The sequence below is a fragment of the Homo sapiens genome, chromosome 3, assembly GCF_000001405.40.
Source record: "Homo sapiens chromosome 3, GRCh38.p14 Primary Assembly".
NCBI lineage: Eukaryota > Metazoa > Chordata > Mammalia > Primates > Hominidae > Homo > Homo sapiens.
Genome location: NC_000003.12, coordinates 64,049,737 through 65,090,869, shown reverse-complemented (window position 1 = coordinate 65,090,869; position 1,041,133 = coordinate 64,049,737). Strand labels below are relative to the sequence as shown.

Genomic DNA, 1,041,133 nt, shown 5'->3' with positions numbered 1-1,041,133 from the left:
AAAGGAGGAAAAAAATGTAGAGGGTAGATACATACTGGCAGTTGTTTAATGGAAGAGTAAAATAATAAATAGGTAAATTGCACAAGTGTATGAATTTCCATATGATTGTGGAATAATTATACTAAAGATTATTAGAAACTTTTACACATTGATTTTATCCTTAGAAGAGGAAAGATCACTGAATACAAGAGTTTTGAATGTTCTTCATTCATTTAAAAAACTAACTAAATTTCAATCTTAATGTGAAATGTTAACTTATGTCCACTTTGTATTCACACATTTGACAGTTATTTTCTGAGTCTCTCTTATGAATTATGTTTGGGCTCTGCTTTACAAATACAGTGATATTAAAAAAGTTGTTTATTGCTGAGTCAAGAATTAGGCAAGTAATCATGTACATATATTTTTAAAAATTAAGTTCAATGTTATGAAGAAAAAGTAAAGAAGCTGTGAGAGCATCACAGTAGAACTAATTTGGTCTGCGGTGTTATGATACTGAGCAGCATTTAAGCTTGATTCAGACAGGCCTGAGGGCAGATCTGACTGCACTACTTACTGGTTTTATGACAAGACCTCATCTGTGAAATGGGCACCCAAATAAATATTTCCTATTTCGACGGCTTATTGCAAAGATGAAACAAGCACTTATCCATAGAATAAGTGCCTTTAAAAAGCATTCTTTACTGATAATTCTAATAAGGCAAGCAGACTAGGAATCACAGAACAAGAGGTAGAAAAATAGACATATCTGGAAGCATCTATGCATTCAAAATCCCAGTGCAGGCAATGATGACCTGAATATCAGGCACTGTCAAGCCGTCCTTTATTCTGAAAGCCAGTGTCTCTGTTTTTGAATGTTATGGCTCCATTTCATCTTGATCCTGAAGTGGGGTGGAGGGGGGGGCGGGCAGTGTGGGCATCTGTGTGGGCCTGATCTTTGTGTTTTACATCCGTTTCCACTGTTAGCTGCACATCATCCATCTTGGTCCTTGACGTGCCTTGAAATATGAGCTTGCCTCCACCAAGCCTCTCTTCACATTCTCCTTTCCAAAGCTATAAGGAAAACGATTGCTTTTCAAATGTATTTAGGGCTTCAGGAAGGTAATAGCATGGACAGCCTGAGACCCAAATGCCCTACTGATTTCTTAAGCATGCAACTCAGAGACAGGCAGGCCAGCTGCTGCACACGGTCCTTTGTGAGGTCAGGTCTAGGAGGCCCTTTCCGTTCCCCAAGCCCAAGAAATGGTTTTGCAAAACTCAGCAAGAGTGAGGCAGCTTCTTCACCCATCAGTTTCTTCCTTATCCTGTGTCAGAGCTCTTAGAAAAGATGAGTGATGAAATATGTAGGTGCAGAATTCTGTTATATTCATGGGAGTATTATTCTGCATTCGTTAATGGTTTTGAAATAAAGACAAAAGCAGTAATAATAGCCAACATTTTTGAAGCACCTACAACATGCCGAGAAACATGCGAAACAGTGTCCTGGCATGCTCCTTTTTTGTTGTTACAACCTCATGGAGAAGGAACTATCATTATCTGCTTTTCAGGCATGAGGAAAACTGATGCTCAGAGCGACTGTCCCTCATCTAAGGCCTTCCAGTTCATAAGTGGCAGAGCTAGGTTCCAGCCAGGTCTTCCTGTTGGGTCCATTAGAACACAAGATAATGAGATGGTATCCATAGTTGTTTATACTCAGTCATTCACTCACTCACTCCACAGTGATTTATTTGTCGAGTACTTATTATCTTCCAGACAGAATTCTTGGCAGTGGAGACTGAGCAATAAGAAACAGGCAAAATCCTTACCCACATGAAGCTTATATTTTGGTGGAAGGAGACAGAAAATAGACAAAATAAGTATTTTATAGTGGAAAATGATAAATGCTAAGTAGAGAAATTAAGTAGGAGGGGGCATGGACTACTTTTAAATAGCGACACCATTTAATATATTTCAAACCTAAAGCTTATTCAGGGACTGACACTGGGAATGCACTTGATATAAGTTCTTTTCCTTCCTCCTGAGGGAATCTCAGGGAGTTTCATCTAGCAAATATACAATCCATTTGTACCTTGGCCCCCAAATGCATAGATGTTCACAAATATCCTGGAATTAGTGTGTTCTTTCATAGGCTCCTGTCTCATGAAAGTCACTAAGTATGGAAATAAGTGCTTTAGCCTTGGAAATTCTATAAAGACCTCTTTTGGTTAAGAGCGGATGTTGAAATGGGTTTGGACATAAATGTTGTTTTTCTATCCAGAATAAGTTTGAAGATATATATGTGATGGTAAAACAGAGCTGCCAGATGAATTTTCTATTTGCTTAAAATCCGCCAGCAAAATTTACTAGTGAAGAAAAGCCCTGGTCATGATTCCTATATCTTCCCAATACCCTGAAAAAGAAAAACCAGAAAATCAATTGTTTAAGGCTCAAGTTTGCATACTTGCCTCCTAGAATTCAATTAAAAAAAAAAAAACAACTTAGAGCGACATAGAAGATGGCAAATATGGGCCTTATACACATATGCATACACACCCACATGTGCATACATACATACATATGTTCCAATTTTCAGCCTTTCCCCAACTGTAACAGTAAGAATTTCTAAGATCATTGGGACCATTTCAATATGACATATACTATCAACGTGAATTTGTCACTCAGGAAAGCGCTTGGACTAAAGTAAACTTTTCTACCATTTTTGGAAAAAATGGTCAAATGAACAGCATAGATAAGATAGCAGGAGGTATGCATAGCTTTTTAAAATCAAACTGTTTTAAAGTGATTGGTACAACCCAAGCACCAGCCCCTGGCCTATAAAGAATGTGCTAAGTGCAAATGATTTTTATCTCTTAGCAGCTCCAGTGGGACCTTGCAGTCCTTTTAAAGTCATTTGTTGTTAGTCTCTGTCTTGAAAGCAGCACGACTACGTGTCCTTAAAAAGTGTCCACACTTCAGGTTTTCCAGTGATTTCAAGTGGCCATCACCCCGTTATTCCTAATTAGTGAGATTTGCTACTTGTGGGCTTTACCGTAGCTGTATGTGAATGTCCTGCAAATGACTGGTCACAGATTTTTAACATCCACATTCCACCCCTCTTCAGGTGCTGGCTTTCAGCCTGCCTTGCCCTTTTGCCAGTTTTAAGAGTTAGGTAAGTAGGTTTAATTTCTGTTTCAATATCTCCAGCTGTTTTTGAATCATTAATTCTGCTTTTACTGCAGTAGATTTCCTATTCATTACAGAATAAAAATGAACATGCCTCGGGTATTTCACATTCTCCCAGCCTTCTTTTGTCAAAAAAAAAAAAAGCCCCTTCTGTACCTCCTAAAATTTAATGTATTCTCTAAGCTAATTTGTGTCCGGTGGTAATATGCTTCTGTTGCTAAAAATCAAGTTACTTCACAGATTTGACCCGTTTTATTTATTGAGCTCAAAATTTTCAAGCCCTTCCCAAAGAGGTCAATAATATGGACTGTACTGTGAACCATGCCAGAAAGTAATTCTGTGCTTTCATCGAGAACCATTTCCTCCCTAAGTTTCACATACTATTATATCATCCACCCAGGAACAATTAAATTCTTATGGAAAAACCTGGCCTTTCACTAGCGAGATGAGGAAAAAATAAGAGGCAGTTAGATTAATAGGAAAATAATGCTGTTGTTGAAGAGAAACTTGGTAAACTATATAGCAAGGGTCAAAAACTCAAGTCTTTCCAAGGGATTGGTCAGTGACTTAAAGGTTTCACCCAGTCCAGGCAAAAGATATCAGAGGCCAGTGGGCAAGGTTGCACACAGGAGACTGAGTGCTCCATTTGACTCATTCGAGTTCAACATTTAAAGGCACAATAACTAGCAGCAAGAGATGCAGGTTGAACAAATCACACCTGTGGGCCATTAGCTTAGAAAACCAGCTAACTTTTAATGACTTGGGCGAGGTTAAGGAATAGGCCATTTAGATAGCTGATATTATAGATAACCAACTCCTAAATGACTTTCCAAATCACTTGCATTTGTCTTTAAGGCTGGATATTATGCAACTTGTTATGCTGTTACTTGGTGTTAGTGTAAGGCTATTTCCAGAGCAGAGCAAAATGGCCTCTTGATGTCAGAAATTCATTCTACTTGATCTTGGAGGAAAGCTATCCAAATGCCAACCTGTGTACTACTCCTTTCTGCGTCTCACGGTTTTATAACCTAGCTCCACAAGCCCTCTTGTTCTGTAGCATTTAGCCTGACAACTCAAACCTTTGGAAAAAAAAAATCACATGTATGTGTACCTATGTACATATATCATTGTTCTCACAGATAATGCTGCACTTTCTATCCACATATGGATTTCAAAGAAATTGTCTCTTTCACAATACTTCCTTTCACTCTTGCCATGTATGTCTCTAGTAGACAAAAAGGTCATGAATCTGGAAAAATGCCCTTTCATAGACAAGAAATATATTCAGGCTTTTTTTTTTTTTTTTTTAACATGTATTGAAACCAGACCCAGGAAACTGGAGGCAACTTTAATCATCATGTCAATTAAATGGTAGGGTGTTATTGTCTGTATGAATGAGATGTGCTTCTTGAATTGATGAGTAAAAAATTCCTCTGTAGTGGTTCTCATCTTACCATTAGCACCTCCATCCCTTAGAGTGTCAATATTTTGTATATTACCTCTGATTCCTCAATAATATACTCAAGATAGCACACCCTGGCTTCACGTTTTGCTTTTCCTTTCAAGTCTATGTTGTCAAAACTTACCTGTCTGGTAGCATTATTAAGCTTTGATATGTGCCACGTACTATGCTTTGCATATATTAGCTCATTTAAAAATGTCTCAATTCAGTTACATGGAAATCAGTTCAAGAGATCTATTGTACAACATGGTGACTACAGTTAATAAAAATATATTATATTCTTGAAGATTGCTAAGAGGGTGAATGCTGTGTTCTCACCACAAAAATAACTATGAGAGCCAATAAAATGTGTTAATTAGCTAGAACTGGTCATTTCACAATGTATGTATACTTCAAAACATCATGGTGTACATGATAATTATATATCATTTTACCAACTTAAAAAACCAAAAAAGTTTAGTTAATAAAACAAAAAAATTAAAATATAAAGATGTTTCATTGTGAAATACACAAAAATACAAGTTATAGGAATGTTTTTGCCAAATGGTTAAAAAGTACATATCTAAATCCACTCAAAAACCTGCTCATAAATGTTTATGGCAGCTTTATTCATGATTGCCAAAACTTGGAAACAACTAAGATGTCCTTCAGTAAGTCAATTGATAAATAAACAATGGTACATCCAGGGAACAGAATATTATTCAGCAACAAAGAGAAATGAGCGATCGAGCCACAAAAAACCATGAAGGAATCTTAAATGCAAACTGCTAAATGAAAGAAGCCAATCTGGAAACGATACACACTATAGAATTCCAACTATATGACATTCTGGAAAAGGCAAAACCATGGGTTGGGGGAAGGGAGGGATGAATCGACAGAACACAGAGGATTTTAGGGGAGTGAAACTATTCTGTATGATACTATCATGGTGGATACATGTTGTTATACATTTGTCCAAACCCATAGAATGTACAACATGAGTGAACACTAACATATACTATGGACTTTGGGTGATAATGATGTATCAATGGAGGTTCATCAATTGCAACAAATGTACCAGTCCGGTGGAGGATGTTGACAGTGAGAACTGTTGGAATGAGGTGGGATAGGAGGTATACAGGAGCTCTGTATTTGTGCTCAATATTTCTGTGGACCTAAATCTGCTCTAAAAAGTAAAGGCTATTAAAACAACAACAACAACTTACCTGTCCTCTGTCCCATTCCATCAGATCCCACATGTGAATGGCTGTGGGTGGCTGAATGTTACCCATCCTAGAGAGTATGTTGATATTTTAAGGCAGGATGAGAGACACTTTCTGGCAGGCCTCATATTGTATCTATATAAGTTAGTAATTATTTTTCTTAAGCAGAGGATTATCTCCAAGAGATGTAAAATACAACATGATGAAGTCTTTCTCCCTCAACCAAATACCCCTTAGAGCAACAGTGCTCAAAGTATAGTCTCCATCCCAGCAGTATCAGCATCATCTGGGAACTGGTTAGAAATGCAAATTCTTAAGTCCAAACACAGACCTACTAAGTCAGAAACTACAGGTAGCAGTGGTGGGGGTGGGGGGTGGGGTGGAGTGGGAGGGCACAATCTATGTTTTCATCAACCCTCTAGGCAATTCTGAGGCATATTAACCTTCCAGAACTACTTGAGAGTATTTCCCTCCGTAGCTCTGCAGGTAACCTGTTTTTTTCCACCAATCTCCCCAGCCAGATCATACATTCAAAAGAAGAGGGCTCACCTACTTGTTTATCATTAAACCCCAGGCTCTAGCATTAATGCCTGGCACATAGTAGGTGCTCCATGTATACTTGTTGAGTGTATAAACAAATAAATACATGAGTGATTGGCTAAATGCCTAATCCTCAGTGAGACATGGCAAATACACACTGTAACTTTCCTAGCCCATTATGCAGGCACAATACTGTGGGGTTAAGTAGGGATTCATATGAGCTCTACTGCTTGGGTTTATATCTTTGCTCCATCTATCAACTCTATAACCTTTGGTAAACCCCACCTCTCTTTGGATGTTGATTTTCTCATCTGCAACATGGGGATTATAATACTGTCTTAACCTCATAGGGTTGGCTTTTTTTTTCTGTTTATAAGATTAAATAAGTTGTGGTAGCGATGTTTGTTATGATTTTAGCACCATGGTTCTCTCTTTCCCAAGTGGTAGCCAGGACACTCTCCACCCAAACCTGCAGCAACTCTGACAAAGGTCTTAGTAGAGTTTGCCCTGCCCTTTTGTTAGCATAATATCGAGAGAACTAGAGTCCTGCAGACCTCAATCCAACTCCTATTTTGTAATTACCCACATCACAATTTATTCTGTCATTTATTGCTGCTCTCACTATTTACATTGCAAATAATGCATTGTGGAAATGTTTAAGTGGAATCTTTTAATCTGGTTGCATAAACAATATCAATGATCTGATATTACTTCCATGGTAAAGCCTTTCCAATCTTTTCTCACTTCTTGATAGAAATGAGAAACCTATATTCTTATTACCTTTACTAAGACCTCAAACTGTTGTCATGGTTAAACCATTAAAATACAAACAAGTTTTTTTTTTTTTTTTTTTAGCTTTTGCCACATGTAGTAATGTGCTATTTATTATCTCTTTCTGACTAATCCTCATTTTGTTTTTGATGCTCAGCATTTTCCTTTCTGTGGAGAGCCATAGATTTGGCAGAAGCTCAAGGAAAGGCTGAAAATACTTCTTAGAAACTATTTTAATCCCAAACAGTTAACGTTTGGAGAACAGGTTGAAACATATGTAATATAGGCACCAAAGCGTAGGCAATTATCTCCAAAGGACAATAAGGGACAGATAATAAAGGCTGTAGTGCCCTGAGGTCGAGGGTAAAGAACCAGAGAAATGCCTTCTTTGACTTCCCAAGGGTGACAGTGTCAACTGAAGAATGAAATGATAAGACAAATGAAAAAGCTCGATAACACCCAAATGGGTGTATTTATTCACATAGCTCAAACCTGACTACTGGAGCTCTTTTCTTGTCTGCTGACAGCCATTCTGAGCATTATAACAAGATCCAGAACTGGCTGTCTAGAAACCCTAAGGATGCTCTGGACAAAGTGGATGAAAGGTGACAAGGCAGAGGGGAATGTGTGCAGAAGTTTTGGCTCAAAAATCATGTGACTTTCAGAGGTTCTTTGTGTTGGCTTGAACCTTTGCACAACACAAAGACAATATAGTTCCTGTTTAATGTTTCTGAAGATGGAAGTGGATGTCCCAGAGTTAGGATTGCCTTCTAATTAAATAATGCCATTTGTGATGTCCTTGCAGCATTTCATGGGACAGGATGAGCTGCCTCTGCTCTTCCTTCCTGTAGTTTCATCCTGCCATTTAACCACATGCATTTACACACACACACACACACACACACACACACACACACACACACTCCTCAGTAAAGCACTACCCATTACAGTATTGCTGTAAGGCAGTATTAGTTATTCAATGTCTGCAATGCAGCTATTATACAATGTGAATTTCAGGAAGGACATACACTATCACAAACATAACACCACCTTGCAGGATCAGTTAAGAAAAATATGAGCTAAGGAGGCAGAAATCCTTGCTTAATATTACAGAGAAATTATGACAAGCTGTGAAAAGTTCCATAGGTTTTTGGTGCACTCAAATCTTTCCTTTAGGACCAACTTCTATGAAAATATACTACGCCTGGAATTTGCCCTGTCAAAGCCAGACATATTTTTTTAATTGAGTCTTGCTTTGAGAGTAGTGAATTTTTTTCATCTGTAATTTGCTTTTTATGTGAAGGGAGAGATGTTCTGTTTCTCTTCTTTGGGGGGGTTGTCATATTCCTGTAAAAACAATCAATGTTGGATCATTTATCTCCTGCTCCATCAAGCTGTGATGTGGGATGTAAGTATGTGTATGTTCACAATAGAGATTTTTCATTGCTATATTTTATAGTCATATTATTGGCAAGTGGCCCTCATTCATTTTCCAGACCATTTTGAACCCGATGACAACTCTTTAGTCTTTGTTTGTTAACTGTGTCCTGCCTGTCCACCTTTTCATGTAGTAATTGCTTTCAAGGAATAAAACAGAAATGGAGTATTGCTTTGTTTAATATTTTTCAAATCAAATACATCATAGCACAACCATCTGTAAAAATACATTTCAGCTTTCATCAAATTCTGCTACAGTTTTTTGAGGATTAATAATTCCTTCACATGGGTGTGTCTCTATGGCTAATGTAATATTTTTGAGCAAAGACTAGGTTATATTTATGTTCTGGCTTAAGTAAAAAAGAAAATGGCTTGTTGAAGAAAAAAATAATAGAATATTTTCACCCTAAAATTTTGTTACTTGCAGAACAAGTGCTTTTGGAATGAAAAATATAGTTGGGAAGCTTTTCTTGGTGAAAAATGTGGAAGTAAAATCGTATTCACTTTTTCTGCATGTAGAGCAATTCTCTAGCAACAGGAATATGGCTCCTAGTCACATACTAACACAGTGTGAACTGCCTGGTTTCCTTCCAAGGTCCCTTTCCTTGATTAGTTCTGGGGAAGGAGGTTTGTGTCTCAATTATTTTTTGTTGGCAACGGTGGTCCCTGTCTTTTCTGCCTGTCTTTGTCTCTCATATGCCATTCTCCTCCCCTTTCCTTACCCAAATCTTCACAAAGCCACAGCTGTTGCAGGTACCCAGGCTGGGAGGTGGGGCAGGCTGTGGTGGAGATTGCAAGATCATGTAGAACATGAAACAACTAGAATTTTATAAAGAGACATCACCATCTTTCAAAGTTCCTTGGCAATTGCTTTGTCTTAGTCTGGGCTGCTATAACAGAGACCACTGACTTACGGTGGCTTATAAACAACAAAAATTTATTTCTTACTGTTTGAGAGGCTGGAAATCCTAGAGCAGGTTGCCAGCATGGTTGGGTTCTGATGAGGGTCCTGTTCCAGGTTGCAGACTGACGACTTCTGGTTGTATCCTCACTGGCAGAATATGAAAGGGAGTTCTCAGGGGCCTCTCTGATAAGGGCACTACTCCCATTCTTGGAGACTCTACCCTCATGATCTAATCAATTTCCAAAGCCTTACCTGCAAATGCCATCATTTTGTGGGTTAGGATTTCAACATATGTTTTTTTGTGTGGGACATAAACATTCATTCCATTGCATTCCATCCTTAACCCCCCACCCCAAATTCATGCTCTTCTACATGCAAAATACATTCATTCCATCCCAACAGCCCCAAAAGTTGTAACTCATTCGAGCATGAACTCTAAAATTCAAAGTCTCACCTAAATATCTAAATCAGACATAAGTGAGACTTGAGGTATAATTCATCCTGAGGCAAAATCATTCTCCACCTGTGAACCTGTGAAATCAAACAAGTTATGTGCTTCCAAAATCCACTGGTGGGACAAGGATAGGATAGACATTCTCATTCCAAAGGGATAAATAGGAAAGGAGGAAGGGGTGTTAGTACCAAGCAAATCTAAAACCTAGCCAGCCAAGCCCTATGATATTTTAAAGACTTGAGAATAATCTTCTTTACCTTCATGCTCTGCCTTCCAGACCCACAGGGTGGCAACATCACTCGCATGGCTTGGTGGGACATTGCCCATGTCATAGTTCTCTTGGCTCATGCTCCCAACAGGAATTTCTCAGAGGCTGTTAGAGTCTTAGGTTCTGAATTCCCATTACGTTGCTACAGCTCCCAGTGGAGCTCCTGAGTTTCCCCTGGCTCCCCTAATTCTCTCTCTAGGTGTTTTGAGAGGAAACAGAATACACTCGAATTTGAAAACTGAGGAGAATTTAGAAAGGTCATAGGCCGAGTATAGGGGAACAAATTATGTACAACCATTTCTTTCTTAACACTTGTTTTGAAAATACAGATTTGTTCCAAAGTCATTGATGTATTCAGGGAAAATTTGAGCATAATTTTGTATTTGCTTATGTGTGATTTCATCCATAAGAAATATTAAGTGAACACAGAAAACTATAACCAGGTGAGCCAAGCAGTGTAGGGATACACAAAATGCAAGCACTTCAAGCATCCACCACCATCCACCCTCAGTTCATCACATTCTTGTGAGCCACACCCACACACATCCTATGTGACAACTTTCCCTGGGACTCCAGATAACCCATTCTCACTACTTCACAATAGCTCACAGGGTGCACCTCTCCCCATGCCCACTCCATAAGCAAATGCAAGGTCTTTCTTAAGGCTGAGTGCCATATTTCTAGTATTTATGTCTTTCTTATTCAACAAGTATAACACTGTACCATTTTTATTAGGTTCCTATCTTCTTAAAACATGTCACAGATGTTGTTTTTGTGTATTTGCCTCTGGCCCCATTTTGCCCTAAGTCCTGTGGTTTTTATTGCACAGTTTTATATAGTATGATGATTTTCAACAATGCCCGTATCGCTTTATAGCAGAACTGACTTTATGTTGAAGCACCCTGTGGCTGGCAACAGCAGGGAGCTATTACCACTCTTAGGTCTGAAGGAGGAGAGCAGAGAAGATGTCATGGGAATCCTGAGGGGGAGAGGGGCCCTGCAGGAGAAGGATGCCTTGCTTCCACAAATGCCAAGTGCTGCTAGCCCGTGAAGCAGCAGATGGAGAGCCTGGGTAATAAATACCCCGACCTCACTTTCCAGTCGTTGGCAGTTATCGCATGTTGGCAGAACCCTGCTGGAAGCCAGTGGGCTCAGGAGTCTGTTGAATGCAGTCTCCTGTGGTCAGATGAAACACAGGGCAGAGCAGGGTGGGGAAATGGATATGGAGGCTTCCCTTGCCCAGTGCCACTGGGGAAATTTTAATTATTTATTATGTAGATGAGCTTTATTTTTCTTTTTCTAGATCTCTCTTATCTGGTCGGAGGGGTTGAGGGGTGTTTTCAATTCTTTTATGTGATGTTCAGTAAGGTGCAACCACAAGAGGAGACAAGGAGTGGCTCAGGAAAGCAAAGTGTGTTATACTAACAGGTCCTAAAGATGGGGCATACCACGCAGGGACACAGAGGCAAGATAGCATGGTGGTCAGGAGGCAGGAAACAGAAACACAAAACAGGGGATGGACTGGAGCCATGGTCCATGGGGATTTCCATGGGAAAGGCAAGGCAGGGCAAAGTGAACAATTTAGGACTAGCTGGTTTGAGTAATTTGTGGTGGGTTCTAAATTATAGAGGTGGTCCCTAGTTGCCTGGAATCTGGCTTTGGGATGTTTAGGGCAGAGGAATATAGTCTCCTGGGGTGTCTGGGCCAAATAGAGAAGCCCAGGTCTGGGCTGCAGATTGGTTAGTTTGCATATCAAAGGCATGCCTGGCTGAGCTCTCCCTAACTCTAAGAGCTGGCTATTCCTGGGAGGGGCAGTCCCTCCCCAGCTAGAAAGGTTTTTTTTAACATGTCAAAACATCAGATTATATAGAAAATAAAAAATATATACAATACAAGGAAACTCATTGATGTGTTTTTCTAAACAAGGGAGAATTTTCTGCCAAAGAAGAGAAACTGCACTCTTCTCAAGTCAACCAATTCAAAGTAGCCAACTTAAAAAACATATATTTTTCCCACTTCTCGTTAAATATTGACACTTATCTTTATTTATGGTCATTTCCATAGGAACCGCTTTCTAAAGGCAAATATGTTTTCATCTTTAATGCTGGAATAGTGATGAAACATAGCAGAATTTTGCTGAGATTGATTGGTTAATGTTAAATAATTTGTTACCTTTTGTGCTTGGTCAATATAGTGAGAAGATATTTCTGAAATTTCAACTGCGTTTACAGCTATGAAAATAATGTTTCGGGGGGAGTGTTTTTGGCATCTTGTTGTTTTGGTAATGTATTTCTCTTCTTCAGTCATGCTGAGGTGTAAGAGAAAAATACTGAAGAATTGGGATAATTCACTTGCCTGCATACCTCCCCTTGAATAAGGAGATTAATTTTTTAATAGTCATATTACAAGACAACTGCCACTTTAATCTTCAACTACTGGGGTGGGAGGAAAGTAGCTTAAAATGAGCCCCTGTAGGGGCTGCCAATTTATCCGTTGCCCCAGCTTGATCTGAAATTCAGAAGAGACCATGAGCTCAATCTCAAAGGTGATTATACAAAAGGATGTGAAAACTTAAACCAATTTGTCGTTGATTAGGATTTGTCTTCCCTGTCCTGCAACAAGCCTGTCAACAAAAGGAGAGAGATTTCATACGGTCACATAGAGCTGAGATGTTTATGGAAAAAAAAAATACAAAAACTTTAATCTTCAAAAGATGAGTAAAATATATATTTTAAAAATTTCCCCGTTTCCTTTTTTTTAAAAAAAGAGGCTCATGTCTTATTTTTTCATAAGTAAAATTTATTTCAACATTAGCCTTAATTCACTATGTTATATGCTAAGGTGAAGCAGGAAGCTCATATTGGTTAACTGATGACTGGGGAAAATGATTTAAGGATATTGGCAGTGTTAATAGGGATAACGGAGATGAAGTTTTGCATGCTATTGGAGGTTCATAGAATTTTACAAGTTGAGATACAGCTCACATATCATAAAATCCACCTTTTTAGTGTACAATTCAATGTTTTTTAGCATTTTCACAAAGTTGTACAACCATCACCACTATCTAATTTCACAACATAGTCTTCACCCCCAAAAGAAACCCAATACCTTTAGGCGGTCACTCTTCATTCTCCCTACCCCCATCCCCTGGCAACCGTCAGTCTACTTTCTCTCTCCGTGAATTTGCCTATTCTGGACATTTCATATAAATTGAATCTTGTCATATATGTCCTTTTATGTCTGACTTCTTTCACACAGCATACTATTCTAAGAGTTCATCAACTTTGTGTTATGTTTCAGTATTTCATTCTGTTTTAATTGCCAAATAATATTCCATTGGATGGATATACCACATTTTATCTATTATTCAATTGATGAAAACTTGGTTCTAGTTATAAGCTATTATGAATAATGCTGCTATGAACATTTATGTACAAGTTTTTGTGCAGACACATATTTTTATTTCTCCTGGATGAATATATCTAGTAGTGAAATTTGGGGGCCATATGATAATTTTATATTTACCCTTTTGATGAAGTACCAGCCTATTTTCCAAAGTGGATACAAAATCTTATGTTCCCAATAGTATATGAGGATTCCAGTTTCACCATATCCTTGCCAACATTTGTCAGTGTCTCTTTTTTTTATAAGCATTTTAGTGAATATGAAGTCATATTTCACTGTGGTTTTTATTTGCATTTCCATAATGGCTAACCATGTTCAGAATCTTTTCAAGTGCTTTTTGGTCATTTGTATATCCTCATTTGTATATTTCTCTTTGGAGAAATGTCTGTTCAGATCCTTTACACATTTTTAAATTTGAGTTGTCATTTTATTGTGTATTATAATAGTTTTTAATGTAATACAGATACAAGTTCTTTATCAGCTATATGATTTGTAAATATTTGCTATCATTTTGTGGATTGTCCTTTTACTTCTTCAGTGGTGCTCTTTGAAGCACAAAAGTTTTTAATTTTGAAATCCCACTTATCTATTTTCTTTTGTCACTTGTATTTTCATGTTTTATATATAAGACAATATTGCCCAACCTAAGATCTTGAAGGTTCTCCTAATAGTTTTATAGTGTCATCTCTTATATTTAATCTGTGATCAATTTTAATTTATGTGTATGGTGTGAGAAAAAGATCCAACTTTATCCTATTGCATGTGGATATCAAGTTGTCCATTTGATATCCAAGTTGTCCATTTAAAGTACTATTTGTTGAAAATACTGTTTTTTTCTCCATTGAGTTTTCGGGCCCTCTTGTTGAAAATCAACTAATTATACATATAAGTTTCTAGACTCTCAATTGTTTTTCATGTCATGGAATGTAGGAATCACACGCTCAAATGATTGTCAAGGACATTGAGGCAGATGACATAAATGACTTAAACGTAAGACCTAACGCCATAAAAACCCTGGAAGAAAACCTGGGCAATACCATTCAGGACATAGGCATGGGCAAAGACTTCATGACTAAAACACCAAAAACGATGGCAACAAAAGACAAAATTGACAAATGGGATCTAATTAAACTAAAGAGCTTCTGCACAGCCAAAGAAACTATCATCAGAGTGAACAGGCAACCTACAGAATGAGAGAAAATTTTTGCAATCTGTCCATCTGACAAAAGGCTAATATCCAGAATCTACAAAGAATTTAAACAAATTTACAAGAAAAAAAAACAAACAACTCCATCAAAAATTGGGCAAACGATATGAACAGACACTTCTCAAAAGTGTCTGTGGCCTTGTGTTCTCATTGTTCAACTCCCACTTATGAGTGAGAACGTGCGGTATTTGGTTTGTTCTTGTGTTAATTTGCTGAGAATGATGGTTTCCAGCTTCATCCATGGCCCTGCAAAGGACATGAACTCATCCTTTTTATGGCTGCATAGCATTCCATGGTGTATATGTGCCACATTTTCTTTATCCTGTCTAACATTGATGGGCATTTGGGTTGGTTCCAAGCCTTTGCTACTGTGAATAGTGCTGCAATAAACATATGTGTGCATGTGTCTTTATAGTAGAATGAATGATTTATGCAGCCAACAAACATATGAGAAAAAAAAGCCCAACATCACTGGTCATTAGAGAAATGCAAATCAAAACCACAATGAGATACCATCTCACGCCAGTTAGAATGGCGATCATTAAAAAGTCAGGAAACTACAGATGCTGGAGAGAGGATGTGGAGAAATAGGAATGCTTTTACAATGTTGTTAGCTCAACCATTGTGGAAGACAGTGTGGCAATTCCTCAAGGATCTAGAACCAGAAACACCATTTGACCTAGCAATCCCATTACTGGGTATATATCCAAATGATTATAAATCATTCATTCTACTATAAAGACACATGCACACATAAGTTTATTGCAGCACTATTCACAATAGCAAAGACTTGGAACCAACCCAAATGCCCATCAATGTTAGACAGGATAAAGAAAATGTGGCACATATACACCATGGAATGCTATGCAGCCATAAAAAGGATGAGTTCATGTCCTTTGCAGGGCCATGGATGAAGCTGGAAACCATCATTCTCAGCAAATTAACACAAGAACAAACCAAACACCACATGTTCTCATTCATAAGTGGGAGTTGAACAATGAGAACACAAGGCCACAGGAGGGGAACATCACACACCAGGGCCTGTCAGGAGGTGGGGAGCTAGGGGAGGCATAGCATTAGGAGAAATACCTAATGTAGATGACAGGTTGATGGGAGCCGCAAACCGCCATGGCACGTGTATACCTGTGTAATAAACCTGCATGTTCTGCACATGTATCCCAGAACTTAAAGAATATATATATATATATATATATATATATATATATATATATATATATAAAAGAAATAAGTTATGACTAATGATGCAAATAGTAGACTATAGTGGAACAGAGCAGTAACTTCTAATCAGGAGAGTCAAGCAAGTCTTCACATTGTGTGGACATCTGCACATCCAGGGTGACAGATTAGCACTCACCAAGATGAAAACATGCAAACACGTGGAGATGCAGAGCTAATGGATTCCATCTACACTATGTTAAATCAGGTCAAAGATTAATGAAAAAAATTTGATCATTCTGAATGTTTACCTGTTTATCATCAATCGACTACATGTTTGATATTTAAATAAGCAATTGGGTAATTGATGGGATTTTACTTTTAATTCAGTTGTTCAGAATAGCCAATAACATACAATTTGCTAAATGTTGAGAGAAAACTTTATTGCACTCCTAATTTATTTTCAAGTTGCAGAGGGGAATTTGGAAGTAACCAAGAGGTTGTTTGGGGAAAGTGAAGTTCTATAAGATGGTCAAGCCTTCTTTCTTCGTTTCACAGAGAGGTACTTTGGGTATTTACAAATTATGTTTACAGCAGGTTGTTTTTACTGCTCAATAAAATTATTGTGTTTTCTTACTTTTGCAGAAGACCTATTTTTCTTGAATTTCTCAGAAAAGGTGGTATGCTAATCTGAGAAGCAGATGCCAAGGTGAAATTAAATGAGCAAGGATTTAATTAGCAGAATCATCTGTGAGGGAAAATGGGGCAGGAGCTGGTAAGGTTGGGAGAGCCATCAGAGAGTAAAATAAATCTGCCCTGAGTGACTGCAGAAGGAAGAAAGGTTGGGTCTAAGTTTCTTAGACTGTCATGCTGTCTAATGAAGTTTTGGCAAGGACATTGGGGAAATCTTTGAGCCAAAGATGCCTGTTATAGGAGTACCACGTCTCCCAGGAATAGGACTGCTTTAGTATCTCTACCATGCCCAGTCACTATCCAGGAGCAGCTTGTGAAAGCATGGGCTGGGTGCAGACATGGTGGGGGATTTCAGATTGTGGCCACTGACTATTGGTGAATTATACTCCTTGTAGTTGAAGTCTGCAAGGAGTATCTCATGGCAGTCAAAAATGGTGATTTCATTAGGATATAGATTAGCCGTCATAAGAGACCCCAAAATACTGTGGCTTAAGCAAGAGAGGATTTTATTTATTTCTCAAACTGGAAGCTCAAGCTGAATACTGGGGATCTGGTTTCCTTCTATCTTGCTGCTCTGCCATTATTCACATAATGGGTGGTGGTCCAAGATAGCTCACCACCATGTCTGCCTTCTAGCCCACTGAATAAAAGGGAGAGAGAGGAAGGGAGGCTATTGCCTTTCCCTTGAAGGGCATGAGCTTGTAGTTGGGTACCTCCTTTCTTCTAATATTTTATTTGCCAAAACTCATGCTAATTTGTATTAGTTTCCTATGGCTGCTGTAACAAACTACCATAAATTTAGTGGCTTAAAGCAACAGAAGTTTATTCATTCACAGTTCACTTTTTTAGGGATTGAACTCAAGGTGTCAGCAAGGCTGTGCTCCTTCTGGAGACTGTGGAAGGGAACCCCCTCTTTGCCTCTTCCAGCTTCTGGTAGCTATTGCATTCTGCATCGCTCCAGTCTCCACATTGGTGGTCACATTGCCTTCTCCTCTGCTGTATGTACTGTTCCTCTGCTTCCTTCTTATAAGGGCATTTGTGGTTACAGTTAATGCCTCCCTGGATAAGCCAGAATAATTTTCCCATCTCAAGATCCTTAACGCAATTGCACCTGCAAAGCCCCTGTTACCTTATAAGGTAACATTCTTAGCTTCCAAGGATTAAGACCTGGCTATCTTTGGAGGCTGATACAGTTTGGCTGTGTCCCTACCCAAATTTCATCTTGAATTATAGTTCCCATAATCCCCACATGTCATGGGAGGGACCCAGTGGGAGGTAATTTAATCAATCATAAGGGTAGTTACTCTTATGCTGTTCTCATGATAGTGAGTGAGTTCTCATGAGATCTGACAGTTTAGTTTTATAAGGCGCTTTTCCTCCTTTTGCTCAGCACTTCTCCTTCCTGCCACCCTGTGAAGGACATGTTTGCCTCCCCTTCTGCCATGATCGTAAGTTTCCTGAGGCCTCCCCAGCCATGCAGAACTGTGAGTCAGTTAAACCTTTTTCCTTTATAAATTACCCAGTCTCGGGTACGTCTTTATTAGCAGCATGAGAGCAGACTAATACAGACGTCATAATTCAGCCTACCACATCAGTCATTTGGCCACACTTAGCTACATGGGAGCTTGGGAATAATAGTCTTTTGCTGGGCAGCTATGCATCTATCATAGGTTAGGGGATTCTTTCAGTAAAGATAGAGGAGGAGAATAAATATTGGGTTTCAATTTTCTTTCTCAGAAGTTTCTTAAAGGTATTGTAGTTTGAATCTTAGAGTAAAAAGCTTCACATCATCAACTCCAAGTTCTGCATTTCATTGAGTACTTTGAGATCCAAGAGATGTTGGAGTGAAAGTAAATTTCTTTTGCCTGTCCATCATTTATTATTCATTCCCCACTTTTTCTTGTAACATTACTCTGATTTTCCTTCAGGCAAACACCCCCTCCCAAATTGTAGTTCATATAATATGTGGTGCATGTACCCGAAACCTGGCCAATTTGAATTTTGCATTGATTTGAATTTGAGTCTGAGATCTAAAGGGATTTTCCAAAGACCATGGGTCTTTTATGGAAACTATTGGGAATGGGTTGCTCTCTTTCCACTGGGATAGCTAAACCAATAGACATAAACTGGAAGTGCTAGTAACTATCTTCCCATAGGATCTGAAAAGCCTGCCTGAAAGTGAAGCCAACCTACAGAAAAAGAGGAGCTGAGGAATAGGGGTAAGGGGGAACATGTTCTTCCTTTAGGTGCCTAGATCTAGCCACAGCTGAACCAAATATACCCCCATGCTTGTATGTGAGCCAGTAAATGGCTCTGCCCTACCATTTCTTTCACTTGTTCTTTTGCTGGTTGGATTGGATTGTGAAACTTGTAACCAAGAGGCCCATCTGCTGAAAAATGAAATGATGTGCTAATGGAAATATGTCAAGTGTTAACCAAAGTCAAGGCTACAATTCATGTCTTCTTTTAAACTACTCTCTTTTGACTTTCCTTCATTTCACATAATAGCTGTTGACCAGTTTCTTTTTATTGCACTTTTGATTTTTAAAGATGGCTTGAGTTTTTATGTGATTTCCTCTCATCTAGCCTGCAAGTTTCAACAGTTCACGAAAAAAAAATTATTGACAAATAAAAGTTGTGACAACATTGAATACCCTAGTTTAGTTTGGGAAATAAGAAAGGCAAAGAGAGTAATTTTTGAAAACCAACAAGAAGTAAGGAAGAGATTGATGACCTTTTTTTGTTGTTGTTTCCAGCAGATTTATAATGCAATAAAAAATTTGTTCTGCAATCATTTAGCCCATGTGGTCGATATTAAACGTTTTAGTCAAAACGGTTCATGTCTTCAAGAGGCTCTGAAGCTTTTTTATTTAAGTTAAGGATGCCGCTAAAATGTTGAACTCAACATTCCCACTGAAGTTCTTTCAAGACTGTTATTGTGAATAGTCCAGTTTTAAGAAATTCCAGATGAACTGTACAAACCAAGATGAAAGATGAAGCATAGCAGCAGCTGCGCACAAGAATTATGCAGAAGTATGCAAATTGTAACCCCAGTGATGATGGAAATGTTAACCTTATGTTTCAGTAATAATAACTACTCTGATCTAATAGTGAGCCAAAAGGCACAAAGGGCATTTGGAGCTAAGAATTAGTAAGTAAAGAAAGCTTTTACCTCCTGCATGACATCAGGTTATTTGTCTGAAATACCTTATTGTTTAGTGCAATTTGCCACAGAAATATTAACACTGACATGTTCATGGCATAGGTACTTGTCATTAAATGTAAACCTGTTTTATAGAATTTTGAGCCCTGAGCTCCCATAAAACAGGGTACTGATTTATTTTTATAGACGCTGAATCCTTGAACTTAATAAACCTTCTGACAGTGATAGAATTCTGTGGCACTTATAGGTCAATCCTTTCTGTGTCAAGAGGGGAAAAAAGAAAAGCTAAGGAGTTTGAGAAAATGGCAAAGAGAGGGTTCTAGAGTTGGGAAAGTGCTAAAACATACTGGAAATAATAATTGCCATCACTAATTGAGTATGCACTGCGTGCCAGGCACAATAAAGTACTTTATAGTTATGATATCATTAAGACCTCAGAATAGCCTTATGGGTTGGAGAAAAATAGAGGCCTCCCTAAGGTTTCAAAGCTGGAAAGAGATGGGACAAGATCTGTTCAGGTATATCGTAGCTCTTAAATGTTTTGATAGAGTGTCAGCACCCTCAAACGTCATCTTGCAACATTATGCCAGAAGCTAGGATGCTGTGTTTTCCTCTTGTGTAACCAAAGTTTGTCAGGTGGACTTTGGAGTACCTTCCTGTTTTCAAGTCTTTCTGTTTTGATTTATTTTAGGTATTGAAAATCAATGTTTATTTTGTAAGCAATTAAATACATTATTTTATGAAAATAAAATAGAACACTGCAAGTATGTCTTGAGTTTGCTTTGTCTACCATCTCTACCTTGTTCCCTCACTTCCTTTTTGATGGAACTCCATCCTCACCAGCCCCTAAGATTAATCTTGGTCATGCTTGACACCTATTTCTCAGGCTGGGAAAGTCTAGAGAAGCTCTCCAGGAGGACTCTAACTAGATCCTGTCTTTCTCAGAGCCTCTTAGCTGTTTGTTCTACAATCTTCACTATGCTCCTTTCATGTCATGATCTGATGATTTCCAGCTCCTGCCATCATGCTGACTTCCAGCCAGTAGGGAATGAGAACAAAGGAAGAAGAGGGCGGGTTCATTTTCTTTAAAGATGCAAACTAAAGGATACCTGTATGACTTCTGGTCACATCTCTACTACCCAAAGCAAAATTACTTGATTGTATCCCTTGTGTGTTGGTGTAGTTATGGTGGATAGTGCTAATAGTTTCCCAGTATCCATTCTTCCTTTACCTTTTCAATAATGGATTCTCCAAATTTTAGCTAGACAGGTAAATGACTTCCAGGTGACAGTCTCCATTCTCCAGCCTTCCTTGCTGCAGTTGTAGAATCTAGCCAGTACCTTTTTCTGGCCTGACAAGTATGTTTCAAAGCTGACTAGGCAGACTGTGGGGCTGACCACCTTGGAGTTTCTGTAACACATTACTGATTGCAAATTAGACCTCATCCTCAGAAATTTCTGGAACAAACACCTGGGTGGCTCTGGCCTCCGTGTATGCTCAGCATATGGCCACCCTAGCTGCAAGAGAGGCTGAGAAATATTATCCTTAGTTGGAAAGCGTATGCTCATCTAACATTTTGGGTGGGTTTTTTTTTTTTAATAGAAAAAAAGATCAGGATGGAAATTGGTTAATCAAAACATATGCAATGCAGCTAGATCAATACTCCAGGGTGAACTTTGTAGCCATAAATATATCTATTCAAAAAGAAAACAGAAAAGTAGTGAGCCCAGAACTCAACTCAATCTAGAAAAAGAAGTTTATTCCCTAAGAAAGTTAAAAGAAGAAACTAATAAAGGGCAAACATTAGTTAAACAGAAAACAAACAAAAAAGATGGTAAACAAAAACAAAGTCCAGTTGTTTGAAAAGGTGAAAACAATAAAGTGGAGAAGGAGAACAAACATCTGGCAAGACTTAGAAACAAAGACAGAAGGCACAGAGAAAACGGGGTATAATTAAATATGAAATAGTGACTTAAAATATTGGAAGGGTAATTATACTTTGATGCTAACAAATCTGAAAACTTATGTAAAGTTGACTCTTTTTCTAGAAAAAAATTTAGGTTACCAATATGACATGAGTAAAGAAAAACGATTTATGAAGCTGTCAAAGAACTTGATTTAGGAGTCAAACATCTATCCATCCTCACTTCTGACTACTCCCAGCCCCCTGCAACTCATGGCCCAGACCATTTTTAAGTTGAGTTTTATCACACAGTCAAAAGAATAGGTAACTTCTAGCTTCTGCAAATTGTTTGACTCTACCAAAGAAAAACTTCCTCAATTCTGGTTTTGAGAAAACAGTATTCTTGGTTACTGTAGTTGATGCTGTGGCAAATTGCCTAGATCTACCTTTTACGAACAGGGCATACATTCCGCCAGCTGCTGGGAATGGTGGCTGCTGGCCATGCACAGCTGAGTCTCTTTCCAGGAATTGCCTTTTGCTGGAAGGACCTGCCTTGTCCAAAATTACATTCTTTTCCCGGGAAGAGCCAACTTCCAATTACTGGTAGATGTAATGGCACAAGGGCCTGGTCCCCTTGAATCAGTTTGAGACAACTTTGAAAGACCATCCTAGTTCTATCACTGAGGCTTCCACTGCACCTACATCACAGTTTAACTCTACCCTCTGCCCTTGCTCTGATAGGGATTGTTACTGAACTTAGCTTCCGGAATAAACTTCCTGCACTTACATGTCTGCCCCAGAGTTTGCTTCCTGGGAAACATGACTGAAGACAATAACAAAACTGGACAAGGATAATAGGAGAAAGGAAACTTATGGGCTGGTTTAACAAATACATTGTGATGAAGTTGGTTTTTTTCTCAGGAATCTAGACAATGTAACATTTGAAATCTGGTAATGGACTTCAACAGCAAAAGCAAAGAGAAAGACTGGATGTTTGTGTCACTAGCAGAAAAAGAATTATTATAATTCAGCTTCAATTAATCAGAATTTAAAAAAATTCTTTCCCCCATCTTATGAGAAAAGCCTGGCAAATTCTAATCTAGGGGCATCCTTCACTAAACCTCACCAACACTCCTCTAAACTGTCAAGGTTATGAACAGCAAGGAAAGTCTGAAAAACCCATAGCTGAGAAGAGCCTAAGGAGACATGATGAGAAATCTAATGTGGGATCCTGAAGAGGATCCTGGAACAGAAAAAGGACATTGGCAAAAACTAAGGAAGTCTAAATGAACTGTGGATCATAGTTAATCATAATGTATCAGCGTTGATTCATTAATGGTAACAAATATTTCATGCTAGTGTAACATGGTAATAAGAGGGGAGCTTGGAAGTAGGGTATGAGAGAACTCTCTGTACAAGCTTTTCAATTTTTTATTTTTGTAAATTTGAAATGTCCTAACAAAATCTATTTAAAAAAAAAGACTGAAGGGAATTATACCAATATTAGTGGCTGTTTTTATCTGGCTTGTTTTGAAGATAAGATAATGCTTATAGGGCCGGGCACAGTGGCTCACGCCTGTAATCCCAGCACTTTGGGAGGTTGAGGTGGGTGCATCACCTGAAGTCAGGAGTTCGATACCAGCCTGGCCAACATGGTGAAACCCCATCTGTACTCAAAATACAAAAATTAGCTGGGCATGGTGGCAGGCGCCTATAATCCCAGCTAACTTGGAAGGCTGAGGCAGGAGAATCGCTTGAACCCGGGAGGTGGAGGTTGCAGTGAGCTGAGATCCTGCCACTGAACTCCAGGCTGGGTAACTTGAGAGTGAGACTCGGCCTCAAAAAAAAAAAAAAAAAAAAAAAAAAAGATAATGCTTATAAGGTGCTTAGCACAGAACCTGACATATAGTGAGCATTCAATAAACCTATTAATATGACCTGCTATTGATTATATCTTCTTTATACTTTTCTATGTTAAAATTTTTATCATAAACAAATATTGCATCAGTAATTTCTTTTTCAAAGAAGAGCGACTCCTAGGATACTACCTGATATGCTCTGAAGAGAGAGTGAGGCAACTCAATGGCACCTGGAACTGCTCATTGAAATCTCACTTTGCCCCTCAATTCTAGAAGCCAGTGTCTTTGCAAATGATAATGGGAGGATTTCCTGTTATGTTAAGTGCTCCCAGAAGGTCTAGCCTTTCTTGAAATAATTCTCTATTTGAAGGATTTTGGAGGAATTCATTCTTCCTAGGAGTCAGTGTGGAGGTTGATTTTACCCCTAAGGCAAGCATCAAGAAGGGCCACTCCTCCTACAAGTGTTGAATTGTGGACAAGGCTGATTGCCACCATCTTCATGACCTCATGCACTAAGTCCTCTGAGGCTGGAGGGTACAGGGGTGCTGGGGGCTCCAGAAGACAAGAATGCCTGGAATGGCAATGATGAAAGCATGCTAGGAAATGATAAAGTGATAAATAAAGGAACTTCTAGGAAGCCCTATGGATCCATTTGAGGCTGAATGTGAGAAGGGAACTAAAGTTGCAACGTATAGGTCAGGCTGCAGCACTCTGGGGCTTGCTAGACAGGAGTGGCGAAAGCAGGTGTGAGCATGGCCCACACTTAAGAAACAATATGGCGGTTAGGGCCAAATGGGAAGGAAAGAATCATGGGAGATCACTTATTAAATATATTTTTTTGTATCTTTTGATAAGCAGACTTATTTACCAACCTCTAGTGGATAATCCCATGCTGCAAGTGGAAACAAAGCCAAGAAAACAGCCAATCCAAGCCAGAAATCCATTGTATACTGCCACATGTTAGGACCACTACGGTCTCACAGCACCGAAAATAGCAAAATGGTACCACAGGCCCAGCTCCCAATCCCTGGAGAACTTCTACTCATCACCCTGGAATGACTCAGTGAGGAACATTGGTCCAAGCTAACCTTTAGAAAAGCAACATAAACAAAATATTCTTTTGGCAATTAAGGTAGCCATCTCTATCTCTTCTACTTTCTCTTCTATCATTTTATCTTTTGTTCTACTATTAAACTGAAACTGTCATTTAAAAGTTTGTGTACAAGTACTCAGATATCTGTACTTTAGTAATATTTTTAACATTTTTAATAAGGAACTGAATGATGTGATGGAAGTCGCACTAGAAAAAATAAACTTTCATTTTTTAAAATTATACTTTAAGTTCTAGGGTACAAGTGCACAATGTGCAGGTTTGTTACATATGAATACATGTGCCATGTTGGTGTGCTGCACCCATTAACTCGTCATTTACATTAGGTATATCTTCCAATGCTATCCCTCCCCTCCTCCCCCACCCCATGACAGGCCCCAGTGTGTGATGTTCCCCAACCTGTCTCCAAGTGTTCTCATTGTTCAATTCCTTTGAGTGAGAACATGCGGTGTTTGGTTTTTTTCCTTGTGATAGTTTGCTGAGAATGATGCTTTCCAGCTTCATCCATGTCCCTACAAAGGACATGAACTAATCATTTTTATGCCTGCATAGTATTCCATGGTGTATATATGCCACATTTTCTTAATCCAGTCTATCACTGATGGACATTTGGATTGGTTCCAAGTCTTTGCTATTGTGAATAGTGCCGCAGTAAACATGCGTGTACATGTGTCTTTATAGCAGCATGATTTATAATCCTTTGGGTATATACCCAGGAATGGGATGGCTGGGTCAAATGTTATTTCTAGTTCTAGATCCTTGAGGAATCACTACACTGTCTTCCACAATGGTTGAACTAGTTTACAGTTCCACCAACAGTGTACAAATGTTCCTATTTCTCCATATCCTCTCCAGCACCTGTTGTTTCCTGACTTTTTAATGATCACCATTCTAACTGGTGTGAAATGGTATCTCATTGTGGTTTTGATTTGCATTTCTCTGATGGCCAGTGATGATGAGCATTTTTTCATGTGTCTGTTGGCTGCATAAATGTCTTCTTTTGAGAAGTGTCTGTTCATATCCATCACCTAATTTTTGATGGGGTTGTTTGTTTTTTTCTTGTAAATTTGTTTAAGTTCTTTGTAGATTCTGGATATTAGCCCTTTTTCAGATGAGTAGATTGCAAAAATTTTCTCCCATTCTGTAGGTTGCCTGTTCACTCTGATGGTAGTTTCTTTGCTATGTAGAAGCTCTTTAGTTATTTAGATCCCATTTGTCTGTTTTGGCTTTTGTTGCCATTGCTTTTGGTGTTTTAGACATGAAGTCCTTGCCCATGCCTATGTCCTGAATGGTATTGCCTAGGTTTTCTTCTAGGGTTTTTATGGTTTTAGGTCTAACATTTAAGTCTTTAATCCGTCTTGAATTAAGAAAAAATAAACTTTCTTAGTCAATAAAAAAATGTATAGCTAACATTATATTAATGGTTAAACATTAGAAGCATTCCTTTTAAGGAAAATATAAGCAAACAATGCCCTTGGACATTATCCACATTTAATATTAACTGGACATTCTAGTTAACTAAATAAGGCAAGAGAAATAAAATATAACAAAAGTAAAATGGAAGATACAAAATTATTTATTTGCATATGATTTTTAACTTTGCAAATCCAGGAAAATCTGCAAACTAGCAGTAGTTAGAGAATTCAGTACATTTTTTGGATAGAGGATCAATATACAAAAACAATAGCATTCTTGCTTTAACCAATTCGAACAATTAATAATACCCCATTCAAAAATCTGTACAGCCGTTTAAAGCAAACCTGAGAAATGATATGCAAGAACTTTTAAAAAAGAATTCTAAAATTATTGAAAGATATAAGACAATCCTAAGTGAGAAACCACATTATTAAATAACAAGACTCCATATCATACCCATATCAATCCTCCTCAAATTGATCTATAAATTCAGTGTAATACAAATTCAAGTTCTGTTTAATAAAAGGGATTGTTAAGTTCTTGTACTTAATAAAGCTGTACCACTTTTACCTCACCTCTTCTTAAAAATCAGCATGTACTTGTCATGGGCTGCTTTTTTCTTTTTTTTTTTTTTTTTAAGTGTACAGATAGATTGATACTAAAAGGTAGCCTCTTGTTCTCTTTTGCCACTGTAATTGTTTCCAAATAACATACAAATATTTAGAAAAGATTGTTTCTCAGATCCCCAAATTCATTGCAATTCTCAAGCTGTGTTGAGAGGATTGACTTCAAAGAGAAGAAAAGTAATAATTAAAAAAATGCGACTATGATTTTTTAAAAATAAAAAAGTCTTTTTGGATCTATGACAGAATTATGCCATAAAAATAATAGCTAGCATTTAGAAAACACTTTCTATGTGTCAGGCAGTGTGCTAAAAGCCTTGTGTAGATTTTCTCATTTAGACCTCAAATTAATGTGTCATTATTAATTAGTCTCGATTTATTGGTGAGAAAATGGAAACTTGGAAAAATTAGGGAACTAGCAAGGTCACCTAACACATAACCAACTTAAGGAACAAGGAGTCTAAAAAACAGAGTTGGGTTTTTAAATACAAAGTGGCACAGCCTCTTAAGCATAATTCCCCATATATTGCTTGTGTTAGAAAACAAGATAAGTTGGGGATTAAGAGACTTATATCCTCATCCAAGCTGGATGGCAATATACTCAGAGGCTTTGTTCTGAGTCTGTCTGTTCATGCACAAAAATTGTATTAAATGCCTAATATGCACAGAACACTAGTAGAGGTACTGGAAGAACATATAGTCCCTACCCTTTAGGAATGGACAGCCTTTTAAGGGAGGAAAGGGAGTGTAGTAGTGACTATTGTTTCTCTGGAGAAACATCTATTTAAGTCCTACAGCCTCAGTTGTGACTTTCTTAATGCACAAAATCTAATGTGAGTATCTTATTCTGAATGGTTAATACTTCCTCCTCTTGGCAGTGACAGAACTGAAAATTCCCGAGACATTTCCCATTAAATATATTAAGCATTCAAGACAAATGCATTGGTAATTCTGCTCAAGATACATAATTATCACATGGGAATTATTTATGAAGCACGGATGTCAGCAGATAAAGTTTTGAGTTAGAATTGAGTATGCAAATCTTCAGGTTAGAACACAGTGTTGTGTCTCCATTTTTAGAGGAGAGTGAAAAATGTAGTTAGACTTTTGAAAATGTGGACGTTTTTTAATATGACTGTGACTATGAATTTTATTCTAGAATTATCCTTTGATACTTAAAAAAGAAACACACATTTGGATTACTTACATATCTGTAGACACAGCAAATTATATGATTTCTTCACCCTAGTTAAGTCAATCCTAATCATGGTACACAGCATGCATTAGCGGGGTGGCTTCTCTCAAGTACCTATTATGAGGTTAGCTCATCCTCCCGGCCAAAACTGTTTTATGAGCTTCCTCTGAACAAAGTGTTATTTTGCCAAGTCAGTCACGGGCCACTGCTTGGTTGTGTTTCAGGTGAGGAGGTGGCACATTCTTTTACGACCAGGCCCAAGGTCATTTTCTCATATCACAGATGCCATGTATCATATTCTAGATCAGTGGCCCTCACCCTGGAGTGATTTTTCCCTCCAGCGTACACTGGGTAACGTCTGGCAACATTTTTAGTTGTTACAATGGGGGTGGAGGTGGAGAGTGCTCCCAGCATCTAGAGGGTGGAGGCCAGGGGTGCTGCCAAACATCCTGCAGTGCGTGGGACAAGCCCCCACAGCAAAGACTTATCTGGCCCAAAATGTCAGTAGTGCTGAAATTAAGAAACACTGCTCTGGAAGGAGAGCGTGGCACAGTCACTTAACATTTTTTTCTTTGTTAGTATACAGACGGAATACTAAGAATATTTAACACATTTGAATTTAGGATTCAAGCTACATTGTCCAGTGTACTACGTAAATTGAACCCATGGCAGGGCAGGTTAGATATGTGAGAAGTGCTTTCCTAATCGATTTAACCTGTCCATGATCTTTGGTCATGGCATGGAGGCCAACCATAGAACGAGCCCTTCATTTTTTAGAGGGCAGGATTTTCCTAGAGCCTCACTCTTCTCCTTTCCCACTGCAGCTCTGTCCATTCAGCAAGATCCTAAGGATTGTGTTCAACTTAGGATTGAACACAGTCCTAAGTGTGTTGTTATTCAACACAGATTTGTTCAACAGAATTTTATGTGATGATGAAACATTTTCTGTGTGTGCTTTCCGGTATAGTAGCCATTAGTTACATGCAGCTACGACATACTTGAAATGTGGCTGGTATGCCCGTGAAATGGATTTTTAAATTTTATTTAATTGTAGTCCATTTAAAAGTCAATGTAAAGAGTCACATGTGCTACTGGCTACCATATTGGACAGTGTAGGTTTGACATCTTCACACCTCTCTAGGTCAAACCTTCCTTGGGGCTGAAGTCAGGCATAGATTGTCATCATTGTCAACTTCCTCCCATTTTGCTTCTGAATCTTTGGAGAGGGATATTTGGGCCCTGAGAGGGAAGGTGGACAAAGAGGTTCCCATGTGACTTGGCCTCCAAAGAAATACCTGCAAAAAAAAAAAATCAGATATTTTGAACTCCCAAAGTTAGACTCTTGGAATTTACAAATCTGTATGATATATATAGCCTGTCTTCTATAAGTAATTTTGCTAAAAGTTTCTCTGTCTGTCTTAGACTTGTGATTATATGAGTACCCTTCCATTAGAGTGATGGAACCTGGTTCTTAAAGAGAAGACTGGGTCTTCCAAGAATAAGAGATTGTTATTCCAACAGAATTAGTGAGCACATTATATTTTTCCTTCCCCCTCTTCCAGCAACATTCTTTGAAGTTTGCCTCCCCAACCACAGCCTCCCTCTCATTTCCCCCCTTTCACCTTCACCTATTTCTTCTTTTCTCTCTCTTTCTCTCTTGCTATTTCTTTGATTACAAATCCTCTACCACTCAGCCCATGATTATTTCTTCTACTTTAAGAAAAAACTTCATTAAATACTCTTTGGGATTCCATGTCTATGCCTAACTAACAGAAAAAAAATATCTGTAACTGTGCCATCTCCCCCTACAGGATAAGATACGTGGTTGTCTGGAATTGTTAGTTTGGGTCCTCTGAGAAGCAGATGCTGTGACAGGATTAGATGTGTGAGCATTTTACTGGGGGAAATGCCTGTGAAGAAAAATGGGGAGGAGCTGGAGGAGGCAGAAGGAATCATGGAACTGCCCGCAGGTCTCACCCTGTGAGAAGAGGGGAAAGGAAGGAAGGCTGTGTAGGAAGAGTCTAGACTACTGTGCTCTTCTGCAAGGCCGAAGAGGGATCTTTCAGCTAAAGCTGCTCATTAGAAGAGCTCTCATATCCCAGGAATGAGTCTGTCTGAGTGTCTGTGCTGTGCCCAGTCACTGGCTAAGAGCCACTGGGAAGAATGGCTTCAGTGCAAATATGCAGTAGGTGGCTTCGAAGTTATGGCCGGTGATCAATAACATCTGTCCTCCATGAAGTAGGGGGTCTGAGATGTATGTGGCCAGCACAGCTGGGTTAGACCTAAGCTGTCCTGGACTTGGAGAGAACAGACAGGGCTGCTTATGCCATGAGCTGCATCCAAGAAGTGTTTCATGACTGATAGGGTAAAATACTTGTTAGTTTAGAGGAAACTTATAGAATATTTTTGGCCATTCTCTTTCCTGCATTGTACATTATGAGATCCTTTCAGTTTTTCCCAGTCTCCAGGCTCTTGCTCATGTGTTCCTAAGCACACACATTCTTTCTGCCTGAAGTGAGTCTTCTGCAACCATTTCCCCAGACCAATTGCTTCAAATTTCCACTAACCTTCTCTCCACAGGAGAGTACGGCTGACTCCCAGACTAAAGTAGATGCCCTCACATCTCTCTGGAATTCTTGTAGCCTAAGTTATTTTTCTTATTTAATATTGTCCTGTTGTCTACTAAATATATCACCCATGAAGCCATAAGCTGTAGCTGTCTCATATTTACCACTGTATTCCCAGGGCCAGGCATAGAGCTGATTAATATTTCTTGAATGAATGAATACTTTGTGCAAGATGTGCTAAAGTAAAAAAAAAAAAAGATGTATAAGGCAGTCTTCACTCTCAAACTTCTTACAATCTAGGATAGGTTTCTCAGCAGATGATGGTGCAAAACTATCAAAATTAATGAAATAACTGAATTAAAGGGCTTTTCAGAAGACTTAAGGCTTTAATTTCCTAAGTCAAGAATTGTATAGCCGGTAGTTAAAATTCTACCAAGTCAAAATCTTATCAAGCCCACTTTCTTTTTTTTTATTTTATTTTTATTATACTTTAAATTTTAGGGTACGTGTGCACAATGTGCAGGTTTGTTACATAGGTATACATGTGCCATGTTGGTTTGCTGCACTCATTAACTAGTCATTTACATTAGGTATTTATCCAAATGCTATCACTCCCCCCAACCCCACCCGACAGGCCCTGTTGTGTGATGTTCCCCAACCTGTCTCCAAGTGTTCTTATTTTCCAATACCCACCTATGAGTGAGAATATGCGGTGTTTGGTTTTCTGTCCTTGTGATAGTCTGCTCAGAATGATGGTTTCCAGCTTCATAGAGGTCCCTACAAAGGACACGAACTCATCCTTTTATATGGCTGCATAGTATTCCATGGTGTATATGTGCCACATTTTCTTAAACCAGTCTATGATTGATGGACATTTGGGTTGCTTCCAAGTCTTTGCTATAGTGAATAGTGCTGCAATAAACATACTTGAGCATGTGTCTTTATAGTAGCATGATTTATAATCCATTGGGAATATACCCAGTAATGGGATGGCTGGGTCAAACAGTATTTCTAGTTCTAGATCCTTGAGGAATCACTACACTGTCTTCCACAATGGTTGAACTAGTTTACAGTCCCACCAACAGTGTACAAGTGTTCCTATTTCTCCACATCCTCTCCAGCACCTGTTGTTTCCTGACTTTTTAATGATCGCCATTCTAACTGGTGTGAGATGGTATCTCATTGTGGTTTTGATTTGCATTTCTCTGATGGCCAGTGATGATGAGCATTTTTTCATGTGTCTGTTGGCTGCATAAATGTCTTCTTTTGAGAAGTGTCTGTTTATATCCATCGCCCACTTTTTGACGGGGTTGTTTGATTTTTTTCTTGTAAATTTGTTTAAGTTCTTTGTAGATTCTAGATATTAGCCCTTTGTCAGATGGGTAGATTGCAAAAATTTTCTCCCATTCTGTAGGTTGCCTGTTCACTCTGATGGAAGTTTCTTTTGCTGTGCAGAAGCTCTTTAGTTTAATTAGATCCTATTTTTCTATTTTGGCTTTCGTTGCCATTGCTTTTGGTGTTTTACTCATGAAGTCCTTGCCCATGCCTATGTCCTGAATGGTATTGCCTAGGTTTTCTTCCAGGGTTTTTATGGTTTTAGGTCTAACATTTAAGTCTTTAATCCATCTTGAATTAATTTTTGTATAAGGTGTAAGGAAGGGATCCAGTTTCAGCTTTCTATATATGGCTAGCCAGTTTTCCCAGCACCATTTATTGAATAGGGAATCTTTTCCCCATTTCTTGTTTTTGTTAGGTTTGTCAAAGATCAGATGGTTGTAGATATGTGATATTATTTCTGAGGGCTCTGTTCTGTTCCATTGGTCTATGTCTCTATTTTGGTACCAGTACCATGCTGTTTTGGTTACTGTAGCCTTGTAGTATAATTTGAAGTCAGGTAGTGTGATGTCTTGAGCTTTGTTCTTTTTGCTTAGGATTATCTTGGCAATGTGGGCTCTTTTTTGGTTCCATATGAACTTTAAAGTAGTTTTCTCCAATTCCGTGAAGAAAGTCATTGGTAGCTTGATGGGGATGGCATTGAATCTATAAATTACCTTGGGCAGTATGGCCATTTTCACGATATCGATTCTTCCTATCCATGAGCATGGAATGTTCTTCCATTTGTTTGTATCCTCTTTTATTTCGTTGAGCAGTGGTTTGTAGTTCTCCTTGAAGAGGTCCTTCACATCCCTTGTAAATTGTATTCCTAGGTATTTTATTCTCTTTGAAGCAATTGTGATTGGGAGTTCACTCATGACTTGGCTCTCTGTTTATGTGTTATTGGTGTATAACAATGCTTGTGATTTTTGCACATTGATTTTGTATCCTGAGACTTTGCTGAAGTTGCTTATCAGCCTAAGGAGATTTTGGGCTGAGACGATGGGGTTTTCTAGATATACAATCATGTCATCTGCAAACAGGGACAATTTGACTTCCTCTTTTCCTAATTGAATACCCTTTATTTCTTTCTCCTGCCTGATTGCCCTGGCCAGAACTTCCAACACTATGTTGTCGAATAGGAGTGGTGAGAGAGGGCATCCCTGTCTCGTGCCAGTTTTCAAAGGGAATGCTTCCAGTTTTTGCCCATTCAGTATGATATTGGCTGTGGGTTTGTCATAAATAGCTCTAATTATTTTGAGATACATCTCATCAATACCTAGTTTATTGAGAGTTTTTAGCATGAAGGGCTCTTGAATTTTGTCAAAGGCCTTTTCTGCATCTGTTGAGATAATCATGTGGTTTTTGTCTTTGGTTCTGTTTATGTGATGGATTATGTTTATTGATTTGCATATATTGAACCAGCCTTGCATCCCAGGGATGAAGGCATCTTGATCATGGTGGATAAGCTTTCTAATGTGCTGCTGGATTCGGTTTGCCAGTATTTTATGGAGGATTTTTGCATTGATGTTTATCAGGGATATTGGTCTAAAATTCTCTTTTTTTGTTGTGTCTCTGCCAGGCTTTGGTATCAGGATGATGCTGGCCTCATAAAATGAGTTAGGGAGGATTCCCTCTTTTTCTATTGATTGGAATAGTTTCAGAAGGAATGGTACCAGCTCTTCCTTGTATCTCTGGTAGAATTCGGCTGTGAATCCGTCTGGTTCTGGACTTTTTTTGGTTGGTAGCCTATTAATTTCTGCCTCAATTTCAGAGCCTGTTATGGGTCTATTCAGAGATTCAACTTCTTTCTGGTTTAATCTTGGGAGGGCCTATGTGTCCAGGAATTTATCCATTCCTTCTAGATTTTCTAGTTTATTTGCATAGAGGTGTTTATAGTATTCTCTGATGGTAGTTTGTATTTCTGTGGGATCGGTGGTGATATTCCCTTTATCATTTTTTATTGTGTCTATTTGATTCTTCTCTCTTTTCTTCTTTATTAGTCTTGCTAGTGGTCTATCAATTTTGTTGATCTTTTCAAAAAACCAGCTCCTGGATTCATTGATTTTTTTGAAGGGTTTTTTGTGTCTATCTCCTTTAGTTCTGCTCTGATCTTAGTTATTTCTTGCCTTCTGCTAGCTTTTGAATGTGTTTGCTCTTGCTTCTCTAGTTCTTTTAATTGTGTTGTTAGGGTGTCAGTTTTAGATCTTTCCTGCTTTCTCTTGTGGGCATTTAGTGCTATAAACTTCCCTCTACACAGTGCTTTAAATGTGTCTCAGAGATTCTGGTATGTTGTGTGTTTGTTCTCATTGGTTTCAAAGAACATCTTTATTTCTGCCTTCATTTCGTTATGTACCCAGTAGTCATTCAGGAGCAGGTTGTTCAGTTTCCATGTAGTTGTACAGTTGTGAGTGAGTTTCTTAATCCTGAGTTCTAATTTGATTGCATGTCATCTGAGAGACAGTTTGTTATGATTTCTGTTCTTTTACATTTGCTGAGGAGTGCTTTACTTCCAACTATGTGGTCAGTTTTGGAATAGGTGTGATGTGGTGCTGAGAAGAATGTATATTCTGTTGATTTGGTGTGGAAAGTTCTGTAGATGTCTATTATGTCTGCTTGGTGCAGAGCTGAGTTCAAGTCCTGGATATCCTTGTTAACTTTCTGTCTTGTTGGTGTGTCTAATGTTGACAGTGGGGTGTTAAAGTCTCCCATTATTATTGTGTGGGAGTGTAAGTCTCTTTGTAGGTCTCTAAGGACTTGCTTTATGAATCTGGGTACTCCTGTATTGGGTGCATATATATTTAGGATAGTTAGCTCTTCTTGTTGAATTGATCCCTTTACCATTATGTAATGGCCTTCTTTGTTGCTTTTGCTCTTCGTTGGTTTAAAGTCTGTTTTATCAGAGACTAGGATTGCAAACCTTGCTTTGTTTTCGTTTTGCATTTGCTTGGTAGCTGTTCCTCCATCCCTTTATTTTGAGCCTATGTGTGTCTCTGCACATGAGATGGGTCTCCTGAATACAGCACACTGATGGGTCTTGACTCTTTATCCAGTTTGCCATTCTGTGTCTTTTAATTGGGTCATTTAGCCCATTTACTTTTAAGGTTAATATTGTTATGTGTGAATTAGATCCTGTCATGATGATGTTAGCTGGTTATTTTGCTTGTTAGTTGATGCAGTTTCTTGCTAGCATCGATGGTCCTTACAATTTGGCATCTTTTTGCAGTGGCTGGTACCGATTGTTCGTTTCAATGTTTAGTGCTTCCTTTGGGAGCTCTTGTAAGGCAGGCCTGGTGGTGACAGAATCTATCAGCATTTGCTTGTCTGTAAAGGATTTTATTTCTCCTTCACTTATGAAGCTTAGTTTGGCTGGATATGAAATTCTGGGTTGAAAATTCTTTTCTTTAACAATGTTGAATATGGACCCCGACTGTCTTCTTGCTTGTAGAGTTTTTGCCGAGAGATCTGCTGTTAGTCTGATGGGCTTCCTTTTGTGGGTATCCTGACCCTTCTCTCTGGCTGCCCTTAACATTTTTTCCTTCATTTTAACCTTGGTGAATCTGATAATTATGTGTCTTGGGGTTGCTTTTCTTGAGGAGTATCTTTGTGGTGTTCTCTGTATTTCCTGAATTTGAAAGTCGGCCTGCCTTGCTAGGTTGGGGACGTTCTCCTGTATAATATCGTGAAGAGTGTTTTCCAACTTGGTTCCATTCTCCCCATCATTTTCAGGTACACCAATCAAACGTAGATTTGGTCTCTTCACATAGTCCCATATTTCTTGGAGGCTTTGTTTGCTTATTTTTACTTTCTCCAAACTTCTCTTCTCGCTTCATTTCATTAATTTGATGTTCAATCACTGATACCCTTTCTTCCACTTGACGAATCAGCTACTGGAGCTTGTGCATGTGTCACGTAGTTCCTGTGCCATGGTTTTCAGCTCCATCAGGTTATTTAAGGTCTTCTCTATGCTGTTTATTCTAGTTAGCCATTCGTCTAATCTTTTTTCAAGGTTTTAAGCTTCCTCGTGATGGGTTCGAACATCCTCCTTTAGCTTGGATAATTTTGTTATTACCAGTCTTCTGAAGCCTCCTCTGTCAACTCGTCAAAGTCATTCTCCATCCAGCTTTGTTCCATTGCTGGCGAGGAGCTGAGATCCTTTGGCGGAGAAGAGGCGCTCTGGTTTTCAGAATTTTCAGCTTTTCTGCTCTGGTTTCTCCTCATCTTTGTGGTTTTATCTACCTTTGGTCTTTGATGATGGTGACCTACAGATGGGGTTTTGGTGTGGATGTCCTTTTTGTTGTTGTTGATGCTATTCCTTTCTGTTTGTTAGTTTTCCTTCTAACAGTCAGGTCCCTCAGCTGCAGGTCTGTTGGAGTTTGTTGGAGGTCCACTCCAGACCCTATTTGCCTGGGTATCACCAGCAGAGGCTGCAGAACAGCAAATATTGCAGAACAGCAAATGTTGCTGCCTGATCCTTTCTCTGGAAGCTTCATCTCAGAGGGGCACCTGGCTGTATGAGGTGTCAGTCGGCCCCTAATGTGTCTCCCACTTAGGCTACTCAGGGGTCAGGGACCCATGTGAGGAGGCAGTCTGTCTGTTCTCAGAGCTCAAACACCATTCAAGCCCACTTTCATATTAGATAAAACTGATAATAAATGCTTTATCTGCATGTAAATGAATATTCCTAGGAGGAGAGTTTTATTTATTTTAAATTTTTGGTTTTTTTTTAGTAATTTCAGCTTATTTTAGATTTGCGGGTACATGTGCAGGTTTGTCACATGGGTCTATTTCATGATGCTGAGGTTTGAGATATGAATGATCACATCACCCAGGTAATGAGCATTGTAGTATACTCATAGTACTATGCCCAGTTGTTAGTTTTTCAACCCTTTCCCACCTCTAGTAGTCTGCAGTGTCTACTGTTGACATCTTTATGTCCATGAGTACCCAGTGATTAGGTCTCACTTATAAATAAGAACATGTACTATTTGTTTTCTTTTCCTGCATTAATTCACTTAAGATAATTATCTCTAGCTACATCCATGTTGCTGCAAAGGACATGATTTCCTTCTTTTTATGGCTGTGTACTACTCCAGGGTGTATATGTAGCACATTTTCTTTATCCAGTCAACTGTTAATGGGTACCTGGGTTGATTCCCTGTCTTTGCTATTGTGAATAGTGCTGCGATGAACATAGGTGTATGTGTCTTTTTGGTAGACTGATTTATTTTCTTTTGAATATATACCTAGTATTGGGATTGCTGGGTCAAATGGTAGTTCTATTTTAAGTTCTTTGAGAAATCTAGAAAGATAATTTTAGATGGCATTAAGGAAAGTGACAGTAATAATTGCATTATGTCAATGATACCTTCTTGCCCACTGAATCTGGCCCTGTCACAAGCCAACCAATTATCTTTTTCTTTTTAAGACGATTTAAGATAAAGTTTCTGTTACTCATAACCAAGTAGTGTGCTGAATAAAACACAATAGGAAGAGTTTGAATTATTTAGGAGTATACATTTTTTTCAGTATAACATTGAAAGCAGATATTAAATGTAAGTAATGAATGTACTAAGAATCATTGCATAAATAAATAACCCTTTATAGCTTCATAACTCTCCATAGTTTATAGAATGCATTCACATACAGTCTGTTCACAGTTGCTGTGTAAGATGGGCAGTGATTGTCAGTCTTCATCCAGCTTCATCCAGACACTTCTTCAAAGTCAATGAAAGTCATGTGAATAATCATCATCAAAACTGAGCTCATCTTCCTCCTAACACTTCCATTAGTTCCTAATGACCTTTTGCTAGAAACTCCATGAATCAATGGTTCTAGGTTGCTATGACCATCTAACAAAAGATACAAGTAAATAATGTATATTAAGAATAATTCAAGTGTGTATGTGTGTGTTTCAGTGTAAGGTGAACAATACAAAAAAACTTATCTGGTAATCTACACAACATTCATGTACAGCTGCCATTTTTTAAAAACCTGGCAAAAACTTCCAAAAGAAAATATTATTAGTCCTTTTAAAGAGGTGCTTAACTAGCAGTATTTAGCTTTGATCTCATGATCCAAAGTAAACTCAACAACTTTTCTCAAAGAACCAAGACTTTTAAATTAGATCATTGACTTCCAAAATCTTGGCCAAGAAATCTGACATGTAAACTATCTTCTGCTCCATTTATCTAATGTGAAGAGATGAAGGTCCAAGATGAAACCTGGCAGGATTTGAACCCAAGGTTCCGGGAAGTCTAAATGAGCCTAATATTATGTTTGGCTGAGAATTGTTCCCCCTGGCAGGGAAAACACACAGCTTCAAGCCTGTTGATGCTGACAAAGCTTTTTAAGATAAGGGATTAAAATGCTCCCTAAAAGCAGAAACTCTTGGTGTCTGCCTCAATGCAACAGGTAGGTAGTTCCAAAACACTTGTGAAAAAGGTCTTTGTTTGGGATATACTCTCTCTGGAAAGGAACAAGGAGCTTATTTATCTGTGACCGAAAAAGAAAAGAAAAGGGCAAGCAAGCAACTTCTTTCCTTCTTTAATAAGAGTAAGGTGCAGGGAGAGAGACAATCTCACACTACTCTGAGAAACACTTAAAAGCAGGCAATTTTCTCCTCCCTCAGGCTCTGTGGTTAGGTGGTTAAAGTCTGAACCAAAGAGAAAGACTAGCAGCTTCTCTTCACAGCTTAGATAATCATTTCCTGTTTGTCCTTAGGCAGATTGCCTCATCATTTTCAGGAGCCTTGATTAAGAGTGTCTCAATTTACCCATCTAAAATAATAGCTGTTTCATCAGGGGTATTGTGGTGTTTAATTAAAGCCTGTGAAGGGTACTGAGATCCTCAGATAAGACTCTGTGTAAACACTAAGTAATGTATGTCTGCATATATACAGATATAAGCTAGGCCTGCAAAATTGAATTTATCTGACAAATTTTTTTTCATCCCATCAACCTGCCTCAAACTAGTTTTGTTGCCCCAGACTTAGAATAAAAATTCCTTCAGGGCAGTATACTCCAAGAATTGCCAAATGCTTAGATAAGGTGCCTTGGTAAAGCTTTAAGTGTCCCAGCCAACTTTAGGTCAGCTACCTTCTTACAATGCTTCCCAGACCTCAGGTATTCATTTCACAATTTCATAGATTTTACTATTTCTGCTTACCACCTGTACCATTGTTTAATATTTTCTAAATGGGATACTTATTTGCCTTAAAAAGTTTATTTAGGGCAAAAATTTCATGTGACTATTGTGCATAGAAAACAAGTGTTTTTCAGTAGCAAAGGCATAGAATCAACCTAAATGCCCATCAATGGTAGACTGGATAAAGAAAATGTGGTACATGTACACCATGGATTGCTATGCAGCCATAAAAAAAGAACAAGATCATGTCCTTCGCAGGAACATAAATGGAGCTGGAGGTCATTATTATTAGCAAACTAATGCAGGAACACAAAACTAAATACCAAATGTTCTCACTTATAAGTGGAAGCTAAATTATTAGAATACATGGACACAAAGAGAGGAGCAACAGGCACTGGGGCCAACTTGAGGGTAGAGGGTGGGAGGAAGGAGAGGATCAGAAAAAAATAACTATTAAGTACTAGGCTTAGTACCCAGGTGAAAAAATAATCTGTAAAACAAACCCCTGTGACAGAAGTTTACCTGTTTAACAAACCTACACATGTACCCCTGAACCTAAAATGAAAGTTAGCAAAAAGAAACGAAAACAAGTGTTTTCTAATATACATTAATTTAAGTACATATCTATTCAAAATTTTAAAAGTTTACTCATGTTATTTAAAAATTATCTTGTATATCAATAGTTTATGCATATCATGTTTAGATGAAGTAAAAAGTAAAAGATCATTCAAAATTGCATATAATCTCCAGATGATTTATATTTTATATATATAACACATTTTGATGCTATTCTTTTTGGCAGCTTTATCAATGAGCTATTGTAGTATAACAAACTACAGAGGTGTAGAATAATAATAATTTATTATTCTTTAAGGGTCTGTGGGTTGGCTGGGCAATTCTGCTGCTCTGAGCCAGGTTTGGCTGATCTTGGCTGGCCTTGGTCACACGTCTGTGATTAGCTGGCAGATTGGCTGGGGCTGGCTGGTATAGGATGGCCTCAGTCACATACCTGGTGGTTGTCCAGCTCTTGTCTTAGGGCAATGCAGTGACTGGATCACATGTCATTCATCTTTCAATAGACTATTCTAGACGTTCCCAGATAGGGTTTAGGGTTCTAAGAGAAAGCAGAAGTTGCAAGGCCTCTGGAGGACTAGGTTTGGAAAGAGAACCACCTAGACTCTCCCACATTTTACTGGCTAAACAAAATTACAGTGCCAATTTAGAGTGGTTTTGGTGGGGTCCAAAACTCTTTAGGGTTCCATATTCCTCCTAGTTTTACACGAAGCCATCCCTAGGCTGTGGCCGTCATCCTCATGCTCCAAGTAGCTGCTGGAGTTCCAGCCATTACATGCTGAGTTTGACCAGCAGGAGCCTGCAGGAGGCTGGTTAATGGTCCCTCAAGACATCCATGTCCTAAGTTTTACAACCTGTGAATATTACCTTATATGGCAAAAGGGACTTTGCAGATGTGATTAAATTAAGGATCTTCAAATTGAGAGTTTATCCTCAGTTACACAGGTAAGAATAATGCAACTACAGGTGTCATTGTAAGAGGGAGGGAGAGGGAGACTTGATTGTAGCAGAGACAGTAGGCAACATGATGACCAAAGTAAGATACGACACTGTTGGCTTTGAAAATAGAGAAAGGAGACAAGTAATGCAGCTCTGGAAACTGGAAAATGCAAGGAGATGAATTCCTCTCTAGAGTCTCCAAAGGGAGCATGGCCTGATGACACTTTGATTTCAGCCCAGCGAAACTAATTTTGGACTTCTGAACTCTAGAACTGTAAAATAATAAATCTCTTTTGTTTTAAACCACCAAGTTCATGGTGATTTCTTATAGCAGCCACAGGAAACTAAAGCAGAGGCTCACTAGATGTTCCACATAATACTTCCATTTTAACTCATTGGTCAAAATTTGGTTACATGGCTACATATAGCTGCAAGGGTGCCTGGGAAAGGTTTTTTTTTTTTTTTTTTTTTTTTTCTGGATGTCATTAGTGCCTCCTAAAGAAGAAGTGAATGCTGTTGGAAAACAACTCATCGTGTCAGCCACAGATGGAGAGATAGTAATCAAAGTACATTCAATATATACTGAACATTTAACAAATGTCAGGTATGTTCTGGGTTCTGGTTATACACTGGTGAACGATAGAGGCAAAATTTCTGCTCTCATGTAGCTCATATACTAGAGAGGGAATACAGAAAATGAACAAAGCTATAAATATATAAGGTAAAAAGGGATGTATGCTATTAAAGAAATAAAGCAGGGGCTGAGTATAGAGTTGGGAGATTCATGGCTATTTTGGAAAGGATTTTACAAAAGAATATGAGAAGCATCCTGTCATAAGATAATAGGGTGTAGTAGGCCAGGTGGTCAACTGGATAGTAACTGCTGTGACTAAAGGTATTTGAAATCAAACTTAGAATCTGCTTCCAAAATGACAATGTGAGGAGCTCTGTGGCTCTCTGCCCAGTGGAACAACCATAATTGATAAAAAATATTTTTTTAAGAAGCTAAAGTCTCTGAAATTGTTATAATGGCATATAGCAGATGATGAAATATTTTTTTAAATCGACTAAATCTTATTAAGAACAATGAGCATCTGTAGCATTTGAGTCATGACCTACTCTCTCCCTATCCTCCCTCCCCTGCCCCACAGTTCAAAGAAACTCCATTCCAAAAAGATGTGGCCAAGAAGATAGGGTACCCTCCTCTCTAAGCTCCAAGTCAAGTGGTGTAGAATCTTCCCTGGAGGGGCAGGTTTTTAGCATTTCTGATTCTCCTGTGCTCTGTGATACAGAGGCTAAATTCCAGGTAAGTGTGAATGAGAGGTTGGGGGATTCCCTTTCTCTACTCAGCCGCCAATCACAGGACAGAGGATCTACTCAGTTATAGCAAGCTGAGAATACTATAGCTCAGATGACACTCAACCCAGATCTCTCATAGGTAGAGGTTTTAGGCCAGCTGTCAGCAAAGGCTAGTCCAGAAGACCAGAGGCTGCTTCCCTCACTCAGTGTCCTGCTCATAAAGCAGGAGTGTCTCTTCAAGAGAAATGGGCCGCTCTTCCCAATCCTAGCTCCACAGAATAGGTACAGATGTTTTGCCAAGGGAGACAGGTATAAGAACAGAGTTCTGAAGTTTTCCTCTTAGGAACTGACTTTATTTGGAAGAAAGTGTGGTAAAGAAAGTTCAAGCCTAAGGGTGATCTCAAAAACTTGGAGATTTTTCGTGGTAAGGAGGCTGGTTGCAACATGAGAACAACAAACTAAACTATAGACCAACTAGTTTATTGAAGAGAACCAGGGAAAAAGCTAAGAAGAGCCTTACTTGGATCAGAACAAACCTCGAAAACTGGATTTAAAGCCTACCCTTGCAAAGGGGGCCTGAATTTATTTGCATCAGACTATGGGGCACTTTATGCTCCAGGAAATTGCCAAAAAATGATAGAGCAGTGAATCAGCAATTAGTGGAGCCTAACAGCTGGGTGTGATACCAACAGAAGCAGACAGCTTAACAGAAAGTTCAGAAAAAGAGACAGTGAAAGAGAGCCCTACTAAAAACACTCTCATCCCAGTTTAACTGTGGGCATGCCCAAGCTTCTTACTAAAGAGCAACAAAGTTGACAAGATCCCTTTGGCAAGTCTGATCATGAAAAAAAGAGAGACAGAGAGAAGACACTGATTGCTAAATTAAAGATTGGAGGAGGGGTTATTACCACTAACTTCACAGAATAAAAATGATTACAAACATATATTATAAACAATGGTATATCAGCAACTTAGATAACCCAGATGAAATGGACAAATTCCTAGAAATATACAAAGTACCAAAACTACTCAAGAAGAAATAGGAGAGCTGAGTAGATCCATAAAACACAAAGAGATTGAATTCAGGAGTAACAAAGTTCCCACAAAAAAAAAAAAAAAAAAAAAAAAAAAAAAAAGCCAGAACCAGATGAATACACTGGTGAATTTTACCAAAACTTAAAAAATTAATATCAATTATTCACCAAATTCTCCCAAAATATAGAAGAGAAAAGAACATTTCCCAGATCAGTCTATGAGGGCAGCGTTACTCTGATACTAAAATCTGACAAAGACATCACAAGAAAACTACAGACCAATACTTCTTACGAATATAGACACAAAATATTCAACCAAATACTAACAAACTGAGTTCCATAATATATAAAAGGGGTTATATTCCATAACAATGTGAGATTTATCCCAGGAATGCAAGTTTGGATGGACATTTAAAAATCAATTAATATAATATATCAGTAGAATCAAGAACAAAAAACATATAAGCATTTTGATAGATATAGAAAAAGTATTTGACAAAATTCCAGATCCCTTCATAACAAAAGCAATAAGACTAGAAGGAAATTTCCTTTACCTGACTAAGGGCACGTACAAAAACTCCACAGCTAACAGTTTATTTATGTATTTATTTAATTTTTTTTGAGACAGAGAGTCCTACACTGTTGCCCAGGCTGGAGTGCAATGGCATGATCTCAGCTCACTGCAACCTCTGTCCCCCGGGTTCAAGCGATTCTCCTGTGTCCGCCACCCAGGTAGCTGGGATTACAGGCACGCACCACCATGCCTGGCTATTTTTTCTATTTTTAGTAGAGATGAGGTTTCATCGTGTTGGCCAGGCTGGTCTTGAACTCCTGACTTCAAGTGATCTGCCCACCTCAGCCTCCCAAAGTGCTGGGATTACAGGCGTAAGCCACCGCGTCCAGCTGCTGACAATATATCTAAAGGTAAAAGATGGAAAGCTTTCCCTCCAAGATCAAAAACAAGACAAGAATATCCACTTATGCTATCTCAACCTTATACTTGAGGTTCTAGTCAAGGATATTAGGCAAGAAAAAGAAATAAAAGACATCCAAATTAAAAAGGAAAAGTAAAACTACTTGTATTAGCAGATGACATGATCTTGTATATAGAAAACTCTAAAGAAACTATTAAAACTAATAAATGAGTTCAGCAAGTTTGCAAGACACAGATCAATATTCAAAAATCAACTGTATTTGCACACTGTAGCAGTGAACAAACTGAAACTGACATGAACAGATTAAATCCATTTACAATAGCATCAAAAGAGTAAAATACTGAGAAATAACTTTATGAAAGAAGGACAAAATTTATACTCTGAAAGCTATAAAACACTGTTGAAAGAAATTACAGATAACCTAAATAAATAGAAAGTCATCCCATGTTCATGGATTGAATTACTTAATATTGTTAAGATGTCATTACTCCCCAAAATGATTCATAGATTCAATGCAATCCTTTTCAAGATCCAAAGTAGCTTATTTTTTTGTTTGCAAATATTGACAAGGTGATCCTAATGTTTATATGAAAATTCATGGAACCCGGAACAGCTAAAACAATCTAGAAAAAATGAGAAAAATGTTAGTGGATTCATATTTTGTTGCTACAAAAATGTAGCAAGTGGATTCACTTGCTACAATGCCAGTAATCAAGACAGTCTGGTACTGGCATAAGGATAAACATATACATGAGTGGAGTTGAAACGAGAGTCTGGCAATAACCCACCACATTTATAGTCAGCTGATTTTCTACAAAGGCATCAGAAGAATTAAATGGTGGTAAGAATAATCTTTTCAACAAATGATGCTGGGAAACTTGATGTCCGCCTGCAAAAGAATTAAGTTGGCCGTTTCCCTCACATCTGACACAAAAATGAACTCAAAATAGGTCACAGATCTAAAGGTAAGAATTAAAACTACAAAACTCTTAGAATAAAATAATCTTTGTAACTTTGCTAAGCAATGGATTCTTAGGTGTGACACCAAAAGCACAAGCAACAACAACAAAATAAATAACTTGGACTTAATCATTATTAAAAGCTGTCTCACTTAAAGGACACCATCAAGAAGGTAAAAAGACAACCCACGAAATGGGAGAAAATATTTGCAAATCATATATCTGATAAGTGACTTTTACCTAGATCATATAGAGAGCTCTTACAACTCAACAATAAAATGACAACCCAATTAAACAATGGGTAAAGATGCAAATAGTCATTTCTCCAAAAAACATATACAAAATGTCAATAAGCACATGCAAGGATGCTCAACATTATTAGTTATCAGAAAAATGCAAATTAAAATTATAATGAGCTACCACTTAACACCCATTAAGATGGGTATAATAAAAATTACAAATAATAACGTGTTGATGATGATGTGGAGAAATCAGGATTCTAATACACTACCAAAGGGACTTTAACATTTTGAAGCTGCTTTGAACAGTAGTCTGACAGTTCCTCAAAAGTTTAAACTTAGAGTTACTATATGATCTAACAATTCCACTCCTAGATGTATACCCAAGAGTAATGAAAACATATTCACACAAAAAGTTGTATACATATAAATGTTTATAGCAGCATCGTTCATAATGGCCAAAAAGTGGGGGAGAAACCCCCAAATGTCCATCAGTTGAAGAAAGGGCAAATAAAATGTGGTATATCCATATGATGGAATATTATTAGGCCATTAAAAGTTATAACATGTTACAGCATAGATAAACCTTGAAAACATGCTGTTAAGTGAAAGAAACCAGTCAAAAATGCCCACACATTGTAAGATTTCATTTATGTAAAATATCCAGAATAGGCAAATATATAGAGACAGAAATTAGATTAGTCATTTCCTAGGCCTGTGGGATTTAGCTAAGGTAGATGGGGAGTGACTATTCACTGGCATAGAGTTTCTTTTGGGAGTGATAAAAATGTTCTAAAATGGACTGTAGTGATGGTTACACAACCTTGTACATATACTAAAAACCACTGAATTTTACACTTTGTAAAGGGGTGAATTGTATCACATGTGAATTACATGTAAGTTTATATATATATAAGAGAATATGCTAGCTAAAAGAAAACTAAATAAACTACAATAACAAAAAACACATCTGGGGTTTTATTCAGCCCATGCATAACCAAATTGTGGTGCCTAAGGTAGAGTCTTTATAAGATCCCCTTCAACTTCAGGATGTTCATTTTATGGTAGAGAATCCTAACCTAGGAAAAAAGGAATTAATATCTGGTATACAAGACCAAGAAGGGATTATATTTATTCAGCTGACTAGCCTTAAAGAAAAACAAGGAGGAAAAGCTATGCATAATTGACCAAGCGGAGGAAAAAAAAGTTGGCTTCTAATCTCCAACTTAAAACAACATGGTCTGAAGACTAAAATTTTCTCCATGGCTGAGAACATCTGATCTTATGAACCCAGAGGCAGGAAGGGGTTTCTTGGGAAGAGCGAGCAGTTCTGTGTTGATCAGGCGCTCTCAACCGTGGAGAAAATTTTAGTCTTCAGACCATGTCCTGTTAAGTTTGGGATTAGAAGCCAACTCAGTTTAGAAATAGGAGTCCTGGCTAGGCGCGCTGGCTCACGCCTGTAATCCCAGCACTTTGGGAGGCCAAGGTGGGTGGATCATGAGGTCAGGGGTTCAAGACCAGCCTGGCCAACATGGTGAAACCCCGTTTCTACTAAAAATATAAAAATACAAAAAAATTTGCCGGGCGTGGTGGCGGGCACTTGTAGTCCCAGCTACTCGGGAGGCTGAGGCAGGAGAATGGCGTGAACCTGGGAGGCGGAGCTTGCAGTGAGCCGAGATCGCGCCACTGCACTCCAGCCTGGGCGACAGAGCGAGACTCCGTCTCAAAAAAAAAAAAAAAAAAAAAAAAGAGAGAAAGAAAGAAAGAAAAAAGAAATAGGAGCCATTGGTTCAAATTCAGGTACTGCCAACCATTATTATAAACTTGGACTTACCATCCCCAGGCCTCAGTTTCCTTATCTATGAAACAAGACAATCAGTGCTATTCTGAAAACTTGTTGGGAGGATTAAATAAATATGGTTACTAAGTGCCTGACATATTAATTTCCATCCATCCTTTTGTGTGTTAGAAAACCAAGCCGTAGAGTATAAAATGCTACAGAAAAAATATTTCTTCCAGTTCACTAGCATGGATCCAAATCTACCACCCTGTTCCATATTGTCATTTCTCCCTTTTAAAAAATTCACTATGTACGGTCTTTCTGTATTCTAGGGGAAGCCTAATTGGTTATCAGCATAAGAGTATGTGATTTAGAAAATAGTGTTATTTCATCTAAGTGAGAAAGAATTCTCTATCACCACCACTACTACTACCAAATAGCACCAACCTGCTGCCTCTGGATTTCTCTCTCTCTCTCTCTCTTTTTTTTTTTGAGATGGAGTTTTACTCTGTCACCCAGGCTGGAATGCAGAGATGCAATCTTGGCTCACTGCAACCTCTGCATCCCAGGTTCAAGCGATTCTCCTACGTCAGCCTCCCGAGTAGCTGGGATTACAGGTGCCCGCCATCACGCCTGGCTAATTTTTGTAGTTTTAGTAGAGACGGGGTTTCAACATGTTGGCAAGACTGGTCTCAAACTCCTGACCTCAGGTGATCCACCTGCCTCAGCCTCCCAAAGTGCTGGGATTACAGGTGTGAGCCACTGCACCTGGCCTGGATTTCAAAGTAAATTGGGATAAAGGACAGAAAATGATTTCCCCAGACAAAATAGAATTCAGCTTTGAACATGTAAGGTTTCTAAAGAATAATCTGGTATTAAATCCTGTGCATGCAGCCAAGTGCTGCAAAGAAGAAGTACAAGGTGTTGCTGGAGAATATAGAGCAGGAGGACCTAACTTTGCTCAGCTGGGTCTTAAAGGAGCTGCATCACCATTTCCGCTTCCCCACCACTCCCCACCGAACAGTTTGAAAGTGGCCTTTTTGAAGTTGGTCTTTTAAGCAATCATTTGCTGTCTTTAAAAAGTTTTAAATGGCTGTCTCAGTAAAAGTGAAATCAATATTCCTTCAGCCTGGGCTTTTAGCAGATAATGTCTCCCCATAAATCATGAGCATAATGACATTGGAATAATTCATCATCTCATTACATTTACAGATGATGCGCCACATTGTTCTGAGGTGAAGGTTATCTTCCCTGCCTGGGACTCCATCCAGAAACAAATAAAAGACCAAGGAACCTGATTATTTCATGGTCCGTTTATAGAAGTTGTTGTGGATCAGTTTTCTGTCTGTCAGCTACTTTTTCTTTACAGTCCTTCCTTGAACTCACTGCAGGGATATATCCTTCTAGCTCAAGAATTTCAATAACCTTTAAAACTTTATTTGTTGAAGAGGCACTTGTCTAGGTTGAAGATGTTCTGTGGGCTTCTTTTTCTATCAGTGCCAGATCTAAGGTCATTGGTAAAACAGTCAAGGATTTATTGAGCAGCTACTATTTGTCAGGTTATGGCACTGGATGCTGACGTGTTCTGTTCTCGTTGAATGTACCATCACAGTGGGGAAGATCATCAAGAACTCTTTACAAATAATCATACCATCATTGCTAGTGGTAAGTACTGGGGAAGGGAGACAAAGGGTGCTATTAATAAAAGAACCTTCTACTTGATCGGGTGGGGCATGAATTATAGAAGGCAACTCTAAAGCAATACTTAAGATCTAAACGTTAGGTATATGATATCTGTGGACTCAATACTTGATGAAGGACAGGATGAATGAACAAAAGCAACAGCAAAGAAGCAAGGGAATGGATAAATAGTTCAGATAATGGCTCTAGATGTCGAGGACTCATTCTTTACCCAGTCAAGAAGAGCTGAATTGGTAACTGTCAATGAAGATATGCGTAGACCTGTGGCATTATCCCTTTAGCACAAACCCTTACTATTTATACAGACTGCTGAAGTCCTGGTTTGGGTAAGTGCTTCAGAAGTAAACAGACTTGACTGTAAATTTCAGTTACCATGTTTGGTTAATTCCATTGAAGCTTTTAGTAGTAATTTCTGAATCCCAATTTCTTCAACTGTGTAATAGGAATAATAAGACCTCTTAAGGATGCTGTGAAGATTAAAAGAGAACATGTGTACCAATGCAGGAAGATACAGAGATTAAGAAGCTAGGCTGGGTTCCCTAGCAAGTTTTGTTTGAATCCCTGCTGGGCCACTACCTAGCCACGTAACCTTGGCAAATAGCTATTCTTTAACACAACATGTATGTTCCATAAAATCACTGCATTATGCTAAATTGGGCAATACAAACCACAGAGCTTATGAGGAAAATGGGGCTCAGGGCACAACACAAAACCACTTTTTCAATGACATGTTAAAAAAAAAAAGATAGAAACCTAATGTTAAAAGAAAAAGTTTAGATAAATTAAATTTAGTAGAGTTTATTTCAGCAAAGAATGATTCATGAATTGGGAAGCCCCCAAAATTTGACTTAAGTAATTTTACTAGACAATGAGTGTTACTTCTTGGTGAGCAAGGGATTTGACTTGTTACACAGGAGAGCTTGAGAAGGCTTCATGCAGCCATGTGGGGGGCAGTCAGTATTTATAGACAGAGTAAGGAAGTGAGGTGTAACAATAGCCTGATTTGTTATAGTTTGGTAGTTTGCCTTATTTGACATGGTGTGATCATTTGGCAGCCTGTAATTGGCTGAAGCTCAGCCGCTATGATGGGCTGAGACTCAGCTATTTGTCACAAGAATATACTTGTAAGTTAGGTTGCGTTTTGATACATATGGACTCAAGATATGGAGACAGCTTTAGGCCAAATTTAATTTGACACTAAAAAAAAACCAGTAGACAACTTTACACTTGATAAATTGCTAAAAAATAACATAAATACAACAATAAATATGGCACTCCGCCTGGAAAAAGACCTAGGGTTTGCCTATGGAAGTGAGGTGGAAAGGGTTGCAACTTGCCAGCTACTGTGAAGTGGCAGGAGCTGGTTATCTGGAATCCTAGGGAAAGTTGTAGCACCAGTTGAGGATGGCGTGGCTCATAACACACATCAACCATGTTGGAACAAACGTGCATTGTAGCAGAATCAGATGTGCTTATCCTTGCTCTGCCTCAGTTCTCTCATCTGTAAATAAGAATGATCGTGGCACCTGCCTTGTAGGGTTGTTATAATCATGATTATACTAGATGGTTCCAGGTAAAGTGTTTAGCACTGGGTCTGGCATATAGGTTTGGTGTCTTTCCCCTGGGCATTTATCATTCCATCTTATGTTAAATTTCACTTAAAGAATTTTACTAGAGGGCTGGGTGTGACGGTTCACACCTGTAATCCCAGCACTTTGGGAGGCTGAGGCAGGTGGATTACTTGAGGTCAGGAGTTCGAGACCAGCCTGGCCAACATGGTGAAACCTGTCTCTGCTAAAAATACAAAATTTAGCTGGGTGTAGTGGCAGGTGCCTGTAGTCCCAGCTACTCAGGAGGCTGAGGCAATAGAGAATCTCTTGAACCCAGGAGGCGGAGGTTGCAGTGAGCTGAGATCGCGCCACTGCACTCCAGCCTGAGTGACAGAGCGAGACTCTGTCTCAATTTTTTTTTTTTTACTAGAGGATAAGTGTTACTTCTTGGTGAGCAAGGAATTCAACTTGTTGCGCAGAGCCTGACAAGGGCTCACAAACCTACACAGTCATGATACCTATGCAGGGTCTCCTACTCCTGTTTCTCAAACAGGCCTGAGAGGGGAGGCTGAAGACCATTTCTTCCTGGGGAGGAGGCAGGAAGGAGAAATGGCAGCCATGGCTCCCTAGACTCAAGGAAGAGACGAGGACCACGGGTAAGTGTTCCCAGCCCACCAAGAGAGTAGTTCTATATTAGCCATCGCCTCCGTTCCCACTGTTCCTGCGCATGGTGCTGGAGTTGAGTCATATAACCTCTCATTAGCTGTAATCCACTTCCTGGTGACTCTCCAAACTGAACCTGAATTCCAGAGATTTCCCTATCAGTTATCACAGTTGGCCCAGCCTGCCCTGAAACCCAGATAGGTAATTTCATCTTTCATCTGTCCTCCTTCCTGAGTGTCTGCAGACAACTGGCTAAGAACAGATATGAGGGGGCCAGGGCATGACTCACAGGGTTTTGTTGGCTGAGCTAGAGAACAAAGGAGACCGGCTTGTGTGAGGAACATGAGAGTTGTTTGCAGGACACTCCTGAGGCATCATTGCAGGGGGCTGTGTGGGCTTCCCTGGTGTGGTTTGCTTCCAGCTAAATCTCCTGCAAGCTCCTGAGTCATATACTCCTGAGTCTGTATGTTTCTTCTCCATGGGTTTCTACTCCAACCTGTGTGCTTGGAGGGTACAGTGCTGCCTCCTCCTTAGCCTCCATCCCTGGAATGCCTCATTTTACAGGAGATACCCCACTCTCCTTCCAAGAGTGACCTCAACCCCTATACCTCCATTGCCACCTTCTATTGTCACTCCTGGCTCTGAATTCATCCCTTGTACCCTTACCAATAGCCCCTTGACACTTCATCATGTATGTCTCTGGGACCCGAAGTTCTTTGATCATTGTCTTTTATTGTAACCCCACCTCCAATCATCCAACTAAGAATAGAAGGGTGGTGTGGTTAAGAGCACAGTCTTTGGAGGCAGACAAATCTAGGCTGGAATTCTGCCTTTTCTGCTTATAAGGGGAAAGACACTTCACTTCTCTAAGAATTAACTTTCTTATCTGCAAAATGGGAATAGTGGTGCCTGCCTCCTTGGGGTTTCTGAGGATTAAATGAGTAATGTCTGTGAAATACACAGAATAGCACCTGACAGATTAAATACTCTATTAATGTAGCTGTTGTTATAGTTAAGATGCTTAACTTCTTATGAACAGTGGCAGTGGCATTGCAGAGCTAAATCTACACAGTAGGAAATTTACAAATATTTATCCAATGAATGAATTATCACTCATCATTAATGTTGAGTGTTCAGTCCGTATATTTTATATGAATGATGCATTCATTCCATACATTTTTTAACAAACCATACTTACATTTGCCTTTTATTTTTTATTTTTTAATTTCAATAAATTTATGGGGTATAAGTACACTTTTGTTACTTGCATAGATTGCATAGTGGTGAAATCAACACTTTTATAAAGAGTATCCATCACTCGAATAACTTACATTGTATTCGTTAAATAATTTTTCATCATCCACTCCCTCACCCTTCTGAGTCTCCATTGCCTATCATTCCACATTCTACATCTACATGTATACATTATTTAGCTTCCACTTATAAGTAAGAACAGGTGATATTTGTCTATCTGTGTTCGACTTGTTTCACTTAGATAATTACCTCCAGGTCCATCCATGATTCTGCAAAGACATGATTTCATTCTTTTCTACAGCTGAAGAGTATTCCATAGCGTGTGTGTATATAGATAGATAGATAGATAGATAGATAGATAGATAGATAGATACATAGATAGTCATTGCCCCCTGGAGTTTCAAATCCAACAGAAGAAATATAATTCAGGGAATTTCACATTCTTGACTTTTTCCCCTGTGCAATTGTCTCCTCATGGAATTTTGGCACACATTTACTTAAAAATACACACATACACACACACACAGTATTTGAGCACATCGGGGAATAAAATATAGAACTTGTCTAGCAAAATGATTATATATATATATATATACACACACACACACACACATGCCCATCCCCACCCCCTATTTATGTATATATATACACACACACCACATTTTCTTTATCCAATTATCCATTGATAGACAATAAGGTTGGTTCCATATTGCAGCACTTAGTGCTGTAACAAATATATGTAAGTATCTTTTGAATATAATAATTTTTTCCTTTGGATAGATGCCCAGCAGTGGGATTGCTGGATCAAATAATAGTTCTACATTCTTAGAGATCATTTAATATGTGCCAGACTCGAGAAGGGAAAGAGGATATAGGAGTAAAGAGGATAGATAGTCATTGCCCCCTGGAGTTTCAAATCCAGCAGAAGAAATATAATTCAGGGAATTTCACATTCTTGACTTTTTTCCCCTGCGCAATTGTCTCCTCATGGAATTTTGGCACAAATTTACTTAAACACACACACACACACACACACACACACACATAGTATTTGAGCATATCAGGGAATAAAATATATAACTTGTCTAGCAAAATGATAAGTGACATAGTCAAAATATTGATGAACTAACAGGCGAATGGCAAATGCCAAAGCCCTGAAATCAATTAGGCAGCATCACTAAATGTCAGCTACCAGAATAATTCCACCCCTTGTGGCCTGCCTGGTTTTCATGAGGTTTGTGGTCTGCAGGATTATAAGGTTGGATTTAGAGGCTGCCTTATCATTTTGACTGGATTCCCCATTTAATGAAAAAGGCCTAGTCACATTCAGGAAATATTAGCGAATGGTTTTTAAGATGAAGGAATTAGCTTAATTGGTTGAATACACATTAGACGGAGCAGTGTTTCTGAAAGTATGGATTCCAGGGGACAGCATCCAGTATTGTTTTGGTTTTGTTTTGTTTTTAACAGGTATCTCCAGTCGATTCTGCACAGGTAGTATACACAGAGTATAGTTTGAGAAATACTGCTTTAGAAAAGGTAGATGGATTTAATTCCTGAAAGTCATAAAAATATGGTCAAAATGGGTGTGAGCAACACCATTAGACAATCTGAATGAGAGTGGGTGTAAATTTGTACAGTGAGAATTACATCTAGGTGGAGAAATGACTTGGAAGCTTGAGTTGCAGTCTGGATTGCTCCACATTTACATTTTCATACATCCCAGAAGTATGGAATCCATTTCCTCAAACTTTAAGCTTTATTAACTCAACCTTGGTCTCACAGTGCCTGCATAGCACTTTGGAGATAGAAAATACTAAAAAGACTTCTTTGAAGGGCTTTTCTGTTGATTTGGGAGAATAAGGTATGTTCATAAGGCTTTTAAATATCAGCATGGGTTAGCAGATAATTAGTTGTTGATATGAACCCTAGAAATAATCAATGTAATGGGAATTCAGAAGTAGGAGAGTTCTGGTCCAGCCAGCAGGCTAAAGGCAGGCCACGTTGAAGGTGAGGGACTGTATGAGCTCTATAAGGGATAAAGGGTGTATCCGGGAAGAAAGTGACACTAGGGCATCCCTTGTGGGGACCACAGCACAAATTCTGTGGGAAAGCGTTGAAGAGTGTTGGCTTGATATTTCTATCAGACATTGGTTCTCAGAAGGAATATGACTATCAGAAGGCTTTTCAGAAATCTTTGGGAGTGATTTAGGTTGTCACAACTGGGGAGATACTACTGTCATTTAATGAGTCAAGTCTGGAAGTTGCAGGCATCCTACAATATGTGAAGTAGACACAGAAAATAGTAAATTTTCCTGAGTCCTGGATGCCTTTCAGATGTCCTGCTGGACATTCATGTGGTTGAAAACCTGCATATATTTATTTTATGTATAGCCTAGACTACATGATTGATAGATATAGATATAGATATATAGACAATGCTTTAGTATTATTATATTTTCCAGGACTGCAACTACAGAGGATAGGTTGTAGTTGACTACCTTCAGAGTTTTACCAAGCATTGTTCACCATTTCAGAATATCATATCACCAATCAACAATGACAGCACCACTCATGGAAATTTCACTTTGAGAACTGGTTTAAGTTTGTAGCTGTCAGACTCACGGTAATTCTGTGCATATATATATGATTGTCCTTAGTTCTTATTTCAAACCGTCAAATGGAAAGTGAAGGAATGAACAATATTCTGTGTGTATTCTAACTTTTCAAAAATCAACAATGATTTTATATAAATGGATGCACAGATCAGTATGTTTCTAGTGTAATCATGCCTGAGCACTTATATTTTAAAATGTTATTTTAAGTTAATTTTCTCTATTTCTCCTCTATCTTGTAGTGAAGTCATCATGTTAATGTTTTTCAAACTGTTGGCTATGTTGTGAAATATTCATAATAGAAAGGAGATGTAGGGCTTGATAAGCATTAAAAACTCCTGGATTAAGAAATCAAATCTGAGAATTACAAGGTCATATTTGCTTAAATTCACTGTAGTGGGGGCTGGGATGGGCATGGAGTGGGGTGAACTTCTGTTCAGCTTTACATCTTTCTCCCTAGTGCTGCGATAACTGGTTTGCTCAAATACATCAAGTTTTAGTAATTTATTTTAGCAAGAGGTAGGTAGATAGGCTTTTTATATTTTTTCAATATTTAAATTATTTATATCTGGTGTGGATGTTTATAGAATAACGGATTTGGCCAAGGAAATGGCTGTTGTATGGCTTCTTTATCAGCGTCTTCAGTGCATCAAAATGCTTTCCTTCTGTTTAAATACCATAGGGGTCTCTGCTGAGAAGTATTATCTGAATAAGCCATTTTTGTGATAAGAACACACCCCAACAGCCTTTCCCCCAGTTCAGCTTATGTTCTTAAGCTCTGCAGAGAAGTTTCTCTTTTTTCTTTTTACAAACTAAGCAACGCTTTTCCCCTGAGAGATGGCTGAGGCTTCCCAGAACTCCATGCTTCTCCAGAAACTATCCCTCAGGCAAGTCTGAGGTCCACTTAAACCAAACTTTGGCAAGAGGGAGAAATCTCATGTTTCCGCAAAGATAAAATGAAGTGGCAAGGCATGGGGGTAAAGTCTCCAATAGTTGGAGCTAGAAATTGTTCATAATTATGATGAGAGATTTGGTGTCAGGATAAATCTTAAGCCTGCTTTCCCAATATTCAAGGATGGCAGGATGTATCACAGGGTCTTGTAAGATTTTACCAGGAGAAAATAAATGTGTTGCTTTCACTTAGAAAACAAGTATATTTTATGTGTCGCGTTAATAAACAAGAGAATAAAGCCATAAAAGCAATAGTGATCAGTTACAGAAACACGAGCTGCATATTGCTGGTTAGGTGTTTAATAAAAAGATCATGTAGACCAAGGCTCAAAGATCCCCCAGTCATTGTTTAAGATGGATTTCCATGCTGAGGGCTAAATAACCAGGAAACAGTAAATGTGATGCTCATTTTATGTTGAGATTGCATCCAGATGCCATCTTTGCTGTTCTTGGGCCTGACATACCCATTAAAGGGAGGTTGTTTAGACCACAAATGGTATGCTAAATAAATAAAGCTTATTGGTGGTAAGGATGCAGCTTTGATTACTCTGAAAATTAGGTATTTTCACCAAGAAAATGCTTTTTGTAATTCGATATACTCAAGAATTTTGATCTAAGAATCATTTCAGGATGGTTGCCTGCTGCTGAGTACATCAAATAGACTGACTTTGGTTTGGGTTTTGGTTTTCTAGGAAGCTGTTTTGGCATCAGGTAGACGTTGGCTAAAACTGTCAACTGGGCAATATTCAACAGTATGGTCATGTTTAAGAGCTTGGGCTTTGCAGGCTAATAGATTTGGGTTTAAAACCCCAGACTCTACTCATGAACTAGGGGTCTTCTGGAAAGTTACTATAAAAGCAACAACAATGACAACATCGTATTATCAACAATTTTAAACATAAACAAAATTAGAGAAAATAACTCAGTGATCTTCTGTGTACCCATCACTAGCTTCAAAAATTGTCAATATTTGGAGCAAGTTACTTAACCATGCTCTCATCAGTAAAATGGAATTCACAATAATTCTCACATTCAAGAGTTCGTGTAGGGATTATAAAAGCAATAGTTTATATATATTACCTTTAAGCACAGAGGCTGAATATAATAAGTGCTCTCAAAAGTTTATTCCATTTCGAACTAGGAATACCTTTGGTTTAAAGACACAGCAACCTATGCTGAATGAAAAGTAGGATCTTTGTGGTTTTACTGGCCTTTAGAATTTCACAAAGAATATAGCCCCTTAGCATAAAATGATTAGATCTTATATTTAAAAAATAACCCCCCAGATGGTACAGGGATCTGATGCTGAGCTAGCCAAGGCTGTGTCTCAGCAAAAATTCGAAATGACCCATGAAAGGCAAAAACTTCCTTAAAGAAGATGATACTGTCCTTGAAAAAAAAATTGTCACAAAAAAACAAAAAGTCTGTGGCTAGAAAATCTTACCCCAATGAAGGAATATCCTTTCTGCTCAGGTCTACAGGCCACCAGTGCTATAGATGACCTCAGAGTAAATAGCAGTCCTGCCATTTCCTTTTGGCTATTCTCAGAGGCCTTTATGGCAGTGAGGGAGAGCATTCTTTTGGTGCGAGAAATAGTTACTGCTCTTGGGTTAGACTAAGAAAGTTTTGCTGAGCTTCAGGATCCAGAGTGATTAATTTACAGAAAGCGCTCAAGGGTCTATCAGATGGGGCTTCCCTGCCAGGAGAGGTGTTGGGGAAGGCTAGTTTTCTAGGATGAAAACTGAGCTGCTTTGCTGAGTAGATCAGAAAAGGGGGTACGCTGGGGGGAGAAATGTAGTTTTAACCCTGATTTGTAGCGATTATTATGACCATCAAAGAGTCCTTTGGTAGAGCAAATAAGGATATAGAATTTTAAAAATCTACAAATTGGGATATTTATTTTGGAGCCAAAAGCAATTTAATTTTAAAATGGGAGCAACACCATAGAAAAAATACTTTTAGGTCTTATCCTTCCACTTATACTGGTGTGACCTTGAACAAATTCCTTAACCTATCCTATCTTCAGTTTCCTTGTCTACAAAATGGAGATTATAATAGTCTTCCTACCCTGAGGTTTTTGCCAGGGAGAAAGAGATAACACAGGTAAATACATGTGCATTGCTTTTAAATACTAGGTAAAGACTCATAACATCACCATCACAATCATCATCGTGGTCATCATTAGTATTATTACTATTTTGGTGAGTTGATCAATGATGCTACTGGATGGAGAACTTTTTCTGAATGGCATTTCTCTTGCCGTTGGCTTGGACATAGGCAGGTAAACTCAATGTGGAAATTTTGATGCAGTAATTATTTGTTTTTCTTGTAGCAAATTGCAGAGAATCCATACATGTAAGGACCGTGCACTAACTGATTGTGCCAGTGGAGCTCCATGGAACCCATACATAAAGCACACCTCTTCTCTTCTCCTTGGCATCCAACCTGCTGGCTCTACAACTACTTTCAACAATGAGTCAAGGCTGTACCTGGCAAGATGGAAATTCAAAATCAACAACGAAAGCTATTTATTTTGGTTTTGATCCTAGCCCTGGGCCTTTTACTAAGTATTCAGAACTGATTTAATGAATGAAAAAATGAATGAATGGTATACATTTCCATTGTCTATTCTGCTTCTTTTCCCTAGGGAACTGTGTTAGGCCATGATTTCCTTGCTGTTTTTTTCATATGGTTGTTTTATTTGCACAACGCTAAATTAAATCAACTAGTTCCATTCATGTATTTCTCTCTTGTTTTATAACCACCTGATTTCTTATTTTTATTTAAACAGAAATTAAATAGTAAAAACTTTGGAGTATTTAATTTTACTTAATTAAAAATTGTTTTAAAAAATAAACGTTTACCTGAAATGAGTATTGAATTTTGAAAAGCACCTTCAACAAACCCCTTTTTGGATGAGTTCAATAATGGTTGAAGAGGGCACAATTCATGGTGAATGAATTTGAAAGTGTAATAGATTTAAAAGTGTTTTAAAGGGGCTAATATAGAAAAGCCCAAACAAATTATTCAGGATTTAAGGATATTATTTAGAAAACATGCTTTCTTGTATGACTGTTTCTTATTCTCCTTTGTGGTTGCTTGAGCACCACTAGAGTGACTCTGTTATAATGGAATTGTTTAACACAAAGTATGCTGAGCAGTTAATACTTTACAACTATATTTTAAGGTATGTATTGTTATGCTTTTTAAATCATAAATTAAAAAATAAGCCTCAGAGATATTGAGTATCTTGTCCAAGTTTGCACCAGTGGAAATTTACAAATCCAAGGTTTGTGTCCTGATTTAACCGGCTCTGAATTCCAGATTCTAAATTTGCTGTCGAGCAGAGAGTGATTTGCACTAGAAAAGTAAATTGTTTTCCCACTTAGGCAGACTTCTCACATAAGTAAAGGACTTGTGAGATCTTTAACTTTACATTGCCTTTACATTACTCTGGTCTAGTCAGTAAATAGTCCCATGATTGCCCATTCTGCAAAGTTAATTGGCCAGTGAGAGAAATAAGATCAGGACCTACAGCCTCATATTCTTGAGATCTCCTTTAGTGACAAATCAGAGATGATATGTTTCTTGTTAAGAGCAGGTAAATTTTTGCAACTCTTCTGTGTGTTGAAACAAATAAAAAATAGATAAATTGTAATATTTAGTAAAAATATTCGTAGGCCATAATTCAAATTAGAGTTGCAGGAAGAGTAAGTGGGAGGTAAAAAAAAAAAAGGAGAGTGAACTTCTGATTCATTTGGCAGTGAATAGGGAGGGAAAATAACGTGTTTGGGCTATAACTGGGAGGGAAGGATATTGAAAATAATACTAAGTGAAGGTTGGAGATTAAACACTCTCTTCCCCCAATGTCAGTGGTGGCCTAGTCCCAACTTCTCCTCTGCTTCTTCACCAAATTACCTCTCACCATGGTTACCTCCACATTGCTAAACTCCCAACTTCTCCTCTCCTTCTTCACCAAATTACCTCTCACCATGGTTACCTCCACATTCCTAAACAGACATTCTTTAGTCTTCATCTTAGTTGTCATCTGAGCATCACTGGTACTATTGCCTACTGTTTCTTCCCTTTCCCTGATTTCTGGGCACAATTCTCTCTGTTTATTTTCCTAGTGTTCCTTGTCCTCCTTTGTAGGTTCTTTTTCTTTTACCCAGCCATTAGCTGTTGGAGGTCCTAGGCCCTCTCTTCTTACTCTAATTTCTCTACCCAGTGATCTCATCCACCCCTGTGGTTTCAAGTTGCATATATACTCAGATGACTCATGGTTTTATCTCCAGTCTTGATCTTGCCCTTAACTCCAGACCCATATATCAACTGTCTACTTACCATCTTTTGAATGCCTTGAAGGTACCTTGCGTTCAGCATGTCCAGGACTGAGCTCATGATCTTCTCTCCCAGGCCTGGTCCTCTTCCAGGGTCTCTCTCGCTGAACAACACCACTGTTCTGTCTACTTGCTCACGCAGAAGCCAAACAGCTAATCTCTCCCTTAACCCCCTTATTCATCACCAAGTTCTACTGATTTCACCGACTAAATCTCTCTTGAATCCACCTACCTCTGTCTACCTCCTTGGCCATCACCTTAGGCCATGCCACAGTGGTGTCTTTTCTGAGCACTGCAGCTTACCCTTGGGCTGATCTACCTGCATCCACCCTGGCCTCTCTACCATCTTGTCTCTACCCTGCATTTTTCAAAATGTAAATTGCATCATGTCACTCCCGAGCTTAGAATCCTCCCATTATTTTTCATTCTTCTTAGGACACAGTCAGAAATCGGCCCCATAGCTCACCAGGTGCTACCTAGTCTAGGGCAGTGGTTCTCAAAGTGTAGTCTTGGAATCCATCAGCATCACCCAGTAGTGTGTTTTGAAATTCAACATCTTACGTCTCACTTTAGATCTGCTGAGTCAGAAACTCTGGGGAAGGGGTCCAACAGATTGTGTTTTCACAAGCCTTCCAAGTGATTCTGATGTATATACTCAAGTCTGAAAACCACTGCTCTAGGGCCCACCTACCTTTCTGGCTATATACAGTCTCTTGCTCTCACGTTCCAGACTCTCATAGCTTGCTTTTATTCCCTCATCAAGCATACATTTCCTCCTACCACAGGGCCTTTGCACAGCTCTTCCTTTTTCCTTGAACACTTCTCCTTCTTCTCCTTCTCTGGTTAACATCTACTCCTCCCTCAGGTCTCAGCTCAATAAAGCTGCCTAGGACCAATTTCTCCTAATGATATATATTGCTCCTTTATAACACTTAAAACAGCTGTGTATTTGTCATTTTTGTGTGGTTATTGATTAACATCTATCTCCCCTACTATACTATAAACACCAAAAGAATTGAGATGGTATGTGTTTTTGTTTATTATCTGCACTATTTTGTTCTAGGATAGTAATAGTACATACTCAGATATTTGTTGAATGAATGAATGAATGAACCTTCCTGTATAGTCTCTGCATACTGTTTGAGAGCACAGGCATATTGGAATCCTCATGGGCAGCTCCCAGTCCCCTCATTTTGTAAAGTGGAGATACCTACCTCATAGACTGGTTGAGGCAATTATATGAGGTAATACATAAGCAAAACCTAGCACAGGGCCAGACACACAAGTCCTTCATAAATCTTAGCTCTGAGCATTATTATTATTATACTCTATTGTTATTATTTCAGTTTCCATACTCTCCCTCAATCATAATGGTTGAGTGTGGTTGAAACCAAACAGTATAATTCTTGGTAAATATGTACATTTTAAAATTATAAGATGAAAATAAATGGTTGTACATTTTCTCCATTTTTTAAAAAAATTATGTATCACCCAATGTATTTGCCCCAGAGAGCTCTTGTTAGCCCAGTCACTGGTTTCTAATGCCATTCGTTTATTAATTCAGTTATGACTATTAATAATTCAGTTATGATTTATTCAGTTATTAATGCAGTTATGACCAAGATGGGCAGGGATCCACATGAAGTTCACAGTCAAGTGCAGAATAAGATATTAATAGTCCAATGGGGAAATACTTCACCACAGTGCCAGTGAAAACGATACAGACAAATACAAGGTCCTATGTGTTTGTGAAACTGGAGGACCAATAGGCAAAGAGGGGATTTTCCACCTTGAGACCACCTTTGGCTTTCAGATAGAAGTCACCTGACATAAACCAAACTAACCAATTGGTGTTCATGGCAGCATGTGATGCAAACAATTAGGTGAAGTCGATGCGTTTCTCCCAATCTGAATCAAACTGGTCTCTGTATGTGTTAATTTGGTGTGTTCCTATGAACGAGGTTTCCATGAAAACTAGCTAAAAGGGGAACAGTGCTGAGAGCAGTGGCTCACACCTTTTATTAGACCATTTTCATGCTGCTGATAAAGACATATCCGAGACTGGGTAATTTATAAAGAAAAAGAGGTTTAATGGACTCACAGTTACACGTGGCTGGGGAAGCCTCACAATCATGGGAGAAGGTGAAAGGCATATCTTACATGGTGGCAGGCAAGAGAGAAGTGAGGCAAAAGGGGATTCCCCTTATAAAATCGTTGGATCTCATGAGACTTATTCACTACCACATGAATTCACTACCACACTTATTCACTACCACATGAACACTATGGGGGAAACTGCCCCCATGAATCAAGTATCTCCCACCAGGTCCCTCCTACAACACATGGGAATTATGGGAGCTACAATTCAAGATGAGATTTGGGTGGGGACACAGCCAAACCATATGACGCCTGTAATCCCAGCACTTTAAGAAGCCAAAGCAAGTGGATTACTTGAGCTCAGGAGTTTAGGCTTGGGAAAGGAGAAACCTCGTCTCCACAAAAAAAAATTACAAAAATTAGCTGGGCATGGTGGCACACACCTGTAGTCCCAGCTATTTGGGAGGCTGAGGTGGGAGGATTGTTTGAGCCCAAGAGGTTGAAACTGCAGTGAGCTATGGTTGTGCCACCGCACTCCAGCCTGGGTGACCAAACGAGACCCTGTCTCAAAAAAAAAAAAAAAAAAAAAAGGAAGTGGGGAGGAATACAAGGGAAAAACCAGGTGGGAAGCCTGCATTGTCAAGATGCCTCCCAGTTGCTCTCTATGCACACTTAGCATTTGAAAACTATTCCTTTCTAGGCCCTCTGCCTGATTTCCCTTTGGCTGGCTCTGATTTCTTTACCACTCTGAACACCTGGGGCCAAGGCTCTTTTTCATAGTAGTTTGAAAGCAATCCTTTCTCTTTCTTTTTACTCAGTTTGATCCAGGCCTTAATCTTTGAACAGCATCAAATATTCTTTGCCATTTGATAAAGCTGGGGTTGGAGGAATCCAGAGTTTTCAAAAGCAGGTTTTGGGTTACCATTGGAGATCCAGTGAGTCTTTCAGCAAGACTAACTCTAAATCATCCAGGCTCAATTAGTTCATTTCAAAGAAATACCCAGGTGTTGTTTGACCTTCAAACATATGGACTGCTGAAGTAAATGAAAGTCTTGCTTGTTCCCATAATGCCGAGGGAACTAGAAGGGGCAATTCTTTTTCATATTCTCTGAGTTTTGAGGAGGGATTATTAGGTTTGGGCTAAATGAATTATTTGCTTTAGTAATATTCTCAGCAGTGAGCTGCAGTTGCCTTTGCTGAGGGAAAAACCAGATGCGAGCTGTCACTAAGCACCACTAAAATAGGGAAAGGTATGGGCCACTATAGGTGGAGCCGGGGTTTTGAGATGCGGGGCCAGCAGACTAGTCTACGGTGAGAAGCAGTAAGGTAGGTGTAGGGCTGAGTGTAGTGTGAAGGTCTCAGTTACCTGACATCAGGAAAACGTTGGTCGTATGGAAACACAGTGGCTTTTTTTTTTTTTTTTTTTGGCTGTTTTCCTGTATTGGGAGTGGGTGCTGTCTTTTAAGACTGAGACTCCTGACTTGGTATGCGGAGGTGTTTTTTTGGTTTTTGTTCGGACTGTTCTATCCAGAATTGTTAGGGTTGTAGTGTAACAACCTATAGCTTTGTACGTTACATATCTTCTAAGAATTGGAGTTCTGTTAAAATAATTGTCCAGTGGCCAAGTGTATGTTTTTGGAGCGAGAAAGACCTGGTTTCAAATCATAATCCCTCCCGCTTATTAGCTGTTTGACAATAGGAAAGTTGCTTAACTTCTCTGAGGCCCAGTTTTCTCAGGTATAAAATAGTGCTGATAATATTTTAGCATTTTACAAAGTACATCTCAATGAAATTTTAATTTACATCCAATCAAAATGAGATTTAATTGTCAAATACATCTGGAAAACCCTTTAGACTGTTTTCCTCTATCTTAGATTTGATAATGCATATTTTCAGATTAAAGTCCCTGGGAACTTGTGCAGGAAATGAAACTGTTTAACTCCAAATGTGAAAATGTAGTTAAGATCAAGAGGCTTTTTCTTTTGTAGAAATACAAATGATCTCATAGCATGGTTGTAAGGGTTAAATAAAAGTTTAATATAAATGCTTTCCACGGTATCTGGGTCATAGTAATCAAAAGTAGCGAGAATTGTCAGTGTATAATTATTGAAGATTTTTGTCTTCAAAAACCGAAAACTAAATTTGATACACCTGGGTTTTTACTGCAGCCATTAACCATATCAGCATTTGCCAGTTGGAAGTTTACAGAATTCAGCTCTCACTGGTGGCTAATGGGATGGTTGTGATTTATTGAGTGCCTACTGTGTGTCAAGGAATCCATTAGGTACCTCGGTAGAGAGTCATCAATATATTTAATGGTCCCAACTACTCGACAAGCTAGATATTATTCTTTCATTCATAGATGTGGAAATTGAGACTCAAAAATAAGCGCACTGCCCAAGGCGGTGTAGACACTCAACGGTGGAGTTGGGAAATTAGCTTGATTTGTTTGGACCAAAGCCCTTGACTATTCTCAGCTGGGATTCTACAAATCCTGGAGGATCTGTGAGGGAGGCAGTGATCTGGAAGATACTCGCGAAAAGCGTAATTGAAATCAACCACTTGACCAACGTGAGGCAGCGCAGGACTAAATGTGTTGGGAAGGTCACACTTCAGCCATACCAAAAATGTTTCCTTTATGGAATTCAGCTTGTTCACTCATCCCAAAGACTTGCACACATCGTTCCCTTTGCCCAAAGCTTTCTCCCTGTGTTGTCTTTCTTGGCTCTCTCTCACTTATCCTTCAAGTCCTGGGACTGAGGTACTTCCTCCAGAAAGTCATTCCTAACTCTCCAAGTCACAGGCAATGCCTCTTCCATAGACTCCCTTAACACTCTGCACTTGCCTTGTCACGGCTCTTTCTCACTGTCATGGCTTTCACTTGTCCATCTTCCCAACAAACTGCGAGCAGGAATCAGGTCTCTGTCAGCATTGTGTCCCCAGCATATCACACATAGTACTGCATAGACATTTACTGATGAATGAATGGTGTTCATTCAAAACCTCTATGGGAAAATTTTTTATACCTTAGATTAATAAGAAGTGAAACAATAATTTGTTGAATAAATATCACCTATTTTGTATGCAAGAGCTTCAAAAACATGATTTAATGGAATTTTTGGCAATAGAATGTTGAAAATCCCTGCATTAAACAATGCCTGCTACTAAACTGTAAGGAAACCTTTGTACTACTGTGGAGATTGTTGAGACACGTGGCCTGTTTTGGCTGAGTCTGTAGAACAGTGCACAGTTTTCCAGGTTCAGAAGCTCATTTTCTAACAGGCCTCTGAGTTGGAGGTTGTAGAGGCATGCAGTGGCGTGATCTCGTCTCACTGCAACATCTACCTCCCAGGTTCAAGTGATTCTCATGTCTCAACCTCCCAAGTAGCTGGGATTACAGGTGCATGCCACCACACCTGGCTAATTTTTGTATTTTTAATAAAGACGGGGTTTCACCATGTTGGCCAGGCTGGTCTTAACTCCTGGCCTCAAGTGATCCATCCGCCTCGGCTTCCCAAAGCGCTGGGATTACAGGCATGAAGCACTGTGCCCGGCCTCTCATTCTTATAATACATTTTTAAATTCCTGGTTGTTATTCCCATTACAGCTGAGGAAGCATAGGCTTTGGGAAGTTTTGCAACTTGACAAAGACACACAGCTAGAGAGTGGTGGAGCGAGCATTCAAATCCAGGTCTGCCTGCCTCCGAAGTCCATTTTGCCCCACTTATGCTGCCCTGTCCTCTAAGATATGAGCTTTCTTCTCCATGGGAGTTACACTGACAAAGTAATTAGTACTGGATCTTGGTGAATAAGTTCCCTCTGGAAAATTGATCTTTGCAGCAGAAGGGTCCAGTGAATTTAAAGTAAAAATCAAGGCAAATGCTGCTTAAAAGCTCAGTATTCTCATCCTGTTTAGGCTCTTGTGTCATCTCCTCAATGTCAAAAATATTCTGACGGTGACAACAAGAAATATTTCTTAATGTCAGAACACCTATTTCCTTGGTTAATTCTGAATCTGCACTTCGCCTTTGAAATCTTATTCTCCTTAGGTTCCATTTTTTTTTTCTTGTTGATCGAGAGTACCGGATGTTAGGCTTATTCTAATTTGCCATTAGTTATGGTTTTGTATGCAGGGAATCACCCTGGTTTTAAAGGCCTGCCTATCTCAAAGGTTGATGGATTATTTCCTGCAAAGATTTCCATAGATGAATTCTTAGAAGCATTCGATTTTGATATTACCTACTTCATGGCATAGCTGGAAGGCAAAGGGAATGTGGGAGATTCCCTTGAGCACGTTCTCAAAAAGTGGCATATTTTCAATCATATATTATGGTAATATCTTGACATGTTAGTTGTTTCGGTTAAAATGAAAAGATGTTAGGGAAGCAACATGAAAGCAAAGGGCAAACCTGTTCTATATGTGGCGGAAACATCAATGAACAAATGATGGGATGTTAGAAAAGCTAACCAAAGCCTGTCATCATTTGTGATGCATGCGCCTCACCACAAAGGCCAAAGGCGTCCTTGCTCCCTGGTTGTGCCCCCTAGCTTCAGAACCTGACCATGCAGCCCATCTGCCCATGCAGCAGGCTGTGACTAACAGGCAGTAATGAGGATCAAGTGCTTGGCACGGGGCAGGGCACAGCACTACAGCACTAAGGGGAGATTTTTATTCTGTCCATTTCAATTCCTTGAGATGATCTATTCTTATTTGGCTTCTACGTTCTAAGGGTTTAATTGCGGGATTGAGTCTCCTTTTGATGATTCACAGGCCAATGCCTGAAGGAGTGGGCCCTTCCCAGGCTTCATTCCTGTTTCAATGAAGAGACTCATTTTTCTCATAGTTTCTCAAAGCTTTGTCTGAGGAATCCCTCCCTGCCTGAGATTCACCTGGAGTACCTTTTTTTTTTTTTTTTTTTTTTTTTAATGTCAGCATTTACAATACCTGCGTTTTGGAGAGTGAGTTTAACAAGCTCCTCAAGGGTGACTCTTAGCAAATCTTCAGCCTTATGACCACTGGCCAGGATTCAGAGAAGGGAGGAGCTGGGAGAGGCCTGGGAGGTCATATAGTCAGTTAATCCCTGTTATTTGACAGATGAGGAAGCCGAGGCACAGAGCAGAACCAAAGTTGTTGACAGAGCTCAGGCAAGACCTGAGTGTGGGCTCTTCAGATCTCTCCCAGGCTCCAAGGCCAAAATCACCTTTCTACACTGTAGTTGACATTTCCTTTACAGCTCTGGAACCAGAGTGTGAATTTGTTTTATAAGCCTATATTTTATAAGGAAGAAATGGTAACTTATTTAAGTGTCCATTGCAGTACCATCCCCTTTTAATCTCAAGCAATAACATCTCAACCTATTCAAAATTGCTTTGTGATCTCTCATTGTCTTCAGAGTAGAGTTCAAGTAGGTAACAGCCCCTCTCTGTGACTGGCACTCACTCCTTCAAAGCATCTGTCATTCCTCTCCTCTCCTCCACCTACTTCACACTCTACTCTCCAGATAATAACTTTTTTCAGTTTGAGAGAGCCATACTCATTCCTCTCAAGGGTTAACACATGTATTCTCTCTGTGCTATTTTTCTAGCAAAGCTCTTTTGGATGTCAGGTGATATCTTTTCTCCTCTGGGAAGCTTTCTCTGATCTCCCAAGTGTGGGTTACAGACATTCCCAGGAACCTACCTTGCACCCTGTACAGCTCCTTTCAAATGGATTGATACCGTGTTGCAATTGTTTTTATGCTTTTCTCCCCAAATATATTTTATGCTCTATAGGACAGGAAGCATGTTTGATTGAAGTGTACCTAGGACACAGTACCTTGTACTGAGAGGCAGCTAATAAACTATACACCAAATAAATGGCGGGATTGGTAAATGGTAGAAGGTGAGGTGGGTTAGGGAAAGCTGGGGTCCATCATGAAAGGTTTTGGTTCTGAGTGGAAGATGCTTGTCTGGACCTAGTCCATGACAATGATCCATGCGAGGCTTCTTGATGAGGGTGTGGGAGGAATATTACCCTGGCAGCAGTGAGGAGCTTGGCTGGGAGTGAGAAGAAGCTAGAACCACATAAGAATTACGATGTGGCTGCCACAGTCCAGACTTAAGGCCGTGACAGTCAGGAGCAGGCCTATGGCTGTAGGAATGATAAAGAAATGAATGCATCCCAGAAATGCTGCTTGTGAAAGAATCAAGAGCACTTGATAGAAGAGAGTCAAAGATCATTTCTAGAGGGCTCATCCTTTCTTTCACAGATTCATTAATTTATTAATTCAGCAAACATTGATTGAGGTATAAGGCACTGGTATATAGCAGAGAATAAAACAGACATGCTCCTTGCCCTCCTGTAAGTAAGTAAGACAGATAGTAGATAAGTAAACAAACCAAAAGAAAGAGTGCTTAATATAATCAGCAAGGAATCAACTTCATGAATGAAATCCAATAATTCATGTAAAGCACTTGGTACAGTGCTTGCTTGGCATGTAGTAAAAGCTCAGTAAACATTATCAGGTTCCTCTCCTCCACCAATCATCTCATGAAAATAGAGGGATCTCCTGTTGTGTCTCATAGCCATTAAATGAATCACAATAATGGCTGCCATATATCAAGTGCCTATTACATACCAAGTTCTATATCATGGGCTTTGCATGTACTAGCTTCTTACAACAACCTTGTAAGATAGCTACAATTATTCTTTTTCAGATAAAGGAATGAGAAGCTAAAATAAGTTAATTTTCAAAAATTTCCAGGGCTAGTAAACAGAAAACCTTAGGCATGTTTATCTCACAAATTCTCTTCCCTTTCCATTGTCACAATATGTTTACTGTCAACTAGTGTTTACACCATCTGCTTTATGATGGATCTGATGGGCTCTTTAGACTTAGCTATCCACTCAGGTAACTGAAAGAATGTACAAGTAATAAGCAGCAAATTGAAGCAATTACATATGGCTCAGCTACCCACATCCAGGCATGGACAACTGTGTGGTCCTTCCTGACTTCCAATGTACATCTTTGAACTGAGAAGACATTTGAATAGAGTCATTCTGTGATTCTTTGAAGAAAGTGTTTATTTCTGTATGTTTGGAACTCTTAGACCATAGAGCATCTACAGTATTGTTTAAGTCAAATTGTGTGTGCCTACAGTGTTAGGACAAAGAGTGTAGGCTCTGTTGAAGTCCTGTCTTTAGTAGACTGTGAAATCAAACAGGTCACTTAATGCATTCTAAGCCACATTTAGTTATTTATAAAGTTGGAACAAATAGGATCATAACAGAAACAGTATTTCATAGGATGCATTTGGGATTTAATGAGTAAAAATGAAGTATATTCTTAGCTCCTGGCAATTTTGCATTTAGCAATATCTGGAGACATTTTTGGTTGTCACAACTTGGGGAGTGCTACTGGTGTCTCATGAGTAGAAACTAAAAATGCTGCTAAATATCCCACCTTGCAGGAGACAACTCCCTCAACAAAGAATTATCCAGTCCAAAGCATTACTAGTGCTACTAGTGCCAGGGTTGAGACACCCTGATGTATATCCTAGGAACACTTGGAAAATCCCCTTGGAAACACTCAGATGCATGATACCCAGATGAAAATACATCTAGGGTATTGACTAAATATTTCACTTTTCATCTAAATATTTTGAAGTCATGAAAAGAATATTTCCATTAGTCCATTTGGGATGTGGTGTGGGGTGGTAAATTTCTTTGTCAGTTGTTTAAGAGTTTCACAAAGCTGAATTTGCATCAGACTTTAAGCTCTGTTTCTTTCATTTCACGAGTGGCTCACATATAACATCACTTTGGGAATGGAGGTTTATTTGTTTTTTTGTAGTTTTGTGTAACTTAAAAGCATCTTGAATTATTAAACCAGTTATTTTCCAGGCCTGCAAATGTTTTCAGCATGTCGCCTTGTTTCCCTGAGTCAGCACATACTATTGTGTCTTGGAAGATCTCATTCAAAACCATTTCCTTAAGATGTTGCTATTTTTCTTTTGGATTATTATATTTGGGGTGCTCATTCTGACCAAAGAAGGCATGTTTCTCCCAGATCTCCTCATTCAAGGGCCTGTTGGGAATTCTGCTCAGGGTGAAAAGGGTACGGACCATAATTTCAGGCTAAAGAGAATCTTAAGGGGTCATTTAATATTTTCCCCTGATGCACTGGACTCTTGCTTACTTCTTACTTCCAGCCAGCAGCCAAACCATAAGGTAAATCTTCCAGCTCACATTTTATGAGACAATAAGAGTACTTTGAATTACAACTAAAAAACTCTTTTTCTGCTTCAGAGCCAAATGCTTTTACAAGAGGCAGAAAAAAAAAGAAAAAGAAAAAAAAACCCACTCAAGTCAAACTGATGAAAACCAGTCAAAATATATCCTTGTTGTGGCTGATACAGCGCTCCTGGCTGATCCCAAAACACAGAAGGCGTCTTCAGGCACCACTCTCCACACTGACTGAACTAGATTTCTGTGTCAACTGCTTGAAAGCTGCAGTCCTACACCACACATTTCCTGAGATTATTATTGAAAATTATCAGACCTGTTTTGTTCATTACCAGGAAGCTGAAAAATGACTTGCAAAAAGAGGCTGAAAGCTTTCTACAAGCCAGTACAGGCTGACTTTTAAGTAAAGCTCTTGAATCCATCATGCAGGGGCTAAAGCCTCAGGGAAGTTATCCTTCATAATAACTCCATGGAAATTTCTATTGAAATCTGTGGGCCCCCTAGGGATGGTTAGTCCCCCCTCCCATCTAAGTTTGTTCACTTAATATGCACTCATCTCATATGATTTGCTTTTAAGGAGCAAATGTGTTCATTCTTAATTTTTATTTTAAACAATATTTACTCATGCAGAAGCAAGAGAAAGAGATTTTCCCTCTTGATGTCAAGAAATCTGAATTCTGCTTAAGGAAATCATGCAATTATACCCTGTGAGAACCGAGAAGGACCTAGCTCATCATCCAACTGAGTTTCGTAGACCCAGAGAGGCTCCTAAGAGACCCAAACTAATTATGCCTGAATGGGGAATAACGGAGCCCAGCCAAAGATCTTTGTGCTGTAATACACATGGCACCCGAGGTCTTACTGATGTTAATTGTTCTCTTTGTTGTTTTCATCTGAGACTAGACTGTCCTGCTCTTATTTCTCCCGATATTCCTAACAGTTCATTAATAATCCCTGTCCCCTTCTCACCCATCTGACTTTGAAGAACCTGAATTCATCTAGGCTTTGATTAGTGGTAATTATTTACCTGTCAGACTCCAGCTGGAGTACATCACCAAAGCTGAGTCACATAGCTTTGCTTCCAGTGACTGCTTTCAAACAATTAAATCAGAGAACCACCTGTGTAAATATGTAATATTTGGCGATAAGAAAATGATTAGGCGATGGAGCCTGAGCTGAACTCGTGAAAAATACTGAATATTTCTCCCTCGGGCTTTTAACACATGCTTTTAAGCATTTCTGATCTCAAGAACAAGGTTAGGTTATTTTCCCACCCTTCCTACCCCTTGTTTGTTTGGAAAATGTAGCTAATATCTCTAGATTTCGTTCGTTTGAAAGCATTAAAATTTTAAGGGAATCATCTCATGTGGAAGCTGAAAGAGAGGTTGAAATAGGGTGAAACACTAACCAGTAATTTTCTTTTTCAAAGCCAAAATGTCGATCTCAACAGATAAACCGACAATGGAAACTCATTTTGGACAATGATATCTGTCCTTATTTGTATTTAGGATTTCTATGGTGGGATTGCAATGGTAGGATCATGGAAGGAGCAAGAGCTGTTGTAGTCAGATAAACCAGGGATTTGAATCATCACTTTAGCACCTAGCAGCTATGTGACCTTTAGCACATTTTGAGCCTAGGTTCCAAATCTTAAAAAACAAACAAAAAAAGGACATAATTCCTAACCTTATCTACCATGCCATGCCACATGTAAAGTACTGAGCTCTCTGCCTGCTAAGCAAACATCCACTCTGCCCCCACTCCAGAATAATAGACCAGAAAAATCTGTCCTCTTTAGCAAGCCACAGTCTTCAATCATTGCTGATTTTTAAAAGTTGCTTTTTGGTGGAGAACAATAAGCAATAAGTGATACCACCAGAAAGCAATTCTAAAATTTCCTTCTTTACTGTCAAACAGTACCCTGCCCTACGTTTGGCATTTGTTCCTTCTTTAACAGAAATTCGTGTAGACTAACCATAGAAAAGATCTTTTCAGTTCTATAGTTGGACATCGAAAAATACCATACCTGACTATCAGTTGCTTAGGTGTTTTTGCTGTTTCAATCCGAAATTTTTTGGCAGAAGGGCATTCTCTGGGTGGGACTTTAGGGACCCACTCCTGTTGTATTCCATTTGCATTTATGGGTCATCACTTGATGCAAAGCTCAAAGCCCTGCTTCCTTACTTCCTAAACTCTGTGATCTTGGACAAGTTATTCTTTGTGCTTCGGTTTCTTCAACTGCAAAATAGAAATGGAAATAACTAATGAGTAGGATTATTCAGAGAAGTCAGTGGGTTATACGGAAAGGACTTAGAATAGTGATTTGAACAGAGACAACAGTCAATTTTATTCTTTTGTTTGTTTTTTTTTTTTACATTTTGGATGCAGGCGGTACATGTGCTTGTTTGTTACATGAGTATATTGCATATTGGTGGGGATTGGGCTTCTAGTGTATCCATTACCCAAATAGCGAATATTGTACCAGGTAGGTATTTTTTCAACCCTCACCCCTAACCTTCCTCACTTTTTGAGTCCCCAGTGTTTATTATTTCCATCTTTATGTCCATAGGTACTCATTGTTTAGCTCCTATTTATAAGTGAGAACATGCGGTATTTGGTTTTCTGTTTCTGAGTTAGTTCAGTTAGGATAATGGCCTCCAGCACCATCTATGTTGCTACAAAGAGCAGGATTTCATTCTTTTTTATGGTTGCATAGTATTCTATTTTATATATATTTATATCATATAAAATAGGGTATGTGTGTATGTATGTACATATATATATATACACGCACACATACATACACACATACCCTATTTTCTTTATCTAGTCAACCATTGATGAACACATAGGTTGTTTGCTATTATAAGTAATGCTGTGATGAACATACAAGTTCAGGTGTCTTTTTGATATAATAATTTCTTTACCTTTGGGTAGATACCCAGTAGTGGGATTGCTGCATCAAATAGTAGTTCTATTTTTAGTTCTTTGAGAAATCTCCATACTGTTTTCCATAGAGGTTGAACTAATTTACATTCCCACCAGCAATGTATATGTGTAACCTTTTCTCCATATCCATGCCAACATTGACAACAACAAATAAACGTTAGTTGTAGTTGTGGTTGCTATTATTACTGGGACAAATGTAGGCAGCTAACAAGAGTTGGTGTCATGGAAAGAGCTAGTGTACACAGCACAGTATTCAAACTCCCAGTCTTCCCAAGTCAAAAAAGTCACTGCTAAAAATGTTATCCTCTTTCATAAAAGTCATTTGCAGTTTCACTTAGTTTTAATGCAATGTTCTATTTGGGGTTTCTAAATATGACAGTGAAAAGTGAGAAAGACTTCTATGAAATATTACTGTTATTTCTACAGGCAGGTGCAATTGCATTTGGACCTTGACTCCAAAATTAATCACTGACTTCAAGTTGACACACTCGTGAGGGAGTAAACAGCAAAAAGTTATAAAAAGTTGGATTTATTTACCATCACTTTTTAAATGAATATTTTGAACAGCAGTATACGAGGTTTGAGGATATAAACCTGTCTCCTGCTGACTTGAGCATCTAAGTTGCCCACAATTACCTGATTGTTTTGTCACTTTGATGGTACCTTCTATTTTTGGTGAGCACTTTGCTTGTTTTTAGATAGGTTTTACTAGTGTAAAACAAACATCCTAAACACCCCCAAATTTTCTGAGGCCAAAAGATATACATTAAGTTGTGACAGGAGAGCTAATACAGATTCGTAGGAGGCTGTGAAAGGAGTTTTAAATGCAAAATATTAAGAAGGATCACTCTTTTTGGAGTGCATCATTTCACCTTCTAATCTTTTAAGGAAACTGATCAGTACTAAATGAAAAGATGTGGTGGGATGAGTTGCTTCGGAATAGAAAAAGCACTTTAAATGATTAGGCTTCCTACATACCTTAAAATAAATTTACTCTGAAATTCCCATTAGATCCCTTTGAATTCACAGGGCAATATGGTCTCCTTGTTTTGTTTAACAGCTATACATTCCCAAGGGTGTTAACGACTCATCGTGCTGGAGTTGAGCTCTAATATTCTTCTTCTCTGAGGCCTTATCACTTATACAGAGTCTGTTGATTAACTGTGTATAACAATATTCCAATTGTCCAATTGAATAGGCTGTATTATATGAATCTCAATAATAACACCATAAAATCTAAGCAGAGAAAGAGAGGGTGCACTGATAAATGTAAGTGCATGCACTGAATTTCTGAAATGTATTTTCTCATTTGGCACTTTCAATGCCACAGTTTAAACACCGAAATGTTCTTTCTGTACATTTATCAATGTATAATTCTTTACATTTGGGATGCTTTCATAAACATTGGTCCATTTTGTAGGAAATTGAAGAAATCATTCTAATTCCACATTTTGGACACTTTATAATTAACCTAAAATTTTTTCATCTGGTTTAAATATTCTGCCAACTCCTCTTGCACCTTACTTCCTGGTCAATTCCCACATAAATTTCTGCAGCTGCAAACTGCCAGGCTGCTATTGATTCTATGTCTCCTTGCTAAAGGTTACTAACTTCATCAACAGTAATGCTATAAATTACATCTGTTAAGATTCTCTTATTCCTTGCTGCTAGGTCACAAGGTACCTTTGGTTTCTGGCTGCTTAATGTTGTTGACATTCATTTTGTCCATCATTCTACAAAGACTATAGAACTGAATTATTGTTGGATACTATTACCAAGTTGACACACTTTCAGCTTCTGGACCATGAGCTGGAACCAAAAATCTGACGTTTTTGGCAACAAATCCCACAGTGTATTATCTTTGGTCCAAAAAGCTTTCAAATAATGAAAGCATGACTACAGCTGTTCAATCTTATTCCAAGTTTCTTTCTGCCTTCCTTCACCCATGCACCCATGACATTCGGATGCACAGACTTGGGATAACATTCTTAGTTTTTATTCAGAAGAAAAAAATAGAGTTGTTAGAGATCTGTGTAAGCAAAAATTAAATGAAGCATCATGGCATTAATGTGAGAAGATTATAGATAGATTCGTAGATCTCAATTCGTATGCTACAAACTTTTCACAGGTTTGCCACCTAGTTGGGAACAGTCTGTGCAGTTTTCTTTTTGTACCTCTGAGGTTATTCACTGTCATGACAACTGTCACTAATTTTGTTTGTCTGAGATGGTCATGAAGCATGGTGGTGGTAGTGGGGCTGAAACTAGGAGTAGGAAAGGAGAGACAGCATAACACAAATCTGAAAAGAAAAATTGAAAACATGCGTGACATGAAAGATGTGCGGGTGGAAGTCTGTAGTATCTTTTCCCTAGAAGGGTATAAATATGCACACCTTATTAACTTTATTGAAGTATAATTTACATGAGACAAAATCAATGTATCTATTTTAAGTGTCCAGTTTAAGTTTTGATATATGCATACATATGTATAATGATCACCAAAATCAAGACACATAAAATTCCCAATTCACTAAAATATTACCTTCTGTTTCTGCCCAGGCAACCTCCCACCCTAACCCCAGCTGCCATTATATTTTCTATCAATAAAGACTAGATTTACCTGTTTTAGATCTTCAAACAAATTGAGTCATATGATGTGTAGTTTTTGGGGATTGGGCACTTTTACTCAGCAAAATATTTTTGAGATTCATTCACATTATGTTCAACAAGTGTTGATACATAGGTAGACAAGCAGTCTGTGTAGCAGACATATGTTTTTTATTTTTCTTGGGCTGATACCTAGAAAAGGGGTTGGTGAGTTATATGATAAGCATGTCTTTAACTTTATAAGAAACTACCAAATTGTGTTCTAAGATGTTTATACTATTTTACACTCTCACTACCCATGTATGACATTTCCAGTACTCCTAAAACCTCTCCAAATCTTGGTAATATCTGCCTTTTTACATTTTAGCTATTTTAGTAGGTGTGTAGTGGTATCTCATTGTGGTTTAAAATTGCGTTTCTATGGTGACTATGATGTTGAGTATCTTTTAGTGTTTACTGACCCTTATATTCTTCTGTGAAGTGTATGTTCAAATCTTTTGCTCCTCTTAAAAATGTAGTTGTCTTTATATTATTGAGTCATAAAAGTTCTTCTTATAGTCCAGATACAACTCTATGATGTTCACTGTGAATATTTTCTTTCAATCTTTGACTTGACTTATTTTTTATTGGTGCTTTGTCAGTAGCAAAAGTTTTTGCTTTTGAGGAAATCTAACAATTTGGTCTTTTTTGGTTAGTACTTTTTATGGTCTAAGAAATCCATTATGGCCAGGCCATAAAATTTTATTGTTTTAGGTTTTACATTTAGTTCCGTGATCTGTGTCTAGTTTACTTTTTGCGTGTGGTAAGGGGTAGGAACCAAAGTTAGTCTTTTTCAATACAGTCTGATTGTTACAGCACTAATGGTTGAAAAGACTATACTTTCCTCTCTGTTCTATTCAAGCTCACTGACCTTTTTCTTCTGCAATATCAAACTGTTATTGCAACTATCTAGTGAATTTTTTCACTTCGGATATTATATTTTTCTGCTTCAGAAGTTTCACTAAGTTCTTTTTTACAGTTCCCATTTCTCTCATTGCATTTATGTTTTTATACACATACTTAAACTACTGATAGCTGTTTGAAAGTCCTTGTCCACTAATTTTTATCATCTCTCTCACTTCTGGGTCTCTTTCTGTTGATGCATTTTTCTCCTGGTCATGGAAAGGACGTTTTTTCTTAATTTCTTGTGTGTCTAGTAATTTTTTTATTGCATGTTGCTAAACATTGTGTTACAGTATTGATTGTCTGGATTTAGTTTTGCTCCCTTAAAGAGCATTGTGCTTTGTTCTAGCAAGCATTTAAATTTCATGTAGATTAGCTTAATCTTTTTGAGATTTCTAAAAAGTTTTATTAGAACAAGTATGGAGTACAGTAGCCCTCCCCGCCCCCCTCCATGGGGAATACTTTCCAAGACCCCCTGTGGATGCCTGAAACTGAGGAAGGTACCCCCTGAACCTGATTGCTATTGATTGGAATGCCTCTCTGTTCATGTCTTGCACCCACAAATGTAACTCCTTTTCCATCTTAACTAAGCACTTTGCATGAACCGTGGTGGTAACTTTTGCAGTTTGAGGTGCAACAGCAAAACTAGCAAATATCTTTTTCCTTCTTCACAATTCCAAGGATAGAAGATGTGTTCTTACTGTAGATCTCAGCTGCCTCAGCATGACTTTTTTTTCCTTGTTAAGTCAAGAACTTTCACATTTTTACTTGAAGTACTTTGTGGCTTCTCTTTGGCTTATCCAAATTGCCAGCATTGCTATTCTTGCATGTGGGGGCTGTTATTAAACGAAACAACGGTTACTTGTGTATAAGCACTGCGATACTGCCACAGTCATTCTGATAACCTAAGTGACCAATGGGAGGGTAGCATATACTGGACAAAGGGATGATTCATGTTCTGGGTGGGACAGAGTGGGCTGGCTTGAAATTTCGTTATGCTACTCAGAACAGTGTACAATTTAAAATTTATGAATTGCTTATTTCTGAGATTTTCCATTGAATATTTTTGGACTGAAGTTGACTGTGGGTAACTGAAGCTCCAGGAAGTAAGACTATGGATAAGGGGGAGCTACTGTAGTTTTTATTGTAGGGACAATTTTGCATTACTACTGAGGCATGAATATTTTGGGGTCTCTACTAAATGATGCATAAATTCAATTGTGTGTCTCGACTTTGGCTGGAACTTGAATATATTTCAGTTCAGGAGGAGATCTGGTAGTTGTTCAGTTTATAGTTCTTCAGTAATTGTCTTTCCAAGTACTGTTCTTTCACTTGTGGAGTCTTACCCTATATAGTTTCATAATCAGCCAAAAACTCAAGAACATCCTTTGCATATTCTTTTATTTTTATTTTTATTTTTGAGACAGTCTCTCACTTTGTCACTCAGGCTGGAAATGCAGTGGTGCGATCTTCACTCACTGTGACTTCTGCCACCTGGGTTCAAGTGATTCTTGTGCCTCAGCCTATGAGTAGCTGGGATTACAGGTGCCTGCCACCATGCCTGACTAATTTTTTTTTTTTTTTTTTTTTTTTGAGATGGAGTTTTGCTCTGTCTCTCAGGCTGGAGTGTAGTGGCACGGTCTTGGCTCACTGCAACCTCCGCCTTCTGGGTTCAAGCGATTCTCCTGCCTCAGCCTCCTGAGTAGCTAGAATTACAGGCATGCACCACCACACCCAGCTAATATTTGTATTTTTAGTAGAGAAAGGGTTTCACCATGTTGGTCAGGCTGGTCTCGAATTCCTGATCTTGTGATCCACCCGCTTCGGCCTCCCAAAGTGCTGGGATTACAGGCAGGAGCCACCGCATCCGGCCATGCCCGGTTAATTTTTGTATTTTTAGTAGAGACAGAGTTTCACCAGGTTGGTCAGGCTGGTCTTGAACTCCTAGCCTCAAGTAACCTGCCCACCTCGGCCTCCCAAAGTGCTGGGATTACAGGCGTGAGCCACCGCACCCGACCCCTTTGTGCGTATTTCTTGAGCTCTTTCCCTACATAGCTCCTTCCTTCCCCATATTCTGCCCTGCAAATTCCAGTCATTTCAGCTTTCCCAATATTGACCCTGTCTCCTCTACTTAGTGAGGCCCCATGTTTCACCTGAGTTTTCCTTTCCAGAGTAGCAGTTCAGACAGTATCTCCAGGCAAAAAATCAGGGCAATTATAGGCATCACCTCATTTCCTTCCTTTTTCTCAGGGATCATCGTTTTGTGCTGCCTATTGTCCAAAAACAGTGGCTTCATATATTCTATCCAGTTCTCTAATCGTTTATGATAGATGGTCTCTTTAATGGCAGTTAGCCCATTACGGTCAGAAGAAGAAAAAGTATATTTTTTAAAAGTACAACTAAGGCAATTATTTTACCATAAACAGGAATAAAGGGCCCTCAGCTAAATGGTATGGTCACTTGAATTGTGACTAAGTTCCTTTGAGAGCACTAGTGAAAGTCGGGTTTTAAGATACGTGCCATAAGTACTGACAAAGAGGCCTATTTCTCAAATAGCAATTGCTTGTGTCCTACCATTGTGGTTTGCGCTACATCTGTGTAGAACTTGCATTATAATTTACTTAAAATATTTTCTTTAAGTTGACTTCCTTGTACCTTAAATTTATGTGAAAAGTAAACTATAGTATGAGTATAAATGAAATTGAGAAACAAATTCTGTTTTTATAATGTACATTAAATTAAGCAAATAACTCTTTACAGAGTGGGGGAAGAAAGAGTCCCTGGACTACTGAAGTCATCTCATATCACTTAGTACTTTTGTACACCTGGTTATACTCAAACAGATCACATAGGCACTGAAGGAAGATGTGAGATGGGTGATGGAGATGAAAAAGGAATGGACATTTTTCATTTATCATTTCTTATAGAAATATACAATTTTAAAACTAGAATAAGCTTAGAAAACATCTAATCTAACTGACTCATCTCACAGATGAGAAAACAATCTTACAGATGGACTAGCTGCTTTCCAAAGTCTCATCACTGGTTAATTAATTCAACAGGTACTTACCAACAGATACTAAGTGCTGGACACTCTTTTAGGAGCTGGGAATACAGTAATAAATGAAGCAGACAAAATCCTTATCTTCTTAGAGTTTACATTCTAGCGATGAGTAGAACCCCTTTCCTTGGGTCTGTGTTCAGTTGTGTATTATTTTAATAGGCTACAGACTACAAAGGACAGCACCTGAACACTTCAATAACTGTCCCCATCTTGTCCTTCAACACCTTTAGGAATCAAGTTCTTCTCTATGTAAAATCAGCCCAGTTTTATAATTATCTCAGTCTAACCTACCTGTAATATACCAACTCACTTCATATTTCCTAATGGAGATACATCCCATGCTTTTAAGCTTTATCCCTATAAGAAAAAAATATCGATCATTTTTACAAGAAAGTGTCCACAACCTATTACATCATTTAGAATTTTCTTGAGTGTAGGTGGCCTCTGGTTGCAATACATATCAGCCTGTAGACAGGGTCTCTTGGCTTCGTATCTCACATAGCTTTAGGATCGTGTTCCTACCCTATTTTGATCTCTCTTGGTGTATCACTTACCCAAGGTGTTTGTGTTGTTTATCCGTACAAGCTCCTATATCCCAGTCCTGTCTCCATTTAGATCTGGAAACTCTTACCCAACCAAGCCCCTTCTGGTCTGAGGAAAAGAAGACTCTACTTTGACATTCCAATCTTGAAAGCCGACTCTGTTCCTGACAGCTTCAATGTTTTTCACAGGCATAACCACCCCCAGAGAGGCAGAAAAGTTAGGATGGAAGAAATCATCAGAAATGAGTTTGGGCACGCAGTTGACTCTCCTTTTTGTCTTTAGATCAGTGGAATTAGTGAACACTGCTATGAACTCATGGAATTTTCAGGCTTCAGAATTCCCAGATGTCTTCAAGTTGTCTTTGAAGAATTCTTATTTTACAATGTGTGTTTTTCCTTAGAAAAGGAGAAAAACACAGTGTTATCTTGTTAGTGGGATAGCTAAAATTTGAGGATAACTCCCTTTTATTATGGGATTGCTATGTCTCAGGCATGATGTTATGCACTTTATCATTTTCACCTTCACGACAATCCAGTGATATATAAATTAATTATATGTGACCTCATGCTACAAATAAGGAAGTAGAATCTTGGAGAGGCCCCTTAGTTTCACTAACATCAAATAACCAGTATATGATTGGGTCAAGATCCAGTTCCATTTGCTACCAGTGAAAGCCTTCTACGATACAGCCCATTAATATCAGTGTTGGGGTAAAAATTATAAATATAAAAATATGTGTAAAACATTAAACGTAGGGTTTTTCTTCATACAATAATCTGTAGCCGAACAAACTGAGTCAGAATCTGAAATTTGTCTCAAAATCACTAAGTAAAGTGGTGATCTGAATTAGAATCCTAGTCTTTCAAATTTTATTCCAAGCTTCTTTTCAACACAGCATTTTAATTCCAGGAAAAAAAAATGATTCATATTGAATTGGCTGGAATTATTTGGTTAAAACTCGGTGTTTTTACAGTTAAAACCTAGAAGATTTTTTTATGATGCCAGTATTATAACTCTGCTCTTAAATCCTCTAAATTCAACAAATATTTACTCAAATATTGAGTGACATTCAAATATTTGAATGTCTCTTATTGATTATATTATGTTTTTTATTGCTACCTGGATATCCCAAATAAACTCTTCTATTGACAGACCAAAATAAAAGATAAAATATATTTTTTCAAACTCAAAGAAGTTGTCTTTGGTCTATCTAGACTATCCATTATCCTGAAAGATGTGTAGATATTTAATAGCTGAGAATAAAGTAGAAAATGCCTTTTTCCTCAAAGTATTCTGTTGGGATGTGCCAAATGAAAGAAAAAAATCAGTTTAAGGAGCCACATAATCATTAAACAATCTTGTTTCAGTCACTATCACTGCAAATGCAATTAGGGCCAATTCTCCTGAGTCTATGCTAATGGGAGGAGGGTGTAACATGCATGGTTGACAGGCTCAGATAATCTGAATAACTGATTTTCAACAGTTCCCCCTACTAAACCTATTTACCAGAGTTGCTAGCAGGTAATGGAAACTGCCGATTCTCGTTTCCTTCCTCTCCTTCCCACACCCGGTGCCCCAACCCAGTTACCCTTTGATGGAGATGTTAGTGAGCAGTGAATTGGCCAAAAATCTGTGGGAGGAAAAAGAAAGAAGGAAAGTCGATCAATCTTCAAATTAATAAAAGCTATTTTTATGTGATGCTTCTGCAATGGAAGGTCCTGCCACACGTAGAATATTGTCTGGGTTAATGTTCTTATCATACATACTTGTACAATAAACCCACCTCAATAGTTTTATTAAATTCATATAGGTAAGCAAAATAGCAATTCACTTTGTTCAAAAATATTAAAAGTTGCAGATATGGTTGAAGTTTCTTTTGAATTTACCTTCAATCTCTCAGATCTGCCTCCTTACTCAAAAGGAGCTGCATCACTCTGATATCTACTTATTATTATACAAAATGTCCAGCTTTTTATCCAGGTTTTTTCTATGAATTTACATAGAAATTTAGTCAGAGAAAATAAGCACATTCTTTTGTTTTTACAGTAATAATAGCCTACCTACATAGTTTAGCTGTGTGGGGTGACACTGTTACGCGTTGCCCAAATCTCCCTTCAGTGAAGGACTCATTGCCTCATCAGGGAGCACTTCCAGCAGACTGTCTGCGTCTCTCAGCCCCTTCTTGGACCACCTCTGCCACAATAGCCCCCTCACCCTCAGGCTCACCCCTGCAGAGACAGGCAATGGTCAGTGGCTGATCCAGTTCCATTTGGTACCAATGTACTAGTTCTCATGCAAGCTCATTGTAAGACTATAAATGTCTTGCCATGTTGGCCAAAACTGGGTTAACTCAGAAAGATCTTCCTAGCCTCAGAGCTGCCTGTGGGGTGGCTGAGGTTGCTGTGGAGCCCACATCATAACTCAGCTTCTCCCTTTGCCCAATCCTGCTTCCTTAGATGCTGATGCCAAGAATTTTCCTAACGTACCTCCAGAACCGTAACTTCCATCTCATAGTCTGCTTCCCAGGAAACCATCCTATGACATGTCACCTGCTTAGTTTTTCACAGAATATGTCCTGGAAGGCCCATTTGCTAGTAAACATAGACCTATCTCATTATTTTAATCTTGTATTTGTGTCAGAACTGAGATGTTGTTCATCAAAGCCCTGGTTCCCTATGTCCCTGAACTTGCGTTTAGACTACATCATGATTAACTATGACTAAATTAGTGTGTTCTAGCCAATGGGCTGTGGACAGAAGTGATATATGGCACTCCCAGGCCCAATCTGTTGAAACTTCATGAAATTTTCCACATCCTTTCTCATCCTCCATGTGCTAACTAGATGAAAGGATCTAGCAGAAGTTTCCAAGTTCCTAGGAAGAGCAGAGCCACAGAAAGCTGGGTCACTGAATCACCACATTGAAGGCTACCCGTGAATCTCCACTTCAAATTGTTAACCTGTTGAAATACGTAAGGGCATTTCTTACAGGAATTAGCCTCTCCTACTTAAAAGCGAAAGAACTCTTTGGGTGTTTCCAGTCTCTCACTATTACAAAACACATTGTTCTGAGTATTTTGTATACGTCTTCTTGGGTGCAAATGTTTCTCTGGTGTAAATAGTAAAAACAGAAGTGGACTTGCTAGGTCTTGAAATACACAAGCTTTAAAATTCCATCAATATTTTTGTACCATTTCCCAAAGTGGTTATACCAATTTGTATTCCTACTAGGAGTGCATGGAAATATCTTTCTCATAGCTTTCAAATGTGGGACTATGCCAGGGACTCTACTAAGTATTTTACCTGCCTTTAAAATATTTGAGCCTCAAAGTAACTCTGAAGTGTACATTTCTATTACTTAGCTCTGCTTTTCAGATGAGAAAACTGAGGTCAATAATTTATAGCTGAAAGAGCTGAGATCTAAACCTAAGGTTGTCTGACTCCAGATTTAGAGCTAGATTTCTTTTCTCTTACGTTATATTGCTTATATACAATTCTCCTTCAAAGTTAGAAGCTGTCAGGCAAATTATTTAATTAAATGTTATACTTCATTGAGGAGAATTAAGGACTGTAGTAGTCTTTGTGTATGGGGATTAATTGGTCATGAGGAGGTATCATTCATAAATGTCAAGGGTTTATTTTCATGGGTCAGACAGTATGCAGGAGGGTTAAGCCTTCCATCTCAGCTTTGAAAAAAAAAAGTATAAATGTATATAGATGTATAAGTCATTTAAAAGGCTTTTCTAAAAAATAAGTAAAATAAAAGCTAATAAAATCTGCATTCCGGGTGGCTGCTTGCAAAGTAGCTATAATTATTTGGCCAAATCACATCTTGCTCAGTGTTCCTCCCTGAACTTCCTTTGTCTTCGAATTGAACATAATGCAGAGGAGGTCTGTGTGGGTCTGGGACAAGATGGAATTTGGACCAGCTGTTTTCAAAGGTTACATTAGAAACTCAAAGGCTAAAGGGGGTTACTGTGAAAACTGCCTTCTAAAGTGGGAATCTCCCCATCATATCACATGCCTGTACCAAGAACTATGGCAGGGGTGAAACTGGAAACACACAAATCTTCACAAGATGAACAAAATGTTAGACCCTATAGACAAGGCACAGGGACACATTTGACTTCCCAAATTCCTTCCATTTTTGTGGTTTTTGAGGTTACAATAGAATTCAAGTCTCTCTGGGTTCATGTTCATCTAGTTTTGACAAAATATGACTTCCTGTGTCAGTGAAAGAAGGTTTTGATTTACAAAAAAAAAAATGAGGCAATTAGATGAAATAGTTTAACTAACTGTAAATGAATCAAAGTTAGATTTTTCTTAAAATATGCAGGGGTCAAAAATCTGGGCATGAAACAAGCAGTGGACCAATTTGGGGTTTCCTTGGGTCTTACCATGTTGAAAATCCCTGAGTTCCTATAAATACCAAATTTGTTAAGGGGCAAGAAGGCAGAGCAGACAAAGATAAAGAGGGCTAATTGAGTATATATAATTGCTGGGCAGAAAGCTTAAATTTGGTCTCTTAGGCAAATTTGTCCCTTTAATGCTGTTATCCTCTTTCTTTAATGATATACATTCACTTATTTAGCCAACATCTATTGTGCTTACTACACGTCAGGCACAGTTAGACATTTGTTCTACATTGGGGGGTGAAATAAACATAGACTTATAGTCTTTGAGTGGACAGAAGATGAAATATATAAGTCAGCACAATTATTCCTAATTAAGTATTTGCAAACTGAGACAGTTGCTATGAAAAAAGTAATTGGAGTACATCAATGAAGAATGAAAGGAGAGACCTATGTAGATAAAGTCCTCAAGGGAGACGTGTCTGCAGAGGCACAATTTGAATGGAGACAGATGCAGAATGAGTCAGGGGTGACATTTCTCAGGCTGGGAGGCTGCTCACATGAAGACTCTAGGACAGGGAAGAGCTTGGGATAACTGGAGGCTAGAACATACTGGGACAGTGGTGGAGAGGAAAGCAGGGGCCAAGGAGTTCCAGAGAGTGGAATGATCCTGGAGAGTCTTAATCACAGAGATGACACAGTCAAATTCACATTTTAAAAATATCACTCCAGCCGTAGTGCTCGCACTGTATTCGAAGGAAAAGATGGTTGAAAAAATACGATGCAGGTAGGGAACTGACATAATGGGTGACTGCAACAGCTGAAGTACTGCAAGGCAGAGGAGCAAAAGTGAGATGTATTTATGTATCTGTTCCTTTGTCATTGGATGTACTCATTTGGACCTCTGTCAAAGCTGTCATGAAAGTGAAATACTGTATGAATCTGACTGTATAGCATGAATCCCATTAAGCTTTCTCAGGAAAGTATACTCAGGTAAGCTGGAAGGCCGTTACTTTGGCTTCAATCTCTGACGATTGTCAGAGACAGAGTATCCAAAGTGCCTAGATCTGCAATTATAGCAACGTGCAGAACTTCTGAGATTTTGCAAGTGTTCCCATGTGACATGTGGTGCATGAGGTTGCCATGGCAGTGAGCTCCTCCAGCAAGGATATTAGGAGGTATACCTGCCTGAGTCTCTTTTCTGTTTCCATGACATGAGATTGAATGGAGAAGGCAGAGAGTAACAAGTGTAATGAGATTCTGATTTTTCTGTTTATGCTCATGGAATATCTGAAAAGAAAGGAAAGCATGACATCTATTTTTTCAAATGGCAGCATGTGGGGGCTTAGGAGCTGTTCATTTTAAAGCTCCGGTGGAGATTTTTGACTGGCTTTTACATATTCCACTGTTTGTGGATATGCTCCATCACAAGCAGACATTTTAAAAGCTGTAGTGGGCCAAACTTTGTTTTATTTTAGTATTTGTCCACCAAAGATGTCCATGAAATTTCTAATGTTTATTTGTGAACTGTTTTGGAGAAAGTAGGGAATTGGAAGCCCTGAACAGTAGAATTGCCAGGCACTGGTTGAACATGTATTTGAGATCTGTAGCCATGAATTTAAAGTGATGCCAATCAGCACTTTTGCTTTTAAATAGCTACAATGTCTTCTAAGGCAAATACTATCTTCAACAGGAAATTGATTTATTGCCCATGGTATCTGTGGTTTGAGGTTTTCTTTTATTGAGTGATAAATATTTTTTGAGCATCTATTTTGAGCCAAACACTGTATGGACAAAATAAGCTAAGGGGAGCAGAATGAGGAAATAAAAAGGACAGAAGACAGAACTTAGGGATAAAAAATAACTCAGGAAAAGGAACTTTAAAATCCCCTTGCGTTCACTTCTCAGTCTTTCATTTTCCATCTGCATCACCTTAGATGAGTCACTTAATCTGTACTTTTGTTGATCACTTTAAATTTGAAGCCTTAACTAAACTACAGAATCTTTAGTGGCCTTTAAGGGAAAGATGTAATCAAAATGCTAGGCATGACACATATATTTCACATATCTCTGAAACAGATAATCTTCAAAGATCTTGGTATCATTTAATAGGTAGCCACAGCAAATAACTTTGATAAAGTTCTCCCTAGAGGTTGAGAAATTGGTGGGGTTTTTTGTTTCCAAAAGAAAAAAAAAGAAATTGCTGTTTGGTGGGCTTATTTGCTCTGAATTTTTGCTGTCTCACCTAGAAAATGAGCATAGAAACTTGGGAACTTGACAGAGAGAGAAAGGGAGAGAAAGAGAGAGAGAGACAGTGTATCTCTGTGTGTGTGTGCTCGTGTGTGTGTGTGATATTGAGTTAAATGTGGGCAATGTTAGCCATTTGTCTTTTTTTTACACCAAAATTAAAAAGCACTTAGAACACAGGAATCAAAGCCCCACCTCACTGGCTTTTACTTTCTGAGTTCCCATGCTGACATAATCCCAAATGCTAATTTAGTCAAGTATGGCTAATCCTCTAGAAGCCTCAGCAGTCAGCCATGTAATTCAGTGCCACTTTACAGAACTCTCAATTTAATTTTTCAGATTTGTCAAGGAGAAGGATAAAAGTGTGTTCACCCTATAAAGTAGAAACCACACTGAAGGACCTGCAATAATGTAGAACTTCCTATCAACCCTGATGATGCACCAACCTTTCCAACTCCATTATCTAGAGCTGTGGTTCTCGATCAGAGGCAACTTTGTCTCTCAGGGGACATACACAATGTCTAGACACATTTTGATTTCCACGATTGGGAGGTAGAGGTAGGTAGAAGCCAGGGATGCTGCTAAACCTCCAGAAATGCACAGGATAGTCTCTCACAACAAAATTCTCTGAACCGAAATGTCAATGGTGATAGTGCTGAAGTTGAGAAACTCATGTCTGAATTGCCTCTTAACCCCATGATCAAATATGTCTGTTTCTTGGGATTGTAAGCATGCTAAAAGAAAAAGCTGGCTGGGTGCAGTGGCTCATGCCTGTAATCCCAGCACTTTGGGAGGCTGAAGCAGGTGGATCGCTTAATCCCAGGAGTTCAAGACCAGCCTGGGCTTGTCTCTATTAAAAATACAAAAAATTAGGCCTGGTGGCGTGCGCCTGTGGTCCTAGCTACTTGGGAGGCTGAGGCAGGAGGATTTCTTGAGTCTGGGAGGCAGAGGTTGTGGTGAGCCAAGATCACGCCACTACACTCCAGCCTGGGCAATAGAGAGAGACTCTGTCCCCCACCACCCCCCTGACAAAAAAAACTAAAAAATTAATTTAGATTTTAACAGGTATACCAATAGCTTTCTAAAGCAAAGTGCTTTCTAGTTTGTAAAATCAAATGTAAAACATGGTCCATTTACAATGCAAATGATATCTTTTATACATATAAGATATTTTATAGTATGCAAAAACAGAGTCACATATCAGTCAGTTCAAACTGTAAATTTGTTGTGACTCCATCACATTGAAATTTCTACTGCTTTTTTTTTTTATCTTTTATTTTGAGATGGGGTCTTGCTTTGTCGCCCAGGCTGGAGTGCAATCGTGTGATCTTGGCTCACTGCAACCTCTACCTCTTGAGTTTAAGCAATTCTCCTGTCTCAGCCTCCTGAGTAGCTGGGATTACAGGCATGCATCACCATGCCTGGTGAATTTTGTGTTTTTAGTAGAGATAGGGTTTCACCATGTTGGCCAGGCTGGTCTCAAATTCCTGACCTCAAGCAATTCATCCACCTCAGCCTCCCAAAGTGCTGGGATTACAAGTGTGAGCCACCACTCCTGCTTCTACTGCATTTTTGATTTACGTTATCAGTAATAATTGGAAAGGTTTTAGGATATTTTAAGGTAGCCATATATTATTTTGTATACCTTGAGAAATTACATCTATTTTCTCCACAAAAATCTTTCCTTGGGAAGTGACTTCTTTTGCTACTAGCAATTTTTAAACATTGCTGTAGTCATGGTAATGTCTAATTATTATTACAAGTAAATTCTCCAGATCTAAATTTGGGAACATGCAAGACATTCTCCAAGAAAGAAAAATCAGTGGTAAAATGTCTTAGCCCTTCTTCCTTTTGTTGCATGTTTGCATTCAGGTCATTTAATTCTGCCCATGACATAAAGAATGCCTATTTTTATGAAAAGTTGGTTTTACAGCAGGAAAATTGGCCCACCTCTCAGTTATGATGCCTGATGATTCATGGTTGTTAGATAACTCTTTCAGAACACAACAGATTTGATTCACTGATGGAGTTTGCATTCCACAGCATCTCTTAGGATCTTTATGGGGGTCATGGATTTAGAGCTTTTGTTGTGTTTGAACTCCAAGATGTTCAGTCCTACTTTCTGCAGTCGCTGAGGGCAACTGTAGAACTGGCAAATAAGCAACAGTGTGAATTGAGGCAAGGTGGTGCTACCCATGAAAAGAACCAGGGGCCACAGAGGGTCTCAGCTCTTAGTAATAGAGGCAGAGATTGCCCCTGAGAAGGGAAAGAAGCACATGCCATAGAAAAAGGAGGCTATAATAGGGGTCACCAAAATGTAAATAGAACGGCTTAAACTTTTTTTTTTTAATTTTGCTTTAAGTTCTAGGGTACATGCGCATAATGTGCAGGTTTGTTACATATGTATACATGCGTCATGTTGGTGTGCTGCACCCGTTAACTCATCATTTACATTAGGTGTATCTCCTAATGCTATCTCTCTCCCCTCCCCCCACCCCATGACAGGCCCCATTGTGTGATGTTCCCCACCCTGTCTCCAAGTGTTCTCATTGTTCAATTCCCACCTATGAGTGAGAACATGCAGTGTTTCGTTTGCTGTCCTTGTGATAGTTTGCTCAGAGTGATGGTTTCCAGCTTCATCCACGTCCCTACAAAGAACATGAACTCATCCTTTTTTATGGCTGCATAGTACTCCATGGTGTATATGTGCCACATTTTCTTAATCCAGTCTATCACTGATGGACATTTGGGTTGGTTCCAAGTCTTTGCTATTGTGAATAGTGCCGCAGTAAACATATGTGTGCATGTGTCTTTATAGCAGCATGATTTATAATCCCTTGCGTATATACCCAGTAATGGGATGGCTGGGTCAAATGGTATTTCTAGTTCTAGATCCTTGAGGAATCGCCACACTGTCTTCCACAATGGTTGAACTAGTTTACAGTCCCACCAACAGTGTAAAAGTGTTCCTATTTCTCCACATCCTGTCCAGCATCTGTTGTTTCCTGACTTTTTAATGATTGCCAGAATGGCTTAAACTTTCTAAAATCACATAGGCATATTCTCCAAGTCTGTTCTTGGATAGCCAAGGTTTCCAGACCTCAGGGGTGTCTCAGTGAGGGCTGCTAGAAAATTCTTTCCTGCACACAACTCACCCGAGTTCCTGATTCTTTTATTTAGATCTGTACCTAAGGGCTAGTTTTTGGTCATCGTAAGGCAGATCACATTCTAACAAACTGATCCTGTTCATCTGCTGCATTCTTTACTTCCTGAGTTCTGCAGATACCATTCATCAAACTAAAGTGCAGAGAAAACACTGAACTAGGAATACATTGTTAGATGGATCCCCAGTTCAGAAACTTAAAAATGTGGGGGGAAAAATTTGTCTTATGATAAGGTACTTATGTGCTACTGGAGACAGTTACATTAAGGATATAGCTTTAAATTCGACTGCCTTGGGTTTAAATCCTGGCTCTGCCATGGATGGATGAACTTGAATAAGTTATTTAACCTCCCTGTGCTTCATAGTTCTCGTCTTTAAATCAGGATCATAGGAACTCCTTCCCAATTTTTTAAGAGACTCAAAATAATGTTCATCAAGCATCAATATTCTCATCATTGTTCTAAGATCTGGGCTAGAGATTCAAAATATGACAATTGTCAATACACAGAAACTAGGTACAGGAGTAAACATGGTGATTAAGAATTTGGAACTTGATACCTGGGTTTCAATTTCAGCTCTGCTACTTCCTGGCTGTGTGACCTTGGGCTTATTTAACCTCTAAAGGCCTCAGTTTCCTTACTGGTAATGACAATATCACTGACTTCCAAGAGTTTTAAAAATCTTTAAATTAATTAATGTAAGCATTAACTTATATAAATGAGTTTAATATTTGGTATATGATATTCAATAAAATTATGTTTAAGCATAATTTTAAACAATTTTTTTTTAGAAAATGAAAAATAGTTACTGTGGAACAATATACATAAAATTTACTATTTAACCATTTTTAAGTGTACAGTTCAGTGGCATAGTACATTTGCATAGTTATACAACCATCACCACTATCTATCTCCAGAATTCTTACATTATCCCAAACTGAAACTCTGTACCCGTTAGTAATAACTCTCCCTTTCCCCTTCCTCCCATCCCAGCTCCTGGTAACCACTTTCCGTCTCTATGAATTTGCCTATTCTAAGTACCACCTTTAAGTGGAATCCTGCAATATTAGTTTTTTTGTGGCTGGCTTGTTTCCCTTGGCATAATATTTCCAAGGTTCTTCCATTCTGTAGCATGTGTACAATTTCATTTAAGGCTGAACAATATGCCATTGGATGAATATACCACATTTTGTATATCCATTCACTTGTTGATGGACATTTGGGTTGTCTCCACCTTTTGGCTGTTGTGAATGGACTGCTATGAACACTGATGTATACTATCTTTGCTGAAGTACAGCAACAGGGAGTGTGAGAGAGAGGGAGCCCCAACATTGAATGGGGCAGGCAAAGGAAGATGCTTTTTTAGAAAAGTGAGAGTCTTTGAAGGCTTGTAAGTACAGGTAGGGTTTGATCACATTCACAGGAGGTTTGTAAAACTTGTCAAGGGTCCGATTGAGGACAGTGGCATTGGTCTCAGGGAAGAGTGAATATATATGTTCACTGAAGAAGTATCACAAAAAGAGATCATACCAGCAAGAAAGACCATAAATCAGAACTTCACAACCCCTTTGAGAAGGATTTCAAATTCCATGCTAAGCCTATTACATCACAACTTTAGTCTTCATTGCTGCCCCAAGAAGTATCATCTCTACTTAGCAGATGGGGGAGCAGCATCATTCTGTAACTTCAACAATTTCCGATAACTAGCAAGAGGTCAAACTGACATTTTATCCCAAGCCTGCCTCCTCCTAAAGCCAGGGTTCAAAAAGTAATGTGTTCAATGCCAGTCCTGAATGAGACAAGAACTCATTTCACATTCAGCAAAGACTCTTCTGAAGGCTTGTCTCTGGCCTGATTCTCTCTCAGTGATTTCTGCCCTTAAGGCATTACCAGAATCAAAGGGAGCCCTTTGAGTGTCTAATGAACTTGACACATTTATATTCATATATTTTTAGTTTGCCAAGGGGACCTGAACAACAGCTCAGCATCTGATTTCCCTGATCTTTTCTTTACTAAATTTTCAAGTTATGCTCTATGGATCACAGCACAGTAAAAGCCATACAAAGAATAGATCAGAGGCTGGGAATTTTCATGACCATCACCCCCTCAGTATGAGTTTCTATAAAACAAGGTAATTCAGGAAAGAAAATCACTTCTAATTAATTATTTGCTCTTCAAAAATATGGATGTTTATAAATCAGGCATGTGGCACAATTGTGACACATACCATATAATTTACTACTTGCAAGTCAGTCCCTAAAATTCCATTTCCTCCTGGGAAATTTCACTCATTCACTCATGACCAGTGAGAGACACATGAGTAGCCTACACCCTGCCTTTATTTCCTTCTAGAATACTTGACACATGACAGATTTGTGGGTGACTCCTCAATAATTAAGGTGTTACAAGTTGAAAAGCCATTTCAAGGGATGCAATAGGTAAAAATAATTTTCTTTCTATAAAATGGTTATGATGCCAGGTATAATTCTTTAATGTGATATGTGACTGTTTTTGCATGCTATAAAATACCTTATATGTATAAAAGATATCATTTGTATTGTAAATGGACCATGTTTTACATTTGATTTTACAAAGTAGATAGCACTTTGCTTTAGAAAGCTATTGGTGTACCCTGTTAAAATCTAAATTAATTTTTTAGCTCCTTTTTTTTTTTTTTTTTTTTTTTGAGACAGAGTCTCTATTGCCCAGGCTGGAGTGTAGTGGCGTGATCTCAGCTCACCACAACCTCTGCCTCCCAGACTCAAGAAATCCTCCTGCCTCAGCCTCCCAAGTAGCTGGGACCACAGGTGCATGCCACCAGGCCTAATTTTTTGTATTTTTAATAGAGACGTGATTTTGCCATGTTTCCAAGGCTGGTCTTGAACTCCTGGGATCAAGCGATCCACCTATTTTGGCCTCCCAAAGTGCTGGGATTACAGGCGTGAGCCAACACACCCAGCCAGCTTTTTCTTTTAGCATGCTTACAATCCCAAGAAACAGACATATTTGATCATGGGGTTAAGAGGCAATTCAGACATGAGTTTCTCAACTTCAGCACTATCACCATTGACATTTCGGTTCAGCGAATTTTGTTGTGAGAGACTATCCTGTGCATTTTTGGAGGTTTAGCAGCATCCCTGGCTTCTACCTACCTCTACCTCCCAATCGTGGAAATCAAACATTGTGTATGTCCCCTGAGAGACAAAGTTGCCTCTGATCGAGAACCACAGCTCTAGATAATGGAGTCGGAAAGGCTGGTGCATCATCAGGGATGATAGGAAGTTCTACATTATTGCAAGTCCTTCAGTATGGTTTCTACTTGGAAAGAAGAGGTATGAGCTTCTGTTTACAGAGGGCCTTGAATTACTCTAATCATCAAATATTCATGTTACAAAAACCTTGCAAAATGCAAGTTTCTAAATAAATGTCAAGAGTTCAGATGGCATTCAGTGAATGATTCCAAGAGGAGCACAGTGTTTCTTTAATTAAAAGCAAGCAAAAATGATAACTAATTAAATGTCATGATGCAACAGGGAAATGTGGGAAAGAAAGAGCTCTGTAGGAAACTGTACCAGAGAATTCGAATCTGAATTTGAGGACAGAGGCCTATATGGAAAGTTAAGGGCAACTTGCACTACTGCAGAGCCAGGTTCAAACAATACCAAATAGTAGAACACTAGCAAAAATGCATCCATAGAAGGGGACCTTTAACGTCCTTTTAAAGGGAAGGAAACCACAGTAAATTTAATTGCCAACATATGTTGCTATTATTAAAAATAATAATAACTAGCAATGCATGAGTGCCTCCTCTGTGCCAGGGAGTTTGCTAAGCACTTTACTGAACACTATCTCACTGAATTAATCTTGTGTGGAGGGCACTAGCCAAGCACACAAAATCCTTTTTTTTTTCTTCAAGAAATTGATAGTTTGCATTTCTAAAAAAGCATTGAATGAGTCTCAGAGGAAAACTTGGAATGTTGCTGAATTGGTATTGTTTTTATCTTATATTATGTAACGGGAAAGAGTAGGCAGCACCACAATTTTTTCGTTATTCAAAAGCTATGAAGCTTTGGCCCTAGCCAGTAGGTCTCCACTGCCATTTCTTTTTCAAATAGCGGCCATGAGATAATTCCACGAGGAGGCACAAATGAAGGCATATAAGTTTAAGTGAGATTGGACACAGCTCTCCCTCCTACCCTGAACTTGCTCTGAACCACTTGACTGGAACATCTCCTGTCCATCCTGGATGCACTGCCCGTTGCAAATCTCCATTGTTGTTTTGATGTGAACTTTGTGTCCGATTCCATATCATCACTCCCCGGGATATTTCTACCCAGGTTGAAAACACACATCCCACTTCCAGGCAGCTGCTTCATGTTTCCTGGATGGCCCAGTAATGTGTTTGTTTAGCTCACTTCTAGTTAGGCTATAGATTTTGCCAGTGGCCTTTTAAACACCGGCCTCAGAATGTTTGTTTTTTTAAGTTTTTGTCTTATCTCACTTCCTCTCAAAAGGCCTCACTTTTCACAGCTTGGCTGAAGCCTGAATAAGCAGCTCTTCTGTGAGCTCTGCCTAGATATCTTGCCAAAATGTGGGGCTAAACTATTTGCAGTTTGAAAATCATAACCATTCTGCATTGTAGTATTTCATCAAATGGCCAAGAGAACAATCCAAGATCGTGGACAAGAGTACAGTAAACTGCCTTAGCAGTGGTCTGTCTCTCCACACCCCGGTCTTACAAGTGCATAGCTGTGTGCAGTGTGCTGATTCTCAAATGCATGGGAAGCCCCTGGGGAACTTGTTGAACTGCAAATTCTCCGTCCACATCCTCAGAGATTCAGACTCAAAACAGCTGCAGGGGGTGGGGGGTGGGGTGTTGCACGGAGCGGGGCTGGAACTCTGTCTTTTTAACAAACACTCCCCTCATCGTTTTGATGAAGTGGTTTGTAGATGTGAACATTGAAGAAAACCCCAGTAAACTGGTAAAAATTGGACACTTCAATGTCTCAGATCTGGCTTTGATTCCTAGCTAGGCCACTGCCTAGTTGAGTAAAACTTCTGAACTCCAGTTTCTTTCAAAAGTTGATGAAATGAAAACATTTGTGAGAATTCAATGGGCTTGACACAATGTGAACATTTAATAAATGGTAGCTTTTATTTTTAAATCATTGTTTTCTAAAGAAACACAAAAGAAAGGACCATAGCTACAAACTTATTAATAGTCTTCTATGAGGAGAAATTGGTCTTTAGTTTGTAAATATAAAGGGAAAACTTGAACAAAAGCATGAAGGATAGAAAGCAAATGTCTAGCTCTGTTATTCTGATGATATACAGCACATATCTGGAGAGGGTGGTACCCTCTCCAGCCTCATCTCCAGTCGGTATCCTTCTGGAGGTGTCTTGATTTCCTTTCCTCAGGGAAGTGGCCTTCCTGACCCCTACGTTAAATACACAGCGCCAGTTCCTTCTTCCTGATGCCTTCATTATGTGTTATTGTTAATTACTAGTTGATGTCTGTCTTCCTGCTAGTCTGAGCTCCACCAAAGGATGGGGTCTTGTTGCCTATACATAGCCTTATTTCCAAGGTACATAGTATGAGACTGATACGTATATTTTGTGAGAACAAATAATCGTAAGAATTTTTTTTTTTAATTCAATTATGGAATGGAAAGTCTTGGGGGATACTGCCTTACTTGTCACAGCTGATCCATTCAAAAGGACCACTTGGATATCTTGCCAAGGAAATCAGTGAACGCAGTGACTCTTAAGTTTTTTTTCCCAACTGGCCAAATCGTTTTCTGGAGCACCTAAAGGAAATCTTGGGCAGTTTCTTGAAGAAGGACAAAGTCCTAATCAAGAGCTCTGTTTTGCAATTTGCATGGAGCTAGACAAATTGCACAAGGAAACACCAGATGACAACATCAATTTTAATTAGGTCTCAGTGAAACACCTGAAGGTACTATTTAAATGATGTACTGCTTCAGCCCACAGGACCTCCAAACGGTGAAAGGGAGAATTAATGGGGTAGGGACAGAATGATTTTATTTATCAATCTAGTCACAGCTCTGCTGTATTCAAATGTTTTTTTCCTTATTCGTATGGAGAAATTTTAACTGGGCATTAATATCCCCATAGAGGAAAGGTGATTCGCCAGCTGAAAGAATTAAGCATTCTACCAGACCTAGTCTCAAAAGTTGGAGAAACTGCAAAAATCACACATTATTTCAAGTCCGGAAAAGCTGAGCTAATATTTTTTTTCTCCATTGTCTTTCCTTTTCTGGTTCTGGCCCCAAACAGAAAGCCCCTTTTATACCCTTTTAAATGTGTTTCTAGGGGGAAAAAGATACTTTCCAAGTGGAAGTAGAAAACAGAAAATAAATGCAAAATTCTATTTCTTTGGCATGTAGACTTCATATGAATTCTGCTCAGATGGCTGGAGTTTCCATTACTGCAAAATAAAGGGCTACCTGGAAGCTTAGAAAAAGTGAGATTAAGAGGCTACATGATTCTTAGCCCTATGTTCTTAATCAATTTAGTTGTTATTACAACTTAACTAGACTTCATCAACAGAACAATCCCTGTTACTGAATATTTATATTCCATTTTCAAAGAAAATCAGCAAAGTAACAAGAAATCACAGTTAGATGTAAAGCGAGTATACATGTCTAAAATATATCTTCATTTATTTGGCAAAGTCATGAAGCTGCCATTTTAAAGAGAATTCTGCATGTTCCTCTATTCATTTACTTGAGACTATTTGTTTTCTTTCTTCTGAGAAAAGAAAAATACACTGAAAACGAAGACAAACTATTTTCTGGCGAAGTGCTAACTGCTCCAGCTGCAGACTGCCTCTGAGTTCCGGGAAGTCATTTTGCAAAGGCTTTGGACTCAGGTGGATGAAAGCCCCTGAATAGCCCATTAGTAGTTTCAGCTTTATCAGGCCGATCGCTTGCCATAAGTAAAAGAAAAAAGCCAGTGTGGGGACAACCATATCATCAGGTGGGAGAGGATCAGAACCCATTCTACACCACACATTCAGTGAAGCGTGGGTGCAGCAGTGAGAGAGAGATTACTGTAGCAATTTGCAAAGCGTATTCCTCAGGTGATATTCTATGGTCGAAAAGCTTTGGCGCAATAATTCTATGCTATTTCTGCTTGTGGAAAGTCGCAATATATTTTTATCAGTTACAGGCCCTAGGAATTCCTGAAATGACATATACCTTTTAAAAAACTTGGTTTTCCCCAAATTCATCTGACTCCTCTTTATTTTATAGCACACGTATTAACAGTAACGGGCCTTCCACAGAAAAATAGTACCTTGAGCTATAAGCCCCTCTCCAACTCCCACCCCCTGGCCCTTGTTTTTTTTTTTTGTTGTTTTTTTTTTTTTTTTTTTGGACTTTATTTAATGAGAGGATGACCTATGGTAGTTCTAATGCTTCCTAGTTCTTTATATGTCTTTTTACATGGAAAAGGATAATAAAAATCATAGTAGTTGCATGCTAATGGCTATTAACTTCTTTTTCCCACTTAATGTTTTCTTACTTTCTTTACCTGCTATAAAAATATTCTGTCAATTCCTCTATTTTACTAATTTATGAAGTGCCTGCTGTCAGAAGTGCTGGCCCAGAGTGCTGTCAGAAGTGCTGGCCCATTACCTCTAGGGCTGAGGGGATCAATAGCATAGGGAAAACCAGCATACCATGGCTCAGCAGTTGGGAAATTCCACCCTGAGGAGCTAACAGGTATGCAGCGGTTGAACCCACCTGGCTATTGGGAATGTGTGTGTGCTGACTCTGGAGTCCTCTCCACTCACCATCGTTTGTTGTCTTCACGTACCTACTTTTTCCGAGTGTGAGATCAGATGTGAGCACTATGATTGGTGCCTTTTGTTTCACTGCCCACCCCACCCAAAACACTTTACAGGGTTCTGGTACTGTATCATTCAAATGACTACCCTCATTTCCTGTTTTAGGTACATTTCATTTTTCCTGTCTTGGTTTCTATAAGAGGCAGCAGAACAGATGCAGGAGAACTGGGGGATGATCTACCAGCAATCCCTGCAACATGTGGAGGATTTTCACTTCCTTTCAGTTTGGAGCAGGCTGTTCTCAGAGGATCCCTTCACCTTCCCCCACCCCACTGCCCTACTTACTTCCAAAGCAGACAGCCAGAATTTGATTTCACTATCGGAGCTACGCCTGCTGGGAAAGGGGAACCAAGTGGGTGGCCACTGTTAGGGAAAAGTTATATTCAAATGGGCTCATCGGAGCTGGTAGGATTCCAGGTGTTTTCCAGATAGACATATTAACGAATACCACATTTCTTATTTCCATTTTGAGATCTCTAGGCTCTTTTTTCCTTATTGTTTCCCAGTAGAATATATTGTCTCCTTTTATTTCCTTCAAAAGTAATCCATATTCATTGCTCAGAATTAAAACTATACAAACGAGCAAAACAAAACAAAAATTGCTCATAAAGTCACCACCCAAATAGAATCATAGTTAACATTATAATGTGTTTCTCCCAATCTTTTTTCATGCATTAGCATTCAAAGTTTGTTTTAAAACATTGAAATATTTGTGCATAATGTATGATAAACATCATCTCCCACCTAAATATATATCTCAATTATCTTTAGAAGCCATGAAATATTCTTCTATAATTTCTAGAGGCTGTATAACCTCTCTTCTGTGTGCCACGTGATGTATTTGATCCCTTCTTTTACATAATCCAAAGTAGTGATTCAAAGTATGGGGTTTCCCCCTATAATAAACATAGTTATAGTTAATACTTTATAACAAAATATTTGTGTACACATCTTTGATTTTGTACTATTTTTGCTTCATTTATTATGAAATATAACACACACACAGGAAAGTACATATACATACATTTGTATAGTTAGTTGAAATAATTATAAAAATAAATACCAATATAATTACCAATCCCAGCTCGTAAAAGATCATGGCCAGCAGTCCATGAGCCTGTCTCCTTCAAAACTCCCTCCTGTTCTTCTGGAGGGACTACCATTGTGATTTCCTTTTTCATTTTACCTCTTATAAATGAATCCCCCAAAATGTTCATTTTTGAACTTCTATGGATATGGATTCATATTTTTGTGTCTGGCTTCTTTGGTTCCGTATATGTTGGTTAAACTTATCTATGTAACTTGTTCATTTTCATTATTGCATAGCATACCATTGTATGAATATGCCATAATTTTTCCATTCTATGTGGGATGGGTTCCCAGATTTGCACAATTACAGGCTACAATAATCCTAGGGCATGTGTGTACCCATTTTTCTAAAGTACACACCCAAGATTGAAACAATTGAGGATAAGTTGTCTTCAGCTTGAGTAGACAACAAAAAAAGTACCATTTACACCAGCTGTGTATGAGGGTTCCCAATGTTTTACATTCTCTCAACATTTGGTATTTTCAATTTAAAGTGATTTGTCAATATTAGATAAGCAAAAGTATTTCATTTTTGTTTTTATATACATATTCCAGGTTCATAATAAGGTTGAGCACCTTTTCATGCACAGAATTTATTGGTCATTTGAGTTTCCTCTTTTATAAAGGAAGAGACTGGAGTCTTTTGCAGATATTTTTCTATTGTATCGTCCCTCCTGTGATTTAGAAGAGTTCTTCATATCTTCTCAAAAGGAGCCCTTTGTTGGTTATACAGGTTTCAGATATCTTCTCCCAATCGATGGCTCATCTTTACAATCTTTTAATAGTTATCTTTCTGATGAACAGTTTTTTAAAAATGTAGTAAACTCTATAATCTTTTCCTTAGAGTCAACATTTTTGTGTTTTAAGACATTCTTTACTACTTTTCACTCATGAAAATGTTCCTCTATATTATTTTCTAAGTTCTATAGTTTATCCTCTCCTATTATCCTCTTCTATTCTAAACTAGTTGGATTATTTTGTGTATTGTGTGAAACAGGTGTAACTTTTTTCTCATCTTTTGAAAAATAAAAATGTGTGAAAATCATTTTTTATATTGTGTAAAATAGATGTGTGATTTTTTTCTCTTTTAAAAAATACATGAATACTCAATTTTCCTGGCAATATTTATTAAAGTCTGTACTTTCCCTACCAAACTGCCATGTAACCGCTGCCATTCAGCAAATGGCTGTAACACAGGCTGTAACACTGAACTTGCAGTGTCCCACTGGTATTTTGGCCTATCTCTGACTGCAGTTACTTCTAACTTAATAGTCACTCTTGATACGTGGTAGGGGATGTCCCCTCATAGTGTTCTTGTCTCTTATTTATCCTTTGAAACTCCATATACATTTTAGAATCAGCTTGTTGTGGGCAAAAAAATTGGGGAATTTCATTGTGATTTCATCAGAGGACAATTTTATATTTACAGTATCGAGGCTCCCAATCTAAGATCATTTATCTAGGTATTCTTTAATACCTATTAATAACATTTTATAATTTTACTCAAGTCCTGCAACTCTTTTGTTAGACTTATTCTCACATATTTTTGATGCCATTATGAATGCTGTCTTTTTAATTGTTTATCTTCTGGTTTCTAGTATATAGTACTATAATTGATTCTTGTGTATTGATTTTCTATCCAGATTTTATCTCTTAATCAAAATAATATATCTGAAGTTTCTTTGGGATTTCATACATATAAAATAGTATCATTTTAATAAGACAATTCTGGTTTTTCCTTTCTAATCTTTATGCTTTTTCTTTTCTTTGCCTCACTGCAGCGACTGGAACCTGCAGTATAATTCTGATAAAAAGTGGTAATAGTGGGCATTTTTGTCTTTATCTTGATCTCAAAATGGGGATTTGCTATCACTTATAATGGGGTGTTGTGGATTTTATCAGATGAAGGAAATTAACTCTCTGATCCCAAGTTTTGCTTCAGAATTTTTTAAAATCATGAATAAATGTAGATTTTTTTTTCCAAATGGGTTCTCTATAAGCTTAAAGATAACCTTATACATTTTTTTCTTTTAATATGTTATCGTTGTCCATTGTTTTACAACAAACTACGCAAGTAGTAAGTGGATTGAAATAACTACCATTTTTATTATGTTTCACAAATCTGTGGGTGAAAGGGGTCAGCAAGATGGTTCTTTTGCTTTTGTTTGGGTGCTCTCTTGCCATTGTAGTGAGACAATGTCTGGGGCTGCAAACATCTGGAAGTTTAATTTGGATGTGGGACTGTCCAAGATGGCCCATTACATGTCTGGTGCCTTGGTTGGGATGGCTAGAAGTCTCAATATAGCTGGTATAATGAAATGACTGAGGCTGTCCTTTCCATGTAGTCTCAGACCTCATTCTCTCTACGTGGTCTCTACAAGGTCTTCCCAGCTGGATAGGTGAACTTCTTACATGGTGGCTAAGGGATCCCAAAGTGCACAAGTAACACTGCCAAGCCTTCTTGAGGCATGCTTCTGGAATAGGCACAGCTTCTCTTCTGCCATGTTGAATGGGTTATAGAAGTCACAGGCCAGCCCATATTCAGTGAGTGAGGAATTTCATGGGGATGTGATGCCAAAGGTCACCTTTAGAGACTATTACAATATATTAATGTGGTGAATTATAGCAATTAGCTTTTCTAATGTCTATTAACCTTACATACTTGGGACAAACCCGACTTGGTCATCACAAAGAATTATCTTTAAGCCTAATATATTACTTGCTTAGCTTGGCTCATTTTGATTTTTTTATCATAATGCATTTCAAGAAAAATAGTAAATCATCTTTGCCCTAAAAAGAATCTGGTATGATACTTGATATGGTCTGGCTCTGTGTCCCCACCCAAATCCCATCTTGAATTGTGATCTGAATTGCAATCCCCACGTGTTGGGGGAAGGACTTTGTGGGAGTTGATTAGATCTTGGGGTGGTTCCCATCTGCTGTTCTTATGATAGTGAATTCTCAGGAGATCTGATAATTTTATAAAGGATTTTCCCCCACTTCACTCTGCACTTCTATCTTCTGCTGCCATGTGAAGGACATGTTTGCTTCCCCTTCTGCCGTTATTGCAAATTCCCTGAGACCTCCCCAGCCATGCAGAACTGTTAGTCAATTAAGCCTCATTCCATTATAAATTGCCCAGTTTCAGGCAGTTCTTCACAGCAGCATGAAAAGGGACTAATACAATACTCTTATATGATGAAAGTAGTTGAAACAGCAAGTTCTCTCCTTTCCGAATATATGTCCTGAGACTAAACTTCTTTGATTTCTCCATGGAGGGGATAGGACATTGGGCCGATCTCATTGCTCCCAGCCTAGCAGGCATCAGAACCTTAGAAGCCATGATTTCACTCAGTGAGTCACTGTCACATTGGCACATCCTATTCCCTGTTGATGGTGCCACCTTTTACACAAAGGCACTCAGCACATCCTGCACTGGCAATGAGATGAGTCTCCCTGGCTGCCCCTTCCTCTATGCGACCTCACAATGATTGCATTGGAAGGATTATGACAGCAACTTCCTGCAGTCCCATGGTGCCCAACAAATTGAGGGTGACTCAGTGCCTCAGACAAGGAGGTAAATGTTTCTTTTCAATGATTATAATCGTCACTCTTTCCTGTCCCCTCCTCCCCACAGTTGCTGATACTATATTCCATTATGTTTATAAAAATATTAAGGGACATTAGTATAAGGTGATTAGGATAATATTTAGTTACTATTATAATATATTCTGTTTGAAATACTATAACTTAAGATGTTCCAGACATTGCACCACAGACTTTATACATTGTGGTGGACAAAACATGGCCAGAAATTTATCAACATTTCTGCAATTCAGAGGTAAGTCTCTGACCTTTCCCTTTGGAGCCAGTTGAGCACTGTAACAGCAGTGAGCAGGAGGATATGGAGGAAGCGATGCTGTGGCTGTTTCCAGGGCTTAATAGACTAGCAGCTTCTACTTCCTCTCTCTTGGAACATTCACTCAGAGAAAAGCCAGCTGCCATATGAGAAGTCAGCAACCTTGAGCCCACCATGCTGTGAGGAAGCCCAGGGTAGCCACAAGAGAATAGAGAAACCTAGCTAGACACCATCAGCTATTCTAGCCATCCCAGCCCAGACACCAGACATATGAGTGAAGAAGTCATCAGATGATCCAGGCTTAAATGCCCACTGCCTGCAACCATGTAAAGGACTCTAAGGGAGAAGTACCTAGCCGAGCCTATCAACTCCCTGAACCATACAAGATCAATTGTTTTGAGCCACTAAATATTGGGGTAATTTTTTTTTTTGAGACATTGTCTCACTCTCTCGCCCATACAAGATCAATTGTTTTAAGCCAGTAAATATTGGGGTAATTTTTTTTTTTTTGAGACGTTGTCTCACTCTGTCGCCCAGGTTGGACTGCAGTGGCGTGATCTTGGCTTACTGCAAGCTCCGCCTCCCGGGTTCAAGCCATTTTCCCACCTCAGCCTCCCGAGTACCTGGGACTACAGGTACATGCCACCACGCCTGGCTAATTTTTTGAATTTTTAGTAGAGATGGGGTTTCACCGTGTTAGCCACGATGGTGTCGATCTCCTGACCTCGTGATCCACCCGCCTCCGCCTCCCAAAGTGCTGGGATTACAGGCGTGAGCCACCGTGCCCTGCCCAGAGTTTTATTATTACTCAAATCAGTTTCCCTGAGCATTTGAGCAGCAGAGGTTTTGTGTGTTCTGTTTTTTGTTTTTGTTTTTTTTTTTTTTGAGATGGAGTCTCGCTCTGTCGCCCAGGCTGGAGTGCAGTGGCGCAATCTCAGCTCACTGCAAGCTCTACCTCCGAGGTTCACACAATTCTCCTGCCTCAGCCTCCCCAGTAGCTGGGACTACAGGCGCCCGCCACCACACCCGGCTAATTTTTTTGTATTTTTAGTAGAGACGGGGTTTCATGGTGTTAGCCAAGATGGTCTCGATCTCCTGACCTCGTGATCCTCCCGCCTTGGCCTCCCAAAGTGCTGGGATTACAGGCGTGAACCACCCCACCTGGCTGGTAATTTTTATGCCTCAATAGAAAACAAGAATATTTGTTATTTCATTTTCACTAAATCTCTGTAAGATAGGGCTATCATTATGCTTATTTTACAGATGAGGAAACAGAGATTAAGTGATTTCCTCCAGTCCGATTAAATTATAATAGAGCTGATATTTGAACTCCAGCCTATGTGATTCCAAAGCCTGCAGGTGTTTAGCAGGCATGGTGCAGTAATTTTGATCCTTCTTTTAACAGATATAAAAGCAGTATTGGTTTGTGCTCATAGGATATTTGCAGCCTGCTAAGATAAAAATGACAATAATGACAGCAAAGGAGGGAATATTTGGTGAATTTGTTTGATTTTACAAAAATAAACTATGTTCCTATTCTAAGACTGAATGTAGTGAGGGAGGCTTCTGTGAAAATTTGGAAAGTGTGAGGGAGGCGGTAAGGGAGAGTTCATATACCATGCTAGTTTGTCTCCTAAGCCCCATGTGCCTTTTCTTATAAATCAAAGTGCTCCCATCAGTCAATGGGGATTTTGATACTTAAGGTAATATCAACAATCCGGATCTTTCTTTAGTCCAAGCATTTTAGGGCTGTCTTTAGTGACTAGCAATGTTTGGTAGCTCTAGATTTAGAGTGTCACTGAATTCAATTAAGAAAGAAGATGCAAGAGGCCCAGGAAAAGATCACTTCAGGTTTAGTAACAGCTAATAAGTGGGTCTCAATTGGGATGCACATGATAATCACCTGGAGAGCTCTGAAAACTCATGATGCCTTGGCCACACCCCAACAAATTACACGGGAATTTCTGGGAGTGGGATCCAGGCATCAATATTTATTGCAAGGTCCCTAGATGATTCGAATGTGCTGCTGAGGTTGAGGGCCAATGCCCAGTAGACTAGATTTGGGAGCACTGAAAATGCAGTCCTGTAAGACATATGCTCACCAGCCCTCCTCCTTCCTATCTTAGTCTCTTCTCTCTTGGGTCCAGAAGTTGATTCATTTGTTCATGTGACAGTTATTTAGTGAACATCCACTACGTGCTAATTTGGAGTCATAGTGATACCGACATAAAAGATTATAGGAGGAGAAATCAGCCATTTTATGGATAAAGATAAGTTGAATTTTGGTCTTGTTGTGTTTGAGGTGCTGTGGGACCTCCTGGTAGAGAGATTCAGAGAGTACAGATGTCTAAAGCTTAGAGTGAATGAACTGGACTGCAGTTCAGGGTGAATGAAAATCCTAAGCATGAATATGGTTGGTTTTGGATGCCACTGGATATATCCCACTCCTGTGAGGAGTAGTTGCTCAGTATGGGTAGGGGTCCCACCACTAGGGCAGTGTGAAAAAAAAATCACATCTATGGGGAAGATGGGTGATGCATGCCATAGAACTTGAAAGAACTCTTCCAGGCAGTTCTCGTGTGTGTCCCCAAGAACAGTACCAACTCTGCTCCTCCCCCTCCAAAAACTCAAGTAAAATGTAACTGAAAACCATTGCATTAGAATATAGGCCATGATTCATGTGACTGGTACGGTCTTTGAGTAGATATTTTCCCACTGTTAAAGTTATTTAAGATATTATCTCTTCCACTACCTTTTTTATGGTCTGCAAAGACCTATGCAAACTGGTTCTCAGCTACCACAGGATGTCATTTCCTTCTGTGCTTTACTCCTCACTCATTCCCTTTGCTACAGCCACCCTGACCTTTCTATGTGTCTTTTGAATTTACAAGGCTCATTCCTATTTGGGGACATTGGCACTTATTACTCTTACTGTTTAAGATTTTGCTCCCCCAGATCTTCCTGTAGCTCCTCCTGTCTTAGAATTAGGGTGTCACCCCCAAACCCAGATATCACCTTCTTAGAGAGGCTATGTCTACATACTATACTGACACCCTATTTTGCCTTCTTTATAGCTTCATATTTATACCTAAAACCTTTTTAAAAATTATCATTTTGTTTGTAGTATTGTTAGTTCTACAAGGACAAGACTTGTGAATTTCTAATTTCTAGTCCCAAATTAGTACATAGCAGATGACTATTGAGTAACTGTTGAGTGAGTGAATGTATGAGTGAGTGAATGAGTGAGTGAGTGAGTGAATGAATGTATGAGTGAGTGAATGAATAAATGGTCCCCTGACACAGGAGAGGGGACCAAGAAAGGAAGAAGGAGGACTGGTGAGCATGTGTCTTACAGGACTAAATTTCTAGTGCTTCCAAATCTAGTCTACTGGGCAATGGCTCTCAACCTCATTTACACATTAGAATCATCTAGGGACCTTGAAATAAAGTGCTGATACCTGGATCCTACTCCCAAGATTCCAGTGGGTCTCTTGCACTTTCTCACTTAAGTGAATTCTGAGGCTCTAAATCTAGACCACCAAGCAATACTAATCACTGAAGACATCCCCAAAACACTTGGTCTAAAAAGAAAGATCCAGACTACTGCTTTTTATGTTAAATATCAAAGTTCCAATGACCGGTGGGAACTTTTTGGTTTATAAGAAAAGATATACGGAACTTTTGTTAGAGGACAAACATAGGAATGGTAAATGAGACAAATTGAGAATTTTCCACATTAGCATCTGCCTTGGTCATTGAACATTAAAATAGAATAGGGAGAGTAACTTAACAGTCCTCCTGGGAACAGGAGTGGGTTTTGACATTTTGAAGGTCACATCTCTGTCCCCAAGGGAAGCACAGAGGAAAAGGGAATCAGGTTCATTCCCTAAGCCCATCTCTTGGCTTGTATGGGAAAGGTACCAATGGCATTGATGGAGCCTGTGGAGCACCATGCTGATTGAGAAAAATATTAAAGCAGCGAAACTCTCTTTTCAAAGGGAATCAAACTGTAATCCCAATTTCTAAAACTGATCAAAGAGGAGCAGTTCTGTTTGAAATAGAGTTTGTAGCCTGGAGGCCAGCTCAGTCCAGGCTGCGTCACACAATCCCTATCCCCAGGTGGCCCTGTAAGACTGAAGCCTAAGGCTCTGCCAAATGTAATTTGAAAAACACTGTTCCAGACCATGCTTTCAAGAGGAGCAGTTGTACATTTCTCCTGGTTCGGAAAGCCTCCCATCAGAAAAGCTAAACTAATGACTAATAGATAAGGGGTAGTGTGGTTTCTTTGGTATCAGTGTTGATCATGGTATTGAGATTAACCAGGTTGGACCCTTTCTAAGGACATTTCAGTGTACATAAGCATCGTTCCCATAGAGTGTCCCCAGCATCCCTGGGCACATACATTATCAACTTAGCATCCATACAGAAAGAAAGTAAAATGTAGATTCTGATTCAGTGGATCTGGGACAGGGCCCCAGCTCTCCATTTCTGATAAGGTCCCTTGTGCTGCCATTGCTTTGAATACTAGGGTTTCAAACCAGAATTGGTGCATCGGAATCTCTTGCGAGACTTATTAAAAATGCAGATTTTTGGCCCCATCCCAGAGCTTCTGGATCCAGCTCTCTGGTTATGGGTCTGGAGGTTTTTGTTTTTAACAGGCTCCCAGGTTTTTCTGATATTCACTATATTTGACAGCTATACTCTAGCATGTGTTTACTTACATAGCTTACTCTTGAAGAACCCAGGAAGAGAGTCTGAGACTCAACAACTGGCAGTGCTGGAGGGGGGTTTGGAGATCATCTAGCTTACCCTCGTTGATTAGAAAATGGAGGTCCCAAAGGGCAAACAATTCTGCCAAGTGTCTGTCACCAACTGGCTTTACAGCAAGCAGATACCAGAATGAAAGCATCTGACTTTCTAATCCTCAGTTTCCCCTAGAACACAATTGGCCTGCGTTTGTGATTGCTTCTCTATCTGTGCTGCTTATGAGGCCAGAGACCTTGTTTTCTGCTGTATTCCCAAAGTCCAGCACAGTCCCAGGCACAGGGAAGGCACTAAGTAAATATTACTGTTGTGTCCTCCTCCTATGCTTGGGCCTAATCAGTTACTTCCAAAATTTATTATTAAAAGTTCTCAAGTGATAAAAATAAAAATTCTACAGCTCAGGAAAAGCAGGGAAAATTTTTATTTATTTATTTTTTATCTTTTTATTTTTTAAATATCAAAATTTTTTTTATTTTTTAATTTTTTTAAATTTTATTATTATACTTTAAATTTTAGGGTACATGTGCACAATGTGCAGGTTAGTTACATATGTATACATGTGCCGTGCTGGTGTGCTGCACCCATTAACTTGTCATTTAGCATTAGGTATATCTCCTAATGCGATCCCTCCCCCCTCCCCCCACCCCACAACAGTCCCCATAGTGTGATGTTCCCCTTCCTGTGTCCATGTGATCTCATTGTTCAATTCCCACCTATGAGTGAGAACATGCGGTGTTTGGTTTTTTGTCCTTGCGATAGTTTACTGAGAATGATGATTTCCAATTTCATCCATGTCCCTACAAAGGACATGAACTCATCATTTTTTATGGCTGCATAGTATTCCATGGTGTATATGTGCCACATTTTCTTAATCCAGTCTATCATTGTTGGACATTTGGGTTGGTTCCAAGTCTTTGCTATTGTGAATAGTGCCACAGTAAACATACGTGTGCATGTGTCTTTATAGCAGCCTGATTTATAATCCTTTGGGTATATACCCAGTAATGGGATGGCTGGGTCAAATGGTATTTCCAGTTCTAGATCCCTGAGGAATCGCCACACTGACTTCCACAATGTTTGAACTAGTTTACAGTCCCACCAACAGTGTAAAAGTGTTCCTATTTCTCCACATCCTCTCCAGCACCTGTTGTTTCCTGACTTTTTAATGATCGCCATTCTAACTGGTGTGAGATGGTATCTCATTGTGGTTTTGATTTGCATTTCTCTGATGGCCAGTGATGGTGAGCATTTTTTCATGTGTTTTTTGGCTGCACAAATGTCTTCTTTTGAGAAGTGTCTGTTCATGTCCTTTGCCCACTTTTTGATGGGGTTGTTTGTTTTTTTCTTGTAAATTTGTTAGAGTTCATTGTAGATTCTGGATATTAGCGCTTTGTCAGATGAGTAGGTTGCAAAAATTTTCTCCCATTCTGTAGGTTGCCTGTTCACTCTGATGGTAGTTTCTTTTGCTGTGCAGAAGCTCTTTAGTTATTTAGATCCCATTTGTCTGTTTTGGCTTTTGTTGCCATTGCTTTTGGTGTTTTAGACATGAAGTCCTTGCCCATGCCTATGTCCTGAATGGTGTTGCCTAGGTTTTCTTCTAGGGTTTTGATGGTTTTAAGTCTAACATTTAAGTCTTTAATCCATCTTGAATTAATTTTTGTGTAAGATGTGAGGAAGGGATCCAGTTTCAGCTTTCTACATATGGCTAGCCAGTTTTCCCAGCACCATTTATTAAATAGGGAATCCTTTCCCCATTTCTTGTTTTTGTCAGGTTTGTCAAAGATCAGATAGTAGTAGATATGCAGCGTTATTTCTGAGGGCTCTGTTCTGTTCCATTGATCTATATCTCTGTTTTGGTACCAATACCATGCTGTTTTGGTTACTGTAGCCTTGTAGTATAGTTTGAAGTCAGGTAGTGTGATGCCTCCAGCTGTGTTCTTTTGGTTTAGGATTGACTTGGCATTGCTGGCTCTTTTTTGGTTCCATATGAACTTTAAAGTAGTTTTTTCCAATTCTGTGAAGAAAGTCATTGGTAGCTTGATGGGGATGGCATTGAATCTATAAATTACCTTGGGCAGTATGGCCATTTTCATGATATTGATTCTTCCTACCCATGAACATGGAACATTCTTCCATTTGTTTGTATCCTCTTTTATTTCGTTGAGCAGTGGTTTGTAGTTCTCCTTGAAGAGGTCCTTCACATCCCTTGTAAGTTGGATTCCTAGGTATTTTATTCTCTTTGAAGCAATTGTGAATGGGAGTTCACTCATGATTTGGCTCTCTGTTTGTCTGTTATTGGTGTATAAAAATGCTTGTGATTTTTGCACATTGATTTTGTATCCTGAGACTTTGCTGAAGTTGCTTATCAGCTTAAGGAGATTTTGGCCTGAGACGATGGGGTTTTCTAGATATACAATCATGTCATCTGCAAACAGGGACAATTTGACTTCCTCTTTTCCTAATTGAATACCCTTTATTTCCTTTTCCTGCCTAATTGCCCTGGCCAGAACTTCCAACACTATGTTGAATAGGAGTGGTGAGAGAGGGCATCCCTGTCTTGTACCAGTTTACAAAGGGAATGCTTCCAGTTTTTGCCCATTCAGTATGATATTGGCTGTGGGTTTGTCATATATAGCTCTTATTATTTTGAGATACGTCCCATCAATACCTAATTTATTGAGAGTTTTTAGCATGAAGGGCTGTTGAATTTTGTCAAAGGCCTTTTCTGCATCTATTGAGATAATCATGTGGTTTTTGTCTTTGGTTCTGTTTATATGCTGGATTACATTTATTGATTTGCATATATTGAACCAGCCTTGCATCCCAGGGATGAAGCCCACTTGATCATGGTGGATAAGCTTTTTGATGTGCTGCTGGATTCCGTTTGCCAGTATTTTATTGAGGATTTTTGCATCAATGTTCATCAAGGATATTGGTCTAAAATTCTCTTTTTTGGTTGTGTCTCTGCCAGGCTTTGGTATCAGGATGATGCTGGCCTCATAAAATGAGTTAGGGAGGATTCCCTCTTTTTCTATTAATTGGAATAGTTTCAGAAGGAATGGTACCAGTTCCTCCTTGTACCTCTGGTAGAATTCGGCTGTGAATCCATCTGGTCCTGGACTCTTTTTGGTTGGTAAGCTATTGATTATTGCCACAATTTCAGAGCCTGTTATTGGTCTATTCAGAGACTCAACTTCTTCCTGGTTTAGTCTTGGGAGAGTGTATGTGTCGAGGAATTTATCCATTTCTTCTAGATTTTCTAGTTTATTTGCGTAGAGGTGTTTGTAGTATTCTCTGATGGTACTTTGTATTTCTGTGGGATCTGTGGTGATATCCCCTTTATCATTTTTTTTGTGTCTATTTGATTCTTCTCTCTTTTCTTCTTTATTAGTCTTGCTAGCAGTCTATCAGTTTTGTTGATCCTTTCAAAAAACCAGCTCCTGGATTCGTTAATGTTTTGAAGGGTTTTTTGTGTCTCTATTTCCTTCAGCTCTGCTCTGATTTTAGTGATTTCTTGCCTTCTGCTAGCTTTTGAATGTGTTTGCTCTTGCTTTTCTAGTTCTTTTAATTGTGATGTCAGGGTGTCAATTTTGGATCTTTCCTGCTTTCTCTTGTGGGCTTTTAGTGCTATAAATTTCCCTCTACACACTGCTTTGAATGCGTCCCAGAGATTCTGGTATGTTGTGTCTTTGTTCTTGTTGGTTTCAAAGAACATCTTTATTTCTGCCTTCATTTCGTTATGTACCCGTAGTTATTCAGGAGCAGGTTGTTCAGTTTCCATGTAGTTGAGCGGTTTTGAGTGAGTTTCTTAATCCTGAGTTCTAGTTTGATTGCACTGTGGTCTGAGAGACAGTTTGTTATAATTTCTGTTCTTTTACATTTGCTGAGGAGTGCTTTACTTCCAACTGTGTTGTCAGTTTTGGAATAGGTGTGGTGTGGTGCTGAAAAAAATGTATATTCTGTTGATTTGGGGTGGAGAGTTCTGTAGATGTCTATTAGGTCCGCTTGGTGCAGAGCTGAGTTCAATTCCTGAGTATCCTTGTTAACTTTCTGTCTCGCTGATCTGTCTAATGTTGACAGTGGGGTGTTAAAGTCTCCCATTATTATTGTGTGGGAGTCTAAGTCTCTTTGTAGGTCCCTCAGGACTTGCTTTATGAATCTGGGTGCTCCTGTATTGGGTGCATATATATTTAGGATAGTTAGCTCTTCTTGTTGAGTTGATCCCTTTACCATTATGTAATGACCTTTTTTGTCTCTTTTGATCTTTGTTGGTTTAAAGTCTGTTTTATCAGAGACTAGGGTTGCAACCCCAAAGCAGGGAAAATTTTTAAAAATCGTATGGTCCAAAGTAAGAATAGCAAAGTTCTTTTAAGAGTCTGAATATATAATAGTAAGCATTAAGAACATGGTCTATGGGAGGAAGAGGGGATGACTCTAGAATATAACTCTGGCTCCAATATTTGCTAATGTGTAAATTTTGCTCAGCTACTCTGAGTCTTGGTTTTCTCATGTGTAAATTGGAGACATTAGTAGATCCTATGTCATGGGGTTTTATGAATATTTAACTGGTAAATGTAAAATGTTTAACATGGTGCCTCGTACACAGTAAGTGCTTAATCCAGCAATCGTCCTGTTGATCACAAAAGCAAGATAATGGCCAGGTATGGTGGCTTACGCCTGTAATCCCAGCACTTTGAGGGGCTGAGGCAGGCCGATCACCTGAGGTTAGGAGTTCAAGACCAGCCTGGCCAAATGGTGAAACCCTGTCTCTACTGAAAATACAAAAATTAGCCAGGTGTGGTAGTGGGCACCTGTAATCCCAGCTACTTGGTAGGCTGAGGCTGTAGAATCACTTGAACCTAGGAGGCAGAGGTTGCAGTGAGCCGAGATTGTGCCTCTACACTCCAGCCTGGGCAACTGAGCGAGACTCCATCTCCAAAATAATAATAATAATAATAATAATAATAATAATAATAGTAATAATAATAATGATTCCATCAGTTATACCAGAAGCTAAAGTATTATGCTCCCCTTGCCAATTGCCTACTCTTAAGAACTGAAGATAGATCATCTCTGAAGACAAATGTGGCTTGGCACTGCTTCCTACGAGTACCTTTCTAAGGCATAGCATGTCACCTCTACAGGGTCAAGTAGCTACTGAGATGCTGAGGAACCAAGTTACTGAGCTGAGTCACTCCTAAGTGGCCAAGATGGCAGGAGGGCTGAATTCTCCACCTGGGACTCTTTGCAGGGTCCAAACATTGACTAGCTCGCTTAGAGGTGGGGCAAGGGCTCCTTGAGCAATGTGTTTCATTCTTTAGCCAGACAGTATGAGCAAGATATTTTTAGCCCAATTACCAAATGCAGAAATGTGAGTTTGAAATGCATGCCTCAGGAGTTCACTCAGGTAACGAGACTGTGTGATTATGACTCTCAGGACGTGTGTTTCCTTCACATGTCCCGGATTTTCAGAATAGTTCTGATTTTCGAACATTCTGTTCTACCCTTCTATTAGTAAAATTCTGTTTGGGCAGATATCCTAATTCTATAGGGAAGTGGTTGGGAAAATATGGTCACTGTAGACCAAGATAGAGATCCTATTAAAGACTTGGTGGTTGAGGAAAAAGTGCCACATACTATAAATAGGTATGTCTTCCCCTTTACCTCACTGATGAGTCAGAAGTGACAGAAACTAACTCCAACTGGGTTTGGCAAAAAGGGAATTTACCAGCCTTGTGACGGAAAAGTCCAGGGGATGCATGGCTGGCTGGATACAGATTCCCGAACAATGATCCAACCGACCTGCCTCTCTTCACCTCTTCACTCCTTCCTCTGCATTGGTTTCATTCTCAAGCAGATTCCTTTTGGGATGTCCCCAGCAGCCCTGGGGGCATATCCTGCCAGCTTAAGCTTCCACAGAGAATGAAAGTGACTTTCTAAATTACTTCAGCAAAAGCTGAAAAAATTCCCTCTGGCTGGACCTGGGTCATTTGTCCCTCCCACCCCCACCAGTCCAGGGAACAGTTTCTGCAACACCTTAAACACATAACCTAGAAGATTCCTCAAAGGGCAGCAAGGTTTCTCTACCAAAACAGGGACAGCATGAACACTGGGTAGGGAAATGTAATAAATGTTCTTTCATCCTCTCCCTCTGAGTTGGGATTCTGCTTCCCACTATTTCTTTATGCTTAGTTGTCCTAGAATACAGTTCCTTCACATACCATTGTCATCTACCTGCAAGAGATCTGCCTCTTGCCCACAAATGGTATTCATTTGACCTCCCTTTAATTTCTCTGTCTTTGCCACAGGAACCTCAGTGAGGGTTGGTTCTGCCTGTTGACTCTTTCACCCCTTGTGTAAGATGTTCTTTTGCACCTGCTCCTTTTCGCCTTACCAGTATACATAAAAGTTTGTTACTAAACCCCCACAATCCTCTTCTAACAGTGGAAGGAAGGAAGATGTCTGTAGCTGCAGCCAGCTGGGAAGAGCTGCTTTTAGGATTTCACAGGGGAAGAAATAGACACAATTTTGCTACCATATGCAGTATCTGCGGCAAACTACAGAATGGGCCTACAGTTCCTCTTAGCTCACCAGAGCAAGTGCTCCCCAGTGATCTGCCTGGATGCAACTTGCAAATTGTATTGAGAGAGCTAATTAGATCTGAGCTTGCAAACGAGAGCTCTGCTACCCTTGTGTGGAACAATTTGCTTTATTAAATGAGAGGTGATGTGTGTATGTTGTATACTTAGCACGTTAAGATTCACAGTTACACAGATGGCGGAAGAACTCCAAGGTTGCCCAGGGCTTAACATGTAGCTGAATGTCAAAAGGTTTCAACAGGGTTTCAGAGAGCAAAACAGGGATATTTTTGTAAGATATACTTTTCTACCCAGCATAGCACATCAGAGCTTCCTGTGGGATGGATTAAAAAGAGCTAACCTTTATGGACTACTTGTTGTGTCAGATACTAGGCAGAACCCACTCACTTCTCTAAAGCCCTTATAGGGAAGGTACTATTATTATTCCTGTTTTTCAATTAAGGATACTGAGGCACTGTGAGGTTCACTGAAAGCTGGACTGTGAGGAAGATTCGGGCCGTCGGACTCCAGACCCCAAGCTCTAACATACTATGTAGGTCTGATACGATGATCATCTCTAGAGATGATCCATGGTTACCTACCAGTTTTTTTAATTTAATTTTTATTAAATATTTATTGTATGCCTTCTTTAAGATAGATATTAGATGTGTTCAATGGTCTGAAAATTTTTGAGAGGTAAGTCCCAGGTAGCACTTGAGATAAAAAGCAATAACTAAAGTCTATTGAATACTTACCAAGTATCATGCTTGTGGTAAGCACTTTACAGGTTTTCATTCTCTCATGCATTTAATCCTCCTACAATCTTTCTTAGATACGCTCCCCGTTTTAGAATAAGGAAACCAAGGCTCAGAGAGGAGAGAAAACTTGCTAAAGGCGCCCAGTAAGTAAGTGACAGAGCGGGGAGTTGAACCCAAGTATTTTGGCACCATAGCCTTTGCTTTTGACTTCTCTTTCACTCCACACCACACCACACCAACCACATCCTACTGGCCACTGGCAAGGACCAATGATGCCTTGTAGAAACCAATCAGTTTTCCACTCAGTATTCCTCAGTCATCATACAAGAGTATTTTTCCTTTTTTTTTTTTTTTTTTTTTAGTAAGCCGTCACCTAGCAAAGCTTGAAGTGGTAGGTGGTAGGTATTTCATTTTTAAATTCAGTTGCAAAAGGAAAATTTTTTGAAGAATGAGAATTTTATCGCTGAGGAAAGTGACAGAATGCTACACTATCAGTTCATTTAACAAATTTCCTAAGAGGTTGCCAGTGCCAGGCTCTGTGCCAGATGTTGGGATGCATGTTAAGACACAGGCAGTACCACAAGAATGAATACAGTTTGGTGTTGAGTTTTAAAGCAGAGGGAGGGCCAAGGTGCCTTAGGGTCCTGTTCTGAGCTACCCACAACAGCCAGCAAACTGGGTCACCTGCAGCAGGTAATGGAAGGCTTGTTATCTTGTCAAAGGGATCACATTTTTCAAAGTTGCATGCTTAGACTAAGAATAACCCTGGTTGCAAAATTTTAAAAATATAGCCTATCAGAGATTTAAACAAGTAATAGGTTAACTAGGCAGTCGACAGCATTCGTTCATTGCTCCACAATATCACCAGGTCCCTTCCATCCTGTCTACTCTAAATTCAGCTGTTGGTTTTTCCTAGTGATGTGTTTTACCTTATTATCTCAAGATGGGTGCCGTAGCTCCAAACAACATCAAGGTAGGAAATGGGCAACAGAGTGGTATTGAAAAAGATCTTTTCCTATAGAGGCATTCTCCTTTTTATTAACAAAGAAAAAAGCTTTTTGCATCCCAGAAGACTGCCTTCCCATCTCATTGGCCAGAACTAAGTCACACAGCGATGCTTACCTGCAAAGGAGGATGGGAAAGAAGCAAGTGTCCAGCTTTTTTCCAGTCTCTTTTGTGCAGATTGGACAAGGAAGATAGACATGGCTGAGTTATTTAACCAATAGTTTCTGCCACAGTGTGAAAGAATGTGATATATCTGAAACATCTTTAACCACATAATTACAAGTTCTGTGACCACAAAAACATTTAATTGGTCAGTTTATTGGAGTCAATAATGTAGAAGTGGGTCACACGTTGAAGGCTGGGAAATTCTTGCATTGTTGCTCGTGAGTTTTGAAGACTCTCACCAGGGACATTAATGGACGGAATATTGGGAGCTTAGCTCTTCCTGCTGGAGTTGTAAAAGGGCAGAACCGTTTTTCATAACCTAAGACCGAACAGCATCTTCCAAAATTAGCTTCGGACTGGGCAGCAATTTCAGCTAAACTCCATGCAGCTTTTAAAGCTTTGTATTAATTATAGCTTGGGTACTGTGGATAGCGCTGACTTTGTAATTTGTGAAGCTCAGTGCAAAATAAAAATATGGAATCTCTTGTTTAAAAATTATTAAGTATTTAAAGATAGCAAAAGCAAAGTACTAAACTAAACACGGGACCCTGTGCAACTGTAGAGATTGCACATCCACGAAGTTGGGCTGGCAGAGGGCAGCTGGTTCACAGGTGAAGTCTTGACTTGCAGGAATGATAAATTGAAGGGCCTGGTTACAAGTGTGGGGTCTGCTCCTCAAAAGTATGGCATGGTGATTAATAGTTGACGCTTTCCAACAAGCCCACTCTGTATTCTAATTTTGCTACTTAATTGTGCCATGATTTTAGAAACTTGTTTAGTCTTTCGAAAATTGTATTTCCTGGCTGGGTGCAATGGCTCATACCTATAGTTCCAGCACTGTGGAGGCCAAGGCAGGGGGGATCACTTGAGGCCAGGAGTTTCAGAGCAGCCGAGGCAACATAGTGAGATCACAGGTCTACAAAAAAATTTAAAAATTAGCCAGGTGTGGTGGCATACACCTGTAGTTCTTAGCTACTCAGGGGGCTTAGGTGGGAGGATCACTTGAACCCAGGAGTCTGAGCCTGCAGTGAGCTATGATTATGCCACTGCACTCCAGCCCGGGTGACAGACCAAGACCCTGTCTCTTAAAAAAGATTCCATTTCCTCTCTTAAAAAATGGAGTCTTAAAAGATTCCATTGCCTCTTAAAAAAGATTCCAATTCCTCATGGAATTCACCACGGAATGCTTTCTTTGTGTTACAACCCATGGTGCTAGTGTTCTTAGGAACACACTTTGGGAAAGTGTGGTGTTAACACACAAGCAGGGAGTTTATGTCTTAGGAGCTATTTTCTTCAGTCTAGAGTAGACTGGAAGAGTTGATCTAGTTCTTTGCTGTTTGGGTTTTCTTTTTCCTTCTAATCTGTGGTGTAATTTATAAGAAAAGTCTTAGAGAGGCATCAAAATGAAATCTCATTTGATTTTGCACATAAGGAGCTACTTTTTTTGAAAAGAGTAAACTTGAGGAAGTTTGGGGAAATCAAAGACGCAGTCACTCCACCAGTGCACTGATAATATATCTGTATGAAAAATGAAGTTCCTAGACATCAGCTGGGTGTTGCTATGCGTTTAAATGCTTCTTATAGAGTGACATTTAGATAACTGCCTAAAAATTTCACTTTCAAAGTATGATGCTATAAGACTCATCCTAAGATTGAAAGTCCTTTGTGGTTAAAAAAAAAAAAAAAATCACTGCTTTTCTGTGGCTAGCACACACTGAGTAATCAAATGGAGAACTTCATGGAATAAATACAGTGGTTGACTTCTGCTAAAAACATTTTGAAAAGAGGAAATGGAGCCTTTCTACTCTTTGACATACAAAGCACATTGCTGTCTAATGGATTCCACAGCAAAAGCAAAATCCAAACAAAGCAGCATCTTTTTTCTCTAACCTACATGCAATGTAAGTGAGATTCCAAGTATGCAAATGGTGGGAGGAAAGAAATGCATTTTCACTACCCCAGTTATTACATATGGTTGAGAATATGAATAGTAATTGCCCCTGAATTGGAGGATTAACGTGCACTACTTTTTTTCTTCTTTTTAAATATTCGAGTCAGTCTGATTTTTATTTACTATTTCTTTGATTCTTTTTCTGTAAAAAGTAGTATTGCCATTAGAGTAAAAAATATAAGCTCCCTCTATCCAGGCCAGTTGTCTCTTTCTAGATGTCAGTAAGACTGTCTCGTGTCTGTCATAAGCTCAGTTTTTAAAGTAAGCCATGACTTCATTTATTCTTTTAGTCCAAGTGTGAGTAAAATTGGTGACATTTTACAGCAATTTCTGCAAAGCGGGCACTCCAGAACCCCAGTTTTGAATTCTGAGTCTACAGACCTGGACACCCACCCTCCCCCAACACCATCCTTTTGACCGAGCCCTTACTATGAGTTAGTGTATAAGTCTAACTCCCCCACTTCACCGTTAGACAGGTACCTTGTCTTACTTGTCTTTGTGTCCCCCTCCACTCCTCCCCAGGACCTGAGCCAGTGCTCCATCCCAAGTAGACATGAGATGTTTGTTGACTACTTCACTGCTTCTGTAGGGACTGTTCAGGGCACTGTTGAAAGAGTAGGGAAAATGGCTTTAGTGCCACATGTGAGAAAGGAGGCTTGGTTCAATCAGCTGGAACGAAGTAAAGTGGGAGGATAAAGGATGTTTGAAGAACTAGGGGGGAGAGGACACTAGGGAAAAAAATGCAGAGGAGAATTCTGTGATCAGTCTTTGGAGTTCGATTTATCAAGACTGTCAACCTCAAGGCATTTACAGTGATACCATCTCAAAAATCTTAGATTGCACTATCTACTATAGTTGTCAGTAGCCACAATATGGCAATTTAAATAATTAAAACTAAACAAAACAAAAAATTCATTTTCTGAGTCATACTAGCTGCATCCCAAGTGCTCAGTAGCCATGTGTGTCTAGTGACTGCTGTATAGGACAGCACAGATGTAGAACATTTCCATCATCTCAGAAAGCTCTGCTGAACAGCACTGTTCTTAGGGATGATAACATCTCCATTTTGTTTTACCCTTTGTTTATTTATTCTACAAATATTAACTGAGTACCCACTTTGTTCCTGTCACTGCACTGAGAAGCAGCTGAAATGCTTACAAGCATAGACCCTGGAGCAACCTGGGTTAGCAGCTCGCTCACTGAGTGATGCTGGGCCGGGTCACCCATCCTCCCAGTGCTCTAGTTTAATCAGCTGTAAAATGAAGATAATAAAAGTATCTACCTCATAGGATTGTTGTGAAGATTAAATGAGTGTGTGCTTTTGCATGAATGTGCACATGAGTGTATATGTATATAAATGTATACACATGTGTATATGTGTATGCATATTTTTGTGTAAATATGTGTATGCATATACATATATATTCATATATATTTTAGAACATTTCTTGAAAATACTTACTGCTTGGTAAGTGGGAGCTCTTACTATTTGTAAGTGTTTATTTCAGGGTTCTTAACAAAACAACTATGAGGTTCTTGCTGTCCTGGAGTTTACCATCTAGTAGGAACAGCAGAGAATAAATCATTAAACAAATAATAATTACAAACCATGTCAAGAATTGTAAAGGAAATGAATGGGCTGAAACAACAGAGAACAACAAAGGAGAAGCCACCTAGAAAGCATCTTAGAGGGGGTGACATTTAAGCTAAAACAAGAAGAGAAGAGGAGGAATGCCAGCATGCAAAGGGAGAAGGAGGAGACTGTTCCACGCAAAGGAAAGCACGCTAGCAAAGAGGACCATGTGACTATAATACACAGGTCAAGGGAGGGCCTTCAGATGAGATTGGAAGGAGAGGTAAAGAGCAGCCAGTTCCTACAGGGCTGAAGCCAGGGTTAAAGCATATGTCTAGGGGAAATATACATACAGTGATCACTCGGAGGGTAGTGTGAGGCACAGATTGGAGGGGCAGTGAGAGTGAAAGCAGACAGCCCATTAAAAGGCTATTTTAATAGATCAAGTGAAGGGGAATGATTCAGAGTCAGTAGTCATGGAACTGGAGAGAAATGAGCAGTTTCTAGGCATATTTGAGAGACAGACCCAATGAAACTTTCTAATGGATTACATGTGGTTGACAAGAGGGAGGTATTAAGGCTGATGCTCAGGCTCTGAGTTGATGAACTGGGTAGATGGCGGTTTCATTTACTGAGATAAAGAAGGCCTGAAGAGAACATTTATGAGGAAAAAAAACCAAAACTACTTGATGACAAGTTGTCTGCTGGATATGGAAGTCTGGTGTCCAGGTGAAAGGCTAGGTTAGAGGCAGGCACATGCGCATCATGAGCTCATAGATGACATTTAAAAGATAGGACAGAAAACCAACTTCTGGCATGATGGAAGGGGGAGACCAGCAGACTTTCTCCCCCATAAAGCAACCATTTACTTAAAGAAAATTACGGTTTAAAAAATCATTTAAAGCTTCTGGAAATTGTCCTACAATAATTGGAGAAATATACACTCAAGTATATTTACTAAATCTCAATAAGAACAGTGATAGTCTGTGACATTTGAGACATGACACTTCTCTGCCAGGTCCATCTTATGGAATCATCTGGGAAGGAGTGGACTGCTAACGTTTTCTATCCTCCCCTACAAGCCCCATGTTGCAGAAGCTCTATTCAGAGAGGACTAGTGCTCCTTCCACCTAGCCCCCACTTTAAGGACAGCAGTTATAGTTCAGACGTGGCAGGCCAAGAATTTTGCACTCCAATCATTCTTGATCAGCTTGCTGGTAGGACAAGAGTCCCATATTAGAAGGGTCAATCTAGAAAAACCACGGGCCACTATCATTTCCTAATGTCTGCTCATAGAGTAGTTTCGTCACTCTAGCAGTAGGCTTCTCTTCCCACCCTGAGCTCTTCGGCAGTGGCATAGAGCTTTAGCCGAGGGGGAAAAGCAGGTTGCTGTAGCTCTGCCTGAGGAGACTGACTTCATTTGGAGCACAGCATGGAGAATTTCATTTCTAGAGTGTTGTCAAAAACAAGGGAAATCTTGGTAGAGAGAAATTAAGAGGGTGCTCATAGCTCCATAATACAAGCACAACAACAGAGCAATTAGAGGTTTACTAGACTGGATCATGGGAAGAAACAACCAAGAAGAGTCCTCCTGGGAGCACAGTCAGCCTTGGGGGTTGGAAAGGCTGTACATGAGTGATTGGTTGTACCTACTTGGGAGCATCAGAACAGGAAATGAAGCAAATCTGAAAACTTTCCCATGCTGCACACAGATCCATCACAAAAAAAATGCAAGCTGGCACTGGCACTATGGATTAAAGATAACCTCCAACTAAACACTGGCTGAACAGTAACCTACTCTAAACCTGAAGCAACTCCTAAGAGCTATGCTTAAAAATAAAACCACATGTATCCCTAACAATCTGGAAGATTGTGTGTATGCTCAAAGCTGCACCATCCTAGGAGTGAATTGGGGGGGTGGGCGGCGGGGGGGATAAAAAGCGACTAGTTCCTGGGTAGACAGGGAGCAAAAGTGTAAACTTCTTCACCTGTCAGAGCAGCCTCCAAGTTACTTATACGTCTAGTGGTAAAGGGAAAAAATTTAATTGCCAAGGGGGTAACTTTTGATCAATAAGTGGCTTACATGCCAATTCATGAATGATCCTAAATCACTCAGCAAAAAGTTTTAAAAAAAGTAAATAACATGAGGAAGGACATCAAAGGCTGCACACTAGAGGGAAAAATACTTCATAGGGTTAGTTAACTAAATCATTAAACAAATAAATCAATGACATGGAAAACAGCAGCAATATCAACCCCTTAGGTGCAGAGGGGTAGGGGATGGACAGGAACTAGAATCAATATCCAGAGTTGCTACAATATATTATCTAATATGTCCAATTGTCAACAAAAAATGTATAAGACATTTAATGAAGGAGAAAAATGTGACTCATGTTAAAAGAAAAAAAGCAGTCAAAAGTAATTGTTTAAATAAACTTAGATATTTAAAACTTCAAAGCAGCCACTATAAATATGTTCAAAGAACTATAGGAGAACATGTTTAAAGGATTAAAGGAAGGAATGAGGACAATGTCTTACCCAATAAAGAATATCAATAAAGAGACAGAACTTATATATATTTTTTAAAGAGCAAAATAAAAATTCTGGAGTTAAGTATAACAAAATTTAAAAAACACTAGATGGGCTCAGAAGTAGATTTTAGCTGGCAGAAGAAAGAATCTGCAAATTGAATATAATAAAGATTACCCAACATAAAAAAAAAACGGAAAAAAATAATAAAGAAAATGAACATGGCATCAGAGAAATGTGGGACACAATTAAATACATCAACATACAAGTAATAGAAGTACCAGAAGAAAAGCACAGAGAGAAGGTAGAAAAACTCAAAAAAATAATAACTGAAAACTTCCCACATTTGATGAAAAAAAATTGCTTATCCAAGAAACTCAACAAATTCCAAGTTGAATAAATACAAATAGACCACACTCAGACACATAATAGTAAAATATGTGAAAGTCAAAGAGAAAGAGAATGTCTTGAAAGTAGTGAAAGGTGAATCACTCATCACAAACAAACTCCAATGGGATAGATGGCTGACTTTTGATCACAAACAATAGAGGCCAGAAGGCAGTAAAATGATATGTTTAAAATGCTGAAGGGAAAAAAACTGTCTACCAAGAATTGGCCAAATTATCTTTTAAAATGAAAGGCAAAATACATACTTTGCTAGATAAATAAAATCTGAGGGAATTTGTTGCTAGAAGACCTGCCTCAAGAGAAATGCTACAAGAATTTTTGTAGTCTGAAAACCAAGTGACATCGGACAATAATTTGAATCCACACAAAAAACCAAGGAATAGCAGTAAAGGTGTAAAAGACATTGTAGAGGGATGTCACTGTGTAGGTGACAAAGTAGGAAGCTCCAAAAATCAGTCCCTCCGCTGGAAAAAAAAAAAAAAAACTATTGAGAAAGAGTTAATTGTCAGAATTAACTATTTTTAAAATCTAGAGCCTGGTCAAACACTTGCACTGTGCAGGGGAGTGCTTGAAGTAATATATTTTGGTGAAGTTTAGCATTTCATGGAGCAGCTACCATCTCTTGTTCCCTGGGGCAACTGGTATCTGTGTGGATGACAGTTCATGTTCCTGGTGTGGCTTGCTATTTCCAAGTTGGAGATAAGAACCGTGTGCTTCAAAGATCAGGGTTGCATTTTTTTTTAAGGGTCATGTGTTTTGATTTGCCTCGTGGATCACTGAGGCACTAGGGCAGGATTTAGCCATTGTTTCAACCCACTTGGACTGAAATGGCCTTCCAGGCAGCATCGGTCAGGGGGAATTTAAAAGAGCAAAACACCTTATTTACTCTTTCTTTATTGGGTTAAAATATCCAACAGAGTCTCTGCCAGGCCATTGGCTGACTGCTGAGATAACAGAATAGAGACATCGGTGCCACACCTGACAAGGGATATAGTCTTTGCAACACAGTTTAGGAAAGTCACTAAACAAACGGATGACTGCACTTCTCAATGAACAGCATCAGCAATTTCTGGAAAAGGAAGATAATTTGACTTCAAGAGTTACCCCATTACAATGTTCAAAATGTCCAGTTTTCAACCAAAAAGAACAAAGCATACAAGGAATCAGAAATGTGTGGCTCACAGGGAATAAAAAATGAGAGGAAACATCCATGAAGAAACCCAAACATTGAACATACCAGAAAAAGACTGTAAATTAGCTGCATTAATATTTTCAAAGAGCTGAAAGAATCCAGGGATAAAGAACTAACAGATATCAGGAGAACAAAATCTGAACAAGTCGTGGGGTACATACTTAACACAGAACAATCAGTTGTGTTTCTATATGCTGGAAATGAAGAATTTAAAAAGGAAAAAAAATCCTTTTGATGATAGTATGCAAAAGTATAAAATACTTAAGAATACATTTATCCAAGGAGGTGAAAGACTTATATACATAAAACTACAAAACATTGCTGAAAAAAAAATTAAAGAAGACCTGATTAAATGGAAAGATGTTCCATGTTAATAGTTTGGAAGATTCAATGTTGTTAAGATACCAGTATTCTCCAAAGTGACCTACAGATTCAGTGCATCCCTCTCAGAATTCCAATGGTCTTCTTGCAGGAATGGAAATGCCAATCCTCAATTTCATATGGAAACGTGACGAGCCCCAAGTAGACAAAACAGTATTTTAAAAGTTGAAGAACTCACATTTTCTGATTTCAAAACTTACTACAGAGCAACAGTAATCAAAACACTATGGTATCAGCAGGACAACAGACATATGGGCCAATGGAAAAAAAATAAGTGTTCAGAAATAAACCCAAACGTCTATGGTCAATTGATTTTCAACAAAGTTACCAAGACCATCCAATGGGGTAAGAATAGTCTCTTCAACAGATGGTGCTAGGACAACTGAATAAGTACATGTAAAAGAATGAAATTGGGCCCCATCTCACTATATATGAAAACTAACAATGGGTCAACAAACTAACTATAAGAACTAAGAATATAAAGCTACTAGAATTGTAAAGCTTAGGGACACATCTTCATGAACTCATTTGGCAGCAGGAGATTCTTAGATTTGACATCAAAAGCATGAGGGACAAAAGAAAATATAGAAAAATTTGACTTCAGAAAAATTAGACACTTTGGGGCATCAAAGAACATTACCAAGAGAGTGAAAAGACAATCTACGAAGTGGAAGAAAATATTTGCAAATCATACACCTGATAAGGGTCTATTTAGTAATTAGAATACATAAAGAACTCTTACAACTCAAAAAGACAAACAATCCAATTCAAAAATGAGCAAAGGGCTGGGTGCAGTGACTCACGCTGTAGTCTTAGCAATTTGGGAGGCTGAGGCAGGAGAATCACTTGAGCCTGAGAGTTAGAGACCAGTCTGGGCAACATAATGAGACCCCATCTCTACAAAATAAGAATAGAAAAATTAGCCAAGCATGGTGGTAGTTTGTGCTTGTAGTCCCAGCATCTCCAGAGGCTGAGGTGGGAGGCTTGCTTAAGCCCAAAAGGTTGAGGCTGCTGTAAGCCATGGTCATGCCAGAAACTCCAGCCTGGGTGACAGGGTGAGACTCAATGTCAAAAGAAAAAATAATGGGCAAAGGCTTGAATAAATATTTATCTAAAGAAGATATACCAATAACCAAACACACATAAGAAGATATTAAACCTCATTGGTCATTAAACAAATGTAAATAAAAACCACAGTGAGATACCACTTTACATCCCCTAGGTTGGCTATGGAAAAAAAAAATAATAATAATGTTGGCAGGATATGGAGAAATAGGAACCCTCGTATATTGCTGGTCAAAATGTAAAATGGTCCAGATGCTAGGGAAAAGAGTTTGGTGGTTTCTTAAAAAGCCAAACATAGAACTACCATATGACCCACAAATCCATTGCTAGGTATACATCCAAGAAAAGTGAAAATATTGATCTGCACAGAAACTTGTACGCAAACGTTTAAAACAGCAGTATTCATTATGCCCAAAAGGTATTATAGAAATGTAAACAATGCAAATCTCCTATAGGTAAATGGATAAACAAATTATGGTATATACATACAATGAGTATACATTAAACCATAAACAGGAAAGAAGTACTGACAGGTGCTAAAACACAAATGAACCATGCCAACATTATGCTAATGAAATAAACCAGACAAGGGTCGCATATTGTATATTCCTTTGACATGAAATATCCAGAATAGATAAACCTATAGAGACAGCAGATTAGTGATCACTAGGGGATGGGAGAAGATGAGTATGGGAAGTGATTGAGTACAAACCATGATGATGAAAAAAAATTTTTAAATGTATTATAATTTATTTGCACGGATGGGGTCTCACTGTTTCTCAGGCTACTCTCAAACTACTGAGCTCAGGCAATCCTCCCACCTCGGCTACCCAAAGTGCTAGAATTACAGGGGTATGCCACTGCACCCGCCAAAATAGTTTTGTTGTTTTTGTTGGTTGGTTTGTTTTTGAGACACAGTCTCGCTTTGTCGCCCAGGCTGGAGTGCAGTGGCACTATCTCGGCTCACTGCAACCTCCATCTCCCGGGTTCAAGAGATTTTCCTGCCTCAGCCTCCTGAGTAGCTGGGATTACAGACGCTCACCACCATGTCCGGCTAATATTTCTATTTTGTGATTTTTGTAGACACCGGGTTTCCACATGTTGACCCGAAAAAGTTTTCAAACTAAAGAAGATGGCGGATGCAATATTATGTGAATGCACTAAATGATATAGAATTCTGTACTTCGATATGTTTAATTTTATGTTATATGAACTTCACCTCACTAAAAAAAAAAAAAAAAAAAAGATTAAAAAGTCAACATAGGCTGGGCATGGTGTCTCGCACATGTAGTCCTAGCGCTTTGGGAGACCTAGGCAGGCAGATCACTTGAGGTCAGGAGTTGAAGAGCAGCCCGGCCAACACGGTGAAACCCCATCTCTACTAAAAGTACAAAAAAATTAGCCGGGTATGGTGACTGACGACTGTAATCCCAGCTACTCGGGAGGCTGAGGAAGGAGAATCACTTGAACCCGGGAGGTGGAGGTTGCAGTGAGCTGAGATCATGCCACTGCACTCCAGCCTGGGTGACAGAGACCCTGTCAAAAAAAAAAAAAAAAAAAAGAATGTGCATATAACTGTATTGTTGGACTTATAGTGTATGGAAATGTAGTACATCTGAAAACAACACCACAAAGGAGATGGGTGTGAGCAAAGCAGCTTTGGGAAATGATACCAGATGATGTCTCAAGTCCATAGGAAGAAATGAAGTGAATTACAAATAGTTAAGATCTACATAATAAACTATAAATATGTACTTGATCTCCTCCTTCTTCCAGGTTCTGTAAAATACATAAGATTATATAAAGCAATAATTATTTTAATGCACCATTGGGTTTATAGCATATAAATTGAATATATTGAACAATAATATTATAAACTGGGGAGAAAATAGAGTTGTATAATAGCAGTAAAGTCTCTATGTTTCACTGGAATTAAGTTAGTATAAATATGAAGTAGATTTTGATAAGTTAAGATGTATATTATAGGCCCAAGAGGAAACACTAAGAAAATAATTCCTTATGAAAAAATATTAAATAATTAAAATGTTATACTAGAAAATATCGATTAATCATAAAGGAAAACATTAAAGGAGGAACAGAGAAACAAAAAAGAATTGAGGCATAGAAAGCCAAAAGCAAAGTGGCAGAGGTAAATCTAGCCTTATCAATAACGCCATGAAACATAAATAATTACAAAATCCATTTGAAAGTTAGAGATAATTGGATTGAATTAAAAACCATAACAAGGTCCAACTATATGCTGTCTACAGAAAACACACTTGAGATTCAAAGATACAAATAGGATGCAAGCAAAAGGATGGAAAAAGATATCATGCAAACAGCAACCATAAGCAAGATGGAGTGGCTATATTAATATCATACAAGAGATGTTAAAACAAGAACAAAGAAAGGGTGAGATCACCCACAGAGAAGGTAGTGCTAGAGAAGAGCAGGTTTGGGGTGAAACTCTGGATTCTCAAATTTAAAGGTAGGATGGAGAAGTAGGATCTTGAAAAGGAGACCCCCAAACTACATTTTCCCAGGCTATGATGTAAGCACACAAGTTAGGATCCTTCAGTGTCAGCCCTAAGAACATAGCAGTTGAACCACTCTGCTCACACATTTACCCATTTGTTTTTTTTTTTTTGGAGATGGAGTCTTGCTCTGTCGCCAGGCTCAAGTGCAGTGGCATGATCTTGGCTCACTGCAAGCTCCACCTCCCAGGTTCACGCCATTCTCCTGACTCAGCCTCCCTGAGTAGCTGGGACTACAGGCCCCCACCACCACGCCTGGCTAATTTTTTGTATTTTTAGTAAAGACAGGGTTTCACCTTGTTAGCTAGGATGGTCTCAATCTCCTGACCTCCTGATCCAACCGCCTTAGCCTCCCAAAGTGCTGGGATTACAGGCGTGAGCCACCATACATTGCCTACCCACTCTTGCCTAAAGAGTCAATGAAAGACATGAACAGTGACTTCCCAAAAGCAGAGAAATATAGTAACAGCTGGAACTAGAAACTACGATCTCTTCTCCTACATCACACACGCTCATACATGGCAATGATACAGATGTACTGTTTAACGTTTCCTTCTTCTCTCATATTAGCTCAGCAAATCTGCATCACTGTTTTGGGAGCCCCCCAAAGGTCAGACATGTAGAGGTGCAGCCTGCCTGGGACTCTGATAGAAAGGTTCAAATCAATTGAATTAGCTTGGGTTGACCACACATTAGGTATGTCATTGTGGATAACTGGTTAACTTTCCTGAATCTTAGTTTCCTTATCTGTGACATGGAAAAGACCCACACGGTGAGGGAGGTATGATTATGAAGAATGAATGAAGAGCACAGGATCCCTTAGAGTTCAGCCTACATTCCAGGAGCCAAAAAGATTTGAAAACCAGTCACTCTGTCCAGCCGTTTAAGGGTAGCATGAAACTTTCAAGAGGTAATGCCTCGGCAGTGAGAACTTATTTCAATAAATAGAAAAATAATTTGGAAGATTCCAGTGAAAATACTGTGCTGTGTGTCAGATGCCAAAGAAGAGCCGCCACAAAATTCCCACTCTTTCTGACAGCTAACCATAATGCAGGATTTACTAATATCTACTGTAGAATGAATGCACAACAAATCTTGCCATGAAAATGCCAGAAAATTAAAGTGATTTTTGGCACGTAAGTGTGTTATAACCTAAATGGCTAAAGACATCGGGTAAATGCCCTTGTGTGTTTTTGTTTGGGTCTACCATCTATACAGTCAGGGTGTCTCACTGTGATAAGAATTCTACCCCAGTGCAATTGCAGATTCTACTGCAGCAGAATCAGATTGGTTTCTTAACAACAACAAAAACCAAAACAATAATTGCTTTTAGAATAACAAATCAATATCATCTTAAACACAAATTAAGCCAGCTCTCCTGAGAACATGAGCAATGATATGGGAAGAGATTAGACAGTTTGGGAAATCACAGGACCCCCCCATAGACTATACCATAGAGTCTGATGCAACTTGCACATGCAGAATAACTGCAACTTGGGCCAATTTTCAGCTTAAGGAATTTTTATTGGTAACATCCTATTGCCAGATACCATGGAAGACTGAGCTAAACATTGTGTTACTTGCAACCTACCATATGTTGTGCCATTAGCCTGGGCTCCAGAGTTAACCCATATATTTTAGTCTGTTCCAATTCTAGGAAATTGGGAGCAATCACAATCAGAAGGATTCTGATTTTCACTGGAAGACAGATTTGGGTGATGCCAAGTACTTTTTAAATATTATCACTGCCAGTGGAAGGAAGAAAATTGCAGATAGAGTAGAAGTTTCTGCTTTCATGCTGAAAAAACAGAACATTAAGATATGAACAAGACTAGAATAGTTAGGTGCTAAATAGTGATCTTGACTCATTATTTGACAGTGCTGTCTATAGGACTTTATAAGTGAAGTAAATTGGAGCTCTTAATGCACTTTCTTGGAAGAAATTGTGTCCTCTTGGTTTTAGATGGCTGATGGGGAGTAAGAAGCATCATTTATTTAGAAGAAACTGGGAGGGGGGAGAAAGAAAGCAAAGGTAATCATAATACATTTCATTGCTATTATTCATAAAATTGCTATTTTAGGGTGTTTTGTTTTTTGTTTTTTGTTTTTCCTTTTTTGAGGCAGAGTCTCACTCTCGCCCAGGCTGGAGTGTAGTCATGCAATCTCGGCTCACTGCAACCTCTGCCTCCCGGGTTCCAGCAATTCTTTGCCTCAGCCTCCCACGTAGCTGGGATCACAGGCACCTGCCACCATGCCCGACTAATTTTTGTATTTTTAGTAGAGACGGGGTTTCACCATCTTGGCCAGGCTGGTCTTGAACTCCTGACCTCGTGATCCACCAGCCTTGGCCTTCCAAAGTGCTGGGATTACAAGCATGAGCCACCACGCCTGGCCTTTAGGCGGGATTTTTAATGGTGCTAATCAACGCTTCAATTAAACAACGAGTACTATTTAAAAAGGGAAAAGGAATTTACTGACATTTATAGGAATTCTTTTTTCTCTTCCTAGCAAGAATAGATGCTCTATTCTTGCCTGTATATGGGTTTTTCTTTCTTGTAAGTTGACATTTGCAATTTATGGATATTATATTAAAATATATTAAAAATATAATGTCCTTTTTTTTCTGAATGATAGGAATCAGCTTAGCATGATGCATTTCTTTTTGGTATAAATAAAGGGTAATGGTTGAATTTATGAAAATCAATCTAAAAACACAATTTATTTTGATTAGAGCTGAATCTTTTCTTGAGTTTTCCTTATTACATTATAAGTCCTTTATCCTTTACATCTCTGTTCATTAATGCATGAAGCCAAAAATCATTAAGAGTGCTGCCTCACTATAAATTACTGGGACTAGCTTTCTGTGCTAGAGTTTTATACTGACAATAGCTTCTAGGGCTATAACATTTTCATTATAACTGCTCATGTTAACTGGCAAGCATTACATCATTGACAAGTCTCCAAATCAGAGTGACTGCTGAGTGTATCCATTCAACAAAAATATCATTGCATATTGTTTTGAAGAATAGCCTTAAGAGCAGAAGTGTATCTCATCTTACCAAATGCTTTCCCCATCTTTAACTAGTTATTCTTTCTGATAACCTTATGACAGAGTCCACTATGAACATGCCCACTTGAAAAAAGGAAGAAGAGAGAGGAAACATTCTACAGAAAGGGCTGTGTCAGAGGCTACCATGTTGCCAGTGTCATGTTCTGTTGGGAACAGCTGCCTTTCAATGATTTGCCTCTTTCAATGGTCAATTATGTTCCAGAATGGCTGATCAGATCAATAATAGTTCTTAAATTGCTGAGGAATCTGAGGCTGGGTTGACAGTTAAGAACATCCTCTCCTCCTCATTTCAGTCAAATCAATCAGCCACAGGCCTCCTACAAGGTAACAAAATTGGCAGGGCTGTGAGGTCTGATATTCCAATTGTCCTTCCAGGGAGGAAAATCATCCCTGGAGTCTCAGAGTCACAGACTCTTATAGTTTAAAAGAAATATCCAGTGGTTCTTAACCATATCTTGGATCATGGACTCCTGTGAATCCAACACAAGCCATGTATGGCATCTCTTTCCCCAAAAATACACATAAAATCTTCCTGTAATTAAAGCTCATTCATGAAACTCACCTTTGCTTTTTCAGATGATGAAATACAGACTCAAAAAGGTGAAGTTACATGCCCAGGTTCACATAACTTCCAACCAGGGCCCCCATCAAATTCTCTATTGATACCTCTTGAGAGGTCTGAGGTAATAAGGTCTTCTTTATCTGTTCTAGGAAACAGTACTCTGGTTCTATATAGTTCAGCTTCATTCATGCATTTAACAATATGTGTTGAGTCCTAGAGCCAGGCACTGTGCTAATTCATTCTTATCTTCCACAGCACTGGTCCCACAAACCAAAGAAGAATCAAAATGGCAGTCTTACATGTTGATTTTACTTGTTGGAAAAGTTACAGAGAATGCTGTTTTGCTGATTCTTTTTGTCAGATGAGGAAAATAGACCTCTAAAACAAGTCTAACTTGCCTTAGAATCCTTAATGTACCTCTGGTCCTTTTAGAATCAAACCCAATTCTCTGCCTGGTGTTAAAGACCCATTCATACATGTAAAATTTTATGTTCTGTCTCATCTTTCCAGATTCCTGTACTGAAAAACGCTTTGCTTAAGACACACATTCTACTCTGTACCAAATCATTTAAAAAAAAATCAGTACTATTCTTCATTCAAGTGATTCCCACCCAGAAATCACTATAGCTCTATCCCTCCTTCAAGGCCTGAGTCCTATTACCCTTTCTCTCTGAATCCTATCCTGATCACCTGACTCAAAATCTCCACCTCCCCTTTTCCTCATAATTCCTGTAGCTCATGTGACTATGTCCACTTGGAGGATAATGGTTGACAGTCCTGTTTTATTTCTTCATGCATATATGACTTAGCACCACTAAGAATGTCTATTGTTCATTATATACCCAACTTCCCTTGACAGATTGGTTCAAATGAAGTCTCATAAAAAATGGTCTCCCTTCAAAGGAGTCCCAGATTATTTCTATTTTTAGTAATTGATGATTAACAGAAAGCCCAGTCTATCCACATGTTGAAATCCTGGAGTCTGCCTTCAATGTGGATCCCTCGGCCAAGAATACGCTTCTCATTTTTATTTTCTTCCAGAGTCCAGAAAACCTTGGAAAGCTGCCTTAAGGGGTGATGGAATGAAAAACCAGACCAAACCAGGCAGACATGGGTTCTTCCCTAAATGAACATTCCATAAGCCCAACACAGAGCATCTTCCATTTCAGTGCTCAGCCCCCAAATGCCTCCTGGTTATAATTAAGTACTTCAAAGTTTTCCAAACACCCTTTTAGAAATCCGGTCCCAAATAAAAAATAATGTTCAATCAGATGTAAATCATCGCACAGCAGGGCAGGAGAGGCATGGGAAGTGGTCATCTGCACTTGGACTAATCAGCAAGTCTAGTCCCTTGATGAGGATTTTCATTTTCTCATTTGTCATTCTAGCCACTGAATTCTCAAGTGGCCAATTTGTTCCCTATTGGTAATCAGCTAGTTATTTTTCTTCTCATTTCTCTCTCTGGGATTGTTGGACTGTTTAGAGCAATTCATCACCCATTTGGGACTAATCCTTCTGTGGAGGGAAGTGGGGGAGGGAAGCTGTTATCCTAGAGAAGATAAAGTAGAAGACTATTTCCCCATTTATATTTGGTTGTTAAACAATGATTTCCCCAATGAGGTAAGTGAAATAATGACATAACTGCCTAAGAGTGAAACAATGAAAGCTTTAGGGGTAGGTGCCTTATGCAATGGAAAGTATCCCCAGCTGTGAAGTTTGTTACTCCGAAATGACTTGTTCTTAGATTGTCTTTACAACCCCCAAGGGAGCATCATCTTACATTCATTACCTAAGTTTGGAGGAAGCTGCATCTATGAAGATTATAAATGCAGAAAGAGAGTTTTAAATATGTATAATGCATTGGTGGAAGCAATTTTACCCCATCAAATAGGAAAAAGGTAGCCTTTGAAGGTTGTTTTGTCTGCAACAAGCAAGTTCAAACGTTCTTCCATTTGTTCTCGCCAAGTCTTCTCGATTACAGCATCTCACTTTGGTTTGCCTTTTGTCCTCTCTTTCTCCCTCCAGCAGTTGCTGTCTCTCTCTGTCTCCGATAAAATCATTTCCAAACGTTTTCAGGGATTCCATTTTTCTAAGTTCACGTCAGGTGCCATGGAAAGGTTGACCCCACCACTCATTGCAAACAAGTCTCTGGTGTCGGTGCATTTTCTAATTAGTGGGTGTCTAAGTTGATCTCTCAGATTTCCTTCCGTCCTTCTGAAGAACCTAATTTCAAACCCTCAAGGCTGACTGTGTTCACCAGAGCCAAAGGTTCACATTTCCGAAGTCCACGTTCAGCCTTAAGAAAGATGTTAGTGTGACACAAATTGGCATTTTCTTGGCAAGTTTTTTTGCTCACAGCAAATTCTTTATTCCTTGGAAGGAAGCTGAGAGTTGAAAACCCCTTCTAGCTATTTCCTTAGAGACACTCTGAATTCGGGCAGCAACGTGATCTGAATCTTGAAATGTTTATCTTCCTCCACCGTTTTTCATTTCTTGAATCCTTTCTTGTGTCCTTTATTCTTCATATAAACATCCACATATGTAACTTCACTTTTAGGTGGGTCTAGCTATAAGGAAAATCAAAGGAGACAGAGAAAGCACGTTTACACACCCCATATCGAGTGTTCTTGCTTTTCTTCTGCCAATTCCCTCCACGCATGGCTGTTTTCACAATGGGTGATATCACCCAACAGCTGTCTTGGACTGGAAACTAAAATGCTTGTAGAATTTCAGTTTTTTGTCTTACCTACTTAAATTTGTCCCTTTTCCAAAAACACTAAAAAAATAAAAAAAAAGAATAGTTGCCTTCAGTGGGAAATTATTCCTATAACTGAAAATAAGTTGTTTTATAACTTACTCTGCTAAGGTTTTGTTGTAATTGCCCCTAATTCTAAATTTGCTTTCGAGAATCATTAACTGTGATTATATGGACATGAGCTTTTATATTTGGTATTTGATAAAACAAGAAAATTGATTTTGTAAAAATCTGTTTTCCATCTGCAATTTGTGAGCAGGAAATGGGTGGAAAGAAGTAATGCGTTACCTGCCTGGTGTTCTCAGGCTGACCTAAACCAGAACTTCAATATCTCATGTACTGCCTATTGGTTGTTTAGCCTATGGATTTGCTGAACCCAGTGAGCAGAGATCTCTGTGCTTCATTCTAGGTAATTAATCTGGTTATTTACTGATGTCCCTCGACCTCCCTCCTCTGAAAACAGCAGGTTCCTTCATTATCATCAAAAATTGCTTCCTCACTAAAGTCTTGATTTCTGAGATTCTTATTAGGTTGGTGCAAAAGTAATCGTGGTTTTTGCCATTACTTTTAATACTTTTCTACCTGTTTTTCCATTGTCTTATCTTGGGTCCCATCCTCATTACAATATCTGTCCACTGACCCTTTCCCCTACTTTGAACATTATGTTATTCCCAAAAAAGTGTACTCATGACAGAGTGTGAAGATCTCCAATGAGTACCACTCCTGAAATCCACAGACTACCACTGTTTCACAGTGGGTACCTGCAGACATTGCTTACTGCTCCACAGATTTTCACAAGTTAAACAAATCTATTTAACCAGCACCTAGATCAAGGACAATTTCTGAATTTTTATAGCCGCTGGACAGAATAATGTCTGTTGAAACTAATAAAAAATGGGGCTTATATTTTGTCTCTTTATTCCATTTGTAATCATTCAATTTTCTTGAATTTAAAAAAATGTATTGGCCTGTGAATCGTTACAAATAAATAACCAAATAAAATGAAACAAAACTGGTCCTTCGCCTCTGATCATTTGAAAAGAACTGATCTAGATGACCTGAGAACCCCTATCAGATTTTGTGTCTGGTTATTTTCAGCTGCTAATTTGAGCTTTCCTCTGAGAACCAGCCCTTCACGTGAGGCCCAGCTTTCTGAACAGTCAGGATAACACCCCTGCTCATCAGAGGCTGCTTCACTCTCCCAAGAGTCCATGTCTGTGGGCTTAAATAGAGTTAACACAATGGGTCTGTTCAGGGCCTTGAGTTGATTTCCTTGGGGTCCCTGCCTTGCAAATATCAGTGGGGCTTGGATACAACAAGGAAAAGAGTCCCTGGCTGAAGGCCAACCTCGAGTGTAATGATTACATCATAGTATACACTATAGAAATTATCTTCCTGGTTCTTATACAGAAGCTGACAGTCAGTACTGGACTTTTCCTCCTCATGTGCCAAGATTATCTGCCAATGTCAACTTTTCCTGTTGTGAATGGGTACAAGTTGTGATATTGCCATTCAAGGACTTCCAGTAGCAGTAAGAGGAAAATTATGAACCAGCTCCCCTCAGAGAGGAAGTGCCTTTGCAAACAGGTCGTCAGTCATGAGCATAGTGGCTGCCTCCTTCCTCCCAGGAACAGCCCTGCCTCCTAAATTGCTGACTCTCCCCTCACAGGCTGTTTGGATTGGCATGACTGTAGGACGTGTGATAGAGGCAGCGTTTGGCATATTCCTACTTATCCTACAAGCACTTTGGGAAAGAATTAACTATGTGTATTTTCCTGGAAAGACATAATTTCCGTTGCTCATTGATTGTGTCTTTAATTTATAACAAATGCCTTGAAAATGGGACACATGTGATGTTATAAGCCTTCTACAAGCCTCATTCTCTAGGTTTTTTAATTCCTTCAGGAATGAATTATTAGAATGGAAGAGGTGAGACACAGAGGCATAAATTTGGAAGAGCCCTTTCTGATCAGCTAACAAATTTCTCTCCCATTTTTTGGATGGTAAAACTGAAGCCCAGAGAAGGCATGTGACTTGACAAAGATGAGTTTCCAAAATACAAATTGGATTTCAGGGCTTTATGTTTTTATTTTTATTTTCCTAAGCTTGTGATGCAAGTAGGATATACCTACAAAAAAGTTACATGTAGCAACTGTAAAACTCAACACAATTCATAAACACATCCAGGCAACCAGCATCCAGATCAAGAAGCAGAACAATCCTGAGCCTGACAAAGCCTTTATAATGCACCTAAGCTACTGCTTCCTCCTAAGGGTAACAACTATTCCACCTTCTAGTATCATGTGTTATTTTTGCCTTTTAATGAACTTTCAATAAATGGAATTAGAGTGTGTTACTCTTGAGTCAGGCTTCCTTCATTCACCACTGTCAATGAGATTCATCCATTATTACATTTCATTTTAATGCATTGCTTTTCATTGCTGTATGTCATTCTTTTGTGTGAATATAGCAGACTATTCATCTTTTCAACCACTGATGGACATTTAGGTAGTTTTCAGTTTAGGCCACTTAATGGCGCCACTAAGATTATTCCTGTACATATCTGTTGTGAAAATATGTATAATTGGATTGGGTTTTACTCCTACTTTGTGTCTAATGATGCTCCCCAAAAATGTTAATAGAAGCAACTGTCAAAATTGTGTGCAGGTGTTTGAGGTGTATGAGACTGTTCCTGCATGCATTTCTGTCTGTGCCAACCATCCAAAGGGGACCATTTGAGGAATTACAGTAGCCTCATGACAGCCACCAATATAACATTTGTGGTTGGGAATATTTGCAAGTACTCTTAAAATCCAAAATAATCAGTTGACATTTTGTTTATCTCAAATTGTGAGTGATTTCATTATTAGCTTTTATTTTTATTTATTTTTAATTACAACTAATATATAAATTCATTCTTGTTCCATACACATGCTTAACAATAATACTAACACTATAATATTGGCGTCATGATCCCAAGGATTTTGGTCTGTTCATCACAGGGGTAGCATCAGTGCCTGACAGAGAAGGTGCTAAATAATATTTTTTGAATGATGGGTGGTTCTCTTGGCTATTGCTCCCCATCCCTAGAACTTCCCCAGAAGTAGTCTCATCTTTGAGTCTTTTGTGTACCTCCACACTGTTTTTTCTATACAATCGTGTGTGTGTGTGTGTGTGTGTGTGTGTGTAATTGGATGATGCCATGCTGTATGGGTTTTCTAAATTAACAGTATGTCTTATGCATTTTATTTGTTGTCAGTCATAGAAATTTACCTTTTCGTGAGCTGTGTAATATTCCATGGTATGGACATATTACATTTCTGCGATTTCCAATTTTGGGCACCATAAATTATGCTGCAGTGAACACTCTTGTGAATATAAGTGTTTCCTGGTGGTAGACAGCAAGAACTAGAATTGCTGGCTCACAGGTGGTATACATTTTTAATTCTTTCAAATCACCTTCCAGAATAGGCATTCCAATTCATCCTTTCATTGGCAATCTATGGAAGTACCTGTTTCTCCTCACCTTCACTATGATCGATATTATCAAAACTCAGAAGTTTTTGCCGAAATGATATGTAAAAAACATCATTTAATTTTAATTCCCTTCCATACTACTGATGTTGGGCATCTTTTTGTATATTAGTGAATGAAGTGTAAGTTTGACTTAAGCTTGCTGCAAAGATCAAATGCATAGGAGTAAGTAAAGCCTGCCATTCCCCCATCAGGGTATCTCTTTATGGCCATGTTCTTTATCCTGATTGTCACGGCTGTTAAGAATCTTAGATAATCCCTAGATTTTTCTCCACCCAAATGGTATGAGTATACAAAAGTGATTTAAACATTTCTTCAAAATCCCAGGGGACAGACAGGAGGGCATCTTGACCTATCCAATTTATTGGTACAAAGCAAAACATTTGGAGAATGAATTTTCCAGTTAATTATTCTAGTGCTTTCTCTTTGTACCAGGAACTAGAAGAAGAAAAAATGTTGTACTATGAGGTTTAACTATCTGCCACCATAAGGAGTCTCAAACTGCAACAAAACCTGCAATGAGCATTTTGATTATATTCCTGAATGTTGGATTCATTACCTAACCAACATTAAGGGCAGATGTTCCAGAGGCTAACTGCCCAGCCTTTAATCCCGGTCTTTGCTGGTTTGCAAGCTTGGGCATATTGAATGAAGTTTGGGAACTTCTGTTTCTCTCTTTCATTTTCTATCAAATAGAGCAAATAATAAAACCCACTTGATGAAATCATTGAGAAGACTAATTGGTCAATATAAACGAAAGGTGCTTAGCACAAAGCCTGGTATATATTCAATATTCAATACACGTTGTTATTGGTAAGGTTCATTTTGATTGGATCTTTGATCAAGGTTTGAATTGGAACTCAGAAAATGTTCAGTTCTTTTCTGCTCTTATACTAGGGAAGAAGATCACTCTAGTGTGCCCTCCACAGTTCATCTATCAGTTTATCCTTACTTGGGATAGAAGAGGCCACTTTGGCCTTTCTTGTTAATCTTATACACAGCTCCTTGCAGGTTTTTAGTTTAGGACATGCAAATGAGTATATAATAAATGAACCTGCTAGGCTGCTAAATCTCATATGAATTTTTACCCAGAGCATAAATTGATACAAGTTTCTCAGGCCTTGACTTCATAAGCCCTTGGCTGACATTTTTGATGGCAATCTAACACCTTGCCAGAAAGTGTCTTCAGTTTAAATAAAATGAGAAAAGATGGGCTTAATTCCAATAACAGACCCAGCAAGGCCAGAAGTTGATTCCAATTTTTATTGTCTCATAAGAACCTCACATTCTGGGCCCTGACTCAGAACCTCTCCATATCTGCCTTGCATTCAGGATAGAATAACCAGAGGCTCACAGGAAGGGAATCCTGAGAGAATGAAGTCAGGCCCCAGCTGCCCTTCTTCTCAGCTTCCCCAAAGTTCCTGTTCCTTGAGTTTCCAACCACTATTGGTTTTGGTGATGGGGCTGAGTTGATACCCAAGGGTCTGCACGGTACCATTTGAGAAACACTGAGAAAATGCTCTCATCCCATCTCATCACCACTCATTCCAGAACAGGCTGTTCATGTGGAACTCCTTCCCTGTGAAAATCCTAAAGAGGTTAAGATGCATCTTCAATGAGAATATTGGACAATGTGAGTGTTTCTGAGAAGAGAGACATGAGAAATTATTGTTATTCCATCAATACTTCATGTATTCATTCATGCAGTTATTCCCCCTCTCTTTGTGAGGGCTTAGGCAATGACTGACACAATGCTATAGACCAAGGGGACCAGCAGTTAACAGGGCACACATAGTTCTTTCCCTATATTGCTCCATCTAATGGAGAGACAGACACTGGACAAGCAAATACATCAAAGTGTGATGAATGTAAAGGAGGGACCAGGAAGGGCCCCAAAGGTCTGGGGGTTTGGCCTTGACTCTAAGCAACCTGGATCATCTCTCCCGGTGTGTGAGTCTACACCGTCATGGATGCTATCATACATGCTGCCCCTAGTGAGGATTTTATCTGCTGTAGGGCACTGGAGCATGCAGCCAACTCTGGACTCCAGAGCAATTTATTAAGGTCTCATTACAAGGTCACTCTTGGGGTCCCTGTCACAGGATCACATTGTAGGTAAAATAATCACATAATAAGGCTTTTCTGCACATTCACCTTGGAGTAAACTTAAATCCAAGGTGAGACAGAGAAAAAAGAAGTTGAGAGAGAGGAAAGAGAACAATAGAGACATAGGAACAGGAGAGAGACAGAGGTAGGGTAGGGTGTGATCATCCTATACCTATAAATGAATCTGGTATCAAGCATCCTTTCCTTGTCAGGGAAAAAACATGGGAGTTTGACTCTGGACACTTGGACATGAATCATGCTCTCATCCTTCTCTGGCTTTGACCTTGGACAAGTTACTGAGCTTCTGTGGTCTCTGTCTCCTCATTTGCAAAATAGAGGTTTAAATCACCACATCCCATTAACTAGGTTGTTTTGATGCTTGAATGAGATTAAATAAATTAATGGCCGTGAACAGTGCTTTCAAAACATGAAAATGTTTTAACAAATACAAGCTGTCCTCATGCTATATAAGTATTTAATATATGTATGTACAGTGGGTGCAAGGAACAGAATCTATGCATTTGGGCTTGGCTTGGGGTCATAGGGTGGACCGAGACTGTGAAACTCTGGGCTGCCCAGAGAGGATTCTACCATCCTTCTTCCCAGCTGCTGCGGCTTCATTATTTCCAAAGTATATTTCTGTGGTGCTCCTAACTTTCAAAGTACTCATGTCATTTCACATTCATGCCTAAATGTCTTGGTATGATTTTTATTGAATGACCAAATTCACTCAAGCAACCCACCTCTTTTCCTTGTAGACTTCTAAGTGGATGTCATTTACTTACAATATTTATATTGTATTATATTTTCATGAGTTTACCACTCATGAAGCTGGAGGGAGACATAACACAAGTGTAGGCTGAGTAGAACTGCATTCAGCAAGTCCCCTTAGATGATGAGCTCCTAATGTCCACAAGAAGGAGGAATTGCAGAATGAGGAAAGGAGGTCAGACTTGGGGAAGAACACTGATGAGAGCCACATTTGCCAAGTCAAGAATGAGACTCCAACAAGTTTATGAACAGTTCCTTCAAAAGTGTGCTAGAAAGATGCTTAGCCTCTAGCACCTGGGGTTCCACCATTCCTTGGTGAAAGAGCAACGCTCTTAGGGAGCTGAGGGCAATGAACTTCCAGAAACCTTGCATTTTTCTGACATTTGGAATGGTATAGCTCTTAGGAACTGCATCTTCACATCTGTCTGCTATCACCACTAAAGAAAGAAATGTCAAAGCCATGTAAAAGAAAATTTAGGATGTGTAAGACAGAATGCATCACAGGGAAAACTGAGCAGGTCAACCAGGCCGCCTACAGGTGTGAGCACCGAGACTCAGCATCCTTGTCTCAGGGAGTGATGCAGGGTGACTTCTTCAAGTCAGGGCTGGCTGGCTTTGTGCAAGGGTGAAAGGAACATAATCTATACCTTTGGGGTTGGCTTGGGGGCTGTGCATCTCCACTCAGCAGCCCTCAGCCTCCCCATACTCTTTGTCAGTCCAAGAAAGAATGGAAGCTTTGTGGTCATCAAAAGGGCAGGGGCTAAGGAGCTGGAGGAATGGAGTTTAAATCCTGGTCCCATCACTTACTAACTGATATTGAACAATCTCAGTTTTTTAAAAAATTATTTTTATAGACACACAGTCTCCCTCTGTCACCCAGTCTTGGGTGCAGTGGCACAGTCATAGCTCACCACAACCTCAAACTGCTAGGCTCAAGCAATTGCCCTGCCTTGGCCTCCAGGATAGCTGGGACTATAGGTGCGTGCCAGCATGTTTGGCCAATATTTTAATTTTTTGTAGAGATGGGGTCTTGCTATGTTACCCAGGCTGGTCTCAAACTCCTGGCTTCAAATTATACCCCTGCCTTAGCCTCCCAAAGTGCCTGGATTACAGGCATGAGCCACTGTGCCCAACTTGGACAATCTTTTTTATTCTTGCTGAGTCTCAATTTCCTTATCTGAAAAATGAAGATTACTTTATTCTTATAGGGTTCAATTAGAAATTATGGATAAAGTGCTTAGCACAGCCCCTGAGACATAGTAGGTGCTTAATCAATAGTAGTTTTATTCACTCACTCATCCATCCAATCATTTTAAGGAGGCAGCCCGAACGTGGCATGGCATAGCATAGCATAAAGACCTCTTACAAGTCTTCCCTTCTTTCTGCAAATGTGACTTTATCATCAAGGCCTGTTCAGACCACTTTGTTTGAATTGGAAACTTGCATCACAGATGCCATGTCCACAGTCTCCCACCCACTCCCCATCCTTTTTGCACTGCCCTTTTTTTTTCCCTATAGCACTATCTCTCTCTCTTTTTTTTTTTTCTTTTTTTTTTTGAGACAGAGTTTTGCTCTTGTTGCCCAGGCTGGAGTGCAATGGTGCCATCTCGGCTCACTGCAACCTCCACCTCTTGGGTTCAAGCAATTATCCTGCCTCAGCCTCCCAAGTAGCTGGGATTACAAGCATGTGCCACTACGCCTGGCTAATTTTGTATTTTTAGTAGAGACGGGGTTTCTCCATGTTGGTCAGGCTGGTCTCGAACTCCCAACCTCAGGTGATCCGCCCGCCTCGGCCTCCCAAAGTGCTGGGATTACAGGCGTGAGCCACTGTGCCTGACCTAGCACTATCACTTTCTAACAGATCACAGAACTTAGATTTGGCCTGTCTCCTGACAGAATCTAAGTCCCACAAGAACATGCGTCTTTGTAATATATTCCTTGCAATAAGGAAAAAAAACCAAAAAACAAAACATGGTACATACAAGGTGCCCAATAAATACCACTTGAATGTGCTAAGGAAGGCTCTGAAATCTTTGATTAAACCTGGTTCCAATGCGGTCTTGCCTCATACAGATGTTTGTAACATTTGGCATATTACTCTTCACCTCACTTTTCTCCCCTGATGATACTGATCACCATGATTTCAATCCCTTGGAGCCCAGAGAACTAAATGAGATAATGTCTGTAAAGCACTAGAAATAGCATCTGGGGCCTAATAACTGCTAACTAAATGAAAGCTATTAAAATGAAAACTTTCATATTTCTTGATTTTCATGCTAGTGTAGACACACAAGCACTCATCCAGTCATTCCCAGAAACATTCACCCCTAGTCTTATTCTGAACTCCCTTCCCCAATGTGTGTTAAGCAGCCAATAATGTGAATTCCACCTCCCTTCTGCGCCCCTCCAGTCACCCATTTCCTGAGAATCACAGACAGCATGATGGCCAATGAGGAAATCCAGAGATTATCACAGATATTTGGCCCCATCATGATTGACTAGTGCTGGGATCCAGACAGTGTTACTGCTCAGAAGTTTATCATCAGCAAATCATAGGACTCCTATGGCTCTATCTTGCAGTGGAAGCCAACACCATGGTGACTGCCTTCAAGGAGTTTATCAACCAAAATTTTCTCAAGAGTAGAACAAGGCCAACAACCATCTTAGTCTGCAAATGTATGTGTGTGTGTGTGTGTGCATGGACTACATCAGTGGAGACTGAGGGTGTGCAAGAGCCAGACAGGTCTCAAGTTCATTCTAGCTGACAGAGACAGAGAGAGCCTGCAATTTCTTCCTAGATCCTGCCCCCTAATATAAAAACTTTAAGGCAGAAAAACACAATGAATTACAAACAAGTGCTGTAGACTAAGTTCAAATTTCAGCTCTGTTGTGTGTCTTTGGGTAAAACACCCGGCCTCTCTGAAGATTAATTAATAAATTAGAGACAGGGTCTCACTGTGTTACCCAGGCTAGAGTGCACTGGCATGATCATAGTTCACTGCATCCTCAAACTCCTGGGCTTAAGCGATCCTCCCACCTCAGCCTCCTGAGTAGTTGGGGCTACAGGCATGCACCACCAAAGCCTGGCTAGTTTTATTATTTTTTATTTTCTAGAGATGGAGTCTTTCTCTGTTGGCAAGGCTGGTATTGAACTTCTGGCCTCAAGTGATCCTCCCACCTTAGCCTCCAGAGTGGCTGGGATTACAGGCATCAGCCACAGCACCTGGCCTGAAAATAATTATAACAGGCAACATGTGTTGCATACTTACTACATGCCAGGTGCTTTACATATATTGGTCATTTGTTCAGCCATTTGTTCAACCAATATTTATGGAGTGCCGGCTTCACACCAGGTGCTGTGGATACTGCAATGAACAGGACAGCCCAACTTCCTATCTTATTGAGCTTTAGTAGTGGAGACAGAAAGCAAGTAATCCGTTGCACAACTCTTTAATCATAATTAGATATGTATTCATTAAAGAACCTGTATTAAGCCTCATACTACTTAATCAATGAATTGTGATCACTGTCACAAAGCAGGAGTATATGAGGTGTTCTCTGAAAATGTATCCTGGGAGGGTGGGTGGCTCGACTGGTCTGAAAGCTCAGTCAAGCCTTTTTAGAAGAAATAACATTTTAATTATAAAATTGAAGGGTGAAGAGGGTTAGCTGTGTAGTCCCATTTTGCAGATAAAGAAACTGAAGGTTAGAGAAGTCATATTACTTGTTCATAAAACCACAGTTAGCATTTGATGGATTTCAAATTTGGAGGCTGGTTTTTCTAATTCAAATCTGTGGTTCTTTCTATCAGGTTAGTATGTGTCAAATTTAACACCAACGATTTCTGCAAAATCTGCATGCTAGGGTTCCTTCAAGAGATTCTGATTCAGGTCGAGGGTAGTGGCTCTTGCCTATAATCCCAGTACTTTGAGAGGCTGAAGGGGGAGGATCACTTGAGGCTAGGGGTTTGAGACCAGCCTGGGCAACATAGCAAGACCCTATCTCTACAATTTTTTTTTTTTTTTAAATAGCAGGCCTTGGTGGCACACACCTGTAATCCCAGCTACTCAGGAAGAGGGGACAGGAAGATTACTTGAGCTCAGGAGTTGGAGGCTGCAGTGAGCTATGGGCATGCCACTGCACTCCAGCCTGGGCAACACAGTGAGATCTTGTCTGTATTTAAAAAGAGAGATTCTGACTCAGTAGGTCCAGGGAAATAAGGAAAGTGAAGGCATATTTAAAAGAGCTTCCCAAGTGATTGGGATGCAAAACTCTAATAATACCACTGTCTAGGTCTTTCTGCGTCTCTACCCCAGGACTTAGTGGCAGCATAATATTTTGCAAGAAAACACCACTGGGAATGAAGGCTCCACCCTATCACTAACGGTCTGTGTGATCTAAAGGAAGTTTCACATTCTCTGGTCCTCAGTCTCTCCACAAGAATATGAGTCCGTCAGTACTTCCCAGTCCTTACTGTACGTTAGAATCAACTGGAAAGCTTAAAAAAAAAAATTCCTGTGCCCCACTTCCAAATAACTGCAAATAACTGCTCCAGAATCTCTGGGGAAAGGACCCAGGCAGAGATATTTACTAGAAGTTTCCATTTGATTTAGCACTAGATGATCTCAGAGGTCCCCTCTGACTTGGAAATCCTCTGCGTCTACAAAATCCTTCATCCCCTCCTGCCTGGAGAATCGAGAATGAGGGAGACATGACGGAAGCTCAGCTTAGGGGGTGGGGAATGGGGGAGCAATGCATTGCCAAGACCTGCTGCTCCACGCTGGCAGTGTCTTTGTGAAAGTAGTAACCTTTTTTTTCTGACTGATTTATGTGACAGTTGGAAAGCAGTCCCCAGAACAGCCTGTTCCTCCCCTCAGTGCTATTAACATAAATATGTGCATGGGGCCTTCAGCTCCTGCTTCTCTCTGTGTACAGGAGGCTTAAGGGGCCTTGAAAGCCGGAGGCCAAAGAGAAATCAGAGGAGAGGAAGTGTTGTTAGAGGCACAAGAATGAAAAGGGGAAAAGGACAGGACGTTGCTAAGAGACAATGTCAAGCTGGGCCATGGGATTAACAGCCAGTATCAAAGCAAGTACTTAATGGTATGTTCTTCTAGTAGGGCCTTTTCCAAGCACGAGCGAAGGGTGAGATTATCAAAGTAATTCCATTCCAAATTGGGCGTAAAAGGCCCCTTTCCTTCTTGGGTAGGACCAAAATGTTAAGCGAAAATAAAGAGATTTGTTTAAAAAATTATATCTTCCAGCTTGGGGTAAACTGGATTCTTCACTGTGGAATTTCTCTGGGTCTTTAATATGCTAATAAGCATTGAGAGTCACTGAGAGTAAGTCGGAATTTGCACACATGCTGAAATAATTTGCAACCTTTTTATTTAGAGGGCTCAAGTGTTTTCCAAGACATATTTGGGAAGCCCAGGTATAAAAAACAACTAATATAATATTTAATATTACTGTGCTAATTGTCTGACATGAATTATTTCATTTAATCTAAATGACGATCCTATGAGTGAGGTTCTTTTGTTTCCTTCTTTGCACAGATGGAGAAATTAAGGCATTGAAAAGTCACTTGCCCCAGATGACACAGCTAGTGGACAGTCGAGGAAATGTGGGCTCTGGAGTTGAATCACGATCTAGATTCAAATCTTGGTCCTGCCATTTGCTGGAGGGACATGTTTAGGCAAGTTAACTAACCGCTCTGAGCCTCGGTTTCCTAACTGCAAAGTGGAGAGAATAAAATGTACCTTGGAGAGTTGCTGCAATTAGCAATAATGTATATAAAGCATATAGTAAATATCCCATAAATAGTTATAGATATCATCATTGTCATCTTTTCTTTAATGTTCAAAAAGGGAGTTTATAGTGGTATCCAGAAAAGAACATACGTTTTGATTAAATAATGAAAAAAAATCAGCAGTAGAATTAGACATGTATCACTCTTGCTGTTTTGGGTGCCAAACCTGCTTCTTCTCAATCACCAGCTGGCATTGAAGCATTCTCCTTTGGGTCATATAAATGGGGATGTGGCAGGCTTGGGGGCCTCATGGGGTGGAGTTGTGATTGGGACCAGGGGTTTGCGGAGGAATTGTTGGCTTCTATCTGGCTGACCATCAGAGTCCTTGAGGAGCTTGTTAAAACATATTCCTAAGCCCTGGCCATTGTGCTTCTGAGTCCACGGGTCTGTGACGGCTCCTGGGAATATGTAGCTTGTGAGAACTTCCAGCTGATTCTGAATATTGGCCTGCTTTTAAAACCACTGGACCTGATGAAGACTTGGAAAACCTTCCTGCTCAGTTACCCTGTGAGGACTCAGAGGAGCCTGCTATGGTTATTTTCAGAGTCCAGAGAGTCTGCGGCCTTTCTTTGAGCAAGAATCCAATATCATGGCAATTGAGAAACACATTTTGTCTATGCTTTGTGGTTAGTACAGTGGCCTGGGTAGGTGAAATAAAGGACCGTGTGAGAAGTGGTTCGTTAATGATAATAGCATAGTCTTGGGCACCAAACAGGCCTGGGTTCAAATCCCAGCTCTGGGTAAGGGAGGGAGATATGCTACTGTTCAGTTAGGACAGTGGCAATAGCATAAGGAGCATAGCGGGTGCGTGCCCACCCTGGAAAGCCATGATGTTATGAATTGTTACTGTCTGTGCTGTCACCTTCATGATACAAATGAGAAGCCCAGCAGTATCTTGAATTACATTTTAGTAACTGTTTTCAAGACAACAGGAAATAAAAACATTTCTGTATTCTTATAGATGGACATATTTTCTTTTCTTGAATAAAATGCAAGTGAGTAGTATATTAGTCGTTGGCTTTAAATTAATCTTGATTTCACTATCGACTAGACCAAAAATTCACTAAGATATTTCATTTTTTTTCTTTAAGTCATGATTTCAAGCCTCCTAAATATTTATACCAGCCTTTTCTTCTTGGGGAGAAAGAGAGAGGGCTAACCTTGGCCACTGTTGTCAGCTTATAGTTTTAACATACTCCTTGAAATATTTCATACTTGGAAATTAAATTCTTCTTTAAAATATCACTATAATAAAGTATGTTCTGAGAAAAAAATCAATCTCAGCACTTCCTTTTGCTAGCTGTGCCATCAGAGGCAATATTCTTAAACTCTCTAAACCTTAGTTTCTTCATTTCTAATTCAAGAATAACTCTGTTCCCAATTTTAATAGGTTTCTAGAAGGATTAAGTAAGATAACCCAAATCAAGTACTGGTAAAAGGCCTGGCACATAATAAAGGCTTAATAAACCATTGCAGTCATTATCATTTTGTCCAAATTCAGTTTACTTACAATATGTATGTCTGTGGACAAATCACTGTGCCCTCCTGTGTGTCATTTTCCTCATTTGGGAAATAGGAATAAGGATACCTAACCATAGTGTTGTTGTAAACATTAGATGAGAAATTACTACATGTAAAACACCTAGCACCACGCTTGACGTACCAAAAGTATTTAACAAATGCTAGCTGATGTTGTTTTTAAGACTGACAGGTGTTCTTTGTACTTGGGTCTCGTAAGTCATTCATTCATTTGAAAACACATGTCAGGAACCTCCAATATGAAAGAAAGCACTTGATATAAATTCTTCATGCATTTGGCCACCCTAAAAACACAGTGCCTTAAACGTATGATGTTACCTCTCTGCTTTTAGGAGGGCATCCCAGGAGAAGGCAGAGTCCAGGAGGCGGATGTTGGGAAGCAAATCCTGAACTCATCAAGTCCCATAGCCCCTTTGTCTATGGACCTTCTGCCAGCATCTTCTGTAAGGTACGTTCTTTTACCCATGGTTGAGTACCACTGTGCACCATGCTAGGTACTAAGAACAGATTGATAAACTAATAGGCATGATCTCTGCCCTCATGGAGGTTCTAGGTAAGAGAAAGGACTCCCCTTTTCTTGGAGTGCAGAGGCTGGAAGTTAAGAGGTATATTCGGCAGAGGCCAGACAGGTGAGTGAAAATGACATGTTTAAAGAACTGAAAGAAAGTAACTATGGCTGAAACATGACAGGAGAGAGGGGATGCGGAGAGAAGAGATTGGAGAGGTAAATGTAGGTCCCATATGCAGGGTCTTCAAAGCAAAGGACACTGAGAACCCATTGCAAGGTTTTGAGCAGAAGGTGGCATAATCAGATTTGGGTTTTAGAAAGACTACTCTGGCTGCCTTGTGGGGAAGAAAAAAATGTATGTATGGAATGGGATAGAGGAGGGGTACTTAAGTTTTATTATGTCTGATGGCACAATAATTGATCCATCATCTTGGGTTTAACCCAAGGGTAGTTGGGGAGGTAGGAGAGCAGGAGAATGTAATGTCAAATATGGCCATCACTTACTGGCATTGAGAAATATGAGGCATAGTGCTCAATAGATATTACATGTGTTTCTTGTGGTGGGCCAACAGTCCCCACCTCCTGCTATTCACACTCTTATATACTCCACTCTTTTTGAGGGTGGACTGGATCTAGTGACTTCTTTCTAGTGAACAGAATACATCAAAAATAATGAGATGTCGCTTCCACACTTGCGTTTAAAAAGACGGTGGCTTCCACCTTCTGGCATTCTCTCTGTTGCTGTCACTTACTTGGTCTGATGAAGCTCTCTATGGAGAGGCCCACATAGCAAGGAATTGAGGGCAGCCTCCAGTGATCAGCCAGAGACTACTGAAGGTTTCAGTCCAACAACCTATGAGGAACTGAATCCTGCCAGCAATCAATGACTGAGCCAGGAAATGGATCCAGCCCCAGTTGAGAGGACTATGGCTCTAGCTGGCACCTTCCCTGTAGCCTGGGCAAGACCCTGAAACAGGATTCAGGTAAGCTGTACCTGGCTTCCTGACCCACAGAAACTGAGAGATCGGAAATACGTGTTGTTTTAGGATGCTAAGTTTTAGGGTAATTTGTTACACAGCAACATAGAACTAAGGCACTACTATATGATGTCACAGAAGGCAAGAGAGGTACAGTATTGAGAAGAGAAAGTGACTAGCATTGTCACATGTGACAGGGAGATCAAAGATAACCCAGGATGGTAAGGAACGAGAAAGCATTGAGTCTGGCAAGTAGGCAGGTAGCATGATTTGCAAGGAAGCAGTGAGAGTACGCTAGGTGGGCTGGAGTAGAAAAGGTAGGAGGCAAGTCATCCATGGATTCATGTTTAGATCCTATGTGATGCAACCCAATGTAAAAAACCATTACTGCTGCAGGTGGAAGTATGGTCTTGTCAGGTTGAATAATGTGATCTGTTTTTGCTTTCTATTTCTTGTTCAAATTCTTGCTTCAATCTTATGATCCTGAGCTTCTAAAAACTCTCCTAAAGGCATCTATTAATGAATTTAGCATCCGGCTTTGCAGTGCCGATCCAACTTCTTCATTCTCTTTCTCTGGATTCTGTTCCCCGGGATACACTTCCTGTGCCCCCGAAGTGCGTCTTTTCTACGCATGATCTGGTGTCTTTGGAGCCAACTTGGAAACAATGTGGAAAATCTATCCACGGTGACCTGGGAGTGTGAAGTCTTGACAGAGAATCAAGTTCAAGTTGCTTGAATTTGTTACCTCGGAAAAACTTCATGGACTGTCATATGACACCCCAGGTATCTCCCCTCTCTCTAGCCTTAACTGTTTCCATTCAGCTCAGAGCAGGGGATTTGGAGATACCACTTAATTGATGTGTGGCTTTGAGGAAATGACTACCTTTCTGAGCATCAGTTTCCTCTACTGCAAGATGTTGGTAGGAATATATCTTTCTCTTGGGGTTGTTTTGAGGAGAATGAAAGGAGCTGACATGTATAAGTAGCTGAGCAAGAGCTTAGCACAAACCCTTTTCTGAACCCCTTGCTGCCGTGATACGGCAGCTAACTTCGAGTTTGCTTACCTGCATGGCAAACTCAAAAGCGTTCTAGAGACTGCCAGGCCAGCTGCCTGAAACATGTCATAAACAGCCAGGGGAGGCAATTTGCTTTCAAAGAGAAACAGACAGAAGGAGTCAAAACAAGACCGTGAGCAGTGGGTCCAGCCCCGAGCCAGGGCAAATTTGGCTCTTGGCAGTAGCAACAGCAAAATGTGCACCGCCCAGAGAGTATGCCTCTGCAGGACCTCACAAGTTCAGGACTGTCCTGAAACCTGTATTCTTCACATGCTTGTGGAAAAGATCTGTCAGTGTTACCCATGGTACCTGGACTGACCTATTTTTAAAACTAGAGTTGCTTGGAATTACCTTGCTCTAATTTGCTTTTTTTTGAATGCCATAAAGGCCTACACCTCCTTCTGTCAACAGAGTTTGTTTTCTCTCTTTAATTCTCTCTTAAGGGGTGTGGAACAGATGCAAGGGCTGCCTGAGAAAAGTATGCAGGACACTAAACAGCTGTCGCCAGCACTTCACGGCACAAAAACTTAGAAAATGACTTGATGCTGGCTGCTGGCATATGAGTTGCCATTCAGGAGTCTTCCCTGGGATACTTATTTTTGTGTTTTCTTTCTTAGAGATAGTTATTGAGTTCCTGGAACATAGATCCTGGCCTCGTACCCTGGATTGTGATGTGGCTGGCTCCATTTCATTGTTGAATTTGCGGGTATCTAACTGATTGCCTCTTCAGAGAGGCCCTCCCTGTTAGCCCTATCTAAGCTCTTACCCCAGTCCCCTTCATAGTTACTTGCTATCTCAATAACCTGTTATATTGTTGTCTTAGCACTATCTGACATTTGTTTATACTTACTGCAGTAAGTTATCCATTGCTCCCCGTAGAATATAGCTCAGTGTGGGCAGCAACTTCATCCAGCCCACTCATCTCTATATCCTCACCTACCCTATGGTGAAGGAATGATTATTATTATCTCCACTTTACAGATGAGGAAACTCAGGCTCAAATAAATCAGATAGGTTTCCCAAGTTCATAGAACTAGTGAGTGGTAGAACCAGGATTAAGATCAGGAAATATGGCTGCACTTTCCAATATGGTAGCCACTAGCCACATATGACTATTGAGAACTTGAACTGTAGCTAGTCCAAATTGAGATGTGATATATACTGGATTCAGTACGGAATATATACTGGATTCAGTATGGAATACATACTGGGTTTTGAAGACTCAGGACAAGAAATTTTTTAAAATATCTCATTATTAATTTTTATATTAAATGATGAAATGATTTTTTTTTATATACTGGGTTAAACAGAATGTTAAAATTAATCTCAATTATTTCTTTTTACTTTCTAAAATGTGGTTACTAGAGGTCTTAAAATTACATATGTGGCTCAAGTTGTATTTCCACTGGACAGCATTGGTCTATACCTTTAATCACTTCACAGAGTATGACCTGAAATGTTGGTAGACCTGTAATAGTGTCTCCATTAGTGCTAATGGTGACAGTAAAATTCAGACAGCCATCCAATTTACAATTCCCTCTTCTGCTTTCTAAAGTTCACCTGTTAAGAAATAAAAGCAGTTGTTCTTTAACCCACATACATTAGGTATCTACTCTAGGCAGACTACTGTGCAAGGTGCTTCTTAATGCAGTTAGAACCTGAATTAATCAGGAAGAGACAGAAACCCAACCTGAACTACCTTAAGCAAAAGAATAAAATGGGATGATTAGTTGAAAGAGTCTTGGGGTAGCTCATGTATTTCAAGGATGAGCTTAATGAACAATGCCAGAGATGGGACTCAAAATCCATTCTCTCCGTCTCTCAGTTCTACCTCTTTCTGAGTGTTGGCTCCATTTCCTGATATCACCTTTTCCCCATGGCCAGAGGCAGGATTGATGGCAGCTTCCAGGCTCACTTCTTCCCATATTCATCATCAGAGTCAAAGGGGTACCTCTGGTGTCAACTTCAGACAGGACTCGCATTGGCCTATGTTGATCCCGTCTGGGTCTCTTGGGCCAATCCTACGTGGGGCATGATGACTGGCCTAGTTGGGCCACATCCTCACCCATGTAAACAGGTGGGTGTGTTAAACTGATAGGCAACTCCCATTAAAACCAAAGGATTGAAGTCAAGGAAACAATATTTCCCAACTCAAAGGGGATTCTTTCTTGATGAAAGGAGATAGGCTGAACATACAGAATGATGGATTCTCAAAGTCTTTCTTGACGTCATTGTCTTCTTTGTGGGAATGAATTTGAGAAATTATACAAATCTTGGTTAAAAGTAAAAATAAAGACATTAGTGCTGAGACTCCTAAGGTATTAGAGAAATTCATTAGAAAAATACAAAGAGCATAGAAGTCCTTTTGTGGATGGCATACAAAAATAAATAAGCATCTCAAGCATGAAGATCCCTGTAAAGGTGCCTGCCTTGGTTGAGAGCGGTAGGTCAAGCCTGTAATCCCAGCACTTTGGAAGGCCAAGGTGGAAGGATTGCTTGAGGCCAGGAGTTAAAGACCAGCCTGGGTAACATAGTGAGACTTCCTCTCTACAAAAAAATAAAAACATTAGCCGGGCATGGTGGCAGGCACCTGTAGTTCCTGCTAATCAGGCTGAGGTGGAAAGGTGGCTTGAACTCAGAAGGTTGAGGCTGAAGTCAGCCATGATCACCCCATTTCACTATGGGAAGAGAAGGGAAGAAAACACACACCAGCCTAAGTGACAGAGCGAGGCCCTGTCTCTAAAAAACGAAGTGCCTGGTTGCCTTTGTCCATTATGACTATGTTCAAGGCGGCAACTACTGAATGCAGGGACCGGAACAATGAATGTACTTGACTTCTTATCATTGTTGGAATATTGCTTCTAAAAATTTATTGAGCATTAACAGTGCAGAACATAGTATTAAAAACAGTTCTGGTCTAGTAGATGAACAATCTCATCTAGGTAATATTTTCTGTTGAACAACGTGCCCCTGAAATGTCCCTTTAGAGGAACTAAAAACTCCCACTCACAGTCAAAATGTCTCCCTTTTTCTCAGAAAAGAGACTTGTTGGTTCTTACAGAAGAAAAAGTTGTTCTTCCTCATTCAGGATTCAAATCTCCAATTTTCAGCCTCATGATATAAAGCTGTCAGCCTTATTGTCAACTAATCACCAACTCCAACGTCCAGGAGCTTATCTTTCCTTTTTCACTTAGTCCTGGGAATGACTTTTGGACACATTTCATTAAAGCTGAGAAAAAGAGAGATTCAGGACTTGAAACATAATTCAGGTTGAATATGCAGACACTAAAGAGATCTTGGAATAATTTATAAGCCAATCCATCCATGCCTGGGGAACCCAATGGGTATCTTGAAATACATTTATATCTACATCTATGTTAGCTTCATAGAGATATTTTTAAAAGCGTGTGCTCATATTCATTATTTACTTTTTTCTTTATTTCTGGAAAGATATAGTATGAGTTTACCCTCTTATTTTTTTTCTGGTTGGCTCCTCAGTTGCACAAAAAGACAAAGATGTGAAACTCAAACTTTTCAACCCAGATGATGAGGTCTTGCCTAAACTGGAGTGGTAGAAAGAGCTGCTCTTTTGCTATGCATGCCTGAAGCATTATGAAAATAACAGTCAGCTTTCTTGGCTGGAAAGCTCTCATTTGGGGGGAAAAGGGCAGGGAGGGGAGTTGTCTTAGGAGGTAACTTGGGGCTGCTGTTCATTGTACCTAATCATCATCTTTGTAGGAGTCTCTGAGCCCATATTTCCACTATCTCACCTTCTCTGTGCTTCCTGGAAGCCAAGGACGGGTGGGCACAAGAGACAGCCTCTATAGAAATAGGGTGAAATGGGTTTCCTTTAGAAGTGTGCTGTGGTCAGAGAAAACTTGGGAGTTTTGTTTGTATCAGTCCTCATTACAGTTTTTCTGATTTGTGGCAAATGGATGCTTTATACAAATCACTAAAAATTAGTTATCTAATGTATGTAACATCTTTGGAATGAAGATCAATAGATATATTTTAAAAAGTGGGGGATGGTGGTTAGGAGATGTGTTTTCCTCCCTGGAAACTTTCATGTTTAATTAAGTCTGTAAATTAAACTTTTTTACCCTCTCCTTTTAAATCCTGGCTAACTGGTACCTAGGCTTTCTGGCACAAGATGCAAATCTACATGTCTAGCTTTGCAGGTAGTGGTGACTCATTGTTATAACCGAATGGGAGGGAAGAAAAAACACACGCAAAAGTTCTCCATCTTACTGCAGAACACAGAATGTCATTTTTGGAACAGTCAGTAATTTCTAGTTAAACACTGCCAGGTTTATCTTAAAGGGACCATTGTATGATCTTGCTTGTGTTCATTTATGATTTTTGTGTCTGAGGTTATTTCAAATCATAATAAAGGAAAGGAATTGACTGTTCATACAAATAGCTGACTATCCCTTGTAATTATTTATTTGCCTGCATAAGATGACATCTGTGATGCTAATGGTCATAAGAGAGGAATACCCACTTCACAATATTCCTTGAACTGTTCACTTTAATTTTGGACGTTGAAAGAAACCAGAGCTGTTAGCAATAAAATTATCTGTTAAACTTTTTCTGTTCTATTTCAGATATTTTTCCTATTCTAGCAGATTTAAGAGAAGATTTCTTCTAAGATGTGCCCTGTAACTATGCCTTAATGTTCTGGGAATCTGGAAAACAAATAATGTACTTGTCTTTATCCAGAACTGAAAGAAGAAATAATTTGGTATCAAATGACTAAGACTTTTCTTCTAATAATAAGCACTGAGCCATGTGGATCTCAGTTGTCAGTAACTCCCAAAGTATAGGGCAGGCAGTTCAGGATTCGGAGTTTCCCATCATATTCCCACCTCATGGTCTTTGCACATGCTGTTCCCTCTTACCTACAACTCCCTCCCCACTCTCATTTCTTCAAATATCTCCTACTCATCACTTCTCAATTTAATATCACTTCCCTTACATTGACTAGTCCTCACGGCATACTATAATTTTTCTTAGGAAAATTTATAATTCATTAATAAGGTAAGTATTTATAGAAGAGAAAGCGCTTCCTTTTCATTCTGGATTCATATCCCCCATTTTCAGCCTCATGATATAAAGCTGTCAACCTTATTGTCATCTTATCACCACCTCCAATGTCCAAGAGCTTATCTTTCCTTTGTCACTTCATTGGGAGTTACTATTGGGACAGTAACTACTCACTGGGACAGTTGAATATTGGGATGGTTACTATTAAGCAGGGATAGCTACAGTGCCAAGTACTGTGCCTCACACATAGTAGGTCCTCTATAAAAATTTTATTGATCGAATTAATCAATTCACTGCTGTTCCATTTAGTTCTGAGGCAAAGGATCCCAAGCTTAGAAATAACCTGTAAGTAGATCCAAGCTAGATCCCAGACACCCCTTAGAGGTCAAATTGTCCATCCTTTGCCTCCAGACAAGGCTGTATCTGGTCTTGTGATTATTCAAAACTTCCAGCCCACAATCCAGGCTTTGATAGGTTCTACCAAGAGTACCATCTCTGCCCAACACTGCTTCCAATGCAAGCTCTGAAAACTGTCAGTATATATTGGTGCCTAAGAGAGCCACCCTTCAAGATGGCCTCCAATAATCTTCACCTCCTCTTAGTTACTCCTTTGTACATTTCCCTCCCGGTGAATTAAGTCTGGTCTATGCTGACTTCTGAAGCTATTACGTGACTTCAGGGCTAGGTAATAAAAGAAGGAATTGCAGCTCCTGCCTCAGTCTCTTAGATAACCAGCTTTGCCAAAATCCAGCCACTATGCTGAAAGACAGACGAGCAACCCTGTGGAAAGTCCCATGTAGAAAGGAACTGAGGCTTCCACCAGCACCATCTTGTAGCCATGTGAGCAAGCCACCTAGGAAGTGGATCCTCCAGCCCCAGAGTTTCCTAAGAACACTAAGCTCATAGTTTCATTGACCCAGGTAGAAATAGAAATACAATGGAGGTGGTTTCAGATGCTTCGTATCTTGTCAATATCCTCTTCAGAAGATAGAAAGGCAAGAAAGTTATTTTTGCTCATCATATGTTGGTTGAGAAATCATATGATGAATATTCATTATAACCAGAATAATGCAATAAATTCCCTATTCTCTCTCTATTCAATTAAAACCAGCTTCTTGGGTTAATTATAGGTTCAAAAGCTTTAATCCATTCAGCAAGCTTGTCTTTATATATTTCACCATTATTTTCTAATGCTCAGAACACTTCAGTCAAAGGTGGCCCTATAAATTCTTCTTCACTTGGCAAGTAGACTCTAAATTTTCTTTCAAGAGAAATTTCTGTTTTCCCAACCTTTAGTCACCTAAAGTATAGGCCAGACACAGCCATGGTCAGAGGAATAAACGTGATCTTTGTGAAAGCCAACACAAAGTACCTTATTCCATTAAAAATGGTGGAAGGGGCTGGGCACAGTGGCTCACGCCTATATTCCCAGCACTTTGGGAGGCCAAGGCAGGCGGATCACGAGGTCAAGAGATCGAGACCATCCTGGTGAACACAGTGAAACCCCGTGTCTACTAAAAATACAAAAAAATTAGCCAGGCATGGTGGCGGGCGCCTGTAATCCCAGCTACTTGGGAGACTGAGGCAGAAGAATGGCATGAACCCAGGAGGCAGAGCTTGCAGTGAGCGGAGATTGCGCCACTGCACTCCAGCCTGGGCGATAGAGCGAGACTCCATCTCAAAAAAAAAAAAAAAAAAATGGTGGAAGGTGGGTCTCATCTACTCCTGGCATGAAAAATATTGGGTGTTGTGTGGATGCCTCATACCCTGTACATTTTGTCCCATTTTGTATCACAAAACACTTCTGCCTCCTTTTTATTTTCATTTTTCATTCTTTCTAGCAAGAAGTCTTATTTTCCTTTCTGTCCTTTAGGCTTGCCTTGGCAGGGAGCACCTGTTTATTTGTCAAGGATGTCCTGGCCAGCCTGTCCTCCTAGAGACCCCACATTATGCCCCATGCTTCAGGGTCAGTAGTCATTTGATTTGTTCCTTTTACAGTTGTATCTTTATTTTCTTATTATAATAATACCTGCTTATTATAAAGATAAATACCACACAGTACAGAAAGATAAAAGGCAGAAAAAAATCACTTCTGTTCCCTATGGTTAATAGTTTGAGTTTAGGCTTCTATGGTGTTAGAAATAAATTTTCGGTGCCGCAAAAGAAATAGCACTCGAACGTAAATTTAATTTCTCAGCAAGGCAATTTTACTTCTATAGAAGGGTGGGTCTCGTGGATTGAGCAATGGTGAGAGCACAACTGAACAAGGGAGGGGAAGGGGTTCTTATCCTAACGCAGCTAATCTCTACTGCTGTGTCTTTCACCTATTGGCTAGGGTTGGACCACACAGTCTAAGCTAATTCTGATTGGCTATTTTAAACAGAGCAGGGGTATGAGCTGGAGTGGCAGGGTGAGTAGTTTCGTGGGAAGGAGTTACAGAACAGGTAACTAAAGGTGACTCAGGTCAGAGCAGGTGATTAGGAGTGACTCAGAATGGAGCAGGTGACCTGGGGTGACTCAGGATGGAGCTAGGTGATAGAGGCTAGGAGGGGGTTGTTTACTGAAACTAGGGGCAAGGAGACATAAAGAATGAGGAAGTTAAACTTTAAAATGAAGAACAAAGACCAGGGGAGCTGAACATACTGATACATTGGTTCTTTGGAGAGGATCCCAGAACTCGTTGTACTTAACAATTTATAGGCTAAAACCTTTGAAGAGGAATTTATTATATCCTACAACATTGTTTTTTCTTTTGTGAGTATGTATTTATGTATAAAGAAAATGTTTCCATAAATGGAATCATTTAATCATATTCTGTAACTTACAAAATTTTTAGCAATGTATTGGAGACATATAATAGCAACGTCATACTTTGTTGCCTTATTTAGGTGCTAGACAAGTTCTCAAAAGAGCACCATGAGAGAGTTACTATTAATTGTCCCATTTTATAAATAAAGCAATTGAGTGTTAGAGAATTTAAGTGACTTGCCTGATGCCACAAAACTCACAGGAGGGAGCTGGAATTCAGCCTCCAGATGTTAAGGGTCTAAATTCTTAGCTGCTACACATGTCAGTGTTTAGAAATGCAACTCTTGCTCTTCAGAGTAGTACATACCACTAATGCCCTTCACATGTGCCATGTACCTTCACTGGCCTTCTGCTCTAGACCCTTGACTTGTTTTCCTTTCCTCTCCTGTGTACCCCTCCAATTTACTGTTCCCTTTGTCTACTTTCCCAAGCTTGTTACATTTTTGCTTTATTTGTTCACTCTGAATAGCATTTCCCTTTTCTCGGGGTGTGTTTTGACCTTAATAAACTGGTGCTAGGCTGGTTTTGACAATGACAGGGAGAAGCTGAGGACTTTATACAATTTGGGGGTCCTATTCAAGAGGCCTACAAACCCTATTATCTTAGGAATCAGTAGATTTAATGAATAATGTTTCCTTTTTTCCCTCCTACTCTAATTTTGATTCTGCTCATTCCTAACCCAGGTCACTGTCTCCTCTTGAACTTTCACTAACAATGCCTTGGGTGTGTCCATGAAGCTCTTAAATTCTCTTCCCAAGAAAGGGAAAGAAGAAAAGCATCATTATGTGTGGACTAGAGTGTGTCGGGGGGATGGTTGGGGAACTGGGGGCACAAAGAGGTGAACCCACTGGGCTTGGTTTATGGCCTAGGAAGCCAGGGTAACGGCCCTCCTAAATCTGTACTGTGTCATGATCCAAGGGCACTCCCAGCCTTAACCCAGTCGTTTGGCCTATGAGAACACTGTCTGAGAATGAAACCTAAACCCTCAAAGAAAAGGCAGGACTTGAGGCCTCACTGCTGGCACAGAGTAGTGTGCAGTTTTCCTCCTGGGGGAAGCAACAGACCATCACAGCAACCACAAGATGTTGGAAATGGTGGCTTTGCAACTGGCTTGGTGGCAGAGAGCTCCAGGCTCCTCACAGTGCATCCTCTTTTTTTATAAGTGGCAGTTAGGTTGCAGCAGGCTGCAGCCTCTGAACCATCACATCTCAGATGGATTCCATTTCTGGGAGTTACCAAATGGTCCTTATAGAGTAGCATTAATCACACAGCATTCAGAGTTGACTATTTTTTCAATGTAGCTATAAAGATAAAGGTATTGAGCAGGAGGAGATTATCATAAGTGGCTACTAGGTATGACATTCAATGTTAGCTGCAGTCGACCGATAGTGGCTGCCCAAAGTAATGTGTGTATATAAGGATTCTGCAGTCACTTCCAGACTCAAAGGGAAACAGCTCCATAATCAACTAGTAATGTCTGCAACAGCCATGGGTGAAGAGCATGGTTGCATGTGTGTGTCATGTATTTGTCATAAGAATATGTTATGGAATGGTAAAGATCTTCCCAAGGTGTCTAGAACATTAAAACTTTTCAGTAAATGGAAGTTATACAGACATATCACTGAGGATTATAGCACCATAAAATATTACCAGGGCCAAGGAATAAACAAGTATGTTGACAATCCTATTGCTAAATGTAATAGTGATTTTGAAGATGCCTTTTCCGTCTTTTGATACTGACTGGTTTTACTGTTCTAGGTGACTGTGCTTTAAGTTTTAGGATGTGTTCTGCCACTAATAGAAGTTGAGGCTAGGCTCCAAACTCCTATCTTGACAAATATGTTCTTCGTTATAAAACCTGGTATGCAATAACATGGCTCACATACTCACTACAGGTGAAGATGTGAAGATCCACTTTATTTTAGTTGTACGCCCTTTGGGCAAATTGTGTAAGGACGCTGAGGCTCAGTTTTCTCATTAATTAAATGAGTATATTTAATTTACAGGATTGTCATGAGATTACATTTAGATAATCTGATCTTCGTGAAAAAGCTACAGAGATACTATTATTCTACGGTATTAACATTTTCATAATTGTTAATCTATTTATGCGTATAACTTCTGAATTTACTTGGGCTAGAGGAACAACTGAAAACAAATGTCTAGACCTGAAAATAATAATAGTGGTAGGAGTTACCACTTACTCATTCACTAAGGCCCACTCAGGACTGGGAACTAGATTAGTTCCCACCTTATCATTTAAGGGCAGGGTTGCCAGGAAAAATACAGGATGTCCAGTTAGTTTTAATTTTAATTTCAGATAAATAATCAATGGGACATATCTATATTTTTAGAACTATTTGTCATTTATTTGAAAATCAAACTCAACTAGGCATCCTTTAAAAAAAAACAAAACAACAACTAAGCAGTAGCTATAATCTAGGGCTAGTGAGAGTATTTTTTTTTTTTTTTTTTTGAGATGGAGCCTTGCTCTGTTGCCCAGGCTGGAGTGCAGTGGTGCAATCTCGGCTCACCGTAAGCTCCGGTTCCCAGGTTCAGGCTATTCTCCTGCCTCAGCCTCCCAAGTAGCTGGGACTACAGGTGCCCGCCACCACACCCAGCTAGTTTTTTGTAGTTTTTTTTTTTTTTTTTTTAGTAGAGACGGGGTTTCACCATGTTAGCCAGGATGGTCTCGATCTCCTGACCTTGTGATCCACCCGCCTGGGCCTCCCAAAGTGCTGGGATTACAGGCGTGAGCCACAGCACCCGGCCGGCTTGTGAGAGTATTAAGAGTTTGTAAACATAAACTACTTAGAAGAGTGACACTCATGTAGTAAGCATGTGATAAATGTTAGTTAGCAATTAGAGAGACAGCCCCATATCAAGGTTACAAGGAGAGGCTCTGGAGCCAGACAGCCTGCACCAAATCCCAGCTGGGCCACTTATTAGCCGGGTAACCTAGCGCAAGGTACTTTACCCCTCCATGCTTGAGTTTCCTCACCTAGAAGGTGGGGAGACTGACAGTCCCTTCGTCATAGGGCTATTGTGAGAGTCACTGAGTTAATATGTGTGAAGGTTTTAGAAAAGCACCCAAGACAGTGAAAGGCTCCAAAAATGATAGCTCTTACCATATTACTGTCATTGCTGTTCTTATCTGTTTAACTGGCCCTAAGATTTGAGTATTTGTGCTTATTGTAATAAAGGAATCCATACCTGCTGTCTAACAGAAAGTTTTGGGACAACAAGGAAAGTGTTACCTCATCCCCAATTCACAAAGGATGTAAACAAGACCGTAGAGGCTACTAACTTGCCTAAGGTCACACAGCCAAAGCTGGGATTCAAATCCCTGACTGTCTGACTCTAAAACTGAATCTCTTTCCACTCCTCTGAGGAGCTGAGATCTATGATCTATGGGGTGGCAATAACACCGTCTATTAGATGTGTGAGCATTTTGTAAATTCTGGAGAATGGTATCTAAATATTAGAATAATATTATAGTTCATTATGTTTATTTATAAAAAATCAAAATATTCTAAAGCATTTTATCACCTTTGTTCTTCTTCATGCCTGAGATGAACAGAGCAGGGATTATTGTCACCCCTAGGCGGCAGGTGGGGAGTCAGAATCCAGGAAGGTGAAGTGACTTGTTCCGAGTAACCCAGCAGAATAAGGAGGGGCAGGAATGACCAGCATCCTTGGTTTCAAAGCCCATGTTTGTTTTCTGACCTGTGTCATTTCCTTCATTATAAACACATTCCTCTGTTAGAGCTTCCAGCATGGTCTGCTTTGGTTGTTATTAAATTAAGTGTGGCATCCACATCCAAAGACAACTGGAGTGTTCTGTATTAGAAAAACTCCCCCACGTTGGATTTTTTTTTCCTGGTTTGTCTTCAAATAATAAAAAACAAATAATTCACAAATCCAGGGGAGGGATTAGCAAAACAAACTTTGCTGTTATTTTTGAGCTATAAGGAGAGCAAGTAAGCACCATAATTATTAGCAAATGTTCTATAGCCTGCATTATCTCATCATGCTAATTATAAAGCAAAAGCTACTTCGCCTCCGATTTTCTTTAGAAATCACAGGTATAGGCCAGGGGCTGTGGCTCACGCCTGTAATCCCAGTACTTTGGGAGGTCGAGGGGGGCAGATTACCTGAGGTCAGGAGTTTGAGACCAGCCTGACCAACGTGGACAAACCCCATCTCTACTAAAAATATAAAACTAGCCAGTCATGGTGGTGCATGCCTGTAATCCCAGCTACTCGGGAAGCTGAAGCAGGAGAATCGCTTGAACCCGGGAGGTGGAGGTTGCTGTGAGCCAAGATGGTGCCCAACAAGAGGGAAACTCCTTCTCAAAAAAAAAAAAAAAAGAAAAGAAAACACAGGTATAATTCCTACCATGTTCTTACAGGATCATAACTCCAAATGGTCATTTGGCAGCTGAACATATTCTGTGAATCTGTTTTTGGATTCCTGAAACTATTGCCCATGCAGTGTGTCTCTAGATCACTATTAATATATAATAGGCCCATCCTTAAATTTCTTTACACTTAAGAAAAAGGTAGTAAGATATTTATGGAAAAAGCTGATTTTGGAGACTTTACGAGGAAAGGGCTGTGAAAGACCAGGCAGGAGTCCAAGCTGACTTAAGACCAAAGTCTGCCAAAGCTGAGGGTCTCCAATCTGGCAGCATAGCGCTGAGCAGGAAAGGAGCTGACAATCAGTAAATGCCACGGGATAGTTTCTTGCCCTGTGAAATTTTTCCTGCAGGGCAGAGGATGGTGCAGGTGGGGGTGGGAGGCAGCAGAAGTTCTGTATCCTCTCTCAGAAACACTTGGATGCTAATCATAGGTGGTAAATTTTATAACAGAATCAGGAAGGAAAAAAGTGTTAAAATTTGTAGATCAAGGCCCCTTTTTGTTAAAAAAAAAAAAACTATGTATGCAAGAAAATAAGAGGAAAGAAAGACTGAAAGGATGTATATACAAATGGAAGGGGCATTCCTTCTGGAAGGCTGGCCAAAATTGCTTTACTTGCAAGTAATAGAATGTCAACTGGAACTAGTTTAAGCAGAAATAAAATAAGAGAAAGTATATTCCCTTATATAATTTCTTGGCTCATATACAGAGGCTACTAATTTCCCATATGACTAGATTCAGGTCTTCTGTCTTTGGGGATTTCTCACTCCTCACCCTTCTTTGTCTCCATCCAGAAAGCTGTTCTCTATTGTTCACCATCAGAAGCTTCAAACTTAATCATATGTCTTCCTGGTTCCAAAAGAAAAGATCATGTTTCAGTAGCTCCAACAAAAGTCCCAGAGGAGAGTCTGGTCCATTGGTCCATGCCTGCATCTGGGTCATGTCCACGAAAACCATATGGATCAAGCAGGATTGCTATGTAATCAGGAGAATTGGTTCCCAAAAGGGAGGGATGCAGGCACATAAAGATCATATAGCCTCTACTCTGTGATTTTCATCTGCTTTTTGCTAGACTATTTTAATATAATTTTAATGAACCTATATTATTTTATAATAAGGTTTAAACATTTTAAAATTTATTTTGAAGGATACTGTGATGTAGAATAAAGGATCTAGGAGATTCTAAGCTCAGGAGATACTATACTTCTAATGCCTACAAACGCCTTTCAAGAAAATGGACACCAGTTTACCTACAGCATAAACCATCAGAGTTTGCCCAAGAGAGCCTGCTACCCTGGCTATAGTTAGTGGGAAGGGAGATAATCACCCTAATCTAATGAAAATAGCACTGTCCTGTCTACTTGTGTTAACTCATTTAAATTTCTCATAAAATCCATCTCTGGTAGGTACCACTGATATACACCTTTTACAGATGAGGAAACTGAGGCCCACAGAGATGAAGCAAACTGCCCAAGGTTAAGTATAAGTAAGAGGTGATGCTCACACTCAAATAGAGCTTCTGTCTAGGGGGTTGTTGAAAACAAGATACCAAGGAAAGGACCTAGAAGTAAAGGGGACAGCCAAAGCCAAAGGCAAAGGTAGTGAAGACAGGAGAACGAAGCTTCTTTGAAGGGGATGTCAAACTACCCAGCTCTCAGAACTGTTATTGTAGCCTGAGGGACAAGGGCCCATTGTTCTAGCACCTCGTAAGCTGTTTTCCTGTCCTGTTCACTTCCCTGTTCCTCTTCATAATACTCCATCATCTGACATAGTGTGGTCTCTTCCTCACAGCCTGAAAAAACCCAACTCAAGAGTGTGACAAGGGACACATGTAGTCCTACATGCCTCTGGTTGGACTAACTAACTGCCATCAAGTAAGAGAAAGCCAATGAGCCTTTTCATTTCTCTTCCCTTGCTCTCCTGAAGTTTCTTGTTTGAACATCTCTTCTGACACAGATTTCATTCCGCCTGGTACTACCAGGTGGTCAGATGTTTCCTTCTGCAAGACATCATCTTTAGGATAGAACCTGTGCTGTACTCATTTTTGTATGAGTTCAGTTCTCAATACATACCAGGGACCCAATAACCTCTTGTGATGTAAAAATGAGGTTTGTCTAGGTCCCCAATGGTGATCCCATGGATGAGAGATCTCTGCAAGGATGTCTGTCTCTCCAGAGACCAAGAGTTGCCCTCTCCTTCCGTCTGTTCTCCTGGCCTTGACCTTGCCAGAGAGTGAAGAATCAGCCTTCTTTTCCATACAGAACTAATTGCACTCCCAACACAGATCCTTTAATATTGTCCTCAGGGGCCAGGCCCAGGTGAAGCTTTGTGGCTGCACCACTGGGAATCCTGCCTCCAGAGCCACTGACTAGTGCTCCACAAGAGAACTGCCTGGAGGATGCCTTGAGGGCTGGATAGAGGCCACCCACTGGCAAGGTCAGATTTTGTACACTCCTTCCAACGAGAAGTAGGCCCCAGCAAGACTGTTCCCTGTTTCTTTAAACTACTGCCTTTTGGCACTGGGACACAGGGCCTTTGAAGGGCAGGTTGACATTCAGCTTTTAGAGACTGGTTGTAATTTGTGAGGCCACTGGAGATCTTGATGGGAGATGCTGAAGAACAGGATGAGACAATTGGCATGGCCACATGGTGAAAGACCTCGATGATTTCCTTCTGAGGGTTCCTCAGACATCTAGGAATGTGGGAGCATCACTGGGTGTTCACCAAATGTTCTCAGATGCTTTTTAAAGCTGTTTTTTAAGATCAAGGAAATGGAAGACAAAACGTGTCAAATTTCCACCCAATAATTTCTGGCTGCAGCCTTTGCTAATCTTTTCTAATCTCACCCTGCCCTTCACTTATAATACTGCAGGTTCTTCTTTTCATTCCTCAAATATTCTAGTCTTGTTCCCATCGCAGGGCCTTTGCACTTGCTGTTTCCTCCTCCTGAGATGCCTTTCATTCTGACACATTGCATCAAGGCAGTGCCAGCTCATATTTCAGCTCCTCAAAGATGCCATTCTGTATCACTCAACCTAAAGTAATTCTCTGCCAGCTACATTCTCCCTCATTATCCTCTTCATAATCCTTCATAATCCCACCAGCTACAATGATTTTCTCTGTTGGTTTGTTGACATTATCTGACTTCACTAACATGTAAGTTCCTTAAGAGCAAGATCCTTATAGCTCGATGTCAATGTCACCATCCATAAGGCTCAGTTACTATGCCATTCTCCCTGCCTCTGGCTGTGGGAAAGATGACTTTCCTCTTTCACAGACAGATCAAGTTAGAGCCTGGCTCTTAGTTTGGAGCCTTAGAAGCCTTTCTGATGTAGCATCCCACAAGCTATGATTTTCCAGGGCTATTTCTGCTGAGCCTTGAGATTTATTTGTTTGTCATTTGTTGGCATTTACAGGAATTCCTTTTGGAGTTTGACCAGCTATAGCCTAATGTTGGCTCTTTATGTCTAACTAAATGATAGCTTCTTGAAATTCATGGAACTGCTCAGATGTCTTGGGCATTCTGTTTTCCAAATTATGTTCCTCAGGCACTACTTCCTCAGGTATTACTTGGTGTCCCCCATGAAAAACAAAAAGGCAGAGGGGGACATCTGTGCAACAGACATTGTCCCATTAGTCTCTCGTCAGCACTCACAGTTTCTGTGCATGATGACTCAAGTGCTCTGTTGGAAGCAACTGCTAGTCTCAGCTTAAAGTTGTTCTTGGGGTGCCAGGCAGGGCAGTCTGAAAATGCCAGTGAGTTAGCACCCCTGGAAGCAACCCTCGGTTTATGATTAATGAGGGCTGTTAGCTACTCGGCATCCTCACTCCTCCTGTAAACACCTCTGAGGTGTGTTCTTCCCAGTCATCCCTAGCAAGATTGAGTACCAGCTGTCCACAGAGGTAAATCTGCTTATTAATATACCCTAGGTCAGTGTCCTGCCCTTTCCAATTTCACTTTCTGTCTCCCCTTATAGTGCTTCCTACAAATTCACCTCCCAAATGAAACTCCTTCCACTTAAATCTTTATTTCAGGATCTGATTCTGGCACATTCTAGTGTAAGACAGCATTCTACAGCCAAACATGGCCAAATAAACTTAGAAAGAATCAAGCAAAGTCACATTATTTTCTTTTTTTTTTTTTCTTTTTTCCCCTGCAGGACCTCTCGGCCTCTCTAATGTGCTAATATGCATTGTGAAATTCCATTTCCTTTATTTATTTGGCCATGGAGATCGAGGCCATGGTGTCCTTTTTCACAAGGTAATGTGTGGAATCAGTGAGCCTTAGAGAAAGACTTTTTAGGAAGCACTTATTCCGCTCCTCCACCAAAATGTATATTTGGGGACAGTTCTGTGGACTTGAAGCTTCATGTTGTCAAAGAAGTAGTTTGAATGCAATAGCACTACCTCCAGAGCCCTCCACAGATCGTCTTGGCAAAAATGGCAAGTGCAGATGCAAGCTTCTGTTCTGAAAGGAACACAGAATGAATGAGGCTTTCAAAGCCCCTTCCTTCCCAAAGTTACCCACAGTTTAATTGAGAAATTTCACTCCTCTCTTCTTCTTCCCTCTTGGTCGTGCTGAAGGCCACAGAATTAGAAATGAGCTGATGGGAACGGACCATATTAATGGTTAAAGAATTGAGAAGGATATTCACTAATAAGTCAGTCATCCACAGTGTGGAGGGGGAATATGGATGTGAGGGAATCGTGGTGTCTCCCTCCAGCAAGAAGAGGGGGGTGTCAAACTCACAGTTACAAAATGAACTAATCCCCATCTAAGAAGTGCTCTAAATGAAAGTGCAGGTTGCCAAGAGAGTATATGTCAAGAGCACTAAGAAGGCTTCCTGAAGCAAGTGGCATTTAGAAGGAGTGAGTGTTGTGAGGCAGCACTAAGGCTGTGGATGGGAAGGACTCAGACTCTCAGGGAGGTGATCAGTGGGATCTGACATCCAAAGGCTAGTTGAAAAGTGTGGAACCTCAGTCTGGTGATGTGGGCATGGCCAGATCAAGTGCATGTACATACTTTGTGAGCTGAAGTATTAAACATTCCTTAGTCTCTGTACATACCCTCATCTGCAAAGTAGGAATAACAATGGTACCAGCCTCATAGGGTTATAAGGATTAAGTGAAATTAATACATGTAAGGCCATTAGCAAATTGCCTGCTACATAGCAGATGCTCAATGAATGTTACTGTGTTATTAATTTATACATTGTTTATGCTTTCTCAGTAGGAGAACCAGGATTTAAACTCAGGTCTTTCTAACTTGAGTCCCCCCTATTAATTCCTATGATGTATATGCTGGCTTGATTTTATGTAATTTCGCAAAGAAGATTTTGTGGATTATTATGTAGCCCTCAAACAGCCTAAGTTTTTAAAAATATTTAGGAATTAAGTATCTACAAAAATGGTCACAAGATTTTTAGTAACAAAATGCATTCTGCAAAAGTTTATACACTATGAATCACAATTTTATTTTAAAAAATATTTAGAGTAAGACCAGATTTTTAAAAATAAAAATGGTAAAAACATTATTGTTAGATCATGGAATTGTGGGTGATTTTCAAAAAATAATCTTTAATAAAGCTTTTATGATTGTTCACTCAAAAGGTGAAAAGCCTGCTGAAGTTCCGGGTTTCCTTCTTGGCCCATTACTTAGGAATTACTCATTTCCCCATTTTTGGAAAAAAAAAAAAATACTTGTGTGTAGGACCCATTTCCTACCAGGAATTGATTTAAAAAAAAACTATGAATCAAGCTTGAAAAAGAGTTAAGGCTAGTTGACTGTGCTTCCGGGTCTATTTTAAAAGGAAAGGGGTGCTTTTCCACTTTTAAGGGAATTCAGTGAAAAAGTACAGGAGTGGTCCATTTCCAGTCCTGGCAAGCAGATCAATGTTCAGAGCATCTGTGGATCAACTGGCTGGCACAAAAACAGAGTGGCTAGATTAGCTTCATCACCTTACTCAGTGGCTTAGCTCAAACGCTTAAGGCATTTTTCAGAGTGCATTGGACCCAGGACTGAGTTTGGATAACACCTTAGAATTATTAGAGAAATCATATACGCACCTTGGTTTTTGTCCCAGAGAGAAAACATGGGCCCCCAAGGCCCTGTTTCCCCTTTGCAAGGTGTTAGCTGCAAACATGCCACCAGCAGACTGTGGGTTAGACTAAGCATAAAGCATTCCTCAGGCTTTTCAAGGAACACAATAGCACATGATCCCTTTGAGATTTGAAGTCCATCTTCAAGCATCCATCCATTCTTCTTCTACCTACATACATCATCAGATCAAAATGTGCCCCATACTGAGAGCTGAAAAATGTTTTGTAAGGAAACTGCAGCGGTATTGAGTCAGAATGTCGAGGCAGCACATGCAGCTTTAATTTGGATTAGGATGACCCAGATAAAAAAAAAAAAAAATTGTGTAGTCTTTCCAGATCCGCCGTCCTCCCCATCCACAAAAAGGAGTAGCTGCAATTTCCCAATTTTTGTTCCCCAACAGGTAACTTTTTTAGCATCCTAAAGAGCATCCCAATGGGCAGTCTTTTATTAAATGCCTACTATGCTCATTTATTGCAAAGGTATGCCTCAAACGGGGAGAAACTGGTAATTTTTCTAGCAAGCAGACTCTTGGCAAATGTTTCTGAGGTAAATCAGGATTTATTTGAAGCTTAAGACAGAGGATGTGGGCTCCAGATGGTACTTGTATGAGTGCAAACTTTTAAGTAAAACAGGGCTGACCTCAGAGTGTAAGGAGCACGTTTTTGCAGATTATTAGACCATCCGTCACTTGAGGACATTTGAATAATGTCTTTCATAGGAAATTGGGGAAATTATGTGCCTCTTTTTGAAGGTTTCAATTCTGAAAGAATATGCTCATGAGGCATTCATTGATTTCAGAAGGTGGACCCTCAGGGTATGTAAAAGGTGTGCTGAAATCCTAAAAAATGCATGATCCCCCTCAACAACCATGATCAATCGCTGCATTAAAATAATAAATAAATGAAAGACTATTTCCATGTGTTGGTGTAGAAAGCATATGTACAATGGCAGGCTCCAGAGATTCAGGGCAGATCTACTGAAGTTCTACTTGGAAGATCCCAAAGCATTTTGAGAGACAGATAAAACGTATACTTTGAGGACTTTGAAATCAACAGTCACATCCCTGGAATGCCTGGATTTAGACTCAGAAGCACAATGTTTTTTGTGCTTTAAACATCCTTCTTTCCCTTTCCTCCTGGCCAAATCTTTTTCACTCTTCAAGATTTTCTTGGACAAAGCCTTGTTCACCCAAGGTGTCACCTGCTTTTCTCCATGACAACCCCACTGTCATTATATGGCTGCCTCCCCACATGCCTGTGAGTACCCTGATGTCCGGGAACAAGTCTTACTCCTCTCTGTACCACATAGCACCTCTCACAGAGGCCACACAGAATACAGCCTAAGGTGGTTCTGGCTGAAATAAACTAAAAAGGGAGAAAGACTTCTCCAGGACATTAATCATTAATTCATTTCTCATTTCTTTTCTTTTGTGGACCCAAAGAGACACAATGAGAGACACTTGATGATTACCTAGGAAAGTTCTGGAATAAAGCTCAGGAGTCATCTGGAAAAGTTCTTGAAAGCTAGTATTAGGCAGTAGTGCAGTCATATGGATGTATGGCATTTGGTAGTCAAACAGGTTTAAACTACAAGTACTTACATTTGATCCAACAAAACTTACTAGGTGCCCATTGTGTTACATAGTAGACTGTGTACAGGGTGCTGGATTGAGGAAGATGAATGGGCCTGCCACTGGAGTCTCATAGTCTCCCAGCAAAAACTAAAAGGGAGGTAAATAACTAAAATATAATGTCATATGTGCTATTAATAGAGTCATAAACAAGGTACTATAGCAGAGATTCAAATAGATGTCAGCTGTTAACTATAGTCAATTTGTTGAGACTGACTGCTTTGGAATACTGTATTGAAGATTCTCCGGTCCTTGAGTTTCACTGAAAAAGGGAGCTGTGATCAATTAGTAATGTCTGCCAGAAGTGGAAGTGAGGGGATTTGTGGCTCAACTGCCATGTGTTTATCATCAGAACCTTACCTGTAGAAGAAAGGGTAACAGAGAAGACATCCAGGAGGAGTAGGCATTTGCATTCTATAGCATACCATATTCTTAAATTGAGCTAAAGAGTATTAAGAGGGTAAACTCAGGCACAATATAATTTTTAAAGAGTTTATATGAATAAATAGTGATTCATGAATCCGGGAACTCCAAACCAAAAGTGGTTCAGAAACTCCACCAAGGGAAGACAAGGGGGAAGAAGCTTTTATAGGATGAACATGGAAGTAGCGCAGAGAAAATATTTCACTGGTTACAGTTATACAGTTGCCTTATTTGATCAATCCCCGGAAAGTTTGTAGTTATATAATCCTAAGTTTGTTTGCTGCTTCTTACTGGTTGAGCTTAAGTTCTATTTTTCTCTAATACAGGCATTTTTAAAAAATAGTTCAAATTAAGTTTCACTTATGCTTGCAAATCACGCAAGGTTGAGGCCTAACTGGCTTTGTCCACTCAGGTATTCTTCAGGCCTGGTTCCCATTTTAAATTTGCTTTAACAAGGGTCATGTCAAAAAAGCAGACAGTCAAGTTTAAATCCAGACTTTGCTTTCTGCAAGTTACTATGCATTTCTAAGCCTCATTGGCCACCAAAGTGAAGTGGAGGCAATAATACATCCTTATTGTGTGGATTAATGGGAAAACACCTAGCAAAAAGCCCAGCCCTCAGAAGATGCTTAAAAAATGATAGTAATTATTGCTACAATGATTATGGACTTCCTAAACTTCCTTGGTATGATGACATCTCAGCTTTGCTTTCTGCTCACTCCAATGAGAGACTCATTTGCATTTGAAAGTGCAAGAAAATGGTTAAATTTTTATCTCATTAAAACCACAAACTCAATGGACAGGACAGGAAGAGATAAGATAATGAACTGCTTTCTTTCTGGCACAGTTTAGCAACACAAAAATAATCCTCATTCCCAAAGACTCCCTTTTAAAGTACATCTTGTCTTTTTAGCAGGTAAACTCTGTGAAAGCAGGGATTATGTCTTACATGGGTTTTGTAGATCCTCAGCCACACATTGTGGGTGCTTAGTAAGTGATAAAGATCAAAATAGCCCAAGAAAATAGGATGAGTATTAAAATTATTTCATTTAGGGAATACAAGTTGTGAAAATACCAAAGTTCAAATATTTAATGTTGGCATATTACCTAACAATTTTTTTCTCTATATAATTATTCTTCTTAAATAGCATAGATAATAGGACAAACTCATATATTTGGCACTAATATCAACCACTGAGAAATAATTCATTTTATATGCCACGCAAATAAACCCTATATTACATAGTGGTTAGATACGGGGAGATATAGATATCGAAGGTTTACTATGTGTTTGATTTCACCGAAAACTAGAACTGCATTAGATCATGCAATACTTGGTGATGATCCTTTGACATAGGTACTGTTATCTTCTAAAGGTTACAGATAACAAAACTGAGGTTTAAAGTAATTTCAAGGATTTGATGCTAGGTGCTTCTGATTCCAAAGCCCATGCTCCTTGCCCCTTATACCTGGGGTCCACAGTCCTCCAAATATGTGTGAATAATTTTAATGTTTGCAGAACATTAAATGGAAAATATCTTAAGGTTTATTATTTTAATAATTCAACAGTGTATCTTTGTATGTCTCACTATATCCATTCTGTTAATTCAGACTTTTACCTATAAGGTTTGGCTAAAGTACACCTAGGATGACTAGCAAATTATGACTATGAGGGCATCTAGTTAAATGATGACACATTATGCACACTTAATAAATGACTTTTGGAATGAATAGTCAATTGAATAAAAACATTTTGTTCAGTACATATTACTATGCAAATATCTACATTATCATTTCCAATAAGTCTGTTGTTTTCTGATGTTCTTAACCACCAAATTATTTCTCAACTGTTTCTGGAATTTAACTTATCTTTATCAGCACATTGTCAGCTCTGTGAATTTGAGCACACACTGTGTCTAAAGTCATCACTGGCCCTCTAATGATATTTTTAGAGGTGTGGATCACTTCCTTTTTGGTTAAATGGACACTACTTTGGGAAATTAGTTGATTCATATAAATGGACATACTTTTCGGCAATATAACAATAATTACTTAATTTCAAAATCTATTGTCTACCATAAAAAGTAAACTTGAGGCTGTTCTTGTGAATATCAGTGATTCCACGTAAATACAACCCACAGCTGCTTTATCAAGTTAGATACTTAAAAAATTACAGTCTGAAAACATGGAGGCAATATATATTGCCTAATTCAACACTTATTTGAGTCTATAACATGAGTTAATAGATGTTTACACTTTTCATGAAGAAAAAATTCAGTCATTATTCCCAATTCATTCCTGATTCAAGGACAGGCATTGAAATCCCTTTGTGTATGTTCTCAGTGGGAAAAGTAGTTCTGTTCCATTGTATTTAAGTAAGTGAATGTGAATATAATGGGTATTTGGCATGCTCAGGAAATATGGTATTCTAGTTAATCCAATCTAAAGTTTCTGTACATACTATTTGTGGATGATCACGTGCCACAGGGGTTGAATGCAATACAACACCCTGAAAAACTGTTTCCTGAGGACTCTGATTTTAGTTAAGATGGAATAAACACATATCATGCAGTTTCTCCCATTGATTGCAACCAAAAACTCTGGACAAAATGCATAGAACTTTGGAGAACTCTGAAAAGTAAGCAGTAGCAAATGGATTGCGGAAGGAAACCAGAATTCTATGTACAATTGAGAGCATAAATCTCCTGGGTATTTTCCTTCCATGTCTCCCAGCCTGTGCTCAAAGGCAACATGAATGCTGAAATAGAGTTCTCAGAAGTGCTAATAGGTGATCCCTGGCTAAGTAATGTCTGCTCATTAGCATAACACGGAGCCTCCTGAGATAACATCTCCTACTGTCCCAGGAGCTGTCAGGGCCTAACTTTCTCACGTTTTCTCACTAGGAAACTATGTCCTTTTGGCTTTATGGAGGAAACGCTGTTTTAGGGAGATTGCCCTCCCCACCCCCTCAATTATGCTGTGTTGAGTGTTAGAAACAATAACTCTGATTCATGTTCAATTTATTAAGGGCTTATGATGTTCTAGGGACTGTAGTGGGGGCTTTATCTAATTTAATGGCCCTGGCAACCCTCTTCTATAGGTGTTATTAGCCAGAAAAAGAGATGCTCAGGGAAGTAAAGAAACATACTCGCAATCAACAGCTAGTAAACAGTAGAAGAAAATTGAAATCTGGCGCTGTCTGCCTCCTAACAAGTCCATGGTTGTAGTTCTCTCCATTATCATGGCTGGAAGGAACTCACCCATGGGCTAGTTTCTCAGCTGCTTCAGTCCTGAATGTACATTCTAAGCTTAAACAGCCAAACAGAAACAAGATCAATTCCCTGTCCAGCCGGCTGGAATGAAGCACCGGCATAGAGTCGCTACCTGATTCTCTGTGCACTTCACACTGGAGAGTGAACTTTGAGTGCAAACACATTATTTATTTTATAAAGTGGAGCAAGGACAGCTGTGCTATTCCTCTCCTTAGGCAGATGGAGTCTTGTTCTATTACTAAAGATGCTTCTTCGTCACAGGGCAGAGGTCTGACGGTGCCATGCCCCTGTCCAGGAGCCCTTAGAGGCTTCATGCCGAAGGCCGTGTGCTCCACTCCCACATTCTGAGATTCTGCACAGCCTCCAAGGCTTTGGGAGTCTGGAAAGGTCCCATTCTCCTCCTAAGCCTTGCTCAGTGCAAGGCACAGAGCAGCCACTCAGCCAATGCAGGTTAATTTGAAGAGATGTTAGTTTTCCTCCCTGCCTGCCCCTACCTCCCCCAGCACAAATATAAAACTATCCCAGCTTCTCAAAGCAAGTCTCTTTCATGTAAAGTAATGAAGTAGTAGAGGAAGGATACACCAATAGTGAATGCATTTGGGGAGGCAAGAGAAGAGTTATGAATACATGGTGAGGCACAGCCTGAATTCGTAAGAGCCAGGGAAATGGAAGTGTGGTAACAACCTCCACCCGGTAAGGGTGTTCCAGGAAGGCTTCCTGGAAGGACTTGCATGTGAACTCCCTAACCTGGTGTTCTTCAGACTGTAGGTTGTGACCCTAGGGTGAGGAAATCATTTTGGTGAGTCATAAGCAGAGTTTTCTTCTGAATGAAACTGAATAAATAGAATGGAGGCTGAGTATATTACTAGCTCACAACATAAAATATGTTTCTTTCTGAGGGTTGTGGTCCACAAAAGTAGGAAACATATTGCCCTATCTTTTGTCTTCTGAGAAGTTGCTCTACTCCTATGATGTAAATTCACCAGCCCCTGCTGACCATGATCTTTCATTCTGCTCAAAAATGGAGATATGGTATCACTTTCTTGTCTTCAAAAAATCACCACTCTTCGTGTTTATGTTGTGTCCAATCCTACTAGAGGGTGTTTTATTAATGAAGATAAGGGATAACACATATGTAGACCAGTACTAGGCAATTTATACACATGACCCACATGTAATCCTCACGTCATCTTTTTCTAACCCTGTAATAACCTCACAAAGCATGGTTCATCCTTTCCATTGCACTGATGAGAACACTGAGGGACAGGATGAAGGTTATTGCTAATCATTTGCTAGGAAGTAAGTGAGCTGAGATTTGAACTCCATTCTCTCTGACTCTGATGCTAGTGTACAGCCCCAATAATTATTAAGCTGAGTTTATGATGCAGCAGTACGGATTTGTAAAATCCATTAGTATTGCCCAGTAAGACTGAATAACCTTCTGTTTTCTATCTTTGGAGGCCTGTAAATTCCAAGTTATTTCTGAGAAGAATGAAGATATGCATTTTCTAAAATGTTGGTATCTCAGTTCCATATCTCGGATCCAATATCCACTTCTCTTTACCTTCAGTGCCCGTCACCCTGGTCCATGCCACCACCAATCTCCTGATAGCCTAACAGCCTCCCAACTGGTCTCTTCAGTCTAGTCTCTTCTGAACTTTTTGAGGTACAAACTCTGCAGTGGGTTTTCTTTGCTCTTGCCATAAAGACCGTATTTGCCAGATGGCTGTGTGTCTCCATGGTCTGACCTCCTTTTCCTTACCAGCCTCATTTTGTATCAGGCTCTTTGCTTTTATAATCAAGCAGGACTTCTTTCAGTTGCTCTATCATGCTTGTTCCCTTCTGCCACAGGGCCTTCACATATGCTTTTCCTTCTGTTGACATCATTCTCCAAACCAGTCCCTTGCTCCCTTCATCTGCATAACTCCTGCCCATTCATCAGATCCCATTGATTTTAGCAGGTCCTGATAGAAGAGTTCCTTGTCTTCCCTGTAGACAAATAACCTATGACATGATCTCAAGGCACTCCTGAGTCTTTGCTTCATTGCGCTGTTCACTGTAATTTTACATTCATTCATGTGATTCTTTGGTTGATGTCTATCTCCCCTCCTGAACAATGAGCTCCATAAGGGCAAAAATTGTGCATGTCTACCTTTTATTCCCAGGGTCTAGAACAGTGTTTGGCTCATAGAGCAAAGGGTAAAGCATTCAACATTGAACTTATCTGACCTCTATAGAAGCTCCAGGTGCTCAGATTTGGCCATAAGCAAATCAGAGAAAGGAGATCAAGGGCAAATCTCCAAGGGATTAAACAGCCAGATTTAGTAGTAGGAAGAGCCTTCTGAGTATAAATGTTGATGTCTTGGAGCCCTCATATTTATGGTTTCTCCTCTATTTGGTTTGGACACAAGATATTCCTCTGTCTCCTTCGAGTACTCTCATTTTCTTATTTAGGAGTTTAATGAAGTCTTCACCTAAAATGCTACAAACAGCTGGGGGTAGAAGGGTATCTGGTTTATGGCACTGAGAGAAATGTTCACTGTGTACAGATTGATGTGGCCACAAAACTTTCTGTGTGTATAACTCCAAGGTGAATTTGCATGGGGCTCCATTAGCCTAGTCTCAAATTTCAAGCTGCTCCCTTGGTTATGTATCTCCTAAGGGAATCTAAGGAGAGGAAGTAGAAAAAAACAGAGATAAGACTTCTCCCCTCCATGAGCAAAGAAAGACATCTTTTCCAAGCAAGCCTCTTATCCCAGCCACCAGTAGACCCTGTTGAGAAAATACTATTAATAATAAATAGTAGTCTTCATAATCATTATTATAACAATAGCGTTCATTGGACTTTTTTTTTAATGTGCTAAATGTTTTGCCTGAATTTTCTTATTTAATATTCACAACCATCCTAGGAGGGGCTGCATTTACTCAGGAGTAGACTACTTAGAGAAGCCAAGCTCACAGGACCTCAAGACCACACAGGAAGCAACAGGTGATAAGGGGATTTGAAATTAGGCGAACCATCTTTCTGTCCCCTTGCTCTTGACCACTGTTTTACTGCCCTCTTTCAGTCTTTAACGATTTCTTTAATAACTCTTTCATTTGTTGGCATTTATTGTGTGACAGGCACCGGGGATTCAAAGGAAAGTAACTTATAGATGGCCCCTTCCCTGGGGAAGTTTACCACCCTTTGGGGACAGATCACCAAAATCCTCTTCCTTGCTGGCACCCATTGAGCACTTCCTGTGAACCAGGCTCCGTGCTAAGCCCTGTACCTGGGATATCTTATTTAAGCCTCAGAACTCTTATCTCCAGGTAGGTGCTAATATCACACCCTTTTTCAAGATAAGTAAATGGAGGCCTCAGGTAAAATAACTTACCCAAGGGCCCAGAACAAGGAAGCAGCTGGCTAAGATGGAGCCCCAAGTTTATCTGGCTTTGTCAGATGCCTGTACTTTCTACCACCACACTAACTTGCAGAAAGGTGGAGAATGTACAAACAGAGGAACCTCCAATGCACTTTGAAAGTACAAGGCAGGACAAGCTCAACTCTGTCTGAAAGAGCCAGAAAAGGCTTCCTGTGTAGATGTTTGGGGTAAGTTTGGCCTCTACCTTCCTGTTTAAATACACTTCACAGCTGGCAAGAGGTGGAAGTGGAAGAAAATAAAAGCCAATGTGCAGACATTCCTAGAGGACATATTTGAATTCAACATTAGAACTTTCTGATAATTATTGTAGAGTAAAAATAGAAGGGGCTATTTGGGAAGTAGTAAGTTCTCCACCATTAGAGGTATGAAGAGGGAAACTGAACTATCATGCTGAGGATACTTGAGAGATTGAGGCACAGGGTTGGTAGTTGGATTAGATCAGGGGTAACCAGTTTAGCTGTGCATATGAATGGGTGGGTGATTTGGTTAAATACCACTTCCTAGGCTTTCCCACTAGACATTCTGGGTCAGTAGGTCAGGAAAAGATCCCAGGAATCTGCATTTGTAACAAGCTCCCCAGGTGATTCTCAAGGGCACTGTATTAGTCCTTTTTCATACTGCTGATAAAGACATACCCGAGACTGGGTAATTTATAAAGAAAAAGAGATTTATGGACTCACAGTTTCATGTGGCTGGGGAAGGCCTCACAACCATGGCAGAAGGCAAAAGGCACATTTTACATGGTGGCAGACAAGAGAGAATGAGAACCAAGTGAAAGGGTTTTGTATAAAACCATCAGATCTTGTGAGATTTATTTACTACCATGAGAACAGTATGGGGGATGCCATATGCCCCATGATTCAGTTATCTCCCGTTGGGTTCTTCTCCACAACACGTGGGAATTATAGGAGCTACAATTCAAGATGAGATTTGGGTGGGGACACAGCCAAACCATATCATACATGGTCCTTGTGGAGTCACACAGCCACAGAGGGCTAGATGACCTTTAAAATCTTTTTCAATATTGAGGTTCTCTAAACACATGTTTCCTAGGATGTATTCCATGGAATACTCTACCTCTAACAAGAGAGACAAATTTCTATTTTTTTTTTTTTTTTCCTGAGGCGGAGTCTTGCTCTGTCACCCAGGCTGGAGTGCAATGGTGTGATCCCGGCTCAATGCAACCTCTGCCTCCTGGGTTCAAGTGATTCTCATGCCTCAGCCTCCCGAGTAGCTGGGACTACAGGCACCTGCCACCACGCCTGGCTAATTTTTGTATTTTTAGTAAAGATGGTGTTTCACCATGTTGGCCAGGCTCCTGACCTCAGGTGATCCACCTGCCTATGCCTCCCAAAGTGCTGGGATTACAGGCGTAAGCCACCGCGCCCGACCAGATTTTGTCCTTTAAAAGCCAAATAGTGAAGACTTCAGGCTTTGTGGGGTTTTTGTAACAATCACTCAACTTACCATTGTATTAATAGCATGAAAACAACCATAGACAATAGATAAACGAGTGGACGTGGTTGTGTTCCAGTAAAATTTTGTTTATAAAAATAAACGGTAGACCAGATTTGGCCTAGGGACCGTAGTTTGCTGACCCTTGGCCTGTGAAAATAAGTTTGTAAAAAGCTATAAATCATATCCCTTCATGAATATTCATGGTATATGTTAGCATCTTAAAGGTTCTGAAAAGACCGGAGAAATAGACTTGTTTAATTAACCCAGAATTTCTCAAATGTATTTAACCACAAAACTCTCTTAGTACATAACACTCACATCCTAACACACTTTGTGAACGACTCATTTATGTCTTATAAGTGGGCAGCATACAAAAACCATTTGCATAGACTGTTTTCTGAGAGGTTAGGAAGGAAATGTCTCTAAAATACATGCCTTACCCAGCTCACTGGTGCCTAAACTTGACTCATAAGAGATGGTGTCTGTGGCTTAGGGTGATGTGCCCATATTAAAATGAAAACACTCACAACGTAAATGCAATTGGCAGGTTTCTTCTGCAGAGGTGGTTTTGAATGCAACTGATGAAACAGAGGACATAAGAGTCATTTGGAAAGGGATGACACCATGTGGGAAAGGAAGAGCAAAAAGGAAAGTGAAAAATAAAAAGACTTATTCAGCATTTGCTGCATGCCTACCACTGGACTGAGGCCTTTATCTAGATCCATCGTTTTCAACGGGGGGGCAATTTTGCTTCCCAGGAGACACTTGGCAATGTCTGGAGACATTTCTAATTGCCATAATTGAGAGTGTAGTGTACACACAGTGTTAGGATGTGGCAAGTAGAATCCAGGGATGGCATTCAACATACTACCATGCACAAGATGCCAACCTCCCCCAGTAAATTACCCAGTCCCCAACATCAATAGTGCCACTGTTGGAAACCTTGATCTAGATTTTCTGATTATCTAGAAATGTTGAGAATAGGGCAAAGAGAAATTTAATCTTTTCTCCAGCCTTCTCATAGTTAGTGATGGTTTGAGCCACACTCTTAAACACTCACATTCAATTAAGCTTGGCAAAGACAAATTTCACTTCCTTAGTCATTGATAGCCCATGGCTCTAAGCGGTCCTATCCACAGCTCCTTCACATCACCATCTCCTCTTACCACGCTGTCCCTTATCTTTTGAGGCTCCTGATATGTTAGGTACCTACCATCCAATCTTATCCATGTCTTCAAAATTTATCTCCAATGACCACTAAAATACTCCTTAAGACTTGAACTCCATCTGCTGCCAGCCTGACCAGTTATGTTCAATTACGTTTGTGACACCAGGCAAATGACTTTAACTTAAGGGTCTTGATTTCACCATCTGTAAATGGAAATGATGACAATATGTGCCCTTTCTACCTTAATTCAATTCCACCCAAGCATAAGCCACAGGCTCAGTACTAAGCTTGGGGAGTTGGGGGATGCAAAGAATGTGAAACCTCCCAGGGAGAGTATGTTGAGGGGAGGGGAGGGGATCTTTAAGGAGGCGGCAAATTCCTTGTTTTTATAAGCCAGCCCAGCTCCAGTTTTCCAGCAGCCTGCAAGAATGCTGCAGAGTGTGAGAGTGGGCTGAAGAGGGTCTGGACAACATCACCGAAGGGCAATCATTAGCCCTGGTATTTGGCCTGGGGATAGAGGGAGCTAAGAAGTCCATGTGTGGCAGCACATTATGAAGTTGAAAGTTTCTACTAGAACTGGCTCTCCAAGGGGCAATCAGTAATAAACGTGATTTGGACTTGTTAGGAGACATCATCAGAACTGACTTGGTCCCCAGAACTCCAAGCTATTCTCTCTGGTAATTATGGAACATGAAGCACTTGTACTTTATTTTTATCATGGCTAAATTGAGCAATCAATTTCAGACAGTCCATGAATAAGGAGGTTGCTTCTGGGAAGATGATCCCCATAGATTATCATTAAGCACTGAAACTGATGCTTAGAAAATAAAGCAACAAGATGGCAGGAATGTTTAAAATGATCCCTCATGGAAGACTCGTCTTTCCCCTCCCTTGCTAATCTCCTGCCTGCTTTTGAGCCTGTCAGCTGCATTTCCCTCTTTCCATCCATACTGACTCTGGCTGTTCAACTATTTCATAGTGAGAGGAGAAACTCCTGGAATTGGAAATGACAAAAGAGAACCCACGATGATGGTGGGACTTTCTTTTCAGAATCTCAGATCCTCATGGAAATGAGTGATTGCTGAGCATTACACTCTTTGTGCTCAGAAATACTAGGAATTAAATCGTTGAAAAAGCATGGCCCACAAATGGCTGCTTCCCCTCTTCCCAACCATTAACAAGATAATAAATATAAATATGGTGCTAGTGTGGGTGGAGGGCGTCTGACTGGGGAACGTATAGGGGTCACTGAGGCGCATGCCCAAGGAGACTCGTGGAGACTGACTGGCACATGTGAATTCGGGCATGAGTTTGGTCAGTTATCTCATAGCAAAAGATGTGTCATATGTTACGGATCTGTGTGATAAGTCGTGTTTCCCTTGACTGCTGTGCGGAGTCCCACTCCTTCTTGCTTTTCCTAAGTCTTTTCTATAGTTTCTAGAAACACAATAAGGGGAATGGAAAGACATGTAGTTTGAAACAGATAAAACTTGAGGTTCATATCTTGGCTGGGCCACTTATTAACTAGGTCTCAGTTTTCTTAACTGTTCAGCAAGGAAGTGTTACTTAGTTCATCGGATTCTTGTGAGAAATAAAGGAAATGACGTATGTTAAGGACCTAGATTATACTAGGTACTCAAAAACGGTCATTGTTATTTTTTAGTCAAATAAAAGTGAAATGATACTGATGCTCTAGTGAAATCTCTCTATTAAAGATACCTAACCATATACCCCATAAAGGAGAGCTGGTCCTTATTATACCCGGTAACAAGTAACAAACAGAAGTGATTATAATTTCAACTTGTCACTTTTTCTAGGTGGAGCCTCTGACCATTCAAACTTTTTTGCAGTGCAAAAAAGAAGGCAGGAATACCTTAGTACATGGACTTACAGGGATTCAGATTTGATTGTAGATAAACGATTTTTAAAATAATTCTTGTGAACACGGGGTTAACAGCCCTCAGGAGTGCAGTTGATCTGTTTCACGTTATCATTTCTTGATTTCTTAAAACCAGTGACTCAAACTGGGCTGCCCTTTTAGCCTGGGAAATCCCTAAAGCGGAAACGGAGGGGGAAAAAGCCCTTTGTGATTTTTCAAAATGAATCACCAGTGATTAGGGCTAATTTCAATGCTGGATTCATTCAAGTATGTTACCTTGAGAAGTGGAAGCACCCTTGCCTTTCCCTTTTCCTTTCTTTGTTTGCCTCCCAGGCAGGACTCACTCACTTCCACCCACCCCTCACCTCTCACACAAAGACCTTCAGAGTTGGGAAGCTTTAGCAGCCTCCCTAGGGAAGAGTCTAGCGGAACCTGCTTACTCCAGCCCCACCCTCTAGTCTCTTCTGGCAGGTGTTAGTTGGCTAAGTTTTCCCTCTGTGCAATTTTGATGTTTTGCTTTTCCTCTCTTTCCGTAACCCCCGCCCCTCCACCATTAGCTAGGTAATCATCATTGTTCTGTGATGTTAGCAAATGCTTGGGTGGGTGAAACCTGCCCTTGTGATGAAGAGGCTCTGAGAATCCTTGGCTAATTGTGTTAAAGTCAAAGAAAGCTCTTTACACATCCATAAGTAGGCTTTAGAGCTGGATAGAAAAAAGAAGAAGAAGATAAACAAGGGCAAACAGTGCGATTCAATTAGGCTAGGCTTCTGCAGTGGTCTGTTTGGACCACTTGGAGATGTGTTGAGGAGAAGCAGAGCTGTGATTTTCCTTCCCATCTTCCTGCTTTCCCTCTGTTCCAGGGAATAGACACAATAGTGCTTTGAGGAGGGAAAGCTAATGTTGAGACAGAATTTTTAAATTCAATACAGCATGACTCAATTCAGCCAACCATCCCTGAGCACCAGTTCTCGGAGTTACATGGCTGGTTCAGACCCTGTCCCTGCCATCCTAGGGCTGCCTCCTAGGAAGGGAGAAGGACATGAAGACATTTATGTTAAGAACACATCTGCCTGTTAATGGCCCACCTGGTGCTCAGAAAATATGAACATTCACCCCACCTGCACAAATTCTGATATAAAACCGTAGAAAGCAAACTATTATTTACTTACTATTTTTCTTTATTCTCTCATTTTAAAATTTAGATTCATCCTAATCAATATTCTCTGGGAAATTATGGGCAGGATATATGGTTACAATGTTACAAATGCACATTAAAATAAATGAATAAGCAAGTAAACCTGTTCATCTGAGCACCCCGTACTCAAGGCACCTTATGTATTCTTAGCAATGTCACAGGGAATCATTGCCATGTGATGTGCTGCGCATAGGTACCTGACAGAGGTCTTCCAGAGGCTGATGGAAATGGAACCAGGGAGCAGGGCAGAGGCAGAGAGAGGAAGAAACTGGAAGATGGAGGACTTCCCTGAGAGCTCTGAGCTTTCATCCTCAGGACCCCCATGGGAGTTTCTTATGGATTTCTGGTAGAGAAAAGTGCTCCAGACAAAAGTGACAGAGAGCACTAAGCTTAAAGTACTAGGGGAAGGAGTAAGGAAAGGAGTAGAAGATTCATTAATTCATTCCATAATGAGGAATGAATTCATTAATTCATTCTATATTGGAATGAATTTATATATATATATGAGATATATATATCCCCTATAAAGTAGGGGAACCTACTTTGTAACCACATGTCTGCCCGTCTGTTAGTTCTCTACATGATACTGGAGGCTATACCAGGAAGTATGATAAATGGTCTTGCTCTCAAGTTGCTTGCAGTCAAGTTAGACAGGTGACACACACACAAACACACACACACACACACTCTCTCTCTCTCTCTCTCAGGCATCCAGAGATAAGCATTCAAAGAGAATGTATGCTTAAGGACCAAAATAGCAACACTGAGAGTTACTGTGAGTTCAGAGGAAAAACTTCTGTAGATAGCACAGGCTGAGAAAGGCCTCCCAAAAGCAGGGGGTCTTTAAAGAATGGAGCAGAACGTGGAGAGTAGAAGTAGTTCAGGCTGGAGAAACACATCAGAAGCAACAGCTGCACATGTAACCTGTATCCCCCTCACTGCAACCTTGGATTGGACCAATCACAGCTTCTAATTCCAGTTCTCAACCCAGTGTCCCGAATGGATACTAAAGGGTCTGTGAATTCATAGACAGGCAAGCGTTTTGTGAATTCACATGTGTATTTTTTCTGGGGAGAGTATTTCTAGTTTTCATCAGATCCTCCATAGAGCGACTCAAAATCACTTAGGAGTTTTTGCGAGTTTATTCCAATTTATGTCTTTATTATCACAAGCATCCATTTTGTTGTTTCTTTACATCTCACTTTTTTTTCATTACAAGGAGAATCCAGTTTTCACAAACCTGAAGGGAAATAAAATTTCTCACAGTGATTAGATTAGTGCCCAAGGCCACTTAGTGAAACCAGGCCTCCCTGGCAAGGTCAAGCTCTAACGCTCATCCATGCTCATAACCAGGGATTCTCTGCTTAGTCAAGTTTCCCACGGAGAGAATCAACATACGTCCTGACTCAGTCTCACCTCCCCTGTTAGGGCTTCTTATATTCTCAGCTCGGTGAAACTCCACTCCAAGTATTTTGTCTTGTCACTGACCGTGACTTGAATGTTAATTTTTTGCCTTTGACAACTGCCTTTGTTAAACATCATGCTCTACTCAGCATAGCCCATCTTTTGGAACCTGAAGAAAGTAAGCATGCTTTAAATACTTTCAGCCCAGCCCATGTCTTTAGCATGATATTTCATTACAGTGGCAACACACAAACCGTACGTTCAAAAATGGCATCTCTATTTTAAAATCAGTATTTATACGAACCTGCTTGCAAATCCACTGCTTATACATGATTTTTAAATGGATTACTCTTCTTTTTCTATTTATTATTCAAAAGTAGGGAGAAGATGATAACCAAGCCTTATGTTTTCATTTCCTAATTTCATTCAACTCATGGCCAATCTTGTTTCCTATTAGCACCTCCCACGTACTGTCCAAACCCAGATTATTTTGAAGCAAATGTTACGTATCATATAATTTGCCCTTAACTGTTTCAGCATTATACAAGATTTTAAGTAGACTTTGTTATTAATAGTATGAGCCACTTGCCAGGTCATGGAAAAGTCTTGTGACAGTGGCATGTGAAAGAGTTTGTGTAAAGGGGGCCCTACTTATTTCCCTAAAACATTTCTGTTTGGTAATTTCTATGGGTTAAAAATCTCTTTGCTAATAACGTCTGCTATACTTTTAAGAATCACTGGTGCTGTAGATTACAGTTTTCGTCCAGTCCATTCAGTGCAATTAAGTACGTAAAGTCAGTTCTGCTATAAGACTTGTTTTGAAATCATGAATTTGTTCCAACGGTATTGATATATTAGGGAACAATTTGAACATAACTGGATTTCACGTTTGCTTATACACAATTTCATCCCCTAGAAACACTAGATGAATGCAGAAAACTGTACCCAGCTGAACTGCACCTGATAGGAATACACAAAATGCATACACCTCCACCATCTGTCATCTATCTCAGTCCACCACGTTGTCATGAGCCACACCATGCACATCCGGTGCTGCAACTTTCTTTCTGATTCTACATAACCCCCTCCCACCACTTCACAATAGCTCAAAAGCAGCAACCCTTTCCACTTTGACTTCCACAGGCAGATTCCAAGTCTTTGACAAGGAAAAGTGCAATATTTATTGTATCTATGCATGTCTTAACCATTTAACATGGGTTAAACTGTGCTACCATTTTTTGTTGTTGTTGTTAATTCCTATTTGTTTTGTTATTTATTTATTTATTTATTTATTTATCCGTCTCACTCTGTCGTCCAGGCTGGAGTGCAGTGGCGCGATCTTGGCTCACTGCAAGCTCCGCCTCCCGGGTTCACGCCATTCTCCTGCCTCATCCTCCCGAGTAGCTGGGACTATAGGCTCCTGCAACCACGCCCGACTAATTTTTTGTATTTTTTTTCAGTAGAGACAGGTTTTCACCGTGTTAGCCAGGACGGTCTCGATCTCCTGACTTCGTGATCTGCCCACCTCGGCCTCCCGAAGCGCTGGGATTACAGGCGTGAGCCACCGCACCCGGCCTGTTTTGTTTTTTGATGTGTCATTGACAAGTTTTTGAGTTTTGTGCCCTCAAACCTAGGGTCTCTCAACCTCAGCAATGCTGATATTTTCGGCTGGATAATTCTTTGCTGGAGGAGCGGGGTGGGGCTGTCCTGTGCATTGTAGGATGTTTAGCAACCACCCTGGCCGGCATCTATCCACTAGATGCTAGTAGCCCTGATTCCTCTACTCCCCAGTGTAGCACCCCAAAGTGATTATAGACATTGCCAAATATAGCCTGAGGAGAGAGAGAAAGTCATGGAGGATTGTGAGTGGTTGAGAACCACTGCCATACCCCATCTCTCATGATACCTGTGGTGCTTTGCCTAGCATGATGATTTTTACAAATGCATATATCTTGTTATAGCAGAGTTAATTATACATATTATGTGAGTGCCTCTGCATGAGTCTTCATATTAATATTATCTACAGTGTGCTATCAGATTCCACGCACTTTGCATTGAGCTCAAAATGTAAATCCCTGAATTAAGGGACTCATTGACCTCCAACAACATCTTTACTTTCAAAGTACATAGACCTTGGACCATATAAAAACTTATAACAAAAATAATATTAGTAAGAATAGCTATCATTTATTGGGTCCTTCCTAAGAGCCAAGCACTATGCTGCAAGCATCTATATTCATTGTTGCACTTAACCTTTACAAGAGTCCATTCTGGAAGCCACTATCTGTCACCCCCACTCCTTACCAGGAGAGAATTCTCAAAAGGAAAACTGTGTCCCTGAAGAGTGGAGTGACTTGCCTGAGGTCAGCCATCTAGCATGAGAACAAGAGGCATCAAGGTAGAGTGTCTCTACTTGTGAAGTCAACATTGTCATGCCTCTGGAGCCTCCTTACTTAAGGATATCAACAACTATTTACTGAACGCCTACTTCTTTTATCAAAGTAGTGACTGTAACACTAATAATACAGCTCATAGCCAAAAAGCCAAAATGCTCAACCAAAGGGGCTGAGCTCAGTAAAAATTATCTCACATTATTACACTGAAATCGTATGCTAACACTAAAAATATGGTTGTAGAAAAAAAGAACTAATTATATGGAAATATGTTCATGCTTTATTTATCCAACAGCCTGTGTATCTATTTTTACAAAGAAAAATACTAGAAGGTTTTATCGCAAATCAGGAAGCACTATTATCTCAGCATGCTAGGATTACTAATGACTTTCTACCTCTTCATTTTGCTTAACCATATTTTTGAAATGTTTAGCCATGCATATGTATTACTTTTATATATACAAAGACACGTGTTTTTAAAGAGAGAATGAAAGCTCAAGATAGCACAAGAGATAATAAAAGAAGAACTAGACATTTAATGAGTTCAAGTTGGATTACATTCTAGAATACAGAAAGAACTTGCAGATGTGATTACAAAACCACTGTCAGCAATCTTAGAGAAATCAGAGACTGGGAGCAAGGCCAGGGAATTGGAGACAGGAATATGTTATTCCAGTTTTCAAACATGAGAAAAATGTGGATTCTAGAAACTATAAGGCAGTGTATCTAGCATTCATAATCTTGTTATTATATACATTTTATGAACATTTAGGAAAATGAGTTCAGCCAGAGATGGATGGGAGCGTGCAGAGGTTCAAGTCATCCTGGGATAACTTTATTTCCTCTTTTAGTAGTTTATTTTTGATAGATCAATAAAATATTCCAGACAGCATGCACTTGAATTCCAGCAAGAGCATTTGATAAACAGATATGTGCTTTTCCTTTTGGAAAGCATGGGCTAGATCATAATTTGATGAGTTGGATTCACAGCTAACTGAATTATTAATAATTACTACCAATGACTGCAAACTGCCTGAGCCAGGTACTGCACTAAGCCTTTTGCATACACCACCTTGCCAGATGGGTGCCATTGTTATTCCTACCTTTGTAGATGGATAAATGGAGGCTTGAAGAGACTGAGTCATATTCTTGAAGACCCAAAGCATGTAAATAAAAGAGTTAGGATTCATGCATTTAACTACACTACCCTTTTTGCCTTTCTAATAAATAAATAGGGATTGAACTGAGGGCTCTAATTGAAGACCACAGATCTTCATCCCATGGAATATGTTGATTAATGCCTTGGAAGAGAATGTAGAACTGATATTTGTCAGATTGGCACATGACATACAGCTAGGAGATGATCTGTCCATCTCTTGAATTCCACTCCATTTCCTTTGATTAAAGGAATGGACTTCCCAACTGGAGGGGCTGGGTCAGAGTGCTGGAAGTCGGCCTGGTCAGGGCAGGGGTAGAAAACAAACTCCAATCTTTTTCTTCCAAAAATATAATCTCTAAGGTCACCGTGAGGTTTGGCCTTTTCAGTACTTTCCATGGACATTTTGCCTGAATAAGAAAGAGGCCTTTGGCCCATTTATTTCACTAGTTCTTTCAGCTGCAAACAAATCTTTGGCCAAAGGAAAAAAATCTTTCTGGCTCTAAAAATAAAGGATTTCTCTCTTTTTAAAACGTTCTCCCAAAATTATTTGTTATGGAAGGTGGAAGGAATAAAAGAGGAAAAGAGAGAGAAAAGAAGAGGAGGGGGTTAAAAAAAAAAAAAAAACAAGTCAGGGAGAGAATGAGGAAAAGGAAAAAAAGTCAAAGGAAGAAAGAAAGGAGAGAGAAGGAATGAGAAAAAGAAACTTCTTCCTTGTGTAGTATAATCAAATTCCTCTTTAAGGCAGCAGGGCAAAATTAAAGGGGTTGCAGTTTCCCCAGCTGTTTGGTCTGGGATGCAGTATAAACAAGTCTGCCCCTCATCTGGCCCCCAGGAGGCTGGAACCTCAGCAGAGCCTGAACCCCAGGCTGCCAAACCACCATGAATTCTCTGGAGGAGTCCCCTGCTTGCTGAATCAGCAGGAGCAACCAGGACAACTTGACTGTTTCCCATTTTAATTCTTCTGAGTGCCAATAGCATAGTATGCAGGTGAAGGGTGATGTCCTAGAACAATCAAGGTCAGCTCCGATTTGGAAATTGGAACACTGCTCTCAGATCCTTCCTGACTCTGCAGAGCTTGAGTTTGCAGCAAGATTATTCTTAGCTGGTGTTAGAAATGTGCACAATGAGGATTTGGCCAGGCTTATAATTCAGGACGTGTGCTCTATTGGACTTAACTTTATTTTCTTCTTTGTCAATAATACATCCTGGCATATTTGCATCAATGGAATGCTCTACAGTTATTTTTAAACAATGATAGAGACTATAGAGCACTTACTTGGGATGAAAAGATGCCTGCAATATATTGGTTTCCGGAGCACACGTGTAATATGACACAGTTAACATCAGTCATCTCTGGTTGGGAAAATTGTAGGTGGTTTTTAAATTTTATGTTTTTCTGTATTGTTTGCACTTTCTTTTTCTTTTTTTTACTAATCATAGCTAATGTGTATAGAGGGCTTTCTGTGTGTTGGGTGTCATGCCAAGTATTTCATGTGAATCATGTCATTGGATCCTTGCAAGAGACATATGAGTTAGGTATTATTATCGTACTCTTTTACTGCTGAGGCAACATACTTAAGTCCCTTGCTCAAAGTTATGCAGACTGAAAATGCCAGAAGGTAAGACTCAAACCCAAAACCCACACCAAAGCCACCATATGAGGATTTTTTTCCCAAAAAACAATAAATGACTTAAAGGTAAGTGTATCCTCATAATTGTTTAAACCAGTTTTCAAACAAAATGCAGCTATTTAAAATGAGCTGGTTGACTCATAGTTAATGATATGCAAAATGTTCCTGATCCTTGATTATGTGGAAAAGTAGGCCACAGGGATCATTCTGTTGTATGTGTCTGTGTGCCTGTGTATGCCTCTAAACATAAAAGTATGAATTCTAATATGTTAAGAACTACCCTTTCAATGTTGGAATAAAGATAATTTTAGACTCTTATGTTTTATAGTGTTTGTGAAATTTCTACAATAGCGAGTGCTACATTTAGAGTAAGGAAACATAAAGGACAGAAGGTAGTCCACCTGCCTTTCTGACACCCCAGCGTAGCTACTAAGACCCCACCTTTCAAGAGAGCTTCTTGAATAATAGCTTGCCTTTTCCTTTTCTGTCTCCTGGGACCTGCCACTCCATGGGCTCTAGCCTTCTTTGGCAAGAACTTGGGCAGGTGCCTTAGAGACAAGGAACAGAATCTATGACATGCACGGAGTTGGCAGAGCCCTGATAGATAAGCCTGCCTCCAAAGTTTCACATCTCCCTTTTGTTTGTCTGCACTTCGTGGTGGTTCACAGAGGCCAAGGCCTGGCTTGTCGAATAGGGCTTGTTAGAGATAAAGACTCTTGAATCCCAGGGCTTAGGATGGAGGGTGTGGCCATTGGACAACTGGAAATTTAAAAATCATGTCATAATTTCTGCATAGGCTTCCATGAATAGCAACTGAATAATTTCTCTAACATCTGAAGGAGAGGCCATGTATCAGGGAAGGGGATTTAATGTGAACCAAGTGACCTGCACTTACATAGGCTGTGCCCTTTGGTGAAAATGCATTCATTCATTTGAGAAATATTTATTGAATGCCTACTATATGTAGAATACTGTTCCAGGTGCTTGGGAGGCAGGAGGCAACAAAACTAAGTCACTGGGATACCTATGTTATATAGCCCTTCTACCATCTGTCTCCTTAAAGGACACCTACTCACGCTTTGAGACCCAGAATTTTAGATCTAACCTGGAGACTTCCATGATTGCCTGAAGGAAAAGGGTTAGGCACACTTTTCTTAGATTCCATGGTTTTGTTTGGCACTATATATATATATATATATATATATATGTGTGTGTGTGTGTGTATATATATATATATATGTATATATATATGTATATGTATATATATGTATATATATATGTATATATATATATATGTGTATATATATATATCACCTTTGTTCTTAGTAATATAACCATTTGTTTATGTGTCTTTTTCTCCAAGACCATGGGCTTGACACATGGCTTGAAATCCAGTTTTCAACACTCAACTAGCTCTGTAACACTGGGTCAGTTATTTAACTTCCATGAGACCCAATTTTTTCATCTGTATTATAGAGATATTAATATCTACCTCACAAGTATGTTGCGAGATTTACAAGACAAATGAAAACCTGTTCATACAGAAACAGTAATATTTTAAACAGTGAATATTTAAAGCACCTTATTCCTAAGAATACCAAATGAAAGCCAAATGTCTTTCATCTAATGAAGGGACCATTGAACTGTGCTATATCCATTCTACAGATACTACTAAACAATAAAAAAATTGACACATTCAACAACATGGATGAACATCAATATATTATGTTAAGTCTACATACAGTGGGATTCCATTTATGTGACATTCCTACAAAGGTAAAACATAGGAACAGAAGAGAGACGAATGGTTGTTTATGTGGCTGACTAATAATGAGCAAAAAGGAATTTTTTGAGATGATGGAACTTTTCCTTATCTTAATTATGATGGTAGTTACACAACTGTATGCATTTTTCCTTACTCATAGAACTGTACATTAAAGAACTGTGTTGGATATGTTGGGTGGATGAATAGAAGGAAGAAAGCAAGGAAGAAAAGATGTGCAACTTGAAACTTCAGGGGATTTAATGTCTCTGAACCTTTTACCAATAGGAAATGAAAACCAATGAATAGATTCTCCAACCATATACATGACCTCTCAGAAGACATGGTCCCACAAGAACAATTGATCTCACTTGATACCAAGAGTCAGCTAACTCAGTGATGCACCCTCCTGTTTGATCTTGTTCCTTCCTTGCACATTCAATTTTTTACTCACTTCTGCTTCTTGGCATGGTATTCCCTAATAAAATAGCACAGAAGTATTTGCCCCATGCTTTGCTTTGCAAAGAACTTAGAAAAAGGCCCTCTGCATGGCTATGTAACTGGGTTCTTGCCAGTAGAAATGGGGGCAGAAACTATATGTGTGGTTTTGGATTCTGGGCCTTCAACCTGTAGACATACTCTCCTTCATACTTCCTCTCCCCCTTCCTGTGAGCTGTAACCAACTTCCTCTCCCTCTTCCTGTGAGCTGGGTCATAGGACCCAGACTTAAACATGCAGACAAACCCAGCCACTTAGGAGATGGCGGAATAACAGTATGGAGGGAACTCTGGCTCCTGGAGGATCTTGTGGAAAAGAGACCCTCCCAACTTGGATGACACTTCATCTCAGGACTCTACATAAGAAATAAATATCCATATTATTTAAGCCAGTGTTTTTAGGGGTCTCTTTATTCTAGCAGCATAATTTTACCTAAACTGAAACATGTGATCTTATACTTTATCATTGAAATTGCAACAATTTTAGGGATGAAAGGGGTTATATTCATAATGCTGGTAAAGAAAAGATAAATACGGTAGACATCCTAATTACCCTAATGCAATCTTTACACATTACATGAATGTACAAAATATCACATGTATCCCCCAAATATGTACACCTATTAGGTACAAAAAAAATGTAAATGTTAAAAAGAAATAATGCTGAGACAATAGAAGTAAATTAGTCTCCCTATCTAAAAGCAACCTCAAACTTCTAAGAAGATATTTTACCTGGTTTTGTACTTATTACCAGAATTGGGAGGAAGGATGGAGAGTAACACTAACATTAATAGCAGCTAACCAAGTGGGGTTGTTGGCCAGAAAGTTACTAGTGTTTGTATACAGAGGGTTTATAGGAATTTCCATTCCCAGGAGATACGCATGTGGCCATTGGTAGCCCTGAAGATCCATGTACGTTGGAATCCTAGATAAGCCTAAAAGGATTTCTAACCTGTCTGGCAAAATGCTAAGAGTAAGAGGAACCAAGGATACCTTCATTTAGATTTGGGTGGAGAGGAACCTGTAAAGTAGATCTTGAGACAACATTCACAGGTAGACAGATATGAGGCAGTCCATGGCCCAGTATCACACCTTGGAGTTGAAGTCCTACAGCCCATTTCAGACCATCTTTGAGACGTGGTGGCCCCAGAGTGTTGCATTAGGGGCCAATTGACAAAGTGCTGCATTGAGCTTGAAAGACAGGTGTGTTCCTACAGCTAGAAATTGACTAAATGAAAATGGCAGAAAATCTAGAAAACCCTAGTGCCCCATTGGTAACTGCAGAGATGGCAGTTTGGTGAACCTCAGAGCTCAGTTCTACACCAGTTTCTCCTCTTTCCTTCCTTTCTCCCTAGATGGTCGCACACATGTCCATCAGAAACATACATTACTAACTTAATGAAACAAGTTTTCTCTTTAAAGATGCTAAGCATGCCACCAGAAAAATCAAGCCATTAGATAAACATAGAAAAATAGTAATAGTTAAGAATACATTTTTTAAAATTTTCACAGCTCTGTGCTTGTGAAATTATTTCCATTACTTAAAAATAGTGGAATGGCTTTTGAATCTTCTTTATGAGGACTAAACACTTATCCACACAAGTTTCCTTCCATTGCAAACCCTGCTGATGAGAAAGTTAGGATTATCGTTAAACCCACATGCTCAATTTGACCTTAAATCTATTAATAGTATTTTTGTTCTGTTTTCCACTCTCTTTCCTACTTCTACCCCATCTCATCACTACATGATGCAATGTAGTCTGAGATAGGCCCATATCAAGCAAGTTAAATTTTAGATAGACTAGTAGCTACAGAAAAGGCTATCTATAGGGCCACATTATTAAAGTTACTAAGCAGTTAGTTGGAGAGAGGAAATGTTAGCATTCAGATGCAAGAAATTTTAAAATCATACTTTGCCAAATAAAACTGTTTCCTTGGAGCTAAATAAATATTCTCCCAAGGACAGACCTGAGGACTCAGACAGCTGCATCTATTTATGGTTTCCCCTGTGTTTCCCTCTCTCCTCCAAATCCAATCAGCTGTACAGAAAGCAATGAGGGTTCCTTTATTAAGCCTCCCTATTCCCAGCAAGGGACAGAAGTAGTGAAACAGAGAGCCAGCTGCCATTGAAATGTTCCAGCCATCTGCTTCTTCCTTATTTTTCCCCTTTTCTGTACACATTTAAATGTTCTTCCTTGTTTATCTATTTGTAGGGAGCAGATGGAATCATCATCATCACCACCATATTACATTTACTGAACACCTACCATGTCCTAAGTACCATGTTAGTAACTTCCTATAAATTATCTCATGTAATCCTCACAAAATTAATAATGTATTATTGCCCCATTTTACTGATGGTGAAACTGAGGCTTAGGAACTTTAAGAGACTTGACAAAGGCTACACAATTATAAGTGGGATCTTCTAACCTTAAGCCTCTCTCTTTTGAAAGAAATTAGGGCTACAGTGATAAATCTTCACAAAAATTATAAAGTAGGTAAAAGTATTTTTAGCACTCTTTCCATACCCTCTTTTCAAGCCATGTCAACACTCTACTGCCCTCTACCACCTTTCCCCAAACTGCCAAGGATCCAGCAGTTCCAAAAGTGTGCTTTCTTAGTGGTGGTTGCATTAGAGTATGAGTTTCTTAAAAAACAAAGTTGAAAGATCCAAATAAATAACCTCTAAAGGCTGAGATTCAGTCCATGCCAACAGGTGACAGGGAGGGTCTTTGTAGGTTGCTGGACCTCCCCAAGGCTTCTTTGGTGACTCCCGGTAGGTAGCTGCTATTCTCAAAATTTTAACAACCCTGCACCCTTAGCAATGTCAAGTTTACACATAAGATTTCTGAAAATAGGCTCCACATCAAACTTTCCAGTTCATCAAAACCAGAACAACAATGAACATCCCTTAAGGCCACTGCTATGATTCCACAGTATTTTGAAGGGAGTGGCAAAGGCAGTTTTTTTTCAGTAGGGTAGAAAAATTCAGATCCCTGACTTTGTTATGATTCAGTGAACAAGGTGGTTGTTTTCTAGCAAATAAAAATGTATTCTTTGCAAACTCTTCTTCCTCGGGTCCCTAGGACATGCCCTCAATCTGCTGTTGAAAATCTAAAGCATTCCAGTTGGCAATAGACTTTTCTCTTGGTGGACTACTGTGAGTTGAGTTTGGACAACGATTGTTCTGTTTCCAGAAAGTCACTGGGGAGTGGGGAAGAGGGGACTTGGAAACTCAGCCAGGTGTTAGACACCTCCTCAGGGGGTCCTTTTCTGCCAGGACCCGAAATCCCAGCCCTGAAACAGACCCTGCTGACTTTCCCTAAAGTTTTGACTTTATTAAAGAGCCAGAGGCAAGGGATTTTTTTTTTTTTTTTCCATGCACAGTCCTTCAGCTCTGGAATTCTGGATCTGACCTCCGGGTTTGAGAGAACTTGAATACATCAACCTCTAAGACACGATGTAGCAATAAAGTGCTCAGTTGTTTTTCTTTCCACAGCCTTTTCTCATTTCCAGGGAGAGGTTGAATTAGAGGGGCATTTGGGATGTTACTGGGCTTGCAAGCAGGTTGTGGAAAACAATATCACCCTAGGGGTTTTTCTATGATAGGTAAATTTTTCTCCTTCACTAAATGAATAATTAATGTTGTTTTAATATGGAACTGGCCCTTAATGCAGACAATTTATATGCATGAGTGCCCCCTTTTTCTCTCAAACTAGCTGGGTTTTAAATTATTTTTTTGAAACCCACTAGAAGGACGGTATAAAATATGTAAACATTTGGGTGGTCTGTTGATATTCACAGACCACATTTGAAATTAACTAATTTGCCTTCTATGAGAAACAGACTTTAGTGCTGTTCAAAAAGCTGGAGTTTTGAAATTAAGTAGCTCAAGTTGCCTTTGCCTATTCTCCAACTTGCTTAGGTTGTTGTTTTAATGGCAGCATTTACTAATGAAGGGAAGGAGGTTGCCAGAACTCAGAACCATGACAGGCCTCCTATTTAAAGAGAATTTCAACCACCAGGAGTGAATGGGTAATTAACCATATATTTGACTCCAGGTTTTTAAAACATAGTTATTCTCTCTCTCTCTCTCTAGAGTAATGGTTCACCTATCTCTTGCCCTGGGAGGCTGACACCTGTAGACTGCATCTCACGCTCTCCTTGGCCAGCTAGCTTCAAGTTGAGTTCAGCTAGAAAACAACCCTGACAAGGAAATGAGAAGGTGGGAGAGACAAGTTGGAGGATTTCTGCCTTCCTTCCTCAAATTCTGAAACAATACTTCCTCCCCTATCTTCAGCCCAAGGGATGCTCATGACTGCTTAGGTTTGTCAGTCTCTGGGTGCCTCGCTACCTCCTGTGTGTTTCCTAAGCCACACCCTTACCTCCATTCATTAAAAAATGACTGCTTCAACGAACTTACGGGGTAGTGATGCATCCTGTTGACTGCCGGGATCCAAAAAAACACTCAACTGGCTTTTTTCCAAGAAGCCTAAGCAATACTAGGAATTGGCCTCTTTATGATGACCCCAGAGTTGGATCAGTAATAATAGCACTGGGAGTTAACAGTTACTGAGTGCCTGCCATGTTCCCACGCAGTATGCTAAGCAATGTATGGGAAGAATCTCAGGAAGTAGAGGCTGAACAAGTTTCTTAAAATAATGGGCTACAGGGAGCAGAAACCATTTAAAGGGCACTGACAGCCAAAGACTGTTTATGTCCAAGGGAAGGACTCTTCAGTAATATGGTAATACTCTTTTGAGTAATATAGTATGGAGACTAATAAAATAAAAGTAATACTAAAGGATCCTTTAAGGGGACTGGGTAAATGTGAACGAGAGGACTATTTTAGCAAAAATTCTTTCACTTAATACTTGCTACGAATTTACCATTAGCTCTCATTCCATCTAGTGGTAATGCCAGCACTATTCAGCCCCACCACTTCACCTGGTGAAGACATTAGTGTTGGAGCAATGGTATTTTTGCTTTATTGAGATAAGATATAATTCACATGCCCTAAAATTTACCCTTTTAAATACAGGTTCAGTGGTTTTTAGAATATTCACCGAATTGTGCAACTGTCACCACTATTGAATTCTAGAACGTTTTCATCATCCCAAAAAGCAGCTCCATACCCATTAACCATTACTCTTCATTCCCTCTCCTCCAAGCCCCTCGCAATCACTATTTCCTGTTTCTATGCATTAGCCTAGTCTAACATTTCATATAAGTGGACAAAGAATACGTAGCCTCTTGTGACTGGCTACTTTCATATAGCATAATGTTTTCAAGGTTCAAGCATGTTATAGATTCAGTACTTCATTCCTTTTAATGGTTGAACAATATTCCATTGTATAAATATGCCATAATTCATCAATTGATGGACATTTGCATTGTTTTACCTTTTGGCTATTGTGACTAATGCTGTTATGTACATTCATACATAATAGTTTTTTCCATTCTCTTCGGAACCAAGACTGCCCGGCATCTTTTAGGGGCACAATTCCTCCTTCATACTGTGGAAATCATGGTCAGTTCCTTTGGTTCAGATGTGCTTGATTTCAACTATTGGCCCCAGGGGTGGTCATGTGACCCAGACTAGCCAATGAAAGTATTTGATTCCCATGACTGTGGTGATTGGCTCATTGTTAGGGGTGCGTTTCAAGATGAGCCAATCAGTGTCCTGTGCTGGATGGATATGGCTGCATAGACACAGGTAGAGGGTGAGCTCTTTCTGTGTGGTAGCTAACTATGTCCAATGCAAGCATTCCCTGCCAGGAGGAGGGTCTGCTGAAAAGATGGAGAGCACTTATGACATCATTTGAATGCCAGAGTCCAGAGAGAACAAGGTAGAGCACTTATGACATTTGAATGCCAGAATCCAGGTGGGACTCGTCAGACCTGTTGAGCTTGGACTTCCTTCTGAGTAATGGGAGTCAGTGACAAGTATATGGGACTAAAAGATTTACTATTTGCTGGTTTCTCCTCCTATCCTAACTTCTTGAGAAATCTACAGGCACACATAATGGTATCTCCACACTACCATCGGCAAAGCAGCAGAACCTTGGTTATATGCCCCTTGGGGGCTGGGCCTGGGAGAGGGATTCTCCTAGAGAATCTCTCAGGGCTGCTTTGGGTTCTTTGGAGAGGCATTTGCTTATGAACTTCCCTTCTCTGGGATCTTCTATATACTAACAGTCAAATTGCTTTAAATTATGTATTCTAGAAGGCAGAGAAAACAACTCCTCTGCCCCCATCCTAGCCTCTTTCACTTTCTCTTGAAATTCTTTTTCTTTCCTCTTTCCCTTTACCAGCAATAATTTTTCAAAATGGCAAATTCTGCTAAGTTTTAGGTAGTGTCTGGTCATTGTTTCGGTAGTGGTGGTGGTGGTGGTGTTACTGGTACTGGTATGTATATGTTTCTCTGTATCTTATTTGATGTTCTTGATTCTTCAAAGTCAACTAAAATAAGTTTCATTTCAGAAAAATTGAACCTATAACCTAACATCTATCACGGATGCCATACTTTCCTGTCTAGGGTATGTGTACTTCTGATGATACCCTGGGCTTAAGAATAGGTAAAGTCAATATAAATATGGCACATCTTTACTGGATGCATTTGGGAGGAAATTATGTACAAATTAAAATGAAAGCGTGGAGGAGAATGCAAAATTCTTATGAATTTTCAAAATCAGATGGGAGATGTTAGATGTTGCCTTTTCAATGAATTACTTTATGGAATTCTAGGTTTCCTGAAGTGATAACAAGAATAACTGGTATTGATCCAGTCCTTACTATGTGCCAGACATTATCTAATTTCGTCATCACAACTGCCCTATAATCTAGTTGTTATGATTTTTATTTTATAGATGAGGAAACTGAGGTTCAAAGAAATCAGATAACTTAAGATCCCACAGCTAGTAAGTGGTAGAGTGTTGACTTTAATCGTGTTATGTGTGTTGTCAAAATCTTCTTAGTCACAATACTAAGTTGCCTCTCTGTATATGCAACTTTTATTTTTACTTTATGTATTTCTGTGGGCTCATTACTTTAAAAAATGAAGCTATATAGTATTATACAAAATAGATGCAGGGCGTGGTGGCTCACGCCTGTAATCCCAGCACTTTGGGAGGCCGAGGCGGGCAGATCACCTGAGGTCGGGAGTTCCAGACCAGCCTGACCAACATGGAGAAACCCGGTCTCTACTAAAAATACAAAATTAGCCAGCCATGAAGGCGCATGCCTGTAATCCCAGCTAGTTGGGAGGCTGAGGCTGGAGAATCACTTGAACCCGGGAGGCAGAGGTTGCAGTGAGCTGAGATCACACCATTGCGCTCCAGCCTGGGCAACAAGAGTGAAACTCCATCTCGGAAAAAAAAAAAAAAAAAAAAAAAAAAAAAAAAGAGAAAGAAAAGTTTCCACCCCCCTCCACTCTTTCTCTTTTAGTTTGTTTCTACTACTTTCTTGTGTATCATCCTGACAGTAGCCTCTGTGGACCTTGACCCAGCTTTTCAAAGTCTGGACTCAATCTCTGTGCCATACTGCTGAGTTGTTGGAAAAGCCAAGAAGCACTTATATAAATTTTGCCAAGAGAACAATCTGCCCAATATTGAATTTAGAACCTATTTAAATCAAATTCCTACCAGGTGCATCTGTTCAATCCCTTTGTCAGAGTATAATTTTTAAAAAGTTAGAAACATGATCCTCTCACATATATGGTGAGCACATGTCAAGGATTTCTTTAACTCAGTAGCAAGGAAGAGAGGACACAGCATGATGACAAAGCTGGTTTAAAGGAAGATATAAAAAACTGATATATATTTAGTCAGTTAAAAATCCTGGAACAAGGTTGCAAATTTAGATGCAAAATTGGTTAATTTCCTTTAAGGCAAAAAAAGAAAAAGAAAAAGAGTAACCTGTAGGGCTATCTTTCCTTCTGGATAAAAGTGATTTACATCTCTAGAGAACAAAAGTCATTTGCAATTAACAGCCTTCAACCAGTTAAAGTCTAACTTTACAGAGTCTGAGCTGTAATTAATAGTCAATTTTAAGGGAACCTTCCCTTCCTTTAGAGCAGCTGTCCAACAGAACTTTCTGCAATGACGGAAATGTTCTCTAGCTGTGCTTCCTAATGTGATAGCCACCAGCTTCATGTAGGCATTGAGCCCTTGATGTGTGGCTAGAATGACTGAGGAACTAAATTAATTTTATTTAATTTTGATTAATTCAGGTTTAAAGAGCCACAAATGACTAGTGGCTACCATAAAGAACAGCGCAGCCTGAGAGAGTCATATGACCCTTATGTGGCTTGTTAGAATAGTTAGTATGACTTTGAAAGGCTCACAGTAATCTTTCTGCCTGATTTCCAAGTTTAGGGGCCTTTTCCTGACACCTTTTGTTCTCCTACAGTTTCTTCAATCAACCCTTATTTTTCTTTGCTGTGAGGACCAGGAAGGAACCAATCTGTTTAAAAACTGTTGCCCGCTGGTGGCTCGTTGCCAGGTCTGAGATAACACTGGTGGTCCCTCTGAGGGCTGAGGACGCATTCCCCGGGTACTGCAATCAGAGCAGACGCATGTGCAGCTGTGGATGGAGGGAGCTGACGTGTTCTCTCCGGGAGCAGAGGAGCAAATGTCACGAGAAAAGCCCTTGAAAATGGTTCTCATCCCTTTCTCCATCGCAGACAACCCAGAATAAACTGTTCTGAAATGTTGACGTTTAATAATATTAATATTAGTAATGGCTGGAAAGGGCTTCTGGTAATGAGATTCCAGGATAAATAGGTCACTGGGTTTTCATTGCTTATCAATGAAGTTCCCAAAAAGATCTTTTTTAAGGAAATAGGCTCATGTAAACTTTTTTTTTTTTAAAAAAAGGAAGGAAATACATTGTCTTTATAATAAGGCAATGCAAGAGGGATTTTTGTTGATTTGTTTTGAGGAACTATTTATAAAATGATGAAGATTTTAAAAAATAAAAAAGGCTGAGCATGGTGGCTTATGAATGTAATCCCAGCACTTTGAGAGGCCAAGGCAGGAGAATCGCTTGAGCCCAGAAGTTCAAGATCAGGCTAGGCAACATAGTGAGACCTTGTCTCTAAGAAAAATGAAAAAAAAAAAAAAAATTAGCCAGGCATGGTGGCACACACCTGTGGTCCCAGCTACTCGGGAGACTGAGGTGGGAGAATGGCTTGAGCCCAGGAAGTTGGGGCTGCAGTGAGCCTGTGATTGCACCACTACACTCCAGCCTGGGTGACAGAGCAAGACCCTGTCTCAAAAAAAATAAAAATAATTTAAAAAGAAAACAAAATTGAGAATCCTCTGCTGGTCCCTGTTATGTCTTACTCAGAAAGTGACATAGGTGAATTTTATCTTAGGAAAATGTACTGCTACTGTGTTTCCAGCTGTATCAGTGCATTCTTACCTTCCCTAAATTAAAAGCCCATCACTGCTAGCTCCTAAGGACTCCTTTCAGTACCGCCTTTTCAATGCCACTTGAGCATCATGGTTCTAACAGTTAAGTTTGGCCTGCTTTGCGCTGTAAAACTTGCCTGCAAATAGCTTGGTGGTCTGCCCTGGATTTGCCAGGAGCCTGTTTTTTGAAAGGGGCTTAAGGCACAAGGCTGCTGAGTTTGGAATCATTTTGCCAACCCTGGCAGCCTCTGTGACTCTATGATTTCTTTAATGTTCCCGTCTTTCTCATTTCCCTAAATAAACTGAAGCCTTTACTGGAAGGTCAAGTAAATGTTACTGTGAATCACTACTAGTAGAGGCTCCAGAAAAGGGAATCCTGGTTGCTCTCAAATAATCTTGAAATTTCACTCTTTTAATTATTTTTAAGCCCCTGTTCTTAAAAAAAACTGTAGAAACATATGTAACATATATAAACCAAAATGTCTACTGATTTTCAGGCTAACTGAAGACTAACTAGAAATAAGTTTATTGCCCCAATGCTGTTGTTCAGAAGCTTTCTGATATGTTCATTCACCTTCCTGCCTTATTAATCAGAGTAAACATGATGAACTGTATATTTCTATGTAACATCATATACCATACTAATTTTCACTTGCGTTCTTAATATAATTTATCTTTTTGGGAATTGGGCATTGAACTACATTAAGTAGTTTCAGTATCTCCCCTTGAATATGTTGAGGGAATCTTTTGAAATCAACTTTGTACTGTCATTTCATTTTCTTTTCGTATACAGCTAAGATTTATTGAGTGCTTACTGTGAGCCAGACAATGTGATAAGTGTTTTAAGTGAATGATCTATTTTAATGCTTTTTAAAAATCAACACTGACTTAGTAATAGTGTTTTCCCTTTATTAAAGATGAAGAAACTGAGTTCAGAAAAGTGAACTGACTTACCAAGGTTACTCAACCAGTAAGTGTTGAAATCATAACTAAACTGTAGCTGTGTTTGACCACACAGCCTTGCTTACAACTCACAAAAGACTTGAGTTCCATTCCCAGCTTTGAACTTTATAGACCAAGTAATTCTTGACCTCCCCAGGCATCTTCATCCTTATTTATAAAATGAAGGTAATAGTGCCTCCCTTCCAAAGTTGGGGTACTAAGACTTGTGAGAAATTACTTCCAAACTCTAAAATGCTAAATACACGTAATGTTATTGCTTTTACATGTTTATTAGCTAGCGATGTCTTTAGTTAATTGCATTAGCTAAATTAACATATTATGCTTAGATTATAGGTGGGAAGCCTCACTATTAGCTAGCGATGTCTTTAGTTAATTGTATTCTAACTAACTGATATACTATGCTTAGATTATAGGTGGGAAGCCTCACTATCTACCATAGGGCAGAAATTGGTACAAGACCTCCTGGCTTTGGACTTGATCCAATGTGGCCTAGTTATTGAATTACCACAAGGAACTCAATTAAAGGTGGTCTGGCTAATGAAATAGGCAACTCACAGCTTCTAGTACTGGTCCTGGTTTTGACTCTCTTACTCTCTTAATATTTACAAAGTGTGTGAATATTCAGTAATCCAAATAATTTTTTCATTAGCCTTTGAGATTTTTCTGTCTTACTTGTGTTACAAAGTATGAAAATATTCAGTAATCCAAATATTTTTTTCACTAGCCTTTCAGATTGTCTATTATGGTGTTTGTTTTGTATCTGTTTAGGTGGGCTAATTAGCATAGTTAGTAATATCACTTTGAAGGGGCTCACAGTAATCTTTTTGCTTTATTTCCAAGTTTGGGATAATTTTTCTTAGTATCTTTGCCCCTACTACATTGTTATTTTTATCCCAATTATTGGAATGGTCTTCCTAATTTTGAATGGGATTTTTTATGACCTATGATTCTCTTTTCTGACAAAGCGCCAAGAACAGCAAAATGGACGTTTTTTTTGTTTTGAGACGGAGTCTCGCTCTGTCGCCCAGGCTGGAGTGCAGTGGCACAATCTCAGCTCACTGCACGCTCCGCCTCCCAAGTTCATGCCATTCTCCTGCCTCAGCCTCCCGAGTAGCTGGGACTACAGGTGCCTGCCACCACGCCCGGCTAATTTTTTTTGTATTTTTAGTAGAGACAGGGTTTCACCGTGTTAGCCAGGGTGGTCTTGATCTCCTGACCTCGTGAGCCGCCCGTCTTGGCCTCCCAAAGTGCTGGGATTACAGGCTTGAGCCACCGCGCCCGGCCAGCAAAATGGACTTAATGCAAATCAACCTGCATGGGCCATGCATTCTTTGGAAACTCTAATGCAATGTTCCTGAAAGCAGAGAGATGCCACTAAGAAATAATCTTGTTTTCTAAAGGTGGCCTTGGTAGGGTGAATTTTTTTTAAGAACATTACAATTCAACATGTCAAGGGATTGTTTCACACAGTATTGATATTTAGCTTTTAATTTTTTCTATTTAGAAAAACAAATGCCTTCCTAGTTCAAACAATGGCTTCTTTAAGGAAAACTGCAGACAAAGTGATTAAGTCACTTGGAGCTGAACTTCCAGGCAGCACTGCTTAATATTCATGATGTTTAATTTTTAAATCTCTCTCAAATGGAATTTCCATGGAGACATCAGACTTCATCATCTAAGAGGCAAATCAGTCAAATATATCCACAGACATTATCAGAGAATACGATTCATACTGTGTGCATTCCCTAGTCAGCCACTTTTGAAGATACGGTGATAGAGTCTGCACCATCAAATAACTTACTATGAGCAAGAGGATACTGATAGTTGCTACCTATATAAACATTTGTAGAAACAAAAATGAGAGATGCCTGTGACTGTTTGGGCTGAGGGGAACCATTAGAAGCCAAGTCATATTTTCTACTTTCTCAACAGATTTGGCTCCTCTTGCTTTTTTTGTATAAAGTACTTTCAACTAAGTGAAACAAGAGGTTTAACAAAGTCTCAACACTGGCTATCATCTAAGGGCAAGAATAAAAACTCTATTTGGTTCTTGTATTCAATCACCTGACCTCCATGTCTGAGACATACTAACAGTAAACTAACAGAAAACAATGGTTAAACAAAAAACAAAACCCAGCAACATTTAGCTTGGACTGTACATCAGGGAGAGGTTAAACAAAATTTATGGTCAAAGAAGTATTTATCCAGTAAATCCTACTAGTCACCATTACAAACTTGATATTAAAAATCCCACCCACGACTGTAAACTAGTTCAACCATTGTGGAAGACAGTGTGGTGATTCCTCAAAGATCTAGAACTAGAAATCCCATTTGACCCAGCAATCCCATTGCTGGGTATATACCCAAAGGATTATAAATCAAGCTGCTATGAAGACCCATGCACAGGTATGTTTCTTGCGGCACTATTCACAATAGCAAAGACTTGGAACCAACCCAAATGTCCATCAATGATAGACTGGATTAAGAAAATGTGGCATATATACACCATGGAATACTATGCAGCCATAAAAAAGGATAAGTTCATGTCCTTTTTAGGGACATGGATGAAGCTGGAAACCATCATTCTGAGCAAACTATCGCAAGGACAGAAAACAAAACGCTGCATATTCTCACTCATAGGTGGGAACTGAACAATGAGAACACTTGGACACGGGGTGGGGAACATCACACACCAGGGCCTGTCTTGGGGTTGGGGGAGCAGGGAAGGATAGCATTAGGAGAAATACCTAATGTAAATGACAAGTTAATGGGTGCAGCATACCAACATGGCCCATGTATACATATGTAAAAAACCTGCACGTTGTGCACATTATTAAAGTATAATAAAAAATAATAATAGAATAAGAGAAATGGTGGTGTGTGTGTATGTGTGTGCATTTTTTAAATAAATATTTTTAATTCTTTTAATTATTGAAAACTAAAAAAAAAAAAAAAAAAAAAAAAAATCCCACCCTCATGTTTAGGAAACAGTGATAGAGCCAAGTGAAGATAAACAAAACTGCCCATCTGCTTTTATTTAAAAAGATATTCAACTTTCCTTATTAAATATTGTAGGTCTGTTTAGAATGTCACCAACACATGCCTTTTTGGGAAAAGAAATCCAGAAGAGAAAATGTAAGCCCTTTAAAATGACAACATACCGTGTAAAGAAGATAAACCATTAGAAATTTGATTACGCTGACTTTTTTTTTTTTCATTTCTGAAAGGGGAAGAAGGTCTTGATTGTTTTTGCTGACTATAGAAGCAAGACCTACTTCTAATCGTGTTTCTTACTGATGAAGTCTCAGAGGACAGTGGAGGAGATCGATCTTATCATGATAGAACTTCCTTTTTGATTTGATTGATACAGAAAAGCTGCAGCCTGTTGGAGGCTTAAAACAGCCTTCAGAATATACATCAAACATCTCCTTGGCCCATATGGTGCCTCTGAGTTGCAGGCTTTGAGGATTTCTTTAAACACCTCTCCTCCTTTTCCAGGCTCTGTGTCCACATCAGAATGCTCTGCATCCCCATCAGAACGTTGTGTACCATGGAGAAACAATATAAATAAATCATGTAATAAAATGACCTTTCCCAAATCACGTTTTGGCGAGAAGATGCTTTTTACAGCTGTCTCTTTGCTCTCCCTGCAGATGCCAACAACAGTGGAACTTTTACAAGTCCTACTAGAAGTTTGACATCCAGTTGAATTCAATTCTGGGGGAAGCTAAATTCAGCATGCTTCCTTTTCACATTTTTTGGCAGATTGAAAATATATACTGCCAATGAACCAGAGTGTGTACAAATAATATCTTCAGCCTTAGAGTTTGCTTGTGAAGAGAAGACAGTTCTGGGAGAAAGACCTTGAGGAGGGAATATAGAGAGGGATTATTTATTTATTTACTGGACTTGTTTATTGGCTTGGTTAAGATAGCTGATTATGTTGTCCTGGGAATTTTTGACCACGGTGATATGTAAATAAGGAAACGACTTGAAAAGTGATATGTAAGGCCTCTGATACATATGAGAAGTGATGGAAAGTGATATGAGACAGTCCCACGTATGCCAGGAGCTGAGACACAGCCACTGAGGGGTTTATTTTCTACAGGTGGCAGTGTTTTGTGGAATATCTGACAGACCACACTATTTGTCAACACAGCCTAATCCACATGTCACACAACATTTCCAGTATGTTTTCAGAATATGGCCTATTCATGTTGATTGCCAGAAAGGTCAAAATTCACAGAAATCCAGCAATACCCAAAGGGTAGGCTGTAAAGGATGAAAAAGCAATTCCAGAGAATGCCTGTCGCTTTTTTGTTTGTTTGTCTGTTTTACTCTCAATTTGCTAATTCAGGTTGTCTGGGCCACTGTATGGCACTGGAAGAAGAACAAGAAAAAGAAGTTAAAGTTATAAACTCTCTCTCAAAGCAGTTCTAGAATGTTCCTGCTCCTTTGCTGTCCTAGTCACTATAAGTTCTTTTGGAAGGAGGTGGGGAATAAAGTCATGATTAAAGAAACAATGTTTACTTTCTTCTTCTTCTCTTATAGTGGCCAAGCCAGTGATCATGTATTAGAAACCATGAGTGCTCTCTTCCTTCTCATTCTCCTCCTCCTCTTCCACTTGTTTTCCCTCTACAATTCTCTTCACTTCTTTCCCTCTTTCTCCCCCAGTTCTTCTTCTGTTTCCAATTCCTCTTCTTCTCAAAGTTCTTTGAATGTTCTCACTTCTTCTAATTCTCCTCCATTTCCTTCCAATTCTCCTAATTCTTCTCCTTCTCCTCCTTCTTCTTCTTCCTTCTCTCCCTTTAAGCCTCAGCTTCCATGTATAGTTTACTCATTTGCTAGTTTAGAAATGGAATCTGCTATAGATTTCCACAGAATCTCAGAGTAGACCTAGTAAAACTAGGCTGAAACAGAAGAGTCCATACACCATCACTCCTTCTACTCCTGCCTCCATGGCTTTCTGCATGATCAGTAAGCTAGAGTTTCTTATTTTTTGGGCCATTTCCACTAGAAATTGTTACAAACTGTACAAGGAAAAAGTGGAAAGAGCAGAGTCTTAAAACTGCAAGTGGACTGACTGTATTTATTAATGAACAACCTTTCTTTCAAACGGAAAAATAATAACTTTCTGTTTTTCACACTAATTCATTATAAATAGACACCTATTCTTGTGTTGTCACTTTCGAATTCAGTTACACCTTGCATTTAGAAGATGATAAAATATAATCAGTGGCAATTATTTAATAAATGTCCTAAAATAGATAAAAATGTTATTTAATAAAAAAATGCTTCTCATTAAAGGACATTGATCTACTGGCTAAACTCTAGTTTTGACTACGTAACATTGCCAAATTCAACAAGTTCTCATCTACAAAAATGAGAATTTCATGAGATTCAATGTAATAGGCTGACTTTAGGTAAAATGATGATTTGGGCTAAATGTCTTCAGGGTCTTCCAAGTCCTAGACTAGGGCCCACAAGGACTTGATTCTTGACTCTTATACTGAATCCATTAAGAGTCCTGAGACTTGGAGTCTTTTCTCTGTATGTTGTGAATATACGCAGTTCACATAAAGGTGACAATTATAGGTTAACAGCTAAACTTTTACTAGTCTGCTGAGTATTTGAATTGCAAGAGGAGAATCAAAGCCCTAACCCAAAGACATACAATTCTAACAGCTATATTTGAAGATAGATATGGTATTTTATGGGATTATATATTGTTGAAGCTAGAGTCAAACTTAAGTACCATTTTATACAAACCCTCCATTTAAAAAATGAGAAAACGCAAATGTAGATACACCATGAGTGTTAGGACCAGACTCTCATAGAGTGGCTGATGGTGCAAGTTTCGTTGCTACTTCACTTTCCTTAACTCTATTCCACACACCCCGTGCCTATTTTCTAGTCCTTTTTTCTTCCTGACCGCAAATTGCAGATTCTACCTCTATTCAGAAGGAGTGGGAGGAAGGAGGAATAGGAGAAAATAGAGCCATTTTCCCTGGCTCTGTAATAAACATTTTTCATTCCAAGGTAGCAAACTAAACACAAGCTACAACCTCTTCCACCAACCTCAAATCTTCCAGAAATGCCAGCAAACATGTTTGAAATGAGTTTGTACACAGGTGCACTACAAAACTAGAAAGGAACTCTCCATGGGCCATAAACTGTGAGGAATCCCTAAAAGGTAGAAATTAGGTAACATCAGATTGAGAAGTAAAACTCCAGCCCAACACATGTCTGGGACAGTCCATTTATACTCTTCCAAATTCCGTCTCTCCGTGTTCAACCAGAGCTGAATCTGACTCCCAGTCCCTCCCTCCTCAAAGCCTTCCTTGCCTTAGAACTCTCTTTACTGGCTTGTTCTACACCAGTTTTTATCCATCTTCTTTTCATCATCACGCCGTAAGAGTAAGGACTTTTTGCCCCCATGAGCCAATTTTTGCCCCTTAGGGATGGTGTTTCTTCTCTTGAGAATGTCTTATACCCCAAAGATCATCACAGAGCTTCTTTTAGAAGATGCTCTGAAAGGAGAGGTTCTCTGACTCTTCTCAAGCTATACCATGGAAGTGAACAATATTTCTGCTCCTGTGGATGGCCAGCTCTGGGTGAATGGTTGTCATATATGTGAATAAAGTCTTTTTTCCTTAAATGGCTTAGGGGGAAAATTCACAGGGAAAAAATCCAAGCACCAAAACATGGTTTAGAAACATTTACTCTTTGTTTTACTTTTCCTCTAGTGTCCCCAGGACATGCTTTGCAGAGATGACTACTTCTGGATAATCTATAGCATGTAGCTATCAGCGTTATTAAAAAAAAAACTCATTGGTGGTAGGCAGCCTCTAAGATATCCTCAGTGATTTTTTTCCTTTCGGCATTCATGACCTTGTTTAATCCTTTCCTTCTCCTTGCGCATGGGCCAGACTTACTGACTGGCTTCTAACACACAATTTTGCGGAACTGATGGTGGTATGTTTGGGCTCTGTGTCCCCACCAAAATCTCATATCCAGTGCTGGAGTTGGGGCCTGGTGGGAGGCGAGTGGATCATGGGGGTGGTTTCTCATGGTTAGCACCATCCCCCTTGGTACTGCCATGGTGACAGTGAGTTCTTACTAGATCTGGTTTTTATGAGTGTGTAAGTATCTCTGACCTCTGTTTCTTCCTTCTGCTCTGGCTATGTGAAGATGCCTGCTCCCACTTTGCCTTCTGCCATGAGTAAAATCTCCTTGAGCCATGCTTCCTGTACAACTGTGCTTCCTGCAGAACCATGAGCCAATTAAGCCTCTAAATCTCCTTGAGCCATGCTTCCTGTATAACTGTGCTTCCTGCATAACCACAAGCCAATTAAACAGTTTTTCTTTAAAAATTACCCAGTCTCAGGCATTTCTTTATAGCAATGTTAGAACAGACTCATACAGATGGGATGTCACTTCCAAAATTAGGTTATAAAAAGACTGTGGCATCCATATTGAATTATCCTTGTCCCTCTCCCTCTCCCTCTGTTTCTTAAATCACACACTCTTGGGGAAGCCAGCTTCTGTGTTATGAATAGTGCCCTGGATGCCCACATGGTGTCTAACTGAAGCTTCAGACCAACAGGCCTATGAATGAGATTTGAAGCAGCTTCTTCTGCCTGTGTCATGCCTTATATGACTGTTATCTGGCTGATACCTTGATTGCAGCCTCATGAGAAGACCCTGAGCCAGAATCACCAAACTAAGTCCTTTCAGATCCCTGACCCACATAAAGTGTGAAATAGTTTATGTGTGTTCTTTTAAGCCCCTAAGATTTGAAAAAGTTTGTTATCAGCAATAGATATCTAACACATTCAAATTAATTTCCGTGTTTTTTTTCTTTCCTCCAAGATTATTTATTATTCATTAGCTAGTGATATGGTTTGGCTGTGTCCTCACCGAGATCTCATCTTGAATTGCAGTTCCCATAATCCCCATGTATTGTGGGAGGGACCAGGTGGAGATAATTGAATCATGGGGGCCGTTTCCCCCATCCTGTTCTCATGATAGTGAGTTCTCTTGAGATCTGATGGTTTTATGAGGGGCTTCTCCCTTCGCTGGGCACTCATTCTTCCCCTTCCTGCCACCATGTGAAAAACGACGTGTTTGCTTCCCTTTCTGCCATGATTGTAAGTTTCCTGAGGCCTCCCCAGCCATGCTGAGCTGTGAGTCAATTAAACCTCTTTCCTTTATAAATTCCTTTATAAATTTCCTTTATAAATTATAAATAAATTAGTCTCAGGCATGTCTTTATTAGCAGTGTGAGAACAGACTAATAAAGCTAGTCTGCCTGTTTTGTATTAGTTAGATGTCTATTTCTTTTAGACAGACATTGGAGATAGGACTAAATGTTTTACCAAGGCAAAAATAAATACCAGCACATCAAATTAGAATTTAGTTTCCCATGTTATTAGTATGAGAAAAGTGATAAATCTGGTGGAACAAAATGTGACTAGTTCAAATAGAAGTAACCATACTTGGTTGTCCTTTATAAAGTTATATTTTATTATTATTATTTCAATAGTTTTTGGCGAACAGGTGGTGTTTGGTTACGTGGCTAAGTTCTTTAGTGATGATTTCTGAGATTTTGGTGTACCTATCACCCAAACAGTGTACACTGCACCCAATGTATAGTCTTTTATCCCCGACCCCCCTCCCACCCTTCCCCCTAAGTCCATTATGTCATTCTTATGTGTGTGCATCCTCACAGGTTAGCTCTCTTTTATGAAAGTGAACATACGATGTTTGGGTTTCCATTCCTGAGTTACTTCACTTAGAATAATGGTCTCCAAATTGCTTGAACCCACAAGGTGAAGATTGCAGTGAGCTGAGATTGTGCCACTGCACTGCAGCTTGTGTGACAAAGCGAGACTCCATCTCAAAAAAAAAAAACAAAAGGAATAATGGTCTCTGGTTCCAACCAGGTTGCTGCAAATGCCATTATTTCATTCCTCTTTGTGACTGAGCAATATTCCATAGTATATACGTACATATGACATGTGTGTCTATATATGTCCACATATGTCCACATTTTCTTTATCCACTCATTGGTTGATGGGCAGTTAGGCTGGTTCCATATTTTTTCAATTGTGAATTGTGCTGCTGTAAACATTTGACTATATAAGAAGACTTCATGAATTCCAGTCCCAACAATTCATCATTTCTTATTATTTGGTAGAGTCTGAGGAGTTCATTACCTCTGCGTCTTAAAGAGTTAGTTAAGAAAAGTACAGCATAAAAAGATTGCAAGGGTAATGTCCACCAGCTTATAGGAATAGTTTTTTCCCCTGAAACTATAGTAGCCCCTTGACCTGTAAGTAAATGAAAAACTGTATTCAAAAATCCCTCATCTGTTCATCAAACTAGGCCCAGTGAGTTCTCCACAAGATTCTATTTTTGCCCAGTTGATATCATTTTATATTTTCTGCACTCCAGTTTGATTGATTCATTCATTCATCAAGTATCACAAAGATAATGACTTTCTTTTTTTAACTCATATTTTAATTAAAATATTTTATTAATTCAGAATTATCTCTCCCTTCAATAACTCTAAATTAGTGAGTTCTTTCTTTGAGACCATTTTGAATATTTTTCTTTTTTGGGGTGGGGGCTGGTGGTGTTGGACTGGTTTGATTGATTTCCGTAGAACCTGTTTCCTTTTTTTAAATGGCTACTCAGAATTTTTCTCTGATGAACAAGTAACCTAGAAAATATCCAGAGATACTGGCTGACTCGTCATATTAAAAATATATATTTTGTTTAGCAAGGCTGTGAAGAATGACTCATTCATAATCCAGCTTAATGAATCAACAAGGCCAAAGGACACAGATAACACTATGTCCCTTGTTCAAATGCAGCAAGCAGAGATACTGGTGTGGAGGAGAGCTAGGTGTGGATTTACATGTCAGAAGAAATATCTTCTTCACCACTGATCTGCAGCTCACCTGCATCTGGGCAAGTGACCAAAAGCTTTGACATTTTGCAGACCTGAGTCTGAAACTTGGCTATACCCCTTATTATCAGGTTATCCAAACTCTCAGCCTTTTTCGCATCTTCAAAATGAAAGGAAATAATTCCCCCTTCATACTGTTAGGAAGTTTAGATGAGATGAATGATGTAATACTTAATTCTTTACCTGGGGCCTGATACATTGTAAACGCATGGTGAATGACCAGGTTATTATGTAAATGGTGAACTTGAACTCTGTTTCTAATAGACAGGTGACTTCTCAGGTATCAATCATTGAAACAGAAATTGAAGAAATGAACTATTTTACTCCTCTGCTCAATGCATTAGTTTTAAATCTTACGGAATTTCCTTTATAATAGGTTTAAAAAAATTTCAAAGATTAGTTCACATAGTCCAATCTACTGATGATTTTATACTCAGAAAGTTACATTCAACTCCATCCTACAAACCAAGGAAAATATCAAGGACAAGAATAAGTTGATTATGGTTTCCCTTGAAAGCCCAACAAACCACTATATTTGTTTGTTTTTTTTAAAGCAATGGTAGGTACCAATTTTAAAACTACTAATTTACTTATCCTTCTAACTTTCTAACTAGTAGTCTGAGTGTAATAGGGCCAAATGCTTATTTAGACAGTTGAGATAGAAACGTCCAATAGTTTACTGACAGTTGTCCAAATTAATGTGTTTTAATTATTTTCATTATAATTGATCTAAGTTTTTGATCCTATTTTTATAGAGACATTTAAAATCCTCCCTTATTAATTGCTTGCCTCATCATTGCGTACACTCTCAAGGTCACTCCGACAAAACCTGGGCAATGAAGCAGAATGATGACTTTCTGTTTTAAGTTAGAGTCTTGTTTGTTTCTAAACAGTTTCTAAGTCCCCAGGGTTTGTTGTCTTAAAAAGTCAAATTTGTCATTGTCTCCAGACCTTGAGCTATCTAAACATGGAAACCCAAGTTCATGGATAGGGTAATAGAAGAGCAAGCAGAAATCTTGATTTCCAGGCTTCCAGTTGCCACATCAGCTCATCTAGACATCGGTTTAAGGGCAGAGTAAGGACATTTGAGTCCAAAAATTCCTTTAATCCACTTTTATTATCTACTAAATTCTTAACCTACAGTATTTAACCCTCAGAAAATTTCATGAAAATATATTCTATTTTTTTAAGTTTCTTTTACCAATGGGAAAAGTTAAACTCAAAGTATTTAAAGCACCTTCCTGGAGTTCCCAGTCAGCTCATAACCCTTAGGCTGAATCTAGAACATTGGTTCTCAGCCAGGGATGATTTTGCTCTCTCTTTCTAGGGGACACTTTGCACTGTCTGGAGACATTTTTGGTTGCCACAAGTGGAGGAAGGTGCTACCGGTGACTATGAGTAGTGGCTGCTAAACACCGTACAAGGAATGCACAGGATAAGTCCCTGTAGCAAACAATCAGCCAGCCCAAAATGTCTAGTGCCAGAGCTGAGAAACTAGAGTTCTGGTAGACAGAGCACTGTCTACCAGAACTTTCTGTGATGATGGAAATGCTCTACTAGACACTTGAAATGTGGCTAGTGTGACTGAAGAACTATAAATTTATTTAATTTTAAATAACTTAAATTGAAATAGCCCCATATATCCAGTGGGTATTCTGCTGGACAATAAAAGTGTTATTTGATATATTATTACTTCCTCACCTATACAATGTTATAATCATAACCATTTTATTAGGTTGTTCTAAGAACTGAGATTAGTAGGTATGCAATAAGTTATTAGCTGCTATTTTAAAATTTAAATAAGTCCATGTATGCATACTAATTATGCTGTTACATATTTATATTCTATGTACATATACACATGAATGAAACAATTTCCAAAGAATGGTCTCAAATAATAACTGCATGTTTTGATATTCCACAGACTATTAAAATGCACCAACCCAAGGTCTCCAGTGCTGCTGAGTCCCCCGTGTCACCTCCTGCAACTGCCACAGTTGTCAACAGCTCAAATCCTAGAGACCTTCTTCATTAGGTCAATGAGTATCTAAACTTTAAAAAATAAATAAAGGGGTAATTATTAGCTTGCCCCCCATCCCAACAAGGCCAGATTTCCTTAAATGTCAGTACCTTGGTAAATATAAATATGCTTTGATTTTAAAAAGCAACATTTGTGTGAGCTTTTTGGAAGCTCACCTTTTTTTTTTTTTTTTTTTTTGAGATAGAGTCTTTCTCTGTCACCAGGCTGGAGTGCAGTGGTGCAATCTCAGCTCACTGTAACCTCTGCCTCCTGGGTTCAAGCAATTCCCCTGCCTCAGCCTCCCGAGTAACTGTGACTATAGGTGTGCGCCACCACGCCGGCTAATTTTTTGTATTTTAGTAGAGACGGGGTTTCACTATGTTGGCCAGGACGGTCTCAATCTCCTGACCTTGTGATCTGCCTGCCTCAGTCTCCCAAAGTGCTGGGATTACAGGCGTGAGCCACTGCGCCAGGCCTGGAAGCCCATCTTTCAATGGCTTCTAGCCTGAAGGCCTAGCCCACTTCTGCAGTTTGAAGGTGTCTCTGGAAGACAGGCAGAATGGCCCATCAACACTGTTTGCACGAGGATGAAAGGATCTTGGTGGGCATACCAACGACTGAGCATTTCGAGGCTGGCAGTTGGGGCTGGACTCAGGTCTCTGCTGCTGGGGAATAAGGTCAATCCTTACATCTCAAGACTTACCTTTGTCAGGCAAAGGGCTCAGTCTATAACGAGTCTGGGCACACAAACTTGATACGAGAATAAGGACCAGTTAGATTCTTCTGGCCTCAATGTTCTAATGCTCTTTGAGCATAATTTCCTATGGAATACAGGGTTTGAACTCAAAAAAAGTTGGGACCAAAGAAGAAATCAGAATAAAAATAAATAGGGTCATGGCCTTTCTTTTCTTCTCTTCCTTTGAGTTTCAGCTTAACTATCACCCCTCTAGAGACTTCCAACCTCACCCTCTGCCCTTTTGTTATTTTATCTCCTTATTAGTTTCCTTGGTAGCACTTTCGAGAATTAGCAATTATGTATTTGTGGAGTTATCTACTTAGTTTCTCTCTGTCTCTCTCACTGGAGTATAAGCTCTGTGAGGGAGGAGACAATGTCTGTTTTATTCACCATGGTGTCTTCATGATTCAGCACAGTGCCTGAAACACACTAAGATGAGTGAAAAAATAAATGTTGGATGAGTGGATAAATGGAAACAAAATTAATTTGGGTTTAAATGCTACTGATGACTCTTCTGATTGGAATAAGCCACAAAAAGCAGTGAAAATATTAATACATTTTTCTATAATCCTGGAAAATAATGCTCCCAACTTGTGTTCATTTTTCCTGAATCTCAGAGAACTTTGATTCAGAAGTATTTACCAAATTGTAGTTGTCCCTAATTCCAGGATCCTGGCACAAGGTCTCTGGGGATGAGGCCACCATAGAAAGAATTATTTGAGCAATTATATGAGACATGTAAAGATCAAGCCCAAAGTCCGCACAGCCCAAGTTGGTTCCTAAGGATTTCATGTCTGCCAAGAGCAAAAGAGAATATGGGAGTTGCCAAGCATTATATTGCCTCCCACCAAAGTCCCTATTTGGGTCCCCTTAGATATATAGTTGCTGAGACTTTCTTTCTTTTCACAAACACTCACAATGAGCCTACTATACACATTGGGTCAGGAGTCGGGGCTGAGTTACAAAGAATACCCAGTAATACAGGTTACGGTTAAGCTTTTAAGCCTACAGATCTGGGTTGAATTCCAAAGTTGGGCACTTACTGGGGACCTTGGATAAGTTACATATACCCCCATCCCTGTGATCCCTTATCTATAAACTGCGGTGATCATAGCACATATTTCCTACTGTTGCGATGAGCTTTCAGTGAGTATCTCTGGTTAAGCATAGATGCAGAGTGCCCAGCACATAGGAAGCACTCCATACATCCTAATCATATGTGATAATTTTAAAACTTGACTCCAGACTCTTTGGTGTTCTTCCCATTGCAAATTGAAGCTATGTCTCCTCCCCTTGAATCTGGAAGTCCTTATGAGTGCTGTAACAACAGCCTGTGGTGGAGATGACAGTTTGTCTTCCAAAGCTAGGTCGCAACGACATCAGCCTCCACCTTGCCTGCTAGAAGCACTGTTCTACCTTGAAAGAAGTTCCACTTCCCCAGTGCCACCATGCTGAGGAAGGCACATGGAGGACCTCTGGTCAAGAGTCCCATCTTAGTCCAGTCTTCCAATCATTGCCACCAGGATGATAGACCATGCTGCTTGGAAGTAAGCACTCCAACGGCAATTGTTCGTTGCCCCAGCTAGTCGAGTTAATGCCAGCTGAGGCCCCAGACACTGAGAAGCAGACTCAATCCACCCAACCTTTGTAGTCAGAATTTCTTATCCATAAATTCCAAGAGTATAATAAAAAATAGTTTTATGCCACTAGGTGTTGGAATAATTTATTACCCAGCAATAGGCTGTGGAACACTACAATCACTATTCACTCAATATTACAAACAATTGTGATAATTATTAAGAGTAGTCCCAATTATACCATAATCACTAATAATTACTGTCAATAATTGAGTAGATTATTATGCTTACCACCTTGTATCCATTCACCCTTCTCCTGAGAGAAGCCTAGAGATGCCTGGAACTATTTTATCTTTGCTCCTCCTACAATGCCTTTCCCACCTGCCAATCTTTTTCTGACTCACTCTTACTCATCCTTTAAGATCTCAGATCTGGCATCACCACCTCCAGAGAGCCCACTCCCCATCCTGGGTCAGGCCTCCTCTGTAATGCTGCAGTGACCTGTGAGTTTTTCTTTGCACATTGCACACTGCACTGGCTCCATTATACTAAGAATTTATGTGAGCTCCCTGAGGCAAGGCACTGACTTGTTAATAATATTATTTTCCCAAGGGCCTTCCGTTTGCACAGGAAAGACAGGATGAGGTAAAGGCAGAGGTTGAGAGCACAGGCTGTGGATCTAGACTGCCTGGGTTCGAAGCTTGGTTCTGCTACCTACCAGCTGTGTGATCTTCCATCTGCTTTAAACTGTGTGTGTGTCCCATGTGAAGGAAGCTTCATTCATAAAGTTTCTTATGCTTCAAAGATTAAAAGCTTGAAGGAATAGAGAGCATTTGGATCAGTATTGGACATGTAAGAAGTCTTCAATTAATTACCCTTTATTGATTACAAAATTGTACCTGTTGGTTTGGCTCTAGACAGAGGGGCAGGCCTTCCATCTCATTTTTCTTGTTCTGTCTGCAGTTTTCTCCTCTAGGTATTTGATCTGCTGTATTTTTGTTTGTTTAGCCTGGGACCTACCAGTAATTCCCAAATCTAGCTGTATACTCTAACCTTATCTGGGGAATTGATTGGAAAAGCTCAGGCACTGCTTCCAGTGTTTCTACACAAAGTGATACCAGGGAACCCATAGCGTTAACAAGTTCACTCAGCAGTACTGGGGATGTGGCCGAGGGTTAGGGCCAGCATTTGGGAACATTGACCTAGAATTTCTATCCCGTTTAATGTTACTGCTTTATCTTTCTCAAATTTTCAAGCGGGCATCCCATACACGCAATTTCCTCTTCATATGGCAAACTGAAGTCTGTTTAAAACAAACATCCAAATGCCATTTCAATCTATTTTCACAAGATATCCCTTTTCTCATCTAATTTTTGTCCCCTTCACTGGTAGTTAGTAGCTGACCCTGTTCTTGTTCACTAAAAGAGCTGACCATTTGTGGTCAAACAGCTGGTGGCCTCTTTTTTTCTGGAGGGAGTGGGATGGGAGGGGAGTAAAATTGCAAATAAGGGTGTTAAGGCTGTTTTCTAAAAGAGCCACTCTCTTGGCACATTTTGTGCTTCTCTCTACCAGAGAAGGGGGAAACTGGGGATTATTCATAAGGGAATGAATAAATGGTCAGACTCACTTCAGAGTCAGATGCTTATCCTCTTTTCAAGTGGGAAATGCTTTTTTTCTATTTCCTATTTGTTTATGAATTTCACAGCATATATTCCTAAAACACCATTCCTGGAGGGAGGTGACCTGTAATTTTGTCAGAATTATATTACCCAATCACCTTAAGTCAGTATATATTTTAGATAGAAGAGAGATAGCAGAAAAACAATCCTTAGAGCACACCTGTGAGACCCTTTGAATAGCGCTTTGTGAATGAATTGCCCTTTATCTCTTTCCCAAATGATGCTATCACAGCTTAACTGGCACTAACACAGCTGTTCACAGCTGCACACAAGATGTTAGCAAGAGCACAATGTCAACCATTTGTCCTTGTGTGGAGCAGCTTAATTTATTTCCTTTGAGGATGAAGTCTGATATTGTGTTCTAGCAAGAATCCAATCAGCAAATCTAAAAGACATTCAGAGGTCAGATTTAAGGGATGAGATGAGATTCTGTGTCTGATTCTTCTTGTGGCTATCTCCCCCTGCCCCTCAAAACCTACCGAGTTGAGAACTGATCTTGATGATGAATTTGTTTTTAATAGACCCTGAGCAGGAAGTGAACTGAGGTGGAAAAAATGTTCTTATTATTTGAGGGAGAACCATAGCCACTCTTCACCTCTCAGCTGGGTCAGCTGATGCCAGAATGTTCTTCACGTACCAATTAAATGCAATGTGAGATATATATATATAGCTAGATATATAGATAGATATATAGATATAGAGCACCTACTGCATGCCAAGCAAATGTGCAGGACCAAAAAAGGCAATAAAAAGTTTTGATTTTCATTGGAATTTAAGTTTCATGTCTTGCTGCTGAATGCCTTTAACATGCCTGGCACAGTTTAGATGTTCAATAAATGTTGAATAAATGAATAAATAATGCACTCTGTAAATCAATCTCATAAGCCAACCCAGATAGATTGGTAGCAGCTGCCCAGAGGGCTGTACCAAGAAAAATCCTGAGGCTATATTTAAGCTCAGTGGGAAATGTGACCTGGTTGATTAGCAGTGTCTGTCAAGGGCAGAAGAGGGGTGAAATCAAGTGTGTGATATATTCGCCTTTTGGGGGCTAAACATAAGTAATATAGCTATTCTTACCCTCCCTCTCACTGTATCTTTAAAACAAAAAAAAAATTTCTTTTCCTTCAATTTCTAAAACAAGCTAGGTGGCTGTCAGGGTCTAATCAGAAATAAAAATCTTCTGCAGTCATGGCCCCTATCTATTCTGAATCCATCATTCTTTCTCCACTCAGGAGGGAAGAGCAAATATATCGGGGTTTGAGTCATTCAAAGAGACTGCTGAAGGAAATTCTATTTCACTACTGTCACAGTGTTCACTGCATCTTGTTAAACCGAAAAACATTAAAATATAAAACTTTAAATCTCACCCTCAATTGACTCAGCTTCCCTGTTGCAATTCACTTTATCAAAGCCAGAGGAGCAAGTTCTGACACTACTTACTGGGAGAAGATGTTGCAAAACAACATATATTTTAGATGTTGTCTTGAAATTCGTAAAATGGTCTATCCAACTGACCCAGAGCTCTAGTGGAGTGACACTGTGCAAGTAATTTGGCAAAAAAGTTTCACTAACAGCTAACCTCTAGTTACAGAAGCCATGCCAATTTGCCTGATCTTTAGGCAATTAGATCCAAAAATGTGGCAACAAAACACAGCCAACTTTTTTCTTTATACACTTTGGTTTGAATTTGTGATAACAAGTATGTGTTACTTTATAAATGGGAAAAAAAATTCATATGGATATAAATAAAATACATATGGATGTATTTTAAAAGGCAGTGTTTCTAAAAAGATATCTTTCTCTGAGATTAGAACAAAATGAACCAAAATATTCAAAAGTGGATGTTTTTAAATGGAATTGCAAGTACTTTTATTCTTATTTAAAATTAAGCAAGAAAAGTGATAGAAAAGCTATATTAGAACATGAAAGCAAGAGGAAGTAAAGAATGAGGTTGATATCCATGCTGTATAACAAGTTATTACTATAAAATTAATGTGACATAATACTTGATTTGATAAGATTCTACCTTTTCCTGTTTTTGTTTCTAAAAGTATTTGCTAAAAAAGTAAATAAGGGTGAAGAAAGATCAGCTTCAAGTATATCTAAATTCAGAAGTTTATGTATTCTGGGGATTTGGTGGAGATTCATATCATGGGACAGATACAACACTGGGGACTATAAACAGGAGTAAATCTAATTTGGTATTCTGAATATTTCCTTTTTAAGATTTGACAACCAAATGAATATACAACAAATATATAATTGGCTCTCAAGCACATTAAGAAAAATGCTACATAATTCATTAGATACAGTAGTAGATATTGGAAATGTGTCAAAATTTATTCTAAAGTGCCAACATTTTCACTTACATAAAAGTAATCACTGCATAAAAATTGTTGCCCATAGCCCAGACCAATAGAAATATAAAATTCCTTAGCTACAAACTAGAGATGATGAAAAAAGGAAACTACATAATGTGGCAGACTAGAAAAAGTCTAAACTTTGCACAAAGCATCAATCTCGAGACCTAATTAGTGCCCCTTGGAAACTAGTTTTTCAATTAGAGATTTGAATCAATGCCAGAGACATGAGAATGAATTTGCAAAATGTGCTTCCATCCACCTTTTTTAGCTTGAGGATTTCAGTTACAAGAAAATGTACCAAGAAAATAAAAATCTATTACAGAAGAGAGAATCCTTCACAGACCAATGAAGATAAGAAGGAAATCTTTTGTGTTCCAAAACCCATGAAGGAAGTCTTAAAGACTTCAGTAGACAATAGTTAAAGGAGAGAAGGAGAAAATAAACCTATCTAATGTGTAAACTCCAAGCTATTCAGAGCAGGCCTCTTCAAACCTTCTAGGTATTGATTTGGCCTCAGGATTATCATAGGGGATGATGAAATATCATTGTTGATGGAGCAGGATGGTACTTTGGAAACTTGCTTTGGGTCCTCCTTGAGTTTTCCTACTATTAAAGAAGGTAGGCAGGGCTCTGTGTTCTCTTCCCTCATGGGGTTTGAGTTATATGGCAGAAAACAGAATTTGCCTCAAGAGAACCCTTGCTGCCTGTTTTTTTTTTTTTTCTTTTTTTTTCTTTTTTTCAAAAGTCTGCTTATTGATTAGGCCACTATTATTTTGGTTCTTCATCACTTGTAATTGAACCTAATTCTATTAATAAATGAGATTGAAATTACTACCAACCTGAATAGATGGTAGTTCAAAGTAAATTTAATTTGGTTTTAGAGAAATGGTGTTAAATTATTTTTGCACAACAGAGCTTGGGATATAATACCTGTTCTTGTTCTAATAAATTTAGAAGAAGGTACACTTATCCTGGAGATGGTCCCAGTACAACTAAAACTTCAGTATGCATAAGAATCACCTGAAAAGTGTTAAAATACAGATTGCTGGGACCTAGCTCAGAATTTCTAATGCAGAAGATCTTGGTAGGGATGAGAACTGCATTTCTAACCAGTTCCCAGGTGATGCCGATACTGCCGGCCCAGGACATAGTTTTGAGAATCGTTTTTCTAGATCAATTCTCAAACTCTCTGAAATAAAGGACAAGTTTTATTTTGTTTTTCAATCTGACCTGAACTGATGCTTTTGTAAAATACAAGAAAAATAAATTACTAGAAAAGTGAAATAATGTAAAGGTAATACAAATACAAGCCCCATTTTTAAAATTATCATTTGGATCCAACAGACATAAAATTACGCTGCAAATTATTATAAAGGTTTCCAAAAGCTGACTCTCAATGTCTATGCTGACCTGATCTTGGACTGGTTTCAGAAAGTAGACAGATTGGCCCCAGATCCCTGGCCCACTATAGCACTCCCAGCCTGACTGAGAAGTATTGGTTTAGAGGCTCTTCTGATTCTTCCTGTCTTGGAAATTTCTGGAGTAGAATCCAAAGACCTCAAGCCTGGGCCCAAATCTTCTACCCTGACCAGTAATCATTAGCAGTCTTTTTTTCTTGATGACAGTGATATAAAAGAGGTGATTTGTTTGAGGGCTGGTTCAATAATACAGAGAGCTTCCTTTTCTCTTAGAGCATTCTAGAGCAGCCTCCACTGACAAAACTTCAAAGGAAGTTCTCAGCAAACAAGCAATTGTCATCTGATCTCTGTCCCTACCATGGGATCTTCACTTTCAAAGCACTACTGACCAATAATTGGCAACATATTTTGAGCACTCACTATGTGCCAGGAACAATAATAAATTGCTTATAATTAATGTATGTGCTTTACAGGTATTTTCTCTTATAAGTTGTCAACAACTTCACACGGCAAGTGTAATCATCATATTCATTCACAAAGGGGAAAAAAGGAGACCCCAGATAGTGAAATAACTTGCATGAGATCATACAGTGGGAAGTGGGCACTTACACCCAAGTCCCATGTGTCTTCAGGGGCCATGTTTTTAACCTGCAGGCTTTACTTCTCATTTCACCCAAGATCCTCTCTTGCAGAAATCCAGCACAGAGCAAGCTGTGTACTTTGTGCAAAGCATCCTGGATAGGAAGCACAAGACCCAAGCTTAAGTCAGGGCTCTGCCCACAACTAGCTAAGAGCCTAGAAGTCATTCTCCTCTTTGGGCATCACTGAGTCCTCATCCATAATTTTCTTCAAGAACTGATGTTCCTTGAAGGGTTATAAGACATTGTAGAACAAATGAGCTCTGTGGTCAAATAAATTTAGGAAAGACTGAATGGAATATCACCCTCTGTGAGATTCATATTGCCTGCATATTAAAGGATCTTGACAGGGCTCAGAGCATAATACCCCAAAAGATGGTACCTTAGCACACAGGAAGTTTAAGCTGAAGGAAACTGGAAAAAAGCCGCAGAAGCAGGAAGGTCTCTCTGACCTTCTCTCCAAGCTCTTCCCCTCCCTTCCAAGCAGGCCATAAACTTGAATTCCTGATGCTTTTATTCCCTGAAGCAGGCCATAAATCCAAGGGAGTTTACTCTCTGGCCCTCTTCTTTCCTTCTCCACTAAAGGCTCTGTGACAGTGTCCTGCCCTATACCCAGGGGAAAGGGAAGTCACATGGATGCCAAAAAGAAATCCAAACAAACAGGCCTTGCCGAGAACACCCCACCCCATTTATTACCATCAGACCATACCTTTTTGTCTTCCAATCATACTTTGGCATGACTGTCCATAAACATATATGGTTTCCCCTGTTGTCTTTGCATCTTCATTTCTGAAGTCTCCTGTGTCACAAAAAATTTATATTGAATAAATCTGTATTTATAGTAATACAAATATAAATGTGTTTATGTTAAATATATGACATTAAATACATTTGCTTTTCTTTTGTTAATCTGTCTTTTGTCATAGGGGTCTTGGCCAAGAGCCTAGTGATGTACGAGGAAAAAATAATTCTTTTCCTGAACCCTTGCCCTCTAAAAGACCCTATGGTAAAAACGGTTTTGATTTTATTAAACCTAGCATTTCCCAAAAGTAATTGATCAGAGAAATCCTTTTTCATACAACAAATATCTTAAATAACAGTGGATGTTCATGGAACGTATTTCTGGAAGCAATACTCAAAAGTTCTGAAATTCTGTGAGTCTACTCCTGGTGTTCCTGCTCACATAGAATGCGGTGTGGCAGGAGGAGGGGAGTCAAAAATAATAACAAAAACAATAATAACAGCTAGACCTTATGGTACGTGCTATCATTAACTATGTGCTGGACTAGAAACCCAGACACTATTCTAAATGCTTTACATCTACTAACTTAATCCATATAACCACCCTATTATAATAATTATAGACATTATTATCCCCATTTTGCAACTAAGGAAATTAAAGAGAGGCCCCAAAAAGAGCAATTATATGTTTCTCAAACTGAATCCTTTCACTGAGACTTAGGTTTTCCCACATGCCCTAAGAGTGTCAAGAACAGAAATAGAAGCAAGCCGTTTATATTTTATTTTGTTGCCCAGTGTGCTTTATTTGCATACCAAAAGCATGCTGATGTGACTGTAATCTGCACTGTTGAATGTTTCTGACTTCCTTTTAGTCTCCCTCTGTTTAGCATGGTTCACACTCATTACTCTCTTGATCAAGTTACAGACAAAAGCAGGCTCCAAATTAGGCCTATTAAGATTTGTTTTTAATGAGGAGATAATTTTTCTAACAACACAGGCCAGATTCATGTGGGTATGATTACAAAATCAGGCCATATTGCAGAAAAGCAAAGCAAAGCAGATTTTTGCCTGGTCTTCAAATAATTTCAGCCAGCCTTGATTAACTTGATGACACTTAAAAGCACAAAGCAAATATAGGATCTGGGACTTTGGAGTGATGAAGCAATCACATGGCCTCTGTTCTGCTATGACAGTGCGAAAGTTTCTGTATCAGGGATTAGAACTTCTTAGAAGGCAAATGCTCAGATTTAAAATATTAGAAATCACAGAGGAAAAGATAAATGCATTCTTTCCACCAGTGTGAGCTTTAGAAAGCAAGCTGTCTCGCTTTCCTTAAATTCATTTGCCAGTCCTTTTTGTCGTTCAGGAAGAAATGCCCTGCTCTGTGTGACTGAGGAAAAGGATTTGATAATTAACCCCAAGCTTTTGGGGTCTCTTTGCATGTGTTTTATTTTCATTTTAGTTATAATAATATAATAATGTAAAAATAATCTGCATACTCACTTTCTAAAATATTCTTTGCCAACATCATTTCTACATATATTTGTAGCCCCTGCATACTTATTTTGTAAGTATTGGCTTAAGAAGTCTTTATCTGGTTGGGTGCAATGGCTCATATGCCTGTAATCCCAGCATTTTGGGACGCCAAGGAGGGAGGATCGCATGAGCTCAGCAGTTTGAGACCAGCCTAGGCAACACAGTAAAACTCTATCTCTACAAAAAATACAAAAAAATTAGATGGGTGTGGTGGCATGCACCTGTAGTCTCAGCTACGCGGGAGGCTAAGGTGAAAGTATCACCTAACTCTGGGGAGGTTGAAGCTGCAATGAGCTGTGATTGTGCCACTGCACTGCAGCCTCAGTGACAGAGTGAGACCCTGTCTCAAAAAATAAAAAATAAAAAATCTTTACCTGTACCATAATAAATACTTAAATTATCTCTTTATATTTAAAATCTACCTAAAGTATCCATTTATCTGACACTCTTTTACAATAATATATATAAGGAGAATTGATTTGGGCCATCATGCCCCAATTTTGGTCCAAAGCCTCTTTCATCTCTCATTGTAGCACCACAATGAAGACAGTGACAAGCCTCATTAAATATTTAAAGTTGTTGAGCAATTTCACCTTGTTAAAGTTGTTTGTGGAAAACTGAATTTAGCCTGAATGTCAAGGAATAGCTCTTAACCACAGGCAGGAGATCGAAAAGAAACCTTTAGCAAGACCAATGGTTAGAACACAATACATGACTCTACATGTAGAACTGACACAGCCAAATGGCTTATTCGTTCTGTATTAACATGGTGGAAACCATCATGTAGCATCTGGGGGCTGAGTGAATGAATCAGAGGAAAAAAAAAAAAGGCCCAGAACAGAAGGCCAAGGCTAACTAGTCCTTGAACAGCATCACACCCCCTACACTCCATCCTGACACACACACAACCACACACTCTCACACTCACAAATGACTCGGCATGATCACTTGTACAAGGCAAATGTTCAATAAATGTAGTCTCATTTCAGTTCTGTAAATATCCTCGTTTCTTTCCGGATGTAGTCCTTTCACACAGTATTTTGGATTTCTAGAACTCTCTTTACCCAAACATTACATGGCTCACTTTTTCTCTGTCTTTATTTTTCAGCTCAAATAAATCAGAGCAGCTTTTCCTGAGCACACTTCCTAAAAAGCATCTACCCAAACCCTGTTATTCTCCATCTCCTCTCCTTATTTATCTTCAAATATAACACTTACTTGATTTATTCTTTTATTAGTTTTGAACCTGTACCCCTTATTCCAGGGTATGATCTTTGAGGGTATAGAAAATATCCATCTTCTCCACTGCTGTATCTCCTACCCATAATGTGATAAAAGAGACACTTCATGTTTTCTTTACTTGGAAGAATGTATTTTCTTGCTTTTCTCTCATTGGCCATTTTGATTTTCACTTCCTATTATAAATTGGCCTCTGTGGAGACAAAAGTTGAGTTTTATGTGGATCCCAACAATCCTTTAATAAATGCCTGTAACCTCCTTCCCCATATATTTTGAGTGTGATTTTACCCACTGTCTCTCAATGAGTGTTGTAGGTAAAGATGTTGGAGAACTCTATCCTTAGAGACTTCACTTAATATTTCTCCCAGATGAACTGACTGCCTCACAAAAGGACTCTTTGTCTTTTGAATTTAACCGGCTCTTTGTCTAGGCTGGCATCCAGCACCACAGGAGTAAAATGTCAATGCTCTCTATTTAATCAATGTTTTATTCTTGGCTTGTATTTCAATAGGGGGGATGAAACAGCAATTCAAATGTCATTGCAGATATATTTTTTGTCCCTTTTTCATTCCGGGTCTATGTTATGTGAATCTCAATAATTTAGAATTTATTTTCAGTCTGTACAAATCCCTTGGAGAAATGTACTATTCATTTGCTAAAAGACGCAACAGCTGTGTTGACCTGACACCAAAACCAAGACTCTCTCTCCCCCAACCCAAAGGGTCATTTTATTACATTCAGCATTTTTTTTTAAGTCAAAATTGCCAGATTCTATTGTTTGCAGACCAATGGTCCCCTAGGTTCATTTTGTGGAAGACTAATCTATAGTGATATTTTGGCAAAAATTGTTTCAATGGGCCAAAGATTTGAGAAACAGTATTTGCATATTTAAGTTCTGAGAAGACCTGATAGAAAATCACCTAGCTTAATTTTGTTTAACTTTTAGGAGTTTCCTCATTTATTTGACTGTAGCAATGGTTCACAAACTGTGGTCCCCGTGCCACCTGGGAACTTGTTAGAAATGCAAACGACTGGGCACCACTCCAGACACAGAATCCAAAACCCTACGAGGGAGACTCGGCGATCTGTTTTCAGAAGTCTTTCAAGTGATTTTGATATATGTTTAAGTTTGAGAATTATTGGAATGTGGAATCCTTGTATTCGGACCAGCTTTTCAGATATTGGAACCATTATATTCAAATCATCTCGGGAACTATTCAATCGGTCTGGGGTATGGCCTGAGATTCTGCACTTCTCCCAAGTTCTCAGGTGATGTTGATGCTGCAGGATGGTGGAGCACACTGTGAGTAACATGGCCTGAAGATACTTCCAAGCTAGCACAGGCATGGCTGACATGCATGGGGATGAATACTTAGAAAGGTTCTTACCGTAGAAACTATGGGCCAACTGTCTTCTATGGCCCATCAGACCAGCCCTTCTTCACCTCTCTGTGTATGTTTGATGAAGGATGAGTGGAAATGACAACTTGATGCTCCTCACGTGGCCACACCAGGTGTTCAAAGACAGACACATGGGAAAGGAGGTGGTAAGGCCAGACATTCCTGAGTATGGGAATTTTTCTTGCACTTACAAGTAAAAATTAGTAGCTATGTGGTCTTGGGCAGCTTACATAACTGTTGAGAGACTCAAGCTCCTCATCTGTCAATTGCAACTATTAATGGCACCTGTCTTGGTAGTTGTATTGAAAGTTACCTATGACATTCTTGTAAAATGCTTATACTGTGGTACATAGTAAATACTTAAATGATGATGATGATTCTATTAAACTGAAATATCCTAAAGTCAGCCTTATAATTCAATAGAAAAAAATGTTGTTGGCCAGGCGCAGTGGCTCATGCCTGTAATTACAGCACTTTGTGAGGCCAAAGCAGGAGGATCACTTGAGCCCAAGAGTTTGAGACCAGCCTGGCCAACATGGCAAGACCTTGTCTCTACAAAAGTTAAAAAATTAGCCAGGTGTGATGGTGTGTGCCTGTAGTCTCAGCTACTCTGGAGGCCGAGTGGAGAGGCTTGCTTGAGCTCAAGAGGTCGAGGCTGCAGAGAGCCATGTATATGTACTCTCCAGCATGGGCAACACAGCAAGACTCTGTCTCAAAAAAAAAAAAAAAGGATTTTGAAGCAAAGGTCAAATTATCTTATTTTTCCTTCATTCCTGGGGAAGGCAAACGACCTACTTTCACCTTGATTCCCTTCTTACAGCTCTATGTGCTAAAACCACCTACCTAGGTATCTACTAAATTGTTAATTGTGTGGTTTGTTAGTAGAATTGCCGCTGATTCTTATTTTCTTCTTTATAATATGACTGTGATAAAAAATAGTCTTATATAAAGGTTGACAACTTGCCTCATTTCAGGACATTCCAAGGGAGATTCCAGGTCTTTTCTTGTGTGGATCTAGGTAATGGGTAAGTCAGCCAAACAGAAGAGTTTACAGGGATCTAGCTGGGAAGGCCAGAGAACCACGTGAAGAAGAAATGAGTTGATAGGTGCTAAAGCATAGGCAGGGAGAGGAGACAGGACAGCTAGCAGGGGTCGGAATGTGGGGTCAAGTTGGAGGGAGAAGAGAGATTGTGAAAGAGTAACTGTTGTCTGCTGTGATGAAAGCAATTAATAGATGGTGCAGAGGGAATTGAGGGCATTTCGGTGGTCATGAACAACAATTTCCTGTCTCCATATCTCTTAGGGAGATGTTGGTGGAAAGTTAAATTTATTTTCATTGATTTTTGGATGTCAGATTTGTGCTTTTGTTGAGTGTGACAACATGTGGAGACTGACCTTTCAGTCATTTTCAATAATACCAAATTGCAAAGTAATACCTTGGCATTTTGGTATTATTTCAGTAATGTGTTTCCGTATTTTAAAAATATAAGTATTTATTACATTTGTAATCAGAAAAAATAAGAACCCTCACTTTTAATAAAAGAGTTATCCCCTTACATTTTAAACACCCAAATTGTCTAAATTAGTGAATCTCAACTCACACTATTTCACCTTCCCAAGGGACATCTGGCAAGGTCTACAGACAGTTTTGGTTGTTTCAACTAGGGGTGTGTTAGTGGCTTCTGGCAGATAGACGCTAGGAATGCTGTTAAACATCCTATGATAACAAGACAGCCCCCATAACAAAGAATTGTCTGGTCCCAAATGTCAATAATGCTGAGTTTAAGAACCCTGGTCTAAATTATTAAAAACTTCCCTCCTTGATTCCAACTCCAGTGCATGATCTGAATATTTCCTCCAGATATAATTTATGCACTTTCAGTAATCATAATTCAAAGGGGAAAATATTCTGCATATCAGATAAGAAACATTAACTATCCTTAGGCAACTTTTTCTTCCACCTTATCTGAAATAGTAAGTACCGTGAATAAACTACCAATTTTGTCCGGAGACTCCTACTATGATAATAAAAATAACCAATGAATAAAATGTCCAATTCTACAATATCAATTAGTTTAGAAATTTTCTTGCCAGTAACAAAATTCAGTTCAGAAATTTTCTTGCCAGTAACCAAATTCATGCTGACCTTTATCTGATTTGCATGGCCGGTGTTTTCCATGAAACTGCCATCTGAAGGAGATGCGGCCAAGCATTTGAAGAGGCAGTGAGGCCAACTGAGTAGAGCCTTGTCTAGTCCTGAGTTTGTGTCTAGGCCCAGCTCTACCACCAGTGAGCTCGTATCCTTGGGCAAGTCACATTGCTTCTCTGAAGCTCAACTGCCTCATCTGCAAAATTAACAGGAATTGGATTATATTCACCCTAAGGTTCCTTCTGGTTCACTCTAAACTCTAGTTGAGTGCCTTCTCCATGAGGAATAATGCCTCTCAGTTGGCCTTTGAAAGGGCATCAAATAAAGTTCAGGTCAGCCTCAAGTTCAAGGAAGTGTTTGTGCTATTTCTGAAAAAAATAAGAAATGGACAAGAGTATGGCAACTTGCCACTGGCAAAGCGAATATATCTAAATGGAAATTTAGCATTTTCCTCTGCTAAGACAAATCTGCATCCAAGTAGAATTTGAAAAATGGCAAAATGTAGATTCCTGCTGAAAACAATGAATCAACATTAACATCTGTTAGACTTCTTTTTTTTTTTTTAAGGTCAGGCCACACCATATTATAAACCATGGTCAATCCTTGTTCACTCCCCTTATTATCCCCCTTCCAAAAACAAGTAAAATAACAAATTTTTAAAAAAACAACATAAAAACAATTTGCATTGACTTCATTGTAACAGAATGTAAACCAAAACACATCTTTGAAGTTTCCTGTACAGATGGCTTGTCCCTGCGCTCCCATGGTAAATGCTAAGCAAAAAAGTGACTGAACCACAGGAAGTTGAGGAGACCACAAATATCTAACACCACAGAGATGGCCCAGAAATGCCACTGACAAGCATGAAATACATTAAACCAATGCATCTTTTCATAGCAGTCCCTTTCTGGGTCGTTTGAGGCAAATCTTTTTAATTTGAACTTGTTGGTAGGTTCTTAAGTATCAGCAATAGGACCTGCTCTCTTGAGCCCATTTTTCTAGTGAGAGAGATGGATTTGTGCTGCTTTGTTGATGGCTGACACCTGGTTCCCCTGGTGACTTGTAGCAGGCATTAGTAAGGCTTCCTGAGGTCTGGAGTCATGCTGGGCAAACTTCTTTGACCTCAACATATAGAAATATATTTGAAGTCATTACCCAGTAAAAATGCACACACAACCACGCGAGCTCACACAATAATCTACATACTCACAGTAATCTACATAAGACTTTCGTGAACCAGTCCCCTTACATGTGCCAGATGCTGTAATGTTTATACTCTTTTATTTTTTTCTTCTTCCTTTTTTTAAGTACTGGCCACACTCCATTACATTAATTTCATGACCCACCTTGAAAAAAAAGATGCCAATCTTTTAATACAATTTTTAGTAATACTAATGATGATTGGTACAAGGTCTTATCTCACCTCTCTGTCCCCAAACCAAACCATTCTCTGTCCAATCTTCAGAGTGATGTTTTCAATGTGTAAAATGTATCATGTACTTCTTCTACTTATAACTCTTCACTGGTTCTTCCTTGTTCTTAGGATACATGCTTTAAGGCTCATTGGTACATAGTTACCACTCAGCCTTTCCAGCTTTAACTCTTCTACCCCATCTCTGCCCTTGCCTTTCCCATAACACATAGCCACATACAGAGTTCCCTTCAAAGCATCACAGCCTCTTGGATCTATCTTGGATTTATCCTGTATGCCAGTGCCTTCTGCCCGGATAATTGTCCCTACCCTACTCTCCCTTTGCCCTCTCATCCCTCAGGCTGAAATGCCTGCCCTTCTTAATTGGGTCCCATGTCTTTGATCCTTTCATAACAATGACACAGGCTGCATAAACACATACAGAAAAGGTGAATAAACCATGCAAGAACTGAATCTTGAACTGTCTGGCTTAGAGCATCATAGAATTTTTAATCAAAAAGGGACCATAAAAATTATTAAGAGAAGTGGTTGCCAACTTATGCTCTTTATATTCAGGGGTCAGTGATGGCCACAATGAGTGTCTGAGTACTGTGGTTCAATATTTTAGAAAGTCCAGGGGAAAAGTACCCACTAAGATGTGATAAGAGTGAACAGGGAACCCAACCTAAGATGGTGAAGAATATTCCTTCCCATGAAGGAATGATTCTAACGTGAGTCATACACGTTTCCCTCATTGTACTTGGTACTCCCCAAACTTATTGTTATTTGTCTGCTATATATTATCCACCTCCCTTAACTGCAATGTGTGTTAAATGGGACTTGGACTATTTCGTTGGCCTCTATAGCCCCCTGGCCTTGTGGCAGAGTTTGCAAACTATGGCCAACCAGCCAAATCTGACCCACTACCTGTTTTTTGTAAATAACATTTTATTGGAACACTTCCAGACCCACTGGTTTACATATTGTTCGTGGCTGCCTATGTGATAAAACAGTGAAGCTAAGTAGTTGTGTCAGACACTGTGTGGCCCTCACAGCCTACACCTTTTACTATCCGGCCCATTATGGAAAATATTTGTCCATTCCTGGCCTAAACCACTGACTGAGAAATATAAAGTGCTTAATAAACACTGATAGAATGAAGGAGTGGAAGAAGAAATGAATACACGTGGATACAGAGTGTAAGAAAATGCAGATAAATCAAACCTGTGAAGGGGATAGGACTGTGCTTAGATTTTTTTTTCTTTTTAATCCTGTTATATTTTGTTTAACAATATAGGTGGAGCATCCCTAATCTGAAAATCCAAAATCTGAAATGCTGTAAAATCTGAAACATTGTGAGCACCAGCATGGTGCTCAAAGGGAATGCTCACTGGAGCATTTTGGATTTCAGATTTTCAGATTAGGGATACTCAACCCATAAGTATAATTCAAATGTTCCAAAATCCAAAAATATTTGAAATCCAAAATATTCCTGGCTCTGAGGTGGAGATTTGCAGGGGGAGGGCATAGGGTTGAGGGGAAGAATTCTCTTGAGATGAAGCTCAGTGGGAGGTTGCACGAAGGAGAACTGGGCAGAAGGAGATGCTGAATTATAATGCAGTCACAACACGGACTTCAGTTGCTCCCAAGGGAAGCTCTGAAACTAGGATGGTCCCTCAGGTCATCTGGCATCAGGGGACTGGGTCTTTAAACACCTCTCCTTGCCCTTCCACCCCATGCACATTTTGACCAGTTACTGGATTGTGAGCTCTAGAGAGTTCACATGGCCTGAGACAAGCCACCATTTAGCTGAGGACAACTCCCAGAGAGAGAGACTACAGTATCCAAGACTCTGAGCTTCCAGCAGTTGGAGGTCAGAGGAACCCCAGTCCTTTAGGAGGAATCCGAGCAGCATACAGTGGCATCTATCACTCTTACCATCTCTTCATCCTTAAACATTTATGAGGATGATATTTTTCTCCCATGTCACATGCAGCTGATAATTGTGTTTGTGTGTAGTTTTGTTGGTTATTAGAAAAGGGTGGCATATTTGCATTAAAAAAGGGCATGTGTTGACAAGAAATAGACCTATTGCTTTAAATTCATCTTGCAAGTGGTTTTCATTGAAATAGCAGGAAACTAATGTCCTTTTAAAACTTTATTAAAATCATCTGGATATACTCAACCTAATAAAAGCACAGTGCACGGCTGCTGGACTTCCTGCAGCTTTAGATATGGAGCAAAAAGAGGCTTAAGTGATATTGTACATGTGAAATTGTATAGAAAGATGTTATTAGCTTAAAAAAAATGTCCTTTATGAAGCAGATTCACAAATAGCATTTCTGCTCCATTTCCGGTGGCATGACTTTTGTGTCTGTTGGCATTTTGTTGCAGTTGGCCTCTTTTCTCTATGTGTTCATATACATCAGTGCCATTTTATCAGGCCTGCTGCCTCATCTTGTTCAGTCCAAGACATTTCACCTCTCGCTCAAGAAAGATCAATTATGAAGCAAACCTTACAAAGAGCTGTATCATCCTGAGCTTCAGAATAATTTTATTTCCTCTCCCAAATAAAAGAGCAAGTTGCACCTTCATCATAATTTGTTGCTACTTAACCTAGCCATGTTAATGGCTAACTGCAAAAAATGGGAGTTCTGGGAGGGACAGGGTAGCCATATTTAATGAGGTCACTCAAGTGACCATGTCTCTTTCCAGGGTGTTTCATCTATTTTACCAAGTTCTGGTTAAAACAAAGAAAAGTCAGATTTTCCACCCTGTTTTGAGTTGCTTTAGAAAAATACCCCCACTTTAATATTCATTAAAGACATAAATGCATGTAAATTCATACGTGCCCCCAAAATCCAGCATGCAACCTCAATTGCATTTGATTCCAGGGCTTTGAAATGCAAAGAAAAACACCAAACACAGTGGGGTAAAAGTCTTTTGCAACAGGGAACTAGGAGGAGGTCTTGAATAGCACTACTGTGGCCAACATACACAAGCTTAACATTACTTTTTGAACCTATGGCTATATGCATTAAGATGAATATTTTGCCTGTGAAAAATTAATGTCCCAGAGCTCTTACAACCATTGTTTCTTTGTGAAATGGAGTAGGCAAAATGACTTTTTTAAATGCACCCTTTTGGAAAATAGATTGCTTCTCCTCTTCTGGCTTATGCTACTAGTTGGAGAGGCCCCAAAGGACCATTAAGCAAATGAACAAATAGGTACAAAAGAGCCAACCAGATTCACAAGAGCATGAAGCTGGATGAAGTCAGTGAGCGAGACCAATTTTTGTCCTTGTGTGAAACAAATAAAATGTCTCTCCTATTTTCTTTCTTTGTTTTTTTTTTTTTTTGATCTTTTAAAAATGTAAAGGCTCATTAATCTTTTCTTGGCTAATAGAGGTTTAAATAAAGAAGGCTTATTATGAAGGCTAAAGTAAGAAGAGCTAAGCTAAGGAGGAGGTTGGAGCTGGTCTGGAAGCTCTGTGAGTTATCAGATAAATGTTATGTCTAGAGGAGAGACTAAGACAACCAAGCCTCATGGGGCCGCATATCAATTTAATTTTGATGAATGACCAGGTCGGTCAATATTATTTATGTTACTATACAAGTTGGGTCTGTTCCATTCATGTGTGGACAACCCACGTAGTCTGCTGTAAAATAGCTTTGCAAGTAATCCCCACGGGCTTGCTTTCCCCACTGTTAACTTACAATTAGAAGGGCAATTAGTGATGAGGGCACTTTGCTTTTGAACTAAAAACAAAAACATGAGCAAACCACTCAGTAATCTAGAGTTGCAGCAATTCTTGAACCACAAGACCTCCAAATTATATTCTCAATAATTTACATAGGTGGTAGCATTACTTTTCAAATTTTGTTTCTGCTTTTTAAAATATATATATAGTTTGAGTATCCCTTATCCAAAATGCTTGGGACCAGAAATGTTTTGGATTTTGAATATTTTTGGATATTGGCATTATACTTATGGGTTAAGCATCCGTAATCTGAAAATCTGAAATCCAAAATACTCCAACAAGTGGTGCTCACAACGTTTCAGATTTTGCAGCATTTCAGACTTTGAATTTTTAGATCAGAGATACTCAACCTATATTGTTAAACAAAATACAACAGGATTTAAAAAGAAAAAAATTTTAAGCACAGACCTATTCCTTTCACAGTTTTGATTTATCTGCATTTTCTTACACTCTGTATCCATGTGTATTCATTTCTTCTTCCACTCCTTCATTCTATCAGTGTTTGTTAAGCACTTAATATTTGTCAGTCAGTGGTTTAGGCCAGGGATGAGCAAATATTTTCCATAGTGGACCAGATAGTAAAAGGTGTAGGCTGTGAGGGCCACACAGTGTCCGACACAACTGCTTAGCTTCACTGTTTTGTCACATAGGCAGCCACGAACAATATGTAAACCAGTGGGTCTGGAAGTGTTCCAATAAAACTTTGTTTACAAAAAACAGGCAGTGGGTCAGATTTGGCTGGTTGGCCATAGTTTGCCAAACTCTGCCACAAGGCCAGGGGGCTATAGAGACCAACAAAAGAGACCAAGTCCCATTTAACACACGTTGCAATTAGGGGAGGTGGATAATATACAGCAGACAGATAACAATTATTTTGGGAAGTAACAATTATAATGACGGAAACGTGTATGACTCATGTTAGGATTGTAGTATTACTATTACTACAGTTCAGTGCTAGGCTTTACTCAGTATCATTTTGTGAATGCTTTCTGTGTAGCTACTCAGTCTTCCGATTTACTAATGTCCGTGACCTCCTAATATCCTGCCCAGTTGCTATCCCATATTTCACTTAATCCTTCCACTATATTGTACATTTAATTAAACCTAACTTATGAGAATACACATGCAGGAACAAATCAATGCATAATGTGTTCATCTGATAATAAGCTTTTTCTCAATTATTTATTTCTGCTTCTGCCAGAGAAGCCCAACATTCTAGATCAGGAAAAAGGCACAAGTGAGGAAAGCCAATGTAGAAAGTGTTTGCCCTGCGCTAAGAAAGTTTTAGTTAGCTTCCGGTTTCCTAAAATTTCAGGGTGTAAATCAGGATGCAGATGGCCAGAGGGCCCAGAGAAAGGGGGTAGACCAAGGGGACCTCATTCGCACTTCCCACTCAGGGCCAGTATATTGCTACCAGGCAGCAGCCCCTCACTATTTAATCCAATAAGAACACAATATCTCAGAGAAAGATGCTCATCTTCAAACCCATCAAGCACTGCTTGAGTGCCAACTGGATGCAAAGCCCAGTGTGTGGCCCTATAGAATGGAAGCATATACTGATGAATATGACAAAGCTCTTTCTCTCCAGGTAGATACAGGGACCTGCAGAGGTCAGGTTGTTGGAGGCCAACTATGTCAAATAATAGAATATGGGGAAAGTAAACCTTTCCTTCCTTCTGCTCAATGTTCAGCAGAGAGGGAGGGCTTCACACCCCACCCCTCAGGAAGGAGAAGTATGGGAGCAATGCTTCTCTTCCAGTCATCTCATTGGCTCTTCCCCTGGGGAGAGGAATAACCTCTCTGTTAGGGGGTTTGAAGAGGCATGTATGGAGCAGTGCTTTCTAAATTCTCCTCATAAATATTGATAATGATAAACATATATCGGAGTTTCTATGTTCCAGAGATCAATATTTGCACTCATTCAATCCTCACACTTGTCCTAGCAGGTAGTACGACTATCATTCCCATTTTACAGATGAGGAGACTGAGTCACAGAAACACTGAGAGACTTGCATTGCTGCTTGGCTGATGAATGCCACAGCCAAGATGACTCACAAAGTCTAGCTCCAGGATTCAGGCTCTCAACTTCTCTGCTCTGTGATTCACCTGAGGAAGGAGCATGTTCTCCTCAGTTTTTCCCTGATATAAGTATACCTGGGTGAGGACCAGGGTTCATGTCTTGCTCTTACCCTTTGTGAGGGAGGCAAAGGAGAAATTATGATGTACAGATATACAGGTTTCATATTGTTATCTGTACCAATCACTAGATTTGGCAGAAAAGCCAATCCACATTCTTGAAGTTAGCAATATCAGCAATAAAACTAATAATTTCATCTCTCTTGGTTTGACACCTGTATCTGTTTACTCAAATTTTGGTACCCAACTTAGAGGAAAAGGGATGTAATTAAATCTCATCCTAAACCCCAACGTAATATAGGCATGAGTAATAACAGTAGTAAAAAGTAGTTAATAATAAGTATGATCTTGCAGGCATTGTGCAAAATACTTTAGATATATTCTCTCTTTGAATCTCTGCCACAATCCCATAGACGTAGGTACCACATGATATGGAAGAGGACAGAGGGCTTAAATTTGAGGTTGACAAATGGGCTTTTGATACATAAAAGGGCAATGACTGTTTTATTAGCTATGTAATATATTAATAGCCAAATGCAATACTTGATTTCAGTGATCTTTGATGTTTACTCACATAATTCTGCCTTTCACAGAGTCACTCACACTAGTTGATAATTAATATTGCCTGAGAGCACTCAAAGGTCAAAATAACTCAGAGCTACTGGCCAATAAATAACAAAGAGTGAGATTAGGGCACGACATTCCATGTGAAAATCTCTCTGATCTGTCTACTTATCATATTCTTTGGCATTGCCCCAGAGCAAGCCACCACTACCTCTCACTTGTGTTACTGCAACGGCCCCCATCTTGTCAACCATATATGTTCTTGTCCATGTCAAATGCCTTCTCCATAATGCAGATAGTGCGACGTAGCTAAAGGTCACTCTCTTGCATAGGACATCCAATGTCTTGCAATTTTTCTTAGGATGAAGACCAAAATTGTCAACACATTCTCCAAAACCCTGAAAGGTCTGGTGCCTGACTGTCTTTCTAGCCCCGTCTCCTCCATCTCCCATTTCTGCACCCGGCCAGAATTCCTTGGCTATCCTGTGCTCCTGCCTGACCTGCTTACTGTTCCCTCTTTCTGAAACATTCTCCCCAGTCCCAGTATTCACATAATATAAATATACTTAGTCTTCAGGCTTCAACTTAAATACTGCTTCCTCAGAATTTCTTTCCTGCCAGTCCAGAATAGTAGGTCTCACTGTCAGAGGTCCATAGACTATCCTGTTCCTATACTTCATAGCACTTATTTAAATTCATATTTATGTGATTTTTGTAATTATTCATTTTTTGTAGGCCCTTATCTAAAATAAATCTCCATGACGGCAAGATCAAGTCTGTCTTGCTCACTGCTCTATTCTCAATGCCTAGCCTGGAACAGCACCTGGAACACACTCATCCAGTAAATATTGTTTAGTTAAGGCCACTGAATGTGGTTGCGCAGGCTGTGTACTGCTAAGCTCCAGGGGCTTCATCCACATAGACAATGATATGAACGGTGCTGCCTGGAGATGCACAACACAGCAGTCCTGTATTGAGTGAAGGAATGAATACATGAATAAATAAATGGATAAGTGAATGAAACCATTGGTCATTGGTGCAGAATTGTCTCATTGGGGACAACCAAAATTTGATGTCCAGTATTTCCTAAAATCTACAAAATCCTGTGCAGTGGTATATGCCATCATGTATGTCTCACAGAAGCAATTATTTTGGTATTTTATGTGTTCTGAATGAGATCTCTTTTACCCTCATTTGAATTCCTCATATACTTTTTCATAAACTAGAACTTGGTTCACAATCCTCCAGGCACCAGTAAAAAGTCCCACATTCACTTTTTAATTGTACAGGGACCTCATTTTTGACTTGCAGGTGAAAAAGCTGAAGCTGCATTCCATTTGTGAGCCAAAGTACATTTTTAATGTGGTAGTTTTATTCAATGGGACCCACGAGTAATATCTGCAATGTATTATAATATCCTGCTAAATTATATACAATCACGGGGGTGGGGGGGAAGTGACATCCAGAAGAATGTAATGGATCCTGGTGCAAGAGCTGGGTTAACTAAGGCAGGGGATTTCAGATGACTCTGTGTCTATTGGTAACAACAAATTTTGGCCATGACACCAGTCTCCAAGTTTTGCCACAGAGCTACATTCTGTTTCTGACTCTAGGCTTTCTTGCAGCAGAAATTGAGCCATGATTGTTACTAATACCAGTTATTAATAAACTTATAAAGGGCAATGGCTTAAAAAATAAAATGAGAATTCTGTATGCATTTGAGTTCGCTGAACCATGGTTTCTTAGGACCAGGAATCGCTGTATCATCCCAGTACTGTCACCTTTCATTTTACCTTATACCTCATATTCCTGAATTCTCCCAAAATGCTATAAGCTCTCTGAGGACAAGACTCATGCCTTGAATTTGTTTTTGTATCTCACTCACACAGACAACAGTATCTTACATATAGAGGGTTTGCAGGTCTTGATATTCATAAGATGGTTGAATGAAGCTATTAAACCAAATGACTTAATTAAACCAAACTTAAACTTTCACACTGCTTCAGAACGTTACTACAATGATATTTTGAAATGAAGAACAGAGCATTGACTTGAGCAAGTTTCTCCTCTAGACTTTACCCATGAGATGGTAGACATGCCATACCATCCAGAAACCCCTGCAGGAATGAAGGGATTACTCTCCCAGTTACTGGGAGTGTTGTCAGAAGCCAACACTTGGTTGTTGACCCTCTTTGCAAAAAGACTCTGCTGAAGAGAGCACCCTGCCCTTCTTGGGGTAGCCTCAGCCAAAAACTAGTAAACGCCAGTGTATAAAGGCCATCCTCCCTCTCTGCAACTCTGGACAATTCTGAAGGGCCACCCCAGCTCTAGAGCTTCCAATGGGATCAGCTGAGGCCTTTGTTGAGACTGTAACACAGCCCAACTTCTCCCTCTGCCCACCCCACCTCTGTCCCATTCCAATCCACAAGTGTTGATCCCTGGAGCACTCCCTAATAAGCTTCCTGAATGCTAATATTTGTCCTAAAGTTCGTTTCCCAAAAAACACAGCCTACAACCCAATGCCTCTGTGCTTTAAGAGAATCAAACAAAAAGGAATCAATTAAAGGAATATTTTTTCCCCGTTAGAAAAATCTAGGAAAGACCAACATTATAATTGGAGAAAGCAAGAGATCTTGGTAGCAGCTGCGGCAGAGGGTTGAAGTCACAGTCTTCGTGTAACACAATGCAACGGCCCTTTCAGAGCCAGGAGTACCAGGCAGCGTTTTCCTACCATGCACGAGAACGCTGCTCTCAAGACAGCATTAGGAATTTAGGAAATTATGGTGGTGGACAAAAGCACACCCTTAATTATGGGCAGTGTCAGAGTTCTTGTGTTTCTTAACCTCCAGAAAACCATTCTCCTTTAATGCTTGGTTGTTGTCTTTTTATATCCAATTCCGCAAAATAGGCACGAACAAGACAACTCTTCAAGGAGTCTCCAAGACACAAAGGATTAAAAAGTAATTAACTATTATGATGAAATATAAGTACTGATAACACTAGTATAATTACTTTTAATAAACTATTAATATTACAACAACTGATGACGCTTTTGTATAGGAGTCAACAAACTACAGGCCAAGGGAGAAATTCAGGCCACCGTGGGCAGAATCCAGCCACATCCAATCATTTACAGATTGTCTATGGCTGCTTTCATGCTAAAATGGCAGAATCCGGTAGTTGTGACAGAGACTATATGGCCCAGAAAGCCTAAAATCCTTACAATTTGGCCCTTCACAGAAAAAATGTGCTGACCTTTACTCTAATACAATAACATTTAGTGATCCTGATAAGAGTATTAAATGAAATAAGAAAATTTTGTTGAAGGAAAAGTAACACATTATGTATACATGCAAAAAAAAAAAAAAAAAGCAAAACAGAAGAATTATCATCTCTGGGCATTGAGATTAGAGGCAAATCTTTGCATTTTTTTCTTTTTGCATTTTTGTATTTTCAATGAGAAATATACATTGCTTTTATAATAAGAAAATCAATAAATACTACTTGTATTTAAAAAAAAAAAAAGAGGCTGAGCATGGTGGCTCGTGCCTATAATCCCAGCCCTTTGGGAGGTGGATCGCCTGAGCCTAGGATTGCTTGAGCCTAGGAGATCAAGACCAGCCTGGGCAATATGGCAAGACCCTGTCTATAAAAAAAAAAAAATACAAAATTTAGCTGGGCATGTTGGCATGCGCCTGTGATCCCAGGTACTCAGGAGGCTGAGATGGGGGGATGGCTTGAACCCGGGAGGTGGAGGTTGTGGAAGGCCAAGATCTCACCATTGCACTCCAGCTTGGGTGACAGAGGGAGTCTTTGTCCTGCCCCCAGCCCCCCCAAAAAGTATTGCATATATATCATGTTGAGTGTTTTTTCTTCCACACCATTTAGGATTTTGCTGTTGGCTAGCTGGGTGTACAGAAGCTCTGAATTTGAGAATGCTAAAGGATTTGTTTCTCAACACTACCTCGTGTCTAAGGAAAATATGTAAACAATGCAATGTAGAGAAGTCGGCCAGCTACTGGATTAAGCAGCCAGTTGGTCATCAGAAGTTTAGAAAAAACAATAGCAACGCTGGGTTGTTTTTGCGACAGCTGGCTCCATTTGGTAAGCTTATACACACTATGCTAGGAAATAAGAGTTATTCAGCCTCTGGTTTGTAATGCTTTTTAAATTTCCCAGTAGAAAAACAGCCTCCATTTTCCAAAGCCAGGATATTTCTCGACTATAAAAATAACACAATGGTCATGCTAGTACAGCTAACTATTTTTGAGGAATTTTCTTTTTTATTACTTTTTAAAATTTTTATTTTTAAAATGTTATTTTCATTATTATTATTATTTGTTGAGACGGGGTCTTGTCACATTGCCCAGGCTACTCTTGAACTCCTGGCCTCAAGCAGTCCTCCCACTTCAGCCACCTGAGGTGCTAGGATTACAAACATGAACAACTGCGCCCACCCTTGAGCAATGTTTTTAATAAACAGCAAGCTCCAAGCTAGGGACTTTGTACCAGCATCCTCTCAACAAAATGATGAGAAAGAGTCTATCAGCCTGTTTTTTACAGATTAGGATACCAAGCTTCAGGCAAGTTGAGAAGGTGTCCAAAGGGCCACCAGCTAAGATGTGGCTCAGCCAGAAGTCAAGCCATCTCTCTGAGTCCTCACTCATTAGCTGTCCTGCCTCCTGACTATTTGCATGTTCCACAGCATAGTTATAACCCTAACACACACCTTGGTGGAAAGGGATACCCTAACATACATCTTGGTGGAAAGGTATAGTCAGCACTCAAAAAATATTTGCATAATAACCAAAAGACTGTGCTCTTTAACCTGTTAAATAATGACTAGCACAAGGAAGTGGGAGCTGCAGCAGTAAGAAGTGTTGGGAGATAATGATTTTCACGTATCAAATTACTTTGGGACAGTATTTTTTAGAGTTATATAAAGACAATAGCAGACTCATTCTATATGATACCAAAACACTTATTTTAAATAACAGTTTCAGGAAACTTCTTAATATAAACATGATTTCTTTACTCAAATATTAAATTTTATATAGCGTTATATAGAAGTCATATTTGCTGATTCCCATGCTTAATCTATTACATATTATTGTCATATAGAAAAATATCAGAATATGACTTATATTTCCATTTTCTTCCATTCTCTCAGGCATTTTAGAGTGATGAGTTTTTGCCCACTGGGAACTGGGTTTTTGTTTTTGTTTTACTATTTGAATTAAAGTAAATATCATCGTATTTCCAATTTAAAAACCATGGATCTGTGTAGATGCTGGTAAATGTACATGTTAAATATTGATCTTTTCTTAGTAACAGAATGGGTTTTTGACATTTTGAAATTAATATTACTTAGCCATACTAAATGAAAAGTTTTCAAATCCTTCGATCTTATAGATAGAATTACTTATTTTATATCCTATTATGCATTAATTTAAAGAGAAAATAAAATATTGGTTTGGAATGCAAATGGAAATGTTTATAGTTTCCCCTCAAAACACGACAGTAGGCATTTCCACTTAAAGTACACTAATATTAATAGATTAATAAAAATAGAAAATAAGTTTAAAACTTCACAACTACCAGGCTTGACAAAATGCCAACAAAGAAGATGCTTTATCACTATTTTCATCTTCTAGAAGAGATGCCTGAGGCTCAGAGAGATCAAGAAACTTGCCCAAGATCACACAGCCACTAAGGAGCAAACCTAGATGTAAATTCAAGTGTATCAGACTCTAGGGCAGGGTTTTTCTCAGACTCAGCACTATTGACATTTGGAATGGATAATCTTGTGGTTTTTTGAGGGGGTGCTGTGCATTCGTTGCAGGATATTTAGCAACATCCCTCACCCCTACTCATTTGATGCCAATAACACCTTCTCCTCTTACCCCAAGCTGTAACAACCAAAAATGTCTCTAGACATTACCAAATTCCCCTGGGGGACAAAATCACCCCTGGTTTAGAACCACTGCCTTAGAGCTCCTGTCTTAAGCACTGTGTTTTTCTGCCTGCCTTTCAATACAGGTCAAGGTCACCCTTGCAGAATGGACCCCTGGCAAGCTTGTCATAGTCTATGCACATCTGAGCCTCAGCCAATTTAGTTTCTACCTCATTTTACCTAGAAAGGAAATGCCAGGTGCCCACACTCTGGGGTGGTTTGGGATATGAACTCAAAGCTAGGGTTAATTAAAAAAAAAATGAATTGCCTTCCTCTTATTACCAGAAATCTGAACTAGAACTGAATCCATGTGCTTGGGGATGAGATTGTTAAGAAGTGAGGGGAGTGGGAAGACTCATGTGAGTTCAGAGTACTCACTATTTCACATAGAATTAATCTGATGAAGAAATAGAATAAGAATTGCAAAGTCATCAAAGATGATGGCTTTTCTTTATGACCCTTGGCACCAGAACAAAGAGCCTATTTTTTGTGGGTTTTTTGGATTTCCAGAATAAAGAGAATAAAAATGTTTAGGTAATGTTTGGATGGTTTAGAGACTGTGCGTACATTAGTGATAGGTCAATTAATATCGAACAGTTCAAAGAAGCAATTATTTTAATTTATAAATCACTTCAGAGGTAGGGAGCTGCCATCCATTAATGTGGTTTTTACAAATAAGAGAGCTCATGGTTGTGTGTGTTTGTGTGTGCACTTCTCCCCATGTCATTCTATCTGGCCTGAATTTTCCAACCAGATTGCATACCTCCATGATTAATGTATTTGTCTCTAGAGCGCTGCCAAACACATAAAGCATCGAATCTGCAATTTGACCCTTGGCTGAGACCACCCTATTTTTTGACTTTTTGCTGGGCTGAAAGGTACCACCACGGACAATGTTGCTTCCAGAACTGACCTTCTTATGTTACACTCTAAATGGCAAGGTCTGTGAGCTAAGACTCCCCAGGGGGTTACAATGCCTCCTGGTGATCGTGCAACAAGGAAAGAGGGCCAAAGTGACTTCTGGCATGGTGGGCCTAGCAGACACTCGGCAGCTGGTGAAAAGTCTCCAAGCTGAAACTTAGAGATTTCCTAAATAAAGCATCCCTTTATTTTATTTTATTTTTAAATCACTGAGGCTGGATGCAGTAGCTCACACCTGTAATTCCAGCATTTTGGGAGGCCACGGAGGGAGGATCACTTGAGCCCAGAAGTTTGAGACCAGCCTGGTCAACATAGCAAGACTCTGTCTCTACAAAAAATTAAAATAAAAAAGTTAGCCACATGTGGTGTTGCGTTACTGTAGTCCTAGCTACTCAGGATGCTGAGGTGGGAGAATTGCTTGAGGCCAGGAGTTTGAAGTTGCAACGAGCCGTGATCGTGCCACTGCACTCCAGCCTGGGTGACACAGGGAGACCCACTCTCTTAAAAAAACAAACACTGAGTGATAACCAAGTGCCAAAATCCATGCTCAACACTAGAGGTATGCAAGACAAATGCAACCTAATGAGAGAGGCAACCTAGGAAGCTGGAAACAACTGTGTAGTCTGAGTGCTGTAGTGGGTAAAGGTGCAGGAGGAGCCCAGATTGGAAACAGGATGATGGCTGGGGAAGCTTCCAGAAGGAAGTGACCTCGGCTTCAAAGCTGAAACATGAATTGGTGTCTGTGTGTTGAATTGGGGGTGTGGGTGGGAATGGGGGTGTTCCAGGCAGAGGGAAGAGCATGTGCAAAGGCCCAGAAGCGAGAGAGAACATGGTGACTTCAGGAAGTGGAAGGAAAAGTGGCAGGAGCCTGCAGAGGAAGAGAATAGTGAAGCTAGAGGTGTGAGCACAGGCAGGATTGCAAAAGATTCTCCAAGGCATAGTAAAGTTTGACTTTATCTTAAAGGCACTGGCATGTGATGAAACTGGGGAATGACGTGGTCAGGTTGGTGAAAACCAATAGGAAGAAGGCAAAGCAGCTGTGGGGGAAGAGGTGAGGGGATTGGAGCAGGAGGGTGGTACATGGCTTCCATCAGTGAGTTCAAGAACTGGAAAGAAGGAGCTTGTAGATGATGTGTAATGGAAATAAGAGAATTTAGTTGAGACTAAAAGAGATTGAGCTAATAATAAATTCGCTAATAATATTTCCCGTTATAAATGTTCCTTTCCCTTTTAACTTGGGTACTTCTATTGTAAAAACACCCCTGTACCCCCCACCCTCAAAAAACAGTGATATAATCTTCATTTCTGTTCTTGGTTTCATTGCTTTAAACTTCCAAGTATTTATTGAGCATCTACTACATGTCTGGTGCTGTTCTAGGTGCTGACCAGAGACCATTCTTGCTTTCCAGGAGGTTTCCTTTTAGTCATGGAGACAGTGCTATATGTCACAGGGAAACAAAGCACAGGTATCCAGACAGCAATCAGTGCTGTAAAGATGAGAAATCATAAGGTCAGCTGGGAGCGGTGGCTCACACCTGTAATCCTAGCATTTTGGGAGGCCAAGGCAAGTGGATCACTTGAGCCCAGGAGCTTAAAACCAGCCTGGACAACATGATGAAACCTTATCTCTGCAAAACACACACACAAAAAAAAATTTAGCTGGTATGGTGGCACATGCCTATAGTCCCAGCTACTCGGGAGTCTGAGGTGGGAGGATCGCTTGAACCTGGGAGGTCGAGGCTGCAGTGAGCTGTGAGCATGCCACTGCACTCCAGCCTGGGTAAGAGGTCACGTGAAAGGTCATGCCCAGCACAGAGAAAAGACTCTGAAAAGTTGACATTTTAGCTGAGATAGGATCAAAGATGAGCCAACCCTGAGGAGATCGTGGGGAGAGTATTCCAGTGGAGGGGACAGCAAAGGCCTTAAGATGGGAATGATCATGACCTTTTGGGGGACTAGAGAACTGATGGGCACACCATGGAAGGCCTTGTGGACCATGGTAAGCCATTCAGATACTATTCTGAGGGTAGTTTTAAATCTCGGAGTCAGTGCCTTTTTATGATTAGACATTATCAAACTCATTCCAATAGCTGGAAAAAATAAAGTTCTTTGAGCTGTGACACATCCTGGTATTCAATAACAAAACTTTTTTATTATGGGATTTCTACTTTCTACCTCCAGATGATAAAACTCTTGGTGCAATGCATTTCATGGGGAAAGAAGGCTAGATGGTCTGATTTACAGCTCTTAATTGGAGTAATGATCATTTGTAACCAAAGCCCAGGCTGCTGGGCACTGGCCATTTGTCCCAGCCATTTCTCTTAGGAAGAGCAAAACCATGCTCCACAGTCCATCCAACTCTCCACTTAGAGGGAACATACCCAATCCGAGTGGGACTTTTCTATGTGCTGGCCAGCTGCCTCATCAGTAATTAATTCAGTTCTGTAATCACACCCAAAATGTTTAGGCAACTGAAGTAATGAGGAAGAGATCACCCACAGGAATGTGTATGTTCCAAGGACCCCCTCGTGTGTTGCCAACTCTCCTGCCCCAGCGTGGAATGACGGCAAGAACGTGCATTTGCAGGGAGAACGATGTGGGTGTCATCTGGGTTCCACTCCGCACTGGTTTTGTGGCCTCAGGAACAAATCAACATCTCTCAGCTCAGCTTCCCCAGTCTATACAATGGAGATAATAACACTAATACAACTATGATGAGAGAAAACCCAGGAAACTATGATCACGCTCTCCATAGAGTATATTTTCTCATACTTATATAGCAGCTTTGCTTCATTGGGTTCCACTTTTTCAGCAGAATATTCGGCTCCACAGTCTCCAAATAAAACACTGATATTTCTTGTGCAGCCAGTGTCCTCAAGGGGAAATGAGAGTGGAATGCTATTAACTTCGCTTCATTTGATCATCACCAAAGGGTGGTGGTTCATCAAGGCACTGTTTATAAAGGGAATCTTGAGATTCTCTTTCTGATGAAAGACTTACCTAAAAGCTATTGTTTGTTGCTGAAATCCTATCAGTGTCTAGTAAAATTTAAAAATATAAAGCAAGGAGGAGGTTGAGAGGAAGAATTCTCAGAGAAGTTCTATTATATCTGGCTCATCTCTAACAAGTTGCACCGTACTGTTATGAAAACATCACGGTATTACAAAATGTTTGTGAATGTACTATTAAAATTGTTTTTTGTATTCCAATGGCATTATTTCATCACATGAAAATTAAGAACTTTGGCTACAGTGGCAAATAGGTTAATAGCTTTCTGCTTGGAAATTCAAATAGTTGGTTTTTCAGGGGTAGGGTAAACTTCAGTATTAATACCTTCCACCTTTTCCTTCTAAAGTTACATTTTGGCCAGATGCAGTGGCTCACGCCTGTTAATCCCAGCACTTTGGGAGGCCAAGGTGGGTGGATGACGAGGTCAAGAGTTCGAGACCAGCCTGGCTGGCATGGTGAAACTCTGTCTCTACTAAAAATACAAAAATTAGCCAGGTGTGGTGGCAGGTGCCTGTAATCCCAGCTGCTCAGGAAGCTGAGGCAGCAGAATCGCTTGAACTCGGGAGGCAGAGGTTGCAGTGAGCTGAGATTGTGCCATTGAACTCCAGCCTGGGCAACAGAGCGAGACTCCCTCTCAAAAAAATAAATAAATAAAAATTAAAAAAAAGTTATGCTTCGTGGTAGCTGATCTCAGTAAACCGGGCAGTGGGATGGTGTATGACATTGGAAGAAATACAGATGGGAAACTGCTTTGCAATTATCTGCTAATGCTTTACACGATTTGGATGTAGAGCTGCATAGTTGACATCTTGGGCTCTGAATTAGAAAGACTGGAGTCCAAACCCCAAATCCACCCCTTTCCCGCCCTTTCACCTTAGGACAAATTACTTATTATTGCTAAGCCTCAGTTTTCTTATCCGTACAATGAGTATAATAACAACAATAGGGTAATCATATTTACCTTAAACATTATGATTAAATTTTAAAATTATAAGGCTCCACACTACTTAGAATAGAACCTGAGGCCTTGGCACAGTGGCTCATGCCTGTAACTCTAGCACTTTGGGAGGCAGAAGCAGGCGGATCACTTGGGGTCAGAAGTTCGAGACCAGTGTGACCAACATGGTGAAACCCCGTCACTACTAAAAATACAAAAAATTACCCAGGCATGGTGACACATGCCTGTAATCCCAGCTGCTCCAGAGGCTGAGGCAGGAGAATCACTTGAACCTGGGAGGTGGAGGTTACAGTGAACCAAGATTGTGCCACGGCACTCCAGCCTGGGAGACAGAGCGAGACTCTGTCTCAAAAATAAACAAACAAAAACCGAAGAAAAGTTAGAATAGAACCTGGTACATAATAAGTGTTCAAAAAAGCATTAAACATGGTTCACACCAATTAACTGTATTACTTTTAGCAGGTTACTTTACCCACCTGGACTTTAAATTCCTCATTTGTAAAGTAGAAGATTTGGACTAGAATTGGTTTCCCAAATGTAATCTTTCTTATACAGCCTTCAAAATTTTTGCCATTTTGGGGGGAAAATAGTCCCTCAATATAGCATTGAAAGGAATAAAGTCATACACACAGATATTCAGTATGCCTGTGTAAATCTGTAAATTTAAAATCAATCTGTAATTTAACATAGGTGTATTGGCTTTACTTTAGTAGGATAAAACATTATACTTCCCATTCTGAAGATCTTGTTACTGGAGGATTGACCCATTCGTGAGCATACCTGGGCGCCATGCCTGTATCAAGTAGATTATCAGTACTCTGCATACCTTAGGCTTATCTGAAGCAATCATAGCTAGTTATCTTTTTGATTCAAATATCCATCAATATAAACACATGTGAAACCAACAGTAGACGTAGGAGCTGAGAGCACAGATTCTGGAGCCAATCAGCCTGCCTCAAAATCCCAGTTCTGCCACTTGCTAGCTTTGTGATGATGGGCGTGGCATTTAACACCTCTGTGCCTCAGTTTTCTCGTCTGTAACATCCAGACAATGTGAATATCTACTCAGAGTGTTATTGTGAGATTTTACATGAGTTAATAGATGTAAAGTGCTTAGAACAGTGCCTGGTCCCAGCACCTAGTAAGCAAGATATGCCTACCCACATAGGAAATATATCACACTTTCACACCATCTTGGATCATATCCATATTCCATTTTGGATCTGAAGTCTTTAAGGAGTTGAGACAGATCTAGGTCCTAATTCTGTGTACATGGAGTAGACATTTGATATGTCTGGCTTAGATTTTTCCTTCTATAAAATTACTATAATACTGTCTCCCGCTAGGTACTTCCTAAGTGTGGTAAGGTCCCTTATGGGTCTGTATTTGAACAGCTTTCACCCCTACAACACGTGACAGTAGATGATCTTATTGTTAACTTATGGCCTCGTGACTCTTCATCCGGAGCAGAGGATCAACGTGAGAACCAAATGCTGGTCTGTGACTCTCCACTGCTTAAGCAAAACCACAGGGGAAAGAAAGCCATTTCTCTTGCTATGGCTTTTCCGCCAAGAAAACTGAAGAAAATTAGACATAATGTGAATTCCATATGTCCAAATATATAACTACCCCATTCAGTCATAAAAAATCAAGTCTCTCTGACCTACCATATTTGAAACCAAATCACATATATCTGAGACTCGGATCCTTTCTCTAAATCTTCACACACCTGCATCATGTTGACATCCAAAATAAGCATGATTCATTGGAACAGGAGAGATTTCTGACCAAAAGTAAGCTCCACAGGGATAAGGGAACCGATGTGCCTGGAGATTGGAAGTAAAACATGCAGACAAGGTGGTGTGGCAAATAGATTCCAGCTTAGTATGTATTGGGAGAAATTCAAGGGACAAATCAAGTGTTTAAATTATTCAAGGACAATTACTATGTGCTTAATTATTATGTCTCACATGAGAAAGTTTTGTAAATCACAATGAACTGGTAATTACACTCTCAGACACACTGCAGCAAGTTTTAATAGACCACCGAGGCCCTATACCTCTCAGCCTGAATGTGGTCAGGTTTCCTTCTGGGGAACACACGAGTTACCGGGTCAGAACTGTAAGCAGATGGACAAATCCAATCTGAGGTGGCAAAAAGGGATGATGCAGAATGGAGCCAAGTGCTGGGCACACGGTCTTATCCAACGTTGTTTTTTTCAGCTTGAAAAGAGATGCTCTAAAGTCAAGAGAATGTGTGTCATTGGGTTTCACTTCATCTGTTACCCAGCTGATTATGTTTGGGATGATGATTCCCTCATCAGAGATTACCTGATTCTTCAGAATCCACTTACATGTTTTCCACAACCACAGTTGAGGTTGTAGATAATACACATTATATACTAAATTAAAACCCATCCAATTAAATTTGACATCATCTTTGGTCATGGCTGGTGGAATTTGGAGTGTATAACACCCTCTTCCAATACCTTCATTTTGAAACTAAATCTACCTAACTCACAGTATTCCATAACTAGTGAATAATATTCATTATTAACCTGAAGATAATAGTGAATTAACTAGAATGAGTTCATCTCTCAGTTCCACTGCAGCATCTTTCCAGCATTTCCCTCTCTGAGATGATCTTCTTTGCTCTTTGCACCTGCCTTGGCCCAGGCAGGTGAGACCATGAGGTGTTCTTGGCAGGCATAAGGTTCTTGAATGTTCCTCAGAGAACTTAGTTCTATTGTTCTAGACCAGAGCTGGCTGCCCCACCCTTCTAATGAAATCACATTTTGCTTAAATCAGTCAAAATCAATATCTGTCTCTGCACTCAACCCCATCTCATATTAAAAAAAACTAAGCAAAATGTCATATATACATTGTGTATATAATATATAACTACGTATTATGTGTATATATAATATTTATTGAGAATATATCATGCTAAGCACTATTCTAAGCTCTTAGCATGTAGTTATTCTTTTATGCTTACAAGTTTATGGTGATACTCTTCTCTGCACACATTTCAGCACTTCCATTTCGATTCCCTGTTTTTCAATGCATTGATCTCTTTCCAACATACTTTATCATTTTCTTACTAGGTTTATTACTTGTCTGTTTCCCTCCACTGGAATGGAAGCTCACTGATATATCTTAAATGCCTAGGACAGTCTCTGACACATGGCAGGGGCTCAATAAATATGTCTAATTAATTAATTGGCTAATTAATGAGCTACATGCTATTGTTTAATTCATTACAAATATTTCTTTAAATCTACAAGTTTCTCTGACTCACCTTGCAGGACCTGCTTACATAAAATGTTTGTTCCCCTCTTTAAAGCTTTTAAAGTATGGGCTAGATTTTCACATCTGTGCTCTTGCCCAACAACAGGGGACTAGATCAAATGACCTCCTGAGAGCTGTCTGGCCCCTGACATTCTAATTCAATTCCACTTAAATGTCCTAAAAGTAATTTGTGGAGAAATTCTTTTCTTCCTCCTCTCCCTGATTGGAGTATACATTTATCTAATTTTTGCCTTCGTAGATTGACCTAGCTTTTAAGAAGCACTGTGTTGGCTCTTATGCATTTTCTCTAAGCACTCACTTTATAAAACCAAGAGACTAAAGATTCAGCTCTCTAGGGAATTAAATTGCATTCAAATAAGATTAAGGATTTTTTACTCACAAAAGCAAGGACAGAGGCTGAGAATTGTTCAGTTGTTCAATTGTTCAGCAAACTAATCCAGACATATTATTCACAAAAGGGACTCAGAATTGGTCAGAGAAGAAAAATGGCTGTGGAGGGAGGGGTGGGCTGGATTGAGTTAGGGGAGGCTTCTTCTTTCCAGGGCTGAAACCCTCTCCCTTACTTCTAGATGGTGGATGTGTTTCGTTTCTAAATAGAGTTGGTTGGGCCCAATATATTTTCACTGAACTCAGTGCAAGCGTTAGATTAGATTTTGCAAGCCCGGCAGGTGGTTAGTTCCTCTAAAGAAGCATTAGATTGGTGAAGTGGCATCGGGTGGGGAAACAGTGTTAATGTGTATCTAAGGAAGTTAGTCTGTCACCGCTTGGTTTGGAGCAAGATTTCTTAACCTCTTATGGGCCATGGATTCCTCAGAATAATGCTTTAAATTGCATAAAATAGGTAGCATAAGATTGCCAAGAAACTAATTAGAAATATATTTGTAAAAATATATTTTAATAAACAGGTCAGTATATACATATTTATCAATACATTAAATATCAAGAGCTAGTAGTAGGACTGATAAAAACTATAGGTTTAAAGTATGGATGAGTTTAAATGATAGTTTGAAGTATCTCAACAATTGGAATGTGATATGAAAGTATCTACAAATTATAGAAGTGCTAAAGTCACAGGTACAGCTAATACTACTGTCGTTTGTTGCCTGCATTCATCATTGAAAGAAATGCTAAATCTCAGACGTGAATAAAAATAATGATATAATTTTTCTTCCCATTCAAGTTCATGGACATCCTCCAACTTCTTCCCCAGATTAAGAACTCCTGCCGTAGAGGTTGGAGTGACAGAGTCCATGAAGCCTCTGCTCTAAGCAGCACACCCAGCTTCACTGTGAGATGCCTCTGCTTGCCAACATTTGTTCTAACTATTCCTAGTCCAGTAAGAAAATGTTCTTGCTGGCTTAGGTCAACAATGAGAAAGCTTGAAAAGTTGGAAAACTATCAGTACCTGCCATGTCTGCTTTACACTTAATGAAAAGCCCTCTTTAGACTGGCAGGCAAAGGCCCCAAAGTTGTCGTAATTGAATAAGGAAGAGTTTTGGCACTGGAGTGACCAACTTGTCCTGATTTGCCCAGGACCATCCCTGTTTTAAACAGGAAGCCACATGCTTCAGGAACCCCTCAGTTGCCAGTAAACCTGGATGACTGGTGGGTGCTTTGGAGTCAGAAATAACAGTGTGATCTTGGTCAACTTACCTACCTCTCTGAACCTCAGCATCTTAATCTCAAAATGGGAACAAGAAGACCTAACCCACAAGGTTCTAATAAGGGTTAAAGGAGGTTAAATTTACACAATGCTCAGCACAGAGTCTGTCACATTATAAGCATTCAAGAAACAGTGGCTATTGGTATCAATGCTGCTGCTGTTACTCTGTTAACTTCCTTCACTCTGCTGGAGTCCATCCCCTAGGAACAGCCTCACCTTCCTTTATGCCCATGTAAATCGCATGCAGCCTTGAAGATCCCCTGAAAGTCCACTTTTCCTTAAGAACTTGCTAATATCGTGTGCATTGATAAAACAATGTTTTAGGTTGAATCATAAACTGACAGTTTTGTAGGACAAAAAGAGTCAAATACTGATAACATCACACAGTTCAACCAATTCTTTCCAATTAAGATAATTTGTTAAATGCATAAGTAGAATTATTTTTAATGTGTCATAAACTGCATTTAAAAATTCACAAATCAGAGAAACTATAATTTTGCAACTGTATTTGCTCGAGAGACAGTAGCCATCGTGTATCCCTTGCTTTGTGGCAATGAATACCATACCACTTCGTATTATTCTTATATGCATATATCTTGGGCATAATCTCAGCCATGTAATATTCTCCTATATCTTTTACAATATCTGGTGTTACAAAGAAACATATTAATTGTGGACTATTGAAAAGGGGACTTTAAATGTCACAGAGACTAAATGGAAAATGTATATAGCTGATGTTTGGGGCTCAAAGGAACATTATTAAGAAGCCCCACTCACCCCACCCCCCAGACAGGTGTGGTAGCTCACACCTCTAATCCTAGCACTTTGGGAGGCTGAGGCAGGAGGGTTGCCTAAGACCAGGAGTTAGAGACCAGCCTGGGCAATGTAGTAGGAGAAGTCTTACTACAGAAAATCAGAAAACTAGCTGGGCATGTGGAGGCATGCCTGTAGTCCCAGCTACTCAGGAGGATGAGGTGGGAGGATTGCTTGAGCTCAGGAGGTCGAGGTTGCAGTGAACCATGAGCCATGATCATGCCACTGCACTCCAGCCTGCGCAACAAAGCAAGACCCTGTCTCAAAAAAACAAACAACAAACAAAGAAGGCCCCCAACTAAATCTCTGGAGTGGCACTGCCCAGAATAAGGGTCCTAGCTTCGGGTGGTTATTGAGCACCTGAAAAGCAGTTACTCTGAATGAAGATGTGCTATAAGTGTAAAATACACACTTAGTAGTAAATAAAGGATGTAAAATACATCATTAATAATTTTTATAGTGATAACGTCTTGAAATAATTTTGACACACTGCACTAAATATATCCAATATCATTATAAATCTAGAATATATCCAAAAATACAGAAAAATATTAAACTTCACCTTTTTGTTTTGGCTTCGTTTAATGTAGCTACTACAATATTTAAAAATTCATTTGTGAGACAACCCAAATATCCATCAACAGATGAACGAATAAACAATGTAGAACATACATGCAAGGGAATGTTAGCCTAAAAAGGAATGAAAATCTGATACACTTTACAACATGGATCATCTCTCAAAAAGATTAAGCTAAATAAGTCAGAGGCAAAAGCACAACTATTGTATGATTCCATGATGTGCGGTGCCTAGAATAGGCAAATCCGTAGAAAGAGAAAGAACAGATGTACCCAGTGTGCTGGGGGAGAAGGGAATGGAGAATTATTGTTTAATGGGTACAGAGTTTCTGTTTGCGGCAATGAAAAAGTTCTGGAAATGAATAGTGGAGATGGTAGTACTACATTGTAAAGTGTACTTAATGCCATTGAATTATATGCTTACAAATAGTTAAAATGGTAAATTTCATATCATGTATATTTTATCGCAATTTTTACAAATTCATATGTGGCTCACATGTGTGGCTCACATTTTATTTCTATTGGATAAAGCTGCTCCAGAGCTTAACAAAGGGCCAGGCAAATGTGCCCTTCCATCTGAGATACTGGTGGTGTTTAGGAGCTCGGCCTTGGAGTCAGAAGACCTTAGGGTTTGAGTTCTGATGGCTAAAAAACCTTAGGCAATCCCAGAGCCTCTGACAACCTCAGTTTCCTCATCTGCAAAATGGGGATTATAAAAACATATCTCATCATTTTAAGTTTAGGATTATTGTAAGGGTTGTTGTTTTCAGTTTAAGTTTAGAGTTGTGATAAGAGAATGTATATAGTGAGGAGTAGAAACACAGGAGGTGCTACTGAACGGATGCACTCAAGGCCCAGGTGAAAGCCGGGCCTTCCATTTTGATCGAGACCTAGCTCTTTTGCAAATGCCTGGGAAACAACCCAAAAGCCTCAGTAGCATTCCACTTACCTGAAATCTTCATCAGTAAATGTGTCCCCCTTTCTGGAGGCTGTGGAGAATGAGTTCAGGTCTACCCCATATCAATAGCGCTCATTTCAGAACCTCCCTTTCCTATTGTCCACAGGCACATCACCTCATAATGTGATATATGCTTTCCTAAAAATCCTCTGTTGGGCAAAAGTAAGCCCTAACAATAACCAAGATCATGTTTTATAAGGTTAGGGACAGACCACTAAAAACTCACCCACCTTTGTAACCAGAACACTAACAAAAACATTTGGTCTATGGGGACTAACCCAGGCAGGAAACTTAGCATGGCTGTAGGCTGCTGTGACGTATCTTAAAAATGTACTCATATACATGCACACACTCACACATAAAGTGGGAATTCTGGCAGTGCCTTGGCTATAGCAGCGCTGGCAGGTGCAAATGGAAGTGGAGCTCTGAGTAGTGGGGCTGCCATTGAGATGGGCATGGGAGGAAGTACAATCTGCCATGAGCTGAGAGCTGAGCAAGGCTGGGGGTGCCCATCTCTGAGCCCCAGGTGTGGGGATGTGTGTTAAAATATTCTTCAAAAACAACTGAAATGTCTCCTGCTGTCAGTACAGAAGGCCAAGCTGAGGACATTTTCCTTTTTTGCTGAAGCTTTCAGTTGGACTCCTGCTAGTCCAATTCCCCTTGCCCCTTGCCTAGGAGAAAAACATCACATATGAACCAATGTCTTCTGCATTACATGAAGGACATTCCCCTATTACAGTAACAGATGGCCTAATTCATATTACAGAACCATACATGTCTGTATTTTCTTCATGCCAAGGGCAACGCTATATATATATTATTCTACTTAATATTCACAATATCTCTAATAACTTGTACTACTATATGCCCATTTTAAAGTTGATTACTCTGTTCAAGGATCTCACATTAGCTTTGGGATTCATATTCATTCAACTTATCTTAAAAACCATCCTCTTAACTACCGCACTGTATTTTCTGTCATTTTAGACATTTGGGTTATGACAAATGTGACCAGATTCCTTAGCAGATTTTAGAGTCAACCTTGCCTAAGCTCACCCTTCAACAGACTTCCCTTCCCCTTTCTGAATTCACTGTTGATCATATATTATTAGTGGAGGTAGACTAAATGATCCAAGCATATATATATATTTTTTTCTCTAAAGTACTTGGGGGAGGTGGAAGCTGTGTATCGCTACCTAAGATCTTTCACTCTGAGGCTATGATTGAGTTTATCTCTTGTCATGTATGAACATGAAAATCATTAGGTTATAAGTTTTCTGTGTGCTACTAAGATTTCAAATGGTGAGCTAAATAGAAATGCATCCAAGTAGAACTGGGTGTATGCCCCGACTACCCAATCAGTTACTTTTATTATTCATAATATGCAAGAACGGTGAATACAGCCATACTTAACCAGTATGGCCATACATATGGTTAAGTATTGCTGTATTCTTAAATTTAAATATTTCTTTAGTAGTGGGTAAACAGCCACTGCCCAAGCCCTCCAAACCGTCCCCTCTACCACCTTAGCTTCCCTGGCCTCTTCTCTGTGTCCCCTAAACCTTCACATATTTCAGGAACAAAATGCCTCACTTCCTAAGGGAGGTCCATTTCTTCAGCTAGCATCCATTCTCAGTGGCCTATTCCTCTACCATACTGCCTGTTAAAGATTTTCAATATTTCCCCTGCCTAATTCTCATTCTATAGCTATAGAATGTGCCTGAGATCTCAGTGGCCCATTTTTATATTGACAGATTAAGGAAAATACAGGGAAGTGAAGAATTGGAAAATAACCTGACCCTGCCCAACAATTAATGTGTTATTGGAGTATAGGGGTATACGTTTAAAATAGTTTAAATTCATTTATGTAAAGTCTCTTAATCCAGGTTTAAAAAGTCACGTGAACTAGCCAAATTTAGCCTGCAGATGAGTCTCTTGAGTGGCCAAGAGAGTGCACAAATATCGAATTCACTGATTAAGCCAAAAGAAATGCATTTATCACTACTTCTCTCTACTCTTTTATCTAGTCCTACTCCTCACCTGGACATTTGGAATCCCAGCTTGTTCCCGGTTTGAAACCCTTGTTATAAATACATATAATGCTATATCCGTTCTGGTAGTGTTTACTCATCCATGCAGGCTGACACTCAGCATACTGTCCATGACTTGCACTATAATGCTTCTATTTGGTGTTAAGAAATGGATGTGCAAGGCTACATGCAGAACAGGTCTAATTAGATGTGATTCGTCTCTAATTTTATTATCAATGAGCACATTTTGATGATTACTTTAAGTCTTCTTAACTTCAGGGCAGAAATATTCTCATCTCTTCCTTTGGACTGGTTTTCCTTCCCTCATTTCAGTAATGAGATGATAACTCATCTCAAAGAGTCTATGTACCCCCTAAGTCTTCATGCCATTAAATGAAGCCCATTTGAGACTGGGGGATGGGATCTAGGTCACTAGGGTAGCTTCTGGCTTCGGGCCACCTCCCTGGATTATTCAAGTGGAGCCAGAGTTGGTGAATGTCCAGCCACAGACATCCAGAACCAAGGCCAAGGGGGAGACGCTGGTTTGAAATAATTGCAGAAACCACCACTGGCGCCACTGACTTGGAAGCCCCGAGTGGAACCACATGACTTCAGTTCAGGCCCAGGTGCCCCTTGACCCACTAGACAGCACTCTTGTGTTAAATATGAAAGGAGCTCCGAGGAGCTAAGACCTAGTGTAAACCTGGTCCTTTGAGTTACTCCTCTCAGTTACCCTGCAAGAGGTTTTAGAAAGCTTTGGGATTTTCAGAATAAACAGCAATCCCCAACCTCTAATTTTCCCCTTGCTGCACTCTTGTAATTATCCTATTGGTGTTAAGCTGATTGTATGTTTTTGGTATATTTACTGAGTACCTATTATGCACAAAGCACTGTGAGAGTCCTGGTAGGGGGCTACAAAGGTGAACAGGACACAGATCCTGATCTTCCAGCATGGTAAGTTTCATCTGGAGCCGACCTGATAGTGGAGGCTGGAAGGAAGTCTTCAGAAGAGTTCTAAGGCACCAATGAGAATCGGTGGGAGAGAATGCTGAGATCATGTCATGATGTGTACTCTGGCACAGCAAGGGCGGGTGGCAGAGTATCCTCCCTGACCAACAGCCTAATAAGAGAGACAGCACTCTTAAAATCACCCACACATTTATAATCACATACAAGACAGAGAAAATAATCACTACAATTTACTTTGTACCAAATACATGCAAGATGTTAGGTTGGTGCTTAATAAGTGTTTACTCTCATCTCTTAAGAATACTCGGCATTGTCTCATCTTGGTCACTAATAACTATTTTTATATCCTGAATTTGACGTGCATGATCTTCATGGTTATCCCAGCTCTGGATGCAAAGATACAGACTCTTACCTTTTTCAGTGTGACATAGGAAAAGTGCACTAGCAGTTAGAAGATTCAGATGCTCATAAACCATTTGACATTTACAGCCCCTGGCTTCCAAAATGTAAAGTGTTAGGGGCAACCTGATGATTTCTCAAGTCCCTTTCAGCTCTGCAAGTCCTGTCTCATTTCATTAACGTGTGGATGGACTTAACAAAAGTAGCTGACATAAAATGACCAGAAGCATATGCACTCTTCTCTCCATAAATATCCAAGAACCCTAATTGTTTGCTGTCATCCTGAGAAAGAAAAGGGGTATTGCTCAAGTGACCCCACACAATTCGTCTGGGTAGGTTTTGGAGTCTCTTAGGTCTGGAGAAGATACAGTCAGGAAAGCTGCCTAGGGTACAATGACCTTAGCACACAGAGTAAAATGAGAGAGTTATTTGTCTCTAGTAGTTGTGACCAGGTCACTGAAGGCATGTGGGGAGAATATGTTCTGATAAAGGCTACAAAATTCTTAACACTTTTAATTATGTTTGAGGCACACAGCATTATAGAACCAGCTGAGTCGGCATTATTGAAAACCTTGTCAGCTGCCAGTCAGTGACCCAGCCAGCCAAGGAAACTCTTGGGAAAGTTTGCTCATTTCTTTATTCAGGCTGTTTGTCCATCCATGTAATTTTAGGAGTGTTCTTTCGAGCAATCCAATAGCCGTTAATCCTAACAAACAATAGCTTTTTAATTCCAGACTTTCCTTCATCACATAAGAGTTAGGCTAGAAGATAGCGAGGGACTTTTCTGCTTCCGTTTTTCTATCCTTTCCGGAATACCGTTTTAAACAAATACAAGGGCATTTGGTATGTGGCAGCAGGAGGGTATATTTCATTTTCTTAGATGAACATCGTAGATATTATTCCTTAGTTAAACTGTGTTGGAAAACACATTAAAACTTAAAGATCTAGAGGGTGTCATTTTATTGTATTGATTTTACATCATTTTGATGCATATTTACATTTGAGCTGAAACAGCAGTTCTTAGGTTACAGAAAACAGGTTTTGAAAGCTATAACTTTCTCAGCTTAATATTAAATTGTGTAGGTTAGGGGGAAGGAATTTGCATTACTTCGTGGGTAACTGCTTACGTTCTAGTTGAAGTGGGAAAGAAAAACCCCAAAACGTGCTTTGGTAAAGCCACACATTGATACTTGTGCCAAGGACAGCAGTTCATGTTTCAGAATGTCAAGTGTAAGGAACAGGCCGGCCTACAATGATATTAATGTCTTGTCTCAGAACACAGTAGCATTCCATTAAAAGATAGTCCCTTGGTGTTTAAGTGTGTCAGTCAGACATAAGGTTTCGTTCCTTCAAGAAACCTTTTGGGCTAGGTGCAGTGGCTCATATCTGTAATGGGAGACTGAGGTGGAAGGATCATTTAAGGCCAGGAGTTCAAGACCAGCCTAGTCAACACAGCAAGACCCTGTCGCTATTAAAAAAAAAAAAATAGCAAGGCATGGTGGCACATGCCTGTAGTCCCAGCTACTTGGAAGGCTGAAGTGGGAGGATCCCTGGAGCCCATGATTTTGAGTCTACAGGGAGCTATAATTGTGCCACTGCACTCCAGCCTGGGCAACAAAGCAAGACTCTGTGTCTAAAAGCAAACAAAAAAAGAAAGACAGAAAGAGAAGAAGGAAGGGAGGAAGGGAGGGAGGGAGGGAGGAAGGGCTTTTGAAAAATAACGTCTGAGACAGAGAAGCAAGTTTTATTTCCTTAATATTAACATTCTGTTCTGCTACTCAGTCAAGGAGAGCCCGGCATAGCCATCCAAAAAAAAAAAAAAAAAAAAATGCTGAACAGAGAATAGAATGATCTGAGAAAGGGAAAGCCATCTCTTTCTTTCGTGCTATCTTATCTTTTTCTTCCTTCATCCATTTGCCCTGTCTTTTCATCTCTTAGCCCCTCACGATGTATAGGGAGAAGTCAGCTGCATGAATATATTAGGTGAACAGCCAGCAATCATGGGATGTGTCAATCTCTACCAAGTCAAGATAGGTGTCTCTGTTATCTATTGCTGCATCCAAAGCTTCTGAGCTTAAAACAACCATTTTATTTGCTCATGATTTTGGGTCAGCACTTTGGGCTGGGGTCAGCTTGGTGGTTCTTCCAGCCTCACACACAAAACTGCAGTTATCTAGCTTAGGCTAGATGGCCCATGGTGACCTCACTCATGTGTGGTGTTTGATGCTGGCTGTAGCTTGGCTCACATATCTCCAGAAAGATACCCTGGCTTCTTCATATGGTGACAGCATTTTGAGAGACAAGCTCCAATGCATAAGCCTCTTCTTGCATTACATGTTTTGATGCCCCAGTGGCCAAAGCTCAGTGTGAGAGGTGACTGTACAAGGGCACGGAGACAGAAAGCCATGTTTCATCGGGGGCCATAACTGAATAACCTACCACAGTAGGCAAGAGTAGATGGCAGAAACAAACTTTTTATAACTGACCTATGTAGCATGGGTAATGGAACAGAGGAAACAGACTCCAAGACTTGGGATACTGCCTCTGGTTTTGGCTTCTGAAAATACAAAGGAGAATGATGCTATCATTTTTTCTGAGTCCAGGCTCTATTTTCCTTAAATATTCATTTCTGATGGGTCTGAAATAGTTTCCAGATATTTCCAAAAGCACCTGTTATGCATAGTGAAAGAAAACAAAACTTCCTTTTTTCTTGAGTGAGGTCATGGAGTGCTATTGCTGTGAGCAGAAAGATATAAGTCTAATGTTTTAGGAGTCAATTATTTAAAAAGCTAACAGTGGCATCAGTGACCCACTCCTGGGAGATCAAAATGGGGAAATTTCCTTGGTATGCCCACTAACCTGAGCTTTCCAGCTATGTAATGGACATTCTAAAACATACTTGCTTTAGAAAGATTTGTCAAAGGCACCATGTGTAAGATCAGAGAATTGCAAAGTTGAGAAGAATTTCAGCAGTTTCCTCTTTGGTAGTCAACTTGTGGTCTAAGTTATTCAAGACAGATGGACCCTCATTCCATTTTAAAGTCTTAAACTGATGTTTGCTTAGTGCCAAATTCCTCTCCCCCACTACACATCCTTTTGTTATGATATAAAAGAAATAGTAATCTCTAGCTGTTTGATCTGTTTATGAACCTATACAAGATAAATGGAACCTGGAAATGTTTTAGAATTTGGCCAAATCCATACAGGTCTTGTCATAAAAGACAGAGAGACAGAGAGAAAAAGAGAGAGAGAGAGGGATCGATTCATATGCAACATATCTTCCATAATCAAACTAGTATTTAATTTAAGAAGCATGTGCCTCTTCTAAAAATTTCCTCATGTATATAATAACAGGAGCAACAAGTAACATTTATTGTGTGCTTATTGTGTATCGGGAAGTGGAAAGTGTGCCTTGGGATTTGGGATTTCAGCATAGAAGTTGTGTGTCAGGCTAGGTTCATACTGAACAGTAAGCTCACCAACAGATAAGGGAGATATTAACAGAGAAATACAAGCCAATATAGCAGCCATTAGGGACTGGGCAAATATCAGTCCCATCATTTTATAGCAAAATGGAAAGCCATGGGCCAGGAAGGAGATTTGTAGTGATTCTTATATTGTGAAAGTTTTTCTCCCAAAAAATATCTGAACATACTCACAAAATTTTGCACACAATTTCTGGGGTTCTCGCAGAGAATGAAACCTAATCATGGGCACCTTGGACTCCTGGATTAAGAAAAAGAAGGAAAGAGAGGGAGCCTCATTCTTACAAGGAGCCTTCTGTATGGCAGGCACATGACATACATATCAACACTCCTTCACAGTGGCTTTAAAAGACAGAGCTGTGGTTCCCATTTGGCAGATAAGGAAAGTGAAATTCCCCGAGAAGTTAAACATCTACAGAGATCACACAGCTGACAGGTAGTAGGTAGGGATTCAAAATTGCCTCTTCCTGTTTTCACAGTCTTAGCATTTGAATCTACCATGAAAGATCAAAGAGATTGAAAGACTAAAACACAACAGGGACAGGCATTTTTACAAGAGACAACTTATATTAGAAACTACCTAATTATCCCACAATAGTTACCATTAAATATATCATGACTCATCCATACAAAGGAATATTGTACAGCATTAAAAGTCATATGTTCACACAGCATTTAATGATATGGAGAAATGTTCACAATAGTTAGATCACAGAGTAATATTTACATATGAATATTCAGCATAGTCTACACAGTCATGCATCACTTAACAATGGGGATACATTCTGAGAAATGTGAGAAATGCAACATTGTGTGAACATCATAGAATGTCCTTCCATAAACCCAGATGGAATAGCCTACTACACACTTAGGCTGTATGGAATAGCCTATTGCTCCCAGGCTACAAACTTGTACAGCATGTTTGTACTGTAGGGAGTACTGTAGGCAACTGTAATACATTGATTGGTAAGTATCTATGTGTCTAAACATATCTAAACATGGAAAAGGTAATGTGTTGCGCTACAATGTTATGATGGCTACTGTGTCACTAGGTAATAGGAATTTTTCAGCTCCACTATAATCTTATGAAATCATCATCATATATGCAGTCCCTCTTTGACCAAAATGTCATTATGTGGTGCATAACTATATATGTAATGTGTGTCTATACACACGCACACACACACACGCGCACATGCACACACACACACAAACACACACGGAGAAAACTTTGACAATGGAAAATAAGCTGTTTTTGTTTTCTTATTCATTCATCCTTGTATTACAATGATCACTTATTATTTTTATAATCAGAGAATAGTCCATCTTTTTTAAGTTGAAGTATAATACTTAGAGGTCCTAACTATTTTCTGAAGGAAGCTGGAAAGGACTGTAGCACTATCCCTTTTCAGTGATGGGAAAACTAAGGCCCGAGCAAGTGACCTAAATTTCAACAGGAGCTTGCATAAAATTGGTTGCAATGTTGTAATGTATAGCATAGTGTTCTATTTTTCCTTTTTATGGGTCTTATGGAGGAATACAACCTCATCTGGAAAACAAAATATTCTTGAACTGAAGCGTTGTTCTGAATCTTCGTGGTTACCATGTGTATATGAAAACTAATGTAGGGATGTAATTAGAAAGACAGTTTGCCCAGGCCCCTGCGAACTCTGTGTATTGTCCTTCCCTTCGGTAGTCCTTCAGTGCATCTCATCAAGGGGTTGAGGGCAAGGGGCATCCAGTTTCACCCCATCCAAGATTTGAAACCATGAGAGCAAGGAATCCAGCTTCCATTTTGGAAGGCAATTTATTGAAAGGGGCTCCTTCGTAAGAATCTCCTTCCTGTACACCCCTTCTAGAGCCTGAGGCAGCTTAACAGCAAAACACCGAAGTGGCACAACTTCCTGAGGAGAACCCACCAAACAGACTCTTTCTGACAAATGTTACAATGGATAGATTTCATCTTCTGGAGAATATTCAAATATGTGTACATTTGTTTCCCTAATTGTTGTAAATATTTACATTGTCCTTATCAGTAGATTATATTACATATTTATTTAGAGCTATCATTTGCAGTGCTCTCCTCTAATTGGGAAATGAACCAGCTGTTTGGCACTTAAAAGAACATGTCATGTCCTCTTTGAGTGATCACTTAAAGAGGACAGGGATTATAAGTATTTACTTTAGGATTTCTAAAATAGGGCTGACTGGTTCTAGGCAGAAAGAAAATGATTTCTTAGGAATCTTCTGCTACAATAGATTATAGAGATATATGGGAACCGTGATGAATGAAAGAGCAGTTACTTGGGATTAAATGGCATTTGTCACCAATTTAAATGGGACTGAGCAATTGTATAGCTGGTGTTTGAGTTTGAATTGTGCTATTTACTTGGTCACAATCCTTCCTGTTGGGTGTGTAATAGTGTTTATGCAAGTCCATGGGGTCACTTCTTGATTTGCTAACTAGTTTGCCTCTTAGCAGCTCAAGGGAACTCTCTTCAAAATTGATTGTTTATTCCAAAGGGGGAAAAAAAGCTCTTTTAAGTTATTTTTGCCATTAATTCAAATTATAAAAACATAAAAAATAAAATGTCTAAAGTTGTTTTAAATGGCTAATTTCCATTATATAATGATATTGTATATAAGTAGGGGAAAATACTTAAAACCAAGTGTTTTTTTTTAATTAAACTGGATGGAAAGCCAACACTTCTGCTAATATTTATCTACAGGAACTGTAAAATGCATGGTGAATATTGGCTTTTTCTGGCCCTGCCCACATAAAAATGTATTGTTCATATATGAAAAACTGACTCTAGTTTGGGGAAAAAGAACTAAAAGTGAGTTCACACTCAATGCAGCTACGTTAATGTAAGAGGAAATAGTTGTGTTTACTAATGTATCTAGTTAACAGTGTGAAATTTAATTGAAAAATCTTACATGAATAGTTTATTGTATACAAAATGTGTTTACTTAAGAAAATTTAAGCATAGAAAATTTAAATAATTTGTATCAACACTGCCTTCCAATCCACCATCATTATCAGATTATTTCAGATTATCTTTAAGGGGAAACGGTTTTGCACCCAGTGGTTAACATAGTTTAGTACTCCACTTTCAAGGATTGTGGGGGTTGTGTGTGAAGTGCGGAAATAACTCACCACTTTAGTTCATGGTATTAGACATTTTTGAGTAATAGCCAAAGAGTTCTTGTCAGTTTCAGGAATTTACTGAGTACATACTTTCACTTTTCAGAAGTGGGCTTGGAATCAAACTCTTAATAGAATGAGATCTAAAGTCTGTGTCATAGACTCCAGAAATGGCTTGAGGGCTCTTTTAAAAATTTCCATACACTGGGAATGTTCAAAACAGTCAATAAAACTAAACTTTGGAGCCAAGCAGTCATGGTGGGAAAATGACCACTTGAAGATTGCCAACAGAAAAGGCGGGCATATTAAACTTCAAACGGTGATGGAGAAAACAGACAAGAGGTATGGCATAGTAGTTACCAATGGGGCTTCCAAGTCAGCAGTCCTGGATCAAAAGTCAGACTCGTCTTATTTAGGTTGTGACCTGGGACAAATTACAAAATTCTCTCAAAATGATTTATCTTTCCTCTGCAACCAGTTTAATAGCACCATGTACCTCCCACTGGTAGGCAGTATTTAATGCAGTTGTAAATGTTACATTTGCTTCTGTGGCTCTTTGCTTAATATTTGTCTCCTCTTTTAGACATTATGTTACTTTGAGTCAAGGCCCCTGTTCATCTTTATATTCCGCAGCACCATTACATGCCCTGCACTCAGTACGTATTTGATGATGATTTCTTGAATAACACCTGGTTTCTCTGGAAAATTGTGGACAGCAAATGAAACAATTAATGTAGAGTGTTTATCTTTGTGGCTACACAGAGTAAGTCTTCAATGCATGTGAAATACCATTATTATTATTATTATTATTATTGGTATAAGTGTCTGTGAAATTAATAAATGTCAGGATCTTTCAGAATAAGGCTCACTATGCAATTCAAATTTGGAGGACTAAGGAACTATACTTTATTAATTCATTTTGTAGTTGTCAGGTCTAATGAAATCACTGAAGTCTGGTTTCTGAGCTGGAAGGGAATTCATCAATTTATAATAAAAGATATATTTTTTCTAGGAGTCAGGACTTCCTGAAATCAAGGTACTTGAAGCACAGAATTAACAGTCAGAAGGTTGCTTGTGATCTCTGAATGTTATTGCAGGATGTATGATACAGGCCAGAGACTTACCCTGATTCCACTATCATTTGTACTTTTCTGGTGGTTGAAAAGTTTGTAGCCACCAAATCCCAGAACTTTCTCTCTCTCCTTAGAGAATGAAAGACAAATACTGGCATATCTGTCTTATTTATGCCTAATATAATTTTGAAACAAAAAACGTAGGGATATCATCTGTCTCCTTATACCCAATACCCATTTTATAGATAATGAAAGTGAGTCTCAAATAATTGACTTTTCCAAGGAAACCTAGACAAATTCCAGGACTTGAGCCTGGTTTCCTAACTTCTAGTCCTTCCAGTTCACTATGCTGCTTTATCTCACATTCCCTATTGTAGTAGTCTTAAAAATGCACCTCCCCCCAACATTAATCATGTACTAATCCCTGGAATTTACAAATGGGGCCCTATATGGGAAAAGTATCTTTGCAGATGTGATTAAAATATATATCCGAGATGAGATTATCCTGCATTATCAAAGTGGACCTTAAATGCAGTCACATGTGTCTTTATAAAAAGTAGGCAAAGGGAGATCAGAAACATGTAGAGGAAAGGGTGACATGAAGATGAAGTAAGAGAGATTTGACGATGCTGGCATTGAAGACCGGCATGACATGGCTACCTTCAAAGAATGCAACGCAGGAGCCACCAGAAGCTAAAAGAGGCAAGGAATAGATTCTTCCCAAGAGTGTCTAGGGGAGGGAGGGCCTGCCAACACAGTGATTTCAGCTCTGGATTCAGACTTTTGTCCTCGAGAACTATGAGAGGATACATTTCTTGCTGTTTTAAGCCACCAAATTTGTGGCAATCTGTTACAACAGCCACAGGAAACTAATGCACTTATAAAAACAGAAGTTATATTTTCCTATTTAAAAAATCACAGATGCCAGGTGCAATGGCTCACACCTGTAATCCCAGTGCTTTGGGAGGCTAAGGTGGGAGGGTCACTTGAGGCCAGCAGTTCAAGACAAGCCTAGGCAACATAGTGAGACTCCATTTCTACAATTTTTTTTTTTAATTAGTCGAGCATGGTGGCATGCACCTGTAGTCCCAATTACTCAGGAAGCTGAGACAAGAGGATGGCTTGAGCCCAGGAGTTCAGAGCTGCAGGAGCTGTGAAAGTGCCACTGCACTCCAGAATGAGTAACAGAATGAAACTGTCTCTAAGTAAATCAATAGAAATCGATAGAAATAAAATAAAATGAAAATGAAAAATCCTAGGCACATGATATAACTACAGGACAAAAAAGATTTCATATACAGACAGTCATGGAAATTTCACACAATTCTCTGTCTAAAAATCACCTTTTGTAGCATAATGTTCCAGTTAAGTGGGCTATATTGTGTATTGTACAAATATTTACAAGGGATTCTTGCTGATGAGTTTTTTTTTTTAGATGCCTTTAGGGGACACACTTGTCTTAAAAGCAATGCATATGTAGATTATTATTTATTATGTTCCTTTTGCAAAGAACTAATCTCATGATATTATGTTGACATTAGTAGCTTTAGTTTCAGAGAATAATTTTTTGAAAACTTTCTCTAAAACCTGGGTTTACTCCCTTTGGAGGAACCACACCCCAAATAATCCCCATAGCAAGAGTCTCTCACCATTCTTCCCATGCACAGATTCAAATGCATTGCATAATCTTGGCTTGTATTTAATTGGATCATTTTTTTTTTACCTTAAGAAAAATACTGCTTTTTAACCTTAAATCTTAAACATATGCAACCCAGAATTGTGAAGAATGTGGTAGTATTGGTTGAATATTAGTAGGCTGCGTCTTGTTTTATAAGAAAGCACAGTTATTTAAAGTAAATGTCAGAACAAAAGGGTATTTATGGCTAAAACTAGATGTGTTTTAAAATAACTTTAAACTGAGAATAGTATTTTTAAATAGCCAACAGGGTATTGGAGCAAAGGCTTTGTGATTATTAATAGTTCACATACTTCTAGGCATTAGCTTTCAGTGGCAATCAGATTTTATCTTCTGGAGTTATATTGTTTTGTTTATGTTTATTGAAAGTACCATATGGAAAATATAGGGAACAAAGTTAATACAACTTATACAATTAACTCACAAATAAAAAACTAAATATTGTGACAAAGTTTGTCTACTCATCTGTTAGATATTTCATCAGAGGAACCATCAGAGAAAAATCTGACATCCACCCACTAAAATAAGGAGAAAATACTCACAGGAAAACGGGGAGGAAATGAAGGTTATGTTCTCTTAAAGAACAGCAAGAATCATCTGTTATTTCAACCCTAGGAAATTGTCATTTTGTAGGTCAGAAAAATGGTAGAATGTTAACAATTCCCTGTGGTTAAATTTAGCAGTCTGCTTGAAATCCAATGGCTTTGGATGGTATAAAAGTGATCTTATTCAAAGTTATGCCATGGACACTTGACTCGTTATGATGTTTCTCCACTTTGACCCTTTGAACCAATGTACCTTTTATTTACAAATAACAGAGTTTTTTTTATAGGATTTGGTGTCAATATTTAAAGATAAGAGTGGAGGGTTATTTACTGGATATTGTTTATCCAAAAAGATGGGTTTTTTGGCTTTTGAAATGGCTAACCTACATGGAACAATTTTGAGACTCAAAAATGATCAAAAGCCCATTCCCTCTGCCCCCAACCCAACCCAGGGAGAAAAAAAATCTTCAACTGTTTCTCATACTGGGTTCATTATCAGGTCATTTATAATCTGTGAAATCCAAGTGAAGGACACACCACCATGCTCCAGAAGAAAGTATAGGTCTTCTTAAGAAGGTAATTATTTTAAACATTAGCTACATTTAAACAAAATGTCTCCACTCAATCTGGGGAATTTCCCCCGTTATCTACAGAATTACAAGTTCATTTATCTCAGCTGATTTTTTTTTCTTTTTTTAAATCTTTTTATTTTATTTTATTATTATTATTATACTTTAAGTTTTAGGGTACACGTGCACAATGTGCAGGTTAGTTACATATGTATACATGTGCCATGCTGGTGTGCTGAACCCATTAACTCGTCATTTAGCATTAGGTATATCTCCTAAAGCTATCCCTCCCCCCTCCCCCCACCCCACAACAGTCCCCAGAGTGTGATGTTCCCCTTCCTGTGTCCATGTATTCTCATTGTTCAATTCCCACCTATGGGTGAGAATATGCGGTGTTTGGCTTTTTGTTCTTGTGATAGTTTACTGAGGATGATGATTTCCAATTTCATCCATGTCCCTACAAAGGACATGAACTCATCGTTTTTTATGGCTGCATAGTATTCCATGGTGTATATGTGCCATATTTTCTTAATCCAGTCTATCATTGTTGGACATTTGGGTTGGTTCCAAGTCTTTGCTATTGTGAGTAGTGCCGCAATAAACATACGTGTGCATGTATCTTTATAGCAGCATGATTTATAGTCCTTTGGGTATATACCCAGTAATGGGATGGCTGGGTCAAATGGTATTTCTAGTTCTAGATCCCTGAGGAATCACCACACTGACTTCCACAATGGTTGAACTAGTTTACAGTCCCACCAACAGTGTAAAAGTGTTCCTATTTCTCCACATCCTCTCCAGCACCTGTTGTTTCCTGATTTTTTAATGATTGCCATTCTAACGGGTGTGAGATGGTATCTCATTGTGGTTTTGATTTGCATTTCTCTGATGGCCAGTGATGGTGAGCATTTTTTCATGTGTCTTTTGGCTGCATACATGTCTTCTTTTGAGAAGTGTCTGTTCATATCCTTTGCCCACTTTTTGATGGGGTTGTTTGTTTTTTTCTTGTAAATTTGTTAGAGTTCATTGTAGATTCTGGATATTAGCCCTTTGTCAGATGAGTAGGTTGCGAAAATTTTCTTCCATTTTGTAGGTTGCCTGTTCACTCTGATGGTAGTTTCTTTTGCTGTGCAGAAGCTCTTTAGTTTAATTAGATCCCATTTGTCAATTTTGGCTTCTGTTGCCATTGCTTTTGGTGTTTTAGACATGAAGTCCTTGCCCATGCCTATGTCCTGAATGGTAATGCCTAGGTTTTCTTCTAGGGTTTTTATGGTTTTAGGTCTAACATTTAAGTCTTTAATCCATCTTGAATTAATTTTTGTATAAGGTGTAAGGAAGGGATCCAGTTTCAGCTTTCTACATATGGCTAGCCAGTTTTCCCAGCACCATTTATTGAATAGGGAATCCTTTCCCCATTGCTTGTTTTTCTCAGGTTTGTCAAAGAACAGATAGTTGCAGATACGCAGCGTTATTTCTGAGGGTTCTGTTCTGTTCCATTGATCTATATCTCTGTTTTGGTACCAGTACCATGCTGTTTTGGTTACTGTAGCCTTGTAGTATAGTTTGAAGTCAGGTAGCATGATGCCTCCAGCTTTGTTCTTTTGGCTTAGGATTGACTTGGTGATGCGGGCTCTTTTTTGGTTCCATATGAACTTTAAAGTAGTTTTTTCCAATTCTGTGAAGAAAGTCATTGGTAGCTTGATGGAGATGGCATTGAATCTATAAACTACCTTGGGCAGTATGGCCATTTTCATGATATTGATTCTTCCTACCCATGAGCATGGAATGTTCTTCCATTTGTTTGTATCCTCTTTGATTTCATTGAGCAGTGGTTTGTAGTTCTCCTTGAAGAGGTCCTTCACGTCCCTTGTAAGTTGGATTCCTAGAGCTATCTATGACAAACCCACAGTCAATATCATACTGAATGGGCAAAAACTGGAAGCATTCCCTTTGAAAACTGGCACAAGACAGGGATGCCCTCTCTCACCACTCCTATTCAACATAGTGTTGGAAGTTCTGGCCAGGGCAATTAGGCAGGAGAAGGAAATAAAGGGTATTCAATTAGGAAGTGAGGAAGTCAAATTTTCCCTGTTTGCAGATGACATGATTGTATATCTAGAAAACCCCACTGTCTCAGCCCAAAATCTCCTTAAGCTGTTAAGCAACTTCAGCAAAGTCTCAGGATACAAAATCAATGTACAAAAATCACAAGCATTCTTATACACCAATAACAGACAAACAGAGAGCCAAATCATGAGTGAACTCCTATTCACAATTGCCTCAGTTGATTTTTTGAGGGGCCCTCATCAAGTTAATGATGGCATCATGTTTATCCTTAATGTCAGGGCCAGTCAGGGCCCCAACAGGAAAACAATGGTAAAGTCAAATTGGGTAATTTGAGGAGAAATTAATAAAGGAGTAATTAGCAAAGTTGAGGGCAGGGGGTAGGGACAGCACAAGGGATAGTGCCATGCTGTGAGGCTAGTAATGGTCAGGGTGCTGTGTATGCTTCTAAGCCTTAAGGAACAATGAAAGGAAGTGGTTATCAGGAGAGAGAAGGGGAGTGAAGAAAAGAATGGGAGGTGGGTGGAGAAGGCTGTCTGACAAGAACTCCGATAAGTTTACAGGAAGAGAATTTTTGGAAGATGAACTCCAAATTGAATCTATTTCCTCCCTGCATCTCTTGCTGGCTTCCTATTTCTTTGAACCTACTGTTAGGTAGAGGGCATGGGAATCAGTTACTGCAATCCTAAAAGGCCAGCCTCCCAGGGTGCTGGGCACAGAAAAGAATAGTTACGCACAGCCCAATCAGAGCTTCCAGTGCTGTGGTCAACAAGTAGTCACTATGCGTGTAATAAAACAAATCAATTTCATGCTCTTATTAGAAACAGTGTGGTTATATACAAAGGAGGAGCGGGAAGAGAGAAAGTAACTGGTATTTAGTGAGTGTCTATTATATCCCAGGCACCATTTTGGGTAATTTCCGTGTGTGAACTCAGTTAATTCTCACAAAGACAATATGCAGTGGATAGGTCACCCTCCTACAGATAAAAACATGAAGGCTAAAATATTTAAATTACTTCTCTGTTGTCATACAGCCAGTAGGTGGCTGAGCTGGGATTCATACCAGGTCTGAATGAATTCAGAGTCTCTGCTGATTGCACCATTGTATGTAATGTGTCCATGCTTACATATAATTTGAGAGCTGAAGGCTTATGTATGTGAATATTCAGTAAATACATATATACATCAATGACAGGGAAACATTTCAGGCCTCAAAGGTCAGAAATGTCATATTTGTATCAACCTATAAGTCCTCAATACACACTGGTCTAACGTTCTCCGGAATGTGCCACCCCCTTAGAAATCTCTGAGTATATTTAAACATTGCTCCCTCTGCCTAGAATGCCCTGTTCCAGCCTCCCCCTTATCCTTCAAGGCCCATCACAGATGTTGTATTTTCTAAAATCCCTCACTGATGTCTAGATTTTCAGAATTAATGGCTTTTCATCTGTGTTTTCCAAATATCTCACTTGAAACACCTACCATCATTAGGTTTTTATGAGAGTAAGTAGTGTATGTGTCTCCTTCCTTAGCCTGGGTAGTAGACATTTATGGGTTCTGCCCTCACAGCCTCTATTCCCCCTTCTTTGGGTGTCAGTATCCTGGGTTTCCTTTGGGGAACCACCCCACCCGCAAGCCCCATCCCTGTGGTTAGGTTTGAGCTGCCTCTACTCCAACTCCAGGACTGGGCACAAGATCCAAGCTTAGCCAATCAGAGCAACACCTCATCCTGGACTCAGTGATTGTCTCAGAACTGGGTCCATGACCCAATCACAGCCAATCAAGCAATGTTAGCAAGGAGACCCTGGACTTCCACTGGAATGAACAAGAGAAAGGAGCTGGGGGAGGGGGCAAGGGGAGTCTTTTTCTTTTCTTTTTTTAAAAAAATATCTACTAGAAGATATAAAATCTGGAGCCACCACATAGAGAAAGCTTGTGTAGAAGTGAAGCAGACACAGAGGATAGAGGAGTAAAAAGACTGGAAGAGGCCAAATACTGATGACATTTGCTTGAACCATTTGGTTTGGCTAGCACTGCCTCAGATTTTCTGAGAAGTGAGCTGATACATTTAAATCTTCACATACTTACAACCAAAAAATCCTAACTACAGCTACCTAACAGAGCGTCTGTTGTACTGGACATGCTCAGAAAACATTCCTTAAAGTACACAGAATCCTTGTAAACTGACATCTGCCTATGCATCCAGGTCCTAAAACTAAAATCAAGTGGATCATCAGGTTTACCCTCTTCCATTTGGTTTTCAGACAGACAGTACTTGAAACATGTTTGCTAAAGACAGACAGAACTTCACATTCTCCTCCAGCACATGACACAATCAGAGGGAGATGCATTGTGCTTAAATAATGCATGAGGTAGCAAGGGCCAAGCCTGATGTATCAAGGTGTTGAAAACTGATGATGAGCCTGTCGCTTTTTTCAACCCATCTGCTAAGCTGCCCCCATGGATTATTTGTCAGTTTCTGTGAAGGAAAATGTGTGGGATGCTGACTCTGTAGGAAAATAAAATTGGGATTTTCCTTTCTAGTGTCTTGTTATTGTCCCTTACCCAAATGCATCTGTCCCTGGGCATTCTCCCCCAACAATAGTAGATAATTTCTTGGTGAATCTGAACAGCTCACAATTATTCCCTTCATTTTCACCTAACCCAAAGCAAGGAACTGACAGAAGCTACGCTTGGAAATTTTGCAGCCCACTGGACCAAGAGTGGGAGCCTGAAGTGAGCTGGGTCATTTTTCCCCAGGAATTTGAAACTAGAGCAGAGATAGAGAACAGAATGGATTCCGTCATTCCACGTGGTTGGAGCTCTAACAGATGGCCTGGGGAGCTGTGGGTGGGCATCCTTCCCCACCATGCGGGATGAGGAGCAGAGATGGTGAGTCTGCTGAGGCAAAGAAATAAAGCAGATGTGCAGATAGAAGCAGAGAGGAAGAGCATGTTGCCTATTCTAGTATTTCCTGAGCCCTCGCTGTATTTCTGCTTACACTTCCATTGCACAATCTCTCCATCTTTACACTAGATCCTCATTTTGTGAGTGAGCTAACACAAGTTGATGTCTGTTCCAGGCAATCAAGAAAAAAAAAAAAAAAAACCCTCATACATTAGCCGAAAAATTCTTAAGATGGGAAATCACCCAGGTGAGAAGAAATATCCCAGTTGAGAGAAACAAAACAAAAATTATCAAAAAGAGTTGGCAACAGTCATTCCAAAACCATTAAAGAGACGTCACTCAGCTCTAAGAAGAGAAAAATAAAGCTTCACAGTCGGCCAGCTGTGCAGAACTGAAATAGCATGGACCTACTCCATGAATTCACATAGTTGCTGAAAGTGAATTCCTTCCTGCAGTCTTCAGTCTTGCAGCTGAGCTATGAAATGTATTCCCAGTTTAAAATTCCTTTCCAAGTGCTATCCCATGACTTCACAAAGTTGTCTGCACACAAGAGCAACTCTCAAGCTGAGAGATGTCATGTTTGCATCATCGCTGACATGTAGACAAGTATTCAGATGGCCCATTAAGTAAATGCCCCTTGCAAGTATGGGGCACATCTGCTGGTTTGACAGCCTTTCTCTGCCTCTATAAGTTGGAAATCCCCAGCCTGGCTCATTAAAGAGAAACAGGCACGATTATTGTGTCAAAACACATTAGTGTATTTTATTCTGCCATTGCAGTTGCTTTTTGGCATTTGATGAAGCTAAAGAGATTTCAGGTTATGAAATCTGCGTTTCCTGCTTGTCTTTGTTTCAAAATTATATGTGGGATGATGTGGAAGAGGAATGTCAGTTAAGCTTCTGGACAATTCTCCCCAACCCACGAATGAATTGACATTCTTATAAAAAAAATCTGTCCCTGCTCCCTTTTTCTTGTCTGTTTGCTGAGCAAATGAGCTATTGGAAACAACAGAAAACATGTCCCTTTTTCTCCTCCAAAAAAAAGATAACCTTTCCCTTACTTTAATTGTAAGATGATTATCCGTATTATTTGACATCCTTTTAAAATATCTGGATAAAAGTGCAAACAACACGTTAATGAATTCTACAGATGATACTAAATTGGGAAATGCTGTTTTTCTTATTAATGACAACAATATATCAGGCAGCCATACCCAACAATAGCATCTGTGAGAGGGAAGGATGAAGTAGAGAAAGTCACATTTGTGACAAAGGCAGAAGGAGCCATGCAAAATATTAAAATTAAAATATAAAACCCAGATGTGTGAGTAGTGGACAGGTGAGCCTTGAAAACTTGTCAAACTAATGTGGCCATGTAATGGATGGACACTTAGAGAACTGCGTGCCCTGGGGACTGAGAGCTGAGCTATTTTTAGTTCCACAAGTAGAGGCATTGTGTCTCAGAACAGATAGTCTTTTCTTCCAGAACTTTAATAAGACCGCACCTGGCATAGGGTGTTCAGTTCTGGAACAGCACCACATGATGCACAAAAAAAAAAAAAGAATCCTTATATGTAAGATTTCAGGCTTTCTTTTTCTAGAAAGTAATGCAGCCACTTTTTTTTTTTTAGTAATTCCTAGCAGTAAATTGGCTGTTTTTACTAATTTGGTTCATCCTTGAGAGTATGAAAAAAATTGGATGCCTATTAAGCACCCCAGAATGAACACATTTAAATCTAAACTCTGGTCCCTTCCCTGATACCTCCACTGAAACCTGCCCTTTCCTCAGTCTTCCTGGCCTTGGTTCTTGGAATTCCATCCCTCCAGTTACCCCGGCTTTAGAATAATCCTAGACTTCCTTGTTTTCCTCAAACCCCAAATCCCATATATCAGCAAATCTTGGTAGTTCTAGTTTCAGAATAGATCCAGAATCTGACCATGTCTCACAATCTCCACTGCTACCACACTGATCACCAGGATCCCTCTGATCACGTCACTTCTCAAAAGTCTCCAGTGGCTTCCAAATCAGGGTGTCCAGGCCGGTATGATGCAGTGTGGCACTTCATACCTCTTAGATCACATCTTCTACACCTGCCTTGCCCACTCAGCTCAACCACACTAACACGCCGGGCAGAATCTGGTTATGTCTTTATAAATGCGATTCCCTGGTCTTAGAATTCTCTCACCCAGATATCCACATGGTTCACTCCAAAATCACCTCTGTAGTAAGGCATTTCCTGACTGGGAAGGGAAACTGCAGCCCACACTCACACCCCAGGCCTTCTCCACTCTCCCTGCTTTGTCTTTCTTCATTGTCCTTCTTATCAGCCAACGCACTATATATTTTGCTTATTTATTCATTGTTTGTCTCTCCCATGATATACACACCCAGAATATGCATTCCTGTTGTTTGCTTTTGTCTGTTTCATTCCCACACCTAGAACCGTGCCAATTGCACAGAAGGGGCTCTGTAAATATTTGCTTGGAAAGCTGAATGCAACTGGATGCCTGCTGCTAACGTTCATAATCAAAACACTTGATCAGAGTGAGCAAATTCTAAAAAGTATCTAAGTTCAAATCCAAAGAGCAAATCTATGGCAGAGCTAGGAATAATTTCAAAGTAACTTCCTTTGTCCATACAATGCAAGTACACTCCTTTCAGAGGCTAAATAGAGTTTTCTATACTGGCATCATCTCTAGCTAGAATATTGATCTGAAATTTGTTTAATCAGAGGGAATATATTTACAGAAGCATGTAATAGCTAAGGTAAATAGGCTTTTAAAAATCTCAAAAATGGGCTGTACGCAGTGGCTCACACCTGTAATCCCAGCATTTTGGGAGGCCGAGGCGGGTGGATCACCTGAGGTCAGAAATTTGAGACGAGCCTGGCCAATGTGGTGAAACCCCATCTCTACTAAAAATACAAAAATTAGCTGGGTGTGATGGTGCATTCCTGTAATCCCAGCTACTTGGGACGCTGAGGCTGGAGAATCGTTTGAACCTGGGAATTGGAGGTAGCGGTGAGCCAAGATTGTGCCACTGCACTCCAGCCTGGGCTGAAGTCTCAGAAAAAAAAAAAAAAAAACCCTCAGAAATATGGACAGCAAAGCTTGGAAAAGTGAATCTAGTGGAAAGAGTACTCACTCACAAATTAGACAAGAGCTAACGGATCTGTGCCCACCTGTTTATCATTCATAACACCCCTAGAATGAATGTAGGAACTGTTTCTATATTGCTTATAAAACTAGTGCAGACAAAGTGGGAATAATTTGCCCAAGGTCCAACATCTCTTCCTATATGCCCATCAATGACAGAGTGTATGAAGAAAATATGGTACACATACACCATGGACTACTATGCAGCCATAAAGAAGAATGAGATTATGTCTTTTGCAGGAACATGGGATGGATGGAGCTGGAGGTCATTATCCTTAGCAAACTAACCCAGGAACAGAAAACCAAATACTGCATGTTCTCACTTATAAGTGGGAACTAAATGATGAGAACTCATGAATAGAAAGAAGGAAACAACAGATGCTGGGGCCTACTTGAGGGTGGAGGATGAGAGGAGGGAGAGGAGCAAAAAAAATAACCACTGGGTAATAGGCTTCGTACCTGGGTAACAAAATAATCTGTACAACAAATCCCCATGACATGAGTTTATTATCTACATAACAAACCTGCACATGTACCCCTAAACGTAAAATAAAATTAAAAAAAAAACCCAGCGATAATAGGATATACCCAGGCAGGCCTGGCTCCAGAGCCCATGTTCTCATGCACTAGGTAGGATCCTCAAAATTTTGCTCTCAGGAACCCCTTACACTCCTAAAAAGTATTAAGGACCCCAAAGAGTTTTATTTATATGTATTATACCTATCAATATTTACTGTATTCAATCTTAAAACTAAGAAATTTAAAAATATTGCTTTATTCACTCAAAAATAACAATAAACTCCTATGTTAACATAAATAGCACATTTTTAAGAGAAATAATGATATTTTCCAAAATAAAGCATTTAGTACAAAGAGTAGCACTGTTTTACATTTAACATCTGGATTAACAGAAGACAGCTTGATGATCATATCTGTTCTGCCTTCAGTCTGTTGTGATACGTGGTTTTGATTGAAGTAGATGAAAAAGATCCAACTTCGAGACATAATTGGAACAGAGGGGAACTGTTTAGTAGCTTTTTTAGATCATTGTAGCTGTTCTTCTTTAATAGTACACAAAACTTGAAAAGTGATATTTCATAAAGGTTAGTTGTAATGTGGAATCTAAAACCATATCAATGAACTTTCCATACCCAAAATCCATGGGTCCATTTTATATTTTCAGCAGTTCTTTTACCCATGCATGATTTTTAAACATTATACAATGGACATTTGGAAGCTCTTGGTTCACTGAGCTTTACAGATCTTCACCCCCCGGCCCACCACCAATTTTTTTAAACCAGTCTGTTAATGTCAACACTACTCTCATTTTAAAAGGACATCAAGAACTAGGAAGCTGACAAGCTCATAGCAGCAGATCCAAGGTTTCCAAAGTTCTAATTTTTGCTTGAAAGCTCTCATGATATTATTGGCAACAATTACTTCTGGGGTGTCATCCCAGAGGCCTTTATGATAATTGATCTATCACATATTTCCAGGCATTTGTTTCCAGTTGCAGTTATGTTTTTATCTTCTGAAACTTTATCTGTGTGAGTGTATTTATAAGAAATCCTTGGCTGGGCCTGGCGACTCCTACCTGTAATCTCAGCACTTTGGGAGGCCAAGGCTAGAGGATCACTGGAGCCCAGGAGTTAGAGATCAACCTAGGCAACATGAAGAAACCCTGTCTCTACAAAAAAATGCAAAAGCAAATTAGCCAGATGTGGTGGTGTGCACCTGTAGTCCCAGCTACTCGGTAGTCTGAGAGGTGGGAGGATCTCCTGAGCCTGGGAGGTGGAGGTTGCAGTGAGCCAAGATTGCACCACTGCACTCCAACCTGGGTGACAGTGAGATCCTGTCTCAAAAAAAAAAAACCAAAAAAAAATAAAATAAAATAAAAATAAAAACTCTTATACCTAGGGAAAAAGCTACTTCGACTTACACAATTAACATCACTAATAAAAAATTATTTTGCTAAAGATTGACATCTTTACTCACCATTGCTTTTGAGTCGTCATTACAAATGTCAACACAATTTTAAAAAGGTAAATAACATCTTAGTGTTAGTATGAGAATAGTTTTGATGACCTGCCCCCTGAAAAGGCCTGCAGACTACACTTCGAGAACTGTTGCACTACACTAAACAACCTCTCAAACCCATGCCCTACCTCTTACGAATTTTGCCACTTAACCTTCTCCAAGTTTCATTGTCCCACCAGTAAAATGCAGATATTAATATATAACTCTGATCTTGCAAAATAATCATTTGTTAAGCCTTAGCAAAGTATGTGGTAGACAGAAAGTGCTTGAAAAGTGGTCACCGTCATGACCACTGTCCAAACCCCAGGCAAGTTACTGGCAAAACTAGGGCCCAAAGTCATGTTTCCTCATTCCTGCCCAGAGCCTTCACTGCTACATCACACCAGCAGGAGCAGAACAGTTCCCAATATGGCTGCTGTTAAAACAAGGAGCTAAGAAGCTGATACAGTTGATTCAGCAGTCTTTCTGGTTAAAGTCCTGGATGATAACTTGAAGCAGTTAAATGGTTCTGTGTTTGGGTAATGAATTTGCTGTGTGCTAGCTGTGTGACCTTGTGCAAACTCTCTGAGCCTCAGGTCTCTCCACCGTAACATTGGATAACAACAGCACCTACCTTAGGAGGTTGCTGTGAGAATTAAATGAGATAATGGACAGATGTATACCTAGTACTGGCCCAAAGGAAATGTTCAAATCATGGCTAGCTGCTCACTATGATGATAATAATGACTACTGTTCTTATCTTCATAGCTCAATACCCTTCCTCAGGGAAACCTTTTCCAGCCTTCTAATGAAGGCACCTATTTTAAGATCTCATAGCACCTGTACCCCTTCTTCATTAGATTTACTACAGCTGCAATATTTCAATATATGATTATTTGATTAAAGTTTGTCATACATACTAGGCTCCAAGCTCAATAAAGACAGGCACAGGATCTGTCTGCTCACCATTTTATCCCCAACATCTGGCACATTGCCCAGCACAAAGCAGGTTTCAATAAATACCTATTAAAGGAAAAAATAAAATAATTAATTTACTAGATTGGCAAAGCATAGCTTTACTCCATTATATAATTTATCTGAACTTCCTCCAGCACTTGTCACTCAAAGTGATCTGCAGACCAGTAACAGTACCCTAACCCAGAAGCTTGTTGGAAATGCAGAATCTATAGACATATGGAGTCAAAGTGTGCATTTTAACAAAATCCAGAGGTAATTCATATGGTCATTAGAGTTTCAGAAGTACTAACCCTTGACTGCTCTTCACTAATCTTAAGAGAATGAGAGAGAGGGAGAAAGGAAAAGAAAAGAGAAGATAATCACCAAATTTTCTGAGTAAAACAGCACTCACTTCCAAAATTCCGGGTCTCATTCTATTCCTAATACAAATATTAGTACAAACATTACCATTTCTAAAAACCAGCTGCATTTTTTTCTCAGCCCCGGCCAGGCTGCTCTTATTTTCTATTCACATATGATTATTTTCCAGAGACTATTTTGGCCTCAGTTGAATAATTTATTTCAGAAACTTTACATCCAAAAATATTCTCTGGAGGAGACAGAAACACCATCTGTGCCTGATACTGGAAAAACAGCCCCCAACCATGAAGTAGGGGTGTCATTTTAGAGTTGCAAAATTTGAATTCCTGTTTGTCCACCACAACCTCAGAAAGAAGAGAGAAAAATACAGCAAAACCCCTTCTGCTATTATAACACCAAACCAGTGCTTCAACAGCCCAAAGAGATTTATAAAAATATGCATGTTATCCATTTGACCCCTGGAAAAATTATAGTCTAGCTTTCTAATGAAAAGGTTATTATTTTTAGGATTTATTCCCATGTGTGAATGGTAAAGCATATCTATCATTGGATAATAATATACAAGAACTTCAAGGGTTCTGAAGAATGGTTCATTTTCCTGTGTTCTATCTTATATAATCTTTGGGGCCTGACTTCAAAATTCCCTTTGCTGCAATGTCCTCTCCTCCATAGGGTAGAAATGTGCCTGGCCAGAAGCAAAACACTTCACTGGATTGGGTGCTCCCTCCCATCACTGCGTTGGCTTGGTAAGACCTGAGCCGGAGAGTTGGTGAAGAGCAAATGGCACTTGAATTTATTGCTGCATATTCTCCCGCAGCTTCTTGCTTGCCTGGGACTCTTCTTTCTCTGATTCTCTCCCTTCCATCTCCTACAGATGTGGGGAATACCTGCTTTGAGAAATAAAGAAGCTGCTGAATCTACAGAATTAGGCTCCACAGAATCAACTCCTATGTGGGTGTTCCCCTGTGGTCATGGAGCTCCCACCCATAGCTTTTTACATGCGTTCTCATTCTCCCAGGGTCACAGGCATAGACATTTGTTGAGAAGATGATGATGGGAGTTAGGGCACAAGATAGAGACCCAAACTGAAATCAGAGCTGTCCTGATGGTCTAGTCTAAGCAGGTGAGCCAAGGGGACCAAGGGGCCTTTGCCCCATCTGTAGACACATCAAACAGAGTATCACTGATTGGTTGGAAGAGGGCAGTTACAAGCCACCTCAGTGTAATGTAAAGAAATTGGACTTTGGAATCACACACCTCATAATTTGAATCCTGGCTGTCATTCTTGCTAGCTATGCTTCCTTAGCAAAATTGTATTTTATAATCTGAGCCAGGTTTTCCTCATTAAAAAAAATAGGTATATAATATCCCTACATGGGGTTTTGTATGGATTAAAGGAGATTCTGTGACACAATGCACCTGGCATGCAGGCAACTCTCAAGGAGGGTTGGTGGTCCTTCCTCTCCCCTTTTCACTTCTCTGCTGAGGGTACCGTGATGTATTTTCCTTGCCCCTGAAAATGCTGATTGGAAAAGAAAAGAAGAAATAGGGGAGGAGCACAGGAAAAGCAGAAAAAGAAAAGAAGAAACTTCGAGCTAGTACTTATCTGCAAGTATGACTTAAAAAACTTGACTATCAAAGTAGCTGTTGTTCTTGAAGTAGTGTTTAAAGTCTACCTTAGGCTTGTTTATTATTTAATTTTTTCCTCAATATCTCCCCAGTAATTTGAGCATTATTCACATTTTAAAAGCCAGGGTTGCCTCTCCTACATAATTACTATTGAAATAAACTCTCTTTTCTGGTAGCCAGACATATCATTATTGGTCCTAACCAGAGTTCAAGAAGAGGATGACTGTAGCTCAGAGTCAAAGCTTTGAGTCTTGCTCCAGTGGTACTGGGGCCCCGTCCCAATAAGCCACCTCCTTGCCATCATACTCAGTCTGCTTTATCAGAGAAACAAGGTCAAGAAGAGGGAAACACTTGGAAAGATTGATGGGGAGCCAGAAAAGGAGGCTTAATCCATGGAGTTCTTGGCGCCAGTCATCACAGACAATCTCTAAATTGTAGCCAAGAGAGAATACCAGTCTCAAGATGTCTGTCAGCCTTGCTTCTACAGACAGTGGTGTTTCAGAAACTAAAAGTCTAAGCTGACAGGAAGGGAATCCTCCTACAGTCCTGTGGTGCATTGTTGATGAATGAAGTTGGTTTGCCTGGTGAGGGCAAGAGGGGTGAGCTATGTGGACTGAAAAACAAAATGGAAAGTTAAGGGTAGTTTAGCAGCTACAAGAATCATCCACAGGCTATTATAGAGGCTGGCTGACTTTGGCATCATTCTATTCCAGAAGTCCTAACCATCTGGAATGTTACACTAGTTAAAACATTTCTGTGAACACTTCAGTTGTTTTAGTATGATCACACCACCGCCAGCAGGCTCATCATACTTTAATTTTATCAAAAATAGCAAGACCTGTTGATTTACATAACTTTTCATCCTGAGCCACAGTTTAGTCTTCCTGTAGGTTTTCTAACCCAGTGGTTTAAACCTACAGCTGGACATTGGAGTCACCTGGGGATCCCATGCCCAAGCCATTCCCCGTGTTAATTATTAATATATCTGACTCTTTCAGGGCAAGACACAGGCATCAGGATTTGTTTTTAAAGCTTCCCAGGTGATTCTCGTGTGAAACCAAGTTTGCAAACCAGAGTCATAGTTTAAAGGTGGTGAGAGTGGATGGGGGAGTGAACAGACCTAATACAACCACGAAATAACTCAGGCAGCATTCTCAATATTGATCACCCTCTTACTGGGCAAATTAGTGAGGCAATACGAAAGTTGTCTGTGTCTTTTTGCATGTTTTATGAAACATTTTATGTAAAGTCAGGTTTGCATAGGGTGAGTGTCAAGTTCTACAAGAATTATAGTATATCTGTCCAGAACTCTGACCTTTTAAAAAAGTTTTTACACTTATACCCATGTTCTCTGTATCAGGCACAATACAAGTTGCTAAGGATGCGATGATGATGATGATGATGAAACATGGAGGTAAATGTTATTAGCATTTCCCTGCGATGCGTGAGATTTGAAGAGGTTCAATAATTTGCCCAAGGTTACACAGCTAGTATATGTCAGTGGGGGAGGCTTTAAGCCAGGGATTTGAAATCTCACTTGGCATGCAATGATGAATTAGGCAAATACGGCACTGTCCCACTTTTTAATCAGAGTTTATTATTCTATTTTGGCATCACCAGAATTAACCCAATGGTAGGCCTGTGATATTTTGTATAAAATATTTGCTGAATCAGGTATTTTCTCACCCTCTCAGCCTCGTATGGAAAACAGATACATACATGATGATTATAACATAATGTATCAATGGATGCCCAAAGTATTGTCAGAGGAGAAATAAAGGGGCAGTTAATTCTGCTTAAGTGGAGAGGATGGTGTCAGAGGAGGCTTACAAATAGGAGGGTGTTTTTTGGAAGGCTTTAAAGACTGAACAGGAGTCGGTCAGTTACAGAAGGAGGAAGGATGCTGAATGGAAAGAACAGAAAGACCAAATACACAAGAAAGAAAGTGTGAGGCACACTGGAGAAATGATCAGCGTGTATCAGTGTTAAACTAAGAGTGCACTGGAATCGCTTGGAGGCTTGTTATAAACACAGGTTGCTGGGCCAAATCTCTTAGGGTTCGGATTTAGTAGGGCTGTGTGAGACTGAGAATTTGCATTTCTAATGACTTCTCAGGTGCAGCTGATGCTTCTTGTCCAGGGATCCACTTTGTTGGGAGCCTGTGGTGTATATGAGAGCATCCTCTGGAAAGCCCCACAGCTTTTGTGTGTATGAGAGGCATGCCAAGGTCAGCAAGACTTGCACCAAAAGCAAATTCCCCAAAGAGATGAGGATCTTCTTTTCCTGCAAGGAGTGGAGGTTAAATTTTACTGTTGGTTTTGGGAGCAATTCATACTGAAGCTGTCCAGTGGGAGGAAACGGAAAAACCACAACTTGGGACTGAAACAAGGGAAGCTGGGATTTTATCGCATCTCTGCCCCATCAGTGCCCCTATTCACAGGCTAGTGAGGCCTGAGGCTAAGGAGTTGAAACACACTAGCTCTTTGTTGAACTGGTGAGTGTTTGTGGCACTTTTTGCAGGGAAGATGGCATTTTTCACAGTTCTTCCTCCATTTTTGGCCCTGAGGGTGCTGACCATAGGTGAGTTCCTGTGTTCATCACCAAAGTGATCTGTTGACCATCAGTGCCCGGCCATGAGGGATGAGGGGATGTGTCGAGAATGTTTTCGTGCAGAGAATGAAGAGGGTAGAGGAATGTCAGGCTATGTTGGGTGGGACTGGGACAGATGACAGCCTTGTGAAATTCTTTTTTTCCCTGCTTCTAATTCAATTACCTTGCTTTGCTTCTCTCATTTTCCATAGAAAAACTTAGGATGCATCTGCCATTGTTCTCCAAACCCTTTAAATGGGATGAGCAACTTGGAAAGGTCAGCCTCCAAGGATGCTCTCTATTTCTCTCTCCCCACCCCATCCACCTAGGACAGACAAAACCAGGTCTGGAGGTCATATTTGTCCAATAATTGAGGAGCAGGTGGCATCTAGCTCCAGTACTCCCTGTATCCACTGGGTTGCTGTGCCAGGTGACAGCCATCAGAAGTGTGTGTTACATTCCAGACAGGGACCCCTCTAAGCCCCACCATAACTGCCAGGAGTGACAGAGGAGAGTGGGAATCACCTGCCAGAGACAGGGAAAGAAAACAAAATCATGAAGTTTGGATTCTGTGTTCCAGCTTTGTTTTCTTCATAATGCAGTTCCCCATGACTCCATTGCAATCTTCTGGAATACTTCTAGAAACCCACTTAGTAGTCTGCGGAGTTACTTGGCCAATATTGTCCTGGAGATAGTTACGTTGCAAGGTTTTAATTTTCCTGCTGTTAAGCAGGAAGCAGGGAGACAGAATCATCACCTAAAAGGTAAATATTCCCTAACACAGGGTGAGCATGGTGCTGTGGTTTGCACTGGAGGCCTGTTCTCCATTTCTCTGGAGGATGGGATCTTTATTATCAAGATTATTGATGAGACTCTGGCTTCCTTTCCAGAGATGAAGTATTTTTGTCATCATGTCTATTATCCCTCACAAGAACCCAATTAGAAGAGATTGCCTCAACAGAGGAGGCTGATTAAATTCACAGATTTATTGCAATACCACTTTGGGAGTTGTGGAAAATGAGTTTCACTGCTAAGCTACCTTCCTTTAAAAAACAAAAACAAAAACAAAAACAAATCAAGCTGTGAGCCTGCACCTTGAATTATCCGTCTATAACAGATCATAAAATACCTATAACCTTGCATGCAGCTTATTCTTCCCCAGAGAGGCTCAAAATGCTTCTCCCAGGCTCATAGTACCTCCCCAAAGAGCAGGTGATGGATTCTATGTTCATGGGACACAAGGGGAAATTCTGATCCAGCAGTAGGGTAGAGAAGACAGAGGCCTGCTGCCTGTAGACTAAAGAAAAAAGTCAAGCTTTGAAAGAATTAGAGTTAGCTATATTCAGAAGTCTTACAAGGACTATAGACTGAGCCTGGGTATTAATTCAGTTCATAATAGGGCAGTATTTCAATTCACAGTTTACATATAGGTGGTGAATATTCAGTACGTGCAAAATCACGGCAAGGTTTGGGGGTGAGAAGACATCTGGGTAGAGATTACAGAAGAGTAATTACTAACTCGGCCATGTTATCTCGAGTGGAAAAAAAGGCAAGGACTAGGGCCCTTTACTTCTTAAAGAGTATAGTGACTCAGGCAAGAGACATTGCGGGTGTGTGGGTTTTGTCTTCAGAGCGTCCCTCCGGAGAGCTGCATGTTGTCAGAGTTAAGGGCTTTGTGAAATTATGCTGGAAAGCAGAAATGACCAAACATAGATTCTTACATTTGCTATTTTGTCTCACACCTGGATACGGGTCAAAAAAGAAGAGTTTCCTTTGCAAAGTTTGCGACCAACTTGGGCAAGGAGTCTTTGTTTTAGTTGGGTCCCGGAAAAGCTGCTGTTAAGTGGCAATGATATCTACATAATCTGATTCTCCACAGAAATGACGACTGTACTGATGCCGCAATCAATCCTGTCCCCAAAACTCATGCCCCGAAGTTACAGGAGTAGCCACAAGCACCACTGTCAAACTTCTAATTTTCTATTCAAGACAGCCCCTTTCCCCCAAAGTCTTCTGTTTATTTAAAGCAGCATTTCCCAGACTGTTTTTAGCAGAACCGTAACCTCCCAGGGTGTTCTGAAGGAAAAAACCAGGTTTTATGGAGGTAAATTTTGCATAGTACTGTATGCTCTATACCCCTCAAGATCCTTACTAACATACTAAAGATAAGAGCTAACTCTCAATGAAAATCTACCTGAAGCCAAACACTAAGTACTTTTTATAGGTTTTATGTTATCAAATCTTCAAAAAACAATACTCTGAGAAAGGTATTAATTTATCCCATGTTACACATGTGGAAATTGAGGTTTGGCGTGGTTAACTGAGTTGTCCAGTTAAAGGTAAAAAGGCAAAAGGTGGAGCCAGGTTTGAAATCTACTCTCATTCCCGTCTGTGCTCTTAATCGCTAAGCTTTATCTTCTTCCCACTAACTATACAGACACTTTCTTATATTGCTGTTAATGTCTTTTGCATTACTGCTTCTTTACACAAATGAGTCCATTCCTAACTGTAGCAGTTAGTCATCTTTTGTTTATCTTTTTTTTGTTTTGTTTTCATGTCATTACACTGGCCAGCTCAGTATCATTTTAGGTAGTATCTTCCCTTAACATCAGGCATTTCCATTCCCATCTTATTTGGCCTTCGTGTAACCGCTTCAAGCATGCTTTAGTGGATTTTCATCTGTATCTTCGACAGTTTATGGATAAACAAAGATGTAAGGAAGACAGGATGTGACTGAGTTTATTTACCCTGCCTTTGGCAAAGGAGGCTTTGTTCAGTAAATGAAAGTCAGTAAAAAGTAAAAGTAGGATAAAAACTGATGCCAAGGGTATATAGCTAGCTCTCCATGTTATGTAGGATATGGATTTCTTCCACTATTGAGGTCTTTGTAATTAGTAGATAAGTCGTTTTATTGTGAGAGGTAGGACAAGGAGAGGGAGAGAGGAAAGAGTGATTTTGTACCCTTCAGTTTTATCTGAAAGTATTCACTAAACTTGGGAACCATGTTGACCGCTAATGACCTTACCAAAGCATATACTTGCTCAGGAAATGGGCTTTTTGAGAGGAGAGAAGAGAAGAATGTGAGTTATTAGCAGTGGCCCTGTCTCAGCAGGGGCAGGGCCAAAGGGAAAAAGTACTAGAAGGTGTTATCTGTGGTTCCATTAGATTGCACACGGTTCCTAATCTCCCCTATCATGCTTGACCCTTATTAAGTCAGCTTCCTTCTATAGCTCTGTGTTCTCTGAGAGCCCACATATGATAAGATTAACCCTCTCTTTCCCCCCTTGATCATTCAGGACTAATTTCTTGAGCATCTACACTGTCCTCAGTATGTCCTTTATACGCAGGCCAAATGCCCTGTGTGGCTTGCATCATGTTTGAGGAAGTGTTTTGTGGCTGAGACTGTGCTTAATGCTCTCTAGGGATGACTGATCTCCTTCCATCTTCCCGACGGTCTTACCACGTACAGCCTGTTATGAGCTGTGCTTTAGGAAACAGTCCACTGAGTCTGAGAGAGGAGAAATGACCTGAAGGACACTCAGCTAGTAGGGCGTAAGCAGGGACACCAACCTCACTCCTTTGATTCTGAAGCCTGCACCCTTTATGACTATCGCATAGCCCTGCCTCCCACATTACATGATATGTGAGTGAGAGCTCCTCCACTGCCATCCCATTCTTCCTGCAGGGTATTCTGTTTTGGAAATGTAAAAAAAAAAAGAAAAAGAAAAAAGGAAAAAAGAAAACTGACTCATGTATTAAGAGCAAATGTTATTACTAACTAGGTAAGTGGGACCTCCAGTGCTGCTAGGAAAGAAATAAATCAATCAGGCGATCATTAATTTTGGAGGAAATACTAATTATAGGAATATAAATTCTTCTGGGTAAAATTGCCAAGAACACCAATGTTGCCTGAAGCCCAACAGACCTTCTCTAGTTTTACTCTGTGATTGAGATACTAGAATTCACTTTTATTTCTCTAGCTTTGCAAAAGGTACTTGGAACTGGTCTGAAATGTCATTTAATTTTCTCAATGCATACAGTAAGCCACCTTTTAAAACACAGGTAATCTCTCACAATTAGGGAAATACCCATAAAGGAAGAGATGAGGGTGGGGACAAATATACTGCCGTTTTGTTGTTGTTGTTTCTGGGTTTTTTTTTTTTTGTTTTTTTTTTTTTTCTGAGACAGGATCTCACTCTGTCACCCATGCTGGAGTGCGGTGGCACAATCATGGCTCACTATAGGCTCTAGCTCCTGGGCTTAAGCAATCCTCCCACCACAGCCTCCTGAGTAGCTGGGACTACAAGCGCACACTACCATTTCCAGCTAATTTTTGTATTTTTTATGGAGACAAGGTTTTATCATGTTACCCAGGCTGGTCTCAAACTCCTGGGCTCAAGTGATCCACCGCCTCCGCCTCCCAGAGTGCTGGGACTACAGGTGTTGAGCCACTGCGCCTGGACTATACCGCTTTCTTACATTAAACACTTTGAAAATTAAGCAGAAGCTATTCAGCAACAAAAATAAATGAACTATTGAGCCACACAAAGTCATGGAGGAAAGTTCAATGCATATTGCTATGGGAAAGACATCCATCTAAAAAGGCTATTTTTTATATATATATATATGTATATATATGTGTATATATATATGTATATATATGTGTATATATATATGTATATACACATATATATACACATATATATATACACATATACTGTATGACTCCCAACTACCTCACATTCTGAAAAAGGTAAAACTGGAGCCAGCAAAAAGATCAGTGGTTCCCCAGGGGATGGGAGGGAGGGATGCACAGGAGGAACACAGGAGATTTTTAGGGCAGTGAGATTCTTCTGTATTGTACTATAATGGAGGATACAGGTTATCATATATTTGACAAAACCCATAGAATGTACAAGCAAAGAGTGAACCCTAATGTAAACTGTGAACTTTAGTTAATAACGTATGGCTGTTGGCTCATCATTTGTAGCAAACGTATGGAAACAGAGATGAAAGGGGTGAGAGAAGATGGGAACTCTCTGTACTTTCCCTTCAATTTTTCTCTAAACCTATAACTGCTCAAAAAATAAAAGTCTTAATTAAAAAAAATTAGAGCAGAAGAGAAGCACATTATTTCTCAGCATCATAGCATCTCTGTAGATGATGGTCTCCTTGTCATGGGGGAAAGATCCTCTCAACACATTATAACAACTCATTGCTCTTATTGTGACAACCAAGGAATATATGAGAGGCCAATTTAAACATCTCAGTGGGTTGGAAGGACAAAGCAGACTTTGTGTCACAATAGAATTCATCTCTTGGAACGTGGAGATGGCAGGAGATAAAACAATACTCTTTATCACCGGCAGATTAACCGGCAAGGACATGTTCTTTCTGTTTATCCTATAGGCTCCAAAGGACAATGAGCCTTTTGTCTTTACACCTGTTGCGGGGAAGGAGCCCAGGACAGAGGTGTGGTGGGGTTTATGTGAGGCCACGCAGTTCAGGTTTCTTACCTGCGTCTCTGATGGTACACCCTGTTTCATAAAGGAACTTGGAGACTGAGCCCTCAGCGTTTGAAGGGAAAGGAGCAGGTCCAGGTGTTACTTGAGGAGAAAGCGAAAATATACAAATCCTTGTTGGAGAGAAATATAGCAAAGTTGCGTCATGCTTCGGCTTTCAGCCAGACATCAGGGTTTCTTGGGGGTCTTGCTCTTTCCTTATCCTCAGCTTCTCACTCAGCGCATGGTAAAGGCTGGTCAGAGGCTTCCTGAATGAATGAACCTCGAGGACTTTGCTGTAAGAAAAGAGTGTGGAAAAGTGATTTGTCAAAATTGACACCAGGTTTATCCAGCTGTTTCACTAAAGTTTCCAGATACCCATTTTTTGGTGGGACTGTGTGCGTTGATGGCTTCCTTCATTCTAAACCCTTGCTTGTAATGGGATCTGTTGGTTTTGACTGGCTTCTTCAGGAACAAACCCTCCAATTTCCTTTGAGGTAACCAGCCTTTCCCCTATTCTTAGTATGGGAAGTCGGAACTTAATAATTCCTTTTAACACTTTCTTTTTTCCCTGGAAAGCTGCTGGATTTGCATATGTTCAGCCGTATCATCCCAAGGGGATGGTCTGTGGCCTCAGCTCAGCCAGAGCACTGTCTTCCTTTGCTGTCAGTAGGATCAGAGAAGGACACATAAGTTGGACCCATGAGAATTCTACCTGAGATTTTGCTGGAATGATGTGAAGTGTTCTTTTTTTGACTGGGATTAATAAATTAGCAAAATGTAAGCCTAGAGTTCTGAAACCAGCCAAGCCTAAAGTCAACACATTTCCTGGACCCTTGAACAATATCAGCCACTAAATTCCTAGGACTTCAATTACCTTACAATGAATTATAATTTACCAGTGTGTCCATTTATTCTCCCTTATATTGAAATTCTAAGTCTCCATTGTTCTTTTACATGCTGATGTCCTTCAGATTATAATTTAGAGGGGAAATTCTAACTGGGAGATGGTCTGCCCAGACCCTCAACCACTCCCTGGTCTAATCACACCTCCAAATGGACAAAGAAAATGTCTGAAATGGAGAGCCCTACAAACACCACTTCCAAATTCCAATAAAGGCAGAATTCTTTGCTGAACATCTCACTACACCATGAATTCAAAACAAACTGTGGCTTAGACAAAGTTGGCATGGGGTAGAGTCCTGCTGAACAGATTGAGACATCAGAGAATGGGCCCTTGGGCCATGCCTGGCACACGCTCCGAGGACATGGCCCGATGCCATGGCTCCCTCTCTGTCTCAATGCTCCATCAACACCTGGAGTGGAACTCAGGAGCTACGGCAGCTTGTACTCAAAAAATGACCTCAGCATTCATGGATGGGCTTGAAAAATGAAGAGCGATGTTCTGTATCTCTTGACCCCACTCTAGCCATTAAATCTAGTAAGAACTAACACCTATTGTGTGTTGCTGGACCAAGCAAGGTACTGAGTACTTTTCTGGCATCAGCCCCTCTAACCCCCCTCACAATCCTGTGTGGTATACGTCAAATGGGGCCTAGAAAACTTACAGAGCTTGCCCTGGATCATTCAGCAGGGCTCAGACCAAGTAGAAGGACCCAGGTGCTCAATCACAATATTGACTGTTCTTTGTAGCAAAGAATAAAAATGGTGCCTGGATCATGGCTTTAAAATTGTGAAAATTAATGTTACAACTAGGAAGAAGCCTCAAAATCACTTAGCATGATGGAAAAGCTGAGGTACAGGGAATGACATGACTTCCCCAAAGTCACACAGCAAGTTAAAGCACTAGATGATGAAATCTGGTCCTGGTCCACCAATTCTTTCTCGGCACATACCCTGTTGTTTTAGGATATATGCACACCACACCACATAACCAGTTGTTCAACAGGCATCACCAGTACAGATGCACAGATAGCAAAGTTCTAAAGTATTTCCAGACCAGGTAGCAAACTGCAGTGTCCAGAGACTATCTCCTTCTCCCCTCATGATTCCTGACCTCCCCACAATTCATCAATTAAAGGGTTAATGTTTAGCATTGCAGGGGGCCCCCAGGACCCTGCTCCATCCCAATGGCCAGCATCCACTCCGAGTAGTCAACACCTCTGCTGTTTCAATTAAGTATTTTTAATATGAGTCTTTCACTAATACAAAAGCCAGCACGGATTATGGGAATGTCATGGGTGAATTGCAGGCCACATCTCAGTCATTAACATTGTTATCTCAAATATAAGAGGTAGACAAAAGCTGATAATGCTAACTGTGCCCAAGACAACAGGGAGAGGCCAGAATGAGGAAAGTTCATCTCTGGCATTCAGGGACTCTGGAGGCCTTTCCCTCCTCTTCCAGGCAGCATTCAAGGGTGCTAGGTTAAGAGATGCCCTCCCTGCAGACAGGAAAAGTTCAGGGTGTTTGAACTGCCTGTGGGAGGCAAGACAGGTCTTGCCTCTCTCACCTTCCCTGTTTCTTTCTGGATGGCAGAGCCATCCCTCAAGCCATGGGAGCTAAACTGACAACTGGGAAATACAAGGACAGGAAAGCTTGCCAGACACAGGGACATGCAGGCCAAGGCTCCTTTCAAAGTCAGCAGGAAGTAGAAATACACATCATCTCTGCCAGTGACTAGAGACCAAAAAAGACCAGTGGAGCCACACTTGCTGACTCTTCTTAGCTGCAGAGATGGAGAAATGAATTGCTTATGGAAGTGAGGCCCTAATGCATATCTTGCCCACCGTAAGTCAAGTGTGCCCTGCTAGCCAGTCTGAAACCGCCTAGATTCTAATGGTCTGCCTTCATAAGATGATGGTATATTGGTCAGTTTTCACGCTGCTGTAAAGAACTACCTGAGACTGAGTAACTTATGAAGAAAAGAGGTTTAATTGACTCATAGTACCGCAGGCTATTAACAGGAAGCATGACTAGAAGGTCTCAGGAAACTTACAATCATGGCAGAGGGCAAAGGGGAAGGAAATGCATCTTATCATCTTACCATAGCAGCAGGAGAGAGAGTGAAGGGGGAAGTGCCACACACTTTTAAACCATCAGATCTTGTGGAAACTCACTATCATGAGAATAGCAAAGGGGAAATCCGCCCCCGTGATCCAATCGTCTCCCACCAGGCCCCTCCCCCAACATTGAGAATTACAATTCAACATGAGATTTGGGTGGAGACACAGAGCCAAAACATAGGAGACAGTTAGCAGAGGCCTGACTGAGATTATTGCTGTCTTAAGACCCTGAGTATTGTGGTGTTACAAAGCAATGGATAATGTTTCAAAGCAATGGATAAGGTGATGTCTTTATTTGCATTTAGCTTTATGATTGCATTGGAACTACACTGTATTTATTACAGGATAATGAGAAACGAATCAAGGCAGACTTAATAAATGTATGTCAAACAAGGGATAAAGTTTTCCTGTGGTTTAAATAGAGAAATGTGATAGGAAACTGGCTCATCACACCCAACTCAGTGTTTCAGATGGGCTGATCTCAAATGAATCTATTTTTTCTAAGTGAGCATCTATACTTTTAAAATTGATACATGGTATTTGTACATGTTTATGGGCTACATGTGATATTTTGTTATGGGCATATAGTGTGTAATGATCAAATCAGGGTATTTAGCACTATCCATCACCTCAAGTAGTTACCATTTCTTTGCATTGGGAATATTTCAAGTCCTCTCTTCTAGATATTTATTTTGAAAGATACAATAGATTGTTATTAACTATAGTTACCCTACTCTGCTATTGAACGTTAGGCCATATTCCTTCTATCTAACTGTATGTTTGTACCCATTAACCAGTCTCTCTGTATCCTTCCCTCAACCCCCACACCCTTCCCAGCTTCTGGTATTTGTCATGGTACTCTCTGCCTTCAAATGAATTTTTGTTCAGTCAAAACCATGCTCATGGCCCGGCGCAGTGGCTCATGCCTGTAATCCCAGCATTTTGGGTGGCCGAGGCAGCTGGATCACTTGAGGTCAGGAGTTTGATACTAGCCTGGCTAACATGGTGAAACCCTGTCTCTACTAAAAATACAAAAATTAGCCAGTCATGGTGATATGCACCTGTAATCCCAGCTACTCGGGAGGCTGAGGCAGGAGAATCACTTGAACCTGGGATGTGGAGGTTGCAGTGAGCCAAGATTGTGCCAATGCACTCCAGCCTGGGAAACAGAGCAAGACTCTGTCTCAAAAACAACAACAACAACAAAACCACCATGCTTATGTAGCAAACAGCTACTAGGTTTCAGCAAAACAACTTTGCAACTACATTTAACAAATGCAGTCATTTTTTATTTTATTGGTTTTGTGTTGCTTTAATTTTTCCTCTGATTCAATTTGACCTTTATAATTGTTTACATCTAGTTTTATATGTATACATTTAAGTAACACAAGATGATTCAAGTCAACACCAGAGACCTACAATTATTTTTTCTTTAAATGAAATCTTAAGTTTGAGAATCAGTAAGAAAGGCATAGGTATCTGTAACATACTAGCATCTCATTAACCACTGTTAAATGAAGCACTATTCATCCTAGAGCATTCTTCATAATTGCCCACATATGAGGCAGTTCAATTGTACGTCTTGGGGTTAGTGTATGCGCATTTAAATCTCCCAGTTTAAGCCTTGTCTGAAATCCCTGTTAATGACAATGGTTTCCAAGAATGTTAGTACCTAGAGCCCTACTTTTTTGATTGACAGTCATTTATTCCTCCTGTTTACCAGTTGATTGTTTATTACCATAATAACAATACAGGTTAAGCATCCCTAATTTAAAAATCCAAAATCTGAAATGCTCCAAAATCCAAAGCTTTTTGAGGATCATCATGACACCACAAACGGAAAATTCCACACCTGACCTCATGTGATGGGTCCCAGTGAAAACAAAGTCAAAGCTTTGTTTCATGCACAAAAATATTTAAAGTATTATATAAAGTTACCTGCTATTTGTATAAGGCATACATGAAACATAAATTCATACAAATATGAATTTATATATACCGATATTCCAAAATTAAAACCCACAACACTTCTGTTTCCCAAGCATTTGGATAAGGGATACTCAGCCTATAATACCAATCATTTATTGCAGTATTGAAATACTTGCACGAATATGGTGTTAAACATTTTATCTATATTATTTCATTTAACCCACACAATTTACTCAATGACTTAAGTAAAATTGTCATTTTAGAGACTTAGAAGGATGGTCATTTGTCCAAAGTTAACTGGAAATGAAGGAGCTGAGATTGAACCCAGGTATGTCTTCCTTTATCAACTCAGTTTTCTAACTTCTTTAAATTCTCTCTGTTGTCCTTACTTTCTGGGTATACCATATTTCCATAAAGCTAAGTTGTCATCAGTTGTAAGACGACAGTCTATTGTGTATGTGCCAGTACAGTGAGCACAGGCTGACAAACTATAACACTGAGCTTTATCACTAGAATTTTTATTTCATATTGATCAAAAGTGCTCTATTTAATAAACAGTCCTAGTGAGATATATATAATATATATATATTTTATCTAACATTACTTCTGTGCATGTGAAAAAAAAGGAAAGCAGAGAAGTCCAGCTTTTCTGAATCATTTTTTAAATCAAGGTCACCAGTGTCTGTCTCTTCACAGCATCATTCTCCATGTCAACAAGGGCATTGATGATGCAGTGTTTCTTAAAAGAATGTTCCATTATTGAATCTAAAGTTTTCTTCCAATCTGCTGTCATTCTTTCCACAGGTTTTGATATGTATGTGCAGGAAAAGTCAACACTTCTTATTCAAATATACAAAATACACATCTTGGAGTCAATGAAATATGATATTATTATGCTTACTGTAGACTATGTTAAAAAATCAACCATCCACAAATGTAAGGAGTATTTTACAATGTTTTGGTTACACTGGGCACCTAGATCTAATATCAGATTTTAGCCTGCTAAGAATCATTAGAATGTATTTATGTTCCTTTACTTACATTATCTCTGTTTATTGAATGCTTATGATATATTGGTCTGGAGTCTTTGCTTGCATTAACTCATTAAACTGAAGGAAGAGGTACATTGTCCCATTGAAGAAAATAAGGTCAGAGAGTTTAGATAACATGTTCAAAATCACATTGCTGCTTAAGTGGCAAAGCTACAATTTGACTTCAATCTCTCTAACACCAAACTCCATTCTAGTAACTACCACGTGACACTACAGTCCACATAAACACACACATTGGTAGTGTCAGAATTGGCAGCTGATATTAATGGTCCTTATTATGTGCTATGTAATAAGGTATTTCTACTTCCCTTAGCCTTCCTTCTGCCTGCATGTGAGTATATAAAGTATTATGAACACAAATTTTTATTGACTCCTGTCCCCAAAGCCAAATATGAACAGTAACCCTCGGGGACTGATCTGGAGGTAATGGGCCAGTATTTCCTGCATCCTGGCGATGTATCACTCCCCTGACCATCTTGCTTTAAAGGTTTCTCGGAATTATCTATAAAAATGACCACAGTCCTGGCTACTTTATAGTACTCTTACAGGAGATAGGCCCATGCATTCCCTTTTTTGAACAAACGATCAGAAAATTTCATTTTGGCAATCATTCTATAGGAAATTCACGTTGGTTTCTTTACATGTTTATGGCCCAAAATATGAAAGGAAAATATGCAGTTGTTTTATGTTGCACTCAAAGCAAAAGATTTCATTACTTAGCTGCTGTGCAATATAGCCATACTTACATCATTATTTTGCCTTTAAAAAGAAGAAAAATAATTTCAGAGGAACTCTGACCTCATTTTATATTCTGGAAGTCAATGGCACGAATAGTTAGCAATACTCCTAAACTTTTTGCTATGGAAGTAATGAATCTAGGAACTACTTTGAAAATCAAGTGAAACAGCTTTTATAATGTTAGCTCACGGATTTGGGAAACCTTTATTTAAAGGTTCCTCACATGGTAGCTGTAAGGAGTCTTTTAATAATTCAGTCCAAGTGTTTAGAAACAAGAATAGGATATCTGCCATTTCTGGAGCGTGTAAATTAGACTTGGCTGGAGAGATGTCAGGTTTATCTGTGAAGGCTTTGAGATACTGTGAACCAATGTCTAGCCAAATGGAATGAGTCACTTAAGAAGATTTGCATATTCTTTCTCCCAAGTGCCCAAGTCTCAGTGTCTGTCACTACTATCTCCTTAGCTGCCCATATAGAAAATTATTCTCAGTATTCCCCTCTTATTTGATCCCTATATCCAATCGATCTTTGAGTCTTACTAATTCCACCTCCTCAATAACTCCCTAATCTGCGTACTTCTCTCCATCCTGACTGTCAACACTTGCAGTCACCACCATGGCTCACCTGGACAACTGACCCAGCTTCTACCTCATCTAACTGATGCTTTCTGCTTCTGGTCCTGCTTTTTGTGAAGGAAAAAAATCTAATTATATCACTCCCTGGCTTAAACTCTTCAGTGACTTCCTGCAGCTCTCAAAATAAGGCCCCAAGAGTATCATACATTGTCCAAGTCTCCTAATGATGAGGCCCCTGTCAAATTCCCAAGCCCCATTTCTCTCCCTTCTTACTCCCCTGTTTCCCTGCTCCAGTCAAATGGAGCAACTCCAATATTCTACCTTCAGTTTCTTTTTTTTTTTTTTTTTTTTTGAGACGTAGTGTTGCTCTGCAGGCTAGACTGCAGTGGCGCGATCTCGGCTCACTGCGAGCTCCGCCTCCCGGGTTCACGCCATTGTCCTGCCTCAGCCTCATCAGTAGCCGAGACTACAAGCGCCCGCCACCATGCCCGGCTAATTTTTTGTATTTTTTTTAGTAGAGACGGGGTTTCACTGTGTTAGGCAGGATGGTCTCGATCTCCTGACCTCGTGATCCGCCTGCCTCTGCCTCCCAAAGTGCTGGGATTACAGGCGTGAGCAACCGCGCCTGGCCCGTGAGCCACCGCGCCCGGCCGATCTTCAGGTTCTTAACGCATGGAGCTTCCCTGCCTAAAATATCTGTCTGTTTGAAGGGCAAGGTTAGATTTTACATCCTCTTAGGATGACTTCCGCCATGCCCAGGCTGGTTTCATGCCCCCTGCCCTGCGTTCTTACTTCTTTATGATTATCCTATCACTTCGTGGATTCTATTATAATTACCCACGTTTGTGCCTCCCCTAGCAGCCATAAATTTCTAGAGAGAAGAAGCAGTCTCTTACTCACTGTCATATGACGGGGCAGTGATTTCCATACTTTGTACAGCACTGGTGGTACAGAGAATGATTTCACAGATGCTCTCTTTAAAGCTTTTTAAAATTGTTCTACTTTTTGAAATACATACTTTCTCTTTATAAAAAGTGGTGTTTGTTTTCTTCAAGAACCTCAGATGCACAGAAGTAGATTAACTACAATACTTGTTCTATGACACAGCCATTATTGGTCCTTGCATCACCCACTTATATTTATTTTGCTAGTTATTTTATACCGTAATCAGTACCCCTAAACTCACCATGCAAGAGAAAAGCTAAGCTCTTCACAGTCGTGGATATTATTCATCTACCGATACCACACCTGTTCTGTCCTTTTGCCTCCCTCTATCTGACCCTGTGTGCTATGCTCACCATTCTCTTGCCTTCTTTTTAAATTGTTTAATTGCCTCTGTATTTATCTCTAAGCTTTTTCCCTTATGTTTGGTTGTTTTAAACTTTATAAAAAGGGTATCATGCTTACACAATATTTAGGAACTTTTTTCACTTAATATATTGCCATATTGTTGATGTTGCTGCAGGTCATTTAGTTTGACTGCCATATTTCATTCCATTTATGAATATACCACAGTTTATGCATCCACTCGCCAATTGATGAGCACCTGGGCTGTCTACAGGCTTTTGTCATTGTGAGCAGCAGTGCTCTGAACACTTGTGTGCATCTCTCCTGAGCGTGTGTAAGCTTTTCAATGGGGTAGAACTGCTGGGTCAGAGAGTATAGGAATAATGAATAATGGATATGGAGAGGGGATAACGGGTTTGGATAATGCCAAACTCGAATCCAATGGGATGGCACCAATTTGTACTCCTACCAGTAGCGAATATGAAATCCTGTGGTTCTCTATCCTTTCCCATACGTGGCATTGTCAGCCTTTTTTACATTTGGGCCCCTCAAGTATCTATAAAATGGTATCTCATCTAATCTTGATTTGTATTTTCCTGGTCACTAATAATACTAAAAATTTCTTCATGCATCTGTTGCATACATGTGTTTATCTCTTCTGTGAAATGCCTACTGCTGTTTTGTGCCCATTTTTCTTTTGGCTTGTTTGTGCTACTCTTACTGATTTTTAGTCACTTTAACATATTTTGATTCTAATTATTTGTAGATTGTGTGTAGCTAGATATTGCAGATTATCTTATTGCAGTCTGCAATTTACCTTTCAGTATCTTTAAGTTTTCGTAATGAATAAAAGTTCTTACTATATACATTTATCAATCTTTTCTCTTATAGTCAACTGTTCTTTGTGTCTCCCTAAAGAAATATTTCCCGACTAGTATTGGTTTTCTTTTTATAAAAGAGTAATATAGCATTTGCTTTAAAACTACATTTGAGTAAAAATGAGACATTTTAAGGAAAAACTAAAATGCTCCAAATTATACAGATTATATAGCACAATTCATAATAGTGATGTGTAAATGATTGAAGTTTGGGAGACATTAACCATGTTCTCATAAATAGTATAAATTTATATTGAATGAATGAGTTCAGTTATTCATTCAGTAATTCAATTAACATATGTTGCAAATGATTCTCTCAGAGTTTCTATGTTTGAGACCCCAGCTGGATCCTCTAGAAATGTTTGCTAAAACTATTTGAAGAAACTCATCTAAGAGGGGTGTGTATGTGTGTGTGTGTGTGTGTGTCTGTGAACTGTGGGTATGTATAGAAGATACAAAAGTAGTAGAAGAGAAGCAAAGGCTATATGAGAGCTAGGTGAAACCTTAAGGATGCTTGTTTTATGGTACATATGTGAAAACCAAACCTAGACTTATCCAAGTTCAGGAACAGGTTGCACCAGAGTGGGATTAGAGTATTGCTTAGGCATTGACTCCCAGCACCTCCCCTGGTGAACTTCAGCCATAAGGATATGCTTCTCAGAGTGAGCAGTAAGTCTTTGCATTTATCAGCACTGAAGGCTTAGTTTGCATGTTTTTTTTTCCTTCTCTTTCCATATCAAAAAATATGCAATTCCTAGTCCTTTGCATTAAACTCCATACCTCACATATGACATTCAACAATACCAAAGTAGACTTTTCCATAATACGGCAGTGAGTGAAATTACCCAGCTCCTTAACTCATGAAGTAGGTTGCGGTGGAGGTTTCTGTATTTGAGCTGCTTTTGAACTAGAACCTACCGCTGTCCACGCTTCCTTAAGGTGTTAGGCACATCATAGGCATTCAGCCAGAACTTGCTGGAATGAACTAAAATACTCTGTGGAAACAGTCAAACTAATAAGAACATTCACCTTCCAAGTTGTTTAAACACATGGCTTATTTTTGAAAGACAAAAAAAATGTGTAAAAGAAACTAAAAAATAGGAATGATCTCAGTTGATCCTCATGGTGCTAGGGAAATGGTGTTTTTGGCAGGCTGTCATGTGATTAGATTGGGCCATTTTTCCCCTTTTTCTAAAATTATATTTTCGAGACATCTTGGTACTGGCATTTCTTTACTGACTCATTTGAAAGAGACATACATATATTGTAAACATTATGTCTAGAGCTAAAGAAAGGAAAGAAATAGAATTAAATGCTTCTCTATCTTAAAAGCTACCCATGACCTCAAGTCCACCCCAAATGGACCTACCTGTCTGTTTCTTTTTCTCTCTTTAGCTCTTACGCAGGACAAGGCGGGACACAGCAACATGGTCATTTTGATGTAAAATTGTAATGTAAAATGCTTTTTTCAATCTACTTTTTACCTAAAATATGAGAATAACCAAACTCTCTGAGGCTCATTTTGTGACTCACCCACCCTGTACCCATTGATCCTACCCTCTTCCTTTGAGGGCAAATGTAAGACCCAAGGCAGAGGCAACAGGAAGTTGGGTCTGAGGGATGGAGTGAGGATGTCTGTTTTTTTCCTCACTTTGATAATATTTTCAATATGAAAGTTTAACAATGTATTTTTTAATTTTAAAATTTATTACATTTTATGGCTGGATACAGTGGGTCATGCATGTAATCCTAGCACTTTGGGGGTGAGATTGGAGGGTCGCTTGAGCCAGGAGTTTGAGACCAACCTGGGCAACATGGTGAAACCTTGTCTCTGCAAAAAGATACAAAACATTAGCCAGGTGTGGTGGAGTACACCTGTAGGCCCAGCTACTCAGGAGGCTGAGGTGGGAGGATCACCTGAGCCCAGGGAGGTCAAGCCTGCAGTGAGCTGGAATTGCACCACTGCACTCCAGCCTGGGTGTCAAAGACCTGGTCTTCAAAAAAAAAATTATAACATTTAATAATGTAAAAGTCTATATACTCACATCCATGTAATATACAGAATATTGTTATATACACCCTGTGTACCCATCATCCAGCTTAAGTAATAAAACTTTTCCAGTCCTTCTGCAGCTGCCCATATCAATCCCCCTCTCCTCTTATTTATTTCTTCAAAAATGTTTATTTGAGTGACTATTATATATCAAGTAATGTTCTAGGAACTGGAAAACAGTAACATTAAAAATAAAACAGACAAGAAGCCCCGAACTCATGGAGCTCTTATGAAAGGAAACTACTATTCTGAATTTTGGGTTCACCATTCTCTTTTTCTTCCTCATACTTTTCCTATGTGTATAAGAATTTCTAAACAATTTATGTCACTTTACTATCATACTGCATGAGTTCTTCTAAGTTTTGTTTCTTTCACTTAATATTTTTGTGCATGAAGTTCGAATTCATTAATGTTCAGTTTTCATGGTCTTCCATTATGTGAATATTTCAGTTTATCCATTTTCCTGTTTATGGATATTTGGATTATCTTTAGTTTCACTATTGCAAACAATGCTCCTATGAAATGGTATCAACCATTTGAATACAGGTAGCCCTTGACCAACACAGGAGTCAGGGGCACCACCCCCATCACAGTAAAAAATGCAGGCATAACTTTTGATTTCCTTAAAACTTCACTACTAATAGCCTGCGGTTGGCCAGAAGAAACCTTACCAATATCGTAAACAGTCAATTAACTTACAAATACACTAGTATCGACATATATTTTATGCATTCAGGACATACCTTTTCTTAATTTTTGCAACATTTCTAGGCTACGTGGTTTGTCTGTGAGTTTTTTCAAATTGTTGCAAATCTCCAAAAAATTTTCCAGTATATGTATTGAAGAAATGTGCATGGAAGTGGACCCATGCAGTTTAAGCCTATGTTGCTCAAGGATCAACTGTATACCACAATGTGTTTCTCCATTCTGCTATTGATAGGCATAAGGGTTGTTCTCACTTGTTGCCTATTATGAACAAAGCTGTTGTTGACATTAGTCTTTTAGTGGGTATATGTTTTCATTTCTCTTTGTTAAATGCCTAGGAGTGAAATTGCAGTGTCATATGGTAAATGCATGTTTAACTTTATAAAAAACTGCCAAAATGTTTAAAAAGAAAAAAAGCTGTACTGTTTTACACACATAGTTGCAATGTATGGGGGGGGGTCCCAGTTGCATCCTTGCCAACACTTGCTATTATTAGTCATTTTAGCTCTAGCCATTCTAGTACTGTGAAATGGCATCTTGTTGTGGTTCAGTGTGCATTTTCCAGAAGGCTAGTGATGTTGGGTATGTTTTCATGGGTTTATTAACTTTATATCTTCTTTCATAAAGTGCCTTTTCAAGCCTTTTGCCTGTTTTTTTTAATTGAATTGTTTGTCACTTATTATTGAGTTTGGGAGTTCTTTATATATTCTGAATCATATATTCCAGATACAAGTCCCCTGTCAGAGTCGTGTATTAAGAATATTTTCCTCCAGTCTGTGGCTTGCCTTTTGATTTTCCTAAAGGTGTCCTTTGAAGAGTAGAAAGTTTTCATTTTGATAAAGTCTAATTTATTTTTTTCCTTTATTTTAATCTAAGAAATCTTTGCCTACTCTAAAGTTAAAAAGAAATCTTTTAATCTACAAATATTATAGTTTTGGCTTTTATATTTAGACCTAAAATCCATTTTGAATTAATTTTGGTTTATGGCATGAAGAAAACATCAAAATTAATTTTTAATATGAATGTCCAGCTGTTCCCACATCAGTTATTATAAGAAAAAAACTTTACTTTCTCAATTTAATTACTTTAAAACCTTTTCAAAAAATCAATTGTGGGTATGTGGGTCTATTTCTGAATTTTCTTCTGTTCCATTGATCTATATGTCATTTCTATTTCAAGACCACATTGTCATGATGTGAGCTTTATAATAAGCCTGAAAATTAGGTAATGTAAGTCTCCCAACTTTGTTCTTTTTGAAAATTGTTTTGGCTATTCTTGGTCATTTGTGTTTCTGTATAAATTATAAAATAAACTTGTTAATTTCTACATAAACATTTCCTGATATTTTGACTAGGATAGAACTAAATCTGTAAACAAATTTGATACAACTAACATCTAAACAATAATCAGTCTACCAATCCATGAACATAGTATGTCTCATTATTTATCTAAGTCTTTTTCAATTTCACTCAGCATGCTTAACGGTTTTCGATGTGGACATCTTGAACATGTTTCATTCGGTTTCTTCCTAGATACTGGCATTTTTTAATGCTTTTGGTTTACCTTTAAGATAACCTTTTAAGTTTGAAATATTTTTAGACTTACAAAAAATTGTCAGGCTAGCACAGAGAGTTTCCATATACTCTATGGGAACCAATATATAACCAGTTTCCCCTGTTATTAATATCTTACCTTAGTGTGGTACATTTGTCACAATTAATTAATCAAGATTGATAAATTATTATAAACTAAAGTCTATACTTTATTTAAACTTCCTTAGTTTTTACCTAGCATCCTTTCTCTGTTCCAGGATCTCATCCAAGGTACCATATTACATTTAGTTCTTATGTATTCTTAGGCTCCTCTTGGCTGTGACAATGTCAACTGACTTTTTATTATCTTCACTATATTACAATTTTTCTCCAAAATGGTAGGGATACTGAATATCTGCATGTAAAAGAATAAAGCTGGACTCCAACCTCATACAACGTACAAAAATTAACATTAAATGTATCAATGACCTAAATATGAAAGCTAAAACCAAAACACTCTTAGAAAAAAGCATAGGACTAAATCTTCGTGACCTTGGATTTGGCCTTAGGTTCTTAGATAAGATACAGCAACAAAATAGAAAATAAATAAACTAGACTTCACCAAAATAAAAACATTTTTGTAATTTCAAAGGCCATTACCAAGAAAGTGAGAAGATAGCCTATAAAATACAATAGAATATTAGTAAATCATATATCTGATAAGGATCTAGCATGGAGAGTATATAAAGAGTTCTTACAACTCAACAATAAACAACAAACCAATTTAAAAGTACACGAATGCCTTGAATAGACATTTCTCCAAAGAAGATATATCCAACCAAGAAATGGACAACAAGTACATGAAAAGACATTTTGTATCACTAAGCATAAGCAAAATGTAAATCAGATACACAGTGACAGCTACTTCACACCTACTATGATGGCTACAATCAAAAAATAGAAAATAAAAGTATTGGTGAGAATGTGGAGAAATTGAAACTCACATACATTTTTGGTATGAATGTAAAGTAGTGCCAGACACCATAGAAAACAATTTGACATTTCTTCAAAATGTCAAATATAGAATTACCATGTGATCCAGCAATTCTATTGTTAGGTATATACCCACAAGAATTGAAAAAGGTACTCAAAGAAGTACATGTACACGCATGTTCATAGCAGCACTATCCACAATAGCCAAAAGGTGGAAACAACCCACATGTCCATCAACAGATGTATGGATAAGCAAACTGTCGTATATCCATACAACAGAACATTATTCAGCCTTAAAAAAGAATAAAGTATTGATACATGCCACAATGTAGATGAACCGTGAAAAGATTCTGCTACGTGAAAAAGGCCAGACACAAAAGGTCACATATTATCCCATTTATAGGAAAAACCTATAGAGATAGAACATAAATTGTGGTTACCAGGGGTCAGATTTGGGGAGTAGAGGGTGACTGATTCCCAGGCACATGCTTTCATTTTGGAGTATGAAAATGCTTTGGAACTAGATAGAGGTGGTGGTTGTACAACATTGTTAATGTACTAAATGCCACTGAATTATTCACTTTTAAATGACTAATTTTATATTATGTAAATTTTACCTCAATAAAAAAAAGAGAGACTTAAAAAATGGTAGGGATGTTTGTCTATTTGATCACTGCTGTATCTCTAGCTACTTTAAGAGTACCTGACATGCAGAAAGCCCTCAATAAATATCACTGAATGAATGCAATACAGCACCTGTTTTTTAAGCTTAGGAATTGTATTGCATAGCTGTAGCTTAAAAAAAGATTAATTTACCTCTATAAAAAATTTCTAAACCCAGACGTGAGTTGTAGCGAAAATTCAGCAGCCACAATTTCCCAGAAACATAGAAGATAGACCCAGATGCTGGAAAACAACATTCGCATCCGCTGTCGTTCCTATTTCCTTTTGCTTTTCTTTTTTTAAAAAAAATTGATTTTATTTCCCCTGCTTACTTTTTCTAGAGAGCTGAAATTGCAGACCATGGCTAACTAAGACTACTGACATTCCACTATCTTCCTACCAAGTATATCCCAACAAGTATAAACTTTATTTGCTGTATTTACTATAAACGAAACATTATGTGCTTGTCTTAGCTCAGGCTGTCGTAAAAAAAATACCATAGACTGAGTGGGTTAAACAACAGGAATTTATTTATTACAGTTCTGGAAGCTGGAAAGTTCAAGATCAAGGTGTTGGCTGACCTGGTTTCCCAGGGAAGGTGCTCTTCCTGACATGCAGATGGCAGCCTTCTCATTGTATCCTCATATAATGGGAAGGGGTGGGAAATGGGGAAGCTCTTTAGGGTATCTTTTTATAAGGGCACTAATCTCATCATGAAGTACCCATCCTTATGATGTCATCTAAATCTAATTATCTCCCAAAGGCACTATCTCCAAATACCATCACACTGAGGGCTAGGGCTTCAACATATGAATTTGGGGGCAACAAGTTTCAGTCCATTGTGGTACAGCAAAGCTGAGCTATTATATAAGCTATTATGAGTACTGTGGATTAGCCTTGCCAAGAACTACATAAATAAAACAAGGCAGAACACAGAGCAAGGCAGTTATTCAAAATATGTAGAGATAAATACAGCAGGAGTCTTATTTAGCCTCTACTTTTATTTTTAGCATTTATGATGTGTCAGGCACTCAAAGTGGTACTTTTTTTTTTTTAATTCTTTAAGTTCTGGGATAAATGTACAGAGTGTGTAGGTTTGTTGCACAGGTATACATGTGCCATGGTGGTTTGCTGCACCCATCAACCCTGCATCTACATTAGGTGTTTCTCCTAATGCTATCTTTCCCCTTGTCCCCCACACCCCAATAGGCCCCAGTGTGCGATGTTCCCTTCCCTGTGCCCATGTGTTCTCATTGTTCAGCTCCCACTTATGAGTCAGAACGTGCAGTGTTTGGTTTTCTGTTCCTGCATTAGTTTGCTGATAATGATAGTTTCCATCTTCATCCACGTCCCTGCAAAGGACATGAACTCATCCGTTTTTATGGCTGCATAGTACTCCATGGTGTATATGTGCCACATTTTCTTTATCTGGTCTAACACTGATTTGGGTTGGTTCCAAGTCTTTGCTATTGTGAATAGTGCCACAATAAACATAGGTGTGCATGTGTCTTTATAGTAGAATGATTTATAATCCTTAGGGTATATACCCAGTAATGGGATTGCTGGGTCAAATGGTATTTCTAGTTCTAGATCCTTGAGGAATTGCCACACTGTCTTCCACACTGGTTGAACTAATTTACATTCCCACCAACAGTGTAAAAGCATTCCTGTTTCTCCACATCCTCTCCAGTATCTGTTCTTTCCTGACTTTTTAATGATAGCCATTCTAACTGGTGAGAGATGGTTTCTCATTGTGGTTTTGATTTGCATTTCTCTAATGACCAGTGATCACGAGCTTTTTTTCATGTTTGTTGGCTGCATAAATGTCTTCTTTTGAAAAGTGTCTGTTCATATCCTTCACTCACTTTTTGATGGGGTTGTTTGTTATTTTCTTGTAAATTTGTTTATGTTCCTTGTAGATTCTGGATAGTAGCCCTTTGTCAGATGGATAGATTGCAAAAACTTTCTCCCATTCTGTAGGTTGCCTGTTCACTCTGATGATAGTTTATTTTGCTGTGCAGAAGCTCTTTAGTTCAATTAGATCCCATTTATCAATTTTGGCTTTCGTTGCCATTGCTTATGGTGTTTTAGTCATGAAGTCTTTGCCCACGCCTATGTCCTGAATGGTATTGCCTAGGTTTTATTCAAGGGTTTTTATAATTATTTAAATCTTTAATCTATTTTTTTTTTCTTTTTTGAGACAGAGTCTGGCTCTCTTACCCAGGCTGGAGTGCAGTGGCGCAGTCTTGGCTCACTGCCAGCTCCGCCTCCTGGGTTCATGCCATTCTCCTGCCTCAGCCTCCCGTGTAGCTGGGACTACAGGCACCCACCACCACGCCTGGCTAATTTTTTGTATTTTTTAGTAGAGACAGGGTTTCACCGTGTTAGCCAGGATGGTCTCGATCTCCTGACCTCGTGATCCGCCCGCCTCGGCCTCCCAAAGTGCTGGGATTACAGGCGTGAGCCACCATGCCCGGCCCTTTACTCTCTCTTAGTTGACTTTTATATAAGGTGTAAGGAAGGGGTCCAGTTTCAGTTTTCTGCGTACAGCTAGGGAGTTTTTCCAACACCATTTACTAAATAGGGAATCCTTTCCCCATTGCTTGTTTTTGTCAGATTTGTCAAAGATCAGATGGTTGTAGATGTGTTGCATTACTTCTGAGGCCTCTATATATATTTTTTGGTACCAGTACCATGCTGTTTTGGTTACTGCAGCGTTGTAGTATAGTTTGAAGTCAGGTAGCATGATGCCTCCAGCTTTGTTCTTTTTGCTTAGGATTGTCTTGGCTATATGGGCTCTTTTTTGGTTCCACATGAAATTTAAAGTAGTTTTTTTCAAATTCTGTGAAGAAAGTCAGTGGTAGCTTGATGGGAATAGCATAAATCTATAAATTACTTTGGGCAGTATGGCCATTTTCACAATATTAATTCTTCCTATCCATGAGCATTGAATGTTTTTCAATTTGTTTGTGTCCTCTCTTATTTCCTTGAGTGGTGGTTTGTGTTTCTCCTTGAAGAGGTCCTTCACATCCCTTGTAAGTGTATTCCTAGGTATTTTATTCTCTTTGTAACAATTGTGAATGGGAGTTCACTCATGATTTGGCTATCTATTGTTGGTGTATAGGAATGCTTGTGACTTTTGCACATTGATTTTGTATTCTGAGACTTTGCTGAAGTTGCTTATCAGCTTAAGGAGTCTGAGGGCTTTTTTTAGATGCGGTTTTCTAAATATACAGTCATGTCATATGCAAACAGAGATAATTGGACTTCCTCTCTTCCTATTTGAATACCCTTTATTTCTTTCTCTAACCTGATTGCCGGGGCCAAAACTTCGAATATTATGTTGAATAGGAGTGGTGAGAGAGAGCATCCTTCTTGTGCCGGTTTTCAAAAGGAATGCTTCCAGCTTTTGCCTATTTAGTATGATATTGGCGGTGAGTTTGTCTTAAATAGCTCTTATTATTTTGAGATAAGTTCCATCAATACCTAGTTTATTGAGTGGTTTTAGCATGATGGGATGTTGAATTTTATCAAAGGCCTTTCTGCATCTATTGAGATATCATGTGGTTTTTGTTATTGGTTCTGTTTATGTGATGGATTATGTTTATTGATTTGTGTGTGTGAACTAGCCTTGCATCCCAAGGATGAAGCCGACTTGATCGTGGTGGATAAGTTTTTTGATGTGCTGCTGGATTCGGTTTGCCAGTGTTTTACTGATGATTTTTGCATCGATGTTCATCAGGGATATTGGCCTCAAATTTTCTTTTTCTGTTGTGTCTCTCCAGGTTTTGGTATCAGAATGATGCTGCCCTCATAAAATGAGTTAGGGAGGAGTCCTTCTTTTTCTATTTTTCAGAATAGTTTCAGAAGGAATGGTACCAGCTCCTCTTTGCACCTTTGGTAGAATTCGACTGTGAATCTGTCTGGTCCTGGGCTTTTTTTGGTTCATTGGCTATTAATTACTGTCTCAATTTTGGAACTTGTTATTGGTCTATTCAGGGATTCAACTTCTTCCTGGTTTAGTCTTGGGAGGGTGTATGTGTCCAGGAATTTATCCATTTCTTCTAGATTTTGTAGATTATTTTCATAGAGGTGTTTATAATATTCTCTGATGGTAGTTTGTACTTCTGTGGCATTAGTGGTGATATCCCCCTTATCATTTTTTATTGTGTCTATTTGATCCTTCTCTCTTTTCTTCTTTATTAGTCTGGCTAGTGGTCTGTCTACTTTGTTAATCTTTTCAAAAAACCAGCTCCTGGATTCATTGATTTTTTTGAAGGGTTTTTCGTGTCTCTGTCTCCTTCAGTTCTGCTCTCATCTTAGTTATTTCTTGTCTTCTGCTAGCTTTTCAGTTTGTTTGCTCTTGCTTCTCTATTTCTTTTAATTGTGATGTTAGCATGTTGATTTTAGATCTTTCCCACTTTCTCCTGTGGGCATTTAGTGCTATAAATTTCCCTCTAAACACTACTTTAAGCTGTGTCTCAGAGATTCTAGTACATTGTGTCCATGTCCTCATTGGTTTCAAAGAACTTATTTATTTCTGCCTTAATTTCATTATTTACTCAGTAGTCATTCAGGAGCAGGTTGTTCAGTTTCCATGTAGTTGTGCGGTTTTGAGTGAGTTTCTTAATGCTGAGTTCTAATTTGATTGCACTTTGAAACCAACGAGAACAAAGACACAATGTACCAGAGTCTCTGGGACACAGCTAAAGAGACTCTTTATTATGATTTCCATTCTTTTGTATTTGCTGAAGAATGTTTTACTTCCAATTATGTGGTCAATTTCAGAATAAGTGTGAAGTGGTGTTGAGAAGAACGTATATTCTGTTGATTTGGGGTGGAGAGTTCTGTAGATGTCTATTAGGTCTGCTTGGTCCAAAGCTGAGTTCAAGTCCTGAATATCCTTGTTAATTTTCTGTCTCATTGATCTGTCTAATATTGACAGTGGGGTATTAAAGTCTCCCACTACCATTGTGTGGGAGTCTAAGTCTCTTTGTAGGTCTCTAAGAACTTGCTTTATGAATCTGGGTGCTCCTGTATTGGGTGCATATATATTTAGAATAGTTAGCTCTTCTTGTTGCATTGATCCCTTTACCATTATGTGATGCCCTTCTTTGTCTCTTTTGATCTTTGTTGGTTTAAAGCCTGTTTTATCCAAGACTAGGATTGCAACCCCTGGTTTTTGTTTTTTGTTTTTGTTTTTGTTTTTTTTTGCTTTATATTTGCTTGGTAAATCTTCCCTTATCCCTTTATCTTGAATCTATGTTTGTCTTTGCATGTGAGATGGATCTCCTGAATACAGCACACCGATGGGTCTTGACTCTTTATCCAATTTGCCAGTCTGTGCCTTTTAATTGGGGCATTTAGCCCATTTACATTTAAGGTTAATATTGTTATGTGTGAACTTGATCTTGTCATTATGATGCTAGCTGGTTATTTTGCCCATTAGTTGATGCAATTTCTTCGTAGTGTCAATGATCTTTACATTTTGATTTGTTTTTGCAGTGGCTGGTACCAGTTTTTCCTTTCCATATTTAGTGTTTCCTTCAGGAGCTCTTGTAAAGCAGGCCTGGTGATGACAAAATCTCTCAGCATTTGCTTGCCTGTAAAGGATTTTACTTCTCCTTCACTTATGGAGCTTAGTTTGGCTGGGTATGAAATTCTGAGTTGAAAATTCTTTTCTTTAAGAATGTTGAATATTGGCCCCCACTCTCTTCTGGCTTGTAGGGTTTCTGTTGAGAGATCTGCTGTTAGTCTGATGGGCTTCCCTTTGTGGGTAACACGACCTTCTCTCTGGCTGCCCTTAACATTTTTTCCTTCATTTCAACCTTCGTGAATCTGATGATTATATGTGTTAGGATTGCTCTTCTTGAGGAGTATCTTTGTGGTGTTCTCCGTATTTCCTGAATTTGAACGTTGGCTTGTCTTGCTAGGTTGAAGTTCTCCTGGACAATATTCTGAAATGTGTTTTCCAGCTTGGTTCCATTCTCTCTGTCACTTTCATGTATACCAATCAAATGTAGGTTTGGTCTTTTCACATAGTCCCATATTTCTTGGAGGCTCTGTTCATTCCTTTTCATTCTTTTTTCTCTAATCTTGTCTTCATGCTTTATTTCATTAAGTCGATCTTCAATCTCCGATATCCTTTTTTCCACTTGATTGATCCAGCTATTGATACTTGTGTATGCTCCATGAAGTTCTCGTGCTGTGTTTTTCAGCTCCATCAGGTCATTTATATTCTTCTCTAAACAGTTTATTCTAGTTAGCAATTCCTCTAACCTTTTATCAAGGTTCTTAGCTTCCTTGCATTGGGTTAGAACATGCTCCTTTAGCTCAGAGGAGTTTGTTATTACCCACTTTCTGAAGCCTACTTCTGTCAATTTGTCAAACTCATTCTCCATCCAGTTTTGTTCCCTTGGTGGTGAGGAGTTGTGATACTTTGGAGGAGAAGAGGCATTTTAGTTTTTGGAATTTTCATCCTTTTTGCACTGGTTTTTTCTCATCTTTGTGGATTTATCAACATTTTGTTGTTGCTATTGGTGACCTTCAGATGGAGTTTTTGTGTGGTTGTCCTTTTTGTTGATGTTGATGCTATTGCTTTCTGTTTGTTAGTTTTCTTCTAACAGTCAGGCCCCTCTTCTACAGGGCTGCTGGAGTTTGCTGGGGGTCCACTCCAGACCCTGTTTGCCTAGGTATCACCAGCAGAGGCTGCAGAAGAGCAAAGATTGCTGCCTGCTCCTTCCTCTGGAAGCTTCCTCCCAGAGGGGCACCCACCAGAATGCCAGCCAGAGCTCTCCTGTATGAGGTACCTGTTGGCCCTTGCTGGAAGGTGTCTCCCCATCAGGAGGCATGGTGGTTGGGGACCCACTTGAGGAGGCAGTCTGTCACTTAGCAGAGCTTGAGCACTGTGCTGGGAGATCCACTGCTGTCTTCAGAGCTGGCAGGCAGGAATGTTTAAGTCTGCTGAAGCTGTGCTTACAGCCGCCCCTTCCCCCAGGTGCTCTGTCCCAGGGAGATGGGAGTTTTATCTATAAGCCCCTGACTGGGGCTGCTGTCTTTCTTTCAGAGATGCCATACCCAGAGAGGAGGAATCTAGAGTGGCAGTCTGACTACAGTGGCTTTGTGAGGCTGCAGTGGGCTCCACCCAGTCCAAATTTCCTGGCAGCTTTGTTTATACTTTGAGGGGAAAACCGTCTACTGAAGTGTCAGCAATGGTGGACACCCCTCCCCCAACCAAGCTCAAGTGTCCCAGGTTGACTTCAGACTGCTGTGCTGACAGTGAGAATTTCAAGCTAGTGGATCTTAGCTTGCTGGGCTCCATGGGGGTGGGATCCCCTGAGCAAGACCTCTTGGCTCCTGGCTTCAGCCCTCTTTCCAGCGGGGTGAACGGTTCTGTCTTGCTGGCATTCTAGGCACCACTGCAGTGTGAAAAAAAAACTTCTGTGGCTAGCTCAGTGTCGTACAAATGGCCGCCCAGTTTTGTGCTTGAAACCCAGGGCCCTGGTGGCGTAGGCACGCAAGGGAATCTCCTGGTCTGTGGGTTGCAAAGACCGTGAGAAAAGCGTAGTGTCTGGGCCAGAATGCACCATTCCTCATGGCATGGTCCCTCATGGCTTCCCTTGTCTAGGGGAGGGAGTTCCCCAACCCCTTGCACTTCCTGGGTGAGTAGATGCCCTGCCCTGCTTCTGCTCACCCTCCGTGGGCTGCACCCACTGTCTAACCAGTCCCAGTGAGATGAACTGGGTATCTCAGTTGGAGATGCAGAAATCACCCGTCTTCTGCATTGGTCTCACTGGGAGCCACCATCCGGAGCTGTTCCTATTCGGCCATCTTGCCCAGGAATCTAGAAGTGGTACTTTTAATACATAATATAACTTAACTTTCATCTTGGTATTCCTATTTTTAGATGAAGAAACTAAAATTCATAGAAGTTATGTAACTACCCTAGGGTCACACAGGAAGAGGCAGTACAAACATTTGAACTTAGGACACTCAAACGCTGAATGTTGGCTTCATTCTATTTTTTGTCACAGTGCTTCTTCACAAAGTGGAGTTTGTAGTAACCAGCAGCCCCAATTCTTATATCAAGGTCCCTTGATCAGAATAAAAAGATGTCAAGTTTCAACAAATTTTAGGAGAGGTCTCTGACTGAACTTGTGGGTGTCACACACCAACCTCCAGGCCAAAGGTCAGAGTACTCTGATTTTATACTCTCTTAAAAGAAAGTGAAGACTATTTGAGAGATCTAAAACAAACATTCTTGCATCTCATATTTGTGTCAGGCCATAGTTTAAAAACATCTGCCAAGTAACACTGTTCATTAAAAACACAATACAATAAGCATTCAGTTTGTTGGTCAATGCTAGTGTGATGAGGAGGGCTCCAGTCTATTGGAAAACAACGTGATAGAATACACTGGAGGTCAGGCTGCTCAGTCTCTCTCTCTCTTTCTCTCTCTCTCTATCTCTCTCTCCTCTCTCTCCCGCTCCGTCCCCCTGCATCCTCAGGTAAGCTGTTTTCAGCCCAAATACCCCTTTTCTAATCTTTCTTTGGCCTTGCAGTGCTGGTTTTGCTTGTAGGACCATGAATCTTCTAGTTTTAAGGCCTGATTTTCACATCCATAGCAGGGAATGTATATATCCCATGCAATGCCCAGCTTAATCCAGCCAGAACTTCACAGAGGGAAATGAAAAACTAAGTCATTGCTGAGTGAATTGAATTCATATAATGGAAAATGGAATAAAAATACAACTTCTAGCTTTTGCTGGGTCAACATAACTTTAAAGTAATAGAAACTGGGTTATAATTGAGTTCATTTGATCAGTGTAGCTGGAACTTTCTTAGCCTTTTGCAACCCATGCTTTTTTTGGGATAAGCCTAAATATCTCACACCAACCTTCAGCGTTTCTGAAATATACCCCTTGCAGGGAGGGGCTCACCTCTTCCCTCTTCCTCCATTAAATCACTGTAACTCTGAATATAGACTCCTCTTCTATATATCACTACATTGCAAGATTTGACAACCTTTACTTTCCCTCAATTATATTATAAAAATTGTAAGTTGTTTTAAAATTTCCAACTATTGGCCGGGCGCAGTGGCTCACACCTGTAATCCCAGCACTTTGGGAGGCTGAGGTGGGCGGATCACGAGGTCAGGAGATTGAGACCACGGTGAAACCCCGTCTCTACTAAAAATACAAAAAATTAGCTGGGCATCGTGGCGGGTGTCTGTAGTCCCAGCTACTTGGGAGGCTGAGGCAGGAGAATGGCGTGAACCCAGGAGGCGGAGCTTGCAGTGAGCCGAGATTGCGCCACTGCACTCCAGCCTGGGCGACAGAGCAAGACTCCGTCTCCAAAAAAAAAAAAAAGAAAAGAAAAAAAAATTCTAACTATTAAACTACAATATTGATGATGCTCTTACAACCTCCCTGTTCACTACATATCCCACCCATCGAGAGGAGGGTCTGATACGCCCCCCTAGGAAGAAGTATCCCTTCATTAAGGGTCACAGGTAGGACATGCTTGTTAATAATACTTGCTGATTGTAGACTCTACTTTTCCCCTGATAAACTTCCTCAAGGTAGTTTCTGGACCTCAGTTCCTTCCATGTAAAAGACACACAGCAAAACTTGAAAAGGTTGTTATGAAAATTCCTGGGATTATCTGTGGAAAGTGCTTGGCACAGTGTCTGCAATATAGTACATGTTCAATGAACGACAGATAATAGTGATCAGGGCTGCTGTGTACAGTTGTATGAGCTGTACTATACAGCTCCAGGGGTTGCAAATTTAACTGCGATGTGAAGGATGGCCCCTGGAATTGGGATAGGTAGGAAATAACAGTTAGACGGATAGACAGATAAATAAAAATATCTATGTACATTCATCCCTTGGTGTTGGCAGGGGATTGGTTCCAGGATCCTTGCAGATATACCAGAATCTTCACATACTCCAGTCCTGAAGTCAACCCTGCAGAATCCACATACATGAGGTCAGCCCCCTGTATCTGCAGGTCTCACATTCTGCAATTACTGTATTTTTGAGCCGCATTTGATTGCAGATATGAAACCCAAGGATACAGAGAGCTGACTGTATTTATTGAAAAAAAAATCCATGTATAAGTGAACCAGGACAGTACAAACCCATGTTGTTCAAAAGTCAATTGTACATGGATTACATAATACTATAGTCCCTGCTTATCTACAGGGACTGCAGTGTGGTTTCAGTTACCTGCTATCAACCACAGTGAAAATAGGAGAGTACAATACAGTAAGATATTCTGAGAGAGAAAGAGCACATTGACATAAGTATCTTGTTATAATTGTTCTATTGTTGTTAATCTCTTATTGTACCTAATTTATAAATTAAACTTTGTCATAGGTATTGTATGTATAGGAAAATCATAGTATATATAGTCTTTCAAACTATCTGTGGTTTCAGGTATCCGCTACTGGTCTGGGAACATGTTCACTAAATAATAGGTAACTACTGCATATTAAAAATATATTATATATAATTAATATATAATATTAATATATAATTATATAATTGTATATAATTAATATATCATATATTTTGTACAATGAACCTTATAAATTGCCAAAGAACAGGGTGACTGATTTATTAAGACTCATTATTCCTGCTGTATAGTATCATCATCAGAGCCAGAAAGTCCCAACCAGCCAAGTATGTAGTATCAGGCCAGCAGGATCAAATCCAAATGATCTCCCAAGCCAGTGCTTGAAAAGGAACAGCATTTGTGACCCAAAACGAAAGGGGGTATAGAACTGAGGCATTCAAAAGGGGCCATGTGAGGTCTTCTGCAAACTTTCAGACTCCCAAAGAAAGAGTTTAAGTCATTTAAATATTGGTTGTTTAGATTGGGATGATACTGAGAACAACATGCTGCTATTATTGCAAAGACCGCTGCCCAGAGGAGAGCAGCTCTATCTGCCTGGGCTAGAAGCAAGTGCCTGCCCTTCAGCCTGTGGGCTGTGAGTGTTTCGTAACTTGGGGATGCTTCCGTTCATGCTGGAGACGTGTGACATGAAAACACTTTGAAAAGATGGGACAAGTCGAGGAAGGAGAGTCTGGAGAACATTCAATTTGCCACAGGCTTCCTAGCCATGTGTTTTATGGCATGAGACACTCCAAGCAGAATGTGACATATAAGGAAGTAAAGGGAGTCTGTGACCAAATAATATTAGTGTGGAAGATTCTAATTGGGCTTCCTATGTAGCCGAAGATCAAATACTTCCAACTAGTGGGAAGTGAATTTCCCAGATTAACCACACATGAAATGATACTGCTGCTCACTTCTCCTGCCTGCTCACCTAATTTGCTGTTACTCAAATATTGCCAAGGTTGGCCTTTCTCAGCAGGAAATACCTAAGCCATTCAATTCCATTTCAAAGAACGTTTATTACTTACCTATTATGTGCTAGGTAAAGGGGTGGAAATAGGGCAAAAATAAAAAGAAGTAGATCCTCCTTCAAGGAGCACACTATCCATTCAATCAACAGAAAAAGAAATGCTTGCAAAATGGCAAGTATGGACTTTAATAGTGATGCCAACATAGTTCTTCCAGAGTGATGGGCAGCAAAAGAAAATAAAATAAAACATGGATTCCCAATTTATTGTTATATTAAAGTTAGAAAGAAACTGATGCACAAAGAAATTGTGGACCAAAGCAGAACCCTATTTGTTCAGGGAAAAGATATTTGAGGCATTTCCATGAAAGATGTTCATCAATTGTTTTGAAAGAATTGTGTTTTTGCTTGCAAAACCGCATTTTATATCTACGTGGTAAAATCACTTTGCCTTAGCCATTGCATCCGTGATTAATTAGTTGATGAATAAGAAAATCATGCTTTAGTGGTATCTAATTTCTTGAGTAAGCTCAATTTATTTGGGAGGAAATGTGTCCAGATAGAGAGCGTTTTAAAAAATCTTTCTCCGCAATCTTATTTTCCAATCATCCAGTCCTTTCATCCTTCAAAAGTAATCACTGCTTTCAAATAAGAATGGCAAAAATGGCTGAGTTCAGACCTGGGTAAATGAAAGGTTATCCTCTCAGTTTAATATGCCTGACATTTTAAAGAATGATCCAGTGGAAAAGACAGGATTGGACATTTTAAAATAAATCTACCAATTCCAAGGTTAGACAAGGAACTCAAAACATAGCTCTGTCATGTCTATCCCAGGACTTTCATTGATTTGGCCTGTTTTGTGGACAACCTGTTGCCCTCAGTTATGGCCCCCAGATTAGTATATCTGCACACTCTCAGACCTTGCCTCCTGTTGTCTGGACATAATAGCAGAACCCAGTTCCTTCCCTATGAACAAAATGTTATTCTTTGTGATCTGAAGACATCATAGCAAAACTCAGGAAATCAAACCATCAGCTGGGCACGTCCAATAAAAATGATTACCATTTATCAAGTACCTACTGTAAGCCAGGCGTGGTGTTTAGATTCTCCATGTAAATAATTTAGGCCAGGTGCCGGGGCTCATGCCTGTAATCCCAGCACTTTGGGAGGCTAAGGCGGGCGGATCACTTGAGGTCAGGAGTTTGAGACCAGCCTGGCCAACACAGTGAAATTTCGTCTCTACCAAAAATACAAAAATTATCCAGGCTTGTTGATGCATGCCTGTAATCCCAGCTACTCCGGAGGCTGAGGTATGATAATTGCTTGAATCTGAGAGGCAGAGGTTGCAGTGAGCTGAGATCACGTCCCTGCACTCTAACCTAGGTGACAGAGTGAGACTTTGTTTCAAAAATAAAAAATAAATAAACATAATTTTTATGTTTAGAGTGCTCAGAGTATAAAGCCCGTTTTACAGTTTAAGACACAATTTTATGTTGTGTCTTGTCCAAAGTCAGATGGCCAATAAATGGCAGAGTAGAATTACAAACTATGTCTGCTAACTTCATGGAAATACAGTCAACTAGATGAAAGCAGAGCAGGTGCAGAGGCTCACATCTGTAATCTCAGCACTTTGGGAGGCCAAGGCAAGAAGATCGCTTGAGCCTGGAGTTCGAGACCAGCCTGGGCAACATAGTGAGACCCCATCTTTACAAAAAATTTAAACATTAGCCAGGTAAAATTACCTGGCTCATGCCTGTATTCTCAGCTAGTTGGGAAGGTGAGGCGGGAGGATCACTGCAAGCCCAGGAGTTTGAGGGTGCAATGAGTTATGATCATGCCACTGCACTCCAGCCTAGGTGAGAGAGTGTGACCCTTACCCTGTCTCAAAAGTAAATAAAATAAAGCAAAAGTAGGTAAAAGCAACAGGATATATATCTAGGTATATATCTAGGCTCCTGACATTAATAAATATGATCTATTTCTACCCCACAGTTTGTCCCTGAAGTAAATAAACATCTCAGCTACACTGACCCCCCACTGAGATGCTACTTAATATAAAACATGTGCCTAGAATAAGACTCTTCTGTTATAGGGTAGCAAGACTCTATACTAACATCTATAGAGCATCCATTATATACAAGATAATGGATGGGAAGCTATGCTGGGAAATATAGGACACAGAGATGGGGGCTCTATGGCTTATCATGTAATTAAAGAATAAATTATCATAGACCAGTGACAGGATATCTACACACACACACACACACACACACACACACACCAGGGGTGGGGTATATTCATTCTTTCATTTATTCAACAAGTATTCCTTGGGTGCTACTTTTTGAGCATTTGAGCCTCTGTTTACTCACCTGAAAAATAAGGACAATAGTTTCCTTGCCTGCTTTCATAGGCAAGGTAAGGATCTAATGAAGTAATATGTGCAAAATCATTTGGATGACTCTAAACTGTCCCACTGCCATACACTTATTATTACTGTAAGGACATCTGCACAGGGTAAGAACCTGCAGTTTTGGAACAACCACACTAGAGTTTGAATTCCACTGCTAGGTGACTTAGGGAAATGTGTGTCCTTGCTGTAAACTCCCATCTCATAAGGTAATCTGTGAAATGTTTGTTCCTTAACAACAAAAGTACCTGATAAACACTACCATTATGAGGGCTCTGGACACAAATGTGACACCAAAAGTATCACTCCAAAGGTGAGAGCTGCCCAATGTATCAGGAAAAGAGCATGTATTTGGGATTCACAAGGACTAAATCTTGGCTCTGCCACTCACTGGCGTGAGACCTTGGACATGTCATTTAAACTATTTAAACCTTCATTTCTTCACCTATAAAATGGATGAATTAATATCAGTCTCATAAAGTTTCAGAACACTTACATGAGAATATGGATACAGAGCACTGGTGTAATTGGAACTGCTGGATAAATGGCGTAAGCCGTATGTTGGGTGAACATGGCTACTGACATTAACAAATATGATCTATTTCTGGTTTCCCCCATCTCTTTCAAGTTGAATCAGTGAAAGTAGTCTTGGGAAAGCTGGAGAGAATGGACAGAGCACGGCTTCCTCTCAGTATCTCTTACCTTCCCTATTACCTTCTGTGTGTTAACTCCTATCTGGATACAAAGGTTTGTACATGGCGGGGCAACTTCTGGGCTAGCAGGAAAGCAAAGCATCCACTATTCCAGGTAATCCCTGTGACCCCTTTCTCAACCTCTAGGTCTTTAGTGGGAATCTCTTCCTGATGAGGACCCCTCCAGGCAATCAAGAAGAGACCATACCAACTTTCTCTCACCTGTCTTATATCTGATCCTTGGGAAATGCTCACGCATCCCTTTCCCAGCATATTCTGGAAATGCAGCCTGTGACAACATTCTCCCCATGATAGCATCAGAGGAGCTGGTTAACACTTCTTTCACCTTTAATTCCCTGAAAGGAGGAGGTCCCTGGGCCACAGTTCTTTTAGTCAGAGTTTTCAGGCCTGAGTTGGACACCAGTCATGTAAATCTTCCAAGCACAGAGGGTACAATTCAAAGCTCTCCAGGGGGCCCTTAAAGGTAGATGATAAGTTCATAAATGAGTGTGGCTGTGTGGAATCACATTGTATTTATGGATGCTGAAATTTGAATTAAAGTTAATTTTCACAGCATAAAATATTTTTTGATTCCCCACACCCCACTCCAGCCATTTGAAAATGTAAAAATCATTCTGAGCTCACAATACAAAACCAGGCCATGGGCTGGAGTTGACTTGCCTACCGTAGTTTCCTGACCCTGCGTCATATGATAGTAGTTGTACCCCTCTCCCAAAAAGCAAAACGAAGGATAACACAGCACATATTTGCTTGCACACAAAAACTGCTTTGTCAATCTGTTTACACAATCCCACTCTCCATAATTTGGCTTCTTTTGATATCCTCAAAGGTGGGGCTTGAGTGCTATTTTTCAAAGGTGGTGCTATTTTTCAGATTAGAATCAGTATTCTTAGATTCAAAGAGACCTTAAGAGGGTAGGGAGTGGAGGTGAAGGGTGGTCTGTCAAGAATATTGGATCAGTTTATTGTACATTTTATTTAAAAATCTATCTGGATTTGTCTTACTCATCCTGTTATTTTGAATCTGTCATACTGACACACCTCAGCTGAAACTCAGGCAGCACTCCATTCCAAAATTGCACAGCAGTAGCCATGGCTGCCACTCTCGTCACTGCTGTCTAGAATCTATGGGTAAGAGGACAAGAAAGATCAAGTGGGGCAAGTGATGGCACTTTCCATTTTCTTCCATTTCCTTGCTTTAGGTAGATGTAGCTGAAGATGTTGATTCAAAGTGACCAGGAAGAAGCAAAATTATTCTATTTACCTATCCTGGTGTATCTTCTCTTCTATCCCAGAAGTCTGTCCAGGGTGAGATTTGAGGGCACTTTGTCCCACTGTTGTTGATACAGTCATCCTTGGGAATGTTGGCTTTGGGGAATAATGTGACATCTTGCAAGTTTTGACATCATTCCTCAGAACAGACTCTGGCACTAGGATCAATTGTCATTACTCTTTACAGGACCAAGATATTTTTGTTCTATGTGGGCTCATTTTTGTGTATTTTCAATAGCAGGTTGGTTTTAAACATATTTAAGTAACAAACATATATCTACCCCTGTGGAGGCCATTTTTGCCGAGTCGACTACTCCAACACCAAGCTTCTTTCTGCTCTATGTTTTTAACCTTGGTGGAGACCATGTGATTTACACTAAGGAAAGACAAGGCTCAACTTAAAAGGAAAATGATGGAGTCTGGATTTTTTTTACCCATCTCTTTCTCCTTCTGGAAGCATTACTGTGTTACAATAAAGCTGTAGTACATCTAATGGATATTAATGTGCTTCATATCACAATGATATGAAGCAATTTCTGGGCCACATTTTCATCTGAATATTCATACTTTAGCATCACATAAGATCTGTCTTCTGACAAGTTCAAAGCGCTGTAGAAACGTTACTTCATTAATTTGCTCCACATCTCAGAGAGTTAGGAGGGGACAGAAATAATTTTTCTTCCTTTTGCAGGTGATGAAGCTGAGGCCCAGAGAGGTTTTGACTGAAATAGGGGCGCACAGCCAGTGAGCAAGAAGCTTTCAATATAACTTCATTTACCAGCCTATGCACCCTTTTGTTTTATGTTATGATGGACGCTACTCAAAACCAAACCATAGAATAACTTCACATAAACAAATGGACTTAATGAAAAATTTTTTAAAAAAAAGTATCAACATTCCAAATCTGTGAAACAGTGGTGCTGTTTTTCAGATTAAAATCAGAATTTTCAGGTTCAAAGAGACCTTAGAAATCAAAAACTTATTGCTCTTTTATTTTATACTGGGGAAAATGAGACCCAGAGGGAGTAAAAGATGTTCCCATGTTGTCCAGCTAATTGGAGGCAAAGAGACCAGTTCTCCTGACATTTTGTGACCTTTCTACTAGATTCAGAACGACAAATACACTTTCCCATTCTGTGCCTTAGCAGACATCAATAATTGATCACCCTATAATTTTCTGTAAAGCCCCGTCAGGCAGTCATAATGAATTACTCAGAGTTGACACTAGAAATAAAACCTGTTTGCCATTCATGATATTAAAATGCTGAATACAATTTTTAAAGCTGCTGATTTTTGATGGGCACATTGTATATGCCAGGCATGGTACATGTAGTATTTCACTGCAATCTCACAACATCTCAATGAGGTTGGCATTATTACAGATTTGAAAACTAAAGTTAAGAGAGATTCTATAACTTACTCAAGATCACACAGCTAGTAGGTAGTAGATTAAAGATCTGAATCTAGGTCTTAAAAATTCACATATATATGCACATACACATACACATGTATATGTACACACACATATACACACATATACACGTGAATTTCACTTAAACCTTCTCTATTTATTTTGAATACTCTCTTTTGAATACAATTTTTAGATCATCTTCATCCTATTTTTTCCCCTTCTCTTATCTTAACTTTGGATACGTGAGTTTTTCCTTGCTGAATTTAACAATGAGATGAGATGCTCCAAGTTCACTGAATTTGAAATTCAAAGCAATTCTCTATTTTGCAGTCTCCACTCAGTTGTGATTTGCTGTAGGTCAGAAACGGCCTCTTCCTGAAAGGCGAATTTGGTAGCACAAATAAACTATCTTTTGTTGGAGATTCGTTGTGTGGCCTTCTCTATACACTACTCCCTCACCCCATCCATTTCCAAACCCCTTACACAACTTCCTCTGCTTCCCTATCCTCAAAGGAACATGAACAAACTCGGCCCTGCTGTGTATGGCATTTTAAATGGAGCTGGGGCCAGGCCAAAATAAAGTATTCCAGCATTTTCTAACAATTCACCAACAAAAAGACTGAGAAGGATTTATAGCAATTTTCAGTTATATGTAAATATCACCAGGGTAGCTTAAGAGATGAGGCATGAATTCTCACCCTTTTGTTTTTATCTTGCTCTATCAAAAGGGAAAAATAAAAATAAAAACAAAGACCTAGGAGAAGTGAAAGTTACACTACCTAAAAGGATTTTTAGCTGTCTCTAAATTAGTTAACAGTCCACCCAAGTCTGCAGGAAAATTTCAAGGAAGATCCCAACAAAATGCCCTTTCCTGGACCCAGAAATAAATCCACAGCGATGATCTTTCTTCAGTAAATGTGACCAGTTTCTGGTGACCCAGCTTGGCTCCTGGACTAGAACTTGGGAATTCCCATTAATGCCTCACAACATTAGCACATGGCATTAGGCCTGCTTACTAACAAAAGGACCCAGCTTTTAAACACTGTGGGTCCCTCTCTGTTGCTTGTATCTGAAGTTAAAGGAAATAAATGGCCCCAAATGATCCTCTTCTAAGAGTAAACTACGTTTATCTTCCCGGTAAAGAGGTGAAAACAAACATCCTTAGTGTTTGCATATTGAGAGCCGAGATTCTAGTTTCTCTGGTGGAAGCCAAGCACTTGGTTTGTTTCTAGACTGTATTTAAACAGCTTCAGATGCCTGGTTTTACCTGGTTTCTTAGAAAGATAAACTGACTCCAGGCCCCCAAGGGTGTTGACTGTAACAGCCTGCTTTGCCAATGTAAAACATAAGCTGCTGCGAAGAGTTCATCCTATCTGAAGGCTAGGGCGTCATCAGCAGTTTATTCTGCACCTTGTTAATACTGAGAGGTATTTAATGTAAACTCTGAATTATTAAAACCCCGTATGGCTTTTAGAAACACAGCTGCACCTCCCGGTGTCTAGTTGAAGTTCCCTTGTTTGGTCTCTAACAAAATCATGTAGCAGTAATGTGTTGGGAAGAAAAGGTAAATAGTTCTTGATTTCCTAATTTTTTTACAGCTGTGTTTGTAAACACGTGGTTGTTTGGTTTGGTAGGCAAATGCCATTTGAGATGCTTTGGTTCAATCATATGGCTGCCATCACTCAGGAAGCACTGAGTCCACGCAGACAAACTGCAAGGAAAATCTAATCAATATAGACAGCCAATCTAAGTAATTGAACAGAAATACATATATACAGATATACATATAACCTATACAGATAACATATTAAGACTTAGGGAAGAGAAACAGAGAGACAGAGAAAGAGCGAAAGATTGAGATTCCTCCTGTGACCCTTTGACAATGTGGAAAGACTCCTCAGGGGATGTAGCACTGGGGGTAGATATTGTGTGGCATTTCAACAGGCATAGATGAGAGAGAGGACATACATGCCCCTGCAACATGATTTTTAAAGAAAAGCTTTGGATGTCTGTGTGTAATTTATACACCTGTTTCTCTATCTGCGCCCTTCCTAGTTTTGTTCTGGCTTTTCTTTTGATACCCTAATATCCTTTCTACACTTTCATATTTTTCCCAAACTGTAATTATAGGAGTTCTGTCCTTGTGGGCATATTTGTGTCCTCTATAACTCTGTACACAAGATCATTGTGCCCTGGAGTATGATATGAGTTTAGTAAACATTTATTTAGTTAAAATTGTCTACCGTCTACTTCTCGTCCCTTCCTTTCTATCCGCACTCTAACTGCTGTCACTCACCCATGGTTTGGACATAAGATGTGATCCACAAACACTTGATGAAAACATGGATGGAGCAACTTGGTGACAGTGATATTAGGAAACAGTGCCCGTAGCTCTGTAAACATGACCACCTTGTTATATCAAGTAGTGTGTGAGATGTTTGGTTCTTGGAACAGAATTCTAACACCCAGGCGCAGGCTGAACCTTTGCTGTTTGTAATCTCATTGAGTAATCTCAACAACCCTATGAAGTCAGAACCATCCTCTTGGCATTGTAGGTGACACAAATAAGTCTATAAAAGGGGAAATTGCTTGCTCAAGTTCTCTAAGATCATACACAAGGGAGTCAGGAGTTGTACTTCTGCATATCTCACTTCAGGTCCAGAGTTCTTGTCTGTTCAACAATGAAGGCATTATTTCAAGATTCTATTTTATTCCATAGCAAACGAAGTACTAACTAGACCTCTCCTTAAAGAACCCCTGATCCCTATGTAGTATATAAGAAGAAGAGCAGAAGCAGAAGAAGGAAAATTGTCTTAGTCCATTTGGGCTGCTATAACAAAAATGCTATAAACTTGGTTATTTACAAGCAATAGAAACTTATTGCTCACAGTTCTGGAGGCTGTGCAAAGTTCAAGATCAAAGTGCCAACAGATTTGGTGTCAGGTGAGGGCCTGTTCCTCATAAGCAGCACCTTCTATGTGTGTCTTCTCATGATGGAAGGGTAAAGGGCTCCCTCAAGTGCCTTTATAAGGGCACTAATCCCTTTCATGAGGGAGCAACCCTCACCACCTAATCAGCCTCCAAAGGCCCCAACTCTTCATATCATCATTTGGGAGTTATGTTTCAACATGTGAGTTTTAGGGAGGGAGACACAGGCATTCAGACCATAGCAAAGGTAGAAGGAAAGAGGGGGGATAGAGTATCCGCCTCAGTCAAGTGCCTGAGCTGGCTCACATAGGCATACATTTTCTCCAGACAGTTTTGTTCCCACATGAGTTGCTTCCATACACTTCCAGCTGCTTAGTGAATAAAATAGTGCAGAGAATTAAAGTTTATCAAGTGAAATCTAAGTGGGAAGGCAAAAGGTGCTGGAGAATGTATTGCAGAGTCATCTCCATGCAACAACCACAAGCAACACATCCCCATTTGTGGATGTATTGCGTGTGGTTTTTCCTGCCACTGTTGTGATTTCTGAGTGCATAATTGAGAGCTGTCTGTAAAATAGTTTGGATATCTGTCCCTGCCCAAATCTCATGTTGAATTGTAATCTCCACTGTTGGAGGTGGGGCCTGGTGGGAGGGGTTTGGGTCTTGAGGGTGGTTCCCTCATGGCTTGATGTTGTCCTAGAGATAGTGAGTTCTCAGAAGATCTGGTTGTAAAGTGTGGCTCCCTCCCACTTCCCCTACACTGTCTCTTTCTCCCTCTTGCTCTTGCTTTTGCCATGTGAAGTGCAAGCTCCTGCTTTGCCTTCTACCATGAGTAAAATTTCCCTGAGGCTTCCCCAGAAGCAGAGCAGATGCTGGTGCCAAGCTTCCTGTACAACCTGTAGAACCGTGAGCCAATTAAATCTCTTTTCTTTATAAACTGTCCAGCCTCAGGTATTTCTTTAAGGCAGTGCAAGAATGGCCTAATATACCTCCCTTCTCTCAGCTTCTGATAGGGCAGTGGTACTCCCAACAGCACTGTGAAAAACAAGGTTTGGCCTCAAGTGTCAGCCTGGTATACAGCTGTCTATGAAACTTTATTGTAGAGAAATCTTTGCTTCCTCCATCCACTCTGAATGCCCATTTCTTGCAAGTTGGACCAACTTCTATCTTCCAGACAAGGTTCAAATCCAATTGGCTAATACCTTAGTTATCCTTGAACGCTTGACAGGGATTATCAGAACCCTGTCTATTATTCAGCTGAATAGAAGGCCTGGCTTATGACCAAGAAGGGCAAAGGAGGCATGGGAAAGTGCTCCATACCTGCCTGCACCAGGCTTTGCTGCAACAGCCTGCCTGTTATTAAAAGCTCCAACTTTTGAGGTTCCTGTCTGGGGAGATGAGAATGTTAAAAGTGAAGTAACTTTCATGAATTTAAGTTGGAAACATTTTAGCAAGTTTTACATTTAGTAACTTTATAAGTGAAGGAACCAAAAATATGCCTTTAGCAAGAAAGTTTTGTTCCTTTAAATAAAGAAGCAAAAATAAAGCCCCAAAGATATTGAACATAGGGGATAGCTATTAATTATTTTGTAAAGGTATACAGTAGTTCACATTCAGAGATACAAAATATATTTTTTCCCTTTTGTCTCATCCTTAACTTCACCTACTGCAGGTGTGATCTGTCTCTATCCTTTTCCATGTCCCTTTCATAGCATGACTATTAAACTCGCTTCTTACAATCTGACCCCTTGCCAGGCAAAATCAATCCCTTGTATTTCTCTGCATCCCCAATGGCCCTGCTACATCATGCATTGAAAGGAAAGTCACTTTGAAAAAGGGCAATGAGATTCCTTGCACTGGGCCCAGTTCTTCTGTTACTATTAAATTAAACTGTTTATCCCATTACTGCCACTCAAATTTCTGTCTGGAGGCTGAAGGGGCTGCAAGTGTCAAGTGGAGAAATTGGATCCTAAGCCCCCACTCCCCCTGCTCCTACATTATGCGTAGGACCAGGTGGCCCTGAGTGGGGAAGGACAAGACCATGGCAGACTGGAGGGCCACAAGGTCATGTGGGTATCCCCAGGCCACCAGGGCAAGGTCAGGCAGTTTTGGACACTTACACCGGCCTGATTCCAAGAGGCTAAATATTTTGAGAGGTGGAGGAGGGGAAAATGGGAGGGAAAGGAAGCAGTCCACTTTCAACCCATCCTTTGCTCACTGTACTCCACTGCAGAGTGAACTTTCAAGAAAGCAAACTCGATCAGCCCTGCCTCTGCTTAAAACTTTCAAGGATCCTCTTGACTTTTGAAGAATCATAATGTGGCCACAGCCCACATCTCCGGTCTGGCCATTCCTGCAATTCCGAGGACCTACTGCACTCTCTTTTATCTCCCTGTTTTGGCACAGGCAGTCCCCTCTGTCTTGGCCTCCCCTGACTTCTCAGCCTTGTTTGGTTAATTCCCATGCATCCCTCGTGTCTCAGCTTTGGTATTGCCTCCTCTGGGATACCTCCTCAGATCCCACCACCATCTTCCTATTCTGGGATATGCACTATGGTCTGTATCATGAATTGGAAAACTTTCTCTAAAGATCCAGATAGTAAATATTTTAGGTTTTGCCTTGCAACTACTCAGTTCTGCCATTAATGTACAAGAGCCTATGCGAATGAGTATATTCGTGTTTTATTAGAACTTTATCGACAAAAACAGATGGTAAGCTGAATTTGGTCCATGGGCTGTAGTGCGTCAATCCCTACTTTATATTTTTGTAGTTTCTTAAGATTTAATGTATTAAGACCTTAACCAGAGAGCATGAGCATCTTGGGGACAAGGACTAAGTAAGTCATCTCTTCACTCCCAGATGACCCAAGGCACGCATGATGTCCTATGGCAGTTGAGTGCACACGTGTGTGGATGAAGAAACTGGGAAGGTTTAGTCAATCAGTCAATCGATCTTCTATGACTACTTCCCTCTTTCACAAGCAGTCCTCTCTCTTAGTATTTTCTAAAATATTAAAATTGTCTTTGGATTTGGGGTAGAGAGGAGGGAAATGGAGTAGTTAGCAAGAAGCTTGTCCTTTTCTGTTCTCTGAAGGGGAAACAAGGACACAGGAAATTTCTTCCTGTCAAATCTCCAGGCCCTGAATAATTGGCTCTTCAAAAGATTCCAGATTATACTTGGTAGGCCTTCCAGCTCCCAGATTGCTGGCAGGATCTGGTCAGCATCATTCCTTGGGCCTACACATCAGGGCTGTCAACGAACGATCTGACCCCTCCAATATCTTGTTGAGGCACATTTTTGTCCATTGATCCTGTTGAATTTCCAGCAAACCTGGGTAGCTCCTGGGCAAGCATTTCTGGCTGTTTCTTTATGCTGTGATAACTAGCTATGGTATTTGAACAGGCCTGGGTATCTCCAGGGACCTTATGGGGAGTAAAGGATTCCCATCTGTCCCCCAGTAGCTCACAACCAAATGAATTTTAAAATGCTCTCATTCTATAGCAACCACCACTACCACTGTCATAACAGAAACCACCTCCTAAAGCTCTTTGGAGGGGTAGAAGGAAAGAGAAGAAAGAATGGCAAAAGCACGGTGAATTTTTGCTCTTTTTCCCTGCCCAGTTCACGTCCCCTTTTTTCTGGTGTAAGTACCTTTGTTTTCATATGGGAAATCACTCCTTTACTCCTTTCTCTCTCTCAGTTCATATGGTCTGTAGAAGATAAGACCTAGCACTATGATCGAGAGGTGTGTGCATGATTCAGGCCTCGCCAGTCTGTGTGTTCTATCTCCCTGGCTAGAGAGGCTATTTCAGAGGGATTGGCCTGTGGCCCACGTCAGGCTCATCAGAACAATTTTTGGTACTTTTGGTGGAACTACTGGGAAAAATTAGGTGAACTAAGGGGATACTATATAAGTTAAGAGTAACCAGCAGCCACTTAGTCAAAATAGGTGGATGCAGGGTTGAGAGATAAAGAAAGTCAGAGTTCTAATGGAATCTGAGCCCCTGATCCAGCCTTACCTGAACCTTGACATCCCCCCTGAACTTTTCAGGATTGTGAGCCAATAAACTACCATCTTTGCTTCAGTTAGTTAGAGTCAGGTTTCCGGCACTTGTGACTAAAAGAATCTTCACTACTAGAAGGAGTGTTTATATACTCAAAGTACTTAAGACAGAATGTTCTAACTTACAAAAGCTTGGGATTCCCCATTCTAAGAATAGAATATTCTGCCATCAGGTTGGCTAGTATTTCATTTTGACGCCTCCTCCTGTGATAAGCAAACATGTAAGTGGTGACCCACTTTCTTGCATGGGACCTTTGTTAGAGCCAAAGATAGACTGGAGATAATTTGGGTCCATGAAGTTAAATGCATTAGGAGCCAGATGCAGTGATGTGCACCTGTGATCCTAGCTACTTAGGAGGATGAGGTAGGAGGATCACTTGAGCCCAGGAGTTTGAGACCAGCCTGGGCAACATAGTAAGACCACATCTCAAAATGAAAAATAAAAAATAAATGTGGCAGAAATGGCCTCCACTGATCAGTCATGGATATTTCCCTTTAGAGTCATTGGGTAGTAAAGCTGGAAGAGACCTTAGACTATCTGGTCTGGCCTCCTCATTTGACAGAGGAGGAAACTTATACCCCTGGAGAGAATGTTTACTGAAGCTGCGTATATACTTTAGTGGCCAAGCCAGCATTAGAATTTAGGTATCCAGACTCATCCCTTGATAAAAAGCCTGCAACTGTGTGCAGGCTTAGAGAGGTGCCATGGGAGATGAAAAGGAAGCTGCATTTGGAGTCAGAAAAGGTATGCATGACCTTGGACAAGTCACCTGATCCTTTGAAGACCCAGCTCCTTATTGGGAGATTAGGGATGGAATTAGCTCTTTGCATCTCACAGGGTTGTTGTGATGAACAAGTGGTAAGTTATGGATAAAAGTGCTCTATAAACTCGAAAGTATGATTTTTGCATTCAGCCAACAAATGATTGGAGGTCTACTCTGTGCTTGATACACATATAAGGGTCAAACAATGCATGAAGTCATGCTCATATGAAGCTTATATTTTAGCACAAGGAGACAGAATAGACAAAACAGAAAAACGTTAAGTCAGGATGTGTTACGAAGAAAAATAAAGCAAAGAAAGAGGTACAAGGGATACAGATGTAACTAGGCTGGGCAGGGAAGCCTCACTGGGAAGATGACAGTGGAGCATCACCTACCTAAGGAGGGAGAGAGAACCAACCCTGCAAATGGAAGAAGCTGCTTTGTAAAACACACCTTCCTTCTGTGAAGTCATAGTTTCTTAATGAATTCCAAACTCTTGTATCTACTTGGTCAAATAGCAGTAAGCTTTGCTCAAATATATGTGTGATTGTACTTACCAAAGTGGCAATAATAATAAGTAGAGGAGATAAAATAATAGGTAGAGGTTTGGAGCATGGGAGAGTATAAATTGGCATATTCTTTCTTGAGGGGAAATTTAGCAATAGATCTTTTCTATTCTTCCACCCAGAATTTCTCCTTCTAGGCACTTGGACTAAGAAAATAACATAATTACATGTTACATGATTTTTTGTAAAAGTAATTACTTTAAAATGGCCCTGGAGAGTCCACAGTTCTTTCAAAAATGTGTGCAATGACTTGGCTACAAAAATATTCATTATCTCAGCATTATTTATAACAGTACAACATTTGAAACATCTTAAACATCCATCTCTTTGGAACTGGCAATCAAATATGGTATTTTCACCAGAAATTCCAGGAATGGCTCAGTTTGGGCTGACTTGGCTTATGGACCCATCCCTAAACTAGTCTTTATGACCAGGAAAACAGAAATTACTGCTTGGTAAGAAGCAGTTCTATGCAGCCATTAGAAATGATATTGTAGACATTTGTCTGTATTTGTCTAAACATTATTCACTTAAAATGGGTGCATTTTGCTGTCTGTGCATTTTATGCTCAATAAAGTTTATCAAAACAAAAAAAGTGAAACTATAGGATTATTTATGGATGTTATTATTTGTTCACTTATTTTAATAAATTATTCATTTAATTAATTCATTTAACCAATCTTTCTCTGAATGAACACTTAGCTTTAACTCTTTTGCAAGTCTCAAATATTGCCATTATCTTTCCTTAATGTGACTCTTTTGACACATATGTAAATATTTCTCAATGACAAGATGCTCAAAAATGAAATTGCTAGGTCATAGGATATACGCATTATTAGCTTTGTTTCACATTCCTATATTTCATACATGCTACAGTTACATGTTGTATGACACATTTTTCAAAAAGTGACCATTTGGTCAACAAAGTTTGTCCAAAACAAAAAGGTGAAATGATAGAAGTACTTGTTTACATGAGAGATTTTTATTTGGGAAAAGCATAAATCACAAAATGGATGCACTATATTACCTAATATATGTCACATATAGGTTAAAGCAAAGTCTACAAAGATAGACTTCAAAATATTAAAAAATGTTCTGAGTAGCGGGCTTACAGATTATTTTTATTGTCTTTTTTATTAAGCAATTTTTTACTGGAAAAATTAAATCATGCTCCTGGTTTCAAAAACATCATAGTACAGATGAATACAAAACAACTCTAGCTCTTTCAAATAACCATTTTTTTAATAGTTTCTCAGGTATTCCAATTTTTTCTATGCATATACAAGCACATATCTGGGCATCTGAGGCTTTCTTGATATAAATAAGCCTCTTGTGTACACAAATAGAAGCAAACTGAATACACTATTCTGTAACTTGATTCTTTTTCTTAATTCATCTTAACTCTCAATCAATATCAGCACTTATAAATAAATCTGGGTCATCTTCAAATGTTTGCAAATTATTTCATTGTAGGGATGTCCTATAATTCATTTAACCAATCTTTTTATGAATGAACACTTAGACAGTTTTAACTCTTTTGCAAATCTCAAATGTTGTCATTATATTTCTTTAATATGCCTCTTGTGGCACACGTATAAATATTTCTCAGTGATGGATACCCAAAAATTGAAATTGCTAGGTCACAGGATATATGGATTATTAGCTTTGTTCCACATTCCTATATTTCATATGTGCTACAGTTACAGGTTATATGACACTTTTAAAAAAAAGTTACTTTAAAATGACATTGAAGAGACTAACACAGTTCTTTCAAGAACCCTCACTTAGCTAAATGATTTTTCCTTTGACCCTGGGAGAGAAGGGCCCATGTGCTGGACCTGTAGAACCATGCCCAAAGGACACATTCTTATTAGTTTGCCAATTATTATTATTGGTTTGAGAGGATGACGGGCTGGAATCTGAAACAACAGCCTCAATATATAGTCCATCTTATCATGCCAGAAAATCTCAGGACTCATTACCAAGGATGTACACCCATTTAATAAAGCAGCCAGGAAAGACAAGCTGCTGACTGTAGGAAATGGGAAGGTACTGCTATATCTTTGGCATCAAATTGCCCTGAGAGAGGCAAAATTGTCAGAAACCCATAACACTTTCACAGCCTATTAAGAGTGGCATGACAGGCTTGGCGGAGGCTAAGAAAAGAGGAGATAAACTTGCCTGAAAATGAAAAAAGTGGTTGGACTGAAATGCCATAGACCTTCATTTGTTCAGGCAGAACAGCTTAAAGTTATTGAATCTGATTGCCAAGCAATGTAAATGAGCCAGGGTTGAGGCAACACACAAGTGACAGACAGACAATTCTCATTGCAGCTGGGATCTTAGCAGAAATCTGTTAATTGTGTGTTCAGGGATAACATCAGAAAAGGGCATTAAAACAACTGACTAAACAGGATGAAATGAAAGCATATTTGGCATGTTCCCTCAAAAGACAGGAGGGTAAATGTTGGCAACTTTCTTCAAATGGCGAGAGGAGTTTGCTCAGAACAGCCAGACACGGGATTAAAATAACGTGATCCAACTAATTATTTTCCACTCCTCGGTATGCCTCTTAGGCCGATAATCTTTTTCAGCCTGTTTAAAAATATATTGTTTGCTTTGTGATTCCACCTCTAAAAATTGTTTGGTTTGCAGTATGTTTACACTGATACCAGAAACTAATCTGAGAAGATTAAGTTACATGAGGAAATAACTCAGATATTAGATTAAATACACTGAGAGCAGTAGAGCGTTTTCAAAATAACTGATAGAATGAAAAGCTTCAGATATGTGTGGACATTTTCTGTGCTGCCCAATATAGGAGCCACTAGTTATATGTGGCTGTTTATCAAGTAATTAAAATTAAATTAGAAATTCAGTTCCTCAGTCACACAACTCACATTACAAGTGCTTAACAGCTATATGTGGCTACCGGCTATTGAACAGTGCAGATCTAGAACATTCTTCTCTTCATAGCAAGTCCTATTGGACAGCATTGGATCAGACTTTGGAAATAATTCTCGAAAACTCTTGTTTGGCCTGCTCAATTTCCACAGATTCCACCCATATTTTCTGAATACCACCACTAGTTGCCCCCATCTTATTTTCTTGCCTCACACATCACCTGGTGAAAGAATATGAACAGCAATCACTTGACTAACTGGAAGCTCTTGGAGGGCAGACGTGATGTCCCATCTACCATGCCTAACACAATGTGTAGAACAAAATCAGCTTTCACTGAACGTTTATTGAATGATTTACCGATCCAATGAGGAAGGAATAAAAAAGAGAGAAAGTATCTCATGTCAGGATTCAATTTATTGTTCTAGACAAAGTATCATCTTATTAAAGGATAGATATCAAATGATAAGTCAGAGTTTAAGCAAGGGTAATTGGACATTAGAGACAGCATTGCTTTCAGACCCTAGTACAGCCTTTTTCATTATACTTCTATAGTCCAAAATATTTTCTACCTAAAAATTGGATTATTCTTTCCCCAAGGGAAATATCAACACAGAATGCCACTCTGAGCCACCTTTAAAAAAAAAATTCATTCTCCTATTTGATTTTGCACTTCATCAGCAGCCTTCCGCATTTCAGTTCACTTTCAGAAGATAATGTAATTTCCCCAAATTCCAGAACCTAGAGGGCCTACTTCATAGTACCATCTAGGTAACACTGAATTTTATCAGAAAATGCTGTCTGAATCATCTCATTGAACAGGTTGCATTTACAATGGTGTTCCGTCAACAGATAATCCCATGCCTGATCTGCGGGCTGTCCTGCCAGTGAAGAAGCTGGTGGCTCTGGAAAGAACACAGGCCTTGCACTCTCCAGATATGGGTTTGAATTTTGGCTGTCACTACCATCTGTGCAAGTTATTTAACTTCTACATGTCTCGGTTTCTTCTTTCATGCCACTTAATTTGGAGTATTTTTGTTAAAATTCAAAATAATGCCAGCAGTGCACTGCCACCTTCAAAAGTGACTGACCCATAGTAGGCCCTTAATAAATGATAGCTGCTCTTACAATTATGATTGGTAAATAACTTGGATCAAAGAGCATGGTTTTCCTCAGATGAACATCTTTTTTTGAAACTTGTCCGTGGATTTAAAATTCTAACTCCCTTTTGAATTCTTCCATCACCTACAAATGAATAACCTACCAACTTCAGTTTATCTCTTACTTGCTGTTTCACCCTAGGTTGCATAACAGGGTGTGATGGGCAAAATTCTAAGATGACCTCATGATGCTCACCCCTTGGTGTTACTCCTGTGGTTACATGGTAAAATAATTTTGCAGATGTCATTGAGGTTCCTAATCAGTTGACTTTGAAATAGGGAGATTGTCTGGCTGGGCCTAATTCAATCACATAAATTCTTTCAAAGCAGAGAGTTTTCTCCAGCCGGTGGCAGAAGTTAGAGAGATTCACAATGTGAGAAGAATTTGATGCAAGAGACATACCCCATTGCCTGCTTTGAAGTTGCAGGAGGTCTTGTGGGGAGGATCTGAGAGCAGCCCCCAGGATCTGAGAGGAAATCACAAGCAGGCAACCAGCAAGAAGAAGGTGACCTCCATCCCACAGCTGCAAGGAACCGGATTCTGCAAAATTAGAATGAGCTTGGAAGTGGATTCTTCCCAGAGCCTCCAGGTAAAACTCCAGTCAGGCTGGGGCCTTCATTCCAGCCCTGTGAGACCCTGGGTAGAGAACCTCTACAGGTAGCCACCAAGACTTCTGACTTACAAGACTGTGAGCTAACAAATGAGTGTTATTTTAAGATGCTAAATTTGTAACATTTTCTTTCAAAACAATAGCACGCTAATACACAGGAGGTGGAGGTGGGATGTAGAGAGAAAGAATTTGGAGTGAAAGAAGACTGGGGCAGCTCAGAAGAGAGCAAAGAGAGAATGCCAGAGATTGAGACAAGGCAAAAGTAAATGAAAATGGAACTGGGCTGGGCGCGGTGGCTCATGCCTGTAATCCCAGCACTTTGGGAGGCTGAGACAGGAGGATCACTTGAGGCCAGGGGTTTGAGACAAGCCTGGGCAACATAGTGAGACCCCTGTCTTTACAACAGTAAAAAATAAAAACCAGGTGTGGTGGTATGTGCCTGTAGTCCCAACTACTTAGGAGGCTAAAGTTGGAGGATCCCTTGGGCACAGGAATTCGAGGCTGCAGTGAGCTCTATGATCATATCACTGCACTCCAGTCCTGGCAACAGAGTGAGACCATGTCTTTTAAAAAGTAAAAAATAATAAATACATAAAAATAAATCAATGAAGCTGTAGAAACATCACCTTTCACAGTAAGTGTAAGATTGTGCAATGTGCAAAAATCACAAGCATTCCTGTACACCAAGAGTTAAGCTGAGAGCCAAATTAGGAACAAATTCCCATTCACAATTGCTGCAAAAAGAATAAAATACCTAGGAATACAGCTAACAGGGAGAAGAAAGATCTCTACAAGGGAGAACTACAAACCACTGCTCAAAGAAATCCTATTAAACTACCATTGATATTCTTCACAGAACTAGAAAAAACTATTTTAAAATTCATACGGAACCAAAAAAGAGCCCAAATAGCCAAGGCAATCCTAACCAAAAAGAACAAAGCTGGAAGCATCACGCTACCTGACTTCAAACTGTACTACAGGGCTACAGTAACCAAAACAGTATTGTACTGACACAAAAACAAACATGTAGACTAATGGAACAGAATAGAGAACATAGAGAACCCAGAAATAAGACCATACACCTATAACTACCTAATCTTTGACAAACCTGACAAAAACAAGCAATGGGGAAATGATTCCCTGTTCAATAAATAGTGCTAACTGGCTAGCCACATGCAGAAGATTGAAACTGGAACACTTCCTTCCACCAGATAAAAAAATTAACTCCAGGCTGGGCGTGGATTACACCTGTAATCCCAGCACTTTGGGAGGCTGAGGCGGGCAGATCACGAGGTCAGGAGATCAAGACCATCCTGGCTAACACGGTAAAACCCCGTCTCTACAAAAAATACAAAAAGTTAGCCGGGCATGGTGATGGGTGCCTATAGTCCCAGGTACTCGGGAGGCTGAGGCAGGAGAATGGCATGAACCTGGGAGGCGGAGCTTGCAGTGTGCCAAGATCATGCCACTGCACTCCAGCATGGGCGACAGAGTGAGATGCTGTATCAAAAAAAAAAAAAAAAAATATTTACTCCAGATAGATTAAAGACTTAAATGTAAAACCCAAAACTATAAAAACCCTGGAAGACAACCTAGGCAATACCATTCAGGGCATAGGCACAGGCAAAGATTTCATGAAGAAGATGCCAAAAGCAATTGTAACAAAAGTGAAAACTGACAAATGGGATCTAATTAAACTAAAGAGCTTCTGCACAGCAAAAACTATGAGCAGAGTAAACAGACAACCTACAGAATGGGAGAAAACTTTTGCAAACTATTTATCCGACAAAGCTCTAATATCTAGCATCTATAAGGAACTTAAACAAATTTACAAGAAAAAAACAACCTCATAAAAAAGTGGGCAAAGGACATGAAAATACACTTCTCAAAATAAGATATATATGTGGCCAAAAATCATATGAAAAAAAGCTCAACATTAGTGATCATTAGAGAAATGCAAATCAAAACCACGATGAGATACTATCTCACACCAGTCAGGATGGCTATTATTAAAAAGTCAGAAAATAACAGATGCTGGTGAGGTTGTGGAGAAAAAGGAATGCTTATACACTTTTGGTGGGAGTGTAAATTTGTTCAGCCATTGTGGAAGACAGTGTAGTGATTCCTCAAAGACCTAAAGACAGAAATACCATTCGACCCAGCAATCCTGTTACTGGGTATATACCCAAAGGAATATAAATCATTCTATGATGAAGACATATGTATGTGTTATGTTCATGGTAGCACTATTCACAATAGCAAAGACATAGAGTCAACTTAAATGTCCATCAATGATAGACTGGATAAATAAAAGGTGGTACATACACACCATGGAATACTATGCAGCCATAAAGAAGAATGAGATCATGTCCTTCGCAAGAACATGGGTGGAGCTAGAGGCCATTATCCTTAGCAAACTAACACAGGAAGAGAAAACCAAACATCGCATGTTCGCACTTATAAGTGGGAGCTAAATGATGAGAACACATGGACACAGAGGTGAACAACAGACACTGAGGCCCTTTGGAGGGTGGAGGGTGGGAGGAGGGAGAGGATTAGGAAAAATAACTAAGGGGTACTAGGCTTAACACCTGGGTGATGAAATGATCTGTACAACAAACCCCCATGGCACAAGTTTACCTATGTAATAAACTTGCACTTGTACCCCTGAACTTAAAATGAAACTTAAAAAAAAGTTACTTGGGAAAAGTTAGTCCTCAAATAGTCAAGTTACAGTTATAAAAATAAAAATGAATTACACATTCCCAAAAAATAAAAATAAAAAAAATGAGGGATTGTGAAAGTGCAGAGAGGCAAACCTTGGATTTGCCTAGAGACAGAAAAGTATTTCATAACAGAGGGAAGATGATGTGAAGACAGCAGGGAGAACACCACATGAACTTGAAGACAGCCCTCTACAAGTCAAGGAAAGAGGCCTGGAACAGAACCTTCTCTTACAGCCCTCAGAGGGAAACAACCCCGCTGATATGTTGATCTCAGACTTTGAGTCTCCTCATGGAACTATGAGACCATGAATGCTGTTGTTTAAGCCACCCAGTCTGTGAAGGTTTTCTTTTATGGTATCCCTAGGAAATTAACATGAAAATTTGTTTCAGTTTGCTAGGGCTGCCATAGTGAAGTACCACAGGTGCCTTAAACATTAGAAACTTCTTTCTCTGTTCTGGATGCTGGAAGTCTGGGATCAAGGTGCCAGCAGGGCTGGTTCCGTCTAAGGGCTGTGAGGAAAGGGTCTATTCTAGGCCTTTCTCTTGGCTCATAGTTGGCTGTTTTCTCCCTGTGACTCTTCACACTATCTTCCTCTGTGCTGGTCTCTTTGCCCAAATTTCCTATTTTTACAAGGACACCAGTCATACATACCAGATTAGGGTCTACCCCAACGACCTCATTTGAACATGATTACCTTTGTAAAGATGTATCTCCAAATAAGGTCATATTCTGAGATACTAGGGTTTAGGACTTCAACATATGAGGTAATGTGAATTTTAAGGGTAATATGTTTAAAATATATTAAAATACTTGCGGCTATAAGGGAAGTTTGTGGTAAGCAGAACCTCATGTTGAGATGGCATGTCCTGAAGCCCATCTCAATACTGCTGACTCTGTGACCTTGGGCAAGTCATGTCACCTCTCTGTACCTATTTCCTCATCATTAAAATGTTATCCTTTCTAACACTCAACTATGTTATTGTATTTTATCATATTCTATCATGCTGTGCTTATTAAGGTACTTAGCATTATGCAGAACCACAGAATGAAATAAGACCATTTAATTCAGCAATCACTTAATGCATACCTTCTATAAGCCAAGCACCATGCTAGGTGATGAGGACACAGAAATGGGCCTAGAACAGCACTTGACATAAACAAGCTCTCAATCTGGGATGAGTACAGTGGGTCATGCCTATAATCCCAGCACTTTGGGAGTCCAGGGCAGGAGGATCACTTGAGTCCAGGAGTTCAAGACCAGCCTGGGTGATATCAGGAGACCCTGTCTCTACAAAAAATTTAAAAATGAGCCTAGAGAGAGACCTTGTCTCAAAACAATAACAGCAATGAAAACAAAAACAAAAGAAGGTGGACTCTAGGTGTCAGATTTTTAAATTGGCAAATGAAAGAAAGTCAGCACATTAATTGTGAGAACTGGGTATATAATAACTCTCCTTTTCACTCTAAAGTCAGTGCACAAATTTGGAAGGATTCTAAACCTTCTAAGATCAGAAGAATGAACACTGTGAAAGTGGTGTTACTGAGCAAATTGTGTTCACTGCCCAATGTGCACAGAAGCCAAAACCGTGGCACCAGCTTTTGAGAAAAGAAAGGGTGTACTGCAAAGCCAACTGCCAAGGAGACAGGAAGCACAGCTCAAATCTATTCCCTACAATGTTTTAAGGAGTTGGAGGACAAGAGAAAGGAAATAGAAATGTTGGCTTGGCAGGGTCTTCAAATTTGGAGGGCTTCAAATTTGATCATCTGCGGTAAGGTATGTTGAGGCAGATTTTAGCCCTGGGTGTTCTGAGCCAATGGACCCCTCACTTTTGTAAAAGTTCCAGAGTTCAGGTGCCAGTTATGTTGTTTCTGAGGTCTTCTTGGTTCCATGAGGAGAATGGGAAAAGGTCTTCTTGGTTCCAGGAGGAGAGTCCTCAGTTCTGGGTATTGTTAGAGGCCAAAGCTTTTCCTATTGCACATGTCCTGGCTACATGACTTACAGGCTTGGCTCTTATACCTGCAAGGTACCTTAAGATTCTGTTATCAACAGAGTAGGGCCAGTTTGGGCTGGTCCTGCAGTTACAGGGTCACAGTTGGAAGGGAACTAAAATGTATTCATGATGGATTATATATCAGATAGTTTATGTCCATCCTTTTCTAATACTCATAATTATTCCAGGCAGAATTTGTCTAAGAAAAGCCAAATCCAAGAGCTAAAGTCAAGGGAGAAAAATCAATTTCTACAGCAGTGGTATTTTGGGAAATTTCTGTTATTTTTACCTTATATCTAAGCATAGTAGAACCACTGAAAAAAAATTATATTTTTAAAGGCACCATCCATGAGCATAAAAGCTACGTGCAACCTAAATGCATATAAACACCAATTGCAGCTTTACCGTCTATGAGTCAAAGTTTAATGGCCAATCTTAAACAGACAAATAGGAGCAGAGTAACCGTTGGAAAAGATGAAGATTGGATTTAGAGCTGGAAGGGCTGAAGTCTGCCCTAGACATTTCTAATGACTGCTGCACAGAAGATAAGTGATCTGTGTCTTAGTTACAGACTTGAAGGTAAATTGGACCCATTAAAGGATAATTTGGGAAGCAACAGTGATGATGATAATGCTAATGCGGCAATAATAGCATTCCACTCTGACCTTGGCTGGGTTATGGTTCCAGCCAGCTTCCTGCAAGCCCAACCAGTTAGCTTGCACTAGCTTTCAACTGCTAATCCTCATAGCATCTACGTTCATCCCCAGAGTTGCTGAGAGGCAACCTCCTACCTCTGAAATGAGTAAATAAACATGACAATGAGACCTTCAATGAATGCCCACCCATGGTTATTGTGAAGGTTTTGGGCCCGTCTGTTCAGGACAGATTTAAGGGGCCTTTGCCATTTACTGAAAATCCATGTTGAACAGGAAGACTTATTGGAGCCAGTGATTCTAAAACAATAAATACAAAGGACACGGAGTCAAGTCCAAACCCACACAAAACCGCCTGGCAGGTTGCAGAGCAAATCTAAACACACAACCTTCTCCAGGAGCAAACGTAGAAAAAAACCACCATGCTTTTGTCTTTCCATCCCAACTATTTATAAACATTCTTTTAGCCAAGCTTCAGTTTTAGCTAACTTTCATGCAGGATTTCTACATTTATCTGGAATTAAAAACAAAAGATTACCTTTATCAATGCATTCAGACAAATCTAGGGTTGTTTGTTCACTTTTTTTTTTTTCACCCAGTAACAAACCTGGGGTCAGAATTTTGGAAATAAATTGAGGGGCAATCATTTTGTGGACTAGAAATATGGTGCAATAATGGATTTCTCTGATAAGGAGAAAAATACAACACTCACTCCTTATCATCTTCTTTCTCCATTCCTGATCTTCTTCATTTTTCCCCTTGTAAGGCTTTTTATTTTTGGTTGCATTTTCAAACAGATAACTACTTACTGTCATAGGCTATTTATCCTCAGTGAAAGGTTGAAAAAGGTACAAAACACACCCCGCAACTGTACTTGCCAATAATTTCTGGATCTGTTTGGGGCTGATCTCATCCTTATCCTCCCTCCAGCACCCATCAAAATAATGGATGGTATAACTTCTCACTAGCGATGCCGGTATGAATAGTAACTTGCTGTGGTAGGGATTTTTTGCTTTTCTCTGATTAATAGGTGTTCAGGAATCATAGTCCTTTCACTGTTTTCTTCAGATTAGGGGGAAAGCTGGGCGCATAGGGTTGGAGTCTGAGGGAGAAAGGGGAGCTTTTTGGATCATGATGGAAGGAGTTGCTGTAGTTTACTTTCCTCTTGCAATTTCACCTGATAGACAGTACAGCTCGGCTGTGGAGAACATGGACCTGAGATCAGACTGACCTGTGTTAAGTTCTTGCTCAGCAAAGAGCCACATAACCTCTTCTCAGTCTCAGTTTCCTCTCTGGGAGGTAGGCAATTAGTCCCTACCTCACAGGAATGGTGAGAGGTCTAAATGCCATAATGCCAGAAAGCCATTAGCAAAGTGCCTGCTGCCTATACACCTCTGTGCCGTTCAGGATCCCTGGGAGCCTGGGCTCCTAAAGTGAGCTCTTCAGTCCAGCTGTGGTTAACTAGATGCTGAAAGGGGGGGCAAAGAAGAGCTGCCAATTGCTGAAGGAAGGAGAGGGCATTTTTAGGTTTTAATAGAGGGAACAATTAAGAGAAAACTTGGGTGCTGGTATGGTTTGGCTGTGTCCCCACCCAAATCTCACCTTGAATTGTAATAATCCCCACTGTGTCAAGGGTGGGGCCAGGTGGAGATAATTGAATCATGGGCGTGGTTTTCCCCATACTGTTCCCATGGGACTGAATAAGTCTCATGAGATCTGATGGTTTTACAAATGGGGGTTCCGCGGCACACGCTCCCTTACCTGCTGCCATGTAATACATCACTTTGCTCCTCATTTGACTTGCACCATGATTGTGAGGCCTCCCCAGCCATGTGGAACTGTGAGTCAATTAAACCTCTTTCCTTATAAATTACCCAGTCTTGGGTATGTCTTTATTAGCAGCGTGAGAACAGACTAATACAGGTGCATAGGCACTAAAAGTGATAATGGAATTACTTTCCTGGATTGAACTGAAAATGATGTCACCCTTAAATAATGAGATTCAGAAAATATAATTAGTATAGAGTTTATTGCAGCCCCTAATGGAAGATGGCCATCCCAGAGCATAGACTCAAGTTGCCTTGAATATACTTTGATTAGCAACAGTTATAAATGGCTTTTTAAGGAAAAAATGAAGAGGCAGTTCCTAAGATGTTTACCAAGAATTTACATTAAAATAACATAAGCTATTGATTGGCTATATACATTGTTCTCTGCATCACAAATTCCAGAAACAAGAAGATAATGGGTAAGGCCACTATTAAATAGGAACAAAATGCCTATAAACAATTGCTCCCGGACATGTGTGTGGAAGGGCGTCATGCATGAAGTCCCATGTTCATGTTTCTCTGAGACTGATAAATTTTACATAGCTCAGATAACTCAGACTCCTCTGAGCTATTTTTCTTTTCTCAATGTTTACAAATTTGTGGTCAGATTTTCAAAAACAAGCATGATAAACTATGGACAAATTCTATTCTCATCCTCAAATTGTCAAACAGAATCATTACAGCTCAGTAGTTCTCAAAGTTCAGTCCTTGCAGCAGCAGCACCAAGGGGCTTGTCAGAAATATGAATTCCTAAGCCTGACCCCTGACCTAATGAATCAGAAGTTATGCATGTGGAACCCCAAAATCTGTGTGTTAACAAACCCTCCAGGTAACTGTGATGAATCTTAGAGAAACAACTACCTTTTCTTTTCCTCTTTCACTAAATTCCTAACTTAAGAAAAAATCCTCACTTTTCTAATCTGACAGCTGGTAGAGTAAGGCTGAGCCATCCTTGAAAGAAAGTTTTTAGAATAGGTGTAAGCAAGCAGAGTTTTATGTCTGTGTGCCAGAAGTGATTGGTTTTTCTGAGGAGCAATTAAATCTAAATAATCAGACCTCTTCTGAAAGGCTTTCTACATATGGATGCTAAATGCAGTTCAACCAACGTAATAGTATGTTTGTTCGTTCTATGCTTTGCTTTGTTTATTAGAGATTAGCACTAGGAATTAGTAGAGAGTAGGCTTTTAATCCATGAAAACACTGTCACCAAGAGTAAAAGATGCAGAAGTGCAAAGTGTTGATCTCCCAATGGGTACCGGCCGTAGAGTCAGATTTGCGCCATGCCTAGCTCTAGGGATGGGCCCCAATGAACTAAATGTAGGGTAATCCTCTCTCCCTTACCATAGTGATCGGCCAGGAAACCCAGCCTGGCCAATTAAGACAGGTATTCCTGTAGCACCAGATCACAGTAGTCCAAGGTGGGGGTGGGGGTAGGGGAGTATTGCTAGAATTAAGACACAGAACCTCCATGTTAACAGTGTGTGGAGGTGGGGAGCTGTCTAGCCCCCAGGAAGGATGGCTACCTGCTGACAAAGTTGACATGGCATCCTAAATGTTAGTTGCTAACTATTATCAATATCCTTCCTCTCCTCACCTACCCAATTCTTGTAGAGAATAAGATGTCTATAAGAGCTTATGAGCAGGGCAGCCTATGGGAAAACAAATAAATAACTTGCCACAGAGACTAGAGAGAAAGAAATACTCAAGAATTTCCAAGAAAAAGAATCAGAAGAAAAATGATTGGAAAAAATGTCTACTGACCTGGTTGGTAGTACAAATTCTAACAATAAAAAATCTTGAGATAGTAATTCAAACGTAACTCTCCCACCTTACCCATGGGAGGGATGGGAGGGATGGGAGTGGTTAGGCAAGCTCTCAGGAGGAGGTGAAGCTCTTGAGGTGAAATCTCAATAATAACACAGAATAGAAGGAAAGACCCTCCTAGCAGGCAGAGATCCTGAAGCAAATGAAAACATGCTAAGTTAACGACTGGAACATTACAAAAAAGCCAGAGGGACTAGAACAGAGAGAGTGAGAAGCATGGTACAGGACACATGGCACATAGATATGAAAAATGATTATGGACTTGATCTCCCCTATTGAAGTGATAATTGTTCAAGAGATGGTCAAGGGCTAGATCACACAGGCCTAGGCCATGTTTTGGTCTTTATCCTAAGAGCAACAAGAAGCTACAAATTGAAGGGTAGGTATGGTATTATGATCAGTTTTGGAGGGAGACAAGTCAAATGCCTAGTTATCATCACTCAATGACAGACTGTTGGAAATGGTGTAAAGACTTTACAACATCTCACACTCTTAGCAAGAGTCCAAAGGGTTTCTGCAATGGCTATGATGATTCTTCGGGTTGACTACACATTTGAGGAAAATAGAGACAAGTTAGCTTCCAGGTACAGGAAGCCCCAAACAGACAAACCACCCCAAAATTTGTTACTAGTCCTTCTTGGCACCAGACCCTGCCATAGCAATGAGTTGCTCCCCATCTGATGAAAAAGACATTCCCAACTGAAATTTTCCTGTTGGGGCTCTCGTCCACAGACCTGCAGCTAGCTCACCAAACCAACGTTGTGTCATCTGACAATACCAAAGTAATTTACTACCTCCAATAACTATTTTCCTCCATTTTTGTTTTTCTTTGTTTATTCATGTTTCTGAAACTAACGTGGGACTCAGAATCATTATACACATTTAATGAAAGATTTTCCTTTACCTGATGTTAAGAAAAGGATGTCTCATAATTCATGATATCTTAAGGAAATGCCACAGAGTTAATGATGTTGATTGTTTAACTCTCTCTTCTCATTTTAATAATGTGTTATATTGCACATTTTTCTCACTGATCTGCCTCTTTAGTTCTTTTCTCTTCCACTGAGCAGCGAGCTCCTTTAAGGACAGAAACTGTGTTATTCATTTCGGTGTATTTCCTCTTCCCTCCAACAAATAGTACCGACTACGACCTGACACATAGTAGGTGTCAAATATTTTTTGAGTAAATGGGTGAACCAATAAGTGATCAATAAAATCATAAATGAGATTCAAGAATATCCTTAAAAAATCTCTTGAAAAAATATAGATTTCTTTTTTCTCTGAAATATGGGCTGAATCTGTAATACCCCACCTTTTTTAGTAGTTACAATAAAACAAGCACTGTGCTGTGCTGTGTATGCAATGTCTCATTTAATTTGCAAATGAATCCTCAACTGACAGTATCATTTTTTTTTTCACTTACTAGCATATATACTGAGATCAGTGATTATTTGTTCAAAAATAGCCAGCTGTAAGTAGAAATGCCATTTCTCAACTCGGGCCTAGCTGACTTTGCAGCCTATCCTCTTAGGCACTGTGCTGAAATATTTAAAACGCGCCCATTTCAGACCTAAGCTTTAAAATTAAAAAAAAAAAAAAACAACAACAGATTCCTCTGAAAGTCCAGTCTTTGCACCTTTTTCCATTCTTCTGGTATTACTGTGATGATGGGATCTGGTTGCTGAGTCAGGAACACTCCACGGTAAGGCATGGATTACCTCCAGTTCCTTTGTTGCATAAAGACCCAGCTCAGGAAAAGATACACATGGTAATAGAACTGTTTGCATATTTCCCTCTATCCAGGGGATTTTCTTTTATCCTATTCCAAGTGGGTGAGGTTTATCTTCACATTTCAACTTTGAATGCAGAAATGTATTCTTGCCAAATCAGACACCGCTTTTCCTTTGGAAAGAAAAGTGGAAAGAATTACAAGACACCATAATGAGATGATGGTACAAAATATGCAGCCTAGATTAAATTTAATGGGGAGATACCAATGTGTATTTAGATTATATGCCAAATCACATTCCCTGAAATATGCTGCTAGGAACTGCTGGTTGTTCCCTAATACTTTCTCTGTAGTCAGAGACATCTGATTTTTAGCGGGATTCCTGACCACCCAAAACAAAAACCATACTTCTCAGAGCTGGGGGCCACATGGTTGGGGCCAGGTATCTTAAGTCTAGCCAACAATCCATAAGTGAAAGCATCATGCAGCAGTTCTTTTTTTTTTTTTTTTTTTTTTTTGAGACGGAGTCTCGCTTTGTTGCCCAGGCTGGAGTGCAGTCCTAGCGCAATCTCGGCTCACTGCAAGCTCTGCCCCCCGGGTTCACGCCATTCTCCCGCCTCAGCCTCCCGAGTAGCTGGGACTACAGGTGCCGGCCACTACGCCCGGCTAATTTTTTTTTTTTTTATTTTTTTTTATTTTTAGTAGAGACGGGGTTTCACTGTGTTAGCCAGGATGGTCTCGATCTCCTGACCTCGTGATCTGCCCGCCTCGGCCTCCCAAAGTGCTGGGACTACAGGCGCCCGCCACCACGCCCAGCTAATTTTTTTTTTTTTTTGTATTTTTAGTAGAGACGAGGTTTCACTGTGTTAGCCAGGAGGGTCTCGATATCTTGACCTCGTGATCCACCAGCCTTGGCCTCCCAAAGTGCTGGGATTACAGGTGTGAGCCACCGTGCCGGCCCATGCAGCAGTTCTAACAGCCTTTCTGAAAGGTCTGCTGCAGTGCTTGTTTTGCACCATCTCTTCATCTCTTCTGATGGCTGGAATTTTAATGAGATAGCAGGAAGTAAAGCAGCCATCCTGGACCATGAGGTCAGCTTCAGAATGGAGGCTAGACACAGTGAAAAGAAATAGAAAAAGTCTAGGTACCTGAGATCTTTATGAAATAGAACTTTTAAAGCAATTCCAGTCTACCCTCCAGATTTTGACATGAGAGAGAAATAAACTTCTATTTTGTGTAAACTATTATTAACAGTTTAAAAGCTTAAGCCAAACCTAATCCTAACTGACACACATGCCAACAGCATTCAGAAAGCCCTTCATGGTAAAGTGGTCATAATACCAAGTTAGTAATAACGGCCTGCCTACAAATATGCGTGTCAAACTTATACCATCCTTATAATGAAGTCCTGTTATCTTTCTTTTAAGATATGGATATTTTATGCAATTGCTACTTGGAATTATGATGGAAATAGTGGTCATTTATTGAGGGTCTATGAAGTTACAGAATCAATAGAAAGATAAATAAATGGAACACCAAAAGAAAAATCAGTAGTTCAGCTGCTGAGTAAAAGGCAAGAAGGAGAGTCACCTAGGAATTAGGGAAATAAACAAACAAATAAAAAACTATGTTAGTCCAACCAGAAGTGGAATTTGGGGCTGGGTGCAGTGGCTCACACCTGTAATCCCAGCACTTTCTTTGGAAGGTCAAGGTGGGAGGACTGCTTCAGCCCAGGAGTTGTAGACCAGCTTGGATAGCATAGCAGGACCCTGTCTCTACAAAAAAAAATTAAAACTTAACTGGGCATGGTAGTGCATGCCTGTGGTCCAAGATGCTCAGGAGGCTGAGATGGGGCAATCACTTGAGCCCAGGAGTTCGAGGGTACAGCAAGCCAAGATTGCATCACTGCACTCCAGCTTGAGCAACAGAGTAAGAACCTATCTAAAAAAAATAAAGAAAAAAGAGTGGAATTTGGAAGCAAGCTTGGGTCAGCCCACTGAGATATGTCTAGAAATCTGTCTATAACAATCTGCTTTCTACACCTGAGAAAAGAGTAAGGGTGGGGGCTTGTAAAGCTGTTTTTCCTCATCTGACCCCATCTATTCTCTACAAGAGCTGTTCTCAAACTGGGGATTCTATTAAAAATGCAGATGCTGCTTCAGGAAACCTGAGTGGGTCCCAAAAATGTGCCTTCCTAAAAAGCTCACAGATGATGCTCATGCTGCCAGTCCATCTACAGACCAGGCTTCGAATAGAAAGGCTACACAACTGCCAACAAGATTTCTTTGAAAACTAAATCAGATCGTGTCATGCCCTGCTTAAAAGCCTCTATTGGCTTCCACGGCAATTAGAGTAAAACCCAAGCTCTTTTCTGTGCCCCAGGAGACCCACCAAGACCTGGACCTGGCACTAGCCCCAATCACTGACCACATTTCTACCCACTCCCTGCCTTGTCCACACTCCTCCAGCCACACTGGATTTTCTTCTTGCTCTAAACAGGCCATCCTTATCTCAGGACCTTGTTTCATTTTTTTTTAAAGGGCACTTATCAATATCTGGAATTCCAACTTACTCTAAACCTGTAGAATATAAACTCTTGGAATTTAGTCTATAGTATGTACCATTGTATTCTCAATATGTAGCACAGTGCCAGCTAGAGTAGGAATTCAATACAAATGAATGTCAGAAGCTAAAGGTTGGATCACAAAAATAGTGAAAGTAATTGATCCTAGGGCACAAAAATTTAGTGGACAAAAGGAGCTTGAAGACCGAATGATAATGCCCTTATCTGCAACACACACATGCACGCGCATACACACACACAGCGTACTGTCCTAGAAGAACTGACTCCAATTTAAGTCAATCCCTACAGCAAACAGCATCAGAACCAAACTCCCAAACTCACAGTAGATGATTCATCCCCAGAAATGTCTGACACAACAAAAGTCCATGACAACAAATGCAGCTGAACACTGCCGTGCTGTTTTTGTAAGTGCTGGCCTTTGAGCCCCAGGGAAATGCTTGTGTGATACTGACGATTTCTGTGGCAGAGGAGATTGAGCACAGGGTCACCCCAACTGAGATGAATCTCTGAATGTGGCACCATTTCCCAACAAAGCCCTCCTGAAGAGAGTGCACCCAACTCTTTCTTCCTGCCTCCTTACTTGTAATGCTCTAAAATCCAAACAAACATGCACAGTCCAGAAAGGTTAGCCAGCTCGTGCCATGGAAAATGGCCATCACGTGTTTTCTTTCGACTCACCCCCCATTCCCTTCCCAAGGGTGGAAATAAAACATTTTGAAGGTCTGAGAACATTCAAAACAAGCCATCATTTAGAAGTAACGACTGCTCATGCTATGCACATAAATAAAAATCCATACTAAGCTTAAACACATTTATAAGGTCTTCGTAAAGACTTTGCCGTTTCTCTATAAATGTCCAGAAAGATTAATTAAGAGCAGGATGGCTCATCCATCTAGATTGATTAAACATATATTTAAGGGTCAGACTGGAAACAATGCCTAGATACATTAACATACAATTTTCCCACAGTCATTAGTCTATTTATTTTACTGGCTGACAATATTTCTGGAATTAAGTCTTGCTAATCTATGTCTGGAAGGAGTGATGAGACCACCCAACTCCCCATCCAAGAAACCATCTTCTCTCACTTTCCAATACTAGCATTCTTTCCCCAAATTTTCAGGCTCCCTTAAGCTTGGGAAGGAATCAAGATATCACAGTATACGGAGAATGTGCTGCATTCCACTCTCAGCCCACTGCCTCTCCCATTAGTCCTCTGCACAAGGTCTCTGCCCTCTCAGAATTTATGTCTCCCTTTTTTACACTGTCTCTTTTCATCAGGGCACATTTTCCAAAAATCATTTGGGAAGTAATGTACCCTTTCCAAAAACAAAGCATTGAGTACATGCTGATATTTAGACCTAAAGAATAATGGCTAACCATGTGCAGCATAGCGTGTTACATCCCTCATGCCCTTTATCTCAATTAATATTCACAATATGTCTGCAAGGAGTCTGGAATGTAAGTATTCATATCCCTATCTCATGGGTAAGGGAAATGGAGGTTCAGAGAAATGGAAAATATTTGGCTCTTTTCACCCAGCTAGAAGGGAGGGAATCAGGCCTCACATCTGACTGAGTTGGAGTGTCAAGCCTATGCTCTTGACTCCGGGGCCCTGTTGTCTCACAAATGCCATATTGAGTCTGAGTCAGTTCTGCTTCTCCAAGGTAGGCCTCTGGGGCTCCAGGGTGAGCAGTGGAGGACTGGGAATACTTTCTTCCCATCTGTGCCCCTAGTAGGGGCGCATGCACACTCATCGTGTATCCAGACACATTTGTTGATTCTTAGAACACACATTACTTTGGTAATTTTCCTTTGGCTGGTCTTTGGTTATGGTGGCCAACTCTCAAACTTTATCTAAGCCATGTTTATTAGCATAACTTTTAGGAGGTTTCTTAAAGAGCCGATCATACTTCCAGACTGACCACACAGTTCTAAAACAAGTCTACCAACACAGCTCTAAAGAAAACAAGACACTCTGAGTAGAAAGTAAAAAGAACCAGGATCTAATCTTCCTCATGAAGGTAATGCAAGGCTGGATTTGAGGGGAAGGCTTGGGTTCAGGTCCCCAATGCACCACTGTCCTGGAGCGAGCTAGTTACCTTCTTTAAGCCTCAGTTCCTTTATCTGTAAAAAGAGGTGGCTAATTTATAAGGTAGTTGAGAATATTAAATGAGATAATGAAGGCAAGGCAAGAAGTACCATGACTATCACATAGTACATGCTCAATCAATGAGAACTATTATTATTATTGATCCCTGCATTCAGTTCCAGGTAACATAAATAATAAATGGTGATCATGGCTGGCCATCTATTGAAGGTTAACTATGTGCCAGGTGTTGTTCTAAGCACCTTACTACCTTAACATGTAATGCTCACAACAGCTCTGTGAGGAAGTGCTATTATTCCCGTTTTACAGATGGATATACTAAGGTCCAGAGAAGTTAACTTACTTGCCCAAGGCCACATTGCCAGTCTTTCTCAGTGCCTCCTTTGGAAACAGGCACTTTAGCTTCAGGATGCGCTCTCTTAACCATAATGCTACGCAGAAAATAGTTACACAGCCATAAATCCAATGGATAAATTACTAAAATAGAAGAGGCAAGATGCCTTAAGATAGGCCCATATGTCTCCGTTCCTGCTCTTCCTCCCCTCCCCTACCCCACTATTTGATTTTTTAGCCAACACGTAGGTAAAGAGAAAATGGAGGGGAGGTTTGTTCCAGAGCTTATTCTCAAAAGTGGAGCCTCTTCAACAGTTTTTAGGATAGTATGATGATATCATGGTTGCTAAGACAACAATGAAAAACCATAGAGAAGCATGATGAAAGTAAAAGTGTTACACACAAAGAACAGTGGCATAAGCCCTGCATTTCTCCAGTTTAGCCCATCTCCCAGGCTCACTCTCCCCATGAGAGACCTGCTATACCTCTGCCCCTACCTCCTCCTCACCTCCAACCATCAACTTTCCCCAGGCCTCCAGTTTCACACAGCTGATTCCTATTCACTCACCAGATTTCAGCTTAGACCTTGCTTCCTCCAGAAAGCCTTCCTGGACCCCCCTACGCACACTCCACTCTGTCAAGATTAAGTGGCTTCTCCTGTGCTCCTGTAGCATCCATCATAGTTTTGTCAGTTCCTATTGCCCTTTCTGGGTCTTTTAATGGTCTATAAGCTCCATGACAGCAGGTTCTACATCCAGCAGGCATTCTTCTATATCCCCAGAGTCTAACTTTGTGCCTGACAGACAATTAGACACTTCAGGTAATATACATTGAATGGTACCTTTGCCAACTACAAAGCATGTCCCTTCTTTTAAGGTTCAGAACTGTGTAATAAAATTATTAAAGATCAAGTTTTTTCATGATCTGAAAGAGATATAGACAATTGCAGAAAAGTAGCAGCAGCCAGTCTGTTTTTTAGGTCACTGACTACTATAGTGAAGGTTTAACAGCATTTGTTTCTGAACATTTTTCTCCAAAAAGACCCCCAAAATTCGTTCTTCCATTAGTTAAAATTATTCTACTTCATTTGGCTCCTTGTGAAGATAATGTTCAGGGGCTTAATTGTGACACTTCTCATTAACTTTCTCTCCTCTGGATTTAATAACACCAGCTTCTTAAACTTTCCCTTATAACAAATTATTGATAATTTCCATCGCTTCCCCACTTCTCCATATTATTCATCTCTTAACTCTGACTGTTAAATGTTATTAAAAAAACAAGTTTGAAGTTCATATTCTAAAATTTGTTCTTTGAAGGCTTAAAGACAAAAAAATAAAAACAAAAAATAAAAGTCCACATCTGTTTATCTACAAAGTGAGGAGTAAGATAAGGGTTCAGTTAAGGGTCATTTGTCTCGGTTAGTCTACCCAATTTTTTTTCCTATTTGAGGCTCATATTTTGAAACATGCTGTACTTTCTACAAAGTTCTAGAAGGCAGAGATGACGCTCTACTGAGATATTAGAAATCAATATTAGATATTAAGGTATTAGAAATCATTCTATATTCTTCAGAATGGCTGTATTTCAAATATTCTGCTTTTCCATGAGTGGACTCAAAACCATCAAATCCATTTCCTAATTTGAAGCTCAAAAAATATTGTCAGCCTACACATGGCATACACTCTCTAGGTAATGACATTAATCTCAATAGCAAACAGTGACTGCAGCCTCCGTCTATGGCTGGTGCTATGTTAGCCATTCCATAGGCATTATCTCTTTTAATCATTATCATTTTTAGGAGATAGAGATAGATGCTACTTGTGTCCCCATTTACAGATGAGAAAATCAAGGCTCAGAAAAACTTACACAGAATCACCCATCAGTAAACAGCAGGACAGGGATCCAACAAGCCTGTCTTAGAGCAGGTTCCAAGTTCTAGGCACTCTGCTTAAGGCTCTGGAAGCATTCATTTGGGGATTTTCTTTGTCTGTTTTTTCATGTGACCTCATCTGGCATCACGCTAACAGTAGATTCATCATAATAATTTGATTCTGACATGACGAAGCAGAACTGTATTTTCCTTCTTTCTTTATATATATATATATATATATATATATATAGAGAGAGAGAGAGAGAGAGAGAGAGAGAGAGAGAGAGAGAGAGAGAGAGAGAGAGAGAGAGAGAAGTTCTCACCATGTTGCCCAGGCTAGTCTCAAACTCCTGACCTCAAGTGATTCTCCCACCTTGGCCTCCCAAAGTGCTAGAATTACAGATGTGAGCCACCACGGAACTTTCGGACTTCTTTGGTTACACTATAAAATGGGTCAGCCATATTGGCAATCATGTTGTCAATATCTAGAAGTCCTGGGGACATGAATATCCTTCAGTTCAGCCATTATTCCCTGGGTAGTAAGGCAGATACAACTGGTCAACTGATCCAGCTTCCTTGTACACCATCCTGCCTTCTAGAAAGTTTCCTAGAATTGGCTAAGGGGCGAACCATGTGACACTGTGCTGGCCAGTGTGGGGTGTAAGTGAACATCATTCTGCCTCACTGAGTGGGGTTTCTAAGAAAACTTGTTTGTGAGGACAGTATGACTAATTGCTCTATTGGCCTTTTGCTCCTTTCCCTTATTCCTGACTAGAACATAGACATGATGCCTGGAGGTGCTGGAACTATTTTGTGACCATGAGAAAAACCAAACCTGATGATAAATGTGCACCTGTTAAAGATGGCAGACCAGAGAGAAGGAATAAACCTGGATCCCTCTGGCATCACTGAAGTGCTGTGACAGTCCTGAGATACCTATTGCTATGTTAGGAAGAATATGTGCCACTAATCCACTCATAGTCAGAGTTCTTTTCATGCATGGGCACAAGGTGACATACATAAATGTTTACGATATGAAAACTTGGAAACAAGCTTAAGCTTAATGCTCATCAATAGGGAAATGGATACATAAATTGTGGCATATTCATGCAATGAAACACCACATAACAACTAAAAAGAAGTTGATTTGGCAGGGCACGGTAGCTCACGCCTGTAATTCCAACACTTTGGGAGGCTGGGGAGGACAGATCACCTGAAGTCAGGAGTTTGAGACCAGCCTGGGCAACATGGTGAAGCGCCGTCTCTACTAACAATACAAAAATTAGTTGGGCATGGTGGTGCATGCCTGTAATCCCAGCTACTCCAGTGGCTGAGGCAGGAGAATCGCTTGAACCTGGGAGATGGAGGTTGCAGTGATCCAAAATTGCACCACTGCACTGCAGGCTGGGTGACAGAGCAAGAGCCTGTCTCAAAAAAGAGAAAATTAAAAAAGAGTGAATTAGATCTACACAGATAATTCTTGAAACCATAATGTAAAGTGGAAAAGGGAAATTGTGGAATGATGTGTTCAGTACAATACCACCTAAAAATATTTTTAAAACACATAGAACAACTCTATATATTGTATGGATATGTGCACATAGACTGAAAGTATAAAAGCAATGATATGGAGGAAACACATCAACTTTAGGGAATGAGGAAGGGGATGAAATTGGGAAGTGATATAGAAGTCACTTCAACTGAACATGTAGTATTTTATTTCATAAGAGTAATCTGAATCAAATATGCCAAAAATCTTAACATTTGTTAAATTTGGGTGGTGGCTATGTGAGTATTTGCTAAGTAATTGTCTGCATTTTTCTATTTTAAATGCTTTACAATTTTAAAAATTAAATGAAAAAAGAAACAGACTATTTTGCCAAATGTAAGGTGACCTGTAAAACAGTATATTTTATTATTGGCCATTATTGGTATTTTGGTATATGACATTACCATTGACCAAGAAGGCTGCATTGAGGAGTGAACTTCCCTTGGACCATGAAAAAAAAGGAGAATGAGAAGACGGCTAGGCAACAGTGTCAGGGGATGTTATGAACTAAATTGTGGCTTCTCAAAATGCATATGTTGAACTCCTAACCCCCAATGTTACGGTGTTTGGAGATGGGGCCTTTAAGGAAGTAATTAAGATTAAATAAGGTCCCTAGGATGGACTCTTCATCCAATAGGAAGAGAAAAAGACACCAGGAGCATGTGCACACAGAGAAAAGACCATATGGGGACGGAGCAAGAAGGTGGCCATCTGCAAGCCAAGGGGAGAGGTCACAAAAGAAACCGAACATCCAGCCAGGCGCGGTGGCTCACGCCTGTAATCCCAGCACTTTGGGAGGCCGAGGCGGGCGGATCACGAGGTCAGGAGATCGAGACCATCCTGGCTAACACCGTGAAACCTGTCCCTACTAAAAATACAAAAATTTAGCCGGGCATGGTGGCGGGCGCCTGTAGTCCCAGCTACTCGGGAGGCTGAGAGGGGAGAATGGCGTGAACCTGGGAGGGAGAGCTTGCAGTGAGTCGAGATCCCGCCACTGCACTCCAGCCTGGGAGACAGAGCGACACGCCATCGCAAAAAAAAAAAAAAAGAAAGAAAGAAAGAAAGAAAGAAACCAAACCCCAATACTTGATCTTAGACTTCCAGCCTCCAGAGCTGTGAGAATATAAATTTCTGTTGTTTAAGCCACCCAGTCTGTGGTATTCAGTATGGCAGCCCTAGCAGGCTAATCCCGGGGGGCATGTCTAGTACTGTGCTTCTCAATAGGAGATGTAATTGTGCAATGAGGGAAGCATTAGAAATTAGGGGTGGAGGTATTTTTTGGTGGCACAGAGACTGGAAGCGGAAGAGCCATTTAAAGGGCAGGGACCAAGGAGGCAAAACCTCTGTTAGTGCCCAGTTTAGTCCTCGCAACGAAAAATAGTTCTGTATCCCAAATGCCTTGAAAATATCATATAGGACACTCATATAGGTGGAACACCTTTATAATTACCTAAAGCTACATAAAAATGGGCTAGGTGATATACATTAAATTTTCCAGAAAAGTAACTACTCTATAGATGGAGAGGATTTCACTTTGTTTTCTTCAGAACTTTCCCAAAAGGTACCACCATTTTGAAAAATCATATCACTGACAGTAATACCCTTAATGATGTTTGAATTGTCCACATAACATAACATATCCTTATCAGTCTTCATCTCTAACTATTGTATACAGTAGGAGTCAGCAAACTATGGTGAGCTGGCCAAATACAGCCTACCATCTGTTTTTGTAAATAAAGTTTTATTGGAACGCAACCATGATCACTTATTTACATATTACCTATGGCTGATTTCACACTACAACAGCAGAATTGAGTATCGCCCACAAAGCCTAAAATATTTACTATCTGACCCTTTGGAGAAATGTCTGCCTACCTCTGGTATAAACAATGATTCTACATATAGTACTAACATCCAATTATTCCTGTACCTAATCTAGTTGAATCTTAGAAAATTTACCTATTAAAATATGCATGATTGTACTACAAGTTACTTCTCCTTTAAGTTCTCCTTTTTGTTATAGCTAGTACATTATGAGGTTTTTTTTTTCCTTGCAATTGTGTGGATTTCTATGTATCTGTGAAATTCATCTCAGGACAGTGAAGGCGGGGTGGGGAGAGTGTTTCTAAATATTCTCAGTGAGTTAAGAACAACTCTTCTAGACCCAGTAAACAAAGACCATAAAGGACAAAGTAGAGTCATATGATTAAGGAAGAAAATTGAAAACAGATGTCATGCTGGAAATGAACTGACTATAATCTCCAGGAGGGAAGCTACTAGGTTTATTTGTGCCTCTCTTAAATCAGGGCCTAGTACACAGAAGGTGCTCAATAAATACTTGCTGAATGACTCAATGAATGGAGGGATGGCTGAGACATATGGGTGACTGAAGGGAAAAAGACTGGAGTAGTGAGATTCTGTCCAATGCAGTCATCAAGCAGACTCTCAATGGTCATTTGCTGGGCAATTAGTAGAGCAAACTCCTTCCCACAAGAGGTAACTGACTAGACTAGAAAATTCTCTAGCTCCTTGAAGCTCCATTTCTTTCCTTTTTTTTTTTTTTTATTATACTTTAAGTTATGGGGTGCATGTACAGAATGTGCAGTTTTGTTACATAGGTATACATGTGCCATGGTGGTTTGCTGCACCCATCAACCTGTCACCTACATTAGGTATTTCTCCTAATGCTATCCTCCCCTAGCCCCCCACCCCCCGACAGGCCCTGGTATATGATGTTCCCCTCCCCGTGTCCATGTGTTCTCATTGTTCAACTCCCACTTATGAGTGAGAACATGCAGTGTCTGGTTTTCTGTTCTTGTGATAGTTTGCTGAGAATGATGGTTTCCAGCTTCATCCATGTCCCTGCAAAGGACATGAACTCATCCTTTTTTATAGCTGCATAGTATTCCCTGATGTATATGTGCCATTTTCTTTATTCAGTCTATCATTGGTGGACATTTGGGTTGGTTCCAAGTCTTTGCTACTGTGAATAGTGCCGCAATAAACAAACATGTGCATGTGTCTTTATAGTAGAATGATTTATAATCCTTTGGGTATACACCCAGTAATGGGTATATATATCTCATGCCAATTAGAAGCTCCATTTCTAAGGTTGAGATTTAACACATCACAGATGCAAGGTTCATTACCTGGAGCAGCAAGAACCTCGTTTAAATTTTGGACCTGAATATGATCTAAAGCTGTCAGGATCTGCTGGGTTTCCTGAACTCATCCCTCAACCAGTTACATGAAGCAAAATAAAGAGGGAGGAGGGTGTGGTAGTTAAATATAGAGACTCTGGAATCCAAAACAGACCTGGGTTGGAAGGTAGATTAATGGTAAAGATGGACACAAATATTTCTCATATACTTGAATGCACATCCCTTTGAAATGATGTTGCAGAGCTTTCCATCAGGAGGCAAAGTCTACTGCTCCACCCTTGGATCTGGGCTGGTGGAGTGATTTGCTTTGACCAACAGAATGCTGTCTGACTTCTGTGCCTAGGCTTTAAGAGGTCTTGTAGCTTCTGCCTTGACTCTCTCTGAATGTGCAGCCTTGTGTGATACAGTTTGGGCTAGCCCAGGGATCAGCAGAATATAGCCCATGAGCCCAATCTGGCATGCCTCCTGTCTGTAAATAAAGTTTTGTTGGAACCCAGCCATGCCCATTTGTTTCTGCATTTTCTATGATTTATTGTATGCTACAACAGCAGGGTTGAGCAGTCCCATCAGAGATTGAATGCCCTGCAAGGCTGAAAATACTATCTGGCACAAGAAAAGTTTGCTGACCGCTGGTCTAGGTGCTGGAGGATGAGACCCCATGAACAGAGGAGCTGTCCTAGTTTAAGTCTCCCAAGAATAAGTAGATCCCAGTTAAGCTACCAGATAAGTACAGTCCCATGAGTAACCCCAAGTGAGATCAGCAGAAGAACGGTCTAGATGAACTCAGCCCAAATTGCACACCCATAGACTCATGAATAAATATAATGGTTGTTTTAAGCCACTAAGTTTCGGGTTGGGTTATTCTGTGACAAGAGGTCACCAAGAGTGTTGTGGCCTTGGCTTTTCCATTAAGTGTATGTAGCAGGAAGTGTTGGTTCTTAACAAATTCTTTGATGTTCACTGCTTTGGTGCAGGCTGGCTGGCTTCCAACTGCCAGTATCTGGATCTCTCAGGCTGGGGGCTTTCTAGGAATCCCTGGTAGGAGTTTTGTCCAAACCGAAGAATGAACACACCACTTCCACATCATCCACCCTTAACCAATGGACTGGCAGAAGCTGGTGTAAAAATATACTCCAGATTTCTCATCCTTTGGAAGGGGTGACTCTGGGGTATCTGTTCTTACACTGTTTTCCAGAGTTTCCCTGTGGATTGACACTCTGGTTTCTCACTGGTATATTATGCCCTACATTAGCAACCTTCTCTTCCATGTCTAACTTTCCCATGGCCCTACTGGTACTTCTGAACATCTCAAATAAGCTCTTTTCACTTGAATCCTTGTCATGAGTTCTGCTTCAAGGCAGAATATAAACCAAGATACCGTGTAACCTGGGACAAGTTTCTTTATCTCCCTGAACCTTGGCTTCCTTATCTGTAAAATGGGAGTAATGAGAACAATTATATTATGGGAAGTGGCAGTGAGGATTTATTTGAGATAATACCAGTAAAGCCACAAGCACTGCCTATGGTAGTGATGAAGTACAGATTGAATATCCCTAATCTGAAATTCAAGATCCAAAATGCTCTAAAATCTGAACATTTTTGAGCACCAATATGATGCCACAAGTGGAAAATTCCACACCTGACCTCATGTGACAGACCTCAGTCAAAATATAGTCAAAACTTTATTTTATGCACAAAACAATGAAAAATATTGTATAAAATTACCTTCAGGCAATGAGTATAAGGTGCATGTAAAACATAAAAAAATCATGTTTAGACTTGGCTACCATCCCCAAGAGATCTCATTATGTATACACAAATATTCCAAAATCTGAAAAAATCTGAAATTAGCAACAGTTCTGGTCCCAAGTATTTTGAATAAGGAACACTCAACCTGTACATCATTGCTACCATGAGCAGTGCTGGCTGCTTTACTATCATTATCTCAAACAATTACTCACAACCATTTCCCATGATATAATTATTCCCATTATTCCCATTTTGCAGATAAGGAAACTAAGGTTCTGGGAGATAAAGCTCAGGCTCCTCTCTCTGCATGGACTCATGGTCAAGACCCCTCTAAAGATCCAGAATACTATTTAAAGAAAATCAAATACAGTCATGCATCACATAATGATGTTTCAGCCACGACGGACTACATATATGATGTTGGTCTCATAAGATTATAATACCAAATTTTTACTGTATCTTTTCTATGATTAGATACACAGATAATTATCCTTGTGTTACAATTGCCTACTGTATCCAGGAGAGTACCATGTTGTACAGGTTTGTAGCCTAGGAACATTAGGCTATACTATTAGGATAGTAGGCTATCCCATCTAGGTTTGTTAAGTACACTCTTTGATGTTGGCTGAACCTCAAAATCACCTAATGACACATTTCTCAAAACATATCCCTGTCATTAAGAGCCATGTGACTGTACCATTGTAGGGTGGCAGAGAGGCAAAGGACTCCATGAATTCAGTCACGGTGTGTGTGGGCTTATTCTGTCTCCCCAGTCACGTCCCAGTTCAGAAGTCTGAGCCCCGTGCGACAGATCAGTGTCTGAGGGACATCGTGGCTCCTGACTTCTGAGTTGGCACGCTGGGCTGGAGCCTGCTGCGTGCCTGACCACAGGAACCTGTCTCTGACAGGAAGAAGGAATACAGTCAAGGAAGTGTGGCAGACCTGACTCCAGACAATTGGAAAAACATCACCGTGCCTCACAGTGGAAGGTGAGTATGACTTCAACTGTGGCCTTAAAAAGAAATGGGGGGAAGGCAGGGAAAATGTTTTTCCTCTCCCTTTCAATAGAGAAGTTTATCTACCTAAAACCCTGTACTCCTTCTAACAGCCTATAAATACACACCCAAACCTGGAGAAAAAATTAACAACACACTTCTGCCCCACCCGGCATGTTCCATTTGCTCTGGTTCCTTCTGTTCTTGTTTAAAGGTTGGCTCCTTAACTCTCTTTGCTCATGACTTGCCCCAAGACATTCAGAGGTGTCTAGGGGAGAGCTGGTCTGCAGAACTTGCTCAGAATGTTCAGCTGGTCCCCACATCTGGATGAAAGGGCTCTATCAGACCCAAGATGAAGAAGCAGGAGGTAATGAGAGCAGAGTCGTGGATCACAGCCAGGCCAGGAATAATGGCAAAGCTATAATTACCCTGTAAGACTTCGGATGGAAGTGACTATTTTAGAACCTGACAACATCTCAATGACATCTTGGAGTCACATTCGGGAAAGCCCCTTCTTGCCACTGTTGTCTTCTTGTCATGCAATAGGATGTCAGTGTCGGGGACATTTCCTATCAGAAAACCATCAAGGGCTCTGTATAGAGCTTGGAGAAGCTTAAAAGAGTGCCATGGTGTATAAGCCTTGGCTCTGGCTAAAAATGTTATTATTTCTCCCTTTCAGGAGAAAATATTTTCATTCTGTTGTTCATTGAGTCAACACAATTTGGACAGTTTGTGGCCATGGGCTCTCCGATCACAGAACATAAAGTCTTTACCATGTATCTTGGTTTAGCCACACATCTATTTTACAGCCTTATAACTGTAAGTTAGTTGGGGAATATCTGTGGTGGAAAATAGAATGTGTTTGGGTTATGCAGCCAGAGAGCTCCTTGAAAACTTTAGGTAATCCAGCCTCTCAGAGCCTCCATTCCCTCATCTGTTGACACTGTGAACGCCTTTCCTCCCCTCCTAGGGCTCTTTTAATATAAAAGAGGAATTTTTGTGTCAGTAAATAAAGTTTTGTGGGAACATTAAAAAAAAAAAAGAAGAAGTGTAAAAGGAGAAAGGTGGGGGGGAGTTCCCAGCACATACTATGTGCCCAAGGAATGTGAGTTCCTATCATTACAGCATCCCTTATCATTCTTTAACATGTAGGAAAAAGAATATGGAGGTGGGTAGGGAAATGGCAAAGCAAACATAGACTATTGGCTGAGCACAGACTCTAAAGTTAGACTACTTGGGTTCAAATATTAGATTTGCTATATCCTATTTGTATTTTCATGGGTAGTTTACTTCATCTTTTCTTACCTCAGTTTCCTCAACTATGAGGCAGTACAAGGACTCAACTTACAAGATTGCTATAGAAAATCACACAAATGTGGCACAAAGTCTAGATAGAGTAGCCACCAGTAGAGGATAGCTGCTCCCATTAGTATCATAATGATTATTTAAAAATTATTATTATTGAAGACCAGTCTTTTTTCATGCCTAGGAACTTGAGCTGTCAATCACAGAGCAGGTACTTGGCAGCCATACAGAAGGACACAGGGCAGTTGGTAGCAATCGGGTGACTGTCCCAGACCAGTACACCTGTGTGAACATGGTGTCATTACAACCCTGGTGGCTCCCAATCAGCTGTGTAAAGATCAGCAAAAGAAATGCATTACAAATTTTACTTACGGCATCAATGTATATAAAGGCTTCTATTGGAAAAAATAAACTGGGCCAGAAACAAGGTTATTCAGACCAAGCACACTTTCACTTCTTTGCATTGTGAATCATTGCTTTCTGAGTAGGAGACAATGGAGTGGATTGCAGCTAGTGACGCCTGAAATTGCCCAAGACCTTGTGCTAATGATAATGATAAGCAATAATGATGATATGATTGCAGATAATGTTAACTGACTACTTATGCCATATGCGTTACTGCATTTAAGTACCTAGTTTTTTAAATCTGATACTCATCAGCTTTCCCTGTATTATCTCACCTGATAGAAGGAGGGAGAATATTCTTATTGTCCTTATTTTATGGATAGGATGACTAAAGCTCAATGAGGTGAAGTAACATGCTCATGGTCACACACTGGTATGTGACATCTGGGAATCTGAACTCAGCCCTGCAAGAAATAGGAGTCTCAAGTTTTATCTGTGCCAAAGCCCATATTTTGGGTATGCCCTGACTGGCAGGGCATGGAGTGAGAAGACAGATTTCCAGAGTGGACCTCGTTCATGGTTTCCTTCCTTTCCCAGAAAACTTCTAAAGAAGCTGGGAAGTGCTGAGAAGTCAGTAGACTAGTAAGTCAATTTCTTGACCCATCACAACCAAGAAGCAGTTTACTGGGCAGAAGGATACTGTATACCTAGTGATGAAATAGCGATTTAAAACCCTCACATTTGCATAGGGATTTGCACTTTGCAAAGAGCCTTATCTATGTCCTCTCACTGATCCCTTAAAAAATGAACATAAAACCACTGGAGACACAAGAAGAACTGGCAAGGAAGAAAACAGCTTAGAAACTCTAATATGCAGAAGTTACATATGAATGACTATTCAACCCAGGGCTTTGCAAATGTGATAAACACATGTTGATTTACCGAATAGCACAGCTACACTTACTGTAGTCTATTTTTTAAGAAGAAATGATTTTAAAGGACCTGGATTGCCCATTAGTTGTATGTCTGCAACACATTGTGGAAAGTTAGCCAGAAGAAACACTTCATCTCAAAGAAGTCACTGGGTTTCTTGCACATTGCTGAGCAGCTCTTTCTGCCACTCTCTTGGTGTGTACCAAGGACATCCAAACAACATCACTAATAACCTAAGAAAAGTCAAGTTGAGAAACCTGCTGGGCCTGAGGAATTATGATGTAAAATACATTCCAAAATCATCTAGCAGCAATGTTTTTAAAATGCCCACTTTAAAAAATAACATTGTTACCCAAATAGACATCTGTTCAACACCAATTACTCTGCCTACTAGCACAGATGGTTTTGGAATTTGTAGGATCAATAGGAGGAGGAGGTAAAGTGGAGGCAGAAACAGGGAGCCAGGAAGGAGATCTTGTGTGTTAGGCCAATCCTTTTCAAGATACTGACCAAGGGGGCAAAAGCCATACAGCAAAGGAACTGAGCTGTGTAAAGCCTGCTGCATTTAGTCACTAGCCAGGGGTGGGTATGCATGGAGAGGAGGTAAGACACAGCCAAGAGCCCTTTCGGCCATACTAAGGAGAGCTTAGGTATTGTCCTGTAAGCTCTAAAGAGTCAATGAAGAGATTTCAAAACAGAAGTGGCAGGATCAAGATTTGCTTTCAAAAGATTGCTCTGGCAGTGATGTAGCAGTCAAAGAGAGAAGGCTGTCGTCTGCTGTGTTTGAAGACCATGGTCCCAGCACTTTTAGCAGCCACAAAGAGCTTTTTAGAGCTGGGGACTTCTTCCATCGAATGCAGATCAGGAATAACTATGCCTGGCATTTGCATAGCCCTTTTACTTCTAAAACTCTCTCTTTCAGTTCACCAACCAACAATTTGGGGAGGTGGGCCAAGTGGAATTGTCCGCCATTCACAGATTGGGAAGCATCTGTAAGTAGCTACAGAACCACAGAACAATTTCCAGTCAGAGTAATTGTGTGCTACCTCTGCCACAATTAAGATTGGAATTTGACTTGTGTGGCTAGAAAACAAGGCATGTTTAAAACTCTGGGGAAAAAAAAGAACCCTCAATGTCCATAAGTAGAAATCAATACTAAATAATAACCTTAAAAACATTGGTTTCAAAAAACAAAAGACACACACAGCATACCTGAAAACCAAAAGGCTGCTAGCTAGGGATCTGTTTTGCAAATTTAAAGACATTTGATGGAAAGTACTATAATTTTGTGCATCTAATATGCATCACTTTTTAAAATATGTTCAAATATAGAACTTAAGCTTGCCTAGTTGTGCACATTATAACTCTTATCAAATTCTGCTTAGACTTAGCTTAAAAACCATTCCAAAATGAATTACAAGTGAAAGCCAGTGGTGTAATTCAGTTTGTTTGAAAACCTGAGCCCCAGGGGAGCTGATGGAATTCCCAGTCCAGAGGTGTGAGAACCAAGAATGCCAGCATGCAAAGACAGGAGAAGATGGGTGTCCCAGCTCAAACAGAGATCAAATTTGCCCTTCCTGCACCTTTTTGTTCTATTTGGGCCTTCAATGGATTGGATGATGCCCACCTGTATTAATGCTTTCCTGTACTCAGTCTACTGATTCAAATGCTAACCTCTTACCAGCAACACCCTCACAGACACATCCAGACATAGCATTTTACCAATACTCTGGGCATCCCTTAGCCCAGTCAAGTTGACACATTAAAATTAATCATCACAACAAAAGAACGTCCTTCAGCTTCAGCTCACCACCTCTTTCTGCACTTCCTCCAAAACATATCTATCTATACAGTCACAGCTTAGAAAAAGAGAGAATGAAACATCTTTAACATACAGTATAATCAACATGTTGAACTTTTGGTTTCAGCAAGATGAACCAGAAAAGGATTGGGCCAGGTTTGTAACATGGATCTATATAGTCAACAGAAATTCCAGGTGGAAGTAAACCAGAAAGGCTGTTAATGCTCTTAAGCAGCTTCCAGAGTGGAAGAGCAGTGTGTTTAGATTAGGCTTGGTCACGTATTTTCTCTAGGCCTCAGTTCCTCCATTGTAACATGGCCCTCAGGGCCCTAACGAATCTGGCTCCTAGCTGTATCTCCAACCTTTGCTGTTACCATCCTTTCCCTCACTCACTCATCCTCTGCCACGAGGGAGATCTAAATGTCTCCTGGACATGCCAAGCACACTCCAAACTCAGGGCCTTTGCACTTGCTGTCTTCACTGCTTAGAAACAGCTGTTCCCTCAAGTATTTGTAGGCTTACTCCCTCACTTCTTTCAAGTTTCTGCTCAAATGGCCTTTCTGCAAGAAGCCTTCCCTTGGTCCCTAAGAAGCATCTGCTACCCCTTAACTGTCTATCTGACCTTTCATGTCTGTTTTTCTTCACAGCATTTATCTCTACCTGACCTTATTTATTTTCCTGTTTATTGTCCACTCCCACTAGAATGTAAAATCTGTGAGTGCCAGAACTTTGTTCTTGAACCAATTCCCCAGATCTTCAAAGAGTGCCAGTAAACAAGTGGAAGCTCAATAAATAATTGTAGAAGGGAAGAAGGGAGGGAGGAAGGGAAGGAAATCTCATTGCTCCATTTTTTTCATCTAAATTTCCAAACTGGAACCATATTTCTAAATTATTTCCATTGACTGGCCTATACTGGGCAATTAATTGATTAAAATAAGTAATAATAATTACCTCCTTTTAAAATTTTTTAAATTTTTGTTTGTGGTAAAATATATATACCATAGAATTTACCATCTTAACAGTTTTAAAGAGTACAGTTTAGTAACATTAAGTATGTTCACATTGTTGTGCAACCATCAGCATCATCCTTCTCCAGAACTTTTTCATCTTGCAAAACTGAAACTTTAAACCCCATTAAAGGATAACTCCCCCATTCCTCGCTTCTCAGCCCCTGGCAACCACCATCCTACTTTATGTCTCTATAAATTTGACTTCTCTAGATATCTCATGTAAGTGGAATCATACAATTTTTATCTGTTTGTGACTGGCTAATTTCACTTAGCATAATGTCCTCCAGCCTCATCCATGTTGTAGCTAGCACGTGTCAGAATTTTCTTCCTTTTCAAGCCCAAATAATATTCCATTTTATGTATCTTCCACAGATTGTTTATCTATTCATCTGCCGATGGACACTTGGGTTGCTAATTATTATCTCTTTCATTTATAATGTGCTTTTTAAGTTACAGAGTTTCCAAAAAGAACCTCATTCTGGTCACATTCAATCACCATAGGAATTTCACAGAGCACCTCAGAAGTCAAAAAGGGCCCAGGTCCTTTTCTTTTTTTGAGGTCTCTAGTATTTTTTAATGAAGAAATGCCCAATATGGATGAGACACATACCAGCAGCCAGGGTGGAAGTCAATAGCTTTAACTCTTATGACCTCTACCAGTGTGCCCAAAGCCCTTCCAAGTAAATTATGATACAAGTAAAAACAGCAAGCTTCTACGTAAATGCTGCCTGAAGGGGAGACCCCATCCCAGGCTTCCCATTGCACTTCTTCCAAATCAGCTAAAGACATTCTAGAGCTGCCCCAGTCCAAAAAAAATAAGCTACATACTTAAATATTACATTAAGCAGATTAATACTTTCAACAGAAGGAAAATGCAATGCACCATACTTGTGCTAAAGCAAGACAATTGCAGAATTTACAAAACATATATATTAATTTTTAATATACCTAAAAGTAATAGTGTGATCTAGCAATGGAACAAAAATCTAAAGCAATATAATTAACTTCTTTCCATCTTAATTTTTCTAAGGAACATTAAATGAAACTTCATTTGCTGATTATGTGAAACATCTATATTTGAGACTCTTTACAAACATGAGACTTGTTCAGTGACCTTTCTGACACCACTGTGCTGGGTCAAGAGATCTATCCCTGATTTACAGATGGGGAAACCGAGCCTCCGGAAGGTTATCACTCGTTCAAGGTCAACACAGGGAGGATCCAAACTGCCGCTTACACTTAGGTCTTCCAATAGCAAGTTCTTAGACTCTCCACTATACAAGCCTGCAAAACAACATTCCTGAATGTAACAGGCTAATTTTTCCACCTCCTTTTACTGGCTGCTTTGCTATTAAAGTCATTCTATACTGAAATTTCTTTTCATTTAAGGCTCATTTAAAAGGGTAATTTTTTGTCTTTGTTTTTGTTTTAGCCCAAGCCATGAATATTTTGAGGCTAGCTTCTGAGAAATAAACAATACCTTTCCCCACAAAGTGGCCCTACATGCTACCTGGAAGCTCAGACCTCATTTTAGGAAATACAACTTAATTTAATGGGGTGCAAGGAGGCGGGTTTGGGGTGCATCCAGCATTTTCATATAAAGTTTCTGACCAGATGGTATTCACTTGCTCCTGAACTTATCCTTCTATTATTGTAAGACTGTTTTTTTTTTTCCATTACTATAGCAATAACTAAAGAAGTGAAGGTGATGGTTTTGATCCATGTAGGGGGCAGTTCCCTTTACTCAAGATCTAAGATGTTATTGCTATGATTGGCCCCACTCCATGGGCAGCCCCATTTCAAATAACAGAGTGGAACTGGGTGGATGGGTCAGTGCAAATCCATTACCAGGGAGCGAAACAGCAAATAGTCAAATCAGGTCAAATCTTTACTCTTTCAGCCAAAGACCACTCTAGAAATTTCCAATGGAAATTTATTTTATTTCCATTGGAATATATGAAATATATTTGAGTATACGGTAGGCGTCTAACATAGTTCAGGATACAGCGAATGGTTACAAAGCAAGTTTTAGTCCAAACTCAATGTTAATTAACTATTAATAATGAGTCCCTACTACATTCTTGGCACTGTGCTGGGTACTATGCATATAGCAAGAATCAAAGAAGACATTACCTGTGGAGAGCGTAAACTAGAAACTATAGTAAGTCTGCTGCTATAGTAATAAGTCAGTATCATCTGATAAGTAGTTATTATGTACAAAGGACTATAGGAGCTATGAGGATCAAATATCATTGCTGCCCTTAGAATCCCCACATAAATAAAAAACAATAGGTAAACTAAAAATTATCTCCTATACATGTGTTCATAAAACATTTAAATCATTGACTGATATTCTCCTAAGAGCATGGATAAATGCTCAATAATGTTAGCTACTGTTATTATTAAGCACACCTTCACAGTGTCCCTGAAATAGAGCCACTGAATCTTCACCTCCCTTCCTTACATGCAAAAATAAGGGACATACTCTTAGAAAAATAATTCTGGCTGGGCGCGGTAGCTCACACTTGTAATCCCAGCACTTTAGGAGGCCAAGGTAGGTAGATCACTTGAGCTCAGAAGTTCAAGACCAGCCTGGGCAACATGGGGAAACCCCATCTCTACTAAAAATACAAAAAGTAGCTGGGCATGGTGGTGCATGGCTATAGTCCCAGCTACTCGAGAGGCTGAGGTGGAAGGATTGCTTGAGCCTGGGAGGCAAAGATTGCAGTGAATGGAGATCATGCCACTGCACTCCAGCCTGGGCAACAGAGTGAGACCCTGTCTCAAAGGAAAAAAAAAAAAAAGAAAAGGAAAGAAAAGAAAAGACAAGAAAGACAAAAGAAAAGAGAAAAGAAAAAAAATCCCCAAAGACTTACATTTTTTGGTTTTTCTTGTAGAAAGGCAGAATTTATCTCTACGGCATTGCTGAGTGTCAGATGTCTAAGAGGCAGCTTTCATTTCATTTGTACCTAGGCATAGACTGAGCACTGTGCACTCTTTAGGGGAACTGAGAAATATGTTTCATAATGTATTTTTAAGGGTATCAGTTATAAGCTAACTGGGAGAATCTAGGTCATGAGAAATTGGGTCACTGTAAGTTTCCCCTCAAAAGAGTTTTATACTTTCCCGCAATAAAGTGTTTTTAGAAAGAAGATAACTCAATCTTTGGACACACAGATCGCATAGAACAGAAGCTGGCAGGCCCATCACTCTGAGGTTGGCATACGCATGTAGGTGTTCAGATCATGAACTTGGACATCAGAGAGACCTGGCTTTGAATCCTCACTCTGACATTTACTAACTGGGTGTTCTTGCATGAGTTGGACAGTCTCTCAGATCCATGGTTTTGTTAACTATAAGATGAGGATAATTAAGCCTACCCAAATAAATAATTAGGAAGATTACATTAAATAATGTCATCTAGTGCCTGGCTCATAATAAGAACATTAGAGCAGTGATGATGTTGATGATGATGTCGATGATGATAGTGATGATAATTATGATGGAGAAGACAACCAAGATGACATGTTGATGAGCATATTAATAAGTTGATTCTCCTTCTCTCCCACCCAACCCCTACCTCAAACTATTAGGTTGGTGCAAAAGTAATTGCAGTTTTACACTTAATGGAAAGAACCACAATTACTTTTGCACCAACCTAATGTGTGATGCTATCCTGAAGTCTGGTTTAATATATATGCATAGAGAGACAAAGATATACAGACATATATTGCCTTGAAAAATAATAGAACCCTATCATTACAGGACAAAACTCTTGAATAGTATGTTTTGACTGCTACAGACAACTTGAAATTATTTCTCTAGAGTCCCTAGGCCAGGCAGCCCTTTGAACAAGAGCTTTTGCTTGTAAGATGGTTATTTGCTTCCACAAAGCTAACAGGCCCAAAGAGGGCTACAACTTGGATAATATGGTGCCTTCCTTGTATCATCTCATACCCAACTGAGCTAACTAGTCTGACGTGAAGGATGAATGAAATCCCAAACTAGTTCCTGGGTTATTTTCTTTGGTTCCACCATAGAAGTGACTGCCAAAAATATTTTTATTATTTGAGTCCTTTTTTTGTCCTCAGTAAACTTTCTTTTGGAATATTTTTCTTCCAATTATAATGGCTCCTTGGGCAAAGGCTTGGGAAGGTGGTAACATACCTTCTTGGGACTTAAGAATAAACACTGCATTTCATTGTGATGATCTAATGGGCACAAAAATATAAATGTCGCAGAAAAATAAAGAAGTCGGGGCAATTTGAATATCTAAAGGGAGAGCAGCAAATGGTAAACAACTACTCCATTCTGTAACTGTAACTTCTTTGCAGTGTGAAAAATAATCCCTTACTCCGTATGTAAGAAATGGTTTTCTTCAAGACACCCTTTATTTTTTCATATACGACTTCATCTAGGAGGTTTTAATTCCTTAGATGGTAGAATTTCAGCATACTGGATGAAGTGAAGGCTGTAAATAGCTTGTAGCTTGAAATATGCTGAAAAGAATCAAAGCAACATGTTAGCTTTTGACACCACTGCTCGAGACTTGGCTTCTATCTTGGCAAAAGGATACACTGAACCTGTAGCTATTCCAAATTAGTGAAATGTGTCATAATATCTTCACAGTAATAGGGCTTTTGAGAAACCCTAATAAATTTAAATGGAGTCGGGACAATTTTCAGATAAGTATCTCATTATATGACATTTTTATTTAGGAATTAGAACATCAAGGATTAACTTAAAGTCAATCTAATATTTTCATTAAACACTTTATTCTTCAAATCTTAGTTATTTTATTTTGTACATGATCACATTTTGATAAGGGTCAGAAGTTATATGTTTCAATGAAAATAATGAAAACCCTGGGCAATGCAAATGGAGTCATACAGGGAAATGTAAGTTAGTAGCACTTCTCAGCTTTAAACTACTTCCTCTAACCATTTGGATGAGAAGGCTGCTGTAAACTGAATTTTTCAATCATAATTTAATAGATTAAAATAAGAATTAGCATTTAGTATTGCTAACTGCCTGACGCTGTTGTACTAAGCACTTTGCAGGCATATATCATTTAATTAGCACAACTATTTGAACTTGATAACTACTATGGAATGAGAAGAACTGTTTGCTGAGCTACCAAGTTTAAATGGTATCATGGGAAAGGAACATCCAAGCCTCCCAAATACTGTTAAAAAAATAAAAATAAAAATAAAAAAAGTATTATTTATTTCATTTGGCACCCCCTAGTGCAAGAAATGGGGAAAGCAATTACCAACCAAAACTACTTTTATGTTTCATTCATTCATCACTCATTCATTCTACAAATATGCATTGATTCTCTGTTATGTGCAAGACACTTGATGCGTGCTGATATTGAATAAGGGATAAAAGAGATTTGCTCCTGCCTTTAAGGAACTTATAGTCTCATGTGAAACAAACAACAAAACAAAGGTTTAAAATGTGCAACTGAAAATTGTGATGAGGGCATTTTTGGAAACAACCAGAGTCTTTTGATAAAAAGTAATAGGAGGTTCCTAGGTGGATGAGTGCTGAGTCAGACTGCAGAGAACTCTGGGCAGTGAGCAGCACGTGGGAAGGTGCTGAAATGCACAGATGTTTGGTATAGGTTGGAAGAATTCCACCATGGCTGGAGCACAGCGAGGCAGGTGCACAAAACCAGGCTGGAGAAAGGACCGGGACTCCATGAAGATGAACGCAGTGGAAAGTATTTTTCCTATCTACAAAGGGAGGCAGGTAAAGTGTTTAGACTGAGAGATGAACTGATGAAATTTACATGTTATAAAGACCTCACTGCTACTCTTACTCTGTGGAGAAAGGCTTTAAGGAGTATAACGATGGGTCTTATTCTTACTGGGGAGAGACCAGTAAGAAAGCTCTGTAGGAGTTGAAGGAGAATATGATAGTAATTTGTACTGGATCAGAGGTTTCCACCTGGGAGAGATTTTGCCCTCATAGGACACTTGGCAAATATTTTTGGCGGGGAGGAATTCTATTGGCATCCAGTGGGGAGAGAACGGAATTCTGGTAACAATCCTACAATGTCCAGGACAGCCTCTCACAGCAAAGAACTGTCTGGCTTCAAAATCTCAGTAGTACAGAGGTTGACAGCCCTGGGCTAGAGGTTTGGCAATAGGGATAGAGATCAGTAAATAAATTCTGTATTTTTTGAACTATGAAATGAAGAGGGCTCAACGGAGTGGCTCAAGCCTGTAATCCCAGCACTTTGAGAGGCCAAGTTTGGAGGATCATTTGAGGCCAGGAGTTCGAGACCAGCCTGGGCAACATAGCAAGATCTCATCTCTATTATACTTTTTTAAAAAGAAAAGAAATGAAGAGGACTTAGTGATAGATGAATATAGTCTTGAGAGAGAGAAACGTGTTAGGTATGGCGCTCCAGGTTTCTGGCTTGAATAATGTGGGATATCATTTACTAAAGAGGGCTTTGGGAGGAGCCAGATTTGGAACAGAGACTAAATACCTCAACTTTGAATGTGAAAAGTTTGAAATACCTGTGAGACAGCCAAGTTGAGACATCAAATAAGAAACTGACTTTCTGAGTCCAGAGCTCACTAATAATAGCAATTAAATTTGTTGAACAGTTACAATGAGCCAGGCATCATTCTAAGAATTTTTGTACATTCTAATATTAATTTTAGGGATGTTAAATATCAGCATTCATTCTTTGAATCCTCTCATTGCACACTTAAGTTTCCAAGTTATGGAGCAAAGGCTATCATTTCAGTTTTCAAAAATTTTCCTTCCACATAGGAATACATTGCTGAAAGCTAGTAGTAAATATTATGCCTTCCCTAATAAAACAGAATATGTCAGTAAGAAAAAACATCCTAACCACCATGCCATCAAAATATTTAAAATCAAATTTACCATTGTGTGAAAAGCTTTCATTGTTTTTATTTTAAAAACTATCCTGAAATTGTGCATGTTCTTTATCGTTTTTGGTTTGGATAAAAATAGCAAAATTTTGCCCCAAAGAGGACACTAAGAAATATAAGCATGAACTCCAGAAACAATGAAGCATTCCAAGACAGGCTTCTGCCATTTAATATTCTTTCAAAGCCATCTGGCCCTCCATTTTCTTGGCCAAATGATACAATATCTTCAAAACACATTTCTAGCATTAGCAGATGCCGCTAACTAAATTCAGGAAGCCTGAAGGAATCGAACGACCCAGTTCGAAGTTATATGATATGCAAGTCGGTCTGTGATACTCATGATGGATGTCTGGGAGCAGTTTTGCTTATTTAGTCTGAGAGAAAGAATCTTAAATAGCAGGGCTATGAAAGCTCATATTGTTACAGTGAGTCCTTCTGCGGTTGTAAGGTTCAGCTAGACCTTAGTCAAATGCGACTCCAGTTAGGAATTTGTGAACAAGGCCAAGTCCTAGTAGGGTATATTTGTAACTTGGCTGGGGCCAAAAGTTTCAGGTCAACTCACACTAAAGTAGAAAATAAAGTACTTTGTTCAGTTAAGAATCCAGCTTAGAATTTAGGAATACAAAGATTTGTGATCCTCCCATGTGTCAGGGCAAAACTATCAGAGATTTTTCTTATTACTCACTTTTCCACTCCACAGAGAACCTGATAGAATTATGTCAGGTAACAATGCTGACAGGCTGGGCGTTTAATTTAATAGATTAAATTAATAAGCACGGTGGCTCATGCCTATAATCCCAGCACTTTGGGAAGTCGAGGTGGGAGGATCACTTGAGGCCAGGAGTTCGAGACGAGCCTGGCCAACATACGGATACCATGTCTCTACAAAATTTAAAAATTAGCTGGGTGTGGTGGCATGTGCCTATTGTTCCAGCTACTTGGGAACCGAACTGGGAGGATGGCTTGAGTTCAGAAAGCTGAGGCTGCAGTGAGCCGTGATCACACCTTTGCACTATAGCCTGGGTGACAAAGTGAGACCCTGTCCAAAAACAACAAACAAACAAAAAAAGAGAAACAACCCTGACAAGCATGAGTCCTTCCTCATCATCACTGAAGCTACTCATCCATCTGCAGGAATGACAAACAAGACTTCAAATTGCATAGTGCCATATATTTTATGTTTTGCTGGGCTCTAGGCCTGCCAGTATTTCAGAAAAAAAAAATCTAGAATTTCTAAATTCTACAGTTGGTTAGATTATATTGAAAACGCCTTCCTTAGAGTTAATAGCCTTTCCTGCCCATCATTACACAACTTCCTTAGCTGTTCTAAAAGTGACTTAAGGATTTTTCCCCACTAGGGAAGGAGGAGGATAAGGAAACAGGGTTGCAAGATAAAAAACATTGAAACTGGCCCTAGTTTCAATCTCACTACCAAAATTAGCCACATGTCCTGAACAATTCCATAGCACCTAGATACTCTTCCAGTGTCTTGTGTCAACTTACAAGGGCAGCCCGATTCAACAAACAACTCTCTTACTTATCTCAGTGGTTCCAAATGTATTTTACACCAAGACTCTACAATGCCTTTATAATTTTTTTTATTTTTGTTTATTTGTTTTTTTGAGACAGGATTTGGCTGTGTCACCCAGGCTGGAGTGCAGTGGCATGATCTTGGCTCACTGCAACCTCCGCCTCCTGAGTTCAAACAATTCTCCTGCCTCAGCCTCCACAGTAGCTGGGATTACAGGTACCTGCTACCACATCTGGCTAATTTTTGTATTTTTAGTAAAAACGGGGTTGGGTTTCACCACGTTGGCCATGCTGTTCTTGAACTCCTGACCTCAAGTGATCCACCTGCCTCGGCCTCCCAAAGTGCTGGGATACATGCGTGAGCCACTGCGCCCAGCCTAGAATATTTTTTGATTGAAACTTCAAGGTTGTATACTATTCTAACTTGCAATATATTATTTACCTGTCTACCCATCTTTCCAGAGGAGAGTATCTTTTTGGGGGAAGGGGTGCATTCATGGCATTTGCAATTCCACGAAAATATATAATTGATAAATTCCTAATAAATATGCCAGTCTACCATTGAGGAATACAAAATATAAATTTACTAAAAAGATTGAATTCTACTAATTTTAAAACCTACATAACCTCTCCTCTACCTCCTAACCCAAATTTTAAAATTGTGTTGACTCCCGGTTTTGAGTCTCTGGTAGTACAATCATTAGCTAACCCTGGGACCCCTATATCCTGCTGTATGGTTGGAAACCAGTCTGAACTATGCATAAAGAAAGAATTCGCCTTGACTGAGTTCATACTCTGGACTCAGCTTTAGGCCAGGTGTTTATACCTGGTGGTCAGCTCATTTATTTAGTAATGTATAAAGAACTCACAGATATTTTCATACTGGCGGTGGATAATTTTCTTTAATTATAAAAGTAATACATGCTTATTAAAGAAATGAAAGCAAAGATGAAAACGAGCTGATGGGAAGAGGACAGTTATAATCCCATTCCCCAAAAGTAATCACTGCTCAGTATATTTTCTTACATTAATTTTTCTAGGATTAGGCTTTTTTTAAACCTAGCTGTACAATTATAATATATATACTCTACATACAGTTATGCATAATTGCAATAATACGCATATAATGATTTTAAATTACTTCTTCAGTTAACACTAAAATGTTTTAAAACATTCATCGTTGATTAGAAGGCATAAAAATGCTTTTGATATGACATTGTTACTTAAAAAAAAAACTGAATTTTATTCCATCTGTGGCTGTATTAGTCTTAATCACTCTGGGGTTGAGCCTGGAAATTTTAGGCAACTTACATAGTTCAGGGAAAAATCAAAAAACAAACAAACAAAACCCTGTCTTTTTAAGTTAAAAACAAACAAACAAAAAAACAATTAGGACATAGAACAAAGAAGTCAAAACCTTTTAAAAATATATTAATATTCATTTTTAAATTATCCTGTAGTCTATGCATGATTGAGAATTTTATTGAGCATATTAAAATGCATTCAAATTAATAAATATGACCAACAAACATTCTTGCTTCCCTTCCCACCAAAAAATAACTCTACTGAAACCTGAATTCCCTGAGTTCTCTATGCACTTTTAGATGATAGCTAAGAAAGTACAACAAAGAGCTATGGAAGGCAAGCTGCTGTTCTCTCCTCAAAGAGTGACCATGGCCCATTGGCAACATCCTTTGGTGAAAATAGTGATCTGACTTAGTATATTAGATCGCAAGAGCTTCCATAATAAAGTATTAAAGACTGGGTGGCTTAAACAACAGGAATGTATTTTCTCACAGATCTGGAGGCTAGAAGTCCAAGATTAAGGTGTCGGCAGGTTTGGTTTCTTCTGGGTCCTCTCTCTTTGGCTTACAGATGGCTACCTTCTTGTTGTGTCCTCATATGGTCTTTCCTCTGTGTGTGCACATGTCTGTGTCTAAATTTCCTCTTCTTATAAGAACACTGGTCATATTGGATGAAGGCCCACCCATTTGACCTCAGTTTAGCTTAATAAGTTCTTCAATGGTCCTACGTCCAAATACAATTACATTCTGAGGTTCTAGGGGTTAGGACAAATTTTAAAGGAACACAATTCAGCCCATACTACTTCTGCAATATTACAATGACACGATATCTCCTTTTTTCTTTCCTGCTAGGATGTTTAACGAGGAATCTTCCTAAAAAAAAAAAAAAAAGAAAGAAAGAAAGAAAGAAAGAAAGAAAGAAAGAAAAGAGAGGAGAAAAACAGATGTGGCTTTTCTCTACCACTCCCCCCAGCCTACACCACCATGAAAAAATGTTTTTTTGAAGTTACTTTCTTCATTTGAAGTATCAGATCACATCTGCATTGGGCACATTTTCAAATCTTGGGCAAGATCTCAGAGTAGCAAGGGGCACAACTTTTGCACTAAATTATTTTAAGAAATAGCCACAGACTTGTTGCAATCTCAAAAAAAGAAAGAAAAACGAAGAAATTGAAAGAAAATTCTAATAAAAATGGTGCTGGTGACATACTCGAGGCCATTCTTTTAAACAGGCCCCTGGTACTTGCTGCCACCTTGACAATCTCCTAATTGCCTGACCCAGTGGGGCCCCAGACCAAAAGTAACCACTGTTTTCTTCCTGGGACCTAATCACAGCATTTCCTACCAAATCTAAACACCCAAAAATCCTCCATGAAATGCATCCTAAATAGAAAACAAAGTAAAATAAAATACCTAACTTCATAAAGATTTTCTTAAACAAGCAGCCACCTAAACTTCTTATGTAAGAAAGCAGTCGCTTTTGAATAGAAACAGTGCAGCAAAGGCTCTTCTATTTTTGCAGGAGGCACGGTGAGCGATTTGTATCCCTTTCCATATCTTTTTGTGAAATCTAATCCTGTTTTGCTAGAGGCTGCCTTCTCCGTTCAGTTTAGTTTGCGATGCCAGTGGGGGTGAAAAGTTGCATTTAACCCAGTATAGAGCTCTCTCAAACTTATTATAATAACATGGTGCTGCTGAAGAAAGTCAGTCTCCTTGAGACTGCCTTGGTTCCCGGGTGAAATATCCTCTTTCCCTATATGTTATCATAAATATAATACTGAAAGATTATTATATTTTGGACGAGGTGGCTGATTCTGAATTTCCTGGCATTGCTGAAATGAAAATAATAGATGACTCGATCCTGTAATGGAAACACATTTGGAAAGCCCATTTTTCCTTTCTTGCGGTTGGTGATAGAAAGGGTTAGAATGTAAGACTTTTGGGTCTTTCCACATTTTGTTACTCTGGGCAGGGAACGGCAGACCTGGTTCACCTGCATGGATCATGAATGGCCTCTCCTTGGGTCAAGAGCCTACTATGAATCAGTTGTGAGACAGGGAATAGGACAGACCCTGTATTGCTTCGGTCTTCTGCTCATCGTGTTAAAACATAAAAAAAGGAACCCCGATCACCAGACCAAATGTGGTCATTTCAGGCCAATTGGCTTTCTCTGCTCCCTTGGCTAACAGCTGTACTATAAAGCCCAAGGTGTCCACTTTGTAAGAAAACATGATCACAAGTGGAAACATTTGAGAATGAACAGATTTAGGGAAATCCCTAAAAAATTGACTCATGACTGATTGCCTGCCACTACCATCAAATCTATTTAGTATAATGGCAAACTGAATCATTTGTAAGATAACTATTTACTTAATGTGTTCTCTTCTAAATTGTAAGTTCTATGAGGGAAGAGATGAGTGAACGAGCAAAGAATTGGATGAAAGAATGAATAAGAACACATGGAAAAAGTACAGGATTTGGATATTGAAGGCTTACATGTGATTCTTAAAGGCTTAATTCTGCAGCCAGCACAGTGATGTGTGCCGGTTAATCCCAGCTACTTGGGAGGCTAAAGCAGGAGGATGGCCTGAGGCCAGGAATTTGAGACCAGCCTCGGCAACATAGCAAGACCCCATTTCAAAAAACAGGTTTAATTCTTTCACCATAAAAGATGGTTTTTAAAATGTGTTCCTCACATCTGATGCTAAGTATTTAATCTTCACTTTTCTCCTGTGAAATAAAAATAGCTAATCCTTTCTGAGAGAGTTGTCTAAGTTTGTGACTCTTGGCTGACCAACCATCCTAGTTTGCCTGGGATTGAGAGTTCCTAAAATGTGGGATTCAGGGTACTAAAACTGGGAAAGCTCCAGGAAAACTAGGATGAGTTGGTCATGCTGCAACGCTGAACTAAATGCTTTTTCATCCTTTTTATTTCATCTAATCCTCACCAAAGCCCGTATTCGATACTTTTATTGTCCCATTTTACAGATGAGGCTATGGAGGCTCAGGCATGTTAAGTAACAAAAACTCAGGATCATCTTGTTGGAGAAGCCAAGGCCAGTCATCATGGCGTCTTATCAGTAAAAATGGCAACCATTGCAATGCACTTCATGGATCTCACCTGGCTATTGAGATAATGATAGTAAAGTCACAGGTAGCATTTTACTATCTGCAAAACCTTTCCTCATTTAAGCCAACAGTGAAGGGAGGCCACTAAAGCCAAGTTATAGTCAACCTCAGTTGACCTCCATTGGGAATTTCGTGGCCCATTACTCTGGACTCTGCTCAACCATTTTCTTGCTTTTGTTTTTAGAGAAGACACACATAAAATAGGAGAGGAAAGGAGGAGAAAATCAATCTTAATCAGCAAGTTATTTCCTCCAAAGGGACTTTTTAATCATTATTATAACGAAACACATTTCTTTTTCCAAAGTCTGCGCTAAGGTTGAGAGAACAACTTTAACTGAAGAATAAATGAGTGCCTTGAAGTGGTGAGGTTGTAAATTGCCCATCGGGTCTAAGGATTCATGGTTGGCTGCATTCTTTTTATTTATCTCTGAGAGTTCCCTGGTCCTCCACCTGGGATTGCCTATACTAATATGTATTTTTCAGTTTAGCCAAACCCTGAAGTTACAGGCAAGAGGAAATTCAATAAACTAGTGGAGATAGATGCATTCAACAAATGCAAAAAAACTTCCCAGTAGTAGGTTATACAAGCTTATATACTTTAATTGAAAATAAATGCCTTCTAAATGAAGAATAACTACATACTAGACCCTGAATAAAATAAAGAAAATGAATTGATTTTAAGTTATACTTGATGATGTATTATACTTTTAATATGTGATGATATTTTTGGACACCTCTTTAACTCCCTATTGTTTTTAAAATTGGGCACAGACACCTTACTATGACTCTCAAGACTTTCTACGGCACATTTCCAGCTTGATTTTTCTCTTTTCCCCAGTCTTCCTGCCCATCTGAACTTCCTGTACTTGCGTATCTCCATGCCTTCATTCAGGCTGTTGCTTTCACTTGGAACTCCTTTCCCATTCTTCAGCACCACCTGTAAAACTTGTAATGGACATCTGTTGTTCAATTTCTCCCCTTTTTCTGTTTTATAGCACCCTTTTGTTCTTTTGGAAAACCACTCCTGCCCAAGCTCAGTCCATGGGTTTGATGTAGCTGGGCTGATCTTTGACAAAGTGGGCATGAGATCCAGACCTGGCCGGATGGGAGCACTGTTTGCATATTTTGCTGGATTTATCAGGAGAAAGGCACTGGTTGTTTGTTTGTTTGTTTTTTGCTGGAGTAATGAAGCTGCTAACAAGGTGAGCCTGGGAGAACTGGTATCCATTCTTTCCTCCACCAGGAACAAGCCTGTCTAACACCAAAACCAACCCAGGGTAAAAAAGCCAAGAGATGGGGAGGGACCTCTCTTTAATGGAGTCATTAGCTATCCTGGATCCAACTGTGCCTGAAGCAGGTACCCCTTTTTCAATTAGCTAAGCCAACACATTTTTCTATTTTTGCTTAAACTAGTTTGAGTTATGATTCTGTCACTAAAGACTAGAAACTAAAAATCTTGATTATGTAAAACCCTATCCATAATTATGGATTTATCTTAAAGGTCACTGAATTTCTAAAGCTTTCCTGGCCTCAAAAGAAGGGTGGCTTTGATCACCCAAGAATAGCTTTCATATTGTTTAGAAGTCAGAAAGAAATTAAGTAAGGAAATTTGGGAAAAGGTATAATTTTAGATATTTATTTGTATATCTTCAACAATGTGAATATTGTGATTTATAATGTGTATAAAAATATTACCATATAGTCAGCAAGGTAGAGGTTTGAAAATTAGGTTCCTACAAAGGTGAGACATAAGAAAAAATATATTTGGACTTTGTGATTCCTGGTACACAGCTCCCAAAACCCTTGGAATTTCCTGAGCAACAGGAGTGTCTTTTATTATTCCTAAGGAGCCCCAGGTAATCACACCTGATTTTATGCTAATGAGTTTCAGGATGAGACTGATCACCACAAAAACCAAGTGATTAGAGGATTAGAACTATCACCTCCACCCACAGACCTCTGGGAAGGAAAGGGAGGGTTGAGATAAAGCTTTATAAAAACTCTTGAACCATCAGACCAGAATGAAGAGTTAAAACAAAAACAAACAAACAAAAATAAAAAGACTCTTGAACAAGAAAATCTGAAAAGCTTCCAGGTCGGTGATGACATCAACCGGGTGCTAGGAGAGTGGTGCATCTGAAGAGGTAGAGAAAGTCTGTGCCCCTCCCCCGATACCTTGTCCTATGCATCTCTTCCACTTGGCTGTTATAATAAACCTGTAAGGGTAAGTAGACTATTTTCTTGAGTTCTGTGAGCCATTCTAGCAAATTGCCAAATCCAAGGGGGGAGTTGAGGGAACTCCCAATGCATAGCTGTCCTCCCAATGCATAGTCTGTCCTCAGTAAGGGAGGTTTGGCACTTGCAATTGTCATCTGAAGTGGGGATAGTCTTACAGAACTGACCCTTTAACTTAGCAGATCTAACACTAACTTCAAGTACAGTGTCAGAATTCAACTGAATTGTAGCACACCCAGTTGGTGACCATTGAATCAGATAATTGCTTGTTGGCATTAGAAAACATTCCAGAAAAGGACTATAAATTCTTCAGGAAAAGAACAGTGAGAAAACATGGACTTTGCAATCAGACCCCTGGATTTGATCTGGACTTCCCTGTTATGTGAAGCCCTGAGGTGAATTCCTTAATATATGCAACCCTCCAATTTCTTAATTTCTAAAATAATTAACACTAAAGGATGGAGTGAGAAGACAAATATTGTGTATGAGTTAGGGTACAGGTCCAGCTGCTGTCACAGAGATCCATAATACTGGTGGTTTAAATAAGAAAGATTTTCTTTTTCTCTCCCATATAATGAATAAGGCATGATAGTCTGGGGCTGGTGTGGTGGTTCCATACTGTCATGGACCCAGGCTCCTTCTATCTTCTGGTTCTGCCATCTGACCTCGGTTGTTCCCATCTTTAATTGTACAAGATGTTTTCCCACCATGCTGTCATTCCAACTAACAGAAAGAAGAAAGGCAAAGTGGAAAGCATGCTCCTTTCTTTTAAAGGCATGAAGCATTTTCCATATTGATTGTTCCCATTTTACTGGATAGAATGTAATCATGTGTCTAATATGTAACCATATCTAGCTATGGGAGAAGTTAAGAAATATAGTTTTCCTTCTCAGCAGCAATGACTCAAATCATACTATACATTTTTAAAGTATCATTATTACTAGAGATGAAGGAGAAAGTAGATATTAGTGGACAACATAGGATTTATTTAAATTACCAGGCAGATTTCCCAGCACAATGACATTATCTCTTTCTGTCTCCTTTTTAGTTATAGGTATACTGAAAATTCTGAGTGGCGTTTGCTCATTGCTGGTAACTTTGTTAATTGGCAAAGTCCTCTAGTAAGCAACATAAAAATGCTTAGGAGTTGTGATAATCTAACTCTTAGGGATTTATCCAAATGAAATAACACAAAAGGAGAAGCTGTTCATTGCAGGGTTACCTGGGAGAGCACAATTGTAAAGTCTCGATATTTTACAGTAGACCATAAGCCATCCCTTCCATCTCTAAGAACAGCTTGCTGGACCATGGGAGAATGAGCACCTCAGTCCTGAAGTGGGGATCTGGGCTGTGCAGTACTGTGGCCCTACAGGGGTACACACAAATCCATGCTGAGCCAGTAAGATACTGTTGTATAAGAGCTTGAAATGAGAGACGAAGAAACCAGAAGTGAGGAGGCAAGTTTACTGCAGTGTTTCAGGCAGTCTACAAACTCATGCAATCCTTAAAGCCACCTGGTTCCTATTCTTCCTAATGCCTGGTAGTTAAATTATTCCTTAAATTTAATTGATTTCTGTTACCAAAATAATCTTAAATAATTTGCCAACAATCCAGGAATGACTAGGAATACGACAGAATAGTGTGCAGCCATTAAAATAATAATAATGTGTAGACACACAAAAATGTGTCCAAGATACAATTTTAGCTGAAATTAGAACAGAAAATAAGAATATTTCTCTCTATAAATATGAGTAACAAGTACATCAAAGGACGTTTCCAAGAAACTGAAAAGACAACCTATAGAACTTTTTCTCCCTGGAGATGAGAGAAAGTATTTGCAAATCATCTATCTGATAAGGGTCTAATATCCAGAATATATAAATAATTCCTACAACTCAAAAACAAAAAGACAACCCATTTAAAAAATGAGGAAAAAACTTGAATATCACTTTCTCTGAAGATATACAAATGGCCAATAAGCCATTATGCCCAATGTCATTCATCATTTAGAAAAATGCATATCAAAACCAAAGTGAGGTACCATTTCATACTCACTAGGATTGCTATTTTTTGAAAATGGAAAATAAAAAGTGTTGGAGAGAATGTAGAGATATTGGGACCCTCGAACATTTCTGGTGGGAATTTAAAATATATCAGCCATGTGGAAAACAGTTTGGTGGTTCCTTAAACAGTTAAACTTACAATTACCATATCACCCAGTAATTCCACTCCTCGACACACACACAAAAGGATTGAAATCAGGGAGTCCAAACAGATATGTGTACACAAATGTTCATCACAGCACTATTCACAGTAGCCAAAATAATAGCCCAAATGTCCATCTTGAATGAATGGATGAACAAATTGTGGTATGTTCATACAATGGAATATTATTCAGCCATCAAAAGGAATAAAGTACATGCTACAATATAGATCAACCTTGAAAACATGGTATATGAAAAAAGCTAGACACAAAAGGCCACGTATTGTATGATTCCATTTCTATGGAATGTCCAGAATAGGTAAGCCCATAGAGGCAGAATGCAGATTGGTGTTTGCCAGGGGCTGGGGAAAGAGAGAAATGGGAAGCAACTGCTTAGTGTGTGCAGGGTTTCTTTTTGGGATAATTAAGAAGTTTTGGAACGAGGTAGAGGTGGTGGTTATACAACATTGTGAATGTGCTAAATGCTAATGATTCACTTAAAAATGGTTAATTTTATGCTATGGGAATCTCATCTTGATAAAAAAGTAATAAAAAAGAAAAACAATATTGTAGGGGTAATTTGATTAGAAGTAGTTTTTAAAAGCATTATATCACCATTCATATATAATATGTGTGTGTTTGTGTGTGTGTGTGTGTTATCTATGTATTATGTGTATTGTTTTTGATTTGGGGTAAATATTTACATACCTCCTAAAAAGAATAAAAATAGTTCAGTCTGAAAGTAACAATTCTCAGAAAGTGTTAACATGTTCCATATGGAGACAGTGCCCATGATCACGCATCCCTTGACAATACCACCTTGGATATAAAGTGATTGGCAACTGGCTGTTGTCCGTCTCAGAAGTCTCAATTCTGTCGTTTCATCAACCTCAATTTAATGCAGCGCTGCTTTTTATGCAGCTGAATTTTCAGGACCACATTTATTATATTTTAGCAGGATTTACTTGTAGTACCTTTAGAAAATATCCTCATTAATTCTTTTTTTTTTTTTTTTTTTTTTTTGAGACGGAGTCTCGCTCTGTTGCCCGGGCTGGAGTGTAATGGTACAATCTCGGCTCACTGCGACCTCTACTACCTGGGTTCAAGCAGTTCTCCCTCAGCCTCCCAAGTAGCTGGGACTACAGGTACGCACCACCACGCCCAGCTAAGTTTTGTATTGTTAATACAGACTGGGTTTCACCATGTTGGCCAGGCTGGTCTCAAACTCCTGACCTCAGGTGACCCGCCTACCTTGGCCTTCCAAAGTGCTGGGATTACAGGCATGAGCCACCATGCCTGGCCTAATTCTTTTATTATAAATTTTCTAGCATAAAACATAAGCCTAGTATAATTCCTTTTGGAAATCCATATAAGAATGAAAATTAAAAAACAAAATCCATTATTCTATTACCTAGAATAAAAGTGTTAAATTTTGGTTTTATACACATGTGAGCATACTTACACAAACAGTTAAATAGATGCATTTTTGGCAACAAATAGTATTAGGATGTACATGCTGTATACTTTTCACTGAATATTATGAACAATTTCCTCTGTCATTAAATATTCCAAAATTGCTTTTTTAATATATAGCTGTACCATAATTTATGAAGAACCTCTATTTTAGTTTTTTAATTTTTAATTTTTTAATTTAATTTAATTTTCATTTTAAGTTCCAGGATACATGTGCAGGATGTGCAGGTTTGTTAGATAGGTAAACATGTGCCATGGTGGTTTGCTGCATCTATCAACCCATCACCTAGGCATTAAGCCCCACACACATTAGCTATTTTTCCTGACACTCTCCCTTCTACCACTATCCCCCACAACAGGCTCCAGTGTGTGTTGTTCCCCTCCCTGTGTCAATGTGCTCTCATTGTGGAACCTCTATTTTATACGTCTAGTTTTTGTTTTGTTTTGTTTTGTTTTTTTGAGACGGAGTCTTGTTCTGTCGCTAGGCTGGAGTTCAGTGGCGCAATCTCGGCTCACTGCAACCTCCGCCTCCCAGGTTCAGATGATTCTGCTGCCTCAGCCTCCTGAGTAGCTGGGACTACAGTCACGTGCCACCACGACCAGCTAATTTTTGTATTTTCAGTAGGGACAGGGTTTCACCGTGCTGGCCAGGATGGTCTCGATCTCTTGACCTCGTGATCCACCCGCCTCGGCCTTATGTGTCTAGTTTTTTCCCAATATTTCTGCAGTCCAGGCCTTCAGTGTGCTCCATTATAGCCATACATTCACTGCAAGGTTACATTCTTAAAAATAAATTCTTAGGACCAGAAATATGTATTCAAAAAGAAAATTTGGAAGCTTTTGACATGTTTTGACCAACTACCTTCTTGTTATGTTGTCTGAATTTACCCTTCCAATAGTACTTTGTGAGTTTATACCATCATTCCACAACCTTGGCAAAATCGGGGGTTTCTTGCCCAAAGTATTATTTTATATATATTTAAAATTTTATTTTTGATGTGACAATACATAATATGGTTCAAATATCAAAGGAACCACTGGGTATACAGGAGAAAGTTTCTCCTGCCCATGTATACCATCCCCCTCTGGGACAAACAAATATTCAGTTCCTTGTACAACCTAGAATAATTTCTGCACTCATAAGTACAGTAGTCTAAACACACTGCTCTGAACCTGATATTTTCCACTTATCTAAGATATAGTCCACTTATCTACAGATCTTGAACACAGAGAGCTTCTTCATTCTTTTTTATAGAAGCACACTTTTCTATTGTTAAATGTCATATACTTAACCAGTCCCCTTTTCATTGGTTAAGGCATTTAGGTTGCCTTTAACCTATTGCCATTCATACACTGTAGCTGTGAATTACCTTGTAAATATATCACTTTGTCCATGGACAAGTGTGTGTGTGTGTGTGTGTGTGTGCGCCTGAGTACATGCGCATGTGTCTATGTTGAATTTCTGAGTTACTAGGTTCAAGGATTTTTAAAATGTTTTTGTTCATTTTATCAAAAGGGGAATGAGGGAGAGAAAGAAAGAAGGAGACAGAAGAGAAAACATTAGAAAATTTAGTGGGTCTGGTGGTATTAAATGGTGGGAAATGTCAGATATTTTTCCTAAATTGCACAGTTCTGAAGTTTCTGGTTTTCTTTCACTATTCTCTCTTGTCTGTTTAACTGTTTGGAAATTTCAAAAGATTAGGGGCAAGAAAAGGCATGGGTGCTAACAAACAAATAGCAGAGCTGCCTCCAATCCTACAAGAGCTGTTTTACCATCAGCTGAATTCTGATAAGAAAGAGCAAAGGCCTCAGAACAGAGAGAGCTAAGCCTTTAAGCCCTGGACGTGAGGTTACACACTTCATATCTTCAGAAATGTGAAATGAAAATATGTTTAGAGATGGAAAATAATTTTCCAAAGATAAGATCAACCACAACATAAAGGATCAAAATTTCAAAACCTCAGTTACTTGCTTCTATTTGACAGTGATTTTTCTTTTTCTGGAAAAAGTTGATTTGATTTATGTTAAATAAATCCTAAAAACAACATGCAAAGTGCACAAATCATAATTGTATAGCTTAATGACTTTTCACAAAGTGAACACATACATGCAACCACCACTCCAATCAAGTAACAGAACATGACCAGCATCCCATTAGCTTCCATTATTCCCTCCCAAACAACTACCCCTGCAAAGTAACCACTTTCTATCACTATCATTTAATTCTGTCTGTTTTATAACATTACATAAAGGGAAAATGTAGGATGTATTTTTCTGTTTGATTTCTTTTGCTCAACATTATACAGAATTCATTCATGATTTTATTTTTCTCTTTCTTTTGTGTGGCTGCGTTCATTCCACAAATACTTACTGAGCAGGTACTATATGCCAGGTGCTATGCTAGCCACTGGAGATACAATGCCAATGATACAGATAAGGTCCTTGCTCATCTAGAACTTACACATGCAGAGATTGTCTTCCCACTCTGAAAATGAATACTTGAGAATTTAAAAGTCATTGCTTTCCAGGGAGACAACTGAGGTTTCTCAATACAGGTAGCTCCAAGCTATTCATCTTTCTAAAAAGTCAAAAGTATATTCAGACTAAAGTCAGCTTCAGTGAATTTCTTTACCTTTACTTACAGAATCTTCCAGCATCATTTACCTGCTGTATAAAGGCAGAGGAATGCAACACATAAATCTCGGTTACATTTTCAGAGCTGCATTCAGTGCAGCCCCCTGACTAAATAACTGTAATATGTCTGCCAGTCAAGACTCTGGGGAAAGGATGATGTCTGTATCTTTGAAATGCTATGTTAAAGACACTTTTTTTTTTGCAGACAGATTCACAGAAGAGTAATGGCTAAGCAATGTTTTCATTTTTTCTTCTTTCTTTAAATTATAGTTTTTGCCCTATTTCGGTTTAGGAAAAGGATTGGGAGATACATTCCTTCTGGTCAGTGAAGACTTTGAATTAACCCAGAAATCAGAAGGGGATATAAGTTGCATTATTTCAGAACCCCAAACAAAGTCAAAAATTCTAGTGTATACATACATTAACTTTAGAGTTGATAGGTGTTATTGACATTTGTAAGCAATGTTTAAAAGTTTAAATTAGTACAACATTGAGGTAGTTCAATATACGCATTAATCCTAAAGGCTTAACAATTTTAAGAGCATTACCAAAAAATCTAAAATGCTTTTACCTATCCTCCACAAACTTGTCCCCTCTTCCATTCACCAGATAAGAATTGGGAGTACATCCTTCTAGACCTTTTTTATATCTTTATACACAAACACATACATGTTTAAGTTGTTTTTCCTATAAACGATATACCTATCATAGTGCAACTTGGTTTTTTTCCCATTGACAATATTTTTTGAGATCTTGAAAGTTGATGTCTACCTGGTTCACTCTCTTTTGAACTGCTGTATAGTGTTCCACTATATGAACATGCCATTTTATATAATGTAGCCATTCTTTGAGGACAGGTAGGCTCCAGATTTTCACTCTTACAAGCAATGCTATGAATATCCTTGACATGAGTCCTTGAGCATATGAGAAAGTATCCCTCTAGGACACACATCAAGAAGTGGACTGATTATGCCATCACTTCTTTAGAGAATGTCTTGGCCCTTAACACTAAGGAAGCTCTTGAAGGCTGCATAGGTCTTATTTGTATCTGTGTCACCAGAACCCAGTGTAGATGGGTGGGAGTTAATGACTGCCTTCCATGACACCAGAGTATAGGTCCCAGGTTTCCCAATATCTCTCCACTTCTCAATCTCTTGGTTGGTCCCTTTTTTGCCTACTAGTCATTTAGAAGGCAGACATCCTAAAGCCTTTGTTCTTGGCCTTCTCTCATTTCTCTGGCATCTTTCCCTAGGTCCGAAGCTCTCAGTTCAAGCTGCATATCAGACTTAATGAGAGAGCTTCTGAATATTACTAGTGCCCAGGCCCGGTCTCCAGAGGTTCTTACTTAGCTGGTCTGCAGTGGAGTGGGTACCACATAATCACATTGTTTTTCCTCAAGACTCTCCGTGTTATATTAATGTGAGGCTAGAATGGAGAATCACTGCCCTAGGCTGATGGTTCCCCTAGTGGGGCCCCCAATCAGCAGTATCCATATCCCCTCAGAATTGTTAGAATTGCAGACTCTTGGACCCTACTCCAGACCAACTGAATCAGATATCTGGAGGATAGGGCTGTACAACCTATGTTATAACAAGCCCATCAGATATTTCTGATGCATGCCAAATAAAGTTTGAGAACCACTGCCTAGGGTGATCTGATGCATTCCCCCTGACTTTGTAACCATGCAGAAAACTCCTTTTTTCTCACCTCCAACCTAGACTCCTCTCCTGGACACCAACTGCCTCACTGACATTCTACTGCAATGTCTCTCCAGTATCTCCACCCTATTCCCACCTTATCAAACTTTTTTTTCCCTCAGTCTTCTCCAACCCAGTGAATGTCACCATCCTCCAAGCTGCTGGAAGCAGAAACTTGGAGTTCATTTTTAAGATATTTAAAAATAGATAATGCATTTAGGAAGCTTAAAACCAAGAAGGTACAAAAAGGTGAACAACGGCAGTCTCCCTCCTACTCTTATCCCCTGCTATGGACTGAATTGTGTTTCCCACAGAATTCATATGTTGGAATAAATTCTAACCACCTAACTCCCAACGTGACTCCATGTGGAGATAGGGCCTTTAAGGAGGTAATGAGATTAAACTAGATCATAAGAGTGGGGCCAGAATCCAATATTAGTGTCCTTATAAGAAGATGAAGAGCTAGAGAGGAAAGGCCATATGAGGGCACACAAAAAGGTGTCTGTCTGCAAGCCAAAGAGAGAGGCCTCAGAAGAAATCAACTCTGCCAGCCCTTTGATAGTAGACTTGGCCCCAGAACTGCGAGAAAATAAATTTCTGTTGCTTAAGCCACTTAGTCAGTGATATTTATTTTGTTATGGTAGCCTGTGATGGTTAATTTTAATGTGTCAACTTGACTGGGCCACAGGGTGCCCAGATATTTGCTCAAACATTGTCATGGGTGTTTCTGTGAGAATATTTTTGGATGAAATTAACATTTAAATAAGTAGATTGAATAAATCAGATTGCACTCCTTAATGTGGATGAGCCTCACCTAATGAGGACTGAATAGAACAAAAAGGCTGAGCCTTCTGCAAGTAAGAGAATTATTCCCACCTGACAGCTTTCAAACTGAAACATTGGCTTTTTTATACCTTGGGACTCAAATGAAACATCATTTCTTCCTGGGTCTCCAGCCTGCCAGCCTTCAGATGGGAACTACATCTTTAGCTCTCCTGGATCTCAGGCCTTTGGATCCAAAATGGTGCTATACAATCAGCTCTGCTGAGTCTCTAGCTTGCCAATTCACCCAGCAGGTTTAGGGACTTTCCATCCTTCCTAATCATGTGAGTCAATTGCTTATAATAAGTCATATATACACACATACACATACATACACATATAAGTGTGTATATATATATGTGTGTGTGTATGTGTGTACACACATACATTCTGTTGGCTCTGTTTCTTTGGAGAACCCTGACTAATCCATAATGTACAACCTTAGCAAATTAATGCATACCCCGTCTTCCCAATTCCCCATCATCCGCACACAGTAACCACTATCCTTAGTTTCTTACACATTCTTTCAGAGTTTCTTTAGAATATAAACACAAATAAAATTATGTAATACTATTTTCTCCAGTTTTTACATATATATACATGCTTTTTGCAGATGCATTATATTTCATTGTCTGCAAATATCTTTATTTGTTAAATCAGTCTGCTATAGCTTAGGTTTTCATTGTTTTTGACATTAGAAATGATACTGCAGTGAGGAAGCTTGGGCATGCCATTTTCCACACATGCAAATATATCTGATATATAAAATGTAGGCTGCTGGGTCAAAGGGTATATGATTTTGCAGTTTTGATAAATGTCAAATTGCCTCCTTAGAAGTTATATCAACTTACTCACTCAACAATGCGTAAGAGTTCCCCCAAAGCCTCAGTAATTGACTGTGTTTATCAAACTTTATAGTTTGCCTATCTGATTACTGAAAAGCTCACATTGGTATAGTTTTATGAGCACCTTTTCACAAATTTCTACTGTTTGTATTTCCTTTCTTGTGAGCTATCAATTGGTATCCCTTGTAGGTTCTTATTGTATATCGAAGGAAAAATCTCTCTTTGTGCTATGAGATCAAAATATTTTTTCCTCAGCTTGTCATTTAACTTTCAATTTTGATTATGATGTGCTATGGTTTGAATGCGTCCATCAAAAAGCATATGTTGGAAACTTAATTCGTAATGCAAAAGCACCGGGAGATGGGGCCTAATGAAAGGGGATTAGGTCATGAGGACAGGGAGAATCAATTAATGCTGTTATCAAGGGAGTGGGTTCATTATAAAAGGGAGCAGTTTAATCTCCCTTCTCTTTCTCTGTCTCTCTTTCCCTCTCTTGCCCTTCTGCCATGTGATGACACAGCAAGAAGGCCCTCTCAAGACGCCAGCACCTTAATATTGGACTTACCAGTCTCCAGAACTATAAGCCAATAAATTCCCGTTCACTATACATTACCCACTCTGTGGTATTCTATTACAGCAACACAAAATGGGCCAAGACATAATGTTTCTTATCATGCAGAATTTGTTTGTTTTATAATACAGTTAAATATTTCATTTTTTTTCTTTTACGGCTTGTGGATTTTGAGTCATAGTTAGAAGGCCTTCTTTATGCCACAGATATAATTATTCCTTCCTATTTCCTTCTAGATCAGTTTTGGTTTAATTTTTTACATTTATTTATTGATCCATTTGATATGGATCAAGTGTGTACTTAAAGTATTAAGTATAGCTTCAACTTTATGATTATTTGTGTGAGTGTGTGTTTTATCAGATGGCTACCAAGTCATTTCTGGCAGTGTATATTGGGTAGCCTAGACTTTCCCAATCAGTTTGAGAAGCCATCTCTATCAGAAACTAAATTCTCACAGTTACATCTCTTTCTGGATTTTCTACTTTCTCCCATTGGGTTTTCTGTCCATTTACAATCCAGTATCACCCTATTTATTTATTGTAGCTTTAAATTATTAATATCTGGCATTAATACTAGATTTTCCATACTGCTCTTCATTTTCAAAGTTTTTTGAGATGTTTTTGTTTATCTTCCCAAATAAAATTTTGGATTAATTAGTCTCATTCAAACAAAACGAAATAACAGAAATAAATTATTGGCATTTTTATTTCTAGTCATTTTATAAACTATCTCAGAAAGAACAGGCATCTTTGTGATATCCAGTCATCCTAAGACTATGGTGTCTTTCAATTTACTCACAGCTCCTCTGAGGTCTTCATTAGCGTTGTAAAACATAATTCATATAGGCCATGCAGGTTTCTTGTCATTTCTATTCCCAGTGATTTTGTTGCTGTTGTTTATGGAAATTTTATTATTTTATATTCTTTAGCTGGGTGTTATTTGTATATAGGAGAGAGCAATATCTGCATATAATTTTGGAACTCATTCTTGATACTCCCTTACTTTCATCCCCATCATAACATCCTTCATCTTGTCCTATTAATCCTACCTTTAACATACACTTTTCATGTATCCAATTCTTGCCACCCCTACTAACAAATACCACCCTAAGTTCAAGCCACTTCGATTTCTCATCTGGATAGCAGAATAGCCTCCTCGACTCTGTTCTCCACACAGCAGCCAGAGTGATCTTTTAAAAATAACAAAAAGGGCATCTTGCCATGCCCCTGCCTAAAATATTTCCATGACACTCCTTCTCCTCTAAATAAAATCAGATTCCTTACCTTAAAGGCCCTATATCAGCTGGCTCCTGGCTCTCTCTCAATTCCATTCTTTTGTCTGTTTCTTTATTTTGTAAATTTAAAAACTTTTTTTAATTTTTAATTTTTATGGTTACATAACAGTTGTAAATATTTATGGGGTACATGTGATGTTTTGAGACAAGCATACACTGTAACGATTAAATCATGGTAGTTGGAGTAGTTATCACCTCAAACATTTATCATTTCTTTGTGTTAGGAACGTTCCAATTCCACTCGTTAGGTTATTTTGAAGTATACCCCAACCCCATTCTAAATCATCTCCTCCACATTCATAGAACCCTAGGTGCAAGGGCTTCTTGGGTTCTGAAAAACTCCACCTTCTTTCCTAGCTCAGACCTGGCCCTGCTGTTCTCTCCGCCGGGAATATTTTTCCTGCTATTCTTTTAGGGCCTGGCTGCTTCTTTTTTTTTTTTTTTTTTTTTTTTTGAGACGGAGTCTCGCTCTGTCGCCCAGGCTGGAGTGCAGTGGCGGGGTCTCGGCTCACTGCAAGCTCCGCCTCCCGGGTTCACGCCATTCTCCTGCCTCAGCCTCCCAAGTAGCTTGGACTACAGGGGCCCGCCACTACGCCCGGCTAATTTTTTGTATTTTTAGTAGAGACGGGGTTTCACCGTTTTTAGCCGGGATGGTCTCGATCTCCTGACCTCGTGATCCGCCCGCCTCGGCCTCCCAAAGTGCTGGGATTACAGGCGTGAGCCACCGCGCCCGGCCGGCTGCTTCTTATTCTCCTTCTTATTCTCTGGGTTGCAATTTGTTTATCACTTCTCAAAGAGGTTTTCTCTGTTCATCTGATCTACACTATCTCTCTTTTCATTTCTTTTACAATACTTAGCACAATATTTAATTATATACTTGTTCATGTATTAGCTTATTTCCTGCTTCTCTTCCCCACTAGCTGTGAATACCTCTGCTATCTGCAAAGTGCATAGCAGGTGGTAGGTGTTTGAATAATGTATTTATTGAAAGAAGAAACAAATGTCTTTCTTGTTTACTAGTCAAGGGCTGGGAAAGCTTATACATTTTTTCCTGTTATCCAGCTATTATTCTCCATTCATGTCTTAAATCCAGGGTTACTGTATATCCAATACTTGTATTTCTAAGTCACAAATTTCCCTCAAAAGCCTGACTCAACCATCATAAATCTCTTCCTTGTATTTGTTCTCATATATGCAAAATATATAAGGTTATTTTCAAGTAATGAAACACGTTGAATATTACAGAAAAAGCTAGGCCTATATATAACTTATGAGAAAAGTTTTCCCTAAGAGTGGTGATACTATCATATATATTTGTTATATATCATCTGTATATTTACAAAGAAAAACATAGTTTTTCTCATTAAAAATATACTATATTCTTGTTGTAAAAATAATCAAACAATATAAACATTGGCACCACTGAAATGTAGAAAGTGTAAAATATCTCCAAAATTCTTACTCCAGAGAGAACCATTGGTGACGGGTGAATGCATATCCACCTTTCTAGACATTTTTTCTCTGTATATCATATTTTAAGCACAGGCTGAGATTTTGTTGTTGCTATTTTATTTCATTTTTACTACAGGAGGACCCAATTAGACTAACACTATGAGACTTGCTTGCTGAATAATACATTTTGGACATATTTATATGCTAAACATATGGTTCTTCCCTTTTTTTTTTTGTTTAACAAGTGCCTGATGTTTCATTTATTTACTGTCTCTGGATGGTTCCTTTCCCTTTTCACCTGGTCAGTGTGGAGGAGAGGGTCTCAAATTTTGTCAGGTTTCTCTTTTTTTTTTTTTTTTTTGAGACCTCTGCCACTCCTTGATGCAGGGACCAAAGTCACCAGTCAGAGAACAAGTCATTTCTCTACCTCAGCCACCATTTTGTTCTAAAAGGTAACATAGAACAAATGTTAAGTTTTCCAAAGTCCAGATTTATGATCAGAGTTAATGAGCTGAATAATCAGCTGTAAGAAACACTGATTAAAAACATTTACATGAGTTAATTTGTGTTACTGACTTTAACTAGAATGTAGGCACCCTCACCATGCTGGTGAGGGTGCCTAAAAGAAAACCATACTTCCAAACTCTCGCTTTAGTAACTGTACCGCTTACAAAGAGCCCAACAGTAGCTGAAGTTTATTACCGTTATGTTGCTGTGAATGCCACCAATATGTACTGTCAGACTTGTTTTGGGTGAAAAAAACAACTGCAAAACCAATTTTTTTTCTAACATCTGATAGGGACTTGATGAAGCGCTAATTGCTAGGTTTACATTTCAGGAAACAACTTATTTTATGTTATGGATGCTAATTAATCCAAAGGCAGTACATGGCAAATACAGTATTTACAACTAGCATTGATGTGATGCCCCAAAACCTCATTACCAGGTCGAGTTGTCACATGCAACACATCTACTTTTTTGTACATTTCAAATGTATGCACATTAGTTTGGATAATGAAGGTATTATTTCCTGCTCCCAGCCCCTTGCCATTGTGTTCCGTAGTCACAGTAGTTGAGATTATTTTGAAAAGTTTTCTGAAAATCTTTGTAGTGGGCCCCCAAATTAGCTCATCATGGGGAATTCAAATCCTACACCACTTTTGCAACTACAAGACAGGCCTCTTTGCCATATGCTATTTTTAGAGCAGGGCCCACAGCACAGCCTGAACAATACAAAGCCTTGGGCTGAGCTGAGGGCAATGGGAGTTTGTGAGAATGGTTGTGGCAATGAGACCAATGAAGAAGAATAGTGCTCCCAAGGGCCAGTCTAATTGTTAGGCGAATGAGTGGTTTGGGATGCTGGGAAGACATTCTCCTCAACTCCAGTTGTCCTGATATCCAGAATCCCACATCTGTGAATGACTCCCTAAACCATACCCCCTTTTGGCCTCCTGGTCCCCAACTGTCCTGATACCTGAATTTCTACTAATGTCTGAATTTCCACTCTTTGAGACTACATCCCTAAGCACGACAATTTATCCTATATTAAGCTTGATAAAACATAAATACATATGAGAGTCAGTGTCACGTAGCAATTTAAGAGGGCAGGCTCTGAAATCCAACAGCCTAGCACTCAACTCCCACTCAGCTGCATATTGGCTGTGCAACCTCAGGCAAGTTACTTATCTTCTCTGTGCCTTCATTTCCTCCAGAAAGTAGGACTAATGACATTACCTGTTTCAGGGGTTTGTCAGGGGGACTGAATATGGTATTATCCACTGTTCCTGAAAGTAAGCATTAAGATAAATACCATTAGGACAGACTTATTAAGCATCATCTGGCAGAAGTGCTTACTTTTGAAAATTACTTTTTTGCATGTGTAAAAATTATTTGTCGTGTAAAAATCTTTTTTGTTGGTGTTTTTTAATATTCAGAGGGAAAATTATGTTTTGGCTATTTGAAAAATTCTGCCAGAAAAAAAGCCCAGTACTTGAGAAAATGCTAAATTAAATCTATATAAACTACTAACCCAAGCAGACTGTAGGGAGTAAATCTGTTTAAAACATTAAACATTTTGTAGAGGGATGAAGGGCTAACAGTAAAGATGAGTATGAAAAAATACATACCCATTTGCACACAAATGGCTGTTTTTGTTTTTGTTTTTTTTCTTTTCTAGGGGAGAAAGGCCCATAAATTGGTTATGGAGTGGGGTTGTGGGGAGGTTAACTGAGAAAGGAAAGCTAGTCTGCTAGCGGCTCTCTGGGTCAGGAGTCAGGAACCACTCTTCCTTGACTAGTGGGTGGGTTCACATAAGCCCGCTGATTTGAACATTCTTACTTCCTGTATGCCAGGCACTAAGCCAACACTTTCATTGATCAAGTCATTTTCATAACATCCCTATGAGGCAGGAAACCATTATTACCTTCTCTTTAGGACCCGCAAAGGATACCAAAACTGCCCACAGCATAGGTGTAACTCTTACTTGCTGTGCTCAGCAATTAAGGGAGGCCCTGTGCCTTGTTACTCATGATCCTGAAGTACCCACTGGGGAAAGCCTAGCTCTGGAAATGTCTCATTCCAGAAAAAAGGAATCATGATGATTCTGATTAAAGCAGGACTTGCCTCCTAAGAGTAATAATAATACAGTAAGAAACAGAAATTACTTCAATCATTCCTGGTGTGTGTGTGTGTGTGTGTGTGTGTGTGTGTGTAAAAGAATGGCTTTTCTAAATTAAAAACAAAAAACCTGGCTCTGAAAACTAGAACCAAATTAGCGGCAACAGTAAGCTCATTTAAGGTATATTTGTGAAGTGCCTACTATGTAACCATGGAGAAAATAGATTTGTCCTTTGCCCTTGTGTACCTTAAAGACTAACAAAGGACACCAAAACACAACAACACATGTGAACCAAACTAGGAAAGGGAAAATTCTGGACTCAGGGAGCATAAAGCACTCTGGCATGACTCAAAATACTCCTAGAGTTATCAGATTCCCCGCTAGTTAAAGATGCCATATATTTAACAATTGTCTACATCAAATGTGCACTTTTAGAGAATAATAAAATTGTATTTGCACACATTGTGTTGCTAATTTGGCTGCAGTTTGGAAGTAGTTTGGATCAAAGCTAGAAGCCTAGCACTTCTGAATTCCATTTGTAGTTATGATGTTGAACCCCAGGTGTGAAGCTCTCATTTCAAGGATAGTAGAGGGAGGAGAAAAAGGATTTGAAGCCCTAAGAATACAGTCAAAGGAAAGATTAGTGGGATGCATATGGAGTTTTAAAGCCTGAGCAATAATGTGAGTATGGTCTTCTAGAATGACAAGTCAACAAGGAGCTCCTGCTGAGTGAACAGGCTGAAGATCGGATCACCTTCGTAGAACTGCTATAAGCTGGTCATGAGCTATACAGAGCCACCTCCAAAGTGGAACTATGACTTTCAGAGTAGGGTCAAGAAAAGCTAGTTAGAACTTTAGATTTAGCATTAGAAGAAAAAATGATGTTCTCACAGATGGTATTCATCAGGCCAAATATAAATGCTGAATGATGAAGATCAATTAGGCGACAGTCTTTATGTTACTAGGCTGCTCTGATTAATGGAGATCACAAGCTTTGGAGGTAACTGGACCCCAGTGTAAATCCCAACTGCACATTCTGACTCCATAATGCCAGGCAAAGTCACTTTAATTTTGCTGGGTCTTATTTTCATTGTAAGTAAAATGAGGAGGGTAAAACCCAGATGGCAGGATAGCTATGAGGATTGAATAATTAGCACAAAGAACTCAATGAAGGGAATCTACTGTTATTATCAATAATGATACAAACTACTTTCTCTACAGTACCTGTTGCTTGAAGTCAGTAGTTAGAAGACTTTTAAAAAATACACTAAGGTCATTCACTCACAGGGCAAACAAAGACAACACAGTTTCTACCTGCTGCAGTCTGCAAATAGGAAACCGGATCAGAGAGGACATAGTACACATGGTCTGGTACATAGTAAGTACTCAAGAAAAGATTCTCATTATTATTATTCAGACAAAAGATTGGAACCCAAATTATTTAGTTAGCACAATTGTCCTTTTCATTTCTTGTCATGTAAAACACATCTCCCTAAGATTCTTTAGGCCCAAGGTCACAGAGCTCAGCCAGCACCAGGTCCCAGCTTGGTGATTCACTGACCAGAATGCAGTGCTACCAAGTACCAGGGGCTTATCTGTTCCCCAAATCACCTGACGCTGCTGACCACTCAGGAAACTATTCACTTGAATTCTGGCTCCTGGGCCCTCCCTACCATTTGGGTGTGGGTTTCCCCTTTCTGTGGAAATTGATGGCTTTGCTTCAAGTCTCCTTCCTGCTGTTTCCAGTGGCATTAGGCAAACAGAGTCATTTGTGATGTCATCACTGTCATTTCCATTGGCCGGATTATCTCTCCCTAGTGACTAATATCATTCATCACTCCTCTGGGATCTAATTTTCATGACGAATCAGCCAATGAATACTTCCACTTAACCTACAATACCATTCAATTCCAGTAAAGTCCCACGAAGAAAACGGGCTAAAAACTGTCCCTCCTTTAACTCCAGGTGACCTTGAAAAGGTTTGCTTCTTTCAGAGCAAATTTTTATGAGGGGCCAATTTATTTTATTTCATTTTATTATTTCTTTTCTCTTTTTTTGTAGAGACAAGGGGTTGCTATGTTGCCAAGGCTGGTCTTGAACCGCTGAACTGACCTCATGCAATCCTCCCACCTCAACCTTCCAAAGTGCTAGGATTACAGGTGTGAGCCACCATGCCTAGTCTTAATAAATACTTATTGACTACCTACTATGTGCCAGATCTCTTCTAACTGCTGAGGGAAAAGCTGTGAAATATCAATGAAATCGCTGACATGATTTTCATTAAATACTTTGCATGAGAAGAATAAGAGAGAGCTAAAGAAAAGTTATACATGCAATAAAAGCTTGAGGCAATTCTCTGAATGATTTTAGCCATTTTCCCACAAAGCAACCCTCCAAAAATCTAGCAGTGCTTCTGATTAATCAGTTATTCATGACATATGATAATAGTTATGAACTTGGATTGAACGACTGAAACGGAGTTTGAATCGTGTCTCTCACTTACTGGATTGAGGGGGGTCAAATTATTTCACTTATTCAGATCTCGGTATCCTTATTGGTAAAATGAGATTACTGACACTGACTTCCTGAAAGAGCTGTTTTGAGAATTAAATTAAATGCTATATGTTACCCCATGGTAAGTACTGAATAAGAGTACTTATTTAGACAAAGAGTAATTATTCAGACAAAAGATTTTTGCCTGACTTGCTTAGTTAGCTCAACTGTCTTTTTCATGTCTCACGATTTAAAAGACATTTTCCTAAGATTCTTTAAGACTTTTTTACAGATGTAAATGCAGAAGCCAGCTAATACACTGAAGAAAAGATGGGTAGACTCACTAAGGATGAGAAATTCATAAACCTAGGTTCTTGGTCACCTCAGGAGTTCACCAAGAGATATTTTGTATCTTTCTGGCCTATCAGCTCTTGTGGATCAATTTTTTAAAACTGTAGACAAAGTTCATTCTTCAAGCAAAGTCCTAGAAAGAAAGCAAAGGAGAGAGAGTACACAAAGGAGGCTTCTGTCCCTACATATCGTAATTTCTATACCATTAGTTAACTTCTCTTTGTCAGGAAGGATTTGAACTGAAAGAGAAAAAAAGATTTAATGGGAAATACTGGAAAGTGCTATATTTTTGAGTAATTTTACAATGGAAGTACTGGAATATTTTCCACAGGAATCAGCCAATAGATTGATTTCTTGATATTTTTCTGTTCCTTACTAAATTTTCAGCAACTCCCAGACACTGTGATTGTGGGGAATGTTGTTATAATAAAAAGAAAGATTGTGTATTAGAAGAAACGTATTTTAGTGAATTAATTTGGAGGTTCAAGGTTTAAATGCCATTCTCTAAAAATCTCTAATTGTGCACAATACAGATGTTATTTTTCCATCCTTACATTTTACATATCCATTATGAAATTCCAGTAATAAGACGATGGTAACATTATCAATTTGGGTTAACAATTATTTAGCAAATTCGTCTTGCCAAGTCATTTTTACCCTTCACCAGAAGAAATATATGTATTAGTATCTCAAGAATAGTTGACATTGCTAGCATATTGCGATTTGGTTCCTGGTGTTGGCAATCTTTGGTATTTCTAGTCCTGAGTGCTAACCTACCACGCAACAGAACCTCAACCCCCGTTCTAGGATACTTGGGCAAATATATATTTATTAGTCATATATTTATATATTTTTAACGATATTGTCATGTCTTTCCTCTTGAAATTATCTTGAAATTCTATCTTCCTGAGGGCTGGTTAAAGAAAAGGCGCCACTGAACCACCCAAGATTGAACAATTCACACACACACACACACACACACACACACACACACACACGAAGGTGTAGCTTGAAGCGCCTGCTTTCAGTCTTTCCCAGTCTTTCCAAGCATCTCTCAGGCTGAAAGCAAGCGGAAGTGATTGAGAAATCCCTCCAGGGACTGGTGCCTCCCACAGGGATCTACAACTTTACACTCCATCCCCCCTTCCCCTCCCATCTCTAAACCCCCTGGTAGTGAGGGGCGCCAGAGTCCCCGCCCCTTCTTGCTGCCAAAATTTGTTCTTAACCTTTTTTGGGGCAGGGGACCTACAGAATGCTATGGACCCTCCATGAATGGTGACAGAGGTTGGTGGAAAGCACAGCTTAAATATTTTGCGAAATTTTCAAGAGACCACGTATTAGAAACACACTCCGACCTGCAGGATTAAGAACCCCATTTCTAAAACTCTTGACTTGGGGTGATTAAATCGAGAGCGGAGCTCAGGTGCCAAATCTCTTCCCGAATGAAAAAGTGTAGGAAGGGAAGGCGCTCCGGCGCTGGGCCACTTTCACTTGTAAGAAACCAAAAGATGGGGACTGGTGGCAAGAGATGGGGACGGAAGAGAAAGGAAAGGAAAAGGAGAAATGTGAGAAACAGACAGGGACACGGTGGGGCGGGGAGAAGACAGACATCACAGGGGAAAATGGGGAGAAGGGACAGAGTCCGAGAGGCACAGCAGCAGAGAGACAAGGGGGAGGAGGAAAAAGAGACTCGGAAGGGAGGAGAGAGAGGAGAGGAGAGGAAAAAGACGAGAGGGGAAGTGGCTGCACGCGCGCCAGGAAAGGGAGAGAACTTTCCCTGCTTTCCCTCCCCGGGGCAGGGAATCTCAGAAAACCCCACTTCAGCGAGGTGGCGGGGACCAGGAACAGCTGCCCCGGCGCTGGTGACGCCTCTGGCCTCCGCCTCTTGCAGCCGGCAGGGCCTCCGGCTGCGAGTCCCGCACGGGCCGGCCGAGGAGGGGACATGGTCTGGAAGGAGGCGGTCCCCGTTCGTCTCGCTTTCTCCTCCCCTCTCCTCCTCTTAGAGGCGTGCACCGGGGGCATTTGAGAGGCTGTGGACCCGCGGCCCCCCCGCCTCCGCCCCCCCAGCCCCCCATTCAAGAAGCCGCTCAGCTATCCCGGCCAGCACAGGGCGCCCGGCGCGCCTCGGAGCGCAAGTTCCTCGCCTTCTCCTGCCCGCTCGCTGGGCATTATGCGGCCAAGCAGCCGAGCCCCAGTCCTCCTCCTCCTCCTGCTCCTCCGGCTCCTCCTGCGGCCCGAGCGGCTCAGCTCTCGGCAGGCGGCGGCGTTGCTCAGCCGAGCGCAGACGGGACCCTCGCAGCGAGACCTCAGCGACTCCTAAAGTCAAAAGTTGGCGGCGGGCGCCGGGCTCCGCGCGCTCTCCACGGCCGCTGCCTCGCGTCGCCGCCGCAGCCAAGGAGGGCAGGAGGGAGGGGGGTGGGGGCAGCGGAGGGAGGGGTGGGAAGCACCATGCAGTTTGTATCCTGGGCCACACTGCTAACGCTCCTGGTGCGGGACCTGGCCGAGATGGGGAGCCCAGACGCCGCGGCGGCCGTGCGCAAGGACAGGCTGCACCCGAGGCAAGGTAACCAGGCTCCGGCCCCCGGGACCCCGCCGGCCCCGACGCCGCCTCCCGGTCCTCGCTCCTGGGCAGGGGCACCCCGCAGCGGAGGCTTCTCTCCTTTTCCTAGAAAGAATTATCTCCCGCTTTGCAGCCTCTCCCTTCTTTGGGTCATCCCCAACCAATTGCTAGGGAGGGACACTATGGAAACGAATTTAGGCAACCCCCCCCTACCTTGCTGTTGCCAGATATATCCCCATCCCCACTCCCACGCCGCAAACTAAAGTAACTTAGTAATTGGGGGCACCAGATAGCGTCATGTTTTATTTTATTCAGGTTATTTATCAATATCTGAAATCATATATATTTTGACTTGTTAATTGTCTGGCTCGGAATAGTGTATCCTCAGCACCTAGCACAGGTCCTGTTACTGGCACATAGTAGGTGCTCAGCAAATATTTGTCCACTGATTAAGGGTGAAGGGATTGACTCGAATGGGCTGGAAAATAAGGTCAGAACAAAGTCCCCACCTTCGTTTTAAATTAAAGCTTAAGGAAAAATGAATTATTGGTTCATATACCTCTGCTTCTCTCCGCAGTGAAATTATTAGAGACCCTGAGCGAATACGAAATCGTGTCTCCCATCCGAGTGAACGCTCTCGGAGAACCCTTTCCCACGAACGTCCACTTCAAAAGAACGCGACGGAGCATTAACTCTGCCACTGACCCCTGGCCTGCCTTCGCCTCCTCCTCTTCCTCCTCTACCTCCTCCCAGGCGCATTACCGCCTCTCTGCCTTCGGCCAGCAGTTTCTATTTAATCTCACCGCCAATGCCGGATTTATCGCTCCACTGTTCACTGTCACCCTCCTCGGGACGCCCGGGGTGAATCAGACCAAGTTTTATTCCGAAGAGGAAGCGGAACTCAAGCACTGTTTCTACAAAGGCTATGTCAATACCAACTCCGAGCACACGGCCGTCATCAGCCTCTGCTCAGGAATGGTAAGTGGGCGCGCGCCACCTCCTCTCCCCTTCCGCCTCCTCGCCCGCTTCTAGAAGACTTAATTGTCCTCTAAGCCTAGAGACCCTCACTGTGGCGAGGCTCCGCTCCTCTCCGGCGTTAAATATCAGCTAGAAACTCGTATGGTTTGGGTAGCTAGCTCTGTGCGTGCGAGTACACTGGCGTGGAGCGCACACACCCGCCCCCAGGGGCTTCTGGATGTTTCAGAGCTTTCTGGAGTTTGGACTCGGTTCAGCGGCGCGTTGCCCAACGCTGCGAGGCGGCCTGGAAGTCAGTTTCCAAACTCGGAGAAAGTTACTGGAGTTGCGGTTCCCTGCAGCAAACTTGGCCACCCGGGAGCGGAGCCGCTGAGCGCAGGGCGGACCAGACTCCTTATTGGTGCGCCTTGCATCGGGGATGTGGGGCTGAGGATCCCCTGCCCAAGGCACTGGGAGTTCCTTCAGTGTGTGTTGTGGAGGGCGGTGCGTAATCTAGAGTCCCCGCTTTCTCTCAGGGCCTTTATTCACGCGCCAGGAACCCTGAGGCTGAACTGGATTGACAGGGAGCAGGTCCCGTCCCAGGAACGGAAGGGTGGGCCGAGGGCTCTGGGGGCGGGGGAGAAGGCGGAGCCTACCCCGGACGCTTTGAATTGGGGTGGAACCGAGAGTGGGGGTGCAGCGCAGTCCAACTCTGCACCCTACTGGCGGGGTGGCCGGGAGAAACGGGATAGTGGGAGACAGCCTGGAGAGGCTGTCCGGACGTGATTTCGGTTCCTCTGGGGTTTCTACTACTCACGGGTTCCAGGGAGTGGAGAGAGGGAGCCTGCGGCGCACGTTTCCCTAGGGACTGAGGCAGGGCGGGGAGGCCGCCTTCTTGCGCTGCCAAATAGCATTTAGCAGGGAATCCACGTTGGTTCCCCGACTCTCTGTCGACCCCCGCATGTGCCCTCCAGTGGATCTTACAAGGCATCTGCCCCCCACTTCTCCACGACATTTGAGGAGTCGCTGCGGTACGGTTCTGGCCCGAGCAAGGGTGGTCCTTGACTTTCCCAAGCGACGTGCGTTTCTGCCACGCGCGTGTGACGCAGAAACTTTCCCGGGTCAGTCTCTCCCAGCGCACGGCGCTGTAAGCGCAATGGGGTCGTAGGCACTGTGCCCGGTGATGCCTTTATTCTTCCCGAAGCACCCACAGCCCCTCCCTCCCTTTTCTAAGCGGGGCCTTGGATACTCACCCCCAGACACTGGGCTGCTCCATCAGTGCGCTGTCGTTCGTGGGTCTTAAAGTTCCCAAGCACATCCTTCCTTCTCTGCCTTTCAATGGAAGGATCGGGTGGAGAGCGTGGCAAGCCTGAAGACTGGGAGGGGGTAGTTCTAGCCTGCTGGGATTCAAGGAAAGGGATAAACCCCTTTAGCCCCCAGCAAAGCGCCCGGAGCCGTGGCTCCCGAAATGCGCTGTCGAGATTGTTTGGGGGTGGGCGGAGACGGCAGCTTGGCGAAGTGGGAGGGGGTGCTGCAGTGAGTCATCGCTGCCCCAGGACCTAGGGCAAGAGCTCTGGAATCCTTCTGGTCCTTGAAAGGTTAAGGCTCGGGTAGGCAGAAGCCAGCCGTCTGAGCCCAGAGCCTGGAGTGCCCCTAGATTCCAAGATAGTAACCCCCAATTCCAGGACCGTAGGGATAGGACTGCGTGTGTACGTCAAGTTTGTAAACAGCCTTTACTCCTCCTCTCTCCCCGCCTCCACACCCGCTGAAGCCTAGTGGCCCCAGCAGTTGTATAAATATTTTACTGCGCAGGACCTTCATTTTCATTGGCAGTTTTAGGTGGTAGTGCGCACGTGGTTTCTTTGGGAACTGAGGACTAGGGCTTCAGAAACGACTACCTGGACTGTGATAACCTCATTTATATTGCGTTTAATTCGCAGTCTGCCTCTTTTGGGGAAAAGGGCCCTCATACATCTTAAAGATATGCGTTCTGGTTCTTCGTATCTTCAGCCATTAATCTAGCTCCAAAACCCCTGCCCCTTTGTCTTCCTTCTGGAAGTTATCTCCTCCCAAGACTTCCCCTTACCACTTCTGCAGCAGTGGCATCAAGATGTTGCTAGTTCTCCGCCTAGGAGTCTTCCAGGAAATCTTGAAGAGTCTACCAGAGTCTACCAGATTTTGGAGTGGGCTGTGCCATCCTGCCACCCCTAGTCAGTTGTCAGTTTTTCTGAATTTCATCTGAGATGGGTCGCCCGCCTCTCCTGAACATCTCTACCCTAAATCTATCCCGCTTCACTTTTCTCCCCCTCTCTCCTTAGGACTGATGTCTAAGAAATATTACACTGGGCTTCTTCTCCAGTCTTTCTCCTCGATCGCTAACTCCATTTGGCATTTAAGACTATTTACAGTGCACTCACTCACATCCACATGTCCAGTCTCAGCTCCCAATCTTTCCTCCACAAATCCTGCATTTCAGGCCATGGGTTTTACACTGCTTTCTCTGCACCCCACCCTCAATCCTAGTCTTCATTGCCTTTGTGCCTTGGAATTTACTTGGTCTTCTCACTCATCTTCACATGCTCAAATCCTACCCTTCTTTGGAGGTGTATATAATTTATATCTCTTCTTTCCCAGAAGACCTTTTCATAGTTCCCCATGTTGATGTCATCTCTCCCCCTCCCCCTTCATAGACACTTCTGAGAGTCTCTCTTATGATGCTTAGTACGTTCTCCCTTGTATCAAGGTTCTTGGTACACATGTTCTATCCTTTTCTCCTTGGCAACAGGGTCAGCATCAACTCATTTTTCTCCTATATTGGAGCTTTGTATGTTGTATATACTTAGCATATATGTTTGAATAAATAGTCACCTTAACCAAGAAAAGATAACTCTTAGGCCCACCTTTGTGAATCAACAGTACAATTAATTTTGGCATCACATTGATATGATTTATTGAGCTCTTACTATTAATGTCTGCCTGGCACTACTGTAAGTAGTTTACATATGTATTATCTCATCCAAATCCTCCAAGAACCCAATCCTCAGAACAACACATTTTACTGACAAAAAAAAATCTGAGACTTTGAGAGCTGGAGACTTGCTCAAGATCTCACAGCTCGTAAGTGGCAGCGCTGGGATTTCAACCGGGTCTTTCTGATCCATGTGCTTAACCATAGACCAGAGACTGATCCTGTTCTCCTGAAGAGAACCTCAGGGTTCTTTTATAAAAAGGCACGAGACTAAAGTCAGGTTAGACTCAATGCTGTGCAGCTGCTTCTGTACCATTGAAGGGGAATTTGGGCCCAATCACTTCCTCCTTCTGTGTCTTGGTTTCCCCATTTACCAATCAAAGGTGGCAAATCGTCACCAGCTGAGCTCCCTGGCTCTTTCCCAGGACTCATGTCTCTGATAGGCTTCACATGTTGTGATATGCTCTCTGATTTGTGCTCAGAGAACACCAGAGTTGTGTATTGAACACAGGCAGAGAATAAATTTATTAAATCACTGCTTCTCTGGCAACTAGCTACTCTGTCTCTTAGTCTGACCACACCTGAGCTGCCCTTTTCTTAAACCAGGGGCTCATGAATCATGTGGAGAGCTTTTAAAACAAAAAACAAAAACATTCTAGATCCATCCCTAGAAATTCTGAATCTGTGAGTAGGGGGTAATGCCCTAAATCTAATTTAAAAACAAAAACAAAAAACCTTCCCAGGCAATTTTGAAGCTAGCTGTTTTGGGGAGCCAACGTCTTAGCCTAGTGCTGCTCATACTTTATCATGCGTAAGAATACCCTGGGAGCTCATTAACATTTCAATTCTTGGGCCCTACCCCTAGAGATTTTGATTCAATAGATCAGATTTGGGGTGGAGCACAATTATTTGAATTTCTAATAAGCTCCTGGATGATGCTGATGCGGATGCAGCTGCTGATGTTCAGGGAGTCATTTCTCCTGTGTCAATGGAAGGATGCAAGGCATCAGATTTTTTTTCCAGCACGGGAAATGAGAAAGCGGAGGAGAAGAGTGGAGCTTGATTTCTCCTCTTAAACACCACTCAGCAACTTGGCATGGGGAATTTTTCAGTGTTCTTGTAATTTTTAGTTTGGGTGGTTCAATCTTGAGGTATCATTTATCATTTGTAAAAACTTGGGTATGTGGGGTGAAAAGGAGCAAAAATGACTTGCAAGGTGCTTAGAATGATTAGTAAGAGCAAATTTTATCCTAATGGTTAGAGGCTAACACTGGCAACACCAAAAACCGTTCACGAGTTCTAAGCCTTTGCAAGGTGTCAGGCATTTTGCTAAGCACTTAATTATCATTATCTTATTTAATCTGCACAGTAACTCTTTACATTAAGTATCTTTATCCCCAGCTGACGAACAAGGAAGCTTAAACAGAGTGGTTAAGGAACTTGCCCAAGGTGAATGGGTAGGTGCTGGTGCTGAAATTGGAACCTAGGGCAATCTGGCTTCAAAGCCTTGCAGGACATCACTCCCCTATTTTGCAAAGGAAAGGGTTGGTGAGAGGATCATGTGCCAGCGTTACAGGTGGTACCACCTTGAATGCATTGTGGCCAACATATGCTTCTTGAATTTGAATCAATGGGAAGACTTCAATAGGCCAGCTTTTCCTGCTGGAGTGCATACTTGTCCCTAAGTTTCTAGGCTCTCTAAGTTTCCAAGACTCTTTCGACAGCCTGCAGGAATGATTGGAACTTGAGCTCTAAGGAAGTATTTCTTAGAGACAGATTTGGATAGCAGGTACAATCAACTGAAGTCAAATCAAGAATAAGTTACTGATATGACACTTTGGGAGGCTGAGCCAGGCAACATATTGAGCCTGGGCAACATATTGAGACCCCCATCTCTACAAAAAGTAAAAAACTTAGCTGGGCATGATGGCATGCACCTATAATCCCAGCTACTCAGGAGGCTGAGGTGGGGGGTTTGCTTGAGCCCAGGAGTTCAAGGCTGGGTGAGAGAGCAAGACCCTATCTCTAAAATAATAAGAATAGTAAATAATAAATAATTTTTAGAAAATATACTGATATGACAGAGAGTGGAAATAAACCACTTCTCCGCATATGTTGCAGCATTTTCAGTTGAAACAACCCTCCTGAAAAAGAGATTGGGTAAAATGACACCATCTCTACTTGAAAATGTTCTTTTGGTTTTTTTCCTCCCAATGACTGAGTTACGTTAAATCAACCTCCCATCTCTCTTCATTTGCAGCTGGGCACATTCCGGTCTCATGATGGGGATTATTTTATTGAACCACTACAGTCTATGGATGAACAAGAAGATGAAGAGGAACAAAACAAACCCCACATCATTTATAGGCGCAGCGCCCCCCAGAGAGAGCCCTCAACAGGAAGGCATGCATGTGACACCTCAGGTATTTGCTTCTTGCTTAAGCGGAGAGCCCAGCTCTTTGAGATGGGTAAATTGCTATACTACAGAGATGTAGCTCTCTTTCAGTCTACAAAGTGCAACCATATGCATTATTGTTTATTCAGTCCTCAAATGATGTAGGGATACATACCCCACTGTACAGATGTGGAGACTAAGGAGAGGTTTAGTACCTTGTCTAAGGTGCACAGCTAAGAAGTTATAAAGTCAGGATTTGAACTCAAAGCAGTGACTCCATGCCCTCTATGGGAAGAGCCACCTTTTCTGTTGAAGTTGCTGATTTTTAGGCTTAACCTTGAGTAATATTCAGGTCATGATAGTAGCACCCTCAGTCACCAAATGCATGTATTTTTTTTTGGCATCTTCTGTTCATTTGGGTGTTTTTTGTTTGTTTCACCATGTAGGGTTACAGAAATGTCTTATAAATGGAAGCCACGAAAACATATATGTGTTTGTTGAATGTTTCCTAGAAACTTCAGGTTTGCTCATGTTCTGTGACTTAAGGAACTGTAGCAAGGTACCTGTACGTTATGCTGTGAGGTACCAATCAACCAGTCAAATCCTATGTGCCCACTGCTAGTCTCCTTCCATCCTGGCCAGATTCTTTGAGGTTTTGCGCTGACATGTTTGGCCATTGTCAAGGATATGTCATTCTGGGCACCCTGGAAAGCTTCTGTCTGTGTTTCTTCATCTGCAGTCTTGTAGCAACACTTCACTGCCTCAGAAGCCTGGTTACTTTCTGCCTGATGATAGGTTATCCTATGAAATAATTCCTCAATTTGGTCCTGCGTCTTAGGATGTTCGTGAAAATACTTAAAAAAAAATTCTTGGACTTCCCTGTCTCTAAAACTTTATCTTTCTTTCTATTCTTTATTTTTAAAATTGCTTCTCCAAATTAAATAGCATCTCAGGGTCTTTCTGGTATCTCCAAACAAGGCCTAAATTCAAGACCACCAGGGAGTTTCCTCAAATGCTCCCCAGAGGATCACTTACTTCATCTTATACCTGTACCAGGTTGTTCACTGGGATAGCATGTGGTGTCCTATTCTCTCCTGGAATTATTATTTCTAAAGTGAATCCTTTAATAAAAGATAACATTGACTATTTATAACCTACAAGTAGCCAAATTTAAGGGTGTAACATTGTAGGTCTTTTGGCTTTATCCCATCCAGTTCTGTGTTCTTACCACCATAACAAGATGGAATATAACTAAAGCATTCTGTCAGACTCTAAAGAGCCAAGGGATATGAGGAGTAGAGGGGCAAGTATACTTAGATACATCAAAAACAATAGTTTCAGCAGCAGGTATACAGTCAAGACTGCCAGCCACCAGCAAGTTTAATGGACAGGACATTTATCACAGTTTTGACCGTGCTAGTAAGACCATTGACCTAAACTTCTTGACTTCCCAAATCTGTATTAGCAAGTACACATTTTAGACATGTGTATAAATGTAAACATAACATGAAATGTATACATAACATACAGAAATGAAATCTGCAGTTCCCCTCCTTCCATCTTATTAGTATATATTCAGAAGACACTGAAATATTTTTTTCACTGATGAATTTATTGACCAATGACACTTCATGATATTCTTCTCCCCTAAAGCGGCTACAGGTCAACATTTTAAAAAATGACTATTTATTATTGTTTTATTCTGTACATGCATTATGCAAAGCACTGTACATGTACCACCTTGCTTAATCCTTATCACAAACCTATGAGGTAGTTACCATTCCTAACTCTGTTGTATAATACCTGGAAAAGGAGCTGAGATTTACAGAGATGAAGTAGTTTGCCCAAGATCTCACAGCTAGTCCACAATGATGACCCATGTTTCTCTGTCTTATTCCGTGACCCATTTTCTCTGTGCAGGAGTCTGTGTGGAAAAGAGAGAGGGGGCAGAAAGAGAAAGTCTTAATTAGTACTGTGATTCAAAAAAATCTTCAAGGTTCATTTTAAAATATTAATTATGCAAGTTAATGGACATTTGATTTCCTGGGCTGGAGGAAATGTCATTGTCAAATCCTGTTAAAAACACAAAGAAGAGTGAATCTTAAAAATGTCAGGCTCGAAGACAATGAAGATGCGTTAGTTAAAAAAAATAAAATAAAAGTCTATTTTGGTTCCAGTCGTTATTAAGGTTGGGGCCTTTAATTACCACCTTCCAAATCACAATGCCAGTACTTTTAGTTTTCCTCCTAGTGTTTGCTTGCTCCTGACCAATATGGCATGCCGTTCCTTCATCCCTTGTAATGAACCAGGAGCCCAGCAGTTTTGATCAGCTCTTCCAAAGGTTGCTGCTGGGCTGTGCCACTCTGGTCTCTCTCTTCCAGCTACTTCTGCACCCCTTCTTTGAATTCAGATGCAGCTTCTCAGAACAGTTTAGAATATGGCACGATTCACCAGCAGGTATCAGAGGAATGGACCAACAGGTCAAGGACACCTCTGGAACCAGGTAGCCTTTGCACAGGGAGTGAAAGTAGGTTGAGGTGGGAGTAGTCCCTCTTGCCAGAGAGAAAAGGGGCTGCCTAGCAATAGCAATCCACTCAGATTCAGTGGTTCATCTTCCCTCCCAACCCCCAATCAAGAGCAGTGGTTGGTAACCAAAAGTGACCTTTAGAAGTACTCTGGGAGCCTCATACAAATGCAGATTCTTTAAAACAAAACAAAACAAAACTAACCCCTCTCCCAGGCAAATGTGATGAAGCAAGAATCAGTGGTTTTAATAGTGCTCCAAGTGATTCAGATGTTTAGCTAAATTTGAGAGTCACTGCTAAAGTTGGGTTTAAGGCAGTAGTCATTATCTGTCACTTGCTGTTGGCATTGCTGTGGACTTGACTTTCTACATCAGTGCTTTCCATGTCTCCTCTTCTCATAGGATGATAGGATACTGGAACTGGAGGAGTCCTTAGCAGTCTTGTCTAGGCCAACAATCTAATTCTGTGCAGATAAGGAAACTGAAGTTGCAGGATGTTAAGATGCTTCCTCCCAGGAGTGATATCCTATATATTCAACACCAACCCATCCGAACCTTCCCTAGCCTTGGGAGAGAGGTCTCCTGCTGAGCTCAGTGTAACCCTTTAGTTACCAGATCATGGGAGTAGGAGCAGGGCAAGACACAATGACTGTGACACTTTCACACGCAGATGGAATATGTCTTGGTCATTTCTGAATCTTGAGGTATGCCTAATTTTCAAAAAAGGATTCTGAGATAACTTATGTTAAAAAGGGAAGCATAGAAGGAGTCTACTGCAATGAAAACTTTATGGGTTTAGAAAGGAGTCTACAGTTCCGTTTCTTCATTCATGCGTGCATTTATTCAGTTAGCCATCAAGTCTTTATTGAGCAACTTCTCTGTGCCAGGAGGAGAAAACCAGGAACTGTCCATATTCCTGGTTAGTTGTATGACTTCAAGCACACTTTAGAATATAAAGTGAGGATAACATGTACCTTTCAAGATTGAAGTTAGGGCTAAATGAGTATGAAATAATGAAAGCTCCCAGGACAGTGTTTATTTAGCATGTGGTAGACAATCACAGAATGGTAGGTGTTTTTTAAGGTTCATGAAAATAGAAAACAAAACACCACAATGAGGAAAGGAAAACTCCAAATACTAAAATTCAAAGGTAATAGCCCAGTGCTTCTGGGTAATCATGAAGGGTTTAGGGGACTTGCCCAAGGTCACCCTGCCAGCTAGTAGCAAGGCTGAGGGTGCTTTCTGTCCCCTTGTTTCCTCTGTACCCAATGCAACATTTAAATATTTTCTTTCTTGCAAGTTTCTCTTGGCCCAGTGGCTGCCCTTCCTGATTGTCTCTGTTTTGTCATCACTGGTTATGTCTATGTGTATACATTTGGGCCATTTGAGTGTCTCTGCATTTATTTGTCTTTTCATCCTATTTGTGAGTTCTTTAGGGTTCACGATGGGAAGTGGGGTGTCTTCTCTCCCTATGGCATGCCCTTGTGACTGCAGTGTCCTTTACATACTGGGTCCTCAGTAAAATTCACTGTGCTCACTGCCTGCTAGCCCCACACACCAGGGGCACAAGCAAAAGGCCTATGGGAGCCCTTTGGAGAGTGGCTTGCTTTTATAAGCCACTTCCTGCGGATCCTTCCCATTGCTTGTTTCCAGATGAGATCCCAAGTTCTGTTTCACGGACACTCTCTATTTGACCCTGAATTTTGCACAAGAGGATTTAGTGGTTCTTATCAGTGCTTCCTGGTAGGTGGGTGAGAGAAAGGCAGGGAAGAAGGCTGTTTTGTTTGCCTGGGCCTGGAAGGCAAGTGTTTTTCTCTAACTCAAACTTCTCCCTCACCTTCCCATCTCAGCAAGGCCAGGTAATTTTTGTTTCTTAAGGCATTTAAGAACTGTCTACTCTGTGACCCATCAATGCTGTGCCTAAGGAAATAATCAGACAATTGTGTAAAGGTGTTTATGAACGAGATCCAGTACAGTGTTGTTTATTATAGCAAAAGCCTGGAAACAGCCTAAGTGCCCTTTGGGAGGAAGATAGATCAATACATTATGGGGCAGGCATATAATGGATTCCTATGCAGCTGTTAAAAATGATGGCCTGAATTTATGTTACCAAACACAGAATATATATTCAGTGAACAAGCAGGTGATAAACTAATATGTTTGGTAGGATATTATTTTTTTTTAATGATAAACTCTATTTGGGTACATGTGTGTAAACAGAATATCTGAAGTAAAGGCATGAAAATATTAACAGTGATTATTTATGGTTACTAGGAACATAGGCAGTCTTTACTTTTGAACTTTTATATTCTTCTATTTTGTGACTCCTTTGCATGTTTCTTTGATAGTTTCATAATCAGAAAATACAGATAAAATGAAACAGGGATAGTGGCATGGATTTATTTTGCTAGACCTATTGAACTTGTCACTGGAGACCAATAGCCAAGCCACATTTTGGTCTCTTAGGATCTTAGGACCTTAGAAGTGGAGATTATCGGTCCTTTATTTTCTTGGAATGAGGCAGTCTCAATAACCAGACAGATAAAAATCCTGCCTTGTGTCTACTTCTTTGGGACATCTGTGGCTGGTTAAAGTTGAATCTCTCATTCAACCCAGCTAAATTGCCTTGTGCCTGTTGGACTGACCCTGGTATTATTAAGATTTAATCTCCATTAGGCACTGGGGACTCTGTTTATCACTCCCATTAGAAGGTACCATCACTTCCTGATTGGGATTTCCAGGCTGCAGTTATAAAGGCTGGAAAACATAAGATGATAATTAAAGCCATCATCTGTTAGGCTCTTATGTGCATATGGGATCACTATGCTACACACTTTACACACATTATCATATGTAATACATTGGTCAGCATTGTAGGGTAGGTATTATTACCCCTATTTTACAGTTGAGAAAATTAGCTCAAAGAGGTTGAGAAACTTGTCCAAAATGTCACACAGCCAGGAAGAAGAGAGTCTGAGCCTTAACCCAATCTATTTCCAATGTGCTATACTATGGGCCAAATTGCATAGAAAACACAAATGGAAACTGCTATATAGAAACTCCTTTTTTGGTTTATTTGGTTTTTTGAGACAGAATCTCACTCTGTTGCCCAGGCTGAAGTGCAGTGGCGCGATCATAGCTTACTATAGCCTTCAATTCCAGGGCTCATGGGATCCTTACACCTCAGCCTCCCAAGTAGCCAAAACTAAAGACATATGCCACCACACATGGCTAATTAAACAACAAAAACTGTAGAGACAGAATCTCCCTGGGATTACAGGACTGAGCCATCATGCCTGGCCTACAAACCCCTTTTTAACTTCATTTTTGGAGCATCTTCTTTGACTACCATCTAATTTCCATTCCCTAGATGATACTAATAAGAGTTGACATTTGCTGAGTGTGTATTATGTGGTAGCCTCTGTTCCAGGCACTTTACAACTTTACATGGATTACATATTTCAATTCTTACCGCAAACTCCATTTTGCAGATTGGAAAACTGAGACACAGAGAAGTCTGTAATGTTGACTTGCCTGAGGTTATAAAGCTCATCAACATACCATTTTCTTCAGCCCTTATGTCCTGGTCTAGTTAGGGGATATTTTTTGGCCTCGGTATTGATTTGACTGCATTCATATATGAATTATTTTTGCTGGCAGGAATTTTTAAATGCCTGTCTGGAATTTGATTTGATTTGAGGAAGGCTGCTTGGTGCCTGAAATTCCCACCAAGACTCTAATGACTCACAGAGGCCTTGTGTCTGTCTCCAGCAGGCCTCTGATGGAGTGTATGCTTGTTACACATTAACCTCTTGGATCCCATTAATAATTTAGCATAGATTAGCTGATTAGATTAGCTGCCCTTCGAGTGGTACCCAAATGGAGTGAGAGACGGAGCTGGGGAGCAGACCCCTGAGGGGGCTTTCGGTAAAACATTCTGGGGCAGCCTATGGGTTCCAGGCAGTGACGGAAGCTTTGGCTGACTTCAGAATCCTGCCTGGGCCCCAAGCAAGTCAGTGGTTGGTGGCTAATTAGTGACTTATGCTAGGAACTTGTCTGCCTGCACTTTCACCACACACTTTCTGCATTCTTAGACCCTTTCAGCCTTGTAAAGATCAAGAACAGGCAGCATTTAAGGAACTGTGTACTTGGCAATGTGGAAGCACATTATGGTTATTTCATTTACTCCTGCAACAGTTCATGGGAGGAAGATGCTCTGATTATTCTCATCCTACAAATGAGAAAGCTGAACTCAGAGAGGTGAACAAACTTGTCCACAGCTTGCAGAAAGGGAAAAAGCTGGCACTGCAACTCAAGACTGATTATGAATTTTTAAAGTTAGTTATTGCCATTTGGGATTTATGGTTTGAGCCTGATTTCCTTTCATTTTCCCCTTTTTGTTCTTCATCGGTGTTTATACATTTTTTTCTCTTTTTTATAGTCTTCAATGACTTTCTGTCTAATAAACAGTCAATATAAGCAATGACCTCTAAAATCCTTGGTAAATTATTAGAAAATCACTGTTTTAAATACATTAATTCTTTATTTCTTCAACTTGATCTACTGAATGGTACTTATAAAAATTCTGCTTTCCTTTTTTTTTAAAAAAAAACTTTAGTGTTAATAGTGCAGTACTCCAATAAAGTCATTAAGAGGTAGTAAAAAAGAAACTTCTAATACAGGAATTGTACCTTCTTTCATTTGTTCCCACTTATTCATTAAATTTTTTTAAAAATTATCATTTTGTTTTTAAAAACCATTTTATTATGAACATCTTCAAGCATACATAAAGCTAGAGACAATAATAAAATGAACCACTGTAAACACCATGAATCTTAATAATGACTAAGATTTTTCTACATTTGCTTATTTTTCTTTATGCTGAGTATATTAAAACAAACTCAAGATACCATCTCTAAATATTTCATGATAAATCTTTGAAAAGTGGGGATCTTTTCCTAAGTAACTATAATATTATTAATATTTGATACGTAATATTAAGTAATATTATAAATAATGTTTCAGCAAAATTAACAATTCCTTCATATTGCCTACACAGTACCTATATTAAAATTTTTCTCATTGTCCCCAAAATGCCTTTTTACAATCATCAGTTAGATTGTGATCTAAACAAAGTCCACACATTGCAACTCATCGTTGTCTCTTACGCAACTTTTCACTTTGTTGTCGTCATCGCTGTTGTTAAAATTGCTATTTTCGTTCTAGTTTGAGATTTGCTGCATATAGCCCCTTTTTCCCTTCCATTGCCCCTACTCTTTGCTTCATCTTTATCATCATCAGGTCAGGCTGCAGTTGCAAGGATTAGAAAAGCAAGGCCAGTCTGCAAGGCCAGAGCAGGTACCCAGAGCAAAGCCCCTGGGCCATTAAGCCACTTCTCAGAGTGATTTAATTGAAGGGAAAGGCAGTATCTTTGGGAGGTTTTTTGACTCCTTGTCTGAAGTGCCTTGATGGCTGTCATTGTGATGTTCCTATCAATAGGAAGATCCTCAATTTACAGTGCCGTCATGCATAGGGTGTGTGTGACCCATGCATTCTTGTTAGGTAATTTTGTGAACATCACAGAGTGCACTGACACAAACCTAGATGGGATAGCCTACCACACACCTAGGCTACGTGGTACATAGCCTATTGTTCCTAGGCTACGTGGTACATAGCCTATTGTTCCTAGGCTACAGACCTGTACAGTATGTGACTGTACTGAATACTGTAGGCAATTATAACGTGATGTTAAGTATCTGTGTATCTAAACATAGAAAAGGTACAGTTAAAAATTTAGTATTACGATCTTAGGAGACCACTGTCATATCTGCATTCCATCATGGACTGAAATATTAAACTACCTTTTCTATCCTTAAAGGATCTCCCTCACCTGTGTTTTGAAGCCCAGAAGGGCCAGTTTGCAATTAGGATTGTAAGGTGGCAAGTTAGGTTTGTACCTGAGATTAGAACTCATTGACATATGAAATATGCGTATTCCCCAAAACCTTTGTTGTTGTTGTTGTTTTGAGAGTCTTGCTCTGTTGCCCAGGCTGGAGTGCAGTGGCGCGATCTTGACCCACTGCAACCTCCACCTTCCAGGTTCAAGCTATTCTTGTGCCTCAGCCTCCCAAGTAGCTGAGATTACAGGTGTGCACCACCACACCCAGCTAATTTGCATATTTTTAGTAGAGACAGGGTTTTGCCATGTTAGCCAGGCTTGTCTCAAACTCCTGGCCTCAAATGGTTCATCTGCTGTGACCTCCCAAAATGCTGGGATTACAGGCATGAGCCACCACACTTGGCCCCTAAAACTTTTTAATTAAGCTTCTGGATCCAAAGACAGCCAGAAGAGCTGCCTGCTTTACACCTTCTGTGCCATCTCAGGACCTTTCCCTGTTTCTTGCTAATCATATTTTAGGGATTCCTGACACTTTGCTTCAGAAACCCATTCCCTGCTGAAGAAAAGGGGTGCTACAAGGGTGAATACTTGATAATGTGTTCACCTTCATAGGAACCATCTGAAACTGGCTAAGACGCACATCTTTCTTTAGAAGGGACTTCAGAATCAGCAGAAGACTCTGGAAGAGGGCCATCTAGCTGACAGAGGCAGGAGGATTTTGGTGTTAACCTGAGAACCCTTCAGACCTTTCACTTGAGTAGGCTGTCTTTTCAAAGTAAGACATGGCAAAGTTTCTTGAGTTTCTTCATATGAGGGGATAAGCCCACTTTGGTTAATAAAGTGCTATTTTATCATGCATTGAGGTTTAACATTTGCACCTTTGTATCTGCCAAAGATGGTTTCTTTATGATAATTGTATCATAAAAGAGTCTTTATTATAGCCATTTATGGCTGTGTTTTCTCATTTGACTTTTTACCTGTGGACCAGATATCTGCATGGATGTTCTGTGCAACTGAAAATCATTAATAAATAATCTGAATATCACAAAAAGAGCATGGGTAAATGCAAGATCTGATGTGGTATGCACATGTGACTGAGTAGTGGGCTTTGAGAAGGAGCAAAGTCAAACGTGAGGCAAATGTTGGCACAAGTCTTCCTTTTTATTGATTCCCAATTCCTATATGACATTAGAATTAGAATGAATGTTAAAAATGCAGTTGCTGTGTGGAAAAAGTTCAAGTTAATGTTATTGGCTTGAGAATTTTTCTGCTAATTATTTTTTATTTTTTGAAAAATCTTTTTATTTTCCATTCGTGTTTCCTAGTGTTTTCCTTCCATTTTTCTATTAATGTATAATTTACATGCTGTAACATTTACCCTTCCTAGCATACAGTTCTGCAGGTTTTGGCAAATGTATACAGTCATAGAACCATCGTGATAATCAAGTTAAAGAACAGTTTTTGGTGTCCTTTGTAATCAGCCCCTCTCCCCACCCCTGTTTTCTGTCTCTATAGTTTTGCCTTTTGCAGAATATATAAATAATCACTAAGCACAGTGTGTTTGAGGTTCATCCACATTGTTGCCTGTATCAGTAATTTCATCCTTTTTTATTGGTGAGCTGTATTCCACTGAATGGATATATCACCATTTCTTTAACCATTACCCACTTGAGCGACAGTTTTTGACCATTACAAATAAAGCCACTATAAACATTTGCATACAGATTTTTGTGTGAACATAAGTTTCCACTTCATTTGGATAAATACCTAGGCATAAGATTACTGGCTTGTGTGGTTAATGTATGTTTCACTCTATTAGAAACTGCCAATATATTTTTCAAAGTGGTTATGCCATTTTGTAGCTCCACCTGCAGGGTATGAAAGTTCCAGTTCCTCTGCATCCTTTCCAGCACTTGGTATTGTCAACATTTTGTTGTTCTGCTTTTGTTTTTTGAAGTTTAGCTATTCTAATAGGTGTTTAGTGGAATTTCATTGTAGTTTTCATTTGCATTTACCTAAAGTCTAATGATATTGAGTATTTCTTCATGTGCATATTTGCTATCCATGTATCTTTTTTGGTGAAGCGTCTGTTCAAGTCTTTCAGCCATTTTTTAAAACTTAGAATATTTGCTTTCTTATTACTGAAGTCTGAAAGTTCTTTATTCTGTATATAAGTCCTTTGTCAGATATAGTTTTTAAATATTGTCTCCCAGATTGTGGCTTGTCTTTCAAAAAGTCTCTTAATTTGCAAATGCTTATTTCATACATAGCTTCTTTATTTTATCGCCAATACTTCATGCACCGTAGATTTCATGCAGTCCCAGAACTACATAGCAAGAAAGTATAGTGGAGCATGCAGTATAGAGCTTGCCCAAAAAATGGAATAGGAGAGGTGTATTTAGGATTTATTATTCAAAGCCATGGTCTAGGCCAAGAGAAAAGGCAGTTGTTATTTTTATTGCTCATCTGTATCCAGAAACACAACTCTCCATGTCCAACCAGTGTACTTTTTGATGGGAATGTGTTGTCTTAGCTCAGGGGTGAAAACAGGTCCAGGGGAGCCTCTGCATAGGTAAGAATGCAACTGTGTTGTTTTGCATGTATGTTGCATGTGTGTATGTGCATGCAGACAGGAGAGAAAGAGAGAGCCAGAGGGACAATGAGACTGAGACAGAGACAGAGGTAGAAGAGTTTGGTATTAATAGTATGAGATTCAGTCCTTATGACCACATGCCCTGCTGCTGAAGAGGGATAGAATATATAACTCCATAAATCCTGAAAGCTTCCATTCTGTGCTTTGTGGACAATTTAAATGCTTTTCCAGCGGTATCTTTGATTGTATACTTTTTTTTCTTTCAAGCCAGTTTCCTAATTCTTACATTTCATGTTATTTCATTGTAACAAGTCAGATTAGAGAAAATAGAAGTGGTTTTTCAGAAACTATTATCTGTTTTAGCAGGTCCGAAATAAAATTTTCCCAGTGAGTAATGGAGATGTGTAGACTGTACTCCCCTTAATATAATTTAACATCAGCAAAAGTCCACTCCTTTTGTGTTGTTCTCTCTCTTTTGGAGTTATTCTGTCTTATTCTACCCTGCCACCCTGCTGACTGTTTCATCCATACACTTTCTGACAGTGACAGTGGCTCAGGGGGAATCTCTGTTGGGTTTTGCCCCTTTGGAAACTTAGGACTTCATTTTTAATCATTATTCACTTTTATCTTATAAAATATAAGAATTCATAAATTTTTAATACTGGAGGAAACTTTAGAGAGAACTTCTATTCCAGGCCTTCTCTTTATGGATAAGAGGATCAAGGCCCAGAACTTCGAAGGGACTCCTAATCTTGGAGCTAGAATGAATGGCAAAATTGAACACAGGCCTCTTACTTCCCAGTCCTGTGTTCTTTCCAGGCTGTAACAAAAGGAAAAGCTGCAGATGGTGCCTGGAAAGGGGATGTTCAAAAGTATGACTCAAATGAGCTTTGGGAAGTGCCATTGTATTTAAGTGTGGGAATAATTAAGAATGAACTGGTGAGACTGTTCAAGAAGTTGTCTCAAGCTTATAGAGAAAGATAGAAAGCTTTCAATTCATTTAAGGGATTAAGTTGTCATATCGAGAGTTGAGTGTACAGCAACCAAATATGATTTTAAAATAAATAAACCAATCAAGCCTTTTCTGAGCTGGGCCAGGGTATTGGGGAAGGTGGCCTGTGGCTGGGGAGGAAGACCAGTGAGGTTCACTGGTCATTGGAGCACAGCATGCCCCTGTGGTCACTCACTTCCGTGGTCATGGAACATGGACATTGTGATGCAAAAGGGTTTCAGCTGCAGGCCTTATAAACCAGTCCTCAGTGCCTGTAAACTAGGAGACCTGTGTATCAAAAGAATGTGGGAGATACACTCCCTACGAGTTGCTTAGATGCCTTTTTAAAGAGCTCCAGCCCAACTGCGCTTTAATCTCTGATATGAGAATGATACCTAGACCCACCACAGGCACCACATTCAGCTTCAGGGCCACCCACGAGCTGCAGTGAAATGTCAGATAGCAGGCAGATCCCAGCGGCAGGCCTGGGAGCCACTTCGTTCCAGCAGCCTTAACCTGCTGCTCATTCTAAGTAATGAGAGTCAGCACAGCCCGTGCCTCCAGAGGACTTCCTACCCACCAGGCCCTGTTCCGACACTTTATGTAGACTAAGTCATTTCACCTTCCCTACTGCCCTATTAGGCATGAACTATCATTATTCCCTTTTCACAGATGAGGAAACTGAGGCACAGAGGGCTGAAGTGACTCACCAGAGGTCACACAGATTGAATGCAGAGCAGCTGGGATTTACACACGGGTCTCTCTGATTCCCGAGCTCACACTCTTATCTCCCGTAATACGCTGTCTCTGGTATACACTCTGCAAACACTTCCTGCCTAGAATGCACCATCCTATACGGTCACCAGGAGGCCCTTGAGATGTGGCTAGTGTCACATGTTGAAATAATATTTTGCATAATGGGGTTCAATAGACTCTATTATTAAAATTAATTTCATCTGTTCCTTTTGACGTTAAAAAAACGTGGCTACTAGAAATTCTTAACTTTCACGTGTGGCTTGCATTTTATTTCTACTGGAGAGTGCAAGCTTGGGAGATGCCAAGCCGTGGCACAAAGCAGCCTGAGAGGCAGCCATGGCAAGTGCACTGCAGCCAGGACAGGGTGTCTGTGGGCAGTTGGCACCCTGACAGGCGGAAAGGTCACTCTCCCGCTACTGCTAAGAGATGGAGTGAATCGAAACCAACATTTCCTAAAGGGTACTTTGCAGGATATTAATAGCAAAACTAAATAGTCTCTTAGTAAAACACAGGCCCTGGGATGTTCAGCGTCTTATACTACTTCAAATAGATACTTTAAATATTTTCTCAAGTTATTTCAAGTGTCCCTCAGTTTCCTCATTTCTGAAATGAAGGTAATAGTTCCTACCATATCGGGTTGCTTTGAGGAATAATCAAGTTAATCCATATGAAGTGCTTAGGAGAGTGCCTGACACAGAGAAAAGCAACTCAACAAACGTTGGCCAGTATGATTATAGCCTATAGTCATTGTTGTTATCACACTTAGTTGAAGGAGCTACAGAATGGAGAATGAAAAGGACACAGAAGGGCTTTTGGGGGTAGTGCACCCAGCTCTCATGCCCAAGTCAGCAAATTTAACTCCCCAGGTAGCTGGAGGCACCCACCCCCTTAGAAGGTATTGAGGGGACCCTCAGACACCTTCCACTGCCCACCACCGCCCCTTAAAAGCCAAGAAGCTTCTCAGTTGTTGCCTTCCACTCGCACGCCCTTCTCTCCCTGAGAGGGAAGCCCATCCACACATCCCACCTGCGTCTTGTTATAGTTCTAGTGATGGTGCTGTCCCCATCACTTGCCTCTTAACTTGGCAAAGATCCCGTAAGTTTGGCAATCATGCGACTCAGCACATGTAAACTGGTTTCTTTCCTGCAAGACTTCTCAGGGCTCTTAAAATGCTAATGTGCATGGAGAAAGTTCCAGATGTGCATGCTGTGTTAAGTGTTTTGCAAAGTTAATTGATTTGTTTTTGGAACTATCTTATGGGACTAATGTTCCATAAACCACTCTCATGGAAACATAGTTTATAAAGGTTCAGGCCAGCCCAAAGTGAGTCTTAGCCACAATCTCTTCTGCCACCACTCTTTGTATTTATTTACTGTCAGCACTGTGCATGTAGCACTACTTGACACTGGGCACATCACTTAAAAAAATAATAATAAAACAAAAAAACAACAGCTCACACTATTATTTGTTTGGTTGATTTTTGTTGAGACAGGGTATCCCTATGTTGCATATGCTGGTCTTGAACTCCTAGCCTCAGGCATTCCTCCTGCCTTCACCTCCTAAATTTCTGGGATTACAGGAGGATCCACTGCACCCCATCAAAGATTCTTTCTAAAACAAAATTGTTTTGTTTGAGAATGTCAATATACTAATTTATAAAGATCAGATGTTTTGCATGCTACAAGTAAAACAATACCACTAATAATTATTATTATGTTAAATATGTATTGGACCTGTCCTCTGTGTCATGCCCTGCTTTAAGGGCATTTTATGTATTATCTCTTTTAATCTCCACAGTTACTCTTTGCAGTATGCTGTTATTACCATCATTTTACAGATGAGGAAACTGAGGCTTTAAAGAAGGAAATGACACAAGAAAGGGCAACTAGAGTAGCTTTAGGGGAGGAATGGAAACCAGGGTTGGCCTGGCTCCAGAATCCAAGTGGAACACCACAGATGATTCCTGTGCAGACTTCCTTCTCTCTGTCAAGCTTGGGTGGAGCAGAAAGGGGTCTCGCCTTGCTCCTGAATCCTCCCTTTGGTCCTGTGCTCTGTGAAGTCACAAGGTAGCCCAGCGCCTTGAGGAAACTCAGTTAAATTTTGATAAACCTTACAAAATAGAGAGCAATAATTAACTTTCCAACTGTTAATGTTAACATTCAGATCTCCTCGGCCCAACCCCATTTGGTAGGAAACACTTCAGTGAGTAACCACTGAATAACGAGGCCTGGCTGGTATTTGCTGAAATAATTCCAGTTATTTAGTAACATACTGTGCATTTTATTGTATTGCAACGTGAAGTGAAGCTCATTTAAAACATTTTTACCAATAAATCAGCAGATGTTAAAGTTTTTTGCTGTGAGGTTTTTTAAAATAAGGATACTATCTTAAATTTTTGTAATCCTTTTTTTAAAAGATTGGACCCACGTTTTATTCTTGTTTTGTCATTGCTGTTGTTTATTTCAACTTATCTAGCCCAGTACTTGGCACAAAATCGATGTTCCACGAGTGAATTTTTTTAAAAATGTAACTTATAATTTATAAGAAATTCTCTATATGCTTTCTTATTTAATTCTCAAAATAGCCATAAGATGGAAGCAAGTATTTATATGCCCATTTAAAGGTCAGGAAACTGAGGCCCAGAGAAGTGACTCAGAAAAGAGCCTTCATATGGGATAGTAGGGTGAAGACCAGCCCTCAGCACTTCTGGTTTTGTAGTTCCTCCTTTTTTCACAGTATTAAAAAGTTGGATGTCAGAAATGCAATCAGGCACACTCTGTGCTGATTTGCCCCACTAGGAGTATACAGCTCATGGCTTTGAAATTGTTAATGTAAGCCAGAAAATTGTTTTTAAGCACACTTAGTCACTCTACCTTAAATGGTTCCTTTTAGTTCCAACTCACTTTATGACTTTGTGACTGGCAAAAAATAGAAAAATATGATAATGATATTTATTCATTCGTTCCTATGCACTAGGCACTGTGCTAGCCCTTTGCATGCATGATCTCCAATTATTCCTCAAAGCCACTCTATGAAATAGGTACTGTTCTTACTCCACATTGTAAGTGGGAGGACGGAGGGTGAGCAGGAGTCAGTTATTTGCCCAAGGTCAAATAGGACTTAAATCGGGCCTCCCTCCCTTCATTGCATGAGTTCTTCAAACATTGGCTGTTTGTGGCAGTGTAAGCGTGACTACTTCCCTTTTGTGAGCATCGACGCCAAAGTAGTTGCAAAAGCCTGTATTAACTCATGTCCTTGTAATAAAATGTGAGAACTGTAATACCTATGATGTGGCGATAGGAAACATACAGTTGCCAGTTAGAGCTTTTTTAAACACGTCTAAATTTATTTAGATGCATATATGAGGATTCAGATTGCTAAGTATTACACTTTTCTTCTAATGCAAACATGCGTTTACTACTTGGAGGCATCAATATGCTATTTTAGGATTTGAGCTGGGCCAGGTTCTTCATAAGCTATTTAATTAAGTAAACATGATTAATTTTTGAGGAACCCTCAAAGAAAAAGAAACATGAAAAAATGATGTCCTGTTTCGAAGTGTCTTATTTGAACTTCAAGAAGAAGCAAGAAAATGGTGTAACCACTTTGGAAAACAATTTGGCAGTTCTTCAAAATGTTATACATAGAGTTACTGTATGACCTAGCAACTCTGCGGCTATGTATATACACAAGAAGAACAAAAATATATTCACCCAAAACCTTGCACATGAATGTTCATAGCAGCAATGTTCTTATTCAGTTGGGTTGAATGTCCACCCAAATGTCCACCAATGATGAATGGATAAACATTATGTGGTATATCCATACAGTAGAATATTTAACAGTAACAAGTAATGGAATACTGATGCATGCTACAACATAGACGAACCTTGAAAACATTGTACTAAGTGAAAGAAGCCAGTCACAGAAGGCCACATATTGTATGACTACTTACATGACATGTCAGAATAGGCAAATTCATAAATAGAACAATATAGGTTAGTGATTGCCAGGGGCTGAGGAAAGGGGAGAATGGAATGGCTGCTAAGAGGTATCGGATTTCTCCTTGGGATTATGAAAATATTCTAAAGTTAGATGGTGGCCATGATTGTGGAACTCTATGAATATCCTGAAAACCACTGAACTTCATACTTTGAAAATTGTATGGTATATAAATAATCTTACCAAACTAATATTAAAAATTAATCATAAATGTAAAACTACGTAGGAGGAAAAAAAGAAGAGCAAGAATACACAGACCATTTTTTCAGTGCTTTCCAGGACAGTGAAATTTTATTAGGTAGCCCGTTCTGATTAAACTGTAAGCAAAGTGACTTTGCAAATTCCTGAAACACTAGCCTCTATTCCTCCTTTAGCATTATACTAAAAGCTCACAAAAGAGAAATGTGGATCACTTTCTGTTTATCCTAACAGTGTGTACTCCGTTGGTGAAAACTATTCTGTTATTACAACTCTATTCAGAAGCAACAGAGTTGAGTGGGTATATAAGATATAGTGTCTATTTTTAATGCTATTTTTAATGAGAAATTCAAAGTTGCTTGCTAAAATGGTTAATGTGATAGAAATTAGTTGGACCAGTTAGGTGAATAAATATCATTCTAACTCATTAGGAGAAAAAGGTCAAATTGATAAAAGACTGAGGACCATTCTGTTTTAGAAGATATTGCTTTTGATCCTGAAGAAATAATTTGGGTTTTACATTTTCATGCCACCTAAAGTATGCTGAATTATTTCTTCGATACACAGATTACTTGTGGGTGAAATATCCTCCAGAAATATTACAATTACATGAGTTGTTTGCTGGTAGAAATTGTAGCCTTTTTCTGATTAATGCCTTCATTTCTTTGATTTTATTTATAAGTATACTTTGTTTCCATTTATGGCCTTGATTCATCTGCAGGTTTTCTTGTGCCCAAGTCCTCTCTGATGATTCTGATAGTACATTTGTTTTTCCCCTCTGATGATTCTGATAGTACATTTGTTTTTCCCCTTAGTGGTCAAAAAAAAAAAAAAAAAGAATTCCATACAACATTTCCTGAGTGTTGTTCTCACTGCAGTACTCTTCTCTAAGTAAATCCAATAAATAAAATCATGATATTTACAGAAAACATTAAGGATTATTTACTTTTCACAAACTTAGTGATATAGTTTCTCTTTTTTAAACAGCTTTATTGAAGTATAAGTCCCATACATATTATTCACCCATTTAAACTGTACAGTTTAATGATTCTTTGGTATATCCACAGATATGTATAATCATCATTTCAGTCAATTTTAGGATATTTTTATCACTTGAGAAAAAGAATCTGTACTTTTTAGCTAACCACACTCCCATCTCCCCACTCCATCTCTGTCCAAAATGCTTGAGACTAGAATTCTTTCAGATTTTGGGTTTTTTTGGATTTTAGGATGCTTGCATATACATAGTGAGACATCTTGAGCATAGAACCCAAGTCTAAACATATATCTTTCATATACACCTCATACACATCGGCTGAAGGCAATTTTATTCCATAGTTTTATTAATTGTGTGCATGAAATAAAGTTTGTGTTAAATACTTATGTGTGGAATTTTCCACTTGGTGGTGTCATGTCAGCATTTAAAAAGTTTTGAATTTTGGAGCATTTTGGATTTGGGGTTTTCAGATAAGGGATACCCAACTTGTACTACTCTACTTTCTGTCTCTGTAGATTTCCCAGTTTTAGACATTTCCTATGACTGGAGACCTTTGATGTGTGGTCTTTTGTGACTGGCTTCTTTAACTTTCCTGGTAGAATAAAGTCCATCAAAGTGTTTTATAATGATAAAAAAGTCAATTTATAAGGAAGATATAATAATTATAAACATGTATGCACCTGATAACAGAACACCAAAATATGTAAAGCAAAAACTGACAGAAATGGAGGGACAAATAGACAATTCAACAACAATAATTGGAAACTTCAGCACCCCGCTTTCAATAATGGATAGAGCAGCCAGGCAGAAGATTGACAAGGAAGTAGAAAAGTTGCCCAACACTATAAACCAACTACTAAGAGATATCTATTGGACACGTTACCCCACAAACAGCAGAGTATTCTGAGGTGAACATGAAACATTCTCCAGCACACACCAGATGCAAGAACATAAAACAAATTTCAATACGTTTAAAAGGATAAAAGTAATACAGAACATATTTGCTGATCACAATGTAACAAAATTAGAAATCCATTACAGACAAAAAATGAGAAGCTCAAAAGTATGTGGAAATTAAACAGCACACTCCTAAATGAACAATGATTCAAAGGAGAAAGCAGAAAATATTTTGAGATGAATGAAAATGAAGACTCAACATACCAAAACATGGGATGGTGCCAAAGCAGGGCTTAGAAGAAACTTTAGAGCTGTAAATACTTCTATGAAGAAAGAAGAAAGGTCTCAAAGCAATAACCTAACCTTCTACTTTAAGGCAACGGAAAGAAAAGAGCAAGTTAAAACTAAAGCAAGCAGAAGAAAAGAAATCGAGATTTGAGCAGAAATCAACAAATGAGAAATAGAAAACTAATAGAGACTTTAAATCTTCTAAAATGTCTAACACTTTACTTACTATAATAAATCAAATTGTAATATTTACAGAAGACATTAAGCAAGGACTATTTATTTTTCACAGTATAAGTGATATACTTTCTTAATGTATTAAAAAAATTTAATTTTCAACATAGCTTCCATACACCTGTTGTAAAAAGCAAAAATCTTCGTGAAAATATCCACCAGGCACTGTCTTTTTCTCAATTCATATTTACTTTGGAAGCTGTTCACCAAATCATGAGCTCATTTCAAACCGTAGCTGTTGAGAAAGCTCACCTAATCGAAAGAGCACAATTTCGGGAATTGAGCAAATCTACGACTGATTCCTTGTACCTCCACTTCCTGCAATGTGACTTTGAATAAGTTGCTAATTTCTTTGAGACTTATTTTCCTCATCGGGAAAATACAGGTAATTTTCTCACTTTGAAAGGAGTAAGTAAGATAACATACATAAAAGAGCCGAATTCAATGCCTGGTACATAGTAGGTGCTTGTTTAATATCTAGTCTACATTCATTTGATGATTTAACAATTGATTTGGTCCTGGTATGCATATATTGAAAGCTCATATATGTATACAAATGCCAGTTGGTAGACATGCAATACTTATTGGCATTGGTATACATATATGAGTGTTCTTGAAAGAAAAACTAGAAGAAGAATCTAATGTTACATCTTATGTACCAGGTTTTTGGCTAGCGATATTATCTATAACTGGACTGCATAAAACTTGTTTGACAGTTTGTTCAGATTTTACTATAGTAGTCCTCCCTTACCCTTGGTGTATATGTTCCAAGATCCCCAGTGGATGTCTAAAACCACACATAGTACCAATCTGATTGCCATCAGCCAGAAAGTTTCTGTTCCTGTCTTCCAACCACAAATTTAATGCCTTTCCATCTTAAATAAACTGATTGCGCACTGTATCCGTAACTTTTGCAGTTTGAGGTGCGAAAGCAAAACTAGCACCAGCTTCTTTTCATTCTTCACAATTTCACAGAGGGAAGATTTGTTCTTATCATAGACCTTAACAACCTCAGCATGCAACGTTTTTTTTTCTTTGCTTATTAAGTTGGGAATTTTCACCTTTTCGCTTAAAGGAAGAACTTTACAGCTTCTTTTTGGCTTAATACGAATTACCAGTATCACTACTCTTGCACTGTGAGGCTGTCATTAAGTAAAATAAGGATTCCTTAAACACAACACTGCAATACCTTGACAGTCGATCTGATCACCGGAATGGCTACTAGGTGACAAGGTGGGGTGTGTATATAGCTACCTTAAAGGATGATTTCCAGCCCCAGGCAGGATGGGGCAGGATAGTGCCAGAGTCCATCACACTGCTCAGAATGGTATGCAATTTAAAGGTTATGAATTGTTTATTTCTGGAATTTTCCATTTAATATTTAAGGACTGAGGTGACTGCAGGTAACTGAAACCAAGGGAACCGAAACCATGAAAAAGGGGGGACCACTGTATTTTAATAATGACTAAAACACTCAGGCAAAATGCACATCCTGGCCTAAACTGATTCTTTTAGCAATTGGTTATAATGGTCAAATATTTAGGCCCTTCTAATATGAAACCACTTAAAATTTAACTGTTTTTAATTTTTATTTTTACCTTTGGTATTGATGTAACAAATTCTATTCCTTATGTGTTAGGTAAGCATACTTCTTCATTGTACAATTCTGTTGCCTATTTTAGACCACAAACTGGTGGCATTAAAGCATTAAAGCACATTTATGATCTGATTGTCAAGTTAACTGATGAAATTCTGTTTTTACTCAAAGTATATTTTGGCAGGCACTTTAATGCTTATTCTGTTTATTGCATAGTTGATGATGCAAAAATTCAGTATTTTCATCAGTAATATAAACTTCAAGCCAAGTTGGAAACTAGTGATTCTCAAAATTTCAGTGTTAATATCAGTCACCTGGGGATCTAGTTAAGTTTAGATTCAGGCCTGGGGTGGGGCCAAAGAATCTGCATTTTAACAAGCTTCTAATTGTCAATTTTGCTGGTCCACGGACCCTACTCTGAGCAGCAAGACTGTGGAGAACCCAAGAAGAGGCCTAGGCATGAGCTGGAAATGAGTAGAGCTAATCTGACATTATAAATCATGGTCCCAGCTGCCTGCCCAGACTCTCGGAGTTTAATTTATTTCCTTAACTGAGCCCTGGAGTAAGTTAATTAAAAATTCAGAGACATTGAATTGCTGTGATTCTAATATTTTAAGTATTGAAATGATCTAATAATGTAATAAAATACCTGGTTGTGCATTTTCTACAGTTCCTCTGTATCGTCTGTTAGCCTGTCCACTTCTCAGACCTCTTTGTATTAGAACTCATTGAATAGCAGGAGTGATATATATGAAACATTTCCTTTTTTTTTTTTTTTTTTTGTTTGAGACAGAGTATCCCTTTGTCTCACCCAGGCTGGAGTGCAGTAGCACAATCTAAACTCACGTCAGGCTCTGCCTCCTGGGTTCAAGCAATTCTCGTGCGTCAGCCTCCTGAGTAGTTGGGATTACAGACGTGTACCAGCATGCCTGGCTAATTTTTGTATTTTTGGTAAGGACAGGGCTTCGACACGTTGGCCAGTCTGGTCTCAAACTCCTGGCCTCATGAAATTCACCTGCCTCGGCCTCCCAAAGTGCTGGGATTACAGGCATGGGCCACCGTGCCCAGCCTCCATTTAAGTTTTTCAGAGCTCTGTAGCTACGTTACTGGCCCTTACTATATCTATGGCAAATAACAGTGAGCGTGAGATTCCTTGAATCAATCCCAGCAAAGCTTTTGTTAACAAATGAATAAGAATCACGTGCAATTGTTTCCCTTAAGCTCGGGCCTGATTTTCTAATACCGTAAGCGAGCAAGTATGAAAGCTTCCCAGGGAAGCTAATCTCAAATCCTTAGTCACTTAGGTGGGAGTACGGATTGAGGTGCATCTGTAGAGTCCATGGAGGACTTGTTTTTGTATGTAGTTTGACCACAGAGGGATCAATTTAAAATGTGTCAAATTAAATTCTTAATATAAAATAGATGTGGCTTGAAATGTAATGCATACCATCTGATTTGTTACAGAACACAAAAATAGGCACAGTAAAGACAAGAAGAAAACCAGAGCAAGAAAATGGGGAGAAAGGATTAACCTGGCTGGTGACGTAGCAGCATTAAACAGCGGCTTAGCAACAGAGGCATTTTCTGCTTATGGTAATAAGACGGACAACACAAGAGAAAAGAGGACCCACAGAAGGACAAAACGTTTTTTATCCTATCCACGGTTTGTAGAAGTCTTGGTGGTGGCAGACAACAGAATGGTTTCATACCATGGAGAAAACCTTCAACACTATATTTTAACTTTAATGTCAATTGTAAGTACATTCAAACGAAGGTGATTTATGAGGTCTCTAAATGTGCCATTGGGGAATGGGTTTCCACTCAGTGCTTTGGAGGACCATTCAGAACTGGCATTTCAGCCATTCAGGCAAGTGACTGAAGAGAACATAAGATTATTTGTTGGTTGCCTTTTTAAACTGACAACAGTGGTTATCAATACGGAGTGTTTATTCTGTGTTAGACAATGTGCTTCTTACTTAAAAGGTATAATTTTGAATCCTTCTGGCAACGCTGCCAGGTGAGATTATCAATCATGCCCATTTTATAGATAAGAAAACTGAGTCTCAGAGGAGTTAGGTCACTTGCCCATGGTCAGGTAAATCACTCATAAATCACTTGGACGCTGCCTGTGGCCTTTAGCTTGTCCAGTTCCGAAAACCAATGCTTTTTGCCTCACTTAGGAACTTTGTACAGCCAGTTGTGGATATTCAGTAGTATTAGGGAGGCTGGTTGTGAACCATAGTCACCTGTGGAACTTCTAAAAATAGCCTCTTCCCCAGGATTCTAATTAAGTAGCCTGGGGAGTGAGGCCTAGGAGGCTTTCATTCTATTTTTCTACTCCCATTTTGAATTAAAACCACAGTAAATTTGCACGATTTTTTAAAAATCAGAACCAAAGTCTATTGTTAAAAACTAAGTATCATTCTCTATGCAGACTTCCAGGCCCCTTCCCAGTGGCAGCCACTGTTGAAAGTTTTTGTATATGTTTCTAACAAGCACTGCCCAATAGAAACATAATGCAAACCACATATTTAATTTCAAATGTATTTAAATTAAAAAAAATTCCTAATTTTAAATTTTCATGTAGCCACATTAAAAGAAAAAGTTTTTAAGAAAATGGCCAAGTGCAGTCACTCATGCCTGTAATCCCAACACTTTAGGAGGCTGAGGTGGGATAATCTGAGGCCCAGAGTTTAAGACCAGCCTGGGCATTATAGCAAGACCTGGTCTCTATTAAAAAAAAAAACCAATTAGCCAGGTGTAGTGGCATATACCTATAGTAGGCTCAGGTGCTCGGGAGCTGAGGTGAGAGAATCTCTTGAGCCCAGGAGTTTGAGGCTACAGTGAGCCTTGATTGCGCCACTGTGCATCAGCCTTGGAGACAGAGTGAGACCCTGCCTCAAAAAGAAAAAGTAAAATATAAACAGGTAAAATTAATTTTAGCAATATGTTTTATATCAAATATTATTTTAAAAATTATTAATGAGATATTTCACATTTTTTATACTAAGGCTTCAAAATCCAGTGTGTTTTACACTCTCAGCATACCTCAATTTGAGCTAGCCACGTACTAGTGCTCACTAGCCACTTGTGATGGGTGGCCACTGTTGGGCAGTGCAACTCTAGGTATTTCTTATGCAAACATGTTCGCATATACAGCTTCTTTTCAAACAGGAGGCATTTTCACATACTGTATTACACATTGCTGTTTTTTTGAACGATTCGAGATGGGTCCAGAAAAGCCCGTATAGACTTCCTCTTTCTCATTTTCAGCCGTAGCATAACTTTTCTTTTAATAGACGAGCCCTGATTTACCTGAACTGAAACTTATTTTTAATAAATCCCCCAGATGAATGTGAAAAGCAATCCTGTTTGGGCATAGCTTTAGGGTTTCTTCTTCCCCCCTTGTGGCCTATGGTACTCCTTGCCTTTTTGTTCACTGCTGTGACCCATTCCCCTCTGCGCCCCCCAACCCTGCCTGGCCTCCGTGCCCCTCTCACCCCCACATGCCGCTCAGTCCCAGATACTCCAGCCCTCTCATGCCCATGAGGGAAGGGAACATCTAATCAGGCCCTGCGCATATGCACAGCCTCATTTTCACCTCTTAATTTCAGTTCTCTCCTAAGAATTTTGATTATGAACATGGACTTTGGGTCAAACTGCCCTAGGTTGAGAGTTCTGGCTCTTCTACTCACCAGTGTGTAGCCTCAGACAAGTGACTTAATTTCTCTGAGTGACTTAGTTTCCTCATTTGTTGAACAGAAATTTTAATAGTACCCAGCCCAGAGTTTTGCTGTATAGAGACTAAATGCATTTGTGTATTTAGTTTTCAGCCCAGAGTTTCGCTGTGTAGAGACTAAATGCATGTGTGTATGCAGTTTTCAGCCAGCTCACAATAAGCATTTAGTAAATGTTAGCTCCTATAATTAATTATAATACTGCAAAAATAAAAACCCCACCAGGTTAACGAGGTTGTCAAGGACACAATGGGTGGCAAACATTAAAGAATAGCAGTGTCGGCTAACGTGCACCCAATGTGAGATTCTATAAGTTGGCAATCCAGGACTTCAGATGAGAGGAAAGAGCTTGATGGAAAATTAATATCCAGTGTTCTGGTACAGAGAACTGTTAAGTCACGTGGCAATGCAATTTCAGAGGAATTTAAATTTGTTTGAATTCACTGTTATCTAAAACTGTGATCTATGAATTTTATGAAGAGACTTTACAAAAAGTGTTGTTGAGTGAATGAAAAATTCACAACCACAAAATGCATATGTTGCAAGAAACGTAAAAAAGAGGTGGAGCCCAACGTAAGACGTGACTTGCTTATTGCTTACACGGAGTTCACAATTAACTTTGAAAAATTTATCTCGGTTGCAGGTAGCCTCTATCTATAAAGACCCAAGTATTGGAAATTTAATTAATATTGTTATTGTGAACTTAATTGTGATTCATAATGAACAGGTAATAAAGTTTTTTTCTTTTTTCTTCTATCTGTATCCGAAATGGCATATCTAATTGGGATCGGTACAACAGATTAACCATAATTCTTCTCTGTATTTAGGATGGGCCTTCCATATCTTTTAATGCTCAGACAACATTAAAAAACTTTTGCCAGTGGCAGCATTCGAAGAACAGTCCAGGTGGAATCCATCATGATACTGCTGTTCTCTTAACAAGGTATATGGATTTCTTATTCCTCAGATCTTTCAGTCTCAGGTCAAGTTGATGGGATGTGGTCATGCATTCCTAATAGTCAGCTGCTAGTGGAGGGTTTCTCAGCTTAGGCACTGTTGACATTTTGGGCTGGACAATTCCTTCTGTGCATTGCAAGATGTTTAACAGCATCCCTGGCCTCTGCTCACTACGTATTAGTAGTACTCCCTCCCCTCAGGTGTGACAACCAGCAATGTCTCCAGACATTGCCACTGCCCCCCGTGGGGAGGGCAGAATCACCTTGGTTGAGAACCACGAACCTATAGATACCAAGTGAGGAATAAATGTGTTAGGCAGACCTGAAAATACATGCCTTATATAACAGGCAAGGGCAGCTGCTGTTCAGATGGACCTGGCGTTGCCATGTAGTATATGAGTTCAGTGTTGCCAGCTTTTGTGATTTTGCAAAAGCCAGAAAAATGAATTTTTTAAAAATGTGAAACCTCCCAAGTTTTCTATGGTAGCTACTATCTCAAAATGTTAAAACACTGTAGCAACAAAGACGCGTGCTGGCTTAATTGTGCCTCCCACCTCCTGCCATCTCAATTGTGGTCATGAGCACGTCCTCTTAAATGAAAGTAAAACAAAGGTATCTTGCACCTTCTCAGGAATGTTCTCAAAGAGTCTTTACGAAACTGGAATCATTTACCCCAGGGTATTGGGAAAATCCTGGTTGGAGAGATTTCTTACTGCTCTGTGACCGCCCTGACCACAGAAGAAAACTTCTTAATGTAGTAGTTTATAATTCTTAAATCAACAATTCCAAAAATTTTTTGAGTTTTGAAACTCTGGTCTTATGAATTTGCTTTTTTTAACCCCCACCCCAAAGTGTGTACTGTTGTGAATGCCTAGACGACCCTAAAGTATTTACTTGTATTGACATTTACTCTTTGATGTCATCAAGGCCTAAGTCTGCTTTGCTTTCAGACAGGATATCTGCAGAGCTCACGACAAATGTGATACCTTAGGTGAGTTCTCTGTGCGTATCTTCTATGGCTAAAACCGTTTTACTACATGTTTGTATTTCAAGCCACAGTTGCTTTTTAGAGTAAATCCTTGTTGGTTTTTTTCCTTCTAATAGGCCTGGCTGAACTGGGAACCATTTGTGATCCCTATAGAAGCTGTTCTATTAGTGAAGATAGTGGATTGAGTACAGCTTTTACGATCGCCCATGAGCTGGGCCATGTGTGAGTTACCTTTCAGTAATTTCATTTAATTTGGAGTGACCTAAACCTTTTATTCCTTCGCATCAGTGAGCATTTACTTGACTTTCGAGTGTGTAAGAGACTTCCCGAGTCATAGTAGAGTTGCAGGGTTGAAGAGCTTTGAACCTAATTAGGTGAAATGACTTTGACTTCCAAAAGTTGAGTAAATGCAGTGCACTCTCTTTAGTCATAGCTTGTGTGTATCTTCAGTTTAACTGCTCAAGTTTAATACACAAGGTCTAATATTCTCCCTTCCTACTGGGAACTGGAGAAATGGGGTCTTTCCATTCCTTCTACTGAAGCAGAGGATATATTAGCCTAGAGAACTTTCCTGATTTAACACCTTTGTCTAGGAGGGTCCCCCACCATTACTGTGGCCCCCAAGATTTTTACAAATCCAGACCATTCCCGATTCTAGTTATACACTGCTCTAATTCTGATATTTAGCACTGGGAACAGTAGTATCCCTTTTTTCAGGAAAGAGAATGAACAAAGATAGAAAGAAGGAATCATTTCCTAATTATGGTCACTAAGTGGCCGTTATGAAATGGCCTTTCCCTTTTGTTTTTTAGAGATAGAGCACGGTTAGAACATGGGGCAAAACACTGCAAATTGACTAGAAATTATTCTGAGTTTTGATCTGCATTATTTTCTTTCTAGGATGATTAAATTACTTATACTATCTATTTCGAAATAATTTTCTGAAAGGATATTAATAGATCAATTTGTGTGGCAGATGGTAACTTTACTTAGAGCTAACATCATTTATTAAACAAGATTTTCATTCATACATTTAAGGTCCCCTATGTGCAGTGTAGTGTACGAGGCACAGAGGGAGATGCATATACACAGGTGTCTCCAATTTAGCTCAATATATAACAGGTATATTTTTAAACTAGTACCTTTCAAACATATATTAAGAGCACACCCCTTTTCTTTTCTCCAGAGGAAATACAGTCAAATGCCTCATATTTAGAACATAAAAGAGGTCTGGCTTTCCATTAAGCATTTGTGGCAGGCCCAACCTGCTTAGTCAGCATCGTCTCTATCCTCGTGGTTTCTGAGGCACTTTTGTGAAACTCAAGGAAGCCTTGAAGAGAATTCCCATTCCAGCTTCCCCAGCTTAGTGGCGGTGGGACTTGATCAAGTAATTAAAGCTCTCTGTGGCTCAGTTTTCTCATCTGCAAAATGCAGATAATAACAGTACAGGTGTAGAATTCCTTACCCAAATGCTTGGGACCAGAAGTGTTTTGGATTTTGGATTGTCTCAGATTTTTGCAATATTTGCATATCCATAATGAGATATCTTGGGGATGGGACTCAAGTTTAAGCAAGGAATTTATGTTTCATGTATACCTTATGCACATAGCCTAGAGGTAATTTTATATGATATTTTTAAATAATTTTATGCATGAAACAAAGTTTGTGTTACACATTTATGTGTGGAATTTTCCACTGGTGTCAGGTTAGCACTCAAAAAGTTTTGGGTCTTGGAGGATTTTGGATTTGGGGTTTTGAGATTAGGGATGTTCAACCTGTACTATTCATTGGGTAAAATAAGTGATTAAATGAAATAAGGCATCTAAAGCATTTAGCACATTTTCTGGTGCATTGTGAATGCTGAAAAGTTGTGGTTATTATCGTTCGTAAGCGTCCAATAAGCATTTATTATTATTTAACTCCTGCAGTGAGCAAATGTGAGTAACATTTGAATGAAAATAAATTTTCAGCTTATTTACATGAGGTAATAAACTTGACTTTATCAAGTAATTGTGGGAGTGGGGAATAAACCTCATCTGGGGATGGGAAATAAACACCACTATAAAGAAACCACTAAGATTTGAATGCCTTGCTTGTTTTAAGTTTGTTGATGCAGGTATTGCATTGATTATGCATCAGGGAACTGGAAACCAAGGCATTCGTTCTTTTAAGAAAATAGATTCTTAAGCATAGGAGTCTCATGTTTTAAGAACTATTTCTAAGTTCAACTAAGATCGAGTTTTTCTGTCTCTATTGGCAAGTATTAAGAGGCATAAACTTTAAAGAAAAAGGGAAAATGTGATAAATTAATGGAATAGACTCCATAGGCTTTTATTCCAACTTTTATATGATGCAAGTCTATGTGCTTCTGTCTGACTCACTTATTTCTGTAATCAAGATGAACTAGTGAAGGGAATTTCTCTCTCAATGCTAAATTAATTACATGCATTGGGGATAGTCATCCAGAGAGAGGGAAGGTGACCCTTCTGAGGTTGTCACCCAGTAGATAATTGCCTGAGCTGAGAATGGCATGTGGGTCACAGAATTGGTGTTTCTGGATTTAGGAAATACTTCCTATTTTTTTTCCACTCCTGCTGGCTAAGCCAAGAATGGCAAATATGTGTTCATGCTGCTGCATTCCCTTCCAGGCCCATAAGGACGTTGGCAATCCTTCATAGCCTTCTCACAGGCGGAACCTGGATTAATTTAAGAACCCTTTTGTGCCTGGCTTTTCAGGAAGCCAGTACCAATCAATTGGTGCTGGCATGAAGCATGAAACTATTTGCCATCTCTGAGTTATGCCAGTAGAATTGGCATGCTTCTGGTTTCCATGCATACCACTACCTTTCATGGGTTTTATTGTGCACAAACTTTGCATGCCTTTAGAATGATATACCTACGCAGGTATATAATTTGTCACCCTGATCCAAAAAGGGGAAGATGCCAAGACCCATAGTGAGCCTCTTATTAGAAAGCTCTTGGCTTCAGTTTTTGACACTTCCCTGACTCTTTATATTCACGTTATCATAAGCTGCCAAATTCTTGACTCTATAAATTGCCCTTTAACAGCTTATTAGGAATTCCAACTACTGTATTCTAGCACCAACTACAGCATATTCAGAGCCTCTGCAATTCCTAAAAGTACACTTAAACCAAATACATGGGCCAGCCTGCATCTTTTAAAATACATTTTATGCCTTTACACTTCGTATTAAGTTGGGTGAGAATTATGTTTTAATCTACACTCTATCTTGAATTGTCTTACATTTTATTCTGCTTACCAGGGTTCAGGTTCTTATCCAAAATGAAGTTAAATTTTTTTCTCTTAGATAGTTGCATTCCTGAAGCAATTAGAACAGCATGATCCCTTGGTGTTTATTGACATTCTCATCATTGTCTCATTGGCTTTAGGTTTAACATGCCTCATGATGACAACAACAAATGTAAAGAAGAAGGAGTTAAGAGTCCCCAGCATGTCATGGCTCCAACACTGAACTTCTACACCAACCCCTGGATGTGGTCAAAGTGTAGTCGAAAATATATCACTGAGTTTTTAGAGTAAGACTTGAACATTCTTTTAGCACAAACTTCTAGTGCCTGGCCTACATGTAGTGAACTAATTGTGGGAAAGACAATATGAAGTCAAACATTCCTTTTGAGTTATTTTTGTTGACATTCCTTGGAGAAGGCAAAAAAAAAAAAAAAAAGCTCTCTGACATCTGTGTAGTTCATATCCTTGACAGAGTTTAGAAGATTACAGACTGAGCTAAAGAAAAGGTTGGAGTCTTAAAGAGGATGTGGAAATGTTGCTTCATTTTGGGTAAAGTTTTGAGATTTGTTCAGACATTGGGAGAGGGACTATGAATGTGATTTCTTAATGAAGGCCACAGGTATTTATGCACTTCTAATTTAGTAATTTGGGCCTGAAAAGGGGTGGGGTAGTGAGATGATCCCAAAGCAGATTCCGTGGATGAGTGGAAATTACAGCAGCTCCCACATTGTTGAGTTGAGGACATTCTCTCTCTGCGTCACTCTTCCTCTCCCCCTCTTCCCTCTCCCTTTTCTCTTTTTTCCCATTTCCTTTCTTTTCTTGTTTTGTTTTTTAAGCTTCCTGCTAGGCTGCTCAAAGATCCAATTACATTATACAATGCCCCTGTGTCACAGATTTATTGCTCTTCTCGCTCAGAAGTATGAAAGGTTAAGTGATTGTCCCAGAGTCACTGGGTGTATATTTCTGCAACCACGGGGAAGAGGAGGCTTTATCAATCAGAACTCAACGGGTGTGAATTTTCCGGGAGAGGTGTTTGCTGAAAACGGAAAGAACCAGAGGGTTGCTGTTGTTCTTTTTAACCAGATGGTGTAAGGTGTTTTCTTTCTATGAGTCATTGATTCGCTCACGCATCCCTTCAGCAAACATTTACTAATCACCTGTTGTCATGGACAGGGCCCTGTGCTTTGATGAAAAAGACACTATCTTTGCCCTTAGAAAGCTTACAGTCTATTGGGAAAGATAGTCAAACATAAACAGATAATTGCTGTGAAGTGTGATCAACGTTGTAACAGGTGTATATTTCCTACTGGCTATGTTGTATTCATTGCATGTGGTTCTACAAAGTAAACAGCAAAAATGTAACTTCAGCATCTGGATTTAATCTTGGATGTAAAGAATAAAGCACATGTTAAAAAGTAACTGTCCTCTCTACCATTACAATGGTGGGGTGGCCTTTACTGTTACCTGGGGGAGACCTTGACAGCCACCGTTCTCACCATCTGTGTGTTTCTGTGTGTTTCCGTAGCACTGGTTATGGCGAGTGTTTGCTTAACGAACCTGAATCCAGACCCTACCCTTTGCCTGTCCAACTGCCAGGCATCCTTTACAACGTGAATAAACAATGTGAATTGATTTTTGGACCAGGTTCTCAGGTGTGCCCATATATGGTAAGTGTAGGAGGGCCACTTCTGCCCTCATCTACTGATTCTGCACTTCTTTTTATTCATAGTTTTCCATTGCATTCTAACTCGACTATAAACTACCCAAGGAAAAGCTGAGAGTAAAATTGCATATTAGTGATCATAATAATTATGAGGATGACACAACAGTACTGCTGCTCAGTGTTAAATAGTGCTTTACCTGCACTTTCTCATTTCATCCTCGTGACAGTCCAAAAGGAAGATGCCATCATCACTTTCATTTTACAAGTGAAAGTGAGGCTCAGAGGCAGCAAGGTTACGGAGTTGGGAATTACAGAGCTCAGCTTTTTTCTCTCCTTGTTGCCTTTAATGCCCTTCGACTTGTCCAGGTGACCTAAATTATAGGGACTCTTCTAGATTCAGAAGAGCTAATTCATGAGACAAACATGTTTCTGTGTTTTAGCTTGTCAAGGTAGCATCCTGTGACCACCTGGGGCTTGAAATCATTTCTGGTGGGGCCTCAGCTGGGGTGGCTGTGTGATAGTTTTGCTGCATGTGTTGTGGATGTTTGGGCCAGTGATAACATCTAGCAGTTATCCGGTTACAGATGAGCAGAGCTGTGTTTCTATGGGGTGGCCCATTCTGTCTCTTTGGGGTGGCGTATGTGTGTTTCTTTTGCTGGGAGTGTCTTCAGAGATTGCCTGGTGAATTGAGAAGTACAATAGTATTCCATGGAAATAATAACAAAATTTTGAGTAAACTTGATTCATGGCAATATTTGTTTTTGTGTTATTCATGATAGGAAAAATTAGGAGTCATTGAAATGCCAAGCAAAAGAAAGGTTAAACAAATTATAGGGTCTCCCTTTTATAGCAATTGAAAATGATCTACATCTGGGAACATGCTCCTGCTATAATTTTAAGTTAAGATAACAAGATAAACAATTTTATGAAGTATGATCTCAACTCTAAAAGGGGAGAAAAAGCTACAGAAAAGACTGGGTAGTTTGAAACTTTTTCTATTTAAAAAAATAAACTTTTAATACTTGTGCAACTTTTCTACTATAAGTGTGGTTTATTTTAATAATTAGGAAAGATAAAAAATCTTTTAAAATTGTGCCCTGAAATAGAGCTAAATATAGCAAATGGAATAGATCTAAAAAACAGAGTGTTTAGAGGAGGAAGAAAGCAAGTTGTAGGATATGTCAGTATGGTGCAGTTGTAAAGCTTAAATGCTGTCTATTACTGGAGATTTATATGCATTTGTAGTAAAAGTGTTGGAAATGATGAAGTGATGAACACTACTCAGGACTGTGGTCACTTCTGGTAGGAAAAGGAAGGGAAAGGAACCTAGGATGAGTACATAGGGCCTTCAGCTGTGTCTGTGAAGTTTTCTTTCCTTAGCTTGGTGGTGGGTACATGGGTATCCATTACCAGGGATAGAAATGTGTTTTATGGGCTGCTGTCTATATTTTAGCATTTATCATACCAAGAAAAGAATTTCCTTCCCCACTTACCCTATGTCATTGGTGAAACATTAGTTGAAAGCAAGCTTTGCTTTGTTTGATACTGCCAAATAAATCACTTGTCACTCAATTGCCATTTCATTGAATTGAGCAGATGCAGTGCAGACGGCTCTGGTGCAATAACGTCAATGGAGTACACAAAGGCTGCCGGACTCAGCACACACCCTGGGCCGATGGGACGGAGTGCGAGCCTGGAAAGGCAAGTAATGCCCTGTTCTGTCCTTCTGTCTTAGGGCAGAAATGTGCAAGATTTTGGGTGTATGATCAGACACCGATGTTTAGAATATAAGACAATGCAGTCTGTTTTAGCTTGCATAATATTTTTTAGAGGACAGATGTTTAGAAGTTAGACAATTAAAAATTGTGAAACTTAGATTATAGCATAATGCTGATACCAGAGAATATACCTATCATTATTGCTTCAATATTAAGACATTCTGTCAACTTAAGACTTTCTCTCATTTAAACATTTCTAAAATTACAGTGTGCCTATGGGAACATTTAATGCGAGATTGTGTTTCTTTTTCTTCTCTTTTGGGGATGGCACTGGAAAGCTATTGGTAAGTTGATGGAACAGTTTAGAATCAAGGAAATGTAGAAATATAGTACATCTATTGCAGGTACTACTATGATACCAGGCTTTTGCCAACCGGTGTTGTTCCCTTTAAGGAGCTATAATGTCATTCAGGATATATCCAAATCCAAGTTCTCGTGAGCTGGTTATAATTGTTCCTACTGATTTGTTAATAGATAAACAAAATCTGCTACTTTTGTGGCCCAATGGTAACAGTGTCTCATGCACCTAGGAGTATGATTAACTTAACCTTCTGTACCTAGTGTGCATCTAGAAAAATTGGTGACATGTTAGTGATACCATCATCAGCCCAAAAATTTGGTAACAAAAAGTTTTAGATATAAATCTTGATTTAAAAAAAAAATACACATGGAAATTGGCATTCTATCTGTAACTTACCAAGGATACAATCTCTGAATGATATTTCTGAGTGTTTTGTTATCCTTATATATATTTTTCCCTTTTTTCCCTCCTCTTTCCATTGTCCACTTTACTTACTTTTAATAATTTATTCTCATCTCATTTCCTTTTCCTCCGCTTTACCTTATAGAATTGGTAGCACCCAGAATGTTTCTGTGGAAGAAGTCCTAAGAGATGATGGAACTTAATTCCCTGTTCCCTGATCTTATAGACAAGAAACTTCTCAGTTTCTTGTCTCACAATGAGTAACTTGTCCACAGTCACTCAGATCATTTGGTGCAGCCCCTCCCCACCCTCATTTCCTCTACTGCTTTGTCTGAAGGGGCAGCAGGGCCTACTGGAGTGGCCCTAACTGAAGCTCACTGAGCTCCTATAGTTTCTGCTGGTCAAAGAGGAAGACTAGTGGTTTTTTCAGTGTTAAAGGATCCTGAGGATATGAAAGTTTAAAAATATAAAGTCCAATGCGAAAATAAAAACTTATAATGAAGATACTTTTGTATTTGACTTAAATTGGCAACAGAGTCAGCTCATGTTCTCATTTCTCTATGGCTGGGACCTCATCAACTGAGAATACAGCTTTCCTCAATAGCAACCTAACACAAAGTTTATACGGATACAAGCGTAATAGCTTCTAGAGCTTTCATTGGTTTAAAGGGAAATATATCTCTTTGGCCAAAGAGTGAATCTTTGCAAGACATGTTGAATCTTTGCAAGACATGTAACTTAGTGGATTGGTGGCCACAAAATCATATTTTGGTCAAAGAATCCATGGCAGCCATTAAAAATTGAATATGACACTCATTCTTACAAAATCAAGATGTGGCCTCAGAGTCCTTCTAAACACAAAGACCCAAACAACTGCTACCAGTTGGTAGGAGATGACAATAAACATGATACCTATTTGACAACTTGGTTAGTTGGCTTGGGTTAGAACCAGCCCATTATATTACTTAAATTGAATCTGTTTGATCTCAGTGAAATCACTGGTATTTAGTTGTGGTTCTTAACCTGATGGATCCACCCACTATGTCTATTTCTGACACATGTTATTGCTGCAAAAGAAACACAACAACGAAAAATTTTCAATCATGTGATGAAATGACTTGCATTTAGTAAAACTGTCATGAACGTGCTGTCAAGCTCCAGATAGCAGTATGGTTACCCAACCAATTCTGGAATGCAGAATAACTTGGAGGATGTCAATTATGTCTTTTCCCAATCTTCTGTTTTTGCAGAAGAGGAGGGATCGTAGGGTAATTTTCTATCTTCTGAGGGATGGGGAGCTTCGGGAGAGCTTTCAGCAGACCCTGCTCCTGCTAAACACAAGCAAGTGGGTGTGCTTGTAGCAAGAGCAGGAGCCTTCAAGGCATTCCCAAGGCAGGCTCAGGATGCTTTTGGAGAAGAACTGTGCAGAGAAAATGATAGATCCATTTTTAGTTGTTTTAGAAAAGTGGCCATGTCTAGCAGCTTTTATTAAAGATGTGGATATATATAAATATCCTGAAGAGTATTTACACATTCTAGAAATGCCAAAGAAGGTGAATATATTGGCATAGAAATTCTCTGAGTGTTTTGCTTTGTTTCTTTTTCATAGAGTTGCCAGTATGTGCCTTTTCTCTATATGCTAGCACATTCTGCCTCCCTTGGCTGCTGGGTTAATGTTTTTTCTTTCTTTTTCTTCTTTCTGTTCTGCTCCTGCAGCAGTAATCTGTCTTGGGCTGCTGACACAATGTTATTTTGATGAATGACTCACTAATGTCTCTTTATTTTCTCCACTCTCTTAAGTCCATTAGCATTTTCCTTTTAAACTTATTTGTGAGTCTGAGGTTTGAAACTCTTTTGTTTCAAGTTTCATTTGGACAAAATCAACCTCCAAGTCCCCATTCCAACCTCTTAAAAAGATACATTTCTATAAAATATTATTTAAATGGTTTTGGACATTTTAAATAAAGGCTGACTTTATTTTGGCTCTTATTTCACCAGCCACTTAATGTTTTGTTATAATGTAATAGTAATTTTGCTATGTGATTATTATTTGTAGAATTTGCCTGGTAAAATAGATTATCTTGGTGCATGTTTCCCAAACAGACCCCCTTCCCAGCATCTGTCATATCAGACACTTTTCATATTCCTCTGAAGTTCTTCCTTTCTTTTGGACACCTGTCAATGGTCATATTACTGAGAAATATTTAATTTCCATATCAGTTTTGAATTAGAAGTTTTCTTTTAAAAAGCAACTATGAGGACATTTGAGTGCAGTGCTAGATGGTAGCGCTCTGATAAACCTACCCCCTTGTTTTGTTCCAATGTTTATAGTAATGCTTAATGAGAAGAGTGGTCATTTGGAATTTGCTCTTGTGTGGAAGTAAAATCTATAGAATAAAGAGATCCAGAAACTGAAGTCTGAAGTGTTAAGAGGGAAAAAATGTATTTCCAGAAAACTCCTTAATTTTGTCCTCAAGGTACAAAATGGCTGTGGTTGCTCCAGCCATGGAGTCTGACTTCCCCGCAGAATGAAGCCAAAGAGTTCAAAGGGCCTCTTCAGGAATCCTACCCAGTGAATTCTGCTTACATCTCTCTGACCACCTCTATCCGTAGGGAAACTTTGGAAAATATAGGTTCTATTGCCAAGATAAAGGGGAGGATGGATATTGAGTGAATAATCTGGAGTCTCAGTCTTACCTAGCCATCTCATTAATCTTACTTTTGGTGAAAACTTCAGTCCTTATTTAGATGTCGGAAATTGTCCCCTTTGCTCACAGTTAAGAGGCAGCATGTGTCCCAGTTAAGAGTATGCACTGTTAAGTCTTGTCTATATTTCAGTACCATTCCTGCCTCTTTGTGATGTTTGGCATCAACTCCTCTGTCCCTTCATTTTCTTTTCGTAAAAATGGAAGTAATAATAGTACCTACTTCGTAGTGTGTTGTGAGGACTAAGTTTGTATATATAATGCTTAGAACAGTGCCTGACAAATATTAAGTGCAGTGTACATGTTTGCCATTATCATTGCCACTGTTATTTAAGTGGGGTCCCCCATGTGCTAAGTTGTATACTAAGTATGTTACATACTTTGTCCCATGTTATACTCCAAATAATTTTGGCCAGTAGGTCCCCATTTTTTGATTGTGGAAACAGACTTTAAGGACTCACCCAAGGCCACAGAGTTATTTTGTAAAAGAGTTACCAGTCCCAGTGAGACCTGTTGTATTTTGTTAAGTTTTGTCTGTCTAGACCTGCTGTGTCCAATATGGTGGCCACCAGCCACGTGTGGCTATGTTAAAATGTCGACATGAACTGAGATGTGCTTAGGTATAAAATACATCCCAGGATTTGAAGACTTAGTATGAAAAAAAAAAAGCATTAAAAAATCTAATTAGTAGGCCAGGTGTGTTGGCTCATGCCTGTAATCCCAGCAGTTTGGGAGGCCAAGGAGGGCAGATTGCTTGAGTCTAGGAGTTTGAGATTAGCCTGGGCAACATACTAAGACCCCCACCCCTAACTGTCTCTATAAAAGATAAAAAAATTTAGCTGAGCATGGTGGCATACACCTGTGGTCCCAGCTACTTGGGAGGCTGAGGTGGGAGGATCAGTTGAGCCTGGGACGTTGAGGCTGCAGTGAGCCATGATTGCACCACTGCACTCCAGCCTGGGTGAGAGAGGAAGACTCTGTCTCAAAAAAAAAAAAAAAAAAAAAAAAATTATTGAGTAATGTTATGTTGACTACATGTAGAAATAACAATGTGTTAGATAGATTGGGCTAAATATATTAAAATTAATTTAAGTTTTTTATTAGTTTTTTATGTGACTTTAGAAATTCTTAAATTATATATGTGGTTCATGTTCTGTGTCTACTGGACAGAGGTACTCTAGACAAAGCCGTCCATCTGTTCATTTATTTTTATATGTATATTTTCTAAGAAATGTTCACAACCACTGTAAAGACAAATATGAAGTGATTTCCAGAGAGCGACGTAGTCCCCACTGCCTCAGTGCGCATTTCATGGGTCCTGAGTCACCCAGGGTTCAGATGCAGAACATCTTAAGCCTCAGCCAAACAGCCCAGGGAAAGGGACGTGCCCTCAGATACTGTAAGAGGATAATTACAAGGGAGGAGGCCAGGCAGACTGGAGAAAGCTTAATTGCACTGTTTAAATAATTGTTTACCAAGCCTTGTGTGGGGGTGGGGCCTGCTATTCCCACTGAGACCTTCACCTACCTCTTCTTTTTCCACCTTCCCTGCATACTGCCCCACCCCCTGGCCTTCAGACCTCTCTGCCTCTCCCCTCTTGGTGGCTGTGTCCTCCCTGGGGATAAATCACGACAGTCGCCACCAGCTCCGCTTCAGAGATCTGAGCGAGCCGCGGGGCGTCACCCTCCTGTGGCCACTGCCGCCACTTTTCCTTTGTCCACTGCTCAGTGACCTCGGCTTTGTGTCAGGGCTTCACACCCCAACAATGGCAGAGGGTCGGAATGGCTTCTCTCCTCCCTTGTCCTGCTGAGGAGTTTTATTTTGTTTTATTATTATTTTTTAAACGTCATGGCCTTCTTCCTGCTCCAGGCTGGAGAATCTGAAACCGCTAGTAACAAACAAGTCATAAAGTTTAGGGCTCTCTGTAGTGTGTCCGTTTTGCTTTCGTCTCATCCTGACGCTTTCCTGGAGTGTGTTTATAAGAATCATGTAACTCGCTTTTTTTTTCCCCCCTCTCCAATATAATTAAAATTGGGAGCAATAAAGCATTATAGTTTACCAGACTTGTAACTTCTCTAGGCCTTGTTGATGGAAATTCACTATGCAAATCTTATAACTCATTTTGGCCCTGTCTATAACCACCCTTCCCATTTCCACTCCTGGTTTTTCCAAGTAAACTAATTGAGTGGTTTGAAGCTTGCCATTGGAGTTACCCTGTCAGCCTGGAGCCAGTCACTGGCCAGTTTTATTCAAGCAAGCTGTAAAGGAAGACCCAGCCTAAAATCACTAAGTGTGAGATTAAAATCCCTATAGCTTCCATTATTCATATAGATGATGAACCTGCAGCATTTCAAACCCACACATGGAAAAGAATTACAGTATGGTGTGTTTAAAAGGACAGCCAGTCCTGTAACAACTCACAGCGCCAAGTCTCCCTCACTATTCCCCTTATTAAATACAGCACTGCAAGTATGGATTTTGTGTTCCCAAAGAAATGGATGTCCCCGTGACAGATGGATCCTGGGGAAGTTGGAGTCCCTTTGGAACCTGCTCCAGAACATGTGGAGGGGGCATCAAAACAGCCATTCGAGAGTGCAACAGACCAGAGTAAGTCCTAGAATGTATAACTGTTATTACTGCCGTGGCAGGAACATGAAATTCCTAAAGGGAATAATTTGGTGGGTGAAGAGTACATTCCAACTTAGAGAGCTAGAAAGAACGTAAACTTCAAGGGCTGCTTAGACCCACGGTACCCAAAGTCTATTCCCAGGCACTTCCCCCTGTATTATTGTTTACTCTCAAGATCCTTTGTTATTCAAAGTTTTATCTACCAAACAGGTGATGGTTTTGTGGTCGGTCTGTTTCCTAGTGTTGACAATCAGGCAGGTCTCACTCTCCCTGCTACACTCAGAGCTTAACAATGAGAACCCACGGACACAGGAAGGGGAACATCACACTCTGGGGACTGTTGTGGGGTGGGGGGCGGGGGGAGGGATAGCATTAGGAGATATACCTAATGCTAAATGACGAGTTAATGGGTGCAGCACACCAGCATGGCACATGTATACATATGTAACTAACCTGCACATTGTGCACGTGTACCCTAAAACTTAAAGTATAGTAATAATAAAAAATAAAAATAAAAAAACAACAAAAAAGCAAAAACAAAACAAAACAAAACAAAAAAAAAGCAGGCAAAAAAAAAAAAGATAGCACACTAATGGAGTGACTAGATAGATTTTCACATGGAAACAAAAAAATTGGACATTTTCATCCAGTTTGTAGACTAATATATTCCTTCTAGTTAGACCTCAAGGGACCTGGGACCCCAAATCAAGAATTACTTTTTATTTTTTTTCTTTTTTTCCCACCAATAATGTGTTCTGTGATAAGGAATTACTTTTTTAATCAATCTAGTTGTATTACAGGTGAGACAGCTGAGGTCCCCATCCCACAACCTGACATTTTACAGATTGGGAGTCTCTTGCCTTTCAGAATAATTCTCATTGTGTGACCATGGCAACCTCTACCAGCCTAACCTTGTTAGGACTGACATGTTTAAATAAAGTCCATGGACTTTTTTCCCAGCATTTGTCATAGCAGACATGGGCGGGGTGGAGGGTGGGGGAAGGTTGTTTATAGATAATAAATTGCTATCTTCATTATAAAAAATGACATCCAATTTTACATGGATCTAAGACATACATAGTTGAAAAGGAATAGAAAATAATAGGTAAGTAAAAGTAAGTAATAGTTTGTATGGCACTTCCTCAGACTTGCCATGGAACCTATTTAGGCTGGGAACCAAGAAGTCTATAGGAACAATTTTTTGATGTAAAAACCAACAACCATTTTTAAGACCCCAGCTGCTTTGGGATTTTGTAAAATGATTTCCCCTAGCAGTCTCATTTATTTTTAATAGCTTAGATCACGGATAGCAAACTCTATTGTACTGAGAAGCAAACAGGTGAAGTAAAGGAACTAAGTAGGCTGGGGTAATACAATAGTTGTATTGTAGAGACCAAGTGCAGGGCACTACTCAGGTCTGGCTGATTGTTCGGCAGTGAGAAAAGAGTCTAATATTGGCAAAGCTTCCGAATCTTTTCTATGAAAAATCTGAATTGTGTGAATCAAAAAGAATATAGCTGTAGGCAACTGGTTTGCAAGCCCTGGTCTCAGTACTCTGTACTACAAATCACAGATGATGATTAATTAAGTTATTTTTGTTCATAACCCAACCTTATTTCATGTCCATGTAGTGGTCAATAAGGAAGATAACTAAAGGGCTGTGAGATACAGACTCTGTTCCATAAAACTAACACTGTAGCTATGGATAAAAATGAATAAGCCTTAGATTTTCTATATAGCCTATATTTTGAATTAGTTTTTTAAATATTAGTATAAATATAGATCATGCTTCAAAAAATTCAGACACAAACATATAGAATATTTTAGAAGTTGTCACACTATTCCTACTTCCTGCCTACTCCCCATGAGAAATAATCACTGAAAAGTAATTCAGTGTGTGTCATTTCAGACTTTTCAGATTGTGGATGTAAATACATATTATATGAAATAAGTACCACATAATATAAAATAAGTATCATATAATATAAAAGAAGGCTGGTACTGCTTTTTAAACTCAGCTATGCATCCTTGTTGCTTGTATTGTTGAAGCTTTAAAAGAAAACCTTGTATCGTAACAACTAATATGATGAATTTTTTACATATTAAAAACTATTTGGTGGCTACATTGAGCAAAGTTATTAGTTTATAGTAAATGCTATCATGAGGGTATGGATATTGCAAACAGTGACCACTTTATAAGCACTTTAAACATTTTTGACTCAAGGATATTCCATTCAAAAGAAGTGTTTGGCCTTTTTTAAAATAATACTTTGTTAAGTCTTGAGCAATTCTAGAAGTAATGTGAAAAGTGGAGAGAGATAAATCACTCCGTAATTGGAATGGGCTAGACAAAGAAAATCACCCAGTGTAAAGATCTCAGCAGAAAAGGATCTTGAGCTTCAAAGTGCAACAAAGATCCTCACATTCAGAAGTTAAGAACCGATCATTAAAGACCTCAATTAGAGGTCCTTGTCCCTGCTGTTTGCTATGGGAGGTTTTTTTTTTTTTTTTTTTAAAAAAAAAAAAAAAAAAACAATCCACCTAGTTGAGTGTCAGCACTGACATCATTTCATTAAAACTCCTCCAAGTTATTTGCACTTTAGGATGTCCCTGTTAATTGAGGAAGGAGACTGCCTCTGAATACGGAGGTTACAATGGCTCTGGGGGAGTCAATTTGAAAAGAGAAAGGAACACAGAAAAGGGAAAATCAGATCCAAATCTCAGTTTAAAAGCTTGTTCAGAGAAATTCACAGAGCAGATGGTTCATTATGTAGAACGTAGAAGTGGTTGCTGTCATGCTTCTCAAGGAGTTTGAGGGGAACAGCTGCCCCCCTCACTGGGAATATGCCTTTTGTCAGTTCGACGAGCCCTTACAATATAATGGAGAGCTCTGTTTTTAGAATCCAAGGTACAAGGTATGTCTCTATTAAGGACACTGGATTTTTTTTTTCTTTTTTCACAATATTTATCTGATTCAAGAGTGTATTTATTTAGCATCCAGAGACTTTATAGTATATTCTTAAGAGTTTTTTTCCCCCTGAAAGCGTAAAAGCCAAAAAAGATAAGTAGCCTTGCCGTGTACATGAGATTATGCTCTACTCCATGAACAAGCTGTAGAGACCATACGCTTTCTAATTTTGGTCACAAGATATTTTGGTCTCAACTGGTATATATGGTGTTACAGGTGGGGCCCTCATATTTTGTCTTTAAGTGCTTTATTTTTTTAATCTCAATTTTGATCCATGCCCTACAGATAAGATGATCATAGTTCTGGTTTACAAGGACAGTCCCTTGTTCTATCTGTTGCCCTGAAGGAATTATTAATAGCTCCCATTTTCACTCTCAGAACGTTCTTGATTGGGCAATTAATTACACGGTCACCCAGCCTATAAGACGTGTGTAATAGAGTAAAATTTAAAATCAGAACCTCCAAAACATAGCTTAACAGTACCAAAACCAGACTGAGCTTTGGAACTAGAAGATGTATTTTCAGGCTTTTGGGCCCTATACTTGTTTTGTGCTCAAAATTTGGCTCAGAGCTTCCTTGTGGCTGAAACAAAATGGTACGTAGAATTGTTACAGTCCATCAAAAACAAAAATCGTGTCAGTTCCTTAGGAAAGACACAGCATTTTCTTTTTCCAGTGCTTCTATTTTACTTTTAAATTAGGAGATAGGTTAAAATTTAAAAATAATAAACTCATAGATTTGAGGGTTAAAAGGATTATGAACTAGATATTTCCCCCTTAGGCTCTCTCCATAGCAACTGGTTATGAAATCTTACTTTAAAAACATATTTAAGACATATGTCTATTTCATCCAAAAAAATGAATTTCTCATTTGGCTGTAAGGAATTACAGCAAGGCTTTTTCTGAGGCACTCAGTTTGGATGAAGTTGTTTCGAAATGTTGAGAATTGGTTACTGTGGAAGAGCCATTAACTAATGAATAAGTAAAAGAATCCAGTTTCATAGACTGCCCCATTTGGAAAGATCATTAAAGATGGGCTGGTACAGCTCCCACCCCATCCCATCTAATCTTTGAATAGCCTTTCAGCATTCTTCATAATTGGCCATCAGGCCCCTTCTTAAAAACCTCCAGGCACAGGAATTACACTACCTTCTGGGGCTGCCTGTTGTATCTTTAGAAATGTCTTGTGCCAACCCTAAATCTGACTACCCTAATTCATCGTACCTAAACGTAGAAGTTGATTTCTGTTCAAACCCTTTTGCAGACCAAAGTTTAGCTTTCCTTGAGGATAGACTGTACCTGTGATGACCTCTGCAAAAATTTCTTTATAGCTTTGGTCATGCATCATCTTGAATTTCCTTTCTATGTATTAACAGGCATGGCTGTGTAATATGTGCTTGAAAGAAAGATCCAATTTGGCTGTGCAGAATAGTAATTACTCTAGCAATTTCCTTAAACCCTCCCTATCCCTATTTGACATGCAATATTTTAAAAGGATCTTAATAGTTGGGAAGTGTGGCTACTATTTTTTAAAGCTATGTTTCCTATTATTTTCAATATTTGCCTACTAGAAAAAATACTCCTATTCAGCTAAATAATTAAATTATAAAATGATTTTTTTCCATGCTGAAAGATGAGTTTGGTTGGCTGAAGCTTTCTCTATTACATAGTCCATGTAAATCAGGCAGCAATCTGGGAGAGAGGAAACATATGTAGTTCAGAAGGCCAATTTATATTTGTTAAAGTCATGTCAATAATTAAGGAAGAAATTGTAACCTGCCTTTACATAAAAGCAAATCAACTTGCAGACCAACTTTTGATATGGAAAGAGGCCTGTCTCAAGGGAGACAGCCTGGAAGAGAGGCCAGGTCTTGAGCTTCTGGTCAGGGAGAGTTGGGTTGGGCTCCCCTCTCAGCAAAGTCAGTGACAGAATTTGGAACGTAGGACAGTGACACAAGAATAGTCCAGGGATCAGGAAACCTTTTCCATCAGGGCCAAATAGTAAATACTTTAGGCTTTGAGGTTTATGTGGTCTCCATCACAATTACTCAACCTTACTGATATACGAAGAAACAAACAGACAATGTGGGTGTGGCTGTGTTCCAATAAATCTTTATTTATGGACACTGAAATTTGAATTTCCCATAGTTCACATGTGTCCCAAAATCTTCTTCTTTGTAAAAATTTTTTTCAATTACTTTAAAATTTAAAACTTATTCTTAGCTCACAAACCATGCAAAAATCAATGGCGGGCTGGGTTTGGCCCACAGGATGGTAGTTTGCCAAATCTTGTAATAGCTAAACTTTTATTAATCACTTACTGTGAGCCACACTTTGTGCAAGTGCTTTGAATGTATTAATCTAGTTAACCCTCACTACAGCTTTATGAAATAGATATTAGTATCATCTCCCTTTTACAGATAAGCAAACGGAGGCTTGGCAAGATTAAGCAACTCGCCTAATATTGCATCATTATTAAGAGGCATAGCTGGGATTCAAACCCTCTGTTTCCAGAGTCCATGTTTCTAACCATAAGGAGTATTGCCTCTCACATACAGTATTTTTTGTGTGTTTATAAAAAATGTTTTTTATAAAAATAAATCCCAAAATACTACTTGCCATGTTATAGTGGTCAAAGCAAGCAAAGGTGGAAACTGTTACCATCTGAAGGGAAGCCACCTATAAATAATAACTATTTGCAGTCCGAAGAACTGCTGCATTTGATAAATTTCAAGAATCAGCTAAGACGTGTCATATAAGAGAACAAAAAAAATCAATTTAAAAAACTTTATGTTCAAAGGGAAAGAAGTATGAGTTACTTTCAGGCAATAAATAAATGATTGATCCACCATAGTCAGCTGGGACATCTAAAAAGATTCCAGAAAGATAATTTCAACTGGAGGAAAAATTGAAGGGGGTCTTCCTTGTAGCACATTTGAAACAAGTTTTACCTGAGCAGGTATACAGTCCTGATCTATTATTCATGGGTCATCTGTGATATTTTATGCATGAGACTGGGGTGCCTTGGTACTGAGAAAAGGGCTTGGATCTAGGAAACCCATTCTGCATCTCTAAATGGCACCAAAAAAGAAAAGAAAAAAAAAGACTCTGAAACACAGCATATGGATAATGTAGCAGACGTGCACAGAGAAGAGTCTGGGAGACTTGGATTCCAGTCCTGACTCTGCTCCTTTGTTAGCTGTGTGACCTTTGGGCAAAGTACTTCTCTAAACGTCCTGTCACTTGGTATAAAAGCACCTCATCTTCCCTAGCCTTGGACAAGATATGAAGGAGATTTCCCAGTTTGAATGAATAGTGCAGATATACAGTATATGGGCTTAATTGTGCTTAATGCAGAAACAGACAGACGTAGACACGACTGTGTTATGTGCCATTTTACATCCCTAGATGCAGTCTTCCTTATGATAAATAATGGTGAATGTTGATCAGACTTCTTGCTAAGTTCCTCAGAGTCACAACAAGCCTTTTAAGTACACAGCATCGTCTCTGTTTTACATGTGAAGATAGAGCCCAGGAAGGTGAGACAGCTTACACAAAGTCACCCTCCCCAGCTTGTAACTGCAAAGCTGGTGCTCTTACTTCATGTTGCAAATCTTTGATCGAGCAAGTACGTTTATAACAGTATCAGGACAAGCTTCTCTAGGAGGGCCTTTGTGGGACCTGGGCACGCTGCAGGAGCACTGAGTCCTGCCTCGGTGCTCAGAGTGGGTGCTCAAGCCAACTGCAGAATTGGATCAGATTAGATTGGGCAGTGTTGACATGAAGTATCATAGTAGGTAACATTTTATGGCATCTACTATGTGCACTTATTGTAAAGAAGGGGAAAAATTGAAGCTCAGGAAGACTGAGAACTTAGTCTAGGGCCACACAGTGAGGATAGGGCCAGATTGGAACCAAGATCCAACTCTAGAGCTCTTTCTACCTCTCATTCTATATTTCGTGAGCAGGGATATATTTCTCATTCCCCAAAACTCCTGTTTGAAACAAAGCAGCCAAAAACCCATTTTTTATAGTCCAGATTACTCTGAAAGATTCATTCTAAAGGAAAAAGGGTGAAAAATGTCCTTTCAGTTGCAGGGTTGTCCTAGGGCAGTTGTGAAACCCGAGCTGTTTCAGCCCTGGGTGAGTGAGCCCCAACGTCCTACGATTCTGTGATCTTCCTGTTTCCATGATGAATTTGGCATGCTGCTGACTGCTGGTAGATGTGTTGTATAATTTACTCTCTGGATCACATCTGGAATATACATGCACAGGGTTGCATGCGGAGATTAAATTTGCACTGTGATGCTTTGCAAGGCGTATGCCATACACTCGTCACACAAAAGCTAATGAAACCAGTATGCTCTTTCCTGCTTCTCCTCTTAAGTTAGTCAAAATATGAACACATTCCCATTATTCCATTTTATTTGTGAAACAAAAAAGCAAAAACAATGGTTGTCTGGAGAGAGGGAGTAGAGGGACAGAATGAATGGAGGTGTGAGGGAACAAGTTTATGATGGTCTCCTGTGAATATGTCAAGGTACAAAAGGAAGATAGGGAGCATTCCAAACTACTCTTGGGTACCTTTCACCTTCTACATTTTAAACATTGAAGCACCATGAATGTTGGGAAGAAAAGGAACAAAAAGTGGCCTAATAGATTCAGATTCAGGCTTCGCATCTCATATTTTAAGCTATACATTCTAACATTTATTCTCACAACAGCCTACAAGATAGCTACATCCCATTTTGCAAATATAAGGGAAGATTGCGGAGGCCAAGTGACTTACCCAAGGTTATACACATCATGGTATTGAAGGCAGGATGCAAAACCAGGGATCAGAGCTCTTGCCCATTCCTCTGTCATTTGCCACCCTAGATTTACTTCTCTAGAAGACAGGAAGTCATGAATGAAGGAGTGATGTTCAGAGGAATACATGATAATACAGTGTGTGTGCTCTTCACATTTTTTCTTTTTCAGACCAAAAAATGGTGGAAAATACTGTGTAGGACGTAGAATGAAATTTAAGTCCTGCAACACGGAGCCATGTCTCAAGCAGAAGCGAGACTTCCGAGATGAACAGTGTGCTCACTTTGACGGGAAGCATTTTAACATCAACGGTCTGCTTCCCAATGTGCGCTGGGTCCCTAAATACAGTGGAAGTAAGTGTGTCTGGTGTATCTGTTCACCGTTGGCCGGCCGGCACTGAGGCCAGGCACAAAAGTCAAGTTGTATTGTTTCTCCTCTCTAGTTCTGATGAAGGACCGGTGCAAGTTGTTCTGCAGAGTGGCAGGGAACACAGCCTACTATCAGCTTCGAGACAGAGTGATAGATGGAACTCCTTGTGGCCAGGACACAAATGATATCTGTGTCCAGGGCCTTTGCCGGGTAAGTCCTTGATGGTGTTTTCTTCACTGTGTTTTCCCGCTGCCAACCTGTGATTTGTGGCTTCCTAGATAGAATAGCAACTGCTAGTATCTGTGCACTGTTGCCAGGGCAGTGGTTCTCAAAGTGTGGCCCCGGGATCAGCAACAGCATCAATATCACTTTTTTCTGATGCGTGTAGTGCCAAAGTTTGGGAGCCGTTGCCCTGGATTTTTCTTGACATTTTCAGTCTCTGTGGGGGTCTTGCACAAAACCTCTCCTTAAAAATTTATTGTAACAATTTACACCCACACTCCTTTGCTATAAACTCAGTGCTTAAGCAAATGCTTCCCAAATGCTTCCTGACAGCAAATTTTTTAGATTGAATAGCTGAGGGTGAGAAATATGTCAGGAAGAAGAGCTGGCCTCACTCAAGTTTCTCTTTGCATTTTTAACCACGATCATTTTTACCTGAGACATTCCTGTTAATTAATTATTCTTGAAAGGGAAATTGAGAAACTTCTGGGAAACAGCAAAGCATCAGAGCAGTGATTTCTCAGGGGCTAGATACCATTTCAACGTTCTCGTTAGTCAAAAATTATTCCTAACCCGGTTGGGCTCTGAGATGATGCCTCTGGTTGTTTTTTTTGTTTGTTTTTTTTTTTTTGCCTGTGGTCCAAAGGCATATTGGAGTTCCTGGTTGGAAGGATTTGATTGAAAGAGCCCCTAAGGGCATCACCCACTGACTAATAGCTTATACTGCAGATTTCCTTGTCTGTCCATTTCACAGCAACACATTGAGTTTTTCCTCAAAGATTAGTTCACACAAATGAACAAAACGGACAAGAATGTGGACTCTCTTCTTCTGGTCTTCTGGTCATTGTCAGTGTATGTTTCAGAGTTCAGTGTACATGGCTGCATTGTGTTAATATGAGGAGAAATTCAGCAGGCCACTCGATGGAGCCTCAGGCCTCAAAATGGAGGCCCATGGTCATACTTTGGCTGGCATTCATAGCCAATATTTAAACGTATGGGATTTTACATAAAGTCAATTTTTCCAGCTTCTTTGGAAAATTGGGAAAAAATGTCAACACAGGGCTCCCATTCCCTCATGGCAGCAATAGTCTGGAGTGGACAGCAGCTACTCCCTTAAGATGGGGCATGAGCTCTTTAATTAGATACAGTTCTTACCTATTCCCTTTTTTTTTCATTCCTAAGCAATTTTTTAAAAAATTACTGTGCTTACTTACAGACTAGTGCTTTTCAAACTTTTATCTGTAGATGAAGCACCTGAGGAATCCTATTAAAATGCCAACTCTGATCCAGTAGATCTGGGTGGGTCCTGAAATTCTGCATTCCTGACCACATCAAAGGTGCCCATGGCTGCTGGTCCAAGGACCACATTTTAAATAGCAAGGCAGTATATAATTTCAGTTTTCAACCTTTCCAAGTTTTAAAGGACTTGACTTTCTTGTCATTTTTAGTGCACACGATTAAAAGAAACACATTATTTGCCATTTTATAATCTCTATAATGCTTACATTTATTTCAAATCTTTTCTTTTTAAAAGCAAGCTGGATGCGATCATGTTTTAAACTCAAAAGCCCGGAGAGATAAATGTGGGGTTTGTGGTGGCGATAATTCTTCATGCAAAACAGTGGCAGGAACATTTAATACAGTACATTATGGTAAGAATCTGCTCCTAAGAACCATGAGAAGGAATATGGTCAAAGTTTGAAAATTGTTAACCACATGTAATATGCAAAAATATTAATGTCGAGCATAAAAATCAGTCTCGTTATGGTGGATTATCCATCGACTAGAAGGCACCTAATAGAATTATATGAGAATTATATTCTATTCCTTTGTTGTCCACTTTTTATTCCATACTTAGAGAAAGTGAACCATTCTGTGGAGTACTGAATTTCTGCTAAATTCTTTTCAGGTTACAATACTGTGGTCCGAATTCCAGCTGGTGCTACCAATATTGATGTGCGGCAGCACAGTTTCTCAGGGGAAACAGACGATGACAACTACTTAGGTGAGATGGGATGCCTCACTACTTGCGAGTTCTGGTTCTATGGAGCAGTGGCCAGATACTGCTTCCTTCCTTCTCTGGCATGCAGAGGCAGAGCTTTCAGATGTCATGGATTTTCATAAAATAAGTGGCTCTCAAAATTCACCATTGTATTTCTCCCTCATACATACGCCCTCAGAGTATTGATTGAAAAGTTGTGTAGCTGCACTATTTGATATCAAGGGATTTACTCTGGATCTTAAAAAATAGAAAGGCCCCAAGTCAAATTTTGAAAGTACTTATCCTCTAAGTTTAGCATAAAATCCTTGCTCTCATTGAGTCTTTTCAAAAAGCTGTCCTGTGGGGAACTGACTTGCAAATATTTTATTAGAAGCATTACTTGACTTAATTTTTATGTTATCAGCTCTAACCAGTAGCAGACCACTGGTAGACTTATTCAGTATTTCATTATGCCTGTTCGTTGCAAAAGTTTCTATGGTGACACGTATTTTTCTCAAGTCATTACTAGAATAGCAATACTATACAGATTTTTTATCCTCTTCTCACTGAACTGAGGTGCATGATTAATTCATATCTATTCCTTATATTTAAACCACAACATGCCGATGACCCTGTGTTGATTTTCAACAGTTTGCTCAGCCCAGTCCCATCTTATTTTATTATTTTTTTATTTTTTAACTTAAAGTTCTGGAGTACATGTTCAAGATGTGCGGGTTTGTTACATAGGTAAACGTGTGCCATGGTGATTTGCTGTACCTGTCAACCCCTCACCTAGGTATTAAGCCCAGCATGCATTAGCTATTTTTCCTGATGCTCTCCCTTGCCCACACATCCTGCATCCCACAAGCCCCATTGTGTGTTGTTCCCTTCCCTGTATTTTTGGGACAGGGTCTCACTCTGTCACCGAGGCTGGAGTGCAGTGGTGTGATCACAGCTCACTGCATCTTCAACCTCCCAGGCTCAAGTGATCCTCCCACCTCAGCCTGAGTAGCTGGGACTATAGGCACTCACCACTATGCACAGCTAGTTGTTTTTTATTTATTTTTATTTCTTATTTATAGAGATGATGTCTCACTATGTTGCCCAGGCTGGGCTTGAACTCCTGGCCTCAAGCGATCTTCCTGCCTTGGCCTCCCAAAGTGCTGAGATTCCAGGCATGAGCCACCATGCCCAGCCCAGTCTCACTGTAATTTGTTTTTCTGTAAATTGCTGTAAGTGATTGTGAAATTTGCCTAATTGCCATTTAAAAGAAAGAGGACATGGAGAGTAGAGTCATGACTGAAAGGGATTTAACTGATCACCTTACACAAAACTCTTCCCAGCCGCATGGCTTACACTCAGATCTAGAATAAATTAGAGCTGTCTTGCTGGGCAGTCAATCTTAAAAAGCAATAATGTACTTTCTTTATTGTAATATCCAGGCAGGAACTCTATTTATTCATCTGAATTCAACCTGTATAGAGGCCCTTAATCTAAGCATTTGGACATATTCAGCTGGTAAATGAGTATTTGTTGAACTGAATTAAAGTCTATATCTCTGTTTTGGAATGTCTACATGAAGCTGCATAGATAGACAGTGAGCCTTCAGCTAAGCATGCTAATCAAGTATGATATTTATACATGACTCCATTATGGCATTTGCTATCACTATTCATTCAGTCACTCACTCACTTATTTAATATGTGCCAGGCACTGTTCTAGGCACAATGAACAAAACAGATAAAAAAAAATTTGTGTCTTCTTGGACGTTACTTTTTAGTGGGACAATAAACAATAGGCAATAAACAGTAACCTGATAGATAAGAAAACTCCATAGTGTTATAGTGATAAGTGCTGCTAGAAATCAGAGCAGCCTAAGGCAAATCGGGATACCAAGGGTGAGATGTGGACAGTAGAGTTGAAATGTTTGAATCATAGAGCAAGATAATAAGCTATTTAGGGGAAGAGCATTCCAGGCAGAGGGAATAGCCATTGCAAAGTCCTTGAAGTAGGGAAGACGGAGGCAGTATGGCTGTTGCCAAGTGAGCACAGAGGACACTCCTAGGTAAGGTTAAACAAGACTAGGTCATACACGACCATATAACCATTTTAAGAACTTTGGCTTGGACTCAGAGACATCAGGAGCCACTGGAGGTTTTGAGCTGAGGAATGACGTCTTACTGCATTTATGTTTTTAAAGGAGCACTCTGGCTGGTACATTGAGAAGAGATGGTGGGGGAAGTGTGTACAGGACAGAAGCGGTGCCATTGATTAGGAAATCATTGCAGTAATCCAGGAGGGAGATGCTGGTGGCTTGGCCCCAATGGGAGCAGTGAAAGTGGCAGTATGTAGTTAGATTCTGGATATCTTTTGAAGTTGGAACCAATATGACTTGTTGATGGATTGAACATAGTGTGTGAGTTAAAGGTACAAAGGAGTTAAAAGTACACAAGACTAAAGGTACAAAGGAATCTCAAAACTCCAAGGTCAAAACCTGAGCAATGGGAAGGATGGAGTTGTCATCAACTGAGATGACAAGACTAGTTACATATTTATTATACGACCACTAGTGTTTTAAAGTTAGGGCAGGGTCTTTACATCTTCAGCTACTGATATGAAGCCTACATATGATTGGTACAAAGCAGATGATTGCTGAATTGTTGAACAGCCGTTGTCAATGCTGTCTTTAATGACTACCTACTGTGCACTTAATGGAGAATGGGGTTAGCTTGAAAATGTACATTCACCTCTTCTTTCAAGGGCCGTAAAGCCTTACTTGGAATTAATTACTCAATCACTACATCAGCTTTTCACTACCCCAAACATCCAAATGAGTGACAACTTTATAAGACAATTAACAAAGTTCTTGGAGGACTGTTTACAAATTATTTTGGGGGGGGAATCCATTTCTCCTTGCACAGCTGCAGAATGGGGCAAGTATTTTTCTTTGTACACTTGGTTATAAATTTGAGCATGTGGCTGCAGTGTCCTTACTACTTCCTAATTAAATGAAACAGCATTGCATGCAGCCTGCTTTATAAATTAATTTCCTGAGACCTGAAGGCCATGTTGAGTTGCTCCTTTCTTCTCTTCGAAAGAGAGAAGGATTCTCTGCTATTCTTCCCTTTCTTGGAAAAACAATCTCCCTCCAAGTAGTGGCCTCAATTCAAGTCAACTTAATCAATGCACATCAAGCACCTGAATTCAGGGAGGGCCTCCTGATAACCTTTTATTATTCAGTGGAGGTTTCTTAATCTCCTTGTAAAGAATGAAAACAAAATTAAGGAAGATTTGTCATCTGGCACAGGCAATCTGAGCCAGTTATGACACTTTAACGGAATAGAATGGGAAAGTCACCTGTTGGCATAAGGAAGTCTCTCTAGAAGCAAATGAAAAGTGTGCAAGCCTACATTGCAAGTCACAGTCCACTGAGTGTGAAAGTCGAGACCTCAGAGCCTTTGAACCTCACGGTGGTTACTCAACAAGTTAGGAAGAATTTGATGTTGTCATCAAGTCTGGCATATGTAAATATTTACTCTTGGCTTGATGGAAGATGCAGCACATGCACTGAGAAGGTTTTACAACCCACACTGAGTCTCGCGTTGAGTCCAGTCACAGCTGTTCCATTGCTAAGCAATATTCATCCTTATCCCTTATGTTTTTTTTCAGTGTCAGCCAAGCCATACTTTTCTGTGTATTCTAGGAGGGAGGAATTTCCAGGAGAGAGGGCCTTTTGTAGCAACCCAGCTCTGATGGGTGCAATGGGAGGGAAACCAACCCAGGAAATTAGCTCCCTTAATCGCATTAGTGGGAGGTTGGGCATTAGGCTCTTGTTTTCAGGAAACTATTTGTTTCACAAAGTACCAAAGCAGGAAGCCTTCCTGTCAAAGGTCATCCTTTCACATGGACCCCTTCCTCCTGTTGAGCTAAAGCCAAGTTGTACCCAGGGCCACCATGTTCGTATCTCTTTAGAAGAAAAAGTAGCCATTTCTGTGATACTTATTTGTCTCCAGTACACTTAGCTCTTGATTAATTGTGGCAATGGGAAGATGGGAATCGATGCAGTGCAAGATAAAATAGGATTTTTTTTTTTCATCTGATGATTTTAAGGATGTCTGGGGCCAAACCATTTATCACGGCAGATCGTAAGAGGAATCCGATATCATTTGTGCTCCTCTCTTTCTCCCTACTCACATCTACTGGAATAAAGAATATGCATGGAAGGGTGAAATGCCCTGAGTCAGCAAAGCATGAAAGGAAACCTGGAGACATTGGAAAAGACCCCCCAAATTAACCCAGAATAGACTATCACTCTTTGCATATGACCACACTGGATTATCACTTGATTTACAGAACCGGCATCTGACTTTTTATTTCCTCCTTTTTATCAAGACATCAGCTGGGTAGCTAGCATGCAACTTCATTTGAAAGAACTGGGTGATTTTGTTGACAGCACATCATACTGTCACCATTTGAATGACCCGCATTAGGGAGCAGCCTCAGGATGCCCAAGGTGCCACGGAAACAACCTTGGCTTCAGTGACCCATTGAAACTCCTGCCTCTTTCATGGCTGATGGGTCTCGCGCTGCAGGAGCTGCAGGCAAGACGAGGTTGTCAGAGGTTTACACTGACTGAGAAAGAGTCATTTGGCTGGAAGCACTCTATCCTCCTTGTCATGAGTGTCAGACTCCATCAATCACTTATTCTTTCAGCATCATCGATTGAGCACCTACTATGGGTTGGGATCTTTCTTGGGCTTATAAAAGTAAATTTGTATTTTATCATCTTATATATTTAAGGGGTAGGACTACAGGTTTCTTACGTGCATATATTGGGTAGTGGTGAAGTCTGAGCTTTTAGAGTACCCATTACCCAAATAATGAGCATTGTACCCAATAGGTAGTTTTTCAACCCTTATCCTCCTTTTATCCTCCCACCTTTGGTACTCTCCAATGTCTATTAGTCAAAAAAGTGGATTTTTAAATGGCTGCTTTGCTCAAGGGCTCATGCAGACTAACAAAATGAGCAATTTACATTTAAGAAAAATCTACAACACAAACATACTTAGTTTCTATTTGTATACAAGAGAACGAATGCATGAACTCATTTACTCATTTAACAAACGTTTGTTGACCCCCTTCTTGGAAAATTTTAGTAGTTTGTAGACTCTGGAAATGGATTTCCATGATTAGGAGCCACCTGGCCTTGGGAAATTAACTATTTTAAGTCATGCCTTTCTCATCCATAAATTAGGCTTCTATAATAGACACTACCTTATAGAAGTGTGATAAGGAGACAGTACATACAAAGGCATTTTGATCTGCCAGGAACTAAAGCTGATATGGATTCTTATTTAATCCATATAACAATCCTATAAGAAACTCATTATACAGAGGAAGAAACTGAGGCTTGGAGAGGTTAAGTAATTTATCCAAGGTGATACAAATAGAAAATGGGAAAGATTGGTATCCTTATGGGTCAGACTTCAGACGCTACACACTTAACCAGTTCACTTTACTGCCACCATGTAGAAGGATATATGGCTGACCTGGAAATATACAGGACTTGAAATTTAGGTTTATTGGTGGGAGTGAATGGTCAGACTAGGAAGATAGGTGAAGATTAAGATTTGTAAAGTTACAGGGAGGCTATGCTAAGGAGGTTGTACTATCTTGTAGGTAGTGGTGACTTCCAAAGGATTTTGAGCCAAGAAGTTGGAGGGTATTTTATCCTTTTAAAAGCTAATCTTGACATTTCCCAGTGTCACCACATTCTTCTCAGTCATTTCAGATGAAGGCACCTTATTCTTCTCTTGGGGCCAGATGTTGTTTATGTGGGTGAGAATTCTGGTAAATGAAGTGCTGGATTAGGAACAGAATTCAATGCAGTTAATTCCTAATCCTGGAATGAATAGCCCTGCGTCAGTAAGGTGTCCAATTGCATGAACTCTGTGAGGTTCCCATGTCTATGAAAATTAAGGATCCTGCTGCTGCTGAACCACAAATATTCAGAGCTTCATCTCTGCCCTCTTTAGTATCCACATAAGGATATAATATTTACTTAACCTAAATCCTTGGAACCTCTTCTGTGTACACATTGCTTCTCTCCTGAGTGGTGAAAGATAATGTGTCACCTACATTGATGAGATGGCCTGCATCAATGAAAGATGAGTTAGGATCTAGCTAATACCTAAGACATCTTGTCCACTCCTCATTCCACAACCAATACAGGTATCATCAATATGATGCTAAGACATGATGCTGTTGGTGAATCACGTTCAGCATGGTTTCTTGGGCGGCTGTTACCAATTGATTGACATTGGCACCGGGGATGAAAATTATTTGCCATCTGTGAGTTAAATGTCCTTGTTTCTTTTATTCACCTAAATATATGGCCTGTATCTTTCAAGGGCATCCTCACTACTAAAATTTGCTACTCTTGCACAAATTACAGACGGTAAGGGGGGGCCTTTCTCTAGTCTTTGTTCAGAGCCCAAATTTTTAATAGCTCTGATTTATTAAATACCTGCTTCATGTCAAGCCCAACACTCAAGAGGACTTATTCAAGGAGCAGTGGTACCAGGGGAGAAAAAAGCAGCACAATCAAAATTTTGAATTAAATACTAAAAGGAAAAGATGTGATTGAGATTTTATCTTGAGAAATTAATCAAAAATTATGAAAATAAATTTATTTGTATTTGACCATCAACAAAATTACATCTTCATTTTAATCATGCCAAGGTTTTGAAAAGAATAAGGCAATTGATAAATATTTTTGCATATATTTTTCATATCAAGTCACATAATAGCAAAGTAGTATATTCTTGACTGAAAGTCTGGATTTAACAGTGAAATCTGAAAGGGAGTCAATTTTAGAAAAGCTTTCTAGAGATTTATTAACTTTCCCAATAAGCTCTCTTGACCTTTTAATAAATAAATAATTTCTTCTGAAGCAGCTGTTGTCTCATCCTCCTTGTCAATTTTCTTTCCTGTTTCTTTTTTCAGCTTCATCAAGGGATACTTGACAAATAAAAATTGCATATATTTAAGGTGTTCAACTTTATGTTTTTATACTCCTATACAGTGTGAAATAATCACCAAAACCAACCTAATTAATGTATCTATCACCCATATAGTTACCATTTCCTTTTGTTTTCTTTTTTCTTTTCTTCCCTCCTTCCTTCCTCTTTCCTTTTCTTTCTTTGTCTCTCTTTTCCTTTCTTTCTTCTTTCTCTTTCCCACTCTCTTTGTTTATTTCAACACTTATCATCTACCCTTTAAGCAAATTTCAAGTGTGCAATACACTAAAGTTAACTATAGTCACATTGCTGTATACTAGATCTCCAGAATGTATTCATCTTGCTTAACTGAATCTTTGTATCTTTGACCAACATCTCCCCATCCCCCCTCCCTCCTGCCCCTGGCATTTACCACTCTACCCTCTGCTTCTATGGGTTTGACTATTTTAGATTCCATAACTGGTCTAACTCTGCCAGGTTCTCATTTGGCCAACATTTTGGCACTCGATTCAAGCAGTTCTCCAATATCACTTTTGCAGCATCACTGATTTTTTTCATCTTTTGCAAGATCTGGAGTAGATTCATTCATTCTTCCCCGAAGATACATATTTACTGAGCACCTGCCATGTGCTCTTTCAGAAACTGGGGTACAGTAGTGAATAAAATGATCCCAACATTCTTACCATCATGGGTCTTACATTCTTGTTTGGAAAGAGAGAGTATAAACAAAGTGCCATGGAGAAAGATGAGAAAGCGGATAGAGAGTATGTAATATGTGCTAACAATGGGAGGCAGTTGCAGGTTTAGAAATAATGGTCTGGGTTGGTGTATTAATCTTTTACTGTGTAACAAATTATCTCAGGACATAGTGGCTTAGAACAACAAATATATACTATCTCTCAGTTTCTCATGTAAGGAATTTGGGAGCAGCATATACGGGTGTTTCTGGCTTGAAGTCTCTCATGAGGTTGTAGTCAAGATGGCAGTTAGGAATGTAGTATTATCTGAAGACTCAACTAGGGCTGGAGAATCCACTTCCCAGATTACTCACTCAGAGGGTGTTGGCAGAAGGAGTCAGTACTTCCCTGCTGCTTGCAGGCCTCTCTGTGGGTTCTTTAGTATCCTCACAACATGGCAGCTGGCTTCTTCCAGAACCAGAGGTCCAAGGAAGAGCAAGGCAGAGCCAAAGTGCCTTTGGCCTTGCCTTAGAAGTCAGGTTCTGTTGTTTCTGCATTGTCCTAGTGATTGCAGTCATTCCTATTGAATGTGGGAGGGGATGACACATAGTGTGAATACCATGCCACAAGGCTCGTTGGGGCCATATTTGAGGCTGGCTACCACAGTGAGCTACACTGATAAGGAGATCTTTGAGCATCATATTAACCATGGATTTTCAGATTTCAACATCTGTCAAACAAAAAAGACTTAACAAAGATTCAACAGGCTTGACTAATTCTAGTATATATAGATTTGTCTAGGAACCAATTTTGTAAGTGTTCCGTTCACTAATGCATATTTTCAAATCATATAAACACTTTTGTTTCCATCTATAATTCTATAACTGTGGGTCTTGTATAACAAGATCAAGGTTTATTAGGACACCTAGGTTACATTTTATTTTTCACAGATACCACAAGGGAGTAGGTGCTTTTATCTCCACTTTAGAGATAAAGAAATGGAGATGGATGGAAAATGATTCCCAAAGCCACACAGCTGGCAAGTAGCAAACTTGGGACTTGAAGCCATGCCTGTCTGCCTCAAAAGTCCCCATTCCGTGCACAGCGACTCTCTACCTATCCAGATGTTACTTCATATTTCAAACAGCTAGTCATTGACAGCAGATCAATGTATTATTCTGTTTCTTCACCTACAGCTTTATCAAGCAGTAAAGGTGAATTCTTGCTAAATGGAAACTTTGTTGTCACAATGGCCAAAAGGGAAATTCGCATTGGGAATGCTGTGGTAGAGTACAGTGGGTCCGAGACTGCCGTAGAAAGAATTAACTCAACAGATCGCATTGAGCAAGAACTTTTGCTTCAGGTAAAAACTTGACCATGAGCCCACCACCCTTTTCTTCTGCTTGGCATTACTAAGCCCACCCAGTTCGTTTCTGTTTTGTCCACACATTCTAGGTTTTGTCGGTGGGAAAGTTGTACAACCCCGATGTACGCTATTCTTTCAATATTCCAATTGAAGATAAACCTCAGCAGTTTTACTGGAACAGTCATGGGCCATGGCAAGCATGCAGTAAACCCTGCCAAGGTATCTGCTTTGAATTTGAGTTCTGGGGATTTGAGAAGTTTATTTTATTTATTTATTTATTTTTAATAACAGCCAAATGCATGCAAACTGCAAACCCTTCTATCTGCATACGTTCTCTAATCTCTTTTCTTTGAATGTGTCTGGTCATTTTTGGCTGGGAAGTTGAACTTTTTAAGTGATTCAAGAAATTTTAGATTTCTTCATCCTAAGAAATTTTTGTACACATGTGTAAAACCAAGCAAAAATCACCTCCGCCATTGTAATTTTCCAGAGCATGGTTTTAGTAGTCATAGCATATGTTATTTATTTTGTTTTCTTTTGTCTAAATGAGGAGTCAGCAAACCACAGCCAGCAGGCCAAATCCAGCCTACCGCCTACCTTTTTTTTCTTTTTCTTTTCTTTTTATTTTTTTATTTTTTTATTTTTTTATTTTTTTGAGATGGAGTCTTGGTCTGTCGCCCAGGCTGGAGTGCAGTGGCACAATCTCAGCCCACTGCAACCTGTGCCTCCCTGGTTCAAGCAATTCTCATGCCTCAGTCTCCCGAGTAGCTGGGATCACAGGTGCATGCCACCATGCCCGGGTAATTTTTGTGTTTTTGGTAGAGAACGGGTTTCACCACGTTAGCCAGGCTGTTCTCAAACATCTGACCTCAGATGATCCGCCCACCTCAGCCTCCCAAAATGCTGGGATTACAGGTTTGAGCCACTGTGCCCGGCCTACCTACTTTTACAAATAAAGTTTTATTGGAACACAGTCATGACAATTTTGTTTATGTATTGCCTGTGAGTGGCTGCTTTTGCCCTGTAATGTCAGGGTTGAATAGTGCAACAGAGATCATACGCTCTGAAGATATTTACTGTCTGGCTCTTTAGAGAAAATGCTTGCCAATCCGGGGTCTAAATAGTTTATGGAATAGATTATTTTCCCTGAATAATTTTTTTTCCCTTTCTGCTTAGGGGAACGGAAACGAAAACTTGTTTGCACCAGGGAATCTGATCAGCTTACTGTTTCTGATCAAAGATGCGATCGGCTGCCCCAGCCTGGACACATTACTGAACCCTGTGGTACAGACTGTGACCTGAGGTGGGCCACTGTTTTCTCAAGGCCTTTATTACTGAATTGTGAGAGTCTTGCAGGAGGTCCCAGCAGGAGAAGCAAAAGGAGGGGATGCTGGTCTTTAGTTCCCCTTTCTTGTGTTTCAGTGAAATAAGCTTTAACCAATTCTCCATCCCTCTGGAACTGATTATCCAAGACATACATGTGCAGATTTCTTGTTCACCTAAGAATTAAAAATAGCTAATAGAGTATGGCACTTGCCAAAAAAAATTCAGTTGATCCTCACAACTTGCTGGGTAGGTATTAGCATTATGATTGAGTCACATTGTACGTGAAAACTTGTTTTGAAAGTCAAAAGAAAAGGGGGAGAACCTCATCCCTCAAAGTACCCATAATGACCTATATCTACCGAGAGTGTATACCACCCAGTAGAAGAACTCCTACACACCTGAAAGTTGCAGTACACTAAGGTAGCGTCATGGAAGAAACAAGAAGAAAATGTATATATGGATGTCTGAGATATTCAAACAATTCTGTGTTTAAGAAAAGTGTAAAATCCGAGGCAGGAAATACTGGGTGGGTAGAGCATTCTGAAGCTTTTCTATTTGCCTGCAAGGTTGACTGTGTCATATTGAAATATTAAGTAGTCGGGGCTTGCATTTTATACTCTGCATGACAGTTAAATGCAGTTAAGGTGAGTTGCTGTTTTGTCCTCCTTTTAAGAAGGGAAATTCAGTGGAGAGTGGTATAGGAATGTGTTAAGGTCTCACCATTTATAAGCAGAAAAGTGAATACTTAAGCACTTTGAAGGCTCCACATTACAATGCCAAATCCTATCAAAGGGTATTGGCTGCCTGTAGTGCTTTAGGGCAGATTATGAGGCCTACTTGAGGCTCTGAGAAAATAGAGGAGTTCTGAGATTGACTACTAATGTCTGCCATGGAAGTGAGAGGAGCAGTTATGGTACGAGTGTCATATTTTTGCCAGTTCTGACTGAAGGCTCTGACTTCAAAGCCCAGGATCTTTCTAGCCTCTACCCAGTGTCACTGACTTTCTAGCTCATTGCCCTAGTGAAATTGGCTTGCCAAAATATATTGACAAAAGTCATTGTAAAAAAAAAAAAACAGGAAGACATTAAAAGGCAGACGTTTATACTAGGCAATATTCTTGTTGTAGATAGTGTCCATATAAACCCATCTTTGTTTCAGCCAATTGAGTTAAATTAAAGTTCAAGTCTCTTCAGGAAAAAATAATTAGTTAACTAACCGCTAAACTGAATTAATCACTACAGTTTGGGGAAAAAAATGAATTGGTGGATAGATTCCTTGAGGCACAACCTTAATAAATTGAGAATGGTGACATTTTCTGGGTAGCCTTATATCAAATTATCACTATATTCCCCAGTACTCTGTAATGGTTATGGTAATAGAGTCAACCATTTACTAAGAACTATTTTTTCTAACAGTTATATATTATCCTATTAATATTCTTTTACTAATAGGATTGTTCTTATATTATCCCATTATCTATTATCCTGTTAATATAATTAATACCCTACTAATTCTTCAAACAACATTATGATTTATATATTATTATTCTTACCACTTTACAAATAAGGAAAATAGAGGCTGAGAGTCGTTAAACAAATTGCACAAGCTCACACAACGAGTTAGTGGAGTGACGGAAATCTAAATCTGTACCTAGATCCTGTGCTTAAATCCTAGGAGAGAGTTATTTTTATTCTTAATTCAGTTATAACGATGAGTGTTACTCATGGATTCTATTCTGGGTAGCTTCTCTTCCTTTGTGAAAAGAAATAATTCCCATGAGTTTTTTTGCCCCATCCCTGTTCCCTACCTTGCTTGGAGCCCCTTACCTGTTTTTTCTCCACTGATTGAATCAGAACGAGACTGGTTGAGTCTCTGATTATAACTATAGATACAGCAGAACTCCTGCCTACAGTGCTAAGTATGCTCCTATGATCGCACAGATGGTGGATTTATACATAGCATTGCGAATAATAGAATGTGATCTAAAAAATAAATAATTCTTTAAGAACCCTCTTTTTAAGTTTACCCATGGAGCACCAATTTGAGGGTGGAGATAATGTTTGAGCTGTTATTTTGAAAAACTATTTTTCACTTTGAGCAGATTCCAAAGTGAGCCACTATTTAATTTGTGATGATGCTGGCTTATGTGGTGTTCTCCAAAGTTTCTCCTGCATTGGAAGCCTTTAGACATAAAATGTAAACAGTGCTTATAAAGCTAATACATTAAAAGGTACCCCCGAAGCCATGAGTTTTTGTGTAAAATGATGCAAAAGATCTCAAATAGATTTCCGCTCATTGGTTTACGTGGAGTTACATGATGCTTAAAACTTGGTTGGAGAATGAAACACCAAGGATAATGATAATAATAATAATAAATTATAACAGGAATAGCTACTTTTCTTGAATGTCTGCCATATGTGTGAAATGCTACACATGGCTTGCCTCACTCAATCCCCCAAATATCCCAGTGAAATAGGTTCTGTTTCCCTCCATTTCACAGATGAGGAAACTGAGGCTTAGTGAAGCACGCAACTAGGGTCACTTAATTGACACTCACATCCAGGTCTTTCTGATTCCATAGTTCATCCTCTGATTTTTATTAAAAATAATGTCACAATACCTAGCTGTAATTAGGGCTTCAGTTCTTTGTGTTTCATATAGTAGGTATGCTAGCACACTAAGCTATTCTAAATTCTAAATTTCCCATTTGGAGAAAGTCACTATTTTTTTGACACTTAACTTTTATATGTACTCTACTCAGACCAAACAAGGACAGCACGTCAGATCATAGGCCAATGGTAATAATAGCACCTCTAATTAAAGAAAAGGTAAAGGGATTATGTCCAGGTCTTTTGGTAGATATGAAGATCATAGGGTTAGGAATTTTAAAATGCAAAGAAAAACCAGGAGTTTAGGATTAGTTTCCAAGGCCTCATTAGACAGGTGCATGCTCATTCCTAAAATTAACCAGAAGATCATGCCTATTTGTCAGCTTTTAAATGCGTAGCTTACTGGCCTGTATAGATTGTTGGGAAAATAAAATCGTTCACTGAAAAATACACCGACACAAACCAAGCCTAAATAAGGTGTTCTATCTTGCATCTATCAAACTGACAGTCAATATAACCATGATTTATAGTAATTATTGTCAAGTAGCTGTGTCCAAAACTGAAAGACTGAAGAGAAGATTGTTACTGATTGGTCAAACTCTGAAATAGCTTTTCCAAACGCATGGTTGTGGATCACTCATTTTGAATGATGATTCATGGCACACCAGTATGTCTGACAAGACTTACCAAGAATCTCCTTCCCCCTGTGGAGGTTAATAATGCTGATCAACATTTTGAAGGCCTTGAAAAGTTCTGTAATATATAAAACCTTTTGAATTCAGTCGTTCTTAAAATTATTTAATCCCACAACTTCCCCTGCAATAAAAACACACAGGCTTACACTTTTTTTTTCTCAGTTTCTACTTAGTAACAACACTTTGGAATATGGTTTCCTGAAATATAGTATTAAAATACAATTGTATTTTATGTCCCTTGAAATGAACTAAATGAACACGAAACATTGAAGACCACCATCCAGGGAGAGACTACAAAGCAGGGGGTAGCATTTTGAGAACTTTTCTAAGGCTGCGCTATGCCCTTTCCATAGACTCTTCAAGATTCTCTGCTCAGATTCTGGGGATGATGTTACTGTCAGGGGCACTTGAGCCACTCTGCCATGCTAAGCTGCTGGCATGTTTTCTTGTGGAGGCAGGACACCTTCCTTCTTCATCCAGGATGGAAAATAACCTTTCCACAAGGAAATGGTGACGAAGGCAAAGAGAAGGTAGCCAAGAATCAAAGGGCAGATGAAAGTTCCAGATGCTTCTGTTAAATTGGGCCACATTTTTGCCACACTTCCTGAAGGAAGTGAGAGTTTGCCCCACTACACTGTGACAGGATGAGATAAAGCATTGTTTTACAATTTCTCATTGAACATGTTCCGGGTTAGAACAAAATCCCCCAAATATGGTGTCACTCTATTGGAAAATCTCCATAGCCCACTTTACTTGCCAGATGGTCAACTCTGACCTACTTTGGGGCATTCATGAGAAATTCCAAGATAAGCATGAGGCCAGAACTCTTTTTTACCCTGAGTTCTACCCTGGACAGGTACACATGGAAGTAGTCTCAGGACATTGGTAACCAACAAACCACACAATTTCTAAGCAGTGATGAGTGAACAGTCAAGAGTGAAATCCAATGAAGAGTACAAGGAAATCACCCTTTTTGGATTTCTAAATCTAATCAACAAAATACATTTTAAGGTCATTTATTTAGAATATTCTATTTAGTTTAAGAATATTATTTATTTTCTTTTTAAATTTAAGCACTGCTGATCATATTCCTAGGGTATTAAAAGAACCAGACGATTGGCCAGCACACACTGAATACCTACTGTGTCCCCCCATAATCTCATTACAGGTAGTATGGATACAAAGGTGACAGAGATTTATAGATTCAAATCTAATTTTAAAGTGTATAATTGAATTGTATAAAATATAGTCCATGTCTTCAAGGAATTTAAGAGCCTTTATTTACAGATAATAATGTACACAGGTTTTAATACACTTGAAAAAAATGTTTTCCTTTTGGTAGCTTGAATTTCAGATTGACTATCGGGGTAAAATCATCACAAAGGTAACACCTCTGGCTGTCATTCTGTGACTTCTATGTACATTGGCAGCCATGAAAAACACATGGATATGTTGGTTTAAAATTAGATTTTAGCAACTGACTGTGGCTTTGGGCTTCATGGTATTCGAGTTAAGAAAGAAAAAAGAACTCAACTCTTCTATGAATACCAGTTGACTATAGATAAGGCATATATTTTTAACAGAAATGTTGGTTTTGCCCCATTATTTTTGCATAGGTGGCATGTTGCCAGCAGGAGTGAATGTAGTGCCCAGTGTGGCTTGGGTTACCGCACATTGGACATCTACTGTGCCAAATATAGCAGGCTGGATGGGAAGACTGAGAAGGTTGATGATGGTTTTTGCAGCAGCCATCCCAAACCAAGCAACCGTGAAAAATGCTCAGGGGAATGTAACACGGGTGGCTGGCGCTATTCTGCCTGGACTGAAGTAAGTTGGCTCTCACTCAAAGAGTCTTCTTGGATGCTGTCTGATTAGTTGATGGTGGCTCCTTGCAGGTGTGTAAGCCCCATTTAGGCTGTGCGGAAGAGATGACCGTGATTGATTTGTAATGCCTGACCCCATTCAAGCTTTCCAGAATAGAGTAGCATGGTTGATTTGTAATGTCTGACATGGGCATGACGTGTGGAAATTTGGAAGAAGTGGAACAACTCAACTGATTTCTTTTGCATACTCTACAAGCCATTTCCGGTTTTATTTTTATATGCCAATGAGCTAATTTTGAGTTTAATTATAAACCTGGTAAGCAAACTGATAACATGAAAAGATCTCCACCAAAATAACTAGAGTTGGCCAGCTTGTGTGTTGTTTCTTAAGAGCTGGAAGAGACAACATAGCCAGGATCTTCAGCATACTTTATAAGAAACTTAGCAACAGTTTTATTTATTTATTTTGTCCCTACAGTGTTCAAAAAGCTGTGACGGTGGGACCCAGAGGAGAAGGGCTATTTGTGTCAATACCCGAAATGATGTACTGGATGACAGCAAATGCACACATCAAGAGAAAGTTACCATTCAGAGGTGCAGTGAGTTCCCTTGTCCACAGTGGAAATCTGGAGACTGGTCAGAGGTAAGATGGGAGGGCTGTTATTTCCCCTAGGTCATCTCTTACATTCTAGTTCTGGTGCTCTCTATCTGTTTAAGACAAACCCTTGTGCACCTTTCTCCCACCTCTCCCTTTCTCCCTTGTCTCCCTTGAGAAAACAACTCCAGTTCTCTGCCTGCACCATGACTGTCGTACTGGATGTAACTAGTCTACCAGTGACCTCAGGGCACTTTGGGCTTGGCTAGATCACTCACTGTTGTAGCTTCTGTTGTGATTTTGAAGTTGCAGTCCATCACCTTCCCTCCTCTTTGAGCCCTAGCTAAGTCACTGAAAGGAAATCATGGATTTATTAATCATAAAGCTATACTAGCTCACATCTGAAGTCAACATGAAGTTTCCTACTTCCTTGTCTTTGAAATAAGAGAATTAGACCCCAGGGAGTGACCTCTCTGACTTACCCATCCAACTGCAAGAAAAAAAAATAAAACTCGGAAAAAAAAAAAAAGAAAAGAAATGGACCAGACTGAGTATTCCAGATTTATGCCTTTCTCATCCTTTACTTTATGAAGCACAAGGCAAACCCTCCATTGCTTAGCACAGATGGTCCCAGGACAACAAGAGAAAGAAGATGCAGCCTCTTTCTTGCTTTTATGATATAGTATTAGCACTCACTATTAACACAGCCCAGTGTTAACACAGCCCAAGGAGATTCTTACCAAGCAGGGACTCACTCCACGTTCCTTAAGGGGAAGAAGGGAAATAAGAAATACGAAACAGAAGTTTCCTTTTTAATGGGCCAAATCAGGAATATGGGGAAAGAAAAAGTCTCCCTGCTACAGCTCCTACATCCATGCTCTTATCCCATCCTTATAAGTGCAGTATTAACTGCTTATTTTCACCATCAAATAAATCTGAAAAGGATACTCTTAATGCCCCTGAAATGGCAGTCAATTAACAGTGTATTTGATTAACAGTGTCTGATTCCTGGACAAATGAACTGCAAACCTAGTGCTTTAGTTCTAGGTTAACAAATTGCCTTTGCTTAAAAATCTCTAGTATTTGGTTAAAAAAAGATAAGTAGTAGGTTTAAATTTTACTTAGATAGCTAATACTAAAGTATAATTTCAAACTAAGTAACAAACCTTTGCAATAATATGCGATAAAATGGGGGTTGGGAGATCAAACTGTAAATTCACTATAATCCAAAGTTGCTTAAAAAGACTGGAAAGAAAATAATAAAATATTGATAATGGTTATCCTTGGGTAGCGAGATTTTGGGTCATTATAATTTTTTCATTTATGTTTTTCTACAGTTTTCAAATTTTCTACAGTAAGTATGGATAAAATGATGATTACATTTGGCATTTATTAAATGAACATTGTGCCAAGAGCTTTACTTGTATTTGTTTCATTTAGTTTTCACAACCCTTTGCAGTAGACACTAATTCTCATTTTACAGATGAGAAAATTGAGGTTCAGAGAGATCTTGTGACTGGTTATATAAGTGTTAAAACTTAGGTTGATGTGATTTATAATTCCCCATGCTTAACTCCTATGCTATAAAATTATGAATGTTGTTTTTCAAATTTTATAGCATGGAGCTGTGTTTAGTTTATTTTGTGCTCAAAACTGGCCCAGAGACTATAAATATAGAATGAATGAATAAATGAACGAACAAAAGGAAAAAAATGAGGCTTAGTATATTTACAAATTGCTATGGGAGAGTGATTGCTGTGGGAAAAGGACACACCTGTTCCTACTCATCAATAAATAACCCCAGAAACCACAACACATTGATCAGAAATGACCCTGACTAGCTCCGCTTTTCATTACAGTGCTTGGTCACCTGTGGAAAAGGGCATAAGCACCGCCAGGTCTGGTGTCAGTTTGGTGAAGATCGATTAAATGATAGAATGTGTGACCCTGAGACCAAGCCAACATCTATGCAGACTTGTCAGCAGCCGGAATGTGCATCCTGGCAGGCGGGTCCCTGGGGACAGGTATTTTGAACGATAAGATTCTTAACTGCTACATTCTTTCCTTCTTATCTGGAGAGGACTTGCAAAGGAGCATTCCAGTGGTGGAGATTTAACCGCTGTGCCGGGTGGCATGCAGGACACCTCCATGGCACTGGATCAAGCACATGTAACTCTGCAACCATTTTGCCCCCCTTCCAAGGATTGCTGCCTGCCCTCCTGGAGCTGATTACCCTTTTACAGACCCACGTGCCTATCTTTGCCCTTTAGCTTGAGCAGACGAGTGTTTGAACAAATTCACAACAGATTTCATGTCTGGCTGATGTTATCTTCTAGCGTGCCTCTGTGGGTCTGTTACAGAAGGTGATCCAGCACCAGAGTCTCTGGCAGGAAGGTCTGGAATGAGATTTGGAAAAGATATTTTGGCTCCCAATGTCACAATTACAAAGCTCACCTCTCATAAATAAGCCAGACTCTTCAAACATAATTAATTAGATCAAAGGTTGCAAAACCCTCATGCTTGGAAATAATCTTTTCCAAGTCCTCTAGTCTGTAGGTTCCACAGTCTTAACTTGAGCTATTCTTAAAGGAGAGAGTGAAAGTCTCCCTTGGGCTTGCATCTGAGAAGCCACTACTCTCGGAATTAAGTCCTTCCTAATATAGAAGCAGAAGCGTTCAGGGTACTATTTAAGTAGCACTCTGAGTTCCCATTAGAAGTAGAACAGCTGTCTGCTGTCACTTGCGTAATCTCTTGAAGAATGACCCTCCCTTCACCCTGACCAGCCACAGCCACTCAGTCTTTTAGCCTCTATCTTCATTTCCAAATATGCATGCAACAAGTGGAAGCAGTTTTATTATGGCACCCTTACAATTTCTATCACTGATATGGGCACTTTTCTGAATCTTCCCCATTTCATAGCATCCACAGTCCAAATTGCCAATCATGTCTGAATTAATAGGGAGAGTTCACTTATACTTCTAATCTCATCTTCTTTTTGTCTGTATCTGCATAACTTTTAGGGAATAATAAGAGGAGGAGAACACAGCTTAGGGTCACTGTCAAGATCTGAATATAACATCTGTTAGAATTGACAGGCCTGTTTGTCATCTGTCTCTACACCAGGCCATTCCTAGCACATCTTATAATTAGAGATCTTTTTTTTTCCTTGAACTGAACATGCAGTTCAGGGGAACAGTTTTTTGGAGGTGTTATTTAAGGGTCGTAAATATTCATAAGAGAAATTTTGCAAAATGTAATTCAGCAAAAAGAAGAAAACCAAACCCAGTCCTACCTCTACACTGAAGAAATTAGTTGTTGCTAACATGTTTATGATTTGCTTCTAATATTTTTTAAATTAATATTGTGACTGTACTCTGCCAATTGTTTGTTTTAATGGAAATGAAACTCACATAATACAAAATGAACCATTTTAAAGCGAACAAATCAGTGGCATTTAGCATATTCTTAATGTTTTGCAACTACCACCTTTACCTAGTTACGAAACTTCATCACCCCAAAAGGAAACCTTGTATACATTAAGCCAGGGGTCCCCAACTCTTGGGTCATGGGCCATGGGCCATGGCCTGTAAAGAACCAGGCTGCACAGCAACAGTTGAGTGGTGGATAAGCATTACCGCCTGAGCTCCACCTCCTGTCAGATCAGCAGCAGCATTGGATTCTCAGGAGTGCAAACCGTATTGTGAACTGTGAGATCTAGGTTGTGAACTCCTTATGAGAATCTAATGTCTAATGATCTGAGGTGGAACAGTTTCATCCCAAAACCACCCCCACCCACCCCATCTGTGGAAGATGTCTTCCATGAAACTGGTCCTGGGTGCCCAAAAGTCTGGGGACCACTGAACTAAGCATTTGTTCCCCACCCCACTCTTCCCTCAGTCCCTGGCAACCACCAGTCTGCATTGTGTTTATGGATTTACGTATTCTGGACATTTCATAGAAATGGAATCATGCAATTTGTGGCCTTTTGTGCCTAACTTCTTTCACATACCGCAGTGTTTTCTAGATTCATCTATATTGTAGCATGTATCAGTACTTGGCCAAAGAATATTCCATTGTATGGCTATACCAAAATTTGTTTATCCATTTATCCCTCAATGGCCATTTCGGTTGTTTCTACCTTTGGCTATTGTGAATAGTGCTGCTATGAATATTTATTTCAGGCATTTATTTCAGTACCTGGCTTCACTTCTTTTGGATGTGTATCTAGGATTGGAGTTGCTGAATCATACCGTAATTCTGAGTTTAACTTTTTTTTTTTTTTTTTTTTTTTTTGAGACAGAGTCTCACTCTGTCGCCCAGGCTGGTGTGCAGTGGCGCCATCTCGGCTCATGGCAACCTCTGCCTCCTGGGTTCAAGCGATTCTCCTGCCTCAGCCTCCTGAGTAGCTGGGATTACAGGTGCGTGCCACCATGCCCAGCTAATTTTTTGTATTTTTAGTAGAGACGGGGTTTCACCGTGTTAGCCAAGATGGTCTCTATCTCCTGACCTCGTGATCTGCCCTCTTTGGTCTCCCAAAATGCTGGGATTACAGGCCTAAGACACCGTGCCCGGCTCTGGGTTTAACTTTTTAACTACCAAATGATGTTCTACAGCAACCGCATAATTTTGCATTTTTATTATCATATAATACAAGGGTTCCATTCTCTCCACATCCTCGCCAAAATTGTTATTTTCCCTTTTTAAAATTCCAAGTAAGATAAATTTATCTTACTATGGTTTTGATTTGTATTTCCCTAATAACAAAAGATACTGATCATCTTTCCATGTGCTTGTTGGTCATTTGAATATATCTTCCTTGGAGAAGTGTCTATTCAACTTCTTTGCCAATTTTTTAAAAAAAAATATGAATTGTGTTAATAGTAAAATAAAACTCATCACAGAATTTCTCTCAACTATTTTAAATGTATAATTCAATAATGTTCCTTTTCTCATTTTTTGATCTGTTTTTCTCGTTGTTCTTGAGTTGTAGGTTCTAGATGTCAATTCCTTATCAGAGATATGATTGGCAAATATTTCCCCCATCCCCTGTGTTGCCTTTTTACTTTGTTGATAGTGTCCTTTAATGCACAAGGTTTTAAATTATGATGTAGTCCAATTTGTCTATTTTCTGTTGCCCTTGTTTATGATGTCAAGGAAGTCATTGCCGAATCCAATGTCATGAAGTTTTTCTGCCATTTTTTAAAAGAGTTTTCTAGTTTTAGCTCTTATGTTTGGGCCACTGATCCATTTTGGGTTAATTATTGTATATAGCATAAGGCAGGATTCCAACATCATGGTTTTGCATGTAGGTATCCAGTTGTCTCAACACCACTTGCTGAAGAGGCTGTTCTCTCTCCATTGAGTGGTCTTGGCACTCTTGTTGAAAGTCACTTGTCCATAGATATATGGGTTTATTTCTGGACTCTAGATTTTATGTCAGTAGTCTATACATCTATTCTTATGCCAGTAGACTGTTTTGATCACTGTAGTATGTTTTGAAATTGTGAGGTATGATTCCCCCAGCTTTGTTCTTTTTCAATATCATTTTGGCTATTTGGGGTCTCTTGTCATTCCATATGAATTTGAGAATCCGCTTTTTCATTTCTGCAAAAATGCTATTAGGATTTTGATTGGGATTTCACTGAATCTGTGGGTTAATTTGGGGCATATTGTCACCTTAGCAATACTAAATCTTTTAATCCATAGACATGTAATATCTTTTTATTTATTTAGGTCTTCTTTAATTTCTTGAGCAAAGTTTTATAGTTTTTAGTGTAGAAAGCCTTTACCTCCTTGTTTAAGCTTGTTCCTAGGTATTTCATTCTTTTGGATGTTGCTGTAAATTGAATTTTTTTTTTTAAATTTACTTTTGGGATTGTTCATTGCTGATGTATAGAAACACAATAGGCTTTTCTGTTTATCTTGTATCCTTCAATGTTGCTAAATTTGTTTATTAGCTGTAGTAATAGTTTTAATGGATTCTTGGGATTCCAATGTATAGTATGATGACATCTGCAAATAGAATTAGTTGTACTTCTTCCTTCCCGCTTTCTTTGCATGTCTTTTATTAATATTTCTTTTTCTTTCCTAATTTCTCTGGCTAGAACTTCCAGTACAATGATGAACAGCAGTGGTGAAAGCGGGCATCCTTGTCATGTTTCTGATCTTGTGGGGAAAAGTTTTTACTCTTCTACTATTGAGTATGGTGTTAGCTGTGGGTTTTTTTCCTAACTGCTCTTTATGATGTTGAATAAGTTCCCTTTTATTGCTAGATTTCTGAATTGTTTTATCATGAAAAGATGTTGAATTTTGTCATATGGTTTTCTTTAATTTAGATAATCATGTTTTTTTTTCCATTGTTCTATTAACGTAATGTATTGCATTGATTGATTTTCTTATGTTGGGCCAGCCTTATGTTCCTGGACTAAATCCCACTTGGCCATGATGTACTATCCTTTTAGTATGCTATTGGATTCAATTTGTTAGTACTTTGTTGAGGATTTTTACATCTGTATAAGCAATATTAATCTGGTGTGTGTGTGTGTTGTCTTCGGCTATGGTGTTAGGGTAATACTGGCCTCATAGAATAAGTTAGGATGTGTTCTCCTATTCTTTGATTTTTTTTTTTCTGAAAGCATTTGAAAGGGATTGGTATTAATGTTTATTTAAATGTTTGGTAAAATTCATGAGTGAACTGGTACAAACTTTTTGAGGAAGACTTTGATTAATGATTCAGTCATTTTACTTCTTATATGTCCGTTCATATTTTTTATTTCTTCTTGAGTCAGTTTTTGTGATTTGTCTGTTTCTAGGCAATCTGCGTAAGTTGGCATGTTTTATCTAGATTCTCTAATATATTGGCATCACTTTTATTGCTGTAAGGTCAGTAGACATGTTCCCTCCTTCATTTCTGATATTCAGTAATTGGAGTCTTTTCTCATTTTTTCTTAGTCGTGCTAGCTAAAGGTTTATCAATTTTGTTGATCTTTTCAAAAAATCAATTTCTGGTTCTGTTGATTTTTTTCTATTATTCTTCTACTCTGTATTTCATTTATCTCCATTCTAATCTTTATTATTTCCTTCCTTTTCTTGTTTTTTTTTTTTTTTTTTGGTTTTAGTTTGCTGTTAATTTTGTAGTTCCTTAGGAAGTAAAGTTAGGTTGTGGATTTGAGATCTTTCTTCATTTTTTTTTTTTCTTTATTAGTGTAGGTGTTTGCAACTATAGATTTCCTGTGAACATTGCTTTCATTGCATCTCACAAATTTTCTTATATTCTGCTTTCATTTTAATTTATCTCAAAGTATTTTCTAATATCCCTTATGATTTCTGTTTTGACCTATGGGTTAAGAATATGTAGTTCAGTTTTCACATATTTGTGAATTTTCTAGTTTTTCTTCTATTACCGATTTCTTGCCTCACTCCATTGTGCTTGTGGGATCTCATTCTTTTAAAACATATTGAGACTTGTTTTGCAGCCTAACGTATGGTCTCTCTTTAAAAAAGATCCCTGCACGTTTGAGAGGAATATGTAGTGTGGTAGGTGGGTAATCAGAAATGCCAAAATTGAGTGGCTTCTTTTTTTATTAAGCATTCACCTAGTTTCTGCAAGGTTTTGTTTAAATTCCACAGTTCCAAAAAGTTGATTCCAGTTTTTGCCAGCTTAACAGTTGCTTCAGTGGAGGGACCAATTCTTGGAGCTCCCTAGTCTGCCATTTCTGTGGCATCACTTCCTCTACTTACTGTTTTTAGTCTGCTTTTTATAATCTAACATTTTGCCTTTTAGTGGCTACATTATTTTCCTAACTACCTGTATGCTGTGATATTGAACTTTTGGTTGTTGCATACTTTGGTGGTGTCCAGTTTTTTTGTCTCTTATAAAAATATTGATGCAAACTCCAGTTATTTCTTCAGGATAATTTCCTAGAAGTCAAATAAAGTCACAGAGCTCTATTAAGTACCTATTTTAGCCACAGCACTCTGCTAGGTAGTGTGAAAGATGTAAAAATGATGGAGATGCAGTCTGCTCCTTCTAGGAGTTCACAGTTAATGAGTTGAACCCCTATAAATATCATTTCAATGGGAGGCAGAAATAATTCCAAGGGTCATCATAATAATGAATCAGTATAATTTGTACAGAGCAGGATTGCCCACTTCGACCTAGTTTATTTGAGCGCCAGCCCTCTGGCCTACTGTGATGGAAGTATTTCTCTCTTGCAGAATGTTATGGGGAAAGTAAGGGAAAGAGAAGATTTGCTGAATTGTATATACCTTTTGTCCTCCTTCTTCCAGTGCAGTGTCACTTGTGGACAGGGATACCAGCTAAGAGCAGTGAAATGCATCATTGGGACTTATATGTCAGTGGTAGATGACAATGACTGTAATGCAGCAACTAGACCAACTGATACCCAGGTAAGTTTCCTTTGTCCAACTCAGTTATTGACTTTGGGGACCAAGGTACCAAACTGCCCAGCTGTTTAGACAAAATTGAAATCCTTTCATAGATAAGTATGTCAGTAGAGCAACCAGTAGATTAATTTGTCCAGATTTACCTGTATGTTACATTTATAATCAAATATCTTGTGTCAGTTTTGTTCTTCTCTGGTTATTTGAAGTATATGTAGATTTGCTTTTGATTCCTATTGGATGATGAATGTTGGGTTTTGGGCTCATTTTCTTAAACTCATATTTCTAAAATGATTTCAATGTAGTATTCAGTAACTAGTGTCACATGTTCAGGCGGTGATTTGCTGGAGCTAACTTGTACCAGCTCACAAGAGCCAATTGATAAATTTTGCAGGAGTTTTGCAAACTGATTATTAAGTATAACCATTACTAAAAACTGAAAATATAAATCTATAATTAAATGTAGGGTATTAAAAGCAAAGTTTATAAACACTCAGAACTTAACTTATACAATGTACGTATGTGTCTGTATGGTGGATGTACTATGTAAGGGTGTGCTGCCACCTATCTCTCCCCAGCTCTGTGTTCATTGACATCAAGTTCATAGCTTGAAAATGGCCATGATGAGAGTATTTACACCACAGGAATCAGCAAGGGCTACAATTCAGGGCTTAATTTATTATTTGGTTGATTGGTTAGACTTAAGAAAGTAATGGAGAAAATGTTAATGATGCAGATTAAATGTAAACGAGTCTTGTGTCTGTAGCAGTTACATTGTGAATAGAACAAAAGGATGTGGAAATATTCTTCTAATATCTGAAAGGTATCTGATTCAGCAAAGACATCTTCCACATCACTGGTCAGTGAGTCAAGTTCTGGCCATACATCTTCATCATTCCACTTTCATCCTACCCTTAAACATAAAGAAAATATCAACTAACATTCATGCCTGAACTACGCTCATTTGGCAATTACAAACATAGGTGGGCAACAGGTTCAAAAGTTCAGCAAAAATCAACAAATGTATTCTGTGAGAATCAGTTGGCTGTATGGAATTTAAAATATATAATTGTATATTTTATTGTTATTTCAAAATTGCTATACCTCCTTTATATCAGTAAAATTTATAATAAATAAGCATATATGTACATATGTATGTGTATGTACATGCATGTAATATGTGTGTGTTTGTGTACACAAAATATCTATAAACACACACACATCTTTTTTCTCAAGAAGCTGGTGGATAACCACTCACCAGCATACTATTCTATATGGGCCTTGATTTTGGCATCATGTATGTAAAGAGAATACATAAAGAGAACACTCGGGTTTGCATAGCAGCTTTGCTAATTGCTGAAGATGGCATTTGAACCCAGGCTATTCCCAGAACTCACACTCTGAGTGAAGCCCCATGTGGCTGATGTACTATCTCCATCCTGAACACCCTCAATCTGCTGCCTTTCAAAGTGTGTTGTTAATGGATAAAGAGTGTTAAAAAAATAAATTAATATGGCAGTGCTGTTCATGTTGTCATCATCGATCAATTAACCAACATATGTGACTTATAATAAAAAATATATTATTTTATTGAAATGTTCCAAATGATGAATGCCTGGAAAATGTTAGCTATGGCATCTAAAGCAATCATGAACTGAGGACTTGGCTGCTCCCTTTCAGATTCAAAATATATTTCCCTTTAAGTTATTCTATTATATCCATTTGACTATGGGATGGCTCCCACCATTGCAGTATGTGAATAATTCCTTCACTTTGTAAAAAGTTCCCGGTGGCTTTCTTTGGACCAAAAACAGAGGAATAGGCAAAGTCTGGAGCCACGTAACAAAATTTCACATTCCACACATAGATTTTCTAAGGCAAAGATGTCTCAGTCATATGTGACACCAAGCCTCAGCACTTTTGCACTGTGTACAGCACACTCAGGCATTTGATGAATATGTATTAAGTCACAGGATAATTTTTAACCACTGAGGCTGAGAGTGAATATGAGCAGGTGTGTACTTTTGTTCCTGTTTGCATATCTTGGAATATTACCTGTACGCAGATGACCTCAGTTCATAACAGGGACTTCGTCTGCATGATTGAGGGGTGTTATATGAAGTCCAGGCATTGGCCAATTGAATACACCTTTTATATCTACATTTGACATTCTGGGATTCTGATGTTATCTTTGGGCAAACAGGGAAAGCAAGTTCATGATTAGCAAATTCTGATTAAGAAATTAATTGAAATGTGAGAACATCATTTGGCCTTCAGAGTTTTAAAACGTTAACAACTAATGATTTTAAAATGATATCCTGCTATTTCATGACTTACATGTCCTTTTACAATATTTTTTCTCTTTTTACACAAACGGATGAATAAATATGGCTTTAAAAATCCTCAAGCTGACCCCTGCCCTTTATTAAGGCACCCACAAAAGGACTAAGATTATATCTCATTTTGCAGTTGAAGACATTGGGACTGAGAGATGTCATGTGACTTGCCCAGATTCACACAGAAATCTGAAGCCTTAGAATTCTTAGCCTTTACATTTTTATCCACCATGACCATTACCTTGAAAGTGCATTGACTTGAAAGTGACTTTGTTTTTTTTTCCCCCATCACGTCTAGGACTGTGAATTACCATCATGTCATCCTCCCCCAGCTGCCCCGGAAACGAGGAGAAGCACATACAGTGCACCAAGAACCCAGTGGCGATTTGGGTCTTGGACCCCAGTAAGAAATAGACTGGGAGAAATGGGGAGGGCAGGATGGGGGCTAACATTCTCAGACATGGCTATAGAAAGTGGGCTACTGTCCAGTAAGCAGCCATTCCACGTAATATAACTGCATGATTTTACTCCAACACCCAGTGCTCAGCCACTTGTGGGAAAGGTACCCGGATGAGATACGTCAGCTGCCGAGATGAGAATGGCTCTGTGGCTGACGAGAGTGCCTGTGCTACCCTGCCTAGACCAGTGGCAAAGGAAGAATGTTCTGTGACACCCTGTGGGCAATGGAAGGCCTTGGACTGGAGCTCTGTAAGCCAGTGGATTATTTGGAATTAGGGGGAATGGGGGAAACATTGAGGGCTATGAGGAGTCAGCGGAGGGGGGCGCCACTTGGAAATGTCAATGGGTAATATTTCAGAGCTGGATTTGTCTTATGATTTAAATTGTGCTGCTCCACTTATGTGTAGTTGGCCAAGTGTGCAAGGACTCTTAGCTAAATGTTTAAGGAATGCACATTTCAAAAAATGGATAAATCGGTTTACAGTCTGCTTGAGTGTCTGTCCTGTTGGGCTGATCAGAAATCCCAGTCTTCACTGAGTCATATTAGTATGCAGTAGGTTTGTAGAGGACCAAAAATGTCAGGAGAGTGAGGGGAGAGGCTCTTACTCTGAGTCTAGATTCCTCCTGCATCCTGTGGTCCCTAAAAATCAAGTGGCTCTTGGTTTCCCCTGACAAGAATGGGAAGTGGGAATCCTCATCCAGTGCTGTGAACCTGCCTGCTGTACACCAAGCACTATCTATGGGTTTTTTTACAAGTAGAACTTTTATCTTTAGGCAGCTTCTTGTTTTCTGCCCTGCAAAAAGCCCAGAGTTCAAGAAATACATTAGTATAGGTGAGGAGAGGGCATAAGAAGAATGGAGATTAATATCTCAATAAATATCATAATATAGAGAGAGAAATTTGAGAGGTGCAATGAAACAGAGCTCTGTAAAAACCCAGACCTTGGCATTTACTTGTTGCATGGCCTTGAGCAATGTGGTTTAAGTCCATGAGTCTCAGTGTGCTCTGCTCTTAAAGAAGACGGAAAAGAATACTACTTTACAGGGCTGTTGTGAGGATTATTTGAGATTATGTACGTCAAATGCTTAGCAGAAAGTACTACTCAATAAATAGTAGATAATCTCACTCTCATGTCTTGAGCTTCCAAACACTTATCCATGCATCCATTCATCCATCTGTCCATCCGTCAGTTCATCTTCTCTAAGATCCATCTGCCTACTCACCAGATATTTGTGAAAGCTTGCTAGAGAAAGAGCAGTGAAGAATGAATAATAAAGCCCCTACCTTCATGGAGATTATTCCAATGGATGATCCAGTCAATGAACAAATAAGGAAGTATGTAATATAGCAAGAGGTACTGATAAGTCCTAGAAAGAGGTCAAGAGGAGAAGTGGAATAGAGAAAGATGGGATGTGCTTTTAGAGAGGGTGGTCAAAAAAGGCCTGACATTGAGCAGGACCTGAATGAAGTGAGGGAATGACACACATGGGAATTTAAGTGGTACAGCAAAAGGTGCAGTAGGTATGAAGTCCCTCAGATGGAAGTGTTCTTGGCTTGTTCAGGAAGCATCAGTAAGGCCAGCATAGCTGGAGTGCAGTGAGTGGCGAATGGTAGATGGGTCAAAGGGGTAGTCAGTGGCCACATCATAAAGGGTCTAGTAGATCAATGTAAGGATTTTGGGTATTATTCAAATGAGTTGGAAAATCACTGGAAGGAAGGATAGGATTTGACTTTTGTTGTAAAGGGTTATATTTTGTGATTTTGAATACTGAGCTGACAGATTTCTCACTGAAATGGATATGGGATGGGAAAAAAAGAGGAGACAAGGGTGATTCCAAGGTTTTTGGCCTGAGCAATTTGGGAAAGTGGTGGGCCATTTACAGAAATGCACATTCAGGAATTGTCAACCCCTCCACCAAATGACTGACCCTTTCTCTTTCTGAACATTCAACCTAGTGCTCTGTGACCTGTGGGCAAGGTAGGGCAACCCGGCAAGTGATGTGTGTCAACTACAGTGACCACGTGATCGATCGGAGTGAGTGTGACCAGGATTATATCCCAGAAACTGACCAGGACTGTTCCATGTCACCATGCCCTCAAAGGACCCCAGACAGTGGCTTAGCTCAGCACCCCTTCCAAAATGAGGACTATCGTCCCCGGAGCGCCAGCCCCAGCCGCACCCATGTGCTCGGTGGAAACCAGTGGAGAACTGGCCCCTGGGGAGCAGTGAGTATTCCCTGAAGTTTGCTTGCTTCTCTTTCACTTGAGGTTGGGTTTAGGGTAAAAGAGACTAGAAACACCTTTAGAGCATATTTTTTTCTTTACAAGGGATTGACATTGTGCATTTTCATTTGCTTTGAGTAACTTGTAATGGGTTAATTACAGCCCTTGATGATACTGATACTGCCTGCGTCCACCTATAAGCTGTCTCGATTGGGTGGAGAAAGGGGATATCATGGCTAGGTGATATGATCACATGGCCTCCTGGAGGTACCGTAAATACCATCAGGATTCATCCTGGAGGCCACAGGCAGCTCATACCTGTAGGGGAATTAAGAAGACAGAGAAACTTTTCTGAAAGGGAATTCTTAATGAAAGTCACTTTCCCCTCTACTATTTTCCAGAAGGGTGCAGTCTCAAAGTGGCATGGTTGCTGTGTAATTTGTAGTAGTAGGTCATTGTCCTGGATTAGGGGGAAATACTAGACTAGGTAAGATTTGTGCTTAGGAGAGAAGTACTCTAACCTTAAGGTTATCAGCACAATCTCTGAGGGAAGATGCGTAGGTTTGATCCAATGACTTACACTTCTAAATTTGGGGACCTTCTGCAGGTCCCTTCTCCTCTTTGAGCCTCAGTTTTCTTATCTGTAAAATGAGGATAACAATAATTCCTGCTTTCTTGGGTTGCTGTAAGAATTAAATAAGATGATGCAGATAAAGTGCTTTGCGCCCCGCCTGCCACAGAGTGAGAACTTAATAAATGTCGACAGTTGTCTTTATTATTATCATTATCATTGTCCTTCAAATTAGGGAGGCCTTGACAAATATCTGATATCAAAGGAAAAGTATGCTTTGGAATGTTTTGAAGTTTTTACTAAATAATTAAAAAAAAATATGCTGTGCAATACCAGACATGTTAAATGGAACTGCAGGAGGGGGAGGGTTTTAAAGGATCCTGGGTAGGGACGTAGTTAGGTGTTTACTAATTATTCAGGGGTCTTCTTTTTAATTGTTTACTATTAGTTTCCTTCTAGTACTGCTAATTCTGTTTAATTGTTTCTGGGCTAAAAAGAATTAGAAGGAAGCTGTCTGTTTCCCACTGCGGTTATGTTTCAGTAAATTAGACGTACTTTCTGATGAATACTAATTAGCCACTGAGCATTTGCACCCACTGTCTTTGCTGGTTGTGTGCAGAACAGCTGCCAAGTTGCCCAAGACCCTCGCTATCCCATCCCCCTCTCTTGCTTTCCACTTTTGGGCTTCCTTTGCCTAGATTAGAAGAGATTTCAGTTCTGAGAAAGTAAAAGGTGATCCAAGGAAGTAATCACCGAGTGTCTCATGGTTTTTCCTTGTTGACAAAATTCAAAACTCACACATGTGTAGTCTAATGATAGCGCTAGGATTTAAAGAAAGTGTTTTAGTGCTGTGCTTATTTAGGACTACATTTGGGGATGATGCATTCCTTTAAGATTGAATGATTCTGCCCTTGGGCAGAGCTCCCAATTAGGGAGGATTAGGTAAGCTTTTTGTGGCGATGGGTAATACCATTCTTTTCCTCATTGTGCCTGTTTTTTGTTTGGATATTTTTTCCCCTACGTTAAGTGAGGCTGAAGCTGGACAATGTGATTTTCAGCCCTAGCTTGACGTGTCTGACCTGCTCCCAGGAAGATGAAGGATGTACGTCATCTTTGCATTGCATTGCATGGTACACAAACTGTACATGGTCTTCCTGCCTTCCATGGCAGAAAAGGCGGCAAAGGGTTATAAACACTGGGGAATGGGAATCAAGTTTTTCAGTGGTTTCTGGAGTAAGAACTTCATTTTATAATAGATTTCTGTATACACTTGAGCAAGGTGTGTTAGCAATTAGGAGTTTTGCAAAAAAAAAAAAAAAAAAAAGAACAGAAACTGACTCAAGTGAAAGAAAAACAAACAAAGCTGTTCATTTAGCCGCAGTAGGGACAGGGACCAGAGCATCTTCAGGGCTCTGTCTCAGGGGCTGGCAAGTTTTGTCTGCAGAGGGCCAGATAATAAATCTTTTCAGCTGTGTGAACCATACAGTCTCTGTCACAGCTAATCAGCTGTGTGTTGCAGCACAAAAGCAGGCATAGACAATATGTAAATAAGTGCACATGGCTCTGTTCCAATAAAACCTTATTTCTAAAAACAGGTGGCCGCACACATTTGGTCTTTGGGCTGTGGCTTGCCAACCCTTGATCTAGATAGAGGGGTAACTAAGGGATAATTTCTTTAGAGAGTTTCTGTCTTAATGAATCTCTTTTAAGCCTTTGCCACTCTTGAGTTATTCTGCTGAGGATTCAAATTCCCAGGAAAGTCCAGTTGCCCACCTCTGACCACAATAGGGCAGAGTGTCTTAATTGATAGATGAAGATGGCATCTGCCATGAGGAGGAATGTTTTCTTAAAGGAAATTGGGCTGCCAGATGTAAGGAAAAGGATGTTGATTTGAGCAGGTAGAAAAAAACAAATATCTGTCTCCCTTTGCTTCTCTAAAGGCCATTCTCCTTTATTTTGTCCATTGTGGATGACAAATTTCAAGTACGTTTTACTAATAGATTCAAAGTTTGTTCAAATAAATGTTTACCTAAGAAAATGTTGTCATTTAAAGAGGACAGGGACTTTGTTAACAAAAGTCCAGACTGAAAGTCTGCAACATGGAGAAATGGAACTAAGAATCCCTGTTAATCAAATAATGGCAAAATTAGACCTGGAGAAAGGTTATGTACAATACTTCATCTGTCTGTGGGAGTATAAAGACCCAAGCAGGCTCAGGATTCAGATAGCTCAAGAATGTGCAGTGCAACTGCTTGGCCCAAGCTGAGAGCTATCACCAGCACTTCAGTTGGATTCTCGGTAGGAAGCATCCAGTCACTCCCTGGGTGGCCAGTGGATTGCTTGACCATGGATCAGGTGTTCATCCTTGCACCCATCAGACATATTGGAGAGAGAATACCATGGAGTTTCTAGAGCTGTTTCTTCCAGAATCTTTAACTGGACCAGGTAGCAAATCCTGTGACCAGCACTATGGAAGGTAATAGGGACACAGGTTAAAACATTGAGCCTTTCCTCAAGGAGCCTGCCATTTTACTGGGGCAATAAAGCTGACAGGTGACATAATAAAGGAATGATACAAGATTATATTATCAAGGAGAAAACTCGAGGACCAAGATATAGATGACAAATCTATTTATACCATGAAAGGCCCTTCCTAACATTTAAAATTCTGGTCCCCAAACAAAGCTAATTAAAATAATAGTTCTCTGTTTTTTATTATGTACTAAGCTGCTTAAAAGTAGGAAGGTAGGAAGTAAGGCCAGGCATGGTGGCTCACCCCTGTAATCCCAGCATTTTGGGAGGCTAAGACAGGAGGATTGCTTGAGGCCAAGAGTTCGAGACCAGTTGGGGCAACATAGTGAGACCTTGTCTCTACGAAAAATTTTAAAAATTTACCCAGGTGTGGTAGTGTACACCAACGGTCTCCAGCTATGCAGGAGACTGAGGTGGGAAGATTGCTTGAGCTGAGAGGTTGAGGCCGTAGTAACCTGTGATCGCACCACTGTGTTCTAGCCTGGGTGACAGAGCAAAACCCCACCTCAAAAAAAAAAAAAAAATAGGAAATGAATATTTTGAGATTTAGAGTAAGTATACCAGAATCATCAAAGATAGAGGTAACATTTTTATAACTTGAAAAATACCTAAATATTTTCTCAAGAGGAACTAATAAATCTATTATCCAGCTCTACATTAAAAAAGTAAACCCAATATAAAATGAAAGTGTAGATACTGATTTAAAAACACTTATAATTTGACCAGCATGGGCAGGGAAATTAACAGTGGTCCAGTTCAATTAGCAACAAAATGTATTCACATCTTGATACGGAAGAAGATGACCAGCAAGAAGCAATGTTTGATAGAGCCTATCTTGAAATAACACTGATATGAGCTACGATTAGCTAGAAAGCAAAAATCAGCCTTCAGAACCTGGAACTAACAACATACTTGCAAATGCAGTTTGAGTCTTGATAAATCGTGAGAAATACATTGCTTTGAGGACCAGATGATTATTTTATAGGCAAACTGATTTTACAAGGGTCGGGGTAAAGGACACTAGCAAACATTTTGGGTTTAAAAAGATAAAGAAGTTATGGAAAGAAGAAAACACTTCAGGTGTAAATAAGTGAACTATGAGAGGCTTGTATGGGAAATGAAATGAAATGCAAACATAACCCCATGACAAACCATGAAAGAGAGGGTGTTAGGCTGAAAGCACGGCCGAAGAGAGGTTTGTCATGATGAAATTCAATTAAGTTCATTGGGGAAGTAAAAAATAAATAAAACAAGTCTTACTACCATTAGCCACCGAAGTTCAGGCTGTTGTAAAGAGAGAGAAAGGAACATTTTATCTGCTAGGAAATGATGTCTAAATGACATTCCATGATGTTTTCCTGGAGTAATTGAAGGAGTTCATACAGAAGCTTAATTTCTACAACTGGCAATTCATTAGGCATGTAATTTGACCTCCGCGTTGAAAGGAAAATCAAATATTGGTTCTAAATAGGCACTTGAAGTTTTGAAAAGAATTTCCAAATTAACTGTCGTGTCCATCAACACCTCTGTACCTCTTAGAGATGCAGAGGGGATAAAGACAGTAAGTGGCCTGCTTTGGAAGTCACATTAGGCATTTATGGAACCCCTGTAGAGGGCCTGAGGCACACCAGAAGAGAAGACACATTTCTGCCCTCCAGGTGTGTCTATAGGATGTGTACATGAAACAGCCCCACAGTGGGGAAGTTCTTGGGTTTTCCTGATTGCTTTTTGTCCTTCGTGGATGACTTGAGAATGCTTTTCAGCACATTTGTCTTAACCTTTCAACCAGCTGCTTCTGTGTCCCTAAGATGGAGATTGAGGTGGGGATTAACTTGTCGACTGATGTGTTTAGTGTTCCAGTACCTGTGCTGGCGGATCCCAGCGGCGTGTTGTTGTATGTCAGGATGAAAATGGATACACCGCAAACGACTGTGTGGAGAGAATAAAACCTGATGAGCAAAGAGCCTGTGAATCCGGCCCTTGTCCTCAGTGGGCTTATGGCAACTGGGGAGAGGTGAGAGTGAACTATCCGTCTATAAATACAGAGGAATTGTGTTAACCAAACTGTATTTATCATTCAGATTTTATTTTCAAGGAGAAGAACTAGCTCTAGTAGAAGCTTCTGGGGTGGGGATTAACTAGGAAACCTGTCTTCTTAAATTCTGGACTATTTTAAAGTGTTCCTATTACCACTAAGAGACAGTTTGGGTACACAGGTGAGGAAAATTAGGTGAGAATACAGATAAATACTGGTTTAAGTTATTTGTTCACCTCTGATGATTAAAAAATAGATGCTTTTAAAGTGATTGAAAATATGTGTTAAATCGGTCCATGGAAGTCTTGCCCTCTTCTTCATAGTTTTGGGGTGTTTGTGTTATGCCCTGTTCCCATGGCATAATGTCTCCCAACATTCCAAGTCACTAATGAAGCCAGATTGAGTAGGTGTTATAATTCCTATGAAAGATGATGTATTTTTATTGCAGAAGTGAGTAGTTAGCTGTGTTTTCTCAAATATGGAATTATTTAGCTGCTACCTTTTCAGGGTTGCCTGTGACGACTGATAGGGGACAACTGAGTATTGGAAGCTGAGAAAACCGTGTCCTGTTCTCAGCTCTGGCTCTTAAAAGTTTTGTGACCTTGGCAAATAATGTAGTATCTTTGCCAAATATTTATATCCTCATCTGTAAATAAGGATAGTAATAGCACCAACTTCTTAGTATTTATGACCATGATATGAGGTAGTATCTATCAAATGCGTAGCACATCGCCTTTAATCAATTAACTGCCACTATAATGTAGTAATAATTAATGTTAAGAATAATTATTAATAATACTGTGACTAAGTGGGGGTTTGAGCCCTTATTATACATAGGGCCTAGATGCTTATTGTTTTGTGTTTAATTAACTAAGAATATATCTCTCTATTCTTGAATCCACAGGGAGAGCACATATTTAAAGTTTGTTGAGTTGTTCTGTCTTGACTATAACATTTATCAAATAAAACACGAGAAATAACACTTTGGAGGTCCCAGTGCCAAGGGGGGGAAAAAGACAAATGAGATTGATGGGCATGTTAGTCCACATCCTTGGCTGAATGAAATCACGTGTCCACATTTCATGGTTTCAGCCATATAACCTAGTAGTCATAGGCAGTCATAACGGGATTATTGTTGACTTTCATTGACAGTTATGTCATTCTGGAGAGCTTTGTTGAAGGGAAAGAAAAGGGAATGAGGCTTTGTGACTCATGTATTGTGGATTTCCCAAAACCTCCTCGCAAAGTTCTGTCCTGTGGGGCCTGTGATTAAGCTTCTGTAATTGGATTCAAGCCAGGAGAGTACACGAACTTGCTGGGATGCTTTGCTGTCAGCACAGACCAGATCATTCCAAATTCTGTGGGAGATCTGGCCTTGACACAGCAGGGAAACCAAATGTCAGTGTTGCTGGATTTGAGCGCAGCAGCACTGTCCAAGAAATACAACGTGTTCCTGCCTCAGAAGTTTAGATCTAGCCAGGAGTCAGAACCTTATCCAGTGTTCCCACCATGCTGTTTATTCATCCAAGGGGAAAGTCATAGTTGTCCTCACATTCAGAGATACAGTAAAATAGGTTAGTGTCATAAAGGGCTATGGAGACGGAGTCAGAGAACAGCCAAGGATTGGTGACAGCTTCTTAAAATTTGCCAGAAAATAGAACCAGTTAAGTCATTGTCTCCTTTGTTTGGTATTGGGTAGTTTTTGTTTGTCTATTTTTGTTTTGTTTTGGTTTGGTTTGGTATTTCTCAAAGAATCTTTGTTGGGAGGCCGAGGTGGGAGGATCATGAGCTCAGGAGATCGAGACCATCCTGGCTAACACGGTGAAACCCCATCTCTACTAAAAATACAAAAAAATTAGCCGAGTGTGATGGCACACGCCTGTAGTCCCAGCTACTCGGGAAGCTGAGACAGGAGAATCACTTGAACCTGGGAGGCGGAGGTTGCAGTGAGCCGAGATCGTGCCACTGCATTCCAGCCTGGATGACAGAGCAAGACTCCGTCTCAAAAAAAAAGAAAGGATCTTTGTTACTTGCTAACAGATTGGACTTGATCGAGTTAATTAACCTCCCTTCACCTTAATTGCTTCATATATAAGATGGGGCAAATAATTACACTCCTCTTGATTAGATAATATATGCAAAAGTCCTCAGTGCAAGTTAAGAGAAAGCACTTAATAACTAATACCTGCCATTAAAGTAGGAGAGTCTTGGTCTGTTTTACGTATCACTATTGGTAATTCACCTTGGTTCCATCTGTCAGAGGCTTACCTTGCCCAATGCCATAATTGAGTTTGGCTAAGAAATTAGGGAGAAAGGAAATTTGTCATTGGCCTTTCAGACAAAATAACTGCAGCCTTCCTTTTCCTTCTTCCAGTGCACTAAGCTGTGTGGTGGAGGCATAAGAACAAGACTGGTGGTCTGTCAGCGGTCCAACGGTGAACGGTTTCCAGATTTGAGCTGTGAAATTCTTGATAAACCTCCCGATCGTGAGCAGTGTAACACACATGCTTGTCCACACGACGCTGCATGGAGTACTGGCCCTTGGAGCTCGGTACGGCCCTAACTATTCATGTTTGTTAACCAAACTATCTAATTCCAAGGTATTCTGGGGCACTCCTCTGTGGCAGATAATTGTCACACTTACAAGGGCATCCCAGAAACTCTGCTATAAATAGTCTATTATTTTCTCCATATTGGCACATAATAGAATTAACTTTTTATGATATTGCCAAAGTGACTTTAAAGAATAAGTGTACCTCATACAGGACCTGGTGCCAAGAAGTAGCTGCCTTTTCTTAGCCTAAATACACACACACACACACACACACACACACACACACACACACATCATACACACACACATACATAGTGATTTTAACAGACAACTCAATAGCACACATTCTTTCCTTTTCTAAGCTGTAGTAGTTTTGACTTTTTGGGAAAGATACCTGCTTACTGAGGCCAAAGCAATTTTTCTTCAGTGACTGTAATTTGCCTGTGTGACTCGGGTACAGCTCTGAACATAATTTTTACAAAGTCTGTGCCCACAAAATAGACTAAAATCATTTAAAAATGCAAAAGACCAAAAATGGAACAGGTGACCTGGTGCCTTTTAGGGTGTCGGAAATGTTCTCTCTCTTGCACAGAGATAGGAAGCCCGTTTGGGACCATTTTTTGCTTTGGTCCTAGTCTTCCTTTGCTATCTGCTTAGCCAGCAGCTGACATGGTGAGACAGGTTTGCCACTGTAAATATGATGCAAACTTCTGGGGCAGCTCTTGGCAAACAGAAGCATCAGCTGTGTCAAAACAATACTTTGGCTGAGTTGTGCCCATAAGCTGTGGAGCCGTTAGGGCTGTTTCATGTAAATAGAGGAAAAATGGTCCTGTAAATACATTAATTGCACTGAAGCTGAATTTAGTATTGTATTAAGTCATATCCAGAATGTTTTTTTACCCAGTATGGTTCTCAGAAGTCTTAACCATCCCTGAAACCAGCTAAAGAGCAGATTAAGTGAAGTGACATGGTTAATACCTGTTGACATTTCTAAGAGTCAAGGGTTTCAATGGCTGGGGTCGTGTCTGCAGGTGTAACACTAACTATATAATCACTATACTTTGTATTAGGCAGAAATCTAGAAGAATTTGGAGCATTATCTCCACTGGTACTATTTAGCTGGACTGTTAAGTATTTTCTTCCAGAACTTAAGAAACGCCACTCTGGGTCAGAGAGCTCTGGTCTGTTGTATCTCTAGTCAGTTCAGTAGGAGCATTTTCCCTACAATAATGGCACCTTCCCCAGATGAACATTTTTGAAGATCAGAAATAACCTTAGAATCTCAGGAACATCTTCTGACATTCCCAACTTCCCTCATCTCCTATTATATATTATTTTTCGTGAAATTCCCTCTTAAGCTCATTGTGTTTTCACCCAGTTCACTAGACCAACAGCAATACCAGTACCAGAGTTATGTTTTAGAAAGTCTACTAGCTGTCCACAAAGTCGTAGTTCATTAACTTTGACCCAAAAAAAAAAAAATCTCTTAACCCTTAGGAAGAAACACACAAGGCTATTTATTGCATATTCTTGTGGTTTGGTGAAAAAAAGAAACCTGCATTTCCCTTCCCAGACTCAATTCCATTGATCATCTCAGTTCCATTGATTATTCTATATTTACCTCTCCAGGAAGAATTATTTGGGAAAACAGGGGGAAAAACATAAGTCTTAGAGAATTATAAATTAATTTCCATGGTATTCTCTTCCTTAAACACTTTCTAAATACGCTAAATTTTTTTTTACACAGGATCACTACCCTCCCCCACAGATATTTTAAGAGCATAAATGTTTAAATTTTAAAACATGAACTGCTAATTATTGTAACTGAAAACATAAGGTTTATTTCATGTAGTTGTTCTCCTTGGGCCTGCACACAGTTCTCTGAAACAGAGGAAGAAAGAGAGAGAGAGAAAGAAATTATAATGCTCTAGTATGCACAGAAGCAAGTGCACGCATTTTTAAAATCATTTTGCTGCCTATATGATTTCAATGGTTTCTTTATAAAGTGATCATTATTCAAATATGCGAAGCCTCTACAGTCTAAGAGCAAGGCCACTTCTGCAAGGCTTTTAATTGTGATCTTAAAAAATTAAATCAAAAGCATTTTCTTTAAAATATCTTTGTAATATATTACTTTTCCTAAATATATGAGTGAGAGGGCAGTCTTTCAGATTCTTACTGTAGAGTTTTGATTTTAATTGTGTGTTTATTTCTGTGGATGCTTTGGTATAATATCTTAGTAATTCCAAATGTAAGCATACCTCAGTAATTGTGTTAATAGCCATAAAGCCACTTCCATGGTGCTTCATCATTGTAACTGACGGTGAAACTAACAACAATAAAAAGTATGTTGGAGGTGCTAACATGTTGCTTTCAACAGAAAGCAACTTAGATTTATTAGGGACCAAGGGTAGCAATTAATCCTTCTGCCTGGTTGCTTTCTCTCTCCCAGTACTCCCATGCATTAGATGATGTCAAGAAGCAACTGCTGCTGTGTGAATTAGCCTTCTCCAAGGTCAAAATGGAGATTGCCTACTTCAACACTTGTTACTAAAGAGCAGTATTTAGGAAAGAAACCCCAAATCACTATTAATATAGCTTCCAGCATCCCTAAAATGAAGCTTCTGTGAACCTAGGGTTTAAGTCCCCATCTTAGATCAGCCATTGGTTCTGGCTCAAGTCATTGCGGATTTAAGAATCATGATGGTGAGAAATATCCTCCAGAAATTCAACCTTTTCTATCCTTTTTAAAATGGGCCTTTGGACTCTTTTTTTGGTAGTGTTTGTTTTTGAAATAAGGTTCCTTTTTTTTTTTGAGACAGAGTGTTGCTCTGTTGCCCAGGCTGGAGTGCAGTGGTGCGATCTCGGCTCACTGCAACCTCCTCCTCCCGGGTTCAAGTGATTCTCATGCCTCAGCCTCCCAAGTAGCCGGGATTATAGGTGCCCACCACCACACCTGGCTAATTTTTGTATTTTTAGTAGAGACGGGGTTTCGCCATGTTGGCCAGGCTGGTTTCAAACTCATGACTTCAGGTGATCCGCTGCCTTGGCCTCACAAAGTTCTGAGATTACAGACATGAGCCACCATGCCCAGCCTGAAATAAGGTTCTTAAACTCACATGCCTTTCAGTTGACTCCTGCAGTCAGTCCCAGGAGGACATTAAGTAGTCTATGCATATGTCCTATGACTTGAGGAGTAAATTGGAAAGAGACCTCTATACTATCGAACCACAGCAGAAAGTAGGCTAAAAATCCAGAGCGTTCTAGAGAAAGCTAATTCATCTAGATAATCACAGATTAAAAGTCTGCTAGGTGATACCATGTATCCAAGATGGGTCTTCGGTGTTCCTTTGTGCATTGCCCTGTCAACCTGCTTGCTGATCACCTTGGAAACTGTGCTTCTCCTTAGGAGAAATTGCTTGTTCGGGTTTTTCATGACAAACCTAAAAATGTTCTCTGAGCCTTGCTTTAGGTGCATTGGAATAATGCTTGTCGACCCAAGTAATGAGAATTTATGAGCTCATGAAGGAATTGTGCTTTTGTTTCTGCCTGGCTAACTTATGAATTTTTGTCTACCTCATTTTCGTATTAAAGTTTGCAGCTTCTGTAGGTAGGAAGAGAAAATGTTTGATACCAGTATTTTATAACCTCACTGCTTCTCTCCCTAGAAGAAATAAAGATTGTAAATATCACTACCATATTTTCTAAACACAGTTTTAAGCAGCCACACCTAGAATTTTCTGAATATTTTGAGCAGTACAGATTTCTATGTGTTATATAATAAAGCATATTTATTTTTTCATGTTATTTAATTTTATATACAATGTTTAAAAAATCAGTGTTTATCAGCAGACTGTAAAGGCAAGTAGGCTCTGTGGATTAGAAATGAATGTATATGTTTCTTTTGGTTTTAAAAAGATACATTTTAATTTTGTAAATTCCCTCCAACCTGTACAACCCCTCCCTCAAATCTGAGTAGCCAAGTATCTAGCTTTGTGTAATTAGACAGCTTCAAGTATGTATTTTAAAGGGATACTTTAAAAACATATTTCTGAGTTGGAAATGATGCTTAGATTTATAAACAAAAATATATGAGGCTTAATATTTTGTTGGGTATTTTTTCTTTTCTAGTACTGTTGTCCTGAATTATTGAATCTCAACTATGAAATATGCATGCTCCATTTATTGAATTTGTAGATAATGATAAATTATAGCCAGAAGACAAAAAAAGGTGATTGGAAGAAATGGTTCTGAACACATAAGAGACAGCTAGGTACAGGAAAAAGCAAACCTAATGTGCACAAATTTGATTACACTTTATTCTGTGTGTTCAGATAACTGTAAAAGGCTTACAGCATTTGTCAATTTTGTTATTTGTTCACTGCAATACATTTCAGAAAGCATTTCTTATGAAAGGAAAATAAAATACTACAACAACTACCTTGGAAGTTTCAAGAGAGCCTACCCTTTTCAAAAAATACCTAAATCATAAAAATGACCCGGAGGCCTATTGATACCTCATCCTCCTCCTGAGCCTCCTTTTTGCAGTATAGGTTATTATGGTATTCATGGGTGAAAGGACCAAGGTAAGGAGGGTCCCTGTATGAGTTAGGGTTTATTTTTAATAAGGTGAGAAATAAGATAACTTCTCCAAAGGAAATGAAGATAACAATAGCTAACGTTTGCTGTGTGTTTACTGTATAACAAGCCAAATTAAGCAAATACACATCACATTAACCCTCTTGTTTTAACCCATGAGGGAGGTGCTGTTAGGAACCCATTTGACTAGCCGATAATCTACTTCAGTGATAGGACCTTGTCGTTAGGGTACTGACTATTAATCTTGTTTTGGCAGAAAGAAACAACCTATGTTCAGAATGAACTTTTAGGTTCCTGTTTATATTCCATAAAGGATGTGCCTAAAACTCAAACTTCATTTAGCCTCAACATTATTTAGCTAATTATGACATTGTCCATTTGATTCCAGCAAAAGAAAATCCAAATTCATTCCTGTTATTGGTAAATTCCCATAACCAGCAATTACAAAAGCTTCAAACAACTGTTGTTTAGGGAATGGCAAAATATTCCTCTCTTTCATTTTACAGATACATTTTTAGCCAGATTAACAGGATGATATCAAGATTTTGACTATAAGGAATATCACATTAAATGCATATGTATTTTTTATAAATATGATACTTTTACTACAATGAAGACATGTTTAAACATATTGCTGGCATCTTTAGAAAATAAGAGCCACATTATTTGGCTGTATCAGTATGGAGTATAAAAAATAAGATAGTTTTTTGTGGAACAAAGTGTTATGACATACGAATTTACAAAGTTTACCTTAGTTCTGTGTAGCACTCATCTCTAATGTGTTCAGAACAATCAAAATACTTGCCTGCATCTATTTCACTGGAGACAAAACTTAGCAGGCTTTTAATAATCTTTTTTCAGTATTTACAGAGATTGTATGCCTATGAAAGACTGATCCTGCCTTCTGATGCTATTTTGTGGTAGCTTGACAGGTTCTATTTTCATGGATTTAAAAAGTCCACAGGTTGGGGGAGCAGGGTTAGGAGTGTTATTGGACTCTGAGGAGGAGTCCAGGTCCTCTCCCTCACTCCTGTTGTGGAGTTGCCCTTCTGGAATGGAAAGAAATAGAAACTTTGGAATGTGGAGTGGGAGGTAGAGGTTGAGTCCAAGCATAATTGGCTAGGAGGGAATCCTGGCGATTAGTGATGGCAGTTGAGGAAGATTTATTTTAATGCCAGGGGTTGGGGGTTGGGGCAGAATAAAAAAACTCTGGGTTGTTTCTTTAAAAAAAAAAAATCAATTTTTAACAAATACTTTCTAAGTGCCTATTGTAGGCCAGGGACTGTTCCAGGTGCTAAGGATACAGCAGTGTACAAGTTAGAGCTCTTTGTTCTAAGGGAGCAAGAGAAATTTTAGTATTAAATCAATACTAAACAAATGTAATTAAAGAACTGATGCTTTGGTTTTCCTGGCAGCTTCGCCACCACCATAAAAATAAAAATACAACTTGCTATTAGGGTAGGTACCTTCATGGATACTGCTGATGTTTATTCAGTAAGTATAAATTAGCAATTTTATCTTTGCTTTTAAACGTGCAACTGGCCAGTCATTTTAAATGACAGATGCTGCCTGGCTGATGGCACAGAACTTTTAAAAACCTCCTATTGGAGAATATGCTTCCAATCACCATTCCATTAGAACCCAAATGTGAGTTCAGTGGTCTGAGAGCCAGGATGAGTGGAGAACCTAATCTTCTGCCTTCTCCCTGCTGGGTCCTTGGCCTCCACACAAGGTGGAGAGTTGTGGTCTGAGGGTACTTTTTCCCTTTGTTATTTAATGGGTACCAATTAAAAGATGTGGAATGTGCGGATCTCCACACCATCTTCTTTGCTTGTTGCTGTTGTTTTCTCTAAAGTGGGATCATTGTCATGAATGGTTTTAACAACCATAATCTCTCTTTCCTGAAATTTATAAAATAGAAAATTGGCAGCCAAGGAAAGCATGTCCAGGGGTAGTATGGAAGATGACTCATGTAGGCTGAACCCAGAAATCCATCACTCTTAGCAAGATCTGCATCCCCTTTCTCTTATGAGAAAGAGCTTATGCCTTGGCCAAAAAAATCTAGTAGCTTTCTGCAGCGATGTAAATGTTCTCTATTTTTGCCTTCCTTTATGGAAGCCACTAGTCACATGTGGTTAATACTGAGCACTTGAAACATGGTTAAGTGACAAGGAAACTGCATTTTTAATGTAATTTTTAAATTACTCTAAATAGCTACCTGTCGCTGGTGGCTACCATATCGGACAGGGCAACCTCAGGCAACAGGACATCTCTAACAATTAATAACAAACTAGCAAAGAAATCAATAAATTTATAAAAATAAATTGGGGAGAAAAACCGTATTCCACATGTAAGGGGTTCCCCCATAGGATGCCCATGCATCTGGTGATTAGCATTCTCTTGCCTTTCTTGTGTTTCGTGCCTTTGTTTTGGAAAACTTCAGTGGGTGTTCCTTGACAGCTGGGCATTAGAAAATGCAGAGGACAGTGAAAAGATGGCCTATCAGAACCAGGGGTCTTGAGAGTAGTAACTCCAGGGCTTCATTGTAAAAGCAGCTGTTAAAACAAACTCTCCTCTGTGAATCTCAGAGTTCAAGTTCATCGTGGCCATAAGTTCAGTTAAGGAGAAAGCATGTTTATGTGTTCAGTGGGTTGAAAGGGCAAGGCTTGAATGATGCTTTTTAGGAGACGGCAAAAGTGGAAAACACCAGGTAGCCACCTTGTAGAAGCTTGAATTCCAGGAGATCATTCCCTCTTTGAAGGAAAAGTTTCAGGAAGGCAGCTTTTCATATTCATTGAACCCAGTAGGTGAAGGTTGAGCAGATTAGCTTTGCAGGGCTCTGTTTCAAAGACACATCAGAAGAAACCGAGTTGAGGCAATGTCTCTCCTCCATGACTGTAAATGTAGTCATTTAATTTTGCAAAACTTAATGTCTACAGTGTCAAAAAGAAAAAAACCTCTTATTCATTTACATTTTTACTCTATACTGAGGGCCCCAAGAAATTTAAACTTATGCAACAACATTGACTGCAAATTGACTGATAATTGCCATCAGTTCTCTTCCTCAGTGGCCAGATAGAGTGTTTTCCCCCCGTTTAGGGCAACATCCTGAATTAAATTATAATCTGACAGATGGTCTGTTTTTAGAAGCACTGATTAATCTACTATGCTCACTCTCAGGTTGACTATGCACTAAAATGAGAAATAGTTCAAATGATTCTCCCTAAGCCATTTTCTTCTGAAATATCTCAGACAGTGAATGAATTGATAGCTTCAGTTATCCACAAAGGAGCAGATTTTTTTCCCCACTTAATTTGTCACACAATGTGTTTCCTCCCATAATTATAGGGAGGACTTTGATTTTTTTTTTATTATAACAACCACTTACATTTTGGAACATTTACTTTGTGCTCAGAATTATGCTAAACAATTCACCCACGTTTGTCTAACTTAATCCTCTCTACATGATGAAGTCAGCACCATCAGAGAAGTTGCTTAGTTGATCTCACTGCTCAGTAGTGGTCTCTAGGTCTCACTGCTGGGAAGTGGCTGAACCAGGATTTGAATTTAGGATTTTCTGAATTTTAAGCTAGTGGTTTAAGCCAAGATATAATCCCCTCATCTCATTGTTTAGTTGATGAAATGGTAAAATGTAACATGAGTGGAAAGGGTATGTCTACAATGTAGGATTTTATGTTATCCCAGAGTGTAACTATTAATATTTGAAATGTTCTGAAGCTAATTGAGCCATTTACAAGTTTTGCTTAGGGGATAAGCAAAGAAAATCAGGAATGAATATAAGAAAATTGTCTCAAACCAAGTAAAAGAGCAAGATTTGGGGTTTTCAGAAGATTTTAAGAAAAAAGCAACCAGTATTAAGCACATATTGGGTGCTATCTCTGGCATTTTTAGTAGAAATGGAATAACTTGAGGTATTTTCTTTATTTAGTAGATATATAGATAGTCAGGATGATAGATTTTATTAGAGCCAGTCAGGTGACTTTACATCTGTTCATGGTGATGAGGTTCCTTGCAGAAGGTAAGATGCTGTAGCACTTACAAGTGAATTATGAAAAATGGTAAAATTTACTAAAATGTGATCTCACCGTAACTCTCTGGTTGAAATAAAGCATATTCAATGCATTGGAACGTCTTCCAAACTATTTATTGAGCTAAAATTAAGCTATAGGAGCTGAACTCTTCTTTTAGCAAAGCTGTCTTATTCATTCCCATTGGTAAGACAGTCAACCACCTTGAACCCTGTTCTTGCATCCTCTTCCTCTCATCACCCCTCATTCTCACAACTACCTCTGTATTCCTTAGTCCATGTGGCAGGTGAATAATAAAACAGTTACGCTTGGGAACTTGGTAAGATGAACAGAGGGAAATACAACAGGGAAAAAGCAGACTGTGTTTGCTTCCTTTTTCTTAGCTAGGACAGAGGAAGAAATATAGACAGAGCCAACACATTTTAAGTGAAAAACCTGTTTCCCCAATCATTTATTTAATTGCCCCATACCTGAATTTCCTTCTGCCTAATGAAACCCACAGTTCAAACTGGGTGCCTCTCTCAAACTAGGCATACTATAAACAATGTTGAAATGAATGAATGAGCTCAGCTACTCAGGTGCTGAACTCCTTATTACATTAGCCCAGAAATATGGAAGTAAAGAGCTAACTGGTAGAAGGGAATCATTAAAAAGAAAGGCATAGGATTATTTAGTGCTGTTGTATTAATAATGATGATATCCTGACTTAGAGAGTTGTACGGTATTTACATAAAAGAGTGTCCTTGATTTGAGGAAAAAAGAGTTTTAGAGATGATGGGATGTTATGTCTCTAAATTACTCTCAAATTTTTCAGGGAAAGACAAAATAATAATAGCATATAGAGAGAGAGATGGGGGGAGCAAATGTGGTGAAATGTTGGCAATTGGGGACTCAGGATGAGGGGATAAGGGAGATCTTTATGATGTTCTTGCAATCTTTCTATAAGTTGGAAAATTTTCAAAATAAGTTACTTTATAAAATTTCTTAAAGAAACAAATGTATTCAGAGTGTGTTTTTTCCTTCACAAGGAAGTAAAGAGTAGATCTGGATTTATTTCACAACTTTAAAAATTCTGACACATTCTAGGAAGCTGTTTTTAATCTGAGATTTGCACTGTAATGTGATAAAAAAGGGAGTGGGGTGTGGCAGAGCTCAGCAGAAACAGAATCTTTCCTACTTTTTTATTGGCCTTTTCCCATGATTTTCTCTTTCCTAAGCCTTCTCTCCTCCTCCCTCCTCCCCATCCCACCCATGCAGCTAAACTGAAAGGCCTCTGAGAATGGTGCATTTTTTTTGCTTCCCTTTTCCCAGGGGAATCTAGACTTTTATTGCATCTCTTCCTAGTAAATTCCAGTAAATATCTGGCCATATGCAGACTCTGCCTTTTCTTAATCGACTGCTATCCAGTCCACATCCAGATTCCTTTGAAAATGAAAGCATTTTCCCAAAAATGTGTGCTGTTTGTTTTCCTTGAGATTAATAAAAGCCCCACCTAGCCCACTTACCTATTCCTGCCTTGGTATGTGTCCTTTCTTGGTGAAATCATTATTTCCTTCTTTTTGGTTGTCTTTGAATCAGACGTAACATATCCGAGCCCCCCGCAGGGTGCAGGGTCATGGACATAATGTCAGGGAGGAAGTTCTGTTCAGAAGAACGTGTTTGTTCATTGTAATTGGGATCTTCATTGTTGTGCATGGGAATTGATTTCACGTTGTACACGGCACGTTTTCTATAGATGGGGGCTTCCTAACCCTTTTAGCTGGAGCCCCTGACTTCATTGAGCGGATGTTCAGCAGGCCCTTTACAACTCCCATCAACAAAGAATCTCTGTGTGCCCTGACCTCACCAAGTCAATTTGAATCAATTCAGTTTTGAGAACTTGCTGAAGGACTTTCTGAGAACCTTAGTATAATTCAATAGTTCTCAATTGGGAGGTGATTTTAGCCTGCGGTGGACATTTGGCAATGTCTGGAGACAGTTTTGGTTGTTACAATGGGGATGCAGGTGCTATGGGCATCTAGTGGGTAGAGGCCAGGAATGCTGCTTAATAGTCTACAATGCACAGCACAACCCCAACAACAAAGAATTGGCTTACCCCAAATCTGGAAATAGTGCCACCATTGAGACATTTGGAGCCTCATTCAAAAGCGAAAGCTGAAAGTCACAGTTGCAAGTCCCGCAGCTATCTGAAAGCTCTTCTCTCTGGAGAGTTGAATTTCCCATAAAATGTAGGTGAGATTCCAGGGAGCCATCAAGGTCAGTCAAATCGAAGAAAGGTTTTCAAGGATGAGCTGAAAATATGAGATCTCAAACTTGTCTCACCAGACTGTGAATCTGCAAATCAACAAGCACCATCACTCATTTTGTGGGGCGGGGTTGAGGGTTAAAAGAGGTGGCAGATATTGTAAATGTGTGCAGATGTGCCCAACTGACCAACAGACATTCTGCATGGCAACTTTGACAAGAGTAATAAACTAAAAACAGCATAAATGTGGGTGGGCATTTCTAAGAAAACAAGGGTTATATCCTCATCATGTTCATAATGTTAGCATTGTCTGATAGCACTGATAGTTCATATATAGAGATTCCTTTTTAAGTTTATGTTTCAAACAGAGCTTCCCATATCAGTGATAGAATATGAATATATGAATAGGTCAGCAGTATCTAGGGATTGGTCAGACTTGAGCATCAGAGTTGAGTATATAGGTTTCTCTTTTGAGAACTCTTCTGGAAGTAGGATTAATTCTAGTGAGCATTTTACCTGATAATTTCTGATTAGGGACTAAGACAGCAGTACATAAAGTGTTCCATGGATTGTGAATAGGTATGAAGAAGGGTTTCCCAACCTTGGCACTATTCATATTTGGGGCCAGATAATTTTTTGTTGTAGGGACTGTTTGGGACATTGTAGATGCTTATCAGCATCCTTGACCTCTACCTACTGGATGCCAATAGCATACCCCCTCGGTTGTGACAGTGAAAAATATCTTCAGACGTTGCCAAATGTTCCCTGGGAGGCAATATCACCCTTCCTTTTCTGCCAGGTAGTTCTATGAATTTCTCACAGCAGAATTTCTCTTTCCATATTCCTATGGGCATTAGAGAGGTAGAACATCAGCATTTACCAGACATATTTGATACTAAGTCCCTATTTGTTAAGTCAGAGAAGTCTGAGGTTATAAAATCATTCCCTTCCTCCTCAAAGGGAAGTGAAATCCTTATATTGTAGAGATCACCAAGTTTTCATAGTCAGACATTTCCACTTTGTCTGGGTTTTTAAAAAACCTATCAGAGAAAACTATACATAGGGGATCACCTTTTCCAAATATGTGGCATTAACTTGGCTTTCCTATACATGAACTTCTGGGGAAGCAAGTTTCTGCAGTTCTACCTCCTCGCACCTCCTCTTTTCCACTCTGCAAATCTTTGCTCCTCTAGCAGATGGCAAATGCTATATATTTCCCAACCCCAACCCCCATGCCACACAAACACACTCAAAACGGCAGGTACAACTCTGAGATCAGAGGGTCAGAAAACATTTTAGATGATATGTCTTGGTCCCAGAAGGAAAATCAATCTCAATTCTTTTCCTTTAAAAAGGTCATTAACAATGGCCATAAACACTAGTAGTGACTCCAAAGCTTTGAGACTGGAGAAGAAATCTATTGGTAGAGGAAAGGCAAAGAAAATAAACCCAAGAGACTGTCATCAACCTCAGAAATTTTATGGTGGGACCTACACTCTAATGAAACATTGGATTTTCCCTGCAATGTTCAAACTTTATTTGATGGAAGACCACAGAAATATGTATTAAAGAACAGACTTATGCACTGGTGCCCAATGTGGAAGAGATCTTGGTTTTCCATAAGGGAAGTGGATGCTGTCTTTCAGAATTAATTGGAACCTTAAATTACCAATTGGCTATGTGAAAAGCCCTTTAAAATTAGAAATTGAATTTTGACTTTTGCCTAACTGTAATCTTACCGGTAATTCTAGGCTATAAATTGAGCACATGCAAATGTTTTGCCTAGGAAAGAATCCCTAAAAAATGAGAAATCTTGGCCAGGCATGGTGACTCACTTTGGGAAGCCCAAGGCAGGTGGTTTGCTTGAGCCCAGGAGTTCGAGACCAGCCTTGGCAACGTGGTGAAATCCCATCTCTACCAAAAATACAAAAATTAGCCAGTCTCACAACCTGGTCTCTAAATAAATAAATAAATAGATTAAAATTTTAAATGAAATTAAAAATTTTTTTAAAAAGAAAAATTGCCCCTAAACAAAGACACACCACCACCACCAAAAAGCTCACTGCTCTGAATGAATGACCTTCTCCACTTCAGTAGTTACCAACTGATGGACAATTAATTGTCTTACATTTCCTGATGTGGCACATATAGGTGCCCATTTGCAATTGGCCAAATGGATTTGACTAGAAGTGGAAAATAATAACAAAGGCCCTCATTTATTAAACATCTGATGTGAGCCCTGGCCTTGACCAGGTCCTTTGTGTGCATTATTGCCAATCCTCTTATAATCCTTGCAAAATAGGTCTTATGATGTCTATCGTGCGGACAGGAAAACTGAGATTTAGGGAAGTTAAGAAAGGTTCCCAATAATTATACAGTCAGTAATTATTGGATCCAGACCTGATGGACTCCAAAGCCCCATGTTTTTCCACTGCCTCTCTTGGGGAGCTTTCAAAACTTCTAGAAACATGAATTTTGGTTTGTGATGCATAAAAGAAACAAGCCTGAATAGAAACCAGTTCAGCCCTCTTTTGCTTTATAAAAGTCCCTGGGACTGGGTCCTTGGAATCTGAATGTTTCCCAAGGGTTTTTAGCCAGATTCCTGATTTTGTTTATTTTACTTATCACAAGTCAGAGATAGCTGAATATTTGCATTTCTGAATAGGATCTTTTTTTACATTTCACTTAGTTTTGAATGGCTTTCAAAGAAACTCAAATTTGGACTGGGTCACCCAGCAACCTCAGGCCAGAGCTTTGAAATGGATCAGTTTCCCCCTGGACTTTTACAGCATCCTAAAATGATGAGAATTAGTACATTTGTAAGGAAAGGTCCTACTGAGCTAAGAAAATTTGGTCTTTCTGGACACGGCCTGATCCTCATATTTGGGTAAAAAGTACTCTCCATAAGAGTTAGACTTCGTGGGGACTGGCTGTAGAGAGTTTGCAGGAGGGTGGCTATGATTTCATTCTATCAAATTCACTTTACAAAATCTTGGGCTCGGTATTGGTTTTAGAGTCCTGGATATCCTATACTTAGAAAGCAAGGCTTTTTCTAAATGAAAGAAAACTTATTAAAAAAATTGATCAGGATCACTGAGACACATTGTTTTGGAACAGAAGAGTGAATCTTCAGTTTTATGCTTTTAGATGTTTCCAGCCAAAAGAAAGAAAATACCTGGCCTGGATAAAACCCATTCTTGAGTATTGCATTTCATTGTATTCTGTTTTTCATATATATATACACACACATACATTTTTGCACCCATCTGACAAAAATGTCACTCTAAGATGACATCTTCAGGGAGAGGAAACAACATTATATGACACGCAGGGTATGTGGTGGGATCAGTGGCTAAGAATGCACTGTCAATGTTTCTTGCATTTACAGGGCAGTGTAGTATTCTGAGTTCCTAGCTTCTGCCTCTTGTCGGCTTCTTTTATATGATATTCTCAGATAATGTTCCCTTTAGATGTCGCCTGTGCATTTAGTTCTGTAGATATGAGTTAAATATTAAACCACAAGAATATGTGGCTAGTTTTGGACTGAATGGATATAAGAGACAGGAGACAGCAATTGTTATTTATTTGGTTCTAACAATAAACTGAGCATTGTGCAGAATGTTTACTTAATCTTTATTCTTGTGAGATAAGTGGTTCTAGGTTCTATTGGATATTATTTATTCACTTGTTTCATGCATTCATTTGGACATTCCATAAATGTTTGAGTGTTTTTTATAAACCAGGTACCATTCTAGGCATTTTGGATATAGGAGTGAAAAAAAACACACAAAAACCTTTGAACTCATTACGCTTACCTTCTAGTGGAGAGTGGAGACAAGCTACGAATCACAAACAAAACAAAAAAGTCAAATATATATTATGAAAGAAGACGGCAGTTGCCATAGATAAAAATAAATTAGGGAAGAAGGATAGGAGATAGCGTAGAAGAGTAGGTGAGAATTAGATTAAATTAAATTAGAGCTTAATTAAATTAATTAAAAGGAGGTTTAGGGAAGTCTCCATTAAGAAAGTGACATTTGAGCAAACATAGGGGAAAATACAAAAGGAAGCCATGTAAGTATCTGGGAGAAGAGTATTACAGGTTAAGGCCTGAAAGCGGGAGTACACCAGGCATCTCTTAGTGATACCAAAGAGACTAATGTGGCTAGAACAGAGGATGTGAATGATAGGATAGGAAATTACAGATGAAACTGAGGGAGACGAACATGGAGGCAGACTGTTGGGCAAGTAGAGGAAGGAGGGTTAGCCTATTGGACGGAGTTTTTGTTTTCACTTTGAGATAGGAAGGGACTGGCAGTGAAAACGTGGGTGGAGGCACTAAGCAGGAACATGAATTTGTTTTTAAAGGTTGACTCTGGCTTCTGGATTTAGCAGAGGGTACAGGAGGAACACACATGGAAGTGGTAAGACCATTGTAGTAACTCAGATGAGAGAAAGCATTGCTCAGATGACAGTGGTCACAAGGGAAGTGGTAAGGAGTGGTAGGATTTGGAAGAATTTTTGAGATAGTGCCAAAGGATTAGCTGAGAGTTGACTATGGGGTGCAAGAGTCAGAAAGGGGTCACAATGACTCCCGTTTTATGGACTGGACAAGTGAAAGGATGGAGTTGCCACCGATTAAAATGGGGAAGCCTACAGGAAGAACAGATTTGTGGAGGAAGAGCAGGACTTCTGTTTTGAACATGTTAAGTTTGAGATGTGTAGGCGTCATCACTTCATATCTCTGTTAAACAGAATTGAATATAGATGTTTGCAGTGGTTAAGCATCCTGCCAAAAATAACAAAGAAAGATATTTCCAGTCAGACCAGGTCTGACTGTCCTAACACCGTATTCATAGCCACTACACCCTTCTGCCTCAATCTTTTGATTTCCATCTGAATACATCTCAGAGTAGTGTAGGAATCATTTGAATTTGCAGAAAACCATCAAATGTAATTTTAGCCTTTTTCAATGCCAAGTCTTCTGTGTTGTGAGCCATTTACATTTTATCTGGTTATTACTGCTCATCCCGTCCTTTCATAGTGGTACTTTTGAGCCTTTTTTTTTTTTTAACCAAAGGAAGGCAGGAAGAGGAGACAAGAAAAGCCACAAAGGACTTGAATAATGCATATTGAGAGTGACTGTGTGCTGTCCAACCTCCCGATAGAGCAATGCTAAATTGGAGGATGAGCATCTAATTTGATAATGGTTAAAATGACCTTTATCCCTGCTGCTGAGATACATTTCTCTGGATACAGGCTCAGACACGTATGCAAATCTTAGTTCTGGAGTTGGCATTAATATCCACCCACAAGTAAATTAATTACATAAGCTGCTTCCCGAAAATGTTATAAAATTTTCAGGATAGTCTACCTGACATGCTGGCCTGTAAAGATGCTCCTTTCACAATGAGCTTACAGAAGAAGGGCCAGACAGGCAGAGAAAGTAAGACTGGAGGAAGCAACTGAATTAACTGTGTCCTGGTGTCTTTTAAATGACTTGTTGACACATAGATAGTTCTTTGGGAAGAGAACAAGATCCAAGGGGCAGATATTGGTTAGGTACATGGATCACTTCTCTACAGAAGCATTTCAGAAGGTGGCTGAAGCTTTCCAGCTCTGTCCCCTGACTGCTTTTGACAGTAGCATAAGTCATGTCAAGTGGGTCTGCCCCAGCACTGTCATCTCCTAGCAGACTGACATCTCCAGGTAGCCTTGAACTCTCCAGTCCAGGCCTTCAATCACAGTCCACCTTGAGAGTACCAAGAAACTTTGGTCACTGTTCCTACCAGTCATAGCTTTCCCACCAATTACTTACTCAGACACAACTTCACTCACCTCTGGAACAAATTTCTCACCCACCGCCCTCCCTGTCTTCCAGACGGCTTTCATAAATAATCCCATGGCAGGCATAGAGTGGGTCCTTGTATTATCTTCGCCTCTTTCTTGAAAAATGTGAACATCATTATTCTGCTGATGTCAGGTTACAAATAATCACCCGGTAAACCTTGAAAGGGAAAAGAAGTCCTACAAAAACAGGCAATGTGTTTGGGAATAAGGAATCAACAGGCTAATAGAGCCCTGTTACCCACATGAGGGGTAACACTGCCTGGTGATTATTGTCATCAGTTCCCCAGGGTACTCCTGGATATAGCCACGATAGAATTCACCAGGTGCTACATTTGCAGATTTCCTTGGTTTTTGTTTCTTTCTTGATGGGAAAGACAACGGTAAAATATTTCCACTCTTGGAGAACAAAAAGAGCCCTAATTTGGGTTTCATAGCTTGCATAACTGATTTCATATACTGCTATATTTAATGTTAAAATTTATTTTCCCCTCTAATATGAAGTTGTTACATTGTGAGATCGAAGGTTGGGGAACTGGAGCGCCCTGTCCCCCATATTCCTGGGGGCGTTGGGGTGGGAGTGGAAGATGTGAGCCCCTCGTTGTCTCCCTTTATTTGCCTGGCCCTGCCATCTCCCTTACTAAGCATATGCAGGGCCACCTACTTGGTTCTCATATTGACAGCAGCCTTCGACTGTGCTCCAAGAGTTGACATGTGAATCTTGGTTCCTTTTCTTAGACCTTTGTAGCGTTGCAAAGGCTGGAGTGTTGGGGGGCAGTGGGGATGGGAGGATGGCCTAATGCCCCATCCGGCTGGGATGACCGTGACTCCCACATCCGCTTTCTTCCTTGGTGTTCCCTGCCAATCTCAGGCGCTCTCAGCTCCTTTTCATGGTAATAAGTGCCAGGGTGGTCCCAGACATAAACAGCCATCAGGCAGGCCTTGTCAACACTGGCTTTACGCCCTGAAGTCACAGCCCTTGTTTCCTGGTAAAGCTTTCTCTCCATTTTTCCTCAATATTTTGGTTGTCGCTGCCACTGTTCAGAGCCATTCTTGTTTTGTGAGAAGCCTGTAAAACCTCCCCTGAGTGAGTTCATTGCCAATAAGGAGATGTGTTTTTTGACAAAGGACTGTGACAACTCTCACAGCAGAGCAGGGCGTGGCAGGGAAGTGAGTGACTGTGGATTCTGTAATGGTTATCATTGACGCTGCTTCTGTGGCTCAGGACATTTAAAGAAATGGCATAACAAAAGACAAGGGAGAAACGCAGGAGTTCTTGAGAAAACCTAAGTGTAAGCAGGGAATGATGGAGTAGAAAAGGGATGTGGCATTCAGATACAGCATCTTTCCTCTCCTTACTCTGGTGAGAAGAGACAATACTGGTAAGTAATAGTCTCTAAGAGAGAAAAGGGCACTACAGAAGGAATCTTCAACGTATATAACTGCTCTGTGGATTGATTTCTCTGGGAACTTTGGAAAGAAAAGCACTTTGCCCATTCACAGGGATGAGATCTTGCCAAAGTCCCACCTTTACCTATCAATGCCTCTGTTAGAATGTTAGACTCCATTAGTTAACAAAATTTTTTTAAACTCACCTTTTAAACTTCGTGTTAAGAGATATTCTAAAAGGGTCCACTGAATAGAAATAATAGTAGTAATGATGCAAAAAAAATGTACCATTTGTATGCTGTCTGGCTGAAACACAAAGAGCTTTGCATGCATTGTCTCATTTAATTGTAACACAGTGATATTGGGTACAGTTACTACTATTCTCCCATCTTACAGAGAACAAATCTGAGCTGAGAGATGAAGTCACTTGCCCCTAGTGGCACCTTGGTAAAATGACAGGTAGGGTAGGATTCCAGCCCAGGCCTGTCTGACTCTCAAACCTTTGCAACATTTTAAAGCAAAATGAAGACAAGCACCCTCCCCACCACCCCAGCTGCCATTTCCTGTGTTGGCAGCACCCAAGCACCCCTTGGAATTTGCTCTTTGCTGGTGCTTTGGAACAAGAGGTTGTTACACTCTTGCTTAGGGGTGAGAAAGAATCAGAGTGTGTGGTTAGCTGTGGTTTTTGAACAACACCATAACCTAGCCCCAGGCCCCCATTGCGACGGGAGCCAAATAGCATTCTGTGCTAGGGACAGAAGATTCTTCAGCCTGCATTTTCTCCTTCCCTGCTGTGTGACCTTGGGCACAACATCTCTCCTTTTCTCTAGTCTTGAATTTGTAAAATAAATAGATGGACAGAATAATCTTTGAGATGCCCTGCAGATTGAGCATTCAAGAGATTTTTCCTTGGTGAATTGCCAGGGGGCCAAAATTTACAACCTGCAGCCTTCCCTTCTTGACCGTGTAAAGAGCATTCACCCATCAATGGAAATAGTAATCTACTATGTGGCATCTGGCAGGCCTCAACGAGTTAATAAACCCTGAAAAATGTCCAAGAGAAAAGTAGGGTAGCTTCAGTCAAGGGGAAATGTGGCCCTTTATTTATGGGATTGTATGTTTGCTTTTTATAGTGTCTTTCTTCACAGGCACTAAAGGTGTTGTGAGAAAAGGCATTAAAGTCAGAGCTATTAACATTGCGTAGCTACTCTCTTCGTGGGAGACTGAGGAATCAGGCAACTCTAAAAGTCTTAAGAGACATTTCCTGAGGTCCTTGCTTTCTGTTGTTGCCATGGGTAAGTAGAGGTGAGCAACTGGTTGTCTTAACCAGGCCATTTTTCCAGTGTAGCTTAAGGATTAAAGTGGTTGGGGTGTGTGTGTGGGGAGGGGGGCGGTGTGTGTGTGTCTTGCCCTGTCAACCAGGCTGGAGTGCAGTAGCACAGTCATAGCTCACTAACCCCAAACCCCTAGGCTCAATCAATGCTCCTAACTCAGTTGCCCAAGCAGTTGGAACAACAGCTGTGCATCACCATGCCCAGCTAATTTTTCTTTTTTTTTTTTTTTTTTGTAGAGATGGGGTCTTGTCATGTTGCCCAGGCCAGTCTCAAACTCCTGGGTTCAAGTGATCCTCCCACCTCTGCCTCCCAAAATTCTGGCATTAAAGTCATGAGCCAGAGTGACCAGCCATGCTGTATGTAAAGCCTAACTCTCCTGCTTCCTGGTGCTATGACCCTGGGCAAGTGACGTCACCTCTTTGACCCTCAGTCTCCTTATCGATACAAAAAAAATCCTAATAGCTCCTGAGCCACCAGACTGCTGTTGGAATTAAATGAGAGAAACCAGTGTTCTTTATCCCAATATCCTGCTCATAATAAGAACACAATGAAAGGTAGCTAGTATGATTTTCAGGAGTTCTGCTCAAACTGAAAGAGAGTGCTCTTGGGGTGGCCTTTTTGAATCTAAATAACTTGTGCCAAATGAGTTCAGTATTAGCACCATGAGTCGGATTCCAGGTGGTTCTTTCATTCCGGCCTTTACAAAAACATGGCATTGGTTTATAGTACACCTCTGTGATGGCTATAGTTTTCATATGTTCATTCATTTCCATAAATATTTGCTGACTGACTACAGTGTGGAAAGCAGCAAGTAAACATGTATGAGTTGCAGCTACTATCTTTTTTCCATGTGGTAAGCCCCACATGGTTTTCCAGGCCTTCCACTGAGCAATGTTTGAAACTTTGATCACTAAATCTATATCCTTGTGTTTATGGTCTTTCTTCAGTGGAATAGTAGGTACAGGCTGGCATCTCCTTTGCCTCCCCCAACAGTGTGACGCTCATGCAGTATTCACTTCATTTGTCACTGTCATTGGCAAAGGCAGTCCTGAACCTTGGGCATATGCGTTGCATCCTTTCTGATGACATACTTTCCAGATGAGCTGTGATTTTATGTTTTGTTAAAGTTAAAAGGAGAGTGGAATCAAGAAGAGTTTGTTGTTGTATGAAAAGATACAACTGAATATTTTTTAAATGAAGTGATTTAGATGTTATTTTCATAGTCTGTAGACTCACAAGGGAAAGGCCTTGAATAGTAATTCCTTCAGTCTCCTGTCTCAAAACACCTATCTGAGTAATGGTTAGCCATCTGTTGTCAAAAATCCTTAGATCAGAAGAGCCTTGACAACTTGGTAATAGGTTCTCGTATATGACATTTATCTTGGCCTTTCAGTGCTTGTTATTTCTCACCTGCTATCAGCCAGTCCTGTGGTTGGAAATATGGACTAGTTGGTCAGCACCCCCATTTCATATTTCATGTATACAGAATCTCATCAATCCAGACCACTTGGGAATGGGAATCACCTAGATACATAGAACTGTGCCCAGACACTGTGCTAGGGCTGTCCCCCTGGCCCATGCATTAGTCCTTGCATAGCAGGCATCTGCTATAACTCAGGCAGTCCTGGTCCTCATTCAGTCCCCTTCTAGTGCTTTTTCTAAGCCCCTGCCTTTTCTTTTTTTCTTTTTCCATTTTTTTTTTTTTTTTTTTTAAGATGGAGTCTCACTCACTCCGTCGCCAGGCTGGAGTGCAGTGGAGGATCTTGACTCACTGCAACCTCCACCTCCCAGGTTCAAGCGATTCTCCTTCCTCAGCCTCCTGAGTAGCTGGAACTACAGGTGCATGCCACCATGCCCAGCTAATTTTTGTATTTTTAGTAGAGATGGGGTTTCACCATGTTGGCTAGAATGGTCCTGATCTCTTGACCTTGTGATCCGCCTGCCTCGGCCTCCCAAAGTCCTGGGATTACAGGCGTGAGCCACCGCACCCGGCCGCCCCTGCTTTTTCTAAGCCCCTGCATCTTCCAGCCCCACCCAGAAGCCTCTTTCTGGCCAGATCCTGTGTACATCTCTGACCTCTACCTTCCCCTTCTTATTCCTTCTTGGTTCTTTATGGTATCTTTAGCAACTCTGTGTAGAAATCCATCTTGTTTTGGATGTCCAGGTCCTTGGCAGCCTCAGCAACCCCAGGGATCCCATTCTCTTTAGTTCTCCAGCCCTTCTCATTCAGGCAGACACACCAGGGCTGTTTTCTGGCTTCTCAATAACTAAGAAACCACGTTCCTCTGTATAAGTGAAAGGACCAATGTGGGGCATCCCTAAAACCAGAGACAGCACACCAAACCCATATTCGTCTGCACCATATCCAGTGCTACTTCTTGAGAGAGAGCCCTCGATAGAGGTTAAGAACAGACGGCCCATGTCTTGAGTTTCCTTTCCACCAGATGAATTGAAATGCAAGGATTTCAAGCTCTTAGACCTTAATTAGTGAAAAGTGTTAACACAATCTCTGAACAAAACACCACATTTCAACATCCCCTTCAAGCCACCCAACAGAAACAAAAGCCTGAATACCCAGGCACTTGGGATGCTGACCTTGGTGCTGCTAAGTAACAAACAGAGATTACATTGTCTGGGAGTCTTGCTCAAAGTTGGGAGGAAGATCATTCTGTTACACAAAGTTGGGTTGTTTCCCAAGAAAAAAAAGTCAGAGTCCTATTGGCAAAGTAGGAGGCTTTTTGGCTGTGAATTTGAGGAATTAAATATTCCCTAGAGCAAGAACTATCAGATGTGTAACCAATAAATAGCACGTACTAGGTGACACACTAAATTTGACGATTATGTCTCAGTGACACATGGTGATGTAAAAGTCAGTGCCTGAGAAAGGACTGGAAATGATCTGATGGAAATTTCCCTCAGAATGTAAGAGCTGAAACTTGTGTTTATTTGATTATCAAAATGATAGCCCCTCTATCAGGTCATAGTAGGCCCATTAATAAACCTGTTAGATTTGAACATTTCCACGAGCAGCTGCTTTTCTTCATTGGTAAGTTAGAAAGCATTAAAAGAAGAGTATTTGCTATCAGATTAGATACCTTGAGAATTTCCTAATTGCCTTTAGATCTTAACAATATTAGGCAGATAATAAGTATGGCAAGTGCTGCATTGTTTTTTCCAAGTCAATTCCAGTCAAGTCCCCAAATTTAAAAACAAAAACAAAACCCTGGAATGGGTAGGTTACAGCTAGTCCAGATAGTGAAAAGATAAGGCATTGTATTTAGAAGCTACTTCATTCATCTTCATTCCATTAGCAATAGATGTCAGTTATACCTCAGATGAATTTTTATCAGTGAGGTTGGTGATAATTTAACTATTTTTCACTGTGCTGTTATTGTTTCCAACAGAAATGTATTCATTTGTGTTGAAGTCATGTGGGAAGCACTATATAAAGCATTGTGGTTATGCCATTCTGAAAACACCAATTGTCTCCACTAATAGTACCTATCTCTATTACTGAGTTTCACTGGGTTATTGGGATGATTAAATTAGATGATGCATATAAAGTCTTAGGGCAGTGCCTGGCTCATAAATGTGAGAGAGTTGTACCTTTTCCAATTCTTCCTCTACAGGTTGTTGCCAACTTTTAGGCTGTAACTTCTGATGACCACAGTAGATTACTAAATTAATATTTCTAACAACTCTCTTTTCCCTTATATATTAAGAGACAGCTTGTTTGGACTATTTGTATATTGAAGTGACTGTCCCTACATATAGACTTGTGTTAAGGTCACCCATGTTCATTTGATTACTCTGACACAACTATGTTTCTTCACCCTAGTCAAGCAAATTTTACCACCCATGATTCTATATCCTTTAAGTTCAACTCATTTCCTAGAAATAAATATATCTTTGACTCCCAATGCTGTATCTCCCAGTTTTCCCCATCTCTGTAAGTGTTATCACTATCTACCCAATTGCCCAAACCAGAAACCTGAAAGTTATCCCTGATACTGCCCTTTCCTCTCCACCCTAGAGTAGATCCATCATTTCTACTTCAAAAAAATACATCTTTTTTTTTTTTTTTTTTTTTTTTTTTGAGACGGAGTCTTGCTCTTTCGCCCAGGCTGGAGTACAGTGGCGCTGTCTTGGCTCACTGCAAGCTCTGCCTCCCGGGTTCACACCATTCTCCTGCCTCAGCCTCCCAACTTCCCCTACCTAAGCATTCCTGAGTGACTTTCTCATTTCCACTCACACTGTTTTCCCACTTGGGCTCTACTCAGGCAAAGTAAATGTTTTGAAACAAAAATCAGACCATGTCTTACTCTGACTTGAAACTCTTCAGTGATTTTTCATCTTGTGCAGAATAAAATCCAAACTCATAATTGTAGCTCATAGCTTTGCTGCCTGACCCCAGGAAGTACCTCAGTGAGCCCTCTTCCAACCATTCCAGCCTGTTTGTTTCCTAGTACTTACCTCAATGAATAATCATATATTTATTTTTGTCATCACTTAATTAATGTCAGCTTCCCTCACTGGTCTGTAAGCTCCATGAAGACAGAGACTTGTCAATTTTGTTTATCGCTACATTTCTAGTACTTTGCATAATTTCTGGAACATTGTAGGTGCTCTATAAATGTTTGTCGAATAAATAAATGAATTCATTCCAAATCTAATTGAACCCTTATATTATTTTCTTTTCAGAGAAATGTTTTAAAATATTAAAATTGGTCACTATTAATAGGGATTATCTGTGTGCAAGTCATCAGCATACTTCTAGAGATTTGTGGAGATACTTCTAGGAACTTCATTCTAAAAGCCTTCTAGAATTATATCGCAAAGTCTTTATATAGATCAAACACTACAGGTTGAATGATGAATATTTTTGTTTTGGTATAGATATTTCAAGTTGGATGGCTTCCTTCCATCCTGTATACTCCATTAAGATTTTCAGAATGACTACTCCAAATCATAATATTCATAAGATTAGAGCTCAAATGAAAACAGCAATATTTTCACCTCCTAAAGTTAAAAAAATTAAAGCCAAATGTATTAATATACGTACTTCACATTTCTCTATGAGCAACTATTGAACTTTTTATAGTGGTTTGTGTTTACTAGAAAAACATGTCTGGTACATTTATGAATGGATAACTGAGCATGCTTGGTAATAGTGGTTGAGTTAATATGTTTCATGAGTTACATGTTTCACATGGTGCTATTTATTAGGCATAAAAGGGCATGTTGGTAATTTAACAAAATCACAAAGTTAGTGGGGGAAATAAATATTGAATAGAAGGAAATGACACTTGAAATCTGTTTTCATTGCGTTTTCACATTTTGTTCTTCATTCTTAAATTCATTTCCCTCTAAAAAGCAAGACCATTATATTGGGAAATAATGTGTCTTGAAAACCCGAGCCAGCAGCTTATGATCTGAGTGGTAATGACTTCTGTAATCACTAATGAGGCAATGGACATTGCATATCTCAGCACACTCACTGGGGCCAGCCTCTTGCCTGTTTTACAAGAAGCTGTCATATCAAATTTTTGTCCCGACTCCATGGGCACTTTGATTCCTAAACCTTTCTGAGAAACCTAATCTGAAATCAAAGTCAAGTTTCTCAGATGTGGTCAGACAAGGTCACATTTAAAACAGTCCAGTGAATCTGCAGATCAAAGTTGAAAGGTAATGCCTCCCTCCCAAAATTGGCACAGACTTACCTGCTAGCTTACCTTTCAGTTTCTAACGTGCCTTTTTCACCTCTTCCCAGTGGACTGGGAAAACGAGAGCTTATCCTCTGGAAAATGGTTCAAGAGTTTTATTCTTAAATCATTTAATTAAGAAATTGAACATAGTTGTATTTTGGAAATGCACCTTTATCCCAGTCAGTGAATCACAGGCATTTTGTTGAAGAAATATATCACTATTTCATAGTAGGACTTCTTAAAATCAGAATTTCATGGTAATTTCAGGTTCATGAGCTTTATTTTTGGCTCCAATTCTCAGGATTTACCCACACTCTTGAGTGAGCCAAAAATGCCACACAGGATTGCTGCTGTAATGCTGTGGACATTTTTTTTTTCAATGCCACCTTCCTTCCCTATTAAGCCTTGAGATATTATCCAAACTGGCGCTGTAAAAGAGGGGAATGGTAACTCTTGTTAGGCATTGTCTTAACATCTCAAGACGCAGGTTTTTTCTCAAACTCCGTGTAATTAAAAAACAACAACAACCTTGCCATTGCTTTATATTGCAGTGTTCTGTCTCTTGTGGTCGAGGGCATAAACAACGAAATGTTTACTGCATGGCAAAAGATGGAAGCCATTTAGAAAGTGATTACTGTAAGCACCTGGCTAAGCCACATGGGCACAGAAAGTGCCGAGGAGGAAGATGCCCCAAATGGAAAGCTGGCGCTTGGAGTCAGGTGAGCAATGCTTCTCCTCTACTGACTGCTTCCTTACGTTTGGCCACGTGGCTGACCCCAGTGTGTTCACTTGTGTTTCTATGCACGGTTTTGGTTTTACCGAGGGGAGCTCGGGGACTGGGAGGGGAGAATCATTACCTAGATAGTCAGGATACTTACTAGCTGTGTGACATTGGGCTCCAGCCTCTGGAGCTTTGGATAATACCTATAATTAGGGGTGGCTGTGAGGGTGAATTCTAAGTGGAAATAGGGATCAGATGGAGCACAGGTCAGCCCCTCAATACTTCACTGATGGCATTGCATTATCACCACATAGAAAACTACTAACTCAGACTGCACTGAAGCTGACTGTGGTCACCTGGCAGAAATTGAGTCTCAGTTTATCTTGGAGGTTCTTGAAGAAAGGGCTGTTGACGAAAGTTCTAGAAAATACCTCTGCCCATTTGCTTGCTTACAAAAGGTGAAGGACAGAAGAGAGAGTTCTCTGTTATTTTCTAGCTATATGACCTTGGGTAATTTAATTTTCCTGAGCCTACTACACATGGCTCTTATGACGATTTAATGCAATCATGAATGCCCAGCGCTTTGCAGGGGTCTTCAATCTAGTAGGCTCTCAAGAGTTATATTTTGTTTGGACAAGTGTGATGTGTGTATGGGATGGAGAAGGGTGTGAGTACCCAAGACACTGATTACAGTTAGACTCCACTAATTCTAAACATTTCATAAGCTAGTCAGGAACTGGGTGTGAGTTTCCCTATTGAACTTGAAACAGGAACCTTAGAAGCTTCTGTTTAATCTCTAAACACTGGATATGTGAACTAAAGCCGTTCATATCAAATCCTTAGAGTAGATCTGGTAACTCCACACTTGCACATTTTCTTAGTTTGGTTGAAGGTGCTAACTTAAAAGTAATAAGGCTCAATTTCTTTTAAAACATTCTGTATTTAATGCTGCTCCTTCTCTCCACTGATCTGAATCAATGAAGTTTTACTGTATTTCCGGTGCTTCCATGCAGTGGAGAATCATTCAGATGACTCCAGATAATCGATGGGAATCTAGGTTCAAGGTTGGCGGGCTCTAGCATGGATTCTTCCAGAGCCTAGAATCTTGATTCTTAAGGCCCCAAAGCAGCTTTGGTCATAGCGTACATTAATGTGGGGAGGATTCGAGAATCCTCCATTTCAATATGACTAATGGAAAATTCCTTCAGAAACCTGAATGTATTTTCAATGCCCTGATCTGGCATCACTGCCCTCCATATCCTCCAGTCATCATTCCTCAGGGCAGTGGCCTCATGCCTCTCAAGGCCTTTATCATAATGAAACATGGGGGTTTTGTTTGTTTTAATTTAACAATAAAAAAAAAATCTATACCCAGCCAGAGCTGGTTCCTCCTTTGCCTTCCTTCGGGGAGCATATTCAAGGCAATATTTCATACCAGTCATCCTTCTTAATGTTTTTCTAAGTGATCCTTGTCATCTGTTAACTTCCATCCCTTTTTTTTTTTGGAGCTATTCGATTCATGTAAAAGCTTGCAGCTAGCATTATTTAAGATACCACGCTAATTAGCTTGTCTCTTGTGGACTTTCATGATCTGTTACTTTTTTTTTTAATGTTCCTTGGCCTCTACTTATCTGTTTTATTTACCTCTGAATATTAATTAAGTTCAGAGCATATAAATGATGCTCATGTTAAAAGCCAATATTCACAAAGGATAATTAAAAGAATCTTTTGCTCTTTATTGGTAAACACAGAGTGAGTTTTAATCCAGCATCATGTGATCTTGATGGGAAGCCTAAAATTGCTTACAAAGCTGAAATGATTAGGTTTAAACCCTGGGGGTTTTTGCCAACATAAGGTAATAGGATTATCAGAATGCCTCCCCAGAATAAACTGCACCTGTTCAAAATGATTGCTCGGAAAAGTCAAGTCACCTTTGTAGAAAATGCAAGTAAACACAGTTATATAATGGTCTGTGGCCAGCCTTATAATGTCCTGATTTGATTTGTAGAAATAAATAAGAAAAGCAGGCAAGACAAAGTACTGCATGGGTAAAATTCAATTTGGGCAATTTAGAAGTGTACCTGAAAATAATCAGACCCAGTGGTTAATGGAGAAAGACGGTCTGCATGATTAAAGATTATTGGCTTCCTAATGATCCAGTGGTAAACAAGAATATCCCTAAGACTGTGATAGTAAGCAAGAGTAATGATTGTCCACTTGCAGCAATATTTAGAAGATTTTATATCTGGTCTTTCTGTTTTCTGCTGGTAGTTACAGCCTAGTCATCCTGTCTTCAAGGTAGGAAAAATAATTGGTTTAATTTCTCATCACATCGAAAGGTCTGATGATAATATGATATATAGGATATTCGGATAGAAACTACAATAGCCATGCTAATCTTTACAGTTTCTCTGCTAGTATTGATGTTTTGAGATTTAAAGTGGAATATTTCACTTCTGTGTCTTCTGAAATCTTGAATTTGTAAAGAAAATCAGCTTTTCTTGAAGGAGGGGTGGAATTATTCTTACTGAAGCCTTAAAGGGTTTTTCTCTCTCCAAAAAGATTACATTTCATTTGTTTAGATATTTTTAATCAAGAGCTAAGGAATGCCTATGAACTTTTACGACAAAAATTAGCATCAAGTTCTTGATTCAGACTGACAAATGTGAAGACTCAATATTCCCATGATACAAAAAGCGTTTCACAGTAAAACTTTTTTAACTTATCCTATCGCTATAGAGTTTTTAAAATAAAGATCAAAAATAAAAAGAATAAATTATCAGATTAGAATGAAGGTAACACACCAATGCATTAATCAATCATGAATTCATGCAATCAAGTCATTCATCAGTTCTGAGATGCAGATCTTCTTCACAGTTCAACACCTTTGTGGTCAGGATGGGCTTCACAAACTATGCAATGTCATGATTTCCTTAACAGCCCTTGTTGTCTTTCTTAGTGCTACAAAATATAATGGTGTGTTTTGCAATCAGTGTTGTCTTACATTCAATGAAATAAGCATCAATTTTTAAAAGATCTCCAGTGCTAATGCTGAAATGGAATCTACCATCCATTCTTGATTAAGACTTTTCTTATAATTATAATTAGAGCAGCTGTATTGTGATGTCATTCTGAAGTGTCCTTCAAGTGTTTAATGGAGAAATGTGGCAAATGTGTGGCTTGTGTTCTTTGAGAAATTAAGGAAGCCATATGCACATGGTCAGTGAGGAGAACTAGAGTTGCTTTAGTATTTTGTGCTTTCCATTTATTTTGTTTGTATTTGAAGCATGAGCATTGGTATTGAATTGTTTGAAGACAGGCCTCTCACCCACACCCTCACTGACCTGCTACAAAAGACTGCATCATATTAGCACCAATTTAAAAACTGGGATCGCAAACGCACATTCGCAGTAGCTATGCTACCTTGTCTAAGACAAATTTTACTTTGTGTTTTTGGTTTTGTTTTTGCTTGAGTTCGGGTGATTATCTCTGTTTTTTTGTTTTATTTATTTATGAAGTATCTGCCTAAAAGGTTTATTGGGAAGTATCAGAGGTATTTTATGTAAAATGCTTAGCCTAGAGCTAAGCTTTCAAATGGGGGTGATTTTGTACCCCATGGGACATTTGGGAATGTCTAGAGACAGTTTTGTCACAAGTTGGGGGGGAATAAGGGGGAACTAGCATCTGGTAGTTACAAACCAGGTATGCTGCTAAACTTTCTACAATGCACACGACAACGCCCCCCCCACACACAAAAAAGAATTATTTAATTGAGAAACCTCAGTATACTAGCATATACTGTATGCTAGTATAGAAACCCTAGCATATAGTAAGTGTTTAGTAAAAGTTTGTGTTATTATTGCTATTATTGTTACTTATAAAAGTTGGTTTATATAGTTGTTTTTCAAACTAATCGCTGCTTTAATGTCATCACCATAATTTCAGCAGTAATCCTGGAAGAAAGTATATAAAACTATTTCTAGGTTTTCAAGTATATATTATGATTCCCTAAACATCAAAAGTTCAATGGAGATTCTTTCTCTCTATGGAAATAAGCATCAAGTTCCCCTTTTAAGTTGGTGAGTTCTGCATACTAGCATTGCACAGTGGGGAGTAGAGAGAGATGAAACATAGCTCCCAGCTCAGGAGTTCAGAGTGAAAAACGTCTACTTTGAAACCTGCACGAATAGACTGTGGTGGTGGGATGATGGCTGTGGGGGGAGCACATTAATAGAGGCCATTCAGATGTTTTCATCTGCAAACGAACTAAAAGGTGTACTGAACAGAACAAGAAAACTTGGATTTACACACACATACACATACCACCACCATCACTGCCTCCGGGGTCACACAGAGGTCTTTCTGCTGCTGTTTTATTCATGGGGTGCCTGCACAAATCTCTCAGAATTCCAAGCAAGCCTGGCTGGCTCTCTATGCAAACTGTTGCCTCCCTTGAGATAGCACAGGAAGAAAAGTTGAACACAGAAAACTAACTCCGATGGAGTGGACCTCATTTTGAGCAAAGATTACTGTGAATGCATTATTCAGAAAGGCAGGCTTGTACCTTGCTGTGAGCACTTAAGTCATGTAGAAACTTTTGAATGTGGTATTTCAAAGCTGGCTTTGCATCATGAAAATCAGAAGCCAGAATGACATATCGTATAATTGAACTTTCCTGTGTCTTAATTTGTCTTTTGAAAAATTATCAAACATTGTAGGAAGTGATTTTTTAAATGTTGGATACTTATGGCTCTTAGTACCGTGCCTTCGTTGAACCATAAGTAATTTTTTCAATTACAATAGCTTCAAAAAGAGGTTTCATTTATTTAGTAGCCTGAATAGTCTTATACATTCTAAAAGTCTTTAAATATGTTTTCATTTTTCTTTAGGTTATTAAAACATTATGAGATTCTGCATATAGTTGAGTCCTATACCAAACTCAAATTTGTTTACAATATTCTTTCTGTATTTGTATTTGGATATATTGTTCCAGAAACGTGCTCTTTTATATTTAAGACCCCAAATTGAAATAGTCAAAAGACTTTTTGGTTGTTGTTTATTGATGATGATAATATTTGAACATGTCCATCATTTATGGGGTAACTCTATCATGTTACAGTACATTCTTTTCCAGTGTAATCAATGGGAAATATTATTCATGTAGCTCTAATGAGCATTAAATGGCCATTCTCTATAGATAGGGTCATCACTTGTGTTCAGGAATCCTCCCATTACACCCAGGACATAATGACTTTAAAAGTCTGGTTTCTTGTGGGTCACAAACTCATTCAATCCAATTAATACAATTGAGCCCAAACAATAGTAGCTATGTTGATCCAAAATATTTTCTTCTGTTCAGCTAGCTTTGATGTGAACATATGGTTCTCCTCTCTGGCATAGATTTATCTGAAACAGTATGATTTCTCAAGTTACCTTCTAAATATCGTTACCTGTTTTCTTAAAATCTGAAATGGAGAGAAAATTACCATTCAGCAGAATACATTTGGGTGTGATTCTTGATAGTAAATTTCCATTAATAGTCTCAAAGAAAGTTGAATGTTGCTACAGGTTAATTGGAAAATAATTTTTTCAAGTTTGAAAGGTCATGATTCTATTATTTAAGAAGACTTCCTCTTAGGAATATGGCTTTAATGTATGTTAAGCTTATTTTCTCAACACCAGACCAAAAAATGGAGGCTGAGCTATCACAAAAATTTGGAAATAATTTTTAATAGCTAAGTGTAATAATATACCATTCTTTCCAAATGTTGCCTTTAGTTTCTGGCTGTCAAAACCTTAATCAAGACAATAATTCTTGGCCTGGCCATAAGTGAGATTATGAAACCCAGCAATGAGGAAACCATTAAAAAATTAATTTAGAGGAAAGTTAATTGCAGATTTAATATGGTGTTTTGCAAGTTGGTCAGCAAAATGTTTCAACATGATTAACAATATTTTTCAAGGGCTGAAAACATTAAGCCCGAGGAAATGGTTTTTCCTGTCAGCTTTTATTCTTCATATATTCATCTGAGGTTGTAAATAGACACAAATTCTTTAGTGAATTCTGTGGTTAAAAAAATATCGCCTTATCTCCATGAATAGGAGCAAGAAAAGGAAGAGACTGGAGAAAATAATTCTACTTATAAAGTCCTAAAATCTTCAGTGGTTTACTTCTCCTTGGGTTATATTTTTAATCTGCCAAGAAATTCTTCTTGTACAACACTGTCTCTCCAGTTTTCATGAGTCTCAAATCCTCCAGGATAGAAATCATTTCAAGTTTTCATTTCTCATGGCAGCACTATTTCCAGGTTGTGCTAAATGATTCATAATGATTTTTATTAACCTCTTCAATCCTCTAAGAATTACATTAACTTGAGGGATTCCTCCAAACTTGAGCACCTTCCTCACTCTCCAGCGTGGATAAGATAAGCAGTGAGTTTCCAGGTTTAAGACATGATCTAGGATCCCTTTCATTGCAAATTAGAAAGCGATGTGATAGCTATGAAAGTCATTGGATTAGGAGTGCATTCCCCTCCTCTGTGACCCTCGACACCCCCCGCCCCCCCAAAAAATAAATGAGCCGAAGCTCCCACTTACGTTCTCTGTCTTCTTAGTGCTCTGTGTCCTGTGGCCGAGGCGTACAGCAGAGGCATGTGGGCTGTCAGATCGGAACACACAAAATAGCCAGAGAGACCGAGTGCAACCCATACACCAGACCGGAGTCGGAACGCGACTGCCAAGGCCCACGGTGTCCCCTCTACACTTGGAGGGCAGAGGAATGGCAAGAAGTAAGTAGAGCCACAAAGGGGTACCTGCCAGGCATTTCACGTGTGCGCCCCTTGCTATCCTCACATCTGTTCCCTATAAAGCCAGAGAAGTCACCGAGCACGGTTACAATGCTGGCTCTTTCCCAAAAGGTTCACTGTCAGACTCGCGCATTCGCTCCAACAAGGGTGGGAGAACTTCTTGTTTTTAAGCAATTCCTACGTCTGTCTGTATTCCTGAGTGTTCCAAGTCTGGCCGCCTCAAAAAAAAAAAAAAAAACTTTAACAGGCTGTGGGCCGAATGCATTCAGATATCTTTCACAGAAGGAGGGGGAGATAGAAGGAATATTTTAAATACGTGTCTCCAGATTTGGTCATTCTGTATCTGTTTAAATAGCCGCAGGGCAGACTTTAGGTAGAACCTACTCTGTATTTTTCCTCTTTCTATGACTTTGGCTGTCAGGTAGAAGATAGGCATTCATGTGAAACCTTGATTAATTAGTGAAAGATTTCTAACATTTAAAAAAAAAAAAAAAGGATGGTATCTGAAGAAACTGCTCCGTTGATGGTCCGTGCAGAAGTGGACAGGCCTTGCTTTTTCCCTGGCTTCAAGTTAATGTTTGGTTAAGGAAAACATTGTGTCCATGGGGAAAAGTTTGGCCAGGGAGGTTTTATAGGAGGTAACCTCTGTTTCCAGAACAGAAGATTAAACTGTAGAAAAGGGGGGGAAAGAATTAGAAAGCAAAACAATATCCACTGATGTTGGCATAAAAAACAAAATGCATGCTGCTTGAGGTGCAGAGATAATGAAAAATAAGGCAGGAAATTCCCCACCATGAAGAGTTTTTCAGAACATAAAGAAAGGGTATGGTTTGGAGAACAGTTAGACTGTACCCCTGGCACTGTGCTGGGTACTTTTTGTTCATTGCTTCCCTTAATCTTTTTAACCACCAGACAAGGTGAGCATTATTATTATTATCATCATCCCATTTTGCAGGTGAAAAAACTGAGGTTCACAGAATCTGTGTCATTTGTCCAAGTGTCACATACCTAGCACCTAGCAAGTGGAAGAAGCAAGACTTCATGCTAAGCTTGTTCTCTTAAACCATTAAGAAATACTAGAACTGCATTCTTTACCCCATTGGGATTCAGCCGCCCAGCCCTGTCTTCCTCTTCCCTCGCCTCCTCATGGATTACTTCCATTGGTTGCAGTAATTTCTTTTCTTTAGGAAACTCACCCTCTCCATCTACTCAGTCTTTTTCCTGTTTTCCTTCTTTACTTTTTTATTCCCACCAGACAGTGGCAGGGAGGAATGCCTAAAGCAGTTACATTTCAGATTAACAGCTCTTGAGCCACACCAGTTATTTGGAACCCTAGAGACTATAAAATTCTACAGACTTGGTTCATATCCTAGCACTGCCACACATTAGCCAAGGGAATTAGAACAAGGATTCTTGATTTCTCTGAGCCTTGGATTATCCATTTGTAGAATGGGGATAAAATAACTTTTCAGAGTTGTTCTGAGAAAACTGGAGGTAATAGTGTTATCTATTATGGTTTGGGGATTGGCAACGTCAGATATAGAAGGAAGAGGAGACTCCCTCATCTCTCTCGCTCTCCCCCTCAGTGTGACCTCTTGATTCTCTTTTTTTCAGACCTACCATGGCCTGCTCTCTCCATCTCCCTCTTTGTGTCACGCTAAACTCAACCCTGCTCCGAGGAGCGGAAAGTAAGAGAGTGTTCAGAAATGAATCTAAGCTGACTGCTTGTGCTTTAGCCAGCTTTTGAAAATGCTAGAGCCAATCACGAAAATGCACACTCTGTTTACAATTCCTTTTGCATCCCGAAGAATGGAAAAACCTTGCCACATATGCACTGAGGAAATTCCTCTTCTCTGATCATGCACAATATGCCTAAAATTTACTTCTTTGCATGTGTCGTGCAGATGGATCTTTTTTAAACCTTACTCAAATATTCCTGTTAAACTCTGTGGAAGAATAGACGGCTTCAGGAGATAACCTGGCCTGGGCCTCTATTTAAGAAGCTTACTAGAGGGTTGCCATTCTCACAAAGAGAAAAGACTCTGTGAGTAACAGGAAAAGCAGAGTCTAATAGTCACCCTCCTGGGAACACGCTTTCTCATCTGCCTTCACCCAAAGTGGAGGGTCTAAGGAAGGAATACTGGGGTGGTGAAAGTGGACGGAATATCATAGGAGTATCTCCTATGATATTCCTATGGTATTCTACAGGAGGCCTCTCATTGGCAGAGTGAGGCCCAGGGCAGCTGGAGGTGGGGAGAAGCCCCACCAAAAGTCTTCATGTTTCCCATACATGCAAGGCCTGCTGACAGCCTGCTCAGAATGTCCCCAAAGCAGCAAGACTGAGCGTGAAGGACGACAGTAACTGGGCAATTACCTTAATTGATCAAATCAGGAAAAGGGTGGCCACGCCTCCTGTTTGCCTGGGGTAGTCCTCATGTAATTATTAATTCTTCCTACTTTTATGATCAAAAGCGCCCTTGTTCAACAGTAAACTGGGTGGTCACTTGATAAGACAGAACCCTTCAGGCTCCCCTAAATCACAGCCCTCACCTCCGATCTTGCTGCCACCGCCTCTCACATCCATTCTTTCAGCCACCGTTTTACCTGATATCCACTGATGCAGGCACACGTTTCCACTTTTCTCCCACACCTAGTGACGTCTTGACCTGAGGTCAGAGAGTGTGCCACAGGGCAGCCTCTCAGCCCACTGAATGGGATGTGCAGGAGCCCCCCATTATAGGATACCCCTTCTTTCTTAGCGGTCCCTGGCCACCACCTCAGAACTCTTGTTTGCTTGAGTATGCACTTTGCCTTTTGCTTCCCCTTTTAATAGTCCCCTATGTGGACTATTAAAACCCACCAGTTTGTTGGCAAGGTGTATTGCATGCTTGGTCCGTAGGATATGGCACCATCCTCTTTTTGAGAAATAATCCAAGCATCTGCCTAGAGAAGCACAGTTTCTGCACCCTCACCATGGCCATGGTCATCAGGGATGTTCTGTACAGCCACACAGGTTGTATACTGCACAACTTTGAGGGATGCCATTTTTATACAATGTGAGGAGCGTCCCCTAGAGTTGTATAGTACAATGGCCCTAATACTGAAGATAATAAAAATAATAAAGCTTATTGTTTACTAAGCTACAAACTAGGCACTATGTTGAGTATTTTCACATGAAGTGCTTCATTTAGCCCTTTCCATAACTCTCTGATGTAGTATTTATATTTTTATCCTCATTTAATAGGGGCAACTTGCGGCTTAGGTAGGTTAATTTATCAATGATCATGCATTTAGTAAATAATATGGCTGGAATTTGAAGCCCGGAAGCTTGCACGCTGGCACCTACACTCTGAATCATTATCTTCACTAATCCGATGCCAAATACACCTAAAGTGAATTATTTTATTTTCCTCTCAATGATTTGCCAAGCCTCTTACTGGAGAGTTGCTATCAAAGTGTATTCCCTTTACTGGGTTGTAACACCTACCCCTTCTAAAAAGGAGATTCTTGATCTAGTTAGCTATCAGACTTTAAGCCATGTCACCAGGCGAGTCTTGATGATGTTGGAGCCCCTCAGTGGACTTCCTGTTCATTGTGAAGCCCATTGGTTGTTCAGGGGAAAGGGGCCTTCTTGATACCATGAGAGTAGAGCCCAGACTTTCAGATATAGGGTAGAATAATTGGACAAGAGAAAAGTGCTCTATCCACACATCCACATCTCATTTTGTTTACATCCTAGAAACAACATGTTGTAGGCAAAATTCTGTTCAGTGTGTGGCTCTGAAAAGTTGACTCTGAATTTCTAGACTTCACTTAGCTCATCTGCCAAATGGGAATTCTATGGCAGACTTTGCTCAAGGGTCACAGTGAGGATTTGGTGAGATGACATGATTCGACATGGTGACTAGCACATTTTAGGCCATCCCAAAGTAGACTTCTTTTTAGTACGGTGGCCTTCCGATGGAGGCTTCTGGTGATGACAGCAGTTTGACTCAGCCTGCACCTTATAATGTTGGGCTTCTAATATCACCCGCCAGCTTCAGGTGAGTAATTTGTCCTCGCAGTGGTCAGTTTTACCCACTTTAGAATTATAATGCTCATGAGGCTGTTTGGAAGAAAAAAGTTAAAAAAGACTTTTTAATTCTTTTGAGAATTATTATCACAAAGGATTTACTTGTTAATAGTATCACAATCTGACATATAAATTCACTTAGAGCAGCAGAGGTCCTTCTGGTCAAATTTGAATTGTGATCGTATGGGGCCATGCATCTGCAGCATTGAGGAATAGATCTCACAGGTCCTGCATGTGTTCTTTTCCCCCTTTACCTGGAATACACTCTTCTCTTGTAGTACCTCTTCATCATAAGACCACCTTCCTCTGACCTTCACCTCAGTCACCCTTTCTTATCCTTCAGGCCTCAACCTAGATGTCACTTCCTCTCAGAAGCCTTTGCCAATCACACCACCCCACTAAATCTGAGTCAGATGCTCCTCCACTCAGCTCTCACAACACACGCAGATTACTGTACTCTGGCAGTTAACACCTGGAATTCTCATTGCCTGTTTTTCTCATCTATGTTATCAGTTATTTAAGGTCAGGAAGCTTGTTCACCAGAATCTTCTCTATCATTTAACATGGTACCTACAACATCAAAGATACCTGTTAAATGAATGAATCTGTGAATGAATGAAGGAAACAAAATAATGGATGGGTGGAAGGAAAGAAGAAAGGAAAGGAGGGAGAAAGGAAGGAGGGAAAGATGGAAGCAAAAAAGGAAGGAAGGAGGAAGGAAGAAAGGGAGGGAGGAAGGAAGGAAGGAAGGAAGGAAGGAAGGAAGGAAGGAAAAAAACATAGAACAGTGCCTGCTAATTGATGGACTTTCATCTTTCACTCTATAGAATAAAGGCATTCTAAAATGACTTTTAGAACAGTCAAGCAGGCTGGACACAGTGGCTCACGCCTATAATCCCAGCACTTTGGGAGGCCAAGGAGGGAGGATCATTGAGCCCCAGAGTTTGAGACCAGCCTAGGCAACATAGTGAGACTCCATCTCTACAAAAGATAGAAAAAATTAGCCGAGTATGGTGGCATGGACCTGTAGTTCCAGCTACCTGGGAGGCTGAAGTGAGAGGATTGCTTAAGCTCAGGAGGTCAATGCTGCAGTGAGCTATCATCAGGCCACTGCACTACGGCCTGGGCAACAGAGCAAGACCCTGTCTCAAAAACATTAAAAATAAAAAAATAAAAGCACAGTCAAACTCTGTTTTTCCTGTAAGAACAGCTGTTTTATTTTCTTCTCACAATGCCATGGACAAGCTGTGCTCAGATATGTCTGACTGTTGCAGAACTGCTCACCTCGCTGCTGTTTGGTGCGGTATGGGGACTTGGGCCACTCTGATACATACTTGGAGTCTGAGGGCTTTTATTAAGATCAGCTGTAGAATGATTTCCAAGTGCATCTCCTTAACACAGAAAAGTTAGAAATGAGCAGCAGGTCCTTGGTCAGTTGATTTAAAAGATTTTCCTGAAGTTAACAGTAGGGAATGACCAGGTTTTGATGTGCGCACAGAGCCAGATACGAACTCTTTATTGCTCATTTTATTAATTTATTCAACCAGCGTTTATCAATCCCTTGTGAAGTTCCAGGCATTAGGCATTAGGGATGCTCTAAAAATCCCAAACCACAAATAATCTGCTCTGAAAACCCCAAAATGCTGTGGTCATTCTGCTCCCCCGCTTCTCCACCCATGCCATTTCTCACCTCCAGCCACCGTGCATGCTGAGCCCCTCCTAAGAATGTCCTCTTCCCCTCCTTGCCTGGTGAACTGATGTCCTCCATCATTCTCCTGCTCATCTGCTGCTACCTGGGCCCACCTTTGCAGCATCATGGGAATTGCCCCGTTGTGTTTCCTCTTCTCTCCCTGGTGGCTTCTTACTCAATTACATGCTCTGTTACAAACACAACTGCTTACACAACTGCACAGGTAGCCCTAGGTGTTAAACCCCAGGGGTCACCAGTCAGCCAGCTGAGCTAACACATGGGAACCCAAGTTGGGAATAGCTGCCACCCTGGGTGTCCTAACAGGGAGAGAGACAGGGTACGAAGCCATGGAGGCTGCCTCCCGGGGCCCCAGCATAGACCTTGGCTCATTGTAAAATACTGATTGATTGAATGAATGAATGACTTTAAAGTTACAAAGTGTCTCCATAGTATTATTTCTGCCTCCTTCTCCCCACCGCACCTCCTAACAAATATATACTATTTGGGAGCAAAAATGTCTAAATTCTGTATACCTGACTTTAAAATGAGCTTTAAAGTAAGGACTGCTTTTTTCGTTGTTGCCATTTAAAGCAACGCTAGATAAACTGATTTGTCATTGCTGCTTCTCATGACATAAAAACCCAGGAACCCTGTGGTTCTGTGAGTTGCCGTCCATACACTGTGCAACAATGGTAACCCAGCACTAGAGAAGACAAGGTCTTTCATCCATGGAGAAAATCAACAACCTTAAAAGGTAGAGCCTGTGACTCTCAAGCGGTTTTCTTCCCCCCATGGTTAGGGAATTGCACCAAAAGATATATTTGAAAGTGTAAAGCAACTTGATTATAATCTTTAAGCAAAGAAAATTTCTACCCATTGCATTAAATGATCCTTTTCAGACCATCACTCTGTGGCCAACCTACCTGGCTGAATAAAATACCACCTTCAGGGTTTACTTTAGGTCTTCCTCACCCTCAAATTCGGAGAAGTTCTTTTCCCCCTGTTAATTTCAGCATATTTAAAGGCACATGTAGCTTGCAGAACAATGGGCGAGCTGCCCGATTTAGTCCAGCACTGTGATTATTTTCTTTCTGAATTATAGTGTGTGATGAAATGCAAGGAGGCTGGTGGTGTTACTTGTGTTAGAGATTTTTCTAAAAGCCATACTGAAATTAGAGAAAACCTTTTGGAAATTAAAATGAGGCTAATTGAACTTTCCAACTGTTTTTCAGAACATTCTAGATCATATTCCAGGACAGGGGAAAGAGTCATAAATCGTAGAGGGTTGAGGGGGAAGCCATATTACAAAAAGCTGATGAAACCTGATAGCATGGACTCGATTTGTTTTCTGATTACCCAGCCCCCATACCCTAGTTAGGATTTAAGATTCCAGGAGAAAACCCTTGCCATGTGATTTTCAGAGCTGCTGTTGACTAATTTAGGAAACACTGGGCAAGTCACTTATTTACTTAGTTTAATTTTTAATTTTGTAAAAGTTATATTCAAGGTAAATTTTTCCAGCTCCCCTTTCCACCGCTGGCAAAATAGTCTTTACAGTAGTTAACCATTCTTTAAGACTGAGAGAGAAACGCTTAACAAGCATAAAGTATTTAGGATTCATTGTATTTCTGCTCTGAACTGTTACTTATTGATGCAGATTAAAGCCTTGTGGATTAGTGAAAACAAGAGAGGATACTGGAAGGTTTAGTCCAGGTTTAGCTGCGCAATAATTAGGATCTTCTCAGAGTCACCTAAGTCCTAATTTTCTAAGGAATTACTTTTTCTATGGGTGGTTAAGTATTTGCATATATCTACACATCACAGATTAAATTTTTCTTTTCTTTTCTTTTTTAACATTCGGTGGCCCTCTATCTCACCTTTTTAATGATGAAAAAAACACTTTTTTTCTAGGGGAATAGAGAACCCCAAAACCACTGAGCTAGGGATGAGCTAGGGAACTGGGCTCAGCCGGCCTCCTGCACTAATTTGAAATGATTCTGCTCCTCCATGCTCACCTCACAGTGGTTTCAAGTTATGTTTATGCTCCAGAAAAATGAGGACTGACTCCATATTCTAGATATTGAGGTTTACTCCCAAGCAGCAGAAATTTTAAGTTTAGTTTGCAAGTGACAAGGGGCTACCAGGAAATGCCAGCATATCCCTTCTCCTTCCTAAAGGAACAGGGTAGCTCACGAAAGGCACGGGGCATACTATATGACCCAGCAATTCCACTCCCAGGTATATATACCCAAAAGAATGGAAAATAGGTGTTTAAATTTGTACATGAATGTTCATAGCAGCACTATTTACAATAGCCAAATGAGAAACAACCCATATGTCCATCAACTGAGGAATGGATAAACAAAATGTGGTATATCCGTACAACAGAATCTTATTCAGCCTTAAAAAGGAGTGAAATATTGATACATGCTGCAATATGGAAGAACCTCGAAAACATTAAGGGAGAGAAGTCAGGTAATAAAGGCCACATATTGGATGATTCCATATATGTGAAATACCCAGAATAGGCAAATCTGCAGAGACAGAAAGCAGACTGGTGTTTGCTAGGGGCTACAGGAAGGAAGGAATGGGGAGGGACTGGTGAACGGGTACAAGGCTTCCTTTTGCAGTGATGAAATATTCTGGAACTAGATGGGGTGATGGTTGCATAATATTGCAAATGTCCTAAAGGCCACTGAATTCTATACTTGTGATAGTTAAAATGGTGAATTTTATATTTTGTGTATTTTATCACCAAAAAAAAAAAGACATAGGGCATATCATAGAAGACATTTCTGAGTGAAGCTGAGTTCCAAACATAAATGCCTTTGAGGCAAGGCAGGGATAAAAGGAAAGGCTGCCCATTAGATGAAAAAGAGAGGTGGGGTCTGTAGTTCTCCGTAAAGAGACTAAAATTAGACATTTTAAAAGACAGTGTGCTAGCTGGGCATGATGGCTGACGCCTGTAATCCCAGAACTTTGGGAGGCCAAGGCAGGAGGATCCCTTAAACCCAGGAGTTCAAGACCAAACTGGGCAACGTAGTGAGACTCATCTCTACAAAAAATTTAAAAATAAGCTGAGCGTGGTGGCTCATGCCTGTAGTCCCAGCTACTTGGGACTAAAATGTAGGAGGGAAGTCGAGGCTATAGCAAACTGTGATCACATCACTGCACTCCAACATGAGCAACAGAGGGAGACTTTGTCTCAAAAAAAAAAAAAAAGGAAAGAAAAGAAAAGACAACATTCTGACCACACAACAAAAATCACAGTTGTTAGATAAGCCCGTTGCCAACAGGGTATTCAATCCCTGGCCTAAATTAAGAAACTGCAGCAGTCCTTGGTACAGGTTTCACTTAGCTCACTGGGGCTTCCCAATGAGTCTTGAAATGTTGGGTGACACAGAGGCTTTAGATACAATAGGCTTTCAGTGACCTTTAGCAACACAGGGCACTAAGGATAAACTTCAGGGGTGGGGTTTGGTGTTGGCTAAAGCAAAACAAATAAGAATCTGTGGACATAGAGATTATCCTAGAATGAAACATACCACTTGCTCTGTAATCATCCCTTGGCTTATGGGAATAAACATAGCTGTCCCGTCTACCTCACAAAGAGATGTGTGACCTGGGGCAAGTAACTTAGGCTCTCAAAGTCCCATTTTCTTCATCTGGAAAACGGAATTACAGTAATTGTTAAATCTCACTACCTAGCTATCTTCTTTGTTGTCTGCCTTTGCTACTAACATATAAGCTCCTCTCTGAAAACAGAGAATGTGCCATTTGTGTGCACTCTTGTTCACCCAGGACCCGTCACAGGGCCTGACACCTAGTAGGAACTTAGTGAATATTTGCAGAATGATGTGGCATGAGAGCAGTTCCCCTGGAGAAGAAAAGGCACCTGGGGCTAAAGGAAAGCCCTCTTCAAATAGCTGAAGGAGATTACTTGTGAGAGCTGAAACTTTCCTTTATGCTTTCCTGGAATGGAAAACTAGGACAGGGGCCTGGAACATACAAAGAGATTTGTTTGGTTCCATGTTATGAAATGAGATGGCTATCTGGGAAGGTACTGATGTCCCTGATCCTGGAGGTATTTAGACACCAGCTTGGTAAACATTTGGCCATAAGTGTCAATATCAAGTCACTTGTGAGTAGGTGTTTGAAGTAAATAGGATTTAAGGTCCTTTCTAAACTGAGATTGACTCATTTATACTTTCCTTCCTTCCTTTAGACAGCTGGGTGGTGAATGCCAGGAACAGAGTTGTTAGGTAACTGGGGTAAAATGAGGAGTTCTCGGCCGGGAGTGGTGGCTCACGCCTGTAATCCCAGCACTTTGGGAGGCCGAGGTGGGCAGATCACGAGGTCAGGAGATCGAGATCATCCTGGCTAATACTGTGAAACCCTGTCTCTACTAAAAATACAAAAAATTAGCCTGGCGTGGTGGCGGGCGCCTGTAGTCCCAGCTACTCGGGAGGCTGAGGCAGGAAAACGGCGTGAACCCGGAAGGCAGAGCTTGCAGTGAGCCAAGATCGTGCCACTGCACTCCAGCCTGGGAGACAGAGCAAGACTCCATCTCAAAAAAAATAAAACCAAAAAAACAAAAAAACGAGAAGTTCTCTGGCAATCCCTGCCCTCAGGGCTCTTATGATCTTAAAGGCTATGTAGACAGGTAAACACATAATTACAGTCATAGGATATAAGGAACTACGGTTTATTCTTCTCTTTTGCTTGTATTTAACAGTGCACCAAGACCTGCGGCGAAGGCTCCAGGTACCGCAAGGTGGTGTGTGTGGATGACAACAAAAACGAGGTGCATGGGGCACGCTGTGACGTGAGCAAGCGGCCGGTGGACCGTGAAAGCTGTAGTTTGCAACCCTGCGAGTATGTCTGGATCACAGGAGAATGGTCAGAGGTACCGTCCTGGGAACTGTAACCATCGTCAGCTCAGCCATGGCCTGAGAGTGGCAGAGGGATGAGTGGAGGGATGAGTGCAGGAATGTGGGAGACTTGAGGCTACCCGCCCGATTTGCCACTGTGAACTGTGTGTTTTCTGACAAGTCCTCAGCTTTCCCAAGCTAGAATTCCTTGTATGCAAAGCGGGAGAGATGTAAGAGATGGTCTCTAAGTCCCTTCAGGTCTACATTCTGTGATTCACCTTGATGTCCTATTGGCATAAAGAAGAAATTATTACAGGGGCTGCAAACTCATAGGATGCTGTGAGGTGCCTGAAGACAGTTAAGTATAAGAAAATACTGTAGTGCCAGGGATACAACAAGGAGAGATGGCAACTGTGACAAACTAGCACATGCTGTGTGAAGGGAGCAGAATCTCTTTCACTCCAGCTGTGGCCATGCAGAAATGTGGTCTAGCGTTACCAGACCTGATTTTTCAAGAGAGGCTAAAAATCTGGACTAGTATGTGAGATTTCCTAACTTGAAAATGGGGGCTGAAATTTTTGGTTTTAAAACATTGTAAGGGGCAAACAAACCCCTTTCATGAACCAGATGTGTTGTGCCTGTTTAACAAACAGCTTCAGAGGAAGAAAATAATTTTCTATAATATCCGAAGTATCTCAAGTACCATTTTTTCATATATCTTCCTGTGCACAGTGCTTATCTAGACCCTTTTTAATGGTAATAAACCAGTAGTAATCATAGCATGATTATATTATTTTCAAACATCGTAATATGTTCATATCTGTATGAGAGATCTGTAGCAGTCAAACCAGTTGTCATTTGCCCAAAAGCATTTAGAGATTCGAAAGGGAGGCATCTGGACTCACAGTAAAGGTATTGAAAATTGTTAGGTAATATGATTGCTGCCACTGGGTCTCTTCAAAGTTTGACAGGCAGCAATTTCACATGTTAATGAGATGAATATTTGCATTTAGATGATGTGTGTGTTGGGTGTTGAATTGCTTCCTGCACTAAAGCTGATCCCAAAGTCTTTTCTAATTATCTCGCCCTATCCTTTATTCCTGTGAATTTTGTCCTTCGAGGGGACATTTGGCAGTGTCTAGAGACAGTTTGGTTGTGACAGCTGGGGAAAGGGGACCCTACTGGCCAGGGTTGGAAGGTGGAGGCCAGGGATGGGGCTAAGAATCCTATAGTGCGCAGGGCAGCCCTCACAATACAGAATTATCTGGCCCAAATGTCAGTGGTGCTGAGGCTGGGAAACCCTGCTCGACCCCAACCCTGCATCTTCTCGGTATGCCCTGAGTAGTACCGCATGCCCTTAGAGAGTGAAGAGGAGACATGGTTCTGATCTTTACGACATTGATTTGCTCTTGGCCAGCCAGGAACATGTGGAATCCAAATGAGTGTTCAGAATAGTTCTTGATATTGGGTTTGAGGCATAGGTTCCAACCCATCCAGATCCCAACGCAGGGGGATCTCACCTTTCACCTGGCCAAGATTGACATCTTCATCTTAGCTTATCTCTTGTGTAGCACTTTTATTATGGGACTTGAGTCATATTACTCCTATAGCTTTAATATAACCATAACCCCCAAAAGATGAAACAGGGAGAAGATTGAAAAGAAAAAAGGAAGCCTTCCACATTTCTGTAAATTTGCAGGTGTATCATGAATTGAAAAGTCTGCAAATTTATGGGCAACAACTACAGGGCTGGAAACAGTATTTAGCACAGATACAGGGACCACAGGGAAGGAAACCTGCAATGAGGGGAGAGGGGCCGAAAGGGACTGGCACCAGCATCCTCTCTAGAAAAGAAGACATGCCTTCTCTCTGGGACCTCTATTACCTGGAGGCTTCTTTGTGTGTTTTTCTCTGAGCTCTACTCCACCTGAATTGGCGGAGGCCCGAGCTAGACTGGCAAAGAAGAGCTCTGTCAGTCCTGATTGACACATGCATTTTCTAGCAGGGCCTGAAGTGTACAGCTCATGCAGGGAGCCCACAGTCTTATTGTTTTGCTTTGCTGTTATTTTCAATTTAGAAAAGTAATACGTGCTCATGTGGAACCAAGCACATACACCAAGGCATGCAGAGTCTACAGTATGAGTTTCTCTCTGAAATGGTTTGAGGAAACCAGCAGCAGTCAACATTTTCACAATGCTGATATCAGCTAGCTGAGAGCATCTGTTCTTGCCAGCTTCTTTATAGAGATGTGGAGGCCTCTGTGTTTAGCCTGACCATATTTGGGGCTCAGTTCCATCAGCAAATGCCTGTCTCCCACTGGGCTCCCCCCCACATAAATAGCCAGGGGACGACTTTTGCTCCTGGTTTGTAGGGGTCAAGAGTCTCATTCCTTGCCCCTCTCAAATGCACAACTTTGTTTAAGTTAGTATGGACTGTTGTCAATGCATGCAACACTGGGTCAGACACTAAGATTACCCACAGCTTGGACAGAGTTTGTTAGCCATCTGCATGAAACACCCCGGGCTGGCCTTACACTTTCCTGGCCTGGCGTCAACTTGGCCTTCAAACATTTGAACAGCAGCAGCCAAAGAAGGAAGAAATGTACACAGAGCATTTCTATGTCTCGAGCCAACTGGAAGGGAAGGCCTAGGGATGCTCTGCGTGCCTCTAGCTGGACTTGTTCTCTCCTGCCTCTGGGATTTCTTCAAGGAGAGCCTTTTCCCTGGAAAAGTTGCAGGAGAAGAAAACTATGTGACTAAAAGCAGCAGGAGACATTAGGGCAGAGCAGACACTGTGGCTTCTCACTGCCCTTGAGAATTGATGAAAGCTGTGGTCCCTCACCCCAGAAAAAGCATAACACACCACATGTGGCATACTGTTTTGGGGTATTTATCCCACCCTCACCCAAGAACCGTAAGTCTAGAGAATACCGGCACTCTACCCCAAGTTTATGAAGCACATTTACAAAAGATGACCAGTTATTTGATGCTGTTGCCTAAAAATATCATCAAAACTAAATTAATTGTAACTCTGTTTTATTTTTTATATAGAAAATGATAAAAAAAAAAACTTAGCTAAGGAGGTTGAAAGTTGGGACACTATAACGATGTGTATTTCTTCTGCATTTCTGTATTGGTAGAGTATGTTTAAATGCCATAGACTTAGGATAAAAGAGTACAGATGAGGGCGTGATATAGAGCAAGAGGTAGAAAAGCAGAAAGGTAACATGCCAGTCAACATCTATAGCCTAGCTGGGTGTGGTGGCACACACCTGTAATCCCAACTACTTGGGAGGCTGAGGCATGAGAATCACTTGAACCTGGGAGACGGAGGTTTCATTGAGCGGAGATCATGTCACTGCACTCCAGCCTGGACAACAGAGTGAGACACAGTCTCAAAAAAAAAAAAAAAAAATCTATAGCCAGGGAGAGAGATAGGAGAAAGAAATTAAATGGAGGGCAGGTAGGAAAGCCAACAGCACCACGGAGGGAAGGAAAACAGTCCCAGAGTCCCCGTTGGCTCAGTGCTTGGATTTCACACTCAAAATGCCGACTCACGGGTCAGCTGCTGCTGTCTCCTCTTCCCTTCCCAATTTGGTGGTCATCATAGCTTTAGAAAAGAGCAGTTTGCCAACCTGTGCAGTTGGGCTGAAGATGCAAACTGAATGAATGACAGCTGGAGCACCTCCCCCTCCTCCTCCCTTCGAAACCTCCAGAAGGGGTTTGAGGCAACCCCACCTGCAGTGGGGGCTGAGAAGATGCCAGTGGAAGCACCAGATCCCAGAGGCACCCTGTAGGGTTGCCTGTCTCCTGTGCGCTCAGGGCCTGCCACTTGAAATGAATAAATAAGCTAATGAAGTGGGAGCTTTCTGCAGCATAGTCACACGGTCAGCGCTTGGTGTGGAGGTCAGGGGCCTATTGTGGGCTGCCCCCAGGAACTGCTCGAACCTCTCCTCTCAATCCCTGTCTTTGCAGTGCTCAGTGACCTGTGGAAAAGGCTACAAACAAAGGCTTGTCTCGTGCAGCGAGATTTACACCGGGAAGGAGAATTATGAATACAGCTACCAAACCACCATCAACTGCCCAGGCACGCAGCCCCCCAGTGTTCACCCCTGTTACCTGAGGGACTGCCCTGTCTCGGCCACCTGGAGAGTTGGCAACTGGGGGAGCGTAAGTAGAAGACTGAGCACTCAAATCTGAAAGCCCTTGGATCTCAACCCCGTCTTAAACATGTCCTGCCTAACCCGCTCTCCTTAGTAACTCTACTTCCAGGAGAAACCCTGGAGTTAGCAACTTGAAATGGGCTAACAGGGATCAAAGGGACTTCTTTCTGTTTACCAAAGTGGCTTTGTGCTTAGAACATGGGCTCTGAAGCCAGACAGTCTGGATCTGAACCCTGGTTCTGCCACTTCCCAGGTGAACAACCTTGGGCAAGTTGCATAACCTTTGTGTCTCAGTTTTCTCATCTGCAAAACTGGTAGTTGTGAAGATGAAATGAGTTTACACAGATTGAGCATCCCTAATCCAGAAATCCAAAATCCAAAATGCTATAAAATCCAAACATTTTTTAGTGTCGATATGACACCATAATGAAATGTTCCTTGGAGCATCTTGAGTTTCAGATGCTCAGATTAGGAATATCCAACTAGTAATACTGCAAGTATTCCAAATCTGAAAAAAAAAAAATCTTAAATGCAAAATACTGCTGGTCCCCAGCACTTCCAATAAGGGATACTCAGCCTATATATAAAAAGCACTTAGGTTATAATGGCAAATGTTTTATATATATTTTACTGCAAATTTGTTTTAAAAAAATGCTTAAAATCTGATACTCATAAGAGTTACAGAAGGAGTAGTTATTGTTGCTTATGTTGTTAAGAAGTCTGTATGTTCTAGTGCTTCTATGTAAGAAATACTTCATTGCACTGGGATACAACAAGGCAGAATATTTTAAATTGGGACTGCCCTGGAAGACTGTCACAGCCCCCTGGCTCTGGACCAGGCAGCTCTCAGTCTTGAAAAGTTGTCAGGCAGCCAGGCATGGTAGCTCACACCTGTAATCCCAGCACTTTGAGAGGCCATGGTCGGCGGACCATGAGGTCAGCAGATCGAGACCAGCCTGGCCAACATGGTGACATCCTGTCTCTACTTAAAATATAATTTTTTTATTATTATACTTTAAGTTCTAGGGTACATGTATACAAAGTGCAGGTATGTTACATATGTATACATGTGCCATGTTGGTGTGCTGCACCTATTAACTCGTCATTTATATTAGGTGTATCTCCTAATGCTATCCGTCCCCCTGCCCCCAACTCCATGACAGGCCCCGGTATGTGATGTTCCCCACCCTGTGTCCAAGTGTTCTCATTGTTCAGTTCCCACCTATGAGTGAGAACATGCAGTGTTTGGTTTTCTGTCCTTGTGATAGTTTGCTGAGAATGATGGTTCCCAGTTTCATCCATGTCCCTACAAAGGACATGAACTCATCCTTTTTTATGGCTGCATAGTACTCCATGGTGTATATGTGCCACATTTTCTTAGTGCAGTCTATCATTGGTGGACATGTGGGTTAGTTCCAAGTCTTTGCTATTGTGAATAGTGCCACAATAAACATACGTGTGCATGTGTCTTTATAGCAGCATGATTTATAATCCTTTGGGTATATGCCCAGTAATGGGATGGCTGGGTCAAATGGTATTTCTCGTTCTAGATCCTTGAGGAATAGCCACACTGTCTTCCACAATGGTTGAACTAGTTTACAGTCCCACCAACAGTGGAAAAGCGCTCTTATTTCTCCACATCCTCTCCAGCACCTGTTGTTCCCTGACTTTTTAATAATCGCCATTCTAACTGGTGTGAGATGGTATCTCATTGTGGTTTTGATTTGCCTTTCTCTGATGGCCAGTGATGAGCATTTTTTCATGTGTCTTTTGGCTGCATAAATGTCTTCTTTTGAGAAGTGTCTGTTCATATCCATCGCCCACTTGTTGATGGGGTTGATTTTTTCTTGTAAATTTGTGTAAGTTCTTCATAGATTCTGGATATTAGCCCTTTGTCAGATGGGTAGATTGTAAAAATTTTCTCCCATTCTGTAGGTTGCCTGTTCACTCTGATGGTAGTTTCTTTTGCTGTGCAGAAGCTCTTTAGTTTAATTAGATCCTGTTTGTCTATTTTGGCTTTTGTTGCCATTGATTTTGGTGTTTTAGTCATGAAGTCCTTGCCCATGCCTATGTCCTGAATGGTATTGCCTAGGTTTTCTTCTAGGGTTTTTATGGTTTTAGGTCTAACATTTAAGTCTTTAATCCATCTTGAATTAATTTTTGTATCAGATATAAGGAAGGGATCCAGTTTCAGCTTTCTACATATGGCTAGCCAGTTTTCCCAGCACCATTTATTAAATAGGGAATCCTTTCCCCATTTCTTGTTTTTGTCAGGTTTGTCAAAGGTCAGATGGTTGTAGATGTGTGGTGTTATTTCTGAGAGCTCTGTTCTGTTCCATTGGTCTATGTCTCTATTTTGGTACCAGTAGCATGCTGTTTTGGTTACTGTAGCCTGTAGTATAGTGTGAAGTCAGGTAGCATGATGCCTCCAGCTTTGTTCTTTCGGCTTAGGATTGTCGTGGCAATGCAGGCTCTTTTTTGGTTCCATATGAACTTTAAAGTAGTTTTTCCCAATTCTGTGAAGAAAGGCATTGGTAGCTTGATGGGGATGGCATTGAATCTTTAAATTACCTTGGGCAGTATGGCCATGTTCATGATATTGATTCTTCCTATCCATGAGCATGGAATGTTCTTCCATTTGTTTGTGTCCTCTTTTATTTCGTTGAGCAGTGGTTTGTAGTTCTCCTTGAAGAGGTCCTTCACATCCCTTGTAAGTTGGATTCCTAGGTATTTTATTCTCTTTGAAGCAATTGTGAATGGGAATTCACTCATGATTTGGCTGTTTGTCTGTTATTGGTGTATAAGAATGCTTGTGATTTTTGCACATTGTATTTGTATCCGGAGACTTTGCTGAAGTTGCTTATCAGCTTAAGGAGATTTTGGGCTGAGACGATGGGGTTTTCTAAATATACAATCATGTCATCTGCAAAGAGGGACAATTGGACTTCCTCTTTTCCTGATTGAATACCCTTTATTTCTTTCTCCTGCCTGATTGCCCTGGCCAGAACTTCCAACACTATGTTGAATAGGAGTGGTGAGAGGGGGCATCCCTGTCTTGTGCCAATTTTCAAAGGGAATGCTTCCAGTTTTTGCCCATTCAGTATGATATTGGCTGTGGGTTTGTCATATATAGCTCTTATTATTTTGAGATATGTCCCATCAATACCTAATTTATTGAGAGTTTTTAGCATGAAGTGCTGTTGAATTTTGTTGAAGGCCTTTTCTGCATCTATTGAGATAATCATATGGTTTTTGTGTTTGGTTCTGTTCGTATGATGGATTACGTTTATTGATTTGCATATGTTGAACCAGCCTTGCATCCCAGGGATGAAGCCAACTTGATCATGGTGGATAAGCTTTTTGATGTGCTGCTGGATTCGGTTTGCCAGTATTTTATGAAGGATTTTTGCATCGATGTTCATCAGGGATATTGGTCTAAAATTCTCTTTTTTTGTTGTGTCTCTGCCAGGCTTTGGTATCAGAATGATGCTGGCCTCATAAAATGTGTTAGGGAGGATTCCCTCTTTTTCTATTGATTGGAATAGTTTCAGAAGGATATGGTACCAGCTCTTGTTTGTACCTCTGGTAGAATTCGGCTGTGAATCTGTCTGGTCCTGGACTTTTTTTGGTTGGTAGGCTATTAATTATTGCCTCAATTTCAGAGCCTGTTATTGGTCTATTCAGGGATTCAACTTCTTTCTGGTTTAATCTTGGGAGGGTGTATGTGTCCAGGAATTTATCCATTCCTTCTAGATTTTCTAGTTTATTTGCATAGAGGTGTTTATAGTGTTCTCTGATGGTAGTTTGTATTTCTGTGGGATTGGTGGTGATATTCCCTTTATCATTTTTTATTGTGTCTATTTGATTCTTCTCTCTTTTCTTCTTTATTAGTCTTGCTAGTGGTCTATCAATTTTGTTGATCTTTTCAAAAAACCGGCTCCTGGATTCATTGATTTTTTGAAGGGCTTTTTGTGTCTCTATCTCCTTCAGTTCTGCTCTGATCTTAGTTATTTCTTGCCTTCTGCTAGCTTTTGAATGTGTTTGTTCTTGCTTCTCTAGTTCTTTCAATTGTGATGTCAGGGTGTCAATTTTAGATCTTTCCTGCTTTCTCTTGTGGGCATTTAGTACTATATATTTCCCTCTACACACTGCTTTAATAAAATACAAAAATTTGTTGGGCGAGGTGGTGCGTGCCTGTAGTCCCAGATACTCGGGAGTCTGAGGCAGGAGAATCGCTTGAACCTGGGAGGCGGAGATTGCCGTGAGCTGTGATTGTGCCATTGCACTCCGGCCTAGGCAACAAGAGCAAAACTCTGTCTCAAAAAAAAAAAAAAGAAAGAAAGAAATGAAAAGTGATCAGGCAAAAGTGTATAACGACTTGGAAGCAGTTAGGGTTTGAATCCTGGCTCCACTATGACCTTGAACAAATTCCTTAAATTTGAGCCCCAATCTCCCACCTGTAAAAATAAGATAATGGTAATACTATCTCATAGGGGTACTGTGAGGCTTAAATGAAAAAATTATGTGTGTGTGTGTGTGTGTGTAAAATTACACATATAAGTGTTTTATACATATATATGTTTGTATAAATGCATGAACATGAATCTATAAAGCTTACCACAGGGACTGGCCCATAGTAAGTGCTCAGTAAATGTCAGCTTTTTGTATTCAGCGACACAGGGTCTGAAGTGACACCCTGTACATGATGACATCAGGGCTCTGAGCTCCACACCACCAGAAGCCTATGCCTCCCACATTCCATAGCCACACCGCTGACTCTCATTTGTCTTACAGTGCTCAGTGTCTTGTGGTGTTGGAGTGATGCAGAGATCTGTGCAATGTTTAACCAATGAGGACCAACCCAGCCACTTATGCCACACTGATCTGAAGCCAGAAGAACGAAAAACCTGCCGTAATGTCTATAACTGTAAGTTGGCCAACTGAAGTTATCTTTCTTTAGCATGAAGAACAGGATGTCTTTGTTCATTTGATTGCCTGCCCTTTTTAGAAATATAGAATTTTTTCTGAAGGAAATCATTCGCTTTGCTAAAAAGTTTTAGTGCGAACAATGTCATTCATTCTATAGGCAGATAATTCACATCTCGGATCATCACACCCTATTTTTTGTGATTGGTGTTTTCTAGGTGAGTTACCCCAGAATTGCAAGGAGGTAAAAAGACTTAAAGGTGCCAGTGAAGATGGTGAATATTTCCTGATGATTAGAGGAAAGCTTCTGAAGGTGAATGTCAGACACCAGTCATTATTTCAAGAATGTTTTTAGAGTGAGTGATCACCGCTCTCATTACCTCATTTCTGAGCCACTCTTCATGGGTTATTTATGGTCTTTCAGATATTCTGTGCGGGGATGCACTCTGACCACCCCAAAGAGTACGTGACACTGGTGCATGGAGACTCTGAGAATTTCTCCGAGGTTTATGGGCACAGGTAGGAGAGCCAGGCTCAGAAGATCTCAGAGGCCTGGAGATCCCTGGAAATGCTTTCCCATCCTTACCAGAACATTCTCTGTATAATTTAGGTTACACAACCCAACAGAATGTCCCTATAACGGGAGCCGGCGCGATGACTGCCAATGTCGGAAGGATTACACGGCCGCTGGGTTTTCCAGTTTTCAGAAAATCAGAATAGACCTGACCAGCATGCAGATAATCAGTAAGTTAGTGAGGAGTCCTTTGGGAACGTGTGCGTTCTTCTCTCCATTCAGACAGCAAGCATGTCTTGCACATTGGCTAGCAGGGAGGTGCGTATTGCACATTGCACATTGCACATTGGCTAGTATGGAGAGGAAGAACATTGGGAGCTTACAGTGCAGCGAGGATAGTCCTGCAGGCAGTTTTGTCTCTTTTGTTCACTGCTGTATTCCCCAGTGCCTGGAAAGTGGCTCGCACAAGGCAGGTGCTCTCTCCGATTTGTGATGAATGAACTGAATGAATGAATGAATGAATGAAGTAGGTGAAAGTGCATGAAAGAAGCACCATTGAAATGTGGGAGGTCAGGGCAGCATTCCAGAAAATATGACATTGAAATAGAGACCCTAAGGTCAAGTTAGGGTTAGCCAGGCACAGGGGTCAGTGTGGGGGAAGCAGAGCTGGTAGCAGAAGTGTTCAAGGTAGAATAAACAGCAGATACAAAACCCCAAAGCCAAGAAATTCATGGGCAACATTCACCACCCCCAGCCCAGCTTTCGCCAGCACAGTGTACATGCTTACACAGACGTAAAACTAATTTTATTCAGTCGTCAATGTGCAGAAGAAAAATGGAACACAGAATTACCTTTTCTAAACTAGCCTGTGTGTGGGCTGATTTCATACTCTCGCCAACACTGCATCTCTGTTGGGGACATTAATCATAGGAGTGGTTAAAGACAGCTAAAATACCTCAACATGTTCCCTTGCATAAAGGAAAAACAGAAATAATGAATAATTAATTTTTCCTCATTAACATTATACCCATAATATTGCATTCCTTTTCTCTTGAGATAGATTAAACGTGATTTGTACCAAGATACTTTAAATTTCCTTGAGCTAGAATGATGAGGGGTAAAGGCAGAGGGTCTGCAGTTTCTCCACTTAGGAAAACACCCCAGCTAAGACCCAAGGGTTCTACATGCTGAAGCAGGCAAGGTCCCCTTTCCTTGCAGAATGGAGCACTGGGATTTCCCTCTCACCAAAGTGTAGTGAACTGTAGGAAGATTAAGGCCATTCCTGAAAGACGAGGCAGAAAGATGAAACCTGCCTCTGGCCTCCAGTCTCCCTGGCAGACAGCTTTTGCAGGATTCTCGGGTTAACTCCTCCCTTTGCATGTGCAGAGCTCATCTCAGGAGCTACAGTAGGGGTTAACAACGTGCACTTTGGGTTAGCCTTGTATTTATTGGCTCTTTAAAAAATAAAAAATTACAGGCTAGCCCCGAACTTGAGAAACTGCTGTCAATAATTTCAAGATGGGGGTTCTAATTGCGCCACATTTTGGCAATAATACTGCCTAGGCAACAGGAGGACAGAGGAAACCTCAGGGAATCGCTCCTAAGTAGCTGGAAATGCTCTCTTCCTGGCTTATTTCCCCCTGGCCTGAAGCCTGTGATGCAGGATAACAGGAGGTTCTCAGCCAGCCAATTACGCTACATTTAAGTGAGGTGATTCACATATTTATTTATGTAGGAATCAATTCCAAAGTCATTTGAAACCCCCTTTTTGGCTTCCATACTGTGGGGAGACAGACATTCGGGGCTGATGAAGCTCGGGGAATGAAGCTCGCAGAACCACAAATATAATCAGGAAAAAGCAAGTGAGCATCTGGATCCATTTACCCACTAATATTTCACATTGCTTCTTTCTCTCCCATTCCCTCTTATTCTTCTTCTTCCCTTCTGTCTCCTTGTTAATGTCCTGTTCCTTCCTTGCCTTTCTCCCACTCTTACCTTCCCCTGCCTTTAACCCCTTCTCCACCCCACAGCCACTGACTTACAGTTTGCAAGGACAAGCGAAGGACATCCCGTCCCTTTTGCCACAGCCGGGGATTGCTACAGCGCTGCCAAGTGCCCACAGGTATGTCCTTGGTGCCTTCCCCCTTGCCAGGGATTCACCTCCCACCTTTCCCGGGAACATCCTCAGTTGCATCTGTTCCTGGGAATGTGATTAGAACAGTTGCTCTAGAGGGCAGTTTGGCCACATGTATCAAGACCCTCTCAAATGCTCTGGAGTCTAATCTCGTAATTCAGCTCCTGAAAGTGGGTCCTAAGGAAATGATCATAGCTACATGCCTAACTTCTGCATTCAACAAAACACGCCAACTTAGAAACAAATTAGATGTCGGTTAGCGAGGGCTTGGTTAAACAAATTATGGTGGTAAATAAAATGAATATTGTACAGTCAGCGGAGTGCTAGTAAATATTTAATGACTGACACTTCTAAAAAAAAAAGGTCCTGCTTTGTAACATTTGTCAATTGCCATGGTGTAAATATTCTCCCTATAATTGATTTCAAGCCGTCAACATTATGTCACTAAATGGAGGGCTAGGAAGAAGGCAGACAGTTGACTCTCAAAAGCCAGTTCAAGCACGTGCCAACACACCACTGTCAGCCTTTATGAATCTGAATATTGCATGATATAGAAAAACACTTTACATGGATTAGACAGAAAAAACAAGATGCAAAACACTACATGCAGTATGATCCCATCTGTATTTTCTTTTAATGTATAAACAGAAAAAGTCTGGAAGGACTTTTTCAAAATATTAGTTGGGTGCATTGGTAAGGTTTTTTTTTTTTTAATTTAATGTTTAACTTTGCCGGGTTTCCTAAATTTTTCAGAGTAAGCATGAAACCAATTTTTAAAAAAATAAATAAAAGTTGGACGGGGAGATCTCAAAATTTTCAAGACTTATCTGGGTTTCCTTTGGTTCCTGAATGGTAGTCAGAAATGGCTCTAGAATAGTCTTAGCAACAAAACAGCTGACCTTTCTCAAGTGCTCACTTTGTGCCAGGCACCATCCTTTTTACTGGAGACTCACAAACATTCATCCCTTGAGAAATCTGTAGCCTATTAGAGAGGATGACAGGTTAACGAATATCCATGAGATAATAATATATTCTAGAAGTCCTCCGGGACCAAGGCTTGCGGCTCTGTGGATGTCATTGACTCAACCTGTTACCCCTACTTCAGTTCTACAACGTCTGCAGTGTTCGGACCAGAAGTGCAAATTCATCATCTTCTGTTGGATGGCTTTTCAGCGGAGCCACTCAGCAGCAATCTTTCTGCCCATTCTGTGGTTCTACACTTTCTTGCCTGAGAGAGGCGTGGCAAGTTTTAGCTTGTCTTTTGAAACATTTTGTCATAATCAGCTCGGGCTAATTTTGCAAAGCAGACGTTAGTCTTTACAAGAAGCTTCTGCCCTTGGAAGGCAGGACAAACATAATGAACTCAGTGATTCTGGGCAGGAGAACTTGGCCAGTTTTCTCTTAGGTTTAAAGGAGGTCTTCACAAAGCTGTTGTTAAACTCTGTCAAGAGTTTCTTACTTTGCCTGTGAACCTTCAAAAGTCTGAAGACTGGGATTCTGTGACGCGTTCAGAATCCCAAGCCCTGTCTCCATAGGATGGATTTACCCCCAACTACAGAGAACGTCCGAAGACAAACACATCTGAACGTTGTTTTAACGAGGCGTTTTTTCGGCCTCAAGCTTTAGAAGAGCATTGCTAAACGTTTTAGAGAAGTGGAGAGGAAGCTCTCAGGAGAGAAGGAAAATAAACAAAGGACATAATGGTAAAAAGAGCCTTTCTTCCATTACCCAGGAATCAAAAACTTTTGAAGTACAGTTTTTTTTAGGGCAATTGATGGCTTCAAAAACCCCATTGGTATCTGTTGCATTTTAGTGGCTAACAGATTGGCCCTGTCCTGCCTTTTTCAAATGTCTCAGGATTTTCTTGTTTCTATATGCACATCCTTTGGGAAGCTTAAGTAAATGAAAAGTAACTTGCATTCATTTATTTTAATAATTCAGAGACAAATGAACTGATTGATTTGCTAAATCCTGACAATGAAGCAATTCCTAAATGAGAAAACCCAAAGCTTGAGAGAGGCTAATTTGTATTTTTTCCCAGCTCATTCTTCAAACCATATTGGGTACTTTAAGAATTCAATTCCTTAGACACATATTGAGCACCAGCTACACTGATGCAAGATGTGAGTTTTTCAAATCAGTTTTCCAGGAAAAGGTTTGTAGAAAGCGTGATTGTGGAGACTGCTTCGGAGTAGGTGGTTCAGCCTTTGACCTAGTGATTGCACAGAAATCAAAGCAGAATGATGTTGTGTTTGAGAATTTCTTTCTTTTACCTCATTGACCACTATTGCTTTGTGGATGTATTTATTAATAAGAGTGGATTCCCCGACAGCCCTCATCTTGAAACATAACCAGAATATTTTTTATCCTGATGACAGTAGATGTGACACTATTATTATTGATGGTATTAATAGCTAGCATTTATTATGCGTCTTTGCTTTAGTCACTGTACTCAGTATTGTCTACTCAATGTAGCATTTAAATCACCACAGTATTCTATGAAAATGCCTCCTTTTTAAAGAGGAGGAGGGTAAGGAGTAGAAATTGGGAGGATTTGCCCAAACCTACACAGCTGCCGCTCAGTAGAGTCTGGATTTGAACCTAAGTGTGTCTGAATTCATATCCATGATAGTAGACATGTCTTTTTGATTCTGTTTTCAGGCAAGATTTCTGCAACATTTGCTCCTGTACAACAGAAAACAGGATTATCCTTTGGTCTAAGCACATCTTTTGCAAACCTTTACGGACCAACTAGTAAACGTATAACTCTCAATCACTCTTCTTTAGAATAGGCAACAGAAGGTGGTATTTACAACTCATGTGCCCTTTAGACCTTGAAGATAAGGCCTTTAAGGGCAAAGATGTCCCAGAGCAGAGCCAGAAAGAACATTAGGTCTTTACTTCTCTGGTGGAACTCAACTTTCAGAGTGCTAACAATCAGCTAGGACATTTGCTGAAATGCAGATCCCTAAACTGGAAAGGGCAGAAGGAGAATGAGGAGGATGATCTCCTGTTGCATCTGGGTTCATCAACCCCTCTGGGAAGGCAGACTTAGTAGACGTATATATTGAGCATGTTCAGACACTGGACGCCCAGGTCGGCTGGGGGCATTGTCCAGAAAGAAGCTGGGTCAGCCGCCTGGACCTCCGGAAAACTTCAGTGCCAAAGCAGATCAAGTCTCCTTTCTCTTGCAGTGCAGGTGGGACAGGCAGTCTGAGTGGAAAGCAGAATGGAGGGAGAAAAGAGGGACATTCTTGGCACTAGGATGGCCTGGGCACTTTGAGTTATGTGGACCCACTCCTGGGGGCAGGAATGATAGTAAGATAAGAAAATTTTGGGGGGAGGGGGTGGCAGGTGCGGTGGGTCATGCCTGTAATCCCAGCACTTTGGGAGGCTGAGGGAGGTGGATCACTTGAGGTCAAGACCAGCCTGGCCAACATGGTGAAACTCCATCTCTACCAAAATAAAAATTAGCTGGGCGTGGTGGTGCACACCTGTAGTCCCAGCTACTCAGAAGGCTGAGGTAGGAGAATCATTTGAACCCGGGAGGCAGAGGTTGCAGTGAGCCAAAATTATGCGACTGCACTCCAGCCTAGGTGACAGAGTGAGACCTTGTCTCAAAAAAAAAAAAAAAAAAAGAAAAGAAAAGAAAAGAAAATGGCCAATGGAATAATGCAACATACAGAATCCGGTGTCTGAGGGGGCTTCAGTGCAGCTACAATCAAAAACACCTGAGCATGGCAGCCATGCCACATAAGAACCATGAACCTCTGTAGCATATTGTCATAAAAATGTCATATGTATATATATGTGAGATGGAATCTCACTCTGTTGCCCAGGCTGGAGTGCAGTGGCACAATCTGGGCTCACTGCAACCTACACTTCCTGCCTTCAAGCTATTCTCCTGCCTCAGTCTCCCGAGCATCTGGGATTACAGGCACACACCACCATGCCCAGCTAATTTTTGTATTCTTAGAAGAGATGGGGTTTCACCACGTTGGGCCAGGCTGGTCTTGAACTCTCAGCCTCAGGTGATCCACCTGCCTCAGCCTCCCAAAGTACTAGGATTACAGGTGTGAGCCACCACACTCAGCCCAAAAATATTTTTTAAATATTACCTACTGTCTGCCAGGTAATGCGTGACGTGCATTGTGCCTTCTGTCTAATCACCTCCTATTCACAGGTTAAGTCTTACTAATCCATTTTACAGATGATCTCCTTGCCTGAGGTCATGCTGAAAGTAAAGAAGGGAGCAAGATTCTAGGGTAAATCTACCCTTTGTACCAGGTTTTCAATCAGCCTCAGCACTTTTCGGGCTGGAGAATTCTCTATTGTGGGCTGTCCTGTGCATCGCAGCAGCATCCTTGGTCTCTACCCGCCAGATGCCAACAGCAGCACCATTCCCTGCCCCCCCACAGTTGTGACAAACAAAAATGTTTCCAGACATTGCCAGATTTCCCCTGGGGTCAAAATCGTGCCCTGTTGAGAACCACTGATTTAGTCCAAACTAAGTCCTCTGGTCACCTCTATCTTGTGGAATCTAGCACTCCAGAAGTGTTTATAAACTTTTGTTAGTCAATATTTATGGAACTGGCATTGAGAGACCTCTAAGCTACACTTAGTCCTGGAAATCTTAATTGAGGAGCTGGGATATAATATTTAAGTGGCTAGTCGTATGTTACAAACCATAGCTGATTCAATAAACAAAGCAATAGTAAGGCCCTGCTCTCAATAAGCTTACTGTTACATTGAAGAGATCACACGAACACTTACAAAACAATTAGAAAATGTAAGACAGATACCATCTTTTTGCATATCTACTAAGCGCCAGCCATAGCTGATTTCTTTTAGTCCTCTGTACGGTGCTCAGAGGGAAGAGAGTTTTAGTGCTTTCCATTTTACAGATGAATAAACTGAGGTTCCAAGAGGTGAGAAAAGATCTGGCCAGGATCCAATCACAGGTGAAAGAATTTTTCTTACACGCGGGTCTGATCAGCTGTGAGCTCCTCCTTGCCTCTCTTCTTGTTTATAAAAGACTGTTTTGACAAAGTGCTGGTTTGTCAGTTTCAGAGAGAAAGCAATCAGGAGTGTTCATGTGGAATATTTTTAGCTCTGAAACTGCTCATTGTGGAGTAGGAAGCCTCAAGAAGAAAGTATTTCAGATGCCTTTGCGAGTCATTTTTGAAAGAGAGAGTGAGAGAGACAATTGGAGAAAGCAGCGAGAGGGTCTTTCTGCTGCACCGTCTCTTTAGAAATCAATATTGAGGCACCAGAGGCCATGTTCTGAAAGGCACCCTCGGAGGGGAGGGGTTTGGGAGATCTCCCTTACCGGAGCCTGAAAGCCGCATCCTCCAGGCCCAGGTGGTCTTGAGCAGGCCAACCCTGCCCTCTGCTGACCGTCCTGGGGAAAGCGCCTCTTCTTTGAAGTCCCGCCCTGCTGTGCTTAGTACGCGGTGTGCTAATCGCCCCAGGGAGCTGGAAGCCCAGGAAGCTTGGCACCAAGATCTTGTTAGAAAAATTACACTGTGACATTTTGTTCCTGAAGGAATCTGATAATTGTGAGCAACATCAGGACTGCTGTGTTAGGGAGGCCGAATGGAGCAAGGACTTTGAAGTCAGGAGGATGTGAGTTGGACTCCTACCGTATCCTGGAGAAGTTAATCACTTCCGCTAAGCCTCAGTTTCCCTATCTGTAAAGAAAACCTCCTTCGTAGAGCTCTTTCGAGGATGACTAACATGATGCATGAAGAATGGCTGGCCCTGAACAAACAAAACTAAATACTATCAATAATTAGTAGCTATCACAATTAATCAACATCCTTCTCTTTTCCAAAGTACCTTTTATTGTATCACCTTTGCCTTTGCTTTTTTGAGGACATCACATGGACTGAAAATCTCTTTTGTTGGTCGTGTTTTCCAGGGTCGTTTTAGCATCAACCTTTATGGAACCGGCTTGTCTTTAACTGAATCTGCCAGATGGATATCACAAGGGAATTATGCTGTCTCTGACATCAAGAAGTCGCCGGTAAGGTTCTACAGATGGGTTGGGAGATGAATTTTTATTTCTTTCTTTCGTTCTTGTCTTTATTACTGTGGTAGTGGTGCTGAAGGAGCAAACGAATGTGCTTTCCCACTTAAGCCATTTTGTAGTGTCAGGAAGACCATTTAGGAAATAAACCTAGGGTGCAGTGTTTACACGTGATTAAAGTGTGAGAGCCTTGTTCACTTCTGGTGAATTCTTCCTCGAGAGGTGAACATATGAACCATCCAAGTAATTAGAAAAACCACCTAACCAGGGAGGTAAAAGCAGGAAGAAGCCTCTGTCGAGAGTGTGGCTCAGATATCTTTCAGTTAGCCAGCTTGCGGTTCGTTCTATGAACCGAGGGGAAATGACCTCTTCTTTTTATTTAGAAAAATTGAAATACAGATGGAGCTAGAAGACAGATAACTTATTAAGCGATATATCTGGAGAATTAGAGATACACAGGGTCTACAATAATAAGTTTTTCACCCTCTAAAATCTGGGTGGTTAAGGTGTGGTCTACGCAGTGCATCAGTGTCACCTGGGGGCCCGTTGGAAATGCAGGTTCTGGGTCCCAGACCCTAGTGAGTCAGAGTCTACAGCTGAACAGTGTCTCAGGTGGTGATGGGCACAGTACAGCTTGAGAAACACTGTGCTGTGCAGATGGTCCCTGACTTACGACGGTTCCACTTGATTTTTCAACTTCACCATGGTTCAAAAGCAGAACACGCTCGGTAGAAACCCTACTTCAGGTACCGATACAGCCGTTCTGTTTTTCACTAAGTACAGTATTCAATCAATTACACAAAATATTCAACACTTTATTATAAAATAGGCTTTGTGTTAGATGATTTTGCCCTGCTATAGGCTAATGCAAGTGTTCTGAATACATTTAAGGTAGGCTAGCCTAGGCTGTGATGTTCAGAAAGTTAGATATATTAAATGCATTCTTGACTTAATGATATTTCCAACTTGCGATGTGTTTATTGAGACATAACCCCATTGTAAACTGAGGAGCGTGTCGACTGTGTACTGTTTCTCACCGTGGGTGTATAGTAGAATCACCTGAGGAATTTTTAAATGCACCTGCCCAGGTCCTTCCCACACAGATGAGCTGAATCGGAATCTCTAAGGGTGGGGGGACCTGGCAGGAGTAGAATTTAAAGCTCCCCAAATGATTCAAATGTACAGCCAGGTCAGAAACCGCTGCCACTTACAGCCTTCCCTCTGAAGTCCTGAGAACGTGGGGCAGAAACCCGGCTCGTGGAAAAATGTCTAAGTTTACCCAGGCATGGCCCATTTCTCCCGTCCCATCTCAGCCAGGAGCCCTGCCTGGGGTTGCCTCAGAAATAGGGGAAGACAAAGAAGAGAGCTGGGAAAGTAGGGTTTTATTACAAGGCAGAACGGCCAGATAAAATACAGGACACCCAGTTAAATTAGAATTTCAAATACACAGTGAGGATCGCCTGATCCTAAGAGTTCGAGACCAGCCTGGGCAAGGTGGTGAGACCCTGGTTTTGCAAAAACTTTAAAAATTAGCTGGGCATGGTGGTGCATGCCTGTAGTCCCAGCTACTTGGAGGTTGAGGTGGGAGGATCCCTTGAGCCCAGGATGTCAAGAGGGCAGTGAGCCATGATTGCGCGACTGCACTCCAGGCTGGGCTGCAAAGTGAGACACCATCTCTTTTTTTTTTTTTTTAAGTACACAATGAACACTGTTTACAATAAGTGTACTGTTATCACTACATGGGACATAGTTATACTAAACATGTATATGTTGTTTATCTGAAATTCATACTTAACCAAGCATCCTGTATTTTTATTTTCTAAATCTGAAAACCCTATTGCAAATACTTCTACCTAATCAAAATAAGACTATAAAAAAGCAGCTCAACCTGCCTCCCTCACCTGAGAAAGAGGAGAAACGTCCAATTGGGACATTCCAGGAAAATCTGTTTCCTGATCTCTTTTTCTAGCTGCCATGATTAAGTTTGTGTCTGTGAAAAAAAGCTATCTCACTCTCTCTCTTCTCCATCTCAGCCAATCAATGTCCTCAAATCCGATTAACTAAATAGTCATATTGATTACTTGTAAATTAGTCATTAAATATTTTTCCTTGCACTGAAAGGAATAAAGATAGCTGAGAGAGAGTGCATGAGCTTTAGAATGTGCCCCGAAATTATAATGTTCTTTCCCCATTCCTTCCCTCCAAAATCTATACATTATGTTTCTTTTCTCTTGACAAATAAAAATCGTATATTTTTATCGTGTACAACATGATGTTTTGAAATACACTGTATGTTTCAGTGACCCAGAACCAAAAAATTTGCCTGTCTAGTGCCACTGCACTGCAGCCTGGGTGATAGAGTGAGGCTCTGTTAAAAAAATAAGTAAATAAATAAATAAAAATGTGATTGTAGGAAACCCATGTAGATAAACTGTAACCTAAATTATAATTTTATTCGTTAGATAGTTACTACCGTTTCAGCCAGAAACTAAAAATAATTAAAGCCAGGAGCGCCACCTTATGGAAAGAATGATCACTACACTGGCTGTTCCCCAAGACTTTTGGGAGATGCCTGGGCTGGAGGGAGCTGGGTATGACAATTGCCTGTCGGCATTTTTTTTTTTTTTTTTTTTTTTAAATCTTGGTGTTCCTTGGCAGTTCAGAGAGTGTGAGCTCAAAATTAATCTCCAGGGCCTGTCGAGTACTCCTCATGAATATCTGGGAGCTGGGACTGAGCCCTCTCTAGCCCCCGGCTGTCTGGAGAAATGCTGTCTGACTTCCCCCGTGTGGTCCAGAGAAGCATGTCCTAGCAATGCTACCTGAAAATAGGCTTCCACCGCCCAACACTTTTGGGAGAAAATGCTAGTATATTGTATTTCCTTCCTGAAGAGTCACAGTAAGCATTAGCATGTGAGGTGGGACTAAATTATACAGGAAATAAACCTGTGTGACTTTAGCCAGCATTCCACTAAAGCAGTGGTTCTCAAACTCAGGAGTGCTTCACCATCACCTGCAGGGCTTGTGAAAACACAAGCAGGTGGCCAGATGTAGTGCCTTGTGCCCATAATCCCAGCACTTGGGAAGGCTGAGGCAGGAGGATTGCTTGAGCCCAGGAATTCAAGACCAGCTTGGGCAACACAGGGAGACCCAATCTCTACAAAAAAAAAAAAAAAAAAAAAATTAAATAACTGACTGTGGTGGTGTGCACCTGTAGTCTTAGCTACTCAGGAGGCTGAGGTGAGGATGAGCCTGGGTGGTCAAGGCTGCAATGAGCCATTATTGTACCACTGTACTCCAGCCTGGGCAACAGAGTAAGACCCATCTCAAAACAAAACAAAACAAAACCCACCACATGATCAGTCTGAGGAGAGGCCAGAAATTGACATCTGTAACCATTTCCCTGGTGATGCTGATGCCCCTGATCTGGAGTCACATTTTGAGAACCACTAACCTAAATGAAGCCAAGCACAAAAACTTCTTTTCGAAGTTACAGCTTGTAATTTCCCCCAAATAACCAGGGTTCCATGAAACACACTTCAAGAATTGTGCCATATCCTGTTCCCACTCGATACCTACTACGATCTGGCCCCCGAGGGCCTGTGGCCCAGTCTTCTCTGGGATGCTCAGACCCTGGCCAGTTATAATACTCTCTTTTCCAAATAGCCCTGTTTCAGCTCTCAAATAATCATTCCTCACTTTCTTTTGCTTTTCTGCCAGGAGTTACAGAAGGGAAAAAAAAAAATGAAAACCTCAATTTTCCAAACCTCCTTGGCAATAAAATGTTTTCCCCAAGCAAAACTAAAGGAAAGCTGTATTGATTCAGGTAAAACTAGATCTCCAGTACCACTTGAAGAACAGTAACGCTGTCTCACTTCCAAGAGCAGAACTGGTCAAAATCAGTCTCAATATCAAGTTCACTGTTGACTTCCTTGTGAACAATGGAGAGCACTCTTTCTCTGGTTTTAACCTAATTATGGTTAAAATAGCTACTATTTATTGGGCAGCTTACATACATTAAATCTGTGTCTTCCTCCCAGCTGTGCTGTCACCAGGAGATTGGGATAACAAGGTGAGAATAAGGTCAAATTCTTGGGATGTTAAGTTGAGCAGGTGGTGGGATCAGCCTCTCCAACCTGCCGCAACTCAGCCCTTGGTGCCACAGTGAAAACCGTCAGTGGCTGCAGAGCCCAGAGGTGAAGCACGTGGACTCTGAAATCTGACTGCCAGAGTCTGTGCCCACTGGCTCTGCCATCTTGGGCAAGTTATTTAACTTCCAGGAAAATGGGGGTGGGGAGAGGGGGGACTCAGTTTGTTCATCTATAAAATGGGGACTGTAGTGGCCCCTTTCTCATTGACTTATTGTGAAACATAAATGAAATAAAAATGTAAAGCTGTTGGTATCCTACTGGGCAAATAGCAGGAGCACAAGTACTGGCTATTAATGTTATAACGTTTTCATAGCCCTGAGGTTTGCCATATTGTTTCGGAAGTTGGCCAAGGTGACTAAGGAAGGGAGCTGGCTTGAGATAGCTGGTGGGAAGGACATCGAACTGCAGTGTAAGCCCGGGCTTAGCCTGTCCACATGGCTGCCACCTGACCCCAGGAATAAGTCGTGTGAGACACCCCTTGGTTGGGGGTGGACTTCAGGGCAAATGTTTTAGCTGCACCAGCTCAGCTAGGGGTCGTAAAGTTTCTCCTCACTCTGCTTAGATATCTGCATGAGGGACAGACAGACAGAAAGGAGGCCATGGCCCAGAGATGAAGGCTGAAAGAAAATGTCAGAATTTCAAGCTCCTCTGCCAGCAACGCTGTATACCCTCAACTCTCCAACGTGTGGGAATGTGAAAGTTCCCTTCAGCCCCACCCAGAATTCCACCACAGCTCCCCATGCCCATTCTCAGAGCTACCCATTTTGGTCTCTTCCAGGTAGAAGATTCTGGAATAGGCCTTCAGAGACAGGCAGCATGAAAGGATGATCACGTCCTGGCTGGGTGTGAGAGGCGCTTACGGGGCTTTTTGTCTTCCTTGTGTGCCAGAGGAATTTTCAGGGTCAGGGAAGAACTAGGGCCACTGTTCTAAGAGATATGGTCTAACAGACATTCCTGGGCTAGAGCAAGGGCTGTAAATCAAAGAATTGCTTTGAAGTTAAAAAATAACGAAAGTTGTGTTACCATAGAAGAGATGGATTCAGTTCCTATCCTTCAATTCACTTGCAAACAGTGGAGTTCAGGCACCTGAAATAAACACACATGTGTACACACACACATGCTCAGTGCAGCCCACTCTCATGTTTCGACCTGGGCTGCCTCCGAACTTGCTGTCAGCTTATGAAAATCCAACTATCCACCAAGTGTAAAAATCATACCACAGACCAGTAGAGTAAAATGCTGTACATTTACATTTTAGGTAGTCTAATTTTTATTCTGTATATTCCTATAGAAATTAGACATTTATGCATATGTTCATATATACATAAGTGTCCAGGGCTATATTCAGAAAAAAAAACCCTATATGCTGTGTTTTATGGGCAATTTCAGGGACATTCAACGATAAATTTCATTGCATGTAATCTTGACCCAGGCAGATTTTAGCCCCATAATCATTATAAACATTATACCATAATCATTATAATCTCTGTTCATTACTATCTGTATGGATTTTCTTATCAAAATCCCCACCTCCACCCCCAACTCAGCTTGCTTCTACCACCAGCATCCTCTGACAACTTTAAATAAGTCTTTAAATTAGCACACTCCAGTCAAAGGTATGCTGGTCTTCCTAAATCAAAGAAGCCAATCTGCCTTCCTCATATAGATTGAAAAAAATAGAAGAATTAGTGAAAAGTATGAAATACAAACTATTCTTAATGGAACAGAGATTCATTCATTTAATTATATGTAATAGCTCAAACCAGGCTAACAAAATAATCATCGAAAAGAGATTTTTAGAAGGCCTGCTTTAATGAAGAAATAAAAATTAGTGTTTTAAGGAATGTGAGTGGGTGCTTCTAATATATTTCTTTTCTGAAATAGTCACTGTCTGCTTGACAATTGGGTTTTTGGTATTTACTTGCTCCGTGTGGCTGTTTTTATTCTTTAGGATCAATAAGTTTTAGCTCAGCCTTTATCTAAATTAAATAATGGAATCCCACTTAAGGAGATAGCAATAATGGTATAAATCCAGTATTGGCTTTATTTTTTAAATTTTATAGTTTTATAATTACCCAGACTTTTACCCATTTCCCTGAAAACAGGCTATGATGGATATTTACACATTAAAAATACCTTTATGATAATAGCAGTTAATATTCATTGAGCACATATATTAGGCCAAGTACTATGCTAAGCACATTACATGCATTATCTCCTTTACAGCAAACCCGTGATGGGGTACTATTATTATCCCTATTTTACAGATGTACCAGGAACTGAGGCGTAAAGAGGTTGTTCAAGATGTAGTACAAGCTCCAGGCAGTCTGATTCAGGTTAGCTCCTCTGCTGGGTCAGGAGAGTTTGAGTAAAGCATAAGTTTTGATGATACAGAAGACATTCTTTGTCTGCCTGTATCGTGAAGGCCCTGGCCCTATACTTAAGCCAGGTGAGAAAGTTCTTCACTGAAGACCAGTTAGTCTGGCATCAAATTCAGTTGCTGGTGGTATGGGCCAGCTCCAGAACTACCACAGGCCTCTAAAACCAAGACCAGGTGGGAGGATAGAAATAACTCTCCCAACTCAGTTCCATTCATCATCAAATGCCTACGAATTTTTAAGAATTAAGAGAAACTATTTTATCCTATTTTATTGTTAAACTGGCACTGTTTTTCTTTTTCTTTCTTTGGTATTTTTATCGATATATCATAGTTGTGCATATTTTTGGTTATACTAGTGATATTTTGATTCGTGTATACAATGTGTAATAATCAAATCACGGTAAGTGGGATACCCAACACCTCAAACATTTATCTTTTCTTTGAGGTGGGAACATTACAATTCTTCTCTTCTAGCTATTTTGAAATATACAATTATTGTTAACTATCTATAGTAAATATATTTATAATAATATATACTATATATTGTATTATTTTATTATAATATATAGTATAGCATATCACACATAAGATTATAATACATTATACTATATATTATATTATATAAATATAAAATATATAAAATATTTTTATATAAATTTTATACATAAATTTTATATAAATGTTTATTATATTATATTATATTGGTAAATATAATTTTTCTACTGTACTATTAAATACTATAACTTGGCTGGGCACGGTGGCTTACGCCTGTAATCTCAGCAGATCGGTTGAGGTCAGGAGTTCGAGACCAGTCTGGCCAACATAGTGAAACCCTGTCTCTACTAAAAATACAAAAATTAGCCAGGTATGGTAGTGCACACCTGTGGTCCCAGCTACTCAGGAGGCTGAGTCAGGAGAATCGCTTGAACCCGGGAGGTGGAGGTTGCAGTGAGCTGACATTGCGCCATTGCACTGCAGCCTGGGTGACAAGAGCAAGACTCTGTCTCAAAAAAATAAAAATAAAATAAATACTATAACTTATTTATTCTAATTATATTTTTGTATTCATCTTCCTTTTTTAAAATGAGATTATCCATTGTTTTCAAGAGGCTTTCTTAGTTCAGCTGTGTGAAGCAAATCTTCATGACTTTTGACTTAGTTCTGAGAATGTAACCCCAAAAAATCCTAAAATGTAGGCACAAATATGTTCATCATAGTGTTATTTCCAGAAGTGGAAAATATGCAATATTGTGCAGGCGCAGAGGGTGGAGGGGTGGAATTATGTGACATGGTTATTATACAAAATGGAATATGAGGCCATAATTAAAGAAGGACTTTTTCATAGCATGGTAAAGCATAAGGGGAACTGATCAGCAGGGCATTCTTAACTACACTTCCAAAAGAAGAATTCAGCTTCAGCCTTTCATTCATTCATTCATTTAACAAATGTATATTTCGTATCGTTATGAGCCACACACTGTGGTAGGTTCTGGATACTCCCAGGTTTTAACAAGGTATTGGTCTTGTCATAATGGAGCTGACATTCCAGTAGGAAGACAGATGTTAAAGAAAGAATTACCCATTTACAGGGTGCTTTGCGGCAGATAACCAGGTCAGGAAGGTTTCTCAGAAGAAATGGGCTTTGAACTGAGTTCTGAAGAATTTACCAGGCCAAAATTGAGGTGGTACAGTATGCACAGAGAGGGAGAGAGAGGAGAACTCCAATCAGAGAGAATGGCACATGCAAAGGCCTTGTAATGTATGGGACATATCAGAAGAATAACAAAAAGAAATGCATGTGTTGAGTACAGAATGGTACCAGATGAATCTGCAGAGGCAAAGACAGACTCTATGGAGCGCAGGTCTTTAGACTAGGAGTTGGCATACTTTGTCTACAAAGTGCCAGATAGTAAAGATTTTAGTCTTGAAGGGCCAAGAGGCAAAATCAATGGTATATTTGTATGTCAAGAGAGAAAACAAATTTGCACAAAATTTTTTTATTGGTCAAATTCAAAATACAATCATAATAACTGAGTATAGCTTTTTCTAATACAGATCACCTGAGGAGATGAATGGGATATTGGGGGAGGAAAATATTTCGCTTAATTAGTGTTCTCTATTATCAAAATAGATTGTAAATGTTTATCTGTTAATGCTGACGTGAAATGAGATATTATGTATTTCAATCTTTCTAAATGCCTTTCTACATGCATTGATATTGCCAAACACTGATATCTGTCCATAACCATATAATGTTAATTAAGCATATTCATGGCTTGGCAGGCAAGTAAAGAATTCTATCAGAGTTTTCTCTTGATAGTTGCCTTTTAGCATGTCACTACATTGCATATTAATCACTTGCAATTGAAAATGAGATTGAAGCTCCTCAATTGCTAGTTAAATGGATTTTGACATAAAAAGATTTCCTTTGCATTTATATCAAAGTCTGAAAAACAGTGCTGGAACTGCAGTTTAAGCTCAGAAAATATATCCACTTTAAATTTGTGTGTAATAGAGAAGACATTTCCTGTTTTAACTTTTGACAGCATGGGAAGTGTATAAAACAATCTAACGTTACTTGTGATCCAAACAGTATTATCAGTGAAATTACTTTATCACTGTATAAGTTTTGCCTATAAGAACAGTTTTGCCTTGTAATTTTAGGTACAATCCATTGAGAAACATGATCAACTCTGAAGCAAAAGCTAATATTCAGAGCCATTAAGTGTTGAATTACAGTGATTGAGAGCAGTTGTAGTTCAAAAAACTTTAATCTTGACCCTGAGCTCAAAAATCAAAATAAAACTTTACCCCACTGCTAAGCCATCAAATTGCTGTGTAGTAGGACAAGTCAAGGTATTGAGCTTTCAGTTCTGACAAAAAAATTCACAAAATGGATGATGGGTAAGTCCGTGGTAGAAAATAAAGTCCACTATTGATACTACTAGTTCTATAGCACTTGATAGGTCAAATATTTTCCACAAAGTACCTGCAAATGAATAATACAGTGAATAACCATAGGCTTTAAACATCTAACAGTTTCGCAAGCTTTGTAAATTTGTCCAGTTAAAGCTTTTTATGCTCCACACATATTTTTACTATCATCAGTTGTCAACACGTCTTAGCAGATTCCACTTCAGTTGTTCTGCAGTTCTTTCCCAACCTTTTTGAAATATTCTCACCTGTACTTGTTCCATAAACTATTCCACTATTCCACAAATTGTTCCACTATTCCACTAGTTCCACTAGACTCTTCATAGAGTCTAATTCTTTAGTCACTTCAGACTGGGCATTTTCTCCTCAAAGAAATGATAACACCTGAATAACATCAGTAATATGTGTGGACCCATTAAGAGCCAGTGAAAACCACTCAAAATAATCTGCTTTGTTTTTTTAATTGACTGTTTATGTGGTTCCCAATGCTATTAGCTTTTCAAGCAATAGTCCTTGCCAAAAGAGTAGTTAAGTTTATTTTCTCTGGACACATTTCTTCAGATGTTGCTGTTAAACAGGATTTAATGAACTCACCATTGGTAAATTGTTTTCCTTGCTTGGCTAACAAATGAGCAACTTGGAAACTTACTCATTTTCATGTTTTTTAATTTTATATTTTAAATTTTCTAAATTTTTGACCATTGTTTTTCTGTGAGTTGGGAATATTGTGATGAGTATTTAGTTTGGTGATGATATATATTGTATTCTTTTAGCACAGCTATAGTGTCATTTCATAATAATCACAATCCTTTGTCATCTAAATTTGATAACAAAATAATCCACATGCCATTGTACCTTAAAAGTGCAACATTCAAAGTCTACCTTTCTCTTCTTTTCTTGATTTGTCATAATGGTATACACTGGTAATAAGCACATAAATTGTAATGATCTAGCAATACACACATCACTCAAAACACTCTCAAATTAAAACAATGTCACTGTGATTTGTTGTGCACCGAGAAGCAGTATGAAGCTGAGACTCAGTTCTTTTTTTGCAGCATGAAAGCAGCTATAGACATCAGGTAAATTAATGAATGTGGCTGTATTCCAATAAAACTTTATTAATAGACACTGAAATTTGAATTTCATATGATTTTATGTGTCAAGAAATGTAATTTTTGGTTTACTTTTTCTCAATTATTTAAAAATATAAAAATCATCCTTAGCTTGCAAGCCATACAGAAACAGGTGGTGGGCTGGATTTGGCTCACAGGCTGAAGTTTGCCAGCCCCTGCTTTAGACCATGGTGAGTATGTTGGGCTTCACATCAGTTCAGAAGGCCTGTTTACTGTGTGTATAAGAACGTTTTCCCAAAAAGCCAGTGCAGGCCCTGAAAGCATTAACCAAGCAGGCAGGCTAACATGATGCATCTCCTTGCAGGATGGTACCCGAGTCGTAGGGAAATGCGGTGGTTACTGTGGAAAATGCACTCCATCCTCTGGTACTGGCCTGGAGGTGCGAGTTTTATAGCTAAGGTAAGTAGTCCTATGTCTGTCTGTCTGTGTATTTGTCTTTTATTTTTTTCTGTAGCCTATATGAGCAAATGTGGGAGGATCAGGCAGGGTTACAGTTAAGCATCTTGAAGCTGACCCAATACAGTTCTACCTTTTTATCTCCTGCTCCTCTGTCCTCACGTGACTGAAGCCATCAGTTCTCTGCCATTAGACATGGCTTCCCCTCTACAGAGCTGGCCTATTTATTTATTTGCTTTTAGATTTTAGATTCAGGAGGTACATGTGCAAGTTTGTTACACTGTTATAGTGTGTTGAGATGTAGGCTTCGTTTGAACCCATCACCCAAATAGTGAAAGTAGTATCCAATAAATAGTTTTCCCTTCCCTTCCTCCTCCCTTTTGGAGTTACCAGTGTCCATTATTTCAGTCTTTATGTCCATGTGTACCCAGTATTCCACTCCCACTTATAAGCAAGAGCATATGGTATTTGATTTTTTGTTTCTGTGTTAATTCACTTAGGAAAATTGCCTCCAGCTGCATCCATATTGCTGCAAAGGACATGATTTCATTATTTTTTATGGCTGCATAGTATTTCATCATGTATACAGACCACATTTTTAAAATCCAGTCCACCATTAATCGGTACCTAGGTTGATTCCACGTTTGCTATTGTGAATAGTGCTGCAATAAACATGTGAGTGCAGGTGTCTTTTTGGTTGAATGATTTATTTTCTTTTTGATATATACCCAGTAATGGATTGCTGGGTCAAATGGTAGTTATATTTTTAGTTCTTTAAGAACTCTCCAAACTGCTTTTCACAAAGGATGAACTAATTTACAGTCCCACCAACAGTGTATTCCATTTTTCTCTGCAGTCTCACCAATATCTGTTATCTTTTTACTTTTTAAGAATCGCCATTCTGATTGGCATGAGATGTTATCTCAGTGTGGTTTTGACTTGCATTTCTGTGATGATAAGTGATGTTCAGCATTTTTTCTTATATTTGTTGGCTGCTTGTGTGTCTTCTTTTGAGAAGTGTCTGTCCATGTCCTTTGCCCACTTTTTAATAGGGTTATTTGTTTTTTTCTTGTTGATTTGCTTAAGTTCCTTATAGATTCTGGATATTATTCCTTTATCAAATGTATAGGTTAAAAATGTTTTCTCCTATTCTGTAGATTGTCCATTTATTCTGTTGATAGTTTCTTTTGATGTGCAGAAGCTCTTTAATTTAGTTAGGTCTCCATTATCAATTTTCATTTTGTTGCATTTGCTTTTGAGGACTTAGTCATAATTTGTTTGCCTAGGCCAATGTTCAGAAGAGTATTTCCTGGGTTTTCTTCTAGAATTTTTATGTTTTGAAGTCTTACATTTAAGTCTTTAATGTATCCTGAGTTATTTTTTGTATATGGTAAGAGGTAAGAGTTCAATTTCATTCTTCTGTATATGGTTAGCCAGTTTTTCCAGCACCATTTATTATAGGGTGTGCTTTCCCCATTGTTTATTTTTGTTGATTGTGTTGAAGTCCAGTTGGTTATAGATGTATAGCTTTATTTCTGGGTTCCTTATTCTGTTCCATTAATTTTTGTGTCTATTTTAGTACCAGTACCATGCTGTTTTGGTTACCTTTAGTTTGCTGCCTTGGAGTAGAGTTTGAAGTCCGGTAATATGATACCTCTGGCTTCGTTCTTTTTGCTTAGGATTGCTTTCGCTTTTAGGCTCTGCTTTGGTTCCATATCAATTTTAGAATAGTTCTTCTTCTAACACTGTAAAGAATAACATTGGTAATTTGATGGGAATTTTGTTGAATCTGTGTATTTCTTTGGGCAGTATGGACATTTTAATGCTATTGATTCTTCCAATAGATGAGCATGGAACGTTTTTCTATTTGTGTCATCTATGATTTCCTTAAGCAATGTTTATAATTCTCCTTGTAGAGCTCTTTTACCTGCTTGATTAGATGTATTCCTAGGTATTTTATTCTTTTTGTGGTGACTGTAAATTGGATTGCATTCTTGATTTGGTTCTCAGCTTGAATGTTATTTGTGTATAGAAATGCTTCTGATTTTTGTACATTTATTTTGCACCCTGAAAATTTACTGAAGTCATTTTTCAGGTCTAGGAATCTTTTGGTGGAATATTTAGGGTTTTCTTTGTATAGAATCATATTGTCAGTGAAGGAAGATAATTTGACTTCCTCTTTTCCTCTTTTGATGTCTTTTCTTTCTTTCTCTTGCCTGATTGCTCTGGCTAAGATTTCCAATACTATGTTGAATAGGAGTGGTGAGAGTACACATTCTTGTCTTGTTCCCATTCTTAGGAGGAATGCTTCCAACTTTTGCCTGTTAAGTATGATATTGGCTGTGGGTTTGTTAGAGATGGCTTTTATTTTGAGGTATGTTCTTTTGATGTCTTATGCCTTGTAGGTTTTTATCATGAAGGGATGTTGGATTTTATCTAATGCTTTTTCTGCATCTATTGATATGGTCATATTGTTTTTGTTTTTAATTGTTTGTGTGGTGAATCACATTTATTGACTTGCATATGTTGAATGATCCTTGCCTGCCAAGAATAAAGTCCACTCGATCATGGTAGATTATCTTTTTGGTATGTTGCTGGATTCAGTTTGCTAGTATTTTGTTGAGGATTTTCATGTCAATGTTCATCAGGGATATTAGTCTGTAGTTTTCTTTTTTTCTTGTGTTTTTGCCAGGTATTGGTATCAGGATGATAGAGGTTTCATAGAATGAGTTAGGAAGGAATATCTCTTCTTCGATTTTGAAAAAATTGTTTCAATAGGATTGGTACCAGCTCTTTGCAGAGCTTATTTAAAAGGCTGTTTATTGGGCTGCATCTCTAGGGGTCCTGCTTCATTAGGTCTCTGGTGGATTCAGGGATCTGTAACTTTAATACAGAGAATTCTAATGCAAGTGAATCACAGCTCATCCTTTGAGAAATACATCCCAAGAATGTAATAGTAAAACTACAGTGGCATTTGTTGAGCAATATTTCATTGAATCCTCACAACAAAACTGTGTGGAGGAGCTGCTATTTTACATATGAGGAAGCTGAGGCCCACAACAATTAAGTAACTTGCTTAAGATCATGATGAGGCTGGGCACGGTGGCTCATGCCTGTAATTCCAGCATTTTGGGAAGCTGTGGCAGGCAGATCACTTGAGGTCAGGAGTTTGAGACCAGTCTGGCCAACATGGTGAAACCCCATCTCTACTATAAATTCAAAATTTAGCTGGGTGTGTTGGCACATGCCTGTAGTCCTAGCTACTTGGGAGCCTGAGGCAGGAGAATCGCTTTAACCTGGGAGACAGAGGTTGCAGTCAGCCAAGACCACGCCCCGCCACTGCACTCCAGCCTGGGTGAGAGAGTAAGCCTCTGTCTCAAAAAAAAAAAAAAAAAAAAAAAAAATGAAAAGGTAATGATAAATTCCCTCGGCAGAACTCAGAGTGTCCTACACTAAAGCCAGTGCTCTTAATCACTCCACTGTGCCACACCCCTGTTACTCATGGTGTGGTCCAAGAATCAGCTCGATCAGCTTTACCTAGGAACTTGTTAGAAATGCACAATGTCAGGCCTCACCCTATACCTGTGAAATCAGAATCTGCATTTTAACAAAGTCCACAGGAGTCATGCATGTTAAAGTTCGGCAATCCCTGACCTGAGTACATTATGCCAGAAGGTGATTCTTCTGCTGAGTAAAAGACGGAACTGGTCAGTCTTTTTATCATCCCCATGTCTTCAGCTGCAAGGAATGAGCTCAACCAATTCATGTGACCCACCTGCATCTTCCCTCAAGCTTCCAGTAGCCCATTACCGTGTAAGGCTCTTGAAGATCCTGATACAAGAGTGCCTATTTGACATTTAGGATTATTTCTGTTACAAGGAGCTAAGGAAATGAAGGAAATTTGTTATCTTAAGAAACTGAGATATCCAAGAAGTATGCTAGCTTCAGGCATGGCTAGATCCAGAAGTTCAGTCATCAGTACTCTCTTTCTTCATCAATCAGCAATGATTGCCTCTTAAATGTCTTCATTCTCAGGCAGATCATTGCCCCCTACACCATGGTCCTGGGCAGCTCTAGGATTACATCATTCTTCCAACTTATGATTCAAGTAAACACTCATCTCCTAGCATGCATTCTGCAAAATATCTCTGTTTAGCTCTGGTTAGGTCGCATGGTCGCTTTTGAACAAATCACAACATCCAAGGATCTGAGATCATGTACCCACCTAGAGTCAGGCGATTGACAGCTTCAGTTGGAAGAGGGATGGTTCCCAAAGGACAAGAAGGCATTTTGTTATCAGAAAGGAGGAGATGGGATGGAGGCATGGAAAAATCAGCAGGTATCCACTAGAGATCACCATTATATACGTACTTTATATATTTTGTATCTAAGAAGATAAATTTTATATAGCACGTATATACAATATTTACATATATAAACATATATTTATAGAAAAAAGACTAGAAGGAAATACCAAAATACCAATATATGAAGAGCAGTTATCTCAGGTGGGGGGATTTCAGGCTAGTGGGTTTTTAAATTTTATTGTTTATTACTTCCCTGAAACCTCCAAGTTTCTTACAGCAAACAAACATTACTTTTAAAATCTAGGGCCAGCGTGGTGGTTCATGCCTATAATGCCAGCACTTTAGGAGGCTGAGGCAGGAGGATTACTTGAGTCCAGGATTTTGAGACCAGCTGGGCAACATAGTGAGACTCCCATTTCTGCAAAAAAAAAAAAAAAAAAAAAAACCATTTTTAATTAGCTGGGCTTGATGGTTTGCACCTGTAGACCCAGCTACTTGGGAGGCTGAGATGGGAGGATTGCTTGCCCAGGAGGTCAAGGCTGAAGCAAGCCATGATCATGCCATTGCACTCCAGCCTCGGTGACAGAGTGAGACTGTGACTCAGAAAAAATAAAAATAAAATCTAGAGAAAATAATAAGTGTTAATTTTAAATTCTATATGTAAAAATTTATCAGTTGCCTATTCTTAACTTGCAGCATTTGAGGCAGAAGGTTTATATTTTCTGGTTTGTTTATTTCAGGTGCTTTGAAGAGGAAGCCATTATGGATGGATGAAGGATAGTAATGCAATACCTCCACCTTAATTTGGGTGCATGTGTATGTGTGTGTGTGTTTGTGTGTGACTTGTATGCTTGTGTGTGTAAATGTGTGTACATATACATATATACATATCTACACATACATATATACACATATATGTGTGTATGTAGATATGTAGACTATCCTAATGATGTAAAGTTTAATATTTATGTTTGAAATTATTTATTGTGATGTAATATTTTTGTACGTAAAATGATTCTATTATGACTGCCTTTGCATGTAGTAATATGACAAAGTGATCCTTCATTATCACGGTACACTATTGTTTACTTTTCATCTGTAAATGTTTTATTGTTACTTTTTTAAAATGAATTTTTTTAAAACAATCTAGCCATCATCAAGGTGCTATAAGAGTTGTATAAAAGATATTTTTGGCATTTCTAGGCAAGTATCAGCCAATAAGTATGTTAGTGATATCACAGATTGTACCAACTATTAACTATGTTAAATAAGTATTCAGTTTCATGTGATCTCTGGGAAAAAAATATGCTGCCTTGGTGCTAATATTGTATGTATTTAAATGATCATCCGACTCAGAAATATAAACACTTTTAATGAAAGGGAGGAACGGAAGGACAATTTCCAGTGCACAGAATCACTTGGATGAAATAAGACCAGCTCTTTACCCTTATTTTTGGATATGCCTTTTTTGGAAGAGACTTAGACTTTATCCTTATTGTTGTTAGTGTTGTTAATATTCGTTGCTTCAGCCCACGGTGCCTTGGTCTCTCCACAATCAAATGGAGGATCCCCCAAGCAGCTTCATTACAGAGTGATATTGGGAAAGTGAGATCCTCTCACCATTTTGCCAAGATACTCTAAAATGACATCCAAGTTTACCAGTAGAAAGACACAGGATGCACAGAATGGGCATGACCTTCAGCTCACGAGCACACCTGGAGAAATTCAGAACCAGGTTCTGAATCATCACGATTGCCTTTTGCATGAAAACATCGGCTGGTGATGTGACTTCTCTTCAGGCCATGAGCCTAACACCCTGCCGGTTTTCATGCCCGCTGCAGTAATGGACGTTTGTGTGAAGAAATGAACTGTGGAGTACAAAATGCTTTGAGTCTTTCCGATTGCTCATTAATTCACTTTTTTGTTACTTCTTTCCAAAATGGAAGTGCTGAAGCCATGGTCTTTCTGCCCCTCCAAGCTGATGAAGGGAAGCCTTTGCCAATGGCCCATGGAAGACACTTGGTTTGAGAAACCCTGCCCACTTCCAAAGACCAAAGAGATTAGGAAAAGCCTGGCAGTATTCTCCAACTCCAAACAAGCTCTAGAGTGCTCCAGGAAAAGTTATATTCAGTATATGAATAAGTGTTATTCTCCATTATTAATGTGTTCTGAAAATATATTATGAATAAATACATCACCACACCCAAACCATTTGTGTTTCGCATAGTTTCTGGACTCTTGAGTCAAGTTGGAGTAAAAATGTCTCTAGTTTCCAGATGGAGAAGAAGTGAAGATTTTATCTATTTCATTTATTACAATTGCCATTCTAGAGACAGATGGGGATGGGGCTTGTCCATAAGATCTGTCTTTTCATCATGCAAGTCAATTAAAGTGGTTCTTCTGGAAACTGGGAACTTACCCCTCTTGGGAAACAAATGAGCAAAAAAACAATATATTTAGGTGGGCTTTGGGTGCTTAATTGTTCATTTTGTGCGTAGTTCCTACCCTGTATGGTGTCCAGGGAAAAAAGAGAGCTTTTTAAACATGTCTACTAGAAGCAAATGATCATCGAACAGCCACCATATGCCAGGCCTTTCACTTTTATTGTTTCACTTCATCCTCACAACCACAAAATACACTAGGTAATAGACTAACCTTCATTTGATGGTAAGGAGACAGAGTCTTAGAGTTACAAACAGGCTAAAGTTCACACACAGTGAGTAAGTAGTCGTCTCCCAAAGAACTCTGGCTCTGATTGGGTCACATGACCGCTTCTGGACCAATCACAATATCAAGGGGCCTGGGATCCTGTGCCAGCCTAGAGTCAGGTGATCAACAGCTTCAAGTGAAAAAGAGATGGTTCAAAGAAGAGAAAAGGGGAGATAGGATGGAGACACGAAAAAAGCAGGCATCCACTCAGTTTCCCATTGTGTGTGTGTGTGTGTGTGTGTGTGTGTGTGAACACATGCATGTGCCTGTGTACAATCTCCAAATCGCAGAGCTTACACCAAAGTCCTACCCCTTGCCATCACTCAGCATCATTTGAGGCCTCAGTTCTCTTCCTTTCTCTGGTGTTTACTAACTGTATGATCTTGAGCCTTAGTTTTTTCATGTGTAAAATGAGGCTATTGATAGTCCTCCCACTTACCTTCCAGGATAGTGTTTTCTCATATCCCTTTTAGCCCTGCATCAGTGCTAGCAAAATAGCTGCCCTCAATATGTGCGTCAGCAAGCTTAAGCTGACAGCAGTGAAGGCATGGGCTCCCTAATCAGTTAGGAATTGTGTTCAGCACCTAATTAGAGATCTGACTGCAAGGGCTTACATATTTAAAAGTGTATTTCAGGTCGGGCACGGTGGCTCACGCTTGTAATTCCAGCACTTTGGGAGGCCGAGGCGGGCGGATCACGAGGTCAGGAGATCGTGACCATCCTGGCTAACACGGTGAAACCCCGTCTCTACTAAAAATACAAAAAAATTAGCCGGGCCTGGTGGCGGGCGCCTGTAGTCCCAGCTACTCGGGAGGCTGAGGCGGGAGAATGGCGTAAACCCGGGAGGCAGAGCTTGCAGTGAGCCGACATTGCACCGCTGCACTCCGGCCTGGGTGACAGAGCGAGACTCCGTCTCAAAAAAAAAAAAAAAAAAAGTGTATTTCATTGTTATGTAAAAGTATATTTCATTGTTATGTAGGAGGTAGGCAATCCAGATGGCAGCTCCACGACTTCATCAGGGACAGAGTTCATTTCTCTTTCTCCTTCTCTCTTCATTCTTCCGTATTTCAGTATGGCTGCTAGTGCTCCAGCAATCACTCCCAAATTTCCAGGTGACCGGAAAAAAAAAAATAATAGGAGTAGGGAAAAGAGTAGAAGGTGGCATATTTTCAGTTCTCTATTGTTCTTTTAAAGAGGTTTTTCAGAAACCTTACCTAACAAATTTTACTTATATCTCCTTAGCCAGAATTCAGTCATGTGGCTGTAGGAGTAGTGGGGAAATGGGGTTGTTTCACACAGTACCTTGCCATAGAAAATAAAATGAGGCATCTGTTCCTAGGAAAGAAAGCAAAATGAATTTGAAAGAGGCAATTACCAGTCTCTGCAATAGATCAAATACAGAGATTGAAGAGAGAAAGTTTTGGAAGCATTTATAGAGTCAGTAAGAGATAAATGAGACCTGGAGTGGTGATCATTGTAATGGTACGGAAAAAAACAACTATAGAGAGATACAGGTGGTAAAATTAATAGGAGCTGACAACTGATAGATTTGGGATGGGCTGTGGGAGTGAAGGAAACAGTAAGAGTTCAAAGATGAGACTTTATTTTCGTTGTAAACACAACCAGGGTGACAAAAAGATGAATGGGTGGGTGGATAGACAGATGTACAATCTATGAGAGTCCAGTAATCGTTTATATTTGTGTAGCACTGCACAAATTAAATATTGTCTTTGCATTGTATTTATTTAATCAAGTAATATTCATTGCATATCGACTAATTTTGAGGCACTCATCTAAGGCCTGGGTGCAGCAGTTTCAGTTAAGGTCAAGGCTAAGAGACAGCATGAGTTTGCTCAGGCTGCCTTAGCAGAATACCACATACTGGGTGGTATCAATAACAGAAATTTATTCTCTCACAATTCTGGAGGCTAGAAGGCCGAGATCAAGGTGCTGTCAGGGTTGGTTTCTGGGGAGGCCTTTCTTTCTGGCTTATAAACAGGCCTCTTTTCCCTGTGTCCTCACATTGCCTCTCCTCTTTGTGTATGCGCAGAGAAAAAGAGACAGAGATTTCTGGTGTCTCTTCCTCCTCTTAACAAGGTCACCATTTCTATCAGATTAGAGCCCTGCCCTTCTGACCTCGCTTAACCTTCATTACCTTCTTATAGGCATCTCCAAATACAGTCACATTAGGGTTAGGGCTTCAATATAGGAATTCAGGGGTAAGGACTGGGGACAAAATTCAGTCCATAACACAGGCTGTAACAAAGAGACTCCAAAATGAGGTAGACTTTTATTTCTCTTACTTGCTGTCCAGAGGTAGCAGGCACTCTGGGACTGGTAGGTGACTCTGCTCCATAACATCAGAGGACTAAGATCCTTCTGTTTTGTATCTTGGCCATTCTCAAAGCCATTGTCCTCATATGGTTCCTCCTCGCAAGGTCTGCATCCAGCCTGCAGGAAGGGAGCAATTGTTTGAAGGCAAGACAGGGAAGGTGAAGCATAATTTTTATTTACAATATATTGGCAATATTTTATTGGCATAGCCACACCTAGCTGCAAGTGAGGCTGGGAAGTGTACTTTCCAGCTGGCAACCACATGCCCAGCTCATACTAAGTGGAGGTGGGCGGGGGGGGGGGTCTGTTACTATAAGGAAGAAGGAGAGAATTGTTACTGAGGAAATTAGTTGCTTCTGCCACAAACAGTGAACAAAAGTTACAAACATCTCTTTGCCTTTTGAGCTTACATTTTGGCAGTGACAGAAGAGAGAGAAAACAAGCAAATCAACAACTAAACCACCCTGCAATTATTTTCCAGTAATAAATCTGACCATATTGTCCATGATGGCTGCTCATCTACCATGATGGCCTGGGATGGCATTCCCTGAGCACCAAGAACTTTCATACCCCAGAGTGTGCAAAGATGCCATGGTTCCCTTTGCCTTGGCACATTGATTTTTCTTTATGCTCTGATTGGTACAGAAGTGAAAAATAGCAAGCGAAACCTAGTGTGTCAGAAGGTGAGAAGCATCGGAGAGAGAGATAAAATAGGGAAAAGGAATTGGGAATGCCAGATGCCATGGGGTGAGCATGTTGCTGTTTTAAATAGGGTGGTCAGACATTTCTTCTTTACAAACTTCATAGCTATGAGCAAAGCTGTGGGTCCCCATCAAAGCCTGCCACTAACCTCGCTGAGCGTGGGAAACCACCTATCACCAACAGACGGTGGGAGAGGTCTTGCTCTATTATGCCTGGACCATTGCACTGATAATCTGCTTATTTTATTTTATTTTAATTTTTTAATATGGAACACTTCACGAATTCGTGTGTCATCCTTGCACAGGGGCCACACTAATCTTCCCTGTACAACTCCAGTTTTAGTATATGTGCTGCCCAAGCAAGTGCTCTTCTCATCTTAGAGGTCATTTTGCAAAGCGGCTTATGATCCTTAGAAGTCCTAAGCCCTAAAAAGATGATACTTCTCCCCTCGAATATGTACCTCAAAATGACAGATAACTCCAAGATGCATCTCAAAATGCAGTGACTCAGTATAATCCCAGGTAGGATTGCTTGTGGCCAGGAGTTTGAGACCAGCCTGGGCAAGATAGAAAGACCCTGTCTCTACAAATAAGTTAAAAAATTAGCCAGGTGTGGTGGCACGTGCCTGTAGTCCTAGCTACTTGGGAGGCTAAACTGGGAGGATTGCCTGAGCTCAGGATTTAGTGGCTATAGTGAGCCATGATTGTGCCACTGCACTCCAGCCTGGATGACATAACGAGGCCCCATCTTTTAAACAAGAACTCCAGACCAGGAAGTTGGTCTTTTTCCATGTATATTACTTTTCCTTTTAAATATCAAATACTGATTTTTCCAAAAAAGTTTTGAAGGCAATTTTTGCTGTAGCTCTAGGGGCATGTTGGTCTGCCAGGTAGGCAATCAACTGGTTTTATAACATTATTCACCCCAGTGATTTCCAGTAGGAACAAAAGGAACAAATATTCAAAGTGCTAATAAGAAGGGCATCCAATTACAATGGGAAAGAAACAGTGACTTTGCGCAGAAATGTACATCGTCATATGTGACTTGCATCCTGCCACTTGGTTTGGACTTAGGATCAAATGCCTTATAGGCCACTGATATGAGATGTCTCAGCGTGGTCAAGGATGGTTAGGTGTAAAAAGAATTGATACTCAGTTTATTACATTTACAGTTCAGAAACCTAGTTGTTCCTTAAACTTTTGATTCAAACTTACAAATTCTATCATTTTATTTATTTACTAGCCTAGTTTTCTTCAATTACTTTAAAAAAACCTTTCGACTAATGTTTGTCTTATTTGTGACTTAATTAAAAGGCTTGAAATATTTTGTATCACATTTGTACATTTAACAGATTATATTTCTGTCTTAGGTCCTTCAGTTATCTCACTCAGCAAACCTTTCTGAATACTTAAATGATTTAGGCCAGGCGTGGTGGCTCACACTTGTAATCCCAGCACTTTGGGAGGCCGAGGCGGGCGGATCACCTGAGTTTAGGAGTTGGAGACCAGCCTGGCCAACATGGTGAAACCCTGTCTCTACTAAAAATACGAAAATTAGCTGGGCGTGGTAGGGGGCACCTGTAATCCCAGCTACTTGGGAGGCTGAGGCAGGAGAATTGCTCGAACCATATATATGTGTGTGTGTGTGTGTGTGTGTATAAATACACACATATATAGAATATGAATATTATGTAAATCAATGGACTTAAAGTTCTTTAAAATATTCCAAAATAGAAAATTAATGTAGTGTAGTTTTGACTTAAAATCACAAATCTAAATCAAGTACTCAATGACACGTTTTAAACTGGCATTATAAGCTGCCACTATAAAAGTTCGAATTTTTAACATCATGACAATATAAACCACTAAGTTTTAACATATTCTTCTTAATATTTCTGGTGTCTTTGAAGATTTTTATGTCTCAGATCTCACTCTTGGCATGAATAAAAGTTGTGTGCTCGTAATACCTATTGTAGAGCCAGAGGTTACCTTGGGCACAGGTCTGGGGTGGAAGACAACCAGGGAAATTCTTTTTACTCCAACTAAGGAAACTATGAGATCATCCCATGTAAATTTGAGGGAAGCCTTCTATATTGGTTTCCTATGTTGCTGCAGCAGATGACTTCAAATCTATGTGGCTTTAAACAGCACATATTTATTATCTTACAGTTTTGGAGGCCAGATATTTAAAATGGGTCAGCAGGGCTGCGTTCCCTCTGGAGGCTCTAGGTGGAGAGTCTGTTTTCTTGCCCTTCCCAGCTTCTAAAGTCTGCCTGCATTCTTTGACTAATGACCCCTTCTTCTATCTGCAAAGCCAGCAGTATAGTATCTTCAAATCTCCCTCTCTCTCTGACCTCTGTTTCCATCATCATGTCACCTTTTTCTGGCTTTTACTCATTTGTCTTTCTCTTGTAAGGACCCTTGTGATTCCACTGGGCCTGCCAGGTACCCCAGGATCATCTTCCCATCTCAACATCCTTAACTTAATCACATCTGCAAAGTCTCTTTTGCCATGTAAAGTAATATAAAGGCATGTATACAGGTTTTGGAGATTAGGACATGGATATCCTCGGGAGGCCGTTATTCTATCTACTCCCCCTTCTGCAAACATTTAAGGACCAGATGCTGGTCTGTCCAAATCCCCAACAAGCCACACTGGACTTTACGTCAGTGACCCTTAACTTCAAGCGAGGGGTGTTCCCATAGCCCACGTTCCTGGATTCATATTCCATGTATTGCCTAATTTTTCTGACTACATTCCAAAGTCTGCAGCCATTTTATTGCTTGATTGATTTTGTATGTGGCTGTTATATACAAATCTCTTTCTGCTTTGATCCAAAGACTTTTGAACTTGACAAGAATTCTGCAGTCTTACACATACTTCCTAGGACATAGAACTCTTATAGTGCTAGGTGTTGGTACACTGAATTCTGGATGTCTCTCATGACTTTGTCAAGGCTCATAAGACCTCTCTTATGACAGACTTTTAGTACGTGAGCCATTATTAGGTACAGAAACTTCCATGGGCATACTTGGTAGCAGTGCTGTCTTCATCTTTCTTAGTGAGCCAGGATATTTCTTCAGTGCTTATTGCTCAGCTTCACAATTCCACAGAATGGATGCACCTCTGAGAGCCTTGTGAGCCCCAACATGACCAGGGCAAAAGCAGGAGACTTAGTGGGATCCCAGGTGGATCCTGGACACACCCCAGCCTTACTCAATCAGTCTCTCTAGAGGTGGGACCTGAGAATCCAAGTTTTTAACAGGCTCTCCAAGAGACCTTTATGCACACTAGAGAGACTCACCTTTACAGTGTCCTTGCCACACAGCAGTGGAGTCTCTAGGCAGTGGCAATGTCCCTCATCCCATTGCTTTAGCCCTACAATTTTTTGCATGCTGGACGTGTGGTCAGGACCTACAGGCTCTAGAACAGGACACAGTGGCTTATTTGGGTCCCCCTACTCCCTAGTTGTATGACTTTGGACAAGATCTCTACACTCCCTGGACTCACCTTCCTCATCAGTGAGATGGAACATATTGGCACCGGCATCTGCATTATATGGTTGCTGTGAAGCTTATTGTGTTAATTAAAACATTCAGAACACTGGCTGGTATATAGTAAGTACTCAATATCTCTTAGCTATTTGAAGTTTATGTAATACATAAATGCTACATATAATCTGTGTTTTAGTTTGGGAAAGGTTATTATGGAGAAGGTGTTGGCCCAACTTTCATCTCAACTCCATGACCAAGTGTTGAGAAAACTGGATTTTCCTGTTTATATCCTTCTCAGGTTCCATTTGCTTGCACAATACTGCAGTTCTTTCTGTTTCCTTTCCCTAAATGCAGATGCACGTTGTTCAACAGAAGATATCAAGACTAAAAGGGGCCTAAAAGGGCATATAGATAGATCAGCAACAACAGAAATAATAACTATATCATAAGAAGAATATTAACTACATTTATTGACCATGCCTTAGTCTTTTCAGGCTACTATAACAAGATAGGGTGGCTTATAAACAATAGGAATTGGCCAGGTGCTGTGGCTCACGCCTGTAACCCCAGCATTTTGAGAGGCCGAGATGGGTGGATCACAAGGTCAGGAGTTCAAGACCAGCCTGACCAACATGGTGAAACCCCTGTCTCTACTAAAAATACAAAAATCATCCAGGCGTGGTGGTGGGCACCTATAATCCCAGCTACTCAGGAGGCTGAGGCAGGAGAATCACTTGAACCCAGGAGGCAGAGGTTGCAGTGGGCCGAGATCGTGCTGCTGCACTCCAGCCTAGGCTCCATCTCCAAAAAAAAAAAAAAAAAAATCACAAAATAGGAATTTATTTCTCACAGCTCTGGAGGCTGGAAAGTCCAAGATCAATGTGTCAGCAAACTCAATGTCAGGTGAGGGCCCGCTTTCTCATAGATAGCTGTCTTCTCATTCTGACCTCACAGGGCAGGAATGAGAGGTCTCTTTCAAGCATCATTCATAAGGTCATTAATCCCATTCATGAGGGCTCTACCCCTATGACTTAATCACCTTCCAAAAACCCCATCTCCTAATCTCATCACCTCAGGGAGTAAGTATTTCAACATACAAATTCTGGGGGGACATGAACATTTAGACCAAAGAAGACCACTTACTATGTGTAATGGTTAATTTTATGTGTCAACTTGAATAGGCCATAGTATCCAGTTTTGGGTCAAACACCAGTCTAGATGTTGCTGTGAAGGCATTTTTTAGATGTGATTAACATTTGAATCAGTACTCTTTGAGGAAAGCATATTACCCTCCATCATGTCAGTGGGCCTCGTCCTGTCAAATGAAGGTCTTAAGAGAAAAAGATAGATGTCCCCAAAGAAAGGAGTTCTGTCTTCAGACTGCTTTTAGACTCTAGCTGAAATGCCATTTCTTCCCTGGGGTGCCAGCCTGCTCATCTGCCATGCAGATTTTGGACTTGTCAGCCCCCACAGTCACATGAGCCAATTCTTTAAAGTATCTCTTTTTATCTCTCTCTCTCCATAGGTATAATAGATAGACAGATAGAGATACAGATAGATTAGATAGATACATAGATTAGATAGATAGATAGATAGATAGATAGATAGATAGATAGATAGATAGATGATAGATAGATCGACCTAGAGATAGATCTATCTCCATTTCTATCTATTCTGTCGGTTCTGTTTCTCTGGAGAACCCTGACCTAGACCAATGCAGTACGTGACAGGCCAGAACTGATCCTCTGCACAACTCTGGAGGGCACCATTCACCCTGAGCTGAAACCTGCCAGGAGCTTTGTAAATGCTTTGCACATGGCCTCTCGTGGAACCCTCATGATAGCTCTTTGAGGGAGCTGCTATTTTTATTCCCATTTTAAAGATGAGGGAATCAAAGGGTAAGAGAGTCAGCTCTCAAACCCGGGGTCTTAACAGCTCAATGTAGGTGTGATTCAAAGCAGCTGTGTCCAGGACATTAAAGAAGTTAAAACGCAGTGCCAAAACTAGAGCCAACACCTCCTCATTCTTGCCACACTGCCTTTTCACACCAGCAAGCTACCTCACAGAAAGAAGAGAAAATTTATAACCTTGCTTCACAAGAGCAAGCGGAGAAAGAAAGAAAATTAGTCCCGACTGGAACGTTTCCGGTGAGTGCTCAACTATGTTTCGTATTAGCTGCCACTGGTTAAGAGCCATAGGCCCCTGAGAACTCGAGATAAAGCAATTTTCCAGTTAGTGACTTCGACTTGCCTCCTATTCTCTTGCTCTTTGTATCTCAACTTTCAATATGACTTCAAGGCACATAGAAATGCCTGCCTGGGTGTCCTTCTGGGTTTTCTGCAGGAGCTCTTTTTTTTTTTTTTTTTTAAATTATTACACTTTAAGTTCTAGGGTACATGTGCACAATGTGCAGGTTTGTTACATATGTATACATGTGCCATGTTGCTGTGCTGCACCCATTAACTCGTCATTTACATTAGGTATTTCTCCTAATGCTATCCCTCCCCCCATCCCCTTGCCCCATGACAGGCCCTGATGGGTGATGTTCCCCTTCCTGTGTCCAGGTGTTCTCATTGTTCATTTCCCACCTATGAGTGAGAACATGTGGTGTTTGGTTTTTTGTCCTTGCAATAGTTTGCTGAGAATGATGCAGGAGCTTTTCAACAAGGAAAGGTCAGGCAAGAAGTGCTGGGCTTATTTGCATCCCCTCAATCTTGAGACTGAAATGAAAACTCTTTGTCCAAGGAAAGACCCTAGCTCTTCTCTCAATGGTTGTCTGAGGCAGAGAGACCTGCAGCTTTTAAGAAGCCCTAAGTTGTCTTTCTGAAGTGAGGTTTGTTTTCTATCTCCCCACCAGGTATTAGTCCATTTAGGAAATACTGTTAAAAGCAATTGCTTGACCAGTTCGGGCTAACCCAGGGGTTTCCAAATCCATGCTTCTTGCGCAATTTACAAAATATTTTCTTTGTAGTTGTCCTTGAAGCCCAAGAGGAACTAATGGCTTTAACTACCAGCCTACATGTTTCAAAGTGATTTCCACAACAGGAAGCCATTGTCGGCTTCCCCAAACCCTTAATTGGTATAGGATGTGAGCAATTCTGAAAGGCCACGCTTCTTGTTCCAGCCCCAATTCATCGCTCAGATAAGAGCCGGTTTTCAGCAACGATTTCCATTTCTGCCTCCTTGTGTTTGCTAAATCATTTATGGCTCCATTTTTCTATGGAATAAAAGACTTCTTTGGTCATGAAAAAGCATTATAATTACCCCTGGCACCCAAGAAATGGAGTTGGCTTTGCAGTCACAAAGACCAAAGTGCTCTGTGTTGGCATAAAACCCACGAGGAACAGCATCAAAAACAGCCTTTGCAAGTGCATGGTGGTAAAGATCACAGCCTCTAAAATCTAGACAACTTACTTCTCTCTAGACGTCAGTTTCCTCGTTTGTCAGTTGGGGTTATAATGGTACTTCCCTTACAGGGTAATTCAGGGATTAAGTGAAATATGCACAAAGTTCATAGAACAGTAACTGGCACATAATATATTACATAAAGCAAGTATTTATCATCCTCCTCCTCTCTTCCTCCCTCCGGCATCACCATCATCATTCTCATTGGCAGCATCTTTGAGTAAGAACATCTTTTTAGAAATTATGCAAAACTCAGAAGTTATAAGGAAGAAAAGTTAAAAATTTAACCATATAAAAATAAAATATATATATATGAAAAAATAAAGAAATCCATAAACAAAGTCCAAAGATAAATTCTAAACTGGGAGAAAAATGTTCTCCACACATTTGCCAGATTAAGGCATTATTTCCATTTACAAAGATAAATAACTTGCTTTTAAAAAAAGTGTTTGCTGAAGAAAAATAAAAGAACAGTCAAAATAAAGAAGAAAGAGAAAGAATGAGAATAAAAGGAAAAAGAAGAAATATGGTGAAAACACAGGCAATTTTTAGAAAACTTAAAGGAAATGACAAGCAAATGAATTACACCCAATTTATTTCATAATCAATGGAATATACATTAAAAGATCAATGAGAATTTTTTTCATCTATCGAATGATGAAAACATTGGTAGTACTCAGTATTTGCAAAAGTGTTCTCCACCTCTAGGGCCACTTATAGTGGCTCATACCTGTAATCACTTTGGGAGGCCAAGACAAACATATCACTTGAGGTCAGGAGTTCAAGACCAGCCTGGCCAATGTGGTGAAACCCTATCTCTACTAAAAATACAAAAATTAGCCAGGTATGGTGGTGCATGCCTGTAATCCCAGCTACTCGGGAGGCTGACACAGAAGAATGACTTGAATCTGGGAGGCGAAGTTTGCGGTGAGCCAAGATAGCGCCACTGCACTCCAGCCTGGGTGATAGAGCGAGACTCCATCTAAAAAAAAAAAAAAAAGTGTTCTCCACCTCTGCAATGGGCAATTTGTTAATTCTCAAAATCATAAATTTTTAAGTGTAACTTAAAAATAATTTCCTTAAAATATAATAGGACTAATAGAAGTGTATTGTAGCATTCTTTTCAATAGCAAAGTCTTAGAAATAACCTAATGCCCCTTAATAGTAGATTAGTTAAATGGGCTACCTATATAATGGTATATTAGTTATCTATTGCTGCATAGCAAATCACCCTGAAACTTAGGAGCTTACAACAACACACATTTACTGTCTCATTGTGTCTATGGATCAGGAATCCAGGTATGGTTTAGAGATCCTGAAAGGTCACAGACTACGTAGACTACAATCAGACGTTGGCCAGCATTGTAGTCATTTCTAGGCTGACTGTAGAGGGATCTGCTTCCAAGCTCACCCCATGGTCGTTGGCAGAATTCGGGGCTGTTGGCCAGGAAGCTGCCCTCAGTCCCTTGGATCTCTACATAGGGCAGTTCATGACATGGCAACTTGCTTCCTCAGAGTGAGCAAGTGGAAAGAGCCTGAAAGAAAATGACAGCAAGATGGAAGTGACACCCTTTTATAACCTAATCTCAGAGGTGACTGTATTAGTCTCTTCTCACACTGCTGATAAAGACATACCTGAGACTGGGTAATTTATAAATGAAAGAGGTTTAATTGACTCACAGTTCCATATGGATGGGGAGGCCTCATAATCATGGCAGAAGGCGAATGAGGAGCAAAGTCAAGTCTTACATGGTGGCAGGCAAGAGGTCTTGTGCAGGGGAACTCCCATTTATAAACCATCAAATCTTGTGAGGCTTATTCACTACCACAAGAACAATATGGAAGAAACCATCCGCCATGATTCAATTATCTCCACCTGCCTTCTTCCTTGACATGTAGGGATTATTACAATTAAAGGTGAGATTTGGGTAGTGACACAGCCAAACCATAACAGTGACATGCCACCCCTTTTGCTAAATTCTATTCATTAGAAGCAAATCATTAAGAAATTCAAACATCATGAGTTTTCACTCCTAACTTCTTCAATATTCATCTTTAAAAAATAAGAACATTCTTCTCCCTAACCACAATGCCATTATGACATCTGACATAATTAAAATAATTCCTAAGGCCTTGTTTCCATCCTAAAATGTTTCCAGTTGTCCCAAAATGTCTCTTACAGATGGTGTATTGGAACCGTGAGCCAATTAAGATCCACATGTTGCATACATTTGATCGTTATTTCTCTTAACTCTCTTCTAAAGCACCTCCTTTGTTTTCATGCTACGAATTTGGTGAAAAGGAGGCCAGTGATCCCATCTTCTGGATTTATTGGTGTACTTTCTCGTGATGTACTTTAACTTGATCCGCTAACTCCTGTGTTTCTTATAAACTAGATGCTAGATCTAAAGCCTTAATTACATTCAGCAAGACTATTTCATAAGTGACACCGTGTCCTCCAAATTCTAGGAGGCACAAAATGGCTGGTTGTGCCACTACTGATGATATTTAAATTGATCAGAATTATCTTTTTAACTGTTCATATCACTCTCCTGCTTAAAACCCTGTAAACTCCATCACAAATAGAATAAAACCCTAGTTGCTTACCATAGTCTTGCCCTTGTCTACTTCTTTCCCCCTTGGTCACTACACATCAACCACACTGTTGCTATCCCTCAAATGGACACTCTCCCCCTAGAACTTTTTGTGGCTGGCTACTTCTCAGCCCTTTCCAAAAGCCCTTCTTCCCAAGCCCCTTGCTGACTCATAGCCCTGTTTTATTTTCTTTGGCATTTATCGCAACTTGAAGCAATTTCAGCTTTTTTTTTTTTTTTTTTTGGCTTGTGTATGTCTTTAAGTGTTTATGAGTCTGTCTTCCCACACTGAAATATAAACTCCTCAAGGGCAAGCTGCTCACTACTGTACCCTAAAAATTTGAAACAAGCCCTGGCACTTAGTAGATTCTCAATAAATATTTGTTGAGCAAATAAATTGAGCATTTTTTCAATGTGGTTTATATTAAGATACAGTTTCTAAGACACCTAAATTGATGAGAATAAAAACAAAGTACTGGCCACTATCTGTATTTTGGGGAGGGGATTGTTTGTTTGTACTTCTGTCTTCACTGCTCTTTTTGGAGGGATATATAATGCTTTCATGCCAGAGAATGTTGCTATTCAAAGTGTGGTCCACAGACCAGCAGCATCAACATCACCTGGGAGCTTGTTAGAAATGCAAAATGTTAGACCCCCAGCACAGACCTATGAATCAGAAGCTGTACTTAACAAGATCGCCAGCTGATTTTAATACATTTTAAAACTTAAGAAGTACTGATCTGAAATCCTGGTCTATTCCACTTCTCCTTCCCACCCTACTCTCCGACTGCACCCAACCTCCCCATTGTTAAGCCTTACTGGCCCATCCCAGGAAGCAGCTTCTGGTGCCTCTGGAACTATTTACCTAAAGGCTTATCTTCTCAGGCTTCTTCCCTCCGGATTTTGTTCTGTTTATAAATACTGAGGCTGAAATGTAAACCATACTGAAGCTCTTCTCTAAATGGCCTGCGTGTCCTGGTAAGCCTTCACATCTGCAGGTATCTATTGACATATCTTAAGCAAACAATTTTAAATGATTCCACTGGTGCCCTGAGTTTAGCTTTTCCCTTTATCTTGCCTGGTAAGCAGATTGAGGTTAATGTTTATTTTTAAAGCATGCAATACTCACAATATTTCTTAAACATGGGTTGAAGTCACATACCACCAGCCTCGGAACTGGGGTTTGAGCTCATTCCGTCTGATTCTAAAGCCTGGGCCGTTAATCTCTATGGAGCCATAAGCACAAAAGTATGCTTTACGAAAGCACCATTCGTTTGTCCATTAGTTCATTCACTCATTCAAAAGGCATGTGAGAGAGTTGGGTGATAAAGAAATGTAGAACTCTTCAGCCCACCAGGAGAGGAAACGAAACAAGCACAAAAGTAACCTTACAATGTTGAGTCATGTTACATGTACCCAGTGTAACATACTCTGGGTACAGTGCAGGACTTCATGGAGGAGGTAGCAGGCATAGGTGCCTTTGAGGAGCAGAAGGCCCAGGAAATCAATGTCCTAAGACTGTCCCCAAACCCTTGGATCTAACTTGATTCAGGATCTTGGGTGTCTTCTAGGCAATCACTGGGCTTTAGTCTCTTTAGGATGCACCCAGCAATCCTGTAGGACTCAGGGCAAAGGGTATTTGCCTTCATGCAACAAAATTTTCCTAAGCACCTGCTACATGCCAGGCACAACCCTAAGAACTGGGAGTCCAGCGATAAATTAGGCAAAATACTCATTCTTGTGGGGCTTATTTTCTAATGAGGCATAAAAGAGATAAATAAGTAACGTTTGAAATCCTCGATGGTTTTGGTGCACAGAAAAGACCATTTCAAAGTGTATCTTGGTTTTAGAAATTAATGATTAATTATTTATTTATTTATTTATTTGAGACAGATTCTCACTCTGTCGCCCAGGCTGGAGTGCAGTGGTGCCATCTCGGCTCACTGCAAGCTCCACCTCCAGGGTTCACGCCATCCTCCTGCCTCAGCCTCCCGAGTAGCTGGGACTACAGGCGCACACCGTCACGCCAGGCTAATTTTTTATATTTTTAGTAGAGACGGGGTTTCACCGTGTTTGCCAGGATGGTCTCAATCTCCTGACCTTGTGATCCGCCCGCCTTGGCCTCCCAAAGTGCTGGGATTACAGGCGTGAGCCACCGCACCTGGCCATGATTAATTTACGAAAGGCACATGTTTTTAAAAAGCAAGGCTTTAAGTTCAGCTTATATGTCTACTTGTAAGTCTCAAAAACTGTGAGCCGTCATTTTTAAAGATCATTTGAATGTTTGAGTCCATTTGTGAACTCAATTAATTCCAACACTATCAAACATTTTAAGGTACATTTATAAATTCTTTGTATTCAGTTTCACTTTTTAGTAAGCTCATTTGTGTTATTGATAAATCTTCCTAGGTACCTAAGTAATTTATATAAATCTATTAAATTAAGAGAATAAATGTAATTTTTAAAGTGTCTTAAATATTCTAACAATATGTATAAACTTAATAAGGTCTCAAATTAAAATTCTAAGCCAAGATCAATTATTACTCAATTACATATTTGAAATGAGTACTAGGCTGATCTGTTCATTCTAATAGACCAAATTCTTGTAAATATAATAAGCACATAAAATATACATTTTAACATGAAATATTTATACACATATTAATATTATGACTTGATTATCTTAAATATTTAAAAAATCATAAATTTCCCCAGGGTCGAAATATGCTTAATCCTAAAGGAAGCAGTGATATTGGCACTTTCAAGTTTGGGGTTTGCTGAGTTTAAGGTATGGCTAGATCTTGGGGTGTCTAATGGGCCAGCTGAATTCCTTCTTAAGGGAAGCCTTAAGAAGAAGTGGTGGCTTCACCTACATTCTTTATATTCATGTAACTCATGACTTCTCACCCATACACTGTTGGTTTTTGCATTTCTTTCACTCTGTAGATAAAGGTGTGTGATAATTAATATTGAGTGTCAACTTGATTGGATTCAAGGATACAAAGTACTGTTCCCGGGTATGTCTGTGAGGGTGTTGCCAAAGGAGATTAACATTGGAGTCAGTGGACTAGGAGAGGCAGACCCTCCCTCAGTCTGAGTGGGCACCATCTAATCAGCTGCCAGTGTGGCTAGGATAAAAGCAGGCAGAGAGACATGGAAAAACTGTACTGTCTAAGTCTCCTGGCCTCCATTTTTCTCCTGTGCTGGATGCTTCCTGCTCTCGAACATCCGACTCTAAGTTCTTCAGCTTTTGTTCTCTTAGACTTTCATGAGTGGTTTGCCAGGGGCTCTCAGGCCTTCAGCCACAGACTGAAGGCTGCACTGTCACCTTCCCTACTTTTGAGGTTTTGGGACTCAGACTGGCTTCCTTGCTCCTTAGCTTGCAGACGGCCTATTGTGGGAGTTCACCTTGTGATCGTGTGAGTCAGTAGTCCTTAATAAACTCCCTTTCATATGTACATCTATCCTATTAGTCCTGTCCCTCTAGAGAACACTGACTAATACAGAACACATGAACTTGACCAGAATTTGGCTTTTTCTCCCCCTTCAGAATCTAAAGGCCACACAACTCTTAGAGATTTCAGATTAAATTGTGTATATCTCTCAGGAAGGTGTGGAATTTTTAAGCCTAATGTCCAAGGTCATTCTATGGACAAGCCATGCAATATGAAAAGAAGAAAACTAAAGCAGAGGGATCAGAGAGTGACAGGAAAGGCACTGTTATATAGGGTACTCAAAGGTGGCCATGGGGTTAGATCCTGAATGATGAAAGTGATGGGCCTATGCTGGTGTCTGGGGTAATAGTGTTCTAGGTGGAGGGAACAGGAGATGCAAAGGCCCTGTGGAAGGAGTATGCTTGGCTTTTCTTTTTTTTTAATACAGAGTCTTGCTGTGTTGCCCAGGCTGGAGTGCAGTTGTGTGATCTTGGCTCACCACAATCTCCACCTCCTGGGCTCAAGTGATCCTCCTGCCTCAGCCTCCCAGGAAGCTGGGATCACAGGTGCCAGCCACCATACCCAGCTAATCTTTGTGTTTTTAGTAGAGACAGAGTTTTGCCGTATTGGCCAGGGTGGTCTCAAACTACTGACCTCAAGTGATTTACTTGCCTTGGCCTCCCAAACTGCTGGAATTATAGGCATGAGCCATCTTGCCAGCCCCACAGTTGGCATTTTAAAGGAGCAGCAAGGAGGCCAGGGGACTTGAGTTATGAGTGAGGGGAGAGTAGTAAAAGATGAAAGCAGAGGAGAATGGGGCAGGATATTGGGATGGGCGCAGTCCACACGTTTACCTAGGAACCAGGATCAGGAGCCTGAATTCCTTTCTGAGTGAGGTAGGAAGCCATTTGACTTGACTTGGGTTTTAAAAAGCTTTCAAGCTTTCTCTGGCTGCCTATTGGTGAATAGAATGTCATCAGGCTGGGAGAAAAGCAGAAAAACTAGTTAGGAAAAAGCTCTTAAAATAGACCAGTCCCAGCCGGGTGCGGCTTACGGTCGCAAGCCACGTAAGCCGCAGCCGGGTGCTCACACCTGTAATCCCAGCACTTTGGGAGGCCAAGGCGGGTGGATAACCTGAGGCCAGGAGTTCGTGACCAGCCTGGCCAACATGGTAAACCTCATCTCTACTAAAAATACAAAAATTAGCCAGGTGTGGTGGCACATGCCTATAATCTCAGCTACTCGGGAGGCTGAGGCATGAAAATCGCTTGAACCAGGGAGGTGGAGGTTGCAGTGAGCCGAGATGACACCAGTGCACTTCAGCCTGAGTGACAGAGCGAGACTCTGTGAAAAAAAAAAAAAAAGGGAGGGGGGAGGTCCAGAAGTCACAGTGATCTGCAGTGCCAGTGGAAATTGTGCCAAGTGACTATATTCTAGATGTCTTCTTAAGGCAGTACCACCATGTTTGGCTGAGGAATGTGAGACCAATAGAGGAATCCAAGAGAACAGTGTAACTGGAAGAACAGAGTGACTTGTTTCTGAGATGGAAGACACTGGCGAAGTAACAAATGGGGTCGGGGGATCAGGGGTTCAGTCGGACCCCTGATCCCCCGACCCCATTTGTTACACATGCCAGGTGGGAGACATCCGGGGGGAGAGTCAAGGAGCAGCTGGACACAAGCACCTGGAACTCAGGCTGGAGGTGGGAGCCAAGCTGTGGGCTGACTCTGATCCACCCTGAGCTCTAGATAGAATTTCCATCTGCTCTTTGGTGCCTCTATCAGGATGTTTACATGGCATCTCTGATGCTCAGCAAGAAGCAGTTACTATCTATTAGCACTCTCTGCCATGGGTGGCTGGTCTGGGTCAGGCTAGTGGAAGTACCTGGTGTATTCTTCCAGGAAAATAAGTAGTGTCATCTGAGTGGCTTAGCAGAATTTCTGGCTCCTTTTACAATGGAATTTCCAAGGTTAATGTACTGTACCCCAAATTTCTAGATCATAGTCGAGCCAGCTTGGATAACATGCTTTGGGTGTACAGTAGAGTTTAAGGATTTGATATCAAAACATGAGTCCAAATCCCTTCACTTGACACTTCCAGTGTTTAAGCATTAAGTTCCAGTGTTAAGCATGAATGCCTCCTACGTGCTGGTGTATTCATTTACTACGGCTGCCGCAAAAAATGACCACAAACCGGGTGGCTTAAAACAACAGAAATGTATTCTCTCACAGTGGTGGAGGCCAGAAGATGGAGCAGAAGTCAGACCAACTGTGCAGGGCCATGCTGCCTCTGGAGGCCTTAAAGGGGAATCTCTCCTTTTGCTCTTCCAGACTCTGGTGGCTCCAGGTGTTCCTGTGGGTACATCACTCCAATCTCTGCCTCCATCTTTGCATGGCCTTCTTTCTCCTCTGTGTCTGTGTCTTTGCCTGTGTCTCTCATGAGGACCCACTGGATTTGGGTCCTACCCAGATAATCCAGGAGATCCTTACATTAATTACATCTACAAAGACCCTTTTTCCAAATAAGGGTCACATTCACAGGTTCTAGGGGTTAGGATGTGGATGTATTTGGGGGTGGAGCAGGGACTATTCAAGCCACTACTGCTGGTTAGTGCCAGATAAAGGAAAGACGTAACCCATTCCCACAGTCCTCTGTTAATTCAATAAACATTTATTGAGTACATACTTTATATAGGACCTCATATTTGGCATTGCAGACACCAAGATGAAGATAATAGGCAAAGGCCTTACAAAGACCTCACAGTTTTATTGGGTGAATGGGATCAAAAAGGCTCAGCTCACCTAAGTATGCTGAGTCTTTCTGATCCCATTCCACTAATAAAATGTATTAAAAATAGTAGGGTATTCTCATATTATTTAATCCCCCCAACTCTGGAAGGTAGCTATTAGTGTTCTCATTTATGGATGCATATGCTGTGGTTCAGAGAAGTGAAGTGACTTGTACAGGGTGATGATTAGTAGGTGGTACAGCCAAGATTTAAACCTGGGTCTGCCCAACTGCAGCATACCCTGTTCTGTGCAATTCAGCATCAACTCCCCAATTATACCCACTGGGATATCACACGTGCACATAATTAAATGCTGACTTCTGTGACACAGAGTTCAAAATGGATATAAATGGATTTTTAAAATTGATTCTCATTTAAATATGCAAGGGAAATATTCTTGGAATCTTCTGGTCAGCCCTTTCTGGGAAGCACTCACTTTTATATTCTGCAAATCTACATGTGCCGGTCTTAGGTTTGCTTAAAATATGGTAGTCTCAGAGGCCTTGATCCTATTAAAGAACAGAAGAAAGATAAAACTTGTCTTTGCCTGGGCTTTGGCAACCCAGGCTCTGTATTTTGTCTGAGAGAGATACTCTCAAATATGTTGTATCAAAAAAACTATTAATTATAACCAATATTGTTTTGTAATTGATTATAATTTGATTGGACACAGACTCACCAACCAGTACCCTGGAAAAGTACCCCTTGTATAAAGACCAAGTAATCAGAAACACGGGTTTCATGTACAGTTCTTACCTGGTAAGGAAGTGAGGTTTCATTTTCTTTTCTTTTTCTAGTGTGGCCTAGCAAACAGGAGACCTGGGTATACTCTTAGCAATGACCTGAGCCCGGTGATACAGGGCACATTGCTTTCAACCTCTGAGACTCAAGCTTCTCATCACTAAGGTGAATGTTTGTACTAGGTGATCTTTGAGGTCCCTTTTGGCTCAGAAGTATATTAACTGTGAGGCTAAATGTTTGGTGCTAATTATATTTGCTGGGATATGGGTTCTTTATGGCTAGGCTTAGTTTACATTTTTTATGAGACAGATGAATGAGGTTAATAAGAATAGTTAATTTAAAAAGATATTGAATTCCCAGAAGGTATTTTATTATGAATTTAATTATGAAAAGTACTAATGGCTTCACTCCAAGACTTGAAATTTGTCCAATTGCTCAGTGTACAAAGTAAGGGACGGTTTTCCTCAAGCCTGCCTCAGCTCTGTACTAATACCAGTGATGCAAGAACATCTCGCTTTAAAAAACATTTTTTTTAGAGATGGAGACTCACCATATTGCCTGGGCTGGACTCGTACTCCTGGGTGCAAGTGATGCTCCTGCCTCAGCCTCCTGACTAGCTGGGATTACAACTGCCAACCACTGCACCCAGCTTCACTTTCTAACTATAGAAAGAAACAGTGCAGGAGAGCTAGTCAGTCTGCATAATGGGTCTCTTCTCTTATCTTCATTGTCTTTACAGGAGACAAGAAATGTACATGTTAAAATGTAGCTCCATTACTATCAACCTACTGTGTGTTCTGACTACAGGGTTGCCACTAGGCTGTGTGGCACCTTCATTGCAAATTAACAAAAATAACCCTTTTTCAAAGAGCACAGCTCTGCACAAAAACAGCTTGGGAAGCAGATGGCTCTGCACCAGGGTGTGGTTTGACAAGTGGAGCTTGGGATGAGTTGCAGTCCCTACTTGTTTCCTTAGCTGAGCTTGTCTGTGCAGTGCATACACTACCCCAGTGGACAAGGCGGTCCTGCCTGGCTCAATCACTTACGTTCTTTCTGCTTTTCCAGGGAAGTGGCTGGTCTTTACTTTGAAAAAAGTCCTTGATCACTGCTTTGAAAATAGCCTTGTCTGAGGTTTCAAGCAGAGGGTCTGGAACACTTAAGGGCCTTGAAATTAGGAGGGGGAATGGTATCTTTGAGAAACGGAGAGAAAAAATATTGTGGCTGAAATTAGCAAACAAGATGAAGTCAGGAGACAGGCTGTAGAGATGGACCAGGGTCATGTTTGTTTAATCTCTAGCCCATTGGTGAAGGGCATTTTCCTAAACAATGGGACTTGGTAGACTGGTTTTAAGCATGGAAGGATTTAAATAGATCAAACCGGCTTCTCTGTTGAGTGAGAATTGCAGGAAGCCTTATTCAGAGGTAAGAGATGCCGGTGGTTTGGGCAAGGGTGATGTTGGAGAAAGGTGGGTGGATTTTAGAGTAAAATTATCTCGTGAATTAAAATTATCTAGAAATGATGATGGATTTGGTTAAGGAATGAGGGGAAGGTAAGGAGTAATTTCAAAGGTAATAATAATAGCTAATATGGTGCCAGGCATCATTCTAAGTCTTTACATATATTAGCTTTACATATATTAGCTCATTTAATCCATGAAGGACAATGTATGATTTTCCTCACTTTATAAAGGAGTAACTTGAGGCACAAAAAGTTTAAATACCTTGTCCAAGGTTCCATAGCACACAGTCTGAGTTGAGATGTGAACACAGAGCCTGAGGTTCAAGTCCTTTTTCTAAACCAGTGATTCTCAAAGGAGACATTGTTGGTTGTCACAGCTGGGGCTGGAGTGCTACTGATATCTAGGGATAGAGGACAGAGATGCTGCTAAATATCCTACAATGCACAAGATAGTCCCCACGACAAGAAATTACCCAGCCCAAAATGTCAGTAGTGCCCAGGTTGAGAAACCCTGTTGCAAATTGCTACATTATATTAATACTACCTACTGAGGGTAGCCGGTAGGCTTCTTAGACAACTGGTTTACCAATACTGGGCGAAGACCAGTTTGAGGGAGACTGAGTTGCTTTCTGGACACATCCAGTTGAGGTCCTTTAAGGCACCTAGGAAGATAGGGCAAGTAAACTGCTGGATGCTCGCTTGGCTTTGTAATTCAGAGAGGTCTGGCACTGCTTGGAGTAGGTTTCTATTCCTGGCAACTGCATACACCAAAATATCTCCTGTATTTTTATAGTGTATTTGTTTGTTTGTTTATACCCCCACCCTCTTCCAGAAAGGATGCAAAGCTGCTTAGGAGGATAAGGAACACGCAAGAGTCTGATGTAAGTTAAAAGTAGGACAAAGGAACACATTCACATAAGGGTGGAGACATAGGATGGAGCCAGCAATGAGGCTAAAAGGAACCCTAATCCCATTCCTGGCAGCTGCAGGGCTCTTCTTACAATCTTACTGGACTCCTTTATCCCAGTCTCTGCTGAGATCTCTGCCTCCTCTCCAGGAGATGAACCCCAATCCTCACCTCTTGGCTGCCCTGCAGCTGAGATGAAAACTGAATGTGCTTACTGTCTTTTAGGTTCCTGGCACCTAGTGGGAGAACAATACATAGTTGTAGAGAGAAACTCCAGGGATGGGGTTGTGAACAAGACCCAAAGCCTCCCCCATAGAGCTTCCTTTTGAATGGGGGAGACAAACCAAAAAGGGGAGCAACCGTTGATATGAGCATTCGTGCTTTGTTTTGCTTATCAGATAATTTAATAGCTAGTTCCAAGGCGTCTTTCATGCTATAAAGAAACAAAAAAGGACCCAAGAAAAAATGATGAGGAGAAGTATGGTGGTTGGGGAAGCCTCTGTGAGAAGGTGATATGCAAGCTGAGACCTAGAAGAGGAGAAGGGACAGAGTTTCATAGAGTCGGGTGAAGGCATTCCAACCAGGAAACAGCGTGGACAGATAGCCCTGGATGGGAAACAACTATGGTCTTTGAGAAACCGGGAAGAGGCCAGCAGGCCTGAAGCAGGATGAGTGAAGAGAGAGGGTGGGAAAACAGCCAGGACCTTGCAGGCATAGGAAAGAGTTTGGGTTTTATTTCAAGTGCAGTAAGGAGCTATGGAAGGACTACGTGGCAGAGATCAACAATTGTCCACAAGTATCCATTCTCCCCTTTGTCCTGATTCATAAAATCCACAAGGTTGAACTGGGCATGTGGCTGCCTGGAATAAGAACAACTTTTCCCAGCCTCTTTTGCAGATGTGGTCATGTGACTTAAGCTCTGGCTGCTAGAATCCAAGCTGGGGTGGTGTATGCAACTTCTGAGTAGTATCTTTGAAAGGGGGATGTGTGTCCCCACTCCTCCTTGCTGCTATGTGGGGTATAGATTAAATGGCTGGAACCCCAGCACCATCTCAGACTCTGAAGTGACCTTGGAAATAAAAGCCAGGATTGGAGATGCCACAATGTAGACAGAGCCTGGATTCCTGACTCCGTTGAACTGCCATAGTCTCAGGTAGCCAGCTGCCAGATGCTTCTGGGAGGGAGGGAAAAGCATCTATCTTGCTGAAGCCACTGTTAGTGTGCATTTTCTGTCACAGCTAAACCTAATTCTAACTGATAAAGGCTTTCAGGAGGAACCACATGATTCCGTTTATCACATCAGAAGCTCCCTTAGGCCCTTGTGAGGAGCAGAAGATTGAAAGGGAGTGAGTACAGAGCAGGGAGATAGGGGCAGAGGCTGCTGCAATCATCCAGGCAAATGAATGAACAAATGAATGAATGAATTGTAACCGGACCCAGGTTCAGTTGCTCTCTGCTTGAAAGCCAAAACTCAAGAAATGAGACTTGGTGGGAGGAAAAACAGGTTTTTCGGGAAGCCAGCAAACGGAGAAAATGGTAGACTACCATCCTAAAATGCCATCTTAAGTCAGCACAAATTTCAGGCTTTTTTTTATGTTAAGGGCAGGGGAAGAAGAGGGAGTTGGGATCAAGATGTGACTGATGACTGCAGACCTCTGGGTGCCAGTGAGGGCCTGAGGAGTTTGGGAACTTCTTTGTCCTTGGTCAGGTCACAATGCTCCTGTAAATCTTTAACAAAACACAGTTGTTTACATACTTTCCCTTTAACCCCAGAGTTATTTTTTAAAACTACATAATTGCTGTTTTTGTGTATTATCTATATGGATCTTTAACAAAACATGATTGTTTACATACTTTCCCTATAACCCCAGAGTTGGCTTTTAAAACTACATGATTGCTGTTTTTGTGTATTATCTCAGTGCTCTAAAATTATCCTAGCCTACACGCGGGCATGGGTTAAAGCCCCTTACACAAATACGGTGAGTGTTACATTCTTTTGCTGTTTCGCTGTTGCTGAATGAATGACTGAATGAAAGCATCTCCCAAGGCTGCCTGCTTGCTTACCTTCTCACATGATGCTTCTTTGCCTCTCTGTTCCTTAAGGAGCTTTCCCTCCCTTCTTTCTTGCCCCACAGTCCCCAAACTCACCAGTGTGGGCAGAAGGAGAAAAGGAATGTTCTATCCAGCCCCATACCCCAGCACCTGCTGGGCAACTTTGTCTTCCCTTCTGCAAAAGAAAAGAAGTCCCCTCAAACACAGGAGAGGATGGGAAAAGGCATCTCTCTAAGCAGTAACCCTGGCAGGGCCCTTCAGGATTCCCAAATTCCCAATTTATAGACAGGGAAACTGATCCCTAGAGAAGGGAAGGGACTTGCCCATGTCCACACAGCATGTTAGTGGGACACATCATGAAACATAAAAGCAGGAAGAGGGTCTAGAAACCATCTAGCCCTACCCCCTCATTTAGAGAAAGGAAAACCGAGGCCCAGAGAGGGAGAGTTAGTGACAGAGCCACAACAAGAACTCAGAAGAGGGTCAGCTGGTGTGCAACCAGCTCAGTGACACAAAAGCCTGTGCTAGGGATTTAATGTTCTACTGTCGTGTCTTGAAATTCTTCATATCTTATCTGTAAATGTGTAGTTTGTAAATGAAGTCTGTGAGATAACACAGCAGGCACCCAGGCCAACAGCCTCAGTTCAAGTGCAGTCCGGCCCCTCCCTCACCAGGTGGGTTCTCAGTGCCAGCTTCCCCAACCCCCTGCTATCTCCTCCTCACATCCCTTCTTCTCTCTCTTCCCCCCAACAGCTGCCAGTCTGCTATCTGCAGGGCACTGGCACGGGAGGCTGAGCATGCACATCCCACAGCATTTGGGTAGGACACGACTGCAGCCATGCCTGCCCTAGAGGTTGATGACATCGTGGTGCCTTCAAGGGGGGAAACTGGCAGGGCAAGCCTTTCCCCTATGCTAGAGCCTCTGACATGGAGGTTGCAAGATGTGGGGGTACCTGTCCACCATGGATTGGGGTGAAGGGCCTGTGGGAAAGGAGGATGCCTGGCTTCCCTTCTCCGGGTCCTCTTGCCTCAGTGTAGGGGACCTGGCAGCAGATGGGCACTGGTGGGCCACACTGCAGGGGAAGGCTCCTGGGTGCCTTGAGGGCCTCCGTGCTCCTCTCCAGTAGCTCCATGCCCAAGGTAGCATAGCATTAAATAGCAAATACACAGCACAAGAGGGGCCACAGAAGTGGGGTGGGGCTTTATGTTTGGGTACCTCTCTCCTGCCTGTGGAACAAAAGGCTTGTGTTTGCAATGTGCCCTGGGCTGTCACATTAGGTAGCTGTCCTGACTCAGGACTTCTGTTGCTCTGGCCACCAGCCCCCAGCACTCAGCACCGCTGGACAACACCGGTGTATTCACGTTCAGTCTAGTGCGTTCCCGGCCCTGTGCTGGGCCTCTTTTCCCTGTTTTCTTGTTTGCAGCCTTGTCGTAACTGAGTGAGGTGTGCACTATTATTAGACTCATTTTACAGGTGAGGAAAGACAGCTGCCCATAGGCTGAGTTAACTTGTCCACGTCCTCCACCAGGGAAGCAAGAGAGCCAAGCTCCCCACCCAGGTGGCCTGGTGCTCCTGTCCTGGCCCGACATGCGGGCAGTCGGGCCGTCGGGAAAGGAAAGCGCAGTGTAGAGGAGCTGCTTCTCACCGCCTCTCCTCCCCTCCCCACCTTCCCCGGGAACTCATGCCCCTCCCCTGCACTCCTGCTCCTTGCCGGCTCGCCCTGGGCCGCTCCGAAGGGAGGAGACCACGTGACCCAGGTCACCGGTAACCAGGCAACCGTTCCAAGACACTGCTTTTCATCCACTCTGGCTTCTACCTTATTCAATATCTGCCAGGCGGGCAAGGCTCCTGGGAGCATCCCTGAAGTAATTCTAAGAAATAAGGCTTGCTGGGGAGGCCTGCGGGGACATCTAATATTCTTTCTCTCTGAACTCTGTGCCCCAAAGTCGTGAACTTGCCTGTTGGGGATTCTGAGTGAATGCTGGAAATCCAGATTCGTTGGGGCCAGAGTTTGCCCTGCGCATGAGGGAGAGGGTGTGGGGTATGGGCAGAGGTGGCAAGGGAGGCTTTGTGAAACGTTACACTCTGCTTCCTCAACTGCAGGCCATTTCTCTGGGCCAGGAGCCAGCTGTTCCCAAAATGGCCACGATGCCTCAGGAGGGAGGTTGACACCCTGTGCTCTCAGAAGCAGCTCAGAGCTCAGAGGCAGACCTCTACTCATGCAATTCTGCCTTCTGTGCATGCAATGGATTGCTGCCATCTCCAATCAGGTGGGGACATTAATGGGGTGACCAAGGTTTATTAAGCCCCTATTATTTTCCCTGTGCTAGACACTAGGGAGAGAAAAAGTAGCAAATCCGACCTAATTCCCATTTCATAGATGGGAAAATGGAGGCTCAGATAGGCAGAAAGAGTTTCCCTGAATCTGGCTTATGAAAATATCAGCCCTTTCCATTTGCCATGCTGCTTTTACAGAGGAAGAAAGGAACTTCAAGTACATCTAGGCCAGCTTCCTTACTTTGCAGAAGAGGAAACTGAAGAATAGGGAGACAAAGTGTCTCCTCCTCTAGAGTCACACAACTTGCTTGGCTTCAAAGTCACTTTTTAAATTACACAGGGGACTCTTAACCCCAGTTACGACCTGTTCTTGGATTCAGTTAACTGTTTTTTGTTTTGTTTGAGACAGGGTCTTGCTCTGTTGCCCAGACTGGACTGCAGTGGCACAATCATAGCTTATTGCAGCCTTGCACTCCTGGGCTCAAGGGATCCTCCCTCCTCAGCCACACAAGTAGCTAGGACTACATGCATGTGCCACCAAGCCTGGCTAATTAAAAAAAAAAAAATTTTGTAAAGATAGGGTTTCACTATGTTGCCCAGGCTGGTCTTGAACTCCTGGCCTCAATCAGTCCTCCCACCTCGGCTTCTCAAAGTGTTGAGATTACAGGCGTGAGCCACTTCGCCCAGCCCAATAACTGTTTAGAACTCTAAACTTCCTTCTATTTTCCAAAGCCAATTGAATTATCCCTGTCTTTATGTGCAGACAGCACTGTAATTTCATAATACAGGCAGTGTCGTGTAGTTAAAAATCATTCTTTTCTCTTCTTTGGAGCAATTGAGATTTTGGACAACTATTTCATCTTTTTAGGTTTGTTTCCTCTTCTGTAAAATGGGGGTGATAATAGTATTTACCTCATAGAATTATTGGGAAGATTCAATGAGATAATTTATATCAAGTGTTGAATACAGCCCTGGATATTATTATAATTGTGTCAAATTTTTATTACTAGTGTCTTCAAAATCTCAACCAGATAAAGAATAGAGCTGACCTCACCTCATATTCATTCATCCCTTTATTTGATATCCCAAAGGACTCTCCCTAGGACTATGCAAACCTTTGGATGCTCGATAAATGTTTGCTTAATTGGAGAAATTCTAAAATATCTAGAATTGACTTCAAGGTAGACTTTGTTAACAACACCAAAATGGTGGATAGAGACATCTTCCTTTCTTAGCCAGGCCTGGACTTGAGCAAATTTTACGTTTAACCTCTTCTTCTTTCCCCTGCCCTTCTCTAAACCTTCAGCCTCCTCTGCAGGAACATTGGAGACCCGTCATTACCTCTGTATGATCTGAATTTAAGATCAAGGTGGCCCTTCTCCTGGTTGCATTTGAAGTCTTCTCTATAATTGTGATAATTATTTTATCAGTGAGAGGAGATGTCTGGGGGCAGTGGGGCAGGGGTGGGCGGGTGGGGGGACGCAGAAGCTCATCAGACTCTCAGGAAATGAGACTGGTTGGCTGTGAGACAGCTTTGGCCACTAGGTTCTATTTCGAAGCTTTTTTTTTTTTTTTTTTTTTTTTTTTTTTTTTTTTTTTGCCGTTAAGTATGACCATGTCGCTGAGTTCTGGCCAGTACATGTGGGTGGAAATGACATGCACCACTTCCAGGCCTGACCCATCTCATGCTCCTCCTTCCCCTTCCCTAGCCACAATGGGAGGCCACCTGCTAGACATGGAAGAGCCACCGGATGGAAGAAGCCTGGGTCTCTGAAATACTGCTTGGAGTAGACTACTCTGCCTGCAAACTAGGAGCACTGATTTTGGACTTTTTGGGAGGTGAAAGAGAAATTTTTATTACGTGAAGCCATTGAGTTTGGGGAGGAGACTGGTTATCTGCTACAGCATCTAGAATGTTACCTTAACCAGCACAGTAAGGAGGCGGGGCACTGCAAAAGAACGTTGAATGAGATACTCTCTGTGCTGTGTGCGAAAGCTTGGGCAGGCTGTGCAGGAAGTTGGGCTGGGTTCAGATCCTGCCTTGCCATTTCCTGCCTGTGCTATTCTTCCAAAGGCTCTGAGCCAGCAATTTTAAAAGTCTTAAAAGTTGAGACACCCATCATTGCCTGATCACTCTCTTCTGAAGAGGTTCTGGGAGAATCAGACCTAGAAAGTAGGTCAAGGGTTCTTTGATTTCAGCTCTGTTTTAATATTTTTACCTTGGCTACGAGTTTAGAGCAAAATAAAAAAATGCCCTGCGGGAACAGCTTTTCCAGTTCTCCTTTTGCTGCCTCTTTTTTCCTTCCTTCCATATCTTAGGATGAATGTGGATACAGGCAGCCTGAATTCATGGCCAGCTCTGCCATTTTGATGTGTGTGACCTCAGCCAAGTGTCCCGGCCTTTCTAGGTCTCCATTTCCACATGTGTAAATTGAAGAGAATATGACCTTACCTTGCCCGGTTATGTGAATTAAAGATGTAATATTAAAAGATGAGCACACAGGAAGCCCTCGGGGGATATAACAGAAGCAGGACAGGGCTCCCACTTCTATTAGTACTATTACTTCTAACCTTTACTCCCTGATTCGTGCTTCTCTTCAACCCTTCATTCAGTAACCATTTATTGGGTACCTACTATGTCCCAGGGAGTGAACAAGAAGGCAAAGTTTCTGCCCTCTTAAAGTTTGTCTTCTGGCAGAGAGGTAAATGTATTTTAAGTGAACAGAAATAACATAATTGCAAATTGTAATAGATAAAGGAAATAAACAGTTTGCTGAGATAGAGAACAAGGGCTGAGGGGAAGGTGAGACATATGTTGAATGTGACATTCAGGGAAGGTCTCCCTGAGGCGGTTACATTTCTATGAGCCCTGAAGACTGAGAGACAATCAGACAGCAGAAGAGCTAAAGGGGGCACCATCTGAGCAGAGAAAGGCTCTTTCAAAGGTCTTCAGGTGACCACCTGCGGTGGTCAAGAGGCAGATAGGAGGCCAGTGAGTGGTTAGCAGAGGGTGTGAGAGGCCAGGAGCTAGGAACCCAACAGGACTTCTAGATTGATAGGTCTCACCCTGCCTGACAGGCCATGGTACAGAAGGTGAATTTTTAAAATATACATATATAAGTGTAATAAGTCATTTAAACAGGAGTTTCATGGTCCACCTTATATTTTTACAACAGTAGTTCTCAAAGTGTGAACCTCAGCCCAGGAGGGTCACCTGGGAATTTGTGAGGCATGGAAATTCGCAGGTCCACTTCTGGCCTGATGAATCACAGGCTCTGGGAGTGGAACTCAGCGGTCTGTATTTTAACAAGCCCTCCAGGAGATGCTGCTACTGCTGGTCTGAACTGGAAGCTCAGTGATTCTCAATCCTGGATGCACAAAAGAATCATCTAACTTTGGGAGGCCAAAGCAGGTAGATCGCTTGAGGTCAGGAGTTTGAGACCAGCCTGAGCAACATGGTGAAACCCCATCTCTACTAAAAATACAAAAAATTAGCTGGGTGTGGTGGCACACACATAGTCCCAGCTACTTGGGAGGCTGAGGCCAGAGAATCGCTAGAACCTGGGAGGTTGAGGTTGCAGTGAGCCGAGATGGCACCACTACACTCCAGCCTGGGTGACAGAGCAAGACTCTGTCTCGAAAAATAAAAATAAAAAGAATCATCCAGGAGCTTTCATGAGCTACGAATGTTGAGAGACCTTCTACCCACTACCCCTAGATTCTGATTTAATTAGTCAGGGTTTGGCCCCTGGGTGTTGGTAGGTCTTGAATGTTCCCCAAGGCATTCCATAGCTACAGCAGGTAGGACCACAGCTCTAGCTGCTGCGTGAAGAATAGACAACAGGGGGAAGGGAGGAGATGCAAGAAGATCAGGAGGCTAATGCAGTGGTCCAGGTGAGGGATGATGGTGGCAGAGAATATGAAGGGGCTTAGACAGATTTTAAATATATTTCACAGAGAAAAACCCAACAGGACTTTTAGATTGATAGGATATGGGGTGGAGAGGTGGGACTTATATTCAGCATCAGATCGAAGGGAATGCCAGCCATAATAGTAAAGACCCTGTGCTTTTAGATAGCCTGCAGCTAGAAGACCCTGGCAACATAGCCTAACGTTGAGCACAGGGCCCCAAAGAAGTCCATCTTCTCTATCTGCCTGGCAACAAAGAAGATTTCAGCAAACTTAGCAAGATCTAAGCTTATCCTAAGTTCTCAGAGGAGCCACAATGTGAAAGGGACTTTACGAAAAAAAAATCTGAATACTCAGCTAGGATGTTCCTGTTTTACAGCCCAGTCTCCTGGGAACACTCTGGGCACTGGCCCTTCTGGGGAGAACAGGGGACTGGATGGTATATCCAGGAGTGACCAGCAGGTGGCATGCCAGACTCAGAAATGTGTATTGCAGGGAGCAAGGCAACTCTTGCTGTTTGCTGCTTAAACAGAAGAAAAGGATTCACTCCGGAAGTAATACTCATGTGTGCCATGTACTAAATGGCTACTGTGTGCCAGATACTGTGCCAAGTGCTTATGTGTATATTCTCATTTAATCCTCATAGCTCTACAAGGTGAGCTCCACCACTGTACATATATTCAGAGATCTAAGTGGCTTGGGCAATGTCACTGACATGGTCATTGGCAGAACCAGCCTTGGTCCTCTAGCCTGTCTGACCCCATGGCCACTTTTCCTGTCAAAAGGGCCAGGATCCCCAGCGGCTCTTTCTTGTCCACAGTGGTGCTCTCACTCACACTTGGGGGTAATGCCCTTGGAAGGTGGGGCCATCAGAATTATCAAAGCCTTTAAAGTCAAACGCCCTGGGCTTTGCCGCTCACTTGCTGTGCGATGGTAAGAAAGCTACTTGGCCTCTCTATCCTCAGGTTTCCTCATCTCTAAAATGGGGTGAGGCTGGGCCCAATGGCTCACTCTTGTAATCCCAGCACTTTGGGAGGCTGAGGCAGAAGGACTGCTCGAAGCCCGGAGTTCGATACTAGCCTGGGCAACAAAGTGAGACCACGGCGCTACAAAAAAAAAAAAAAAAAAATTAAAATGCGTTGAGACGTGAGGCAGTGAGCTGTGGTGAGATGATCTTATGTAACTGACCCAGAATCTTGCTTGCTTGGCCCAGAGGAGTGCTCAATGAATGGCAGCTTTTCTGCTTAAAATGATTTCACAGGAGGTAGAGACAACTCTGAAAGGTCTAAAACTGTGCTATCCAATGGTGCTCTCTGCAGTGATAGAAATGCTCTATAACTGTGCTGTCCAGCAGCATAGTCATAACCACATGTGGCTATTGAGTGCTTAATACATAGCTAGTGCAACTGAGAGATTGAATTTTAAATTTTACTTAATTACAATAAATGTAAATTTCAATAACCATATGTGGCCAGTGGCTACCGTATTGGACAGTGCAAGTCTAAAATGTGTCTGCGCTCACAGTCTGTGTGTCCTTTACAGCCCCTTGGGTATGAAACAAAATAAGTTATGTTCAACATTTGGATCCTGGCATATAGCAGGCACCCAGTAAATTTGAGTTAGTCAGAAATGGGAGAGAAAGGAAAATCAGTAAGTGAAGCCAAAGCAATGTTTTACATTTAACAAATTGTGTAAAATTGTAGAACTGGACTCTCAGACTTCTCCAGCAAAATCTTCCAGAGTTCAGTAACCATGGGGGACTGACTGGGGCAGGTTGTTAGTTTTTTACCCTTTCAAGCCAGAATTCTCTAAATATTTCTTCAGCCTGTATTCGATGGGGACAGAGAACAAATGTGTTCAAGTGAATAACGTGTGTGTTCAATACAAATTCCTTTCATCTATTCACTGACTAAAGAACACTTCCTCCTTTTCTGTGCCCCCTCTTCAAATTTTTTTTTGCAATTTCACAAATCAGACAACTGCTTAGAAAGTTTATTCTCTCTCTCTCTCTCTCTCTTTTGTTTTGTGTGTTTGTTTTTTGAGACAGGGTCTCACTCTGTTGCCGAGGCTGGAGTGCAATGGTGAGATCTCAGCTCACTGCAGCCTCAACTTTCTGGAGCTCAGATGATCCTCCACCTCATCCTCCCAAGTAGCTGGGACTATAGGCATGTACCACCACACCCAGACTATTTTTGTGTTTTTTCTGTAGAGACAAGGTTTCACATGTTGCCCAGGTGGGTCTCAAGCTTCTGGGACCAAGTTACTTGCTTGTCTTGGCCTCCCAAAGTGCTGGGATTACAGACATGAGCCAGCATGCTGCGCCAAAAGATTTTAAAGGTTCAAAGTATAAATAACAAAACAACTGGCCCCCCAGGAAGCAGCACTATATCATGCATTTCTCACTTCCAAAATTTTATCTATCCAGATTTTGTTTTTAAGTGATGGTCAGTTGGCAATTCTTGCATGTTCCATAGTTGAATCTTGCAGTTTATAAAAGCTAGTGGCAAACATTTTCTCCAGAGGTAGGTCTGCATTGGCTGACACTGCCATTTGCTTCTATCTGAAGATAATTTCTAGTCAATATTGGGACCAATTTGCATTCCACCTGTGGTTTAAGAAAAATCTGAGTTAATAGACATCTTATTTCCAAAGTATCCCAGTGATGTGTAGTGGTCCTTGTGGACTGGCCCCCTGGGCTGCTGGTCCATTTCCTAACCTGGCTCTGACCCAGTTAAGACCAAGCCCCTCTCCTCCAGAGCATCCTGTTCTGGCCACAGGGCGGACATTCTTACCTATACCAGGCAGAACCTTTCTTACCTGTACAGGGCAGAGCCATTCGTTGCTCCTCACCATTCTGAAGACTTGTACTCTATCTGGGTGCCCTAGCTACCAACATGAAGTAGCGGTGATCACAGCTCCTTGAACAAGACCTATGGCTCTGACAACAAACAGCCCCATGAAAGGAGCTGCTTTTGCTTTTTGTATTTTTAACTTTTCCCTTCACTATACCTCAAAGCCCTCTAGGAACATAGAGAATCCTCTGCCAGAATGACATGTTCTTCTGTCTTTTATGGCTCTTAGATTCTTTTTTTTAAATTTTATTATTATAATACTTTAAGTTTTAGGGTACATGTGCATAACGTGCAGGTTTGTTACGTATGTATACATGTGCCATGTTGGTGTGCTGCACCCATTAGCTCGTCATTTAGCGTTAGGTATATCTCCTAATGCTATCCCTCCCACCTGCCCCCACCCCACTAACAGTCCCTGGTGTGTGATGTTCCCCTTCCTGTGTCCATGTGTTCTCATTGTTCAATTCCCACCTATAAGCGAGAACATGCGGTGTTTGGTTTCTTGTCCTTGCAATAGTTTGCTGAGAATGATGGTTTCCAGTTTCATCCATGTCCCTAAAAAGGACATGAATTCATCATTTTTTATGGCTGCATAGTATTCCATGGTGTATATGTGCCACATTTTCTTAATCCAGTCTGTCGTTGTTGGACATTTAGGTTGGTTCCAAGTCTTTGCTATTGTGAATAGTGCCACTATAAACATAAGTGTGCATGTGTCTTTATAGCAGCATGATTGATAATCCTTTGGGTATATACCCAGTAATGGGATGGCTGGGTCAAATGGTATTTCTAGTTCTAGATCCCTGAGGAATCGCCACACTGTCTTCCACAATGGTTGAACTAGTTTACAGTCCCACCAACAGTGTAAAAGTGTTCCTATTTCTCCACATCCTCTCCAGCACCTGTTGTTTCCTGACTTCTTAATGATCGCCATTCTAACTGGTGTGAGATAGTATCTCATTGTGGTTTAGATTTGCATTTCTCTGATGGCCAGTGATGATGAGCATTTTTTCGTGTGTTTTTTGGCTGCATAAATGTCTTCTTTTGAGAAGTGTCTGTTCATATCCTTTGCCCGTTTTTTGATGGGGTTGTTTGTTTTTTTCTTGTAAATGTGTTTGAGTTCATTGTAGATTCTGGATATTAGCCCTTTGTGAGATGAGTAGGTTGCAAAAATTTTCTCCCATTCTGTAGGTTGCCTGTTCACTCTGATGGTAGTTTCTTTTGCTGTGCAGAAGCTCTTTAGTTTAATTAGATCCCATTTGTCAATTTTGGCTTTTGTTGCCATTGCTTTTGGTGTTTTAGACATGAAGTCCTTGCCCATACCTATGTCCTGAATGGTATTGCCTAGGTTTTCTTCTAGGGTTTTTATGGTTTTAGATCTAACATTTAAGTCTTTAATCCATCTTGAATTAATTTTTGTATAAGGTGTAAGGAAGGGATCCAGTTTCAGCTTTCTACATATGGCTAGCCAGTTTTCCCAGCACCATTTATTAAATAGGGAATCCTTTCCCCATTGCTTGTTTTTGTCAGGTTTGTCAAAGATCAGATAGTTGTAGATATGCGGCATTGTTTCTGAGGGCTCTGTTCTGTTCCATTGGTCTATATCTCTGTTTTGGTACCAGTACCATGCTGTTTTGGTTACTGTAGCCTTGTAGTATAGTTTGAAGTCAGGTAGCGTGATGCCTCCAGCTGCGCTCTTTTGGCTTAGGATTGACTTGGCGATGCGGGCTCGTTTTTGGTTCCATATGAACTTTAAAGTAGTTTTTTCCAATTCTTGAAGAAATTCATTGGTAGCTTGCTGGGTCTGGCATTGAATCTATAAATTACCTTGGGCAGTATGGCCATTTTCACGATATTGATTCTTCCTACCTATGAGCATGGAATGTTCTTCCATTTTTTTGTATCCTCTTTTATTTTGTTGAGCAGTGGTTTGTAGTTCTCCTTGAATAGGTCCTTCACATCCCTTGCAAGTTGGATTCCTAGGTATTTTATTCTCTTTGAAGCAATTGTGAATGGGAGTTCACTCATGATTTGGCTCTCTGTTTGTCTGTTATTGGTGTATAAGAATGCTTGTGATTTTTGTACGTTGATTTTGTATCCTGAGACTTTGCTGAAGTTGCTTATCAGCTTGAGGAGATTTTGGCTGAGATGATGGGGTTTTCTAGATATACAATCATGTCATCTGTAAACACGGACAATTTGACTTCCTCTTTTCCTAATTGAATACCCTTTATTTCCTTCTCCTGCCTGATTGCCCTGGCCAGAACTTCCAACACTATGTTGAATTGGAGTGGTGAGAGGGGGCATCCCTGTCTTGTGCCCGTTTTCAAAGGGAATGCTTCCAGTTTTTGCCCATTCAGTATGATATTGGCTGTGGGTTTGTCATAGATAGCTCTTATTATTTTGAGATACGTCCCATCAATACCTAATTTACTGAGAGTTTTTAGCATGAAGGGTTGTTGAATTTTGTCAAAGGCCTTTTCGGCATCTATTGAGATAATCATGTGGTTTTTGTCTTTGGTTCTGTTTATATGTTGGATTACATTTATTGATTTGCGTATGTTGAACCAGCCTTGCATCCCAGGGATGAAGCCAACTTGATCATGGTGGATAAGCTTTTTGATGTGCTGCTGGATTCAGTTTGCCAGTATTTTATTGAGGATTTTTGCATCGATATTCATCAAGGATATTGGTCTAAAATTCTCTTTTTTTGTTGTGTCTCTGCCAGGCTTTGGTATCGGGATGATGCTGGCCTCATAAAATGAGTTAGAGAGGATTCCCTCTTTTTCTACTGATTGGAATAGTTTCAGAAGGAATGGTACCAGCTCCTCTTTGTACCTCTGGTAGAATTCAGCTGTGAATCCATCTGGTCCTGGACTTTTTTTGGTTAGTAAGCTGTTGATTACTGCCTCAATTTCAGAGCCTGTTATTGGGCTACTCAGAGATACAACTTCTTCCTGATTTAGTCTTGGGAGGATGTATATGTCGAGGAATTTATCCATTTCTTCTAGATTTTCTAGTTTATTTGCGTAGAGGTGTTTATAGTATTCTCTGATGGTAGTTTATATTTCTGTGGGATCACTGGTGATATCCCCTTTATCATCTTTTATTGTGTCTATTTGATTCTTCTCTCTTTTCTTCTTTATTAGTCTTGCTAGCAGTCTATCAATTTTGTTGATCTTTTCAAAAAACCAGCTCCTGGACTCATTAATTTTTAAAGAGTTTTTTATGTCTCTATTTCCTTCAGTTCTGCTCTGATCTTAGTTATTTCTTGCCTTCTGCTAGCTTTTGAATGTGTTTGCTCTTGCTTTTCTAGTTCTTTTAATTATGATGTTAGGGTGTCCATTTTAGATCTTTCCTGCTTTCTCTTGTGGACATTTAGAGCTAGAAATTTCCCTCTACACACTGCTTTGAATGTGTCTCAGAGATTCTGGTATGTTGTGTCTTTGTTCTCATTGGTTTCAAAGAACATCTTTATTTCTGCCTTCATTTCATTATGTACCCAGTAGTCATTCAGGAGCAGGTTGTTCGGTTTCCATGTAGTTGAGCAGTTTTGAGTGAGTTTCTTAATCCTGAGTTCTAGTTTGATTGCACTGTGGTCTAGAGACAGTTTGTTATAATTTCTGTTCTTTTACATTTGCTGAGGAGTGCTTTACTTCCAACTATGTGGTCAATTTTGGAGTAGGTGTGGTGTGGTGCTGAAAAGAATGCATATTCTGTTGATTTGGGGTGGAAAGTTCTGTAGATGTCCATTAGGTCTGCTTGGTGCAGAGCTGAGTTCACTTCCTGGGCATCCTTGTTAACTTTCTGTGTCGTTGATCTGTCTAATGTTGACAGTGGGTTGTTAAAGTCTCCCATTACTATTGTGTGGGAGTCTAAGTCTCTTTGTAGGTCACTCAGGACTTGCTTTATGAATCTGGGTGCTCCTGTATTGGGTGCATATATATTTCGGATAGTTAGTTCTTCTTGTTGAATTGATCCCTTTACCATTATGTAATGGCCTTCTTTGTCTCTTTTGATCTTTGTTGGTTTAAAGTCTGTTTTATCAGAGACTAGGATTGTAACCCCTTCCTTTTTTTGTTTTCTGTTTCCTTGGTAGATCTTCCTCCATCCCTTTATTTTGCGCCTATGTGTGTCTCTGCATGTGAGATGGGTTTCCTGAATACAGCACACTGATGGGTCTTGACTCTTTATCCAGTCTGCCAGCCTGTGTCTTTTAGTTGGAGCATTTAGCCCATTTTTATTTAAAGTTAATATTTTTATGTGTGAATTTGATCCTGTCATTATGATGTTAGCTGGTTATTTTGCTTGTTAGTTGATGCAGTTTCTTCCTAGCTTTGATGGTCTTTACAATTTGGCGTGTTTTTGCAGTGGCTGGTACCAGTTGTTCCTTTCCATGTTTAGTGCTTCCTTCAGGAGCTCTTTTAGGGCAGGCCTGGTGGTGACAAAATCTCTCAGCATTTGCTTGTCTGTAAAGTATTTTATTTCTCTTTCACTTATGAAGCTTAGTTTGGCTGGATATGAAATTCTGGGTTGAAAATTCTGTTCTTTAAGAATGTTGAATATTGGTCCCCACTTTCTTCTGGCTTGTAGAGTTCCTGCCAAGAGATCAGCTGTTAGTCTGATGGGCTAACCTTTGTGGGTAACCCGACCTTTCTCTCTGGCTGCCCTTAACATTTTTTCCTTCATTTCAACTTTGGTCAATCTGACAATTGTGTGTCTTGGAGTTGCTCTTCTCGAGGAGTATCTTTGTGGCGTTCTCTGTATTTCCTGAATTTGAATGTTGGCCTGCCTTGCTAGATTGGGGAAGTTCTCCTGGATAATATCCTGCAGAGTGTTTTCCAACTTGGTTCCATTCTCCCCATCACTTTCAGGTACACCAATCAGACATAGATTTGGTCTTTTCACATGGTCCCATATTTCTTGGAGGCTTTGTTCATTTCTTTTTATTCTTTTTTCTCTAAACTTCTCGTCTCGCTTCATTTCATTCATTTTGTCTTCCATCACTGATACCCTTTCTTTCAGTTGATCGCATCGGCTACTGAGGCTTCTGCATTCATCACGTAGCTCTCATGCCTTGGTTTTCAGTTCCATCAGGTCCTTAAGGACTTCTCTGCATTGGTTATTCTAGTTATCCATTCATCTAATTTTTTTTCAAAGCTTTTAACTTCTTTGCCATTGGTTCGAATTTCCTCCTGTAGCTCGGAGTAGTTTGATCGTCTGAAGCCTTCTTCTCTCAACTTGTCAAAGTCATTCTCCGTCCAGCTTTGTTCCATTGTTGGTGAGGAGCTGCGTTCCTTTGGAGGAGGAGAGGTGCTCTGATTTTTAGAGTTTCCAGTTTTTCTGCTCTGTTTTTTTCCCATCTTTGTGGTTTTATCTACCTTTGGTCTTTGATGATGGTGACGTACAGATGGGTTTTTGGTGTGGATGTCCTTTCTGTTTCTTAGTTTTCCTTCTAACAGACAGGACCGTCAGCTGCAGGTCTGTTGGAGTTTGCTAGAAGTCCACTCCAGACCCTGTTTGCCTGGGTATCAGCAGTGGTGGCTGCAGAACAGCGGATATTGGTGATGATCAGCGGATCAGGCAGACGCTGCTGCCTGATTGTTCCTCTGGAAGTTTTGTCTCAGAGGAGTACCCGGCCGTGTGAGGTGTCAGTCCGCCCCTACTGGGGGGTGCCTCCCAGTTAGGCTACTCAGGGGTCAGGGACCCACTTGAGGAGGCAGTCTGCCCGTTCTCAGATCTCAAGCTGCGTGCTGGGAGAACCACTACTCTCTTCAAAGCTGTCAGAGAGGGATATTTAAGTCTGCAGAGGTTACTGCTGTCTTTTTGTTTGTCTGTGCCCTGCCCCCAGAGGTGGAGCCTACAGAGGCAGGCAGGCCTCCTTGAGCTGTGGTGGGCTCCACCCAGTTCGAGCTTCCAGCTTGCTTTGTTTACCTAATCAAACAACTAACTCGGCAATGGCGGGTGCCCCTCCCCCAGCCTCACTGCCGCCTTGCAGTTTGATCTCGGACTGCTGTGCTAGCAATGAGTGAGACTCCGTGGGCGTAGGACCCTCCGAGCCATGTAAGGGATATAATCTCCTGGTGTGTCATTTTTTAAGCCCGTTGGAAAAGCGCAATATTATGGTGGGAGTGACCCGATTTTCCATGTGCCGTCTGTCACCACTTTCTTCGACTAGGATAGGGAATTCCCTGACCCCATGTGCTTCCCGGGTGAGGCGATGCCTCACCCTGCTTCGGCTTGCACATGGTGCGCTGCACCCACTGTCCTGCACCTACTGTCTGGCACTCCCCAGTGAGATGAACCTGGTACCTCAGATGGAGATGCAGAAATCACCCATCTTCTGCGTTGCTCACGCTGGGAGCTGTAGACCGGAGCTGTTCCTATTCGGCCATCTTGGCTTCTCCCCCAGCTCTTTGTTTCTTAACATAGCTCATTCCCAACTCTGACATCAAGGGCCCTTGGGAATAGGGTCCAGATATGAATAAAGAGGCTCCCTCCATGATTCTGCCTTTGAGTGAAGAGTAAAGGGACCATTGGGTCTGACACCTTATCCATCACTCCTCTCACCTCTGTATATCCTCCCAGCTCCCCAAATAGTTGGGCATCCTTTTCCCAAATAGTCATTTTCCAGTATTAGCAACCCAGGTAACTATTAATACACTCCCATAAGGCAGTGTGTTACATGGTATCAACTAGGTGAACATCTGCACGACTCAAAGAATCTTCACCCAAGTGATAGCTAACCCACTATTAAAACAGCACTTCCCACCCAGTGGCTGAATGTGTTTTCACATTACATTATCACTTGTTAATATCAGAGACAAAGTGCAACCTCAGCTCTCTCCTTCCCCTCCTTCAGACTTTTTCTACTCAATCCACTTCACACCTGTCTCCAGGTACCAGCTCTGCCCTCCTCTTCTGTGCTGGGTATATTGGGATTCCCCTCCAGATCCCCTCCTCTGCCCCTAGTGGCTGACCATCTAGTCTAGGGAACCCTTGCTCTTTGGCACTTAGCTGGGTTCAGCTAATGCAGAACCCCCGCAGGAGATTGCAAGGAGGGAGAAGAAAAGATGGGTGCCCTTCCTTCCAAGGTCTCAGCCAGCCTGTGTGTCCCCAGACTAAGGTCTCTGTTCCTCTCAAGCTCCACAACTCCCTAAGGTTCTGCTAACAGCTTCCTTCCCTCGTCCCTTAGACCTGAAGATGGTGAGCCCTTGCAAGGTTACTTCGCTTGCCTTCATGTTCTCCTGCACATGCACCTCTCTAAATGTCCCCTTTCTAAATAAATCTTCCTCCATTTCTCCTAACTCAAGTGTGACAGCTGTTTCTATTGGGTCCCTGATTGACATACTTTCCTTTGGCATATGGATGCATTCTGGTTTTGCTGTATTTCTATTCCTGGTTGCTCTGTGAACCTCATGACTAAGATTTACCTCCCCTTCCAGACATCACTTGGATTCAAGGTATTTGCTGTTCTTAAAACTGAATTTCTCAATTTCACTCTCTTTGAACCAAACATCCATCTGTTCTTTTTCTTTCCTTCTCTCTTTTTCTTCTTCCCTCCTTCCCTCCCTACCTCCCTTCTTGCTGGGTAGTGATGAATGAGAGCACTAGCATTAGTCTGCTTGAGTTAAATTCTCAGCTTGTTATGCAACCTCACCCCCTTAAGCTTAAGTTTTCTCATCTGGCAAATGGGGACAATGATTGCATTGTCATGAAGATTAAACAAGATCTTAAGATGGTGTTTGGGCCTGGAATGGTGGCTCACACATGTAATCTCAGCACTTTGGCAGGCTGAGGAAGGCAGATCGCTTGAGGCCAAGAGTTTGAGACCAGCCTGGCCAACATGGCAAAACCCCATCTCTACTAAAAATACAAAAATTAGACTGGCATGGTGGTGGGGGCCTGTAATCCCAACTACTCTCGAGGCGGAGGCAGGAGAATCACTTGAACCTGGGAGGTGGAGGTTGCAGTGAGCCGAGATTGCACCACGGCACTCCAGCCTGGGCAACGGAGTGAGACGCTGTCTCAAAAAAAAAAAAAAAAAAAAAAAAAGAATTGTGTCTGCACAGTCTGAGGTTCCTCAACATTTGTGGAATGATTATTTCTGTGTGTCAGGCTACTCCCTAATCTCTGATATCATAATCTAAATTTCCAAAGATTCTCTTTCTTGTGCCTGTAGCTGGTGGATGGCTTCTTCCTGCAATACTTCTCATGGTCCTGAATTGACCTTTTGAACCCTGGATTTTAAAGGCATCCTTAATTTCCATGGGCCCAGTACAATCAGAGAGCAAATTCTTAACCTAATTCTTATACTTTAGTTTGCTTCCCCCGACCCCCACAGTTACTGGTAAAGAAAAAGAAAAGGAGCTTTAAATTGTCTTATTATTTTTAGTATCTCCTACGAAGTACTAGATATTCAGAATGCCATAGAGAAAAGCATGAAGAGGAATTTTTTTCTTATGGAGGTGATGGGCATAGCAGGAGGGAGAATTTGACACCAGTTCTAACAGGGGAAAGAAAAGTACAGAATGCTTTGCATGTGGAGACTATGGAAGTATTTGTGGTTTTACAGTGGAGTTGATCAAGATTATAGAGGAAGTATTTGAGACCAAAGGTTAGCTTGAAGATTTAGGAAGATCTGTGCCTATAAATTCTCCATTACATGTCTGTTCCATTAATCATTCAAAAAAGTGTTGATTATATGATTTTTCACTTCTAAACTCCTGAGAATTGTAGGAAAGGGATTAGGAAGGAGGTGTGTGTGTGTGTGTGTGTGTGTGTGTTTGTGTGTGCAACTCACAGAGAAAGAGTTAAGGATGCAGTTACATCCACAGCTGAACTAATTTTCTTGATGCTCCGTTTATTTCATATTTTTATTTTCTCAAGAGTCCCCCAAAATAGCAATTTATACACATTTGTCTTCCCACCTAATTTTGCTTTAACAATAGTTAGGAAAACACAACCAGATGCTTTTTTTTATAAAAAGGCTTCTACATGTTGACATCAACGTCAAAATTAGCCCTCAGTCTCCAGAAAGTCACTTTTCTCAGTTCAATTAATAATTAAGTTGGAAAACTCACCTCTTAAGTTCTGGGACAACATAGCGGGGGTCAGAACACTGACCTGTCCTCAGGGAAATCAACCAGCTAAGCTTCTTTTTCTTGCAGTTCCCTGGGCAACCATTCCCTAAACAAGGTTCTCCATTTAACAATTAAATTTTAATTACCTAAGCAAGAGATAAATACATTCTCTTTTTTAAAACTTAATGTATCACAGATGAAGCTAAAGTGCCCTTGGACCACTATTTCTAATCATGATCTTCTTTACTGAAGGTTACAAGTTTGGGGTGTATCTTTATAGAACTTTTATTTTGCATTTTCCTAAATCTATATACATGTCCACATAGCAAGTGAGTAGCATTACTGTGTGCGCACTTTTTCCCTTGGTTTCTTACAGTCCATGGTAGTTTTTCCTGGACCCCTGATCTTGAAGAACACCAAAGACCAAACTGCAAAACCCAATGGTTGATTGCATCTCATTCTTCCCTTGGGAGTAGGGAGTTGACTTAAGCCCATTGTCTTTGTATGATAAATAATTGATAATAACTTAATATGTGGTTGGGGATACTTTATTTTCATTTCTATTTTATAATTTGTTGGTCATTAGGAGAAAATTAGGGGAAAATCCCTCTAAACCATATTCATAGAATTTGTGTGCTGGAAAGATCTTAGAGAGTATCTATTTAACACATCAAAAAATGGGTTCCAGAGGGGAAATGGAGCATTTGCAAACGTAGCAGGCCTGGGTCCTCTCTATTTAAATAAGCAGCAACAGGAGAAGGAGGTCAGACTCTGCTCTATCGTCACCTTCAGATTGTAATGAAACATTATTTTCCATGTGCGTCCTTTCTCCTTACCCCATTCCACTCCTCCTAGCCAGTCTTTCCTAGCCACATTCTCCTTTGTAAATCTATCTCAGCTATTTAGTGACTTTCTGCTTCAGATTTCTTAGTAGCAAAAGCTGACTGCTAATGTTCACTGTTCTTATTCTGCAAAGGATTATACTGCGTGCTTTCCATACATTTTCCACTTTATCCTCACAGAGCACTATTTGAGGTTGGCACTCTTATTATCCTCACATGAGAAAACTGAGGCTCAGAGAGGATAGGAAACACGGCCAATGTCTCTAAGCAGGAAGTGACAACTCAAAGGTCGAACTCTACAGGCTTCTTGACTCTGCAGCTTGCACTCTCGATTCCACCCTATACTGCCACATGTTTAATTGTATTTTACAACAAACAAGAGGAAATATTCAGAGTAGAATGGGGAGAAGCAGGCTAGAGACTCCCAGTAGCTTTTAGCAATAAATGTGCAAATATCACAGAAGGCAAGACATTTCTTGTCCAGAGTCACAGGTCATGGGAGTCAATGGTACTATTGAGATAATTTTAAAAGACCTTTCTGAAATATCACCTTCAAGCAGTTGAGGGATTTTGGTTTGCTAACAAAACCATCTGGGACATTCTAGTAATTAGAACAATGACAGCCAGGACTCATGTGAGAGAAGGTTTCAAACTCTTCCTTATTATTGAATTTTGGAATTTGGAACCAACTCCTTCACCCCATTGTATTTTCTTTTGCCATCTTTCTTACTCACCAAACCTATCATTATTTCTTCCTTTCCAGGGACTTCTATGCCCTCTGCAGTTTGCCTCTTCCTCTGCTATTTTTTCATGTATGTGTATGTTTTTTGCCTGTATTTGCAATGCCAGCCATCATTTGCCATGTCTTCTAGCGGCAACCTGCATTTAGCCCAGGTAAGTAGGCAGCAAATCACATGATATCCACCCCTATAACTTCCCCAGCCATGGTAAATCAGTTATGGTGAGCACTTGATCTTTGAGATCATGGTGTAGTATTAGGACTGGCCGCCATCTTGGGTCAAGTGCAAGGTAAGAAAGTGGACAGACAAGCCTGAGTGAGCCAGTGAAGTGGCCTCTACTTTGGTTTTCTAGTTCTAGTGCCTATGTTTTCTATTTCTTGGATTCCACATCCTTTTTCTTTGTTTGTTTTCCTTACTTGAGTTAAATTGAGTGAGTTTCTGTTGCATGGATCCAGAGGGACTTTCACTAGATACTTCCTAACCAAGCAATTAAACTCTTTGAGGACATAGTCCCTGTGTGCCCCTCGATGTGTAATATACTGCCTGGTACATTGTAGGTATTCAATAAATATTTCTTGTTAATGCATATTTTATGGAGTGAGAATTATCTTGATCTGGGAATTTTGATTATAGTTTGTTTTTGTGACAGAGGCTATATACCAATAATAATAATCATTCATTTGTTTATGCAAAGGCATTTATTCTGGATAAAATTGAGAGATAAAATAAGGCCCAGTTTCTTACGTTAAGTTCCCTGTCTAGCAGGGGAGATAGTAATGTACAACAGATAAATTACCACTTGATTGACAAGTGTAACCCAAACAAAGTGTTCTCTCCCTAGATCTGCTGTGATTATTCCTTTTCACAAACCACAATGACTCTGGAAAACCTGGCTGTAAACACCAGCACTGCCACCAGCTAAGGATCTGTGATCAGGAGTGCCATCTCACGGTAACAGGGTAAGTGTCCCTTCCCCCATTTAATTCTAACTGGAATTCCTTCCATTCTGTATTACTGTTGTTCACTTCAAACTAATCACCAACATGTCTCATTAATTCTGGGCTGTTGGTCGTGTCTGAAGTTCGGTAGTCGATATTTGCATGTGCAGGATTTTTAATAAAATGCTGGTATATCTTTCAGTCACCTTTTCCAGACTTCACAATGAGTTGGACTACTTTCAGAGTCAAAAGATTTTTCCTTCCTTTTGTTCCCCCTTATAGGGTGAACCAGGTGACATCCTTGATGCCATCCCTTCTATACCCCAATTCAAATACTCATCCCCAGTGGGGAAGATTTGGTACAAGCTTCTATCACTGATGAATGCTTTCACTTAATTATTATGAATGACTGAATGATGGATTCATATATATAATATATTTTTTGAGTATTAACCATATGGTATTCATCAGGCTATGTCCTGGGGACAGTGGAAAATAAAGTAGATCCAGTCAGTACCTGCCATCCTGGAGCTTGGAGTCCAGTGGGGGACAATGGATGTTCCACAAACAGTTCACACAGAACAATAAGACTGCAAATGTGATACATGCTGTGAAGAAAAATTGCCAAGTGATATAAGTGCACGTAACAGAAGGGTTGATGGATGTGGAGTGTCTGAAAAGTTATCATAAAGTCATATTGGAGCTCAGCCCTTTGCAGGGGTGAACCAGGTGAAGAAAAGAGGGGAGAATGTTTGGGTTCAGGGAAGAACATTTCCAAAGGCCCCAAGCAGAGAGGAATAGCTAGAATAACTCAGGAATAACACCTTGAAGCTTTGGGAAATGAGGAGAATAAACTACTCATCTAATTGCTGCCTTTCAGAAAATACATGCTCTTCTGTTTTAACCAAAATACCTGGCTGGTGGGTGAGAAACCCATGATCAAAACAAGTGCCCCAGTTGTCCCTGATTTGGAAACTGTTTTATTGACATCAAGATGTTTAAAAATATGCATGGCTTTTTTTTTTTTTTTTTTTTGAGATGGAGTCTCACTCTATTGCCAGGCTGGAGTGCAGTGGCGTGATCTCGGCTCACTCCCAGGTTCAAGGGATTCTCCTGCCTCAGCCTCCCAAGTAGCTGGGACTACAGGCATGCGCCATCACGCCCAGCTAATTTTTGTATTTTTAGTAAAGACGGAGTTTCACCATGTTGGCCAGATGGTCTCGATCTATTGACCTCATGATCCGCCGACCTCGGCCTCCCAAAGTGCTGGGATTACAGGCATGAGCCACTGCGCCCAGCTATGCGTGGCAATTCTAATATCATCCCTTCTTCCTTCCCTGCCATCTTCCTCTTTCCCAGTCATCAGAACTCTAGACAACCCGGGGATCCCAGAGCATCTTTGTAGGAGAAATAATAGAGCCACTGAGGTGTGGAGTTTCCTGTTTTACCTTTATGAACTTTTGGCTTCCCGTCTTGGGGGAGACAATAACAACAAAAAACACCTGAAGGGCAAGATTTGAGGGGAAACAAGCAGATTTGGCAATCAAGTCCAAAATCCACCACTGAAAGCCTCTGGCTGCTCTTTCTGTTCCCTTTGGTTTGTGCTTTGACTTCTTAGCAGTCATGGTTGTTGTCATCCTAGTAGTAGCACTAGCAATTAATATTTACTGGTCATTACCTTGTGGCCAGGCATTATGATCAGAACTGCCTGTGTACCATCTCATTTAATGCTGACAAAATTATATACGGTGGGCCCTGTTAGGGTGATGTGAAATTGTCAATATTCAACAACTTTTTTGATCTATAAAAATGTCCATTTTATAAGACTGAAGCTAATATTATTATTTCCCAGGGACCCAGGGGTTTACAAAAATTGTCCATCTGTCCATGTTTTTATAATTGGGGAGTGGCTGAGCTGAGCTTCATGCCCAGGTGTGTATAGTACCACAGTGGCTGTGTTCTTTTGCATGATGCATGAAAGGAAGAGAAAGAGGAAGAAAATTACACCATAAAGGTTTGTCCTTTTCTCTTCCCATGTCCTAGTTTACTAATTATGTGTCTCATGAGTTAAAAGAGGAGAGAAAAGCCAGAAGATGCTAAAGTCTGAAGATATTCAAACAATTCTCACTCGTTTTACTCTGCTGCCCCACCCCTGTCCTGACCCCATTTAAAACTGATCTTCGACGGAGCACGGTGGCTCACGCCTATAATCCCTGCACTTTGGGAGGCCAAGGCAGGCAGATCACGAGGTTAGGAATTCGAGACCCGCCTGGCCAGCATAGTGAAATCCCATCTCTACTAAAAAAAAAAAAAAAAAATAGCCAGGAGTGGTGGCAGGCACCTGCAATCCCAGCTACTGGGAGGCTGAGGCAAGGAGAATTGCTTCCTGGGAGGCAGAGGTTGCAGTGAGCCGAGTTCACGCCACTGCACTCCAGCCCAGCCGACAGTGCGAGACTCCGTCTCAAAAACAAAAACAAAAACAAAACCCTGATCTTCCCACAAAAGGGAATGACTGGTGCATGCTACTGGAAAGCCCAGGGGAGTGGTGACCACAGCCACAGCCAGGCCCAGGCCTTCACACAATGCTGAGAAAAATCTGTCTCTGGACTCATCAGATCTTCCTTCTACTAAGAGGTCCAACCCCATATCCCATAGCACACCACCCCCACCAGAGAGAGGAAAAGAGAGAACCACTTTCTCAGTAGTCCCAACAAAATCCTAGCAAAGATTCCCATTGGACTGGCACGCCACATGCCCATGTGAAGAGACTGAGGCACAGAAATAAGGTGAGCCCCTGAGGACACACAGCCCCACCCCACCACACTGTGCCTGTCTGAGGTCATGGACTGCACTAATCAGCAACTATGGCCCAGATGCCTACCCCTGGGGTGAGAAGCAGGGGTATAGAATCAGCTCTGCAGGGTCAGCCCCACATCCGTCACCTAGACTGAAGGTTGGGGGAAGTGATTTTTCAAAGGAAACTTGGCTGCTCTTACCAGAAAAAGGGAGACTGGGTGCCAGGCAGGGGAAGCCACAACTGCTCTCTACAATGAGACTGTAGAAAAGTTTTTGACAGAGAGGATATTTTTCTCTCCAGTCTGATGCTGGGCCCAAATTTCAAAGAACGGAAGGCTATTAAAAGGGCAAAGGAAGGAAGTACTAATTAAAAGGTCCCTGCCAAGCTCTAGGGTCAGACAGAACAAAGAATCATCCATTAGGGAGGCTCCTAGCCTGGTGTTAACTGCAAGAGCTTTGGGGCGGGACAGAGGTTCAGCTCAGGGCCCTTAGATGTCTGAAACCTCCCGGACTTCATTTTTCTCATTTGTAAAATGGACATAAAATACCTACTTCTATGGTTTATTGGCAGGATTGGATGCTTTAATATATGACAAATCTTTAGGCTGGTGCTTGGCACATGGCTTGTTCTTAATACGTGGTAATGGCTGTAGTGAATGTTGCTGCTAAGCCTCCTCAAATGTTTGAGTCCTAGAGATTCTTCCTCTTAAGCCAAAAGTCTCCTCGGCTCCCCTGAAATCTTTGGTTCCTTATTTTTATTTATTTATTTAGAGACAAGTTCTCATTCTAGAGTGCAGTGGTACTATCATATCTCACTGCAGACTCCAACTCATAGGCTCAAGCCATTCTCGCAACTCAGGCACCTGAGTAGCTAGGACTATAGGTGCACACAACCATGCCAAGCTTAATTTTTTTAATATGTCATTTTGTAGAGACGAGGTCTTTCTATGTTCCCAGGCTGGTCTTGAACTCCTGAGCTCAAGTGATCCTCCTTCCTCGGCCTCCCAAAATGCTGGTTTTACAGGAATAAGCCAACCACACCCAACTCTGGTTCTTTTCTTTTTGAGGAAGAGTCTTGCTCTGTCACCGAGGCTGGAGTGCAGTGGCACAGAGTTGGCTCACTGTAACCTCCACCACCCAGGTTCAAGCAGTTCTCCTGCCTCAGCCTCCTGCGTAGCTGGGACTACAGGCATGTGCCACCTTGCCCAGCTAATTTTTTTTTTTTTTAATTTTTAATAGAGACAGTGTTTCTCTACATTGGCCAGGGTGGTCTCAAACTCCTGACCTCTAGTGATCCACCCATCTCGGCCTCCCAAAGTGCTGGGATTACAGCTGTGAGCCACAGTGCCCAGCCTCTGGTTCTTTTTTTAATAATCCCAAGATCAAGGACTTATTCTAGTACTTATGTTCCTAGAAGTCCTTTGACACTTTTCCAGAACTTTTGCTCTGACTTTGGGGTTATGCAATATGGGCCATGTCAGTGTGGACTACACTGGTGTTGTTTGTATCTATTAGATGCTGGAGAAACAAGATCCCCTATATTCCTTTGATCCGGAATATTCAAATGATGCAGTGTCTTTTCCATATTTCCTTCATGTCAGCTGGCTTTCCAAGGGCACCCTGCACAGCCACATTCCATAACCCACGTACAGTTGCCTCTGGCCACCTTTCTAGGCTCTTCCTGCAGGACGCGCTGCTCTATCTTGCCTTCCCTTCAAATCCTGCCACGGCTCTCAGACTTGACACTCTAGACCTTCCTTGTTTGCTGACTGATACAGTTGGGTGAGGTGTCTTTTTGTAGCAAATCACAGACACCAGTTGAAACAGACTTAATTATTTAATTGAAAAGTCAGAACATAGCAGGATTCAAGGACTTGAACAATATTATCAAGTCTCAGTCTCCATCTCTTGCCTCTACTTTCCTTCCTGTTGGCTTCATTCAGGGAGACTTTTCCCATCCCATAGCAAAATGGCCACCAGCAAAGGCAGCTTACACTGTGGGGGTGAATGCGTGATTTTTCCCAACTCCTCACCCATCCTGCATGCCTGCCTTTTGCCAGTGACTTTGTAGTCTCTTCCACCAGTAGAGTGCATTTGCCATCTCACTGATGTTGGGTGTAGCCATGTACTCTATTTTGGCCAAAGAAATGTGGTTGTAAATGACAGCGTGCCAGTTCTGAGCCTAGGTGTTAAGAGGAACTGCCTGTTTCCATATGCTTTCTCTTGTGCTTGTAGAATTACCATGAGGATATGCTGCAGGTAGCCTCTTTAAAAAAAAAAAGACATTTAGAGAGAAGCTGCTTCACTTGAATGCAGGCTTGCAGCTGGAAGCAGAGGCATGCCAGCTAATCTGAGAAATTGTTAGCATGATAATAAACACTTTCTGATACGTGGGGCTGAGCTATATGAGGGCTCTTTATATAGCATTGTTGTGGCCATAGTTGACTGATGCATAAACTATTTCCATTGCCACCAAAAGAGATTTCTTTTCTTCCTGACGGTTTCAATAAAAATCCTAAAATCCATTTCAATGCACCACACTTAGTTATAGGGCTGAAAGTGAAGAAGAGATGGCTCCCCACAGGAATTTGTGGTGCTCTTACCGGAAGACGGTATAAAGAATGTTGAGAAGTCAAAATGACAGGTTCTCATTGCATCATCCTTGAAGGGGCTGCGGGTACCTGTGTCCGATGTTAAGCCAGGAACCAGCCTTTTCACATCTGTACCGAACCTTATAGGGCAGAGCTCAACCAGATCTAAGAACCAGTTACCAGCTGGCCAGCTAGGGATGCCCAATACATAGCCATTGGTGTTCCACCAAAATCAAAAAGACCTAACCTCTAACTTCTCTCCCTTTCCAGGCCAGAATGGATAAGGTGGGCTTGTTCGGCTGGCAAGCTGCTATTTGGTAACTCACTGCCCTCCTCTGCAAGGCCAGTTCAACTCAGAAAAGTTGTGGGCAGAATGGTTGCTGGGTCCTGATTTAGAGCAGTCCTTTCTTTGCCAGCTCTGGTCTTCAGTTGTACTCTGGGGCTTTAATCTCTAGTGGTGTGGGTGCCCCACCAAGTCTCTGTTCTTGAGAAAGAACAGTCCTGAATTGAAAGCATGATGTGTAATAAATGGAACCCCTTTGCCCTGCTTTATAGGGTCTATTAAGTCTATTAAGCTTCCTGGTGAATATCATTGGAAATTAAGCTGATTTTTAAAACTGCAGAGGCTCTATTTTGCTTTCTTCCCCCAAATCCCACCTTTCTACCTTGACCTTTTTCCTGCTGTTTGGCAGCTGCTGTCTTTAAGGAATGCCACTTGGCTCCAAGATATTCATGGGGCATTTTTGATGGGCATTGCTTTGGGAAAGGGCAAGATTCTGCCTCTTTCTGACAGTATTGTCTTCCAAAGCTGCATGGCAACTCATCCTTCGGCAGGGCATCCATCGTGTAGAAGCTCTTGGAGCTATGAAGAGAAGATTCTGTTTCCTCTACTCCCCAGGGATTGCCCATCACTCTTGCGGTACTACACACCATCCCCATCCTTTGAATGCCAAACCTCTTCATCGAGCTGGGAGAAAATGTTGGGAGAAGGCTGGGGAGGGGGAAAGCAAACACTGGTCAGTGTGTTCACTCTGATTACACCATTGTGGGTGAGACAATAGCTACTGTGAATACAAGCAGGCAGGGTTCAATGCTGCTTTCTTCCCCTCGTCAATGCAATTTTGATCCAGCCAGGGCTACCCTGCAATTTTGATCCAGCTCAGTCTAACTGGGGCAGCCCAACCTGGAAACCAAGCCTCTCTCTGTTGGGGGGTGGCTCCTCTCATCATTTGGGAGGTTATTGGGACCATGCTTGGAACGTCCCATGAACGTGGGCCACTCCAAACCCACCAGAGCCTCCATGAACCAGCCTAATTGTTATTAAAACACATCTTTGATATAGACATGATTGCAAGTACCAATTATTAAGCTGTTGTCCCTCACCCCAGGGCCCACGAACCACTGTTTTGTGATGCAGTGGTTGGGGCTGCCATTTCTCCCGACCAGCTGGTGCCACATTTGGTTCTGCCACTAGGAGGCACCAGAGGGAGAAGGCAAAATTGAAGGATTTAAGAGGGCCTCCCACCTTCTAGTTTGCATCAGCTTCACCCTGGCAATAGCAGTCCGTTTCAGTCTCTAGCTTTCTCAACACACTCAGTACCAGCCTCTCAATCATTACTCTGCTCCGTAATTTACAAAATGTTCCTACTTAACAACGCCAGCCAGATGCAATGGCTCAGTGTGTAATCTCAACACTTTGGGAGGCAGAAACAACAGGATTGCTTGAGGCTAGGAGTTTAAGACCAGCCTGGGCAGTATAGCGAGACCCCATCCCTGCAAAAAGTTTGAAAGTTAGCCAGGTGTGGTGGTGCACACCTCTAGTCCCAGCTGTTCAGGAGGCTGAGGTGGGAGGATCACTTGAGCCCAGGAGTATGAGGCTGCAGTGAGCTATAATTATGCCACTACACACCAGCCTGGGCAACAGAGTGAGACCCTGCCTCAAAACAACAACAACAAAAACCACCTCTGGTGTTTTTTTTGTTTGTGTGTGTGTGTGTGTGTGTGTGTGTGTGTGTGTGTTTTAAATCTCAGCTCTGTGTGTGCGATTTCACTCACAACAAAGAAGAGAAGCATCAACAGCTGGTACAATAGGGAGCAGGGTCCCCTCCTTCCTAAAGATCCAATTTCATCCCGGGTGGTGGATAAGGCTAAGAAGATAAAAAATGACCTTTCACCTCTGGGGACAGTAATGTAAAATTAATTTGAGGCTTTGAACCTAATGAGCTGGCCCATCCTGGTGCGTACCCCATGAATAACACAGTATGTGCACAGCCAGCAGCCCAGCGATCTTTCTTCCTCTGATGGGGCTTGGGATGAGAGGGGGGATGAGAAAGAAACTCATTTTGAAAAATAATCCTCAGAGGAGAGAGGTCTGCTAGGTCTTCATAAACCCAGTATTAGAGGGAGGAAGAGGGGGAGGGGAGGAAGAGAGAGAGAGAGGGAAAGAGAGAGAGAATTATGTGCTTTTAATCTGCTTAGCTTTTCACTGCTGAATAGCTAAAGGGCTCAGACAGGCAAGAATATTGTGAGGTGGTTAAGTCCATGAACTTGGAGTTAGACCCCTTGGGGTCTAGGCTTGATTTGTGACTTTTTAGCTGTGTGATCTCCAGCATGTTTTTAAACTTGTGTTTTTGGGATGTTTGGATTAGATAGTACATGGAAAGTGCTTGTGTTTAGGCTAAGAATCTGGTTATTTTTGCATTTTTTGGCGGTGATTGAGGAAGGGGGGAGCAATTCGAGGGTGATTTATCCACAGAATATGAAGTCTGAGGTTTCTGCTCTGACAAGAGGAAATGTCTAACAGCAGAAGACAAAAGTGAAACCGGGCTGATGCGAATCACTGGGAAACTGGCTTTGGCACCTCCAGAGAATGAACTGTTTCATAGCCTAGCTGACCATCCATGAAAATGGCTGCCTGGAGAGGCAGTGATCAGCCCATCCCTGCAGGTATGCAAACAGAAGCTCTCTCCGCTGTATGAAAGGATGTATTCACTTCTTTCTTTTTTTTTTGGGGGGGGGACAAAGTCTTGCTCTGTCGCCAGGCTGAAGTGCAGTGGTGCTATCTCGGCTCTCTGCAACCTCTACTTCCCGAGTTCAAGTGATTCTCCTGCCTCAGCCTCCTGAGTAGCTGGGATTACAGGCACATGCCACCACACCCAGCTAATTTTTTTGTGTGTGTATTTTTAGCAGAGACAGGGTTTCAGCATGTTGGTCAGGATATTTTCGATCTCTTGACCTCGTGATCCGCCTGCCTAGGCCTCCCAAAGTGATGGGAGTACAGGCGTGAGCCATCACGCCCGGCCTGTGTTCACTTATTTCTAAGGATCTTTCTCCCATTCAAATGCTGGCTATTCCACTTGCTAATTGTGTTGCCTGGGTCATTGAATTTCTTGGAGGCTGGGCTGCTTTATCTGTGGAATCAGGCCAATGGTGCTATTGGCCTCCCTCTTATGATCTCCCTCCCTTTCCCTTTTACTCCCTTCCTGCCACCAACTAATGCTCATGATGTGCTGGGCACTGTGCTAGGCTTGGGAGATACTCAGAGGAAGAAGATGGTATAAGCACTCCCTGGGAAAATACTCAAACACTTAGTTTTAGGTTTAGAAGAAGACAGACAGATGAACAGATAATTATAAAGTAATTCCATAGATGCACTGATGAGATATGCGTTGAGTATTCTGGAAGCACAGGAGAGTGCATCTAACTCTTCAGGTGTGAGACAGAGATGGGGTCAGAGAATGCTTTGGTATTGGGCATTAGTGTAATAATTACATGGTGGGGTATCTCTGGCAGAGGAAGCCATATGAACAAAGACCCAGGGACAAGAAGACAGCATGGTGTGCAGGGAACTATATAAAAGGCAGCACAGCCGGGATAAAAAATGTGAGGGAAGAGTGACGGGAGATAAGGCTGAAGAGTTAGACAGGGGCTAGATCACAGAGGCCCTTCTCTTCCATGTTGCAAATGTGAACCATGAAACATCAGGCTGATTTTAAGTAGGAGACTGGCATGTTTGGGTTTCCATTTGGAACGACCTCTCTGGAGACTGTATAGAGGATGAGTTAGGAGGAGGCAAGGCCAGACCACCAGCTAGCAGTGTTGAAGTCAGGAAGTCATCTAAGCTAGAATGACGATGCCACGAAACATGCTTCTTACGGGGTTGTGGTGAGAATCTGATGATGGAATGCCCCGGGAAGCTTGTAGTAAGACATGAACTGCTTCCCACAAGCCAAGGGTCATTATAATTATGATCACTCTATAAAACATTGGTTTGGGTGCCCATCATATAAACTGGGTCCCTCCCATCACTTACCCAAACAGTGGCAACAAAATCCATACATTTGGTCAAAACCAGTATAAATGGTTGTTGGGCTTAACAAGAACCCTTTAAAAAGTAATGAAACCACTGGGTTGAGAAATAATTTTGCAGATGCTTCTGGGATACAGAAGACTAAATTTTGGTGCTGCTGGAAAGAATGGGGGAGAGAAGCACAATATTAAATTTTGGGCAAACTTGAAATGCACAATTAAATGCAGGCAAACTGGGAGGGCAGATGATACTCTTTGAATAAAACTTATAATAGATTTGGCACAAGAGGGTACTGGAGATGGGCCCAAATGTCTCAAATTTGCTGAACTGTTTTTGCAGACAGCTGGGAATTTACCAGCATTTTCCTTTTTTTTTTTTTTAAAAAAAAAACCAGAATATTTTGGATTTTGTAGACATGCCCTGGAATGCCCCATCTCAGGGAAGGCTAGAGGAATGTCTCAGTGCAAGTGTGGTGTCTGCTTCTACTGATGTTTATGGCAGAGCTGAAAATTGTCTTTAAAATTAACAATAGATGTGCATAAATCTTCCTCAGTTACCTAGCAACTGATACAAGACAACGCTGAGGTTCACAGGGCTGGGTGGAGGTAAACCTGTTTTAGGAAATACCTGGGAGCATTTTAGTAATGCCTGGAGATTGCTTGGAGGGAAAGGAAAACAAATTAACATGACTAATTAAATGTTTGAATTCCTTTGTTTTTTGTTTTTGGTCCTGGGTTTTTTTGTTTGTTTGTTTGTTTTTTGTTTTTGTAAAAATCAAATCAAATAACAAAAAGGTTTCCTAAATCTCTGAGGTTTCTAGCAACAACGAGGGTTTTACAAAGACTAGCTAATTTCTGAGGCCCCTTTCAAGGCTAAAATTTTTAGCCACGTATTAGCCGTATTGCCTCATGAGTAAAATGAGAGGTTAAACTAGGGGAATTGTAGTTTCATCCACATTTCTAGGGTGTATGGTGCAATAGGGCTTTTAGACCAGTTTTGTTGAATCAGACACCAAAGTCATGAATCTGGAATCAAAGTGAATTTTTTTAAAAAGAAAAGATGTTGAAATAATGAAGCAAAGAGACATGGGACTTAAGGAATACATACACACACACACATACACACACATACATTTATTCTCCGTGTGTATGCATGTATGTATTTTTATTTATAAAAATCAGTTTATACATTAGGGTCTAGGTTACAGATTCAATGCTGCATGGGCCAGCAGGTGACACAGCTACATCCCTTGCCCAGGAACCACAGTGAGCCAGAGAATGGTGGCCTAGGGCTTCCAGATCTGTTGATTTTTCAAATAGCCAGAAATCCAGAATTTGTGTAGAATCTCCTGTTGTTAAAATATTGGCAACTAATTTGAAGTGTTTTTAAGAAGCACTGTGTGGGCTAAACAAAGTGAATCTGCCTTAAAGCAAAAGTTCCAAATGTGTAATTATCTTTTTACATATTATATGGTTAATTAAGACTCACTTTATTTGACAGGGTGAAGATAAGCTTGTGCAGGCCACTGGCTAACACAGTTCATCCCATGCCTCCTACATACCAAGCACTGTGCCAGGCACTTTTCACGTCTGGCATCCTCAGAATCCTCCAAAAGGTGGGTGATATGGTTTCACTGTGTCCCCACCCAAATCTCATCTTGAATTGTAGCTCCCATAATCCCCACATGTTATGGGAGGGACTTGGTGGGAGATAATCGAATCATGGGGGCAGTTTCTCACGTATTATTCTCATGATAGTGAATAAGTCTCATGAGATCTGATGTTTTTATAAGGGGCTTCTGCTGTGGCTTGGCTCTCATTGTCTCTTGCCAACATCATGTACAAAGTGCCTTTGGCCTTTCTGCCGTGATTGTGAGGCCTCCGCAGATATGTGGAACTGTGAGTCCATTAAACCTCTTTTTCTTCCCAGTCTCAGGTATCTCTTTATCAGCAGCTTGAAAACGGACTAATACAGTGGGTGTTATTTATCACAAGAGTTTGGTCTCTACTATAAAGATGAGGATGCTGAGGCAGGGATGCTAAAATTTTTGGCCACATATTAGCTGTATTGACTATGTAGCCAATATGTAATACGTAGCCAAAAATTTCAGCATGCAGGGGCATGCTGAAGATCAGGTGACTCCTGAGTCCTAGACCCTCCATTTCAAGTCCCTTCTCTCTGACTCTAACTCTCCAGCTGCCTGCTCTTAGGACTCTGACTTACCTGAAACATTTCTCTGAAGATGTGTTAGGAAGCTGTCTTAGTTTGCTAGGGCTGTCATAACCAAGTACCACAGACTGGGTGGTTTAAAAAACAGACATTTATTTTCTCCTAATTCTGCAGGCTGGAAGTCCAAGATCAAGGCTGGTTTCTTCTGAGGCCTCTCCCCCTGGCTTGCAGTTGACTGTCTTCTCCCTGTGTCTTCATATGGTCTTCCCTGTGTGTGTGTGTGTGTGTATTTGTGTGTCTGTGTCCTGATCTTTTCTTATAAGAACACCAGCTATATTAGGTAAGGAGCCACCTGAATGACCTATGTTTATCTTACTTACCCCTTTAAAGATTCTATTTCCAGATACAGTCACGTTCTGAGATATCAGGGATTAGGACTTGAGCATATGAATTTGCGGGGGGAGGGGTGGGGGTGGCATAATTCAACCTGAAACAGAAGCCATCAAATTTTTTCCCTCATTTCTTTCCCTTGAATATTATTATTGGAAGGACAGAGAGAGATTTTCTGAGCCCAAGGAATTGGAGCACCTGAGGGGAGGTGCTTATCTCCTGACCCCCACCCCCCTAGGTGACCTGGCTGGCCGCAGCTCAGCCCCAGAAGAAGTGGTATATTCGCACACTGGAGCCACAGTTAACCAGTTCCCAAACCACAGCTTCAATATTTTAGAATGCATAAAACATGAGATCACATTTAGCAATGGCACTGTTTTATTTGGCATCGCTGGGTATATCCGCGTGTGTCTTCATCTAAAATAATACTGATGCAGATGAGAAGCATTATTTATCATGTCAAAAATTAGAAACAACCTCAATGTCCAACAATGGGGTTTAATGGGATAGAATTTTATGCAGCCTTTGGAAACTGCTGTGGAAAAGTATTTGTGGTGTGAGAAAATAATCATGACAGATGAAGTGGGGGGAAAAAGCAGGTTGCAAAGAAATAGGTATAGTTGGATCCCAATTTTTTGAAAAAGGTTTATTACATGTACATATTTATAGGTATATATGTGTGTATATATGTGTTCATCTGGAAGGCTATACCCCAAAATATTTAAAATTGTTTTCTTGCAGTGATGGAATTATGTGTACTTTAAGTTTTTTTTTCTGTTTTTCTAAGTGTGTGTCCCATATTTTCTAAAATAGACATATTACTTTTGCAATTCAGGGGAAAACCTTAAAGATAAAAATCTTGATATCCACTCGGTTTATAGAAAGTTTCCTCTAACTTAGCCTTTTTCATAAGGAGCTGCCTCACAGCTTTCCACATATGGCTGCATTTACAAAAGTGTAATTTACTCACCGTTTTCCAGATACAGCTCTCAACCACAATTACCTGGATTCTAGAATAATTTTTGTGACTGGTCTGAGAACCTCTTCTCTATTTTTGTTTTTCCACCTGGCACTATTTTCTCATTAAAGGAGTTTTAGGAGTGAATGCAGAGAAAGCGTGGAGCCCCAAAGCCCTGGAAAAAAAAAAGCCCTTAAAATAAATAAATCAGTGGACTAGTTTAATGTGTCTAAAATATCATCCAAGGAGACCCAAAAAGAAGCAGGATGTAACTTCACAGTGACTTTGTTCCTTCTATTTCTCTTTACTTATTTGAGAGATCCTTTAAGCACACTTCCCTTTTAACAGAATGTGCTTTGGCTAAATACTCCTATGATGTTATGCTTTTACAAAGGAGAGGTTCGTGGAGGATAATGCTGTCAGGCTTGGAAGCAGCAGTAGAGATCACGTTGCCCAGCTCTTGGCATCATTGGTTCCCAAAGCTCTGAATCCCCTGGAGAGCTTTTGTAAAAGGTCAGTGCTCCACAACATGACAGAAATAGAAGGGGCCTGGGGCTGTGGGTTGTGAAAGCTGTGATTCTTTTGATGCTCAGCCAGGTTGAGGAACCCACTTCCCTACAGCTCCTGCATTCCCTCCTCAATGTCACAATAGGTGATTACTTGAACACTTGCAGAGATGGAAAATTCTCTTCCTCAAGAGCTAGGCTTTTCCATTCTCGGACTGCTGTGCCTATTGTAATTCTTTTTTTTTTTTTCATATACTCTAGATTCCTCCAATTCAGGGAGCAAAAAATGGAGACATTTTGTTAGTGTAACCCAAATAAATCGCAAGGCCCCATGTAGTCCAATCTCTGCGTAGAGCCACATCTTCCAAAGCGAAAATAATTACAATGGAAACTTTACCTGCAATACCCAGAGAACGTTATAAGGGGCCCAACTGATAACCCATGGTAGCATTTCTCAAAATCCTTTTCTCTTTCTTTCTTGATTTTCTCAATTATACCAAAGCTTCTCATTCACCACCCCAAACCCAAACATCTCCAAGAGCAGCCCACTTGCCTTTTCAAGCTCTCTGTCTTTGACCTCTGTTCTCTCTCAGCAATACAGTATTTAGGTTGATTTTGCCTGTCTGACTGCCTTCATCCCTCTCTCTGCCTTGCCCATTACCCAGACTTTTCACAACAAAGGAGAGCCCATGAAATGTCTAACAAAAATCTTTCCTCCTTTCTTCCGTTCTACCTGGGCCTGTTTCTTTTTGCCCAACATCCTGATTTTGCATTTTTTTAAGCCAGAAACTGGGGAAAGGAGAAGCAGATATCAAAGACAAAATTCCCTTTATTGAAAATGACAGGAAAGGGTTAAAATTGGGCACTGTTGCACATTAATAAGCCTTGTGTTCATCACAATAATGACTTCCCCATCTGCCATTGCAAGACCACAGACCCCTACATGGTTTACACATTTGCTCCTCATTCTTCTTGCCATCTCCCCACCCCTAACATGTGTCATAGGTGTTCACAAACAAATCCCATCAACTACCAACTCAGGTATGTATTTTTTTTCCCCATGCCCTACTCTAGTTCCCTCCCTCTGATAATGTCTATGGCTAAGTTCTTCCCTGATTACCATGTTGGGGGATATTAAACAATACTGCTTCATGCACCAGTGACTTATAGTGAATTATGCCATCACACTTAGAATTTTAGTCTCTTCATGAGCTAAACCTGATGACTTAATTTCTCTGTGTGTCAGCTTCCTCATCTGTAAATGGGCAACCATAAAAATCTTACTCAAGGTGTTGTGAGAATTAAATTAACTTGAGTAAAGTGCTTAGCACTGCAAAATGTTGGCTCTCTACATATACCAACATTTCCATTCTTCTTTTTACCATTCTTTTTTGGAGGGGACAGGAAGAAGAGAAAGGTGAGTCTGCTAGGAAGTGAAGAGGACCTGGTGAAGACTTAGAGCAGGAGCCAGCAAACTATGCTAGACCAAACTGGACCTACTGCCTGCTTTTGTAAACAAAGCTTTATTGAAACACTGTCACTCTCCTTCATCTATGGCACTTTTGTACTACAATTGTGGAGTTGAGTTGTTGTGATAAAGACTGTATGATCCACAAAGCCTTAAATAGCTCCTATCCGAACCTGTACAGAAAAATTTGCCAACTCCTGATTTAGAATATAAAAACAGAATCACTTTTTCATACACTTTGCCATTGATGAGATGAATGTCATATGAGGCTTTCTCTTTCAAGTGAAGTGGTTAACTATTGTCTGAGTTTCTGCATCTGAGTCAACCCTTACCGACAGCAAGAGTTAACATCTCTGAGGCCTAATCCAAAGTAAGGTTATGTTCTTTAGAAGCCTGGCCAGTTCTCCTAGGAATACAAGGAATGCAGTGTGAGATAGTATTGCAATTCTGATAAGGCCACTGGGACAGGGATGCCCAAGGGCTCATGCATGTCCGTGCTTCTCCTCTTCTTAGGCGCAAAGCTAGATGATGCTTTCCGGTTCTCTTGCAGTAAAGGAGGCCATGTCTCAAGCTTGTGCCAATGAAATCTGGGGAAAATACGTCCACCAGTCCTCACTGACTCTTTACCTTCTCTTTTCTTGTCTGCAGGTCGGATTCAGACAATCCGGTGGAGCACTCTGAAATTTAGAGGAAGTGGTCAAATAGAATTTTCTGGAATTATGGAAATCTTCTATTCTGTGCATCTAGTATAGTAGAATCTAGTCACATGTGGCTTTTGAGAACTGGAAATATGGCTAATGCAACAGAGAAAGTGAATTTTTACTTTTGATTCATTTAAATATAAATGGTCACATATGACATCACTGCCATATTGGACATTGCAGTTCTGGAAGATGGCAGATGCAGCCCTCAGAAGAATTATCAGCCTGAATGTCTGGGCGGAGCAGAGCACTACCTTCCCACTCACTCTTCCCCTCCTCTCGCCCCCTCCCCTGCCTCACTTGCATCAGATTATGATGTGAGCAAAAGCAGGAAACAGCTCTTTTGATAGGCCTGTGAGACTTGCTGTTCGTTGGAGTAGCTAGGCTGCTCTGACTCATACAGACCCAAATCCTGGCAACCACTTTTATGAAGAAATGACAATTCAGTCTACTACTTGTCCATTTTACATGCCCAAGGAATGTGAGGGGCCTCTGCTTGGATCTAGTTTTCAACCTAGTCTATGGCATTGATTATCCTTTTAAAAGACAAAAGAGGTGACTTCACGGGCACTTAACATCTTGGCCATACTGACCCCAGTTGCACGCTACGTAGGAAGTTTTAGTCCATTTAAACTGAAGTTCCAATTTTTTTTTTAACAACTATTTAAAAATTGTACATGTCCCATACATGACAGAGAAAGGGTTGTCTGGTTGGATGATTTTTGGCTTGCAAAAAGAGAACACAAAAGAAAAGCATACGTTTTAATACTCAAGAGACCAAATTTTCTGCTGAAGAGGAAATGAACTACATATCCAGAAGGGTCCTACCAAGAGGCCAAACAGACTGTGTTCTCTTGGGGGAGTTCTCAGTGGTGATGAGAACACCACTTTTTTTTTTTTTTTAGTCATTTTCAAGGTGAGATATTGACTTGCTGCTGGAGCAGGACAACTGGTCTCTCTTTCATTGCTAGCAGCAGAGTAAGGGTCTTGCAAGTTTCAGGCAGCAGCAGAGAAAGGGTCTTGCAAGTTTCAGTCCAAAGCAAGAAGAGCTAGGATTGCACCAGCTGTCTCACCTACTCTGTGCTCACCTGTTTCTGGATGAAGCACGGTGACATCTGTTTTATTGTAAAGAGAACCAACTTTGGAATCAAATGGAACCTGTATTAAAATCCTGAATCCGTCACTAGCTTGGACAAGTCACTTCACTTCTCTGAACCTTGTTTTATTCCAGTTAAGAATAATAGTAAGCCAGTCCCACAGAGCTGTAGCAAGGTTAAAATGAATGGTTGTCTGTAGAAGCATTTAAAATAGGGCTTCATACAGAGCCAGTACCTGGGGAGACTGAGGGTTTGAACCACATAGTTCCACTCTGGCAAATCACAGAGGGGCTGTAGGATGGTCCTTTAAGGGGGATGTGTTATGGGTTAATTGGAACAGTGCTTCTTAAACTCCAGTGTGCATTCATATTGCTTAGGGGTTTTGTTTAAATGCAGATTCTGAGTTACTAGGATTATGCAATTTGAATGAGCTTGCAGATAATTTCATGGCTGCTGGTCTCTGACATCACCTTTGAGAAGCAAAGAATTAAAGGTCCTGTCCTGATCTGTCTCCTTCTCCTGTTATCTGTGCAAAAGAGATATACTGTCTACTTTGCATAGTGAGATGGCAGGTACAAAAGTAGGATGAGGATAATGTAGCATGAGCACAGAGAAGGAAAACCTAGGAGGATGAGTAAAGAAATCATGGGAAAAGAGATAGATTCAAGGCTTTCAATCCTGACTAGACTTTAAATTCACCTGGAGAGCTTTAAAAAAACTAGCCATTGTCTGGTCCCAGGAATACTGATTTAATTGATTAGGATGGGACCAGACATGACATGTTAAAGAAAATAACTCCCCAGATTATTCTAGTGTGTAGCCAGGGTTAAGAACTGCTGGGCTAGACAAATGAGACAACTTTCCCAGATGGAAAGAATCAGGAAGGGGCCTTATCAAGATATTATGTCAGGTTTGGTTTTCAGGGGGCTGATAGGAAAGAAAAAGAAATGCTTCATGGAAATTGCAGGTAAGACAGGCCAATTGGTTGAAACCTTGACAAATCAGACCATTTGATCAAATTGTTCCCAAAATATGAAAACTCTGTCTCAACCGAAATAATCACTTAGCTCTGGGACTCTAAAGCAACCTGTTTGTCTGTTGGGAAGCTAGGGTAAATGTGAGAAGTGAAATCCATGCCATTTTTTGGAACTGGAGACTTTTTAATAATTTCATTAACATTGTCAGTTTGGTTGTCCTCTGTGATCAGAAGCTGTCGAATGATGTTCATTTGAGTACAGAAGCCAGCCCTTTCTGTAGCATTAACCAGGCCTCAGTCCAGTGGATCTCTACAGGGTGCCACGAGCCCAGCACAAGTGCTCCAACACATTCTGACCAATGAGCATAATTAATTTGTTGTAATTGACTTTACACTCTTGAAGCCCAGGTGTAGACTTCCTTCTTGTTACCAGAAGCCAGCTCAGACATGGCCCTTTGCCAGCCTCAACACAAAGCTCAGCTCTCTTCCAGGGTTCCCTAAGATCTAGGCACGTCAAGCATCTGAAAATAATATGGTTTTACAGAAGATTCCTTACATCCTGCGGTGGGGCCAGCTCAGGCACTGAACAACGTTTTGTTTGAGCAATCCCCATTGGACACATCTCTCCCCCGAATCCCTGTCTGCACAGCCAATAAGGTGATTCTCCTCTGTCACCCTCCTTAGCCCTTGCCCATTCTTTTATTCCTTTACAAGACAGCTGGGTTTAGCCCTGTCCTAAGTGCTCCACACTCGGCTGCCTGCACCCAGGCATAGCAAACACAAAGCCCTTCGGAACCCCAGGCCCACCCTCTTTAGATACATGTTATAAACTGTTACTGTTGATGAGGTCATTCCAGTGGGTGTCAAGCTGGGCACAGCTTCTGGTAAGAAGAAGAAAGCATAGCAGATTCACATCTCAGCCAAAGAACCTGGCTGTGAAAAGCCTTTGCCTAAAAGGTCATGCAGTCCACAGTTCTGCCACACAACTGCAGCCTGGAATCACATGGGGAGTTCTTAAAATGCTGATGGCTGGGCTGTACCCCTGAAATTCTGATTTAATTGGCCTGGGGTGTGGCCTGGGCATTAGAGTTTTGTTAAAGTTCCCAAGTCATTCCTGCCATGCTGCCAAATTTGAGAGACGTTGTTCTAAAGAGGCTTAGCGATAAAGGCCAAGTGAAAAGGACAACCAGTCCTACGTTATAGTTGCAATTGCTTTGTCCTTATTACTGACCTGTTTGGTCTTGTTTTGAGTCTTTTAATCCCTTCAACTGAACTCTCCAAAATTCTACTATTGGACAGTATAGCACAGAAAGTTTGGGAACCACTCAGTAATTCTGAATCTCAGTGAGACAGAGGCCATTAAATGTCTCTCTCTCTCTCTGTGTGTGTGTGTGTGTGTGTGTGTGTGTGTCTGTGTGTGTGTGTGTCAGAGAGAGAGAGAGAATTTATTTTTGAGTTAGAATTGAGGAGAAAAATGAGCTCTGTGTGGCAAACCAATAACCTTGGTTTCTTGATGACGCTCAAGTATAGACTAGTGAAATAGGGGAAATAGTGTGTTTGGAAACTGCCTCTCCTCCCCTTTTCATGGTTTCTATTCAATTAATGGAAGCTATGACAAACTCAGTCAATGCAGAAAAATGATACAAAGGCTGGAGGAGAGCTCAGGGAAAGGAGCAGCTTTGCCAGGTGAGCTGGAGAGAGTGGTTGGGGATTATGGGGAAACAAATGCAGTCAAGGGGAAAACAGCAAGAGAAAGTCCACCCACCTCCCCCAAAATATGCTGTTACCTCAGACCCATGCTGGTCCTTCAAATGCATTTTTGTGTGAAGGGGCACTGGGTGCACCCAGAAGGTGCACAGCAGGGCAGTCTTGTGTGTGTTTGCATGTGTGTCTGTGTGAGAGAGGGAGAACATCTTAACAGAAAGCTATCCCCAAAGACGGGAAGGGATCATGAAAACTTGGGACAACAAACCTAGTTTTCGTTCCTCCTGAAACCCCCTTCTCTTACCAGCATACGTGTCGGGGAAGTCACACAGCTTCAGCGAGTGTTTGTTTCCTTTTCTGACCTCACTGTGAGTCTTGGAGTCCCAATATAATACTTTTGAATGTATTCTGCAAACAGTGGCCTGGGACACAAGTGAAAGGGATTATCAAAAAGTCAACTTTGCATATTTGTGCTTGTTTAGGAGTATTGGGAAAACAGGGAGCACAGTACTCAAAAGTCCTCAAATCCCTGGTTGTTAAAGGGAGTGATAGAAGAGCTGCACCAAAAATATACTTTTTTTTATTATTACAAAAGACACATATGTTCATGGGGAAAACAACTCTAGAAAATTGTGAGGAAATAAAATTTGAAATTTTTTCTTTCTAAAGAAAACTAGTATTTGTTGTACATGATAATTATGAATATTTGAAACCCATTTATATTTCCAGTTTCAAAGTGTTTCTTAATTCAAAACAATACTTGCTTCCTGTAGAAATTAAGAATATATAGATAAGAAAAAGTAACAAAAGCCCCCTATATTTTATCATCTATAGATAACTCTTAGTCTTCAAGAGCTTCTAAAAGTCAAGTAATTATTTTATATTTTCACTTTTAATTATTATAAAAGGAAAACACATTCTGTTTTAAAAAATTAGATAAGCAAAAGAGAAACTATTAAATCACTTGAAATTCAATCCCTAAAACAATCCTAACCAGTAACATTTTTTGTTATAGTCGCTGGACTTCTTTTTTCCAAATATGTGTGTATCTTTGAAAGTATAAGAGGTACCCCAAATCTTTTGCAAATGTAAATTCATATTGTTATTTTGTAGTCTGGTTTTAAAAAATTTTCTCATATCCTACATCATTTTTAACATCTGGGCAGAATGCCATTGGAAGGATGTACCATTATTTATTTTTACTTAATGGATCCTTTAATGTTAGGTATTTACATGTGATTTTTCTTTTCGTCTTAGAAACAACACTGTCGTGACTGTCCCTCAAACTACAGTTTTCCTTTTGCTTTGTAATTTGCTTTTCAGGATAAGCTGAGCCCATGGCACCACACAATTCCAAGACTTTTCAAAGAGAAATGTATATGCTGTTTAGTGTAGTACTTTATATCTTTTCAGATATTTTTGCTTTAAGTATATTAGGATATACTTATACATTTAAGATTATTTAAATCCTGTGAAACAGCCCACCTGCACTGCTCTCTTTATTCCAGTTATCTCCTGATTTAATTCTTTCTGATGACATATGTCTGATTCATGCCTAGACAAGAAAATGTATAGACTACAGAAGAGTGCTCATTGGGAGGGAGGAGGAAAGCCCCTCTATAAACCCACCACTAAGAAAAAAAACCACCTTTCCAGTCATCCTGAACTCCCCCATCACCATGGCTTTAAATACTCTTTTTAAAATTACCATTTGTAGACTTCTGACTCAGAGGACGCTTTGATAGAGCTGCTAAGTGTTGGCTACTATTCAGGGAGATTTTACCCCTTTTGCCACATTCAGAGTTGTTTCTGGTAGGTCACGGAAATAAGTGTGCACATGTGTGAAGCTGCTCTGAGCTACTGTGTTCTTTCCTAGTTTAGAAAGTACTTTTTGGACACATTGCTGAGGTTTCCCGCAGGTATGTGAGCACAGTGGGCCAGAAGCTTTGCCTGGCTTAAAAGTCACAGATTTATACAAAAAAAAAAAAAAAAAAAAAATAGAAAAGCCAAACTACACAAGATAGGAACCTATATATAGGTCAAAAGAAGGGGAGACACAGAGCTTCTCGCTGCAGCTGATCCAGATTTGATGTAAGAAGACCTCCGACAACAAGGGCACAATTCTCAATTTAGATAAATACTTTTACATTTCTGGTTATGAAATGAACAGAGGTTCATTATAGGAAACAGATTTAGGAGGCAGAAAGGAAACAAAACCTTATAATTTCACGATCAATACATTTTAACGTGTTGTGTATTTCTTTCCAGTTTCTTGATGCATATTTTAGGAGCAATTACAGGCAGACAGTCTATTCGGGTTTTGTTTTTCCACCTTACATTATAGCAAAGGCGTCTTCCCGTGTTGACAATTATGTATGAGGATCTCTTCAAGTTCCTTTAGTAACTGTATTGCCTTGAGAGATGAAGAAAAAACATACATCAAAGATGCCTATGAACAGCAAATGCAGTGATAAAGCAAAAGAAAACTGTCTACTATTCACTTGCAGCTGACAGCAAGAATGTTTTTTTCCTTCCTGGGTTACTAAACTTTGTCTTTCTAAGCAAGATAAAGTGGTTGTTCAATAGATAAGGAAGATACTACCTCTCATACATGAACCTCAGGGGTAAATAAGCCCATAGAATACTGGTTCAAACTCAGAGGAAATAGAGCAGTGGGGACTGGGCTTAGGAGGGGGTTCTTTTTATGGCAAGCATCAGGAGAAACCCTTGGAGCACTGTTTGTGGGTTGGGATTGGGCCACATGCACCTGGCTTATTCATACAACATTTAAAGTCCACTCACATCTTCTTGGCATCTCCTCTTTGACCACACAATAAAAGTTAAAGGCCAGAAACACTCCACACATGCTCCCAATGATGTTGTTATCATTGCACCCTCCACCAGCCATATCTGAGGCAAGACACCTGCTCCTAGCTCTTGTAGCTCCTTTGAGGGAATTTGAATAAGGCAACACTTCCTCAAGATATTCACCCTCCATCTGTTGGAAACTTGTAATGCACTAATTTTGTTACTGACCTTTGCTAAAAATTTTCATAATTAAAATACTAATAGGCGATATCCACAATCACAATATGAGCACTTCCCTAACCTCCTGGCATTTTCCTCCGGATACAAGGCCACGTGCAGTACAGAGCTGGGTGTGTGGTGCCCTGCTGAGAAAGCCAGGTGAGCATCCAGCCCTGGTACTGACTGTAACCTGGGGCTGTGATTGCTAACATCCCCTCCCCCTCCCCCTGCCTAATCTACTGCCTTAGATTTAGTTATTTAACAAATGTTTGTTGAGCATCTGAAATGAGCCAGATGCTGTGCTAAGCCTGGGCTAATGAAGAGATAGAAAAGCCGGGGCATTTACCCTCTGGGGGTATATCATCTAATGGTGATAGTTGGTGGTGAGTAACTTAGATAAAGCAATATAAGGAAGTCTATCCTTAATGTCCCTGAGTTTTTGGAACATTTTTACCAGGGCCAGGACTAAGATAAGGTGAGTGAGGCAGGGTTATATAAGCATGGGGTAGAATCCTGTCTTTGTTTAAAATGATATTCTGTTCATCATGGAGTTTTTTTTGCTGTTAACTTTGATTCTTTAGAATATTGAATAAAAACATGGTTTATCTTGGTTACTGAGTTTCTTAGCATCCCAGTACATTTTGCTCCTAAAGTAAAGGCCTTCTTTGCCTCACCCTAATTCCGGCCCAGAAACCAAACCAAACTTTACTGTCTAGGCATGAGGACAATCAGCTGACACTGATACACTGGGTGTGTCTGAGTTGTGGCCCCCTATTCTTTTGAATTTGGGGTGTAGGTGGTTTGGCCTTGCCACTCATTTGCTGTGCCACTCCAGGCAAACACCTTTTCTTCATCAAAGTTCAGTGTCTCATCTGTAAAACACTAAGTTTGGACAGTTATCTTTTTTGACAATGGGAAGAACGTCTTCTTTCAAGAAATATTTATAGAGAACCTACTAGAGGCAAGCATTGCTACAGGCTCTAGGGCAACTGAGACCAAGAAGACAATGTCCTTTCTGTTGTGCAACTTGAGTTTGGGTGAGGACAAATAAATAAGCAAACAAGATCACTTCAATGGATGCTACACATTATATTAGTGTGTGCGAGATCATATTAGTACGAGAGATGTTACAGCGGGGGCGAGGAAAGTTCTCTCAGGGAAGGTGGTATTTGAGTAGAAACATCAATGATAAGCCGGCATGTGGCCTGAACCTCTCAGACTTACTACGTTTGACAGCTAATCTTTATTTTTATTTATTTTATAAAAACAGGGTCTTGCTCTAACACCCAGGCTGGAGTGCAGTGGGGCCATCATAGCTTACTGTAACTTCAAAGTCCTGAGCTTCAGCGATCCTCCTGCCTCAGCTTACCAAGCAGCTAGGACTACAAGTGCACACCACCATGACTGGCTAATTTTTTACTTTTTATAGAGATGGGTCTAGTCAGATTGCCCAAGCTGGTCTGGAGCTCCTGGCCTCAAGAGATTGTCCTGCCTCCCCCTCTGAAAGTGTTGGGATTACAGGCGTGAGCCATGCCAGGCCATGACAGCTAATCTTTAATGAGCCTGAGTTTGTGCCTGTTATAATAACTAAACATGCCCCAACTCAGCTCTCTCAACAATGGTGTGAGATAAGGACTCTTGTTACATCATTTAAAAAAATTATTATCGATAAGGAGACAGAGGCACAAAGAGGTTAATTTGGGGAGATCACCAACTAGGAAGTGATGGAAAAGGTAATGGGAAAAAAGGCACTAAAGGCGCAATGGCTTCAAAGCTTGAATGCAATGAATCAACACTTACTTAATGAGCATCTACTATATTCCAGGCATTGTACAATTACATAGGGGCATAATTCCTCCTCCTCCTCCACTTTCTCTTCCTCTCCCAACACCTAATGAACACTAGATTCTAGGCATGGTACAAACTTTTAAAATAATCCATTTTCGGGGGTGAGAGCGCCGTTCTATAGCTTGATTGTGGTGGTGGTTACAGGTCTGTACGAATTTGTCAAAACTGGCAGAACTGTGCACTAAGAAAGGGTGAATTTACTGTATGTGGATTATACCTTAAACAAACTCAACCCTCATCCTTCCATCTCCACTCCCCTACCCCAGCTACAGCGGCAGGGGGGTGTGAAACGGTCCCTGCCCCTAGGCTGGGGACAAGGGTGAGGGACGAGCCTTCAGGGGCGGGACCAGGTAAGCGCCGGGAGTTGTGCCCAGTGGGCCTAGAAGCCAGGGAAAGGGAGAAAGTGGCCCCAGCCGGGTGCGGGGGAGGGATGGGAAGAGCCGGTGGACCGCGGGGCGAACCCGGGAGGGCGGGGGGATGCCGGGAGAGAGGGAGGGACCTGCGGGCGTGGAGGGAGAGGCAGAGGGAAGGGAGGAGGGGTAGGCGTGCGCTCCGGAGCGAGCCGGGGACTGCAAGGCGGAGACAGCCAGGCCAGCGGCCGCCGAGGGTGCCCGCCCAGGCTACCCGCCCTCCCGGCCGCGGCGCGGACGGACCGACGGACGGCGCTGCGAGCAGGAGGCGTCCGGCCATGTTCAGCCGGAGCTCCCGGAAAAGACTCTCCAGCCGCTCGGTGAGTGTCCCCCGCTCGAGCGGGGCCGATCGCCGGGCACCTCCAGCCGGCCGCGAGCGCCCGCGCGCAGCCCCACTGCGCCCCGCGGCTGCGCACCTGTGGCCCCAGGTAAGCCGGCCCCGCGGGCGGGGCGCGTCCAGGGCGCGAGAGAGCGCTCCAAGGCGCGGGAGGGGTTAAGTTCCGACCCCCCGGCTGGGCGACAGTGAGACCCGAACCGTGGCCCTCAGGGTCACAGTCTGGGGGATCCCTGGAAAGCCCCCTCCCTCCGGGCAAATCGGAATCCCAGCACCAAAGCTCCAGCGTCCAGCCACTTGGAGCTCTAGCGGGGACTTTAGGGCCGTCTTTTGGGGTGTCCTCTGCTGCCCCCTTTCCGGGAGCACCAGCCCGGTCTAGGGCGGGCGCCCGATGCTCGCTTCTTGCGGACTCCAGGGAACTGAAGGGTCTTGCTTTTGTTTCTTAGAAACCCGTGACCAAGGTGTCTGGGGGAGACAAAGCCCCAGCCGTGGTCATTTCGTGGTGGTGTAGTGCCCATGCCGGAGGCAACCTGCCTGGGTCCGCGCACCCTTCCCCAAGCAGGCGGGAGACCACCCCTGGGGCACTGGCAGTGCCCCGCCCCGTGTCCCCCATACAGAAGAGGAGCAGTTGGCTCAAATCACAGGAGGTGGGGTGGGAGGGGCAGGCCATCCTGCCAGGGACACGAGTGGGGCTGTGGAGGGAGACCCCGTGGTGGAGACATGCGTGTGTTGTCTTTTTGTTTTGAAGTTGACCGGACTGGGGCGGATAGAGCGAGGCCAGCCATGTAACGCCTGTGGTGACCAGTGCCCTGGGTTCGCCTTGCATAAATGGAGGTAGGAAGCCGTAAATGCACAACACTACAGCAAGATAAAATATGCAATATGTAATATACATACATATATATATCTATAGATATATATATATTCCCCTCCGCCTTAAATCTCACTTGTAAGTCACATGGAAAGAATGCAAAGGCTGTTTCTTTAAGAGCGGAGCTACATCTGCTACAAATATTGGAGGTGGAAGTGGTGGCCAGACACTGGGAGATGCAGGAGAGCCGGGCTCAAGGCTGCGTTTCACTGATGTGAGAACTGTGGATCCCTAGCACGGGCACTATGTGTCTAGGTAACTCACTCCAAAACAATTCACCCTGGGCAAGGCAGTGTTGCCAAGTGCCACAGTGCTGTATGTGTAGGATTCCCTGGACTAGCTGGTGTTTTCCAGTTGTGTTTTTAATTCAGCGCCTGTAACTCTGGGTCCCAACCGCAAATCCATTGCTGCCCGCCTGGGCCGTGTCAACCCTCTGCGGCGGCCAGATGTTTCTTATTAAATGTGCCTTGAGTGTTGACTTCCAGGCAGCCCCAGCTTGGATTGGAATGATTACGTTTGGGAGACAAGGGAGCTGGTTGCCCTCCCAATGCATCTGGCTGCTGGGGCTCTGGTTGGGAAAAGTTGGGGTGCAGGCTTACAAGCTGTCAGTTTGCTGGTTTCAAGCAAAAGGTGAATCCTCCCTGGCGTCTTCATAAAAAGGAAAAACTGGTGACAGGAGAAAATTGTGCAATATCATAACACATTCTCTCTTGGATTAGCGCATCTTTCCCCCTTTCTCCACCACTCAAGCTGCTTATGAAGAGGGCTTTTTCTGGATGCTAGGCAGAAAAGCCTGCTTTGATTCCACACCCCGCCCCCCGCCCCCCACCCCCACCGCATTAGTGCATCTCTACTTTTCCCCATTTGTAATGTGTGCTGGGCACCCAGTTATAAGAAAACTCCCAACCAGCTCCTTCAGAAATTAAATGCTTTTGTTCCTGCTTCAGATGGGTCTGGCAGCCTCTTTGCCTTTGTTTCAGGGCACTGAGCGCAACCCTTATGGCTCCCGAGCATTTAATAACTTCTGTGTCAGAGTCAAGGCGGGCGACCTTATAAATATGTAATTGGCAGACATAGACATTCATCAGTGGTACCGATGTGGTAGCCCAAATAGGTGTGCTGTAGCCCAGCCCCTTGTTTGTCCCAAATATGAACCTGGGTGAAAAAATGAGAATAGGTGTAGAAGCCTTATTTTGTAAACCAAATCCAGCATGACAAAACTACTGAGTGCTTCCTTTCTGATGCATCTTGTGCTCTAGTGGGGGTGGGAGAGGCAGAGTAATGAACAGCAGAGTAAGTGATTTCCAACTTTCCTTTCCTCCCCTACTCTGCAGCCCTTGGGTCAACTTCTGAACAGGGGCTTTGTGGGGCAGTGGCGCAGGGTGGGTGTGTAGCCTGACTTCTCTCCTTCACTGTGTGATCCCTGATCACCTGTCTGTCACTACTCTCCCTAGTTCCCAGTTTCCCTACTGTTAAGTGGGCATAATAATGGCATTTAATGCAGAGCATGATTGTAGAGATTAAATGAGATCTTGAAAAACACATGCTTTGTCCAGTCCCAGGCATATCATAAATATTTGCTAATTTTGTTAATGATTTTTAGCATCCCCTCAACCACTGCTCAGGAGGGGACATAACTAGTGTATCTGGGGATCCTAGGGGTCCAGGGCCACTCTAGACCTTCATGATCACAGCCTTTTGAAGAATTTTAAGCTGTTTTAATCTAGCTGATTTTGCAAAGGGAAAACAAGTGTTTTATTTTCAGCCCATTATGGAACTATTCTTTTGGAAAGAGACCATTTCAACAGGCTTTACAGATTTTCATACTGAAGCAATTGCCCTACCCCAGCAGAAAGACCACTTTGGCTCCATGAATAGGGTTTTTATGGCACTTCCAGCCATTGCTGGGAAGGCAGCAGCTGCTTGCTCTTATCCCCTCCTTTTCCCCATGGGCATACTTTTGGGTGACCTTTCGGAGAAGAGAGACAACTATTTCTGGGTTACACAGCACGGTCTTCTTTTTGGCAGTTTGAAACCCACTTTACACCCCTCTCACTGGGGCAAGCATGAGCCCCTGGGAGAGAGAGTTGGGCCTGGGTAGGAAGAAAAGGCAGGCCTGACACAGAGGCCAAATGCTGCCTTTCGTCTGACCCAGGGAGAACGGAACTGTTCTCACCCCAAATACCAAGGAACCCTAAGATGATCACTTGTTGCCCTTGTTCACCACATCATCCCCTTCACTGGCCTCTCTGGTCCCCTTCCAGTACTTTGTCCACACAGCAGGCATCTCTTAAAAACAGGATAGAATTGTGTTACTGCCTCCCGGCATGACGGCACTAAAGTTCTAGGGAGGAAGTACGTTGTAAACAAACTTTGCTTCTCTCTGACGTGGTGGGGCTTTGAAGTCCAGACAGAGCAGGGCTGGCATTTGCAATGGCTTTAGCAAGCTGTGTGACCTTGAGCAAATGACTTAGGTTTCCTGAGTTCCGTCTTCCTCACCTGTCAAATTGTCAGCTCTCTAATGAACAAATATTTGAGGGCTTGCTCTGCGCCAGGTGCTCTGGTGACACAGCAAAGAACAAAACAATATTCCTGCCCTTATTCCACTAATCACATTTTAGATAAAGTAGTCAGGAAAGGATTCTCTGAGAAGGTGACATCTGAGCAGAGACCTAAATGAAGCAAGGGAAGAGTATTGTGCTCGTTCGCACCTGGTGCAGGTACCAGCAACATCAACATCTCGTGGGAGATTGTTAGAAATGCAAAGTCTCTGGCCCTGCCCCAGACCTCCTCAATCCAAACCTGAGCTTGAACGAGATCCCTGGCTGCTGCTGTTACGCATTAAAGATTGAGAAGCACTGAGTTAAAACACCCAGCACTGTGTATGGCAAATTACTTTTCCTACGTCGAGTCTTCCTCTGTGTCAGGAAAGATGCCCATGGTCCTGTTGAAGTCTTGTATATTTTATGGGGATTTTCTTGAGTGATCATATACCCTTTACATTTTTGTTGTCACCCACACTTTTAGGTAGCAAATGTGGGGTTTTTTAGAATTTCTAAAAAGAACAAAAACAAAAAAACCAAAAACCACCAAGACACAGGTATTTATGGGTCTTAGAGTACAAAGGTCTCACAATTGTCAGCAGGACCTTTCTCCTCCACCTGATGTAAGGCAGCTGGGGAGCAAAGGTGGCCACTGCAGGGTGCTCCCTGCAGGTGACCTATCCTGGAAGAAACATCACTTCAGGGTGGCCTAGGGGAGACTCTGTAGGGCTGGGCTGCTGAGGAAATTTTCATTAAGGAAGATTAGGGTATCTTCATGGACTGCAGCCAGAACAAAATCATTAATAACTAAGCACTTAGCTTACCCTGCTACAAGATAGCTTTCTGAGTGGGGGTTAATTGGCCTTGCTTGTTTGCAACCAGTTTGAACAGGGAGAGAAAAACAGCCATTTTTACAGTGAAGATTTGCGTATCTACATACCAAGAACTGATGGATAATAATAGTAATAATTACAGTAATACCAAAACAGCATCAGCAATAAGAACGAGTGCTTGCTTTGTCCGGGATCATGCTTCCGTGTTTTACATACATTTTAATGTAATCCTCACTAAACCCTATAAAATAGATGTGATTATTTTCCTGGTGAGAAAACTGAGGCTGAGGGTTGTTAAGTAACTTAACCCAAGGTCACCTGGCTAGGGAGAATGCTGCTGGGATTTGGCTCCAAACCAAATTTGGCTCATTTTCTTGTGAGTCACTGCCTCTTGTTACTTGCTCTAAAGCAGTGCTCACAAACTGGAAGCCCTTGAGTCAAATCCAGCTTGCAGATAGGTTTCGTTTGATCCATGCAACATATTAAAGAAGGAGGCTTTTTCTAACATAAACCCAGGTTTCCGGCTTCTGTTGAAAAATCCAAAGACCAGGTAACATTAGGGCTACTTTCCTGCATTTCCGACAGTATCTGGCAGGAGCTGAGTAGTTGCCCCTTAGATGGGCGTGACCTCAGTTCACCATCCTCTCCAGCAATCTAGTTGAGTTCAGGGAACTCTTCAAATATTTAGGTTACCTGTCAGGGACTGGAAGTGATTGAAGCTTGCAAATCCTGAATGAGCAATCTCATCTCCCCCAAAGAGAAAGTAAGCTTCTCTATCAGCTACCATTTTAAAGCTTGACAATGCCAGGAAAGTGTTTTACATCTTTTCCACCTTATCATTCATGACAGCCCTAGAAGGTAAGTGCAGTTATTTACATCCATTTTAACAGGTAAGGAAACTGAGTCTCAGAGGAGTTAAGTAATTTGCCTGTGGTTACACAGCCAACTGCTTAATGGTATTTTGTCCCTATCTGACTTCAGAAGTCTGTGTTCTGGGCCGGGACTTCTGAAACTTGCATACAAATTACTGAGGGCTCTTGTTCAAAATTCAGATTCTGATTCTACAGATTTGAGGTGGGGCCTGAGATTTTACATTTCTACCAAGCTTTAAGATGATGCTGTGAAGCTGGTTGAGGGACCACACTTTGAATAGCAAAGCTCTAGACTGGTGTCAGTAAAATACAGCCTGCTGGCCCAATGTGACCCTTTTCCTGTTTTGTATGGCTCATGAGTTACATTTTTAGATGGTTGGGGAAAAAATCAAAAGAAGAATGTAATATTTCACAACATATGAAAATTACATGAAATTCAGATTTTGGTACCCAGAAAAAAGTGTTATCTGAACAAAGTCATACTCATTTACTTACATCTTATCTGTGGCTCAGATATTTAGGTTACCTGTCAGGGACTGGAAGTGATTGGAGCTTGCAAATCCTGAATGAGCAGGTTTTCGTGCTGCAGTGGCAGACTTAAGTAGCTGCAGCCGAGATTGTATAGCCCAGAAAACCTAAAATATTTAGTATCTGGATCTTTACAGAAAATATTTGCTGACCCCTGGTCTGTATCACTACCTAGGGGAACATGCAAATAGCTTCTCTTAGTTTAGAATATAGGGATCTGAGAATCTTTTGGAATCAGGGCTAGAGGAAACACCCCCTCCAACTCAGATGAGAATGGTGGTAAAATCAAAGGCAACCAAAGAGCTAGGGAACAGACCAAAGCATTTTCTAAAGGGCGTGTGGAGATGAGCCTTGCAAGACAAGATCAATGAACCTCCAGTGGATTCTAAGCCCCTTGTAATCCCTTTAACGTTTCAGCTTTGCTGATAAATGTAGATTCAACTTGAGCATTAAAAGATGGGCTTTCCTAACAAGCCTCCTGGAGTCCCACTTTCATGGGCAACTGACATGGAATGCCCAGTGCAGGGGTAGTGTTGTGAGATCATTATAATTATGCAGAGTTGTTTGTCTCCAGACAACGGCTGCCTTTCCAGCCGGGATGCTTTGGCCGGGATGCAGTTGCTGCAGAGGCAGCACTCACTGGGCTAGCCAAGACTGCGACTTGAAAAGCCTCCCTCCTTAGTTGCCTGGGCGATTGTGTTGATTGATGACTGAGGCAGCAATTCGGGGTGATGCCGGCCTGGTTTCCTTTAATGGATTGTAATTTGGCTAAGAAATGGGTTCCCACTGATTATTTTGCTTGGAGAGGAAAAACACTCTGCCTCAGTCACTGACATGCCAAGAAATGGAAAACAAGGAAAGGCGTTTTAGGGGGTGGGGGTGGGGGGAAGCATAGATTGAGTTATTCCTAACATCAAGGCAGGGAAAGATACTTAGCTGATAAGAAGGTTGCAGGTTGGCTCACTTTATGTCATTGGCATTTAATAATACCCCTGATAGAAGTTGAAATACCTTACAGGGTTTTTTTCTCTACAGGAAATATATCAGTTTATGCCAGTATATCTGTATTATTACTTGTTTTTGGAAATAGACATAACTATTTTAAAAGATATTAAAATATCTCACACATGTGCAGAAATTAAAAAATACATATCATAGAGGAGGAACCCCTTCTTTTTCATACCTTCTAGACCAGGGGTTGGCAAGCTGCAGCCTGTGGGACAAAATTAGCCTGCTACCTGATTTGTATGGCCTGCTAGCTAAGAAGGGTTTTCATATTTTTAAATCGTTGAAAAAAAAAATCAAAAGAAGAGTAACATTTTTGTAGCATGTAAAAATGATACAAAATTTCAATTTCAGAGTCCATAAATAAAGTTTCATTGGAACACAGCCATGCCTGTTCATTTAGTAACATCTGAGGCTGCTTTTGCAGTAGCAGAGTAGTTGAGACAGCCCTTATGGCCTGCAAAACTGAAAGTATTTACTATCTGGCTCTATACAGAATCAGTTTGCTCACCCCTAAGCTAAAGATATATGTTGTTTATAGGCTGATATTATTTCCTTAGGTTCATTCAGATTATTTATTAATATTGCTTTAACAGAAAATACACATTCTACATATTGCCTTTTATAGCTTACTTTTTTCGTACTTAGAAATACTTTCTGGACATTTTTCCATGTCAGTATATAAAAGCCAAAAACATCTAATGTATTTATTAGTTTTCCGAATCCATTCTATGGATTATGATTGAGTCAAAATTTCTCCCTTCATGACCACGTTGGTTGTTTTCCATTGTTCCTAATTATATATCATATAATGATAGCTTTTCTCATGCTACAACATGCCTGTGTGTTTTTACCCAATTTTATGCTTCTGTGGTATAATTGGACTTACTAGGTGGGAGGAGGTTAACATTTAAAATTTTAAGCGCTCTTGACAAATTGTCCTCTGAAAAGATGGTGCCAATTTGCACCCGTATTCTTTTAAAAATTTGAGTACATTTATGTGCTCTTTGGGCTGCAACTTTGAAACATCTCAACTTGTATAGCAACCTGGTAATTAATCCTTGTTTAATCACCCCGAGTGACAATTTGTGCTTGATGACTACTGAGAAAACACAGAGCACTGATGTCAGTCATCTTTTGTTCAAAATAAATTTTATTTGTTTTTAACCATGAAAGCGATACCCACATTCTGTTGAAAGGTTGTCATTCGTCCTAATGCCTCTGTAGTTTAAGGTTGTTGGGATGAGTGAGAGCCTAATAAATTTGTTATTTCGTGGTTTCTTGGTTCAAAAAACTCAAAGGTTATCCTTTAACCATGTGATTAATGAGTACCCCAGAGGGATTTCCCTATGGAGAGAGGAAGCATTCCCTAATGGGAATGACTTCCAGATCTTGCGCTTTTTGAGATCAAAGGGGTTGAACCTGCCTGTGTATGGGAGAGTCATGGGGAACGATCTCTGGGGGAAATGTATATTTCTAGCCAGTGTCACAGAAACTTCTATGAAGCTTGTAAGGGTTTAAATGAAAGGATTATAGCCGAGTGGTTAAAGGGACTGGCTTTGAAGACATTGTTGGAATTGTAGATTTGGCTTTGTCTCTTACTAGCTGAATGGCCTTGGGCAAATGAGTTAATATTTTTGAGCCTTGATTTTTCTCATCAGAGAAATGGGGATACTACTGCTTGTCTCGTGAGGTTGTGGTGAGGGAATGCATGTAATGTGTCTCCCACTGTTCATGGCCTGTAACCTGGGCTTGATATATGTTTGTGGTTTCAAGAGGGTTTAATAAAGACAGGGTGCATGAGGAGGAAGAATATCTGGGTTCAAGGGCCTGGAAATTGTAGGTTATATAATCTATAACAAGTTACTTCCCCACTGTATTAGTCCATTTTTATGCTGCTAATAAAGATGTACACCAGACTAGGCAATTAACAAAAGAAAGGTTTAATGGACTTATAGTTCTGTGTGACTGGGGAAGCCTCACAATCATGGCAGAAGGTGAAACTCATGTCTCACATGGTGGCAGACAAGAGAAGAGAGCTTGTGCAGGGAAACTTCCCTTTTTAAACCATCAGATCTTGTGAGACTTATTCACCATTATGAGAACAGAGGTGGCTCATGCCTGTAATCCCAGCGCTTTGGGAGGCTGAGGCGAGTGGATCATGAAGCCAGGAGTTCGAGACCAGCCTGAGCAACATGGTGAAACCCCATCTCTACTAAAAATACAAAAATGAGCCAGGCATGGTGGCACGCACCTATAATCCCAGCTACTCAGAAGGCTGAGGCAGGAGAACTACTTGAACCTGGGAGGTAGAGGTTGCAGTGAGCTGAGATCATGCCATTGCACTCCAGCCTGGGCAAGAGAGTGAGACTCCATCTCAAAAAATAATAATAATAATAATAATAAAGAGAACAGCACAGGAAAGACCTGCCACCATGATTCAATTACCTCCCACTGAGTCCCTTCCACAACACATGGGAATTCAAGATGAGATTTGGGTGGGGACATAGCCAAACAATATCACTCCACCCCGGCCCCTCCCAAATCTCATGTCCTCACGTTTCAAATCCAATCATGCCTTCCCAACAGTTCCCCAAAGTCTTAAGACTCATTTCAGCATTACCTCAAAAGTCCACAGTCCAGTCTCATCCAAGACAAGGCAAGTCCCTTCTGCCTAAGAACCTGTAAAATCAAAAGCAGTTTAGTTACTTCCTAGATACAATGGGTGTACAGGCATTGGGTAAATACAGCCATTCCAAATGGGAGAAATTGGCCAAAACAAAGGGGCTATAGGCCCCATGCAAGTCCCAAATCCAGTGGGGCAGTAAAATTTTAAAGCTCTCAAATGACCTCTTTTGACTTTATGTCCCACATCCAGGTCATGCTGATGCAAGAGGTAGGCTCCCATGGCCTTGGGCAGCTCTGCCCCTATAGCTTTGCAGGGTATAGCCCCCTTCCTGGCTGCTTTCACAGACTAGTGTTGAGTGTCTGCATCTTTTCCAGGCACACAGTGCAAGCTATTGGTGGATCTACCATTCTGGGGTCTGGAGGAAGGTGGCCCTCTTTTCACATTTCCAATAGGCAGTGCCCCAGTAGGGACTTTGTGTGGGGGCTCCAACCCCACATTTTCTTTTTGCATTGCCCCAGCAGGGGTTCTCCACGAGAGCCCTGTCCCTGAAGCAAACTTCTGTCCTGGCATCCAGGTGTTTCCATTACATCCTCTGAAATCTAGGCAGAGGTTCCCAAACCTCAGGTCTTGACTTCTGTGCACCCGCAGGCTCAACACCATGTGAAGGCTGCCAAGGCTTGGGGCTTCCACCCTCTGAAGCCACAGTCCAGACTGTACCTTAGCCCCTTTTAGTCATGGCTGGAGCGGCTGGGACACAGGGCACCAAGTCCCTGGACTGCACAGTATGAAAGTCTGGGTCCAGCCCACAAACCCATTTTTTCCTCCAAAACCTCTGGACCTGTAATGGGAGGGCCTGCAGCAAAGGTCTCTGACATGCCCTGGAGACATTTTCCCATTTGTCTTGGTGATTAACATTCAGCTCCTCATTACTTATGCAAATTTCTGCAGACAGCTTGAATTTCTCCTCAGAAAATGGGATTTTCTTTTTTAGTGCATTGTCAGGCTGCAAATTTTCCTTTAATGCTCTATTTCCCTTTAAAACTGAATGCCTTTAACAGCACCCAAGTCACCTCTTGAATGCTTTGCTACTTAGAAATTTCTTCTTCCAGATACCCTAAATCATCTCTCTGAAGTTCAAATTTCCACAGATCTCTAGGGCAGAGGCAAAATACCTCCAGTCTCTCTGCTAAAACATAACAAGAGTCACCTTTGCTCCAGTTCCCAACAAGTTCCTCATTTCCATCTGAGACCACGTCAGCCTAGACCTTATTGTCCATATTGCTGTCAGCATTTTGGGCAAAGCTGTTCAACAAGTCGCTAGGAAATTCAAACTTTCCCACATTTTCCTGTCTTCCTCCAAACGTTCCAATCTCTGCCTGTTACCCAGTTCCAAAGCTGCTTCCACATTTTCAGGTATATTTTCAGCAGTGTCCCACTCTACTGGTACCAATTTACTGTATTAGTCCATTTCCATGCTGCTGATATAGTCGTACCCAAGACTGGGCAATTTTTTTTTGTTTGTTTTTTGACTGAGTCTCACTCTATTGCCCAGGCTGGAGTGCAGTGGCGTGATCTCAGATCACTGTAGCCTCTGCCTCCTGGGTTCAAGTGATTCTTCTCCTCAGTCTCCTGAGTAGCTGGGATTGCAGATGTGTGCCACTATGTCTGGCTAATTTTTGCATTTTTAGTAGAGATGGGGTTTCACCATACTGGCCAGGCTGGTGTCAAACTCTTGACCTCAAGTGATCTGTCTGCCTTGGACTCCCAAAGTGCTGGCATTACAGATGTGAGCCACTGCACTGGGACCAAGACTGGGCAAGTTACAAAAGAAAGAGGTTTAATGGACTTATAGTTCCACATGGCTGGGGAAGACTCACAATCATGGCAGAAGGTGAAAGGCACATCTCACATGGCAGCAGACAAGAGAAGAGAGCTTGTGCAGGGAAACTTCCCTTTTTAAACCATCAGATCTCATGAAACTTATTCATTATTATCAGAACAGCTTCAGAAAGACCTGCCCCTACGATTCAATGATCTCCCACTAGATCCCTCCCACAACATGTGGGAATTCAAGATGAGATTTGGGTGGGAAGACAGCCAAACCATATCACCCACCATGAGTAAAAGCCTTTCATTTGGTGAACGGGAGTGATGATTCTTGTCTCATGGACTAAACTTAGAAGAAATAGAGTGGAGGGCCTCCTTGTGTAGAACTTTAGGTTCGAAAGGAATGAGACTTCTGATGGAATAATAGATTCATATTGCACGTTACACACTCACTTTAGGTGAAATGGAGTTTGATAGAATTGGACCCTACAACCTCACAATCGTTTTGCCTGAGTGAATTATGCATATGATGTTTATAAAAACAGTTTGTAAACTGTAACAGAAAGGTAACTTTCAAACTCTGCCCCTGGGGTCAGTACATAAAAAAGGGCCTTTCTTAGACCCTGCGTCCCACCAACTGGACAATGGAGATTCATGTCTGTGATGAAAACCACACATCATCAAGGCAATACTTAATCAGTTTCCCTCTAGCCTGCTTAATAAGTATGAGTTTTTTTGACTCCCGTTGTGCCACATTAAACATTTCCATTTACATGGTCACAAGTCCCTAAGTAGAAGCTCCCTCTTCTGAAGCATGAGAGACATGGATATTTATATAAAATTTGAACCTGAGATCACACTCTGGAAACTCCTGAGATTAGATCTGGCCTATAGGTGTATTTTGTTAGCATTGCACAGGCTTTAAATTTTAAATTAGTGGCCAACATTTAAGATATTGTGTAAAAATTCAGATTTGGGCTTTCTCTGGAAAGATGACACTATCTGGCAAAAGTAGCCTAATATTTCTTCTTTTCCTTTAAGATGAGACGTGTTCAACTTTTTTACAGTTTCCACCATTCCCTATTGTCTTACACCTGGCCTGCCTTGCTCATTTACATTACTCATCGGCCACTGCAGACATCAGATTTTGTGACTACTGATTTGAAAGAAACCAGTGAGTGAGTGTACATGACTGGAAGGATGAAATGAATGGTGGGGTGGCATAAAGTCACTACCTGGCAGGGGCAGCTGTGCTAAGCAAGTCGTCTCAGCAGCTAAGCCCTCCCTTTCTGGGAGATACAGTAAAGGAGGAGCAGACATTATTGAGGGCCTGCTGTGTGCTTGATTTCTTTCAGGAATCACTTCATTTCATACTCAAAACAGTTTCCTGAGGCGTGTCTTTTATCTTCCACTTTTTAAGTATGGGGACTCAGGGAGGTTAGGTAGCATGCATTCATTCACATTGGTAAATAAGTAATGGAATCAGGATTTGAAGTCAGGTCTTTGAGGCTCCAGATTACAAGCTCTTGAACCCAGAGTGTGTTGAGCTCTGGCATTTGATTCTTCTGGTCTAAATATAAACCTGTACCTTGGGGAAAACAGTTTTATATTCTCTATGACCTGGGGATGAGATCTGACTAGTGTCTAAAACAGAACAAAATGTCTGAAGAACCCTGGACTAGTTGGTTTATTTGGGGCAAGAGTCTTAAAAGGGAAACTCCTTCAGATTAGAGGTTGTGGGGTTGAGCTTACCGAGGTGTCTGAAATGTGCCACCTTGAGAAAAATGGAATCGAATGCAACGTGACTTCCAGTTCCATAGGAGGCCACTTGCAGTTTTCTAATCAGATCTGACTACATTAAATGAGGCTCCATTCAGCTTGTTAAAAACTTGGGTGTAATTTGGGCTGTCTGGGAGAGTTTGTGTGTGGGGAGGGCAGCTTTAAAAATGCCATTTGCATAATGTTTCTAGAGGAAAACTCTACAAAAGGGATCAGTCAAGGGAGGGAATGTACGGTACCTCCTTTCAGCAGCCAACTATACATCAACAAGCATAAAAATAAACAAGATGGTCGTTATCCAGCCTTTGGACCTAGGCTTTTGAATATATGTAGCGACCTTTGGTGTCACATTGGCAAAACAGACACAAGCACATTTGACTGTTGGAAGGCGTTTAATGAGCACATTATTTGATTTTTGTGTTTGGTAAACTACTTGGTGATGCAGAAACAGCTTTCGCAATTCTTAAAAACCGGCTCATTATATGTACCTATAACACCCAGAGTGGGTTCTCCTACTTTGAGTGCTGAGGAATTAGGCCTCCAGGGGACTTATTAAAAGAATGCAGGTGTTTGCTTTCTTCAACAACACTATGAAATTACCCCGATAATATAATTTCCTAAAGTCTTTTGTTCCACAGTCAGGCACCCAGGGGTACTCCCTGTTATTTGCATCCTTGGTGACTCGGCCTTTGGAACTCCTCCAGCAACATATTGAGTTGTTTGGAAACACAATGACAAGCTCCTCTCATCTTTATGAAGCCAAAAGTTTGGAGACAATAGATAATTGAGGAAAGCGTTGTTCATTTTTGGGTTTGGCATGTTTGTAGCCACAGAGAAGGACACATTACATATGTTTTCCTGGGTTCTGGGAGATGGAACTTTCTTTTTTTTTTTGGTAAAATTTTGGTGTAACAGCTTTTTTTTTCCTGTAAGTCTTCCATGTATTTTTAAATTGTTTTTGAGCTTTGAGTTGGTAGGAGATGCTCCTTACAACCTTTGATTTGCAAACATTTATTCCTTGGTTTAACCCATCATCATTATGACCACCATCACTCAACTGACTTACCACAAACTGGGTAAATACTTATCTTTCTTTAATTATCTTGGTTTTTAATTAACCTTTCTTAAATGTATGCATAGCTTCCATCTTATTTCAATGTTTAATATTTGAAGTGTTTTGGGTCTTTATTTAGAAGTTTGTTTTTTTTTTTCCCCCCAAAAAATTCAACTTTTCTTTTAGATTCAAGGGGTACATGTGCAGAGTTGTTACATGGTTATATTGCATGATGCTGAGGTTTGGGGTACAAATGATCCCATCATCCAGGTAGTGGGCATAGTATCCAATAGGTAGTTTTTCAGCCTTTGCCCTCCTTTTTCTTCTCTACCCTCTAGTAGTCCTCTGTATCTCCTTGATAAAAACATTTTTAAGGCAGGTGTACTTCTTATTCTAAAATAATTTTGATCAAATTGTTGGATGATAAATATGCAGTTTAGACAATTTGGAAAATGCAGCAAAGTCCAGCGATTTACGCAAAAAACAAGCACAACTTTATAAGCCAATCACCAGTACACTTAGCACTAGTCTGTGATTTCCTTCTAGTCTGTTTTTGTGGAGGCTAGAAGTCCAAAATCAAGGTGTCATTAGGGTTGGTTCCCTCTGGAGGCTCTGAGGGAGACTGTTCTGTGCCTCTCTCCGAGCCTCCAGTGGCTGCTGGCAATCCTTGGTGTTCTTGGCTTGTGGATGCATCACTTCCGTCTCTGCCTGCATCATCACATGCCATTCTCCCTGTGTATTCTGTTTCCCTTCCCTTCTCTTATAAGGACCTATCAATGGATTTAGGCCTACCCTAGCCCAGAATGAGCTCATCTTAAGATTCGTAATTACATCTGCAAAGATCCTTTTTCCAAATAAGGTCACATTTAGAGGCAGACATATCTTTTGAAAGGGTACCATTTAATCCACCATAATAGTTTTGTTAATAAAGCATATGCAGTTTTATATTCCTTTTTTTTTTAGATTTATTGTACTTTAAGTTCTGGGATACATGTGTAGAATATGCAGGTTTGTTACATAGGTATACATGTGCCATGATGGTTTGCTGCACCCATCAACCTATCATTTAGGTTTGAAGCCCCACATGCATTAGGTATTTGTGTTCTAAATGTGCTATTTGTAAAACCACTGTGGCAAGAAAGGGCTGGGCCTTGACTTTGGGGCAGCTTTGTGAGAAATATGCTATACTTGACTTTTCGAGGCACAGTTGGATGCTTGCAACAGGAAAGGTTTGTATTGGTTGGTGCAAAAGTAATTATAGATTTTTGCCATTAAAAGTAATGGCAAAAGCCACAGTTACTTTTTTACCAACCTAATACATGCTACTAATAGTGGATGGAATTCTGTGATGGAATTTGCTGTCTGTATTGATGAGTTCAGCTCCCTGAATCAGTTGACCCTCAGGTCACCCTACAAAGTCCATCCATCTTCTTTTAGCTTTTGTTGGGCCTTGCCAGGAGAGTGTATAGGAAATGAACTAATAGTGTGTGGACAGTTATTTGTGGGAAGAGCTTTTGACCCTGGGGCCTTTTAATTATTGTCTATGTTATATAATTCATTTTCAAAGGAAAAAATAGGCATCCTTAGAAAAGGAAATTCTTAGCAATTTTAGAAATGGGTCCCAACTCCACAAAATCCTGCCAGAGATTTCTGTCTCCACCCCTCACTTCTCTGTCAACACAGCCATAAAAAATATGTTAATTGTCCTACCCCATTCCCTGATTTCTTTTAGATCCAATATGAAAGGATCCAGGTTTAGCAGAGTAAATTATCTGAAACAAAATAAAAATAAGTTCTGAGTTTATTATCATCATTTTAGGTACATTAAACATTTACAATGTGCCAGGAATATTATATTCTAAGTAATTTTTAAAATCACTTATGAGATAGACACCAATATTCATATTGTTCTCATGAGGAAGGGGATGCTACAAGTTTAAGCGACAGGCATACCTCAGAGATATTGAGGGTTTGGTTTCAGACCACTTCAGTAAAGGCAATATTGCAATAAAGCGAGTCACACACATATTTTGGTTTTCCAGTACGGATAAAAGTTATGTTTACACTATGCTGTAGTCTATTAAGTGTGCAATAGCATTATGTCTTAAAAAAAAACAATGTGCATGCCTTAATTTAAAAATATGGCTGGGTGCAGTGATTCATGCTACCTGTAATCCCAGCATTTTGGGAGGCTGAGGCAGGAGGATCACTTGAGCTCAGGAGTTTGAGACCAGCCTGGAAACATGGCAAAACCCCATCTCTACAAAAAATACACACACACACACAATTAGCCAGGTGTGGTGGCATGCGCCTGTAGTTCCAGCTACTGGGGAGGCTGAGATGGGAAAATCACTTGAGCCTGGGCAGAGGTTGCAGTGAGCCAAGATGGCGCCACTCCACTCTAGCCTGGGTAACTGAGTGAGACCCTATCTTCAACAAATAGAATAAAATAAAAATTTTATTGCTATAAATGTTAATGATCATTTGCGCCTTCAGCAGATTGCAACCTTTTTGCTGGTAGAGGGTCTTGCTTGGGTGTTGGTGACTGCTGACTGATCTGTGTGGTAGTTGCTGAAGGTTGGGGTAGCTGTGGCAATTTCTAAAAATAAGACAACAATGAAGTTTGCCACATCAGTTGACTCTTCCTTTTGCAACAGTTTTCTCTGTAGCATGCAGTGCTGTTTGATAGCATTTTACCCACAGTAGAATTTCTTTCAAAATTAGAGTCAGTCATCTCTAACCCTACTGCTGCTTTATCAACAACATTTATGTAATATTCTAAATCCTTTGTTGTCAGTGCAACAGTGTTCACAGCATCTTCAAAGAGTACATTCCATCTCAAGAAACCACTTTTGTTTTTCTTACCTATAATAAGCAAATCCTTATCCATCAAGTTTGATCACAAGATTGCAGCAATTCAGTCACATCTTTAGGCTCCCCTTCTAATTCTATTTCTCTTGCTATTTCCACCCCATCTGCAGTTCCTTCCTCCAATGAAGTCTTGACCCCTCAAAGTCATCTATGGTTGGAATCAGTTTCTTCCAAATTCCTGCTAATGTTAATATTTTGACCTTCTCCCATGAATCACAAATGTTCTTAATGGCATCTAGAATGGTGAATCTTTTCCAGAGGATTCTTAATTCACCTTGCCCAGATCCTTCAGAAGAATCACTATAGCAGCTGTAGTCTTATGAGATGTAGTTCTTAAATAATAGACTTGAAAGTCAAAATGACTCCTTGATCCATGGGCTGCAGAATGGATGCTGTGTTAAGAGGCATGAAAACACATTCATCTCCTTGTACATCTTCATCAGAGCTCTTGGGTGACCAGGTGCATTGTCAGTGAGCAGTAATATTTTGAAAGGAATATTTTTTTCTGAGCAATTGTTCTCAACAGTGGGCTTAAAATATTCAGTCAACCATGCTGTAAACAGATGTGCTGTCATTCAGGCTTTGTTGTTCTATTTATAGAGCACGGGCAGAATCGAATTCTTAAGAGCCCTAAGATTTTTGGAATGGTCAGTGAGAGTTGGACTCAAAGTCATCAGCTGCATTAGTCCCTAACAAGAGAGTCAGCTGGTCCTTTGAAACTTTGAAGTCAGACATTGATTTCTCGTCTCTAGTTAGGAAAGTCTTAGATGGCAACTTCTTCCAATAGAAAGCTGTTTCATCTACATTGAAAATCTGTTGTTTTGTGTAGCCACCTTCATCAATGATCATAGCTAGACCTTCTGGATAACTTGCTGCAGCTTCTCCATCAGCATTTGCTGCTTCACCTTACACTTTTATGTTATAGAGATAGCTTCTTTCTGTAAGCCTCGTGAACCTACTTCTGCTAGCTTCAAACTTTTCTTCTGCAGCTCTTTCACCTCTCTCAGCCTTCATAGATTTGAAGAGAGTTGGGGCCTTGCCCTGGATTAGGCTTTGCCTTAAAGGAATGTTGTGGCTGGTTTGCTCTTCTATCCAGACCACTCACACTTTCTCTATATCAGCCATAAGGCTGTTTTGTTTTCTCATCATTTGTGTGTTCCCTGGAGTAGCATTTTAAATTTCTTTTAAGAACTTTTCCGTTGCATTCAAAACTTAGCTCTTTGGCATAAGAGGCCTAGCTTTTGGTCTATCACGACTTTTGACATTCCTTCTTCACTAAGCTTAATCATTTCTAGCTTTTAAAGTAAGAGAAATGCAACTCTTCCTTTCACTTGAACACGAGGAGGCCACTGGAGGGTTTTTAATTGGCCTAATTTGGATCTTGTTGTGTCTCATGGAATAGGGAGGCCCGAGGAGATGGGAGCGAGATGGGGAATGGCTGGTCTGTGGAGCAGTCAAAACACACACATTTATCAATTATATTTGCCATCATATATGGGCAGAGTTTGTGGCTCCCCAAAACAACTACAATAGTAACATCAAAGATTACTGGTCACAAATCACCATAATAGATATAATATTAATGAAGAGGTCTGAAAGAGTTCAAGAATTAGCAAAATGTGACACAGAGACATGAAGTGAACACATCCTGTTGGAAAAACAGCGCTGATAGACTTACTTAACAAAGGGTTGCCGCAAACCTTCAATTTGTAAAAAATGCAGTATTGCAAAGTGCATAAAGGAAAGTGTGACAAGCTGTGGCATGCCTGTACTTTCCTGTGTTACCTTGGTCACACAGCTAGCTGGTGTTGAAACTAACATTGGATCTTAGGACTCTGACCACAGACTTCCAGCTCATGTAATACACCTGGCTCTGGATGGGTGGTATAGACCCAAAATCAGTGGTTTTTAACACTTTATTATACACTAGAAGCACCTGGAGGGTTTCTCTCCGTCTTCAGAGTTTCCCATTTATTAATTCTTAGTTGGGGCTTAGAATTTGCATTTCCATAAGTTCCCAGGTGTTGCTGCTGGTCCAGGACCACAGTTTGAGAACCACTGGTCCAAACCCTAGCCCAGCCCTCCAAGACTTAACAGTCACATCAGAGAGACCAACTAAACAGATAAACATATGTGGCTTAAATGATTTAAATGACTGTTCAGTTCAGCAATCCACATGCTTTCTTAACACAGTCGTTTAGATTACAGTTAAACAATAGGTAGGTGTTGAAGGCTAGGAGTTTGGGTTGGAAGGAGAGTTCGTTTGTTTGCCTTGAGCTTGAGTATGTTCTTCACCTCCTCTTCACTATCACTTAGAGACTATGGAGTTGAATAAATGATCTTTAGGATCTTTCATCAGATGGAAAATATAATAGAACCAGCAAAGGTGTATGAAAATGACTAAAGATTTATGAGAGGTTAATCGTAAAATACAGGGTAAGCCTACAGAAATCAAAATACTATGGTACTGCATTAGGAATAGAGAGATCCCTGCGACAGACTAGAGCATCTTCAAAACTAGATCCAAGTCATTATGGGACAATGGTAGATGAGAAAGATGATGTTTCAAAGCCCTGGGGAGATGGAAATATAATAATAGACACAGGGGAATCCTAAAAGGGGGAGAGCTGGATGGGGGAGGGTTGAAGAAATACCAGTTGGGTATAATGTTCACTGTTCAGGTGATGGGCATCTTAGAAGCCCAAATCTCACCAATGTGCAATATATCCATGTAACAGAGTGTACCTCCTAAACCTATTTAAAAAAAAAGCCCTGGGAAAAAAGTACAATAAAAGGTTGAAGTAATTAAGAGATGAATCAAAAACTTTTAAATAAAAAAATTGGAACTGTATTATAGATGAATGCCTTCACAAATTTAGTAAGTAAAAGCCATGTCTACATTTAGATATTTTCTCTTAGGTTTTCTTCCCCTTACTGCCCATTCTCTGGCCACACTGGCAACCTTGCTGTGCCCCAGACAGAAGGGCATTTGCTACCTCGTGGGTAGCATCCCTACCTCAGGGCATTTGCCCTTATGGGTACCTGCCACAGATATCCATGAAGTTTGCTCCCTCACTGCCCCCGAGGCCTGTAAAATAACACTCCATTCACTCACTCCCTTTCCCCTTCCTCTCTTTTCTGTTTTGTCATAGCACTTATCACTACCCGACATATTATACTTCTGGTAGATTGTTTTTCGTTCTGCCTTAAAATTAATTAATTTAGCCTACACAAGAATTTAAACCTCGTAAGCATGTTTACTTCCATGTCTCTTTGGTTCAATTCTCTAGCACCCAGAAAAATCCTGCTGTTTAGCAAAAATCCTGAATATTTTGAATGAATGAATACATGAATGGATGACATGAAACTGGGAAGTCATAAAGGAAGATGAACTATTTTGACATGAATAACTTGAAAATTGTCAAAAGTCAAAAAACATTGAGAAAATTATTTGGAGCGCCTATGTTATGGAGAGACCCAATTTTTAAAAAATATGAAAAACAACTCTAATAAAAATAAACATTAAACAGCTCATTAGAAAATTGGGCAAAGTATCCTAGCAGACAGATGTGTGAGAAATTATCATTTGTTGTCTTAATGAAGATGTAACCATTTCTAATGTTTCCATTTATTTGTGAGTCCAATCTAAATATCCATTAGATAATAGGTGTAGAATGATGAACTCTGTGTTCTGTGAATGATAGCATCTCTTTTCCTAGAAATTATTTATTTGTTTTTAAGATGGGGTCTTGCTATGTTGCCCAGGCTGGTCTTGAACTCCTGGGCTCAAGCAGTCCTCCCACCTCAGCTTCTCAAAGTGCTGGGATTACAGGCCACCTCGCCTGGCCTTTTCCTAGAAATTATTAAAATAGCAGACATACTCTCATGTTTTGATTGAGCTTGTTTCACTTCTGTCAATAAGATTAAAAGATCTCTTAAGTTTCCTTAGGATTTGGAATTGCCCTTGGTTGTAAACAAGATTGACAGCTGTGATTGTGTAACGCAAAAGAAGACAGGAAAATAACTATAAAACAACAATATCTACAACATCAAAAAAATCACTTCTATATCTAGAGACCTGGGCATTTGGACACTCAGAGGTACATTTCTGTTTTTCATGTTACAATGACATGAGAGTGGTGCTACTGGCATTCAGTGAGCTGGGCAGTGATAGTAAACATTCTGTAATCTGAGAGAGAGCCACCAAATAAAGGTAGTCCTGCTCAAATGCCAACAGCAACCTCCCATTCATGGAGATGCATCAGACACTCTTGCCAGCAGCAAATCCCTTTGGGAAGTGCACAGTACTCCTCTGGTAGTGGAAACCTACTTAACTTCTCTAGACCTCAGTTTTCCTCATCAATAAATTGAGGGAGATAGAGTGTAGAATCAGGAAAGGCCCCATCATCATTAGCACATAGTGGTAGTATTGCTGGGCTTTATTGTTGAGATAGCCAACCAAGAAGATTTTGGCAAGAAGAAATTCAAGAGAACAGAACTTCTTTACTCAACCCCCTTGATTTCGTGGAAGAACCAGAAAATCTCCATTCCTTTTGTAAAACATGCAGTTAGTAGGTCCCTCTCCAAAGTTCTCATTCTTTTGATCCCTCTAGTTGTGTTGTAGAGTTGTATATTTACCAAGAGTGAGTTGTGTTTGTTTTTAAATAGGTGTATGCTGTTATAGCTGCTGTTGTAATTACGTAAGTTATTTTTGTGAACCCATGAAATATGAATGTGAAAAGAAAGAATTGTTGTTTCTCTGGAAACTCAACTGAATGCTTGGAAATGTCTCAAAAATGTATGCTAAACAAACAAACAGTTGAATTAGGTTTTGAGAAAAACAACTATAAAAGATTAGGGATGAGGCAGAAATTATAAAATGACCTAGATTTAAAAAGAAAAAAACAAAACAGTGCCTTTAAGTTTTGACACTGCTCTTAAAAAATCTTTTAGACTTGGAAATTGAAGAGAATGCATTATATGTGTGTCTTATGCATGAAATGTAAGGTACTCTAATCTGTAAACTCATGGGCAAAAGCTCCTCCCCCACCATAAAATGAATGTATGGTTATATATCTCAGGAAGGACATTTAAGATTTAACTTATATATGTATTTTGTGAGTCCTTAATGTGACAGATCTGCTAGTTGTCACCACATTCATTGTTTATTTCTTAGAAATATAACCTTCAAATTATTGTCTGGCACATAACCTGAGAATTAAGACAATATTTCCCAGCCCTCGTTGCTCCTACGGGTTGCCGTTTGACTAGGTTCTAGCCAAAGGAACATAAATGTGAGTGGTATGTACAACTTCTGGGAAGTGCTCTTCAAGGGAAACCATTTACCTTTCTTTCCTGCTTCCTGCCCACAAGAATGTGGATGTGATCGTTGGAAGCCCTGTGTTGAGGAAAGCAGAAAAAGATAGGCAGTGCCTAGGTCTCTGATGACCATAGAGGTACCATAGTAGCCCTGAACTGCATAACTCCAGACTATATTTAAATGGGAGGGAGTTAATTTCTATCTTGTATAAGCTGCTATTATTTTTGGTTTTCAATTGTTCTCAGCTGAATTTCATCCCAAATGGATTTTTTTTTTAAATTACTGACTGCAGATGTTGCTTATATTAGATAAGAAGCTCTGTCATACCAGGTACAGCCCAAGGGTCAAGAATTAATTTTGACTACTTCAAAAGATTTGCCAGAACAGTCATTTCTAACAATAGGATACACACTATATTCTCAATGGTTGAAAATCCAAAATCATTCTTTTCATTTTCAGAGCACTTGCTAAGGGCAAGTGTGCTATTGCAGAATATACTGTTTTGAAGCAGGATGACTTCATTTGAAACTTTGACTTTTCATAAGTTACTAGATATAATAGATATTAAAAGGAAGAATTTTTTTCATACTCAACTTCTCTGTAAATTTATGCCATTATCTGTCAAGGAATAACCTGGGACATTTCGAGAATGTCATCATGTAACGCTAATTTCACCATCTGAGAAAGCACATATGCTGTTTTGGAATGCATTTAGAACTGCTTATTTTAGGATTAAAGGGTATAGAATGAAGGAATATGATTAATCCCTTTGATAGCCCCTATCATTTTACCAGCAGACTAAGCAGAGAGATTGAGTTCACATTACATATGTGGAGAAGTATGCCACAGTGCTACTGTATGTGAGCGTGGGTGAGGGCTGAAACCTTATAGCTTTTGTGCAAACACAAAACAGCATGCGCCTTTTTAACCTCTTGATTAAATAATCGTCATCCAAAAAATTTTCTTGCTAGAAAGTCGATCTCGTTGGTTGTGTCCCAGGATAGTTTTGTGTGAAAGTCTTGAAGCTGGAATTATCTTTCTGAGGGTTATTACTGACAGCTTTCTCAGATTATCTGAAGAGTGTTAAACTGGTAACAAAAAATGTCTGAGAAAAGTTCGGATGACATTTTGGGGTCAAGTTTTCACAAGTAAGGGGAACACACTGGGAAATTGATTTATAAGGAGTTTAGAGGGAATTCATTCATTCAATAAAATTTGTTTGCCTACTATGGCCTCATATGCCGTGAAATACTATAATATTGATATCATAAATTTATATATCTAAAGTTAGATGGCCTTTCTTGATATATGTATAGTATATATATGTACATATAAATAATACTTATGCCAGTATAAATATATATGTATGTATGTATGTATGTGTATATGTATTAATATATATGCTTTGTTTTTTTAACACAAATGGTGGTACACCCAGATACTACCCCTTTTTTTGATCTTTAGCCATAGATCTTGGAGAGATTTCAATATCAGTATACATAACTATTTTTTTTTCTTTTTGAGACAGAGTCTGCCTCTGTTGCCCAGGCTGGAGTACAGTGGCACAACCTTGGCACACTGCAACCTTTGCCTCCAGGGTTCAAGCAATTCTTGTGTCTATCCTCTAGACTAGCTGGGATTACAGGCATGCACCACCACGCCTGGCTAATTTTTGTATTTTTGTAGAGATGGAGTTTCACCGTGTTAGCCAGGCTGGTCTCGAACTCTTGGCCTCAAGTGATCCGCCTGCCTTGGCCTCCCAATGTACTGAGATGACAGGTGTGAGCCACCACACCTGGCCAACATAACTATTCTTAATTAAAAATTTAAAACATCCATATAATGTCCCTTTATATAGCTTTATTATAATTTATTTTTTACCAGTTCTCCACTGATGATCATTTAAGATGTTTTAAGTTTCTGGTGATCACAAATGGTGCTTCAGTATACATTCTTGTCTGTACATCATCACCTCTATGTGTGAAAATATCTGTAGGATAAATTCCTAGAGGTAGAATTATGGAATCAAATCATATATGCATTTTAGTTAGGTAAATATTGCTAAATAGAAAAAAATTGGTTTTCAAAAATGTATAGACTTATCAATTTGGATTACAATACATGGCTGGCTAATTTTAAATGGCTAAGCACTTAACTTCAACAAACCTTTTGGAATCTCATTTAAAAATTTTTTTTATTGTGGTGAAATTTACATAACTGGAACACCATTTTTATTCATTATTTTCATTTGTCAACTTCACGTTCTTGCAAAACCACTAAATTGGATTTCATCCGCTTGTACTTAAGATAGAAACTATTAAATAATTTTATCCTGGCAGAGTCTCTATGGAAATAAGACCTAGCATCCTTATCATAGATAGGGACCAACATGCTGTCAATGTGTAACTCTTGATAATGCAATCAGCTACTGAGTTTTGGTGTTAGCAGACTGTGAATTTGTGTTCAATGTGAGTTTGTGTTCTGCCACAAGGTCGGGTGGAATGAGGCAGAAGGCTGGGTGTTAAGGATTTCGGTACTGGTCTGTTTTGCCCCCTCATTTTTTCAACCCATCTTTGGGTCTTGATTTACACATCTGTAAAAGTCAAGGGGTTAAGTGGATTAGGGAATAAAACTCTTCCCCCTCACTTTTCCCATCACAACCTCCAGAAATGTTTCTTTAAATTAAACCTTGAACCCAGTTTGGAAATGACAGGATAAATGTGCCTGGAAGCATCTGTTTCTCTCCACTCCCACCACAACACTGCTGTAGTCCAAACCTCCACTACTTCTTGCCTAAACAACTGCCCTCACCTCCTAAATAGTTCTCTCTACTTCTGCCTTTCTCTTCCTCTAATCCATCCCCTGCAAAGCAGTCAGATACAAAGAAATGGTTCTTATGAAACATTGAGCAGATACAAAAATGTTGATAAAATATGTATAAGGCATAAACAATGGTGATATAATGGACACCCCTGAGCCTACCACCTGGCTTTAGGAAAAAGAACCTTGTTGTTATGTTTTCTGATTCCATTCTCTTCCCACCTCCCCACCCTCCACAGGAGGTGTACCACTCTCTTGAGTTACAAATTTATCGTGTCCTTGCTTTGCTTTTTGCCAGAAGTATGTCTCCCTAACAGTATTTTGTTTGGCGCTGCATGTGTTCTTTTTGGACATACATGCAAGAGCTTCTCTGGAGCATGTACCTAGGCGTGGATTTGCCAGGCTATGGTGTATGTACCTGTAACTTTACTAGATAAGGATGCGTTGTTTTCCAGAGGGGTTATGTTAGTTTATTGTCCCATCAGCAGGTAAGATTCTCTTTGCCTCTCATCCTCACCTGCACTTAATTTTGTCAAACCTCCCTTCAATCCTTTTTAGAAGTGTTTTTTTTCTGTCTGGAACGTCCTTTCCCCATTGATTCCCAGCGCTGGCTGCTTCTTCTCTCATCCTCCAGGTTTCAGATTAAATGCCACCTTCTTGGAACATTTCTCTGACCCATGTCCTCCTTGCCCCAAGACTGTAAGCTCCAGGAGGGCAGAGCCCATGTCTGTTTGGGCCACTGTTGTATTCCCCAGGGCCTAGAGCTGCACCAGGCACCTGATAGATGCTCAACACATAATTGGTGAAATGAGTAAGTGACTGTGAGTCAAGTCCTTTCCAGTCTGAAGTACCCCCTGGTCCAGTGAAAGGAAAGAAGGACATGAGAAAGTTAAAGCAAACTCACTCCATGTTTGCTTCTGGCTTCAAGGCAGTTTCATGATGGAGCTGATACCTGAAGGCTTCTTTCAAGGAGTGTAGGTGCTAAGCTACTTTGATGGAACAGATCACTTCCAATGCTGGATACTAAAAGTGATGTTTGGATGAAATAAATGAACAAATAGCATATAAATAAGCAGGAGTTGTAGACTTGATTGTCTTCAAAGAAAGAAGGTGAGTGAGGATGCTTTCAGGGCATAGAATTAACTTATATTCCAGGCATCAGAATGTGGAAAAACTATGTTAAGCCTAGATGGGAGGCCTGGGGACATTTTACTTAAGAGCCCATATTCCCATGGTGGACATCCAAATTTGCTTATGGGTGTTTTTGTTTTCCAGCCTGTGCTGGTGGGAAGTGGATTCTTTCAGTCCTTGGCAGGAGCACACTGGCTGAGAGCTGAGCATGTTTGAAGCTGGGCAGTACAGCTGCAGTATTGGACAGACTGCATGGGGATGCCATACCACAGTTTGAGGTACCCAGATTTGACGCAAGGAGGTACCCAGAGTACCGTCATAAAGAATGAAATGTGTTACATAGCCTTTCACAGCAGGCAAGGTATTTTCTCCTACATAATTTTATCAAATTAGATGTGGGAGAAAATCGACTGGTGACCAATATTCCTGTGAAATTCCAGCAGCAGTGATGCCATGCAGAGGGTATGTAACAGGCTCAGACTGGAATCTGTTTGCTCATTCACTAGCTTTGTAAACTTGGGCAAGTCACTTAGTTTCTCTGTGCCTCAGTTTTCTCATCTGTAAAATAGGAGTATCAAAAGCTAACAGGTTTCCTGTTGGGAAATGGTGGTATAATGAAAGTGAAACACTGAGCATAGTATCTAGCACATGAGAAGTTCTCAAATATTTTTTTTTCTTTTAAAGAACTGTTATCCTTATTTAATACATGAGTAAGTAAAGGTTGACTTATCCTTATTTTATACATGAGGAGGTTGACTTACCGGAGTTATGTATTTGAAACTGGGCCCAGAACCCAGATAATAGGGACTTATTGCCAGTGTTCTTTCGACCCATTACTTCCCACCATGAGAATAACTCAGATATCTTAAGCCTCTCTTAATTAAACTCTTTGTGAAGAGGCAGCTCTTTAAAAAAGTTGTACAAGTCGTTTTTTGTTGTTTTGTTACATTCTTAATCACTTATGATTTAAAATGGGAGGATTAAAACTGAGCAATTGGTAGCAGCCTGTAGGTACAGATGACTTTGAAGATGTGATGAAAATGAAGCAAGAGGTAGCAAAAGGTGAGGAGAGCTGTCTGAGCATCAGCCACGAGACTGCAAGCTGGTGGGGAGAGAGGCTTCAGGGGGCTTTCTGTGGCTTTGCTTGCCTGCTGACCTGGGTAGGCCCTCTCTAAGCCTGTGGCTGGGAGGAAGTGCCTTTTTGTGAAAAGTCAGCTTAGTGTGAAAGGACGGGCAGGCTGCCTTGTAATTAGTGACTCAGCGAAGCAAAAAAAATCCTTTCTCAGGCTTCTTACCCCCATAGCCAACACATCTCCCCCTTCAGCCCTGACCTTTTCTTGGCATTTTTCTAGAACAGGGTTTCTGAATCTGAGAGTCTACAGATAAAACTCAGAGCACCCCTGAACTCGGATGGAAAACAAAAAAATTGTATCTTTGTTTCTACTAATCCCTGTTTGAGCTTTAGCATTTCCCTCAAATATGAAAGAAGACAACAAATCATAGTAATTGCATTAGCAATACCTGTGGTTTTCTCACCAACAAAAACCCTGGATGTTTTTCTGTCACATAGAAAAGTTATCCTGAAATACTGTTTATGCCCATTACCACTTGGAAATTATGGTAGTTATTAGACTTGTGGCTAGATCTTTGTATATCATGTGTTAATAAATATAACCATGTGTACTAAGTTGTATGTATTATTACCATATATGCTGAGTTATATGTTATGTGATAATGTTTTATAATACATATAACTGATATCCTATATAACGTATACTATATACTAAGTTATACAGTGTGTATGTATATCCATTTACCCTATATACTAATGTATAAGAAGGACATATATTACTGCATCCTATGGTAATTTTTAAAAATAATTTCAATTTTTATTTTAGATTCAGAGGGTGCATGTGCAGGTTTGCTACATGGGTATGTTGCCTGATGCTAATATTTGAAGTATGAATGATCCTGTCACCCAGGTAGTGAGCATAGTATCTAATAAGTAGTTTTTTAGCCCCTGCCTTCCTCCCTTCCTCCCCCTTCCGGTAGTCCCCAGCGTCCATTTTTGCCATATTTACATCCATGAGTACCCAATATTTAACTCCCACTTATAAGTGAGAACATGCAATATTTGTTTTTCTGTTCCTGTGTTAATTCACTTAGGATAATGGCCTCCAGCTACATCTACATTACTGAGAAGGACATGATTTCGTTCTTTTTTATGGCCGTGGAGTATTCCATGGTGTATATGTACCACATTTTCCTTATTCAATCCACCAATGATGTGTACCTAGGTTGATTCCAGGTCTTTGCTATTGTGAATAGCGTTGCACTGAACATGAGGGTGCAGGTGTCTTGTTGGTAGAATGATTTATTTTCTGTGGCGTTTAATTGCTGGGTCAAATGGTAGTTGTGTTTTAATTTCTTTGAGAATTCTGCAGACTGCTTTCCACATGGCTGAACTAATTTACGTTCCCACCAACAGTGTATACGCATTCCCTTTTCTTTGCAGCCTCACCAGCATGTGTTGTTTTTGACTTTTTAAGAATAGCCATTCTGACTGGTGTGAGATGGTATCTCATTGTGTTTTTGATTTGCATTTCTCTAATGATTAGTGATGTGGAGCATTTTTTCATATATTTGTTGGCTACTAGTGTGTCTTCTTTTCGGAAGTGTCTGTTCATATCTTTTGCCTGCTTTTTAATGGGTTTATTTGTTTTTTGCTTGTTGAATTGTTTAAGTTTTTATAGATGCTGGGTATTAGTCCTTTGTTGGATGCATAGTTTGCAATATTTTCTCCCATTCTATAGATTGTCTGTTTACCCTTTGATAGTTTGTTTTGCTGTACAGAAGCTCTTTAGTTTAATTAGGTCCCACTAGTCAAATTTTGTTTCTGTTGCAATTGCTTTTGAGGACATAGTCATAAATTCTTTCCCAAGGCTGATGTCCAGATGGTGTTTCCTTGGTTTTCTTCTAGGACTATTATAGTTTGAGGTCTTACATTTAAGGTTTTAATCAATCTTGAGTTAACTTTTCTATATGGTGAAAGGTAAGGGTCCAATTTCATTCTTCTGCATATGGCTAGCCAATGATCCTAACACCATCTATTGATAGGGAGTCCTTTCCCCAGTTGCTTATTTTTGTCAACTTTGTTCAAGATCAGATGGCTGTAGGTGTGTGGCTTTATTTCAGGGTTCTCTATTCTGTCTCATTGGTCTATGTGTCTATTTTTGTACCAGTACCATGCTCTTTGGGTTACTGTAGTCTTTATAGTATACTTTGAAGCTGGGTAATGTTATGCCTCCTGCTTTGTCGTTTTTGCTTAGGATTGCTTTGGCTATTTGACCTCTTTTTTTGGTTCCATGTGAATTTTAGAATAGTTTTTTTGCTAATTCTGTGAAAAATGATGTTGATAGCTTGGTAAGAATAGCATTGATTCTGTAGATTACTCTGGGCAATATGGCCATTTTAAAGGTATTGATTCTTCTAATCCACGACCATAGAATGTTTTCCCATTTGTTTATGTCATCTGTAATTTCTTACAGCAGTATTTTATAGTTCTCCTTGTAGAGATCTTTTACCTGCTTGGTTAGATGTATTCCTAGTTTTGTGTGTGTGTGTGTGTGTGTGTATGTGTGTTTGTGTGCGTGTGTGTGTGTGTGTGTGTGTGTCTATTGTAAATGAGATTACATTCTTTTTTTTTTGTTTTTGAGACAGAGTTTTGTTCTTGTTGCCCAAGCTGGAGTGCAATGGCACAGTCTCGGCTCACTGCAACCTCCGCCTCCTGGGTTCAAGTGATTCTCCTGCCTCAGCCTCCCACGTAGCTGGGATTACAGGTGCCCACCACCATGCCTGGCTAATTTTTTTTTTTTTTTTTTTTTTTTGTATTTTTAGTATAGATGGGGTTTCACCATGCTGGCCAGGCTGGGAGTTCGGGATTGTATTCTTGATTGGGCTCTCAGCTTGAACGTTATTTGTGTAGAAATGCTACTGATTTTTGTACCTTGATTTTGTATCCTGAAACTTTACTGAAATCATTTATCAGTTCCAGGAGCCTTTTGATGGAGTCTTTAGGATTTTAGAATCATCATCAGTGAAGACAGATAGTTTGACTTCTTTTCCCATTTGGATGCCTTTTATTTCTTTCTCTTCCCTGATTGCTCCAGCCAGGACTTCTGCTACATCAAATTTTTTAAAAAATTGAATAAACATATTTTAATGTAATTGATTTTCCCTATAATCTGATATATCTTAATCACTCATTTTACTTTGAGAAGGTGTTCCAGGCTTTACCAGGTGCCCAAAGGCATCTAAGGTTCAGAAAAGATGAAGAACGCTGACAGGAGTTCAGGGGTGGGAGTGGGGAGTGGGAGGATGTGGCCTCAGGTATTTTTCTTGTTGCCTCTCCTTAGAAGTCTGTGAACACAGCTGATGGTTTTGGGATAGTTTTGGCTTTTCTTTTATATATGTTTTTTATTTTTGTTATTATTTGTTTTTCACGCTTGGCTTTCCATGATTTTTTTAAAAATTATTTTTATTTTTTTGAGACAGGGTCTCACTCTATCACCCAGGCTGGAGTGCAATGGTGCTATCTCAGCTCACTGCAGCCTTGACCTTCCGGGCTCAATCCATCCTCCTACCTCAGCCTTCCATACTACAATGCCCAGCTAATTTGTGTATTTTTAGTGGAGACGGGGTTTCACCATGTTGTCTAAACTGGTCTTGAACTCCTGAGCTGAAGTGATCTGCCCACCTTGACCTCCCAAAGTGCTGGGATTACAGGCAGGTTTTGGCTTCTCTCAACCACACTACTGAGTAGTCTTTATTTTTAAATCAAACTTTGCTTTTTACAAAGAAAAGCATTTTTCTGGTCGGAGATTTGTCCTCCTTACTCATGTGTTCTGTGAAGCGTCTATTTCTTTGAATCTTTTCGTACAGTCAAAATGAGAATGTCCAGAGGTGAGTCAGAGCTTCTCAAAGGACATTCGTGTGTTTCCACCTTTTCCAATAACCAACCCATTCTTCCTGTTTACTAACAACCACATAATACACACACGCATGCCCTAAGGATTCCCTTCCTCTTCTCTTCACTGCATAGTGAACATTTTCTTGCCAATCCTCCTCCTAATCAGTGTTCAAAGAGGGGAGAAGGCAAAACCAGGACATCACCAGAACCCTCCGCGAACACCTTCCTCATCAAGAGAAAACTACTATGTGCCATTTGGAAAGGGGCCAGGCCTGGCATCTCCATCTTTTCCTCCCAGACTGTATTGCTTAGAACATTTCTTCCCAAGCCCAGTCACTCATGGCCCCCTCCTTGCCTCTGGCCATGTCTAAGGACCTTTCCTATTGCAGAGAGGAGCTTCTGTGTTGTGCTTCTGTTAGGAGCTCTGGCTCGGAGCTCAGACTGCATAGGTTTCTAGCCCAAATCTACTCCTGAGCCCCTGTGTGTTTTTGGGCAAGTTGTTTCACCTCTCCAGGCCTCAGTGTCACTTTCCTTATCTACAAAGCAGGGATTGGAATAGTACCTTCCTTAGGGGGTTGCTAGGAGGACTGAGTGAGTCAATACACGAACCGTGTTGAGAGCAGTGTGTGACACGTAATAAGCATTCAGCAAGCATTGGCTATCAAAATTAGTGATTGTTGACTTAGCATTTTCTTTAAAACTAGCCCTTAAAAATCAAGATGAGCTTAATTTAGAAAGGAAACTAGTGGATAGTAAGAGGGAAAAAAAGACAAGTTTAAGAGTAGGCAAGACCATGGTTTCAGGCAGAAAGGGTTGAACTCCAAGGGCAGGAAGTGGGAATTCCTGAGCCAGGTAGAAAAGCTGGGCCTGGGCATAGTGCCTGTGGTGAAAGAGGTGGTGGGAACAAGGAGGGCTGGCAGGACCCGGGGCATCTGACTGTACATGGACATCCGGGGTTTGAGGCTGGGGAAAGACAAGCTGGATGAAAGATTAGAGAGGGTAGGGGCAGAAGTTGAGAAACACAGGTTCTGTAACTGGGGTGAGGTGCCAAGATAAAGGGTCATGGGAAGAGAGAGACGTAAGTTGGAGCCTAAGGACAAGCTCTAAGAAAGGACCTGAAGGAATGGGAGGCTGGAAGAGGCAGGGGCTGAGATTGGGGGCAGGTGGTACCTTAAGGCATAGTATTAATATATGATTAGGGTATGAGACCCAATGACATATAGTGAAGACTCTTCCAAGGGATGTGCAAGCATGGACATCCTTTTAACAAATTTTGTATTGAAATACAACATGCATAGGTAAAAGTACACAAATCATAAGTATACAAAAAGAAAATTTTTCCCCAGGTCGAACACTCAGGGCCTGGACCAAGAAACATTACCAGCTTCACTACATGGTGCTCCCATCGTCGATACGTGTGCCACACATTAGAAGACACTCAGAAGAATTAGATTGGGTGGGCATAATCCTCTTAGTAGGGACTTTGTTTTTATGCTGGAGTCATGAAATTCGGGTGCACATTGTAGCAATGAGGAGGGTTGAATAGCTCTTTCCTTAATAGTCCTAGCAATGAGTAAGGACAACTGGCCAAGTGTATGCCTAATATTTCCCCATTAGGCAAAGAAAAAAAGAAAATAACCAAACATAAAAGAAAGGGATGAGAACGAATGTTTGCTGGACCCCTACTTTGTGGTCCCTACTGTGGTAGGTGCTTATTCATATGCCTTCCCTTCAGTGCTAACAACAGCTTTACAAGGTAGGTTGCCATTTTACAGAATAAAACTGAGTCTCAGAGTCCCGGTATTGACTTCACTCACACTGCTGATAAATTACAGAACCTGCATTCAAACCCAGCTCTGTCTGGTCCTTAAAAGCTGGGACAAGTTGCTTAACTTTGCTGATCCTTATTGTTTCTCCTGTACATGAAGACAAGGATACCTTCCTCAAAAACACTGTTATGGGATCTAATGCAGGAGGAAGGCTATGAGGTTCATGGAGTTTTACAAGGAATAAATGAGATAATACACATTAATAAGCTTAGAAAAGTATCTGGCACTTATTAAACTTTCCCAGAAATGCTAATTACGACACCTGACAAATAGAGGTATTTAATAAACATTAACTTTTGTTGTCAAGCCTGTAGACTCAGAGCTTTTTGTTCAGTCTCATTATTGAGTATATGTCTTTAATGCTATTTGTTAGTGGCCACTCCTTGGGGCTAAAACATCTAATTGCACAGGGAATGTTTTTGAATGGTGATGCCTGATAAGAATGGAACCTGTTTTTACCCATCGACTCTCACTGAACAATTAGTTCACTTTCAGTTTTTGTTTTTCGTGACAGTAGGTATGGATTCCATGAAAAGAGCCCTGCATATTTTGTTTCTTAAAGGTTGTGATTTTTTTTTTTTCTTGTCCTGGTGCTCACACCTGTGCTAGCTACTTAAAATTAAAAGAAAAAAGTGGTATTTGAGAAAGCCATTTTAACATCATCCATGTAGAAAATGAAAAACTCACAGTAAGATATTCAATTTAAAATACTATGAAAGATTAGCCCTGAAAAATGAAATGTATTCATCTAAAAAAATTTAAAGGCGTATTACTTTCACTTAAACTAAAATAGCAGCAGTGATTTTTAATTAGATTTTTTTTAACACCCAAAGTTCCCAAGCTAGAATAGAAAAAGTCAGGACGGTTTTTGGAGAAAAAGTGATCTAAGTTTTATTTTTCTATTTTCTAATCATATTCTTGTTTTCTTCTTCTCTCTTTCTCTGCAGTAGCCAACATTCTAAAAATAATCTTGTGTTGGGTTTGTAAGTTTCCTCAGTCTGGCCTAGGATGAAATTTTTTTTTAAAAGATGTTATCATCACATTTGGTTTCCAGTGATAATTTACATGGACTTAGAAGAATTCCCCAAGCAAAATCTTGTGAGGTCAGCCGGGGCAAATGTTTAACATTTCGGCAACTTGTCTCCATGTTTATTTAGCATTTCTTAGCCTTTGAAGTTTCACATAAATAGTCATGAAGTTATCACAGAGGAAATCAGCTGAGATGGATTGATGTTATTCCCAAATGCAAGTCTAGTACCAGACGCTGGTTGGTATCTTGAAAAGATGGCAGCAGGAGCAGTATTATCTGCATCGTGGAAAGTCCCTCTTCATTGCCTGATAAACTGTGCTGTTACTGGTTCTCTTGATGGCTAACCTTACTGGACCTTCGATAAATCTTTTGAATTTTTATTTCATCCTGGTGGGATAAAGTATGAATTGAGGCTGGGCACCGTGGCTCACGCCTGTAATCCTAGCACCTTGGGAGGCTGAGGCAGGCGGATCACTTGAGGTCAGGAGTTCAAGACCAGCCTGGCCAACATGGTGAAGCCCTGTCTCTACTAAAAATACAAAAATTACCTGGGCATGGTTGTGCACACCTGTAATCCCAGCTACTTGGAAGGCTGAGGTGGGAGGATAGCTTGAACTCGGGAGGTGGAGGTTGCAGTGAGCCGAGATCATCCCATTTCACTCAAAGTGAGTGAGATTGAAACAGAAAAACTATGTTTTCAAACTATACCATTAATTTACCAGTTATATGAATTCCTCTGGTTGGGGAGGGGAGGATGTAAGTACCTCCAAAATACTCCCTAAAATACATGGCCATGTGTCAAGGCTGCCATCAAGCACCCAGGGAATTCAGAATAGAAAAATATATCAGACTCAATGGACTGGATAATTGTACTAATTACCTACTTTGCTTTGACCGTAGAGGCTGAATGTTGTGAAACATGTCGTGAGGCAGTTGTATTGCTCTTTACTGAAAGTCATGCCTCAGGCACCAATGTCAGCTCCAGAAAAATGATGATCCGGAGCTCTTGGTGGAAAATACAGCACCGTGAAGGCCTTTGTTGGAATCTGCCCTTTCCCCTGACCCCTTGTCCCCTCTTATAGCCCAGTCTGGAGCAGTGTGAGGCTTGAATCTGTGAGCCGTTTCAGGATAAGAATCCTGAAAATTCAGTGACTGATTCACGATTGAAGGATTGAAAGAGAGGAAAAAGTTCTCCATTGGGAAGCTGAGTGATGCTGAATACCTCAAACAAGAAAGATAGGAAGAGGAGGAGAGAAGATGTGGGGAGGGGAAAGAGAGTCTAATTTGAATAAGATGGGGTTGAGTGACTTGTAGACATTCTGATTGAGATATTCTGGCCTATCTTAGATTAGTTTAAGACTATGACTAGGGCCTGAGATAAAAATATTAGAGTCCTTAGTGTTAAGGTAGTTGCTATGGTTTGAATGTGTCCCCCCAAAAGCCTGTGTTGGAAATTTAATCCCCTATGCAACAGTATTGGGAGGTGAGGCCTAATGAGAGGTGATTTGATCATGAGAGCTCTGTCCTCGTGAGAGGACTAATGCCGTCTCTCAGGAGAGTGTTCCTTATAAAAGGAGGAGTTGGGCCCCCTGTTGCTCATGTGTGCTCCCTCTCCCTCCCTCACCAGATGCCAGTGCCTTGATCTTAGACTTTCAAATCTCCAGAGCTGTAAGGAATTAAATTTCTGTTCTTTATCATTACCACCTCAGGTATTCTGTTATTGCACCAAAAACCAGACTAAGACAACAGTTGAGGATTGGTAGTTGAAGCCATGAGAAAAACATGACCAGGTATAGACACTACATTGTAAAATAAACACGGTATAGTTATTGGCTACAGTGACACAGACCCCTACCTTCTCAAAACAAAGGGTAGCTTAAATGGCAATTAGTTGTGTGTGTGTGTGTGTGTGTGTTTGTTTGTTTGTTTTTGAGGCAGGGTCTCACTCTGTCACTCAGGCTAGAGTGCAGTGGTGTGACTGCAGCCTCGACTTCCTGGACTCAGGTGATCCTCCCACCTCAGCCTTCCAAGTATTAATAGGCGGGACTACAGGCGTGCACCACCACACCAGGCTAATTTTTGTATTTTTTGTAGAGACAAGATTTGGTGATATTGCCCAGGCTGGTCTTGAATTCCTGGGCTCAAGTCATCTACCAGCCTCAGCCTCCCAAAGTGGTAGGATTGCAGGTATGAACCACCTCGCCCAGCCAGTTGAGCATTCAGGAGTTGTATGCGAGCTTGATGCCTCCTCTGGAACCCATGCTTCTCTCTCTGCTCATCCATCCTCAGTGTGTCCTCTCATTCTCAAGGGGACAAGAGGGTTTCTTTCTGCCCAGCTCCCATTCCCCCACCTTGCACAATCACTATACTGTGTTTGAGGCAGAAAGAAAGGAAAAAGGAAAGGGGAAAGCAGTGTTTCAATTGAGTCATCTTCCTTTCATGGAGATCCACCCATGACTTCTATATATACCTCACTGGCTAGAATGTGGTCACATGACCATCTGTGTGGGATATTAGGAAATGAAGTTGAGCTAGATTTATTGCCATCCTGGGTATAAAATTAGGGTTCTGTTTAAGGCATTTGGGTCAAAGCAATGAGTAAATGAATGAATGAAGCATTAAGCACATGCTTATTGAATGCCACCTGTGTGTACAATGTGTAGATATTCTTCCTCGAGCAGCTTTCTTTTCTTTATTTTGAAGTCTTCTTTCAACTGGATCATGGCCAGCCCTAAATAAAATTATAAACTGTTCATTGAATACTATGGGTCAAGAACTGTTCTGTATTACTGCATTACGGAATTTGATCTTGACCCACAACCTTCTGAGGCTGGCACTGCTAAATCCATTTTATAGGTGGGGAAACTGAGACACAGAGAGGTTAAGTCACTTGCCTTGTGTCACACAGCTGGTGATACTATTTTCAATACTCTTGACTTCTTTTTTGGCCCCATAAAGCCAATCCAACTTCCCACCTTCTACAAAGTCCCTCACTTTTTGGTGCCCAGTTTTCTTATACCAATTCATTTCCTGAGTTAAAAGAAACTCCTCTCTACTTAAAGGTAAGGTGCTACTCACTGTTTTTAAAATAAAAATTACTGCAGATTTATATTTCCTAAGAAAATTTGCGTTTTAAGGGGCTCATTTTATATGAGAAATGGTGGATCCAAAGGAGTGCATCTCTAATAGTGGAATTTTTACCTACATGAAAGTGGGAAGCATTTAGGGGATGTGGATAGAGGGAATCCAGTGGAGAGAAAGCTGGCTCTTTCGGCAAGATTGTGACAGGAGAGTTCCCATTGAATCAACTCATCCCTGTGGGAAAGACAGTGAGAGAGAATTAATAATTTAGATATGCATGGACACTTTTGCCTGGCATTCTACTCAAGGTGCCTAGCCCCAGCGTGAGTAAGACAGAAAGGACATGACTTTCCAAGTTCTAGTTGATTTCAGTTTTTTAATGCCTCTGGTGGTGTCGGCTTCTTGCCATGCTAAGTGAGATGTTAGTGTTTAAAGATACATATTTTTTAATGCACTATGGCCCTTTAGTGCAAGCCAGCAACTTTCTTTAGTTTTCAACTGAAGCAGTAGCATCTGTTTCAACACTGGAGAAAAACCTGCTGGGATAGACCAGGAGAGGTGGTTATCACTCTGCAAGATGGCATAAGTGGATCATGAGGAATATTTACAAAATCATTTCTGAAATGGATCATTAAGGGGAATGTTCTCTCTACACCAGAGTTTCTGAACCTCAGCACTATTGACACTTTGAGTCAGGTAATTCTTATTGTGGGAGCATTCTTGTGCATTGTACAACATTTGGCAGCTTCCTGGATGTCTACCCACTAGATGCTGGCTGTGACAACCAAAAATATCTTCAGATGTTGCCACATGTCCCTTGGGGGCAAAATGCCCCTGGTCGATCACTCTCTACTTGACCTAACATTGCGTGCTGACTTTAAAATCTAAGCCCTACCTAAGCTGTAGCTCTAGTCCATATTTATGAGACTCCTGTAAAGATGCCGTAGACGTGGTGATTGGGGCTTACAGAAATACCATGTGTTGACATTGGGGAGGGAGAGACAGGTAGAATCTACCTGTGACATTCTCTTAAATCATTCATTCATTAAATATTTACTGAGTGCACGTGCAAGGCACTGAACAAAGGCCTGGGTGCAGCAGGGGAAGGCGGAGATTTAGTCCCTGCCCTCATGAAGCTTCTACTCCACTTCTTTGTGCTCATGAAGCATGAAGCATCTAATTATAGATTAAATAAATTGCAGCAGGTGCTCTATAGGGAAGGTCAGGATGGCCTGACCAAGCTGGTTGGGGGGTGAGGGGCCAGAGAAAGTGCCATTGAACGTGAGACCTGAAAGGTGACCAGATGATGGGGCGGAGGGAGCATGAGTGTCCCTAGCAGAGGCGACAGCAGGCGCAAAGGCCCTGAAGCAGGAAGCCTCTTACCACATTTGATGGGCTGAAAACCAGGGCGGCTGCCATGCAGGAAACAAGGCAGAGAAAGAGATGAGGTGGAACAGGATGCCCGGACCAGACCGTCATGGATATTAAGGATTTTATCCTAAGAACAGCGGGAAGCTGTTGAACGCTTTTACACAGGGGAGTGACATGATTCGATTTGTGCTTTAAAAAGATCCATCTTTCCCTGTCTAGGTCCAGAAAGTGCAGGTTTCTCTCCAGACCATGAGAGATTGATTTTGTCCCCTGCTGGGCAACTCTGATATGGAGTCTTTTGAGGTTACCACTACCATTAGTGCCTGTACCCAACCTCCAACCATCCTAATTTGGAACCTTTTAAAACTTTAAATAAAAGAAGCAATTTCTGTCCGTGTTCTACCTTTGTTCTCCTTCTTTAAACCGTGATTGAAGCTGGGCTTGGATATCTTTGAAAACCCCAGAGAAGAAAATGATTTCCATAGCAGCTGTAACCATGGGAAACCTTCAAAATAGCTTCCGTTCCTATATTCCACTCTGCTCCTTTCCCCTCTCTATTGGTTGACTAGAAATGAGGGCTGGCATTTTTGGTCTTCTTCTTTTTGTCCAAATATGTGTATATGAGAGTCTTCTTTTCACTTCCACATCCATCTTATCATAGCTTGAGAATCAAAGGCTGGCATATTTGGGGAGGAAAAGAAAAGAGAAGCTTCTAGGATACCTTCATTTTTTCATAAAATAGAGGAACCAAGTGGAATGTTGATTTAGAAGATGAGATCTCAGGTTTCTTTTCCTGCTGTTTGTTTCTTCCCAGGTCACAAGATAGGACCAAGTACATCATCTTTCAGACATACAAAGATCAAAGGTTTTTTTTGTTGTTTTTTTTTTTCGGAGACACTTAAAAGTGGTTTTCATCAGTTTCCCTTCCATTCTGCTCTCACATGCGCTTGGTAGTGAGCCGTCTCGTAGTCAGGTCAGAGAGATGCTCAGAATTCTTCCAGAAACACATAATTCCCCTTTGGAGAGTTTCTGTTGTAAAAATCATCACAATTTGTGAGCTTAATTTCTGGTCCAGTGCAAAAACCTCTGATGGGTACAGGGCAAAAGCGGGCTACTCAGTGTTTCTCTTGATGGACAGATTTTAATGAAATGAGGGCATGACAAGGAATCTGAAGTAATTGCTATAGAAGTTAATAAAGAGATGGGAACATATGAGGATACTGTTTGCTTCTGGAATTTAGCCAGGCCACTGGGAGAGGCTCAGGAGGAAAACTGAGAAGGGAAATATGAAGTTCAGGCAAGTCTGTTACATGCATTCTCATTTCCACAATGTTTGAGAACCATGTCAAGAAATGCATTGCATAAGTTAAACCAGCTGCCAGCAGCTTTGTATTCAGCACTTTCCTGGGTCACCAGATAGCAGGGAAACCTCTCCAAGATCTCTGTGTATTATAGAAAACTAGGGGAATTTTCTTTATGCAACATCCTTATCCTAACAGTGCAGCATCTTTTTGTCTCCGGAACTCACTGTATAAAAAGAAGTAACTATTGTTGGGTTGTGCTTATCTTTATTGTTGTATGTTTGGGTTTATGTTTTCAAACAAGGGATGGAGGACCTGGCAATCAGTCAGAATCATGATGCTGGCATTTAAGAGATTCATTCTGGCTCAAGAGCTTGGCCTGGCCTTCCAGAGCTTTCCCATTGACACCCATGTGCCTGATTAGAGTACACTTGTAAAAATTAAATAAGATGACCTATGCAGTGTGCCCCACATATGCTCCATAAATGTCAGTTCACATTTCTTGTTAAACTTTTATAAGGTTGATCTTAAGAGACGACAATTGAGTCTGTCTAAGTGAACCATCTGGGGGGTGAGCATGTTGATGTATCTTCCACAGCTTTAGTTTTCCAGGAAGCACATGGGATATAGTCAAATCAAGAGACAGGATGGTACTGATAGTTTCTTTAGTCTCTTGCTTGCTTGCAGTTAAGCTAGTTAGCCTGAATGCACTCCTTCTCTCATAGCAGTCTCCAGAGTGACTCTGTTAGCTCACCTGGCTAGCATGCTGTGGCCTCCTTGAGGCGTCTAAAGTTGGCTGTCACTGCCTGAGATACTGGTGCCTCAAGCTTAGAAAACTCACTTTACCAAAGTCAGCCTTCACGAACATGTTATTCCTGGTATGAAAGTCCCTAGTCTTTAAATAACAATTGCCTCTGTTACCTTTAGACTATATTTTGGCTCATTAAATTTTTTTTTAGTATGCATCATCTTCCAAGAGTGCATTGAGAAATTTCTAGATTTAAGACCTCCTTTCTTCCCAGACCCTATTGCTCAACTCGTAATAAACAAAAGATTTTACTTAAATAATTTCAGAGAAAACTACCTTTATTTCTTTGACTTATATAGAATCTTAGATATCGGAATACTCTTGGGAAGTACCTGGTATATCCAATAAAGAAAATTGATTTATAGGGAGAGTAAGTGACTTTTCCTAAGGAAACATATTTGGTGGCATAGCTGAGACCAGAATCTGGGTCTAATGTGGTATTTTTCAAACTAAGTGTATAAGTCTTCTAAAAATTTAAGAAATTATTTTAAAATATTAATATTTTAAAAATTATTTTACTAGTTATAAATATAAAACTTCTATTTTATAATGGGCAGTTCAGAACTGATAAATGTTTTAATTGCATAAGATTTTGGTTACCTACATTTCTCTCAAACTAAGCCCTAACCCATAGAGACTGGCAGGTGGTGGTGAGAGGGTTGAGCAGATGAGGGCACCGTGTGAGACCTTTCTCCTTTAGGAGTTTTTTTTTTTTTCCATAAAAATTGATTTTGTGCTTAAGATATCTGATTCCAGATGAACAGAGATTGATGCTTCAAATCTCTTTGTGGATATTATTTGGGGGAGGTTTTGGTTTTAGACAGGCCTGGGTTTAATTTCTGGTACTTCTGATACCTGTTTGTGAGCAAGATACTGAAACTCATTAAGGCCCCATTTCCCTCTCAGCATGATGAAGTTCATAATACTTATGAGGTTATTGTGAAGATTAAATTATGTATAGTATCTGTAAAGGCTGTAGCATAGTGCCCGGCAATAGCTGAAAGTATTATTAGCTGTTATGGTTGGTGCCTGATTTCTGCTCTTGAAATTGAGTCCATGCTAACAAAGAAGGCCCTTGCTACTTCCCTGTAATAGGAAGAAGTTTTTCTAACTGGCTGAATGTTTTTTTTCCTTTTTCCTTTTTTTTTTTTTTTTTCTAATATCTCTCACCCTGACTGAATCAGACTATTCTTACCACAGGAAAAGATATTTGTTAGTTACGTGTTAACTTTTTTCCCTTTAAAGTCTCCTGTGTCCATATTCAGATGAATCCTCTGATTTTAGGCTATTTATTACCAGGGTCCTGATAGACCTAGTGTATCTACATATTTTGTTTCCAGCCCCTTCGTTTATCCTTGGGAATCTGAGTCCCACAGCAGGGATACAAAGGTGCTATTTAAAACTATGTGATGATGAAAAGAACAAGAAATCCAGCAGGAACAATGCAGAGATGTATAATATCTCACCCTTTCTCACACATGGAACTAATTGTGACATTCATCCTAGAGCCCAGTTTCTGCACACAGACCCCAGAGTCCATGCTGCAAAGATGTTTTGGAATCCCACCTCTGCCAATGCCCAGTTGGAAAGCCTGCGACATCAGCTCACAGCTATGCGAAAATAATAAAATTGAACATTTTTTCGGAAAGATGACCCATATGTTTAATAAATTTCAGTATGTGAACCAGAGACAGGTTTGATTACAAGCCACGTAAAGGCTTCACTTAGATGGTGGTTCTTAGTTTTCAGAGTGGGGATTTACTGAGCTTGATTCTGTGTGTGGCAGTTGCTCTCCCTGCCACTGTTCACCCATTCTGTGTGCCCATAAAATGAGGAAACTTTGAGTCCTGTATTCACTCTTTTATGTTCTAGGATATGGATTCATAGACATCATCTCTTCACACCAAAAGAAATGTTAATTATAATATTGCAAATAGTAGAACTATATAGTTTTACACTCTCTTATAATACTTCTTTAAATTGCATTTTCACTTTCGATTGGCCAGTTCTTAATAAATGGATCTCATTTAAGTTCATAGGGGTTTTCATAAATAGACTTCAGTAGTATTTATTAGGTATCCATTATTAAGCATCATTAGTTAAGTTTCACTTATTAAGCACCATTGGCTGGACATGGTGGCTCATGCCTGTAATCCCAGCACTTTGGGAGGCTAAGGCAGGCTGATAGATTGAGCCCAGGAGTTCGAGACCAGCCCGGGCAACATGGCAAAACCTGATCTTTACAAAAAATATAAAATTAGCCAGGTGTAGTGTCACACACCTGTAGTCCCAACTACTTGGGAGAATGAGGCAGGAGGATCACTTGAACCTGGGAGGCAGAGGTTGCAGTGATCCAAGACCACACCATTACATTCCAGCCTGAGCAACTGAGCGAGATCCTGGCTCTCTCTCCATATATATAATTTTTTTAAAGCACTATTAAAACAGAAGTGCCCCCTGAACATGTACATGTGGCCCATCCAGGAATAAGAATAACGTTGTATTTTCCTGGCTCTTTACAGTTTTTAAAATTTTACATATATTATTTTATGATACAAACACCTCTGAATTTTTTGGGTTTGCTTTTTGTTTTTAAAATTACCACTTTCAAAAGATGAAACCAAAGCTCAGAAGGGTGAGTGGCTTGTTCAACATAACTGGTACGTGGCAGAGCCAGGATAAGAATCCAGTTCTGACTCTGAAACCTGAGCTCTTGCCCCTGCCCTGACTGGTGTCTCCATACTGCAACTCAAGTCCATGTCGAGAAGCACAGCAACATGCAATTTTCTGGGCACCTTCCATAACCAAGTAATGTATACATTACTTCATTTAATCTTCTCTATCACTCTGTGAAATAAGTAAGAGTCCCATTTTGTGGATGAAGAAATGGGCTGATAGAGGCTAAGTGTCTTGCACAAGGTCAAAAATTATTCAGTTGTAGACTTTAGATTTATTTCAATAGCCTGTGTTCCACATTGCCTTTTAAAACAAAATTATAACTGTGTGCTATATGCTCTGCTTGCTGAGGTAGGCAAGGCTATAAAATATCTGGAACAATTACAAGTAAAAATGATTAAAGGTGGATTTCAAAAAGATAATCTGCAAATATTTGAAAAACTCACACATCTATTGGAGTTCAGCGACCAAAATAACTGAATATGAAGACTCAGCTCATTTGTTTTTCTTTGCTTGAGGAGAGGGGACTTAACTTGCTATTAGAGCCAGTGACTAGGCAAAGATCCAGAGAGCTTGTATAGAAGCTGGGTGGGAATGAGATGGAGAAAGAAGCTGCACTGCATCTCCTATCACTATCTTCTACTCTGCCGTAATGGCATCAGTTCACCCTCTTCTACTCTAGGAAACTTCTGGAATTTGGGTCCTGTATCAGTTAGCTATTGCCATTGTAAGGATGTGTAACAACTAATCTCAGAATCTCAGTGGTGTGCAAAACTAGGCACTTATTTCTCACTTGTGAGTTTGTGGATTGGCCGAGTGGCTGTGCTTCTCACATCTTTCATCCTCTTCCTGGGACCACCCAGGGTGTGCTCACCTTCTGGCAGGGATGGAGGCACAAGAGAGCAAGCTGGGAAACATGAGGCCTCCAAAGGCCTAAATTTGGAACTGGCACGTTGTCATTTCCACCCATTTGCTGTTGGCCAAAGCAAGTCATGAGGCCAAGTCAAAGGTGAGGAAGGAGTGGTAGTTATACTCCATGAATGATAGCCACGATGAGTAAAGGTGTGGATGCAGGGAGGTGTGAAAATTGGGACCAGTATTGCAATCTACTACAGGTTCCAATAACATGTATTTTGGAATTCATCCTTTTATATCAGCGCCTTTCCATTTTTGAGTTCATGGGCCCTTTTGTGAACCTGTTGGAAGTTCTGCACATGCTCAAACAAGTGTAGTCTACACCTAATTTAGCTTTCAGTTTTCAGGGAGTCTCTTAAGTTAAACCACAAGGCCCAAGTTAAGATATCCTGTACGGGAGTGCTGCCCTGCATGGTGCACTGTCTTCTCCAGGAGCAGGAAGGTAAGACAACAGGTGCTGTTTCTGCCCCTTCTCAAAACCTTCTGCTCTGCTGATTCCAAATGCTCAAACATGTTCAAATGCAAACACTCGGATTGGATGGGATCTTTTCTTTTCTCCAACATGAAGATAGCTTTATCAACATTTTTGACTATTGAAGAAAGTTTCTGCAAAGGTAATGGATAAGCAAGTGCTGCTCTGTTATAATATTTTTGTTGGATCACTTTAACAAAATGTGAAGATTAAGTGTTGTGAAGTGCATTCATCTCCATTCATTCAATGTAAAGAATAATGATGCCTGTTTTTGTTTTTGTTCCTGTGTTTTTCTTTCTTTCTTTTTTTTTTTTTTTTTTTGAGACAGAGTCTCACTCTGTCACCCAGGCTGGAGTGCAGTGGTGCAATCTTAGCTCACTGCAACCTCTGCCTCCCCATTCAAACTATTCTCCTGCCTCAGCCTCCCAGGTAGCTGGGATTATAGTCACCAGCCACCATATCCGGCTCATTTTTTTTGTATTTTTAGTAGAGACAGGGTTTTGCCACGTTGGCCAGGCTGGTCTCGAACTCCTGAGCTCAAGTGATCCACCCGGCTCAGCCTCCCAAAGTCCTGGGATTAAGGCATGAGCCACCATGCCTGGCCATTAAATGTGCTTTAAACACTCTCTTCTTCTAAGAAGTCATAGTCATATTAAATAATCATTTTTATAAATGTCTTTAAACCCTATGTAATTTCCCAAAATTATTTTGGATGTTTTTCTGATCTGTGAAGTCTCAAACTCTGAGAACCACTGATGTAGACTAACTCTCCTTCTGGAGCTGGAATCTTGAGATTTCTCTCCGTCCCTAAGGAATCATCCAGAATCTGTTTGATTACCTTGAGAGATGGAAGCTCATAATCATTGGTCAGCTGTGACCACTGGATCATTCTTTCTTATGTCAGTCTGAAATCCTCCCCTGGGTCGCTGCACCATAAGAGACATCAGAACAGCAGAGTTATCTTTAAGAATTTTCCAACCACTTTTAAATATGGGAAGAGGAGCAGACTTATTTTCATATGCCTATGGCTGTTTCCTTAAGCCTACCACTCTGGTATTTTGTAACAAGTTGCTATCTCTCTGAAATTTAGGGATGCTTCATGGGGCTGATTAGCCTTTATTCTACTTGTGAGCCCTTAACTGGCCTCAAGGTTGAGACAGCAGGGATGTGTGTGTCAGTCTGTAGCAACATCTCCTCTATCTCAGCTGCACCCCTAGAATTCTTCATTTGGTTGAGAACCCTTAGGGTTGCCCTTTTCCATTTCAGTGGGGACAGTGCTGGAAGAACAAGTCAGTGTCCTCCACTGGCACAGGTTCTTCCAGACTCTTGGACTCAGATCCCCTGCCTGCCCCAGGTCTCCAAACCAACACCTACTGCACTAATGAAAATTCACAGTAGAGGGCAGTCTCTCATGCATAACAAGGCTTCCTTTGTGGAGATGTGTATTTAATTGAAGAACTGATAGAAAAGTTTCTTTAATTAGGCTGACTTCATAAAGGGGAGACAAATCCCTTGCCATCCTAGAAGCCATCTTTTGTCTGTAGGAAAGGCCATTTTGTTTTTGAACAGGAGATTTCCCTCTTCTTATTTCCCCACTGTTGGGTCTCATTTGTGAAGTTCAAAGATAGAAGGGGGTTAATTTTAGAGTAGCCTTTCTGATTTTTTTTAAACCAAATATGCATGGTGGTAGGAACATTTGAACACACTGCAGCAAGACTTGCTGATTTCTCAATCTTTTTTTTTTTTTTGAGATGGAGTCTCTGTTGCTCTGTTGCCCAGGCCGGGGTGCAGTGGCATGATCTCAGCTCACTGCAACCTCTGCCTCCTAGGTTCAAGTGATTCTCCTGCCTCAGCCTCCCAAGTAGCTGGGACTACAGGCATGCACCACCACGCCCGGCTAATTTTTGTATTTTTAGTAGAGATGGGGTTTCACCATGTTGGCCAGGTTGGTCTTGAACTCCTGACCTCAGGTGAGCCACCCACCTCGGCCTCCCAAAGTGCTGGGATTATAGGCGTAAGCCACTGCGCCCGGCCTTCTCTGACAATCTTAACAGCTTCCCTGACTACAAAGGATAAGCCTGGAGAGGATTATTAATGCCAAACATCTGTTTTGCTTTTTATGGTCAGGCTTGTGCTGAGTCTGTCTGACACAATATTTAATAGTCACAGAAACCCTACAAGGGAGATCAGCTTGTGGTTATCATTTACAGATGGGGAGACTAAGATAGTGATATTGAGAAATTTGCTGTGTGACCATGAGCAAGATACTGGACTTCTCTGGGCCTTACCTTGTTTATCTGTAAAACAAAGACATTGAGATTAAATAGCTTCCACCATCCCCATTTTCTCTAGGCTTGGGACAAAATAAAATCAAAAACACTAAAGCCAGACTTACCATGGCAGTGGGATTGTCTGGGGGTGGAGGTGTTGATGTTATTGACAAGGAAGCAGGCCCATGCTTTTGTCATTGGTTTAAAATTCCTTGAGCCGAGCCTATGGCATGTTGGAAACCCAGCACTGGCTTGGTTTAACATCCATAAATGTTAAGACGCTGAGCCTCATCCAATTTTAGCAGTAACCTGCTTCAGTTCCCTAGGAATGTTAAAATGGGAACTGCGTTAGTGGCTCTGAAAGCCTGGCCACTGAGCGTATGCTTCTGCTCTTCCATGAAATGCAGAGGCGAATTGTGAATGTACTGAATTATACCAAGGAGATTAATTTCATTTTGTTCTTCCCAATAAAACTCACCAAAATGACCTGACTTGTCCCTTATTCTTAAAAAATTTCCAAAAAGGAAACAAAAGAACTTTTGGTGGTCAGTCTTGTTAGATGGAAGTTTTATTCTCCCAGGCATGAACCAACTGTCAGAAGACTTATTCTGAGCAGGTTTCTAATCTTTTTATATTCTCTCATACATCCCCAGCCTGGCCCTGGATGCTGGGTGCTGTTTAGCAGAAGTGGGATAGAGGCAGGAGTGAGAAAGCCATGCTTTCTGAAATACCAGTGAGTATACCTAGGTTGCGTCTGAACTCATCACTGATCCACACAGGTTATATATAACATGGCGGTGGGTGATTATTTAATGATTTGGGGGGGTTTACAAATCATATGACTAGAAGGAATCATTTTAAAGAGAGCAAAAAAATGATATGAGTGAGAGGTTTTTTATTGGTTGCTATATTAAGCCATACCATATGAAATTGCTCTTTGGTAGGGAAGGTCTGAGCTGGGGAAAATAAATTCAGGAATCATCAGCATATTGATGGTATTTAAATCTGTGAATGAGATCATTTAAGGAGAGAATGGAGCTAGCACTGAGGGCCGGCTCAAAGCCTGAGGCTCTGCAATGTTTAGAAGATTTACAGAGGAGGAGGAACGGCTAAGGAATTAGAGCAGGGGAAAATGTGTCCTTGGTTAAATATTCTGCTGGGGAGGTTTAACACACACACACACACACACACACACACACACACACACACGCGCGCGCGCACACCCCTACACACAGTTAGAGGTCCTGGTTCCAGCGTTTCTTTTTATGAGTGAATCCTCCCCTCCCAGATAACCTTGCCTGGCAAAGATGCTATTTTGTGAGAGGAAGCAGCAGGAGCTGTTAAGCTGAGATGATGATTCATTATCTGTTAATGGTTTCCCCCTGTGGTTTTTCTCTGTCCTTCAACCCCCTACCCCTTTTAGTGGAGTTTTCTTTGTGCTAGAAAATTCATCTCTGTAAAATCTCCAGAATTCTTAAGTCTTCTGGACTTTTCTTGACCCATGGAACATGGAAACTTCTACACTAATCCGCAACCAGTGACAGTTAAGCTATGCCTGATTTGTGGCTGTTTGTGATGGTTAATTTTATGTGTCATCTTGGCTGGGCCTTGAGGTGCCCGGATATTTGGTCCTATATTATTCTGGGTGCTCCTGGATGAGATGAACATGTAAATCAGTGGACTTGAGTGAAGCAGATCGCCCTCCACCATGTAGGTAGGCCTCATCCAATCAGTTGAAGGCCTGATTAGAACAAAAAGACTGACCCTCTCCTCGGTAAGAGAGAATTCCGCAGCTGTGACTGCCTTTGGAGTTCAGTTGCAATATTGGCTCTTGCTGGCCTTTGATGGGACCATCAGCTTTCCCTGGGTCTCCTGAATCACTCTGCTGATGTTGGATTTACCAGCTTCCATAATTGTGTGAGCTGATTCCTTATATTTTTCTATATATCTCTACCTCTATTTCTATCTCCATCTCTCCAAGTCTCTATCGCCTATTGGTTCTGTTTCTGTAGAGGGCCCTGATGAATAGAATGTTTTCTACTGCTCTTCTATACCATCTGCCTTTCTATTCCCATGAACTTCAAAGGCCTTGTCCTGATATGATCTATCTCTTGCACTCAGGAGATCCCCATTTGTCCTGGGACAGCATCAACAGGAGTGGAGGTCTTGGGACTGTCACATCTAGTGAAAATATTCACATTTACTACACAGACCTTTATCCTGGGAGTGGTGCCCTTATTAGATGATGCAAGCAGGCTGTGAAGGACTATTTTCACCCCTTTCTATTAACTACTTGAACTCTGCCTCACACAGTAGTAGTGCACTAACAAGCTTAGCCCTTTTCATTTATTTTACATGCTTTGCAGATTCTTAGAGAAGGGGTCTTACTATGTTGCTTAGGCTGGCCTTGAACTCCTGTGCTCAAGCGATCCTCCCTCCCCAGCCTCCCCACTAGCTGGGATTATAGCTGCACACCACTGCACCAAGAGAATAATGAAGGACTAACATTTCGAATTTTCTATGCTTTATCAAATGCACATTTGGTGATTAAAAATCATGTTTAAGGCAATATTTACTGTTTGTTTTAGAAGACATTTTCTCACACATTAGTTCCTTTAAACAACACAGGAATCTATACAGCAGGCAAAAACAAGTATTTCTCAGGGTTGAGATTTAGTCATTGGGCCCCAGAATAGCTGTACTGTGGTTATGCTGTTGATTGACTTTGGTACCAAAGCAATGTGGTGGTGAAGACATCCTGGGAGTAGCACCAACAGAGAGGGTGATAGGTCCCTAGGGGCTGAGTGGACTGAGGTGGGACCAATACAGCACCTGCCCACTGTTCCAGAGTAGCTAGCACTGGGCGGGGCTTCAGAGAAGGAAGCAGAGCAGGGGGTGGTGGTGTGCATGTCAGTAGAGGCCAAGGTTGGGTCCCTACAATCCAGGTCATGTGGGAAGAGCTGATACCCGGTCATTGGCCAGGATGCAGCAGTAGCATCTAGTCATAACAAAGTGCCAGGATCCAGGGTCCTGATGGCTATTGATGAAATGTCGTTGAAAGAACTTAGTGTGGTTCCCTATGCCAGCTATGGTTCAGAAGGGGCATCACTTACCAGTGACAACTGTTTCAAACAAAAGTATGTGCCAATACATCTCAAAATCTACAAATGATTTAGAAAATCTTAGAAGAATTTGATACAGAATATGTGGTACAGCTTACATCAAATAGTAATTTCTGGCAACAGCTCACTTTAATGTACACATATACAGAATAAAAGAATACATTTTAAATTTTGGTATACATTTATATATCAATTTATATTAATTTATATTTGGGATATAATCAATGAATAGTCTCATTTTACAGAAAAGGAACCGAGGATGTCTGATGCCAAATGCTGGGCTCTTTTCCCCTCCATTCTGCTCCTTGGAGCTTTGTTGATTTCCTCTCTGCATGATTTATATTCATAGATTGGCAGTAGCCAATCAGACATCATGTCTTGAGTCTTGTCCTAACTTCTCCCTAGAAACTGTCTTAGTTAATGTACAAATGGAAGAAACGCTAAATTAGACTAGTCAGGCATTGGGTAAAATGTAGGCGTTTTTAGACAGAATAGACTTTCTGTCAGTAACTGAAGAGGATTCAGAAGCTCTGGAATTGTCTATAAATAAAGACAGCAGCATGACAAGCCCATTGAGGCTCATGTGACTACAGAGAGGGATGGTATAGCAGAGTGGTAAAGAGCATGGAACCAGACAGACCTGGGTTCAAGTCCTCACACCTCCTTTTACTATTTGTGAGTTGTTGGCCCAGTTGTTTAACCACTGGCTTCAGTCTTTTCATTTGTAAAATTGATATAATCATTACATATGAGAGAGAGGGAGTACGCATACATAGTTTTATTGTGAAAATTAAGAGGAATAACGGGTAGAACGTGCTTAGCACAATGCCCAAGACATAATAATTGCTGAATAAATGTTTGTAATTATTGTTGCTATTTCTGTTTTTAAGCAGTTATAGACAGTAAATAAACTCTACTCTAGCTTTGTAAGAAATGTGCAACCTTTGTTTGGAGGTACTTTAATATTTCCATTTATTGGTGACATCCCTCTTAGTTCTCAGTACAGTCCCAGTTTATAAATATAGTCATTCCTTGGTGTCCTTGAGGGATTGCTTCCAGGACCCCTGGGGATACCAAAATCTGAGGATGCTAAAGTCCATGGAATAAAATGGTATAGTATTTGCTTATAACCTATGCTGATCCTCCCACATACTCTAAATCATCTCTGAGGTATTTATAATATCTAATATGATGTAAATGCCATCTAAATAGTTGTTATACTGCATTTTAAAAATTTGTATTATTTTTATTACTGTATTGTTATTTTTATCGCCTTTTTTGTTTTGTTTTGTTTTTTGAGACAAAGTTCCACTCTTCAAGGCTGGAGTGCAATAACGCAGTCTCGGCTCGCTGCAAACTCTGCCTCCTGGTTCAAGCAATTCTCCTGGCTTAGCCTCCAGAGTAGTTGGGATTATAGGCGCCTACCACTGTGCCCAGCTAATTTTTGTATTTTTAGTAGAGACGGGGTTTCACCGTGTTGGCCAGGCTGGTCTCAAACCCCTGACTTCAGATGATCTGCACGCCTCGGCCTCCCAAAATGCTGGGATTACAGGCGTGAGGCACCATGCTGGCCTTTATTGGGTTTTTTTAAAAAAAAGTTTTTGATCCTTAGTTGGTTGAATCCATAGATATGGAACCCACGGATACGAATGGCTGACTGTATTTTTCCACGTGACTCATGTATCAACTGGAATACACCAGCAACACATCTCAGAAATGTCCACCTTTTGCCATCTAGACTGCTCTTCCCAGGATGTGTTTTTCAGCTGGAAGAACATAAAAATCCTAGTCGAGCCTACTGTGGGTTTTAGAGCATATGGCCACTGTCTCTCTAATTTACCAGGACTAGCATGGTCTCTTATTACATCAGTCACCCTGATTCTTCCTTGCTCCTCCTGTCCATGCTATTTGTGTTGCCCTCCCACTCTGACTCCGAGCTCACCCATGGCCATGGGACTGCTTTGGTCAATAGGATATCAGCAAACCTGAGGCAAACAGAGGCTTGAGGAAGTGCAGACATACTTCTGCTCTCGCTCTTCCACTCCCCCATCATCACAAGAAAGATGTGCCTAGTGAGCTGACCATTCCAGGGAAAGAATGAGAGGCACACGCAGTAGAGCAGAGTAGACCGGCCAGACTGAGCCGTAGTCAGCCAACCCCCAGGTGTGTGAGGGCATGCAGCCTAGATAGGCTGAACTCTGTAGATGCATGGAAAATAATTGCTGCAAAGGTCTTGCATCTGGCATGGTTATGCCACAGGTAACTCATAAAACCAGGTTTGGAAGCTTGATTTCTGGTGGTCAATTTTTCTACAGCAGAAGTATTGAATTTTTAAAAAAATGTTTAAAAAAATTTATTTTCCAAATATGTTTAAGCCTTAAAGGGAATGTAGCTGCAAGCTGGCAGATTTTCAGGAGTGCCTACCAGATTTTCATCTCATGGCAGGATGTTGTTAAAGTCTGTAGGGAAATAAAACCTGTGTACTCATTTGAAGCTGCTTGTAAGTGCCACAAACAATCCTCTGTAAAAATAAGGAAGGGGACTTTGTTTCTCTGCAGGATTCTACTTATAATTGCGTAGAATAGTGAGAGCTTGGGCCCTCAGATCACTACAAAGCAAACTCTTGGAGGTGACAGTGGCTGGTACAGGAGTGATGTGGACTTCTTGTGTGCTCTGCTGCTGAGGACACAGGATAGTACCAAAGGGCAAGTCATTCTTGCCCTGAGTATTCTACAAACTGGGGACATTCACCAGAAGACCCCATTGCCAGGGACTTTAGCAGGGAAAACACTCATGACCACCTGAATCTACCTCCTTTGGGATGCCTGGTCCCTGAGCTGTTTAGGGACCTGAACCTCCCCCATTATTGCACCTTCTACTAAGTGCTTGTTTGGGGGAAAGTCAAACTCCCACTTGACTATGATTGCTTAGAGGGCAGTGGGTGGGACTTATTCTTATTTTGTTTATCAACTGTCTGGCATGTAATGAATGGGTGAACCAACAAATGAGCAAATGGATGAATGAATTATGTTCCACTAAGTATTTACAGGTTGCTAGTTTGCTCTCCGTGGACTGCGAAAAGAGAAAGAGACATGTGTGATACCAGACAAGCTATGTAATCTTTTGAAGCTTTAGTTTTCACATGTGTAAAAGGCAGTAATAATAGTCATTGCTTCATAGGGTTGGAATGAAGATTATTCAACCAGGCCTAAAGGATGTGGCATAGTGCCTGGCACACTGTACGAGGCTGATACTAAGTCAGTGGTGGTGGTGATGATGCTGATAGCATTTATACTTTGATACGATACATTATGCTTACAGACATAATTTCCCCCAAAGAGAATCCATCTGCCAGCATTCAGCGGAAACGTCACCATGAGAAAGACAAAGTCCCAGTGGGAGTGAGGGTACTGCAGCTGGGAAAGGCGGAGGGGGCCATAAAATGGCACAGAGTGGGCAGAGAAGAGGACATCTAAGGAGAGACACTAAGAAGTAGGTGGCGTTTGAATGGTGGGTGAGATTTTGACAAAACCTAGTTTATGTGACACAGACTTCGGGCCTTCAAGGAATTCTGAGAAGGTACAGATCTGCCTTGGTTTGTGGACCTAGAGCTGGGAGAACTTGGTGAGGAAAGTGTAGCTGCCATTGGCTTTGGGAAAAAAAGAAGAGAATTCCCCTGGGAGTGAAAATAGAGGAGAAAGCCTTACTTTACTTCTCTTATTCCTTATAATTTTGCTTACTTTCCAAACAGGTATAGCACATTATAGAATACCTCCTTGGTTTCTTTTCCTTATTTCTCCTGTTTCTTTCTCCATTTCTTTCCTTTCTTTTCACCACTCATAAAAGACCACAGACTGTATCTGGACTCTAATTTCAGACACTGTTGCTTATTTATATTGTGGCTTCAGGAAAGATATTTTGCTTTCTGGGTCTTGACTTTCTCATCCGTGAAATGGGAAAATAATTCCTACTTCAAAAGGTTTTGGGGAAGGTCACTTAAGGTAGTGTATAATAAGGGTTAGGTTTAAGTGTTCTTAATGAATTATGGTGACCTTCATCATTCAATTTTTATTTCTTCTGCCACTCAAGTAAAAGGGATCCTGTTCACCCTACCTGAGATGCTTTTAATAAATCAGTATAGACCCAAAAGTTCCAAATGACTCAGCTTTATTTTGTGGCTCAGTGACCTCACTCTTCATCTGAGTGGTCCTCCCATTGGACAGTGAGTTGGTTACCATAATATGCCATCATATGCCCATGGATGTTTCCTTTGAGCATGTGACTTCCCTGAGCCCTTGCCTTCCACTGTCCAGTGGCTCCACATTCCACATCTTGCCTTTTAACCAAAGGGTGCCACTCCTATAGCTGATAACCAGTGTGCAAGAAGAAAGTCTAGTCCCTTAATTTACATAGACCTCTCTTCTGATTTCTTGGTGCTTGTTACTAAATATTTTAATTATCACCCCAGGCTGCCAACTTCACAGGCATAGATTTGCAAGAGGAATCATTTAGAGGTAACTAATCCATGCCTATCTATGAGGAATATAATTTAGACACTGAAAACACCTAGCCTGTGACCAGATGTCCAGACACAGGTAAAAGAGAGTGAGGAAACTGGAGAGAGTTTTCATTAAGAAATTCATTTTCTAGAAAAGTTAAGTTCATTAGAGAATCCGTGTTTCTGAGGCATCTGAGTTGGATCAATTCTCTGTGGTACAGAACTGAATCACACATAGAACACATTTGTCCTTCACTCACTAAATACCCGTAGTACCAAAAATGCCCCCAAACATTTCCAGATGTTCTTGGTGGAAGGGTGGTAGTGGAGGGATACACAGTAATGTCCTTGGTGGAGAAGCCACGTGTGATTAGCTAAACAGAAACAGTGAACATTTTATAAATATAAATTTAAAGTACAAAGGGCTACTTAATAAAAATAATTATTGAACATTTAACTTGCCACCCAGCCTAACCTTTGCCTTTCAAGACTGACAGGTAGCAGCCCTGAACTATTTCATTTAGCACAATAATGGCACTGTTGTGGGGACTGGGCTAGGAACTAGGGGCATGGCAGGGAATAGGATGTAGTTCTTGCCCTTCAGGAGCTGACATCTGTAGGCAGACCAGGGTATATAAACACTTCAGCTTCAGAGCCCTGGCAGCAGAGGCCTGGGCAGGGAACTCCCACTTACCTTTCCATCCCATCCTAAAAGAAATAGATATTTATCTAATTTGTCTGGGATCTTATAAAGCAACATTTACCTCTATAAGGTCCTAGTTGATGGATTTATCCTCCTCTTACCCTTGAAGTAGACAGGGAATGAAAAGGAAACTTGAAGTTCTTTCATAGTCAGGTACATATTCAAAATATTTTAATATTCAGGCTATTTAATAAATACTATGGTACAGATTCCTGAAATTACCAACCAATACTGGCTATAGTGCTAGAAATGGATTTTGGAGACCCCTTAATTAACCCTTTGGAGGCCATGAATTAACCCTTTGGTGATGGTGGGGTTGCCTCAGGGAAGGTGCCAGAGAAATGGCTACGTGTCAATAAGTATTTCAATATTTTAACAACTGGTATGGTTATTCATGCTCACCATGGAAAGGCAACCCTGCAGGTCGGTCCTTGTAACCTTTCCTTTTCAGGGATGAAAAGATTGCCCATTAAATTCTGAGCGCTGTTTAAGTCTGTCTACCAGGTGGCTTGCCATTTTCAGCTCGTCAGCGAGATGGCCTCATTAGGCACTGTTAGTGACACACAGGCTAGATGGAACTGCATTTGGAAAGAATGTGTCCATGTACCTCAGGACAAACATTACAAACACGTTTAATGAGGACGTAAGGAGTTTTAAGCCAAAACAAAGTGGTTTCTCTCCCATCAAGCACCAGGGCTAGTCTTTCTCTCTCTCTCTTTTTTTTGAGACTGAGCCTCGCTCTGTCACCCAGGCTAGAGTGCGGTGGTGCGATCTTGGCTCACTGCAACCTCCACCTCCCGGGTTCAAGCGATTCTCCTGCCTCAGCCTCCCGAGTAGCTGGGACTACAGGTGCCACCACACCCAGCTAATTTTTATATTTTTAGTAGAGGCGGGGTTTCACCATGTTGGCCAGGATAGTCTGGATCTCTTTACCTAGTGATCCACCCACCTTGGTCTCCCAAAGTGCTGGGATTACAGGTGTGAGTCACCACACCCGGCCATCTTTCTTTTTTATTTAAGCTCACATGGTATATTTTTAAAGGTGGCTCCACCCTCCCTGGGACCAGATCACTTGCACGCAGCTGGCTGTCTGGGAATCTACTCCCAGTCCCGCTGTTTAGTGTTTTTGTTTCTGTGGTTTCAAGACAAGCCCCTAACATTTGTCCAATGTAGCATTTTGTGGTCTCATACATGCATGCCCAGAGCTTATTGAAGTTGATTGGCATTCTTGTTTTACAAATTGCTAGTTTTGAGATTTTCTTTTGGTTTTCTTTGGCATAATAACTTCGGTGTTGAGAATCTTGGCAACATCAGATGTCTGTGTAGCTTTTGTGTGTTTAATATTATAATTGCTTTGATATCTGTTCTTCTACCTCCAACTTGGTAGGAATGTTTTTGCCAGTGCCTTTGGTGTGCAAAAAGGATACTGTAAATCCATAAATGTGTTTGATTTATGTTCACTGGTTTGTTTTAAGATGGCTTTTTAGTGTAGCATGGTAGAAATGGATGCCTTTGAATCTATTTGATAATTGTCAACAACTCAAATGAGAACCTGAAAAGGAGTATTGATCTCAATCATAGTCCCTAAATGCATATTAGCATTTGAAAGAAAAATGTGCCTGAGATGACAGAACTACAAAATGGACTGTTTAGCAAACATTTGCCGAGTTGTAAGTCATTAAGACATCTTTGTTCACGACTTTAGGGGAAAGAACTTAATTTGTTATCTGCCTTACAGAAAAGAAATTTGTGCCTCTATAGCTTGGTAATTTTAGTCAAATCAAGTCTTTATTGACATGTATTGCTGAAACTCTGCCTAGGAATTTTTTAAATTTTTTTAATTTTTTTTTTATTTTTTGAGACAGGGTCTTGCTGTATTACCCAGGCTGGAATGTAGTGGCATGATCTCAGCTCACTGTCACTTCTGCCTCCCAGGTTCAAGTGATTCTCGTGCCTCGGCCTCTGGAGTAGCTGGGACCACAGGCACACGCCACTACACCTGGCTAATTTTTGTATTTTTTGTAGAGATGGGGTTTTGCCATGTTGGCCAGGCTGGTCTTGAACTCCTGGCCTCAAGTGATCTGCCTTCCTTGGCCTCTCAAACTGCTGGGATTACAGGTGTGAGCCACCATGGCTGGCCTCACCCAGGAATAACTTTTAGATAATTATTTAGTCACAAATCAAAGCCTCAGTAAAAGAAACATGTCAACTGAGCATGATGGAGAGTGCTCCCTTTGATAAGTGATGTAGCTCAGTGTGCTTCTCTTCTGAAAGTAAGAGAGATGCATTCTGGGTCATTTTTTTCCTGGTCTCTTGTGGTTCTGAGCCGTTTCTCGATTTCTATTCTCAAAGTCCCTATTGAAGGCCTCTGAGCACGAGATAGAACATAGAAAGTAGGGGTCATTGGAGAATTTGAACACAAGAAGTGGTATTGGATAGGAAAGGAGGCATAATTGCGGATGGAGAAGGGAGGGCAGAGTGAGAGGTTGGGGAAGGTAAAAAGACAAAGAATGAAGGAACAGTTCTATACCTGGCTGAATTTCTGTGGCAACTCTAAGCACAGTGTACAACAAGCCTGGCACAATGAACTTTTTTTGTTACGTTGAACCATGGTAGAAGTTCATAAAAGTAGTAGTAGTAGTAGTAATAGTAACAGAAATGGCAGCTAACTTATTATTGGGTGCTGACTATCACCCTTTAACATGCTGTGTTTTAATTGGTTTATCTCATTTAATCCTCATAACTTGAAGAGGATGAAATTTATTATCCTCATTTTCCTATTGAGAAAACAGAGGCTTAAGGAAAGAGTTAGAAACTCAAAGTTAAAAGAAGTAATCATTAAGTTGGAAAAGGGGATTTGTAATATATACCCTTTTCTTTTTATGTGAGATATCTTTAGGTGCTCGTTTGAGACCATCTCCATGAGAAAATTCTCATCCAGATGAGACAGAGATGTCATGAATGTGAAAGTGGAAGATATCGTGAGGTGGGCTTCCACTATTTGGGAAATATTACATTACAGTGAGTCAAAGAGAGATCAGAATTTATCAATTTCTTTGCTTGCTTTATTTTTTATTACAGGACTTGGAGCTTTGAATGTAATCATTTGTGTCACACATTTTCTAGAAGGGGATCTAATGTACATTTTTCCAAACTTACTTGGCCATAGAACCACTTTGTTCTTTCCTTTCTTTTAGGGACTATCTATCGACTTCTCAAAAATAAAAATAGATGAGGCACCTTTTGAGAAGCATGGACGAAAGCGTAGAATGTGGGACTAGAAGGAAAACAGCCCGAGGCTCCACCTAGTTTCATTACTGACTCTTGTTGGTTCAGGGAAAATTTTCACTTTTCTCTGCCAAAGGTTTTCCTCCACAGCTTGGAATGTGCGCATCTCTTGTGCTATGTTATAGAAATGTGTTATTGTGAGTGGTTTAATGAGAATCAGAACATAGTTTCTGGTGGGCTCTAACTGATATGAAAGCATTTTGTAAATAAAAGTGTCCTAAAAATATGTTTTCATTTTTTAATCATAGCCCCATAGAAAAAGGAATTTGAATTTTCTTTCGTCACCTAAGAGTTTAATGATCTAAACTATTGGAATCAATTGTTTTTCTTTATGCTTGGGAAGTTGGAGAGAACATTTTTAAAAAGATGATTGAGATGATCAAATCCTGACATGTACGTGCTGGTATTGAATCAGTTGAAAGCGTCAGATGGAAGGCAGTCTACTTGGAAGAAGAGCCCTCGATTCTGAGATGGAGTCCTCCAAAACCATGGTCTGTTCTTCAGATGTAGTGCTTATGGTGATGCTTGAACCCAAGTGAGAAACAGCTAGACAGCAGGCAACTAGACCAAGGGCAGTCAAAGAGGAAAATGTCACACCTCCCAAAATCCCATGGGCCAAAAGAGCCTGGACCAACTTCGGTATCCACAGAACAAGGGAGCCATCATGCAGGAACTCATCCTTGAGTGTTGCATGGGGTTTCCTTTTTTTTTCTTTTATTGTATCAGTTGTGGAGCCAGCAGAATTCAGGCACTTCCCTAACAGTAAATGGGAAAATGTAGTAGAGTCTTCTGAAATGAACTGTAAGAGAAACAGATGTGTGAAAAGAAGAATGCATTTTATCCTCAGCAAGGTTATGTTTTTAGCAGCTCTTTAACTGTACTTGACCTCTAAAGCATAACTGTAGCACAGTTACGTTGTTGAAACGTAAGACTGCACAGAAGGCTAGGGAAGCAAGGCCACCATCTCACCGACAGTCAACGGTTCAGCTCTGGTTAGAAAAAAATGTGAAATATCTTTCCATCCCAGCAGTGCCAGGCTGGTGGTGGGTTTTTGGTTTTGCTTTTTCCATCCTTCTTTCTTTTACAGTTCATTGACAATTCTGCTCATGCTTTAAAATAATCTGGGCCCGAAATGAGGCTTGCGTCTCACTGATTTTGATTACTCCCACATACTGTATTTATTTGCCATTTAAATCATCGTTGTCTGGAGGAGATTCAGTTTCTGCAGCATCTGATCTCTGCTGTTGTGTACTAACGAAAGGCGAAGGGGAGGCAGGTCCCTTCAGTGGGGACGATTGTATGAGGAGGCCTCATGGGAAGGGGGGCAGATGAAATTCAAAATGAAGAGGAGGGGTTAGCAGGGCACTCCAATCTTTGTCTGGTGCCTTTCACTCTTCTGGGGGTTGATGGATGGGTGTGCCTTCAGGACTGTTCTTATCATATGAAATACACAGCGCTCATTGTTTCCCTCCCAGCTGGGCCTTTCATTCAGTTCTGCAGGCTCCTGTCCTGGGGCTCTGGTCTCCTTTGTCACACCTCAGGGTGACATGAGGGGCTGGGTGATGAAGAGCCTCCCAATTTCCCATGAGTGCAGTAATCTGTCCCCGCCCTCCTGGCAGAGGAACAAAATATCAAAGGTTTATATAAATTAAATCAATTTTAAATAAAGACAGGACATTAACAGTGCAGTTCAGTGCCGTATCAGAGCCTGAGCCGAAAGAAAATAAGTCATACTAACCCCGATTTATTTAAGATTTTGGATATTTTGCTCATTGTTGACGTTTTTGGCATTAATTTCAATCTTTAAAAATAGTGCATGAAAATATTTTTTTGATCACCAAGGTTTTTGGTGTTTCTTAAATTTTGCACCCAAGATGAGTGTCTCACTTTCTCCCCCCAGGCCCAGGCCTGGTAATAAATTCTACACGAGTGCTTTTCATAAAATTATTATAATTAATAATGTTGCTAATGCCATTTATGTTGTGTTGAGCTCCTGTGCCAGGCACCATGGGAAACATTTACAAGCACTGACTCATGACATCTGCCTGAAGTAGGCACGGTGATTACTCCTACTGTAGAAATGAAGAAATCAAGGCACTGATAACTTATTTACCTAAATTCACTTCTTTGCCAGGCTGGAAGGGTAGACACAGGATTTAGAGCCTTGATATGTCCGGCTCTAAATCTCTTCTAATCTAGGCTGTCTCTGAAGGACTGAATGTTTTTCACCCATGGAGGTTAATGCTCTGTTTCATCTGTTCAGCAACTTGAGGTTTTCTTTAAGGAGGAAATGTCTCGTCTTGATTTTTGCCCAGGAGATAATGCATGAAAGTCAAGTGGAACCTGAAATATAAGGTATGACAAAAGTATGTGGAAGTCCTTGATTCTGTTAATCCACAGAGAAAGGGTAGGTGGGTGTTAGCCCAGTTTCCTTCCACTTGTAATGGAGATGGTTTTTATAAAAATGGTTTTTATAGCTCTTTTAAAAATATGTAATAGAAAATATCTGTGTGAGTGTTGACTGGTTCTTCAGCAATATTGCAACATGGTTTCTTTGCCTTCACTGGCTTTTTCTTCTAATGCGTTCCTCTCAGAATTCTTGTTAGGACGTTTAGGTCTTGACTTGAAATTTTACCACCCCTTTCTATAGATCTACATTGTCTAGTACAGTAGTCACTCGCTTCATTTGGTTGTAGAACACTTGAAATGTGGTTTATTCTAATTGAGCTGTGCTCTATTTGAAAAACACTCTGGAGTTAGAAGGCTTTATGTGATCAAGAGAATATAAACTATTTCATTAATAATTGTTCTTATTGATTACATATTGCAATGATATTTTAGATCTACTAGCTTAAATAAAATGTATTGTCAAAATTAATTCCATTTGTTTTTATTTCCCATACAGCCAGTAGAAATTTAAAATTACATATGTGGCTCACATTTTATTTCTGTTGGACAGCACTGCTATAAAATATTACCTCTCAGATGTTCCATTTGTGAGGCAAAGGTTGATGTGTTTTGTTTGTAGCTGTCACAGAAACACGTAGAATTTGTCAAAAAACACACAAAAGAGGCCAGGTGCGGTGGCTCACGTCTGTAATTCCAGCACTTTGGGAGGCTGAGGCAGCAGATCACAAGGTCAGGAGATCAAGACCATCCTGGCCAACATGGTGAAACCCCATCTCTACTAAAAATATAAAAATTAGCTGAGGGTGGTGGCGCATGCCTGTAATCCCAGCTACTTGGGAGACTGAGGCAGGAGAATCCCTTAAACCAGGAAGTCGGAGGTTGCAGTGAACCAAGGCTGCACCACTGCACTCCAGCGTGGCGACAGAGTGAGATTCCATTTAAACAAACAAACAAACAAACCACACACAAACAAAACAAAAAAGAACCTTTTTGGAGCTTAAGACTCTTAGCCAGCAGATAGTGATTTGTGCCACTTCTGCAGATAATGAATTCTTTAGGCGGTAGCATTCACTTATATGCCAGGAGATTAGTAAACAGCCCAGTCTGTTTTTCAGATCAGCTGCTTTTAAATGACTTCACTGGACTCTACATAGTGTTTAGATGCCCACTTAGGCATGGTATATTGACAGCACTGCCTGCGTTTGCCAGGTTCAGGACTTTGTTGCCTCTTCTTCAAAGCCAGGGAGCAGAATGGTTGTCTGGGCCCTGGCGCCTGGCATCTTTGCTCTCATTTAGTCCTTTTGGGCCGCTGTAACAAAATACCTTGGACTAAGTAATTTATAAGCAACAGAAATTTATTTCTTGCAGTTCTGGAGGCTGGGAAGTCCAAGAACTAGGCACCAGCAGATTCAAGGTCTTGTGAGGACTTGCTGTCTGCCTTAAAGATAGTGCCCTCTTACTGCATCTTCACATGGTGAAACTCATGCTCCCTCCAGTCTCTTTTATAAAGGCGTTAATCCCATTTGTAAGGATAGAGCCCTCATGATTCAATCACTTCCCTAAAGTTCCCACCTATTAATGCTGTCACACTGGAGATTAAGTTTCAACATATGAATTGGGGGGAAGGGGACATTATCACTACTATAGCAGCTCTCAAACTGTAGTTGGCAAAAGAATCACCTGGTGACCCTGATGAACATGCAGATTCCTAAGGGTTGCTCCCTGGAGTAGAGTATCTGGTTTAGTTTCTCTGCACCAAGCACATTAGCTGTATTAGTTCTCACAATCTCCCTCCACCACCTCTCCTCTCCATTTTGACATCGGTATTCCGGCCCTCTTTTTACTCTGTCTTGGGCATATCTTTGCTCTTTCCCGAAAGCATTCCTCAGTAATCCAATTCATTTCCCATTCTCCTTTTTTTCCACACTCTGTAGGGTCTAATTTACTTCCAAATAAATATTGGCAACTCTTAGCTTATACTTGAAAGCTATTCCTCTAAGTGCATGGAAGGCCGGAGATGGTGGGGAGGGTGTCTTTGTTCTTTTTTCCTCTTAATTATCTTATGGATCAGTGAGGTTTATTTAACTTGAAAGATATCTGAAGTCCCCTTTGACGTAGATGAGATAAAATTTTTCAGCCAATGTTCAGCTTTAGTACTTGGCACATAGAAGGTACTCTATAAATATTTATTGAATGAATGAATGTGTTTCCTGTTTGTCTTCCTTGGAAGCTGCATTAACCCCTCCTGGTCACCAGGGTACTGACTCTAGTGCCCTAAGGCAGTAATTAAGTATTAAGCAAATGCTATATGTGGAGAAATTGAGTGGAGGCTTTAATGCCACACTGTAGAATGTGCCTTAATGCAGCAAATAAAAAGGACCTTCAAGAGTAACTGAACATACCCACTACCCTCATGTTTTTCTCCGGCCTCTCTTCGTTCACCACATGTACCCATTCTCCATCTCTCACTTACAGTGGAACTGTATTTGCTGACTCTGTGTTGCAGGTGACAGAATCTCAAAGGAGCTTAAGTAAAACCATGATAATTTTTTGATTGAGGTTGTTGAGATACCCAGGCAAGGCTGCATCCAAAGTCTCAAGTAGCATTATTAGGGCACAGCTCTCTCCTTCACGTTAACTCAACACTCAGGCTGTCTGCACCCTTGTAGGTCAGATGGCTTGTCATTGTTAAATCTCTTCTCAGCACCCCGAGGAATCAGAAGACCCTGGCTCTCCAGATAGCTCCAGGAAAAATTTCTGGGATTCTGAACCTCCTCGTGAGGTGTGGCCAAGATGATTAAATGCTCTGACTTGCTGTATCTGGGTCACAGATCCTCCCGGATCAGGATATGAGAGCAGCCTCATCCAAACTGCTTGCATTGAGAGAAGGGAAGGAGAAGGCATCCCAAAACGAATTCAAGGTTGATTTATCACTGAAAGGAAAAGAAGGGTGCTGAGTCAGCAGAATATATCAAAGGGTCATTCTAAAAACCTGCAAAGGAATCATTTTTCTGTTTCTGTTTGAGATTGAATCTTGCCACAGAAACACAGCCCTCCCCCCACCTCCAAAGCCATTGTGCCCGGAGTTCCCCAATCATCAGTAGGCCAGGATCTCCTTACAGTCAGAGGGCACACCATATTGATTTTTTAACATAGTCTAGTACATTGCACACAGGAGCTTTTAAATAATTTTTCCAGTCAATAGAATTTGACTGTGTACCTACTGTGTGTCAGGACTGTTCAATCAATGAAGCATCTATTCTTGCAATAATCAGTCAGATTGGTTTTTGCACCATAGCCTGCTAAGAGCATGAGCTTGGAGATGATGGAAACACAGCTCCAAATCTGACTCTGCCATTTACTAGCCCTGTAGATTTAGGAGAGTTTTCAGCCCCTATAGGCCTCACTTTTCTTCATTTATAAAATGAGGCTAATATAGTACCTTCCACATAGAGCAGGTGTGATGATTAAATGAGATGATGTGTGTACAGTGCTCTGCACAGCAGCTGGCTAATAGTTAGTGCTGATATATAGCACTTAATATTTATATTTATATATTTAAAAGAGCAAATATTTGTTAACCATTTATGTTCATTCATTTAGCAGTTGTTTGATTTTTTTATATGCTAGGCCCCTTAGTAGACATGGCATAAAGATGAGTAAGATAAAATTCCTGTATTAAAAAAATTTGTGGTTTCTTGGTGGAGACAGTCGTGGGAACAGACAATCAAAGATAATGGTTATAATCCCATGTGGTCCCTGGGATTATGTGGTCCCCAGAGCTGTGTACAGCCAAAAGTAATTTCAAACTAGTTCACATTTCTAGGATACCATGAAGGAGAAGCATATGTTCTACCAATACTTACCATCTTCTCTTTTGTTCTCTCATCAACCATCCTTAGCCCACTCAGACAAGCAAGTCACTTTGTGTCATGGGCCTTGCTGGACTCTTCTGGCCTACCCCAGCCATGCCCTCCTGCCAAGACTCCCTGAAGATGCCATTCTGTTTCTTACCTCAAGTTCTCTATAGCCATTTTTCTCTGCCCAAAAGACTCTCTTTATCTCACTGTAACCTGACTAACATCTAATTTTCCTTTAAGACTGAGCCGGAGTGTCACCTTCTATGATAGGCCTTGCTGGTCTTGTTAGATACCTCTCATCTCCTCCTTGTTCCCCCAGCACCCAGCGCAGGCCACCGTGACATTGTTTAACCCTCTGGTATTGTAATTGTCAGCATCCCTCAAAGCCTTCTTGACTGTTGTGTGTGGATTACAAGCTGATCCTCCCGAGGGGACATCATGATTTCCTGTATTCCTTGGCACCCTAGCACCATATGGAATGGAGGTAGGAAAGAAGGAAAGTGGCCCAGAAGCCATGCAAGGAGTCCTCCAAGTTTGGCAGTCATCTGTGGGGCATTTCTAATGTGTCTCCACCTGTAACCTGTAAATGATGATTTCTGGTCTAGGTTATATAGTGACAGTAAGAGCAGAATAGTTTAGTCCAACCACTACACAGTATAGGCGTTGCCATCAGTTAGAACTGGAATGGACTTTTAGCTTCTGCTGACAATGAGCAATTTACTTAACCTTTTAAACCTCATCACTAAAATGGACCTGTCATAGGTTGCTGTGAGCGTTTAATGAGGTGATGCAGGGAGAGCCCTTGGCAGAGAACTTAGCACCTAATAAAGCCCCCAATAAGAAAGGATGCTATTGTTGTAGATGTAGGAATATATTTTGGAGATTGCCAATGCTTTTTCAAGATGAACCACCAATAGTTTCCTTCCAGGAAGTGGCTTGATTTTTAAAAAATGATAATTAGGAAGAAAAAACAAACAGCATATTGGTTGCAGAGAAGGAAAATTATTTTGTTTTGGTTGTTTTTTGCTTTTGTTTTTCACACCTGTTTTCTCAGAGGAATGGGACTTAGTGTCTCGCCAAAACTTGACAACAAGTAAAATCCCTGGTTTTAAGTCCTCAACAGTCCTAGCAAATGTGAAATCAAATCTCTCATTTGCTTTGGAGCATCCGGACGGCAAGGACAGCTGGAGTGTTGCTATTTTTTATTTCAAATAAAAGAGTCAGCTCCTCGTTACCATAGAAACCACCAACCTAATTATAAGGAGTTTTGTTCACTGGATAAAAGTCATCATTTCTCTTTCCTCCCCACACTCAGACAGGTCCCCAAAATATTGGCTTGGATTTGATCGTGGATAAAGGGATTTGCTCTCTTTCTTAAAATGATTGCAGCACACTGACCACTAACATAGAAAAGAAAGTGAATGGCACTGACCAGAGACTGGGAGAAATAGTGTCTGCAGCTTGTCTTCTACTTTGAAAACAAGCGTGAGCATTTCGTGAGAACAAGTTAATGTTTTAAAAATACAGTGCAAAGGAAGATGCTCTTGATCTATCCTACCACTAGGTAGATGTACCCCTTTTTGTCTGGGGGTAGAAGGATGGACTCTATTCCATCTTAATGTCCATTCTAGCTCTGGGATCCTTCTGTTCTAGGATTTTATACTGGGACTCTAAGGTTAATCATATTATATAATATTGCAGTGTTTGGAGAGGAAATGCTAAACCATGGGTTTCTAAGAGCTCACAGGCAGTTTGATATATGTTCGGGGCTTGCTAGAATAGTAAATACTTGTATCTCACCATCAAGGCTCAATCCAAAAAATGTGGTGGTTTCTTGTGCATGCTTCTCTCTTATTTTGGTTGGGGGAGGGATTCATTTGATAGAATGTACCTGCTGTAGGTTGATGCTGTTTTTTGGCATATCACTTCAGCTTTGTAGATACTGAAATACTCACTTGAGACTTGAATTTTCTGTACATACATGCCAGGAGTTTGGGAAGATGCATCAGGCTATTTGGGATTGAAGGATGGAGGGACATGTTTTAGAGAGGGGTTGGACTAGGATGTGTCCAGGTAAAAGTCTGTGAAGACAGGGGTCCCTGAAGGGATTGTAAACATCAAAAGAAGGTTACATGAATGTGTGTGGAGGATGAGTTGGAGAAAGAGTGGTGGAAGAAATGAGTTAGCCCCTGTAACTTGGTTAACATCCCATGATAGGTCAGCATTTCACTTTATGCATGTCCAGAGCAGATTCCTTGATTTGGATGCAGATTTCCTTTACCTGTACTCATTTCTTCCTCCTCTCCTCTCCTCACCTTGCCTCACCCCACTCAGCTCCCCTCCCCTCCCATCCCCTCTCGTCCTCTCCTCTCCCTTCCCCTCTTCTTTCATTGTTTGGCAACAGGGTCTTGCTCTGTCACCTAGGCTGGAGTGCAGCGGTGTAACACAGTTCACTGCAACCTCAGCCCCCTGGCCTCAAGCAATCCTCCTGCCTCAGCCTCCCAAGTAGCTGGGGCCGTAAACTCATGCCACCATGCTTGACTAATTTTTACATTTTTTATGTAGACAAGGTCTTGCTGTGTTGCCCAGGCTGGTCTTGAACTAGGTTCAAGTAATCATCGTGCCTTGGCCTCCCAAAGTGCTGAGATTACAAGCATGAGCCATCACGCCCTGCCTTGTACTTATTTCTTAGGTGGTTCTCTCTCCTCTTCCTGCCTCCTCTCCCTGGTCTGTCTATATATATGTATGTGTGTGTGTGTGTATATATGTATATATATACACATATATATACATATGTACATATATATGTGTATATATGTGTATATATACACATATATACATATGTACATATATACATATTTGTATACATATACACATATATATACACATATGTATATATACACATATGTGTATGTATATACGTACATACATACACATATATGTGTGTATATATACATATATGTATACATGTGTGTATATATGTGTATATATACATATATGTATACATGTGTGTATATATGTGTGTATATGCGTATATATACACACATATGTATATACACACACACGTATATCATGTATATACATATATACATGTGTATATACATATATACATGTGTGTATATATATATACACACACACACATAAAAATTGAGTGTTTGAGACAGGGTCTCACTATATTGCCCAGACTTCTCTTTTTTTTTTAAAAAAATTTCATTTTGTTTTTAATTGACAAATAATAACTGTATATATTCATGGGGTACAATGTAATGTTTTGATACATGTGTAGATTGTGCAATGATCAAATCAGGCAAATTAACATATCTGTGACCTCAAATATTTATTTTTTTAAGAACATTTAAAATTCTCTCTTAAATATTTTGAAATAATATTGTATTGCATTATTATTAACTACAGTCACCATGCTGTGCAATAGACCACCAAAGTTATTCTTCCTGTAAAAGTGAAACTTTATACCCTTTGACCAATGCCTCCCCCTTTCTCTGTCTGCTTCCCTCTGCCCCCAGCCTCTATTAACCACCATTCCACTCTCTACTTCTGGAAGTTTGACTTTTTTGAATTCCACATATAAGTGAGATCATACATTATTTGTCTCTTTGTGCCTGGCTTATTTCACTTAGCCTTTAGGTTCATCTGTGTTGTCACAAATGACAGAATTTCCTGCTTTTTAAAGACTAAATAGTATTTCCTTGTGCATGTGTATATATTACATTTTAAAAATCCATTTGTCTATTGGTGGATGCTTTGATTGCTTCCGTATCTTGGTTATTGTGAATAGTGCTACAGTGAACATGGGAGTGCAGACATCTCTTTGACATTTCAATTTCAATTCCTTTGGATGTACACCTAGAAGTGGGATTGCTGGATCATATGGGAATTCTATTTTTAGTATTTTTGAAGAAACTGCATACTGTTTCCAAAATGGCTAATTTACAATACTACCAACAGTGTATAAGAGTTCCCTTTTTTCATATACTTACTCATCAACACTTGATAGCTTTCATCTTTTTGATAATAGCCAATTTAATAGGTGTGAGGTGATAGATCATTGTGATTTTAATCTGCATTTTTCTGATGATATTGAGGATTTTTTCATATATCTGTTGGTCATTTGTATGTCTTCTTTGAGAAATGTCTATTCAGGTCCTTTGACCATTTTTGGATAGGGTTATTTGTTTTCTTGTTATTGAGTAGTTTGAGCACCTTGTAGTATATTTTGGGTATTAGCCCTTTATCCAATGTATGATTTGGCAAATACTTTCTCCTACTCTGTGGGTTGTTTCTTCACTCTGTCGTTTCCTTTACTTTGCAGAAGCTTTTTAGTTTGATGCAATCCCATTTGTCTATTTTGCTTTTGTTGTCTGTGCCTTTGGGGTCATATCTAAGAAATCACTGCCCGGACCAATGTCATGGAGCTGTTCCCCTATGTTTTCTTCTAATAGTTTTACAGTTTTAGGTCTTACATTTAAGTCTTTGATCTATTTTGAGTTAATTTTTTATAAGTGGTGAGATAAGGATCCAGTTTTATTTTTCTGCATGTGGATATCCAGTTTTATCAACACTTATTCCTTTCCCCATTGTCTGCTGTTCTTGGCATCTTTGTTGAAAATTAATTGACTATAAATTTGCTGGTTTATTTCTGAGCTATACATCCTATCGCATTGGTTGATGTACCTTCTTATATGAGTACCATGCTGTTTTGATTACTATAGCTTTGTAATATACTTTGAAATTTGGTAATATGATGCCTCCAGCTTTTTTCTTTTGGTACAAGATGCCTTTGACTATTCAGGATCTTTTGTGGTTCTATATGAATTTTAGGATTGTTTTTTCTATTTCTGTGAAGAATGACATTGACATTTTTGGCACAGATTACATTGAATCTGTAGATTGCTTTGGGTAGTATGTACGTCTTAACAATATTCTTCCAATTTATGAACACACGATATACTCCTATTTATTTGTGTCATCTTTAATTTTTTCCATTGAGGTTTAATAGTTTTCAGTATACAGACCTTTCACCTCCTTAGTTAAATGTACTCCTAAGTTTTGTTTGATGCTATTATAAATAGAATTTTCTTAATTTATTTTTCAGATAGTCTGTTATTAGTGTATAGAGATGTTACTAATTTTTGTAAGTTGATTTTGTATCCTGTAACTTTACTGAGTTCTTTTATCAGTTCTAATAGTTTTTTGGTGGTGTCTTTAGACTTTCTATATATAAGATCATGTCATCAGCAGAAAGAGACAATTTCACTTCTTCTTTTCCTGTTTGGAAGTCTTCTATTTCTTTCTCTTCCCTGATTGTTCTGGCTAGGACTTCCAGTACTATGCTGTCTTTTTGCTTTTGATGGTGGTGGTGATGATAGTGATTGTCATGATGGTGGTAGCTGTAATGAGGGTGGAGGTGGGATGGAGGAAGTTATAATAATAATGGTAGTTATAATGATATTGGTAATAGTGATAGTGGCAGGATGGTGGTTAATATTTTTTGAGTACTTTCTCAGTTCCAGACCTTGCTCTAAGCAGTTATATCTGATGTCTAGTCCTTCTGCTTTGGGCAGAAACCCAAGATTGTTCCTTCCTGGATTGTTCCTTTTTCTCACACATTCCGTAAGACTCTCAGCAAGCTTGGATCAGCTCTGCTTTCAAAACCCAGCTCTATCTTACCTGTGTGGACATGTCCTTTGCTATCACCATAGGTCCAACTACCTCCCTCTTTTACTTTCTTTCTGATAGTGACCTTCTCCCTGGCCTCCCTGCTTCCAGTCTGGCCTCTTATAATCCATTCACACCACAGGCAGTGTGATGTTCTAAAATTATATATCCCCCTTCTACTCAGAACCTTCTGAATGGCTTCCCTTCAAGCTGACAATAAAATCTAAGACCTTATGACCATGGTCTTTAGTCCCCAAATTCCCATTTTACCAGCCTCATGGCCTTCCACTCTCCCCATTGTGTGTTCTGCTGTTGTCAGATATGATCCTTGAGTACACCACATCTTCCAGTTGTGGCTCCTGCCGTTCACATCTTAGCATGGTGTGTTCCCTTGTTTCATTTAGGCTTTCCTCAAATTAGACTTCCTCAAAGAGGACTTCCCTGATCACCCTCTATTAAATAGCAGCCTGCCCTCCCTCATCCCTCACCTTCTATCTATCTCATTTACCCCATTAATAATTTCTTCACAGCACTTAACACTCAGCCATCATATTGTAAAGTTTAATAATATATTAGATCTAGCAGAAAATGTGTCCCTTCTAGAATAAAACTTTGTAAGGACGGGACCTCTCTGAATTATTCATCTTTGTATAATTTTGGTTTAGAACAGTGTCTGGCTCATATTATGGCCTTCCATCATAAGTCTTGGTGGAAAGAATTAACAAAATGGGAGCTTATATGATAAAAAATAACTCTAAGAGTTATAGTTTCCTTTTACAGATGAGGAAACTGAAGCTTAGAAAGATAAATTATGCCCTAGACTTCTGAGAACAAAGCTAAGCACTTCAATTTTTCTGAGAAGCTGATTGTATAGAATCTTGGGTTTATAACTCATTTGAACTTCTCATTCAGAGCTCCAACCCTGGCAGGCCTAACATAATGTTTGCCCAACTATTAAATATATAATCCTTGGCATTTGTTGTGTGCAAGGTATTTTAGATAATTAATTGATGAGGCATTTCTGTCTTATTATGTTTTTTGCTTCAGTAACAGAATAACAGAAGCTGGGTAATATATAATGAGCAGAAATTTATTGGCTCCCATTTCTGGAGCTGAGAAGTTCAAGATCAAGTAAGCAGTGCCTGGCAAAGGCCTTCTTTCTTTGTTATTCCATGATGGAGGGTGGAATGGCAGGAGAGTACTAAAGGAGAGAGACAGAGAAAGAAAGAGATAAAGGGGGCCAAACTCCCCCTTTTATAATGAACCCACTCCTACAATATTGGCATTAATTATTCACTTCACTATCATGGCCTAATCACCTCTCATTAGGCCCTATACCCCAACAGTATCGCATTGAGGATTAAGTTTCCAGTGCATATTTTTGGGGTGCATATTCAAATTATAGTAATTAGTATTCTTTATTTTTTATTTCTTGTAGAGATGAGGTCTAGAACTCCTGGCCTCAAGTGATCCTTCCACTTTGGTCTCCCACAGTGCTGGGATTACATGTGTGAGCCACTGTGTGCAGCACGGCAATTACTATTAAGTCACAGCGAATTTACTGGGATGATATATATATATTTGGCAATGGCATGTTTTAAGTTTTCATTGTATTTTTAACCACTTTGTTGAGATGTAATTCATGTCGTACAGTTTACCAATTTAAATTATATAATTCAATTTTTTTTAGTATATTCACACAGTTGTGCAACTGTCACTACAATTTTAGAATAATTTTATTACCGCTGAAAGAAACCTCCTAATACACAGTAGCAGCTGCTTTCCATTTCACCCTAACTCAAAGCACTGCCCTAGACAACTTCTAATCTACTTTCTGTCTACAGGTTTGCCTTTTCTGATCATTTCTTACAAGTGGAATCATATAATATGTGTTTTTTTTGTGTTTGATTACTTTTAGCAAAATATTTTCAGGATTCTTCTATGTTGTAGCATGTATCAGTACTCCATTCCTATTTATGGTTGAATAATACTCCATTGTATACATATACCACATTTTGTTTATTCACTCATCATTTGATGGACATTTAGATTGTTTTCACATTTTGGCTATTATGAGTAATGTTGTTATGAATATTTGTGTACATATTTTTATGTGGACATGTTTTCAATTCTCTTAGGAATAGACCTAGGGGTAGAATTGCTGGATCTGGCCAGACGCAGTGGCTCACACCTGTAATCCCAGCACTTTGGGAGGCCAAGGCAGGCAGATCACTTGAGGTCAGAAGTTCAAGATCAGCCTGGCAAACATGGTGAAAACCTATCTCTACCAAAAATACAAAAATTAGCCCGGCATGGTGGCACGTGCCTATAGTCCCAGCTACTCAGGAGGCTGAGACACAAGAATGGCTTGGACCCAGGATGTGGAGGTTGCTGTGAGCCAAGAGTGCACCACTGTACCCGAGCCTGGGCAACAGAGTGAGACTCTGGAAAAAAAAAAAAAAAGAAGAATTGCTAGACCATAAGATAATTCTATCCTTAAGACAGAGGAAGCACCAAACTGTTTTCCAAAGTTGCTGCACCATTTTATATTCTCACCAGCAATGTAACGAGGATTACAGTTTCTCCACATCCTTTTCAACACTTGTTATTATCTGTCTTTTTTTTTTTTTTACTGTATCCCTTTGAGTGTGTGTGCAAGTGAGTTCATTTTTGCATTCCCTTTTTTAACAGAGAAGGTGGGTCCTCAGATCTGTCAGCAGAGAGATTATAGGGTTTAAGGAGAATTTTGACTTTTATTGTATTTTTTTTTATAACAAGTCACTTTCCTGTTACTTTGCCATTTTAAGTTGAGGGCATTAACTTTTTTTAAACAGCTTCTTTGAGATATAATTTACATTCTACACAATTCAGTCATTTAAAGTGTATAATTCAATGCCTTTAATATATTCAGAGTTATATATCCCTCACGGCAATTCTCAAGTATTTTTGTTACTTCAAGAGGAAACCGTGTAACCTTTAACCGTCATCTCCCCCATCCCTCTCCCCCACAGCCCTAGGCAACCGCTAATCTAGTTTCTATCTATAGATTTGCCTGTTCTGGACATTTCATGTAGTTTTTGTAAATGGTCAGTGTCCATTTATAACAATATATATTGTTTTTTCTATGGGAATATAAAGTTTCCTTTTAAAATAAATGTATTATGCTGAGCACGGTGGCTCACCCCTGTAATCCCAGCACTTTGGGAGATGGAGGTAGCAGATCATGAGGTCAGGAGTTTGAGACTAGCCTGGCCAACATGGTGAAACCTCCTCTACTAAAAATATAAAAATTAGCTGGGTGTGGTGGCAGGTGCCTGTTATACCAGCTACTCTGGAGTCTGAGGCAGAAGAATTGGTTGAACCTGGGAGGCGGAGGTTGCAGTGAGCCGAGATAGTGCTACAGCACTCCACCCTGGGTGACAAAGCAAGACTCCGTCTTGAAAAAAAATAAAATAAATGTATTACAATAAAAATTTAATAAGCTTAAACAATAGTAAATACAAATAACAAAGGTGATGTGTATAGACAAGGTTGAAATTGCTACAGTGATTGGTGGTGGGCTACAAGCAGAAGAGATAGCCTCATGGTTGAATGCAAATGGCCAGGATTTGAGAAATGGTAGTTGATAGATCTTGGTCTAGACTGGTCAAGGAAAAGACTTCATCTTCAGACTAGAATGGAGGGAGCCTTGAGTGCCTACTAGGCCCACACATCCTCATTGCCAAAGAACATCTGCCTCTCGGGAGCTGTGTGACCTTATATACATCAGTGTCTCCATTTGCCGATCTAGCCAAATGGGTATGGGTAATAGCAAGATCTACTTCATAGAGCTGTCATAAGGAATAGGTGATTAACATGTGAAGAGCATTTAGCATACTGCCTGACACAAACCAAGTGCTCGCTGAGTGTTAGCTGCTAGCCAATTTCAATCACAGCCAAGGGGAAGCTCTGATCCCTCCCCATGTTCCATCCCATCCCAATTTGATCTCGCAGTCCTGTCTTCTCTCTGCCCATGCTGCTCACCTTTCCAAACAGAGAGTTCTGCTAGAAAAGTACCCCCTTCTGAGAGTGAGGAAAAGCTTTCTTCAGTGGAGAGTATTTGAGTAGCTGCATTGTCCTGCTGAAACATGCCGGCCAGCTTTCAAGCCAGAAACACATTGCCCTTAACCAAGTTTACAAAACCACAGGTTACCTCTTTATGTTTTGGCAAACTGCATCAAATCAAACCCTGAAAGCCAAATTCCATGGGGGAAGAGCGCCTTCGTTATCAGTTTACCAAGGAACCCTTGGACAAGTACACATGTCCTTGTACCCCAGCGTTTGGAACACATCAGTAGACCAGACGCATGATAAATATTTTTTACAAAACCATTCTACAAGCAAGTCGGGATTTAAAAAATGCATTTGTAAAGTGTTTTTCTTCAGTTGGATCAACCATATGTTAAAGTAAGCTTCACCGATGGCAACAGTTTTCATCTGAGGCTTATTTTAGCTTAATAAAAGAGTGTGTGGGTGGTAAGCAGAACCTTGTGCAGAGCTGCTAGAAAATCGCGACTAATGGCTTTTGCCTTTCTGCCTTGTTGATCTAAGATGGCTTGATTTTTGCCTGGGTTGTGGATGGGTGAAGCCAAGTCACCATTTCTGCAGGACTTAAGCTAGGCTCTGGAGAAGCACTCCTTTGGGCACGTGCAGAATGCCCTTGGATATCGGTCCGTCTAATTGCATGTAATTGCTACATTGGCCTCTTCTCTGTTTCTGGAACATCAAGGTTGTTCCAGCCTCAGAGCCCTTGCACTTGCTGACTCTCTTGCCCAGCTGACCATTCCCCTGGCCCTTCACATGGCAGGTGTTTTTAAACCTTCAGGTCTTCTGCTCATACCTCTACCCCACCTCAAGTGCTCTGCCATCTCACTGTTTCCTTTATTACACTTGCCCCCCACCTGAAATTACCTTGCTCATTTGTTTGTTTCCATGTCTGTTGTCCATCTCCCTCTTAGAATGGAAGCTCCATGAAGTCAAAGTCTTCATCTGTCTGATGTGAGGTCATATGGGCAGCACTCAGCTCAGTACCTAGTACACAGTAGGCACTCCTTAAACATCTGCTGAATTTCAATGTATAACTTGGACTTCAAATACAAAGTTTCATAAGTAATGAGATAGGACATGAAGCTTTAAAATAAGTCTTGAGCTAGAAAGGCTGCTTAAATACTTTAAACGCCTGTGTGCTGAACTTTTCAGTGTTTCCTCTTCCCTAGCTCTCCCCTTGATACAACTTGACACCATAAAAAGTCAGGCAGGGAGGGTGACAGTGACTATTGATGAAAGCAATTAGAACAGGCTTAAAGGCTATTAAAGGGTCTGGCTTTCATGCTAAAATATAGAAAGGCATATTTCACCTTGGGCAAAATGCAGATGAGGCGATGGACCGTGTTGTCATCTTTTCAGCTAGTTAGTAGATATTTCAAGGGAGCCATTAAAATGGTTATAATGAAAATTTTATAGTGCCTCAAATGACAGGCATTTAAAGGGAAGAATGTTCTTTGGGGGCATGATTGTCATGAGATCTGTGGTGTTCCATTTCTAGTTTCCCCATATCATTAGAGATGGAGATAAGGAAGTAAACTAATAAATATACATATTATTAATTGCTTATTTTAATAAATGCCATGGAGGGAAAGTACAGCTAAACTATGGTTTCTAGAAGAGAACTAATTATTGGAGAAGACCCACTTTAGGTTAAGTGATCAAAATAAATGAATGAATTCCTTGGAGAAAGTCAGTATGGTTTCCTGTATTTTGGCCTGACAACTAGCTGTTACACCAGATTTCTTCTTCTCCATTGTTGGCACAGGGCAGAGGGGAGAGCACTGATTCTTTAAGCACTGAGTTAATTTCTCTCCTTTTCATACTTGCAGTGGAAGCTCATTTCTCTCTATGCTTGTTTTCCTCTCCCTCCCTGCCACCCTCCCCAGCTGATAGGAATGAGCTTTTATGAGGTCCAAAGCCACACCAGAGACTTGGGTCTGCTGGACAGCCAGCTGCTGGGGCCCGTTAATGAGAAACCACATTCTGTTGCGAAGGAGTGAGGACAGTGGTGGCTTCTGGGCCATGTGCTTGGCAGGGCACAAGCTTACATGCGGTGTTTCAGATGCCTCCAGAGCAGATCCTAGTGCTGTTTGGAATCGCACAGATGTTTTGGCAAGTGGCTATCCCTTCTCCCATCTCATTCACCCCACCCAGCTGGGGCTGTCTTACTGTTCAGATGTTGGAGAGCAACCTGTGCACATATGTTCTGGCAGTGTTGTCCGAAAGAACATTGTGTGCATATTTGTTTACTGATATCCATTTGTTTCCTTAAACCTGCTTCTGTTTAAAAGTTATCGATTTATTGGAGGGCTGTGAGTCAGCATCTGGGTTAAGCACTTAATGTGTGTTGGCTCACGTCAGCCTCACAACAGTGCTATGAGAAAAGCATGATTTTGAGACCTGACTCCTTTTTCAAACGGGGAGATTGATGGCTGAAGGGGATTATTTTACCCAGTGTCACATCGATAGGAAGTAGCTGAGTCCAGACCTGCACAGCACAGCCCTTTCTCTTAACCACAGTGTTCTCTCTTCCCTGATCAGCATCACATTTTCATTGTAAATAACTAGAAACTAGGGACGGGGAAAAGAAATTTAAAAATATACCTGTAGATTTCTCATAATTCTACTACCTACCACCTACCCACTCATAATTCTAACCACTGGTAAATTTTTGGTTTCTAAAGTCTGCGTGGGTGTGTATATTTATATGTGTATATACATGCATATCTGCTTATGTAAAATATCTAATTCATTTACCTCTGTATAAACATGTTATTATAACTGGCCACTTTTTAAATAAATAGCAAATAGTAACTCCTAAGATAAATATGTATCCACATTGCTGTTTCAATAACAGCCTAATACTCTATGCATGATTTACTGTGATTTATTTCACCACATCCCTTGTACTGGACACTCACTCTTTCTTTCCTCCAAGATGACAGGAATAAGCATCCTGTGGTACCCTTGTTTACTATTTGAAACAACTGCAATGGGTGGCTTTTTACATGTGACTTTTTTGAACTTGTCTTGTTACTTCTGTAGGCTAATTCCTAGCATAGTATCGACCACTTACCACAAAAAAGATTTCAGAATAATTACGTGGCCACAGACAATCATACCTTAGAAGAATACAGTTGTGATTAGCATTTAACCTGGCTCTCTGCTTCCAGGATTAGTAAATGCTGGTTGGCTGGCTGCTTCTAAGGAGCCATCAGGGTAGAAAAAGTCTGAAGCGTGGTGTTATGTGACATGGTGGGTTCAACAATAGAAATATACTCAATATGTGGGACAGAGAGAAGTTGCAACTACTTAAGTCCATGTAAGCATCAGGTGCTCCTATGGAGTTAGCCAGGTGAAGAGGTGATAAGCAGTTTATGCTTATTATGAGGTGTCCTAAGCACAAAGTGGCCAAAGATGGGGCTAGAGAATGTCAGAGCAATAGCTGAACAGAGAAGGCCCGCCTGATGTATATTATTGAGAGTAATAAGACCTACCTCTGGATTTGATACCACAGGTGATGAGGGGATCTGGACAGGCTCTGAGTGAAGGATGATTTGTATTTTAGAAGATCCCTTCTGACCAGAGGATGGAGGATGGTTGGATGGGAGAAAATGTTGGGGACAGAGACACGTTGGAAGGAGGGTGCAGTTGTCCAGGTGTGAGATGATGGAGGTCTAAACACATGCAGTGGTCAAATAGATAGAATGGAAGGGCTGGATGGAAGGATGTTTAAATTTGGAGTTTCAACCTAGATATGGAGCCAAGCTTACAGGAGTACACCTCTAAAACTCCATCTAAAATTATGCATATATACAAGATATTATTCCAAGTTTTTACAATGGTAAGACTTGGATGCTGGGCATAAACAACCTATAGGATTGTACCTGTTTGTTACAGCCAGAATAAGATTTTCAAAAGGATCTGCATACATGAGTGATCTTTCTGGAATGATAACAGTCCTTTAAAACTGAATTACGGTGATGGCTGCACAACTCAGTCAACGTACTAAAATCACCAATTTATGCGCTTAAAATGGGTGAATTTTGCATGTCCCCATAGTCCGAAGATTAAAAGCCACTAAATTACATGTGTTGAATAAAGGTATGATGGTTAATGTGTCAGCTCAGCTAAGCTATGGTATCCCGTGGTTTTAGTTGTCAAAGACTGGTCTAGGTGTAGCTGTGAAGGAATTTTTTAGATATGATTGACATTTACAGTCAGTTCACTTTAAGTAATGCCTATTACCTTCTATAATGTGGGTGTGCCTCATCCAATCAGTTGGAGGCTTTAAGAGGAAAGACTGAGGTTCCTTGAGAAAGAAGGAATTGCCTCCACACTACAACCTGGAATCCCTGCCTGAGTTTCCAGGATGCTGGCCTGCCCTACAGATTTCAGACTTGCCAGCCCTGACATGAGCCAATTCCTTAAAATCAGTCTTTCTCTCTCTCTCTCTCTCTGTGTGTGTATGTTAACATAATATATATAAAATATAATATATATTTTATGAATTTTTATATATTATACATATATAATATTTATATATCATATTGGTTCTGTTTCCCTGGAGAACAGTAACTGATACATAAAGTGGATTGAAATATTTTGGTTGTTTCGTTAAGGTCCTCAAAACTATAGGAAACATATTCCAACCTACAGTTCCCAGGTGTGTCATATGTAGCCATTTGCACGTTGGGCAGCCCCTGTCTGGGCCTGGTTATTGAGGTGAGTTTGGCAGAAACTTTGAGGTTCTGGATCTGCTCCATGCCAATGTAGAGTTTCAGCTCCAATGTACTGTGGGAAGGTGGGCAGGCTATGTAACCTGACGTTCATAGGGACAGAGTCTTGCTATGTTGCCAGGCTTATGGAAAGCAGGCGGAAGGCAGGCCAGCACGCAGACTACTTGTTGTGTGGCAAAGTACCCAACTGAATCACAGGGGAAGACAGTTTCCATGTGACTGTGGCTCTCAAAAACCTAGCCACCCTCCTTGGCCTTCTGTCTGAGTGTGTGCTTTGAAAGAACACAACCCAGTGGTGGTCAGCTATGCACTAAATTTTATTAAGGGCTAGCCAGAAACCACATGAAAATGACAGCCAGTCCTCAGATGAGCTCTTGTTCTTGTCCAAGCTGCTGTCCATGACTCACTTTGTGTCCATTTTACAGCTTTGCCCTGGAGAAGCTAATGGTTCCTTTCTCCTGGTTCAGTTTTTGCTATGGCTTTGAGGAATGGTCCCCTGCCCTGGCTGAGGGATGGCAGGAAGAAAATCTAAGCAGTCATTTCTGGACAAAACTCTTAGAAGGGTGGAGACTTATTATATAGGACAGACTAGGATCTAAGTCCACATTGGATTTGAAAGATTCAGTCTTTATTGAATGCCTACTCTGTGCCAGTAATTGTGCTGGTTTTGGGGGTCTGCTGGTCCATACTTTTGATGTACTTGCTGTCTTGCTACCAGAAGGAACAAAGGAAGAAATCATATCTTTAATATCAAAATTGGCCCCAGGTTTTATTTTATTTTATTTATTTTAGAGACAAGGTCTCAAGCTGTGCTCAGGCTAGAGTGCAGAGATGATAGCTCACTGTAACCTCTAATGCCTGGGCTTAGATGATCCTCCTGCCTCAGCCTTCTAAGTAGCTAGGACCACAGGCACACCACTACACCCAGCTAATTTTGTAAAAAAAATTTTTGTAAAGACAAGGTCTTGTTATGTTGCTCAGGCTTGTCTTGAACTCTTGGCTTCAAGTGATTCTCCCACCTTGGCCACCCAAAGAGCTGGGATTACAGTCATGAACCACCATGCCGAGCCCCCAGTTTCCATTTTAAAACAAAGAAAGGAAACGGATTTTAACCACCTATCTGATTAACCTATAAAGAATTACCCAGCAATGGTGTCTGAGAAAGTCTTGGATAGAGACCCCGCTGGGTTCTACATGGTGTTTAGTACTATCCAGATTCTAGGAATATTTGTGGAAGGTCACAAAATGGTTTACTGGAAAGATAATGTTGAATTGTATGTAGTCTCTGGTATTTCCTGGCTCTTTGGCCTTTTCCAAGTCCTTGCTCTTTTTGATTCCTTATTCCCTCATCTATAAAATCCTTTTCCTCACAGTATTTTGGCAAGGAACTGATGCATTTATGGCCATAAAAAGAACTTGCATGGAGGTACTGTGTGCTGAACACCAAGAGCCATGTTTTAATAGTTCAAGAAATGCTCCCTGAACTTAGTAAAATTACATTGCAATGAAGGCAGTGCATTTTGGTCGGTGTGTGTATTTGGTGCATATATGTCAGAAACCGGTGTGTTTAAGAGAGGTGTTGTGATCAAAGAAGCACATTTGGCAACTGAAGGTAACTGCAAGATAACATCCATCCTTTCTTGCTCTTCTCAAACATAATGAAGGGATACTCAGAAACAGTTCTTTACAAACCCTATTTTCTCCACCTATCCGCTTCCCCCTCCCATTGTTGGTTCCTGTCTATCTTTCTCTTTCAAGTGCCTCAGAAAACACTATTCCTTCAGCACTAGCCCTCACATCTCTCCAGTTTCTCCTGCTTCATTCTCACTTTCTCTCCATTCAGCTTTTCAGAGATCTAAACAAAGTCCTCTGGAAAATGCAGCTCCTGCTCAGTCCTCAGACTTCATCGTCAGAATACAGGGAGGGTATAAGGTGGAGATGAAGACACTAGCAGGGCAAATCCAGGACTTGCATCCATAGGGTGAGGAAGGGTGGGAACATTTGTGTATCAATATTTGTCTCATCACATGGTCACCTGTACCTAATGCTGCAGTATGACCTTACAAGATGCTATGGGATTTCATAGTAATGGCCACCAACTCCATCTGGAGAAGTCCTGGGAAACCTCCCACTGGAGGTCTTAGGCTTGGAACTTGGAGTTGAGAGCCAGTGCATTAGCATGACAGCATGAAGCAGTGCACTGTGAATTAGGGAAAAGAAAGACATCCTGGGTGACTGGAATGTCAGAGACTTGGGAAGTAAAAGATAAGTGAGGCTAGACAGGGTTTTGGGGGGCTGAATATGGTATGAGCTAGCTCAACCCAGAAAATCTCTATTCCCTTGTTTCAGATGGCTCCTTAAACCTGCTAGTTGCAAATGATACTTACCTCCTATGACCCTAAGGTGAGGGGTGTGAGATGATGTGGGTCACCCTGGGCAGCCAGGCCTGACCCCACAAAAACTACAGATGTATGCTGGTAGCACCTTCCGTTTTCACAGAAGGTAGTGTTTAATGTTTATTTTCCTGGTTTCACAGTCAGATCACTTTAGGTCACAAGGGACAGAAACCAAACTTAAAGTGACTGATGCAAAAAAGAATATCAGCTCATTTAACTGAGCAGTCAGTGACTGGGGAGGTGGGGTGGGTGTAGCACTGGCTTTAGGCCTGCACACAGGTGGTATGATGATTTCAGTAGAGTTCTCCCCACCCATGAGGTTCTCTCTCCTCTCTCTCCTGCTGTCCCTGGTCTTACCTTCTCTTGGGATAGGCCCCCTTCTTGTGCTTGCAGGAGGGCCCTCAGCAGCCATAAGCTTACATTCTGTTAACATAGTACCCCAGGAAAAGAGAGATTTCCATTTCCAGACACTCCTGCATGCCTCATGAGATTTCCTTGCTCTGAGGTGAGGCACATACCCATCCCTGAACTTTCTAACCATAGGAGGATGGATGGACTATGCTGATCGGCCAATTCTGGCTCAATTTGTACTGCTGTGGGAGCTACCCACAGAGACTGGGAGCAAGAGGCAGGCGGACACCCAGAGGAAAACCTAGGTACTATTACCAGAAGAGTGAATGGATCTTGAAGAGATTTAAACAACAGATGGCCCTAACATACAGCTTCCTTTTCATCTCATATTATCATACGGATGAGCAGTGAGAAAAACGACCCCACTAGAGATCATGAATGTCACAATCATTAGGGCTTTTTATGGAGGGGAGGGGAGAGGTAGAATGACTGCAAGGAAGTAAGTACAGCAGGAAAAGATTTGCAAAGCAGCCCAGCCACTTATTGTGTTTTTTTTTTTTTTTTTTTTTTTTAGTATCTTCTTTGCTGAGGAGTCTTAAGCAAGAAGAGAACTTGATTGCATCTAACTGCTTGTAAAAGTGTTCAAAAGACATTTCATCACACAATTTAGATGGGTAAACACCTGGGAGGTGAACACTATGCATCCAAAGTGACAAACAGGGTGGGAAAGCCTTTCTTCATATTGCAGTTATTTAGGCTTTAGCCATTGCAGCCTGTGTTCATTGCTTAAACTAGAAGGAGTTGTGTTAACTCAGGACAGATGGTGCTTAATACTGACCACACATGAAGACTGGTGGCCCCAGGCTCCAAGGTCAGACAGAAGGCAAGACAGATTTGCTTCCATATGGGATGGGTACCATTAGATGCTAGGATGCTGTAGCTTAGGAGTGAAATTACGGTATTATTTTGGCTACGTGGATATTATTGTTAATCTTGGTAATTTTAACAACCTTGTCATAGCAGGGCTCTCCCATTTACCTAATGCTTTCAGACACCTCTGTTCACTTTATCCTCACAATAGTCGTGTGCAATAAAGTTTGTTTATGTCCATTTCCATAGATACTGAGTGACTGACTCAAGATCTCAAAGCTTTATTGTGTTCGGGCCAACACTTGAGGGTTTGTATCCATGGCTTTGACTCAAAATCCAGGATTGTTTCTACCATTCCGTAATCACTTGCCCAATAGCCCTCCTCAGTTATTAAAGTGATGCATTTCTTTATGTGTCAGGCTCCATAATTAGACTGTCCACATTCAAGGCTTGGCTCACCTTTCTATCCATAGGAGACTTAGTAATCTTCCCCAGCCATCCTTGACCCCATCCTTTTATCTCCAATGCACATACACCCAATGATTCAATGCAGGAGGGAAGAAAATATTAAATATTTTATTCACATTTATTTTTAGATAACTAAACTTCAGTAATCTGTAAATACTTTTATTTTGAAATAATTCTCAGAAAGTTGCAAAGGTAATACTGAGAGCTCCTACATACCCTTCTCCCTGCTTCCCCTAGGGTTAATATATTACAAAATCATTGTACAATATCAAAACTAGGAAATTAACATTAATGCAGTGCTATTAGCAAAACTATAGACCTTATTCAAAATTCAGCAGCTTTTCCATGCATGTTGTTTTTTCCTGATCCTGGATCCTAGCCAGGATCTCACATTGCATTTAGTTGTCCTGTCTCCTCTAGTCTCGTCCTCCAGTCTGCCACAGTTCCTGTCATTGTCTTTCCTAGAGTGTCCTTCCATCTGAGTTTTCTGATATGTTTGCTTGATTAAACTGAGGTGGGCTTTTTTTTTTGTTTGTTTGAGACAGGGTCTGCCTCTGTCACCCAGGCTGGAGTGCAGTGGTGCGATCTTGGCTCACTGTAACCTCCGCCTCCTTGGTTCAAGCGATTCTCCTACCTCAGCCTCCCAAATGGCTGGGATTACATACATGTGTCACCACACATGGCTAATTATTGTATTTCTAGTAGAGATGGGGTTTCACCCTGTTGGCCAGGCTGGTCTCAAACTCCTGACCTCAAATGATCCACCCGCCTCAGCCTCTCAAAGTGCTGGGATTACAGGCATGAGCCACCATGCCTGACCTGAGGTTGGCTTTTTTGACAAGACCACAGAAGCGATGCTGTGCCCTTCTCAGTGCAGCATGTTGGGGGTAGGCGATATGGTGACATTACTGGTTATGCTTACTTTGATCACTCATTTAAGGTACTGTCTACTAGGCTCCTCCACTGCAAAACTCTTTTTCTCTTTGTAATAAGTATCTTGTGGGGAGACACTTTTAAGACTTTGCAAGTATCATGTTTCTCATCATACTTCTGCCCACCCAATTTAGCCTCCATTAATGATTTTTGCTTGCAACACCTATTACTGTGCTGTTTGCTTAATGACCTTGACTATTTTAATACATAAATTCTCTTTAGTGCTTTTACTTAGATGTCATGTTACATGGTCATATGCCAAATATATTTTTCCATTTTCTTTTCCTGTTTCTCTTCACACATGTACACATTTCTTACCCATTTACAATAATAGTTCGTGGACAAGTTTATAAATACGTTGCTCCTTTAAAAAAAAACACACACACAAAAATTTTTCGGGAAGCCTATCACTGACTTATAGAATTGACAGGCGGCTGTTTCCTCAGGCCACTGAGCTCCTGAGTGCTGTGTTTCCATTCTGTTTCATGAGCAGCTTCCTGAGGCGTCTTGCTCAGTGGGCAAATCAGCATGGCGGGGGCCAGCGTCTGGCAGCACCAGTCTCCATGCATCTTGGGAAGCAGATTACGGGAAGTGATGGATGCTGAGATCGGTTTTGACAGATCTCTAATTTTCTCTCTAATTGAAAGCTGTTGTTGGAGGTGGTTCTCAGTGGTGCCTCTTGTGGGAATTGAGTTTCCGTCACCTTCTGAGCCCTTGCAGCTTTCTTCTCCTGCTGGCCTCTGTGGACTCTGGGTACTAAGGGATGAGAAGGATGCCAGGGCAGAGGAGGAGCAGTCCAGCAATAATTGTATTCTAACCTGGGGAGGAAGAACCAAGTGTCTCTTCCGTAGATGGGAGTGGATTATCTGGCATTAAAGTTCACTTGTTAGTGCTAGGTTAGCAGTAAAAAGATGAAGTTTAAAAAAAAATTAAAGATTAAAAGGTGGGAGCAGAACCTATTCTCTTTTTCATAAATGATGGTTGTTTGCTTTCAAAGTGCCTTCCAGATAGGCAAAGAACATGAACAGAAAGAAAATGTAGAGAAGCGGAATCCACATGTAGATAGGGATATGAAAAGTTCAGCTCTTGAGCAGTAAGTGCAGTGCAGATTCAAGAAAGAGTGAGGTGCCGTTTTACCTGTTAAGTCAGCAAAGGCTTTTGCGGGGAGGGAGATTTGTTTGTTTTTTATTTGGTAACCACAATGCCCGGTGCTGATGAGGTACAGGCAGTAGACAGTTTCATACATTTGATGTTGAGTGTATATATTGGTTCAAAATTTCTGGCAAGGCATTATCAAAAACCTGAAAAATATTCATGCCCTTTGACTCCACATTGTCATTTCCAGGAATTCTTGATAAGGAAATAATCCAAAAAGAGGAAAAAGAAAAAAAAGAAAAAAAAACTGTATCACTTAGGTATTTATAGCAATGCTATTTTTTCATAATTATGAATTGGAAATAACAAAAATATTTAGCAGTGAGGTTATGAAATGGTCTAGCAATAGGGGACTGGAGTATTAATCAAAATAATTTAGCGATTAACAATGATGTTTACAAAGAGTTTTATGAAATGGGGAAAGCTTATGATATATTGATAAATGAAAATTGTATATTTGTTCCTATTATTTTAAAAACATTTAAAAAATACAGGAAGAAAATATGCCAAAATTCTAATGATGGTTGTGTCTGGGTGGTGGAAACTCTCCCCACCCCCACCTTTTTTTAAAATTTCTTGCATACTTAGTTTGTTTAACTCTGCTCTATTCAGCAGTTTTTCAAAAATTAATATTGATTAAATGCCAATGATGTATCAGCATTGATTTATTGTAGCTCTATTTGTGTTAGAAGTATTTTAGTTTTTATATGTTCATTGATTGATTACAGCACTGAGAGTTGCTTTCTCATGACTGCTCAGTGGAGTGTCTTTCAGCTGATGAGGACTAACGTGTCCTTGTTTTGAATGAAACTCTGGGTTTCTCTATCGACTTAGCTGGTAGCAACCATCCCCAGCAGCCTGGACAAAAGTGCACCAGCAGGAGATCCACCTGCATGGGTCCCTGTAGGTGGCCTCACTGTCAGGGTGGGGCTCGGGGATCTGATGGCTGCAGGGCTTCAATGACACAATTGCAATGTGAAAGTTTAAGAGGTTTTATTACTTACAGACCCTGGTGGCACACAGCAAGCCTGGAGGCCGCCACACACAGGGAGTTCAGGGAGCCCAGGCAGGGAGACAGAAGACAATGTGGCAACCATCTATACATATTTGGGAATAGATGTGGGTCACTTTAAGTTCACAGGCACATGCCTAAATGGTTCATGTAAGGGAAATTGCAGGGAAAGCTGGAAGCCCAGTCTGCTAGGTGGGCTAAGTTCTTATCTCTGCTAAGTTCTTACCTCTGGCTCCTGGCTTGAGCCATTTGGGTGTGGTATAGAACTGGAAACTGTCAAAAGTGACACTGAGCTCTGTCTCTGGCATGAGAGAGTTAAACTTATATTTAGAATGGATGCCAAGGCAACATAAAATTATAAGCATTCAGCACAGCCCTTCTATGCTTTCCACAGTACGAATATGCTGTCAGTCTGTGACTTCTCCATCCTTCTCCCCTGCCATTACTGCATGGTCTCATGACACTATGGCCCTGTGATATCAGGAAAGGGCCGCAAAAAATGGTGCTAAAGGTGCCGTGAAGATGCCAAGGAAATCTATAAACAATAGATGTAAAAAATGCAAAATTCACAGGAAACTGCTCTTTAGGAAGTGGCCAGGAAAACAGCATGAAAATCAACTGGTGATAGGGCTGTGGTGATAGGGCTGTGGTGCAAGTCACCTAGCATCCTGCGGGCACCACAAACATCACAGCTGGAAGAATTAACTAACCATTGTGTAGAAAAGTAAGTGGAGGGTATGAGAAAATATAGCTAGAGAAATGACATGGCTTTGAGGGCTTAGAATACACAGAGGAGGGTTGCCAGCGTGCTGATGCAGAACTTTATCTCCATAAGTCCTGGGCTATAAGGATCCCGTATAAGTGGCTTAGTTAGCCCTTCTATTTCTAGGAATTCATTTTCCAAACATGGTGAGTATACACACACACACACACACACACACACACACACACACACCCCAAATTTGCTAAAACTGGCTATGCACATGAGTTTTATATTGGGGAGTGAGGTCACATATTTTTAAAACAAGGGAAGAACAGAGGAAGGAAGGATGGAAAAGAAGGAGAGAGAGAGGGCAGGAGACAAGGAGAAAGAGAGAAAGAAGGGGTTGGGGGGAAAGAGAGAGGAAGAGAGGGAAGAAAATGGACAGACAAAAACAAGAAAGTGCTTTTCCAGTGAACTGTCAATGTCACACCCTGGTTTCAGGTGGTTGTTTTGGATCTGCTGGACAAGTATGGTTTGGAAACTGAAAGTTAGGTGAGTTCATGATTTTGTAGATTGTAGATGTCACCTGGCTGGGACCTGGGGAAATCACTGTCACATGAAAAGAGCTTGTTTCTGTAAATGTGCATTTGGGATGTGGGCCTTGTTCTAACCTTGGGTGACCCTCAGCTGCTTTGGCCTCAGTTTTCTCATCTATAATGTAAAGGGTTTGGAAAGTGATCTTCAAGCTTCTTCCAGTGATTTTGTGGCCCAATATGAGTTATCTGGAGATCTTCTCAACTTTGCAAGAGAAGGAAACAAGCCTTATTCTGCCAGTAGCCCTGGAGTTAACATGTTTCTTCTGGTATAAGTAAGACTTCCATGAACTGTGGTTGGGTGCCTGAATAAGCAGAGTCACCTCAAGATGATCTTTTTTTAGATATTTGCAAGAGGTTTTAATAGCTCCACAAATAGTTGGAGGTCAAAATAAGGATATTTACAACATGGACTATGGTAAATTAAATGTCATGCCTTGTCAACATTCATCCTCTCAGAGGTCCTGTGAGGTAGGTATATCATTATACCCATATTATGGAGCTCTAAAGAGGTGAAGAAGTCTTGGAAAGTCACATCACTAGTAAGTGTTAGAGCCAAGAGTAGAGTCCAGCTCTAGTGTACTCTAAGATCTGTGTATTGAATCGTCATCTGTATTCTTTCTCTCTACTGTTTTCCTACCAGAATCAATGGAATTCACAAAATACCTAAGCCTTGGTTAACTCAAACAATGGTACCAAAATGGCGGTTACAGACAACAATACTCCTGCAAATGTGTTTGTTTGACCCATAGAAATTTTCTTAAAGAATGGAGTCAGTTGCTAATGTTTAGAAATTGGCAGTTTCACATTGGGACCACAGCACTGCAAGGCTGGTTGGAGCTCAGTAGCTGTTGCCCCCTTCAGGAACATTTGCCTCTGACTTGCCTCCCTTATTAATGTTAGTTCTCAGTTTGAAAGAAAAATTCAACCTTTTGGATAGTGAGAAAAATGGTACAGTCAGTTCCTGAATGATTACAATGCAACCACAGTGACAATAGAATTGAAGGTGCTACACATGTAAATAACTCCTCCTTTCCCCTATTCCCCCTTTAAAAGTAACTGAATACCATGTCTGAAAATAAAAAATGTGCAAAACTTTATCAGGTACACACTGTGCAAAAGTATTCTCATATTTGCAAAAGGCTTTACCAGAATATCCTTAAAATGATGAGCTCATTTAAGTTATTATTCTTTTATAAAAACTTTGAATTTAGTGCAATTTCTTAGAACCTCTGATATGCAGACTGTGGTCCCCCTGTATTTAAATAGTTTCTATTTCTCAAGGGACCATGACTAGTATGGCAATGCTGGGGAGGGTGTAGTGGTAGCAGTGTATGTAGGTGTTAGAATTGCTTAATATTTTTAGGGCCTGAGAAGCCTCAGTTCAAACCCTGGCTCTTACATGTACTAGCTGTGCATTTTTGGGATACCTGCACAACTTCTCTGGGCCTCAGTTTTTTGTTTTGCTTTTGTTTTTGGTAAAATGGAGTTGTGTGAGTAGGAAAGTATATTTGAGTAGAAAAGTACATATATACATATATGTACTCATTAATATATGTGTTTATATAATGATTATCTGTGTTACTTTAACATGCTGCCTGGCACGTTGAAATAACACACCTTATTATAGCTATTGTTTTTCTCTTTATGGGATTCCCCAAGAAACCCTTTTTGAAATTTCTCTCAATCCTGACCTGACCACCTCCTAATATTTCTTGAAAATCTTTTGAACATTTGAGAAAATAGTGCTCTACGGTAGGTGACTTTTCCCTTCTATTGAAAGTAAGAGCAGGAGTAACTGCCTGTGCTTAGAAAGAAGGAATTACTTGTGAGCAATATCATAGTGATGGCATTTGGAAATAAGGCCAGTGACCCCAGTGAACTGGCTTCGGGCTGAAATCCTGTGCAGAGCCTGGGATAGCAGTAGGCCCAGTTCAGCTCTGGCTGCTCTGAGTGAGAGCCCCTCCCCTCCACCTTCAAAAGGGTTCACTTCCTTCTAAGTCATCATCCTGTTAACTCTGTACATCCCACTTCTGTGCAGGAGATTGGTGTCCAGTGTTGTTACTTGGAAGTAGGAGGTTAAACAGTGGAACCCCGTTCTGTCCCTTCTCTTGTGACTTTCATATCTTTTACTCTGCAATCCTTTGAGTGTTCTCTGTCACTCTTACTATTTCCTTCCTCTTTGTGCCCTGGGCTGCTGGAAAGAAGGCACTCAGCAAGAGAAAGTAGCAGAACGAATTCTCTTTTTGTGCGTCACGATAAGGTCTTGAGGACCTTATTTCTTACCCCACTGTGCCACACACTGGTTATCTTTTTCCAATATCCTTTCTTCCTATCTTGTTTTATGCTGAAATTTAGGAGGGCACAGGATAAAGACTGCATTTCCCAGCCTCCCTTGTAACTAGGCAGGCTTCGTCCGTCAGTTCTCAAGGGTGGATAACTGAAGTTACTGGCTCCTGCACTCAGAAGGAGAAGCAAGTCCCCCCCGCCTCCTTTCTCTCCCTTTTCCCAGCAGCTGGAATGTGGCTATGGTGCTAGGGAGCCACCATTGACCTGTCGATGATGGTAACACTGTACTGGTGTGGTGCACTCGGGATGAAGGAGGCTGGGTTCCTGAAACTGTGCAATTTCCAAATCAGCCCTGGTCTGCATATACTCAGCTGGTACACAGGAAAGAAATTAGCTTTCTCTTCCTTAAGCCACTGTTACTTTTGTCTTTGTGATGACTAAAGATCTTGAAACTTAGACACACACAAAGGTAATGCCAACCCTTTGTGATTAAGGGTTTTATTTGGATCTATAACTCATGTGGCCAGACGTTGCTGCTGATATATCATGGGAGCTTTTGGCCATGTGTGGCTTGATTCCTAAGGCACTGTAAAAAGACAGAATTTGGAATTAGAGAAAATTGGATTCAAGTTTTGGCTCTGCTACTTATGAGCTGTGTGACCTTGAGCAAATTAATGAACATTTCCGAGCCTCAGTTTTCCCATCAGTAAAATGGAATAGTAATGCCTAACTCACAGAGTTGTGAGCATTTTTGTAAAGCACTTAGCCAGTTGCCTAGCATATGTGAATTATCAATAAATGGTTAGATACATGTATCTGATGGGGCTATCCTTAGCGAAGAACGCAGAGGTGGTCTCTGCACGACTGAACAAAAATTTCAGATGGCTGTAGGGTTTTGAGTGTTGGTTGTAATAATGAGTCATCAGGCATTCTTTGATTCTTTGATTGTTGTGATAGACAGAGGCATGAAGCACCCAGCCACAGGTCTGGAGGAACTCTGCAAACGGCTGTCTGTGTTCTTCTTTCTTCTTTCAGCCCATCTTTGCTTCGTGTGGTCAGCACCCCAAAGTCATTCATTAAATTATGAATTCCTTTACATATTCCTCTGGTCATGCCAAAGCTCTTCTGTTGTGCTAGAAGCTAGGGCAGTACTTTTTTAAAAAAACGGAATAACCCCAAACATATTTGAATTCTATCTTATGGATTTCGTTTTATAAAATTATGATTTTCCAAGTCTTATTTATTTGGGTCAGGTAAATATGTTTACTTTCAGAAAGGAGCCTATCTCTCTGACACATCCTTCAATGTGTTATAGGCATATGTCTAGGCATAGCTTAGATAATCTTTCACGTTTGACTTATTGGGATTATAGTTCCATTATTTTCATCAGTATGGAGGTAGTAATAAATACCTATTCATAGGTGACTCTCAGATTATACATCTGTGCCGTGTTTGTAGAAAGCAGGAGAGGCTAGGGATTTGAATATAAATTCTGTAGTTAGGCTATCTGAGGTCACATCTCAGCTCTATACTTAATAGCTTTGTGACAACAGCAAGTTTCTTAACCCTCTGAGTCTCAGTTTCTACATCTGTAAAATGAGGAAAATAATTTAAGTCTCCCTTGAGATTGTTATAAGGATTGTTATAAGGATAAAATAAGTTAGTGTTGTAGCCTCTTACTTTGCAAATATATGCCAACCCCAATTGTAACAAAATGGTATTTGTGTATTAAACATAGAAAAAGTACAGTAAAAACATGGTATTATGATCTCATGAGACCACTACTGAACATGTGAACTGTCATCCGAAATGGCGTTTATGCAGCTCATGACTGTAGTTTGCAACAGATGTTGTACAGCTTGCAAAGCCTAAAACATTTTCTTCCTGGCCCCTTACCAGAAAGGGCTGATTCTGGTTGTTGGTAAATTAAAGGTAGAGTTTGACATGGGAACGTGAGTCTAGTCTTAACTCTGCCACCAAACTCGCTTATTTCCTCAGCCTGTTTACTTTACACTTGGTTTCAGTTTTCTAATCTGTATATGTCATAGGATTACTTTAAGAACCTAAAGAAACTATGGCAAGGCACTGAAAAGAATCTGAGTTTATGATACGTTGCTAAGCGGGGGAAACCTAGCCTATACAACAGTAGGTGCCATTTGAAACCATTCTTTGTTTTAACATGTTTCTGGAAAAATTAATAGAAAAATATATCAACTAAAATCTTAAGACAGGGGATGCAGGGGTAGTGGGATTATGGATGATTTTTCTGTGATTTAGTTCTCTGTCTTTGGTATTTTTTCTGAGTTTTATGCATTGACATATAATTAGAGAAGTTATTTTGGAGTAATAAAAGAAGTTATTTTAGAGTAATAAGAACATGATATAAAGAGAGAAGGAGCAGGAATAACCTAATTTAACAATGTCTTAGGCCTTTTTAGCCCCGGTTCTATGTTGTGCTGAAAAGAAAGAAAAGATTCCATGCCAGAGAGTGTCTCATGCAAACCACATCCCAGTGTTTTAAGTGCCACCTGGCAACAGAGAGACATACTGTTCTTTTCATAATTTTTCAGTCTTGGCACTTGAGCCTGGCATCACCTATGTGGCTTTGGAGATTGTGCTGAGTATTTGTGACTTCCTTAGAACCCCACAGAGCTCTCAGATGTTGTAGGACCTCTGTGCTCAGCAATAAGCAACAGACACACCCATTCCTGCTTGTAAAACTGCTTCCCACCAGTTCCGCTTTTTAAGAATATCCATCTAGGACTTACGAACAGGACTGCCAGGTCCCCACAACCATTGGCTTTGAACATTGGATGTCCATCCATAGGGGTGTTGCATAGAGAGCTGAAAGTAGAGGTGGAATGGGCTGGTCTAACCGAGACTTCCCCACTGGTAGGCATGCCTGATCTTGGAGAGAAGGAATTCCAGTTATGGGAGACACCTCACTCAGTCTTGGACTTATCACTCCCATGCAGGCAGCCTGCTCAGTCTGTCAGGAGCCACCCTTTGTATGAGTGTGTTGTTTTGGAGCCTCCAAGATGAATGTGGTTTATACAATTCCTCCTTTGTTCTCCAGGGTCTGGGCAGACCAAATGTTCTCCAGAAGGCATCTCAGCAGGTGTCCTTGGATGTGTGTGCTTTATTTAGGCTTCCTCAAGCTATAGAACTTAATGGACAGCCTAGCTAGAAAATGCAGCAGCCAAAAAAGAAAATTCAAGAACAGTGAGTGTTGTTCAACTCCATTAGAGGGAAACTCATTCGCCATCATGTATCCTCAGTTCACACTGTGTTTTTGATCCCAGGATAAAAGACAGTCAGAGGCAATATAACTCAGTGATTAAGCACTCAGGCCAGAGTCAAGTGTACCAGCCTTTTAGTCCTGGTGCTGTCACAAACTGGCTGAATGCCCCTGGGCATGGTCCTTGGCGTTGGTACGCTTTTATTTCCTCATTGGTAACAGGAAGATTTTTAAAAGTACCTACTTCATGACACTGGGACAATAATGAGGTGTTGTGATGTGATGCTTGGCATAGTATGTGGCACACGGTAATCAGGAGTTCAGTGTTGGTCTATTAGGACATCTTTGGCACATTTAGCCCTTAGAACAGTTGCAGAGGTTGCATGTATCAGTCATCTGTCTGAACATTGTATGCTTTCTAAGTTTAAAAAACTGTCATGCCCAAAGTTGAACTTGGGTACACCTTACAGTTTTTTTTCTTTCTGTTTACCAGTAAAATCTTTCTCAAACCCAAAGTTCCTGCTATTCTCCTATTTTATCAATAGGACAATAATAATAATACCAACAGCAGCAGCAAATACTTAAAATCATGCATTGTACTAAGTATTTTACTCATTTCATGATCACATTAACCCTATGAAGTTCAAACTTTTATCCCCATTTGGTAGATTAAGAAAAGGAGGTAAAACGAGTTTAGTTAACTTGCCGAAGGTTATACAGCTAATAAATTATGGAGTCAGAATTGAAACCCAGACTGTCTGGTTCTGGACCCCTGACTCTTAACCACTAGGTGAAGAATTTCCCAAGTAGCAATCTTTTTATCCTTTCCACAGTTGAATCTAGCCTGCCCCTTTAAGAAGACAGAGACAGTAATAGTTGAGCATATTCAAAGCAAGGTTTCACTCTGGCCTTGGAAGGAAATGAATCATGCTTATTCCTTGAATGCTTTTTTTTTTTTTTTTTTTTTAAGGCAGAGTTTCACTCTTGTTGCCCAGGCTGGAGTGCAATGGTGCAATCTCGGCTCACCACAACCTCCACCTCCCGGATTCAAGCAATTCTCCTGCCTCAGCCTCCCAAGTAGCTGGGATTACAGGCATGCACCACCACGCCTGCCTAATTTTGTATATTTAGTAGAGACGGGGTTTCTCCGTGTTGGTCAGGCTGGTCTTGAACTCCTGACCTCAGGTGATCTGCCCACCTTAGCCTCCCAAAGTGCTGGGATTACAGGCATGAGCCACCATGCCCAGCTTTTTTTTTTTTTTTCCTTTTCTTTTCCTTTTTTTTTTTTTTTTTTTTTTAAGTTTCACTAGCTTTGTGAAATGCCAAACAAAATGAATCAGATAGATCCTTTGGTAGGAAAGTAAACTCTCTCTACGTAGCTCAAGAGAAAAATTAATTGAGTTATTGAGAATAAATATCTTTCTGTACCTAAATCTTTGTGCTTCTATTTCTTGGTCTATCAATGATGAAGGCTTTCAATGGAGAATTTCCTAAGGCAAGGTTCCTCAATCTCAGCACTTTTGACCTTTTTGACTGGAGAATTCCTTGTTGTGGGGCCCCTCCTGTACATTGCAGGATGTTTAGAGCATCCCTGGCTTCTAACCTCTAGGTGCCAGTAGCACCACCCACTTTCCTCATGCAACACCCAAACATATCTTCAGATGTCCCTAAATGTCTCCTGGGGTGCAAAATTGCCCCTGGTTGAGAACCACCATATTAACGTCCCACTAGTTCTCTTTTGGAACTTGGGTCCTGACGCTTCCATAGCAGGCCATTGTGACCTTGGGCATCTCATAACCCCTCTCAGCTTTGGTTTCCTCATCTGCATTCAGAAGGGCATGCTAGTCCCTTCCTGTAGGATGAGTGAGAGAACGAAATGAGAAAGCCTAATTAAATTACGGTGGATGTTACATATAAGTATAGATATTTTACAGTTCATTTCCTTCCAGCTCCAAAATTCAACAATTCTAATCATAATTATAGTTCTTAGTTTCACTCCAGATGCTAACATATGTATGTGATAAATCAATTTATGTTTCTATAGAAGACAACTCCTGGGAATGAAATTGCGAGTAATTTTTCTCCTTTTTCTTTTTTTTTTTTTTTTTTTTGCTGAATTTATATATTCCTTTCTTTTTCTTCTAACAATTACAGAAAAGTCCTTCATATTATTTAGTATGAAGGATTGCTTCAAAGATCAAGGCCAACTCCTTTGAATATCCACTAGCAGTCGAGGAGGAAATGAGTTTAAATAAGCTCCTGGGATTTAAGTTAGATATAAGAAGGAACTTTCACACAAAGCTATCAAACAGTGAGAGTTCATTGCCAGGGCAGATGAGAGAATCGCCTTTCTTGGAGACTGGTAAAACCTAGAAAGCCGTTCATCTGGAACGGTCTGGAGTAAGACTTCTAAATTTGGGAAGCATTCTAAACCTTGCCCTTTTACCCTTGAATAATCTGTGAAGCTCCAATCCCTCTCAGCTTCTAAGAAAGATTCTGGAACAATTTGATGAGTGTGTTTTGTTCTTCCTTGGTGGTTTTACCCCTCTTCCCCCTCCCCGTCGTCACATGCTAAAAGCAGAATCTGAGAAACAGTTGGCTGAATTTTAGCACCTAAGACCTCGACAAAGGCAAAAACAAAAGCAAGAAATAATGATTCCTTAGTTGTCACCAATTAAATGTATTTTGAATGTAATTTTTTAATTACTGGAGACCTGGCCAGGCAGAGATTCATGGTTCTTCAACAGCAGAGCACACCTGAATCACCCCTGCAGCTTCTTAAAAAAAGATGAGTACTTGTGCCCTAACTCTGGATTTCGAATTCAGGAAGCCTGAGGAGGTGCCAGGTAACTGTGCCAAACACACACACACACACACGCACACACACACACACACACATACAGTTCTCATCTCAGACCTGACACTTCAAAGCATGGACTTTGAAGTATCTCTCTCCATCTGTGAAATGATGATAATGATAGTACCAACCACACAGAGCTGTTGAGATGGTGGCATAATTCAAACCTTGTGCTTAGCACAGAGCCCAGCGTAGATGCGGCTTCAGTTTCCATTAGCTGATGTTGCCATTTTCATCGTCGCCACCTCTGTCCTAGAAACCTTGGGCTGTTCTTGACTCCTTGTTTTGTCTATTTCTTCCTAATTATCCAATCTACTGGCCAAATCCAGATGATTTCAAATTTTCTTCAGTTTTTCTATAGCCTACCCCTCCTTTTTTGTATTCTCACCTCTCTGGCTCATGCCACTATCCATCTTGCCTAGACAACAATCAGCCTCTTCACTGATCTTGTTGCTTCTCCCCTTCCTGACTTTTCTCCGAGGTGCAGCCAGAGTGATTTTTTTTTATTGTGTTTTATTTTTTTGAGACAGAGTCTCACTCTGTTTCCCAGGCTGGAGTGCAGTGGCATGATCTCGGCTCACTGCAACCTCCGCCTCCCGGGTTTAAGTGATTCTTCTGCCTCAGCCTCCAAAGTAGCTGGGACTACAGGCACGCACCACCACGCCCGGCTAATTTTTGTATTTTTAGTAGAGACGGGGTTTTTGCCATATTGGCCAGGCTAGTCTTGAAATCCTGACCTCGTGATCCACCAGCCTCGGCCTGCCAAAGTGCTGGGATTACAGGCGTGAGCCACCGCGCCCAGCCCAGAGTGATCTTTCAAATGTACATTGGGTGCTACTCCCTGGCTTAAAATGCTTTATTGCATTTAGGGTAAAACGAACTTCTTCCCACGGTGGCCCTGCCTGCTGTGATCCTATAGGCGTCACCTCATGCCACTTTCTTCCCTGCTCCCTGTGTTTGAGCCACAGTGATCTCTGGGCATATTGGGCTGTACTTCAATTAGGCTGGGTTCTTTTCTGCCTCAAGACCTTTGCACAGTGCTCCCTCTGTATATCCCCAGCTCTTTATGTTGGCAACTTCTTCTTACTTCAGGTCTCAAGCATTAGAGAGGCCTTACCTGACCACAACCATCCAAGTCTGTATATTACTTCTAATCGATATCTTATTCTTTCATAGCACAATGCGCTTTGTGATTATTTTGTTTGTTGGCTTACTTGTGTTTTGTCTCACTCTCTTGCCATAATGTAAAAAACATGCAGGCAGCGACCATCTTTGTTTTATTCACCAACCTGTCTCCAGCAGCTAGTTCAAGTGCCTAACACCATAGCTTATGCTTAGGAAATATTTATGGGATGAGAATGAATGAATGACAAATGAATGGGTGACTGAGTTTATGTTTTTTATTATCCATTCATTTATCCGCAGACATTTGTTGAATAGCTCCTATAGACAGGACATAAGCTGAGAACCCAAAGAGGAGAAGGGATGATGTTATTTAGGATGCATGTGAGTGTTTTAATTTTCCCAGAGCACTTGGACTGATTTTACTTTTTGGACACAGCAAGTTGTGTAATTGTATAATTTTTCCTTTTCCACATTGGCTGCTACAAACTTAGAACCAAATTTGTGGCCCATACGTCTTCTTGGTATGCAATTTAGCCTCATTCTTGGACCCATTTCATGTTCCCGTCCTCGTTTTTCTTTTCCTTTTGTTCCTATTTTTAATTTATGCCATCTTGTATTTTTTATATCCTTATAAGCTGCCTTAAATTCTCCCTGAAACAAGACAAAGTATCAATCAATCAATATATTAAAATGTGAAGAGAAGGGCTTTATGAGAGGTATAAATAAAGTGCTTCTTGCATGAAAGAGGAAGATATTTCCCACAGCTTCTGTAACCCTAGGGAGCAGGGAGGAGAGGTGAGAGCCTTCTCCAGGGGAGACCCAAACACTTAGTAGGCACAGGAAATATGAATTCAATTGAGAATTTAATTCGAGTAACTGGTTATTTTGCCTGTTTTGACTGCACACTGGAGCTCTAGACTTCATGCTGTTTTTTCCCATTATCGTCTTTCTTTAGAAGTACCATATAATTTTCAAAATAATCAGGAGTCATCCACTCTACTTTCTCGGAAGGGCTCACACAAGCTTTCACATAACTCTGTATCTTACTGAATTCTCAGCTGACCAAGGCTGTGATTGATGTGTGCCAGAGTTTGCTGGTTCTCCTCTTCTGTCTGTTGTTGCATTTGTTTAAGGGGCATTCTGATTCAGAAGTGGATAGTGAGGAGAATCCAACACCTTTTCTGGATTTGGAGGGCTTTGTAGACAAAATGCCTGTTACCATGGTGAGCTCACCCTTCTCATGGCTCTAAATCCTCCATGTGCCCCCAACTCCCAGATTTGTACCTCCCTGAACTCAGACTTGCATAGTCAGTGGCTGCCTCATTGTCTCCTCTTCGTTGGCTACCAGACATCTCAAGCTTAACAGGGCCAAAGTTGGACTCCTGGTCTTCTCCCCAAATCCCATCCCAACCATAGAAATTGATGACAATTCCATTTATCTCATTTTTCTCAGGCCAAAAACTTTGGGGTCACTTTTGACTCTTCTCTTGCTCTTGCACCTCACACTCAGTTCACCAGGAAGTGCTGTTGGCTCTACCCTTAAAATATATACAGACTCTGACCATCTCCCACCACTTCCATTGCTACCACCCTGATTGTGGTCACTGTCATCTCTTGCCTGGATTCCAGCAACAGCATTCCTTCTATCCCAGCCCCCAGAGGGGTCCTTGGAAAGCATGTCAGGTCTCTAATCAAAACCCTCCAGTGGCTCCCCCGTCTCCCTCAGTCATCATGTGATCAACAGCTCCTTTCTTCACCCCCAGTTTCTTTCATTTCTCATCTAGTACTGTACTCTCTCAGGCCCACTGTGCTCCAGCCACACCGGGCTGTTCGTAGTTCCTGGAGCATGCCCCTGCCACAGGACCTTTGCACCAGCTGTTCCTTTTGCCTAGAATGCCTTCACTTCCTTCAAGTCGTTCCCTGGTCTACTTTGACAATCTATTTAAAATTTAACACTCTTTCCCCGGTGTGCTCAATTCCCCCAGTGTACTGCTTTTCTTTATGCAGAGTACTTACTACATTCTAATATATTTAGCATTTACTTATTTTTTGTTTGTCTGCCCCTGCTAAATATAGTCACTCCCTCCCTCACGAAATGCAAGGTCAGGAATCTTTTTGTGTTAACTGATGTATCCCAAGGACCTAGAACAGAGCCTGGCAGATAGTGGGTTCTCAGTAATCCTTACTGAATTAATGAGTGAAGCATCATGTCTTCTCAAGTGAGAGTGATTTTAATCTCTTATTCTCATTTAACCTGGTGCACTATCCTGCTTTAGGAGGCACTCTATAAGGTTTTAATTACATGATGAGGCTGGGGCAAATTCCTCCTAAATAAATTGTGACTTAACAGCACCTTCATGTGAACCTCGCATAATTCTTTAGTAATTTCTCTTCTTGAGCCTCCTGGATCCATCTGGAAATCATTCCAACAAACATCCATCCTATATAATAGATCACTATTTTCCTTTTTAATATGATTCTGGCTCCCCAGAGCCTGCAGTCAGCGTCAAGTTGGATTTCTTATCTCTGTTGCTTCATTAAGAGTGTACATATTTGGTTGCCAATGCTACGGTCCTCCACAGTGCAGTTTGTTGCAACAAAAGAAAGTGTTTGCCAAATGATTTGTCAGCATATGTTATAAAGCCACACAGGCACTCTTTATATAACTGGAAAATACTGATCCCAATTAGTGACAGATGAAAGACCAAGAGGGAAAGGCTGTGTTGCTTTATTCAAAGGAACTTAAGGGGTTCATGCAAAGGTGTAGGGGTGGGGTGGAGAGGAAGAGGGAAAGAGAGGCAGAGAATAGAAAAGGAGCAGATTGTGGGTGATGGAATAACATTTTGGAACCAAGGAAACGGGGATTTAGCATCATAGGTGCCAGTTATCTGTCTTCTTGACTCCTAGCATTCTTCAAGGTAATAACCTTTCCAGGCCAACTGGTCTTATGCATTAGCTCTTTGGAAGACAAACATTCTTGGGCTTTCTGAAATGCCAGTGATTGGAGCTGACCTCCCCAGGAGCAGGAGCTCAGCCTTTGTGTCATGCTGAGCCCCCAGGTGGGTTGGTGAGCTGTGATGCATGCACAGTTGGGGAAGGAGGCCCTAACTCCTGAGCTTGGCAGCCATTTGTGAACTCAGCAGCTTGTAATCCTTCCTGCCTTTGGAAGTGACTCACCTACACATCGGGAGAGCATGTTAGGCGAGCCTGGCCTCTTCTCCGAGAATAAATATTTGACCTGTTGATGTTCTCCAGGCGTCTTCCTAATTAGGAAACTCAGACAGATCTCTAAGAACAAAACCAAACATGGCTTCCCATTGCAGGGCAAAGCCCCTTTCACTTGTGTTAAATACCAAAGCCTGCAGCATACAGATTGTTGGTGTCTCAAAGGCATCTTTTAGGCTCATCTCCTGTGAAAAAATGTAACAGTGGCATTTTCATTTGCTTCCACTGGGAAAAGAGAACTTCCCGTATCAAGACCAAATGTTTATCGGGTAAAAAGTTTCCTTTGTTTACCATTCTTTGGACAATGTCTGCCTGTAGTTGTAGATGCTTGCAGGACAGACAAATATATCTTTTCAGGTGGTGAGGTAGCTGACCTCTAAATTAATTGACCCATGAGGGATGATGCTTTTTTCTAACACTTTGCATGCCTGGGGGTGCTGTAAAAATAGCCTCTTGTTCACGCTGAAGCTCCCTGGAAGGTTTTTAAATTGAGTGAACTGAAGAATTTACAATAGTTAGGTCATGGAGGGGGTTTTTTAATTGTATGATGTAGCTGAGAAGATATCTGTAAGAGGAACTCAGACATCTGAATCACAGACTAAATGGGACACTCAATGTGCTCATCTTGTCATGTGTGGTTTGGGGTTCAGACTCCTCTACTTCAAGTTACTGTTCTTTAGCCAGCAGTTTCCTCTGGATGAAAACCAGCCTTCCCCCCACTCTCCCTGTCATGTCAACAGGAAGATATTTTACATTAAGAAAAGATTCCTGGGAAATGAAGAAAGAGAGCTGGGAGTTGGGCTGAAAAACTGCAAACGGTTCTTGAATCAAGTGATTTTTGTCTTTCTGTCTGGTTGGCAAGGTGACTTCACCCACATCCCACTCACACATTCATCCGAGAGTAAGTCCAAGCTAAGGATACAAAAGGCAGTCTGTGGCAACACGTTCCATAGAACAGCTACGATGAACATTAAACATGTTTAATTATCAGCCCAGATGTATATCCTGTGTGTTGGATAGCGCAAATCTAGCAGAGGAGGGATGAGAAACAGGCTCTTCTCCATGGTTAATAATGTCATATCTATCTTTGGGTAGCATCTGATTACAACCGTGTCTATTATTTAAAAGGTTCTTTAAAAAAACATGACCACAGGGGAAAATGGAGTGGCTGTTCTCTTCCTGCCGTCTGCAGATTATGTTTTAATCATGCCGCATCTAAAGATGCAGCGTTTTCTCATGAAATTTGTCAAAACTAATAAGGCGATTTTCTAACCTATGGTAACCCCACTTAAGTAATTTATGTAATTACTTAGGACAACCCAGGCCTGCTCTAGGTTTTTAGGCCATGTTATTCTTTTTCTTTATTCCCTTCAAGACCTACTTGGGATGAACCAATACCCCTAGGTTAAGCACTTCCACTCGAATCTTGTAAATGTATGTGCAGCTGCATTTTCAAGGGATGAAAACATTGCTGTTTAGACGTTAGGTTCATTTATATAGAAGGAGATTTTAATGAGAACAGCTTAGAGGGCATGATACTTTTAGGGTCTGGGGAGAGAGTTAAATGAGAGAGAAGCAAGACCTCCTTGAAGCTGCCATAGTCCTAGAAATCTAGACTACTAAGCTGTGAAGGTATTTAGCCAAGCCTGGGGTGGTGGAGGGGCAGGGGGGCAGAGGGTTGTTGGGGGAGCTTGCAGGGAAGAAAGCATTCTTGTCAGACTGTACTCTGTGGAAGCCTGGGGCCCTACATGTTCCCTGAATGGGTAATGACTCATGGTGGCATACCAAAACTCAAAGCAAGGGTCAGCAAACTGTAGCCCGTTTTTGTAAATAAAGTTTCATTGGAACACAGCCATGTGATTTGTTTCATTATCATATGTGGCAGCTATTGCGTTACAGTGGCAGGACTGAGTAGTTGTAACAGAGACCATATGACCTCCAGAGTTAAAAAGATTTACTATCTGACCCTGAAAAGAAAGAGTTTGCTAACCCTTGAACTAAAAGGCTGGATTTTCAACTTATAGGCCACAATTTCCCAAGGGCATCCATTGATGGGCATCAGTGTAATGAATCTCCTGAAGTTATATGCAGAATATTTTATATGTGCACATGCCCACATAGGATTTTCTGGCGAGAGAGTGCATGGATTATAATAGGTTTTCCAACGTGTCTATGATCCTAAGATGAAGATCCTTAACTTGAAAGGATATGCAAATTTTACCCCAGTTTACACTCTTGACTTCTGCTTTCCCTTGTATTCTTTTTTTATCCTAAACTCTTTAGGATCCTGCTAAGTAATTGGTCTGAAAAATAAATTATATCTGAAGTCTAACAGGAAAGTATTTTATTCCATAAGAACAGTTTTATCTTAACCAGGGCCTTTCATGCTAGAACCTTAAGGTGTATGTTATAGGGACAGCATGAGAAACTAGATCACGGATGGGGTGGGAGAGGGGGCTGCATGGCCAGGAAACTGCTGGCTGGAGGGGTGTGGAAGTTTGCATCCTGCCTAAGGAGACAGTAAGGGCAGTTATCTTCCTGGACAAATAAGGACATAAAACCATAACAGTAGCTTCTTTTTAACAATGTGTAAGGCAATATGCTGAGCATGTTATATGAAATATCTGACTTCATGCTCAACATCCCAGCAAATGGATGTCTGTAATATTAGAACAGTGGCCAGCACAAAGTATGCACAATGTAATTGTTAGTGATTATCCTTTATCATCCTCAGCCTCACCATTCCCATTTATCATTTGAGGAAATTGAGGCTCAGACTTGTTCAAGATTTCCCAGCACCTAAATAACAAAGGAGGAACTGGAAGTTGGGTCTGTCAGTTTCAGAGAAACTGGAAGCCAAGTCTGTTCAATTCCAAAGTTTTCACCTTTTAAAAAACCCTATTCTGACCAACTCCACATACCCCAGTATGTGAGTCCTCTTTCAAAAGGCACCCAGAAAGGCTCCTGTGATAGTGGTGTTAAGAGACACATCTTCTCCCACATTTCCACCTTATCTCACTTCCTTGAGAACCTTACCTTGAGTATCTTGGTTCCAAACCAGTGGGTCTCAAGCCTCGCTGTCCATCAATGTCACCTCGGACAGATTCTCAGTTACCATGCCAGGACCTTCTGCATCAAAACCTCTGGGGGCGGGCCCTGGAAATCTGTGTATTTCATAAACCTCAGTGGGTAGTTATGTTCTGGCCAGCCAAGCATTGGTCCATCAGCTGCCACTTGGACATCCCTATTCTAGATGCCACCTAGACTCTGGCCATGTAAGGCCATGGGGGTGAGGGTGGGAGTGTGTAACTGCTGCTAAGAGCTGACTGCTTGAACCAAGGTGACTCACCCCCCTTTTGGAAACAGGCAAGATGTTCCCTCTTTGCAGTTGGGTCCTCCTGTCCAAACAGAGCCAGCAGTCTGTGGGTGGTCCCAGGCATGCAGGAGGGCTCCCTTCTGGCAGAGCCAAGAAAGAACAGGCTGAGATGCAGTTGGTTCTTAGGAAAGGAATAGAGAAAGGTGGGGGTGGTTGGCCCAGAAACAGCAGGATTAGGAAGTCATTCGGAACTCCAACTGGAGCTGGAGGAGGAAGAATTTTTGTTTTTTCCTTTAGGCCTCATTTTAAGGTCTTTACTACATCTTCATTTAATTCATAAGAGCCATGGAAGTTTAGAACTGTCCTGAAAAAAAAAAAAAAAGAGAGAAAGTAAAGAAACGCACATTATAACAAATTATAGCCCTGTAGTTTAAATCCTCGCAGGTCTAAATTACGTACTGACTGAAAAAATGAGAGGAGAAGTCCACGGGGTTGGAAATGGCTGTGGAACACAGCAGGCGAGCTTGCCAGATTCTCCATGAGAAATCTGCACCCCTCTCAAAACAATTAGAGCAAGTTGCTCTGTGTGTGCGTGTTTGTGTATGTACGTATTTGCTAGTCTGCACTGGTCTTTTGCGGGGGTCGGAGCAATTAACCTTGTTTTTCCTTTTAGCTAGAGGTCTGGAAAGAACTTGCAGCATTTAAAATTTGGAAAGTACACAGGGAACAGACGTATTTATGTTAAACTCGATATTTGAGAGTCTTCTTTCCTCCGAAGCAACATGAGTAACTACCAGTGGGAACTGACTACTTTGAGTCATGCATGTAGATTTCTGTCTGGCTTTTCCTGGTGAGCTGATGTCCTTGGAATCTCAGGGGTATATGAAAATGTCATTCCTAGCGTTTTGCTAAAGCGCTCTTCCCCTGCGTTAACTCATGCAGTGGGGGATGTCATCAGTGAAGTGTAAATTGCCCATAATATCTCGGCTAATTAAATTATTAGACAAGTAAGATCCTTTCACAGTCTAACTTCTCTAAATTATTTGCTGCTCAAACCCATCCAGATAGAAAGTTTGGATTGGGATGCAATCTCATGTTCTATTAGTATATGGATTTAAGAAGAGATGGCGGATGGAGTCAGCCTAATTAAAATGAAAATCTCATTAGGTGAGGAGAAAGAGAGAAATTCAGTGTCACACTTGTACTACATTAACAATCACTTCTCTCCCAACCATCTTCCTTTGGCTGAATTGTTCTTATTTAGAGACCAAGACACAAGCTCAGTTGGCTTGCTGGCTTCTCTGCCCCCTTGGGGAAGGGGGACCAAACTAGAAGCTTGACTCTTCCATAGAGAGTATTAGAAAATTCCAGGGAGAACTGGCTTCAGAGCTGGTGGCTGTGTTAATTATAGCCCAGGGCCTGGAGGGACCTCATTGCCTGGCCACTCATCATCATATTCATTTTTCCTCAAGAATAAAAATATTTCTGTTTTTAACAGCAGGCAGGTACAGAAGTGGGGCTGGGCCAGGCTTAAGGGGAGCGACTGAGCTCCAGCCTCTGACCTGAATCATTAGAACTGTCTTTAGGATGGGTAAATAATGGAAGTGGCCCTAGGCCCTTATTTTTATCCAACAGCTTTATTGAGATATTATATATTTCACGTACCATACAGCTCACCCATATAAAGTATACAACTCAACGTTTTTTGGTGTATTCCCGTGGTTGTTCAACTGTCACCATTAACTCCAGAACATTTTTATCACCCAGTGACTAGCATTCACAGCCAGGCACAGTGGCTTATGCCTGTGATCGCAGCACTTTGGGAGGCCGAGGTGGGAGGATCACCCAAGGTCAGGAGTTTGAGACCAGCCTGACTAATGGTGAAACCCCCTCTCTACTAAAAATACAAAAATTAGCCAGGTGTGGTGGCAGGTGCCTGTAATCCCAGCTACTCAGGAGGCTGAGGCAGGAGAATTGCTTGAATCTGGGAGCCAGAGGTTGCCGTGAGCCAAGATGGCACCACTGCACTCCAGCCTGGGTGACAGAGCAAGACTCCAACTCAAAGAAAAAAAAAAAGATTAGCATTCACTTTTCCCTCCACCTCTCCGTCCCTGAGCCCTAGGCAGTCCCCAATCTACTTTCTTTCTCTATGGATTTGCCTATTCTGGACATTTTGTATAAATTGAATCATACAATATTCAGTCTTTTGTGACTGGCTTCTTTCATTTAGCATAGTTTTCAAGGTTCAACCAAGTTGGAGCCTGTATCAATATGTCATTCCTTTTTATTGCTGAATAATATTTCATTGGATGGATATACCACACTTTGTTTATTCAAGTGTTGGTGGGCATTTGGGTTGTTTCTGCTTTTCAGCTATGATGAATAATGCTGCCATAAATATTCATATATAGGTTTTTGCATAAACATATGTTTTCTTTTCTCTTGGATATATTTCCTGGAGTAAAATTCCTGGGTCATATAGTAACTCCATTTATAACATCCTGGGGTCAAACTGTTCCAAAGTGGCTGTACCATTTTACATTCCCATCTGCAATGTGTGAAGGTTGCCAGTTCTCTGTATCGTCACTAATCCTTGTTATGGTCTGTCTTTTGATTATAACCATCCTAATGGTTGTGAAGTCACATCTCACTGTGGTTTTGATTTGTATTTCCCTGATGGCTAATGATATTGAGCATCTTTTTATGTACTTATTGGCCATTATATATCTTATTTTTCTGAGAAATGTCTGTTCAGATTCTTTGTCCATTTTTGAGTCATTTATCTTTTTATTGTTTTAAAGTTTTTTTGTATATTCTACATTCAAATCCTATATGAGATATATGCTTTGCAAATATTTTATCCCCTTCTATGGATTATCTTCTCACTTTCTTGATGGTATCCTTTGAAGGACAGATGTTTTTAATCATTATGAAGCCCAAGTGATCTATATTTTTTTGTCACTTGTGATTTAGGGTCATATCTAAGGAACCATTGGCTATCCCAAGGTTATATAGATTTACTCCTTTATTTTCTTCTAGAAATTTTACAGTTTTAGCTCTTATATTTAGGTCTGTAATCCATTTTGAGTTAATTTTTATGTATGGTGTGAGAAAGGGGTTCAACTTCTTTATTTTGCATGTGGATGTCCAGTTGTCTCAAAACCATTTATTGAAAAGATTATTATTTCTGCCATTTAATTATCTAGATACTTTTTCCAAAAATCAATGGACAACAGATACATGGGTTCATTTCTGGTCTCTCATTTATATTCCATTGATCCGTATGTCTGTCCTTATTTCAGTGCCACACTGTCTGTATTATTATAGGTTTGTAGTAAGTTTTGAAATAGAGAAATGTGACTCTTCCTGTCTTGCTCTTCTATTTCAAGATTGTTTTGGCTACTCTGGGTCCCTTGAATGTCCATATGAATTTTGTCAATTTCGGCCAAAAAGAAATCGATTTGTATTTTCACCCATGCTCCAAATTTAAGATGATCCCAAATTTGTTTTCTGTAGGTGGGAACTCGGGTAGGTGGTTCAGAGAGAGCCTAAAGAAAATGGGACATGAAAGATGAGCAGCTGCCTTTTCTTGCTAAGGTTAATGCTTGCACATGCACACACATGTGTGCATACATATGCACACATACCTCTCAGCCTCCTTCATGCAGGTAGGTCCAAATTTTCCTTTACCTTCACTGTCACCTGAATGAGACTATGAGCACACAACCTGCTATTGTGCGTGTGTTGGGAGTAATATCATTGTTCCCATTTTACAGACCATATGAGTCTTAAGTGAGATGACGTAAATAGTTTATTACACTGTCTGGCATACAGTGAGCACTTGATACTTGTTTGCTGTTGCTGTTGTTATTGTTTTCATGAGTGGTATCAGTCTCAAGGAAGCAGCAAGTCCTTATACAAAATAGGGACTTCAGTAGATAGTCTTTCTTTATATGACATAGGAAATCCTTCTCTTTGCCTGCTCTTGAATTTCCTCTTAAGCTCAGACATTAAGAAATCTAGAGCAAACATCTCAAATTTTAGAGTATAAGAATAACTTGGGGAACTTATTAAAATGAAGATGCCGGAGTGGGGCATGAGATCCTATATCTCTAACAAGCTGCTGGGTGATGCCAGTCTGAGCAGTAAGGTGGCAGATGTCCTGGCGGCCCACCAAGGTAAGATGTGTTCCAGGTGGTCTCTGCCACTGGGGCAGAATGGAGACCAGGAGGAAAGACTTGAGTCAAGTGAAGGTGAGAAAGCAACACCTTGAGACTTGGATTATCCAGTTTGTTGTGACTGAGATAGTTTTCCTTTTGCCATCCTGCATTTTTTGATAAGCATTGCCTGAGCCAAGGGTCTCCAAACTCTTTAAATTGCACTCTCTCTCTCTCAGTAGAAAATATTTGAACATAGGCTACCAATCCATGTATATTTACTTATCCATAAATTATATACACATATTCCTATTATTAGCTAAAATAAGCAGTACTTGCTTTGCATGGCAGTATGGAACCATAAAAATAACATTGCAAGCCAAAACTTTGCAAAAAATCTTAATAAGCAGTAGGAAAAAATTAAATTTTTACTGTGACCTTTAAAATTTTTTTTAAACCATTAAAACTTTATTACTGTTGGTTATACATGCATAGGGAAATAAGAAAAATAGTAAAATGAATATTTAGTATACTGCAATTTAAAATTAGTAACACTGAAAATCAAAATGTTTTATTTCTTTGTAAAAAAATGTATCAAGAGTGGTTGAATAGTGCTTATCTTTCTCTTTGTCATATTATCTGTGATACAGAGCAGGCATGTTTTCTATAACTTAGCAAATTGTCATACTTCTTTTTAAGTTGGGATTAGCTTCCAACATTTTATGTTTTGTAGTTTGAATATCTTGACGTTTCTCTGAGAGTTTACCAGAGGGAATGACACTGACCAAAAACTCTACGTTAAAGAAACTCCCAGAGAAATTTCAAGATATTGAAATGTGACTTCTTGTCACAATCACTTTCCTATTTACATCGGTAAGTTTGCCTTATTACATTCTTCTGGCTGCATAGCCAAACCCTGTTGACTAGTAATGTAATGTAGATATAACATCTATTATGTTCTATTTAAATAGAATAGTTATTAAATAGTCTTAAGAATAGTTATGTTCTATTTAGAAGATAAATAGAATTCCATAATTCTATTTTCTATTTGAATCTCACTCTCAGCATGATCACTTTTTGGTTTTTGCCTGCACTTTAAATTTTGGTGGCCAATTCACTTACTTTTAAAAAATGTCACATAGGTATATATCACTGGGAGGCAAGGAGGCAGCACAGCTACATGCTTTGCTGTCAGAGAGTGAACCAAATAACAGATATGCAGTGACCAATCATTGACAGACTTTGAAAAAAGGAAATGTGACTGCTCACTGATCACAATACACATTTGTTATTTTTATTTTTATTTTTTTGCGATAGAGTCTTGCTCTTTCCCAGGCTGGAGTGCAGTTGCACGATCTTGGCTCACTGCAAACTCCGCCTCCTGGGCTCAAGCAATTCTCCTGCCTCAGCCTCCTGAGTAGCTGGGATTACAGGCACCCACCACCACACCCAGCTAATTTTTGTATTTTTAGTAGAGATGAGGTTTCACCATGTTGGCCAGGCTGGTCTTGAACTCCTGACCTCATGATTCGCTCACCTTGGCCTCCCAAAGTGCTGGGATTATAGGCATGAGCCACCACACCCGGCGCCATTTGTTATTTACATAGCGATTTGTGGACTGAAGCAGTAAAGCTTGTACTTCATGCAAATTGCTCACTGTTAAAATACCATGGAAACTGAAATTGGAATCATGCTGAGGGACTGGTGTTATTTAACTAAACTAGGGTAACTAATATTTGTACATATAGGAACTGTGCTCATTGAGGACTGTCTCTATTCCAAAGCATGACATAATACTAAGTCAAGGTTCATAGTCAATCATAGTATGTAAAATATATACTTTAAGAGCCATCTTGAAATTTTTGAGTTTTTTTTCTTTTTACCAAATTATGGTTACTATTTCTTGGTATTGTTTTTACTTCATAATGTGTCATTCAAAGAGCTTATATTAGGAGTAAAAAATGCATCAACTCAACCCCTCTCTCGTTTTCTTGTGCTTGCATTATTACAATTATACCCTATCTAAAGATTTTTTTGTAACAATCTGTTTAGGTCATTTGCAAGGGTTAGTTCAGTAATATCAGATAGCTACAAATGCATAAATTCAGTTAACTTGGCAAACTCAACAATATGTCACAGGGCACTAAAATCTAATCCTCAGTGTCCCCACTGTCGCCTATCCCACAATGTGTCCCTCCCACCCTTTTTTTTCAAGGCATGCCACATGACTGTCTGACAGCAAAATCAAGTGAAGACCTCAGTGTCAAGCCATGTATTAAATCTGTAAAGTCTAATCCCTTAAGTTTTAGGTAAAAATTAATTTAAAGATAAACTTTAATGTTATCACTTAGTCCTCCATCCTAAACATTTGAGTTATACTTGAGTTGTGCTCTAGCTAATGGAAGGATCCTTTGCTAGAAGGAGGAATGGCTGTGTGCCTAATGCTGGCATGATGATTGGCACTTGAAGGTCTTTGAAGGTTCACAATTCTTGCATAACAGATTCACCTGGGGAACTTTTTAAACGTACTGATACTGAAACTCCCCAGACCCTTTAAATAAAAATCTCTGGGCATGGGGCCCAATAATGTATTTGTATTTTTAAAGCCCATAGTTGGTTCTAATGACAGATAGGGTTGGGAACTACAGCCCCATGGGGAAGAAGGTCAGTCTCTGGCAAAATCTTCCCTGTACTGCCAGTATTGAAGGACCCTAGTTAATAGATATTGGGGCATCCTCCTCTAACAAGCAGGTTTTGTACTGCCTTCTTATTGATATATATTTGTCAGAGAGAGTGGTTCTTGCAGGCACTTAAACGCTAGTAGAAGAAAGTTAGCTAAATGTGCAGTCATTTCTGGTGGCTCTGCCCTTCAAGGATGGCTTTGATTATAGTAAAACCATGCAAATGCTGGAATGGGCCTTGTCCTCTTTACAGTGTTGAGCTTTAGTTTTTTTATCTGAAGTTTGTTCTATAATTAAAATCTAAAGCACAAGGCAATCCCGGTGAGTAAGAGTTGCTACAGTGAGCATACAACAAAAGATAGTGTTATCCATCAAGAAGTTCTGAAGCAAAATGAAGTACAGTCAATTCCCCCAAAATGGGGGCCAGGGATACCCAAGAAAGGGAGAGTTGCTTTCTGTAAATAAACATTTGAAGAGTTTGATGGAGTTGTCTAAGGCCTCAAAAGTGCTGCAAAGCTAGGCTCTTGGTTCCCAATTCCCTGCCTATGCTCCTGGACATGTTGAATGGAAAATATGGCCTGAGACCCACCTGCATCTGAATAACCAGGGAGTTTGTACAGACTTAGACTCTGGGCTCTGCCCTAAGCACGTTGAATCAGAACGGGGTGCTAGGGAGGTTGGGAGTTCATTTTTAGCAAGCTTCCCAGGTATATGCTCATTAAAGCAAGCTAGAGTTGGACAATTATGGTCCTGGCTTAGCTGCCACTATGCATTATCATTCCACCCCTGCATACATCTCCCCAGTCAAGTTCTAGAATTTGAAGAATGAATAGGAAGGGTTTCTGACATTCTTGTAAGATTGAAAACTGGACTTATATTTTGAATACTGGACCAAAAGAATTATGTCTCTTTGGCAAGAGGAATACTTTCTTTTTCTAATTTTATTATTACTTTTAGATATAAGGTTTTGTTATGTTGCCCAGGCTGGACTTGAATTCCTGAGCTCAAGTCGTCCTCCCACCTCAGCCTCTCAAGTAGTTGGGATTATAGGCTTGTGCCACCATGCCCAGCAAGAGAAATATTTTTGTAAGAAATATTTATAGAAAGAACTAAGTTTTTCATAATGCGTACAAGTAAGTTGGAAAGTTACTAAAACTGTAATGGACACTTAGATTCACAGCCATGACAATCAACCAACCAAGCTTTGCATGACTTAGAGGGAAATGGGGGAGCTTTGGATTCAGTCAAATCTTGCCTCTGCTACTTATTAGTTGTGAAAAATTGGACAAGTTATTTAAACTCTCTGAGTCTTGGTTTCCTCATCCGAAAATGGGGATAGTTATATCCGTCTTGAGGGACTACTATGAAGATTAGGTTGGAAAATGAATGCAAAGATCTCAGTAAAAGGGATGCTATTTCTATTCTGGAACTGAAATTCTTCTTTTATATTTATTGAGCAGTCAGATAATATTTTAAATGTATTGTCTGAGTTGACTAAAGAAAACCTTAGGTGAACTCTTGTGTAGAGGGACAAAGATTTTTACAAACTGACAACACCCACAAAGCCTACTCTGACATTATTATGTGTTTACAATGTGGTAAGAGGTACAAAGAAACTAAGATGACGTCTTTTTACACAAGTGGCTCATAAGTCCAGCTGGGGAGAAGACCGTGATAATAACAGCCTTTCTTTAGTTTGTCTTTAGAATTGTCACTTTCTAGTTTCCAATGTGGTATGATATGTTATCCTCCTGGCAGCCTGAGGAGAGTAGACGGGGCAGCTGTGATTCTCATTATCATCTCCATTCCATAGGTAAAGAGACTGCGACACCGAGGGCTTCTACCTTGAGCAGTGCAACTGATACCCAAATCTTAAATTTTTCCCGTCCTCCCTTTATCCACCCCAAAACATTCAGAGAACACAAAGCCATGTTGCTAATGGCCAGGTGCACACCTTGCATTTTGATGGATTGCGTCTCTTACACCCAGTAGCCTGGCATGCTTTGTTTCCAGGTGCACAGTTCGACCTGTGCTGATTTCTAAAATGGTCCATAATGTTGTAGAGGGCTCTGGAATTTACTTATTGACATTCTTTTTTAAAAAGAACTCTCTCTGCCTTGGCGTTTTCATTCCATTCCATGTCAAGTTTGTAAAAGCACATACCACTGGCTACAACTCATCTCCTTAGTGCTGACTTGAAAATAATTAAAGCACATGTAAAATCAGTGTATCTGTCTTCCAAGTATTTAAAAAAAAAAGGGTGGGGGGAGGTGTTTTCTTGAAATTGAATTAGCTGCTGGAATCAAGAATGCAGTAATTATTTTAAGAAATTCACATAGACTTTTTTGAATCCGTTTAAATAGGCCTACGGCTGCTTACCCGCCTCAGACTAGAATGCTGTGGCTTTAATTAGGGAATATTTGGTAAGTTACAGACCTGGTCAGCAACACCATCATCACCATCACCATCATCATCCTCTTCTTTTTCATTATTATTATCACATATAGCTCCTTTACATCATGACCGTTCTTCAAGGACACAAACGTTTTTCTTTAATAAGCACCAAACTTGTTTTTTCTCTTCCTCCCAACTACCTTTCCATTTTTGTTGCTCTGGGATTTGGCAACCCAGTTTAATTTATGATGAGAAGACACTCTGGAAAATTGAAATGAGATAACATGACTTGATTGGGGGAAGAAAATAACTTCATCTTAACTCTTGAAGCAGAAGACATCAGGTTCTCTAATTCCTTCCTTTCGTCCTTGAAAATAGAACATCAGCCACAGAGCGCACCTGTGCTGAGTTCGAAAATGAATCTGTGGCAGCCGTTGCCAGAGTAGCAATTAGACAATTAAAGCTAAATTTCACCTGCAGAGGCAGACTGCAAAATACCAGCGGTTTGACCTTCCGCACTTGGGGATGAGGTAAATAATCGACGGGCGGTGGAATGATGTCACAGAATTGGTCTTAGCGGGTAAATCAGGCAGCAGTGTTGTTCTGACCTCCACAGCCTGGGGCACTTTGGCTGTGGTGCATAATTCAACTCCTATTTGTCTACTTTTCTTCAGTGACAGAGGCATGTTACACTTTCCCTTCCTCCTCCTAGAGCTGCAAATAACCAAGGAAGTCACCGAGCCTATTACTCTGTCGTTTGTTTTTTAGAGAGCTTACCATAGCTGGAAAGGTCCCCTTGATTTGTTTAGTGATTTTTTTTGTCTTCTCCATGCTCCTCCACTCCCTCACCCAAATGTAACCTCCACAAAAAGAGACGTTCTCATCTGACTTGGTCTCATTCTGTATGCCCAGCTCCCAGTATGTCCCCCTGGCATGTAGCAAGTGCTCAATAAACATTTGTTGCATAAATGTGTTAAAAATACTTTATACACACAAAGCAGAAATCACCAACCAACAGCCTAGAGGCCAAATTTGGCTTGCTAACTTCTTTTCTGTTTGTCTGTGTGGTTTCTTTTTTTTTTTTTTTTTTTGGCTTGCTTAGTATTTTTAAACATATTGAATTAGTGGCCAGCATTTAAATATAGTGAGCCCTCATACAAAAGACCACATTTCTGGCTACTCTTGTAATTCAGTCAGAAGATCTAGAACACTGGACCAGCCTTAGAAGAGGAAGAATAGCCTAGAATGGTGATTCTCAGAGTGTCCCTGGATCACCTGGGAACTTTTTAAAGATGCATTTTCTCTGTCCTTCCTCCTCTAGTGACTGAATTGGCCCTGACCATTTTTATTTTAACAAGCCCTTCCACACTAAAATTTTATTTTAACAACCAGTTCAGAATCACTTGAAGTGATTCTGATGCACCCCAAACCTTGAGAACCGCTCATCGCCCTTAGTGGATAAAGAAGGCTGATCGGCTTTGGAAATAGAATGTCAGGCTTTCAATTCTGGTTTTGCCGCTTCCTAGCTCTGTGGGGTTAGACAAACTACTTAATCTCATTGTGACTCTGTGTGCTCATTTATAACCTGGGGATGATAATAGGACCTTCCTGCTAGGGTTATGAGGATTAAATGAGTTCATATGTGTAAAGTACTTAGACCCTTAGAGTGATAACATAACAAAGGTTACTTGCTGTTAACGTCAGCTGAGGCTTAGCAAGCAGGTGCCTGCTTAAGATGGAACCTTTGCTGGATTGCTACTTTATTAGGACACCATCCAGCACGCTTTCCTTTTTCATGTGACCTGCCTTGTCCCTGTGGGCTTTCAGGTTGTCATGCCCGATGATGTGAGATGGCATGCCCAGTTGTCAGCAATGATTCCCGTACCCACCCATTGTAGAGTACTAACATATATTGTGTACCTACTGTGTACCAAGCACTACACGAGGCCCTTAGCATACTTTCATACTTTATTCATTTCTACTCCCCAACAGCTCAACAAGGTTAATATTGTTATTCTCACTTCACAGATGAAGAACTGAAGACTCAGAGAGGTTAAATAATTTGTTTAAACACACACAGCTGGTAAGTGGCAGAGCAAGCATCAAACCCAGGTATCAAACTCTGTTTTGTTTTCTTTTCATCCGTGTTTCCAAAATATGGAACACATGCCACAGTAGCTTCCAGATGATTTTATATGGCATCGAGATGGTTTTAGGTGGTGAAGAAGGTGGTTTTAGTTGGTATAAAAATTCTGCATTAAATTAAACAAAGTACACAGAAAAAAGTTAATATACTTTAAGTTCTCCCACAAACTTGAGGGGAAAGTCTGAGTTGGTGCTGATGAGTTTTTTTTTTTCCTTTTACATAAATTCCAGTGCAATAATAATATTTAAGATTATGCATTTTAGTTACATTAATTGAAGGTGTCTTTTTAAGAGACTGTATAAACAAACTAGGAAAAGAAATTCTATATTTAAATTGGCACTTAGGAGCATCTAGAAAGGTTTTCCTTTATTTTGAAACATAATTGAATTAAATGCCAAATATTTTTATTTAATCATTTCTAATGGAACTTGTATTAAAATAGTTTGTCAACAGTAACCAGCACAGGATATGGCATAAAGTAAGTGGTCAGTAGAGGTTTTCCTGAACTAAAGTGATTCGTATACTCTCGAGCCTTTTCAAATGACACATATCTTTTAGTTTGATCTTGATTTAGAATTACAAGATTGTTAACAACTCTCTATTACCTGTAATCTCCTTAAAAAAAAAAAAAAAGAGAACCAAAGGCCCAAAGCCTTTGATAAACAGGGGTGTCTAGAAAAATTGAATAAGTTGTCAAAATTTAATTTTTACAAGTTATATTTATGGCAAGTAAAAATGGTTTTCATATATAATAATTTATTACATAAAACTTTCTATTCAAATAGTTTTCTTAATAAAACCAAAGCCAGTTAAAACTATGCTCAATAAATAATATTAAGGGTGGTCTGCAGATACGGCATATGTCGCGAAGATGGGATGGCAATGCCAGATGTGTGGAAACTGCTGCTGTTGTCATAAGAAGGAAGGATAGCAATGGCTGGCATTCCACCCAGAGAGAGTCCTGTAGTCCTCTGCATAAACCTCAGAGGGAGCTGTCCTCAACAGCTTGCCATTAATGTGACAGCCACTTCCTGGTAAAAAGTCAAGTCCTGACAGAGGAAGGTTAGAGAAGGTGTGAGTCTATCAACTGAAGACAGTGAGCTAAATCAGCATTTTAGACATTGGAGCTCAGATCCTACTCTTCAGGGGCAGAAACCATGGCCTTTTGGTTCAGTGACTCTCTGTAGAAAAGCAGTACCCACAAGTAGATGTTTAAATTGACAAATGGATCCTGATGGGGAAGCAGTGCTGGGGGAAAGGGGCAGATGGTGTAGAGTATCAGTCTGTGGTCTCACTTCTTCTTATAACTTTACATCTGCTGCCCCAACTCTTTGAAAAAGAAAAGCGCATCCTCAGGAATTGTCTCCCAGAAAATGAGCCACTTGCCTTTTAGTTGAGGTCTTTGGGGTGGATCAAGGGAGGCCTGAATTGGCTTCCTGGGTCTCTCAATTACCAGCATTTTGACCTTGAGCAAGTCACTTAATCTCTTGTTATCTGTAAAATGGGAAGGGTATATTAGATGTGAATTAGGCTGATGTAAGAAAGCAAAAGATGTTACACAGAACCTGGTGTACAGTGGGTATGACTATTGTTGAAGATGGAGGTAAAGTTGGGGAAAGGAATGCAAACATTGTGTTCTTCCTACCTAAAACTCTGAAATCCTGCACGTTGTCTTGGGATAACCATTTGATTGCGTATTAGTGGAGGTTGTTCAGAGAAACAAGACCAATAGGATATGTATACACACATAAATGTGTAGAGAAAGATATTTATTTTAAGGAATTGGCTCATGTGATTATGGAGGCTGGCAAGTCCGAAATCTGCAGAATTAGCTAGCAGGCTGGAGAACCAGGGAAGAGTTGTAGTTTGAGACAAAGTGGTCTGCTGGCAGAATTCCCTCTTCTTAGGAGGAGGTCAGTCTTTCTCTTTTTAAGGTCTTCAATGGATTGGATGAGGCCGATACACATTATGGAAAATAGTATGCTTTACTCAAAGTCCATCGATATAAATGTTAACTCATCAAAAAAAAAATACCTTCACAGAGCCATGTAGCATAATATTTGACCAAATATCTGGGTACCGTGGTCTAGGCAAGTTGACACATAAAATTAACCATCACAGACTGTGTTGCTGTCACTGGGTGACCATTAAGGGAAGCACTGGGGGAACTCTACTGATTGCCTTCCATGTTAAGCAGAATTCTTTATATTGCGAGGGGCAGAACACTAATACAAACTGGTTTAAGTTGGGGGGAAGGACAGAGGAGGCACAAGAGGAGTTACGAACAAAGTAGCTCAAACTGTCAGGGATTCTAGCTTCTAGACCCAGAGTCCCATATGTTACCATGGGATAAAACCTCCTCTCTTATCTGCATTATCAGGCAAGTACTTTTTTGTGCTAGCTAGATTGCTGACAGCTGCTCTTGGCTTAAAATCTTCATAGATTCTTCTTCTTCTTTGAACTTCCAACGGAAATCCTGAGCCTGAATCTCACTGGCCCAGTTGGGTCATGTGCTCACCCCTGAACTAATCAAGATGTGAAAGAAAATGAACGCACTGATTGGCTGAGACCAGGGTCACGGGACCTCCCTTGGCGCTGAGCTTCAGCCCCACCCAAGCCAAGTGGACTGACGCAGAGAAAGAGCATTTTCCCTTGGAAAATCAGACAGCTATTTCCAGGAATAGGACAGGATGCTGGACAGGCTAAATCATCATGTGACTGCTCCTGCCTCCTGTACATGTCCCTTTTCTCCTCCCTGCCTGTTCCATTCCCCTCCTTTTTCTCTTTTTTCCTCCTTTCTCCTCAGCAGCACATAAACCACTTTCTATCCCTTAAAAACCTGGCTTCTTCTTTCCTCATCTGAAACTCCCAATTCGTCTAAGAAAGCAGATGCTTCAGAGGCAAGCTGCCTCTGAGAGCAGTTTCGAGCCTGATTCTGTACGTGTGATCATTGCCCAGGGACAATTTGGTCCTGGCTGATCAGTCAGTGCCTTGCGCTTACGTTCCCAGTGTGGGAGGAAGGAACACAGAGTGACTTGATACTAACTGACGCTGGAAGGAAGAAGAGTGATGCTTCTTGTCTCCTTTCTTTGTCTATCTACTAGGCCAGAGGTCTAGAGTAGAAAGTTTAGAAGGGAAAATGGAGACTTATCTCTGAGTTGCAGCAAACAGAAAGAAATCTCATGCTAGAAAGATTAAAAAGTAGGGGGAAAAGCTTCCTGCAAACACTTTAGACATAATTGTATACGTGTGCACGCACACACACACATTCACTTGGCCCTGGAACAACACAGGTTTGAACTTTGCAGGTTATAGGAAGATTTTCTTCTGCCTTCTCCATCCCTCAGACAAGAATAACCCATCCTCTTCCTCCTCCTCCTCAGACTACTTAACTGTGAAGACAAGGAGAATGAAGACCTTTAGGATGATCCACTTCCACTTAATGAATAGTAAATATATGTTCTCTCCGTTATGATTTTCTAATATCAATTTTTCTCTAGCTTTCTTTATTGTAAGAATATAGTTTATAATACATATAACTATAAAATGTGTGGTAATCGACTGTTTCTGTTATCTATAAACTTTCCAGTCAACAATAGGCTATTGGTAGTTAAATTTTTGAGGAGTCAAAAGTTATAGGCAGTTTTTTTTACTGTCCAGGGGTCAGCACCCCTAACCCCTGCGATGTTCAAGGGTCAACTGTATATATTTTTTAAGGCGCTTTATTTAGATAAAATTCACTTATACAATTTACACATTTAAAGTATACAGTTCTGTTTTTTAAGCATCTTCACAGGGTTGTAAATAGCATCACTACAAATCTAATTTTAGAATATTTTCATCACCCGAAAAAGAAACTTCATACCTATTAGCAGTCACTCTCTTCCTCTTCCAAGCTCTTGACAAGTACTAATTTACTTTCCATCTTCATAGATTTGTGTGTTATGGACATTTCATGTAAGTGGAATTATACAATCTGTAGTCTTTTATGATTTGCTTCTTGCACTTAGCATAATGTTTTCAAGATTCATCCATGTTGTAGTATTGTATTAGTCCATTTTCATGCTGCTGATAAAGACATACCCCAGACTGAGCAATTTACAAAAGAAAGAGGTTTAATTGGACTTACAGTTCCAAGTGGCTAGGGAAGCCTCACAATCACGGTGAGAGACAAGGAAGAACAAGTCACATCTTATGTGGACGGTGGCAGGCAAAAAATGAGAGAGCTTGTGCAGGGAAACTCTGCCTTATAAAGCCATCAGATCTCGTGAGACATTTTCACTATCACAAGAAGAGTGCAGGAAATACCCGACCCCATAATTTAATCACTTCCCACTGGGTCCCTCCCACAATACATGGGAATTCAAGATGAAATTTGGGTAGGGACACAGCCAAACCATATCAAGTGTGTATCAATATGTCATTCATTTTTACTACCTAAGCCAAATAATCTTCCGTTGGATGGTTATGCCACAGCCAATAGACATTTGTATTGCTTCCACTCTTTTACTATTAGGAAGAAATGCCACTGTGACCATGGATGTACAAGTTTTTGTGTGTACATCTATTTTCACTTCTCTTGGGTATTTTTTTAGGAGTGGAATTGCTGGGTTGTATGGTAACTTTATGCTTAACGTTTGAGAAACTGCCCAACTGTTTTCCAAAGCAGCTACACCGTTTCACATTCCCATTATGTATGAATGAGGGTTCCATTTTCTCCATATCCCCATCAGTCCTAGTTATTATCTTTTTAATTATAGCCATTCTAGTGTATGGAAAGTGGTCTCTCTTGTGGTTTCCATTGGCATTCCCCTAGTGGCTATAATGATATTGAACGTTTATTAATGTGTTTATTGGCCTTTTGTATATCTTCTTTGGAGAAATGTCTTTTGCCAATTTTAAAAAAATAGCGTTGCTTGTCTTTTTATTATTGAGTTTTACATGTTCTCCGTATATTCTGGATACAAACATTTTTGACATAGGTACTTGGAATTTTATTAGGCCTTGACAGCTTCTGGGTTAATGAGAATATCCTTATTGAAGTCTGAGGGAAGACCAAAGGATAGGCTAAGCTACAAATTGACCATATGGACAGCAACTTGGTTGTGTCATTTAAAGATTTCTCTGAACTTGATTCTTTATTTTTCTGCAACTTTTAATTGTGAAAAAGTGTCAAAATTACTTAAATGAAACAACAGCACAAGAATACCCTTATACCCTTCCCCTTCATTCACTGATCATTAACATTTTGCTCTATTTGCTTTCTTGTTCTCTCTCTGTCCGTGTGTGTATACTCTTTTTCAGAGCTCAATCATTTATAAGTAATTTGCAGACATTTTGATTCATTAGCCTGAAGAATTTTAGGATGTATAAGCTATGAACCAGGATATTCTCCTATGTAACAACAATACCATTTTCACACCCAAGAAATATTACATTAATTCAATAATATCTAATATAGAGTCTATATTCAAATCTCCCCAGTAGTCCTCCAAATGTCCTTTCATGCCTTAAAAAAAAAAACCTCAGGATTCAATCAAGGTTTACATATTACGTTTAGTAGTCACGTTCTAATCTCTTATAAAGTAGAAAAATTTTCACTGTTTCTTTGTCTTTTGTGACATTGACACTTTTTAAAGAGTCCCGGCTAGTTACCTTATAGAATGATTTGCATTCTGGATTTGTCTGTTTCTTTATGACTCGAATCAGGATAAACATTTTTAGGCAAGAATGTTGCATGGGTGATGCTGTGTACTTCCCTTACATTGTCACTGGAAGTACATAATGTCTATTTGTCCTCTAATTGGTAATGCTTAGTTTGAACACTTGATTAAGGGGATGTCTGCCAGATCTCTCCATTGCAGAGGTAACTTTTATCAACTATAGTTAACAAGTAATCTGTGTGAAAAAAATATCTTGTTCTCTAAAAACTTTCCACCCAATTTTTGTAGGATCCGTTGGTAATTCTTGCTTAAATAAATTATTACAATGGGACTTGCAAAATGGTAATTTTCCAAAAATAATGAATACAAATTCATTCTATATTTCTTAACTGATATTTTTATGTCAAAAGGAGGGTCACCATTTATTTTCTCATATTTTTTGCCTCCCTATTTTTTTGCCTTTTTCTTCTTTTTTCTAATTATTATGCCTGTGGACTCAATAATTATTTTAGTCACTGTTGTTTCCTAATTTAAAAAAAAGGCAAGTTATTCACTCAGCGGGCCTTTTCTGAGTACCTTCTATGCACTAGGCATTTTGGTTTAAAAAATTAAATTACATTATCTTTAAGGTTTCTTTCAGGCCTAAGTTATTTTGTGATGCTATAACCAGTAATTCACATCATGGTATCTACCTTTTTCCATTTCATCTCTTTCTTCATATTGTGTGTTTAATTCCATTCAGAATTTTCTCTTAGCATTTTGTCAAATATTTTCATAGAGTTGTATGTGTTTTTTATTCAGGGATGCAAAAACAAGCAAAGAATTTTAGAATAATCCATATGTCTTAGTGTTCAAGGCCTACAGGAAGTCTAACTTTGTGAAGACCTCATGAAGTTTCCAATGTTATGCAAACTGGTGGTAGCTTACCTAATAGCAGCCAAGTCTCCTTGATAAAGTAAATTGCTTCTTAAGATCACAGGCATTATGTTAGATACTCTTTTAACTTGCATTATCTGGATAGTTGGCCACTCACCTGCCTCCCAAAATAAAAATAACACAATACTACAGGTGATTCTGTCTACCATTCTATGTGTAAGGTTTGTCTCTCGTTGGATGTGAGACAAAAGATGTGCATCTAGTCTTATGCAACCCACTTGCTTCTCAAAGTGATTTCATGTGTTTTCGATTCTGTCTGTCCTATGTAAGTAACAATAATGTAAAATTACACTCTGCATATGTACTCCTATATACATTTTATATTTTAGTCTATGTAATACTGTTATAATAATATATCCCTGTATGGAATCATCAATTTTATTGTACCCTATTAGAGATTCCAGAGATGGTGTAAGTTAATTTTAAGTCTACATTATTTTTGCTTTATATTCTGACTTCAGAACCTAATCCTTGACTAAGATATCTCTATTATGCTACACTTGCAAATCCATATCTATATAGTTCTGACATACATCTCTCTTTCTTTCAAACTGTTCCTTTCTTGTATGCTGATAAAAACCCACAAGCTTTGTTAATTAATCCCACTAGAGTCCTAGTCTATCAGTTACATCTGTGCCCTTCTGCTTCCCTCTCATCTCCACTCTTCCCCAGGAACTAGCAGACAGAATGAGAGTTATTAACCCTCAGATAGCCTAAGTGCCAATTTTCCTGCTGTCTTGAAAATAGCTCCTCGCCTGCCATAAATAATAGTGCACACCTGGTAAATACAGTCATGCTCATTTTATTCCTTTTGTGAACTGATATGCTGTCCTTGGAAAGGCTAGATTTAGAGCTTATATCATTTTGGATTCTTTGATTGCAAGCTACAAAACTGATTCTGCTAACTTCAGTAAAGAGGAAAGATATAGATTGCCTCACAGTTTCAAAGACAAAGCAGAAAAAGCAGACTTCAGAAGAACAGGGCCTGAGGATCAAGGAAGTACGAACTAATATTTGTTGGTGCAACTTCTTCTACCTGTGCCTCTGCCTAAAATTCTTAATCACACAAGAAAGAACTAAATGGGCTTCACTGGGACCATGTGCCTGGTAGCAAGGAAGGATGGAGGTCGACTGACATTCGCACCAAAACTGGGGAAGGAGCATGTTCCCAAGGGAAACTTTGGCTGCTCTTTCCAGAGAGGGAAAGGAGGTTGGACCGGCATAAGTAGTATTGCTCTTCACTTAGCACCACCTTGCATGTTTGTAAATTATTGTTTGTGATGCTCAATAATTTGGATAGCAAGGCAATTCTGCCATTTTCCCTCTACAGCTGCCCATCTTACAACAAGCCTCGTCTGGTAAACCATTTACCTACCTCCTTCCATTCACACTCCTGCACCCTGATTCGTCCCTTAGAAGAAACCCTGGTAGTCAATTATAGCTCTATAGGCCAGAAAAAAAAAAGTGTAAGGTAAGAGAAACACAAAGAACAAAGGAAAGGAAAATGACTGAGAATGGGTTAAAATGATTAATTTTCCTCTGGAAACTTTCACTTGTCAAATATTCATTCCTGAAGACCCACACCTTTCTCATTAGAAATTCACCAGCTTGGTCACTGCTGCCTAAAGCTGTGGCTATGTAAATGTCAGCTCTCTCACTGTCAAGTTGGTGGAATTTGCTGATGACACAAATCTGTGTTGGTTTGGGAGCAGGCAGGAATCTGAAAAGCTCCAGATGCATCACAGCAAACTGTGTGAGTCACTCAGACGGGTCAATGGAGAGTATGCTTGTTGGTGGCAGTGGGTAGGGAAAGAGGAATTAGTATATTTAGCACCAGAAGGAAAGAAGTCAAACTTGAGGGCAGCAGTGTTATTAAATGGCCTTCTACGAAATCATCTCAAGTTTTTTCTTGGATCTGTGTACTAAATTTGACACTTCCTATGTCAGAAAGAAAGAGAGAGAAAAAAGGAAAAAATAGAGCTGTGCATCTGTGAGCAAGGCTCTGAGTGAAAGTCCCACGCCCAGAAACTATTTTTATTGATAGAAATGTTGATAATAATAATGGTTAACCATTTATTGATTACTTGCTAGGTACTGGGCACTGTTATACAGCATATTACATATATCATTACTTTGCTCAGTAATTACATGAGGAGCAAGCTAATTGTCCAAAGTGCCACAGCTAGTTAAGTGGTAAGGAAAATGTAATAATAAAGACCTTAACACTTCTGCCACATCAGTAGCAGGTGCCTGATTTCTTAATGCCTCCTACTACATTAGTGGGATTCATTCTATTGGAACCTGGGAAGCCTGTGATGAAGACCCCCATATCAAAGCCCTACACCTAAGATTTAAGTATCTTTTAATATTTTCTTTTAACAAGTGTTCAGTTTGTTCACATTGAACAAACAGCTCATTTAAAGTGAGCCATTCCTCCATGCTGGAGAGATACTCTAATAGCCAGAGGGGGTCCCATTAGAAAAACCAGCATTTTTTTGAGGCAGGGTCTTGCTTTGTTGCCCAGGCTGGAGTGCAGTGGCACAGTCACGAATCACTGCAGCCTCAACCTCTCATGCTCAAGCAATTCTCCCGACTCAGCTCCCTAAGTAGCTAGGACAACAGGTGTGCACCACCGTACCCGGCTAATTTTTAATTTTTTTTTTTTTTTTGTAGAGACGGGGGTCTTACTGTATTGTTCAGACTGGTCTCAAGCCCCTAGACCCAAGCAATCCTCCTACCTTGGCCTCCCAAAGTGCTGAGATTAGAGGTGTGAGCCACCACACCTACACAAAACCAACTTTTTAATTCCAACTTTTATACCCACTGGCCAGAAGCTTTAAGATGTTTTTCCTACTTGGGGGCTTCTTTGAGCCTCTCACACCCTTATTTAACCTTTTGTAGGATGTGCATGGAATACTATGCAGCCATAAAAAGGAATGAGATCATGTCCTTTGCAGAAACATGGGTAGAGTTGGAAGCCATTATTCTCACCAATCTAACACCTGAACAGAAAAACAAACACCTCCTGTTCTCACTTATAAGTAGGAGCTGAATGATGAGAATACATGGACATATCGGAGGGAACAACACACACTGGGGCCAGTTGGGGAGGTGCTGGGGAAGGTAGAGTATCAGGATAATAGCTAATGGATGCTGGGCTTAATACCTAGGTGATTGGATAATCTGTGCAGCAAACCACCATGGCACATGTTTACCTGTGTAACAAACCTTGACATTTTGCACATATACCCCTGGACTTAAAAGGTCAAGAAAAAAAATTGTAGGGTGTGACAGATTATCTGTGTTGGTTCTCCCCTCCCCATTTATAACTGTAACTTGAGTTGGGTTTTATGTATTCTTTTAAGAGCAGGGCTAGGAAAAATAGGAGGTTATAATAAGAGGAGGAGGGATCTGGCATTTAATAGCAAGCATGCACTATTAAGCAACTAGGAAAACAAAACTGACAATTTTGGAGCACCTGCTTGATTCCAGAACATATTACCGTATTTAATTCTCACCAAAACCCATGAGTTCTGTGTGAATGCCCTATTTTATTTTACCACCCAATAAAGTAAGTATGGAAAGTTCTAGTGGTTTGCCCAAAGATACGTAGCTTACAGATGCTAAAGCCAGAATTTAAAACAGGTCTTACTGACTCCAAAATCCTTTCTGCTTTTGTTTTATCTTTCTGTCATCCTGTGGGTGTCACCTTTAAAATACATTCAGAATGTGACCACTTTAAGTTAGCCCTTCTGTTACCCACCTGATCTGAGTCACCATCGTTTCTTGTCTGAATTATTCCCACAACCCCATAACTGCTCTCTCAGCTTGCCTGTCTACAGTCTCATGTGAGCATGGTAGCCAGAGTGATGCTCCCAATTGTAATTCAGAATACAGTCACACAGAGGCTCCCAGTTTTCTCAGATTTAAAGCTGAAGTTCCTTACTTTGTCCTGCAAGGCCCTAGTAGGGCCTGTGTGATTCAGAACCCCAATGGATTCACAACCTCAGCAACATTGTCTCCTAGTGGCCACTGCCTCACTCACTCTGCCGCAGACGCCTGGCCTCCTTGCTGTTCCTCAAGCATGGTAGCTGAGTTCCCGCCTCAGGACTTTGCTCTCGCAGCTCCCTCTCCCTGGAATGCCCTTCTCCCAGACACCCATGTCACATATTTGCTTGTGTCCTTCAAGCCATTGCTCTCATGTCACTTTGAGAGTAGCCCTGCTTTTAAGTAAACACATAAAACCCAACTCAATGAGGTTGGTTGTGTCCAAACTATTTAAACTTGTAGCTATACAATAAATAGGCCTAGGCTAAGTGTGATACGGTAGGCAGAATGTTAAATGGTTTCCGTGACCTTCATTCCTGGTGTTAGTCCCATGATTGTGTTATGTTATGTGGCAAAAAGCACAAGGGAGATCTTCCAGGTTTGGCCTGATCCAATCATGAAAGCAAAGAGTAACCAGCAAAGAGATTTCTCTGCTTGGCAGGACATGGGGAAGTCAGAAAGTGACAAAGCACAGGAAGAAGTTGACATGCTCTTGCTGGCTTTGTAAATGGAGGGGCCACACACAGCAACCTGAGAGTGGCCTGTAGGGGCTGAGAGTGATCCCTGACTGACAATCAGCAAGAAAATGGGGACTTACTCCTGCAACTCCAAAGAAGTCAGTTCTGCCAACAGCCTCAAAACTTGGAAGCAGACTCTTCCCCAGAGCCTCTAGATAAGAAGCCAGTCTGCCAGTGCTTGGTTTGTCCTGTGAGACACTAAGCAGAGAGTCCAGCCAAGCCCCTTGGACTTCTGACCCACAGAACTTTGAGGCAATAAATGGGTATTGCCTTAAGCAACTAAATTTGTGATAATGTGTTATATAGCAATTAAAATCTAATAGAGATGGCAATTGTAATTCATCTCCCACGGCAGATTTGATCATTCTGGAGTGCCTACCCATAGAGCTGTGTTGAGAAGGATTCTGACTGCATGCAGGCTCTGTGATGGTTCAGCCACATCTGGAGCAACTTCATGTTTGCCACAACATATGCATGTTATTGTTAGTCTGGGCTGTTTCTACTGAGCTGGGATTGTGAGGTTAGGTGGAGTTAGATTAAGTTGTTAGGCTGGGGTCAGAAACGGACCATAGGATCATCAAAGAAAACCAGTCAGCAATATAAGCATAAATCAGGCCATGAAATTTTGCTTGTTTTGATCACTGCTTTATCATCAATGCCTAGAACAGTTCCTGGCATATAGTAGGTACAATGGTACAATAGAAGTTCTTGCTTTGAAGACCTAGATAACAAGGGATTGGAGTTAGAAGATGACCTAGCAGTTAATTGAGTGTGCTTTTGTACTACAGGACCCTGTGGTCAAATTCCATTTCAACCACGTAACAGTTTCCTCATCTCAGATAGAGACAAGAATGGTTTCTTTGCAGTGTGGTTGTGAGAATTAATTAAGGTACCATGCATGAGATGCCAAGCCCAGTGCCTGGCATGTGGTCAGCAATTCACCCAGTGTTAGCTGTTTTAAGGTGGTTATATCAGTCAGGGTTCTTAGCTGCAAGCAACAGTACAGTCACGAAGTCAGACTGATTTAAGCAGTAAGATAATTATTCAAAGGATATCGTGAAGCTCAGTGAATCTCTAGGAAGGCTGGGGAACCAGGCTCTGAGTGAAGACTGATATAAAAAAATCACTCTACTGAGTCAGACAGCCAGAATCATGCCCAAGAATGGGTCCACATGGACGCAGCTCCACTTTGCAATGGTGGAGGCTTCAGCTCACATACCTTGGTGTGCTGACCCGGACTCCGCCCTTTTGATCCTGGGAGCCCATGTGATGGTCAGTTAAAAGACCCACAGCATCACCCCCATCCCTGATCTCTTGTACTATTAGACCCAGATTCTAGACTCTGCAGATTCATGTGATTGTTCCTGCCAGTGCCCTAGCTACCAGGAGAGTTGGTAAGTGAGGTTTTGAGTTTTCACTTTCTCTGGTGTGAAACAGGCTCTGTTTTCCCCTCATAAAGCAGAATTCTTTAAACAAAAGGAGTTCAGATGCCAGACAGCACCCAACTCCTCCATGCCAAAAGAAAATCACCTACATTCATCAGTAGGTTGCTAATCCAGGGTCAGAAATACTCCCTTTTTAGAGGGCAGAGGAAGTTCTAGGGTTCAGTCTCAGGACTATTCTAGATAGGAGGGTCTTAAATACTCCGATATATGGGAGAGTGTCTTGTCTTCTATCTGATTCTGCTTTCAACTTGACTCCTTCTGATTGATCCTGCACAGGGGTCATGCATAATTAAAAGGTCACTTTAGCTTCAGAATGCAGTTAGTCCAGGGAGGTACCTGTAGGCTTGAGCTTTCTTTGAATCTGATAAGAGAACTCTTTGGCCTCATGCTCGTAGTAGGATCTGCAGAGGCCTGTGAAGTGTCCAATGATGAGTCATTCCATGGTTATACAGTCAAGCCCTGACTGTTGTTCTTTATCATGATTTTTATGCCTGAGAATACCTTCTAAAAATATCACATGATAATAGGTAACATATACGCCTGTAATCCCGACACTTTGAGAGGCCAAGGAGGGTAGATCGCTTGAGCCCAGGAGTTTGAGACCAGCCTGGGCAATATGGTGAAACCCCATTTTTACAAAAAATACAAAAATTAGCTGGGCATGGTAGCACACACTTGCAATCCCAGAGACTTGGGAGGCGGAGGTTGCAGTGAGCCAAAATTGCAGCACCGCCCTCCACCCTGGGCACCAGAGTGAGACTCTGTCTCAATAAAAAAAGAAAAGAAAAGAAAGAAAAGAAAATGATAATAGGTAACATTTATCTAATGCTTATTGTTTAGGGAAAAACTCTCTTAAACCAAGTTTTCCTCTACTCTCATACCACCACCACAAAAATCATCAACCCAGAAGACTTCTGTGACCAAATATGGGGCTGGTTTTCCCTAGACACCAAGCAGCAGACACCAGCTAGGTGTCCTTCCAGTTAATTCTGACACTGTCCACCTAGAGATAGTGTTGAGTCCCACAGGTTGGGGCTCAGTCCCCAAGACTGCCCCTCACTCCTAGACACCAGTTGCAAGCCTGGGCCTCTGGAACCTCTGACTGCCGGGCTTCAAGTTGGGGTTCTCACGACCCCCTCTTTGGGTTCATTTAATTTGCTGGAGCAGCTCACAGAACTTCAGGAAACAGTTATGTTTACCAGTTTATTATAAAGGATAAAACAAAGAATACAGATGGAGAGATGTATGGGGCGAGGTAAGGGGGAAGGGGTGTGGAGTTTCCATGCCCTCTCTGGGCACGCCACCCTTCAGGAACCTCCATGTGTTCAGCTATCCAGAAGCTCTCCAAACCCTGTCTTCTTGGGTTTTGATAGAGGCTTCATTACATAGGCATGATTGACAAGTGTGTAGAGATGTGATTGGTCAAAAAGCACATGATCTAAACCCAGCAAGGCCTGTTTGCTCAGACTTGTCTTGGCCACCTCTCTGTGTAGCATTCCTTCTTCTAGGGTATGGGGCAGGATGCTCTCTGGATTGTGAGTCTTTTCACTCACAATCAGAGTCCGGCCTTGGATAGGTGAAACGAGGACAAGAAAAGGCGAGAGAGAGAGATTCTGGTTCCTGAGGCCTGCTTCTGAGGCTTAAAGTGCTCCAACATTAAAACAAAAGACCAACAAGAGTCATGGGAGCTATAAGCTAGAAGCCATGGATGAAAACCAATATATATACATTGGTTTTATATAATATATATATTATATATATATATATATATATAATATATATATTATATATATATATATAATATATTTTTTTGTTTTGGAAAACATGTATGTTAACAAGTAATGAGTTTCTTATGTTTATATATTAAATAAATATATATATATATTTTTGAGATGGAGTCTCACTCTGTCACCCAGGCTGGAATACAGTGGTGTGATCTCAGCTCACTGCAACCTCCACCTCCCTGATTCAAGCGATTCTCCTGTTTCAGCCTTCTGAGTAGCTGGGACTAAGGTGTGTGCCACCATGCCTGGCTAATTTTTGTATTTTTTAGTAGAAATGGGGTTTCACCATATTGGCCTGGCTGGTCTCGAACTCCTGACCTTGTGATCCATCTACCTTGGCCTCCCAAAGTGCTGGGATTATAGGCCTGAGCCACCGCACCCAACCTAAATAAATATTTTTAAAATTAGAGTTTGAATAAAAGATTCAAAGGAAAATGAACATATGTTCTCAGTTCAAAAAGGCCTGGAGAAATATATATTTTATATATTTTAAAATATATATATTTTAAAATTTATATATAATATATATTTTATATATTTTAAAATATATATATTTTAAAATTTATATATAATATATATTTTATATATTTTAAAATTTATATATTATATATTTTATATATATAATATATTTTTAATATATTTTATATATTTTATATATTATATATTTTATATATTATATATATTATATATATTTTATATATATTATATTATATATATATTTTATATATATTATATTATATATATTTTATATATATTATATATATTTTATATATAATATATATAATATATTTTATATATATTATATTATATATTATATATATAATATATACTTATTTTATATATATTGTATGTATTTATAAAATATATTTTTTACATATTATATAAAATCATAATCACATACTTATTTTGTGGTCACAAGCTGAAAGTTATGTTTTAGCCCATCTCATTTAATCCTTAACTCTGTGAGGCTTGGTAAAATTTTCCCATTTTATAAATCAGGAAACTGAGGTTTAGGGAACAGGTCAACCAGGTTGTAGATGGTAGAACTTGAACTCAAACCAAAGCCTGTCTGATACCAAAGCTTGTGGTCTTAACCACAAATTTATATAAAACTGATAGACTGTGAGAAGTTAAATCATTAAGCGTGATGAAATGTCAATGTTGGATAAAAGTTCAGCATAAAGACTATAAAACATCCACAGAGATCCTTTTAGATTTGGGATGGGAATCCTGCAGTATTTGGATCTCCAGGTCCTCAAGGTTTTGCCTACAGATGAAGTTTCTTTAAAATAGTAGTAGCAGTATGAGAGAACATGTAATTTTTTTTCTGTAATCAAGATAATGAACTGAGATGCCGATATTTATTTCCATTAGCACAGTGATTACATATAATTAAAACTAAAGCATTATCAGAAAAGGTCAGATAACAAAAACTATAAGAAAGAAAAGATGAATTATCTTTTCACAGAAGAGACTTGGTACAGGCCCACTAAGTAGAAATGCCTGTATCTGTATTTCTTCTGATGCCAATCCTTAACATTTTGTTCTACTGTTTCCTTTTCCATTGCACTTCCTTTGTCACATACTGTCTACTTTTTTATTATTTACTGCCATCCCCTCCTTTTAAAATGTGAGCTTTCTCAGGGCAGAGGCCTTTGACTGATTGTACAATAGATCTCAAATGCCAAGAAAATCGTGCTGCACAGTAGGTATTCGATGAATATGTGTGAATTACTTGATGAATGTAATAAACAGTAGAAGTAGAATAAGGTGAGGGGAAATTCTCTATTCAATGGCATATATTTGCATGATTGTTTCTGTTATCTATTGTTGTGAAGCAAACCTCCTCAAAATGTAATAGCTTAGAACAACAACTGACCCATTGTTTACTCTCAGAAATTGGGGCAAGGCTCAGCTCCATGTGCTGTTGGTTGGGGAAGCTCCTCTGGTTCTGGAGAATCCAAGGTGCCTGAGTACTTTGACTGGGTTCCTGGTGCTGACTGGTGGCTGAGGTACTTTGGTTTTTCTCCACGTGGCCTCTCATCCTGTGAGGGCCTTTATCTGCATGTGGACTATCTCTCCAGCCAGCTAGGCTGGGCTTTTTTACATGGTGTATGGGTTCCCAGGGTGCAAGTAGAAGCTCCAAACCCTCTTAAGACCTCAACTCCCACATCCCAGAATGTCACTTTCAACACATTCTGTGGGTCAAAGCCAGTCCCAGAGCCAACCCAGATCTGAGGGCAGGGGAGATGGACTCTGCCTCTTAGTGGAAGGTTCAGCAACGTCACATTGCAGAAAGTGCCCCAGTGCAAGGGAAAAGGCAGAGGGGACTGTTGCTTTTCTTTTTCAGTTTACTTTTTCATTTTGGTAAAATGTGTGTAAAAAAAATTTACCATTGTACCATTTTTTGTTTGTTCATTTGTTTTGAGATAGGGTCTTGCTTTGTCGCCCAGACTGAAGTGCAGTGGCATGTTCACAGCTCACTGCAGCCTCGACCTCCCAGGCTCAGGTGATCTTCCAACCTCAGCCTCCCAAGTAGCTGGGACAATAGGCATGCACCACCATGCCCAGCTAATTTTAAAAATTATTTGTAGAGATGTAGTCTCCCTATGTTGCCCAGGCTGGTCTCAAACTCCTGGCCTCAAGGGATCCTCTCCCCTAAGTCGCTGATATGGTTTGGCTGTGTCCCCAACCCAAAATCTCATCTTGAGTTGAATTAATCCCCATGCATCAAGGGCAGAACCAGGTGGAGATAACTGAATCATGGAGGTGGTTTCCCTCATGCTGTTCTTGTGATAGTGAGTGAGTTCTTATGAGATCTGATGGTTTTTTGTAAGGGGCTTCCCTCTTCGATGGGCACTCATTCTCTCTCCTGCTGCTAAGTTTTCTGAAGCCTCTTCATTCATGTGGAACTGTGAGTCAATTAAACCTCTTTTCTTTATAAATTACCCAGTCTTGGGTATTTCTTCATAGCAGTGTGAGAACAGACTAGTACAGCCTCCCAAACTGGTGGGATTACAGGTGTGAGCCACCACACCCAGCCTAACAATTTTTAAGTGTACAGTTTGGTGGCATTAAGTGTATTTACATCATTGTACAACCATCACCACCCATCTCCAGACCTCGTTTCTTCTTCTGAAATTGAAACTCGATCCTTATTGAACAAGATCTCCCCATTCTCTTCCCCCATACACCTAGTCCCTGGCAACCATCATTCTACTTTCTGTCTCTATGAATTTGACTGCTATCAGTATAACCTATCTAGGCACCTTATCAAAGTGGAATCATGCAGTGTTGGTCTTTTTGTGACTGGATTATTTCACTTAGCATGTTTCCAAGTTTTATCCATGTTGTGGCATATGTTAGAATTTCCTTCCTTTTTAAGACTGAGTAATATTCCATTGTACGTATGTATAGATTACATTTTGTGTATCCATTCATCTGCCTGTGTACTCTTAGACAACTTTGTCCTTTGGCTATTATGAATAATGCTGCTATGATTGTGGGTATTCAAATAGCTCTTCATGTTCCTGCTTTCAACTCGATTGAGTATACCCAGAAGTGGAATTGCTGGATTACATGGTAATTCTATGTTTAATATTTTAAGGAACTGCCATACTGTTTTCCACAGCAGCTGCACCATTTTATAGAGAGGGAGCTCTTTTTAACAATCCATAATACTACAATATAGCCTGTGTTTACCACTTTTATGGGATTTTTTTTTCTTCCAAAACATATTCTAATGCACATTTTCTTTCTTTCCTTTCTTTTGAAAGGTTTCTTCCTGTTTCCATGTGCGTTTATTGTCCTGGAGAATTTAATTTGTGTCAGGTTTTTCATCATTGCTAGGGAAACTCCTCCCTATAGTGCAGAGAAAGTCAGTTACAAATTCAGCTAAATGGCAAGGGTCAGTAACCCGAGGTCTCTGCTCTGTGCCTCACTTCAACTCTGCTGCTCACACAGATTTCTAGGCTAGGGTGGCATCATTTTCCCTGAAAAGCTTTGGAGCATTGCCTCAGAAGACGGCTCTGAAATACCTTCAACTTCTCAGCATTTTGCCAGCCCTCTATGACTAATCTGAAAATGAATCTTTTGAGAGAAAGGAGGAGGAAAAAAGCAAAAAGCCACCCTCCCAAGACAAACAATGAGAAATTGTTAAAAATAATAGATGCTTTATTGTTTCTCTTTCTAAAGGCCATATTTTTGGCTGGCTTTAGCTATTATTTATTCCCATGGGGCACATTTCATTTTTCTCTGAAAGATTGTATAGTAAGGGGAAACAGCTTATAATTTGGGCTACAAATTGTGTGTGACATTTCCGTATCTTATTTGGTGCTTTTCTCTATTGTTATCTAAGAAGAGCGTTTTCTTTCACAGGCATTGTTTGAAGCAGGTAATGCCCCTCCCAAACAAGCATGCCCTTCCTGCTATAAAGAGATATAATATGGCTCATTTCTGTGTTTTTTTTTAAAGAATGGATTACTGGCCTTACCTCTCACATTTACAGTACTGTTTTGTACCCCACAGCATAACAGGAATAGTTATATGCTTCATGTCCCTATAGCCTCCAATATTGAGAGGAGATCTATAAAGGTGAGTATATTGGGATTTCTCCAGGCCTTTTTGAACTGAGAACATATGTCCATTTTCCTTTGAATCTTTTATTCAAACTCTAATTTTAAAAATATTTATTTAGGTTGGGTGCGGTGGCTCAGGCCTGTAATCCCAGCACTTTGGGAGGCCAAGGTAGACGGATCACGAGGTCAGGAGTTCGAGACCAGCCAGGCCAATATGGTGAAACCCCATTTCTACTAAAAAATACAAAAATTAGCCAGGCATGGTGGCACACACCTTAGTCCCAGCTACTCAGAAGGCTGAAACAGGAGAATCGCTTGAATCAGGGAGGTGGAGGTTGCAGTGAGCTGAGATCACACCACTGTATTCCAGCCTGGGTGACAGAGTGAGACTCCATCTCAAAAATATATGTATATATTTATTTAATATACAAACATAAGAAACTCATTACTTGTTAACATACGTGTTTTCCAAAACAAAAAAAAAATAGTGTGAACAATGACATTGTTTCTTTCTTTCTTTTCTTTCTTTCTTTCTTTCTTTTTTTCTTTCCTTCTTTTTTCTTTCTTTTTTATTTTCTTTCTTTCCTTCCTTTTTTTTTGAGATGGAGTCTCGCTCTGTCGCCCAGGCTAGAGTGCAATGGAGCAGTCTCAGCTCACTGCAACCTCTGCCTCCTGAGTAGCTGGGATTACAGGCACGCACCACCATGCCCAGCTAATTTTTGTATTTTTCTAGAGATGCGGTTTCACCATGTTGGCCAGGCTGGTCTCAAACTCCTGACCTCAAGTGATCCACCCACCTCGGCCTCCCAAAGTGCTGGGATTACAGACTGTTTCAAATACTGATGTCTAGCTTAATAAAAGACAGGCTAATCATATCTGCTTCTGCATTAAATTTGTTCTGATATCGCAAGTTTTAGCCTCTAGAAAACTCCACTGAACATTTATTAGAGAATGAGTGAAAATGGGCCAGGCATGGTGGCTCATGCCTGTAATCCCAGCACTTTGGGAGGCTGAGGTGGGGCGATCGGGAGGTCAAGAGATTGAGACCATCCTGGCCAACATGGTGAAACCCCGTCTCTACTAAAAATACAAAAATTAGCTGGGAGTGGTGGCGTGCGCCTGTAGTCCCAGCTACTTGGGAGGCTGAGGCAGGAGCATCGCTTGAACCCGGGAGGTGCAGGTTGCGGTAAGCTCAGATTGCGCCACTGTACTCCAGCCTAGGCAACAAGAGTGAATTTGGTCTCAAAAAAAAAAAAAAAAAAAAGAATGAGTGAAAATGACAAATACCATCTTGGTTTTATCATAAAAATATTTTTTACTTCATGCACCCCCTGGAGGGATTTTGGGGGTTCCTGGCAGGCTCCAGACCATACTTTGAGGGCCACTGTCTACTCTGTCCTGCTTTTCTAGTAAGAAGTTTATGATCTAGTTAGAGCAGAGAAGGGAAGGGGTATGAGGAGCTATTTTTAAGCCACCAAGTGAAATACGGAAATGGCTGGTACAGTCAAATTTCACCTACTGTTTTTAATTTAGTTTACCTAATTGGCCCAAGGGATAAATATTTTTATATCCATTTTATAGTTAAGAACAATGAGACTAAAAGGTTAAGCCTTGCTCAAAGACACCCAGTAGAGCTAAGATTTGAACCCATATCATCTGAGTCCACAGTTGCCTGCTCATCCCGCCATTTCCTAGTAAGTAGTTGGTGTACTACATCGTTATGTAGACCACTATGAGAGTGGGCCCTGTATTAATTGGGACTTTGGGTTGTAAGTGACAGCACTCCAATGTAAGCTTGTTTAAACCAAAGAAAAGGACATTTGCCAGCAAAAGCAAATGGTAGATTAGCTTCAGGCACAACTAGATCTATGGGCTCAACTAACTAATTCAGAGCTCAGATTTTCTCTCTTTATCCCTTGAGCTTGACTTCCCTTTCAGTTGGCATTATTCTCAGGCAGGATTTGATGCTAGCAATTCTAGGCTTTATCTAACCAGTTTGGGAACACCTGTGTCTGAGTTTGTTCTGCTACAACAAAATACCTGAGACTGGGTACTTTATAAAGAACAGAAATGTATATCTCACAGTCTGGGGCTGTGAGTTCAAGATCAAGGTGCCGGCAGGTTTAGTGTCTGGTGAAGGCTACTCTCTGCTTTCAAGATGGGATCATGTTGCTGCATCCTCCAGAGGGGAGGAAAGCTGTGTCCTCACATGATGGGATACAGAAGGACAAGAGAACTGAATGCTGTGTGAAGCTTCATTTAAAAAGGGTTTCATCTGATTCCTGAGAGAGGAGCCCTCCTGACCTAATTACCTCTTAAGCCCCCACCTCTTAATCTTATCACATTGGACATTAAGTTTGAACACCTGAATTTTGGAGTCATACCATAGCAGGCTGTAAAAAGAGAATCTGATGTTTCCAAATAGTCCTGGGGAAGACTCTCATTGGGCCACTTGGGGTGCAAGTCTGTCTTGGACCAGTTCCTGGACCAAAGAGGTAGATGGCTGCAACTAGCCAGATTTAGGGCCGGGGGCCAATTCTTGGAGCCTGAGGGAGTAGTAGGATCAAAGCCATCTACTCCTATGTTAGACACAATTATCTCATTTAAAAGTGGTAATGGGGGTAGTTCCCAGATGAAAACTAGGATGCTCATCACAGAAAAATAGAGCAGGGGATTTTCAGCAGGCAAAACCCCATAAATGTCCACAGTGGGTCTTATTTTTCTCATGCCTATTCTTTAAGCTCACAAAACGGAATTCGTTGTTGTTTTTTTGTCTTCTCATTTCTCATTCTACAGGGTTATTATATAGAATGCTGTGGTCATATCAGAATGTTCTTTGTTCCTCTGCTGTAAAGAAATTTACAGTTCTTTTTTTTTTTTTTTTTGAGACAGAGTTTTACTCTTGTTGTCCAGGCTGGACTGCAGCAGTGCAATCTTGGCTCACTGCAACCTCTGCCTCCCGGGTTCAAGTGATTCTCTTGCCTCTGCCTCCAGAGTAGCTGGGGTTACAGATGCCTGCCACCATGCCCAGCTAATTTTTTCTATTTTTTTAGTAGAGATGGGGTTTCATCATGTTGGCTAGGCTGGTCTCGAACTCCCAACCTCAGATGATCCACCCATCTCGGCCTCCCAAAGTGCTGGGATTACAGGTGTGAGCCACCATGCCGGGCCTATAGTATTCTTTTGAAGACAAATCAGACATGCACACAAAATGCTCTAAAAATAAGTACCAAGTGATTAGCATATGGAAATGAAATCATAGCTCAGGTTAAATGTCTGTGAGCCAAGGGATTGCGTAGAGAGTCACAACAGACAGAAATTAAGAACAGAGAAGCATCTCTATGTATAAATTACATGGTAACAGATACACTTTGGTCTGTCTTTTGCAAAATAGCATTCTGAAGTCTCTTTTACTCTTCCTGGGAGATAATGTGTTGAAGTTGATAGAATATGATTTGGCAGTCAGAAACTCAACAAAAGTGATCACTTCCTTTCTCTCACATCACCTAGTGCTGGTGTTGACTTTCTAGACAGAGTTTTCAGGTCCAAAGAGAACGTGAGAAGCAAGCCATTCCTGTTCTTTCCCTTTTTCTGCCCTCACACATGGAGTCTGTACCTATCTCAGCAACTGGTGTCCAGGTATCTATTCAGACATTGCCCGTTGATGAATAGGAAAAGGGAATAACTTGTGGTAGTGTTTGTTTTCACTGGAAAGAGGTATAATCCTGAAGAGTATATAGTTGATTGTGGCTGGAATCAGAGAACTCAGCAATGCTTACGCTGATAAACTGCCACAGGCTGAAATTTGTGATTAGATGCAGGTAAATTGCAAGAAAAGCAATATTAAAAGAAAACTCTTATTAATCCAAGATGCTATTTAACAATGTAGTATTTCTTTTTAAAGGCTATTTTAAAAATATTTCAAACATTTCATATGTTGTGACCTAGAAGTATTATTAACTGGTGGGATTCATTTGCTTTAAGGAGGGTAGGAAAAATATATAGCTTGTATTTATTGAAACCTGTTCAGCTGTTAACTGAGCTTCAGGAATTCAGATATCGTTACATTTACTTCAAGACTCAAAAACAGCTCATTCTGAATTAGTCTTTACTTAAAGATTTTGCTTTGAAATTTTCAGGGGTTGTTTTCTCCAAAGCTCGCTTTTCCAACCCAAACATGCACAGATCGAAATTTCTTGCTTAACAATTGTAATACTTGCTCCAGTGCAAACAAGAGAGGAAATTGGCATTTCTACAACCATTTGGAAGCTTTTATCTCCAGGTTTTTGGTCTGGTGCTTAACAACTGTGCCACATGCATTGGCCTGAGCTCCACTTTCACTCTGAGTCTTGAATGAGGTCAGCAAAAATAACTGAGTTAGATTTTTCATTCACAACTTGCCTCCTGATGGCACATGGTAGGAGCTTTTCTCTCCCAGCTTCTATCACCCACTGCCTCCCACTCCACCACCACCAATTTTAATAGAGTAAAAGTCTCCACACTGTAGCTGGTAGAACTCCACCTGATAAAATGGAGACCCATTTTCTAAATGCTTAGAAAGTGCTTTCAATGTCATTATATTAGTCAGCTTGGGCTGCCATAAGAAAATACTACAGAATTGGCGACTTCAACAACAGAGGTTTATTTTTTCACAGCTCTGAAGGCCAGAAGTCCAAGATCAAGGGGCCAGCAGCGGTGGTTTCCAGTGAGGGCTCTTTTCCTGGTTTGCAGTCACCTTCTTGCTGGGTCCTCCTCTGCCCATGCACACACACAGAGGGGGATCTTGGTTGTCTCCTTTTTATAAAGACACTAGTCCTATTGGATTAAGGCCTGACCCCTATGACCTCACTTAACCTTTACTACCTTCTTATAGGCCCTATCTCTAAATACAATTACATTAGGGGTTAGGGCTTCAACATATGAATTTGAAGGCAACACAGTTTAGTCCACAACAATTAGATATGTTTTTTCTTTCAATAAGGCTAAGATAAAAGTCTTTTCTGTGCTTCCAATACATGTGGTGTTCTTGTCTACCACGATCTCTGCTAGGAGAACTCAGCAAGCATGCTGTGGGTGGAAAAAGGATACAGTAAACTATTTCAGCTGGTGAGAATGACATGCAAGATTAAAAACATAAAAAAAAATGGAATATCATCTCTTCTTGTTCTCCTTCCCTGTAAATGTAGCCTGTTGTATTTGTAACTGCCTGTTTATTTCACAGCCCTCTTCTGATAGATGCCTATTATTAAAGTAGATTGGGCCCTGAAGTGGTAATAGCAGAGGCGACTTCCCAGGGTGAGGAGGTTTTCTTAGTGTGGAGATTAGCCTTGTGTTCAGCAATCTAGTCCTTATCTAGAAACTGGGAAGGAAAGGCCACAAGTAGGACTCTAGCTTGCTTCCAGCATTATTTTTACCATTGAGTTAAATGTGTCAAGGCATTTTCCTAGATAATTAATTGGCTTTGGCCTCTAATTCTATATATTCCTGTATATGCCTACTTGTTTATGCATTTGTAATAGAATGGTGTTAGGGACCTGCCGGAAGTTATCTCCTGTAGTTCTAGAATTTGGGCCAGGTCCCACAGTAGGAACAGGGGGCATGAGTATCCCATTCCAACTTCAGAATTTGGGACCATCCAGGGCTTACCAAAGTGTTCTATTTCAGGAGAATGGACCCTGCCATCCTCACCCCCAACCTAAGTTGATATAAGAGCCAAACTGGGGAAAGAGAAAGGTAGTCTTTTTAGAGAGAAGAGTATTTATCAAAAGCTCTTATCTCCCTTCCCCTCCCATAAGAGAGGTGAGTGGGATGCCCACTTGCTGTGAGCTGACCGAAGCCAATCTGATCCCATCCCTCTTAGATTCTTTTGGAAGCTGCTGAAGAAGTTAGAGTTGGTGAGTGTTCGCTGTTCTTCTTTAACCTTGCTCCAATTTTAATGAAAGCAGGCCTCAGACCAAATTCTCCCACACATACAGACATTTACTAAATGAATATTCATTAGCAGAGCAGGCTCAAAACAGCTCATAAGCCCACTCTGCAAGCCTGATGCCATCCCAGCTCACTGTCCCGTAGAGTAGTGATGCTCATCCCTGGCTGCACGCTGGAATCGTCAGGGGAGCTTTAAAAAGACACCGATACCGGTCCCACTTTGAGAGATTCCCACGTCACCTGTCTGGGTGAGGCCTGGCTGTTCATCTAAAAGCTCTGCATGCCATGCTCATATTCAGCCAAGGTTGAGAACTAGTGTTTCAGAGGCTGCAACCACACCCTGTAGGAAGGGTTCATTTAAGGCCAACCCAGCAACATCTCAGTCCTCTACTCAGGACTCTTCAGTCGGAGAACCTCCTGAACCAACTGGTTTTAGCTGGACATAGTGTTGGGGATTAAGTCATGGGTGTCATAATAAGGGGTGCAAGGTACTGGCTCATGTAGATTCTTATTTCCAGTTCATGCAAGGGTGGGAGGTGTCTCCAAACTATTTGAGCCCTTCACACATCCTAAATACCTTGCAATTCACCAGAGAGACCGTATCCCTAACATCCATCATGCTAATTAAGAAGTCAGTTTCACCAATAAGAACCTGTTTTAGCTTCCCTGATGCTAATTAAGAACAGCTGGTCATTGATGAAGCTAGGCTAAGGGAAGTGTGCATATGGTGGCTGTCCCTGGATTGTAGCCCTTACCAGTGGGATGCTAACTGACCTTGCCAGGTCTGTGTAACATGTTAGCTGACAACCCCTAAAATCAAGGCTAACCTAACTGACATATACATGATATCATAATGATTATGCAGATATATTTTTTAAGTAAATTACAGTGATAATAACACTGTATCTTCCCAGAGCCGAAGGAGGAGTGTTGTTTGTAATGAGGGTTCTTGGTAAAGTCTGCACATGTCCCAACTGTCAATCATTCCTCTCCACCCCCAGTCAAGTCAGGGCCTGAGGATTTCAACCTGATGGAACTATAGTTCCATGCAAAAAGATGTGGCAAAACAGCAGATGATAGCTGAACAGTGGATGGCCAGGCACAAATGGGGCCAAGGTGCCCTCTGGTTCTGGAGAGTATAGACATTGCCCCCTTCTGCCTACAGGCACTGGAGTTGGAAAACAGAGCATGTAGATGCGGTAGAGGCCATAGACTTGTTGGGGAATGCTGCATAGGGCAGGATGCACATGCATTAGAGGAACGGCCCGTGACCACCAGCTGGGCGTCAGCCGGGAAATGTGGCTGACATCTCTCAAGAGGACCACCAATGACTAGGGCAGCTGGGTGCCATCTATTCACACCAAATGCACAAAAAAGAATCATGTTAGGTATCCCTGTTTTAAGTGTAATTCGAATGTGGGTTAGCTTTTTCTATAATAATACAGCATAACAATCCACTCCTAAGTGACCTGTAATGGTGATCCTTTCTTCCTTTTCATGTCAGCTTCTCTAGGATGGATTGGCCGAGGGGCTCTGTCTTAAGGTGTGAATTGAGCTATTTTTGTTCATGTGGGTTGGCCTCTCATCTGCTCCTTTGTGTTTAATCTGGTACCCAGGCTGCAAGAACAGCAACTACCTGGGGAAATTTTTCCTCACGTCAGGGAATGAAGTAACAGAGAGCAACGTGCAATGCTGATGTGTGCTCTAGGACTCGGCTTCTATCAGGGCTACTAACATCCTGTTAGCCAAAATGAGTCACATGTCCAAGCCCAACATCAGTGAGGGAGAGGGTAATCTTCCTAAGGAGGTATCTTGCAGAGAGTGAACATTCTTTTTTTTTTAGACAGAATCTCGCTCTGTCACCCAGGCTGGAGTGCAGTGGTGTGATCTCCGCTCACTGCAACCTCTACCTCCTGGGTTCAAGTGATTCTCGGTCCTCAGCCTCCTGAGTAGCTGGGATTACAGGTGTGTGCCACCACACCCAGCTAATTTTTGTGTTTTTAGTAAAGATGGGGTTTTACCATGTTGGCTAGGCTGGTCTTGAACTCCTGGTCTCAAGTGATCCGACCATCTTGGCCTCCCAAACTGCTGGGATTACAGGCATGAGCCAACATGCCTGGCCGAGAATGTATATTGTTGATCAATCATCTAATCTGCCACAAAGGCCAAAAAAGAGGCACATCTTATCTTTCCTATCATCTTCCTTGTCCCTAGGATCAGAGCAGGAAGCAGGAATTTCAGGGGTATTCATGAAGGAAGACCAGATTCTACTCCAAGCTTTTGGGCCACTCATAATGGTGGGATGGAGGAAAGAACGTTGATCAAAGTACAAAATAGAAGTTTTACAAAGATCAGGGCTTAGCTTTGAAAAACCAGAATGAGCTACTTCCAATAGTTGGAAGTTACTGAAAAATTATAGACTTGAATTAAGATGTTTGTTGAGACAGCTGTCCACCCAACAGGACAGGGGAGTTTGACACAGCACAGTTGAATGCTGAGATTGGTGAAAATGATGTCATTCCATATTTATACCTCCATGTACCCAAGACCCCTTGGTAACCTGTTACATAGGTTTGCTTTGATGTCATTGAGGGAAATGTTTTTGTAGATCTTTGTCTGGTGGGTAGTTGTAAGTACATTTCACGTGAGTTGTGCCTGAGGAAATTCACTGAGTTGGCAAAACAAAAAGGATCAAAACTGGATGTCTCTATGAAGTCTTTCCCTTACTCTACTGTAAGAGGTAGCTTCTCCTCTTTGTGATTCTAGTTGCCAATCTGTTCATGATAGATAACGCTGCCTTTTCATAGAGTAATATTCCTCAAAGTATGTTTCACAGGCCTCCAGTTTTGAATCATGTTAAAAAAGGCTCTCTGGCAGAGAGGATTCTATGGTGAAATGAATTTGGGAAAGAAATATAATAGTTATCTTCACTGCAGGTCTTCTCAGAGCCTTTAATATGCTAATGCTCATTGTAGATATCTAACAAGGGAAATAGTTTGTACTGATTTTTAAAATATAATTTTTACTAGAAACATTTTTTTTTCTTCAAGGAATACCAAATCTGCAAATGATGATGCAGCACATGCTGCCCTAGGGAATATATGGGATAAATTGTATTAAATTACTTTGGGTTTTGGGCAAAAGTGCTAAATAAGTTCATGGGTATTTTTTCATTTTTACTGAAGACTTCTCTTTAATAAGATCTGTTTAAAACAGATCACCTCCACTAAAATCTACATCAACTGTGAGCCTGGCAATAAAATCAGTTTCCAACCGGAAAATCTGCCAGTGGTAGGATCTGGGAGAAAATGTTGAAAGAAATAAAATCAATGAAACAGTTAACACATATCATGGTTGATTTTTCTCATTTCCAGGCTAAAGAATCATAGTTTTTTCCTACTGTGTAGCTAAGTTTTGTTTCAGACTAACCATCTCTGTTGAGAAATTTGATGGAATTGTTTGATTCTTGGCTCCATTAACACAGTTTTCCTCTCTTCTCAGCTGCAACTCCATTGCCAATCCCTCAGTGACATTTCTGGGCATATTCATTTTCTCTCACTCCATTTTTCTTTGCCCACAGCCCCAATCAATCAACAGCCCTGGAAAAGTCCTGCCATCTGTTTTATGCTATTGATCCTGTGTTGCCATGTTTTCTAAGGGAAGACTCTCAGCCATGTGGACGACATTCCTACACATATGTGGTTTCCTATTTTAGCTGGTCCTCTCTTCTACTTGTCAGCTTTGCCATGCCGAGTCTTCAAATGGGTCCTTCTTTCCCACTCCATTCCTTCCCTCAGCATAAAAAATTAGAGGTACTCATGGGTGATATCCTCAGCTTCATTCTCTTTCAATTCTAGACATACCTGCTTCATCGTTTCCCCCCCTTGCTTCTTTCTCATAAGGGCAGAGAAAGCCTGAAAACAACCCCCCATAATAAAAAAAATAGCTAATTGATTTAATATCCACAACTCCTTAAAGTAGGTACTATCATTATGTCTACTTTACAGATGAGGAAACTGAGGCACAAAGTAGTTAAATAATTTGCAAAGGTCACACAGTTAACCACACAGTGGTTAAATAATTTACAAAGGTCACACAGCCGGGATTTAATCCAGTAGTCTGGCTGCAGGATCCAGGCAATGTTTGTTTTTTTTTTTTCCCTCATTTCTACCAGCTTTTTTTTTTTTTTTTCAAACAGCTTTGTTGAGCTTTGATTCACATGGCATAAAATTCTCCCTTTTAAAATGTACAATTTAGTGGATTCTAGTATATTCACAGAGTTGTGCAACCAACACCAGTATCCAATTCCAAAATATTTTCATCACCTCAGAAGAAACTTTGTGTCTAATAACAGTCATTCCCCCATTGTCCCATGCTAACCACTAACCCACTTCCTGACTCTGGATTTGCCTATTCTGGGCATTTCATATAAATGGAATGATACAACATGTGTCTCTTTGTGGCTGCCTTCTTTTCCTTAACATAATGTTTTAGAGGATCATCCATGTTGTAGCAGGTATCAGTATTTCATTTCTTTTTATTGCTGAAAAATATTCTCTTGTATGGATATACAACATTTTGTTTATCCATTTATCAGCTGATGGACATTAGGATTGCTTTTACCTTTTGGCTGTTGTAAAGATGCTGCTGTTAATATCATGTCCAAGTTTTTGTGTATATGTATATTTTCATTTCTCTTGGGTATATGCTTAGGAATGAAATTGCTGGGTCACATGGTAACTACAGATTTAACATTTTGAGGACCTGTCAAATGGTTTCCAAAGCAGTTGTACCATTTTACAATTCCACCAAGAATGTCTGAGGGTTCACATTTTTCCATATCCTTAACAACACTTGTCTTTTCATTATTGCATGCCAGTATGTATAAAGTGGTATCTCATGGTTTTTATTTATGCTTCCTTAATGACTAATGATGTTTTACATCTTTTCATATGTTTATTGGCCAATTGTATATCTCGTTTGCAGAAATACTCATTAAAATCTTTGCCTTTTTTTGTTTTTTTGAGATGGAGTCCCGCTCTGTCTGTCGCCCAGGCTAGAGTGCAGTGGCGCAATCTTGGTTCACTGCAACCTCTGCCTCCTGGGTTCAAGAGATTCTCCTGCCTCAGCCTCCTGAGTAGGTGGGACTACAGGCACATGCCACCACCCCTGGCTAATTTTTTATATATTTAGTAGACACAGGGTTTCACCATGTTAGCCAGGATGGTCTCGATCTCCTGACCTCATGATCTGCCCACGTTGGCCTCCCAAAGTGTGGGATTAAAGGTGTGAGCCACCACGCCTGGCCGTCTGTTGCCATTTTTAATTGGATTATTTTTCTTTTTGTTGTTTAGTTGTAAGAGTTCTTTTTATATTCTAGATACAAGTCTCTTATCGAATATATGATTTACCAATATTTTTCTCCTCTTCTTTGGTTGTTTTTTTTACTTTCTTGAAACACAAAAGTTTTTTAACTTTGATGAAGTCCAATTTGTCTATTTTTTCTTTTGTTTATGATTTTGATTTTATATCTAAGAAACTGTTGTCTAATGTGAGGTCATGAAGACTCACTCCTATGTTTTCTTCTAAGAGTTTTATAGTTTCAGCTCTTACATTTAGGTCTCTAATTCATTTTGAGTTAATTTTTTATGTAGTATAAGGAAAGAACTCAATTTCATTCTTTTGCATGTGAATTTCAGTACATCTTATAGGGCATATCTGCTAGCAATAAATTATCTCAATATTGGTTTATCTGGGGATGTCCTAATTTCTTCTTTGTTTGTAAGGATAGTTTTGCTGGATTCTTGGTTGACAGTCTATTCCTTCAGCACTTTGAAAATGCCATCCCACTACTTTCTGGCCTTCATGATATAAGATAAGAAATAAACTCTTCATATTATAGAGGATCCCTTGCACATGATGAGTCACTTTTTTCTTGCTGCTTTCACATTTCCGTCCTTGTCTTTGCCTTTTGACAGTTTATGGTGTGCCTAGAAGTAGATATTTTTTAATCTATTCCATTTGGGTTTTGTTGAGCTACTTGGATGTGTAGATTAATTAATATTCCTCATTAAATTTGGGAAGTTCTTGGCCATTACTTCTTCATGTATTCTTTCTGCTCCTTTCTTTCTCACCTCTCCTTCTGGGATTCCCCTTATGTATGTGCTGATATACTGAATAGTGTCCTGCATGTCTCTGAGGCTTTGTTCATTTTTCTATATTTTTTTCTTCTTCTTGTTCCTCAGACTAGATCATCTCAATTGGTCTGTCTCCGGCTTGCCAGCTCAAATTTGTTCTTCAACCCTCTGGTATCATTTTTCTTTCTGTTATTATGCTTTCAGCTTAAGAGTTTTAATTTATTTGGGGTTTTTTGCTTGTTTGTTTTGTTTTTTACACTTTTTATCTTTTCATTTATATTCTGCATCTATTTCATTGTTCATGAAAACAATGAGTTCATGAGAACTTTCCTTTAGTTCTTTAGATGTCGTTTTCTTTAGTTCTTTGAACATATTTATAGTAGTTGATTTACAGTCTTTGTCCTGTACATGTGGCCAACAATCATATGAAAAAAAAAACACAAACATCACTTATCATTAGAGAAATGCAAATCAAAACCACGGTGAGATACCCTCTAACACCAGTCAGAATGGCTAATACTGAAAGGTCAAAAAATAATGTATGCTGGCAAGGTTCTTGTGAAAAAGAAACACTTACACACTGTTGGTGGGAGTGTAAATTAGTTCAACCATTTGGAAGACAATGTAGCAATTCCTCAAAAACCTAAAGACAGACATATCATTGGACCCAGGAATCCCATTACTGGGTATATATTCAAAGGAATATAAATCATTCTATCATAAAGACACATGCATATGTATGTTCATTGCAGCACTATTCATAATAGCAAAGGCATGGAACCAACCTAAATGCCCATCAGTGATAGACTAGATAAAGAAAATGTGGTACATATATACTATGGAATACTGAGCAGCCATTAAAAAGGAATGAGATCATGTACTTTGCAGGGATGTGGATGGAGCTGGAGGCCATTATCCTCAGCAAACTAGCGTAGGAACAGAAAACCAAATACCACATGTTCCCATTTATCAGTGGAAACTAAATGATGAGAACACATGGACACATATAAGGGAATGACACACACTGGGGCCTACCTGAGGGTAAAGGGTGGGAGGAGGGAGAGGATAAGGAAGAATAACTAATGGATACTAGGCTTAGTACCTGGGTGACAAAATAATCTGTACAGCAAACCTCCATAACACAAATTTACCAATGTAACAAACCTACACATGTAGCCCTGAATTTAAAAGTTAAAAAAATTAAAATAAAGACTTGGTCTTATAAATCCAACATTTGTGCTTCCTCAGGTATGCTTTATGTTGAATGCTTTTTTTCCTTGTGTATTGGCCATACTTTTCTATTTGTTTTCCTGTCTCATTATTTGGAATGAAATCTAGATGTTGGAAAAAGTATAATATTACAGCCCTGGAAACCATATCTACTCCGCACCCAAGGGTTTGTTATGCTTTTGTTGTCTGTTTGTTTAGTGACTTTCTTGGATGAATTCTATTATGTGTGTATTCTTTGTCATATATGTCCATTGAGGTCTCTGATCATTTGCCTTAGTGGTCAGCTAATAATTGGACAGATATAGTCTTAAATATATAAGACAAGTGAGTCTTCCTTTTGCCAGTGGGCTGTGTGTGTGTGTATGTGTGTGTGTGTGTTGGTGTACATCTTCAGTACTCAGCTCAGGCAGTTTACACTCTGCATTGGCTTTCACTTCCTGCTTGTGCAGGTCAGATAGAAGTGAGTGATTTGAACCTTAAGTCTTTCGACAGGCATGTGCACAGTCTTTTGCATACTCTTGACTTTCTAAGTCCCCAGGAGTATATTGGAACTTTACAAAGCTCTCTATACTCATCTCATTCTCTAGACTTTTAAGTTCTTTTTTTTTTTTTAATTTGGCCAGCCTGGTGTTTTCCCCCAAATGGTATTGTTGCCTCAGGTACCTGCAATGATAAACAACTGCCGCTAATTGTTTTCAACAAACACCTGGGAATAGAGCTGTTCCTCCTGAGCTGCTCTGATTCAGGTCAACTGAAGTAAGCCCTGCTCATGGGGCAGTTCCAGGGAACTGCCAAACTAGTCTAATAGTGACAATTATCTGGGGATGGGACTCTCTGGGTGCTCTAAGCCCATTCTGTCCCCTTCCAGGGGTTGCTAGACTACTGTTTTTTTTCCTTTTCTTTTCCATTCCTTGTTTTTACAGCTACCATTCTTGCCAGACTGCTGGTTTTCAGGGCTGTTGCAGAGCTGAGGAGAGGAGGATGAAAATAGTGCAAGTTAAAATGCCACAAAGCTTGCTATTCTTGCTGAGATTCAGCTGTTTTTCTCAAATAAATGATCCTCTGCTTGTTGCAAGCCTTTAATTTCCCAAGTTCTGAAAAAGTTAATTTTGACAATTTTGCCAGTGTTCCTGTTGCTTTTATAGGGGAATGCATTTTGGGAGGTATTCACTCTGTCATTCTGGAATTGCTTCCTCAGGCAATCCAATTTTAAGTTATGAGCACAGATTTTAGTAAATCCTTAATAAGTACTCTGAAGACCTAGTTTTGAATGAAGGCAGAAGGCTATAGGATTGTAAGTAATTTGTGTAAAAGAACTCAAGAAATGTTTTAATATTTTCCCTAATGGTTCAAGATCATCAAGAGGACATTTATAGCCAGTATGTGCTTACCACTTCAAGTAACATTTTTCTGTGAGTTAATTTTTCATGAATGTATAGTGTTCCTTTTGTCTGGAAAAATCTTGATTTATTGTTGATGAACATTAAGGTTATTTTCCCCCCAAGCTTTCACTGCTTCCAATAGTGGTCCAGGACTTATTACTGGACACAGTTCTCTGTGTATATAAGCCAATTGGGCCATTAAATCTATTGAAGTATACTTACTAGCTCAAAAGGTATATGTTGATAGCTAGCATAGTGTATTTATCTTTTAATCTTGAGAGCTTATATATTCTTTCTCATACTAGTGTTGGAAGTATTTTTCTTTATGGTTCATTCTTTGTCCTTCTTTATTTTAAAAGGGCCTAAATATGTATAGAGTGTCTGAATATTTGGGAAACAAGATAAACTAATTTTAAAACTGTGTGTTAATTATATTTTAAAATATGTTTTTCTGTACCTTCCTGACATCTTTTTAGATGAAGTAACCCTAAATTGAAAGCAGTGAGGCCAATTGTTGATCTGAAAAGAGGATGATGAATATGCTATCCCCCCACCACCCTGCTGAAGTGTGTAAACTTTTTGGATAGCCTGTGGACTAGAAAGCAGTTTTATGTCATTTGACACATAACATCTATACCAGGTATCAACTTGAATGGCAAAGCCTTTCTTTGCATTTGAAAGCCTAGTTTTTCAGCTGCTCCTTTTGAAAATTTTTCTCTTTCCAATGAGTTGTAGCAGGATGACTCACCTTTCTGGGTTTGCTAGCCAAAGGACTTGGCATCCTAAACTATAGCATGCATGCTCCTTAGTTGGGTAAGATCAGAGCGTGATGGAAGTCATGCTGTACAAGGAGAATCTGAGTGCTCGTAGTGCTTTTTTAAAAAGAAGTGTTTTGAGGCCGGGCATGGTGGCTCATGCCTGTAATCCCACCACTTTGGGAGGCTGAGGCGGGTGGATCACGAGGTCAGGAGATAGAGACCATCCTGGCTAAGACGGTGAAACCCTGTCTCTACTGAAAATGCAAAAAATTAGCCGGGCCTGGTGGCAGGTGCCTGTAGTCCCAGCTACTCAGGAGGCTGAAGCAGGAGAATGGTGTATTCCTGGGAGGAGGAGCGTGCAGTGAGCCTAGATCAGGCCACTGCACTCCAGCCTGGGCAACAGAGTGAGACTCCATCTCAAAAACAAACAAACAAAAAAGAAGTATTTGGAGTTGTGATCTACTCTTTCTCATTACATAAAGGGAGAATAAAAATGACCTCTTGTCAGCAACCTTAATCCCCGTTACCCTAATGTTTATCTCGCCATCTTTTGATATTTTATTACTTATCCTACCTTCTGAGGAGTAAAGTAGTAAAATGTGTTTTAGAAGGACCCCGTTGAGGTATTAATTGCCTCATTAGGAGAAAGCTGGTTCTTATACCAGTAACTTCTGGCACCAGGATTCACGAAATAAAAGTGTCCATTTGCTAATTTCCAGTTCAGCTATAGGCTAAATCCCATTACAACAAATCCTAACACAATAGAATCTTTACATGACAACAGGGTTTCCAAATCTCAGCCAAACAATGGTCTGCTCATTGCAGGCAACAATATCTTATGCCTAGATATGCATCAGAAGTTTTTCATAATGGAATTTGACCTGCAGTTATATTTGGAATCAGAAATTATGCTTTGAGAATGGTGATTCTGCACATGAATGCAAGGAGTAAAAGGACTTGAGTTTCTCTGAAATATGCTTTCAGTGAACCGGAGGAGCCCTATAATAACATGGTGAATCCTTGTAAGTATATAAGAGATTAGTAAAAGCCACTCATCAAAATGTGATCAATGGCTCAGGCTCCTATAATAAATGGTAGCTGCCAATCTCTTCTCCTGGCACCAAAGTTGCATTTTGGAAATATCTGTTGAATGAAGAAGAGACTAAAAACAACTTTGACTTGCGTTTCCATAGTTTCTGAATGGAAAAGTTCCACAGAATAGATTTGACTTTCCAAGGAGGCTGGATTTTAATCAGCATTGCAAACAAGCCCAATCTTTTATTAGTCTACTGTCAAAGGTTCTGAGAGTCCCTTATCACCCTCCACTCTGCTCCAGAGGTGCACAGCTGATGGAGCAGGACTATTGTCATGAACTCAGGAGTTGGTTCTATGGAACTTGATCAAGGGACCATTTGTAAAGCTGCTTTCAGCCCTATAAGGACCTTAGGGATGACATGGGAGTCTGTAGAATGTGAAAATGGATCTCCTCCCACAGGACTTGGAAGAAATCAGTTGTGTCTGCTGTTATCACCTGTGCTGAGATCAGAAAAAAATGAACCCATTACCTTACCCATCATGTGTAAATAAAAATATTACTAGTAATAATAACAATAATAATAGCAGCAAATTCTTATATAGCACTTTTCATGTCCCAAGCATGGAATGAAGACTTTATACATTTTCAGGTACTTTATAGACCGGGATGCCATGAGAGTAGTTACTGTTTTTCTCATTTTACAAGTGAGGAAACTGAGGGACAGGGAGGGTAAGTGTTCTATCCAAGGTCTCGCAGCTATTAAGTACCAGAGCTGGAATTGAACCCAAGCAGTTTGATTCCAGAATTCATATACTGAGCCATTTTCCTTCAGGGCACCTCATTGGCAAAACCTCTATATTGTGAGAGGGTGTCTCTCGGTTAAGTTACTGATTATGCATGTGTAGTCAATAAATATTCATTGAGTACTCACCAGGGCCCAGGCACTGAAATTACAGTAGTGAAGAAAAGTAGACAGGGTGGCTTCCCTCTTTTATGATAAATGGTCATGTTGAGGAAGGCTAGGAAAGAATGAAACTTGGTTCCACGGGGACCTTGAACAAAGGAACCTGCTTTAGACCAGGAAGAAGCAACACCTGTGCTGAGGTCCATAGGCAGGACAGGGAAATGGAGGGAAAATGGCTTTCCACAGATGTGGAACGGCATATGCAAAGGCCAAAGGGCAGTGGCATCTGGACCTTTCAAGGAACTGTAGCACAGGTAGTGAGAGGATGAGGCTGCAGAGATTGGCAGACCATTGAGGGCTCCATAGGTCATGTCGAGAAGTCTTGTCTGACGAGCAGTGGAAAACCAGTGGAAAGCCTTAAGGAGGATAGTAGAATGAATAGATTGGGCTTTGAAAACTCTCTTGTATCTCAGCAGAATGGATGGGTCACCAGGGAGGGTACCGGGAAATCAGTTAGGAGGCTCCTCTGCTAGACCAGACGAAAGACGAAGGCGGCTGGCACTAGAACGGTGGCAGTGATGATGCACAGGATAGAGCTGAGAGCTATTCTGGGGATAAAGTACGAAGGAGTACTGTGTGCCATCTCCTTTGTTAGGTGGTAAAGAAACAATGACATAGACAGTTATCCTGTCCTCAAAGGTTTTATAGCAGTGATTCCAACCAGGGGCAATTTTGCCTCCACCGTGCCCACCCCCTACCCCACACCGGGGACATTTGGCAAATGTCTGGAGATACATTTGCTTGTTACAACTAGAGGGTGGTGGGGTGGACAGAGGGTTTCTGCTGGCATCTACTGGGTAGAGGCCAGGGAGGCTGCTAAACATCCTGTAACGCATAAGAGAGCCCCCTTCAACAAAGCATGTCCTGGCCCCAAAGGTTCATAGTGCACAGGCGGAGGTGCCATAGTTTATCCATTGGATAGCAAGGCAGAGGAGTAGACAGTGCAGTGTAGAGGGCATGCTGAGGTCAAGTGGCTTCTGGGAGCACGGGGCACTTAACCCTGCCTGGGTTGGGGCAGAAGGGGAGACTGGAGGCTTCTGCTCTTAGCATAGGTTTGAGAGGGCACTGCAAAACTACTGAACAATACTTGAGTTCTGTTTAATGCAGATTAAGTTAGGTTCTGAGGTCTAAGGGTTCAAATCCATGCACTGTCTCCACTAGCTCTGTGATCTTTGATCTCACTGTGCCTCGGTTTCTTCCTCTCTATATTGGTTCTCCTTCATAACACATGTAGAAATGTGGGGAGATGAACGTAGATACTCCTCATGAAGGCTTGAGCACATGGCACCTTGCATATGGTAATCACTCAATGAATGCCCATGATAAACACCATTTTCCTCAGTTGCCTGGTTTACCTCATTTTTATTTTCTCCAAATTCTCCTGAATAAGTGGAGGACATGAAACTGCTTGGCTACAGCACCTTCACAAAACCAGTTCTTAAACCTCTTTTGCCGAGTTCCCTGCCAACTGCGAGAAGCCCCTTTCCTGCTCATACCAGGAAAAGTGAAAGAGAAGAAAAAGTGCAATTCCTGTTGATTTAATTCCTGTATTCAGATTTTTTATGGGAACATCTGATGGAAAAGTTGAGACTTTGCAATGGGATGCATGGCCTTTACTCAGAGTTGAGCAATAAATGTGCTCCCTAATGCGAGAGTGGGCTAATCTGTGGAGCAAAATAGTCCAGTTACAGAATGGCTGTCCAGCATATTTAATCATCGTGTAGGAATTGGCTCAGAAGTTCTTGAGAATTTGAGGCATCCCAGTCTGTTAATGTGCTAAAGCCAGTTGCATTTATGCAATCGTGTTTACTGAAAAACAAGGCCAATTCTTTATAACTCCCCAAAGATCTTACTGCATTTAAATCTTTTACATTTGATTTATTTATACAAAAGGGATTTTTCTTTTCTTTTTTTTGGGGGGGTGGGGGGTGAATTTCCACTGTCCCCTTCAATATTGGGCCCACCATTTGAAAATGATGTTAAGACTGAGACGTAATCTTCTGACCTCAAGAAAAAAAAAATGTTGGACGAGGTTGGCAAACGGTATTACTGTGAATCTGCTGCTTGCTACCAGTGAAAGAGGAGTTGGCTGGGCTTGCCTTCCAAGGTGGAGAAGGTATTCAGTTTTCTTCTAGCAAATCAGAAAACATATCCATCTCAGTGGTGTAGCTACTGTACACTAGATCATGGGTTGGCAAACTGTGGCCCATGGGCCAAATCTGGCCCTCAGCCTATTATTGTAAAAATGAGTCTCTGAAACACAGCCATGCTTAGTCATTTGTGTGTCATCCATGCCTGCTTCCGTGGCAAAGTTGAGTGGTTGCAACAGAGACCACACGGCCCTAAAAGCCCAACATGCTTTTCCTTTTTGGCCTTGCAGAAAAAGTTTGCCAATCCCTGCTCCAGAAGACTGCTTCTCATACTCTAACGTGCCCAAGAATCACCTGCAGACCCTCATTCAGTAGGGCTGAGGATCTGCATTTCTAAATGCTCCCAGGCAGTGCCAATTCTGATGGTTCCCTGGACCACACTTTGAGTAGCAAGATTCTAGAAATTCACTAGGTCGATGGGATATTTTTCTTACAGGAGGCAAATGGGTGGTGGTTGAGAGCACTGGGTTCAAGTCCCATTCCTGTCATCGTGGCAGGTTACCTAACGTCCCTAAGCTTTGCATTGCTGCTGTATAAAACAAAGAGGTGCTGTCTACAAAGTGCTTAGCACAGGGCGTGGCCTGCAGCATGGATTTCGTACTTGTTGGCAGCTGATAGACTGGGCCTACCCTGAGACATGTTACATTACCACATATTAATCAGCCCCAATCCCTACTGTGGCCTTCACACCAGCCCTTGGAGGCTACCTTACAAGCAGAGGTTTTTATGAGTTTTCTGAGCCCCTGGAGGGCAGTTTTTCTTTAAAGGAAAGATTATTTACAGGTGGCTTTGGTTTTAAAAATTAACATTCAATTAATTAACCAATTCTTCCTAAAGTTCAACATTCAGTCTTACTATTCTATCACATTTATAAATCTTCAGTCTGCGTTTACAAACATAAGTAACTCTTTATATTTTGAGATGCATTCATAAACACAAAGCAATTGGTTTCTTTTTAAATCATCTGGCTTGGCTTCTTCCTTCCCCAAGGAAAACATCTTTTCCTGTCTCTTTTAATAATTATTATAATTCTCATAAATCAAACTTATAAATGTGGTGAACATTGACCTAAATATCCTAAAACTATATGTAAATTTCATGAGATTTTTTTTAGTTTCAAATAAGCCTGTACTCCTTACTCAAGTAAACTGGAATAACAAGATGTTTTAAATTGAAATAACAAAAACAACCGGTAATTTGGATGGGCCAAATTCTCTTAAATGTTAAAGTGATTAAGTGCAAAATATTTATAGATTTCATAACACAAACAATATAAAGTTTTGTAATAGGCTTCCCTTAGACATGTCTGTACCTCATTGTAAATCTTTCTGAGGTCAAAAGGTGCTTATTCACTAAGGAAACACTTGTCTTCTAAGGATACCTCGTCAGCTGGTTGAGATTGCACGATGATTGAAAACTTCAGGTGCAACGCAAACTGGATTCTTGTCCTTAATGCTGTTGGGATACCCTGAGTCCTATTTATATTTACTATGTCGTTGACTTCATAAATTAATAAAGTGAGTGGTCAGATAGATAGCCTGTGACCCTTAGATTTAAGCTAGATGTTATAGAAGTCTGGAGCACTCCAGGCTACTCTGTATTTCCTGCATGGGGTTTGCATTTCTTTGTCTCTTAAAGTATCTAAATGTCATGCCAGCTAACTTTAATGACCTTTGAGATTGTTGGAAAATGGCACCTTTTCAAAAACTTTCTCTCTTAGGGCCACACATTTTCTAGATATTATTTCTAGATATTAAAGTGAGAGCCTGTTTAACTTTGGATATCTTGACTCACATGTTGTCACAGCTTCTAAGATTTTTTCTGCCAGTGGGGTTGATTCCCAGTGGGGTTGTTAAACTCCTGTGGTGTTGAAGGCTATCACAACAGTTCAATATTATTCATGTGGTGTCTTTGTCTAACCTAATTATATAGTGGAAAAGTATTCTAGTTACAGTTGTTTGAAACTGTCTAGATTGTGCTATCTAATTCTTTCATTTTAAAGAAGACAAAAGACAGATGTTCACTGTTCAAGTTCAAAGTCAGGCGGAAAAGACCTAAGATATGCCCAGGTTTGTGTTAGATGAAGTGGTTGAGTCTTGGCTTGGGAGACCAATGCTATCCACAACCTCCTCTTTTCATATCCTAATTTTCTATAGACAGTTGTCATAATTTCTATGACAGCAATGATGCAAGACAGTTATTTAAATTTTTGCCTATGTTTTATTATTTGGAAATGTGAGCGTGTCTTAGATTATATTGCCATAATTCATTTGAAAGATATTTGTGTAAAAGATACTATTACTCCAGTTTTGGCCATTTGAAAAATGCTTGGATTGGGTACCTGATTTAGATGTTACCACTGAAAACTGCTTTTCTGGAATTGAGTTGAACTTCAGGTGCACACTGTAACATTTATTCGTTTCTGTTACAAAAATGTACTTCACTGATATATAATCTTATGAGCTAAGGCTTTCCAAGGAAAGAGTACTTTGTATCTTGCCATTATATTTACCTAAGGAGGGCACATCTCTGCAACCAAAAGCAAACCCAATTTTGTGTGGAATTCACACTTAAGTATCTCTTGCCTAACAAAGCTTTCTCTGTTGGGTATGGATTTATTTTTTAGTTAAGAGTAAAAGAAAGTTTTTAGGCATTTATGTTTGGTGGTTCCAGAAGTTGAACCTGTCAATGTTGTTATGGGTAACAAATACAACCCTATTTCCTTGAAAGAATAAAGAAATGAAGCCATTACCTTCTGTTCATGGTTACGATTAAAACTGCTGTGGTGTGGTCAATCTCTTTATCTTTTTTTGCAACATGTTTATCCACAATTGACAATTTTAAACAATGAAAGATTCTTTCAAACGATATAGGCACAGTTGTGTTGCACGTGTTGTAAATTTTTGTAGAATGCCAAGACACTTGACTTTCTCCCTTTCTCAGGAATCCATCTACCTTGCATTTGAATTTCACACTACCCTACCTGAGTTCTTGCTTGGGCCTCAGTGTTGTTCTTGTTCTTGTTTTTATTGAAGCACTTGAGAATGAAATCAACCTTTAAAATTTTCATTAAGGTTCTAGATATAGTCATTGCTCCTCAGAGTATTTGAATGTTCTATAGTTCTGGGAGCTTTAAAAAATGATTGAAGTGCAGTTGAACAAAAATAAAGAGAGATGATTTAGTAAATCTTAAAAAGAGGTCAACCTTATCATTTTGACTTGAGTTCCAAATTCAAGCTCCCAAGTTAGCATTTGGTACTTAAAAGCACAATGGTGATAATTAGGATCTGACTCTAGTTCTTACAGACTAGTAACGACTTTCTGTTTAGCTAGAATCTTTTAGAATCCTCTCTGATCTACTTGCTCCTATCTGTCTTCTATGCCATGTCATCAATGCCATCATTATAGGTAATAATAGTAAATCTGTATTTCTCTGAGTAAGTTCCCATTCTGAGTGCAACTTTCCTAAGAACAGTGTCAGGGAGGGAAGACTTTCCCTCTACCCTCTGAGGGTTCAATAATTGAGTTTATGAAATAAACTGACAATAGGCAGATTAACAAGAATAAAGATATGCATGTGCATGAGGGCACCACGTGAAAGAAAAGTGAATATCCCAAACCCAGTGATATTTGAAAGCTTATATACCCTTTCCTTAGGGAAGAGGATAGGTGGTGGTGGGCGACGTAGGAGAGAGTAAGTGATTCTTGGGAAAGATGAGTAGGCCTTCCGAAGAACAGGCTGTGACAAAAATCTGTCTGGGTGTGGTATCACCTGGAGGTCTCTTCTCCTGTAAGCCAAAGTTCCCTGGTTGGTGAGATTCCCTGGGAGAGGATTTATGACAATTGACTCCCTTTTGCAGTATCTGTCTTCAGACAACTAAAGAGGAGCCCAGAGAAAGCCCCTTCTTATATCCACTGTCTCCCAAGTGCCCTCAGTTTGAAATCATCAGCATACCAAAGTGACATATTTGCGGTAGTATCTCCTGAACTCCTTCAGCAGTAACTGTTTCCTAGCTTAGTTTTATCCACTAATTTCATCTCTGTTCATTCAATGAATCAATAAATATTTGAGTACCTTCTATGTTCCAGGTGCTGGGCTGGATCTGGGGTTGAAGTGATGGATAAGTGTGGGCACTGCTACCATGTGGTTTTATATTCTGGAAGGGAAGACCAACATGGAACAGATAACCATGGGATCATTTAGCCACAGCTGTGATGAGCAAATACCATATGGTGCTTAGTACAATGACATTCACTTGCAGACCGTATGATTAAGAATTATGGGTAACCATCGGAGAGGAACTTCTGAGATCCACTTAGTTCAATTTAGACTTCCCTGCATTGTTGGCTAATGGGTTTTTAGAGCAGTTTCCTAGGTGTTTGTCACTTATGCCAAGGTTCAGTCCTGGAAAGTTTTTAAAAGTTAAGACTTAAACACTATCAGCCAACAAACACAAATACGATGAGTTATCCTAATATTCCCAAACTCTGTTTGAGTCAAGGGGATATGAATTCTCCTTGTTTGTTCTTATTCTCACAAAATTAATATGTCTGTGTGTGGCATGATCATGTGTATATGTTAATATGCATATGCCCTAAACTCCATTTTTTGGCTCGGGTTTAAGCATTTATTCCTTGTCAATAATTTATTTATTTTTTTTTAAATTTTACTCTCTCTCATATCACTGACTCTTAGAAAATGCTGTTTTGGTCTAACAATTCAGCAATGACAGGTAAAGATAGGTTCAAGCCCTAGAAAGGCTCATAAATATGGCCCCAGTAAAGAAAAGTAATGATGAACAAGATGTATGGTGGCAGGCACAAACACAGGAAACTGATCTGATTTTCTTTTTTACAAGCCCTAATTCTGGTCCTACCACTGTAATAATAGATCTTGCTCGTCATAGGAAATGACAGACACATCAGGCATCAGAAGCATCATAGAATAAGTGGTTTCTGGTATACTTTTCATCAATTGATACTAAAAATTTTACCAGTCTGTTTCACTTTGTCTGTTAATATGTGGATAGCAGGGATGTCTCATGAGGGCGTCTGGCAATTGCAGAAGTCTGAACCATGAAGCGGAACATTTCTATCTGGTCCAAATGAAGAGACATCATTCAAATACAAAAATAGCCAAGTGCCAGCACACAGATTAATATTCCGCCATGAAAAGATGTGCACTCTGTCTGCCAGCGCCTACTCACACATTTGCTGACAAACATGTTCTCCCCAGGTGGAGTCCCTCCCCCACCTCTGGCCAAGACTCGTGTTTGAGAAGTGTTTCCAGATGCCTTCAGTTCCTGACATCTTAAAGAATGAGAGTGGGCTCTTAGGATCCGGCTGTGCAATCTCACTGTCCACACAGGTCCTTCCATAAATGCTGTTATCCCCTTAATGGGGTATCCTGAAATGGCACCTTGGAGCAGTTCAGGCATTTGCCAAGCCAAATGAATTTGGCAACAGAGAGCTGTGCTGTTTCCATACAAAGCTATAGGTACGTTCTTAGTATAAATTAATGGTGCCAATTCCTGCCAGGTGAGCAGACTACTTCTGGAAGCATGTTGGGTGGTTTGGTGCGTTGTTAAGTTTCAGGCTGCTAGAACCTGAGTTACAAATGCAGATACCTAAGGGGGTGGAAGGCATGTAGAGTGAAGTCAGTGGAGGTAAGAGCTCCCATGAAAGTAGAAGGAACTGGAGAAACCAAAGATCACAGGTCTCCTCCCCTGTTTCTGGCTTACCACCGCCTTGTGAAAATTTAGGGCCCAGTTGGTCTGATCTTAAATTTCTCAAAAGAAACAGGAAATTCTGCTTTTTACATAAAATGTCCTAATTTTAAAAAGTCAGCAGCTAATAGAGATGTTTTGGAGCACTACATGGGCCAAACACAACACATCTGTTGGCCAGAGGGCTGTTTTGTGCTACAGCCTCGCTGCTTCAAGTGTGGTCCTCAGCCTCAGCATCACCTGGTTACTAGTTGAAAATGCAGAATCTCAGGTCTCACCCAGGACCTACTGGGTCAGAATCTGCATTTTAACCAGATCCCAGGGAGTTCCTATGCACATTAAAATTTGGCAATTACTGTGCTAGAGGTCTTATGTAGGTACTTGCTCACTCAACATAAGAAGCAGCTTTATTTTTTTTTTATCATTGGCTGGAAATATTTTTAATGGAATTCCATTTTAAAGTCCAAAAGAACTTCAGGCTTAAAGTATTAGCTTAGATGTACCTTATATGGGGAGACCTCCTCCCTAAAACCAGGTTGTGTGTTCTTCCTCTGTGACTCAGTACCACCAGGTTCTTATTCATATTCGTCTGTTGACTTGAGGACCCTATGAAGGCAAAGCCCATGTCTTATTCTTTTAGTATTTCCAGCACTGCCTGGCATATAGGAGTGTTCAATGAATGAATGAATTCTGAGAAATCCCATAGTTGCAATTATTAAACATTTCATGTTAACTTGAAGCGTCTAATTAGACTTGTTAGGAGGAAAATTCCTTCTGTAGCTCCACTGCAGCTGTACCATCTTCTTATCTTCTTGTTCATTCCTTTGGGGTATATCTTCTGTTCCACTGCATGTCCCCCTCACTCTTATATTCCTAAGACTTGTCCCATGACCTGGCATATAGTAGACGCTCAGTAAGATCCATTTGATGTTGAATGGATGAACTAGTAAAAACAAAGAGCTCAGTGATGGCTTCTGTGTTAAATTAGTGCTTCTCTCATCATGATCCTTTAATTACTTATCCAAGTTAGAGACTCCTGGCTTAATCACGGACTTAGAAAAAAACTATGGTGTATATCATATATATATACATATATTCTAACAGAGTGCTCACTAGCTCTACCCTAAATTTTAATGGGGCTCTGGTGCCCTTAAAGTTGGAGTATGTATTCCGTTACGGAAAGATTGGGTTGCATCACTTTCATGTGTATCTTATTCAAACAGAACGATCAGGAGACCTCTCTTTCTTAAGAGTATTTACAAAATCTGAATTGAATCTTCACCATCCCCACTGATCGCATTCTTTATCTACAGATTCTTTAAAATAGCATGTTATTTAAGAAGAAGGAAAATGGAGCCAAGCAGATACAAAGATAACATTTCCTATGTTAGTGTTGACTTTTTATATATTCCCTAGAAAGGCTATGACATGGCTTGGCTGTGTCCCCACCCAAATCTCATCTTGAATTGTAGCTCCCATAATTCCCACATGTTGTGGGAGGGACCTGGGGCGAGATAATTGAGTCATGGGGGTGGTTTCCTGCATATTGTTCTCATGGTAGTGAATAAGTCTCACGAGATCTGATGGTTTTATAAGGGGTTTCCTCTTTCACTTGGCTCTCATTCTCTTTTGCCTGCTGCCATGCAAGACATGGCTTTTGCCTTCTGCCATGATTGTGAGGCCTCCCCAGCCAGGTGGAACTGTGAGTCCATTAAACCTCTTTTTCTTTATAAATTACCCAGTCTCAATTATGTCCATCAGCAGTGTAAAAATGGACTAATATGGGCTATTTGTCAGTGGGGTAAAACCTTTTGATCCAAATAAAAATAAGTTGGATTTTTTAAAAATTACAATGCGATATGTTGGGATGCTGTCATTTGATAGAAGTTGACATCTCATAGTTCTTATCTACATGCAATATATACTGACACTGTTGTCTTCTAAGATAATTTATTGCAGTCAGCTACACTCTCTTGTCCTGAAGGGGGATAGTCTACCGTTTTTGTATTTGTGCATGTGCTGGGTTTTCTGTTGTCGTTGTTTGTTTGTGATTTCAATGACTTGTTTTGGACCTCCAGGGCTGCCTTCTAGCATGGCCATTCTGAGAATCAGACTTCAGTTTTCAAAGGCATAGTAATGACTTTCGGTTAAGAATTTTATTTTAGACCAAATAGAGCAGAAGACTGGCTTTTGGTTTGTGTTGTGAAAGCTAACCTTTCTGTTGATTGTATAAAGTGAAAGAATAATTGTTACTTTTGAGAATTAAAATACAGTTAATAAAGATACTTGATTATAATGAACTAAGGCTTTTATAAAATTTCTTTGAATGACAAGGTTGTTAAATATGCTCTTGAGTTTGTAGCCAACTGTTTTTTTTTTCTTCTTATTTTCAATGTTAAAGAACAGTAACTTGGTAGGCCTTTAATAAGTGTTTGCATGATTAGAGGAAAAGTATAAAAAGATACACATTAAATTATTAATAGTTTGTTACATTAGCAAGGTGAAGTTGAAGGATAAGAGAAGGAGAGGGAATCATTATTACTTTATATAATTTAGATTTTGAATTTAAAAAGCTTGTATTGTTTTGTAATTCAGTTTACTGAAATAAAATGTATGAAGAATTCAGGAAATGTGTGACCTAAAAAACTTAAAAATGTAAATGAATAAAGTCTGATTGAACCTTACTCACTTTACGTTTTTGAAGTTAATTCTGAATGTCATATGTATCAGTGAGAATCTTTTAATGAAATTTGGTGTGTGGATGGGTGGGCACACTTTTGGTCTACTGTGTTCAAGGTCCAAAATGTATTCCTGTGAGATTTCCTTAGGACACAATAGGATTTTGTGGTCTTGATTATTGACATAACTACTGACATTGATAAATTTTTTATAACTATGGTATAAAATAAATATTTCTATGGGAGAAAAATGAATATGTTAACAGTCAGTGTTGTATAGTTTAGGAGCCAGACTGACTGGGTTCAAATTCTGGCTCTGTCACTTTCTAGTTGTGTGTGACCTTGGTCAGAGTTACCAGATCTGTGTGCTTTAATTCCTTCATCTATGAAATAAATAATAGTACTGCCCCCCCCAAAGGTTTGTTGTAGAGAGATGAATTACTTTGTTTAAAGCCCTTTGAGGAATGCCTTATATGACATAAATACTGTTATGAGTTAGCTTATGCTGCATAACAAAACATCCCAACATTTAGTAGCTTAAAAAAACACACATCTGTTATTTCTCATGATTTTGGGTTGGCTGGGCAGTTCTTCTCATCTGGGCTGCCTTGACTGGGGCTGGATAGTCCAGCGTGGCTTCGCTTACATGATTAGTATAATGGCAGTTGGGCTAATAGCAACTGAGCTTGTTCTGAAGTCTGTGGTCATAGGGTTCTCAATAGCAGCAAAATTCCATTGGTTGAAGCAAGTTACATAGCCAAACCCAGAGTCAGTACGGGAGGGGACTACTCAAAGCACACGTGCAGGTGAGGGACTTAGTCAGACAATTTTTGCAGATAATCTACTTCAAACACTTTAGAAGCATTAGTTGCTATTATTATTATTATTATTACTATTACTATTATTATCATCTTTCCAAACATAAAGCTACTGAAATTAACTGCTCTTGACTAAGTCTTTAGTCATTAGCATTTGCTGTTTCCAAATATTATGGGAGCCTCAAAAATTAATACTTGCAACAAGAGAGTTTTTAAGAGAGCTTATTCTGCCGGGCTGAAATTATTATTTTTGTTACAAACTGTAGCTGTCCCTACCGGTCTCCCTGGGAGCATTTTGCAGGTTATAAAATATAGCGATTACTATGGTAATCATATTGCAAGTATAAAATGGCTTTGACCTACTTGTTAAAATGCAGTGTGTATTAAAATAAAGACTGTGAGCTTAAAGCTAAATGAACTCAGAATAAAAACAGAATAGCAAGTCCAAAGTGCTGAGGAGATTTTCAAAGGAAAGGAGGGCATTTGATAAAGAAGATGCATTTTCCCTTATTCTCTTCATTTTCCCCTTGGTGTGGTGACTGCTGAAAAATGACACCAGTCTCAGAGAGTGTTTGTGTTCCCAGCCTGACTCGAAGGCAGAAATTTTTTTTTTAAATAATAAGAGCTACCATTTGCAGAGCCATTTACTGTGAACCAGGCAGTGTGCTGGGTCTTTCTACACACTCAGTTCCTCATCATGACATGTCCCTAAAGCAGAAATTATTTTTCTGCTTTTATAAATGAGGAAACTGAGGCACAGAGAGAATAAATGACTTGCCCCAAACATGGGAATTCTTTCCCTCAAAGGCTTAGATCACTGAGGACCCATGAATCAGAATTTTGTGAGAGCAAAAATAAGTTAGCCACAATTACATGAGTTGATTCAGTTTCCAGAGGACTCTATTTTGGGGACATTTTCATTGCTTTTGTCAATTGAATTATTCATTTATTCAACAGATATTCATTATATGCCTATGGTTTGCCAGACAGCATGCTAATTGCTGTGTTAGTCCACAGACAGGGCCCCTGAAGGGCTTTCCTGTGGTCAAAGAAGGCTTCCCACATGTCCAAGGTGGGACTTGGCATATAAGAAGACGTTACTCAAGGGTAAGAACCTATCTGTTTCAGGAAGCAGTCATAGTAACAGCAAGAACCCAAGAGGACCTGCAAACAGCTCAGTTTAGCAAGAATGTGGAGACCAGGATCTGTGGGACAATTTTGATAAAGTAAGTTGGCATTGTAAGCAAGAGTCATATCTCAAAGGGCTTTGTGAGTTGGGTTTCTTCATCCGAGAGCACAAGGGAGTCACAGAAGAGTTTGAGCGGAGAATGACATGATCAGATGGGTCATTTAGGAATATGACTACAGCCACAGTATATAAAATAGAATTGAGATGGGGGTGAAAAGAGGAGAGGAAAGATCTCTGGCAGACAGTCCAGTTAGTAAGACCGATTCAGCAGTGTCAGAGAGAGATGATGGTGCCTGGAGCGGGGCATTGCATCAAGAACAGAGAAGGGCAATAGAGAAGCAAAGAGCATTGGAGATACATGGAAGCTGTTTGGATGTGGAGGGGATGAGAGAGGTTGAGGATGGCATTTGGTGTCTGACATGGAGTCTTGGTAGATGGTTCCCCTAATGTAGGGAACTTAGAGGGAAGAAGATGATGCGTCAGTTGTGGAAAAGTTGACTTTGCACCTGTGGGGCTTCCAGGCAGACACACCCAGAAGATAATTAGGACACATGAGTATGGACCTTAGGAGAGATTTCTGGGCTGGAGATGAAATTTGAGGTTAGCAGCACTCTCTCCTCTAGCACTTCTTTGCCTTCCCCATCATCTCTGTCTCCTCATTGAGCTTCATTTTACCCTTGGAACTTATTTGCTTATTGTCTTTCTGTACCACAGTAGACTTTAAGTTCCATGCAAGCAAGGAATGTGTCTATGTGGTTCACAGCCACATCCTCAACACTTAGAACAGTGCCTGCCAGGCGCTTCAATGAGGGGTCAGCAGACAGAACCTGATAGATGCCACTGGAGAGAAGGAGCCAAAATGAGCTTGCCTTTGGAGAGTGGAGGCTCTGAGAAGAGACAGGGCCCATGGCAGAAACTTCTTTGAGAAGGAAGGGCAGAGAAAGAGGAGCCATCAAAGAAAACTGAGAAGAAGCCTCCTCTCTTTGCTCTGAGAGAATCTTCAGAGCAAGCGGGGAGGTTGAATGACAAACATTCAGAACTTTCAGGGACCCAAAAAAGAGTGGCTCTTGGGGACCTAATGATTTCTAAAAACAGTGGGAAGGACAGATTTAAGTATATACATGTTCTTCAGTATTTTTGTTCTATTTTCTCTTTCTCCCCCCACTATATTTAAAAAAGTTTTCAGTGAAATGCAAGTGTGGCTTTAGCGCACAGGGGAAGTGGGATGACTGTTACCACATTTAATTCAGCAGGAGGCAAATGGAGTTCATCTTGCAGGCCAGTGGGAATCAATTGATAAGGGCTTTATTTATTTATTTATTTAGAGACAGGGTCTTGTTCCATTGCCCCAGCTGAAGTGCAGTGGCCCAGTCACGGTTCACTGTAGCCTTGACCTCCTGGGCTCAAGAGATCCTCCCACCTCAGCCACACAAGTAGCTGGGATTACAGGTGCATGCACACCACCATACATGGCTAATTTATTATATTTTTTGTAGACATGGTTTCTCCCTATGTTGCCCATGCTGGTCTCGAACTCTTGTACCCAAGCAATCTGCCTGCCTCAGTCTTCCAAAGTGCTGGGATTGCAGGCTTGAGCCACTGCACCTGTCCCAAATAAGGGCTTCCTTTATCAGAGAGTTGTGTTAAGAAACATTCTGAGGCTGGTTCCAGGCCCAGCTGGAAAGAGTTCTGTGATCATGTAGTGGTATTTGCTATGGAAGCTGGACCTGGGTGGTGTCATAACTGACAGGCCTTTGCCACCCTCATCAAGAAAATGAGTTGCTATGAGTTACAGTTTTCCAGAAACACGTATACTCCGCCTCTTACAGTATATGTTTACCAGATGTGACTTCTGCCTTCCCAAGGCCGTAGTACTCTGCTTGGTAACTTGTGGACCTCTGTTTGGTCTCACTGGCATAACTCACTAGGGAGTTAAATCAGGACAGACTGAAGGTTGACTTTTTACAGCCTGGTAATTTTTATGCCACCCCAGGAAAGCTGTGAATCCATAGCTTTCAATTTTGTTCAGGCTTTCAATTTTGTCCATAATTATTTATTCTTTAGAATAGATAATTCTGAGAAATAACCCCACGCATTGCAATTACCAGAGTCATATAAATTGACCTGCTGATAATCACAGAAATGAAAGGAAATTGTACATTAGCTGGTAAATTCAGGTCTTACAAGCACCAATTCTAGAATTCATCTTGGAAAATAAATCTGAAGGTGAAAGCTTCATATTATAAATAGATTTTTTAAAAGTGTTCAATTATGAATTTTCAATTCCGTGGTAAAGAGCAATCGGGTCGGTAGGGATAAATGACGTCTTTGGATTTAACTTATTTTAGTTAATAGTTGCTCTACATTCCTCTACCTCTGCTGATCATTCTAGGAAAGGCAAATTCTTGAAATTCTTTTGTTGCTCTTCCAGATGAGGGCAGAGTGTTCAACAGGCAATGGAAATGTAAGGCTTTCTTTTGGAAACCTCCCAAATTCAGTCGCCTAACTAGGAGTTCAGTAACTGGAAACCTCAAACTTTATATCCAGAGGGGAGCAGCAGCAAAGAGACTAAAATGCAAAGAGCATTGAGACTTTATGATTGGCAGCTTATGGTAATTGTTCATCACTTGACCCTGAGAGAGAGTACTCTCTTCTGTAAGTAACTACTGATATATTAATAGTTCTTTGAATGCGAGCAAGTTGCTCCAAGTCATTCACTCTGAAGGTGGATTTTGGCAGTAGCATGCAATACCTCTTCTCCGCTTATTCAGAGTGGTAAGTGGGGATTCTATGGCCATCAATTAGTAAAGATTGAGTAAGTATCTACAATTGGCTTGGCGTTGTTACAAGCATTGTGAGAAATTCTAGAGAGCCTTGAAGATGTGACCTCTATCTTCCCAGTGCTGCTTTTTGCAGGGGGAAGGGAGGAGAGGAACAGATCAAAAAAACAAAATAAAAAGCTCCCCAAAGTGAAAAGTCATGCAACCATTCAGGAGATAGTCAATGGTAGGCAGGATAGTAGTTTATCAACATGAGACATCACATAAAGGAGAGTGTTTGGTGCAGCAGGTTCAGAGAGAGAAAATGAGAGAAAGAGAGAGAGAGACAGTGCACACAAGAGAGAGCCAGTGGATTCCCGTCAGCATGGCCAAATGTGGTGTACACCTCCAAAGTAATGTGCCTAAAAACAGAAGGCCAAAAACTCTTTCCCCAACTACCAAGAAAAGAGGCATCAAGATTTAGGCCCAGAAAATGCAAATACTGACACCTAGATTCCCTGCACATACAAGTTACCTCTTCTAGAAATGCTCTAAGAGCTTAAGAGGCATCTGTTTCCCCTCTGTCCTGGAATGTTTGCTTTTTCAATTTAGGGGCAGTCAAATTTAGATAATATAAATATTTCAATTTCCTCCCTCTTTCCCTCCCACAAATGTAGCCAAGAGATTCTATTCAGTCTTTAGAATTCATTATCAATTTACTAACCTACTTAATGATATAGTGGAGAAATAATAAATATATTAGTTGGGTTTTGAGAAAGCTTTAAAAATACAATTTCTAGATCCTGTTCCAAACATAATAAATTTGAATTTCCAAGAGTGAGGCCCAGAAATCTACGGAATTGTCAAATTCCCAGGGTAGTTCTTTTGTTGACAGTCATAGTGAAACATTTAGAAATGTATAGAATGGATGGTACATGGCAGTAAGAAGCAGACTGCAAATCCCTAATATCTGCACAAGTAGGGATGATCTAGGTACTTGCCCTTGGTACTGATTTGTTTATTGAAAGGCTGAATGAAAAATTTAAAAATGAGCAGAACTGCCCTTGAAGTCAGACACCCAATTACCCAGCTGTAGAATAGACAGTGTAGTGAAAAATGTGTAGAGGAAAAAGAAAACACACACACACACAACACAAATGAAAAGAAAAATAACTGGCCAGGTGTGGTGGCTCACGCCTGTAATCCCAGCACTTCGGGTGGCCGAGGCAGGTGGATCACGAGGTCAGGAGATCGAGACCATCCTGGCTAACACGGTGAAACCCTGTCTCTACTGAAAAATCCAAAAAATTAGCCGGGCGTGGTGGCGGGCGCCTGTAGTCCCAGCTACTCGGGAGGCTGAGGCAGGAGAATGGCGTGAACTCAGGAGGCGGAGCTTGCAGTGAGCTGAGATTGCACCAGTGCACTCCAGCCTGGGCGACAGAGCGAGACTGCATCTCACACACACACACACAAAAAAAACGAAAAGAAAAACAACTAATCTTAAACAGGTTTTGGTCAACTGTTCAGTGTTTATCAAATTAATATGATGTTCAAATCATGTGTTGGGAATGAGGAGGGCATAAACCCACTCCACCCTGCCCTGGACAAATCATGCTTGAAGGTTTTTTATTACTAAGACCATTTTCAAACATAATAAGAAATCAAAAGAACAGTACAGGCCAGGTGCAGTGGCTCACAGCTGTAATCCTAGACCTTTGGGAGGCTGAGATGGAGGGTTACTTAAGTCCAGGAGTTTGAGACTGGCCTGTTTAACATAGCAAGACCACGTCTCTACAAAAAATTTAAAAAATTCGCCAGATGTGGTGGCATGTGCCTGTGGTCTGAGCTACTTTGGAGGCTGAGGTAGGAAGATGGCTTGAGCCCAGATGTTCAAGGCTGCAGTGAGCTGTCGTTACACCACTGCACTCCAGCCTGGGTGACAGAGTGACACCCTGTCTCTAAAATAAATTAAAAAGAGAGAGCTGTACAATGTATCTCCACATAACAGATTTAACAATTATCGAAGTCTAGCTAGATTTTCTTCCTATGTCCAAATTTCCTGTTGCTTGACCTCCCTCCCTTTATCCCACCTTCCTGCTTCCTTCCTAAATGTTTCAAAGCACATCTCAGATGCTGTGTTATTTTAGCCTTACATGTTTCAACATGTTTCTCCGGAAAGCATGGATGTGTTCTTACGTAACTACATCTCACCTGACAATATTGACAATAATTCCTTGTTCTTGTTTAATTGGATGTCACATTTTGAGTGGCTGGGGTGGTAAAAAAGGTTTGAAACAATGTCCCACAAGCAGCAGTTAACAGAACTGAGTTGCTAGAAGACAAGGCTCAGGTTTGGAAGGATGTTGAGTGGAAGAGGGGCTGGACTTGCTCTCTGTGGAGCAATGCCGGCTTGTGATGAACTGCGCTGCCTCAGGAGTTTTCTCACCTGGAGGGTGGAGTGTGAGACACTGCAGAGAGGTTTCACATGCTCATTTTATGGATATTTATCAAGTGCCTGCTATGTTAGATACTGAGGATGATGTGAACAATAAGACAGGTGCAAACTCTTCCCTCATGGAGTTTTGGATCTATAGCACTGTTTCCCAAAGTGTGAGATGGGTGAGGGGGATGCAGGGTCAATTCGAGAACTGACATTGAGTTCCACGTAGTTACAAACATTCTCTTTTCAGTCTTCCAAACATTGTAAGGCATCAAGGAGGAGGTCTCATTTGAGGGTTAGGGTTGACACACCTCTAAAATTTCATCATTTTCCTTTCTAATGAAGAAAGAGCAACTTTAGGTTCACAGTTTTTAGTAGGCAACAGTACCTCATGAACTATTTTTTGAGCAATTCATTAAACATCTTTATAAGAGCAAGTAGCAAGTAAGATAACAGGCAAATATTTAATACAGGAATAATTAAAACCAAAATGTTCCGAGGGATGGTTTTAAGTTTTGGGGTTTTGTCTGTTTTTGTTTTCCACTTTTTATATTTGCAAACAATAAAATTAATTCTTAGTTTATACTTGCATGAGTTTTTGCAAATGCATATAGTAATATACAGTATGCATAGAGTAATATACTGTCATATAACCACTCCTACACTCAGAATACAAGTCAGTTCTACCACCTTCCAAGATTTTCTCATGCTACCTGTATGTTTATAGAAATTTCTGCCCTCCCCCCGCCGCCCCAGTGCATTTTAAATTCTCGAGCATCCTCACCTCCCATCCCCAACTCTTGGCAACTACTGATCTGCTTTCTGTTTCTGTAATTGTGCCTTTTTTGGAATGTCACATAGTGCCTTTTCTGGAATGTCACATAGTACAGTCATATAGTATATAGCCATTTCAGTCTATCTCATTTCATATAGCATAATATATTTGAAATTCATCTGTCTCATTGCATCTATTCATTTGCTTTTTTTTTTTTTTTTTTGAGACGGAGCCCCACTCTGTCTGTTGCCCAGGCTGGAGTGCAGTGGCAAGATCTCAGCCCACTGCAACCTCCGCCTCCCAGATTCAAGCAATTGTCTTGCCTCAGCCTCCCGAGTAGCTGGGATTACAGGCACCTACCACCATGCCCGGCTAATTTTTTTGTATTTTTAGTAGAGACGGTGTTTCGTCATGTTGGCCAGGCTGGTCTCAAACTCCTGACCTCAGGTGATCCACCCACCCCAGCCTCCTAGAGTGCTGGAATTACTGGCGTGAGCCACTACGCCCAGCTTTATTTATTTCCTTTTAACTGCTGAGTGCTATTTCATTGTGTGGATGTATCACAATTTGTTTATTCATTATAAATAATAATATAAGGTATATTCAATATGACAAATGACAAACATGGTACTTAGTGAAAGCAGATTTAGCAGATACACTGAAGGTGATATGCCAATGACTGAGTTTTGGGGGGGATAAAAACTAGTCTAACAAATGTATGTATTACAGAGTTGTTTGAGTAGGCCATCTTTTAATTTCTTATCCATACCTTCAACAGTGCATTTGACTGAAGTATAAATATGATTCCTGTTGTCTTAAGTCAGAATATACCTTTTGGGTTTTTTTGTTTTGTTTTGTTTGTTTGTTTTTGAGGCAGAGTCTCACACTGTCGCCGGGGCTGGAGTGCAGTGGCACAATCTCGGCTCACTGCAACCTCTGCCTCCAGGGTTCGTGCGATTCTTCTGCCTCAGCCTCCTGAGTAGCTGGGATTACAGGCGCCTGCCCCCATGCCCAGCTAATTTTTTGTATTTTCAATAGAGATGGGCTTTCACCCTGTTGGCCATGCTGGTCTCAAACTCCTGACCTTGTGATTCGCCTCCATCAGCCTCACAAAGTGCTGGGATTACAGGTGTGAGCCACCGCGCCCAGCCTTGATTCTTAAAGTAACCCAGGATCTCCAGAGCATCCTTTTCATAATCTCCTCACTTATTTTCATTCATTCCCTCCTTCCTTGCTTCCTTCCTTCTCCTTTTCCTTCCTAGCCTCCTTCTCACTCTCTGTCTCCTGTCCCTTCCCCCTAATATTTCACTGGAGTTTATATAACTGAATTAATTAGACCTATTTCTCAAGGAGTTGGTTTTCCAGAAAATTCACTTTGCAGTTGGCATGACAGAAGAGCTGGCATATTAATCAAATGCTACAATTTGTTCTTTGTATCTGAATGAGGCTGAGGTTGGACTTACTGCTTATCTGTTGTCCGTTTTTACCATTCTGTCCTTTGCAGCCAAGGAGCCTGGATTGGATTCTTTGTGATTGGACTGGGTGGTGGTTGTAAGTGTTGATAGATTGGGCATAGACCTGCTGAATGGGGACAAACCCTATCTCCTTAGTTACTGTTACAGAGTCCCCAGGATATAAAGTGTCTGTATGAAAATAAATAAGAGCTTTTCTTTTCCTTTGTTTGGCTGATGATATCTATACCATTTAATAGAATAAAATGATAAAAATCTTTGTCCTTTCTTAAATAACATGTTAATTGCTGTTTTATGTATTTGTTCATTTTGTGTTTCTGAAATATATTCAGTTTATAGACATTTCTGTCCCTCGATGCATTTTAAATTCTCAAGCATCCTCAAATTATGTATATTGAATATAATCTTGTATATGTGGAGGGGGATACACTTTGTAGCTAATGGGGAGATCAAAGTTACTAGCTTTCTCCATTTAGTCAGCTTGTTGCAGAATACAAAGGCTGCTCAAGGATTTGAGTTCATATCTTAAAAGCTCATCAGAAATATTCTAAGCTATAGATTTTTTTCTCTCTCAGCAACATTTCGGATATGGAGGTTCTCCTCGGTTGCCCTTGCAAGTGTTGCTGAATTTAAATGCCACAGGAAAAAAGAAAGATCTGTTCTGTTTTTTCATCTGTGGAATGAGGGGGTTGGACTAGATGGAAGATGTCAAATTTATAGCATTAGTGCTGTCACTCCTTATCCATCCACATGACAGACATCACTAACCAATCATAGTGTGCTTTCCTGCCAACGCAGCATGACTTCTTGTCAAGTCAGCACTCCAGGAAGCCACTACTAATCAATTGATGCTAGCCCAAGACATGAGATCTATTTCCATTGTGAAACAAGTGGTGTTTACTCCCAGGAGTATACTCAAGATGGTTACAAAAGTTAGGTACTCACTGGACAGTAGAAGGAAGAATGTCAGAGTGCCTTGTTTTTCAAGTAAAGAGGATCTCAAATTACTACATTTTATGCTCCTGAAGGCAGGGATTGTGTTTTAGTCTTGTTTCTCCCTGTATACCCAGCCTACATGGTAAACTATATCTCATAGTAGATACTATATAAATGTTTGTTAAGTAGTGCACGAAGGAATTAATGGAAGAGCATGCCCTTGCCCAATTCTTTCCTAAGACTTTACAGTTCAGTGCTTCTTCCAAAGGGCAGGCACAACCTTTGCCATTACTGAATTTCATTCACTTCAGTTTAGGCAGTTCCTCCAGGTTGGCTAGATAGCTCTGTGTTCTTCTCCACCAAGCACTGGCACAGCCCGGCAATGATTGGCTGGACTTCACAAGTATCTTCTCTATGTATCATCCCCATCATCCACAAACCTATTGAGTAATGCTGAGGAGGGTCCATTTAATCCTCCTCCTGCTTGACGCTGAATTCTTTCAACTTGATGTGTAATTGGGAATCTGAAGGTTTAATGATATGAACAAGAATTTTGTCACAGATTCAAGATTTAACACTGGAGAAAATCATTTATTTGACACTTAACATAGGAAGCCCTTATTAGTTGTATTTTGGGAAGTAGATTTGAAATTATTTTATGGAAAAGACTAGGTCTGATAACTCTGTATTTTGATGATGATATGTCTTTCATATGATAGATACTCAGTAAACAATTTATATTTCTCAGGGTAGTTTCATGAAAGTAGACTGAAGTCTCTGTCTTTAACTGTTAGAAGAGAATCATCTTTGAAAACAGAAGGTTTTTTTTTTCTACCCAGGCACTGGATTTTATCTAATAATAATATTGGATACCTATTTAGTAGAAATTAATTATGGGCTAGGCACTCTGCTACATGCTTAATATATATTCTCAAAACAGCCCCAAGACTAGTGATAAGAATTCCATTACAGATGAGATAAATGAAGCTTGGAGAAGTTACACAACCTGACCAAAGCCACAAGATAATAAGTGGCAGAACTGAGGTTTAAAGGCAGATCTGATTCTAATCTTTTCCCCTAAAGATACCAGGTCCCTCATGGTAGATGTGACTTCCTGCAAGAAGCCTTCCCTGAGCTACCACCTCTCCCCGCAAAGTTAGTTGAGACATTCTTCCTCTGAGTTTCCATAGCAGTTTCTATTCCCTTATTATGACGTTCTCCATTGTGTGATAGCTGCTTCTACCACCAGAGTAAGACCCCTGAGGGCAGGGACTTGGGGCTTTTTGTTTTATTTTGTTTTCTGTTTTTTACTGCTTTTGTTTGGTGGCTGAATAAATGCATCTTTCCCAGGAGATCTCTGCCACTTTGCCCTGGGCACCTGGACACCATAGAAAATACAAAGCTAAGTCTTCAAGAACATGCTATTGTTTTGTATTCCTTATATTTGGGGATGAAAATTTCAGGAAAATAGAGTCCAGCTTCAAATGTGGGATGGCAGAAGTTGCCTCTCTTCTGGACTACAAAGTGCCGTCTGCTACTTACCGCTGTCGTTGCATTATCACACCGCTTCATTTTTCCCCACTTCAGTTTTTTATTAACTGTTGTTTTTTGAATAATTAATACTTGCAAATGCTCTATGTTTATCCTGTTTGAGATGGCTTGTGCTTCTTGAATGGGAGGATTCATGATTTTTAAAAATTTCAGAAAATTCTCAGCCATCATATCTTCAGTTATTGGTTCTTCCTGATTTCTCTGGTCTCTCCCTATGGGAGTCCTATTACACAGACGTTGGGCCTTCTCATTATATTCTCCATATCTCTTTATCTCTCAGATATTTTTCAACTCTTTATCCTTTTGTGCTTTATTTGTGTAGTGTCGTGAGATCTACGTTTCTTGCTTTACTAGTATCTATTTAACCTGTCCTTTGAGTTTTTAATTTTAGTGGATCTATGGAGAGGAGTAGTCATCATGTCTTGTTCTTTTTAAGGGTTTCAATTTTAGCTTCAGTGTTTTAAATCCTTATAAACTTTCTCATTCCATGTTTCTTTTCAGAATGTCAATTGTTTTATGACCTGTAATTCTTGAGCCTCTTATTCTTTTATTTGTTGACTTGTAACATCAGTTTCTTGGATGTTGTATAATTTACCGTTGGGATCTCATGCTTGTGGGATTGGTTGTAGCCTGGGTTGTAGAAGTGGCCAGAGAAATCTTCATTTGTTTCTATAAGGCATTCCTGGCATGTCACGAACAGGACTAATTTTAATATTAATTTTTTTAGTCAGAGCTTCCTGATTTTGACTTTTGTTATTCCTAGAATCTCATGAAAGGCACAGCCCTAGGATTTCTCATTCTCAGTTAAAACATTTCCCTCTCACCCACAATACAGGTAGAGACAGACAAGTTTTACCTAGGTGGTTGTCAATTTTTCCAATCTATTTGTTCATTGAAGGTGCAGCCCTCAGTGAATATTTTTGGCTTTCTACAAAGGTCTTGTAACAGCTTCCTGCTTCTCTTTGTCCCAAGGCACTGTCTGTCTCCTGTGTGGGCATTACAATCCTAGCCCCTAGGGAACCAAGACAACCCTTTTGTCTGCCACCAACCACTCTTCCCTCTCTCTCATAGCCACAGCATAACTTTGCATGCTTCTTACTCTTGTTTTTAATTACCTCTTTATTTCTTGGTATTTTCCTGTGGTTTTTTTTTTGTTTTTTTTGTTTTTTTTTGTTTTATGTAAGGTCTCATGCTGTCACCCAGGTTGAAGTAGATTGGTGCCCTCATGGCTCAATGTGGCCCTGAATTCCTGGGCCGAACCAACCACCTCAGCCTCCTAAGTAGCTAGGACTACAGGTGCACACCACTGCAACCAGTTAGTTTTTTATTTTGTGTAGAGATGGTGTCTTGCTATGTTGCCAAGTCTGATATTGAACTCACGGCTTCAATGATCCTCCTGGTGTGGCCTTCCAAAGTGTTGGGATTACAGGTGTGAGCCATCGTGCCCAGCCTTCCTTTCTTTATTGTGAGTCAGCTAGGCATTTAAAATAATTTTTGTTATATTTTATCTAGCATGTCTAGGTATTTGAAGAGTTGGAATTTTCAGGTTGTCATCATTTGCCATTTTGCCAGAACCAGGACCTTGTTACAAGCTCATGGTAAAAGGTTCAAATAATATACAAGGACATATGATGAAACGTTAGTGTCCTTATCCTCTTAGATCTGCCTAGGCCTCAAATCACCTTGTCAGTAACAACAACCTTTATCATTTTCTTAGGCATGGTTCTAGAAGTACTTTTTGCATATACAGCATATGTATGTGCACATACGTAATACATGAAGATGTTTTGTGCAAGCAGAAATATGTTTTACTATCTGCACTGTACTTAGCAATGTATTGAGGAGCTCAGTGCATACTGGTGCACTTAGTTCTTCCTCTTCTTTCTCATGACTGTATAGTATTCTATCATATGGATGTATCATAATTTACTAACGTCCTGTATTATTGGATAATTATGTTTTCAGTTATTTTGATCTTATAAACTATCCTACAATAAACATTCCTTTACATATGTCTTTGCTTGTATATCATTTAGCATAATTCACTTCGTCTGTTTCCTTCTCTCCCCTCCTCCGCCTGCCACCACTATGGGTTACTTGTGGTCAAGGACTTTATCTTTCATTGATGATCCTAGTACCTGGCATGGGGCCTGGCACTGAGCTGGCACTTAACTCACGTTTGTTTCATTAATAACTGTGCTCACTACAAAGTCAGATCAGCAGTCAGACTCAGTCCAAATCTCCAGCAAATGTATTTTAATTGCAGTGATAACAACAGCTATTGACTGTTCAGTTGTCCGAGGTTATTGACTGAGTGCCTCCTCTGGACTAAACATGAGCTCATGCAATCTTTACTACAACCCTATGAGATGGTAAATTTCATGATCATGCTTTACAGACAAGGAAACTAAAATGCAGGTTACCTACCTGTAAGAGGGAGAGTCCATATATGAACACAGTTTTGTGTGAAATTAATGCCTGGCCTTTTGACTACTCTCTTAATTAACAATTGTACTGGCATAGCCAACATGGGACATATTTCCATTGTTCATTCTTTTGTGTATTCATTCATTCAATCAATAAACAAACATTTACTGAGAGCTCACGACGTTCCAGGTAGGGAGTGATATGTCTTGATAAAAACATTCCTACCTAGGTAGAATTTACAGTGTAAAGGGAGTGACAGATTAAGCAAAAAAGTGAAAATGTGATGAGTGGCTGAAAAGAGACATAAGCAAAGGCTTTAGGAGCACCAAGAGCAGAGAGCCACGAAGGCCTCCAGTGTCTGTGATAAACTGGATGAGCCTTGAAGGACAGCAGTGGGTTGAGGGGGGCACAGGAGGGGTGAAGCCTAGGATTCCAGCATGCCCCCTGTTCCTTGTGTGCGTGGCACAGTCGAATCTTTCTCTTCCAGCCACTGCCAGCTCTCAGGACCTCTGGTGTGAGGGCCAGAGAGCCTGTGTCCTTCTGCTTTTGAAAGGTGGCTCAGCACTCCATTAGCCCTTTCTAATTTTAAAGTAGTAGCTCCCTTGATTGAAATCTCAATTTGGGAACAGGCCTAGGATTGGCCTGTGGCTCGAGATTTTCACCAATAAGCTGAGTGGGAGGTGGGGAGGTGTCCCTTTAAGCAGCCGGGAGGCAGCCCAGAGAGCTTGGAGCTCCTCTCCCCAGGACCTGAGCGATTTTCCTGGATCCGGAGCTGCGCACAGAGCAGCTGCCGCCCCAGGAATGTTACCTGCCTTGTGCGGAGCCCCTGCAGGGCCCCCTTCGGCTCCGGGCAGTTGGCTGCCGACGCCCCGCTGGGTTCCTTAGCTGCGGCCGCTACCCCTGCCCCTGGGTCTCCAACCCCCTTTCCCCGGCTCCCCCGCAGTTTCCCGGGCCGGCAGAGGCGCCGCAGCGTCGGAGCAATGCAAGGCTAAGCCGGGTAAGTGGCCCCCCCATAGCCGGGGAGCACAGAGGGCGGCGCAGGGGCATGTTTGCTCCTGGTTTCAGGAGCTCCCCTGAAAAAGGGGCCTTGCAGCTGGAAACTAAGCTCTGGGAGAGATGCGCTTTGCCACCCAGACGCTGGGAAGTCAGGAGCCCCGCGGTGGGGACCTGGTGAACTGAGGGTCTGAGTGTCAGCCACCTTTCGCGCAGCCACTTTATTAACCAGCAATGGTAATCATAATATCACGAGGCGATGGTGGTATTATTGTATTAGGACTACTTAAGAGGGAACATGAAAACATCCCTGGACTTGCTTTTTAAATAGCCTTTATTCTCTTAGAATTCATTTTCCCCTAAATATTTAAAAGGTATTTACTGTTAATGACCTAGTTATTTTCTATTCAAAATATTTCTTAACATCTCCAGGAAGATCTACTTTAAAACATGACTTACTTCTTCCCACATACCTTTATATTTTGAGCTTATATCCCCGAAAAGATAAAAGTTGTTTATTTTCCCAGAACTTTAAAAATCCATTTCTTTGCTTCTTGGTGGACTTCGGTAATGAAGCAACTCTGGATTTGTTAATGTGTTCTTTCTGAATTGGGGTAGGTGGAGAGGGCCCTTCTCCTAGCCCTTCCTAGCTCTACATGGGGGAGTGTATAGTTTGGAGATGAGAGAGTTAATTCTTACTTTCCAAGTTGCCAAATGCACCCTCTCAGATGCTGGAAGAGTCAGGACTTGGTGAAGGTTGGGATTACAAATCTGGAGTGCCTGGGCAGCCGTGCCCTGGGAAATTTTAAAACCAAAATAATCAGGAAAGATTGTGGGTAGGTGCTGGGTAAGATTTAAAAGATGAGGTTTCAGCTCCCCCCACCCATCTGTTCACTTGTGTGTACCTAAGCAAGAGGTTGAGAATCGAATGCAGAGGGTCAGTTTACTTTTTTTTTTTTTTAAGATGAGGCAGCTGGAAGACATGCCTTCCAAAATTGGAGCAGAGTCTGATGTGTGGATTGCCAAATTCCATTTCCGCCCATATTAAATTATTTTGGCTTCTAGAAGCCCTTATTTTGCTGGGCCGGCCTTTATTTGCAGTTGTTTAGGTGGTGTGAATCATTTGTATACTTTGAGTTCCCTGCTTTCTGTACGCAAATGTTTTTATCTGTGCAGCTAGTTGAGTAATTAGAGACATGGACATGGCCCTGTCTGTACAGACAGAACAAATACCACTTGGGGAAGATCTGGGCCTTTCCTTTTCAAATCATCAATTGCCAAATCTTCCCAGCCTGTTGGGCAATTCAGATAAAGGTGTCAAGTGAGCTGGGCAGTGAAGAATTTATATATGCAGCTGATTCTGCTCATCCTACAATAAAGCATCTTCCCATGGGGCCAAAAAGTGGGGGTTAGGGAGGCATATAAAAATGATCCTGTGTTCTTAGTCACTGACTACCCAGCTCTCTCTGGATTTCTGAGAACCTGCCAGGAGAAACTGTTGACTGGATGGAAGTTTCAAGAAATGCAGAACAGAAATCAGGACAAGCCCTCCTTGAGCAACTTTTATTTCTGTTTGGAGGAAAGGAACACTTTGTTAGAATAACAAATTGTGGCTGCTTTTCAAGACCAGAAAACCGTTCTTCTTCTGAAGGCAGATTCGTTTTAAGAGTGTGAATCATTTGGTTTAGCTTTTTTTTTTTTCTTTTGCGGTGGAGGCTTGGAGATGATTAAACGTCCTGTCTGCAGGAAATTACCAGGAGATTTGAGTATTTTCCTGAATCAGCCTCAGATGGTACACAGCTTTGGGTGTAATACAAGAAAGCTCTGTTACAAGGCAGTCTTTCCTCAGTGATACCCTCAATCTCACACAGGCTTTCAAGCCTCTGCATCAACAAGCCTTTTATTTTTTATTTTCGGGGTTGTACTTCCATTTAAGAAACTGAAATAACTCTCTCATTCCCTCTGTGAGCTTAAGATGGAACTTATTTTTGAGACAGTTTTATCGAGCCCACTTCCCCACTAGCCTCCTCCCACTTAGCTTCAACAGGAAAAACTCTTGGCTTCTTTTCCCAAGATTTCTTTTAAGCCAGAATTGTTATCCTTAGGGACACAGATGTGTCGAGGAATGAGAGGTGCAAAGGTTTGAACTAGCACTCACCAATTTGGTGGTGACATTTATGGTCTTTGTGGAGCTGTTTGCAGAGCAGGCTAAGTGGTCTTGTGTTGGGTTTGCCCTGAAGTACATCAACAATATAGAAAATGGGCAATGAAAAGACGGTAAGAGGCAACTGAGGGACATGCGTGCTGCTTTGTGTAGCTGTGTATGCAGAGATCTGTGGGTTTTTAAAAATAATTTAGAAAACCAAATCTCAGAGATGCTGTGCTCCCCAGGCTGTTTTTCTTAATCTTTCCTGAAAAGTACTCAGTCACATTAAGCACTTCCTATCACTATCATAAAGTAGGAGAGCGCTAGGTGAATATAAACTCTGTGCGATATTCTGATGTCAATGAGAGGAAGCAGAGGGAATGATTTTTTTTAGCTACTAAAACACAGAATGGTAATCCTAGTTGAATATAATGAGACTTTATGGAAATTGTATTGAGGTTTAAATGTGATGTTCCAAAAAAGTTTCTTTGATATTTTTTATTTTCTCAAAATCTGAATGGTGAGGAATTCTTTTCTGGGATACTTAGCATTTGATTGCCATTCAGTTTTTTTTGTTTGTTTGTTTTTTGTTTTTCTTTTTGCTTTGTTTTGTTTTGTTGGTGATGTTTTTTCATATCCTGCTCCTCTGTGTGACCAGCAAAGGAAGGCTCATTTTTGCAAAGATTGTAATCTGGACAACTTCCAGAAGAATGGAAGATGTAGGGGTAGCGGAGGGAACAGACGCAGGTACTGTGGGACTCAATGTCTGGGAAAACTCATGAATGATCTCCCTGCAAGATTAGCCCAGAGGCCTTTGAGAATTGCTTCATATTTGACTTTTAACAGCCAGCCTGTGTAGAGAAATCCTTGTACCTATCACTAGGGTCTCTCCCTCTTCACAAAGCATCTTCCCAGGCAAGATGCCAATCCACAGGGAGCGTATACGTGACATTGCTTATCACATCTTTCAAAGGTTGCTTCTTACTACTTTTTCTTTAAAACAGCTACTATTTGATCTCTTGGGAACATTTGCAAAAGGTTACTCTGCATTCACCCAGGCTGCTGTAATTAGTCACTGGTTTTGTTTTATATTTTCTGATGATTGAGGCTCTGTTCAGGCTTCTGGGGATAAGCAAACATCTGTTGAGTTGGATGTTAGATAAATTCTAATTTTGAACACTAAGTTGTCCAGGCTGGAGAAGAGGTCTCATCTTGCCATATTATAAATGATAACATCAGTAAACAGAATGATGCCTGTTAACTTACTGAGCTTTTGCCAAGCACAGACTTAACGTCTTACCAGTCTTTCTCAGACTTTATAGTGCATAGGGATATCCTTCAGGGAGTCTATTTCATAGGTCTGTAGTATGACCTGGAAATCTGCATTTAAGAAATATCCAGGTGGAACTCTGGACTTTATCTTGAGAAGCACGTCGCTGTTTGCTCTTTATTACTGAAAAACCCTTACGACAACCCTATGAGGGTTGGTGCCATCAGCCAGCCTATTTCACAGATGATGAAGGATAAGCTCAAAGAGGTTTGGTAACTCCCCTGAGACACAAGGCTACCAAGTGGCCATGCGGGGGACCTGGACCTACAACTGTCTAATTCCAAGCATCTACCTGGGATGCTTCTTAAATGCAGCCTGTGCTCTCAAGCATTTGCTCTTGGTGGATTGTTGGCGGGTTGTGGAGTGGGGGGTGGGGTGGGCGGTCTTCTCTTTATAATTTATACTCAGTAACCACCCTTCCCACTGCCCTGCCGCCACTCTGCCGAAGCCTGCTTCTCTAGGATGCTGGCATTCTGTAGACAGCAGTCCATGAGGTCCCCATTTAGACAATCCACTGTGATGGAATTGAGGGAGACCACATGGGGCAGAGGCCCTCGTGGCAACAACTTGAGGAGTGTTCAGCTCATTTGCCTTGGGTTCTTTAAGTTCTGAACCAAGATGACCCAAGATAAGGCTGATTGACTGTGAAGTGCTTTTAATTCCTGCAGCTTTTGGAATTCTTAAGACAGTTATGTTTCCATCAAGGGCCCTTTCTACCTGGATGTAGGTGCCACTTTCTTGCCTCCAATCCATAATGCCTCCCACAGGATCCTTTCACAAGACCTCACCCTACACAGCCCCAGAAAGTTGAAGCCATTTCCTAATGCTCAAGGCCTGAGCTCACTTGCAGCCCTTCCTGCATTCTCTGTATATCCCCCCATTCTGAGTGTAATCCTGTGGAAAGTGAACTCAAAGGGAATATTGTAAAGAGGAGAGGCAGAGACTGAACAAAGCCTCATTTAAGCTTCTTGCCTGATTCTCCCTTGGCCTGACCTGATTTCTCCTAGTCTTTGGGGCACATGGACCAGGAATGATTTTTCTTGCTTAATTGCTGCAGAATTGTGGATACAGGACAGACCACTTAACCTCATGAGCTTCAGCTTCATTATCTGTAAAATGGTATGTTCATGTCGACCCTTTCTCCTTCGGGTACAAGTGATGTAATGTCCAAGAAGGCACTTTGGACTTTGTTTAAACACATTTTGAAAACTTACTCATGTTGCCTTCTAGCAGTGGTTCTCTTACTGTGATATTGGGAATACCTGTTTGGTGAATTGCTCTTCTAAAAAAGAAAACAAAAAAAGGCGCCATGTGTGCGTGGAACATACGATGTTTTACATCTCCCTCTTGAGCCATCACAATTCAAAGGCTATGAGAAGGCCTGGAGTAGAGAAACCCATTGAGGCTTGATGTTGCATGTTCTGTGCTAATGTGACCCTGGAACCCCCTTTCAGCCTCACCTCTTAATGTGCCACAGAACACACTTGGGGGAAGCTGTTAAACTTCAAAACGGTGGCTCCACCACTTATTAGCAATGGGACAAGTCATTTACATCTCTGAACCTCAGTTTCCTTGTCTGCAAAATGGAAATAATTGGGACACCTACCCTATGGAGTTTTAGGGAGGGTTAAATATGTTAAGAGATGTCAAGGTCACCCTCTGCCTGTCAGCAGGGTTTGTCCCAGTGGATCATTCCCTCCTCTTGCTTCCTTCTATAACTTTCTGTCTCCCTCTTACTTTATCTTCCTCCTACCTCCCAATTTCCTTTGCTGCTCTTTTCTCCTCTTCTAATTTTTTTTTTTAGGTCAGCCGCTCCTGCCTCCTTCCTGCTTGCTCATGTCTTTTTCATCTTTATTGCTCCCTTGTTGACGCCATCCAGCCCATGGCTTCTTGTTACACTGGACTCTTGACTAGTGGAGTCACATCTCCAGCCTGGACCTCTCTCCTGAGCTCCAGACTTAGATACACATCTCTTCTCAGCATCTTCATTAGATGTCCAATCGGCTTCTCAGACTTGCTGTGTCAAAACATAGCGCTAACTTTTTCCTTTCCTTAAGCCTTGACTGTGTCAACAAATGGCACCTCCAGCTACCCAGTTGCTTGAGCTAAAAACTTTTGGCACCTTTGATTGTTCTCTTTCTCTTACCCTCTCCCCATATCCTATCCAATGGGAATAAGTCCTTTCAGTTCTACTTCAAAAAAATAGCCCAAATTGTAGCAGGTGAGGGTGAGAGGGAGGGAGGACTGACTAGAAAGGAGCTTGAGGTAACTTCCTGGGGTGCTGAAAATGTTTGATATCTTGATAGAGTGTGCGTTACATGGATATAGGCATTTTTCAAAATTGATGAGACTCTACATATAAGGTCTATGGATTTTGCTGTATGTAAATCACACCTCTGTAAAAAATATGATAGAAAAGATACATATCTCAAACCTCCACAGGTCCAACTTTAGTCCATGCTGCCATCATTTTTCACCTTGATTACTTGACAACCTTCCCAAACACCTAGTGGTTCTGAAGCTTAAATCACATCATAACATGACCCTGTTTAACACCTTCAGACAGCTTCTCATTGCAATAAGGACAAAACCCAAACACTTTGCCGTGACCTGTGAGACTCTCCCACCTTAACAAGTTCTAGCCCGTGCCTACCTCTCAAGGGCATCTTCCTACCTGGCTACTGGCACCCGTGCTTCAGTCACAGGCCAGCCCAAGTTTCTGCCTACCTCTGGGCCTTTGTGCTTGCTGTTCTTTCTGCTTGGAATGCTCTTCCCATAGATCTTTGCCTGGCTAGGAGCTTCTCACCATTGAGATCTTAGCTTAAATGTCCTTCTGTCAAGAGAACTTCCTGCCTAGCCTTGCTCCATGACTACACTCCACAGCCCACATTTTTCTTGGCCACATTATCTTACCAACTTTTCTCCAAAGCACTTTCCAAGATCCAAAATATTTTATTTTCAATATGACAAGCCTGTCCCTGTCCCTTCTTGTCCCTTAAAGGCAAGGATTGCATCATTTAAATCCCATCTTCAGTGACAGTACCTTCCTTCTAGGAGGGCTCCCTAAACAAATTTTGACTGACTGATTAACTGATACCTGGGCCAGTGTCTAACACTGCAAGAAAATTATTAGGAAATTAAAAATTTTTAAGTTATTTTTATTACTCTCCTCCTTTCCTCATCTCCCTCTTACTTCCTGGGGGTTGTAGAGATTAATGTGCTTCCCAATGCTGCTAAGTCCATACACTTCACATTTCTGTGCCTTCTTTTTCTGTATTAATTGTAAACCAGATCAATTATAGTTGCCCCTTGTGGAGGTCTGTAAACCCCTTGGAGTGAGACATTATTTCAGCACTCTGTACAAGTGAGGCATGAGTGTCTCATCACCTTTTAAAAATTGCAACCCTAGCTAATGGTTTTCTCTGAAGACCCCAAGCTTCTGAACTCTCCTGCCTAGGAAGTCTGATCAGATGCAGCTGTCCTGGGAATTGATTTGGGATCCAAAAGTTTTTAAGATCTACTACAACTCCCACAAATGGCTTTGGAACTCAGAAAGCAGTAAACATATATATTTTTTAATCTGTCAGAGCTGATCTTTCCCAGGGAACAAAGGTTGAACTGTATGTTTAGTGCCCCAGACTTGCTCTTCTCTCTGGCCCCAAAAGCCACAACCTCTCACTGAATGTTATTGGTGGAGTACTAATTTAAAAATCAGAGCAAAGGGTTGCGTATTCTAAAAGTGGAAAAAAACATCAACAGATATTGGCAGGGAAGAGGATGTCCTTCCCCGGACGAGAGGAGAGTAATGCAGGCATTTCTGAAAACCCATAAGCCATGGTTTATTTATTTGGACTGTTCATTGAGTTACTAAGACAGGAATAGCACAGAGGTTTTATTTGCCTGCAGCTCTGGTTAAAAAGAATTAAAGGGGCCCCTTCAGGGCTTAGGGAAATAGTGCTGCGATTGATTAGCAGTGTCTGCCATGGGCAAGAACTGTTGTTGTACATAAAGAATTAGAGAATGTTAGATTTGGAATGAACCATGGAGATTATCTAGTGCAACTCTTGCCCTCGTAGCTGCTGCACTGTGTTAGGGGGCTTTAGAAGAATAATCATGAGCTTGGCAAAGTGATAACTCTTAGCTTTTCAGGCCTTTGTTCCCTCTTGGGTCCCGTTAGTGCGTTCAGTGTGGTGTACTGCAGCACTTCCTGAGAATGTGCCAGGGGAGCCTCACAAGAGAGTTCTGAGGCTGGTCAAGTTTGGGAAAGTCTATGGTACCATATCTCCTTCTCAAAGATTCATAAGGGACAATAAGCATGACATAGGGCCTGAGAAGTCCAATCATAAAGAAACCCACTTAACATTGTTTTCCAAACCTGGTGATTCTGGCGTGTTTTTCAAGGACACCTGTTGCCATTTTGTAGAACACTCTCTTTAGATGCTGCTGTGTTATGCTTAGGGAGAGTGTTCATTTCCTAGGGCTGCTGTACCAAATTACCACAATCTTGGTGGCTTAAAACCACAGAAATTTATTCTCTTACTGTTCTGGAAGCCAGAAGTTTGAAAGTCAGGGTGTTGGCTGTCTCTGGGAGAGAGTCTGTCCCGGCTTCTTGTGGCTGCCAACAATCCATCCTTGGCTTTCCATGGTTACAGCCGCATCACTCCAGTAGCTGCCTCCATCTTCACATTGCTTTCCCCTCTGTGCATGTGTCAAATTTCCCTCTGCCTCTCTAAGGATACTTGAGGTGACATCTAGAGCCCACTTGTATAATCTACATAATCTCATAATCTCTTCCTTTCAAAACCTTCAATTTAATTATATCTGCAAGGGCTTCTTCTTCAAATATGTTATGATTTTCAGGTTCTGGGGATCAGGACATGGACATATATTTGGGAGGCCATTTTGCAACCTACCACGGAGGCACATTGACTCAAGCATTAGGAGACTTGGATCAAGTTCTCACTTAGCTACGAGCTCCTCGGTCCCAGGAAGAGGCAGCAAGGGTGTTTAAACCAGGAGTCAGGCCTATTTCCTCACCCCTCAGAACTTCAGTGTCCTCAGCTGTTAGTGGGATATACCTGTATACTTCCTAGGCGTATTATAAAATTAAATGAGATAAAACTTGTGGTGCACTTAGCACAAGTGAATATCAAGTAAATATTGGCTTACTGTTATATATTTTTACTACTGCTGTGTTGCTGCCACTGTTATCATGTTCCTTCTCTTTGAGTCTTATTGTCAAATGAAGTGATTAAGGCTAACTCTGGCCCAAGAATTGTCAAGGATCCTTTCAAAATTAGCATACTGTGGGTTCCAGATCTCTCAAAGGTCACATTACATCTTCTAGATCTTTTCACTGAAGTGTAATATATCCATATAGGAGAGTGAACTTATCATAGGTGTTCAGCTGAATGAAATTTCATAAGCTAAATATACCAGTGTTACCAGCACACAGAATCAAGAAATAAAATATTACCAGTGCCCCACAATCCCTTTTTGCACCCCTACTTAATTCTAACCACTCTCCTGATTTCTTTCTTTCTTTCTTTCTTTCTTTCTTTCTTTCTTTCTTTCTTTCTTTTTTTTTTTTTTTTTTTTTTTTTGAGACAGAGTCTTGCTCTGTCGCCCAGGCTAGAGTGCAGTGGCATGATCTCGGCTCACTGCAAGCTCTGCCTCCCGGGTTCGTGCCATTCTCCTGCGTCAGCCTCCCCAGTGGCTGGGACTGCAGGCACCCGCCACCACACCTGGCTATTTTTTTTTTCTTTTTTTAAGTAGAGACAGGGTTTCACTGTGTTAGCCAGTATGGTCTCGATCTCCTGACCTCATGATCCACCTGCCTTGGCCTCCCAAAGTGCTGGGATTACAGGCGTGAGCCACCACACCCAGCCTCCGATTTCTAACATCATAGATTGTATCAGTTTTTATACCTTACATAAAGGGAATTATACAATATGTACTCTTGCATACCTGGCTGCCTTCACTCAACATTCTGTTTGTGAGATCCAATTGTTTTCTTGTGTATAGTTGTAGATCCTTCATTTTAGTTGTTGTATAGGGTTCCATTGTTAAATAGATCAAAATATATTCATTCAATTGTTGCTGGGAGTTTCCTTAGTTTCTGGTTAGAGACTTACAAAAAGTGCTGTTACAGACATTCTAGTACATATCCTTTGGGAGTGCATGCATTGCTGGGACAAAATCCACAGTACTTTCATCCAAGATGTCTTCCCACCCCCACCCGCTAATTGCTTGCTTCAGATGCTTTGCAACATGACAGTTTCTTATAACCAAGAGTATCTTAGTCTGTTTGGGCTGCTGTGACAAAATACCATAAACTAGGTAGCTTATAAACAACAGATTTTCTTTTACGTTCTGGTGCTTGGAGGTTCAAGATCAAGGTGCCTGCAGGTTCGGTGTTTGATGAGGGTTTGCTTTCTGGTTCATAGATGGTGACTTATTGCTGTGTCTTCACACAGTGGAAGGGAAGAGCTAGCACTTTGGGGTCTCTTTTATAAGAGCACTAATCCTATTCATGAGGGCTCTATCCTCATGACCTAATCACCTCCCAAAAGCCCCATCTTCTAATACTATCACTTTAGGGGTTAGGATTTAAACCTATGAATTTGAGGGAGAAGGACACAAACATTCAAACCATGGCAAAGGATAATAGCTGATTAGTAGGGATGATTCTCATCCTCTGGCCCACCCACTGCCCTCCCAAGCCATTGGCCATGCCTACATTCTCTTGATGTGTTGAAATCTTTTGAGCCACCACTCTTTCCATAAGACTTTCCCCTTGGCTTGCCTTCCAGTGGGCTGGGACTGGATGTGGTAATTTTGAAGGAGTAAACACCCAGCTAAAGACACAACTCCACCTTTCTGCATCCCACTCAGGGCCACCTCATTCATTTGCTCACACCCCCACTGCCATTGCCAAATCAGCCTTTTCTTCCCTGACTGCCTTAAGGAGAGACATGATGGGCTGCACATATGCCTTTTCTTCTCCATCAGGCCTCCACTGAACTGGTCCTACACTCCCCTTTCATACTCCCATCCCCAGTGTTTGGAACAGCCCAGACTGTCTTACAGATTAGAGCATGTCCAACTGAGGGTTGGGAACAGAAGGGTGGAGGGAGGAGTTGGCACAAACTGGCAGAGTGATGTGAACATGAGCCAGAAGCTTGGCAACATTGCCCAAAAAGGTTGGGAACCACTGGTTTAACTCAGCCAAATAATTTTTCTTATATAGGGGAAGGCTGAAACTCATGCTTCAACTGCTCCTGGTGATACATGTATGAGAGACTTTTCCTGGATCCCAAATGAATGGGTGAAGCATTACTATGATGTGTTGAATATCATGTATGTGACTTTGCCCAGGGTTCCATTAATTGGCACCAGGTTGGCAACTTATACATGTCAATTCTGGTATTGGGAAATATCTGATGGATATTAGGCTCAGTTACCAAACCATTCCAGAAAAATTTAAATGAAATTAGACTCAGTGCCAAAAAAGACTCATATCCATTTTGTCCCTTTGTGTTAGGTGGCCTTAAAAATGCATATGTGACTGATGGGATAGGGAGGGAGACATGGGAGACAGTGCATTCTAAGTGTCTTTGTTATGCTGTCATGTTTATTTTTTCTTGCCTGATGACCAAGAAGTAGGAAAGAAGGTGGAGATGCTTGGAAGGGGTGAGGTTGACTCTGGAAATTTTTTATCTCTTTAAGTCAACAAAGAGTTAAGCCATACTTTTCTATAGGATTATAATATCTCACAAAAATGAATAAATAGTTGAGTAACTTTGTGCCAGGCTTTTTTTGAGATTTAATTTTAGTAGCAGGTATCATTTATTGAGTTATTTTCTTTATGATCAGCAGCATGTTGGAGACTTTTCTACATCATGGGTCAACAAACTTTTTCTGTGTAGAGCCAAATAGTAAATGTTTTAGGTTATGCAAGTCAAGAGGCAAAATCAAGACTAGTATGTAGGTACTTGTGTAATGAGAAAACAAATTTCCACAGATTTTTTTTGACAAAATTTAAAATACAATGATAATAATTGAGTATAACCTTTCCGAAATACAGGTCTCCTAATGAGAAGAATGGAATTCATTTTTGAGGAAGTGAGGTTTAGAGTTACTGTCTCCTATTACCAAATTGATTGCAAATATTTATCTATAAAAATCACTCTTAGCTCCTGGGCCATATAGAAACGGGCTGTGGGGCTGGACTTGGCTTGAAGGTCATAGTTTTATTTACATTCTGGCTGAGCCTTATATGTAAGTAATGATCAAGTTGGACTGCACAGAACAGTGAAAACCTCCATAGTGGCATGAATGAGTCAAGCCTTTATTTGTCTCTCCTCAAAGAAGTTTAAAGGTGTCTGCCTAGGGCTAGTCTAGCAGCTTCACTATGTCACAGAGACCCAGCTTGCTTTTTTCCTGCCCTGCCAACCTCGGCATATGGCTCCCTTCCTCAGAGTCGCTCCATAGTTCAGCTGCTGCCACCATGTCTGCATTCCAGGCAACAAGAAGAAAAAAGGCAGGGAAGCAGTATACAGATACTTTCTTTTAAGGAGACTTCCCCTTGTCTCACCCAATGCTACTACCATCTCCTTGGCCAGAACTTTGACATATGACCACACGTCTTTGCAAAAGAGGCTGAGAAATGCGGTTGTTTACTCAAGTTGTGAGTGTGCTTAGATGAAAACTGGAATCCTGCTACTGAGGAGGAAGAGGAGATGCTGAGGTAAGTAACTAGAGTTCTCTGTTATATTCAACAAGGTAGAAAATGAGCGCTAGAGAGATTTCCATCTGCCCTGAGGCCTTATGGCAGCAGACTGGGATTTGAACTGAGGCCTGCTTAACTCCAGGCTCTCCTCTCCCTCTCCCTGCATCTGCCGTCAAGCACTGTGAGGAGGTCCATATGCATCCTGCTAGGAATGAGGTGTGGTCTTGATTTGTATAAACCCTTGCTCCCTCCAAAGATGCTCCCAAGGAACCTATAAGGAAGGATGGCAACATTCCCCTTTAGTGGAGGGCCCTGTAAAAACTGAATCAGGGCACATGGCTGAGGTTGAAGCCTACACAGGGCCTCCTGATCACTCCTAAACATAAATGCAAATCTTGAGATTCTACCAAACTTTTTCTCTAGTCACATGGAACAAGAAGTAAGTTCAGTGACCAGCAAGCTCAGGCATGCACACAGAGAGTAAACTTGTGCATGGAGGGAAGACATGGGACATGGAATGAAAGCAGTAAGTGGGTATGTGATCTTTTAAAGTGACCCTACTCACTACTATGGCTTGGAATTTGGCCAACATGGCTCACAGTTTTTTTATCCTAAATGGGAAAATGTGGGAGGTAGATAGGCGCTTTCAGGTTCCTTCTACATACATATGGGCATGTATATATCTAGCTGTTAGGGAGAATATCTAAATGCTTGCTAGGTACTGAAACATTTATCTCAGGTGATCTCACAACAATCCTGTAGGGGCATCATCATTCCATTTTTAAAGATAAGCAAATATGGTGTTGAGAGGTTAACATGCCTAAGACCATACAACTGGTAAGTGGTAAACCCAGGTAGTTGGACTCAAATCTTCATTTTCAACTGTACTATTTCTGACTGTAATACTAAAGGCAATCTGTGAGATAAAAGCTATGATAACCTTGTCAACAAAACATGTGGGTTTACAACAGAAGGAATGATTAATTTTGACTTGAGAGGAGGGATCAAGAAAGCTTCCGAGAGGTGATGACATTTGATCTGGGCTCAAAGAATGACTAGGACTGCGTGGGTGGAAGAACAAAAATCCATGAAGAGAAATTATTGTTGGTCAAATGTATAATGTACTCTAATAATAATTAGTCCTGGCCAGTTAGGAAGTGAGAAATAGATTGAGGGTCCCTGTCTTTTTGCTCACCTTCCAAATATCACCATCACCATGAAAACAGCTGATCCATACTCCTGGGGCTGTTTCTCATCTAGGTGGTTTCTTGTCTAGCTCTGTTTCAGTCTTGTCTGTCGCCTTGGGAGACAGGAACAATACCTCTTGCCAGAAGCTGAGTTGCACTGAGTTTTGATGCTCTGGTATTGAGTTGTTGCTTCCTCTTTCCACTGTATTCCTGACTTCAATTTATCTAAACCTGGCTGTGTGTTAGTGTAAAGGAATCAAGCTCATAAATAAAATAGGAGGTGAAAGTAGGTTTTAGTAATGAGGCTCTGGCTTAATCGCATCAGCAATCTAAGGAAAGAGCCATTAAATATTTATCAAATTGTTGCATTAACATTTTCACTGTGCTTGCTGTGGACATTAGAACACTCTGGAGAATGCAGCTGTCTACCACCAAGCAAGAGGAAGGGAGTTGTGGCTGCCCCGAAACATATACCTGTATTATTACAAACCTCCATCCATCTGAAGGCCCCAAAGAGACTACATTAGTAATCACTCATCTCACGAGGAGACTTTGTTGAGGTTTCAGAGAGTGCGACAGTGCACAGGCGTTGATGGAGCTCCAGCAGGCCCCTCACCTTGAAACTCCTCTCATGACACTGGCCAGCGGATCTCATGCACATTCCACGCTACCCTTTGATTTTTTTCCAAGGTCACTGTTTCTTGAGAGCTTTGTTTATGATTAGTTTAACTGTGATAAACTGTGGTAAGAAGTAAGTCCTTGAATTTCTTCCCCCTTCTTCTTAGTTTAAGAATTCTTTAAATAAGGCTGTGTTTGCCTGGATGAGAGATTGCAGATTCCGTCAGCAGATCCAGCACTTGTCTCATGGTTGCCTTCCAAATAAGGCATGTCGAAGGTATTCTACCAGTATAAGGTCTTGAGCCGGTCAAAGAACCAGTTATTATGCTTTAAAAAGCAATTCATCATCTAGAGTAGTGAACTTGGGTGTTATTTTTAGGCCAATCTTTTAATGTATGTGACATGCAAGAATAGGGTTTCTCATGTGAACTTCTTGAGGGTTCATGAGAGAGTAACTGGGGAAGTGGGTAGGGTGACCGGCAGAGGTAGGTGTCTGAACAGCTGTGTGATGGTCCCATAATTTAGTACTTTTGAACAAGAACTCAGGAGTCAAACATCAGTTCCAGTTTCAGCTCTGCCACTTACCAGTTATATGATGTAGAATGGATTACTTAGACTGCTGAAGTCTCAGCTTCTTTACTTATAAAATAGATTAACTATGGTATCTACCTCAACAAATTGCCCTGAGAATGAAATGAGATAAAGCACATTAAAGTCATTAGCATAATAGTTGGTACACAGCAATCACTTAATAAATGATAGCTGTTATTATTTCCAGAGCTTTTATTTTTAACCTAGGGCTTCTAGTCTTTAAGATTTTCTGTAAGGTCAGGTGGGAGGTGAATCTTATACAATCAAGTTATGGAAAGTTGGAACTGGAAGGTACTCATAGATCATCTAATCCAATGGTATGCAAATTATGACTCTCTGGCTGAATCCAACCTGCATCCTGTTTTCGTAAAGTTTTATAGGAACATATCCATGCCCATTTACTTTTGTCTTGTCTTCACTTGTCACACTACAAGGGCAGAGTTGAATAGTCATGACAGAGACTATATGGCCCACAAAGCCTAAAATATTGATCCTGACCCTTAATAGGAAAAAGTTTGTTGACCCCTGATCTAATCCAGTGAGGTTTTACCCCTGAGGAAATCAAGATCCAGAGAAAGGAAATGACTTGCCAAAATACATAAACCAAGTCTTTCACAAAAGTTTCCTGACTCCCATGCCTCTTCCCACCGTCATGCGTCCTGGGTCCTGGTTTAGTAGGGAAGGGCTGGGGGAAAAGCTCATGCTGCTTGTGTGTTGAAAACTGTGGCAAAAGTGCTATTGACCATAAATAACCAATTTTGCCATGGAGGAAACCACTTTTTAGAGGTAAAGAATCGATGTTGGGATGATGCTGGCTCATGCCCAGTACTCTGTTACTGCATCGGCTGAGAGCTTCCAATTTTATGTTCAATTTTCTCCAACAGTTCACCCAAGGGATGTAGAGGGGTTGTGCTTCCAGCTGGCCCCCATAGCATGTGGTTGACCTGAGTGGGCATAGTCAGTGGTGACCAAGCTTGAACTTTCCTGGGAGAAAGGAGAGTTGGTATAGGAGCCCTTATGGGGGTGCAGGGTGATTTGAATAAGCTTTTTTACCTCAGAGTGTCTAATCATGGTGATTGCCTCACATTTTTCATTTTTAGTTTCCTGTTTGAAGCACTTCATTTAATCTTCCCAACAACCTTATCAGGTAGGAAACTATGGGTGTAGATTATGCCTATTACTTACTTTTTTTAGACCATGTTGGGTTGATTGAAATGCATTCTTAATCACTTTGCCATGTCTCCAGTGTGTTCCATTAAAATGTGAATTCACCCATAGGAAGGTCTGACCAGACAGGCAGTAAATGATGTCTATGTGCAAATGGCAAGAAGCCCCCATCCTTAGGTGGTGCATCAGGGCATTTATGTCCCATATGCACTGATGTGTCCCCAAAGCCTGGAACAGAGCTGGGATGTAGTAGGAGCTTAGTAAATATTTGTTGAGTATTTGATGAACCAGATTTCATGATGTGAAATGTTCTTAGCTTAAGTCACCAAATATAACTAGATTGCTCTGCAGCAAGGGAAAACCCAATCTGGATCAAGGGGCCCAGATGCAGATTCAGAAATGGAACACTTGAGACTTGCAAATCAAGATGAAAGGCACTGAATAAGAGACACCTAGGTGTGAGCTAGCCCCAAACTCTGATGTCTGTCCATGCTTCTCCCCTGCCCTGTAAACAAAATGAACTCTCTGCTTCTTGACCAATATGTGAAGGGGAATCTCATAGCTGGCTCTCTCCCACCACACTGAAATTTTCCCTTTTTTGTCAAAGTCGGCTGTATCAGGATTTGTCATCTTATGCATACTGATTAGGTATAACATGATTGCTTGGTGGGAACTTGGATTTCTTGCCCCCCTGTCCCACTGACAAAGAACCAGTAAGGAGCCTACTGTGGTGGGGGAGTGGGAGAGGACATGCAGAAGTGGTGGCAGAGTGGGAACTGCCAGCTCCTGGTATTGTTTTTGACACTCAGATGCTCTCCTGATTCAAAGTGGACTGTGATCCTTTTGTGTTTGCGTGGAGCAGGGACTACCTGGAGCGGGGATGGTTTTGACTCATCTTTAAATGTTTCAAATTCCTAAGCCTTATATTGCTAAGCCTTTTAGTCATGGAAGTGAAGATAACCAGCCTCCCTCAGACTGGGCACCACATGTTGGATTGATTGATTGATTGATTCATTTAATCAAAATATCTTTATTGAGCACCTATTTGCATATCCAACATGTGCACAATAGAGACAAAGTCCCTGCCCTCGTGATCTGATATGTCTAATGGGTGAAGATAGACAAAAAGGAAATATATAGCATGTCAGATGGTGACTACTATGTTGCTGGGGTTGGGCTGAGGGTGCTCCTGCAAAGAAAATGTCAGGAAAGGCCACATTGAGTTTAGAACTGGAGGAAGTGAGGTGTGCTGGTTATTGGGGGAGTATCTCTGGCAGAGGGACCAGCACCTATATTAGCACAATGCAGGAAATGCCAGTGTCTATAAGACCATGCCAATCTGGAAAAGGACTTGGGGTTTCACTCTGTGCTAGGAAGGGAAGCCCATGTCGGACTCCATGCACTACAGTGATACAGTGGATAGATTAATCAGGCCTTTCTGGGTTGCAAGGTTCAACATCTCAAGTCAAACCAGTATAAACCAAACTACAAAGTGCCATGATCTCATGAGTGAGGCCTTCTAACTCTTTTAATGTTCTTATCAATGCCCTCTCCACCAAAAACACCTACTGATTGGCCCTGCCTTGATAACATACATTCATGGACTAATCAGGGATGGGGGAAGAGTGTGGGATGCTCTGGTTGTCAGTTTGGGTTGTATGCCCACCCCCATGCTAGGTAAACCTGGCCTCTGCAACAGCCCAGCAGTTCCTAGCTGGTTTGAACTCCCCACCTGGCCCACTCCCCTAGACATTTGGTAATGTCTGGAGACATCTTTTATTGTCACAATTTGGGAGATGAGGCCACTATTTGAATCTAATAGGTAGAAGTCAGAGATGCTGCTAAATATCCTACAGTACACAAGACAGCCCCCTCCAACAAAGAATTATCCATGGAAAATGTCAGCAGTGTTGAGGTTGAGAAACCCAGATCTAACTCCATGAGGATATTGTTCCACAGGAGAGCAAGTATTGCAGGCCTGATAAAAGGCTGACTCTCATAACCTTCCAGGAAGCTTGCTGATTGGTGATGCTGTGGTTGAGAGGTGAGACCAGTGCTTGCTTTGGTGATAAAGGGAAGGGAAGTGAATGTGAATGTGGCATTTGAAGTCCTAGGTTCAGTTTTACCTCTGCTTCATAAGAATATTCAGGCCTTGAGCACGTCATTAAGCTTCTGTCAAACCATCTCACCAAGTCTCTGGGAGGGTTGAATTAGAAATGCCATGTGAAAGCAATATTGATATGCTACACAATGCATGCTCTCTAGTAAAAAACATATTGTGTGCAAGGCGCTATACTAGGCACTACTTATTTCACAAAAGAGAGTCTCCACCTTCAAGGAGCATTTATTATAGTCTGGAAGATAGGAACATACTTGAACTACAAGACAGCAAGTAGTAAAGTAGCCCTTAAAAGGTGAGAGGGATTCAGACCTGGATGACATAACATTCTGGAAGTAGAATAGAACAGATGACCAGTAGGGTTCAAGGAAAAGAGCTGTGGAGTCTTCACATCATTTTTTTTGTAACTTTCTTCCCCTTGGGGTTGAGCAATGTGGCAACAAGTGGTTGGCTGTGTGGTTCACCCATTGGTGCATATTAATCTTTTGTACTGAGCCTCCATTTGACAAGACAATGACAGTTAATATCTTGCAAGTCTACTACAGTTACTGTAGCAGCTATCACCCACATTGGATTGTGATATGGTTTGGCTCTGTGTCCCCACCCAAATCTCATGTCGAATTGTAATCCCCCCATGTTGGGAGAAGGGCTTGGTGGGAGGTGGTTGGATCATGGAGGCAGATTTCCCCCTTGCTCTTCTTGTGATAGTGAGTGAGTTCTCATGAGATATGATGGTTTAAAAGTGTGTGGCAGCTCCCCCTTCGCTTTCTTTCTTTCCTCCTCTGCCATGGTAAGAGGTGCTTGGTTTTCCTTCATCTTCTGCCATGATTGTAAGTTTCCCGAGGTTTCCCAGTTGTGCTTCCTGTTAAGCCTGCAGAACCAAGAGCCAATTAAACCTCTTTTCTTCATAAATTGCCCAGTCTCAGGTAGTTCTTTATAGCAGTGTGAGAACAGACTAATACAGATTGTTAATGTATTTATTTTCCTTTATGTAATAGGAAAAGATTGTCAGAGTTTTAAAAGTAGTAAATACTAGTGAAAATAACTTAATAAATCAAAGGTATTTAAATCACAGCCTTAAATTACAGCTTTGGGTAAGGAATTTAAAAAGAATTTCCCTTAAGAGTTAAATTCTCAACTCATTTTCAGCTTCATTTCAGGTCTGTTACTAGCACAGGTAGTATGTTATCATGGTCTGTTATTAGCACAGGTAGTATGTTATCATGGTTTCTATAGAGTCTTCTATTATTTGATTTGGTTTCCAAAGAATGTTCATTAGGATCAAAGATTTGCCACATTTTGCAGTATGGAATGGGATGGGGAGGGAAGTAATGGTTTTTTTGTTTTGTTTTTTTTGGTTTTGGTTTTGTTTTGTTTAAATATATGATATCAAATGAAAGGACAAGGTTTTTCCAGCTGGGTTTGTCTTAATGGCTTCACCTCTTACTCCTTTGATGTGAATGGTGATTGATCTGTGGTTCAAGTCACCACCTTCTTGACAGCTAGAAAGGCTGACCTTTTTTGGTTTAAGAGGTGGACTTTAATCATTAGCCTGCAACTTACTGCATATGTGGGTGTCCCGGCATCCACAGGTTGGTTACACATTAATTAACTCTCTGATCTTTTCTCATTGGAAACTTATTGGGGAAAGGAGTCAATTTCCCTTTGAGTTGACTGGCAAGTTTTTGTTTTTTTGCCTAATTATTTGCCATTTGCCCCTTATTAAATGCTTTCCTTGAAATGAATAAGGAGCATTGAAGAGGAGTCTAGATGAAACCATTTGCTGCCAAGACAGATCATTAGCAAGAAGTTAGTGAGAATGACTCACAAAAATTAACTAACGTTGAGTGAATTATTTCTAATATGCACTTACATTTTCATCTGGTGAGATAGTGGGCTGCCTTTTTAAAACTGAAATGTGTTCAACTTACTCCTGCAAAAATTTTCAGTGAGTGAAGTTTCAGTTACATAAGTTTTATAGCGGATGGTTGGGTTTTAACGTTTTGTGGATTGAGGTGCCCAGCATGGGGAAGATGTTAGTTTTTCTGACCCTTCTAAAGAATAAATGGCTGATTTCTTAGTTGGTAACAAGCTGGCAAAAAACAGTCCAGACCCAAGGTCACTTTGATCTCAAAATGACTTTTTACAACCACTTGTGTTTGAGGCCCATTAGAAAATGAAATTCCATGCTATAACTCCTAATTAAATTAATTTCTTTACTAAGAAGCAATTTAAGTTGTCATGAAGTCTTTGAATCTCAGTGCATTGCTAAAGAAATTTTGGCAGGGGATAGGGGGAGTTAACTTTCTCATATGTCATAGTCATAGCCCAGGTTGTTTAAGTTATGATCTACAGTACTTCAATCTTTGCACTCCTTCTTTTGAAATAATGTCTTATTAAGTAAAAGGAAGGAAATTTTTGCCTTGCTCCTAATTGCTGAAAAATTTTGCATAGCTAAACAATGGATTCAAAAGAATCCACCTACAATTAAAGCCTGATTCAGTAAGATACAGGAGATTATGTATGATGTAAGACAAAAAGATTACAAAATGAAATGTCTTTATCCCCTGAGAATAATAGTCATTTAGAGTGTTGGTTACTCTTTTAAGATCAGAATACTTAAGGATAATCTGTAGCCTATAAATACATGGAAAGGTAGTATAAATAGGATGGTGATGCTTTAAAAAAAAACTCACTGATATCTTTTCTGCACATTAAAATGCATGCATAGTAATAGTTGCTATTATCAAAGTATATTTTAGGAGTCTTCTGTTCAAATGGGGAAAAAGTATGATATATATAATTAAAATGTGTCGTCTATTCAGGGAGCCTGGCCTGCTAGAGGACGTTTTACTAGAAGGTGACCAGGCAAGAACCCTAGATTCTAGGGGCAGCTCGGCCAGTTGCTACCAGCACTGTGGCTTTGGACAAGTCACATGACCTGTTTTGGTTTCAGGATTTTCATCTACAAAATGAAATGCTTAAATATGTGATTTTTACAAAATGGACTTCGATTGAACCATGGAGGCTGTATTTCGGAGCTTCCTGTGAATAAGTATTGCTGAGAATGAATGAATGTGGCTACATCGTGCCCCTCCTCTGGGATTCCTCAGTGTATTAGAAGGCAGGATAGTCCAGGGGAACCAGAGAACTTTATGAGGGTACTTTCTACCAATAATTTTTGAAATGAAGGCAGACATGTAGCAAAGGAAAGTAAAACCTTTGGCTGTGAACTGGACCAAAGTCTTTAGACATATCTTAGCCTTTCATGCTTAAGCATCTAATTTAGTGTTCCTCAAAGTGTGATCCACATATCAGCAACATCAGTTTTACCAGCACCTGGAAAGTCGTCAGAAATGCAAAGTGTCAGCTCCACCCACCTCAGACTCGCTGAAAAACACATTGGGGTTTGGTCCACGGGCCCAACAATCTGTATTTAACAAGCCTTCCAGATGATTCTGTTGCACATTAAAGTTTTAGAAACACTGATCTAACTGAACTCAGACCACAGGCATTATCAAATAGAGAAATACGAAGATCAAAAAGAAAGAAAAGAGAATTTTATTCTTATGTTGGAAGGTAGGGTTGTGGGGGTGCTATAGGTTGGGTCACGGTTATCTGAGAAGATCACTAAAGTTTTTTCCAACTTCAGGGCTCTGTTTTTAATAGCATCGTCAAGATCCCTTGTACAGCGTTTTTTAAAGGTAATTATAGCAATGAGGTTTTCCAAGGAAGAGAGGTGTACAGTTTTTGTTTTTGTTTTTGTTTTTTTGAGATGGAGTCTTGCTTTGTCGCCCAGGCTGGAGTGCAGTGGGATGATCTCAGCTCACTGCAACCTCTGCCTCCCAGGTTCAAGCAATTCTCTTGCCTCAGCCTCTTGAGTAGCTGGGACTACAGGCACGCACCACTACACCGGACTAATTTTTGTGTTTTTTGCAGAGGGGTTTTGCCATGTTGGCCAGGCTGGTCTCGAACTCCTGGCCTCAAGTGATCCACCTGCCTTGGCCTCCTGAAGTGCTGGGATTACAAGTGTGAGCCACCACACCCAGTGGTTTTTAAATGATATTCAGGAGAGCTCAAACCGATAGGAAAAGTCTCAGTGAATTATCATTTAATGAGAGAGAACCCCATCTTTGCAGAAATAACTAGGTTATTGGCAAATTGAGAGCACACATGGTTATTCAGACACCTGGTCCTTTCACTCCTGCCTTCTTTTAAACCTAAAAGCTCTGAGACTAAATGTAGATTTCAAACCCTGGATCTTCAGCTGAACAATGCTTAGCTGCCCATTCCGTTGGATTTAAAACTTTCTCAGGAATCATCCATTGGTACAAAAAGAGGAATCCTCCCCCATGCCTCTCTGGATTTGAATGGTTGGCCCAGACAGGAATACTTACATTGCCTGGTCAAAAGCCCCAGAACTGCTCAGTGCAACCTCCTAAAGTCTGTTGCAACACACGTCACCTCTTCAAGGTTATCATTTTCCTTTAAGATCTTCTATTGTTATGAGGGCGGACACTGATTCCAAACAGAAGCAGCAATCTACATGTAGAATATGTGTTTCAGAGTACTCTGAATGCTCTGTCTAAAAGTGGAAAGATGAGACTGAGAGGTGAGGGCCACTAGCATTGAGATAGCCGTGACTACAAAAAAAGACTTCTAATCCAGTATTTCCCAGTTTTCCCAGCCTGAGAAACCCCATAATTCTTGCAGAGATAAGCTTTCCCGTCCTTCCTTATCTGACCCATCTAAACTTTTTTGTTGTAGAACACTTTCAAACACTAGAATTTTTGGCAGGACATTTTAAGGAATTGGAGTTGAGCTTTATTTTTTCTTGTTAAATCAAGCTTTGGAAAAATCGAAAAAAAATTCTAGCATTATCCAGTGAACACACATTTTTTCTCTTAGAAAAATCGGCTTGAAATTTTCTGTGCTTCTTACCTCTTATTAGTAATAATTTACCCTATTGACAACAAGTGGCTAAATAACTTAATTCCACATTCTTTAGATTGGTAGCGATGTTATGGTAGGCATCTATGATTGAAAAAATAATTTACACACATGGATCAAAACTTGGCAGCCTGGTTTTGAAATATTCGGGGTATATTCATGTGTGCTATGACATACTGGTTGAGAACCATTGGTCTACCCACAACCGCAGTAGAATCATACCTGTGTATTACATATGTAATGATACTGCTCTTTTTTGAGCCATGAGCCACTTGACCCAATTACCGTGCTATATTTCTGCTATATGTTGGTGACCAGATGAAGCCTAGGTCATGCTAAGTTGTGTTTTGTGGCATGTATGAATATATCCATTCCCATTTTTTCGCTTTCTGTCTCTCTCTCCCTGTCTCGTTCTCCCTCTCTATCAGACACACACACACACACACACACACACACACACCAGTCATTCACTTTTTCTCCTCTAGGTTTATCATAGTTTCCCCTTTTATCATCATCACCTAGTGGCCAACATCAGAATGTCTAGCATATGTTCACTAAATCCAGGGTAATTGAAAATCAGCCCTGGCCAGGGAGAGCTCCTTCCTAAATATGACTTGGTAATTATCCCCGACATTTTCAAGTGAGAGACTAATTATTGCATCAGTTACTACATAATTCCCTTTGCCAGTTAGCTCATCTTATATCCTCCCTGAAAATGACAAGACACAAATAAGTATACAAATTGGAGCATGTTAAGATGGTGTTTTTGCATTTGAACTGAGATTCCAGGGTATCCAGCCTTGGTTACCAGTGGCAGCACAAACATTTTCACTGAGTAAAATTAAACAGAAGGTGTTCCAGGACTGTGGTTGATTTCGACAGAATATCAAGGCCAAAATACGGTAACTTCCCAAATGCTATAAGGGTTGCTCTGAGCCACTGCTTTGATTCCATGCAAGTTAACATTTCTATTCATCCTGTTAGTTTTTCTGTTGTCTTTGATTCGTCATGGCATCAAACAGGTGATGGGTCTTCCCTGAAAGATGCAACTTTTCCTATTCCATAATTTGGCTGCCACAAATTGGAATACTAACAATTATGACATGAAAGAGCATGGGTAGTACAGAAATAACATACTAGGAGGCTCACAGATACCATTTTATTGGGGTAAAATGAGACAGGGCATTGAGAACAGTGATCAAATATGTATATTTCTTGGACAAGTAGACTGGGTCCTAACCAAAATTAGTCTTCTTGTTTCTGAGCCTCAGTTTACTCATCTCTGAGATGAAGTGATTAAATCTGTCATCTTCTAACATCGTTTTTCTTAATAATCATAACTGACATTATTATAGCACTATTACTATGTGTCAGGCACTCTGCTAAGGGCTTCATCTGCATAATCTCCTTTAATCCTCAGAATACTATTATCTGTCCCCATTTTACACTGAAAGCCTCAAAGAGGTTGAATAATTCACACAGCTAGTAAGTGACAGAGCTGAGATTTCTACCCAGGTATGACTGATACCAGAATCTGTGTTCTCATCCTCTACCTTATATGAACCCCAAAGTAGCATGTGACAAGATAGGATTTCTAAAATGATTCTAGACCACTGGTTCCCAAGGGGGGCAATTTTGTCCGTCAAGAATATTTGGCAATTTCTGGAGATATATTTGGTTTTCACGACTGGGGAAAGGGTGACCAGTGGCATCTCATGGATATAGGTCATGGGTACTGCTGAACACCATGCAATACATGGCACAGCCTCCAACAACAAAGAAATTGGCATGAATTGTCTATAATGTCAAGGTTGAGAAATGCTGTTCTAGGCCCAATAAAGAAATGGGTACATCATTGAAACTTTCTGTTTTCTACTGTCCACAGACAATTTTTTAAAAAGCTGTCTTCAAGGGATGACATTCCTGTTTTTAGAGTTTTTGCACACATGCACTTCATATTCCCACTCTCAGTACATGGTTGTATTTAAAAGCCACAGGTTTTGGTATAAGACAGACCTAAGTCCAAATCCCTGCTCTCTCACTTTCTGTTTTTCTTTGGGGCCATCACCTAAACTCTTAGGCCTCCTGTTTCTCATCTCTCAGATAGAAACAATTATTCTCTGTCTTGGGATGACTAGGATATAGTAAGTGCTCAGTAAATAGTTATCTTCTTTCAGCAGTGCTTCTCTTTCCTTTTGTAAATATCTCAGTCAGACTGTGCTCCTCTTACAGATGACCAGGTACACTCTTGGCCCCATCATTAATGCTGGCAGGGTGCACAGATTGCCATTCACAGACTGATGCTCACTGTCTTAGACACACAGGAACTGGAGTGGGTGAAGTGTACCCAAAGAGAAGCAGCTGTAAAGCAATGATGGCCCAATGTGAGTGTAGGGGGAGGAGCAGTAGAAGCCAAAGAATCTGGGAATCTTGGCCCCTGGCCAAGTCGTCCACTGAAGTGGACTCTCAGGGTTGGCTAGTTTTATTGTAGAATACATTGTTGCTCTATACTGTAAATGGAAAATTAACTTGTGTAACCAGTCAAACAATCTTTGTGATTATTTGCGGAGCATACCACCCAGATAAGCTGAAGATTTATGTATTTTCTTTTAAAATACCTTTTCTAGGGTAGACAGGGTGGGAAAGAGGGTATAAGTTGAAGAAAGGGGGTTGGGAAGTGATTAGGTGAAGGAATTTCCTTCATGGAAACACTCCTAAGGAAAATGTGCAGTTGGATATGCTGCGCTTAGTTCATGAAATGTAAGTTAAAATGCAAGGTTCTAGCTAGACTGCTAAGAAGGTGACATTAAATATGCCCTTTTCCTTCTTTCAGAAAAAGATCATTATTATTATGTGCACATTATTTATTTATTTGCGGTAGTGTGGGGACAGAAGAAGAGGAAAGAAAAGCGGGATGAAGGTGGAAGGCTCCAAATAAGACCTCTGATCCCTTAAGCTGCTTGCAAAAAAGAGAAAAGATAATTAGAAGGCACACTTGGCATCCCAAGCTTCCCAAAGAACCCTTCAGCTAATCTGAGCGAAATAATATACATGGAGGGATTTCTCCTCCACGATCTCTCATTTGCAGGGTATGAGGTGGAGAATGAGAGGACTGATGTGGTAGACTATTATCCATTTTAATTTCAGGACATGTTTAGATACCTGGTGGGTTTTGTTTTGTAGGGAAACAAAACAAAATAAAACATTTTCCCTTGCTTTGGCCAACGCTGAAGGCATGATTGGGGCTGCCGACAATCAGGCCCTTTTGTGTTGCCTTCCCAGACAGTACTGCTGACGTGCTCTCACAGCATTCCTGTGAAGGAAGCAGAAGAGGGATGATTTCTGCAGCAGGACACAGGAAGAAACAGCCTCTGAGATGGTCAAGGTCTTGCTCAAGTTGCAAAGTCAAGGACAGATCAAGAGCTGTGGCCCTCATCCCTGAATTCTAAACCAGGCTTCATACCATGGTGGTATTGGAGCACTTTAGAGACAATTGAGATGAGGGGGTGGGGATTCATATAGTATAAAATACTGAAAAGCTGGTAGGTGTTAAAATATGCATGCATGCACACATAAGTACATAACCATGTTACTTACATATATACATGTATGTGTATGCACACATGCATTTATGTCAATATAAGTAGATGAATAAGAGAAACGAGCAGGATAATAAATGTGAGCTGACTCTCCGCCCTGGTGTTTCAGAGAGAAGAACTGGGGACTGTGGAAAAGTGTAGAATGTGTCCCCACTAAAAGAGGGCTGTATCAGTCAGCTCCAGCTGGTGGCTGCCTCCTAGGAGCTTGAGCTCAGCGTATCCAGATGTTGTTGTTAAGAGGAGCCATTGTATAGGTAGAGAGTTGGGAAACTACAACTTGTAGGTGCCTGTTTTGATAAAGTTTTATTGAAATATAGCAATGCCCATTTGTTTGTATACTGTCTGTGACAGCTTGCATTCTATGACAGCAGAGTTGAGTAGTTGTGACAGAGACTAAGTGGCCTTCAGAACCTAACATATATACCACTTGGTCCTTTACAAAGTTTCTCGACCTCTGGTGTAGACCCAATAGTATGCTTATGTGGGCCAAATTCCAGCTCCATGCCACCAACTGGCCATCCTGGACCCTCAGAGGCTCCTCTAGCCTCTGCCATTGCTCACCCCTTCCTCTTCTTGGCCATAAAAAGAAGTTGTTGGGGATTATTTAGACCATTGGTTCTCCAAATGAAACCTGTGTGCCTAATCCCCTGGAGAGCTTGTGGAAACTCAAATGACCAGACTCCATGCTCAGAGTTACAGATTCTGTAGGTCTGGGTAGGGCCTGAGAATCCACACTTTAAACAAGTTCCCTGGTGATACTGAGGCTGCTGGTCCAGGATCATGTTGTGAGAACCGCTGGCTCAGACATTCCATGCTGTGGGGGAGATCTGAAAGCACCTGGCCTACCAAGCAAGTGACTAAGTTGTCCAGAGGAGAGGAATTAATTCTGTAGGCCCCATGGGACCGATTCACTGAGGCATTTCATAGCCCACACAGGGACTTTAAGCAAAGAATTCTGTGGATCCCGGGAGTCCTGCAGAGTTCCTATATTTCCTCAATTTGAAGAGTATCCCTTGGGCTCCATTCAGGCCCAACTCCATTTAGCCTGCAAAGAGGCATTAGCTATATATAAAATATTCAGTATTTCCCATCATTGGTGGTGCTATGCAGAGGAGCTGTAGCTTGTTTAATCCTTCATTCACTGACAAGCACAAGAAACTTGATTAGACCTGGAGTACCTGTTCTTCCAACTGTTTTCCTTGGCCTGGTCAATGTCTTGGTGACCTCATGGCCTCCCCATGTAACTGGCCAAACCCAGGTGTCCCTTATATCACATTCGACTCAATCCTAGGATGGAATGGAAAGAACAGATTCAGCAGGCTAAATGAAAATTTTATTTATTTTTTGAGACAGGGTCTCTGTCGCACAGGCTGGAGTGCCGTGGTGTGAACACAGCTCCCTGCAGCCTCGACCTCCCAGCCTCAAGTGATCCTCCTGTCTCAGCCTCCCAAGTAGGTGAGACTATAGTCACATGCTGGGCTAATTTTTTTTTTTTTTTTTTTTTTTTTTTTTGGTAGCGATGGGGTTTTGTCATGTTGCCCAGGCTGGTCTCAAACTCCTGGGCTCAAGCAATCTACCTGCCTTGGCCTCCCAATGTACTGGGATTACAGGCATGAGCCACAGCACCAAGCCCTACATGGAAAATTTAAGAACAGTAATAAATAAAAGAAAAAGGAAATCGATTCAGAAATTAGACGGATGCTTACACTTAATAATTATTTTGATTTCTCTGAGCCTCAGTTTTCTTATCTGTGATAAGCAACCATAGGTATAACCTTGAAGGGTTGCTATGAGGGTTGAATTAGATTTGTGTCTGCAGTAAATGTCACCTATAAATCTGGCTTATAAATCACCTCCCCTCCCCTGTCCCTGTGGCTGGGAGTGCCTGATAGCAATTATCTTAGAGAGTCCCAAAGGATTACAGGATTACAGGCCTTCGGAATGTCTGTGGATAGCACCTGGTGGCTCAGATTTGGCTCTGCCAAAGGATCCCTCCGGGAAGCATCTCCATGTTCCCTGGGCAGCTATCTCCGGCCACTGGCTGACTGTAACTTTCTTTCATTCCTGGTGTTTCTTATTGCAGAATATGTCTCCCCTCATCCCAGCGAGCTGAACCTCCTCTGTGTATCTCTGTTTTGGCCACGCTCCTAACAGCCCTTCCTTCCACAGCTGCCCCAGCTGTGATGAGTTGAGCAGAGAGGACGCTGCCAGCCCCCCGCCCCCCAGCAGGGCTCTGTGTGCTCCATTTAAGGGAAGAGGAATGTGGTGCCTGACGGATGAGTCAGAGGCTGCTACCTCGCCCTGTGGTGTGTGGAGCCGGCTGTGAGGTGCATGCCTGGCCCCCTCAGAGGAGGGTGCTAAATAATTCGCCAAGGCAGTCTGCTCTGACATCCGTCTGGGCCTGTCCCCTGGTGACCCTGAGGATGCACCAGCAGGGCTCCTGCTTGCTGTGGCATCTCAGGGAGCTAGAAGAATAAACAGGCAGCCTGAAAACTGCCCTGGCTGCCAGGGATTCCATGGGCTTGGGTTGGGTGGGCTGACTGGTGTCTGCTGATGGCCACTCAAATCAGAGGGCTTCAGATGCCCTCGCTGTACAGAGCAAGATTGATAGTGTGTTTATACTCAGACTTGATAAACATTTAGTAAGCACCTGCTGTATGTTTGGCAATTTTACCTGCATTACCTCATATAATTCAGAAAACCCATGTGGCAGAGATTCTTAGATGAGACTCAAAGAAGGAAAGTGACTTGTCCCAATTCACACAGCTAATAAGAAGGGGTAGGGACAGAACTTGCCTTACCCCACCTCCTGCCTGACACAGTGCCTGTTATCCAGAGGTCCTTGGCAGCAGGGGACCTTTTCTCCCTCTTACAGACACTGGCTCTCTTGGTGATTCAGACCCCTACATGTTAGCCCTAATTCTACCAAGTTTTCTTTTTTCTTTTCTTTTCTTTTCTTTTTTCTTTTTTTTTTTTTTTGAGACGGAGTCTCGTTCTGTTGCCAGGCTGGAATGCAGTGGCGTGATCTCGGTTCACTGCAACCTCCACCTCCCGGATTCAAGTGATTCTCCTACTCAGCCTCCCGAGTAGCTGGGACTACAGGCAGGCACCATCATGCCCAGCTAATTTTTGTACTTTTAGTAGAGACGAGGTTTCACCATGTTGTCCAGGCTGGTCTCAATCTCTTGACCTCGTTCGTACCTGCCTGCCTTGGCCTCCCAAAGGGCTGGGATTACGGGTGTGAGCCACCCCACCCAGCCAATACTACCAAGTTTTCTAAAAGGAAGCACGTTGTGGTATATAACTAAACCTCTTCTGTTCATTTCAACTGTTTCAGGTTCTGATACCTGCTTCTTATAGTTTGGACCCTGCTTTGGTCTGGTCCTCCCCTGATCAAGATGGTGGCTGCAAGGCCATTTTCAAAATGATGGCCTTGTCCACTGAACTTCTTGCTCTCAGGGAGGGTTGACAGTCTTCAGGCAGAATTCCCAGCAACCTCCTGCAGGGTTTGAGTTAGCCTAGGGGTGGAAGAGTGAAAAGCAGACTTGGAGGAGGAGAATGATGGACAAACAAACAAGAAAGGGGCTTTTTCTCATCCTGGCAAGCCAAGAGGAGTTAGTTCTGCAGTTCTAGGAAGGTAAATTTTGTACAATACATCCCACAGAATTTACCTTCATGGCTACTGTCTCCTTATGATATGGACAGGAGGCAGGGAAATACTAGGCAGAAAAGGGTGGGGCCCCCCGGTGAAGCCCTACCCTCAAGCCTGGATGCGTGGCCCAAAGTGAGAACATGCATTCCTGTTTTCCTGCCCAAATTTTGCCTTTTCCAAAACTAACCTGGTCTGCCCCACCTCCCATCCTGTAGCCATAAAAACCCCAGGCTCCACTGGCAGAGGAGCAGGGCAGAGAGGTGGAGTGGCAGAGTGGCAGGAAAGGAGAGAAGAGAAGGAGCTGAATGTCCAAGAGAAGCAACTTGATTTCACAGGGATGGCTTGGCAGTGGGACCTCGGAGAAGAGTTCGGCCGGAGATGGCCGAACTCCAGGGGAAGACTACCTTCCCACTCAATCCCCTTTCCAGCTCCCCATCCCACTGAGAGCCACTTTAATTGGCAATAAAATCCTCCACATTTATTATCTTCAATTCATTTGTGCAACCTGATTCCTGCTGGATGCCAGACAAGGACCAGGGTGCAGATGCAACAGGCTGTCACACTGACCCTCCACTGAGCTAACACTTAAGCCATCCACAGATGCCAAAACTAAAAGAGCACATTGTAACATACGCCCTCTGGAGCTCTGGGGCTCATAGACAATCCCTAGACACTGCTGCGGGCTTGCATGGAGTTCTCCTCCTGCCGATTGCCCATAAGTGCTCATCCTGGCCTCTGAACCCACTCACCTGCGTGCTCCCCATCCTGTGAGGCGTTGAGAGCTGTAGGCTGAATAAATGAGCCAACCCCTTCATGAGTCCCACAAAGGGGTTAAGGGAACTATCCCATTTCACTCAGATGCAGAGATCACCGCAGCATGATAAGTGGGAAGATCTATGATTACTCTTTGGCAGATAATAATAGTACCTTACACTTACTGAGCACTCCTGGTGTATTTGACACCATACAAAGTGCTTTGTGAAGATAATACAATTGTCACCGTCATTCATGTTTTTCAGAGGAGGCTTCTGAAGAGCAGAGAGGTTAAATAACTTTGTCCAACATCACACAGACAGCAAGAGCCATAGCCCAAGGATCAAACACAGACTCTTAATTCTAATACCAGGGTGAGTTCCATTATAGCAGGACTTTCTTTCAAACCAAGATAAATTAGATGTCTTTTATTTATTTAGAGCAAGTTATTTATAGGTCTTATGGAATATTTAAGATTAGAAGGAACAGAGCTAGGATCCAGTTCAATGGTTTGAGGGATATGTAAGCTGTAGTTACATTCCTCATTCTCTTTTTTTTCATCAGTCACCTGGCTAATGAAATTCACAGATGTGACAGTGTCCCTAGGCTGTGATTAGCTTGGGTTACTAATTGTCATAACCATGGATAAAGAACATCAGCTGTGGCAGTTTATGGTTGGCTATGGCATACATAGGATAGGCTGTGGGTCATGGGCATTTCTTCTTTCATTTCTTTATTCAACCCATATTTATTGAGGACCTACTATGTGCCAGGCATTTTTCTGGGCCCTGGGGATCGAGGGCTGAATAAAACTGACATAAAGCAGCATAAACAAGTCAAACATATCATGATCTAAGTATGCTAGGTGTTGGGCATCAACTTCCAGTATGGCAGTGTGAGGAGCATGGTAGACTCTTTAATCAACAAAACAATCATTTGCCGAAAATTATTTTAAAATATAAGCAACCTTTTAAAGTTTCTGGAAATTGTCCCAAGGGTATACAACAAATGGAAAAACACAAGGAAATCTAAATCTTAGTAAGAAGAGTGAGAGTCTATGGCATTTTAACCATGATCCTCTCTTCTCCAGGTACCCCTGCCACATACTGCCCCTCCCCCAACTACACACACACAACGCAGATCAGTGTGATGGAAACTCCACTCTGGGTATGTTCAGTCAAGCAGATTGGGCTCTTTCTCCACCTAGCTTCTAGTCTCGGGCTATGCTTTCACACTGGGAGGGGCAGCCTCAAAGACTGGCAACACCCTACCCTTGCAAAGGAACCCAGCTTTCATCAGATCAGACTGTGGAACAATTTATGCCAAAAGGAATTGTCAAAACAATAGAACAATCAGCTAGTGATTAGTGGAGGTTAACTGTTGGGTGTGATATCAATAGGAAAACTGGTCTCAGGCCCTCCGGAGGGACATCAGAAGCTGCACACTGCCAGGGAAACAGACTTCGCTCAACTTGTCTGCCTAGCCACTAGACAAATAAGCAAACAACAACAAAAAGCTCCAGAAGGGGGGCAGGGTGGTGGTGCACAGTCAATATCCAGAATTGCTATAATATAGTATCTACAATGTCCATTTTTCAACAAAATATTTTGAGACATGCAAAGAAACAGAAAAGTGTGACCTATATACAGGAAGAAAACAAAAGTAACTGCCCGTGAGAGGGTCCAAATGTTGGAGCTAGCAGGCAAAGACTTCAAAGCAACAATTATAAATGTGTTCAAAGAACTACATGAAACTTTCTAAACAATTAAAGGAAGGCATGATGACAGCATCTCATCAAGTAGAGAATATCAGTGAAGAGAAATTGTTAGAAAAGAATTATAAAAATGAAAATTTTGAGTTGAAAAGTATAATAACTGGAATGAAAAATTGACTAGAGGGGTTCAAGAGTAGATTTTAATCTGACAGAAGAAAAATATTGGCAGATTTGAAGGTAGGTCAATAAAGATTGTGTATGCTGAAGAGCAGAGAAAAGAGAGTGAAAATAAATAAACAGAGCTCCTAAGAAATGTGAGATACCATCAAGCACACCTACATATGCTTACTGGGACAAGTAAAAGAGGAGAGAGAAAAAGCTGAAAAAATATTTGAAGAAATAATGGTAGAAGACTTCCGAAGTCTTATGAAAAGTATTAGTCTACACATCCAGGAAGCCAAAGTACTCCAAGTAGGTAAGCTCAAAGAGATTCACACTCAAACACCTCATAATCAAAATGTTGAAAGACAAAAAGAAAATCTTGAAAACCGCAAGAGAAAACAACTCATCACTTACAAGGGAACGACAGCTGACTTTGTAGTTCTGGCAGAGACCTAGAAGAATGCTCTTAAAAAGCGGAACTGAAGTACAAGGGAAAAAAGAAAAAATAGATAAACGAACTTTATCAAAATTAGAAATCTTTATGCTTCAAAGACACTATCAAGAAAAAGGATATACCCCACATGATGGGAGAAAACATTTATAAATCATATATCTAATAAGGGACATGTTCCCAGAATATACAAGGAACTTTTATAACTTACTAATTTTAACACGTGTGCCCAATTTTAAAATGAGCAAAAAATTTGAATATACGTTTCTCCAAAGAAGGTATGCAAATAGCCAACACACATATGAAAAGATGTTTAACATTATTAGCCATTAAGCAAGTGCAAATAAAAACCACTATGAGGTATTACTTCATACCCACTAGGATGACTATAATAAAAAAGACAGTAACAAGTTTTGGCAAAGATGAAGAAATGGGAAGCTTCAGATATCACTTGTGAGAATGTGAAACTGGAGGAGCACTTTGAAAAACTGCTTGATGGTTCTATGAAATGTTAAACCTAGAGTTATACGACCCAGCAATCCCACTACTAGATATGTATCCAAGGAAAATAAAAAGCATGCATCCCCACAAAAACTTATACGTGAATGTTCATAGTAGCATTATTTATAATCATAAAGACTGGAAACAACCCAAATATCCATCAATTGATGAATAGATGAATATGATGTATATTAGTACAATGGAATATTACTCTGTCATAAAAAGAATGAAATTCTGATATAAGCTACAGGATGAACCAAAAATACACTAGGTGAAGAGCCAGGCACAAAGGGCCACATATTATATGTTTTCACTAATATAAAATGTCAAGAATAGGCAACTCTATAGAGACAGAAAGTAGATTAGTGTTTGCCTAGGCCTGGAGCAGTGGGACAAGTGGGGAGTGACTACTGCTTACTAGAGGGTTTCTTTTTGGATTGAAGAAAGTTTTAAAGTTAGATTGTGGTGATGGTTGTACAACCCTATGAATATACTTAAATGGGTGAGCTGTATAGTATATTAATTATATTTCAATATAACTCTTCTTAAAAGGATCTAAGGAGAAAAATAAAGTAGGGAATTGTTTGGCCATGTTAGTAAGATGCGGGAAGGATGACAATCTCAGATAGGATGGTAAGACTTAGCCCTCACCAAGGTGACATTAGACTTGAAATAGTGACAGAGCAAGCCACATGACTTTCTGCAGGAGGAATATTTCAGACAAGTGCAAAGACCAGGAGGCACACATGTGCCTGGCATGTTTGAGGGCCAGTGTTCATGTGACAGGAAGGGAGACAGTAGCAGGAGATAGTGTCGGAGAAGCAATAGGACCTAGATCTCCAGGGACTTATTCTGAGATGAGCAGCATCACCAGTGTAGTCTTGAGCAGAAGCATGGCATGCTGCAATGTTTGTTTTCAGAGAATCAAGATGACTGCAGTTTTGTGAATAGACTGAAGGGGAGCAATAATAGACCAGGTAGGAGGCAAGAGTTGATGGTGACTTGGAACTTCATCCAGGAGAGAAATGGCAGTGGCATGGACCAGTGTGATGATGGTGGAGGAAAGATATTAGATCCTGTGTATATTTTGACAGTAGAGCTAACGGGATTTGCCAAGGGCTGGAAAATGTTCAGTGTCAAGGACCAGAGTGTAAATGTATTAGGCTTTGCAGGCTGTACGTTCTCTGTTACAATGACTCAACCCTGCCATTGTATCATGAATGCAGCCATAGATAGCACATAATGAATGGTCATGATTGTGTTCCAATAAAAGTATTTGCAAAAACGTGAAGCAAACCAGATTTGGCCTGTGGGATATAGTTTGTCAACCTCCTCTGGATTAGATGTCAGGGGTGAAGGATGGCTCAAAGGTATTTGTTCTCATCCGTTGGGAGTGTGGAGTTGCCATTAACTGAGATAGCAAAGACTACAGATGGAGCAGATTGTGGGGGATATGGTGTGGACTCAACTGGGAATTAAGAGATGGAGATGTGACATAGGCAGTTGGTCTTGAGATCATGGAAAAGGTCTCGCCTTGAGTCATCAGCCTAAAGGTGTGTTTAAGACCCTACCCTAGACCAGAGAAGCAAATGTAGATATACAGGAGTCCCAGGACTTAGCCGCAGGTTCTCCAGCATTAAGCTCTGAAGGAGATGAGCATGAGCCAGCAAAAGAGCCTGAGAAGGAGCAGCCAGAGGGTAGGAGGGAAAGCAGGAGAATGTGGCATCCTGGAAGCAAAGCTAAGAAGTGTTTCAGTGAGCTGAACTCCATCCTTTCCTTTCCCACTCACAAGAGTATGTTGGAATGCAAATGAACAGAGAGGTATTCTTACAGGAATAATCCTGAAATTCCTCTAATTTCTAGATTAGAAGAAGCATTGTCAAGCTTTTTATTAATTCCAAAAATGTTCATTAGCTGTCAGGCCACAAAGCAGTAGATCCTTTGAATAGAATGGTGAGCCACAAAAGGCATGGTCTCTGCTCTTAGGCCACATAGAGTCTGGTTAGTAAGAGAGAGAGGTTAATCACATAATCGTTAACATTGACCAAGGATGGATCATCATAACTAACCAAGGATGTAGAACTGTGAACCAGAATGAGAGTCCTAAGGGAAAGGACACACATCTAAGAGTGCAACACTCTATGTACTCTTCCCTTGTACAAAGGAATTGATCTAATCTGATGGCACAGGGAACCTTCTGTGTTTTTCTGTTTTTAATAACACATTATTTCCCACACTTCACACCCTAATGGGAACACACCTGGTTTTTGTTTTTGTTTTCGTTTTTGTTTTTAGAGGAAATTTGTGATCCTCTGAAGTAAAGGAAAGAATATGGGTTTTGTCGTCAGACCCAAGACCAAACTTCAGCTGTGGACCCTTGCATCATTCTTTTATCCTCTTTGGACCTCTGCATCTTCATCTGTATGATAGGGGATAATAAATGCTACATTTTTGGTTTATGGTGAGGACTAAATGAGATAAAGTATGCAAGATGTCTGGTATGTCCAGTCCTCCTCATTCCTTTAGAAAAACAATATTTTAGTTTGTACCTCTGTGGCATTTTGTAGTAATAATTTTTCTTGAGCAGGTCTTTGTTGCCAGTTTGCTACTTTATGAGGCAGAGAGTTTTTAGCCTTTTTCTAGGATATCATTCATTTTGCCAATGTTCTCTTCCAAGAGAAACGTGTAGGAACCTGAGTGTTCGTATTTAGGGAATACTGAAAAACCAGAGCATCCCTGTACAGATCTTTGTTGTTCTCCTAGTCCTTTACATAAAGAAAATTCAGGTTTCAGCTGTTTAATGAAAATTAGTAGTTCCCAAAACCTGCCATTATAAGTGCAGCTTTCTTTGTCTAAGGAAAAACCATTTGCTAGCACATCATGTCAGTTTAACAATATTTTCATGGAAATGTGCAATGGTATGCCTAGTGAAATCATTGATGCAATCTTTAATGTTTTTGTGGGGAGGGAGCAAAATCTTTAGCACTCTTTCATTTTGATGTGCACAGTCTAGCCTGTCCATATTTCTCATTTTAATTAATGTAATTAAAAGAGGATAAAAGGCTGTGTTAAAATTTTGTGTGTTAGATTATCGGGATCAAGAATAATTAAAATGTATGAAATGTGACAGATTCCTAAGATGATAGGGAAAAAGGAAGGCCCCTTTTCTGAATTTAAAGTGTACCAAATTATTTTTCACAAGATTTAGAAATGTCCATGGATAAGAAGCGTTTATGATATGGAATCTTCACAAATGGACAAGACAGAAGGCTTGAGGGGGTGCTTGTCCTTATGTTATCATGAACAGTTTTATCATTTATATTTGCAGCTCTCCTTCCTGTTGCCTTCTTTGGAAACCAAGTGGAGAATAATATTGATTTAACACCTACTATATGCTAGGTACTCTACACAGTACTTTATATATCTCAGTTCATCTAATCTTACCGAAGCCTTTGATAAAGAGATGTCTCCATTTTATAGATGGTGAAACTGAGGCTTAGAGGTGAGGTAGCTGTCATCTGCTAGGTCATGCTGCTAGGAGGTAATTGGGCCAGATGTGAATTCAGGTCTTTTTTGTTGGAGTTTTTCAATGACAATACTCTGCCCGTTGCAGGAGGCAGATTATCAGTATGGATTAGAAATTGGCTAGAAACTGTTGAGGATAACTCTTTTGAGCATTTCTTTTTTATGAATGCAGCTATGCATCTTTACCTACATTGTAGAAGCTTCACATGTTTCAAATATTTATTTTCTTTATGGTTACGTGGGTTGCCTGTTGTTGCTTGAAAGTTAATTAAAATTTACAATATTTTCTTTTTCTTTGTTCTGAGGTAAAACAGATGCAACTTTGATCTCTAATACTCATTTAGGACTATCATAGTTTTTTAAATGTTAAACATTCCTTTGTTTAAAGGCATTATGTGTTTAATAGATTGTATTTTGTTTTGTTTAATGTTTTTACATAGCACAAATTAAAATGGACAGCTATGGCAGACATTACTGGGGTCCTCCATTGTCTGTTTTCCCTGTTCTTTGTGAGCATACACTTCCCAGCCTCCTTGCAGCTGGGTGAGGTCATGAGACTAGTTTGACCACTAGAAGTGATATCATTCATCTCCAGGCTGAGGCACCTAAAAGCCTCTTCAGTTCTCTCTTCTGCTGTTGTTGTAACTTGGAAATTATTCACTGAGATCACAGAGGCACAAGAAGGAAGCAGAGTAGATCCCTGAGTCGCTACTTAGAATGGAGTACCTGGAAAACCTCTGGGCCTCCAACCAACTTTGCCTGAGAGAGAAATCAAACTTTCTTGTGTTAAGCCATTGACATCTGGGATCATATGTTACTGCATCATCACCTATGCTAGACCAACTTACATGACAGTTCTTTGTCAGCTTCCTCTCCCACATTTACTTTATTAGACTTTGAAATCTAAATATCAGGATTACTCTTGAGTAAAATATTTAAAAGCACGCACACACAGAAATGCACACATTTGAAAAGGGAAACCTTATTAGATGAGTGGTTTGAAACTTTGGTAATATCCCTTACAACAATTAGAATTTCCCAATAGCAGGGCCAGAAGGTAGTAATCTAAATGAGCTAGGATGAGTGATGTCTGTCTTTTTAAAGTTCTCCAAAAACTGAAACACTGCCATTTCCTTGAGTGACCCATGTCAGTTCTTATCTCAATATTCAGAAGTCTTCCTTAGGTCCAAGAAAGATTTTAAATGACCTAAAGAGGAATTTAGGACCCTCTTTAGGTCGTTTAAATCCATTCCTTCTTATTTTATACCTGTAGAAACAGAGATTTAAAACTTGTTCATTGCAGCCTTCCTCATTACAGCTCTTCATCTAGGAGGCTACCACCCTTCCTGTCACTTACCCTTCCCTTCTGTAACCTGACCAGTAGAGATGTACTTGACCTTTCCCTGTAATCCTCTAACAAGATGCTGCCTAAAGCTGGCTAGAATGGAAAGATGATTTGATTTTCCAGCATGCATGGAGCTGTCTCTTTGTTATTACCTGCCAGTGTCATGTTGCTGCTGTTTTGCTGTCTTGTGTCCATGCAGATGTCTCTTAATTATGCATTTGTGTTCATAATTTTCCTTCCTACTCATGTTCTTATTCCTGCCTGGAACACCTCTAGCAGAAGGTGAATTTGACTAAGGTCAAATTTTTGCAGCCTTTTTCTACTTCTGGATTTTGTGTCATGCTTAGTAAGGCCTTCCCCCACTATAAAATTGTTTTTTAATTCCAAAAAAGTAAAAGCGTTTTTGACCTTGGGCCTGACCCAGATCATACTTTTCCTGGTTCCTGATCACCTCTGCCATAATTAATTTTGTCTTCCTTGTCCTTTTTCCTATATACTATATGCAATTATGGTCATTTGTATAAATATCCTATCATTCTACCTAAACAGAAAGTTCTGAAGGTCGACAGTTGCATCCTTGTCTCCTGACAAGAGTGTCCTCCGCTTCACAAATCCCTAATAAACATTTGGTTGAGTTTCTCATATGTATTACCTGTTCTTCCCTGCCTTTACTCGCATGAAGTTTGCTGTCATGAATGTGGAATTTCACTGTTTTTTAGAAAAACAATATGAGTTTTGTTCCTATTTACTAAGTCTCTGAAATTTTTAAAGTAGTTTTTTCTCACTTTTTCTAATACCTACCAGTATAATTTGTAAAAAAAAAAACACCTCATTAGAATGGTCTCCAGGATGAAAATAATGACCACAGGGAATTAACAATCTGTGGATTTTGTAATTTTAATATTCTGTGTAAGTGTGATGCATAGATATCCAGCTTCCTCATCACCAAGCTGAGCTCACAGAGCGTGTGCTGGCAAAAGGACTTGGGCAGCATGCTTTTGTGCCATCCCTCTCTTGAATGCAATTAGGCCTTTGAGGACTCTGCATGCCTCCTGCCATAACACACACCCCATTCTACTCTAATTGCCTACTTAATTGTCTTCTCTCTGATTGCCAAGCTCTTTTAAGGCAGGATCCATGTGTATCTTGGTCACCATGTTGTCCCCAGACCCTAGCACAGTGACTGGCAAATAGTAGGAGCTTATTTAATGAGTGAATGGATATATGAATGAATGGGTGAAGCATGTATTCATCTCAAAAATATAGTTGTCTTGTCCTGGTGTATAGTTTCAGAAGAGGGAGCCCGCCTCTTGGTCATTTTTACTCCTTTATTTCCTAGATTCATAGCAGTTCAAAGCATTTGTATTGTATCATATGGAAAATGGCATATCAGTGGCTCACCCACATTAGATAGAACTTTGAGATATGCTCTAGGAATAAAGATGATTTTGCAGTCTTCCCTTTACCGCTTTCTCCCCACCTTTTGAATTTTAACTGGTTACTTAACTAATTTGCGCTGAAGTTAATGGTGGAAGCATGATTGTTTCTATTAATATTACCAATAGCTAACACTTATTGAGTGTTTGCTATGTAACAGGCTCAGTGTTAAATGATTCACATTAATGCTCATTGGATTCTCCCAATGGCCCCATGCAGGTAGGCACTATCATTATGCCCTAGGTTACATATAAGGACCTCAGGCCTCAAGTCATAGACCTAGCAAGTGTCACAGCCAGAGTCTGACCCCAGGCAATCCATTTTAGACTCCATGTTATGATGTTAATTCTTATGAAGTTGGTAGTGATGTGTCACATCTGTTCCAGGTGAAGAGTAATCTCTTGCTATGTTTCAGCTGTCTTCTTTATTTCATTGTTGATCACCTGTGAATTGCCTCTTATATGACCATGCTGATCATGAGTAGATGAGAGAGTAGTGTACCCATTTTTAAGAAACTGAGGCATGGAAAGTTGAAGTGACTTGTTCGTGGCCACACTGGGTTAGAATGTCACTGCTTCCACTTGGCTACTGGGGGCCCCAAACTGTTAGACTTGCTAATTGACTTTTTGAAGGATATTGAGGTCTGGGGAGACCATCTGCCTCCCTACACGCTCTGAGTTCTGTGTGATGGAAACTGAAGGCTGAGTGTTATTCATTTGCTTGTATTTTATTTCTCTTACTGAGAAGTTATTCCAGGTCTCATGATTTTCACCATGAAAGGTCTTCTGGGAACTAGAGAGAAGCATTCTGAAAGAAGTTATTAAGCATTATTAATACAATTACATACAACAAAAGACATAATTTAACTTCCCCACATCCAACAAAGAAATTCATTTGAAGCTTCAGGAACTGCAGCTGGAAGGGCAGAGCTCATCAGAGTGGGTTCCCCAGGCGGGGGAGTGTGGGCAAGGAGCCGTGCTAGCTGCTTTGTCCTTTGGGACACTTCTGTGCATGATGGAATATTCCTCCCTCCCAGCCTCCCCAACCTTTCCCTCACCCTTTACTTTCACTCACAGTGCTTCCTTATCACAGGCACAGAGTCCAGAATATTGCCTGGCTCTTGCCTCTCTCCTGGCCCGGGATACTGCACAGGCAGCATTGAAGGAATATATGATTTTAAACAATTAAAGATGACCATGGAAATACTCAGATGCTAGGAACAGTGATCAGCCTAGTAGATAGTATGCCTCGGTGAATTTTTCTAACTTCATTCAAAATATCAGAAATAGCTATTGAGTATGTGATATTGTGTTAATCTTCACCATAGTTCTATTCAATATTTTACTTTCTTTAATTGCAGTAGCCCATAAGGCCCTTGAAAGCAGAGACTGTGTTTATACCTAGCCTTTAGAGCTGTGCATGGCATAGAGTACGTGCTTAGTAAATATTTATTGAATGAGTGAATGGTACAGATGAGGTTATTGAAGATCCCACAAGTTAAGTTACTTGCCTAAGATCACACTGCTAGCAGGAAGGAAAGGCAGGATTTGAACACAGGGCTCTCCAAATGTATAGATTCCTTTCTTCCAGATTGCTTGGTTAGGCCGCCTAGTGGTGTATAAAAATGGAGCTCGGAGACCCCAAAGGTATTCAACAAAAGCTCTATCTGAGGTCTAGGAAATGTGGATTCTGACCCATCCTTGCTGAAATCCTGGTGTGACTTTAGAAAAGTCCTTTCTCCAGTTGTCTCCATTTTCTAATCTGTAAAATGAGGAGATGGAAGCAATGCTCTCTGAGGGTCTCAGGGTCTTCAGATGCCCTGGGAAGGTTTATGCTTTGTCTTCTTCTGCATGCAGTTGGAATTGGGGTAAGGGGTTAAAGGGCAGCTGACTGACTCACCACCCAAGCACGTGAGGAAAGGAGTCACTTGTGCTTTATTTCGAGGTGCACAAAAACTCAAAGGTGACATAGTCTCAGGCCAAAAAACAAGCAACACCCGAAAATGAAAGTTGAAGAGAGAAGAGAAAGAAAAAAAAAAAGGAGAGGCATTTTTGAAGGCTTGACACAGCATTTAATTAAAAAAAGAGTGCTCTGATTCCACTCCTAGGTTGGTGCAGCATATAATCTGAAACAGGCGCTCAGGTTGATAATTGTGCCCAGATCTGAACCTTGGCACCTAAGAGCACAGCTTTTAAGAAGAAAAAAAATAGGCATGTGTCTTTAAAGCCTCTCTTCTTATATGTGATTTTTTTCATGCTCATTTGGAGGTTACGTAGCTGGGCCTTTGCATCCAGCAAAGGCTTCCTTCCCCTCTCCCTGGCTTGGGGATTATTGATTTGGAAGGCAAGGCTAATTTACATGTAAATAAATCTCAGCACTGGGCAGCAGGATGGGACGTCCAGATGCCGTGACTGACTTGCTGACATCACAGCTTCATTAGCATGCGGAGGATGCAAGCACTGCAACAGCGACTTCTCAGGCACCACCAGCAGCGCCACCGAGAGTTATTATTATTTTTTGACCAAGCAGCACATTTCCTGGTTCAGTGGCTTGAGCTCTGTGAGCAGCTGACTAGTCACCCCGGGTCTGGCTCAGGATCAGCTGGTGACGCTGGGCTGGAGTCTATGACTTCTTCCTTCAGATTGTCATGAAGAAGGGGAGTTAAGAGGAAACTGGGGGTCCTCCGGAAGGCGATCTGAGCACTCAGGCTGATCTAGAGGAAGAGTAGAAGTCATACTTTTTTTCTCTTGCTTGGTGAATTCCCCAGCAGAGTCTGGATCCAGCAGTGCTGTTTTCCCTGAGGGAATGTGGAGCAGCTCGGCTTGAGTCTGTTGCCAGCTTCAGGAAGGGTTCAGACTGAAAAGGGGGTTTGAGGAGAAGATGCTTTGGCTGCCTGAGGTCCTGCTTGCGTTCTTAGAAGTCAGATCCAGGGAGAAAGTGAACTGGGACAATTGACAAGCTCCAAGGGTCTGGCAGAAGCTTCCTCCGAGACTGGGCATTTCATCCTCCCTGGAGGTGGGTAAGAAATTTGCTCTAATTCACAAATTAAACAGCAGTATATTTTCTAAGGAGGATGAGAAAGCCAGATCTAGGGCCTTTGCACTGGGGGAGGATATTGGGTCTTCGTTTTCTTGGCCAGGTAGCATTTTTGGTGGCCCTGCGACCCCTTTTGCCTTTTCTATGCTGATTAGAAAGCTCGATTACAAAGTGTTATGTCACAGCTCTAGGGAGTCCTGAAGAAACGCTTAAATCTTGATGCTTAAGAAGAAGCAGCGTTTCTCTAAAAGTGTAGCTTTCTTTAAAAAACCATAATAATATGGGGAAAGGGGCTAACAGACCAAATACCTGATAGCGTTCATGTACAGTAGTCATTTCAACACATGATGTCAGAAACCATTAGGGGATCTGAGGAACAAGGACTCAGCTGAGACTTCCAGGTAAAGAAATGGCTTTCAAATTATTTAGGTTTAATTTTAGACACTGCTTTCAGATTAGAAATGGTGACAGAGCTTCAGAATATGACTGCATAGCCTGGCTGAACACATGATTCGGTTTGCCCTCTATGCTGGGTTTCTTGAGGGAGTGATCATAGTTAGTTCTCCTCACTCTTGGCTTCTCGAAAACCAATCATAGCATTACTAATTTGCCATGGGGGTCTTGCAATGAAATACAGATTTTTAATCCCATGGTTTTTTGTTATGTGGTCTTGGACTATGCTGGGGTCCAGTGGGACTTTTATGAATCATAAATAATCCAGGCTGGGCCAAATCACACTGAGGTTAGCGATCCATACCAGATGTGATGCCATCCGCTGGTCCAAATGTGGCTCTTGTCTAACTTAGGCACATAGATTATTTCCCCAGTGAGAGAGTTCTGCTTCCCATATCAATGCATGTATGAGCACAGTCAGGGGAGGGCTCCAGTGTGCCATGAATATGTAGACATAGACTGCCGTGTACTGAATCTGCAGCTGGTAAGGCTGTGATTTGCTTTGCCTGCACATCTCTTCCCAAAGAGTGTTTTAAACCATCTCAGTGAGACTTAAACTAAATGAAGCAGCCTTGCCTCTTTGCTAGAGGCCAAATTGGCTGCTGTAATCCTGCTCCTCAGAAGGCTTACTGCCTGCTGATGGCTTTCACAGATGGGTCAGGATGAGGGTCCCCAAGGGCTCCAGAGTAAGTCACAACTTTGACATAATTACCATATTTTGGAAATTTGGATTTTAATGCCTTGAGTGCTTATAAAGGTTTTGCCTTTCCATCAAATGCTCCTTCCCCTTGGGAATTCTGTTTTTCATGTGAAAATTAAAACATACTGGCTCCATCGGGCATCTCAGTCTATAAAGATTCACGGGGCAGCCAGAAAGAGTAAAATAGCATTGTTTGAAATGGTGTGTTTATAAAGATTTACCCATGAAATGTGAGGGAATAAAATAGAAATAGAGGAAGAAAGATGCATTTATGGAAGCTTAAAGAATGAGAAGGGAACTTAGAGGTTAGATAGTATGAGATGATATTTATCCAGGGCTCAGACTCTGGAGCTGGAAAGAGCTGAAGATACTTAAAGCTACCCATTCCTGCCAGTAAAGTGGAGAGAGCAATGGAATCTATAGTTAGGGTGATAGGTGTAAGGATTTAATGAGATGACCTATGCAGAGCACAGTGGCAGCCACATAGTAAATATTCAGTAAATATTAGCTGCTATTGTTGTTGTTGTTGTTGTCATTGTTACCATTTTGTCATTATCATTATAAGTGTTGTTGCTAAAAAACAGTATTGAAAAGGCAACATGTTCACATCCATTTGCCTGCAGAAAGGTTTTGCTAGCAGAAAAGATGCCATCTCTGGTACTGTTATATCCAAATGATTCCCACTCAAAGAAACTTTCCACCCTATTGATTGAGTTGACAGAATAAAGTATATTATCCAGAACTACTGTATTTCACAGAACTGAAAGTGACCAGCTGGTATAATGAAAATCATTTAGAACTAACTGGGGCTTAGGCAGCCTTAAAGAAGGCATCCTGTTTTGGCAGCTGACAAGTCACATGTAGAAAGCTGCGGGGTCCCAGTTGGAATCAATGCATTTCTAGATTTCTCTTCTGCTTCACCTATGCATGTGAGAGACAGTCCTTTTCTTTCTTAATTCTTTTCAGTGCAGATATTGAGCATTTTCTTCTCTATCCAGGGAGGCCATTGAATATGTGCTTAACCTGCTGGTTGGCTCCTCAGAAGTTCCAAGGCTGAATTTTTGCCACCATCTGGGTGCCTTCAGCTTATGGGTTGGCTGCTAAGGGAAAGGAATAGCCCTCCCCTGCCTGCCTGCCTACCATGGCCCAGTCTGTCTGCTTTTGTTTTGTGTCACTGCTATGGCACAATTTTGCCAGGCTCGTGGTCTGCCTCCTTCATGCCGGTGGGCCTACTTCTGTCACACAAGTGGACTGCTGTTTCTCCCTTTCCTCCCAAGATCTTTCTTTTTAATTTTGGGGAATTAGAACTCTGACACAGGGATCTGAAAGACAAAAGTGAATTACAAGAGTGAGAGGAGTCTGCCATAAAATTCTTTCCCAAGAAACTCGGAACTGGGAGTTGGTCGTTCCTGGTTGCTACTGATCTTTAGTAGAGTTGTGTTTTGCACGGAGAATAATATTTATACCTTAACCACAGCCCACCTCCCTTACTTCCTGATGGGAGGTATGATCTCAGGAGAGTTGCCTGACCTCTCTGAACTTTGGCTTCCTCATATGAATATTGGAAATAAAGTCCCCTGAATGCATGGGATTGCTGTGAAGATAGCGGCTATAATGCCCTTGCCCAATTCCTGGTACTGACTGGATGTTGAGCATATTTCCCAGTTAATCCCGATCTGTGAACAACAGGGGGCAGTAATTTTAATATTTATTTAACGGAGAAACTGAAGGCCAATAGAATTAAATTAGAAATCAATAACAACAAGGTATTTGGGAAATCCAAGTAAAATGACATAGCAGATGACAAACCGTGGTACCCGTCTAGTGCTTCTTTTAATAAACATCAGTTCCAAACACTCTGAATTTGAGAAGGGCTCAATGACCCAACTGCACTGCCTGCCTCGAATTAGCAGAAACCTCTTTATTTAGTAGCCCCCAGGCTGTGGTCATTTCTTCTGTGCTGTCTGTAAGCACACAAGAGTCAAAAGGCTCTGTCCCTCAGATAGGAATTCTGGGTGGCAATTGGATAAAGACTTTCTTTTGTGCTTAAAGATCCACTGAAACCTTTCTCTGTTCATTCCCTCCATGACTGTGGTGCTTATAAACAGGGAACTGCTGGTGACCATGAGCTATTTGCAAACTAAGAAGCTTGAGGATGAGATATTGGCCAAATCTGTTTTCTTTGTTGATGCTTTTGAGTGACATTTGCCCCTTTGCTCTGTCTTAACCTGTAAACATTTAAAATGAAATGTTCTGGTTTTTATGCTGTGTGTGTGCGTGTGTGTGTGTGTGTGTGTGTGTGTGTGTGTGTGTGTATGAATCAAGCAGGGGTGAAGATCTCTTTTGGGGATTGAGTCAGTCGAGTTTGGAGACTTCGTTTTCTTTTTTCTTTGGCCTATTGTCTGAGCAGTTTATTATTTGGCATCTGAAAACCATAGGCTTGCTTGTTGTGTTATTTCCCTGGGGATAAGGCAGAGGAGAAAAAAGCAAGGCTGGAGAGAGGGGAGAGAGTGTGTGAGTTTGGATGGAGCTTTAAGAGGAGGGGAGGGAAAGGAAGACAGAATGGAGAAGCAGCTGGGAGAATATCAGAGCAATTGCCAATCCACCACGAAAGTGCAAAGCTGAAGGTTCCCTTTGGGTGAAGTTGCAACTCAGAAGGCAACTCTGTTCTCCTTTAGCTAAAAACTCCTCTCCCCATCTGTCCTACAAAACTCACAGCGAAGCCATTTTAAATCCGAAAACCCTCCTTATGACTAAGCACTGCACATGTTTTCCACTAGAGCACCATGGACCATTTCTAAAAGTACATTAATTAAAAGGAGCAGATTTTCAAGTACAATATGAGCCTGCCTTTCCCTGGTGGGTGTAGGGGGTAAACTTTAGCGCATGTTTGGCTATGAAGTCTATAAAGATCAAATTGGCTGAACCAAGCACTCAGATATGAGTGTTGACTTGGAAGATGAAACCTAACACTCCAGGGGGCACAGAATCCAGAGATGTCGCTGGTTGGAACTGGAGGCATGAAGAAAATCAGGGCTGGCCTCGTTTGACAAAGCATTGCCAGAGTCATGCTCACTCAGAACAGCAGAGTGAACCTACAGGAGGAAGCAATAGTCGGGGGTTCTCTGATAGCTCCCTTCTTCCTGGTGCTAGTGTTTGAGCTGCTGTATGTGTTTGAGCTGCTGTATGTAAGTGTTTGAGTGCTGTATCCTGGGGCACTGAAGGCAGCACAGGAGCCCTTTCTTTATCTCTTTGGACATGGAGCAAGAGCCACTTCCGGTTGGTATGTTTTCCAACCCAGCACCCAGCCTGCCTCGAGTGATAGGTGGCTGACTTGAGTTGCCTCGATTCCTCTCACACTGGGAGTGCTATTGTCTTCAAGTCACCCTCCTCTCCTCGACTCCTTAAAATCAAACCTTGTAAATATTTTCCAGCCCCATCCAGGGTTAAGGGTAGCCAGGGCAGAAATTCTTAGCATTTCATTTCAACTGGGCAAGATGCCAATTTTTCCAGCTCTTTTCTTGGCATCCATTCATCAGTTATGAGTCCTTAGAGATGCCTGCTCATGAAAGTTCCAAGACTTAACTAAGAAACAGCCTATTTTCTATGGTCACAAAATCTGGTAAGGTTTTAAGGTAACTGTTAATATAGAAGGCAATGTATGTTTTGGGTGTCTATGTGTCTGTGTATAGTCTATGGTTAATGTTGATGTGGATGTATGATAACTGTCACAGACTGAGCGCCTACTGAGTGTTTGCTACGAAAGATGCTTTATGTAAACTTGTCTTGTTAATTCTTACAGCAATCATGCAGCTAGATATTATTGGTTCTATTTAGTAATTGAGAAATCAGGACTCCTGGAAGTTAAGTAACTCGTTCAAGCTTACACAGAGAGTAAAGAGTAATGCTGGGATTCGAACCCAGGATAATTAGAGTCCAAATCCTGTCCACCATTCTAGGCTTCTTTATACTTTTCATTATAATGTCCCCTGGGGATGTGTTTGTTTCTCTTATATAGCTCCTTTATGAATCCCTCATTTGAGAAACACCTCATTATTTAGCCATTGAATTAAAATCTCGTTGGTTGATCTTTGGTAAAGTTGGAAACACACAAGAGAATATGTCAGACTTGAAACAGAACATAGGGGTGTCTTCACCTTCTGCTTTTAATGTGGCTTTTGGAATGAAAGTGTGAGATTGCTTGGAAAGTCAGAAGACACCCTGAGATGAGAAGTAAAAACTGCAGGCAGGTGGAAGAAGTCCTTTGCTGGACTACAGGGAACATAGGGAATTCTTCTGGTCTAAACTTGTGGCTGTGGGCAGAGAGATGGGAGTTCGGAGAGAGGGAAGCCAAGCTTGTTGCTCTTGATCGCCAGTTGTGTGCACATCAGGTTCTAACTAAAATGTATGTTTCCGTTTTCTGAGCCTCAGTTCTTTCATCTTGAACATGAAGGTCCTAAATCAGGTGATCTATATGTTGTCTTCCAGCCATGACCTTGATGAGTGCAAACTTTCAGAATGAATTCAGCCTCATCAGGGAAGGAGTGTAATTTGCACTGTTGGCCACTCTTGGCGGGGAACTAAAAGGTCAAGTTTTAGATCAGGACCTGACTTCTCTGTGTTGTGAATATGTGCTGGAATATGAGAAGTGGTAGCCCCCCAGAGAATGGCGGGAAGCTTCCTGGAAGAACGTCTGACCTTTGGATGCTTTCCACTAGTGAAGAGGGGGTGTCAGTGGGCAGTGTGTTGGTGTTGCTCGTTCACTTTCAGAAGCTCTCCAGGGCTTTGTTATGTATGCAAGCATCCTACAGAGTGCTAGAGACCAAGGCTTCTCAAGTTTAATGTGCATCTACCTGGGGGCGTTGCTGAAATGCAGATTCTGAATTTTTAACAAGCTCCCCTGGGATGCTGATGCTACTCCTTCTAAACTACCTTTATAATAGGCATAGAGGAAAGAAAATTTGACTAAATTCAGAAAGTCCAGAGTCTAGTTCCAATTGTCACTTATTTGAGTAAACCTCAAATAAATCCCTCAGCTGCACCATGACTCAGTTTCTCCATCTGCAGAGTAATAAAATAATATTTAATATTTAATGATTACTGCGTGCCAGGCACTGTGTTCACTAGGTGTTCACTGTTTTATGTGCTGTATTTTACTTGATCCTTGAATTAGGAGGAAGGGTTTGTTACCATCTGCATTCTGCAGTAACTAAGCACAGAGAGGTTGAATAACTTGACCGAGGTCACACAGCTAGTTAGTGGCCAACTTGGGATTTGAATTCATATCACCTGACTCTGGAACCGTCACAACTTACAGACATAAGAGATGTGAAATATCTTGGGACTTACTGTGTGAATGTGTGTGTAATTATATTATATGTACAATTACAAATATTTCAGGTACTTGAGATTATAAGAAGTAGATGTTTCCCAGATGAGGTTTTATTGTTTTTAAGTAAAAAATGTTCTGATTTATATAAATTAAGGTAAAAGGCATTGTGAAGTTTCAAAGAGCACAGGTGTTTGCTCTGTTGTCACCTGGGGTGGGGAGGAAGTGGTACATGAAAGGAGTATTCTGGGGAATGAGGGGTTCTGGTTAACTGAGGTTTTGGCTATTTTAAATTAAATCCCAGTTCATTATCCGTCTTGGTTTTGTAAATTTGTACAGTATGACAGATACTTTTTCTGCCTTAATAGGAAAAGCAGGGTTAGCCCAACTGAGTATATCTTGTGATTCAGGCTGTGGCAGCCATGCAGATTATTGTCCTGAAAATGAATCCCAGTGATCCTATTTTGTAAGGAAGCCCGAAGAGGTTGATTGTGAACATTATCTGAGTTTGATATTTGTCACCTCACTAGACACCAGGCTGTTTGGACTTTACTCTTATAAATGTCCTGACCATATGATTAGTATGTCAAATATGTGGCACCTGTATCACCATGCTCCAGTCTCCTTAGTCCACTTCAGACCTCACAAATAATCGACACGTTTTTTTCTGTCCAGCCCCAATGCATCCCCAGAGTCCTTCTCAACACAGCACTGGAGGCAGCCTGTACCCATGAGTTACAGTTGGCCCAGGAGATTTACACTACATGCTAACCCAACCCTTGGATACCCCCTGGAAGTTGATTCTCTTTCCAGTTTAGTAAATACGTATTGAACACCTACCAATAGCCTAAGTGTGCTGGAATGAAACCCTATTTTCCATTTACTCTGTATTTTATTCGTTCTTACGAATGTGAATGTTCTGCAGGCTTACTGAAAGTTTTAGTTAATTACTTAATGGGTACAATGTACACTATTTACGTGATGGATATACTAAAAGCCCAGACTTCATCACTATGCAGTATATCCATGTATCAAAACTGCACTTGTACCCCCTAAATTTATACAAATTAAAAAGAAAGTTTAATTTTTGGTAAATTAAAGTTTTAATAGTCTTTTTTTCTTTCTTTCTCTGTAATATACATCCTTTTATTCTGATTAATACCTTAGGGCTCCTGTCCCTTTTCAGTACCAGTGATGTAGGGTCTTTCTCCAGGTCTCCTGCTGTGATGCTGTCAGAGGAATACCTCCTTTACAAGGGGCTGTTTTCTGTAGGCATCCTCCTGGCAGTCCAGCCATTGGTTAGGTAGTCAGGGGATATGAAGTGCGTGCTCCTGGCACAGCAACTGCATAGCCCTCAGCTACAGCTCTCCCCTTCCCCTGACAGCTTATCCAGCAAGAGTCAGAACTTCATTTAAATCGCTGCCTGAGTCTATTACTTGCTTTTGAGTTCATCATCTCAGAAGTTGCCAGGAAAGCCTGTCAAGACTAGAAGCTTGCCACGGACTGGAAAGATGACACCCCCACCCTTGCATCCTGTGGAGGTTGGGCCACTCCGAAGTGCCTGCCTCATTAGGAAGGAGGGTGAAAATGCACAGCAAAGAATTCACGTGCTCCTCTCTCAACAGGAGCTTCGATTCTTGCTAGACTGGCTTCTGAAAGGGGAATAAGTAGAAAGCAGCATAATCACAGGGCCTGACTGATCAGAAAGCTTGAACCTGCCTTCTTTTCACTGTGTCAGTTTGGCTGCCTAACCAGCTGCCTAAACACTCACGTTGTTTGCCCTTGTAATGCTTAAAAATGGTTTTAAATCCTGCACCACTGAATTGCTAAGATGCAGCATCCTAAATGGTAACTATGATATCATGTGCTATTTTGAATTTTTAAAAGAATGTTACAGAGAGTGAGAAATAGCAATTGAGCATCTGCGAGATGTAAGGCGCTGACTTTGGCCCTGTGGGTAGTTTAAAATATCACAGCCGGTCTTTTGCACTTAACCAGTTTTCCAAACCAGATGTTTTTAGCTTAGGATCCCTGGACAGCAAAGGACTGGACAGAATTGATGAACTTTCTGAAATTTAATGCAAAATTTTCTGTGAATGTGCATATGTCCATTTTTTAAGGGAGAGGATCCCAGCTTTCATCAGATTTTAAGGGCATCAAGTCACCCGAAAGGTTTAAAACTGCTAAGTTGGCTGGTAGGTTGTTGTAAACTCATCCAGAGAAATCTCTACAGGTTAATGTGAGACTGGAAAAAATAATGTTTTTCTGCCCCAGAGCAGATAGCCCAGAGAAATGCAGCATTTTTCTACATGATTACCCAGGAGCTAATGTTAAACCCTGCGGAGCTAGAAGGAGAGAGTTACCTGATTTTCTTCCATTCTGTAGATGAGTAAATTGACGGTCGTGGTCTCAGATGCCAAGGCCATAGGAGTTCTTGTTCCTTCTATCTCTCAGATAGTTTTTATTGTTCACTCAACAGTTTAACAACCTTTTGAACATTTGCTGTGTGCTAGGCCAGAGTTTTTCAGTATTTCTGTACTTGAGGCGTTCTTTCAAATACTTGACATTTTGCAGTACAGTAACAGAATTAAATTACTACACTATAGTTATGGTACATTGTCAGCTGTAATATATTTTTCTCTACCTCATCTTAAGCTTTTGCATACTTTCATTTAATTGAGGACAAAGGCAGTCTTTCTTTAATGTGATCTTGGCCAAACACTACTCGTCATGTAGTTGAATCACATTCTACATTTTTGACATCATTGTAGCAATATACATTTTCAGTTATTGTAAAAAAATAAATATGAAAAATAAAATTTACGCTTTGGTCATATCTTGTTAGTAGCTCACTGGTTGCAGTTAGATTTCAGACTAAGTATTAGTCAAAATTTCAAAGAGCTACTTATTGAATGCTTATTATTCTAGATAAAGGATTTTAAAATTTACATTACAATGGGAAAAGGTATTTTAGACACACCAACAAATAAAATGGCGTCTGATGTTAAGGAAAAGATGTCTTTGGTTGATGATGGGAATAGTGAAAAGCAGACCAGCTCCTGAAGTACTGAGGGAAGGGTGTTTTGGGCCGAGGAGCAGCTGCTGCAAAGATCCTAAGAGAGGGAAAGCCTTGGCAAATTCAAAGGACAAATAAAGACTGCTGAGGCTGGAACAAGATGGGGAATAGAGTAGAACAAAATAAATTTGGGGAGAGAGGAACAGACCAGGTTATATAGGGTCTTGTAGGCTATGGTTAAGGAGTTTGTGCTTCATTCTCACTGTTGTCAGAAGTTAATGGCACATTTTAAGCAGGAGAGCTGAGTGTTATCATCATTGTTTAAAAAACAAACGGTGGTGGAAATTAGATTCTAGAAGGGCAGGCATGGAGGCAGGAAATTAAGAAGTAGGCTATTGTAGTAGCTCAAGCAGGAGGTAATGGTGAGTTGGAGTAGGATAGTAAAGATAGAGGTGGTAAAAAGAGATAATGAATAAATGACTAAGACTCATCCCGTGCACCAAGGAAGTCCACGGTCCCGGCTCCTCCTTGTTCGTTTCGTCAACTATGCTAAAAGTGTGTAGGCGTTGCTACATCTAGCAGGCTTGGGACGCAGTGCGGGGGCTGGGATGGAGGAGGGGTACATCCTTCAACCAGCACCTTGTCAAATCGGAGTAAAACAAATTTTTTAATATTTTCAAAACCTTACTCCTGTAGACATGTGAATCCAATTCATCAAGGGCTTCTTTCCAAAAAATCATGAAACCAGGAAATGATATTTTCTTTCTGTGTACTTTCCTCCTTCCTTTCACTGCTGTAAGAATGAGGAAGCGAGTTGTAGCTCAGAACAAAACCACAAAAACCTTTCCATAGATCCAGCTCAAATCAGGGAAATCAGCATCTCACTTTTGCTGCCTGTCCCTCCTGTAGAAAACCCTGAGAATTTTGTTTGTTTTGTTTCTTTCTTCGGACTTGACTAAAGCCAGGTCTCTCCTGAAAATAATGTCTTTCCCTGTTGTGTCTAACTCAATCTGAATTGAGGGGCTTTACATCCAGCATTGGTGTCTGGTAAACCTCCAATCGCTCGATTCTCTTGTTTCGCAAGTCCACTGGGGTCGTCCGGAGCCTCTGGCCTCCTTTGCTGAGCAACATGGATTTCTGGGAAGTTTTTCCCTCCAGCACTTCAGCACAGATATTAAAGGGCCCCTGTCAAGTTTTGAAGGGTGTGACCATTGCCAGAATCACCACAAGCCAAGCCCCTGAGGGATTCCGCTGCCAGCTGGCTCACGTCCATACCAGAGATGGCTGAATTTCTGTGGTTCTCTGTGCATGGAGCTGGCCCAGTTCCCCTGGATGAAAGGCGGCCTAATATAAACTGAAAATGTTATTAATAAGCAGCCACTTAAGAATTTCCTATGACTTGCCAGTGATTTGGGGGCCTCTCTGTGAACAGGGGAAAAAGCACATCTTGTTTTACATGGATTAAGGGACCAGTGCAGCCAGTCTGGAGGGGCTGCCAAAAGGTATTCAGGTGTTTGGTGAAGGGCTTTGGGTAAGTTCCACAAACTCGTTGAGCCTTGGTTGTCCTATCTGTAACATGAGAAGGATAACAATAATTTTCTTCTCATAGTGTGGTTTGAGGATTAATAAGAAAAGCGTGGAAAGCGTTTGACACAGAGCTTGGCACATACTCAGAAAATGTTTTCTGAAAAAAGTTGGAGAAATCACACCCCCAAAATGAAGCCAAACTGACCTTATGCCCCTGGGCTCAGGGGAAAATGAGTAAACTTGGGGTTCCAGATACCTCCAGCATTCAGTAGTAACCACAGTACTTGGCTTCTCTGAACTTCACTTTCTTCATCTATAAAGAACCCCTGCTCTTCTGACTAACCTTGTAGAGATTATTGGCAATTCAAAAGTTACATGAAATGAAAGGGCTTGGTAACTCTAAAGTCCTTGATTCATCCGACAGGTCATTAATTTACTGTCTAACCTGTCTGCCTTATTGCAACTTGGTATGAAAAGAAAGTCATGGCCGGGCACGGTGGCTCACCCCTTTAATCCCAACACTTTGGGAGGCCAAGGCGGGTGGATTACCTGAGGTCAGGAGTTCGAGACCAGCCGGGCCAACATGGTGAAACCCCATCTCTATGAGATATAAAAAATTAGCTGGGCATGGTGGCACATGCCTGTAATCTCAGCTAGATGGTGGAAGGCTGAGGCAGGAGAATTGCTTGAACCCGGGAAGCGGAGGTTGCAGTGAGCCGAGATTGCGCCATTGCACTCCAGCTTGGGCAACAAAAGAAAAATTCCATCTCAAAAAAAAAAAAAAAAGAACAAAAAACAGTCATTAGTATGACCTTGAAGGATTAAAAACTTGGTCAAGGATACATAATCCTTTGGTAGGGATAATAATGAAATTACCTTGCTCAGTCCAGCACACCTTTAAGTGTACACTAAGGATTTGCTAAGATTTATCAAAATGAATTGTTCACCACCCGTCTGTTTTCCATTGATCTCTTTCCATCCTAGCTGGAAATAGATTAGTAGGGTCTAGGTTGACTTCTAGAGAACAAGAACCCTAAATACTTTTGTTTGTTTGTTTGTTTGACTTTGTATCCCTAGACATAGGGTAGGACCTAGCACACTGGCACATAGTCAAGTTTCATTATACCAAGAATGTTGTATATATTAAGTTGTTAAATCCTAGTGGCAACTCAGTGAAGTTAGGATTTGAGCCCAAGTTATGGTAACCACAGAATCTAAGATCCTAACCCACTGTGGTATACTGCCTTTAAGTACTTAGGGAATATTTTATGCCTCAGATCTTGTCTGTATAAGTTTAGCCAACCTCGTCCACAAAGAAGGTAGAGACTAAACAAGTACTTCAGCAGGTGGCATGGAAGAGAAAAGCAAACGAAGAGGTGTTTTGTGGAGTCTTCTGATCCTTGCCTTGAAGTTTGGAGATGAGGTGTGTTAGAATTCAGTTTTCATTCATTTCCTCAGAAATTGGTCCCCCAAAGGATTTATCTGGAAAGGAGGGGCTCTTAGAACTTGCTCTGATAAATGTCCAATGAAGCAAAAGTGTGCATGCCATAAAATCACAGGTGGCATGTAGACAAAGTGAAGTGGAGAAATATATCTAGAAGGAGTAACCAACTCTATCTACCATGGTTTATTCTTTGCAGAACAGCAGGTCTGACAGGCAGCTGAGGAAATCGGAGCTTTTCTAGATACCCCACAGCCTTGCACAGGGATACAGTGATGTGGGGATGCAGGTAGTAGTGTTGCCATGGAGACACCATCAGTGGCCAAGCTCTTCTCCTTTGAGGGCTCACTCCGTCTACTCATCACGAAGTTGAATTAGCTCTCTATGTGCTTGGTAGGCAGATTCCTCACTGGCTTGTGAACGCTTTTAAAATAAAGCCAAAACTCCTTCCCAGCTGCCATCTTGTTACCATCCTAGACTCCTGTCAACATCTCAGTGACAGCATGTTCTCTCCCCCTGCCATGACTTTATTCACCTGTTAGGACTACTTTTTCATTATCTTTTTTCCTAGAAACCTCTCCTACTCAGTAACCTTTGGGTCCAGCTTCCTCAAGCAGGCCTTCCCTGATCTGTTGTTAACCAGGAACCTTCTGTAGCACAGTGGCTAACACATTAATGATGGCCTAACAAAAGAGTCGCAGTACCAACCACTTTCTTTGTTTTAAAACTTTTTATTTTGTAAAATTGCAAGGTTAGATCAAAGTTACAAGAATAGTATAACAAACTCCCAAACACCCTTCTAGATTTTTCTGTTAATATTTTGCCACATTTGTGCTGCTTATTCTCTCCCTCTGTTCCTCTCTCTTTCCACACACACAGGCATATACACATATCATTTTTGTTGAACCATCTGAGAATAAATTGCAAACATCATCCCTTATCTGTATACATTTCAGCATCTTTCTCTTCAGAACAAGAACATTCTTTTAAATATCTTTTTCACAAGAACTCTCCACTTTGAAATTTATGGTCTAGCTATTTCTGGCTGTATCATTGTGTCAGATAGAAACTCCTTTTTATTTTTTTAACTCCTTGCAACACCTACCACAATGCATGGTACACAGTAAATTTTCAGTGAATTATTGTTTAATAAATGAAGTTGACTGCCACAAGTATTTCGGCATTGCCTCTGTTCCGCCTTTTGGACTCATGGTTCCTGCTTCTGTAGAAACTCTACCTTGTTGGTTGAGCCTGCTTGTCTTGCCTGTGGGAGAGGGCAAAGAGCACCAAGGAGTGGTCTTCAACCAATGGCTGTTGAGAGTTGGTTGATAAGTACCCCTACTTCCTTGACTCTCAAGGGGAATGTATCTGAGGAATGTTCTGTACTGTCTCCCAGAGGTCCTCAGCTGAAATGAGTTCTGGTTGCTCAAAGCTGCTACCTGTTCATTAACTTACACTCTATTGGCATCCTACCCTTCCCCACTTTCATTCTTCTGTTCCCTGTCAGGCCTTTTTGGGATCTTCTCCCACAAGATTCAGATACCTTCCAAGAGTCTGATTCTGGGGAAAACCAATCTAAGATACTGCCCCTCAATGACTGAGGCATCATTTCTGCAAATCAAAATACAGTAAGAGATCTTTAAATTATATGTTTCCAAGCAAAGTCACCCAGGAGGCTTATTTTTAAAAGGGAAGGAATTTCCACTGCTCAAAAGTTACAAGATAAATTAGTCTAAAGTAAGGCACTGCATATAATTCTTCATTGAAGCATGAATTGGCATATTAAAAAGAGGAAACAACTGCCCCTGAAAATTACCCTGTACCAACTTCAGCAACCCCTGGGAGAGAGAAGCACTTCTTGGTGCAGATGGCCAGAGCCGCTGGAGCCCAGCCGGAAGGGAGGGAGTTGGATAGGACCAGGCAGTGTGGTCTTGGCACTCAGCACACACCAGCCTCATACCCAGCTGGCCCCGTCACAGTCTCCGCCCTTGAGCTTCTGTGTTTATTAGGAAACCATTTTTCCTTTCTCACAGAGATAGAAATCTTGCTCCCAGACATGGCAAGTGTCAAGGTTCATGCCTGGGTCCCTCATTCAGACTGAGTGTTTGCCAAAAAAGGGGAAAAACAAAGTATTGTGGCTAGGGGCAGGGAGTTAAGGAGCCAGTAAGACTGCAAATAACAGGATATGCTGACGTCTGGGTATCAAGACAGAGGGATATAGAAATTCCAAGGAGAAACGGGTTAGGGAGGACGCGAAGTTTCCTACACCCACTAAAATGGCACCGTCCCCTGAATTTCACATCTGTGCTTGGGCTTTGGGACAGGCAGTGGCCCAGCCAGTTTGGTCACTGTCATTAATCTAGACAGTGGTGGAGGAGGAGGGAGGCCACAATATCACCTTCTGAGAATGACTCACACAGTGCTCTTCCCCACCTCAGGACCTGTGTGCTCACTTCTTCTCTGCCGGGAAAACTCGTACTCTGATTTTTCTCATATCTGCCTCATAGTCTTCTCATCACAACTCAAATGTCACTTCAGTGGGAGGCCCGTCCTCACCCATCCTCAGTTCCTCTCTTTCTGATTTCCCTATTTCTGTCATAACACTTATCACAATCTGTAAATGGCAGGTTTATCTGTTTGTTTACTTAACTGTTGAGTGTCTTCCTCACTTGGTTCAAAGCTCCACGAAGGCAGGCATGTTGTCTGTCTTAATGACTGTCGTGTGCCCAGCATCTTAGTGCAGTGCCTAACACACAGTAGCTGCTCAGTCAATGTTGGTGGGTGAGTGGGTGGGCAGTTGGTTGGTTGGTAGGTTGGTTGGCTGGATGGATAGGTATGGATGTATGTATGGATATGAATGGATGGATAGATGGGTGGATGGATGGATAGATGTGGATGTATTTACAGATATGAATGGATGGATAGATGGATAGATATAGTTGTATGTATGGATATGAATGGATGGGTAGATGGATTGATAGATATGGATGTATTTATGGATATGAATGAATGGATAGATGGGTGGATGGATGGATGGGTAGATATGGATGTATGTACGGATATAAATGAATGGATAGATAGGTGGATGGATAGATAAATATGGATGTATGTATGGACATGAATGGATGGATAGATGGGTGGATAGGTGGATAGATATGGCTGTATTTATGGGTATGAATGAATGGATAGATGGGTGAATGGATGGATAGATATGGATGTATTTATGGGATGTATGTATGGATATGAATGGATCGATAGATGGGTGGATAGGTGGATAGATGTGTATGTATGTATGGATATGAATGAATAGATGGGTGGATGGATGGATAGATATGTATGTATTTAAGGATATGAATGAATGGATAGACAGGTGGATGGATGGATAGATATGGATGTATTTATGGGATGTATGTATGGATATGAATGAATAGATAGATGGGTGGATGGATGGATAGATATGGATGTATGTTCGGATATGAATGGATGGATAGATGGGTGGATGGATGGACAGGTAGATGGATGGATATGGATGGAATAAGAGAAGGAATATTTTGACACTGTACCTAAAACAAGGTAGGAGAAAGCACTGGTTTTAGAGTCAGATGACATAGGTCCTTAACTTCAGTCAAGTCACTTATGAGTTTATCAGCTAAATTTTTATATCTGTGAAATGGATAAAAATGCCAACTTTATAGGACTGCTGAGAGAGAAATGAGATAAATTAAGTGAAAATTATTGAATATTATAAACCTTCACAAGTATGAGCAGTTGTGTTAACAGTAGAACATAGCTGCTCTGTTCACCCCTCACCTGCCATCCTCAGTCAAAGCACAGGTTGAGCTAGAGCAACAGGAGTCAGAGCCTGGAGGTCACACCTGCCACCTGGAGGCCTTGATCTTTTGGAGCAGATTTTTACCTCTTGGAACATTCCCATTTGATTTCAGGCCAGCCTCTACGAATATATTTTCTTCCTTCCTTTCTGGCGTTCTGACTCTCCGCTTACCCCTTTTGCGAGGGATGTATAAGGTAGGAGCTGAAGCCCTGTGTGGGGGTCACATGATCCATACAGTTCTTGAGGAGCGTTGCTTGTGCTTTTTGTGATAGCTCAATTTTAACAACTCTGACCTGTTCAAGGCAGGATTATCTCAGCAATATCTTAGGGCAGGCAGACCTTGCTTCCAGTTCTTACAGACTCAGTGAAACACAACCGGGGAATGCCTTTCTTGCTAACAACAGCCACTGTCCTTTCATTTGCTTACCTTTTCTAGGCAGCCTGCAGTCTAGAAAAAGCTCTCTTTACCCAGACACCTAATTCCCTCCTAAAACCTGACGGAGGTGTTACTAAAGGGCAGTACACTTGAGAAGAATGTTTGGTTCATTTTAGGCTGGTGTTGTGCGTGCATGTGAAGAGTTGATGCTTTCATTGGAAACTCAGGGAAAATGGGCTACAGAGCAGATGGAGTAAGTCAGGCCGCTGCCCAGCTCCTCCTGCGTCAGCCTTTCCCAGAGATCTATTATATGGTTTGAAGTGATGTAAGTTATCGCAGCATTGGAGGTTATATGACTAGCGTACAAAGACACAATTCAAAGCCAAGTCTTAGTGGTTTTAAATTATCCGTGCCGCATCTCTCTCCACTTGCACAGAAAATTGCAAGTTGATAGCTAGTGAAATCTGGTTGTCAGATTTTTTTTTTATCGAAGGGACCTAACTTTTAACTCTGTGATACCCGTAAGTATATGTTATATGTAATTCCCACGTTGGAGGTATCTTTTACATTACATAAGTGGATTGTTGATCCTGCTGCAGGGCACCAGTTCAGAACAGACCCGCTTATCTGGATTGAATAATGCACATCTATTTGCTGAGAGTGTTGTGTGTGCATGTGTGGGTGGCTCTGGCTCATGTCTTGTCGTTACCGGCCAGAGTCTTATCCCCTGGCTCTGGCTGATGAGGAACACGTAGAATGAAGTCTGGTCTCCAGTTTCTTAACACTAAGGGAAAAGAGGACCAGCAGCTGTTTCTGTTTAATGGTGATTATCTTTGGGATTGTGAGTGTTTTGAAAATTTTTTACTCTTACTTCTTATCTGTAGTTTCTGATTTTTTCTACATTAGTTGTATAGTTGTATATTGCTTTTTAAGGATAAGGAAGTAATAACTTTATAATAAGTATAATAAGGAGGAAAATGTTTTCCTCTTTTTTTCTTATTAAGAATGAAAAGAGAGCTGGGCACAGTGACTCATGCCTGTAATCCCAGCACTTTGGAAGGCTGAGTCAGGAGGATTGCTTGAGCCCAGGAGTTCGAGACCAGCCTGGGTAACATGGTGAAACCTCATATCTACAACAAATACAAAAATTAGCTGGGCATTGTGGCATGTGCCTTTAGTCCCAGCTTCTCAGGAGGCTGAGATGGGAGGATTGCTTGAGCCCAGGAGGTCGAGGCTGCAGTGAGCCATGATCACACCACTGCCCTCCAGCCTGGGTGACAGAGCAGACCCTGTCTCAAAAAAATGTGTTCTTTTGCCTTTAGTGAGCTAGAGTCATGGAAGAATTTAAATACCTAGGATACATCTGTTATTTAGCAAAAAGCAATGGAGAGCTTTGGGTTATTTTAGCCCTTGTTTTAAACAAAAGTGTGTTTTCCCACCTCTGGCCTTGCCTGCCTTGGGCATAGCCATGTTGAATCCTATGTTGTGCATTCCTTGTCAGTCACTTGGTTTGTACTGGGGCTGAACCACTCTTTAAGCAGTCTGCCCCTTGTCCCTGTGCATGAAAGTGGCCTGAACCTGATCTAGCCATGGACTTGGGACAGAGGAGCCCACACCACAGGGGAGGTGGAAGTCAAGACAGATGGCAGGGCTAGCAACAAGAGACACTATTCTCATGTCTGATGTAGTCTTGCCTTTCACCAGTGCCTTTTCACACCCCACTGGGTACCCAGCTGAGTGGCAGGAGGGCCTAGTGATGCAAGAGGTTAAGACATGGTGGCAAGGAAGGGCTGGCATAGATTCTTTGGGACAGTTTGAAAATGTACATTGCCCAGAGTTGCTGAGACCATCGATTATATTGGTAAAACCCACACCTGTTTTTAAACCACACTCTACGGCACTCCTTTCTGACTAGGAGGCTACTACAGAAGAGTGGCCTTGAGCTGTGCTTGGAGGACCGGCTGCATCACAATCACCAGGCACACTGGTGAAAATGCACATTCCTGAGCCTGCCTCAGACCTATCCAATTATAGTCACTGGGACATCCTACTATTCCCCATGCATCTCCATGTAATGTCTTGGCAACCAGATATACAGTTTCTCACAACTAGAATTATTATTTATCTAAGAGTTTCATGATTAGGAATTATTTATTTCTTAAAAGCCGTTAATAGCCTCTATATTTTTTCTTCTTTCCATCTAGCAAATTACCAAGCACCTACTTCATATTTTGGCACATGCTAGAAATGACTTCGTGGAGTCTAGGAAATATGGTGGTTTTTAGCCTTGTGGCTTTGGAACCTTGAGAATTTCAAGGCCATGAATGTGCCTGGAGTTTGGGGAGGAGGTTGAGCTTAGGAGAAGTTGGGCTCATAGTCTTCTTCTCCACATCAACTTGGGCAGCCCTGTTTTCTGTTTTGAGTTTCCACTTATGAATTCTTTTACAAAATGTATTTTCCTCTTATTAAGAAGCGGGGGGGAATAAAAGAAACAGAAAAGTAAAAAACAGGCTTAATGATGTTTGCAATCCCATTCGAATCTCAATTTCTACAATTTGCTACTTGAACTTGTCAAAAATCATGTTCTAAAGGAAGATCCCTTTTTTGCCTTCATCCTATCACTTCTCACATAAAACAAGACCTTGTGGTTCAGGGTTCGGTGTTGTAAATAACCTGTCAAAATCTCAAGGATAAGTATTCCTGCCACCAACCCTGTCCCCAGTCTACTCATGATGAATCCTTTCAAGTAATGGCAGGCAAGTTAATTGGTATAGATTGTTAGTCATTTTCCAAATGATAACGGCCACTGGTGCAGATGACCAAGCTACTTGGAGATAGTTAAAGAGAGGGTCTCCGCCTGACAATACTGTGTATGCCATGAAAGGGCTAATTATGGCTGCTGAGATACGGAAGCCATGATTTAATGCTGCAACTTTGGGGTAGAGGATTTGCAGAGGTTGTTTTGGGGTAGAGGAGAATGCAGAATCTCCTCTCTCTAAATCATGCCTTATTCCTCAGAAACCTGTCATTCACAAACCCAATTATGTGCAGATAGAATGTCAACTCTGACAGAATGAAGCCAATGCACCCTTTGTATGTTTTTTTTTTTTTTTAACGAAATCCTGCTTTGCTAGCAGGTTCTATTTTCATAAATGTCTATTTAAAAAAAAAGCCAAATCATATATTTCCCCACACACTTCCGAATATGTTTCATTCAGGTTAAAAGCTTTAATCAGTGTGTTGAAAGAGAGCTGTTGGGTGTTGCTGTGTGCATTTTGCCAAAGGGGGAGAGATGCAGGAATGAAGAGAAATCCTCTTAGCATCACTTCTGACCCTCTGCCCCCTTCTGAGGGTCTGGGCCTTGGGTTCCCAATTTATACATGGAGGTTATTAAATTAGCCATTACCAAAGGTTGTCATGGAATCACTCAAAGGTTGAAAATTCTTTACAAAGAAAAATGTCTTGCCACGGGAGTGCCAGTTAATTATAAATGAGAAGTGGAAGGCGGGCAGCTAGCATGGAAAACAGATAAGGTCCTTGTGGCTTTGAGTTACTATTTAGGGTTTTGGTTTTTTTTTTCCTTTTCTTCCCCCCTCCTTGGTTTTGCTTTTGCGTGTGTGTGAGGTTTTTTGTTGTTGTTGTTGTTGTTGTTCAGAAGTAAAAGGGTATTCTGTGGTTGGAATCAGATAGATTTTCTATAAGTAACTTTTTGCTTCAGTGGTCAGTTAGAGCCTACTTTGAGTCCATGTTCTGCTCACTATTTAGGGTTGATCAACTGCTCTGAATAGTTCAGTTGCTTAACTGCTTACAAGCCACTTAACCACTCTGGGCCTTTGTTTTCTTCCGTGGGAAGTGGAGATAATATTTCCTTTCCTGGAGGACTGATGGAAGAGTCTAGGATCATGTATGTAAGGTATAAAGCAACTTAAATGCCAGGCATATGGCTCGGTATATGTCCCCTCCCCATCCTGACCTCCCATATCCTGCTTCTTTCTGGTTTTCAGTAGCACTTGCTGCCTTTAACATACTTTGTGATTGAAAGGCTTGTTATGTGTATTGTATGTTTCTCCCCTCTGAGAACGTAGGCCAAGAGGGCAGGGATCTTTGTCTTGGTTGGGTACCCAAGTACCTAGAGCAGGCCTTGGTACGTGGTAAGTGCTTGATAGTTATTTGGGTTTTTGTTGTTGTTGTTGTTGTTTTGTTTTTGTTTTAGAGTGTATGTGTGTGTGTGTGTGTTGAGACAGCATCTCGCTCTGTCACCCAGGCTGGAGTGTAGTGATGCGATCTGGGCTCACTGCAACCTCCACCTCCTGGGTTCAAGCGGTTCTCGTGCCTCCACCTCCTGAGTAGCTGGGACTACAAGTGCCCACCACCATGCCCAGCTGATGTTTTTTTTTTTTTGTATTTTTAGTGGAGACATGGTTTCACCATTTGGCCAGGCTGGTCTCGAACTCCTGGCCTCAAGTGATCCATCCACCTCGAGTTATTTGTTGAATGACCACATGGGGCCTCAGCCCTCCCCATCGTCTCTTTTCTGTTTATCCTTCTACTTGTCGATGCTCATTCTGGATCTGATTCTGCACTCCTCCTTTGTTTTCTTGTTATCTTTATTCCTTCTCCTGGATCCTCAGTTCGTTAAATCATGTCCATCCGGCATTAGTGTGCTCTTCCCTGCATAATTAGTATGTGAATAAATGAGTTTAATTGGTGGATATTTTGGGACTGAATTTGGTAAAAGTTTTCTACATTTTGATGTTCAAGTATGACTTTCTAGTAAAAAGCATTAGTCACCAAAGAGCTTAGTCAACTTACTTAAACACATTGAAACTTGTTTTTCCTTAAGTCATAAACTGGCATAAAAATTTCTTGGAGAAATAAACTGACTGCTTCCCAACAGACCTGACCATTGTGCAGTAGCTGATTAATTAAAGAGTTACTATTCAAATGAGCTCTGACTATTTTTAAAAGCAACAACCAGGGTTTGGATGGAACTTCTTTGAGTTGGAGATGCAAACGAGATCCAAGGTGTGCATTCTGTCTGGTGTATATTTCTGATTTGATGAGAAGCAGAAAGTGGGGGAATCTGACAAGCCAAAATCAGTTTGGTTAGACTAAACTGATTTCGTTTCTTCAAGTACATTTTTATGTTGAAATTTAGGCACAACACATTAATAGAATAAAGACATAAAATAACTAATCATCTTGATAGATGCAGAAAATGCATTTGACAAACTCCAACACCCTTTTGTGGTAAAAACAACAAACTAGCATAGAAGAGAACTTCCTCTACCTGATAAAGAGCATGTACAAATAACTCATGGCTAACATAATACTTAATGCTGAAAGACTGGTGCTTTCCCTTAAGATCAAGAACACAACAAAGATGTCCACCCTTGCTACTTCTGTTGAACATTGTACTGGAGGTTCTAACCAGGGCAATAAGATATGATAAAGAAATAAAAGACATCAGATTAAAAAGGAAAAAGTAAAACTCTCTATTTGCACATGATATGGTCTTATATATAGAAAATTCTAAAGAATACACACACACACACACACACACACACACGCACACAAGTACCTAAACTAATACAACTAATAAATGATTTTAGCAAGATTGTATGATTTAACATCAATATAAATATCATTTATGTTTCTATACAATAACTACCTGAAAGTGAAATTGAGAACAATTCTAATTACAGTAGCATCAAAAAGAATAAAATACTTAAGAATAAACTTAAAAGAAGTGCAAGCCTTGTGCCTAAAAACCACAAAATATAATTGAAAGAAATTAGATTGAAGTAAATGGAAAGGTAGCCTGTGTTCATGGATTGGCAGACTTAATATCATTAAAATGGCAATACTCTTCAGATTAATAAATTGATCTACAAAGTCAGTGTATCTCTATCAAAACTCTAGTTGGCTTTTTTTTGCACAAATTGACAAACTAATCCTAAAATTCATATTTTATGAATGCAAATGCAAGGGATGAAGAAGAGCCAAAACAGTTTTTTAAGAGAAGAACAAAAATTGCTTGACTCATATATACTTCATGATTTTAAAACTTACCGCAGAACTGCAGTCATCCAGACAGTGTGGTACTGGCACAAGGAGGGACATACAGACCACTGGAATAGAACTGAATGTCCAGAATAAACTCTTACAGCTATGGTCAGTAGATTTTTTGACAAGGGTACCAAGACAATTCAATGGGAAAGATTATTCTTTTCAATAAATAGTGCTGAAAGAACTGGATAGCCACATGAGAATGAAGGTGGACTCCTACTTAGTGCCATATACAAAAATTAACTCAAAATGGACCATAGACCTAAATGTAAGAGCCAAAGCCATAAATCTCTTAAATTAAAATGTAAGAATACATCTTTATGACCGTGAGTTATGCAATGGCTTCTTAGAAATGATTAAAAAAACAAAAGCAACAGCAACAACAACAAAATTAGACTTCATAAAAATTAAAAACTTTTGTGCTCAACAGATGTCATCAAGAAAGTGAAAAGACAGTCCACAAAATGGAAGAAAAAATGTTCCTATCACATATCTGATAAAGGACTTGTATCCAGAAAATATGTGAAGAAAGCTTATAACTCAACAATTAGAACACAACCCAATGAAAAAAAATGGACTAAGGATTTGTATAGACATGTCTCTATTCTAAGAAGATACATAATAAGCACATAAAAAGATATTCAACATCATTAGACGTTAGGGAAATGCAAATCAAAACCACAATTAAATACTGTTTTATACCCACTATAGTAGCTACAATAAAAGAAGACAGACAATAACAAATGTGACAAGAATATGGAGAAAATGGAACACTCATTCATCAGTGGTGGGAATGTACAAAGGTACAGATATTTTGTGAAAACAATTTGGGAGTTCCTCAAAATGTTAAATCTAAAGTTGCCACATGACCTAGCAATTTCATTTCTAGGAATATACCCAAAAGAATTAAAAACTTTGGCCAGGCGTGGTGGCTCATGCCTGTAATCCTAGCACTTTGGGAGGCCGAGGCAGGCGGATCACGAGGTCAGGAGATCAAGACCATCCTGGCTAATATGGTGAAACCCGGTCTCTACTAAAAATACAAAAAATTAGCTAGGCATGGTGGCAGGCACCTGTAGTCCCAGCTACTCGGGAGGCTGAGGCATGAGAATGGCACGAACCCAGGAGGTGGAGCTTGCAGTGAGCCGAGATCGTGCCACTGCACTCCAGTCTGGGCGACAGAGCAAGACTCCATCTCAAAAAAAAAAAAAAAAATTAAAAACATATATCCGACTGAGGGCAGTGGCTCATGCCTGTAATCCCAGCACTTTGGGAGGCTGACGCGGGTGGATCATGAGGTCAGGAGTTCAAGACCAGCCTGGCCAACATGGTGAAACCCCGTCTCTACTAAAAATACAAAAATTAGCTGGGCGTGGTGGTGCATGCCTGTAGTCCCAGCTACTCAGGAGGCCAAGGCAGGAGAATTGCTTGAACCTGGGCGGCCAGAGGTTGCAGTGAGCTGAGATGGCACCACTGCACTCCAGCCTGGGCGACAGAGTGAGACTCTGTCTCAGAAAAAAAAAAAGCCAGGCGTGGTGGCATGCCCCTGTGTGGTCCCAGCTACTTGGGAGGCTAAGACAGGAGGATCGCTTGAGCCCAGGAGGTCAAGGCTGCTGTGAGCCGTGATTGCATCACTGCACTCCATCCTGGGAAACAATGAGAACCTGTCTCAAAAAACAAAACAAAACAAAACAAATATCCACACAAAAAATTATACATAAGTAATCAGAGCATCATTATTCATAAAAGCCATAGGTGAAAATAGTCCAAATGTGCACAACTGATCAATGAAAATGTGGTATATCTATACAATGGCATATTATTCAACAATAAAAGGGGATGAAGGATTGATACATGCTATAACTTGGATTAACCTTGAAAAGTCATTCTGTGTGAAAGAAGCCAACTTCAAAAGAACCACATATTATATGATTGCATTTATATGAAATGTCCAAAATAGGCAAAACCATAGAGACAGAAAATAGATTAGTGGTTGTTAGAGCCTGGGGGCAGAGGGATATGGGAAATAACTGCCAATGCTCCTGGGGTTTCTTTTGGGGAGGGGATGAAAATTAGATAGTGATGATTCACAATTCCGAATGTATTAAGAGTCCATGAATTGTACACTTTGAAATGGTGAGTTTTATGGTTTGTACATTGTATCTTCACAAAGCTGTTATCAGAACGTTCAGGCACATCTGGGGATTAAAATTCTGGGCTCTTTTATCACCTTTATAAGGTGCTACGGAAACTAATAATTTTAAAAAGAGTGAACATGGAATAACTTATTTCCTTAAAATTTTCCTCCTCTATTCTTTTTTTCTCTCTTTTTATTTTATTGGTGGAAGCTAGAAATGCTTTTGTGTTGCTGACATCAACATATTTATTGCTTCATCATTTCTGTAGCTATGGATAAGAGAACAGATGGTAACCTTAAAAGAGAAATGTTCAGTTTGGGAGATTTTTATCTTTGGCTGCTACCTTTTGAAATAATTCACATGCATGATCTTCTTGTATATAAAAAACCCCACCAACATAGGGAAAATTTGGGTTTCTAATTAGAATTCCAAACCTACAGGGATCTTTAATGGAGGTGAAATTGTCTTTCCTATGAGATCTTAGGGCCAGATACGTTTCATGAGAAAAAATATGTATGTTTGCTCTTCTTCTTAAAGAACATTTTACCTGCATTTTTAAAACCATTTTCTCCATTTTCCAGGGCTTAGGAACCTTTTATAAAAGCAGTATGTTGTCAGTATTTGTTAAATCTACAAGTAACACTTCAGGTCAACATATGTATTATGTATATTTAATTGCTATTGCAGTCAAGGAAATTGTGGTCATGGGCCATATCCAGTGGTCTACCTAGTAAAATAAAAACTATATTACCATTCCTCTTGGGGTATTGATTTAGAAGAGAAGGCTGGGGTCCACATGTAAACACCCTTAGCATGCTTACCTGGTGGCCTCTGACCTTTCATGCTGTTTTCACATGCGTGTACCACGCCCTCTGCAAAGACAGTCATGTTCTGGAACACTGCTCGCGATGCCTTTGCCCGATGCCCATTGCCAAGGAATGTGTTTATGGTTTGGGATCCAGGGGCTAGTGACTGGCAGGCTCTTGGAAAAAAAAAAAGGTTTTTTCCTCTTTCTCACCTTCTACCTTTACTGCCTGCAGGAAGATCTGCCTGCACTGCAAGTGTCCCCAGGAGGAGCACATGGTGACAGTGATGCCGCTGGAGATGGAGAAGACCATCAGCAAACTCATGTTTGACTTTCAGAGGAACTCGACCTCAGATGATGACTCAGGCTGTGCTTTGGAAGAGTATGCCTGGGTCCCGCCGGGTCTGAAGCCTGAACAGGTACCATTCTGGATGGGAGCATGCTGGTGGTTTGGGTGTTTCACTTTGCCTTACTGGTCCTTCCTCATTCCAGTTCTGTAGGAAGAGTAGACTTTGCTGATTCAGAGAAGTGGTAGGGCTAAATATGTTGAAGATGCCAGGGGCCCCAGTGGAAAATGAGGAAGGGAAATGAAATTGAGCCAGGAGTGATCCATTGCTAATTCATTCTGTATTGTCATTATTAACTGTTACCAGGATTGTCTAGAAACATCTCAGAGGTGTACCACATTTTTCTCAGTGAAATACAGCCTCTTGTATTTCTTGGTACTTCAAATTTTCTCCTCTACCAGCCCCATGTTGTTTAAGAAGCTCTTTTATAAGCTGGGTATTTTCATGATGTTTCCTGTGAGAATCTGAAGTGCCAGAATCTGAAGTGTTTGACCACTGTTGACTTCCTCTGACACATAAAATTTCTTTCTCAGGACATCTTCTCTATGTCCAACAAAAACGTTTTAAAGTTTAAACAGCCCTTGAAATTTTTTTTGTTTTATTTATTTATTTATTTATTTATTTATTTATTTATTTATTTATTTTAGATAGAGTCTCGCTCTGTCGCCCAGGCTGGAGTGCAGTGGCGCGATCTTGGCTCACTGCAAGCTCTGCCTCCCGGGTTCACGCCATTCTCCTGCCTTAGCCTCCCGAGTAGCTGGGACTACAGGCACCCGCCACCACCCCTGGCTAATTTTCTTGTATTTTTAGTAGAGATGGGGTTTCACCATGATAGCCAGGATGGTCTCGATCTCCTGACCTCGTGATCCGTCCGTGTTGGCCTCCCAAAGTGCTGGGATTACAGGCGTGAGCCACCACACCCGGCCATCAGCCCTTGAAATTTTAACTTGGAAACTTTAGGTGTGATAATGCTTTTAGGGAAAATTCTTTTTTTTTTTAACTTTATTTTCAGTTCATGGGTACATGTGCAAGTTTGTCACACAGGTAGACTGGTGTCATGGGAGTTTGTTGTACAGATTATTTCATCACCCAGATATTAAGCCTAGTACCCATTAGTTATTTTTCCTGACCCTCTCCCTCCTCCCAGCCTTCACTCTGTGGTAGGGCCCAGTGTGTGTTGTTCCCCACTATGTGTCCATGTGTTCTCATCATTTAGCTCCCACTGCATGAGAACATGCAGTATTTGGTTTTGTTTCTCCATTAGTTTGCTAAGGGTAATGGCCTCCAACTCTGTGCATGTTCCTCCAAAGGATATGATCTTGTACTTTTTTATGGCTGCATAGTATTCTATTGTGTGTATGAGTCTAATATGTAGACTCTATAAGGAACTCAAACAAATTTACAAGAAAAACCAAACAATCCCATTAAAAAGTGGGCAAAGGTCATGAACAGATACTTAAAGGAACGCTTATACATTGTTGGTGGGAGCGTAAATGAGTTCGGCCATTGTGGAAGACAGTGTGACAATTCCTCAAAGACCTAAAAACGTTAATACCATTTGACCCAGCAATCCCATTACTGGTTACATACCCAAAGGAATATAAATCATTCTATTGTAAAGACACATGCACACGTATGTTCATTGCAGCACTATTCATAATAGTAAAGACATGGCATGAGCCTAAATGCCCATCAATGACAGACCGGATAGAGAAAATTATTTATAATAAAGAAGAACCCAAGAATTCACTCATAACTTAAGAGTAGTGATACTAATATAAACTCATTGATTAGCCATTGCTCATTTTCTTCTAATTTTGAAGTTGCAAATTGGCAGATGAAATCAGGGACACGGTAGGATTTGTTTAGCCAGCAAGGTATTGTTTTAAAATTTAATTAGCTACTAATACTTCAAAATTAGAGATTTTTTCATGTAAAAGTTTATGTCTTGAAATTTTGAAGATCTGGAATCTCATTCCTGTAAGGATATAATTGGTTGGAGTTGAGTGATGGCCATTCCTTTTAGACAAAACAAAACTTGATTATACCGAATCATCCGAGTCTCTACAAAGTCCTTTTTATTCTTTTGTGTTACCTTCCTGAAACCTACAGGCACTTCCGTTTTGTGATCTCTGTTCTAATTCTCACTACAGGGGAGAAAATGTCTTAGAATAGAAACACTCCCAGAAAATAATCTCCATGAGAATTGAAGGCAATTCTCTGTTGGGTTATTAACAGGAAGAAATGAGTGCTTTCTCCCAGTCTGTGAGTTGAGGTTATATCTTCTGTTTTAGTAAAGATTTTATTATTAAATAATTAGTTTAAGAAGAACGAGAGTGTTTGATTGAGTTTGTTTAGACACTCAGAGAGGGTAGTGGCTGACCGCATAACTTTGTTTGACATTGCCATTCTACCACCAGTACTTGAACAGTGTGTTTTCATACCTAGATACACCAGTGAGCTTGTTTCATTTTCTTGCTAACCTTATTTCCAACAACTTCTGCTTTAAGCAGCCCATCTTTCTTTTGTTTACCTGAAGGATGTTGCTTCTTGCTAAATTGGGCTCTGAATTTTCCAAAGTTAAGCTTTTGTCAGTTTCCTGCTTAAATAGAGTTTTCTCTAAGACCATTAAACGTCATTCCCTGAAATGCAGATTCAGAGAAAACGTTCTACTCATATTGACCCAAGAAAAAAGACAATTGCAGAAGCTAGGGTTTTGATTAAATTTATGATTTCAAAAGTGAGTGCTAATGGTATTTTTGGAGGTCCCTTGACTCATCCAAAATGAATGTCTTTGGGAAGCATAAATCTGAAATGTCTTTGATTTGTTTTGAAAGAAAGTCATTAGTGCCATTGAACAAGTGGTTTGAATTATGTCAAATGAAAGGGTAGTCCTATCTCTAATAATTCTGTTGTTCTTTGGATGGTTTTCCCTATTTCCTACACTTACTCAAATCTTTATGACACAGATGATTAGAAAAGGAAATAGCTCTGCAGAGAGAGACAATCTTCTCAAGTTATTTTAAGAATTCTATAGCGCCTAATAAAATATGCATCTATATTAATGGTGTTTGAAGGGGTCATATTGCATGTAAGAAATGGGCTTCAAATTTGTAAATTGGAAGATCTTTTAAAGTCTATTACGTATAGCACTGTTTATGAATTTAAAGGTTTTTTTTTAGAAAGCTGTATAGTATGCTGTAAGAAAAAATTGAGTTCCTAAATGCCGTTCACTAATAAAAATTCTGATGTTTAATATCATATTAGCTGTCTGAGAAAGTCTATTTTTCTATCAAGAGAAATTATAGTGAGTGTAAAAATGCTTTGTCCTGGAGGCAAAAATATTAAAGACCAGTTAGGGTTGAGAGTAATGTACTTTCATTTTTGTTAGAAACCTTTCATTTCACTCCCAGGTCGTAGGTTGGTAATATACCTTCAGGTGATACTCTTTATTATTTTATTTCTCCTGAGAAATGCCTTCAATTGAATATAATGTAAACGAAAGTCCCCTCCCTTTTAGGGAAGTGTTCTCGAATACGGACATTTAATTTCATAAAAATGCACTAGCTGTAAAACCCAGCCTTTTAAAAATAGTGGGAAAATAATAAATATAACAGATGATGCCAGAAAGGAAAGGCATTTATCTTGTGATCTCTAATGACTGAACTGAAAACTGATCAGAGAAGTTGTTCAGATCCTTTGCCTCTGCTCACTCCAAATAAGGGGTTTAATGGTAGCAGAACAGAGGGCTGGAATATGCCCCTAGTTGATCATCTGAAGTCTTTTTTACTTTTTTGTTTATTTTTATTTTTTTAAGAGACAGGGTTTTGCTGCCACCCAGGCTGGAGGGCAGTGGTACGATCATAGCTCACTGCAACCTTGAACTCCTGGGCTCAAGGGAATCCTCTTGTCTCAGTCCTAAGTAGCTGGGACTGCAGGCACATGCTGCCACACCCAGCTAATTTTTGTATTTTTTGTACAGAAGGGGGTCTCACTATGTTGCCCAGGCTGGTCTTGAACTCCTGACCTCAAGCAATGCTCCCAAAGTGCTGAGATTACAGGATGGGCCACCACGCCTGGTCTGAAGACATTCTTAAGGCTTCAATTTCATTTCAAACTCAAACAGTGAATAGTGTATACCGTATCTCTTTGAGGTGCTAGGATGATACATTTACAGTAGATAATATTAAAATAGGAACTTAGAAAATAATTAACAAGCTATAAGAAGGGCAGATGATGAAGAGGATTTCTCAGCCTCAGCACTGTTGACATTTTGGACAGGATAATTCTTTTCTGTGGTGACTGTCCTCTGCATTGTGTAGGATGCTTAGCAGCATCCTTGGCCTCTACCCACTGGATACCAAAAGCACTTCCCATTTGAGGTAACCAAACATGTCTCCAGACGTTACCCAATGTTCCTGGGGAATAGGAGGATCACTGGGTGGAAGTGATGTTAAAAACTGGAGGACATCTCAGCAGAATTCTGGCCCAATCAAGACAAAAAAGGATGACTCAATTTAGCAAACATTTATTGAGCACCTACCATGCTCTAGTTCCAGCTTAGAACAGTTGTTGCCTTGTAATATGGTCGAGTATTCAGCAGAGTGAAAAAGTGGGGATCCCACGTTGCTTGAGCAGATCCCTGAGGCAGATCCTGCCATCTTCACTAAATCAAAATGAGAATTGGAGCTGCATGACCAGCTGGCTGTGGAGGGTCAGCTTTTTGTTCTCTAAACCAAAAAGAACTTTTTCCTCTTTTATAAAAGGGAGACTTGTTCATTAAAAAAGAAAAGAAAAAATGTGAGACATCCAGGAAAGCAAATAAAAATCACTCACAATTCCACCAACCAAGGAAAATTGTGTTTCAACCTTTTTGCCTGTGCATTAGTCTGTTTTCACACTACTGATAAAGACATACCCAAGACTGGACAATTTACAAAGGAAAGAGATTTAACTGGACTTACAGTTCCACATGGCTGGGGAAGTCTCACAGTGATGGCAGAAAGCAAGGAGGAGCAAGTCATGTCTTACATGGACGGCAGCAAGCAAAGAGAGCTTTTGCAGGAAAACTCCTCCTTATAGTAACCATCAGATCTCGTGAGACTTACTATCACGAGGCCATCATGGGAAAGACCTGCCCCAATGATTCAATTACCTCCCACTGGGTACCTCCCACAACACATGGGAATGCAGGATGAGATTTGGGTGGGGACACAGCCAAACCATATCAGCCTGTATATTCAAGTTTCTATGTGTGTAGGAGTATATTTCTGCTTTGATTTGGACAAAAATGTGATGACGCTCTCCACTTATCTTGAGCTGTCTTTTCTAGGCCTTATATTGTGAACATTTTTCTGCATCAGTATATTTCGATCTGGATTATCCTTTGTAATGGTTCGATAGTTTTCTATTGGTAGGTTCTAACCTGGAGTGGTACCACTGCCTCTAGAGGGCATTTGGAAATGTATGTTTGGGAGAGGGCAATTACTGTCTAAATGACTAGGGGACTCCACTAGCCTATGCATGGGTCCTTGAGATGCTAAGCATCCCAAAAAGTACCAGATGATCCTGTGCAAAGGAGAATGGACCCATCTCAAATGCCAAGATACCATCATTGAGCACCATGGAGCTGAGGGTTTAGTTTTGACCACTTGCATTTATTGGCAGCTTTCCTCTATATTACAAGACAGCAGCAGCTAACCTTATGCATTTTATACATGTGCCTGCTCCTTTCCATAAGCGTAATTTCTGGAGGTGTAGTGGTCATGTGTAAGCTTCTCTAAGGTTTTAGATTCATGATGCTACACCACTCTCCAGGAAGATCATAACTGGTATGTCTTGTGGGTGGATAGCTTTCATTGGATGCAAGTGGATTTTATATTAGTTCTCGTCCTTGCTGCTCCATGAAACTCTGAAGAGGCCATCAGATTGTTTCTCCTGAGTGGATGTCTTTTTCATTGATGTTTTGGATGCTCCCAAGTGTTCATGGAGGGTACTTAAATATGAATATCTCCAAAGGTTAGTAATTTTACCTTGACCATAACTATGTTTTAGCACAGAATAAGTTGCAATTAGATTCATCATCCAGAACACTCAACTCTCACTTCAAACTGTCGCAGGAAGGATGAAGGGTAGATACCAAGTGTGACTGCCTAGTTTTTGGCTTTCCAAAGCATTGTCTCATAAGTGGTAAAATAGAACATCCAGTACTACCCAGAGACAGGGGTGAATTAGTTGGATTTGAGCCTTGTAAAGCTGTAAAATATCTCTTTTGGGAGTGTATAAAATTCTTTATTTGGCTTTTATTTTAGTGACTATTACTCATCCATCAGGTGTCAGATTAAATGTATCTCCTCAAAGAACTACTTTGGCTGGCCCCTAATACAAGATTAGGTCCTCAGTTACATGCTTTGTAGCAAACCCTGCAATTTTTGTTATTAACACTTATAAAACTTGTAATTAGATACTTATTGGTATAATTATTTATTTAATGTTTGGCTTCCCTACTTTCCTTTAAGGCCCAGGAGGGCAGGAATCTTGCATGCTTTCTTGTTTCGGAATCCTCCCAGCACCTAGCATAGTGCCTGACACATGGCCAGCACCCAGCAAACATCTGTTAAGAGATAGGCCAACGGCAGGGGTCCTCTGTAGAACCAGAAATGTTCAGGTCGCATCACACTGAAGAGATAAAAGCCTTTGGCATTATTTTCGACATAAAGGGTTATTCCATATCAATTATTTCTGTTCCCTCGGCTGCTCCTAAAGATTTGTATTCTAAGCAGATTCCCCTGAACATCCCAATTGCTTCAGAGTTTGCTTAGGTTGCAAAAGGCCAGAGAGGGTGACATCTTGCCAACGGCTGCATTTAGCAAACCTGAGGCAGCTCCACCAGCTCCAAGTCTCTGGGTCTGGAGCAGGGTGGGAGGAGCAGTGGGTCTGGCAGAAGCCCACTGTGTATCCAAACCCAGGCACCATTTATGTCCCCATCCGAATCTCGGGAGCCCAGTGGGAGCCATGGCATGAGGAGGAAACAGCCTGGTCCAGTGGGAAGAGCCTTGCTTCCGGAATCAGGCAAATCTCTCTACTACTCCACTACTTTCTGACCACAGTAAAGTTGTTAAATCTCTGGGACCCTCAGTTTCCTCTTGATGAAGATGACAATGATGATGGAAAAGTAATTAAACTCTCATTGAACACTTGCTATGGACCCACCATCCTTTTAAACACTTTGCATGCATTGTCTCATTTAATACTCAACCAACATTATTTAGTAATTACTCTTCCTGTCTTCACCGTAGGGTGAGTAAAGCAAGGCTCAGAGGAGTTAAATAACTTGCCCAAGATCACACAGCTAATGAGTAGCAGAGACAGATATAATCTCAGACAACCTGACTTTGGAGCCGGTACTATTAGACCTGGAGATCACAGGGCTGATCTGGCCATGGATGAGAGAGTGCTTATAATGCTCCTGGCCCTCTGTCTGCACGTAGAAGTTGCTCAATAAGTCAGTTGTTTCCTTCCCATCTTTCTTGTGAAATAGTAGTATGTGACTAACTAATTACTATTGCCCTGAGTCAGCTCAAAGAGGAGCAGAAGGAACGTTTGGCTTCCGGGAAAGAGGGAGGTTACGTGGAGATGGAGAAGGCGGATTAAGCATAGGGTTTGTAGCAATCCTAGAGTCCTTCTCAGCCTTCTCAAAAGGTTTTCATAAGGTAATTTTGAATTCTGCCAATATGGGAACCTTTCTGTTTCCCAGGCCTTCTGCTGTGGGATTGTTATAAAGATACAAGTTCGTCCCAGTGGAGTTCTCTGGCTCTGTGGAGCCTGTGGAAGTTATTCAGGGCCCCAGATGGAGCCTCTTGATTCTGAATCCTCTAATGCCCCAAGCAGGCTTTGGGATTATCTGCTGAAGTACTGAGCTCTGCCACCCACCTTCCTTGGTGCCTGAGATCTCCTGCAGCCTCACAGTCCTCAGACCTGGGAGGAATGAGTCCTTGGGGAATTTTCTGTAGGCTTCTCAGAGTGCAAAGGGAGTCTTCCCACAAAGAATATTCTACACATCTCTCTTAGGGGATCAACAGGTCAGCAGAGGCTCCTTGATTTGGCCTCTCTGCCAGTTGGAACCTTGTTAGTACCTGTCTGTAATGGTTTGGCTATGGGCTTCTTGGCAGCATTCCACTTGATTTTCCCCATGAGAGTCCAAGGAATAAATCAGAGAGCATGCTAGAAAATTGGGTGAAAAGGAAATGGCCATTGGGCTTTTTCTGTTCACTCATTCACCTATTTAAGGATATTTATTTTATACCTACTATGTGTCAGGCAGTGTTCTGGGCGCTGGGGACAAAACAGTAAACAAGAGACTTAAGGTTTCTACTGCACTGTAGTTATGTGAAGAGTAAAGACAAATAATTAGAAAACAAATAAGTAAGATAATTTCAGGTTGTGATTTTTTTTAAAAAAACATAGTGATGTTAAGAATAGGATTGTAAATATTTAGAAAACTCTTACATGTGTCAGATATTTTCCTGGGTGCTTTACAAGTTGCTTCTCACTTAATGTATCCTATAAAAACAAAACAAAACAAAACAAAAAAACAGCTTCAGAGATCATTGATGTGGAGCAGGGTGCTGGGGGGATTGGCTAATTTAGCCCGATGGGTCAGGTCCGGCGTCTCTGGGGAGGCAGTATTTGAGCTGTTACTGAAGAAGCCTACTATGCAGAGATCTCATTTGTTACAGAAGTTAACGTATTCATTTGAGTGAAACTCAGAAGTGAAATAAAATCAGTACCAACTTTGTGCACAAAGAATTTGGGGAGAGTGTTGGCAGACTGGGGAGACACGAATGGAGCCCATGCAGTGCTCGGTGCTTGCCAAGACATCCCTGGACATGAAGGCAGGACAGTCCAACTACCTTGCTTGCCCCTGGAAAATTGGAGGCACTTAATCATCCATCCCCTTGATGTTTCTGCCCCAGGTGCACATAGGGCAACAGAGAGCCCCCATTTGACTACAGAGGTGACATCTTCCATATGTTAAATTCATAGCTAGTACTCTACTTACATTTATTTATGTCCATACTACCTTCCAAAATGTGAGTCTGTTAGAGACGGACATTGTCTTATTCACCACTCTATGCTCAGTACCAAAAATAATGCTGGGCACATGCTAGCCATTTAATAAACAGGGTTTGCGTGAATAAACAGTCCCATTTAATCCTTGGTACAAAATCTTCTATTTCTCCATTGAAATCATTGAGGCTCACAGGATCAGAAACTTGACCAAGATGCCGCAGTCAGCGAGGGACAAAGACAGCACTTGAACCAGCCATTTGTCTGACTCTAGTGCCCGTGTGGGCTTTTCCTCCTCCACCCCTTCCTCATGCACAGTGAAGAGCATGCACATTGCTCCACTCAGGGAATCAGATCCAAGAAAGCAGACTTGGTGTGAGTTGGAGGAGGGGAACAGCATGAGTCACACAGTCTCTTTCATTCTTAGGGATGGGAAATTTCTCCTAATCTGAGGTTGACCTTAGTGACTAAGGAATTCATCTTTTCCCCACCTCCAGTTTCCCCACCACTGCAGGAAGCAGCATGGCCCTGCTTCAAAGATTTGTTTCCCTATCGACAATCTCTGTTTATCCTTATCTCTTCTCACTCTCTTACCCTGGCTTTACTGTACTTCCTCCAGGGGCTCTCATGTTACTGGTACAGACAGCGTCACGTACCTGGGCACTCAATAGTGACATTCATTCAGCAAATATTTTTTGAGTGCCAACTATATGGCAAGTACTTTCCTAGGCACTAGGGGACAGCTGTGAATAGAAAAGCAAGTACTTCTGCCTTTGTGGAGCTGACAGTTTAGTGAAGGATGCAGACAACTTAATAGCTGAATAACAAGACACATTCAGAGACCGACGTCTATTAACAAAGCAATAAGAAAGGGTGATATGATCTGGAGCAAGGAGTTGACAGGCTTTGTCTGTAAAGATCTAGATAGTAAATATAGGCTTCATGGATTGTACAGTCTCAGTGGCAAATACCCAACTCTGATGTTGTAATGTGAAAGCAGGCATTGGACAATAGGTGAACAAATGGGCATGGTCATGTGACAATAAAACTTTACTTACAAAAACAGGAAGGGGGCCTGATTTGAAACACAGACCCCTGATTTAGAGAATCTATCTACTTTATATTGGATGGCTAAGAGAAGCCTCTCTGCAGAAGTGACATTTGAGCTGGGACTTTACATGGAATGATGGCTTGATTACCCAGATTTGGTCTGCCTCGTCCCGTGGTTTTCAAAACGAGGTTCCCATACCAGTAGCACTAGTATCACCTGGGAACTTGTTAAATGTAGACTCTTGGGACTTGCCCCAGACCAAATAAACCAGAACTCTGAAGATGGAGCCCAACAATCTGTTTCAACAAAGCTTTTAGGTGTTTCTCATGCATGACAAAGCTTGAGAGCCATTACTGTTGGCTAATGGAAAAGCCACATTGCTAGGAATAGATGAGGCCACATCTAGACTCCATCACTTAACTCTGTAACCTTGGGCATCTCAAGCATCAGTTTTCTTAGCTGTAACACGGGGATGCTTCTGCCCAAGTCTAAAGTAGCTAACAGAGAAGAAGTGAATTCATCTTTGTAAGGATCCTAGGACAAAGCAGACACCAAATAGGTCCTCAGCAAATGGTAGCTGCTGTCCTCATCAGAATCATTATTTGAATCTCCAAGACACTGAAGCAGATTTGCGTGCAGATACGGATGAAGGGTGTGCCCCAGAAGCTACCCAATCCCATTCCTGTCTTTTTGCCTTTGACTGGCATGCCCTGGATATCACCCAAATACAAGGCTGATTGTTAAAGGAAAACTCAAGATGCTTTTAAAAGTCTTTCATTGGCCCTGTTTCTTCAGCTCCCTTTCTGGCCTGTTAACCTAGAGCATGCGCTGATACCTTTTACTGCAGGACCGTGAATTATACAGCTGTGACTCACCACCACCCGGCTGGGGCCACAGTGCCAGGCGTCCAGCTTTACCGTTAGCTTTCAGGCTACTGACAGTTTGCTCTTTTATGTGAGAAGCTATTTATACCAGGAGGGACAAAGGCTGGCAGATGCTGGGGGAAGGGAGAGAAGAATGATAAAATGGTTCATCTCCCAAGGTCTGCTGGGTGGTTTTGGCTTATAGGAAAGGAATGCACAATCTAATAGCCCTTCTAAAACCCCCATAAAAACCATCATTAGACTCACCAGCCATTTGCAGAGTGTTGTCTTTATTTCATTACTCCATCAGCACATGCTGAGATCAAAATGGAATTTCATGGTACAGGGAGATGCATGTCTCTCCAACTGAATTGGATTAAATTCCCCCTAAGCTGCATCTCCTAGTTAGCCTTCACTGTCACTCACCTCGGTGTTTTCAATGCAGTTTGAGAGATGAGTTGGGAAGGGAGGGAAGAAGGGGGCAGGGCAGGAGGAGGCTTCAGAGCAGTCCACCTCACTCTTCTTGGGAAGCTAGTCACATGAACAATGCTGTATTTATCTTGGCTCCAGAAATACACTGATGTCATCAGATGGCAATGGGAAATATGCCTGTGTGTGCAGCTTTCACTAAAACTGCCTGTTAATAAACTTGTTTTCAACGGAGCTGTCAGAGTTGGGACTAGAACCTGGGTTCCCAGGCTTCAGGGCCTCTGCCAGATGAAGTCAGCAGCAACACGGCCAGATTCCACCAGCAGGGACTTGTCAAGGCTTGCGTGCAGATTATGAGGCCTAGAAAGGCCAAGGCTCATTTGCAAATGCAGGATGAGAGACCTGCCATTGGAGTTCTAGCTTTCAAGACAGGTATCTCCAACCTTTACAGTAAATTCACTCTGGGGTCCTAAAGTTTGGGACTTGGCCTCTTACTTAGACTTCCTGCATAAATTCACAGCTGCACACCCTTTCTGCTGACTGGGCAGTCTACACTGTAGCCTGGTGTGAGAGTTAATGTAGTATCAAGATGATCTCCTCTGCCTTATGACGCAGGAGATATTTTGAGTAATTTCATGGGATGATTGGATTAATCCACCACCAAATCAGCAAGTAACTAACTTCCTTCCTCAATCTATTTATCTGCCTGTGCCTTCCTTTATGCATTTATTTGTGCATTCAGCCATTTATTCGTTCAACAGTTGTTTATTAAGTACCCATATGTGCAAGCTGTTAGTATAGGTGTGATTTCAATATGGCAGTTTTCCAGGTCCAATCAAAAACTGGAGCTTTCCAACACCAGTCTTTATATGTTGCTTTAGGTGGCCTGGAGCCATACAAAGGTAGATGTAGAAAGTGTCTCATGGAAGACCCATGCAGACATCAGGCTTTGTGCTGGCCTCCGATAACTTCTGTCTTTTGAGTAACTATCCTTCTGGGCTCATAAGTGTTTGAGAGTCTAAGCTTCGATGATAACTAGCTCTGTGTTCAAATTTTAGCTGTGCTGCTTTCCAACATTGGCCAAGTTAATTCACCTCCCCAAACTTTCATCTCATCTTCTGAAAAACAAGGATGTCAGTACTTAACTACAGCATAGTTGTGAAAATTAAATGAAACAATGTTTTAAACATTTGGGGTTTTTAAAGTGGCTGCTCTTAGTTTTCTTTTCCATAGTCAAAAATTGGAAATAACTCAAAAGTCTATCCACAGGTACATGGATAAACATATTGTATTATATCTATATAGTATACTACTACTTCACAATAAAAGTGAATGAACTGTTGATCTATGCAAAGTGAATCAGAGTCTGAGAATCATTATTCCAAATGAAAGAAGCCAGGCAAAATAGTACACACTATGTGATTTCATTTATATAAAACTCTAGAAAATGCAAACTAATCTGTAGTGACAGAAAGCAGATCAATGGTTACTTGGGGATGGGGAAATGAGAGGGAGGAACGACAAAAGGATTGACAAGAGTTCTGGGGGTGATAGGTACATTTGCTATCTTGATTATGTTGATGCTTTCATGGGTACATACATATGTTGGAACTTACCAAATTGTATACTTGCATGTGATTTATTATATGTTGATACCTCGATAAAGTGATGGAATAAATGAATGAATGAAGTTACTCTTTAGCAAACAGGAAGGCAAGCTTCCTCCCATGCCAATGGTGGAGGCTTCCTAAGGTTTCATCAATTGCCTCAGGGAGTAGCTAAGTCTTTTGCCAAGCTTTTGTCAGAAAGAACTGCTCAGTATTAATCATGCACAATGAAAAGGAGATTTGGGGTAGAAACTCATCAACATCCAGATGGATGGCACAAGAAAATGAGTTCCACAGACTGGCTCATTTCATAATCTCTAAGCTCCCAAGGACAGTGCCTAACACGTAGTTGGCACTCAGTAAACAGTGGTGGTAGTTGTTATTGCTATGGCAATTATTAGAGTGGTACAAAAGTAATTGCTGTTTTTGCCATTACTTTTATCAGATAATCTAGCTTGGGGACTGACTTTTTCTAATTCTTAGTTGGGAGGCTGTCTTTTCCTAACTTACTGAAAGATACCAAAAATTCTAGCAGCAATCTAGGGGGGGTCTGTAAACATTAACTTCCCTACAATCCTGGGGTCCTGAGAAACCTTTCTGACTCTTGCCAAAGGGTGTTAGGAAAAAAGAGGTGGTGTCTCCATCCTCACTGGATCCAGTGTTTGGTGAGAAGGTAATAATTTCCTCAGGGTTGATGATCAAAATTGTGAACACTTAATCTCTGTATGTTCCCAAGGACAATATCTAACATGTAGGCCCTAACATTTGGGCTTGTATTATAGTCTCCTTTCTCTTCCATCATTATGTAAGTTATTGCAAGAATCATAGCCTTAGAGAGGCAACCAGGGAAAAAAGCTGCAGTGCCAACCAACTAAGTTTGCCAACCACTTGGCAATTCTACGTGTGTTGAGAGAGAAGGTCAAATGACATGGATAAATTTGAGGTTGGGCTTGAACATAGTTGTGAAACATCCATCTTCTTTTGTGCCCCATTGCTGTGTGGATAGTCAAGAATTCATCTGGATGGTGAATATGCCATGAGAAACAGCTCTTCTGGCCTGGAACAGTGACTCATACCTGTAATCCAAGCTACTTGGAGCCTGAGACAGGAGGATCGCTTGAATGATGGCTTGAGTCTAGGAGTTTGAAACCAGCCTGGGCAGCATAGCGAGATTCCATCTCAAATTTTTTTTTTTAAATCAGTCAGTCATTGGTGTGGGCCTGTAGCCCCAGCCATTCAGGAGGCTGAAGCTGGCAGATTGCTTGAGCTCAGGAGTTCAAGGCTGCAGTGAGCTATAATAGCACCATTGCATTACAGCTGGGTGACAGAGCAAGGCCCTGTGTCTTAAAAAAAATAAAATTAAAATAACTAAACATAACTAAAAGAAACAGCTCTGCTGAAATATGATCAGTGGGACCATTTTCTGTGGTCTTTCTCAAGCACAGTAATTAAGAGCCATGGCTGTGGTATCAGACGCAGCTGGGACCTGATCCAGTTCTGCCACTGTCCAGCTATATTTATGATTGGAGCAAGTTGTTTTACCTTGTTGAGGTCATTCTTTCTCATCTATAAAATGAAGACAGTAATGTTTCCTGCCTTATAGAGCACTTAATCAGTACCTGGCATTTCAAGAAATGTATATCTTTCCAGACTAGAATGGCCAATTGTTTTGAAAACACTTTTCTTGGTAAGGCCTATCTGGGGAAACAAGACTGAGATCTAAGTCTGAAGTTCTTGTCCATAGATGTTGGGGGCAAGAATTAAAGCATTCTAAGATATAAGCAAAACAAGACAGAACAGAAATTCTTAAGCCCAAACCTTGGATTTAATATTTAAGAAAACAGTCTCAGAGAACGTACATGACTTGCTCATTGTCGCATAGGGCCAGTGCTTAGGGAGCAGTTAATATACCACTCTTCCCCTACGACATCAGGGTAAATACCCAGGGAATGTAGACTGGGAAGATACACAGAAAAGAGAGCATTCAAGTGCAGAAAAAGTCATGGATCAGAAAAGTTTGTTTTCAGGCAGTGATCAAGTGGCCTTGACCAAGTTTCTTTGCATCTTCTAGCTTCTATTTCCCATTTGGATTGTAAAGATGTGAAATATTTTCTTTCCATTATAAAGTAAAAATAAACATGGCAATGTTTCCAAATTGTTAGAAGAAAGATGATGATAGAGTTCATGAACAGTAATTACTATTGCTGTGATATACTCTATAGCTTTCATAATTTTTGCCTTTTTGGTCTATCAATGCCGAATGAAGGCAACTTAAAATCTTTCTCTGTAATTATAGATTTGTTTTTCCTTAGATTTCTGTTTTTGCTTTATGCATTTGAGGCTATGTTTTTAGGTGCCCACAAGTTATAGTATATAATATATAATATAACCTATGGTTATACTATAGTTTTGATAGATTATTCTTTTGTAACATTCCTTATAAATATATGTGTTATTTTGTTTATTTGAACATAAAATAACTTTTAAAATTTTATGAACAGCTACATAATATTTTTCAGGAATAGAAGTAGTGAACTGGTGGCCATTATAAAACGGGTCAATAAATTGTATCACTAATAATTTTGAAATGACCAAGGATCTATTAATTGTAACATCCCTTTATATCTTGCCTAATTGTATTTGTTCAAATTCTGGTTTCTATAATACTAACATTGCATACTAGCTTTCTTTTGGTGAGTAATTGCAAGACTATGCTTTTCCATTCTTTTATTTTAAGCCTTTTCTTATGGTTTTAAGTGGGACTCTGCAAGCAGCACATGATAGATATTGCATTCCTATTATTCCAAACTGATAATCCATCTTTTAATTGATGGGTATAATACATTTAAATTTATTATAATAACTTATATAATCATTCCTACCACTTTATTTTCTATTTGCTATCTTTTTTCCTCTGCTTTTTTCTGTTTTCTTGTGTTCTATTTTTTTTAATGAAGCCTTCCCAGTTTTCTTCATTTTCCTTTGCTTGGTGGAAAGATACAGAATATATTTATATTCTTAGAGTGGTTATTCGCCATTTCTTAACATCCAGCCACACTGGATCCTTGTCTTAGTCTGTTAGCCACTTGTCTTAGTCTGTTTTGTGCTGCTATAACAGAATACCTGAGACAGTGTAATTTATAAAGACCAGAAATTTATTCTCTCACAATTCCAGAGGCTGAAATGTTCAGGATCAAGGCACCAGCATCTGGTGAGGGCTTTCTTGCTGCATCCTCAGGTGGTGAAAGGCCAAAGGGCAAAAGAGGGAATGTGTCCCCACATGGCAGAAGAACAGAAGAGATGAACCCACTCCAGCAAGTCCTTTTTTTTTTTTTTCTTTCTGAGACAAGGTTTCATTCTGTCACCTAGGCCAGAGTGCAGTGGTGCAATTATAGGTCACTGCAGCTTCAACCTCCCTGCACTCAGATGATCCTCCATCCTCCCACCTCAGCCTCCCAGGTAACTGGGACTGTAGATGCGCACAACCACTCCCAGCTACTTTTTGTATTTTTTGTAGAGACAGGGTTTCACCTTGTTGCCCAGGCTGGTCTCTAACACCCGGACTCAAAGGATCTTCCACCTTGTCCTCCCAGAGTGCTGAGATTACAGGTGTGAGTGACCACAACCACGCCTGGCCACAAGCCCTCTTTATGTCAGCATTAATCTATTCCAAGCAACTTCCAAAAGGTCCCATCTCCCAACACTGTTGCATTGGGGAATAAGTTTCCAACACATGAATTTGGGGGTACAAATTCAGACCATAGGGCCACTCTTCAAGAACTCCAAGCTTCCTCCCACCTCATGCCTTTGCACTTGCTGTGCTTTCCTCCCTCTATCACTTTTAACAAAGCTCCAGTTATTCAGCATTTTTGTCTTCCTTCTTAATAGTGATCTTCTGTGACACACGTTTTAATGCCACATCTTAGATTACCCATGAAAGATTTTTCTTCCCGCCTTGAGTAGCCTGCATCTCAATATACTTCTGAATCAATTCACCAGACCTTGGGTTCATATTCACTCAAGCCAAAGTAAGATATAATTTTGGGTAGTTTCTCTTTAAAACAAAATCATATGAATACTAAGAATTTTAAGATCATTTTATGTCTGTTATTTTTCACACATCTTTGCTCCCTTCACTTAACACATTAACAACGGATTCTGAAACTCCCATTTTCAAAGGTTACTTCCTAAACATGTGGTAGAAAAGTTAAGATTGTTTTTTTTTCTTTTCAATCCATTTTCTGCCTAGTTTCCGAAAGGATCTGGAAGAGCTGTCAGTAGAATAACTAAAACAAGGGGAAAGCATGCTATAGGCAACAAAGAGAAAGGACATAATTATAATAGATAACCAAAACTAAAGGGCACTAGTAGAGTAAGGCAATGTTGTTGGCTAACCACCTAACAGTATCTCCAGTTTTGGATGAAGACTGTGATAGCAAGAGGATGAGCGTTGTTTTAGTCTGGATGTTGGGACTGTCAGGATGCGGAAGGATGCCTGCCAGAACTGCTTTTTTGGGTCTGAGCCTCATTGATGCTGAGTGCTTGTCTCTCACAATTGTTGGCTAACACCTTTTGTTGCTTCTCATGCCACTCCTAGAGCAATCAGAAGACTCTGTCGTGAGCCAGGAAGAGGTACTGTATAAACGGAATTCTATAATCTGTAAAATATAACAAAGTGAATGGCCTGAGACTAATAATTCAGAAGCTATAACTTGCCCAATTATCAGTGGTGATTTATTTCCTAGGTCTTCTCAATGAAAATGCTACACACGAATGAGTTGCCAGATCATTTCATTTGTTATAGATTCTGATTGCTGGGGCCAGCATCTTCCCTGTGATCCTTGATTGTCTTATTAAAAACAGAAGGAAAGTTGCTTATGAAAGGACTTAAATGTAAGTGTAGACACACTGTCTGACTCATTTTCTCCCCATTGATTTTCACCATAATTTCAGAGAATTTACCACAGAAAAACATTTGTTCCCAACACGTAATAAAAATCACTCTCAGCTGGGCGGTGGCTCACACCTGTAATCCTGGTACCTTGGGAGGCCAAGATGGGTGGATCACGTGAGGTCAGGAGTTTGAGACCAGCCTGGCCAACATGGTGAAACCCCGTCTCTACTAAAAACACAAAAATTAGCCGGATGTGGTGGCACATGCCTGTAATCCCAGCTACTCAGGAGGCTGAGGCAGGAGAATTGCTTGGACCCAGGAGGTGGAGGTTGCAGTGAGCAGAGATAGTGCTACTGCACTCCAGCCTAGGTGACAGAGTGAGACTTTATTAAAAAAAAAAATCATTCTCAAATTGTCAAATTTGTAGATACTGAAAGGAAAATGGTGGCTTCCAAGGGCTGAAGGGGAGGAGAATGGGAAGTGAGTGGTTAATGAGTACAGAGTTTCAGTATGGGAAGATAAAAGAAGTTCTGGAGAAGGATCGTGGTAGCAGTTGCACAACTATGTGAATGTATTTAATGCTGCTGAAAAGTGGTAAAAATGCTAAATTTTATATTCTGTATATTTTACCGCAAAATAAATAAACACATACATACATAGATAACTCTCAGGAATTGGAGCAGTCCCTTCAAGGACCACATGGTCTTTGTTGAGGATGAACCTGGGCACATTAACTTCTCTTGCACAGACCAAAGGGGAAACAAATTCACCAAGCCTGAGTTAGTTCCCATAATCCTCATTATATAACATACGCACATAACATTCAAAGTATGCACATTACTCAATAATGCAGTTGATTTCTACCTTCTTTGGAGTTCAAACTGATCCATGTGGCTTTCATGATTAAGCAGCCACTCTGGCCTGTTTAGTATTTAAGGTTTTAGCAGGAATTGCAAGCTTGAAGAATGAACTGTGACTACACTGCTCATTGATTCATCAAATACATAGGACAGAGTGTAATCCTTTGACTAGTTTTGGGAGACAGTGGGGTGGAATGGATAGAGAATGAGCTTTGAAGTCAGACCTAAATTTAAATCCTGGCTCAGCCCTTTACTCCTTGGTGATCAAATGGTTTATAATTTTGTTGATCCCCATTTTTCATGATTCTGTATTTGCAAATGTGCCCACTTGCCAAAATTTATTTGTAACCCCAAAATCAATACTTGCGGCAGCACTTTCATGGTCATTTGCAGACTTTACTTGTACCCTGAAAATCAATATTTGCAGCACTCTCGTGGTCATTAACAGGCATACACTGAGGGATAAAAAATTTGAATTGCCTAATGCATACATGGCCAGCTGAGGTAGAACAGCTAATTCTATGCTTTCTTATTCCAGCTCACAGACTGAATAAACAAGTGGTCTATTTAGGGCCACTTTTTTGCATCCTATGCTTTTTGTTGGTGATTTCACTGTTTAAAATAGCCCCAAGCATAGTGAAGTGCCATCTAGTGTTTCTAAAAGCAAGAAGGCTGTGATGTGCTTTATGGAGAAAATACGTATGTTAGGCCAGGCACGGTGGCTCACACTTGTAATCCCAGAACTTTGGGAGGCTGAGGCAGGCGGATCACCTGAGGTAGTGAGTTCGAGTCCAGCCTGACCAACATGGAGAAACCCCATCTCTACTAAAAATACGAAATTAGCCAGGCATGGTGGTACATGCCTATAATCCCAGCTACTCTGGAGGCTGAGGCAGGAGAATCACTTGAACCCAGGAGGTGGAGGTTGTGGTGAGCCGAGATCGTGCCATTGCATTCCAGCCTGGATGACAAGAGCGAAACTCAGTCTGAAAGAAAGAGACAGAGAGAGAGAGAAAAGAAAAAGAAGAAAGAAAGAAGGAAAGAAAAGAAAGAAAGAAAGAAAGAAAGAAAGAAAGAAAGAAAGAAAGAAAGAAAGAAAGAAAGAAAGAAAGAAAGAAAATATGTATGTTAGATAATCTTCAGTCAGGCATGAGTTATAGTGCTGTTGGGCATGAGTTATAGTGCTGTTGGCCATAAGTTAAATGTTAATGAATCAACAATACATATTAAGTAAGTTGCCCTTAAAAAGAAACACACATGAAACAAGGTTATGGATTAATGGGTTAACGAAAATGTTGGGACCAGAGGCTCACAGGAACCTAACCCCATATTTCTCCTAGGAGGAATGTTTAGTATTCAGAAATTCAGTGTTTGCTGTGATTTTATAGCACATAACTGCCATGAATAAAGAGAATCACTTGTGTTTACCTTTGCAAAATGTAATATCCTGTTTACATAGTACTCTCTTCTTTCCCTGCTGTGGCAGGGATTATGGCTATTTACAAATGGTTGGTTCCTTCTTCTTCCAGGCACAAAGGGGGAATGTACTTTCTCAGTCCGTTTAAAGTTAGGCATGTCCATGAGACTTGCTTTCACCAATGAAACCTGAACAGAAGTCACATGTATCATATCCAGGAAAAAAGCTTTTCACTGCCAGTGTTCAGCTCCAACCATCCTTTTCTCTGCTGCCATCCTCATGGAGGCATATCTCCATATGGAGCCCCCATCACCTGGGTCTCTGCCTACCTATAGGAGGATACAGTGTGAGACAGAAATAAAATCATGGTATAGATAAGGGTTTAAGATACAGAATATATACGGTTCAACAAGAAGACAACTCAGTTAAAAGATGACTGAAGGACTTCAATCAACATCTCTCCAAAGACAATATACGGTCGGCTGATAAGCACATGAAAAGATGTCCAACATCATTAGTCATTAATATAATGCAAATCAAAACCACAATGAGATACTGCTTCAGACCTACTAAGATGGTTATAATTTTAAAAACTGGAAAATAAATGTTGGTAAGGATGTGGAGAAACTGGAATTTCTGTGCATTGCTGGTGACAATGTAAAATGGTGCAGCCACTTTGGAGCACTGTTTGGCAGTTTCTCTAAAAGCTAAACAGAATTACCATATCATCCAGTAATTCCACTCCTAGGTATATATGCAACATAATTGAAAGCAGAGATTCAAACATAATTGTACGCCAACATTCACTGAAGCATTATCCACAGTAGTGAAAAGGTAAAAACAACCCAAATTCCGTCAACAGATAAAAATGGATAAACAAAATGTGGTATATACATGCAGTGAAATAATAGCCACAAGCAAAGTCCTGACACATGCTACAACAGAAATTAGCCTTGGAAACATATTAGGTGAAATAAGCAGACACAAAGGACGAATATTGCATGATTCCACTTATATGAAGTATCTAGACTAGGCAGACTCATAGAGACAGACAGTAAATTAGAGGTTACCAGGGGCTGAGGGGAGGAGAAATGGGGAATTATTATTTATTTGGTGTAGAGTTTCTGTTTAACATGATGAAAAAGTTTTGTGACGAGATAGTGGTGATGATTGCATGATATTGTGAATGTACCCAGTGCCACTGAATTGTACACTTAAAAATGGTTAAAATGAGGCCAGGCATGGTGGCTCACGTCTATAATCCCAGCACTTTGGGAGGCTGAGGCAAGTGGATCGAGGTCAGGAGTTCGAGACCAGCCTGGCCAACATGGTGAGACCCTGTCTCTATTAAAAATACAAAAAACTAGCCGGGTGTGGTGGTGAGTGCCTGTAATCCCAGCTACTCGGGAGGCTGAGGCAGGAGAATCACTTGAACCCGGGAGACGGAGGTTGCAGTGAGCCGAGATCACGCCATTGCATTCCAGCCTGGGCAACAAGAGTGAAACTCTGTCTCAAAAAAAAAAAAAAAAAAAAAAAAAAAGGTTAAAATGGCAAATCTTGTAATGTGTATACCACAATAAAAAATTTTAATTAAAAAACACTGCAGTACAAAACTAGTGATATTTTGGTGGTGTTTGAGATATTGTGTCATACTCTAGCTCATCCAAACCAAACCTTCTTTCCTGTCTGTTTCTCTAAAGTGGCATAATATAGGCCCTTTAGGGTTTTATGGCTATACGCAAACTATAACCCGCAGGCCAAGATATTACCTTCACTGATCTTTTGGCGTTTTGGAACTGGAAAGACTGAATTCTCACAATTGTTTTTATGATTCATTTGAAACTTAGTGGGCAAGGCAAGTTACTCAGGCTGAAAGTAGCCGTGGTAGTCAGAAATACATCCTTTGTAATGTATAAGTGAGTTCCTTCATTTTCATATTTTCTGGTCACTTCTCAATCATGTATTTAATGTGCAGAAATGAAACTGCCTTAAATGAACTGACTTGAAACAAAGGTTACCTGTATTCTAAAATGTGTTTCCAACAATGTCCTGTGATCAGTAAGCTCCAGTCTCTTGCAAAAAGAATTCTTTCTTTGGATTATAGCATGTGTCATTATGAATCACTTTGGACACTTGAAAACTTGAATTGGTCCTAGAATTTCCTTCTGTCTTTGCTTTCTAAACTTTATTCAAACTGGCTTTGCATAACCCTGTGAAACTAATAGTAATAGAGGAGGGTAATGGACTAATTATGTCATATGTGAAGTGCAGAATCAAAAACAATGATTTAAAATGCACAGAAAAGATACCATGTAGGACACTCCTAAGGACTCCACATAAGAAAGAGATAACTCAAAATTCAGATATTCTTTGGAGACAGATTGCTAGGTGTCACCCAGTTTTAGCATCTCCTCCTTTCCTAATAACGGAACCTGATTGTATTCTGGGCAGCAGTATGCCCTACTAAGGACCCTGTTTCCTAGCTTCCCTTGCAGCTAGTCCTATTCAAGGAATTATAAATAGGAGGTTAGTACTTCTAGTAAAACTCTTTAAATGTTGTTGATCCATCTGCCTCTTACCCTTACCCACCTTCTTACCTCGAACGTGAATGTGATGGTTGAGACTCCAGTAGCCATTTTGCAGTTTTGAGCATAGATGTCACTAACACATGGATGATGGGTACAGAAAGACAGGAAGAGCCTAGGTGCTTCATGGTTTTTATAAAATGCCAAACCAGTCCTAGGCCACTATTCTCGGGTCATGATTACTAGCAGCCCAAAGCAATTATAATTTCTAGTTTTGTTGTTATTTTTAATAATAATAAAACTAATCTGACAATTATGTACAGCCTTATAGTTCACAGTGTATTTTCATTCTTTTGTCACTTTATTTTAAAATATGTTTATTTTTATTACATTTTATATTGAACACCAGCAAAGAAAATAATTGTAATAATTTCAAAATGCAATACCTGGATTCAATAAATATCCTGTATAATCAATTATACCAGTCAATATCTAGAAATGCATGTAGATGTAATGAACAAAATGACTAAACTATAAATCTAAGGGAACTTAAAGCTTTGATCTTTGTTAACTTAAAACAATTCAGTTTCATATGAAGAAATTCAAGAAGAAAATTTCGGGACCCTTGATCAGAAGCTTGCAATGCTTGTTGTACTACTTTGGTGTAGACAAATATTCAAATAAGGCCAAGAAAGAAGAGTGTTTCCACTGAAGACACGATCTAAGAAGTAGGTGAACTAGTGTTCTGTAGAAACTAACTAGCTAGCCATCAAGATATTTCCACTAAAGACTCCTTACACTAGCAACTAACCATGTTTAAAAAAACCTTAGCCAGTATTACAAAAACAAAACATATAGAGTAGTGTTCATGAATACAAGCATAATAGGTTCCTTGCCTTCTACAAAAATAATCATCTTTGAAATGCTAAAAGCAGGTTTCAACTGGGGTTCCTCTCTGTGATGAGAAGGTGCAGATACACATGGGGTGATCCACTGATTTACCTTCTCAAAGTATTCTTTGGAAACAGTTTGATTTGACTTGATTGTAGGAGACTCTAGTGTCCAGTTTGCTGGGCAGACTTCTCCATGGGTTTTTTTTACAAACTGGAATGCCTTTACCAAGCAGAGGGTGTCTTCCACGTTTTAGCCCACTGGGAGGTCACTGACACTCAAATGCTTGATAAATTCATGGGGTCAATTATGAAGACTCCTCTTAGTGCAAACCAGGACCTTCTAACAGCACACCATAGTCTCAGGAAATGTGTTTAATTAAATCTGAGAAAAGTGTGATGTTCATGTGGCCCAAATCACCATTCTTTCTTGGTATATTTATCCAAGCAAGATGGCTAAAGTGGGAATCCACTAAGACTGCAACAACTTCACAGTTCACATTGTAAAATTCATTCTTTATCACTAACAGCAAGAAATTGTTGTCGACACACAAAGGTGAAATCCAAAGGATAGGAGAAAAGCACCAAACATTTCCCCTCATTATCATCAAGGCTTAGATCTTTGAACTCTGCATTGACAAAGGCTGTACCTTTAAAATAGGGTGACAGCAAGTGCATGGTATGAGGAAATTGTGCCAAAGGCGAATTCTGCTCGACCAGAATCAGACCACAATATGTTTGTCAAGCATGTTTTCCCCAGAAGCCACAGGCCTAAGGACTGCAGAGACAGGATGGTGTGCACATGTCGGTCAACCGAAGCTAGGGACAACCTTCCCACAGCGGCTGCCATCTTCAGTGCCTTGCAGGAGCCACCTTTTCATCACTTTAAATCCTCACAATAACTGTATGAGATGAATACAAGTATTCTAGTCCTAGAGATAAGGACAATGAAGCCCAGAGTAGGTAGTTAACTTGGCCAAATATTGCACGCTTAGAATTTGTCATGGTTAGGACTCAAACATTCAACATCAAATGCAGTTTCTTTCTCCTATACTGTAGGTAAATATTAACTCAGTTGATACTGGAGTAGCTATTCCCAAAGTGGAGAATCTTTTTTTTCTCTATTAAGAATCACTGACCTACTAGAACACAGTTTGATAACAACGTACTAGCATAAAAAAGGAGTTTTATTAAGGTTTGGGAGGGGGTTTTGTTGTTGTTTTTCTTCTTCATGGGGAACTACACTATGTTTAACTCACATCCTCTTTACTTTGAGAAAACAAAACACCTGCCAATACATAAATAATTGTGAGTGTTCATCAGTTCTTATTATTCCTGGGAGTTTAGAAAGGAGACAGGAGGGAGAAAAGAAAAGCGTGGTTTAGAGAAAGGGCAAAATTCTGGAGATTCGGAAAAGGCTGGGAGACAGAAGAGCTGTGACTATTCTGAAGTATGTGTCAGCTGAGATAGACAACTTGGCTTAATGTGTGATTTGCTGGGACCGTTGAAGACAGAGTTGGGCAACAGATCAGTTGTCATCGTACTCTTCAAAGTGCTCTTTAGCTGTTTAATCTCATTTACAGCTCTTCTACTGCTCTTTTTACTTTTTAAAAGAGAATTTGCCAAGGATACTGGCCATTTAAGCTTCTGACAGAATGCTAGAGCCGGCCTCATACTGCCTTGCAAGAGCCAATTGGTCAGTTTTCAGGAATTTTGTAAATCCATTGTTAAATACAGCCATTATGAAAATTTAATTATATAAACTTATAATTAAATAAATTATATTTTTTAAAGATGATAAATACTTGAAATTCATCACTTCCTATTTAATTTATCCTATTCCACTGTTATCTATGTTCTTGAGACTGTTTTGCCTATTATATCTGTATAGTGGGAGTACTGTGTGATGGTATGCTATGTATAGCTCTTCCCAGTTCCACATCCGATGACATCACATTGGTAGCTTGAATGTGGGATTCATAGTGGGATCACATACCCTATGGAAATTGGCAAATGCTACAAATCAGTACCTAACTTATTTTTTATTGAATCTTTGTAGTGTTTTTGTCTACCTATTATGGCTTTTGCATTATTTTAACTTTGTATTGTAGTCATTTGTCTACTTGTCTTATACCCTCTGCCAAATATAACCTCTTTCCACCTAGGGGTGGTTTCCCATTCATGTGTGTGTTCTTTCCCCACAAGCACTCAACAGTTCCTTACACTTGCGTATCACAGATAACAGAATAGCACAGACTGGGTGGCTTAAACAACAGAAATTTATTTTCTCACAGTTCTGGAGTCCAAAAGCTCAAGATCAAGATGTCAGCAGGGTTGATTTCTGGTGAGGCTTTTCTTCCTGGCTTGCAGATGGCCTTTTCTCTGTGCATGCTCCTGGTTATCTCTTCCTCTTCTTACAAGGACACCAGTCTTATTGAATAGGGCCCCAGCCTTATGACCTCATTTAATCTTAATTACCTCCTTAAAGGCCCTATCTATAAATATAGTCACACATAGGGGTTAGGGATTTGATATGTGAATCACAGGGGGTACACAATTCTGTTTATAACATAGACATTTATGAATTATGCATTAGACTGCTTCAAAGCCAAGAAATATAGAGCCTTCAGCCTGTGCCTCTCTCTTTGTTAGTTACACGATATCATTTGAGCCTCTTATTAATGCTTCAAGGTAGATATTATTGTCCCCAATTTACAGATGGAGATATTAACTTTCTACAAGAGATCAAATAACTTGCCCAACTACATGCAGATGGTAAGTGTTACATCCATTATTGGAACCCAAACAATCTGACTGCAGAGTCCAAACAAGTTACCCCTATAAGAAACTGCCATCCTTCTTTTTTCATACTTATGTATGTGTGTATTTTATCTAAAGGCAGTATTGAAACTGTTGTCAAATGAAGTTAGCAACTGTTGGGGAATTTTTAATAGGGCATATACGCAAATGCGTAGACAATCTGCAAAGGGTGTTTTGATAAAATTGGGATGAGGGAGTCTATTTAAGTGTAGCTTAAGTAGAAAATGTTCAAACCCCAAGTTCTTCCATTTCTGCAACCTTTTCTTTAACACAAGATAAAATAAATGTCAGATAATGCTCCAAACTAAATGGAATGTATTTTCTAACAAAACATTGAAGTTTAATATTCTAAATAAAATAATAAACAGGGTTGGAAAGAGTGGTCATGTGAGAACTAACAGGCATAGGAGCAAAGCAACTCATGTGATTCTGAATTATGGTACCGGCTTAGGGCATAACATAATTATTTTCCTTAGTTTGTTCAAACGAAGTTAACTCAACTTGAAAGAAATTCTCTGGCTTCAAATACAAATGGGTGTCGCTTTTGTCACTTCCTCTGAAATAAACAGTATATTGACAGTTATTCCATGCATCCTTTACTTAGCATCTCCACCCACCCCACAGCACTAATCTTTGGTGAAAAAAGCAAATGCTTTGATGGAATGAAAGAGAAGCTTAATGAGTTTTACTCTGTTTCCTCTTGAAATCTCGCTTGTTTATTCTCTTGCTGTATGTGTCTGTCTAGATCCTCTAATAACCCAGACAGCTAGAAAGGTAAGATTTGAATACAGCATGCATCCATTCAACAAACACTTATTGAGTATCTTGTACATGCCAGACCCTCTTCTGGGGGTATACAGCAAACACAGTCCTAAGTACTCACATTCTAGAGGGAAGAGAAAGTCAACAAACAAATAGATCATTTGTCAACAACTGATAAGTTCTTTGACAAAAAGCAGATGAAGAGTTTATCAGTTTCAGCACTGTTGGCATTTTGATGGGGATCTTTTGCTGTTGGGGCTGACCCATGTATTGTAGGAAGTTTGGCAGCGTCCCTGGCCTCTACCCACTATATGTGCCAAAGCAGCTCCCTCCCCAAGTTGCAATAACAAAAAATGTTTGTAGACATTGTCAAATATCTCTTGGGGGGTATTATTGCCCCCATTTGAGAAGTACTGGGTTGGAAGATAAGGGATAGAGGTGCTAATTTATTAGGATAGTCAAGGAAGGCAGCCAAGGTGGCCCTTGAGCAAAGACTGGAAGAAAGGAGGATGACACCATGTAAATATCTGGGGGAATAACCTTTCAGGCCGAGGGAATGGCTGGTGTAAAGGCCATGAGGTGAAAGGAACAGCAAGGAGGTCATTGTGAGCACAAGACCTGAACAAAAGGAATATGGTAAGAGACAGAGTCAGCCAGGTTGTAAGGAGTGGGGAGGTCATGGTGCTATAGTGAAGACTTTGGCTTTGCATTATAGAGGCATGGGAGATAATCCAGGGTTGTTGTTTTGGGGGTTTTGAGTTTTTTTGTTTTGTATTGTTTTGTTTTGTTTTTTTGAGATAGAATCTCACTCTGTCACCCAGGCTGGAGGGCAGTGGCGCATTCGCCACTCACTGCAGCCTCAACCTCCCAGACTCAAGTGATCCTCCCAGCTCAGCCTCCAGAGTAGCTGAGACCACAGGTGTGCACCACCACAGCCAGGCTGTTTTTTTTTTTTTTTTTTTTTTAATGTTTCTAGAGGCATGGTCTACCTTTGTTTCCCAGGCCAGTCTCGAACTCCTGGGCTCAAGCAATCATCCTCCCTTAGCCTCCCAAAGTGCTGGGATTGCAGGTATGAGCTACTGCACCCAGACCATCCAGGGTTTTGAGCAGAGCAGTGACACACCCTGGTTTATATTCCAATGGAGTTGTTATTGCTGCTGAATAGAGACTCGACTGCAGAGGCACAAAGGTGAAAGCCGGGTCCAGAAGTAGCCACAGCAATAGCTCAGGCGAGCACTTAGTCATAGCTAGACTGGTCCTGCAGGGGTGGTGGAAAATGACTGGATTCTGGATATGTTTTGAACCGACATCCAACAAGAATCACTGTTGAATTAGACATCAAGTGTGAACAAAAGAAAGGAGTCTTTGAAAGAGTCTTCTTTGAAAATACTGCAAATGAGCTTTTATTTCTGATTTTGATCCTAATCCTAGGGGAGTTCAACATGATGGAGACATTGTTTAGGCATTAGGCATTAGACTGTTGTTTCCTAAATTGCTTCCTGAGTAAACCAATTAAAATTATAATGTGGGTCTCCAGGAGAAAAGGGAAGGAGCCAAACTTGGTACAATTTCACCTCTTAAATGCCACTTAACGGCACTTTTCTCCTATTGCTTGGGTAATGAAATTCTGGCAAATAGGGGCAAAATGAACACAGGGGCCCTCATGAGCAGCCCATCCCTATTTACTCACAGCTGTAATGCTACCTGATGGTCCTCCAGGTCCCCATTTGGGAACCACTGTGTACTTTTTTAAAGACCACCACGTGCAGCAAATTCAGGCAGCATCTTTCCCTTCTCTGTACAACCTGCCTTCTGAGATGCTCAGGTGCATTTTAGATATTACCTCCCCGAATTGAGGTAGATTAAACAAGGTTCCAAGCTTCTCAAACTGCAGGTGAGGGGGCACGTGAAATAAAGGATCAGTGTTCGAATTAGTCCCTGGGTTAAGTTGGATTTTATAAAACCTTCCAAATGTATCAGCTCATGTCTGAGATTACACTTCAGGAGGGTTGGCCTTTACCTTGTGTTTGTGTTTGCCTTTTCCTTAAACTAGTGTTTCTCCTGGAGTGGTCTGAGGTGTTAAGAGTGCATAGTTCTGGCCTCCTTTTCAGACCCAGAGGGATGAAAATGGCCATCATCTTTAATAAAGGCCTCAGATGATTCTAAAGTATGCTACTGTTTGAAAACCACTGCTGTATCATTTAGGAATTGCATTCACTTCCTAGCAACAGAGACTGTAAATAAAGAAATAGCTTATTTCTCTCACTCAGAAGTTCAGAGAAACGCAATCCAGGGTTAGTCTGGTGGCTCCATGGTATAAAAATTTTAAAAATTTTTTGAAGTCCAGGCTCATAACTTTCCGTCCTACTATCCTCAGGTTACAGCTTCCATTCCCATTTGTAAGGTTACTTCATGACACAAGATGGCTGCTGGAGCTCTAGCCATTGTGTTTACATTCCAGACAGGAAGCAGGAAGAAGGGGGAATGGGCAAAAAAAGGTCTTGGCTAACAACTGTCTAGCCTCCTTTAAAAGAGCTTCCCAGAAGTCACACCCTTCCGTGTCATTGGCCAGAATGTGTAAGGCCACATGTAGCTACTAAGGAGCTGCAGAAATATTATTCTTAGCTGAGTATATTGATGCTCTCAGTCAAATGAGGGTATTGTTAAGGAAGAAAAAAAAAATGGATATGGCTGGGAAAACTCTGCCACAACTCTCTTACCATCATGCCATGGTGTTGTGGAAAGACTGTAATTTGGAGATTTTTCACTTACTGTCTGTTCATTTTGGCTTTATTTGGGAGCTGTGTGTTGGTTATGTTCTGGGTAATACCAAAGGAAAATGTGTTCATCGTTTCTGTGGTCAGCCACGCAGACCTATTGGGAATCTACTGTATCTGGGTATGATTTGGTTTTTTCTTCCTTCTTTCCCATCCATCTGCCAGTCTCTTCAGTCTCTTTTTTTCTTGATAAAGGAGAACAGAAGGAGAGGATGGGGAAGTCAAGCTCAAAGGTGGCTCTCTCACTTTGTAACTATGTGATATTCAATCTGATGAGTATGAAATACCCACCTCCAGAGTGTGCAGAAGGTTTATGAAATACTGTGTATAAAAACGCGTCAAGCCGTAGGGTCACTCAGTAAGTCAATAGTTCGATGACCGCTTCCTTCATTCAGATCAGGCTTGTCCAACCCGTGGTCCACAGGCTGCATGCAGCCCAGGATGGCTTTGAATGCGGCCCAACAGAAATGCACAAACTTTCTTAAAACATTATGAGATTTTTTTTTTGCAATTTTTTAAAGCTCATCAGCTATCATTAGTGTTACTGTATTTTATGTGTGGCTCAAGACAATTCTTCTTCTTCCAGTGTGGCCCAGGGAAGCCAAAATATTGGGCCCCCTCCGCATCTAGATGGTGAAGAACAATTGATTCTGAAATCGGCCAAGAAAGTCTAACTTCTCCTTTGTGGGTTCCTGCTCTAAGAAAATAAGGATGCTTTTGATAAGGAAAATGTTGCCACCCAAAAATGTGAGCACTTTGCCCTTAGGATTTCTTGTTCTTGCCAGAGCTGGTAGAATCCCCTGCTGAATCATATATCTAGGTGTGGAAGGAGACACCTGAAAAATTGGGTGAGGTCCAACAAGTTCTCTTCCCTTTTCTGGGCTTCCTAGATCTCTTGAAGAAAGTGGGAATCCTACCATTTGCCTGGCAACTGCATAATGTTGGTTGTTGAGGGAAAACAGTAGAAAGCTCTAAAACTCACAAAGTGTGTTCCCTGGACTAACAGCAGGACCTGAAGAGGAGTCAGAAATGCAAATGTCCCCATCCCGGGCCTACTAAATTAGAAATCTGTGTTTTAACAGGCCTTCCAGGTGATTCTGATGCAAGCTATAGTTTGAGAACCAGTGCTCTAAATAAAGTGCTTTGCACACTTCTTTATAAAAAAAAAATCAGCTTACTTTTCATACACTTTTCTCCCAAATGCAGAGTTATTGCTTCTCCAGCCTCCATCTTTCTGCCCAGGCAGAAATGCTATCAAACGTGCAGTTCCTTCCAACAAGCCTCATCTTTCCAGCTGGGCGAGGCTTTGCTTTGTAGACTTTATATGCGCACTGACTAAAGTGCTTGCGATCTGTCTGACACACACTGAAGTTGCTGCCAAACCTTTCCTGTTGCAGAGTTACACCTTAAAGGCCTTTGGCTATTTCATTTTCATAAGCCAGTTTATTGTGTTCAAAATGCTTTTGTTTAGGGGAAAGTTACCTAGTATGATTTCACCTGGGGTGGAATCACAGGGCACCTTTATCTGGGAATGTCTAAATGGAGCAAAGTCTTTAGCACATTCAACAGACGTGCTTTTGAATAAATATGTTCAATACACACAGAATGAAAAATACAGTTATCAGCATAATGGGTAATAGCTTGGTAATGATCATCATTGACAAAATTCTATTGGATTTGCTTATTTACTCCAAAAAAAATGAACAAGTGAAACATGTTTGGACTAAAATGAACAATCTGCAGGATTTTCAGGGATTGTGCCAAATTTAATTTTTGTAGTGCCAGAAAGTATACTCAGTATTTTCCCATTACCCTTGGTTCACTTGATGTTTGTTTTGGGCCATACAGTAGTTTCACTGTGGAGAATGCCAGAGGAAAATGCAGGCAGCATTCCTGTATCCAGCCAAAGAATTCAGGAGAGCTGTTTCTCCCTCCCTCCCATCCATCCGTTAATCCCCTTTGCTCAGTGAAAAATTTGGAAAGTCCAGCATCTAAACACCAGGAGGCGACACAAAGCTAACATTAGAGGGATGCGTTTTTCTCCTGGACTTCAATGGACTTCGAAGAGGATTGGAAGTCCTGAAAGGACTAAATCATTCTCCTTCCTCAGAGCAAGCCACATCACCTACCATGTGATATGGGAGTGATTTGGTAGGTTGTTAATTAATATTAACTTATTTATTTTAGAAATGGGGCATCTTGCTACCTAGGTAAGTTCTTAAGTCATCCATCAAATTATTAGTTACCTTGTGAGAAGATATTCTAGCATATTGTATATTTGAGGAATTACTGGAATAATTTTGAGTGGTTATCAGTAGGCTTGAATTATAAAAGTTGACAAAAGATGTCCAGGAAAGATAGAGCTGTGTTCCCAAAGAGTAGTCACTGCCTCTGTTGACTTCAGAATTCAGTCTTTAGGATGGATCTCAGCACACCAAGGGACTTATTTACTCCTAAGTTTCTCCAGAGTCCTCCATCACTGCTGGCTGCACCTTCACTCAGTCATGTCATGTTGGGATTCATTTATTCTCCAGTTTTCAAAGTACTGAATGTCTCTAATCTCATTTCTGGGTGTGGACGCTGCCCAAGACAGGGTAATCAGGGTCCTTCTCTGGGGAATTTGGAATTGAGAAAAGCGAGTCACTCTAGGACAGACTCTTGAAGTGATGCTGTGCAAACTCAAGTGCTGTGGGAAACCTTAACCTTTGAGAAGGTGAGAAGCAGATCTGCAGGAAGAGAAGAGAGCAGAGGTAAGAGGACACTGGGCTCAGAGAGAACAGAAACTTGGTACAATCACCTTCCAGTGGCATATTCTATTTCCTCATGAGACCCTTTTATATACATGGCTAAGTTTCTAAAAACAAAAACAAAACAAAACACACACACACACACACACACACACACACACACACACACACACACACACACCTTTATAACAGTTTGCCATTTTTCCCCTGAAGTCAAACTAGCTTTAATACCATTGTATTCCTTGCAACGTATTTTTCTTGCTTTGACTAATATAAGTGGCTTCAGGGTTTGGTCTCACTCTACAAGCCAGCAGTGTTGCTGCCCATTCAAAAGTGGGCCTGATGGGGTGGCTCACACCCGTAATCCCAGCACTTTGGAAGGCCAAGGCAGGAGAATAGCTTGAGCCCAGGAGTTCAAGACCAACTTGGTCAACATAGCAAGACCCTGTCTCTCCAAAATATTTTAAAAATTAGCCAGGCATGGTGGCATGCGCTGGTAGTTCCTGCTACTCTGAGGTGGGAAGAGTGCTTAAGCCCAGGAGGTCAAGGCTACAGTGAGCCATGACCGCGCCACTGTACTCCAGCCTGGGTGACAGAGCAAGACCTAGTCCAGGAAGCATCTGGATTGTTCCATTTAGAGTAGGCCAGGCTTGATAGTATAACTATTGTCATGTATTCGTGTTATTTATTTTTATTAAGAGCCACATGCTTGTGCCTACACTCTCATTTAATCATCACAGTCTTATGATGAGTATTTTGAACAGCCACATAACTTGCTCAGGAACCCAGAGATGGGAAACAACAGAGCCTTGACTCGGGGTCCAGATCTACTGGCCATGCCCTAGAGGGTGCAGGGAAGATTCCAACTTGGGCCAGCCTTAGACAGTATCAGAAAGGGCTTGGTTCAAAGTACCAGTTAAGAAGGGCTCTCAGGCCTGACTGTGCTCTAGGCAATGGACAGGGGGTATGTGAGTAATTAGAGGTGATTAAGAGGAGGGTCGATGGAACCGCAACTAGACTCTGCATTTTCAAGCATCCATAGTAATTCATCTCATATTAGCAATTGTCCCTAATGTTCCATAACGACAATGGAAGTTGGGAGAATGACAAAGTAATGATGGAACAAGGCCTTTCTACAAGCAGTCTTCTGACTTGGGAGTCAGAAGCCCATTCCCCAAGACATGAGACTGGGCGTGCTTTTTTATACCTGGCCTTTGTCTGATGAGGCATATGGCACAGGGACTTTTCTGAGGATGGAATGCTGTGCAAGTCTCTAATAGGCAAATTGCCAGCTTCTAATCCCAAACTAACTAGTGATCTGGGCTTTTACTTCTTCTCAGAGTACTGGTCAACAGTGGGCTCTCTTCAGAACCCGGCATCATTCATTATTGCCCCTGGGCATAGCTCTCTGCCAGCTGCCTATAGGGAGGGGCTTATACAGACCCTGCCTTTGGAAATCTAGCTAGTCTAGGACAAGAATTCTCTTTATAGTTGCCTCTGGGATTTGATTAAAAGGATGATAGGCACATGATGGTTAATGGTTACCATCATTAGTTATGAAAATAAAGATAGCTTTCACATTTTTTAAGGCCTTGTCATTACAAAGCCTTTTCACCCCCTCTTCTAACATTTATGACTTAGTTTCTGGAGATCAAAGTAGACAGAGCTTTCGCACCTCTTCACCCCAGCATTCCCAAAACATGTGTTCATACCCACGGCTCCCTAAATGCAAAGGAATTAGACCAAGTTTAGACCAAGTTTGTAGAATGTAACAAATTTTTTTTTTTTTATTTTTGTTGATGTTTTTTGAGAAAGAGTCTTGCTCTGTTGCCCAGGCTGTGGTGTGTTCAAGCAATTCTCCTGCCTTAGCCTCCTGAGTAGCTGGGATTACAGGCATGCACCACCAGGCCAGGCTAATTTTTGTACTTTTAGTAGAGGCGGGGTTTCACCGTGTTGGCCAGGCTGGTCTCAAACTGCCGCCCTCAGGTGGTTCTCCCGCCCGCCTCAGCCCCCCAAGGTGCTGGGATTTCAGGTGTGAGCCACCATGCCTGGCCAAATATGATGACTTTCAGAGCCCTCAGTCTTCCATCTTCTCCATTTGTTGAATGAATGCCTTGTTTCGCAAGAGGTGCTCATGTCGTTAAATAAGAGATACTTGAGAGTATTTTCCATGATGTCATCTGGGCTTGTGGGATTTTTTTTTTTTTTTTTTTGCCTCTCCTATATAATAACATACCTTCTGTATTAGCCAGTTTTTTCTCTCTAGTTTTGCATGTGGCTGAATGGTGGAATGTCTGTTTTCTTTTCTCAGGCAAAATTAGCTGCTTGGTGCTTTCCCCAGTTGTTAGGGTTGAATGAGCCTCATAAAGTACAAGAATATGTCCTAACAGTCGTAAACAGGAATGTTGTGGGATGTGCAAAAATCCTCATGTTAGTGACAATTTTTAATTACATGCTCTGCATCCCAGATTTAGTGAGTCTATTTCTGATGGATGTCAGCTGCTGCCTGCCTTACAAAAGTCTCGAAACCTGGAGGGCTTTAAATGTAGGTGGAGGCTGAGGTACCTAGGGGTTTGCCGAGTGCCAAAGACTGGCTTTAACTCCATTGCCGAGGCAGGTGCTGACATATCCCTTTGGCTAGGGAGGCACGTCATATGCTGGAGACTAACAGAGAAAATGGTAAAGCCAGCTCTCAGGGGAGTCTGCCGAGAAAGCCCTACCCTCTGGTTCACCAGCATGTCTGCTGAATTCTCTGTTTCTAGGAAAATTTACTAGCTTTATTTTTCCCTCACAGAGAGAGGGAAAAATCCCAGATATGGATGATTTGCCTGACTCTTGCTTTAAGGATGAATTTCTCTGCTTACCATAGGAAACTCATCTGCTGTTGACTTTCATAAAGAGTCAGGACTGCAGAAGTCAGTTACATCCTGCTGGGGGAATCATCTTCCCAGTAAGTGGGAATAGGCACATGGTTTGAGTAATGGGCAAGTCATCTATATGCTTTCTGTCCTTCAGGTACACCAGTACTATAGCTGTCTCCCAGAAGAGAAAGTCCCTTATGTCAACAGTCCTGGAGAGAAACTGCGAATCAAGCAGCTACTACACCAGCTGCCGCCACATGACAATGAGGTAAGGGGCTAGAGGGGGCTTATGCAGAATTTTCTTAGTGCCTTCTATGAATTGTTACCTTTTTCATAATCTGCCACCAATGAGGTAGCCGAAGAAGAACTCTGGCAATTTATTTTAGGTTTTAGCTTCCTTAATTAGGGCCAAAATAAACTGGCCAACAATTTACTTCTAGAGAGTATTACTAAAAAAGCAGAATCTCATTATAAACTGGATTGGCCTCTATGCCTGGCACTACTAGCTATTTGGGGGTAGCCAGGGAGCACTAAAATTCAAAAGCTATGATTCCAAGTTTTCTTACTTGAAGAATATGCCATGTGGGTTTCCTGTGTATTTTGGAGAGATGACTGAGATCCCCTGGACCACTTCAAGTCCTACAAAAGCTTTGTGACTCTCCTGAATTTTCGGCATCATTTCATATTAAATGAGCGTGCAAGTTTTCCACACTACACTGCAGGAGAATTACATGTCCAGATTTGTAGCTTCGAACGTCTGTGTTTTTGTCATGGTGAAGTCTGACTTGCTGAGGTTGTTCTTTGTACTCTTGAAAGTGTGGACTAGCAGACTGTCCTTTTTTCTGAACCCAGAAACATGGCACTGTAAGCGGGCATCTCTTATCCTCGAAATCTGATTGCTCATAAAGAGAAATTTGTAAACATGGTTTTCAAAGATCATTATGCTGGAAGGGAAGTCAGTTTACATGCTAGAAATTCATTTTTAGGTAACTGGTTTTTCAAAATAGTAATCCTATGGAACTGAACTGTCTACTTGACTCTGACTGCATTTAAAACAAAAATGTAATTTTTAATTGATAGGAGAAATAACCCCCTTAGAGAGCTGGGCACCAGCTTTCTACCAACTCTCCAACCCACGAGCTGAATCCCAGCAGCTCCGTCCCAGGGGAAATGAGTGCTTTTCAGTCTTATTTTCCCACATTAGAATGAAAGGGGATCATTTGAGAGCCTCAAAAATAAATTTGAGTAAGCAGGACAAAAACTTTAAAACTGAAGCAGTTCCCTAAAAAGAGAGCTATGATCCTCTTTACTGCTGCTTATTTCAGACATCATAAAGCAAATATAAATAATGCTTTCTCCTTTAAAGTTGAGAGCAAGCATTGTAACCTGATGCCTGGTTAACTAATTTGGAAGTGAAAATGCGGGTTTTTACAAGCAGGAAGGGTGTGCCTTCCTTTGAAAGCATGTCCCTAAAATGTCAGTGGTGTAACCATATATTCTGGGCTGTTCAGGTCACTGCAGTTCTCTCTGGGACGTTTACATGGAGACTTTTTTTTTTTTTTTTTTTTAACTCTTTTTATTTGACAGAGAGAAGGGATTGGCTCTTCTCTGATTTTAGTGGTTTGTTGTGTTTATGGTTAACTGTGCTTTTATGAAAAGAGACACCATTCAGATTACAATGTCCCATTGGTAGGAATTGTGTGTGTGTGACCCAGTGGGCAGATTTAGCCTATTTGAAATGGCTCTTTTGAAGACAAAGGGTGATTGTGATTCTAAAGTAAATATTTGACCATTTTCTTTTTTGCATAGATAAGACAATTTTGATATCCACAGCTGTCCTGGTTTTCAAATTAGGATGTGACAGTCCTAGTTCCAAGGTTTCCCTCTAACCATCTGTGTAACAAATCATCCAAGCAATTCACTTAACCTTTCTGATGTCCAGATTACTCCAAAGTATAACAGGAGACGGGATTAGGACCGTGTTTCCCAAAGTGTGGTATATACATGACTCTGAGTGTTATGTGGACATGGCAGTAAATGAAACGAAACCACATATTGAGAGAGTTACTATATTTTAAGTTGTATTGTATTCCTTGTGATAGAGTAGTTGAATAATCAAGGAGGAAATTTCAATTTAGTGCTAGCAGGTGTCTCATATCTCTCTAACTCACACTGGCCTCCACTTTTAAGTAGGAGCGTCAGGGATCTCTGTTTTAGGATTTCCTGCAAGCAAAGTGACCAGCTAGAATCTAACAACATGGTTCTGTTCCCAGTCTATTTAGGTTTCTTCTGGTTTTTTTGTTTGTTTGTTTGTTTGTTTGTTTGTTTTTGTTTTTGTTTTTACGGGTGATATTGGTTTTCCATTTATAGTTATACTTTCTTTTGAAATAAATGCATCCAAGTTTCCAAAAAACTGAGTCAGTATTAAAAACAGCATTGAGTAAATAACAGTGCAAGAATATAGCACAATTCCCAAGGTGTGCATAAGTAAGGGGAGATACTGGATTCAAATTATCTTTAATGTTCCTCCTTTAATTCTCTGAGTTTCTATATTTAACAAGAAGGAAAATGTCTCTTGCAAGTCGACTCAACTGAAGTCTAGCAGGCAGCTTGTTCCTCTCTCTACAAAGATAAACATGCAGAGACTTTTGTGCAGCATCACAGATGCCTGGTCCAACTCCTCAGGCTCACACCTTTGTTTCCCTGTTTTTCCAAAATGAGACGGGAGAACAGAAGCTGTGAGCACGTGGACACCTGCTCTGGCTCACTGACTTAGAGTCATTCTTGGTGTCAAGGATCACTTGCATGGGCACATGGAGATGAAAGTATCAGGTTCCTGCAGTTTGGAAGAAGGAGAACTTCTCAGCTCTTTCCTGGCAGCTGAGCCACCCCAGATGATTTGATCTTAACATGGTGAGCAGAGTGAGGCAGTCAGGATAAGGAGCAGGCACCTTTAGCCTGCCCAAGGCTTGGGATCCAGAATTCAGAGCCTTTGGTAAGCTCTTTTGGCTGTCCGCAATCTTAGTAGAGACTCACCTTAGTAGAGACTCACCTTAAATCTCTCCAAGGCTGTTGTGGTTAAAGTTCAGGCGAGGGCTATAAAACCAAATGAGAGTGTATTTAACGAGAAAACTCAGAGTCATGGGCTTCAGAAATCTTAAGGAGCAAGGGTGACTTTTTCCATGCCATTGTCTGTGTCTATTCAGGTTCGATATTGCAACTCCCTGGATGAGGAAGAGAAGAGGGAGCTGAAGCTTTTCAGCAGCCAGAGGAAACGCGAAAACTTGGGCCGCGGGAATGTCAGGCCTTTCCCAGTCACCATGACAGGAGCTATTTGTGAACAGGTAAGCATGGATTCAGGGGAGTGAAGAGGCATTGTTCTGGCATCTTTTCACCCATTCATTCATCCAACAATTGTTTTACTGAGTGCCTACTATGTGCCTGAGATACAGTAGTGAACAAAAGACGGGAAAGTTTCATCTTGCCCTTCTAAGGAGTTGGATTCTAGGGGAGGAAGTCAGACAATATATGTAATCAACAAAATAGAAAAAGATACAGCAAGGAAGGAGACTTGAATGTACTGGAAGTGTGGGGAGGCTGCAGTTTTAAGGAAGGTTGATGGGGAAGACCCCACTTAGAAGATCTGAGCAAAGATGTGCACAGATGTGCAAGAGGGAGAGAGTCTTGCAGATTTTAGGGCAGAGGGAATGCTAAGGCAGAAGGAATGACCGGCTTAGAGGCCCTGAGACAGGAGGGTGTCTATTATGTTCAACAGTGAGTTGGCCAATGGGCTGGGGCAGAGGGAGTGAAGGGAGATAATTCAGATAAAGTCAGAGTTCTGGGTGAGCCATTGGAAGAATTGAGCAGAGCAATGGCATGATGGATTTATGTTTTAAAAAGAGACCTTTAGAAAATGGAGTTGGCTTGGGCCATGGGTCAGCCTCCCTCCCAGGATCATCCCAGAACGAGAGCCATTTAAAGGGGAGGTAAATGATCTTCTCCTGAGAATTGAGAGTTCCTTATTGAAGTGCATGAAGCCCTTCCGAGTCATGTTGACAGGAGCTATTTGTGAACAGGTGAGAGTGGGTTCAGGGGAGTGAAGAGGCATTCTCCCTGGGACCTCACTGCGTTCAAGATTCTGGATTTCCTGTCTCCTCTGCTCCTGTTGAGTGCTCAGGGTGTGGTGAAGAAGAGTTTTAGAGACTGCAGGGTGGGAACACACCTTGCCCCACCTCTCAGCTGCCACAGGCTTTCCAGTGCTGATCGTCATTCTTGGTACTTCTCTAAGTCCTACAGCTTTTTGAACATTCCTATCTAACTCCTTAAGCTCTGCGTAGACCCCTTGAGAGCTGAAGATATGTTAACTGGATCAAAGAAGAGGAGGTGGGATGCTGCCCAAGGGAAGCAGATGTCATTTGAGGCCCTTTTTTGAGATTTCAGAGGGGTAGAGTGAGAAGGTTCAGTTATATGGGATGGGGTAGCTAATTGACCAGAGATTTGGCAGTGGGATCTTTATTCTTATGAAGTATATCTGGGACCCACCCTTAAGGTACAGGTGGTCAGTGGTTGTGATCTGAGATTCACTGTGCTCCATCCAGGCAAGGTGAAATCCTTGCTCCTCTCAGATCAGTCTCCTGGAACCAGGCAAGCTGAGTTTGCCTAAGGGAGAAGGAAGGTTGGGCATTTTGTGGGCAGGTGCCAAGAATTGTGTAGAATAGTGCCAAGAGTGTGAAGGCAGAAAGAGCTTTCATAAGTTTGACTCATGTTTCTTCCAGATGACCTTGACCGTGTTACTTTTCCTTGGTTTTGTCATCTATAGAATGGATGAATGATGACTCATGTGAGGGTTATATAGGATTATGTCTGCATGCTTTAGCTCTGCTAACATTATCACGGAAGGTAAGGATAACATGATGCCTTTCTTTTGTCCAGTCACACACGTGGATGAGTTCCCAGAGACTGTTTGTGAGGTCTTTACTTCATTTTCTAAGATACATTTCAACGCATAGCATGGGAAAGATTTGGTGGTAGCTTCTCTGCTCTTTAGACATTGTCCCCTGAGCTCAGCCACTCTTGTATGACCCTAGAACTATACTCAACCTGTGAACCTCAAGGCCCATGCCATGGTCAGCAGAAGCATCTCCCTAGACCTACTTTCCACATTTTATTCTTCCCTCAGAGTCCCTCAAACCATATTCTTTTTGTCCCAACCCCAACTGTAAGCATAGGTGGCCAGTGATTCTGCCTTGTTTCTTTTAGGATCAAGAGGGAACTTGAGAAAATGAGTGAGAAGGTAGGGAAGGGATAGGAAGAAACCCTTTCCATAGTTTGGCCTTAGAAGTGGTGCCGTGTCAATCAAGACTATGTAGAAAGATGTTAGAGGAAGCAGACTAAAAGCATGCCTGAAAGGCACACAGAGAAGGTAGTTAAAGGTGAGCGTGCTGTTATGTATCCACCCTCCCTCCCATATAAAAGTATAGGTCCCACCTCCTCCAAGCCCCGTCCTCCCACCCACCTCCCTCCCCAGCCACTCCTGGTGGTGTTAAACCTGGCTGTGTCTCTGCATGGAGTTTAAAGTATCTAAAAGATAATGAGGCTTTCCTCTGTGCCAGTTTGCCTCCTGCCTGCAGAGCCCCTGTACGTTATTGTGCTAAAAGAGCTTTTCTTTCTTTCCCACCTTTGTGATTCCTCATTCTCCCAATGACTTTCTCTCTACATTATTTGTAAGCCTTAGGAAAGGAGAGTTCAGGGAGGACAAGAAAAACCTGCCCTGCTGCCTGTGTAAAGCAGGAAGCATAGTGACTGCTTTGAACATAAGCACTCAGTAGCCAGCTAATGGTGGTTGTCCTTTATCATTTATGCACAGCACTGGGAGATGGGGGCTAGTGTGACTACTGATGTTTCTGTTTGCCTCACAGTGCGGAGGCCAGATCAATGGTGGAGACATCGCTGTGTTTGCGTCACGCGCTGGCCACGGCGTTTGCTGGCACCCGCCGTGCTTCGTATGCACTGTCTGCAATGAGCTCCTGGTGGATCTGATCTACTTTTACCAAGATGGGAAGATATACTGTGGCAGGCACCATGCTGAGTGCCTGAAGCCGCGCTGTGCTGCCTGCGATGAGGTTAGAGCAAACTCCAGCAGGTTTACCTGCCCATCACCCCTTCATTGCACCATAGCCAACACATGGTCTTCTGGCTTTCTGCACTGAAGAAAGCCATAGGCAACTTCATTTTCTTGCATTAACCCTTTTGGGAGAGAAGCCCCACCCATCCCTGGTTTCTAGAATGTCTGGGGTTGCGGCCTGCTTTACTGAGCGTGGAGGTCTCATAGCTTCCTGTTGGGAAGGCAGTTTCTGTATCCATGAAGATCCCCAAGTGACATATAACTGGCCCTAAGTAAGTTCAGAACCCTAAAAACAAAACAAAACAAAATTGCATTGTGCATCTTTAGATATTAACCCTAATCTCATGGAATAATCAGTAATGGAGTGCCACTTATATCTTAAAATTGTTTCATTTTCCAAGATTCACTGCTGCAAAATGATTAGAAAAGAGAAAATAGGTAGCATTATTTGATTTTTCTACAGTTTATAAAAGTTCTGAGTGAAAAAAAAATTCAGGAGGCAGATGGATACTTCATTTGGATGTCTCTGCCCCATGCTCTAAGAAGTACCCTATGTAAGAAAGCAGGATAGAACGCAAAACCTCTGCCTGGCCTTCTTCCCCTACTAGAAGCACACCCTACCGTGTAAGCTGACAGAATAGAAAACCTGGTTTAGCTTTATAAGTTGGGAGCAGAAAAAAGAATGTTCTAAATCTGACCACTTTTATGGGAATAATTTGGGTAAAAGTCCTAGACAGAGGTTTCCTCCTGTGCAAAGGAGTTTTTTGCATCTATCTTTCTCTGTAAATAGCAGTGTGGGAGGTAAGTAACACTCCCCTTTTTCAGCCAGACAGCCTACTGTTACATGGGCATTTCTTTCTTACAAACTACCTACGAGGGACTCACTTTCTAGGAGGAAGCTGATCAGGCTCAACTAATTTGAATTCTAACACTAATGGTGATGTTCTGGAGAGACCTTCTAGAAAGATAGCTGGAAAACTAAATTCAGGTCCAACTCTGTGGTTCTAGAACACCTTTTGACCTTCATGCCTCAGTTTCCACATCTGAAAATTGGTGCTCAGAATACAGCTTTGTGTTGTCTAATGGCAATTAGAATATGATTGAAGCACACACTTTGAAATTTGTTTATTGAGATATAATTTGCATAGCATTAAGGACCCTTTTAAAGTAAATAATTCAGTGGATTTTAGTATATTCACAAAGCTGTGCAACCATCACTGCTGATTCCAGACCATTTTCATCAACTAAAGAGAAACTCTTTATCCATTAGCAGTCACTCCTCATTTCCCCCTTTCCCTAGCCCCTGGCAACTTCTAATCTATTTCTGTCTCTGTGGATTTACATGTTCTGGACATTTCATATAAGTGAAATCATATGTGACCTTTCAAGTCTGGTTTCTTTCGTTTAGCGTGTTTCCAATGTTAATCCATATAGTAGTATATGTAAGTACTTCATTCCTTCTCGTGGCTGAATAATATTCAGTTGTATGTATGTATCACATTTTGTCTAGCCATGTATCAATTGATGGACATTTAAGTTGTTTCCACTTTTTGGCTACTCTAAACAACGCTGCTATGAACATTTCTGTGTGTACATATATTTTTAGTTCTCTTGAGTGTATACCCAGGAGTGGAATTGCTGGGTCATATGATAATTCTAAGTTTAACTTTTTGAGGGAATGCCAAATTGTCTTCCAAAACAAGTATAACATTTTACATTCCTGCTATCAATGAATGAGGATTCCAATTTGTCCACTTTCTCACTAATACTTGTTATTATCTGTTTTTTTTTTTCATTATAGCTATCGTAATGGGTATGAAGTAGTATCACATTGAGGTTTTGATTCATATTTCCCCAACAGCTAATAATGTTGAGCATCTTTTCATGTGTTTATTAGATATTTGTGTATCTTCTTTTTCAGAGAAATGTCTGAAAAAATTTTTTTAATTTAAATTTTTTGACTACCTTTTCAATTGGGTTATTTTTCCCTTTTTTTTTTTTTTTTTTTTTTAAGACAGAGTCTCACTCTGTCACCCAGGCTGGAGTGCAGTGGCATGATCTTGGCTCACTGCAGCCTCTACCTCCCAGGTTCAAGCAATTCTCCTGACCGAACCTCCTGAGTAGCTGGGATTAGAAGCATGCACCACCATGCCCAGCTGATTTTTGTATTTTTAGTAGAGATGGCGTTTCACCATATTGGTGAGGCTCATCTCAAACTTCTGGCCTCATGTGATCCACACACCTCAGCCTCTCAAAGCACTGGGATTACAGGTGTGAGCCACTGTACTTGGCCTATTTTTCTCATTATTGAGTTGTAAGAGTGATTTGTATATATTCTGTATACTAGTCCATCATCAGATAGATGATTGGCAAATATTTTCTCCCATTCTATAGCTGTGTTTTCACTTACTCGATGATGTCCTTTGAAGCATAAAGTTTTTAATTTTGATGAAGTCTACGTTATTTTTTGTTGTTTATGCTTTTAGCATCATATCTAAGAAACCATTGCCTAGTTCAAGATCATAAAGATTTACACCTGTGTTTTCTTCTAAGCGTTTTATTGTTTTTTTGCCCCTAGCTCTTTAAACCCATTTGAATTAATTTTTTTTTCTTCGAGATGGAGTTTCACCCTGTCACCCAGGCTAGAGTGCAGTGGCACGATCTCAGCTCACTGCAAGCTCCGCCTCCCAGGTTCACGCCATTCTCCTGCCTCAGCCTCCCAAGTAGCTGGGACTGCAGGTGCCCGCCACCACACCTGGCTATTTTTTTTTTTTTTGTATTTTTAATAGAGACAGGGTTTCACTGTGTTAGCCAGGATAGTCTCAATCTCCTGACTTTGTGATCCACCCACCTCGGCCTCCCAAAGTGCTGGGATTATAGGTGTGAGCCACCGCACCCAGCCTTGAGTTAATTTTTATGTATGATGTAAGGTAGGGGTTTGAATTCATTATTTTACATGAGGCTCTCCTGTTGTCCCAGCTCTGTTTGTTGAGAAAACTATTCTTTTCCCCATGGAATGGTCTTGGCCTCCTTTTCAACAATTAATTGACCATGTATGTATGAGTTTAAATCTGGATACCTATTCATCTATATGCCCAGCCTTATGCCAGTGCCATGCTGGCTTGATTACTGTAGCTTTATAGTAAATTTTGAAATCTGTGCTTTGAAATTTTAAAAACTCTATATTGGGGGAAAATGCAAACACTTGTGAGGGCCTGGCAGGTGCTGTAAATGAAGGTGACTTATTTTAAGGCAATAGGGAAGGGTGAAGAATATGACAAACTGGAGAACTTGCCACTCATTGGAAAGCAGCAGCCTCTCTTCTTAGCTCTAGTTTATTACTGCCATGTAGGAATGTGCACTGAGCATTGCAAATGTTGTGTTTTCAAAAGATAAACCAGGATTACAAGTGTTAATATGATATTTTCCATTTAAAAAAATAATATGGCCAGGCCAAATGAAGCAGATATGTATGTCCAATGTGCCTGTGAGCTGTCAGTTTTTGATCCTGCCTTATATTCTCCAGGGTAGAACATTCTTTCTCTTATTAAATGTGGTTAAGTTAATTACTGGCTAGGCCAGAAATCATGTTTAATTATGCTTTAGGTAAATCCATGTATAGGAACTGATATACATACAGAATAAACATATCCATATGGATTTTTGTTTAATTATTTGTGAGTAGGATCTGCTTTCTTACCCTTCTAGTTCAAGGACCCCATAGCTTTCTTCCTTTAAAATATGTTCTGGATGGGTTTTACACACTGACCATTTGGCTTCCCCATCTCCAGATCATCTTTGCAGATGAATGCACAGAAGCTGAGGGGCGACACTGGCACATGAAACACTTTTGCTGCTTCGAGTGTGAGACAGTGCTGGGCGGCCAGCGCTACATCATGAAGGAGGGAAGACCCTACTGTTGCCACTGCTTCGAGTCCTTGTATGCAGAATATTGTGACACCTGTGCCCAACATATAGGTGAGGCAATATTTGGCAGTCAGCTTGGTCCTTCTGTGATGCGGTCACCTTTGTTTTGGGTGTAGTTAAAGTATCTTTGATTGCAAGTGTTAGAAACCCAACTCATGCTAACTTAACTGAAAAAGGGAATTTCTTGATTCATGACACTAGAAAGGCCAAGAAGTATACTAGCTTCAGATAGGGGTGGATCAAGGGTTCAGACAAAACCGATTTTTTTCTCTGTATCTCAGCTTAATTTGCCTTCTGTTAACATCATTTGGGAGAAGCTGTCTTCACCTAATGGTCGAGATGACTCACTAGTGATACTAGTCTTAGTATTTGCATTCTCAAAAGGAGAGGAACTGTGTCTCTTCCAGTTTTCAGGTCAGTTCTTCCAAATAAGAATCTTTTCAGCCTTGCTTTGGTCAAGGGCCCACCTCCAAGTGGGGACTATGTGCCATACAGTCCCACAACCGAGGCTCAGGGCAGTGGGGGAAGCTCAGAAGGAAAATCTAAACAGATATCTTCCATAGCCTCCTTGGGACAAGTTGGGGATTTGCAGAGGAGGAACCAAAGTGGTCTCTTGGTGGAGAGGGATTGTCAAGGAAACCCAGTGGCTTCTGGCAAGTATGTCTTTAAAAAAAAAAAAATAGCAAAAGCTACTCCAGCCAAATGCAAAGCAAATGAACTTCAAATAGTCCATAAACTATTAACTCCCCCAATAAGTGGCAGATCTGAGATGGTGAAAATCATTTTCCCTCTGCAAATACCCAATTTGTTCAACCCTTTAACGCTGTTCCAGATCATACTGCATTGTGGCTTCTTCATTCAACTTGCCTTTTCTGGCACCTTGGGAAGGAGCCAACCTTGGAGGGAATAAAAAAGTTGGCAGTGGCTGAATGTCTGTGAGATCACAGCCAGATCATCCAGTGGCTTGTGCAATCCCAAGAAGTCTGTTCAGAAGCTGCCGATTTCTTACCTAGAGTGAGGAGATACAGAGATAATCCATTTTGGAGCCCATTTTGCCCCACTTAAAAGGTTTTATCAGGACCAAAAAAAGTGGCTTTGTTTTCTTGGTTCATAAGAAGTGATGTATTCAAATAAAAAAATTAGCTAGTATTTGGAGAGCTCTGTGTGCTGATAAAAACCCTGGCTTTGTGGACAAGACAGCTAGCGTGTGCTCAACGGTGCTTTGTCATTGGGCATTCTTGTCCCACATGCTCAGGCCTGGGCTTAAGCTCTGCTGTGAAGACCTCTGTTCAGCTGCATTTCCTTCTGGGGGCTTAGGTGATGGCAAATTTCCCATCCCCTAACCCCTAAAAACCTCACCCCTCTCACAGCCTGTTGCTTCAACTCAGTACCCAGGAGCTTTCATGTCTCACAAGATCAAAGTAGTCAAACAGATAAACCTTCTTTTTGCTAAGAGTTAGGAAATGCGAAGATCAGTTGTGACAAGTGACAAGACGTGTGTGGAAGGGGAGAGGTAGGACAGTGTCAGGGAAAATGGTGCAATGTCTTGACTCAGTATTGCCCAACCGAGGATTCAAGTCTGCAAGTGCACACTTGCTCAGATGAGAGGGGCCATGTGTGCAGAATACCAGCCCATGGCAACAATACCCCTTCCCATCCATATTTCTGTTTTTCCTGTTTCTGTCCTTGGAGGCTAAGAGCCTCTCCAGAAACTGCCACTTAGAATTTTTGCTCAGTACTTGGCAGAGAGAAAAAATCTCTCTGTTGCTGCAGCATGTACACCTCAGATGGCCCCTCGGTTTTCTTCTCTTTCTTTCGCCCTTTGGCTGCCCAGCACATTTATTGGCATTCTCTCCTCCTTTCCTATTAAATCCATTAAAGGGTGTCAGTGTTTTATCAGAAAAGGTGACCATGGTGGCCTGCAGTATTATTGCTGCTGTAGTTAAAATGCTGTCCCTAATGTTTGTTTTAAATCCACTTTTTTACCAAACATAATTTTCCTGTGACAGTGAAAGAGCACACTCTATATAGCATGCATACCTCAGTCACTGGGTGCTTTACCTCTGACCATACTGTACAAATATTCCATATTTATACAGCCGCTCAGAGCAGGCCCTGCGTCAGGCAGCCGTTGCTAGGGCAACGGTACTTTTGCCTGTGCACAGCAGAGTAAACAGTCCTATAAACAGACCGAGGCTGTGGCAGCAGTAGACACACACACCCTCCAAGAAGTACTTAAAGGGCTTAGAGAAGGAATAAAAAAAGAACGCTTAGATGTCGAACAGCAGAGCCCTTTTCCAGATGTTTAGAGTTCAGGAGCAGTTCAGAGGACCATCTGACATCGATGTTTATCGGGGACCACGTTCTGCTGCCTGCCAGGCCGCTTTATGATATGCCTCCCCTCCACTCTCCCAAACTGAGCCCTTCCTTCCATGAGGCCCCCATCCCGAGGAACTAGGCCCTTGCTGCTGCATCTGAGCATGTGTGCTTGCCAAAGCTTGGAGAAGCAGCTGGTGGCAGACAGACCAGAGGGACTGGACTTCCTGTGTACCTCTAACAGGGAGTGGGGATAGCCGCAGCTGCTCTGGATGCTGTGCTGATTAGAGCTCACCAAAGGACCCAGGGATGCCATCATGAGCTCTCTGCACTCTTGGCATTTGAGAAAGGGAGTGAGAAGAAGGAGGAGGAAGAAGGAGGGTGGGAGAGGGCAGGAGAGACAGAGCAGCCTCCTAGTTATTTCTTGGAATGCATCTGGGCAGTGACCCTCAGCGAAGAGAGAGGCAGGCTTTCAGACCTAACGCAATAAAAGAAGAGTGGTCAGTAGGCCCAGTTCTCAGCACTCCATGCATGTTAACTCCATTACCAAGTACTATGATTATCCCCATTGTACTGATGGGGAGACCAAAACAAAGAGAAATGAAGCAATTTGCCTAGGGTCACACAGCTGGAATGCAGCAGAGTCAAGATTTGAACCCAAGCAGATGGCCGTCAGCATCTTTACAACCAGCTGCTGTGGGATGGAGCTGGGATTTGAACCTGTGTTCATCAGAGTCCTGAAGGCTTATGCTTAACTACTACAGAGTCCCATGTCCCTGTGATGTCTGCCTCAGCTTTCTCCCAAGGGTCTGGGGAGGAAGTGTCCACGGCGCTCGGGGTTGTCTGTTTCTAGCCCCGCCCCAGCTGGTTATTTCTCACTCTGCTGGGGAGCACTGGTGCTGTAAGAGATGGAGTTGATCCGTCTCAAAAAAAAAAAAAAAAAAAAAGATGGAGTTGATTCAGTTGATTCACACAGTTTCCTGTCTCCCACTTGGGGTGACCCTTGTGGCTGCTCCTATCCCTATAAAAAAAAATCCCCTCTTAGTCTCTAAGGCCAGGTTTCAAAATGAAAAGAGAACCCCATAGTTTGGGAAAGAGCTAATACGAGAAGAATTGCCCTCATTCCTCTCTCCCTGGGCTCCATTGACACAAAAGTGAGTCAGGGAGGAGAAAGGTAGGCTGCTTGGGCCGGTGGCCTTTTGTTCTTGCAATTCTCTTCTTCTCCCTAATTTCTGGTTCATTGCCTCTTTAGACAAGTCTCCAGAAGTTCTTCCTTGAAAGTCCAGGCTCAGGAACTCTCAGCCACTGAAGATAAAGGCCACATTAGTCCCTTTTTCTGGGAAGCCGTGTATCATTACGCATCAGGAGAATGCAGGGGTCCTGGTCCACCCTACAGTCATAGCTTGAGGCTATATTCCCAGCAGGCTCTCCCCACGGGAAGGGGCCCCAGCAGCTCCCAGTTTCCATTCTGCCAGTTTTACTGCTGCTATAAAAAGAGCCTGCTGTGTGACTGCCTTAGCAAAAGTCCTGCCTTAGAAAAAGCAATGAGAGGTGTTGGCTTAGTGCAGGTCACTTGCCCACCCCTGAATCAGTCCCTGGGTGCCAGGAGAGCAGATTTTTTTTGCTGGCCTATGTTGGGCCCCAGATCAGCTTTTGCCCCACCCAAAGCTCACGGCCTGAAGATGGCAGGGAAATGGTGTCCCACAGGGAGAGGAAGTCCTATAACCAGAAGAGGGCAGAGATGATGAGAAGGCAGAACCCCTGGGGCTGTGGGAGGCTCCCTTAGTACGCAGTGTGGCCAGGCTATATAAACCTGGCGCAGGCCTGTCACAGGGAGGAATCGTACCTCTTCCTTCCCTGATGAAATTAAGCAAAGGGTACTTACGCTCCCAGAGGGGCAGTAGCTTTGGCAATACCGTGTCTAGGTTTTTCTTTACCGAAAGCAGATTTTTCCTTAACAAGAGTTGAAATCCACATTTTTATTTCCCACTAAGTCTGTTGAGACTGCTTTAACGGAATAGCACAGACTGGGTGGCCTCTGAGTAACAGAAATGTATTGCTGACAGTTCTGAAAGCTGGGAAGTTCAAACTCAAGGCACCAGCAAATGCAGTGTCTGCTGAGGGCCTGTTTTTTGTTTCCTGGATGATACTTTCTGGCAGAGTCATCATATAGTGGAAGGAGCAAACAGGCTCCCTTGGGCCTCTGTTATAAGGGCACTAATCTCATTCATGAGGTATCCACTCTCATGACCTAGTCACCTCCCAAAAAGCTCCATCTCCTAATGCCATCACTTTAGGATTTAGGTGTTAAACTTAGGAGTTCTGAAGAAAACATTCACCATAGCATCCACTGAGTTGCTGCTGTGACTTACCCATTGGAATAGCATATGCTAGTAATGGGATTCACTCGATCTATCTACACACAAAGAGCCCTGTCATACACCAGGCCATGTTCCAGGTCCTGGAGATGCTGTAGAAACTCAATGAGTCTGTCCTCATAGAGCTTCACTTTTAGCGGGGGAGAGAAATAATAAACAGATGCATGTATATACTGTTGTAATGTAAAGCGGTATTAATGCTATCAAGAAAACTCCAGCAGGTAAGGGTGGAGAGTAATGGAGAATCACTATTTAGTGTGGATAGGAAGACTTCTCAGAGGAGTTGGCTTTTGAGCAGATGCCTAACTAGAGTGAAGGAGATAGTGTCAATGTCATGGTTGAGAATAAGACTTCCTGGGTACAGATCTCGTCTCTGGTTCCTAGTTATGTTACCCTGCCAAGTTACTTAGCCTCATCTGCCTCTACTTTCTCATGTGAAAACTGCAAATAATATTAGAAAGCTAGCTCAAGGAGCTGAGTGATTAAATGAGTTTACATATATAAAGCTCTTAAAGCAGTACATGATCATACGTTAATATTACTATTGCTATTTGTCAGGGGGAAATGTGTCCCAGGCAGAAGGATTCATAGACAAGCCATTTTAACCTAGAGTCTTTGTGCTTGGAGCAAATGAGTTAAGGCGCATACTGGTACAACAAGGACTTCTCGTAATAGGACGTGAATACCATTTACATAAGGGTCTGATTGTTGATTTATTGACAGTTTATCCTGCCGCACCTGGAATCCTGAGACAAACCAAGGTGCTATGTGTTTCACGTCCCAGTGCAGAGCTCTGAGCAGCTCATCAGCCTCTCCAATGTCTCTCATTTTTTTAGGTATCGACCAAGGTCAAATGACCTATGATGGCCAACACTGGCATGCCACTGAGACCTGTTTCTGCTGTGCTCACTGCAAGAAATCCCTCCTGGGGCGGCCATTCCTCCCGAAGCAGGGCCAGATATTCTGCTCACGGGCCTGCAGTGCTGGGGAAGACCCCAATGGTTCTGACTCCTCTGATTCCGCCTTCCAGAACGCCAGGGCCAAGGAGTCCCGGCGCAGTGCCAAAATTGGCAAGAACAAGGGCAAGACGGAGGAGCCCATGCTGAACCAGCACAGCCAGCTGCAAGTGAGTTCTAACCGGCTGTCAGCCGACGTAGACCCCCTGTCACTGCAGATGGACATGCTCAGCCTGTCCAGCCAGACACCCAGCCTCAACCGGGACCCCATCTGGAGGAGCCGGGAAGAGCCCTACCATTATGGGAACAAGATGGAGCAGAACCAGACCCAGAGCCCTCTGCAGCTCCTCAGCCAGTGCAACATCAGAACTTCCTACAGTCCAGGAGGGCAAGGGGCTGGGGCCCAGCCCGAAATGTGGGGCAAGCACTTCAGCAACCCCAAAAGGAGCTCGTCACTGGCCATGACAGGACATGCTGGCAGCTTCATCAAGGAATGCCGAGAAGACTATTACCCGGGGAGGCTGAGATCTCAGGAGAGCTACAGTGATATGTCTAGTCAGAGTTTCAGTGAGACCCGAGGCAGCATCCAAGTCCCCAAATATGAGGAGGAAGAGGAAGAGGAAGGGGGCTTGTCCACTCAGCAGTGTCGGACCCGTCATCCCATCAGTTCCCTGAAATACACAGAGGACATGACGCCCACAGAGCAGACCCCTCGGGGCTCCATGGAATCCCTGGCCCTGTCTAATGCAACAGGTAGGTTCTGTTCACCTTGAAAACAGATAGAAAGGGGGTAGTCTCTGGGTGACTGGATGCTGGTCCCCAGGAATTTTTTTTTTTTTTGAAATGGAGTCTCGCTCTGTCCCCCAGGCTGGAGTGCAGTGGCACGATCTCCGCTCACTGCAAGCTCCACCTCCCGGGTTCACGCCATTCTCCTGCCTCAGCCTCACGAGTAGTTGGGACTACAGGTGCCCGCCACCATGCCTGGCTAATTTTTTTGTATTTTTAGTACACACGTGTTTCACCGTGTTAGCCGGGATGTTCTCGATCTCCTGACCTCGTGATCCACCTGCCTCGGCCTCCCAAAGTGGTAGGATTACAGGCGTGAGCCACCGTGCCCAGCCTGGTCCTCCGGATTTTAATGTTGTTTCTGCCACGTGCCCTCTTCTAATAGGCTGCTGAGGAAGGTAAACCCAAGTTTGAGATGGCTTCTATCTTTGATGGGCTTCCCTGTAAACAAAGCCTGAGACAGGTCCAGATGCCTGTGATGTACTGAGGGAGTGCTCTCAGGAGAAGGGGAGTGAGAGAAAGAGGACAGAGCATGGGGAGGAGCCAAGTGAGGAATGGTGTCTTCACTGGGGTCTGGCTTCTGCCTGATCCCACAGGGGACTCTGATGGATGAGTTGCACTATAGAATCAATTGCTTCTTGTGACGAAGGGGCTGATGTTTTGTACCATCGTGTTAGTTGGTCATCAGCTTTGGGCTGCTGAGGAGTGACAAAGGGATGAGATAGTGGATGTGGGCTTGGGGCAAGGCAGCTCCTGTTGGCCAAAGGCAGCATTAAAGAAAGAAAATACTATGGTCTGAATGTTTTCCCCAAAATTCTTAAATTAAGATCCTAAATCCCAAGGTGATGGCATTAGGAGAAGGGGCCTTTTGGGAGGTGATTAAGTCATGAGAGTGGAGACCTCATGAATGGGATTAATGCCCTTATAAAAGAGGTCCAAGGGAACTTGTTTGCCCCTTGTACCATATGAAGGTGGAGAAGGTGTAGCTGTGAGCTGATGGCAGTACTCACAGCACCTGGAGCCCAGTTGCCCCAGCGTGGTGCTGCCTGGGGCACCAAAGCATCCATGACAGCTTCTGAGACTGTTCTGAACCTGTTTCTCACCAGGGAACTGGCTTCAAAGTGCAGATAAAGACATAAGAAATGTTTGGCTAGACAAGGAGAAGACAGGCAGGCTGAAAAGAACAGAAGTAGAGAGAGAGAGATAATGGCATGCTTCTCTCTCCAGTGAAGTTGTCCAGCTGGTTTTGTGTGCGTGGGAAGACTGATGTTGGCCAGGCATGGTGGCTCATGCCTGTAATTCCAGCACTTTGGGAGGCCAAGGCAGGAGGATCACTTGAGGCCAGGAGTTGGAGACCAGCCTGGGCAACATAGTGAGACTCTGTCTCTACAAACATATATGTGTGTGTATATATATAAAATATATAGCGTGTGTATATATATATCATATATAATATATATTGTGTGTATATATAATATATAAATATATATGATATAATATATACAAATATATTATATATATATATATAAATTAGCTGGACTTGGTGGCACATGCTCATAGTCCCAGCTACTTAGGAGACTAAAGCAGGAGGATCACTTGAGCCCAGGAAGTTGAGGCTGAACTAAGCAATGATCCCACCTCTGCACTCCAGCCTGGGCAGCAGAGTGACAACCTGTCTCTAGAAAAAAAAAAAAAAAAATTTAATATTATTGATTTAATATTTTAAACATTATTTAAAAAATATTTTTAAATGTGGGAAAAAATAGAGTAACGTAGATTTTCTCTGTGATAGTGCTACTTAAAGCAGAATCTGAGGATAACACTGGCTGAGAACTATCACCCATCAGCAGTGAGATTAGTACTTAACACCTATCAGCAGCGAGATTAGTACTGAAACTGGAAGTGTTAGAAACTTATAGCAGTTCGATGTTGCGGTGCCATCCAAGTGCGTTTTCAGCAGGCTTGTCTTATTGATCAGGTTATAGACCCATCAGGGTGTTATAGAACTCACATACTGAGCTCTTTGTGCTTTGTGCTGTGTCTCAGACATGCTCAGCAGGGCCATATGTCGGTCCACAAGGGATTGAAAATGAAAACAAACTGGTCCTTCACCACTGATAGCTTGAGAAGAGTAGCGCTCTAAGATGTGCTAAGTATATCTGCCCCTTTGTGGGCAAGGTACCAGAGGAGGGAGATATACGTCTGCCCCTTACAGCAAGGATTCCATAGCCGATGGTGTCTGGATAGAGACTGTGATAATGTTAGCCCCATTTGAAGGGGACGGCCACTGCTCAGCTCCAGCTGCTTGTTGCCATGTGCTGGGATATTTATGTATCCACCTAACCTTTATATAGCTCTTGCAATGTGTCAAACATTGTTCTGAGCACGTCATAAATATTAGCTTGCTTAATTACATTGTCATAACACTGTGAGGGAGGAATATTGTTATGATTCTCATTTCAGAGTTGAAGAAACAGAAATGGAGAGGTTGAGGGACTCACCCAAAGTCACTCAGCTTTCAGAGTGGTAGAGCAGGGATTTGAACCTGTGCATATGATTTCAGAACCTTGCTCTTAATCACACCAGGCTGCCAGTCTAATACAAGCCCCATCCTGTCAGATCTTCCAGTTTTTCCAGAGAAGTTAAAAATGTGGATTTTTAAAAATATGAAATCTATTTCAACACTGCTAGACAAACAAAATGAGGCTCTGAGTTGTAGCTTGTCCATGCAGTGGGTTTTACTTTCTATCCTCCTCAAATACATCCACATCTGTGTTCCCATTTGTCCAAGAACAAAGAGTAGATATCCTCATCCCCATGTTTCAGATGGAAAAAAAAAAAAAAAATGAGGCCTTGGTGACTAAGCGCCTTGCCTGATGTCTTAGAAGGGAGCAATTAGTGCAGAGTGATGACTGCCTGGCTTCCAGCCCAGGTTATGTTATTCTCGAAAGATTTATGTGCTATAATTATTTAAGAGGACAGCAGATAAATATATACTTCAGCCTCTGAAGAAGAGTTTCTCAAAGCTAGACCACCTGCATTAGAATCATGGGTGTGCTTGATTCAAACATAGGCTCCTGGGCCTCCCCCTAACCCCTTGCATCAGAACTCTACAGAGGTGGGGCCCAGGAATCTGCATGTTAAGCAGATCTCTGCTGAGGCTGATGTGCACCATTGTCTGAGGGGAGATGTGCCTGGGTTTGTCTGCTCTGACTGTATCATCCTCACGTTGTGGCTCATGAGGAAATCAGAAGGGCTAGAGGTTGAGGAATGCTGGAAAGGGCAAGTGAGGAAGACACTCAATTTCCATTCCTAAGGAGGGAGTGGACGCGGTTTCCATTCCTAAAGAAGACATCATGGGAGATTTACTCTCATGATTTTCTAGGATCCTTGGGCAAAGCAACTAATGCCCCTTTGCCTCAGATTTTTGGGAAGCAACCCTGGCCATGCCTGATAAAACTGAGGGAAAAAAACTCCTGAGATCAGCACTGTCTAATATGGCAGCCATATGGGGCTGTGGAAATTTAAACGAATTAAAATTAAATGAAATTAAAATTTCAGGCCATTAGTTGCACTAGACACATTTTAAGTACTCAACAGCAATGGCCTGAAGTTTAAATTTTATTTAATTTTAATTCTTTTAAATTTCAATAGCCTCCTGTGGCTAGAGGTGACCCTGCTAGAAGGTGCAGATGACAGAGTGAACTGATAAGATGGGCACGATATTAAGCCATCATTAGTCTCTGAAGTTCTTACATGAGCCCTAATTTTTTGTCTTTCTAATTAATTAATAGTTAGGATTACTGGTTCTGGAGTCACACTTGCTGGGATGAGATCAAGCCTTCATCATTTAGGAGTTGTGTGGCCTTGAACAAGTCACTTAAACTCTGCAAAACTCAATTTCCTCATCCATGGAATTTTGTGAATAAGTGGATAAAGGTGTTCCTGTAGTACTTCCTTTGTATAGCTTTGGTGAGGGTTAAATGATAATTGCGTTTAAAATCATTAATATAGTCTTTGACACATATGACCTTCTATAATGGTTACCTGCGACTTTTTATTATTATTAATTCTTTCTCCTCCCAAACACACTGATTCAAGTTTTGACCTGTTGTGGCTACTAACTTCTCCCACCATCCACCAGCTGTGCAGGTTTGCATTTTAGATTTGAAAATACTCCTGCATGGGCCAGGCGTGGTGGCTCACACCTGTAATCTCAACACTTTGGGAGGCCAAGGCAGGTGGATCACTTGAGGCCAGAAGTTCAAGACCAGCCTTGCCAACGTGGCAAAACCCCGTCTCTACTAAAAATACAGAAATTAGCCAGGCATGGTGGTGCATGACTGTAGTTCCAGCTTTTTGGGAGGCTGAGGCACAAGAATCACTTGAACCCAGGAGGCGGAGGTTTCAGTGAGCCAGGATCACACCACTGCACCCCAGCCTTTTGACAGAGCAAAACTCTGTCTAAAAAAAAAAAAAAAAAGAAAGAAAGAAAGAAAATACTCCTGCAGGCTCCTTTTTTCCTAACCAGCCTGAGAAAACCATGAAAAACAGGGAATTAAAGAAAGTCATTTTGTGTGCGTTTCTATGGTTCTGTCAGATATGACAGTGTCAGAAGAAAGATGGTGGCTAATATTCTAAGCACAGCTTCATCATTCCTCATTGGAGCAGACCCTACATAGCCTTTCACATCCTACTCTGCACACCCATACACCGAGGACTAGACTTGGAAAGTTGGTGTTTTTGCTGCTGTCCCTCACTGTTTACATTTGAATTTTGCTAGAAAATTCAGTAGTTTTTTTTTTAATAGCATTCTAAACTATCTGCATATCTTTAAATCCTAGAATCACAGTCTGAATACCAGGTACGTGCCACAAAAGGCTTAGTGAAAGCACCTTGATCCTTCAGATAAAGCTAGATTTCAAGATGATGGATTCTTTTTTCTTCCATGGTCAGTAACTTATGTTATTGAATAAGTCTGTAGTGTTTAATCTGGCATGAAGTGTGATCTTTCTGTGGGCAGCATTTTTCCTCAGAACAGATCTGAAAAAACAGATAGCTGCACTGGCTTGTCAGCCTCAGATCTGGGCTTTGGCCTCTCCCAATGTGTTTAGAACTGGGAGTGTACAGTCCCTTCTCCTTGGAAAACACAATTCATCCCTTATGCTTACACGGAGTGACTCAGGCTGGCACAGCCACCATTTATACCACTGCAATGCAGAAGCCTTGCAGAAGCGCTTTAACTTTGCCAGCCCCTAAACATGCCTCTAAAGCAGCTTGCAGCCTGCGTAATCATAGCATTAGAAGTAGAAATAATAACAACATCAAGAACAACTGACATTATTGAGTGTTTATATGGACTGGATGTTTTTCTAAGTACTTTCCATAAACTAAACTCACTCAGTCCTCACAACAACCCTATGAGGTAGGCATGGTTGTTATTCCCATTTTACAGATGGTGTACATGAGGCACTGAGAGGCTGAATAGCCCAAGGCCACATTGCTTGGAAGTAGAAAAGCAGAATTTAAACTTGGGCATTCTAGCTACAGAGCTTGTGCCCTTAAACACTGTGCTATGGCTGATGTGAATGACCATGGTAAATGTACTGCTGCTTCTGATGTTGATTGTAACCAATGATAATCATAATAGACCACTGGCTATGACCTGACATGCTAATGGCTTCATGTAGAATGCTTCTTTAAATGCTGTGAGATAAATCTGATCATTATACCCATTTTACATATGGGTACACTAAGGTTTATAGAAGTAACCCTTTTGTAGTCGCCACAGATGGCGAGGACTTGATCCCAGGTGTGATCAACTGCAAAGCCATGCACTTAACTGGCCTGATATTCCTCACAAGAAGGGTCATAATCACAGTCAGAAGACTTGCACAACGGCTTTAGCTGAAGGGATAGGCATTTTCTCTCCTGTGACAGCTGGCTTGTTGATTTGTCTGTTTGCCAATGCTAAAGAGAAGCATGCGAGCACAGCTGTGAATGCCAGAAGTCAGAGGTGGCAGTCCAAGATGATGTGCCAAGGTCAGAGGTAGGAAAGACAAGGCAGACAAGCAGAGATGGTCCAGGGGCTGGTGCCTGGGCAAGAGACACCAAGGGCAGAGTGGGGGACCAAGGCATTAGTTGCAAATTAGAGGTCAGGGCTCAAGCCACACACTGGGACCAGGTATATAGTAGAGCTGGAATTGGAACTGGCTGCCTTAGGCAGAGGCCACACCACAGGACAACTGGAGACTGTGAGCTGGTCCCTGGTGAAGGATGCTGGTGTGGAATGATGAGGCTGGGAACATGACCATTCCTTGAGGATCAGCCACATTCTGTAAGGGGTGGCTGTTCATAGAGAGCTGGGTCCCATAGGAAGGACCTCTAGGTAAGGATGGGAGTGAGGGAAGGGGAAACAACGTTTCTGTTTATTTTTTTGATTCACTTAGCAAATATGACATGAGCGCCTACCCTGTGAGTTATAGCAGAATAGTATGAGAGCATGGGCTGTAGACCAGTATGCCAGAGCTGGAAACTGGACTTATAGTTTAATAGCTCTGTGACCTTGGGCAACGGATTTATCTATTCTGCACCTCACTATCCTCATCTTTGAAATGGAATGACCCTACTTTTCAGGGTTGTAATGTGAATTAAATGAGTGAGTTCATAGAAAGAATTTAGAACAGTGTCTAACACCCTCTAAGTGCTCATTGAATACTGGTTGGTATTAGTATTTGTAGGTGCCACCTATGCAAGGTGCTGGGAATGCAATGCTGAGCTGAATTGGACATGGGCCTTGCCCTCTTGTACCTCACAGTCTAGTGAAGTTGATACACAGTAACCATCCAATTGTATGATATAAGTAAGTGTGAGGCTAGGAGGCCTTACAAAGAGGGATGTGGCTGAGTCAAAGGACATCCTGAAAAAGTGATGCTTCAGGGATAGGGGAAGGGTCATTCTAGGCAGCAGGAGCAGCATGTGTAAAGGCCCTGTGGTAGGAATGTATGAAGAGTTGTCAGAAGGTCCTATGGCTGGGTGAGCACTTAGAGTAATAAGACTTGGAAGGAAAGCAAGGGCCAGATGGTGCAGAGCCATTTAGGGCTATATTAATGGTGTAGGCCTTTCTAATAAGGGCAACGGAAAACCCTTAAAATGTCAGGCCCTGCAGTGAGGGAGGTGACATGATCCAATTTGCATTTTGAAAAGATGGCTTCAGCTGCTGTGTGGGGAATTGATTGGAAAAGGGCAAGTGCTGATGCAGGGAGTCCTGTTAGGAGGCAATCTGGGGCTGTGTAGCCCAGGCTAGAGGTGAAGGTTAATGGCAAAGTCCAAAATAAGTGGATGGATATGACAGTGACTTAGGAGAGGAAATTGGCAGAGGTTTACAGTGTCCCAAGGGGAGTGGGTCCTGGGAGACAGAGGAAAATAGATATGAAAACATTAGCAATAGTTAAAGGTTGGTCTACTCTGTGTTTTTTTTACTCAGGCCAGCATCAAATGCAAGTGCATGTTTTATTGGCCTGAATAAGTGGAGACACGGAGCAGGAATCTGAAAGGGCTTCCTACCTTCTTTGATCAGTGTTGCATTGTTGTGTCAAGGCCATGCCTTTTACACACCTCATCTACACACCTTGGCAAGGGAAACTTAGTTGTGCAATGCCAGAAGGTAACAGGGTAATTTTTCAGCATTGCTGACAAACTGGGAAAGAACCAGAAAACAACAACATGAGGATATAAAGCAACAACTGGAACCACTCACTTTACCAAGAATGTCTGAGATGTTTTTTAATCCTTGCAATGCAAAACATTTCTATATTTAATTTAAGGAAGGGCCAGGTCTATTCTTCTGCATAACTTGGATAACCATCCTCTAACCCAATTTCTTTATTTAAATATTGGGTAGAACCTCTTAACCAGCTGGCACCCATTACTTCATTGGCCACACCTCAGATGTGCTTATGTATTGTGTGGCCCAGATCTTTTTGTTCATTCCCGTCACTGGGGAAGATGTGTGGTCCAGTCTGGAATCACAACCTTGAGTCCTATCCATTGACCACAGGGCCCTGGGATATACTTGGGAAATGCATAGAGATTGCCTTTGTTCATTGGTATTGCAGAACTCTTTTGTTTGGAAGTGTCAGAATTCTAACTCCAATGGGTGTAAACAAAATTTTTTTGATCAAGTAACTTCATACTTCACAGATCTTTAGTTCCAGGGGCCCAAATGATGTCATCAGGACTCGGTTTCTTTCTGTCTCTGAGTTCTTGTTCCCTGTACACTGGCTTCAGTCTCAGGCAGCCTCTTCCCTGGGATAGCCAGGAGGGCTGTCAGTCACTGCAGACCAATGTCCATCAACATCAGGTGAAGGGGAAAAAGTATTGATCTTCCCTATTAGTGTCACCAAAAGTACCAGAATTGAGTCTTCTCATTTGCCTGACTTTGGTCATCCAACAATTCTTAAACTAACCACTGTGGCCAGGAGAATGATAGCTCTGGTATGTCAGACCTGAGTCATGTCCCATCCCAGGAACTAGGCAATGAGGTCAAACCCATCAAAACTTCAGGACTGACAATGGAGAAGGAAGAATGTTCAAAGGGAAATCAAGGTCATGTTTTCAAAGGAAGAGGGATTAAGCTGCAAGGAGGTAAAACCACAGGCACCATAGGTATCCCATCCATCCAGGACTGACGTTTTTATCTGATCCCCTCCTCTAAAAGCCCCACCATATTTGAATTTAACATCAAACACCCATTATGTATTTCAGCTATGGTTTTCTGGAGACAAAGCTCTGGTCTTTGGGGTGTGGCCTGTGGTGATTTTAACGTAGGGGTTTCAGGCTATGAGGAGATATTTTGGAGGGAGAGATTAGATGGAGCCCAGCCTTCTCACTCAATGGTTAGTACATCCTAAGGAGCACCTTCTGACTGGTCCCATAGATCCCCAAGGAAGCTGTGCCCTGTTGTTGGCATTTCATGACTCTGAACATCACCCCTAGCTCACAGACCAGGGGCCAGATGAAAACCAGCAGAGTGAAAGTCCCAGGAGAATCCATCCCTCGTTTCTTTTTCTGCTTTGCTTTCCTGGCATGTGGGAAGCCGAGGACAATGTCAGAGCAAGGTGGGACAACAGGGAATCAGTGGGCAGTTGGAAGAGAGCTCAGCCCAGAGCAGGCGATATACCCCTGCTACAATGTTGTGGTCTCCCTGACATTTTCTGGGCCCGGAGAACCTTTTCCAGTGTCCTGGTTTTTGATAACTGTTCAAAAGTCTTATTTATAACCTCCTTGGGCGTGAGCAGTCATCTATACCCACAGTCAGTAACCATGGCTGCTGACAGGGAGAAAAGATTGCTGATTTTATTCTCTTTGTTACTGAAAAGGCAACACTGGAAAATTCGTCCAGGGTGGAGGCCAGCAGTGGTGGGGTTGGGGCGTGGTGTGTCGTGATGGGTTCCCCAGACTGGTGCAAGATTTTATAGAGTGATTTTTTTTAAGAATGTGTGAACATTTCATTTCTCTTGGAACTTTTGAGTTTGTTAATCTCACAAAGGGAAATGAGAAAGCTCTTATCCACTTGGAAATGGCTTTAAAACTCAAGCCATTTAGTTTTTAAAATATGGAGAGTAAGGAAAACACAGAAAAGAAAAATTCTGGAAAAAGATAGAAATAGTGAAAATATAGCCCAAATCTCACCACTTGACCAGTGTTCATATTTTCATGAATTTTCAAGTTTCTTCCCTACGTATTAGTTCACTATTTTTCTCTAACTTGGTTATAAACATAGTGAATAGTTTGTGGCCTGCATTTCTTCATTTGCATTCTATCTTTAGCTTATCTGTGTGGCATTTGTAACCATCATTTTTAATGACTGCATTAATATTCAATTGAATGGGTGTTACCACACCTCCAGAATTGGACATATAGGCAGTTTTTTTAAATGATCTGTATTTAAATCCTGATTTCCTTTGTCTGCCATCAACAAAATATTCTGTTTTGACTTCCTTTTTTATTGACTTGACCTTGACCTTCCTACCTTGACCTTCCTACCTGGCCACTTGGCAAAACTTCTTTAGCATCTCCCTCCCACAGTGTTCTAGTGGTCATATGAGACTTATGGGTGATTCTGCACCGACCATCACCTTCCTTAACCTCCCCTCCTCTGCCTATACGTAAAGTGCCTCCCAGAGCAGTGGAAAACTAACATGACTAAAACCCTACTTCCTAGTACAAGCAGCCTAAGCTAGCTTTGGGGAGTCTATTTCTCCATGTAAACAATAAACTATCCACTCCATCAATTTGAGTATTCCAGGGATCACTTACACTACGTTCATCTAGGATGCTTGTCAATTGTGCAAATTCTTGGGCCACATCCCACACCCACAAACAGAATCTCTCAGGGCTCAGACTCAGCAATCAGCATTTCGAACACACACCCCCAGAGAACTCATAGGTTCACTAAGTTTGAGGACCACTGAGCTAAGGAAACCCAGACTCTTCGTCTTACATATGGGTGAGGTACCATACTCATGAGCTCGCCTGTAGTTAGAACTTGCATCTGTCTACACTGCCTCTTCTCTTAGCCCTGAGTCTAGCCTCCTGCTGAGACAAAAGAAAAAGTGGATTATATCTCCTCTCAAAATTTCTGAAGATGTCCTTGACATCAAATCACTCTTGGTGTAGTAAATAGCACCTTAGTAAGTTAAGAGCACATTATCTGAAGCATGTGGATGATACATATCTTAATTACATAGTATGGATTAAATAGGAAAGAGGGTAATACTTGCCAAGAGCATTTGATGGTTTTGGAATCATCACGGACTGCATCAGAAAAGGTGGACAACAAAACACTCTAATCTTGAAATAGGACCTGTTTCCGCTCTAGAATCAATGTGAAAATCAAGAGATCATGAGCCGAAAGTTGCGTAAAAAATTTCAAGATAGCTTGGTTTGTTGTGTGTTTGATTGTTTAACCTAGAATAGTTTCCACCAATAAGTTTCACTCTCCCCAGTTTTCTACCAGCATCACCTTGAGCACCCAGATAGCTCTGTGTGTGTGCACGCAGGTGTGTGTGCGTGTGTGTGTGTGTGTGTGTGTGTGTGTGATCTGTGATCGTTCCTCGTCCTGTTCTGCCAGGAATCTCCTTCAGCCTGCCCACCCCAAATCAAAATCAGACCATCACACATCTCTGGGAGGCAGCTATCACAAATCAGGCTGAGCAAACAGGCAGGGCACCATTTAGAAGATAAAGTCTGGGTCTTCCACTTCAAAGTCACTAAGAAAACACGTAGTGTTTTCCTTGGTGCAAAGACTTTTAATGGCTTAAAAATGTCATCCAGAATTCCCCCATCCATTTAGCTAAGGCAGGTGTATTTCTCCCATTCTTTCTCTCCTAGAAAATTGCCTTTCTCAACTCTTTGTTACCCAAGGATTTAGTGTTCTACTTTGCAGATTATTCAGACCCTGTCTTCTCTTTTCTCTCTTATTTTTCCCATGCACAAGGAATGGAGGAAAATACTCATTCATTTTGCTTCTTACCCAGCAGAGTAGAGACTGTACCTCTGTGCGTTTCTGTTATCTGAGTCTTTCCTTGGAATAAATCCTTGACTCTCAGCTGTGCTAAGTCTGAGGGATTCTTGCATATTCTTGCTTCTTCGAGTCATTTATCCAACCCACTCAAATCTGCCCCCACCGAGGGTGTTATCAGTCCAAGAACACCTGCAGGGATTTGTTTCTGATTCTGACATTGAGCTTTTGGTGAGACCATCCCTAGCAGTGACTCTGCTGCCTAGGAGTGAGCAGCTCATACCTTGCTAGGGTTTCTCATCCTGGCAGCAGCAGACTTCCCAGTGGCTGCCTTTGAAATCAAAGGTGCCAATTTTAGAAGGCAGAAAAGTCCAGTTCAGTCTTTACTTTGGGAAACAGATTGAGCTCATAGCTGGAAATGAGAGAGGAGAGGAAACTGACTGGAATAACTCACCCTTTTTCTTTCTTTATACTCAAATAATGGGTCCTAGGTAAAAAGATGAAGGAGGAAATTCCCTTTGCCTAAGGTACACACTCATACACAAACACTACCCCAGGGGAAACAGGGTGGTCTAGATGAATGATTCTCAACAGAGATGGGTGGGGGTAGTTACTAGGGGTGGTGGTTTTTCCCACCCAGGGAACACTTCGAAGTTTGGAGGCATTTTTGGTTGTAATAACTGGGGGTGCAGGACACTACAGGCGTCTGGTAGGTAGAGATCAGGGGTGCCGCTAAACCTCCTACAGTGCACAAAATGTCATCCATCCCCCTATACCCAGTCAACAAAGAATTATCCAGCTCCATAAGCCAGCAGTGCCGAGACTGAGAAAGCCTGGCCTAGACACAGGGAATTCCAATGAAAATCATTAGTCCCAATCTAAGTCATTCTGAACCACATCTGAGGGGAGTATGATGTCACGGGAAGGGACCTCCTCAGCTGGATGCTTCGGAAGCCCCGTCTGCAGCTGAGAGAGCTTTTTTTACTTCTTGCTCTGTCCCTAGCTGCAACACACATTCACACTTAGTGTTTAAGGGCCCAGTTGACCTGGTTGAAACCGTACCACCTCTCTAGCTGTGTGACTCAGGCAAGTGGCTTAAATCTCTCAATCCCTCAGCTTCCTGAGTAAATGTAATGTCTGCTGCAGTGGGGCTGCTGGGTGGTGTGGGGTAACATGCGTGGAGCACTTCACCGCCTGCCCAGTACATGGAAAATTCATTATTTGAGAGTAACTATTACTTGTATTATTTGGTACCCTGATCTCCTGCCACCTTCCTCTTAACTCTGTCTCGGCCAGTTGCTCACTTAACAGGGAGAGGGAAGATTGACCAGAACTCAGGAATCATTCTAATAGAAAGGGATAGAAGGCAAGAACCAGCATCAATGGATGAGTGTGAGATTTGGCGATTCTGTACATGTCAATGATCCAGACCCATGTTGACCCCCGTAACTGGGGAGCACTTTGCTTGCATTTCTAGGAATGCTTGCAGCCAGAAAGATGAGCCTTGTCTCCTTGAATCTGATTTACAGCCTTGTCTGAGTCAAAAGAGGCTACCAGAATCTGTGGCCTAATTATGCCCATGTTACCCCTATTAATGCTAATAGAGCCCAGCCTTCACATGTGAGAAAGTAGACTGTCAGTTCACAGAGCTCAGCCTTCCTGCACTGATCCCCCTGGCCCCCCACCCCAGTATCAATTAACTTCACAGAGAATTCCCATTTGCCACAGCTTAGAGGAGTTAATTTGTTCTCTGAGTCTGTGGATGAGAAACAGGCCCAGCTTTGGTCCCTAAGTGAGGAAGACAATGAGGAGAGTACAGTAATGGAAGTTTTCCACTGAGATCATTATCAGCTCCTGGAACAAGCCCAGCCAGGCCCTTGGCTGCAGATCTGTTTCCAGCTCTGGCTCCTCTTCCAGGAGAAAAATTCGAACCCGGCCTGAGCTTCCCATCAAGCTCCCCTTTATACAACCCAAGGCTCAGCATCCCTGAGTGAACCATGAGCCGTACATGTCCAGGTCCTCTGTCACCCATTGTGCCTCTCTTTCTATTCAGGAGTTAGGACTACCTAAGAAGCAGGTGGCTTCCTCTGTCACTTTCTGCCTTCTGAAGCGGTTTAATATAGGGGCACGTTAGGGTAGGGGAATCTGGATGACACACCTTTATCTGGCAATACTGGATGAAGCACATCAAATCAGAGGACATCTTTTATTCCAGCTTCCTCTGAGCCCAGGGACTGCTACAAAAGAAGAATTTTGAATCCTCTTAGTGGGTTCATAAAGCACCATTTCCATTCCCACTCCTACCCCTGTTGTCTTCCAGAGATGAACTCAAAGTCTTCCTGGAAACATGGAGTTGTAAATATCATTTAGTCTGAACTCAGCCCCTAATATTGTGTACCTCAATTAAAGAAACTGTGTAAGGTGCCACATCCTCCCACACGGCATCTGCCCAAAATATATCTCTAATGTACTGGGTTTCTAGAGTAGCAATTTAAGAGGGGGCCATGCTGGTGGGCTACCCCATCTACCCTCAACCCCAGCCACACTGTTTTATCTATTCTCTATACCAGAGTTTGATCAAGATCTTTGTGGAAACAAAAAGAATGGGGAAGAGAAAGATGTTTTAAATTTTTGATTCTGAGTTGTTTTATATTCATGTTTTCAACAAATATTTATTGAGTGTCTACCATGTGCCAGGCACTCTGCTAGTTGCCCAGTGTACGTTGGTGAATAAATCAGACTAGTCCTTCTGTGGGTCAGGCCCCAGCAGGAAGCAGATGGCATATTCAAGGGGTAATTAAAGAAAACCTAATGAAGGAGATAGATAGAAACTGAGGCCTTAGGTAGAATGCTGCAGCCAAGCTGCAGCCTAGCAGGAGGGAGCCAGGACAATAAATACTTTCTACCCTCTGATCTTTTCCCATTGGTCAAACCCAACCAGCAGCCAGAGAGCAAGAGAGCCATTCAGGGCAGAGTAGGGTGGAGAATGGCTTATAATGTAGGAGGGGACCTACAAACACACAGAGAAGGACAGATTGTGATAAGTTGCAAAGAAAAAAATGAGCAAAGAAAAGAAGAGCGAATATTGAGGGTTAACTGCATTGAAAGGATGGTCAAGGAAGCTCTCTGAAGTGATGGGTGAGCTAAGACTTGGATGAGAAGGACTTGGCCTTGCAAAGGAAAGAATTGGCAAGGAAGAAGGTTATCTTATATGCAAAGGCCCTGAGGCAAGAGAGAACTTGTCCAGTTCTAGGAGCTTAAAGGAGGCCAGTGTGTTGAGATTATAGTTGTCAAGAGGAAAGAGCTATATTTGGAGTGGTAAAGCACTCACATTTTATTGCTGGCTCAAATTCCACCTCCTGGTATCCCTCTGAGAACACTGCCCTGGTCCCCTTTTTTTAGTGGGATGTCTTAAAGTAGAAAAAGTCAGATGATTTACAGAGGGGATTGAGAAAGCAAATGCAAGACTACAAAGAGGCAGTAGGTCGGGAATACCATGTGCATTGAGAAGTACAGGGTGGAGAACTTTCCATTTATAACAGAAGAAAAAATATCTGTGAACTCTTACTACTGTTCTTTCTATTGCTATAGCTTATTTTTCCTTTCAGGGCTGATTTCTCTCTTGGTTATGTCCTGGATTTCATATACACAGTACATTTGAATTTTACCCCAGGTGTCCTGGCTTAGCCAAGTAACTAATATACAAATCTGATTAAAGCACAAAACCTTTCCTTAAGTAAACAGTAAGCCTTGAAAACATATGGCTAAACAGAAGTTGATTCACAAATCCCCTTATTTTTCTTCTCTTGCACCAGTTAGCCAGTATTAGCCATGGCAGATTGTTATCAGGGCTCTTTGGATATTTCTGTTGGTCCTTAAGAAGAAAGACTGAGCAGTTGTCATTTTTCCCAGGTGGGTGTTGCCACAGTTACAGAAGGCTTTCTCCTGTCTCTCAAAGATCTGGATCCCTCCATCCTACCTCAAAAATCCCTTTCTAAGGCTGAGGTCCAGGAGTTCAGCAGGAAGAGTTTCCATTATTGGGGGGAAATCATATGGAATATTGTCCTCCTACGGTCTTATCGCTTGTGATGAAACAGATGAGGCCAAATAGGCTCACAATTTGGGGCAAATTCAGCGACTGGGACCAAGGCTCAGCCTTACAAATCTCAAGAGCCATCTCAGGTTTGAGGCCTTTTACCACACTCAGCTTTGCTCTGGTTAACATGGAAAAGGGAGACAGTATCTCACTGGAACTCCAACCTCAACCTCAACAGGTTTAGAGTGAATACTTCACACTTACTCTAAACAGTCCGCAGGCCTTCTCCATCTCTTGTAAGAGAGAATTAGATTGGGTACCCACTGGAAAGATGTAAGGCAGAGGCTAAAATACCCAGGCACTGGTTGTCAACTTTGGCCACACTTGGAGTCATCTGGGGAGCTTTAAAGAAATACTGATACCTGGACCCCACCCCCAAGATTCCAATTTAACTGGTCTGGTATTTGGCCTGGGTGAGGGACTGTTTTAAAATTGTCCAATAATTCTACCAGTCAGACAATATTGAGAACCATAGTGTTAAGACCAAACTAAATTCTTCATCAGGTGCCTGTGTTTCCAGCTTCTGGGATAATTCGTGGGTGGTTCTGCTCCTAGTGCCCTAGTTTGGTTCTGGGTGTACATGTGTGAGACAGAATTAGCACTCATCCTAAGAGATAGAGAGCTCATATATGAGCACACAAAATGCTCTCTTCTAGTAACCTTTGCCCTACCAAAATCTACCCAAAACTCCTAGAAATTGCAGAGAGTCTAGCATTACATTGCCTCTCTCAAGAGGATCTTGAGCGTTAGATAGACCACTTTTCACCCTTGGCTCTGTCCATTACTGGCTCTGTGGCCGCGGGCAAGTTATCTAAACTCTGAACCTGAATTTCCCCACCTATAAAAACTTTTTCATGGGATTAAATGAGAAAAAATACAACACCTAGATCACAGTAAACACTCAAAAGTATTTGCCATAATTAGCATCAACAGAGATGTGGAATACTCTCAGGACATCCAGATGTTAACGTTGTGATAGCTAAGGGCTGAAGTGGAAAAGTCAAGTGAACTACAGTAAACATCAACCACATTGATAGTGATTATCCCCATCTTGGAGATGAGCGAACAAAGGATCACAGAGTTTAAGGTCACACAGCTAGTGAATGGATGAGTGAGGATTAGAGCAGTTTGCCAGTGTGTAGTTTGAACCACTACTCCACATTTCTGTCCATAAAATAAAAACTCTTGGTGACATCAGCCCTTAATCTTGGCTGATAAAAGGGGCTTGACACAAAGCTCAAGTCTTTCTGATGGGAAGGGGTTCCCCAGAAAGGGATCAGCAGATAAAGCCAAAATGAGCTGGGTCCACTGACTGCCACAGACACCTCAAAAATCATCTTCCCTCCCTTTCATTGTTTGTTTCCTTTCCTCACACCTCTCCAGCCCCTGTGGCACCCCCCAGCAGCCAGGACACAGCCCTTGACTAATACGTAAATCTGATTATACATTAAAGCCGAGTCTCAGCCCAAACAACCTCAGTAGCTGCCAGTGTAAGATTAAACTCCTAGGCTCAATGGGTCTCTCTTCTCCTTGTTCCTTCTGTCACTCCAGGTAGAAGCAAGATCCTCTGCAATTCTGCTTTCAACAGCCATGGTTCAGACCGGTGTTTCTCAAGTTTTTTTTAATGCCCTTTTTTTAACTAAACATGAGACTCCCACCCCCCAGCATTCCCGAATTTTTTATTCTTTGCATTCCCGATCTCTTGTCCAGAGACTGTCCTCTTTTCATCCCCAAGGTGACAAAGATCTGCTGTCATACATAGAGCTAACAGCTGTGAAGCCTTCCAAGTGGGACACTGTGTTAACTACTAATATATTGTTATCTTGGTTAATCTTTACATTAATGCTGTGAAGCATATACATGATGTCATCTGATGTCATCTCCGTTTTATAGATAAGAAAACCAAGACTGGGAGAGCATAAGTAACATGTTCAGGATCACAGATTAGCAAGTGGTTAAACTAGGCATCTCAACACTTGAGTCTTGTATTTTTACAACACTTGAGTCTTGTATTTTTAACCATAATCCCATGGTTCTCAACCTGGATGATTTTACGCCCTGATCCCTGCCCCAAGGGACATTTGACAGTATCTGTAGACATTGTTGGTTGTCACAAGAGAGAATTGGATGCTACTGGCTTGTGATCTGGTGGGTAGAGGCCAAGGATGCTGCTAAACATCCCACAATGCACAGGACAGCCTCCACATCAAGGAATTATCCTGCCCCAAATATCAACAGTGTCGAAGTTAAAAAAAAAATAAAAAATCCCTGCCATAACCCCAAACTACTAAGGTTTTTGTTTGTTTGTTTGTTTGTTTCTTTGGTGGAGGAGAGAGGGAGGGGATATGTACTGTGAAAATAACACTTTTTTTTCTTTTAAAATGTAATATGGTATCATAACATTGAATATGCCTTTTTTTTTTTTTTTTTTTTGAGACAGTCTTACACTGTTGCCCAGGCTGGAGTACAATGGTGTGATCTTGGCTCACTACAACCTCTCCCTCCCGGGTTCACATTATTCTCCTGCCTCAGCCTCCTGAGTAGCTGGATTACAGGTGCATACCACCACACCCGGCTAATTTTTTGTATTTTTAGTAGAGATGGGGTTTCACTCTGTTGGCCAGACTGGTCTCGAACTCCTGACCTTGTGATCCGCCCGCTGTGAGCTCCCAAAGTGTTAGGATTACAGGCGTTGGCCACCGCACCTGGCCAAATACGCTTTTTAAATTGCCCATGCCCCTCCCCTTGCTCTACAGTTCTCTTCTAGGCAGGGAAGCATTAGCCATTCCACTCCCCACTTTGAGAATCCCTGGCTTTGTCTTTGGCAAAATCACTGCATCCTGTTAACAGCTAAAGTTGAATCTGTTTTCAGAAATTTCTTTTTGCTTGCAGAGACATTCAGTTGCTATGCTTTCCCAGCTCCAGTAATTCAGTTGTTCCACGTGTGGAGAAAGCGATGGGTGCCTGTCACCCTCTGAATCCGCTGTGGGCACTCTTAGACCAGGCCAGCCCTTCCTGCCCACACTGTGACTCCTCCTGCCACCTCTAACGCCCCCAACGCTACCTCCTCTCCTTAAGCCTGGGAGCTCCTTCCATGGGAGCAACCCCCAACTGCTGCAAAGGGCAGTGAACAGAAGTGGAACTTTTTTTGATCATATAAAATATGAGGAAATCCTCTGGTTGCTTGACCTCAGCTGTTCAATAAATCTGCCCTGCTCAAGCCCCACTCTCTTTTCAAGGGTTCTGGTTTAATCAGTGCCTGCTGCCCTCTTCCTGTAGGGGAAAACGTTCAAGATAGGCAGCTGAGTCTCTTTGGGAGATCCAAAATCACAAAATGGGACCAAGAGAGAGAAGACAAGTCAGGATTCCAAGTTTGCCTTTACAGGTTATCTTGAGCATCGGGGCCTAGCATAGCTCACCAAGCAGGAGATGACGCTGGAGGGCACCGTGGGCTGACGGCTCAGGTCCTCAGGAAGGGCTGAGGATGCCCTGAGATGGACGCTGGGTACAGTCTTGCTTTTGCACCTGGGAGGCAGAAGAGCTCCCCAGCTGAGACCTTAAGCCTTCAGTCAGGCTAATCAGGATTTGAATGTTCCCTGTGTGATCAGGGCAGCCCCCAACCTCTTTGAGTCTCAGATTCCTCTTTTGAAAAAATGAGAATGATGATACCTGCTCTTAGGGGGTTCATGAGAGTCAGATGAGGTTGGATATGTAAAATTGCCCAGCACCATGCCTTGCCCATGGAAGATACTCACAATGGTACCTCTCATTAAATACCAATAGAGGAAAACTTACAGAGGACCAGCGTTGGCTGCAGGAGGGAGAGTGACCGTGGACAAAGGTGGTAGTAATAGTAGTGGTGGTAGTCATGGCATGAGTTATAGAGTGGTGACTACAGGATGGGGGTTCTCCCTGGAGCATTATGTTGCACATTATCTTATTGGGTAAGGCTGAGCTTGTATTGCCTGGATGTTGTCCTCCATGAACTGCTCTTCTTATTCCTTTCCTGCCTTATTTTCTCTATAACACTCAGCACCATTTGACATAGTGTATATTTTACTTATTTGTTCTGTTTATTGCCTGTCTGCCCTACTGGAATGAGTGCTCCTTAAGGGCAGGAACTTTATCTGATTTTATTTTGCTGGTGTTGCCCCAGCAGCTGGAGCACTGCCTGATGCATAGTAGGCATTTGATAAACCTGACAAATGAGTGGGCATTCACGAACTATTTGCGAATGAATGAGCCTCCATTTTACAGAGGACAAAACAGAGGCTTAGTGAGGTTAAGAAACCTGCCCACAAGGCCGGGCACAGTGGCTCACACCTGTAATCTCAGCACTTTGGGAGGCCGAGGCGGGCAGATCACAATGCCAGGAGTTCGAGACCAGTCTGGCCAACGTGGTGAAACCCCGTCTCCACTAAAAATACAAAAATTAGCCAGGTGCAGTGGTGTGCACCTGTAGTCCCAGCTACTCAAGAGGCTGAGGCAGGAGAATAGCTTGTACCTGGGAGGCGGAGGTTGCAGTGAGCTGAGATCATGCAACTGCACTCCAGCCTGGGCAACAGAGCAAGACTCCGTCTAAAAAAAGAAAAATAAAAAGAAACCTGCCCACAGTCACATGGCTAATGAGAGGCAGCCCGACTCCAGAGCCTTTAACCATCATGCAGTGTTGTTTGGTCAGTCTCGATGACCATTTAAAACCAGCTGCAGAGGCAGTGGATCCTTTCTTTGGGTTTTGAGCTTTGAGGTAGAGGTGTGGGTTGAGATGGTATGGTTTAAGATGCCTGCAAGATTTGAAACTACCTGCCGTGGTTTCTCATACCTGCCATGACTTCTAGATTTTCTGTTGTAAAACAGCTGTGAATAACTTAGCACAAGATTTGTGGAGGAATTTTTCTTTGCTGCATCTCCTAGTGTTTCAGAAATGATAAATATTGGGCTAAAAATTCTTGTCCCAGACTGTTTCAGCCCCAGAAAAAGCTTCAGATTCTCTTGGGAGATAGGCCAAGATGGTAAAGGGTAGGCCCCCCAAGTTTTTCATGAAATTTTACTGTTTTCTCTAATTACAAGCAAAAATAGCTTTTAAAAAATTACAAACTACAGAAATATATAATGTATAAATTAAAATTGTCCACGATTACTCTCCCCCCATTGACTATTCCTTTGGTATTTGTTGTTAGGCATATGCTGACACATAGATAACTAAAAACAAACAAAAAAAAAAGACTCATGATAATGTTTTGTAATTTGTTTTTTCACTTAACGTTATACAGGTTAGGCATCCCTTATCTGAAATGCTAGGGGCCAGAAGTGTTTTGTATTTCAGGTTCTTTGTCAGATTTTGGAATACACACATACCTCAGAGATATTTCATGTTCAGTTCTAAAACACCTCAATAGAGCAGATATCACAATAAAGTGAGTCATGCAAATTTTTTGGTTTCCCAATGCATATAAAAGTTTTGTTTACATTATACTGTAGTCTATTAAGTGTGCGATACTATTCTGTCTAAAAAGTGTACATTAATTTAAAAATACTTTATTACTAGAAAGTGCTGTTGATCCTCTGAGCCTTCAGTGAATAATGTTTTTGCTGGTGGAGAGTGTTGCCTCCATATTGTTGGCTGCTGACTGATCAGAGTAGTGGTTGCTGAAGGTTGGCTTGGCTGTGGCAATTTCCAAAGATAAGACAACAATGAAGTTTGACACATTGATTGACTCTTCCTTTCACAAAAGATTTCTCTGTAGTATGTGATGCTGTTTGATAGCATTTTACCCACAGTAGAACTTATTACAAAATTGGACTCAATCCTCTTCAACCCTGCCACTGCTTTATCCACTAGGTTTATGTAATATTCTACATCTTTTGTTGTCATTTCAACAATGTTCGTAGCATCTTCACCAGGAGTAGAATCTATTTCAAGAAACCACTTTCTTCTCTCATCCATAAAAAGCAACAATTCATCCATTCAAGTTCGATCATGAGATGGCCCCATCTTCAGGCTCCACTCTTAATTCTAGTTTTCTTGCTATTTCCACTATACCTGCAATCTAGAACCCCTCAAAGTTATCCATGAGGGTTAGAATCAACTTTGTCCAAACTCCTATTATTATGTATATTTTAACCTCCTCTCATGAATCACGAGTGTTCTTAATGGCATCTAGAATGGTGAATTCTTTCCAGAAGATTTTCAGTTTATTTTGCCCAGATCCATCAGAGGAATCACTATTGATGCAGCCCTGTGAGATTTATTTCTTAATTAAGAAGACTTGAAAGCTGAAATCATTCCTTGATCCATAGGCTAAAGAAGGGGTGCTGTGTTAGCAGGCATGAAAACAACATTCATATTCTTGTACATCTCCGTCATACCTCTTGGGTGACCAAGTGCATTGTCAATAAGTGGTAACATTTTGAAATGAATTTTTTCTTCTGAACAGTAGGTCTCAACAGTGGGCTTATAATATTCAGTAAGCCATGCTATAAGCTTATTTGCTGTCATCCAGGCTTGTTGTTTCATATATACAGCACAATCAGAGTGGACTTAGCATTATTATTAAGGGCCCTAAGATTTTTGAACTGGTCAATGAGCATTAGCTTCAACTTAAAGTCACCAGCTGCATTAGCCCCTAACTGAAGAGTCAGCCTGTCCTTTGAAGCTTTGAGGTCAGGCATTGAGTTCTCCTCTTTAGCTAGTAAGGTACTAGATGGTATCTTCTCTGTTGAAGACTGTTTCACCTACATTGAAAATCTGTTTAGTGTAGCTATCGTCATCAGTGATCTTATGTAGACCTTCTGGACAACTTGTTGCAGCTTTTCCATTAGCACTTGCTGCTTCACCTTGCACTTTTATGTTATGGCGATGGCTTCTTTCCTTAAACCTCATGAACCAACCTCTGTTAGTTTCTAACTTTTCTTCTGCAATTTCCTCACCTCACTCAGCCTTCATAGACCTGAAGAGTTAGGGTCTTGCTCTGGATTAGGCTTTGACTTAAAGGAATGTTGTGGGCTGGTTTGTTTTTCTGTCCAGCCCACTTAAACTTTCCCTGTGTCAGCAATAAGGCTAGGTCACTTTATTTTCATGCATGTGTTGGAGTATCCCTTTAAATTCCTTCAAGAACTTTTTATTTGCATTCACAATTTGGCTAACTGGTGCAAGAGGCCTAGCTTTTGGCCTGTCTTGACTTTCAACGTGTCTTCCTCACTAAGCTTAGTCATCTCCAGCTTTTGATCTAAAGTGAGAGGTGCACGACTCTTCCTTTCACTTGAACACCTAGAAGACATTATACGGTTATTAATTGGCCTAATTTCAATATTGTTTGGTCTCAGGAAATAGACCTGAGAACAGGGAAAAAGATGGGGGAATGGTGGGTCAGTGGAGCAGTTAGAACACACACACATACAACATTTAATGATATTATTTACCATCTTATATGGGTGCAATTCATGATATCCCAAAACAATTACAATAGTAATATCAAAGATTACTGACCATAGATGACCATAATAGATATAATAATAATGAGAAAGTTTGAAATATTGTGAGAATTACCACAATGTGACAGAGACACAAAGTGAGCACAGGCTGTTGGAAAAATGGTGCTGATAGTCTTGCCTAATGAAGGATTGCTATGAACCTTCCATTCGTAAGCATCACAGTATCTGCAAGATGCAATAAGGTGATGCTCAATAAAACATGGTATCTATATTTGCATATGGCTTACCAGTTGAGCATCACTAATCTAAAAATCCAAAACTTGAAATGCTCCCTTGAGCATTTGAGTATCATATTGTCACCCAAAAGTTTTCAGATTTTAGAACATTTTGCATTTTCAGATTGGAGATACTCAACTTGTACCTTGTTCATCCTTCACTGTTGGTCCATATAGCTCACAGTCATCTGAAGTTGTGCTTTATTCCATTGTGTCCTAATTATTTTAACCCACCTCTTCTTGTTGGATACTTTGATTTTTCCATAGCATAAATTCCTAGAAATAAGACTGTTGGATCAAGGAGTGTGCACATTATAAATTTGTACAGTTAATAGCAAATGGTCCTTCTAATGGCTGGATCAGTTGCACTTCCATCAAAAGGGTAGGAGCTCTGAGCTGGGTGCTTGACAGAACCACAAATCCTGCTGAGGACAGGAGCCACATAGCATTCCCAGAGTGTTCACACACCTGCTCTGATATTTTGGGGTTGTAAGTGCTCACAGAGCAGCGAACAGCTCTGATGGCCAAGAGTTGGAGGCAAACCAAGCAAAGTTCCTCCCTCTCTTCCAGGTCTCTAGCATCCTGTTGGGTTTCTCAGGTGCTGACCTTCTGAAGAGTTTCCAGGGGGAGCTGGGTCACCATCTACCCTGGCTGGGTTGGCACAGGGACCACATTTAGTGACAGGAGCAGGGAATTAAGTCATCAGTCTTCACCAGCCAGGATTTGGCGGGAGGAGTAACACAAATTGTCCTGGAAAGCCTGCGTCTGACAGTGGCCCGGGGCTTTGGCAGGTCACAGAATCCTCACACCTTGCTTGGCACTGACAAGGCAGAGTTACCTAACAGGCAGTTTTTCAGAGTCTGAATTCTAGGGTCACCCACAAGTGAGGGCAGCCAGTGCTGGGAAACCTGATCATTTGTTCACACCCACATGACTTCAAAGCAGTCATTTTTTGGATCTTTAAAGGCATCAAAATCAACTGAAGAACTGGCTGAAAATGCAGATTCTTGGGCCTCCCAGAAGTTCTGGTTCACTAGGTCTGGGACAGGACTGGGGAACTTGCAGGTGATTCTGTGATTCTGACACAGCAGTGGTTCCCAGACAACACCCTGAAGTGAGCCTTGGCTGTTGGGTTATGAATTTTTGGGGGCAAAGGGTGGGCTAGTGGGGACATCTACTTGAGACCTGTTAGCAGGTTTTGACTAATGACAGATGATGAGGTAGACAAATCTTGGGTTTAGGTTTCTCTTTCTCTCATTTATGTTCCTTTCTGTCAACAAACTACCCCCTGGTTATCTAGGAACCTCCTAAGTGTTTTCCATTCTGACCTCTCTGGCAGCATTCCATAACTCTTCTTTCCCTCCCTTTTACCCCCTTTATGAAAACTTACTTTGCTAGATAACATTCCCTTTGCAAAGATACTCTGCAGATATTCCTCAACCATAATCCACACTGATCTGATAATGGGTGGTATCTGGAATCAAAATCACAGACTCAGCTGGGAGGAGCTTGGAGCGTCTCTGCTAGAAGTTCAGAAGAAAGCCAAGGTTCAGAGGAGAGAAGTGATTTATTCAGTATCTCACTGGTATTTATGGCAGTGTGCTCTACTTTCCGAGCCAGTCATTCTTTTCTGCTACCCTGGAAAGCACCGTTTATAGCAAATATACAACACATGGAACTTCACAAATGAAAATCAAAGATTTGACTAAGGTGTAAGGTGAGTGGCCTGTCTGCCCAGCATGGGACTAGGGGGCGGCAAGAAACACCCTCCCCCATGGCTACATAATTTAAAGGGGTGCCAAAAAACTTAGCCATCAAGATAAGGAATATTTTAAGCATTAAAATTCATACAAAAAAAATTGTGACTAACAAAAGAATACAATTTGTAAATAAAGACAGGATCTGTTTCACTGATTTTTTTTTTTTCTTTTGCCTTAGGCTCCAGTTTGGCTGAACACAGCCGAGTTACAATAACTGAGACAGAAATTATAAGCAGATATGTTTGGATTTTAACAGGAATCAATGTTGGTAAACCACTATTTCTCAAAACATGTTTATGAGTCAGGGTGGGGCTGGGTAGAGAAGGGGTTCTGTTTCCAAAGTATGGAAAACAATGCATTTTCTATCTTCTTTCTGAAAATTCCTACTGCACTGAAGCCTGTTTTTGAGAAGTGCCGTAGAAATTCCCAAACCTAATTTCCCACCCAATCGTTTTTTTGCATAATCCAGAGAGGATAGTTTGGAAAGGCTTCCTTTAGCTCACGAGCTGGATTGATATAAAGATTTGCAAGGTGGGAGGAAAGAGATTTGAGGGCCCTGGAGGACTCTCCAGGTACTCAGCTCCTACCAGGTAAGCAGCTGCTTATTCCATCTGTGCAGAGGGGGAGCCCAGCCAAACCCACGTTGCCTCAGGAAGCCAGACGAAGGGCACAGGCTGGCTGAGACAGAGATTGGAGACCAAGAGCAGGAAAAGAAGTTTTCATGGCCCTGTTCAAGGTCTTTATGCTTTCCAAGAATTCAGTCCTGGCTTTGTTGTTTGTTGGCAGAGACAGGATAATGGGTTCGTGGCAGCTTCACTTTTGCTGAAGGGAGAAGTAGGACACGGCATAGTGCAAAGCCGTGCTTTCTCTCCCTATTCCTGAGGTTCCCTAGCTGCCTGGCCAGAAGCCTGGGAGTGTGGCATGCTCAGGTACAGCCCCTGGTTGGTCTCTATGATATATGCCTTCCTGGATATGTTATGAGAAACAAGGGGAGCTAGGCTTTCTTTCCACACTCATGAGATAAAGGAAAGCACCCCAGACCCTTTGCTGTTCCAAATGTGGTCTGTGGACCAGTATCTTCTAGAAGCTTGTCAGAGATTCAGAATCTCAGACTTAGTGGATTCAGATTTTCATTTTAAGAAGATCCCTGGGCGACTTGCATGCTTCTGAAGCTTGAGAAGAGGTTGCCTTAGAGTCTGGAGACCTGCTTTGATTCTTGCCTCCATCACTGACTCCTACCCTCACCCATGACCTTGGGCAAGGTGCTCATCTTTTTTCTGTTTTCAGTTCCTTATCTGCCAAACGAAGGTCCATCTGCTGTCTTTCCAGATTTCCGGAAGCACCAGTGCATTTTATGCTCTTAAAAAGTATAAAGAGCTCTATAAATGCAAGTTAATAATACAAGCAGTAATGATTATCTGAAAACTTAATTCTTACCTAAGACCTTTATTCCATAGCTTCTATTTTATTAGAAGTTGACTTTTTCTTATAATTTCAACTTTTATTTTAGATTCAGGGGGTACATGTGCAGGTTACCTGGGTGTAGTACGTGATGCTGAGGTTTGGGGTATGATTCCTCCTGTCACCCAGGTACTGAGCATAGTACCCAATAGTTAGATTTTCAAACCTTGCTTCCTTCCCTCCTTCCCCTCTAGTAGCCCCCATGTCTCTTGTTGCCATCTTTACATCCGTTGAGTACCCAGTGTTTACCTCCCACTTACAAGTGAGAACATGTGGTAATTCGTTTTTTGTTCCCACCTTAATTCACTTGGGAAAATGGCCTCCAGCTGTATCGATGCTGCCACAAAGGACATGATCTCATACTTTTTTATGGCTGCATCATATTCCATGGTGTACATGCCCCACATTTTCTTTATCCAGTCCACCATTGATGAGCATCTAGGTTGATACCATGTCTTTGCTATTGTAAACAGTGCTGTGATGAACATATGAGTGCATGTGTCTTTTTGACAGAATGTTTTATTTTCTTTTGGATATATACCCGGTAATGGGATTGCTGGGTTGAATGGTAGTTTGGTTTAAGTTCTTTGAGAAATCTCCAAGCTGCTTTTCACAGTGGCTGAACTCACTTACATTTGCACCAATCGTACATAAGTGTTCTCTTTTCTCCACAGCCTCACCAGCATCTGTTGTTTTTTGACTTTTTAATAGTAGCCATTCTGACTGGTATGAGATAGTATCTCATTGTGCTTTTGACTTGCATTTCTGTGATGATTAGTGACGTTGAGAATTTTTTCCTATGTGTGTTGGTAGCTCGTATGTGTTCTTTTGAGAAGTGTCTTTTCATGTTTTTTGCCCATTTCTTTCAACTTTTATTTTAAGTTCACAAAGTTACATGCAAACATTTGTTATGTAGGTAAACTTGTGTTATGGGGGTTTGTTGTACAGATTATTTCATCACCCAGCTATTAAGCCTAGTACCCGTTAGTTATTTTTCATGATCTTCCTCCTTCTACCCTCCACCCTCCAATAGATCCCAGTGTGTGTTGTTCCCCTCCATGTGTCCATGTGTTCTCATCATTTAGCTCCCACTTATAAGTAAGAACATGTAGTATTTGATTTCCTGTTTCTGTCTTAGTTTGCTAAGAATAATGGCCTCCAGCTCCATCCATGTCTCTGTAAGGGACGTGATCTCATTCTTTTTTATGGCTGCATAGTATTCTATGGTGTATATGTACCACATTTTCTTTATCCAGTCTATCATTGATGGTTATGCAGATTGATTCCATGTCTTCGCTAGTGTGAATAGTGCTCAATAGACATAAACACCTGCATCTTTCTTTATAATAGAACAATTTATATTTATTTGGATATAATATTTATTTGCTGGGTTGAATGGTATTTCTGTTATTAGGTCTCTGAGGAATTACCACACTGTCTTCCACAGTGGTTGAACTAATCGACACCCTCACCAAGAGTGTACAAGCATTCTTTTCCTCTGCAACCATAATCCATATTTTTTTTGCCTTTTTAAGAATAGCCAGCATCAGTAATTTTTTGCCTTTTTAGTAATAGTCATTCTGATGGGTATGAGATAGTTATCTCATCATGGTTTTGAGTTGCATTTCTCTAATTATCAGTGATGTTGAGTTTTTTGCATGATTACTGGCCACATATATGCCTTCTTTTGAAAAGTATGTGTTCATGTTCTTTGCCCACTTTTTAATGGGGTGGTTTGGTTTTTTTCTTGCAAATTTGTTTAAGTTCCTTATAGATGTTGGATATTAGACCTTTGTGAGATGCTTAGTTTGCAGAAATGTTCTCCTTTTCTGTAGGTTGTCTGTTTACTCCATTGATAGTTTCTTTTTGCTGTGCAGAAGCTCTTTAGTTTAATTAGATCCCATTTGTCAATTTTTGCTTTTGTCGCAATTGCTTTTGGTGTCTTCATCATGAAATCTTTGCCCGTGCCCATGTCCTGAATGATATTGCCTAGGTTTTCTTCAAGGTTTTTATAGTTTAGGTTTTTACAGTTAAGTCTTTAATCCATCTTGAGTTAATTTTTGTGTAAGGAAGGAGTCCAGTTTCAATTTTCAGCATATGGCTAGCCAGTTATCCCAGCACCATTTATTTAGCAGGCAATCCTTTCCCCATTACTTGTTTTTGTCAGGTTTGTCTAAGATCAGATAGCTATAGGTGTGTGGCCTTACTTCTGTGTTTCCTATTCTGTTCCATTGGTCTATGTGTCTGTTTTTCTACCAGTACCATCCTGCCTTGGTTACTGTAGCCCTGTAATATAGTTTGAAGTTGGGAAATGTGATGCCTTCTGCTTTGTTCTTTTTTGCTTAGGATTGTCTTGGCTATTTGGGCTCTTTTTTGTTTCCATATGAATTTTCAAGTAGTATTTTCTAGTTCTGTGAAGAATCTCAGTGGTAGTTTAATAGAAATAGCATTGAGTCTATAAATTACTTTGGGCAGTATGGCCATTTTCATGATGTTGATTCTTCCTGTCAATGAGCATGGAATGTGTTTTCACTTGTTTGTGTCATCTCTAATTTATTTGAACAGTGGTTTGAAGTTCTCCATGTAGAGATCTTTCACCTCCCTAGTCAGCTGTATTCCTAGGTAATGTATTCTTTTTGTGGCAATTGTGAATGGGAGTTCATTTCCGATCTGGCTTTTGGCTTGACTATTGTTGGTATATAGGAATGCTAGTGATTTTTCCACATTGATTTTTGATCCTGAGACTTTGCTGAAGTTGTTTATCAATTTAAGAAGCTTGTGGGCTGGGACTGTGGGATGTTTTAGATATAGGATCATGTCATCTGCAAACAGGGATGATTTGACTTTCCCTCTTCCTATTTGGAGTGCCTTTTATTTCTTTCTCTTGCCTGATTGCCCTGGCCAGGACTCCTAATACTATGTTGAATAGGACTGGTGAGAGAGGGCATCCTTGTCTTATGCTGGTTTTCAAGGGAATGCTTCCAGCTTTTGCCCATTCAGTATGGTGGTGGCTATGGGTTTGTCATGGATGGCTCTTATTATTTTGAGGTATGTTCATTAAGTACCTAGTTTATTGAAAGTTTTTTACATGAGAAGATGTTGAATTTTATCAAAATCCTTTTCCACATCTATTGTGATAATCATATGGTTTTCGTCTTTAGTTCTGTTTATGTGAGGCATCACATTTATTGATTTACATATGATGAATCAAACTTGTTCCCAAGGATAAATAAAGTCTACTTGTTTGTGGTGGATAAGCTTTTTGATGTGCTGCTGGATTCGGGTTGCCAGTAATTTTTTAAGAATTTTTGCATCAATGTTCATCAAGGATGTTGGCCTGACTTTTTGTTGTTGTTGTTGTATCTCTACCAGGTTTTGGTATCAGGATGATGCTGGCCTCATAGAATAAGTTAGGGAGGAGTCACTCCTCCTCAGTGTTTTGGAATAGTTTCAGTAGGAATGATACCAGCTCTTCTTTGGACACCTGACAGAATTCAGCTGTGAATCCATCTGATCCTGGGCTTTTTTTGGTTGGTAGGCTATTTATTACTGCCTCAATTTCAGAGCTCATTATTGGTCTGTTCAGGGATTCAATTTCTTCCTGGTTCATTCTTGGAAGGGTGTATGTGTCCAGACATTTATCCATTTCTCCTAGATTTTCTAGTTTATGTACATAGAGGTGTTCATAATATTCTCTGATGGTTGTTTATATTTCTGTAGGGTAAGTGATAATATCCTTCTTGTCATTTCTGATTGTGTTTATTTTAATCTTCTCTCTTTTCTTATTAGTCTAGCTAGTGGTCTATCTATTTTATTATTTTTTTCAAGAAAACCAGCTCCTGGATTCATTGATCTTTTGAATGGCTTTTTTGTGTCTCAGTCTCCTTCAGTTCAGCCCTAATTTTGATTATTTTGTGTCTTCGGCTAGTTTTGGGATTTCTTTGCACTTGATTCTCTAGTTCTTTTAGTTTTTATATTAAGTTGTTAACTTGAGATCTTTCTAACTTTTTGATGTGAACATTTCAGTGCTATAAGTTTCCTGCTTAACACTGCCTTAGCTGCATCCCAAAGATTCTGATATGTTGTATCTTTGTTGTCATTACTTTCTAAGTACTTCTTCATTTCTGCCTTAATTTCATTATTTACCCAAAAGTCATTCAGCAGCAGGTTATCCAATTTCCATGTAATTGTATGGTTTTGAGTGAATTTCTTAGTCTTGATTTCTAATTTGATTGTGCTGTGGTCTGAGAGATTGTTTGTTATGATTTCAGTTCTTTTGCATTTGATGAGGAGAATTTTACTTCTGATTGTGTGATCTATTTTAGAATATATGCCATGTGGTGATGAGAAGAATGTGTATTCTGTTTTTTTGGGTGGAGAGTTCTATAGATATCTATCAGGTCTGCTTGATCCAGAGCGGAGTTCAGGTCCTGAACATCTTTGTTAATTTTTTCTTGATGATCTGTCTAATATTGTCAGTGGGGCTGTAAATCCTGCCACTATTATTGTGTGGGAGTCTAAATCTCTTTGAAGGTCTCTAAGAACTTGCTTTTTGAATCTGGGTGCTCCTGTGTTGGGAACATATATATTTAGGATAGTGAGATTTTCTTGCTGAATTCCACCCTTTACCATTACATAATGCCCTTCTTTGTCTTTTTTGATCTTTGTTGGCTTAAACTCTGTTTTGTCAGAAACTAGGATTGCAACTCCTGCTTTTTTCTGTTTTCCATTTGCTTGGTAGGTTTTTCTCTATCTCTTTATTTTGAGCCTGTGTGTGTCTGCATGGGAGATGGGTCTCTTGAAGACAGCATAATAATGGGTCTTGGTTCTTCATGCAGCTTGCCACACTGTGTCTTTTAATTGGGTCATTCAGCCCATTTACATTTAAGGTTAGTACTGATATGTGTAGATTTAATCCTGTCATCATTATGTTAGCTGGTTATTTTGCAAACTTGTTTATGTAGTTTCTTTACAGTGACACTGGTCTGGGTACTTCAGTGTGTTTTTACAGAGGCTGGTAATGGTCTTTCCTTTGCAAATTAAGTACTTCCTTCAGGAGCTCTTGTAAGGCAGGTCTAGTGGGAACAAATTCCCTCAGCATTTGCTTGTCTGAAAAGGATCTTATTTCTCCTTTGCTTATGAATCTTAGTTTGGCCGGATATGAAATTCTGGGTTGGAATTTCTTTTCTTTAAGAATGTTGAATATTGGCCCCCATTCTTTTCTGGCTTACAGGGTTTCAGCTGAGAAGTCTGCTGTCAGTCTGATGGGCTTCCTTTTGTAGATGACCTGATCTTTCCCTCTAGCTGCCTTTAACATTTTTTTCTTTTATTTTGACCTCAGAAAATCTTATGATTATGTGTACTGGGGATAATCTTCTTTTGAAGTATCTTAAGAATGTTGGCCTCTCTAGCTAGGTTGGGGAAGTTCTCATGAATGATATCTTGAAGTATGTTTACTAAGTTGGTTCCATTCTCCCCATCTCTTTCAAGGACACCAATCAGTCATAGATTTGGTCCCTTTACATAATCCCATATTTCTCAAAGGTTTTGTTTATTCCTTTTCATTCTTTTTTTTTTCTATTCTTGTCTGCCTGTCTTATTTCAAAAAGCCAGTCTTCAAGCTCTGAGATTCTTTTCTCCAGTTACTCTATTCTATTAATACTTGTGATTGTGTTGTGAAATTCTTGTAATGGGTTTTTTTAGCTCTCTAAGGTCAGTTATGTTTTTCTCTATATTGGCTATTTTGTCTGTCAGCTCCTGCATTGTTTTATCATCATTTTTAGCTTCCTTGCATTGGGTTTCAGTGTACTGAGCTCAATGATCTTCATTCCTATCCATATTCTGAATTTCATTTCTGTTATTTTAGCTATCTTAGCCTCAGCCCAGTTATGATTCCTTGCTGGAAAGGTGATGCGGTTGTTTGGAGGAAAGAAGGCACTCTGGCTTTTCGTATTTTCAGCATTCTTGCCCTGATTCTTTCTCAAATTTGTGGGCTTATCTACCTTCAATCTTTGAGGTTGCTGACCTTTGCATGGTTTTTTTTTTTTTCTTAATCCTATTTGATGACTTTGAGGGTTTGATTTTGGTATGAGATGGATTCAGCTGACTGGCTTCATTTTGGGGAGATTTTAGGGGGCCAACACCCAGCTCCCAACTGCTAGACTGTGCTCTTACTCTGGGGGACTTGTATTGGGCCCCAGCTTTGTTATCTGGCTCTGCGACATTTGGAGTCCACTGCACTGGAGGTGCCAAGGTGTGGCAGCTGTAACAGTGCTAGCAGATGCAGGGGTGCCTACCTCCCTGTGGGTGTTCACCACAATGACAGAGGCAGCATAGCTGGGTGGAGTGGGGGGCCCCTGCTGGAGATTATGTGTGTGGTTGTACTGGATATGGTATTGGCTTGGGGCAGGGTGCTGGCTGGGGCAGGTTTGGGTGCCTTCTCTGTGCCCTGCAAGCAGGAGTGATCCCTGAGGGTGTGGGGGTGTCCGCTGTTCTCTGTGCAGTATTAGTATAAGGGCAGGGTGCTGGCAGGGGCAGGGCTTGCTGGCTTTATGCCCACCAAAGCTCCATCTGCAGTGGTGGCTGGGGGCTGGGTGGGTGCAGACTACACTCCAGTGTGCTGGCAGGGCAAGGAAAGCAAAACCTATCTGTGCAGACATGTGCCAGCAAAGTGATGTAGGGCATTGCCATGGGCCCCGGGGAAGCTGCAGTATGGGGAGGGAGCATGTGCATGGCTGTATAGGCCACACCTCACTGGACTTCTCCACCAGTCAGGCAAGGTTCACTGGCACAGAAGCTATGCTGTGGGCCCCCAAGGTACCCAAGACTGCCCTCTAAGCAGGTGTGGCCAGGCTGGGGCCCCAGAAGAGGCCAACAGACTAAGGGGTGCACAGGTCAGACCAGCCCCATCTGATGTGCAAGACCACCCTTCAGCGATCAGGTCCAACAGTTCTTCTAGGGCTAAAGTCTCTTATGGGAACAAGTTGAGTCTAGGGGAATGGCCACCCCTGCCCGTGCTGCACTGCAGACACCCCCACAGCAAACCCTCTGGGCTACACATCAGCTGGCTTGTTGCCCCAACACTTCCCTAAGCAGCCCTCCCTGCCACCTCAAGTGTCCATGGTGGTCAAGGGGTCCCCCTCCTTCTAGGGTTCCCAAGGCCTGTGACAAGAGCAGGTTGCTCCTTGCCAGTTCAACTCACCCATTCCCCCTGAGCTGTTGTTGTTCAAAAGTGAGTCCTGCTGCAGGGTAGCCCATGCAGGGTTCCCAGATTTCTATGTCTTGCCTCCATCCATTCTCAGTGCCCTCCTTCTGAAGATCTGTTAAAAGCATGCCAGTCATCTCAGTCCCTCCTTGGGAGCTGTTCCACTTGTCTCCGTCTAGTCAGCCATCTTGCCTTCTCCCCCTTTGCTCATTTTTTAATGGAGCTGTTTTTTGCTTATTCAGTTAAGTTCTTTATAGATTCTGTATATTAGGCCTTGTCTGATGCACAGTTTGAAAATATTTCCTCCCATTCTGTGGGTTGTCTATTTACTCTGTTGGTAGTTTATTTTGCTGTGCAGAAGCTCTTTAGTTTAATTAGGTCCCACTTGGAGGTTAACTTTTTTTGAGAGCCCAAAACTTTGTCTGTCCTGTAACTACATCACATTTGCACCCATTCATTGATTAATTCAGTTATCCTTCCATTTATTTATCCCCACCCTTTATTATCCTTCATACCATACACCCATCCATTTAAAAATTATTCCATCTTCTTGTCCATTGTACCCATTTATCCATCTGTCAGCCAATCTAGTAATTGGTTCTGTTGTACATGAGGTCATGAACTGCTGTCCCACAAATGGCACTTTATCAACCCCCACCTGTAGAGAAGGGAGATCTTGAGAAGCAAAGATCCCAAGCCTAAAGGAGTACATTGTATTTTGCCTCTTAAATCCATAAACCACTTTTATCCAAACATCTAACCCACCTCATCAAGTTGGCTGAGACCAGTGGGAAATGCATATGTCTAATGGGGAAAGGAGGGGTGTGGACAGGCAGGTATAATAAATGTGTAAATTTGGCCAAGGGTAAGAGCATAGGTGATAAAGGTCCTGGTGTATCCCAACTTAAAAAGGCAAAAGGAAATTTAACCCTTGAGATTAAATAAAAAAGCTTAGTGTGTTGGCCACCAGGTGGAACCATGTGTGCCAGCCATACAAGTCTAGTGTATGAGACGTGCCGTTGAGGAAGTGTGTGTGTGTTGGGATAGGGGATTGTGAGTTCTGCATGTTTACCTTTTACATTGTCATGAGTGCATTCTTGCCTCTCAGTTATAATTTCTCATAAACATTATATAGCTGTATAACAAATAGAAATATGCAAAAATCACAAGTGACACCTCAGTGAATTATTACACTGATGGTACCATCTCCCAAGTCAAGCAATAGGCAGTGCCAGTAACCTAGAAGCTCCCTCATGCCCCCTCCCAGCCGCTGCTCTTCCTTCCTCTCCAAAGTAAGCACTATTCTGACATCTAACAGCATAGATGATTTGGGGTGGATTTTAACTTTCTATAAATGGGATATACTGTACATGTTATTTTATATCTGGTATCTTTTACTTTATGAGATTCATCCATGTTGTTGCATGTAATTCATATTTATACAATAGAAAACTATACATTAATAAAAAGGACTGTTTTCATTGCAGCTGCTGGTTAGAAGCTGGGGAGTGTCACTGGATCTGTACTTCTCTCTGCCTCCTGCCCCCTCAAATCTCTGACTGCTAGCACTCTGGCCACATTCCTTTTACTTTTTGTATTCACAGTAATAAAAGGCAGGAGGTGGGAGAAGAGTTCTCAAGTAGCTTCTGTATGACCTTGGGCAAATCATCCAAACTCCCTTTTCCCACTTAGAAAGATTGTATAACAATGCCCAGCAATTTCATATATGACAACATGCGTAAAAGTGCTTTAAAAGTGACAGATAAATATGGAGTAAAGGACAGTAAGAAGATTGAACATTTCATTGGTGTCCCCGCACCAGCACTGTTCTAAGTACTTTGTGTTTTAACCCATTTAATACCTTCTCCCTTAGGTTGTATGATTATTCCCATTTCACAGATGAGGGAACTGAGCACAAAAGAGTCCAGGCCTGCCTGAGAAGGCACAGCTTCAAGGGACAGAACTGGAAGGTGAACTCCAAAGCCAATGCTTTCACCAGTCCCCTGTGCTGCCTCTCAGTTACTTTTTATAATTTTGCCAGCAGCACATGAAAGACACTTTTTTTTTTTTTTTTTTTTTTTTTGAGATGGAGTCTGTCTGTCTCCCAGGCTGGAGTGCAGTGGCACGATCTCGGCTTACTGCAAGCTCCGCCTCCTGGATTCACGCCATTCTCCTGCCTCAGCCTCCCGACACTTTTAAAACCCAGAGTGGACTAGGAAGAACCTCCGTGTGGCTCCTTTTCACCTTCTGAGCCTCATTCCTGCTGCTGTCCTCCTTGCTCACAATGTTCCAGTGTCATTGCCCCTCTGCTACATCTTAGAGCTCGTGGCACCTTCTCTAGTACAAAATATTCTTGCTCCCTCTGCCTGGAACACTTTTCCCTGCCCTTGGCTGGGTGGGCTCCTTCTCATCCTTTAGGTCTCCCCATAGTCATCACCAACACAGAGTTCTTTTCCAGCACTCAAAGTAGGTCCAGTCTTTATTCTCTGCCATAGCATCCCCTTTATTTCCTTCCTAGTGATTATTATCTGTAACGGTCACCTTGCTATGCTGACTTGGTTATCTGTTCTCCCTGCACTAGGTCATATCCTTCTACGTTGTCCTCTTAAAGGGCCTTGTTCACAGTTGTGCTCCCAGTGCCTGGCAATAGCAGGGCTTTGTCAAAGATCTTTGAAGCAACTCAGTGGGTCCCCAGGTTCTTGGCTGCCCACTCTCTACCACTTGGGAGCCATTTAGCTTTTGTCCTCCTGTAGTCAAGTGTTTCCCAAGTAAATACAGCATGGTCTGCTTGTTGACCCAGACTAATGGGTTCTAGAAAGCAGCATGGGGTCAGTGTAAACCCAGAGCAAACTCTGGCAAAAAAATCTTCAACTGGTCTGAATTTGTTGTGTATCCTTTCAATTAGCAATATGCTTTGTGGCAATACAACCAGAATCCCCCATGGAGCTGAGTGGTACTAGTTAAAACTGACTCCACATGATTCTGGAAGATGTCCCTTCCTGGTTTCCTCCTTCACTTTTACAAGTGGTTTTAGTTAAAATTGACTCCATCTTTATTGGGGTCACTGATTTATCCGGAAGTTAATAGGATGAGCAAGGAAAGGGATAGAAGGTAAGAAACCTCCAATCCACACTCAAGTTTTTATCTGACTTGTCCTTGTAACTGTACTGGGTCTGTCAGAGAAGTGATTCTAGTCCCATTATAATGCTTGTCACTCCCCAACCTCCAGTTCAAAGGCAAGTCCCTAGAATGAATGCTGCTAAAAAACAAAGCCGCTATTGTTGGGAAAACCAAGATCAGTCCATGACCCTCTTTGGAAGCAGCTGGTTGTAAAGAGGCTGTTATTTAGTTTGGGCCTAAACAGCCCATGCCTGACTGAGAGGGAAGGCAGGCCAAGCCTGGGGGTGGGAGTGTGAAGTAAGAAGTTATGCACACTCCCCTCCTCCCCCACCCCTGCCCCAGGGCTTGGCCTCCCCTTTCCCTTTCCCTTCCCCAGTGCAGCTGGCAGAGGAAATCATTCCTTAGACTACCAGCACTGATCCTGGTAGCACCAGAGCAGATGACAGATGTGTAACTGACTGCAAGCCAACTTGTGATCTGCTGATCACCTGAGACCTGCTAGATAGGCCAGTGGCTGGAGTAAGGAAGTAAAAGAGATACATCAAAAACTCAGGATTTCAAAAGCTTCAAACCTGCCAGGAAAATTAGACAGCAAAGGCCTTAACTGGGGAGTTCTTGATAGCCACTGAGAGAAAGGAATGTGAATTTTCTGAGAAGAGTTTAGAGAGAAAATAACTTTTAGAGTTCCCCAGTTTTGGGGACATACCACACCCAACCAGGCAGAGCCCTGATAATCCTTCTCTAGAAAGAAGGAGCGGCAACCCCCATCGTGACGAGGCTCCTGTCTGCAGGATGGGGTAGAGCAGGTTTAACTCACTCCAACAACTGGGTGGACAGGAACAGAGCTCCCCTTGGGCTATGGTCAAGCAGCAGGTGGAGGACAGGATCTGTTAGAGCAGCGGTCCTCAGTTGGGGGCGATTTTGCCCTCCAGGGACATTTGGCACTGTTTGGAGACATTTCGGGGCTGTCACAACCAGAGGGATGTGTGACTGGCATCTAGTGGGTAGAGTCCAGAGATACTGCTGAACATCCTGAAGTGCACAGGACAGCCCACCAAACAAAGAATTATCCAGCCCGAAATGTCAGTAGTACTGAGGTTGGGAAACCCTGAATTAGAGTCTCTGAGAGTGTGAGGGTCTTGTTTCCTGGAGTAGAAGCACCCTTGTGTTGCAAAGAAAATCGTCCTTGAAACTCCCATCATCTTGGTGTTCCTCTAACTCTCATGAACATGAGAATCACCAGGGATCTCGTTCAAATGTGGATTTGAATTCTGCAAGTCCGGTGAGGGCCTGAGAGTCTGCAACCAGCTCCCAAGGGATGGCATCGTGGCTGGTCCACAGATCACACTTTCGAGTGCATTCATATTGTCCCACTCTCCTCTTTCTGTCCCCACCCCCAGCCTTCTTTGTCATACTCTGTTTGAGCCATTCCATGCCCTGTCACCAAGAAACATGTGGTGGCGTTTAAGCTCCACTGCCCAGATGACAGTATCTCTCCAGCTGTTGCCAATTTGAAGTTCGGGATGTTGAGGAAATCGATTGACTTAGTTGGAGAAAGGATCCCAAGGGACCTGATCAAGCTACCGCCACACATGCTTCAAACAAACAAATATGTACCTTGGGACACTTTTTGCACGGTCTGAGAGGCTTCAACTGTGTAGCGCCCATGACTTCGGGGCTGTTCAGGCTTGCCGCAGCATGCTAAACCAGAGGTTGACAACCTGTGTCTATAAAGGGCCAGAAAGTAAATATTTGAGGCTTTGCAGGTCATACAGTCTGTCACAACTCCCCAAATCTGGAAAGCAATCACCAACAACATGCAAATGAATAGGTGTAGTTGTGTTTGAATACAAATTTATTTACAAAAACAGGCAGTAAGCTGGATTTGGCCCATTGCCACTGTAGTTTGCAAACCGCTGTTCTAAACAATTCCATTTTCTCCATGTTTCTATCTCAGCAAAAAAGAAAATAAAAATCATATAGGAAAGACCCTAATGAAAGGGAGCTACGTCATCAGTATAAGTTGTAAATGTCTGGAGGACATGGTTGAATAGATACTATTTCCTTTACTGCACAGAAATGTGAAATATGAATGCTTAAAAAAGTTATTTTTTGAAAGGCTCTGGAGTGCAGTGGTGTCATCATAGCTCACTGTAACCGTGATCCTACTGCCTCAGCCTCCCCAGTAGCTGGGACTATAGGTGCACACCACTATGCCTGGCTAATTTTCTGTTTTTTGTTTTTGTAGTTAGGGGGTCTTAGTATGTTTCCAGGGCTGGTCTCATACTCCTGGGCTCAGGAGCTCCTCCCACCTCAGCTTCCCAAAGCGCTGGGCTTATAGGAGTGAGCCACCGTGCCTGGTAATGTATCTTTGAAGTTGGCAGAAACACAGCTCTCTGTCTTCTGGTGCGGAGTGGGATAAGACAGGACAATAAATAAGGAACAGAAAGATGTGCCTAAAGTCTGCCGTTCAATCTTAGTCTTTTTCTTCTTTCTGGACTTGCATGCATACATTTTGCCCACAAAGACATGTGGGGGAGGGGAGCCAGCAAATATTTTCTTTCCGTTCCATCAGACCTTGAGCATTCTTTGAAGAACATTGATTTTCTCGCAGAGGCCAGTTTCTGTGAGACCTCCTATTTGTAGAGAGGGAAACATTTCTCAGACAGAAATGCCAGTGTACCATAGAATGCCCCAAATGCACCTTCATGCTGGCAGTTAAACCACAGAGAACCACAGGCTGAATTGGATGCTGACCTCTCTTTGTAGAAGCACAGCCAAGGATCTTAAGGGAACCTGCACCCCTGTGGTGCATGGACATTTGCGTAGCTCCCAGTCACACTGACCCTTGGGATATGGATAAATCACTGCGTTTAACTCTATCATCACCCTGAGCACCTCTCATAAAGCCTGCATTATTTGGCAGGGAAAAACCCTCTCTGTTAATTAAGAAAACAGAGCTCTGCTTGAGAGGGAAATGACCTGATATCTGTGTCTCCTTGCCATCAGGTGGGATTCTTCTGCCAGATCCTCCAGAGGATGTAGGGGTACTGATACTGCCCTGGACTATGTGCTGCAGCCAGAGTTCTCTGGCAAATTTAGCTTGCAGCTCCCACCTCCCTATCACACATGTGCTTGAGCACGCACACACAGACACACACACACCCCATGGCTTAAACAACAAGAAAAGAAAAATGTGTTTATTACAGGAGAGTAAGGGCATGTTAGAGCCCCATTAGGTTGGATTCTATTGATTTGCATTATTTTGACACTGTGTCGTGTTCAGCACAGACAAATGGAGTGAAGAGTTGAGCTTCGTCTGTGTAGAGGAGGAATCCCAGCCACGGTTTGGAGGCACAGATAATTTACAACAGTGGCTGGCGTTCAAGTGGATATCAGTGCATCAGGCCCTGTTTCTCAAATTCATTAATCCATACAATCATGCATTCAATGATATTTGTTTGCCTGTAACATATTTGAGTCTTTGCAGGTCATACAGTCTGTCACAACTCCCAACTCCAGAAAGCAACCCTCGACAATATGCAAATGAATAGGTGTGGTTGTGTTCCAATACAACTTTATTTAGAAAAACAGGCAGTGAGCGGTGAGCTGGATTTGGTTCACTGGCCATTGCAGTTTGCAAACTCCTGTTCTAAACAGCTCCATTTTCTTCATGTCTCTGCCCCAGCACATAAATAATAAATAATATAGGAAAGACCCTACTGAAAGGGAGCTAAATCATCAGTATGAGTTGTAAATGTCTGGAGGGCATTCACAGTCTTGAGGCATGCTTTCTTTCCTTGGGGAATTTTAGGCCTTACTAAACCTTCTTCCTGCATACTGAATACCAGGTATGAGGTCAGGGCTAGCAAACAGGAGCACAGTTTCTGCCCTCTTGGAGCTGCTGATCTGTCAAGAAGACAGAGATGAAACAACAACTACACAGATGCACCATAGTCATGATGAACCTTAAAAAGGAAAGATATATTTTTCCTCATCTAATCATCACTACAGCTTTAGTACTCACTTCCTGTCATTATGCCCATCTTACTGATGCATCTCAAGAGGTTTACAAATTTCCCCAAGTCACCCAGCCAGAAAGTAGCTCTCCAGTTCTGTTCGTAGTTAGAGGGGAAAGGAGTGCTTCTCAAGTTGGAGTGTGACCTGTGACAGTACAGTTCCATCTTGGGGACAGTATCAGCTGCTAATTTAAACACATCAACAGAGCTGTGATTAGTAAGGAGAAAACATTTCTGCAGTGCAGGGAGCTCATTATAAATCACGTGTACTTTGACTTTAAAATTGGAGAAACCCCAGATGGTGGGCTATATAATGAATCACCAGAGATGGAGATTGACAGGTGTGATCATGGTATTTTTTTCTGGATGTTTGGAATCCCACCCATGTGGATCACAGCACTGACCCACTCCAGGTTGGAGGGTGGTTGCTTTTTTCCAAGCTGTGGGTAACATGAGAATCCATTTACGTTTATTCCATGAGTATGTATTGAGCACCAAAGGGTACTGGGCACTGCTAGCTCTGCAAGAATACAGTGAAGAGTAGGGAGAAGATCCTGGCTCCCAGGGGATTCATTCAGCTACAAACTTACATATGACCTTAATAAGTCAGGGTGAGTAGTTTAAAAAAGGGTCAAGTGCAATAGTGAGTGGTTGGCCAGAAGACAACTAACTTTGCTACTTTAGAAGGAGTGTTCAGAAATGACACTGCTGAGGAGGTGACATCTACACGAGGACTTTAACAAACAGAAGTCAGGCATGCAAAGGGAAGAGTTTTCCAAGGCCTGCTGGAATAAGCTTATTGTTGTGTTTGGGGAGACAGGGAGGAATGTAAGCACAGCTGAAGCAGAGTTAAGCGAGGAGGAGTGTTTAGTTGATTATCTTGGAGAAAGAGAAGAGAGCCAAGTCACGTAGGGCCTTAAGGTCTGCGTAAGGATTCTAGATTTTGCCAGTAATGAAAGTAACCACAGAACTACCCTTTCTAGAGGCAAGTACACAGTTATTGCTCATCTTTGGTCAACATTGGCCTTTCTGTTCATGCCCTGCATGCAAGAAGACCCTGGAGGAAAATCTGAGTTAATGAATCAGAAGAGAGGCATTTCTCCTCTCTAGAGTGAGCAGGTAGTATTTCCAGTCCCACCCACACATAGTCCAGGGGAATGAATGGCTTACATTTAGGTGAAACTGATAGTAGATGCTGGGCTTGTGCAACAGGACCCTCCTGCTCTGATCAAGCTCTTTTGTTTTTCAAGGGGGTGCCTCAGGTTATCCCGAGCTTTCCCGGGATGCAGAAGCCTGATACCAGAAGGCAGTACACCTCCCAGCAGAATAGAAGCTGCTCTTCTTCGAGGTCACCTCCTCACGGAAATAGGAATCTGTTCACAAGCAGGATGCTCTCAAAAACATTTCACTTCTGGGCTTATGAAAGACAGGTTCGGGAAAACAGCATGCTGGGGAATTAATAGTATTTGCTAAGTTATTTATGCTGACCCTAATTCTACTCAAGAGCTAGGTTGGAAAGCCCTGCAAAGATCATTGTGTCCACCTTTTGTTTCTAGACATGAGTTTGAAGATGTTTTCTTTCCTTTCTTACTAGAGTTCATCCACTCAAACCACTCATTCATCATCTTAGGTTGTTATCCTCTCCTCTCTGCTTTCATATTGGGGAGGCTCTGGAAGTGATTAGGCTGTTGTAAATCGGCTTTTATGATTTGTATGTAAGAGATAAGCAGCAGAGTAAGCAAGCGATTGGAGGCCCCAGCTGCTATTGCCCTGACAGTTATCCCAGGAACGAAATTGAAACAAAAAATTACTGGAGTATATGATATTTAGCTGATTAATTTCTTTATAGGCATATCCAATGTTAAAATTTGACCCTTTAACAAACATTGTTTTATTTTTTATTTATTTATTTGTTTATTTTTTGGAGACAGGGGCTCGCTCTGTTGCCCAGGCTGGAGCACAGTTGCACAATCTCGGCTCACTGCAGCCTCCACCTCCTGGGCTCAGGTGATACTGCCACCTCAGTCTCCCAAGTAGCTGGGACTACAGGCACGCACCACCATGCCCAGCTAATTTTTGTATTTTTAGTAGAGACAGGGTTTCACCATGTTGCCCAGGTTTGTCTTGAACTCCTGAGCTCAAGCAGTCCACCCTCCTTGGCCTCCCAAAGTGCTGGGATTACAGGCATGAGCCACCACACCTGGCCAAACGTTGCTTTACTTTTACTCCATTTTATTGAGATATAATTTACACAGAATAAAGCAAACCAATATTAAAACTACATCTCAGTGAATTTTTACACATGTGTATTGTTTTACAGCCACCATCCAGATTTAGTTATAGAACAATTGCAGTGCCCTAGAAGCCTTCTTCATACCCCCTCCTCCCACTGCCCTGACCTGTATCACTATAGATAGCCTCAGCCTGTTCTTGAACTTCATATAAATGGAATCATACAGCACATATTCTTTTTGCATGTCCAAGCATTTTCTATGAGATACATCCATGTTCTTGGGTGTAGTTATTCGTTCTCATTATTGTGTAATATTCCATTTTATCAGGGTTTCTTCTGAGACTGTTGACAGTTTGGTTTGGAAAATTCTGTGTGGAGGCAAGGAAGCCATCCTTCACACTGTAGGATGTTTAGCAACATCTCTGGCCTCTACCTACTAGACGCCAGGAGAATCCCATCCTAATAGTGACAACCAAAAATGTGTCCAGATGTTTCCAAATTTCCTTCAGAATTAAAAACCATCATATCAGATGAATATATTCTAATGTTAAAGAAACTTTTTATTTGGAAATAATTTCAGACTTAAAAAAAGTTATAAAAATAGAACAAACAACACCTGTAATGTACTCTTTACGTAGATTGATCCATTGTTAACCTTTTGCCACATTTGTTCTTTCATGTTCACATGCATGCACACACACGCACACACACACACATTTTATTTATAAACCATTTGAGAGCAAATTGCATCCATCTGGGCCATTTACCACCATATCCTTCCATATATATTTCCCAAGAGTAAAGATCTTCTCCCACATTATCACCATTATTAATTGACCACAGTAAATTTAGCATAATACTTTTATCTATTGCCCATGTTCCATTTTTTTTTCAGTTGACCAAAAGTTATCCTTTATAGAGGCAGTCCCCAACCTTTTTGGCACCAGGGACCGGTTTTATGGAAGATAATTTTTCCACAGACTGGGGCCAGGGGGTGGGGATGGCTTTGGGATGGTTCAAGTGCATTACATTTATTATGTACTTTATTTCTATTATTACTACATTGTAATATATACTGAAATAATTACACAACTCACTTTAAGGTAGAGTCAGTGGGAGACCTGAGCTTGTTTTCCTGCAACTAGACAGTCCCATCTAGGGGTAATGGGAGACAGTTATGGATCATCAGGCATGAGATTCTCGTAAGGAGCACACAACCTAGATCCTGCATGAGCAGTTCACAACAGGGTTTACACTCCTATGAGAGTCTAATGCTGCTGCTGATCTGTCAGGAGGCAGAGGTCAGGCAGTAGTTGGAGCAATGGGGAGTGGCTGTACATGCAGATGAAGCTTCCCTTACTGACCACTCACCTCCTTCTGTGTGGCCCTGCTCCTAACCAGTCTGTAGCCTGAGGTCTGGGAACCCCTACTTTATAGCATTTAGTTTCCCTAAAGAGCAGGTTCCAGTCCAGGATCAGGTATTATATGTAATTGCCATGTTTCCCTCGTACCCTTTCATCTAGAACATTCTCTCAGTCTTGTCTGGTCTTAAGACTACAGTCCCTTTTTTCATAACAAATGTCCCTCCTTTTGGCATCTGTCTAATGTTTCCTCCTGAATGCATTCGGGTAATACATTCTTGACTGGAATACTACATAAGGGATAGTGTGCCCTTCTGAGTACATCTCAACTGGAGGCATGCAGGGTGCAGTTGCATCTCACCAGGGATGTTAAGTTTGAACTTAAGGTCAAGGTGTTGTCTGATTTTACCTTTGTTTAGTTACTAATTCTTCCCTTGCAACTAATAAGCAATGTGTAGGGAAACACTTTAAAACAATGCTCTCCCCCATCAAATTTTACCCCCTAAATTTAGCACACTTTTTGATTCTTGTGTGAAGCACTCTACCTCCAATGGTTATAAAATGACTTTCCAAATCTGGCACCCCCTTCCTTCTTGTGAACTTACTCTACTGACAGCGGTTGGCATTCCACTATACATAGAGCCCTCTCTTTTCCCTGTTTGTGTATTTATTTATGTTTTTATTTATCTGCTATCAGCATGGACTTGTGAATTCCTATTTGTTTCAGTGGTTTATAAATCATTACTTCACTTAAATATTTGAGTGCTCAAATTGTTCAGATTTGGCCAGTGGGGGCCCCTTCAAGTTAGGCCCTGTGTCCTTCTGACAAACCCCTGCCATATCTTATTTTTAATACTTTCTCACTTTATGGCATAACAAGATCCTGGTTCTTTTAATTTCCTTGCCTTTATCCTGGAATTGGCCATCTTTCTAAAGAGCCTGGATTCCTTTTAGTGGGGAATGGTAGAAAAAACCACAATATATTTATCCATTTTCCTGATAATTGACATTTGAGTTGTTTCCGTTTCTGGGCTATTACAAGAAAGCTTCTCTGAGTACCCTTGTCCATTTCTTGGACCTTCTTACTAACTTCTGATGAATATATAATCAAGAGTGAAGATGGAGAATTGTGGAATTTCTACTCTTGGTCGTACACCCAACAGAAATTCATAAGTCCACAAAAAATGGCCAAGGATATTCAGAGCGGCTTTATTTATAATTCATATACGTATATGTGTATTTAGCTTTAGTAAATATTGCCAAGTAATTTTGCAAAGTGCTCGTAACACTGCTTTAGGTTTTGTCACGGAAGAGGAAGTTGGAGGCCCCAGTAGGAGACAGGAATAATCAGTAGCAGGGGTGATAATGGGCCATTGCAATCCAAAGGCATGTTGTCTATGACCAGGAATGGCAAATTGCTGATCCTTGCAATATGTAATGAGTGGAAAATGCTGAGACTTTGCCACCTGGCCCATTCTTAAACATCTCCTTAGAGAGCTCTGCCTGAAAATGAGCAAAATGGAAGTTACTGCAGTCAGTATCTCCCACTACCTTCAAAATGGTTTTCATCTCAGGGATGCCAAGAGCTCATTTGACAGCAGTTAAGAAATGGAGGTCCATTGCTGGGGCACCCACTGTTTGAGAGCATCAAACCCACTGCTTTACTTTTGAAAGTCCCTCCCCGTGCGACCGAGAGGTCCCTTGGGGTCCCACACACATCTTCTGGCTGCTAGAGACCCATTTACAACCTTGGAGCATTCACTGAATGGTCTGAGAGAGTAAATATTTCTCTATCTATATCTAGGGAGTCACTTAGTGTCCAAGACACTTTTGATAGGGAGCCACCTGCCACTTAGGGACAGCAGGCAAAGCAGGAAACTGCTGCGGGCTAACAGAGAAGTGAACTGGCCCAATATTGTGGAACCAGTGTTTGGTATTGCCAGAAACAGCTTGGGCATGATCCAGCCTCTAGAGCTTAAAGTTTGCTCATCCAAAATATCTGTCCTACAGAGCTTATAGTGCATGATTAGAATCAAAAATGTAATTAAAGTACTTTGCAAAGTGAAACTCCAAATAGAGGAAGCATCATACATAGGATACACAGTGGGCTCTTAGTAACTTTGATGAGCCTTTGGAGGAACTAGTAACTGGTAAAATACATCTCTGGAAGCATTTTAAGTAAGTGCCCCCTCTAGGTAGATAGTGACCTACTGTGGAGTGGAGAGAACCCCCTCACAGGCACATGTGCCCCCTGAGAGGGCCTTTGTGCAGTACACAACTTCACAACGGTATATAATGACCCTAGATAGATGACCAGCAGTGACAGTGATACCCATTGCTGCACATCTGTATTAATCTCTGTGGTCCCCTCCTCTCTTCCCCAGGCCTCTCTGCTGATGGTGGTGCCAAGCGCCAGGAGCACCTATCCCGATTTTCCATGCCTGACCTCAGCAAAGACTCTGGAATGAATGTGTCTGAGAAGCTGAGCAACATGGGCACTCTTAACTCGTCCATGCAGTTCCGGAGCGCAGAGTCAGTTCGCAGCCTGCTCTCTGCCCAGCAGTACCAGGAGATGGAGGGAAACCTCCACCAGCTCAGCAACCCCATTGGCTACAGAGACCTGCAGTCCCACGGAAGGATGCATCAGAGCTTTGATTTTGATGGAGGGATGGCGGGCAGCAAGCTGCCAGGGCAGGAGGGCGTGAGGATCCAGCCCATGAGTGAACGCACCCGGAGAAGAGCTACTTCACGCGACGACAACCGCCGTTTCCGACCTCACAGGTCCAGGCGTTCCCGACGCTCTCGCTCCGACAACGCCCTCCACCTGGCCAGCGAACGCGAGGCCATCTCCCGGTTAAAAGATAGGCCCCCTCTGAGAGCCAGGGAGGACTATGACCAATTTATGCGCCAGCGGAGCTTCCAGGAGAGCATGGGGCATGGGTCCCGGAGGGACCTGTACGGCCAGTGCCCTAGGACTGTGTCGGACCTGGCTTTGCAGAATGCCTTTGGGGACCGCTGGGGACCCTACTTCGCCGAGTATGATTGGTGTTCCACCTGCTCCTCCTCTTCAGAGTCTGACAACGAGGGCTATTTCCTAGGAGAACCCATCCCCCAGCCAGCGCGCCTGCGATACGTCACAAGCGATGAGCTGCTGCACAAATACAGCTCCTACGGCCTCCCCAAATCTTCCACATTAGGTGGCAGAGGACAGTTGCACAGCAGGAAAAGACAGAAGAGCAAAAACTGTATCATTTCTTAATATGATTGGGATCAGGGAATGGGAGAAGATGGGAGCTAAGAATGTAAAGTCAGAAACTTGCACTGTTTTAAATGTTAAAGCGCTTTTGGGGGTGGCTTATGGGGGAGAAAAGGGAAAATGCTGTCAGTAGATGGAGGCAAGGTTACAGGTTGACTCAATAGGTAGTCACAGTTCTTGGCATGTTGAATATTATTTGCACATTTCACTTTGGAAACACAGTAGACTCTATCGAGGCCAGGCTTGGTCACTTCCTTCCCATCAGTTCTGTGTTGAGTTGCCATCTCTCAAGATGGTAAATTGTTTCCTGCTCGCTTTTATCCTCTCTGGTTCTCTTACTTTTAGGACCCTTTTTTCAGTAAGTAATTTGTTTATTAGCCAGGACCCAAGACTAAGTTATTTACATGTCCATTGTAAATGCAATGTAAATGAGAGTTCTGATAAAATATTTTTGTATTTTGTAATATCAAAGGAATTTCTATATCGTAGGACTCAGTGGGGACTTGCATGCACATCCACCATTGTCTCTGAGTAGTATTGAAATGTGGCCCGGTACCACCTTTTTTTTTTTTTTTTTTTTTTCTATACAAATTTGTTACATGTCAGTGAGACCTTTTTCAAAGGAACATATTCAATTTGGCTTTTTGTGGCTGAAAAAACATAACTGTTAGACCCAAAGCATTTTATGCTCCGTTCCATCTTAAGGAGCCATCCTTAAGTCTGCTCCCACCCTCAGTAGAATTTATTTTCTACAAAGTGGTAGTAATTTTTTTTTAAATTGCAAATGTAATTTTTGCCAATTAGAGAAACCAACCGGTGTCAGTAAAATTCTGTGAGAAATGCCATCCCTGCTGGGAATGTTGAAGTTACTTAATGTTGATCTATCCCTTGGGGAAAGTAAAAGTGACTGTGAGTGGTGCCATTGTGTGATGTCAGCATGACGTTGTTTTGAATGTGGCATTATGTTCTGGTGCTCATGTTTCCTGGATTGTATTATCTGCTTTCCTTTACCAAGGCAGACAGAACTGCTGCCTTAGCCTGACAACCGGTTGTCCTCAAAGCAAATGAACTTAAGCATTTGGGATTGAGGGACAGAAGGATTCTGAGGGGGCTCTGCGAGGGACGGTGTGTGACATGTCATGCCTGGAGAAGGAACAAGGCTATTTGAAAACAGAAGGCAGGTCAAGGGTAGAAGTTAAAGGAGAATCTGAAGGCAGGTCAGGGAAAAGAAGAACTGGAAATGAAACAGAGGACAGGTGACAACCACCTCGAAGAGCTCCCAGAGATTGTAGAAAGAGTCCAGTGTAACCAGCTTAGTAACCAGAGTATCTGGATTACCCAGGAAGGTTGAGCTGCTGAGATTTCAGTGGTGCAATGTCTTTAAAAAAACAGGCTTTGTTGGGAGGGTATTTCCATTTTGAACTTTGAGGACTGTTGGTCAGAAAATGGGCTCAAAAGTGAGTTTGCTTAATGAAGACATTTAACGGTTGTGCTGTTTATAGTAAAATAAAACTCCCTACCTTGCTTCAGTTAAAAATGAAGCACTTGGTTTCTTCCATCCTCCTCCTCCCCTTAATGGATTGTGGCAGTTGAAATAATCCATCGGATGACCCACCTGTAGTGAGATGTACTGTCGATGTAGTGCCCGGTGTATCTCAGTGGCCATCTGCCATGGTGAGGTGAGCGTGATCTCTTTTCAGTATAGTAGTTAACATTTTCTAGTATTTTTTATGGAGAGAATGTCAAAAGTGGCATTTCAGACCCCGTCCCAGATGGGTCTGAGGAAAGGAAGGCTGTAAAGGACATGGTAATGGCACTCCATTCGGGATGTATTAAAATAATTTGCTTTTCAGGTATTAATATGACATTTGTCATTGTCACTGATTTTTTTAAAAAAGCAATGCACATGTTGGTTGTGGCTGTTTTCCGCATGCTATCTTCATATCTAAATGCTTCATTAATTATCCGAGCCTCCGGAGAATTAACTCTATTACGTTTGTATAGTAAGTTTGTAAACTGCTTGGCAAACTGATTAAGAAATAATTTGCAATACCGTGCTACTAAAGTGGCAGGTTTCTGGTAGAAATTGTGCGAGTCCAATTTGGAGTTTTAAGTTCCTTGATTGATGAAACTAAAAAGGCAATTTTGGAAAAAGAGAGGGGGAAAAGTAGATCACTTATCTTAGCAAACGGTTGAAAATATGTCTGTCCTCTGTGGCCCCAAATCCAGTGAAAGAAATTCTCCCAGTAAAAGTTGCTTCCTAACTCTGTTTTTCTCAGAATACCTCTTACCTTTCTCAAAGAAAGCTTCAACCACCATCATCAGAAAGAAGGTGGCCTAAAAACTGACACATGGCCAGTGCCCGGAGGGGTCTGGAGGCATAAGTCTAGATGCCCAGAGAGCATCCAGGCACTGAACTGCTCAGAGCTTGAGATGAAATGACATACAAGCTTCAGGGTAAAACTGTCTACTAGCAAGATTACCTCCCTCAATTCTACCATTGCAGATTTCTTCTGACCCCAAATGCAACCTTACAGAGAATGCTGAATGAGGAAGGCCAATTCCTTACAATGATGGCAGAACCCCCAAGCGAATGCCCTATTGAGGAGAAGGACATCACTGTATTTGGAATTCTGCCTGCTAGTGATAGCTCACACATCACATCCCAGAATCCCACTCCCAATGCATTATTTCCTGAGGCAAGAACTTAAGGTCCTCACCTAATTCCTCCATCACAACCATTAACTCTTATTGGACAAGCTCCTCCTGTGAGTAGGGCCTGTACTCACTTCCTCTTAGATCATAATTCCATCTTCAAGAGACTGATTTCCAGAATAGTAATCTTTTTCCAGCGTTCTCTCTTCTCCAATGCCCTGGTTGTTATTTTTCCCACCTCTCCTAATATTGATCTTCTTGTCTTTTGGTTAGAACTGCAACTTCGGAGTTGAGTTCATTTCCTATTGCTGCTCAATTCAGTAGCAACATAGCTGGCTTGTTCCCAGACCCAGGAAGTATAAGTCATTGACAGTTTCCTGAGTGGCTCTGCCAATCCATACCACCCTTGGTACTGTGAAAAGGCTTCTTGGCAGCCAGGTGGCATTGAGGATGGTATTCAGGGCGCTTTCCTTCTGTCATATAGTTGTGGGATCTCTACCAAGTGTGAAGGTGAATGAGGTAAGGGAGATCAGAACCATGCTTCCTGGTTTTTCATACATCCAAGGAAGAAGTCCTGGTGTGGGTTGTTTGACACCTTCTTTCCACTTTCACCTTTTATTTTTTATTCCTTCCTTTCTACCCCCAACCAGTCGAGCAAATGAGCAATTTTGTGTTTCTAATACAGGATCTGGAAGTAGTGCTTTCTAATCCTCATTTCCTGTAGGATGTTCCTGCACTATAACAAGATTATGTTTTCTTCCTTCTGCAGCAGCTTTCTGCTTCTTGGGTACTACTAGCTATTGTTCAATTCAGGTGAGGCCTGTGATGACATATATGTAGCATGTGCTCTGCGCTCCCTGCAAGCTGAGCAGATACAACCAATGCATCACTGTATACTCTTGCTGAGAATGTGGATGCAGCCTCACAGATCTTTGCAACACTCCAACCAGCCAGGACCAGTTGATCAGAACTGATCTTATTGGTCTGATAACCAATCTTATTTGTGAACTGATTCATATCTGTCTTTCCACTCTTGGTTCTCTTGCCGTAGAACAAAAACAGTTTAGGAAGCATAATTACGAACATTTAGGAACCAATATGTATAAGTAATTCGGAGACTCCAATTCACCTGCCCCTCCCCCATCCCAGGTTGTGGAGGCTCGAGGAAGCTGACTTCTTAGGCTAAAGGACAAAAAAATCTCTTTACCTCCTTGGCCATTTTCATGTTCTCTGCCAATTACTATAGGCAGTCTTCATTTTGCAGAGGTGAGGTAAGACTTCATCTTATTCTTCATGTAATCCCACCTTCTAACAAAAAATAAATAAATATTTAAATTCCAAGGAGAAGTGTTCTTTGTGTATTTCTAGCAGAAAACAGATGCTTAAGCCTAAGAAGGAAGATCCGTCCATGACAAAGGAAAGTGGAAAACTGAACCAGTTATCTGAATACTTCATGCCAGGACAGTTGCTATTAGCAACTGTTTTGCACCTTCAGGGCTTTAAAATGGGCTCTGCAGACAGCATTTGCATATGCAAGACTCAGTAGCCAAGCCTCCACTGCCAATTGTTGAAGGCAGTTTCAGATCGCCACCTTTTGAGGTACATTTCTTTAAGCACAAGAGAAGTAGAAATGGCCTTTGCCTTGTCTCCAGTGGTTTGTCCCTCTGGTGCCTCAGCAGATACCAGAGCTTATTCTTATGACCATTTGGAAGTAGTCCTCAAAGTAAAGATCAAGAAAAAATTGGATTCTTTTTCCATTTTCTCATAATAGTAGCCTAGTCAACACAAGACTCCCATAAAATATGACTCACTATTGGGAGCCATACTATTTTATAAGCTTACTTCCTGCTGACAAAACTAGCTTTCCTCAAGGAAATATAAAGGAGGGGAAAGTCACATAGTGTTAGGAAAACATTCCTGTGTTTTGAATACGATGAATCCATAGGATAGAGAAAAATCTGCTTGTTCTATTCTGAGAGTTCTCTGAGATATCCCTTCACTCTGCTTGGCATTTGGCCATTGATATTCAACAGGTCACTGACCAAGCTTTTCTAAATTTTTCAGAGAGAGTTACTTACCAGTAAGGTCTGTTCTTAAACCTACCTAGTTGATTTTCATATCTTTCCATAAAGTGTCATGATTCTGTCATAGACCCTGACTTAACATTGTAAGGACTATGAGTCCTCCATTTTTTAATTAATTTTTTTTTAGCAAATTAGGACTTCGGCAGGTTTTCCTCTCCTAAACTCATTCTTTCCTCCACAGGATTGCTTTGTCCATCTCCTGCTTTCATTTCAAGTGCATAAACAAAACCTCAAAGGGCCTGGGAAGGTGAGGCAGGCCAGAGTCTGTGTTCTGTGTTGAGTGTCAAGCTATTTGTTAAGAAGGTCTGCAACAGGCCTTTGGTGTGGGCTCTGCCAGAGACTGTTCTGAACACTTTGCTTGAGATCCGTGCCCTGTAAAATGGATATGATGTTTTACTGATGTCTGTAATACATTTGTAAACTTCCAATAAAATTTGAATAAAAGAAATGTTGCCATTCTTCTCAGCCCTCCCTCACTTTCCAGATTTTAGGGGTGGTCTCTGCCTTTGAGCATTTCAACAAAGAAAAGAAAGGACACAGGTATGGAGGGATGAGTTTTACTATGAAATATTAACCTGATTGTTTAAATCAGGGTTTCTAAGCCTCAGCAATATTGACGTCTTGTGCTAGTTAATTCTCGGTTGCAGAGGGCTGTCCTGTGCATTGTAGGATGTTTAGCAACATCGCTGACTTCTACTCACTAGATGCCAGTAGCAGCCCCCAGAAACTGTGACAACTAAAAATGTCTCCCATCACAACCATTAGGATGGCAGTTATTAAAAATAACAACAAATGTGGGTGAGGATGTGGAGCAATTGGAACACTTGTACACTGTTGGTGGGAATGTAAAATGATGTAGTGCTGTGGAAAACAGTATGGCAGTTCCTCAAAAAAAATTAAAAATAGAATTACTACCATATGCTACTTCTGGGCTATACCCAAAAGAATTGACAGCAGGGTCTCCAAAGAGATACTTGTACACCCATATTCATAAAAGCAGCATTCACAATATCCAAAAAGTGGGAGCAACCCAAATGTCCACTGATGGATGAATGTGTAAACAAGGTGTGGTGTATACATACAATGGAATATTATTCAGCCTTAAAACGGAAGGAAATTCTGACACATGCTACAACATGGATGAACCTTGAGGACATTTTGCTAAGTGAGATAAGCCAGTCACAAAAAGACAAGTGTATGATTCCATTTATCTGAGGCACCTAGAGTCAAATTCATAGAGACAGAATGTAGAAGAGTGGTTGGTTGTCAGGGACTGAAGGGAGGAGGGAATGGGGAGTTACTATTTAATGGGTATAGAGTTTCATTATGGCAAGATGAAAAGAGTTCTGGAGACGGGTTGCAGAACAATGCAGATGAACTTAATACTACTGAACTGTACACTTAAAAGTGGTTAAGATGGTAAATTTTATATTATGTTTATTTAACCACAATTAAAAATGTCTCCACACATTGTCAATGTCTCCCTGTTGAGAACCACTGGTTTCAATGCATTGCCTTCTTAGTGTCTTTGTTCCTTGAGAATTCTTGAAACTGATTCCTACCCAGGCCACACAGTTAATTTTCAGTTATTAGCAAGAATTGAAAGCAGCAGATGACCCAAAAATATTTGTGTTTGCTTTTAAGCAAATAATAAGTGGTCTGTCTGGAGAATTACATCCATGTCTGTGTTCTGGTTAGGGCAGCATTAACACTGACTGGGAGCCAGGACCAAGGCAGCATGTAAATTCAATTTCCCCGTGTCTGATCCACAACATTAGGGACTTGCTGGATGCTATAATATCATCTATTCATTCATTCAACAAATATTTATCAAAAGGCTTTCTCTAGCCAGGAACCGTTCTAGGTGCTTGGAATACAATAATGTGCAAAACAAACAAAAATCCCTACCTTAAAGGAGTTTACAAACTTTACTTTCAACTAGGCAAGACATTCGGAATAGTAAGTAGTCTTACCCACCCTAGCTAATCACAAGGACTTGGGAGTGGCAGACAACAAGAGTTGTTTCATTGTAAGACATTCTAAGAGCTTTTGAATAAAAACTTGAACTGGAAATGGCAATTGTGCCTGTTCTGCTTACAGACATGCCATAGAGCATGGCCTGCAGGCAACCATGGTTTTTAATATACAGCCTCCCTGTTTCCCCTCTTCAGCCAAAATGATTGTAGTCAGGTATAGCACCCTACCAGCAATCTTATAAGCATGATAAGCTGGACTTATCAGATTCGCTCTCTCAAGAATACAGGCTGGGCACAGTGGTTCATGTCTATAATCCCAGCACTTTGGGAGGCTGAGGTGGGAGGATCACTTGAGGCCAGGAGTTCAAGACCAGCCTGAGCAACATAGCAAGACCCGCCCCCGCCCCCATCGCCTCCGTCTCTATGGAAAAAGAACAAAAACAAAAACCAGTAGCTGGCATAATGGTGCAAACCTGTAGTCCCAGGTACTGAGGAGGCTGAAGCAGGAAGATAACTTGAGGCCGCAATGACTTATGACTGTGCCACTGCACTCCAGTTTGGGTGACACAGTAAGAGACTTTGTCTCTAATAAGATTAAATAAGATTATAAACCAAGAAATTCTGAGAGAATGAGGCAGCTGGCAGTGGGAGTGGAAGCTAAGAGAATGTATGGGGAGGAACCAGGAGGTGGAGTCCAGCACAGGAGCAACAAGGTAAGAGGAAGGATGAGGAAGCAGATGCAACAAATAAGCAAAAGTCTAGGCTGAGAGCAGATCTAAGAGCAAAGACAAGAGATCAGAATGGACCCAGAGGAGCTGGTCCTCAGGACTTCCTCACCTCCAAACAGATCCTAGTTCCTGCCCTGGAGGTACCCCTCTAGGGTTACCATTTGATTTTGGTCCTTCACATACCCCTCCCCACTGTGCCTATGTATTGTGACAATACATACCTATGTAACCTCTTTGGGCTCAAGAGTTCCTTGCAATCCCAATTAAAACATATGAAGGATCCCATATGCACTAAATGCCAGTTGTGCACCTTTTATTTTGGCCCCATGTTCCTTTAACATTTTAAATGTCATCTCAGCCACTTGCTACTTGTTGATCTTGGGAAATGTCCATATCCTCTTTGAGCCTCAGTTCTTAATCTATTAAATGAGATAATAACAGAAGAGTCATTATTGGGTTATTGTGTGGATGTACTGGAATAATACGTGTAAAGCTCTTAGTGCTACCTGTCATTATAAAAGCTCAGGCCGGGCGCGGTGGCTCACGCCTGTAATCCCAGCACTTTGGGAGGCCGAGGCGGGCGGATCACGAGGTCAGGAGATCGAGACCATCCTGGCTAACACGGTGAAACCCCGTCTCTAATAAAAATACAAAAAATTAGCCGGGCGTGGTGGCGGGCGCCTGTAGTCCCAGCTACTCGGGAGGCTGAGGCAGGAGAATGGCGTGAACCCGGGAGGCGGAGCTTGCAGTGAGCCGAGATGGTGCCACTGCACTCCAGCCTGGGCAGCAGAACGAGACTCCGTCTCAAGAAGAAAAAAAAAAAAAAAAAAAAAAAAAAAAAAAAAAAAGCTCAACACACATTAGCTATTGTTATTACTATCATTAGTATTTCTAGTCTACCCAAAGAGAGATGCTGGCAAGAACTAGACACCAGTGGTATCTAATCTAATAATGCTCTTATCTTTTTTTATTATACGCGTTAAATAGGATTTAAAGACATTCAAGGAAGGTCTGAATCTTCACTACGTGTAAAAAATGCCCACTGAACTTACTGAAAACTCCTCATCCTCCTGAAAGACGTTCTGGTTCAGTGGATCTGAGGTAGAGCCCCAGAATCTGCTTTTATAACAGTGCCCTTTATATCTTTATGATCTAGGTGGTTTGAGAATCACAGCTCAAGAAATTCTGCCTTGGCATTTCTTGTTTTCTTCCAAGTCTCTGAAACAAATACACACATGATGCAGTATTTTTGCTCCATAGCTTAGGCCTGGGTTCTTGTCTCACCACCAGGAAGGATTGGGCACGCACACACTCGAAGAGTGAGTTAGGCGAGAAGTTTGATTGAGTGCTGCAATAGCTCTTGGTGGGGAGGGGATGCAGGGGTGGTCCCCCTACCTGAAGGCAGGAGAGTTCCCAATATCACTGAGCCATATCTAGTCTAAGAATGCTCTTATCTTTTTTTAATGTAAGCATTAGATAGGATTTAGAGACATTGGAGGAAGGCCTGAATCTTTACTAAGTGTAAAAAATGCCCACAGAACTTAATGAAAACTCCTTGTCCTCCTCAAAGAGGTTCTGGTTCAGTGGATCTGAGGTTTTTTATGGGCTCAGAATAAGGAGTGCATCCTGATTGGTTTGTGAGTAGGCAAAAAAGGTTAAAGCAAAGACATCACTCAAAGGTGGGCATGATAGTGTAGAAAACCAATTAGGAAAGGGTAGGTATATGTAAAATAGGTGAAGGGTGGGGAACAATCAGAGGAAAGCGGCCAGGCACAGTGGCTCACGCCTATAATCCTAGCACTTCAGGAGGCTGAGGCAGGCAGATCACCTGAGGTCAGGAGTTTGAGACCAGCCTGGCCAACATGGCAAAACCTCATCTCTACTAAAAATACAAAAATTAGCCAGGTATGATGGCACATCCCTGTAATCCCAGCTACTTGGGAGGCTGAGACAAGAGCCTGAGACAACCCAGGAGGCGGAGCTTGCAGTGAGCTGAGATTGCACCACTGCACTCCAACCTGGGTGACAGAGCAAGATTCCTTCTCACAAAAAAAAAAAAAAAAAAAAAAAAAAAAAATCAGGGGAAAATGTGCCAAGTTCGAAGGCAGTTTCTCAATCCAGTTTGAGGATTTACCCAGGACTATTTCCGGCTTGAAAGTGGGGTTTTGCTGGAGACCCACCCTTATCTGCCTAGACATTTGTCTGCCTCCTGCCCCTATCGCAAATAAACAAACAAAAACACATCCCCTAGTCCCTGATGCTTCAAGAGAACTTAACAAGCTTATTAGTTTGAATAAAGAAACTTGAGCCAGTGACTTCCATTCCAATTCTGGAGGATCTGGAGTGGGTTCACTTTTTTTCAGGAGTGGCAGTCATCAAAAAAGGAACAAACTTCAATTGGCTTTAATTTTTATGATAGAAGTATACCACTGCTGCACTGAAGAAGAGAGTGAGCTTATTGTAAAACACAGTCTAACAATTATGTTTGGATTGGAGAATTGCTACTTGGGCTCATAGCCAATGGTTTTCACACATCAAAATTAACTGGGTAGATTATGTACAATTCAGGATCCCCAGCCCCATCCCTAGAGAGTCTGATTCAGCAGGGCCCTGGGTCATCACATTTTTCATAAACATTTGGAGATCTAGGGCCACCCCTCTCACCATGGGAAAGTCTTTATTTTCTGTGAGTCCTTGTATGCTAAGGGCTCAGTCCTGTTTGTGTTATAGAGCTTTGGGGTTGAAGGGTCTGCTTCCCAAATACTCATCTGCCCTATGTGTAAAGTAGATACTGGTTTTACTTTTAGCTTAGAATGAGAAACACCAGCCCCTTTGGAAAACCCATCCCAGCCTAAATTCTAAATATAGCCAATTTTGACGGAGACAGACATCCAGTCATGAACCTAAAAAGGAAAGCTCATTAGTAGATGCAATAGATAAATAAAGGCAAACACAGCCTGAAGTTTAGGGGGAAATGGTTAAGCTATTAAATGACACAATTATACCCAGCAGGAGATAAGATGATTTAAGAGCTTTCTCAGCAAAATACTAGCAGATACTTGTTGCCTCTGCTTGGCTGGCTGATTCTGAAGATAAAACAGATCATCAGGGCTGATGGATGGCCTTGTGTCCTTAACACACAAGAAGTTCACAAACAGATGGGTCTAGAAATACTAGAAAGTAAACTGAATAACCTAAAGAATTTGGGCCATAAAGGGCAATTTTTTTAGGCTAGGTTCTTTGGATTTTAAGTAATCAAAACTTACTTCGCACTAACTTGGGCCACAAAAATAATAATAATAATAATAATGTTTGTTTCAAAGATACCGCGTATCTTGCAAGAAGCTAGGGGAAACAGTTTCTTGAGGGCCTGGAGCCCAAAATAGAAAAGCCACCAAGAGATCAGAAAGTTTCTACCCTAAGTTTTAAAGCTCAGCTTCTCTTCCATAGTCTGCTTAATCTTTTCCCTTTATTACTTTGCTTTTTCAGCTTTGGGGAACTCATGGACATATGTGGTTCTCTGCAGCTCCCAAGTTGCCATCTTCTTCATTTAATATCTTATTCTCAAAAAATACTCTGATTGGCCCAGTTGGGGTCAGGTACTCATTCCTGGTCTGATCGACCAATGTTGGAACAGGGGTGAAGTGCTAGGTGCTAGCATGCTGGCAGAGTGCTAGTTCTATTTTTTTTTGTTGTTTGTTTTTGTTTGTTTTTTGAGACAGAGTTTTGCTCTTGTTGCCCAGGCTGGAGTGCAATGGCGCGATCTCAGCTCACTGCAATCTCTGCCTCCCGGGTTCAAGTGATTCTCCTGCCTCAGCCTCCCCAGTAGCTGGGATTACAGGCATGCGCCACCACGCCCAGCTAATTTTGTATTTTTAGTAGAGATGGGGTTTCTCTATGTTGGTCAGGCTGGTCTCGAACTCCCGACCTCAGGTGATCCGCCCGCCTCGGCCTCCCAAAGTGCTAGGATTACAGGCGTGAGCCACCATGCCTGGCCAGAGTGCTAGCTCTTATGGGTGAGGGAACAGTTTTTTGGATGCAGAAATTCATGGGCTGGGCAGACATCCCCAAATGTATCTCTTTAGGAACTATCCTAGTAATAACCCAAGAGTAAGAACTGAGATTATCTATTGGCTATATTTCTAAACAGTCATCTGCACTCTGCTTAGCAAGTTGAAGCTACAGTCTCATGAGAAAATTTCTACAACCCTGTGAGCCCTAGGGTTCCAACTGGTCCATTCTCAGCCAAGTACTGCATTCAAAGAAATACAAACACAACCAGAAAGTATTATAAGTCTATATTCAGCATTTCAAATCTGTCCTGTCTATCAAGGAAACACCGAAGGAGGAGGTAAATTCTTAATGCATAGCAGACATTTAAAAATTCTCTCTCACCATTGCTGCCCAGTCACTACCCTGCATGTGAATGCCAGCTTGTCTCTTGAGTTGTCTCTTTCCTATTCTCAACTTCCACCCCCAAACACATTTAGAGCACAGGTCTTTTCTGTCACACTTGCCAGTCTTCCTTGCCTGCTCTTATTATGTAAATCAAATTCACCACTCTGTCCTGTTTTGTTTTCATCTCTGCTTCACTCAATACCCCGACTCCCTCAGGACCGTGTTGCTTCTGCCCTGAATGAGTTCTTTTCTCCCGGGCTGCAGGGACCACAGAGGTCTTCTTCCTATTACTTCATGGACTGTATGAATTCCACCCAGCTGGTGACATCATGGCAGGTAAGAGGATATCTGTGGGAAGGTTGTGTCTGTTGTTCAGAGTCAAGACCCAAAACCCTCTAGGATCCTTTATGGTAGACAAGGTCACAGGTCTGGCACCTTCTCTCTGTCTTGTCACCCCCTCACACAAACCACAATTGCTGGAAAGCATTGCATAATGTGCATACAATGAACAAATGCCATGAATGTCTGGCCAAATTGATCTTTCAGTTTCTCATCATGGTCTCTCCCTTGCACCCAGACCTTTGGACTTGCTGTTCCATCTGCTTAAAGTACTCATATTTCTACTTTCCCTTTTCCACCTATTGATCACCTGGTTAACTACTTCTCATTCTTCAGGTCTCAACGTAGATACGCTTCTTCTAGGATGAAAAGTCTGGTCTCAGCAAGTTAGAAATAGGATCTCTGCCTTGGGCTCCCCTGGGATTCTGCATATCTGCTGGCAACATCTTGTAATTCCGAGTTTCCTTTTCCCCCTCATTAGAACCAGTACTCCATGGGGGTAGAGAGCCCAGCTGTCTTTTCTTCTGGGACCTAACACATAGTAGATGCTCAAAAAATTTTAAAAGAGTGTGAAAAGAAAAATTCCTAACAATTCTGGTTCAGTAAATTAAAAGGAAGAAGAGGGAGTATGGCTTTAACCTTACAAACCTTTGAGTATGAAACACTAAAAAACAAAACAAACAAACAAAAAAGTTTCAGCCTTCCTTCCAAGGAGAAGTCTTTTTCTCTCTGGATAAGTCGCTGCAAGGCAAAATTTCACTCAAAGTTCCTATTAGTGGTTACGTCTGAGATCAAGTTTGCATTACTGAATTTCCCCCAAATTGGTTTCTTTTCTAATAAACTCCAGTTAGGCAATAGCGTTTTCCAATTTCAAAGAGTAATAGTGTCTTTGGATTCCATAATGAAGCTACCAACATTTCAAGTACTATCAACTGCAAGTTAAAAAAAAGAAAAAACACGAAGTCAAGAGTTTATGCCACTGAATTATAATCAGATAATTTATAATATAATGAAAGAACCATCACTAGGAAGTGAAGATTTAAGAATAATCAAATCCATGTGGCTTTGGAAAATACTACCAAGGAATAAACTTATATTAGCAAATGGAATAAATTATCATATTTCAACATATTTCTTTCATGGGTCTAGTGCTAATTGCAAGACTATAGTTTATTGGAGAAGGTGCCTGAGCAAGCAAGGACACAATCAGGGCACACTTAGGCAAAAATCTGCCGCTGAATTAGAAATAAATGACATGCTACAACATTTAATTTAATAAAAGCCCCAATGGCAGAAGAAACACAAAGAAACAAGTTGATGCTTTCTATCCAGTAACAAAAAGTGACTCTAGAAAAAGCAAATGTTATTCTAACATTTCAGACACAATCCGCTAAATATTTATTATAAATAGGAGTCCAGTAGACAAAGGGTTGCAAAGGAAACACTCGGAAGGCAGGTAATGCTACTACCATAGAGTTTTAAGAGAAAATAAAACAAATTTACAATCTAGAGTGTTATCTCTTTTTACCAGGATGAAAAAATAAACCTTACCACCTGAAAATATGCAGCATAAGATGAAGTTTTCCTGACCTAAGAAAGAAATCAAAGAATGATGGATGTACAAGAAAGTCAATAGTGAATTCCTCTGACCTAGAAAGAGGAATAACTAACTATATTCCTTTAATTTCCAAATTAGTCTCAGATAAATAGCCTAGAAAGGAAATTGACTCATTTATTTGAAAAATCTATTCTCTACATCTCATCTATCAATTGTTTCAATGTTGTTTCTCAGTTCTTCAGAATGATAATTCAGGGGGAGTTTTGTGTAAAGAATGAGTGTGGCTGAGATATTTACTGCTCATCAAATATCCATGTGTTCCCACCCACCTCCCAGCCCCCTCCCAGTTGCATGTGGTCATGTGACTAGTCCTAGCCAAAGAACTGTGAGGGGAAGTGGATGTGTCACTTCCAGACTAAGACAGTGGACAGTCTCTAGGCATTTGCCTACAGTCTTTGATCTCAAGTCATGGTAACATGGATGCCACATAGTTAGATGCTGAATCATTAGATAGAAGCAGACTAGATCTCTGAGTCACTGTGTGGAAGCAGCCATCCATAAGGAGCTTTGCTTAAACAAGGAATATACCTTTGTTGTCTTAAATTGAAGAGATTTCAGCGTTAATTTTTTACTGCAGCATAACCCAGCCTATTGTGACTAATACATAAGGGCCAGTCTAAAATGTCCTCTCAAGCTTCTTTCTAACCTAGAGGACTGAGTCATGTGTATCGTCTGATGTTCATGAGAAGTTCTGAAGTTCAAAGGGGCCAGTGCTTTGGATGTAGTTTTTTTGTTTGTTGGTTTGGTAGGTTGCTTTGGCTTGGTTAAACTGATCAGTTAATTAAAACCTGGAATTCTAATAATGGTCTCAGAGAACTACAGCCTATGAGACTGCACGGTGCACACAGTCTATTTTGCTTACCATTGTATTCACATATACTAAGCTTATTACCTATACAGTACTAACTGCACAATAAATATTTGCTGAACGAAAGGAATAAAATAACTAAACAATTAAAATGACCCATACAAAAAGTATGTATTGCATAGAGCCCTTAGTAACCCCAAGTGTTCCCTTTGAAAGATGGAGGACACTTTCCCCTTTCATAGAAAAACAGAGGCTGTAGAAGAAAATCGCTGCACTGAATTCACTGGGCAGCCTGCTCATTCCTCAGATATTTATGGAGCACCCACTGCGTGCATTATTCTAAATCTGAGGATAAGACAATAAGTCAGTCAAATCTCCTATCTTCACGGAACCTTGCTTTGCTTTTCTTACATATCTTTTTTAAAAGCCAGAGTTTGGCCTGCAAAAGGAAATGTCCCAGATATCTAGTTACCTGGTATAAAAGTTAAAGCATGGCAGAAGGTCCATAGTGCAGCAATGCTTCACCTCAACAAATCCCACTTCCCCAGAGCCCTTGATGACTCACCTGCCTGCCTTGCTTTACCCTTCTACTGCCTCCCCTTGGACATTCCCATCTCCCTAGTTCTTGTTTGACTGAGCAGAGGGTTCCTACCCTCCTGACTTGCCCAACCTCATTCTTAAGAAATGCGCATTTGTGCTGCTTCCTTGTGAGAGCGTGTCTTGATCTCTTCCTAGGTTCACTCCCTGCTGTTTTCTGCCATAGGTGGTTTGGAGATGAACTGGTATCCTGCCCTGTGTTAAATGTCCTCAGACTGGAGCTCAGAACTTTTGAGTATTTTCAAAAGGGTCACCGTGTCTCCAGAGAAATGCTCCCAACAGTCCTAACTGAAGTCAGCACTGAACTGGGCAAAGGACTCAAGAAAAAAAGTTTCCTTCCTCCTCGATGTGTTGCTCAAAGCACTGCGTGAGACCACACGGAGCAGTATCTAAGCATTGAGCAACACTCAGAAGGGCAGCAGGACAAATGCGTAGCTGCTAATGACCCCTCTCCTGCCAATGCTTTCCTCCCTCAGCCCCCTCTAGGGTCACCGAACAGCTGTAAATACAAGCTGACCACCCTCAAGGAGCTGGGATGGAGGGAGGTTTTCTCCAGTCTCCAGTTCTGCCTTTGCACCTCTGTGGCCTCTCAAATGCTCAGCCAGTATTTTGAGTACACCCAACCTCACCCAGGAGATATATGTCACCCAGAAACATGTGCTCTCCAGAAAGTCTTCCTGACATCATCGGGGCAGTCCTCCTCCACCTCCTCCTCTTCCCAGCAATTCGTTCTGCAAATTAATGCCATCCAAACAATCCTGTAAGTGAATTGTTTTTTAAAAGGCTAAGGCTGACAGCTGAGCATAATAACCCAGGGCACACCAACCCAGGGCACAAACAAGATTTCAGCCTTGCATGCTGACAGCTGCAAATAAAATCCTTAGTTAGAGTGGGGAGTAAAGTTCCCTGCAAAGAACAAGCTGTAGAAGCCTGGAAAGAAATAGGATCCCAAGGAGCAGGGATGTGGGGGATCTCCAGGTCTTCTTTTGCTCTGTTCCTGGGGCCTCTTCCTCTTCTTGCTGCCTCCTCCCCTGCCTTGAACATGTGCCTGTGACCCACGAGGGACAGCAAGGCTTCTTCTTTCTATCTGCTAGGCCATCCAGGTAAATAACAGGTATAAAAATGAGTGAAAACACTTCCAAAATGTTGATAGTGCTTGGGAAAAGGAGGCTCTGTGTTACCTTCAGCAAGGCAAGCATGCAGAACTTTCTGAACTCAGATTTCAGCTGAGAGTGTGAGTCAGCTACAGGGAAAAGGGAAAAGAAGGAAGAGGGAGGTCACAGGCTCCTCCAGTTTCCAAAACTGATAGGTCTACAAGTTTGAAATCTGGATAGGACATATCTCCCTGCCTTCTGCAGATGGGTCTTTGTCAACGATTATGACCGCAGCAGGGGAAAAGCCCATTTCTAGTTTGGGCCTAGAATACTCTATAACCTTCTCAAATGATTGCCCTAAGGAGCAGACTTCTAAGCAGTAGGTGTTTGTTAATTTTTGTATATATCATGTTCAATGGAGTGAAATTAAGGGAATCATCTATATTTTGTGTAGGCAGATCAATTCCATTTTACTATTTCTATTGAATATTTGATTTTGCTCCTCTTACTCTCTTCTCTGAGGCAGTATCATGAGAAAGAAAAGTTGGTTGTAAATAGACCTTCTCTCTCTTGCATCCATCATCTGCCGTCACAAAGGAAAGTAGTTTAACAATTAAGTAGCCAAGGATGACACCTGTGTAGTAGAGGTTCTGCATTCAGCTGCACCCTGGATCCTGGGAACATAATTGGACCCAAGGCCTGCCCCATTGTACACCAAAGAATGTTAATAACATGGCTGCATGCATGCATGTGTGCACACACATGATACACTGGCTACACATTTGTAAGGATCTGTTTTTTTCAGGAATTATATGTATCTACCAAAGCAGATAGATTTAATGTATTGTAATAAGTCCACCAACAATATTTTCGGTTTAAGGGCTTGTTAGTGAAAGTTTTATAAAAATTTCACTTATTTACTGTTTCTGGTTTTTGTGTTTTGTTTTGTTTTGTTTTCTTTTTGGTTTATTGTTGTTGTTGTTTGTTTGCTTTTTGAGACAGGGTCTTGCTCTGTCACCCTAGCTGGAGTGCAGTGGTGCTATCTGCTACTGGCCCACTGCCACTTCTGCCTCCTGGCTTAAGTGATTCTCCCACCTCAGCCTCCAGAGTAGATGGGACTATAGATGTGTGCCACCACACCTGGCTTTTTTGTACTTTTTGTAGAGATGGGGTTTTGCCATTATTGTCTAGTCTGGTCTCACACTCCTGGGCTTAAGCAATCCGCCCAACTCAGCCTCCCAAAGTGCTGGGATTACAGGCTTGAACCACTGAACCCAGCCTCACTTACCTATTTCTTAGAAACAAGCTTGTGGCTAGAATGAGGCATATGTGACTGGAAAAACATGCATGTAACAGCCACCACTAATACATATCTTAGGTGCTGTGAGTCAATTATAAAGAAGTGAGGATTCTGTGATATAAGAGAGGACATTCCTCATTTTGCCCCAAGGAGCATCCTAAGAGTGTTGGTTATTATATTTCTATACCTTTGGGGCCTAGGAGGGAGCCTGACCCATAGTAGGTGCTCAATAAAACATTCTTAATAAAATCTCATGAAGAGCCTACTGTGTGCCAGCGACTGCATTGGGCAGCAGACATATTTAAAAGGATATAGCTCTAGTCTTGATGAGTCAATCTAAGAAGAGAAATAGTCATAATGATTTTTTGAAGGAACTATTTGAGTTTCTTTTGAAGGATGTGTAAGAGTTCAGCAGGGGGAGATGGAGTGAAAAGGCAGCTCATAGGCATAAAATGCTGTGATGTGTTCAGGAAAGACTGTGACTTGAGTGTGGCTTGGATCCCAGGTTCTAGGAGACAAGGTTGAGGAAATAGATGAATAGATAGCAAAAGGTCTTGGGTGTCATACAAAGGAGCTCCAGCTTTATTTTCTGGGCAGTGAGGAGCCTCAAAGCTTCTCATGCAGGAGCACAGATGGAGTCAATGTGTTTTGCAGAAAGCTTACCCTGGCAGGAATATGCAGTATAATTTTGGGGTAGAAAAAAATAAAAAACTGAATCCTGAGGTCAGAGAAACTGTGGCTTCAATCTGAGCAAGGGAAGTTGAGATCCTGAAGTGTTCCATGTTCCATTTGCCCAGGACATTTGGCATCAGATGGGAAGATGTGGGAAAAAAAGCTGGAAAGAGTGGTGAAAAGAGGCAGGGTGGTGAAACTATTGAAGATGGGCAATGGGAAGAACAACCTGGAACCAACCAGGAGGGAGAGTATTTTGCTGGTATTCAATGGGATGCCTCTTTCAGGAGCTGTGGTCTTCTGGGAGCCCGGGATCACTTTCAAGGGAACCATGCCACAGATTCTGACTGTTCACATTGTAGATCTTAGCTCCGCCCCTTGACAATTGTGTGCATGTGAACAGTTTGTTGCTCTCTTTAGGCCCCAGATAGGAAAAGGTATGACACCTGAGAGGCAAAGAGAAGTGCTCCTTTACTAAGAGGTGAGTGGGTACAAATGAAGCCCTAGTAGGCCGAACAAAGGAAAGAAAGAAAATGGGCCGGTGTGGTTGACTCTGGTTGCTACTCCTTCCTGCCCTTGCTCCTATTCAGCTTCTTAATTTTCAGGTGACATTCATCACCCACTTCTACACCTGGGAGCCAGCTCTGCTGGGGCTAGTTTAGAAGTGTGGAGGGAGAAGGGGAGGTCTTTTTTGAAACACTGGTTGCACTGCAGACAGACAGGCCTCCATTTATTTTCCAGTGGAACACCATATTGTTTCCTCTCACTCTCTTCCAGCGAGAACTATCTAGGAAAGGACGAGGACCAAATTACCAAGCCTTTGGATCTAATCCATGTGGCATCCCATCTGTGAGCTCCAGGGAGATTCAAAGTTGGCCAGTGCTGGAGGCCAATCATATTTATACCATTTCCATATGGCACCTTTTGATTGAGACTTGGCAAGCACATGAGTAAGTTTACTTTCCTTTTTTAAAAAGCTATATTTGTTCCCAACACTGTAATGTCTACAAATGTCTTTTAATTGTTATACTTGTAACCAGGATAATAAGATTGGGCAAGCTTGAATAGCATTTAGTTTGGGACCTCTTAGAATGTCAGAGCTTTTGGGAATTGTCTTCCTGGGGTGGAGCTTTCCCTGAAGGGAATGGATGGCCCCATTACCAGCGAACTTGGACTATAAGTCACTCTTGGGGGATGACAGAACTTTCCTCACAGTCAGGCTGGAGGTGAGTCAAGCCAAGAGGCATTAGGAGGTTCCACGGGAGGAATCAGTTTCCTGGCTGTGTCAGGGCTGTTGTTGTGTATGGTGTGTGAGGGCACCATTCTCAGAGAATATGATGTGAATGGTGCCCCTTGGAATTGTACAGCCGGGTGGACCTGTGCCACACAGAAATAAGGAAGTGGCTCAGTGGGAGGACCTGGAGTATGTCTGGGCTTATGCATAAGTTGAGAGAGCCTGTAGCCATGCTTCGGTAATGTGGTAGAGAAAAGACCCCCACCCACATCTCCACTCCCACCCCCACACCTACACTTGCCAACCCCACTGCAGTCGGATTGGAGGAAGACAGAGAGCAAGACGTTGGAACAAGCAGCAGGGGTGGAGCCTGGGACACAAGGTCAGCACATAGCAAGCCCTTGCTTTGGAGCAGAGGTGGCCGGTTTCCAGGGCAGTGAGTATTTGAGGCAGTAATTGTGATCTTCAGCTTCACTGGTGCAAGTATCACCTGTGAGAAAGCAGGCATTGGGTGTGATTAATTAGTATGCTTCTTTAGCATATGGGGTGAGGGAGGGACAGGGGCTAATTTGAGCAGTCAGGGACAAGGAGTCAACATCAGTGTGGAGTGATAACGTTTGTACACCAAGCTGGTAAATAGACATCCTAGTTACATATGATTCTATTGGCATTGCCTACAGAGGAGAAAAAAGTGATCAAGTGGTTGTGGATTTTATGTTTGCTTACCTGTTTTTTAAAAAAAAGGTGAATAAGGAACTTTATAAAGATGTTGGATTCCAGCATGTTAGACATTGTAGTGGATTGAATTTTGATCCCCAAAAAGATATGTCCCAAGTCTTAACCTCACAGTAGCTGTCAATGTGAGCTTATATAGAGCCTTTGCAAATGTATTAAGTTAAGCATCTCCAGACGAGATCATCCTGGATTCAGTGTGGGCTCTAAATTCAATGACTGGTGGTGGTATAAGAGAAAGGAGAGAGAGACAAACAGACCCAGAGACACACAGAGGGGAAGGCCATCAGAAGACGAGGCAGCTATTGGAGTTACGCAGCCAGAGCCAAGGGATGCCAGAAGCCAACAGAAGCTGGAGGAGTCAAGGAAGGATTCTCCCCTAGAACCCTGGAAGGGACTGTGGCCCTGCTGACGCTTTCTGGGCTCCAAAACTGAGTGAGAATAAATTTCTGTTGTTTTAAGCCACCGGTTTATGATCATCTGTTCTGGCAGTCCTAGGAATGTAATACAAGCATATTTAGTATTTGCTGATAGAAAAGTGAAGATTGATTTATTACTTCATGCCCATATTTCTAATTCAAAGTCCTAAAAACCTGGCTGAGAGCACATGATGGATTTATTTAGTGCTCTAGGCAGCAATTCTCAAACTTGAGTATGCATCAGAATCACCTGGGGGGCTCACTGAACTAGATTACTGGCCCCCCGCCCCCCGCATTTCTGATTCAAAGAGTCTAGAGTAGGGTCTGATAATGTCAGATTCTTAGAAGTTCCCAGGTGATGATGCTGTTAGTTTGGGACCACACTTTGAGAACCATTGAGCTAAATTTGCAACCACCTCAAGCAAATGAGTGCTTCTAATTTTAGAAACTAAGCAGAAATTCTGGGAAAGGAATCCCTTCTGGGATAAGTGGATAATGAAAAGAATAAAATTTATTTTTGTTTAATTTGCTGTGGTTTGCAGGAGTTGAAGTTATAAATGAAACAAGTAAAAACTACCCTTTTATGAGCAGTATTGCCTCTTCTCCCCATCAAACCCCTGTTTTTTCCCCTGAGTGTAGACATGTCTATACACTGGTCTGGAGCTTCATGGGCAGCCCTTTGGATGTCCCTGGGAAGATGCTGGATCCATGCAGTAGTCTCACACTTGCTTAGAATTGCAGGATTATTTCTTGCTACACTGCACCCCTCTTGTATACCACTTCACATCATCTTGGCCCTACCTCTTACTGCACCTGCTGCTATGCCCCTGAGGTCAACCCAGCCTTCTGTTTCACGTAGGTGCAGACTGACAATGCATTCTCTTGGGTCTTGGCCCTGGGCTACTTGCCTCTTGCCTCCTGTCCTGGGTCAGCTCTGACTCCTTGCACACTCAAGCCAAAGCATGGAATGCCCACGAGGCCATTCTTACCAGCAGGGAACTGAGCTGATGTACAAATATTTCCCCTATTCAATTCCTAGATGAATTGTTCTGGATTCTCAGCTATATGCTTCTCAAAATGTTCTATGGGGTTATTTATTGCCCATCGAGGTGTCCAACTAAGTAACGACTCTTAGTATACCTAGGCTTTTCTCCTTCCCTGTTAAGCTCGTCTCCATCCCCATCCCCATCCCCATTCCCATCCCCATCCCCATCCCCATCCCCATCCCCATCCCCATCCCCGACTCCTCCTCCCCGGAATCACTTCCCAAATAAACCTACTGGCACTCAAGCCTTTGTCTCATGCTCTGCTTCTTAGAGAACTCAGGGTAGGACACTGAATACACCGAACTGCACCCACCTTCCTCCTTTCCCACTTTTGGGAGATTGGTGCAAATCTGAAGATTCAAGGTGCATATGTGCATATGAAATTTGGAGTATCTGCTGAAGGGAATGCTGGCATGTGTTGGCTTCTATCTGACCCTAAGAAATGAAATTACCCATAAGTGATCCATGGAAGTGGGCAACAGGAACTGAAATATACCATCATCTGCCACCTGTCCTGGAGAAAGACCTTGGATTTCACTAACTGTTTTTATCAGAGGGAAGCCCCTTACTGACTCAGGCAGATATCAGAAATGTTTGGAGCTTATCTGTCCTCACAAGTAGCTATATCCCAAAAGTACATCCTACAGTGTCTTTTTGTTTAAGAGGCAGATATTTACACAACACAGCTCAGGGTCTTCCTGGTTGACAGTGATGGCGACATCATCTGCACCTGGCTTTGCCCTATACAGGAGAAAGCATGCAACCACTTTGGCTTTTTTAGCCTGTGAAACATCTAGAGCTGTAAGCTCTATAAGCTATAAGCTAGTCCAGAGGTTCCCCAAAACTGCCTATGGGAATAGATATTTCTCAAAACAAGACACACAAATGGCAAACAGGTATACGACAAGGTGCTCAACATCATTGATCAGAGAAATGCAAATCAAAACTACAGTGAGATATCATCTCACCCCAGTTAAAAAGGCTTTTATTCAAACATCAGGTAATAAGAAATGCTGATGAAAATGTGAAGAAACATGAACCCTTGTACACTGCTGGTGGGAATGCAAGTTAATACAACCACCATGGAGGACAGTTTGGAGGTTCCTCAAAATCAAAAACAGAGCTGCCATGTGATTCAGCATTCCTGCTGCTGGGTATATACCCAAAAGAAAGAAAATCAGCATATCAAGGAGCTATATGCACTCCCATGTTTATTGCAGCACTGTTCACAATAGCCAAGAATTGAAAGCAACTGAAGTGTCCAACAGATAAATGGATAAAGAAAATGTGGTACATATATACAATAGAGTACTATTCCACCATAAAAAATGAGATTCTGTGATTTGTAACAACATGGATGGAACTGGAGGTCATTACATTATGTGAAGTAATCCAGGTACAGAAAGACAAACATCACATGTTCTCACTTATTTGTGGGATCTAAAAATCGAAACAATTAAATTCATGGAGATAGAGAATAGAAAGTTCCCAGAGGCTGGGAAGGGTAGGGGGAGGGAGGTGGGGATGGTTAATGGGTGCAAAAAAAAAAAAATTAGACTGAATAAGACCTAGTATTTGATAGCACAACAGGGGGACTATAGTCAATAATTTAACTGTACATTTTAAAATAAAAGTATAATTGGATTGTTTGTTACACAAAGGATAAATGCTTGGGGATGGGTACCCCATTCTCTGTGATGTAATTATTTCACATTGCATGCCTGTACCAAAATGTCTTCTGTACCCCATAATTATATATACCTACTATGTAGCCACAAAAATCAAAAACTAAAAAAAATTATTTAACTGCTCTGTGGACTGACTGCTTTAAAATCAGTGAGAGAGCTTTTTGTCTTTCTTAAAAAAATTGTGGTCAGATATACATAACAGAATTTACCATTTTAACCATTATTAAGTGTGCCTGCCATTTAGTGGCATTAAGTACATTCGCATTGTTGTATCACCACTGTCTATTTCCAAATCTATTTCTTACCCCAACAGAAGCTCTATAACCATTAAGCAATGACTTCCTATTCCCCACCCCCAGCCCCTGGTGACCTCTAATCCATTTTCTGTTGCCTTTTCTAGATACTGTATATAAGTGGAATAATATAGTAGTTGTCCTTTTGTGTCTTTATGTTTCATTTAGCAGAATGTCTGCAAGGTTCATCTACGTCGTAGCATATATCAGAACTTCATTCCTTTTTATGTCTGAATCATACTCCATTGTATGGACATACCACCAGATTGGTTATCTATTCATCTATTGATGGAATTGTGGCGTTTTTCCCTTTTTGGGTTTGTGAATAATGCTGCTACGAATAAGGATGTGCAAATATGTTTGAATCCTCGCTTTCAATACCTTTGGGTATATACCTAGAAATGGAATGGCTGAATCATTTGGTAATTCTGTGTTTCACTTTTGTGGAACTACTACACAATTTCCACAGCAGCAATACCATTTTGCATTTCTATCAGCAATGCATAAAGGTTCCAATTTTTCCATATCCTCACCAATATTTGTTGTTTTCCCTTTTTTCTAAAAAAAAAATAACCATCTTAATGGCTTCTCCCACCTAGTGGTAGTGGACTGGTATCTTATTGTGGTTTTGATTTGCCTGATGACTACCTTGGAAGCTTTTAAACAAATGCACATTTCTGAACTCTACCTCTGGAAATTTGGCTTGGCTCTGAGGTTGGCACTATGGAGCTGGCTGGTATGGCCTCCCACCCAGGTCAAAAATGTATTTTTGTAATTTCCCAAACTGCTAATCTGGTCTCTGCATACCTCTAATAATATGGAACTTTGGGGTTTTCTGAGGAAGCCCATTCCATTTTTACAGTTTTAGTTATTTATCTTCTAATCAGAACTTGTGTAATTTATAGCCACTGATATAGTCTCGTGTGGCATGTTTCATGTCTTAAGAGTTCCCTTCCCTCACCTCTACTCCATCCAGCCCCTTCAGCCTGTATCTGTTCCTCCTCAAGCTTTCTCAGCCATCCCCATAGCAAGGCTGCATCTGGCAAGCTTCCTCTATACTTCCATAGCATCTTAAGCTTTCTCCATCATGGTGTTTCCACGTGTGTCGTAATTTCCTGTTTACTTGTCTGCCTCCCTTATGACACTATGAGCTCCTTGAAAGCTCACAGCTGTCTACAACACTCTTCACTGATGTCTCCTCACTGGCCAGTGCATAAGGTGGGCCCTCAACAAATGGTGGTTGATGCATTTGTTGAAAAACACAAGTTCTGCACTAAATACATAAGAAAACACTTTGGATATTCTTCAGTATGTAATAAATTAAACTTGTTAACATTAGGAGCTCCTCAATCAGCAAGCAAGAAAGAGAATTTACAAAAGCATGGTTTTCAAATTGGATGATAGAATCCTAAACCATTAAGAAATTGCATCTTGTAAGCACAGGGAGCTGAAGAGGCTGCCTACTTCCTTTCTCTCTCCACTTTTGTCTCTTCAACAGACTTCTTGGCAAGCACATACAATATTTGTTCACCCTGGGCTTTCTGTGTGCTAAAGAAAAAGTACCTTAGGGTGTATTTAAACAACCACAGAGTTATATTTTTACTTGTGCATTTTACCTACAGCATTGGAAAAAGTAATTTTGCCTCAATTAGAGTAGGTCTTTTCAACTGCTGACATATGTTCATAGAGCATCTGGATATAATCTGATTAGCATCTGTTGTAAGCCTGTGAGATACTATCTATCTCCTGAGGTCTCCCTTGGAGAAGGAAAGGCATAAACGTGCACTCAGCTGGACCATCCCAGTGCTGACATCTGCTGTTGGGTCACACATCTGGGCCTCCCATCCTCCATCACTTTGCCAAAGTTCATCTGGACAAAGAGTATCACCCCCACACTCTCAAGGTCCCACTTTAATTGGAGCAGAAAACCAGTGTCAGCACTCTGGCCAGTGAGAAAATCTTAACATTCTTCTCTCTCCTTTTCCCCTGCATATGTTAGAGCCAGCATGGAATGAATCACACACATCTAGAGAAGGAAAAGTATCAATAATTGATATGCCTCTCCCTGCTCAAGCTGCAAACATTGCCAGCTCTTTGGTTTATGTATTCCCCATTCACCTTCAGTTTGCATCCTCAGATAAAGTTACATGATACCTCTCTTGAGAATTCCCTTCCTAGTTTTTTTTTTCTTTTTTCTCCTGCATTTTGGATGCAAAGATTTAAAGGAAAATAATTTCATAAGGTTGTATTTGTTTATGCTTGTTTTTTAGAGCAATAGAGCTACATCCCAAGATGTAAATACATGGGCACCCTCTCCCCCACCCACTGCTCAATTATTTATGCTTAATTAATGCACATAACTGAATTGAGGATAAAGGAGCAGACACCTCACATTCATCACCCAGCATAGAACAGCTGAACTAGGAAGGCCTAGAAAGTTCATTCTGTATAAGAATAAAGGAGGAAAAAAAGGGAGGGGTGATTTTAGGTATTGATAAGTGGTTAGTTGTGCAGGATCTGATATAATCCTACATTCATAAGTTTTTGTGCTGGGTTTGGGGAGAGAGGGTGTCTCCCCAGACCCAGCACAAAAACTTATGAATCTAGGATTATATCAGATCCTGCACAACCGGGGATTTACATCCTCAGTTTAACTGAGTCTCATATACCCTTCACCTGTTTAAGTACCATAGCACCAAACAAACATACTAACTTATTTTAGAGATTCAGGCAATAGATATTCATTGAGCACCTCTAATTTGTCAGGTACTAGATTGCATGCCAAGCATACCAAACGGTGCATCTGTCTTTACCCTAGATGGAGTCTAGTGAGGAAGACTGGCCATCAGAAGTGATCACACACATCAATACAGTGTCCTGAACTGTGGGGAGGTTGTGAGTGAGAATGTAGAGCCCAAGAAGAATGGGTGGAGGAGGTGCTCTGAATGAAATGGTGAGGAAGGGCCTCTCTGAGGATATGACATTTCAGTTGACACCTGGCAGCATTTCAGCTAACACTTGGCAGTGTCATTCAGCTGGGGGCAGAGAGTTCAAGACAGAGGGAACAGCCTGTGCGAAGGACAAAAAGAACTTGACACATTCAAAGAATTGAAGTAATGCCAGTGTAGGCGAAGCCAAGAATGAGAGCAAGAGAGATGGGACTTGGAGGAAGAAGGAGGTTGACAGCACTGCTAAGTTGCACAGGCATTCTAGTTCTTACTAAAATTTGTAGCCTTGTCCTAAGGACAATAAGAGCCATTAAAGATGTTTAAATTGGGAAACACAGCATAATGTATTTAGAAACAATGGTTGTTTGGAGAATGAATTGTAGGGGACAACAGTAAAAGCAGGGAAAGATTATACTTTCAGGAATCATTTCTATAGTTTGTTACTAGAGAAAGTTCTCTGAATGTGTAAAGCATGAAAAACCACAAGGAGACACAGTGTCTGCTCCTGACTGAAAAGCCAGCTCTTGGTGTTGCTCTGCTGCAACTGCTATTTGCCATTGATAACCATTCTTCTCTTCCTCTGGGATAGTAAGAGGGAGAGACTGCAGTCTGAGTGGTTCCCATATTTGTAAAAAAACAAAAACAGGAAAACAAGTCATGGAAGAGAATGCTAATTGCCCACCTAATAATCTTTTTCCCCTTTACACAGATGTCTGATTTTACTTCAGTTAATGATGTGATTATATATCCCAAACTCCCTTGCAGCAATTACTGAACAATGACATATAAATAAGTGAAGTTCTTGGGTACAGCTTCTGAAAGCCATCTGAGAGGGACTGCCTCATCTGGAAGGAGGCCCTTTTGCACTTCACCTCCTTCCCCTAACCTGCTCCTTGGAGTGCAGATGTGATGGCTGGAGCTCTAGCAGCTGTCTTGTCTCATGCCACAATCAGAAGGTATTATGATGGCTTGGACCACAGAGGTGGCAGATGGGATGGAATGATGGAGTAGGAAGTGGAGGGCATGTTTAGAAAGGGTTTTAGTAAGAGGTTGTGCTTATATTGCATTTTGAAGGACCGGAATGATTTGATCAAGTAAATAAACATTGGGGTCCAGTGTGGTAGCTCACGCCTGTAATCCCAGCCCTTCGGGAAGCTGAGGCGGGTGGATGATGAGGTCAGGAGTTCAAGACCAGCCTGGCCAAGATAATGAAACCCCCATCTCTACTAAAAATTCAAAAATTAGCCAGGCATGACAGTGGACGCCTGTAATCCCAGCTACTCAGGAGGCTGAGGCAGAGAATTTCTTGAACCCAGGAGGTAGAGTTTGCAGTGAGCTGAGATCACACCACTGCACTCCAGCCTGGTCAACAGAGCAAGACTCTGTCTCAAAAAAAACAAAAACAAAAAAAAACAGAAAAAAAACCCACACATTGGAACAACTATTAATAGTTCTTGCTGTTTTTATATATTTCTCTAGTTTTGTTTTTATTTCAACATATATGATAAATAAAACCAGATGTTGAAAACTGTAGCTCACAGTCATATCCAGCCCTGTCACATACTTCATTTGGACACAGGGGTTGGTTCTAAATTTTTTGAAATCCTTAAAATTTAAAATCAGGAAAGTTTACAAAAGTCTAGGACAGAGAAAATTCTGAAAACAGCAAGAGAAAAACATCAAGTTGCACATAAGGGAACTTCCATCAGAATAACAGTGGATTTCTCAGCAGAAACCTACAGATCAGGAGAGAATGTGATGAAAGAAAGAATGTGAGAAACTGCTAAAAGAAAAAAAACTGTCAGCCAAAAACACTATCTGCAGCCAATCTATCCTTCAAAAATACAGGAGAAATAAAATCTTTCCTAGACAAGCTAAACCTGAGGGGATTCATTACTAGGCTGGCCTTAAAAAAATGCTTAAGGAAGTCCTATATCTGGAAGTAAAAGAGCAATATCCACTATCATGAAGATACACAAAAATATAAACTCACTGGTAGAGCAGACATAGAAAGAGAAAGGACCCAAATGTTACCACTACAAAAACAAAACAAAACAAAACAAAAAACCCACCATAAGCAATGGCAGACAAGAAAAAAAGAAAGGAACAAAGGTTATACAAAACAACCAAAAAACAGTTTTTAAAATGACAGGAATGAGTCCTCACCTATCATAAATAACCTTGAATGTAAACAGATTAAATTCTCCACTAAAATAATACAGACTGGTTTAGTGGATTTTTTTAAATGCCCCAACTATATTCTGCTTACAAGAAACTCACTTCACCTATAAATAAATGGGATGAAAAAAGATATTCCATGCAAATGAAAATCAAAAGTGAACAGATACTAGATAAAACAGACTTTAAGTCAAAAACGGTAAAAAGAGACAAAGAAAGTCATTATATAATGATAAAGGGATAAATTCAACAAGAAGATATACCAATTCTAAATATACACATGCACCCAACACTAGGGTCCCCACATATATAGAGCAAATATTATTTCATCTAAACGGGGAGATAGACTGCAACACAATAGTTGGGAACTTTGATACCCCCTTCTCAGCACTGGACAGATCAGACAGAATATCAACAACAAAAAAAAATGAATTTAAATTGTACTTTAGACCAAATGGACCTAACAGATAATTACAGGACATTTTACCCAACAGCTACAGATTACACATTCTTCTCATCAGCATATGGAACATTCTCCAGGATAGATCATACATTAGGCCACAAAACAAGTCTCAACAAATTTTAAAAACTCAAAATCATATCAAGTATCTTCCCAGACCACAATGGAATAAAACTAGAAATCAATACCAAAAGGAATTGTGAAAACTGCACACATACATGGAAATTAAACAACATGCTCCTAAGTAACAATTGGGTCAATGAATAAATTAAGAAAGAAAAAATATGTAAAAACAAATAAAAATGGAAACACAACATACCAAAACCTATGGGAGACAGCCAAAGCAGTGCTAAGGGGGAGGTTTATAGCAATAAATGCCTCTGTCAAGAAGGTAGAAAGATTTCAAATAAACAACCTAATAATGCACCTCATGGAACTACAAAAGGAAGAATAAACAAAAACCAAAATTAGTAGAAAGAAATAATAAAGATCAGGGCAGAACTAAATGAAATAGAGACTAAAAATAAAATATGAAGGATCAACACAATGAAAAGTTGGCTTTTTGAAAAGATAAACAAAATCATAAACCACTAGCTAGACTAACCGAGAAAAAAGAGAGAAGACCCAGATGAACAAAATCGGAAATGGAAAAGGAGACATTACAACTGATACCACAGAAATACAAAAGATCATAAGAAACTACTATGAACAACTATGTACTAACAAACTGGAAAACCTAGCAGAAACAGATAAATTCTTGGACACATACAACCTATGAAGAATGAACCAGAAAGAAATATAAAAACCTGAACAGACCCATAATGAGTACAGAGATTGAATCAGTAATAAAAAGTCTCCTAACAAAGAAAAGCCCGGGACTGGATGGCTTCACTGCCAACTTCTACCAAACTTTCAAAGAGGGACTAACACCAATTCTCCTCAAACTATTCGGAAAAATAGACAGAAACATGTTCCTAAGACCAAAGCCCAAGTGAGTTTTCCCCAAGACCCAAGATGCAAGACAAGATGAAAATCTGATATATTTCAGTAATAAATTAGCAATAAAAAAGAAATACATATTTTAAAAATTGATATGATGAAACAGTCCCATTCCATCATCCTGAAATCTACTTTTCTTCCTTTCTACTCTATTAAATCAAATGTCACTGCAATCATCTTGATGGCTTTCATTTATCTTTTGCTTGATTGTCTATGTGTAATTCTTTGTAAAAATCCTCCCTTTGGTTTTCTCTTCTTCCCTCTCCCCTCTCTCTTTGCTTCTCTTTTTTTCTCTTTTATTCCAGTGAGCAGTGATGTACACCCAAATATCTAAGTTTCTCTGGAATTCCTTTTGTACTCATTGAAGCTACCAATCCACCATAGTTCTATGTTACTGGCCCCATGTCTTCCCCACCCCTCAGAAGCCCACACAGATCTAGGGCTTAGTGAGTTGGGGCACACCTTCAGAGGTCACTCAGGAGGCCTGGGCTAGCTGAGTCAGGCAAGAGCATTGGAACCACCCAGGCAGCTCTGAACTCCAGAAAAAGTCATCCTGCAGCTGCCCTCAGCAGTCTGTTCCAAGATCTGTCCACAACGGCAGTCAGGAAGTTTTCTTAACAACTCACCTAAGACATACCATCCAGATTTGGCGAGGACAGTGGCCATTCATGCTGGCCTCTCCCAGTCTTCTTTTCCAGATATGAAATCTTGGACTTCTCCATGCACACACACCCTCCACTCTGCTCCTCCAGGGAGTGAGAAATTTGGCTTGAAATTAACTCAGGACTCCCAGCTTCAGCGGGCCATCTGGAGTGACTGCTGCCTCCAAATTATGTTCACATCCACGGATAACCAAGTGGATTATCTCCAGGAATCATCTTCTCAGTCAGAAGAGAGGAGGCGGAGAAAATATCACGTTCATTTCTTGCCTAGAAAAGACCGCTGACATCAGCTATTTGCCCTTTCTGGCAATAATATTTGGTTGCTGCTCCATAATACAAAGCCTAAATCAGGCTTATTAGTGTCAAATTAAAAGGCCCTGAAGGGCAGCCAGATTTTCCAGAACTGGCACTCGTTGCAGCCTGGCACAGTGATAGAGCTGACAGGCCCCAGCTTGGGAGAAGTCAGCAAGGGTTTAGAGTACCCGGAATGCCTCACTGGCCCATTAACCACTGCAGGTATAATTAAGACGCATGTCCCTCCATTTCTGGATGCCATCCCTTTGTTGACAAGTTGCTCAGAGAATGAAAGCTAATATTTACCAATTAGCCCAAGCAAAACATTGTCAGGGAGGCAAATCTGGCACAAACACAATGTCTTGGTGGTCTCCCTTAGCACATAATAAAATCGATATCAGTACATACAGCTGGTAAGAATCTGTGTCCATAAACTCAAGACACACAACCTTTCTTTATGTTCCCTTTAATCAGTGGTTCTCAGTCAAGTGCAATTTTACCCTCCACGGGACATCTGTCAACGTCTGGAGACATTTTTGGTTGTCACGCTGGGAAGGGGATGCTACTAGCATCTAGTGAGCAGAGGCCAGGGATGCCGCTAAACATCCTACAGTGCACAGGCCAGCCCACCAAACAAAGAATTATCCAAAATGTCCATGGTGCCAAGGTTGTGAAACCCTGCCTTAAATCAACGTAATTTCTACTTCTAGCCTCCCGTTCTTCCGGCAAAATGATTAATGTCAGTTATTATCACTGTTTTTTGAACCAGAGCTGCACCACAGTTCTGTGGTCTTTAGGGCCGAGCCAAGGTTAGATGAGGGGTACTATGCTTAGAAAACATGGAATCTTAGCCAGATGTGGTGGCTCATGCCTGTAATTCCAGCACTTTGGGAGACTGAGGTGGGCAGATCACTTGAGGTCAGGAGTTCAAGACCACCCTGGCCAACATGGTGAAACTCCATCTCTACTAAAAATACAAAAATTAGCTAGGCATGGTGGTGCGTGCCTGTAATTCTAGCTACTCAGGGGGGTGAGGCAGGAGAATCACTTGAACCCAGGAGGCAGAGGTTGCAGTGAGCTGAGATCGAGCCACTGCACTCCACCCTGGGTGATGGAGTGAGACTCTGTCTCAAAAAAAAAAAAGAAAGAAAGAAAAAGAAAACATAGAATCTTCTGGGAGGTTGTCAAGGCCCATCTGCCTGAGACCCTTTGTCCTTCCTTCTCCATTCTGCAGTTCAGTGGCGTCCAGAGTTCCATAGCACTTTCTCCTCTTCTGCCCCTAGCATGGGCAAATCCTTTTATCTAGTCTCTTTTCCCTGCTCTTTCTGCCACTCTACCTCTTCTCACCCTCTTCTTATTCTCAGTACTTAGGAAATCTCCTGAGAAAAGAAATTTCTCAGGCCACTTCTACCTTCATCTTTGGCATAAACCTCCCCTGAGAGCCTTACTTGACTAAAGAAGGGGCAAAATAGGACAGAGTGGGGAGAAAAAAAAACACATAAATTAATATTCAAAATATTATCCAGCAGTTACAAAGGCACCAGTGAAGTCAGGTTAAGGAGCTTGTGCCATCCTTGCCCTGGGCCATTCAGGAGTCCCCAAGCCTTCTTCCCACAGCTCTGCCTTTCATGCCTGTGGGTGGTGAGAAGTTATTAACATCGGTTATCAGATATGTTAACCTAAGTCATCATCACACTCGAATGAGAAAGATTTTAAGGTCTCAGCCCTGGAGAAGGTTTTATGTCAACATTTCCACATTGGCATAAAAATAACAAGTTTCAGCCTGGCGTGGTGGCTCATGCCTGTGATCCCAGCACTTTGGGAGGCCAAGGGGGGTGAATCACCTGAGGTCAGGAGTTCGAGACCAGCCTGGCCAACATGGTGAAACCCCATCTCTACTGAAAATACAAAAATTAGCCAGGCATGGTGGCAGGCACCTGTAATCCCAGCTACTCATGAAGCTGAGGCAGGAGAATCGCTTGAACCTAGGAGGCGGAGGTTGCAGTGAGCCGAAATTGCACCATTGCATTCCAGCCTGGGTGACAAGAGCAAAACGCCATCTCAGAAAGAAAAAAAGAATAAAAAGTTGTATATTTGTACTCTCAATAATTAGAGCTGACCCATCTGTGTCAGGGTCACCCTAAGAACAATAAAAACTCCTTTCAGAAGTGATCCCACAGCATCATTAAAATTGCAAATAACCATTCTGCTGAACCCCTATATCTCTTTTTCTTAGATTCTATGCAGTGGAAATAAAAAGTTTTTGATAACTGAGCATTGTTTATAGAAGAAAAAAATATAGGAAAAAAACCCTAAAAGTTCATTAATAGAGAAATGAATTGGGAAATGAATGAATTGGGGTATGTCCCTACTGTATATGACAGTTAATGTTATATGTCAATTTGACAGGACCACATGTCTAGATATTTGGTCAAATATTATTCTGGCTGTTTCTATAAAGGCGCTTTTAGATGAGATTAATATTTAAATTCATAGACTCTGAGAACAGCAGATTACCCTCCATAATGTCTGTGGGCCTCATTCAATCACAGGAAGGCCTTAATAGAACAAAGACTGATCTCTCCTGAGTGAGAAGAAATTCTACCAGCCAACTGTCTTTGGACTCTGACTGCAACTCTTCCCTGGGTCTCTAGCCTGTGGCCAGTCCTGTAGATTTTAAACTTAACCAAGCCTTCACAACTGCACGAGTCAATTCCTTGATCAACCCATCTCTCTATCTATCTATTTATCTGTACTTCCTGTTGGTTCTGTTTCTGTGGAGAACCCGGACTAATACCCCATGGATTATTATGCACCTATGAGTTGGCTCTATACCTAGGAACCTGGAGGGATTTATATGATGCATTATTAAATGGAAGAAGCAAGATGTGGAGATACATGTTGTAAGAGAAGCAGTGGCCAAAAATGTGCTTGTTTCTATTGGCATAGAGAAAGATAGGAAAGAAAACATGACAAGTTTTAACAGTGGTTATCTGGAAGGGGTGTAGGGAGGTAAAAAGAAACAATTGAAATACAAAAATATTAATCAGATAATGCTGATGAAAATTGTAGAATATTAAATCCTCCGATATTATTAAAAGTAAGAAAGTACTAAATATACCTATGGGGGGGGATTAGAAGTTAAAAATGGAAAAAAATTTTAAATTGATATGCTTTGGGATTGGGATTTGGGGACACTCTTTTTCTTGGATATCTGATACTTCAATATTATAATAATTAAAATATATGTATTCCTGGGTATGACCCCAACAATTCAGATTTTGTAAGGTGAGCAGGGGTCTGGGAGTGTGAGAATTAGTACTTTTTAAATAAAGGCCCCCAGAGTAATTCTTGATGCATCACTGAGTTTGGGAACTGCTAATTCAATAATTATTCTTTCAAGCTAGGACACACTTGATTTTTCCCTGGAAACAATTAGTGAAGGAGGGCCATCAGTGTGAACAGGAGAGAAGTCCCAGAGCCTTGCTTAGCCCCATAGCTGAGTGGCCTGCCCCTGAGTCCCCCCTACACCCCTGAAAAGGTCTGATGATCTGGCCTTCCTGAGGGACAGGGAAACAGGGGTGGTCAGACCGCAGGTGCAGGCCATTCTCTGCTCCCACAACTCCACAGTCATATCCATTCACTTGCCATTGCTCTTTCAACTGCCAACTTTTGTTTTAGAAATGCAGACATTTATATGGCACTGTATAGTGACTTCATGTATCTTATCTCATTGGATCCTCCCTCGTTCCTGACAAGGTGGATAGAGAGCTGTTGTTGCTATTGTCTCTGTCTACAAGTGGTGACAATGAGTCTTGGAAACTAGTTAGATGACCTCTTTTGACCCAACTATTTCATGGAAGAGATAGAACCTCGAACCCCAAGTCTGCCTTTCAAATTTCTTTTTTCCCATTCCACCCACCACATGGCCTTCTCACCTTATTTAAATTGTTTGCTGAAGGACATCCTCTTTCACATTCCTTAAATATCCAGCCTTTAATCTTCGATGATTAGATGTGAAAAACATTTTCTTATGATTGACATAGGATTTGACGCATGCTGTTTTATCTTTGTGTTTGCTTTCTTTGTTAGCTGTTTCGCATCTGCTTTTGTTAGTCATTCCATGTGGGGGGTTAACTTTATACTGTATTCATCACAGATAATTCAGGGTAGAGTTTTACAAACATGTTTGGGACAATGCAAACTGAAATTGGCAAGATGTACTTTCCCCCTAAGTAGAAACTATTGTTCCCTTGACGGGATGGTTTGTCTTTTTCATTCCAAGGACACTTGAACAATGAGTTTGAAAGCTGCTTCCCAGGAGGCAGAACAAACAACACCACACCTGAGAATTAAAGCAGAAAAGCATCTTGAAATATGTGATAAGAGTGTAGTCCTCCAGTTAAGGAAAACTTTCCTAGTTTTAAAAAATATGCAACATGGAGTAGAGTCAGGTCCACAGGCAGCAGCAGGAGCATATCATCACTGCTAGCAGAATGCTCTGGTAACTGGATTTTTGTTCCTGATAAAATGAGAAGGTCTGTTTTTTGATCATGGAAACATTTTTCCAAAAGAAACCCAAATATATTTTCAAAGTATTTCCCAAGTGTCAGCAACTATTAAGTAGAAAACACTCATTAGTTAACAGACTAGAGGAAAAAAGGGGCTTCAAGTCAGGGCACTCACTGGTCAATTTTGAAGATCCACAGTGTTTTGATTAAGAGCCAATGAATTATGCAATAGGTTTATTATCCAAGGTAGAATCAAGAAGTTGAAAAATTCCTGTATGAACTGCGAGGACAACTGATTTAGTGAGCAATCTGTCTGAGAACCAAATTCCTTCTGCTTAGCTCAAAGTGCACTTGACTCTGACCTTTAGTTCATGGAGGGTCGTTGTGGAGACTGATACTGAGTTTCATTAATGCATCAGTCTCAGCTAGTCTCAGTAAGTATCCTTTCTTATCATCCTGGAACTTCAACATCCTGGTGGGATGTGTTTCCTTAGTAACTTGGGGAACTAGAGCCACCCCACTTCCTTTCCTCTCTCCTAAAAATCAAAAGCCTTGATTTTCTGCCTTGATCGTTTTTTTTTTTTTTAATGCCACATCCAAGAAAAAAGTTGAAGAAAACATCAGCATGGCATAGGCTGGTGTCATTTGCGAAAGAGCTGGTGACCTAGAGATAGGGCTGGAGGCCATTCTAGAGGCGAAATAAAGCCTATCTTGTTGTCAAGAGGATGGAATAGCCTTGTCTTAGTAAGAAGTGAGATGCCACAGTATTATATGAGAGAGAGAGAGAGTGCAGAAAGGGCTTTTATTCATCTGATCCATAGTGATTGTTCCTTTAGCCTCTTATCTTCCCACTGCTTACTGGCATCAACCACTTGAATTAAGTAATCCAGACGCCTGGCCAGCCCACCTCTTTGAAGGGCACTGAAAAAGATCCCAGCTTCATTTCTGTATTATCTTCATAAGGCAGACAGGGAGATACCCTCTTGCCATTTCCTTTAGATTAGTAAAAAGAGCCCTCTGAATCCGAGGGTTTCTGCCCAAGTGAACAATGGACCACCCTAAAAAGGAGGGAAACGAAGGTCTTTGGAGTTATATCAAAATAGAACTGACTAAAATTAAAATTCCAAGGCAAACAGTTTTGCTATCAAACAAGTTGTCATAAATGTTTCATCACTGACTTTCCCAAAGCTCTGGCATTAAACATTAATACACAAACAACTGAAATGTGCCCACTTTTAGCATGGGCTCTAGTCTTCCTCTTTCCTCCTCCAATCAGGAATAAATAAAAGGCAGCATCAGGTTTTGCGTTAGTGTTTGTCAAATGCTTTGAAGTATGTGATAATGCCGTAATAACGCCATGGGTGGCAATGGTATTCTTTTGCCCATTATGCAGATGAAGTTAGTGAGCCAAAAAGAGTCTTAAAGTATTTGCTCACAGTTGCTCCAACAGCATTCAAAGAACTGGCATTTGCACCTCTTCCTTTTCTCAGACTGGTCAGTTACATTATGGTTCATCCAAATTTTGGGGAACTGTTGCAGCTGTTTTTTAAAAACGAGATGCCTCCATGGTGCACTAATGCAAGGAAATTGCCACAATACTGAGCAAATATTGTGAAGCCGCAAGTATGTGTGTTCATGTACATGTGATGAATAGAGAGAGTTCTGGAACTGTGCACACACACAGTTGGTGACAGTGTTTACTTCCATGGTGGTGTGTATGATGGGGGTGGACTGCCTTCATTATTTACTTCATATACTCATGTATTATTTAACTTTTTAATGACAAGGGTATGCTATGTTTGTCATAAACTTTCCCTTTACTCAAGATATATAACCGAAACATCCTTCCTATCTCAAATCTTTTTGCTCTCTCCAATTCTGCAGACCTGTGAGAAGCAAGAAGAATATTGTTATTCTCCATATTCAAATTAATCCATGACAATAAACACTGATGCATATAACCAGTGCCCCATAATATACCAACCACACTTACTGTCATGAGAGGCAGTCCATGAACTTAAAACAAGGAACTAACAAACACTGTCTCCTTTGTAGGTGCCAGACACTTTCCCATGTTAGCCAATTTGAGCCACTCACTACCTGTGCAGAGGAGGAGTAGTTAGCTCTGGTTCTATAGACGATAAATCCAGAACTCAGAGTAACAATAACATGCCCATGTTCACACACAAATACATGGCAGAGCTGCACTAGTGCCTGTTCCACACCACGATGCCTCCTGGAAGTCAACTTGGTAAAATCATTTTTCAGTGAAACATAAGATTCAGGATAATGATTTTTGGGGTTTTTATTTCTGTTTTTATGAGACCATTGAGTTTCATTCCTCTTGGCAATAATCTATATGACCTTAGCTTATCACAATAAAGAAGCCCCATGGGAGGAAAAGAGGGGCCATTGGTTAGTGTGATTTTGTTCAATATAAATCATCAATTTTATGAGCTAAATATAATTTTTGATAGCACAGACATTTTGAATTAGAATTGATGATTGAGGCTTTGACAGCATCTCAAGCTACCTCTTAACCCCATAATGTCCATTCATACATTATTGACTCCCATGGTCCTTTCCCTTTGTCCAGCCCACCTCTCAATGCAGGGACATGAAGGCTCCCATCTTGCGAGCATCAGATAGGTTGCAACTCATGAAGCATCTTTGTTCCCAGATAGTACTGTACTTTCCCTCCACCCTCAAGGGTCACAGTAACAAACGTCAACTGGGAAAAGAAATCCATTTAGTTTTTATTAAGCTGCTTGACTTTTCCAGGGGTCTTTAACTTCCATCTTGGTTAAATGGTAACTGGACACTGAAGAAATAGCCTCAACTCTCTCAAGTAAGTCCAAAGGTTTGTTAAGGACCAGAAAAAATTAAAAATCCCAGAAGGGAAGGTCACCAAAATATTAACAGTGCTTCTGTGAAGTGACAAGATTGAAGTTCTTTTTTTAGTTCTTGCTTTACACTTTTCTGTTTTTTTCCAGATTTTCTACAACAAACATGTATTCACGTTTTAATCACAATAAAATGTTATATATTTTTTTAATTCTGAAAAGCATGATGTGAGAAGCTTTACATGCAGTATTATCCTAGTTCTGTAACCATGTGCTTACAAAATTACTGGGGAGAAATAAGCCAAAATGTTTACAATGTCTGTTCCTAAGTGAAGGCATTATGGTTGATTTTTTTCTTTATATTTTTATGTGTGTTTCAAATTCTCTCTAAAGAGCCTACAGAGGATTTATAACCTTAAATAATGAATGTATTTTTAAAGCCTTGAAATTTGAGGAGGAGTGTGAGAAGGGGAGATTCTATGAAATTCCACAATGTTGTTACTATTCCTGTAGTAATGACATATGCCCTTAATTCCTGGAATAGCTGAGATTTCTCCAAAATGCCTAATTTATACTTGGAGAATAATATATCCATCTTTTAGGATCTGGGCCCCAAATACTCTAATTTCTCCTAAATTGACTTAAGTTATTTCAAAATATCAAATGAGCCTCTAATTATCTAATGAGCCTCACAAGATATCTCATGAGTGTCTACACCGTGTCAGATATCCTGCTCGGGGCTGCTTGAAGCATGGTATCATCTTCAGGTCATCTCTTTTTCCTGGCATCCCCCAGGTACTCTTACTTCCCCCAGGTACTCTCACTTCCCCTGAGGATGCTTGTCTCAGGGGCAGTTCACTAAAGGGATCCAGACAGACACCACAAGTCCTTTGTGCTCTTTCCTTTAATTTTTTTTTTCCTTTCTTTCACTATGATCCAGAGGTAGAGTTATTTTTACTGGGTCAGTCCCTATTATCATAAACGAGATTTCACATCTGAGACAACGTGATGATCTTTTGACTTGGCAAGTAACAATCGAACTCCATTGTAAGATGGCGTTAAATGCAGTAGTTGGAAATGAAAGAGGAGACCTAATAAAGGAATTGGGATACAGGAATTAGCTTTCTGATTCTGTTAGTCATCTGTTCCGTTCATCATCAAAATTATGACTGAATCTTATACAGTAGCCATTGCTTAAAAAGAATATTCCTCTGGCCAGCTGCATCTAATTTGAGATATTGTTACACTAAATACAGTAAAGGTCTTTGGCAAAACTATGAATTAATCAATTATGCCAGATCAGTTTTTTAGATATATAAAGAGTTCTGAATTTAGGACTTGGTTTAAAACTGGAATTTTTTGCCTTAAATGAAAACTTTAATTTAAAAAAGGGAGAGGGCTATCTTTTCTAGGAGGTGGAAACCATGTCTAGAAATTACAGATGTAAATCAGAGCAGTTAAGCAGCATCAAAAAAAGAAATCTGTTTGTGGAGTTAAAAATTCCTCCGTTGACACAATACAGTAAATGCAATATGGTGACACAAACCATTTAAGTAAATACCAGCTCTAATAATAGCTGTGTATCAATTGGAAAGTATTTTTATCATGTGTATGCTAGCTCCCCAGCCATAGCTTTTAAAAAGCAGAACAAAATGTGTAATCACTCTGTCCCCGTTTCCGAGAAAGAAATGATTGATTGTTTGATCCCAGGAAACATCAGTGCTGCCTAATGGGTCCTTAGTGCTAAGAATAATGGAGAAAAAAACTCTGCGTGTCATTTGATAACCTCCCTGGCTGAGGAGAAGAGTTTGAGAGGGAAAGGCATAGAATAAGAAAAGAGGAAACTTAATTCCCCAATTAATCTCACTCTGCCTCTGACATAATTCTGGATGGCATCGAATATTAAAAATTGGCATGCTCCACATTTATATTCTTCCGCTCCATGTTGCCTCCTATCCATCTCTGTCAGATTTTCTCTGCAGAACAGGAATAGAACTCCCCCCAAGGACTTGTGGAGAGAGAGGAAAAGAGTAGGAGTCCTTCCTAAACTTTCCAATACTTGATTCAGTTTTCACCTGAAGTTCAAAACCATTCCAGCTGAGGTGGTCTGAAGAGATTAAAGGTGTTCTCACAGTGATGGTTTAAACAGGCCCACACTCCTTGACATTCCCTTTCAAACCTGGAGCCTAATTCCCATTGCCTTAACTGTGAGCTGGATGTATGGACTCACTTCTAACTAATAAAATATGGCAGAAATGGCCGTGTGAAACTTCTGAAACTAAGCCATAAAAGGCATCATGGTTTCCTCCTTGCTCTTTCTTGGATCGCTCAATCTTAGGAAAGCCACCTGCCATGTTGTGAGGACTCTCAAGCAGTTTTGTGGACAAGCCTGTGTGGCTAGCAACTGCCAATAGCCAGCCAGGAACTGAGGCCTCCTGCCAACAGCCACACAAGTGAGCTGTCTTGGGAGCATACCCTCTAGCCCCAGTCAATCTTAGTCCTCACAGTAGGTCATCAGTTGGCGGTAGGAGAACATCCTGCTATACAGAAATGTTCATTGTAACTATGGGCCTTCCTGAGGCAACGTTTTCACCTCTTATCCTCAAAGGTGAGATATAGGTTGGAGAGAGGTGCCAGGGGAAAGGTAATATGAGGACTGTTTTAAATATTATGGTTGGAACCTTCTTGGGCAAATTGGGGGCAGCCTTTATGGTGTGTCTAGGTGTCATGAATTCCTAAAAGGAAATATTGTGATAGGGTAAGACAAATTCAACCCCTCTTATTTTCTATGTGGTTAATGGGGTCTCCTGGGGGCCCAAGTTGAAATCCTCAGTTACTCCTGACATCAAGCCCAATCAACAGTTTGGCTGCGTCCTTCAAGACTCTGAGCTGAAGCCACTCAGCTCAGCCACTCCCATCTTCCCAACTATACAAAACTTTGTGACCTAATAAATGTTCATTGATCTAACTGTTAAATCTTTAGGTAATGTGTTATACACAGTGATAGACAATATATTCGCCTTTCCTCTTGAGCACCTTGATAACTAACATTTAAACCTTGAACTTGTGTTCTGCGCTAGCAATATATTCCCTAACTGCTTTCAGACAGATTTAATGAGTTTTACATCTTTCAGCTACGCAGTTGCCATATACAGTTTGGCAGTTGAAATCATCTTGTTCATCTCCTCATTCTTTAGATCTAAAGTGGCCTAGGTGTGCCCATAGTTAGTGGCAGAGATGCCAGTGTTCCAATGAGGATGGATACTTTTAATAATTTAAATGTGGCAGAGTTTTAAAATGTATTAGAAGCAGAGACCAGAATTCCTCTTAGGAAGACACAACTGTCTCTGGAAAAACACCTTAATGAGATTCCAAGGAACAAGATGAGGTCGTAAGAGCATAGATTTGGCAGAGGCTCGTGTATTGGAAATAATTCCATTACAACAGTGGAAGTGGTGGTGGGAAGAAGTGAGAGAAGGACCAGGTGACTAAGAGGGAAATGGCTGGGGGTGTTTAAGGAACAGAAATTTTCAGCATTAAATTTTGAGCAATTTGCATTTCTGCAACAGAACTCCCAAGACTTTCAGGAAAATGCTCTGCTTGTGTGAGTCATTCATTTAATGGAAATTTAGAAGAAAGGGCTGGCAAGGTATGGGAACTGAGACCACAGAGGAGTTATTTGGCAGAACAGGGAGCTCAGGGCCATGGGTGATTCACAAACACCTAAAGCCCCCAAGGAATTTAAAGACGTCTTGGGGAAAACATTAGGCTTCTCAGAATCTATGAACAGCAGGTCTGGGTCAAGCAAGGTGACCCAGCTGACATCTGAATTATGTGTATTGCTCCTTTGTTTGTATGTTCAGAGTTCTATCTCTCCAGATTATGATGTTACCTAGACTTTATCTTTGTTCTATTTCTCCAGACTGTGATGTTACCTAGACTTCATCTGAAACATATACCTAGTAAATACATCTCATCATAGATGACTTCCTGGTTGTGTGGCATGTTTGTGTGTGTGTGTGTTTGTGTGTGTGTGTGTTTCTTGGCTTTTTCTAAAGTGTTACAACCTTTAGTATGTATAACAACTCAATGAGGTAGACAGTATGTTTTAGTTAGTTCCAGCCGCTATATCAGAATACCATAGACAGAGTGGCTTAAACAACATTTATTTCTCACAGTTCTGGAGGCTGGAAGTGTGAGATCAGTGTGCCAGCATGGCCAGGTTCTTGGTGAAAACCCCATTCCTGGTTTACAGATAGCCATCTCCTCACTTAGTGGAGAGCAGAGAGAGGAAGCAAACTGTCTCATGTCTCTTCTAAAAATGGCACTAAGCTCAGCATGAGTGCTCCACACTCATAGCCTAATTACATCCCAAAGGCCCCATCTCCAAGTACCATCACATTGGAGATTTCAACATATGAATTTTGGAGGGACACAAACATGCAGTCATAACATACTACTACTACTACTATTATTTTACAGAGGAAGAAACCAAGACTTAGCTGTGTGTCTTGAGACATTTATGTAACTAATAAACAGGGGTGTCAGGATTCAAACTGGGCTTGTTCAGCTGAACAGCCAAAATTGTTAAGCATTGTGCCATGCCATATTCCTACCAAAAAGGCAGGAAATGTTGCAAAGGAACCCAAGGGGAGAAAAAGGGTCGTGATAATAAAGCAGTGGGCTGGGAGTCTAACAAAATTACCAGGGGAAAAAATAATCCAAATAGGCAAGGTGTGATGTAAATGCATGAGCAGAAGAAATCATTGTCACCGGGGGGCATCTGGGAAGCCTTCCTTGAGTACGTGGGACTTGAGACGCATGCTGAAGAATAGATAGGACTGAGGGAGACAGAAACCATTCTAATCAGGTAAATATTGGGGGTGATGATGACCAGAGGATAGGAATGATCTGGCATGTTTGCAGGGAAAAACAGGATGAATAGGGAGGAAGAGAGAGGAAGAACAGCATGGATGAAGGTGGGTAAAAGAGTGCAAGTTATGGAGAATTCTGGATGTTAGTTGAAGAGCAATGAGGAGATTTAAACTCTTGAGCCAGGCTATGGTTGGTGCAGAGCCCTCTGCATTAGGTCTGCCCCTGCTCCTGAAATGCTGTCACCACACACTGCACACTTCTGTTTCCTTTTAAGAGCATGGATCATTTCCTATTCTTCCTGATATCCGCCTTCATTCTTAGAACAGTACCTAGCATACAAAGGGCATTCATTCAAAGATGAATTAGTAAATTAATAAATGAATGATCAGGAAATGAGAGGAAAGAAAGGGAGGCAGTGTAGAGCGGTGGTAGAGTCAGACCCTCATGACTGTCTACTCACTTTACACTTATGGTCTGGTGTCTTCAGACATGTGTCTCCCTAAGCCTCAGTTTCCTTATCCAGCAAATAGAATTAATAATAGTGTCAGCTTTCTTGGGCTGTTGTGAGGGTTAAATGAAATAATACATGTAATACATTTACCATAATACTGCCCATAAAATAAGCATAGAATACGTTACATCTCTATAGAATGTATAGAATATATCAGAGTCACAGATCAACTTAAGTAAGCTAGACCAAGAGAACATAAACCCTAGGAATTAAGAAAAATTGTTGGGAGATTCTTAGACCTTCCTCAGAATTCAAGAATGAGCTAAATTTTGGTTAAGTCTCAAAGGGCATACTGACTTCGGCTGGCCTCAGGATTTTAATTGGAGAAATTCCTGGGAATGTGATTATGGCCTTGAATGCTCTGCCGGGGTGGGGCAGGGTGGGGTGCGTGGGTGTTGACTAAAACAGTGACAAAACTACAACTGTTTTAGAAAGATCTTTCTGGTGGTCATGTGGGTGGTGGCCTAGGGAACAGTGGGACTGGAGAGTGTCACTGAGAGGCTACTGAAGTAGTCCTAGTAAAGATGGTGAGGGCTTGAATTAATGCTGAGACTGTGAGGATGGAGGAAAGAGCTTAGAGTTAAGAGGCTACAAGAAGGCACTGCATTGGATTTAGAGACTACTGGGAGCAAGTGAAAAGACAAAAACATGGGTAAATGAGGATGTCAACTTGGGCCCCAGGAGATACCGTTAACCAAATGCAAAATAAGAGGGGTTGAAATTGTCTTACCACATCACAATATCACCTTTTCGGAATTCATGACACCTAGACACACAATAAAGGCTGCTCCTGATTTGCCCAAGAAGGTTCCAATGGACTTTACAAAAAAAAAGAAGAAAAAAATTCTTAAGGCAGTCCTCATATTTACCTTTCCCCTGGCACCTCTCTCCAACCTATATTTCACCTTTGGTCTTGAGAAGGGAAAACGTTGCCTCAGGAAGCCCCACAGTTACAATTGTCAACATTTCTGTATAACAGGATGTTCTCCTACCTCTAACTGATGACCTACTTACGAGGACTAAGATTCCAAATAAAGTAAATACTGGCATCAAATTCCCACCCAACAAAAGAATCAGAATTAGATATGACTTGTGCATGCATGCGTTTGTGTGTGTGTGTGTGTGTGTGTTACCCCTAGCATGCACACATACAGGAATACACGTTCATGGAACACACTGCCTCACAGAACTCCCTTTAATCAGTCTTGGTATCACCATGGTAACGTGAACAGAAGCAGTACTCCTAATCATGGAGGGAAAACCTGCAGCTTTGTGATACACACCCCTGGGGAGAATTTCAGCCACCATGTGTACCACAGCAGCACAGGATGCTCAGAATAATCTCATGGGTTCTGTTTATCTTTGGCTGCTTCTAATCTTCCTCCTATCTGCTGTTTCAATCAGCCTTCCCTCAGGATCACAGAGCTCCAGTTCTCATCCCTGTCCTTGCTGCTGAAAAATGCTTCCCCGCAAGCTTCCTTTGGCTATTGTGAGAGGGAGCTTTCCCTCTAGTGCAGAAATAAACAATTCTGCCCTACCTTAAAGTTATTTGAAATTATATATTATTTGAAAAATAATAATAAAAACCAGGCTTCAAAATGCCAGCATCATCTATTTCCCAGGTTACTTATGTAAGCATGCATGAAAATGACACATCTGTGACCTACAGATTCAAAATTCCAAGGCAGAGGTCAGCTACCTGTGAGTGAGGTTTAAGAAATGCCTAATCAGTCTCTCCAAGGGAAAATCAATCTGGCCTTTATTATTCTTCTCAAGAGAATTGGAAGTAGCACTCATTACAGAAATCCACTTCCCTCCAACTCCAAGGGGATTTAGAATTTTCCAATTGTACTTAAGTATTATATCTCTGGCAACAGTTGTCCTAAGAGAGAGCTCTTTTCTTCTGTGTAATATTCAAGCAATCTTCAAAGGCTTTTATCTGCTAAAACTGATATGAAAATGGCATTTTATTTACCAATTCATCTCTAAGTATCAAATCATTACTTTTCTGTTTTATGTACATATCATCTATAAATGTTCTGAACATTTAAACAGTCAATAATTTTTCTATTCTGTGTTTCAGTTGAAATAGAACTTTACATCATAAAGAATTTACCAGTTTTAGAATGTTTTATAGTAAAGATACGTGCATTCACACAAACATATATGCATATATACCTATATGAATGTGTATATATGTGCACATATATGTGTGTAAGGCTACATATTATATGGTATAGAGATTGGGAGTTTGGGTTCTGGAGTCAAATTATTATGATGTGAATTCTCCCTTCTGTAAGACCTTTTGAAAGCTACTTAACCTCTCTTTCAGCTTCATCTATAAAATGGGAGCAATAATAGTAACCACTTCATAGAGTTGTGATGACTAAATGAATTAATACATATTAGGTGCTTCAAACAGAGCTTGGCAGGTAGCAAGTGGTCAGCTTAGCAAATATTAGCTATTTTATTAGAAACAGTCCAAGTAACCCATATTTTAAAAAACTGAGTTACCTGTGAACAAGAAACTTCTAAGTTATTGGTGTGTTTTATATGTGTTTTACACAGTTAGCAATGGTAATAGCATTATTGCTCCTGTTTGCTCTTCTTGAAGACAGTGAATTCTTGGTGGCACCCTGCTGTCACACTCTCAGCTTTTCTAACTCTCTGGGCAAGTTCCAGGTCCAAGGCTTTCTCCAGCAGAGTTAGTCATGCAGGTGGACTGTCCATCCTATGAAGGCCTCAACTTGTTGGAGAGCAAATTAAATCGATGCAGAGAAAGCTGTTGCAGGTGTGTTCTTTCTTGATATGGTTGGTGGTGGCGGTGTTTCACTCAATTTTGAGAATTTTTCTTCTTACTGTTGTTAGTATTGCTGGAGTGAAAGAATGTGCACCTTCTAGGATGAGTACACATATTCAAGCAGGAGGAAATAATAAGGGTGGCTCCTCCACATTGAGCTCTCCGTCTGGCCGGGGACTGCCTTCTGCTCTGTAGACCATCCCCACACCCACCCTCACCAGTGAGGACAGGCCCAGACTAGGCCTGACTTCAGTAGCCTGAAGTCCAGTTCACATGTCTACATTTGCGCATTCAGACGGCACCAAGAAAAGAACCACCTTTGGGATGCTCTTAAGCTCATTTTTAATAGACTTTATTTTTAGAATAGTTGTAGATTCACAGAAAAGTCAAACAGATAGTACAGAGGGTTCTAATATACCCAATGCCAAGTTTCCCTGATATTAATATCCTACATTAGTATGGTACATATGTTACCATCAATGAACCAATATTGATAAATTGTTGTTCACTAGAGTCCGTACTTTATTCTGATTACCTTAGTTTTTACCTGCTGTCCCTTTTCTGTTCCAGGATTCTATCCAGGCTACCAGGTTACAGTTAGTCATGTCTCCTTTGCTCCTTTTGGCTGGGATAGTTTCTCAGACTTTCCTTGTTTCTAATGACTTGGACAGTTTAGAAGAGTATTGGTTAGATGTTTTGTAGGATGCCCTACTATTAAAATGCTGTCTGGTGTTTTGTCATGATAAGACTGGTGTTTTGGGTTACTGGGGGGCGGGGCAGGGGGGAAGGCCACAGAGGTAAACTGTCATTTTCATCACATCTTATCAGGAGTATGTAACATCAACATGATTTATAGCTGTTGATGTAGACCTTGATCACCTGGATGAGGTGGTGTTGTCATGTTGCTCCACCGTAAAGTTACTTTCATTTTTTGTTCCTCCTTTTATGCCGTACTCCTTGGAAGGAAGTCACTATGCATAGCCCACATTTAAGGAGTAGGAATGTATGCTCCCCCTCCTTGAAGACGGAGTATCTACATAAATTATTTGGAATTTTGGAATTGCCACGGGAGATTCATGTAGTCATTTTTCAAGTGAGACTATATAAAAGGAAATTGACCAAAGAGAAAATTATGGTCAACAGATGTGTAGGGATGAAGAGAAAATCTTGAAAACAACAAAGGAGACAGTCTGAGAAGTAACATTTCTCATCTATTTTTGAGAATTACCTGTATAGTCAGACAAGTACTCAGAACTAATGTCCAAAAATATTTAGTGCTACATTACATTATGTAAAATACTTAAAAAAAGAAAGAAAGTAAAATATTCAAACAAGTCATGGGACATTCATGTAACTGTTAGGTCAAAAATGTATATATACATCATTTTCATCTGTGTGTGTGTGTGTGGGTGTGTATGTATGTATGGATGTATGTATAATTATTTTTAAGAGATGGGGTCTTGCTATGTTGCCCAGGCTGGACTCAAACTCCTGAGCTTAAGCAATCCTCCAGCCTCAGCCTCCCAAGAAACTGAGACTACAGAGACTACAGGCTCATGCTACTGAGCCCAGCTCTCTCTATATACAATTACTGGCATGGAAATACAGTAACGGTATGCTATGAATGAATTAAAGCAGGTTATATAGCCATATGCCTGGTTATGATTGTTTCATTATAAAACAAGTGTATTATATAAACACACACATGTGTGTGTATATACAACATTTATAATGTCTGACAGGTTAGTTAATACCAAAAAAAATACTTTTATTATGACCAGCTGGTAGGATTACATGTAATTTAGCATATTCCTTTTTAATATCTAAAATTTCTGTTTTCTTTAATAACTTTCTACTTATCTAATGAAACAAAAATTAAAAGAAAATAACCTAAAGCAAAAGATATACTGACAAATATAACACTAGCATGTTGTGTTAGTAATCCAGGTTGTTAGAAATCCACTATATGCCAGCTTTTTAAATGCCTCTAGTAGGACTTGAAATAGGGAAGAAAGGCAAGAACTTTAGTGGTTGTTTTTAATACTGTTTCCTATAACACCAGTAATCCTAATTACAGGTACTTGTTTATCCATGATGGAACTGGACTCCAAGAACCCTCTGAACCCAAAGGATATGTTGTTCCAGTCTCATCCCTATCTTCTCTGTTGCCTGCAGTGGGCCTCAGCTCAGCCCTTCCCAATCTCAGTGAGCCCCGACCATCCTCTTTTCTGGCATTCCACCTCCCGGGCTGCTCCCTCCCTCTTGTCCTAATCTCTTGAGTTTGCTCACCTCCTCCCCTCTACTTACAAGTCTTCCACAAAGCTCAGCCGATGCACTAGCTCCCTGAGCATCACAATGGGAGAGCCTTTGTCATCGGCATCAACCTTTTTAATGTCAACCTAATCCTTCACTCAAATAAAAAAAGGATCAATAGAGCCAAACTGTAAACATGCCAGTCTTCCTATGTTGCCTTTTTTCTCTCCTTTTCATCTCCTAGAAATGCCCTCCCCTCAGCTGTCCATTTTCTAGCCCTCTCTTTCCTTTAAAGTACAAGT

At 40.6% G+C, this 1,041,133-nt stretch overlaps 2 protein-coding genes, 10 long non-coding RNA genes, 1 other non-coding gene and 2 pseudogenes across 30 annotated transcripts, besides 20 other annotated features; 7 read left to right on the top strand and 8 right to left on the bottom strand.

The window, feature by feature from the left end:
- The first annotated feature begins 50,615 nt into the window (after positions 1 to 50,615).
- On the top strand, positions 50,616 to 58,403 carry LOC124909390 (uncharacterized). Its single transcript, XR_007095950.1, has 2 exons — positions 50,616 to 50,703; positions 57,863 to 58,403. It is a non-coding gene; the product is annotated as an uncharacterized LOC124909390 (long non-coding RNA).
- Positions 58,404 to 79,401: 20,998 nt separating this feature from the next.
- Positions 79,402 to 406,000, bottom strand: ADAMTS9-AS2 (ADAMTS9 antisense RNA 2). Its single transcript, NR_038264.1, has 6 exons — positions 405,532 to 406,000; positions 291,125 to 291,405; positions 281,019 to 281,075; positions 223,613 to 223,702; positions 81,884 to 81,925; positions 79,402 to 80,690 (listed from the first exon to the last, which is right to left on the bottom strand). It is a non-coding gene; the product is annotated as an ADAMTS9 antisense RNA 2 (long non-coding RNA).
- Positions 114,622 to 214,544, top strand: LOC105377124 (uncharacterized). 5 transcript variants are annotated; one of them, XR_007095946.1, is made up of 4 exons: positions 114,622 to 114,767; positions 148,251 to 148,366; positions 196,223 to 196,348; positions 212,378 to 212,425. It is a non-coding gene; the product is annotated as an uncharacterized LOC105377124 (long non-coding RNA). The 5 variants fall into 5 exon arrangements; XR_001740437.2 differs by lacking the exon at positions 212,378 to 212,425 and adding an exon at positions 200,533 to 200,614; XR_007095948.1 differs by lacking the exons at positions 196,223 to 196,348; positions 212,378 to 212,425 and adding an exon at positions 214,397 to 214,544.
- Positions 131,489 to 131,689: a silencer, noted in NCBI's record as "peak4685 fragment used in MPRA reporter construct". NCBI's record gives its function as "represses an SCP1 promoter by STARR-seq MPRAs in K562 erythroleukemia cells {active_cell/tissue: K562}" and the evidence as "EXISTENCE:reporter gene assay evidence [ECO:0000049][PMID:32103011]".
- Positions 145,211 to 146,083: an enhancer, noted in NCBI's record as "OCT4-NANOG-H3K27ac hESC enhancer chr3:64930462-64931334 (GRCh37/hg19 assembly coordinates)". NCBI's record gives its function as "activates a minimal SCP1, AML or CMV promoter by ChIP-STARR-seq in naive and primed H9 embryonic stem cells {active_cell/tissue: H9 hESC(naive and primed)}" and the evidence as "EXISTENCE:reporter gene assay evidence [ECO:0000049][PMID:30033119]".
- ADAMTS9 (ADAM metallopeptidase with thrombospondin type 1 motif 9) lies at positions 402,870 to 575,216 on the top strand. 5 transcript variants are annotated; one of them, XR_245151.1, is made up of 41 exons: positions 402,870 to 403,327; positions 403,902 to 404,302; positions 409,507 to 409,669; positions 432,079 to 432,368; positions 434,995 to 435,078; positions 435,179 to 435,294; positions 436,258 to 436,298; positions 436,412 to 436,517; positions 439,707 to 439,853; positions 441,092 to 441,233; positions 442,826 to 442,930; positions 448,877 to 449,022; positions 456,991 to 457,172; positions 457,262 to 457,398; positions 458,945 to 459,062; positions 459,320 to 459,415; positions 468,284 to 468,450; positions 468,543 to 468,672; positions 469,630 to 469,756; positions 474,700 to 474,910; positions 475,385 to 475,549; positions 477,361 to 477,525; positions 483,791 to 483,910; positions 486,539 to 486,643; positions 486,781 to 486,948; positions 488,657 to 488,926; positions 493,879 to 494,040; positions 496,436 to 496,612; positions 522,335 to 522,502; positions 529,119 to 529,292; positions 539,808 to 539,978; positions 543,918 to 544,112; positions 548,900 to 549,032; positions 549,250 to 549,344; positions 549,456 to 549,550; positions 549,642 to 549,775; positions 551,576 to 551,667; positions 557,600 to 557,704; positions 568,610 to 568,704; positions 572,858 to 573,040; positions 573,749 to 575,216. XR_245151.1 is itself a non-coding variant. In NM_182920.2 (40 exons), the coding sequence occupies exons 1-39, from the start codon at positions 403,213 to 403,215 to the stop codon at positions 568,697 to 568,699; spliced, it is 5,808 nt and encodes a 1,935-aa protein (NP_891550.1). In that variant the 5' UTR covers positions 402,870 to 403,212; the 3' UTR covers positions 568,700 to 568,704; positions 573,749 to 575,216. The 5 variants fall into 5 exon arrangements, 2 of the variants coding, with proteins under 2 accessions (NP_891550.1, NP_001305710.1); XR_007095711.1 differs by lacking the exon at positions 434,995 to 435,078; NM_182920.2 differs by lacking the exon at positions 572,858 to 573,040.
- Positions 405,302 to 405,803: an enhancer, noted in NCBI's record as "H3K4me1 hESC enhancer chr3:64670743-64671244 (GRCh37/hg19 assembly coordinates)". NCBI's record gives its function as "activates a minimal SCP1, AML or CMV promoter by ChIP-STARR-seq in naive H9 embryonic stem cells {active_cell/tissue: H9 hESC(naive)}" and the evidence as "EXISTENCE:reporter gene assay evidence [ECO:0000049][PMID:30033119]".
- Positions 412,195 to 412,696: an enhancer, noted in NCBI's record as "NANOG hESC enhancer chr3:64663850-64664351 (GRCh37/hg19 assembly coordinates)". NCBI's record gives its function as "activates a minimal SCP1, AML or CMV promoter by ChIP-STARR-seq in naive H9 embryonic stem cells {active_cell/tissue: H9 hESC(naive)}" and the evidence as "EXISTENCE:reporter gene assay evidence [ECO:0000049][PMID:30033119]".
- Positions 448,070 to 448,571: an enhancer, noted in NCBI's record as "H3K4me1 hESC enhancer chr3:64627975-64628476 (GRCh37/hg19 assembly coordinates)". NCBI's record gives its function as "activates a minimal SCP1, AML or CMV promoter by ChIP-STARR-seq in primed H9 embryonic stem cells {active_cell/tissue: H9 hESC(primed)}" and the evidence as "EXISTENCE:reporter gene assay evidence [ECO:0000049][PMID:30033119]".
- Positions 493,336 to 493,923: an enhancer, noted in NCBI's record as "NANOG hESC enhancer chr3:64582623-64583210 (GRCh37/hg19 assembly coordinates)". NCBI's record gives its function as "activates a minimal SCP1, AML or CMV promoter by ChIP-STARR-seq in naive and primed H9 embryonic stem cells {active_cell/tissue: H9 hESC(naive and primed)}" and the evidence as "EXISTENCE:reporter gene assay evidence [ECO:0000049][PMID:30033119]".
- Positions 500,786 to 529,524, bottom strand: ADAMTS9-AS1 (ADAMTS9 antisense RNA 1). 2 transcript variants are annotated; one of them, NR_110150.1, is made up of 3 exons: positions 529,102 to 529,524; positions 507,359 to 507,597; positions 500,786 to 504,053 (listed from the first exon to the last, which is right to left on the bottom strand). It is a non-coding gene; the product is annotated as an ADAMTS9 antisense RNA 1 (long non-coding RNA). The 2 variants fall into 2 exon arrangements; NR_110151.1 differs by lacking the exon at positions 507,359 to 507,597.
- Positions 548,860 to 550,059: an enhancer, noted in NCBI's record as "BRD4-independent group 4 enhancer chr3:64526487-64527686 (GRCh37/hg19 assembly coordinates)". NCBI's record gives its function as "activates an origin of replication core promoter dependent on BRD2, P300/CBP, MED14 and CDK7 cofactors, and independent of BRD4, by STARR-seq in HCT116 cells {active_cell/tissue: HCT116}" and the evidence as "EXISTENCE:reporter gene assay evidence [ECO:0000049][PMID:35650434]".
- Positions 579,013 to 579,115, bottom strand: RNU6-739P (RNA, U6 small nuclear 739, pseudogene; annotated as a pseudogene).
- Positions 582,323 to 583,522: an enhancer, noted in NCBI's record as "BRD4-independent group 4 enhancer chr3:64493024-64494223 (GRCh37/hg19 assembly coordinates)". NCBI's record gives its function as "activates an origin of replication core promoter dependent on BRD2, P300/CBP, MED14 and CDK7 cofactors, and independent of BRD4, by STARR-seq in HCT116 cells {active_cell/tissue: HCT116}" and the evidence as "EXISTENCE:reporter gene assay evidence [ECO:0000049][PMID:35650434]".
- LOC105377123 (uncharacterized) lies at positions 596,601 to 637,340 on the top strand. 7 transcript variants are annotated; one of them, XR_007095943.1, is made up of 10 exons: positions 596,601 to 596,631; positions 597,501 to 597,549; positions 599,495 to 599,554; positions 601,732 to 601,898; positions 603,615 to 603,744; positions 620,173 to 620,290; positions 628,412 to 628,602; positions 631,466 to 631,580; positions 633,877 to 633,995; positions 636,105 to 637,340. It is a non-coding gene; the product is annotated as an uncharacterized LOC105377123 (long non-coding RNA). The 7 variants fall into 7 exon arrangements; XR_001740731.2 differs by adding an exon at positions 619,355 to 619,485 and having other exon boundaries at positions 597,501 to 601,493; XR_940909.3 differs by adding an exon at positions 619,355 to 619,485 and having other exon boundaries at positions 596,601 to 599,554.
- Positions 598,791 to 598,991: a silencer, noted in NCBI's record as "peak4681 fragment used in MPRA reporter construct". NCBI's record gives its function as "represses an SCP1 promoter by STARR-seq MPRAs in K562 erythroleukemia cells {active_cell/tissue: K562}" and the evidence as "EXISTENCE:reporter gene assay evidence [ECO:0000049][PMID:32103011]".
- Positions 600,270 to 601,213: an enhancer, noted in NCBI's record as "H3K27ac-H3K4me1 hESC enhancer chr3:64475333-64476276 (GRCh37/hg19 assembly coordinates)". NCBI's record gives its function as "activates a minimal SCP1, AML or CMV promoter by ChIP-STARR-seq in naive H9 embryonic stem cells {active_cell/tissue: H9 hESC(naive)}" and the evidence as "EXISTENCE:reporter gene assay evidence [ECO:0000049][PMID:30033119]".
- Positions 601,214 to 602,157: an enhancer, noted in NCBI's record as "H3K27ac-H3K4me1 hESC enhancer chr3:64474389-64475332 (GRCh37/hg19 assembly coordinates)". NCBI's record gives its function as "activates a minimal SCP1, AML or CMV promoter by ChIP-STARR-seq in naive H9 embryonic stem cells {active_cell/tissue: H9 hESC(naive)}" and the evidence as "EXISTENCE:reporter gene assay evidence [ECO:0000049][PMID:30033119]".
- PRICKLE2-DT (PRICKLE2 divergent transcript) lies at positions 634,800 to 645,613 on the bottom strand. Of its 2 annotated transcripts, none has more exons than NR_183712.1 (4): positions 645,463 to 645,613; positions 642,174 to 642,347; positions 640,239 to 640,356; positions 634,800 to 636,133 (listed from the first exon to the last, which is right to left on the bottom strand). It is a non-coding gene; the product is annotated as a PRICKLE2 divergent transcript (long non-coding RNA). The 2 variants fall into 2 exon arrangements; NR_183714.1 differs by having other exon boundaries at positions 642,272 to 642,347.
- Positions 745,484 to 746,065: an enhancer, noted in NCBI's record as "OCT4-NANOG-H3K27ac-H3K4me1 hESC enhancer chr3:64330481-64331062 (GRCh37/hg19 assembly coordinates)". NCBI's record gives its function as "activates a minimal SCP1, AML or CMV promoter by ChIP-STARR-seq in naive H9 embryonic stem cells {active_cell/tissue: H9 hESC(naive)}" and the evidence as "EXISTENCE:reporter gene assay evidence [ECO:0000049][PMID:30033119]".
- On the top strand, positions 822,697 to 998,634 carry PRICKLE2 (prickle planar cell polarity protein 2). 2 transcript variants are annotated; one of them, NM_001370528.1, is made up of 8 exons: positions 822,697 to 822,971; positions 891,903 to 892,086; positions 927,741 to 927,854; positions 930,793 to 930,930; positions 933,505 to 933,708; positions 937,502 to 937,688; positions 943,168 to 944,040; positions 990,945 to 998,634. In NM_001370528.1, the coding sequence occupies exons 2-8, from the start codon at positions 891,943 to 891,945 to the stop codon at positions 991,817 to 991,819; spliced, it is 2,535 nt and encodes an 844-aa protein (NP_001357457.1). In that variant the 5' UTR covers positions 822,697 to 822,971; positions 891,903 to 891,942; the 3' UTR covers positions 991,820 to 998,634. The 2 variants fall into 2 exon arrangements, with proteins under 2 accessions (NP_001357457.1, NP_942559.1); NM_198859.4 differs by lacking the exon at positions 822,697 to 822,971 and adding an exon at positions 865,404 to 865,960.
- Positions 851,192 to 851,950: an enhancer, noted in NCBI's record as "H3K27ac-H3K4me1 hESC enhancer chr3:64224596-64225354 (GRCh37/hg19 assembly coordinates)". NCBI's record gives its function as "activates a minimal SCP1, AML or CMV promoter by ChIP-STARR-seq in naive and primed H9 embryonic stem cells {active_cell/tissue: H9 hESC(naive and primed)}" and the evidence as "EXISTENCE:reporter gene assay evidence [ECO:0000049][PMID:30033119]".
- Positions 865,223 to 865,517: a silencer, noted in NCBI's record as "tiled region #502; K562 Repressive non-DNase unmatched - State 24:Quies". NCBI's record gives its function as "represses a minimal TATA promoter and a strong SV40 promoter by Sharpr-MPRA in K562 cells {active_cell/tissue: K562}" and the evidence as "EXISTENCE:reporter gene assay evidence [ECO:0000049][PMID:27701403]".
- On the bottom strand, positions 889,309 to 903,326 carry PRICKLE2-AS3 (PRICKLE2 antisense RNA 3). The gene is made up of 4 exons (NR_046702.1): positions 903,265 to 903,326; positions 900,523 to 900,576; positions 896,558 to 896,680; positions 889,309 to 892,161 (listed from the first exon to the last, which is right to left on the bottom strand). It is a non-coding gene; the product is annotated as a PRICKLE2 antisense RNA 3 (long non-coding RNA).
- On the bottom strand, positions 915,523 to 916,492 carry PRDX3P4 (peroxiredoxin 3 pseudogene 4; annotated as a pseudogene).
- Positions 926,736 to 927,237: an enhancer, noted in NCBI's record as "H3K4me1 hESC enhancer chr3:64149309-64149810 (GRCh37/hg19 assembly coordinates)". NCBI's record gives its function as "activates a minimal SCP1, AML or CMV promoter by ChIP-STARR-seq in primed H9 embryonic stem cells {active_cell/tissue: H9 hESC(primed)}" and the evidence as "EXISTENCE:reporter gene assay evidence [ECO:0000049][PMID:30033119]".
- Positions 933,043 to 933,543: an enhancer, noted in NCBI's record as "H3K4me1 hESC enhancer chr3:64143003-64143503 (GRCh37/hg19 assembly coordinates)". NCBI's record gives its function as "activates a minimal SCP1, AML or CMV promoter by ChIP-STARR-seq in primed H9 embryonic stem cells {active_cell/tissue: H9 hESC(primed)}" and the evidence as "EXISTENCE:reporter gene assay evidence [ECO:0000049][PMID:30033119]".
- Positions 933,544 to 934,045: an enhancer, noted in NCBI's record as "H3K4me1 hESC enhancer chr3:64142501-64143002 (GRCh37/hg19 assembly coordinates)". NCBI's record gives its function as "activates a minimal SCP1, AML or CMV promoter by ChIP-STARR-seq in primed H9 embryonic stem cells {active_cell/tissue: H9 hESC(primed)}" and the evidence as "EXISTENCE:reporter gene assay evidence [ECO:0000049][PMID:30033119]".
- Positions 939,623 to 939,917: a silencer, noted in NCBI's record as "tiled region #15033; HepG2 Repressive DNase unmatched - State 8:EnhW". NCBI's record gives its function as "represses a minimal TATA promoter and a strong SV40 promoter by Sharpr-MPRA in HepG2 cells {active_cell/tissue: HepG2}" and the evidence as "EXISTENCE:reporter gene assay evidence [ECO:0000049][PMID:27701403]".
- On the bottom strand, positions 984,512 to 987,400 carry PRICKLE2-AS2 (PRICKLE2 antisense RNA 2). The gene is made up of 4 exons (NR_046701.1): positions 987,366 to 987,400; positions 986,137 to 986,377; positions 984,975 to 985,151; positions 984,512 to 984,856 (listed from the first exon to the last, which is right to left on the bottom strand). It is a non-coding gene; the product is annotated as a PRICKLE2 antisense RNA 2 (long non-coding RNA).
- PRICKLE2-AS1 (PRICKLE2 antisense RNA 1) lies at positions 987,739 to 1,022,906 on the bottom strand. The gene is made up of 3 exons (NR_045697.1): positions 1,022,709 to 1,022,906; positions 995,679 to 995,776; positions 987,739 to 993,947 (listed from the first exon to the last, which is right to left on the bottom strand). It is a non-coding gene; the product is annotated as a PRICKLE2 antisense RNA 1 (long non-coding RNA).
- LINC00994 (long intergenic non-protein coding RNA 994) lies at positions 1,003,507 to 1,012,509 on the top strand. Its single transcript, NR_033978.1, has 4 exons — positions 1,003,507 to 1,003,993; positions 1,007,186 to 1,007,779; positions 1,010,863 to 1,011,035; positions 1,011,635 to 1,012,509. It is a non-coding gene; the product is annotated as a long intergenic non-protein coding RNA 994 (long non-coding RNA).
- On the top strand, positions 1,018,851 to 1,019,063 carry LOC124906380 (small nucleolar RNA U3). The gene has a single exon (XR_007096344.1). It is a non-coding gene; the product is annotated as a small nucleolar RNA U3 (small nucleolar RNA).
- Positions 1,026,431 to 1,027,630: an enhancer, noted in NCBI's record as "P300/CBP strongly-dependent group 1 enhancer chr3:64048916-64050115 (GRCh37/hg19 assembly coordinates)". NCBI's record gives its function as "activates an origin of replication core promoter dependent on BRD2, BRD4, P300/CBP, MED14 and CDK7 cofactors, with strong dependence on P300/CBP, by STARR-seq in HCT116 cells {active_cell/tissue: HCT116}" and the evidence as "EXISTENCE:reporter gene assay evidence [ECO:0000049][PMID:35650434]".
- Positions 1,026,757 to 1,027,580: an enhancer, noted in NCBI's record as "OCT4-NANOG hESC enhancer chr3:64048966-64049789 (GRCh37/hg19 assembly coordinates)". NCBI's record gives its function as "activates a minimal SCP1, AML or CMV promoter by ChIP-STARR-seq in naive H9 embryonic stem cells {active_cell/tissue: H9 hESC(naive)}" and the evidence as "EXISTENCE:reporter gene assay evidence [ECO:0000049][PMID:30033119]".

Coding starts and splice junctions, on each gene's coding strand:
- ADAMTS9 (NM_182920.2), top strand. CDS start 403,213: ATGCAGTTTGTATCCTGGGCCACACTGCTAACGCTCCTGGTGCGGGAC. Junction 403,328..403,901: donor CAGGCTGCACCCGAGGCAAG/GTAACCAGGCTC, acceptor TTCTCTCCGCAG/TGAAATTATTAGAGACCCTG. Junction 474,911..475,384: donor GCTATTCTGCCTGGACTGAA/GTAAGTTGGCTC, acceptor TTGTCCCTACAG/TGTTCAAAAAGCTGTGACGG.
- PRICKLE2 (NM_001370528.1), top strand. CDS start 891,943: ATGGTGACAGTGATGCCGCTGGAGATGGAGAAGACCATCAGCAAACTC. Junction 937,689..943,167: donor CACCTGTGCCCAACATATAG/GTGAGGCAATAT, acceptor TCATTTTTTTAG/GTATCGACCAAGGTCAAATG. Junction 944,041..990,944: donor GGCCCTGTCTAATGCAACAG/GTAGGTTCTGTT, acceptor TCTCTTCCCCAG/GCCTCTCTGCTGATGGTGGT.